At 37.2% G+C, this 1153433-nt stretch overlaps 4 protein-coding genes, 2 long non-coding RNA genes and 1 pseudogene across 23 annotated transcripts; 1 reads left to right on the top strand and 6 right to left on the bottom strand.

Moving 5' to 3' along the window:
* Positions 1-59444: 59444 nt before the first annotated feature.
* LOC140526563 (uncharacterized) lies at positions 59445-68362 on the bottom strand. Its single transcript, XR_011974429.1, has 3 exons — positions 68249-68362; positions 67663-67809; positions 59445-59827 (listed from the first exon to the last, which is right to left on the bottom strand). It is a non-coding gene; the product is annotated as an uncharacterized lncRNA (long non-coding RNA).
* Positions 68363-105312: 36950 nt separating this feature from the next.
* GPR63 (G protein-coupled receptor 63) lies at positions 105313-157746 on the bottom strand. The gene is made up of 3 exons (XM_072642883.1): positions 157611-157746; positions 150942-151106; positions 105313-111664 (listed from the first exon to the last, which is right to left on the bottom strand). The coding sequence occupies exon 3, from the start codon at positions 111516-111518 to the stop codon at positions 110259-110261; it is 1260 nt and encodes a 419-aa protein (XP_072498984.1). The 5' UTR covers positions 111519-111664; positions 150942-151106; positions 157611-157746; the 3' UTR covers positions 105313-110258.
* A 46544-nt stretch (positions 157747-204290) lies between these two features.
* On the bottom strand, positions 204291-214893 carry LOC140522886 (gem-associated protein 2 pseudogene; annotated as a pseudogene).
* Positions 214894-278172: 63279 nt separating this feature from the next.
* Positions 278173-303531, bottom strand: NDUFAF4 (NADH:ubiquinone oxidoreductase complex assembly factor 4). Its single transcript, XM_072642884.1, has 3 exons — positions 303255-303531; positions 301087-301190; positions 278173-280729 (listed from the first exon to the last, which is right to left on the bottom strand). The coding sequence occupies exons 1-3, from the start codon at positions 303388-303390 to the stop codon at positions 280442-280444; spliced, it is 528 nt and encodes a 175-aa protein (XP_072498985.1). The 5' UTR covers positions 303391-303531; the 3' UTR covers positions 278173-280441.
* Positions 303532-321285: 17754 nt separating this feature from the next.
* Positions 321286-339641, bottom strand: LOC140526570 (uncharacterized). Of its 2 annotated transcripts, XR_011974434.1 has the most exons (3): positions 338938-339641; positions 329082-329183; positions 321286-321954 (listed from the first exon to the last, which is right to left on the bottom strand). It is a non-coding gene; the product is annotated as an uncharacterized lncRNA (long non-coding RNA). The 2 variants fall into 2 exon arrangements; XR_011974433.1 differs by lacking the exon at positions 321286-321954 and having other exon boundaries at positions 327887-329183.
* Positions 339642-339752: 111 nt separating this feature from the next.
* On the top strand, positions 339753-635773 carry KLHL32 (kelch like family member 32). 15 transcript variants are annotated; one of them, XM_072642889.1, is made up of 12 exons: positions 339753-339886; positions 425826-426006; positions 464599-464737; positions 475358-475465; positions 482712-482759; positions 508643-508741; positions 544008-544223; positions 598068-598794; positions 613480-613538; positions 616574-616766; positions 619630-619724; positions 631348-635773. In XM_072642889.1, exons 2-12 carry the CDS (start codon positions 425963-425965, stop codon positions 631507-631509), a joined length of 1890 nt encoding a protein of 629 aa, XP_072498990.1. In that variant the 5' UTR covers positions 339753-339886; positions 425826-425962; the 3' UTR covers positions 631510-635773. The 15 variants fall into 15 exon arrangements, 14 of the variants coding, with proteins under 14 accessions (XP_072498990.1, XP_072498992.1, XP_072498993.1 ...); XM_072642891.1 differs by lacking the exon at positions 464599-464737 and adding an exon at positions 354768-354871 and having other exon boundaries at positions 339818-339886; XM_072642892.1 differs by lacking the exons at positions 339753-339886; positions 464599-464737 and adding an exon at positions 340189-340264.
* A 7791-nt stretch (positions 635774-643564) lies between these two features.
* Positions 643565-808590, bottom strand: MMS22L (MMS22 like, DNA repair protein). 3 transcript variants are annotated; one of them, XM_072642886.1, is made up of 25 exons: positions 807955-808045; positions 807119-807247; positions 805240-805365; positions 803241-803290; positions 779551-779638; positions 779280-779457; positions 776313-776406; positions 770116-770246; positions 767855-767968; positions 762904-763080; positions 751851-751913; positions 745228-745347; positions 744297-744523; positions 742082-742591; positions 684012-684205; positions 680781-680931; positions 676987-677138; positions 676066-676208; positions 674172-674331; positions 666606-666775; positions 664213-664424; positions 659225-659388; positions 647899-647995; positions 645999-646166; positions 643565-643802 (listed from the first exon to the last, which is right to left on the bottom strand). In XM_072642886.1, the coding sequence occupies exons 3-25, from the start codon at positions 805359-805361 to the stop codon at positions 643721-643723; spliced, it is 3567 nt and encodes a 1188-aa protein (XP_072498987.1). In that variant the 5' UTR covers positions 805362-805365; positions 807119-807247; positions 807955-808045; the 3' UTR covers positions 643565-643720. The 3 variants fall into 3 exon arrangements, with proteins under 3 accessions (XP_072498987.1, XP_072498986.1, XP_072498988.1); XM_072642885.1 differs by lacking the exon at positions 807119-807247 and having other exon boundaries at positions 807955-808590; XM_072642887.1 differs by lacking the exons at positions 776313-776406; positions 779280-779457; positions 779551-779638; positions 807119-807247 and having other exon boundaries at positions 807955-808590.
* Positions 808591-1153433: the final 344843 nt, after the last annotated feature.

Consider the following 1153433-nt stretch of genomic DNA (forward strand, 5'->3'; position numbering starts at 1 on the left):
TATATTTTTTTCCTTCTTTGACACTAATCCTATGTATTTAAGAGAAATAATTTTAATTTATAAATTTTAATTTTAATTTAATTCAATTCATTTTAATTTATAAACCTCTGTATTTGAATGGAAAAAAACTTCTGATCCTTTAACTACCCTCTCTATTCAACCTTTAGAGTCTAAAGAAGTCACCAAAGAATCCTATTCTTGTCTAGAATAACAGAAAGTAATGGAAAGATAATTTTTAATCTTCAAATGAAGAAAAATATATTTAACTTTTAAAAGGTAGCAAGTCCAAGTTCCAGTTTTTCTTGAAAGCTGTTGTATTTTTCTGACACAATCTAGTACCTTGCCATCACCACAGTTTTGGATAACTTTGGCTAATAGACTCAGAAAGCAAAAAACCAGACATGCTTGAAGGCTTTTATGTATCCCAGTTTCTCAGTTTTCTCCTTCTCCACAGTCCTACCTAGAGCAAAAACATCTAAGTGACAATCTGGTAGTTCTCAAAGAGGTCACAGCAGGTTGTAATTTTATATGACAACACCTTGGACCTTCCTGCTCTGTCATGGATGAAAGAAACAGTCACTGTGAATCTCTCTGGAATTAGGTAGCAAGAAAAAAAAATGACAAACACTAAAAATAAATTTAAAATGACAATTGAGACATCCACCTTAGACAGAGAAAGCTCAGCAAGAAGGGGGAATAGAGAGAACAGTTGAGATGGTCCTAAGATCCAGGTTCTTTAGACGTTGTTCTCCTTTCCACACTCTGCAATCCAGCAAAAATGGCTTTCTCTCCATTGCTCATTCATGACACATTATCTCTCTTCTCTGTGCCTTTGCAATGACCATCCCTATACTCCCCACTTACTTGTGTCAGAGGTCTTTATATTCCTTTAAGATGCAGCTCAGATATCATTTCTACATGAAGCCTTTCCTGACGCCAATATCCAGTGCTCTTCCTCCCACAGTACTTTTAGGTAACAACCATATATATTTTTATTCACTTTCTATTTATACTGCATATGGATACATATGCATGTATATATGTGTGTATGTTCTCTTTCATACACACACATCCACACACACTTCCCTCCCTTGTTGTCGCTTTTTAAAAGCTAAGTCTGAAAGACCACTGGACAGTTTAACATTCAAAATGTACAGGAGTTGAAGGGTATGATCAAAAAACTACATAATCAGTTGTGTGTCTTTGTTTGATTGGAACTTTTGATTGGATTTCTCTATGGAGTATATGAATATATGTCTCTGTGTATGTATATGTATGTATATATGTGTATGTGTGTGTAACTATATATATATCCATATTCCTATAAATAAGCCTGTGTAAAAGTTCTTTGTGCATATGGATCATTTCATCCTCTGAATTCATTTTGTGTTTTTAACTTTTTTATTTTTGAAGGCAATCAGGGTTAAATGACTTGCCCAGGATCACTAAGTATCTGAGGCCAGATTTGAATTCAGGTCCTCCTGACTCCAGGGCTGGTGCTCTGTCAGCTAAACCAACTAGCTGCCTCAGTTCTCTCAATTTTTATCTCCAGTGCATACAATAGGGTCTAGCATATAGCAGGTGTTTAATAATACTTATTGATTGACTGATTTAGGGGCTACAGAAATAAAATCAGGAGAGTGCTAGACAAGAAAGCCCAGCCCTCAGAGTCTTTTCCTAGGAAGAGCCTACATTCCATCAAAAGACAACAGGGCAAAAATGGAGCATTCCCTTAGACAAAGAAGGATAATGGTTGGTAGTTGCTAGTGCCTCCTCTGGCATATGCAGAGAGAGGCAGGATGATTTCCTCTATTGGGAAGAAGAGAGGGAAAATGGATCCTATCAAAAGGCTGAGACTTTCCTGAAGTGAGAAGGAGAGGGTGATGAAGTTGTTTCTTGCATGAAAGATGTGAGGCTGTGAAACTCAGTTTGACTGTTTCAGCACCAGCTCCCAAGATGCATGTATGCCCAAATGCCTCCTCCTGGGTCATCTCCAGTCATCGTGATGAATATCTGGTCACTGGATTCAGATGGCTATGGAGGAGAAGTGAGGCTGGTGACCTGCACAGCCCTCCCTCACTCAAAACAAAGTCAAGTGCAAGTCATGTCATCATTTCTCTGATGGCATGGTCTTCTTTGGCAATGAAGGAAAAACACACATGCTAAAATTCAACTGACCCTACCTTACTGCTTTTGCACAACTGAACCATTTGAGTAAAGATTCTTAGTTCCCTGCCCCCATTCTTCCTTCAATCACTACTAGGCAAATGAGTGAAAAACTTCATTTCAGTGGTCCAACTGAAATTGTGCAACATCAGCTCTTTGTCCGTAAACTCTACTAAGTTTAAGCCCTGAGGGATCTGGAGGTTGTGATCAGAGTTTGTATGCCAGTGCAGGTCCAAGCCACCAATTGTACAGTGCCTGGGGGGTCCACATACCCATGGTATTCCCCGTTGACATCTATTCCTCTCCCATAACTTCAATCCCCATACGGCAGGGTCACTCTTTAGGACTAGCTCCCCTCTCCTTTTTCTCTGCAGAAGTGTGTCCCTGTCCTACTCTCTGTGGTCTGGTGGCAGCTGGGGAGTTAACAAATAATAAAAAATAGCAAATAAACAAATAAACAAAGCAGAATTGCAATGCTACTGGTAGCAGGGGGAGCCATGGGCGGACATATCAGGAGCAGGCAGATAGTTAATGGGGATGCTAAGGATATGAATGAAAACTGGTCTGTGGTCAGAGTGAGCAATAATTGACAACCGTATGTCTAGCACAGCTTATCTGAAGAGTGGACATAGCTGAGCTTATTCCTTCCCTTGAAATAAAGTAGAATGTTTAAATGGTCACTGGACAATTTAAAGCTCAAAAATGTGCAGGGAGGGTGGGGAGGATGATCAAGAGAACTCCTTGATACACTGGATGTGCATCTTTGGTTAACACTTGATTAGATCTATGAAGTGTATGGATGTAGCTCCTTAGACCCTTATGAGGGATAGGTCTCACTCTTCTATGGGAAAGAGGCTGTGGGAGAAGCAACACTTTGTGCTTGTCTAGAAAAGGAGTAAACAGGCACTTTTGCCCTTTCTGCCTTTTCTTCCAGAAAAGTATGGTAAGCAGTAGAGTCAGGATCTGAGCAGGATCCAGGATGGGACAAGTACAGAGAAGGCAAGGCAAAGGCACATGGCAAAGGAAGACATAAACTCACTCAGTAAAATAATAAAGTTCTCAGACCTCAAGTTCTTAGCCACTGTAGTGGCTAAGATGTCTTTCAACCATGTGACTGGAGTTCATGTTAAGAAGGAATCTATGTGGCCTGAGAGGTGATTGTTCCTGAATCCCAGTTTTCTGAAAGAATTTTGAAAGTTCCTCTGTCCTTGCCTCCTAGATAGAGCAGAGGGGATTTTTTTCAAGCAGTGGAATCAAAAGACCTGGCCTTCTAGCAACAAAAGGGAGATATCTTTTTTCTAAACATCACCAGGCTCAGAGGTTACCTTTCCAAGCAAATTCAAGGTTGAGAGATTCAGAATCTAGCCTTCTGTTGAGGAGGAATTTCCTAGACAACATATGGCCCCAGGAGCAAGAGGAGTAGCAGGGGATTAAAGTTACAATATGGGTGGACCAAGAGGCCACTGTTGCTTTGAGTTATTTTCTATGGTACAGGTCTGATGGGGAAAACCACAAATTAATTTTTCTTCTAAAGAATTCTACAGTTCAGAGTATTAATGTGCAGCTAGATATCTATGTGTCTCTGGAGTAAAAGGTGAGACTGACCAGAAAGTTGAGGGATTGTCTTACTAGCATCTCCAAGTTTGTTTCCCTGCTTAGGGAAACTCAAACCAATATGGTGACGATATGAGTCTAGGGGGATGTTCTATACCCATAGTTATCTAGAGTGCTTTTACAGGAGCTGGAAACTCCCTTGTTCATGTCTGTTGAGTTTTTTTCAAGTTATATAAAGATATTTTCCAAAGGGAACAAGGGGTGGGGGTTAAAACTGGTCTGTGTAAATCCAGAGCTTATAGAGTTGGGCAACAGTTTATATATCCAAATTTATATACATACATACTAAATGTGTGTGAGTGTAATACATACATATATTACACTCACACACACATATATACATATACATAACATATATATGTACATATACACATGTACACATATATGTGTGTGTACCCAAACACACACTCTCAAGAATAAAATACAATGTTTATACCATATCACCTCTATCTCTTGTACAAGCTAAAAAGGAATGTCATCCTGAAAAGACAATAGTAAAGCCCCCAAAGACTGACTTGCTGATTATCTTACAGCAAGTTAGAGCTGAAGTCATAGCTGAAGACAATTAAGATTAGAACTTTCTTCAGTCTGGGGTTTTGCTCACTGGTTCATGTTATCTCCATCTCAAATACAGAAGAAAATATCACAAGAGAGAATTTTTCATAAAGAGCAAGAAAAAAGGCTGAAAGGAAAAATGAAAATTTATGCTATGCTGCTTTGTCACTCAAGATGCTAAAATTAATCTGCTTCTCCCCAGAAACAGTTTATTGTTTCTCCAGCAATAATAGCTGTCATGGTGAATGGACATGCTGAACATCTACAGGCCTTTCATGTGATTTGAAGCATGTGACAGAAAGTTTGAAAACTGTGCTTGTGCCATTCCCCTGGGAATTCCTAAGAACTCATGCTAGCTGGGGAGCTCTGCATCGTTATAACAACTACTTGGGCATGTTTCACAATCAGAAATGGCTATGAAATGTTTCATTTTCTTTTTTCAAAATAACACTTTTGAGGGGTCCAGTGAAGACCACACACACACACACACACACACACACACACACACACACACACACACACACATCTGGATCTTTACACAGATCCATTCTTAGAATACTCTCCCTCCTCATCTCTGCTAATATCTCTAGCTCCTTTCAAGGCTCAGTCTGAGTACTAGCTCCTACATAAGACCTTTCCAGAGTCTACCTTGTTGTTTGCTCCTTCTGCTCAAAAATTTGTTTGTATTCACTCTGTATATGTTTTGTATCCATTTATTTGTGTACATGCTGTTTTGCCTACATAGAATATAACATCCCTGAGGGCAGGAACTATTTTCAGTATCCCTGGTGCCAAGCACAGGAACATAGGAAGCATTGATAAATGCTTCTAGAATTGAGTTCAGTTGAGTAGTGTAATGTGCCTCTTACTGGAGCCAAATAATATCTAGTACTGCCAATGAATTAATATGCAACATACCTTTCCCTCAGAAGCAAGTCATAAAGTAAAGTAGTCTTTATTAAAAACTGCATTAATGCACCTGAATTAATGCAGCCTAGCTAGGCTAGAACTCTTGTTTACAAGAGCCAGGACAACTATGTACTGATTTAGTATTTACTATCTTCTCTAGGAGATTGCCCAGAATATTTGCCAATACAATTACAACTAGAGAGCAAGACATAGTGAACATGACTCCTAGAGCTTTCCTCATACATTCAGGTTTCCTCCAAGATCTATGAATGATTTTTCTTCTTTTTCTTCAGTAAAATAATATTATGAAGTAATATAATATTATGCAACATCACCTCATTATTTCTTTCCCTTTATACATTGTAATAGATAACTGTGATCTTTTGAGCCTCCACTTTCTACCTCTATAAGGCACAATTTCAAATCCACAACTATGAGGATGTAGGAAATCACCATGTGAGGAGGGATGAGGAGAACAATTAATCTTTTCAGTCAGTAAACAGACATTTATTAAGGGTCTACTATGTTCTAGGCACTGTGCTAAGTGCTGGGGATACAAAAAAAAAGAAAAAAAGGTAAAAGATAGTTTCCTGTCTTTAAGGAGCTCACTTTTCTGAGCAGCAAGTCAAAATAAATCTTATGCTTCAAGATGTTCAAATTAAAAGCTATGGAAATTTATATAGGGCATTGTAAAAAAAAATTATATGATATGTTCAAGGAGAAAAAAAAAAGTCACACTGAACTATGATGAGGTACTTGACCTTGTTAGGCCCCTGATTCTTCATCTATAAAATAAGGGGTTACAGACATCCAATAAGATTTAAATAAGAGGCTACATAAAAATGCAATTTCCACTTATTACCTCAAAAAAAGTTAGAAATGTACCCAATAACTAAAAGACAAATAATAACTAAAAAGAGTAGGAAAAAAAATCCTTGCAAAGATATGCCAACAGGGAAGAAAAAAATGGCAAAGAGAATGAGGAAATAAGTAAATAAAAGGATACCCTGAATACAAGGAAGAGATAATGTTCACCAAGGTAGGTTCAGGAGAGTTTGTGAAGAAGAATATAGTTTTGCCATAACTAGAACCCCAGTAAAAGAATGGTGTGGCCACAGCTGCTGAATGATTAAATGCACTAATAAAATAATTTTTAAAAGTAATAAGGAATGAAACAAGAGCTTTTAAGTGCATTTAAAAAAACCCTCAAGAAGAAATCTATGAAAGTAAAGCAGTGGACAGTAAAAAGAATGGCGAGTCCTAAGCAAAAAATTCAATGATACAATAAAGAAACAGTAAAACTGCACAAACACTTTTGTTTTACAAAAAAACCATACAAGTTATCTATGATAAGAAATAATTAACCTGGAAAATGAGGCTTGTAAAACTGATGAGGTTTAGGGGTGCTGGAGACCCCAAAATACCGACAGTCTGGTCGTACTCAAATGAATTCGACTCAAGCCTTCTTAAAGACAAAGAAAACAAAGTTTATTAAAGGTTTGACAAATTGGGTTGAATCTTAAGGAGCCTAAGCATTTGTAACACTTGTATTCACAAGCGGGCCGGACAGAATCTCAACTAGACAGAGTCTGAGCTGGATTGAATCTGAGCGCCTTCATGTAGGCAAGATGTAACTAAATACAGAGAAGACTATAGGAGGGATCTGGTGTCGGGGGGAGGTCCTGGCAGTCCAAGGTGATGATGGGTCTAGGGAGGGTCCTGAGGAGAAGTCCAAGGAGGGAATCCAAGGAGGATCAAAGGCTGGAAACAGCTGGAGGCAATCAGGAGACATCAGACAATGGAGCACCTAGGTGGGAAGCAGGTGGGGCAATCAAGAGGTAACAAATGGCCACAGATTTGAGTATGAAAAAACAAGTTATGTGGGGAGATTCAAGGACAATTCAATTTGAGTATGAAAAGCCAGGTTAAGTGGGGAGATTTGAGGGGAGCTCAAGGAAGTTCCCAGAGTCTCAACCCCATCAAAACCACTCTAAGATTGAAAAAAAAAATTATAAAGCTCCAAATCTGAATACCATGTTTCAGGAAATCACACAAGAAAATTTTCTCAACATATGGGCACCAGAAATCAAAGTAGAAACTGAATGAATCTATAGAACACTACAGAAAATTAACCCCAAGATCAAGTCACACAGAAATTTAATTATTAAACCCCAAATCCCCATGATCAAAGAAAAAATATTATAAGATATCAGGAAAACAAAGACTGCTTACCAAGGATCTTCAGTAAAGATCAAATAACACTGTTTACCAGCAATGAAGAATGAAAGAAAAAATAGGCTATGAAATGTTACCGGGGGAAAAAAAAAAGCTTGTACATAACAATAATTTATCCTGCAAAGTCAAATCCAGTTCTACATAGGGCAAATGGAATTTTAACAGGTAATTTAATTACTTCCATTCCGTTTGAGAAAATGAAAGTTTAGAAGAGCCTTTGATATGAAAATTCAATGCACAACAAGAGCAAGAAAGGTAAATAAGTTTGAATAATTTTAATAGAATATGTGATGATCCGTTCCTTTAGTTCTGAAATGCAAGAAAGGATTATGGTCCATTTAAAGTTACTGTTGGCTAAAATTCATTGAAGAAAGGGAGACAATCTTAGATTAGAATTTCAAAAGCTATGTTAACCCAAAGAAAGAAAGGAGGGAGGATGGGAAGAAATGAGTATTTCTTGAAATTTAGGCATGATTGATTATCATTAAGCCAAAATATGAAGTAAATGTAATGGGAACCTCATCAACCTCACTTTTGGACATGCAAGGGAATTAGAAAAAAAATTGCAACAATATAAGTTTAATAGAATAAGCAGGGGACTAAGGTAGGATAGAAAGGGGGTGGTGGGATTACAACAGGCAATGCCTTGGGCAAAACAAATTTCAGCTAAGGAAGGTTTGTAACAACAAAAGGGTTTGTTAGGAAAGGAGGAGAGCTTGGAATCAGCTTATTCCAAACAATACAAACTATAGACAATTATTGTTCATGGTCTTTTAAAGAATTACTATAACAGGACTTGCCAGAAAGAAAAACAAACAATAATCACAGCCACAAATACAAATAAGATTAATTCATTCCTAAAATGGAAGGTGCTAGAATGTTTATATCTTTCCATTTAACTGCAACTTCTTTTTGTTCTCTGGTTTCATTCATAGCAGTTATCTTAAGATTGATACATTTCAGTTAATCCAGTGATATGTTCAATTATTGGCCACCTGGTGAGGATCTCATATTGTGATGGCAATCAAATTAGGATCTTTTGCTGTTTTTATTTTACTAAAGTGCCTCTGATTGAATGTGATTAAAGAAGATCTTCCCCACCTTCCTACTGAGGGAAGCTCAATTAGGGGAGTTGTTTTGTAGGAGGGTTCCAAGTGCCTTTTGTTTTTTCTATTGAGGTACTGGGTCAGAGGGTTATGCTCTCTGGTTCTGAAAAATGTATAAATACTCTGAGCGAGATGTTTTACTTTGGGGCTTACTGACTGGAAGTGTTTCTTTGTCCAGAGAGACTCTGGGAAGCCATTAAGGATGCTTCCCTCTCTGGTAATGATGGTCAGATAGTTGGACCTGTCTGTTGATGATCAGGCAGAGGAAGCCATGTCTGTTGATCTTTGATTTCTCTGTATTTTCTTTGAAGTTCAGTGTGCTGACCCCTCTGAACTAGGTGAATAATATGTGTGCTTGGTTAAAGGAATGATACATGTGCTTGATTAAAGTGATGGTTAACCCCTTGAAAGCTGCTTTCCTTTTATGAATGCAGATCTAAGAACCTGTGATAGAAGGCTCCCCTGTGTTTGTTGGAGTGCTTATTGATACACATACCTGGAATACTAAAAGTTAAGGTTTACAGATGGTCTAAAAATATGATTCTTATACACTCTATATTTTTTTTCTGCCAGCCTGCCACCATTATTACTGAAGCACCAGGGAGGTACGTAGGACTAAGGTCCATTAGGTACTATTCTTTGTCTTATATGTAACCACAGCCAAAGCCTATATGTGATGAGCTAGGCTGCTCCTTAGACAGGATTGCCAAGCAATCCATCATGAGAGAAAAAACTTGCCCCAGGCAGAGCCCTCTTAATGTACCCATAGAGAAGCCAAAATCACCTATACAACACAATGAGTCATGAGTGTATAACCTTGTGAAGGAGCTCTAGTAACAAGATAAGGTGGAAAAAATGAGGTAATAAGCGTAGGCAAAGATAAGGCAAAATCATCTTCATTAGTAAATGATATGGTTTGCATAAAGTACACCAGAAAATCAATGAAAAAAAATTAAGTGATGCAATAAATAGTTTTAATAAAGTAACAGCATATAAAATCACTTCCAAACTATTAACTCTTTCTTCTATATTACTAATAAAACCCAAGAGGAGTTTGAGATAGGAGAAAGTCTATTTAAGATAACAAGCAAATGAATTTAATTGCTTACAACCCATTGAGATAGGATACATAAATAAAAGTTCAAAGCAAGTGTAATAGTAATAGTAAAAGAAAACCTAATACTTGGATATTCTTGCATTACCCGTACTAAAATTGCCAAATTTATCATATCAGTCAAATTATTCTATAGACCTAATGCTATGCCAATCCAATTACTAAAGAAATGTAACAGGGATAGGTACTAGGGCTGTAATTTCATTAGTATAATAGTAGAATTCAGAAATGACTGGATGGCAAGACTTAGTTATAGATGGTTCAATGTCAGATAATAAGAGGTATCCAGTGGACACCACTACTCCCCAGACCTATGCTTGACTCTGGGGACTACTTATTTTTTAACAATTATTTGGACAAAGGTATAGATAGCATATGGCAACAAGGTAGTGTAGTGGATAGAGTGCTGGGCTAGAGTAAGAAGGTTCATCTTCCTGAGTTCAAATCTGGTCTTAAACACTTACTAGCTGTGTGACCCTGGACAGGTCACTCAACCCTGTTTGTCTCCATTTCCTCATTTGTAAAATGAGTTGGAGAAGGAAATAGCGAACCATTCTTGTATCTTTGCCAAGAAAGCCATGAATGGGGTCATGAAGAGTTGGACATGACTTAAGCAACTGAACAAAATAGAAGGTATATGCACTTAAGATTTTCAGAAAACAAGAAGGTGGAAAGGATAGCCAAAGTGTTGCTTGACAGAGTTAGGATTCAATAGGATTTTTATTGACTGGAGCATTGGGCTGCATCTAATATGGTGAAATTGAGTAGGTATAAATGCAAAGCCTTAAAGACTTGGGCACAAAAGATCAACTTCAGAAGTATATGCTGTTATTCTGAAAAAAATCTGAGGGTTTTAGTGGACTTTGTATTAGTCAGCAATGTGATGTGGCAGTCAAAAAAAAAAAAGCTGTTGTGATATTGGTTCATATTTGGAGGGGCATACCTTCCATGGATAGGAGGTAATGGACCCATCATGCTTTGTCCTCATCTGAAATACTATATGTTCAGTTCTGGGCATTATAGTTTAAGAAGGACATTCTTAATCTGGATAGTGTTCAGAAGAGGGCAACCAGGATGAGGAAAGGCTTTGAGTGCATGTCATGTAAAGATCAGTTGATGGAATTGAGCATGTTTAACTTAGAGACTCAGACATATAATAGCCAACTTCAAGTATTTGAAGGGCTAATAAGTGAGGAAGGATTAAATTTGCTCTTTTTAACTGAAAAAGTCAGACCTGGGAGTAATAGATGGAGTTTACAGAGATAAATGTAGACTTGAAAATTTTCTAATGACTAGTGTCCAAAATTGGAGTGTCCTGCTTCCAGAGGTGATAAATCTCCCTTTCTCAGAAGTCTTCAAGCAGAAGCTGGGCAAACACTTGCGAGGAACAATATAGTGGGGGTTTCTCCATGTATGGGTTGGACAAGATCAATCAAGCAATGAGCAGTTATCAAAGACTTTTTTTTTTTTTTTGGCTAGGCACTAAGCTCAACATTGAGCAGTTAGATGGTGCAGTAGATAGAGGACCAGGACTGGAGTCAGGAAGACTCCTCTTCTTAAGTTGAAATTCAGCTTCAAATACTTACTAGCTGTGTGATCCATGCAAGTTACTTAACCTTGTTTGTCTCAGTTTCCTCATCTGTAAAAAGAGCTGAAGAAGGAAATGGTGAACCAAGAAAACTCCAAAAGAGTCACAAAGAGTTTGGACACAACTGAAAAATGACTAAACAATAAATGTTCAACTCTAAGACAAAAGTCTTAGTGCGGTTTTAAGATATTAAAGTTTAAAAATGCACTGAAACTTTTAGAAAGTCCTATATTAAAATAAAAAGAGACAGTCTCATGGTATTGATATTCCAGGAAAGACAACATCAATACCTGTTCCAGGGAGATGAAAAGTGGAGAGGAGTTTGATTCACCTAAGCAGGCAGATGGTGATGGGATGTGAAGCTATGGCATGGTCTTGTATCTAAGACCACTCAGGTAACTACCATCTCTCTTGTGGTTGAATTTGAAGTGATAGTGGATTCAAGGTAAAGATATCTAGAGTAAGCAATTGCTATCATCCCTTCCCAAATTCTAAAATTCAACAAATACTTATTAAGTCCTTACTATGTAACACTTGTAATTTGTATTAAGAATACCTAGACAAGTCATTTAACTTCTCAGGCCATTCTCTAAGATAAGTTGCCAATTACATTGGTAGATTACTGGAAGGTCTCTTCATCAATTGAAATCACAAGCCCGGGAAAGAAAAGGACAGAAAGAATAGAGGGAAGGAAAGAAGGAAGAAAAGAAAGAAGGAATAAAGGGAGGGTGGAACAATACTAGCTTGCAAGCTTATGTATGATTAGAAAAAATTCCTAGGTGTTTTTCAACTTTTACCCTTGTCTTATAATATTTGATACACATAAAAACACAAATCCTATTTAAAATTCAGGTTTATTTGCATTAAAATTCCTCATCTCTTCAGAATTGCTTATTTAATTAAGTCACTATAAGAGCACATATCCTGGGTGCACTTTTGATAACCTTAATTTTAACGATTATACATTTTAGGAACAAAAACAAATTATCTGAAAGTACTATTTTTTTTTTACATAAAATATAGTTGGCAAAATGTATGTGTAATTTACTGTTGTGAACTCCTTCTATATGAGTCATTGAAGTAATTTCTTCTTCATCCAGCAGTATATACCAAAACATGGCTGTTTAGAGGTTTTATGGCAGTGATTACACATATTTCAGGATTATGATCCAATATTACCATGCCCCACTCTCCCAATTTACTGTTCTAAAATATTTTCAAAGAGAATATATTGATATTTAAGGCTCAAATAAAGCTCTATGAGCTACAGAGCATGTCCACACAAAGAAATGAGTACCCCAGTGAATTTTAACAGCTTAACCACAAGTTTTAAAATTCAAACTTCAAAATTACTTTCCTCATTTTCAGAATCACAATCCATTCATCTCAGAATTCTGAAATAGGTTATTAATGTTGTTACAAGAAATCTTTTCCAAATCTTTTCCTTAGTTTCAACAGAAGTTGAACTAAGGTAAAGCAATCAGGGAATTGTCACAAGACACTAACATTTGGTAGGTGTTAACAGTGCTTGTAGACCTTTAGCAGTAAAGATATGTTTAGCATCTAGTTGGCCAGCATCTTTAGTTAAAACAAGAATCTAGCACATATTCTTTCTTATACTACTTAAAGGTGGCTCAGGATGCCCTTCTTCCTCTGAAGGCTATGTTCTAGGACAGCTCCTCCAGTGTCACTTTATCAAGCCAATGCCAACCCATTTTAATGTCACTTGACCTAGACACATAAATTATTAATTATGAATATTAGAGGCAAAATTAGGATTACTGAATTCAAAGCCAATACTGAACTAAGACATTATAAAATATTATATTTAAATATATATCAAATACACATATATATAAATATATAAAATATACCTCAGAAGTATAAAGAGAGTTCTATTATTTTTGTGCATCACCCATTCCTGCCAAGGAAAGTAAGCATTTCCCTAAAAAACATTTCATTGATCTTACATGTAGCATATCAACACTTAAAATAACTTCTCTTTTCTGCTTAGTCATTGGGTGCCTGATAACAAATTCCTTTCATTGTCTTACTCTTTAATTTTACTGACATGTTTGTGATAGGAGTGATTAAAACCTTTCCAGTGGTCATTTAAAATCATGAAGCATAATTTCTATCCAAAAACTAATTAAACATGAATGAAAAATATTTATTGAGGATAGGTAGAAATACTCTTCACATGACTGAGGAAAAAAACAATAGTAATTTAGGCAGTTACTGAATATTTATTCACGTCCTTCAGATGTTGACTTGGCCTAGTAGAGAATGAAGAGCTAGGAAGGGGAAAAAACTAGATCTCACCAATAACTAGCTGTTTAATGATCATTTCTCTCAAGTATACAGTGAGTCTGTCATTCAACAAACTTTTGCTAAGCATTTACTGCGTGCATGTCCCTGCTAAATTCTGAGCAAACAAAGAAAGGCAAAAACATAATGTCTGTGCTCAAGGAGCTCCAACTCTAATGGCAGAGACAACACGCAAATAACTACATACAGACAGTTCTCACTTCACATAAATGGATCATTCTGCAGACATCTATGTAAAGCTATTTTTTTTCATAACTCAAATTTGCCCATAGATGTGGAGAAGAGAGGAAGGGGACCCACAAGGTTCAAGGACATGGAGAGAGGGAGGGAGAGAGAGAGAGAGAGAGAGGGAGGGGGAGAGAGAGAGGGAGGGGGAGGGGGGGAAGGAGAGAGAGAGAGAGAGGGAGGGGGAGAGAGAGAGGGAGAGAGAGAGAGAGGGAGGGAGAGAGAGAAAGAGAGAGAGAGAGGGGGAGAGAGAGAGGGAAGAGAGAGAGAGGGAGGGAGAGAGAGAAAGAGAGAGAGAGAGAGAAAGAGAGAGTGCACAGTACTGTACTATAAAGTTAACATAGGTCTTTGTTGGATTTGCTTTTTTTTTCTTGGAATGTAGATTTCTTTTAGAATTCTTTACGTAAAGTCCTATTTGCATAATGTGAATTTGTGTAAAGTGCAGATAGTTCTGCACATACAAGTATGTATGTGTATGTGTGTGTGTGGCTAGATTTAATCCAGGTCTTTCTCACTCCCAATTCTACTTCCTGGTTTATTTTAACTTCTCCCACAGGGAAGGCATTATATCAGCATGGAGACTCAGGAGAGAAACCAGGAATTGAAATTGGAGTAAGAAAGACCTGTATTCAAACCTGGCTTCAGACACGTACTAACCACGTAATCCTGTACAAGCCATTTTACATTTCTATGCTACATCTTCATGCCTCATCTGTAAAATGAGGGGTGTGAAATTGATGGCCTCCTAAGGATCCCATGATCCTGTGATCTGGGTTTGAATCTTGTCTCAGACATTTATTAGGTGTGTGACGTTAAATTCTTGAGCCTCAGTTTCCTTACCCATAAAATGGAACTAATACAAGTGCCTTACTCATATGGCTATTATAAGGCTTAAATGAGATAATGCATGTAAATTGCTTTACAAACCTTAAATTGCTATATAGATCTTAGCTATCTTTAATATTTATTCTAACTCTAAACCTATCATTCTATCACACAAGAATGGCCAAAAGCACTATAGTTCAAATAGCCATTGTCATGGTAGTACAGGCATAATCTCAGTATTGAGCAACATGGCTTTTCTGGAAATTGGGCTGTAAAATGCATTCTGTTTCTCCATAGAAACAATACTATAAGTGGGAACTGCCGATGTGATCGAAGATTCAGCATCTAGAAGCAAACTTATGACAAGATAATGTCCACAAAGCAAAGATAAAATGATTCCAAATTCAATTCTTTCAAATAGCCAAGTTGTTGTTGAGACATATTCAACTCTTTGTGACCCCATTTGAAGTTTGCTTGGCAAAAATCCTGGAAGAGTTTGTCATTTCCTTCTCCAGCTCATTTTTCAAGTGAGGAAACTAAGGCAAACAGGGCAACATGACTTCCCCAGGGTCACAAAACCAGTATGAGTCTTGGGGGAGATTTGATCTCTATCCCCTGAGCCATCTAGCTGCCTATTCTCCAAATCTCATAAAGGGTCACAAATGTATGGCACACATCATACAAGAGGATACAATGTACTATAAAATATACATATGAAATACGAAAATAAAACTTTATAGTACCATAAATTTGTTATAGCTAAGATTAATAAGCAAATGACTTCATTTAAACTAATTTCATCCCTACCATTTAGTAAATAAGTCCCAGGGAATTGTCTGAAGCACTAAGAGGTTAAGGTATTTGTCAAGGGTTATATAGCTCTCAGAGAGAGAATTCGAACTTAGGTTTTCTAGATTCTAAAGCTAGTGCTGCATGCCCTATAACATACTTCCAGCAAACTAACAAGCTAGCTATAATGAATATAAATCTCTCATGACCAAGTTGTGTTGACTTTCTTGGAATTTAGAAAAGCTATTTTGAGATGATTCGTCCCACTGACTCTTTAGAAAAGATATCCAAGGATGCAGGCGCTATGCCATTTAGTGCATATATTACAAAGAGTATTGAATGAGACATTTTTTAAAATGGTCAGCAAAGTAATTTGTTTTGCTTGACTATGCAAGAGCTTTGATTTGTTTTGTTTTGTTTTTCCAATGTGGGATGAAGTGAGTGAAGAAAGAAAATCATTCATTCCTTAGGGAGAAGCGAGATTTCTATTACCATGAATTTTTATTACATATAGCTTGCTTTTCTCTTTAAGTATATAATCAATTTAACTTGTTTATTACATTATTTTTATATATTATATTTAACATATGATTTTCTGTGCTGACTTGCTCCTCTGTGATTCCTTCTGACCTTCTTCTGGTTCTCTTCTGTATATATTTTTTAAAGTTTCAAAGAGCATTTCCTTTCTTTCCTTATTCTTTTTGCGGGGCAACTCAATCAATAGATACCCTCCTCTCTTCAAATCCTCCCCCCAATAAATCCTGTTAATAAATATACATAGTTAAGTAAAACAAATTCCTACAATGGCCATGCCTAGAAATAGATACCTTATAGCATCCATCTTAAGTCAATCACCTCTGCTCCAGGAAGTGGGTAGAATAATTCATCAATCCTCTGGAATTGCAATGATCAGAGTTTTTAAATCTGAATTTCAAAGATGTATTTCTGTATAATCACATTGCTATATGGGCAGCTACAGTGGATAGAGTACCAGACCTGGAGTCAGAAAGACATATCTTCTTGAGTTCAAATTTGACCTCAGCTACTTAACTAGCTGTGTGACCCTGGGCAAGTCACTTAACCTGTTTGTCTCAGTTTCCTCATCTGTAAAATGAGCTACAACAAGAAATTGCAAACCACTCCAATATATCTGCCAAGAGTCAGACCCAACTGAACAACATTGTTATGTAAGTTATGCTTCTTATGCAGCTCACTTTAATCTGTATCATTTCATGCAAGTCTCCCCAGGTTTCTCTGTAAAATTTTTGCCACTTCCTATAGCGTGATGCTATCCTATTATACTTACACAACTTATTTTTGCTATAACAAAAAGAACTGCTAAAAATATTTTTGTACTTGTAGGTCCTTTTCTTTTTCTTTTATTGGGATAAAAGTCTAGTGCTATCACTTAGTGAAAGGATACACACAAACACACAACATATCTATATCTTTTGTCTGAGCTTGAATTTTTTGTCTACTCATAAGTTGTGAAAAGCATTTTCTTCCTTGATCATCTAATTTGTTTATGATGAGGCTTCATATGTGAATAAAAAGAAAAAGGAGAGATAATCCCTGTCCTCAAGAAGCTGACATGCTAATGGGGAAAACAATTTACAAGTTTCTGACAGAGCAGGGCATTCTGGTCCAAAAAGTTTTAGGATAGTGAGGTTAGAGTGAAGTAGACTGATAGATATAACCCATCCAGGAACAATAGTAGAGTTGTTATGATCATGATAATTGGTTTTAGAACTTGAAGTAGCTGAGAGAGGCAATGGATAGGAAGGTGTATTTATGTGGCAAGGCGGCAGTGGTAGCGGACGTGCCAGGACAGGAAAAAATGAGATGAAGGATGTATGTTGTTCAGTCATGTCCGACTCTTCATAACCCCATGGACCTGCATGCCAATACTGTCTGTGGGGTTTTCTTAGCAAAGATACTGAAGTAGTTTGCCATTTCCTTCTCCAGTGGATTGAGGTAAAGAGAGGTAAAGTGACTTACTCAGGATCACACAAGCCAGTTAGCATTTGAGAATGAATTTGAACTCAGGTCTTCTAATTCCAGGTCAGTACTCTATCCATTGAGCCAACTATCTGCCTCATGGCTAGAGTTGTCCAGAAGTAATATTACAGGGGAAGCAGATACCAATCAAAAGTGCAACACTCCAGAGTAGACATTTCCTTTGTGCTTAGGGACACAGTATCTAGTGAGGATATCACAGTAACTGGTAGGGAGGCTGCGAAAGTAAGAGAGAAGTATCTCTTGGGATCTTGGTTTCTGTTTTGGGATATTGTTCTAAACATAATTTGTCCCTTTTCAATTTTCCCAGAATTTTGTTGTGAAAGAGTGAATCTTTATGAGTCGTGTTTTTTGGATTTATCAAACACTGAATGTTTGACATGCTTGTTTACATATGCAAGGATGTTTGTTTCCTTTTCTGTACTATGTACCTAAACTGATTGACTTCATTGATTCCGTTAACTGTACTGATGTCTTCTGCATATATTAACCAATACCAAATAGTTTTCATGATTAACTTGACATCTGCTTGTAGGACACCTCTTCCTTCTTATGTTTTCCCCACTATTACCCATGAGACCCTTGACCTCCTTTTTCTCCAGATGAATTTTTTTAGTAATTTTTTTTCTAATTCTCTAAAGTAATCCTATGGTAACTTGAGTGTTATGGCTTTGAATAAGTAGATTATTAGAATTGCCTTGTATCTCCAACTGTCTATTAAACTTGTCAAACTGGATGTCCCATAGCTTAATCTCAACTTATCCAAAACTGAACTCATTATCTCCCTTCTCTTAAACTCTTCCCTGTTTAAGCTTGCCTATTATAATCAAAGGTACCACCATCCTCCCAGTCACCCAGTTGCATAACTAGGGGTTATCCTTAACTCCTCATTCTTACCCTCCATATTCAATCTGTTTCCAAGTCCTGCTCATTTCTATTTTTGTAACATCTCTTATACGTGCCCCCTTCTCTCCTATGACAGTGAAACCATCTTTGTACAAGCTGTCATCACCTTACACTTGTACTATGGCAATAGACTGCTGGTTGGTCTCCCTGCCTCAAATCTCTCCCCACTCCAATTATCCTCCACTCAAATGCCAACATGATCTTTCTAAAGTGCAGGTCTGACCACAGCACTCTCCTATTCAATACACTCCAATGGAGGGATATCTCTATCACTCCCAGGATCAAATATAAAGCCCTCTAATATCCAAAGCCTGTTCCCCTCCTATATTTCCAGTCTTCTGAAGCCTTACTCCCTCAAATGTACACTCCAATTCCCTGACCTTGCCTGACTCTGGCCTTTTTGCTGTTCCTATCACACAAGACACTCAATTTCCCCTTCCTTATGCCTGGAATTTTCTCCCTCCTCATCTCTACCTCCTAGCTTCATTCCAGTCTCACTTAGAATCCCACCTTCTGCAAGAAGCCTTTCCTAATCTCCATTAATAAAAGAAATTAAGTTTTGCTTTTTTTTTTGGCTGATTATCTCCAATTTACCCTGTATGTAACTTGATTTCCCATTGTTTCCCTATTAGACTGTCAATTCCTTGAGAGTAGGGACCATCTTTTACCTTTCTTTGTATGTCCAGCATTTAGCAGAGTACCTTTCCCATAGTAAGCACTTGATAAATCTTTATTAACTCTCTGACTGACGGAATAGTATGAGGGGATGGCTCTTTTAAGTTATAATTAATTTACCCAGCACAATAGCTAATACTAGACAAGAAGCAAAGTGTGTGAGTCAGATTTATTTTAACATGTTTCTTTAAAATCTCTTGGGAGGGGGCTGAGAAGTAGGGTAGAAAAGAGTAATTAAGGGACAAAGAGACAGAAAGAAAATGTTGACTATTGCTTCTTTGCAAGGTTGCTTTCGAAAAACAGGAAGATCTGAGATCAGTGGTGTGACTGGTATGTTTTCTGAAGCCTTCCATTTGCAACATACAGCAGACTTACAGAAGTTTACCCAATAGATTATAAAAGCAGAGAAGGGAATTTTCAGCTATTTTATCTGGAATTAACCTGGACCTTGATTCTTGTATGTAGTTATTGGCCATGAGTATCTTGTTCCTTAGGAAGGCCTTTCCCCCCCTATAACTTCAGTGTTGCTGAGGTTGTGGGAGAAGGAAGTAGATTTAGAAACATTTCAGAGTGGGAGTCTCAAAAGCTGTGGCCTTTTGGGGGATGATTCAGTAACTACTATTACAGGCAACACATTAGCGGTGCGAAAACAGTTTCTCCTGAGATGATAAAATCAATCTGTAATATGCTTTGCAAGCATCTCAGATGGCAGGTGTTAGGCATTAAAATCAAATATCATGTGCTGGATAAGCAAACACTTGCATCTTTGTTCTTTTCCAAAAATTAATTCAGATTTCCATCTTTAAGGTGCTCTGTAATCTCAAACTCTCTTGAGTTTAGCAAGGAAATTCCTGGGAATAAAGCGAACAAGAAATAATTTTGCTTGGGATAAATAAAGGTTTTTCTTTCATAGAACCCACTAGCTGGAGCAAGAAAATCTGTCCTACTCATTGTTCCCTAGGCCACCCAGGTGGTATTAGAGAAAGCACTTCTATTCAAATCTTCTGACTCTAGAGAGTTATTTTTTCACTGTTCCACATCATTATCTTGCTCCGTTTTAAACAGCAGGTTGGCAATAATGGAGGATATTTTCACCCAAGAACACAGACATTCCCCAATTGTTTCAGATTGCATTCTATAACTTGGCATGACTTTCTTTAGTTACCAAGATTAGCTTTTTGTCATCAAAAAGCTTCAGACTGACTTGTGACAAGATAATTGGTATATCTCTGCATCAACTCTTTTTTCTCATGTATTCAAATCTAAAGCTGGTTAGCTTGCTGTGCTTAAGCCATTGATACCAAAAATTATCCCTATCCCTCCTGTCCTTGAATATGATATAGGTTAATAGAGGTGAAGGGGGAAAGCATAGCACAAGAGATTATCGAATTATATCTCCTAAGTTTTCAGAAACACTGTAAGAAGAAACAGAATTTTTGCAAAATATGCATTTCATTTTTTAAAAAATCTCTTTGACTGTGTATGTTGGGGATAAGTATATTAACTTAGCATGAGCAACTCCCTTTTGTTTTAAGTGTCCATGTTGTGATTAAGTAGTTAGGATAAAAGTTGTTTTGTATAAGATAAGTACTTATGTACAGCATGTTAATGATGTGTGGGTCCCTCAAAACTGAGGTATAGAACTAACGAACATCTGCTAATGATATATCTCCTCCAAATCTGACAAAGAACTGATAAACATCTACTAATGGCTTTAGGAAACTAAAGCTTTAATTGGTTATTTCTTTTCATCATAGACTTATTTAACTGACAACCAATGAGAACTCAGATGTAACCTGTATTTGTAAGAATCATAAAAACCTACCGGGGGCCCCAGCCGTCACCCTGCTTTTGAGTTGTGATGAAGGGAGACCCCCTATGTTCCTCACACTGGGAAATTTGAGCATCCTGGGTTCACTTAAGAGAAGTGATTGACAAAGACTAAAATGGCTTCTTTCAGGGCAGAGAGCTAAACTTGGCATAAGCATCGTTGTAAGACATGTTTACTGGAATCTTTAGGAATAAGTTTGGTGGTTTATTCCCAGAGGGGTGGATATCTGTATTGTTAGTTAGATAGCTGCCAGTTTTTGATTAGTAAAGATTGTATGGATTGATAGTATAAACGTGATTTAGTGTTTCTATCATATTGTTAAGTATACATAGCAATAAAAATATATGTGCAATATATGTGCACCACTCTAATGTGTTATGAATTCCATCAGTGATACTCAGAGAACTGACAAATTTCAAAGAACAGTCTGTTGTGTTGTCCAATGCATCAAAAGCAAAGCCTGCTCAAGAGATATTTTGACCATTTAAGATGAAGAGCAGGATTTCCTTAAAGCAGATGGAGTAGGAAGCCTCATATTTTTGGAGGTGATAAAAACTGTATATTTCTAGTAAAGAAAAAAGTCCCTAACACAAATGTTACTTTAAATGTTTTGCAAGTACAGTAATTAGCTAAATCCTGGTTCAGGGAAAGCTCAATGAGTTTTGAAATAATTCTAACCCTTTTTTCAAGCTATTCATACCCCAGGACAAGTACCTCCAGAACCAGTCCAATATCTTTCAGTGAAGGGTAAGAGACTATGAAGTCACCAGAGACAGACACTGTCATCTCAGTAGTACCTAGAAGTTCATCATGTCCTCTCAGAAGCATGATTGTATTAACCCCAGAGGGAAACTGAGTATTAGCCCAGTAGCCTATGGAAACCTATATTCTCTGCAGTTCTCTAGGGGGTACCTAAGTAAGAAGACACAGCTGTAACCAAAAAAGGGTGTTGACCTTGGAATTTGATTCTCAGCTTTGTCAGTAATACCTGTGTGACCTTGGGCAAATCACTCTGGACCTCTGTTCTCATTTGCAAAAGGAAGAGGTTGGACTTAATGGCTTCTAAGGTCTGTTCCAGCTAGAGATTTGACAAGATCCCAGGAATCTTTTCTAGTGATCCAATATTAGGGAAATTTGATTGGTCTGCTTTGAAGACATAATCTAAGGTTACAAGAAGAAGCATACAAAATGCTTTAAAACAAATTAGTCAAGAAAGAATCAGAAATAGTTCAACTCAATAATGCAACATTTGACAACTCTCCCAAAATAAATTACCTAGGAAAGAATCCACTATCTGAGAAGAATCACTAGGAAAACAAGAGTACAATCTGGCAGAAATAAGGTTTATAACAATATCTGACACCACATACCACAATAATCTCAAAGAATATGCATGACCTAAATATAAAATATCACACAATAAAAAAAATTAAAAGAGGTACCTTTCTCACAGATGTGACTAGAGGTTGTATAGGTGAATTTTTAACCCAAAAAGGGATAGAGGCAATATCAAATGATAAGAGAACCTCTCCTCATGCCCTGTACTGTCTGAGTCACTTTAATTTTCTTATAGTTTTCAGTATATACAATATACAAAAAAAAATCTTTTAAAGTAGACACAGTCATATTTTTAAAGTGGCTGCAATCATATTATTGAAGTAGGTGAACTGATTCAATTAATTCATGAAATTGAATAATTTAAATTTAAATACACGAAATTTAAAAGATTTATATTAGCAAAATTAATTCAATTAGAATAAGAAAGAAAAAGATCAAACTGAGGGAAATATTTCTATCAAATCTCTGATAAGGGATTGATATCAAAGACATTTAAGCAACTAACAGAAATCTATAGGACCCAAAACCACTTCCCCAAAATAAGTCACCAAAGAAGATGAACAAACAGTTCTCAAAAGAAATACTACAAACTACCAGCAATCAAATGAAAAAATGCTCCAAATCTTTTATAAGAAAAATGTAAATCAAAACAACGCCCTATACCAAGCAAATTGGCAAACATGATAAAAGATGAGGATAGACGATGTTAGAGAAATTTTAAATAGACAGGTGGTCTTCTCTTCCCAAGGTTCCTATAACCCATTTGGGCCAGCAGGAAGACGCACCAGAAGAGGTTTCTCCTTTGGCCTTCCATATCTCCATCTTATTCCCTGACACCCTGAACCTATCCAGGGTGCTTGGGTGCCCACATATCTAGGATACAATGGGGGGGGGGGGTCAACAACTCCTTTTCTTCCTATAACACAGATGACCACCAGGCCTTCCTGTCTTCTTTCCCACTAGTCCTAAAGTCTTCCAGGCTTTACCATCTGCCCCTGCCTCTTATCTAGACCATGGCATTATCATACTGTTACTACCTAGGTACCCCAGGACCATGAATGGCCTACCACATTCTTAGGACTTCCAAGACTTTCCATTTGCTCTGAAGCTATGCTTTCTTATATGTGTTGTTTCCTCTAGCTATAGTGTGAACATATTGAGAGCAGAGACTGCTACTATTTTTCTCTTTGTATCCCCATTGCGTAGTACATTGCTTGGCACATAGTAAGCCCTAAATACCTGCCTATTCATTCATTCATTCATACCTTTTGAACTAGATATTCCAATGCTAGGTATATACCCCTGTGAGGACAACGATAAGAAAGGTCCCATATAAACTAAAATATTAATAGCAACATCTTTTGTAATAGGAAACAACTAGAAAAAAAGGAGATGTCCATTTAAATGGCTAGGCAAGTAGTAGTGTAGCTGTAATGGAATTACACTGGCCAGTAAGAAATCATGAAAATATAGAAGTACGGGAAGCTTTAGATGAACTGATGCAAAATAAAACAAGCAGAACCAGGCGGACAAAAACATAATGATTATAAGAAAGTGAAGAACAAAAACAAAACAATAAAAATTGAATGCTGTGATATTATAATGAATAAAATCCCCCCAAAAGAGATATGAAAAACCACTTACTTCTTTGTGGAGAAGGGGATGACTATTAATGAATGAATGAAAAAGTTTTATTAGATACATGTTATTGAATATGGAATACTGGAAGTCACAAGGCATCCTGAAGAGACAACAAGAGGCAACATGTGCCAGGTAAGCCAAACAACCTCCACCATCTTCTATCAGAAACTGATGGAGACAGCCCAGGCTTCTGAATCCAAGAGTCTTGGGAATGTTAGTGTCCCCTAAACTACCAGACCTGCTTTCAGCCTAGCCTCAACAGCTATCACAGAGGAGAGAAGTCTTTGTAGAGAATGGGTCCATCTTCCTCATTACTATCAGCAATAATTGATCAGCTATCACTGATAGATAGATAGTACAAGAGCTCTGGGGACGGCAGCACTTTCTGGATCACCAATCCTGCTTCCAGCCTAGTGTTTGCAGCCATCATCTAGGGAAGCAGCCTCTGTGGAAAAGAAGTTAGCCATCCCCACCAACAGCCAACCAATTTGCCACTCATAGGCAAGTCGGTCTAACTAAATCAGCGAGGTACTAGAAGGAAGAGAAAAGAGGTAACATATGTCAGGCAAGTCAAACCACCACTACCATCTTAGCCATCTTTTCCCTTCATATCCTACTGGTAACAGTCTAGGTCCCTGAACTCAAGAGTCTTGAGAATAGCAAAATTTCCAACCCAATGACCACAGCCAGGCTCCTGGGAAGATGCAGTCTGGTAACTGCTCCTGGTAACAACCACATCAGTTGAAGATCCAGGAAGGAAAGTTCTTGTCACCAAAGTCCTTGGCATTGCCAAATGGTTCAACACTGAAAACTTTCATGATTTTATCAACAGACATGACATTTAAAAAGAGGCATTACTATCTGCTTTGCCACTGTACCCTTAGAACCAGGGGACCTTTCCATCTAATTTTCAGCTGAAACTTTCCATGTGTCCCCTCCTCCATGAGAATGAGAACTGGAGAGTAAAGACTTACTTTTCTATCTGTATCTCCAGCTCTTAGAACTGTGCTTTGCACAAATAAGCACTTAATAACTATCTTATTTCTTCATTCTTCCATTTATACTATGTGTGAAGAATTGTGCTAAGTGCTGAGGATAGAAGTAGAAAGGCAAGACAGCTCCTTCTTTCTGGGAGTTCACATTCTAATTGGGGGAGACAAGGCATATGAGATGTGTCTGGGCTAAGAGTCAAAAGGAAGGATCTGATGGTCTTGAGATAGCAGCAGAACTGTGTTTTCTTTAATGACATTTCCACTGATTAAACAATATCTACTTCTGATGTTGAACTGGCAAGATCTTTTTCCTCTGAGTCTTTAGTAGTTGAAACTTCTGAGAAAGCAGGACTATATACATCATCCTACCTGGGGGAAATATGGAGAAAGCACAACTCACCCCAAATGTGTGAATTGTTTATACAGGAATTCCAGACATTTTAAGGCTATAGGAGGCTTTTTGGATGCCTCTCAAAATTTACCCCATCGAGCACCACTTCCTCATAAGGCTGCTCCAGTTGAAATGCCTGAATCCATCTCTCCTCACTGTGTCCAACAAACTTCTGAGAAAACAAGATCCTTCACCTTGGAAACTAATTCTCATTTGTTCCTCTTTGGAGTCAGTGTTGAATAAAAAGGCAACTAATGAGTTGGAGAAGCTAGCACACCAAATGCTGTAATTCAACCAAAAGGTTCAGACTCATTTACAGCATGTGATATGAAGCAACTAGAATATTGTGAGTTCTTAATGAATATTAAATAATGATAATTCTCTAAATCTCTCTTAATGAATCATCATATTCTCTCTCCTCTGTTATCCTCTCCATCTCCCATATCTTTACCCTCTCCACCACCTTTTTTCTCCCCCTACACCTCTCCTTCCCTCTCTCTGTCTCCTTTTCTCTCTCTCTCTCTCTCTCTCTCTCACACACACACTCACACACATACATACACACACACACACACACACACACACACACATACACACACCAAAGGACAGGCAATGGTGATTTGATCTGAAAAGGTCCATGAGAGGGCAATGAAGAAAATAAAATGTTTGGACAGATTTATGTTTTCTAACAAGACTGGTAGAATAGGATTAATTAACCATTATAAAAGAATAACTTGTAGGAATGGAAAGGAGTCATTGAAATAGATCCATTTTTCATTATCAGCTATCACATGAATGGACAAGAGAACTCAATTAAGATGGAAGAAATTAAATTGGGGGAAAATAAAAACAAAAATAAGTTCTGCTCTATATTCTTCTTTGCTCAGAGAATTCTATATTGCAGCAATGAAATAGTGTTAAGAGAAAAAGATGTAGAACTTGAGAATAGTGGCTATTTTAATATAAGTTAAATTGAGACCTATTAGCTCTAAGGTGCTAAATGGCTTCTGTCATGTTAATATCCATCATGATAGTAAAATTCATCAATGTTATTTGCCAATCGTCTGGTTCTAAGCCTAATGGTTTCTCTATTTGTGATAGTCGTTGTCTCTATAAGGCTATAATAACCCAACAAGAGTATATTTCTTGAGACTGAAGAGGTGAAAAGCTATGTTTACTTTCCCCCCTATATAACCTCTATTCTATTTTAAGACCTCATCATTTCTAGTCTCTGTTACTGTTGAGTCATTTTTCAGTCATTTCTGACTCTTCATGACGCCATTTGGGGTTTTCTTGTCAAAGATACTAGAGTGATTTGCCATTTCCTTCTCTAGCTCATTTTATAGATGAGGTAACTGAGGCAAACAGAGTTAAATGACTTGCCTAGGGTCACACAGATACTAAGTGTTCAAGGTCAGATTTGAACTCAGGAAAATGAGCCTTTCTGATTTCAGATCTAGCTGTCTAGCCTAAAAGCCTGCAGTAACTTCTCAGAAAGTCTTCCTACGTCTAATCACTCTGCTCTCTTATCTACCCCACACAATTACCAAACTGATATTCCTAAAGTATAGGTCCAACCTGATCACTCCCATACTCAAGAATCTTCAGTGGCTTCTATTGGCCTTAGGACAAAATACATACTCTCCTCAGCTTTTACTATGGCTCCTACTTACCTTTCCAGAATAATTTCTGATTATTCTTCATTACATATACTTCCTTCCCATCAAAGTGGTTTACTTTTCATTCCCTGAATTCAACATTTTATCTCCTGACTTCATACCTTTCCAAAACCTGTTTTGCATACCTAGAAGACAGTTCCTCCCCACCAATTCCTCTGAGAGTCTATAGATTCTGCTGATGTTTATTTCAGGTGCCACCTCCTATGGGAAGACCTTCTTGATTTCCTCACCTCAGTTTTTAGCACTCTCACCCTTCTGAATAATTAATAAAAATAATAATAAATCCTGTTTACTGAATTTCTTTATCTGAATACACGTTGTATCCCCTCAGCAAATGCAGATTACTTGAAAACAGAAACTGTTTATGTCTTTATATCCCCAATGGCAATGCATAAGTATTTAAAGATGTTTGCTGAATTGAATTTAACTCCCTTGTTCTACAAACTTAAAAAAAAAGCGTACCTTTTTCATGGCTATGGTGTCATGGAAACAATATTAGATTAGGAGTCAGAAGAGCTGCATTTGACTCCCTGCTCTATGTAATTATGAACAGAAGGAAGGAATTAAGCATTTATTAAACATCATTATATTATTATAAGAACCACATGTTATTTGCCAGGCACTATACAAAATGCTTTACAAATATTTTCTCTGATTCTTACAATAACACTGGGAGATAGGCACTATTATCATCCTCATTTTGTTCCTGTTCAGTCATTTCAGTCATATCTGAATCTCCCTGAACCTATGTGGGGATTTCTTGGCAAAGGTACTGGAGTGGTTTGCCATCTCCTTCTCCATATACTCATTTTACAGATGAGAAAACTGAAGTAGACAGTGATTAAGTAATTTGCCCAGAGTCACAGTTAATAAGTGTTCGAGACCGAATCTGAGCTCAGATCTTCTGGACCCTAGGTCCAGTACTCTATCCACTGTACCATCTAGCTGCTTTTCATGGGAAAGTTATTTAATATCTCCGAGCCTTGGTTCTCATCTGTAAATTGTCCCCTCCTGATCTGATATTCAATTATTCTCAGGGTCATTAATGAAGATAATTAAATAAGTGACTTTGAAGACAGAATTATAAACTTAGGCCCTATCTACTATTTTATTACTCATAGAAGGTGGTAAATAGTTGTACCACATTAGCCAAGGTATATACGATCCCACAGCAGGCTGATGCTTACCAGAATCAGGAATATGATTCTTCCCATGACCAGTATTTTAAAATTGAAGAAGAAAGAAAATAATGATCTTTTTTCTCTCTTTAGAACTCATTCAAACAATACATCTGAGGACCAGTTGTTATGAAAGGGCATTTAAGAACTCATTTAGGGTACTGGAAGGATGCATATCAAGTTGTACAATGTTAGTTTCAAAAAAAATTAAGTTGATTTCATTTATATTTGGCACTTGCAAAACTTAAATGAATGAAAAACATATTTAAAGAGCTATGTGCCAGGCGCAGTGCTTAGCTCCAGAGATATAAATAGTAAAATAAGAGATGTTTCCTGCCCTTGAGCAGCTGACAATGGCTATTCTTGACCTAAGAATTGTGTAAGTGACAAAGCAAATACTCCTCAGCATTTAAACAGGGTGTAACAAGAAATATAAAGAAGGAAGTTTACTTGAGGTAAGGTGGGAGCAGACATGAGTTCCAAAAATGGATGCATCATTGATTTCTAGACTGTATCATAGAGGTCCAGGTCTGAGACCCAGTGGAAGTATTAGTCCACATAGGGAGGAACAAATCTGACTTGTAAATAAATGTACACATTGAGGGCCTTTTAATCTCTAGCTCCATAATCTTCTCACTCTAAAATATTACTTTTTTTTTTAGACATTCAAATCCCCTTTGAAGCACCAAAATCCTTTAACATTGCTATTATGATTAGAATAAAATAGAATTTTTTCTATTAATTATTAGATACAAATTTTCTCTATTTGTTGAGATTAATCTCAAGTGGAAACTAAGTATGATGATTCACTGTGAATTTGTTGGTTATTATTACTAAGAGGAGCTGTAGAGAGCCATTGTCAAAGTTAAAAAGATCTGGGTCTACCTCTGAGACACACTGGCAATGTGATGGGCAAAACATTTGATTTCTGAGTGCTCTAGGCAACTCTCTAGGAGTATGAATTGGAGAGAACATGGCAATCTGCACTGTTAAAGAGTTGCCTTATCTGCCCATGCTATTATTATTAAATACATAATAATAAAGAGTGGACTTTCTAAAAAGCAACAAAAAAATTTGATATTAGACATTCCCTAATAGTTTTCTTGACACTAGATGGCTAAGTGGATAAAACATTGGACCTGGAATCAGGAATGTCTGAATTCATTTTCTGACTTCAGAAACTCACTAACTGTGTGTCTCTAGAAAAGTTATTTAACCTAGCCTGCCTCAGATCCTCTCCTGTAAAATGAACTGGAGAAGGAAATGGCAAATCACTCTAGTATCTCTGCCACAAAACCCACAAATTTGGTCAAGAAGAGTTGGCATGACTGAACAACAACAACAAAGCAGTTATCTTACAACCTAGCAGGTCATTTTAAAATCCAATTAATTCTTTACAAAAACACTTATTTTCAGAGCTTTTGTTTCACAGAAACATATTTTAACCTTGATGACCAGATGGTTATTCTTGACCTAAGTGTCGTGTAAATGACAGCCCAAAGACTACTCAGCATCTTTGACTCTTCGTTGTCTCTTCAGTCTGAATCGGCCTAAGAATATGACCCCTGGCCAAAGAGCTAGCCTGAGAAAATACATGTGTCTAAAGCTAATAGACACAAGAACTATAATAGACAATCATTTTGTTTCTCACTAACAGAATAATATAATTTCAGAGCTATTAGTTGCATTAGCAAACATCTGGTCCAACCTCATCTTACAAAATAGAAAACAGGCTCAGAGAGATTAGATGATCTGCTTAAAGTCACACAATTAAAGGAAGGTCTGGGGCTAGATTTCGAGGGTCAATTCCTCTAGTGCAGTATTTTTTTCTACTACTCAAAGCTGCCTCCATTAAGATAATTTACAATTGGTGGCCTAGGAAAAATCACCTTCTATATTTACATATCCAGATTCTTGAATAATATTAATAAAAACAGTAACATCTGCATTTATCGCATTTTGTTTATAACAGCTGATTACATAGGCACTGAAAGTATTTCACCCGTATTTTGAGGGAGAAAACTGAGGCTCAAGTTTATTTTACCTACCCTGGGTCACAGAGATGATATCATCTGGGGAAGGGAATTCAGTTTCAGTATTTCTGACCCCAAAACTGATGCTCTTTCCATTTCATCATACTGCCTCAAACTCAATGCTCCAACTTAGCAACATGAATGTCAACAACTATAATGGAAGCTCTGTGGTGTTTTAAAGGTCTGCAAAGCACTCTAGATATGTAGTTTCATTTGATCTTCATAACAACACTCCAGGTAGATTCTATTATTATCCCTATTTTACAAATGGGAAAACTGAGGTTGGGAAAAGCAGGTGACCTTCTCAGGGTCACACAGACTATGTAGAATTTGAATCTGATTCCAAGTTCAAAATTCTATACATGTACCATCTAAGTGTTCTTCTTATTATCATGATCAAACTTAGGTTGATGATGACAGCTAGCATTTATATAGCACTGACTACGTGCCAGATGCTGTGAGAAGTACTTTACAAATATTATCTCAAGTGAGATAATGGGGATAAAATATCCCCATTTTACAGTTGAAGAAATTGAGACAAACTGGACTTAAGTGACTTGCCTATAGTTTCACAGTTAATAAGTGTCTGAGGTCAAATTTAAACTCAGATATTTCTGACTCGAGCTCCATCATTCTCTCCACAGTGTCACCTAGCTGCCTCATAACTTCCTCCAATAGAAGTAATCCATTTTTCCACTAAGGTTTAAGGCTTTTAACCTGCTCCAGTGTGGTGAAAAAAACACTGGATTTGGAGGCAAAGGGCATGGGTTCAAAACCTATCTCTGTTGCTCAGTATCTCTGTGACCTTGAGCAAGTCCCTTTTCCTCTCTAGACTTCTCTCCTCCCATTTAAAACAAGGGGGTGGAACTAGATGACCTCTCTTGTCTTATCTCTAGATGTACCCTGCTGTGACATTTAAGACAAAAAAGGCATTTAAGACAAAAAAAACCCCACAATAACAACAGATTTTTTAAGCCATACCTATGATTTCATTGCTGTAAGGTGCTCCCAATAAAGAAAGCCTTTATTAATGCAGATCAGCATCTGCTCTGCACCTTGTAGGGACAGAGACTTGACCTGTGATTCCATTGGCATAGGGTACTTCCAAGTGAATAAATTCTCCCTATCAAAGCAGATACGTATTTTCTTTGTAATTTGTAGTCTTAAAGATTTGTCCAGAGCACTGAGGTGTTAAGTTAGTTGTCTAGGGTCACACTGCTAGTATATGTCAAAGTTGGAACTCAAATCCAGGTATTCTGGACTTTGAGGTTGATTCTATTATGCCATGCCACCACTCCAAAATGGGCAGCTAGGTAGTGCAGTGGGCAGAGTATTGGGCCTACATTTAGGAAGACTCATCTTGCTGAGTTCAAATCTGGCCTCAGACACTTACTAGCTGTGTGAACCTGGGCAAGGCACTTAACCTTTTTTGCATCGGTATCCTCATCTGTAAAATGAGCTGAAGAAGGAAAGGGCACTCTAATATCTTTGCCAAGAAAATCCCAATGGGGTCACATCAGAAATGACAGAAATAAGGAAGAACAGGTAAATTCAAAAAATATCAGACGTGACTGATAATGAGCAAAAAACCACAAAAGTCACTCACACAGTTGTTACCAGCCTAGAAAAGCATTTTACTAGATAACTTATTTTTACTAGGAGAATAGGTTTTGAGCTAGAAAGGACCCTAGGGGTCATGTAGTCCATTTCTCTCATTTACAAAAGAGGAAATGGAGGATGAGAGCTATTATGGGACTTTCCCAAGGTCTTATTGATTATAAGTGAACTGCATTTGAATTCCGGTCCTTTTATTCCAAACACAGCTTTTTTCTTCTGTGCCATATTACTGTCTATGCTGCACCTAAGCATCTTAGAAAAGGGCCTGTGGCACAGATAAGTTAAGTGACTTGTCCAGGGTCACATAATCAATCTGTCTCAGAGGTGGGCCTTAAAGTCAGGCCTTCCTGGAGAGAAACTGGTTCTCAAGAACTACATGATTCTGTAAAATTCACAGGTTACATACAACCTTAAAATTTCCAAATATGTCCTTAGCAATTCTATTTTGTTAGGGCATCCCAGTTCTGAAAATTCAAAGTCACCAAGAAAGCACTAAGAACAGAGCTGTTCTTACCTCAAGGGACTGTGTGGCCCTATGAGGCACTGTAACGAGAACTAAAAATAATACTAAATAAAATTGATGACGGATGAGATTTCTCAAGCCTGCCCACTCCATATCTTTTTTTCCTATACAGTTGGGATGAATGCTGAAACATTTTTTTCCATACTTAATCATTATGTTCTTTCCTGTCATACGGGAATGTAGGTGGAAAGCAGCTCCAAGTGTTAGGCAGGTGGCCAACACGAGGGAAGATACAGGATGGGCAAGATGAACAGACAGATACCAGGATATAAAGAAGGCTGAAGTTTAACAATTAAGTGGTAAATCCATATAGGGCACTCAATAGCTAAATCAAAACAGTGAATCAGGGCCAGGTGAGTATGTAAGAAGCCAGTGGTGCCAAGTATAACAGGGTCAGGCAGCTAGAATAATCCCAGGAGCATGTAGAAAACAGAAGAATTAGCAATGTAACACAGGGTTTCTAAAATGTCTGAGAACTCTAGCGATAAAGCCCCTTGCTAACTTTTCCCAAATTCAGTGTGGCTTCTTGAAAATGAGCATTTATGTCAATAATGGATCAAGCCCCCATCGACTTGAATACTGTATATTATCAAATAATGCAAAACATACTAACCCAATAACAAAAGTCACATAAATAACAAGGACATCCTAAACCTATTATGTGAACTCATTACAAAAAACTGTCAACTGGTCTGTCTCATCTTTTCTTAACATACATACCCTCAATGACCATCATGAAGTTCTGTTAAAATTTTGAGGGAGGTTAGAATCTAAAGGCTCTCAGATTGGCTCTAGGGCCATTGGGATTCTGCTGCAGACTCCTTTACTCAGGGGATGCCATCACAACTCCTCTTCATGTACTTCCTCCATAGCCTACCACCTGTCATCTCCAATGGCCCCTTGCTTCTTTATCAAAAGTGTGTATGTTCATCCTTCACTGTCAAAGAAGACCATGCCATTAGAGAAATAATAACATGACTTGCACTTGACTGTTTTGAGTGAGGGAGGACTGTGCGGGTCACCAGCCTCACTTCTCCTCCAGAGTCATCTGAATCCAGTGACTAGATATTCATCAGGATGACTGGAGATGACCCAGGATGAGGCAATTGGGGTTAAGTGACTTGCCCAAGGTCACACAGTTAGTGAGTGTCAAGTGTCTGAGGTGAGATTTGAACTCAGGTCCTCCTGATTCCTGCACTGGTGCATCTTTATTTAAAAGAAGATCACCAATCCCCAAGGACTCTCTGAAATTAAGTTCATTACTTCATCATGTTGTTCTCTGACTCTTCCTCCCTGTTTTCATTAAGCATCATCTTCTCTCTTTTTTATCTTCTTTTTCCAAGTTCAGACCACCTGACATAATGCCTGTCTATAGATACAAAGACCAGTGGGAATCCAAAGTTTTGGAATTTGTCCCTGTATCCCTGTCTCATCAGTATCCTTGTCTCATCATTTTGGTTGCGTGGAATAGGGTTAGGGGGCTTCCTTTGAGGTCAGATAGCCCCTCTTCAGAGAAGGAATGGATAAAGCATTTATTATATAAACAATTTGCACTTATTATATGCAAAGAACTATAACACATAATATTATATATGTATGTAATTCACCCATATATACATATAAATATATATGTGAGCATATATGTAAATATATGTCCATATATATATATATATGTGTGTGTGTGTGTGTGTATCAATATAGTCAGGACTCAGTACCCACAGTAATCACTTCATAAATACCTGATGACTAGAAAGGTAGAGAATAAGTGCTACATAGAGTCTGCGGGAACAAGGGTAATTAATTACTAGTGGTGGGTGTAAGGGAAAACTTGTATAGGAGGCAATATTTACGGCAGTAGTCTAAGAGGGTAGAAATGATGGCGATTTTGATAGAAACAAGAAGAACAAGTAGATCCAAAAGATGTCAAATGACTGAGGTTAAAACAAAAGATATTCAAAAAAATTTATTACATCCAAAGGTCCAAAGACGAAAACTAAATAAAGGTCATTGGGTTTGGCAATTAGACATCACATCATGAGAAACTTTGGAGAAAGCAACTTCAATAGAGTGATGGAAGTGGAAACCAGACTAGAAGGGGTTTAAAGGAATCATGTGTCCAGGAAGTGACAGCATGGACAATATTCTTTTCTAGAAGTTCAGCACTGAAAAAGAGAAGAAATGTAGAACAGAAGGAGGTAACGACTACCCAGGGATTATGTTAGGCAAGATATTTATAAGCAAAGAGGAAGGACACAGTTTAGAGTGAGGAAGAAAGAGAGGGAAGGATGATGAGAGGCACAGTGAACGACACACAGATATATAAAGACAGAAAGATGAAAAGAGTGACAGAGAGAAGAGGGAGATAATACAGAGAGGGAAAAGGATCTAAGAAGGAAGGTACAGGAGGATGGGGAGGAATGGGACCAAAGGATTCATCAGTAAGAGATGAGGGAAAAGTAAAGAAAGGTTCTTAGGTATAGCAAAGAGAAGATTATGGTACTAACCTCATACCCAGATGGAAGTATAATCAATCTGCACTTTTCTTCAACTGATCCTTATTTTCCCTACAGTACCTTGGGGGTATAAGCATTCAAAGGAAGCCTCAGTAAGTACCAGAACCTTTCTTGTCTCTTCTGCTGCCAAGCACCACTAGGGTTTTCACAAATATAAGCACCTTCTAACATTTCCTATGAACATTTTTCTTAAGATTCTGCCTTCATGAATGCCATTTTGTAACTAAATAATCAACCAAGTCTTTTCCTCTTCTTCTCCTTGCTTTTAGATACCTTTCTCTTAAACATCCAAGTACTGAATATCCTACAAAAAGATAATACCTTTATCCTGTGAAGGTCAACACATGTTAATGCTACTCCAAAATATCTTTGTTACTTTCTCTGTGTTTAAGATTTAAAAAAAAAAAATAGGAAGGGGGGGTGGGAGGAGTGCTATATTTAGAGTGACTTCTAAGAAGTTATAGAGAATGAAAATAAAAAGGCTTAGAATGTCTTTCACTTAAATAGCTGAAATAAAACTCTAGGGGAGAAGGAAAAATTATTATTCTTTTTATTCACAAAAATAACTCACATTCATATAGTATTTTAAACTGCCAAGCATTTTCTTCCAAATTCCAATACTTACATTTTCAATCGGTCTATAATCTTATAGACAGGTGTGTTCTCCCTGTAATGATTCAGATCATAACTGATTCATGCCTGAACTTCCTACATGATTCTCATCCATACTTGCCTATAAATTCACCTTGGGCATCCAACCAATGTATGGAGGAACTTTCTCACCCCCCGTTGACATGGTGAGCACACCAATGGAACACATGAGCTGTCTATCTCTTACTCTTGTTTTGTGACCTATCCATATGCTTCTTAATCTCATGTTTCTTTGATGATATCCTCTTCCTTCAGAATTTCATCATTTTTATATGTTAGAGTCTGCTTACTCTCACATTCCCCTCTCTGTTGGGCTGTCGATCATATTCAGCTTCAGTTCTCTGGAGACAACAGAATTCCAAAACTTGAAGTCATATGATAAAATAAACCCATGATATTTTTGTTTTCAGGATGCCAAAAACTTCAGTTAGTAATCCATCCAATTATACAAATAAGTGACTGTTTTCAAAAGCAGTCAATGCTATGCACACAAAAGATACAGATGATTCCTGGCTTATTAAATTAAAAATGTTTCTCTTGCAATATTTTCTCTTATACCACTTTTCCCCCATCTGCTTTGAAATAACAATCTTGGCTTCTAGCATACAGTCCTCAAGGGATTTAGGATCATTATGAATTTCATAGTTGGGCCAAGAAGTCATCATTAATAAAATATTTTTGTTTAAAAATTGAATATATTGTGCCCTTCCCACTGTATTTAGTTCTGAATATAGGCTAACAACTTCCACACTTGCCTGGAGTGAAAGGGCAATGACTCTTCCACCCCTTTCCACTTGTATCTTCATGATCCTTCTCACCTCTTTACCTTTGACTTGACTTCTAATCTTCTTTCCTGGGCTATATTTTGAAATTTTTATTTTTTTAAATGAACAAAATTTCATTTTTTCTCTCTCCCACCTCCCCCTGTTGAAAAAAGAAAAGAAAAACAAAACTTTTATTATTAATATATATAGTTAAGTAAAGCAAACTCCCACAGGGGCCATGAATAAAAAAAAATTCATGTCTCAATCAGTTTCTTACATGTCTTGGAAAGAGGATCCGAATCAGAGAAATTTGTGGTAAAGATTTTCTTTTTCCTCACTTAACTGTTTCCCTACTAATTTTATGCATAGCTTTTATTGATTCAAAATCTTATAAATTTTCTGTAAACAAAGTTTCATATTTTATCTTCTGTGATACCTTCTGTTTCTTGTTTGATAATGAACTCTTTCCTTTATCCATAGATCTGAAAGATAATTTCTTCCTTGCTCTTCTAATTTGTTTATGACGTCATCCTTCATGTCTAAGTCAACTTATGTCTTGCCTTTCTTCTAGATATAGTGTTGTCTCAACTGGGTATATTTGTTGGCCTTGTGGTCCCTGAGCTGCTCTCTGGAACCATCTTCAGAATCACAATTCTTCAGGACCACCTCCTAGGCTATTGCGTGCTAAAGTGCATTAAAAAGAAATCTCCTCTCTGTCCATTGTGGAGGAACATCTCTTGTCCTTAGCCCAAGGAAAAGGATCATCACAGGCAGGTAAAAGTAATTATCACCAGCATCCCAGGGAGACCCAGAGTAAAATTAAAGCTTTTTTTTTTAAATATAATTTTCTGTACGTGCTGCTAATTTAAAATCCATTTTCCCAATCAACCATTTAACAAGATGAGAAACTCCGTGTAACTTGTACTCGACCCCTTATGAATATCCTGCAACAACTTAATGAACAGAAATTGTGCAAAGGTGGGAGTTATGAAGCCCACTTTTCCCCCAGAATCCTCCCTCTTTGGCATTCAAATGAGTTAAGCCACAATACCTTCTGGGCCAAAGTCACTACCACAGTAGCAGAGAGCTGAGGGAAAGGACTGTCAGCCCCTTCTCTCTGTAGGGCAGGAGTTCTTGACATAGGATTGGTAAACTTGATTGGGAGAAAAAGTTACATCTTTAGCTTCACTAACCTCTAACTGAAACCTACCACTTCTTTCATTTTGAACGCAGTTAAGAAACACTTTTTTCTAAGAATGGGTCCATCATCTTCACCAGGCTGCCAAAGGGGTCCAGGAAAGGAAAAAAAAAAGGTTCAGAACCTCTCTCTAAACCAATTTTTTTAAACATCTTGCTAAAGGAGAAAACACTGCTCTTCTTTTCTGATTTCCCATTAGCTTCTTCACTTCCTAAGCTGGGAAGAAATACAACTTTTGGGATGTTTACTGACATAGTCCCCTTCACAAGGCAGCCAGGCCAAACCTTGCCAGAAAGATTGTTACAGGTAAATTTTATTTTAAATGTGAGATCTTGGTTTGATGACCAACAAGGAGACATACTACTAGAGAAACAGAGCAAAATCTATCTTGATATTTTGTCACAATAGTCATTACATAGTGCTTTTAATTTTGCAAAATGTTTTGCCGATAAAAATCTATTTGCCTCTGCTATCTATCTGAGTGTCACAACAATATCTGTGGTAAGCACCATAAGTATTATTATCATTGTTTTTTAGACAAAGAGCTGAGGGATGGAGAAATTCAGTGATTTGCCAATAATTATACAGCTACTGGGAGCCTGAGGCAGAATTAGAATACAGGTTATTCTGACTGTAAGTCCTGAATTCTTACCCAGTTTAACCATGGCATATCCCAAAGGAAGTTGCAACTAAACAAGGATTCTACCCAGGTCCTTCTTGGACAGGGAAATAAAGGAGATGACGAAATCACTTTTATTATGTATCTAAGGGCATCTGGAAATATTATTTCATGGGATTTTTGGTCATTATGCATGACAAAGCTGAGGATAATGTTTGAGAAAAGACCACAATGAAAAAAAAACCCTGGATGTGTATGGATATTTATTTCAGAGAAAGAAGTTGATAAATTTCATGAAGAGTTTGATTAGATCCTCCACATTTAATACTACATGCTTTGGTAATTGGTGGTTTTAATGAAAAGAAAGCAAAAATAATTGAGAAAAACTGGATATAGAGATTACCAAATTATAGCACAAAAATGAATACTGAAGTTTAACTGATGTTACTCAAGCACTCTAAATGAGATCAAAAGAACCTCAAAGCTACCGCAACCAACCAATACTTTTTCTCCTTGACAAGAAGAAATATAATATCCAAGGACAAGAGCAATTTAACATCTTAACTTGTGAAACTATGATTGTTTAAAAGTGCTATTCAATTGATAGGTAGGCAAGAAGTCAGAGAAGGTCATCACAGAAATTCTTAGGGTGGTGCCTACCGAAACAATGGACGGTATGTTCTCTGAATGCTCGAGTTGCTCTTTCAAAAAAATTTAATAGGTGAAGGAAATACAGCAACTCAGCTGTACATAGTACTTTTAAATTTTGCAAAATGTTTTGCCCATAAAAATCTACTTGCCTCTACTATCTATCTATTTGAGTCTCTGAACCAACTTCACTGTGTATGGTAGAAAAAGGTGACCACTATTAGAAATATATCATCATAGGGAAACTTGTGGAAGTAGATGTATGCCTAGCTGAGAGTACAGAACACTTGTTGTTTATTAGTCTCTATGCAATCATGATGTAGCATTGACTCACAATGTGAATTGAAAATATCCATTTTTCTATATTTCCAAGAAAATAAAGCATTAGGAAATTGGAAAAAATATTTCTTATCAAAAAGGATGGTAGAAAATCATGAGCAGTTTTAATTTGTGAAACAATGTGAATAAGTGAAAGTAAAAAAGTTTTTTAAAAGTTTGGAAAAAGACACAAGCAAATTCATACCAAAGGAATTTAAGGCTAAAATTAGAAGGAGGTCAACACTTGAAATATGGAAAAGATCTGTGAAGTTTTTACTAACAAGCTCTTTTCAACATGAACATACTGTTCATCAAGAGCAATAGATTTACTACATTATGACTCTAAAATCAGAGTCTCAAATGAGCTCTCTGAGAAAATGTATATATGGCACTGAAGAAAGAGAAAAACAACTGGACTTAGCCAAATACACACAGATGAGGTCTCTGTTGGGAATGGCACAATTGTGAGAGCACTGAGGGAATAATTCTCATGGTAGTGGAAGAAATAAGTGAGATAGGAAAATCATATAGAACTTAGCATTAACCCCCCCCAAAAAAGTAGCAAAGTCCAAAAGAGGAGCAATAAATACTACTTACCCATCTACATACAAGTTTTGAAAATAATTGTGCATAGTAAAGTTCATCTTAATGAGAGTACTAGACGGCAACAAGTTGGTTTTTGTAAATAATATTTTACAGTAGACCATGTCTTGTGAAGTTACATAATTGATTAAAAGACATTGAGAAAACAAAATACCACCGTGCTTATCATTTGTTAATTAAAAAGAAAAAACAAGCCAATAAAGGAAAATGCCACTTTAAAGGTTCTCTTCCCCAAAAGTTTCCATCTTCCAGCAAAGTATCCTTCATATATGTGTGTGTGTATGTGTGTGTGTGTGTAGGTATATATATATATATATATATATATATATATATATATACACATATATATATATATCAAAGTCATATACAATATTCCCTGAAAGATATAAAAGGAATAACCTTGTTCATTTCTATCATTTGTGACATCCAACAAATATCTAAACTCTCACCAAAGTTCTTATCTCATTATCTATTGTCTCAGAGAAGATACAGCAGAGACCAAGTTAAAGATGAATTCCTTGTAAATGATGGGCTCCTTTCTGCATGCATATTTTGTGGATCAGCTCAAGCCCCAGAACTTTTCAGAGTCCTCTAAATGAGAATTTTAATGACTAAAATAGATTTTAGCTAATTATATACTAGGTATATGAAGAATAGCTATTATTCAGATTATGATGGGGAGACAAGCACAGAGTTGGTAGTAGCTCAATAGTTTTTTAATCAAATATTCTCTCAGTGATGATGTATGACTTCAAGTCATGGTCCTTTAAAATCTCTGAAAAACTGAAAATTTTCCAAAGGAAAATGGAGAGGCGTATGAGGGGACTAAGGAGGCTGTGATAGACAATACATAGGTATTACCCAGGTAAAGCATTATAAAAGAAGTCTTCAAAAAGATGTGTAGTCAAAAAGCAAATGGGCAGGTTGTGTAAAGAGAGCAAAGGACAATCAATGTGTAACATGATAACTCGTGCTCTACTGGTATCCTCACAAAGTAATGAGAAGAAGGTCCCTAACATGAGATAGACAGCCAGGGGTAAACAAGAAGACATGGATGAAAGTCAGACAGAATGAGCAAACTATGAATGATGATAAGAAGGATGATAGCCAACACTTACATAGCACTTACACATGACAGGCTTAAGTGCCTTACAATTGTTGTCTCATTTGTTCCTCAGAACAACTGTGAGGTATTTTGTAATGGCAATTTAAATGGGAAGATCTTTCCCATTCACTGATAGGTCCATGTGACCTGCCTGGATCATATGGAAATCTGAGTTACATAGAGCCTGTGGTGGGAGGAGTTTGCTGAATGGGAAGGCTAGAACAGGAAGAGGCAGAGCCAGAGCAGAGCTGAGGGGAAAATTAGTAAAGAGAGCAGTCAGAACTGAGTGGTGCAGGCAAGCCCACAGCTGGTTGTGAGTGAGAGAAGGGCATTTTGTTTAAGGGAGCTAGTTTGTGGGAAGACTAACAAAGAGAAAGCTTGGGGATGGCAGTGCCCTCTGCATTGTTATTGTGTTTTCTGGTGTCTGAATAAATGTTTTGGTTCTGTCTTCCATGTGGAGAGTCTTGTATTTCACAATTCAGAATTGCACCAGTATATTCATGGCTGCCATAGGCACTGTGAATATCATGTTGGTGCTACGGTACTTGATACTATTATTCCCATTTTACAAATGAGGAAACTGAGGCAGACCATGGTTAAATTACTTGTCCAGGGTCACATAACTAGTCAGTGTCTAAGGTCAGATTTGAATTTAGGTCTTCCTGATTTCAGAAGGCTGGTGTTCTACCTACTGCACCTCTTCACTGGGTTATGATCTGCATGACTACAAGAAATATCTAGCCATGCCACCTCCAACCCTGATGTGATTGTAGATCCATTGTAATACTGATAGGAAGGTTTTGACAGTCTCCCAGAAACCATTCTCTGCCTACTGACCTTCCGGGCTTCCTTGAAGTCCCAACTAAAACCTACCTTCTGTAGGAAGCCATCCCCATCTCTTCTTAATTCCAGTGATTTCCTCTTTTCTAATTATTTCCAATCCATTGTTGTATATACCTTGCTTTATGTGTATTTGTTTTTATATTTCCTCCCATTGGATTATAAGCTCCTTGAGGGCAGGAACTGTCTCTTGCTTCTTTTTCTATCCCCAATACTTAGCACAGTACCTGGCTCATCATAAGCCATTGTTGATTCACTGATGCAGTGCAGGGACTAACTGAGTAGGTTCAATAGTAAAGAGGAAGTCACTTCTCACATAGAAAGAAGGGTACAGACAGGGTACCTTTTGCCAGTTTCTCACATACACATCATAATATGCATGTTAATATCACTTCCTAGCTTCAAATCATGCAGAAGGATAGGACTTTTCTGATTTTTAATACTCTTTACCAGTTCATTCACTAGTTTTCACTTCCACAACTCTGTGGTTCCCCTACATTTCTGTTTTAGTATCTTGACCCTGAAGGAATACTTATGAAGCCCTGTCTAGGAAAATGATTAACTAGAAAGCTTATCTGAAAGCCACTCAAAAAGGACATCAATTCTTCAACCTTAGAGGTTAACGTGATGAAGATGGACCAAGAAATGTCAGATGCCAATGTAACAAAATACCTCAAAAACTGGTTTTTCTTTATCTAAGAAAAAACCAACTTAGTTTAATAATTTTCATCCTGTGGCATTTCAAAACCTCAACTACTAACCTAAAGTCTTGTAAATCTCATTTAAAATAACACTCTCCAAATGCTATGCTATTCTCAGCTCAGATAGAATATGATGCTTGTTATAGGCATAGAGCTGTTATGTTACCACGGTTACTCCCATTAATGATTAAGGCAGCTTTCTTATCCTCAGCTGAAATGTATATATTGAAAACAGAAAAACAGTTTTCAGTATGATTGCAGATTTCCAAATGTAAAGAACTTGGACAAAATAGCAGCATTCTACCAAGCTCTCCCTTGCTTCCACAGCATGTGCTTTGCAGGAGATAAACACATTTTCTGCATCATGTGCCCATGATAACTTTATGGGATGAAAGGATGACTAGTAAGAGTTACTGTAGGGAATTTTGCTCATGTTTAAATTAAAAACAAAGCAGCCCACAGCTCAGTGAACTGCTTTAACCACGTTTTCCTCATCAGACACATTCTCCTGAGGATATATACATAAATTAGCACCCAAAATTACCATTGCAATCAGTTTCAAAACATTAGTAATAGAGGAATTAAACTAGGACTATTACAGCATCATCAATTACCTACAATTCAAAAAGGGGAAAGATCAGATAAAGATGATAAACTCATAATTCAAGCAACAGATTCAAATATCTAACAAATATGTGAAAAGATAACTTTTGTTCTTTGGGGAACAAAAATTTCCTAAGATATCTGCAGCAACTTGCTACTTCTAGCATAGCTGGCAATTCATCTTCCCACATTGGCAATACTCAATACAGATTTTTGGACCAAAAGATGTCAGAGCCTTCAGATCATCCTCTTGTGCGTGGGGGTGAGAGAAGGGGAAATATGTTGTTAGTTCTGTCTTTCTGTGCTTCTCTATTTTAGCATATAAATAGGTTGACTGAGAATCTTTTCCTTCTTTGTTAAGCTGTATCCTACTTCCATTAATGAGTTTCAGTCAGATGGGTATACATAAAGTAAAGCACTTGATCCCAGACTCAGGAGATTATTTATATAGGTCACTGACCATAAGTTCTCTCTTCTCCCCTACTCTGTTATCTCAAAATACCTTGACATCATCCCCTATTCTCTCCTCTTTCAAGCCAGCCTCTGACAAGGTAGCCCTTTCCTTTAGCAAAACCAAATCCTCTACTTAGATCCTTTGTCCTATTCTTTCCTATCTCCACGATCAGGCTGGCACTGAACTAATCCTCCTCTCTAAAAATCATCTCCTGCCTACTCTTGTATTTACTAGATCCTTCCCAGCTGCCTAAAAGTATTCAAGTTTTTTTGGATCCTACCACACCCTTAAGTTATTGTCCTTTTATCTTTCCTTTCTCTCTCTCTCAAGCTTTACTTATTTCCTCCATGCCTAGAACAGTGTCTGGGACATAGTAGGTACTTGATAAATATTTGTTGATTGGGCAGTCAATGCACACATTTCAATATACAAAAAAGAACAAGAAGTTTATCTAAGAAATTGTAAACTTATATACAGTTTAAGGATAGAGAGATAGATAGATAACCCTAGATAAGGGGTTGGTAAACTATGGCCCAAGGGCCAGATCCAACTCCCCACCTATTTTTAATGAGCTAAGAATCATACAAGCACAGGCAGACTTGATATGGCCCAAGAGGTTATAATTTGCCAGTCTTTGCCCTAGAATAATATCTAGTCTCCTTTCACTTTGGAGGACATTTAGTTCAAGGCTCTTAGCCACCAGGATAGTCTCTTTCTAGAACTATGAAATCTATGCTATAACCAACATCCATATCTAAATATTGATATCCTAGTGGGCCACTATCATATCCTCCTCTCCCAGATCCCTTTGGCTCCCAACTCAACCACAGAATTGAAGTAGCTTGACCTAGGTGATTTGCTCCACCTACCTCCTTGCACTCAAAGTACCCAAATTCTGAGTTTTGACTTTCCTGGAAATAGGGGGGAAAGGGCATCAGAAAAATGCTAGCCAGAAGAGGATAGAATTAAGACTAGAAGGAAACAGACAATGAGCATAGCTTTGAAAGTGACATATTGAACATGCAAAAAATAGGAAAAGAAAAAAGTACTTAAATATCATGTTACATTTCTTTAGTGCTTCTGTTTAGATTATGAAGTTCAATTTTTATAGCAAATTGGAATATTGCATTTTAAAGGTGTTTTGGCCGGGATTTGAACTCCCTTTGTACATTGGGAAAACATAAATAAAACACTAATAATTTTAATATGGAGACTATTTTTGAAAAAGGCCAGATAATCAAGCAGAGATTATTGCATTTTTCTATTCCAATTTTTAAAATTATCTAATTTTCTATGATTTTGTAAGGGGGTAATAACAAAAATAAAAGCTAGATAGCAAATTTGACTACCTACATAGTATGCATAGCACTTAATAGTTTGCTCTCAATAAAAGATGGAAAAATATTTATTTAAAAAAAGTTAAATGCAGAGAAGGAAAAGCTGTACCTAATATATTTGCAGTTTTTTATATAACCCCCTCTTTTCTGTTATGCTTTGCATTTGATGTTTCATTTTATTTGTTATTTAGATTTAGTGTAAAAATCTACAAATAAATAAAATGAGAGGGTTGAATTAGATAGCCTCAATGATCTCTTCCATAACTAAATTGTTGATCTTCTAACAAATTGTGGTCATCATTAGAGAAGGATGAAAGGAAATCATCTAGCTTTTGCAAGTGATATTCCACAGCAGACTACATCTTTACCATCATACAACTGACTGAAATACCTAGAGAACATTAGATTCCATGGTTAATATTTAACTGACTACACATTTTTTAAAAATTTCATCCAGCAAAACCCTATATTAAAGGCTTTTAACCTATTAAGTCTAAAAACTATACTAAGAATTTGAGAGAAATGTTATATATTTACATAAATGTGTATCTGCATGCATATAAAAAGTATATAACGTATAGAAGTATACACAATATATACATGTGTACTCAACAGATATTGAAGATAGATAATGCACTGGACCTACAGTTAAATAAGAGGAAAAGAGAAAGCTAGATTGGCTTTGCAAGATTGTACAATGCTTTTACCCCAAATGCTCCCAAAACCCATCTTTTGACATCAATGTATTTATAGTAATGACTAGATGGCTACAATTTGAACATCTCTCAAAGGGCAATGATCCGATGTGGGATAGGTATGCGTAGGTTGCAACATAGCATTAGTGAATTATTTCCAAGGAGGAAGAACATAAAAGATATCATTAAATCAATGAATGTTTAGGAAAGGAAGTAGGAAAATAATAAAGTAAGAATGGCAAAAGTACATTCTCAACCAATGACCTTCTAGCCACTACCTGAAGGCTTGAGGAATCTTCTGAAGTCACCCATTCCACTTTGGTTCAACTCTAACTTTTAAGGACTTAGACATCATAGACATCGTAGCAAGCCTAAATTTGCCACCTGTGAGATCTATTCCAAGTTGTGTTCTCTGACACCAACAGATTTGCCTCTTTTACATGAGAGTTCACATACTTGAAAGCTGGTGTCAGATCCTCCTTCCCAACTCTCCCCTTTCTCTCTGATCCAACTTCCAATATTCTTATTATCCTGGCTACCTTCTTCTAGACGTGCTCTAGTCTCTCTGTGCTCTCAATAAAATGTGATAGAATTGAGCACAGTTATCCAGATATGGTCTGACCAGGATAAAACTATTCCTTCCTCTTCGAACACTATCTCCTGGAGGAAGTGTAGTCTCCTGAAAAGAATAGTAGATTTAGATTCAGAAGTTCTGGATTCTAATCCTCCATATATAAAATGAAGGAGTTGGACTAGATGGTTTTTAAGATCTCTTCCATCTATAAAATTATGATCTATTGATCTTGATGCATCCCGTGATGGCACTGGCTTTTTTTTTTTTTTTTCTGCGACATCATACTGCTATGCCTTTCCTGTGATTGGACTTGGAATTCACTAGAATTCCCTGATTCTTTTCATAGGAACTCTTGTCTAACTATATCTCCCCAACCCAGTCCTGGCAAAGCTGGTGGAATTGAGAGTGGAGGAAAGTAGGGAGAGGGAGAGATAAAATGTAGAAATTTACATACATTTGCCCCTGTTAAATTTCAGCTTATTTGATTCAGACCAATGTTCTAGGCCAGAGGTGTCAAACTTACGATTGACTGGCCTGAGTGCAGCCTGAATCAGATTAAAATGTAGTTGGAAAATATTTAACAAGACAAATAAAAATACAATAGAACATAGATAGTGTTGATATGTGGTTTTCTAAATTAACATGACTTCCACAGGGACCCTTATGTATTAAGAGGCCCATTTCTGTTTGAATTTGGATCTATTGTTCTAAGCTATCAAGACCTTGCTGGATTCTGATTGTCAAAAAATATATAACATCTCTTATAGCTTTATGTGACCTATAAATTTAAAAAACATATTTTTCATAGCTTCACCCAAGTTATTGATAGAAATATTTGCCAGCAAAAGACCAAATAGGAGTGACACTCCAATAGATGCATCCTTTTAAGTTAGAATCAACTGATTAATGACTATTCTTTGGATCTGGTCATTCCGACTATTCTTCATGAACCTTCTTGGACAATCATCCATATCATATCTTTCTACCTTTTCCACAAGGACAATATGAATTACTTTTTAGAAAGATTTGATGAAATATAAGTTTACTATGTCTACAGAATTCCTCTGATCTACCAGTTCAATAATCTGATAATAAAATACTGAGATGTAGCAGCCCAACTCAGAGATAATAGGTTACATGCCTATCAACATGCCTAGGTACTTGCTACACGCATACCAATAAAAGAAACCATAAGCAGACCATCAGTGACACCATAAAAATCACTTACAAAATTCAAATTGCATCCAATAAATCAAACTGTTTCAATGAAAAAAAGAAGGAAATATGGTAAAAAAAAAAAAAAACAAAAAAAAAAAAACCAAAAAACAATGCTGTATCACTTTAGCGAAAGGTTTAAATGACCCTCTTTCCACGTATACAAAAAGGCATTAGAACTTCACAGCTTTTGGTCAAATGGGTTACTCACTTTCAAAGAAAAAGCTTGTACTTCCTATTATTGGATAAGATTTGAGAGGAAAACAGGTTACGTGAGCATAAGTTGAGATCACTCATTTCACATTTGAGGAAAAACTATCTGTACGATGCTCTCTGTTGAGACTTAGGAAATGGTTTTTTCCAGACATAGAACTTAGCTCTTTATTTCAGGTTATCATTTCTTAGAAGGAAAAAAATGCCATAGAGATTTAAAGTATACGAACTTTTGTCATCAGTTTCTCTTCTAAAAGTACAAGGTTACCATGGTCTGTCATCCTAAATGAAAGGCTTTTTCATCACTCTGAGTATTCAGAGGTCTTGGGAAAGGGTTAAAACTAGGAAGTCTTTTTGTTTGTTTGGGGAAAAGGGACACTGCTATGTTAATTAAGTAATGACAGTTAAAGACCTTCTCCACCCATTAATGGACCTGTCCATTAAGGGAAGTTTGATTAGGGGAGATTTGTTTTGTAAAGAGACCCATACCTTTTGGTAATTTCTAATGAGGCACTGGTTCTCAAGAGTTGTGATGTCCTTTGGCTCTGAAAAGTGTATATATACTCAGAGGTGAGGTTTTGTTTTCAAGGATTACTCATTGTAAGTGTTTGTTTGGCCAGATGAGATTCTGGGTAGCCAGGAAGGAACTCTCTGGCTTTGAAAACCCAGACTATGGTGCTTCTCTCTGTGATAACTATGTATGTATGGTTTGACAGTTGAATCTGTCTGTTGTTCTGTGATGCATGTATTGTTTATGGTCAGACAGCTGGAAGCCCTGTCTGTTGGTCTTTATTTCTCTGTTTGTATTTTCTCTGAAATTCAGGGTGTTGACTTTTCCCTCTAAACTAAGCAAATGATACATGTGTTTGATTAAAATAGATTGTTGACTCCTCAAAAGCTGCTTTCCTTTTAGAGAAGCAGATCTAAGAAGCTATACAGCAGGCCCTCCTGTGTATGCTGGGGTCCTTGCTGTTACAGACACCCCAGCAATAAGAAATCAAAATCTATTTGATATATGTTATTCCAGGGATGCACTTGAAATAAGTAATACTGAAGCAAGATTTTAAAAGTACTTAACTTCTACAATTTAGGAGTTAATAATAGTTTCCAATTCCTAAGCATAGAGATAATATAGAGAAAATACTGGTTTACTATCTGCTGAACAATACTGTACAAAGCTGGTTAAATAGTATTCAGCTTGATGTCATGCTTAATGGTTACAGCTACTCAGTTATTATTTCATAGGCCTTTTCTGTCTTTTATTCATATATATCCAGGGGTATGCTGGAGCCAGTTCATCAACTCAGTTTTTATTATGAATATTTACACAACAGAAATCTACAAATGCTATAAACCAGGGCTTAATTTATAGTTTTACTGGTTGTCTAGAATTAAAGTGATGGAGAAAACAATAATAATACAGATTAAATGTAAAAGTGTTTCAAATGTACATAGGGTGAGGGGAAGAGCCAGTTGTTAAAATATACCTGTACACAACCCATCTATGGTATTTGTCTAGCCACTCTTTACACAGGCAAAATCAAGTGAATTAAAATTTTCTATTATTCCGATTATAATAAGTACTTTAATAGTCAATCTATAAAGCTTGGACATAAGTATATTATATGCATGTATGTGTGCATATGTACATATATGTATATATATGTGTGTGTGTATGTAGGTCTATCTGTATGTACATATCTCAGGTAGAGAATGCAAAAGGATAATGAATTGGACTTAAAACTAAATATGTGAAGAACAAGATAGATTGCTTTTAGGAAATGGAAAAACTCCTTTTTACCACCCCAAATCTGTACCCTAAATGAAAATTTATCTGTACTCCAATTAGTGGTAGTAAGTGAGGTCAAGGGATGGAGGTCAAAAGAACATTTTTTAGGCTCATACTGCTTCTCCGCTCCACCCAACTCCCAAAACATTAGTTGCTGATATCACCAGCAGTCCTTGTTAAAGAAATGCTATGAATAAAATCACGTGTTTCACTGTAACAATGGACTTATAGAAGCAACTTTAGGATTAAAATAAATTTTTAAAAACTTGCCTAAATGTGTATGGTGAAAGTGTTTTCATAGACAGGCTATGATTAGCTTCAAACAAAGCTAAAGACATAACCAAACTATAATTCCACTTTTGTTGAAGAATCCTTTATGTCATTCATATGTAGTTTCTATTTTTAAAAAAACTTCCTTTATGAAATAAATGGCTCATTTTCAAATTTCTTCTCTAGCTTTATACCAATTTGTGAGTCTTGCACATTTACTCAGTACTCATAGTGTCCAGAGTCCAGTAAGTGGCATTGTGGGAGATATAAAACAAAGATTGGACACAGCCCCTGTCTTCAAGGAGTTTACTATTTAAAATTTAAAATTCTTACTTTCTCAATATTGCAGAAATAGAATATTCACTTTTTGTAAAATTTTCTAATTCAGATTTGCTTTTCAGCATAATTCAGCTAACTTGCATGTGAGTCTTGGAAATGATGTTTATATGTGAATTTATTCTGATTCAATTTTTTTATTTGTAAATTTTTGTTTATTTTTAACAAGAAACGATTTTAAATATTTGACTTCATATCTGTCCTGAAATTTTACTACCTACACAGTTTTTGTATTGACAGACTGCCTTGTACTCTTTTAAGTTTCTGTACTTAATTTCTGTTCTCATGCCTATGAAATTTGCCTCAAAAAAGTTAGTTGGCATGACCTCCAAACAGCACAACTCCCATAAAAAAGGATTATTCATTTGAACAATTTTGTTCAAAGAATTCTCCTGGAAAGACATAGGAAATGCTACTTTATCCAGGATTTTTCCAAGTTACATTTCTTTCTTATATATTCATGGTACTTAATTATAAAAAGCTGATAGCAGTTTGTATGTATAATCAAATTGTTTTCTGATGTTTAACAAATTTGGGCTTTCCCTCCAACAGAAGATGCAGAGATCATAGAAAAGAATGTCAACTATTCATCATTATGCAATATTTGGTACAGGGGAATATAAAGAAAAGGATGATTTCAAGTTAGGATAAGTCTCTGTAGAAAGACCACATTCTACATGAGGTTGCCAACATTTCCAAGATGGAACCACATCTAGATTCAAAAACGAAGCTATCATTTCGGTTCTCCTATCAAAAATACATTGTAAGGAAATATATATTAGCCTACCAATGACAAATTCAAGCATTTAAATAATCAGAAAGTTTTTCATTGAACTTCCCTTTTCATTTTCCCTTTTCATTCTTTTTACTTCTTATTCTCTCGCTAACTAGGGCTAAAGCATATTTGTCCATTTCTGTACTCCCCACTTCTCAATTACAAAAGTATATTTGTATTCTCTCTTACTTCATATTGTTTTCATCTTAATTTAAATAGGAATGAGGTCAATCAGTTGATTTCCCTGTGCCCACAAGACTTAGGTTTGGTACTAAATTAACTAAGAGCTCATCTAATTCAATTCCCTCCCAAAGTATGATTCACAGTCACATCACCATCAAACAACCATCCAATCTCTTTCTGAAGACTCCTTTGCCAGGAAACTCACTACCTTAGTGGAATCTAAGTTCCTTGAGACCAAAGAATATTTTAATTTTTTCCTTTGTAACCCCAAAACATAAATGCTTCTTGAATAATTACTCCAAAGCAGTCCGTCCCACTTTCAGACAATTCAAAGTGTTGGGAAATAGACTACCAATCATTAACCATATCTGCAAAATGAATATATGGATTAGGTCACCTCTTCCTGCTCTATTCATCTTTACAAGAATCACTCATTTATTGCCTACAATAAGTCAAATAATAAGCATTTCCTTTAGAGCCTACCATATCCTTAGCACAATAGTGCAGGTATTGTGCAAGATATGAAAAGGATGTATGTTGTTTGCCCTCCCAGAGATCACAAATAGTTTAGGGGTTTACTTACTTCACTCTGCATCAGTTCATTTAAGTCTTCCTATGTCTTTCTGAAATCATTTACTTCTTACAGCCTAATATTATTCCTTCACATTCATATGCCATAAGCTATTTGGCCATGACTGATAGACATTCCCTTAGTTTACATTTTTTTCTACCACAAAAGAAGCATTTAAATATTTTTTGTACATAACAGACTCTTTCCTTTCTTTTTTGTTCTCCTTTGGATATAGACCAAGCAGCAGCATAGCGAGGTCACACTCGCACTACTTAGTAACCTTTTGTGTAAATGTTTTCCGTAACGATTACACTTACTCATAGGTCCAACAACAGTGCCTCAACATGTCTATTTGCCAAGGAGCTCTCCAACCTTTATCATTTTTCTTTTTTTGACATCTATGGTACTTTAATGAATTTGGGGTAGAATCTCAGAATTGCTTTAATTTTCTTTTCTTTAATTATTCATAGTTTGTAGCATTTTTTTATATGACTACAGATAACCTCACTGTATATTTACTATGACTTCCAGTCTTATCCTTTCTCCAAATTTCTCCAAATGAGAAATTACTCTTTTTCTTATAAGTTTGAATCCGTTCCTTACATAGCTTGGAAATGTGACCTTTACCACAGAAACTTACTTCAAATATTTTCTTTTTGCAGTTAATTGCTTTCCTTTTAATCTTGACTTTATTAGATTTGTTTGTGTGAAGACTTCTTAAATTCTATGTGATGAAAATTATCCACTTTATCTCCTGTGATTCTATTTCCCTGTCTGGTCATGATTTTCCTCCTATCCATATATTTATTAGGTAACATTTTCCCATACTTATCTAATCTATTTATAATGTGACCTGTTTTATCTAGATCACATACCCTGTGCAGGGCTTATCTTGATATAAGTTGTGAGATATTGGTCTAAACCTAATTTCCTCCATACTGCTATCAGGTTTACCCAGCAGTTTTTGTTGAACGGCAAGTCCTTATTCTAAAGGCTGAGGTCTTTATCAAATACTAGGGAATTGGATTTATTTGTTGCTATGTACTGTGTATTTAATGTTTTCCACTGACGAATATCTCTTTTTTAACCAGTATTGAATTGTTTTAATCATTATAGCTTTATAGTATAGTTTGAGATCTGGTACTGTGAGGTTCCCTTCCCATTCTTTTAATTATTTCTCTTGAGATTCTTGGCCTTTTTTTTCCTCCCTGTGAATTCAATGATTAATTTTCTAGCTCTATCAAGTAATTCTTTTGTAATTTAATTGGTATGGCATTGAATAAATAAATTTAGGTAGCATTATCATTATTATTATTGACTTTTCTTACTCATAAGCAACTAATATTTTTAAACTACTTACATCAGTCTTTATTTCTGTAAGTAGCTATTTGTAGTTGTATTTTTATAGTTCTTATATTCACTTTAGAAAGTAGAACTCCAATTATTTTGTATATTTCATAATTTTTTAAATGAAATTTTCTATTTCTTCTTGTTGGGTTTTACTGGTATTAAATAGGAATCCCAATGATTTGTTTGGATTTATTTTATCCTGTAAGTTTGCTGAAGTTAACTGTTTTGATTAATTTTTAAATTGATGCTTTGTAGTTCAAGTACATGATCATATTATCTGCAAAAATTGGTGATTTTTTCTTATTTACCCTATGCTTATTCCCTCAATGAAATGAACACAACCAAAACAATTTATATAATATAATATTATTATATAATAATTATATAGGATAATCATTATATAATAATATGTATTATATAAGTACAACATTGTAAAAACAAACAATTTTAAAATTTATAAAGAACATTGATCAGAGGACGGAGCCAAGATGGCAGAGTAAAAGGGTGGAACTGCTATAACTCTCCCCCCATAGCCCATGAAATACCTGTAAAAAGTGACTCTATTTTAGAGCAGCAGAGTCACAAAAGACAGAGTGAAACAGATTTCCAGCCCAAGACAACCTGGAAGGCTAACAGGAAAGGTCTACCACACGGGGCTCAGAGCAGAGTGCAGCCTAGCCTTGGCCATGGAACACAGCACACACAGGACTGGAGCAGGCTTCAGGGCATGGAATCATGGGTGGGAATAGCAGTTCCCAGATTTCCCAACCCACAAATGCCAAAGACAGCTTCAAATGTCGGTGAGGCATCTCTTTCACCTGGGTGAGAGGGGACAGTGGTCTGGCTCCAGGACAGCAGCAGCTACTGCAATTGCAACAGCAGCATTCACTTTTGCAGCACTGGGGAAATCAAGCAGCTCATCTGGGTCTCAGTTCTCTGTGGCAGTCCTGGTGTAAGGAGGAACACTGGTGTGGTGGAGCTGGTGGTGGCTCTGGAGAGGAAATCCTACTCACAGATCCTGAGCAGAAAACAGTGCTTGTGGTCGCTCACAGACAGAGTGAAGTTCAGGAGAGGAGCAAACTCCTCTACCTTGATTGTACCACCTTGGAGGAACTCAGAACTTACAGGTCCCTGGAGTATACCCTCCACTTGACAAAGGACTCAAAAGTCAAGTAACTGGCTGGAGAAAGGCCCATAAAAGGGGGAAAAATAAGACTATAGAAGGTTACTTTCTTGGTGAAAAGGTATTCTCTTCCATCCTTTTGGAGGAGGAAGAACAAAGCATACCATCAGAGGAAGACATAAAAGTCAAGGCTTCTGCATCCCAGACCTCCAAAAAAAATATGCAATGACCGTAGGCCATGGAAGAGCTCCAAAAGGATTTTGAAAAAGGTGAAAGAAAAATTGGGAAGAGAAATAAGAGCCACTGCAAGAAAATCATGAAAAGTGAGTCAACAGCTTGCTAAAGGAGACCCAAAACAATGTTGAAGAAATTAACACCTTTAAAAGTAGACTAACCCAAATGGCAAAAGAGGTGCAAAAAGCCAATGAGAAGAAGAATGCTTTAAAAAGTAGAAGTAGCCAAATGGAAAAGGAGGTTCAAAAGCTCACTGAAGAAAATAGTTCTTTAAAAATTAGAATGGAACAGATGGAAGCTAATGACTTTATGAGAAACCACCAAAAGAATGAAAAAACAGAAGACAATGTGAAATATCTCATTGGAAAAACTACTGAGACCTGGAATATAGATACAGGAGAGACAATTTAAAAATTATTGGTCTACCTGAAAACCATGATGAAAAAAGAGCCTAGACATCATCTTCCAAGAAATTATCAAGGAAAACTGCCCTAATATTCTAGAACTAGAGGGTGAAATGGAAAGAATTCACTGACCACCTCCTGAAAGAGATCTCCCAAAGGAAAACTCCTAGAAATAGTGCAGCCAAATTCCAGAGTTCCCAAGTCAAGGAGAAAATATTACAAGTAGCCAGAAAGAAACAATTCAATTACTGTGGAAATACAATCAGGATAACACAGGATTTAGCATCTTCTACACTAATGATTGAAGGGCTTGGAATATGATATTCCTGAGGTCAAAGGAGTTAGGATTAAAACCAAGAATCACCTACCCAGCAAAACTGAGTATTATACTTCAGGGGGGAAAATGGAATTTCAATGAAATAGAGGATTTCTGAGCATTCTTGTTGAAAAGACCAGAGTTGAATAGTAAATTTGACTTTCAAATACAAAAATCAAGAGAATCATGAAAAGGTGAACAGCAAAGATAAGCCTTAAGGAATTCATTAAAGTTGAACTGTTTACATTCCTACATGGAAAGATGTTATTTGTAACTCATGAGAACTTTTTCAATATTAGGGTAGAGGGAACATATACATATATATGTAGGTATGTGTGGGTATGTATATGTCATATATGTATAGGCATGTATATGTACATGAGTGCATGTGTATATATGTATTTATGTGTGTGTGTGTATGTACATACATAGACAGAGGCTACAGGGTGAGGTGAATATGAAGGGAGAATACCCCCCAAAAAAATTTACTGTTGAATGGAATGTACTAGGAGTAAGAGAAAGGGAGAGACAGAATATAGCAAATCAAAGGGAAGAAAGACCTTTTACAATGAAGGAGAAGAGGGGGAAGATGAAAGGAAATAATTGAGCCTTACTCCCATGGAATTTGGCTTAAGGAGGGAATAACACACTCAATTGGATATGGACATCTATTTTACCCTGCAGGAAGGCAAGGGGGAAGGGGATAGGAGAGGAAAGAGAATAGAAGAGACAGCAAATTGGAGAAAGGTATAATCAGAAGCAAACACTATTGTGGGAGGACAAATCAGAGGAGAGAATGGAATAAATGAAGGGTAGGATAGGACAGAGGAAAATGTGGCTAGTCTTCTATAACATAACTATTTTGGAAGTGCTTTGCACTGTTACACATGTATGACCTATATGAAATTGTTTCTTTTCTCAATGAGGGTGGGTAGTAGGGAGAGAGGGAGAGAATATGGAACTCAAAGCTTTAAGAATGAATGTTAAAAATTGTTTTAGCATGCAACTGGAAATTAAGATATACAGGCAATGGAGTATAAAAATCTATTTTGCCCTGCAGGAAAACAGAGGGGAAGGAGGATGGAAGAAGTGTGGGTAATAGAAAGTAGGACAGACTGGATGAAAGGGTGGATGAGGTGCATGCTGTTCTGGGGTGGGGGGGTGTGGAGAGATGGAGAGAAAATTTTGAATTCAAATTCAAATTGTGGAAGTGAGTGTTGAGAACTGAAAAATAAATAAATTATATATTTTTAAAAATAATTTTTAAAAAAAAGGACTTTGATCAATACAGTTGGCATTCACAATTCCAGAGCACCAATGAAGATGAAACATACAATTACAGAAAGGTGATGGATTTAGGGTGCCAAATGAGACATTTATATATTTTGGCATATAGTCACTGAGGGAATTTGTTTTGCTTTACTATTCATATGTGTCACAGGAAATTCATTTTTCTTTTCTTTTTCCAATGATGTGAGAATGATAGAAAATAGATTTCTCTTCTTTAAAAAAAAAAAAGGTGGGTGAAACACAACCTGCATTTTGAAATGAGGTCACTTTGTTAGTAGTTTCACTTAACTGTTTTATTTCATTATAAGAGTAATAGTAATCTGTAAAACAATGTAAAAAGATAAAATATCATTAAAACAAACAAAAAAAAACTATTCAGGAGTCAAAGCAGTTAGTCAACAAGCATTTGCTAAGAACTATGCTAAGTGCTGGCAATACAAAGACAGACAAAATCTATAGTTTTTGCCCTCAGAGACCTTACATTCCAATGAAGGAAACGATGTGTAAACAAATAGGTAAATACAAGAAATCTACAGAGTAGATGGACATAAAACACTCATTACACACAAAACAGCATGCAATTATGTGCTATTTATTACAGGGAGCAGTTTGCAACACTCACCCCGGGTTCTGACATGAAGGCAGGCTCTTGATAAATTAGCAGACATAAGAACCTGAGAATGCAAGGAACAAAATACTAGCATACCCCACCCCCATTATCACTACCAGGTAAAGTTCCAAAAGCAAGGCTAGCTATAGATTTTGGAGTTGCATACCAATGTCCATTTTCACTGGCAAGTCATGTTTCCAGAGCAATAGCTGGCAAATTCGGTTCTTAAAGCATGAATCTATACTTTCCTTTCAAGGTTCTAAGGGTATGAAGTTGAGATTATTTTTCTAATACTATATAATTCAAGCATCTCCCATCAAAGGGCTTCCTATTGTGACTGTTGATTGATATTTAATCAGCCAGACTTATTTAGCTTTTTGAAAGGGGTGCTAAGATGATATAGTAAGAAAAGCTGATATAAAATATCTCCTCAAAAATCTCTAACATACTCTCTTATGAGTACACACAGAATCCAGCGGAAAGTTGGCTTATGCACAGATAAAGTTCCCAGATGGCAAAATGGTTGAAGGCTTTGAAATGTTCTCCACTATATATTGTGTAGCTGGCCACTTTGTAAAGCCTTGCATCTGTCTGTCTTGAGTCAGCCTCTTGGTGTAGAAACTACTATCAGTTGGTTTGGAGGTGATGCTGGGATGGTAATAGAAAGAGGAGAATTCCTCCAGACCTCTAAAGCATATTAAGTCTACCTAAGTTTAGGACAGGATAAGAAATCAAGACAAGTCCTAGGGTATGATTTCTTTATTTCTTTCTGCAGTTGTTTTACTTCTCAGGAGTTTAGCTGAAACCCTCTCTTCTCCGCTTGCTTAATTTCTTAGGTTCTGAACTAGCTCCACAGGGCATCGCCACATTTTCTCAGCTATTCCCAAACACTCTTCGGTAAATTTTCACTTCAGCTGATCAAAGGCATTTTCCATACTTAGTCTAAACTTTATGATTGATTGATTGAGATCTTTTCTTAATTGGATAAGGTATAAGCTGTAATGTATTATTAATTACTTTAAATGAGAGTGAGATGACAATTGATTCACACTGATATGCAATGTTCTCTTGTTATGAACACATGATGACTAGAGCATGAGCTTCAGACCACTCAGGGGATAGTCTAAGAGTGTACTTTGAGAATCACTGTCTAAATCAGAGTTCTAGAATCCGTTTTGTTATATTCACATCAAACGAACCATAAGGAGTAAGAGTGCTTTCCCATTTTTCTTCTAGGAAGTTGGTCTTAAAGAGAAGAGAGATGAGACTAAAACCAGTTGAATCAAGTCAGCAAGCATTTATTAAATCTTTTCCCTCAAGGGTATCACAGTCTAATATACCCACACGCACACACATGCACACATACACACACACAGAATTTGAGCTGCCTGTTTATTGACCTCCATTTCATCCTTCAAGTTCTAGCTCAGATGCCACTTCCTCCATCAAGCGTTCCTTGATTTCACTGGAAGAAAGTCCTAGATTTGAAGTGAAAGGATCTGGGTTCAAATCTCACCTCTGCCACTTAATATTTGAACTGTGGCCTGGGGATACAATTAATAAAAAGAAAGACAGACCTTGCCTTCAAGGAGTTAACCTTAAAGGGGGAAACAACACACACAGGGAGGCAGGAAAGGGAGAAGGGGGATGAGATGCCAGGGGGCAGCTGGCTCAGGAGCATCTCATTCAGTGAAATTGAAACCCAACTGAGAATCAAATGTAGAATGGAATGAGTCTAGTCCAGTTTCTGCCCTCTCTAAAGAAGACATTGGGAAGAGTTTAGCACTTTACCCTCCAGTTTCCTATCAGAGGGGAGAGGATGCTAAGGGAGACGGTGTCAATCAAGGCTCAAGCTAGCACTGTGGGGAGGTGAGTAGAGGTGATGAGCTTATCCTGTGAGGGGCATCTTATTTCATGAATTGAAACAAGGCAGGACAGCACATACAGAGAGGAGTACCATCCCATCATTCCTCTCCCAAATGGATTTCTTGAAAGTAGCAGATATACTGAATCTATCTTTGTGGACCATAGTTTGACATACGACCGTGGATGTAGCAGAGATTTAATGAGTATCTCTTGATTTTGCTAAGTTGCATGGCAAAGATCTTGAAGGACAGATCTTAATTTGAAATGAAAAAAGTCTGAATGTAACCCTATCTTAGCAAGTAGGCAAAGGAACCAAGGAAGAAGATAAAGCAGAAATAAGTCAACTGGCACTTAGAAAGGTTCAAAACTTAAGTGGATAAAGCAAGTAGGATTTTCGCACTTACCACTTGAGTGATCTTGAGCAAATCCTACTTCACCTATCTGGGCCTCAGATTATTTGTTCATCTGTAGAATATGGGGGTTTAACTAGCTGGCTTCTTACATCCCATCTAGGATGCTGCAATAATCTCCAGTTACTAATGACAAGTGGTGAAAATTACTATTTATCAAAAAAAAAAAAAAAAAAGCATTCTTAACGTCTCTCCCCCAACCAACTTCCACAGAGGTAGCACAAACATTTAATTCAGCTATAATGGAACTGAGAAGGAGAATTTTACACGTATTCTAACACACAAACTGTATGTGACATTCATAAGTTGTGCTAAGAACTGGATTGCTATCTTCAGGTAATACTCAATGGTTTCTGGCTTTGAGCAAGCTCTGCACCCATTTAAAATTTTCCTTGAGTTCTTTTCCTGTCTTGCCAAATACTTGGTAAAGAAAACAAAAGGAACCAGAGGGAAATGTTTATGAACAAGATAATAAAGATTCCACCAACCTGTACTGCTATTTGTCTAGTTGAATTATAGGAGGCACCTAAGAGCCACATACTCTACTGTGACAGCCCAAGAAATTAGCCCCCAAAGCAGGTTTTGTGAGCACAAAACATAAGGAATAATTTTATTAAACTCATTTGCAGTCATAGTCACAGGTCTCTTATGCATGAAATCCCACCTCTTCCAACTTTGGATATTATTTTTTAAGTAATAGTAGAATTTATATCAATAGATGAGTTTGCCTTTTAAAGTGGTTACTAGATTGTGTCAGCATTACAAATATTACAATGTCAAAAAATTGGATGGAAAGTGGATCTATAAAACTATTATCTACAATAGTCCAATTCAACAAATATTTAATACCTACTTTGCGAGAGGAGAAATGGCATGATGGATGAAGAGAACTGGCCTTGGAGTCAGAGAGATCTGGATCTTTCTTTCTGTGTAGCCGTAGGTAAGTCACTTAATATCTCTGGCAATGTTCTAAGACTGTGAATTAGAGAACAGTGACTGATCTGCATTAGTATAAACTTCAATAGTCTGGACTATTTCTCAGTTTCAAAATGCATTAGATAAAATACATAAGGTTAGGGCTACCTTCTTAAGGATTACAATTAAACAGGATTACAGTGGAACAAATGATATTTATATAGTTATTAATACATACACACATAGTCAAAAACAAGCCATCAGGACCCTAGGTTAAGAACCCTTGAAAGGGAGTTTCCTAACCACGACTTCCCTATGTCAATGAAATCACAGATCACTTTTCAAAGACAAACAAAAGGGAAAAAAAAAAGCCCAGGCACTGGACTAGGTGCCAAGGGCACAAGAACAAAAATGAAAACACTAACAGTCAGTTCAAACGGCAGAAAGTGTAATTCTAATTAAAGATACCACAAGATAAATAGAGCACAGCAATAATGAGAAGAACAGCACAGAGCTCTCTTAGCCCATCTGTCCCGCCATGATGCAAGGTTACTTTCCTTTCTGTTACTGTCCCTATAGTCCTATATGGTCCTTTCTTAATGCACAGTGCAGTGATACTTCCCCACTAATGGGAAAGCTGGAAGAACACTTTGCAATGGTAGATGATTCCACTCCTGAAATGACTAGAATTCTAATGACTGCATCGCTTTCTCCTATCCTTAACTTTTCTGGAAAAACACAATTTATTTTGATGAAGATTAATCACTTCAGCATAACCTTAATGGCTACTAGTTCAAAGCAGTGAAAAATTATTCATTCTAAAGCTTAGTGTTTGGTGGTAACAGGAATAATGGCAGCCTCAAGTTTCCATTTGCATGCATAAAGCACCAGTTCACTGAGGACCTGAAATGAGAAGAACGGATAAAGTCACAGCTCTTTCCAGCAGGGGAATATGAAATCACCTTTTTGCCACCCACCAGAGGACATTCTGATGATTAAAAATGTAACGTGTTCTTCCACCCTCTGTTTAAAGAGCAACGTGATGAGCTACTCAAATACCAAGCAGTGGGACCAAATAGACAAGGCGCCAGCATGCTCTCAGGCTGTCCTAGGGTCTGATGAAATAAAACTTGGTGTGTTCCTCTTTAGCAAGTAGAAGTAGAATTGGTGATTCAGAGAAGGGGTAATGAAGAAGTTGATAAATGGACAACTGCTAAATAAAAGTCATCAGATCTAGCAGGATTATATTATGGAAAGAGCATGGAAGCACTTCCCCAACTACGTTCTGAGTGAAATGAGTAGAGATTCTCTGGGAATTGATGATACTAGCCATATTCTTCCCTCAAATGTTAAGTATAAAATTATGTACAAATTTTAAAAGGGAGCAATGTTTCGATAGGAAAAAAAGATTTTGTTTCTTCCACTTGCTCTAAAGCCGAGGTTCTTAATCCTTTTCCTGTCAAGGACCCCCTTGACAGCATGGTGAAGACTATGGACCCCTTCTCAGAATAATATTTTTAAATGCACAAAATAAAATACAAAGGATTACAAAAGAAACACATTGTGCTGAAATAGTCAAATTTGAATACATGTTAAATATCAATGTATTGATAACTTTAGTGTATGTGCATAGATACACACACTATATACTATGTACTTTAGTATATGCACACATGGAGATTCCAAATTAAGAACCCCTACTTTAAAGTTTCCTTGACCTCTCTAAGACTGGAAATTCCTCTTTGCCCAAAGGGCCATAAAACTGTGCATACCATTTGATCCAGCAATACCGCAGCTAGATTTATATCCCAAAGACATCCAAAAAGGCAGGGGGGAAGGATATATTTGTACAAAAATATTTAGAACAGCTCTTTTTTGTGGTAGCTAAGAATTGGAAATCAAAGGGATGCCCATCAATTGCAAGATGACTAAGCAAGCTGTGGTTTATGATTGTGATGGAATTTTACTCTGCTATAAGAAATGACAAGCAGGATGACTTCAGAGAATTCTGGAAAGACTTACATGAACTGATACAAACTGAAATGAGCAGAACCAGGAGAACATTGTACACAGTAATAGCAATATCGTATAATGAGAACTGTGAATAACAGCTATTCTCAACAATACAACAATCCAAGACAATCCCAAGGAGTAATGATGAAGCATACTTTCTCCAGAGAAAGAACTGATATTGTTTGAATACAGACTAAAGCATGCTATTTTTCACTTTCATTCTTTCTCTTTTATTCGAGTCTTCTTATGCAAAATGACTAGTGTGGAAATGTTTTACATGACTGCACATGGACAACCTATATCACATTGATTACCATCTCAGGGAGGGGAAAAATGAGTGAGGGAAGCATAGAATTTGGGACTTGAAACTTTTTTTAAATGTTTAAAAATTATTTTAACATGAAATTGAGGGGAAATATTATATATCCCCCCAAAAAGACTAAGTTCTTGAAAAAGTGCCTGGGTGCAGGGATAGAGGGAATTTTCTCACACGGGAACTTCCTGTTCTGAGGAAAGCACAAACCTCGTCCTTATACTTATCCTTCTATCCATGTAGAAGAGTACCAATGTACAATTTCTTCTACACCACTAATCATGGTATAATAAAGTTTCTTATCTTTCCTCAATACTTCTAGCTTGTCCTTGTTTCCTGATGCAAACACTGTCTTCAGTTTTCATACTGACTAGTGAATATGTATTTATTAAGCACCTATTATGTTCCAGGTACTATGCTAAGTGCTGGAGATACAAAGAAAGACAAAAAGACAATCTGTTCTTGAAGAGTTCACAATCTAAAAGGAGAGACAACATGCAATGAATTATGTATAAACAAACTAAGCATAGGATAAATAAAATTAATAGGATAAACAAAAATATGTATAGGATAAATAAAAACAACAGAGGGAAAGCACTTAAATTAAGAAGGATTAGGAAATGCTTCCTATAGAAGGTAGGATTTTAACTGGGACTTGAAGGAAGCCAGAGAAGTAGTTAGCTGTTCTGCTTGGGTTCAACTCCATGATCATCATGTCTCCTCCAAGGCAAGCTCATATCATGGAGATTGATTCAGCTTTGATACTTAACACCTTTCTCAACATTCCCAGTTGCCTCTCAAACCAGAAGGTAGAATAGGAAACACATCCCAAGGTCTAACTTTATAGAGGATTCAGAATATTCTAGCTAACTCTTCAGTCTTTATCAACTGATCTGCTTGGTTTTGACTCCACAAATACTATATTTCCACACAGAGTACACTCTGGCACCTCGACCTCTTTTCAACTTCTTTTTCTGTATTATCTTCCCACATTAAATTATAAATGCCTTGAAGGCAGGTAATTAATAAATGTTTACTATGTCTCACAGAGCTGAAGGGATCATAAATCACCAACCACCTACCATGTACCAGGCACTATGGTAAGCACTGGAGAGATAAATTAAAAACAATACAGTCCCTCACCTTAACAACACCTCTACCTCAAACAATTTTCCTCATAGGGGTTCAGTTGGAACCACTCTTTCCTCTCTTAATACTAGAATCTGCATTACAAACTAGTGTGCTATTTTATACAAAACTCATAGGATATTGATAGAGTTTCTATATCCAGTGCAAAAAACCTCCTGGACAGCATCACTTATACTGATCTAATAATCTTCATGGAATTTTTGCATCTGGTCTAATGCGCTTGATTGAGTTAACAAAAATGATTATACTCTATTTGTATTTTTGATTGATTTAACTGAAATATCCTCACCAAATAAAGGCATCAGGCTAGAGAAGGGATTCGGATTTGTGTTATTGAACAAAGAACCCAAATACATTCATTCTGGATATTTCCAAAGGAAATATCCAGAATGAATGTATTTGAGTAATTAACGTAATCAAATTTAAATCAACAAGAATAATAGGAACAAAATTCCTGGACTAAACAGTAGCTAAATAATATCTAAAATAATAGGTTGGTCAAAGGATATAGAAGCAGTTAATGGAAATTAAAAATAATAGTGAACCAAGTTACCAAAATTTACGAACTGTAGCTAAAGCAGTCCTCAAAAGAAAAACTTGTATCTCTGAACATGTTGACAAAAGAGAAAAAGAGGGAACTGATGACTTAAAAACTAGAAAACCAAGAAATTCATGATACCAAAGTAAGACTGAAGAAATTTTGAAAATCAGAGAAAAGACAATCAAATTGATAAATAAAAGGATTTTTTGAAAATATAAAAAATATCAATAAATATGGTCTCTTTCCCCAGAGATAGAGAGTGACAGAGAGAGACATAGAGGATAGACAGAAACAGAGAGGGAGATGAAGAGGGAGACAGAGAGAAAAACCAAAATATCAAGAAAAAAATGAGAAAGTGTCAATGGAGAAGACTATCAGCAATTATTCTTCCCAATGTTAACAAAACAAAAATTTTATGAAACGCATAATTGCAAAAATATAAAATGCCCAAATGAAGCAAGAAATAGAGATCTACACAACCAAATGTCAGAAAAAGAAAGTAAGCAGATCATAAATAAAATCACAAATTAAAAAAACTATTTCTTGTTCAAATGGATTTGCAAATTAATTCTATAAAACATTTAAAAAACAAATAATCTTTAAGCTACCTAAACTGTTCTCAGAAATAGAAAAAGAAATAAGCCTATCAAGTCCTTCAAAGTTACAAATATTGTCCGATGACTAAATCAGAAATGTATAAAGAAGAGGAAAAAAGAAACCAAGTATAATAATATTGATACAAGAAGATAAAACAATATTAACAAGACTACAACAATATGCCAAAAATTATTCTTACAACCAAGTTGAAATTTATTCTAGAAATGTAATGATGAGTCAATACTAGGATAAATGTTATTATAATGAGTCATGTAAATAGCAAAAATAACAAAAATTACACTATTAACAGATGAAAATACAGTACTAATTTGTGTTAAATAACATTAGAAACATAAGAATGAAGGAGCATTTCCTTAATATGATCAAAAGCATTTACCTAAAACCCAAAGCTCACAATTTATAATGGAAAAATAACAAAGCTCCACCCCAGTCAAGGATGGAACAAGGATGTCCACTGATTCCATTTTTATTTAATAAAGTACTAGAAATGCTAGGGACTGTCAAAGACAGGTCCATTCTCAATGAATGAACATCATACTGCTTATAATCAAACTATGTGGGGGAGCTTGATTAGCCTGCTTCTAGAAGTGTTTGATGACACGGAACGAAGGCAGCAGGCTTTCTCCTTCAGAGCACATGCGGGAATGACTTTCCAGTCTGCTACCACATAGCAAAGAAAAGGACTTTTGATAGTCTGTCGATTCAAACCTGAGGGTGCATACAAAGACTCTCTTGGGACAACACCCATTTTTTCCTTCCCTAGCGACCAATGAAGAACACCAGCTATTCTAGACCTCCAGATAGAGAAGAATCTGGGCCCAAGATTATCCAAAGCCAGTCTAACATGGGTTCTACTGCTGCTGAGAAAGGTAGCACCAGCAGGACAGAAGTCCACTCTATCCAGCTGGCCCTAATATTGGTCTCTCCCAGTTGCAGTTATTCTTTTCTGCCACAGATGAAGAAGTTTTGGAAATAGAATAAACTAATTTGTGACCTTTTGAGCTGCAAAAGCTCACAAAAACACCAGAAGACCAGGGTCAAGAATCCAGGGCAGAGTTTCTGGACAATCAAACCGAGTCCACCAGCATATCCTTAAGGAGGTATATCAGGACTCAGTCCAATAACGAATGAACCCCTAAAACAACATGCTAGGTCTTATGAGTCCTCAGCCATGTCACATTCAGAAGCGAATCTGTTGGAGGCAAAGTCATTATAGCAGCTTTTTTGGGTTTGAACCTATCCTGCCCTGGGGTTGAGATAATATAGATAAGAATGTATCCTCAACAGTTGGGATATTTCACGGAACCCAAGCCCCAAAGTCCATTGCTATGAGACTCTCCTTAACAGTTAAGATCAATGCCCTATTCCTGCATTAGAGGCTGAGCAAAGTTGATTAAAATGAGAAAGATCTAGTTTCTTCAATCTCTTCTGGCCTCCAGCATGGAGAGAGAAGATTCACAGGATTCCAACCTCTCTTCAGAACTATAAAGAGATAAAGACTTTGGGAAGAAGCCTACATGTAGAATTTCAATCATATCCCCATTCCTAATTTCACAAGAGACTTCAGGAAATTTCCTTCTGTTTTTTTCTTTAAAAGAAATTATTTTTTTGTTTTGAACATTCACTTCCATGAGTTTTAAATTTTCTCCTCCTCCTTCCCCAAGATGGTCTGTAATCTGATATAGGCTCTACATATACATTCCTATTAAACATATTTTCACATTAGTCATGTTGTATAGAAGGAATGGGAGAAACAATGAGAAAGAAAAAAAAAAACAAAAAAGAAAATAGTCTGCTTCACTCTACATTCAGACTCCATGGTTCTTTCTCTGGATGTGGACGGCATTTTCCATCATAAGGCCTTTGGAATTGTTTTAGGTCTTTGCATTGCTGAGAAGGGCTAAGTCTATTAAAATCAGTCTTTGCAGACTGTGCCTGTTACCACGAAAAATGTTCTCCTGGTTCTGCTCCCTTCACTTAGCATCAGTTCATATAAATCCTTCCAGGTTTTTACTGGTCTGCCTGTTCATCATTTCTTACAGCATAATAGTATTCCATTACAAGGAAATTTCCTTTTGGGTGAAACCTGGGCCTTTTCCTCTTGGTTGAGCTGAGTTACCTCACTCTCAATATACCATTTTGCAATGGTATAATTGTAAAAAAGTAAACAGGGAGAGAGAAAGAAAGAAGGTAAGGGAGAAAGAGAAGGAGAGAGGGAGAGACAGGAAGAGAGAGAAAGAAAGGAAAAGTGAAGGAGAGGAAGGGAAAAGAAGGTAGAAGGAGGGAAGAGGAGAGAGGGAGAGGGAGGGGGAGGGAGGGAAACAGTCTCTGGTTTGTTTTGCTATCAACTTGGATCAAAGGGTCTCTGTTATTTGCCATGTGAGTTCACTATGGAACCGACATTTATTTGGTGGGAAGGGAAGTCAGGACTTGCATATAGTTTAGTTTACTCCTTTCTTGTTAAGAAATAGTGATCTCATGACCTGCAGGCAGGCCTTCAATCCTTCAAAATCCTTCAAAACCCCTGAGCACAACACAAACCAGGTTAAAATGTAATTGGGAAATTTTTAACAGAATAAATAAAAATACATTACAACACAATGTTAATGTGTGATTTTCTAAGTCAACATGTGGTCTGCAGAAATCCATTTCTATCTGTTTGACCCATATGCCGTAGACTAATAATATTTAAGGGAGTAGACAGATTTAATTCTAGTCTGATATCCCTTCTCTCTGAGGAAAGCAGAACCTCCTGTTTCCCATTCAGGCAGGAACCAGTCTCTCTTGGAGAAAGATGGAGGGAAGAGACTCTAGAGCTGTATTTATTCTAGCTGCTTGCAAACTAGACTGAGATAAACCTTGCTAAAGTGGGGGATGGCCACACATAACACTCCACCATGCTACTTTAATAACTCTACTCTTTTTATATCTTCTTAGTAAATATTCTTTTGTAAAAAGCTAATTGATGTTAATTAGTTGAATGAGATCACTAGCATGTAGTGATGATATAAGGCATGTGGCTAATTTTCACTGTTTGTTGACAAGGAAAAGAACACAAAGGAATGAAGACTCAGGACTGTATCATTGGAGAAAGATACGCCAGGCTCCCCTCAGGGATTCCCCTAGAACTCTATGGAGGAAGAAGAGATGTTGCTAGTCCAGTCTCTGAGAACTTGATTCATCACTATCAGTGGGAAGTAGGATACGGCTCCCAGTCTTTATAAGAGAAGATACCAAAATGGAAGCTCTAGAAGAACTCACCAAAGGGAGAAGCACCCATAACTTAGAAAATGTTCCAGGGTAAGAAGATAACTGAGCCGTGAAGATGAAATGTGGACAATCAAAAGCACAGTCATGAAGGTGATTATTTGTTAATCCTCAGAATCCAAAATGCTGGAAAAGGGGGCTCTAAGAAAACAAGAAAGCAGAAAATAGGCTTAGACCAGTACCTCATACTATATACCACAATAAATTCCAAATAAACAAATAATCTGAACATTAAAATTTATGGCATTAAAAAAATAAAAGAAAATGAAAGTTTTATATATGACATTCACTATTTTGGATATGGAAAGAATTTATAACAATACATGAGCTAGAGGAGATTATAAAAAACAAATGAGATAATTTTGAGTATATTAAATGTAAAAGTTTCTGTACAAACACAACCAATGCAGCTAGATTTAGAAGAAAATATGAATTAAGGGAAATTCTTTGCATTAAAAACTTTGAGAAAAGTCCAGTGTCTAAAGTTGATTTAAAACTAACTAAAATTGGTAAGATTAAGTATAATTGTTCAGTAGATAAGTGGTCAAACGTTTTAAAAAGAAGTATCAATACAAAGTACCTGAAAAGGCATTCCAAATCCTTCATAATTAGAAAAACACAAATTGAAATATTCTGAGCTAATACATCACACCCATAAAACTGGAAAACATGGGAAAACTCAGTGTTGGAAGACCTGTGGGAAGACAGATACGGTAATTTACTGGTAAAGTAGTGAATTGATCCAACAGTTTTGGAAAATAATTATGAATCATGAAAGAAAATTTACCAAATTATTCATACTTTTTGCAATAAAGATTCTACTATCTTGTTTAGAGCTCCCAGAAAGTAATAAAAGTAAGAAGAAACCTATTTTCATTATTTGAGATAACAAAAAGATTGAAATGAAATTTTTGTACAATGATTACCAAATGGCCAAATTGTGGCATATTGATGTAAAGCAACAACTTTTGTGTCATAAAGAATGATACAAATGAGAAATACAGAGAGACTTGTATAAACCGATGGGGAAAAAAACACAAAATAATAATATTTATCACAAAAACAAAGTAAATAAAGACAATAATAAACAGTCAAAAGTAATGGTGTTTACAAATTTACAAAGACTTATACACACTCAATATAATACTCATTACTCTAGAAAGAAGTAAAGCCAGGAGGCATTATGGTAGAATGAAAGGGATCCTCTGGAGTCAAAAACTTGGATTCAAATACCCCCTCTGACACTATGGTCTTGGACAAGTCAGTTAACTCCCCTGGGCCTCAGTTTCCCCATCTGTAAAATAAATAGGCTAGACTAAATGGCCTCCAAAACCCCATCCAGCTCTTTCTCTAGCATCCTGAGATTTCATTTCAGCCATTCCACTCTTTGAGGAAGGTTAGCCTTTGTACTTTTATCACTTTGCCTGAGGCTACCTATTTCAAAAAGGTTCCCTTTATCTCTACAGAACTCCTGATTTTCCCATTATTGCTTCTGTTCATGAGCACACACTGGACTTTATACTGGACTACATACTTCAACTTCCATAAGACTACCATGTCATAGATTTAGAGCTTCAAGGGACCTTAGAGGTTAGCTAGTAAAATGTCCTCAATTCACCTCAAGTTATCTCACTTTACTGTACCATAAAGCAGTTCAGTTATCCTGTTATCATAATTCTTCAACTCAAAAGATTACAGGATAATTGATTCAGAGGAGGGAATCTCCTCTGAAGAGAGGAGACTCTAATCCAAGTCTTGATTTTACAGATAAGGAAATTGAAACCTAAATAGTAAGTTTCAGAGGTGAGATTTGAACTCAGGTCCTCATACTCTAGTCCAGGAGTGAGGAACCTGAAATCTCAAGGCCACATATGGCCCTCTAGGTCCTCAAGTGAGACCCTTTGACTGAATCCAAACTTCACAGAACAAATACCCTTAATAAAAGGATTTGTTCTGTAAAACTTGGACTCAGTCAAAAGGCTGCACCCAAAGACCTAGAAGGCCACATGTGGTCTCAAGGCCCCACTTTCCCCTTCCCTGATGTAGTCAATCTTCTTTGTACAGTCTCCCAAGAGAATAAACTTGGTCAGCATGAGAGTCTTCAAAGTCATTTTGCATTATTTAAGCCTAAATGTTTTTCTGTAGATCCATTTTTTATTTTACATTTTAAAGGACATATTTTTACCTCAGTTTTTAATGTGGTGGGTGGGAATTTGACTAGAAAACTGCTGCATGAGATTTTGAAAATATACTGTTTCACAAAACTGACTACTTAGGGAACTATTTTCCTAATAGCTACAACTGATGACATATAATTTTTCCATTTCATCATGCCATTGACTGAAATCCATATTTTAAAGCAGATGGAGTTCTGTGAAAATAGTCAGACTGTATTGTGTTCCCTCTTCCAGTTAGAGAGAGGCAAAATGGTCAGCTAATAGGTGCTTGACTGGATGATTCATTGACTGGAAGTTCAGTAAAATCTATATTCTTCGATTTTAGGACACAGCAAATAACACAGTAAAAGGCACATCAACTTATGGTAATGGGGGAGAGGGTCTTCATCTTGCTTGTGTTTTAATGTTAAATAACAGTATATATTGAAATTATACATTAACAATTTAGATATAATTGCATATAATCATCTTAGTTGTATATTGCTATATCTGAATGAGATGTTCAATATAATAACTGCCATTCTTTTGGGGTCTTAGGAGTAAAAAACAATATCACTTTAAGGTTTGCAAAGTGCTTTATATAAGTTATCTCATTTCATCCTCACAACAACCCCATGAAGGAGGTGCTGTTTTTAATCCCATTTTACAGATGAGAAAACCAAGCCTGAGAGAAGTTAAGTGATTTGTCCAATCACACAGCTAATAAATATCTGAGGCCAGAGTTGAACTCAGGGGTCTTCCAGACTCCAGACCCAAGGCTTTATCCACTATGCCACTTCTCTGCCTTGAAAATACAGACAGATCCAATATTGTTCATCATAGAGAAATGCAAAACAAGGGAGAAAACGTCCATGGACAAATATATACATTACATTTCACAGTACCCATACACAGCACAGGCCAGAGAAGCTTTTGGCCAGTTGTTCATAGAACCAAAATAGGAGGCCAGCCAAAGGTCTACCCACCATAAAATGTCCCCCCAACTTTCTTATCAGATTTCAGAGGCATAACTAGGAATATTTTCAATGGGAGCAAGGTGGCAGTACACAGAAAAGTCTAACTTTGGGGGACATTGTTTCAATGGGGCTTGGGTCTTTTCCTGAAAAGGGAGCACTACAGAGAGAGGAGCCTGGGTAGGAACCAGCAGGGGACTGAGGTGAGTCCTCAGTGGTTACAGTCGGAGAAGCTTCTCCTAGGTAATAAACTCATGTAACCTAAATGTCAGTGCCCTGCAGCGAAGTTCTATCAGTTTCAAGCTAGTTAGAACTCAGGGGCCACAAAGTGGCACAATGGATGGAGTGCTAGGCCTGAAGCCTGGAAGACTCATCTCCCTGAGTTCAAAGCTGGTCTTGGACACTCACTAGCTGTGTAACCCTGTGCAAATCACTTAACCCTGTTTGCCTCAATTTCCTCATCTGTAAAATGAGCTGGAGAAGGAAATGGCAAACCATTCCAGTATCTTTGCCAAGAAAACTCCAAATGAGGTCACAAAGAGTTGGACACAACTGAAAAAAACTTAAAGTTTTGCCTGGTTTCCCAACTAAAGCCATACTAAAGATTTTCAAAGTATTTAAATTCTCCACCTCAGGGAGTAAAGACCAAGACTCCTCAGAGAAGAGAAAACAAAGAAGGAAAGAGGAGGGATTTATTGTTGTTTCTAAGTTAACAGACTTTAAGAAATAATGAGATTTAGAAGTTTAGTAGATCAGTAAAAACATGTTACAGTCTCACTAGACAACTAGAAACATGTTGGCTCACAAGGGTAAGCACATTAACTCTTAAGTACCCCCAGAAGAGTGCACACTGTTGAGGAATGAGACAGGTTTTTTTGTTTTGTTTTTGTCTTTGTATCCTAAGCATGAGGTTCTGCACCATGCAGGCACTATTCCAATGATGTGTGTCTTAGGTGACAGTGAAAACAAAACAACAATAGTCAGTTTTAAATGTGGGAGAAGGGACAGGGAAAATCAGTGAAAAAGAGAGAATTACTGGGGAGAATCACTCTAAGTGGAGCCTCAGATGGAGAAATCCAGGATCACCATAAAAGGATGTTAGTGAAACAAAGCTTAATTTACTCTTCAGTTTCATCTAGAGTCAGTCCCACACATCATGGTATACTGTCATTTACAACAGAGTTCACTTATGGTCATTTTATAGATATCTGGACCAAGCTCATTCTTGTGAATGAATACCATACCAGGAAATAGCAATAACTTATAAAGACAATTGGTCATTTTACTTCATGTAGTTCAAACTAAAGACATTGATGAAATATTATATTAGAAATGGAGCAGCAAAATATTTCCCTCCCCCAATAACTTGGAGAGCAGTCTTCCATAAATATACACACATCACGGGGGAGAGTGTATAATCTTCAGGAAGATACATGGAAAAGAGTAGACATAAGGGAAACGCTGAGAGGAACACATATAGGGAATAAGTATGGGGAAAAGCAAACACAGAGAAGAATTCACACTGATGTCATCTCCACTCCCAATATTCATACAGACTATTTGTTCCCAACCCATGGTAGAGTGTTCTGAGCTGGTATTAGTCTCACCAGCCATAGCTGGACACATCGCACCTTGACCCCAACATAGTGATGTCATTTTGGTCCTCTCTTCAAGAATGAAGGACAGTAACCACCAAGCAACCCCTGCCAGGCCTGCTTCCACCAGGGCTATTCACCTGTAGTTCTTTAGCCTTTGTAGGTCTCATAGTCTCTGCCAGACATTGCTTAGCTAGATATGTTGGCTGTGCTAGTCAATTTTCTGCTAAGGTCTCTTCCACCTTCAGTTCCCAACTTACCTGAAATCCTTGGTTATCTCCTCCTCAGGGCAGAGTAAGTCCTGCCATGTTTTCTTAATTTAAAATCTATAGACTTTTTCTAACTATTTTGGCAAAGTCAGATAATTCTTTCCCTCAGACCAGAAAAAAAAATTCCCCAGTTTTCCCCTCAAAGTCTTGCTTCCTGAGGTCTCTTATCTCCTCAGCAAATTCTTAGATCCAGGTATGCAGTGCCTTAAAATGAAGAGCAGGAGGCTTTTATCTAGCTAATCCATGAGGGTAATTCTTAAACTTTTTGATGTCAGGACTCCTTTATGTTCTTAAAAATTATTGAGGACTTAACAGAGCTTTTACTTATGCAATCTGCGTTCATCAATATTTACCTTATTTGAAATTAAAACTAATAATATTTTTAAAAATATTTATGTATTAATTAATTTTAAAATAATAAACTTATTACATGTTAACATAAAATAGCATTTCTGTGAAAAATTATATTTTCCAAAATAAAAAATATTGATGAGAATATTGGCATTGTTTTACATATTTTTGTAAATCTCTTTAATGTCTGGCTTAATAGAAGAAAACTGGATTCTTATATCTGCTTCTGTATTCAGTCCATCATGATACATTGTTCTGGTTAAAATGTTATGAAGAAAATCCAGCCTCATATAGATATGTAGATTTTAAAAGGAAGACTATTTTAATAGGCAAATAATTTCTTAGTATTATTGTGAAAACAGATTTGACCTTAATGAACCTCTGAATGGGTCTTGAGAATCTCAAGAGTCACATCTCACTCTTTGATTATCCCTACATTAGGTTTATAAGCTTTGTGTTTTAAATTATATTCCTTCAAGGCCCTATATGGATAGACTTAAGCTAAGCCTGACTCTACACTGGATATCAATTCAGAACCAAAGTCAGCCATTTTAGATGATGATTTACATATTGACTCACTCAATATGTTTGTTGACTTTTTTTTTATAAATATATGTGTATGTGTTACATATAATACATATATTGTTATATATCTTTAAGTATATATTATTGTAAAATAACAGATTGCTATATAGTAAGTCTGTGTGTATTGATAATGTATTTTTATTAATGTAATTTAGCTTCTTAATGGGAATCTTTCTCATTCATTAAAAGGCCCATGTGACCTGCCTAGGTCACATGGAAGTCTGAGTCACATGGACTCTGGTGCAAGGAGCTTGCTGGCAGGGTGGAACAGGAAGGGTAGAACAGGAAGAGGGGGCCTAGAGCAGAACTGAGAGGAAATTAATCAGAGTCTAATCAAAAATGGGAAGGATGAAGGCAAGCAGGCAGCTGGCTAGCATAAGAGAATTTGCTTGTGATTTATTTAAGGCATCTGGTTTGTGAAAAGCCTAACAGAGGGAAGGCTTGGGGTTGGTGTTGCCCTCTGCACTGTTATTGTGTGTAGATTACGATGGATTTGGCTTTCTGTTTTTATTTTGTCTTCCATGTGGAGAGTCTGTTGTGTTTTGCAATTCAGAATTGTGCAGCATATTCATGGCTGCCATTGGTGCTGTGAATATTATGTTGGCACCACAGCGTGTGAGTGTGTGCGTGCGTGCACACATGATGTCTCCTCTGGTTCTAGAGTTATATTACCTAAGTTTAAATCCCACTTTGGCACTTAATGCCTCTATGATTTTGGGCGAGTCGTTGGGCTTCAGTTGCCTCATTAATAAAACAGGAACTCAGATTAGACTTTTAATCTTTTTTGTGTCATGGACCCCTTTGACAAATTGGTAAAGCCTATGGACTTTTTCTATAAATAACATTTTCAAAATGTATGTAATAGGCACAGGCTGTACTGGTGTAGACCCTGCCATAGCACAGCTGAGCAGGAAGCCCTGGGCAGTTTGAATCAACAGCAGCAGTGCAGATTCTCAAACATATCAGCCCAGGATGGGAGCCCAGTAGAACTGAGCAAGAGAGAAGCACAGAAACCCAGGTCACAGCATCAGCACTCCTGAGACTATCAGCCCACAGATTAAATGTTTGTAAGTCACCTACTTGAACTTTCAGGAGCCAAGATGGCAGAGTGATCTGTAAGTGCTCTCCCCCTCCCCTTGTTGACCTTGAAAAACCCAGAGAACATTTCTCCAGGAAAAATCCTGGAATAGTAGGATCAATCAAAGGGATAAACAGTCTTTTAGCTCAAGAGGCTAGGAAAATCATTAAGGAAAGACCCTCTTGCTGTGGCTGAAGGGGACTAGTGCAGGACTATTACCAGTCAGCTCCACCTCAGTGAACCAGGAGATCCTGAGCTCCAGGGGCATGGAGTCCATAAGTACCAACACTAGAACCCCAGGCATGCCTTATTGCAGCTAGAGGAATCAGGAAGATACTAGCATACACAGGGGTTCACCAACTGCTGAACCTGCCTGTGCTCTAGCTCAGGAGAGGAAACCTCCTGCAGATAGACCACCCCTCTCCCACATCTCATTCAGGAAGCTCCAGAGTAACTCCAGGGAAACTCGTAAAGACTTCACCTGGCCTCAGCTTTGGCACACCAGCCAGCTCAGCATCAGGTTAGCTGCATCATTCTAGCGTCTAGCTGAAAGAACCACAGGCCACAATACACAAAGTCTCAAGTTCTAAGCACAAGAACCATGAGACAGAGCCCCCTGTGCTCCAGAAGCAGAGAAACACTCTAAAGCCAGGGAAAAGGCAATCATCATGAGCAAGAAGCAAACCAGAAAAGACCATAGAAGCTTACTATGGGGACAAAAACCAAAACACAAATACCAAAGAGATCAGCTTTGAGACTGTACTCCCATCTGAAACTTCAGAAGGGAATATGAACTGGTCTCAAGTCCAAAGAGCATTCTTGGAAGAGCTCAAGAAGGATTTTAAAAGGCAAATTAGAGAGGTCAAAGAAAAACTGGCTAATGATTTTTAAAATATGAAAAAAAAAAGAATTCACAGAAGAATTTTAAAAGAAAATTGGACAAAGAGATAAAAAGAGATAAAAAAAAAAACCTAACTGGAACAATTGGACAAATGGAAAAGGAGTTGCAAAAGTTAACATAATAAAACAATCTATTAACAATTAGAATTGGGTGAGTAGAAGCTAAAGTCTATAAGACATCAAGAATCAGTCAAATAGAATCTAAAGAATGAAAAAATAGAAGAAAATGTAAAATATAAAATATCTCATTGGAAAAACAACTGACCTGGAAAATAGATCCAGGAGAGAAAATATAAGAATTATTGGTCTACTGGAAAGCCATGATGATAAAAAGAGCCTGAACAATATCTTTGAAGAAATCATCAAGGAAAGCTGCCCTGAGGTCCTAGGTCCAGAAGGCAAAATAGTCATTGAAAGAACCCACCAATCACCTCCTGAAAGGGATCCCAAACTGAAAACACCAAGAAATATCATTGCCAAATTCCAAAACTATCAAATAAAGGAGAAAATACTGCAAGTAGCCAGAAAGAAACAATTCAAATATCAAGGAACCACAGTCAGCATCATATAGGACCTTTCAGCTTCTACATTAAAGATTGAAGAGATTGGAATATGATATTTCACAAGGCAAAGTAGCTTGGACTACAATCAAGGATCAATTACTCAGAAAAATTGAGCCTAATATTTCAGGCAAGGAGATGGACATTCAATAAAATAAGTGATTTCCAGATCTTCCTGATGAAAAGGCCAGAGGTCACTAGAAAATTCGATCTTCAAACATGAGTCTCAAGAGAGGCATAAAAAGGTAAACAAGGGAAAAAAACTTGTTATTCAATATGGGTAAACTGTTTACATCCCTATAAGGAAAGATGATACTCGTCAATCTTGAAAATTGTATATTTATTATGATATTTAAAAGGGATATACATAGATAGAGGGAGTGGGCATATATTAAATGATGTGATGGTAAAAATGTGATTTATGGATGCGAAGGAATTGTAATGGAAGATGTGAAAAGGAGGAGGTAAAACAGGTAAATTACATCACAGAGGGAGGCACAAAAACATATTATAGTAGAGGGAAAGAGAGGAGGAAGATGAGTATTGTTTGAGATTTACTTTCATCTGATTTGGTTCAAGGAGGGAACAAACTCAGTTAAGTATAGAAATCTAGCTAGCTCTATAGGCAATAGGAAGGGAAAGGGGAAAGAAAAGGGAAGGGAGGCTAAAAGAGAGGGAAGAAGGGAAAATGGGAGTAAAAGGGAGGGAACTGAAAGAAGGGAGGGAAGACTAAGGGAGGCGGTGGTAAAACATTAAAACTCTATTGTAGACTGGAAGGGAGAACTAAAAGTATAAATGGAGGGAAAGAGGATGGAGAGAGACACAGATAGTAACCATAACTGTGAATGTGAATGGGATGAACTCTCCCATAAAACAGAGGTGGACAGTAGAATGGATTAAAAACCATAATCTAACAATATGTTGTTTACAAGAAACACATTTGAAACAGGGAAATACATGCAGGGTAAAGGTAAAAGGTTGGAGAAGATTATATTGTGCTTCAGCTCATGTAAAAAAAGCAGGAGTGGTAATCCTAATCTCAGACAAAACAAAAGCAAAACTAGATCTAATCAGAAGAGATAAGGAAGGAAATTATATCCTGCTAAAAAGCACCAGAGACAATGAAGCAACATCATTACAAAACATATGTGTTACAAGTGATATAGCATCCAAATTCTTAGAGAAGTTAAGGGAGTTACAGGAAGAAATAGACAGAAAAACTATATTAGTGGGAACCTCAACTTCCCCCTCTCTGAACCTGAGAAATCTAACCTCGAAATAAACAAGACAGAAGTTGAACAAAAGACCATGGAAAAATAGACCAAAAATTAATTGGAAACTAAATAATCTAATTCTAAAGTATGAGTGAGTTAAACAACAAATCATAGAAACAATCAACAACTTCATTCAAGAGAATGACAATAATGAGACAACCTACCAAAACTGCAAAAGCAGTTCTTAGGGGAAGTTTTATATCATTGAATGAATAAAATAGAGAAAGAAGAGATCAATGAATTGGGCATGCAGCTGAAAAAGCTAGAAAAAGAACAAATTGAAAACCCCCAAGTAAATACCAAATTAGAAATACTGAAAACCAAAAGAGAGATTAATAAAATTGAAATTAAGAAAACTATTGACCTAATAAATAAAACTAAGAGTTGGTTTTATGAAAAAACAATAAAATTGATAAATCTTTGGTCAATTTGATTTAAAAAAAAAAGAAAACCAAATTACCAATATAAAAAAATAAAAAGAGGGAACTCACCTCCAACAAGGAGGAAATCAAACAATAATTAGAAATTATTTTGCCCAACTGTATACCCATAAATTTGTCAATCTAAGTAAGATGGATAAATATTTTTTAAAAATATAAATTTTCCAGATTAACAGAAGAGGAAGTTGAATACTTAAATAACCCCATCTCAGAAAAAGAAATTGAACAAGCCATCAATGAACTTCCTAGGAAAAAGTCTCCAGGACCCAATGATTCACAGTGAATTCTATTAAACATGTAAAGAACAGTTAATTCCAATATTATATAGACTATTTGGGGAAATTGGTGGAGTCCCACCAAATTCTTTTTATGATACAAATATGGTTCTGATACCTAAACCAGGAAGAGCCAAGACAGAGAAAGAAAATTATAGAACAATTTCTCTAATGAATATTGATGCAAAAATTTTAAATAAGATATTAGCAAAAAAGAACACAGCAACTTATCATGAGAATAACACATTATGATCAGAGAGGTTTTATACCAGAAATGCAGGACTGGTTCAATATTAGGAAAACTATCAGCATTATTAGTCATATCAATAACAAAACTAACAGAAAACATATGATATCTCAATAGATGCAGAAAAAGCTTTCAACAAAATATAACACCTATTCCTATTGAAAACACTGGAGAGCATAGGAATAAATGGAACTTTCCATAAAATAATAAGCAGTATCTATCTAAAACCTTCAGCAAGCACTATGTGCAATGGGGATAAGCTAGAGGCATTTCCAGTAAGGTCAGGGGTGAAACAAGGACATTCATTATCACCATTGTTGTTCAGTATAGTACTAGAAATGTTAGCTTTAGCAATAAGAAAAAGAAATTGAAGGAATCAGAATAGGCAAAGAAGAAACTGAGTTATCATTCCTTGCAGATGATATGATGATATACTTACAGAATCCTAAAGAATCAAGTAAAAACTACTTGAAATAATAAACTATTTTGGCAAAGTGCAACTTACAAAATAAACCTGCATAAATCACCTGTATTTCTATATATTACTAACAAAGCCCAACAGCAAGAAATAGAAAGAGAAAACCATTTAAAGCTACGATAGACACTATAAAATATCTTGGAGTCTACCTGCCAAAACAAACCCAGGGACTATATGAACATAATTACAAAACATTTTTCACACAAATAAGTGGAAAAACATCAGTTGCTCATGAGTAGGCTGAGCTAATATAATAAAAATGACAATTCTACCTAAATTAATTTACTTATTCTGTGCCCCAAACCACACTTCGAAAACCACGGCTATAAGCAGTCACATGAAGTAGGTAGTACAAATATCCTCACTTAATAGATGATGAACTGACTTGCCCAAGGGCCCATAAAATAAGAGTAGAGCTGGTACTTCAACCTATGCCTCCTGACTACATCCAGCATTTTCCACTAAACCACGCTGTCTTTTATCAGATTGTATCTAGAATAGTCAGAAATCATGGGAGCCTAGAAGATAAACAGGAACTGTGGTTTGAGGTGGTTTTGTGTGTTTGTTTAAGAGAATACAAACACTTACGTTAAAGTAAAAACCCCTAGAGAAGAAAAAAATAGAACTGGCAGAAAGATGTAGAATATTTTTACTACTCTGACTATGCCCTGAGGTGCTCAAGGCAAATTCCTTCCTAGCTGGGCATTAAAGTCAACCAATGTAGTGCCCAATGGCTAGAATAATCCTCCTTTCTCTGCGATGACTATAACATTGAACCAATTGAATATAAAAATATGAGAGCATTATACTAAGGCATCATTAGGATACATGGGAAGAAAGTGTGGGTTAATAATAGCACCTACTATGAATAGCTGAATCTATGAATTGAAAATCTAGAAATGATGAAACACTTCCGTTCAGTAACTCAAACATCATCAAGAAAGAGCAAAGAAAATAGGAAGAAAAAGGAAAAAAATGAGATAAGATACTGCCTAAAACTGGTCAACTAGTCCCTTAATAAGAAAGGTCAGGGCATATGATGTATACAGTGACTGTCTTAAACTGGACTTCTAGGAAGTGAGTCAAGAACTGGACTAAATACCAAAGTTCCTTTTTTATAGGTATTGCCTTGGGGTGCATTTTTGGTAAGTGTTTTCTATGACCTCCAATTCATGAGGACCAATCAACACAAATTCCCTTTAAATCTAGTGTTACTATCATTCCTCAAAAAATTCAACACATGTAAAAGAATAAAATTACAATTACAACAATAATGAATCCCTACTGCAATCATGCTACATTTATTTAGAATATGAAATGAAATTTACAAAAGGAGAACTTTTTTAATGATTCAGATTTATACCTTAAAAGGGAATGAATGAAACCCTTTAAGATAGTGTGTATCTAGTCATTTACCACCCAAACACAGTATCTTTAATTTATCAGGGTAGATTAAAGAAGTCCCAAAAAATAGAGGAAAACATACCCTGTTCTTTTATCTCCAATTTCTTAATAACCTAGGTTCATTCCCTACTGATCCATTTAATCTTATTTATGAATATAAACAGAAACCCATGTACTTTAATAGTTTTAAATCTGCCTCGTGGAGGTACATGTTACCACTTTGCTCATCCATTAATTTTTATATTTGGATTTAACCAAGCTCCCTACCAAGGGTTGGGAACTGATTTGTCAAGTAATTTGAAACTAATAAGCTCTTTCACTTGCAATGAACTGAAAAGCAGTTCTCTTCAGATGTGGGGTTTTGTTGTTTTGTTTTTGGTCTGACAGTAAAAGATAAAGCAGGAACACCAAGATATCTAATTCCTCTTACAAGTCTTGGAGATCCATCTTCTCCTGAAAATAACATCGAGGAGCATTTTTACAATGCAAGGAAGAAGATGTACACACTTGATTTCCAGATCCTTGTTGGGGCTCACACAGGTTAAGTCTTTCTTTCCTTGGCAGGGTTCAAAGGCCATTTAGAAGGGAGCAGTAATTTACTTTGAAGAGACATCAGGTTGCTAGGCTTCCCTCTTCTCTTGGTTATCAAGTCCACGGCAAAACTTAATCTTTCTATGCAGGTCTTGAATAAACTAATTGATGAACTCCAATATCATCTCTATTCAGATGATCAGGGCAGCTAGGTGGCACAGTGCTGGACCTGAATTCAAGACTCATTGTCTTAAATTCAAATGTGACTTCAGACACTTAGTAGCTGTGTGACCCAAGGCAAGTCACTTAACCCTGTTTGCCTCAGTTTCCTTATCTGTAAAATGAGCTGGAGAAGGAAATGGCAAACCACTCCAGTATCTTTGCCAAGAAAATTGCAGATAGGGTCATGAAGAGTCAGACACAACTGAAAATGGCTAAACACCCATAATTCTGTGATCAAGTAACAATGACCTCCTCCTATATTAAGGAATTTTCACCAATTGTTCTCTCATGCCTGGAAATCTCTCTCTTTGTCTCTGTGTCTGTCTGCTCTGTCTTTGTCTCTCTGTCTTTATCTCTCTGTGTGTCTCTGTCTGTCTGTCTGTCTCTCTCTCTATCTATCTATCTATCTCGCTTTCCCTATGTCTCCTGGATTCCCTGACTTCCTTCATGTCCAAAGTCTACAATAAACTTAACTCCATTTCTCTTAATGTTAGTGCCTTCCCTTGAAATTTATCTCCAGCTGATCCTGTATACAGCTTGTTTGTACTTAGTTGTTTGCATGTTGTCTGTCCCATGAGACTGGGAACTCCTTTTGAGTAGGGACTGTTTTGTCTCCTTTCATATGCCCACAACATAGCACAGGGCCTGGCACACAGTAGCCTCTTAATAAATACTGAGTGATAAAGTTTTATGGTCCAGATAGAAAAAGAGTTCACTTTCAATCTCTACTACTATCTCTAGATTCCCAGTCAAATTCCAATGATATGAAAGTACCCTAAGTTTGTCTTTAATCTTTACATAAAAATTTTCTAAATGCTTTAAACCTAGAAAAACTGTTTAGCCAAACAGGGAAATTTTTCTACTTACAAATATATTTTTTTCCTTTTTTTAACAAAAACATTATGTTCCAAGTGTTTTGTTGTCATAGGATAATAGATTTAGAACTACAAAGGAAATTGGAGGTCATTTAGTCTAATCCTGTTATTTTTCAGATAAGGAAACTGAGGACCAAAGGGGTTCAATGACTTACCCATGGTCACCGAGGTATTGTCACATCTAGAAACCAAACTCAGATCTTTTGACTAGTTCATTCCATAGTGCCACACACCATGCCCCTTCCCCCTGCCAAAGTATGGGTCCCCTGGGAAAAAAAAAGTGAGGCTGAAGAAATTCAGTCAAGTGGTACTAGAGAAGAGGAGGGAGCAAGCATTTATTAAGTGCTTACTACATGCCAGCCACTGTGCTAAGTGCTAGTATTTACAAATATTATCTCATGTGATCCTCACAACAATCTTGCTGCTAGTATCCTTATTTTATAATCAAGGAAACTGAGATAGAAGGGTTAAGTATGGGATCCAAAATGACACAGCCAGTAAGAATCTGATGTGGAATTGAACACAGGTCTTCCTGACTCCGTCATTCTATCTACCACGCCAGCCATCTGTCTAGATGAGATACAAAAGCATAATTTCTTGACTTTTCATGACTTCCCATGTGTAACACCTTCTCAATGGGTGGGTAAGGCAGAGAATTTTGAACTCAACATTTTAAAAAAATGGATAGTTTTTAAAAGAACAAACAATAGAAAAGACTCCTCCCAAAAAAACAATTTCTTCATCAGTCACTCAGTCTCCATATTGGGAGGAATAGTACTCAATGGTTTTATATGTTCCTAAATTTAGAGTTTAGAAAAGTCAAAGGTGGTCTAGTCCAACCTCCTCATTTTACAAATGAGGATACTCAGGACCATAAAAGGTTATATGACTTGATCAAGGTAACACAGTAAGCCTCAAAGGTAAGATTTGAACCCAAGTTCTCTAACTCCAGAGTCAATGTTCTTATTACTGTCCTATGATGCCCCTGGCAACATATCTCACAACCCAGATTAATGCCAATAACCATGAACAACCCCCACATACCCACAATGAGACAGGAGGAAAGGAAATCTCAAGCCAACATCATTGGGACTACCAATAGACAAGCTACCGTTTGCTTGTATGTATAGCACCTCCTAAAAGAGAGATCAGACAAAAATGATACCTGCCATTTGGTAAATGTAATTAAAGGAATTTTATGCATTTGACAGCTTACTTCAAAGACAAAGTTTCAATTTTTTCTCTCTCTTTGTATATGTGTTTCCATGGAATATGCAGTGGTATTAGACCTCAATCACTTGTCATTTGTAACTGAATATTTTTTAATTAAAATTTTTTTTAATTTAAAAATGTTTTTAAATCTCCTAGTAAGGCTTTCCTGTCAATAACAGATTGCCCCTATAGTTGTCTGAGGTTACTGAGACATGACCAGAGTTATATATGCCAGATGCAGCACTTGAACACAGGTCTTCCTTGCTCCAACACTAATTCTCTATTCATTATGCCTTTCTGGTTCTCAGACAGCATACCAAAATGAAAATTTTCTTAACTCCTACTAGGAAAAGGCCCTAAAAGAAAAATAGTTCAGTTTTTTGAAGAAACATTGAAAGTCTCTGTCAACCCCATCATTTGGCAAAGGAATCCCAAGTGCAATAAAAATAACCAGAAAGAGCTAGTGCTCTTGCCATGCCACATAAGATAGGTTTAGAGTTGTTACTTTGCAAGCTCTCAATCACTTTTTTGAAGTCTTGGAAAGGGAGAGCTCTAGCTCAGAAACTGGAAAAGCAGTAGGATTTATATCATCCAATCCTCTGGAAACTCCTAGTTGGAAAATATCAAGAGGTCTTGCTCCTCATACTATTTTTACTTTGACTAGCATTCCCAACCAACTTGTTCCAGGGAAAAAGCACTGAAACAACTAGTTCCAGGAATATCATTTTTCTAAGATGCCTTCCCTGCCTCAAAAGTTTCAGTTACTAGATATGTGAAACATTAAAGAATGGTCTTGGCAATGGGTGAAATCACGTCCTTAGTCATAGGGAAAAACATCTATTCCCTTGTATAATTCTCTTCTAATTTTTATATTAGTTTTTTATGCAAAAACTTAATATAATTAAAATTATCTATTTTATCTTGTATGGTCCTCTCTTTCCTTTGTTTAATCACAAATTATTCTACTAACCAAAGATAGGAAAGGTAATTTCATCCTTCTTTCTCTAATTTGTTTATGATATAACCTTTTATATCTAGGTCACATATTCATTAGGAGCTTATCTTAGTATGTGGTATGAGGTATCAGTCTAAACTTAATTTCTGCCAGTCTTCTGCCTGCTTTTCCTAGCAACTTTTGTCAAATCATGAGCTGTTCCCCCAGTTACTGGGTCTTTAGATTTATCAAATACTATGCCACTGTTTTTATTTGCTCCTATGTTCTATGTACTTAATCTCTTTCACTTATCCACCCCACCCCCCCTCACCAATGCCAAATCATTTTAGTACAGTTTGAGATCTGGTACAGATAGACTCACAGGGAAAACACTGAATTCTTACTTATCCTTTAAACCCCATTTCAAATTTCTTCTTGAAGTCTGCAAACACTTCAGTGGGTAAGAACATCTCCGCTTAGACTTTATGAATAGCACTGCTTTGTTTCACCCAATAACTAGTACGTAGTAGAATCTTTCAAAAATGCTTATTACTCAGCTGAAGGCAGGGATGGTATCTTTTATAAACTAGGTATCTCTCTCAATGCCTAGCACAATAGTCTACATATAGTAAGCACTTAATAAAAATTTGTGACCAATGATATACTTAAGTTTTTGGTTTTCTAATAATAGCTCATACCTAGGATTTCATCAGCATGATGAAAGTCTGACATGGAAATCCCCTCCATCTATGCAGGTTCACAACAGTTCTATAACTTAGCTTCCTAGAGGACTGAAAATTTCAGTAAATTGACCAGAGTATTTCTTTTAATTAATAACATAAGATTCTGATTTCAATACTTGAAAGATCTAGGATCTCATTTGTAACTGAAAAATTCATCATCATTACATGACCCTCTCTGACTTATCTAGGTTGGTTCTTAGATAACAACTCTACCTCACCAGACCTCCTTCATTTGATATTACCTGTCAAAACTCATGCTCCACTGGTATACATTTCAAGAATTCAGGATTGCCTCCACAACAGGATGACGCATCAGAGCAGAACCTAAGTGGAGGTATCTCACACCGCCCTGACAGATTCATAATGTTCTTATATCAATATATATCAAAAATGCTTTGGAATTTGCATAATACTTCATACTTTTTAAACCACCTTCACTCCTGATATCATTGGATTCAATGTCGCATAATGTCGAGAGTCAAAAAACCTTAGTTCAAATCCTATCTCCACCATTGCTTGCCTGGCAGACTTGGGCATGTTGGTTAATCTCTCTAGGCTTCAGTTTTCTCATCTATAAAATTAGGGGGCTGGACCTGATGACCATGATCCTATGATTCTTGAAATATCACAGTGGTAGTATATGGGGCAGATACCATCATCCTCACTTGTCAGATTGATAAAACTGAGATTCAGAGAAGGAATTGACTTGACCAGTGTCATAGAGTGAGTTAGTAGCCAGGATAAGCCTAAAATCCAGGTCTCCTGCTCTTTCCAGTGCTCCAAAGGGTCTCCATCCAGCCAACCTTAGACTTCAATGACCTTCCCCCCAAAAAATCTAAGCTCATTGAGGACAAAGACTGTTTAATTACTATTTTTATATGCCTAACATCTAGCAGAATGCCTGACACATTTTAGGCACTTTTTAAACTGCTTATTGATTGGTTTCAGAGTTTTAGCTTCCAAACAAACCCTGCTCTCCCAAGCGCATTGGTGTTTCTGACAGGAAAATAAGAATAGCCAAAAGTCACTTCAATCAAAATGCTTTGAAATTCTGAAAGATGCCAGAGAATGTTAAGAGCTAGAAAAGACCATAACAATCATCTTTTCAGGGGCAGGGACTCTGCAGCCTCAAGGCCGCATGTGGCCGTCTAAGTCCTCAAGTGTGACCCTTTGACTAAATGCAAACTTCACAGAACAAATCTCCTTAATAAAAGGGTTTGTTCTGTAAAACTTGGTCTCAGTCAAAAGGCCACACCCAAAGACTTAGAAGGCCACATGCGGTCTTGAGGCTGCAGGTTCCCCACCTCTGAATTCTAGTCCAAGTCCCTCATGTAATAGATGAAGAAAGAGGCTCAGAGTGAGTAACAGAATTGCTTGAGATTATATAGTTTGTGAGTAACAAAGCCCAGCCTACAACTCAGGTCCCCTAAGTTTCATTACAGCGATACTTCCATTATACCACTAATACCGTGAGGACAGGAATATGGCCCAAGAATGACCATCAATCTTTCTATAGCCTTCAGTGAGAAGAGGAGAGAAGATACAGAATTTTAAATATTAGAAGCTATTGACAGGTCCTGTGGCTCCCTGGCAGGACTTCCTAATTGCAACACTTTTATACCTCACCCTTACACGATTCTCCATAACATTATTTCATCCACACAGGCCCATCTGATCAATTGTGGGGCTTCAGCTCCTCATACAAAAAGGTTGGGAACTTCAGGGTCAATTTCAGACCATCAGCTGCAATGTGATATGGACCATGTATTACTATATGTATGAAAAGGGGTCTCTGGAGTCTGGGGAGTCCTGCCTCTGGTGAGTCAGTTATAGATATAACAAAAGCAAATAATAGAAGTATAGTATATCAGAGCTAGAAGAGGACTAAATGGTCATCTAGCCCAGGTCTCCTTCAGTTCTTCATTATTCTTAGAAAACTCTCAACAATATTATTGTACACAATGAAAAAAAGAAAATATACCTTGCACTAGAATCCTTTGACATGTACATACGAGTATACCTTGTTCTGCATAAAATACTGTGCAGTGTGGATCTGGGTCTAGCTGTAGCCACAGAATGCTGGACCTGGAGGCAAGAAAACTCAAGTTCAAATGAAGCTTAAGACATCTACTTTTAATTCGCAGACAAGTCACTTAAACCTTTGTCTGCTTCCTTTTCCTCATCTGTAAAATGAGGATAATAATAGTGCCTATCCTCCAAGATTACTGTGAGGATATATTTGTAAACTGCTTTACAATCCTTAAAATGCTACATAAATGATAATTATTTTCTGCTCTTCATAATAAGTCTATGAAGTAGGAGCTACACTGAACAGTATGTAATTCTCTTTCTTAAGAAATATTCTTATAATTTTAAAAATAAATTTAGTGAGCCCAAAATAAATGAAGGAATAATACAATTAAGTATGTACTCCAACATCAAGGAGAGTGAAGTACTGTCTCCCAAACATACCTTGCATATTTCCACCTCTGTGTCATGGATTGTACCATTCCTCTTGCCTAGGATATCCTCCATATGCTTCTTTGTCCCTTGAATTCTTATCAATCCTTTAAAGTTCATCCTTATAAAGTCTTCCATGATTCCCGTTGTAAGTACCAGATATTTGTCTTGGACTTCATTTAGTGCTCTGTAATGTATGTATCACACATATTTTATATTATAGTTAGCTGTTCATACATTTTATTTTTCTACTAAATTGCATCTTTTTTTCCTTCATACTGTGGCTCCTTCTCTCACACAGGCTAAAAGTGCACTGGCTGTTTACAAGCATTCTTGTAACTAATGGTCAGGAGCTCTGACTGGCTCTGTTTCCAACATGGGCTAGTTAACCACTTCTTACACTCTCTGGTGTGAGTGTTCCCCACCTCCATCCCTGAGGGTCACCATATTCATGCCAAACTCAGTGCAGGCACCTACCTCAGCTTAGCTCACTGTAACTCAGAACTCCAGAACCCAAGAGATCTGTCAACCTCAACCTCCCTCATAACAGAGATTGTAGGTGTGAGCTGCCATGCCAGCCTGCGTCTTAAGTCAACCTTGTATTTCCCCTGTCACAGGGTTTTGACCATATGCAATAGGTGCTTAATAGATCTTAACACATATTTGTTGAAAACCAATGCAACCAAAACTATAAGGAAAGCAGAAAACTGGGGGGAAATTTTTGCAACAATTATCTCTGATAAAGGCCTAATTTCTCAAATACATAGAACACTGAGTCAGATTTATAATGATACAAATCATGCTCCAATTGACAAATGGTCAAAGGATATGAACAGGCAGTTTTCAGATAAAAATCAAAGCTATCTGTAGTCGTGTGGGGAAAAAAATACTCTAAATCACTATTGGTCAGAGAAATGTAAATTAAAACAACTCAGAGGTACCACACCTCATACCTATCAAGACTGGCTAATATGACAAAAAAGGAAAATATTGGATCTTGGAGGGGATGTGGGAAAACCATGACACTAATGCACTATTGGTGGAGTTGGGAGCTAATTCTGGAGAGCAATTTGGAACTATGCCCAAAGAGCTATAAAACTGCATACCCATTGATCCAACGATACCACTCCTGGTTCTACATCCTAAAGACATCCAAAAAAGGGGAAAAGGACCTATTTGCTGTATAGCAGCTCTTTTTGTGTTGGCCAAGAATTGGAAATCAAAGGGATACCCATTAATTCGGGAATGGCTAAACAAGCTGTGGTTTATGATTATGATGGAGCATTATTCTGCTATAAGAAATGACAAGCTAGATGATTTCAGAGAAACCTCAAAAGACTTACATGACCTGATACAAACTGAAGTGAGAATGTTGTACACAGTGACAGCAATATTGTACAATGAAGAATAGTGAATTACTTAGCTAATCTCAGCAGTACAATAATCCAAGGCAATCCCAAGGGACTAATGAGGAAGCATACTATCCACCTCCAGAGAAAGAACTGATACTGATTGAATAGAGTAAAACTTGCTATTTTTCATTTTCCTTCATTTTTTAATTCAAGTTGCTTTATACAAATGACTAATGTGGAAATGCTTTATATAACTGAACGTGTATAACCTATATCTGATTGCTTACCATCTCAATGAAGGCGATGAGGAAGGAGGGAGGGATAGAATTTGGAATTCAAAACTTTAAATAAAAATGTTTAAAAATTGGAAAAATATTTATTTGTTGAATTGAATGAAATTAGGAAGGCACACTCTTCTATCTAAGGTACAGTTATGCTTAATGAATTTGCAGAAATTAGTTAAAAAACAGAACATTTTCCTGTATTTTTGCTTAGCTTTGTTTTATTTGGGGAAGTAGGACTTGTCAATAAGGTGGATTGTGTTACCAATGGGATGTTGATGACGATGACGATGACGATGACAACTACTACTGCTTTTTGTTGTTCAGTCATTTTTCAGTCTTGTCTGACTCTTTGTGACCCCATTTAGGGTTTTCTTGGCAATGACACTGGAGTAGTTTGCCATCTTCTTCTCCAGTTTATTTTACAGATGAGGAAACAGAGGCAAACAGGGTTGAGTGACTTGTCTTGGGTCACACAACTATTGTCTGCGGTTAGATTTGAACTCAGCAAGATGAGTCCTTCTGACTGTAGGCCTGACACTTTCTCTGCTGCACCATGACCATGACCACTACCACTACCACTGATAGTAGAAATCAAAATTGCTAAGATATAGTCCTTACCAGGCATTGTGCTAAGTGCTTTTCAATCATTATCTCATTTGACTATTCAAAGTTCTTATCCAACTCTTGTAATTTACATTTTCTGTCATTTGGTAGTCCTTTCCATGTTACATTGCATCTTATCACTTTTAATGTTACATTAATATGATCTTTTGCGATTTCACTGTAAACAGGTGGGTACAGGGTATCTCTGGAGGGGAAAAATGCCCATGGTACATCATTATTGTGAAAATACTCTTCTTTACCCCTCCAATCCCCAGGAGCCAGTCACATTCAGAATCTCATAGTAGATTTTTATATTCCAGGTGTCAGCCAGAAAAAAAATCAAACCATAAACTCATGCTAATTCATTTCTGTGGTCAGGGAGTGAAAGGGTCAGGCACTCCAGGGTTCTTTCAAATTAGCAGAAGTTGGTCTGACATGTTAATTGCTACCTGATTAAATCAAACTTGAGATTTAAAAGCAGAGTCCACAGCTAATTATGCCTTTGAAGCCAGCAGACCTGGAGCCACTAAATTAGGTGGAAAATTGGTGCCGGAAAAATAACTTTCCTAGAAACATGTGAGCCCACACCCTCTACAATGAAATCATCAAAAGCACGTTGCCTGCAGCAACATTTAAAGTAGTTAATTGCTATAGAGCTGAAAATACCTGCTTAGCCTGACTTCACGGTATATTCCTCTTCAGAGAACTCAAAAAGATTCCATAAGCTTGTTCTGTATAGAATGTCTCATCACTTATTTCAATGAATAAAGTACAAAGCAATCACTGCTTAATTACTATCAAACATAAACCAATGTCTCCTATTGGTTTTTTGTCCCTGTCATTATCGAAAATGCAAAATATCAAATATCAATATCAAAAAAATCCTATCACCAGAATTTCAGGCATATATGAAAAAAAGGATAAACACATATATACATAGGTTGTAAAATGTTTCTATATATAAATACATTATAAAAGAAAACAATCTAACCACTACGAGAAGAGAAAAGAGAAAGTTCAGAATGGGAAAAGAGAAAGTTCAGAATATAGATGAATTGTGACAATAGTGAAAAGATTACCTTGTCATGGAGGTACTGAATAACTCCATCGAGAGTTGGATATTTAATCTCTCTAAGTCTTGGTTCATGTCAGACTTCAGACAAGAGTCAAATCTGGGATTTGGACGAAATGATTACAGCTCTCTAAAAATAAGAATGCTTTTTACTTTTGTCATATTTCCAGTTCTGAAAAGTAACTTGTATTCTTGGAATCTCAAGCTCTTCTCGGCCTACCATTTGTTACCTATATAACCTTGGCCAAGAGTTCATCTCTGGGCTTCAGTCTCCATTATAAAATGTGGGAGTTGAACTAGATGATCTCTAAGGTCTCTCACTAGTTCCAAATCTATGACCTTATGGATCCTACACTCAAGCTAATTTCCATTCCTTCTCACTACTTGAGTAGACTATATTTGAATACTCTAACTCCTTCTGCCACCCTGGCCTTCGGATTGAATTCCCAGGTGTGTTCTCTTTATACTATTTAGCAAAAGAAAATATGCTCATTATGTCTCATCTGTACTTTGCCCTGATTTTTGTTTGACTTTTCCTCAGGGTATAATTCAAAGTAGGGAGAGGAACCGGACCTGTGATTTCATTCCTATGTGAACTCTCAGATGAGGGCGATCCCTCATTGGAAAATCACATGAAATCGCTTGCATATATTATTCTAGTTTGAGTTAAATTCTAAAATCTAATAGAGCTAGAAGGAAAAGTTGATGTCATCTAATCCAACACTTTCATTTTACATATCAGAAAGCCAAGGTTCAGAGATGAAGTAATTTCCCCAAGGTCACACAGGTAAACCAGAATTCAAATCCAACTCCCCTTACACTAAATTCACTATTTTCCACTGGGCAATACCACCTATCACTTTCTTCACCCTGTAGATCACAGGGAAATTTTCTGTTATTGTTAAGACTGAATAATTCCAGACTGAATAATTCCAAGGAAAAAATAACTGAAATTGTGTCATCTTAAGCAAAAAAGACCATAATCCTCTTTGTTTTCTTCCTTTCTTTTATCTTAAGAATCAGAACTGGTCATCTCCATGAACTATTTCATCAGTATTCCATATATTAAGAGGAATCAAATTGTCTCTAGTAATAGAAGTTTCACCTGGAGTGGGAACAAACAAAGAACATTCAAAGACCCACTCTGAGGATGAGTCGATTGGCACACCTGAGTTCTTAGCTGTTGCTGAGAAGAAGCAACACCAGGTTTCCACTCCCTGCTTTACAGTTACAAACTCAGGTCTCTGTAGTTATTGTTTACTCCCAGGATCCCTCAGGAGCCCATTACTTGATTATATGCAGCTGAGTGAATCTCCCTGGGGCTGTTCCTCGTGAGGTTTCTTGGAGAGGACACAGAAAAGGGATTTTCAATTGTATACTATAGATAGAAGAAAGTGGCAACTTAGTTTACTTTTTTACAAAAGGTAAAGGAAATCTTAAAATTCAAAATGGATTTCCTAACAATTCCAGAGTAAACCAGCTCTTTTCCACATTTCTTCTGCATTACTCCAAAATTTCTGAGACATAGATTAAACAGGAAAAAACTATATTTTGCACTTTGCAATAAAGAATTTTAAAAATCAGACTTTTTTTTTAAAAAAGCTTTTGCTGGGATCCATTTAAAGTTAATGGATCATTTTTTATGATTTAAAGGGGGAAGGAATCATTGAGGTCATTTCATCCAACTCACTCCATTTTACATATTTAAAAAAAACTTATTGCTTAAGCTGAATAATTCCAGAGGGAAACAAGGAAAAATATTGGTCTTGTATAATCTTGAGCAGAGAGGACCATAATCCTGGGTTTCTTTTTCTTGTTTTCTTCCTTTTCTTGTCTTTCTCTTTCATCTAGAAAACAAGATTTGGACCTTACTAAGTCATCTCCACTAACTCTTTCATCAATGTTCCAGAGTAAGAAGAATCTAAACATCTTCATAGAGATGAGGTTGACTTGCCCACGGCCATGTGGGTAATGTAGCAGAACCAGGGACTGGACTAAGGTCATTTGATTCTAAATGCAAAGCTTTCCCTACCATCCCACACTTCTACCTGTATTACCTCCACTTGGATTTGAGATAACTAGTTTCTGGAAGGCAATGTCAGAAGAATTCAGGTCCCTTCCAAGCCGGAATGGTCTTCAGCATTACCAAAGTAATGGATTTGTATGTTTGTTGTCCAACAAACAACCCTAGCTGAGTACAGGTCAAAAGACTCATTTCTAGGTTGGCCACAGGATATATTTTTTTCTTCCATAACTCTTCAGGCACCACTCAATCAACATTTATTAAGTGCTTACTATGTCAGACACTTCACTCCTTGAGGGCAAAGACTGTCTCCATTTTTTGTACTGCTAACTCTTAGCAGAGTGTAATACAAGAAACAACATCCAACAAATATATACAAATAAGCTATATGCAAGATAAAAAAAGAAATAATTAATAGAAAGCACTAAAATTAAAAGTTTGGGAAAGACTTTCTGTAAAAGATAGGATATTGGCTAGGACTTAAAGGAAGCAGGGGAGCCTATAGGCAAAGTGGAGGACTAAGAATGTTCCAGGCATAGAAAAACAGCCAGAGAAAATGCCCAGAGCTGAGAGACGGGGTGTCTTGTTCATGAAACAACCAGGAGGCTAATGTCACTAGGTCAGAGAGTACTCAACAGGGATGATGGTAGTGTTGTCCTTGTTATTGATCCTTCATTCTCAAAGAGGACCAATGACATCATAAGGATGGTGTCTTGACTTCCAGGGTAACTGAATGTGTGAGGTAGGGCTGTGCAAAGTCATCAACCTTACTCTCCTCCAGAGTCATGGAAGTCAAGTGACAAGACAAAAGTCTGGATGACTGTCAATGGCCTGAGATGAAGTGTATGACCTTGGCCTGGGAAAGTAGGAGGGGGCTAAGTTCTGAAGGGTTTTGAACACCAAACACAGCATTTTGTATTTGGTCCTGGAGACAACAGGGAGCTACTGAGTTGTAGAGAAGCAATGATTTACATCAGTGGAGAAAATATCTGCATCCATCATAGATCACTGAAGAAATAAAGCACGGGAGTAAGGCAGTTTTACCTGTAAAGAGAAAAGTGATTTAGGTGAACCTGCAGGAATACCTACCAGCCCCTCCACTCTTGCTAAAGTGAATCTGTAATGTGATTTGCAAGGCTTAAGGGTGGCAGCCAGGAATCAAAAGCATATATCAATTGCCTTTGGGAGCTGATGAGGTCACCAAGCAAAAGAGAATAAAGAGAAAAAAAAAAGATCCCAGTGCACTGACTATCAGTAAGCACCCTGACATATGAAGGGAGGCCTGCTATCACAGGTTCTTCGATCTGCTTTTCTAAAAGAAAAGGTAACTTTTGAGGGGTTAACAATCTCCTTTAATCAAGCACATATATCATTCACCTAGTTCAGGGGGAAAAGTCAGCACCCTGAATTTTAGAGAAAATACAGAGAAACCAAAGATCAACAGATATGGCTTCCAACTGTCTGACCATAATCAATATATATATATATCACAAATCAACAGACAGGTCCAACTGACTATAGTTACCAGAGAGGGAAGTATCAACATCTGGGTTTTCAAAGCCAGGGGTGTTCCTTAGCAGCCTCCCAAAGTCTTGTCTGGCCGAACAAACACTTCCAGTCAGTAAGCCCCAAAGTAAAACTTCACCTTCAGAGTATTCATACATTTTTTAGAGCCAGAGGGCATCACAACCCTTGAGAACCAGTGCTTCATTAACAAAAGGTGTGGGCCTTCCTACAAATCTTCCCAGGCCCACTAATGGGTGGGGAAGGTCTTTAATCACATTAAAATAATTAACCATACAAATACATGTGCAGTTTCTAGTTAAAGAAATTCCTATTTCTGTATTTTACTCCTAATAAAGACTCTTGGTTGATAAAGGCAAGATTCAATCAGAGGCACTTGATCATACTAAAACAAAAGCAGCAAAAGATCCTACTTTGCTTGCCCTTACAGAGACAAATGATATAAATGATCTACCAAAGGAGACTGAGGAATGGCTAAACCCATAGGAAAAGTATTATGATAGCTCAACACGTACAAAACTAAACTCATTATCCTTCCCCAAAAATCTCTGCCATTGTCCCAGTCACCAAGGCTAAAAACCTGTTATTCTCCACTCCTTAATCTTTCTCTCATCCCAATCTGCTCCCATATCTCACCATTTTTATTTTTTGCACATGTATCTTCTTCTCTCCATTCATCAACCACAACCCTAGTCCAGGGCCCCATCACCTTTTCCTCAGACTTGTGTGACAACCTTAGAACTGATCTCTCTTCACTCCAAATCAGCCTCCCTACTCAATGAACTCCAGTGGCTCCCTACCTCCCTAGGCAGCTTAACTGGATAGAGCCCTTGGCCCAGAGTCAGGAAGACCTGAACTTAAATCTAGCTTCAGATACTACCTAACTTTGTGATCCTGAACAAATCAATTAACTTCTGTCTGCCTCAGTCTCCTCATTTGTAAAGCCCTTAGCATAGTGTCTGGCACATAGGAGATATTTAATAAATTCTTGTTCTTCTCCCACTCTCTTCCACCAAAGTCTTCTATTTGACATTTAAAACTTTTCATATAGTGGGGTCTTTTCTACCTTTCCAGACTTTTTACACATTCTTCACTCTACTTCCTCTTTGTGCACTCTTTGATCCAGCTATACTTGCAGTTACTCAAACACAAGACTCCATATCCCATCTCCATGAATTTGCATTAGCAGTCCCCCATACCTTCAAAACTTTTCTCCTTTGCTTCTGCCTCTGAGTTCCTTTGGCTTTCCTCAAGGTTCAACTCAAGTTCCATTTTCTTCAGGAAACCTTTTCCAGGTTCTCTAGCTACTAACACCTTCCCCTTTCAGATTATCTTCATCCACTCTGTATGTATCTTTTATATAGCTGATTATTTACATGTTGTCTTGCCCATTTGACTGTATGCTCCTTCAGGGCAGGGATTGTTTTGTTTCTGCATTTCTTTGTATCCCCAGTGATTAATAGTACCTGGTATTCAGTAAAAGCCTAATAAATGTTTGTTTACTGGCTGAAAACCCAGAGAAGAGATAGATCCAGGAGGATAGGGTAGTCAGTAATAACGCTCTCAGTGGTTAATAGTGTCAAATGCTCTCAATTGAGTGATGGAGTTGGAAGCTGGGTTGCAAAGGCCAGTATGACTGTCTCAGAGAGCTCAGGAAGGGGAGTAATGCACAGTGAAACCATAGGGCAGGTTCATGTTGTGAAAGGCTCTTAAAAGATAAGCAGAGGAGTTTATATTTGATTCTAGAGGTAATAGGAGGCTGCTGAAGTTGACTGAGTAGGACAGCTACAAAATCAGATGTAAGCTTAAGGAAAATTAATTGGGCAGCAGATAGTAGAATGTACTAGATTGGTAACAGTCTTGTGGCAGAGGGACCAATTAGGAGGCTGTTGCAATAATCTAAATTTGAGGTGATGAGGGTCTGAAACAAAGTGGTAGTTATGTGAGAAGAGAGATAGGGTCAGATGCATGGGATGTTATGGAGGAAGATATGATAAGATTTGGCAGCTCATTGTGGGGTGAAGGAGAGCGGGGAATTTAGGATAAAGCCAAGGTTATGGACCTGGGAGACTGAAAGAATAGTGGTATATTTGTCAGAAATGGGGAAATTTGCAAGAAAGGTGGGTTTGGAGGGAAAGATAATGAGCCTAGTTTTAAATAAGCTGAGTTTAAGACATCTCTTTAAGACGTACAACTTGAAATGTCCTGTAGGCAGTTAGTGATATGGGAATAAGCTGTAAAGATATACTATGAAAAATAATTGGCAGTAAACTTCAATTTTCAAAGTCTCCTTTAGGAGAAATGACTAAAAAGTGAAAGCATCATCTTAAATAAACCATAGCACATTTCATTTTTGTATTCCCCCATCCAAAATGTCTTTTACTCAATCATTTTAAGGAATCAGGTAAATCATTTGTACTGCCTAGGAATAGTTGGATTAAATGCAAATGGAGAATTGAGTACAGGTCAGTTAGAGTCCCTGATTTCTCCAAAGGTAAAACAAATAAGTTTTGTTAGGTTTAGGCCATTATTCTCTGGATAAAGACAGCAGGTAGCTATGGGTGAAGCAGGTAAGGAGCTGGAACTGGGAGAACAAAAATAAAGCTGAGAAAACTAAGTAGAGGTTAGGCTCTGGGAGGACCAGGAAGCTTAAAGTTACAAATCACAGGTATGAAGAATCTGAGTTGGCCAAGCCCTTAAAGGTCTTCTAATCTAAACTATACCTGAATAAGGATACCTTGGACAACATTACTGACAAATGGTCATCTGGATTCTGATTTGAAAACCTCATTATCATCTGAGACAGTCCATTCCATCTTTAAATAGTTCTATTAAGTTCTTCTTTACAAAAATCCTCAATTTTCTCTTATCATTTGCACCTACTGCTTCTAATTTGACCTTTGAGACTATCTTAGGAGTTAGCAATTTTACCCAAACTTTGGGCCTAACATGCTAACTAGGCTTTGTGAGTATCTCTTAGAGAGAGCTGAAAAGGATGGACTTCATGCATTGAGTTTCACTATAATGTAACCTACATACATCAGTGTTAAGAAGGAAGTACAGCTTTTTGGACATCCCAGACCAATTTACTCCATTATGAACCGCTGTGATCAATCTAGGTGCATCATCATGCATGAGTGGGCACCAGGAAAGTGGCATCTGATAATGAATATCCTTCCTGAATGTTTGCATTTACTAAAATTGTTTGTTTTGTTTGCTCAGTTGATTCAGTTTCTTCAGATCTTGACTCTGTACTTGGGACCAGCATGTACCTGGCAGACAGAGGTCAAGCAGCACAGTCTTTCTTCCATGTGACAGGTCTTTTAAATACTTGAATATAGCTATCATGTACCCCAAAGTCTTCACTTATCCAAGCTAAATATCTTAGCTCCTTTCAGCCAGTTTTCATATGCCAAGAACTAGAGGTCCTTAGCTATCCTGGTTGCCCACCTCTGGACATTGCCCTAAAATGCACAATACCACAGACACTTCTGACCAGAGTGTAGTCCAAAGGGACTCTCGTCTTCCTATTCCTAGAGTCTAAGTCTCTCAACATAGCCTAAGATGACATTATCATTTTGGCTACAATATTACATCCTATTGAGTTTGCAATCTACTAAATATCCCCAAACTTTTCCAGATACTGTTATCTAACTGTAGTCCTTACATCTTATATAAAGTAAGCTTTTTTCTAAAGATAACATTTTGTATTTATACCAATTATTTTTCATTGTACTATATTCATCCTTTGAAATCATGACTTCTATTGTAATTCACCAATATCTTTTTGAATCCTGGTTGTCATCTAATACTAGGTAACTCCTCAGCTTTGTGTCACCTACAGATTGAATCTATGACTTTCTCTAAGTACATAATTAATTTTTTTTAATGTTTAACAGCACAGGGTCAGTCACAGATCCTGGGAATGTTCCCTTAGAAAACTATTTCCTAAGTGACACTGAACCATTAATAATGATCATATTAATAGCAGTTAGCCTTTATATAGCACCTACTATGTGCCAAGCACTATGATAAGGGCTTTACAAATAGTAACTCATTTTATCCTCACAACAACCCTGAGAGATAGGAACTATTACTATCCTCATTTTATAGTTGAGGAAACTGAAGCAAATAGTGTTTAAGTGACATGCCCAGAATCACACAGCTATCAAGTGTCTGAGGCTGAATTTGAACTCTGGTCTTCCTGATTCCAGACCCAATGCATTTTCTACTGTGCTACCCAGCTGCCTCCCAGCCAATGATGATTAATGACTACCATTCAACCAGTTCACAATCTATTTAACTTCACTCTTATATAAGACAGATCTCTACTCAGAATAGTATGAGAGATATGAGTATAAGAGTATAAGATATATGAGAATAGTATGAGAGATATGAGTATAAGAGTATAAGATATATGAGAGTATAAGAATACTATGAGAGACTTTGCTAAAGTCTAGGTAAAATGTGTCTATGGCATGTAAAAAGAAAATCTGAGACATGATCTATTCTTGATGAAACTATGGTGACTTTTTATGATCACTACTTCCTTCTCTGGATGTTCATTAACCATCCTTTTAATAATATGTCCTAGAATTTTGTCAGGAATCAAAGTCAATTTTATCAACTCCACTCTTCCCTCTTTTGAAAATTGGAATCCTTCTTTCCCAGCTTTATATCTGCCTTTTCTCAGTCTTACAGTATCTTGCTACCTTCTCTACAATAGCTGTTAAACTAAGTCATTATCATAAAATTGTAGACCTAGGTCTCTTCTTTGAATCTCCTCTTTAATTCATGTACTTTTCAAATACAAACAGGCCACTTCTGTTTTCCTTAGCATTCTTCACTAGTCTCATTTGGAGGTTTCGTCTTCTTTATCCTCAAAAAGCATCTAGAACAGTGACTTGCAAATAGTATGCACTTAGTAAATGTCTATTAAGTTGAATTACTTATTCTTCTTTGTCTTTTTTTTCTTCCTGATATCCAAGATATCCTAGTACTGGGACCTTTACTCCCTCTGGTTCCACCACCCCCCATCCTTAAAATCAGACTTGAAACTCCAATATCCATGGTCAGACCACCCTACAGAATAACTACTGCCAGACTCCCCCATCGCCTGATGCCCACTGCTAGAAACCTTCCTATAGTAGTTAAACTTCCTCAATGGAAGAGAGCAGAACAGAAATGACTTATCCCATGACTGACTCAATCTTTGTTCAGACAATGTACCAAAGGATTAAAGATTTTTCTCAAAAGGTGGACATTTTATTGTATTTTAAATCATACATAAAGGATCTATGATTTGGTTAGCAAAGTGATTCCCTCCATACAAATGACAATTGGTCTACAATATAGAGTGTAAGAGTTGTCTGATGCTCATAAAGGCTAAGCACCTCTTCCATGGTTGTACCCAGTATCAGAGGCAGAATTCGAATCCAGGTCTTCCTGATTGCAATTCCAGCACCTTATCCACTCCATCGTGCAGCCTCTCAGTTACAATCAAAGGCTCTTTTAATTTAGGATAAGTTCACAATTCTCCACAGATAATGAGGACCTTCAGATGGTCCTATTTGGGGATAATATTATGTTAATTACATCAAACACAATGTATCTCATGGAGTATTGGAGTCAGTTGACCAGTGATGCCATATACCATTCTAAACTATGAAAAAATGATCCTAACTTGCTAAGTGTCCATGTCTACCATGAACTAAAACCAATACATACATATATTACATAATATATGCATGCATGTGATTACATAAAGAAAATACAGAGGCATATAGAACAACTGCTCAGCCTAATATCATTTATGTATGACTATACATCAGTTTGGGTTTTGCCTAGATCTCATTGCTAAAAGCAGAAACTCCTCTACCAATGCAGATCAGCAACTCAATTACAATGGATCATTTTACATCTCCTGAAGCAAAAGTTTAGAGCCTTGCTCAGGGTTACATAGTATGTGCCAATGGCAGGATTTGAACTCAGGGCTTCCAATTTCTAACCCCAGCTCTCTACCCATTCTGCCTCTCCATATCAACATAACCAGCTGAAAAGTGATTCTTTTAATCAACTGATTGTTTGCATGATGCCAAAATGAGTTGAATAATCTTAGATGCTGAATTGATTTTTTTTCTCATTGACCAAATCAATTGTTCTGACATGACTACAGGCCTGCTTCTTAGTAGACTTTTACTTGTGTCACTATGGTGAACTGACTGTTATTTCAAGTTATATACTGAGTGTGGTCCAGAGGCTTAATAAATGTTACATAATAATAATTATTAAATGTTCCTTAAAATCTCAAACTACTTTTATGCTTTAGAATCCACACCGAGAAAATTATATACATCTTGTTATAGCTAGACATAACTCCCATCAGACAGAAAGGCTGGAAATTTGGTTTCCAGCAGTGGTAAGCCCTGGTAAAGGTGACTCAAGTTTGAAGAGCTGACTAAAGAATAGGAATACCATTCAAAGTCTGAATAAGCAATCCCATGCACAGAAATTCCCATTCAAATTCCTTGGTAGGTTGTTACTCATTTTTAGACTCATACAGATCCACTTTAAAAATTTTTATTTTACTTAATATCAGATTTCTTTTCCACTGGACAGAGGCAAAATATGTCTTACTGGCTATAATTGCCACTGGAACTACTCTCTCGATTTGTATTCAAAAAGGTCAATTCTTTTTCTGTGCCTAGATCTCTCATAGTAAATAATTCACAATGCAGTCAACCCAGCCAAGTAGGATCTGCCTTGAGCACATACAGAGTTGAGAACTGACTCCAGGACACGAAATAAGGAAGGCCACAATCCCTAACGTATGTCCCCAAGGATCTCTTCCACCTTCTCTTAAATGGCAATATTCATTCCCTTAACTAAAAGGAGTGGCCAAAATGGTGGAGAAAGTTATCACATTAAGACTTTACCTGCCACTAACAAGCACCTTGGCTTACATTTGTTTTTATCAGATTAACTATAGAAGTGTATCAAGGTATAAAGCCTTGGATCTGGAGTCTGGAAGACCTGAGTTTAAATCTAGCCTCAATTACTAGCTATATGAGCCTGGGTAAGTCATTTAACCTCTCTGTGCTTCAGATTCCTCATATGCTAAGTGAAAATAATAATAGCACCTACCTCCCAGAGTTGTTGTGAGGGCAGAATGGGACAATATTTGCAAAGTGTCTTATAAAGCTTAAAGTTCCATATAAATACTTATCATTAACATCATATATAGCATGAATATCAAACAAATAAATACCAATAGACACAAAGTCGTTGAATACAAGCTAGTTTGGGAGGAAGGACAGTTGTACTTGGGGTCAGGGGCATCAGAAAAGGTTTCATGCAGGATTGTACTTAAGCTTCTTCTGAAAAGAAAAAGAAAAGGAATTCTGTGAAGACGTAAGGAATGAATGTGTTCCAGGCATATGGGGTGACCAGTACCAAGGCATGAAAGCAAGAGAACACTGAAAAAAAAATGAGGAAGCTAGTTTCAGATCAAAATATAAGAGAGTAAAAGAAGAAAAAATCTACTTGAGCTGCTTCTACATCAGGGAGCTCTGGAGCTCCTGGTAGGAACATGACTGCTATTTATATAGGGAAATTTATTTATTTATTTATATTCATTTATATAGGAATATTCCCCTTGGAGTAAAGCTTAGGTAGAGGCCCTCAGGTTAAAGGTTCCTTTTCTTGCTATTACTATCTTTTGCCTACTTAGAATTTCTTTTCTACAGAAATGTACCTAATTTTTATATTATTATGTTATTATACTTTTGGCTTATAAGACACAGGATCTATTGCTTCATAATATTACCTTTCATCAATAACCTGAAATATTCTGACCTTGTGGAGTCCAAATACATGCAGTTTTCAAGACAATAGATTCCTCTGGGAAAGTTGTTCAGGAATCATTTCTTTCTTTCGGTCAATTCCACAGAGAGATGGATGTTTATATGCCCTTCAGTGAGTCTGCTGGTATTAGTCGAGAAAGGTAGTCTGGCTGGGGGTGAAGTCATGAAAAATTTCTCTGGGAGCCACTATAAAAGTTATCTCATGGTACCTCCATGATCAACTATGAGCAGAAGCACTAGCTTTTATCTAAACAACTTGAGAAACAGATACAGACAAAGTCCACGCTTAAGATGGACAGCTGCTAGCCATAACTATAGGGAGGCAGTGGTTTCTGTACTCACTCATTACACTGACATGAGTTCTTCCACTCAGGCTGAAAGTTCTGTGTTTAAAGTTCATTAATCCTTTTTTATTCTCATTTTTTTCTCTGTCCTACATTCTCCCTTTACCAGTGGGTACACACACACCCTTATAATAAGCAGTCAAGCAAAACAAATTTCCATTATTATGTCCAAAAAATGTGTCCTATTCTGTATATTAGTCCATCACCTGTTGTGAGGTGGGTATCATTCTTCATCATTGGTCCTCTGGAAACAGTCTTCCAGAATTGTTGATTTTTATAATATTGAGATTATAATATAAATTATGCTCCTACTTTTGTTCACTTCTCCCTGCATCAGTTCATAAGTCTTTCCAGGTTTCTCTAGAACCATCCCTTTCATAATTTCTTATGGCACAATAAAAACAAATATAAATAAATATAAATACAGAAAGAGCTGCATTAAATATTTGTGTACACAAAGAATATTTTCCTCTTTCTCTTATTTCTTTTGAGGACAGACCTGGTACTGGTAGTACATGAATGGACCAATTCAAAAGATGCACCAACTGCAAATCGTTGTACCTATTTTCTTACAGACCCTCCAACATGTACCACCGTCTTTTTGGTCAATTTTGTGAATGTAATGGGTTTGATACAGAGCCTCAGTATTTAATTTGCATTTCTCAGCTTATTAGTGATATGGAACCTTTTTTCATGATTTGATAAACTGTATTCTTTATCTAAAAATCTTCCTGTTCATATCTTTCACCATTTATCACGTGGGTGATAGATCTTATGCTTACCAATGTGCATCAATTCCTTGTACCCTCACCTCACTCTTGGTCTTATTGGAAAGGATGCCAGTTTGTCTCCATTATGGATAATAATGACTCTTGGATATAGTAAGACATTATTTACCATGTCAAGGAAAGATTTTTTTTCCTGTTTCTACTCTTTTTAACAGAAATGAATGTGGCATTTTAAAAGATTCTTCTATACATTATATAACAATATACATTTTATTTTTGTTTTTAATATGGTCAATTGTTTAATTTTCCTAATATTAAGCCAACTGTATATTCCTAGCATTAATCTAACTTAATCATAATATATAATCTTTGTATTATGTTGCTGTTCCTTCTTTAATGTTTTATCAAAATGTTTAGCATCAGTGTTCATTAGGGACATTAGTTTTCTTTCTCTGTTTTGGCTTTCCCTGGCTTAGACAACAAGACCAGATTTGTATCATAGAAAGAGTTTGGTAAGATCCCTTCTTTTGCTGTTTTCGCAGTTTGATGAGCACTGAACTTGTCATGGCGGTCATGCTTGGGCTCTGAGACCATAGACGTTAATATCCAAAAACTCAAAAGTGTTATTTTATTTAATTATAAGTACTCTCTCTCTATATATATATAATATACATACACATACATATAATATATATTATTTAAAGTACTACATATGCTATACTAGATATATATATATATACAGATATAAAGTATACTTTATCTTCACAAACAATCTTTTGGCCAAGGTAGTACAGTTATCATGACCCCCATTTTACAGCATTTTACAGCAGTTAACTGAGGTTTGTCAAGTGACATGGCCAAAGCAAAACCTCTAGTAAGTGCTAGAGAAAAAATATTACCGAAAAGCCCATCAAGTGTTAGTCAACTAGTTTTGTTTTGGTTTTTTTTTAATGACAAAATACACAGAAAGCTAAGTTCACTATATCATATGTCTATTCGCTGGCATTTCCCAGACTAGTGTGGCCACAGAATATGTTGGTGTGGAAGTTTTATACATGAGTCCAAAACCTCAACTTCACAAGGGCGACAGGGAAGAGAGAAGTTAGATAGCAGTTCATCTGAAAAAGTTCTGAAATCATTTAAAACATTAAGTTTAGCAAAGTAGCAGGATATAAAGTAAATCCACAAAAGTCATCAGTATTCCTTTATATAAAGTTTTTTAGTGAATGAACCATTTTGTTGTAATATAACAAAAAAGCTAATACAATTTTAGGTTACATTGAGAGGCACGGTATGCCATATTCATAACTATTATGCTGTCCTAATTGCACTAATCAGGCCCTATTTAGATGTGTACAGTTCTGGGGACCTTTCAGGAAGGACATTGGTAAACTGGGAAGTCCAGAGAACAGTAACTGGAGGGCCTCAAGATCATGCCTCAACCACCCCAAGAATAAACACCCCACTGGGAGGGCAATAAGATAATGTTTATTTAAGTATTTAGAGGACAAGGACATAAAAGAATTAGACCTGTTCTGCTTCACCCCGGGTAGCATGATTAGAAATAAGGGGTGAAAGTTGCAGATAAAAAAACTTATTTTTCTTCATGTAGGTTAAAACTTCCTTACCATTAGAGCTGTCTCAAAACAGAATGGGCTGCCCCGGGAGGGGATAGGTTCTCCCTGTCTGGGCATCTTCAAGCATAGGCTGAGTGGTTACAGGTTGTGTCTTAGTTTATCGATGTCATTCCCTTGTACCCTTCATTGGACCATACTGCCCCTGGAGGCAGAGGAGGCATAACTTTTCACTATAGTATCTTCAGTATCTAGCATAATATCTCCTACATAGCATGTACTTAATAAATGCTGTTCAGGAGAATTTCTATGGCATACTTCCTGGTGGTGAGTATTCATCTCAATTCTGAATTATTTTAAGAACTGCTAATACCAGAATAATCATTGTCAATCCACAACCAGTTCTTGGAATCTTATTTGAATAATAAAAATAAAGCTCAAGTTTTGAAATTAAACTCATAATTTAAACAAAGCAAAACTGAAGAAAAAATATTCAAGCAGAATATGTTTCTTTCAAGAATATTCAAAAGATGCTTAACAGCCGCTGAGTCAATCCATACTCAAAAAGGAATTCCCATTATAATATAGTTAACTAGTATTAACCTGGCCTCTATGTAAAGATTTCAACAAGGGAGAACTCACTCCTTCCCAAGATACTGTTACCTACCATGAAAAGATTTACTGTCTTCTTAACATTAAAAAAAAATTCTCACTCTTAAAAATAAAAAGGTAAACATTTATTTTTTTTGGTTGGGAATCATCTTCACAATTGAGATAAGAATATGCACAGAATAACCATTTGTATAATATTCAAACTTTAAAACCAATAATTCAAGCTTTTCCACAAAAGTGAGTTCCAGCTGTAAATGAAATCTCACTTCATCACGAAGAACTGGCTCTAATAGGGATGGAGAGACATCTAGGAAATGTGTCACTCTTTAATCTGCAATAAGAAAAGTGTGCTCCGAAGGTCTGCTTTATTATTACAAAATAGGAGCTTCCAGAGAAGTTAAAAGTGCAGAATTATGACTGTAAAATTCTCATGAGAACAAGTTGTAATCCAGCAGTTCTTCACATAGACTCAAAAATCACAGTAGTATGAAAATGTCAGGCAAGTAAGATAAGTTGATAAGTACAATTCTCTTGGATATATACATAAACATTTTCATGTAAATTGTAAACAGCCAAAACAAAGATCACTTATTATTATCATCAATATTAATAGCTTTTTACAAAAGATCACCATTGGCAATAGATTTATATAGGTTAAAAGTTATAACTGAAGTTCATTTTAACTCATGCTTTGATTGAACATGACAGAATAGCAGAGTAATAGGAATCAAAGTTCATCTTGACCCTCCTGTGTCCTACACTTCCTATGAAGTCACATAGAATGAGTTAACAATAATGCTACTTCTCTGAGGACAAAGAAAAAAATAATAGATATTTATCCTCAATTGAACTTAAAAATGATTTTTAAATTTCAAATCACTTATTGTTCCTCTAATAATTTGGAGCTGAATAGATCGGTAGACAAGGGAAACCTAATATATAGCCAAGGGTTTTGATAAATGTCAACAAATAAGGCATAATAAGTATGCAGATTTTATTCACCATATGTATTAGAAGCTAACATCAGTCTCAGTGCTCATTCCCAACACAGTTGCAAGCAGTACATCAAAAAAAGAAAAATGAGAAATGAACGCCTGTATGGTTGTGATTTCTAAAAGACTGAGAATAGAAGGACATAACATAATTCACCAAAGAAATAACTGTTTAGTTTGCAACATAAACATATTTTCTTTTTTTCTCCTACAGTCTTTTAAAAATCAATTCTAGATCCTGTGAACGGTACTATATAGTAGTAGCATACTCAGTGGTGTCCAACAAAAATATAAAAGTGGTAAACAGTCAACAAATAAAGATTCTGCACCTGACAGTACAAACATAAATGTTCATTTTAAACAAACCAGAAAAAGTTAAATCTCTTTAAAAGGACTGCAGTGAAAAGAACATTGAACAGGACCTGAGATTAAATTCTAGAAATGCTTGTTTTTTCCCATAAATTAAAAATAAAATTTTAATACTGAAAAAAATTCTAGCTATCACTTAGTAACTATACAACCTGGGATAAGTCCTTCAACCTCTCTGGACCTCAGTTCCCTTTTCTCTAAAATGAGGGGATTGGAATAGATGTCCTCTGAGATATCTTTCCAGCCCTAGACACAACAAAATCTTCTGATCCCTACAAATTCTACTACAGGATCAAGAGATTTTCCAGGGTTATTAGCATTGCTGCCAGGTATCACTGTTGAACTTTCAGGATCTTTTAGCATTGCATGGCATCTCAACATATAATCCTGTCAAATGCTGCACTGTTCATAAGTAGTACAATAGTACCTAACAAGCTGTTCTTCCAAAGTAAAAATAAAAGACAAAATTACAACTATCCAGCAGAATTTTTTAAACAAAAACACACAATGAATAAAAATGACCATGTAGGAAAATGCAGATTATACTGATTATTAGCCTTGGAGACTTATTCTCTCCTCAATTCTACCACATTAATACCTGTTTTTAAAACCAGTTAGTGAAAAACTGGTTAAAGGTGAACGACACATTTCAATCTGTGATTAGCATAGACTGTAGTGTTTATATTTTGTGGAAGTAAACATTCACTAAGTTAATTTGGCCACAGAGTAGTTTTGGACTTGAAATATATTAACAAAACTCATAAATGCTGTATTGGGAATAAGGGTATCAATCAACTCAGGAATAAAAAAGATGATTAGAGAAATTCCGAAAAATTGTCACACAAGTACTACTGACACATATTCCATTATTTCATATTTTAGAGGGAAAAATTTGATAGCATCAAAACTTTCTTATGAGACCCCTACTGACATCATGAGGAGGTACACCAGGGCTCTCTGGAACAGTTTAGTAAATGTTAACCTATCCTTGGTGAATACTGTCAAACTTCTAATGCTAGTGACTAATAATTTTACTTGTAAATGAGAAGTTGGGAATTAGTGAACAATATCAATTACAAAAAGTTAAAGATGTAGGTGACTATCAGATGAAAATGGCCCCAACCCAACATGTGGATCTACATGTTACAAAAGCCTTTAATTTGATACCAGATGAATACCGTAAAATCAGAGCCCCTGGGTTGTCATATTTCCTTTAGCCCTCTAAATCCACAGCTCTTCGGATGATGTCGTGCACTATGCCAATATTGAAGAAGAGATAGGAAAGCAAAAAAGTTAAGGAAATACTGGAGGGCAATGTCATTACATTCTTCTGATTTGGATTATTCAAATATCTATTTCCATTTCTGCAAACACTCTTTTGAGCTAATGAAGATGAGTAATATCCTGAAATTACTGAAACTCTTGAGCTGTGGAGGTTGGGACTGAGAATGATGATACTATAAATCAGAAATATTAACAATTATAACTTCAATTTGATTAAAGCAGAAAAGCTCAAAGTTCAGTTCCTTATAGACCAGCTAGATTTACTTTCATTACTCTTATCTCATCTGATCTGGATGCTTTGTACACATGCTATAAATTACCAGCAATATGAACCTGTAATCTCAGTCACCAGAGAGGCTAAGGCCTGAGGATCCCTTGAGCTCAAGAGTTCTGAGCTAAAATAGTCTATGACATCTGGGTATCCACATTAAGTTTGTCATGAATATGGTGAGCCCTAACAGCAGAGGTTTTACAAGGTTACCTAAAGAGGGGCAAACCAGTGTAGATCAGAAATGGAACAGGTGAAAGGTCCCATGCTGATCAGTAGTGGGATCAGACCCATGAGTAGTCCCTGCATTTCCAGCCATTAAGATGGAGACACTCAGTATTTTTTTTTTAAATCAACAAGCAAATGGGGGTGGGAAGGGGCAATGTGGATTCATCATTATTACTAGGAAAAAACAACTTAAGTACCTGTCCTACTATATAGCTCTGGCTTCTTAATCTATCCCATTTTCACTTACTAATGGGAGATTTTCAATTCAGAGAATGCGTATGTCCCTAAATCCTGGCTTTGCTAGAGGTTGGCATTCACATAGCTGATACATCGCCCCAACTCACATCTGTGGGCAGGCCTGGAAGAAACTAGTCTTAACCCAGCAGGATCCTTGAACATGAGTGCTTGTACAAAAAAGCATTGGAAATGTTACCCAACTGCTGTTCTACTCAGTCAATTAATCATCTCATGGCCTTGACGTTTCATTTAGTTTTGCATGTAGAGTTATTTCTAATTATCAGTGCATGATCAATTCTACATTTATATACTGCATCCCTATACACAAGTTCTGGTCTATGAAAGGCCAAGAAAACTCTGAATCTCCTTCAATGCCTTCTTGGTCACTAAATGTAACCTACCCTGTAACCGAACAGAATGAGGAATTCCTTAAACTAAAATTAACAACCTAAGACAATCTTCTCCTCTTCAATAACTATTTCCTATTTTACAGAGACAGCATGGTGCAGTGGCTACAGATCTGGCTTTGGAGTCAGAAGACTTGAGTTCAGATCCTGGACTCTGACACATACTGGCTGGATAACCCTTGGCAAATCACTTAACCTGTCAGTGCTCTAAACAACTCTATATGTTGAAGAAAAGGCATCAATGTGCATTGGGAGAGAGAATTTCCTCATTAAAGATTTCTCTACACTAATAAGATCATAGACCCAGTCACTATCCCTATGTCTATTTGATATAGATACGAACCTTTGGCTTTCCACTGCCTCAGTCCTGCCCTTTTGACCCCTACTATAACAAAAATACTGCTGAGTTCAATAACCTTTAATAGTTTCAGCCAATAAAACTGGGAATACAGAGGAAAGATGAAAGAAACTGTATGCCTGGAAAGAAGAGTATTTTTTTTACTAACACACTAGATTAAAACAAAATGAGCCACATGTAAAAATAACTGAAAAAATGTGTGGCCCAAAACATTAGACAAATTGCAGTCCATAGCTGCTTCATAAAGTGCACCAAAGTAAATATTAATGACTTTTCAAATGTCACAACCCCTAGAGTTTTACTATTACCATTAATAACAACCTAGTCATTATTTTGAATAATAATAATTAAATAGTTGACATTTTCCCACTGAGGAATGCAAGGTTTTTGGCTCCAAGGCAATGGCAAAAAAGCAGCAGTGTCTTCCGAGGGGGGAAAATCATGCAAAACTCAAATAAGAATACCTTAGCAGCATACAACAATACAACATACCTATAATTCAATGCAAAGTAGAGGCTCCAAGAGCACCGAGCACAAACCCCATCCATGTGGTAAGAGCAAAAAATAAAAAGACCCACAACTTTTTCCCCCCAAAGTGTGAGCTTCCCTTGAATCCTGGAGGTAACACCTGTCTTTGCTTCACTATTAGACATCCTAGTAGCAAACAATACAACCAATAAATAATTTCTCTCAGCTTGTACATACACACCCACACATCCACTCCAATACACTCATGTATACCTATACAAGAATGAATATATACATACATATGTATGTGCATATGTATGAATGTGCACATGTGTGTGTATGTGTGTATAAGATGAGCAAGCCACGTTTTTTAAAAAAATCAATCAGAATGTGGGGAAAAAAGTACCATCCAAGAGTAAACATGCAATTGTTTTTGTTTCACACTACTGTTCGGTGCTCTGCGCACACATACACAGCACTGGGGCGAATACGTCGTTTTGTGTGGCCTGGGAGTTGTGGCAAAAACTTGAAGGACTTGGGCATTAAGTCTAGGCAGGCATCATGAAATTTCTTGATTCTCCAGTAGTAAATCAGCGGGTTCAGAGCAGATTTGAGGTAGCAGAGCCAGAGGAGCCAGGTGCTGATCTCAAAGAAGTTGTGCTTGTAATAGAAGTGGTTGTCAAACGTGGCCACAAGGCTGTAGGTAGTGAACGGGGCCCAGCAGATGATAAAGACAACAAAGAGAATCAAGATGGTGGTGAAGGCACGGGTCTTAAAGCTCATATCGATGCTCATCTGGAAGGGTCTCTGCAGACTCATGAGGCCCAGCTTGCTGGCTTGACTGAGGCATATGCCCTCAGGGTAGCTATGAATTCGGACTGCATTGTGCCGCACAGTATTGAGGATGCCCATAAAAGAATACAACATCATCAGGAAAGGAATGAAGAAAGAAATGAGGACCACCACGATAACGTAGGCTTGGTAACCAGGGCTGGTGGTGTAGCCAAACACGCACTGGGGAGCTCTGGAAGGGATCTGCAGCTCTGGGCTGCCCACAGCCAAAGGGAATGCCACACAAAAGGAGGTGGCCCAAGAAATAGCGATGAGCATCTTGGCGCGGTATGGGTTCAGCTTATCCTGCCTCTGAACAATAATTAGGAATCTGTCAATGCTGATAATTAACAGGATAGCGACTCCCTCAATAACAAAGAGCCAGAAAAACATAGCTGACACCCTGCAGAAGACTTTCCCAAAAATCCACTGAGTTGTGAGAATAGTCACCAGGGCAAAGGGCATATTCAGAACTGCCAGCAACATGTCTGCAAATGCCAAGCTAGCAAGAAGGATGTTAATTGCAGAACGCATGGCAGCCTTCTGGTAGACCATAAGGCAGACCACAAAGTTCCCAAGAAAAGAAACCAGCAAAATAAATATCATTATGGCAGAAAGAATGATCTGCAGAGGCAAACTTAGGCTCTTAAAAGCTTCTGATGTTGAAGAGGCTGATGTACTATTCACTGTCAAAGAACTGATCTCAGTTGTGGCCATGGTATCTGAACCATGCCTCAGGGGTGAATCTACGCTACCATGAAGGACAGACTGAGGTGTGGTAAAATTAATATAGGCATTTTCATAGATAACAAAAGTTGTGTTTGCTGTCCCTGGTCGGGCAGCTGTCAGCACTGCCGAGAAGACCATGATTTGACTCAGAAGGATGGAATGTTCCACCCAAGATACAAGGGTCCTTGAAACATTTCACCAGAGATCAGTAAATTCCATTGGACCAGCTTGGAAACATTCGCCTGGAAACAGAGGCATTCCATCTTCCACAGCAGTCCGTCTAACTGAAAATAAACCAAAAAGGATAAGAATTAAATCTGAAATGAACAAAAACATTTTTTCTTTAAATTTCTAACCGTTTTTTGTTTTTTTTTAAAGTTTTACTTTCCTTGATAATCTGCCTTGATTTCATCAGTGTGGTCACTACTCTCAGTAATAAAAATTACCACCTTCTTCCCCACTACCATCTCTCATCCATTTTATTCTTTTCAATTAAAAATACTTAGTCATTTTTTAACCTTATCAACAATGAAATATTGATTTCTTATTTTTATGGGGAAATTAAGAAGGAGAAATTTTTGAGAATTCTGAATATCTTAAGGAAACAGAAAACAATTTTTTAAACAGACATATATCTTTGTAACCCAATTTTGAAGGTTACTTTTTATTTTACAGTGTATCATGATGCACAGTAGACAGGGCATCAGACTTGGAGAGAGGAAGAACTAAGTTCAAATCTAGCCTCAGATACTTAGTAGCTGTGTAACCCTGGGTAAATCATTTAATTCTGTTTGCCTCAGTTTGCTCATCGTAAAATGGGGATAATAATAGCACCTACCTCCCAGGGTTATTGGGAGGATCAGATCAGATAAAAACAAAGTGCTTAACACAATAACTGGCATGTAGTAAGCACTATACAATGTTAGTTATTATTTAAACCATAAATATTAAGATTCTAGATTTTACTATTTTGTTCTTCTGAGAACCTTATCAGTCTGAAGAAAAACTCCCCATCCCTAATCACCTGTCATTCTTAATTTATTCATATCTTAATTTATTTGTCTTAAATGCTTTTCTTTCTTTAGTAATTCATCTTTAAAAGAAGCAAGTTGAACAATACTGCTGGGTAAGTCTCAAGCAAAAGTTATGAATTAAAGCATGCCACAACACCTTTGCAGTGATTAGTCAACAGCCAGCTGAGAGAAAGAATGAAATACTAGATGGTTATCTAAAGGAAATGTGAAGGAAGCATAGGGAAAGGCTGATGGGAAGGTTAAAAAAAAAAAAAACCTTTTATTTTTTAACAACCAGACCTATGACTGGCTTTGATTAAGGAAAAACTTTCTTTATTTTTATTATTATTTTATTGTTATTCCCAGAAAGGCCTGGGATCAAATCCTCCCTCTCACACACAATGGCCTAGCAATCCTGGACAAGCCACCTAAGGTCTTCCTTAGTCTTCCAGGCTCTAAGACCAGAAGCTACAAAGAGGGTATAGACCTGCACTGGTAGAACGAGTTTCTTCCTGTGGGAGCTCACTAACCTCTAAATAAAATTTTGCATTTTCTTGAAACATTATTCTGGGAAGGGGACCACAGACTTCAAAAAGAATGTCAAAAGGGTCTATATCACACCCACACCCACAAACACACACATTAAGAACCATTGCCCTATACCAAATCACAGGTACAGTCACTACCTGCCTTTGTAACTGTAAAACATAAAATTAACATATGGCCTATGTTCCCTAGATAGACTGACAAAATGTTAACATCATGCTGAAACTGTTGTCATAACTCAGACATTTGCACTTCCAATAACTGGCATGTGGAATAGTACTCAATTCTAAATCTAACTGGCTAGGTACACTTTTACTGAATTAACATACCTTTACCCATAATGTCAGTGGGGCAAGACAATTCTCAATCATCCATTTTTAAACATTTTATTCCTAGAGTAGCCCATATTTTATCTGTGAAGGTATAATCACAAAGCAAATCACTTCTATTATAACCTGCTCTCTGAGAATTAAAAGAGTAAGAAATAAAATAAGGAAGGACTCATAAAAATAGTTGTCTCAAGTGGCTCAGAAATACTTCAGGATCACAGGATACTTAAAGACCTGGCAGTCAGTTCACAAAGAAGAAAATAATATATTCTTACAGATGGAGATCACTTTTCTTCTGATTTTTGTCAAGAAGTAACTACAAAATTCCTTTGAATTTCCCCACTTTATTAAATACAATAGAATGTCTTCTAATGCCTTTTCAGAGTCTTCTATTTTAAAACCCTTAATACAAGGCAGCACAATGTGATGCATACAAAGTAAGGCTTGAACTCTGAAAGACATATGTCCAAGTCCTGCCTCTGGCTTGTCACTTAACTTTCCAGTGTTCTAGGCTCCTCTCCAAGACTCAGTTGTGGAGCAGTGCCAACCTAACATTAGGAGCTTCCTCATCCAGGAATTCCCTACACAAGTAAAGTCCAGTCTTTATTCCTATCCTCAAATGGAAACATTTTTAGCAAGACAGATGTTCATTTCCTCTGCTGCAAAATAAGTTAGATAGATTAGAGGATCTCAAAGATCCTTTCTGGATTGGTTGCCTAATCATTTGCTAAGGTAAGATCCTTTCCATCAATTACAGGTGTTTGTAAATTAAAGGCAGGTAGGAAGCTACTTAGATAAGAGTGCTGGACCTACATTCAGGAAGACGAGTTCAAATGCAGCTTCAGACCCTTACTAGCTATGTGGCGCTGGGCAAGTCATTTAACCTGTTTGCCTCAGTTTTCTTATGTGTAAAACTGGCATAAAATAGTATCTACTTCCCAGGTTTGTTCTGAGGATAAAATGAGTTATTTGTAAATGCTCTGTAAACATCATAAGCACTATATAAATGCTATTATTATTATTTCCTTAGTTCTAACAGTCTGATTCCATGTGAAGGCTAACCATTCATATCCTCTAGGGGAAAATGTCATAAAATCACCAAAAAGGTAATAGAATTACTATGCTAACAAGTAATCCTGATAACATAGAAACATGTCAATAGATCTGCTTTTAAAGAATACATAAAAAAATAGCATCGTTTTAATTTTTTGGTCCAGTTCCATGATTTCATTCACATAGAATATTCCTGGCACAGGAAACCTCATCATTAATCTAGATCAGTGACTCATCTGTCATTTATAATCATGTAGAATTTCTTGGAGCAGTGAAAGGTTAAGTATTCCTAATCACACAGTCAGTTATACTGGAGACAGGACTTGATTCTGGTTCTTTCTGAATCCATGGCTTGTCCTTTTATGTACTATGTCATACTTCCTCACAATTATAACTGGCATTTACATGAGACTTTAGAGTTTTTGTAAAGCACTTAAGAAGCATGAACTCATTTCAGCCTTACAAGAGTGAGGCAGGTACTGTGGACATTATTGTAACCACACAAGGAAGAAGGCACAGGGTGAATGATTAATTGACTGGTCCAGGGTCACCCAATGAATCAGTATCAGAAGAATAATTTGAAGCCAAGTCTTTCTAACTCCAAGTATAGCACTTTATCTGCTCTTCTACACTGTCTGGCAAGCCTCTTAGCCGTATCTCAATAAGTGAATTCCCACATCTGTTCATTTAGAATTCATTTTCTCTGCATTTATCATCTTTTTCATTGCAGACCAATCTTCCACTTTACAGAACATCATTGTTCTGGATAACTGAAGGTCTTGGTAAGGACCATCTCAATTCCTAACTCCAATCTAATCAATAGCCATTTGCTAAGCACCTGTTATTAGCAAGGCACAGTTCAAGGCACTAGGGATATATAGACAAAATGGGGAGAAAATATTTCTGCTCTTGAGGAACTTGTTTACCTTCCACTACAAGTTACAATAAGTAAACAGACAAGAATACAAAGGATAACTTAAGGATAGAGAGGCGGCTAATAACTCAAGGGGGCAAAAAAGGTTTCCCCACAGGAGGTGGTACATCAACTGAGCCTAGCAGGAAGTATGGGGGCTAAAAAGGAATTGCCTGGGCTAGGAGTAGCAAAGGCATAGAGGCAGGAAACAGATGCCAACCTTAAAGAATAGCAAAAAAAAGTCAGTTTGGCCAGAATGTGGAATGAATGCAAAGGTATAGAATAAACCTGAAAAAGTAGCATGGAGCCAAAATATGAATGGCTTTAAATGGCAAGCTGAGGTGTTTGTGTTTTACCTTAGTAGCACTAAGGAGGAGTGAGAGCTTCTTGACCAGGGGAATGACATGGTCAGACTAGTTCATTAGGAAGATTACTCTGGCAGCTATGTGGAAGAAGGTTTAGAAGAAGTGAAACATGACAAGCAAGGAATCTAATTGGGGGGTGGGGGGTCTACAATAGTCTAGGGCTAGGCTAAAGGTTCTATCCATAAAGCCTTCCCCAACTATTCTAGCCCATTTGATTGATGCCAGGTAAATGACAAAGAGACCTTTTGCAAAAAAGGCAATTATCATACTTCAAATAAAACCACAGTAAAATGTTGGTGCTATTAGCCTTTATTGCCTACTCTTTCAATAACATAATTTTTTTCCACTAAAAGAGTGGTATTGGGGTGATCATGAGGGTTCTTTTCTTTGTTCATTTCTCCAATTCCTAGCCAAGAGGGACAGAGGAGGGTCTCACATCACTGTCCTGCCTTCTTCTATTCTTAGAAAGCCCATCCTTGATATAGATGGTATTTTTATTGTCATGTTATACAACAGTCTTAACTAGGTGGAAATCTCAATAAACAATCTGATCCAGCTCCCTTGCCTACATTTACATACTTCCTCACTGATATAAAAGAGAAAAAAACATTAGTTATAAGAAAGAGGAAATCATACATGAAGACATGCCAGACTATAAGAAAATGGAACTAGGACTGTTACTAATGGACATTCAAATAAAGAGGCTAGGAATGGGAGAAGAAAAGAAATGCTAAGGACCTCATGTGACCCCCAACTTCGGGAAAGTTTGGGTGGTGAAAAAATAGTAAATGCCATTTGTATATCACTGAAAGATCTGCAAATCACTTTTTAGATGTAACCTCTGAGGGGCTGAGTACTATGGGTACTATTACCTCCATTTTGCATATGTATACAATGAAGTCCATGGAGGTGAAATGACCTGCCCAAATTAAAATATCTGATAATTATCTAACACATAGGTCTCAAACCTAAGGTACTCCTACCTCTCAGACCAGTGCTCCTTCCACTACACCATGCAGCCTAACCGGTATTCCCAATTCAAGTGTCTCCCCATTACAGCCCATCCTCCATTCAGTTGCCAAGGTGCTTTATCTAAGCCACAGGTCTAAACATGTCAGCCCCTACTTGATGAGCTCCAGTGGCTCACTATAATCTTTAGGATGAAATACAAAGTCCTTTGCATGGTATTTAAAGTACTTTATAACCTTTCCCCTTTCCACCTTCCCATACTTGTTACCTATTCCTGCCCTTCACACTCTACAATACAGTGAGGTGGAGAAGTAGAGAGACAGCTAAGCCTGGCATCAGGATGATCAAAGTTAAAATCTGGCTTCAGACACTGACTAGTTCTGTGACCCTGGACAAGTGACTCAACCTCTGTTTGTCTCAGTTTCCTCAACTGTAAAATGGGGATAATAATAAAACATCCTCCCAAGGTTGTGGTAAGGCTCAAATGAGGCATATAGTAGATGCTTAATAAATCCTTGGTTCCCTCCCTTCCCCCAGGTACACTTACCTACCTGTTGTTCCTCTAACAGGACAACTCCTATCTCCTGTCTCCATGCCTTGGTGGTCTCCCATCAATGTTTTGTTCCCTTACCTCTTCCTCTTGGTATCCCCACCTTCCTTCAAGGATCAGCTTAAATATCAATATCACCTTTCCTAGTATTCCCAGGTGCTCATGACTTTATCTTTGAAATTATCTTCATCTCTCTGTCTCTGTTTCTTATCTCTGTCTGTCTCTCATGTGCACACATACACATCTTTCTAATTTTATCTTTTTAAGTGACATCTCTTTTTAAATAGTACATTGGGTATGGAGGCATAGAATCCAAATCACTGCCATCTTTTTGATAACAGATTGCTAGATTAATATTTAGCAAATATATTCCATTTTGTGTCTTATTTGTTGCCTTTTTTCCATTCTTAAGTTCTCTAGGGATAAATTGGCTTGGTTGAACTTCAATGCTTTTCATTGTTTTGTAAAACTATACTACGTATAGAATTGTCATAGAATTATATATGGAGGACAGAGGGGAGGTCACTGAGTTCACCACCATTTTACAAAACAGAGAAGTGAGGTCCAGATGGTTTAAGTAATTTGTCCAAGCTGACAAGTGACTGAGAAAAGATTCAAATCCAGGGCTTCCTCTGCTTAAGTTATCATTCTACTAACTATACTATGATGTCTCTTCTTTCATCCTCTTCATATATTTTTCAAATGAACTGATACTCGAAAACCAGTATTGCCTTTGGCAAGAAGATATTTAAAATGTCAAACTATTTCTGAGCTTCCTTTTCTCCCTCATTGTGAAAAGAGTTTATGCTTGGTAAGGTTAAACTACCTTAAAACATTCTATTTACTGTTAGGTCACAAATGGCAAAGAAATTACAGCTATTATAAAATTCACAAATCAGAAAAGAAAAAAATGCATGTATGCATATTTTAAATAGTGTTCTATTTATAGAACATTCCAACAGGCATATTCACCAAATGGAAAACAGAATTTTCTCATCACTTCTTCATTAGGCTGGTAAATGTTCACAGGACATTTCAGTCTTCCACAGTCAAGTTTAAAATTAGATTAAGCATAACTACTATTTACTTGTAGTCATGCTATTTCTTATTTCAAATTCAAAATAAAAATTCAGGTGAATTTATAAAATATAGGTGTTACACATAAAAAATCACTTTGATTTCAGAAAATACTTAAGAACTGACCCTCAAAAGAAAGGAAATAGAAAGCATGAAGATACATAAGAAGACAGAAGTTGGAGGGAATTCAATTCAACAAATATTTATTAAGCATCTATCGTGACAGACACTGGTTTAGGCACTAAGGAGACAAAGAAAAATGAAACAACATCTATCCTTAAGATTTTACATTCTACTGGAATGGGGACAGGGAACATGTTCACAGATAATTCCAAAATAAATAAAAAGTAATTGTAGGGGGGGGAGAAGAAAATATTAACAACTGAGAGGATTCAGGAGAGGTCTCAGGTAGGAGGTGGGGCATGAATTGAGAGTTTTAAAAGGGTCTGTAAATTCTTTGGTATTTTGATAGAGATGAGCTTGCTGAGTAGCTCCAACTCAAAGGATGGTGAGAGGTAAGAAAAATTTACCCAATTAACCATTATTCACACCTTTTCAACTATACTTTATCCTTAGTCTTCAGACTCGTGAAGACCTAAGTAAAATACCTGAGGGGAGATTGTTTTCTAGGTTACCAGCACAACAGAGACAAAGCATTATTAGCCATCAAAATTCCCACCAGTTTCAGTGCATTCATCTACATGCTCCACCCAATATACTTAGACCCTAAGGACCCTAAAAATACTATGCATCTTGAAGCAGTATAACTCAAAGCATTACATACAAGATAAAATGAGACAGCCATCTCTGGCAAAGAGTTGATAAAACTGTTTCATTAAGTACAAAATACTGATGGAATTAACAGACTTTATTCACATATTAGAAAGGGATGACAGGAGGTGAGAGGGTGGGGAGGTGCTTACAGAAGCTCTTAAAGAATTACAAGTTAAGTTTAAGTCAGATTTACAAGCATTTACCACATGTTTGCTATGTGCCAGACATTATGCAAGTGCTGGGACACAAAGAAGGCAATGAGATCCCAATGTAATGGGGTAGATGACAAGCAAGCAACTATGTACATACTGTATGAACACAGGATAAACTAGAGGCCATGTCAGAGGGAAAAGGCTCATATGAAGAAGGTCTAGAAAAAAGTTTTTGGGGTTTTTTTGCAGAAGAGATGAAGGAAGCCAGGAAAGTCTGGAGACAGAAGTAAGGAACGTTAACATTCCAGGCACATGGTGACAGCTACAGAAAATGCATGGGAACATATTTTTCTCCCCAGTTTTATCTAGGGCCAAGGACCTATATTAATCCATGTCCCCATTCTACTTCCCCAAAAAAAGAAAAGTAGGAAATGGTACCTCATCTTGGAAAATCTGGCAAGAGAGTTGTGATCTCTACCAACTCTATTGCCTACTTTAAAAAGAGGAGAAGCCTATGTCTCCAATATAGTCTACCTATTAGATATTCCTGTAAGTTAATTAGTACCCTTTTAAAAATGCAAATACCTTCTAGGAACCTTTATGCCTATTGACCACTCACACTTCAGTGTGAACTACTTCAATCAGACTGTCTAATATTTGAGGTCTTTTGCTTTGGTGGGAAGGCAGTGTTGCTTTATAAGCAACAATATTCCCCATAAGTGCCTCAAAGAAAAAAGCAGAATGTGGGTATGATAGAGGGAGTCAGGAAATCCAGGTTCTAGTCTTACTCCTGACATTCGTTGACTATAATCTTTGGCAAGTCTTAACACCCCCATCAAGGACTAAGTTTCTGTCTGTAAAGTGAAGGGGGTGAATCTGGGTGTTCTTCAAGTCCTGTCCAACTTGGGTAGTCTATAATTCCAAGTCTAAATGGGCAAAAGGGCTCTAAAGATAAATTTCATTTGCTTTGTTACTGTGCTGCCTCTTAGGAAGTCATGGCACTTAGAATGCCTCCTGAATTCATCCAATCCAATAAACCTTTGTTAATGTTTACTTACTATGTTCAAAGTACTGTATTAGGGGTTGGAGATACATAGACAAAAATATAACCAGGCCCTACCAGCAAGAAATTTATGCTACTGGAAGGAAACGTACCACAGGTAAAAATAAAAGATATAGACTACACATGGGACTTCACTTATATAAGGAACACACGGGTGAAGAAGCTTTCTCTAATAAAGGAGATTGGCATCTTCTCAGAATTTATAGTCTTAGACAGTTATCTAGGTAGAGAGGATGCTGAGGGACTAGCTCCAGTTTGCTCATTATCTCATAGCAGTAGATGTCAGAGGTAGGACTCAAACCCAGTTCTTCCAGGTTTGGAGCTTGGCTCTCCAAGAAATATGAAATAATAAAAGAAATAAATGCAGAGTAATTTCAAGTCACAATGGGTAAATACTAACAATTGGGTCCATCAGAAAAAGCCTCCTAAGATATTGTGAGGACAATGCCTGGTAAAAACAAAGCAATATGAAGGGGTAACTATTACCATTATGCAAAATGCAGAATTCACCAATAGACCTCTAAGAACTGTTTCAAAAGAGATGAAAAAACATGGAAAAACTTAAGTTGAGAATGTGCACTAGGCATGAGAAGTCAAGTGAAAGGTAAAAGGCTGAAGATTTCAAATGTGAACAAAGGCACAGAGAACTCTCAAGAGGAAACTTGCATCTGGTGGTTTGGGGGTATTTAAAAAAGCATCAGAGTTTTCACAACATTAATTAAGAGTAGTGAGGCTGCCAGCTTTGTAGACAACACTAGAGGATCATAGGTTTAGAGCTGTCTCTAGAGATACTATAGTACTGGTGTGGTAGGGGAGGATGGAAAGGAGGTGAACATGTTAATGAGACGCTCATGTTGACAAGTCAGGATTTTACTGGAAATGTACACCAGGCAGTTATATCTCCCTTTCCCTTTCCCACCAGGAATGCTCTCCTATACGCTCTCTACTTACCTAAATCTCCTTCATTGTTCAAGGTTCAACTCAAATCCCATAACCTTGATAAAGCTGAAAACTACCTCTGTGCCTGAGAGGCAGCAAAGTATCCATTTAACAGGGTAGGAGTACCCCCAAATAATATTACATTATATAAATCCTATCAACAGCCTATAGATTTCAGAAAGTTCTTCTCACTTTGTTCTTCCCTTGCTCACCACTCAACCTTTCCTCCATCTTCTCTGGCTCCCAGGTCCCATCCATGGAACAAGTTTTCCACTATTTTTAGCAGCTTCTTGGTTTGTTCTTCATAATCTGTCTTGATTACAGTTATAATCATGCCAGTTAAATCTGAGTCTGCCGAGAGGTACACAGTAGAGAATTTAGATACGTTCATGATCATAGTCTAGTTTGGGTGATGAAGCATTCACATAATATCATATGCCTCTCAAACATCTAGCATCTTACATACGTTGGCTATGAATGTAAACCCTAGTGAAGTCCACTTAGCCTCTCAATATCCTAGGAAGCTGAAATAGTAGCACAGGAAATTCCTTACATTGATGAACCAACCTGTGGCCATATTATCTAATTATGTGTTTGTGTGTGTGTGTGTGTGTGTGTGTGTGTGTGTGTGTATGTGTGTGTGTAATAGAACTGGTTTCCTTTCTCATCCTACATATTTTCTTTTATGCATTTAAAAACATTATTCTGAAAAGGGGGTTTAGAGGTTTCACCAGACTATCAAAAAAAGTTTATGCCACACACACACAAAAACCACATGTCCAGGGAAATCCTGGTGAAGAAGTTCCTACAGCCAATGCTGATTCATAGCCCTTTCTACAACTTGCAGTCCTAGAGAATTATCTGGGGGCACTAAAAAGTTAAGTGGCTATCCCATATCATATAATCAAACAAAAAAGCATTTATTAAGGGCTTCCTATGGGCCAGGAAATGTGCTAGACTCTCATACAAATGCAGAAATGAAACAATCCCAGCCCTCAAGAAGCACACAATATACAGGAGGAGACAACATAAGAGACAGTGTGATAATGATGGAAGAGAATAGCTCTGAATCAGAGGGCCTGGGTTCAAATGGTAGCTTTCCAACTTAAAGCTATGTGATCCTGGACAAGTTACTTCATTTTTCTGGGCCTCAGTTTCCCCACCAGCAAAACGAGGGGGTTGAACTAGATGGAACCATGATCCTATGTACAACGTAAGTTGGAGGCAATTAATTATATAGAGAGGGAGAAAAAGGAAGGGAGAGAGAAAGAAGAAAAAAGAGGGGGAAAGAGAGTAGTAGTAGTTGAGGGGAGGTCAGAAAAGGTCTCATGCAGGAGGCAGCACAGGAGCTGAGCTCTGAAAGAAGCTACTGATTTAAGATCACTATAATGATCTAAGAAGTAGAGATTAGCAGGGAGAGCATTTTAGGTATAGGGGACAGCCAATTATATTTTATCTACATTTCAGGTATCTTGCATGTAGTTACATACATATTTTCTCCCCCAGTAGAATTAAGCTTCATGAAGGCAGGGGTCATTTTTTCTTTCTCGTTGTATCCTCCAGAGTTTAGCACAGTCCTTGACAGATAGGGTACATTTAATAAATGTTTGCTCTTTGGTTAAGATTGCTTTATAGCATGTGTGCACATGTACACATGTAAGTGTATGTGTGTGTGTGTGTGTTTGTCTTGTGAGGCAGGCAAAACAAAACTTTACAGGTGAAGAAACTAAGGTTCAGGTAAGTGGACTGATTTGTTCAATATTGTAACAGCTAGTAAATGTCAGCACTGGAACACAAGCCCAGGTTCAGTATTTTTTTTTGCTATTTCCAGTAGTTTTGTCTTCTAGTTCAAAAATTTAGGATCCTGAAAATCCTATTGACAACTAAAAAGTTAATTGAAATAATTAATAATTTCAGCAAAGTAGCAGGATGAACCCACATAAATCATCAGCATTCCTCTGTTACCAACAGGATTCTGTGGGAAGAGATAGCTAGAGATATCACATTTAAAATAACTCTAGACAGTAAAAAAAATACCTGGGAATACAGCCAGCAAAACAAATCTGGAATCTATATGAATGAAACCATAAAAAAACTGTACACAAATAAAATCAGATTTAAATAAATGGAGAAATATTAATTGCTCATAGGAAGGTCAATATAATAAAAATGGCAATTTTGCCAAAATTAATCTATATATTTAAAGACATTTCAATTAAATTACCAAAAAATTATTTTATGGAGCTAGAAAAAAATAATAAAATTTATTTGAAAGAACAAAAGCTCAAAAATATCAAAAGAAGGAAGTTGAGTTGTTATCAGATCTTAAACTACATTATAAGGCAGTAATTACCAAAACTATCAGGTACTAGACAAGAAATAGAAAGGCAAGTCAGTGAAACAGAGTAGATATACAATCTATAGCAGCAAACGAATACCGTCACTCAGTGTCTGACGAGTGTAAAGACTTAAGTTTTGGGGATAAGAATTCGTTATTTGGTAAAAAAAATTGTTTGGAAAGCTGAAATGCAATCCAGAAGAAATTGGGCACAGATCAATATCTTACACCATTTACCAAGATAAGGTCAAAATGGATACATGACCTAGGAAGATATAAAGGGAAATATTACAAGAAATCTGAAGAGCACGGAACATACCTATCAGACTTAGGGATAGGTGGAACAATTTATGAATGAGAGTGTTGTGAAGTGGAAAATGGAAAATTTTGATTACATTAAAATAAAAAGATTTTGTACAAATAAAACAAATGTAGCCAAGATCAGAAGGAAAGCAGAAAACTGGGGGAAAAATTTTATAGTCAGTTCCTCAGATATATCATATCTCAAATACACAAAAAATACTTTGTGAAATCTATAAGAATATGAATCATTCCCCAAGTGATAAATGGTCAAAGGATATGAACAGGGAGTTTTCTGATGAAGTCAAAACAATTCATAGTCATATGAAAAAATACTCTAAGTTATTATTGATTAGAGAAATGCAAATTAAAACGACCTTGAGATATTATTTTATACCTATCAGATTGGCTAAAATTATATATAGTATGTATACATATATATATATGTGTGTGTGTATACTTACATATGTGTGAGTGTACATATGTCCACACTTAATTGAAGCCTTCTTTAGGGGAGGGAAGGTAGAAGAGAAAAAATAAAGTAAAAAGGGCACAGCAGAGAACAAAAGAAAACCAACAAGAAAGCAAAGGAAAACCAGGCAGCTCTGAAAACATTGTGCAGTGTTTAGAATACAAGTTTTCTTGAAATGGAAATTTATTGCTTGATATTGAATCCTTTCTTACAGTCTGCTGTGTACATGGCAATGTTTTGTTTTTCTTTTCTTATTTTGCATTTAAGTAAAAAATAAAAAGATTTACAAAAAAATTTGGGATCCAAATTAAGCAACCAGTTGAAGGGACCTCAAGTTCCTATTGCCAATTTCAGTGACTTGGAACTAAAGCAGATAAAATTCTTTCAGATTAGAGTTGTGTTTTTTTTTCTTAATCAAAATCCAAAATCTCATACAAAAGTTAATATACCTGCAACATGACTAAGGTGAAACTGTATTTAATAGGAATGTATGTGTAGAACCTATAAAAAATTGTATGCCAACTCTGGGAGGGAAGGGGGAAGGAGGGAGAAAGAGGAGAAAAAAAATCTAAGTTATAGAGAAGTGATTATAGAACACTGAAACAAATAAAATAATAATAAAACAGTTAATAGACCATTCTACCATTACAAGGCTTTTTGAAAAATAGGAATTTATATCTCTGGCTTCTTCCAGAAGTACTGACTTTTCCCAAGAACAAGAAGGATTTCAGGTAGCCGACAATGTGTATACCTACATTCCAGCTATGAGACTACTTCAGCAACACCTACAGAATGTTGGTAGAATGCACTTCATAACACTCTGCAGACTAAGGTTCTTTGTTTCCATCAAAATTCATGTTAAGCTCTGCATATTTAACTCTCTGAACTGAGCAATAGTTAAAAACTGAGTGGGAGAAATTCCCCATGGCATCATGTCACATCAGAAATAACTAGATAATGTGGTATATGAGGAAATGGCCAAGGGGCAGACGACAAGTGATGGATCAAACTAACCAAATCTTCCTCAACAACAGTAGGAGAATGAGAACAACATACAAAGTGCAATGCATACAGTTTTAATACTCAACAAATATTAGTTGAGAATTATGAGAAGAAGTAAACATGAGATGCCTTAAGGAACAAAATTTCTGAGTCAATGCTTTATGTCATATGCATCAAAAGAAAAAAAAACCTAAGAAATAGCATTGTCCATCGGATGTCATCAGACAACTGCTTTGAACACAGTCACTGCCAATACAGTACTGGAAAGGTACTATTCCTGGGTCTTTTATTTAATTAGCATCTTACTGATGACACAGATGACCAAACATAGACCATGATTAATAAATGAAGCTCATGAGTGACTGAAGTTTGGGGAAGGATAGTATCCACACTATTTCATTCATTCAGCAAACCTTAAGTGTTTGCTATGGGTGGAGCACTGAGTACCAAATCAAGGGAGGTACAAAGTTTAAATAAAATAATCTTGCTTTCAGGAAGCTTACTTACAGAGGGGAAGGCACAAACAGACATCTGGAAAGGAAGTCAGAAGACTTACTTTTGAATCTTTAGGCAAATAACTTACCTTCTCTAAGTCTCAACTTTTTAATCTTTAAAGTGAAAGGGATGGATTATGTCATATCCACAGTCCCTTCCTGTTCTAAATCTATAATCTTATGAAAATTAAATCTACAATATTTTGTGTTAAGTTCATCAAATAGAAAACAAAATATTATGTGAAGTCCACTACTAATAGGACAATTGTACAGGAGATTATGTTTACCTACATGAGCATGGGGAAGATGTCGCAGAAGAGGTGATTAAAAGATAAGATTAAAATTTATAAACCACTATGGGAAAATGAGAGAAGACAGAAATTAACAATGCATTTCAATAGATTAGAAGTTACGAAAAAGTGAATACACAAGTTTAAGATATACAATACAATGGTATTAAAGAACCATACCAGACCACAAAAAAAAAAAAAAGATCTTAAGGTCTATCTTTTTAAAATATAGGATGTAGGAAATACAAGATCCTCTTTCCATCATACTCAGTATTCCTACATTCTGGAATCCAACGCTGAAACCTAAAATTTAAAGAAGGACATGGAGAACTTGTGAAGATCTTCAAAGTGAGACATTAGAGTAACTAAATAATAACATATCACATATATATGTCACTTTGCAGTTTATGAACTGTCCTTACAATAACCCTTGGTAAGATAGGGATGTGTATCATTATTATTAGGTCTATTTTATATATGACAGTTGAGACTAATGAGAAGCGGAGTGATTTGTCCAATATCACCCGGCTTTCTTTCAAGAAGTAAGATATGAAACCAGGTCTTTGGATTCCAAGGTCAGTACTTTTCCCACTATTTAGATAAGGAGCCAGTGTAAAAAAAAGAAAAAGAAATTAACATGAGGGATGATGAAGGAAGGGAACAAGGTCTTGGAGAAGATAGTGAGGGCTCAGCTAAAGTTAACTCTATACATTTGGAGTGGCCCCAGCCATCTGCAGAGAGATGGGTAACAAGTCACTTAACCGTCAACAACCCTCAAATGTCTTCCCTATAAATGTTTTTCCCTTCTAAAGGGATTACAAATAGTGTTTGAGGTTATATCCTGCCTTCTGTGTATCTAAATAATCAAGAATTATGGAAAAGATGATATAAAGTTAAAATGCATTTTCCAGAGCATTTTCTGTATCAATTGCATAGTAACAGCTAACATTTATATAGCACTTACTATGTGCCAGGCATGCCCTACTTTAACCCATCATAGGTACTATTACTATCCCTAGTTTACAGATGTAGGAACTGGGGCAAACAGGATTTAAGTGATTAGTTCAGGGTTACACAGCTAGTGTCTGAGGTCAAACTTCTCATATCCAAACCCTTGGCTTGGTCCCTCACCTTCCTGCGTCTGTTCTTTCCCCACTCTAATCCAACATCCAATACATAGCTGCCAAAGGGATTTTTCTCTAAGAAAAGGTCATTGCTTTACTCAAACTCCAGTGGCTCTCTAAAGCAGCTAGGCAGCACAGTAGAGGATCAAATGAAATAAAAATTGTGAAGTGTTTACCACAGTGTGTGGCATGTAGAAAGCATTATGCAAATGTTAGCTATTGTTATTAATTATTACTATCATCGTCATCATCATCCTCATTATCATCACCAGATATAAACCCTTGTTTGACTTTTAAGTGTTAGCATAACCTGGCTCTGAAATTATCTTTCTAACCTCATTATACATTAATCACTTTCCATACTCTACAGTCCTGCCAAACTAGACCCCTCTATTCCTCATACAGGACACTCCATTTCCCAACGCCATATCATCCTCTAAGGCTGCAATGCACTTTTTTTCTCATCTCTTCCTCAGAGAATTCCTAACTTCATGATAACATCAGTTCAAGGACCACCTTATACATGATATCTTTGCTGACCCCTCCAACTACGAATGCCCTCGTTAACTTTTATTTGACTACCTTATATTCATTTTTATTATGCATACAAATGTCAAATGTGTATCCTCCAATAGAATATAAGCTCTGTGAAACCAGGTACTGGGTCATACACTGTCCTTGTATATAAGCACCTAGCACAGGGTCTGGCGCATAGTAGGTGCTTCATAAGTGCTTGCTGATTGGCTGAAAGAAAGCCAGAGAAATTACAACACAAATTTGTTCCAAAATCACAGAAATGCTACCTTTGGGACCATTTTGTGACCACGAAGGGAAAAAAGCAGCAGCCAGCGGCTTTCATCTCAGGCATCCCTAAGGTATATTTTAGCTCTCTTTAGGGGAGCTATCTCTAGGCTACTAGGGAGAACCAAGACAGTGACACAGAGCTCTGTTCAAAAGAGTAGAATGTAATGTCAATTCTTTTATTACAGAGTAACTGTACAAGTGGCATTGAAGCATGTTGTAAAAGTCTAAAGATTCCTTGCAATTTCACTCTTAGTGCTGGTATTAAAAGAAAAGGGTCTCTGAGCCAAGTTCCTTTCTGATATGTCTCTGCTCCCATGGTTCCTAGGATATATCATGCCAGACAAGTCTGAGCGAGATTTTTGCATTAATAGCTAAAAGGCCACAACCTGGTAAGCATCAAAAATAAAACACAAAGAAGGACCAAAGTAATACAATCAATTAAGCATTTGTAGATGTCTAAATACTTGAAAACATCAAAATTCTAAATTGCAGAGTAGAAATAAAATTCATTTTTGATTAATTCCCCATTCCTAGCAGACTAGCATATCATTACCACCAATAACGGTAATTATTATTTATCAAGTACACCAATCACATACAAATAAAAATGATCACTTTGGCCTTGACTGCAAATGAAACATGGATGTCATTTGAGAAGATAATCTCTAGTATCCCAATCTTAGGTGGGCATCAACATTACAAAAATTACTAATTACTGTGACAAATGTATTAGGATTATATAAGTCAGTGTACTATCTATATATACCATAAATACTATACATACTATAAATGTCAGTAATGAGCTGGTTATTCATAACCTGAATTATTTTATCCACTGGAATATGTCAAGTAGGTTATAGAGAACATCTGTACTTAAGAGTAGATGATTAGACTGAATGATCTCTAGGAATCTGTATCACTGGCCCATGCTTACATCCATTTGCCCTTATAATGAACAGAATGCAGTCACAAAACTTTCTCAGTCTACACAATTCCAAAAATAGATTTCCATAAGTATCTCAGAATCTCAGTAGCTACTCCAACACCTGTGGGTTATTTTGACAGATGCCTGTTTCAAGGAACCTTTGTAGTGCTTTATAAAAAGAGTACTAGACTAGGAGACTAGTCCCAAAGCCACCATTTATTAGCTTCATTCTCATTCTTGGGCAATTCATTTAACCTCTTAACCTAAGTGAATATGTTTGGATTTATAAAAAAGATAAATTGAGATTTTCAATAAGACTAACACTCCTCAACCCTTGATATATTCAGAGTACACTAGATTTATAAATTTTGATCACACATAATTTTTCCATGAATATCTTAAGTAAAGTAAGGTATATCTATATTAATTTCATCATAATCACTTTATTCAGATCTGAAGACTGCAAGAACACTATTCTTCTTCATGGTAGTATCATGGAATGGTCTTGAATCGGAGGGCTTGGGTTCAAATTTTTTCTTTGATGTATACTACCTGTGTGACCTTTAGGCAAGTTCATATTAATCAAAGCTTATTTGACAGTCCTATCCACACAATTTGAAATTCACTACATTAAACATTTCTGATTCCATTGGCCTTTCCTGGTAGGGCCTCCTCCCCACATTTTAATCCTTTTGTTTCCCCTGGACCCTTCCCATCTCCAAGGTTGTTTCTTGTTTGGGCCATGAAGTCCAAAATATGAAACTACCATAGACTATGATCTCAATTTATAAAGAACAAGAATTTAGTCAATTAAACAAAGCTGCCTGCTTTATGCTATGGAAACCTATTATTGAAAACAAGCAGTGGTGATTACTTTAATTATAACAGCCATAAAGTTTTATAGTATATATTCACAGTTTCCAATGATGAACTATATCTAAGATAAATTTAATAAAGTATTAGACACATTTGTATATCTACCACTTGAGACTTAATTAAATATTTTATTTTTGAAAAACACATATACAATTTTGCTAACATTTCTAGATGAGAAAGGGGGAACAAAAAGCTTCTGGGCACCAAAAGGGGTATATGATAACAATAATGGTATTTGTATAGCATTTCAAGGCTCCCAAAGCACTCTACTAAAACTATCTCATTTGATCCTAGAGTAGGTACTACTAAAATCCTCATTTTACAGATAAGGAAACTAAAGCAACAAAAAGGTTAAATGACTTGTTGAGTCATTTAACAAAGATAGCAAATGGCTAAGGCTGGATTTGGACTCAGGCTCCCACTCCTACTGACCAGTCCTTATACTATCCACTATACTACATTACCTCAAAAACCATGTAATCATTTAAAAGGTTGTTCTTCATCCACAGGAAGACAGGAGAACCCCAGATCCAATATGCCAAATTCATTATGGTTAAATTTTAACATTCTAGCTATATACACTGGCTTATATTTCTAAGTTATTTATAAATTTCCATTCATCTATTTTTTCCATTATTAGATAATCTTTAAAATAATTATTGCCTTAGTGTACATTCTTAACTATCCATTTCTTTCTGTGAATTTTATTATAACTATCTAATTCTATGACAAAACCTACTGGTGTTTTGAAGGTATTTCACTGAATTTCTAAGTTAGTTTTGAAAGTACTATCATTTTAAAATATATTTTTTCAATCTATGAGCAAAGAATATTTCTCCATTCCTTTAGTTCTTCCTTGATTTCTAACATTTTAAAGTTGTAGCTATATAGTTCTTGTGAACATCTTAATAACTTAATACCTGACTGAATATTTTACATAACTTGTCTTTATTGTAAAGTATGCTTCTATCACTTTCTTTTGATTCTTGATCAGAGTAGATCTCTTTTTTTCACATTTTCCTTTTATCTCTGAATTAATGGGTTCACATAGTTTACTGGGTTCAATGTAAGGTTTATTGGTACAATTTAGCATCCCACAAGAGAAGTCAACAAGCATTTGCTAAGGGCTTACTATGTGCCAGGCAATGTGATAAGTAGAAGGAACACAAAGAAGGACAAAAACCAATCCCTCCCTGCTCTGAAGGAGTTCACAGTCTAATGGGAGAAACAACATGCAAACAACTGCATATAAACAAGAAACATACAGGATAAACTGGCGATAATCTCAAAAGGAAGCCACTAAGATTAAGTTACAATGGACCAGAAAAAATTTCTGGTAGAAGATGAGGCTTTAGATCTGAAGGAAGTCAGTAAAGCAACTGATGGATCTGAAGAGGGAGAGAATCGGAGCCAAAGGAGACATCCAGTAAAGATATCGTGTGATGGAGCACCTCATGTGAATAGTAGGTCAGAATTGTGGAGTGTGTGGAAGGAAGGAAGGTGTATAAAGACAGGGAAGACAGCAAGGGCCGGGATATGAAAGGCCCTAAAAGTCAAATATAGGATTTCTTATTTGATGGTGAAGGCAATAGGGAGCCACTGGAGTTTATTCAACAGAATGATGACCTATGCTTTAGGAAGGTCAATTTGACAGCTGAGTGGAGGATGGACTGGAGTGGAAAAAGACAAAGCCAGGAGACCAACCAACAGGAATGAAGTGATAAGGGCCTGCACCAATGGTAGCAGTGTTCAATGAAGAGGTGGGCTTATATGATGAGAGAGTCTTCCCAATAAATTTCAGATTAAAAGGGTCCCTCTTGTTAGTAAACCTAAATTGCCTAGAACCTTGTACTCTCACTGGCTATTACAACCAATTTTAATTTATTATCGTGGAGGAATGCAATAGCATGAAAAACATAAGAACACTCAACTAGAAAGAACTGGGTGAGGTATACAGTGGAAAAATTTCTTTCCTAATTATGTTTTTTTTAGGGTTGTATTTCTTGAACACACACCAAGTAACAATGAAGGAAGGGAATCAATCTGGAATTAGACATTTTGCCACAAATAATCCCAAACAGTGGATAACTCACCATTATTAAACTGGAAGTTGAAAATCATATTAGAAGCCATTATTTGGAGTGAAAATTTCCACATACTATATATGCAATCGCTGGTATTTCTTGCTTCCACATTTCTGAAATGTACTGATTTCTTTTTAAGCTCCACCTGAAGCAAAGCAGTAAAAAAGAGAGTAGGGCACAGAAGCAGAGAAAGAAAGGGAAGAAAGGAAGACAACGGAGAGATTAGTATGATCTAATAGAATGAATGCTGAACTGGGAACCAGAAGACATGGAATTGTGACCCAGGTTCTTCACTTATGAGTCACGTGGTCTTGGGAAAGTCATTTATTTCTCTCTGGGTCTCAGTTCCTTCAACTATAAAAAAAAAAAACAACTTTTTTGGGGGTACTAAATAACTTGTACCTAGGTCAAGGATTCCTAGTCTTTTTTGTGTCACAGACATCTTTGGGCAGTTGCCAAAGACTATGGACCCTTTCAGAGAATAAAGCTTTTAAATGCATAAAACAAAATATAGAGGATTATAAAGGAAACTAATTATATTGAAATACTGTTATCAAAATATTTTTTAAATACCAAGTTCATGGATTCCAAGTTAAAAAAACTCACTCATACTATATTAGGTCAACCTGGTTTTAAACAAAATGATTATATTAGTATAGAAAGGGAAAAAAATCTTTCTTTCAATTTTGCCATCCACATTACTACACATGTTGTCTCAAATCTGATCAGACCTGTCTTATTTCTTAGAAAAGTGCCAGTACTTCTCCAGAGGTACTGCTTTTATAGCATCACCATTTACTTTCAAGCAAGCAGAGATGGGTGTTAAGTAAAAGCCAGTTATCACTGAAGTACAGTACTCCATAAAGGCAGAAAAACAAAGTATTAAATCAGTCACACAATTTTTTAAAGTACCAAAACATCCCCAGTGCTTAGTTCCCAGAAGCATTAAGATGACAAAGTGTTAGTGTGCCTTCGTCCCCACCCTGAGATAAGTCTTTAGATCACCTTTCAGAAAGTTAGACATTTGGTTCCCAGGAATATCTTAATTTCCTACATAAACCTCAGCATTCAAACTCTGAAAGCCAATATAATTTAACTACGCCATTTTGGTTTATCTCTTTGTCCATCCACTAGGGTTAAAAATACCACCTCCAACGCATCTGACATTCTGGGGACAGCTCAGCTGCCATTTCATTTATAATATTAACATGTTTCCTTAGCAACCCTGCACCCCCATCTGGTAACACATGGCTAAATTCTGATACCACATTCTATATCCATAACAAAATCTGGCTACAATGGTACTTATTATTTCACTACTATCATTCACCATCTCAGGAGGATCAACTTCTAGTCCCTTAAAACCAAATGTACCTAATCACTGTGGTATGCCTTCACCATCACATTCCTGTTCCTTCTATTGAAGAACTTTCTGGTTTAATGCAGTTCATTCAACTAATTTAGCTTGTACAACTAATTTTCTTGTACACCATATGTTTTACAGAAAGCAGCTTGGCATAGATGGATATTAAAGGAAAAGAAGGGAACAAGCTTTTATTAAGTACTTACTGCATGCAACAGTATGCTAAGGACTTTAGAAATATCCTTAGCCTTCACAACATCTCTAGGAGATAGGTGCTGGTTATGACCCCTCATTTAACAGTTGAGAAAACTGAGGTGGCCAGTTTAAGTTCACATAGCTAGTAAGTGTCTGAGGCTGGATTTAAACTCAGGTCTTCCTGACTCCAGGCCCAGGGCTCTGGGTGCCACATAGCTGCCTTCTCAAAGATATATCCCACCCCACCCCCCAAAAAAATGGAATTCAAGTTCTACCTCTGATACATACTGGTTATGTATGTGTACATCAACTTCTCAATGTCTCTCAGGAAATGTGCTAAAACTATAAATTGTAAAACAGTTACACATTTGCATTAGTAGGAATTCCCTCCACCATGGAGGTCCTTGAGACCAAAAGCTATCTTTTGATTTTCTTTATATCCCTAGGCATTTACTAAATGCTTCTCAACTGAATGAAAAAATAAGAGGAAATAGGAAATATTAAAAGAAATGTGGAAAGACATACGAACTGATACCAAGCAAAGTAAGCAGAACCAGAACACTATACTAACCACGATAGTATAAAGAAAACAAACAATAAAACAAAGCCAGACGCTTTAGCGTAATAGGCACTGTAGGTTCCAGGACAGGACATGAAATGAACCTCCCTGATTCCACTTGAGCAACAGAGCAGTTACAAGAGAAGAGTGAGGATGGGAGTGACAGCTGGGCACAGGAATGACTACCTAGAAGAAATTACGATATAAAAACTATTTTTATTCATAAATTAGCTCTTAGGTTAGGATATTTTTGTTGTTAACCAAGTTTTATTAAATTGTACTCTACTCCACTCCACTTCAATCAAGTAACACTGGCCTACCAGCTGCTCCTCACACATGACAAGCCATCTTCTGTCTCCATGCCTGACTCCCATGCCTAGATTTGTACATAATTGTTTGCATGATGCCTCCCCTATTAGACTGTGAACTCCTCAAGATCAAGGACTGTCTTTTACTTTTCTTTGTATTCCCAATACTTAGCGCAGTGTCTGGAACATAATAAGTGCTTAATAAATGTTTAGTATTTCAAAGGGTTATAAAACTATACATATCCTTTGAACCAGCAATATCACTGCTAAGTCTATATCCCAAAGACATCCAAAAGAAGGGAAAAGGACCTATTTGTATAAAAATATTTATAGGAGCTTTTTGTTGTAGCTAAGAATTAGAATTCAAAAGAATGCCTATCAATTGGGAAATGGCTAAACAACGTGTGGTATATGATTGTGAAGGAATATTATTGGGTTTTTTTATTTATTTAAGTTTTCAACATTCATTTCCACAAAATTTCGAGTTCCAAATTTTCTCCCCATCTCCCCTCTCCTTTCCCCAAAATGCCAAGCATTCTGATTACCCCTTTCACCAATCTGCCCTCCCTTCTAACACCCCTCCCGTCCCTTATCCCCATCTTCTCTCTTGTCCATAGGGCAAGATAAATTTCTATACCCTATTACCGGTATTTCTTATTTCTCAGCTGTAGGCAAAAGCAATTCTCAACATTTGTTCCTAAAACTTTGAGTTCCAATTTCTCCTTCCTCCCTCCTCACCCATCCCCACTGAGAAGGCAAGCAATTTAATACAGGCTATAGAGGTGTAGTTTTGCAAATGACTTTCAAAATTGTCATGTTGTGTAAGACTAGCCATATTTCCCTCCATCCTATCCTGCCCCCTATTTCTTCTATTCTCTCTTTTGACCTTGTCCCTCCCCAAGAGTGTTTACTTCTAATTGCTCCCTCCTCCCATTTGCCCTCCCTTCCATCATCCCGCCCACCCTTCTTATCCCCTTCTCCCCTACTTTCCTGGAGTGTAAGATGGATTTTCATACCAAATTGAGTGTGCATGTTATTCCTTCCTTGAGCCAAATGTGATGAGAGTAAGCTTCACTTTTTTCCCTCTAACCTTCCTCCTTTTCCCCTCCACTGAAAAAGGTTTTTCTTGCCTCTTTTATGAGAAATAATTTGCCCCATTCCATTTCTCCCTTTCTCCTCCCAATATATTCCTCTCTCACCCCTTAATTTTATTTTTATAGATATCATCCCTTCCTATTCAACTCACCATGTGTTCTCGGTTTCTGTGTGTGTGTGTGTGTGTGTGTGTATGTGTGTGCATGTGTGCGTGTGTGCGTGTGTGTGTGTATAATCCCTTCTACTACCCAGATACTGAGAAAAGTTTCAAGAGTTACAAATATTATCTTTCCTTGCAGGAATGTAAACAGTTCAACTTTAGTAAGTACCTTGTGATTTCTCTTTCCTGTTTACCTTTTCATGTTTCTCTTGATTCTTGTGTTTGAAAGTCAAATTTTCTTTTCAGTTCTGATCTTTTCATCAAAAATGCTTGAAAGTCCTTGATTTCACTGAATGACCATATTTTCCCCCTGAAGTATTATACTCAGTTTTGCTGAGTAGGTATTCTTGGTTTTAATTCTAGTTCCTTTGACTTCTAGAATATTCTATTCCAAGCCTTTCGATCCCTTAATGTAGAAGCTGCTAAATCTTCTGCTATCCTGATTGTATTTCCACAGTCCTCAAATAGTTTCTTTCTAGCTGTTTGCAATATTTTCTCCTTGACCTGGGAACTCTGGAATTTGGCTACAATATTTCTAGGAGTTTTTCTTTTTGGATCTCTCTCAGGAGGTGATCGGTGGATTCTTTCAATATTTATTTTGCCCTCTGGTTCTAAAATATCAGGGCAGTCTTCCTTGATAATTTCATGAAAGATGATGTCTAGGCTCTTTTTTTGATCATGGCTTTCAGGTAGTTCCATAATTTTTAAATTGTCTCTCCTGGATCTATTTTCCAGGTCAGTTGTTTTTCCAATGAGATATTTTACATTATCTTCCATTTTTTCATTCTTTATTTTGTTTTGCAATTTCTTGGTTTCTCATAAAGCCCTTAGCTTCCATCTGTTTCATTCTAATTTTTAAAGAACTATTTTCTTCGGTGAACTTTTGAACCTCCTTTTCCATTTGGCTAATTCTGCTTTTTAAAGCATTCTTTTCCTCATTGGCTTTTTGGACCTCTTTTACCAATTGTTAGCCTATTTTTCAAGGTGTTATTTTCTTCAGCACTTTTTTGGGCTCCCTTAGCAAGCTGTTGACTCGCTTTTCATGATTTTCTTACATTGCTCTCATTTCTCTTCCCCATTTTTCTTCCACCTCTCTTACTTGATTTTCAAAATCCTTTTTGAGCTCTTCCACGGACTGAGACCATTGCATATTTATTTTGGATGTTTGGGGTGCAAAAGTGTTGACTTTTATGTCTTTCCCTGATGGTAAGCACTGTTCTTCTTCATTCGAAAGGATGGGAGAACCAAGAAAGTAACCTTCTATAGTCTTATTTTTTCCCCTTTTTTGGCCATTTTCCCAACCAGTTACTTGACTTTTGGGTTCTTTGTAGGGTATACTCTGGGGACCTGTAAGTTCTCAGTTCCTCCATAGTGGCACAATCAAGGGAGAGGAGCTTACTCCTCAAGGGCCTCCACGTCTTCCAGGTCAGCACTCCTCTTTACTCCAGGACCTGTGCTCAGGGCTGAGATTCAGATCAGCTGCTCAATTCCCCTAGGGGCTTTGGAGGGTTCCCAGGGCCAGGCCACCACTCAATATGAGATTGAGATCTGCTACTCAATTCCTCCAGGGGCTTTAGGATGAGGGCAGGGCTGCCACTCAGGCATGAGGTTCAAATCAGCTGCTCAATTACCCCAGAGGCTTTAAGCTGAGGGCTCCAACAATGGACACTGGCTGCTGTTGCTGCTGCCTCCTCGCTGCCTGGAGCCAGGATTAGAGGAGGACTTGCTCCCTTCTTGATCAGATTGAAAAAGCCCTCTCACTGACCTTTGAAGTGTCTTTGTCGCCTGTGGGTTGGGGGATCTGAGAACCTCCACTGCTGCTGGGGATTCCACCCCTGATCCCTGCTCCAGCCCTGCTCCTCTGGTGCCCTATGGCCAAGGCTGAGTTGTGCTCCTCTTCGCATCCAGTGCAACAGACTTTTTCTGTCAGCCTTCCAGGTCACCCTGGGCTTGAAATCTCTTCCACTTCATTGTACTCTGGCTTCTGCTGCTCTAGAATTTGTTGAGAGTCATTCTTTACAGGTATTTTATGGGCTTTGGGGGAAGAGCTAGAGTATGTGCGTCTTTCTGCTCCACCATCTTGGCTCCACCCAATGATGGAATATTATTGTGCCATAAGAAATGACAAGCAGGATGATTTCAAAAAAACCTGGAAAAATTTATGTGAACTGATACAAAGTGAAGTAAGAAGAACCAGGAGAACGTGGTATGAAGTAATAGCAATATTGTACAATGAAGAACTGTGAATGGCTTAGCTATTCTCAGTAATACAACGATCCAAGACAATCCCAAAATACTAATGATGAAGCATACTATCACTCTCTAAAGAACTGATATTGTCTGAATAGAGACTGAAACATGCTACTTTTCACTTTCATTCTTTTTTCATTCAAGTCTTCTTATACAAAATGACTAATATAGAAATATTTTACATGATTGAACATGTATAGCCTATATCTGATTGCTTATCATCTGGGGGGAGGGAAAGGGGGACAGTAGGGAGGGGTAGAATTTGAAACTCAAAATTATCATGTAAATTTCTTCTTTTTCTTCCCTTACCCCACCCTCTCCAGCAAATTCTAAGAATCACAGAATTTTTAGTCTAAAGAGATTAACTTGCTTTTAGTACTCTAAATGTCAGAATCTTGTCCAATGACCAACAAGTAGACATTCCTGGAGAAACTAAATCATAACCATCTTGATATCTGCAACACAAATGAAATGAGAAGGCAAAAGGAAATTGCAACTAAATGGGAGGATAGTATATAGGTTCTCCTTAGAGAAACATATAAAAGACTTAATGGACATGGTTTTATTGCATGTTTGAAGACATTAAAAAACTATTTCACAGGACATTTAGTGGTCTAATATTGCAGTGCTAATGTTAAGTATTTTAAAAAAATTAGTCTGAAAATATTTTCCATTGACATGTCAATATCTGTTGTAGAGGTTGAAGACAGAGAAATTCTATGAATTAAGTCAAAATATACTTAAATCAAAAACATACATATACTCAAAATAGGATCCCAATGTGAATCTAAGCACTGGTGAGGAAAACTATAATATATAAAGTCCACGACTTGTAGACTACAATGAAGCCTCACATCTATAGATTTTGAGTACTTTTATCAAAACAAAAAACTAGAGGGTGATGAACATGGCAAGCCCCAAATAAAATACTCATCTCGTTTTTTTTGTGTGAGGTTAACAGACAAGAAAAAAAACCTGTTACCAATGTGGAAATCATTCCCAAAGCAATGGTGTGCCTACAGACCACAAATCATTAAAGCAAGGATCAAAATGCAAAACATCAACTTGTCTGTTGCTCCCCTTACCATTCAAATAATTTCCCAACCAAACCTCATGGCCTTAACCACCACTTTCCTACGTATGCTATCTCTCCCATTTGAACACATGTCCTTCTTGAGGACAGAGACTCTCATTTTCACATTTGTTTTCCTAATACTTAGAAAAGTGCTTGCATACAGTAAGCACTTAATGAAATTTTTATTTTCATTATTCATAAAAATAAGAATAATGGCAGAAGTATGGCATGCAACTAAAAGGTACCAACCTTTCCTGGCAATAAAAAAATTACCAATGCTAAAAGATGAGAAATGTATTTTGTAAAAAACAAAAGAAAGAAAGAAAGAAAAAGGAAAGAAAGAAAGAAAGATTTTAACACAGATTGAAGAAAATCTATATAGACGTTTAACCAAAATAAATCAACTGCCACAGTGGGAGAAATTCAATAAGAAAAAGTTCATATAAAAACTTATATTCTACTAGTATGATTGACATAACATGAAAGTGAGCAAATACAAGGTATACAATGTAATTTCCAAAGGCAGAAGATGTTAATAACTGGGGGCTGGAGGGAGAGATTGGGAAATAGGAAAAAAGAGGAGATCAGCAATTACCTTGTTTAGGTGGTGACTGAGTTGTGTGCTCTTAAAGATGAATGGAATTCTATGAGTTGGGGGGGGGGGGGTGGCGATAAAAGTACCTTCCACTCATGAGGAATACTTTCGTTCCAACATCAAACTAAATGTGACAAAAGCAGAGAGGTTCCTATTCCTCTCCATAATCTTCCTCATTTTCCCAATCAAAATGAACAATACTTCCATAGCACTGATTCCCAAGGGAGGAGGAGGAGAAGAGCAGCAGCACAGAGTTATTTTCAGTTCCCCCATTAAAAACCTGTAGCCTGTTACCAAATTCAAATTCTACCACTTATAATATTCTCAACGGCACCAGAGTCCCCAGGTAACCTCATGGAAGACAACCTATTTGTGCAACTACAAAATTAAAATTTAAGGAAAGAACTCAAAATTCTGTCCTACAATATGCAAATAAAATTAAATGTCAGACTATATTTCAATAACGAACATAAGGGAATATACAGGGGTACTAACATTCTTCCTGAGTGGGAATTTAGACAAACAGCACAGATTGAAAGACTATTCTGCTCTACTATATGCCATTTCAAAATTTTAATTTTGAAGAGCAGTTCTGACTCATTCTCAGAGATAATGACAAACCTGTTTTGACCTGATAACATCTCTATGAAAGGGGGGAAATATGAGACACTTGAGAAGATGCTGAAAAAGCTAAGACTTTCTTGAAATATTCAGGGTTTAAAATTTGATTTTGGAGCTCCAAGTGACAACTGTGCAGAAGCTATGATAGAACATTATTTATCAACTGTGATATCCTCCTCCCCCCTTTTCTTTTCTTTTTTTAATCAAGAGAATGCTCATTCAAGAATAAGTAGTTAGGTTTGACAATACCACAAGAGTACCGAGAAATAAGTCTGTAAAACCATCAGTCAATAAATATTTATTTAGTGCCCATGATGTGCCAGGTACTTTCCTAAGTACTTAGGATACAAAGAAAGGCAAAAGACAATCCCTGCTCTCAAGGAGCTCACAATCTCATGGGCAGAACATGCAAACAATTATGACAAACAAGCTATATGGAATAAATTGGAAATAATCAACTGAAGAAAGGCACTAGGATTAATGGAGAATTAGAAAAGGCTTCTTGTCAAAGGTGTATTAGCTGGGAAATCAGCAGAAAGATATAAGGAGAGGGAATATTCCAGGAAACAGGGATAGTCAGTAAAAATGCAAAGTCAAGAGACTGAGTATCTGGTGCAAGGAACAGAAGACACTGTTATTACCTCTGACTCTAGCTACGTGACCATGCACAAGCCATTTTGACTCAGTAAGCCTCAGTTTACTCATCTGAAAGGTGAGGACAACACTGGCAGGACCCACCTCACAGGATTATTGTGAAATTCAAATGAGATAATGTATAAAGAAGTTTGCAAATATTAAAGTTGCTACATAAATACTAGTTTTTATTGTTTAGTCCAACCTTCTCATTTCAAAATAAGGAAAATGAGACTCAGAAGAGAGAAATAACTTGCCTGAAGTCACATAAGCAGCAAAGGCTCTAAATAATTCAAGCTAGACTTCCTCTAGCTTACATGTTTCCAAAGTGGGCAATACTGCCCCCTGGGAGGTACTAGAACAATGTGGGGGGGGGGGGAGGAATAGTAGCCTCAGATGCAATTGGGGGTATTGAAAAAAAATAAGAGTTGCCCTAACCTAACCCCAGGGGAGGTATTGAGTAATTTTTTTAAAAGGGGGTGGTAGGCCAAATAAATTTGGGAACCTCTGCTCTAACTCACTGAGAAAGCCTCAGAATACTACCTACAAGTCCTCAAGGGAGCCTGCACAGGCAGCTTTCCCAGTAGGATACGGATAATGAAGGAGTCAGAGAGCCTGAGTTCAAACATTGACTTTTACCACCTACTACTCTGTGATTGTAGGGTATTTGCTTTGACTCTTTGGATCTCAGTTTCTCCATCTGTAAAATGGTGGAGGGAGGGTTAAAATAGATGATCTCTAAGGTCCCCTCAGGTCCAAATCCTGTGACCCTAGGATTGGAAAGGATAAACTCCTCAACCGGTGGTAGGCATGGGGCACTGACTATGTACAAGATGAAAGAATGAATGATCAGAGAGAATCAGGAAGGGAACCAAGATAGTACAATGTGGTAAAAGCCAAAAGAGAACATTCCGGTGAGGTTGGACTATAAGATAAGATATTGAAGGGAGTATGTGAAGACCAACAAAAGGACCTGAAACTTGGTCATCAGGACACTGGTGACCTTTTAGGAAATAGTTGCCGTTAAGTGACAGAGGAAAGACCCAGATTTCCTGGGCTGAATAATAAGTAGGTAAGGAGGCAGGAAGTATAGACTGTTCCCAGAACTTTATCCATAAAGGGATAAAGAGAGAATAGGGAATGGTTTTAAGAGGATAAACAAAGGAATTTAAGCTACTAGAGGGAAGGGGCCATTTAACAATAACAATAATACATAGCTAGCATTTGTGTAGGGCCCACGATGTGTGCCAGGCACTATAAGGACTTGACAAATATCTTATTTGCTCCTAAGGCAAAACAGAGGTTAAGCGATTTGCCCAAGGTCGCACAGCTAGCAAGTGTGTGAGCTCACATTGAACTCAGGTCTTCATGATTTCACTGAGCTTCTCTAAAAGAGATTGCCCTGTGCTACTGCAGTCAGGAGAGGTTCTCTGGGACTCGTTCTATGCTTTGAAGGAGGTGCAAGATTTTCTGAATAACTTATATAGCGCTTTAGGGTTAGAGAGCATTTTATGCATATAACGGGGCCTTCACAACAGTAGTGGGAGTGAAGGCCAGTACATTTCTCCCAATTTTCCAAATAATGCCAAGAGACTTCCCAAGGTCATATAGGGTCTGGGGCAGAATCTGAACTTGTCTTCCTGACTCCAGGCTCAGTATTCTATGTGTCCAGACACAGTAAGAACTTAATAAATGTTTGGTGAATTGAACTGAGGGGAAGGATTTCGTTTTGGTTTGTTTTTGAACATCTTGTTTTGTTGGAAGAGGGAAAGAAAATGGATCCTATTTATACTCAGAAGGAATGGAAATAGAAAAAGGTTAAAAAAAAAGAGAAACAGTATAATTGATAAAATAAAGTCACTCTGACTAAAGGGGGCAGGATGAAAAACATGATAAAGTTTCTCACAGATTAATGTAGGTAGGAGGGATCCAAAAGAAGAAGGCTAAAAGTTTTTATTTAAGAAAGACTTTAGAGGTTTACTTTTTAAGAGTTTGACAGGGAGGAAAAAGCAAGAAAACAAAACCAGATACTTATATTGAAAGCAGAATAAAAGTACAATAGAGTTCAACCTCTTCATTTTACAGATAAGGAAAAAGGCCTGGTGAGGTGAAACATCATCTATGGGGTAGATTCAAACCCAGGTCCTCAGACTACAAATCTAGCTCTCTTTCCATTGTCAGGAAGATGCCCTACTTAGCTTTATACAGTGGATATTCTCCTGAGCAGCTGAAGAGAAACCTAATTTTAATCAATGCAATAATATAAAATGTACTACCTAGGGAAAAGAGAAAAAAAACCTAATAAATCTTTTTTATAAAGCAAAGATTTCTCCTGTAAAAGAACAGTTACCTCCTAATATGTGTTTTGCCTAATTCTGTATTTTTACCTATCATATCAAGCTTGTTTATAGCAAAGAACTGTAATAACAACTTCTACACTTTAATCAATCAATCATTAAACATTTAATAAGCACCTACTATGTACTAGGTACTATGCCAGTTGCTAAGGACGTAAAAAGAAGCAAGATAGTCCTGCCTCAAAGGAGCTCACAATCTAATGATTATACATATAAATAAGTTACATGCAGGATAAATAGGAAATAATTAACTGAGAGAAGGCCCTTTAAACACACACGTATAGTAGAAAGAGTACTAGACTTTAAATGGGGAAGATCCGGGTCCAAATTTTGTCTCAGACACTAGCTATGTGTTCCTGGGCAGGTCACTTAATCTCTATGAGCCTCAGTTTCCTAATTGGTAAAATGAGAATGTTACACTTGATAACCTCTAAGTTCTCTTCTAGCTTTAAATATAAAGCCATATGACTAAACTCCACCTAAAATGTCCTGCATCCATGCAGTATCTCTGGGTATAAAATAGCCTACTTCTTCTTGCTTCTTAAAAAAAAGTGATAGAAAGGAGGGCTATTGGTTTTAATCAAGAAATGTTGAATTTTCTTTTTGAGGCACCACCAAAAGAGTTTTTAAAACAAAAAGAACCCAGGTGATGAAATGGCTTTGGCTTTTCTCTTACAGCAAGAAGTCACCAGGGAGAAAAAAAATAAAGTGTCCCAACGGAGGACCCAGGGTTTTTGTTTGTTACTAGTTTCCCACTGATAGTGTCACAAGTGACACCACATTTCAGTAAAATGGCTGCTTCCAAGTTCCAGTGGAAACATGCCAAATATAATTAAAACCTTCAAACTCTCATGTGGCTGGCTCAGAGGAACATGAAACTAGAGGGACTCGCCCTTGCAACTAAGTGTCCATGGCTGACTCTCCTAACCAAATTTTCTTAGTCTTAACTAAGTAGAAAGTGATTAGACAATGGGTTGACCATTACTTGAAGAATGGTCACTATCCCTCTCAAAAGGCAATCTATTACTTACTTGATCTTCTACCACCCACTGCTTATTCCCACATGTGCATTTGACAGTTTTATTATGCTCTGATAAGGTCTACTTTTCCTTTTATTTCCACCAGAAGTAACAATGTACAAGGCAGTAACTCACACTGGTGTAGCAAAACAGTAAATATATTTGCTTGTTTTTCCTCCATATAAACTGTGAACAACAGCAGGAATTATTTTGTACTTGACAGTCCAAATGCAAAATCTGACATACTGCCCAATGACTAACCAAAAAATATTCTAAGAAAAAGAACACTGCAATTTCTCTGGGAGGAAAGAATTTCTCACTGAATATTCATGATGCTAGAAATGAATAAAATAAGCAGAATTTTACATTTATAAGAAGTAGCACAGGTTCCAGAGAAATCATATGCCTAAGTCCCAAATATTAAGCAGACAGAAGAGATGACTACTTTCTCCCTACAAATCTCAGATACTGACATATCACACTTATCTACTGCAATAAGGAATTTTATATGCACTAGGTTAGCCTTAGATACTTAACCTCTGAGGGAATTTAAAATCATAAGTACCTCATTACAATACAGCTTTTTTAAAAACCTCTAAGAAGATGCTGTATTTATGGATCCCAGGGTTACTATTAAGTATAAAGTTCTCATATATAAACCTCAAATTTCATTCACTTCTGAACGGTATCACTTTCAGATCAACATAAATCATTCAAATGTGAAAACAAGGGAATAAATTGGGGTTAAAATTCAATGTTTTACTCCTTTAATACCCATTCTCCACATCTCTGCCCACTGACATCCTTCAAATTCTTCAAGGTAAAGCTCAAAGGCTACCTCTTCCATGTAGTCTCTTCTGATCTCTCCAGCTAAAAGCAAATTCTCTTCAGTTTTTTCTACAGCACTATTTTTTTCTCCCTCTCTCTCTTTCTCTCTCTCTCTCTCCCTCTCTCCTTCCCATCCTGTATGTATGTGTGTATGGATCTATGTATCTATGTACATATGTTAGATTTCTTTCCCCTAGCCTCATCCTTTTTAATGATAAGCTCATGAGAGTAAGGACTGTCATTTTCCTCTTTGTATCTGGAGTACTTCAGTGTAATACTTATACGGAGTAAACATTTAATAAATTATTGTGGAACTCAAAACTAAGAAAAAATGAAAATAAATTTATTTCAATAAGAAAGAAAATAAATATAGATGTGTTTAGTTTACTAACATTAAAGATTAATTTTAAAGTCTTTACTGAAATCATTGATGCTAGTCATTTCCCCCTTATCCCTTGTTTTACTATTGTATTTTTATTTCTCATCTACAATATTTAAGAAAATGACAAACTCAGATTCTTGCCTTCACCTGAGATCAGTTGTCAATCATTACCAGTTATAAAGGTCACATCCCTATTAGCATTTAAATAGCACTTTTTTGGAGGTCATTTGTTTATTATTCTTCCTCTCTAAATTTACTGATCTTACATCACATGTTTTCAGTGTACAACTTTCTACCTGTTCCCAGGTAGGAATGGAGTAAGAAACACAAACAGAAAAGGTCTCTAAGAATTCTCTGTGGAACTGGTGGTGGTGTGGTCAAGGCCACATGGCATTACTGAAGCCAATAATAGTTTTAATATCAAAGAGACAAAATAAATTGGAGCTTTATAAGGAAGAAGATGAAGTGTCATAATTTTGAGTAGTCTGGTGCAATAGAGTAGGAGGTGGATCAAATAGCACCTTAAGTTTGCAAAACACTTTACAAGTAATACCTCATTTTATCCTCACAACAATTCTGAGAGAGGTGCAATTACTATTCTCAGTCTATAGATGATAAAACTAAGGCAGAGATAAAGTGACTCGGTCAGAAACACACAGCTAGGAAATGTTGGAGGCTGCATTTGAATTCGGGTCTCCCTCACTCCAGATCCAGGACTCCATCCACTGAACTACATGTGGCCCTCTAGGCCGAAGGTTTGCCACCCCTGGCCTATTCACTTGAAGACCTTTTTATTCCAAGAAGGAGAGGGGAAAACAAAAAACAAAGACTTTTCTTCTTCAAAAAAGAGGCTGCTGAAATGTTGCACTCATTTTAAAATAAGTTTTGAATGAGTCCCTCTTTTAAAAATAAGCCACCAAGACACGCACGCGTGCGCGCGCACACACACACACACACACACACAAAACCATTACTGCAATTTGTCACCCAGGTTAATAAAAGATCAAAGGAGAAAGAGAGGAACAGAGCTCAAAGCAGAGTATGTTGAACTTTCCCTACTAATGGCAACTCCCAGAAATCTGATGCAATAAACAGTTGGATGTGACTACGGGAAACTGGCAAATTGGACAATGAAACTGAACAGCTTAAAAAGAATATGCACACTATAGTTTTCTAAAATATGGCTTATAAACTTAAACTCCTGACAAAAATGAAAAACACCACCTGAAGACTAGTGTTTAGAGAAAGGAGCCATTGCCACAGAGAGATACCAGACAAAAATGAAAAATGTACCTGCTAGGAAAAGTGAGATTTTAAAATTGGAACTAGGAAGTGTGAAGAAGCAGTCTAAGCACCATGCTATCATGTCTTGACACATAAAACTTCATTTTCTATTTTCAAAAGCAAATACTGTGTCACCTTACTTATTAACCTGAGTCTAGAAAGTGACATACATATAACTGAAACAAATATGTATGTACACATACGTGCATATACATATATACTGCCGCTTAATATATAGCATGTAGATTTTGCAGAGATCTTTTTTCCTTTCCCTCCTAAGCCCCCTCTTGACCATTTTCACTCCTCATTAGCAAGTGCTACAGAAAGCATAACACCATTTGGTAGAGAAAGAAGTTTTGATGACAGAAGCTAAAACGATTGGGTAACCTGAGCTCTGGGGACTAGCCATAAGCTTCAGTGACATAAGATTATACTGGCACAGGTCAATATTTTTAAAATCCATAATTTTACTTGTGTGGATAATCCATCCACAAACCCAGATCATAAGTCCTCCAATAATCAATGCAAAAAACCAAAAAATATCTGGTGGCCAACCTTCTGGTGATAAGTCTCTGCAAATTTAGCTAGACTAATCTTTAGTTAATAATCCACTTAAAAAACTTTTGAAGCTAGTAGGGCCTGAAAAAAGTTCTGCTTCACTATCTGGGAATACATTATCTTTATGCCACAAGGAGTCAATGGAGCAGGAGGGTCTAAGAGGGTTAATTAACACAAAAATTTAGACAAACTAGAGATCAAATCACATTTACTGAAAATGCATCTTTACAAAGGAAATAATTCAAGGTTACACTAAGGCAAGTGTTCATTCTCAAAGAGTTTCCATTCTATTACTATGGAGAATAGAAAGTTAACCATCTCATTTTCTTCACAAAATTACCAGAAAAGCATCTGAAGTTTCTTTTTACTTCATGCTCACTCTTACATCCAAAGAAGTTCATTTAGTTCTTGCTCCCTTTTCAAGACCAAGCCCAGTCATTATTCTATTTTGAGGTAAAGTACACATTATCCTAAAAAAGTAATCTATCCATGTGAAAAAAAAAATCTCTCTTCACAAAAGTTGATATATTAACCTGTCAAGTGTAGTTCTGCATTCACTTGAATGTCAACATCTAGAGTAAATACAACTCTACTTACATTAAGAGGTAATACTTTCTTAACTGTCCTTTATTTCTCTTTTCACATTTTCCCCATGTATAAAATAGGAATAACAATATTTATAATGCCCCCTTAACAGGGTTGTTATATGGAAAGTATTTTGCCAACCTTAAAGTACTATTTAAGTGAGTCATTATTTTAGTTTCTTTAGCCCTCAGCCTATCCAACAATTCTAATACCTTGGAGTCATCATGATTACGAAGTGAAGTGATCCCTCATATGCTTTGGGTTTTTTAAACTAAACACCATCAAACCATGATGACTCCAAGGGAGTAAAATTATTGGACAGAATGGCAATTAAAAAACACTAAAATAATAACACCTCATTTAAATAAATATTTCAAGGTTGGTAAAATTCCACACAATAACTTTGTTAAGTTAAAAGACATAACTCAGTTTAATGATTCATTAAGACAGTCTAGTCTAACTTCCATCTTGACAGGGCATCTTCCATCTGAGGCCCTGAGAAACTAAGTTATTTGCCTAAAGTCACACAGCTACTTTACGGCAGAGTCTGTCTTTTCCCTCCCTGATCAACATTCTTTCCATTACAACATGATGCTGCCATACATTCTGATCAATAAGACAAATGGTATTTAACATACCCTAACAGATCCTTAGACTTAACATGTCTATTTATTTTCAGACTTATGCTTTACATGTATGTCTATTTTTAAGAATCAGAAAGTGCCACTTGTTACTTCAGACATCTATTTTACAACGAAGGGAGACAGCATCTTTTTTCTTCTGGAACAGTAAAACATGGGAGTTTCTGGCACTGCAATCTTCAATTTAAAATTATTAAGTGTGATGTATATGTATAGCATATATAGTATGTATGTTTGTATTATATATGTTACATGTATGTTTTATGTAAAATACATAGGCTATCTTCATCATTTTTATATTAAAGTCTTTTAATGATAAAGGAACATAGCAACAGGCTAAAAAATTGAAGCAGCTAAATTGTGACCCACTATCATTGTCCATTAGAATTAGTTCATAATCACCTTCACTTTACAGGGTCAGAAGACACTCCACTTCCCAGCAATGGACATGAATTTGCTCTCAAAAGAAATACTTCGTGTATATTCAACAAATGAATAAAATACTTACTGTATACAATTTATGTGCAAGGTGTTACAAAAGATACAAATAAGTCAATAATGAAGTATTAAGTGTCCACTATGTGCTAGGCCAGGGGTTCTGCAAAATTTGGAGGCAGTCCAAAGGTTTCGTTTAAGGATCTAGTGGGTCATATGTGGCCTCAAGGCCATGGGTTTCCCAACTCTGTGCTGAGCACTGTATAACTAGAAAAAAGATAAGAAATAGCCTTTGTCTTCAAGAAACTTACATTCTATCAAAGGAGATAAGTTTAGATAGGGATAGAATGTGTACATATATGTATATACACATATGTATATGCAAAATGTAAATATGAACTAAATAAATGCATAAATGCAGGAATGGGGGTGGTGGTAACTAGCAGAGAGGATCTCAAAAGGCTTAACATAGAAGGATGGTAGAGCCAAAGCTGGAAGGAATCTCAGGGTCCATCATTTTATAAATGAGGAAACAGCTCCAAGAAAATTGAGCAACTTACCCAGTGCCACACAGATATTATCAGAAGGGAGATCTGAACTAAGACCCTCTAATTACCAAGCCAGGGCTGCTTTCACTGTACCAAAGAGGTGATATTCAAGCTGAATTTTGAAAGAAAAATTTGAAAAATATTGAAAGAAAAGGGAAATACATGAAGAGTGTATTGCAGTTATGAAGGACAGACAGCCTGCACAGTGAAAGAGACAGAGTAGACAAAGTGCCATATCTAATAGCAAGAAGGAAAGTGTGGCTGAACCAGAATGTGTTAAGTCAAGAAATGTACTGTTCGAGTGAAAGGTGCAACAAAGAAGGTATAGCTCCTGACCTCATCTCTAGTTTTGTACAAAATTTATATTGTACAAAATGCACTCAGGTTCACAGTTATGAAATACCCAAATTACTTCACTGAAGCACCACCTTCCCTCTATCTCCAGCCAGACCCTGTCCAGGCTAAAAATATATTTGCTAGAGTTGCCAAAGTGATGTTTGGGTACCAAGCTCCCTGCCACCTTCTATGCCTGCTAATTGTTGGGGCTTTTTCCCTTTGTTTAAAAAAAGACAGCAATTTAGCCCTACAAAGAAAGAAAAACTGGAAGAAAAACTTCTGTTCTCCCATATATTACCCACTATGACTATACATAATACCAGCAAGCCTGAGCCAGTCTAAATGAGTTGACGGTAGGAGATGCCATATTTTAATATATAAACAACAGAGGAAGCAAGGAAGGGGACAGTTGCTATATCTTCTGGAGGCTTAACTTTATTCATCAGGCAAGAAGGAGCCATTGAAAGTTTTGGGGCATAGTGACATGAACCAATTATCTAGCCCAATCCCCTATCTTACAGATGAGGAAACTGAGGCTAAGTGACTTACACAGTAACAAAGCTAAGGTTCAAACTCAAATCCTCTGACTCCAGAATCATTTTTTTTTCCCCTGCAACGATACCTACCATATTTGCAAGGAAACGGTTTCTGTTTGTGGTACAAAAGAGCTATCATTTTGGTTCTAGGCTTTATTACTGCTCCAAAATAACAAATAAAGATTATGCAAATTCATTCATTCCCTATAAATTTATGTATCCCAGCTCCTTCCTTAAGATGATCACACAGATGCCAGTAAGCATAAGTAATAATGAAAGTGAAGCAGTGGGGAAAGCAGTGTGTTTACATGTGAAATGAAGAATATTAAGGTACCCTGAGAATTTTTTTTTTAATTAGCCAAATCATTAAAGCATTAGGATTTGTTTCTTCAATAAGAATAACAGTAAAAATATAGATAAGAAGCAGGATGGTAAGTGGAGAGATCATGGTCAGAAGATTTGAGTTTTAATCCCTCTTCAATACTGACTAGTTCTATGACCTTGGGAAGTTACTTAACCTAATTCTCAATTTCCTCACCTGCTAAATGGAGAGAACTCCCATGCTACCTAGGTCATGTGTTCAATTTGATTCAATCTAAAACACATTTATTAAATGCCTCCTATGTGCCAAGCACTGTGTTAGATGTAGAGTATAGGAACTGGACCTGTGATTTCAATGGTATAGGAAACTCCCTTCACCAGTACAAACAGGAATTTTCACTGCAGAGTGGTATAATCATAGTTACCTGCAACATGGATAGGTAAAATGATTTGCCCAGGATCACACTGCCAGTACGTGTTAGAGGAGGAATATGAATCCAATTCTTCTAACTGGCTTTCTATACATCATGATACAATGATGAAGACAGAAAACAGCATGAAAACAGTCTTGTACATGGGAAGCTTAAATTCTATTGAGAGGAAACAAGATGCACACAGATAAATACAAAATTGATACCAAATAAATACAAAAGTAATTTTGAAGCAAAATGGGGAATTATGAACAATTGGGGAAATTGGGAAAATTCCCATAAGGAGAAGACATAGAAACATAAAGTACTAATTAAACGGATAATATTATCACCATGGAAAGTTCAAAGTTCCCCTACTAACCTGATTTTAAGAGCTGCTATACCAGTCAGAACAAAAATGTGGGAAAACATTACATACAGAACCTGTATTCAGCTGCAAAAGATCATGAGAAAGCCAAAGAAAGTAAAAAAGGTTATGGATTTAAAATGGTTATTTTAAAAGTGAATGCTCTCAACTGGAAACTTATTCTAGTGGTTTCATATATTTAAAAACGTAACACAATTTGTACAATATTACTTTAGGAAAGTGGTAAGACTATTAGCCTTTTAAAGATGGCTAGAGGATTTAGATTTAGAGCTGCCTCTGGGGATCTGGAAATATTGCGATGAGGGGGTTAGGAAAGAGATAAACACTTTAACAATATATTTATTCCCTTCCCTTGAAGGGATGTTGTGAGCATCAAATGAGATAATATCTGTAACACATAGGAGGGACTCTAGAAATGCTTATTTCCTCCCTTTCCTTCTTCATGTTAAGATGACAGGACTTTTACGATCAGGTCCTTATTCTCCCCCAAAGGCCAATGTCATACCTGGAATGCTCTCTCCACTCTTCTAAGACATACTTATTTTTCAATGAGTATGACTAAATCTGACTAAAACACTCCCTAGATACCCCAACTATAATGATTCCATCTTTCTCTCAACTCCTATAAGTAGGAAATTTGCAAATACAGCCAACTGACTGCATTACTTTATGGAAATTTTGTAATCTGGAGCTCAACAATAAAGAAAAGAATCACTCTCCTCAGGACGTGTTGAATATGACTATGTCCTGTCTTCTCAATTAATCTGTAATTACTTGTGGATATAACCTGAGTCTTTTATAAAATATAAAACAGTACCTGGAACACTCGAAAGCTTGCTCAGTGATTCTAATTTGAGACCCTTAATGAAAATCATTAAGAACTGCTCCTTGAATTTGGCCAATAATTAACTTCAACAAAAACTCTGGTTTTGAATTTACCTCTTTTTTTTTTTTACAGCCTTAAATCCCATCACTTGGTCAACTAAAGTTTGAGGTTTTCTCTACTTTTTTTGATAGTGAGATTCTTACAGGCCTCTACATTTTAAAAAAATCTTCCTTTAACATTATTTTCAAAATTTTTAGATTATGATTAAACTATATCTTTCGGAACAAAGAATCTCAGATGAAAAACTAGGGCTCAAAAGAGGGGGACCAAAATTTACATTAAAGATTAACTCTTATTCATAGAATTTAAAAATCAGAGACTAGATCTAGGAATCAGTCTGTTTTAACCATAGTTCAAACATAAAGGTTTTCTGCAAAGAAACAAAAGTCTTATCATTATCAAGCCAACTCAGTTGGGCTCCATTTGGATGATATCAGGCACTGTGATAATACTAGAATTACTACTAATGGATGCAGTTTATGAAGAGGTTGATTTAGGCTCAGTATATGAAGAACTTTCTAATAATGATGGAACAGGCTGTCAGTGAGTTCTCTATCACAGGAAATAGTAAAGCAGAGGAATAATGACAGAGTGTGTTGTAAAAATGAGTGCTGAAAAGGGGTGGAGGTCAGACTAGATGTCTTCTGGGGTTACTTCCAAATTTACAATTCTGTCACTTCTAATAACCATGCAAAATTACCTACAGTAATGATGGCTCAAAGGTTACAATTTTAAAATCACTTGCCCCATAAAAGTCTTGCGAAAAAGAAAATAGAGTATTATTTTATTCCCATTCTACAGCTGAGGAAACAGAGGATCAGAAAACTTAAGTGACCTTTCTATCTACAGCCATATGTCTAATGAATGGCAGAACTGGAACCTGAATGCAAGTCCAGTATACTCTGTGACACATCGAACAGTATGACGTGGAAAGAGCGCTAAATTTGGGAGTTCAAATCACAGCTCTGCCACTTACTACTTATGTGACCATAGGCAAGTCTCTGTGCCTCAGTTTCTTGGTTGGAAAATGAAAGGGTTAAAATAGATGACCTCTAAGTTTTCTAAAATTTCTAGATCTATGATCCAACATGAATGTTATCTTAATGGATGTGTTCCTTTCTAATGAGTTTTTTTGTAGGTGAACCCTCAAAAGCATTTGGCTAGAAATATGTTTTACAGTAATCAACAGGGAGCAGAAGGAGGTGGCAGATTTAAGTTAGTTTCAATAGCTATATAAATTTACCTTTTTCAAAAAACTCATAGGTATTTTAACCAATTCATAAAATTCAGAGACTAAAAACTGCTAGAAAACCATCAGTTTCTAAAATTATTTTTTCCAAGCATGGTTCAATGCTTGAAGCAAATCCTTCACTAGAGTATGTAAGCCTGCCCACACTGCAAATTACTGGGAATGTTCTTCATGTTTTGTGGTTGCAAAAGTACCTACACATTGTAGTCAAATCCAGTTCAAATTAAAGTCACATCTGGTCTAAAAAAGAAAATGTCAACGTAAAAAAACCGTCAACTAGCAAAACCCCATCCATCTCTAAAATGCTATGGTTTTCATTCAATAGCCAAAAAAAATACCAATTCCTTGTTTTTCAATCATATAATTATATGGGAGCAAAAAAAAAAAATCAGACACTCTCAAACCCTAAGAATAAATTTTAAAATGAATATTTAGCTTCAAACTAAATTGCTCTTAAGAGTTTTTCTGCCAAAGTTAAGAAGAGGGTGGGGACTTTTTTCAGCTTTGTCTTTCTATCTTTTGTGCCTATCTAAGTACCTGGAACACAATAGGTACTCAATGAATATGTGTGGAAATAAACAGAAAAAAACAAAAAAATCCTTTATTGTAAGACAACAAAGGGCACCTGCAGAAAATATGTACACATGTCTTGCAATCATACTAGTAAATGAAAAAAAAATCCTCAAATGCTGGTCTGGGTAGTCAAATAGTCAGGGTAGTACTACAGAAAGATTAGTGGATTCAGAATTAAGGAACCTGTGTTCAAATCCCAGCTCGGCTGTTTATTACCTGAATGATCATGCTTTATTTTTTCTAGTGCTAAGAATGTGCCTTGGACATAAAAGATGCTCATTTAATAGTCAGTGAATTGAAGTCACTTAAGAGCTCAGGCTTTATGACCCTTAAGGTTCCTTCCATCTCTAAATCTAGGAATTACTACTTCAGCTAACAGCTGACTTTATACACACACACACGTATTACATGTGCATATGTATATATGTATGCATATATACATACATGAGAGAGAGAGAATGTGAGTGTGTGTGTGTGTGTGTGTGTGTGTGTGTGTGTATCTCAGATTTGGCAATTAAGTATCAGTGATGTGCCATCTGACAGAGATGTTGGTTGTTGGTCTGTCACTGAATCACTTGACTTTAAATACATTGTGCTTAAGCTATCCATTTATTGGCCCTTCTTTCAAATCCACCATCTAATACAATGTTTCCCAAAATGAAATACTCAAACTTCTCTATCTATAGCCTGAATCCCAGGGAGGAGACTTGAATGCTCTCCAATAAATCCCCAGGCATTGATGGCTAAAGATAAAAGGAAAAAAATCTTCAGCAAATTTAAGGAGCTATTCTAGGAAGAAACACTTACCTTGGTGGACATAATTTTATGAAGAGTACTACACTTTTGAAAGTAAATTAGAGATGCCTCAGCAATGTGACAAGAAACAATATTTTTTAAGAGTCTGAGGGCAAAAACATCTCTTAGTAGTGACTGTTCATGTCTGTGGCCCTTGACCAAGTCACATTAAGAGTTAGCACTGAAAACAAAGGATACAACAGAATTAAAAGGAATTTATACCAACAAAAAAATGATAGTCACTAGGGACTGCTTCTAATGCCTATAGCTCGGCTCCTTAGGCATATGACTTAGCAAGTAAGACTTGATCTTGTCAGTGATGACTGAATGTGAATGCACATTTCATAACAACGTTTAAAACATTCAAAGAGAAGCACTCACTAAACAGCTATTATAATCCATCAAAGAGAATAAACTCAACTCCAAAATTTCAATGCAGAAGAACCAATCTGATAAAATCCTAGGAACTAAGTTAAAAGCAGCTTGTGAACCCATTATGATGAAACTAGCTTCCTTGTTTTTCTCCAGGGTCCAGAAATTCTGAAATAAAAAGGTAACTAGAGTTTAGTGGAAATTTTTAGCATTTGATTTAAGTAATTGGTTTTCAAATCTTTTTCAGCTCATCACAAGTTTTCAGGTGCTAAAGATACTCAGTTTAGGGACAAAGGAGAGATGTCCTAGTACTTTTTAAAGGATTGTGAAAATATTGTGATCAGAAAAGATCATGCTGTCCAAATATAATTTACAAGTATTAAAAGTTTATTTTGGACTGATAGTCTGTAAAAATTCTCCTATTACAACTAGAATTTCTCTCCAACTTTCCCTATCAATCCATTTTACAAGCATGAACATTATACTCCTTTGCAGATGTAAGAGCACAACCAAGACAGATTCCAGAAGAATTCTTTTGACCCTCTTCCCCACACTTAAAAAAATCCCATATGCCATTACCTTCTTGGGTTGACCTTACACAGTCTCTTCACCTTATAAAATGGCCTTGATTCATTTTTTTAAACAGAAATGTCAACAAAATTTTGCCTATCCCCTCATTTTAGAGATGAGGGAACTGAGATCCAAAAAAGTTAAGCAATTTACCCAGCCAGTTACCCAGCAAGATGAGGACTATAGTAATTATAAGCTTTTGGAATTGAAAGAAAGCTTGGGAGCTTAGTTTCCTCAGGCTATAAATTGAAGGGGTTAGACTAGAAGACCTTAAAAAAGTTCTTTCCAACTCTAAATCTAAGATCCTATTATCTATTCTATCTCCCAGAAAAAGAAAGGGAAGCTAAGAGTTGTGATCCGTACAAGATTACACAGTGAGTAGCAGTGTCAAAACGTGAACCTGAATTCTTACTTCTAGACCAAAAAGTCTTTTCTACCACATTATGCTAAAAACTCATTATATACTGAGGCACATCACCTTTGGATTCTTCAAGACCTTAACCTTTAGCTAAGCGATATTCTCGCCAAAATCATCTGAGTGAAACTTGGTAATACCTTCTAATTATCATTCCTAGATATAATAGGGTTTTCCCAGTTTAGGTTCTCTCAAACAGATTGAATGAAAAGCAAATTCACCAAATAAAATAAAGGAGAAATACTGATAAATATAAAGAGAGAAGGGGGTAAAACCATACTATTACATTTTCACTGGACACTGCAGCATGATTAGAGAAATTTCTGGACTTCCAACATGCATTAGTATGTAGTCTACATTTTACAGTAAGTACTCATTTATAACCTGAAGGGGAGAGGGTGGGGGATAAGGGACAAAATTGGTATGAAGGGATGTTCTTTCTACTACTATGGTTATCCTTAGTAAAAGCTTGAATTCCAGAGAAAAAAAGGCTTCTTCTGCAAAACTGGATAATTCCAAAATAGGGAAGGATAGAGAGGAGGAGGAAGAGGAGGAGGAGGAGGAGGAGGAGGAGGAGGAGGAGGAGGAGGAGGAGGAGGAGGAGGAGGAGGAGGAGGAGGAGGAGGAGGAGGAGGAGGAAGGAAATCAGCTGAAGAAAACAATCTGAAATGAAGGTTGCCTTGAGAATTTAGCTAAGGAAACACTGAAAGACACAGATATACATCTGCCTCCAGTTCAATATTAAAAGGTACTATATGCCCCTGAGTTATTTGCCTTTCCCAAACTCCTTCTTCCCCAAACCAATTCTTCATCCAATTCAACAGATACCAGTTAATAAAGCATTGTGATATTTAACTACGAAGATGGCAAGGACGTTGTCCTAAGGTTCAAAAGGTTTCTAGATCTTTTCTAGTTCTCTCCTCCCCAACCTTCTGAATACTTGAAATCATATGCCAAATTGTACTAAGTACTCTGATTTCCAAGAAGGCCTAATTGCTTAATGATCTCTCCTACTCTGGAGAAGGGGGAAGGGGAGGGAGGGTTTAGGGTTAGTGACTTAAAGGACTATAAGAGAAGGGGCAAGTTCAGGGTAAATGAGTGCCCATCCAGTCCACTGGCTGGCATTTCCTCTAGAAACGCCACTGCTGCCAGGAGTCTTCCCTCTGCTGAAGGGGGTTCCGCTGCAGAAAATGATGTCTCCCATCGCAACTGGAGGTTCGCGGTGCCCGAAAATACTCAGCCCCTAGTCCCAACTTCTGCAAATTCAGGCAGCCTGCAGCTTGCCGCGGGCTCCCACGTACCTAGGCGCCTTCCGAGAAACGCCCCAGGACAGAGCCCTTCAGCACTCGCACCCCCAGAAGCCCCGTTGCAAGGTCCCTCCCCACCACCACCACCACCACCGCGGATAACTGCAAGAGAAGGGGGAAAAGCCTCACCTCGGACAAAGGACAAAGCCCGGGGAATCCCTGCGGAGCCCGAACGGCGTGGCCTGAGCCCATCCCTGGGGAACTTTCCGGACATCGCAGCTCTCTCCTCGGCGCCGGAAAACAAAAGCTCTCGTGCAGGCTGGAGGAGGTGGAGGAGGAGGAGGAGGAGAAGGAAGAGAAATGAGAGGAAGAGGAAGAGGAGGAGGGGGAAAGAGGCAGCGGCGGCGGGAGCGGGAGCAGAAAGTAAGGAGCATCGCTCGCGAGCAGCTTCTGCAGCTGTCTCTGTGCGCACAGGGCGGTCCGCCTCCCCCGGCCCCCCGGGGAACCCGGGGCTCCCTCCTTAAAGGAGACGTCCCCCGTTTGGAAAGAGAAGCGGGCAGCGATTCCGTCGGTCGCCTCCGTTACAGACGCGTATTCTGGCTGCGTGTCCTGGGCACACCTTTCTGGGGGGAGCGAGCTCTGCCCCGACACCTCGAGGCCCACGTCCCAGGCTACCTCCACTTGGGAAGCCGGAGGCTCCCTCCCTGCCCGCCACCTCCAACCACCCGGCTTGGCCGCCACCCCGGCGCAGGCTGGGGAGGCTCCGAGCGTTCGCCGCTGCGGCTGCAGCCCGAGCGCTGCGGGAGGAGCGAGGCAGAGAGGAGGGCGGGGTGGGGGCCGAGGACGGGCAGATTCCAGGAGCGGGCACGTGGCGCCGCCCCAGCCTGCGAGCCCAGCCTGCTCCAGAAGCCCCGGGGCCCGGGCCAGCACCTCCCCCGACTCCCCGGAACGCCCTGTGGATGTCGGGTCCCCAGGCCGGCCTGCTGCACATGGCTCCGGGGCTCGCCTTCCCCCTCGGCCCCCTCCTCCTCTTCCCTCACCCGCCCCTTCCTCCTCTCCTAGGCTTACCAGAGCCAGGCTTTTGAGGAAGGTAACTTAGCGTCCCTAGAAAACCGGCGCCTTCACCGACCAGGAGAGCGGTGCTCGCAGGGGCCAGGTGTTAAAGAGGTCCTGGGTCAGCGCCAGGGCCTCGAGGCTGACCTCTCCCCGCGGGCCCCCTCCCCTAACCCCGGTAGGAGTTGGTTCCAGAGGGGCCACTTGGCTCAGGAGGACAGAAGCGATCCAGGCCTCCAAGTCCTTAGACTGCGAGGTTGCAGCACTCTCCTCTGGAAAGCTGTCACCTGGCAATGCTTATCTCCTACCTGGATTTCAGGATTAAGAACCCGATTCACCAAGGGTTTCCCTCACCTTTCGCTCCCTCACTGCCTTAGCCACTGACTAATTCACAGCCGACCCCTCCCCAAAGAATTTCCGGGGTGGGGGGGAAGCGGAGAGCCATTTTTTTAAATCACTCACTGCATTTACTGCTGCTACAGCCAGAACTAGAGGTGGGCAAAAGAGACAGCTCCCTAGAGTGCAACATGGGCGGAGGGAGGACTGGAGGTGTGCCATGAGAGACAGTTTTTATTGTTACTTTGTATAAACGTGAACTTTTTCTTAATCCCATCTTATGGATACTTTCTTTCATGATTAGTTCAGATCACATTGTGTCATAGTAAGGGCTCAGGGTCTACCTTAGACAACGCACAAGGAGCACAATTGTCATATTCAATTCACCAAGGAAGGGATTCAATGACTCCCTTTCTGATTGAATTGAATCAGGAATACCAGAGCCCAAACTCTGCCTCTTAACACATTCAATATAGTAACAGCTAGTGTTTATATAATGTTTTAAGGTTTGCAAAAGCACTTTGCAAATAGTATAACATTTGTCCTCACTGTAACTCTAGGGGTAGGCCCCATTTTGCAGATGAGCGAAGTGAAAGAAGGTAGACATTAAGTGACTTGCCTAGGGTCACATAGCTGTTGTCTGAGGCTGGAGTTGAGCTTAGGTTTTCCTGAGTTCCAGCAATCTAATCCATGGTGCCACCTAGCTGCCCCTTTGTTTAACCTGCCTGCCTTCTAAGCACTCTTCTAGCTCTTTGCCTATGGCTTTGTGAGCTATGAGCAAGGCTGTTAACCTCTCAAGCAATCCAAGCTCTCAAAGTCTATCCAGTGATGAAATCATAAGTCAAGAGGTAAAAAAAAAAAAAAAAAAAAGAGGTTTAATTCAACAAACATTTATAAACGGAAGCAGTGTGGTTTAGTCTATGGAAAGAATGGGCTGAAGGTGGAGTCCAAGGATATAGAATCAACCTCCTGGTACTGCTCCTATACATCTATGTGACATTAGGCAAGTTTGCTTATCTGCATAGCTATTATGTAAAAGGAACATTTTCTCAAGACATAGTACAATGTGATTCCCATGCACAAAATTTCCACCCTTTTGTTTCTCTTTGCTACTGTTTCTGCCGTTCTAATCATTGTTGCTATCCACATGAGACTATTCTGTTTTCTTGCGATAACTCACTGAATTGAGCACTTCTGGAGGAAAAAGAAGGAAGAGATGAAGCTAGTTTTGTTCTGGGATGCTGAGGGAGAACCAAGGCAGTAAAGCATGATAGGAAGAACATTGTATTTGAAGTCAGGAGACCCCCAAACTTTGCTATTTACTAGCCATGTACCCTTCGACAATTCACTTAATCTCTCTGAGCCTGTTTTTCCATTTGTAAAATGATTTGCTAACTATTTCTCTCTGAAAGATATTTTCGTTGCCTACCTCACAATGTTGTATGAACATCATTTGAGGATAAAATAATATATATGAAGCATGTTGTTGTATTGTCCATTCTTCTCTCAGAGAAGAAGTCCCAACATCAGGATTTTTTCCAGTGAATCTCATCTGCTTATTATGTGGCCAAAGTATTTAAGCTTCAGCTTCATTATTTTACCTTTCAGTGAACGGTCTCAATTAATTTCTTCAAGTACTGACTGATTTGATCTCCTTGCTGTCCAAAGGACTCTCAAAAGTCTTCTCCAGCACCACAATTTGAAAGCATCAATTCTATGACATTCAGCTTTCCTTATAATCCAATTCTCACAGCCATACTGGAAAAGCCATAGCTTTGACTATTGACTTTGACCTTTGTCAGCTAGGTGATATTCCTGCTTTTTTAGTATGCTGTCCAGATTTGCCATAGCTTTCCTTTCAAAGAGCATGTTTCAATTCATGGCTGCAGTTGCCATCTGCAGTGATGTGTGAGTCCAAAAATATAAAATCTGACCCTGTTTCCATTTATTCTTCCTCTATTTGCCAGGAAGTATTGAGACCTGTTGTCAAGATCTTAGTTTTTTTGATGAGCTTCAAGTCAGCTTTTATACTCTCCTTTTTCACCCTCATCAAGAGACTTCTTAATTCTTCTTCACTTTCTCCCATCTAGAGTGATATCATCTACATATCTGAGATTGTTGATATTTCCCCTGGCAACTTTAATTACGGCTTTTGATTCATCCAGCCTGGCATTTCATATGATGTGCTCTGTATATAATAAGTTAAATAAATAAGTTGACAATATACAGCTTGTTGTAGTCCTTTTCCAATCTTAAACCAATCAATTGTTCCATGTTCTATTCTAACTGTTGCTTCTTGGCCAGCGTACAGTTTCACTGGAAACAAGATGATCGGGTTCCCATCTCTTTGAGGACTTGCCACTTTGTATTGTGATCCTAGGAGTCAAAGATTAGGAAACTTGTAATGGTTAGGATTTATACCAGGCTCTAAGATTTACAAAACACTTTATATTTGTTGTCTCATTTGATCCTCACAATAACCCTTTGAGGTAGGTGCTATTATTATGCCCATTTTATCTAACACAGGATCAGATAGCTAGTAAATATCTCAAGCAATATTTGAATTCTGATCTTCCTAGGTCCAAGCCCAATACTCCATCCACTGGACTGCCTAGAGATAACTCAGCCTAAACCTTTTCTTTCACAGATAAGAAAGTAAGCCTAGAGACATTTGCCCTAGGTCATTGGAGATTTTGTTCATTGTACTGCAGAGGTGGAGAACCTACAGGATCCTCTAGGCCCTCAAGTGAGACCCTTTGACTGAATCCAAACTTCACAGAACAAATCCCCTTATTAATAGTATTTGTTCTGTAAAACTTGGATTCAGTCAAAAGGCCACACCCAAAGACCTAGAATTCCACTTGTGTCTTTGTAGCCACAGGTTCCCCACCCCTCTACTTCAACAGCTTATACCAGTGAAGATGTAATTTCTTTATTCTGAGAGGCCCAATTGCAGGTTCCTATTCATAATATTATCTACCAATGTGTAGTCTGCCAATAGCTTTCTATCTTCTAATTTTATTACTGTTCTCTCCTTTGCATTCCATTCCAGTGGAGTTACTAAATATGTGCAGCCTTGTCTAATTGTTGATAAATATTATTTTATTTAGTTAATCTAACCAGAGATGAAACTGGAGAAGTTCATTGGGATATTCACCATCTCCCTTTAAAAAAATGTATGAGCAATATAATTCCTTAACATTAATAACACATGTTAACCTGATTTGCCATCTCTTTTAATTCTCCTTTATCACATAAGAGACAAAGCATGGAGAATTTTTTTTCATTTAGCTCATTTCTTTACTTACTTTACACTGGGCCTTTCCTCATAATAGTTACTGAGAAGTAAATTGACTTTTTTGTGTCTCATTTTCTTTGTTTGCACTTTCTATACGAATAGTACTTGAATAGCACACAATCACAGATAGCGAGAATCAGAAGAAACCTTAGAGTTTATCCAAAACAACATGTTCAATGTATACATGAGGAAATGGAAGTTCCAAAGAACTGTAGTGATTTACCCAAGTAATGGGGAGAAGGGACTGATTTTAGAAGAGGACCTAGCTCATTATCTTTTGTATTGAAAGGTAATATTACTCATGATGATGCCTATGATCCTTATTCATACGTCTGTTTTAAAAGATAGTACTTCAATCAGAATGTGATTATTATTTTCAGGTCCTATCTCCCACGCTCATAATTTACTTGTACAAAATTACATAAAGAGCACCCAATAGGCCTTCTAGTCCAGCCCACATTTAAATAAGGATCCACTTTACCTTCATACCTGACAAGTAAGCATCTAGTATTTTACCTGAAGATATACACTGAGGAGGAACCCACTAGTTCCTGAAATAGTCCATTCTACTTTAGGACAGCTCTATTGGTTACCAAAACAACAATAACTTGCATTTATATAGCACTTACTATATGTGCCAGGAACTACAAGTATTATCTTATTTGGTACTCACAACAATATGAGGTAGGTGCTGTTATTGTCCTTCTCATTTTACAGATGAGGAAACTGAGGCAAATAGAGGTTAAATAATTTACTCTGGGTCACGCAGCTAATAAGTTTCTGAGACTGGATTTCAATTGGGAATTTTTTTTCCTCACATTGAGGATAAATTTGCCTCTTTACAATTTCTGCCTGTCTCTCTTAGTTCTACTTTAGAGGGCAGGGCTTTACCTGCCATTTATGAATTTTTTGAAAAATATTTTGATAATTGTATTTCAAAGTAATTTATTTCTTGTTTTTGCTTTATGCATTTAAAAACATTATCCTGAAGAGTCCATAGGTTTCACCAGATTGCCAAAGTAGTCCATGTTAACAAAAAAGATTAAAGAAATCTCTCCCTAAGGCAAAGCAGAGCAAGTCTACCCCTCTCTTCTACATGAAAGCCTTTCAAATATTTTTAAACAGCTGTCATTTCCCTCTCTCCACGCCCCAACCAAGCCCTCTCAGCTCCAAGCTAAATATTCCCAGTTCCTTTGACAGTTTATCATATGGCATGATCTCTAGATTCTTTAGCATCCAGTGCATCAACACCATTTCAAAAATGTTGCTCTCAGAACTGAACTCAACACTCTAGATATGGTCTACCCAGTGTAGGATACAAAGAGACTATCAGCTCCCTAGTCTTGAATGCTATGCCTCTCTAACTATAGTACAAGTTTATATTTAACAAACATTTGATCCTTTTAGCAGTTGTGGCTACCATATCACATTATTGACTCCTATAGAGCCAGTAGTCCACTAAAATAGTCAGACATTTTTTTATTTGCTGTCTAGCCAAATCTTCCCACATCTCATTCTAGTGAAGTTGATTTTTCAAACACATTTTTATCCCTATTAAATTTAATCTTGTTCAATTCAGTCCATTGTTCAAGTCTGTCAATTTTTGTTGGTGGTGTTCCCGACTGCCCTCCAAAACTCTCTCTCCTAGCTTTGTGTCCTCTGGAAATTTGATAAGCATACTTTCTATGTCTTTCCCCAGTTATTGATAAATACATTAAATGGCACAGAGCCAAGTACAAATCCCTTAAGCATTCTCTCTGAGAGCTCCTGGCAAGTAATGCTTCATTAACCATTAATGCTTATTATTTGAGTCCAGCCATTAAAATGTTTGGTATCTATCTAACTGTATTTTTTCTAGTTCACATCTCTATATCTCATCCTCAGGAGGAAAATCTTTGTCAAATGCTTTGCTAAAATCTAGGTAAAATATATCATTCCTTTTGTATAATCCAAAACCCTGTCTGAAAAGGGAATAAGGTTAATCAGGCATGAATTATCCCTGATGAAATCTTGCTGGACTCTCTGTGATCCCTCCTTTCTTTTCTAGGTGTTTGCTAATCTTTAATCACATTTTCAGTGAATTCTTTCAGTACTTAAGGTTGTAGTTCACCTGGACCCAATGACTTACTTTTATCAAACACAGCTACTCTCTTACAATGTCCTTATTTAGCTTCATTTTTCAGCTCTTTGTTAGTTATTTTATTTTTGACCTTTCCTGTGTAAAGATTATTCTCCTTTGTAGAGAAAACTAGCAAAATAAGTAATAAGCACCTCTGCCTTCATTCTGACGTCAGCTGTCATGTCTTCCACCCCAAGCAGCAGTCCTATTTCTTCTTTGTTCCTTCCTTTTCACTCAGTATAGCTAACAGTACTATTTTTGTTGACCTTGGATTTTCTCTCCAACTTTAACTCATTCTTGGTTTTGGCATTCCCAGCACTATTCTTACAAGATCATGCAATATTTTGTATTCATGTTCCACTACCTGTCCTTGCTCACATCTTGATATGTCTTTTAAAAATCTAAGTTGGTTAATGGAGTCCATTACCCCAAAAAAAAGAATCCCTCCATAGAGCAAGGAAGAACAAGCCTATCCTCTATTCCACATGAAATCCTTTCAAATACTTGAAAACAGTTCTCCTTTCCACCCACCTCCCCAAACAAGCCCTCTCTTCTCCAGGCTAAATATACCCAGTTCCTTTGACAGATACTCATATGGCATGATCTCAAGATTCTTCAGTGTCCTGCTCATCAATACCATTCCAAAACACAATAATCTAGATTGAATCTATAGATCTTCATTGATCTCTTTAGGCAACTCCCCTTGACTCCTTCCATCTTGAGTCTTAAAATCTAGTTGGCTTTGGTCCAGAAATACCACTACTAGGTGGTAAAAAAAAAAAGAGAGAGAGAGAGAAATTTTTTAACGGAAAAGGCTCTATTTATACAAAAATAGTTTTGGCAGTTCTTTTTGTGATGGCTAAGAATTGGAAATTGAAAGGATGTCCATCACTTGGGGACTGGCTAAACAAGTTGTAGCATATAATTATAATGGAATACTGTGCTATAAGAAATGATAAGCAGGATGATTTCAGAAAAACCTAGAAAGATTTGCATGAGCTGATGCAAAGTGAAATGAGCAGAACCAGGAGAACATTGTACATAGTAACAACAATATTGTAAGATGATCAATTATAAGCGACAGCTATTCTTAGCAATACAATGATCTAAGACAATTCCAAAGATCTTAGGATGAAAATGCTATCCACCTCCAGAGAAAGAACGGATGGAGTTTGAATGCAGATTGAAACATACTATTTTTCACTTTATTTTTTTTTTATTGTTTTTGGTCTGTCTTTTTTTTTACAACATGAATAGTATGGAAATATGTTTTTCATGATTATATATGTATAATCAACATCTAACTGCTTTCTGTCTCAGGGAGGGGGAAGTGGAAGAAGGAAAAGAGAGAATTTAGAACTCAAAATGTTAAAAAAATTAATGTTAAAAATTATTTGTACACGTAATTAGGAAAAAATAAATTGTTATAAAAATCTAAGTTGGTTGAGCTCCTGCTGTATCTTCATTATGTCTTTAGACAACTCCCCTTTTTTTCCTCCTCATTAGACTATTTTTCTCTGTCTTTAAAATTTCATTCTTGAGAACACCTTCCTGTGTCAATTTCCCCCATGAAATTTTACTCTACTGGATTCTGTTTGTCCTTTCTATGAACCCCTTTATCTCTGCTTTCCCAAAATCTAGGTATGTCTCAAATATTCCTGTTGTTTTTAAGATGGGGCAATCGTTTTTCCCTGGGCTTCCTATTGCTTACAACTCAGCAATCAGTTCCTTCTTGTTGGTAAGAATCAGATAGAAGAGGTCCAATCATTGATTATTCCATCTTCTGAAGGGTGAATTGTCTTTTAGGAAAGCCAATGAATTATACTTTGAGCATAGAGTTCCAATAGCTATCCAGATAATTTAATTCCCTTATCACTACTATACATAATCCCATGCCAGACTTGTGATCTCTTTTCCAAATGCCTTCTCTATTACTTCTTTCTGTCTAGTTGGTCCATAATACACTCTTATGACAATTGCTTGTGTTGGTCTTTGCCAGGCCTAGAGGCCTGAGGGCTACCCGAGTCTTCCCTTACCTCTATCGGAGGTCTTTGGTTGGCCAAACTGGATGCTCGTATGAGAGAAAGGACGTTCCAGAGTCGAACAAGGGTTGAGCTTTATTTCAGGGTCTAGTTACAAGTGCAGGGGAATTCTTCCTTAGGAGGGAGTGAAGAATCTCCCAAGGAGGCAAAGATCTTACAATAAGAGATTGGAAGTAGAAGTATAAGTGGGGAGAGAGGGGGAGGGGAGAGAGGAGAGAGGAAAAGCGGAGCCTTGTTGTCCTGTCCGCTCCGCGCCCCTCCGCCCAAGAGAACTTTCAGGCTTTCCTGATCCTACTTAAACTCTCCAGCAGCATAGTTTGCATCTGAATACCGTGCTGTTAGATAACAATAGTGTGCCCAGATCCAGGACAATCTCGAGGGCGGGGAGAGCTCTCTCCCATCACGTTTCTCACGGGAAGAGGCGGAAATACACGAGATAGCTCGGTTCACCTCGATTCCCAGTCGTTTCCTGGGGGGTCTCGTGAGAACTCTAAGATTTAGAAGTTCCCACCTTTACCCGCCCAAGACTGTCCACCTGGAATTGAGCTTCCATCCCCAGCAGGTCTTCACTGATCTTCACCCAAGTACTCTTCATGTTACTTCCTTTTATCACTCCTGGGTTTTTTAGTAAGTATATTTGCTGAATTGTGTAATATGGATATGCTTTAAAAAGTTTAATTGTGAAAGATTTCATGAAAAATTGTGGGAGTTACTACTAGGTCCTGAAGGGCTTAAAGCATTTGTAGGAAAACAGAAATGCTTTACAAATAAGAAAGCAACACAAAACAAAGCTATAGATGGAGAAATAAATGATTTGTTGTTGAGTCATCCAACTCCCCCATGACTGAATTTGGGGTTTTCTTTGCAAAGATACTGGAGTGGTTTGTCGTTTCTTTCTGATTTCATAGATGAGGAACTGAAGAAAACAGGGTTAAGTGACTTGTCTACAGTCACAAACCTAGTAAGTATGAGGGTGGATTTGAACTCAGGTCATCCTGACTCCATAACTGGCACTCTATCTACTGCATTATTTAGCTGCCCATATAATTTCAACAGAGCAATAAAGAAATCTTCCTAACTGGAAACCATCAGGTCAAATCTCACAGTATCAGAAAGTAGTGAGTTCTCTGCCATTGGAGATGCTCAAGCAAAAACTGTATGCCACTCATTGGAGATATGAGCTAGTAGATTCAGACTTCAAGTAAGAGTGGAATAATAAGAGCTAGCATTTATGTAATGTTTTAAGGTTTGCAAAACACATTACATCTGTTATCTCATTTCAGCATCTCCCCTTGGGGTAGATGATATGCAGTATCTGAAGTAGTTTTATCTTCTGCACCACCAAGCTGCATATCTAGCTTCTGAGGTCCCATACAGCTTGAAGTCTGATTCTAAAAGTTAGGGTACTGCTTCTGATTAGTAGACCAATTTGCTCTAGAGTTCAATAATATATTGATACCATTATATGTTTTAGTTTTTCTGACCTTCCTAATTATTTTTCTACTTCTTCATCAATCATTGGGTCATTAAGCAACAGCATTCTGGGACTACAAGTCAATGTGTAGAACTGAAAATCTTAGCTGTGTAGAAGGTTCTCCTGCTGCAAATTTACATATGCCCTGGTTTCTCTTCAGGTTTTCTTAGTAAGTAATAATACTAACACTGGAGCCAAAAATTCTCTTTAGGTTTTCTCAGGAAGTAATAATACTAACACTGGAACCAAAAATTCTAGCATGATCTTACAGAAAATGATAGATAGCACTGAGCATTTTTCCTGTGTGTATGTGAAATGACTTCTATTTTTGGCATCCAAACAAGCAGTGTCCATAGAAATCATCTTATATTATTTTAAAGATAAGGATCCTGAGGATCACAGAGGTCAAGTAATTTACCCAAAGTCACAAGTAATAAGACAGTAGAACTATAATTTCATTTTCCAAAGTGCCAGCATAATTTTCTTTTTTCTCTATGTTCCAACTGATGTAAGATGGTTAAGCTGCACTTTTTCTCCCAAAGGGAAGAAGGGATATGTAGAAAGAAACATTTAGAATGACAGATCAATTCATGAGTGCATCCTCTCTAAAAATAAAGAAATTCTACCAATCCTATGCTTCCTTTTTTTCTCACCTATTCAGGATTGGTGAAATCAAGGGTACCTGGGGTCAGTCTATCTTAGCCTAAGTCATTTGTAAAATTTCTTTAAATCTGAGGTGTCAAACATACAGCCTGTTCACCAAATGTGGCCCACAACACTTCTGAGTCCACCAGAACCAGATTCAAATGTTATTGGAAAATATTTAACAAATATAATAAAATATAAATAATTTTAATATGTGGCTTTCTAAGTAAACATGAGGCCCATAGAAATCCTTATATATGTTTCAGTGGCCCAATTTTTACTTGAGTGTGACACTGCTGCCTTAAACTACTCCAAAATAAGACCATAGAACTATTAAAATGGACCCAAAGTCTAGAAATGAGCTGATTTCTTGGAATGCAATTACATGTTCAGTTTCATAGAAACAGAACAAGAGTAGGACCCAAGGGTACAGGGGAGCTGAAAGGACATATATCATTGCATTTGTGTATTTGTGTGTGTATGTGTGTGTGTGTGTGTGTGAATGATTTTTCTGCCAGTGATCTGTATAGTATTTATAAACCCTCTTGTTTGATCAGAGGGTCTCCAACCCTATAATTACATCTGGTGTGGCTATATTTCTGTTCCTTGAGATCTAAAAGAGGGCTAGAAGAATTTTTTTGTAGATTTCATAGAAATACTTTTGATTATACTTACAGAATAGTTTACAAATATGTGTAGACTTTTTGAGCATCTGTAATAAAGAAAATATTTGAAGATCAAGGATCAAAAATGTTTTCAGATTTTTATTAAACTGGTAATATTCACTAACAGTAAGATTTTTTTTTCTTAACATAACATATATGCAAGACCTTACTTTGTCACCAGAAGAGTAGACAATTTTTTCACAACTGCAATTAGGCTCTAGAGCAGAGGTTAGCAAACTTATTTGGCCTATCATCCATTCCCTTTTCAAAAACAAAAATTACTCAGTGCTCCCCTGGGATTCTACCTTCTTTAACCCTTTAATGTTTTTTTTTTGAAATTTGCATCATTTTTATTTTAAAATAATGCATCTTAAATTTAACAATTTATTGTAAATTTGTGGGGCATTTTCCTGCACTGAAATTTTGATAGCACAATATTGCATCATGTAACCATAAAATCTTGTATTAGATACAGGTCATTACATGCACATATTTCTGCTGATACGTGCTGGACTTTCTGACACTCACCTGCCAACACTTGCTTGTTCAGACCTATCAGTGGACTTGACTACTGATCAGTTATAACTTGCATTTTGTGTGTTTATTTGGAAAATAACATAATCATTAAGACTTTAATCCTGTTACATAATAGATGAAACATGCAAATGGTTTTTTTTCAAATTTTTCTTCTCTTTTCTTCTTTCCTTATGCTTCTACTGCCCCCTTATTTTTATTGAGCACCCCCCAATAGCACCCAAGGCTACTACTACCCCTCTGGATCATTCAAGTGCCTCCAATGGAGTGGCATCATCTACTTTAGGAACTTCTGCATGAGATTTCAACCTAATCTGTTTTATAATAGAGTCTTTTCCCATATTTCATTATTTATATTTTGTATAGGTTGCTATTAAAAAGCAGCTATAGTGGAGGGGGGAAGCATAGGACTTAGACTCAAAAGCTTTAGACTTGAATCTCAGCTGTGCCACTTACCATCCTTTGATCTTGGCAAATCATTTATATCTCTCTGAGCTTTAATTTCCTCATCCATAAAATGAGAATAATAATACATATACTACCTACTTTATGGGGTTTCTGGGAGCATCAATTAAGCTGATGTATAAGCACTTAGGAAACCTGAAATTTGTACATAAATGTTGGCTGTTATTGTACTTAAATAATTATTCTCATGATTACTTCTTGCTTCTAGAATAAAAAGCAAATTTCACCAAACTTTTTGGAATACAGCCTGGCATTATGTGAAGAAGGTGATGAAAATGTCTGTACCATTTGACCCAGAAGTTCCACCGGTAGGAATATATCCTAAAGAGATAAATGATAAAAAGAAAAGTCCCAAATACATCAAAATAGTTATAGCTACACTTTTTGTCATAGCAAAAAACTGAAAACAAAGTAGATGCTAATTAATAGAAGGATAAACAAATCATGGTTCATTAATATAATGGAATATTATTGTGGTATAAGAAACAAAGCATATGATAGCTACAGAGAAGCATTAGAAGACCTATGTGAACTGATGCAAATTGAAGTAACACCCTAACTTTTCAGTTACCTTTTGTGAATTATCTTTCTCCATTGGAATGTAAGCTCCTTGAGAGCAGAGATTGTCTTCCTTTTTGCTTGTATTTGTATCTCTAACACTTAGCACACTGTCTAGCACATATTAAGTTGACAATAAATGCTGTTGCCTTGCCTTGTTGCAACTTTTTAAAAAATATTTTACTGATGCCTTATGCCTTTATATTGGTCATTTCCCATTAACCCTATTCTGAAACTTCCTTCATGCCAAACAACAAAAACAACTTAATAAAAATATCCAAAATGAAAAACTTGTTTGACAATATATACAATAGTCTGAACTTACAATCCCCTACTTCTCTGTTATGAGGTAGGAAATTTCAGAATTTCTTTGATTTTTTTCCATTACAGTTCAACTTCCTTTTAGTGACCTGTATTTCATTTACATTATTGAGGTCATTGTATATATTTATCTCTTGGTCCTACTTATTTCAATCTACGTAAGCTCATACAAATCATACAAGTTCCCCACACTCATCACTTCTTATAACACAGTAATGTTACATTAGATTAATGTGCCATATTTTAAAGTCATTCCCTAACTGATGGACATTGACTTTGTTTTTATCTTCTTTTGCCACAATGAGTGCTGCTTTGGATATTTGGGAATATATTGGACCTTTGTTTCTGTCTTCACCTTCCTTAGCCTATATACCCAGTAGTGGGATTGTTGGTAGAAGAGTATGAACAGTTTATCTATTTTTCTTGGGTAATTTGAAATTGAAATCCAAAATTGCTACACTACTTTTCATCTCTAACAGTAGTTTCTGAGAGTGCTTTTCTTTCCACAGCATCTCCAACATTGATATTTCCCCATTTTTTCATCTGTGCAATATATATGAATTAAATGAAAACTCAGTTGTTTTGGAGTATGTTTTCACACAGTCATTTGTAGTATGCAAATCTTTTGAAAATTTCACATATCCTTTGATCATTTACCTTTTGATAATGTCTCTTATTTTTGTGAAATTCCTGTATATTTTGGATATTCATCTTGTATCATTCATAATTGATAGAATTTTTTCTACTCCATCATTTCTCATCTAATTCTATTTTCACTGATTCTATTTGTGACAAAGCTTTTTAAACTTTATACCATCAAAATTGTTTATTTTTTAAATGATATGACTTTTATATTCAGGCTACATACTCATTTTGAGCTTATTGTGATATATGATTTCTGGCAAAATAATTTCCAGTTTTCCTAGCTTTTATTGTCAAAAAAAGAGTCTTCTTTCCAATAACATATGTTCTTGCATTTATAAAGCATTTGAATATTTCTTCTAAATTAGCCTTTGTATTTATCTGATGTTACACTTATCTGCTTCTCAAAATTTTTAACCAGTGCCAAATATTTTTAAAGAATAGTTTAATAGGACTATTTCTGATAGACTTAGCCCTTCATAGCAACACAAGGACCTAAAACATTCCCAAAGGACTCCAGGCAAAATGCCATCCACATCCAGAGAAAGAACTGTAGAATCAGAACACAGAATGAATCAGACTATTTTCTCTTGTGCTATGTTTTGTTTTGGTTTGTTTTGGTTTTTCCTCATGGTTTCTCCCATTTGTTTTAATTTGTCTATGCAACATGACTAATGTGAAAATGTGTTCAATAAGAATGTATGTGTAGAACCTATATAAGACTGCATGCCATGTCAGGGAGGGAACAGGGAGGGAGGAGGAAAAATTTAAAGCTTATAGAAGTGATTGTTGAAAACTGAAAATAAATAAGTTAATTAAGTATTTTTAAAAAGAATAGTTTAATGTATGGTAATGAAAGGCCCCTTTTATACTTTTTAAAAATTTTTCTTTAAGATTCTGAACCTTCTGCCCTTCCACATGAAATTTCTTATTATTTGATCTAGTTCTAAAGCATATCCTCCCAGTAATTTGATATATAAAACATTAAATAGGCAATGAATTTAGTTATTATTGCTATTTCACTCTCTTGGTATGGCCCTTGCATATGCAGTTAATACTTCTCCAATTATGTATGTCCCTTACTAAGATTGTTTTGTATTAATATTTTATAAACCTGGTGCATGTCTTGTTAGCTTATTTCCCAGATATTTTACTCATTCTATAGTTATTTTGAATGAAATTTCTTTTATTATTGTTTTTTCCTATTTTGCATTAACATTATATTAAAATGCTGATGATTTTTTGTGTTTTAATTTTATGTCCTGCAAATTGCCTATAGCTATTTGTCTTCTCCCTTCCTGTGTTAATCCTCTGGGGTATTCTTAGTATACCATTAGGTCTTTTGGAAACTAGAATAGTTTTGTTTCCTCTTTATCTATGTTTATACCTTTTTTAAAAAGCTGATTTATTTATCTTGTCTTATTGCTATAGTTGGAATCTCTAGAACAATTTTGAATAATGGTAGAGAGGGTAACATCTTTGCTTACCTCTGTTTGTATTAGTAAGTCTTCTAGTGTTCCTCTTTACAAATTCACTTGGACATTTAATTTATTTCACATTCTCTTCAGTCTCTCTTTCCAAATATATAAAATACATTTTTTTTGTATTTTATTTTTGCATATTTGAATTTACATCTTGACAGAAGTAAAGGTAGAATATATTTGGAGAAATATTAATTGAAGTAATTAATTGTTCATGTGAGGTCTATTCCAATAAAATAAAATTAGAAATAATTACCAAATTGATTGCCTATTTAATTCTACACCAATCAAATGACTGAGGGGTTTGTTTTATTAGTTTCTTTGCATACTATTAATAAATGGAAGGGTCAGAAATGGAAGCCAAGTTTTTTGACTCCAAATCTAGTCCTCTTTCCTTGGTATGATACTACTTGCCACTATTTTAGGGTTATTTGAAATGTTGAGAAATAAATATTAAATAGGAGAACTGAGATATAAAATGAACCCCATGTAAACAATTTCATTTTTGGAATTTCATTATATGTTGACACTTCACAAATTTTGAACCCCTTAACATGTGCATTATAACTTTAGTTATATACCAGGAGAAATCTAAATTTTAAGTCAAACTTAAATAAGATTCATTGTCAAGGCTTAGTCCAAAGAAGAACATTTTTAAAATGGAGACACAAATCCCTTTAAACAAATTTGTGAAAAAACTCAATTAACCCCAAATGAATAATTAACTTTGAAGAAGATCTGAAGTGATCCAGAATAGACAGAGCTAATGAAGGTGAAGATTAAAGGCCCACCTATGAGAGACTGAGGGTATAGCTAGAAGCATTTCCTTCTTTTGGTGGTTCAACCGATTTTCTCACTTAATTGACTTTTTTTAACTGAATTATCTAAACTGACCAATTATTTTGGTATCATGAAATAGAACTTGATAATAAGTCTCTGTCATTTAGATAACCTATGTTATGCAATAGCTACATTCCTTCCCAATTACCCTGGATAATGAAGTTAACCATATTCCAAGGAAGTATTTTTTTTCATAATAAATAACACTGTGATGCCTTAGAAAGCCTTTGTGGCAAATACTACTTTTAGTTATGCCACCAGAAAAACATTTTGCTTCTCAAAAGTTAAATACAACAAAACTGGCAGGTACTGATATGTTCATGAGCCCTACAAAAAAAAAAAAAAGAATGATATCCTATGAAGCTAGTAATTAACGCCATGAATATTTTTAAAGTAGCTAGTCAATGCTTCTTTCACGGACACCTCCGTTATATATTTACTATACAAGATTATGCTATTACCAACAATCTAGGGAATTCAAATTCCCATAGCAAGCTGCACTTATTCAGCTGGTTGTCTGTGTACGCAGCTTGTAAGGAGAGCATTAATTACTATTGGCTTCAGTTGAAAATATCACAGCTATTTAACTACTTGTCAGTCTAGTGTTGTTTTCTTGTTTGAATTAAGAATACTAGAAAGAGTAGAGAAAAAAGAAACTGAGGCAGAAGAATATAGTCTTGAAAGGTTAGAAATTTATTTGGGGAAAAGATCTAACCTATTCAATTTTTACAAAGCCATTCTCTTCCAGTTCTATGCCTCTATGACATGACTACCAGTGAAAGTTCATTGTTCCATTGAGTGAGACTGCAATGGACTTCTAAATCCCAGGATGATTCACTTTTCTTTTCTTTTCTTTGTGCCGTGCTCTAATGGCTTCCTTTAGATTCACTGAAGTGTTGAGTAGAAGCAACTGAGCAAATAGAAAATTTCCAGGAATTTTTAGTTTCTCTCAGGTGAAGATAATAATATCTATGTAGAAAGAAAGACTATGAAGTGCTCAGTGTTGAAAAAATAGCTACAATAATGTTTTAGCTTACTAGCACCAATTATACTGCTATAACTAAACTACTTACACTGTGAACCCTACTTTCAAATATTCATGTCCATGGTATCATCAATTTATCCTGTACTGAATTTTGTGTGAGAAAATGAGAAAAAAAATTTTTATTCTTAGAAGCTTTGGTAGATAAATTAGCACACACTCAAAGAATATATATAAAAAATTTCCAGTCCAAACCAATGCAAGTTATTATAACCAAAGAATCAAAAAATGGATTTTGCATAGTGTATATGATATGATAGTAACAGAAGATGGCATGAAAAGAGAACTATTCATCTCCTACTTGCCTTATGTTTTCTCTACCAATCATAACAGACTTTAGCCTAGAAAGGATAAAACAAAAATAGTAAAGAATTAGAACTCAAGATAAGTAAGAAGATTCATTAAGAGACTGATGGTCCCCATTTCTCCTCCAACCACCCCACCCTGAGTTCAGATCACAAATTCCATCCCAGTTTAAAATACGATTTGTCACTCATAGTAATCTAACATGACCTTAGATTATTGAGAAACACACTGTCTACATCTAGGTAAGTGATAGTCCTGCTCTCTTATTCTACTCTGATCAGATATCTGGAGTATTGTATCCAGTGCTGGGAACCACATTTTAGGAAGGACATGGATAAACTGGAGAGCATCTGATGCAGGAAAGCCAGGATGATGAAGGGGGAAAGAGAAGGGAATAAATATTTATATAGGACCTACTGTGTACCAGGCACTGTGCTAAGTTCTTTACAAATATTATGTTATTTGAATCTTATGGCAACCCTATAAGGCAGGTGCTATTATTCCCATTTTATGGAAACTAAAGCAAACAGAGGTTAAGTGATTTGCCCATGGTCACAGACCTAGTAAGTATCTGAGATCAAATCTGAACTTAGGCCTTCCTGACTCTACGCCCAGCTCTCTCTCCAGTGTACCACCTAACTGCCTTGTGAAGGGTCTCTATTTCATACAGTATGAATGGAGGTTGAAAGAACTGGGAGTTTTGGACCTGGAGAAGATAACAATGAGGAGGGATATAATAGCTGTTGTCAAACATTTGAAAAACTGTTATGTGGGATATTTAGGGAGGACTAGTGGCTATGTTGTGAGGGTTTGTCAATCCCTTTTCAGAGCTGCTTATCTACCTATGGTGTCTATTTGTCCCCCAACTCTCACCTGTGGCTCCAAGAAGCTGCAGCACGCCTAGCAGTCACACCGTGGCAAACAGGTCAAACCAAGTTGAGGGTATCCAACAGGTGTCAAACTTGTCAGCGAGTTAGGGAGATGTCTACCCCTGAGCGTGTGAAGACTTATCCCAGCAGAATGGGCAGATGAGAACAATTTGTTTCGATGGTCATGAAGATGGTTGAAGCAGGTGCTGTGGAGAGCTAAGAGCAGTGGCAAGAAAAAATCAGGATGACTGGCAATAACCCAGGATGCAGTACATCACCATGGTATCTTTGATATCTAGCCAAGCTTCACTTAAATGCAACTTATATGCAAGTCAAGACATCACCTTGTCACACCATTGATGCCCTGCAAAAATTAACGACAAAGAACAGCATGTGGAAGAGAAGTTCGATTTGTTCTGCTTGGCTCCAGAGGGCAGAATTAGAAGTGACGGTTACTAGTTGCAGAGTCATATTCCAGCTCAACATTCAGGAAAGCAAACAAACAAATAAAACTCCCTGTTAGCATTATACAAAAACTAGAATGGACTGGCTTGGGAGGTAATAGATTCTCCTTCACTGAAGGTCTTCAAGCAAAGGACGTGATACCATTTTGGAGTGTGTTGTATACATGGTTTGAACTAGATGACTCTGAAGTCCCTTCCAAATCCAGGATGCTATGACTCTGTGAACTGGATGGTATTATTCTTCTTGAGTCACATTTAAGGGTGTGCCTTAGTGTTCTGTTCTTAGCCCTATTTTTCTCAACATCTTTACTAGTGACTTTGTGCCAGGAAGAACACTAGATTTAGAGTGAAAATTCTGGGTTTCCTGTCCCACCTCTACCACCCTTTAGGCGTGTGAGCTTAGACAGTTACTTCCCCTCTCCAGGTCTTCATTTTTTTCCAAATCTGGTCAAGGAGGGAAGACTAGGACTCTGGTCGACATTCTTTGGTTTCCTGGCTTTGAGAGATACATAAATGACATGCTTATCAAAGCTATGAATGACATTGGGAGGGATAATTAATTCTTTGGATTTTGTGCTCCTGGAGGCATTGCAAGACTCTCTGACAAGGCTGTGCTTGTTCTGGCTGCATATTTCTACCTCTAAAACTCTCATATATACATAAATATATATATTTAACAGTCACATTTGGAAACTTAATGAAGGCAGGGAAAAATCACAAAATTATTCTGATTGGATCCACTACAACTTTATGTTATACAACAACTACTGGGCTTTCACTGCTATTAGGTAATCCTTCTATGCCTCCCTACCAATTCATGATGTCACTTTCCATAGCAGTTCTTCCTAATCTTTTTACCCCTCCTAAAACTTCCTATGGCATCCCTCCCTTCCCACTTCTAAGCTGAGAACCTTGCTTCATATTTTACTGAAAAAAAATTGAGGCTATTTGTCAAGAGATCCTTCTTCTTCATTCCTTATTTTATACCACCACAGGTATCTACCACTGTATCTTTCTTCATCCCTGTCTCACCTGAAGAAGTGACCCTACTCCTTGTTAAGGTAAAACTCTCTGCCAGCACAAGCAATTCCATTCCATTTAATCTATTTCAGAAGATTTTCCCCCTCTGTCATCCCCACTCATGAAGTTATCTTCAGTATCCCTCTATCCCCTGGCTGCTTCCTCACTATGGACAAACATGCTCATGTCTTCCCTACCTTCAAAAAACCCTTATCTGATCCATCCATCTCTGCTAACTACCATCCTATATCATTATCATTCACCCTCTTCTCCACAGGTTTTGAGGTACAACTCTCCCCTGGTTCTCCTACATATCTGAATGCTCCTCAGTCTCCTTTGCTGGATCTTCATTTAAGTCACACCCACTAACAGTGGACATTCCACGGAGTTCTTTCCTGGGCCCTCTTTTCTTCCTCTGTAGCATTTCACTTGGTCATCTCATCGGCTCCCATGGATTTAATTATTATCTCTATGCTGATGTTTTCAACTCTCCCTACTAAGTCCTAACCTCTCTGTTGTCCTCTAGTATCACATTTCCAACTGCCTTTCAGATATCTTAAATTCAACATGTCCGAAACTGAACTCATTCTCTTTCCTCTTAAAGTCTCCTCCCTTCCAAACCTCCCTACCATCTTCCCAGTCCCCCAGACTTACAACCTAGGTGTCTTTCTTGACTCCTCACTATCAGTCAATTAAAAAACACTTATTAAGCACCTACTAAGTATCAGGTACTGTGCTATGCACTCACCTAATGGCCAAAATGTTTCTAAGACCTATCAATTTCACCTTTGTAACATCTTTTTAATGTTTCCTTCAGTCCTCTGATACTCCTATCTGTTATGAGTCTTTCACCTCCAGCCTAAATTATTACAGCTGCTTAGGCTGTCTGCCACACCTCTCTCTACTTCAGTCCATCCTCCACTTGGTTGACAAAAGGATCTTCCTAAAGCACCTGTCTGACATGTCACCTAACATACTCAATATATTTTAGTGACTCCAGGATCATATATAAAATTCTCTGTTTGGTGTTCAAAACTCTGTAACCTAGCTGCCTCCTGTCTTTCCAGTCTTCATATACCTTACACCCCTTACCCACCCATATACTCTTTGATCCAGTGACCTGGCTTCCTCGCTGTTCCACAAACAAGACATTTCAGGCACTATCACTGGATGTCTGCCATACCTGAAATGCTCTCCTTCTTTATCTCTTCCAGTTAAAATCCCATCTTCTACAGGAAGTCTTCCCAGCTTTCCCTTAATGCTAGTGTCTTCTGCTGATTATTTCCTCTTTCCTCTTTATTATATACATATGTGTGTGTATATATGTGTGTATATATGTATGTATACATATATGTGTGTATACACATGTATACAGGTACAGCATACGTATGCATGGTTTGCACATTTTTTTTGCATGTTGTCCCCCCCTTTGGATTATGGTCTCTTCAAGGACAGGGACTATTTTTTGCCTTTCTTTGAATCTCTAGAACTTAATATACCTTAGCACATAGTTGTTATTGTTCAATCATTTCAGTTGTGTCCGACTCTTCGTGACCCTATTTGGGGATTTCTTGGCAAAGATACTTGGCAATATCGTTTCCTTCTCCACCTCATTTCATAGATGAGAAACTTGGGCAAACAGAGTTAACTGACTTGCCTAGGGTCACACAGCTAGTAAGTGTCTGATACTGGAGCTGAACTCAGGAAGATGGGTTTTCTAGCTCAAGAGCGGCAAGTCAATGTACTTTCATTGCTAATGTCCCTTTTCCCTTTAATTTCCTATGATTACATATTTTTCTCCTGGAGAATAGTCGATTTGCTAAGACCCACCACTTAAAAACCTTTCTTATGGGAGTATAAGATATTATAATAATCATCATCATTATCAAAGAAGTGAAATAACACATGTAATTGATGTCATCCTCAGGGAAGTCTATTAAATAGACCAGTATCTATTTCTGTAGCTAAATTATTGAAAACAAAAACAAAACCCTTATCTCTCAAAGAAAAAGGAGAGAAGTTGATTCAAATATCCTGTCTAATGCAGTAGTGATGCCTTTAGAGAGGCAATCTAATCATAGGACAGAATAGAGCTTTTTATTCATTTGTTTCTGTATCCCTGATCAAATGTCTGCCACTGTTCTGTCATGCTGTTTACTGCCTGTGTTTATCCCTATGTTCTGCTTCCATTAAGATCCCCAGATATTAACAAGGCAAAATTAAATCACTCAGAATCACTCTTGGCAGGTACAGCTCAAAGCCCATTTTTTCATATCCCTATTGTCATCAAAAGATGCGGCTAATTATTTCTGTCTAGCTCTTACATTTGTTTCTTGTGTGAAGGATGGGGAAGGTGTTGGAAAGTGGTTATTTTTTAATGTCTGTTAACACCTGGAGTATGTTCTTTCTTTGCTTCAAGAAAAAAGTAATAAAAGCTCAAGAAAGTAATTTAGTGAAAGTTCACATGTTCTGTGACCAACTACTTGCTAAGCTACACAGTAGTCATAGAACAACTGTGCTAAAAGTGCTAAGAGGCACAAGTTGAACAAGGACTTTTCTTAATGCACCCACTATATCAATGATTTTCTGAAAGTATTATCATGTAGGATGACATAGGCCCATGGTCTCAATAGGTTTTCCTGACTGAAAGAAATGATGACATCATCAAATTTATAGAATTTTAGAATTGGAGGGATCCTGGGAGGCCATTCATTACCCAACAAGGAATCCCTTCCACAACGTTCCCTATGAGTAGTCATCTAGCCTATGCATGAGAATCTCCACTAATGGAGAACTTTTTTTTTACATGTCTAAACTTTTTTGGCTGCCATATTGTATTGACTCATATACTGAGCTTGCAGTACACTTAGTGGTCAAGCTGTTTTGTTTTTTCACATGAACCCCTGTCTAGCTATACTTTTCCTATCCTCTGTTTCTATAGATGATTTACTTAACCTAAGTGTAGGACTCTAAAACAGCTAGGTGGTGCAGTAGATAGAGTGCTGGACCAAAAGTCAGGAAGATTTATTTTCCTGAATTCAAATCTGGCCTCAGACACTTACTAACTGAGCGACTCTGAGCAAGTCACTTAACCCTATTTGTCTCAGTTTCCTCATCTGTAAAATGATCTAGAGAAGAAAATGGCAAACCACTCCAATATGTCTGCCAAGAAAACCTCAAATGAGTTATGAAGAGTGGGACACAGATGAAATGACTGAACACCAACAAAAAAAAATGTAGAATTCTACATTTATCACTAAAAAAAGTCATCTTTAGATTAAGAACTTTTTTTATCCTATTGAAATGGTTTTATATCCTAATTTTGTAGTTTGCATGTTAGCTAGTCCTCATGGAACTACAATCAAAATTATTAATAAAAATATTGATCAAAACATGACCTAAAATCAATCCCTAACTAATTTATTCTCTCCATATTATCAACACTCATTAGTTTGTGTTACTTAGGTACAGTCATTCCAATCAATTCTAAATTCACCTCATCTATTCCCTCCCACTCACCTGTCCAACACACACACACACACACACACACATATACACATACACATAGATATTATGACAGAATCTTTCAAAAACCTTAATAAAATCCAGGTATATTATGGCATTCCCCTGGTTTACCAGGTTGGAATTATGTCCAAAAAAGGAAATGACATTAGTCAGTTATAACCTGATTTTGATGGACCCATGTTATCTCTTGGTGACCACCATTTTCTCTTCCAAATATTTAGAAAACATCCTTCTAATAATATAATCTGGAATTTTACCAGGAAAAATGAAATTTGAAGAATCTAACTCCTTCCCTTCTTTAAAGAGAATTTAAAAGGTAAAACTTTGCCTGTCTACCTTTCTGCTTAATTTTCCAAAGCTCACCAGTAATAGTTCAACAACCATACATGTCAATTCTTTTATGACCCTGAGATTTATTGTATCTACACCTTGTGACTTCAAATTGTTGAGGATCACTAAATACTTACAAATTTATTATTGATCTTAGGTTTGAACTTCCTGTAGAGGAAGTTTTGTCTTTTAACAATAATAATTCTCTTCTTTAGAGAAAAAATGAACTGAGTGGTTCTGCTTTTCATTCATCATCCACTAACACTGTCCCATCCATCTGGAGAAGGGGTCACATCCCTTCTTTATTTTGCTATGACCCAATACTTACTTAAAAACGAAAACAAAATTGTTGGGGTTTTTTGTTGCTGTTAATGTAATACCAGCTTTAATGGCTCCTCCAACAGAGACTATAGATACTATTACTTCATCTTTAAGAGGGAATTGAATATTAGGAAGATACAGTTAACTCACTCCAGATGATCTTGGCTTTCATTAACAGCTTACAGGGCTCTTACCTGACCTTAACATTCTCTTGCATTTATTTTCTGTTACCTACCCTTGCTTAGATCTTCCATACATGTCTCTTTTTAACATTTTGAACTTATAAAGTAAAACAAGCATTTCCATAATATACCAGAAGAAAAAATGATAATTGCACATGAAATTGCAAATCTGTTATGTACAACTTGATATTCCTTTTAAATATAAAATAAAGTTATCATGTAATTCTCTTTTTTTCTTCCCTCTCCCCCCCACCCTAGAGATGACTAGCACTAGACCATATATATATATATATATATATATATATATATATATATATATATATATATATATATATATATATATATGCATACACAAAATTATTCTATATATACTTCTATTTATCAGTTATTTCTCTGGTAGCAGATAGTGTCTTCCTTCATAGGTCCTTTGTAGTTAATCTGAGTATGTATAATAGTCAAAATGACTTAGATGCTCAAAGTTGCTCTTAAAATAATATTGCTATTACTATATACAATATTCTCTTAGCTCTGCTCATTTCACTTTTGATTATTTCATACAAGTCTATTCATGTTTATCTAAAATCACTGAGCTCATCATTTTTTTATAGCACAATAGTATTTCATCACAATCATATACCATAATTTATTTAGCCATTCCCCAAGGGACGTGCATCCCCAAAATGTCCAGTTCTTTACTATCACAAAGATTGCTACTATAAATATTTTAACATGTAAGTTATTTTCCTTTCACCATGATAATCTTTGGAAATAGACCTAGTAGTGGCATTGCTGTCACAGAAACAGTTTAATAACTCTTTGGACATAATTTCTGATTGCTGTTCAAAATGGTTGGATTAGTTCACGGTTCCACCAACAGTGAATTAGTGTTCCAATTAAGAGAAATGATTATTAATAACCAACGATTTGGGAAGATTCCAATTATCCCCTTTTTTAATCCTCTTGTCAAGACCTCAGTCTCTGAAGGTCGAGCTAACCTTCTCCTCTATCTACACCCCAGCTTGGTGGGGCAGCCATTGTGTTCTGCTCAGGCTTGGGTAGGCATAAATTCTTTGAACAGATTACCCAAGGCTGGGGGGAACTTAAAAGTAGATGACATAATCAAAGTTCATATCCAGCCCTTCACTGTAATATTCATCCTTTGATCAATTGTTAACCAATCAGAGTTGATTGCCATCCTTTTGAACACACTCTTTCAAAAGGGAACAGAAGCCATGAACCTGTTACCATAATTGTCTTTGGTCTAAGAAAGAGATAGTCAAATGACCATCCTTTTATTAAAATGCTGGCATTATTAATAAAATTATTAAATTACCCAGAAATTATGTCTCTCAAACCTTTTTAATCATCACACAATTTTTCTACATCCTTTCCAACACTTGTTACTTTTCCCTTCAATAAAGCCCATTCAAGTCAATCCAACAGATGTAAAATATCTCAAAGTTGTTTTAATTTGCATTTCTCTAAACAATAATAATTTAGAGTATTTTTATATACTCGACATACAATTGTTTTGATTTCTTCATTGGAAAACTGCCTACTCATATCCTTTGATCAGTTAGGGAATGACTCATATTCTTATAATTTTGACAAAATTTTTTATATATTTGAGATATGAGACTGCGGTCTGAGGAACTGTTTATAAATTCCCCCCCCCCCCCAATTTTCTGCTTTCCTTCTAATCTTGGATAAATTTGTTGATTTGTACAAAAACTTTTTAATTTAATGTAATCAGAATCATTCATTTTGTACCTACACTGCTCTCTATTTCTTGTTTATTCATAAATCATTTGCCTATCCTTAAGTCTAGAAATAATGTTACATATTCTCAAATTTTCTTGTAATATCTTTTTTTATATCTAGATCCTGTATCCATTTTGACCTTATCTTGGTAAGTGGTGCAATATATTAGTCTATATCCAATTTCTGCCAGACCGCTCTCAACATTGTTTTTAACCAAATAATGAATTCTTATCCCCCAAACTTGAGTCTTTACACTTGTCACCTATAAGGTGACATATTCATTTGCTGCTGTAGATTGTATGTCTACTTTGTTCCACTGATCTACCTTTCAGTTTCATATCCAGCACCACATAGGTTTGATAATTACTGCCTTTTAATATAGTCTAAGATCTGGAATTGCTAAATCTCCTTCCTTTTTCATTAGTTTCTTTGATATTCTTAACCTTTAATAGAGAAAGAACAGACCAATGAAGTGGGTATGCAATTAAAAAAAAACTAGAAAAAGAACTAAAAATCCCCAATTAAACACTAAATTAGAAATTTTAAAAATTAAAGGTAAGATTAATAAAATTGAGTGTAAAAAAATCCATCGAATTGATAAAAAAAGACTTGGAGTTGGTTTTATGGGGGAAAAACAACAAAATAAACAAAGCATTAGTTAATTTGATTTTTTTTAAAAAAGAGAGAAGAAAATCAGATTACTAGAATTAAAAATGAAAAGGGTGAATATACCAAAAATATCACTAACAAAGATAAAATTAGCCTAATTGCAAGGAGTTATTTTACCCAGTTACATGCCAATAAATTGTCTTTTGAAAGGTTTAAGTTGATTGATAAATTCTATATGTATCTACATCAGTTTCTTCAAATAGCCCCCACTTCTATTCTGCACCAGAATTATTTTTGTTAGTATCATCAGAATCTCATTCTTGAGTATATCCCATCTCCTGGGGTTATCTTTCTCTATTATTTCTATGAACTCTTTGAAATCTTTTCTCTCAAAATCTAAATTGCTACTCAAATTATAACCAGCTTTCTCCTTCTTAAATATCACAAACTATAAAATGAAGGAGTCACTCCTCTCTGTTACCCCCTCCCGATTCCAATTTTTTCTACTTTGATAATTTTATTAATCAGAATCATATCCAGAAAAGCAGTATTCACTGGCACTTCCTCAACCTTTTGAGGAAGAAAAATATAGTAAATATAAGGAAAAAATATACCATCTTTTAGCTATCCTGAGGTCCTGTTCTGATGCTTCATCATGGTGCAGAAGTGACCCTGGATTCCTGAAGGGTATGGAGCATATAAGCTCTAACAGGTCCTATCAAGCTGAAAAAGTTCATATGCCCAACAAAGAAGTATGTGAATCGTTCAAGGTCCAGTAAAGCTATGTTTAGAAAGGCTCTTGAGGTTAGCCACAGCATGGTAAAATTTGACAGCAATTTTCAAAAACTGTTTAGTAAGGCATACAGAGATTGTAATCTGATTGTATGACCAGAACACTCACACCAATGATACCACAAAACTTTGAAGTATAAAGGGACCTGGTTTTATGCTTTTCATTTTTTTTTTAGTAGAGAGGGCAAGTTCTAAAAGTTGAAGACTTTGGTAGGATTCTGTTAACACTACTATATCTTCTTTCACTCAAGGTTTATTATTTGTTTCTGGAACTCATCATCCATTTTCTCTTTCTATAGTATATTACCATCACAATTTTACAATTAGTTCTGCCAAAATGTGGCATATGCATTCCTAAAAATCACCATGCTATGCAAAATTGCACAACAAAAACCACTGGGATTATGAGAAAATGGGATTAGGGGTGACACCCCAAAACTTTGACACATAAAAAATAGGAACCAAAAAACTCTCAGTTTTATGCCTGTAAAATGATTAAGAAATGCATACATATTACATACTGCTGCATACTATGCATAGTTATATGCATTTTAAATGGTTAATAAATAAATAAATATTACAATATATAATGGCAGCACCTGTGGTCTTGGTTGCTGCTCAGTTTGTGCTCTGGTACTTTGAAAAAATCATTGTTTACTTATAGAAATGGGCTTTGGAAGTATTATGATTTGTGAATAGTAAAGTAGTAGTAAAAAGGTTGTTTGAAATATGATGGAAAATTCCAATACTATATGTGGATGAATGTGGTTCATTGTCCTCTAATCTCTTTATTAAGCAGCTAGGTTCAGCTAGGTGCAGTTTTCTTTGTTTTCATTGCTTCTTGAAGACAAAATTGCATGTAAGCAAATACAAAATTTGCGTTATGCTCATAGCAGAACTAACTCCACTTCTTTTTTCTTTCATTGACCATTCCCAACATGATTTTTGTCACTGTCTTTTCCCTTCCTTTTTTGCTTTAACAGAATGACTCAATAATACAATGGGCTATCAATGCTACTCAACTACCTCATTTTTCTAATCTATTAATTTTTATTAAGGTAGATCCATTTATTACCACCTTCTAGTCATGAGTCATGTCTGGTCTAGTCTTGGTAATATCTTTGAATTTGAATTTACCTCCTTGTATTAAGATCTCTAGTTCACTTTATTGCCCGTAATATAGGAACATCTAAGGCCATAGATTTTATTACAGCATTCTTTAGGTATTAAATTGATAAATTACAGACTATTTCCACTGGTATCTTTCTGTTTATGTCCCATCTGATACTCTTGATGGTATCTGATTTGATGGATACATGTGGGCACACCTTTCCATTCACCTCCATTTACAGTATTAAGCCTTTTTGATATGAGTCACAAATCTCCAGGCAAATGTATATAGGCTACCCCTTTTATTATGAACTATATACCTGGCAAAGACTTCAACATTCCTGTATATTAAATGCTAGTCCAACAATCTAAATCTTATTCCAATGAGCTTCTCACTCACAACAATTCTCAAGACCTCGCCTAATCATTTAATTACCTTCTTAAGCAGTTGAGATTTATTTCTCACATGACTTTTTCTCCTAATAAATTATACCCTGTAAATGTATTCTAGATTTTACCAGGAATTTATTTACATGATTTTTGCTAAATTTAGCTATTTTATCAAAAAAGCAAAGTTTTCTGTAAAACAAACCAAAATATTCTATAAGGTAGAAAAGAAGAAGCGTATACTTTCCTAGTATGAGGGACAAAATAAACAAAGACATGGAGAGGGGACATGGGATGTCATGTATAGGGAATAGCAAAAATGCCAGTTTACCTAGAACGTAGAATAACTATAGTAAATAGGTATGCTAGAGTCAGTTTCTGAAGGGCTTTAAACATCCATGAAATTTGTATTTTATCTTAGAAGTAAGGTGGAACCATGGGAATTTCTTGAGCAAAGAAGAAACATGGTCAGATCTATATTTTTAAGAGTATTTATAGCTGGCCAGTCTGTGGAGCAAAGATCAGAGAAGGGATAGACCAGTTATGAAAGAGAACAATTATGATGCTATTGCAATAGTCTAGGCAAGAAGTGATGATCACCTAAATTAAAGTTTGTAGTGCAAGGAGATGGAACAGATCAGAAAGTCTGTTGTGGGAGTAAAATCAATAAAACTTGGTAGCTGATTGAATAGGTAGGGTAAGAAAGAAGAAAGAGTCAAGACTGATTCTCAAGTTGGGAATCTTGGTGACTAGAAAAAAAGGGGGCAGTTAGAAAGAAGGATGAGTTTCAAGGGAAAGAATGAGTTCTATTTTGAATATGTTGAGTTTGAGGTGTCTATGGGACATCCAGGTAGAAATCATAGGGTCATAGATTCAAAGCTGAAAGGAGCCTTAAAGGCCACTGAGTCTAGTGACCTCACTTTACAGATGAGAAAACTGAGAAACATGGGGTTAAGTGACTTATTCAGGGTCACAAAGCTAATATCCACTATTGCTTCTCCAATAGTGGATATTAGTTGTACAGGAATAGAGCTAAGGAGAAATATAAGGACTGGAAATGTAGATTTTGGAGTAATCTAAATCAAGATAAGAGTTGCATCCATGGGAGTTGATGTAATCACCAAAAGAGTAAAGAAAAAGAAGAAGAAATAGCCCAGGATGCCTCTGGGACACACCCACACATAGAAGGTGGGATATTGATTTTGAACAAATGAATATATCCATATAAAAGATATTGAAGGAGTTGTAATAATATGGCATTCATCTCATTTTAACAAATGTGCTCTGGCCTCACACTCCTAGGTCTATGACTGATAGATCTCTCTTTCTGAGTTTAAGGGTGTAAGGCCAACATGATATTCACAGAGCCTATGCCAGCCATGAATATGGCAGTGCAATTCTGAATCGCAAAATACCACAGACTCTCCACATGGAAGACAGAACCAAAACATTTATTCAGGCACCAGAAAGCCAAATCCTTCATAGTAACAAAAATCTATACACAATAACAATGCAAGGGATACTACCATCCCCAAGTCGTCTCCCTGCCAGGCTTCCCACAAACCAGCTCCATTAAACAAATCACAAACAAGCTCCCTTACACAAAATCACAAATAAGCTCTCCTACTCACACTAGTTTCTGCCTTTACCAGCTCTGATTGCTCTCTAACTTCCTCTCAGCTCTTCACTAGCTCTGCCTCTTCCTGTTCCACCCTTCCTGGTCTACCTCTTCCTATTCCATGTGACTTGACTCATGTGACCCAGGCTTCCATGTGACTTGCTTAAGTCACATGGACCTATTAATGGATGGGAAAGATCTTCCCATTAAGAAGCAAAATTACATTAACAATAAACAAAAATGCATCATCAAAACAAAAGGGTACTCTGACAGGTGAAGTGTCTCCTCTCTACCTTCCTTAGCTGAAACTTCAATACATAAAGATATAGATACACATGTATATATAGATATATATACATATATATACTATACATGTATAGTATATACAAATATATATAGTATATACACACACATGTATATTATACACACATGTATATGTGTATATATATTATATATATGTGTATATATATATATATATATTCTTCAAAGAGATAGCAATATAAATGTAAGAACATCTTCTCATAAGCATATCTTCTTCTACTCTATCTTAGTTCCTGGGGAGAGTAGGCACATTCAGTACAGTTTAAAAATATTATTAATATCACCAAGTTCACTTCTAGACGATGCATGACTTCCAGATGAGTATTTGTCTTGCCTGGGCTCAAAGGTCACTCTGGAGGTAATTCTTTCCTTCTCTGGATATCTAGGCTCACTTAGCTACAAAATCCAGTGGGCACCTGAAGGACCTTTAAAGACTCACAAGATCAGATTCACCAGTCCTTTCACCTAAAACAGAAAAGAAGAAACATTTCATGGGGCCACACGACTTCTTTGGAAGTGAGAAAGCCCAAGACCTCTTCTTTCAGCATAGAGTCAATGAGGCAATAAAAATGAGAGAAGGCAGCTGAAGAAAATAGTGAAGGGCAATTAAGGCCTTTTGAAGATCACCTCAGTTTCTGTTCTGCAACCATAGCCCATCAAAGAAGCTGCTATTCACCACTTGGTTAGCAACCCAAATCAGTTACTCCCTGTCTATGCGTTCTCCAATGTTTCTTTTATTAAACACCATCAAGGTTCTCCCAATAGCATCAGAGGTATTCTAGACATATATAAGACCCCCATTATATTATACAAGTTATTTGGTCATTTTTCAGTTGCATCCTACTTTTTGTGTCCCCATTGAGATATATTAGGTGTTCAAACAGGACTAGCACCTCTTGTATGAGGGCTTGCTGAACACTTTTCAGGACTGCTTATCTCCCTTTGGTGTCCATCCACCACCCAGCTCTAACTTGTGGCCCCACGAAGTTGTAATATGTGCTGTGGCCACACCCTGTACCTTGACAGATGGTCTAAAACTGGCTGAAGGTAATCAGTAGGCCTCAAACTTGTTGGTAAGATGAGGGGATGGTGGCAGAAACTAGGGATAAAGCAACATCTCACACCATATACCAAGGTAAGGTCAAAATGGGGACATGATTTATTAATTAAGGGTGATACCTAGGATCCTGTCAGATCAATGGATAAGGGAAGAATTTTGGACCAAGTAAAATATAGAGAGCGTTAAAAATGTAAATTAGATAATCTAGATTATGTAAAACTTTAAGTGTTTGCACAAAGCCAATGCAACCAAAATTAGAAGGAAAGCAGAAAACTGGGGAAACAGTTTTTACAGCAAGTATCTCTGGTACAGGCTTCATTTCTCAAATATATAGAGAACTTAGTCCAATGTACAAGAACACAAGTCATTCTCCAATTGACAGTCAAAGGATATGAACAGACAATTTTCTGGCAAAGAAATCAAAGCTATCCATGGTCATATGAAAAAATGCTCTAAATCACTATTGATTAGAGAAATACAAATTAAAGCAACTCTGAAATACCATCTCACACCTATCATATTGGCTAATACGATAAAAAAGAAAAATAATCAATGTTGGAGGGAATGTGGGAAAACTGGGACATTAATGCACTGCTGGTGGAGTTGTGAACCAATCTAATCATTCTAGAGAGAAATTTGGAACTATGCTCAAGGACTATAAAACTATATAACCTTTTATGCAGTAATATCACTGCTGGGTCTGTATCCCAAAGAGATTAAAAGGGGGGGGGAGGACTTATTTGTTCAAAATTATTTATAACTGCTCTTTTTGTGGTAGCTAAGAATTCAAAATTGATGGGATGCAAACCTATTGGGGGAATAGCTGAACAAGTTGTGGTAAATGAGTGTAATGAATTGTCAGAAGAAATAACATAAGAAATAACAAGCAGAATGAGTTCAAAAAAACCTGGAAAGATGTACATGAACTAATACAAAGTGAAGAGAGTAAAAGGAGGAAAACGTTGTACACAAAAACAGCAGGATTATCTGATGAAGAATTGTGAATGACTTGGCAATTCCCAGCGATACGATGATCCAAGACAATCCCAAAGGTCTCGTGATGAAAAATGCTATTGACTTCCAAAGAAAGAATTGATGTTGCCTGAATACAGATTGAAGCATATGGTTTTTCTTTTCCTTCCTTCTTTTTTTTCAAGTCTTCTTGCACAAAATGAGTAATATTGAAATGTTTTCATGATCACACATGTATAACCTATATCAGATTGCTTACCATTTCAGATACAGAGGAGGAAAACTAGGGAGGGGTAGAATTTGGAATTCAAAACTTATAAAAAAAATTTTTTAATTATTTTTTATCTAATTGGGGGAAAATGAAATATTATTTTCTTAAAAAATAGGGAAGATTTCTATCCCAATTATGTGAAGACTTCCTCTAGTTGCATGGGCTTGTTCTATGAAGGCGGATGAAACAAGCTCTATGGAGCCTTTAGAGCGTGGTCACACATCCAAGACACCACATAATCCCAGGCCATCTCTAGTTGTCCTGACTTTTATCTTACCACTGGACTTAGATTTAGATGACTCTGGAAGAGAGAGTGAAGCTAATGACTTTAAGCAACTTCGCCTCATTTAAATCCAATTCACTTGTAAGTCAAAACATCACCCTGTGATGTCACTGGTTCTCTTCAAAAATGAAGAACAAAAAACATATACAATGGTGGCACTGATATCATACTGTCAGACAAGAACTAATTTATTTAATGAGTCAAGATCATGGACTTATACTTAATTATCCATCCCCTCTCATCTGGTCTCCCTTGTCACCAATGGCATAAAACTGTGAGATGGTTAGCTAAGGTCAAATAGCTAAAGAACAAAGCAAAGCTAACTGTCCAACAAAACGATCCTGTTCACAACCTCAGTCCCATGACTGTGGTGCTGACCTAGCCAGGCATAAACTCAGCCAACCATGAAATCCTGATATCTACCTTATCTGACAGATTAATGTTTTTTTCTTCTTTGCTTTAACTTTATTGTAGCTATAATTAAATTTTGCTTCAAACCACATCTAACAGGCCTCTCTCTCATCAGTATTTACAGACTAAAAAGGGCCCTTGGAGAGTTTACAGACTAAAAAGTCACAGATGTTATGTGCTGGATTGAAATCTTAGGGTGAGAGCCTTTTTAAATCAAAGTTATTTTAGGATACCATTTCCGCTATTAATTAGGCTGATTTCTTAGGATCACCATTGGAAAACAGTTTCACAGCCTAATGTTAACAACGCTGACTGACAAACACTCCAAGGGAACATTCAGCTGAATAATGGAAAACAACATAAACATGATAACTATCTCTGTGTTTTGATTTCCAAAAGCATAAAGTTCTCTATTTCTTTCCAGAACTTAAGTCTTTGTAAATGGCAGAGAGCTTCTTTCAGATCTTTCTATTTTACATCTTGGACTTTTTTTTTCCAGATAGAAAAGAATTCTTCACCTTATTTTTTTTATTGTATTTATTTATTTATTTTTAGATTTCAACATTCATTTCCACAAAATTTTGAGTTCCAGTTTTTCTCCCCATCTCTCCCCTCCTCCCACCCCATAATACCTTGCATTCTGATTACCCCTTCCCTCAATGTACCCTCCCTTCTATCATACTCCACCTTCTCTTATCCCCACCTTCTCTCTTTTCTTTTAGGGCAAGATAAATTTCTATACCCCATTACCTGTGTTTCTTATTTCAGTTATATGCAATAATAATTCTCAACATTCATTTCTAATACTTTGAATTCCAACTTCTCTCCCCCCCCCCCACCTACCCATCCCCACTGAGAAGGCAAGCAATACAGGCTATGTATGTGTTGTTTTGTGATTATTATGTAATTATTATGTTAATGTGATTATTTCAATAATCAGGATGTTGTGTAATACTAACTATATTGCCCTCTATCCTACCCTGTCCCCCCCTTTTTATTCTCTCATTTGACCTTGTCCCTTCTCAAAAGTGTTTACTTCTAGTTACTCCCTTCTCCCATTTGCCCTCCCTTCTATCATTCCCCTCACCCCACTTATTCCCTCCTCCCTTATTTTCCTGTAGTGTGAGATAGATTTTCATACCAAATTTAGTGTGCATGTAATTCCCTCCTTAAGCCATTTGTGAAGAGAGTAAACTTCACTTTTCCTCTCTCACCTTCTCCCTTTTCTCCTCCATTGAATAAGATTTTTCTTATCTCTTTTATGAGTTATAGCCTGCCTCACTCCATTTCTCCCTTTCTTCTCCCAGTATTTTCCTCCTTCATCCCTTAATTTTTATTTTATTTTTTTTATGGATATCATCTCTTCTGATTCAACTTAACCTGTACTCTCTGTCTGTATGCGTGTGTGTGTGTGTGTGTGTGTGTGTGTGTGTGTATAATCCCTCCACCTACCCAAATACTGAGAAAAGTCTCAAGATTACAAATATTATCTTTTTATGTAGGAATGTAAACAGTTCAGCTTTAGAAGGTCCTTTATGATTTCTCTTTCCTGTTTACCTTTTCATACTTCTCTTGATTCTTGTGTTTGAAAGTCAAATTTTCCCTTCAGTTCTGGTCTTTTCATCAAGAATGCTTAAAAGTCCTCTATATCCTTGAATGACCATTTTCCTCTTGAAATATTATACTCAGTTTTGCTGAGTAGGTGATTCTTGGTTTTAATCCTAGTTCCTTTGACTTCTAGAGCATCCTATTCCAAGCCCTTCGATCCCTTAATGTAGGAGCTACCAGATCCTGTGTTATCCTGATTGTATTTCCACAGTACTCACATTGTTTCTTTCTAGCTGCTTGCAATATTTTCTCCTTGATCTGGGAACTCTGAAATTTGGCCACAGTATTCCTAGGAGTGTCTCTTTTCAGGTCTCTTTCAGGAGGTGATCAGTGGATTCTTTCAACATTTGTTTTGCCCTCTGGTTCTAGAATCTCAGGGAAGTATTCCTTGATAATTTCATGGAAGATAATGTCTAAGCTCTTTTTTTTTTATCATGGCTTTCAGGTAGTCCCATAACTTTTAAATTGTCTCTTCCGGATCTATTTTCCAGGTTAGTTGTTTTTCCAATGAGCTGTTTCTTCTATTTTTTCAAACTTTTGGTTTTATTTTCTAACTTGTTGGTTTATCTCATAGTCATTAGCTTCCCTGAACTCAATTCTCTCTTTTAAAGAACATTTTGTTCAGTCATCTTTTGGACCTTCTTTTCCATTTGGCTAATTCTGTTTTTTAAAGCCTCCTTCTTCTCATTGACTTTTTGGACCTCTTTTTCCAATTGAGTTAGCCTCTTTTTAAAGGTATTATTTTCCTCAGCATTTTTTTGGTTCTCCTTTAGCAGGCTCCTGACTCTCTTTTCAAGCTCTTCTATGGCCTGAGTCCATTTTTCATATTCATTTTGGAGGTACTGGAGGCAAAGGCCTTGACTTCCTCTGACAGTATGCCTTGTTCTTCCTCATCTGAAAGGATGGAAGGAGACACCTGTTCACCAAGAAAGCAACCTTCTATGGTCCTATTTTTTTTCCTTTTGGGGGGCATTTTTCCAGCCAGTTACTTGACTTCTGAATCCTTTGTCAAGAGGAGGGTTCCAGTGCTCTTCCTCTCCCCTGAACCATGCTCAAGGCTGAGATTCAGATAAATTGCTCAACATCTCTAGGGGCTTTGGGTGCAGGCAGGGCCACCACAGAGGGCTGAGGTTCAGATCAGCTGCTCAATTCCACCAAAAGTTTAAGCTGAGCTGCCTGGACAGTGGACTCCGGTAGCTTCCTGGGTCACTGTAGCCACCTGCCTCCCACTGCTGCTGCTACTGCCTCCACCTGGGGCTAGTGCTGAGGGAACCTGTTCTTCCCTCTCCCAGCTGGGAAAGCCCTCCCATACTGACCTTTGGAGCTTTCTTTGTTGCTTGTGGGTTGAGGGATCTGGGACCCTCCCTGCTGGGAATTCTGCCCCAGAGTTCTGTTCAGGTGCTCTTCCTCCCAGTGCCACATGGCCAGGGCTGGGCTTTGCTCCACTCTGCATCCCATAATATAAACCTTTGCTGTCGACCTTCCAGGTTACATTTGGCTGGAAACCTCTTTCACTCTGTTGTTCTGTGGCTTCTGCTGCTCTAGAATTTGTTGAAAGTCATTTTTTACAGGTATTTTGTGGGCTGTGAGGGAAGCACTAGAGTGTATGCATCTTTCTACTCCACCATCTTGGCTCTGCCCCCTATATTTTGGACTTTCTAAGATAGTCCCCAAATTTTTTAGAATCTCTTTGGAAGCAATCTTGGCTTCTCAAAGGTTATGTGTATGGAACTCCAGTTTTGAAAACTCCTGCCTACTGAAAATATCTTGTAGTATGTGGACATGGTGATGGATTTTCATCCAAAGGTCAGCCCTACTAAGTTAAGAAAAGCTCATCACCAGACATTTGGCCATCTGGTGATCAATCTTTTTGGCCATAGCAACTCATAAAATCATCTGCTAAGGAGGAAAGATCAACCCATGGCTTTATGATCTGTACTGACAGAGGATTTTTCTGCTTTAATGAAATCACAGATTTTTAAAAAATATATAATAGAGTATTAGAATCATAGAATCTTGAAGTTAGAGAGGACTTTCTGTCTTACACCCTTTTCTGATGCAGAATGTTCTCTTCAACCTCCCAGACAAATGGCCATTTGTCATTTGTGGCACTTTAAGATTCTGCCCTTGGACCTTGGATTTCTGATTTCTCATCCATCTTTGTGATTTTTTGCTATTGTATTCCAATCTCTGCCTACAACCTGGCATTTCAATCTCTTGCCCCAGGACACCAGGCTCATCAGTCAGTGAACCACTGTTTATTAAGCCTCTACTGTTTGCTAGGCATTATGCTAAGCCCTGAAGACATAAAGAAAGACATACAAAAGTCCCTGTTCTCAAGGAACTCATAGTCTAATGAGGGAGCCAACATGGAAACAACTATAAACTACATATAGGATATATACAAGATAAAATAGAGATAATCGAAGAAAGGGAAATATAGCATTAAGGAAGATCAGAGAAGACTTCTTGTAAAAGATGGAATTTTAGCTGTGACTTGAAGGAAGTCAGGAGAAGGACATAGAAGGTAGAGAATTTCAAGCATGGGACAGAGTCATTGAAAATACCTACACTCTAAAAGGGACCTGTCTTGCTTGAGGAAAAACAAGGAGGCCAATGTCACTGAGTCATAGAATATGTGGAAGAGTCGGAGGAGGAGTAAGTTCCAAGAAGACTAGAAAGGTGGAAAAGAGCCAGGTTAGGAAGGACTTTGAAAGCCAGACAAAGGATTCTGTATTTGATCATGGAGGAAATGGGGAGTCACTGAAATTTACTGAATGAGAGGGAAAAGTAGGATGATGAAGCTATATCTGTTGTCTAAGATCAATCTGACAGTTGAGTAAAGGATGGAGTAAGGAGAGGCTTGAGGCAGAAAGATCAACCAGCAAGCTACTGCAATAGTGTAGGCAGGGGATGATGAAGGTCTGTACCATGGTGGTGGTAGAGGAGATAGGTTGGAATATAAGAGAGATGTTACAAAGGAGCAAACAGGACTTGACCACTGATCAGTGAACATTCACCCTATACAATCTGAAATCATACGTATCAGCCTACTTCCTGACCATCTTCATGCACATATAACCATCATCCTTCTTTCATATTCTAGCTCTGAAAGCAATTAGTTAAATCCATACTAACAAAAACTCCTCCCTGGTCACCACTCCTCTAGAAGTGTTGCCTTACCCAAAGAGATTATAAGTCAAATCCCATCAACAAGTGTCTATTAAATGCCTAATATGTGCTGTGCTAGACACTGTGCTAAGCCCTGGGGATATAAAGGCAAAAGGGGGTTCTTACTCTCAAGGAGCCCACAGTCTAATGAGGGAAATGACATTCAAACAACTAGTACAAACAAGATCCATATGGGATAAATTGGATGTAAACTTCAAGGGAAAACACTAGTGTGAGAGGGAATCAGGAAAGGTTTCACGCAAAAAGATAGGACCAGTTCAAAGAAAGTCTGGGAAATCAGGAGACAGAGGAGGAGGGAGAGAATTACAGCACTGGGAAACAGACTTTTAGGTCCCTGCAGAGGAGTGAAACTTCCCACAAAACTCCTGAGTACAGCCTGAAACAAATCAAAATGCAGTTGGGAAATGTTTAACCAAATAAATAAAAATACAATAAAAATGGCAATTCGTGGAGTTTCTAAGTCAATATGTGGCTCCAGAGATTCATTTCTACTGGGTCTGACACCATTGCAAGGACAATAACTGTCTTGCTAATTGTTTATATTTGCATACGGGACAGTGTCTGGCATATAACAAAGACTTCAATGCTTTCTCACTCCATTCCATCCATCTTCTGCTTGAACAGGGAACTACCTTTTCTTTCCTTCCCCACTTCCTCCACAACTGTAATTCTTCTTTAGGCCAACTATCCACATTTATATAGCCATTTAAGGTTTGCAAAGCACTTTACAGATATCTCATTTTATCCTCACAACAATCTTGAGAGGTAAGCACTGTTGTTATTCTTATTTTACAGACAGGAAACTGAGACAGAATGGTTGTGTGATTTGCCCAAAGTCACACAGATTAGTAAGGTATCTGAGGCTGGATTTGAACTCAGGTCATCTTGACTCCAAGTCTAGCACTCTGTCCCCTCCCTATGCTACCAAATTGTCATTTACTAAGTTATCAGTGTTCTTGTAGTTACTTTCTCAACTATTCCAAGGTAATAAAATGCTCTAATTTGGGATTTGTTGATTTATTGCATAAGTAAGGATGTATGATGTGTTTTCTGTCATAATTGGAAATACTATATCTATCTCTCTATCTACCTATATGGAAATATGTGCGCACAAAAAAGAGAGAGAAAGAGAGACAGAGAGAGAGAGTGAGAGTGAGAGTGACTTATTAAGTGTATTTCTATTTTTAAAGAACACAATTTATACACCAACCAACATGGCCTATTTGGCATTAGGACAGATTGCTATGTGCACTTCTATTAGCATAAGTAATCTATTAAGGTTAAGAAAGAGGAAAAAGAAAAAAAAAGACTTTGTGCTAGTTAGCCCATTCCATTTGGATCATGGAGCTAATTAGGCCAAAGTCTCAAGTTTAATCAGTCTGTGAGTCATTTCATTTTTTTTATTTTGTGGCTACAAATCCTAGACTCAGAGAGGCAGGCAACTGATTGCATATGGAGGGCAAATTGACCATTGTTCCTTGCAGAAACAACTCAAAAAGCATCAGTAAAAACAGATTTTAGAAATACACAGAAGAAAACAAAAGGTCCTGAAGGGGACACAAGGCAATTTTGTTAATATTTAATACTTTTAAAGTTTAATACTTTTTAAAAATGTCACAGAATTTTCCAGTTTCATATACATTATTCCTTCTTGTCCTACTTTGCATATATAATATTTGTTTGTTGGTGACTGATGAGTCCATAATAAAATATTTTTAAAAGAAATATTTTTAAAAAGAGAAACAAGTCAATATGATATCTACTTGCCTTCGTAAATGAAGGACCAGCAAAGGTTTTTTTGACCTACAAGTGGTTAATAAATTTAATAAAGCAATGACAAAACTGTCCTATTTGTGTACCCTTCTAAAATTCTGTTTGTTTTTTTTTTTCTCTAGGATTTTTGTTTTTGCTGTTTTGGGCTTCAGCAGGGGCTGTTTCTTTTTAAATTTTAAACTTAATAAACACCAAATAAAATGGGTATTTCCATGTACAAGTTGAAAAGAAAAATAAAGGATTGTACATAAAAGCACATAATTCTGTTATATACCCCTTGCTTTTCTGTTACAATATATAATAAATTCAACATGTAACTTTGAAAACTGTCTTATTCTGTGATTCTTTCAGGGTTCTTGCTGTTATTCGAATTTTTTTTTTAAAAAATCATCCTCTTTTCTTCCTCTTCTTTTTCTTTTTTTTGGGGGGAGGAAGTTACCCTATCCCTAGTTTCCCTCTCCCTTCTAACCACCTGTGGCTCCAAGAAGCTGTAGTATGCACAGAAGCCACACCCCGGTAAAACCATTTCAACAGAGAGGCTAAACTAGATTGAGGTTAATCTAGATGCCTACCCCAAGCATATGAAGACTTCTCCCAGCAGGAATGAGTGGATGAAAGCAATTTGTTCCAACAGCCAGGAAGACAGCTGAAGCAGGCTCTGTGGAGCTCTTAGAACTTGGTCAGGCTTCAAAGATACAGGCCATTGCCAGTCACCTTAACTTTTGTCCTGCCTCTGGACTTTGACAACTGAAAGAGAAATGAGGCTGATGACTTCGAGTATCTCTGCTTCACTTAAACCCAGTTCACGCACAAGTCGAGACATCACCCTGTCATGTCATTGATCCTTTTTGAAAACAAAGGATGAACAACTACCTGTGGAAAAAGGAAGGAAGAAAAGAAGGAAGGAAGGAAGGAAGGAAGGGAGAGAGGAAGGAAAGAAATGGAGAAAGGAAAGAAGGGAAGAAGGAGAAACAAAACCTTTGTTTTAAAAGAAGGAAGCAAAACAAATTCCTGCATTGGCAATGACTAAAAATGTATGCCTCAATCTGCATCTTGAATGCCTCACCTCTGTCAGCAGACAGCGTATTTCACCATCAGTACTCTGGAATTTTGATTGAACAGTGCACTATTCAGAATTCTTATGATTTTCTAAGTTGTTTGTGTTTTGCAATGCTGTTGTTATTGTAAAAGTGATCTCCTATTCTGCTCACTTCACTCTATCAATTTATCAGTTTAATTCTTCACAGTTTTCTCTGAACCCATTTCTTTTGTCATTTTTCACAGTATAATAGTATTGTTATATTCTTATGCCATAATTTGTAATCCATCTTTATTTCCAATTCTATGCTGCAACAAAAAGAACTGCTCTAAATATTTTTGTGCATATGGGCTATTTTCCGCTTTCCTTGGTCTTTGGGGTAGGATAGAATAGTTTTTAAATGTTATAAGCATTTCTATCACTACCTGCCAAATCACATTCTCTGTACTACCACCCTTAAGTCCTACCTTGTAACAAATAAATTAGCTTCATTCTGTATCTCTAGTATTATCATTTATAGTATATGAATGTTTGTTACTGAGGAAAATTAATTTTAATGCTGCTTCATTTGATTATTAATATTGGCCTGTAATATTCCTTTCTCTGTTTAAAATCACCATTTCTTTATTGTGGCTCACATAGAAAAATAGTTTCCAGAAAATGGCTAAGGAATCTAGTTCCGTATTAATGCCTGTAAGCGAAAAACAATCTTTATGATGAAATCTTTAGAATGTAAATCTTTATGATGATCCAAGACCCTGTATCTTTGGTTACTGAGAGACCACTAACAATCAATTTGCTGATAATTGACAAGCCTAATTAATAAATTGATCATTAATATATGGAAACTTTGTCTCTTGGAATTATTATTTGCCACATTATTGTGCCATGAGAATGGGAAGGATTCAGAAAAGCTTGAGAAGCCTTGTCTGTGTAATAATCAATACCTATGATTGATTTAGCTACAGGGGTCTATGCTACTGGAGATTAACCACAATGAACAGTGCTAACTGGCAGAGTTTGTACTGCATCATGGTACGTTAGATTGGCTGCAGCATAGTGATGTGGCATGAGTACCTAATCGGTAGAGTATAATGCAGCAGCATGCCCTACAGCCGCAACAGCTATCCTCCCCTGCAAAGCCTTCGTATTCTATAGAGTACCCAAACGATAATTCCAACAGAAGATTCTATGAAAATACAGAAAAAGAAGCTGTTTCAGGCCAGGAGCTATTAGGAATAGTTGTTATCAACAGCAATATTAACAATGATCCCACTTATTTAAGTGGTCAGTTTCTTAACAACCTCAACTCTTCAGAAAACAGTCCTGAATTACAACTGAAAAAAAGGAACCCAAATAGCTTATCACCAGACCCTGGCACTAAATCTGTTTTCCTTGTCAGAACATCAGCAGCCTTTATTTAATATGTAGTTCTTAACAATCTAAGTATCCAGTTTCCAGAGTAACTTTAGAAAGAAAGAAGGTAAGAGGGTTGTTAGAAGCAGGTGGGTTGATAGAAGAAGTAATGACAGCTGGCATTGAGGGAGGAGGCAGAAAAGGGAAAAAAGCAGAGGTAGATCTGGATTACTGCAAAGTACAGTAATTTTCAGAACACCAAGCCTGAGTCATCAACGAAAGGCTCAGCTAGGCTCAGCATTATCCATTAAAGAAGGTTAGGATGCTATAGAGTAGGTTTCACAAAGATTCCTGTCAAAACTTTTTTTTAAGTGTCAGCATTTTAAAAAGGCAAAGTTTCATTTATCTTGAACTGCAAGTAGAACACCTCCTTTCTGACAATGCTAGATAAATGAAGTTTTAGTGTGATAATGACTATCCCCTAACTATGATAAAATTAGGTCATTACAGCCCCTCAAAATGTTTTTTTTAATTTTGTTTAAATTTATTTATTTAAGTTTTCAACATTCCTTTCCACAAAATTTTGGGTTCCAAATTTTCTCCCCATTTCTCCCCTCCCCCCACCCCAAAACACCAAGCATTCTAATTATCTCTATCATCAATCTGCCCTCCCTTCTAACATCCCTCCCTTCCCTTATCCCCATCTTCTCTTTTTTCCTGTAGGGCAAGATAACTTTCTATACCCCATTACCTGTATTTCTATTTCCTAGTTGCAGAACAATACTCAGCAGTTGTTCCTAAAACTTTGAGTTCTAACTTCTTCCCATCCCTCCCTCCCCACCCTTTGGGAATGCAGGCAATTCAATATAGGCCAAATCTGTGTAGTTTTGCAAATGACCTCCATAATAGTTGTGTTGTGTAAGACTATCTATAATTCCCTCCATCCTATCCTGCCCCCCATTGCTTCTTTTCTCTCTTTTGATCCTGTCCCTCCCCAAGAGTGTTGACTTCAAATTGCTCCCTCCTCCCACTGCCCTCCCTTCCACCATCCCCCCCACCTGGCTTATCCCGTTCTCCCCCACTTTCCTGTATTGTAAGATAGGTTTTCATACCAAAATGAGTGTGCATTTTATTCCTTCCTTTAGTCAAATATGATGAGAGTAAGCTTCATGTTTTTCTGTCACCTCCCCTCTTTTTCCCTCCACTGGAAAGTCTTTTGCTTGCCTCTTTTATGAGAGATAATTTGCCCCATTCCATTTCTCCCTTTCTCCTCCCCATATATTTATCTCTCACCACTTAATTTCTTTTTTTTAAGATATGATGTCATCCTATTCAATTCACCCTGTGCTCTGTGTGTGTGTGTGTGTGTATGTGTGTGTGTGTAATCCCACCAACTACCCAGATACTGAAAAAAGTTTCAAGAGTTACAAATATTGTCTTTCTATGTAGGAATGTAAACAGTTCAACTTTAGTAAGTCCCTTATGATTTGTCTTTGCTGTTTGCCTTTTCATGCTTCTCTTGATTCTTGTGTTTGAAGGTCAAATTTTCTTTTCAGCTCTGGTCTTTTCATCAAGAATGCTTGAAAGTCCTCTATTTCATTGAAAGACCATTTTTTCCCCCTGAAGTATTACACTCAGTTTTGCTGGGTAGGTGATTCTTGGTTTTAGTCCTAGTTCTTTTAACTTCTGGAATATCATATTCCACACCCTTTGATCCCTTAAAGTGGAAGCTGCTAGATCTTGTGTTATCCTGATTGTACGTCTACAATACTTGAATTGTTTCTTTCTAGCTGCTTGCAATATTTTCTCCTTGACCAGGGAACTCTGGAATTTGGCCACAATGTTCCTAGGAGTTTCTCTTTTTGGATCTCTTTTAGGAGGTGATTGGTGAATTCCTTGAATACTTATTTTGCCCTCTGGTTGTAGAATCTCAGGGCAGTTTTCCTTGATAATTTCATGAAAGATGATGTCTAGGCTCTTTTTTTGATCATGGCTTTCAGGTAGTCCCATAATTTCTAAATTGTCCCTCCTGGATCTATTTTCCAGGTCAGTTGTTTTTCCAATGAGATATTTCATATTATCTTCCATTTTTTCATTCTTTTGGTTTTGTTTTGTGATTTCTTGGTTTCTCATAAAGTCATTAGCCTCCATCTGTTCCATTCTAATTTTGAAAGAACTATTTTCTTCAGTGAGCTTTTGAATCTCCTTTTCCATTTGGCTAATTCTGCTTTTGAAAGCATTCTTCTCCTCATTGGCTTTTTGAACCTCTTTTGCCAATTGAGTCAGCCTATTTTTCAAGGTGTTATTTTCTTCAGCATTTTTTTGGGTCTCCTTTAGCAAGATATTGACCTGCTTTTCATGCTTTTCTTGCATGTCTCTCATTTCTCTTCCCAGTTTTTCCTCCACCTCTCTAACTTGATTTTCAAAATCCTTTTTGAGCTCTTTCATGGCCTGAGCCCATTGAATATTTATTTTGGATGTTTGCGATACAGAAGCCTTGACTTTTATGTCTTTGCCTGATGGTAAGCATTGTTCTTCCTCATTAGAAAGGGTGGGAGGAGATATCTGTTCACCAAGAAGTAACCTTCTATGGTCTTATTTTTTTTCCCTTTTTTGGGCATTTTCCCAACTAGTTACTTGACTTTTGGGTCCTTTGTCAAGAGCAGGGTATACTCTGGGGACCTGTAAGATATCAGTTCTTCCAAGGTGGCACAGTCAAGCATGTACTGGGCTGGGCTCAGGGAAGGATTTTTGTGTCTTAGCAGAGTTTCCTCTCCACCCGCACCTGACCTCCAGTTCTGCCAAGCTAGCACTGTTGGGGGGGGCAGGGGGGGGGGGATTCTGTCAAACTGTGGGGGTGGGGCCACCATTCAGTGTGAGACAAAAGACCAGCTCCCTCAGTGCCCCCAGGGGTTTTTACGATCCAGCAATGGTCTTGGGCTGCTGTAGGGGCTGCTGTGAGTACTCCTGCCACCTGCTCAATGTGGCTTCTTCGGGCCACTGCCTGAGGGTGGAGCTATGGGAAACTCAAAATGTTTTTAATTATAAAAGACATGTGTGACATTAGGAATCAAAAGTAATAAAATGATTTTTTTAAACTTTTTTTAACATATAAATATACCAGAAATCATACTTCCTCAATGCTGTCTCCCTCAAAGTGGTCACCTTGGGAGGCCTCACTTATTCCAACATTGCTATCATTTTGGAACATCTCTTTTCGAATTATTTTCAGAACTGAATATTCCTCTGAATATTTCTAATGGTAGAAAACCTTCATTCTTTTTTAGTATATTGTCAGTTCTTAACATTCACTTCTACAAGAATTTGAATTCAAAATCCAAATCTCACTTCCAGCAAAAGGAATTTAAAACTTATTTCTACCAAATATCTTCAGCATTCATTATTTAAGAACTTAATAAAATGTTTTGTTGCTTTAAAAAGGTTCTTATACAAGCCATTTCACTTACTGAATGACTTTTAATCTTTCTGAAAGGTTTGTAATTGGAGACATTTTTGAGCAAAACTAATTGCTGACTGTGTAACATACCACCTAGTCACTTTAGTCTTTTAAAACAAGACATTGAGCTTTCTGTGGACATCAATTTCAGTAACAGATATCAAATTTAAGATTCTTACACAACACTGAAATTTTGATGAAACCTGCCTTTATTTACCTTGCAAAGAGGTGTAATTTTGCTCATTTCTTTTATATCACAAGTATTCTATTATTGCAGACTATTTTTATATCAAGATAGTTCATCAGTGAGATCATGCTGATCAAAATACCTGCTCACCAAACAGATTAATAAATTCAAAACAGGTTCTCACTCATCTTCTTTACTCTCCACTAAGAATCTTACTTCAGAGCATCTTCTTGCAAGTTGCCTAATTAATGAATGAGCTTCAGGTAATAATGGTTTTTCAAGAGAAGCTAACACATCTTTTCAATTCAGGTGTAAAGTTTTTTTCTCTAAACCAGTTAATCAGGTACTCTAGGACACTAGTTATTGTTGCCTGATTCATCACGCCGGCAATACTAAGCAAAGAAGGAAACCCAATCTGCACATAGTCTATTCCTGGATTTTCACCTGTGGCTGTTGCAACAGATGTTTCAGTATATAACCCTTTACCCAGACAAAATTTTTTCCAGCCTTCTTCATCTCCAGATTTTGGCATGTTGACATTGTTATCCAAATGTTGTGATTTCCAGTGATTTCTATATTTATTCACACTCTGGCAAATAGTTGAAAATTGTGCTACTTGTTGCTGTTGCCCTTTAAGTATTATAGAGTAACCTTCAGCAGCAGGCTGGCATCCTGAAAGATTGATAAGGAGGACTCTTTACCTAGGAGTAATTGAAACATTCACGGTTTGCTTCTTTTCAACTTCTTTGGGTGCCACCACAACATCTGGACATTGGACTGCTTCAAGCCTACAGGTCAATTTCCTTTTTAAAAAAAAAGAATTTAAGAACAATTTTCATTTCAGTATTAATTCGTTCCCTCATCTGTATTTTAAGTTGGACTTCCATTCTGATGTTTAAAGAACTATTTTCTTCAATAAGCTTTTGAACCTCCTTTTCCATTGGCCAGTTCTGCTTTTTAAAGCATTCCTCTCCTCATTGACTTTTTGGACCTCTTTTGCCATTTTAGTTAGTCTATTTTTAAAGGTGTTATTTTCTTGAGCATTTCTTTGGGCCTCCGTTAGCAAGGTGTTGACCTGCTTTTCATGCTTTTCTTACATCTCTCTCATTTCTCTTCCCAGTTTTTCTTCCACCTCTCTAACTTGATTTTCAAATTCCTTTTTGAGCTCTTCCATGGTCTGAGCCCATTGAATATTTATTTTGGATGTTTGGGATACAGAAACCTTGACTTCTATGTCTTTCCCTGATGGTAAGAATTTTTCTTCCCCATCAGAAAGGATGGAAGAAAATACCTGCTCACCAAGGAAGTAACCTTCTATAATCTTATTTTTTTTCCATTTTTTGACATTTTCCCAGCCAGTTACTTGACTTTTGAGTGCTTTGTCAACTGGAACTGTAAATTCTCAGTTCCTCCAAGGTTGTACAATCAAGGGAGAGGAGCTACTCCTCTCCTGGCCTGCACTCTGTTCTATGAGCAGCCACAAACATTTTTACCTGCCTAGGATCTGTGAGTAGGATTCCCTCTCTACAGTTACCACCAGCTCCACCATGCCAGAGTTTCTCCTCATCCCAAGACTGCCACTTGGAACTGAGACCCAGATCAGCCATTTGATTCCCCCAAGGTCTTTAGGCCAAGGGCTCCAAAAGTGGTTGCTGTCACAGTGGCTGCTGCTGCCCTGGGGCCAGGGCCAGATGACACTCCCCTCTCACCCAGGTGAAAGAGTTTTCTTACTGATCTTTGAAGCTATCTTTGGTATTTGTGGGTTGAGAAATCTGGGAACCTGAGCTGCTACCCATGATTCCATGCCCTAAAGCCTGCTCTAGTCCTGTCCATTCTGTGTGGCTAAGGCTAACTTGTGCTCTGCTCTGAGCCAGCAAAATAGACCTTTTCAGTTGACCTTCCAGGCTGTCTTGGACTGGAAATCTCTTTCACTCTGCCATTTTGTGGTTTCTTCTGCTGTAGAATTTGTTTAGAGTAATTTTTTACAGGTATTTTACGGACTATGGGGGGAGAGTTTCTACAGGTCCATCCTTCTACTCTGCCCTCTTGGCTCTGCCCCTCAGAAAATCTTCATTCTTTACAGAATATTTGATTTTGGAAATTGCCAAAAGATTTGTGGAGCCAAATTTAATCATCACCAGTCTTCTTAACTAAACTTGGTCCCAAATGATTTTCAGAATCAAATCTGTCTTCACAGAATGATTTGTTACGACTAAGAATAAGCAAAAGACTGTGACCCAGGCTCTGAAAGCAATATATAAGAGGAATTTCAAAAATGTCTGAATAAAGAATGGCAAAATATTTGAATTGAATTCATGGCCTCCCAATATGACTAAAAAGGAGATAATTTGAATATAGAAACACTTTTTGAGGTAGTAAAACTTTAAAGTAGATGCTCACTTGAGGGAATCGCTAAAAAATATGGTAAATGACTGTAATAAAATACTGCTGTGCTTTAAGAAATAACAATTATGAATATAGAGAAACATGAAATGATTTACATAACTGACAGAAAGTGAAATGAACAATAATGAAAAAATATGTAGGATGACTACAACAATATAAATGGAAAGAACATATCATTTAACATTGATTCATAATAATATAATTCAAAACCAAAAGTTTCTACTAAAATCCTATTTTGATGTCTTATCCTGTTATAGAAGTGACCCTAGTGGATTGCACACCTCTTGTCTTAAGACAGGGCTAAGTGTGGAGAAGTTTGGAGAGATCTAGGACTTTTAATTTTCATCAGTAAAAGGAGTATCCAGCCAATGAACTCACAGGTCCCTGGAGTAATTAAATATAAGAATAAACATTAAAAATATACTCAGAGGTGTCAAACAGCCTTCAGCTCACATGTGGTCCACAACACTCTCAAGTGGGGTCTAAACCAGATCAAAATGTAGTTGGGAACAATATAACAAAAATAAAAAATTATAAAACATGGATAATAATATATTTTAAAGCTAAGTAAAGTGCAGCCCCCAGGGATCCTTATGTACAGTTTTAGTGGTTCCTGTTTCTATCTGAATTTGTCACTACTGTGCTAGGCAACACAGAGACACTAAATTTGTTTATTGTATGCATATAAACGTACATATATATATACATATATATGAGAAAGATACTGTACATATTTGTAACTAGGTAGATAACCAGTAGAATCTCACTAAAGACTTCAAAGTAGAAATTCCCATCGACCCTCTTGTAACAGAAACTCCCCCAGAAGATTTGAGGGGTCAAGATAATGAAGCTATTCTCTTTTCCCTAATTCCCCTATGGACATCAGGATGACAGGAGAGAATAGGTGGTGGATGACACTGGTGAGATGGTTCCCCATACTGCCTAAAGTAAGCGCTAAACCTAAATGTTATACTTTTCTGAAGTCTTGTATTTGGGAGAGCATTTAGCAAGGTTTTGGTTTTTTTTACCCCAAATTCTCAAAAGTATTAAAGTATTAAATAATTTCTCTAAAACACTAGTATCCTTAGAAGCAAGAAAGGAACTGATCACTTTATTTAAGGTGAGATTGTGTGTTCATCTTTCGTTACTGGAGAAGACCATGCCATCAGAGAAATGATGACATGACTTGCACTTGACTTTGTTTTGAGTGAGTGAGGGCTCTGCAGGTCACCAGCCTCACTTCTCCTCCAGAGCCATCTGAATCCAGTGACCAGATATTCATCAGGATGACTAGAGATGACCCAGGATGAGGCAATTAGGGTCAAGTGACTTGCCCAAGGTCACGCTGCTTGTGAGTGTCAAGTATCTGAGGTGAGATTTGAAATCAGGTCCTCCTGACTCTTGCCCGGGTGCTCTATCCACTGCACCACCTAGCTGCCCCTAAGGTGAGACTACTTCACAGATGAAGAGACAAAGTCAGAGAGAGATCAAGTCACATAGCTAGTAAATATGTGAAGTATGACGAGTTCTACTTTACTCCATTGAAATTTGGGCCTGGGTCCTCTAATTCCAAATCTGTTTTTCCAACTCCACTGTCAACATGCTATTGACTACACTAACTAGTCTTAGGAAGCAAAGTAGGATCCAAGCATTAAAATGAAGACAAGCATCCAAAAACCTATTGACATTTAGATAGAGATGGGAGGTAAATGTTTAAGAACTGGCCCTCAGAAAGAATGACATATTTTTTAATTCAATCAGCATTTTATCCATCACTTTCTTACTTCCAAACAATCAAATAACAATAAATCAAGCCCAGATTTGTAGTGTTTGCTGATTGCCAAGGTATAAATAATCACACTGAAAATTTCACAATCAGCTCTCCTGAGCTCACTCAAGCTAGTTCTATCACACCGATGGAGAAGCTTTTCCAAGTTATATTTGGAGCCCAGCTTCAGCCTAGTCAAATGCTTCCATTAGCAATCAATGTCCTCTGTGTGAGCTCCCAATCACATAGAGTTCACATTTTCAGGATGACCAGAGCTCATTTTTGCCTTCCCCGTAAATCATCACACATTTTCCTTCAGTTAACATGATGTACTCTTTGGTTTCTAATTATTGTACCTGGCATTTCAATACCTGGGTTTCAGCCTAAATAAGAACCAGGCGGGCAAAGACCAGAGTCACTAATTAGTGTTTCCAGGAGTTTGAATTTAAATTCTGGGCCCCCCAAGCAATAAGTCCAGATTTAAGGGAGGTGCTATCAGGCAAACAAAGCCTGGTGGGAAGGGAGCTAGGGAATGTATGGACAGAGGAAGGAAAAGGAACCTATCTAACTATATTTTCACCCAGTCCTGCCCTCAGAAAAATAGACAGAGGGCATCTTTCTGTCTAATTTCCATTTTTTACCCATCCCAATATTCTTAGTCAGGGGTTAAATGCCCTCTTCAAACTGACTTATGTTTCTAGATTTATCTTGTATTACTTATCTTCACTCCTTTATTATTCTAGCAAAATGGAATTTACACTACTACCCCAATTCATCCAAACATTTCCTACTACCACACATTCACTCATATAAAATATACAAAGCACATGTGTGGAGATTTCACCCAACCTTTACTTTAAGACCTCACATATGTTTACCGTATGTGAGGAGAAGAAAACAACTATCCTCATCCCTCCCAAGGCAGCCCATTTCACCTTCACTTTTGGAAAGATTTTGCTTATCTAAATCTGGCTCCCTGTCATATTTATCCATAGGATTCCTGTCTCCCTTTTGGGGTCAAGTCTAATCGCTCTTCCATATAACAGCTTTTTGAATACTTGATAATAATTACTGTGTCATCCTTAAATCTTCTCCTCTTCAAACCAAAAATCCTTCGTTCTTTAAACTGATCTTCATATGACATGGGCTTTATGTGGCATGATCTCAAGGCCCTTCAAAATGCTAGCTGCTCTTTTCTAGATATTTGTCCACATATTCATGTTCTTCCTAAAATTTAGTACACAGAAGTGAATATAATATTCCAGAGGTGCCTTTGACTGTGGTATCTCCTTTACCTTGGATACTTTCTCTCTCTTAAATCAACCTAAAATTGCCCAAGCTTTAGGACGGTTCACCAAGTACTTTTTTGACAATAACGCTATGATTTTGATAGTGTGAATATTATTATCTCTATTTTTCAGAAGAGAAAAACTGAAGATAAGGAAGGTTAAATTGCTGGACCATGGGAGTACAGTTGTTAAGTGTCAGAGCCGGGATGTGAACCTGAGTCTCTGGAATTTAAGTCCAGTGCTCTTTCGACAACATACTGATGGCAACGCATTGATGTCTGTTGAAATCCTACTGATCTTTCAATGGTTAGCTCTATTGCTACTCAGGGATTTAGTCAAGGATTAGTCAAGGATGCTCTTTTCAAACTAACTTCAAATTATATTTCTAGCTTTATCTTGTATCACTTATCTTCATATATTTATTTTTCTAGCAAAATGGAATTTGCACTATTTCCCCTCATTAGTCTTTTTTTCTGACTCTCCCAGCTGGAAAAAACTTATACCTCCTTGGGACTCTGCATTATGCTTCTGTGTGTGTATTACATTTTATTTTGTACTACTAAGCACTGAACATATAACATTTTTATATTTAAAATACAGGAGATTATTAAAAACAGAATACTTAAGGAGCAAAGTAGGATCTGACCATTAAAATGAAGAAAGACAAGCATCAGAGATTATTGACATTTGGATAGTTGTAGGGAGTATTCTGGTAAATGTTTAACAACCAACCCTCTGAAAAAGTGACATATTTTAAAGTTTAATTTACATTTTATCCATCACTTTTCTTACATCTAGACAATCAGTAAAACAATAAATCAACCCCTGATTTGTAGTGTTTGCTGATTTCTAAGGTATAAATGCTCACACTGAAAATTTCTCAAGCATATTCAAGCTAGTTTCAACACACCCATGGAGAAGCTTTACCTAGTTATATTTGGAATCTAGCTTCAGTGTGGTCATACTGTACATTTCTTGGGGAGAGGAGGGACCTAGGATTAGGAAAAAGAAAATCCACATGCATCACAGAGAACTTGAACTAACTTTAGAACATTGCTAATATACAAATTTGTGTCAGAGATAGAAAATGATTCAAAATTCCACAAAATGCTTATAGACGACCATATATCTATACTCTTTCTCTTTCTCTTTCTCTCTCTCTCTCTCTTTCTCTCTCTCTCTCTCTCTGTCTCTCTCTCTCTCTCTCTCTCTCTCTCTCTCTCTCTCTCTCTCTCTCTCTCTCTCTCTCTCTCTCTCTCTCTCTCTCTCTCTCTATTTCTGTGTGTCTCCTCCACAGATATTATACATTTATATAGCATAGATATGTACAGGTCTAGAGTTAAGAAGACCTGAGATCAAATGTGACCTCAGGCAGTTACTGTGTGACCCTGGCCCAGTCATTTAACCCTGTTTTCCTTGGTTTCCTCATCTGTAAAATGGAGATAGTTATACTACCTACCTCCAAGGGTTGTTGTGAGGATCAGATCAAATAATAATTATAAAATGCTTAGCACAGTGCCTGATACATAGTACACATTCTATCAGCATTAGCTATTATTGTATTCAATGACAAACAGCTATCGGTTTCTGTATACATAATATCAAGTACCATTCAGTATTTAGAATTATATAACATGCCTAAGATAAATTTGAGTCAATCTTGTCAGCTAGTCTGAGAGTCTCAAAGCAGTTTGCACTATGAAAAGCAAAACATCTCCAGCCTCCAGGGTACTTATACTCATAGGAGAAAGGTCTGAAGAAGACGCCATTTATTGTTCTTCTGAGTTTTAAAACGATCTTAAGATTTCCACAATAATTTACCCTTTCACATTGCTACTATAGCCTTCCTACTTTTAGATCAACCCGAAAGGATACAGACTGTTTGTTTTTAAATAGTATTCTGCCAGTATGACTGAATAACAAGCTCTGTCTGTGCCAATCCTGTTAATTGGCAATTTTAAGGACACACAGGGCCAACAAAAGTCTCCTGAGCAGTGATCAGCAGAAATGTCCCATAGAATTAGCTAGGGAATATTTGAGGAGTCACAGGAGATACCTTATTTGATCAGATTTTCAACAAAAATGGATAACTATAAAACAGTGAGCCACTAAAAATATTTCATAAGTATTATAGTGTTTATCAAACAATCTTCAGGTTGGACAGGATCATGGAAATTATCCAGTACAACCTCTTAGTACAGGGCCCTCCAGTACAGCAATTCTTTGTGTCAGAGGGGAAATGTTTTGACATTCCAAGCCACGTGCAAATGAAATATCTTCAGTAGATCATTTATGTAAATGTTTTCCGCAGAAACAAGCACAATTAAGCATTGATTGAATATCTCCCGTAACAGAGAGTTCACAATCTCAGAAGGAAACCCATTCCATTTATGGGCAGCACTAATTGCTAGAAATCCTTGGTATTAATATCGCACTAGTGTTTGAATATGTATTTTAGAAAATTATTTTTAAGCCTACTACAATGTTTTTATTATATAAAATTCTCCAGGAAAAACAGAGGTCTAATGGAAAGAGCATCAGATTTGGAGTTAGAGGACCTAGGCCCAAATTCCAGCTCTGCTACACACTACCTGATTGCCCTTTAGGAAATTATCTGATCTCTCTAGGCAACAATTTTTTCATTTGTCATTTGTCTGTGTCTGTTGACCCCATATAACTCTCATACATGTCCAGAAAATCATAGGATTCATAGACTTAGAAGTGGAAGGAACCTTAAAGTTGATTTTATTCAAACACCTACCTCCCCATTTTATAGATGAGGAAGCCAAGACTTGAAATTATTTAGTGATCTGCCAAGGTCACACAGTACAATATTCAATGATGGAGCTGGAATTTGAGCCCAGCAAGGTTTCAAATCTGTCTCTGAGAGCAGCAAATCATCTAAAATCTCTGAGGTTCGGTCTCTTACAAAGACTTATCTACCAAGCAGCTGTTGTATTACAGATGATTGATGTATTGATATAAGATGACTGGAAGAACAGTTTAGTTGCTGCTTTCCGAAGCTATACATTTATAGTAGTTTGTTATTCATGTTTTTTTCAAGTGATAGTAGTGCTAGTAGATGTTTGAGACTCAAGAGACCTAAGTCCATTCTCAGTTCTGTTTCTTACTATGAGACCTTAGATAAGTTACTTCTCCTCCCTAGGACTCAGTTTCCCCATTTGTAAACTGAGAGATTTGAACTAGACAATCTCTGAGATCTTGTTCAACTCTAATAACCTGGGATCATAGGAATCTATGAATAATAGGATTCTAACTTTGTGTGTTCAGAAATTAGAGAACAAACCTCCACTAAGTATATATACATACATAAATATGTGTGTGTATAATAGAATAATTTTTTGCTTTCCATTATAATTTTCTTTCTACCTGCCAAAGATCGATTTTTTTTCTCTGTTGTAGAATTAGATTAGTTATATGTTTGCCACTGAGGTGGTTTAAACAAAACTAGACTGCTGTTTAAACCTACTTGGCAGAACAACATTTGGGACTGTATTTTGACTGAACATTGCCATAGGGCTCTGAGAGAAACTGGGATGTCTCCACCATGGGAAGTCTTAAAAACAAAAACATATAGTTCTTTTCTTTGAATGGTTTTGACCAGGAATGGGGAACCTGTGGCTTTAAGGCCACATGTGGCCTTCTAGGTCCTTGAGTGCAGCCCTTTGACTGAATTCAAACTTCACAGGACAAATCCCCTTAATAAGAAAGGATTTGTTCTGCAAAACTTGAACTCAATCAAAAAGTCACACTCAAGGACCTAGAAGGCCAGATTGGCCTCAAGGCCTCAGCTTCCCCACCCTGGTTTCAACATTCACTTTTCTGAAGGTAGGGGGCTTAATAATGAAAATAATAACTAATATGAATAAACAAAACATTTAAAGTTTTTAAGAGTACTTCACATGCGTTATCTTCTCTGAGCCCAGATGCCTCCTCCATGTTCCTGATAATGCTACAATTCTCTTAGAATGATCTGAAGGAATATTGTACTAATTGGACCTGAAAAAAATATTTGGGGGATATAGAACTATTTAAGGAAGCAGGTGCCTTGTAGGGGATCAGGGGAGACACTTCCAGATGGGGCAGAGGTATCTCCAAATAAGATTGTGACCCCAAATGCTGTTGCTCCATGTGGCTATAGCCCTGCATGTCATTTGTTCTCTACTCTCTTTTGATTCTGCAAAGCACATTTGACCTTTGGATCACTGCGTCATGCATATTCTCCACAGCTGTGAAGCTACCAGGCCCACCTGCCACATTCTAAAAAAGAAGAGGATGAAATATCAGATTTCCAACATTCTTTCTTTATAAAGAGGAAGGGGAATGGAGAAGAACCACAGATTTTTGGCTCCTAAGCCAAAGTTGTAAATAGGCAAAGAGCCATGCAAACTGTCCCAGAAACACAAAACTAGATAAAAATCCACCCCCTCCATAATCTTCTCTTCTACAATATGAAGAAGTTTCTGTGAAAATTTAAAAGTAACCAGCTATTTTTATCAGTTTTTCTTATTGAAATATATAAATATAGATAGATAGACAGATTGATGATACATATACACATACGTAAGGTAGCTAGGTAACATAATAAATAGAACACTAGCCTTGGAGTCAGAAAGACCTGAGTATGATACTTGGCAAGTCACTTAACCTCTCTTCACCTCAGTTACCTTATCTATAAAATGGGTATAATAATAGCACCTACCTCTCAGGATTATTGTGAAGATCAAATGATATAATATTTGTAAAGTACTTTGTAGACTTGAAAGCTTCACACAAAATTCTAGTTATCAATAATAATAATAATCCTGCTTGAAACAGCAGTTGTGTGATACTGGGCAAATTACTTAATCTGTCATGGTCTTTATTTCCTTATCTGTAAAATGTGTATAAGAACATTTACCTCACAGGACTTTTATAAGAAACGAATCAAATGAGGTAACATATTTAAAGCGCTTTGCAAACCTTAAAACACTATAAATTATTAGCTGTTCATAGGTAGATATAAAATACACTATGGTAGTTACAAATAAGGTATGAAAAAAGAAAAAAATACACATTTTTAGTGTAGGGAATAAATAAAAGTTAAAGTTCCTTAAATAAATACGGTTTCTCAGATCTCACATCTCCTCTATTAACGGAATGAGCGAGATGTAGAAAGTAATGTCATAATTTGCATTCCAGTGTAACTTCTTTCTCTGAGCTCCCAGAAACACTATGATGATAGGCGCTAAGGAAATGCATGGATACATGATGCAGAATTTAGGATAATCAAAGTCTCAAGCAGTTGTTTATGCCACTAATAAAAGCAGTTTCTTTGGGGAATGTTAAATCTAGACTGTCTGGTTTAGATAAAACACAAAAATCTGTATTCAAACAGAGTTGTTTTAATAGCAGTGCTTAGCACAGTTCCTGACACACTTAATAAATACTTCTTGACTTGACTTGCCCTGTGTGGCTCAGTTCCTATCACCAGTGGCGACAAAATGGACACAGAATAGGTTCCATTTAATTCATCTTATTTATGCAACCATCATTAAGAATACAAGAAAACATTACACGGAGCTCAGTTATTACCCCTATTTCTCAAAAATCTTATCAATGATATAGTTATTTCTCTAATTAGCTAAGCTCCATACCACTTTACAGTTCTTGCTTTCTTTCAACCTATACCAGAATTGCTTAAAGTATTCGTTGTCTTGTCACTCTCTTTCATTCTTTAGATCTGTTATTTATTTTTTACAAACATTTTTATCTCACCCTTCCATTGACCCCCCCCAAATTAAAAAGAAAAATCCAAAATAAAGCCTCCATCATAAACATACATAATCCAGCAAAACAACTCCCTGCCTTGCCAATGTCCAAAAACAAATGTCTTATTCTGCATTTTAAGTATGTTGCTGCTCTAGCGGGATGTGGAATATTCTCTTTAATTCTCAGTCCTCTGGACTCATAGTTTGTCACTGCATTGATATGAATTCTTAAGTATTTCAAGGTTGTTTTTCTTCATGAAGTTGTTGCCATTGTTGCCCTCTTAGATATACTCAATTCTCCTGTATCAGTTCCTCGAGATCTTTCCAGTTTCCTCTGAAACCGGCCATTTTGTCATTTCTCCTGGCACAAAAATATTCCATCCCATTCATAAACCACAATTTCTTTAGTCATTCCACAATTATTAGGCACCCCCAATTTCCAATCTGGGAAAAAAGAATTTTCATAAATATTTTTTACTACAAAAAGAATTTTGCCTGTTGTCTAAATATTGTTTTACATGTGGATCCCTTTCCTCTTTCCTTGATTTCCTTGGGGTATAGGCTTAGGAATCAAAGTGTGGACAGTTTAGTAACATTAGGGTAGTTCCTGATGTTGGTGCTTTTCCGCCCCACCACCCTGGGGCACAGGATCACACCACATTACCTTCCCAGCCTTATTCACAATTATACCTTCAATATATATTTTTTGCATCAATCAAAGATGTTTTCTACTATTTGACATTGTTACTCTGAAAATGTGATGGAATATTTTTTCCTTCCAAACTTCTGTGAATTCCCAAAACACACAACTATTATGCAAATTTTAGTCATTCTAATTAACCATGGAATTTTGCAATGGTTAGCTCTGCTATAATACTTGCAGTTTTGGTGACTTAGTTGAGACTCTGTATTAGGGGACAGAGGGACATTCTGAAGGGAGGAAAGATTAGTTTGTTCTGTCCATTTCCCCTACCATTTAGCAATAAATACTTTCTAATTTGTGAATTATTTTTTAATGTCAATGCCTACACTAGAAGATAAAGATATCTCATGCCCCAAACTCTCCAAAGCCAAATTTATTAGAATGAATTTTGAGGTGTGATCAGTAGGTCAGAATTTCCTGGCAAGGTAGAACATAGCCAAGTAATACTGCTCACTAGACCTCCAGGAACTTCTAACTGGGGACAAGTTCCCATAGGACTACACTCTCAAGCTTGGATCATTGCTGATAACACTTGTATAAGTGCCAACAGCTGAAACTAAAGTTCACAAAGGCAGGAATCCAAAGATAGAGACTTCTGATCCTTCTTTATATATCAAAGAGCCTTACTATTATATGTGGGCTCTGACTCTCTCCAAGACCTATTTCATGCAGAGCTGAAGATCTGAGGCTTAAATTTAACTGAATAGTATCTTGTTTACATAAACTTTGGATCTATGGCCAAGAAATTCCCTTATCTATACATCTTGACAGTTAAGGGACCCACCTCTCCTGCATGAATAGCTATTACTTATTACAACTATAAATCCTTGGGAATATGCACAAGTGAACCTAAAGTTTCATGTTTACAAAAGTAGCAAATAATAGTAAATTTATAAAAATTAAGATCAAGAAAAAATATGCAATTGTCTACCCATGACCTAAAATCTTGACATGGTTCTTAACTTTTTCAGGATAGTTTCCAATCTTTAAAACATACCATTGCTGAAAGGAAAATTCTTTATTTGGACTTTTACTCTGATTAACAAGACAAAACTCAGGACAAAAGAATTCAAAGGATTTTATGATGAGTATGTCAAGATAGCAATATATTTGTGGGCTGATGACTGAAGATCAGTGGCTTCAGGGTGGGGACAGCTTTCATAAGGTAACTTTTAAGACAATCTAGCATGTTAAAGGAAAGGGTTTGAGGAGTTACTCTGAGGGTCATCTTACTTTATAAACAGTTTATAAAATACTTTATAAATATATAAACTATTTTGTAAACTTTCCCCTCTTTTTCCTACCAAAACAATTGGAGGGAGCCAAGAAAATATGGTGTATGATTTCTGGAATATGCTCTACCAAACTGTGACAATTTCATTATCTCAACTATAAATAGGTCTGGGGTCTCAGGGCCTAAGAAGGGCTCCAATACTATTATACCAAAATAAGGTGTTGCCATGGTGTGAAAGCTAACATTTTTAACAATAAAGTCATTTTTATTGAGCTAGTAACCCATCCTGAATTAAAAACAAAAAACTTCCTCTTTATCAAGGGCTTATCTGCATCTTCCACCACCAAGATCTGATGAGGAATAGACCCCAGGGGTTTGCCTTTGGAAGAATCCTCTTGCTACCTTCCTGTGGCCTCAGCACCTGGGAAGGAGACACTTCAGGAACTGTCTGAAAGTGTCCTCTCTGTGGGCCCTCTGTGAGTGGGAGAGGGAGAAGTGTGTCTGTGATTGACCAAGACTCAGAAGATTTTTTTTCCTCTTCCACAGCCTTTCCCCTCACACACACAGACACACACACACACACACACACACACACACACACACACACACACACAAACTCACATTGTGAAGGAACACAGAGGAAGCCAGCTCTCCCACACACATCCCAGCAAAGATCAATCAGTAAGCACATATTAAGTATTCACTACGTGCCAGGTGTTGCGAGAAGGGCTGGAGAATACAAAGGACTGGAGTAAAGTATGGTCTCTGCCCTCGTGGAGTTAGCATTTGAATGGGTAAAACAACATGCAAACAACAATAAATATATAGATATATAGATATAGATACACACACACACATATATACGTATGCATACAGTTTGTAACTAGAAAAAAATGTCAAAGAAAAGGCATGTGGAGGAGTTAGGGGTGGGGAGTTTCCTGCAGAAAGTCGGATTTGAACTGTCTTGAAGGAAGCCAAGGAAGTTAAGAAGCAAAGGAAAGGAGAAAAAACACTTCATCAAAATAAAACAGAAAAAAAAAAGAGGAAACTCCTTTCAAAATAACTACGGAAGTCATAAGACATCTGGGAGTTCACCTAACAAGACACACCCAGGAATTTATATGATAACTCATAGCTTGGATAGGATTTCTTCATTGGAGAAATTTGCTGCAATGATGTTTTCCTCAGTTAACTATTTCCCTTCTGGTTCTCAAAGAATTGATTTTGTTTGATTTCAACATCTATTTGGGTAGACACTCAACAACTGATATGTCTATATGGGACATACACAGACAATAATCTTGCTCAGAGTTGAAATGGAGGAGGAAAGTGGACTGAATTGCTACCAAGAAATTACAAAGTTCTTCTGCTCATCCCATGCATCCCATGAAAGCAAAAGTCATCTTTCCAACCCATATTTTATTAATGTGGCTATATAGTGTCAAGATATACAACACCACCGCCTTAAAAGAATGTAGTATCACACAGAGAGGTGGACAGTGGATGAGAGAAGATTGTGGCATGTAATCAATAAGGAATTCTGAAGAAGAGCAAAATTAAAGGATATAAAAAAGGAAATGTATCACAGAAAGAGAAGGTGAGCTAGTCCTGTGGCAAGGGCTAAGGTACAAGTGGACATTCAGAGTGCTCCACCAACATCCTTGAAATGTCAAGGTAAAGTAAGGAAGGACTTCAGCATTGGAAAAACCTCCTGTGCTGAATTATTGGGGCCATTCACTAAGATCTATCTCTTCTCCCTTCTTCCTCAGTTCCTATCATACAGACACCTTTTGTCACTATCTCCTCTCCCATGAAGACATAGCCCTTCTCCTTGCTAAGATAAGCCCCTCCACGTGCACAAGTGATCCCATTATGACCCATTTGCTTCAGCAGATTGCTCTCCTATTCCCACTGTCTCCATCACCTTCAATATCTCTCTTTCTACTGGCTGCTTCTCTGCTTCCTACAAACCTGCTCCTCTCTCTCTCATCTTCCAAATCCCTCACTTTCTTGGTCCATCCCCACTACATGTCATCCTAAATCTCTCTTCCCTTTTATGGTTAAACTCCTTGAGAAAGCTGTTTACAATAGATGCCTCCAACTCCCTTTCCTCTCCCTTTTTTCTTCCTTATTTGTAATCTGACTTTTGAACTGATTAATCACCCAACTGAACCTGCTCTCTTGAAAGTTACTAAGGATCCCTTAACTGACAAATCTAATGTCCTTTTCTCAATTTTAATCATTCTTGACCTCTCTGTAGTGTTTGGTATTGTCAATCACACAATTCTCTTTGATATTCTCTTCCCTCTATGTTTTTGTGACACTGCTCTCTGGCTTCTCCTCCTACCTGTCTGACTACTTCTTCTCTGTCTCTGGGTATTCATTTGTATCATATCTGCTAACAGTTGGTATCCCCCAAGGTTTTGTTCTGGGCTCTCTTTTCTTCTTCCCCAATACTATTCCATTTGATCTCATCAGTTCCCATGGTTTCAGTTACTATCATCATGCAAATGACTCTCACCTCTCACCTCTCACCTCTTGACCTCCAGCCTCATATCTCCATCTACTTTTTAAACATCTCAAAGTAGATGCCCTTTAAACATCTTAAACTTAACACTATCAAAACTGAAGTAATTTTCTTCCACTCCTCTCACTCCAAATCCTCTCCTCTTATAACTTTTTCCTATTACTGTCAAGGGTACCACCATCCTCCCAGTCACCCAGGCTTACCTTGGTGTCATGCATGACTCTTCACTCTCTCTTACCCTCCATACTCAATCAACGATCAGGTCCTGTCATTTATTCCTTTGTAACATCTCTTGTATATGCTTTCTTCTCATCTGATGCTGCTGTGATCCTAGTGCAGGCCTTCATAATCTCATGCCTGAACTATTGAGCTAACCTGCTGACTAGTCTCAATTCTCTCCTCACTCCAATCCATCTTCTACTCAGCTGCCAAAGTGATCTTCCAAAAACATACATAGGACCTTATTACCTCTCCTACCCATTCACTAAACTCTAGTGCTTTCTATTACTTCCATGATCAAATATAAAATCAAGTTTGACTTTTAAAAGCCTTCATAAATTTGCTCCTTCCTATCTTTCTAGTCTTTTTACATCTTACTCTAATATATGTATTTTGTAATCCAGTGACAATGGCCTCCTTACTCTTTCTCACAAAAGACAGACATTCCATATCCTAATTCCAGACATTTTTACTGTCTCCCATTCCTAGACCACTCTTCCTCCTCGTCTTTGCCTCTTAGCTTCCCTAGCTTCCTTTAAGTTGCCCCTAAAGTCCTACCTTCTTCAAGAAGCCTGTCCTAATCCTCCTAAATCTTAGTACCCACCCCTTGAGATTACCCTCAATTTATTCTGTGTATGTCTTTTTTGTACATAGTTGTTTGCATGTTGTCTCTCCCTTTAGATTGTGAACTTCTTGGGAGTAGGGACTGTCTTTTGTCTTTCTTTATATTCCAAATACTTAGCCTAGTGCCTGGCACATAATGAGTATTTAATAAATGCTAGTTAATTGACTGATTGAATGGCTGGTTGTATAAGTAGAAATGCATTGGTAATGTCTTAAGAGCTAGAATGTGAGCACTCCTGGGAGCCAAGATGGTGGAGTAAGCAGTAAGTCACTCTCACCCTCCTTTATTGACCTTGAAAAACCCAGAAAATACTGCCCCAGGAAAAGTCCCAGAACAGTAGAGCCAACAGAAAGATGGGGTGCAGCAGTGTTTTGGCTCATGAGGCTAGGGGGATTAATGGGAAAAGTCCCTCTTGTTGTGACTGAAGGAGACCAGAACAGGACAGGAGGTGTTTCAGCAAGCCAGAGGCAAGCTGCACCTCAGCAGACCAGCAGGAGATCCTGAGCCCCAGAGTGATGAAACAAGCAGACAAACATCAGCACCAGGTACCATCCCCCCCTTGAAATACCTCTCCCCGCCATGTGCCTTAACACAGACAGGGGAAACAGCAGAAGCCAGCATGGAGAACCACCACTTTTGCCTGCATATGGGTATTCACCAGTGTTTGAACTTACCTATGCTCTAGCACAGCCCTAGATGAAGAGGAGACCTCTAGCAGTCAGATCACTCCCACCCTATGAGCTTCACTGTAACCCTGGGGAAATGCATAAAAACCCCACCTGACCTCAGCTCGCACCAACTGCCACCACCAGCTCCAACTCAGCACCAGGTAAGCTATCAGAACTCCAGCTTCCAGCACCTGAGGTCCCAGCACAAAAAGTCAGTAACCAGGCCCCTAGCCCCAGCACAAAAAATATGGGACAGTGCCCCCTATGCCCCAAGAAAAAGGCAAACACCATGAGTGAAAAGCAACATAGAAAAACAAAGACCATAGATTCTTACTATGAGGACAAGGAAGATCAAAACCCAAATTCAGATGAGGACAGCATTGTCAATGTACCAAGATCTGGAACCTCAAAGGGGAATGTGAACTGGTTTGAAGCCCAAAAAGACTTCTTGGAAGAACTCAAGAAGGATTTTAAAAGTCAAATTAGAAAAATAGAAGAAAAATCAAACAATTCCTTTAAAAATGCAATTAACAAAATGGAAATAAGGCATGTTGAGAAAAACAATACCTTAAAAAGTAGAATTGGCAAAATGGAAAAGGAGGTATAAAAGTTAACTGAAGAAAACAATTCGTCAAAAATTAGAATAGGGCAAGTGGAATGTAATGACTCTAAGACACAACAAGAATCAGTCAAACAAAATCCAGAAAAATGAAAAAAATAGAATAAAATGTAAAATACAGCATTGGAAAAACAATTGGCCTGGAAACTAGATCCAGGAGAAATAATTTAAGAATTATTGGTTTACCTGAAAGCCATGATCAAAAAGAGAGCCTGGACAGCATCTTCCAAGAAATCATCAAGGAAAACTGCCCTGAGGTCCTAGAACCAGAGGGTAAAATGTCATGGAAAGAATCTACTGATCACGTTGGGAAAGAGATCCCAAACTGAAAACACCAAGGAACAGTGTAGCCAAATTCCAGAATTATCAGGTCAAAGAGTTAGAGTGTTAGGAGCAAGAGTAAATTTCCTCTTGAAGGGGTCACCCTAAGAACCAGAGAGTTTGAGTGTAACCATGTGGTAGTGGTCTATCCCTAAGAAGCTAAACTTTCCAGACTAAGGGTAAATTGGAATATAAGAATCAACCCAGAGAATGAGTAGATGTCTAAATCAGAGGTCTGAAACCATTACATAGTATTGGTGACTATTCTACATCACCCATGACCAGATAGTTATAGTGTGGGGATGGTGACCATATACCACATCTGCTTTGAGTGCAATGACTGATCAGTCCAGAAGACTAAAGATGATTTGTGCTTCCCATCTCTTGGTAGAGAGATAATGAACTTGTAGGTGCAGAATGAAACGTATTTTTAGATATAGCTCATGTATGAAATTGTTTTTGCTTTATTATAGTTTTTGCAAGGAAGGCCTTTTCAGAGGCAGAAGAGAGCACAAAGAAGTTCAGAAGGGGACAGACAAGCAGAACAGTGTTGGAACTATGTTAAATTTAGTACATTTTTTTTAAAACTCTGTATGCAATATTCATGGTGTCACAGCTCTCATTTTTTGATGTCTCAATATAGAAATGTTTGTGTCTGTTTATACTTATAAAATTAATAAGAAAAATAGAACAATATAATTTTGTCAACTGGATAAATAAGGACACAAGATTCAGCATTTTTATTTTCTGTCAAAAATTCTTAGTATGGCCACATAAAAGCTATTGAAATCTTAGGCATTTTTTTTCCTATTCTTCATTTCAGTCAGAGTCTTCTGGAGATTAGAAGATGATATCTCACCTTAGTTGTGAAAAGAACAAGTCATCAGTTTCCCATTGAGACGTAATCTACAGTTTTCAAAAGATTTGACCCATACCACTCCTCTCTTCTAATACCAGGAGTCTTTGTGACAGCATTAAAAAAAAATCCTTTGGAAGCAAAAATCATCCAAAAGGTTTTCAGCCTCTGGAAGTGTAAAATTCATTTAAGCAATCACTCAAGATAGCATTTCCATACGTGTTAGGTTGATAATTTAAGTTGTGCATATAAAATGAAGCTTAATTGTTTTGTTTTTGAGAGGTCATGAAGGCTACCCTGCATGGAAACTGTGGTAACTAAAAGGCATATACTACTGCTTTGCTCTTGAATGATAGAGCACATCATACTCAGAATGGGTTTTGCACCTAGCAACAGAGCCCAAATTCTCTGGCAACACTTTTACCCCTCTGTTGAAATGGCCCTTTGTCCAATGCCGCAGAATCACAACTTTTGACCTCTATGGAAATTCTTTGGTCAGCTGGGAATCTATAGCTAACCACTCAATGTCGCACTAAGAAATATGTTTCTTAACACTGTAGTCAGAGCTAAAGATGCTTTTCCTGTGTTGTGGTTGTGCAGAATGACTGAATTCTGGCCAACATGGATGGATGTTCTCTTTATCCCTTTAAATATATACACACACATACACACACACACACACAAACACATACAAACCCATTAGGCAATTCATGAGAAGAAAACAATTCTTTCTTAGAGGAAAACACCTCATTTGGGCTTAGAAATTAAATTATACATCTGGTCATTTTAGATTGGGTTCATTAGAGAGAACTTGCCACATGCATCGGCCTGACTAGCACATGGGAATTATTTTTATTCTCTGATTTTTGATTACCTAAATTCAAGGAACAGTAAATAATCACATTGATCATGCTACTATCTCAGTGCAAATCAGCGAAACCCAAATGAGGATCAATTTAGCTTTTGAAACACTGGACTGGCAAAAGATAAATAAGATGGAATAGTGTGGCTTTGTTGATGCTGTAGGCAATCGAGACAGCTTTCAACTCAGACACCTCTTCACAATCTAAGTAAGCTGTAAATATCTGAGGTTCAGAGTTTTCTTTCCCAAGAGGGTTACTGTTTATGTAGCACATAAAATTAGCATACATTTTAAGGTCTTAGAGTCTAATCCAACTGAGAGTAATGTCACAAAATGCATAAAACACAGTCAATGCCAACATACGCCTCACAAAGTTGCTCTGACCAAAATTAAAATACTATAACCAAGATCCACTCTGAAGGAAAGTTTTCTTTCTATAATACTTTCATCCTCTCACTGGAGACCAGACCAGCTCAAGAGTCACTGTTCTGCCATCTCTAAATGGGGATGATCCCCAAAGCTCTGTCCTGGGCCCTCTTTTGTCTTTCTCTGTACATCCATTCTTGGTGTCTTGTTTAGCTGCAATGAGTTTATCACCTCTGTATCGATGACTCCTGCATGTATATATCCAGCCCTAGTATCTCCCTTAACAACTGCACCACCAACTTCTTATTGGATGTTTCAAATATGATGTCCTCGAAATATCTCAAAGTTGACATATCCAAAACAGAACTCATTTTCTCTCTGCCCAAATCATCTCTCCTTCCAAACTTTACTACTTCTGTCAAAGACAACACTACTTTTCCAGTCTCTCAAGTTTATATCCTTGGTCTTATATTATACTCTTCACTCTCCCTTATCCTACCTATCCAATCAGTTGTCAGATCTTGTCATTTCTATGTCCACATCTCTCACATTTGAGCTTTTCTCTCTGTTCATAATCTAACACCTTAGTTATGGCCCTCATCACCATGTTTCTTCAGTATCCATGTCTCTTTTTATGAGACTTGATCCTTAGCAGAAGGATATGAAGACATGGGATGAGACGAATGGAGGTGTCCAGTGGAGTAGATGACAAAGTGAGCATTCTAAGCCATGAACTTGAGTTCTTTTACTTTGTCTTCCTTAGAAGTTTCTCCTCCCCTCTACTTTAGAAAATGGCAAGGATCCAGATGATCTGAATAGATGGCTTCTGGAACTCACCCAGACAAGGACTTGAGCATTTCCTGTTCTGGCTCATTCAAAAATCAATCTTGAGTGTCACTTTCTGGTGCCCACCAATTCGGCTTAGCTATTAAACTACTTTTTGAAAAATTGGGGCACATCTACACCCCTTTCTCTTCAACATAATATCTCTGCTTATATTTTTTTGAGTAAATTCAAAGTGTGGTCAGTCCAAATGACAATTTCCCTACCCCTAATTCTGTTTTCTTCATCAAGTCCTACAACTCATTCCAATTTGAAGTGTTTGTTCCAATCTAGTGAAAAATTGCCATCAGTTTTGGCAGCCTGAAGGCTTTTTTATTATTAGTGTTACAAGGAGAAATAAACATTCCGTTCTCACAGCAACAAGCTCCACACCACTTTGAAATAGGCACTGTACCAGTCTGATTTCAGGAAAATTTAAATCCCTTATTAAGTTTAAGCAGAACTCTGAAATGTAACTGCTCAGGGCTTTCTGCAATTTTAGATTGAGTGTCCTCATTATAGTGTAAAAATAGAAATACATAGATAACATTATTGTGTTGTACTGAGGTGTAGGGCAATAAGTCTGTGTCACTTCAGTTTCCTCTGGAATCCTTCTGGGAACAAGATGTGCTTCTCTTATGAAGTCATCACCAATATACGAATGATAAGTGAAAATAAATGATGTGTTAAATTGGCTTCTATCTTAAATATCAACAACAACAAAAAATGGTTTGAGGACATCTCATATTTTTTATTGGGGAATATTCAATTATTCCATACATTTGTATAGTATTTATAATGATAATAAAGTTCATTTTTCATAATATCCTTGTGAGGTCTGTACTGAGACTATTGAACCCATTTTACAAATGAGGAAATTGAGACTCAGAAAGGTTAAGTAGTTTATCTAAGTCACTTTTCTAGTAAAGAGCAGATGAAATTCAAATCCATACAGACCTCAAAAAGGTAGTATGTTATAGTGGATAGAGTCCTAGACTTGGATTCAGGAAAACTTGGCTTTGAATCCCAACCCAGACATTTCCTACCTGTATGAATCTGCCTAAATCAGTTGACCTCTCTGGGCCTTCATTCCTTTACCTGAAAGATGAGGTGGCTGGACTAGTCTCTAAATTCTCTTATTATCAAAACCACTTTGGAATTGAGTAAGAAAAAGAGAAATTAATCAACAGAATAGATTAGAGTCAATGTGATACCTGGTCTTTTCAGGTAAAGGTCTTATCACATTCTCACTTTGAGTGAGATACACACAATCCTGGGCCATCTCCAGTTGTCCTGATGAATATCAGGCCACTGGACCCAGATGGCTCAGGAGAAGACAGTGAGGTTGGTGACCTTGCACAGCCCTCACACACTAAAATCAAAGTCAAATGCAAGTCATGTCATCATCTTGTCCTCTTCGAGGATGAAGGACAAACGCAACAAATTCCCTTCCAGTTCTCAATCTACAATACTATAATCTGATCCCAAGTGTATTGCTCAATCCACTAAAGATGGCAGTGACATAACTAGGCAAAGTCACAGACTAAAATACTCTCTCTTTTTTTTAATTAAATTTATTTATTTAACTTTTAACATTCATTTTCACAAAATTTTGGGTTCCAAATTTTCTCCCCTTTTATCCCCTCCCCCCCAAACACCAAGCATTCTAATTGCCCCTATGACCAATCTGCTCTCTCTTCTATCATCCCTCTCTGCCCTTGTCTCCGTCTTCTCTTTTGTCCTGTAGGGCCAGATAGTTTTCTATACCCCTTTACCTATATTTCTTGTTACCTAGTGGCAAGAACATTACTCGACAGTTGATCCTAACACTTTGAGTTCCAACTTCTTTACCTCCCTCCCTCTCTACCCCTTCCCTTTGGAAGGCAAGCAATTCAATATAGGCCAAATCTGTGTAGTTTTGCAAATGACTTCCATAATGGTTGTGTTGTAGAAGACTAACTATATTTCCCTCCATCCTATCCTGTCCCCCATTATTTCTATTCTCTTTTGATCCTATCCCTCCCCATGAGTGTCGACCTCAAATTGCACCCTCCTCCCCATACCCTCCCTTCTATCATCCCCCCCACCCTGCTTATCCCGTTGTCCCCCACTTTCCTGTATTGTAAGATAGGTTTTCATACCAAAAAGAGTGTGCATTTTATTCTTTCCTTTAGTGGAATGTGATGAGAGTAGACTTCATGTTTTTCTCTCACCTCCCCTCTTTATCCCTCTACTAATGAGTCATTTGCTTGCCTCCTTTATGAGAGATAATTTGCCCCATTCAATTTCTTCCTTTCTCCTCCCAATACATTTCTCTCTCACTGCTTGATTTCATTTTTTTTAAGATATGATCCCATCCTCTTCAATTCACTCTGTGCACTCTGTCTCTATGTGTGTGTGCGTGTGTGCATGTGTGTGTGTGTAATACCACCCAGTACCCAGATACTGAAAAGTTTCAAGAGTTACAAATATTGTCTTTCCATGTAGGAATGTAAACAGTTCAACTTTAGTAAGTCCCTTATGACTTCTCTTTGCAGTTCACCTTTTCATGGTTCTCTTCATTCTTGTGTTTGAAAGTCAAATTTTCTTTTCAGCTCTGGTCTTTTCATCAAGAATGCTTGAAAATCCTCTATTTCATTGAAAGACCAATTTTTCCCCTGAAATATTATACTCATTTTTGCTGGGTAGGTGATTCTTGGTTTTAGTCCTAGTTCCTTTGACTTCTGGAATATGCTATTCCATGCCCTTCGATCTCTTAATGTAGAGGCTGCTAGATCTTGTGTTATCCTGATTGTATTTCCACAATACTTGAATTGTTTCTTTCTAGCTGCTTGCAATATTTTCTCCTTGACCTGGGAACTCTGGAATTTGGCCACAATGTTCCTAGGAGTTTCTCTTTTTGGATCTCTTTCAGGCGGTGTTCTGTGGATTCCTTGAATATTTATTTTGCCCTCTGGTTCTAGAATCTCAGGGCAGTTTTCCTTGATAATTTCATGAAAGATGATGTCTAGGCTCTTTTTTTGATCATGGCTTTCAGGAAGTCCCATAATTTTTAAATTGTCTCTCCTGGATCTATTTTCCAGGTCAGTTGTTTTTCCAATGAGATATTTCACATTATCTTCCATTTTTCCATTCTTTTGGTTTTGTTTTGTGATTTCTTGCTTTCTCATAAAGTCATTAGCCTCCATCTGTGCCATTCTAATTTTGAAAGAACTATTTTCTTCAGTGAGCTTTTGAATCTCCTTTTCCATCTGGCTAATTCTGCTTTTGAAAGCATTCTTCTCCTCATTGGCTTCTTGAACCTCTTTTGCCAATTGAGTTAGCCTATTTTTCAAGGTGTTATTTTCTTCAACATTTTTTTGGGTCTCCTTTAGCAGGTTGCTGACCTGCTGTTCATGCTTTGACTTCATGTCTCTCATTTCTCTTCCCAGCTTTTCCTCCACCTCTCTAACTTGATTTTCAAAATTCTTTTTGAGCTCTTCCATGGCCTGAGCCCATTGAGTGGGCTGGGATATAGAAGCCTTGACTTCTGTGTCTTTGCCTGATGGTAAGCATTGTTCTTCCTCATCAGAAAGGAAGGGAGGAAATGCCTGTTCACCAAGAAAGTAACCTTCTATAGTCTTATTTCTTTTCCCTTTTCTGGGCATTTTCCCAGCCAGTGACTTGACCTCTGAATATTGTCCTCACACCCACCTTGCCTCCTGATCCTCCCAGCCAGCATTTGGGGTCTGAGATTCAAATGCTGCTTCCAGCCTTAGGGCTTTTGGCGGGGGCAGGGCTGCTATTCAGTGTGAGATTAAGTTCAGGTGCTCAGGTCAGGGCAGGGCCGCCTCTCAGGCTCAGTTCCCTCAGGGGGTTTATGCACAGACCTTCAACAATGGACCCAGGCTCCTGCCTGCTTGGGGAGCCCTGATCTGCCGCTGCCTCTCAGCTTCTGCCTCCCAAGGGGGCCTGAGTTATGGGGGCACCCCACTCCCCTCTCGACCTGCCAAAGAGACTCTCTCACCGACCCCCATCACCTGTGGGTGGAGGGACTTGTGCGGCCGCTGGAGATCCCATCCCTGAAGCCTGCTCGGATCTGTTCCTCTCGGTGCCGCCACCGCGGCAGGTCTGGGCTGGGCTTTGTGTCTGCTGCGCGATGGACCTTTTGCGAGAGGTTTGCAGGTCCCTCTGGAACAGAAATCTCCTTCACTCCACTGTTCTGTGGCCTCACTGCTCCAGAATTCGCCGTGAGTTACTTTATACAGATGTTGTATGGGTTGTGGGTTCGGAGCTCTCTGTATTTGCGTCTTTCTACTCCACCATCTTGGCTCCGCCCCCTAAAAATCTCTCTTGCCACATTCTTCACTAGAAACTATAGAGGGAAAAAAAGTAAAAGTGACTTCATATCCTCATTTAGAGACCATTTCTCTATTCACTACAACCATTACTAAAAACGTAGCATGGATAGTGGAAATAGAAATTAGATGTAAATATGATGGCTAGAAGGAAACTTGAATGTAACATTTCCTAAAAAACTTGTCTACTTGGGACTCTGTGCCTCAAATATCTTTTATCCTTAGTCCATTCATAACCTTTTTGTTGTTCAGTGTCCTACTCTTTATGACCCCATTTTGGAGCTCTCTTTTTTTGAGGCAATTGAGGTTAAGTGACTTGCCAGGGTTACACAACTACTAAGTGTCCGAGACCAGATTTGGACTCAGGTACTCCTGACTCCAGGACCAGTGCTGTATCCCCTGAACTACCTAACTGACCTATTTTGGGGTTTTCAGAGATACTGGAGTGGTTTGCCATTTCCTTCTCTTGTTCATTTTACAGGTGAGAGAGCTGAGGCAGAGTTAAGTCATTTGAGTGGGCACACAGCCAAGGTCACACAGTTAATAAGTGTCTGAGACCAGATTTGAACACATCTTCCTGACTCCAGGTCCAGAGCTCTATCTACTGTACCAATTAGCTACCCTTTATAAACCGTATGTTTACTAGAAACTGAATATCACCTTTTGAAATACGAAGTCAAAGATACAAAATCTTGTAACAATTTCTAAAAGCTATCAATAAAAATAACCAAATAAATTGGGCCAAGGATTTTATTATTTTGGAAATTTGTTTGTGTGCACATACATGTGCATCCGCACAAGTACTCTAATGTTTGTGTGGATTTTCAAAACCAAGTCACTAGCTTAATACCACAGAATTTCATCATATCAGAGCTAAAAGGGTGATCAGAATTCATTGAGTCTTAACTGCTCATTTTACAAGTTCATCAATGAAATTCAATGATCATTTTATTAAGTACTTAACATGTGTCAAGCACTATGCTAGGCTCTGGAGATATAAAAACAAAACAAAAAACAGCAATAGTAGCAACAACAACGACAAACTGTGTTCTCCAAGAGTTTACATTCTCTTATGGGCAATTTGGCTCAAAGTGGTTAAGTGTTTATCTAACATTAGATATGGTATGTACTTTGTAAATATTTGTTAAATTGAAACACTTAATTATAGAATTTCAGAGCTGGGACACACTTTTTTGTTAAGGTTTGCAAAGAACTTTTTTAAAAAAAAATTAGTTAAAGTTTCTAACATTCACATTTATAAGATTTTGAGTTCTAAATTCCCCCCCTCCATCTCCCTCACCACAAGACAACATGCAATCTGATATAGGTTATAATGTATGATCATACTAAGCACATTTCCGCATTAGTCATGTTATAAAAGAAAAATCGGAACAAAAGGGAAAAACCATGAGAAAGAAAAAAAACAAAAGAAAGTGAAAATAATATGCTTCAAATTACATTTAGACTCCATAGTTCTTTCACTAGATATGGATAGCATTTTCCATCACGAGTCTTTAGATCATTGCATTGCTCAGAAGACACAAGTCTAACAAAGTTGGTCATCGAACAATGTTACTGTTACTATGTACAATGTTGTCCTGGTTCTGCTCACTTCACTCAACATCAGTTCATGCAAGTCTTTCCAGGATTTTCTGAAGTCCTCCTTCTCACCATTTCTTATGAACAATAGTGTTCCATTACATTCATATACCACAACTTGTTCAGTCATTTCCCAGTTGAGGCATCCCCTCAATTTTCAATTCTTTGCCACCACAGAAATAGCTACAATAATTACTTTTGTAAATGCAGGTCCTTTTCTCTTTATTACAATCTCTTTGGGAAATAGACCTAGTAGTAGTATTGCTGGATCAAAGGATATATACAGTTTTACAATCTTTTGGGCATAGTGGAACAGACTTTAAATATTGTCTAGGTCAATTTCTTTCTTTTATGGATGAAGAGAATAAGGTCCAGGTCGTCTATTAGCTAAAGTTGCCCACTTAGGTGGTTGCCTGCCATAGAGTTGGAATGAAACCATGTCAATGAAGACTAATTAGACTGAGGAGTATTTGAATTACTGAAAACCTGAGTTGTGAAATAAAATAAATATAGTTGGATTACTTGCAAGTACACAAGTGAATTGTTTGTGTAACTATTCAAAGCAGAGGGGATTCAAAGTCTAATCTGAAAATAAGATAAATATTTGGCAAGGTCATTTTTTAAAAGTGTCTTCTTTTCAGTAAGCTAAACATGCCTGAAATTATTTTGTTTACCCTGCTCATTTGCATAACAAACCCTTTCTCTAGGGAGGGCATTTTTCCTAGAAGCTTCATTAGCCCAACAACTGAGGTCAAAGTACAAAATTCTAGATCAGTGAAGTCTGAGTATATGTGTGAGTATGTATACAAGTGTATATATATGTACAGTGTGTGTATACATATATAAGCACACATATTTACATATCTATATCATAAAATTATCATTGTTATATTTTTAAGACACAATTCATTATTTTATCCAGTATATTATCAATTATCATTATAGTATTAATATATTATATTCACTAATTCATTATAATTTCAAAGCATTCAGTTTGGAATTGCTTTATTATTGTTCTTGGCTTCAAAGAAGATAGAAGAAAAGCAACTTTTCCCTATTACTTTGACGAGCTGGAAATATGTAAGAGTGAAATGTTGCATGTAAAGTCAGGCTTTTAAAAATATGTTGGACGGTTTTATGTACCATTTAAAATTTTCTTCCTTTATTTTTATAATATAAGGAATGGTTCTTTTGGAAAGGGAAGGAGAGAAAGACAGTATGAAACATAGATGATAGAAAATCAAAAGATAAGAATAGAATTTTGTTTTTGTTTTTTTAAATAAGGTGATAGGGAGGCAGAACCAAGATGGCAGAGTAGAAGGAGAAATCTGCTCTAGCTCTCCCCCTATAGCCCATAAAATACCTGTAAAAAATGACTAAACAAATTCTAGAGTCACAGAAGCCACAAAATGACAGAATGAAACATATTTCCAACCCAAGATAGCCTGGAAGGCCAACAGGAAAGGTGTAGCACACTGTACTCAGAGAGGAGCACAGCTCAGCCTGGGTCACATGGCACAGAAAGGACTGAAACAGGCTTCAGGGTGCATAATCATGACTAGCAACTGTGGTTCCCAGATTTGTCAACCCACAAATGCCAAAGACAGCTTCAAAGGTTAGTAAGAAAGCTCTTTCACTTGGGTCATGCCCCAGTCCCAGCCTCAGGGTAGGGGCAGTCACTGAGACAGAAGATCCACTTTTGGAGCCCTTGGCCTAAAGACCCCAGGGAAATTGAGCAGCTAATCTGGGTCTCAGTTCTGAGTGGTGGTCCTGGGGTGAGGAGGAGCACTGGTGTGGTAGAACTGATAGCGGCTATGGAGAGGGAATCCTACTCACAGTTTCAGGGCAGAAAAAAGTGCTTGTGATTGCTCACAGACCAGTGTACAGACCAGGAGAGAAAAAAACTCCTCTCCCTTGATTGTGCCATTCTGGAGGAATTGAGAACTTATAGATTGATACAGACGTATCAGAGAACAGCTGCACAAAACCTCTAAAGCCTAGGGTAGTATACCTTCCACTTGATGAAGGACTCGTAGGACTCAGAAAGTGCCTCTAAAAAAGGGGGAAAAAATAAGACTATAGAAGGTTACTTTCTTGATGAAAAGGTATTTTCTTCCATCCTTTCAGTTGAGGAAGAACAAAACATACTATCAGAGGAAGACATGAAAGTCAAGGCTTCTATATCCAAAACCACCAAAAAAAAAATGCAATGGTCTCAGGCCATGGAAGAGCTCAAAAAGGATTTTGAAAATCAGATAAGAGAGGTGGAAGAAAAATTGTGAAGAGAAATTAGAGTGATGCAAGAAAATCATGAAAAGCAAGTCAACAGCTTGCTAAAGGAGACCCAAAGAAATGCTGAAGAAAATAACACCTTTAAAATAGACTAACCAAAATGGCAAAACAGGTCCAAATATGAGGAGAAGAATGCTTTAAAAAGCAGAATTAACCAAATGGAAAAGGAGATTCAAAAACTCACTAAAGAAAGTAGTTCTTTAAAAATTAGAATGGAACATATGGAAGCTAATGACTTTATGAGAAACCGAGAAATTATAAAACAAAACCAAAAGAATGAAAAAATAGAAGACCATGTGAAATATCTCATTGGAAAAACAACTGACCTGGAAAATAGATCCAGGAGAGATAATTTGTAAATTATTGTTCTACCTGAAAACCATGATCAAAAAAGAGACTAGACATTGTCTTCCAAGAAATTATCAAGAAAAACTGCCCTGATATTCTAGAACCAGAGGGTAAAATAGAAGTGGAAAGAATTCACTGATTACCTCCTGAAAGATATCCCCAAAGGAAAATTCCTAGGAATATTGTAGCCAAATTCCAGAGTTCCCAGGTCAAGAAGAAAATATTATAAGCAGCTAGAAAGAAACAACTCAAGTATTGTGGAAATACAATCAGGATAACACAGGATTTAGCAGCTTCTACTCTAAGGGATCAAAGGGTTTGAAATATGATAGTCCAGAGTCAAAGGAGTTAGGATTAAAACCTAACCTACAATCTACCCAGCAAAACTGAGTATAATATTTCAGGAAAAAAAATGGAATTTCAATGAAATAAAGAGCTTCCAAGCATTCTTGATGAAAAGACCAGAGTTGAATAGAAAATTTGACTTTCAAATACAAGAATCACAAGAAACATAAAAAGGTAAACAGGAAAGAGAAGCCTTAAGGAACTCATTAAAGTTGAACTGTTTACATTCCTACATGGAAAGATGTTATTAGTAACTCATGAGACCTTTTCAGTATTAGGTTAGTTAGAGGGCATATATGTATGTATATATGTATATGTATATATGTGCATATATAAAGGTATGTGTGTATTATGTGTATACATGTATATATGTACATGGATGTATATGTATATATGTACATGGATGTATATGTGTATACATATATGTATATATGTACATGTGTGTATATAGAGACAGAGACAGAGGGCACAGGGTGAGCTGAATATGAAGGGAGAATATCTAAAAAAAATAACTTACTATTGAATGGAATGTACCAGGAGTAAGAGAAAGGGAGAGGTACAAAGCAGCAAATGGAAGAAAGAGCTTTTACAATGAATGGGAAAAAGGGGGAGATGAAAGGAAATAAGTGAGCCTTACTCTCATGAGATTTGGCTTAAAAAGGAATAACACACACTCAATTGGATATGGAAATTTACTTTACCCCACAGGAAGGCAAGGGGGAAGGGGATAGAAGAAGGAAGATAATAGAAGGGACAGCAAATTGAGGAAAGGGATAATCAGAAGCAAATACTATTGTGGGAGGACAGGTCAAGGGAGAGAATGGAATAAATGAAGGGCAGGATGGGACAGAGGGAAATGTGGTTAGTCTTTTACAACACAGCTATTATGGAAGTGATTTGCATTGTTACACATCTATAACCTCTATTGAATTGCTTGTTTTCTCAATCAGGGTGGGTGGGGAGGGAGGAAGAGAATATGGAACTCAAAGCTTTAATAAAGAATGTTAAAAATTGTGTTAGGATGCAACTGGAAATTAAGATATACATACAATGGAGTACAGAAATCTATTTTGCCTTGCAGGAAAATAGAGGGGAAAGGAGATGGAAGAAGAGTGGGTAATAGAAGGGAGGACAAACTGGAGGAAACGGGTGGATGGGGCGCCGTCCTAGGGTGGGGGATGGGGAGATATGGGGAGAAAATTTTGAATTCAAATTCTTGTGAAAGTGAATGCTGAGAACTGAAAAATAAAGCATATGTATTTTTAAAAAATAAATAAAAATAAGGTAATAGAAATTTGAAGAATTGTACTTTTCTAGCCATTCTATGAGGAATTTTATGGAGAAAGTGATATTTTAAAACTGACAATGTAGAGAAACTTGTAATAGTGATGCTGTAAAGAAACTATAAGAATGCAGAGAGAAGGGAATTAAAGAAAATTGCATTCCTGAGAGAACTGTTTTACTTCTTCCTTAATAGGAAACAGTATAAAGAGAATTCTTTGAAGATTCTATGAGGGTAATAGAGAGTTTAACTGTAGTCTAGAGAATTGCCTATTATGGTGGGAGAGAAACTGTGAAGGAAGGGAGGAAAAAAATCTTATTCCATGAAAGAACTGAGTTTAGCATTTGTGTTGAGAATAAATAAGAACATTCATGAGACTTCAATTATAATTTTGAGAACTGAAAGGTAAGACTGAGTTCCAGAAGTGAGAAGTCAAGTGTAACAATGAAGATTACAAGTGGCTTTGTCTATGATCTTTCTCACAACTAAAACACTGTATTTATGCCTTTGTGATATTATTCATTAAATTATTAATAAATAGTATACCTAGTAACTTTAATATTTATTTAGGACTAGAAAATAGGGATTTTGATATAGATGGCAAGTACTTATGGGAAAAGGAGTTAATACAATCTATTAAATTAATAATATCGAAGAAACTGAAATGATTAATTGATTTGTTGTTGTTGTGTTCATCCATCATTTTCAAAGACCATGACTTCAGAGAAATGATGACATGACTTGCACTTGATTTTGTATTGAGTGAGGGAGGGCTGTGCAAGGTCACCAGTCTCACTTCTCCTCTGGAGCCATCTGGATCCAGTGACTAGATATTCATCAGGATGACTGGAGATGACCCAGGATGCAATGGAAGACCTATGCCTTTTTAGGCTATGCTTTTTCAGGTACTCACTTAGAGGGAGGTAACATCCATTGAGTGAATATGCCTCTTTAAGAAGTAGTCATGGGACAGAGCCAAGATGGCAGGGTAGTAAGATGCACATACACTAACTCCTCCCCCACAGCCCATAAAATACCTGTAAAGAATGACTCTCAACAAATTCTAGAGCAGCAGAAGCCACAGAACAATGGAGTGGAGGAGATTTCTAGCCCAGAGTGGATTGAAAGACTGACGGGAAAGGTCTGTCACACTGGACACAGAGCAGAGCCCAGCCCAGCCTTGGCCACAAGGCACCAGGAGGAGCAGGACCAGGAGGAGTCTTCAAGAATGGAATATCCAGCAGCAGCGCAGATCCCTCAATCCACAGGTCTCAGTGCAAGGGTTTTTTCAGCTGGCCAAAAAGGGAGCAGGCTGTCCCCATAACTCAGGCCTCCTCAGGTGGCAGTAGCAGAGGTAGCAGTAGGCTGGGGCTCCCAAGGCAGGTAGAAGCCTCACATCCATTGTTGAAGGCCTCATTGTAAAGCCCCTGAGGGAACTGAGCCCTGAGTGGCAGCTCTGCCCCTACCTGAGCAGCTGATCTTAATCTCATACTGAATAGCAGCCCTGCCCCTGCCTAAAGGCCGTTGGGGATTGGAGCAGCTCATCTGAATCTCAGCCCCTAGTGCTGGATTGGAAGAACTGAAGGCCAGATGGTTGTGGAGAGGAAACTCAGAAGTCAAGTAACTGGCTGGGAAAATGCCCAAAAAAGGGGAAAAAAAATAAAACCATAGAAGGTTACTTTCTTGGTGAACAGGTGTCTCCTCCCATCCTTTTGGTGAGGAAGAACTAGGCATACTGTCAGAGGAAGTCAAGGCCCCTGCCTCCAGGGCCTCCAAAGGGAATTTAAATCAGACTCAGGCAATAGAAGAGCTTGAAAAGCAAGTTAGCAGCTTACTAAAGGAGAACCCAAAAAATGTTGAGGAAAATAACTCCTTTAAAAAGAGGCTAACTCAATTGGAAAAAGAGGTCCAAAAAGTCTATGAGGAGAAGGAGGCTTTGAAAAGCAGAATTAGCCAAATGGAGGAGAAGGTTCAAAAGCTCACTGAACAAAACAGTTCTCTGAAAGAGAGAATTGAGTTCAGGGAAATGAATGATTATGAGATAAACCAAGCAGTTAAAAAACAATACCAAAAGTTTGAAAAAATAGAAGATAACGTGAAACAGCTCATTGGAAAAATAACTGACCTGGAAAATAGATCCAGGAGAGACAATTTAAAAACTATGGAACTACCTAAAAGCCATGATCAAGAAAAGAGCCTAGACATTATCTTCCATGAAATTATCAAGGAAAATTGCCCTGAGATTCTAGAACCAGAGGGCAAAATAAATATTGAAAAAAAACCACCAATCACCTCCTGAAAGAGACCTAAAAAGAGAAACTTCTTGGAATATTGTGGCCAAATTTCAGAGTTCCCAGATCAAGGAGAAAATAATGCAAGCAGTTGGAAAGAAACAATTTGAGAATTGTGGAAATACTATCGAGATGACACAGAATCTGGCAGCTTCTACATTAAGGGATCGAAGGGTTTGGAATAGGACATTCCAGAAGTCAAAGGAACTGGGATTAAAACCAAGAATCACCCACCCAGCAAAACTGAGTATAATACTTCAAGGGAATAAATGGTCATTCAATGATATAGAGGACTTTGAAGCATTCATACTGATGAAAAGACCAGAACTGTATAGAAAATCTAACTTTCCAGCACAAGAATCAAGAGAAGCATGAAAAAGTAAACAGAAAAGAGAAATCATAAAAGACTTTCTAAAGCTGAATTGTTTACATTCCTACATGGAAAGAAAATATTTATAACTCTTGAATCTTTTGTCAGTATTTGCGTAGGTGGACGGATTGTACATACACACATACATACTCATATATAGACAGAAAGTACAGGATGTATTGAATCAGAAGAGATGATATCCACACACACAAAAAAAAATAAAATAAAAATTAAGGGGTGAGGGAGGAAAATACTGGGAGAAGAAAGGGAGAAATGGAACGTGTCAAGCTGCAACTCATAAAAGAAATAAGAAAAATCTTGTTCAGTGGAGGAGAAAAGGGAGAAGGGGAGAGGGGAAAAGTGAAGCTACTCTCTCCACTATGGCTGAAGGAGGGAATAACATGCTTACACCACAGGAAAGTAGGGGAGGAAGCGACAAGTGGGGTGAGGGGGATGGTAGAAGGGAGGGCAAATGAGAGAAGGGAGTAACTAGAAATAAACACTTTTGGGAAGGGACAAGGTCAAATGAGGGAATAAAAAAAATTAAATTAAATTAATACAAAATAATGGGGGGACAGAGTAGGATAGAGGGCAATATAGTTAGTATTACACAACATGATTATTATGGAAGTCTTTTGCAAAATGACACATATTTAGTCTGTATTGGATTACTTGCCTTCTCAGTGGGGATTGGTAGGGAGGGAGGGAGGGAGAGAAGTTGGAATTCAAAGTATTAGTAACAAATGTTGAGAATTTTCATTGCATATAACTGGGAAATAAGAAATACAGGGAATGGGGTATAGAAATTTATCTTGCCCTACAAGAAAAGAGAGAAGATGAGGATAAGGGAAGGGTGGGATGGGGTAGAAGGGAGGGTACATTGAAGGAAAGAGTAATCAGAATCCAAGGTATTGGGAAGTGGGAGGAGGGGAGTGATGGGGAGAAAAATTGGACATGTTACAAAGTGAGGTAAAAGCAGTTAGTATTAAAACAATAGACTGAATTAATTACTGAGAATTAATCAATGACATCTTTAGTTTGGAGAAAAGAATTTCAGTCTAAATTTCCTAGAGAAGTGTAATCTTGGGTAAAATTTGGTATTGATGGAAAAGTCAAGGTTTTAATGGTAAATTTGATTTTATGATTGCCATTTAATCACGAACTAGAACATGTATAGAAAGGCATGTAAGCCACTTAAGACCTGCCTAAAAGATGTTCCTTAGCCAAAGTGAAATTATAGTCATATTTGAAACCTGGTTATTGGAACTTGCTATTTTAAGATGCGATGGGACAAGTGACTGTTCTTCTGAGTCTAAGTCCAGGTATGGATAGCAAGAAAGGCGGTCTAAGTCTCCAATCCATGGTGCCAGTTAGCCTGTGAGATGTTGGTATGAACTGAAAAATGGTTATTCATGGGAAGGGTGGGAGAGAAACTGTTCAGCCTGGGCTGAGGTAGGATTCTCCTCACTCAATTTCCCCACTGACACCTGGCAGACCTTAAGCCTGACTGAATGTAAGTTGACAATCTACTCCTACCTGTAACTGACATGAAGTTGGGGAAATATTGGTTCCCTGAAGTGTCCCTACTCTTAGTGGCAATTTCCTATAGTCAAAAGGTTTGTGAACTTAATGCCAGATCTATTAAAGTATAGATTGTTGGTAGGGGAACATCTGAAATTAAGTCTAAAATTAAGCTATTAGGCTTAGGACTTTAGACCAACAACAAGTTAGGGTCCTTTAATTCTTAGTAATACTGTGGATACAATTAGGTCAAGAGCTTGTGAAGTTAGCATAAGTAAATATTTGTGTCTCAGTTGGTTAATGTTTAAAAAAAATTCTTTTGTGGTTTATATTTTAAATGCTTTCAAAAGAAGGATCACCTGACTAAAAGTTGGAATTGTTTTATGTGATGTGAACTGTGTTAAAAATGAAAAATTAAATTAAAAAAAAAGAAGTAGTCATGAAATGGCCCTTTCAGTGAGCAAAAGGAAAAAAATAACTAAATCACACTGGGAGTGCAAGAGAGACTGCTACTATTGATAATCACTCTAAGCCAGCCATTAAGTGGAGCTTGGGCAGGACCTATTGTCCAACCTATGGCCTTCAGAGTGTATGACAAGGAAGGAAGGAAGGAAGGAAGGAAGGAAGGAAGGAAGGAAGGAAGGAAGGAAGGAAGGAAGGAAGGAAGGAAGGAAGGAAGGAAGGAAGGAAGGAAGGAAGGACATCTGGCAAGTAAACCCCAAAGGAAGGGAAGAAGAGGACAGAAGGGAGAGGATGAACTGGGTTACCCAATCACATGTTGCGTTCGTCCTTCATTTTCAAAGAAGATCATGACATCAGAGAAATGATGACATGACTTGCACTTGACTTTGTTTTGAGTGAGGGAGGGCTGTGCAAGGTCTTTGGTACCTATATTCTGCCTGATATACACTGACTGTTTTACTTCATCATTGTTTCCCTATTACCTAAACCCGTGCCTTGACACACAGAATGTCATAATAATATGTGCTGAATGTTTTTTGCATGAAAGTAGACTTTATTGACACTATTTTAAAATATTTTTGAAAAAAAATCTATGAGATGATTTGGGGTTCCACAGGTCAGTGGAAGTTGTATAAAGAGATAAAGGCTGTAGTTTTAGAAATTATTAAGGAAATAATGAAATATATTCTTATGTAACCCTAGAAATTTCAATGATAAGAATGAATAGACTAAAAGGTAACCATCCCCACAAATGAATGTGGTTGAGCCTTAACTTCTATATTATATATGTATATGTATATAAATATGCACATATATGCACACATGCACACACACATGCATATATACGTATAATATATTGAATACACTTTAAAAATATATGTGTACCATCTGTACCTACATATATGTGTGTGAGGTACTATTTAGTGCTTGTTATGAAAAATACCACTAGATTGTCACAGTTAAAATGTGAATCTCTCTCTCAGATGACTTGAACCCACATCTCCTGACCCCTATTCCACTGCTCCTCTGTTATATTACATTCCTTCTCAGCTGCAAAGTAATGATAACTGCTGATTTTACCAATGGCCCTAAGGTATTGAAAGATCCTGAAGCGCATTTTCCAAGGTAATAAGAAAGGAACCAGGAGTTTAGGAGAAGTTGAAGATTTGAGAAATATAATAATTAAGGAGGCAATCTGCTGGGCAAGATAGAAAGGGATGGGATCAAATACACATAGTGGGGTTGGCCTTGACAAGAAGAACTGTTTCTTTGTCAAAAGCTAGAGGAAAGGAGGAGAGAGACAATGATCATGTCACGGGATTTTGAGATGAATAGAATGGTAGAAGATAGAGCTCACAACATATGGCCTCAGTTTTCTCAGTAAAATAAGAGGCAAAGTCCTCAGATGATAAAGGTTGGATAGGGTGGTGTGAGAGGCCTAAGGAAGGAAGAAAAAACTTGTGAGAAAAGCCCTTTGGAACCCTTTATATTGCTATATGTGTTGTTATTATTTCACAAAGTATACTTGTAATAGCATCAATTTAGCCCATAACTGCTATGGACTAAAACAAGGGTGGGGAACCTGTGGCATCAAGGCCACATGTGGCCTTCTATATCCTTGGATATGTTCTTTTAACCGAGTCCAAGTTTTACAGAACAAATCTGTTTATCAAAGGGATATGTTCTGTGAACTTTGGATTTTGTCAAAGGATTGCACTTAAGGACCTAGAGGGCCACATATGGGATTGAGGCTGGAAGTTCCTCACCCCTGGACTAGAATGTAATGGCCAACCCTGTCTTCAATAACAATAATGGATCATAGCAATGTATCCATTTTTACACATTTGCTTACGTAAATAGGCAAATGAATATTTATTGTTTCTCATTCACTGGACACTCATCTTCCTGATGACGATGAGTTTAGTATGTTTGTAAACTTAATAAATCCCTTTCTAGTTCAAATCATCTGTATATAGGGAATAGTATATGTGTTTTGCCATGTAGATTATGGGTATCCATATATATCTGTTAGATGTGGTTGGAAAGAAGGCATGCATAGATATTTCTGTGGTTTCCTCTGCTTACCCTTCTCCAAGGAAAATTTTGATCCTGCTATGAGGTAAAATAGGGGTTTGGGCTAGTTATTATATTTTCTTCAGAGAAAGGATACCAGTCTACAATTATATCAATCCATCCTCCAATTTTTTAGCTTCAGTCTAGGCTCTTGATTACTATACTTTAATGGGGAAGGAGAACTCCAAGCTACTTGTCCAAGGCTTAACTTCCCGCAAAACACCAGTTCTACAATGTACACACATGGTAAATACCAAAAGGAAAATAATTATCCAAGTCAATAGCAAAACAGAAATCAGAAAGGATCTCAGATGAGAATATACCAGACAATACACAGAGTGAATGAGCTCTTCTACTGGGATCAAGATATCTTAGTTCAACAGAGAGAAAAATCCCAGATCTCACCCAATGGAATGCTCCAAAGTCTCTAGGGATAGGGACATGATTGAGATACTGACTCCTTTACATGCCAGCTTCTTCTCCAAGTCTTTCTCTCTATTCAGGGATCTGAAGAAAACCTAGAACCTATGCTTCTTTGGCTAGAAGTCAGAAGACCAGGATCTCTCTTTTTGTAAACTCTTGCCAACTCTACCCCTCAGCCAAGCATGGAGTACTGAGTGATTAATCTTTACTAATAAGAGAAGTCCCATGCAAATGGGCTTTGGAACTCTGGTTACATGTAAAATGTGGATTATAGACTAGCAGATGATCTCGATGGTTCTTTCTGGCTTTAAAATGCTATGACCCAATGTTCAAGACTTTCCATTATGAATACAGATTTCCAGTTGAAACACTGGCTGACTCATTCCAATACTTTGAAAGCTTTTCCATTTCATTGGTATGGGTACTACCTAAATGGATAAAGAACAAAATTCTCTTGAGCCTTAGTAGGTTGTTGTGTGAATTATTGTGACCAAACTTATGGTTACAATCTTCCCCACATTTAACTAGATTATTCTTCAAATGACAGACACACAGTTCATCAATAGGCAAACTAGGTTTTGACCCTTACTAACTATGTGATCAAGGGTTGAATGGTTAACCTCTTTGAGCAGGTGTTTCCTAAGCTATAAAATGAAGATAATAATGCCTGTAATATCCACCTCAAAGGGTTGTTAGAAATCAACGCTAGTCCTATAGTTTTATTAATATAGAGCACCCTCGATAAGAAAAATCTCTCTGCTAATACAGGTTGGGACCTTCTTTACAATGAGATTTAGAGATTTGCCTAGAACACTGAAACACTAAATGATTCCCTACAGTTAGTAGTTAATATGTCAGAGGTAAAGCTTAAACCCAAGTCTTCTTGGACTCAAGACCAACTCTTCACTCACTACACCATTTGGTTGTCTAGGCGATCATGTCCAACTCTTCATGACCCCATTTGGGGTTTTCTTGATTAAGGGAGTGGAGTGGTTTGCCACTTCCTTCTCCAGCTCATTTTACAAATGAGGAAACTGAGGTAAACAGATTAAGTGATTTGCCCAGGCTCACACAGCTAGTAAGTATCTGAGGTCAGATTTTAATTCAGGAAGATGAGTTTTCCTGACTTCAGATCCAGCATTCTATTCACTCTATCCTTTAAAAAATAAAATATGTGCACAGGGTTGTTATGGTAGTCAAATGAAGTATACTATATGAAATTCTTTGGCAGGGTCAGGGTGGGGTTGTTCATTTGTTCGTTTATTTTTCTTTCATCATTTTTAGTGATGGTGATGATTTTTTCTAATGCTACTAAAGTCTTTGGGATGGTAGGACCTACCAGAGTTTGTATTCTGTTTACATAGCCTTCATATATACAGTCACCTTTATACTATGAAGAGGCATTGGGAGAAGGCTTTATATCACCAGATAGAAAAAGACAGTACCCAAGGAACTCTCACACAAGTCCATAAACAATCTAGTTAAGACTTCCTTCTCTAGTGAGCCAAATATCCCCAAAGAACAGTCCTCCTCACTTAAAGCATTAACATAGTTAAAAGTCCCCAAAAAAGAGAACTGCTAGAGTCAACTTGTTTCTTGAGATCCAAACAGTCTATATAACTGACAATATTAGTGTAAGGCAAGGTCTAGGTTTCCTCTTCTACATCATGACTCCATTTCTATACCACAACACCAGTTTCTACTTGATACTAGAGGTCTTCTGTTTGGTTTGATAACTTGGCATTATTCAGGAACTCCCTTTTGCTCTCCAAAAGGGCTTAGTCTGGGAGTTCCTACCACTCTACAAGTGCCTCCAACTGCTGCTATTGCACTGACCAGGGATGCCTTGCTGTCTTGGGCTCATATTATTCATCCTCCAGAATCTACTATTTTACCACTGGCTCTCCTCCATGGGTAGCTTGGGGTCCAATAGGTTTCCTGGCAGAGGGCTGCTCAGATAAGCAGGTTTTTTCCTACAAACACACCCCCAAAGGACTCGTCTTTCTTATATCTCCATCTTAGCTCTGTCTATCATGTGTCACTGTGTCAGCTACAAACCTAGTTGGACAAGGATAAGTCTAGGCCAAAGTCAAGTTCTACAATGCAGTTCACACTTACATTAGGCATAAATCAATCTTAATTATGTTATCAGTGGACAACAAGCCCCAAAGGCAAGGGCTACTTATTCATATACCATAAAGGAGTCCAAAAGTAAAATCCTAAATGTAGTGTGGGCATACGTTTTATAGGGAAATCTCTTTGAAACTAGAACAAAAACCTTATTCTTTAACCTTTTAAGTTTACTGTACTCCCCTTTGCCACATCTTTCATGTGTGCCAGTGGTTGTTGCTCAACCATTCAATTGTCTCTGACTCTGTGGCCCCATGAGCAAAGTCCATGGGGTTTTCATGGCAAAGATACTGGAGCGGTTTGCCATTACTTTCTCCAGTGTGTCCTCATTTTACAGATGAGGAACTGAGGCAAATAAGAATTAAGTGACTTGCCCAGGATCACACAGATAGTAAGTGTCTGAGGCCAGATTTGAACCTAGATCTTCCTGCCTCCAGGCCTGGTGTTCTATCCACTATGCCACCTACCTGCCCTATCGGACCAGTGGCATCTACCCACTAAGGCTTCTCTACAGGAAGGACACTCTGCTACTCCATAGTAGCCCACCTTCTGCTTAGGGGAAGCAAATCCTATACTAAATAAAAATACAAGTCTCTCTGAAAAATCAGAATTCCTTAACTAACTCAATCCCATTTAATTTGGTTTTTTCCCCTAAATGATAGTATTATCTCTTCAGGGCAATAGTATTAATTTATCCCCAGGCAAGTAAATTTCACAACATCTCAATTTCTAATATTCTTGTGTCAACTGCAAAAACTCAAAACCACTAATGCTTATATAGAAAGATATACATCAAAGTTGTCACTGAGAATAGAAATGGAAAGAGAATTAGTATTATTTGCACATCTGAAGTTTATGCAAATGCCTACAGTCTTTGGAAAGGGTAAAAAAATTATTTAAATTTTATACATGCTAGAAAATTACCTTGGTGTGTTTTGAAACTTATGAAGCCAATATGAAGGAACCATTGACTAATAATTTTGCCCTACTCTGCCCAGAATCTTTCAATGACTCCCCACTGAATTAAGTTCTAATTTCTTAGACAGACATTCTAGGCTCTCTGCCATCTGGCACTTGAGAACCTCAGAGCTGAAAAAGACCTCAGGGTCACTTACTCTGACCAGTATCAGAAGAAGAATCGATAATACCCAACAAATGACTGTTTAATTTTCTGTTAAAGACCTTAAGTAGATGGGACACCACTACCTCCCCCAGACAACCTGTTCTACTTTTGAATTGTTCCATCATTAGAAGTTTTTCTTTCCTTGAAGCTTAACGCTATCTCTCTACAATTCACACCCACTGCTTCTAGCTCTGCCATCTGTGTCCAAGTCAAACAGTCCAATTGCTCAACAAGGAATTATTAAGTGCTAAACACTGAGAATACAAAGAAAAGTTGAAACAGTCCCTGTTTCTCAAGTAACTTATATTCTCATAGATACATCATATAAACAACATGGAAAAAAAGTAAGATACCTGAAGAGTAATTGGAAGACCTTCAAATTACTTAAAGAAAAAAAATCAAGAAAAGAATTGATACATTAACCATGCATTAAAGGAATAAAACTTTGAAAGACTTAAGAACTCTGACCAATATATTGATCAACCATAACATCGTAGACCAAAACGAATCATACTTCCCATCTTTAGACAGAGATTTGATGAACTAGAGATACAGAATGAGACATAAATTCTCTGACACAGTCAAAGGATAGATCTGTTTTGCTGGATTATACTTCTTTTTTTATTAATAGTTCATTTATTTTGTTTGCAAGGGGCAGGGAAAATAAAAATGATGCTCTCTCCTGCCACCAGAAAAGAATATGAAAAAGAAAGAAAAGAATATTAATAAATTTTTTGTAAAATATATAGAAAATAAAAAGTTCAGAAAAAAACATGGACAGGCAGGAAAACAGAATGATTGCTAATTTTTATTAAAGGTAGCTAAATGGCACAGTAGATAAAGCATAAAGCCTACAGTCAGGGAGACCTAAGTTCAAATCTAACATCAGACTCTAGCCTTTTTACCTTGGGAAAGTCATTTAATCTCTGTTTGTCTCTCATCTGTAGGGATAATAATAAACACCTACCTTCCAGGGTTGTTGTGAGGATCAAATGAGATAATAATTGTAAAGTACTTAACATTGTGCATGGGACATAGTAAGTGGCATATAAATGTTAGCTATTATTATAATAAGCTATAAAAATCAATCTATAGAGGCTGCTAGGCAGTACAGTGATTAGAGCACAGTCCCCGGAGTCAGGAGGACCTGAGTTCAAATCCATCCTCAGATACTTACTAGCTGTGTGACCCTGGTCAAGTCACTAACCCTAATTGCTTCAAAAAAAAAATCAAGTCATAGATAATTGAATTTCATAGCTTCTTATTAATTTGCTTTTTCTATGTTTCATATTAATTTGCTTTTTTTCTATTTTTCACATGTGGAAATAATCTTATCTGTTAATATCTATTAAGTTCATAGCTAGATGGCACAGTGTAGAGGGCTGCAGTCATAAAGACCTGAGTTCAAATTCAGCCTCAGACATTTACTAGCTCTGTAACCCTGGACAAGGTATTTAACCTCTGTTTCCCTCAGTTTCCTCAACTGTGAAATGGAGATAATAATAGCACCTACTGTACCACCAGGCAATAAGCACAGCACCTATGGCAACTATGACTATGCCAATGTAGGTAGGAATTGAGAAGTATAACAGACTCTCCATATAGAAGGCAGAAGAAAAACATTTATTCAGACACCATAAAGCCAAATCCCAACACCAGAAAGTCAAATCCATCATAGTAACCGAGAAGTCAATACACATTAGCGCTGCAGGGGACAACACCATTCCCAAGTCTTCCCCTTCCCCCTGCTACCCCCCTCCCCCCGCAACTCCTCTGGCAGGGCCTTCCCATAAGTAAATACTCACAACACTAGCTGTGCCTGCCTGTGTCCTCTCTCCTCCTCCCTAACCACTCTCGCCAACTTCCTCCCACATCTACCCTAACCTTCCTGTTCCATCCCAGGAATCTCCTCATGTGACTTAAGCTACCATGCAATTTAAGCAGGTCATATGGGCCTATTAATGGGTGGGAAAGATCTTCAAATTAAGCAAAAATACATTAACAATACATTCAGCCCCCAGATCCTTCTTATCTGTTACATAGGTCAACTGGTATCAACAGAATTTTACAACAATATAACAGAGATACCACAAAAGAAGCACATAAAACAATATCTTAGGGTAGGGCTTCAGCACACACACCCCATCCTTTCCCCCTCAAATGAATGGGGTCTAAATTCTTGGTGTAGGGGGCAAAGGTGTCTTCTTCTATAACTACTTCCTGCTGAATTTAGACATAGAGCTGTCCCTGCTCCAGGAGGTCTCATTCAAGGGGTCAGTTCTTTAGCTGGCATCTGGAGCATTGTCAATGCCAGGTCCAGGGCTGACATACCACAGTTTAGTGACAGGAGGTGTCATCTGGCTTAAGTGATCAGGCATATGCAGGTGGAGGGTACTGCGCTTACAGGAAACAAATCCACCTACCCCCTAAGGTTTTTGTGAGGATCAAATAAAATAATAATTGTAAAGTGCTTAGCTCAGTGCCTGGTACATAATAAGCATTATATAAATATTAGCTATTATTATTTTTTAAAAGACAAAAACAAATTACATAAAGAAATCTATCATGAGCTTTCCAGTATTCTCTTCCCCTAGGTAAACATCCATAAGTCTTTCATCCTGCTCTTGTATAGCATGATCTTGCGGCCCTTCACCATCATGCTTGCCTGCCTCTGGATACTCTCTAGCCTACCAGAATCCTTTCTAAAATGTGACACCTACAACAGAACATCGGTACTACAAATCCAGTCTGACAAAGTCAAAGTCTAACAGAACTATCACCTCCCAGCTGTGTAGCCCAAGATTGCATTACCTTTTTGTGACTCTTGAAACATACTGAGTTTACAATTCACCAATTCCCAGAGTTTTTTCCCCAAAATTCCTATCTCAGCCATACCTCTGCTATCCTATATCAGCAAAGTTAATTTTTTAAACTCATACATAGCATTTATGATACTAAATCTCATCTTATGAACTTTGGTCCTTCTTTTTTAATCTTATTCCACTTAATTTTCCTCCAGATTTTATACACTTAAAGCATTATTTTGTATTCCAATTTTTTATATGTTATTTGTACCTACCAAACTGTAAGCTCTGTAAAGTAAAAAACAAGTCTTGTTTATACTTTGTATCTTTCCAAGTTCCTGGTCCAGTATTTTGTACACATGAATCACTTAATAAATGACTGTTAAATACTGAAAGAGTGAAAGTTGGGTGCCATATCTAACTAACTGCCAAAAAAGCACCGAATGATTACTTTGCATATTAGTTTATGAACATGTGGATATTTCAAGAGATGTTTTTATAAAGAAAAGAACATTGAATGCCATCAAATATGCATTAGCTTACAACTGCCTACTAAAAATCCATTATTAAAAAAGGATATTCCCATATGAATGGCAAGGCAAAGCAAAGAATCAAATAAAAATTAAAAATATGAAATACTGAGCATAATTTGGCTAAAATATGACAGTACTAAGTATGTTTGAATTATTCCACAAATATTTTTGAATACCACTCATATATACATCTCTCTATCTTGCCCTTTAGAGATACAGAACGGTTTGAAACACCCAAACTTAAAATTTAGTTAAAAAAGAAACATAAAAATATTAACTAATAATACAAGGTATTATATACTGTGGAAAAATATCATGTTACTTATCTAGTCAGTAAACTTCAGTGGCTATTTCCTGCAAGATCATATAAGGACTTATTTGTTTGTTGTTTAAAACTCTTTATAACCTAGTCCCATCTGATTATTCAAATTTTATTATACATTATTCCTCTTCATGTACACTGCAGTTTAGTTAAATTGTCCTTACACATGACACTCCATTTCTATTCTGGCCCAGTCCTACCTTAGACAAGTCTAAAGATTCAGATTTAGAGTTTGAATGTAATGAGACACTCATGGTCAGTGAAAATGCAATAAAAAAATGACTTTATCCATTACAAAGGGTAAAAAGGAAGTATTTCTTAAATTTGGAGAGAAGATAGCTTTCATACTTATCTTGGCAACCAACCCCACTACATCAGGAAGGTGTTGCCTAAAAGGTACTAGGAGTTTGACAAAACCTCCTACACAATTTAATCAATCAGTCATTATTTTTTAAGCATATGTGGCAGGGGCTGTGTTAAGTGCTAAAGATACAAAAGAGATAAAAGACAACCCTTGTCTTCAACTGGCCTTTTTATGCATCAGACAGCAAGGAAATGAAACCAATAAAGATCCTGAGTATGGCCTCTATGCTCCCTTAAACAGAAAACAATCCAGTCTACATAAAACAGTTAGCATTCCTATCACAATCTCTCATCTCTGTACCTTTGCAATTTATGTCTCCAATATCTGGCATGTCCTCCCTCCTCACCTCCACCTTTTAGAATCCTTAGCTCCTCTTTCAAGGTTCAGCTCAAGTGTTATTTTCATGAAAACATTCCTACCCTCTCCCAGATTATAATGATTATCCCTCAAAATTTGTTTTGTTCCTATTTTCTATATATCTATATCTATATAGATATAGATATAGATATATACACATATATTCATAATATCTCTCTTCCATAGATTGTAAGCTCTCTGAGGGCAGAAATTGGTCACTCTGTCTCCAGCATTTGATAAATATTTGTTTATTGATTTCAGTGAAGGGTAAGATCACCATGGGCTGAAGTATGTTAGGAAGCTTTCTTTGAGGAGGTAGGATTTGACCTGAACAGTGGAGTATAGGGATCATTTGAAGGACTTTTTAGAAATCATTTCATCAGAGGCAGATCTAGAAAGCATTTGCAGGTCTGTGTGTGTGTGTGTGTGTGTGTGTGTGTGTGTGTGTGTGTGTGTATGTGTGTGTGTGTGTGTGAGTGAGAGAGAGAGAGAGAGAGAGAGACAGAGACAGAGATAGAGACAGAGACAGAGAGACAGAGACAGAGACAGAGAGACAGAGAGACAGAGAGAGAGACAGAGACAGACAGACAGACAGACAAAGAGAGAGAGAGAGAAAGATTATGTAGAGCTTGGCTAGATTAGGAGGTATGTGTTAGGAGTAGTGGAAGAAAGGTTTGCATGCTAGAGTTTCCCTGGGAAATGATCTTATGTTTTTAAGCAGGGAAAGGATTTGATGACAGTAATAATTCAGGAAGTTTATCTTTAAATTGGATAGATTAGTGGGAGAGTGGTTCAAGGGCTATACGCATTCTAGATATGAGATGATAAAGGGTAGCAGAAGAAATGAAAAAGAAGGAACAAATTTAAGAGGCATCAGCAAAAATGGATAGGAATTATGACTACTTAGATCTGAAAGCAAGAAAGAAGTTGGAGGCAAGGTTGATTGAAATCTTTTTCTCAAGAAGCTGGAAGAAAGGTTGATTGAAATCTTTTTTCAAAGCTATATGACTAAGAAACATAGTGATACCATTGCCAGAAATAAAGAAGTGTAGAGGAAGGTGGTTTGGGGAAAATATGATGAGCTTGATTTTGGACATATTGAAGTGTGGCTGAGGACAAGATACCTAAGTGAAAGTGCTCAACAGGTAGTTAAGAGATTATGACTAGAACTCTAAAGGTTGGAGCTAGAGATAGATATTTCAGGATCATTAACAAAGAAATGATAGCTGAGTAAGAGTAGATGATTCTCCAAAGAAAGTATAATGAAATAGAGAAGAACAGAGATCAGAGGTCATAAGACTAGACTTTCTGTAGTCAGGGAGGACAATGAAGAAAAGTTACTGGAGATCAAAAAAAAAGACAGAGAAGTAGCAGGAGAACGACAGTAGTGTATTGTCATAAAGACAAATTGGATAGGGTGGTCAAATAAACTCCTTTTTACCTTTCCTAAGATAAGTCTCTGATCGATTATTTTTGGGGGTCTCAAGACCCATCCCACATAGTGGGAATGAAAATATGAGTACATCTATAGGCCAGGAGAGGGGATTCAGAAGAGACAGAAGGAGCAAATGAAAATGCAAGAGAGAAAAGGGAACATAGAGGAGAAAAGATCCCAGAGGATGCAAGTAGATTCAGAGCACTTGAGGAAAAGTAAATCTTGAAAAGGAGTAAGGTGTATGTCTATGAGACTTGATGAGAGGGTGTAAGGTTAATGTAAAGTTAATGGTGATGGGGGAGAAGAGTTAAAGATCTTCTCCACACATTAATAGACTTCAGACACCTTTTGTTAATTCCTAATGAGGTACAGGGTCACAAGGATCATGCCCTTCAACCCTGAAAAGAGTATATATACTCTAAGGTGAGATTTTGCTTTGGGGTTTATTTTTTGGAAGAAGGTTCTTATGCCAGATGAGAATCTGGGCAGCCTTTTTAAGAAGCTTCCTGGCTTTGAAAACCCACATATTGGTGTTTCTTTCTCTGGTTGGTAATGATGTATGTATTGTCTATGGTCAGACAGTTGGAATCCCTGTCCATTGGTCTTTCTGTTTGCAATTTCTGCTTGTAATTTCTGTTTGTATTTTCTCTGAAGTTTAGGGTGCTGACTTTTTCCCCTGAACTATATGTGCTTGATTAAAGTGGATTGTTGACCCCTCAAAATTTGCTTTTCTTTTAGAAAACCAGATCTAAGTACCTGAAACAGCAGGCCCTCCTGTGTATGCCAGGGTCCTTGCTGATACAGAGGGTAGCTATAAATGCTGATATATTTTGATGTGGAGAGTAAGGTAGATGAGGGAGATTACATTAGATGAATCAGTAAAAATATCATACTAGAGGATGTGTGTGTGTGTGTGTGTGTGTGTGTGTATTTGTGAGACACAGACAGTCAGACAGAAATAGAGAGAGGAGAAGGAGAAGCGATCGATCAAGACAGATCAAATACAAAGAGAGAAAAATAGAGAGAAACAGAGACCAGAGAGATGCAGAGGCAGAAGCATAGAAAGACAGAAACAGAAACAACTAGCCAGCCCACAGATCTGGTCAGGAAGAGGGCTAAAACCCAGGAATAACAATATTACTTCTTGGACAAGTCCCTTTCCAGGCCTTTGCTGGCATCATTTGCATGTGAAAAGGCTAGAAATGTGATTAAGCTAGTAGCAGATACAAAGACCCTGCCTCCAGGACTTAGTTGGTCTCTTGGCTCTCTACCTCCCACTCATCTACTTGGAAGAGAGGAAGAGACTTACTAACCATCACCTGGCTTCTATTCTAGTTTAGCCTTCAGACTTTGAATATTGAGAGATATGGAATGCTTGCCATAAACTAGAGTGAGGGCTATGAAAGAAAGATTCAATCTCTGCATCAAGAGAGGGGGGAAAAAGAAAAAAGGCCTAAGCTCAATGGTATTAACTAGCTGGAAGGACTTGGTTTTAAAAAGATTAGGAGTCAGATGGAAAATCTAGTGCTGGAAAGTTGAGAAGCCTGAGACTGAAGGAATAAAAGAAGAAGACTTTTGCAGATTCCCAGGCAAGGACTTTTGCCATTTCCAAGAGAGATTGGAAAAGCCTATAGGTTTTAAGTTTTTAAAAAATCACAACATTGCCTGATGGAGAGACCCAAGGATTCCAGTCCAGACAGAAGCTAGAGGCAATGAAGACTGAATCTGGCAGAGTAGAAACTGGCAAGAGAACCTTCAAGTCTGATTGAGTAACATCCTGCAGATATTCTGAGACCATGCCAGCATCTACACCTCTCCATGCAGGAGTCCTGGCCACATATGAACCTTATTTGTGTTTCTGTCCATAAGTATTCTTTGGTCATATGTGTTCTCTACATGTGGCCACTCTTCTTGCTGGTGCTATATTTACAGGAAAGCATGCCCAGATTTATGTGAAAATGTTTTGTTGCTTTTTTTTTTTTTTACCATGCTATTTCATTAAATGTCCTTGCTTTAACCTTATATCCTTTGGCTATTAAAAGTAAATACATCAGGGAAAGCTTATGAACTATGTTTTAGGGTCAAGGCATTTGTAACTCCAGATAAAGTCCAAAAATTCCTCTCTCCTCCACCCACTACTGTCTCCTCCCCACCCTCATGAAAGTATGAGTAGAATTTTACTATTAAAAAAAGTATTTCAATTTAAGGGTAAAATAGTAGTAATGCCAATTATTACTGCTTACCTAAAAGTATAATTTTAAACTTGCTAGCCTTTACAACACAACAAATGGGCTCCTCATTGTGTTCCACCTACCCAGGCGTAGGGTCCAGGAAAACTCAATCTTTTGTAGCCCTGGTTCTGACTCTAATAAAGGGTCCAAGTGGGTGAGCCAAAGTTTAAGGAAAGGGTGGACGCTAGGAGGGAAGAAGAGTAAGATCAAATATGCAGGGCATCAAGACAAAGTACAAGGGGTAAATAGCTACCAAAGGTCAGAAATCTGAGAAATCAAGTGAGTGATAAAAATCATCATAATAAATGAATAATCATGAAAGAGATGTTAATCATCAATGGAAACTTATAGTGAGGTAAGCCTTGTCTGATTCATGTGTTCCTTACCTATTTCCCAGCAAGATATTTTTGTATGTAAGTAATTGGGCCCTACAGGCATGAGTATAAACAAAGCTGCTACAGTTGGTTTAAGCAAGAGAGAGCAGTGCAGGGCAAAAGGAGAAACTGATTGCAGGTGGATCCTGACATATTGATGTTGGGGATGGCAGTAACCATGAAATGTAAGATCTGACAGAAATAATAAAAACTCATCCTTTTGCAGAATGGCAAATATCAGTTGGTTCTAATATCAGTCCCATTAACCACCCATCTGTCCTTCATAAGTCTTCTGGCATCAGTCATTCACTAAGACTAAAAAAAAAACACAGTATTCAAAATAAATATGGTTATATTTCACAGAAAAACAAAGACAAGATTCTACTTTCTGTCAAACAAAAACAAAAAACAAGTAATTTTTCTTAGTTAATTTGAATCATTGGTATTTCATTCACACACTTGACAAATAGCCCAGTTTCCTTGGGACTGTGACTGTTCAGTGAATTTCCCTTGCCAATTACTTACTGTATACAAATATATCATATAAAACAATTATCTCAAGCTGCATTAACAACCTTCGCTTTTAGCAGGAAATCAAAATAAGCCAATATAGTTAAACGTATTGAAGAAGAAACTTTCAGAAGTAATTTTAATTTCCTCTAAAGAAGTGAATGTAACCGAATACAAAGGCTAATTGTCATTTTTCTAAATGGAATCAGTTGCAGAGTGGAAACTGTGCTTCTGATTTTCCAGGTTTCGACACCATATCCTAGCTGCAGTCTTCCCCTTGAACCATCCTTAGCTCTTGGAGCCTCCTCAAAGTGGAATTATTGAGGTTTGAGTGGGAGGGGGATTCAGGGATCCCCCCCCAAAAGATCAGAGTACAGGAGAGGGTGGTCTGAAATGAATTCACAGACTCAAGCATTCTTCAAGTCAAGGTGGCAAAGGTTTATTGTAACGCCAATGGAGTGGGCAGAGCTCCTCAAGGAACTTGCATTCCTTAAGGAACTTGCAACTTAACCAGAGTGACGCTAAAGCTTATATAGGAAAAGTAGTGAATTATCTGGCAGATATGCTAATTAGGTGATAACTTACAACCTTGGTAACTGGTATCATTCACTACTGGAAACCAAGGGAAGCAGTTTCCAAGGGATGTACTTTTGGTCTGTAGCAAGATAGTTTTGAGAGTTGGCATGCAGCTTGACCTCTGGATTGAATATGATATTGGAAATCAATACATGAAAATTCTATGGTAACAAGACAGTCTTGTTTTTGCAAGAAAAATTTCTTCAGAGTTCAGCTTGTTCTTATGATGGGGAAAGAGTTTATTTTATTGGTGGCCTGCTCATGAGTAATTGTGGGTAAAGGTAGTTTGTCTTCCTGGATTCACTCATGAGTTACTGCTAGGCATAGTGTCCTTGGGCTGGGGAGAAAACTGTCGAGGACAATGTTTTGAAACTAAGGAGAAATGGGTCTCTTGGAATTGGGATCCAAGCACAAGCACCCAAGCACCCCTTCAGAATATCCTCCTGTGGTCTGCTCCCATGCCCACCCCTTCCTCCCATTGGCAAATTCTTCTCAGTGTCATCATTTTGGAGAAAGGTCCAGGCTAGCCAACTTTAATTTCAGTTCCTTTTGCAATTCTCACTTCCTAGACTTCATGCCCCAGATATGCAGGTGCCCTCATTCCTCTGCTATTACAATGTGTAATAGTATAAATGTACTATGTATAAAATCGTATAAATAACATTAAAATCCTATTATCATTCAAGCTCCTTAAGGGAAGGGATTGTCTTTCTTTGTGCCTGTTTTGTATTGCCAGAGTTTAGCACAGGGTCTGGCATCTAATAATAGCTTGACGATTTTTGCCTTATCTTGCCTTGCCTTGAAAGAATGGCTTATCTTACACGTGTACCCCCTGGAAAAGTCCTCAAAAGGAAACAGAAAAGTACGCTATTCAAAGTGTGTTCTGTGAAGCTGAGGAGACTCTTTGCAAAGCAAGTTTGGGCTTGTCATTTATCTTAACTCAGCCTCAGTTTCTTCATCTGCATTAAAGATCCCAGTACAGATTGTGGTACTAGATGGCCTGTGATGGCCCTTCCAGCATCTATTCTATGGAGCTGAGATTTAATTATGTTTCCATTGTGGTTGTCAATTATAAAACTCATGTAGAACAGAGGAAACAAATTTTATTTACACACACACACACACACAGACAGAATTTTCCAGAGTACTTTAGAATACATCATTATTAAAAAAAAAAATACCTCAATGTATTCAAGCCGGAAAAATGTCTAAAGAATATTGTAGCACATTAAATCAGAGAGTCCTATTGTGTGTTTGTCCTTCATTGCCGAAGAAGACCATGGCACCAGAGAATGATGAAATGACTTGCACTTGACTTTGTTTTTGAGTGAGGGAGGAATGTACAGGTCATCAGTCTCACTTCTCCTCCAGAGCCATCTGAATTCAGTGACCATATATTCATCAGGATGACTGGAGATGACCCAGGATGAGGTAATTGGGGTTAAGTAACTTGCCCATGATCACACAGCTAGTGAGTGTCAAGTGACTGAGGTGAGATTTGAACTCAGGTCCTCCTGACTCCTGCAGTTGCGCTCTATCCACTGCACTACCTAGCTGCCCTAGAGAATCCTAGTAGTTTTTGCTTGTTACTACAGCTTATTCCTAAAAATCATATTGCAAGGTGGATCACATTACTCTATAGGAATAGGGTTATGTTTATGGATTCCACATCATTTAAATGAATCAAATAAATCACAGATATGACCTAAAAAGTTTTAAGAGCAAAGGTATAGCTGTTCAATTTCATAATACCTTAAACCATAAAACTTTAAAATTTCCCAAATAAATAATAATAAAATTTTGTCCCACATTCTATACAATTGTCAAAAATGTACTACATAGTTGGCAGAAAGGCCCTAATAAAATTGAACATAGGGCATGATAGGATCACCTACAAAATGCAACTATCCTATATAATTAGGATATATATATATAAGCCTATATGTGTATATATATGTGTATATATATATATATATATACATATATATATATATATATATATATCCTGTATAACTACCTGATATGAAATAAACAAATTAAATATTTAATACTTTTAGAAGCTTGAAGAGATTTGAAGGACAGTGATGTCATACATTTTTCTTTAAAGGGTCATCAGAGGAAGCATCATAGAATTTTAGACTGGGAATATGTTGGCTAAAAGACATTAATAATAATAATAATAATAGCAGCATTTATAGAGCACTTTACAAGAATTTTTTCATTTTATCTTTACAATAACCCTGGGAATATAGGTGCTATTATTATTCCCTTTTACAGCTGAGGAACTGGAGGCAGATAGAGATTAAATAATTTGCCACACAGCTAGCAAATGTTTGAGGCTATATTTCAAATCAGGTTTTCTTGATTCAAGTTATAGCATTTTATCCACTTAGCCATATATCTGCCTCAAAAAATAAAAAAAATAATAATACAAAATTTGAAGGACATGAATAATGTGCACATGAACTTTTCCATCAAATCACAGGAATACTAGAATATGCTAATACTATAAACAAATTAGGGGAGCAAGGAATAGTTTATCTGTCAGATTTATGAAGAATGGAGGAATTTATGACCAAACATGAGATAGAGAACATTATGAAATGCAAAATGAATCCTTTTGATAACATTAAATTAAATTAAAAGCTTTTGTGCAAAGAAAGTCAATGCAACCAAGATTAAGAGGGAAGCAGAAAACTGGGAATTTTTATAACTAGTGTTTCTGATAAAGGTCTCTCATTTCTTTTTTTTTAAATTTATTTATTTAAGTTTTCAACATTCATTTCCACAAAATTTTGGGTTCCAAATTTTCCCCCATTTCTCCCCTCCCCCCACCCCAAAACACCAAGCATTCTAATTACCTCTATCATCAATCTACCCTCCCTTCTAACATCCCTCCCTTCCCTTATCCCCATCTTCTCTTTTGCCCTGTAGGGCAAGATAAATTTCTATACCCCATTACTTGTACTTCTTATTTCCTAGTTGTATGCAAGAATAATACTCAACAGTGTTCCTAAAACTTTGAGTTCCAACTGCTATCCCTCCTTCCCTCCCCTCCCCCCCACCCCCATTGCAAAGGCAAGCAATTCAATATAGGCCGTATCTATATAGTTTTGCAAATGACTTCCATAATAGTCGTGTTGTGTAAGACTAACTATATTTCCTTCCATCCTATCCTGCCCCCCATTTCTTGTATTCTCTCTTTTGACCTTGTCCCTCCCCAAGAGTGCTGACTTCTGATTGTTCCCTCCTCCCATTGCCCTCCCTTCCACCATTCCCCCCACCCTGCTTATCCCCTTCCCCCCCACTTTCCTGTATTGTAAGATAGGTTTTCATACCAAAATGAGTGTGAATTTTATTCCTTCCTTTAGTGGAATGTGATGAGAGTAAGCTTCATGTTTTCCCTCTCACCTCCCCCCTTTTCCCCTCCACTGAAAAGTCTTTTACTTGCCTCTTTTATGAGAGATAATTTGCCCTATTCCATTTCTCCCTTTCTCCTCCCAATATATTCCTCTCTCACCCCTTAATTTCATTTTTTAAGATATGATCTCATCCTATTCAACTCACCCTGTGCTCTGTGTGTGTGTGAGTGTGTGTGTGTGTGTGTGTGTGTGTGTGTGTGTGTGTGTAATCCCACCAACTACCCAGATACTGAAAAAAAGTTTCAAGAGTTTCAAATATTGTCTTTCCATGTAGGAATGTAAATAGTTCAACTTTAGTAAGTCCCTTATGACTTCTCTTTGCTGTTTACCTTTTCATGCTTCTCTTGATTCCTGTGTTTGAAAGTCAAATTTTCTTTTCAGCTCTGGTCTTTTCAACAAGAATGCTTGAAAGTCCTCTATTTCATTGAAAGACCAATTTTTCCCCTGAAGTATTATACTCAGTTTTGCTGGGTAGGTGATTCTTGGTTTTAGTCCTAGTTCCTTTGACTTCTGGAATATCCTATTCCATGCCCTTCGATCCCTTAATGTAGAAGCTGCTAGATCTTGTGTTATCCTGATTGTATTTCCACAATAATCAAATTGTTTATTTCTGGCTGCTTACAATATTTTCTCCTTGACGTGAGAACTCTGGAATTTGGCTACAATGTTCCTAGGAGTTTCTCTTTTTGGATCTCTTTCAGGAGGTGATTGGTGCATTCTTTCAATATTTATTTTGCCCCCTGGTTCTAGAATATCAGGACAGTTTTCCTTGATAATTTCATGAAAGATAATGTCTAGGCTCTTTTTTTGATCATGGCTTTCATGTAGTCCCATAATTTTTAAATTGTCTCTCCTGGATCTATTTTCCAGGTCAGTTGTTTTTCCAATGAGATATTTCACATTATCTTTTATTTTTTCATTCTTTTGGTTTTGTTTTGTGATTTCTTGCTTTCTCATAAAGTCATTAGCCTCCATCTGTTTCATTCTAATTTTGAAAGAACTATTTTCTTCAATGAGCTTGTGAAACTCCTTTTCCATGTGGCTAATTCTGCTTTTTTAAGCATTCTTCTCCTCATTGGCTTTTTGAGCCTCTTTTGCCAGTTGAGTTAGCCTATTTTTAAAGGTATTACTTTATTCAGCATTTTTGGGGTCTCTTTTAGCAAGTTGTTGACCTGCTTTTCATGCTTTTCTTTCATCTCTCTCATTTCTCTTCCCAATTTTTCCTCCACCTCTCTAACTTGATTTTCAAAATCCTTTTTGAGCTCTTCCATGGCCTGAGACCATTGAATATTTATTTTGGATGTTTGGGATACAGAAGCTTTGACTTTTATGTCTTTCCCTGATGGTAAGCATTGTTGTTCCTCATCTGAAAGGGTGGGAGAAGATATCTGTTCACCAAGAAAGTAACCTTCTATAGTCTTATTTTTTCCCCCTTTTTTAGGCATTTTCCCAACCAATTACTTGACTTTTGGGTCTTTTGTCAAGAGGTTGGTACGGTATATTCTGGGGGTCTGTAAGATCTCAGTTCCTCCAAGGAACGGAGTCAAGTGTGTACACTGGTCTGGGAGCAAAAAGAAATTTTTGTAATAGAGTTTCCTCTCCACAGCCACCTGGCCTCCAGTTCTGCAAAGTCAGCACTAGGGGCTGAGATTCAGATAAGCTGCAGGGGCAGGGCCACCATTCAGTGTGAGATAAAGATCAGCTGCTTAAATCTCCAGGAATATTAGGTGGGGGCAGGGCCTCTACACAGAGCTGAGGTAAGAATCAGCTGCTTGGTGCCCCCAGCATTTTTACAATCCAATAATGGATGTGGGCTGCCATAGGGGCTGCTGTGGAAGCTGATGCCTTCCACCTGATGAGGCCTCTGCTACACAGCCTGAGGCTGGAGCTATGAGAAGGCCCTTCTCCTTTCTTGGCCAGCTGAAAAAACCCTGTTACTGACCTTTAGTGCCTGTGGGTTGAGGGATCTGCAAACCATTGCTACTGCAACTGGGGATTTCACCCTCAAGGCTGCGCCAAGGCTGGGCTAGGTTCTGCTGCTCATCCAGTGTGACAGAAGTTTCCCGTCAGCCTTTCAGGTCACCCTGGCCTGAAAATCTCCTCCACTCTGTTGTTCTGTGGCTTCTGCTACTCTAGAACCCATTGAAAGTCTTTCTTTATAGGTATTTTATGGGCTGTGGAGGAAGAGCTAGTATATGTGAGTCTTTTTACTCAGCATCTTTGCTCCACCCCCAAGGTCTCATTTCTAATTTACAGGAATACAAGTCATTCCCCAATGGATAAATGGTCAAAGGAAATGAACATGCAGTTTTCAGAGGAAGAAATCAAAGCTATCTATAGAAATATGAAAAAATGCTCTAAATCACTATTGACCAGGGAGATGCAAATCAAAACAGCTCTGAGGTACCACATCACATCTATCAAATTGGCTAACATAACCAAACAGGAAGATGATAGATGTTGGAGAAGATGTGGGAGAGTTGGAACACTAATTCATTGTTAGTGGAGCTGTACGCTGATCCACCTATTCCAGAGAGCAATTTGGAACTATGCCCAAAGTGTTATACAAATGTGCATACCTTTTGACCAAGCAATACCACTTCTAGGGCTGTATCCCAAAGAGATTATAAAAATGGGAAAAGGACTCACATGTACAAAATTATTTATAGCAGCTCTCTTTGTGGTGGCCAAGAAATGGAAATTGAGGGCATACTCATCAACTGGGGAATGGCTGAATAAGTTGTGATATATGAATGTTATGGAATACCATTGTGCTATATGAAACAATGAACAGATGGACTTCAGAAAATCCTGGAAAAACTTGCATGAACTGATGCTGAGTGAAGTGAGCAGAATCAGGAGAACATTGTTCACAGAAACAGCCAGTGTGTGATGACTGATTTTGATAGAGTTAGCCCTCCTCAGAAATGCAAGGACCTAAAGGACTCTTGATGGAAAACATCATCCACATCTAGAGAAAGAGTTATGGAGTTGGAATGCAGAGCAAAGCACACTATTTTCTTTTTTGTTTTATTTTGTTTTGTTTTTTTCTTTCTCATGGTTTCTCCACTTTATTGTAATTCTTCTATGCAACATGACTAATGTGAAAATGTGTTTGATAGGTAGAGCCCATATCAGATTGCATGCCATCTTGCAGAGGAAGGGGAGAGGGAAGGGAAGAAAATTTAAAACTTATGGAAGTGAATGTTGAAAACTAAAGATAAATAAATTGGGGGAAAAAAGAATACTAGAACATGGCTAAACCTAGACCAAGTTGCGAAGTAGGTGTTCAGATGTTTAACTCTGGTCAAACCTAGCTTGGCATGAATGAGAGATTGAGTCATAGTGTACTCAATTGTTTTCCTCATTCCTGGAGTAGAAACCAATGAGAAAAGTTGACATTTCCTAAGGAGTATCTTGATATTCTTGATATACTGTTGATAACTGTCTGTGTAGCAAGCAAAGATGTTCCAGATCATCCCACTGACCTCAGGGCTACAGTTAGTCTTTTGGAAAATAGCCATTGCTGCATTTGCCTCTTTGATGATCTTATATAGAGTTCCAGTTATGAGGTTCTGAAGAAGCAAGTATCTCTTGAATCTGGTCCTCTTATTCATCTTTCTCTCCCTCTGCTCTTCTGGCAACATCAATGGCAGCCTTGACGTAGAAAAGTGACAAAAGAATCTGTCTGATTGGGGATGGGGGTGGTTTAAGTGAGAAGGGAGAAAAAAAGGTTGAACTACCATACCTCTCTGTTTTAATGATATTCAAGGGAGGAGGGAATGAATAAATAGGAAGAATGCTGAACTAGAGTATTGCTCCTGGCTCTGTCATTCTGATAACCTCTGAGTCTCAATGACCTCATATGGCAAAAGGGGACAATATGCTTGTACTACCTCCCTTATATGGTAGTTAAAAGGGAAGTGCTCCATTACCCTTAAAGCCTATGGGAGTTGTCCTTATGAGTTGGCTGTTAATGTGAGGATTTTTTTTTCCATTTTTTTTTTTTATTTAGCTTTTAACATTCATTTTCACTAAATTTTGGGTTACAAATTTTCTCCCCTTTTATCCCCTCCCCCCCCAAACGCCAAGCATTCTAATTGCCCCTATGACCAATCTGCTCTCTCTTCTATCATCCCTCTCTGCCCTTGTCTCTGTCTTCTCTTTTGTCCTGTAGGGCCAGATAGCTTTCTATACCCCTTTACCTGTATTTCTTATTTCCTAGTGGTAAGAACATTACAGTTGATCCTAACATTTTGAGTTCCAACTTCTTTAGCTCCCTCCCTCTCCACCCCTTCCCTTTGGAAGGCAAGCAATTCAATATAGGCCAAATCTGTATAGTTTTGCAAATGACTTCCATAATAGTTGTGTTGTATAGGACTAACTATATTTCCCTCCATCCTATCCTGTCCCCCATTACTTCTATTCTCTTTTGATCCTATCCCTCCCCATGAGTGTTGACCTCAAATTGCACTCTCCTCCCCATGCCCTCCCTTCTATCATCCCCCCCCACTCTGCTTATCCCCTTATCCTCCACTTTCCTGTATTGTAAGATAGGTTTTCATACCAATATGAGTAGGCATTTTATTCTTTCCTTTAGTGGAATGTGATGAGAGTAGACTTCATGTTTTTCTCTCACCTCCCCTCTTTATCCCTCCACTAATGAGTCTTTTGCTTGCCTCTTTTATGAGAGATAATTTGCCCCATTCAATTCTCCCTTTCTCCTCCCAATATATTTCTCTCTCACTGCTTGATTTCATTTTTTTTTAAGATATGATCCCATCCTCTTCAATTCACTCTGTGCACTCTGTCTCTATGTGTGTGTGCATGTGCTTGTGCATGTGTGTGTGTGTAATCCCACCCAGTACCCAGATACTGAAATGTTTCAAGAGTTACAAATATTGTCTTTCCATGTAGGAATGTAAACAGTTCAACTTTAGTAAGTCCCTTATGACTTCTCTTTGCTGTTCACCTTTTCATGGTTCTCTTCATTCTTGTGTTTGGAAGTCAAATTTTCTTTTCAGCTCTGGTCTTTTCATCAAGAATGCTTGAAAGTCCTCTATTTCATTGAAAGACCAATTTTTCCCCTGAAGTATTATACTCAGTTTTGCTGGGTAGGTGATTCTTGGTTTTAGTCCTAGTTCCTTTGACGAGGATTTTTTTTTTAACACCAAGTAGTTGAGCTACCTTTTTCTTGCTGGCACTATCAGTGTCAGTAGGGCCATTAATAGTCATCCTGATCTATATCTTGTCACTGGACCAAGATAACTCTGGAGGAGAAAGTGAGGCTGGTGACTTTGCACAGCCCTTCCTCACTTAAATCCAATTCACTTTCAAGTCATGACATCACCATCTTGATATCATGGTCCTCTTGGAGAGTGAAGGACAATGTCAATGGCAATAGTAGTTTGAGCCCGAGTATAGATACCATGGAATGAATAGACTGAGGATGAGAAGTAAAGTAGAGCTTTTCATTAGACAGCCTCAAGTTGTCTAATGACTCCCCAAGAGTAGAGTAGTGTGTGTGTGTGTGTGTGTGTGTGCGCATGTGCATGTGCATGCGTTTGTGTGTGTGTGTGTGTGTGTGTGTGTGTGTGTGTGTGTGTAGTACCTGCATGTATGTGGCAGGGATATTTATGCACCATTAATTTGCTAATTAATTAAAAGTATCACACTTTTATGTTGATTTTCATCTAATTATCTCAGTAGCAGCTTTAGTTTCCACTTCACTCAATAATATACTAGAAACAAAGAGGGAAGGAAGGAAGGAGGGAAGGGAAGGGAATAGGAAGACAAGAGAAAAAACAACAAAGAAAAGAAAAGAGAAAGAGAATGAAAGAAATAGAAAATTATCTTAATTTCAACTACAATAGAATTGCGAATTATTATACAGTAGATAAATATTCTCTATTTTCACAGAAAAAAGCACCAGCAAAACATTTGGTAGAAATTAGAGATAATTTTCTTAATTTGCTTCAAAATACATATCCTAAAATAACACGATTCATATTACATTTTGTTCTAGAATTCTATGTTGTGGATATACCGATCTTGAAATGCACTGATAAAAGCTAAAGAAAACTATTTTGCTAAAACATTTGTCAAATAAAAGAATATAAGTATTCCAATATTGTAATGTATGACTTCTACTAAGTCATTTCCTCTCCCTGACCTTTAGTTATCTTATCTGTAAGATGAAAGAATTGAATTACAACTTTTTTTGTTCCAGACCTCTAATTTCATTGATATAAACTAAACAACTACCAGTACACAAGCTCCCTCTATCAGTGCAAATAAGCAACTGCCTTGCAACTTGTAGTTTTTAATTTTCATATATTTTTATTAATTTTGTTAAATATTTCCCAATTACTTGTAAAAAATTTCAATATTCATTTTTTAAAATTTTGAGTTTTACAATCTCTCTCCCTCCCTTCCTCTACCCCTTGAGAAGGCAAGCAATGTGGTATCCATTATAAAAAGTTGTGTAAAGTCAACTTTTAATCTTAAAGAACTACTTGGGCACACTCAGAAAAGACACATCCTTCCCACAGACATACAGCGAATATTTGTTGTTTGAACTACAGTACAGTAATGAGTACTGAAAATGTAGTCACAGGACCAGAGTTCAAATTTTGCTCTGCTGTTCATTACCTGTGTGACCTTGGGCAAGTAGACATGAACATAAAAGTGCCCTAAGGGTTAAAAATAATATGAAGGGTTGTTTTTCCAGTACTTTGTGAAGCCCCTAGTTTATTCTCTAACTTTAAGGCATCCTAATGTCTCTCTCCTTTATCTTGAAATATCATAAAACTTCCCCCTTTATCCTGGACCATAAAATACTTTGTCTCCCCCCATCCAGGGTCTTAAAATTTCCCCTGTCTCCTTTATCTTGTGTCATCCATCTTCCTCATCCTATCCCTAAATTTCCAACCCCCATTAGAAACTCTAAAAATTACATCATCCTACAGGCTGTATAGCTTAATGTCTATATAAATCTGGTTCTTTTCCTACATCAGTGCCTTTGTTTAACTCCTTGTTAAATCTCAGGTCTGTGTGCTTTTGCTTCAATAAAGCTCCCATTGGCTAAAGAGAAGGTCTAAGTGAATTCTTTCAAATCTGAACCAGCTCTCCCAATTCTGACCTAAACAAAGTCACTTAACTTTTGTTGGGCCTCAGTTTTCTCAACCATAAATGAGATAGTTGGACTAGATGGCCTCTAAGATCCCTTACAACTCTAGATGGGTCATTTTGTTGTAGCACATGTTCAGAGGCTACTTCCTAACTCCCACTTGGATTGGTAAATTGGGTCCCAAAAGGGAGGTTAACTACTTGTAATGCCAATGCGATACCCATAGCAGCTGCTATGAATATGCATATGTATTCTGGGTTTGTTCACAAAACATAATAAACTCTCCTCCAAGACAAAATCAAGGTATTTATTTGGAACATTGCCATTAGGAATATCAGAAGGCAAGATTTAGTAAGATGTTCATTACCAACATTGCAAGCATCGTTCTTTCTGTTAATCCACCACACAGGCAGGTTTCCCTAGGCAAGCTCTTCCCTCCTCCGGTTTCTCTCCCTTTCTAAATAGAAAGGTTGATAATCAAGTTTTCCCAGTTTTTTTTTTTGTCTTTGTTTTTGTTTTTTACAGTGTAAAGACCTACAGGGAGAAATCTTTTCTTCCTGAGAGGTCCTAACTAAGGACACACACCAGTACTTGTCCTGGGACAACTCTAAGGATTTCCCAGAACTTTAACTCATTGGGGAAAGGAGACAGTGATCCTTGATTGTCCTCATTAAAAGAACAGAGCTGATTCTCGCATGACTTAATCTCATCTGCTACGTTCTATTGCTGTTCCTTCTCTATTACAAATAAACCATCTCTTTCAAAGTCTGCCTTCTACATGGCACCCCCAGACTCATCAATAGTAACTATCTGATCAAAGCTTTGCTTTTTCATCTCATTTCATTCCAAGGGATGGAGTTCCAGCTTCCAGGCGGTGGTGAATGCTATTTCATCCCAGCTGGGTATTTATTCCATATATAATTGACCCCACAAAGACCTTTGTCTTGCTTTCTTCAAAAAACTAGACCCTCAACTGTATAGTTCAAGCAGTTGAGAATCACGCAGTTTTTACTTTTCTCATCTTTAAAAAAAAAAAGAGCATCACCCTACAATGTTATTTCAGGATTGTTCTTCTGACTGCCTGATAAAGTTCTTCATTGAGATCAATTTCCCTCACATTATGCTTTCAGGACATAATCTCATTTTTAGAATCCTGAAATAGAATGCCCCAGGCAGTGCAGAGGACTGGAGATTTATATAATTAGTGACTAACTAATTGTGATGAGAGTAAAGCTCTCCACCTAACTCACTGTTACTCTGCTTTTATAAAGCACTTCATGTATGTTAAGTGCTTCTTATAATTAACATTATTTCTCTCCACGAAGCTGAAGTTGCTTCATACCTGCTATCCTAAAGCAACGAGTTTTTAGAGGCAATAAAGCAAGCATTCTTATGTGGGTTTTTTCAATATTATTACATCTGTGCTGAATAGAGAGATTCATAGATTTTTGGAGCCAGAAGAAACTTTAGGGATCATTGAATGAATACAGCTTTAGATTTTAATAAAAAGAAAAGCAAAGTATCACATTCTTTGTCTTTCATTAGGGGGCTTATTGAGAACATTTAAAACTACACACCAGCTAGTACAGTTGGAAGGGTCCTTTGAGATTATCTTGTATAACCATCTCATTCTACTGATGAGGAAACTCAGGTTGTGACCTGCTCAAGCTTTTTCTGATGACACACATAGGGAGCATCAGAGTCAAAATTTGAACTCAAATACTCTGATTCCAGAGCAATCTTTCTCCTGTACCACAGACACATGTATTAATTGGTTTCTGGAGGCTACCCCAATACTTGTTCTAGTCTTTATAAGTTAAAGGACTACATAGGGTAGTTATAGGTAACAGTTTTACCCAGAATAACAATGGTAATAATTGTTGTTCAGTTGTGTACAACTCTTTGTGACCCCATTTGGGGTATTCTTGACAAAGGTACGGGAGTGGTTTGCCATTTTCATCTCCGGCTAGTTTTACTGAGGCAAACAGGATTAAGTAACTTGTGTAGCCATACAGCCAGTAAGTGTCTGAGGACAGATTTTAACTCAGGAAGATGAGTCTTCCTCAGTCCTGGCCCAGCATCCTATTCCTTGTGTCACCTAGCTGCCCTAATAACAATAGCTAACATTGATAGAGTACTTTACCATATGCCAGGCACTATACTAAACACTTCATAATTTTCTTATCTCATTTGAGTCTCACAACAACTCTGGGAAGTAGGTGCCATTATTTATCCCTGTTTTTATGATAAGGAAACTGAGGTTGCTTGTTGTGTTTGTCCTTCATTCTGGAAGAGAACAATGACATCTAGATGATGACATGACTTGCAGTTGACTTTGCTTTGAGTGAAGGAGGACTGTGCAAAGTCACCAAACTCACTGTCTTCTCCTGTACCATCTGAATCCAGTGGCCTGATATTCATCAGGATGACTAGAGATGGCCCAGGTTGCAGTGTCACAAACTGAGGCAAACAGAGGTTGAATGACAAGCTTATGAATGTTAGCAGCAGGATTTAAACTCAGGTCTATCTGGATTCTAAGGCCCAGTGCTCTATCCACTGTGCCATCTGGCAGTTCAATTTCAGAATTGCAGGTTGGATCTGAGTAACCATGGCTATTAAAGCTAGAAGTGTTTTTATACTTAAGATGGCAAAAAGAGCTCAAATACTAGCATGTTTAGAATATTCCAGCAACAAGTAAATTAGGCAAAGATGCGCACACGTACTGGCAGAATTCCTTTGATATCAAGGAACAGACTTATACTTGGGGACTCAGGTCATTTTACCCCCATTTATATGTCATCATTTCTCCCTCTTAACCATTTTGTGTCATGGACCTCCTCAACAATATGATAAAACCTATGGACTTTTCAGAATAGTGTTGTTAAATGCATAAAACATATAGGATCACAAAGGAAGTCAATTCTGTTTAAACAGTTATAAAAATATTAAAAACAAATTCATACAATGTTTAAAATCAAAGGGGTCCACAGATTCCAGTTGAAGAAACCATGCTTTAGAGAAAGAGGTTTAATTGGACTAGACTACACCAATCATCTAGTTTTCTGTGCTAGACCAGAAAAGTCTGTATTTTTATAAAACTTAATAAAAATAGTGTTTTAAATTGTACTGTCTCAAAAAGCACACAGACGCCAACAATTCACACAATTTGGGGGGGGGGGGCGCATCTTGAAAGCCATCAGCTTTCTGTGCCTTGACTGTTTTGGTGTATACAATTGGCAGGATTATTCTCTTCTTTACTGGCATCAGCCTTTCTCCTTTCCCTTTTGAATGACTTTTTGCTTCTTCCTGTTGTTGTGAGGGTCAAATGAGATAACCTGCATAAAATGCTTTTACACCTTAAATGACAATAACAGTGATGAGGAGGAGGAGGATGGGTAGAAGTAGCTGTGCTTAATGGAAGGGATTTCTGGAGCCAGAAAGACCTGAGTTCAAATTGAATACACACTGGATGGGTGGCCCTGGCCATGTTGCCTCATTTCTCCATGCACTACACCACTAGTGTCACACTGATAGAAATGGGGGCCACAAAACTGTCCAGAAAGATCACTGTGGGAAGACCCCCATCATTGGCTGAGACACTCACATATTGTATTTTCATTAGTTTTGTTAAATACTTCCCAACTGCATTTTGATCTGGTTAGGGAGACTGGCAGGAGTCTTGAGGACAGCTTACTGTTTGACCCCTCTGCTCTGGACAATTGCCTGAGTTTCATCACCTAGGAGCTCCATACCCTGATGAAATCACAGATGCCATCCAAAAGCAAGACCAGTACCCTGAAGATTCATGAAAAAGGCAATGAGGGTAATCTCTCTAGGCAACAAGCATTTTTTAAAATCAAATGCTTGCTATGTGCCAGACAAAATCAAGGTCACTGACCTTCTAATAGGGAAGGCAACTTGCAGAAGACTGTTTAAGTACAGTGTCCCTAGCAGGTGTTTTGTATAAAACTTGTCCAATGTCCCCTTTTGCCCCTTCCTATTACATGTACTCAACATTACAAGTTGAGTTTGCCTGCTTTTAACTTCTGAAGATGATCGCTACATAGCTTTAGAACTGACCTTTACCTTAAAGGTCATCTAGTCCATCTTACTCGTACAGATGAGAAAAATGCATCTCAAAGACAGTGAGTGATTCTCCTGAGGTCATTCATAGAACCAGTAAGGGGCAGCTAGGTGGTGCAGTGGATAGAGCAGGAGTCAGGAGGACCTGAGTTCAAATCTCACCTCAAACACTTGACACTTACTAGCTGTGTGACCTTGGGCAAGTCACTTAACCCCAGTTGCCTCATCCTAGGTCATCTCCAGTCATCCTGATGAATATCTGGTCACTGGATTCAGATGGCTCTGGAGAAGTGAGGCTGGTGACCTGCACAGCCCTCCCTCACTCAAAACAAAGTCAAGTGTAAGTCAAGTTATTTCTCTGATGGCATGGTCTTCTTCAGCAACAAAGGATGAACACACACATTTATACCTCTGAGAAATTGATTTTTGAGTTCACGACCCCATCTTGTTTAGATAATGGATGTCAGTAATACCTCAAAAAGTTTATGAGAAAATATAAAGAGGAAGTTAGAAGCAACCATGCTGTCATGGGAAGCTCATAAACATGTTGCTTCAGATCTTGGCTCTGCTGATGACTATTTGTATGACCACTGGTAAATCCCTTTATCTCTCAAGGTCTCAGTTTTCTCACCTGTAAAACAAGGAAAGTAGACTATTCCATCTCAAAGGTTCTTTCTTGGTCTCAAGTCTATGATATACTTGCCTGGAACTCAGTGTTTTTGAATTTTATTTTTAAAATGTACTATTCTTTTTAAACTTTAGTTGATTTTGGCCCAGTAAAAGGGGTTAGTTTTTACTTTTTAATTAATTGCATTGTTTTCTAAAATCCTAAACTAAGATTTTCTCTATTTTGACTGTTCTGTCTGCCAAATTATGCAAATTATAGACCAGTGAGCTTGACGCTAAACCCCTTCAAAGTTCTAAAACAGTTGACTAAATGCATGCTTGGTTTGGGAATATTTAGCAAGGAAAACAGTTCCAACAGAAGCTACAATTAATGAGTTGACTAATATCAAATCATGCCTGACAAACTTTAGTTCCTTTGTTTTAAATGTAGGTTTTTATTGATATTTTTTATTTTTATACTACCTAAATATCTCCAAATATTCCTCCCCATCCCCTTCCAGAAAGTCATCCCTCATAACAAAGAATTCTTTATCCTCTTTATTTTTTTGATTGTATTGTTGTGTTTGTCCTTTATTTTTAAAGAGGACCATGACATCAGAGAAATGATGACATGACTTGCTCTTGACTTCGTTTTGAGTGAGGGTGGGCTGTGCAAGGTCACCAATCTCACTTTCTCCACCTGAGCCATCTGGATCCAGTGACCAGACATTCATCAGGATGACTGGAGAAGGCCCAGGATGCAATGGGAGACCTTGGCTTTTTAGGCTAAGGTCTTTTTAGGTACTCACTTAAAGTGAGAAAATGCCCATTCAGTGAACAGGCCTCTTAAAAACGTAGTCAGAGGGATCGTCCCTTTAATAGAAAAGAGAAAATTGACAATTCATGCTGGGAGAGGCAGGAGCCTCAGAGTTGTTGTTTCCAAGAGAAACTGTTACTATTGACATTCTAAGCCAGGAGTGTTCAAAACCAGCTGTTTGAGTGAAGGTTGGGCAGGGACCCTTCCTTGTTCAATCCATGGGCTTCAGAGTGCACAGGGTCTAAGTTTTTAGGGGAGGGGAGGAAAGGGAGGGGAGGACAAGGAAGGGAAAGGGAGGGGAGAGGAGGGGAAGGGAAGAGAAAGAGTTACTCAGTTAGCTGGGTCCCCATTGAGGTATCTTGGTCTACTGACAATTTGTGTTCATCCTTCGTTTTCCAAGAGGACCATGACATGCTAAAGACATGAGAAATAACAACTTTAGTAAGGCAGTTTAGGGGCATTGGGCTTCAAGTCAAGAGACTTCAGTTCTAATCCAGACTCCTTTAACTATATTGTAAGCTTTAACAGTGAAAATGCATATAGTTAGGAGTCGGACTATCTTGTTCAAGGAAATTAAGGAGCCCAGAGTCAGAGATCAGAAAGTATGTGGAGAGGAGTAAGTTGTAATAAAACTAGACAGGTAGGAGGGGTTCAGTTATAAAGGACCTTAAGAGTCAAATAGATGATTTCTATTTGATCCTGGAGGGAGCCACTGATGTTGACTGAATAGGAGAGTGAAATGGTTTGATCTACATGTTAGGGATTCAGTCAAAGGGCCATACTTGAGGACCTGGAGGATCACATGTGGCCTTGAGGCCACAGGTTCCCCAACCTTGACTAGTCTATCCCTTCAATTTATGAAGCAAAACCTTGAGGACTGGAGAGATTAAATGACTTGGCCAAGGCCATACAGGTGAATAGATAAGACATATTGGTTAGTAGAGTTGCCCTGAGATCATTACTTCTCCAACTCAGCCTTGAATTTTACTAGGTCATGCCAGCCCTTATAAATCTTGGTCTATTCAAACTTCTTTACTGTGTCAGCTGACCAGGTTTGCAATGTAGTAAATTTCGATGCATGCACAAAGGTTAGAGTTAGATTTGTTGTTTTTTTTTCCTTAACTACGAGTTCTGAGAAGATGGGCCATTAGCATTAGATTCTCTTCTACATACTCACTATCAAACCCAGAAAATAAATGATCAAAAAGCCAAAGACATTATGCAACAACTGTTAAACTCTGAAAAATAAAATAAAACCAAAGTGTTTATAAGCAAAAATCTTTATTCCATCAGAGGAGGGAAATGAGACACATTTGCTGGGGTCTCCTCTAGGAGGAGAACCTCTGCAGTGATCATATAATTGTGGTCATTCAAAGAATCAACTGTAAGTAAAGGAAAGGAAGGAAGAAAGAAAAGTTCATTTGAAGCTCATCTCCAACTCATGGTGGTTTCCTGGAATTCTTTAATTAATCTCTTGAGTACAAATATCAAGGGCAGTTATGTGAAAAAGAATGACAAACACTAATAGAATGCCCCTCAGGGAAAGCCAAGAAGACATTCAATGATATGGTTAGTCAAATTGTTTCCTTCTATATACACATTCAGTTACTTTACTCAATTTACTTAATCACATACAATTTTTGAAAGAGAAGATAGAAGCCCCTGTTGTGATTCTATACCACACAGTGGAAATCACATAAGCTCTTGTAACAACAAGCACCCTAGCATACCCAGGATGGCCTGTCAACACAGGTTCTTGAATCTGCTTTTCTAAAAAGAAAGCAACTTTTGAGGGGTCAGCAATCTACTTTAATTACATATACCAACAGAGAAAATACAAGCAGAGAAATAAAGACCGACAGGGCTTCCAACTGTCTGACTATTACATACATACATAGTTACCAGAGAGAGAAGCGCCAACATCTGGGTTTTCAAAGCTGGGGGAGGTGCTCCTTAACGTCTGCCCAGTCTCATCTGGCACATGAACCTTCTTCCAAAGAGTGAGTCTCAAAGCAAGACCTCACTTCAGAGTATATATACACTTTTTAGAGCCAGAAGGCATCACAACCCTTGTGCTGCAGTGTCTAATTAACAAAAGGTGTGAAAGCCTTCAAGCCAACAAACCTACCCTAAGCAAACTCTCCCTTTAAACAAGTTTTTCCCCCAATGGGCTCCCTTGAGGCCTATTAATGGGCAGGGAAGATCTTTCACTCCCATTGTGCAGTGGATAGAGCACCAGTGCAGGAATCACTGAGTTCAAATCTCACCTCAGACACTTGATACTTAGTAGCTGTGTGACCTTGGGCAAGTCACTTAACCCCAGTTGCCTCATCCTGGGTCATCTCCAGTCATCCTGATGAATATCTGATCACTGGATTCAGATGGCTCTGGAGGAAAAGTGAGGCTGGTGACCTGCAGAGCCCTCCCTCCCTCAAAACAAAGTCAAGTGCAAGTCATGTCATCGTTTCTCTGATGGCACGGTCTTCTTTGGCAGTGAAAGATGAACACACTTACACAAAGCTTTAAGTTTATGCAGGAAACAAAGGAAGGAGTTCTGTTTCCATGGGGTTAAAACTCCTCCTAGCTTTATGTGATAGCAGTTAATCAGAGCTGTGACCTAGAATGGTCAGGTAGAAGATCAGAAACTTGCGTGCAGGCTTGATGAGTTGTTTGAGGGGAAACCTATCAGACGAGAACACAAAGTGAGGTGTTCAGGAGGCTCCTTCTAGCCAATAGATGGTGAGGTGTAAGATTTGAATTTTGGAACAGTATAAAAGGGCTTGCATTGGTCTGAACAAATTGTAGCCTCCCAGTGGCCTTCCTTGGGATCTCCTTGTTCATTCAGGGGTAATGAATGTAAAAACTAATGAAAGCTTTTCTGATTTCACAAGTTTTGTTCTTTGTTTAAGGTGAACACTTCTCTCATAGTATAGAATGTGCCCTCTTCTTGTAAGGACAGTAATTAAAGATTCTTCTTTCATTCTGGACTTCAGTTTTGTTATCAGGCTGGGAGTGAGCCTTACTCTAGATGGGGAGGAGGACCAAGGGGGTGGGGGTGGGGGCCCATTTATAATAACAAGAAATGTATTCCTCTGGGTCTCAGTTTTTTCATATGTAAGAAAAGGCAGCTGGAATAGTTGATTTTGACTATCCCTTCCAGCTATAAAATTATAACATTCTATAATTCAAATTTTTCATAATAGCCTTGTGTACAAAATGGAGAAATGTGGGCTGGATGATTGTACACTTAGGTGGATTCATAAATGACTGAATGAACTTTGCCACAGAGGATGGATTTACAGAGCTATGAAAGATCTCTGAAGACATATGAGTTCTTAATCCTCATTTTCATTCTGTTTATAACGTTATAACCAGTGAAGACATAGAAGACATGCTTGTCAAATTTGTAGATGACACAAAGATGAAAGGAAATAAACATTTATTAAGTGCCTCTTATGGGCCAAGTGCTTTACAAATATTATCTCATTTCATCCTCACAACCATGGGAGATAGGTGCTATTATGATTCCCATTTTGTAGTTAAGGAAACTAAGGCAAAGGCTAAATGATTTCCGCCCAGGGTCACACAGTTAGGAAGTGTCTGAGGTCTTTACTTAAGTTCTTCCTGACATCAGGTCCAGTACTGTAATCACTGAACCACCTAGCTTCTTCGTAGGAGGATAGTGAATAGAATGCCTCAGGGAATCTAGAATTTAAAACTTCCCAACAAGCTGGAATAATAAGATTAATCATTTCATTAATGTATCACCATTTATTAGTCATTTCCCAATTGATGGTCATCTACTTTGTTCTCATTTCTTTCCTACTGTAAAAAGTGCTATTAGGAATATTTTGGTGTATTTGGCAGCATTTTTTTTTTAACACTGGTGGTTTTAGTGTATTGTAAACTCAATATATGTCAACAATCTAAGATGGGAGGTGGATTGCTTGGGGCATAACTACTCTGGTTGAAACTATGTGATGTAGGAAGGGACTATTTGAAATTTAGAGTTACAAAGTTAAGGGGATTTTATTGCAAGGACATGTGGGGTCACATATCAATTGACTGTACACTGACTGTATGCCTTAAGCCAAAGCAGTCATACAGCCAATTGAACCCCAGCATCCTGAACTCTAGTGTGCAAGGTGAGCCCTGTCAACTCAGGAGTATTCAGGACACCATTCCTGTACCAAATAGCCCAAGATCCCCTAATGCAGACAGGTCTTTATGTCCCACACCTCAGGATTTTTGTGGAAAACTACGGTGCCTGTTGTCTGTCTCTCACCTACTTTCTCCTGTGTGGGCTGTATAATGGAGAAGTTCCCACAGTGTGATTGTCATGATAACCAAGCTCCTGGATAAGGATTTATCACTTACACAGTATCTTCCTCAGACTAGCCTTGAGAGTACAGTATCTTTGGGGGAGGCGGTAACTCAGAGCAAATGGTACTTGGCTGCTTAATCTCCTTAGGTTGGCCTTAGTTTCTTTTTTCATACTGAATTTTCCATTTATTTTATGCGATATAGGCACAGTCAAACTCTCGGTGCTATTCTTTAAAAGTAGTATTTCCAAGAGAACAGTCTTTTTTTCTTTTAAATTTATTAAATAAAACAAGCGTGTCCACAACAGAATAAAAAAAGATGATTGTTCACGAAACTGCTGATTATGTACAACCTGCTATTGCTTTTAAAGTTTCCATGTACATTTTTTCCTTTTATCACTCTTTTCCTTCCCCCACCCTTGACCTCCCCTCCCCACTCTCCACTCCACAATCCTCATCTGTGAAATGCAGGGGTTGGCGTAGATGGTCTTGAGGTCCCATCAAGCTTAGGTCCTATGTTCCTACCTCTGGGATAACTAGCTAGGTGGCAGTGGATAAAGGGCTGGACTTGGGGTCAGAAAGCCCCTCTATCCCATCTCCTATTGATGATTTCCTCCTGGAACCTCCACTTTGAGGAAGACTTTATCACCTATCCATGCTTCACACTGCGCCAGCATGCCCTGCATAGGTACCTTCTCTCTCACGCCCTGATTTTCAAGTTCCATTTATGTATTTTATTCCCCTATTAGAATGTAAGGTCCTTGAGGACAGGAGTTGTCTTTTCACTTGTAACTGTATCCCCAGGGTTCAGCATAAGTTCCTGGCACGTAAGTGCTTGTTCATCTGACTAAGTTCAAATTTTGTCTCAGACATTTACTAGCTGTGTGATCCTGTGCATGGGAATGGGGACTTACCTTGAAGGATTGTTGAGCGGCTCAATTACAGTGACAGGGTATCCCAAAAGTCTTGGTGCAGTTTTAAAATAGTTAACTTTAAAATGGCACTGACTTTTGAGACACCTTCATATGTGTAGGTGTTTCTGTGTATATATGTATATATACCCCCACCACACACACATAAAGTGAAATACAAATATTAGCTATTACTACTGCGGCTGTAGTTCTTCATAACATCAGAAAGGTTAACTCAGTTTTCAGCTACATTAATGGCACAGTATCAACGTCAAGGGAGGTCATTTGTGCAAGTCAAATCAATCAAAAACATTTAGTGAATGGCTCATGTGCACTTTAGTGAGTGTGCCAGGAACCATGCTGCATCTGCCAAAGCACACTTGGAACACATGTTGTATTCAATTTGGGGTATCATCAATGAAGAGGAACAGTGACAAATCCTATTACGTCCAGAAGAGGAAGGTTAAGATGGTGAGGGGACCCCAAACCCTATCATATGATTAGCTGAGTGAATGAACTTAAGGGATAACATGATCATTGTTTTTAGATATTCGAAGGATTCCTATGGCAAAAGAATTATTAGATTTTTGGGGGGAGCATAACTAAGATACTAGCATACATTACAGGACAGATTTCATCTCAATATAAGGGGAAAAAAAAACCTTAACATTTAGACATGCCTTAAATTGGAAGGGGTGGCCTCACAAAGTAGTCAGTTTCCCATTAAGCAAAAATTTTTGGTTAATCCTTAAGATCAGGAAGTTTATTGGGTTGTTAACCACTTCTTGTCAACCTTAATTGATAACACTATTGGGTTCCTGACAACCTCTAGGATCTCTTTCAAATCTGATATTCAATGAGGTATTATTTATTCAAAGTGAAATAGGTAGAGTTGGTGATGATATATCACCACCCCCATGAACATCACTCACTTCCCTGGGGAATCAACATTGAATGGGTAGTGGAGAAATAACTTCCATCTGCTTTTGGCTATGCTGGTCTCTATTGATATTTCTAAAACAGGATCAGGGTTAAAAAATTTAATTTAGAACTAGAAGCAAATCCCAAAATTTTAGGAGACAAATTTTCTAGCTTTAAAGGGGGCAATACTTTGGGTAGAATAGTGCTTCTCCAGATAGGGCAAGCCCCAAGTTAGGATCTTGAAAAATCCTCTGGAAAGTACACCTGGTTGAGGCATCCCATACAGAATGGGGCCAATTCCAGGAGCCTTTCCCTTGTCTTATGGTAATACCCTCCTCATTCTCCTCCGTACCTTATCCCCAGAAGAAACAGGTATATGCCAGAAGTTGGAACAGGTTAGGTAGTGGTAGTGGAAAATTCCAAGACACCTACCTCCAGGTAAATTTTCACTGTTTTTTCATGATCTGGCATTATATTGGGACTTGAAAGCACATAAGTAGGAAAAATAAACACCTTTTCTGCAGTTCCTAGTATATAAGTGCACCAAATATATATGGCACTAAGCATGCCAGCAATCTAAAACCTAGGATTTGCTGTGCTCTGACAAAAAATAAAGCATAAAAGAATTCTCGAAACAATCCCAAAGGGGGTAGGGAAATTACTTTTAATCCCTTTAGGTCACTTAAATGTGGCCAATTTTTATTGCTTTTTTTCACCGTATTTATTACCAGTGCATGATAAGTTTTAATTACAATCGTGCCTGCCTGAAAAAAAATATGGTGACATTACAGTTCTGAATCTGAGACAAAATGGAAATGAATCAGAAAGAGAATTTGAGGATGCAGTGAGTTGCTGCACTGCTAGATATTTCATGCTGCTAAAATAACATAAGGCAACCAAAGTCCATACCAATGTCTTTCCTTCATGGATATTAGAAAGATAATAAAATAACTACTTTTAACATATAGCAGCAGCAGATGTATTTATAGCTGCCTGGAAAGAAGTCATCACGTGTTAAACCAATGCTGTTATTTATAGATTCGCAGGTTGGCTCATACAGAACAGAATGGGCAATTAAAGAGTAGAGAATGCAATTGGTATAAACCCAAGACATGAGTTTTTAAAAGCAATTTTTATAGCTACAGCTATCTTATTTTTCAAAACAGTAGTCATGCCAAATACAATATAACAATAAGGGCCATTTGGAATATGCACTTGGAAACTTCCTATCAAAAATTCCTAATTTGCATCTAGGTTCCCTCTTCCTAGCACTACCTCTTGTGCATCCAAAAATAAATTTACTCCCCAGTTTCTAAGCTTCCTCCATACTGTGTGCCTAAAGAACCTGTGTGGACTCATGACGGAAATCACCCCCACGCAGTAAGAACAGAAGACTAATGAATGTTGGCAAAAGATTCACGTCACTTGCTTACTACACCCCACAACCCCCCTGCCCTTCTGCCTGGTTTCTTCATATAATGGGGACTGGCCTAGGAATCAGACCTACCTGTGGACTGTTAAGTCACTGGGCCTTAGTTTCCTTATCTGTAAAAATGAGGATTTGAACTAGAAAATTTCTAAGTTGCTTCCAGATAATATTCTGTGAACTCAGAGAACTGTCATCTGTGGTTAGATCTTGAAGGGATCCCCGAATTCAAAAGAGTAATTAGTGTTCCCCTCCACATGTATCCTCTAGGAGTCACTGTGACTATAGTGGATAGAGTACTGGACTTGGAGTCAGGAAGGTTTCATCTTGAAACCTGCCTCACTTACTAGTGGGATTCAGACCCAGGTTTCTCTTGACTCTGAGTCTAACATTCTTTCCACCATATTAAACTTTCCAAGAACATCTTTCATTCATTTCATCTTTCATTTCCTCATTCCCTGCCTTAATTTCACCAGTTTCAGACAGTACCTTAGAGATTATTATTCATAGCACATGGACAGTGTTCTACAAACCTTAAAGTGTTCTATATATGCCAGTTATTGGGATGATTATCCAGTCCAACCTTTTATTATAGAGAGGCACAAACTGAGGTCAAGACACTCAAGTGATTTTCCCAAGATCACACAGCTATTTGACTGGGATCTAGAATCCAGGTCACCTTCCAGAATAAAAAGTTCTTATCGTTATAGGTTAAATCCAGATGTGGTTACTTTTCAGCTACTGCTTTTAAATGCCACACCAAAATCTTTCCCTTAGCCAAACTCTGTATACCTAAAATTAAATACTTGTCACAGGTTTTAGAGTCCTAAAAAAAATTTAGAAATCAAACATTACATGTAAAAACCCTATCAACAGAATTTCTAAACCTCTCTTTCTCTCTTCCTTCCTACAGAGCAATCATAAAAGGTAATTTTGTAAGCATAATATTCTCTTTTTTGTTGATTTTTATCCTGGTTCTCTGTTCTCTTTCTCTGCCTTTGAAATGCTATCTCATTACTCTTCCAAGTATCATTCTTGTGAGGCTAAATACCACAGTCATAAGATTCTTCTTTTATCAACCCAGGGAATTCACCTGAATTGGAAGACAAAATTTTTCTTCTTAAATTCTAAAAAGAGTCTCAGATATCCCAAGAGACTGTGACCATTTCAGAAGTAGTCATACGGTATACCTAAAAATAACAGCCTGCCTTTCCCACTTCTAAAGAACACACCGATGTTGAGCAGCTCACCACTCATTTGGACACATACATGATAGAACACAGCAGGACAAAATACCATCAAAACATTTCCTGCTCAGCCAGCAGCCTGACACAATTAGCTACTCATTAAATAAAAGTTTTCAGTCACAACGAGGGAACTGTATTCACTTCGTCAAATGACAACATAATTTAATGCATCAGGAGGTGAGGAAGAGGACGGGCGTGGACATAGGAAGCGCGGTGGAACATGCTTCTGATGGCTCCTTTCACTTAGATGATATAGCTTTCTTTGTGTTATCGGCGGGAAAGACCTTCACATCAAAAGCAATGAAGAACGTGAGAAGGGATCTGACATCTCTCAGTTCTAGATAATATTCCTGGGCTATTTTCTCTGCCGTCCATGTTTCAGGAGAACGTTTATGATTGTTGAGCAGCGTGAGAGCCTCCACCACAGAAATTTTACCTTTGGGAATGTTCTGGGAAGCCATGAGGTTAAAGTGATTGCCCTTCAGGAGCCTGAGTTCTGTTGACTGAGGTATACTGGCATCTTTCACCTAGGGCAGGAAAACAAAGATCTGTTAGGAAGGGAGAGAAGGGAATCATCTATTTTCATACTTTTTATCCTCATACACAGCTATCTCCCACTTGTGTGCCTTTGTACAAACTGTTCCCCTATGCCTAAAACACTCTACTTTTATGTATCTCTTCATATTCCTGCACAACTCATCCCCTACCCGAGAACCCTAGTTGTTAATATTCTCTGTCCCCTGAAATGTTATAAAAAATACTTTGTACAATTGTGTATGTGTTATTTCCTACCTGTAGAATGTAATTCCTCAACTGAGGACTGGGGTTGCTTATTTTTATCTCTGTATTTTTAGTATCTAGCACAGTCCTTGGAACAGTATATATTTAACAAGCTACTCCATGAACTGAAGTAATTTCATGATTGTCAGATGGCCATCTTTTTTCTTTTATCTCATTCCCTTTCCAAAACCACAATTCTCATTATAAGATGTTAAATCCAATGTTTCTTTTGTTAGTCTTTAGTTTTATTATTTCAACTAAATTAACACCATTTATTCTGATTAGTCCCATTATTGGAGCAGGACCATTTCTTTCCATGTGCCTCCTTCTCTCCCTTCCAGTTACTGAAAATCTTTTTTTTTAAATTATGAACTTTATTATGAAATGGCAATAAACATAACCTTTCTGTATTCAAAGAACAAAATCTAAAATTGTATATGAAAACTGAATGGGTCAAAAACAAATTCAGCAAAGTTGCAAAATATAAAATAAATAAATCTACGTAAATCACTGGCATATTACTAACAAAACCAAGCAGAGGTGCTAGAAAAGAAAATGTCATGTAAAGTAATAGCAGAATATATAAAATATTTGAAAATATATTTACCAAGACACACAAAAGAACTATATGAATTCAACTACAAAACATTCTTTATAGAAATGAAGACTGACCTGAGTAACTGGAAAAATTTAATTGCTCATGGATAGGTAGCACCAATAATAAAACTGACAATATTTCCTATGTATATTCAGTGCTATATCAAATTATGAAAGAATAACTATACAGAAACAGAAGAAATTTTAAAAATTCATCTGAAAGAAGACAACATCAAGAATCTCATGGGAAGTAATAAAAAAAATGGGAAAGGGGCTACACTACTAAATAAAAAATAGAGAATTTGATCAAGGGAACAGATGAAGCACCCCAAAAAACAGAACTAGACAAAAAGAGTAAAGTGGTGCTTGATAAGACTACTTACTGGGGTAAATATTCACTCTGACAAAAACTGCTGGGAAAACTGGAAAGCAGTCTAGCAGACATCAGGCACTGTATGTCATGGTAAACTCCTAATAGATACATAATTTAGATATAAAAGATGACATCATAACCAAATTAGAGAAGCAAAGAATAAACTACCTTTCAGACATATGGGCAGGAGAAGAGCTCATGACCAAACAAGTGAGAGAGATTATAAGGTAAAAATGATCAATTGCGATCATATAAAATTACAGTTTAGTTTTGTTTTGTTGTTTACAAACAAAACCATAATCAGAATGCAGACTAATAACTGAGGTGAAAGTCTTCACAGTATATTTCTCTGATAAAGGTCTCACTGAAGATTCAAATATGTAACAATAAGGAAAAACTATGTTGATAAATGAGCAGTCCAGCTGATGAATAGTCAAGGACTTAGGCAGTTTCCACAGGAAGAAATCAAAGCTATTAACTATAGTTTTAAAAGGATATCAATATTTAGAGAAATGCACATTAAAGTAACTCTAAGGTTCCAGCAACAGATGGGCAAAAATGACAAAAGAGGAAAATGGCAAATATTGGAGAGGTTGCAAGAAAAAAGGCACATTAATTTTCTGTTGGTGAAGTGTTGGTCCAGTCATTCAGGAAAGTAACTTGCAACCACACATCAAAAATTATTTAGCATACCTTTAATGCAATAATAACCCTCTTACTACTAAGCCTAAATTACCCTAAAGAAATAAAAGAAAAATAAAGAATCTATATATATAAAAATAGTTATAGCAAATCTCTTTATGTTAGCCAAAAATTGAAAACTAAGGGATATCCTCCTTATTGGGGAATGGAACAAATTACAGTATGTGTAGAATATTACTGTACCATAAGAAATAATGAAACAGACAATTTTGGAGGAAAATTGGAAGAATACTATGAACTGATCAGAGCAAAGTAAGCAGAACCAGAATAACATATACAAGGACAATATCATAAAGAAAAACAACTTTGAAAAAGAATGAGACATACATTTTTAGAGATGGCCAATGAGGGAATGTGTTTGGATTGACCATGCATATTTGTTGAGGGTTTTCTTTTATTGTTGTTTTTGGGTGCTAGGAAAGAGGAAGAGAAAAAATTGGTGTGTTAAAAAAAATTGACCAAAAAAACAGTAAAAAAGAGAAATTCCATTTTAAAACTGCCTGATATGGGATACTTTTAGGTCTTATTTGCACATTTATAAATTTAATGTATAATGAAATTAACACAGCTGCTCCTCTAAAACAGTCAGTCAAGAGATATTTATTAAACATGCTTGTAAGTCATTTTTCTATTTAGTTATAATTTTTTCAGGTCTTCCAGTTTATTTTGCAAGAAGAATGTGAACATCCATCCACATGGTTCCATGCCTTCAACTGTCATTAGTTGGGACAGCTATCTTATACCAACAATTATATAAACATTTGGAGATGGTCATTTTCCCCCTGATTTTTGTCGTGGTCCTCCCCTCTCTACCTGGCAAATACTGAAATGATACTTGTCTTATAAGTGTCCCTCATCTGCAGGTAAATGTCAGCTTTAAGAGTCTGGTAAACAATTGCTGCTATCATAAAACAGTCTTTCATGGGTCACTGAAGCATCTTCTAAAAATTTACAGAAGAGATCAGAAACAAGTGCAGATGTGCGAGATAGCTATAAAAGTGACATGCTGAATTTATTATGTATTTGATACTTAAGATTACAAAGTTAAGTGCATTTTGCTGCAAGGGCACATAGGATCATACTCCAATATTTAAAAGGGAAAGCAAGCAGTACATAATAGATTCACAGTATCATCATGTACAATCCCCCTTTTCTGTTCTACAGACAGCTTGGTAGCACATGGTTAGTGTTGGTCTTGGTGCCCAGAAGACTTGAGTTCAAATCGAGCCTCAAGTACTTACTTGCCATATAACCCCTGGGAAAATCATTTAACCTGTCGGCTTCAGTTTCCTGATCTGTAGAAGAGGAAAAAAATGATAGCACCTACCTTACAGGGACACCAGAAGGACCAAATGAAATACAGGTAAAGTTCTTTAGTAACCTTAAAGATCAATATGCATTTTACCTGTTATCGTGTTGTATATGAAATGCTCATTTTGTTCAGTGTTTCAGTTCAGAATAAAACAAATTTAAAAAAAAATACTATTTTTCAGTGAGCCAGGTTGAAAAACTGATTTTTAACCTCTTCTACTGACATCATCCCTAAAAAACGTGGATGCCTCTTTAATGAGATCCCACAGCCTCTCACAGATGATAGGCACATCAATCCACACAGGGAAAGTCCCAGAGGTAAAGAAGACATGATCTAGATTATGAGTTGCAATTAAATGGGCAATTCACTGAGCTTTTCTATCAGTACACACATCTTTGACGGACGCTGCAGATGGACGATACAGGAGGAGGAAGTGGGCTGCTTTACGTTTGGAAAACTTCAGTTTTTTTTTCTCAATCAGAACCTTTCCCTGCTGCACAAGCACATATTTTAAACCACAACATTCTCTCAGGAATGTAATTCAACTCAACAAACATTTGTTAAAAGCTTACTACATATCAGGTACTATGCTTGGCAATGAAGGAACAGACAAAAATGAAAAATAGTCACTGCTCCCAAGGAGTTATCATTCTTTTGAGGGATAGAACATGGGATGAGTTAGATAAAAGACTAGCAAAAGAGAGAGTGCTAATGGATTGGGATGAGAAGAGGGGAAATGGAAGGCTTCACTGAGAAGGTATAATGGGGGAAGTAAAGGGTTCTAAGGAGTAGAAGGAGGGAGGGTACTTTACGCATAAAATATAGCCCTTTCAAAAGCATGGAGGTAGGAAATGAGATTTCAAATATGGGGAAAAACCATTAAGCTATTTTGACTGAAATAGGAGTATATGACATATATCTGGCAAAGTTTCATAGGATTATCATAGTGTTAAACCCTGTGGGGAGATATACCACTTGGTCAGCCACAGCTACTAAAAACCAGGAAAAGAAAGTTTCCCCCACAAAAGTCCTTAGCACTATCAAATGATTCAACATCAAAAAGTGATACCATTTTTGTCATCACAAACAATATTAAAGAAGATGGATGACCTCTGCATTGCTGCCCTAAGGATCCAAAGGAACCCAAATCACCTATAAGTATTGCTTCCCCTCCATTAGGTGAGTTCCTATCTTGCTTTTCTATTCATCCCCCTACACTTAGCACAGTGCTTTGCACACAGAAAGCACTAAATTTTTCCCCCCACTTACTCATCACAATATCTTTTATTTTAAGCTGGCAGAGACTTTGGAGAGCATTAAATCTAATTCCATCATTTTACTGGTGAGGAAAGTGAAACTCAGAGATTTGCCCAGGGTCACAAAGTTAGTGGGATTAGAAGCCAGGTTGCCTGACTCCAGTGATAATACTATCCACTACATGACACTGCTTCTTATTAAGTGGTTGGTAGAAGGAAGGCAGACTATGGAGGGCTTTATGTCCCCAACTGAGGACACTGTATTTTATCCTGGAGGCAAGTGAACATCTTCTAATAGGAAAAGTAATATGGTTGGCCCTATGTTTTAAGAATATTTTGAAAAGGCAAAGAAAATGGTAAAGACAGAAACTCCAAATATCTTTGGAATAATGCCTCAAAACTAATTTTGAAATGGTAAAGTGGTTTTCCAGCCCAGGACAGACTGGAGGGTCAGCAGAAAAGGTCTGTTTCACTGGAGTGTGAGGGGAGTGCAGTCTGGCACAGGTGGTGCCCAAGCCAGCCAGTTCAGGATATACCTCATGGCCATCAGTGAAGCCCTGATCCCAAGTGCCAGCAGCAAGGTCTGAAGATCTAGCACAAAGAATTTGAGACAATGTCCTCTCTATTCCAGGAGCGGAGCCCAACTTTAATATAAAGCAAAAGTTAACAGAATAGGCTGGGAAAATGAGGAAAAAACAATCTGACTATAGAAAGTTACTGTGGTAACAGGGAAGGTCAAGGCACAAACTTAGAAGAGCACAGCAACAGCAAAATGGCTACATTTGAAGCCTCCAAGTAAAATATGAATTGGTGACAGCACCTCCCCCCCAAAAAATAAAATAAAAATAAAGACAAGAGAAGTGAAAGAAAAAATTGGGAAAAGAAATATGAGCAATCCAAGAAAGAGAATCATGAAAAAATTCAGCAAGTGGTAAAGGAAAGAACAAAAAATGGAAAATATGTACAAAAGCTCACAGAACAAAATGATTTCTCAAAAACAATTTCTTAAAAATAGAATTGGGCAAGAAGAAGCAAATGACTCCACAAGAAATCAAGAAACAATAAAAACAAAATAGAAAGAATGAAAAAGTAGTGGAAAAATTTTAAATTTCTAACTGGAAAGACTGACCTAGAAAATAGATCCAGGAAAGATAATTTTAAGAATTACTGTACTACCTGAAAGTCATGATTGAGAAAAGAGCCGAGACTGCTTATTTCAAGAAATTATCAAGGAAAACTGCCCTGCCCAAAATGAAAACTCCCAGGAATACAGCAGTCAAACTCTGAGCTCCCAGGCCAAGGAGAAAACACTATAAGCAGCCAGAAAGAAACAAATATCACAGAGCCAGTCAGGATTACTCAGGATTTAGCAGCTTCTACACTAATGTACCAAAGGGTTTGGAGTATGATATTCCAGAAGGCAAAGGAGCTAGGATTACAAGCAAGAATCACCTACTCAGAGAAATCAAGTACAATCCCTTCAGGGGTTAAAAAAAAAAAAAAAAAAGGATAACCCATGAAACAGCAGACTTTCAAGCATTCCTAATGACAAGACTAGAGCTCAACAGAAAATCTAATCTTCCAACTTAAAAGAAGTATAAAAAGGTAAAGAAGAAAGAGAAAACATAAGAAATTCAAATAAGGTTAAACTGCTTATATTCCTAGAAGGGAAGATGATACTTGCAACTCTTAAAAACTCTACACTATTAGGGTAATTAGAAGTATACACAAGTAAAGGGTGTGCCTGTGAATTCACTGATAGGATGATATCCAAAAAAAACAAAATTAAGGAGTGAGAAAGAGAATTACACTGGGAGAAAAGGGAAAGATACAATGGGATAAATTATCTCATGTAAAAGGGGTGCGAGAGTTATTACAGTGAGGAGGAAGACAGGGATGGTGGTGGCAGGCAATGCTTGAACCTTACTCATCAGAATTGGCTCAGAGAAGCAATAACATACATACTCAGATGGGTATAGAAGTCTACCTTACCCTACATGGAAATAGAAAGAAATGGGGATAAGAGAAGCAGGATAGGCTGACAGAAAGGAGGGAGAGTTAGGGAAGGTGGCAGTCAGAAGTAAAACAACTGTGAGGAGAGAGAGAAGGATAAACACAGGAAAATAGGAAGGAGGGAAATAAGCAGTTAGTTATTATAACTGTAAATGTGAATGGGATGAACTTACCCATAAAACAGAAGTAGATAGCCTGATCTGTAAACCAGAATTCTGGTTTACAAGAAACACATCTGAAGCAGAGAGACACACACAGAGTAAAGGCAAAGGCCTGCAGCAGAATCTAGTATGCTGCAGCTGAAGTAAAAAAAGAAACAGGAGTAGCAATCATGATCTCAGACAAAGCAAAAGCAAAAATGAAGGCAATGATATCTTACTAAAAGGTACCACGGACAATGAAGTAATATCAATACTATATGCACCAAATGGTATAGCTTCCAAATTCTTACAAGAAGTTAAATGGGTTACAGGAGGAAACAGACAGCATAACTATGCTAATGCGGGGCTTCAACTATTCCCTCTCTGAACTAGATAAATATAACCAAAAAATAAACAAGGAAGTTAAGGAGGTAAAAAGAGTGTTAGAAAGGCCTCTTTAGATGGACCTCTGGAGAAAACTTAGTGGGAATAAAAATGAACATACTTTCTTGTCAACGATACATGGCACCTCCACAAAAACTAACCATGTATTAAGGCAGAAAAACCTCACAATCAAATGCAGAAAAGCAGAAATATTAAATGTATCCTTTTCATGTCATAATGCATATATCCAATAAAGGGTCATGGAAAAATAGGTTAGAAATTAGAAACTAAATAATCTAAGCCTAAAGAACAAATCATAAAAACAATTTCAGTGAAGAAAATGACAACAATGAGACAACATACCAAAATTTATGGGACACCCCCAGGGCCATATTTAGGGTAAAATTTGTATCTCCAAAGACATACATCAAGAAAACTGAGATAGACCAGGTCAATAAATTGGTCAGGCAAGTAGAAACAAAACAGAATTTAAAATCCCCAATTAAACACCAAATTAGAAATCCTGAAAACTGAAGGAGAAATTAATAAAACTGAAAGAAAAACATTGAATTGATAAATAAAACTAAAAGCAGATTTTATTTAAATAAATAAATAAATCATTGGTTAATTTGATTTTGAAAAAGAAAGAAGTTTTAAAACTAAATTACCAGTATCAAAAGTCAAAGGGTAAATTCACCATCAATGAAGAGGAAATTAAAATAATTATTAAGAGTTATGTTGCCCAATTATATGCCAATAAATCTGACGATCTAAATGATGTGATTTGGGGGTGCTGAGGCAGTTTAGAGTTGCTAGGACCCCAAAATGTCAGAGTGCAAGGCAGAGTTGTTTCACACATTCAAACCATCTTCCAGTCAAGTGGCAAAATGTATTGTGACACCAATAGAAGCAAGCAAGGTTCCTTAGGGAACCTTCAACCTGATGGGGGTGATGCTAAAGCTTATATGGAAGAAGGACAGAGAAAGGATGCCAAGTATGCTAATTAGGTGATGGGGATGGGCAGGCAGGATTAGGGAGTCATCAGCATAAGCAAATAATTCATGTGCTCTGAAGGAAGGTGCCAGTGATCTATGGATGGGAAAATATATGGAATCTGCAGAGATAACTGCTGATACCAGACACTGAGAGAGTTTTTTTGTTTAGCTGCCAGAGGCTGGTCCTTGGAGATCTGGTGCCAAAGAGAGAGTCCTTGGACTCTCTTGGATCCTTGGATCAATATCCTTGTGTCTGTTCTGATAAAGGAATTACAGATTCAAGCCTATAACAAGGAAAAAATTTCTAAAAGGGTGGGGAGGACCTTGCTGGGATTCTGCATTGCTTCCAAAAGCATGGTCTTAGGGTTTTGGGGGTCCAGGTCCCAACAATCTATCATAAGCAAAATGAGTATTTACAAAAATATCAATTTCCCAGATTAATACAAAAAAAAGGAAATATAATACTTACATAACTCATCTTAGAAAAAATTCCCCAGGGCCAGACAGATTCCAAGTGAATTCTACCAAACATTTAAAGAACAATTAATCCCAATACTACATAAACTATTTGGGGAATAAGGCAAAGAAGATATATTCCTTTTATAACACAACACAAATCTGGTGCTTATACTTAAAACAGGAAGAGCAAAAACAGAGAAAGAAAACCACAGACCAATTTCCTTAACGAATTGATGCAAAAATTTGAATGAAATGATTAGCAAGAAGATTAAAGCAACCTATCACAAGGATATCACTATGACCAAGTGGGATTTATACTAGGAATTATGTCAAATGAGATATTTGTAAAACACTTGGCACAGAGTCTGACATAAGTAGGCATTTAATAAATATTTGTTCCCTTTCCTCCCCTCTCCTTCCTCTCTTGGTTTTTGTGACATTATATTCTCTCTATTTTCCTCCTTCACTAAATCATCAGATCCCAAAATATGGGTTTACAAGAATCAATCCTGTGCCCTTTTATCTTCTCTCTCAGAGCTTATCAGTTGCCATGGATTCTATTATCACCACTATGAAGATGATACCCATATCTACCCATTCAACACTAGACTCTCCCCAGAGCAATAGCCCCACAATGCTAGTTGCTTACTGGATATTTCTTCACTGGACATGAGGTAAGCATCTCAAACTCAACAACGTCCAAAAGTAGGATAGCTGGTGGGAAATGTGAAGAAAAGTTGTGCTGAGCCCAGTCCTTAAACAGAGGTCCTGAAGCCCATGGTCCTGCCCCCTTATCCAGAGGGTTTAATCAGCGTGGCAGAGGGTACTGATGAGATGCAACTTTCAGGTATATTCACTCTTGCAAGGTAAAATAAGTTTCCTTGAAGGCATTAAGCTTGATGATTTCTGAGATCCCTTCTAAAAGCTTCAAAAATTCTTTGAATCTATAATCATCACAATTGCTGTTGCATATGATCATAAATGCCGCAAAAAGATAAGTTGATAAACAAAAAAGACTTAAGAGTAAATGACTTAATAAAATCCAATTATCTACAAATACATTTGTTTAACTTAATTTTGAAAGTCATTATGGGAAATTACAAAATCATGAATAACTAAATCATAAGTGTTCTGAAATTTCAGATATTAGAATTCAAATATGCACAAACTTTGTATAAAAATTATTTCTGTCCCAATGAAGTTGCTTTAAATTGACGTATTATTATTAACACATCAGGGGAGTTATTCTTTGAAAATGATTTCAAAGCATGATGAAATGCATTAATTAGGGTATTTTAAGATAACAGAAGCATGGAAAACATGTAATTGTCCATAGCTTACCTCTTTTACAATATTTTAGCTAAATTTCTGCTATAAACAAAACATAGACCATCATTAAATATTACATTACTATATCCTTAATTTGTGGCAGTGAGGTGGTACAGTGGACAGAGGAATCAGCAAGATTCATCTTCATCTTCTTAAGTTCAAATCCAGTCTCAGGCACTTACTAGCTACGTGACCCTGAACAAGTCACTTAACCCTATTTGCCTCAGTTTGCTCATCTGTAAAATGAGCTGGAGAAGGAAATGGTGAACCACTCCCATGTCATTTGCCAAGAAAATTCCCAACAGGGGTCAACGATGAGTAGGACACAACTAAAAGGACTCAACAAATAACAAATCCAACTTATAGGTTCCTTTAGCTTATTATGAGCAAGATATACTTCGCAGCCTCACTTAAAACTACAATTTTGCTAGAACTGAAAATATCTTAGAGATCATCTAATCAGAATTCGTCAATTTTCAGCCATAGACGCTGCGGCCCAGACAGGACAGAGTTAAAGAGAGGGCTTAGAGGTAGAAGAAACCTTGAAGACCATCTAGTCCAAAGTTTTACAGATGAGGAAACAGGTTCACAGAGGTGAACCATCTTGTCCAAGGTCATAGAGGCAGGATTTGAACCAAAGTACTTTAGCTCTACACTCAACACTCTTTCAATTAACAGAGCTGAATAAACTAGTCACACAAACCCATATCTACCTCACAGAGTTGCAAGGCAACTGCTTAATACCTCAAGATGATATATAGAAGTGAGCTTTTTAAGCATGGGAAGATTGGTAGGAAAAAGTTAGGCCTCTGAAACCAGGGAATTCCCCCCTTAGGCCTCAAATAATCTTCAGATGTCATAAGCTTGCACTGTAACTACTACATAGTAATTGTTTATCTTTTAACCAGGAACCCTGAGGGTCTTTCCCTCCCTGTTTGATTTTTTTTTATTAAAGGGGCCATTCCTCCAATAACTACTTAAAGAACCCTATTCACTGAATGGCTGTATCTCACTCAAAGTGAGAATGTGATAAAACCTTAGCCTAAGAGGGCCAGGGTCTTATGCTGCATCTTGGGCCATCTCCAGTCATCCTGAGGAATATCAGGCCACTGGATCCAGATGGCTCAGGAGAAGAAAGTGAGGTTGGTGACCTTGCACAGCCCTCAACTGCAAGTCATGTCATCATTTTGCTATCATGGTCCTCTTTGAGAACGAAGGACAAAAGACACATTCTAACTTGTCAAGGTCCTATCTGAAAAGTGGCAACTAGAAATTTCCAGATGTCATTTGAGCAGAAAAGAAAACAGTAAGGTAATCACCTCCTTCTTTTTGTCTACTACATTTCTACTTATGTAGCCTAAAATTACATTAGCTTTTTTTTGGGCTGCTACCTCTCATTTTGGATTCTTTGCATGTAGTCCAATGAAAGCTTCTAGTCCGTTTTACATAAACTGTTATTAAAAATTCTATGCTTTATCTTTTGATCCAGCAATACCACTTCTAGGACTATATACCAAAGAGATCATAAAAATGGGAAATGGACCCACATGTACAAAAATATTTATAGCAGCACTTTTTGTGGTGGCCAAGAACTGGAAATTGAAGGAACGCTCATCAACTGAGGAATGGCTGAACAAGCTGTGGTATATGAATATAATGGAATACTATTGTGCTATAAGTAATGATGAACAGGCAGACTTCAGAAAAACCTAGAAAGACTGATGAACTGATGCTGAGTGAAAGGAGAAGAACCAGAACATTGTACACAGAACACAGTAAAAGCCACAGTGTGCAAGGACTGTTTTCTGATAGACTTAGCTCTTCTCAGCAATGGAAGGACCTAAAACATTCCCACAGGACTCAATGCAAAGTGCCATCCACATCCAGAGAAAGAACTATGGAATTGGAACACAGAATGAAGCAGATTATTTTCTCTTGTGCTATGTTTTGTTCTGTTTGTTCTCATGGTTTCTCCCATTCATTTTAATTCTTCTATGCAATATGACTAATGGGAAAATGTGTTTAATAAGAACATATGTGTAGAACCCATATAAGTTTACATACCATCTCAGGGAGGAAGCAGGGAGGAAAGGGGATAGAAAATGTAAAACTTATGGAAGTGATTGTTGAAAACTGAAAAGAAATTAAATTTAAAAAATTCTATGCTTGTTAAGTTGATTTTTTTAAGCCAAGTATAGAAATTTAAACACAATTAACAACCATGGAAGCTTCAGGTTAACGGAACAATTTGTGAATCATGCCTACCACAGGGCTGAATTCAGAATAAGGTGGATCCATCCTATACTCTGAATAGATAAATGAATGAAAAAGGATATACTAAGCACTTAATTACACAAAACAGTGGACTAAGCACTGGCCAAACAAACAAAAAGTGACAGTCCCTGCTCTCAAAGCTTTCACATTCCCACTGGCTAACCTCTGGGACTTCATCAAGGTCTATAGTAGGGATAGAGAACCTTCATCCTTGAAGCCACATGTGGCCTCAAGCGTGGCCCTTTGACTGAATCCAAACTTCACAGAACAAATCCTCTTGATAAAAGGATTTGTTTTGTGAAACTTGAACTCAGTCAAAAGGCTGCACCCAAGGACCTAGAAGGCCACATGTGGCCTCGAGGCTGCAGGTTCCCCACCCAGTCTATGGTAACTCTTCATCTACAAGACCATCAACCCCTGAAACTTCTCTCTCCTCAGCAGCCTCTGCCCCTGGAGAGTAGAGAGAGAGCTCCTCCCAGACCTTCCATTTAAGGGTACCCAGGGCAAGTTCTCATCATATCCTGCCCACACATCATCATGTTCCCTGCCCCAGTACCCTCTCCCCACTCCTTTCTAGCTTCATTTCATGTCTTCTTCCCCAATTAGACTGTGAGCTTCTTGAGGAAAGGAGCTCTCTTTTACCTTTCTTAGTATCCCCAGCACTTAGCAGGATGCCTGGCCAACAGTAGGTGCTTTATAAATGTTCACTGACTTTACTGACTAACAAACAGGGGTAAACATATATAGGTTTCAGATGCACTTCAGATAAAAAGCCCAGTGGTCCTTAGGGGGCAGGGGCAAATTACAAGGTAATAATGCATATTATTTATGTTCTCACTCCTAAAACCATTTCCATTTCTGATGTTGAAACACTGGACAATGCCAAGGACCAGAGGTGAGAACATTCTTTTCTGTCTCTTCAGCATCTGCAACAGGGTGTTGCCAAGTCACATTTCTACAAGTGGATGGTGGCTCAGAGGGCCCAGCTAATAGAACTGGTAGGGGGAATAGGGGGAGAGATCCACTACTGCTGGGACTCTTGGGCTCTGGGTTTTAGACCATCTCCATCTGAGAGGAGGTGGTGGAAAAGGTGTGAATTACCTAGCATATTTCACCTTGTCTCTCCCTTTATTATACTGCACACAATCTTATAACTTTTTTTGGTCTAAATGTGTGATTTCATTGGTGTAGTGAGTTCCCAGTAAGAAATCTCCCTCTTCCAATGCAGATCAATAATAGTTCGGCAGCTTATATTTTTAGAGAGCTACCTACAGCTCTAAAAGGCTGACTCACCCAGAGTTACACCCACCTAGTACATGTGTGAAAAGCTGAAACCTAAATTCAGGTCTGTTTTGAGGATGGCTCTCCATCCACTATACCACACTGCCTTGCACAGCATTATTATATTATATGTTACTTGAATGCTTATACATTGTGTTGATATAAATGCTTCCTCCATGATGCAGATCATAACTCTTTTGTACCTCATTAGGTTGTCTTCTTCAACAATCCTATCCCCCGCTTCAGCCAACTGCCAACCTGATGACAGGCCTCTCTGGACTTAAGAGAGACTGGGCCTTCAAAATCTAACATGCAGTTTATCATTAGATTTTTTTTTAAGCCTTGCCAGTTTGGCAAAAGTGGTCAGTTTGCGTTCCACAGACAAAGTCTTCAAGAATCCAGGGTCAGCTCTACACCATGATGAAGCATCAGAACAGGGTTTCAGTGAAAGACTGTATCATATTAGCCTTCACTAAAGTCCTACTCATTCTGATTCCCCCATTTGTGAAGACTAAGCCTTTGGACCTTGAACTCTGTCTACCAAGTGGAGAGAATTCAAGTGTGGGCCCAGTGATGCACTTCACATCTACTGTCTGAGTACAAGTACCAGCCAAGCTAAATTGGAAGGCTGAGTCATAGGTTGGCAGTATTTTTGTGTCTATAGCAATTTTCTAAAAAACTGAGGCACTGAGCCTGCACTGGCAGATGTTATATACATTCTGATGAAAAAATATTAAATTGACTTCAAATTCTCAAAAGATCTACAATTTCATCAGTATGAATAATCCATTATATAATCCTTCCACATGTTAGGGGCAAGATTTCTTAACATTTTTTGCACTATAGACCCCTTTGACAAGCTCCTGATGCATATCAACTTCAGAATAATGCTTTTATATGCATAAAATTAAATACATAGTTAAGCAGGAAACCAATTATGTTAAAAAACAGTTACAAATACATGGACAGATAAACATAGACACAGACAAAAAACGTCCCCCTCCTCACCTTTTACTTCTTCATAATGCTCTAGTTATGTCTTCATCCTGGAAAATCACTTCAGCCCTCGAATTCATACCTCAAAACTGCCTTTTGCACCTGCTACCCTCTAAGTCAACAAGCTCACTCGGTTTGGGTGACTGCTCCTAGAACCTCCACTCAAGGGGGGCACCCAGGCCCTCATTTCTCACTAGGCTGCAATGACCCTTCTCCCTCATGCCCCTACTCAGGGTAACTTCCCAATGCCCTTTTCAGATTCCATTTATGAGCTGTCTTCACTTATTAGAATGTAAGCTTTCTGAGGGCAGGGGTTATCTTTTTTCTCCCCATTACAGTTGTCCAGTGTTTAGCATAGTGCCCATTATATGTTTGTTGACTAATAACTGACAGAATATATTTAAAAAATAAATTTATGAACCTAAGGTTAAGAACCCATGCCTTAAGGAATAGTTACTTTCTGGTAATAAGACTCTAAATTTAGTAACCTGCCCTTTGGACCACACACAGATGATTTGCCAGAGTATATGTTCCTCAAGCATAGGTCTTTAACAACTCTGGGTTCTTTCCACACCAAGAGCAAGCATAATTGCAGGACTTACCCACACTACGAGAGCAGAGATCTGTCAAAGTATACAAGAAGTAATAGTGCATATAAAACTTCCCTCTCTAATCTATACCCTACAAAGCTACAAATCAGTATTCCCAACCAGGGTACTTTTGCTCAAGAAGTTTCAGTGGCTTCCAACTATCCCTAAAATAAATTACAAACTTGTCTATTTGGCATTCAGGTCCAGCCCATCTTTCTAAGCTTATTGCCTATTACTCTCTTTCACACAAGAGAGCAGTTGTTCTCTCTTCTACGGGACATTCCATCTTTTATCTCTGTATCTATGTCTTTGCAATGGGTGTTCCCCAAGCCTGGGGTGGCCTCCCCCCACATTTCGCCGCAGATCACTCCTAACTTCTTGCATTGCTCAGCTCAAGTGCCGTGTCTTGCATGAAGCCTATCCTGATCCCCACTGGTTGCTAGTGCTCTCATCTCATCTGTGGAAATTACTTTGTATTTACTTATCTGTGTTCATATCGTCTCCCTCCAGCTGGAGATGATGGGTTGTGGGGGTGGAAATAGAAAGGCTGGGAAAGAAGGGTAGGCCCTGCTTGACTTTTGACTTGGTATGCCCACTACCTAGCACAGTGCCTGTTTTGGTAGGCACTTAATAAATGCTTATTGAATGGAATAAACAATAGGGAGAAAATTCAATTCAAATAATCATTATACAAGGCAGAATAAGATCATTACAAAGTGATAAGAAAAACTTAAGGAAGGAAAGGTTGTTTTTATCTAGGAAAGCCAGAGAAAGTTTAATGGAATGGGTGCCATTCAAACTGGTATTTGAAGGATGAGACTTGAACTGAGATAGATCAAAATAATTCATTTCAATTGGGGTGTAGGGTAGGGGTAGTGCAAAAAAAAGGCAAAGAAATGAGAAAGAGGGTAAGAACAGAAGACCAAGGGCAGTCCTACTGGACTGGAACCCAGAATACAGACAGGAAGGGAGCAGCATGTGGTGAAGTTGGACAAGCAGATTAGAGATGAACTGGACCTTGAAGGCTGAGACTGGAGCACTTCTGTAAAGAGTACTATATTTAAACTGAAAGATCTGGTTATATCAGACTCTGGCTTTGCACTTACTGTAACCTGTGTAACTTCAGGTGGCTTCAGTTCTTCAACTATAAAATAAGGCTATTGGATTAAATGACCTTCCCTTCAAACCTAAATGTTTCTATGATCCTATTGTATTTGGTAGGGAAGGGAAGTCACTGAAGTTTTTCAGGTACAGAGGTGACATGATCAACATAGTATAAAAGGGTAGGACTATATAGCATGGATCAGAGAGATGATAAAAGGAACAAAGGCCCATTAGGAGGCAATTATAATAGTCTAAGTAAGGAGAGATGAGGGCCTAAATGAAGTTTCTGTAATTGGGTAGAAAGATAGGTGTGAGAACTGCAGAGGTATAAACAGCAGAGTTTGGTGACTTTGGCTTTACAAGGTAAGGAAGAAGAATCAAAGAGCCTTGATTCAGGGTCACCAATTGAATGGTGGCATCAGAGATAGGCAGAGAGATGGGACCTGGGAGTTCCAGGAGAGAAACTTCTTTTGCCATTGCAGGTTGGCACCTTCTCAGTAACTTAAAAAGTCTTAGAAATTTGCCTAGGGCACTGAGGTGAATTGCCCTGGGTCATATGGTTAGTACCTGTCATAGTTGGGATTTCTAATTCAGATCTTCCTGTCTGCAAGATCAGCTAGCTTGCCACCTTGTCTCTAGGGTCAGTAAAGGAAACAGGAATTTGGAGCAGAGAGGTTTAGGGGAAAATGAGTTGTGTTTTAAACATGTGAAGATTAAGATTATGGGCAAAGGGGTCTCCATCTGAAAAAACCAAGGAAATATAGGACTAGGGACTCAGGGAGGTATCTACACAAAGGTGATAACTGAAGCCATTAGAGCAGACGAAGTTCCAAAGGAACAGAGAAGGCCTATATCAGTCTTCTGGAAATACTTACATTTGTTGTTGTTGTGTTTGTCCTTCATTCTCGAAGAGGACCATGACATCAAGAGGATGACATGACTTGTAGTTGACTTTGATTTGAGTGAGGCAGGGCTGTGCGAGGTCACCAGCCTCACTTTCTTCTCCTGAGCCATCTGGGTCCAGTGGCCTGATATTCCTCAGGATGACTGGAGATGGCCCAGGATGCAATAGGAGACCCTGGCCCTTTCAGGCTAAGGTCTTATCACATTGTCACTTTGAGTAAGATACACCCATTCAATGAATATGGTTCTTTAAGTAGTTACTCAAGGGATTGATCCCTTTAATAGAAAAAAAAAATTCAGTCTGGGAGGGGAAGACCCTGAGTTCCTGGGTAAAAGAGAAATAATTATTATGTAGTCATTACTCTGTGCTAAATGGGTAGGGACTTGTAGTCTATGAGCTCCAGAGTGAATTTAGTTTAAGGCTTCATCTTTGAGCAAGAAATGTAGTCAGTAAACTCAGTGGGGTTTACACACATTGAAAGAAGCTGAGGAGGAGCAATGGAGAAATGAAATGGGTGTCAGATGAACAGGAGAACCATGAGGATACCGTGTCATAGAGGGCATCAAGAAAGAGGGTTCTGTCCACTGTTCCATAATGAAGTCAAATAATGGAAAGGCCATTAGATTTTGTAATAATAAATAATTCTGTCCTTGAAGAGAACTGGTTCGGAAGAACTGTGGGACAAGAATTCAGATTAAAAAGGGTGCTGGGTGATAAAGAATCAAAGGCAACACACAGAGAGTACTTACTTTAACAGTCTGGCAAGGAAGAGGAGAAAGATCAAATGATATCTTGAAGACAAGGCAGGATCAAAGGAATAACCTTATAGTGTGAGAAATATAGTGTTTGTTTTGTTTTGTTTTGAAGGCTAGGGCAAACCTAAAGTTTTTAGGCTAAAGGAGCTCAAAGCCAACAGAAACTGAAGAAGCATGGGGGAAGGGTAGGACAGAAAGGTAAGGAGGATGATAAACATTAATGAGACAAGGTCATAAAAGAGACAGAAGAGGGTTAGCTATAGCAAGGAAGATCAACTTTTCTAAAAAGAGAAAAAATAAGGATATTAAGAAAGGTAGGGGAGTGGAAAAATGGAGGTGAGTCCATCAAAATATATACATGAATATGTGTCTATATAAACATAATATCCATCCATCTATCAAAGAGAAAGTTCATTAATCAACACATATATTGGAGATGTGCTATAGATAAGACAGTGTTGGGTCCTGCATTGAATAGTTAGAAGAGATGAGTTGGATCATATTTGAGAACACACGAGGCATTTTTTATGGTATTAAACTGCTAATCACTACAAAAACAAGCAGCTCTTTCATACAAATATTTTCACAGTGAAGATATATGGTTCAAAATATTGAAATACAAAAACCTTAAAAAAATCAAAACAGGCCCTAAAATACATATACAGTGGTAATATATTTATGAGAATTGGCATAAAAGACATCAACGACTACATGGATGAATAGAAAATAAGTTTGGCTAGTCATGTAGGAAGAATGAGAACAAAGGTGTGACTCTTTATCAGTACTTTAAAGAAAATAAAGAATATGAGTGGATTTTTAATGAAGAATTGAATGGGAGCACATGGTAAAAAAAAATCACATAGGATGGGAAAGCAAAGGATTTCTTACACCAGTGGAAGGAAAGCTAACAGATCCATCTAAATTTTTAAAATAAAATAACTAACATATATACAATATTTTATGATTTGTAAAACACTTTCCTTACTCATTTGATCTAGACAATAGTCACGAGGAAAGTAACATAGGTGTTTTTACTCTAATTTGTCAGAGGAAGAAACTGAGGCTCTCACATAGGCAAACTGAATTTTCTAAGATCATATAAGTAGTTAATGATAGAATTAGGACTAAAAATGAGGTTTTCTAACCTCTAGTCCAGTGTGCTTTCTCTATAACACTGTCTCTGTTAAAAAGATCTCTTTGAATTACCTGGATTTCCTATATATCTGGACCATGCCTCATCCTGATGAGGAAACATGTCTAAGTGATTTTGAGTGAACCATTCCTACTTCTTGATTTTTAATACCTCCAGATCCATCACTGTATAGTAGAGTGGAAAGTATAATATAGTGGAAAAAGGAGTGGACCAGGGAAAGGATGATTGAACAATTCTCAGGCTTGCCATATGCCTGTTCTACAACCCTGACCAGGCCATTCTGTCCTGTTCCCTCAATATCGCCATCTGCAAAATGGAGGTAACAGTCTTTGTTCTACCTATCTACCCATCTACCCACCCACTCCATACAGAGAGTTGTTGTGAGGATCAGAAGACATATGAAAGGACTTTGAAAAAACAATAAGGAGACACAAAATGAAATAAGGTCATTTAGAGCAAGGGTAGATACAGCTGCAGAAAAAGGAAGCACAGAATGAGATACAAGAGAACACGGTTCTAGGCCTATCTCCCTAGTGACTGTATAAGGACTGGATCTGTGACTCTGCTGGTACAGGGAACTCCCAGATGAAGAAACTTCTACCAATGTAAGCCAGTACCTTCTCTACAAGTTATAGTCTTAGAGAGTTACCTAGAATATAGAGAAGTCATAGAGCCAATATATGTCAAAATTTAGGACTGCAACCCAGGTCTTCCTGGTTCCAAGGCTGGCACCATCCACTACCAGTGTATACTTTTTCTCCCATTAAAAAAAAATCAAAAAGAAATCATGCTATAAAGTATTGCTAATAGGTAAGAGGTAACACGATTGTCCTCTCTGCATTACCAAAGCTAAAAATAGAATATTACTATAGAAGAAAAAAGGTTATACATGTATACCACATAGGTTCATACATATATGAATGCTTACAAACATCAAGAACATGTGTATACGTTTATGTATGTGCATATCACTCTCAATACATGTGACCCTCCAAATAATTTTGAGCACCTGACTGTTCCAATGCTGGGAAAAAAAAACCTTCAGGGATAAAAGCATCACCTTTCCCTTTTGCTGGACTAAGTAAGGAACTAAAAGATAGGAAAAGCAGAAGAGAAAATTGTTCTTTCTCTTCCATCAAGGAGTCTCTACTAATTATCCCACAAGGACAAGGTAATCTGAAACAGCTGAATTATGAGAATTATATCTAACCAATGTTTTTATAAATTTTTTTTAAATTTCTGAACATGATGAAGCGAACTGCTATTTTTCTTCCCTAGAACTCTTTCTTGAGGGTTCTGTGGAACAAAGAGCTGCTGCTATACTCAGAGGCATACACACAGATGTAAAGTCCTTTGTTATAGCAGTTACTTGTTACCACATTTTCCATAGGTGTGCATTTGGAACAGGCAGAGACTGGAACTAAATATAACAATCTGGAGCCTTCAAAGGTTATATAAAGTGCCAATAAATAAAAAATGACAGTTACCCGCACATGTGGAACAGGATCTTTGGACTCAACATACACTTCTTTTAACAACGTGAGCAGCTTATCATCTTTTCTTTTAACTATTTCCTCTAATTCTGGATGGCCTAAAGGGAAAGGAAGAAAGGAGAGACAATTACAAACAAACAAAACCAAAACAAACCCAGGCAATGTATCTACTCAGACACTATACAGTCATCATTGAAGGGCAGCTAGGTGTTGCAGTGGATAGAGTACCAGTGCAGGAGTTAGGAGGACCTGAGTTCAAATCCCACCTCAGACACTTGACACTCACTAGCTGTGTGACCTTGGGCAAGTCACTTAACCCCAGTCGCCTCATCCTGGGTCATCTCCAGTCATCCTGATGAATATCTGGTCACTGCATTCAGATGGCTCTGGAGGAGAAGTGAGGCTGGTGACCTGAGCAGTCCTCCCTCCCTCCAAACAAAGTCAAGTGCAAGTCATGTCATTATTTCTCTGATGGCACGATCTTCTTCTGGCAACGAATGATGAACACACATACAGCCATCATTATTAACACTCTCTACCAACACCCTCTCCCACAACAAACAAACACAAAAACCCCACTGAATGAGAAAAACAAAAATTCTTAAGAAAATCTGAAACTCAAAATAGTGTTTCAGACTCGGAGTTCAGTACTTGTGTCAAATTCCATAGAAATAATGTACCAAATAATATTACATATTATCATATAATGATCATTACATATCATTAACATATAATCATTAGCATATAATGATATATGATAATATAGAACACAATGGAATATAACATAACTGGTTAACTTATGCGAAGATTTGCTTCTCACATAGTTGTATATCATCCACATTTGAATCATTTAAAGGTTCTAAATACTTATGATATAAAAATCTAAGTGTCAAAGAAACTTTCTGTCTTTGTATACTCAGCACTAAGCACAGTGCCTAGTACATGGAGCTCTTAATAATGCTTGCTGGTTGACTGAAACCTAAATAATTACAAAAGTGCTGGCCTGGAATCCGAGATCAAGTCTCTGGGTCTCAGTTTCCCCATCTGTAAAACAAAGGGCCTGCATAAGATGACCTCTGCAGTTCCTTAGACCTAGCTATTAGTCTATAAAACTGGAATTAAAAGCATCGCTGTTAAACTCCAAGCTAGAGGACTGGGAACTACATTTCCTAGCATGCACCACTCCGAATCTCTGCGATTGGACAAACGCACAGGGTCCAAAGATCAACTAATTTTTCCAGCGGAGGATTTGTAACATTAAAGGGGCGGGTAAGGGACGGAGTTTCAATGTCATTATGGCTACACCTTCCTAAGCAAGCTGGGCCGCAACTTTTATCTGGTGTTTCAAACTTCCCTCCTCTAAGATTTCTGCAGTTCACAGAAGAATCCGGCCTTTCCCCCTGCGGGAAATAAAATAAGCTCAAGGTCGCTGACCAGACCCGGGGTGGAGGTGGGGCTGGGGGGTACCTTTCTACACTTAACTTTTAGTGTCAAGGGCTTCTCTTAATCCTCCTACGGCCCGCTTCTGAGAACGCCTTTCTAAGGCACACAAAAACACGCCGGTTTACAAAGGAACAAACAGGTATCCAAACTTGAAAAAGACAAAACCAACCAAAACAAGGGCACGGTTACCGGGTCAGCGGGGGCAGTTTTAAGGGCACCGGCTCCAGGGTCGGGGTTCACATCCATCCCTCGGACGCTTTACCACCTGGGTGACCTTGGGCAGGTTACTTCAGCCTCCCCAGGCCTCGGTTTCTACCTCTCAAAAAGAAAAGGCGTGGGGGTGGGGAGCCCAGCACTCCCTAAGAGCCCTTCTGGCCCCAAATCTAGGACCTACCACGACTGCCACCCCAATCCACAGGAAGCCTTCCCCAAACCCGGGGCTTTTCCTCTTTCGATTATTCCCTATTTATCCTGCATACGGCCTCTTGGTACATATTTACTTCCACGCCGCCTCCCCCATGGGATGGTAAACTCCCTGGAGGCAGGTGGGTATTCGCAGCGTTTGGCGCGATGGGGAGCACACAGTAGGCGCTTGCTGAACACCTACTGGACTGAACAGAACTGAATCCAACGCCACCGACACTGCAGCTGTGCTCCGCGACCAGACAGGCGTCTCCCCACCCCCACCCCTGGGACGGCTGCCCTCCGGGACTACTCACGGCGGACTTCCTCCAGGATCAGGGTCCTGGTTCTGGGGTGCATGGGGGCAGCAGACGGCTTCTCCTTGCTGATCTCCCTCTCGGCCCGGTTTTCCAGGTTGAAGTTCCGGAAAGCGCGGGTCACCCTGGCCCCCATCTCGCTCTCAAACCATGATGCCCCAGCTTCGGAACCCGCCAGCACGTGGAGCGCTCCCGGCAGTCACCTTTCTAACCAGCCGGGCACTGCGGAGTACGCATGCGCGGGCCTTGAACAAGCCGGGCTACGCGACCCGGAAATGAGAAAGCGGCACTTCCGACAGCGCCCCCTGGCGCCTCGGAAGCAGCTTGCTTCCTTCCTTGCTTCCCACTGTGACATCTCCTTCCTTTCCACGCCCAGAGGTTGTGAGCATCTTAGAAATGCCCTAGAAATGATCAGAACCCAGAGAATGCTGCATACAGTTAACTGTTTTGTGTTAACAATTATGTTAATTTTTATGTTGTTGTAACATAAATAATGATTTATGTTAACTATTGTATATAGCAATATTGTTTTAAGAATACTTTGAGCGAATAAGTTATTTTGTCCATTATAAACACTCAAATTAAGTATAAAGAACATATGAAGAAAGACTGCATCCAGAGAAAGAAGTGATAAAGAGAAGTATGTGCAGAATAATTTTACATATGTGTATACCCATTTGTGTCTAATGGTAGCCATCTCTAGGGCGGGGAGGAACAAAAGGAACTTACATGATCACCTTGTTCCATATTTGAAAGCTGTGCATAGTAGATATGCAGTGTCCTGTACGATCTTTACTGTATGTTATGGAAATGGCTGTTTTATTCCATAAATTAAATTGAAAAAGAAAGAAATGACTCTTGATTGAGGTGCAGAAGAAGGTTTTATATCTTCCTTCTTTCCTTGACACAGCTATTAAAAAGTGTTAAGAAGTGTCCTTCAGTACAAGCCCCTCCAAAGCCCATAGAAAGACGGTGACTTTCTGGAGGTCAGAGGGTAGTGAATGAGTGGCAAAGCAGAGGTGTGAACCCAGGCAAGGTCCCCGACTCCTCCAAATCCAACCCTCCCCCCCAGCACACTGTAAGTTCTTCCAAAGCTGGAACCCTTGAAATCTTTTTCTTTGTAATCCCAGCTCCTATGACAGAATCTGACATAGTATTTAATAAAGGCTTGTTGACTGACTGATTGACACATAGTTTTCTATTCTAATAGACATTTTTGAGATTGATTTGGGAATTTGTTTTGCTTGACAATACATAACTATATACATATATTATGCATATTCAGTATCTATATATACATATACAGCATATGTAGCATACATATACATAATATATAATCTATAGTCTTTATGCATATATACCTAGTATATATATAATATACATGTTATCCAGTATACATATGCAAGGATTATACATATGCAAATATAAGCAGTAGTCATGTGTACATACATGTATCCATATGTGTGTATATATATCAGGACATGGGTTTATACATCGGGTAACTATGTATACACATGTATATACTTTATACATTTATATGGTCAAGCGAAACACATTCCCAAACTGACCTCTTAAAAAACTGACACACATATAAATTTTTACCAAAGCTTTTTCTTTTTCTTTTCAGGTGAGAGCAAGAAATGGAATGCTGGACCTGGAGTCAAGTAGATTTATCTTTGTGAGTCCAAATCCAGCCTCAGACACTAGGTATCTGACCTTGGGCAAGTCACTTAATTCCTGTTTCCCTTGGTTTCCTCATCTGTAAAATGGGCATAATAACAGCACCTGGTGGGGAGTTATTGTAAAGATCAAATAAGGTAATTGTTGTAAGGCACTTAGCACAGTGCCTGGCACATAGTAAATGCTATACAAATGTTATCATCATTTCCCATAGGGGTTGAGAAAATTAACTTTTTATTAAAGAATAAAATTTTAAAAATTGCTTTCTATTTGATGCCCTACTTCTTCACTCTTTTATTTCTCTAGTTCACTCCTTTCCTAGTTCCCTTTCCAGACATAGATCTGGATGACTATCATTCTGAACCCTTTCTTCGCTTAATTTCTTAGTCTTAATTCTATTTCCTTCCTAGGTTCTTTTCCAGGCCTTCAGGTTTTATTTTTTTCTACTTTGTTTTTGCTCATTTGCAGTGCCAGGTTCAGAGATTTAAACCCCAAACTCTTTAATTGTTTTTATACTTTCCTCTCTCTCTCTCTCTCTCTCTCTCTCTCTCTGTCTTCCTGTCTTTCTGTATCTCTGTCTCTGTCTTCTCTCAGCATTTCCTGTTCTCTTACTGAAAATGAAGTAAGGAAAAAAAGGAAAGGAATAGGTACTTATAAAAAGTTATGTGACAGGCACTGTGCTAAGTGCTTTTTACAAATCTAATTTGATAAGGATGATTTGATTATCTCATTTGATAAGGATGTAGATATAGATTGGGGAAATGTTTACTAATTTATGTTACTTTGCTATCACTTGGTTTTGTCTCTCTAATATACATATTATGTAATACTATGTGTCATGACTCATTAGTGTCTCATTCCCCACTAGACTAAGTTCCTTGAAGGCAGAAGCCTCTTTATTTTTTAAAACTTTTCTAACCTAACACAGTGATGATATTCACACAGTAGGCACTTAATGCTTTTTTGATGAATTACTTCATGTCTCATTACAATACTTCTATTTGAATAAAAGAACTGCTAAGAGATTTGTAAGCTTACGAAGTAGAAAAAAAATCAATGTGAGAAAAACAGGGACATGTTAAGAAACAAGCAATATTTTTAAAAGTTGCAGATGACTTTTCCACTGGAATAATCAGCTATGTCTAGAGGAAAATGGTGGTGTTTATTTTTGTTTTGTATTTTTTCCTGCCTAATAGCTTTAATTTGCTTTCCCTCACCCCTTTGGGACTCTGGATTAAAAATGTTTAGTTGTATTGTTAAATAATTGTGAATTCCTAATAACAACAAAAGTGCTACCAAAATATGAATTTCCATAATCCATTATGTTGCCATTTTTCCACATTAGTATTCATTAACTATGGGGTCCAGAATCATTCTGTTTGGGTTATTTGGGAAAATATCCTGAAGGTGGCAGACTGGTCCAAGGTTTCTTCTATCATTCTGACTTCCAATCAAGACTTGTGAATAAAACACAAATCTTAGTTGACCTAAGTCCCCTTTGAGTGTGTGGCCTCATCAAATAGTATGCATTTAATAAATGCATTTCCCCTATCATGACCTTCTCTGTTTAGGACACTAGTAGCAATTCTTCTCCAGTGGTTTCTGTTTTGTTTTATTTTGATTCTGTCACAGTTGGAAGTGGGGGTGGGGGGAGGATAGGGGTAGAAGTATAGAAATTGAGTTGAAAGGCAATATCTGCAGGAATCTCAGGAGGCTTCCAATGAATCATCACAGAAATATTTTATACTTTCCTCTCATTTTTTGCATATAGGTAGAATATAAAAGTTAAAACTAAAAGTAGAGGTACTCCAACAGGAACATCTAACTAGCTGACCCCATCCTCAGACAAAGAGATGAGCCATTAAAACACATTTCTATGACTTCCTGCCAAAATTCATAAATTGTTGGCATTAGTTCCCACTAACAATAATTGTTTTTAATAACTGGTGCGGTTTTATTTTTTGTTTTTTGCATCCCTTGCGCTCAAGATAGTCTTTGTCTAGTTAAGTGCTTGATAAATGGTTACCTGAGATCATATGATCTCAGAGATGTAGTCATTTCTACCTGTAAACATCATAGCCCATCTTTACCTTTACCTTCGTGATTCTTAGCCATGTCCTCCCTTAAATCCTCCAAAGAGGATCTACACAATTACATTGATTCTTTCAATGCTTCTTGGATCCTAGGGCAGTACTAAAGCTGTCCAAATATTTCTCATTATGGCTTATTCCTTTTTTCTTTTCCTGTGTGGTTTCACTGATGTCTTTCATACAAGTCATCCTTTGTCACTTCCTAACAAATATATATGTATATATATTATATTTCTGATATTACTGATGAGTTTTGAGGAACTCATCAGATGGAAACTTATCAATTTTCTATGTTCTTGACACAATGTTGGATATGCCAGCCCCAAACAAGTGAGAAATAGGCCCTTGGGAAAAGGACACCCTATTGAGGTGGGCTTTCAGTCACTTTAAATTAGATGTAATCAACAACTCCTATGCAACCCAGGGTAAAAGTTGTGATCCAAAGAGGAGAAGAGGAGAGGAAGTGAGTTGGGGTGATGAAAAGTGTTGTTATTTGTTGAGAAGAAGCACATGTACATAATCCCAAATAATCCTTTGTGTATATAGAGGAGGTTGAATCCCAAACTGGCAGGTTAGCCTCAAGAAGAGGAAACTTTCTCATCTGGCACCACATTATAAGTAAAGCTATTACCAATGGTCAGATCAGGACACCCAGTATCCTCAAGTAAACGTCCAGTTTGAGCTGTGGGTAGCTTTGTATGGTCAGGAAGTTGTTACCAGATAAAGAGACTGATAGAAGCGGGCATTGTGGTTTTTGTTTCTGAATCCTCAGCACTTATCACAGTTATTCTATACTGTTTTATTAAATGCTTATTGTTTGACTGGGTTAAGCGATTACAACAGAGTTCAAGGGGCTACGTTGAACCGATTATACTAGCTAACTGCCCTCCCCAATGTCTATCATAATGTGGACCCCATAGGCAAGAATTCTTAACTTTTTCTGTGCCATCAGTATCTTTGGCAGTCTAGTGAAGTCCGTGGACCCTCTCTCAGAAATATATTTTTAAATGCATAAAACAAAGCACATAGGATTACAGAGGAAACCAAAGATTAGTGAAATTAAGACTGATTTTTTTTCCTCTTCAGGTTATGGACTTCCCTGAAATTCATGGACCCCTGGTTAAGAGCTCCTACCCCAGGGTTGCCCATACCCAGTGGAGGGTTTTTGTGTTGCCAGAGCAGCCACTCTCCCTGTTAAAATTGAACTTTCCCTAGGCGCTGTAAATGCCATTAGGGAATGTTCACTCTAGAACATCATTAAACTTTGGACTTCTATGATTTTTATCTCTTGTGGAATATTGACAGATGTTGGTTTTATTGCCTCTTGCTATACACTGTGAGCAGTGTGTTTGTAAGTCAGGGAGTTGGTGTCTGCTGATGGGACTGTCCAGAGGAGAGAGGCTTCAGTATGAGATTGTTAAACATCAGATTGGGGCCTTCTTGTCATAGGGACGCCTGATACAGGAATCACAAAAAGATTGAAATCAGTGATTTCATTGATCTAAAGAACTCCCTGAATAAAGAAAATCTCTGTAACCAAGCAGGTCTGCTCTGTCACAGCAATTTATTGTCTAGAGAGTTGCCTAGGGCACTGAGAGGTTAAGCAGCTAGGGCAGAGCCTTTGTTAGCATCAGCCCTAGAATTCAGGTCTTCCTAGCTCTAAGGACAGCCATCTAACTACATGGCCATACTCTTCACACAAAAATTTACATAAATCACTGCTTACCCTGAATGTAGTGCAGTGCTTTACACATAGTAGGAGCTTAATACTTGTTTGTTAAATGAATGAATATAAAAAAGAACTAAAAATACAAGGCATTGATAATAGATAGCAAAAGCTTACTGAGATCAGAGGAGGGAAAGAAGTTTTCTGAAAGGATTCTTTCTGTAGCCTGGTTGTTCTGTTGTTTCTCCTACCCCAAAACTTAACCTTTCCTTAGCAGTTTGTGGTTGGAAGTATCTCTCAAGGCTGCCAAAGCTTGGTCACCTTCAGTTTATGATATCAAAACTGTTGAAATCCAGTAAAATTATCAGAATTTACTCAGAAAATTATCAGAAGTTACTCAGAATCATGCAGTCTCAGAGTTGGAAAGGATGCCTGAAATTGCTTATTCCAACCTGTACCTGAAACAGGAATCCTTTCTACAGCACCTTCAATAAATGATTATCCAGTATCCCCCTGCATCTGGGGCCACCTCCAATTACCCTGATCTGTACCTTGCCACTGGGCCCAGATGGTTTCCCAGGAGAAAGTGAGGTTGGTGACTTTGTACAGCGCCCCCTCACTTAAAGCGAATTCACTTGCAAGTCATGGCATCATCTTCCTGCTGTCATGGTCCTCTTGAAGAACAAAGGACAAACAGCAATCTAGCACTATTTGAAAAACTCCAGAGACAGGAAATATACTCCAAAGTCCCGCTTTAGACAACTCTAATTGTTAAGAAGTATTGCCTTTCATCAAGTTCAAATCTGCCTCACTGTGGCTTTGCTCAATAGCTCCTTCTTTTAAAACAAAGCAGAAGTCAGGGGTGGGGAACCTGAGGCCATGGGGCCACATGTGGCTTTCTGGGCTCTTGAGTGGGGCCTTTGGACTGAGTCCAAACTTCATAGAACAAATCCTTTTATTGAGACATAACTTAATGCATCTTTGTTACCTTGGTTATCCCCCTTACTCCAGCTTGTCAATACCTTTTCTAAAATGTAGTTCTCAGAACCGAACATAAGATTAAAGGCATAATCAGACCAGGCAAAGGACAACGGAACTACCATCACCTTTGTTAAGGATCCTGGGCTTCTATTAATGTAGCCCATGGGTGATTGAATTCTCTCCTTTGCAGCAGCTCCATATGGGGAGAGGACAAGTGTTATTCCAAATCAGAGCATGAGTTCTGTGAGACCAGGAAGTGTCTGTCTCTCTTTTCTATATGTCTGACTACTGCACTGTCTATGTAAGGTACTTGCTTTGGGGACAGATCTGACAAGACAGAGCAACTGACTAGTAAGTCTCTCCCCACAGTTAAGTTTGACAGTTTTGTTCCAATACTATCCACCTCCAAATCTATTAATTCATAAGAATTTTACTCACATACGAGCTGCAGGTCTCAGGTCCTCTTGTCACGGGAAGAGTTGTGAGGGAGAGATGACATTAAGTAAGCATAGATTCTGAAATGACATAAAAAGTAATGGGCTTCCCTTCCCCCACCCCCAATCCCCCAGGACAGGGTTAGCCTTACAGGTGGATAAAGCTAGTAGTTGGCTAGGTGGTATGACTTGAGGATATCAGGAAATTCTCTACCTCTCAACAAACAAACAAACAAAAAACTCAGTACTAAATATGTGCCCTGCAGAATTTGACTTTATTGGTTATTTCTTTGCTTAAATCTCCTCTCATGATTCCTTTAGAAATGCAAAGTCTCTTGGGAAAGGTAACATTTTAGGTCTCATCAAAGTGAATTATTTTCTTCCCTGGCCTCAGTGAGGCATCAAGGGAGGCCCTGGGAACTGGAAGAATAAGAGGGAGAGAAGATGAATGCAGGGAAAGGGAAGACAGGGCCAGATAAAGGAGGCAGAAGATGCCCCAAACAAGTTTGCCCATTTCACAATCTGTCCCTGGTTTGGCCCTAGCCCTGAAGGATTGTGCCTTTGGCAACTTATATGCATCTTAGCATTAATCAAGCCTTATATGCCACATGTGGCCATGCACCATGTAGTGACCACATACTCTCTGTCTCCAGACTACATATGGACTTTTGGGTGTCCTTAGGGCCAACTTTAAGACAATTTATACTCTTATTTGTGCAGGGTAGGAGAATAATGTTGCTTAATCAAACATAAAAAAGAGCATCATTGTAGCTATAGTGGTGGGAGCCAAAGGTAGGATTTCTGTATTTAGCTTCATCAGCAAGACATGGACTCTATCACAATAAGCTTAAATGAAAGATGGTTTGGCCTATAGCACATCTAAGCCAGTGGCATAGTAGGATGAGTTGCCAGACTATTCCTTTTTTTCTGTATCAATTGTTAAAAACACAAACCCATAAAAGGAAATTTGCTGAAGCCAGATCTCCTATAATCCTTGCAGGAGGGAACCACAAGCCAGAGCAAAAGCATTCTTGGCATCTCAGTACTATTTTAACACAGTGGAGGTCTACTTCCAAAAGAATGATGTTCTTTGGCATTGTTCTGTCTGAGGGTTGCTCTGGGCAGCCACCCCACCGAAAGGGGGTATGGCTCAGAGCAGAACAGGAAAAAAACTGGAGGATTCAGCTGTATCCTTATGGGGTCTGGATTTTGGTTTTCTGGGTAGTATCGAGAGATTTCTTTTATAGGTTACAAGTCACTGTGGACTTGACTCACCCTTCTGTAAGGTACTAAATATTAGTTGAAGAAAACTGGGTTCATTATGGATATTATATATACAGGGCATTATAGCTCCTTTCTTCTTGAAGGGCTGAAGGTTCTCAAAACTTTTGAAGGTTAAACAAGTAAATAAGAAAAATATATTAGTAAATAGAAATGGGAAAAGAGAACAAAAATTCATATAGTGACCAATAAGGTATCCAGTATAATTCTGTGGCAGATAGATCCTGGGCTCTGATTATTTGGTTATTATTCCTTGTCTACAGACAGCTTGAACTATCCAGGACTAGCTTCCCTGTCTTCCTTTCCTTACATTCCCCCTCTTTGCTCTGTCCCTGGCAACCCCACCATTCTGCGAGGCTACCAAGTTCTCTTAACTGCTCAATCGAGTGACTATTTTTCAGACTTCATTCCACCTGATCTCTCTGAAGCTTCTGGCACTGTTGGCTATCCATTTGTGTACTCTCTCCTTCCTTTGCTTTTGTGACACTGTATGGTTTAGTTTCCTTCCTGCCTTTCTAACTATTCCATTACGGGCCCCTTTGCTTGGTTAGTATCTTCTGACCTCTATAAGTGGCCCCCCTTTCAAGATCTGTCCTGGGATTTCTTCTTTTCTCTATTTACACTCTTCCTCTTGGTTATTTCACCAACTACCCACGGGTTCAACTATAATCTCTAAGTAGATGATTCCATAATCTGTATATACAATCTTATTCTCTCTCCTGAACTCTTGTCCAGCATCTGTTGGTTTCTTAAAATACTAGTGGCTTCTTAAATGCAATGTGTCCAAATCAGAATTTATCATCTCCCCTAAACCTGCTACTTTTTCCCTACATCTCTCCTTCTATCAAGAGGGCCTTCCCTCCCATCAGTCACTCAATTTCACAATCAAAGAATATATTCTTCCCTTTTCCTCACTGCTACATCCTATCATTGCCAAATCTTAGCAGTTCTATACTCCTCTACTCTGTTCCCTTCTTTCCACTCACAAAGATACCATCTTAGTTCACCTGTTGCTTAGATTATTAAAACAGACTCCTAATATTCCCCTGCCATCTCTTGTTTCTTGCCTCTCCAATCCATTTTCTCAGGGGTACCAAATCATTATTACTAAACACAGATCTGACCATGTCACCCTACTACTCAAAAATCTTTAGCAAATCTCTATTGCTTCTAGGATACAATACAAACTCCTATTCCTGGCATTTAAATTCCTTCACAATCTGGCTCCAATCTTTCAAGACATTTCATTTTTATTCTCTTTATACATTCTTCATTCTAACCAAACTGGCCTACTAGTTTTTTTTTCCTTGAACCCAAAATGCTATTTCTTACCCCCTGTTTCCATATGACTTTTCAGTTTGTTCCCTGAGCCCAGAATACCTTCCCTGCATCCTAGAGTCTCTAGGTTGCTTCAGATGTCAGCTTCAAGGCTACTTCCTGTGGAAAGTCCTCCCACCCCAGTTATTTGTGAACTCACTACCAAGCATACACCCAAAAAATTCTGAAATAGAACAAAAAGTCCAGCTTATGCCAAAATAATAATAGCAGCACTTTTGTGGTAGCAAGAACCAGAAACACTGTTGTTGTCTATTGATTGACCTGTAAAGTAGGTTGAACAGATCATAGTATATCAGTATGATTTTATTATGCATTAAGGAATGATAAATATAATAAATTTAGAGAAATATAGAAAAATTTATAGGAAATAACATTGATTGAAATGGAAACCGGAAGAACATCATACACAGTGACAATAACAATGGAAATGAAAATATCAGTAAAATGAGATTGAATTGCGAGTAACTGAAAATGGGGGAGAAAGTCTAAGTCAATGACAATCTTACCCTTGTGACAGACAGGTAAGGGCTTATAATACTAAAAAATATGCTTTTATGGTAATTTTATCCATTGTTTTTGCTTAACTAATTTTCTTTATTTTGGAAGGGATAGTTCAGTTCTGAGATGTAAATAAGTTAGTATATACAGAAATGACTACTATGAAAACAAGGAAATCAATACAACATTTTTTTTCATAGAAGAAGGCTTCTAGCACATAGTAAAGGATTCATTGTCTTCAGAGCTATTAGTAACTAGTAATTCTGTCTTCTGGGGGCATATTTGCTTTGGGGAGTAGTTTGTGATCTAGTGGTTCGCTTCCTTGTTCCTTGCTCATGCTGGCATCCATATAGAGCTATAATATACTTCTTCCTAGACTGAATATGATTCAGAGAAACATATCCCCTCACCCAGAGCAGCCTAAGCCTTGTCCCAATAGGGCATAAGGGCTTGATGTGTCTTCTCCCCGAGTAGAATGTGATAGGAAACCCCAGAAAGTAGTTTGGAGAACTGTACTCCCACTGGCCACTTGTATCAAGATATTGTGCTTCTCCCCTGTTCTTTCAACATAGGAATAAGGGGGAAAAACCGCAGGGTTATTTGTTGTCTCTAATGATGAACAAGCCAGTTGGATCTTGGCTTTTCGAGATAGTGTTGCTTTTGGATGTCAGAAAAGGGTCATATATTTCCTACATACTAAACTCCTTGCCATCAATAACTTCTTTACAGATGCTACTATGCATGGTAAGTACAACATGTATTTGTTTCCCTGAAGTATAATTAAAAAGGAAGAGATCAATTAGATATCTAATACTATGGAAGGGCTTATAAGTTATCTGTCAAACTAACTTTCAGTAAGAGTTTTTAATTTGAAAACAGATTTTAATTGTATGTATTTGAGACTGTTTTATATCTGTTTCATTATTTCTGATTTCAGAGTCTATTAAAGGATGAGCAGGTCTTGTGCATATATTACCAAGCATCAGTCATATGGGTGTATGTGTATGTATACAGCGGACTGAGCGTATATTTATTTATATGTTTTCATGTAAACATATGCTCATACCTATATCAACATCTATCCACATAACACAAAAGAAGTATTTGCTATAAGAATGCTTGAAGGCAAACACTTCAGAGGAGCCCAGACAAAGGGGAGGTTGTACTTGTTGTCTATCTCCCGTAATCAACACAAGAGCACAGCTGTAGCTGACCTGGAAACAGATTCTCCTTGGTAATGAGATCCAGGATTTCACTGCATTGCCACTGCAGCAACAAAGCAATGGCACAGAAGGGACTGAGCACATTTACCAGCTGTCCCTTGTGGTCCTGACCTTCTTTCATAAAACATGACTTAACAAAAGACAATATTTAGAAAGGGAGCCATATGCTTATTTACTGAAAGCTATAGTGGGCTGGATCTGTGTATGTTCCCCAACAATCCCCTGCTGTGATGCAATATCTGATTTAATCCTATTAACTGTCCTTCATTGTGACTTGATATACTGGATTCTCCTAATGCTTTTGCAGGCTGCTGAAAAGGCATTTGAAGTTGCTTATAATTATTTTCATTCATATTCTCATTGTAGGCTTTGAAGTTTGTAAATCCCCCATTTACATTCTAAGCTCATTCTAAAATTGAAAATCAGTTTTGTTTTGTTATCTTACATTTTCCTCTGTGGAGCCTAATATTTTTGTAAACATCAGGGAAGCCAACATTTTGTACACTCAATCAATGAAACCAAAATTATTTTATATTAAAGGATAATCAACGGGCTCCTGCATTTATTTGGTATAACAGCAGGGATGCCAACTTGACATTTTTCTGTACTTTCATTTCTGAAATGAAAAATCAAAGGAGGAAGCTGGATCCTTCCTTCACATTGGCCCTGGAGTAATTTCTTCACCTTCCATCTTCTTTGCTACCAATCTAATCCCAGAATGTGCCTGAATAACTACAACGGATTCTAACTGGCTTCCCGTTTTTCCCTCCTTGATCTCTTCTCTGATCTATCTGGCATTCCATTGCCTGATTGTTCTTAAAACATTTATTCAAGAATAACATAGCAATTTAGAGATGGAAGGGAAGTTCTAGTTAAATCCTTTAATTTTTTAGGAGGGCAGGGCTTCAGAAACATGATTTCCACATGGGGAATTCTTGGTGTGGAAACTCTCCCCACTCCCTGTAACATATAGTAGTAGAGTTGAAAAGAGACATAACAAATGTGTATCAGAGGCAGAACTGGAATGTAAATTTCTGACTCCAACACCAACCCTCCACCAATAAAATAGTGCTCTAATTTTACATATGGAAAAACTGAGGTCCAAAGAGGTCATTTGATTTGATTAAGAACCTTTAATGGATGCCTGTTATCTGTGACTTAGATGGAAAAATCTCTGGTCAGAATCTGGGCCTTTGAAGGGATCTTTGGGTTCTTACCAAATACATATGTTTTTACCAAAGTATTATACCTGTGTTGGAATATGAGCTCCTTGGGGCAGCTAGGCAGCACAGTTAGACAGAACACTGGCCTTGGAAGCAAGAGGACCTGAGTTCAAATTCTAGCTGCAGACACTAGCTCTGTGATCCTGGGCAAGTCGCTTAACCCTGACTGCCTCAAAAAAAAAAAAAATCATTTGAGCTCTTTGAAATCAGGGACGACGTTTGTGCCTTTTTTGTATCCTCAGTACTTAGCACAGTTCCTGGCTTTCAGTGAGTGTTGAATAAATAGGATTGACAGACTAATAATTTCTTCTTCTGCAAGAATTGATGTGATGCCTGAAAGTTTGACAGAAACAACTGAAGAACTGTAAATACTAAGTAATTAATTGCTGAAGAACTGTTATCATTTTTAAGGGCAGTAGTGATAACAGGTGATCATTTACTCCTGAATACTTCAGATAAAGGAACTACAAAGTTTGACAAGAACTAATAAAGTCACACCCTTCTAAACCTGTCTTATCTTCTTTCCTCATTTGCCCTTTCTGTATTTTCATATGCCTATATATATATATATATATCTTTCCATATATATGTTTCTTTCCCTTCACTGGTCATAATACAGAACCAAAATATAGAATATTTTTAATTATTGATTACATGTACTAAATCCTCCACTATTGTCCTAGTCTAACACCTCTCTGGGATGTGGTTACTTCCCTACTTATGCCAATGGAGTACAAGCTCTGGCAAGTCTCACTAAGATGGAAAACCTCTAAATACCAGTCTGGGAGCATCTATCATCCAAGAATGACCCTAGATAAGTTTAGAAAAGGTTCACAACAATTCACAAAGATAATTTATTAAGGTCAAGGTTCTTAACTTGGGGGGTCTGTGAACAGGTTTCAGGGGGTCATAAACTTGGATGGGAAAAAATTTTAGTTAGGAATTAGTGAATAAAATAGATTATAGATGATATTATTTCCCTTCCCGTGAAAAAAAAAGTTGGCCCAAAAGACATCAGAAATTACTGAATTGTATGTCTACTTTCCCATCTATCTTAAATATATATCTATTAAGATATGTAGATCTATATATACGTACAATTAAAACATATAAAGGAGTAGGGATGCTTTTAAGGATACTTTTCTACAGAGGAAGACATATTCAGACAAGCAATTGACTTATAAGCGTAGAGAGTGGCAGCTTTTCCCATGTCTGTTCATTTTTAATTTATTTTTTTGCCCTATGTAGGATCTGCCATGGGACTCTGGAATTTCTCTCAGTGTCTGGGGTCTCCTCACCCTGGAACATCTTTCTTGCCATGGCAGCCCCCTTCTCTCACTGGCAAGTTCTTTCTAGAGTCTGAAGCCAACTTTCATTCCCCTCCCAGAGGTGTTCCTGATTTTCCAGACTTCAGCACCATGCTCACACATATACATATGCCTTCCTTCCCCTCATCCCCTCAGTTTTTAGCTCCGCTTGTCATGTTGTATTCTTCCATTAAAAGGTAAACTCCTTAAGGACAATATCATTATTATTTTTGTATTTTTATTGTGTTTGTATCCCTAGCACTTAGCACAGTAAATGAAACTTTGTGTTAGGAAGGAAGGAGGGTAGGAAAGGAAGAAGGAAGGGAGGGAGAAAGAAAGGAAAAAAGGAAGGAAGGAGGGAAGAAAAAAGGAAGGATAAAAGGAAGGAAAGGAGGAGGATCTGAAGTAGAGGTGATTCTAACTATATCAGGAGATTGGAGAAGAGGAGAATGGAGAACTGGAGAATGTAGTCAAGGGAAGGAGGGGAATAAGGACTCTGGGACACTAGAAACTATAAAATAAGTATATGTACAGTTTATTAGCAGAGCATATATCTCCACATGCTGTCAACAGGAGAGAGACAACCAATACAGGTCAACAAAAGGACACACATGTGGTGGTGGTTGGTGAGGAATACTGGACAATCTTATATCAACATGAGATGGATAATAAAGAGGTGGGCTATTTTCCTGGAGTTTATATTTAAACCAATAGGGTTATAGATTTGAGATGTGAAAAAGAATCTTTTGAAACTTGTCAAATCTGATGACTCATATTATTGAAGAAACATAATAAGCTTTGACAAAGATTATTAAGTTTCGGGTAAGAAACTAGAGATTTTAGGGGCACAGGTGTTTTTCTTCCTACCTTCTTGAAGGTAGCGGGAGAAAATATAATTATGAGAGAGGCAGTGTGATCTAATGGATAAAAGAGCCAGTCTCTAAGTCAGGAAGAGCTAGGTTCAGATCCCACCTAAACACATATTGGCTGTTTGATCCTGGACAAGTCATTTACTTTTTCAGTGTTCTAACCAACTCTCTAATGTTATAAATTGCAAAGAAAGTGTCAGTATACACTGGTAGAGGAAGTTCCCCATACTAATGAAACTTTAAGTCCTACTTTAGGAAGTCATTAAAGAGGGCGTAGTTGGTTTCAGGAAGATATTTTCTCCAATGGTTTGTTGGTATTAACATTAATGTTTTGTAAATCAAAAACTCTAATCTTAAGCTATAATTTTTTAATTTAATTTGCTGTGGTTTCATCTTTTGTTTCACAATTACTGTGAAATATAAGATGGAAGTTGTTAGAGTTAGAGAACATTCTAATTATTAGGGGGAATTCTGCCTTTCTTAGCCTCTTTCCAAGCAGAAGAGCTCATATCTTAAAAACTGTCTCTGACAGACTTTTGACTTAAAACACAGAGAATAGATTATTTTGTTCTATACCGACTTGGAAAATACTTATGGGCTGTCTTCCCAACCCATTTTCATTTTAAAGATCTTATGATTAAACATAAAACATACTTTCTAACTTGCTGACTCTAACTTTTCCTTTTTCTTCCTGAGCCTCATGGACCCCCCATATAGTTTTTGGCTTTTCATATTTATATGTCTCCCCTGAATTCAAGGAAGAATAATTGAGCCTTCCATTCCAGAGAGGTTAAAGACCCTCAACCATGAAACTTTAAATATTGTGAGCTGGTCAAAACTGATTGCAATGGTCTAGCTCTAGCCCCAGCTCACAGGATATATTCAAGTCTCTTGCTCAACTGACCTGGAGACCAGCCATTGCTGCTTCCCAGACTGGCACAATTAGAATTAAGTTTCCTGCCTCTCATTCCTTATTCCTTATTCGGCAAATGTATTGTTAATGTATTTTTAATGAAATGGGAAGCTCTTTCCCATCCCTTAAGAGGCCTGTGTGACCTGCCTGGGTCACATGGAAGCCTGTCACATAAGTCCGAGTCACATGATGCCTGTGGTGGAGCTTGTTGATCGGGTGGAACAGGAAGTGAATGGGAGATCTTGTCTGGGATTTGTTTGAGAGAGCTGGTTTGTGGGAAACCTGACAGAAGGAAAGCTTGGGGATGTCCTCTGCATTTTTATTGTGGATGGATTTCTTTGGTACTATAATGAATTTGGCTTTCTGGTATTCGAATAAATGTTTTGGTTCTGTCTTCCACGTGGGCAGTCAATTGTATTTCGCAATTCAGAATTGTGCTGGGATATTCCTGGCCACTGTAGGCACTCTGGATATTGCATTGGCGCTACAACAACTCAGAACATACTCTGATTTCAGTGGTCCATATTATTCCATTGTCATGCCTCACTGGTCATGGGGCAGTCTCCTATTAGTTTCACGTCATCTGTTTGTTTAAATTTCCTAGTAGACCCCTGAGTGGGTTGGGGCTTTTGAAATGAAGTATGAATCTTTCTGTGTGTACAGTTACTACCCTGCTCATATTGTTAGGGACTGTAGGGGGAGGGTGGGGAATCAACCTAGTCTGTTCTCTTTGGACATATGTTCTCCTTTCATGGACAGAATATGTGTGCATGTGCATCAGGAGTCTTTTGGAACTGTCTCAGATCACTGCATTCCTGAGAGGAGCTGAGTCGATCAAAGTTGGCCCTCACACAGTCTTCCTGTTACTGTGTGCAATGTTCCCCTGCTCTGCTCACTTCACTCAGCATCAGTTCTTCATCTCTCATTTTTGTGTCCATTGCAACTGGGTGGTTGTAAAGGTCAGAAAGTGCCCTGATTTCCAGTTTCATTAAAAATATTTGGTGTTATTTGAAGGATGGTTATTTCGAATGGAGTAGGCTCTTTTGGGTACTTTATCACTGGTTACCTGATCCTAAATTATATCCTCCTCAGGATTTGAATGCAGCCTTGTAAGTTGCTAAGCACTCCCTTAATGGGGTCATAGGTGTGGAAGGTATTTTGTGAGTCATTTATTCCCAGACTGAGAACTTTCAGGCACAATTACAGGGCCATAAGTATTCTGACTTATTACATAGATTGTTAAGTCATTATTGATGAGTCACTGTGAATGACTCTCGGCTTGTCCACAGAACCTCATTCAGAGCATTCTCTCTCTCATTGGACTGCCTCAACCTGTTAACCAATCTCACTCACTGATGAGGATAGTAATGCCACTGATTCTCTATTACCTCCAAGATCAAATATAAGCTTTTGCTCCTTCCTACTTTTCCAACTTTCTTACACTTTATTTCCCTCCATAAACTCCATGACCCAACTACACTGGCCTACGCCTTGAACACAACACCTCATTTCCCCCTTCAGCAGCGGTGTATTAATGGCTAAGAGGATATTGTTATTAAGTATTTCAGCAGTTTACTTATAAGTGTTTTCAATTTTGCTTTTGCAGTAGAGCAACTTTCAATTCATCCTGAACCATTTTTACTATAACAAGATCATATTCATAATTATAGCATTTAGTCATCTGAATGAAATCACCCTGTATATTAACAAATCCCCTCATGTATGTTGCTTTCTTGATTGGTTTTTCAACATTATGTATTATTGGGTTCCTGAAGGACAATTCTGCACTAACCAGCTTTAGACTGCTATAAAACCAACTCCTCATTTTAATCATGTGTATCATGCTGTTGAGTAAGGATTATCTCAAGTATAAACAGGGGCTGCCTTTGCAGAACAAAGCCTTTTTAAAAATTTTATTATTTTTTGAGAACAAGTTCTTCTAAAGTAGCTAATAGAAACTAAAGAAGAAACAAAACGTAATAATAATTGTTCTGCCTGATGTTTAAAAAAGAAAAGACAGCAGCCATGGCTAGGGAGTCAGCCTAGGCATTATGTCTTAATGACCTGAACATTTCCAGTACAGTGGTCTTCAGTGGCATTTCTGAGTGGCCTCTCTGTACAAGCTTCATAAATTCTACATATTTTTAAAAGTGCCACAATTTATCTAATACTGCTTGCTATAGGTTCCTTAAACAGGCTGACATTTACTTAACCTCAATGCCTCCTCAGTCCCTCCTGTACTGGCATGGCCTACATTTATGATAAGGACTTCTAAGCATTTTGAAAGGCTAGACTAGAACCTAACACAGGACATCAACAGAGAAAGTTAAAAATCTTAAAGAGAGGGCAGCTAGGTGATGCAGTAGATTGAGCAGCAGCCCTGAGTTCAAAACCACTTACTAGCTGTGTGACTCTGGGCAAGTCACCTGATCCCAATTACCTCAAAAAAAAAAAGAGCCCAACACTTTAAAGAGAAGATGGCAGTCACTTGAATAGACAGTTCATATTTCTATGAGAAAATCACCAAATTTATTATTAAGTATGAAATAGAATATTTTATTTTTATTACATTTCAAATTTTCCCAGTTCTTATGAACTGTACTGTTTTTAAGCTTTGTTTTCTGATAGGATTTCAGCTTTCTAATGTCTGAAATATTGTTTACCAAAACCAAATTAACTCTTGACATACCAGAGCATTTATGTTTAAATACTCAGACAATCATTAACTAGAAGAAGAGCGCTATTTTCTGTGTAGCACAGAAAAATGTTTATACCACACTGTAGTTCTGATTTAATATTATACGTGCTTCACCCTCTAGATAGCTGTTTTCTTTTTCCTTTTAAAAAATCTTTTCCAAAGATATTTACTTCAAAGTTGTAACCAGAACAAATAGAAATAAACAAACTTCCCCCAGTACATCAGGGGCATATTTTCCCCATGCTATCTCAGTCTCTAATGGAATAGTCTCAACATTTGGCTCAATTCTTACATATCATTGTTCTTACCAAATTCATGCCTAGATATGGTACTGCTGCCAGGTAAGCACTTATGCTGGGCAGGGATCCTGAAGGCCAGTCCTGAAGGTCACTCCTTGCTTCTTTGAACATTGACGTTGTGTTGCCTATAAAACCTGGCTTGGATTCTGACTCCTAGATAATCGTGGCTAAATGTCCTGTGACATTTATATTCCCTGCACCTAGAACAGAAAAGAAGGAATAAAAAGCCAAGGATCTAAACATATTTTTAGGGGACATATAGCTTTTGAAGGGAAGAAGGTCCTGAGGCTTCTTCCCTTAACAACACAGTCTCTTATTGAAAAAGAGCCCTCAAAATTCCCTACATGTGAATGAATCAAATGAAGACTGCCATTCTTAAACACTAACAATACCACAACTCTATACTACTTTCCAAAATGAAAATGCAAAAAACCTATTAACATACTATTAAAATAAATCAGTCTTAATAAAAACACAAAGCAAAACTTTCCATCAGTCTAATCCAATGAGTCCAGTTGTATTCATCTCTGTCTATATCAGTGGTGTCCAATTCAGATGGAGATGGATCCCTCAGGCTACATATTGACTTAGAAAAGCACATATTAACATTATGTTTTATTTGATTTTTATTTATTTTGTTAAACCTTTCCCAATTACATTTTAATTTGGTGTGGGTTGCATTCAAGAATTTTGTGGGGTCCACATGACCCTTGAGGGGCGAGTTTGACACTTCTGATCTATATGAAAAAAAATTCCATGCCTCTATCTCCTAATTTTGTCATTTCAAGCTTTTTGAATTCAGAATTTTAATCTAACAGTTATCAAAGTATGATCTCATTGTCTTTAAACTACGATCTGGAATGTAGACCAACTATGCCATGGATATTAATGGTCACCAATTAACCTATCCATCTCAATATGAACCTGTATTTTAAATTGCTTAATTCTAAAACACAGTGGCTGGCCCTTAATAAATGTTTATTGATTAAATGATTGATCAATTAAGGATGTTCCATAATTTCACTCACTTTTCTAAATCTACCAGAATACCAGTGTCTGTGAAATTAAGCTTTTGTACCATTAGCAATCTTAAATCTCTCCAACTTCCTAGAGAGGAATTATCCACCTAGAGAGAAAGTTTATTTTCCCAGATAGGTTCTGAAAGAGATTTCTTGTGTCCCTTTTCATTGGTCTGAAGAGCTATTTTTAAATAGTCTGTCCTAGATTTTCATTGTCCTTTTGGTTCTGGAATTCTATATGAAATCCATGTGAGTTCGTCATGAGCCTGTATCAGTGATAGTCTCTACCTATATCCCCCTTGGTAGTGAGTTTATAACAAGCATTTTTCTAAGTGGAGTTCATGGTTCTACCCTTAAGACACTCTCAATCACCTAGGTATCTTTCTTTTGTCTTCATATGCCAATGAGGTCTTTTGCTTAAACTGTTGTTGCCATTTCTTTGATTTCAGACTTGCTGTGCCCTGCCCGGCTTTGCCCTTCCCTGTCCCACCTTACTTTCCCAAATAGAGACATTGCTATTTATCCCTGTGGATGTTCCTCAAACCTCTGTCCTAGACCCTTCTCATCTTTTTACATACTTTTTCTTGGTGACTGCATTAGCTCCCATGACTTTAATTATAAATCTAGCCCCAGACATCTTCCCTGAATTTCAGTGCCCCATCACAAACTGGTTGCCTAATAACTAAATATGTCTAAAACAGAACTGATCTTTTCTACCATACCTTCCCTCTTCTAAACTTTCCAAACTATTTCTGTCAAAGATATCAGTATCTGTCCACTGGCTCAGGTTCATACATCATGCATGCAATGACCAAAATAATTTTCCTTAAGCATAGATCTGATCATGTGAGGGAAAGAAAATGGAAAGAAGCACAGTGGGCATATGTAGGCTGCAAAATATTGCCGGTGTTGTTTTCTTACAAGAATTGTCAAAAATGCATTATCAGTGACATGTCTGAATCTAAAATGAAGTGGACTAGTCATGGAGTGAGAATGAGACATATGAGATGAAAAATCTGGTTGTTACCCTGGTATTTATGAAATAGTGAAAGGACCAAACAAAGACCTGCAGTGCATGAAATGGATCCTTTTTGCATATTTGTGGAAAGGCATGAATAATAGTTGCATGTAACAAGAGAATGTCAATGGATTGTTATTTGAACCAGTAGAAAAAGGAGTCACACAAGGGAGATTATGGACAAATTAAAGTCTTGAACTTCCCACTTCAAAAGGAAAAGTGCATATTCCTTAATTTAAATATTAAATAATTTAAATTTGAATATTCTAAATAAAAACAAACAATGAACCAACTCACTATTTTAAGTTGATTTTTTTTATTTCATGTTTTTCCAAATTAATTTTGATTGATTGAATATAGTCAGTGGCATTTAATTAAATTTTCTTATTACTGGTTTTTAGCTTAATTAGGAACAAGTTCTTTAGTTAAGCATTCCAAGCTTTGTCTCAACCTGTTACTTGGTCACATTTATTTCTCATTACTCCTTGATGAAAACCCTCATCTTCAGCCATACCTATTTCAATTCAAGAGTTTTCTACGTGCAAAGCACTATTTCCTTCTTCCTTTTCTTTTTTATGTTATCGTCCTCTCTGATGCATTAGATGGTATAATGAGAGAGTGTTGGAGTAAGAGATAGGAAAAACTGAGTTTAAGACCTGTTTCAGGCACTTATTTGCTTTTTTTTTTTACTCTGGGGAAGTCACTCTGTGACTCTGTGCCTCAGTTTCCTCATCTGAAAAACATGGAGTTTGGTCTCAATGACCCTAAGATCCCTTTCCAACTCTAAGTCTATGATATTATAGATGTCCACCCATATTTTCACCATCAAAATAACTCCTGAACTTTCTTTGGGACCCAACTCAAGTTCTATCTGCTCTATGAAGTCTTCCCTAACTAAATTTATTCCACAATAATCTTTTTCTGGACTATGCTCATATTTCTTCAGTCCCACAATTAACCTCTTTGTCCAAAGATTCTATGAATTTGGAGTTAGCCTGATCCTAATATAGTATTGGTTTCATTTAAGCATTTATTGGCTAGTTCTTTTTTATTGTACTTTTTCACCCAGTCTGTAAATGTGTGGGATATTCTCAGGCTCACTTTCATTTAGATTGGCCTGGAAGCTTAGTCCTGATCAGTTCCTGACCTAGACAGATTATCTTTTCCTTGGACAATCTGGTAACCCAACCTACAGTCTTTTAGACCCTTTTATATTGTTTTGGAATTGTTCTCTTGTTTTAATGCATTTGTTTCCCCATTTACCCCATTATATAAGCAGTTGGGCTATAAGGTTCTCAAAATGAGAGACTGCAATTTCTACCTCAATTGTATCTCACACAATGACAATCATTCAGGAATAATTCCATAAACGCTTTTAAATTGAATTGATATTAGGACCAGACTAACTTCAAATACACAAGGTCCTTGGAAAATCAGGTGGGTTGTAGAAATTTTGTCTATTTTAAGGTTGGGGAAATATTCTGGTTTATACCTCCAAGAATCCCAGGAGTTAATCTGATAATTAAGAGGAATGAAAAGAATAGAGGAGGAAAAAGCAAGTAGATATTAGAGTCAGGACAAGAAGAAATAAGTAGGAAAGTAAAAGGAATAGGACTCCTTCAATTTTCTTGACTGTAGCTGTCCATGTGGATATGAGAAAGACATAGGTTTGCACTCAGTTATACTTCACTAATGTTAATATAAAAGATACAGAGAGGACCTGTTGAAAATCTGTGATATGTGTAACCATGTTTATTTTTTCTGATTTTAGGGCATGTTAAAGCATGCCTAGACCTGTTTAGAATTATAAGACAGTAGACTCACCTGAGTGATTACTTAACATTGGGTTTATAATGTTTTATATTGAGGAGTAAAGTGCTCTTTTATAATTATTGTTTCATTTAAAATTTTTTCAATTAAAAAAAGCTGTTTAATTTTTTTTTGTACTTGTGTTCAAAACATCTAGCACAGTGTCTGACAAACAGTAGGCAGTTAATAAACTTTTATTGTTTGATTGAAATATGCCATTCTGGACTTAAAAAGCTCCAGGCATTCTTGAATTTGCCCAATCCAGACCAATATCTAATCAACAGGTTAGGAAAAACTGACTTTCATGGCTTTTAAATAAAAAATCTCCTCCCACCTTTTCCTTAAAGGTAAGCCTTTGATTTCAGGACATTTATGTGCATTTATATACACATAAACAGGTTTCCTACTGGTGCCTAAAATTCTACCATCAGCGTTTTTTCCAGAACTCTAAAGTTGTACCTTGTATTTCCTCCTCTATCTGTTGTGTGCAGGAGACTGAGTCTATGTGTGTTTGGGATGATGACTTCCTTGTGTATGTAAATACATGCACATATTTCTACTCTGAGTGTAGACTAATATTGAAGTATAATGAAGCCAGGAAACCAAAAAAGACATCTAGGCTGATGTCTGGGTAGGTCGTACAGCCAATGATATGGTGAAGAGTATTTTCCAGTTTAGGAATTATCTTCCTGGGTGACTACACTGGAATGAAACTTCAAAATAAATGTAAAGTTTGCAAACTGCATTAAAATGCTAGACATGTGTAATCTGTTGTGACTGGGAAGGGATATTCTGGGATACCTGGTTAACAACAGATTATGGGAAAAAATAACTTGGCATTTCAGTTGACCCTAGACTCACTATAAGCCAACAGAGTGATATGGAGGCGTTGACTCACTTCCATATGAACACAAGGGGCAGCTAGGTGGTGCGGTGGATAGAGCACCAGTGCAGGAGTCAGGAGGACCTGATTTCAAATCTCACCTCACACACTGGACACTCACTAGCTGTGTGACCTTGGGCAAGTCACTTAACCCCAATTGCCTCATCCTGGGTCATCTCCAGTCATCCTGATGAATATCTGGTCACTGGAATCAGATGACTGGAGGAGAAGTGAGGCTGGTGACCTGCACAGCCCTCCCTCACTCAAAACAAAGTCAAGTGCAAGTCATGTCATCATTTCTCTGATGGCATGATCTTCTTTGGCAATGAAGGATGAACACACACACACAAAGGAACACAATACAATTATAATATCTGGACCAAAGGAAGTGGTCATCTTCTCTGTATTTTCCCTAGATTAGACCTATATATTAGTATAGACTTTAGTTTTGAGTAGCATATCCTGAGAGGGATATTGACAAACTTCAGTACTTCCAGAAGAGAATGACAGTGCTGGAAAATATGTCATGTAAGGAAGAAATAAAGGAAAGGGGAATACATAGCCTGAAAAATAGAAGGTATAACTGTTTTCAAATATTTCATCAGCTGGTATATGAAAGAGGAAATCAAGTATATTTGGTGTGACTCTAGAGCAGTGATCCTTGAATGTTTAAAAATGTTTTGAGAACTGTTTCAATATTTGCCACTTAGAAATGACAAATTCGAGCAAAATTTCACTTGACATCCTATGTATTTTATTGTACGTATTTAAAAACATTATTCTGAGAAGGAAGTCCACAGACTTCACTAGACTGTCAGAAGGCTCCATGACCCACACAAAGGTCAAGAACTTCTTCTCTAGAGAGTAAGACAAGCATCACTGGGTAGAAGTACTGGCAGGCAAATTAGCTTAAAAGGAATGTTTTCTAACATTATTTCTAACTTTCTAACATTTAAAGCATCTCAAAAATAAAGTTGTTCTTTTTTAAGATAGAGAGCTTGATGTCATTTTAAGTGTTCAAGTGATATTAGAAGACATGGATGTGATAAAAGGAAATGTGGCATGGGAAAAAAGTTGTACTAAATCACTGTTTTCCAACTCAAGTTATACTGTGCAAAAATAAATTCTAAGTTTTATCCCTTGGACGTTTTTGCCTTCCACTGTCCCTCAAAGTTGTCATATACACGAATCTCTTCCTTTTGTTTCTGTACATAAAACATTTTAGCACTTGATAATAATTCAATATAATAAATTATATGATATAATGCCATGTATTATTTCCAGTTTCATGTATGTTAGTTTTGTATTTTCCCAGTAAGATGATAAGCTTCTTGAGAGTAGGGGCCAAGTATCATATCTTTTTCTTACCTGTCATAGCTCCTAGCATTGTATGAGATACACAGTCAGTATTCAATAAAGGTTTATTGAATTGAATAGAACACTGAGCAAGTCATTTAACAATCATTTAACTGGGCCTCAATTTCTTCATCTGTAAAAGGAAGGAGTTGGACTAGAAGATTTCTAAAGTCACTTCCCACTTTAAATCTATGCTTCTAAAACCCTTACAACTATCACATGATGTAAACCACTGTTTATTGTGCATGGAGTGTTATCAATAGCCAGAAATGTAAATTGTCCCAAAGGTAAAAGCCATAATACTTTTATTTCTCTCTGAGCTCTATTCAGCTCTGGATTTTTTCCATCATTCCACCACAGCTTTCTCATCCTGGAAAGTCACTCCACCCCTGGCCTTCTCATACTGGAAGTATACTTCACCTCTGCAGCCCTTTCCTTTGCTGGTTTTCCCCAGAATCTCCATTTTAAGGAAAGTGTCCAGATGCACCATGTCTTTATTCCTGTACAGCCTCCACTCTTCATTCTTTGGACTTGACCCACTATCTTCCTTCATCCCACTCTCATTTTTCAGTTTCCTATTATGTATCATCTTCCCTCTTTAGAATGTAAGTTCCTTGTAGGCCAGGGCTTTCTGTTTCTATTTGTTTTCCCAGTTCCTGGGAACATAGCATGTTGTTTAGCACATAATTAGTGCTTAATAAATGTTTGTGATTTATAAGTGCTTGTTGACTATTTTGTCTTCATTTAAGCCAACACAGAACCATGAACTGATAAGAGCTGAACGGTCAAAAGATCTTTCTTTCTTTAAAATTTTTTTAAATTAAGTGATAATTATTTTAAATAAAATATCTGAAGATAATAGCAAGAGAGCAATTACAGTTGGATAATGTTCACACTTAGATTATGAGAAATTACAATTTATGTGATAGAATTTACATTAAGAAGGCTATTTAAAAGTGACATGCCAGCCAGCATTTGGCTACTTCCTCATCATGAGGTATCAGGAGGAGTATTTCCCCTTCAATTTCCACTTTGCATTTTAGCACTTTAGACATATTCCCTTTTTTCATATCCAAATCCAGTGGACTTTTCATGCTTTATCCAATTGAATTGTCTCAATACACCTCCTGAGGACTTGTAATGATAGAAATTTACTATAATTCAATTAACACATATTTATTTCTGACTTTCTTCCATGTCAGAAAATGTATCGCGACTCATTGCAGGTAGGTATGGTTGTACCTTTGAAGTTTTAAATCCCTCTCCTTTGTCATTTTCCTATTTTCTTCAAACTTCTGCCTCCAGCTCATAAATCCTCATATCCAGTACCAACACGAAATCATTCTGAAGTAGAAGAGAGAAGAAAAAGACTTAGGAGTCAAAGCTCTATTCCTAAGAAAATGCTAGATTTCTTTACAAAGGACATTTTTGGAAATACAAACCATTCACTTTTTCAAAAAGTAATTTTAGTTTTCTTTAGTATTTTATTTTTCCCAGTTGCATGTAAGAACAATTTTTAACATTTGTTTTTAAAACTTTGAATTCTACATTCTCTCCCTTCCTCTCCCCATTAAGACGGCAAGCAATTCAACATACATTATACGTGTCATCATGCAAAACATATCCACAATAGTCATGTTGTGAAAGGAAACAAAGACAAAAAAACCTCAAGAATATAGTAAAAAGAAGTATGCTTCAATCTGTATTCAGCCATCAGCAATTCTTTCTCTGGGGATGGAGAGCATTTTTCATCATAAGTCCTTCAGAATTATCTTGGATTGTAGCATTGCTGAGAATAGCTAAGTCATTCACAGTTGATCATCTCACAATACTCCTCTTACTTTGCACATAGTACATTTCATTTTGCATTAGCCCATGCAAGTTTTTCCAGGCTTCTCTGAGAGCATCCTGCTCATCATTTCTTATAGCACAATAGTATTCAATCATGATCACATACCACAACTTGGTCAGCCATTCCCCAGTTGATGGGCATGCCCTCAATTTCAAATTCTTTGCCCCCAGTAAAGAGCAGCTATAAATATTTTTGTAATTATTTTTTTTGGTTTTTATCTCTTTGGGGATAGAGACCTAATAGTGGTATTGCTAGGTCAAAGGGTATGCATAGTTTTATAGCCCTTTGGGCATAGTTCCAAATTGTTCTACATAATGGTTGAATTAGTTCACAACTCCACCAACAGTGCATAAAGTTTCATTTTTCCCACATCTCCTCCAACATTTGTCATTTACCTTTTCTGTCCTATTAGCAAATCTAATAGGTCTGAGGTAATACCTCAGAATTGTTTTAATTTGCATTTCTCCAATCAATAGTGAGTTGGAGTATTTTTTCATATGGCTATAGATAGCTTTCATTACTTCATCTGAAAACTGATCATATTTTTTGATCATTTATCAGTTGGGGAATGGCTCTTATTTTTATAAATTTGACTCAGTTCTCTATATGTTTGAGAAATGAAGCCTTTTATCAGAGAAATATGATTCAAATCTTTTTTCACAGTTACTATTGTTAACTGTATTTCCCTACATCCTACTCCCCCCACCCATTTTATTCTGTTTGCTCTCTCCTTTCACCATCACTCCTCAAAAGTGTTTTGCTTCCAACTACCCCCTCCCCCAATCTTCTGTCCCTTCTATCACTTCCCCCCATTATACCATTCCCTTCCTACTTTCCTATAGAGTAAGATAGATTTTCATACCCAATTGAGCGTGTATGTTATTCCCTCTTTGAGCCAATTCTGATGGAAAGTAAATTTCATTTACTTCCCATCACCTTCTCCCTCTTTCCTTCCACTGTAAAATCTTTTTACTGCCTCTTTTATGTGAGATAATTCACCCCATTCTTCCTCATCCTTTCCCTTTCTTCCAGTGCATTCCTCTCTCCCCCTTATTTTTATTTTTAGATATCATCCCTTCATATTCAACTCACATCTGTGCCCCCCATCTATATAATACTCCTTCTAACTACCCTAAGAATGAGAAAGGTCTTATGAGTTACAAATATCATCTTCTCATGTAGAAATGTAAACAGTTTAAAATTATTAAGTCCCTTATGATTTCTCTTTCCTATTTACCTTTTAATGCTTCTCTTGAGTCTTGTATTTGAAGTCAAATTTTCTGTTTAGTTGTGGTCTTTCCATTAAGAATGCTTGAAAGTCCTCTATCTAATTGAATATCCATTTTTTCCCTTGAAGGATTATACTCAGTTTTGCTGGTTAGGTGATTCTTGGTTATAATCCTAGCTCCTTTGCCCTCTGGAATATCAGATCCCAAGTCCTCCAGTCCTTTAATGTAGAAGCTGCTAAATCTTGCATTAACCAGGCTGTGGCTGCACAACACCTGAATTGTTTCTTTCTGGCTGCTTGCAATATTTTCTCCTTAACTTGGGAACTTTAGAATTTAGCTGTAATGTTTCTTATAGTTTTCAATTTGTGATCCCTTTCAGGAGGTAATTGGTGAAGTCTTTAAATCTCTATTTTACCCTCTGGTTCTAGAATCTCAGGGTAATTTTCCTTGATAATTACTTGAAAGATCATGTCTAGGCTCTTTTTTTTTGATCATGAATGTTCTAGGTCAGTTGTTTTTCCAATGAAATATTTCATATTGTCTTCTAGCTTTTCATTCTTTTGGTTTTATTTTATTGTTTTTTGATTTCTCATAAAGTTACTAGCTTCCATTTGCTCCATTCTAATTTTTAAGGATTTATTTTCTTCAGTGAGCTTTTGGACCTCCTTTTCCATTTGACCAATTCTGCTTTTTAAGCATTCTTCTCATTGACTTTTGGGACTTCTTTTACCATTTGGCCTAGTCTGTTTTTTAAGGCATTATTTTCTTCAGTATTTTTTTGGGTCTCCTTTACCAAGTGGTTGACTTGTTTTCATGATTTTCTTGCATCACTCATTTCTCTTCCCAATTTTTCCTCTACCTCTCTTACATGATTTTTACAATCCTTTTTGAGCTCTTCCATGTCCTGACACCAATTCATATTTTTCTTGGAGGCTTTGGATGTAGAAGCTTTGATTTTGTTGTTTTCTTCTGAGTGTGTGTGTTTTGGTCTTCCTTGTTGCCAAAGTAACTTTCAGTTCTGAGAGTTTTTTTCCATTGCTTGTTCATTTTCCAAGCCTATCAGCTGATTTTAAGCTCTTTGTTAAAGTAGGTCTGTGCTTCCAGCATAGAGGGTATAGTGTTCCAAGCTTCAGGGCTTTTGTATAGCTGTTTTCAGAGATAATTCTAGGAACCCATAAGTTTTCAGTTCTTTCAAGACAGTATGATCTGAGGAGAGATGTTTACTGTTGTCCTGGCCTATATTCTAGTTTGTGAATGATCATAAGCACTCTTTTCTCCCCTGTAACTGTGAGGGGAATCATCCCCCACCTTCTTGCCAGCTCCAAGCTCTGTTGTATGAGTACTCCTCCTCACTCTGGTCTGCCACCCAGGACTGCAACCTGGATCCAAGTCAGAGTCCTGCCTCAGTGCCAGTAAAAAGACCTCTGTAATTTCCTTCTGGCCAATTATACAACCCCTTTACTGTCTGTGGACTGAGAGCTCTAGAAGCAGTAGCTGCAACTGTCAGTATTAATTCAGTCACTCCCAAGGCCTGCCTCTGGTGTGCTGGGGCCAGGTCTCTTCTGGCATTGCCTGCTCTGGACCTGCTCCTCTCTTTGGTGCCATAGACCTTTCCTGCCAACCTTCCAAGTTGTCTTAAGTTGGAGGTTTGTTTCATACTGTTTTTTTGTGGGTTCTGCTGCTTTAAAATTTGTTTAGAGTCATTTAAAAAAGGTATTTGGAGGGGTTTGGGGGAGAGCACAAGTGAGTACCTGCCTTTACTCCACTATCTTGGCTCAGCCTCCACACTGTTCCCAAGAAATCTTTCTAGAGAATAAACTAGAGCCAAGACAAGTGAAGTGCTTTTTCCCAAAGTCTGGTAAGGAGTTAACAGCAGACCTGGGAATAGAATCCAGGTACCCTGGCTTCTAATCCAGTGCCATTTTCATTATACAACATATTTTGTGATTTGATTATTCCTTGATTTTAGAATTTCACAAAACTCTAGACAAAGATAAAATTTGGGATTTATGTTCTTTTGTGTAGTTTGTTATTATTATTGGTTTTCAATAATAACCTAGAGTTATTTATTTCTTAGGAATTCTTTATGTCTTTGAATACTTCCAATTCTCATATCATTTTTTCTGTATTTGAAATGCTGTCCTTTGAACATATGTAGTATCATATGCTACATAATTTGCTTTGTTCCTGGTAAATAGGTACATATATTTTTGTCTAACGTAGTCAGAGGGTTTTAAATCCCTGATCTTGTAGAAGTAATCTCTCCCACTAATAGTTGGTATGGGATGTTACTTGAAGGAAATACCCAATTTCAAAGATAGACAACTGCATGAAAATCTTCAAAAAAGGAAACTGTACAAAGATGTCTGAATTGGCACTGTCTGGTCCTACCAAAAATAAAGGCAATTATCACCAGAATCTTCTCCAGTGTATTAAATATTAACACTAGAAGTAATTTATCCTTCTAATCTCATAGCACTTTATACTTTTCTTACTCAGTTATATTTTAATTTGTTTTATATTCATCTGTGAAAAAGTCTTATCTTTCTTATAGGATTGTAAGTATCTTGAGGATAGGGACAGTATCTTATACATCTTTGTATACACAGTGGCTAACCAAATGTTTTGTATATAGTGGGTACTTAGTAAAAATTTATTTAATAAATGTTCAAGGTATGGATTTGTCCTCATATATGCATTCAGAGTACTGTAAAAATGTGAAGAACCTAATTTCTCCCCACTCTACTTGAATTGGACAGTAAGGCTATTGTAAATCTGTACCATTATCCCCTTATCACCTACTTCCCACTCCAGCATGTGTTTTACATGGGGAGTGGAAAATGATTAGTCTACTGTGCACAAGCACAGTAAGTATTCAATTCCAAGATTAAGCGAACCAAATTCAGGGCACCACAGGAAGTCAGAGGCAAATTCCAAAGATCCTGAATAAACTACTACTAGAAGATTACAATATGTTACAAAGATTACACATTATGACCAAATAGGATTTATACCAGGAACACAAGGATGATTTAATGACATATTATTAACATAATTGATTATATCAATAACAAAAGTAAAAAATCATAAGATTATATCAACATTTGCTGAAAAAGCTTTTGATAAAATACAACATTCATTTTTCTTAAAAACATTTGAAAGTATAGGTATAAATGAATTTTTCCTTAAAATGATAAAAAGCATCAGCAAGCACTATTTGTAAAGGGGATAAGCTAGAAACCTTCCACTTAAGATCAGGTGTGAAACAAGGATGTCTACTGTCACTAACATTATTCAATATTATTCACTAATTAGTCACTAATATTATTCAATATTGTACTAGAAATCCTAGCAATAGCAATAAGAGAAGAAAAAGAAATAGAAGGAACCAGAATGCAGAATCAGATAACAAAACTATCTCTTTTTGCATATGATATGATGATATACTTGGAAAATCCCAAAGACAACTAAAACAGTTAGTTGAAACAATAATTTTTTGCAAGGAAGAAATCTCCAGCTATAAGACACTCCATCTTGAATGTAGGATCACAGCAGACCTTCTGAGGAGTTATCCAGTTGGAAATGACCCAGCTGGACACTCATATGGCATATTATTTGCACCACTTTTATACACTTGAGAATGACTATGTTGCATGATGTTCTGTGCATCCTATTCCCTACTAGGCTCTGTTATTTTAAGGAGGGACCATGTTTTGTCTAAATCTTAAACCCTTAGCCTATAGCAAAATACCTCGGATACTGGAAGTACTTAACAAATGTTGTTGTTGTAGTTGCTTTATAACGCTTCCCAGCTCGGCTGAACTGCTCAGGATAGATATGTGTGTGGGGGACGTGTAGGCAGCCACAATCTTTCATCATTTTCAGTCACTGGCCTAGCTGGCTGGTAATGAGTTCTCAACTACAGTGCTGTTTTGCAATCTGTACCTTAAAAAAAATTTCCTTGGAAGTTTTTGTATAATTTTCTGAAATAAAGTAGTCATATTTTTCTCAGTGTTGGCAAGATTAATAATTCTTATATTTTCTTTCATTGCTTTGCTCATTAATTACTAACTTTTGAATGCAAGCATTCCAAATCTTTTTCCAGTTCTATAACTCTTACTGGATTTGTTTCCTGTCTCCTCTGTTGTTTTTATCACTCTGTTCTATAGTAAAATAAACCTCTTTTCTATTACTGTTTTGTTTATATTTTCCATGGATATTTCTAAACTATTGAGTTTTATGATTATCTTGATCTGAGATTTTACTTATTTTTAGTTCATTATCTATTACACCATCTGATGCTTTTGTTTTTTTAATAATTATTTTGTTTTCTGATGCTTTTGTTAATTTCTTTTGTCCCTTTAATTTCTTCCACATGTTTAATATGCATTTAAGTCTTGAAACAATTTTAGTTTTGTTTCTGGTACTTCTGTTGGTGGTATTTCTGTATATTTTTCTCCTGGAATTTTTCCACTATTTTTTAAACTCATAATATATTTTTCACAGGGTCAAAATTTTTCTTTTGTTTATCTTCATTTCCCACCCCCCTAATTTTTTTCTTTTCAAAGTTTCTAGTAATTTTGCCTCTTTTTGTTATTTTTGTGGCAGTTTTTGAAGGGGGTGTTGAGGATATTGCTATATTCCACTCCTCCCTTTTCTAGGAATTAAATTGGGGACACTTTCTACATAACTGCAGAAAGGCTTCTGCTGGCCTTTTCAACTTCTCTGTTTTCTCGCTTAACGAAGACAAAAAAAACCAAAGATAGCACTAATATCCCATAATGGATTACAATAACAGCTTCTTTTCCAGTTTTCCTATAATTTAAAATGCTTTAAAAAAAAAAAAGGAGTAACGTGAAGGAAGTTTGGAAACCTAGAGTACGCTAGAGCTAGATAATGATGTTCATAAAATGTCAAATTGAGTTTATATTTATCCAAGAGGCAATAGGGAGCCACTGAACCTTCTGCAATAGCAGATCAATATCACTGGACCCACTCAAGCCTTAGAGACATCAATTTGGCAGCAGTATGAATGAGGTAGAACCTGACAGTTAAATTTCTTCAAGTTTTTAAACTCAAGTTTTTAAACTTAGGGTCCATGAACTTTTAAAAATATATTTTGATAACTATATTTCAATTTAATTGGTTTCCCTTGTAATCCCATGCATCTTATTTTATGCATTTAAAAACATGCTAGGCATTGATTGTGAGGAATGCATAGGTTTCACTTAGATAGCCAATGGAATCCATGACACAATAAAGGTAAAGAACTTCTGCTTTAAAATTCTGGCTTTTAGATAAACTCTGGATGTTATAAGAAAAATGTTTCCTAGTAACAAATCAAGTATACTTGATTTGTATAATAAGGACAAAAATAATTCCTATGTCCAAGTTTGCAAACTGTCTTTAAATACAAGAAGTATTTAATTATTTACGATAGGGGCAAAATATGATGACTTTTAGCAGCTTTTACTGGTACATGTTGTGGGGGTATTGGTTTATAATTAGTGATATATAAAAGAATGTCATCATAGGCCATAGTAAGGTCTTTGAGGATTTGTTGCAAGAGCCATATGAAAGAAGTTGCTGACAGACTGTGGATAGTGGGTGGTAATCACCCCAGTGGCAGCTTCCATGAATTTCCATTTCTTTTCTCATTTTCCTGCCTTTCAACTAGACACAATGATCTTTTGTTGAACATCCTGGCTCAACAGCAATTGAAATTGAGGTCAAAAGAGGGAAAAACTTGGATGAGATTTTTAACGTACATTAAGCCCTTGTTAAGTGAGACTTTTACAGATAGCTCCTCAAAAGCTTGAAAACAGTTATCAAATCTCCCCTAAATTTTCATTTTTCTAGGCTAAATACCTTCTATTTCTTCAACTGATTTTCATGTGGCATAGATAAATTTCTTTACCATGCTAGGTGGTCTTCTCCAGACTATAAAAGTTCATTCTAAACTGGCATCCAGAACTGAACACAATATTCCATGTAGCTCTTCCTTTGCCCTATTTCGTATCTATCTATCCTTTTCTATTGTTACTAGTACCTCTGTAAAGCAAGCACTTCATACCTTTGTCATGGATTATCACAGAAGTCTCTGAACTGTTCTTCCTGCCTTTTGTCCCTTCTCCTCTAATTTACTCTACATATCGAAAATCAACCTTCCAAGGTTGATCTAAAGATTAATAGATGAATGACTTTCCAATACCTACAGAATAAAGTTCAAACTCCTAAGTCTGACATTCAGTGCCCTTGACTTTTGGCCTCAACTTACCTTTCCAATCTTAACTCCTGCTATTCTCTAAGCAAACCCTGTGTCCAAGTTTATTTTTTTTTTACTTAAATTATTTTATTTGTTTGCAGTGTTCCACAATCACTTCCATACATCTTAGATTTTTTCCCTTCATCTCCTTCATTCCCCCCTCCCTTCCTACTCCTTGCCTGAGACAGTATACAATCTTTTATAGGTTCGACACGTACATTCCTATTAAATACATGTTGCATAGAAGAATTAAAATGAATGGGAGAAACCATAAAACAAAACAAATAATACAAAAGAAAATGATCTGCTTCTATCTGTGATCCAGTTCCATAGTTCTTTCTCTGGATATGGAAGGTGTTTTGCCTTAAGAATCCATTGGAAATTTTTTAAGTCCATGCATTTCAATGAAGTACTAAGTCTACCAGAAAAAATTCCTCGCACACTGTGGTTGTTGCTGTGTACAAAGTTCTCCTGGTTCTGCTCCTTTCACTCAGCATCAGTTCATATAAGTCCTTCCAGGTCTCTCTGAAGTCTTCCTGTTCATCATTTCTTATAGCACAATAGTATTCCATTACATTAATATACCACAACTTGTTCAACCATTCCTCAATTGATGGGCATCCCCTTGATTTCCAGTTCTTGGCCACCACGAAGAGAGCTGCTATAAATATTTTTGTACATGTGGGTCCTTTCCCATTTCTATGATCTCTTGGGGATATAGTCCTAAAAGCAATATTGCTGGGTCAAAAGGTATGCACATTTTTGTAGCCCTTTGGGCATAGTTCCAAATTGCTCTCCAGAATGGTTGGATCAGCTCACAGCTCCATCAGCAATGAATTAATGTTCCAACTCTCCCACATCTTCTCCATATTTATCATCTTCCTGTTTTGTCATGTTGGCCAATCTGATAGGTGTGAGGTGGTACCTCAGAGTAGTTTTGATTTGCATCTCCCTAATCAATAGTGATTTAGAGCATTTTTTCATGTGACTATAGATAGCTTTAATTTCTTCCTCTGACAACTGCCTGTTCATATCCTTTGACCATTTATCAGTTGGGGAATGACTTGTGTTCTTGTATATTTGACTCAGTTCTCTGTATTTTAGAAATGAGGCCTTTATCACAGCCTGTTTAACCCAGACTGTACCCTTCACCACTTTATTGTCACCGTCTTCACCGTCTTCACTCAAGCTATTCCCTATGCCTTAAAAATCGTATTCCACTTTCCTAATCTAAGTTTATTACATAAATGAAATGCCAAGTCTCTTTTTAAAAAAAGGCTAATGAATTTATAACTAGTAGGGGCCTTGGCGACCATCTCCAACCCCTTTTGGAGGCCTGGAGAAGTTGTGACTTGCAGGGGATCGCACAGCTAATACTGTCAATGACAGGGATTTGAACTCCAGGCTTTCTGACTCCAACTCTACCCAATACCACATAAGACAACCTTAACATCTGCCCTGTCTAATTTACACGGATATCTGAGGACAAAAATAAGATCATAAATCTGAAAGCTAAAAATGTAAGGCGGCAGACAGGGAACTCAGGAATGGGAACTGCGTGGGATAAACTTGGGGTTCTTATCCAGTCCAGTTTTTTTTACATGTGTGAAACCTATGAACCCCTTCTGAGAATATTGCTTTTAAATGCATAAAATAGAAAACCCAGGTTTACAAAGGAAACCATTTATACTGAAATAGTTGTTAGCATGTTAAAAACTATGGTCTTAGATCCCAGGTTAAACCCTCCCGTACCTAGACCTCTCCATCTAGAACTGAGGTACAGAACAGTGCTTGAGGCCATCCAGGTCACGCACGGCCCTCCGCTTCCAGGTACACGGCTCTTCGCAGCTGCGTCCGCTGGCCTCTGTACTCACGCTCAGTCGGCGGGGCTCTCCCGGCCAGTCCGTCCATCAGCCTTCATTAAACACCTACTACGCGTCGGGCACTGGCCCTCCGCGGGCTGTCCGCACAGGCGGCAGGCGGCCCCCTCCGCCCAGCGGGCCCCGGGGGGCAGGCGGCCCCCTCCGCCCGGGGGGGGGGTCAGGCGGCCGCCTCCGCCCAGCGGCCCCGGGGGCAGGCTCTGAGTTGGGGGTCTGCGGCGGCCCGGCCGATCCCGCAGCTGCACCGCTGTGCTCGCCGGGCCCAACGCGCACGTGACCGAACGGACCCGTCTGCCTGCCTGCCGGAGCCGGAGCCGGCGGGGAGGAAGGAAAGCGCGCAGCGGGTGGTTGGTGGGGGGGATTAAGGACCGGGCGTGCGTGCCGGTCGGGGCGGGGGACAGAGGAGGCGGAGCCCCGCTCCCTCAGCTCCGCTCGGCTCAGCCTTGGCAGCGCGCGCTGCGCCCGGGGGCTGCGGAGGTGACCGTCCCCGCGCTCGGCCCGCCCTGGGCCAGCCCAGCCGGACCCTCGCGGGGGCAGCTGCTAACGCCTGCTCCGGCCGAGAGGAAGAGCCGCAGCCCGGCGGCCGCACGCGCTGGCACGCGCTCCCGCTCGCCCCTCGCTCGGCGCAGCTGGCTCGGCAAACCGGAGAGGAGAGGCAGGCTCCGCGCTCCCCGCCGGCTCCGCAGCCTCGCGGGGCTCGGCCCCGGCCCTTTGTGCCTTGGTTCGCTCCGGGAGAGGTCGGAGGCTGGTGTCGGCGCCGCCGCCACCCACGGCCACCCTCGCCGCCGCCGTTACCTAATCAGACGGATCCCTGCCCTCGGGTAAGCACGCCTCTTTTTGCTTTCCAACCTGCTCAGCATCGACGCCGGCAAACAGGTGGAGGAGCTGGGGAGGAGGCAGGCCGTAGCCCGGCGGGAGGAGGAGCCCGAGCCCGAGCCCGACTCCGGGGCAGGGGCAGGGGCTGGGCAGCGCCGGGAAACCACTGCTCCACTTAGTTCTTGCCACCTTGGAGTTGGCTCTCCCCGGCCGCCGGGCGTAAGACGTGCTGCCTCTGGTTGTCGGGGAGACCCCATTAAACATCCATACGAAGAACCCTTCTTAGGGTGACTTCGGAGGTGGGGGGAGTCCAGCCTCCTCTCCTCGGAGGCCCCGCGCGGTGCTGAAGTGCTCAGACAGCGTTTTCCTTCAACTTGGAGACGGTTCGGACCGGTCCGGGGGTGGGGGTGGGGGCCTGAGGGGACGGCCGGACTGTTAGAAAGTCCGGGCTGACCACAGACGCCGCTGTTGGCGTCCTCTAATTAGAGCTCGTGGTTCGAGGGGGCCACGCTCTGGAGAATCAGGCGCATGTTCCCGACCCACGGATGTTCACACGCATGGCCCGTGTTAGGGACAGCACTTCGGAGGAGCCTGTGTGCACGCTCCCGTGTTTACGTGTGTGCTCATGTGTGCATACGGACGCACACTCGGGGCGGAGGGGGTCTGAAGTCGTCCGGGCCCTCCCCGCGAGGGCCGTGCCCCGGGTGTCAGGAGCGGCATGGCGTCCTCACCGCACGCCCGCACCCGGGTCTATGCCCGGGGGGGGGGGGGGGGGTGCCCGTCACCGGGGCTGCTGCGCCTCTGTCCAGTCGTCCTGAGCCTTTGCTCCTGGTCAGTTTCCCCCAAGCCCTGGGTGGTCTCTCTCGCTCTATTCTGACAGCTTAGTTTGTTTTTGTTTCTTCACCATCCTTCTGGAGCCCGGGCAGAAGTGGCTCACAAGTTGGAGTGCTCTGTTTTAGAAACATGAACAAGTGCTGCCAACTTTGCAGCGAGCCTCTGTGAGGTGGGCCCCTGACAGGTACAGGGCACACCTGGAGGGCACTGCTTCTCAAAGGAGGGCAGGGGAAGCTGGTTGGTTGTACCTTTAATGGCTTTAATTTTTACCATAGCCTGACAAACATGCCCACTAACTCCGGCAAGTGTTTTTGCCTGCGTTTCTTGTCACCCGAGTTACAGTTTTTCACTGTATTGCCTCAGGTGCATGTTGGTTTGGCCTGTAATATATGAACTGCGAGGACCAGTACAGGATACGAAATCTACGTTTTGGAATATTAACTGTAATTCCTTCATCCCTGACCCTCCTTACCTAGTACATACCCAATGGCAGGCACTGAAGTCAGTGTTTATTTTGGTTTGGCCTTGCATTTTTCTTTGTTCCATTTTTTAAACAAAGCAAAACAGTGGTTTTCTTAGTGCTTTATTCAATCTAAACAGACTAGATGAGGATAGATCCTGTAATCAATAGTTTTATTAATGATGCAAACAAGCTAAATTAGGAAGCTAGACTATGACTTATGTGAAGCAAGATATGATAAAATGTAATAGAATGCTACTGTGAGCAAGGAAAAGCAGTTACGGCCAATATAGTCACAGAAATTTGGATTTTTCTGATTTCTGTTCGCTTCAAAATCAGCCATCTTATTACAGATATGCCTTGATTTTAGAAAACTAATGTATAAACTGTGCATATTAAGGCTTGGTGATTCACTTTACCAATAGAATTGTTTGCTTTTGAAAAGGATGAGTCATAGAGTTCCTTTAAATGCTGGAGTTATCCTGATACTTTGAAGTGTCCTTTACAAAAGACAGCCAGGGAACAAGAAACCAGTGCAGTGGGAGTAGAGGAGGGAGAAAAGACCCTTTGGAGGTCATTCAGAAAGAAAGAAAAAGTTTCTCCGAAACTCAGAAAACAAGTTAAATGAATAAATAATTCCACTTCAAATATTTTGTTTTGTTTACAGCTTTTCAAGAACACATCTATTGGCTTGTGTTTTGAAGTGAGATATACTTGTATGTTACTAATAATAATTTTGCATTTCCAGTTGATATTTTCCCCTCAGCATTTCAAGCTCAATCTAACAAAAAAGTCATCTTTTTGTCCCTGTACTTGTTCTTCCTCCTGAATTTCCTGTTCTTATGATACCAACATTTTCTCAATCACCCAGGCTTATTAACCTAGTTGTTATCTTGGGCTTTATTATCTTTGATTCTCACCACATATGTGATCATTTTTCAAGTCCTATTCTGTGTCCATTATTGCTCAGATTTACCCTCCTCTTTTTATTTCCGCTATGCTAATTCAGGCCTTCACTACTTCTAACCTGAATAATTTGCAGTTGTCTTGTGGATCCTAGGAACAAAGATTTGAAGCTGGAAGTGACCTTAGAGGTTAGGCTAGAGTTCATCTACCTCATTTTATAGATGAAGAAACAGTGAGGTTGGGTGATTTGCCCAGGATCATACAACTGGTAAATGTCTGAAGTGGTATTTGAACTCAGGTCTGACTGTCTTGGACAAGCAGTTTAACATTTCTGGACCTCAGTTTCCACGTCTAGAAAATGTTGACTCTAGGAGGTCTCTTCTGATTCTAAGTCCTGTTCATGAATTTTTGCCTAAGTGGCTGGAATATATTATTTTTTAAACTATACAGTTAATTCTCAATGATCAATATGACCCTCAGCTTTTGTGGATTATGTAAGGTTGTTGACTGGACCATCTTACAATTAGAAGCTCTTGTAATCAGATATCCCAAGAGAATGACAACAAGCGTGAATTGAAAGGGAATAAAGGTTTCACACAGCTGAGGTGAACAATATGTGTATGTATGCATGTGTGTATCTCTCTCTCCCTCTGTCTCTCTGCATATACATGTATGTTTTCCTCTTTTCTTTTTCCTGCCCTCCAGAGTAAGATACAAATGATTTTAAGACTATTTACTACTTTGTATTATCTCTACCTCTTTACCTCTCCATTAGTATGGATAATCAAGAGCTCTCTTGTGAGAGCTTGCTGAATGCTAGACACAAAACATTAGATTCTCTGAAGATTTTCAGAATCTCTTAATACCATGGAGCATTGACTTTCATAGAATATAGAATTTTGAGGTTTTCTGAGTATTAGGTTAAGTCCAAAATTCTTTTTTTTAAAAAAACCAGTTTTTTAAAAAAAACTATTATTATACTATATATTATTATGCTGTATACTAGGATAGGTCCTATTGTATGTCTAAATGTACTGAACTAGGAGCAAGAAATTTGTTTGATTTCTAGACCTTACAGGGCCTTTTTAGGAATCAGTCTTCACAGGTCTGTTTTTCCAGATGGGATGATCGACTTCATTAGATCTGCTGTCCAATAATTTGGTTATTGTGAGAATCAGTCAGTTAATGTAGTAGCTTTGATGTTCATGCAGAAAAATGCCATGTAATTATTAGATGTTCTAGGAAAACATGAAGTTATTATGCAGTCATAAAGCAACATTTTGGTCAAAATAATTTTTAATTTTAAATTTGACCTTTTAGATGTCAATAGTATCACTCATTTAAGTCACCAATACTAATCAGTGTGACTGTAGTACTTTAAATATGATTATGTCTTAGTGAATTGTTGCTTTGTGAATTAACCACATTGACCTTGGACTTTTCTTTCTTTGGCCGATTGGTCATAGACAGGTTGGCCTGAGAGAGAGACCAGAAGTTGATAATGCATGGGGACAACTGTTTTTGTTAAATGATTCTTTTCTTACCCAGAATTTTGTAACAGCCCTACTGCTTTGTTAGTTGAAAGTTTCTTGGTATGTGTTATAATGGTAGGGGCAGGATAGTGAATAGAGAGGTGGCCTTGGAGCCAGAAAGACCTGGGCTCAAGACCTGCCTCTGACACAGTCTAGGTATATGATTCTTCTCAGTACCCTAGGAAACTTTCTAAGACTATGATCACACAGAAAGTACATTTGTAGAGGGAGTTTGGTTACCTTGGATTTCCTTATGGTCCCGTGACTTCAAGGGTGGAAAAAGTAGTTGTAAAAAACAAACATCATACCCTCTTCTGCAAAGCATAAACCTAATTTCTGAACTTTCACAAGATTCTTCATTGTACTTGTGACAACAAAAGACTATTTAGGAATTTCAGAATTTGATGAAAGTGAAGACTTATAATTTACTCAGTTTCTTGGATTTATGTTTTATTGAGATGTAAGATAAGAAATGCAGAAGAAGTTTGTGATATGGGGAGTTGCCAGGGTCAAAGTCTCGAATGAATGTGTGAGCTTATTGATATGGGGATTTCTTCCAGGGATGCCCCTCTCATACCATGCCTACTTTTGTGATACTCCTTCCATGCTCTCCAATGAGGCCCAGTGTGATAGGTGGGGTTTTCACTGTCTTTTAACATTGTTAGGCTACCAGTGGAGTACGTGGGCTTTCCGTCAACTGTTTCTTGTTCTTGCCAAATGATCAGTCCATCTTCTTTTTCAATAATGCATTTCTTTAATAACATCCTTTATACTGCTTCTTCATGACTTCTTTTTCGTGATATGTTGCCTGCTCATACAGGGCTCCATTGATCTTAGAGTCTTCCTCATTTTCTTTCATAAGACACTTTTGACTTACAGTCGTACGATAGTACTGGAAGATTGTTGTGAAAAAGATGCTCCTTCCCCCTACCCAGAGAGAAGGGTGAGGTCATTTGCAAAGGCAGTCCAGCCTGCTCGCCTCTTTCTGGTCAATTCTGGGCCCCACTCATTGTTCATTTGCAGTGTTTGTCTTCAGACTGTTTACTCTTCAGTGTGAGAACAGGTCCTGTGATGTAATAGGAAGAGTTCCCAGGCTGAAAAATTCATCACCAGGGATGAATCTTGTTGTACTTTAGGTAGGGTGGTCCTCACACAGCATGCACAGATGGAACCTTGCCATAATTTTATGGTGTAGTAAGACTATCAGGATTTATGCTGAGCTGAACTTGAATCTCCTGCCTCTACTTAAATAAATTGAAGTACAACAGTGGGAGGAAGCAGTGCATTATAGTAAAAACAATGCTGGATGTGGAGTCAGAAGACCTGGGGTGGAATCACAGCTTAGCTGTTTTGAGGGCATTATAATGGAGAGAGTGCCAGACCTGGAGTCAGGAGGACCAGTCTGATAGTCTCAGACACTTACTAGACTCCAAATGAGGTCATGAAGGGACACACTCAACTGAAAACAACTGAACAACAACGATTAGCTATCTTATTAGCTCTGCAACCTTGGGCAAGCCACCTAGCCTCTCCACCTTTGTTTTCTCACCTGGAAAATGAAGGAGCTAGATTATGTCATTGCTAAAGTTCCAGACCTTTATCTTGTGTCTACAAATAGAATGAAAGTCTGCAAACTTCATAGGTTTCTTTTCCTAAAACAGTAAGAAAGTTTGTGAGTAACAATAAGGGTTTATGAGTAAGCATTGTGTGTGTGTATATATATACATATGTATATATATACATATATGTGTGTGTATATTAACATTATGTCTCATAAACTTTGTGATAAAGAGAATATGATGACAAGTGAAGGAATGAAAACAAAACTCAGAAGATAATTTCTTATTTTTATTTACTATTTATATCTGACTTATTTCTAGAAAGAATTTGAAACTGCTTGCATAATTTAAAGAGAGCACAAAATGGGATGATTAATAGTTTTTTATAAAAGTGATAAAATGAAACAAAACAGTAATGAAATAGTTAAAAGGAACATAGAAGTAGATATTTCCAGGGTTATTTTATTGCATAATGAGTTTCAAAACCTTAACAGGTGTCTAGGGAAAGGTTTGATTTCACTTGCTTCTGCATTTTATAATTTAAGGGGACATGGCAGCTGGAAATATTTTTGAATATAAGAAAAATGAAAAAGAATGATAACTTTAATCTTTTCCCTCACGAATGTACTTTTATCTTGTTCTATGATTAATGGCTGTACCTTCTTCATGTGTAACCTTTTATGGTGGCAGTGCTCTCTTACTTGGGTTTTGCAACATCTTTCTTAAAGAGCTAGCCCGGCTCTGGTTTTACCAAGGTCAGGTCTCTTGGCTGCTGTTGTATCTGTCAGTTTGCCAATGGATTCTGCAAAAACCCTTTGAAAATAGAAGCCTTATCTTGTTTCACTCTGTGATATTTCATAATACTTCCCTTCAGATACTCCATCTTCTAGCAAGAATGATCTGCTATTTCCTGAATTCAACATAGCCCAGGCTTGTGCATTCCTGATGCTTGGAAGGCAGTACTTCCTTGCTACCCACCCCTTCTTAGAATGCTCAAGTTTTCAGAAATTAAGTATTGGAAGCTTTTTTGATGCCTCTCAGTTCATACTCTGCCACTCTTTGAATTATTTCATAAGTGTAATTTATCTATGTACATGTCATATTCTCTCAGTAGAATGTAAGCATTCTGAGGGCAGGGATGGCTTCATTTTTGTCTTTATATCCTCAGTATTTACTACAATGCCTTCAGTGTAGTAGGTACTTCATAAATATTTTTTAAAATTTTAATTAGAAAGTACAAGGCATGTTCATCTTGAAGAAGATTCAGAGGAGGCATGTTAACTGGCTTTAAGTATTTGAAGTATTTCCATGTAGAAGAGAGACTTGGATTATTCTGCTTTGCTTTAGACCATGAGTTCTTAGCCTTTTTTGGGGTAGTGGGCCTTTCTGGAAGTCTTGTGAAGCCTAGAGAACCCTTCTCAAAGTAGTGTTTCTAAATGAATAAAATAAAATACATAGGATTACAAAGGGGATTAATTATGTAGAAATAGTTATAAAAATATTTTTAAAGACTCATGGATTCCACTTTAATTACCCCTTTCCTTGAGGATAGAACTGAAATTTGTGGGTGGAAGTGGCAGAAAGACAGATTTAAGATGAATGTAGGGAAAATGTCTAGCAATAGAAGTGGTTCACAGGTGGAATAGATTTCCCTCAGAGGTAGGTACTGTACACCCTAACCCTTGAGTGTTCAGATTTTGTTGATACAAGTGGCTTCAGCTTGTGTAGTGGATAGAGCACCAGTGCAGGAGTCAGGAGGACCTGAGTTCAAATCTTACCTGAGACACTTGACACTCAGTAGCTGTGTGACCTTGGGCAAGTCACTTAACCCCAATTGCCTCATCCTGGGTCATCTCCAGTCATCCTGATGAATATCTGATCACTGGATTCAGATGGCTCTGGAGGAGAAGTGAGGCTGGTGACCTGCACAGCCCTCCCTCACTCAAAACAAAGTCAAGTACAAGTCATGCCATTATTTCTCTGATGGCACGGTCTTCTTTGGCAACAAAGGACGAACATACACACACACTTCCTCAGGTTAACTCTAGGATACAAGGCCTAGGCCAGTGGGACCCTAGATTTGTAGATCAAGGAGAATGTCATAGAAAGGGTATATCATGGTTTAAGTAAACAATAAATAAAGTCTTTTATGATGTCTTTGTGCACAAAAGCATTTTTAAAAAGAAGAGCAGGACAGTTGGATGGATTTATCACTCTTTGAGAAACCTTTTGCCAAGAGCATTGATTAATGAATCAATGTTAGCATAGCATGAGATCTCCAGTGGTGCACCATTGGGCTCTCATTGGGAACCTCTTAATTTCAACAAATTTTAAATCAAGGACTTATATGAATATGTGATTATCAAATTGGCAGATGGTTCACAGCTGGAAAGCATAGCTAAGGCTTAGGTAATAACATTTGAATTATTTTTTGACAGGGTACAACATTTGGATGAAATCAACAGTATGAAATTTAATAAGTATAAATGCAAAATCCTGGACTATACCAGCATAGGACCAAGAGACCTAACTGCTTGGCAGTTTATGTAACCTAAGGGTCTTATTTGAAAAAAACCCAGTGTGAATAAATGAGGTAACTGCCAAAAATTGATACCTCCTTAGACTGAATTAACAGAGCACAATGCCCACGTAAAAGGTGGCATACTCTTCACTGGTAGTACCATATTTGATGTATCATTGTTTAGTACTAGGAAGCACATTGTAAGAGGTATGCTGACAACCTAGTGTGTATCCAGAGTAGAGTAACCAGGGTGAAAATAATGTCATATAGAATGATTGGAGGAACTAGAAAAACTTAATAGGAATAAAGATTTAGAAACTGTAGGATAGTTGTCATTAAAATTTTGAAAGACTGTCCTGTAGAGAAAAAGAATTAGACCAGAGGCTTAGTTAATATTTTTTATAATTTGTATTTCAATATAACTGATTTCCTCTTGTAATTTGTAATCCTATATATGTTATTTTATTAATTTTAAAACATTATTCTAAGGAGTCCACAGAATTCTTTGAAATGCCTAAAAGTGTCCATGATACAAAAAAGATTAAGAATTCCTGGATTAAACAAATTCTATCTTATTTCAGAGGGGAGATTTTAGGATCAAAGAATAGGAGTTGCAGATTTGGTGATTTTCATTAGGGAGTGATAGAGTCCCAGAAGGGCTGCCCCCTACCCCAATATTCTAACTTCATTATATACCTCTCCTGAAGACCCATTGTATCTGCCTAGTCTCTCCCCACCCCCCACCAATGTCCTAACTTCTTCGTACATGCCTCACTGCTCACTAGAACAACAGGTGTGTCCTTGAAACTCATAGTTCTCACAGAAATGGCAAACGTGGGAACCCAGCCGTTGCCTCTACCTAGGCTCTGCCCTCAGACCTATTCCTCATAGTTCCCACAGAAACATTGTATTCAACCACTATCCCAACATCCATCTAGTCCTAGACAGGGCCACAATACTCAATCAGAAAACAGCTCCACCAGTATGTAGAGCAGGACGCTTGACCACCAAGCTGTAGAAGGAGCCCACCCTACAGTAGTGCTGTGCAGTAATAGTAAGGAACTGACCTAGAATAAATTTACGATGTAGAGAGGCTTATTATAATATCATTACCATATGTGTGTGTGTATACATATACATATACATATATGTATATATATATATATATATGCATGCATCCTAACTGTATGCATTATGGGTAGCCACGTGCGTAGTTCCACTGAGGCCAGGACCCTTCCTCCATTACCTAATCTTTTAACAAACTCCTCCTGCCTTTTTAATATTAATCGTATTCCTATATTCTATGTAAATTTTGATTGTGTAATCAGCACCATATTTTCTATAAAATTGTATGTCTTGCCTTACTGGGGTGGCTAAAATTCCTCTAAGGGACTTAGCTACTTGCCAGAGTGTGAAACCTCAAACTATAACAGATCTTTCCAACTGGCTTGGAGTCGATCTGAGTCATTGAAATGTTTCAGAGACATCCAACCACATCTCTACATGAACCTCATCAGTTTTTGGTGACCCAAATTTAAACCTCAACAGGAGGAAGTGTGGAAGCATATTAGACAGAGCCTTGGACTTGGAGTCAGGAAAGGTTGGATTCAGTGCCTACTTCTAGGCATTTACAAGTTTTGTGATCCTGGGCAAATCACTTAATGTCTTCGGACCTCAGTTTCCTCAGGTTGGTCTCTATTTCCTCTGAGGTCTCTTCCAACTTGAAACTTATGACATTGTAATTCAATTCCAGGAAAACTTTCCAGTTATTAGAAGTGTTAAAAATAACTGAAATGGGCTACTTCATAGGTTGTGAGCTCTCTGTCACTGGTAGTTTTCAAGGTGAAATTGGATCACCAGCTTTCTGGAATGTTATAGAGACTCCTGAATGGAGTGTCTGTGTGTTGGGGAGTGGATTGGGAAGAAAACTGCTAGGCTCCTTTCTGAGTCTAAGATTTGGTCATTATTTTCAGGGGCCTGGCATTTGTAGTGAGAACTTCAGCTTGAGTATTTACACCTTGGAAACCTGCAAGGTCAGAGCTTGAGTTATTGTTTTATTGATTGCTAGACTTAAAAGTGAAGAAGAAAATCTCTAGAGAAAGAACTATGGAGTCTGAGTGCAGATCGAAACATACTGTTTTCACTATTTTTCATTTTTTGTTTCTTTTCTTCTTTTACAAGGTGACTAATGTTGGACATATGTTTACATTATTCCACATGTGTAACCTATATCAGATTATTTGCCATCTTGGGGAGGGGGGATGGGAGGGAAGGAGAAAAAATTTGAAACTCAAAATCTTATAATAAATGATTGTTGAAAACTATCTTTACCTGTAATTGAAAAAAATAAAATACTATTTAACATAAAAATTTAAAAATTTGAGGGAGAAAATGTTAAAAATGAAGACTAAGTTTAAAAATGTGTCATGGGCACATTTTTTTTTCCTCGGAGAGTCACTTGTTAAACATTTACCAACATATACCCCTGGCCATTTGATCCTGTGTACACTCAGGATGACACTGCTATTAATCATTGCATTTTGTGCATGACTGACTGGTGTAGCTACCAGTGAAATCATTTAAACTTTTGGTTTGCATTGGAAAGTTATGTTATCAGCAAATGTGCAAGAGTAAAATCCTTTTCCAAAATTGGGCTATAGGTGGTATTGGACAAAAGTTTGGTTGTTAGAATTTTTTACATAAGGAAAATGAAAGGCATTGTGCAGAGGTTAATCAGCTTTTTAAAAAATTTTATTACTTAAGTTAAAAGTTAAATAAATGATTTTTGTTAGCATGGTCTCTCCTTTGTCTCCTCCCTGTACTTCTCTGGCTCTCGATCTGGATCCTGGATACCTTTAGATGCTGATGACCTATTGTAGCTTCACCTCTACTATATACACTACTTTGCTTCTCTTTGCCTCTTTTGAGGTATTCCAGTTTTACCATGTTTCCCAATTACTTTTTTCTACTTAACTCAGTCATCCTCATAGCTGATTTTACAGCATTTTCTAATTGGGAAAATAGATATTTGTAGCTTATCTCAGACCATTTTGCTCTCCATCTTAGTGATTTTCATGTTGAATTCCTCTTGTTTACTGTCAATTCCAAGTGATGGATGTACCCTATTGTTCCATGTTGGTGATAATAGGCATGAACCTTTTCCAGATTTCATCTCAGAGTTTGTTATATTTGCTTTTCTCTGCCATGTTTGTTTCATACATGTTAAAATAAATGAATGATCTTTATCTAACTTGTTATAAGCATGTCATGTTAGACCAGTGAAACTATCTAAAAACTGTTAAGAAAGGGGCAGCTTGCAAACTTGAATAGAAACTATTAGATCAGCACAAAGTTATCTTTGATAATCATGGCTTTGCCTGAGGCATCATTTTTTCAATTCCAAGGCTAAAATTCATAACAAAAGAAGTTTATTTTCAAATGAAGTAAAAGAAAACCTTTGTTGTCATACGTTCATGGGATCTAGAGCTGTAAGGGATCGTAGGATCATAAAGTTAGAACTTAAGTGGAGCTCAGAGACCCTCAGGTCTGAAATAAATAAATATAGGATTCAACAGTGGTAAAATGACTGGAACAGGCAGTCCAGGTTGACCTGCAGAAGCAAAAGGTGGGGCAGCTTTTTTTTTTTTTTTTATTAAAGCCATAGGGCAAGCGGTGAGAATCAAAGAGAAGTCAAATGGCATCATGATCTGAACATTATAATTGTGTGTTCACAAGTCAGCGAAGGTCATAAAATCATAGATATAGAGCCAGAATAGACTTTGTAAATCAACAAGTCTAACCAGTCCCCAGTTGGTGTTGAAAAATACCATTCATTCAACATTGTCTGCCAGACTAAGGTGTCTAGTGGGTAGTGGATCATCTTTGGAATTAGGAATACTTGAGTACAAGCCTTTCTTCTGATTACATGATGTAGCTCTGTGACTATGGGAAATCACTCTGAATCCCAGGCAAGTCTTTTCATCTATAAATTTTAGAGAAACAGGCTGATTTGCATACGGATTCCCCATACGGATGAAATCCAAGCAAGACACCTCCTTGCAAATAGTTTAGGAAAAAAAAAATGGAAACTTAGCCAATGCCATTTCCTCTTAGAGTTATGATCTTTTTCAGCCAAGAGGCATACCTCTTCTCATCTTTATCTTCATCATCCCCTAATCCATTAAAATATAGTAAAATATTCTGATGTGGTAAGGACATTACATTTTCTTATCAGGGTGAAAAACTTGATCTTATATATTATGAGAAAAGTGAAGCTGTTCTTATCCTTGTATATAGTCCCCCTAAATGAGTAATTGTTACTACATAATTGGGTTTTACCCTTAGAAGAAGGTATGCTTTTAATGTGAAATGATACTGCATCTGGCTCCTTGGCTTCTCCCTCACTTTCATCTTTTCTATGTTCCTTTCCCCTCAAAGGGAAAGTTCTTATTTAATAAAAAAAATGTTCTTAATCAAGGTAACCAAATGAATGGACACTGGATACTGATTTTATAATTGCCACAATATTCTTGGCTTTGCTTCATAGTGTACCATTTCCCCTGAAAGCAGGCTGCTGTTTAGTGGTCTAGTGTTAAAAATGTTATTCCTATGACAAGACTTTCTTGTACATAAGATTATTCTGAGACTAAAATTTTTCATCGGTCATTCCTATACTAACATCATGGAGAATATACAGCTATTGACTTGTGATCAGGAGTCATAGGAAAATGTTGTAATGAAGTGTGCCATTCATGTTATCAGAAATATCATTTATCTGTGATCTTACTTCTTTTTATCTTCTTTTGGGTGGTCAGGGCTAAATGTGCCCATTCTGAGTTATGTACTATCACTTTTTTGATGGCTGTTGCTCATCGTTAGTGGATATGGTTTGAAAAAACTTGGTCTTAATGCCTCCAGATATATGTAAAATTTTCAAATTCAGGATTTGTCATAACTTACTGCTTGTGTGACCTTGGCCAAGTTATTTAACTTCTTTGGATCTTAGTGTCCTAATCTGTAAAGTGAAGGGGAGTGGTTAGACTTGATGACTTATGAGATCTCTTCTGGCTGTAACCTTTATATTCAGATCCTGCTGCTATTTTGACCATATCTTTGATACCCACTGTTTGCTTCATGGCTTTAATAAAGCCATGCCCACTAAGCTGGATTGCTCTTTCCAGTCATTTCCAAGAAGATTATAGCCATGCTACATATCCTTTTAACTGTGTTTCATTTCATTGTATTCCTCGTTCTGTGTTGCCTATATGTTTGTTGCATTTCAGAATACTGTCTACATATATATCCTCTTGTTGTCCAAATGCCCCTGTTAGTCATGCCAAATGCCTTTATGAGGAGCATTCTTCTTAGGGAGAGTATAATAACTTGGTACCATCCATTAGATACTTTCGCTGCCTCGTTTTTCAGTCCAAAAATTGGTTTATAACCTTTCCTTGCATAGTTGCATGGTATAATCCTGTGTGTCTCACTGCTTAAAGGGTAAACAGAGCAGCAGTATAGTCACTAGTGGGTTATGAGTATGCATTTATCTCTCGTGCATTGTGAACCTTGGGCCTAGAATTCTCAGTGCATGTTCAACGTAAGCATATTTGTTTAGAGCGCTGCAATACTAACAGTATTGTCACTCCATCCAGCGAAGAGCCAAAGGTGCCAGGGAAGCAGGGGGCAGGCCAAGCTGCCCATGAGGAAGTTATGTGATACGAATGGGAGAACTTGCTTCTTGGTAGCTAGACTGTACAGTTCATCTGCCAGCGATATAGGTTAGTAATAAATGATTTTTAAAGTAATACCAGCACAATTACAGGGTTCTTTGAAGCTTCATATATAATGGTCATACACCCCTGTTTTTGAAAAAAATTGGTATAAAATCTATGACGATTATGCAGTGAAATACAGTGTATGGTTTTAGGCTGAAGCTAGGTTATAGGTTATCACTTCCCAGGTGCCCTAGGGATGTTCTCCCTCCCATTCCCTGTACTCGTTCCCTTCCCCTTCCCCCTTGTTTTCCCTCCCCTCCAGTGATACTGCTTTTGGTGACCTGTCCTAGAGGACTGGTGTCCAGCTCCTGTCCCCCACACAGAATAGAGGTTCACCTCGAAGCCCTACTATGCCAGTGCCACCACAGATTGGACCTTGGTTCTTTGCACTCTTCTCACAAAGTATTTTTTTTTTCTTGATTCAGTCATTTCCCTCCCTTCCACCCTTCCTTTATTTTTCCAATCACCTTTGCAAAGGATAGCAAAAGAAATCAAGTCTAAGGTCAAATTTCTTTTTCATTCATTCATTCAACAAATATTTATTAAGTTGTAAGTGTATACAGTTACATAATACCAGCAGTTCTGTCCTAACCAAACTCCTTTCTAGCTGTTAGCTAATTTTTGGTCCCTGCTGTTGCTTTTGCAAGAATAACATATTTCCAAAGCAGGGTTTTGGTTGCAAAGAGATAATTGTTTGGAGATACAGCTTTTTTGTTTGCTCTTTTATAAAGCCTTCCCTGGCTCCAAGGTTTGAATTGACTTTTCAGAATCAATACTTTGTCCATACTGAGTCCCAAGGAAGATGCAGCTCTTTTGTGAGGGTTTTTAGCAGTGCTCTGGATTCATGTTTTAGCGACAGGTGTGTGGATTCTTCTTCTGTTATTGGCTTTAGTTGCATTTACAATCAGTAGGGAGTTTGAGGGGGTTGGGATTTTAGAGGAGGGAGTTTCTTAATCAGAAAATTAGGAGGCTTACAGGATTAATAAGTGTTTCTAACACTTACAGAGATGACCAGGATCACAGATGATGATGTGGATTGTCAGCAGTATAATTTAGAGGAGTTATTTTGAAGTTTCAGTTTGTGTGTATTTTAGCTATTGTTATTAAAAGGAGTATATCAGTTTCTTTGGCATTGTCTTGGTTGCTGGTCAGCTTAATCCATATCCCAGTTAAGTTTTTTAATTCCTAGCAATGTTTTTATCCTGCCTTAACAACTCCCAGAATACTAAATTAAAAATTATGTGATAATGGCAAGAATTGGACTTGCTTTTTACTAAATGCATTTTTCCTACTATATCAGGTGAAGATCATCATGTATCTCTAAGAATGAATGAATAAGCAAAGCATTTATGAAGTGCTTGCTGTGTGCAAAGCAGGGGGATCAGAGTGAATACAGATAAAAAGGTAAGACAGTTTCTGCTCTAAAGGAGCCCCCCTTTGAAGTAACAGGAGAATTACAAGCTAAAATTGCAGAGACTGGGGCAGTACACACAAGTAACATTGCTGATGTAGGGGAGAGATGGCTGCAGAGTGAAGCTTCGACAGATGACAGCCATTTTCACAGGGAAGCTGGGTTTACCATCAGATGGTTGTGATGTCCCAGCCATCATTAGGTGGTTAGCATTTGGTCAGACTCTGCCAAAATCATCTGCTAGGCCATCTGTCCTTAATTGTGGGAAGTAATGGTCACAGTCCACAGCTGCTGACTCGGATGTTTTTCTTAGCATGGGTGTTGTTGATAATGACTGCATGGGAAGGTCAGGTGGTCAAATTTGCAGAATAAATAATAAAAAGTCAAACAGATACAGGCATGCAAGCAAAAAAAAGATTCTTATTTATATAATGAAGATGGGATGAATTTGATTTCATTCACTACTCAGGAATTTAATCTTTTCTCATTCATCATCATAAACAGAACTTCTTTCTGAAAAAAAAAAAGCATTTATCAAGTAGCCTTGACTGTGCATTTCTTTGGGGCACTGTTTTCATTCTGCATTAGTCCCTGTAGTATCCTTTAAAAATAATGTTTTATAAATTATTATCACTTACTACTTTCCCTTCTCCAAATAGAGCCCTCCTTTTTTTTCTTTTCTTTTTTTTTTTTACCAAAAACAAGGAAAAACTTGACTTGTCAACCACATCTGCTGGTATTATAACATTTATCTGAAGTCAAATTTGAATATTGTAATAATCTGAATTATCATGTCTTTTAGTGTTTTTTCTTTTCCATTAATGATGTCAAACTCAAATAAAAATGGCATTTGACATTAACTTAGAAAACCACAAATTGACATTTTCTCTTGTATTGTATTTTTATTTACTTTGTTAAATATTTTCTAATTATGTTTTGATCGTGTTCAAGTTGCATTCTAGAGTGTTGTGGAGCCTTGTATCTGTATGTTTGACACCTCCACTTTATGTGATTGTTGTCATTGACTACGTTGTTCTCTTATGCTTGTATTTTCTTTATGGGTCCAAAGTTTTCCTTAGAATATTATCGACAGGGAATTGACTTTTACGTCCTTTACTATTAGATCAAACTGCTTATGTTTGCCCTGATTTAAATCCTGCTCTGAGACTAATGACTGCAGTTTGGTTTAGTTGATTTTTCCCATAGGTAGCAGGAACCAACAATTTGGGCCTCTCTATATAAAAAAAGGAATAGTGCTACCAGAGAGAAAATTTACAGGTTATTTAAAAATAGAAAAATAATCATAATGGAGGTAGAATAAAAAGAAAATGCTAAGGAATAAGATTTTTAAACAGAATGAAAACTAAGCATATTTAGAATATTTATTACCTCTACAATGATATTTCATTTCATTAATCCTACAGGAATGATATTTGTTTATGGCAGTTACAGCTGTGGTTGGAAAAAAAAATTTTCAAAAATTCAAATTGGTGTTGGCTTATGCCACACACTAGTGAGTGGCAGTATTTTAGCTAAGTTGGAGATGCATGGAACAATAATATATTTATGCAAGCTGTTATATGTCTGAACACAGTTAAAGGTAAAAAGGGTGCAAGATTGGGAAAGTGGGATGCTGTATTTCCAGAATTATCACTTGAGGCCCATTTCCTTTCTCAATGATGGTAGTCCTCCTTGCTTAGTAGTTTTTCTCATCTCTAATCAACTTCCCACTTTTCAGATAGAAAAAGGAAACAAAAAACCATTTACACATGCTGATTATGTTTAGTCTGGATGTGTTTGCTAATATGTTATTATTGTTGGTCATTTAATGATATTTTCAGACTGTATCCTGGAGAATCATAAAGAATTAGAGCTAGAAGGAACCTTAGGAACATCCAGACAAATTTCCTGGTTTTGCAAAGAAGGAAACTGAGGCCCATGATGAGAAAGTAACTTGTTCAGTGTTATAGGTAGTAAGTGGCAAAACCAGAACTTGAAGCCTTTACTTGGCCTTTTCTCCTTTTTTTCTTGCTTTGTGCAAAGGGTCTAAAAAACATGAGGATACAATGAGGATATTATGATTAGCAAGATGGAAGAGTTATTTTCCATATAACTCCTCAGCCTAACAAAGAAATGCACATTACAACTGTAGAATTTAAGATGAAACAAGATACAGATAAAAACATTGAACAAAGTAAAAGCCTTCTTGAATATCATTGGAGAACCAGAATATTTAAAACACCCATACAATTACATCTACACTTGGTCTATCTGGTGTGCCAGGTACAGCCAATGTAAGTAGCCTCACAAGCTTGTATTTTGGGGTCCAGTTTAGGACCTTTCCTGATTCTCCCAGGATAGAAATTCTGAGCCCCCTTCCCAGTCCCATCAAGAAACATAGGAACCAACCCTGGAACAAAAGGGAATTCAACCAACTTTGTTCTCCCAACAAAACAGAGAACAGCTTAATGATAGAAAAGAAGAGGTTTCTGTCCCAAGTAAAAGAAGACTAGAAAACTAGTTAGAATTGGTCTTCTATTCACAGAGATTACTATAGATGGATGAATAAGTTTTATTAGTAGAAAGGGATATAGTCAGTGTGGTCGAAGGGGCAGGAGCCAAAAAGTATGGGGAGAGGCCAGGGACAAACTTCTGGGAATACAAGAAAAAGGTTGAAAGATAAACTTAATAAACAAATAAACTCATAAAGTGAAACTCATAAAGACAGAAGGAAAAAAATGTGTAAAAATTAAAAAATATATATTATAACACGAATAAATTTTATACAATGAAGAAAAAGGAACAAAGACTCATCAATAATAAAAATAATTTTCAAATTCACCTGAAGTCATGAAATGACAGCAAGAGATTCAAGAATGGTTCAATAGATAAATGAAACTTATAAAAAAAAAGTAATTAGTGAGTAAGATCAGAAATCTGAACTCTCAAAGCAGAAATAACAGATAAACAACGGAGGAGATAACTTATAACATATAATGGATTATCTCTTCAAAGTAATAAATATTCTGAAAAAGAAAATTGACAGTTATGGGACTCAAAAATATGTATGGAAGAAAAGCAAAGGACAGCAACTTTGAAAGGACACACGAGTTGTATTCAGGCTAACACAGTTGCTGTAGAAAATAGAATGTGCAGACAAAAGTTAAGGATCACAAATCTCTAAGAAACATATATTTAAAAATCTGAATACCAGAAAGATTTCTAGAACTTTTAAATTTAGATGATGAAATAGTAATTGAACAATTCTACAGCTTGCCACTAGAGAAAATCCCTTTCCCCTCTTTGAAACTTCAAGGCATATAGAGGTTATGTTTTAGAATTTCATTGCTAAAAAACAAATTTCTCAATCAGCCATGAGAAATCAGACACCGTACTGGAATAGGGTATTTCCAAAAGGAAAAGAGCTTAAGGTGAAACTCCAAAAAACATATTTTGCAAAATTAAGACTAAGCATTAATGGAAACAAAAACAAAAAATTAGCTTTAGAGAAATTTGTTCCTGAAAATTTGTTTCCTGAAAAATTGTTCCAAACAGGAATGTTAACTAAATACAAGAATGGTTAATAAATACAATTATTAAGAAAAACTGAAATAAATTATTTATATTTCTCCAGGACCATTAAAAAAAAGAAGGATCATTGAGGGACAAAAAGGATCAAAAAAGGATCAAAGAGCCAGTGGATCAGTGGAATAGGTTACACAAGACACAGTAGTCAATGATTATAGTAATTTACTGTTTGATAAACCCAAAGACTCCAGCTTCTGAGATAAGAATTTACTATCTAACAAAAACTGCTCGGAAAACTGGAAAATAGTATGGTAGAAACTAGGCATAGAACAACATCTTACACCACAGACCAAGATAGAGTCAAAATTAGATACATGATTTAGATATGAAGGCTGATACTATAAGCAAATTAGGAGAACAAGGAATAGTTTACCTGTATTATTTATAGAGAACAGAAGAATTTATGACCAAACAAAAGATAGAAAATATTATGAAATGCAAAATGGATAATTTTGATTATATTAAGAAGTTTTTGCATAAACAAGGCTAATGCAACCAAGATTAGAAGGGAAGCAGAAACCTGGAAAACAATTTTTACAACCAGTGTTTCAGATAAAGGCCTCATGTCTAAAGTATATAGAAAACTGAGTCAAATTTATAAGAATACAAGTCATTCCCCAGTTGATAAATTATCATATCCAGGGATATGTACAGACAGTTTTCAAATGAAGAAATTAAAGCTATCTATAGTCATATAAAAATGCTCTAAATCACTATTGATTAGAGAAATACTATTCAAAACAACTCTGAGGTACCACATCACACCTATCAGATCGGCTAACATGACAAAGCAGGAAAATGAGAAATGTTGGAGAAGATGTGGGAAAATTGAAACACTAATGCATTGTTGGTGGAGTTGTGAACTGATCCAGGCATTCTGGAGAGCAATTCGGAACTATGCCCAAAGGTCTATAAAAGTGTGCATATCCTTCAACTCAGCAATACCACTTCTAGGTCTGTATCCCAAAGAAACATAAAAAAGGGAAAATGACCCACATGTACAAAAACATTTATAGCAGCTCTTTTTGTAGTGGCCAAGAATTGGAAATTAAGGGGATGCCCATCGATTGGGGAATGGCTGAACAAGTTGTAGTATATGAATATAAAGGAGTACTGTTGTTCCATAAGAAATAATGAGGATGCAGACTTCAGAAAAACCTGGAAAGTCTTACATGTTGATGTTTAAACATCTTTCCATCTCCTGTTTAACCACACCCACCTTCCCTTGGTTCATAGATCTTACCTTCCAGGTTCCTATTAAATCTTGCTCTTAACAGCACTGGACTTTCTTTTTTTCACCAGACACATTTGGAGTGGAGCTTCCTCTTCTGCTGTTGGCCCATCAGCTTCGTTCTTTCTGGAAATATACTACTTGTAGTTGTCCTCCACTCCTCCCTAGTAACATGTCAGACACCTTCTGACCTGAGGGGACTCCTCTTCTGTTGTCACATCGTTTTTTTTTTTGGCAAAGATACTGGCATGATTTGCCATGTTTTTCCATGCTACCTTCTCCAATAGATTTTCTTTTTGTCAGAATTCTCCACTATGACCTGTCCATTTTGGATTATCCTGCATGGCAGAGTTCAAAGTACCATGACAAGACAGTGATACAGGATTGGGGGAGGCAGTGGAGAGAGCAATAAATAAGCCTATACAGATCTGGTCATAGCAATACAGTGCCACATAAAATATTACGTGGGTAAGATCAAAACAAAAGAAATAGCAAAAGGTAAACAAAATCCTATCAACCATAATCTTAAATGTGAAGGATTGAAAAATTCAAACTAACAAAAGAAAATGGCAGCGTGGATAAGAAAATAAATTCCAACAATGTGCTGCAAACAAGAAATACATGTAAAAACTAAAGAAATATACAGAATGAACATGAGCAACTGGGACAAAATTTATTATGTGTTGGGGATTTTATAAAAGTAGGAGTTGGAAGTATTCTATTAGACAAAAAAATAAAAACATAGTATCAGGAGAGATAATAAACAGGGGAAACTATTATGCTTAAAAGTTCCATATACTGTGATTTAATATCATTATTAAATATACAGGTTCCACATAACATGTTTTAATTGTTTGTTGGTTTCAGTTTGCGTCTGATTCTTCATGACGCCATTTGGGGTTTTCTTGGTAAAGATACTGGAGTGAGTTGGTATTTTCTTCTCCAGCTCATTTTATAGATGAAAGACTCAGGCAAACAGGGTTCAAGAGACTTGCCCAGAGGCACATAACTAGTTAAGTGTCCGAGGTCAGATTTGAACTCAAAAGATGATTCTTTCTGACTTCGCTTCTCTTCCCCTCCTTCCCTACCCCCTGCACTCTCTCCATTGCATCACCCGGCTGCGCCAAATAATATAGCATCTAAGTTAAAAGAGAAAATGTTAACTGAATTGAAAAAAAGATGTAGTAACACAATAGTTACAGGAGACTTTAAAGTTCCTATTTGAGGTCCAGATAAATATAAAAGAAAGGTTAACACAAGGAAGAATGTAAATTTGAACAAACTGTGGGAGAACTTAGATTTGAAGAACTGATGTAGTGTTCTGAATGGTAACATCAAGAATATGCCTAGAATCATATGGTAACTTTACTAAAATAGGCCATGTCCTGGAGCACAGAAAAACTATGAATAAATGTCAAAGGCTAGAAATGTTCAACAGTGTTTAAAAGTACAATGCAAGAAAAACAGTGATACCAGAAATATGAGGAAAAGATAAAGACTTAATTTTTGAACTTTAATGACATCTTAAGTAATTAGTAGGTCGAAAAACAAATCATCAAAGCAATTGTGAGCTATTTGAAAGAGTTAAATAATAATCAAGCAAAATACCTGAGTTTTTGGAGTAACCAAAGCATTATTCAAAGAAAAAATTTTCTTAAAACACATCAAGAGAGAAAAAAAAGATTAATTGAATTGAGCATGAAATTTAAAAAAAAAAAAGACTAATGATCACCAGTTAATATACTTGAAAGAACAAAAGAAGAAAACATAGAAACTAAAAGACAAATAGATAAAAGTAAGCTAAAAGGACTATAAAATAATAAAGAAAACCGAACTCTTTCCTTGAAAAGACTAATAAAAAAAACTTAAGCTAAAAGACATATAAAAGGACTTTATAACTAAGGACCTATTCTTGCCCCTAAATAGAATACTTGTTGGTTCTGGCCCATTAAACCTTCCATTGATATCCATTTTCAAGACCTACAGGGAAACTACTAGCCCAACTGAAATTCTTTCACTCCCTAACCTACACTTTGTCTCCCTAGTCAGCTAGTCAACCAGATAGCTGGGTAACTGCATACAAAAAAAAAGAAGACAACAGCCCAAAAAACAAATGAGTGAAAATAAAAATGAATAAATATATTTCCCAATAAACAGGAAAAAATAATTATCAGAACCTATTGTATATAATTATATGCCCTATGGATATGGAATGGATAATTAGCTAAAATATAAAGTACCCCAATAAAAGACAGGAAAGATATTTTAACCCAATCTCAGATATTAAAATTGAGTGAGTAAGCTATAAAGGAATTATCAAAAGAAAGGAAAATCCTGGACCAAACAGATTTCTTAGAGCATTCTCTGAAACATAAATTATCCTCAACAACTGAAATAACACTATCAAAACTTGTATGAAACGAATATGACCACACAAACATGAAACTAGGGAGGCATACAGAAGAGAAGGGAGGTTATAGACCAATATCATTAATAATAAATGCTGAGTCACATCTTAAAATAAATTTATAGCAAAAAGATTGCTGCATAGTAAAGTAGAAAGAATACTTGATTTTGAATCTGAGGTCTGGGCTTGAATCTCACTCTGTCCCTGACTACTTATGTGTGTGTAGTGAATCATTTAACTTTTCATGACTTCAGTTTCTTTCTGTATAAAGTAGGGGTGGGAATAGGGTTGACCAAATGACTTGTGAGATCCAACCCCCCCCAAAGCCCCAAAACTTTCTTAATAAGTTATATTTTTATCAGAAATATGATGATCATTCAACATGAGGTAAACAACGTATAATTATAGTAAAAACAAAAGCAACCTAAACCACATCATTATATCAATGGAATCAGAAGAAAAAAACATCTTTGACAAAATATAGCACTTATTTACATTAAAAAAAAATCAAATTGTTAAAATCTAAGGACATAATGACCATTTTAATATGCTAATCACCAGTATTTGTATAGAATTTTAAAGTTTAAAAAGTATTTTCCTTACAATAATCCTGTTGATGTATGACATTTTTCTAGAAAAAAACTGAGGTTCAGACAGGATTAAATAATTTTTCCACTATCATATAGCTAGTAAAGGATGTGCATCTTGTGCATCTGCATCTTCTGACCAAATCCAGTGCTATGTCCTCCAAACCATAGTACTTCTTCTACTTGAAATGGTGTCTTAATACAGGAATAGAATTCTTGCAGAGATAGGGGAAAGCAATGACTTGATATATATTATTGATGTTTCTAAAATAGTTTTAGGAATAAGTTATCTCCTACCCATCAGACTCCTACAAATTTTTTTCCCTGGGTGAATAATTATTTAGGCAGCGAGTGGGTAAAAAAAAATCATTTTAAACTTCAATTTACCTGAGTTACTGTCTACCCTTTCTACTTCTTCTGTCTGTGACACCCACATACTGATCTTCAATTCCTCCTGTTTTCTTAATAGCACAGACAAGACACAGTTGCCTACCTGCCTAGTTGGCTAACTCAGTGGAGAGACCAGGTATAGGTCAGGGTATGAAGGAGCTGTCAAGTGGTCCAGTAAATTCTCTTTAGGTCTTGAGAATGGATCTCAGTGGAAGGGATTAAGAGGCCAGATTCAGTGGGTGTTCTGTTAGGGAAAATAGTGGCTCCTTAGTTAGGGCTGGCCTCTATGTGTCCAGAAGCTTAGGTAGGAGAGCAGAGCCATTCTCTGCCTGAAATCATCTAAGTGAATGTTTAGCGATGGCAATACCCTGAAGTTCTAAAGCACTAGCCTTGGTTATCCCTTCTAAATTTGACCTTTTCAGGGATATCCCTTATTAAGCTGAGGACAAATTAGAGCCTAATATGTGTAAGGGGATAGATATCCTTCAGCCTGGGCTGCTTTTAGCTAGTAAGTGCTTTGTGTGTCTGATATATTCTTTCCTTTTATTTTTGCTGTTTTGCATTTTGCCATTTTTCTCATTCATATTGCCTAATGCACATCCACATCATTTTTCATTTTTTGCTCTTTTACCTGATCATTCAGTAGTTTGAACAGCTGAAGGCCATGGTACCTACAATATCAGGATATAATACATACCCACTTAGACATTTGCTTTCAAATGGAATCTCTGAGAGCACATTTGAAAGTAGGGATTTCCAGTAGAAGGGATAAAGTATAGGGTGTATTATGATTGAAATCTTTGTTGAGACATTAATCTATTGTGAATAAGTATTTGGTGTAAGTAAGGTGTCATCAAGGCTTCTTTTCAAAGAATATTTCAGACCACCATGTGTCTGTGGCTGGTTCCTTTAATAGTCATTTAAGTGCCTACTCTGTGCTGGGTTGGGAATACAAAGGAAAGAACAAAATAGTTCTTAACTCAGGAGCTTAGACTCTCTTGATCAATAGGTTAAAGTATGATGCCCTTGTGATCAAGATCCTACGTTCAATCTTCTCCCTTCGAAGTTCGCCTCACTCTTTCCTGTACCAATCTATTCAGTCACAATCACATAATGTATCTGAAGGAGAAGACTCAGACTGAACTTTAGAGTTGAAAGAGAATGTTAGGTGAGAGGAATATGGATGTAAGACACTCACCATTAATGTAAAAACAACTCACATAACTTATGATCACATTTCCTGCCTTTAGGTTACTGATTCATGGCCCTCATACTAGCTTCTTAGGGGCAGCTAGGTGGTGTAATGGATGGAGCACCAGTGCAGGAGTCAGGAGGACCTGAGTTCAAATCTCACCTCAGACATTTGACACTCACTAACTGTGTGACCTTGGGCAAGTCACTTAACCCCAATTGGCTCATCCTGGGTCATCTCTAGTCATCCTGCTGAATATCTGGTCACTGGATTCAAATGACTCTGGAGGAGAAGTGAGGCTGGTGACCTGCATAACCCTCCCTCACTCCAAACAAAGTCAAGTGCAAGTCATGTCATCATTTCTCTGATGGCATGGTCTTCTTTGGCAATGAAAGATGAACACACACACTAGCTTCTTAACTGTAGGGGAAGGGACTGGAAGGCTCTGAACCAGTTGAATAGGGGGAAGAAAGGGGAAGTTTGTAGATAAGACCACTCTTGAAAGATTTTTTAGGTACTTTATTTTAGTCTCAAGCTGGAAGCAACTTAATGTTATGTGGCCACCACTCCATATAAATGTAAATCATGAATTTCTAATTATTTTTTTCTGGGGGTTTTGATTTCAACCAAATTCCTTCTGTCTCCTTAAATTTGAGCTGTTTCTGCTGATGAGATAATTTAACTCAATTTATTTTTTCAATTGCGTTTTCTGACCCTGTGAGATCTTCCTATTCCATTTGAATAGGTTGCCCAACTGCGTGGGCAACCAAGTGGCATTTTAAAAGTACACAGTATGACAGAGAGTAGTGCAGTTTCTATTAACTATTATTCTATTAATTTTAGAAACAGAAATGGATTCTTTTTTTGGTTTGGTTTGTTCCAAATTTTGTCCTTCCTGACCCTCACCCCTATTTGAGAAAACAAGCAATTTGAAATTTACACACTCTCACATACACACACATATAAGAAGTCATGCAAAACATTACTATATTGCAAAAGGAAATACCAAAAAAGGAGAGAAATAAAGAAAGTTTAAAAAAGTATGCTTCAATCTGCATTGAGTTCCTCAGTTTTCTCTTTGGAGATGGATAGCATTTTTCATCATGGGTCCTTTGGAACTGATGTGGCTCATTGCCATACTCATTTATCAGAGTATCTAAGTCTTTCACAGCTTATCCTTAAAATATTTCTGTTGCTGTGTACAATATTTTTTTTTGGTTCTGCTCACTTTACTTTGCATGAGTTCAAGTAAGTCTTTCTAGGTTTTTCTGAAACCATCCTCATCATTTTTTACAGCACATAAGTATTCCATCATAATCATATAGCACAACTTGTCCAGCCATTCCCCAATTGATGGTCATTCCTTCAATTTCCAATTCTTTTCTATCACAAAAAACTGCTATAAATATTTTTGTATGTCCTTTTCCCCTTTCTTTGATCTCTTTGGGATAAAGACCTAGGAGTGAGATTTCTGATTCAAAGGGTAGGCACAGTTGTATAACCCTTTGGGTATAGTTCCAAATTGTTCTCCAGAATGTTTGGACTACTTCACAACTCCACCAACAGTGCATTAGTATTTTCTGCATTCTCTCTCCCCCTCCTCCAATATGTTATTTTCCTTTTCTGTCATGTTAGCCAATCTGATAGGTTGTGAGGTAGTATCTCAGAGCTGTTTGAATTTGCATTTCTCTAATCACTAGTGATTTAGAGTGTATTTTTCAGATGCCTATTGATAGCTTTCATTTCTTCTTTTGAAAACTGCCTGTTCTTATCCTTTGATAATTTTCAAATGGGAAATGGCTCTTATTTTTATAGATTTGGCTCAGTTCCCTATATATTGTCAACTTCTGAGCATGGTCTAAAAAAAGGCAAAGGGATTAGGTTGTGTCCATGTTTTTATTTCAAGCTAGTCACATGCATGCATTGGATGGGAGCTGCAGTCCATGATTGGGCCTCTCCCCTAAGGGAGCCAATTTAGAATTGGGCTCAATTTGAGACCTGGAGTGCAGAGTTATATGTCCTTCAAAGAGTAGATGTTCCCAGAGGATTCCAATCAACTCTGATTGGTTAACACACTGGGAGGTTGTCTAAATTGGGGTACCTGACTTAGGTGATTTAGGTCTCTTAAATCTTGGTCAAAGAGACATCAATTTCTGTATCAGTTGTTTTGTCAATAGGGACAATCATTATTTTCTCAGGCCCATCTGAGCAACATAGTGACTAGGATACACCCATAGATTAGATCACAATGTCCTTCTGAAGAAGAAACTGAAATTTGGGAGAAAGGGGGATGGGGAAAGTTCTGAGTCAAAAAGAAAATTATTACTAAGAAAAATCATTTTCACAATATTTGAGAAATGTGGTCTTTATCCGAGAAATTTGCTGTCAATTTTTTCCCTCTAGTTTCCTGAAAAAAGTTCTCTTGGGTGGGAAGATATCTCACTCTGACCTTTTGTTTGGTCTGCTACTGCAAAATTCTGTTTGAGGCATCATTTTAAAGTACTTTGGAGGGGAATTTTGGGAGAGCTCAGTAGAGTACTTTCTCCCCCTGCCCACAGAAAGCCCCTAGGCTATCCTTTTAAAAGCAATCTAGTTCACAAAGCCTTTGCCTGATCTTTCTGGTTGATGCCAACTTCTTCCATTCACTGTTTTATTATTACTTATCTATGTTTGTCCTATATTCCTTAAAGGGGAATTCATTGAAATTCTGCACACACCCCCCCCCCCGAATATTGCCCCTGGCAAACTAATTTGCATTGAATAAATGAATGTCTGGATGAATAACTAAATTTCTATAGATCCTTTAAGGCAAAGGATCTTAATGTGACATGTGATGATTTTTTCTTCAAAAATTATTTTGGGGCAGAGCCAAGATGGCAGAGTAGAAAGATGGACCTGCTCTAGTTATCCTCCCATAGCCCATAAAACATCTGTCAAAAATGACTCTAAACAAATTCTAGAGTAGCAGAAGTGACAAATTGACAGAGTGAAACAGATTTCCAGCCCAAAACAGCCTGGAAGGCCAGCAGGAAAGGTTCAGAGCTCAGAGCAGAACACAACCAAGTCTGGGCCACACAGCATGGACAAAACTGGAGCAAGCTTCAGGGCATGGAATCACAGGTAGCAGCTGCAGTTCCCAGATTTCCCAACCCACAAATGCCAAAAATAGCTTCAAAGGTCAGTAAGAAAGCTGTTTCACTTGGTTGAGATGTGAGCATGGTCCAGCCCCAGCCATAGCCCAGGTGGTAGCAGCAGCAGCGTCCACTTTTGAAGACCTCTTGTCTAAGGACCCTGGGGGAATTGAGCAGCCGAAGTGGTGGTCTTGGGGTAAGGAGGAGTGTTGGCTAGCATGGTGGAGCTGGTGGTGGCTGTGGAGAGGGAATCCTGTTTGCAGTTCCAGGACAGAAAAGAGTGCTTGTGGTTACTCACAGACCAGAATGCAGGCCAGGATAGGAGTAAATTCCTGTCTCTTGATTGTGCCACCTTGGAGGAACTGAGAACTTACAGGCCCCTAGAGTATACCCTCAACTTGACAAAGGATTCAAAAGTCAAGTAACTGGCTGGGAAAATGCCCAAAAAAGGAAAAAAATAAAACTATAGAAGGTTACTTTCTTGGTGGAAAGGTATTTTCTTTTGACCTTTCTAATGAGGGAGAACAATGCATACCATCAGAGGAAGACATAAAAGTCAAGGCTTCTACATCCAAAACCTCCAAAAAAAAATATGCAATGGTCTCAGGCCATGGAAGAGCCGAAAAAGGATTTTGAAAATCAAATAAGAGAGGTGGAGGAAAAATTGGGAATAGAAATGGGAGCAGTACAAGAAAATCATGAAAAGTAAGTCAACAGCTTGCTGAAGGAGACCCAAAAAATGCTGAAGAAAATAACATCTTTAAAGATGTCCAAAAACCCAATGAGGAGAAGAATGTTTTAAAAAGCAGAATGAGCCAAATGAAAAAGGAGGTTCCAAAGCTCATTGAAGAAAATACTTCTTTAAAAATTAGAATGGAGCAGATGGAAGCTAATACTTTATGAGAAACCAAGAAATTATAAAACAAAAATCAAAAGAATGAAAAAATAGAAGACAATGTGAATTATCTCACTGGAAAAACAACTAACCTGGAAAATAGATCCAGGAGAGATAATTTAAAAATTACTGGTCTACCTGAAAATCATGATCAAAAAAGAGCCTAGACATAATATTTCATAAAATTATCAAGCAAAATTTCCCTGATATTCTGGACCCAGGGGGTAAAATAGAAATGGAAAGGATTTACTAATCACCTCCTGAAAGAGATCCCCATAGGAAAACTCCTAGGAATATTGTAGCCAAACTCCAGAGTCCTCAGGTCAAGGAGAAAATATTGCAAGCCGCCAGAAAGAAACAATTCAAGTATTGTGGAAATACAATCAGGATGATACAGGGTTTAGCAGCTTCTTCTCTAAGGGATCAAAAACTTAGAATATGATATTCCAGAGTCAGAGGAGATAGGATTGAAACCAAGAATCACCTACCCAGCAAAACTGAGTATAATACTTCAGGGGAAAAAATGGAACTTCAATGAAATAGAGGACTTCCAAGCTTTCTTGTGGAAAAGACCAGAGCTGAATAGAAAATTAGACTTTCAAATGCAAGAATCAAGAGAAACATGAAAAGTTAAACAGGAAAAAGAAATCTTAAGGAACTCATTAAAATTGAACTGTTTACATTCCTACATAGAAAAATGTTATTTGAAACTCATGAGACTTTTTTCAGTATTAGGGTAGTTATAGGTGTGTGTGTGTGTGTGTGTGTGTGTGTGTGTGTGCATACGTATACATATGTGTGTATATATGTATTTAGTTTGTATGTGTATATTATATATGTGTAGGTATGTACATGAGTGTGTGTGTACAAATAGACAGAGGGCACAGGGTAAGAGGAATATGAAGGGATAATACCTAAAAAAGCTAAAATTTACTGTTGAAAGGAATGTACTAGGAGTAAGAAAAAGGGAGAGATAGAATGTAGCAAATCATCTCACATAAAAGAGGGAAGAAAGAGCTTTTACAATGGAGAAGAAGAGGGGGAGATGAAAGGAAATAATTGAGCCTTATTCTCATGGGATTTAGCTTAAAGAGGGAATAACACACACTCAATTGGATATGGACATCTATTTTACCCTGCAGAAAGGCAAGGGGGAAGGGCATAGGAGAGGGAAGATAATAGAAGGGACAGCAAATCAGGGAAAGGGATAATCAGAAGCAAACACTATTGTGGGAGGACAGGTCAAGGGAGAGAATTAAATAAATTATGGGCAGAATAGGACAGAGGGAAATGTGGTTAGTCTTTTACAGCCTAATGATTATGGAAATGCTTTGCATTGTTACACGTGTGACCTATATTGAATTACTTGATTTCTCAGTGAGGGTGGATAGGAGAGAGGGAGTGAATATGGAACTCAGAAATTTAAGAATGAATGTTAAAAATTGTTCTAGCATGCAACTGGAAATTAATCTGTACAGGCAGTGGAGTATAGAAATCTATTTTGGCCTACAGGAAAGTAGAGGGGAAAGGGGATGGAAGAAGGGTGGGTAATAGATGGGAGGACAAACTGGAGGAAGGGGTGGATGGGGTGCATGCTATCCTTGTGTGGGGGGTGGGGAGGGATGTGGAAAAAATTTTGAATTCAAATTCTTGAGAAAATGAATGTTGACAACAGAAAAATAAATTATATATATATGTATGTACACATATATAGTTTAAAAAAGAACCATTAAGCAAAGATGTATCAGCGAATAAAACATATGTCAAAAATTTTTTGATAGTTATACTTTAACATAATTTATTTCCTTTGGAATCCCATGTATTTTATTTTATACATGAACATATTATTCTAAGAAGTGGTCCATACTAGGTTGACAAGGGTTTATGACACAAAAAAGGTTAAGAATCCCTGGCCTAAGGATTGTATATATGTCATGTATATGGATAATCATGTCATGTATAATTTGACTATATCCCTTGAATCATTTAGGGTGGAACTCATTGGAGTCAAAATAAAACTCTGTATACAGGTAGATATTACATGTATATATTACATTTTTAAACAGGATTTTTAAAAAATTTGATGAAGGCTAGTAAAACAATTTGAAGTAGGGTCATATGGATCCCTGTTCATAAGCAGTTACTAAATTAAGATTTGCAAAAATCTATGGTGCTGTCTCTTCTACCTCTTAACCTGTTGCTTCCAAAAAAAAAAAGATAGGGGAATAAGCAAATCATTTCAGTGTGAAACATGTCATTCATATAGAGTTATTTGTTGTAATTATAGTCACCTTGTAAACAACTTTATTCCTTTATAAGTATAGCACATAGTCATTAACTGAAAATATCTGAGTCTTTTGTGAGCTGGACAACCACTGGGAGGAGTGGAATTTATATCTGCTTTGAATTCTTTTTTGTTCTTTCTCTGTTAGAGAGCTTATTGCTTCTTCCTTGGAAGTGTCTCGAATTTATCTCATCCTTCACGTTTTCCAATTACTACCAAAATTCAGACCTTTATAATCTAATGTGACTTGATTATTACAGTGGTCCCCTGATATCCTTGCTTGCTTGCTATATCTTCCAGCTACAAACCATTACTATCAGATCTGACACCAACATCCTCCTTATAGTATTCTCTACTTAATAATCAATCAATCAGCATAGATCAAGAGCTAAACAAGATTTCACTTACCAGTTCTCTTATTTTACAGATGAAGAAACTGAGGATGGGGATAATAAGTCGCTTACCTAACCCTTCGCAACTTAATAAGCATCAAAAGTGGAATTTCAACCCAAGTTCTCTGAAGTTTTTCCACTACAATAATATAGCCCATGTTGGGTTTGGGATGCCTCTAGGAATCCAGGTAGAGATGTGTGGAAGGCTGTTGGAGGTGTGGGATTGGAACTCAGGAGAGGGATGAGGGCTGAATATGTGGATTTGAGAGTCATCTGCATAAAAGTAAGAAGACAACCTGCATTGACTCTTTATTGACTACTAAATGATGTCCAAATTCTTCATCTTGAATTTGAGGTCCTGCCCCACTCTGGTGTAGCTCCTCATCATTGCATACAGAGATGAGTGCTATAACACTTTGTTTGCACTGCTTGCCCCAAGTTTCTCCCACTTCATATCTATCTTCCATTTAGCTGTCAGATTGATACTCCTGAAGTGCAAGTCTGTCCATGTGATCTCTGTTTAATGAGCTTCAGTGTCTTCCTATCATCCCAGGATTAAATATAAAATAATCTGTCATTCAAAACTCTTTATAACCTGGTATAGCGCCAATGTGATATTCACAGCACCTCTGGTGGCTATGAATATGCTGGTGTAATTCTGAATCACAAAATATAACAGACTTTCCACATGGAAGACAGAAGCAAAACATTTATTTAAACACTAGAAAGCTGAATCCAACACCAGAAAACCAAATCTATCATAGTAACAAAGAAATCTATACAAAAGTACAATGCAGGGGGCACTACCATCCCTAAGCCCTCCCCCTGTTAAGGCTTTCCCACAGATGAACACTCACAGCTCATTGTCTGCTTCTTCTCTCTTCCTCAGTTCTAACTACTGGGTCCAACTTCCTCTCAGCTCTGCTCCACCCTTCCTGCTCCACCCATTTTGCAAGGTCCCACCACAGACTCTTGTGACCCAGGCTTCCATGTGATTCAGTCAGATCACATAGGCCTGTTAATGGTAGGGAAAGATTTTCCCATTATGCAAAAATACATTGACAATACACCTGGTCTTGACTTGGAGGCAACTAAGTAGTACAGTACCTAGAACACTGGGCCTGGAGTCAGGAAGACCTAAGTTCAAATTTGGTCATAGATAGTTATTAGCTATGTGATCTTGGGCAGACCACTTAACTACTGTGGTATTAGTTTCCTCAACTACTCTCAGGGTTGTTGTAAACACTATATAAATGCTAGTTGTTGTTATATGAGATAACACACATTATGGTGTTGTGTTCAAGTAGGGCTCAGAAATTTACAGCAGTGTTGAATTGGGCTGGAGAGGAGTAGATTGATGTACCCTTTCAAGCAAAATGAACTATTTACTTTGATTATGGTTCCAGAAGTGGAGAGAGTAGAGGGAGTATGTGCGTGCAAAGCTATGAAACATTTGTTGAAATTCTGAAGAAAATGCCGAGGAGTACAAAGTGAAGTGAAGCATGGCTGGGTCTCCCCTGAACAAGTGGTCCAGGTGAGATAGTCACCAATCAATCCAGTAGTACCACAAGGTGGAAGTTCTGGAGATGTTTTCTGGCTGGTGATGTGTTCTGGCTTGCCAAGTCACCTGTCAAGAGTAGAAATCAAATGTGTGTAGCAACATGTAGGAATTAAAGAATCACAGAATGGTGGCGATGAACATTGCTTTTGCTAAGCTGGCCATCTGGTCCCATTTGTTGCCTGTAAAGTCTCACTGGGGCAGGAAAGGTCCATGTGGACAGCATCTGCTGTTCTAAATCATTTGTTTGAATAACAATTGCTTAATCTTTTATAAGCCATAGTATTGAGGATAATGCACTGGTCTTGGATTTGAGTCCTAACTTAGTTTGTTGTTGTTTGACCTTTGTTCTCAGAGAGTACCAATGACACCATGAGGGTGATGTCTCGATGTGTGTGTGATTTGTATTTAAGTACGGCAGATTTGTGCAGTCATCAGCCTTACTTTATCCTTCAGATTCATCTGAGTTCAGTGGCAAGATAAGAGTCGAGACAACTGGTGATGCTCTAGAGAACTATCTTGTAGGCATTTGGAAATGTCAGACTAGAGCTCTATAGAGAGGTAAAGGCTGAATATATAGAGTCAGGAGTCAGCTGCACCAAGATGACGATTGAACTCATGGGATTTGATAACATTACTGTGAGTAAGGAAGTAGAAAAAAGAGAATAAAGTCCAGGATAGAATTTTGGCCAACATTTAGTGGGAGGGAGATGGATGGTGATCCACCAAAGGAAGAAGTGGTCACACATGTAGGAGGAGGGGGTGTCAGCAATATCAAAAACTGCGGAGATTGAGCTCGATGAAGACTGAGAAAAGACTGGAGAAAACCATTTCAGCCAAGTGATATGTTAAGAAGATAGATCTGAAGATGCTGAAGAGTGAATAGGAGGTGAGGAAATGGGAGCAATGAGTGGAAGTCACGTCTCAGCAGTATCTTCTGCCACTCAGAGTGGACCCTCCGGGGGCAGGGCCATAGGCTTTAGGACCTCTATTTATGGACTGGGCTCAGGACAGTTTTTCAAAATATTTCTTGCCAGCTATCTTTTGGACTTTGTTGAGTTTGAGATGCTTACATGATGTCTGGAGAAATATCCAGAATCAGCTAGCATTGTGGGACTATAGCTCTGGGTGGGTGGGGGGGCACTCGGGTTGAATAGGTTATATATAGGGTATCATCTTCATAGAGATGCTAATAGAATCCATGGCAACTGATGAACTCTGAGAGAGATGGTATAGAGAGAGAAGAGGGCATAGGACTGAGTCTTATAAACCCATAGTTAGGGGGTGAAACATAGATGATGATTTAATGGAGGAGGAAAATAAAGAGAATTAGAAATCAGGAGAGGAAGGAGGGGAGGAAGGGAACAAATATCTATTAAGTGCTTACTTATGCCAGATGTTGTTCCAGGTGCTTTACAAATATTATGTCATTTGAACCCTGGAAGATAGGTGCTATTATCATTCAAATGAGGAAACTGAGGCAGACAGAGGGTGACTTTTTGAGGTTCATACACTTATTAGTAAGTGTCTGAGGTTTGATTTGAGCTCAAGCCTTCCAGACTCCAGGCTCATTGCTCTATCCACTGTACTAATCTAGTCAAGAGGTTAGGGGTATTTAGTCTTCAGCCTCAAATCATAAGATCTAGCCCAGCGTGGTATCCTGTTATGACTTTCTTCATGAAATTCTGATTTTTGTTCAGTTTGTTAACGATGGCTTCTAGTTTTGCATGATCAATACGTTTGACATGTATGCAGTCTATCCCATTCCAGGTTACTGATAAAAATGTAAACAGCCCGAAGATAAGCACAGATCCTTGAGCCTTTCTACTAGAAGCCTATTTCCAAGTTGACAAGAAACTAGTAATGATTCTTCTATGAACCTGGACATTCTGCTATTTCCCAGCCTACTTAATGATACTCATCTCATCTGCATCTCTCTAGCTTTTTGTTAAAATTGTGTAAGAAACTTAGTCAAAAATTTTTTCCCTACATTTTAGATAAATTACATCTAAAACATTCTCCCAAACTACCATGCCATTGAACTAACTCTGCCATTCCTATCTCAGATTGTAAAACCCTCATATTCTTTAGGCTTCAACTTAGATACTACCTGTGTGACCCTGGGAAAGGAACTTAACTCCTTTTGTCTAATTTCCTCTCTATCAAGTGGTGGTGGTTGGGTATTCTTGGTGACTTCTAAGATCCCTTCTAGCTCTGAATGTCTAATCCTTTAAGCTCCTGTTCTGAGCTAAGTGCCCCTGTGTTGACTCCATATTAGGCTCGTGTCTGTCATAGGCAGTGATCTCTAGGCTGATGAGGAGAATTAGGACCTTTGTTCGTGTTGTATGTAGATGAAGGGGTAAGTAAATCAACAAATTTTGTCATTACTACTTAGCAGGATCTGAGTGCTGGGAAAAAGAAGCACTGTCCATCATATCATCTGTAATTACTTCATGGCTGGGCTGATCCCGGACGATTAGGAGATTTCTTTTCTCCCCAAATAGCCTTGCTCGACATCTCTAAAAGAGACGCAAGACAGGAGCTGGGATATGGAAGGTGAAGGGAGAGGGGAAGGTGGGACATGCCTGTCTGATGTCAGGAGGAATAGGAATCTAGATGATTTGTTCCCATTGAACAAATGTAAGTTCATTACTAGGAAATTTTTCATTCTTTATACTAGTATTACTAGTACATAGCAAAATGCCTTAAATATAGTAGGCTCTTAATAAATACTTGATTACTTAAAAACAGGGCTATGTATATATACCAAAAAAAGGTAAATAGAGTCATTATAGGACTAGGACCCTTAGAACCCATTTACAGGCTAATAAAGCATCTGATTCTCTGATATTAAAGGACACACTAGGCAAGTCACTTAACCTTTATGAACTTCATTTCCTCATCTACAACATGGGTATAATATAATATTTTTCAAGCACTTTAAGGTTTTTAAAGTGCTTTCTCCACAATATCCTGTTAGGGTAGATGGAGTTGGTATAATTATCCTTGCTAGGGCTAAGGGGCTTTGCTCTGGAATGCATAAGGGCTTCTTATAAAGCTTAAGGAGGCTGTATTGCCTGTCAAGCTAATATTTGCTCTTTCTAAGATAGGATGCCAGGGGCCTTTGGCTGACAGGATGCATCTGCTTTTGTGTAACTATTAGGGTAAGGTTTGGGAGACTTGCTTAAGGGAGCTGCACAATGTATCAAACTAATGATTAGACTACATGGCACATGAAGCTATATTACTTGTGTCAGGCTTGTATTTATGGTGTATTCTGTGTTAAGCTAATGTATATGCTTAGTGGGAAATGATTGTGGTAATGTTTAATTCATCATCCTTTTCTTGTGCAAATGACTAGTTACTGGAGATAAACCACTTCAGTCAACTTAGGGGGTCCTGGACAAGGATCTTGCACACCAGTGTAGTGGACAGGGTTGATTTAGTTGTTTTTGTGGCCTCTTTTTTCCTGAAGAATTGTGGAATAGGTTGGCCTGTGCAGGAAATGGTACAAAAGTTAAAAGCAGCTATTATAAATAAGCGGTCAGGAGAGGGTGGAATAATTGAGGAGAAAGATTTGGGAGCACTGCCTTGGGTTCAGTGGACAGGACAGAGGTATTACAAAAGAGCTTGGCAAGGGTACACACCCAGGTGGTGATAACTGGCGCTACAATCCCAGGTTGATTTGGGAGCTCTGCCTTGGGTACAATGGGCAGGACAGAGGTATTATAAAAGAGCTTGGCAAGGACACACACCTAAGTGGTGACAACTGGTGCTACAATCCCAAGTTTCTTCCATTATGCCAGGTAGATTCTTGTAGCTCTCAAAAATATTCTCCATAAATGATTGTTGAGTACATGATAAAAGAATGTCTAGAAATGAGCAGTACTCCCTGGCTTTGTCCACACAGCGTCAACTTCATGGCACATATAAATAACCCCTAGGAGAATTTTATTCCCTTAAGCTGCCTTTTAATAATGACTGACGTTCACCTGCTGCCTTCAGTTTTCTGAGTGCTTTATGTACATTGTCTCATGGAGGTAGGTATGACCAGTATTATTAACTTTATTTTGCAGATGAGGGAATTGAGGCCCAGCAAGACCTGGGCCTAAATGACTTTCCCCTGGTCACACAGCTGGTAAGTTTTAGAGGCAGGATGTGATCCTGGATCTTTCTGGCTTCCTCTGCCATGCCATTTCAGGCTACCACCCAATTTGTGGGAGAAGGAGTGTTATTTTGTAGTTCACTGAGTGCCTAGTTGTTTTTTTCTGCTTTTGAATTGATATACTAATAAGTAGTATATTAGAAATGTGATTTCTGCAAGTAGTTTCTCCAAATAAAGACTTGAAAACCATTTGTTACAAATTCAGAACATACTAATTTTTTGTTTCAGTTTTAAATTTGTAAAAACTTGATTGATGATTTTGTTTCTAATATTGCCTTTATTTCCCCAGTATTTCCCCCTTCAGTCTCTCACCTAGGGAGCCATCCATTATAACAAAGAGTAAAAAAAGAAACCAAGGGGAAAAAGCAGGTCAGCCGCTACCCATTAAATCAGTCCAGGCTGGCAGTACTGCAGGAGTTTATATCCATAACGACCAGCCTCTGAAAACCTCTTCTTTAGGACCAAGTTTGGTCATTTGTACATGCTTTTCATTTTTGTTGTCTTTCCATTTACATTGTTAAAGTCCTTGTATATACCATATCGCTGTTGTGTTTCTTTGATTATATAAGATCATGTAATCTTTCCATGCTTCTCTATATTCTGTATAATCCTCATATAGCTATGATATTCCATCACATTCATGTACCACATTTATTTTAGCTGTCCTCCACTGGTCGTAATCTCCTTTGTTTATAGTTCGTTGCCACTAGGAAAGTGCTGCTATTGATATTTTAGTGTTTATTGAGCTTTCATTTTTATCTCTGACTTCCTTTTAACTAAATATGCCTAGCTGTGAGATCTCTGGATTAAATTGGATTAATTGCTTTCCCTGCATCATTTTAAATCGCGTTCTAGAATGATTGGACTAGTTCACAGCTTCACCAATAGTGTATTAGTTTGCTTCTGAAACTGCAGATCCTGCAAATTGACTGAAATGAAAAAAGATGGGAATAATCAATGTTGGAAGAGTTATGGAAACATACTTTAGTAATTTTACAGACAACTTGTGAGGTGATCTATGTTTAGGATCATGGAGTCTGTTGTACCATTTTGTCACATATGTTTCTGGCCTTGATGGCCAGTAGTAGAAAGTTCATAGGAAAAACCCCCCCAGAATCAATACTACTCCTGCTGTAGGCTTTCCATGTCAAGTTATTTCCTGTAGGTTGTTCCCTGTTGTATCAAAGATCAGAGCAGCTGGAATCAAATCCCTGTGATTATTAAGGCAGTAATTGCTGATCATGTTGACACTAGCTATATTAACTAGTGCTTAAATAATTGAAAATGTTGCCTACCAGACAAAGCATAGATTTAAGGCTTACCTGTTTATATTAAGGAAAATACCCACTGCTGTTAGTCCAGGTAAATTTTTTCTTTATGATTTTATTAGTGTATCTGAAAATACGATTTTATTTTAATAATATCTGAAAATGCTTATTCCCTAGATGCAAAGAAGTTAGTAACTTGCCTTAAAGAGTAAGAAAACTATGTTTTTAAATGAGAAATAGAACAATATGTTAACATTGTTTCAAAGAACCTTTTAGACTGCTGACTTAGAAGGTCAGCAAACTGATCAGCCTCAGTATTGGTTTTCTGTATTGTAATGAGAACAATATATTCACTATCGCTGTAGCCACCAGATCTGTGGAACAACACAGCTCACAGTCAACCAGAATAGGATGCTTTCTTTTTTCTTGACTCCTTTATTTTAAGCCCCTTGCTGCTTTGTTTCTTAGGAGAAGGATTTGCAATAACAGGATTTTGCTTCATGAGAGAAATGAGAATATGCATTGCTCAAATTAAAACTATGATAAACTAATTGATATTTATATCATGCTTTAAGATTTGTGAACCAGTTTACGTACATTACCTTGTTTGATTCTCACAACAATTTAAACACATATTTTCGTTTTCATGTATTTCCAGTGTCATTGAAACTTTTGTTTTTGACCTACATATCAGAGTTCCCAAATTAATGAACTGAATTTCTTGAATTTTTTATTATAAATTACATGTTATCCAGGCAATATTTCTATTTTTACTTCCATAGAAGTCTCCATGCTAATGCCTTATTCTGGCATGGCGATTACCCTGGGCCCTTGAAGACTAATGGTACTAAATTTTAGTGATTTAGGCTTACAGTCATCATCATAAGTTAAACATGACAACTTGAGTGATTTCTCCAGAGGCAAAGTGGATTTTTTTTAGATGGAACACTAACATGTGATGCAAGCAAAGACTTTAGAAATTTCTTATCTTACAGTGACATTTTTTTAAACTGATGTAGACCTTTACATAGAAAAAAATACCTACAACATTTTTGAAACTATACTCATAGTTTTCATAATATACTTTCATTTCATATTTCATAGTATACTTATGGCTTTCTGTGACTACACAGTGAAGATGATATTCTTGAAGACTACTATAATAATGGGAAATTATATGAGTAAGGTTGCAGCCAAAATGAAATTGCATCTTAGAATATCATGCAATTCTTTGTCAGTAAATCTGCTTGATCTTAGATTTTGTTAAATGGGAAGAAGTAGAATTCATAAAAGAGAGAACCTTCTTCCATCACTGCCAGATATGAAAACTGATGGATTTGTCATGCATGTAAAAAAGCCTCCCACCATATTATTCCCTCTGAAATCCACCCTCCTACTTGTGAAACCCACCCAAGCCTATTGACTAAACCTAGAAAAACAAACTGAATTCTCCTCCTCTTCTTTGTCTTTTCCACCTCCAGCTTACACCAAAAAATCCATGGAGTCATTTGAAATATTTTTAAGTCACATAGTGTAATATAGAAAATTTTCTAAGCCCTTCAACTTTGAGATGGTCCTTAGTATTCTTGCATTCCTATACTTAAATAAGTGCTCTAAGTGTTTAGACTTGATCAGTTGTCCGCACCATCTTGAAGATACTGTTTAAGATTCTGCTATCTTACTTCCCTGGAACCTAGAACCTGAGAACCATATGATCTAGCTTCATTTAAAATTTTGATCCTCTGACCACCAAAGAATTGACTAATATTGACCATTTCATCTTAAAACTGCAGTTTTTATGATTGTTGAGAGAATATGATGTTTTCCATCTAACTGCCTCAATGCAAGATTTTGGTCTGAGTCATTTCCATCTTTCATAGTGTGCTTAGCAAATCTTAGAAGATTGCTTCTAAAAAATTCCCTGATGTGACTAATACTTCAAAATTGTTTATAAGTGTTCTCAACATAATTGCACATGTGATTTCAAAAATACAACTTTGCTATTTTTTCTGTACTTAGTTTTTGAATTTTTTTCTCAATTAAAATATTATTTTGAACTGTGAAAGAAGAATTCAGCAAAGTGGCAATCATCCATCATCCTAATTTAATAAATCTTTTGAAAGAATCTTGTATGTGCAAAGCACTGTGCTCAGCACTGGTGATGCAAAGGTGAAAAAAGTAATATGGCCTTTTCTTAAGGGTCTTTATAGTCTAGTAAGTGGATTTGCAACATATAGAAAATAAATGAGTCATTTTAGAATGTGACAAAAGACAGACAGATCCAATCCTTTTCCGTTTTCCTATCTCTGAAAATAGTATTTTGGTTGTATGAACACACTGAGAGGACAACTGGGTCTCCTCTCAAAGATATCAAAAAGTATGGCATTTTAGTCTTCATGTTAGTGTTTGAGAGGCATCATGGCATAGTATATTGACAGCTGGATTTCGAGTCAAGAAGACCTGGATCCAAAAGTTCTGATTTTATATATGCTAACTCTGACACATACTGGCTATTTAACCCTGGCTAAGCACTTCAACTTTGAGTGCCCTTCTCATCTCTCCAGGGCTATAATCTGCAGAGTAATAAATGTTTTGCACTGGTAGATCTCTTTGGACCAGATGATCTTCAGTTATCATCAGTCATTTTCCTCATGAGGAGTTTTTTAAACAAATCAAACCTCTGGCACCAAAAGGAAAATGACAGATGCTTGAGGGCATGTGGAAAAATTGGGACATTAATGCACTCTAGGTGGAGTTGTGAACTGGTCCAGCCTTTTTAACAGACAGTTTGGAACTATGCCCAGAGGGCTACAAAACTTCATTCCCTTTGATCCGAGAATACCAATTCTAAGTCTGTATCCCAAAGAGATAAAAGAGAAGGGAAAAGGACATATGTGTACAAAAATATTTATAGCAGCTTTTCTTGGCAAAGAATTAGAAATTGAGGGGATGCCCATCAGTTGGGTAATGGCTGAACAAATTGTGGTATATGAATGTAATGGAATACCTGGGAAGATTGTTATGAACTGCTGCTAAGTAAAGGCAGCAGAACCAGGAGAACATTGTACACAGTAACAGCCACAGCCTTCAATGACTGATTTTGTTAGACTTAGCCCTTCTCAGCAATGCAAGAATCTAAAACAATTCCAAAGCACTCATGATGGAAAATGTCGTTCACCTCCAGAGAAAGAATATGGAGTCTGCATGTAGAGTGAAGCAGATTATTTTCTTGTTTTGTTTTTCTTTTCTCATGGTTTCTCCCATTCCTTATAATTCTTCTATCCAAGATGACTAATGTGACAGTATGTTTAATAGGAATGTATATGTAGAGACTATATTGGATTGCAGGCCTTCTTGGGGAGGGAGAGGAAGAATATTTAAAACTTACGGAAGTAAATGTTGAAAACTAAAAATAAATAATAATTAAAAAAAAGAAATGATGAGTGGGATGGTTTCACAAATATCTGGGAATACCCTGATGCAAAGTGAAGTGAACAGAACCAGAAGAAAATTGTATACAGTAACAGTAATATTGTAATAATGATCAACCATGGAAAAACTTAGGTACCTCTGATCAAAACAAAAATCCAAGATAATTCCAAAGGACTCATTATGAAAAATGCCATCTACCTCTAGAGAGAGAACTGACAAACTAAGTTCAAATTGAAGTATAATTTTTATAATTTTTCATTTTCTTTATTTTTCTAGCTTTTTTTTGTAACATGGCTAATGTGGAAATATGTTTTGCATGATTATACACGTATAGTGAATATCCTTTCTTGCCTTCTCAATGAATGGGGAAGGGGCTCAAAGAAGAGAGAGAATTTGGAACTCACGGTTGTTTAGAAATGAATATTAAAAACAAATTCAAAACAAGGGAAAAAAAGCACGTGTGTCATTTCTTTAACCACGTACATATATCATTGACGTAGTTCAGGGGAGTTAGCACCCTAAACTTCAAAGAAAATATAGAGAAATCAGAAGATCAACACACACGGCTTCCTCTGCCTGAAAGATCTTGAAAAAAATGGAAAATTTGTGAAAGGAGAGATGATTTTCATTGGGGGGAGTAGGTATTGAGTGTAATTTCATAGAAGAGTCCCATTCCCATTCTCCACCCCCTCCCCATGGAAAGAGAAAGACCTCAAAAGGTGGAAATGAGTCACTACATTCCAGTCATGGGAGCGGGGATGATCTGTGTGAATACATGGAAGCAGAAAAATAGCAAAATGAGATAAGGGAAGAGCTAATAGTCCAATTTGGCTGAAACAGTATTTTAAGAGGAATAATGATAAAAATAGGTAGAGACCATATTGTGGAGAGCCTTAAATCCCAGGCTAAGGCATTTGTGATATCCCAGGTGAGTCACAAAAGATTTTTGAGCAGGATAATGACACGTCCAGGTATGAGAGATGTTTTGGCAGTTGTATGAAGCATGAATTGGAAAGGGGAGAGCTTGAATGCAGGGAGCCCAGTTAGGAGACTATTGTGACAGTCTAGGTAAGAAAAGAAAAAGTGTTATGAATTAGGGTGATGACTGTATGAATGGAGAGGATGGTATATTTGTAAAAGATTCTTGAGAGGTAGAATGGAAAGAACTTGAAGGGAAGGAAGGGGGAAGGAAGAGAAAACAGTCTGAAGTGATTAGGTTAATGTTGATGACATTAACAGTTATAGGGTAGGAGAGGTACAGGTTTGGGGAATGGGTGATGAATTTAGTTTTAGACATGTTGAGTTGAGAAGCCTGTCATACACGTAGGTAGAGATGTCCACCAGGCAGATGGAAATGCAATGCAGTAACTCAAGAAAGAGATTTGGTTGGAAATAGGGACTTGAGAATAACAGTAATGATTGAACTCATGAGAGCAATAGAAATTTCCAAGGGAGTAATTTTAAAGAGAAGGAAAGGCAAGGGCATAGTCATGGGACATGATTAACTCAGTGAGAGACTGAGAAAGAACAGTCAGGTAGAGGGAGAACTGGGAAAGAACATGTGAGGAGTGAGATCATATGAATGAATGAATGAATGAAGCATTTTTAAGTGCTTACTTTGTGAAAAGCATTGTGCTAAGTGCTGAGGATACAAACAGAAAAGTAAGCCCTTTCCTGCACACAGAGAGCTTTAATGAGGGACATATGGAAGGTTTCATCTACAAGGCAAATGAAAAAGTTCCATGGTCCTTATGGTGAAGCAGCAGAGCAAGATGATAATGCCTTTTCATTAATGACATTTCCATTAATGAAATTACATCAGTTTTTAACATTGACATCATCTGAGAGTGTCAAGGACTCTAGTCGCAAGAATTTTCTTTTCTGGACCTCCAATAGCTGCTTGAAGATCTCTGGGAAGGGGGAACTTACTACCCTTACTATCCTCTCAACTTGAAGAGCCTGGTGAAATAACTCCTTCTAAATGCAGTTGATCCTATTTTATTAAATTTCTCTATTTTTGATTCCCCAAAGAAGACAGAATTCAATATCATTGTACTAACTTGTTCATAGAACAAGTTATTGTTCTATGAGTAATTTTGATGCAAAGTGATAGAGATAGGAAAGGGACTTTCAGCTGGGGTCTGAGCATCCTCAAATGGTATAGTGCTCCTAGATTTTTTCAGTGTTGTGTGATTATTGCCTTGTCCCAAGTGAAAAAAGAAATAATATTATGGTAGTTCGGGTACAAAAAGTTTTAATGTGTGATCATGTACTAATTGATTTTGATACCTGGCAAGGTCCTATTAGGGACAATCTGGTGTAATGGAGAGAACCCTGGGATTGGAAGTAGAAGACTAGGTTGGAATTCCAGGTCTTCCAGGTAGCCCCAGGCATTTAACTTTTCTGAGCCTTGGCATCCTCTGCTGTGAAATTGAAATAATGGTTGTCCTAGCCCCTGCACCAGATTATTGCAAAGACAGTATGAGAAAATGTATGTAAGGAACTTTGTAACTGGAAGTATTATGCAAATATCAGCCATGATAATAACAGCAGTAGCTACCAGTAAAGCTGTAAAATGAAAGACTGTAATTTTAGTCTGATTGAGCTAGAGAAATGCTTGCTACAGTGGTTTCTAACACGCAGGACTTTCCTCCCAACTTTTTCCTCTCTCTTTTTCTATTTATCAAAGATAATTTTAAAAACCTGAAATGTGATATGCTCATTTTTGTGAATTATCACTTTTAGGAAAGATCTTAGGCACTTTGCTTTCTGGAAATTGCAACTTACTCTGTACTTCTTGGGGAAGCTAGGTGGCTCAGTGGATAGAACTCTTGGAGTCCAAAAGACTTGAGTTTTAAATCCAGCCTTAGACATTCACTAGCTTGGTGACCCGGGACACTTAACTTTTATTTGCCTCAATTTCCTTATTCTTAAAATGGGGATAATAGTGGCACCTGCCTCCCAGGGTTGTTATATAAGGATCAAATGAGATAGTAATTGTAAAGAACGGTGCCTGGCACATAGTAAGCACTATACACATGTTAGTATTATTATTGTTACTTAAATTATGATAAATACTCTTTTATCTGGCATGGTTGGAGAAAGGCTTATTGGTTAAGAAAATATTTTGCTTAGTGGAAGATTGTTGCACATACTATATGGGGGTAGCAATAAAATAATTAGATTTAGTTTTAAAATCTCAAAACTTATCCATATATATGTATATCATCCTCTTCAAAGAAGACAGGGGCTGGAAGACTCTGTTTTTTTTTTTCCTGTGATGTCATCATTGCTTGAAAAATTTCAGAACCCCTTTTATAAAATTAATTTCAGGGTCCATGGCATAGTCTTGTGAACATCCCCAGTGGTGGTAAACTCACTGTCCCTTTATGATGAATTTGATTTTTAGAAGCAGCTTAAAACCATTCCAAGCCAAGGATTGTGAGGGGTTGGGAACCTGTGACTTCGAGGCCACAGGTTCCTCACCCCTGGTTGAAGCTATTTTTGCTTTAAAGGAGATGAGAAAGGGAGAGAGAACAAAATGAAGTGAGATAATAAAATGAAACTGATTTTCTTTAATGGCTGATAAGCTGGCTCAGCAGGTAATTCTGGAAGAGCAACTTCAAAGATGCTGCCTTTGTCTCCTCAGAGTAATTACTTTGAAGAACAAAATCCATTTGCGTGGATACTGTCCGTAAAATATACTTAAGTGTAAGGGGCCATCTCCAGTGTTCCTGATCTGTATCTTGCTGCTGGACCCAGATGGTTCTGGAAGAGAAAGTGAGGCTTTGCACAGCCCTCCCTCACTTAAATCCCATCTACTTGCAAGTCAGGGCACCACCCTCCTGAAATCATGGTGCTCTTAAAGCTTGAAGGATGAACAACAACCTAACTGTGAATATTTCAAGTACAACTTAATTTTTCTCAGGTAATTGAGTAGGCCCTCCAGGATCATAGAGTACTTTAGTGAATTGAATTGCTGTGACTCTCAGTTGTCATGGAGCTGGAGAAGATTCCAGTTGGTAATCATCTGAGGTTTACAGTTGATAGAATGATGAATCATACCGTCAACACAATACACTACACGTAGTAGGCACTTTAATGTTTTTTGAATGAATGAATGAATGCATACATGAATGGAATTTTCAGAAGGAAGCAAGAGTTGCAGCAGTCTTTTTCTATGGAAATTTCATTTTGTTTAATCTCTTCTAATGCAATGACTTGGCTCGATATTATCTTGTTCTCCAGCTAATCAAACCGACTCATTTGCCCAACTATATGAATGGACCTTGCTTTGTAGAGGCAGGTTGGTGTAGTGAAGAGAGAACTAGAATTAGAAATGAGAAACTTGGGCTTGGGTCCTTCAACAGTCACTCCTGTCTGTGTGACCTTTGTCACCTAACCTTTCTCAGCATCCTTTTCCTCCTATATGAAGTGAGTAATAACTTCACAGGGCTATTGTGAGATCTAAAGGAGACAGTTTAAGGCGTCTCAGTATTGTAGTGGATGGACTGCCCACCTTGGGGTCAGGAAGATCTGACTGAATCATGCTTGCAGTACTAACTAGTTCTGTGACTCTAGGCAAATAAATCACTTAACCTCTCTTAGTTTTCTCATTTGTCAAATGGAGTTAATCATAGCACCTACTTCAGGGGCTTGTTGGGAGGATCAAATGAGATTATAATTATTTAAATTGTTTACTGAACCCTAAAATGTAATAAATGTAACTGTTAATAGCATTATTTCTTCATGAGAAGTGAATGTAGGTTGGGGGAATCCAAAGTAATTTTCTCATGCTTTTTAAAATTTCATACTTAAAGTATGAAGTTACTTTGTAGGCACTGGAAATTCATGTTGGGAAGGAAATTCAAGTGGCTTTTTGTGTGCATTACTTATTTAACATTTTTTCTGTTGCAGTATGAGATTTATTGGGAATAAAAATACTTTGAGACATTGTCCACTGAGTGCTGAAAGCAATAGTCATGTTTAAGTGAAGACCCCAGAAAGGGAGAGCCATGTGGACTTAACTGGAGACACCTAAAGGAATAGGAAGTAGGGATAATTAAGGAAGTGTACTAGGACAACCCACTGACTTTTTTATGCTAGGGGTAGGATAATATGTATAAACTTAGGTAGCTTATCAGTCTGTTTTCAGTGGGGCTAGAACTGGCACCTCCAAACTAAAGGTAGTTCATCTATACCATTCTCTCCCTCCTACATGGTAGCACAGTGCCTGGCACATAATAGGTGCCATATAACAGTGATTATAATGACCTGAGAGCAGAGATGGAGAGGCTGGGGACCAGACACACCACCTTCAGGTTGGAGCTAAGCAGCAGGAAAAGAGTATGTTTGAGCAGAGCTGTAAAGCTCCTTCGTACCTAGATGGAGGTCTTTCTCTCAGCTTTCCCCCCAGACAACAGCATCCTGTGAACATGACCATTACTGGGCATGAAGCTGGGTGAAGCTGCCTAGACAGAGTCAGCACCACAGATGTCACATGAAACCAATCATGCAGTCAGAATGTTATTGGCAACATAGTATATTTCAGATGTTCCTCTCAGTTCAATTCCACAATTACTTATCAAACGTCTCTTACGTATAAGGCACTGTGCTTGGCATTGGGAAGTTAAAAACAAATCTGAAACAGTCCTCTGCCCTTAGGGAGTTTTTATTCTACTGGAGTCATATAACATGTACATAGTTAAGGAAATACATAGGAAAGAAAAAGCACCATCACTGACTTGAGATCTTAGAGGAAGAAATATTCATTTGGTTCCAAAATAATGTGAGCCTGGCATTCTATAGCTCTTAGGAATCTGAATTTAATCATCTTGCCTCTGATTCAAGTTCTGTCTGGGAATCACACGTTCATACATTTAAACATTACATAATGGAAATACTCGAATTTGACCTGTAGAAATATTTACATAAAATACACAGGTCTATAAATTTAAAAAAAATTATTAAATTTAATTTTGGTTGGCCTTTACAAAATGAATTATTTTAGATCAAATGAGATAATATGTGTACAAGTGCTATACAAACCTTACAGTGCTGTATAAATGTTGTTTTGCCTCCTTCTTTCTCCTCCTCCTCTTTCTTCTTCTTCTACTATTATTGTAATTAATATTGCTATTATAGATTACCCGAGCTTTTGTAACTCTGAACATAAAAAGGTTCAAATTCATATTTTTAAAAAGGACATTTGCAATTTTGGATTTTATAGTAAAAAGGTGTAATAATTAAAATGATCAGATAGTTTGGTTTGCATTATCTTCATTTTTTCAGTTGAATAACAGTCTTTTCAAAATACTACTTTCATCATTTCCTTACTTTGCCCAGACATTTTCAAAAGTTTCCTGTTGTTTTTAGGATAATGCACAAATTGGTCATCAGGCACTCAGGTGCTTCAAAATCTGTTCTCAGCTGAACCATTTGGCTTCTCCTTTTTAAATATGTAATTTGCTCATTCCTTTGACAAGGGCTTATCAAACTTAGGTGGAGTTAGTATGATATTGTGGGTAGAGTGCTAGACTTATAGTCAGAAAGACTTTAGTATTAATTCCACCACTGGGCACTAACTGGGCAAGTCACTTAATGTCTTTGGGTCTCAGTTTCCCTATCTGTAAAATGGAGATAACAATAACAATACCTACCTCATTAGTCTTGTCATGAAAATCACGTGAGATAATATATGTAAATGCTTTGCCAGATTTAAAGCGCTGTAGGAATGGTAGTTCTCACCATCATTGTTTTTTGTTTTTTTCTAAAGCAAAGCATGGTATCATGTGCAGAGAGGCTAGTGAGGTGACTTACCTGACTGAAGTAGGTTTGACTTGGAGAACAGTGGGAGAGAAGACCAATATCCAGGGAAATATGACATCACGCTTCAGACAAAAGAGTAAATTAGGAGTTAGAGAACATCTTTGCTACTTTATTGTGTGATCATAGGCAAGTCACTTTACTTTTTCTTCTCAGGAAAATGAGTGTTTGTTGGACAAAATTATCCCTGGGATCCAATCATCTTATGAAATTTTGTCCTATAGCCAAACAAAAGGTTTCCTGCCTGAGTCACAGGTTTTCTAAATGTTTTTATTTGCTAATATTGCCTTACCCCCATTAGAATGAGGGCAGAGACTTTATTTCTTTTGTCACGTATTTATATCTACAGCCCTTGGGGGATGTTGGGAGTAGGTGCGTGAGGTTAGTAAAGGGAACTAGCATGTATTAAGTGCCAGCTATGTACAGGGACTATTGCTAAATGCTTTACAAATATTATCTCATTCCATCTTCACTGCAACCCTATGAAGTAGATGCCCTTATAAGTCCCATTTTACAATTGGGGAAACTGAGGCAGATAGAGGTTAAGTGACTTGCCCAGGGCCATACTGTTAATAAGCATCTGAGACTGAGTTTAAACTTGGGTCTTCTTGACTCCAGGCCTAGCTCTGTATGCACTGTGCCATTTATCTACCTGGGCACAGTACCTGACCTGTGGGAAGCACTTAAGAGCTGATGGTGGCCTTGTCTTACATTAAACCCTAGAATAGCAATAAAGCTCTCTCAGTGTAATCAACGACAACATGAAAGAAAACGGACCTAATTTTCCACAGTGGAAAATTAAGCAGATGCAAAATGCGCATTGCCCAAACCATTCCATGCACGTGGATCTATGCAGTTCAATGAATTAGTTTGTTAATGTGCATGCTTTGTACACGTCCTACAGATGGGTGGTGAGCAGGGCTGAGAAGTGAACAGAAAGAGGAGAACAGGCTTGATTGCATTTAGGAAAAGTACTTCTGAGGATCCCAGAGTGCTTGCTTCTGAAGAAGTTCATCTTTTTACATTAGTTTTGTTGCTGTGACATTACATTGACAGTGACTCATGAAAAGACATGATCCTGGAAGAATTATAAGCACAGATAGCCCAAAGTGCAGTAAAAAGGCACAGGATATTTGGAACTCTGCTTCTGCGTGTTACCAGTAGCGATTTGTACTAGAAAAATGCACTGAAGATACATTTGAAGCAGGAAATGAGTTGGGTGAGTCATGTAGGGAAGAAGCAAAGACAGGATAGAAATGGACAGCTTGAGGTGGTACCTTGGCATTAAAAAACCAAGTGAACTCTCTCCAGACTGTTAGCTAGGTCTTCAGTGGGGAACCTGTGGGAAGATATCAACAGAAAATCTGCAGTGTGCAGTGACAAATAGATGTTGTGTTTTGAATAGGGTTAAGAATACCTAAATATGTGTAATTGTGTGTTAGGTCTAAAAGTAATTCAAAGTTAAATAAGATATACTTTCCACCTCCACAAACCTTCCAATTTAGCAGTTGTAATATGACACATTTTCCCCCCTAATAATTTAATGGTCTCATGAGCTCTTGTGAGTACTTCTTGCATGGGTGGAAATTATAACACATCCATGCCTTTTCATCCTGTGTGATGTCCATCTATGCCTACTGAGGAATCCTTCATAGAGAACCTAGTTCTGTTGACTCTAGTCTACTGCTCTGTCTGGCGTGATCCTATGTTCCTAGGCTGATTACTTATTATTCCTCTTTACATATCTTGTCTCCAATCAAACTGGCCTTCTTGTTGCTCCTTGCACACAGTGTTCCATCTCCTACCTGTGTTCCTATGCACAGGTGAGTTTCCTTTGCCTGGAATTTACTCCCTATTCAACTCTGCTTCTTGAAAACTCAGCTTCCCTCATCTAAGAGCCTCATCCTTCAGGAGGCTTTTCCTGATGATTCTCCCAGTTTTTAGTGCTTCCCCCCCATTCCAGAACAATTTGTGTTTATTTTGTATATATCATGTGTTTACTTATCCAAGAAAGAACAGAATCTCTCTAGGAGAATGTAAGCTTTTAAAGGGCAAGGATTGTCTGATTTTTGTATTCATATGCTAATCTGTATCCCAAATAGCACAGAGTCTGCCGCGTAGTAAGTAACTAATAGATGCTCGTTAACCAATTCATTTAACCAGTGAATAGGGGCCTTCTTCTAGTCCTTTGAATAGTCTGGGCTGCCACATTGCTCATTTGTTATCTGTACTCTTCCCTCCTTGACCAGCCCACTTATGTTTCTGGTCATACACAGCTTTGCTGATTGCTCTCACGTGGTTATTTGTGTAGAAGTCTTTGTAGATAAATAAGTTGCCCTTTGAGTTACCTATTATTTTGATTCTTCTGAGACTATGCTCATTAATATTAAGGAGATGGGGTTTTGTGCAGAAGAGAATCTAATAAAAAGTGAAAGAGAACTTTCAAGAATAATTAGTATACAAGGAAAATGCCTGGAAATTTTAGTGTTGAAGCTATAGAGATGGAGAGACCAATTTTGAAAAATGAGAGTTGAGAAGTTCTGCGGTGAAAATTTTCATGATGATTAAAAGGACAAAGAAATCTCAAAATTTTTATAATTGTAGCACTGATTATTTTGCCAAGAGTAGGTAACTGATGGTAACGAAATGACAGAATTCTGTCCCCTTTGTTGCTTGTGCTTTTCTTATCTTCAGTGACAATTAAGTTTAGGGAAGGGCAAATTCATTATCTGAGGTACTCTGTTAACTGGATTCAAGGTGCCTTTCCATCTTTATTTCACCTTAGTTCTCTTAATGAACTTTGTTCCAGCTGTCCCCCATTCATGCTGCCCCTATACCCAGAATGGAGTCCTCATCTTCACCAGTTGAATCTTTCTCCTCCAGGCTCTAACTTACATGCCATTTCTCCTATGAAACTTTCCCTTATTTCTAAATCATGGAATTATATATTGAGATAGAAAGGAACTTCGAAATCGTTTAGTCCAACACCTTTATTTCACAGATGAAGAAATTGGTGACCATCAGATAAAGTAACTTGCCAAAGGCATCTAGCTAGTTAAGTAAATAGCAGGCTCAGAATTTGAGCCCAAGTCCTCTGACCCCAGATCTATTTTTTTCCTACTAAAAGTGCTGAAAAGGGGATAATGATCTGAACTTCAAAACTAGGGTAAGTCTAATCCTTAAGTCTTGTTCTAAAGTTCTGTATCTCTACCATTAATTAAGTCTGTGTTGCCTTCAGAAGGGTAGGGATTTGAAGAGTGTGTGTGTGTAGCATTTCATAGTTTCCAAAATATGGAAAGAGCTGAGAAGCTTAATTTTTATCATACAAATGAATGGTCTTAGGAAAGACTAAGAATTGTCAGTGAGAAACCTTAATTCTGTGCTGGACCTCCCAGAGCTTCCATTTTCTTCCTCTATAAAATACCCTGATCTCACAGGAATGCTGTGAAAATAAAATGTGATAGTGAATGTAAAATCACTTTGAAAAATTTTAAAAGCTGTGCATATGTGAAATGTATACCTCAGTAAGGAAGTATCATTGATGAGAAGCTGTGTGGAATAGTGGACAGAGATGATGACAAGAAAACTCTGGGTTCATATTCTACCTGTGACTATCTTGGTTGTGGACCCCTGAGTAAGTCCACTTAACTTCTCCCCATCCCAGGTAACTCTTGAAGATTTGAAGGTGCAGAAAAGGGACTTCTTTGCATTGGTAGATAAAATTTCCCACTATACTGATGAAATCACTGTTATGGTTTTTAAAAAAGTGCATCATTGAACTCCGTTAAGAATTATATAGAAAAGCTTTTATACTAGATGGTAACAGTACAGCCTTTCTGACATCAGCCATAGATAGCTTAGGTAATTAATTCATTTTCTAGTTTATTTTTTTAAAATGTTGATTGGGGGGTACCAGTTATTAATGTGTGTGTGTGTATTCTCCTCTCAAGACTGATGAATGTTAACTCATTTCTTGAGTGTATATATTAGATGTATTCAACAGGTACCATGTATTTACACAGAGGTTAATAAGAAAGTCACTGCCACCAAAGAACTCACATTCAATTAGAAGAAAAGATATATACTCAGGAACTCTAATAAAAGGCAAAATCTGTCCTGCTGTTTTGGGTAGGCCTAAACTATGCTTGACTTTGTTTGCCTTTAAATCCAAGCTAAAATCCCATCTTTTATTAGAATTCTTCACCAGCTCTTTAATTCTTGTGACTTCTCAATTATTTTTTATTCATCCTATCTATAACTTTGTGTATATTTGTTTGCATGTTGTCTTTTCCATTACATTGTAAGCTCCTTGAGGGCAGGGGCTGTTTTGTGTATCTGACCCTTAGCACAGTGCCTGGCACATAGTGGGCACTTTATAAATGTTTATGGATTGAGTCCTCACCATCCTTACTAACTGCTTTACTGCTATACACATCCTTAAGTTAAAAGTTAGCCAGAGTATAAACATGAATCAAGTAGGGCAGAGATAATTTTATTCCCAAACAGAGTATCAGAAAAGGGAATGCTAATCACCATAGAATTATAGTTTCATGATAATAGGATCCAGTGCTTTATTACTGGTACAGTCAATTGTAAACACAAGTCTTGTTGGGACATTTACAGTTTCTATGCAGTGGCTGCTAATTTCCTATATTACATTTCATCTTTACTGAAAAATGTGATCAACATCAAAAGATCTCTCTTTCCAGTTGTCTCTCTCTTTGTGGACAACTGCCTTTAAGATTGTTTACTTCTGTAGCTGTTGTCACTGCAACTGTTCTGGTAGCTACCACCCTGCTGCTTGGGTGCCTGGGAAAAAGAAAGATGCCAGCGGCCTTTTGAGATCTCAGAAGGCTCTGTACCAAAGGAAAGAAAACACAGATGGGAGCTGGCCTCTATCCAGGAACAGATTTGCTTAGGGAAAAAGTTTATGGTTTGTGGCCAGATGAGAAATCAGACAGAGTTGCCATTGCCCACCTGACTCTCCAGAAAACTTAGACATATGAAATACGTAATAAAATAGTGACCAGGAATCACTTCATGTTCCCTGTTTATTTCATATGTAGAAGCAGATTTAATCTTTCATGGCATAGCTATTTCCCTCTGAGCTAAAGCTAATGACCCTTTCAATGAGCATATGTAGTGTTGGTATACTGTGTGATACAGACTCAGGTTTGATTTCTAGTATTTGTATTTCCTGTTTCACCTCTATTCATTCCACAGTTTAAAACCTTGATACTTAACTTTTTAAAAAAATTTAATTTTTTTCCCATGAGCAAAAATTCACCTTTTCTCCTTACATTTCTTTCCCTTGGGTACCCGCAGCCCCTCTCCCCTGTCTCTCCCCACAGTGCCATTAAGGAAAAAAGAAAAACATAATTCCTGTTACAAATTTGTATAGTCAAGCAAAATAAATTTTGGATTGGATATATCTTTTTTTTAAAGGGTTCATTTTGTACTGAGTCTTTTTTAATTAGGAGGGGTTAGGTATGTTGCATTATTAGTGCTCTGGATTCATGATTGGTCATTATGCTGATCAAAGTTCCTAAGACTTTCCAAGTTGTTTGTCTTTACAATATTGTTATTTTATATGTGTGTGTGTGTGTTACACCACCCCACCATTTCTTAAGCAGTTGCCCAGTCTTATTAGTATCCCAGCACAGCACATGACTTTTGCATCTCTTCCATCTCTTCCCACAGCCATCACCATAGTTCAGGCTTTGATTACTTTTGTACCAATCTATGAGAGTAACCTGTAACTGTCCTCTTAACTTTCAGTCTCTCCACCCTCTGCAGTATGAGTTCCACAAGGCTGCCACTATAGTCTCCCTGAAGTACAGGACTGACCACATCACTCTTGTGCTAAAAAAGAATCATTAGTTGTTCTCTGCTGATTCAAGTATAAACTCCTTGAGTTGTCATTTAAAGTCTTTAACCAGGTACTCACTTAGGGTGAGGCCAAGGTCTCCCAGTGTATCCTGGGTCATCTCCAGTCATCCTGATGAATATCTGGTCATTGGATTCAGATGGCTCTAGAGGAGAAGTGAGGCTGGTGACCTACACAGCCCTCCCTCACTCAAAACAAAGTCAAGTGCAAGTCATGTCACCATTTCTCTGATGGCATGGTCTTCTTCGGCATCGAAGGATGAACACGATCCTGTGAGTAGAGGCAGCTGGCTGAATGGGGACCCAGCTAGCTGGGCAACTCACCACCTCCTCTCCTGTCTGCCTCCCCCTCCCCTTCCTTCTCCTCTCCAAAGAAAGGCAAATTTAGATGACCAGAATGTGCCCAGTTGACTTGGGTTTTACTGGCCCCTTTTCTCCCCTCCCTTCTTCTCCCCTCCCCTTCCCTTCCTTTGTATTTTCTTTGTATTTTCACTGTGTAGCACATGGTAAGTAATTAATAAATAATTGTTTAGTTGAATTGAAGTAGTGAATATACTAATATGATAATGAAGTATTTTTTAGAAATGTCAAACAGCTGATTTTATATTAAAACCATCAAACTGGTAAAAGCAGCAAGAGACCAGTTTTTTCCCCCAGCAGTGTTGACAATGAAAAGATATATACTGTTTATTTCCTTGTATGCAATCATTTAGAATTTTGCTTAAAAAAAAAGTGTTGCATAATGTTCACTCAGTTTAATATTTCATAATTCTACATTTAAGCTGTTTTAATATCTATCCCCTGAATAGTATTTTCAAAGTTGTTATTATTATTTTTCAAAATATTGAGAATTCTCTCTAAAAGGAATTTGTATGAGCTTAAACTGTTAGAAGAATAAAAAAAGGCTAATACTTACAATAGCCCCAAATAACCGGACTCATGCAGTCCTCTTGAAATCCTTTTAAAAAGGTAACTTCTCTCTTTGTTCTGCAAAAAGAATTTTTTTTTACCTTAGTAGAAGGATATTAAATAGAAATTGAATATTGTTATAGAATGTTAACTGAAATTAAACACTGTAGAAAAGAGAGTAATAATGAACTAAACAATCTTGAGAGGTTTTTTCCCCACCCTTATTTTTTTAATGTTTTATTGATGCCTTAAGTATCTACATCACAGTGATTTCAATTCTTTCCCTTCCAGTCTAAACTGTCTCTTGTGATAAACAAAACCAACTGATTAAAAATATCTTATGGGAGGTGGATCTGATAATGTATACAAAATTCTTTTTTAGTAGCTCCCCACCCCATCTCTATGCCAGGAGGGGAGTCAGATTTCTCATTACCTAGTCTCCAGCGCTTCATTTATTTTTCCATTACTCAGTTCAACTTCTTTTTAGTATTCATTTTAATTTTTAACAGAGAGGAAAAGCTTGAAGATCTTTCCAGTAATACGTACATGCAAAAATACAAGCATGTATATACATACACATATGTATATGTGAATATATATATATATATATGTATACACACACACATATTCCAAAGGTACTTTTGGTTCACATTTACACTACACCTGAAATTCATTTATGAAATTTTATGCTGTTTATGGTCTCAGAACATTTCTTATTTGAATGTGCAGAGAAAATATCTCAGGAGGGAAAATTTATACTCCCAAGTTCTTAAACAAATATTAGTGCTTTTTCTTTTTTTTTTTTCTTTTTTTTTGCATCAGTATCAGGGATATAACAAGGAATGATTTGTACTCATCAAGTATTCTCTAACTACCTGCTATATGACAATGCTATTCAAAACCTTGTGTGTGTATCTATCAGGGGAGAATAAGGTAAATCAAATAAGGCAAATCTAAATGAAAATTACATACTGAAACACAGAATCTCAAGAGTTGGAAGGGCTCTCAGAGGTCATCTAGTCCAAGTTGTACTTGAAGCATACTTGACCTTTTGGACAAGTGGTCATCCTGCTCCATCTTGAAGTCCTTCAGAGATGAGGACTTCATTATATTGAGGCAGCTTGTTCTACTTGGGGGCAGTTCTGATAGGACTTGTTTCCCTCTAGATTAAAGTGACATCTGCCTCTCTCTAGCTTCTACTTTTATCTAGTTTTGTGCTTTGGGGCCAGGTAGAATCATGTAATCAGAATCTGAGTTGGAAGGGAACTCAGAATGCAAAGCATAGGAAGATAGATTGCTCTTCCACATGACAAACTTGTAAAAATAACTATCGTTCCTCATTCTACTCCAGGCCCAATTCCTCAAGTATGCTCTTCTCTAGGTTAACTAGAGTTAACCCAGTTCTTTAAATTAATTATCATATAGGATGATCTCTAGTTTTTTCAACAATCTGGCCATCTTCCTCTGAATATACTCTAAAATCTGGCACCCAGATTTGATCTAATGAGAGCAGAGTGCAGGATGTTTGTTATCTTTTGTTTTGGACACCATTTTCCACCATTTTGAAGGCCAAAATGGAACTGGTTATTTTATTTGCTACATCTTATTGTTAACAAATATTGAATTTGCAGTCTATTAAGATCCGCATTTTCTTTTTACGTGAGATAACAAACTTAGAGCTGGAAAAAAGCCTTGGAGGTCATGTAGTGTAACAGACTCATCTTACAAATGAGGAACCCGAGGCCTACAGAAGTTAAGAACTTGCCCAAGATCACACAACGAGTAAATGACAGACTTGGGATTCAAATCCAGGTGCTGTGATTTTAAACACGTCATTTTTTTCCATGCACCATACTTGAAATTGGGGGCATCCAAGGACTCTCTTATCATGTCTGTTTTGTTCTCTTCCGAGTCTGAAGATCTTTCTGCTTGTTAGGAGGAAAAAGAAAACAAATGAAACAGGAGTAAGATTTCTCAGCTTACTAAATTTATTCCTGGTACCCCACAATGTAATCTTTGACCACAAGGCCCTGGATAGAGGTATACCTGTTATTGACTCACATAAATATAAATGCATGTAGAAAAGCAGGTAATACCAAAGTTTTATAACCTACTCTTGAAGGTTATAAGTGACCAACTGATAAATGTTTGTATAAATTCATCTCTTTAATCTTAAAATGGGCATGTTGTTGTTAGCCTCATTGCCACTACCCTCATTCCTTTTTCCATGTGACAGCCTTCAGATATTTGAGCACACAAAATGATGCCCCCTGTCAGTCTTCTCTTTCATAAATATTCCTAATTCCTTAAGTTGATTTTGGGGAGAGTATCCAATTTAGTCCCTCTCATCTTTGTTACTTTACTTCAGATGCTTTTCAGTTTGTCAGCACCTCTTCTCAAATGTGGCACCTAGAACGCTGATATAGTTTGACCTAGGCTGAGTACCAGTCCAGCAAGGAGAGATGGGGGTGGGAGGAGGGACTGAAACTGAAAGGATCACTAGTGAGTCAAGACCTTTAGCTAGTGTGTGTAATAGATATGGGAAAAAAGATTAGCTTATCAGCAGGACAAAACCTTCCATTTTCACCTTCTTCATTTCTAGCAATTTTGACCTGTGGCCTACTGTTCATAATGCAGTGACCAACCATTGTTGCACAGGACTGATCATTAACTAAACTTCTCTCCTCTTGACAGGGTAGTGATAGATTCAAGATGTAGAATCAGACTTTCATTTTCGACCATGGACAGTGGAGGAATTTATGTGTACTTACTATATGGATTTTATTTTTGCTTTTCTTTTAAATTGAGGCTTGTGTTGGAGGAAGAGAAAAAGACTACTTGTTAATTGAAAAATTAAAATGATACAAAAATGTTTTACAGAATGTTAATACATTGGTGAATGCCTTCCTAATAAAAAGAGGAGGATCACTTGTTATTAAAGTTATTAAACAGAGCTTTAAGGGTCTCTTAAAAAAAGTTAATCATTAAGATTTAAGCTTAGTCTAAGGATAGGGCTTACTAATGATTCATTTGTAAGAATTAATCATTAGAAATTATTTCTAGATTGACTCATTCTTAAGTTGTTCTTAATGACCTGCATTTTAATTCTCAATCCATTCACTAAGTGTTGAAGTAGGTGAACTCTACTTATTAATTTTATAGAGAGCCAAAATCCTGAGTGAGTCTCTAATTATGAAATAAGTATAAGGGAAAATTGAATTTTCTCAGGAGATAAGCATATAAAGATATAAGCATAGTTGAAATGTCAAAGAAAAAAACCCTAAGAAGTCATTTAATATTATCCTTTGACAGTTGATTAGCCTTTAGAACTCATTCACTCTGACATATTTCATTTTCTGACTCCTACAAAAACACAAATTTCAAAAAGATTTTTTTTCTGGACCCCCATTTACTGGCATTAAAATGCTTGCAATTTTTCTAGAAGGATAATTATTCTTTGTATGATTAAAACTCAGACACGTAGTGGTTGGTAGCATGCTTGTCAGGGTAGAAAGCTAGGTAGCATATAGATCCTCTTCATTTTTATAATATTGATTCTGACAAGAATATTAACAGTGACATGTTTCTAATCGGATCCCTAAGGTAATTACCTTATGATATTGCTAGAGTTTTTCTGATACTATCATGAATGCTCATTTTAAAAGAACAAATAAATGACATTAATTTACTTTCATTAATGAAATTCAAATTTGAAAAACAATGCTAAATTATATTAGACATGCTGCTTTCCCACCAGAGGAAAAAGAAGGGACTTAAATTTTAATGAGAATAAATTGTGGTATATAAACATCGTGGGATATATCTATGTTGTAAGAAACAACAAACATGAATACAGAGAAATTTGGAAAGACTCATGTATACTTATTCAAAATGAAATAAGCAGAGCCAAGTAGACAATATACACAGTGATTACAAAAAATGTAAATTCAAAAACAATTACAAAACAGTCATAAATGAATGTTGTGAAATTATAAAGAACAAACTTGGAAAAGAAGTGAAGTTGTTAAGTGCTTACTATGTTCCAGGCACTGTGCTAAGTACTAGTGATACAAATGGCAGCAAAAAGATAGAGTGTGATTATCTTCAGGGAGCATATATATGTTCTAATCGGGGAAGACAAAACCGCAACGCGCCCCCCCCCCCCCCCCCCCCCCAGGCTAAGGCGTTTGTGTAGCTCAGTGAAACTGGGAGGCATGCCCCACAGAGTTATCCAAAACAAACAGGTCATAGTGGAAAAGGAAATGGCAAACCACTTTAGTATCTTTGCCAAGAAAACCCCTTAGACCATATTAAAATGGTAAAAGATACCACATAAAAAGATGAGCCCCTCAGGGCAGAAGGTGTCCAACACATAACTAGGGAAGAGTGGAGGACAACTGCAAGTGTCTCCAGAAAGAATGAAGCTGATGGGTCAGTGGAAAGGAAGCTCAGCTGCAGATGTGTCTGGTGAGAGAAGGAAAGTCCCATGCTGTAAAGATCAAGATTTGATTGGAACCTAGAATATAAGACCTGTGAACCAAGGTAAGGTAGATATGGTCAGACGGGAGATGGAAAGTTTCAGCATTAACACCTTTGGATTAGTGAACTTGAATAGATGGGAATGGGTGAATTTCATTCAGGTGATCATAATATATACTACTTTGGACAAGAATCCCTTAGAAGAAATGGAGTGGCTCTCATAGTCAATAAAAGAGTGAGAAAAGCAGTACGGGCATATAACCTCAAAAATGAGAGAATGATAGTTGATTGAATCCAAGACAAATCATTCAGTATCACAGTAACACAAGGCTGTTCTCCAGCCACTGATGCTGAAGAGGCCAAAGTGGATCAGTTCTATGAAGACATAGCATATTCTAGAAATAGCACCAAAAACCAAAAAGATGTCATGTTCGTCACAGGAGGCTGGAATGCTAAAGTAGGAAATCAAAAGATACTTAGAATAACAGGCAAGTTTGACCTTGGAGTACAAAATGACACAGGGCAGAGACTAATAGAGTTTTATCAAGATAACTCATTGGTCATAGGAAATGCCCTTTTTCAGCAACCCAAAAGGCAACTCCACATGGGAGCATCACCAGATGGTCAATATCTAAATCAGATTGATGATCCACTTTGCAGCCAGAGGGGGAGAAACTCTATATAGTCAGTTAAAACAAGACCTGGAGCTGACTGTAACTCAGATTATGAGCTTCTTATTGCAAAATTCAGACTTAAATTGAAAAAAATAGGGAAAACCATCAGACCACATAGGTATGACCTAAATAACTTCCCTTATAAATATGAACTGGAGGTGATGAATAAGTTTAAGGAATTAGATCTGGTAGATAGAATGCCTGAGGAACTATGGATAGATGTTTGCAATATTTTACAGGAGGTGGCAACAAAAAAATATTCCAAAGAAAACCAAGAACTAGAAAACAAAATGGCTTTCTGATGAGGCTAAAAATGAGCAATGCAAAGAAATAGAAAAAAACCCAATAGAATGGGAAAGACAAGAGATGTCATCAAGAAAATTAAAGACATCAAGGGAATAGGAATGACAAAAGACAAAAATGGTAGGGACTTAATAGAAGTAGAAAAGATTAAGTAGAGGAGGCAAGAATGTATACAAAAGAGCTATACCAGAAAGATCTCAACCTCACCTATAACCACGATGGTGTGGTTACTGATCTAGAGTCAGACATCCTAGAGAATGAAGTCCAAAGGCCATTGGGGAGTATTGCTAATAATGAAGTTAGTGAACTTAACTAACTAACTACCTAACACTCTTTTATTGACTATGAGAGCCACTCCATTTCTTCTAAGGGATTCTTGTTCATAGTAGTATATATTATGGTCACCTGAATGAAATTCACCCATTCCCATCTATTTAAGTTCACTAATCCAAATAGTGGTGGAATTCCAACTGAACTATATAAAATCCTAAAAGATGCTGCTGCTAAAGTGCTAAATTCAATATGACAGTAAGTTTGAAAAACTCAGCAGTGACCACTGGATTGCTCTCCTAAAGAAGGGCAATGCCAAAAAATTTTCATATTACCAAACAATTGCATTCATTTTATGTATCAGCAAAGCTATGCTTAAGATTCTGCAAGTGAGGCTTCAGCAATATGTGAACTGAGAATTGCCAGAAGTACAGCCTGGTTTTCAAAGACGCACAGAAATTAGTGACCAAATTGCCAACCTTCACTCTATTATGGAAAAAAACAAGTGAGTTCCAGAAAAATATCTACTTCTGCCTCATTGACTACATTAAAGCCTTTGACTCTGTGGATCACATCAAATCCTGGCAAGTTCTCAAAGTGATGGGAATATCATATCATCTTTTCTCCTAAGGGACCTATATGCAGTCAAGAGATAACAGAATCAGAGATGGAACAACTGGTTGGTTTCAGATTGGGAAAGAAGTACAATAAGGCTGTATATTGTTAGCTTATTTATTTAACTTCTATGCAAAGTACATCATGTGAAATGCCACGCTAGACAAATCAAAAGCTGGAGTTAAGGGTGCCATGAGAACATAAACAGTCTCAGATAAGCAACTGATACCTCTCTAATGGCAGAAAGTGAAGAGGAATTAAGGAGCTTCTTGATGAGGGTAAGAGAAGAGAGTGTAAAAGCTGGTTCAAAACTTAACAAAAAAAATAAACAACTAAGATCTTGGCAACTGGTCCCATCACTTCCTGGAAAATAGAGGGGGAAGAAATTGAAGCAGTGTCAGATTTTATGTTCTTGTGTTCAAAGATCACTGCAGACAATGAGTGACTGCAGCTATGAAATTAAAAGATGCTTGCTCCTTGGAAGGAAAGCTGTGGCAAATCTGGATAGCATACTAAAAAGCAAACATTCCCATGCGTACAAAGGTCTGTGTATTCAAAGCTGTGATTTTTCCAGTAGTAATATATGCCTGTGATAGTTGAACCGTAAGGAAAGCTACATAATCAATGCTTTTGAATTATGGTGTTAGAGAAGGCTTTTAAGATTACCTTGCAGATTAACTCAGCTACTCATTGTAAGGACAGATACTGGAGCTGAAGCTTAAATACTTTGGTCATATAATGAGAATAAAGGACTTCTTGTAAAAGACCCTACTGTTGGGAAAGATTGAAAGTAAAAGGAGAAGGGATGGCAGAGGATGAGGTGAAAAGTGTCATGGAAGTAATGAACATGAGCTTGGACAGACTTTGGGAGATACTGGAGAATAGAAGTCTTGGCACACTAGTCCATGGTGTCATGAAGTCAGACGCCACTGAATGTCTGAGTGACAACAATGGCAACGCACACAGGGGCAGCTGAGAAAGTTGGGGAGAGGTGGAGGGATGAAGAGATTCAATGATGGAGAATGGTTAGCAAGTCTGGGTGTCAGAAATAGGAGTGGAGGGGGTGGTGAAGGCTGGTACAGGCCATCCACAAAATGGAAGATGCCAAGGGGAATTAACCAGAGGGCAAAGAGAGTAGATATTGTGAAGGGATATATCTCAGGTTGGAAAGGCTACAGGAGTAATGAGATGTTCTAGGGAGAAGAGGTCCAGGTGCTGAGGAGTATTCCAGGATGAGAGACAGACAAGTGTGGTTTTGAACCTTCAAGGCAGGAACAGAGCTACGAAGCCCTTTGACCCCAAGAGGACATATGAGATAGGTAAGTTAAGAAGTGGAGAATATTGCTTTTAATATCAAGATTTAAAAAAAAAATGAATTGATCAATTTTGCTAATGTTTTTTCTTCTCTTCCTCTTAAAGGAAATTCTCAATAATGTAAAAACAAAAGATGTCAATTAAAAATCTATTTTTAATAGGTGTAATTTTGGTCTTTACAATGAAGTTTGTAAATTTTAAAGACCCATAACTACACAGTTGACAAAACATGACGTTTTTAGAAAAATGCTTTTTTTAAATATAGAGAACATTTCTGTCCTTGTCAGGTTACACTAATTCATGTCAGTAGATAGTGTTGAAAAGCTATAAAGACAAGTGTAACTGATTCCCCTACTGGACTTATATTACTTTTCTTTCTTTCCATGATGTTTTGTTTAAATAAAATTAAAAATATATAAGGCTATAAAGATTTGCGTGTTTATGATCAACATAATAAAATCCTAGAATTTTAGTACTGGGATGGAATCCTTACATTTTTACAAATGAGGAAGGCCCAGAGATACTAAGTGACTGTATCTGCTTAGAAATAAACTTGTGAATTTTTCTCTTCAGAATATATATATAATATTACAGCAAGTAAGGTGGCACGGAGAAGTGAGCAATGGGCCTTGAGTCAGGAATAACTGATTTCAGATCTGGTCTCAGACACTCATGAGCTGTATGACCATGGGCAAATCACTTAACACTGTTTGCCTCGGTTTCTCTATCTATTGGAGAGGAAAATGGCAAATCATTCTCGTATTTTTGCCCAGAAAACCCCAAATGGGGTCACAGAGAATTGTTCTTCACTGCAACAACTGAACAACAACAATGATTACCCATACCCTTTTGCTTATTTTATAGGATATGGGAATTGAAACACGTAATGTTCAAGATTCCTCAGCTCTAAACTTCTGTGATTACAATGTTCTCTACAAAGCTCCATGTTATCTTATGGTGTTTTATTCATTTTTTAAAATACCGCATTATAGTCAGAAATACATAAAGAATGAAAATTCTGTGTTTGTCAATGAAAGCATTAAGATTTTGTTAGGGTTTATTCTTTATAGGTTTCCTCCCATCCTTTATTTGTAGGAGGAAAACCAAGAAGAATTATTTTCCTTATATAATTTTCTGCCAAAATAAAAAAGATGTCTAAACAAAAGAAATTCCTTTTGATGGTGAGGTTCTCAAAATGTTCCTCATTGCAAATGACGTTGCCCTAATTACATTTTACCCCAGAGCATTATAGAGTCTCTTCGGTGAGAGATTGCTTTCTCTATCTACAATGGAAAAATAAAGTGGGTGGAAAAGAAATCATTACATGAATTATGATATGTAATTTTTGAAAGGCAGCCAGTTGCATTAGTAGTTAGCACAGTGTTATGTAATGCTTACAGCACAGGCTTTCTGAAACAAAGAGTCCAGGTACGTTTTGGGATGATTCACACTTCTGGCTTGTTTTTTGTTATTTCAATATTTGGCAGTCTTACAAGGTGTACCACTAGTTCTCCTTGAAGTGAATGAAGTTTGTACATTTTAAAGACCCATAGCCACATAACTGACAAAATATTTTAATGAAGTTTTTAGGAAAATATGTTTTTTATAAAGAGAACTTCAGAAATGTTTATCTCCTTGTCAGATCACACAAATTTATGTTAGTAAATAGGGTTGAAGAGCTTGTTTTACAGACAAATGTAATATGTACTGATTCCTCTACTGGTCTTATATTACTTTTCTTTCTTTTGGACTTCTCCTTACTTTTCGCTCAGGCTTATAAGTCTGAAAGCATAAAAAATAATTTATTTACAAATGTTTGGCTGTAGCAAGGATTCCTGTGCCCCACTGGGAAATCCTGTCACTAATCTATACAGTCTCTCTGACTTACAGTCTTGTCTTGGTGCTTGATACTTCAGAAAGGGGTAGGAGATAGGGCAGGAGGTTGCTGCTCCCCATCGCTCTTCATTCTCTACCTCCTGTAACTCTACTGGGCTCCTGATAGATGGTGACTGTCAGTCCTCTCAGACCCTGCCAGCCATAGTTGGACTTCCTGTGGTTTAGCCTCCAGCACAGCTGCCCTCTGTAATTCTCCCTTCTGTAGTGAAGGCCACATTTCTGAAACTCCAGCAGAGGCTACTTGTAGTCTTCACTCCCAGAAGACCCCTCCCTGCTCTTTGAGCCTTTGCCTCTCATGGAGTGACCACCCTCTAACCCTTGCCTTTCTTGACTTCACAGCTTAAAAAACGTACCTCAGAACCAATTTCAGTGCAAGAGCACCTCCATTTTTTAATTTTTGTTTTTGTGCATTATCTTTTGTACAGCCCTTGCATACACATCCAGGTTTTTCAGGATGTTATTGAAATATTCTATTTTTGCCATTCTAAATTGTTCTCTTAAATTAGCTCTAAGGGCTCTGGTGCTTGCTAGAACCATTTGTCCAGGTGGGGCTGTCCCACTTGCACAAGCATTTGATGCTAGTTCTCAGTTGGAGGTCATTTTCCCTTTCACCTCAGTTTTTCCTCCTACCTCAACCTTCTTTTTGATAACTGGGCCAGATTATTTACATTTCTCTGAGACTGCTTCCTTAAAAATCTTAGAAGGGAGAGGTGGGGCCGTTGGGGAATGCATTGTTATAAAAAAGAAGGAAATTTGTAATCCTTGTTACTTTTTTTTAATCATCTACAAGTACTACAGATGGATAAATTGAGTCAGGCTCAGAAGTGAGTATAGAAGGATTCTGGGGTAGAAAATTTTGTGGAACCTTTGGTGATCCCAATCTCTATGTCATTACCAAAGCCCATCTTAAACGTGAGTGTCCTCTCAGTGATAGTATTATGAATGTAAATCATGGAACTCAATAAAGACAGAAGAATTAAAGTTTCTAGGAAGTCAATGGGCAGTAGAAAAAGATGTATTAGGTCTTAGCAGATTGTAGCATATTCCCGATTCCCTGAAGCAGATTTACACAGAGTGACACTTGCACACACAGTTTCTATTTTAATTCCTTGAATGCAGCTTTTACATGCACTAAGTAATATTTTTTCATAACCTGTCTGGGACAAAGTAAAGTAGAAGAATTAGAAGATCTAGAATGTAATTAACTTTGTCACTGATTACTCATGTCACTTTGGATATCACTGTTCATTAGGAAATCAAGGTGAAAATCTCATTTCCAAGGACAGTGGCTGGACTAGGCCTCAGTTGATTTTAATAACTTCAGCCCATCTTTTTAGAATTAAATAGTGAAGGGAAGTGGGTGGGCAAAAAGACTCACTTAAGTGAGAACATATAAGACACAAGTTATTTGATATCTGACAAATTTGTAAGCTCTTCATGCATTTCTCTTTTGTGTTTTTTTGTATGTTCTGTGATATTTTCTATTTTAATATTTCAGCAGTTGAGCAAGTCTGTATTTGCTATCTCATTTCTGGTATTATATTTTCTGTACACAATTTTACTTTTCTATGGAAATAATTCACCTAAGATGAAGGATAATTTTAAAATACAGCTCAGTCATTTCCCCATTTGAAAAGAAAGTAATAAAATGGTAAAAGAGGAATGAACCAGCCTTTGTCTGCAATATTAGAGGTTTGGGCTTAATGACCTTTGAGGTCTCTTCTGTCTTTCAGACTCTGTTGCTGTGATCCCAGGGTTTATTAAATTTTATTTAAAAAACCCCCACTAACATTACTAAGTGCCTGCTTTGTGTAAGGTACTATACTAAATTTAGGAAACACAAAGAAAGGTAAAATATAGACCTGCTCTTAAAGGGCCTACAGTCTAATGAGGGGGGGTACAAAGATGTGTTTAAATAATGGTAACACAAGGTAGAGCTATATATATTAAGTGCAGAAGAGGGTATGTAGAATGTAAGCCCCTTGAGAGAGCAAGGACTCTTTTGTCTTTGTATCGCTAATATCTAGCACAGGGCACATGGTAAGTACTTAATAAAATTTTATTAAATTGAATTGAGAGATATGGGTAAAATGACATGATAAATTTGAGAAGAGAGAGATTCTTGGTGACGTCAGAAAGAATTGCTTGGAACAGGTGACACGTAAACTAGGTTTTGAAGGAAGAGAAGGATTTCACTAGGCAGAAATGGGAGAATGGATGAAGAATTCCAGGGATGGAGGGAATAATATTGGTGAAGGTGAGAAGGAGGTGAAAGCAGATGAGAGTGGGAATGGAGAATACTTTAATGTGATTAGAATACATAGAGTACATGATTAGGCTGGAAATGAGTTAGACCCAGATTGTTGAGGATTTTTAAGTGCCAAGATTAAGGTATTTTTATTATTGAGTAGAACATTCTTGGGATCAGAATACTATGTTAAGATGACTTGGGCAGAAGAATGAAGAAGAAAGGGAAGAGACTAGAAATGTGTAAACCAATTAGGAGTCTGTGACATTAATCTAGATAATAAGGACTTGAGCTAGGGTGCTTATGGTGAGACTGGAAAGGACGACATGTTATAAAAGAGGTTGTGAGGTGGTAAAATTAATAGGACTTGGCAATTTAGAATCATAGAATGTCAGAGCTGAAAGAGGTCTGAGAGAGAATTTAGTCCAACTCCTTTATTATATAGATGAGATAAGGAAAGCAGAGCCAGAGCTCTGAATTGATGGCCTGGGGTCATACAACTGGTAAGTGAAAGAATTTGAGATGATTTTCATATGATGAGGGAAAGGGGAGAGTCAAAGATGATTCCTGTGCTATGACTCTATGGTGGCAGTGTCAGGAGAAATGTAGAAAGTGAGATGAAGGGGGATCAATTATTTTGTGGGAAGATAAGCTTCTTTGTAGATATGTTGCTTGAGGTTTTGATGAATGAGTTAATAAAAAATTATTTATTGAACACTTGTTATATGCTACATACTACTGTGCTAATCGCTGGGGATACAAATACAGGTAAGCAAAATCATGCCTGTCCTTGAAGGATCTTATGTTCTGATAGGAAAGGCAGCACCAAGAGGTGAACGACTGTGGAAAACTGAGAGGAGGAGAAAGCTGTAAAGCGTGCATGGGGAGGTAGTGTGGCTTAGAGATCACTGGCAAGTGGTGAAGTAGGCCTGGGACAGGGTGTGAGATAGGTGGAAGTTTACCAATCAAAGTCTAGGTCCCAAAAGTGGGAGTCTTAATTGTGGTGGAAGGAGGAAGCAGGTGCAGATGTTTAGTAAGCTATTGGAAATAAGAGACTAATAATCAGCTTCTGTAGCCTTATGTTATTGGAACTCTTAGGTATTTTTCCTTTGCCTTATCAGTTCCCTACCCCTCCCTTCTTAGCTCAGTGTCATCCTCAAGTTCAAGGTGTTTACATAGATTCATAGGTTGTTAGCACTTTTTGGGGTCATATAGTCCAACCCCCTTCATAATGCAGAGGAGGAAATTTCTGAGAAGTTTCAAGAATATGAAAAATTATAATACCTTAATATTTGTAATCATATCTAGCTTATTAAAGTAGCCCAATAGTTGGAACACTTTGCCTTACCAGACATATATTATACTCAGTGAACCCTTTTAAGATTCTTAGGATTATCATTACCCATGAAGATTCAGAATGCAGGTTTTTTTTAGATTAATATATTTTTCCTTTTCCTTTTTTGTTCATCTGGAATGCTTGCTTATTGCTTCAAAAAGTTTTAAAGCAGAGACACAGGAGCAGAAAATTTCAGAATGCCATCTGAAAGGTGCCTCAGGTAGAGTGCTGAATTTTCTTTGAGGGTCTCATGTACACTTAATGTGAAGATTTACTGAAATATAAACCAACTTTATTAGTTAGACCTTTAGTTAATCCAATGTAGCGCAAAACTGAATGCTTTGTCCTTTTCTGTGTTGCTTATAACCATCCCTTCTTTTCAGAGTACTTTTTTAGACCATTCTTCCTTCATTTCCTTTCTTCTAAGAGTTTTACTCTGCCATTTTCAGGCGTGACTTGAAAACAATGTGGCTGATGTTTTAACATATGCTTTGGGACTTCAAGGTATCTGTAATTTATTGATATGGATAATCCCTCCACAAGCTCCGACAGCAGCTAGCCTTCCTCACCTTAGTAGCTTGTCTTCATGAGTTGTCTTGTCAGGAGTCATGTTGGGTGCTAGGCATATAGAGGCAAAAACAGAACAATCTCCTCCCTCAAGAATTTATGTTCTCTTACCTTTGTCACTTGGTGGACAGCTTCTCCATGCTTAACTAAGCCAGCTCTTAGATGGCATTTGGCTAGTAGGCCTATGCCAGAAGTCTTTCCAACTTGAGGTAGGGCCTAATAGAGCTTGAACTTTATTCACTAAAGCCTTTAATAACCCATTATCACCTGAATACCAGGAGGAGGCACTGGAGAACTTTAGTGGAGGATTTTACCACGTGCTGGAGATTATAGAGTCACCTGGGTGTTTATTATTTCTCTGAAGCTCCCTCAGAAGGCTCCACATTTATTCTTAAAATGCTGTTGTTGCTCAAAACATTTTTAAAATTGTATTTTTGTATTTCCTCAATAATAAACAAACAGCCTTTGTTCTTTAGGAATTTTATTTTGGGAGACAGTGAAACATCATTCAACAACAAGTCTGGTGATCAATCAATCAACACAATTTATTAATTGCTTATCGTGTGCCAGGCCATGTGCTGTTTGCTGGGGGTACAAATATAAAAGGGAAGACACTTACCTTCAATGCACTTATGTTCAAATGAGAAAACATGCCTTAAAGCTGTATATAAATGCTATTATTATTTTTACTATTCTATCAGGGCAAAACACTATATATGTATGTGTATGTTTCTATAATATATACAATATAGTAAATATCACATCTTGAGGTTTGCAAAAACTATCTCATCATCTTCAGAATAAACCTGGGAGGTAGGCACTATTATTATCATACAGATAAGGGGATCACATAGCTAGTAAGAGCCGAAGGCTAGAACTCACATTTCCTTTATCCACTAAGCCACCTAGCTGATAGGTCTACATCAATAGACATATTTATGTCTAATCAGTTATATCTACATGCATTTGTTATACACACACAAAATATGCACAAAATAAATGTGAAGCAATTGTGTGTGTGTGTGTGTGTGTGTGTGTGTGTGTGTGTGTGTGTGTGTGTAGAGGGGGAAATCAGAAATGGTTTTACATAGTAGGTAACATTTGGGTTAAGCTTTGAAGAAAACTAGGGATTCTAAGAGGTGTGAGGAAAGAGGGAATGCATTCCAAGCATAGTGGACTGGCTATTTAGAGGCACAGAGATGGCAGATGCATTGCTGTGTGGGGAGAAGGTTAATTTGGCGAGAAGGAAGAGAGCATGAAGGAGAATGTAGGTGGAAAAGTAGGTTTAAGTCAGGCTGTGAAGGGTTACTTATTTGTTACTTAAACTAATAGGGAATCACTGAGACTTATTGAGCAGGTCAGTAATTTAGTCGGAGTTTTAATTTAGGAATACCACCAATATTAGCCGCTGGATGGAGGATGGCCTGGGGATAGACTTGAGGCAGGGAGATCAATTAGGAGGGTATTGAAATAGTTTAAGCAAGAGGTAAGTAATGAGGGCCAGAACTCAAGGTCATCATGTAAATTGAGAGAAGGGGACAGATGTGAGAGAAGTTGCTCCGGAAGACTCCACAGGACTTGCAAATGATTTATAAATGTCAGGTGAAGCGAAGTGGGAAGTTGAGGATAGCACTGCAATTGTAAGCCTGGGTGACTAGAAGGGTGATGGTGCCTTTGACATAAATAAAGAGGAATGTGTTTGTGAAGAAAGATAATGATTCCTCTGTGGAATGTTGAGTTTGAGGTGCCTATGAGACATTCATTTATGAATGTTCAGTAGGCAGTTAGTGATGCAGGATTTCGGGGGAGAAATTAGGACTGGATACATAGATCATTAAATCGACCAGTCACTAAGCATTTAAGTGCTGAGGATACAAAGAAAAGGGAAAGCACTGTCCTTGCTCTCAAATGATCTGACCTTCTAATGGAGGAGATAACATGTAAATATCTATGTACTTACAAGAGAGAGACACAGAACAAATGGAAAATAATCTCAAAGGGAAGGTATTTACAACAGAAGAGACGTGTCTAAGTATATATACTTAAATATGGTGTGTGTATATATGCATATATGTATGTGGGTGTGTATATATATATGTGTGTATATATATACATACATATATATTTTAAAAATAGATACAGGTAGTTTGGGGGAGGGAGGCATTAGCAGTTGGAGAGGGACCAAGCAAAGAATTCGTGTAGAAGCTGATGCTTGAACTGACTAGTAAAGGAATGCAAGATTTCTGAGAGGCAGAGATTTTAAAAGATATTGCATTCCAACCCGGAGGAATAGCCAGTGCGAAAGCATGCAAATGAGACATAGAGTATTGTGCATGAGGAAGAGGAGGAAGACCAGTTTGTCAGGACAGTAGTCTGTGTGAATGGAAAATAATGTAGAAGGGTAGATCTGAGGGTCATCTAAGTAGAGATAATAATTGAACTCATGGACTGATGAAGTCAGTAAAAGAGCAGAGAAGAGGGCCCAGAATAGAAGTCTGATGTATATGGATAGTTTAGAGGGTAGAGTAAACTGAGAATGACCAGTCAAGAGTAGAAATAAGGAGGGAAATAGCAAAGGTCGAAAATGAGGCGTGACTGCAATAAGGAGTTGGATTTCTTTTGCCTTTCATCAGCTAGTTTGGGAGGTGATTCCTAAAATGTCTTGGGCAGCGAAGGGCAACATCAGAATGTGTGTAGAGGTTGTGTCTGAAGGATGGCACCCGTTTGGATGTCTGATTTGTGATATGTTACTTTAAAAATATCAGTCCCCTGTAGGCTTACACCTTATATTTCTGATTCTTTTTTTTTTTATTAAACTTTTAACATTTATTTTCACACAATTTTGGGTTACAAATTTTCTCCCCTTTTTTCCCCCTCCCCCCCACAGACCCAAGTTTTCTAATTGCCCCTGTGACCTATCTGCTCTCTCCTCTATCCTCCCTCCCTGCCCTTGTCTCCGTCTTCTCTTTTGTCCTATAGGGCCGGATAGCTTTCTTGACCCCTTAACCTGTATTTCTTGTTACCCAGTGGTAAGAACATTACATTTGGTCCTAACACTTTGAGTTCCAACTTCTTTAGCTCCCTCCCTCTCTACCCCTTCCCCTAAGAAGACAGGCAGTTCAATATAGGCCATATCTGTTTAGTTTTGCAAATGATTTCCATACTAGTTGTGTTGTATAAGACTAACTATATTTCCCTCCATCCTGTCCTGTCCCCCATTACTTCTATTTTCTTATGGCCCTTTCCCTCCCCATGAGTGTCGACCTTGTATTGCATTCTCCTCCCCATGCCCTCCCCTCTATCCTCCCCCCCATTCTGCTTGTGCCCCTGTCCCCCACTCTCCTGTATTATGAGATAGGTTTTCCTATCAGAATGAGTGTGCATTATATTCTTTCCTTTAGTGGAATGTGATGAGAGTAGATCTCATGTTTTTCTCTTGCCTCCCCTTTTTATCCCACCACTAATAAGTCTTTTGCTTGCCTCTTTTATGAGAGATAATTTGCCCCATATAACTTCTCCCTTTCTCCTCCCAATATTTCTCTCTCACTGCTTGATTTCATTTTTTTTTTTTTAGTGTATGATCCCATCCTCTTCAATTCACTCTGTGCACTCTGTCTCTATGTATGTGTGCGTGTGTGCATGTGTGTGTGTGTGTACTCCCACCCAGTGCTCAGATACTGAAATGTTTCAAGAGTTATAAATATTGTCTTTCCAGGTAGGAATGTAAACAGTTCAACTTTAGTAAGTCCCTTATGATTTCTCTTTGCTGTTCGCCTTTTCATGGTTCTCATCATTCTTGTGTTAGAAAGTCAAATTTTCTTTCCAGCTCTGGTCTTTTCATCAGGAAAATTTGAAAGTCTTCTATTTCATTGAAAGACCATTTTTTCTCCTGAAGTATTATACTCAGTTTTGCTGGGTAGGTGATTCTTGGCTTCAGTCCTAGTTCCTTTGACTTCTGGAATATCCTATTCCATTCCCTTCTATCCCTCAATGTAGAAGGTGCCAGATCTTGTACTATCCTGATTGTATTTCCACAATACTTGAATTGTTTCTTTCTAGCTGCTTGCAATATTTTCTCCTTCACCTGGGAATTCTGGAATTTGGCCACAATGCTCCTAGGAGTTTCTCTTTTTGGATCTCTTTCATGCGGTGTTCTGCAGATTCCTTGAATATTTATTTTGCCTTCTGGTTCTAGAATCTCAGGGCAGTTTTCCTTGATAATTTCGTGGAGGATGATGTCTAGGCTCTTCTTTTGATCATGGTTTTCAGGTAGTCCCAGAATTTTTACATTGTCTCTCCTGATTCTATTTTCCAGGTCAGTTGTTTTTCCAATAAGATATTTCACATTATCTTCCATTTTTCGAATCTGCGCGGTATGTTCTGAGATATCTGTCTTTCTCGAAAAGTCCAAAGCTTCCATCTGTACCATTCCAGATTTGAGAGATCTATTTTCTTCAGGAAGCTTTTGAATCTCCTTTTCCATTTGGTTAATTCTGCTTTTGAAAGCATTCTTCTCCTCATTGACCCCTTGCACCTCCCTTGCCTGCTGAGTTAGGCTAGTTCTCAAGGTGCCAATTTCTTCAAGATTTTTTTGGTTCTCCTTTAGCAGGGAGCTGATCTGTTTTTCATGCTTCTCCCTTATCCCTCTCATTTCCCTTCCCAGTCTTTCCTCCATCTCTCTAACTTGATTTTCAAAATTCCTCTTGAGCTCTTCCATGGCCCGAGTCCATTGGGTGGGCTGGGACACAGAATCCTCGATTTCTGTGTCTTTGCCTGATGGCAAGCATTGTTCCTCCCCATCAGAAAGGAAGAGAGGAAGTTTTTTTTCTCCGATAAAGTACCCTTCAATAGTTTTATTTCTTTTCCCTTTTCTTGGCATTTTCTCCAACCAGTGGCCTGACCTCTGAATGTTCTCCTCACACCCACCTCGCCTCCTGGTCCTCCCAGCCAGCGTTTGGGGACTGAGATTCAAATGCTGCTTCCCGCCTTAGGGTTTTTGGTGGGGGCAGGGCTGCTATTCAGTGTGAGAATTAAGTTCAGGTGGTCAGGGGCAGGGCCGCCTCTCAGGCACAGTTCCCTCAGGGGGTTTATGCACAGACCTTCCACAATGGATCCAGGCTCCCACCCGTTTGGGGAGCCCCTGTCCGCAGCCGCCTCTCAGCCCCCACCTCCCGGGGGGCCCTGAGCCATGGGGGCACCTCACTCCCCTCTCAACCCACCAAAGAGACTCTCTCACCTACCCCCGTCAGTCACCTGTTGGTGGGGGGCCCGTGCAGCTGCTGAAGATCCTGCCTCCGGATCCCTCTCAGAACTGTGTCTTTCAGAGCCGCGGCCGCCATCGCCGCCACAGGTCCGGGCTGGGCCCGTGTCTGCAGCGCGACGGACCTTTTGCAAGAGGTTTGCAGGTCCCTCTGTGGGTGGGGGGACCCGCGTGGCCGCTGGAGAGTCCGTCCCACAGCCCTCTCGGATCTCTTTCCCACGGTGTCGCTGCCACGGCAGGGCTGCTCTCCTCTTCCCGCCCGGCGCCCAGTCCCCGGCACAAAGGACCCCCGCGAGAGGTTTGCAGGTCTCTCCGGAACAGAAATCTCTCCCGCTCCAATATTCCATGGTCTCTGGGTGCAGAATTCGCCCTGGGTTAGTCCCCTCTGCTGTTCTGTGGTTTGTGGGTTCGGAGCTATGTGTATGTGCGTCTTTCTACTTCGCCATCTTGGCTCCGCCCCCTATATTTCTGATTCTTGACCTACCCTCAGACTTGGCTCCATAATTCCTTAGTTATGCACTAAACATATGTCGTATAGTCTTCCTACTTGCTTTATCCTATATTTTGTTCCTTGTTGCCAGGTAGCATTTAACTTTGCAGGGTATTTTGAGATGTAGTTTGTATGACATATTCTCTCAGAAAATAAAGTTGGGTTCTATTATAAGAGCTTTTTAGCAACCTGCCAACTAAGATGAATAAATTTCTTTTAACATTCATGCATTTCATTTGTATGAAAACCTCTTGAGAAAAGTAGAGGAAGAAGAAGGGCCCTCTGGTTTATCATAACAGAAGGCAGAATTGAGATAATCATGAATAATCTTATTACTATTAAATTCTTGAAAAGCTGGATGAAACTATTTGAAGAAATCTGTATTGACACTATCAATTATTCCTTTTTTTTAAAATGTAGAACATAGTGTTTAAGAAAAGTATAGATTTTTCATGGTACTTGGTCTTTTTGATATGCAAATATGTCATCCGGCTATTAATCCTCTTATTTGAAAACTAGTTGCACAAATGACTATTTTTGCATGTATGTTTTTGTATATATTTAAATACTAAGTAAGTATGGGTATAGAAGTTGACATGAGTTTTAAAATAAAATAAATAAAATGCTGTTGAGTATGCAGATATTTGAAAATGTGCAGCTGTTTAAGACATTTACATCTTTAAAAAGTAGCTGAGCATGCACTAAATTAATTCTGTGAAAATGAGTCTTTGGGTGCTATAGAAAACTCATAGGGAAAAGTTTTCTTTATAAAAATTGTTACATTGATTAAAATCAAACTAGCAGAAGTTGCAGTAATAAGAACTACCCCAGAACATTATTTATCTATATCCTTCTCTGACCTATGTATTTTCCTGTTGCTAAACTTAGTTAACTCTGGACTTCTGATATTGATGAGAAGGGTCTTGTTTGCACTGGGAGTTTGGGATCTTCCAATGTGCTGCTAATCTTAGGGCAGTGAAGGTAGAGCATTCATTGTGGTACTGCTGAACAGACTGACAGTTCCAAATCTTCTCAGTAGGGACTTTTGAAATTGCAGTGGTGGGGAAAAGATAAAGGCAGCTTCTATTCTCATGAGACTCTTGAAGATTTAAAATAAGATGATTTGGAAGGGCTCACCCCTAACCAAAGGAAGACTGCATTCTGGACTTGGACTCACATGTCTGTTTAACATGATGGCCTTTCTTTGGTGGTGGATCTCCTGCCTGGAGGATGGAGGAGGTAAAGCCTTTGAGTTTTCCTCAGGAAATTGATATCCTGGCTCTTTTTAGTCATAGAACCATCACTAGGGTGAAGTGGTGAGGGTTTTGCCCCTGGGAAATCAAAATTAAGAAAGCATAAATTTTTGACACTTGGACTCTGGCATGATGGAAGGTAAAGAAGTAAAGAATTCCTCCGGGAGTGTAACAAAATTTGTTTTATTTTTTTGTATTATGTTCAAATAAGAATCTCAAGGTTGATTTGAGTTCTCATACTCGTCTTTGCCTCCCCCTGTGATTTTCTTGCCTTCACTGCCAAAATTGCTAGTTATAGCTCTGACCAAACTCTACTACTTCAGCACAGTCTCTGGAGTATTCTTTTCTTCTTCTTCCTTCTCTTTCTTAACCCTCAAATTTTAGAAAGAAAGAATGCTGAAAGAGTAAGTTTTAGAAAATTTACTTAAGCATTTGTGATCTCCAGTGCTAGAGTGGCCATACCAATGAAATAATAATGATCCATGGAAGTGTCAGGGACAGATTATGATTCTAAGGGATTTCTTGACAGTAAGCAGGAGTTTGGCTACCTAATTTAGAAATGGTCTTGTACTTTCTATTTACATATGACTCAGTTTATTACTAATGACTGTTTACATTGAATGGAACTTCATTTCTTTGTTAAATGGCCACATATACATGTGCAATTCTTTTGGAAATTTTAATCTGGATGCTGTGGTGGAAAAGCCACACTAAGAATACAATAGTAATAATTTTTAGGCTTTATTTCTTGCCAAATGTCAGAAGATTTGTATCTATTTTTAATAGCTTGTAGGATATTGCTTCCAAAATATTTGTGATCTTATACCAAATGTCTTAAATAGTAACGGTGTTGTAATTTTGAAAAAAATGTATATATATAAAAATTGAGCTGAACTGGCCACGTTAAATTTTGTAACAATAAATTTACTGCAGCCCTGAGTCCTTTATTTTTTGCCAAATTTCCACTTACAGCTGTTTTTTCCTGGCAAGATTTAAACCCTGTCAATAGAAGTCTGTACGCAAATACTGATTCAGCCTTAATAATAAGGATATAAATTGTGCTGCTATATTAAGGAAATGAGAAAGAAAACATTAGAAGGTAATTATTGTGATACATTCATCCTTTCTGCTACAAGACAAGTTTCAAAATACACTTAACATTTAAGATGACATAAAAGAAGACAAAAGAAATTTTGTAATTTCCAAATTTAAAAATTTTAAAGTTCAGTGATCAGAAAGCTACCTTCTCAGAATTCTTCAGTAAGGAGCTAAATAATTTTATGGGATAAATTTTATTTTTTATTGTCTCATTATTATATTTTCTGTATATTAGCAAAGTAATTGTGTATAAACAGTCACTATAAATTGGATGTACCACAAAAATAAAGATTGACAAAAAGTTTCTTATTTTTCTTAAGCTTAGTGGTTCCAAATCTTATTAACAAAACATTCATTTTCTGACTCTGTATGTGAATATTTTATCAGAGAAAGGAGAATTACGCTGTTGTATTCTTTGTGACACATATTTCTAAAAATGTCCAACTATTTTTATCTGATACCTTTTTAATATATTTCATTAACATATTTTGTTCTTACTTTGCCTACATTTGCCATTAAATCTTACCCTCCACCTTGCAGAGAGTGTCACTCCCCTATTGTGACAAAGAATAATATAGGAAATAAAAATGCAGTCCAGCAAAATTAACCAGCACATCAACCAAATTCAATATTAAATGACAGGAAATTATGTGTAGGAGAGAATAGTAAATGGCTGATGTATTCAATATTTACTCTATCCTTTTTGAGAGGATATTAAAGGGCTCTAATGAAGACTTAATTAAAAAATATAAAAACATTGCATTTGGATTTGGAGTTAGCAGATAGAGTTCAAATCCTGACTCTATTACTGATTACCTTTGTGACCCTGAGAAAACTACTAACCTTTCTTGGCTTCAGTTTCCTCATCTGAAAAATGAGTGGTTTGCACTAGATGATCCCTAAGGACCTTTGTAGCTTTACAGACTGACCCTAAGACAAATTTTCTGTTCTCTTTAAAAAAAAAAAACCAAACTTTTTTGGGTTGAGGGCATAGAGCAATAAGCCTGGTATTGTACAGGAAAAGAAATCTCATTTTCTACCTTCCAGGAACTTTCTTTACTACCTCAGTAGATCCATGATTTCCCAGATAGATACAGAATGCAGCCCATCCATGCCTTCCCCTTCTATAGTATTCTTGTCCATATCCCATAGAGCCTCTAAGGGGAGTTAATCAGTGGGTCATTTTTCCCTCTCTTTGTATCCTTAGTGCATAGTACAGTGCCAGGCAGAGAGGACACACAATAATAAATGCTTGTTCATGACTCCCTTTCCCTGTATCTTTTTACTTTTCTTTTCTTTTTATTTTTAGATTATGACTTCCATTTCCACAAAATTTTGAGTTCCAATTTTTCTCTCCATCTTTCCCCTCACCCCACCCCATAACATCTTGCATTCTGATTACCCCTTCCCTCAATGTGCCTTCCCTTCTATCACACCCCACCCTTCCCTTATCCCCATCTTCTGTCTTTTCTTGTAGGGCAAGATAGATTTCTACATCCCATTACCTGTATTTCTTATTGCCAAGTTATATGCAACAACAATTTTCAACATTCATTTCTAATACTTTGAATTCCGACTTCTCTCCCTTTCTCCCTCCCCAACCCTCCCCACTGAGAAGGCAAGCAATTCAATACAGGCTATACTTATGTAGTTATGCAAAAGACTTCCATAATAGTCATGTTGTATAAGACTAACTATATTTCCCTCCACCCTATCCTGCCCCCCTTTTTCCTGTTCTCTCATTTGACCCTGTCCCTTCCCAAAAGTGTTTACTTCTAGTTATTCCCTTCTCCCATTTGCCCTCCCTCCTATCATCCCCCTCACCCTACTTGCTGCCTTCTCCCCTACTTTCCTGTAGTGTAAGATAGATTTTCATACCAAATTTAGTGAGCATGTTATTCCCTCCTTAAGCCAAATGTAAAGAGAGTAAGCTTCACTTTTTCCCTCTTGCCACCTCCTTTTTCTCCTCCATTGAAAAAGATTTTTCTCATCTCTTTTATGAATGATAATTTGCCCCATTCCATTTCTCCCTTTCTCCTCCCAATATATTCCCCTCTCATCCCTTAATTTTATTTTTATAGATATCATCCCTTCTGATTCAACTCAACCTGTGCTCTCTCTCTGTATGTGTGTGTATGTGTGTGTATGTATATAATCCCTCCACCTACCCAAATACTGAGAAAAGTCTCAAGAATTGCAAATATTACCTTTCCATGTAGGAATGTAAACAGTTCAGCTTTAGAAAGTCCTTTATGATTTCTCTTTCCTATGTATCTTTTCATGCTTCTCTTGATTCTTGGGTTTGAAAGTCAGATTTTCTCTTTAGTTCTGGTCTTTTCATCAAGAATGCTTAAAGGTCCCCTATATCATTGAATTACCATTTTTTCTCCTGAAGTATTATACTCAGTTTTGCTGGGCAGGTGATTCTTGGTTTTTAATCCCAGTTCCTTTGACATCTGGAGTATCATATTCCAAGTACTTTGATCCCTTAATGTAGAATCTGCCAGATCCTGTGTTATCCTGATTACATTTCCACAATACTCAAATTATTTCCTTCTGGCTGCTTACAATATTTTCTCCTTGACCTGGGAACTCTGAAATTTGACCACAATATTCCTAGGAGTTTCTCTTTTTGGGTCTCTTTCAGGAGGTGATCCGTGGATTCTTTCAATATTTATTTTGCCCTCTGGTTCTAGAATATCAGGGCAGTTTTGCTTGATAATTTCATGAAAGGTAATATCTAGGCTCCTTTGTTGATCATGGCTTTCAGGTAGTTCAATAATTTTTAAATTGTCTCTCCTGCATCTGTTTTCCAGGTCAGTTATTTTTCCAATGAGATATTTCAAATTATCTTCTATTCTTTCATTCCTTTGATTTTGTTTTGTAATTTCTTAGTTTATCATTTAGTCTTTAGCTTCCCTCAGCTCCACTCTCATTTTTAAAAGAACTATTTTCTTCAGTAAGCTTTTGAGCCTCTTTTTCCATTTGGCTAATTCTGCTTTTTAAAGCTGCCTTTTTCTCATTGGCTTTTTGGACCTCATTTTCTAGTTTAGATAGCCTATTTTTAAAGGTGTCATATTCTTCAGCATTTTTTGGGTCTCCTTTAGCAAGCTGTTGACTCGCATTTCAAGCTCCTCTATGGCCAGAGTCCATTGCATATTCATTTTCAAGATACTGGATGCAGAAGCCTTGACTTTCTCTGACAGTATGCATTGTTCTTCCTCACCTGAAAGGATGGAAGGAAATACCTGTTCACCAAGAAAGTAACCTTCTATAGCCTTATTTTTTTCCCCTTTTTTGAGCATTTTCCCAGCCAGTTACTTGACTTCTGAATCCTTTGTCAAGAGGAAGGTCCTAGTGCTTCTCCTCCCCCCAGGACCATGCTCAGGACTGAGATTTAGATTAGCTGCTCGATTCCCCTAGGGGCTTTAGGTGGGGTCAGGGTCACTGGTCAGAGCTGAGGTTCAGATCAGCTGGTCAGTTCCCCCAGGGGCTTTAGACAGAGTACTTCACACATGGACACTGCAGCCGGCAGCCCTACTGTTCTGGGGCCAGTGCTAGGGGGCACCCTGCTCCCCTCCCGCTCAGCTGGGAAAGCCCTCTCACTGACTTTTGAAGCTTTCTTTGGCACTTGTGGGTTGAGGGATCTGAGACCCTCCCTGTTGGGGATTCTTCCCTGGAGGCCTGTTCTGATCCTGTTCCTCCTGGTGCTGTGTGACCAGGGCTGGGCTCCCCTCCACTCCATGTCCTATGCAATGGACCTTTCCTGTTGACCTTCCAGGTTAGCTTTGGCTGGAAATCTCTTTCACTCTGTTGTTCTGTGGCTTCTGCTGCTCTAGAATTTGTTGAGAGTCACTTTTTTACAGGTGTTTTATGGGCTGTGGGGGAAGAGCTAGAGTATGTGTGTCTTTCTGCTGTACCATCTTGGCTCCATTCCCTTTTTTTTACTTCTTTGCAGTACCAAAGCAGCCAGTATTCAGGCCATCCACTTTATATTCCTTCTTTCTGCCGTGCGATTAGTACCTTCTCCTATCATATATTTCCTCAGTGTTATTTCTTACACCACATTTTTTTTTTTAATGAGGCAGCCCTGGAAAATTGCTGTAATCTTTTTGTGGTTACTATACACCTCTTGATTTCCCACTAGGCCCCTTGCAACTTTGAATCAAGGAGTGTTTTTATTCCTTACGAACATATGCCTTCTGCTGAATGCTCTGGGTGCATATTCAGTCAGCTGTAACCATTTCAAAATGAACTGCCACATTTCAGTTGAAAATAATCCTCCCACCTGCCCACGAGCACTTCCTTGATCTTCCCTTCTTGTCATTTTTTCCACTTGTCACTGTGCTGACATTCCCAATCTTCCTGAGTCAAGAGGACCTAATAAGATTAATTGGCTGTCCACTTGCATTTCACATGAATCCTGACCCATTCATTCTGAATTTGTCAGTGACATGAGGAATACACCTGAGTATTTATCTCGATTTATCAAATCAATGCCATCACACTCCTGGCAAAGTATCATGGCTTGAGCCAGCTCTGTAAATGGAATTGATGGGATATTTTGAGTCATTTAGGGAATTTGGATTGGTGGAATGTTACCTGAGTAGAGGAAAGATCTCCTAAGCCCCATTGCCCTATGTGCTGGGTTGGACAGGTGGGGAGGAGTGACCAACTTCCTTCTCCAGTTACAAACTCAGGTGTGGTCTACCCTCTTCCCCTTGGCTTTGTCATCACAGATCCCCTTAACAGAGAAGTGAGGTGGCACAGAGAATAGAGTATTGGGATTGGAATTGAGAAGGTTCTGTCTTAGAGTTCAAATCTGGTCTCAGACACTTAATAGCTATGTGACCCAGGACAAATCACTTGCCCCTTTTTGCCTCAGTTCCTTATCTCTAAAATGAGCTGGGGAAGGAAATGGAAAACCACTCCAGTATTTTTGCCAAGAAAATCTCAAAATGGAATCATGAAGAGTTGAATATGACTGAAATGTTGAAATACACACACACACAATTGCTTTCAGAGCCTTCTGCTTAGTTATTGTTTTCATTTTAAAAATTTATATTTTATGTTCATTTCCCAAAATATCCTTCCCCCTTCCCTCACTCAGAGGTATCTCTTATGCCTATCTACTTTTGTCCTGTTGGGATTGTTGGAAGAATGCTCCAATCAGTCAGTCAACAAGCATTTATTAAGTAGTTTCTAACGTGCCAGACACTGAGTTAAATTAAATTCTAAAGATAACAAAGGTAAAAGACCTTACATTCTATTTGGGGGGAGTAACAGATGTACATATGAAAGTATAGGGATAGGTACTGGACTTAGGATTCTGTTGCCTTCTGATGGGGCAACTCCTTCTTCCAAAGCAAGTCTCTACCTTTTCTGTAACTTAAAGTTTCAGATAGTTACTTAAGTCACTAGGAGGTTAAATTACTTGTCTGGGATCACAAAGTCAGTGTGTATCAGAATCAGGACCTGACCACAGGTCTTCCTATTTCTTTGGCCAACTTTTTGTCCATTGTACTAAATTGCCTCTCTATATAAATTGATGTTTGAAATATCTCCAAAATGCACTTGAATACAAGGTGTTTTTTGGAGGAAAGGCACTAACATTTAAAGGATTAGGAAAAGCTTCATGTGGAAGGTGATGCTTGAGGCGAGCTTGAAGGAAACTAGACATCTTGGGAGGTGAAGGTGAAGCTGGAGTGCAGTTTAGGTCCAAAGGAGATTGTCTGCTGTGAGGAGCTACAAGAAGACCACATGGCTAGATCGTAGATGCCTCCTATGGCCCCTTTCTTGGCAGCATCACATTACTTCACTAAGGTGTTCTCCAAATCAGTGCTGTCAAACTCATTTATAAACAAGGGCCACTACACCTTGCATATGGATACTTGTGGGCACATATTAACATTTTATGTTTTATTGTAATTTTATTTATTTTTGTTACAAATATCCCAATTATATTTTAATCTAGTTTGGGCCACACTCTGGAGCACTGAAAGCTGTTTCACACTCTGGCTCCAAATCACTGAACTACCAACCCCTTACAATTTTCTTCTTTGATGTAATTTTCTCTCTGAGCCTTGCTCTATTAATCTAAGCTAATTTCATGTGAATGGGTTAATGTATGGTTGTTTGGATCAGGGTGACATTTGTATTCTACATGGGGTCATGTGCACGTTAGATTTCTCTAACTGTGGCATTCTTCCATAGAGGAGAATAGGTGGGTGGGAGTTTTCATAGCTTTTTCACATTACAAAGGCAGTTGTATAAAGGTAGGGTTGGCCATTATGTGGTAAACAGTTTTCCTTAGTTTAATTCTTGCCCAAAGGGAATCCTCATGAGAACCCTTTACTTCAATTTTATGAGATCATTATTGCAAATTTGATTCCAGTAAGTCTTAACTAGCCATGTAGGTTTTCATCCATTGTAGGAGTTGGTGGTCAGGTGTTGGGGTTAGTTTGGATTCTTCCCTAAGCACCCTTTGTGTTACCACATTGGAACCTCCACAAAGAGTGTGCCTTAAACTGATCACTTGGACCAAAATATACATACTAAAGCTGAGGACAGTTGTCAAGAATAAAGAGGTCTCCTGATATAATGGAAAGGTCACAGAACTGAAGGTCAGAGATTGTAGGTTCTAGTATCTACTTTAATAGCTGGTTATATCACATTGAGCAAATCACTTCCCCATTCAGGCTCTCACTTATCTATAAAAACTAGGTGGTAAGAGGTGATCATTAAAGGGACCTTTTACTTCTAAATTGATGTTATTGTTAGTTCTTTGTTTTTGAAGAGTATGAAAAAAATCATGGGGTGATATCTTGACTTGTGCATGAATTGGATTTATATTAGGCAGAGTTGCACAAAGTTGTCATCCTTACTCTCTCTTCCAGAGACATCTTCCAGAGTCCAGTGGCAACACAAAAGTTAAGATGACTGGTGATGTCCTGGGATGCAGTTTGACTTCAGTGAAATAGGTCTTAAGACACATTTAGTACTTAAAGAACTCATTTGTAGATTTAAGGCATGAAAATCCTGTATTATGTAAGTGTTGTTGATTAGGTTCTTTGGATATTCATGAAAATGAGTGTGGAGAGAAAACTGAAAGATGTCTCCTTTTTTTCCATTTTAGAGAAGGAAAAGCATTTAATCCATTCATAAATCTAAAATAAAGAGCAGACTTAGGTACCCAACTTTAAACATGCTTGATTTCAGCTTTAGAAACCTCCATTAAAGGATGCTGGGTTTCATTTGTTGTTTTCCTTAGGCAGCTTGAATTTCAAAGACCACATTTTAAGATGCTTTGATCCAGTTTGCTTTTATGATATTGGCTTGAAAACTTCCCTAACCAGTGTTTGTTTTGCTTTCTGTGATTCATTATTGATATTAGGTGAAGAAATCTTGCAGAATGATTCTGTTGTCTAGAGTGAGCTCTGATGGTCAGCGCTCATGGTATAAATCAGATTCTGAGTCTGGGTTGTACCCATTTCCAGACTTTTGTCCTCTGCCATTCTGGGACTAGGAGGCAAGAAGAGAGGAGAAGGAGGGATGGAGGAGGGGGGAGAGAGAGAATAAATGAGGTATATATTTTTTTCTACCATGCCAGTAATTTGGTTAAACCTGTTCCTTGAGATGGAGTATAAATAAACGTGATTGAATGATACACATGGGAAGAATGGAAATGAGAGTATTACCATAGTCAGGACTACTGAAAGTAAAGCCTTATAAATATAGATACATGTGCTTCTTAAAGCAATAGGTCTGATTATATTACTTCCTAGGACCCCCATTGACTAGAAAGTAAAGTGACAGGCCAAGAGGCCTCAGAGATTCGTCTCAATTTCACCCCTTTACACTAACTCAGAACAAATTCATTAGTACACTGGTCAGAGATTAGGGTACAAGGACTGAGATGATTTGGTCCAAGTGATGATTGGTTGTCCTTAATTCAAGCTCCTCAGTGACCTGGTTACTTTCCTTGTACAGTATTTCCCTCCTACTCCCTTCACCCAGCCAAGAAAACATGCACATATCTTCCTATGAAAAATGATAATTTACATATGTATATACACATTTATGAAGAGAGAGAGAGAGTACATATACAAATATGCTAGGTGGAGTAGTGCATAGAGTACTGAGCCTGGAGTCAGAGAAGACTCATCTTCCTGAGTTCAAATCTGGCCTCACACACTAAATAGCTATGTGACCCTGGGCAAATCATTTAACTCTGTTTGCCTCAGTTTTCTCATCTGTAAGATTAGCTGGAAAAGGAAATGGCAAATGAGTCCAGTATCTTTGCCAAGAAACCCCCAAAATGGGGTCACAAAGAGCTGGACAAAACTGAAAAACGACTTCACAAATATATACATATATATATATAGAGAGAGAGAGAGAGAGAGGGAGAGGGAGAGGGGGAGGGAGGGAGAGAGAGAAAGTGTGTATCCCAGAAGTCTTAGTGTAATTTTAAATAAATAATAGTGCAAATTAAATTTGATAAATTAAACTTAAATGGCTTAAAATTTATCAGCTTTAAGAGCTTAAAACAGCACCAAGACTTTTGAGATACCTTGGTATATATACACACTCATAATTTTAAGATTTACAAAAACCTTCACTTCCAACAAAAATTTAAAGTAGGTAGTGCAAGTTGTTTTATCTCCACTGTACAGGTGAGGAAATTGAAACTGTGAGAAGTTAAACAGCCAGGTTTCAGACTCAGGTATATTGACACTCCAAGAGTCATCCATCAAGACCAAATTCATATTTCCAATTTCCCCTCACCTCCATCCCAGGCACTGTTCTTCCTTCTTTGAAGCTCTAGTCTTTTTCTTCCCTGTAGATTATAATTTCCTGGAGGGCAGGGACTAGGTTCCTCTCTATATCTCCTGAATTGCCTCTCCCACTCTTACCCCCGCCAGAGTTGGAATTAAAGAAAAATTTAATCAGATCTGTTCTTTCTATGTAATCATTGTTACATTGACTTCCTTTATCTTGTTTGCAGTATTCAAGAAATGCGGACAGGCAGGAGGCTTTGTCAGTCCGATTCTCACCATGATGCTGTCCTGGCAGCCTTGAATCAGCAAAGAAGTGATGGGGTTCTCTGTGATGTCACCCTCATAGCTGAAGAGCAGAAATTCCATGCCCACAAGGCTGTTCTGGCAGCATGCAGTGATTATTTCCGAGTAAGTTGCATTTTTTCATTGTTATTTTTGATGAAAGAATTTAGAAATGCAGAGGAATATTCTTCTGGTTTTGTTGTCATCAATCAGTTAAGGACAAGTCCCACAGGGACCTCCGTGATTATCTAAGTGCTGAGACCTCTTCAAGATAGGCCCAGAGTCTGGGATCATTCTAAAAGCCATCTCAGGCTGCACTAGAATTTACCTAGAGTTGTTCCTGTTTGGGACAGCACTCCGTAACTCTGTATCTAGAAGATATCTACCCATATAAATGTGAGATAATATGAGAGAGAAGGCACTAATACTTGCTAGAGGTGTGGTGTATGTGACAGCTTGGGAAAGTCTCTTGCAGAAAACGAGATTTCAGTTCTGTTTGGAAAGAAGTAAGGGAAACCTCAGACAGAGTTGGGAAAGTGAGAATTCCAGACACTGGGGAATAGCTAGTGAAAATGCTCAAAAATGGGAGATGAAATGTTGTGTATAATGAACACCAAGTAAGCGAATGTTGCTAGATAATAGAGAACATGGAGGAGGGTAAGTTGTAAGAAGACTGAAAAGGTACAAGGAGCCCAGGTTGTGAAAAGCTTTAAATGCCAGAGGATTTCATATGTTATCCTGGAGGTAATAGGGAGCCATTGGAGTTAATTGAGTAGGGGAGTGACATGGTCATACCTGTTCTTTAGAAGATCACTTTGGAGGAGGCAGAGCCAAGATGGCACAGTAGAAGGACAGATATGTAGAAGCTCTCCCCCCACAGCCCATAAAATACCTGTAAAAAATGACTCTAAACAAATTCTATAGCAGCAAAAACTACAAAATGGCAGAGTGAAAGAGATTTCCAGCCTATGTCAGCCTGGAAGGTCAACAGAAAAGGTCTATCTTACCAGGCATGGACACAGTGCAGCCTTGGCCATGCCACGTGGCAGGGAAAGGACTGGAGCAGGCCTCAGGGGGCAGAATCTGTGGAAGCAGCAGCAGTTCCCAAATTCCTCAACACACAAATGCCAAAGAAAGCTTCAAAGATTAGTGGGAAAACTCTTTCACCGGGTGAAAAGGGAACACAGTCTGCCCCTGGCCCCAGGCAGTGGCAGCATCTGGTTTTGGAGACCTCAGCCTAGCCTAAAGACCCTGGGGGAATCAAGCAGCTGATCTGGATCACAGCTCTGAGTGGTGGCCCTGGGGTGAGGAGGAATATTGGCCTGGTGGAGCTAGTGGAGGCTTTGGAGAGGGAATTCTACTCACAGATCCTGGGCAGAAAAGCTTGTGGTTGCTTCCAGACCAAAGCACAAGCCAGGAGAGGAATAAACTCCTCTACCTTGATGGTGCCACCTTGGAGGAACTGAGAACTTACAGGTCCCTAAAATATGCCCTGCACTTGACAGAGGACTAAAAAGTCAAGTAACTGGCTGGGAAAATGCCCAAGAAAGGGAAAAAAGATAAAACTGTAGAAACTTTCTTGGTGAACAAGTATTTTCTTCCATCCTTTCTGATGAGGCAGAATAATGGATACCATCAGAGGACGACATGAAAGTCAAGCCTTCTGCATCCAAAAACCTCCAAAATAAGCATGCAGTGGTATCAGGCCATGGAAAAGCTCAAAAAGAATTTTGAGAATCAAGTAAGAGAGATGGAGGAAAGATTGGGAAGAGAAATGAGAGCAATGCAAGAAAATCATGAAAAGCAAGTCAATAGCTTGCTAAAGGAGACCCAAAAAAATGCTGAAGAATATAACACCTTTAAAAATAGACTAACTCAAATGGCCAAAGAGGTCCAAAAAGTCAGTGAGGAGAAGAAGGCTTTAAAAAGCAGAATTAGCCAAATGGAAAAGGAGGTTCAAAAGCTCACTGAAGAAAATAATTAGAATGGAGCAGATGGAAGCTAATGACTTTATGAGAAACCAAGAAATTACAAAACAAAGCCAAAAGAATGAAAAAATAGAAGACTGTGAAATATCTCATTGGAAAAACAACTGACCTGGAAAATAGATCCAGGAGAGACAATTTAAAAATTATGGGACTACCTGAAAGTCATCACCAACAAAAGAGCCTAGACATTATCTTTAATGAAATTATCAAGGAAAACTGCCCTGATATTCTAGAACCAGAAGGTAAAATAAATATTGAAAGAATCCCCTGATCACCTCCTGAAACATTTGTGAAAAGAAAACCTCCAAGGAATTTTGTAGCCAAATTCCAGAGTTCCCAGGTCAAGGAGAAAATATTGTAAGCAGCCAGAAAGAAACAGTTTGAGTATTGTGGAAATACAATCAGGATAACACAAGATCTAGCAGCTTCTACATGAAGGAATCAAAGGGCTTGGAATAGGATATTCCAGAAGTCAAAGGAACTAGGATTAAAACCAAGAGTCACCTACCCAGCAAAACTGAGTATAATACCTCAAGGGGAAAAAATGGTCATTCAGTGAAATAGAGGACTTTCAAACATTCTTGATGAAAAGACCAGAGCTAAACAGAAAATTTGACTTTCAAACACAAGAATCAAGAGAAGCATGAAAAGGTAAACAGGAAAGAGAAATCATAAGGGACTTTCTAAAGTTGAACTGTTTACATTCCTATGGAAAGATAATATTTGTAACTCTTGAGACTTTTCTCAATATTTGAGTAGTTGGAGGGATTATGTGTGTGTGTGTATGTGTGTGTGTGTGTGTGTGTGTGTGTGTGTATAGATATAGAAAGAGAGTACAGGGTGAACTGAATAGGAAGGGATGATATCTAAAAAAATAAAATTAAGGGGTGAGAGGGGAATATATTGGGAGGAGAAAGGGAAAAATGGAATGGGGCAAATTATCTTTCATAGAAGAGACAAGAGAAAGCTTTTCCAGTGGAGGGGTAAAGGGAGGAGGTGAAAGGGAAAAAGTGAAGCTTACTCTCATCAGATATGACTTACAGAGGGAATAAAGTGCACACTCAATTTGGTATGAAAATCTATCTTACACTACAGGAAAGTAGGGGAGAAGGGAATAAGTGGGGTGAATGGGACAATAGAAGGGAGGGCAAATGGGAGGAGGGAGTAATTAAAAGAAAATGCTTTAGGGGAGGGACAAGGTCAAAAAGAGAGAATAGAGTAAATGGGGGGCAGGATAGGATGGAGGGAAATAGAATTAATCTTATACAACAAGACTGTTATGGAAGTCTTTTGCAAAACTACACATGTATAGCCTGTACTGAATTCCTTGCCTTGTCAGTGGGGATGGGTGAGGAGGGAGGAAGGGAAAGAAGTTAGTACTCAAAGTTTTAGGAACAAATGTTGAGAATTGTTTTTGCATGCAACTGGGAAATAAGAAATACAGGTAATGGGGTATAGAAATCTGTCTAGCCCTACAAGAAAAGAGAGAAGATGGGGATAAGGGAAGGGAGGAATGTGATGGAAGTGATGACAGATCGGGGAAAGGGGTAATCAGAATGCATGGTATTTTAGGATGGGGAGGGAAGAGATGGTCTGAAAATTTGGAACTCAAAATCTTGTGGAAATGAATGTTGAAAACTAAAAGGAAATGAATAAATTAAAAAAAACTTTAAAAAATAAAAATAAAATCAATCCCATAAAAAAAATTAAAAATAAATAGATCTCTTTGGCAGTTGAATGGAGTATATATTGGAATGAGCAGAAACCTATATCAAGGGAAACCAACTTTTGCAATAGGCCATGTGTGAGATGATGATGACCTGCACCCTCATGATGACTGTATCAGAAGAGAGAAGGGAATGTATATGAGAAATGGTGTGAAGGCAGTAAACTCATGTGTCAACAAGATCCTTTAAATATTGTTCAAGTTATGATATACATATTATGCTGTATGACCTTCCCAGCGTTTAGTGGATCAAATCTTGAGGTGCAGGTTGTATCTTTCAGAAATTGATTGCTAGCGTGTACGTGTGTATTTGTGTCTATAGTCCTATTTTCACTGGAATTGTCATTTATATTAGACTGAATGGGTTCCTTTATGATAGTTTAACAGGGTTAGATGTCTCTTTTTCCTTACCTTGTACCAAAGAGTTGAGAGAGGAGTATGATGTTAATTGTTCAAACCTAAAAACCGAAACATTTGTTGAGAATTAACTTGCCACATTTCCTAATTTTTTCAGATGCACCCTTCACACTTCTTCTGCAGTTAAGACCAGTTCTAAAAGGTGATATACTTGGCTTTCAGTGCAGCTTCCCCATATCTATGAGTATGTTATCAGAATTGAAAACTTGTCAACAGTGCCATCAAATTTTCATTGCCACTGCCATTGCCGCTTGGCCTTGCTCTTTACTAAATTCCTTATTGATATAAATAATACCTTTATTTATTGGAGTATAATAGAGACTAGGCCCAAATGATGACTTCCCAATCCCAGGAAATTTTTTGTGAGAGCCTGAGCTATGATTTGGTTGAGACAAGCCATTTCCAGGAAGAGAATGAACCAAAGGAGGTGAACAGATAGACCAGAAGAGCAAGGGAAGTACTCAGACCTTTTCAGAATGTTAAACTACTGTGACTTCTCAGAACAGTTAGACCCACCTGTATTTTAAAAGGATGCACAGTATGTTGCAGATTGCAAAGGTTTTTAACCTGGGATCTGTGAACTTGTTTGTTAAAATACACACACATCCAATTATATTTCAATATTGTTGGTTTCCTTTGCAATCCTATACATTTTCTTGTATGCCTTTAAAAACATTATTCTGATAAGGGGTCCATGGACTTCACCAGACTGCCACTGAGCTCCAGAAAACACACAAAAAAAATGTTAACTTTTGCCCCAGGGCAAATCAAGAATGAGTTTTGACTAGTTTAGGCTAGGACTAGCTTTTGTTTATGAAAACATGATCTATATGAGTATAGTCCAGAAAGGACTATCTTTAATAAATAATCACAGTGAACAAACATTTGCTACAAAGCATTGTGAGTCAAGATAGATGGTCCTTGCCCTTGAGAAGTTTCCAATATATCAAGTATGCGGCGTGTGTGGGGGAGGTTGTGTGTGTGTGTGTGTGTGTGTGTGTGTGTGTGTATGTGTGTGTGTGTAATTACCATTTCCTCTTCCCTTTATCGGGGAGAGTATGTTCTAACACTTGCAGTTTGGGGTGTCATATAACCACCCTCTACAACTTAGCTGTCAGTTACTTATCTTTTTGCTGTTTCTCTTGTGATAGCTTAGCACTGAAGCTAACCAGGTACCACTGTGTTTAAGCCACACCATGTCCTTTACCTGCCCTTAAGGTTTGCTCTGGGTTCATTGCGCTAGGTTTGCCTCTCTCCTTAACAAGGAGCTAGGCTCTTTATGTTTCGAATCTACCACTTAGGACAGTTTTGATTTGGGTATCTTAATAAGACTTCCTTAGCCGGAAGTGGAGGAGGGAGGAGAGGAGAGAACAAACATGATGTAAGCATTGAACAGGCAGTTTTATTCCCATTCACAAAAAAAGAAATGCTAAGCAGTAAAGATTTATAGAATGAGTAAGATCTGTTAAGAAGCAAATATTGAAGCTTCATGGGGACATTGCAAACAGCTGCTTATTAGCTATTACACCTTTTACCAAGTATAGCCCTATTAATGCTAAATGGCCTCTCATTTCACACTTATATGTACACATGTATGTATTTACATATGCACACACATGTACATATATATGTACTGTTAATATATGCATATATGTGTACATGTGTGTCTATGTATATATAGATATGTGTGGATGTATAGACATGTACAGAAACATATGTATATACACACATATATTACTTTTTAAAACATTATCTTGCCTTATTCTATAAATTGGAGTAATATTTGGTTTTTAATGAAAGGAAATAATAATTATATTTGCATAATACTTAAAAGATACCAAATGATTTACACACATTATCTCATTCCAACCTTACAACAACCCCATTAGGTAAACAGTTCAAAAAACTTTATCCTCATTTTACAAAGGAGAAAATTGAGACCCAGGAAAGTCTCAAGGTCAAAGAGCTCCTAAGTGGTTGAGCTCAGAATTAAACCTAGTTCTTTCAACTTCAAGTTTAATGCCATTCCCACAGTACCATGGAGAGCAACAACGTTGTCAACAACAGGAAATGTAAATGGGATTTGTTGGCTTGTAGTGTCTCTCCACTGCTTTTATGGAGCAGGTAGGAACAACAGATAATTGTTTCCCAGAAATTACTATGTGCACATTTGTCCAGACTTTCATAACAGAGCAGTGGCAGAGCTTAAAACTCAATTAGCTCCCATGCGAGTGACCTCTTTCCCATAAAATAACCCTCTCATGTTTTTTTTAAAAGGATAATTATCATTTTACATAATTAGTGGTTGATCTTCATGAAAATTATCTCAATTTGATGGAAGTTATGCAGTCATTTAATAAATATCTTGGAAGTGTGCTCACTTCCAACATCTCCCTTTTCCCTCTCAAATCAAGTCAAAGAAGTAGAAGAAAAATTGAGAAGAGAAATGAGAGTGATAGAAGAAAATCATGAAAAATGAGTTGACAGATTGCTGAAGAAAACCCCCCAAAACTGAAGAAAATAACAACTTTACAGTTAGACTAACCCAAATGGCAGAAAGAGTCCAAAAAGCCAATGAGGACAAGAATGCCTTAAAAAGCAGAATAGACCAAATGGAAAAAGAGGTCCAAAAGCTCACTGAAGAAAATAATTCCTTAAAATTCCTTAAATGAAATAACTATAGCAACATCTTCCAGTTTAATCAACTGAAAATATAGGCCAAAAATATTGCACATTTTATGTAGAAAATTCAAAGTTTTTTTTCTCAATTTCCTTTCAGTAAAGGGTATAGTGATTTTATTCCTTTGGAGGTTGACATTTTAACTATACAATAACCAAGAATGTTTTACTTGCATGTCATGCAGAGTCATACAAATCATTCACTTGAGACAATAGGACTATAGTACTTTATTTGGTCTGTGTTGAAACTATCTTAGGTTCACAGTTGCTGAATGTGTTAAAAAAACAATTAAAGATGTGGATGATATTTTTGAGAGGATGAAAATATCTAATAGATAATGTGGCTTCCTTCCCCACTCGAGGAGAAAAATGTCATTCATGCATTAATTTGTTCGGCAAATATTTGAATACCTTTTATGTGTAGAAATACTATTAGGTGCTATCAGGGACATCGACATGAATAAGGCATGGTTTCTACTCTAAAGTATTTTATAATCTAGTATGAAAAATAAGATACATACAAAAATACCTGTTATACAAAGCAGAATACAGTTAAGATCTGTGGTAGGCAGGCAGCACTTAATTGAAGTCATAATGAGTCAAATTTTCTCCTGTGCTTCTGCCTCTTCTTATTAGTAAATTAGACATTTAAGGAAGTACTTCTAGGTTGCTCAGGTATGAGTAATGCTCCATGATGTTGGTGTTAATACATTAAAATGTTATTCACCATTGGCAGTGTCTTTGTATTAAAGGTATTTTTTTGGTTTTGTTTTTTTTTAATAGTGGGAATAGATTTTGTTCTCCCTTGCTAGTCCTTCTAGTTACTGGCAACTACTCTTCAAAGTAAGTGATGTGGTTTTGAGTCATAGAAAGCAAAGGATTCACAAGGGAATAAAACCTAGAACAATGAACTAATTATGGACTTTCTTTACAGAAACCCCATAGGTTAGGGAGTGCATTTATTTTTGTACTCATTTTATAGGAAAAGGAAACTAAGGCCAGTACAACTTGTCCACAACTAGCTAGTGTAGCTGTCATAATCCAAAGCTAGGTCTAAACCATAGCTACTTCTGCAAAGAAACCTGGGATGACCTTTTATCTTAGGGAGAGTAAACAAATAAAGGAAAATATGAAGAATTAATAATAAGAGTTAAATATACATCCAAATGCTGTCAAAATAGTACATGATTAATTTCCCAATAATTACATAGTTGGATGTTCATAGTATCCCAGAAAGTCCGTTAGTTTTCCTGACAACTAGGTTAATTTGGTTGATGAAGCCATTCTGTTCCTTAGTGATCACCGTTTTGCTTCCTAAAGTCTCATAAATTATTTATTTATGAGGACAGAGTAAAGATGGCAGAGTAAGAGGAAGCATTAGAGTCTACCTCTCTCTCCATACCGTCTTAACAAAAATCTAGAGAATGCATGAGACTGAATTCTGATCAAGAGAGCCAAGAAGAGTTCATGGTGAATCATTTTCCATGCTAGGATGGCTCAGAGAGATGGACAGAGAGGTCTTTGGACACTGAAGAGGGAGTCTGTCTAGGAGAGTGTGTGGTGTGTGCATGTGTGTGTATGTGTGTGCGTATGCGTATGTGTGTGTATGTGTGTGTGTGTGTGTGTGTGTGTGTGTGTGTGTGTGTGTGTGTGTGTGTACAGACAGGAGCATTCTAGCACCCAGGACTTAAGAGAAGGCCAGGACAAGGCCCTAGAAAGAGATCCAAGGGAATCCCTGAGCAAGTACTTGGTGCAGGAATGAATGCCATCTGCCAGCTCTGTTACTCATCACCTAGTTCTAGGTCGCAGATCTGGAGTGAAAAACAAGGAATGCAAATTTGGACCCTTGCTGTGTACTGTGCATGAAACAAAGACTGGGAGCAAATGTGGTGCTTTCACTATCTCAGCTGGGGATCTGCAATATTTCAGTGCTCCCTAAGTAGTGTATTCTGGAAAGTAATCTGTTCATTGCCTGTTATGAGTTCTGCAAGTTCCTTATCCAGATTTGGGTTTAGGGTAGGGAGTTTCAGAGGACTGCTTCTTGACTCAGCCACAGCTCACTCACTGGAAGGCTCTAGGTTCAGAGCAACTGAACTACCACATCCCCTTTGGTATGGAATGCCTTGAAAATTGGAATTGGTTAAATGGAAACTAATGACTCCATGAGACATGACGCATAATGAAACAAAGTCATAAGACTGAAAAAAAAAGAAGAAAATGTCAAATATCTCATAGGGGAAAAAAGCAACTGACCTGGAAAACGGATTGAAGAGAGAGAATTTAAGAATCATGGAACAACCCGAAAGCCATGGACAATAGGAAAAAAGATCCTAGACATCATATTTGAAAAAAAATCACTTAAAAAATTATGAATAGGTATCTTAGAATGCAAAGGCAAAGCAGAAATTGAAAGAATTTACCAAATTCTGAAAGTCCAAAATAAAAACTGCCAGGAATGTTATAGGCAAAACCCAGAGCACCTAAGGCAAAGAAAAAAAAATACTGCAAGCATCCAGAAGGAAAAATGTTGTTCAAATACAAAGGAGCCACTGTCATGACCATAGAAGATTTAGCAGCCATTACTTCGAGGGAATAGAGTATTTGGAATATGATATTCTAGAAAGTAAAGGATTTAGGCTTACAACCAATAATAACCTTCTCAGCAAAACTGAGTATGATGCAACAGGGGAAAATGAATCTTTAGTGGAATAAAGGACTTTGAAGCATTCTTGAAGAAAGTACTAGAACTGAATGGAAAATCTGGCATACAAGGAGTCAAGAGAAACATAAAAGGTAAATATGAGTTAGAAATCATAAGGGACAATAAGGCTAAACTGTTTACATTTTTATATGGGGAGATATCACATGTAGCTCCTCAAAATTTTATTATCACTAAGGGTCATAGATAGAGTCAAATTAGACAATAGGCCTGGCTGTGATTCTGCTATGTTTGGAGTGGGGAGGGAAGAAGAATGAACTGGGAGAGAGGGGAAGAGAGAAGAACTGGGAGAAAGTATCTTATATAAATGGGGTGTGCAGAAAGGAGTTTATACAACAAGGAGGAAGCAGTGGGTGAAGCAGATGACACTTGAACCTCAGTCTTATCCTTCCTAGTAAAAAGAGGGAAAAATAAACATACACATAGTTGGGTACAGAAATATAACTTATACAACAGGCAAATAGCAAGAAGAATGGATAAAGGGGAAAAGGGAAAAATAGGGAGATTAGGTTAAGGGAGGCATTATTCAGAAGCATAACAGACTCTAAAAGAGGAGCAGGGGGAAGAAGAGAAGGATAAGAATAAGATAATAGGATGGAGGAAAATGCAATTAGTATTCATAATTGTAAATATGAGTGGGATGAGCTCACTCATAAAATGTAAGAGGAAAGCAGAATGGATTAGGATTCAGAATCCAATAATATGTTGTTTGCAAGAAACACACTGAACAGAAAGATCTATACAGTTTAAAGAAAGGACTAGAGCAAAATCTATTATGCTTCAACTGAAGTAAAAACAAAAAAGCAGTGGCAGCAGTCATGATCTCAGAGCAAAAGCAAAACCAGACCTAATTAAAAGATATAAGCAGGGAAGGCACATTTTCCGAAAAAGGTGAACACACTAAAGATATATGCAACAATTGGCATTAGATCTAAATTCTTGAGTTACAAGGAGAAATAGACAGTTAAGCTATAATAGTGGAGAACCTCAACTTGCCTCTCTCAGACTTAGATAAGTAAAAACAAACAAACAAACAAAAAAAACAAGAAGAAGAAAGGTAAGGTCTTGAATAAAATTTCAGCAAAGAGAAATACGTTGGAGAATATTGAATGAGAAGAGAACGGAGTATACCTATTTCTCAGCTATGCATGGCTTTTTCATAAAAATTACCTATGATTAGGGCTTCAGAACTTCATAATCAAGTGAAAAAGCAGAAATATTGACTATATATTTTTGATCATAATGCAGTAAAATTACATTCAATAAAAGACTTTGGGAGCAAAGATTAAAAAGTAATTGGAAACAATGAAGAACAAATTAAGAGAACCAGTAATTTCATTAAATATAATAACAACAATGAAACAACTTGTCAGTATTTGTGGGATGCAGGCAAAATAATTATTGGAGAAAACTCTAAACTCTAAACTCTTAAATTAATTAAAGAGAAAAAGCAGATCAATGAAATGGACATTTAAATTAAAAAAGAAACTAGAAAACCACCAAATTAAAAACCTTCTACTAAAAACCAAAATATAAATTCCGAAACTCAAAAGAGAGATTAACAAAATGTTAATACATAAAATGACAAGCTAAGTTTTTTGAGGAAAATGTCATTAGGCAATTTAATAAAAATAAAGAAAAATTACCAGTGTCAGAAATGAAAAAGATGAATTCACAATGAAGATGAAATAAAAGCAATTATTAGAAGTCCAGCCACATGTTAGTAAAACTGACAATATAAATGAAGTGGATAAATGTTTACAAAAATATAAATTTCCTAGACAAACAGAACAGGAAATAGAATTCTTAATTGACCCTGTCTTAGAAAAACAAATTTAATAAGCCATGTATGAACTCCCAAGGAAAAAATCCTGAAAACAAGATGGAAAACCAAAGTGGATTCTTCCAAACATTTAAAGTACAATTAATTCTAATACTACATAATTGTTTGAGAAAAAAGTAGGAAAAGAAGACTTCCTTGACACAAATATACATTTGATGCCTAAATCAGGGAGAGTTTATGCTTTCATAGAATGGATATGGCAACCTATTTCGCCCTTTTCTTTCATTTACCTCATTCATTTTAACCTGCTGTCAAGTTGGCAGGTTAGGAATTTCCAGAAGGGGTTGCTGTAGTTGCTCAAACTTAGTTTCAGAGTCTTAGATGGTTGAATTTTATACTCCTACTACTCATAACTGTAGCTCCTGAGTCTCCACCATTGTTCTTCCTATTTAATCAATTAAGATTAAATTAACTCTTAGAAATATCAGATTGTTAGCTCCTTGAAGGCAGGGAATAGCTTTTGCCTCTTTTTGTATCCCCAGTGTTTAGCATAGTGCCTGGCATATATTAAACATTTATTGACCGATTGAAACATTTGCTAAGAAGAAATCAAAGCAAGACCAAAAAAATACTTAATTCTACCTATAAACCAGAATCACACTGTCTTCCCCGTGCATAGTATTGAGGGTACACACAAATTTCCAGAACCAAAGTAGGCATGAGTAAGGAATATTGGCTAGCTCCTGTGGGGAAGAGCAATGGAAGAAGAATGGATGAGATGTGATTTACATTAGTGATTGACATTAATAAAATCATAGATTCATAGAAGAATGAATAAATACTAACTTGTAGATCAGTTGAAATTGTGATGAAATATTACTAGCATGAAATCTCACCAAAGCAGTAAGTGATTAAATGTTATGTGAAAAAACGATCCCCGTTTTGTTTGTGTTAGTGAAAGAAAGATGAAAAAGACTGCCTTAGTAAAGAGAACTGATTTTTGTGGAAAGAAAACAATTGGTTTAAAATGTTAAGACATCTCACATGTGAAGAGAAACCATATTCTTCCAGATGATGAAGCTTTTATTTTCCTCCTTCAGTTGCCAAGCATTTATTAAGTGTTTGCTGCATGTTAGGCATGGTGTTAGGTGCTGGAGATACAAAAACAAAATATGATAGTCTCTTTCCTCAAGGAGATTACATCCTCTTAATGAATCTTTTGTTATCTTTACTTCTGTTAAGAAGCACAAATTTTAAAGTTCACAGTAGCAAAGTTACAGCAGGCTATATTTCTGCAGTCAGCGAGCATTTAGTATTCCTCTTGGCAAATGGCTGCTTAGAATGAGCATGTGCTACTATGAATGCGTGCAAGTATTTAGAAGCCCTTCATTTCTAGATGACAGTGATTGAAAACTACAACAGCTTACTTTTGAATTCTATGCAAGAGATTGATAGTGAAGCACTTGAATTGTGGAGGTAGTAGAATAGCTGGAGGTTGCCCTAAGATGTCTGTTGGGTATCCATACCAAAGCTTTCATTTCTAGAATTATTCATCTGCTTCATAGGTAGAGAGACTAGACCTTTGTAGGGCCTTGTAGAGAAAAGATAGTGAAAGTATTTGGCAACCAGGGAGAATAGTCAAGAAGTAATTGGGTAAAGGGGCTTTGACTAGGGCTTCATTTGTTGTTGGGCAGTGGAGAATCATTGATAGGGAAAATTGATAGTAATATATAGTAATATTACCCAGGGAATAGGAGAAAACCCCATACTTTTTATGCCTTTGTTACTGAGGTATTCCTTTTTGACTTCTGTTCTTTTGTTACTATTAATGTCCCCTCCCTCATAGGTTCATAGAATTAGCACTAGAAAGGATCTTGGAGGCCACTGAGTCAAACCCTTTTATTTTATAGACACAGGAGATTGAGGTTGAGAGGTTAAGTGACCCAGAGTCATTAAGTTATCTGAAGGAATATTTGAACTTAGATTTTCTTGTCCTCAAATACAAAACTCTATCTGCTATACCACCTAGTTTCTTTCATCTCTTTCTCAGTTACTGTCTGAACTATTACCTTTTTTTTGGAGATATATCAAGACCTGATTTATAATACTTACCAATTTCCAAGGTTTAAATACCCCACATTGAAAACTTAACAGTCAGGTCTAGTGAGCAAGTATATGCTGATTCCAGCACATCCTTGTCTGAACATCTGTAACTTCATCCATAAAATGAAGAGGTGGGACTAAATGAACTCTTTGGCCTCTTTCAGCTCTGAACTCTAGGATCTTAGGATTTTTCTTGCACATCCCCAAACAAGTGGTCATCTGACTTTTACTTGAAGGTCTTTTATGAGGGGAAACCCACTACTCACCCAGGTAGTACATCTTACTTTTGGATAGCTCTAATTATTAGGAAGATTTCCCTCCTTCTAACAAGACCAAATTGGTCCCTCTGCCAATTTTTTCCTAGTTATGCCTTGTGAGATCAAGCAGAACAAATTTAAAGTGCAAATAGGTTACTGCTCAGAAGACCTGGTGAGTCAGGTGAGCCAACTGAAGGACATTAGGTAAGGGGATCAGTCAGAAACACTAATACATAGAATATTATGTATGAGTGAGTAAACTTGGAGGTCAAGTGATCCAGCTTTAGGTTTGGAGGTTCGAGAAGGTATGCAATGAGTGGATAGAAGGGCTTGAGGTGCCTAGTAGGCAGTAAGTCAGGAAGTCTGTAAGGATGAATCAAAGGAAATACCCTGAGGATGAAGAAGGGAAGCCCTGTATTCCCACTTAAAGGTATAGACAGTCAGTCAAAGATAGATAACTAATTAAAGATATATACCTAATTAATTTCAATTAAAGTTCTCAGTAGGCTCCTTTGAGTTACAAAAGCCTATGTTCTAAGTAAGCACTAATCTCAATTTAGATGATTAGGCTTTGTTGATTTTTCCATCAAAGTATCTCTTATAACTTGCCTTTTCACTTAGAATTATAATAACTAAAACAGGTTTTGTGAACTAAGATGTTATATATCCTGCTAGGACTAAGAAAAAATAAATAGCATGCTCTGAGAATAGACTTATCAATGTAAGTGATAAGTTATTGAAATTGTTTTTAATTCCATTTTTCAAAATTACCCATTGGGAAACAATTGAACAAATCAGTGTTTGGTTTCTGTTATAGAAATTAGTATGTATAAATTAAGGGGCAGTACATACCAGCCAAAAATAATTTGGAGAATTCTGGAATCTTTCATTTAAAAAAAAGATTAACAGTAGTGACAAAAGCTAGGCTTTAAGTAGTAGTTCTTTATATTAACTATTTGGTGGATTTTACCCCTCAAAAAAGGGGGGAAAAGTGAATACAAAGGAAGTGATTTGATTGTATGTCAGTGGCTAAAATGAAGGGTTGTTCAAGAGTGGGGTTGAAACCTTTTACTCCATGAGTCACACCTTGTCCTTTCCTTGATGTCATCAGGCATGGCAAGTACCAATATGTGACTGACCCATTGTTAACTATAGTTATGAAATAGCAATTTAATTTTGAAAGTCCAGAGCAGCACATCTTTTTTTCCTTCAAACTAAAAGTCCCTAGTCCTCCCTATAACCATTGCGCTCCACATCTTCCTTGGCTTCTTCCTTGAGAAAATCCCTAACATTTTCAGGTAGGGTCAACAACTTTTACTCCAAAGTTCATATCCTTCCATATTTTTCTTGACTTTTTTGAAATCCCATCTTCTTCAAGAGACTTTTCTTTACTAGTAAAAGACTGACAGATTTTCTTAGAGCAGGAATTATTTCATTTTGATATTGTATCTCTGACATCTACCACAGTAACTGATATCCATTAGTTGCTTTGAAAATGCTTGTGAGGGCAGAACCAAGATAGTAGAGTAGAAGGACCAGCCTCAGCCCTGACCCATGGGTGGCAGTAGCTACTGCACAGCAACCATTTTTGAAGCCCTCAGCCTAAAGACCCTGGGGGAATCGAGCAGCTGATCTGAGTCTCAGTCCTGAGTGGTGGTCCTAGGGTGAGGAGGAGCACTATCTGGCTTGGTGGAACTGGTGGAGGCTCTGGAGAGGGAATTCTAGTTGCAGATCCTAGACAGAAAAGCTTATGGCTGCTTCCAGACCAGAGCATAGGCCAGGAGAGGAATAAACCTCTCTCCCTTGATTGTGCCACCTTGGAGGAACTGAGAACTTACAGGTCTCTAAAATATACACTCCACTTGACAAAGGTCTCAAAAGTCAAGCAACTGGCTGGGGAAATGCCCATAAAGAAAAAAAATAAGACTGTAGAAGGTTGCTTTCATGGTGAACAGGTATGTTCTTCCATACTTTCTGATGAGGTAGAACAATGCATACCATCAGAGGAAGACATAAAAGTTAAGTCTTCTGCATCCAAAACCTCCAAAAAAAAGCAGTATTCTTAGGTCATGGAAGAGCTCAAAAAGAATTTTGGAAATCAAGAGAGGTGGAGGAAAAATTGGGAAGAAAAATGAGAGCAATGCAAGAAAATCATGAAAAGCAAGTCAATAGCTTGCTAAAGGAGACCCAAAAAATGCTAAAGAAAATAACACCTTTAAAAACAGACTAACCTAACTGGCCAAAGAGGTCCAAAAAGCCAGTGAGGAGAAGAATGTTTTAAAAGACAGAATTAGCCAAATGGAAAAGGAGGTTCGAAAGCTCTGAAGAAAATAGTTCTTTAAAAATTAGAATGGAGCAGTTGGAAGCTAATATCTTTATGAGAAATGAAGAAATTATAAAACAAAACCAAAAGAATGAAAAAATAGAAGAAAATGTTAAATATCTCACTGGAAAAATAACTGACCTGGAAAAAAAAACCCAGGAGAGAATATTTAAAAGTTATGGGACTACCTGAAAGCCATGATCAAAAAAAGAGCCTAGACATCATCCTTCATGAAATTATCAAGGAAAACTGCCCTGATATTCAAGAATCAGAGGTTAAAATATACATTGAAAGAATTCACCATCACATCCTGAAACATTTCTGAAAAGAAAAACTCTGAGGAATGTTGTAGCCAAATTCCAGAGTTCCCAGGTCAAGGAGAAAATATTGTAAGCAGCCAGAAGAAAACAATTTGAGTATTGTGGAAATACAATCAGGATAACACAGCATCTGGCAGCTTCAACATTAAGGGATCAAAGGGCTTGGAATAGAATATTTCAGAAGTCAAAGGAACTTGGATTAAAACCAAGAATCACCTAACCAGCAAAACTGAGTATACTACTTCAGGGCGAAAATAGTCATTCAATGAAATAGAAGACTTTCAAGCATTCTTGATGAAAAGACCAGAGGTGAATAGAAAATCTGACTTTCAAACACAAGAATCAAGAGAAGCATGAAAAGGTAAACAGGAAAGAGAAATCATAAAGGACTTACTAAAGCTGAACTGTTTACATTCCTACATGGAAAGATAATATTTGTAACTCTAGAAACTTTTCTCAGTATTTGGGTAGTTGGAGGGATTTTATATATGTACATATATATATATATATATACATACACATATATACATATGTATGTATGTATATAGACAGGGCACAGGGTGAGTTGTATAGGAAGGGATGATATCTAAAAAAATAAAATTAAGGGGTGAGAAAGGAATATATTGGGAGGAGAAAGGGAGAAATGGAATGGGGCAAATTATCTCATAAAAGAGACAAGAAAAAGCTAGATTGAGGGAGTGGAGGGGTAAAAGAGGGAGGTCAGAAGGAAAAAGTGAATCTTACTCTTATCATATTTGGCTTAAGGAAGGAATAACATGCACACTCAATTTGGTGTGAAAATCTATCTTATACTACTGGAATGTAGGGGAGAAGGGGATAAGTGGGATGTGTAGGGGAATGATAAAAGGGAGGGCAAATGGGAGGAGGGAGTGATTAGAAATAAACACTTTGGGGAGGGATAAGGTCAAAAGAGAAAAATGGAATAAATGGGAGACAGAATAGGATGGAGGGAAATATAGTTAGTCTTTCACAATATGACTATTATGGAAATCTGCACATGTATAGCCTCTAATGAATTTCTTGCCTTATCAGTGGGGATGAGTGAGGAGGGAGGAAGGAAGAGAAGTTGTAACTGAAAGTTTTAGGAACAAATGTTGAGAATTGTTTTTGCATGCAACTGGGAAATAAGAAATACAGATAATGGGGTATAGAAGTCTTATCTAGCCCACAAGAAAAGAGAGAAGATGGGGATAAGGGAAGGGAGGGGTGTGATAGAAGACAGGGCAGATTAGGAGAAGGGGTTATCAGAATCCATGGTGTCTTGGGGTGGGGGAGGGGAGAGATGAGAAAATCTGGACCTCAAAATTTTCTGGAAATGAATGTTGAAAACTAAAAGAAAATAAATTAATTTTTAAAAATGCTTTTGAAATTGAATTGAATGCTATACACAGCTAAAGGCTCATCTAGAATTTCACGTTATGGCCTCTTTTAAGAGATCTGTATATCCAATATTCATTAGAGTTCTCAGAAGACATATGTCCTATATTCTAAGGGCATTCAGAAAGTGACCCATAAAAAATAGTGATATTAAAGCTTAACTTCTGCTTCTCAGGGGCAGGGACTATATCTTCTATGCTTCCAAAATAAATTAATGAATAGATTTTTACCTTTGGGAAAGTGATGAAAGCTTATACTAGTAAAATGTAGAGTTTTGCTCCTTTTGAGATTCATAAGTGAAAACCATAGCTCAAGTTGTTAGTTAGTTTGGCTTCTAATTTTCTTGTCTTTGGAAGAATTTGTGGAAAACTTTTTCCAAATATTTCAGACTGAGATCCTTGTCCTTAGCTCACGTGTATGAAAAGTTTGTAAGAGAAACAAATAAACACATCTCATTTTTAGTGATCTCATTAGAGCTAAAAGCATCTTTTCTTTGATCCTTTTATTTACCACCACTAGCCCTCATGGATTTGTCCAAACTAATAAATACATCATTTCTACCTACTGGCAAAATGTGTTTCCCTTTGAAGAAAGAATGCATACTCAGATGAACTGTGGCCCAGTGCTGCACTGTGACACTCAGTAGTGAGAACAGATATTTGTAATTATTACTCAGTGACACAGGATAATCCTGAATACCCTGAGACTTCAATTTAAAAAAAAAATCAATATCATCAATGCGGGTATTTTCTTCCCCAAGATAGTCTGTGTCTCCTTCATTCCTCTGTGGATGGTTTCATGAGTTCCTCCAAGAAACTGCCTTTCAGTTTCTTATAACCTTCTCAGCTTGTTTAATTTGCAAATTTAATAAGCATGCTGACTATGTTTTCTTTGAAGTCTATGAAGTTTATGATGTAGCCCTCCTCCCCCATTGTGCCCTCCAGTGTTACTTAATTACTGAGCCAAAATTAATGTCTAATGCTTGAAGACAAAGCCCAAGTCAGTGGAATAGGCTACGTTACAGATGTTATAGGAGTACTGTTTCATATAACTGTTGTCCATGATGTATAAGCAAAAAGCTCTTGACAACATGGTGGGCAGAAAAACAAGAAATGTATACCCCACCTTATCTGTAGATTAGCATAGTATGAATATTAATAGCAACTCCCCTTCTTTAGCACACTAGACTTTCCCAGCATCTTTTGTTTATGGTAATCCTATGATATAGACAAGTGTTTCTGTTCTCATTCTACAAATGAAGGAATTGAGATACAGAGAAGAAGTCAAGTGACCTCTAGAGTCACACAGCAAGTTTGAGTCAGTGTAGAACTTGGCCCCAGGTGTTCTGACTTCACATTCTTCCATACTGAAAGAGCTCTAAACTTGGAGCTTGCAGACCTGGATTCGAGTCCAGTTATTGTTGAGTACTTTCAGTCGTGTCCAACTCTTTGTGACTCCATTTAGGGTTTTCTTGACAAAGATACTAGAGTGGTTTGCCAAGTCTGTCTCCATTTCATTTTATAGATGAGGAAACTGAGACAAGCAGGGTTAAGTGACTTGCTAAAGGTCACATAGTAAGTGCCTAAAACTAAATTTCAACTCAGGTCTTCTTTACTCCAAGCACTGCCCTCTATCCACTGTACCACCTAGATTTTACCCCTTACTAGCTATGTGACTCTGGGTGTGTCAAATCATATTTCAGTCCTCCCATCAACAAAACAGAGGCAACAGCATGAATGCTGACTCCCAGAATTTTGGTGTGGATTAAATTAGTGTATGCAAAACATTTTGTAACTATAAATATGAGTTGTTGTTACTGTTTTATTAGAGGAAGTGTGGTTTAATGGATAGAGCTAGTCTCAGAGTCAGGATGCTGCCTGTGACATCTACTGGTTGTATAACACTGGTCAAGTCATTTAATCTCTCAATGTTCTCTAGGGTAATGAGAGAAGATACCACATATATTTATAGAAGAAGTTCCATATCTGGAAGCTCCTTCTAACAATACAGTCACAAGTTTAGTCCCTATCCCATTTTTTAAAAAAATAATTTCCCTATATAAATATGATACTTGTTGATTCAAATATATGGAACACAGAGTCTGAAAGAGCACACATCTTGAGTGCTGAGTATTCAACACCCGTCAGAATAAAGCTAAGATGATGAGATAACTGCCTGTTATATGCAGTCTGTTAAAACACTGCATATAAAGATTTTTTTTTCAGTGTATTGATCAGTTATTGCCAAATTTTTTTCTCTCTTTTTAAAAAATTCTCTATTTTAATGTAAAAGAGGTAATGGGGAGAAATAGGGAAAACGGGAAATAGGCAATGTAAAACTCTTAAAAACTTTTTAATTTAAAAAAATGACACTAGACACTAGACACTGTAGAGTATATATGGTAAATTTAAGTGAACCATAATGTTTAATTACCCAGAACTCCCCATTTTCTAGTTATTCTGGAGAGAGAATTATGATACTTCAATTTACCAACAACATTAGGACCAAGAAGAAGATAATGAGACTCAGTATTTTATAGAACTAGGCTTGGCTGCACTCTTTCATTAACATTAAGAGACTAGTAGAGCAAGGATAGGGGAATGTTTTTTTTTGTTTTTTGTTTTTTGTTTTTGCTATGAAGGGTACTGTTTTACAGGAAAAAAATAATTGAAGGCAACATAAGTTAAAAAAATTAAAATTAGTATTTGGAACTTTTTGCTTTGAAATAAGGAATTTAATATCATTGTAGTTATTAATAATATTATTACTACAATTTGTGACCTTTCCAAAAGAGAAACATAGAGGGAAGTAGAAAACATGCTGAGTGAAGGACACACAGACACAGAGTACATAATTTTACAGAGCTCTTTTGTTGTTGACAGAACTCAAGGAAGAACCCCAATACATTTGGGTAATCATTCTGGTGAATTTGCAGGTGGACCTGAACAAGGGATTGGTGTGGATTAATTGTAGTCTGCATCATAGGAGGGAGTACCCACTTTGAGATTACAGACCCAATGGGTTTGTGTGTATGTGTATGTGCATGTATGTGTGTGTACATACATACGTATGGGGGATTTGTAATAGGTGACTTTTTGTGGCGCATTAGAAGCCACATCAAAGGAAAATCTCTGATTGTCATTCTTCCTGTTTTCCCAGATTCCCTCCTCCCCTGTTTTTCTTATCCCTTTCACTTTGGAATTTTGCTTATAAATTCCTTTTTCTTTCCTGCTTTTAACTTCTCCATCCCCTCTCAATTAGTCAAGTAGATTTTCCCTTTCCTCTTCTTTCCTCGAACTAATTTTGTTCCTTACATTTAAAAAAGATTGGATTTTTTGTACCACTTTCCAGAAAGAATTTCTCTCGTTCTCATTATCTATCCTCTTTCTGTCTGCTCTAGACCCTCATTTTCTGGTTTGTGACTCTTATAATTATATATTCTGTCTCTATTCTCTCCATTCTTCATAGAATCAAAACTTCCAAGGTATCCATTCTGGGCTCTTCCTCTACACATTTTCTCTTTTTCCATTGTGCCTCACTCCCAGAGGAATACTAACTCCTGCAGATCACACAGGGGATACTGCCCCATAGCAGACCGCATCCCCACTATGTCCTTAATTATGCAGCCCAACACTGAATTATACCCTCCCCTTACTAGGGTATAAATTCCTTTCTCATTTGCCTCAAAATCTTCTCCCTGAGTCCACGCTCTCCCACTCCTTTAGGTGCAAGTTATTTCTAGGAGTTTCAACTGCCACCACAAGTCAGGCCATCTATTGTTCTTTTTTGTTCCTTTGGTGAAACTTGCCATCACAGATTTGAGTTTTTCTATTTTGCAGATTATTTTTGCTGGTCAGGCCATAAATTCTGCTTTTATAATTCTCAGTTTTCTTTTAAACCACTCTTGAACAGCATGTTATGATTTCATGTTCTTTTGAAATTCCACAGGGTCCTATGTTTCATCAAGTGGTGGATCATTTTCCTTTGTTTTGCAATATTTTTTCATAGATTCCTGAATTAGTTAACTAGACCTCGGGGGCATATTTTCTAATGCTATTAAAGTTTTCTTTCTTGCTTTATTTGCTTGTGTTCAAAGTTTTTGAGTTCTTCCCAAGATATTTGCTAATTTCAGTCAAGGTCCCCCCTACTTTCCCCTGTTGCTCATTTTCCTACTCCTTCCCCTCTGATAGTGGTTTCCTAATAATGAATCTCAAAGCTTCTCAGATTCCTCCCATGCTGGGCAATTAGTTCATTAGTTATGGTCTTTTCCCAAAGTGACTTTGGCAAGGATAAAATGACCTTAACTGGATGCTGTGCTCTCTCTCTCAGGCTTGGTGAAGTACTGTACAACCTCCTCACACATGATGTCCTGTTCCATTCCTATTCCTCAGTTCCCTGGTCAGGTAGTTCAGAGCACTGCTACACTGGTGCTATTGCAGTCAGTTTCTGCCATTTGGAGCTTGACTCTCTAAGATTCTGGCATAGAAGAAGTGGTGTGGGATGTGAGACTGAGCTCTGCTTCAAGTCCAGACACATGAACTGCCCTATATCCTTTATTTTTCTGCTCTCCTACAAAGATCTTTTGCAGTACAGAACATTGCTGCAGTCCTGGCCTTCAAGGTCTCAGCAGACTTCCACAGATTTGTTCTGGGATCTCCATGGCACTAGAAAGAGGGAGGTGGGGCTGGGGTGTAGGGTTGGGTTTTGTGCAAGCCCATGAGTTGAGTCCTTCAGTCTGCTGGTGTAGCCTTATGGCTAGTAGTATGGTAGGCAGTAAGGATGGAAGTGCTGGTAAGCTCAGGGTAAATTCAAGTTCAAGTCTGTCTTTTTTAACTTTCTTTGATATTTTAGGTATACTACACTATGGAGATAGTTGAAGTTGCTTTTTCTTTGGCATATAATTTCCATTTTGGAGGGGTTTCAGAGATCTTGGGGATCAGAGAAAATATTGGCTTTCTTGTTGGTCATGTGACCCAGAAGTCCCCAAACATTCATCTTCAGCTTCATATAGTGCTTAGTATGTTAGTCTAAATAGGCTTTGGTATTTTAAGTATTGTGTAACAAGTAGCGGACACAGTCCCTGACATTTGAGTGTTTTAAAACAGTGTCTAGGATGTAATCATCTTTTCATTCATACAACATTTATCAAGTGTTTTATGTCTGTTAGACACCACACTAGGTACCCTGGGGAGGATACATACAGATGAGCAAAACAGAGATTTTGCCTGATGCATCCAAATGTCCAAATCCTAGTGATTATACAGCAGTGCTAGTAAAGCCAGTGTTCATTCAAACATCAACTGCGTTTGAAGTTTATGGGGCTTGCACTCCCTTAAGCAACTTGTGAGCTGTTGCTTAGAATCATGTAAGAGGAAGTGTTTTCTTTTCCTACAGCAGATCCTTCTAGACTGAGATCTCTGCATGAGAGATGAATAGAAAGTCCTTTTTTCACTTAAGTTATAGTGGAGCTGTCCCTGAGTGGTACTTTAGCATCCTTTCCTGTTCTATCTATTAATTACTCATTTAGCTGGTAGAAAGCTACAAGAAGCAGTTTTAAGATCTAGCCAAAAAATAGCTTCATTAATGATAGTCTAAAAAATTCAGCAGAGCCAAATTAAGCACTCAAGCTGACACTTGGTAGGAAGCCCAGAAGAGTGCCAGTGGGTATTAGATGACTGACAGTGGATGGTTGTACATTTGCCTTCTGCATAAGTGGCAAAGGGGTACCAGAGGAAGCTTGATTTTACGTGTTTTGTGGATTTGTAGCCATATGAGATCCTGGAGGTGTTCACTTTTAAATGACTCAGTCATGTATTTTTCTTTTCTAAATGTGATCTGATTATCAAAAATTGAGGTTTTATTTTTTAAGACTCAAATTAGTAAGATGAGGTACCTGTTAATAGTGGTCTTATGTTACTCCTTTATAATGAATGAAACAATATTTTTTATTATGTATTAAATTTTGGGTATATATACACACAATAGAAATAGCTCCTTTCCCCAAAGAGTTTATATTCTAAAAAGAGTGAGACTAAGGAAGGTTATTTTGATCTAGGAAGTAACAGGAATGGTGAATAGAGCTGTAGGAGAGTTGGTTGATAATCCCATTCCAGATGCAACTGTGGTTTTGCTATTCCCACAGGAAAAAAAGGGAAAGGTTGGGGACATGCACGCAGTAGCCTGACTGGAACATGACTGGGATGAAGCATTGTTGAGAGTCTGGTGCCAACCCAAATTAGCAGGCTAGACAAGCTTGTACTCAGCAATCAGTATAGCACGGACCCAAGGTGGGAGCTCCCAAATTGAACAGCTTAGCTCTATTAGCACCTAGTCTGTGGAAGTCACGTTGAAGGGTAGCAGTGGCAGGGACAAGGTAGGAAGATACCTGGGGTGAAGTATGGCTGGGGGCCTGGAGCTGCCTAGATATAGTAGAGTCTGAATTTGCACTTACCAGTCAGGATAACACAACCCCATGGTAGTGGTAGCTTCAAAACTGATTAGCTTGGTCTTCCAGGACATAATCCCTGGAGGTTTTGTCTATGGAGTATAGCAATGATATGGGGGCAAAGCAGCTTCTTAGGAAGATGGCTATAAATATAAAAAGCCATTGACAGGCCTCATTGAGTTTTAGTTCTGTGATTCTTATTATTGCCAGAGAAATTCCTCTTATCATTGTTATATACATTTTTTAATCTTGTGTTTATTGTATTCTCCACTAACATCTTCCTCCAGTACTTCATTGTAGACTGAGGTGACTTGGTTTTTAGAAGCTGTGACAGTGGAGTTCAAGTGTTGGAGGGATCTAACAAGCTGGAAAGACTGCATTTTAATTTTTGCACAATTACCTAAGTTGTGTTCAAATTTGGATGTCATGATTTAGTAAAAACATTAATAAACTGGAGAGAATTCAGTGGAGGAGAGCCAGGATTCTTTGGCTTCGTGTCCTTGCCATAGGGGGAGATCTGTTGACTTGCAGAAGAAAAGACTTAGAAGGGATGTGCTAGCTGCCTTCAAGTATTTGAAAGATGGTCACATGGCATAAGGGAATAGGCTTCTTCTGCTTGGACCCCAAAGGCTAGATCTGGGATCCCACGGTTAGAAGTTGCAAAGAGGAATATTTAGACTAAATGTAAAGAAAAACTCCCTAACAGTGGAACTGGTGTCATGGTATATTCTTTTCTCTTCCCCTCCTTTTTCCTCCCCCTCAAAGTCTTCAAGCCAAAGGCTGTATGACCACAGTGATGTTGTAGGAGGAATTCTTGTTCATGTCTAGGTTGAACTGGAATCTAGCCCCAGTGGCTTCTTCCTCCCCTGAGAGGGGGAAAGCAGTACATACAGAGCAGTGTATGACTAAAATTTGGAGAGATTCATTGTCAACATAACCACACTGTGATGAATTTTCATTCAGAGCAGCTCTTGTAAAGCCTATCACGATTTTGCTAGTGGAGGGAATATCAAAGTGATAAAATGACAGATCCTTAATATATGGATTTATTTTTTGTATACCTGTATAGTAATAGTATCTTATAATTTTCAAAGTATTGTCTGGTGCTCTTTAATGATTCAAAACCATAAATAGAACAGAGACTTGAGAGTTAAGTCTAGGTTTTATCACTTGACCACTATGTAAACTTGAGTAGATTAGTTGATCTCATAGTACTTTGGCTTCCTTATCAGATTCCCTCCTACCTAACAGAAATAATGTGAAAATGAAGACTTGTGTAAAGTGCTTATACATATGTATAAACATGATAAATGCACAGATATATGCATATATATTTGTGTATATCATGATCATTTAATCAGTTTTGCATTACATTATTTTTGCCTTTGAAATATAGATTTTTGTGCCATTTAAAACTAATGTGCAAATTTTGAAAGACTAGCAACACACTCATATAAAATACACTATAGATATAGGATCACTTTCTTTTTCTACTGAGAGGAGAAAATAACCATGGGTTTGATGAAAGAATAAGATGGTTGATAGAATTTTTAATCTGTTGGAAATTAATTTGAGTTGGGGTGGAGGCAGCTGCTTCATTATAAAAACAGCATCTAATGATTAAGTTAGATACTTTATTTTAAATAATCCTTGGATCTAGATTATATGCCATGATTCTGTTTAGCATCTTCATGAGATACTGATTCACCAAGAATTGTTCATACTTTTGGCTTATTCAGACGCTTATTGAATAGTTGCTTTTAATTCACCCATCTGGTGTTGATTTGATTCCTAGTGAGGCCACATGGCATTGAAAGGTTGAATTATATTAATTTTCTCTATTAAAGAAGTGTGATTGTAAAGTAATGAAACTGATTTTGATGTGTGGCTTATGAAATCAGTCTTATTACATGACATTCACATCTCATTTGTGCAGCTCTTTCTGATACTGATACTGTCATGGATGTTGGTTAATTTGCAACTCTGATCTGATTAGTAGATAACAGTGAAAAAATAATAAGAGGGTCAATTATACTTTTACCCTTTTGATAATTAGTTGCAGTGGGACTTACAGATTGTTACAGGAGAAGCCGGTTCAGATATTTTGTTTGGGGTTCTTATTTTGTTCCCCTCTTTTCAATTTTATTTTGTACCAGCTGAGCACCATGAAAAATATGTGTGCAATATACCTATGTAACAAAACTCTTCATGAATTAGTTATTCTCATAACAGTTGAAGGTAGATCCATTTCTTATTGCAAGAAAGTGAAAGACAAGATAACATAAGGTTTCATGTGACCAGACATTTGATGATTCCCTTATTATTTGAACAAGTTATTTTCATGTTCCTCAATTTTAAAAAAAATCCTTATTTGCTGTAGAGTCAAGAAACTTTACATATATAGATTTTAGAGACATAGTAGCCCCCCAAAAATGTTGCTGTAGGGAGAAATAGCCTGGTGTCTGTGGAACTGACCCATTGAAACATTCTGGCTAGCATGCATTCATCTGAACCAGTCTGTTTTGTCTTGATGAGAGGAGATTTCCAATGAAATGGTTGCTTAGCAACTAATTGAGGTAGCTGAAACAGTCTGTTAGTCTGGGTTCTTGCCCACAGCTTTTTGTATGACATGATGGGTGAGTGACTCAAGTGTGTGTTATCTGGCTTATGAAATGGAAAAGGAACTCTTCAGCTGGCCTGGGTCCCCATATTTCAGGCCCCCCATCCCTATATGTCCTTCTGTTTGGAGGCAAAAAAGTTCCTAAGATCATACGATTTCTAGCTAGACTAGAAATCATCTAAGTCAACCCTCCCATTTTACTCAGGATGAAAGGGTCATTATATTCCTAGTCCCTCTTTAGTTCATGATCATGGGGTGAGGCACGTTGGTATTTATTGTTGTTATTGTTAGGTGTATGTCATGTGATTCAAACTGCCAGAACAGTATGAAACTGGGAACTTCTAAAACAACTCCGTTCTGGAACCTCTGCTTCAGTCCATCAGCCTACTTTCTCAGCTTGTCTGATGGTCTGCTCTCCTAGCAAGTTCTGGTTCTGGTCACTCTCTGAGTATAGGTCACTCTCTGAGTATAGTAGCCTCTATTCCTTCTACTTAGCTGTGATGACATCTCCTTGTAATCAATATACCATCCTAAGTAATTTGGAATTCTAGACTATTTTTTATCAGTCCTGACTCTTGGGACCTGAAGTGTCATGGGGAAATGTAGTTTCCAGTGGGATAGGGTACTTTTACACGACTGCTTGGGCAGTTTGTCTGAACATAAGACATTGCCTAGCTTTTTGACCCTGAGCAAGTCACTTAACCTCTGTTTGCCTCAGTTTCCTCAGCTGTACAATAGGGATTATGATAGCTGAGGTTACATAGCAAACATTTGTAGTGGACCTATTCATATTTTTAAAATATTTGTCCTGTAAAACCTGCAGAAGCAGAGAAGGGATATACTAGGAGCTACCGAGACTTAAAGGTTAACAAGCCCACAAAAAAAAAAACAACAAATAGTCAAAGGTCAAGGTGGCAAAGGTGAAGGAAAGAAAAATATTTTGATCATAGGATCAAGAGGTAAAGAAAAGAAAGTGAAGCTGGAGCAGGCTTGATGGACTGGAAGAACAGGAAAGAATCAGGAGACCGGGGGACTTCAGTTCACGAAGTAAGCATGATAGGGTGAAGTGAGTGGGAGAGAGAGGAGGACAGGAGATTCACAGAGGGGCATTTCAGAGTTTGGTATTTTGGATGTAGAGCAGTTTTGAGCAATTGGAGAACAGAGTATGACCATACTGTTGTATGGTAAAAATAGAGTAGAATGATCATTTATAGCTGTTGGGAAATTCAAGGACAAACTGCTAAAAATGTCATCAGCAGGCACATTGAAATCTCTCAATGATGGTGGGAGAGGAGATAAAGGAGACTCAGTCAGTTTCTGAAGTTGTTAAGAAAGGGGAAGTAACATCCTGGAGATGATGAGTGGGAGAGCCTGGTATAACAGTATAGTTTGCTTCTGGTTTTAAGAAAGAGGGAGGAGATGTAGTCATAGGAATTTTCCTGTTTTGAATTTATTGATATCAAAACAAAGGATAGAATGAGAACATGTGCTGGACTGAGACGTAGCCGCCTGGATCCCTTTTGTCCTAATTCAACATGTACCACAGCACAGGAGCTGACCCATTCTGCTAGGATGATAGGATTTCCTAAGTGGCTTCTAAAGTTTACACTATTTTATATTCTGGAGTAAACAAAAAAAGCCATTTTGTTTTAGGGATGTGTTTATTTAGGATGAGGAAACCCTAGGCACCTTAGACTACACAAACCATGATTCAGTTCTGAGGAGGTTATGCATAAATTAGATAAGGATAAACATACAGGTGTGGTACAATTCCTTTGGCTGTTTCTGTCTCTGTGCTCCATTCCCCTTTGAGGGAAGAGGTCTAGGTTGACATACTTGACTCATGTTGTATTTTTAGATGGTGTGAACTTCAAAGGAGAGATGGTTGGATGCTAGTAGATGAGCAATGGCTTGGAAATCAAATGTGGAGCAAAGAGCAGTATGACTCCATATCCAGGCCCTGTGATATAGGAACATGGGGTCTATGGGAGAAGAGTGTTGGACAGCATTACAGAGTAGCAACAGATGTAGAGTCCTCAGGAAAAAGTCAGTTTTTGGCCAATGAAGCATGGTGAAATTTTCATAAGAGAAAGATGTTCAAGGTGAAGGGGAGTTTACTTTCATTGGAATGGGGATTTCAAAAGGCACAATAAAAGTGGCAGATAGAGGGAGATGGAGTTTGTAGTCAAGTAGGTGAGGTAAATGAATATGTGAGTGAGGCAGAGATTGTAGCAGAGGGTGTGTGTGTGTGTGTGTGTGTGTGTGTGTGTGTGTGTGTGTGTGTGTGTGAGACAGAGAGACAGAGAGAGAGAAAGAGGGAGGGAGGGAGCATAGCATGGGCTGGTCGAAGTGCTGCTAGATTCAGAATCAGATCTGGATTCAGATCCACGTTCTGCCACTTACTGTCTGGGCAAATTATTTAACCTCTCTGATTCTTGGTTTCTTCTGTAAATAAAGGAGAGGAAAAAGATATCCTCTAACATCCTTTCTGGCTCTGTATCTGTGATCCTCTGATCTTACATCTGGATAACAAGGATTAAGGCAATAAAAAGGGAAAGAGAAAATACTAAGGTGTGTTTAATGGAAAGACATGTTAAGGGTTAAGTAGCCTCGAGATTCCGTTGAGAATTTTGGGGTGACATTATGCTTTCACAGTCTGGGCCCCAACACGTGAAACTTTCCTTTTGATATATTGGATGAGCTCACTACAGTGGAGCTGAGAAGGCAGGATGAAGGAAGATAGAAGCTTCCACAGTATGGAAACACCCAGGTAAAAGTGTCCCCTTGCTTTTGCAAGCCTTTAAAGGCAGGGGAAAATAGGAAATAGTTACTAACAGTGAGTATGTCTGAAATAGTAGGTACAGTTGTTCACCATCTCAAGAAAAAGAAGATAAAACTGGAGTAGGTCCAAAGAAGGACACATAGAATAATGAGGCTATGGTTAGCTGGTTAGACCTAAGCAGTTTTGGCCATGGATAGACTATCTACTGATACTTCCCAAGGAAATGGAGAAAGAGAATTTCTTTTGAGAACTGTGGCTATATTACCCAGTAGCCTTTCTATCCTCATCCACTATTCTCCAGTAGCTGTCTTGTGCAGTAACTCTCCAGCAAAAGTAAAAGTCTCTCTCTCTCTCTCTCTCTCTCTCTCTCTCTCTCTCTCTCTCTCTCTCTCTCTCTCTCTCTCCTCCCTCCCTCCCTCCCTCCCTCCCTCCCTCCCTTTCTCCCTCTCTCCCTCTCCCTCTCTCCCTCTCTCCTCCCCCCCCCCACCTCCCTCTCTCCCTCTCATACTCCTCATTCTCATTCCTGTCTCCCTCTCTTCTTTTTGAGGTGGAGAGGACTGAACCTGTGATTTCCATGGTGTAGGGATGTCCCTTGTGAAGAAATTCCTTTCCATTAATTCAGATCAGCTGTCTGCAACTTACGATTTTTATAGAGGTGCCGGAAGCACTGAGAAATAGATGATTTGCCCAAGTTACAGAAATACCCTGCTACAAATTAAGTCTATTCAGCCTCAAACGGATCTGTGATTTTATGAATTTGGAAGTTCCCTCCAACGATGTAGATCCTAGCCTCCTCAGCCTGGGTTACTCTTGTTGGTATTTTTCCTTAGGGAGACCTTCCTCCCTCTGACATTACAAGGGTAGCCTTGGAATACTTGGTCTGCCTTGACAGTGAGAGAGGCAGCCTGGTGTAGTAGAAAGAATGTTGGACTTGAAATAAGGAAAACCTGGGTTGAAATCCTGTCCCAGATGCTTCATAGCTGCATAACCCTGGGCACATCACTTAATGTCTTTTAGCTTCAGTTTCTTCATCTGTAAAATGGACTAGTGATCTTTGAGGTCCCGTTCAGCTCTAAGTCTATGGTTCTGTGAGCCTTTCTTGACCTCAATTTCTTCACTTGAAAAATGAGGGAGTTGGAACTTGGCTTCTGAGGTTTCCTTCAGTTCTAAAGCTGTGAACTTATAATGATGATGATGGTTTGGATTCTAGAAAACTAGAGGTTCATTGTATATTTGATCTATTACCAGCTTAATTCCATACCTTCATATGATTTCTGAATAGAAAATATATTTAAACTGTCCCATATGATAAAGATAAATACCTATTATCTCCCCATTCACTTGCTTTCCATGATGGAGTAGAATTTCTCTGTCATTTTCTTTAAAAAAAATTATTCTAAATTTAACAAACACCTCCTCATGAACATTTACATATACAAAATAAAACATAAGAGAATCATAGGAGAATCTATGAATCTATATTATGACAGCTTGCCCTTAACATGTTACTTTCCAAACTATTTTTAACTGTTTCCTTCTGAACTTCCTTATGTTCTTTTCTGCATATTTAAGGAGACAAAAGCTTCAATGACCCTTTTTTTTCCCTCTTCTTTTTTCTCCTTTATTGTGGGGAGGGAGGCAACAGTGCTTAACTTGCCTCTTTTCCCTGTCGGTTTGTTTCATGGTAGATTAGCCTGCATTAGGCTGTGCCACTTCCTATAATATTATATCAGTTGCCATGTCTCAAAAAACCTTGACCCCCTCCCCCCCCCATGTACTGTGTTCTTAGGACCCAATCTATGTCATTTCTGTGTGAACTTTAGGAGGGATGACTCACCATCAGTCCAAATCCCTGGCTACAACTTGCCGTTGCAGTGGATCTAATTCCCACAAATAGGGTTTTCAATCATAAAAATTTATGATGGCAGCAAGTCACCATCAGCCAAGGGCAAGTCATAACAACTATGAATTTCACCAAAGTCAGGGCAGTCCTGTAGGTAAAACTACATGTTAGAATATGTACTTTAACCATTTTGATTTGTAAATGTGCTCCTGTAGAATAATTCAGCTCCATACATCACATTTCTTTGTTTATGCTATGGTTTCATGTTACCTATCTTTCTGAACAATTTAGCCCATGATAGATTGTGTTTCTTATTAATTCATTTTTAGTTTCTGTTCCTATCTCATTGTCTAACTTTTCCAACTGTCAATATATTCTTTGTTTTGTATAGTCTATCTCCCTTGGTGAGATTTCTAATCTTTGTGGAAATGAAGAGTAACTCAAATAACAATCTTGAATTTTAAAGAGTACTTTTGATTGCCTTATGGTTGCCAAGCTAAGACATAAAAGAAAAACTCTGGCCATTTAGCCTTTTCCCATAAATTCTCTTAACCTAATCCTTTAATGCAGTCAGTTTTCAACAAGTTACATCTAACACTGTGATAAAATACAGCCATCCCTAAATTTCACTGACCTTAGAGTGAAATATCTTTTAACCTTTTGTATAGCTGATTAGCTCATTTTGTGTATTTATTCACTTTTACCCCAAAATCATTTATTCCTGCTTGTAATAGTGTGTAGCACATTTTGAAGTCTTTCAGGAGTGGGGAACAAGAATCCAAACTTTAAATTCTTCAGTGTAAAGACAAATTTGTAGTACGCAACTCTTAAAGGCATGATTGTATGCTTCAGCCTCAATGTTTTCCTCTTTGTTCTTCTTTGTTTGTTTATCTGACAGTCCCAAATGCTATCATGAAAAAGATAGGTTTTGTGTAAAAGTGAATGAGTACAGAAGAGGACATTATATTATCTTCAGGAAAGAGCAAGATTAAAAAATATATGCTTCATGGCTTCAAGAAACTTACAGTGTCTTTGGTCACTTTTCTCTAATCTGCACTCTCTTTGTTTCAGTATATGAAGTTCTAGGATCCATATTAATGTTAACTCTCTTAGAAAAGTTGAGTACTATGGAAGATAACAGGTGTTGGTTTGTGTGTGAATCCCTCTGATAGAATAACCTATAGCTGGTCAGTTTTTCTTGTTGCTCCCATAAATCAGCTACTTTTTCTAGACTTCCAAATAAGTAAAGCAAACTTTAGTCCTTTGCTTGAGCACACAACCTAAAACTTTTCCAGAAATGCCCTCAAATAGGAAAAAAATAATTTATATGGAAAGAAATAATTTATGTGGTTACAAATACATTACAACTACAAATGAACTTCCTTCCCTTTCTCTTTCTTTCCTTCCTTCTTTCCCTTTTTTTTTTGCACAATTGTTCTTATAGTCCACAAGAGGCCCATAACATTTCACTAAAAATGTAGTGTCTGGGTCCTGGAATGAGTGCTAACTTGAACTTTATGAATTCAGGAAGCCCTCGGGTATCAGTTTGTGACACTAATTCCAGTAATTACTTGCTATCTTCTGTTTGGTATCTTCTAAGGTCAAGGTCCTTCCTCTTGGAGTAAGCTTCCAGATGTATGAATCTCACGATGTGAAGTAAATGACTTTTAGCTTATTTTTCTTTTTTTGGAAAGCAGAATGTGTGGAAGCATATAACCAAAGTTATAAGATATTTTCCTTGTGATGCACAATGTAGAAAACTTTGCCGTCAGAGACAGTGATTAATTCCTGCACCTAATTTCAAGAAAGTGTCACTTTAACAGGTATCTCCAGCTTTTTACTGAGGAGGCATTTTCCATTATCCTCAGAGTTTTGAGATGACTCTGCTAGAATGGAAAAGGGTGGGAGAGGGCATAGGAATATGTGCTGATGGTAGGAGTAAGGATAGAGAAAATAGGGGTAGAGAGGGGGACAGTGGCAAAGAGAGACCATAATATCAGCAGTAGCTTGGAGATCTGTCATGTAAAGCTTTAAGATCAACCAGAATATCTCAGTCTCCTTATTGACTGGGGACCAGTGACTTAAACCATTTTTCACTGTTTGCTTCTGAAAAATTTTCGGGAAAGCAGATGTAGTCATCTCCCTTGGTAACCTCCATTTCTTAGTAACCTTTGCTCTCAGGAAGTTTTTCTGTTTAATTAACCCAGATAATTCCTCATGCATTTTCAGCCCAATTCTTTCATCTTCTGTTTGTAAAGGGAAATGGAGAACAGCTGGTCACCATTCTGTATAATATGGCAAATGTAATTGTGGCTTGGGCGCATGATCAAGCACAAGATAAAAGTGGTTTGAGGTGAATAAGTATTATTTCAGGTTTAACCATGTATAATAATAAAGGGGAATGAAAAATAACTGTCATTTCTTCTATGTTATCAAGCAAAAAGACTCTCTAATCAAACTCAAGATGATATAACCTGAAAGTAACTCTTCCAGTTTGGCCTTTAATAATTCAGTTTTTTAATTGTACTTTGTCAGAGTGTAAGCTACACCTGAGAAATTTTTTTTTTATATATAAACAGTATTCATTAATCCTTAAAATGATTTTCACCTAGAATTTTCTATTTTATCACTTCATGCATGTGTCAAATAAACAGGTGACTAGTACATTTCCTGTGGGGACTGTTCCTGGGCTATTTATTTGTAATAAGATGAACTAATGATATAAAACACATTGAAAGCCATGACATGAATATTAAGGAGTTCATGATAGATTTGCCTATGGATGACACTGAGGTGGGTTCTTGTTCAGTCTAACATTAAGACAATGAATTTTTGAATACTGGCATAGCAGATTTAAAGAGACTGATGGCATGAAATCAAATTTGCATGATTTGGAGTTTGAAGTGCTTATAGCGGGGTCTGTTCTGAGTGAAGAAATTTCACAAATTTGAATCTGTAGTCAGTAGATTTGAATGGAGGTTAATATTTGATATGTTCATGAATCTGTGATTCCATCAGTGTTGGGTCTCCCTACAGTAATGCAAACTGCAGTCCCAGCCACCATATCTCCTCATGCTCTACAGTAATTGTCCGTGTATTCCTCCTGTAAATTACCCATAAAATACCTACCCATTGCACTGTAGCAGGATTTCTTAATTATTTTTGTATCATGATGGCTCTCCTTTGGCAGTTGGTTGAAGCCCATTTCAGTATATTTTTAAATCAATTAAAATAAAAGACATTAGGCTACAAAGAAATACAATAATCAAAATGCAGTTATATACATATTCATATCTACATACACAAATATGCATATATGTACACATATGCAAGTTAAAATACCCCTGTGCTATAGCATTTCTTTTTTTTCCTTAATGTCTTGAGGGTAAAGATGAATTACTCAGACTGACTTATTTCTTGTCTTTCATTCTTAGCATATAATCACCCCATGGTCACAAAGATCCTCAATTAACTGTCTTTTATGTTGTCTCTCCTATATAAGAGGTCAGTGATGATGTATAATCCATAAGGGTGTCTTTTTTTCTTTATCCCTTCAGTATTTGCTTTCTTGATATTTTTCAGGATTCTTTAGCATTGACTGGTGGCTTGGGTGTTCTGTACTGTATTGTCTCACTTGGTGTTTCTCCATCTACTCTGGTTCACACTTTACAGAGTGGTGCTCTCATGGCAGGCTTACTGTGGGTGGGAGCCAGCTAAGGAAGGTGATGGCTCTCATAAAAGTAAAGTTTAAATGCCCATATTTATATTGGACATTATAATTTACAAAGTTCCTGTTCCCAGTAACATAATTTAAGTATATAGATAATACAATTGTTATTATTCCCATTTTACAGGTGAAGAAGTTAAAACAGGTTAATGAATGAATAAGTGATAATTGTTTATTATTATCCTACTCTGTGTCAGTGTGCCTACTTTAATACTCCTGGGCCAAGTACTGGGGATATGAATACAAAAGGAGAAATAACTCCTGACCTCAAAGAGTTTATCTTCTAATAGAGGTAAACACATATAAGAAAAGTATGTTCAAGGAAAGGAATTTGGGCTTAGGCATTCAGAGATGAACTTATATGATTGAGACATAACCCAGTCACTAGAAGTGATTCTAATGACTGCTGTTGTAAAGCAGGATATTGTGAGCAGGAGTACAACAGAGGTGTAGGGATGTCACGTGTTCATACCTCTTGTTCATACTTCCCAGTTCTCTGGGAGAAATTTTTATTAAATTTGCAATTTAAATAATATTTCTTAAAAATGTATTATTTATTTAGTATTCTTTTCTTTCTAAATTTTGAGTTCCAAATTCTCTCTCCTGGTCATACTTGTTGAGAAGGCAAGAAGTATATCAATTATACATGTGAAATCTTGTAAAACATGCTTCCATATTAGCTATATTTTTTCAAAAGCAAAAAAATAAAGTGAGATAATTATATTTCATTTTGCACTCAGAGTTCATCAGTTCTCTCTCGAGTTGGATAGCATTTTTTCATCATAAGTCCTTTGGAATTGTCTTGGGTCATTTGTATTGATCAGAGTAGACAAATCTTCCACAGTTGATCATCACTACAACATTGCTTTTACTGTGCACAGTGATCTCCTGGTTCTTCTCACTTTACTTTGCATCTGTTCGTTTAAGACTTGGCATGCTGTTCTGAACCCATCCCCCCTCATCATTTCCCACTGAACTGTAGTATTCCATCACAAACATGTGCCACAACTTGTTCATTCATTCACCAGTTGATGAGCATTCCCTTGGTTTTCAGTTCTTTGCCACTACAAAAGAGCTGCTAAAAATATTTTTGTATGTATGTCCTTTTCCTCTTTCTTGATCTCTTTGGGGTATAGACATACTAGTGGCATTGCTGGGTCAAAGGTCATGCACAGTTTTATAGCTCTGTGGGCCCACTTCCAAATTGTTCTCCAGAACTGGACCAGTTCACTACTCTACCAACAGTTCTCTCTGTTTTTCCTTTTTCCCCTCCAGCATTTGTCCATTTGATAGGTTGTGAGGTGGTCTTTTAGCATTTTTTAAATTTTTGTTTCTCTGATTAGAAGTGATTGAGAGCATTTTTTCATGTGACTATAGATAGCTTTGATTTCTTCTTCCGAAACTTGCCTATTTATATCCTTTGACCAGTTAGCAATCAGAGAATTGTTCTTATTTCTAAAAATTTCACTCAGTTCTATATTCAGTATATATTTGAGAAATGAGTACTTTATCAGGCCCTTACTATAAATATTTTCAATATTAATTGTCTGTGGTACCCTTTAACAGAATATGCTTTCCCTGATTATCCCTTTTAATTGGTTCTATTTTTGCTTTTGCTTTGTCTGAGTTCATGATTTTTTTAGTTTAGCTGAAGCATATTAGATTCTACTCCAGCCCTTTATTTTAGGTCTGTTGTGTGTCTTTCTATTTCAAGTGTGTTTCTTATAAACAACATTTTGATGGATTTTAGTTTCTAATCCATTCTGCTATCTACTTCTGTTTTATGGGTAAACTCATCTCATTCACATTCACAGTTAGGACTGCTGTTTTCCCCTCAATCCAATTTTCTTCTCTCTCTTTTTGCTTCTAACCACTGCCTCCCTTGATAGACTTCCCTTTTATTATCCTCCCTTTCCTTTTATCCCTTTCTCTCCTATTTTCCTGTTGGACATCTTACATTTCTATATACCACTGACTATGTATTTATATTCTTCTCTCTTTGAACCAATTCTGATGAGAGTGAGCTTCAAACATTGCCTGACTCCCCTTCCCCCCCTCCACTGTAAAAGCTCTTTCTTGCACACCTTTTTACTCCTTAAATATCCATTTTCCCCCCAGAAGGGTTATGCTTTAGTTTTTCTGGATAGATGATTCTTCGTTGTGATCCTAGCTCCTTTGCCTTCCAGAATATCATATTCCAAGCCCTGCGCTCCTTTATGTGGAAACTGCTAAATCTTGTGTGATCCTGACTCTGGCTCTACAGTGTTTGAATTGTTTCTTTCTGGATGCTTGAAGTATTTTCTCTTTGACTTTGGTGCTCTGGATTTTGGCTATAATATTCCTGGGAGTTTTCTTTTTGGTTTCTCTTTCAAGAGATGATCGATGGATTTTTCCATTTCCATTTTACCTTCTGGATATGCGATATTGGGGCAATTTTCCTTGATAATTTCTTGAACTATATCTAGGCTTTTTTTGATCATGGTTTTCAGGAAGTTCAGTAATTCTGCTAACTAACCTGGTGATAGTAAGCCACTGTCCCAAGCTTCAGGCTTTTTCTTGCTTCTGTTTTCAGAGCTGGTTCTGGGGTATGCAAATTTATGGTGCTTCCAAAGTGGTTTAATGCCAGAGGTGTGTTCACTGCTCTCCTGGTCTACATTCTGGTCTTTACGCAGGAAGGGCCCCTGGTGCCCAGCAGCCACAAGTCCTAGGATTGCTCTTTGCTTTGGAAGTGCAACCAGGGCCTCTTCTCCCTTGTGACCTACCCCTATAGCTTCTGTTTGCCCTAAAACAATGACCCAGAACTACATCTGGGTAATAAAGTTACCCGTCAGTGCCAGCTATACCAGGTCTCCTATAATCTTTCTGACCAGTCACTTGACCTCATTATAGTCTGTGGGCTGAGAGCTCCCAAAGTTGTTGTTGCTGTGACCACTATTGCTGCCATGTGTGTTGGCTCTGGACAGGCTTCCACCCTGGTGTCACAAATTTCTCTTACTGAACTCATCACTTTTCTGTTGACTGTGCTGCTTCAAAATTTGATTTGAGGTGTTATTTTAAAGTAATTGGGCGGGAATGTTGAGAGTTCCACTGGGTTGCCTCTGATCTGCCATCTTGGCTCTGGGAAAGAGGAATTTGAGAAATTTGACTTAAATCTACCTGTTGATGGATTCTTCTATTGAAGAATTCTTCTTTTTGTTGGGTTAGCATTTTATTACATTAAGTATTTGTTACCAAGGACTTTGAAAGGCTTTTATTGCCTTGAGTTCATTGTTTTGGATTTGTTATAATAGGATTTAATCTCTGGTGGTGATGCTTTCATTACCTTTCTAAATATGGTTTGGAAGAGCTCACTCCCCCTCCCCCCCAAAGAAAAGAAAAGAGAAAGAAAAAAGAATAGTAGTCAATTAACTTCCTACTTGGATTTAAAGGTATAACCCTCATTGCTATTGCCTTATTCACACAATAGACTTAATATTTTGAATTGACAACTAGTACAAAAAGCTTTAGGTTGTTAACACTGGGTAATATGTTTGGTTCATTTGAATGATTAACACTTTAATAATTATTCTTTGTCTTTTATTAATTTAGAACCTCTAAGTTAATGTGGCCTTGCTCAGAAAACAGGAGTACAAACCTATTTTATTATATTACTTGGAGTAAGAACATATTATGTACAGGGTGCTTCGTCTTGTCTCAGGTGCTCCCAGGAGAAAAGAATAAAAGCACGGTAAGATGTAATGATTAGCACGTGGGAATTCTAGTCCCAGTTCTGTTCTTATGGTGCCATTGAGCAAGTCTGTGAAGGATCCTCAGAGACTGCTTAGTCCAATCCAGACCTGATTGAAGATTCTGTCTACAATGTTTCTAAGGAGTGGTCATCCAACTTTTACTTAAGACTTAACGGTGAGAGACAAACCACTAACTCTAGAGGCAGTCTGTTCTGCTTTTGGGTATCTTTTGTGGTTAAAGTATTTCTTTGTCTCTGTCTTTTACTTTATTTATCCACTACTTTTAGCTCTGCCCTTCAAGGACCAAAATGAGTTTATTCCTTTTTTTCACATGAGAGCCCTTCAGATGCTTGAACTGCTATAATTATCTGTCACCCCCATCTCTTGCCCTCTTGCCCCATACCTAGTCTTCTTTTCTACAGGTTACACATCTTCAGCTCCTTTAATCAGTTTTCATGAAATATAAACTCAAGAACCTTTCAGTTCTAACATTCTATGGTTCTGTGCAAATAAATTGGAATTTCTGCCCATAACAAGACAACAGTATCTGGGTATGATACTGTTAATAAGAATTCAATTTCCATATAGGCCAGTGAACTTTTAAATTTAAATTTTTTAAATTAAATTTTATTTTTTCCTCTCCCTCTACTTTCCACCTTTTCCCATTAAAAATAAAAAAAAAACAAAATCCTTATAACAGATATACACAGTCAAGCAAAAGAAACTCCTGCGTTGACCATGTCCACAAATACATATGTCTCAATTGTCCACCTTTAGTTAGTTCATCACCTCTCTGTCTGGAATTGGGTAGGATGACTAATCATTAGTTTTCTATGTTCTTAGTTGATCACTCCATTGATAAGATAGGTCTTTCAGATTTTTTGTTTTTTACTGTGTGGTTATAACACAATTGTTCTCTTCCTTCTACATACTTAATTTTGTGTCATTTTATACAAATCTATCCAGATCTCACTGAAATTATCCCTTTTATCATTTCTTATGGTATAAAAATATTTCATTACATTTATATTCTGTAATTTGTTCACCTATTTCCCAACTGATGGGCACTGCCATAGTTCTTCTCATTCCTTAATATAATGAGAAGAGCTGCTACAAATATAAATATTGTTGGACATATGCGTCCTTTTCCTCTTTCTTTGAACTCTTTGGTTTATAGGCTTAGCAATGAACAGTTACATGACTTTGGGGATGTTTTTGTAATTCCAAATTGATTTTCAGAATGATTGTACCAAGCCACAGCTCTACCAGTTGTGCATCAGTCTACCTTTTGTTCTGCTATACCTTAAATATTTTTTATTTTCCTTCGTCCAACTTTGATCATCTGTTAAGTTGAACCTCAGAGTTGTTTTGCTTTCCATTTCTCTAGTTATTACTGATTTAGAGTTTACTTTTGATAGCTTGAATTTCTTCCTTTTAAACTCCTGTTCATATTCTTATTCTTATAAATTTGGATCATTTTCTTATTTATCTTCTGAGACCTTTTTTGAAGAAACTACCTGCAAAGATTTTTTTTTGCCTATTTTCCTCCTAATTTTAGCTGCATTGATTTTGTTTTGCAAAAACTTAATTTTATGTAATCAGTATGGTCTTCTCTTATCCCTTGTTTGATCATGAACTCTTCCCTGATCCATAGCTGTATCTTTCTCATATCCATTAGAAAGGTATTTTCTTCCTCGCTTTTCTAACTTGCTTATGATGTTACCCTTTATGCTTAAGTTTTATACCTATTTGGAGTTTATCTTAGGATATGGAATGAAATGTTCATCTCCTAACTGATTTTCAGTTGAGTTTTTAATGTGATAGTAGGGCCTTTGGATTTATTAAATACTAGGCTAGTAGATTTCTTTCTTTCTGTATATTATGTACTTAATCTGTTCCATTGATCAACTTCTCTTTCTTACCTAGTACCAATTTGCTTTGATGATTAATGTTTCTTACTATGTTTTGAGATGTCACTGCTCTCCCTCTTCTTTTCCGTTTTTAAACTATTTCTCTGTATTTTCTTGAGTTTTTATTCCTCTGGATGAATTTTGTTATTGTTTTTCCTAGGCTTGTAAAATAATCTTTTAGTAGTGTGATTAGTTTGGCACTGAATAAGTAAAGTAATATAGGTGGTATTGTTATTTTTATTATGTTCATTTGACCTACCTGTGAGCAATTAATATTTATCCACTTAGGTACATTTTTATTTCTATGAAGAGAGTTCATAGAGTTCCTATTTATGTCCTGGCAAGTGAATTCCCAAGTATTTCATACCTTCTGCAGTAAATTTTAAATAGAATTGCTTTCTGTCTTTTCCTTCTGGGCTATGTTAATAATATATAGAAATGCAGATTATATATGTGGATTTATTTTATGTCCTACAACTATGCTGAAGTTATTGATGGTTTCAATCAATTTTTAGTCGACTCTCTGTGGTTTTCTAAGTACATCATGATATCATCTGCAGAAAGAGATAATTTAGTTTCTTCTTTGCCAGTGCTTATTCCCTAATTTTCTTTTCTTTTTTTATCACTATAGCTAAAATTTCTAGTGCCATATCAAATAATAACAGTGACAGTGGAATCTTTACTTAACTTCTGTTTGTTTTTGAAACTTAGGATTTATACAGAAAAATAAAACCAAATCCAACCTTCTTTTCAGTGTTTTCTGACTGCCTCCTATATTATAGATAGTGACTTGGCAAAAGCATATAAGGAAGACCATAAGGAAGAGTTAATGTATCAGCTGGTGGGGGTGGGGAAGGAAGGGGAGGAAACCTTTCAGAATTCCTCTCCTACTAAGTGGTTGGTGATAGTCTCTCTGTATAAGGACAGAAATATAAGTATTGTGTTTATTGAGTCCTTTTTTAGCATGTGTATTTTTTCCTCTCTGATTTGAGTACAGACTGATCATTTGAAGCTCTGAGTGAGCTGTTTGATTCTATTAAACCTAATGCAGTTTTCAAAGACAATGCATAGTTAATTGTTTAATAAAGATGATCCACTGTTGATTTACTGGGTTCTAATGTCACTTAGGTAAAGTAGATGGTACCATATCACTCAAGAAGCATCAAGGTTAGATCATTTTGAAGGAAAGCTTTCAAGTGCATTTGCTAGTTTTGTTCATGTTAATAGCAACAAAAAGCAAATATGAAAATACATTTCCTAAAATAATGATCTCATATCTTTTTAATTGTTATAAATGAGCAGAGGGAATTTAAAAACAAGTTCTGTTGATGCTTCTTTTTGCCTTATACCAGTCAGTTGCTAATATTGCCCACTTGCCACTAAATCTCACCTTGTTAGAAAGAAAAATCATGGGGGGGTGGGGCAGAATCAAGATAGCAGAGTAGAAAGACGCACCTATGCTAGGTCTTCCCCCCAGCCCATAAAATACCTGTAAAAAATGGCTCTAAACAACTTGTAGAGCAGCAGAAGCCACAAAATAATGGAGTGAAAGAGATTTCTAGCCCAAGGTAGCCTGGAAGGCCAACAAGAAAGGCCTATCATATGGGGCGTGGAGCGGACATGGAGCCCAGCCCAACCCTGGCCATGCTGCACTGGCAGGAACAGGACCAGAACAGTACTCAGGGGTGGAATCCCTGGCAGCACCTGAGGTTCTCAGATAGCTCAACCCACAAATGCCAAAGACAGCTTCAGAGGTCAGTGAGAAAGCTTTTTCACCTGGGTGAGAAGGAAGCAGGGTCTGCTCCTAGCCCTGGCCCTAGGCAGTGGTGGTGGCAGCAGCAGCATCCATTTTTGGAGCCCTCAGCCTAAAACCCCTGAGGAAATTGAGCTCCTGATCTGGGTCTCAGCCCTGAGTGGTGACCTGTGTGAGAAAGATTGCTGGCTGGTGTGGTGGAGCTGGTGGAGGCTCTGGAAAGGGAATTCTACTTGCAGATCCTGGGCAAGAAAAGCTTTGGTAGCTCCCAGACTAGAGCGCAGGCCAGGAGAGGAGTAAACTTCTCTCCCTTGATTGTGCCACCTTGGAGGAACTGAGAACTTACACGTCCCCAGTGTATACCCCCCCCCCCCACTGGACAAAGGACTCAAAAAGTCAAGTAACTGGCTGGAAAATGCCCAAAAAAGGGGAAAAAAATAAGACTATAGGAAGTTACTTTCTTGGTAAACAGGTATTTTCTTCCATCCTTTTGGATGAGGAAGAACAGTGCTTACCCTCAGAGGAAGACATAAAAGTCAAGGCTTCTGCATCCAAAACCTCCAAAATAAATATTCGATGGTCTCAGGTCATGGAAGAGCTCAAAAAAGATTTTGAAACTAAAGTAAGAGAGGTGGAGGAAAAATTGGGAAGAGAAATAAGAGCAATGTAAGAAAATCTTGAAGAGTGAGTCAACAGCTTGCTAAAGGAGACCCAAAAAAATACTGAAGGAAAGAACTCCTTTACAAATAGGCTAACTCAATTGGAAGAAGAGGTCCAAAAAGCCAGTGAGGAGAATAATGCTTTAAAAAGCAGAATGTACCAAATGGAAAAGGAGGTTGAAAAGCTCACTGAAGAAAATAGTTCTTTAAAAATTAGAATGGAACAGATGAAAGCTAATGACTTTATAAGAAGCTAAGAAATTATAAAACTAAACCAGAAGAATGAAAAAATAGAAGATAATATGAAATATCTCATTGGAAAAACAACTGACCTGGGAAATAGATCCAAGAGAGATAATTTAAAAATTGTGGGACTACCTGAAGGCCATGATCAAAAAAAGAGCCCAGACATCATCTTTCATGAAATTATCAAGGGAAACTGCCCTGATATTCTAGAACCAGAGGGTAAAATATACATTGAAAGAATCCACTGATTACCTTCTGAAAGAGATTCAAGAAGAGAAACTCCTAGGAATATTGTAGCCAAATTCCAGAGTTTCCAGGTCAAGGAATATTAATAAAGAGAGGTCAGTATTAATATATATATGTGTGTGTGTGTGTGTGTATATATATATATATATATATATATATATATATATATATATATATATATATATATATATATATATATATATATATACACACACATATATGTACAGAGAGCCCAGGTTGAGTTGAATCAGAAGGGATGATATCTAAAAAAATAAAATTAAGAGATGAGAGAGGAATATATTGGGAGAAGAAAGGGAGATATAGAATGGGGCAAATTATCTCTCATAAAAGAGACAAGAAAAACTTTTTCAATGGAGGGCAAAAGGGGGAGGTGAGAGGGGAAAAGTGAAGCTTATTCTCATCACATTTGACTTAAGGAAGGAATAACATGCACACTCAATTTGGCATGAAAATCTATCTTACACTACAGGAAAGTAGGGGAGAAAGGGATAAGTGGGGTGGGGAGTGTGATAGAATGGAGGGCAAATGGGAGGCAGGAGCAATTAGAAGTAAACACTTTTGGAGAGGGACAAAGTCAAAAGAGAGAATAAAAGAAATGGGAGGCAGGATAGGATGGAGGGAAATATAGTTAGTCTCATACAACATGACTATTATGGAAGTTGTTTGCAAAACTACACATATATAGCCTATATTGAATTGCTTGCCTTCTCGGTGGGGATGGGTGGGGGAGAGAGGAAAGGAGAGAAGTTTGAACTCAAAGTTTTGGGAATGAATAAATAAGAGATACAGGTAATGGGGTATAGAAATTTATCTTGCCCCACAAGACAAGAGAGAAGGTAAAGATAAGGGAACGGAGTGGTGTGATAGAATGGAGGTTAGATTGGGGAAAGGGGCAGTCAGAGTACATGGTGTTTTGGGGTGGTGGGGAAGAGATGGGAAGAAAATTTGGAACTCAAAATTTCATGTAAATGAATGTTGAAAACTAAAAATAAATAAATAAACGTTAAAAAAAGAAAGAAAAACCATTTAAGCAGAGCTCAATCAAAGAAGCAATGTGGCATAGTGGAACTTTTCATAAGACTCAAGTTCAAATAATGTCTCTTATCCTCTATGACCTTGAGCAAGTCACTTAAACTCTCTATGCCTCAGTTTCTTCACATATCAAATGAGGCGATTGGACTAGATACCTTTTAAAGTCCCTTCCAGGTAAAAACTATAATCCTTGGGTATGTTGGTACATACTACAAGCTACCTTACTTGTCTGCCGAAGGGACAGGAGAATCTGTTACCATCTGTTCCCAGTCATTCATTTTGTGTTCAGTTTTTTGCTTCCACAAAGAGTGTTGCTATGGATGTTTTCCTATGAAATATACTTCTTCTTGCTTCATATCCTCTTGGTCTATATGTTGAGAATAAGGAATATGGATATTTTTGGGAATAGGGAATATTCATATTTTCTTATATATTAGATTTTTCTTTCTGTTTCATACTTTATTGGTACGTATGCCCAGAATAGAGATTATAAATGTCTTAGTGCAGTGATTTCTCTTGTATTTGTTTTCTAAATTATTTTCTAGCATATTTAGATCAGTGGTATGTTAGTCTTCTTGTTTCCCTTTTCCATCTTTTATCATTTTTGAAAATTGATTAGGTGTTAGGTTGCTCAGGGTCAGGGCCCGAGCCCCCTGGGGTCCCCCTGACCAACAGGTCTCCAAATGCCTGTTAGTCTGGGCCGAGTGATCTGTGAGCCTCGAAGGAAGGAGACCGGAGACAAGATGATAAGCAACTCTAAGCAACTCTCTTTATTCAGCTGAAAGTTAGGGGTTATAAAGGCTGTAACCACCAATCACATACAGGCTGAGCTCATCCCATTACTTCACCATCTCATGACTATTCCACATCCTTACACCCGCAGTAAGTAAGGAAGCTTATCTTGTTCCCGAAGCTAGTTCCTGGGTTCCCAGGCTCACTTGTAACTTTACTGTATCGGACATCAGTATCTGCAGGAACATCAGGTTCCAGGGTCACACAGAGCTTCTGCTGGGGTGTGCGTCAGCACCGTTCCCACAGGAACAGGCTTTGCCTCTGACTTGTAACCCCCTGGGACCCTCTGGGCCCCTTACATTAGGTGGAGTCTGTTTTAATTTACATTTTTCTTATTAGTGATTTGGAACATTTGATCTTATTGTTGAAGATTTGTATCATCCCTTTTGCAAACTATTTGCTTACATAATGATTTATCTGTTGGGGTTATGGCTCTTAATCTTATTTATTTTTGTCAATTTCCTATGTATCTTGGATACCAGAAATTGATGAAATATTCAATTTCAAAGATTCACTGTGACATTATCTCTTCTTTTACTTGTATTTATTTTGTTTGTGGTTTTTAGTTATATATAATTGAAGCTGGGAATTGTAATTACTTCTAGACCTTTTCTGGTTAAGAATTTATCCCTTAGGCATGGTTGTAAAAGTTACTTCATTCTCTTTTATTTTTTAAAAAATACTGTGCCCCATTTCATTGAAGTCTTGTTCATTGGAACTTACTATGACATATGATACAGATGTAAGTCTAAATCTAGTTTTTACCAACGTGCTTTCTAGTTTTCCCAGTTCTTCCTTGTTCTTGAGTAAGACCTTCATTCTTCAGCCATTCTTCTCCCAGCTCCCAAAATTTCCCAACAAATCTGACCTTGTCACTTCTCTACTTAATAAACTCTAGTGACTTTCCTTAACCTGTAGGATAAAATTACACATTCCTTTGTTTATTTTTTAAAGTCCTATACATTTTAGCCCCACCCTGCCTTTCCAACCTTTCTACACATTGCTCCTTTTCTCCCATAATGAACTGAACTTCCAGCTCAACTGACCTTCTTACTATTTCTCCAACATAGTGTTTCATCTACTACCACTGTCTCTTTGTATTAACTGCTACCAGGAATGCACTATTCCTTCCCCTTGGTTTCTTAGAATCTCTAATTTAAATTTAATCCTTTCAGTTGCTTTCTAAATTAACTATTTTGCTACAAGTGGCTCCCTTTCACCTCTAGGACCAGATAAAAATCTTTTGTTTGGTGTTCAGATCCTTTCATTACCTGCCCTCTCTTCCTCTAGCTTTCCAGTCTTCTTACACCCTACACTCACTCATGTACCCAAGGAGGAGAAAGTGAGGTTGATGACCTACACAGCCCTCACTCACTCAAAACAAAGTCAAATGCAAGTCATGTCATCATTTCTCTGATGTCATGGTCTTCTTTGGCAACGAAGGGTGAACACAACAATCCATGAGTAGACCCAACTGCCTGAGTGGAGATCCAGCTTACTGGGTAACTCAGCTCTTCCTCTCCTGTCTCTCTCCCCCACCCCTTACTTCTCCACTCCAAAGGAAGGTTAATTTGAATGGACAGAGGATGCCCAGTTAACTTTGGGTTTAATGGCTATATTTCTTTCTTTCTTTTTCTCCCTCCCTTCCTCCCTTCCTTCCTCCCTTCCTTCCTTCCTTCCTTCCTTCCTTCCTTCCTTCCTTCCTTCCTTCCTTCCTTCCTTCCTTCCTTCCTTCCCAAAACGTTAAACCTGAAGCCCATACATTGGATGACAACAATAGATCCCTGCCCAAACTCCACTTAATGGCTATTTTCTTGACCCTCCTGGCTTAAGAATGATTATCAATAGTAACTGTTGCTCTTTCCCTCCCAGCTTGATTTACTTGTATTTTTTTTCTTTTGCTCATTAAAGGGGCCATTCCCTGATTACTTATTAAACAGATTCATTCACTGAATGGGTATCACCTCACTCTAAGTGAATAAGTGAATAGACCTTAGGTGAAAAAGGCCAAGGTCTCCCACTGCATCCTGGGCATCTCTAGTCATCCTGATGAATATCTGGTCACTGGGTCCAGATGACTCCAGAGGAGAGGTGAGGCTGATGACCTTGCACAATTCTCCCTCACTCAAAACAAAGTCAAGTGCAAGTCATGTCATTATTTCTCTGATTTCCTGGCCCTCTTAGAAAATGAAGGAAAAATACAACAGCAACCCATGTACCCTGTGATGCTTTGAAACTGTCTTCCTTGCTGTTCCTCAGACAAGATTGCCTAACTTGAAGCATTTTTACTGGTTGTTCCCCATGCCTGGAATGTTCTCTCCTCTCACCTCTACCTTCTGGCTTTCCTAGTTGTCAATTACCAGCTAAGTTCCACCTTCAACAGGAAATCTTTCTCCATCACCCTTAATTCTAGTACCTTCCCTCTCTTCATGACTTCCAGTTCATCCTGTCCAGAACTTGTTTGTAAATAGTTGTTTGCATGTTTTCTCTCTATTAAACTGTAAGTTCCTTTAGAGCAAGGGCTGTCTTTTACTTTGCATCCCCAGTGTTTAGCATACACATGCCATTTCCCCTTGCCTGGCTAAGCTAGCACAATACCTGCTACGTAGTTCATGCTTAATGCATAATTGTTAATTGACGGGGTTTTAGTTGGAGGAACTTCTGAAAAGAGAATATGTTTTGATGATTCATATAAGAATAAACTTTCTCTTAAGATTTTCTAAAAAAGAACATAGAATTTACAACTTTATGTTGTAAATACAGATACATACATGTGTATCCTAATTATACATATATATATATACAGACACATGCATGCACACGTATATATATATATTATATATGTATACACACACACACACAAAAATACGTATATGTAACACTCAGTGTCACTTTGGAGTGGGGAAAGTATGGTGGGGTGGGGTTGTGGGGTTGTGGAGTGGAACGAGTGTTTCTGTTCTTTTTACTTTTCCCCTCTTAACTAGAAAAGGTATGAATCAGAATCCTCACAGATTCTGAGTACTGGGAACTTTCTCATCTAGTCCTGTCTATGGCTCCCTTTAGGTAAATATGCAGAGTTTTGCCAGAGAAACCAACACCAAAACCCTGAGAAGCCCTCTCATCAGTTCATTCTTCTTAGGGAACCCTAACTGAGTTCCAAGTTCAGTTATTAAGGTTTTGCTTGAGACAGAAAAGAAGTCATTCATAAAAATTAAATTGACTCAAGTAGCCTTCAGGGAAAGTTCTTTAATTTTCCATGCCAAAACTGCAGGGTCTTAATGTAGATAGTTTTATGATATACAAAACTTCTTGGGGCTATCTGTCTCCTCATACATACTGTAATCTCATGCCTGTGAACAATGAGAAAAAAAAGGTGTATAAAAAGAAAATCAAACTTAAAATTGGGAGAGGAGAGACATGGAGATAAAGAGAGATAGACTAGATTTAGTGATTTCCCAGATATAGGGAACTCGTTGGTGAGAAATCCCATTCTACTAACGCAGGTCTCTCTTGAACTTCAGGCTTTGTACTGATTAAATGACTTCTCCAGGGTTATATAGCCCATGTATATCAAAGGCAGAACGTGTTTCTGGTTTGGAAGACAGCTGTCTTTTAATTAGATCATGATACCTCATGTGTATACATAACTAAATAAATACTTATAATTTCTACAATTAATGCATATTGTCCTTGTAGAAACAGTATAACACAATAAAAAGAATGCTAAATTTTGAGTCAGAAGATTTGTATTCAATCCTGGCTCTGTAAGTCTGGGCAAGATAATTAATCAGTTTCCCTGTGTGTAAAATGAGAGGTCCCTTCTAGCTCTAACCCTTTGAAAATGCATATGAACTTCTAACTTTCATGCCTTTTCTCCTATTTATTGTTTCCCTTTGCCTCTCTTCCCATCATTTTGAATGTTATAACTCTCTCTATTGCTTTCTCTTTTTTCCCCCTCAGGCAATGTTCAGTCTATGTATGGTGGAAAGTGGAGCTGATGAAGTGAATTTACATGGTGTGACTAGCCTTGGTTTAAAGCAAGCTCTGGAGTTTGCATACACAGGACAGGTATTGTATCAACTATGAATTCAGAAATTTGAAAAATAGATTGCACCGAACCTGAGTCAAAAGTCTTCAGTTTATGAGTTCAAATTAGAAAGGTAATGACGTATAATAGACTTCAAGTTGGATTTGGGACTGGTAGGACCTGAGCTTCCATCCTGCTATGATGTTTATTTTCTCTGTCAAGTGGCTTAGCTTCTCTATCCCTCAGGTTCCTCTTGTGTTAAATAGGAATAATAATACCTATAGTACCTGACTCAGAAAGTTGTAAACTTCAGATGAGATCTTGTATAGTATGTGAAACTTATTACAGACTTAAAGCACTCTGTACATAGTGGTTATTGTTATTACTTGGATAATACTTTTTGCTATTCAAAATCATGTTAAAATTAGTGTGCCTTACATTAGAACTAGAGAGAAGGGAAAGTAATCAATTAATCAACAAGCATTTATTAATCACTTATTGTGTGAAAGACATTGTGCTGAACTCTGGGGAATATGAAGAAAAAGTAAAACCAGCCCCTGTTGTGCTTGAGGAGATTACATTCTAATGAGGGAGATAACATATGCATAAATAAGGATATGTAAGATATATATGGAGTGGATGGTAGATAGCCTTAAAAGAGGAAGATGCTAGCTGGTCAGGGGCTTGGGAAAAGCTTCCTGTAGAAGGTGCCTTTTGAAATTAAAGCATATTTTGAGTTGTGTTTACCAAAAATTAACTTAACCCAATGAGTGTAAACTACCACCAAATTTTATGAAAAAAATTTTTTTAGAATTTAAAAATTATTGTTGTAAAGGAATACTTTAATATTTAGCATTATTGTTGCTACTGTTGATATATTGAATCTGGAAGATTTTTTTTAGGGTCTTTTTTTAATTTCCCAAAATACTATACTAAGATTACAGAATTGGATTTAAATAGCTGGACATTAGCACTGCTTATTAGCGCCTTTAGTTGTTGTCTGCTACATTCCCTCTATAGTCAACTACTATGGGGATGTGGCAATTTCATACTTATGGGTCAGTGAGGATATTCCCTTCCTTGATGCAGGTTATCATCCGTTCATATACTCTCATTTAATGTGATTCTTTCCCTAGTCTCCTGTCTGTTTTCTAGGCCGTACTCTAGGTCTTTCTGTGCTTGATAAAGCTCTCATGGAGTTCATCTGTTATCCTTGTCTTTTGTTACACAATCACTCAGCTTGCTTCCTTTCTAAATTACACATTTTCTAGAGGATACACTCCAGAAGAGAAGCAGCATGGTATAGAGCAGTGGAGAGAGGGTCAACCTTGGAATCAAGAAAGTGGAGTTTCAAGTTTTGGCCCTCACACGTGTTGGTTGTGTGACCTTGGGCAAGTCAAGATTTAATCTCTCAGTGTTGCAGATAAAACCCCAAGGGACAGAATTTTCAGGTAATTAATAACCAGTTTATTAATTAGACTAGTCTATAATCAATAATATGGTGGACAGTGGTTTCTCTGGGTAACCAAAGATTCCAAGAGACTCTGAAGCACCTTAAATTAGGTGTATATCTTCTGACTGCGAACCTCCCCTCCACCCCCAGTGAAACTCAACTCTGGTTGGTGGATATTTAATGAGGAGGTGGGCTAAAAGTCTTCAGCTCCTCCTACTGAGAATGTGGCTTGATCATGAGACTCATCTGCCTCCAGAAATCTGGTCAGGGGAAGCTATTTTCATCTAGACCTCTCAGGATAGTTTTCTCCTTTATGAGCTGGGTCACCCTAAACTCTAATGGAGAGAATCAAGGACTGGAGTTTTTTTCCCCAGGGTAAGGGCTCATCCAGATTGGATTCTGTTTGTACTCTTAGCAGAAATTAGGTTTCTCATTTGGGTGAGGTCCTTCCCAATCTAGTTAAGGAGCATGTGCCTTGGGGGCTAGAAGCTGGGTCTTAATAGAAATAAGAGGAAAAGGATGGATCACAAATTAATAATTAGTTATTAATATAATAGTATAATGTTAATTTCTCTCAGTCTATCAGTTAATTCTCTAAGACTCCAAGCTTACCACTCTGGATGTAGCTCAAAGGTACAGTGGATAGAGTACTGGACCTGGAGTCAGGAAGACCCAAGTTCAAATCCAGCTGTTTGATTCTGGGCAAATAACTCAACCTCTTGCCTAGATTAGCTTTCTTATCTACAAAATGAATTTAATAATAGCACTATAATAGCAAAGACCCGGGCAAGGAGAGCCTGCTGTACAGGTGGAAAGCAGCATTTGAGGGGTCAATAGTCTACTTTAATCAAGCACATTCACTTAGTTCAGGGGGAAAAGTCAGCACCTTGAACTTCAGAGAAAATACAAACAGAAATAAAGACCAAAAGACAGGGTTACCAACTGTCTGACTATAAGGAATACATATATCACAGATTAATAGACAGATCCAACTGTTTGACCATTACATATATACAAAGTTACCACCCCAAATATTCACACGGAATATCTGTGCCCAACCTGGGGTAGAGCATTCTGAGCTCATATTGGTCTGATCATCCATAGTCGGACGCACTGAGATTTCACTTTATCATGGTGATGTCATTTTGGTCCTCTTTGAAGAAGAAGAACAACCAACCAACAAAGGTACCAGAGAGAGAAGCACCAGCATTTGGGTTTTCAAAGCTGGGAGGCTTCTTAACGGCTGCCCAGAGTCTCTGTGGCCAAACAAATACTTCCAATGAGTAAACCTCAAAGTAAAATCTCACCTCAGAGAATTTATACACTTTTCAGAGCCAGCAGGTACAGCCCTCTGACCCAGTGCCTCAATCGAAATTAACAAAAGGTATTGAGGCCTATTAATGGGCAGGAAAGATCTTTAACTCTTCCCCCACTCACCATTAAACTTACATTAACATTACAAGCACTTACCTTCCAGGGTTGTTATGAAGATAAAATGAGGTGATGTTTGTAAACTTTAAAGTACTGTCATCATCATCATCATCATCATTGTCATCTTCTGTGTTGGGCTCTTTTTAATGGGGTGGGAAAAGGAGAAAACAGAGAAAAGAAAGTTTAGTTTCAGAACAGATAGGCTTAGAAGTCCTAAGTGCTCTTTGGAGAGGCTGATGACAAAGCCCTGGGGGTCCTTGGGTCACTGCAGTAAGCCAGGTGACCAAGTCAGGTGTCTGCAGGGTATAGAGCCAGGGTACACAGTAAGGCCTGAAGGATCTTAGGAAGCAGTGGCATGACAGACAGTAAGGTCTGATAGTCTTGGGAAGGAATAGAGTTGGTGACTTCCACCTCATCCAAACCTTGTGAACAGTCAAGAAGCCCAGATAGATGCAGGGTATCTGAAGGAGGGTGGGAAAAGAAGGCACTCCTAGCTGTGGTGGGGCTTCTGGCTGCTTTGTGATCTTAGCCCAGGGCTAAAACTAAAGTCTCCTACCTGTTATACCATCCTTTGCTGATACCAACGGCTCTCATGAAATCTGCCTCCCATCCTGTGCCATGTTTATCTGGGTTCTGTACTTTGTCCAAACCATCTGGTAAAGTAGTATTGGGCTGCAGCCAGGAGACCTGAATCTGGATCCTGGCCCTGACAATTATTACTTCTAGGCAAGTCATTTAATGTCTCTGTGAACCTCAATTTTCTCATCTATAAAATGAGAATAATATTTTCATTGCTTTACCTCACAGGGCTGTTTTGCAGAAGGTGCTTTGTAAATTTCTTCGAGCATTATTTAAGCCTGAATTGCTATTAATCCAGCATTCATAGCTACATTCAAATGCTCCAGGTATTAATGCACAAGGGCCTAGAAGTTCCCCTGATGTAGCCAGGAAATTACAGGCAAAGAGAGGCTAAATAACTTGCTCGGGGTCACAGAGATAAGAAGTATCTAAGGCTAAATTTGAACTCATGTCTTCCTGAGTGAAGCCTTCCTTCTCTGCTAGTGTATATCTGTACAATCCCTCCACCTATCCAAATACTGAGAAAAGTCTCAAGAGTTTCAAATATTATCTTTCCATGTAAGAATGTAAACAGTTCAGCTTTAGAAACTCTTTTATGATTTCTCTTTCCTGTTTACCTTTTCATGCTTCTCTTGATTCTTGTGTTTGAAAGTCAGATTTTCTATACCATTCTGTTCTTTTCAGCATGAATGCTTGAAAGTCCTTTATATCATTGAATGATCATTTATTCCTTTGAAGTATTATACTCAGTTTTGCTGTGTAGGTGATTTTTGGTTTTAATCCCAGTTCCTTTGATGTCTGAAACATCCTATTCCAAGCCCTTTGATCCCTTAATGTTGAAGCTGCCAAATCCTGTGTTATCCTTATTGATTTCCACTATACTCAAATTGTTTCTTTCTAGCTGCTTGCAGTATTTTCTCCTTGACCTGGTAACTCTGAAATTTGACCACAATGTTCCTAGGACTTTCTCTCTTCAGGTCTTTTTCAGGAAGTGATCAGTGGATTCTTTCAATATTTATTTTGCCCTCTGGTTCTAGAAACTCAGGACAGTTTTCCTTAGTAATTTCATGGAGATAATGTCTAGGCTCTTTTTTTGATCATGGTTTTCAGGTAGTCCCATAATTTTGAAATTGTCTCTTCTGGATCTATTTTCCAGGTCAGTTGTTTTTCCAATGAGATATTTCACATTATTTTCTGGTATTTCTGGTAATATTTTGGTATTGTTTTTCAAATTCTTGGTTTATCTCATAGTCATTCATTTCCCTGAACTCCACTCTCTTTTTTTAAAGAACTATTTTGTTCAGTGAGCTTCTGAACCTTCTCCTCCATTTGTCTAATTCTGCTTTTAAAGCCTCCTTCTCCTCACTGACTTTTTGGATCTGTTTTTCCAGTTGAGTTAGCCTCTTTTTAAAGGTGTTATTTTCCTCAGCATTTTTTGGTTCTCCTTTAGCAAGCTGCTAACTCGATTTTCCAGCTCTTCTATTGCCTGAGCCCAGTTTAAGTTCACTTTGGAGGTCCTGGAGGCAGGGGCCTTGACTTCCTGTGACAGTATGCCTTGTTCTTCCCCATCTTAAAGGATAAGAGGAGATACCTGTTCACAAAGAAAGAAATCTTCTATGGTCTTATTTTTTTCCCTTTTTTAGGCATTTTCCCATCCAGTTACTTGACTTCTGAATCCTTTGTCAAGAGGATTGTTCTGTTTTCCCTCCTCTGACCAGTATTGTGTTCAAGGCTGAGATTCAACTCAGCTACTGGATTCCCTGGAGCTTTTGGTGGAGGTGGGGCCGTCACTCAGGGCTGAGGTTTAGATCAGCTACTCCCTACAGCCAGAGGCTTTAAGCTAAGCTATCTGGACAATGGACCCAGGTTGCTTTCTGGCCACTGTAGCTGCCTGCAGTGTACCGCTGTTGTCGCCTGGGACTGTTGCTGGAGGAACCCCATTCTCATCTCACCCAGCTGGGAAAGCCCTCCCACACTGACCTTTGGGACTTTCTTTGTTGCTTGAGGGTTGAGGGATCTGGGACCCTCCCCCCTGGGAACTCTGCCCCAGAGATCTGTTCATGTCCTGTTCCTCCCAGTGCCCCATGGCCAGGGCTGTGCTCCTCTCAGCATCCTGTGAGGTATATCTTTCCTTTCCAGGTTACCTTTGGCTGGAAACCTCTTTCGCTGTGTTGTTCTGTGGCTTCTGCTGTTCTAGAATTTGTTGAGAGTCATGTTTTACAGGTACTTTGTGGGCTGTGGGGGGAAGTGCTACAGTATATGTGTCTTCCTCCTCCACCATCTTGGCTCCACCCCCTGCCAGTGTATATCTGAAGGAGGATGCTGGAAGCTGAGTTGCTGAGACAAATTGCTCTTGTTGAAACTAGCTCACATGGCTGGAGCTCTCTTATTCTGCTTAGACATGTTGGCCAAGCTCAGGAGTGGGTCCTCTGTGTCTCTTTATGTCACAGTTCAAAGTCCTCCTTGATCATCAGAGATAGGCTGTTCATACCTTTGTCACCAGGGTTCACTTAGGAAAGGCTCTGTCATCACTACAAAGGCAGTAATCACTCCTTTCCCCTGAAGCTCCCTCCTGTCCAGCTGCTGCTCAGCAGCCATTATCCCTGACCTTGTATCCCATTACAGTTGATGTTTTCACAGTGGGAGGGAATGTTTGGCTGGTAATTTCCCCAAAAGGTCAGGTTTTTTTAATAGGAACACTGAGAAACCTGGGGGATATGACAGAAAATGACAGAAGAGACAAATAAGACAAATAACAGAGTGGAGATAAATTGTGTCAGCATGAGACTTAAAAGTATTTGTATCAAGGTTTCTCTGGCATGAAGAGACCCCTGTGTAGGATCCTCTGTAGGACTGAGGATCAGATCACCTGTACCTTAACAGCCCATGAATGACCCAGACTTTCTAATCATTGTGTGTACATATGTATATATGTGTGGGCCTTCAGCACCTGTAATAGCCTCTAGAAACTTCACACATGCCTGAACTGCGTGTATGCAAAAATGGCCACTTATCTATGTACCCTTTGAAGTCATAGTCTGTTTCTCCAGGCACTAGGTATGCCATACAATCAAACACTGTCTCCTGTACAAAAATATAACTCCGGGCCAGCACAACCAAGCTAGGTGTCCAGTAGAGGCCAGCAGGAGTTTTCAAATCCTTTTCTGTTTTCAGAGAAAGCTTTAGAATGTTTTAGAACAAAGACTTCACTGAAGAAAGCATTCTGAGAGGCTGTAATGGAAAGTGTGCTAGATTTAGTGTGCTGAGTTCTAATACCCCTAACAAAAATCACATCCAGCTTCGGTTTCCTCATCTGCCAAATGTAGCTCTTTCCCAAGTGGATCTAGGGCTTAAAATAGTTACCCTATGCACAGTATTTTACAAGTGCTAATATTTACATTGCTGTTCAAAAGAGCAGTCTGCTAGCTGGGACATGACAAATGCAAGTTGGAATGCGATGGGGGCAAAGGAGTCCTCCCAAGAAAAAACTGTGGAGAGATCTGGGTAGGCTTCATGGAAAGGGCTGGTCACCTAAGCTCCTGCAGAAAGAGAAGGATTTCAGCAGGAGAAATGAGGAGAGAGTGTGCTTCAGCAATGACCTGGGCATCAGGAAAAGATTATATTGTTTAATAGATGCTGAAGAGGCAGAAACTTTGGAAAGCCCAGTTCTTAAGATACTCATTTTTTAAAAGTTGAAGTGAAATGCTATATTTAGTCTTTATAGGGTTTATATTCAACTTTCTAAAGGAATGAACAATTGATCACAGGATATAGAGCTGAAAGGTGCCTTAGATACCATTTAATCCAATTCCTACATTTTACAGATCAGGCAACTAAGGCAGACTTGGCCTGAGGCCACACAAGAGCATATTGTAAGTACCAGAACTGTGATTTGAATCTAAATTTTCTGACTTCACATTTAGTGCTCTTTCCATTATATTTCACTGTCTTCTTGTGCACATTATGCCACAGCTGATTTCCTGGTGGTTATGGATAGCTAACGTGTGTGTGTGTGTGTGTGTGTGTGTGTGTATTTTGATACTGATATTGGCATAATACACACCACATATGTGTGTATATGTACATACTCATACATTCATATTTGGTTAAGGTATGTATATAGGCATATATCTGTGTGTGTGTATTGGTGTTTTCATATATACACACATCTGTGTGTATACTGTTTCCTACAGGATAGAACACAGAGGAGCAACCTGACATAGTGAATAGATTATTGGTCTGAGAGTCAGGAAGACCTGAGTTCAAGCCCTACCTATGTCACCTATGAGCTGCATGACCCAGAACAAATAACTTAGTCTCTTTGGACGCCAGGCACAACTTTCTATGAATCGTAATGATTTGCATTAATATAGAAAGTTTTATCTTTGGGAATTCTTTATAGTAGTGAAATCACAAGTCTGGTTTAAATTAAAATACAAGCATAGATCTTTCTTGAATTTCATCCAAAGGAGTTTATTTGCTTGAAATACTCAGAGTATCTTGTTATGAGATACGTTTATTTATTAGACATAGATGTAAATGGGGTTAAGTGAAATGGTGAAATGTAGACAGCTTTTATCATGAGATTTTTTTCCTTTTAAATAGTATTTTATTTTTTCCAATTACATGTAAAGACAACTTTTAGCATTCTTTTTTTAAAATAAAATTTTGAGTTTCAAATTTTCTTTCTCCCTCCCTCTCTCCTCCCTAAGGTGATAAGCAGTTTGATATAGGTTATATCTATGCAGTCATGTAAAGCATGTTTTCCATATTATTTATGTTGTGACAGAAGAAACACAACAAAAAGAAAAATCTGAGGTAGTGTGTCAACACGTGGCACATCATGGGGAAAGAACATTCACCATGGAGTGAAAATTCCTGAGTGCAAATCTCATGTCTTCTGCTTACAGCTTCATTATATTTAGGAAGGTCACTTCATACCTCTTGAGCCTTGCTTTCCTCATGTTTAAACTTAAGGGTCTGACCAGATAACCGTCAAGGTCCATTCCAAGATCTAAATCTATGATCCTCTGAGGTCATTTAACCTCTCATTTTCCTCATGTAAAATGAGGGGTTTTGAGTCTCTAAAATCCACTTCAGGACTAAATCTATGACTCTGTCAACCCAGGAAACAAAATTTTTTATTTTACTACTTATTTTTTGTATCTGTGTACATCAACCAGAATCACTTTTAGCCACGATATAACACATAAATCTTGTAGAGTTGTAGAGACGATGTTAATTATTATTTTTTACCATTACTTTCATTGTCACTTGGTTAATTATTTCCACTAGCTGTTGTAAGGAAAATATAAAATGCAAGTCATGTCATGTGAGAAAAGTTGGCAGTACAGAGTAGGAGTCATGAATGAATGCTGTTCATAACCAGATTTGTACATGTACATCCTTCATGCCTCACTAGAAACATAGCCTCTTTAAAGTTGATCCATAGTTTTAATAAAGGAAGATTTAAGGAAGTCACCCTTTCTCTGAATCCTATTAGATTTTGTACATTTCCTGGAATATTCTATTAACTATAGTATCTATTAGCACAGAAGGCCAAGACAGTGCAATCAATTAATCAGTAAGCATTTATTTAGTGTGGTATATGTGCTAGGCAAATAGAAAAGTGTCAGATATGTCAGATAGAGAAGCAAGAATGTATTTCCCCCCAGGGAGGTAACATTCTAAGTCAGAAATGATTGGGACAGCCCTGGTACTAGGTCTTTCCCTAGCTTTGAGGTGTGGAAAAAATAATTACCCGTGTTGAGTTGGCTGATGACAGATGCGAGTCCTATAGTCTTTTGGTATAAAGAACTCAAATAGCACTTGTGAGACAAAGTCATCAATATCTAATAGGCATCTAGCAGTGCTTATGTGTTTTTGTTGTTGTTTTACTTTCTTAAGACTTAAAAGGAGAGAGAGAGAGAGAGAGAGAGAGAGAGAGAGAGAGAGAGAGAGAGAGAGAGAGAGAGAGAGAGAGATACTCTTTTTTATGTACTGAATGTTGGCTTGGATCTTTGTTGAGTGGTGAAATCAAAGGCAATGCTGTGACTGTTAGGTACTTTTAAGAGCTAAAGAAGTCCATTTTATTTCTATCCTCAGAGTGAATGTCATCTGTAACACAGCTTTGGATTTTAAGAATTAGTTTTAAAAATGTCTTTTGGGCATGTTTAGACATCAGTAAAAATCTTAATGAAGAGCTTTCAGTTTTATTGTGTATTAGTGGCTATGATTTTCAGTGTCTTTCAGTGTTAATTTGGCATCGTTTGTTAAATGAACAAACAGATGTAAGAACTTTGGACAGGAAGTTATTAGGCCTTCAAAGGGGTATTAGTAAAGTTTGTGAACATGGGCAGTTAACCCTGACTTTTGAGTATAGAGACTTGAGCTCTGGGCTGGCCTAGAGGCAGGAAGAAAAGCATGGCCCAAAGCCAAGCAATGCATCCTCATAGTGCTTACAGGGGAGAAAAGGAGCAGCAAATCTATGAGGCAGCCCAGAGACCATCAGCAATCCACCCGACTGAAGTTCAGCAGAGCCTCAGTTTCAGAGCAAGTCTAATGAGCCATCTTCTGTGATCCCAAGCCTGTCATTTCCCCATTATTTTCAGATTATATAAAACAAAGGAGTTGGATTCAGTCAGTGGTTCCCAGTTTAGTGGTTCATGAGCCCCCCGAGGGGTTTGGCATTTGAGCCCAAACTGATGTCCAGTGAATGGTCAGGTGCGCGCACATATCGCCATTTGCATTCTTTACACTATGCCAGAGTGGCTCTCTTATTTCCCTCCATCCTCATCATGTGGTCAAGATGGTCTTGTGTTCTTGTAGCACAAAGGGTCAGACTTACTGTGGTCAGTAAGCATGCACTTTGCAAGCCATCTTGAAATCATCATGAGCCTCCATACTATTTGCGGGAAAAAAAACCTTCTAGTGCCTCTCATTGCAGTATTAAGTCTGTTTTTGGATTTAAACTTATCTTCAGTTTATATTACTATTTTTTTTTAATCTGGTGGGTTTTCAAATGAACTGGTCGAAAACCAGTTGTACAGTAGAGTTTCTGTGAGGTGGTAGTTAAGTGTTGCCATTAGTAGAAGAAAACAAAGTCACATATGAAGATACTTTTCTTACGAAGGTTAGTTTAGATAAACATTGTTAAAACTGAAGCAATCGAATATTTATCTTTCCATATAGCACTTTTCATTAGCTGGTAGAAAGTAAATATTTTATAATGTATGTCAGTTGGTAAGGTGGCTAAAATTTTTTTTAAATTATTTTTATCTCATAAAAATCTTGTAAATTTCTCTGTTCTACCATTTCTACCATATTTTCATTCTATTCTTGTTTTAAATCAAAGTAAATCTTTAAATCAAAGAGATAAACTCAATGCAAAAAAAGTCCTAAGACTCTCGATGTTGAGCCAAATATTTTGCAAACTTTTGTTCAGACACAAAGATACAACATTGAAATTAAGTTTATATATACTGGTCCTAATGTTAGGAAGCCTTGAGTTCAAATTTGACCTCAGACACTTAATAGCTGTATGACCCTGAATAAGTCACAACTTCTCTTTGCCTCCTTCTCCTCATTTATAAAAAGGATATAATAATAGCACCTCTCCCAATGTCTGCTTGCTGTGAGGATCGAATGAAATAATATTTGTGAAGTATTTTGCAAACCTTAAAATGCTATATAAATGCTAACTTTATTAACTTTCAAATTATAACTCATTTCATTAAAATGCTATATTTGGCAGCACTTCTGAAATGAAAAATTTTAATATTAGTGGATATTTAATATTGTGGATATTAGTAAACATGAAATCCTGCTAGATTATTGCTTGTAATTCTTATAGAATAATCTATATAAAATATTTGTAATTATAATTAGTTGAATAATTTTATATTTAGAGTTTTCATATTTACAAGTAGAATAAAATTTCATCTTTGATCATAGTTACATAATGTAAATTTTACTTTGAAACTTTTGTGAGCAAAAATAATCATTGTAGTTACTGTAAGCATTCATGAATAAATCTAAATTATCTTGGTTTTTCACAGCATTTTTATTGTTTGTTTTTGTTTTTGGTGAAAGTGACTTAGGTAATCAAAAACTGCTGTGCACTGTTGGATTAAATGATCCTCTAAATTCCCTTCCAGCTCTCACTTTGAGAATCTGAGGGTTGGAGTTGGCACTAAAGCCCTTTCCCACACAACTTCAAGAAAGTATATGTTTGTTTATAAAAGTTGCTATTGACCTCCCACCTCCTGAGTAATTAGACCTAGTTATCAAAAAATAATTAGTAAAAATAGAAGGCTACTAAATAGTCCATTTTCTTTTGGAAGAGTGGGAATGAGCTTCCCTGGAGTGGCCTTGTAATATACCTAGATTTCTATTTACCTTCCCCTGCAACTGAGGGTGCTTTTTGTACCTTTTGTCTTAACCCAATTTAAGTTGCCTGCCCCAGGTTCAAAGATTCCTAGTTATAGCTCTGCTTACAATTCCTTAAATTTGTATTCTCCAAAGTTATTCCCTTCCCTGAGGAATGCACCTTGTAAAGTTCGGACGGAGCACCAAATGAAGAATATATTTATTCTATGGAGTTCAGTAGCCATTGTTTGATTCAATAAATGCTTCTTCCTTTCTCCATAAAACGGAGTTCTGAGACCTCTGCTGGAAGTTCTTGGTATTTGTGTGATGTAATCTGTTTAGTTTGTAGGAGTTTAAACATAGTGCCTGCTGTTTTATATAACTTAAAATGATAAAACTTCTTATTGGAAATCTGTATGCTGTTGAGATTCTAGATTTCTTAGGAAGATCAATGAAAGGAAGGTGTTGTAGAGAGAAGCTGGTGACTGAGTGGAATAGAATAATTATGCCAATGTTTCAGTCCTTGATTGTAGGTATCAGCCATTGAATAGATCCTCGAAGAAGTCATTAATTTCCTTATGTTATCAGGGAAGAAAGACCTCAGTGTCATTTAAGCCTTTTCTTTGGGTTAGATCATTCTAGATAAGCAAGTTCCAGTAAGAAAACAACTTTTCAATCAAATTGCTTTTTGTTAGGATGGGGGAAAAAAGACATACGCATCTTTTCTTCCTTTCTTTTCTTTTTCATTTGTTTGTTCTTTCTTCTCAGGGCTCCACTCCAAAATCTATGGACTTCTTTATCTGCCTTTGCCCCTATGACAGTACCTTCTCTTCCCTTTTCCTGTTTAACTTCCTTTTATCTATTTTCCCCATTTAGAGGGTGAGCTACTTGAGGCAAGGACTGACTTCCTTTTATTTCCAACTTAGCACAGGGCCTGGAAATAGTAAACACATAATAAGTGTTGGTTGATTTAACTTCTGGGTAAAAGTACAGTCCATTCTATTCAGTACATACACAAAGGTAAGAATAAGTTATTTATTAGAGTTTGTTGGAGAAAAACATTTTATTGAAGAACTATATAGGAAGATAAACATTTTCAATTAAGTAATCAACTGAGATTTTAAAAAATCCTTTCCCCCATATTAATTTAGCAAATATTTATGTTCATTGTATACTGTGTATAACTTTGGATATTGAATTTGCATCTAGGAAAAATATTACCTTTTAACTAAGGTTAAATTTTGTAACTTAATAGTTTTATTATACCTACATATTAAGGCATACTTCATATGAAGCATTGTTATTTGTATGCTCAGTATCTAGTTTCCTAAAATCAATAAAATGTCATGGGTATTTAAAAAAATCACCAGTGAATCTTTAGTACCAAATACTGGTTCAGTTTTACTAGCTGATAATGGTTTTTATTGCAGGTACCATATTTTCCTGTATATCTGTGCCTTTAAATGATCAGATTATATTTTTGTCAGTTCTGCCGATATATAAGGCAAGGTGGTAGTTTGTACGGTGGTTAAAATACAAACCATCATATCTATAGAGGCAGCCTATGTAGTGGATAGAGAGAGCTGGCCTGAAATCCAAGGAAGTTGAGGTTCAAGGCTCATCTCAGACAACATGTTGGTTGTGTGACTTTAGGAAAGTCATAATCTCTTAGTACCCCAGACTGTGTTTCTAACACTAGGTTCCAGATTAGATGGCATTCTACAGTAGTGGAGGGAATTTTTTCACCTGGGCAAGTTTCCTGTATTGGCCATTCCCAAAGGGTGGTCCAGTGACCCCTGGGCTCTCTGAGACCTTTTCAAAAGGTATGTTAGGTCAAAAATATCTTCATAATTATACTAAGACATTTAAATTTCTAATAAAGTAAATATTGATATCCACCTACATAAACAAAAGCTATTTGAGAGGGTCCTTAATAAATTAAGAATGTAAGAAGTTCCTGATAGCAAAAAGTTTGGGAAATATCACCCTATGCCAATACAATCACATTTCTAGTCCTCTTCTTTGTGATGGCATAGATCCTAGAATTATTTAGATATGGAAAAATTTGTCACAGTGAAATAATTGGAATTGTTCTAGAAATGAAAGGCTAGGAAAAATGGTTCAGATAAGAGAAAGAGTAGATGAGATGACTCCATTTTCTGTAATGTGTCACTTGAAAATGGAAGAAAGGTGAGTAAATTTGGATTCTTTGGTAGGGAAGAAATATTTTACTCTGTGATGACTGAGTAGTTATGGCTTCTACAGACTGAGCGTATGTAATAGTAATGGTAATAATATTAGCAAATCATATTTATAATGTGCTTTTAGGTTTACAGAACCTTCTTCACCACAGTGCCTATTTGTGTTTTGAGCAGACAGAGTCATACTTTTGTAAATGTAATTTGTCCTTTGGCTTATTAAATAATTATTAGCCAACCAGCAATCATTATTTAAGTGTCTTTGTTGTGCTAGGTGCTGGGGATAGAAAGATACAAGTGAAGTAGTCCCTGTACCCCAAGAGTTACAGGCAAATTATGAAAAGATCCTCCAAACAGGGAACTGAATATCAGTGGTGTTCATTAAGTCAGATTAGAGAAATACTGAACAGCTACATTCATAAGTAAAATGCGGATTTCTAGAGGCAGAAACCATTTCATTTGCATCTTTCAATTCCTGGTGCCTAGCACAGTGCCCGACAAATAGTAGATACTTGATAAATATTGTTTGAACATAAACCTAGGAGTTATTACATGAAGTATCAGCTACATTTATTCATTGGTCCGAAGAGCTTTTCTAAAAGAGGGGATGTTTTCTGAGTAAAATTATTTCCTTCTTAGTCATGTTAGCAAAAATGAGAAACTAACTTTGCTGCTTTATGGAATGAAAATTCCTATTTTGACATATTTGAAAGAATGATGACTATAAAAATGAGTCTTAATAATTAATTTAGCTTTTCTTATACCCAGTAATGACCTTCATGTTTCATTATATTTTAATCGCTGGCCATGTCTTATCTCTCATGGCTAGAAACAGCGTAAATTAAAGATTTGTATTGCTTTTTTATATAATTAAGCCTCGTTTTTTGAAGTAACATAATTTATCTTTACATTCTGTTAAATAATGTATTTTATTAATTTAAACATAATGAAGAAGAGTATACTGAAAATGACTAGGAGACAGATGATAAAAATTCACAGCACTGAAATGCCAAGAAGTAGCACATTAAAGCAGCAAGGCCCAAAGGAAAAGGAGTTTCTCTCATAAAATATGAAAGCCTGGAATTGACTGAATTTTATTATGATTTCCTCTGTCCAAGAGTGGGAATAAAGAAACCACATTTGGAGGCAACATTTATATAATACACAACCTTTCTCTCTAATTGCGTAAAGGACAAGAAAGGGCAGTACTGGGAAGGCACTGGGAAAGCTTATTTCAAGAATTTAGCATCTTCATGAAGGTTATGCATCTACAACCTGCCTCTGACCTTACAGATTTCAGCAGAAACAAACTAAGATGCATAAAATCTCTGAGGAAAATATCAGGATTTAGAAAGAATCTCATAGTTTCCTCATTTCCTTGTTATTGTCATCATTGTTTTACTTCTGTGGTTTTTAATGTCTTCTTGTGACAGTTTAAAGTTCAGATTCTGTCTTTTTCATTAACAAAGTCATCATTGTTCATATTTTTATTTTGCAGCCTTGGAAATAGTTTGATATTGCTTACTCAATTTATTTAACCGAATTTAGAGCTCAAGAAATGTGTAAGTTGCAAGAAATTGACCATAAAAAGACAGCTCTGATCCTGGACTCTTCACCCAGGTTTTGCCCCTTCATAGTCATCTTTGACTCTTTCTTATTCTCCATCCCTATACCCCATCCATTGTTTCTTTGTTGATTCTATCTCCACGACATCTCTCACTTGCATCCCCTACTCTTAGGTCACTGGGTTACCACCTTACAGACCCTTCAGACCCTCTCACCTGTTGTTTTGACTGTTGCATTAGGCTCTGAATTCTAGCCTTTTCTTACTCCACATCTGCAGCCCAAACTAAAATCCACATCCCAAAGTGATGTTCCTTAAGCATGTCTGACCTTCCTCGAGAAGATTCAGTGTTTGTAGGCTAAAATAAATACTCCTTTGTTTGACCCCTAAAGCCCTTCTGATTAGATTCCAGCCCTATCTTCCTAGGCTGATTTCATGTTATTTCCTTCTCATGTGCTCTAGGCAAAGTGGCCTGTGTGCCATTTTCTGTACGCAACATTCTAACTCCTGACGAGCACAGTGCCTGACAAATACCAGACATTTGATAAATTTTAGTTGAATTGAATTGAATAAATGAATTGAACATAAACCCAGCAGTAATTATGTGTTATGAAAGAAGTGTTGAAGTAATGAAGTGTTAGCTATATTCATTTATTGGTCCAAAGAGTTATCCTAAAGGAGGAAATGTTTCTGAGTGAGTGGATTTCCTTCTTGGTCATGTAGGCAAAATAAGAAACTAGCTTTTGCATAGTCTCTTGCCCAAGTTAGGAAAGCCCTTTCTCCTAGGCTGCCACCTTTTGGAATCCCTAGCTCTCTTCAAGGATCAGTTCAGATACCACCTTCCTTGAAGTCATTACTAATATGTCCAGCTGTCAGTGCTTTCCTCCCCACCATTTCAACCCTGAAATTTCTTTGTACTTACTGTAAACGTGCTGCTTTCTCTCGGTAGAATGTCAACACCTTGAAGACAAGGACTGTTTCTTTTTGTTTCTGTATCTCTAATATCTAACAAATCACCTGGGTTATAATAGGCACTTAATACATACTTGTTGAATTGAAATTGGGAATTTTGTTTTACCTTGAAATTCCTGTGTCAAAAACAGATTAACTTCCTTGGTTTTATATTTCATTTTAACTCCCTCTTGGATAATATTGAACAATGACCAGCCCTTCACTGGACCATCAAACATTGTTTTTTAAAGCTTTGAGTTCTGCATTCTCTCCCTTCCCTCCTCTCAATCCACCCTCATTGAGAAGGCAAGCAATTGGATAAAGGTTACAAATGTGTGGTCATGCAAACACCTCCATTTTAATAGTGATGCTGTGAAAGACTAACTATATTTCCCTCTATCCTGTCCTACCCTCAATTTATTCAGTTCTCTCCTTTGACCTCTTCCTCCACCAAAGTGTTTGTGGTACAGTGGATAGACCACCAGTGCAGAAGTCAGGAGGACCTGAGTTCAAATTCCACCTCAGACACTTGACACTCACTAGCTGTGTGACCTTGGGCAAGTCACTTAACCCCAATTGCCTCATCCTGGGTCATCTCCAGTCATCCTGATGAGTATCTGGTCACTGGATTCAGATGGCTCTGGAGGAGAAGTGAGGCTGGTGACCTGCACAGCCCTCCCTCACTCAAAACAAAGTCAAGTATAAGTCATGTCATTATTTCTCTCATGGAATGGTCTTTGGCAACGAAGGACGAACACAGATACAAGCATCGTTTTTTTTGTATTAACAACTAATGAAGGAACCAGGCATTAGTTGGTTCACAAAAGAGTGGATGTAAACACTGCCTAAGAATTTGCTATTAGAGATCCAGTATTGGCTTGTCAGAAATATGCCTTCATTAGCCTTTTATTATGAAATAACAACAGGGCATTTCCATCTCTAGTTAATAATTTTTTTTGTCCAAGGACATTGTACGGTTATTATCCAGTCTGAAAGAAATACACGAATTTAAATGATGGAGAAGTATGAAAAAGCTTATTATTTGCCTGGGATGTAGTCATTGGTGTGGTAGAACAAGCCATGAATTGGACATCATAAAACGTCTGGGTTTACATTTCAGCTCTCCTGTTTACTACGTTTTATTGATAATGGAAAATTCATTGAGCCTCTCTAGGTCTTCATTTGCTCATCTCAAAAATGAGATGTTTTAAGGTTTAAAAGTTTCCTTCTGCTTCTAAAATCTGTGATCTAAACTTTTTAGTTTTATGACAATAGGAAGCTATTGAAAAACTGTTAAGGTTTTAGGGATTATATCTTTTATGGAGAGAGTAATCCAGTATGTGAGGTAGAGTGTCTATTGTTAGAGTTTCTGGAACTGTTTTAACATGAAGCATTTTTCTCTTTTATGTATTTGAAAGTTACACTATTGAAAATAAAGTTTTCATATTACAATTGTTGTAGTTCATTTAACCATAGGGCAAAATATTTTTAAAATTGTATTTGTCATTTTCTACATTTAGAGACAACCTCCCCCCACCACTACCTCTCTCCAACTCCCCTTCCCCCATCCCCCATGCCCTATGGAAATATATGTTCTAATTTTATGATGTGAGTCACTGTTAAAATAGGATTTACTTGACAGAAGTTGTCTTTATTGAAAACTGCTGATTTATATCTGTTTTGTTAAGCTGGAGTATTTTTGTCTTCTCTTCAGTATCTTGCCATGTGACTAAATTCTTCATTAACTAGCACTTAGCTGTTAACTGTATTTTGATAAGCTCTTTGAGGGAAGGAACTGTTTCATTTTTATCTTTGTATCACAAGCACAACCAGGCACAGCACATAATTGGTGCTTAATTAATTGATTTACATGACCTAAGGTAGCATGGTTTGTCAGTTTCCTTAAAATCTCAGGTGTTGGAAGTAATTTAGAAAAATCTTCCAGGTTTAAACAAGGGTGCCATCTTGTGGATAAAATGTTTCTTAGTTTTCATAATTTTGAAAGAAAACCTTACTGAAGGCTGTTTCCTGTGACTAGCTTTCTTGTCTCATTTTATATCTTAAGAAAATTCCCTCAGAGGAAAAATTTTAGATCATAAACTGAATGAAAATAATAGTAGAAATATAGTCAAGGGTCAAAACTGATTTATATGAATCTCATAATTATCATATTTTCTGGACTTAGGAAATTTTTGTAGCAAGTTTTTTTTTTTTAATTTTGTTACTAAGGACTAACTTGCGAGTTTACACCATAAAAATAAATTACGTTCCTTTTAAGGAGGTGAGGTATAAGGCAAGAGAAAATTCATGAATATTCCAGTTTCTAAATGATGTTAGCTAACATTTGATCTCTAGCACCTTTCTCTTCTCTTCTCCCTCCTCTCATATATAGACATGTAGATAGACATGTATAAATATGGTCAGCATGAAGTGGGTACAAAGAACATCGAACATGGAATTAGAAAATCTGGTTTTACAATACTTATGCATTTGGCATATAGGAAAATAACATTGTAGTCTGAGGCAGGAGACTTGAGTTCAGGTCTTAACATAAGCCATAGTTGTGTCTCATTAATCAAGTTACTTGCCCTCTTGCTGTTTCTTCATTTGTAAAATGAAGGGGAGTTGGATTAAATGATCTCTAAGGTCGCTTCTTGCTCTGACTTTCTAAGATTCTATTAAAACCGGCTCTGCTATTCACTGTTTTTTTGAGGTGGGGCAGAGCCTCAACTTCCTTAGCTCTAAAATGAAGATGTTAATGTCTACTCTGCCTGTCTCACAAACTGTTGATACAAGAAAATCACAGTGTCACTGTTGAATTCAACTACACTTGTCATTGGATCATAGACTGGCAGAAGAAATCTTAGAGGTTGTTTAATCCAGTCCCCTCATTTTATCTAGTTCAACCTGCATCCTTTCAGGAGGGGCACAGGAACCCTCTATAGCATCCTTGACAAATGGCTATTCAGTCTGGTTATAGTCCTCCAGTGAGGAGGAATTCATTCTCAAGGTAGCTTATTCTGCTTTTCGACAGTTCTAATTGATAGGCAAGTTTCCTTTGTTTTGAGCAGCCCCTTTAATAATTTTTCCCTCTATACCTTCTTATAAGTCTTTCTCCAGGATGAACATTCCTGGTTCCTTCAATATTTTAATACTTGGCATACTTTTGAGCCTCCTTGCAGGCAACCTCTGAATACGTTCCATCTTATCCATGACATTTGAAAATGTGATGTAAAGCCTTATTTGGCTCAGAATTCACCCTCTTCCTATAGCAATAAAATGTACTTTATCTGGTTCTCTTCAAAATGTTTTATTAATATGAGTATTAATGTTCAAATCATATCTATTTTAAATTTATTATTCTATATGGAATCAGATGTTGATGTAAAACTAATTTCTGCTTTCCAGTTTTTCCAGCAATTCATATTAAATGGAGTTTGTTCCTAGATAATTAAATTATGCTGGTTTATTGAGTTTAATTATTTCAATTCTTCCTTATTTAATTTGTTCCATTGATCTTCTTTTCAATTTTTTTAAACTCGTATCAAATATTTTTGATTATTATTGCTTTATAATATGGAAATGCTCTTCTCTTTTCATTCCTTTTTAAAAGTTATTTCCCTTAATATTCTATATTTTTTGTTCCTTCATATAGATTTTCAATTATTTTGGCTAGCTCTGCGTTCACCTTGGTAATTTAATTGATGTAGGACACAATCTTTAAATTAATTTGGATAGTATGGTCATTTGTATTATATTGACACAGTCCAGCCATGAGTACTGAATACCCCTCCAGTTATCTAAGTTGTTATTTATTTGTTTCGACAACATTTTGTAATCATATCAATATGGGTATTGAGTGTGCATTGACAGATTAGCTTCCAGATCTTTTTTGTGCGTTTTGTAGTTACTTTTGGTGAGAACTTCTCTTTCTGTTATTCCTTTCTAGATTTTGTTTTTGTTAAATAAAACTTTTAACTTTAATGGGTTTACTTTGCATCTATCTCATGTGAATGATTTGTAAGAGATACAAGTGTTTCGCTGTGATGGCAGAAATATCAACTGAGGCCTCACTACTTGAATCCTTCCTTATCACAAGTATACTAGTGCTTCCTTGAACCCTATTAAACATCAAGACAATTGATATAGAAGAATATGAATAAATCTGAAGACACCAGCAAAGAAGGGTTCACATGTTTGTCCACAGGCTCAGAAAAACACAGGGAAAGGTACAGATAGTAAGTTACTCAATATATTCATTTGCATTGTTACAGCCATTTTATACATATATATTTTTTTCTTGGCTCTGTTTGCCTCACCCCATCATCAGATTGTGTAAATATATTCCATGTTTCTCTGTCTTCATCTTATTAATCATTTCTTATAGCATAGTAATGTCCTATTATATTCATGTACCACAACTGTTTAGTCATTTCCTAATCAGTGGGATTCTACTTTGCTTCCAATTCTTTGCCGCTACAAAAGAAAAAAAAATGTTACTATAAATAGTTTGGTGTATATAAGGACATACTTTTTTTTAATCGGTGAAATCCTTGAGGCATAAGCCTAGTATTATAATATCTAAATAAAAAGGCAAAGACACTTTGTGCTTTCCAAAATGGTTACACCAACAATTTACTAGTGTGCCTACCTCCAACATTGACTGTTCTCATCTTTTGTCATGTTTGTAAATTTTCTGGTTGTGAGATAAAATTTAAGGGTTGTTTTGATTTGCATTTCTGTTATTAGCAATAATTTGTCACACTTTAAAATGGTTAATAGCTTGCAATTCTTTTGAGAGCTGTTCACATTCTTTCTCTACTTTATCTGTTGGAGAGTGGCTTTTGTCTCAGACATAACTGTAAAGATGTGGAGATACACAAATATATTTTGTATATATATATGTATATATATATATATACATGTATATTAAACACTACAGTCTTAGCTGAGAAATTTTGTACAAAGATTTTTTTCTTCCCATTCAATCCCCTCCCACCTTATCCTAGATGCATTAATTTTGTTTATGCAGAAGCTATTTGGCTTTATATAATAAGAACTTACATTTTTATCTCTTGTAATTACCTCTGTAATTCCTTGTTAAGTTAAGAATATATACCTGCCTGTGGCTGTGGATGATCTGCTTTTCTTCTCATTTTTTTTTGTGGTTTGATCTTCAACAGTCAGATCATATATCAGTTTTTACTTTGTTGTGGAATATGGTATAAGATGTTGGTCTAAGCCTAATTTCTTCAAGACTGTTTTTCAGTTTTTCTAGCATTTTTTATCAAATAGAAAATTCTTTCCTAAGTTACTTAACATTTTCCAATTTACTGAACACTGGGTTTGTTGACTCTGTTGTTTCTGATTATCCTATGTCTCATATACACACACGGACACACACACATACACACAGATTTATAAATGTATGTTGTCTTCTTCAAAAGACTATATGCTCATTGAGAAGGACTCTGATTTTTGTTTATTTCCAGCACCAAATACAGTGCTTTGTATACAATAAATACTTAATAAATTTCAGAACTGGAGGTAGTACTGATGTGGTTGAAGTCAGATACCTACCAGAGCATCAAAGTAAAATAAAAAAATGCATGTATATATTGATTGAAACATCCTTGGCATTCTTTCAAAAACAGGCATCAGTCTCACAAGTCTTGTGTGTATTCTACTTCTGTTAAAACAACAAAATTATTTCATTGTCACCACTATCTTGAATAAATGTTAAAAACTTTGATTATTAAAAAATAATCATATCTCCCCCTTCATGAACTGGAGGAATATCTGACAGGTTATTAATGCTCTTGTCATACATCTGTGTCATACATGCATCCTCCCCCATTTTCTGGGAAAGAAAACCTATATTTTTTATACCTTTGGAGTAACTTTCATTTAATTACACGTCACCACTCTTATTGATAAGTCAACCGTGATTCAGGGCAAGGAAAACATAATCCTTTAATTAATCACTTGTGTCACCTGCAAAGTGATGCAAAGCACAAGAACTTTCTCATTAATTATAGTGCTTCCATGAAAATTTCTTGCTAAGACAGAATCAACTTTGAGGTTAGATGAATCTATCATAATGATTATATCAAAGCCTCATCCAGTTTCTGTTACTAATTCTTTTGAAGTTTTGGAGAAAGTTTTTTCCCCCCCTAATCCTTGTACCTTTTCATAGAATTGTAAGTATGGAGCTGGAAAGGACCATAGAGGACTTGTAGTCCTAACCCCTTCATTTTATTAATGATAAAACTGAGTTCCTGGAAAATACATACAGGTAATAAATGCCAGAGTTGGATTCCAACTCAGGTTGTTTGATTCTTAATCCAAAGTTCATTCCACCATACCACATTGTTTCCCTTTTGTTTGCCCTTTTGAAAATTTAGATTCTTATTATATGAAGGTTAAACTAGGCATGCTGGCAGTCAACAAGCTTTTGTTATTAAACTAAGCCCTGAGGAGACAAGAGAAATCACATACATGGCAATTTACAGGTTCGAAATTGTGATTGTCTTACACATGTAATATTAACATAATGCCTTACATTCCATTTGAACGTAGTGGGATGGATGCTGAACATGTTGAATGACTACATCTCGGTACTTGTCATGAATGGATCCATGCTGGCTTGCAGAGATGGCTCCATAGAGAGCCTCAGGGATTTTCCTTGGCCCTAAACTGTTCAATGTATTTATTAGTGATTCAGAAACTATATATGAGCATCAATGCAAAGATTTTAAATAAAAATATCAATAGATAACTTAAAACAATATCTCGTGAAAATTATACACTATGTCTAGAGTGGATTCACACCAGGAAATTGGTACTGATTTAATATTAAGAAAACTAAACAGGTAAGCATGCTAATAACAAAATCAGTGAAAAATAGAATGTATCAAAGGATGGCAAAAACACTAGAAAACATAGGAATAAATGAACCTTTCCTTAAAATGTTAAATAGCATATATCTAAAACCAATGGTAACAACTCTGTGTAATAGGAATAAGCTATACTGCTTTCTAGTAAAATCAAGATGAAACAAGAATTCTCGTTGTTACCATTTCTACTTGACATGGTACAGTACTAGAAATGCTGGGTATAGCAATGAAGCAAGAGAAAGAAATTGAGAAAATAAGCATAGGTAAAGAAGAAGCAAAATTATCTCTTTTGCAGATGATATGATGGTGATCCTAAAGAGTCAACTGAAAATGAAATGAATTAGCAAATTCAGCAAATTTATAGAATATAAAATAAATCCACACAAATCATTAGCATTTCTATATAATATCAACAAAACTTACCAGGAAGATATAGAAAATAAGAATTGTATTTAAAATAACTATTACATTTGTGATATGCAAAATTATATGATAGAATATATAAAATTTATAACATTTTATTAAATATGTAAAATATATGAATTTTTAAAAGTTTATTTACCAAGATATATATAAAAGCCATATTAGTATAATTGCAAAATAGACATTATATACAGAAATACATTGTTGTCTAGTCATTTGTCATGTCTGACACTTTGTAACCCCATTTGGAATTTTCATGGCAAAGATACTGGAGTGGCTTGATCTGCTTCCCCATATTTGATAGATGAGAGACTGAGGCAAGCAGGGCAAATGACTTACCCAGGGTCGCATGGCAAGTAAGTGTCCGAGATTTGATTTGAACTCATGAAGATGAGTTTCCTTGACTCCAGGACTAGTGCTTTATCCACTGTGCCAACCTAGCTGCCCTTATACAGAAATATAAACCTAAACAATTGGGAAGAAATAGTGATTGCTTATGAATAGGTCAAATCATTAAAGTAAACATATATGAATCCTACGTAAATTAATGCACATATTCATTGTTGTACTAATCAAGCTTCCAAAAGATTATGTTATAGAACTAGGAGGGGAGGAATAGCAACAGTCATATAGAGCAAAAAATGATAAGATTCTCAAGCAAAATAATGAGAAAAAAAGGAAAGAAGTCTAGCAGTGCCAGATATCAAACTGTACTGTTTAAAAAATAGAGATCTAGCTGTAGACGAGATTGGGCATATAATATATAGAAGTAGGTGAATCCAGTGCCTTAGTATTTGATAAATACAAAGAGCCCAGCAATGGGGATAAGGACTTACTATTTAAGAGAAACTCTGGGGAAAACTGGACAGTAGTTACAGAAGAAATTAGATTTAGAACAACACCTCATAACATACACCATTATGTGCTTTAAATGGATTTGTGACTCATGTATAAAAGGTCACATCATAAACAAATTAGAGAAACATGGAAAAATTACAGCTAGTCTGTGATTAATGTGAGCCGATATAGTATAAAATTCAACTTTGTAAAAAGTATAAAATGATACCAGGTTGTATTTAACATGAGCCAAAATTCAAGTAATAACTGCATACAAGTTAGTTGATGGCTTCAAGATGTTACTGAGTAGTCACTCTGCACTTACCATTGTGTATGGTTGTGATGTGTTGCTGGATACAATATTACTAAAAGTTGTGTAATTTTTAAAATAAGCCTTTAACAAAATGGACAAAAGGAAGAAGACTTCAGATGGCAACACTATCAGTGTGATAAAGAAGAGACTTGTTATTTAAGTAGGAAAAGAAATGATATTAAAGACATGAATATAATCGTGATAAGTAAAATAGAATGAGGTGTTAGAATGCCTTAATCTACGGTGCAGAATATCATAAATTATGCAGGTGAAATAAAACGAAAGGGCAGGTTGCATCAGTGTTTTTGCATTTTGCAAGAACTACCAACTATAACAGTGTTACAGTGCTATAAATGGAGCATCCTTGTAAAAAAATCATTCCTCTTAGCAGAGTAGCCATTTAACAAAACTTCTAGTTTATTTAAGGCAGTGAAAGAGAAGAAATGATGGATAGTGAAAAACTTTTATTGCAAGAATTTGTTGTTTGATCACTTTAAATATTGAGTTCACTAGCATAATGTTAAAATTACCTGAGAGTTGGCCAGTGCAGATGAGGACATGGCTTCCAAATATCCTGTTTTAAAGAAAATGATAGAAGAAGGTGGCTATGCTGATCAAAATGATTTTATTGTGGATTAACACTTATTCTCAAAATGAATACCTTCTAAAACTTACATTTCTAACAAAGTAAATTCGAATTGAATTTAAAGTTAAAATTCAAATTTAAAGAATTGAATTAAGGATCAACTAAAACTTTTATTGGAAGACAATGGAGAAGGGATTTTAATTTAAAACCACTCTATATTTATTGGTCTCAAAATCCTTGTATTCTATATAGAGAACTGAGTCAAATGTACAAAAATATAAGTCATTCCCCAGTTGATAAATGGTCAAAGGATATGAACAGGCAATTTTCAGAGGAAGAAATTAAAAGCTGTCTATAATTATATGAAAAAATGCTCTAAATCACTTTTGATTAGAGAGATGCAAACCAAAACTGCTCTGAGGTACCACATCACACCTATCAGATTGGCTAACATGACAGTACAGGAAGATGATAAATGTAGGCCAGAATGTTGGAGAGTTGGAGCACTAATTCATTGTTGATGGAGCTGTGAGCTGATCCAACCATTGTTGAGAGTAATTTGGAACTATGTCCAAAGGGCTACAAAAATGTGCATACCCTTGACCCAGCAATAGTGCTTCTAGGACTGTATTCCCACAAGATCATAAAAATGGGAAAGGGCCTCACATGTACAAAAATATTTACAGCAGCTCTCTTCGTGGTGGCGAAGAACTGGAAATCAAGGGGATGACCATCAGTTGGAGAATGACTGAATACATTATGGTAATGAAATACTACTGCGCTATAAGAAATGATGAACAGGAAGACTTCAGAGAGGCCTGGAAGGACTTGTATGATCTGATGCTGAGCGAAAGGAGCAGAACCAGGAGAACTTTGTGCACAGCAACGACCACAGTGTGCGAGAGTTTTTTCTGGTAGACTTGGAACTACATTGCAATGCAAGGACTTAAAAAAATTCCCAGTGCTCTTCTAAGGCAAAATGCCTTCCACATCCAGAGAAAGAACTATGGAATTCAACTGCAGAATGTATCAGATCGTGTGTGTGTGTGTGTATGTGTGTGTGTGTGTGTGTGTGTTGCGTTTTGGTTTGTTAGATGATTTCTCCCCCTCATTGTAATTCTTCAACACAGCATGACTGTAGTGAAAATGTATTTCATAGGAATGTATGTGTAGAACCTATACAAAATTGTATGCCATCTCGGGGAGGGAGGAAAAAATAATAATCTGAGTTATATGGTAGTGAGTGTAGAACACTGAAAACAAAATTAATTAATTTTTAAAAAATCCTTGTATTCTGAGGGATTACAATCAGCAGTCTCTTCCAGTTCTTTGGCAGTTAAATAAGAAAACATGGGTGACTAAAGTTGTTTTCAGAGACAGATTTTCAAGTTATTTTAGGTCAATAATTGAAAAATATTACTAAGACAACAATCCCATTTAAAGCATTACTAATTTTAGATAATGCCCCAGGTCATCCAACTATAGTTGGTTCCTTGTATGAGAATGTGAGCATTCATATTCACCCAATAAAACTTACTTACTAGCTATATCTGAAGATTCAAAGAGAGAGGTAAGATAGTTCAGCTTATGGTGCTAAAATATTTTAAGTGAGCATAACAATGTTTTTGTCCTATCATCAGCACAGGCTTATTTTTAGCTATGACATTCTGTTTTTTAATTCTTTTTATACTTTCTATAGCTTTGTAAAATGATTATAGCTTTCTATAACTTTCTATTACTTTGTATTTAACTTGAATTAGGGGAAAAAAACCTTTTTGCTTACCCTTAGCTCTTATATAACTTTAATAAGTAGATATCATTTTAATTTTAAAATATATTCACTTGCATATTTCCATCATGCTAGAACCAGTGGCCTTATTTTACGTGTAATTGTAACTTGAAATATTGGAAATTCAAATAATGCTAGGACTTCATGGGATTCATTATTTGCATTAATTGAAATCTACCCATATCTATCAGATCTGTGGTTAGAAGAAAAATTCATGACAAACAAGGTATAGAGAGGATCATTTAAATAATTCTGATTATGTAAAATTTAAAAGTTTGTGTACAAACAAATCTGATAAAGCTAAGATTAAAAGATAAACAACTGGGAAAAATCATTGCAGCAAGTTTCTGTAATAAAAGTCTAATTTCTAAGATATATAAGGAATAGATTAATATATATGAGAATAAAAGCCATTTCGCATTTGGTAAATGATGTATAGATGTTAAAAAAAAGCAATTCTTAAATGAATAAATTCAAGTTACGTATAACCATAAGAAAAAAAATGATTCATATTACTATTAGTTAGTGAAATGCAAATTAAAACTATTAAATAGTACATGCTCTTTGACCCATTTATACCACGCTAGGCCTACACCCTGAAAAGATGAACACAAAAGAGGAAAAGGTCCTATGTGTACAAAAATACTTAGAGCAGCTCTTTTTTGTGGTGGCCAAAAACAAAAAAGCCACAACAACAACAAATAAAAAACCTGTAAAAAAAAAAATCTAAAGGGATATTCATCCACTGAGGAAAGGCCAAATAAATTATCATACGTGAATATGAGGAATACTCTTGTGTTGCAAAAAAATGAGGAAATAAATATTGAGTCCCACCCAAAGTGGGTGATTTTTCAAAGTTTCCACATTCGTTAGTGGGTTACCTTCAAAAAGCTGTCTTCTGTTTTGCCTTCTCTTGCTCCAGATACACTTACTTAATCTTGTATTTTTAATTTTTTTTTTCAAAAGATGGCCCCCACTGTCACCTTTTTGTCCATTTCATGAGGCAGTCATTGGAGAGCATTCTCCTGTTAATCTTATGTAAACTTGGCTTTCTGTTTGTATTCTCATCCAGTAGAAATCCTCAGAAAAATATTTAAAGAAAAGTAAGATTTCCTTCTAGAGTATGTAACACTGGTGCTAATGAGTGCTTGGCATCCTATCCATATTCATATTACCCAAAGGAGCAAGATTTGTCTATCCAACAATTTTTAAAAATAGAATAGTTAACATTTATAAATAAAGTGTACAAAACAAGTTACTTGTAGTATCTCATTTGATCTTCACAACAACCCTGTTGTGTAGGTATTCTTATTACAGGTAAAGAAAGTGAGTCTGAAAGGGATTAGGTATGTTACTCAGTGCCATAGTGTCAGAGGTGGGATTTTAACTTAGGTCTCCATAATGCAAAGTCTAATGCTCCACCCTCTGGCCCCAGTTCATCTTTAAAAAAGACTTAGCGCTACTTTTATTGAAAAAGACCAAGATGGTCTTTGACTAAAGTATCTTTTAAAGAAACTGATTTATAAATAAAGACCTTAGGGAAAAATGAAAACCTCATATGCTTTTTCTGAAGTGATTGAATGTTCCCTTAAAGTAAGGCTGCTAGACATATTACACAGACTATATAATACTCATCTTGTCTTTCTGTGATGCCAGTCTTTGTGTCTGGCATTATCAAGCCTTGGAGATTATCATGAATGCCACTTTTGTGAAATGAAAACATTGATTTTCTAATCCATCTATTCCCTATCCTGTGCCTTAGGGCATTCTTTCTCTGCAAGAATATAGAGCTTCCTACCTGCTGGGATGGGGAGGCTACATTGTGATTCTGTACATTGGTCAAAACCCTCTTTTCTGGAGGTATTAGCAAAATCCAGGCTCTTACTTATGATTGGATAGAAAAGAGGCAGAATAGAAAGAACACTGGCTTTGGAATTAAAGAAACTAGCTTCAGATCCCACCTCTCGTCTATCAGTGTGACCTCAAACAAATCACTTAACTTTCAGGGTCATCACTTTTCTCATTGGCAAAATGAGGGGGTTGGAGTACCTAGCCTCAGGGGTCTCTTCCAGTCCTAGCTCAATGACACTGTGGTCTTATAATCAACGTCCATAGAGTTAACAGTATGTACTTTGTATATTTTGCTATTTTTTTCTATTTTTATTTTTAATTTATGGAATAAGACAAGTATTTCCATAACGTAGTATGATGAAAAAGATGGTTGCACATGAAAATTGCAAATTTTAGGTACAGTTTGCTATTTTAAATATGCAATAAAGTTAATTTTTTTACTTTTTTAAGCCAGTGATTCTGCTTATTCCTTTTAGTTTATTCCTTTAAGCATAATGAGTGTCATTTTCTCTATGACAAATACTCACATTAACAACAAAGAACCTATGAAGGAAGATGCTATCTGCATCTAAAGAAAGAACTGATAAATAGAATTATGTGTAGAATGATTTTATATGTGTAGAAATACATTTATGTACGTATTTGTGTCCGATGATAGCCATTTCTAGGGTGGGTTGGGTGAAGAAAAAAAAAGAAAGTTACATGATAACTTTTATATATTTAAAAGGAATAACAAGTTATATATGATTGCAGTTTCATGTGCTGCTGGGGATGGAAGCTCAATTCCATGTGGACAGTCTCGGGCGGGTAAAGGTGGGAACTTCTAAATCTTAGAGTTCTCACGAGGCCCCCCCAGGAAACAACTGGGAATCAAGGTGAACCGAGCTATCTCGTGTATTTCCGCCTCTTCCCATGAGAAACGTGATGGGAGAGAGCTCTCCCCGCCCTCGAGATTGTCCCGGATCTGGGCACACCTAACAGGCACGGTATTCAGATGCAAACTATGTGGCTGGAGAGCTTAAGTAGGATCAGGAAAGCCTGAAAGCTCTCTTGGGCGGAGGGGCCACGTGTGAGGACAACAAGGCTCCGCTTTTCCTCTCTCCTCTCTCCCCTCCCCCTCTCTCCCCACTTACACTTCTACTTCCAATCTCTTATTGTAAGATCTTTGCCTCCTTGGGAGATTCTTCGCTCCCTCCTAAGGAAGAATTCCCCTGCACTTGTAACTAGACCCTGAAATAAAGCTCAACCCTTGTTCGACTCTGGAACGTCCTTTCTCTCATACGAGCATCCGGTTTGGCCAACCGAAGACCTCCGATAGAAGTAAGGGAAGACTCGGGTAGCCCTCAGGCCTCTAGGCCTGGCAATGTGCAGTTGTCTCTTTTTTTATTCTACTGTGTTACGGAAATGGTTGTCTTGTTTCATAAATTCAAAATAAAATAAATAAAAATTTTTAAAAAGCTCAGTGACTGGTACTTAGTACACTTAATAATATTTGTTGCCTTGTCTTTTTTGCCAGATGCTAAAAACTAAGTCTAACTTCCTTTCTTGCTTTCTACAACTCCATCCTTAGACATTGAAGGATTAATGTAGGCAGGATTCTTTGGGGACCTTGTTTTTCCATGCTGTTTTGACTTGGTGGACATAGTATTTTTAAGACTTTGATTTCATATGTAAAAGTGGTTAAGGTGGAGCTGAGAATCCAATTTCATATTCTGTAAGATGCAACTAAAAGAAAAAAGGAAATACACCTAGTATTTTACCCTGTGAGACTTTTACAATTGTAGCAATACAGAAGGGAATAAGGTTCCTCTTATGCAGTATTACACACACACACACACAAAATCAAGTTTCTTCCTTTTAAAATGTCTTTTAAATAACATTTTTAAAAAATTTGATTTTTCATCAACTTTAATGCCAAATAGTCCCTCCTTTCTCTGCTACCCAGAGACCTGTCCCCTATCACAAAGACTAAAAAAGAAAAAAGCAGGGAAAAAACAGTTCAGCAAACCTAACCAATATATCAGCTAAATCTAATGGAATGTTCCTCTCCCTTCATCTTCTACCTCGGCAAAGAAAGGAGGAATGTCATTTTTTTTCTCATCTCTTCTTCAGGGCAAAGCAAAAATGTTGTCTCTAAAACCTATTTCCATAAAACTCCCAAACGTGTTTTTTAAAAGTAAAAGTTTGTTTCTTTTGGCATAAAACCGAACCAGAGGGAGTGTTATATACATTATGAACATAAGAAAACAGATGATGATAATGGTATCTTTCAGTGCTTGAATGGCTCTATCGTCATACTGATGCAGGCACTCCCTCCAGTGGTACAGATCACAAATCATCCGCTGCTTCTCTTTCTGTGTGAATCTTCTCCTCCACCAGGGCTCTGGCCAACACGTGGCGCTTCTTTCATATCCCTTCAGCCTATGGGTACCATTGTAGCACACAGGCTCTCAATCCGTTATCTTTTGCTTTCGTATCATGATGCACTTTCCTCCTTTTCTAATCATACTTCTCTTTTCAATGATATATTTTAACGTCCTTCCTTGTAGGCCCTTCACCCTTAGGAATGTAGCTTTTTTTGCTCAACATGCATTTCCCTTTGGTGACTCCTAATTTTTATTCTGTGGATATTGTGTTCTTCCATAATTTGCAGCCATCTTGGAGTATCAGAAGGCAGTGATGATGGTAAAATGGGTTTTTATTTCAGGTATGACCTTGGAGTTGTTAAAAGAGCCATGCAGTTTCCCAAATGAAATTTTTGCTCCTTCCTTCCCCTTGTTTAATTTTGGGTCTAGTGCATTGTCTTTCTAAGATAAATATGCTGAGGAAGCAGCACTAAGTGCTGTCCATAAAACTTAATATTGTTGTCTGGATAGTAGGCATTCTTCAGCCACTTGGTTTTTTCCTGTGTAAATTATGGATTATGATTATGGATATCATTTAAGAGATTCTGAACCATTTCTGCATTTGATACAATGAACATAAGGTCATCCACAAATAGGAGGACCTGTGTGAATTCACTCTTTGTGAGGAATTCCACCCAGATTTGGACTCTTCCCTGGAAATCCTCCATGATAGGGGCAAACACTTTTGGAGAACATACATTTTCTAAGCACATTATGTCTGACTTGATATTGGTAATTGGAGAATATTGTTTTAGAATTATGGATTTAGAGCTGGAAGGGACTTTATAGGGTCTCTAACCCAACCCTCACATTTTACGGGTAAGAAAATTGAGTCCTAGAGTAATTTAGTAACTTGCCCAAAGACATTGAGTGTCACATAGTAAGTGGAAAACTTGGGATTTCAACTCTTGACAAGTCCAGTGCTCTTTCTACTACTGCACCATATCAACTCGTTGGTCATTGGATTAGGATGTCATGTTAGAGTAGTAACAGTTAATATTAATAGATGGTCTAAAAATGTTCATTTGGGTACCTTTCCTCAACATTCTGCCATTATCATTGCAGACATGGAAAGGAGCAGCACAAGACAAAGGACTGTCTTGTGCTTTTCTTTTCTGTCAAATACTTAATCATCTAGAAGGTATCCTCCTGATGAAGAGCTTTTCCACTATTAGCTAGGCTGACCTATGGACAGCAGACTCAGTCTGTCATTGGGTCCATGAATGATTGGATCTGCCAGAGTTTTTGAAGCACTGGTATATTCTTCTAGAACTCATGGTCATCTCCATGCTACTTACAGTAGTGCTGTAGTGATAGAGAATATAAATGTTTATGTTGTTCTTAAAAAAAATAACTTACATCTGCCTAAAAAGTGATGATTGGTGATGAGTTTCTTTTTTTTCATTCTAGAAATGAGATTAGGACTGATTCCAGTAGAGAGGCAAATTCTGTCAAAATTCACTTTATTAGTGTAAATGCAAACAGAAGCCATTGTTTCCCCATTATGTATAAATTCATCAGTATAGCATTTCTTTTCTATTAGCATTGATTTTTTTTTTCTTTTTAAAAAAACAGATTCTTTTGGAGCCGGGAGTGATCCAGGATGTCCTGGCAGCTGGAAGCCATCTTCAGCTACTGGAACTCCTCAATTTATGTTCCCACTATCTCATCCAGGTATTCATTCATTCCACACCAATATGCTTATTATATTAATTCTTTAAATTTATAAAGTACTTTCCTTAACTCTTTGAGGTAGGAAGTTCAGATGTCACAAAATCATAGACTTGGAGCTGAAAGGGGCCTTAGAGGCCTTAGAATGCAGCCCCTTCATTTTACAGATAAGGAAACTGACCCAAAATAGTTCATAATAGTTAACAATAGCTAATAGCTAACATTTATGTAGCATGTACCATGTATCAGGCCCTGTGCTATGCACCTTGCAGTTATCTCATTTGTTCCTTACAACAACCCTGAGAGGTAGGTACTATTTTTATCCCCACTTTACAGATGAGGAAACTGAGGCAGAGATTAAGTGACTTCCCCAGGGTCACACAGCTATTATATGTCTGAGGCCAGGTTTGAACTCAGGTTTTTTGACTCCCAGCCTGGCACTCTTTCCAGGATTAACACTACTTTGTATAGGTTTAATCAGAAGGGGCCTCAGAAGCGAATCCCTTCCTATTAACAGTGAGGAAACTGAATCTCAGGGAAGGAAAGTGACTTGCCTGAAGTCACACAGGTAAGCAATGATAAGCTTGTTTGGAGCCCAGATTCTCTTCCTGCAGAGCCACTCTTTTTTTCACTGTACGAGGGTGCTTCCACTTACTGATGAGGATGCTTTGTCTCTGAGAAGTCAAGTGGTTTGGCCATGACCATAGAGCAAGTAAACATCAGAGGAGCGTTTGGAGCTCAGCTCTGCTAAGTCTAGTGTTTTTTCTGCTTTCCTATAAGGTCTTGTACTTGGCCTGAAAGAACTTTTTAGACTACATGGGGAGGGAAAGAATAAGCATCTGAGCATGTAAATAAAAATGCAATATTTAAAGAAAAGCTGCAGAAAGTAATAGGTCAAGGCAGGATTTGGTTAATGCCAGAGGAATGGTTCTGGCGGTAACCAGCACTGTTCAGACTCTAAGTGGGATAGTGGCTAGCACACTGGCCATAGATTCAGGAAAACCCGAGTTCAAATGTGAACTCAGATGCTAGCTGTATGACCCTGGGCAAGTCACTTAATCCCTATCTGCCTCAGTTTCCTCACTTGTAGAAGAGAAATAACAATAATAGTGCCTATATTCCAGGGTTGTGGTGAGGATCAGATGAGATAATATTTGTAAAGTGCTCAGCACACTGCCTGACCCATAGGAGCTATTTAATAAATGCGTGAGTTCCTTGCATCCCCTCTTCTCCAAAAGATCTATTTATTTTAATACTCATTTCCCTTGGTGCAGATGAATAAATAATATCAACAAACATTTGTGGTAGACACTTAAAAATTTTCGTAGTATTACTGTACCAAGATATTTTTATTCCTTTAAATAAAATTATAAAGATACTTCATCAAATGTGAGATTTCAGTGACTCCTTTTCATAAGGTAGTAGATTAGATAATCACTAAAATGGAGTAGCAAGGGTGTTAGAGACAGTCTCTTACAGATGGAAAGATGAAAGAACTAAAACCAAATGAAAAAAACTAAAATCTGAACACATTAAATGACCTACTAAGGCTCAAACTGCAAAAGAAGTAAGAGAGGAGATTAGGACCTGAGGTCTCCAGGCCTAGTACAGAGCTGCCTAGGATTCCACTCTACATGAGAGGCATTCTGTTGGTTTTCAGGGAAAGGTGAGCATAAAAATACTCTTGGAGTCATGAAATGAAGCAACAAACGAAAGAAGTCAGCATAGGGAGAAAAGTCAGTTACAATGTGTGCACATTTTATAATTGCGCCACCACATTTTACCTGACATCATTTAATTTTTTTATTCTATTTTTATCTCATTTTCTGTTCATTCTTTCAATATCACTGGGAGGTAAGAAGAATGTGGTTTTATCCTTTTCCACAGATAGGCAGATCTGTAGTATATAAAAGTTAGAAGACTTATAAGGAGTGTGTTTTAATGAAAAAATTGAATTGACTTGTATTTGTCATTTTAGCATCCCGTCTGCATTACAGCCTGAGCTTTATGTATTACCTGACTAGCTTTGCTGCCATAGGCATTTAAAAGACAGTGATACGTCTTGACAGTATTCTGGTAACGGTGTTCTGATTCAGAGACATGCGGTGTGTAAGTTCTGTAAAATTCCAGATGAATTCAGGAGGCTCATGGCTTGGTTCCCCCCCGCCCCCTTAAAGAAATTGAGACATCAGGTGACTTGCTGGAGGTCAGTATAAAACCTTGACATTTCACCCTTGTGGTTTTTTTCTGACACAAAGCAACAACTGGGTTATATACAGATAGAATTTCCTTCAAGAAGCATTCGGAGCATTTGAAATTCAGATCACCTCATGTGAGTTTCCACAGTGTTGTTTGTAAGCTTTTATTTTTTGACCGTTCTTCCTTTATTTTGTTCATTGGTACTTTCTAATTGTAGCTGAGGGGCAGCAAGGTGACACAGTGGATAGAGTGCCTTAGAGTCAGGAGGACCTGATTTCAAATCCAACCTCAGACACTTACTGGCTGGGTTACCCTGGACAAGTCACTTAACCCTGTTTGCCTCAGTTTCCTTATCTGTAAAATGAACTGGGACAGGAAATGGCAAAGCACTTCAGTATCTTTGCCATGAAAACCCAAGTGGGTTCATGAAGTCAAGTACAACAAATTGACTAGACAATAACAAAAGAAAATTGTGGCAGAACTCATGACATGGGAAAGGGGTAATTTGACTGTAGAATAACAATGTGTAAGGCCGGTATAGCCTCTCTAGAACTAGGGATCTTCATCTCCATGCTCTGTAGCTGTGTCTTGTTCATCTTTGGAGTAGGCTACCTCTGGGTGGGGTCAGTATGCTTCTTGACTTGGGAGATTCATGCAGCTGTTAATATGTATTATTGACTATTTATCATGTATTAATATTTCATTGCTCAGATGCATCTTATTTTAACATATTATATCCCTGTGGGCATCTGGGGGAGGGGGCTAAACACATTCAAATAACACATTTTTTGAGATAAGACGCTTCTAGCTTATGTTTAGAAGAGTGCCTTCCCAGAGTTATAATGGATGTAGATTTAATTCAATTTGGTAAAAATATTCCACTAAGAAATTATTTCAGTCACTGAGATAAGTGAATATTTTGATGAAATAGATCTTATTGATTCTTTTTTTTATATCAGTGTCACTTCCCAGTGATCCTTATTTCCTCATAGGCCACCCCTCCATGTAAAAAGTAAGCATTGTTAAGGAAAATAAACACACACACACACACACTCAGACACTTACACACACTCACACACTAGCCATACGTCAGTCCCTAACTATGGTCTACCACCTCACTGTCTTGAGGAGAGAGCAGTGCTTCCCCACCAGTTTTCTGAAGTTACAGCTGGCCGCTGCATATATCAGAGTACTGATATGATTTTATTTTGTCATTCTGTAATCTTCACATGTTCCAGAGCCACTTACAATATACCTGAGACACCACTACTTATATCTGCACTTCTACTGTAGTTAAGTCAAGTCAACGAGCATTTATTATATTATTATTTTGTAAGGCAAACAATAGTGCCTGCCTGTAAGGAATTTATAGTGTAATGGGGATACAACATATAAACAACCATGTATGAGCAAGGGTAATTTGGAGCTAATCCCAGAGGGATTAAGGGGGATTGGTAAAGGCTTCTTGAAGAAAGTAGGATTTTAACTGAGACTTGAAGGAAGCTGGAGAAACCAGGAAGCAGAGTTGAGGGGGATATAGTGACGGTCTGAGGAGGTTTTCCTTGAAGCACTGCTAGTAGCTCCCCTGGTCTGCTTACCCTGTGGCCCAGGGGATTCCTCTCCATATTTCTTAATCACTACTGAAGTCAAAGAGACAGAAACTCATACCATTGAAGTGACAGGCACTCCCTCCCTTTCTTTTTTCTGGAGAGTACGATGTCATTTTCATCCTCATTGATAATCACATAGTGTGCTGAGGTTTGCAAAGTTCTTTGTGTTTATTACCTCAGTCGATCCTCCCAGCAACCCTCTGAAGTAAGATCTATAGATATTATTGTACACATTTTCAGGTGAGGAAACTGAGGTTCATAGAAGTAATTCACAAGTCACACAGAGGTAGGAGTAGAATGCAGGTCTCTATTGATGCCAGTATTCTGTCCATTGTACCACAGTCCCTGAGGGTAGACTATCAAAGGTTGGAAGATCTTTACTACCCCAGAGATGTTTGCTCCAGTGGCAGCAATAGGTTCCAGAGAGGAATTGTGCGCTGATGATGTAGCCAGCAAAAGGAATGATATTGGAAGCCTAAAGAGGTCTTCCAGTATGAGATTAGGGATTGACTTTTCAGTTACAAATTGGTAAGGTTATATCTTCTGTCACTAATAATTTAATGAGGAACTAGAGGGTATTCCCCCACATAGTTTGTTATGATAGCATACTAACAGCTAACTTTCAAACTATTGAGTATCTGAAATGTATTATGTAGCTTCAGCTCCAATTAAGTATAACTTTGCCTTTTTGCTTTCTGTATTTCACGAAGGACCTCTCTGTTTGTATTTGACCTTCTAAAAAAATTCAAGATATGTCAGTTGATGTTAGAAGTTGAGCAAGATGTGTGAAATTAATAGCTCACAATGTTCCCCCTAGTGTGCTTTTTAGAATTCATGCATCTGTATATGCTTTTCACATTCAGCATATTCCTCTGCAATTATTTAGGAGCTCTGGGGTTCAATGATTGAGGTTTTCAGTGTGTCCTGATTCGCTGAGTCTCTTTGTCTAGTCTAATCTAGGTGGTCTTGAAAATGATGCTGTTCAAATTCCTCTATCACTATAATAAGAGGCATCTATATGGAAATAAGCATTTTAAGCAAAGAAACAGATTAACCCTGGAGTGGAAGCTGTAGTGTCACTAACATAATGTGCTGCCCTTTGGATACAAAGATAATGTTTTTGATATCATTTTTATGGCATTTGGTTTGATATATTTGTTTTTAATACTCACAAGGGGCAGTGTGCCAGTATCTTTATGGGCATTTGGGGGCTAAAAACACTAAAATAATTTATTTTTTAGATGAAAATCTTGATAACTTTTGTTTTGAAGTAGCGCCTTCACAAAATTATAAGGATGTTGATCTAACCCAGTTTGGTAAAATGCTCAAATAAGAATTTAGGAAGTGATCCCAGTCAATCCAGGTAACAGATTTTGTTTTGATGAAATAAATGACTTATTAATTCCTTTTTTACATTAGTATCAAACTTTTCAGTGACCCATCCTCCTCCATGATTCCCTCTCATGTAAGAAAGAAACATAGTTAAGGAAAATTCTACCACCACTACTGCACACTACTTTTTTTGCCCAGTGTTCCTCATGTTTATTAGCACCTTTTGAGTTGGGTAAAATGCCAGAGAACCTTTCTTAGAATACATTAACATAGTATGATCTAAAAAAAAATGACCATCTTTTGCAGTCCAAACTACCATATTTTGTGTATCTCATTCTTTTTCCAGCAGGCTAGGATAAAAATAATAGAAATATAGAGTGCTTTACAGTTTTCAAAGTCCTGTATGTTTATTTTCTAATTGGTTCCCTATTTCCTGCATGAAGAAATGCAGACTGAGAGTCTCTGAGGCTAAAATTAGTCACTGCATGTATCAGAGTTCTGATCTGATTTTGTTTTTATATATTTTTTAATCTCCACATGTTCTAGATCTATATATAATATGCTTGATAGACCACTCCCCAGGTCTTCATCTCTATTATAGTTGTCAAATCAATGAGTATTTATTAAGTAATTACTATGTCCTAGGCAATGTGCTAAGTAAGTTGAAAGGCCACAAATAGCCCCTACCTCTAAGGAGTTCGCAGTCTAACAGGGTGACAGCACCTGAGGAGTATAATTAAGCTAAGCACAGAGGAATAAATAAAGTCTTTGCCCTCAAAGAGTTTCTTTGAAACTTTCCATTGCTCCATTCCTTTCACAGAAAACTCATCTTTGGGGAATTTCATGTTGCAGCAAAATTGAATCTTCCTGGTCCTTTTTTCTTTTCTGCCCCTCTGACTAGAGGGCAGAGACCTGGGCTTCAGGACCTCTCTTTAAAGAGGGGGCTTAACGGAGTTTTTCTGCCTGCTTCAGACTGCTTTTTCATGCCCACACCCAGCCTGGCCCCCTTTTCAGCTTCTGTTTGTGTGTTGCTTTTCTCTATTAGATGTAATTTTTTTTTGCCAGTGGGGACTTTCTTTGTTTTTCTTTGTATTTCCAGCATTTAGCACATTGCCTGGCACATTTTAGGGGCTTATTAAATGTTTATCGACTGATTGTTTGAAGGACCTCCCATTTTAGCAACATGCAAACCTCAATTTCTTTACAAGATAAATGTAACTGGAGTGTAAGGTAAAATCAGAGAGGAGGCAGTAGCAGAGAGGAGTGGGGGAGGAGAGATCAGGGAAGGCCTAGAGAAAGTGAAATTTGAGCTGAGTCTTGAGGGAAACCAGGAGATAGAGGTGAGGAGGAGAACATTCCTGGCAAAGGCACGGAGTTGGGGAATGGGAACAGCAAGTAGATACATGTAGATGAAGCATAAAGTTTATAGAAGATGTGATCTCTACCTTCATGGAGCTTATAGTCTAGTAGGTCAGCCCTCTCTAACTCAGAGCCAAGTCAAGTACAAGTCATGTCATTATTTCTGTGATGGCATGGTCTTCTTCGGCAATGAAGGATGAGCACACACAGTCTAGTAGGTAGAAAGAAGCCAAACAGTTCACCTTGACATGTGGTATTACATGGCAGTGACATTAGAGACTTGGTAAACAGCATACATGTAAGGTTTGAAAGGGAAGAGCATGGTCATCGTTTGCATTGTTCCGGAGAAAGGAATGAGGTGAGAGGTGATGTTTCCCCTATTTTAGCACAGAGGAGAAGCATGCACAATGAGAAACTTAAAAGAAGCCATTTCCTTGGCCATCAGCTACATTCTTTTCTTCTCTTAGCACCATGCTGTTTGTGTTTAATATATTAAAAGATATTATTGGCAGTTACTGTGTTATGTGTATAAATGGAACTGAAATGAATTGGAATGTGAATTATCTGCTTCTCTAATTACATTTGTAGACCACCATTATCAATAATCATAGTTTATATGTACAAGCACTTCTAAGATTTATAATGACAAGACTGGGATTCAAAGACTCACATAACCACAGTAAATATTGGAATTAGTGACTATCAGGGCCAAGTCTGAAACCTAGACCATTTTGATGGTGATTCTAGGGCCTCTCTCCATTGTGCCACTCACACACAACGATTGGCTGTACAACTTGTTATATTTTTCAAATGGATTGTGTCCCTTACCTCATGGTCAACAACTAGACAGATTTATGGAGTTTTAGTGGAAGTTGGAGTCCTTCCATGAAGCCAGCTGAACAAACTCCCATGATGCCAAGCCACTTACCAAAATAAGCTTCTGGGATGCCAGGGCACTTTGGCTCTCGCTCTATACTTTTCTCCCATGGCCAAACAAAAGTATTTGCCTGGTAGTTACTGACAATTTGAGGTAGCCTGACCCAGTGACATAGCAGTTAATAATCTCCACTGACAGAATTTCTTAAAATTTCAGGAAGTTTAAAAAAAAGTCGGGGGGGGGGGCAGTATCTGTGTATGTTTGTGTATGTGTATGTGTGTGTGTGTGTGTGTGTGTGTGTGTGTGTGTGTTGCTACTGAGCATCAAGGTGATGAATATTTTACATACTTTAGTGTTTGAAGGGGAAGTGAAATTGAAATGGGGGCAACCCTCTCCTAGTTTCATTCCCAAGATAAATTAGGATTATTTCTAAACATCAGTGTATCATGAAAGTACGACAGCCAGCTTAAAATACAATTCCAAAATGGAGAAATCCTACACATTACACTCGCCCCTCCTCTCTATAGTTTGTGCCTGCTTCTTCACTAAAATTCTCTTTTAACACTTCTTTGGTTTGTACAGAGTACCATTTTAGCTTTGACCTACACTTCCAGTCCCAAATCTCTTATGCATCCTCAACTTCCTTGAGTCTCTACTCAGATGCACTTTCTTTCTAGGAATAGCCATCTGTTTCCCTTTGATACTTAGAACTTAGTTATTAAGACATACCTATCCATCACCTGTATCTTCAGGGCTGGAATCTTTGCTCTTGAACTAGTCTGTGCTAATGGGAGATGGCTAGAAGATATCTCCAGGTCTCTCGCCCTCTTCCCCAGTAACATGTCATGTGGCTCTTGACAATGACCATTGCGCTTCTCCCCCACAACTGACCCCCCAGGTTTGCTACTTGACACTAAGGATTAATACATCAAGAGGGAATATCCAGTCACTTAGCAGAGGAGGGTGTTTTGGGGACAGGCAGAGCCTTTTAGTGCCTTTCAATTCATACCCAGTCCATAGTAACCTACTTTACCTAGGCATAGGGCCAACCCTACTTCATAATGAATTGGCATTGAATCATAGGGAGTAATTTACTCACTAAAAACTGAAGGGATCAGAGAATAGGTGTCATTCTTCGCCATAAATTAGTTTTTTTGATTGATTAGTCACCTAACTAGCAGTCTTCTGGAAGACAGGATCATGGAAGAGGAAATTTTTGTGGAGAGAAGCAATAGGAAAGTATTGCAGCTTATTATCATAAGGGAAGGAAGATCCAGGCCTGCTGTGCAGTGGGGTATTCTAGGCCAGAAGTGTCAAACACTTAATGTAGACCATATGTAACCTGTAACAGTCCTGAGTGCAGTCCAAATCAGATTCAAATATAATTGGGAAATAGTTAACAAAACAAATAGAATAGAACACAGATAATTTTACATTTTAAAACTAAATCAACATGAGACCCCAAGGATCCTTAAAGACATATTAGTAGCCCCCATTTGTATTTGAGTTTGATACCACTGTTCTACGCAGTGGAAGGCCAACCAACACTTAATGGTACTGAAATGGAAACATGGGGTCCAAGGAGAAACTATACCACCCCGTGCTTGATAATTTTATTGAGGACTGGCCTCGTTTTATATGGAATTGAAGGCAGATGTTATGTTTTTCTGAGCATAGAATTTGAGATCTGTATGTCTCATGGAAGTCCAAGTTAGTTGGACGACATACTGTGGCATAGGCCTCCTTTGTTTAGCTTCTGACAAATCTGGGAGCTGTAAAGCTGTGTCATTTTATAGACACGTTAGCTCACATATACAGCATCCTTTCCCCCTCATACACCCTTACACACACCAAGTGAAAGTATAGTTGTTCAGTATTTTGTATTGAGTTTTGCTTTGACTATCTAGTGTCATAGTTTATGTTTAGGCATACAAACTGAGTGTTCTGATAGGGAAGAGGTCAAGATGACCTTTTAATGGAGAAATGAACTTTCTTTGAGAGGAAAGAACTGCAAGTAGCTACTTATGGGCAGCAGGTGGCAGTGTGAGTCCATCAGAAGTCAGTAAAGGAATTCAAACAAAAATCTGGAAAAATGCAAAGAAAAATTATTTATTTTCCTACATACTAGTCTTCTGACCTAATCAGTAAAAAAGTCATTATTCACACAACGCTGGGCAATATGTATTGTAATTTTTAACAAATAATAGGAAACTGTTCATGTTTTCACAGGAAATACAGTCCTGTCTTGGACTGCAGTGGCCATTTGTCACCGCACTTTGTGAAATCACTCATTTGTTCTAATTTGAATGTAAATGACTCTAAGGTTTTACAAATAAGGTGACAGACTCACATAAATGTAATTGCAGGGTTCATCTCCCTCTTTTTATATATCACTCATTAGGTTATGAATTAAATACATCGTATTAAACCAGGGGCATGTCCAATGATGATATTGTAATGGCAAATTACTCTATGCTATTAGAGGTGTATTTTTTATTCATGGACATTAATTTGTCATTAAGCGGCATTAGTTTAGCACTTTTATGTGGAAGACGTGACCTGAAAGAGGAGACTTATGGCTGTAATATGAGAGAAAAGAAATACAAGTGTTAGATGTATATGGGCATTGTATCACTCAAGAAAACAGAAGGGCATCTTTGTGTGATTCTTTCCCCCCATTTATTTTGTTTCCTATGTCTGAAAGAATGAAAGGTCATTCTTTCAGAGTGAAGAAGCTACATTTTTGTAGGATTACACATTTGAAAGAGTCACAAGGCCCAGGCCAAACTTTCCTGAGTGTAAATCATTCTTAAGCCTACAAATCTGAAAGTAATGTGGGATCTAAGAAGGCTGAACCAGATTCCATCACTCAACTCTCAATCTGTGACTGATGCTCATTAGTCATCCCTTGTCTTTCATTTAGCTCTACACTAAATGGGTTAAAGTGGGAATTAATCTTTTCTGTCTTCAATGAAAGTACAAAGAAAGATTCAAAAGATGTTATTCTCTCTTGGAGGTTCTGGGAAGGAGAATTTTGGATTTAAATAAAAATACTCTGTCTTTGCAGTAGAGACTCAGCTATGCCTTTTCAAGGAAAACATGTTCTGGTTACAGGCTTGGGAGCCACTGGATCCTTGAAAAGCTTAGCAGATGCTGAAAATTATTAGTTCCATAATGATCAAAGTTTTTAGATCATGAGTTTGTATCATAGTAGGAAAAAATGTTGATATCCTAGTTCCAGTAGTCTTCCTGTTGAATAAGTTCAGAGTGGCAGATTGAAAATTTTCCATCTTTCTTTGCTGGGTGCCTTGGTTACTGAATATGTTATATATTTTATGCTGTTATAATATGTTATTACTTTTTAACTAAGTAATACTGAAATCGTTTATAAGAGGTTATCTTTTCTATATAAGGTATTATTATTCTTTTAATTATTAACTTAACAGTATATCCTAAATGTATAATACATCCTAGGTACCCTGAATAGAATCATTTATCTTCAGGGTGAGAAGAAGAGTTATTACTCATTCTTGTTTTATCTAACATTGAGCTATTTCATGCTTTCACATAAGAGAAGACAAATGATCACACCATCATGTATATTTAATATACCCACAATAAAATACATGACATATGTTCCATTTCATAGTTGCCAGCATAAATGCTTCTAAGATGGCATAGGAGGTAAAGGGGAAGTGGTACCAGTGGTGATGGTGCGGGTCCTCCAAGCATCACAGAATGAAATCAGCTTCATGAGCTACTGACGTCTTATGTGGGTAAATATAGACATATTTTAATCATTTACAGAATTGCCTTGATCAGTGAAAAAGGTCCAGAAAAAAAGGAAGGAAAAGAGGGGGAAAATCTCTTGGAAGCGTTGCAGATGAAATTAATTATAGTCAGCGACTGATTATTTGCACTAATCAACAGTATTGGGTAGCTGACTGGCACGGATGATGCAAAAAAACCGAGATTTGCCAAACATCACTTATATTTGGCATTGAAATGCATTGTATGATATGTTGGCAGCTTTTATTATCCTAATTAATTTTTTCTTAGACTAATATTAATGTTAGTTCTTACTCCCTAAGCACAAACCAGGTGATGCAATGAAAAGCAACCCCGAAGTCTTCTTGGTGGCAGGAGGAAATTATTTGGGAATTTTAGATTTTGTTCCAGATGGTACACAAAGAAGATAATCAGAAAGTATAATCAGAAATTTTATTTTCTTTAATTCTGTGTGAACTTGTGAAAACAGGGTGAAAATACTGTGTTGGAGGCAGAGTGGTATTGTTGAATGAGTACTGGCTCTGAGATCCAAGGATCTGGCTTCAAATCACAGCTTGTCAGATCACTTAACCCTCCCTCTAATTCAGGCTTCTCAACTGCAAATTGAAGGAATTGGACTAGACCACCTCTCTGAAGTTCCTTCCAGTTCCAGATGTATAATCTTAAGATAAGTTAATGTCAGGACCTCTGGCTCAAGTTGCCTGCTATAATATTTCTGCTTACTTTCAAGGGTTCTAGTAATCTTAAATGGCTAGAGATTTTTTAAAAAAATCAGTGGTAATGACCAGAATGAGTAATTGAAAGAAATATATCTTAAAACCTTTCATAATTATGTTGCAAATACTTGGAGTGTAGGGGGATTTAAAAAAAACCAACAACCAAATAAACACATTTCAGCCATAATAAGTAGAAAGACCCTTTTCAACCCGAGAATGCCTATTTCCTTCTGGAAGGGGCAGCTAGGCGATAAAGTGGATAGAGTACCAGTGCAGGAGTCAGGAGGACCTGAGTTCGAATGTCACCTCAGACACTTGACACTAACTGTGTAACCTTGGGCAAGTCACTTAACCCCAACTGCCTCATCCTGGGTCATCTCTAGTCATCCTGATGAATATCTGGTCGCTGGATTCAGGTGGCTCTGGAGGAGAAGTGAGGCTGGTGACCTGCGCAGCCTTCCCTCACTCAAAACGAAGTCAAGTGCAAGTCATGTCATCATTTCTCTGATGGCATGATCTTCTTTGGCAACGAAGGACGAACACACACACATTTCCTTCTGGAATGAAGAGTTCATGGAATTATCTACTTTCCACTGTGTCACTGATCAAGTATTTATTAAGTGCCTACTATCTGCATGAAAGGGCATCTAGGTGACACAGTGGATAGAGTGTTGGGCTTGAAATCGGGAGATTCATCTTCCTGAGTTCAAATCTAGCCTCAGATACTTACTAGCTGTGTGACCCTATTTACCTCTGTTCCTCAACTATAAAATGAGCAGGAGAAGGAAATGACAAACCACTGGAGTATCTTGGGCAAGAAAACCCCAAAAGGAGTCACAAAGAGGTGGACAGAACTGAAATGACTGAACAACATCTGTGTACAGATACAAAGAATGCAACAGTCTCTACTCTCAAAGAGTTTACGTTTCTAAGGGGTAAGACAATAAGTACATACATAAGTATATAGGAAACGTGTGTGTGTGTGTGTGTGTGTGTGTGTGTGTAAAGAGAATAAATACCAACAAGTTCAGAGTAGTTAAGTGCAATATAGCTTGGTAGAGAGGGCACCAGCAGTTGGGAAGATCAGAAAAGACTTTATGTAGAAAATGCTTGAGCTGTGTGTCTTAAAGAAAGAGGTTATTCAGAAAGAGAAGTACATGGAAATCATGGCTCCTGTTTTAAGGCCTCTTCCTGCAGTAGGACAGAGAGCTTCCATTCTATCACACAGTGTTCTCCTAGGCTGGTCTCTTCCCACTGCTTGTAGGGTGCAGGGAGACACCATTGCGTCATGCACCTGCCTATCTCCTGACTGGGCCTGCCTGCAGGGAGAGTATCATTCCATCAGCTACTTTTGGTCTCATCACTTGAGTTGCCTAACATCTTGGGAGGACACCACTTTGAGTTTGAACCTGTAATTATGCTAAGAATCACCTTAACTCACTTTTTTTTTATTATTTTTTAATGTTTAACAATCACTGCCATACAATTGAGATTTTATCCCCCCCACCCCTACCCCCCACTACCCCCCTCCCTCCCCACGACTGCATACAATTCTGTATAGGTTCTACATATACTTTCCTATTGAGTATATTTTCACTATAGTCATTTAGCTCACTTTTAATCATTAATAAACTCCCACCTGGTCATGCTCTCCTAATCTTGGTGATTTGGAATTCCCATCTGTCCTTATTCAAGCTCTTCTCCTTCTCCCACACTCCCTCTCTTTTTCCCATTTTTTTTCAGCCCAAGCTCTTCTTCCCCATGTTCTAGTCTATATCTACCTACCCTTTCCACTGCTCCCTAGAATGTTTGATCTTTAGGTAAAACAACCACCATCACCACTACCAAATCAAACCAAAACTTACTTCCATCTTAAATTGTTTTCTTGTCCATTCCTTATATCTTCTGGCTCTTACTGAGACCTGACTCCATTCTCATGACAGAGCCTTGCTGGATTCCCTATCCAGCACTGGTTGTACTTTCACTCACTTCCCCAACTTCACTGGTTGAAGTAGGGGATCTAGAATACTCTTTTCTTCCCATTGTTGCTTCTTAGCCCACTGTCTGCCACCATCACTCCTTCAACTCTCCTCCTTTGTGGTTTACAGTCCTTATCTACCATGCAATCAAAATCCTAGAAGGTCTTCTCTACAGACCTCCAGGACATTCCTCTTCTTTCTTCAATAAGCTCAGTTCCTGGATCACAATCTTTCTCTCCTTCCCAACTCTTGCCCTCATACTATCAAAGGTAATTTCAGCATACATATTGATGATCCCCAAAAAACTCAAACTTCACAGTTCCTCAGTTTACTCATTTCATGTGACCTACTCCTTCACCCTCCCTCAGCCACACAGAAGGAGGTCATGATCTCCCCGTCACCTGCCAGTGTACCACTTTCATGTTCGTGAACTCTGAAATCGCCTTTATCTGAATGTAGCCTGTTGTCATCATGCCTCTTTCTCTGCCTTACAATCTGAATCCTGTACTTCATCTTCAGTGTGATCTCCAAACCTTTGACATTTTAGTTATTTCTCCAGCCATCATCCCTGTACTGGAAATACATTCCTCACTTCTCCATCTTGACCCCTTAGTGAAACAGTTTAATTCCATACTGTCCTCTTTAATCCAATTTCTTTCCCCTTTATCACCAACCTTGACCTGCCAAAGCTCAGCCTTGTATTACTCTCATCTGCTGTCTTTCTTCCTACTCACGTGCTATTGAATGAGTCTGCAGAAAATGATAAAGCACACTGACTGAGTTCACTACAAATTTATGTTACAAAATTTCAACTGGGGCCCCCACTGTAGGAAGAGAATCCTTTTACACTTTCCTAATTGATGTACTATCCCAATCACCAAACTATTTTGTCCTTCCTCAGACTTCCTTTTTTACTCTACTCTCACCCTCTCTGCTGAGAACCTTGCCTCATGTTTCAGTGAAGAAAGAAAAATGAGAGCTCCCTTTTCTCCCTTCCTCTTCTCACATTATCCTGATGTCATCTACCACTGTCATAGTCTTACATGAAGAGTTGGCTCTTTTCCTTGACATGGTAAACACTTCTACATAGGATGATCCCTTCCCATCTTGTCTTCTCTGGCGCATTGTCCCATTTCTCATTCCCACTCTCACTTGCCCTCATTCTCTCCCTGTCTATTGACCACTTCTTTACTTCTTACAAACATACCTATGTCTCACTCACTTGAGCCATCTATCCCTACTACCTATTATCCATCTCTCTCCTCCCTTCTGTGCTAAACTTGGGATGGACCTGTGCAACAGGTAGCTCCATTTCTTTTCTCTCCTTTTCTTTTTAGTACTTTACAGTCTGACTCGTGAAACTTCTTTCTCCAAAGTTATCACTTATAATTGCCACTCTAGTGGTATTTTCTTGATTCTCATTCTTCTTTAACTTTCTTGACATAGTCTATTACCACTTTTTTCTTGGTGCTGTTCTCTTCAGGTCTTCATCACATTCCCTTCTGCTAATTTTGCTCCTACCTTTCTGACCACTACTCAGTCTCTTTTACTAGATTTTCATCCAGGCCATGCCAGCTAATGGTGCGTGTGGCCCATGTCTCAAACTTGGGCCCCTTTCTCTTCTCCCACTATACTGTTTCACTTGGGAATTTTATAAGCTCCCATGGATTCAATTATCATTTCTGTGTTAATGATTTAAAAGTCTGCATATCTATCCCAATCCTTTCTTTAACTTCAGCCTTGCATCTCCAGCTGCCTATTAGATATGTTATATAGGATGTCCCATAAACATTTTAAACTCAACATGTCAATATCTGAACTCATTATCTTTCTCCCTAATCCTACCCTTTCCCTAACTTCCTTGTTATTGACAGGGGTGCCTGATCTTCTCCATCACCCAAGGCTTGCAACCTAGTTGTTATCCTAGACTCATCACTGTCACTTACCTCAACTTCCCCATATCCAATCTGTTGCCAAGGCTTAGTAATTTTGCTTTCATAACATCTCTCAGGGCAGTTAGTTGATACAGTGGATAGATCACTGGTCCTGGAATCACTAGGATCTGAGTTCAAATTCGGCCTCAGACACTTACTAGTTGGGTGACCTTTGGCAAATCACTTAATCCCAATTGCTTCACCTTCCCCCTCCAAAAAAATTTCACATCTGCCCCACCTCTCTCCTCTGATATGGCTACCACCACCTTTTTGTATGCTCAACTTTTCACACCTGAACTGTTGCAGTAACGTTCTAGACTTTGTCTCAACTATCTAGAGAGATACTTGAGACAGAGAGTCTAGATTGTTAATGTAGTAGTCCAAGCTAGTCCATATTCAACTCAGTTGTCAAATTGATCTCCCTAAAACACTATGTCACTTCTCTGTTAAGTCAATTCTGCTGACTCCTATCACTTTGGGGATCTAACATGAAGGCCTTCAAAGCCTTTCTTGACCTCCTTCCTCCCACACTACACTTTTCCAGTCTTCTTACATTTTACTCACCCCTGTGCATTCTGTGATCCAGTGACCTCCTTGCTGTGCCCTACATAAGACACTCCATTTCTCAATTGTTTTTTATTGTCTCTTTCCCGTATCTGGACTGCTCTTCCTTCTCACCTGTGCCTTCTGGATTCCCCGAGTTCCTTCAAGTCCCAGCAAATGCAAACACATAAGCAAACAAAACTACCTTCTCCAGGAAGCCTTCCCAAATCTCCCTTGATGTTCATACCTTCTCCCATGTTGATTATGTCCATGTTAGCCTGTACATATCTTATTTGTACAGTCAGTTCAGTTGTTTTTCGTCATATCCAACTCTTCATAACCCCATTTGGGATTTTCTTGGTAAAGATACTTAAATAGTTTGACATTTTCTTCACCAGCTCATTTTCAGATGACAAAACTGAGGCAAACAGGGTTAAGTGACTTGCCCAGGGTCACACAGCTAGTAAATGTTTGAGGCCAGATTTGAATTCAGGAAGATGAGTCTTCCTGACTCCAGGTTCAGCACTTTATTCACTGGGCCATCTAGCTGCCCTTGTTTGTGCATAATTGTTAGTATATTGTTTTCCCCATTAAACTGTGAGCTTGGTGAGAATAAGGACTTTCTTTTTCTTTTCGTTGTATCCTCAGAACTTAGCACAGTGCCTGACACACGGCAGGTGTTTAATAAATGCTTATTGATTGAAGCACAGGAGGGAATAAATAATGGAAGTTATTTATGTAAATAAATTATGTATTCCTTTTATTTTTCTGCTAGAGAAAAAGAAAGCACCATCTTCTCATGGAGCGTTCTTCCTTCCTCTTGAGGGTAGGATTGCTGTGAAGTCAGAAAAGGAAATAGAAGAAATCATGGCGTTGCACTTGACCGCGCATTAACTGTAGGAAGTAAAGATGGCCTTCACTCTGACATGAAATTTTCCCACGTCTCTCCCAGAGAGAAGCAGCAAGCTTGTATAAAATTCTTACTTCTACTGATGGCTGCCAAAAAGAACATAGCAAAGATGACTATTCGCTTCTAGATTATGGGGATTGGCTGTTGGTTTTAGGAGCAGCATTTTTCTTAGTGCTAAGGAATATTCCTCTTGTCCTTAAAGACAAGACAAGTTTTTGATCCATTAATCCTTTACCCTCTAGTAATGCTGCTCTGAGACCACATGACATTTTTATATTTTTCTCAAAAGAGTAGCATATATTGAAAATCAGCTGAATTCTGCATAAGTTTGTATTGATTTTTGGTTAACTTCTGGAGAATTGTGTAAATGAAACAAATACACTAATTTTAAAACTCATTTCTTCTTTGTATTATAAGAAAGGCTCCTTCTCCAAACTGACATGCCTAAGTATGTAATGATTGACTTCAAGCCACTTCTGAAAATAGAGAAAGGAGCCTGTTGTCTTGGCCTTGATCTTTTACCCAAACTAAGAGAAAAGTATTAGTTGTTTTGGAGCAGCTTGCAATTTCCAGACTGGCCACTAGCTGGAAGTGACATTTTTCATATCAGATTATTTATGACTGATATTTCAGTTAAGAAGTTGTCCTTACATTAAAAAAAAAAATACATTGATTTGCTTAAATTTGTGTAAAAGCAGTTATACACTAGGGGAAAGAGAAACCTCTCATAAACTTGATAGGAAGCCACAGAATCTCCAGGTTGGAAGGGACGTCAGAGCTCATCTAAGTCCGATATGAATTGAAACAAAAGTGTCCTCTAGTAGAACAACTGAACTCCGCTTTTATTCCTGGATAGCAAGGTGGCAGATTCCACAGGAGTTAAGAAAGGCAACTTATACGCATCATTAGCTCAGGGGGCCAGGTACCCTGACCACTCACCGTCCAGTAAGAATATAGATACTGAGTAGAGGTTATAGTAGCCTCTATATCTACATCCACCTCTCTCCCCTAAGTACCTGCTTGTTAAAATCATAAACAGATGTTTGAGGTAAAATAACACAGAGAGAAAGTTGTCTTTATTTTCAGCTTATTTTATTTAAATGTCTATGGCCATCTGTATTTTTGTCAGATATATTTTTCATTCACAGCTATCAAATTGATCATCTTAAAGTATTGAAATCTGATCGTGTCATCATCCCCCAATTCAGTACACTCCAGTGGTTCCCTGTTGCCTCTAGAATCAAATATAAAATCTCCTTTTTTCTTTTATCTTAACCTTCCTCCACCTACTTTTCCAGTCTTCTTATACTTTACTTGCTTCCATGTACTTTGAAATTCAGTGGAGATGGGCTCCTTGCTGTTCCTCAAACATAACATTCCATCTCCTGCCCGTGTATTTTCACTTCTCTGTTCCCCATTTAATTGCCAACTTATCACATTCCACACATGTATATATGTGCACATATGTATATGCTTATATATACATGTATGTGTGTATACATATAAATAAGTGTATACATATACATACATAATATATAGCCTCAGACACTTACTGACTAGCTGTGTGGTGACTTTGGGCAAGTTACTTAACCTCTGCCTAGGAGGCAGCAAGGTAGCTCAGTGGATAGAGCTCTGGGCCTGGAGTTAAGATAACTCAAGTTCAAATATGGCCTCAGATACTTATTAGTTGTGTGACCCTGGGCAAGTCACTTAACCTCTGTCTTAATTCATTGGAGAAGTAAATGGTAAAACAATCCAGTATCTTTGTCAATAAAACCCCATGTACACTATGGTCCATGGAGTCACGAATGTTAGGACATGACTGAATGAATGATAAATATATGTATACCTGTGTACACACATATACACGTGTGTATGTGGTTGTCTGTTTTCTTCCCTATTAGATTTGAGCTCCGTGTGAACAAGAACTGTATTTCACCTTTCTTTTCATCTCTAGTACTTAGCACTGTGCTTGACAGCACGGTGTCTGACACATAGTAGGTTCTTAAAAATGCTGATTTAAGTTGCTGTAATACTTAAACATCTCAAAAAGGAAAAAATAATGTAGATGAGGAAAAAATTCCACTGTTGGTTTAGGTATTGATTGGAACAGATATAGTAGATCAAAAGATGATATGGTCACAGGTTTAGACCTGGAAGACTTCTTAGAGGTCATTGATCCCAACTCGTTCATTTTACAGTTGGAGAAACTAGGATCCTGAGAAGTTAAAGTGACTTGTCCAGTATAACACAGGCATTAACTTGCGGGTCAGGGATTCTAATTCAGAGCCCTTTAGATAACTTATGTAAAAGTTACATATGATATATATTTATATATATGTATCTATGTATATGTGTATCTATACACATACACCAAGCAGCAAGTGTAGAAACTAATGAAAGTACAACCAAGATAGGCATGTTTTAAAAAATCAACTTCTTCTTGTGATCTGTGGATTAGAGGTATATAAGGAAATCAGTAATGTTGAGTATTTCAGCATTCTCCTACTATTTTTGTAGTTTTACAGTGACTTTATTTGGCTTGGCCTTGTATCAACTCTGTAGGTCTTGAGTTGAATTTTTAAAATACTTTAAAAGTACTATAAATATGATTTTTCAATTAAAAAAATACATTTCTGTCTCCTATTTGTTTTCCACAATCTGATTGTAGATGTCAACTGTGAAACATCATATTAAAGCTAATTTTGAGCAGTATTTAGTATTATATAGAGCCTAGTGTTTCCTACTGATAGTATTAGTTGATGGTGAGCTATGTGTGTGCTTACTGCCTATTGGATTTATAGATTTCAGGAGACCTTGCAACCAAAACATATTTAAAATTATTCATGATCCTCAGATATTATGCATACAATTGATTATGAAAATGCACCAGTAACCTAATTGTGGAAACCTTCTGTTATAAAACACAGATGTATTTAAATGCCTTCAAAGGCTCCAAAGAACGAGAACATGCTATATTTTTCATTTTAGATTTTACGAGTCACTGCTAATATTTTATATTAGTTTAATCAAGTTGTACCATATACATATTTATATAAATGTATTAACGTACAGTGTTGTGTAATGTTCTGCATCTTATGTACATGATTATATAGGTATACTGTGAAAAATGTCCAGTTTACATATTGTGTGCGTCGTGTCATGCACATCATAGGGCTTCTTTTGGCAACCTAGATATGCAAAGTGCTTATTCTTCTTTTCATGTACATCCAGTGTTTATAATACTAGACCTTATATCTTTTATAATTATTAAACTAAGAGGAAAATTATCTATCAGATTTCTCTCCTTACCTAATATAAATAATTTGCTGCTTTTTAGGAGATGATAATTCGTTCGTTTCAGTGGACTTCAGAATTCCAGCCCTTTGCCATCATTTATTTGCACTTTTTTTTAGCTTTTTTATTGTTGATTTGAATTTTTCTGAGACAAGAGGGAAGTCTTGCCACACAATCCTTTTCCATGGCGCCTGGTTGGGTAGTCACATAATACCTTGATTTATAACTATGTTGTAATCCAAATAGGAAGCAGGTGGAGTCACAACTGGGTATGATGCCTTGGATATTAATGGCTTGGCTCAGCAGTGGAATTTCTAAAGCTGTATACACTTTTTTTTTGGTCTTAATTATGCATTCATTAAAAGCTTTTATACCCAACAGAATAAAGTAAATATTTTTTGATCTCTGTAGTGTGCTCCCAGACTGTAGATTTGCACAGCAGGGTCTTGATAATCTGAATAAATTGTATTTCCCCAAGGAGTTTATCTTTCAAATAAGGTCATAAAGAAATGCCAGTTTTCCCCCTTTAGTTTTCATTGTGCCTTTTCTGCTATTTATAATACAGAGAATAGGAACTGGGAGTACACTGTAAGTAGTAATGCATGCATGGTTCTTAAAATATAACTGTCTGTTACCTATGTCCTTGCCTGCCTTTGGTGAAGTATTTTTAAGCACTAGTATAATGAATCCTTTTTTTGTAGTTAAAACAATTATTCAATTGAATTCAACATTTACTAAGTACTCACTATATGTAAGGCACTCTATCAGATGCGTGGCATATAAAGGTGTAAATAAATACACTTTCTGCCCTTGAATGGCCTGCAGTCCAACCAGAAGGATAAGACATGTTCACAAATAACGATTATGCAATAGAAACAAATGATTTTAAACACAGTTCTGACTTTGTTTCTGTCTGTTGCTATTTGCTGAAAAAGAGAAATTTGCTTCAAATGTTTAATGGTCTTTTATTCTCACCTGATCAGTCAGCAGTATTTACTGAGTGTCCTTGCATGCAGAGCCCTAAGATGGGCACTACAGGAACCAATAGATTAAGTAGAAGATAAGAATCTTTTACCTTTATGAGCTTATAGTGTAGTGAAGGAGATGAAACACAAATGTTTGTATCCAACGAGTAGAAGTAGGACATATGTGAATAGGTCCGTAATGAGGGACAAATATAAAGAGGTATATAAAGATGTTTTGGGGGATCTTTAATCCCTTCAAATATCAAGTCTGTGGACCTATTCAATAGAAAATAGTCACTGTGCAAAATGCTGAGGATGGGAACTCAATCCAAAATCACAGCCTCTACCCTTAAGGAGCTTGTATTCTAATGGGGAAAAAAAAACACATAAAAGGGAGCTAGAAGCAGGGGAAGATCTGTTTGTGGGAGCAAGGCTTTCTCTGTAGGAAGTGGAGTATTACAGAGTGGGTAGTGGAGCCAGGAATTAAGCAAGCATGACTTGGAGGCCTGTTTTTGCAAGGTGAAAATAAATGAAGACTTGCCTCCATTGTGGAAGTCTTAAACATTGTATTAGCTAGCATGCTCCTTAACTAACTTACTTTGACTTTCTAATTACTGATTAGGTGAAATGATTTTGTTATTTCTGTCCTCATTCCTATCCTGCTATAGGTTTAGCTTAATTAAAATAACTAAGTAAACTTTAATTAATACTAAGCATAATCAAAATTTATTTCTTTGCCTGAGTCTGAAATTTCCAAAGAAAAAATTTGTTTCATGTCAAGACATCTGAGAATTCTAGAATATGAACAGTGGAAGTTTGAGGACATGGCTCTTGGTTCTTACTGAAGTGGAGGTATCCCAAAGGAGCGGCTGCATCGTTGTTCTTGGCAGGGGACGTGTAGTGACTCAGCATATTTCACTGAGACCTGATTAGAATGAATAGGGCACTAAACCGTAGTTTATATATGACAGTGGATGGTAAGTGTGCTTGTGGCCACAGGAGTCAGTGCTTGAGGTTGATTCACATCAGCATTTTGGGATGTGACTAAGTGACGACAATTTGGAAGTGACCTTGTGTAAAAAGCTAGTAATTTATTTATTTATTGGAAAAAGCAAAATTTAATGTAAAGTTTAATGAAACAATACATAATATTTTGAAAAGTGTTAATTACAATAGATTTTATTGAGTGTGAAAATGCATATTTTCCTGGAAGCTTCTATGGCTCTGAAGGTATGAGACCGTGAAGATGGCTGAAAGATCTAAACATGGAGAAGAGAGTAGTGGAAAAAGGGGATGCAACAATTCAGAATGAAACATGAGGTAGCCCGTTGGCTCTGGGGGCTAATCAACTTTCAATGCTCTGGGTGGGACTCGATGAGTGAAGCTTTGGCAGAAGGCTGCTGGTGTCAGTTTTCGAAGAGCCCATACACTGAGACCCAATTTCACAGGTTGTTCATAGATTTCTGACTAGATATGCCAATTGCCAAGTTGCATGACATTAATAGTTTGTCTTATGGCACAAAAAGTGGGCACAGTGGCAGAAAATCCCCTTGCCCTTCTGAAAAGTGGCAAAATCATTGCTATTGAATAAAGGCCCTCCTATTTGCCCAAGGGTAAGTGGTAGGGTGGAGTTTCAACTATGGACTGAAATTCATTCCCTTAGGAGCATTCTCCATGCCTCTGCTATTGGCTGCAAGTTTGTAGTAAGTTTTTAAAAGATTTGAAAAAAAAATTTGAAAGATTACAGCACAGGGAAATGCATTCATATGTAAAGGAAATGACTGAAAAGTTGAGCAAATTTACTAGAGGTTTTGGGTCATTGAGAAATCTCGCCAAGTAATATGGGAGACTGTTAACTATGCTGTGAGTAAGAGTATGGCTGATTTATATGAAGGATTTCTTTATTCTTTAAATAACCCCTGAAATGTGTGCCAGCTCTAGTTGCGGTGGACTGAAGGGAGAATGCCACGAGTCATCCTGACTGAGTCCCAATACAAAGAAAAGCTAGTCATTTACAATGAAGCACTAGGTAGTCTAATGAATGGATTGTTGGGCTTGAAGTCAGCAGAACCTGATACTTCCTGCCTCAGTTGCTTACTGGGGGTATGATCCTGGGCTAGTCACTTAATGTTTATCTTCTCCAGTTGGCTCTTTGCCAAACTGAGATAATACTAGCACTTAATTCACAGTGTTATAAAAATCAAATGAAATGTTTTGCAAACCTGAAAGCACTATATAAATGCTAGCCATTATTATAATGGGTACTTCATCACAAGTAGAATAATGAACTATGTATGTTATTCCCCAGAAAAATATGTAATTTATCCCAATGTAATTAGCTAAAAAGGTAGAAAATTTATTACATAATTATGGCTGGGCACAGTGTTGAGCTGTGGTGTCAGTAGGGGAATAAAAGGAAATCAGAATTATTTTGTCCTTATGTGAGGCTGAGAAGGTTATGGTGGTAAACTGAAGCCATTAGTTTACGTATAAGTATGTGTTTATATGTATGTATTCATACGCATCTGCATATATACATTTTGTGAGTTGAAACTAAATAAAGGCTTCACCTATTGTGGAAGTCTTAAGTATCTCCTGTCATGATTCTTAACTAACTTACTTTGACTTTCTAATTACTGATTAGGTAAAAATAATTTCATCTCTATGCCTATTCCTATCCCTTTTAAGTTAAACTTAATTTTATTAAAGAAACTAAGTAAAGTTGAACTATAACTAAATATAATCAGAATTTGTTTCTCTGCCTCATTGTAAAATGCATGAGCATCTATCTATCTTGGATGGACACTGTAAATGGACAAAGAGATGAGATCATAAGTAAACAGAAGGAGATTGAGCTGAGCTGTTTCAATACCTCCTCTCCTTGCATTCCTCCCCTACCTCCCTTCTTTTCCCTGAATGAAAAAATGGAAAATTTCTGTATTTTTCAGGTGGTATTGTATGACTACAAGTCATGGAAGAACACTACAGACTCCAGAGTCTTCCTCTTTAACAATCTCTTCTCCTGAGTTTTCAACATTGCTGTCTTTTGGTTCTTTTTCTACCCATATGACTACTCAGTCTCCTTTGTTGGATTGTCGTCCATGTCATATCCTCTAATTGTGGCTCTCTCATAGGACTCTTAGGGTAGAGCACCTACAGCCTTGAGGCCACATGTGGCCCTCTAGGTCCTCAAGTGTGGTCTTTTGACTGAATTCAAACTTCATAGAACAAATGCCCTTAATAAAAGGATTTGTTCTGTAAAACTTGGATTCAGTCAAAAAAACCACTCCTGAGGACCTAGAGGGCCACATGTGGCCTTGAGGCCATAGGTTCCCCATCCTGGGGACCCTCTTCTCTTTTCTCTTTACATTTTCTCACTCAATGGCTTCATTAGATCCCATGGGTTCTTTCTACACATGGTAATCTTCCCTGAAATATTGAACTAGCCTCCTGATTGTTCAGCCTGCCTCAGTTCTCTCTGTCCACCAATCCATCCTTCACACAGATACCAAAATGATTTTTCCAAAAGTGTGCTTGTAATCAGTTCATGCTCTGCCCATCTCAGTGAACTCTAATACTCGTCTATTACTCCAGGATTAGTATAAACTCTTTGGTTTGGTATTTAAAGCTTTTCACAGTCTGGCTACATCCCACCTTTCCAGCCTTCTTACATGACATTCCCCTTCATACACTGTAGAATCCTGCCATATTGGCCTTCTTTTACTCCTTATCCATGACACTCTATCTCCCTTCTCTCTGCCTTTGCATTAATTGCCTGTCATGCCTGGAATGTATCCTCTCTTCACTTTCATGTCTTAGAAGCTCTAGCTTCCTTCAAGACTCAGCTCCTCTGTCATCTTATGTATGAGTAGAAAAGGTAGAAAATTTATTAAATACTTATAGGCTGGGCACAGTGTTGAGCTGTGGTGTCAGTAGGGGAAAAAAAGGAAATCAGAATTTTTTTGTCCTTTTGTCTTTCCTGGTTCCTCCAGCAGCTAGTGCTTCTCCATGCAAGGTTACTTTATTTCTATTTTCTCTATACCTATGTGTTGTCTCCCCTATTAGACCATAAACTTCCTGAAGGCACGGTATGTTTAGTTTTTGTCTTTGTATCCCCAGCACCTAGCACGCTTAGCAGGTGCTTAATAAATATTGGATTTATTGGTTAATTGATCATGGGCATGGGCAATCTGCATTACATTATAAATAATTATTTTAAAAGACCAATGTAAATGGTGTCTTCAAAGAAATGGATTAGCTAGGGAAGAAGATGGTTTGGTCCCATGGCCAGAGCAAGGATAACTGTCAAACAGTCCCTGTGCTTCACTGGGTTTTTTGCTATGCCAAGAGAAATAAGGAAGGCCCCAGCCCTTTGGGACTCCCTGTGGTGAATTTTTGGGAGAATATGGATGATAGCTGTACAGGACGGGAAGTCAGTTAGATGAATTGCCATGCCCCTCCATGCCAACGACATTACAGATCCATTGGATAGTACTGAGTGCCATCTTGTCCTACATTCTGCCAACTCCATGCTTTTGCACAGATCTAGAATGAACTCTCAACTCTGCCTATTGAAATCCTTCTTTTTCTTCAAGACTCTGCTCAGGTACTGCCTCCTCCATGAAGCCTTTCCTGATTTCTACCACTTCCCACCCCTTTTATCCTACTCCAAATGGAAAAATGTGCTCTCTCTTTCAAGTTTTCTTAGAGCACTGTGCCTGATCTGTTCTGTGCACATGCCACTCTATTTGTGTCATTTTTATGCATATTTTATCCCCAGTTAGATTGGAAGCTCTTTAAAGGTAGGAAATATACTGCTTTTCATCTTTGAAGCCCCAATACTCTACCACAGTGCTTTGCACATAAGTAAGCACTTTGTAAAAAAAGTTTATTGAATTTTGTTGTTGAATTTGGAAGAAAAATATATAGGTACATATTGGAAAATAGTACCGATTTTGGGCTTCATAGAAATTTAATTTTAAGGGAAATGAGGCCTATGTTCAGAACAAAGTTTTGATTTTGTTTCATGAGTCAATAAAAATCCTCTGGAGTAGGACTCTTAGAAGTATCAGAAATAAGTATGTAAGGCAGTTTATACAATTTTCCTGAGCATTATCATCTGTCCCTATTTTATTTCTTGTCAGAATTTAGCACTGATGTGAAATTAAATCAAGGTGTCTTTTGGGCAGATTTTCATGATAAGTTATAGGCAATAGTTGCAGTGCAGAAGATGCTAAATAGTCTATTTAGGCTGTTGTTAAATTTGAATGGGATGTTAGACCAGGAGAGAGAATAAACTGAGCATTTCTCTAAGGAGATGTCTGTGGGTTTTGCTGTTTCTTCTCTCTGCCTCCATCTTTTGTGGAAGTGTGGAAGCCTTTCTTCTTGATTATTTCCTGTTTAGATAGCTTGCTCTGGATGTATTTGCTTGTGTGTTGTCCCTCCCATTAGATTGTAAGCTCCCTCAGGGTAAGGATTGCCTTTTCCCTCTTCTTTTTAAGCTTAGCACTTAACACAATGCTTGGCACATGGTAGGCGCTTATATCTATTACCTATTGATTTGTTGACTATGGTACCTATGGAGGTAAAGAGAAAACAGTCCTCTCTAATCAGCCCCTTTCTGTGATCTCTCCTACCTTCTTTCCTTGGCCTTAATGACAGACCTGTAGCCATCAGAAACTCTACATAGCAGTTATTTAAATTAGGACTGAATCTCATCTATTTACAATTTACTTTACTTTCTCTTAAGTTCTCAGTGTGTGTTGGTGGTCCTTCGTTGCTGAAGAAGACCATGCCATCAGAGAAATAATGACATGACTTGCACTTGACTTTGTTCTGAGTGAGGGAGGGCTGTGCAGGTCACCAGCCTCACTTCTCCTCCAGAGCCGTCTGAATCCAGTGACCAGATATTCATCAGGATGACTGGAGATGACCCAGGATGAGGCAATTGAGGTTAAGTGATTTGCCCAAGGTCACACAGCTAGTGAGTGTCCAGTGTCTGAGGTGAGATTTGAACTCAGGTCCTCCTGACTCCTGCACTGGTGCTCTATGCATTGCACCACCTAGCTGCCCAACTTTCTTTAAAATGCCAGTACCTCTAGTAACTTTATTAAGGGAAGAAAAGCCACACTAGAGAAGCTAAAGTTAAAGAGTTTGTACGACTAAAAAATCTTGAACATGAAAAGCTTGTGTCTAGTTAGTGAGACACAGAGGACACATTTTGTGTTTCCTCTACTTAATATGTCATCCACACTATAAGAAACAAGTAAAGGATATGTTCTCGGGGGAGAGGAAGGCAAATGAAGCCAAACAATACTAAAACCAAAGGCACAATAAACATACTTTTTATATGCTTCCTGAGTAACAAGAAGTGTGCATAGTAATTCTGAAAAAAACAATTGAGGGCAGGCATGATAGACTTAGAACTTTTAGGAAAGTTTTCTCTCTCTCTTACCCAAAGGACTCAGCCTAAGGACTCAGCTCTTAGTGCTGAACTGTAATCTCCACGGGAATCTACTGTCTGAGTTTGGAAGGCTGAGAACATGGGGGAAGTGTACGAGACTCTCATATTTTGGTCAAAATTCACCTTAAAGGTATCATCAAATCCATATAGCTCCAAGTTCTCAGTTGATGGAGTAAATAAATGACTGCCTATTGGATTGAAAAAGTGACTCCCTGTGGACTGCAATGCATCCTTTATGATAGTAAAACTGTAGCACTCTGGGTTGTCTGCTAGTAGTATCTTCAACCAATTGTATAGAAATTCTCATTTTAATGTTGGGCCAGAATGTCAAGCCATGTTCTGGAACACAGGCTCTTTCATGTGGGTCTCTGCTATGACACTTACTGTGTGATCCTGGGAATGTCACCCAACCTCTCTATAAAACAAGAATAACAATGTTTAGAAGTGAGATAGACCTACCTGGATAATGTCATCACAGACTGTCAGGCCATGGCTTTGAATGTAGCACTAGCTTATGATTTGCTTTTTAAATCCTATTTTGTAAGTGATAAACCAAGAGAGACAGTGCATAGTTCAGAATCCTGCAGCTTTAGATGTGGCCATCCATCCCTTAGCCTTATCCACTCTGAGTGAAGAGTTAAGCATACCAGGAAATGCAGTTAAAAGGTATCTGCATCCTGGCAGACCACCTACTTCACTTTTATTTCCTAATTTCCACATTTGTAGTTTAGTATCTATGAGCCAAAGGCTAATATCCACATTGAATTGGCATTCCTGGTCTTAAGTGTTGATAATAGCTAGTGTTTGTTATTCACTGCCTTTTAATGCATTAGTCCTTTTCTTTCTTTGTCACAAAGACTTCTTTTTGACCTTCAAAGGCATAGGTGGGGATGCTAAACTGCAGTTCATTTCAACCTAGCTCTTAGCTATTTCTGTAGGCAAAGACTCATCTGTAACCATTCACAGCGTTTGTTTTTATAATAATGCTTGACTTTCTTCTCTATGGCTGGTGAAAATGTTCCCTTCTGAGCCAAGATTAGTTGCCATCTTCTCTATAAAATGTTCCCCGAGGAAGTGGGGTGCTCTAGAAAGAGCAGTTAATTTAGAAACCAGAGATCTGAAGTTGAATCTTGACTTTGCTGTATACTACCAGTGTGAGCTGTAACAAGACATTTCACCTCTCTTGGCCTCAGTTACCTTATCTGTAAAATGAGGAGAATGACTAGATAAAATCTAAATGTAACTACTCGGTCCCTCTTGACTCTAAATTTATGATTCTGTGATCTGATTCTCCAAGCTAAAAGTGATTCTTTTCCCCCTACTCAGATTTTCATACAGCACTTTGTTGATCATTCCTTTCTCCCTATCACATATTTCCTTTTTAGTCTGATAGGACCTGATTAGTGCGAAAATGACTCTTAAGAGGTCACCTTATTTGAATTTGTATTGCATATTTCCGATGAACTGGAACTTATTACCATATTTTATAAAACTCCAGCTTTGAATATTGCAAATTTGAATTTCAGAGGGGAGTTCATTATTCACACTAATTGAGATCAAGCTTGTTTATGTTTCCCCAATACCTAGCACAGTGTCTTGTATGTAATAGGTATTAAAAGTAAAATGTTTGATGGTTTAATTGAATTGAAATGCAGGCGTTTTATTCCTCCCTCTGTAGCAAACATTATGTAGCTTGTCATGATGAAAACACTGAAAGAATTAAAAAACCATCCCCTTCTTCCCTAATTCTCCTCTCTTACAATTTAATTAAGTGTTAAACATCATCATAATCACTCACATGCGTATAATGTATGAGAGTTTACAAAGAACTTTCAAAGGCCCTGTGCGATAGTTAATAGAAATATAAGGGAAGAGATGTGGTACGGTGGAAGGGATATTGACTTCATGGAGATGGGACCCAAGTTCTAAAGTCACCTCTGACATTTATTACTACCTGTGTGACCTTGGGCTAGTCACTTAAATCCCCTTGGGACTTGACTTTTTCCTCTTAAATGAGAGAATTTGACTTCAGCCTCTAAGTTGTAATTGTGTGATCATATTATTCCCATTGCATAGATGAGAGTGAAGTTAGGGGAGGTGACTATGATTCCACAGTGTTGGACTCAAACCTGGGTCTTCTGATTCTAAATGTAGTGTTCTTTCCAGTACTTAGCACTGCCTTCCCATCCATGGTAAGTGTAATGTAGTGAAAACCAAGTGTAAAGAAACCAAAGGTATCTGGAGAACTTACTGGATCTGGTATAAAACTGGAACCTCCCCCCCCTACTGCGTGCCCCCCAACTAAACACCAAGTGTTTGGTTTAGTAATTTGTAATTTTCTAAATTAAGTTTAGTAAATTACAAATCATTAAGTTTTGTAATTTGACTTGGTCCTCTAACTCTCTGCATAGGCCTCATTCTTCTCTTCTACAATGCAATACCTCTTCTTCATTTAATTTGCTCCTAAAAGAAGTTGAGAATGTATTTTTAGATTATGCTTAGGGAGAAGCCTCAGAAAAGAAAAACAAACAAAATCTGAATACTGAAGAAAGAGGCATTCTGTAGATTCAAGTACATCTACCAAATAGGATATTTTTTAAAAGTTGAAAAAAACTTCCAGTAGAATTTTAAAAAACCCAGTCATTTACAATGTATCTATCTGTGTTCTTTGCATTGAATTATAAGAATTTATTAAGCAGGAATCTCATTTGAGTTCATAATTTATAGTATCCAGCATAGATCAATGGACATATGAACACAATTCTTTTTGATATACAAAACTGAGAACCTAAATAGTTGTAGCTCTATGTACATTTTTTAAAGCATAAAATAATTAGGAAAAAAACTCTGATTGTACCCTGGTTCCAGCTTCTTTGCAGGTGGGATTATTTAAGCTTCTGTTGATAATCATTCTTCTTTGTGGTGCTGAGCCAGACCCATCAGATAAATGAGCTGCTCTTTGAGTATAAGCCTCACACATTTGACAAGCACTAACATTCTCAAACTTCTAGGACTCCATGAGGTAGATGAAGAATCCAGTCCATTTAATGGCACACTAGAGACCTGAAAGAGTTAAGGCAGTACTGCTGCAACTTACATGTAGGGAGTAACTTTCTAACCCAGAAGATCTCGTTCTTTATTCAACCACATATATACTATCAGTAATGAGAACTACTGTTCTCCTGCCTGATTTTTTAAGCATACTATTCATATCCTAAGAAATCATATTTAGGAGACTATTGAAGATATTTCTCTAAGGACCTACCTCTTGATGATAGGAATTTCAGCACACCTTCTGTAAAAGCTGTAAATGAGAGGCCACAATCTTTGGACAGATTGATATAAAATAAGACCACAGGAAAATCTTAGAATTGTTAAGTGGGGAAGAAACTTAACGGTCCAACCCAACTTATATTTTTACAAACAAGAGCTAGTTCCCATTTGAAAGCAAGGGCAAACAGGGATTTTTAGCAGTGTTCTGTAGAAGGTTCTCATAGTTCATTCCTGAAGCCGTCTGTCTTGGTTTCTATAAAGAAGTGTCATCTCTCGCTAAAATAAAAATAGGACCTAAGCCTCAACATAATCAAGTGATCTTGATGATGGGATTGAGAGATAGTTACTCTGAGACCTGCCCTTCAATTTTTCTCAGTCATGTATTTCCATATTTTATAGACATGTATTTGTGTATCTCAAGCCTTATTCAAATAAACTTTAAAGCCAGAATGAGGACAGAAATTTTGGAAGAGCTTCGATAGCTAGAATGGGGAACAGTGTGTTTTACACTTATACTTGGACCATTTATTGTATGCATGAATCCTTAGACATTTCGAAAATTTGGAACAAGCATTACAGAACTCATAGAAATTAGCTTTGAGAAATCTTGAAGAAGGGGGGAAATCTCTTAATCTTAATCTCTTAAAAAACTTTAGAGTTTTTTTGTCCTTAAAGATTGCAAAATGATTGTAGTTGTTGGTCTTTCATACTCAAAAGAGGACCCGTGGCATAGCATATCTGACTGGCTGTTCAGTGCAATCTGAACTTGGAAGATTCTCCCCCAGGGGGGCGCAAAGAGTGCATTTGAACATTTAGGATGGAGTTGTCTCTAGATTTGCAAATCTGATGTTTCCTTTATGCTATTTTGATTCTACTTTGTTCATAGAGCACAGTGCCTTTTCTGATGTGTGCATGTCAAGCTGGGTGGTCCTGTGCCATCATCTTTCGTGGCTCACAGTCAAGAGACTTTGGAAGTATCCCTGTACCACTTCTTCTGCCCTCCATGTGAGCACTTGTCTTGTGAGACAAGTTGTTTGGCACCCATCAGGGATGGAGTCTGTTGTTATAGTCTGGTTTTAGTCTAGAACCTTAAAGAAAAGGTCTGAAGATAGCCTAGATGCCAATTAAATTTTAAAGGTTTTTTTTTTAAATTTTAGATTTTATTAATTTTTAGTTTTTATTGATATATTTTTATTTTTACTACACTTCTATTTCTCAATATATTCCCCTCTTCTACTCAGTGAACTACTTCTTGTAGTAAAGAATAAAAAAGAGACAAAGCAGTTCAGTAAAATTAACTCATGTATCAAATGAATTTGAAAATATATGAAGTGTTTCATACCCATAGTCTCTCACTTCTATCAAGAAAGGTGAGCGGGATATTTTTGCATCTCTTCTTTGGGGCCGAGCTTGGTCTTAAAATTAGTGTTAGGGTTTGTTTGTTTTTTTCTTTGCATTCACAGTATTGTAGTCATTTTGTACAGTATTTGCCTGAGTTTGCTTAATTTACTCTGTATCAGTTCATGTAAATATTTCTCTGAATTCTGCATATTATGACATAGTAATATTCTGTCATATTCATATACAACATTTGGTTTAGCTATTCCCTAACAAATAGTATCTACTTTGCTTTTAGACTTTTGCTACCATAAAAATCATATATTTGGATGATTCTGGGATTTCCCTCCTTTGGTAAAGCAGCAGGATCTATAAGTTAAAGGGTATAGACATTTTTATCACTTATTTTTAGCTTAATCCAAAATTGATTTTTGGAATGGCTGAATCAATTTGTACCTCTACCAAAAGAAAGTTTGTGCCTGACTTTTTCTCAGTCCCTTCAACATTGACTATTTACATATTATTATCTTTGCCAATTTGCAGGGCATGAAATGAAACCTCAGTTTTTTATTTTATTTTATTTATTTTAATTTGTGGAATAAAACAAGCATTTCCATAGGGTAGTATGGTAAAAAAAAAAAAAGACTGCATATGAAACAGCAAATTTATTAAGTACAACTTGCTGTTACTTTAAATATTTAATAAAGTTATCATGTAAATTTCTTTTTTCTTTTTTTCTTCCCTCCACTCCCCCACCCTAGAGATGGCTATCATTAGACACAAATATATATATATATATATATATATATATATATATATATATATATATATATATATATATATATATATATATATATGTAAAATCAGTCTAGACATACTTCTATTTATCTGTTTTCTTTCTGGATGCAGATAGTGTCTTCTTTCATAAGTCCTTTGTAGTTAATTTGGGATTTGTAAAAGAATGACTTAGTTGCTCAAAAGTGTTCTTAAAACAATATTACTGTTACTGTATGCAACTTTCTTTTGGTTTTTGCTCATTTCACTCTTCATTATTTCATGAAAGTTTATCCATGTTTTTTTTAAAATCATTGAGTTCATCATTTCTTATAGCACAGTAGTATTCCATCATGATCATATCTGGTAGCTTGTTCAGTGATTCCCCAGTTGACAGGCATCCCCACAGTTTCTAGTTCTTTGTTTTGATATGCATTACTCTTATTGGTGATTTAAAAAGTCTTCCGTATAGAGAAAAGATTGCACTGCTTTTTGAGGCTATTTGTTCCTGTCTTTTGACCATGTATCTATTGTGGGATGGCTCTTCAATAGGCATTTATCAAGGACCTGGAGATACAAAGATATAAGTGATATAGTCCCTGTCTTGGAGGAGCTTACATTCTACTGAGGGTACATAAATAAGGGAATGCAAAATATATAAAAATTCCAACTAGGTTTGGGGCTGAAGAGAGTACTCTAACAAGTTGGGGAATCAGTAAAAGCTTCTTATAGGAAATACCCCTAAAGCTCAGCCTTGAGTGGAGTTATGGTTTCTAAGAGGTAGAAATGAGAAAGGAGAACATGAGCCTTGCAAATCTGGAAGACATAATGTCAGTGTTATCACCTAGGGCACACCAAGTAGGCCAGGGTGGATATAAGGGTATAGCAATGCAGCAATATTCAGCAGGGGTGCTGGAAAACTAATCTCATTTCCAGCATCTAACCATACATAATCATAGTCCTAGGTGCCTGACATAGATCTTCCTCATTTGCATTATATACATAGAGGACTTTGATGGTGTATTGTAACACATGTTCATATTGGATAAGGGAAATATAGAGTTTGTCATCAGACACAATAAAAGGAATCGTAGTGCAAACCACCTGGGCAAAAGACAACACACACACACACACACACACACACACACACACACACACACACACACACACACACGCTCAAGAGAGTTTAATTGGGCAAGAAAAAAACCTGCCAGACTATAAGGATGATTAGACACTACAACAGGCTACTGAATGAAATTGGAAAATCTCTTCTTTCTGGAGCATTTAAAAAGCAGAATCCCTTTCATCTTCTTTGAATAGATTAGGCATAAACTTGGTAGAGAGATGATTGGTAATTCTATGAAGCTTGCAAACAGGTCTGACACTGTATATCTTTGAGGCTAATGTGTTAATTTCACCAAATATTGATGGTTCGTATTCATTCAAAGTGAAGTTTTGAGAAAAGTGTTCCAAGTGTCAGTCTGCCTTCTAATGTGTGTGTCTTCTGATTCTGCATCCCTCATGTTAGCTGTAAGAGAAAAATTGGATCCTTGGGGTATAGGATATGGTGAGTGTAAAAAGATCATTATTTCTTTTTACTAAAAAGCATTTTTAGAAAATTGCAAATAGCATTTCAATTGGATCCTTAAACTAGAAACTACTTTCCAGCTCCTTAACTGAGTGTTTGAAGTTCTTATTTTTAAGGTAGGCAAAATGGCAGAAATTGTCATCCAAGAATGTAGACCCTTGCCTAAAGCGTTCTAATTGAGAAAGTATCCAAATGAAAAATGGTGTGCAGTTGGATTTTTGTAGTGCATGGCACATTCCCTGTTGATTTGATCTGAATGTCCTTTGACCTTTGAGTTGGGTTCTGCATCATTTCTGAAAGACTTTTTTTTTTTATTCACTTAGGAATTAAATAGCTTTAATTACTTGGATCTGTACAGACTTGCTGACCTCTTTAATCTCACTTTGCTGGAGAAGGCAGTGATCGATTTTTTAGTGAAACACCTCTCTGAACTCCTGAAAAGTCACCCTGAAGAAGTCCTAGCTCTTCCTTATTGCCTGCTTCAAGAGGTCCTGAAGAGTGACCAGCTGACGTCCCTAAGTGAAGAGCAAATCTGGCAGGTAAGGAAGCTTCCTCATCAGCAGAATGTGTGGTAGAAAACCTTGACATGTTCCCTTTGCTTGAATCCTGGTATCGTGGACGTGGTAAATGATTGAAGACTGAGGGGTAAAGAAAGTGTGTGAAATCTTCTATCTCAGGTAGATTTTTAGACCCAGTATTCTCTTGACTTGTCAGGGTTGGAAAGGATTTGATCTTGAGGTATTTGGGTTCTCAACTCACATTTACAGTCACAGAGGAGATTTCCTTGGGGTCTTCATGTAATCAAATGTATCTGACTTGAAATGCTAGGAGATAGTAACGTTATTAATTATTTCATGGTGAAAATAATTTGAATGTGAGAAAAATGGATTGCTTTGGCTTTTATTAAAAAGTGACATAGACCTCAAGTATAAAATTCTGAAAAGGCCTTTTATGTATTGCAAAACTAGAGTTTCCATTGGAGAGGTATTTGGACTATGTGCAAAAAAGACCCTTTAGTGAAGTTTCTATATTCTTGTGTAAGTGAAAGCTTCCAATTTTATTCCTTCATCGATTATTGCTGAAGGTCCTACCCTCTTACCTGACCCTTTTCTGTCTGTTTTCTACTTTGTTCTCATCTCTCCCTGCCATTTCCCTCTCCTACAACTGACCTTCATTTTGCCATTTTGTTTATTTGTAAGAATGCTGTATTTTCAGTATTTTCCAATATTTTGAAAACTAAGTAAATAGGGCACAAGACAGAGCATGACTTCTGAGTAACTTCTGAATTAACTTTTCATCTCATAGTAACATCACATGTTAAGCTTACAAATTGTCTTCCTCTTAATCAGCCTGTGAATTTCGTTGTCCCATTTTATAGATGAGGAAAATCGGTCTCATAGTGGGGAATTTGCCTGGGATCATAAGATTTTAGAGCTGGGAGGACTTCTTAGATATCAGCTAGTCCATTCCAGGTCATTTTACAGCTGAGGAAATTGAGACTTGGAAGTTAAGTGACTTGTCCATAGTCATGTGGGTAGTAAATGACCAAACCAGGATTCAAATCTAAGTTATCAAGTGAGGAAAAAACTCTTCCTGACTACCCACCCTTAATGTCCTCTCTCTTGAAATTACTTTGCATATACTTTGCATGTTACTTTTTACTTAGTCATTTTATAAATGTTTGTTGAATTGAATCATACTTAAGTCTTCTGACTTCAGATCTGGTACTCTTTGTAGTAAAGTTGATTGACCCTTACCAAAATACCAATTATTAATTTGCCTGCCTCTTTTTTCAAGTCCTCATGCTTTTTATTTGCTGTCTCATTTTGTGCCATTTTCCTGTTCGTTAATATTTTCACCAAGGGAAATATAAAGAGAGAAAACCCAAATCAAGCAGCTTTTACTATTTTTTTTTAACAACTCTGGTTTAAAAGAAAAGGTTTATTAGAGAGGAAATGAGAACTCCTGGCCAGAATGAGATTTTTTTGAATATATGTGGATTTCAATTATCCACATTATCCTACTTCATTGTTAATATAATCAAGAATGGACTGGCCAGGGAAGAACTCAGTTCTCAGATGTGGCAGCCAAAGGAACTCATGTTTCCCCAGGGAAAAAAAGTGGGGATGATTTCATGCAATTGGCTGTTTCTAATAGAAATGAGATCAGGGGCCAGTACCCTCAAATGGCCTCTACCTATCCCCTTTTGTGGTATAGTGATCCTATCCTGTTGAAAGGCACTGCCAGAGATTGTAATGGTAATGTGCAGATTTTTGAGTGACAAAAATGCTATACTGTCCACTTAAGCGTTATCATAATTGCCTCTCTAAAGGTTACTAATGCTGTAATGTAGAATTTTAAGAACTGGTTTCTGCTGCAGGCAGTATATACATACATACATACATATATATATATATATATATATATATATATATATATATATATATATATATATATATATATGTAGATTTGTACCTGGACCTCCAGAAAGAATTAAAAGACTCACATAAATATTTACCAGTTTAGGCATTCAGAAGGCAATAAGAAACTGTTTTTGCTTTATCTTAGTAAATAAGTAATTCCCTCATAGTCAGCCCAATAGAGAAAGATCAAATCAGAGCAGCTATATTGCCTCCAGTGTAGTTAAGTTCATCATCTTTGCTAAGGTTATACTACTAACACAATCTACCATGGAAGAATCTAATATTCAGCCCAGGGTGGAGATTGGGTATGCCAGAGGATTAGTGTCAGGGTGCTTTATAGAAGTGAAACTTGACGGACAGGCTGGAGACGGATCTCCAGAATCTCATTAAAGTGCTGAATTGTTCATTACTGAGCGCTCTCCCTGTAATCAAGTGCTCATTGACTTTGACAAATCCCCATCCCATGTCTTAAGGAAGAACAGTGAAGCAAGAGGTGTTGGGGAAGAGAAGGGAAATTGGCACAAAGTGGGCCAAGTAATAGAAAAGCCGATGCGGGATCCTGCTAGTTGATTAATATGTGCTACCAGTAACCTATGTGGCTTCCCGATAATAAATACCACCCTCCACCTATCCCCCAAGCATGCATACACACACACACACACACACACACACACACACACACACACATACACAGATACAAACACACACTTGAACAGGTAGTTGTTTTGAGACCTCTATGGGCGTGCCAATTTAAGGATAGAAATAAAATTTGACATTTCTTTTTGTTGTTAAAGGTGTAATTTTCATTAATGGTTCAATATTAAAAGGTATGCGGATTAGAAGAGCTACTTACAACTCTAAATGATCCATATTCAATATACTTTCTCAACATTCTTTTTTTCTTTTGCTGTCCTAACCATTTCCCCTTGAGTTTCCAACTCACTTTCCTTGATGAAATCCCTAAAGATGGTGCCTTTATCGGTCCTGCCAGGTCCAGTATCTATCTGCCCTTTCTAAATTTTATCCTGATCCTCCTTCCTCCCCCAGGGTACTTTTTTGTCTTAGTCTTTTTCTTAGACAGTCTCTCATTATCTACAAGCCATGAAACACTGATTCCATCAGTAGACTCCACTGTGTTCAGAATGTATGGATACATAGATAGATAGATAGATAGATAGATAGATAGATAGATAGATAGATAGATAGATAGATAGATGCATACATGGATGGATGGATAGCTACCTAGATTAACACAGAGACATAAGACAGACAGAGAAATAGAGATAGAGAGAGAGAGAGAGAGAGATAAGACAGACAGAGAAAAGATAGATAGGAAGTACTTGGGAAATATATTAATGAATGAAAGGCTGAATGAGTGAAATCCTCTTAACTCCAAAGGTTGAAATTTTCAAGATGCCCAAAGTCAGTCTAGAAGCAATAATAAGGTATCTGTTTCTAAAGAAAGGAAAATACTGTATATGGAAACAAGTAAGTCTTACCCTGTGTCAACCCTTATCTTGGAAAGCATCAGCATCAGGGTTTTTTGGTGGCTTGCTTGTTTTTGTTTTGGGTTGGTGCGGGGAACAGTTGTAGCAACTTCACAGCTGAAAGTCCAACTAAAGTTGTCCCACCCCCACTTTGTCCTCTCATCTGGGGCTTGCACCAGCTGCCATGTTGTTTTTTGGTGAATAAAAGTTTATGATTGGTTCGGTGATATAGGGGAGATGGAATCGTTGGGAAAAGGATGATGAATTTAGTTTTGTTGAAAAGCAGGCTCTGTACTGCCAGACCAGGAGGTCTAACATTTGGTGCCCTTACATGCTTTTTATTTTAATCAAATTTATTAGTTATATGTGTACAATTGCCTACTACATGCTATGTATTCACTATGAAGGATATAAATAAATATAAAGTATAATTATAAACACCCAGAGCTTATAATCTAATTGAGGACGCAACACTGAAGAGAAGTAAAAATATTAGATGCCAGATGAATGACACAGATAGTAAGTATTCTAGGAATTCAAAGGAAGAGAGAGAGTCCTGTGAGCCATGGCCATCTGGGGGAATTTAACTGGACTTTGCAATTGAAATGGGTAGAATTCAGATGAAGAGGGAAGAGTGAGGAGAGGAATAATGCAAGCAGAAGATAGGTTTGCAATTAGTAATCAGTCACTTAATATTCATTTATTAAGTACCTGCTGTGTGCCAGGCACTGTGCTGTGTGCCATGGAACAGTAGCTGTTCTCAAGGAGGTTATAATCTATCAGAGATCAAGGCGTGTTACTTGAAATAGTGATTGCATGTGTTCTCTGAGGGCCAAGAGCTAAAGTCTCTTGTTAAAAAAAAAGCTACTGAATGAGAGGCTGGAATTAGTATCTATTTTTTTTTAGGTGTGAAATTAGAAGAAATAGAGATGGTGAGGTTCATAATTAACTGAATACTGTTATCTTCCAAGAACTTCTATTTTTCACTCAAATATTAATGGGAACAGTGCAGCTGCTGATTTATATTAGTAGAGGAAGTTTCCTCTGGGGGAATCTAATACCAACGAAGCTCCAGGTCTTGAGTGAAAAACCAAACAAAATGCGTATTATTGTTTGTATTTACTTCAAGAACTGTGACAGTTTTATGAATAGGTCTAATTTTATCTCCGTAAATATAGTCGATTAATTAAGTGACATAATTACAAGGGGCCTGATGAATAGCCACAAAGATGTGAAGTACTTTAGCAACTTTATTAAGCACCTACTGTGTGCAAGGTAGGGGCTGGGAATACAAGAAGAAACCTTTATCTAAGGCCACTTTGAACTAAAACAGTATATTAGGACACAAAAGTTCTTTCACTCTATGGCATTAAGTCCATTGAACTATATTTCTGTCATAGTGGTCAATAAAATAGCAATTCAGTTCATTTTTTTTCCCATGTTTTTGACGATTTTGATTACCATAAATGCTTGTAATATGCTGACTTCCTGTACACTAGAAAATGTGTATTTTTCTCTCTCCTCCATTCCTAAGATTTTCTTTCATTTGCTTTTAGGTGCTCTTAATAGCCTTTTATGTAATAATAACAATAATTTTCACTTAGGACGCATCATTTTAAGGTTTTTGTAGTACTTGCCACATAATAACCTTGTGAGATAGGTAGGTATTATTTTTTTTAATGAGGAAACTGAGGCTCAAAGGAGTGTATTTATTTTCCCAGGGTTACTTAACCTTTCCAAACTAAATGGCCAAGTTGGGACTAAAATTCAGGTTTTCTGACTTCAAGACCAGCATTTTTCACTTTATACCACATTGCCTTTTGGTTAATTCTCTGTTTCTATCCAGATGATTTGGACTTGCCTTCCTTCCTTCAGTTCTCCAATTTCAGGAGTCTGATACAATAGTCTCTTTTACCTTACCGCTCACTCAGCCAAAGCCTCTTACATACGGAACTGAGGTGAGGAGCCAAACCCAACACTTTTGTATTATTTTGATTTATTGCACATGCCTAGCACATGCCTGTAGTGCAAGGGTTCATTTCCTGTGCTTTAATCAGGTCTCTAAATAGATTTATCACTCCTTGCCCACTAGCCAAGAAATCTTATCCTATTTATGTTCCATTCTAGGATATGAAGAGGGCACCTTGTCTCCTAGAGGGGGTTCTGTCTCCATTTGACTTAGATTATAAATTCCTCCAGGCAGGGACGTTGTCTTTAATGTTTGTATTGTACAATGTTGTCTTACTGTACCCTATAAATAATAAATAAAAACAATAATGGGAACCTTTCATATTTAAAAGGATTGAATGGGAAACAGCAATTCCTTCCTTTTTCCTGCTTGAGGTTTTATGTATTTCTATATTTCTCCTTTCTTTTCCTCCCCTCCCTTCCCCTCCTCCTCCTCCTCATCCTTGTTGCCTGAACTACACATATATTTGTCCTGCTAGGCAAATTTTTATGCAAATCAATTATGCCTTTTGGAGAAAATATTCTTTTACCAATTTTTGGTTGGGGATTGGCTTTCATAAGGCACAGTATTAGTAATACATTTGTTCCACATCTCTGGAGACATGGATTAGACGATGATTTGGGTAGCCATTGAACTCATATCTGGCTGCCTCCTACTAGTCTCTCAGGAGCTTTTATCTGCCTCCCAAAATCCACCTGCGTGGCTGAACTGGATTTGACATTTCACTTCCAAAAGAGTCCAAGACCTGGAAAAAGCAGGATTGCAAAGAGGTATTGAAAACCTACAGAGCTAGAGGGACATGGGTGGGTTGAGAGTTGTGCAAAAATAGTTGTTTGACATTACCAACACAAAATTGACCCAAGTGCTGCCATGTCAGGAAAGGCGGATTAATACTGTGTCAACAGAACTATGCATTATATAAGTGCTCAGGAAATATTTTTTGAATGAATGAGTCATTCAGGGTTTTTAATACATTTGGTTCCAATTTTGAATTTCATGTACGCTAAATATGCTATAAGATATAGAGAATTTTCAAAGCTTGGGAGAGATTTACTCATCCATTTCCAGTTCCTATTTGTAACATGTATCAGCGAAGGCAGTTGTTAACTGTGAAAGGAGACCTCCATCTGCCTCCAGTGTTTGTATCATTTGGCCCATGCCAAGTCTGTACTCCAAAATAGAGAAGATCTCCTGTTTCCTCCCTAAGGGAAGGAAATAGTCACTAATCCTAAGACTTTTGCTCCCCCTCCTCTGCTCATGTCAACATGCTTAGTTCCCTTATACTTTTCCTTGGCTATGTAGAAAATTTGGCAGAGCTGCATTTTCATGTGTTTCTTTCAAATCCTGCGTCATTTCCCTGCAGCCATTATTTCCCTTTTTCTTTTGAACGTGGTGGGCAGTGCTGGAGGCAGTGCTCCAAAGGGGGACTAACCTGTGCCAAACTGGATAATTACTTTGCTCATTTCATGCCCATTGAAGTGTCATCCTATTATACAGTGTGAATTGGAGAATGTAATCTTTTTGTTTGGTGCTTTCTGTTTTCACACTGCCCAGTGTGGCCTTTGCCTCTTCTTCAGTAGCATTTTATTTTTTAAAAAATCCCATTCAATTTCCTGTGCTCTGAAAATAGGTTGGCACACTAGCCCTGACCCACAGATTTGGACACGACAGAAGTCAGGCCAATCCCTTAAGAAATCAGACTGTGTGAAATTAATAATTTAAGTGAAAATTGGGGCTATTAGTCCTTAAAACTATTCCAATGTAATGCCGTGGAGGCTATGACAAGTGGGGAATGGGCTGAAATTAAAATGTTATGGAATAGGAACTCTTTTGTCCTAATCTTTCTTAAAAAAAATATCCACCAAGAAATCTTTGATTTTCCTCCCATACTAATTATCCAACATTTAGAGTCATAGGTCTGAAAATGGAAGTGAACTGAGAGTCTATGTGATCTAACCACTTTATTTTACAGATGAAGAAACTGAGGCCCCCAGAGGTTAAGTGACTTGTCCAGAGTCCTGCAGGTAGAATTTGAACCCAAGCTCTCTGAATATGGAGCGATTACTCTTTTCCCTCTACCACATCTATAGTATCTATGCTACTAGACATTTTCTCCTCTTACCATGCATCTTCATAACATCCCATTTTCCTTTCTCACTTAATACTAAATAAAAATCATGCTCCTTGAGGGCAGTACTGCCTTTTGCTTCTTTTTGTATTCTTAACACTTAATGCAATTCTTAGCACATAGCAGTTGCTTAATAAATGTTTATTATTGATTATGTCATAGTTCCATTTTCTTCTCCAAAGGACCTGCTTTTCTCCCCAGTTTCATACACTTCCTTTTATACATTTGATCAGTCAATTAGTAAACATTTATTTAGTGCCCACTGTGTGCCAGACTAGTCTCTGTCTGTGTGGGTACCTCATCCAGTGATGCCCCCAGATAGATGTAGCCACTCCCTAGTGCCGTTCCTCTGAGATGACCTCCCATTTACTTTACACATGCCTTGTTTGTACAGTATTTATGTATGTCCAACAGCGCATGCGAGCTCCTTGAGGGCAGAGACACTGTTTTTGCTTTTCTCTGTACCCCCAGTGCTTAGCAGAATGCTTGGCACACAGCAAATGCTTAATAAATGCATGTTGACTGTACTTTGACCAATTTGATGTTTTAGGTGTGTGTGTTTTTAAGCTGCTTGTGTTTGTATTTTGCAGTCACTCTTACCCCATTTACATTTTCCTGATTTCTCTGTAAGGATTCATTCCTTGCATAGCTTGACTGGTGGTTTTGCTGCTGATTTCCTATGGATGTCGCTTGTCACTAAGAACCTTATGTTGCTCCTGGCTCACTTCAGGGAGACTGCAGAGGGTAATCCTCAACCCCATTGCTCTGTGTTGTCGAGCAACTGCGAGGGGACAGTCATTATCAGAAATTACAGGAGCCCCAACTTCTGTGTACAAGCTGTGTTTCCCATGAGTTAGGAGATAATTTTATGGGAGCTTTGTTGTTGGTGGTGGGCTATTTTTTTTTTTAAGAAAGTGCACACAAGAGCAAGGTGATTTATGAGATATGACATATTTATGTTCTGTGCTCCTAATTTTCATTTTGATTCCTGTTGTTTCCCGAATGTGCTGTTTCTGTTGCTGGTGCTGCTGTGAGGAGTAAAGAATGACTGGAGAGTATTACTTATGTATTGGTGTCCTGCAGTAATGTTGTTCCCACCTGGCTTATTGTGGATTTAAAATAAAAACTACACTGGAAGGTATATATGATGTGGCCACCCTGAGGTTGGCCACAGCAGTTCTTCCATATTCCAAGTAGTTAGAGCTTAGTCTGGGTCCACTTTAAATCCATTTAATCTCTTGGAAAACTGAGCCCCTTCACAGTGCACGCGCACACACACAACACAGACACACATGCACACTTGAATACACACCCATACACATGCAATCTTTCATCAGGAAAAAATGATCTCAATAATTCTTTCCCATAATTAGTGAATTAGCAACAAATGGTGTATACTCGGTCAGTTAACTATATTTATGATGCAGTCCTATTGTTTATAGCCTTGTGTTTGCCTCTACAGAGTTAGAGTAACTTAGTAACTCCTGCAGGGAGTTACTAAGGAAAGGAAAGGTGCCAGGGGGAAGGCAAGAAAAACTTTGTGGAAGGAGCAGGTCTTGTCAGTCCATGGTGAAGGCAGGGGAGAAGCAGGTAGTTTGAGAAAGAAGAGAGTTTAAAAGGAAAGGCAGGTGGATGGAGGCAGCCAGGGGAGGTGGGAAGCTGTGTGAGGAGAGATGTGAAATACACCAGCACACGTGGTAAAGTGGAGATGGCACAGGCATTAGTGTAGTTGGAGAGGAAAGTAGATGGGGAGGTTAAAGTCCTTAATTAGTAACATTAACTTAACAGGAAAGGGAACCACAAGTAGTGATATCTAAATATAAATTGCAGATGGTCTTTGCTGCATTAATATAGATTGTAATAGAAAAGATCTGCTGGCTCTCATAAAGGTTGGTGCACCTATAGCAGGGATATGGAGATACAAGCTTGAAGTAAAGCTATGGGGCAGATAGATAGTATGGTGGATAGATTACTGGACCTCATGTCCGGAAGACTCATCTTTCCAAATTCAAATCTGGCCTCAGACGCTTACTAGCTGTGTGACCTGGGCAAATCACTTATCTCCTGTTTGCCTCAGTTTTCTCATCTGTCAAATGAGCTGGAGAAAGAAATGTCCAACCACTCTAGTATCTTTGCCAAGAAAATCCCAAATGGAGTCTGACATAACTGAAACAATTCAACAGTAAAACGTGAGACTGGCTCAATCAGTAGGCACAGGTATGCCTGCTATGTGACCAGTGCTAAATGAAGAAGAAATATTGGATTGGGAAAATATCATGGATGCATGCATCAGAATATGCATCAGAAATACCATGGATTCAGTGCTGTATTTGGTGTAGTTCTTAAAAGAGAGAGAAAATATGAATTTGTAGGACTGAGTAGATAAGAATATTACTTTGCTAAGTGTCATTCCAAAAGAAAACTTTATTGTGTTTCCAAATCCTGCATCAGGCCTGTTGGCAGCATTGTTTTTATTGGACATCAGATTTCCCATAGGGTTCTAAATTGTCTGGACATATGATAGATTTCTGTGTTCAGGGAGCCAGGGAGGCATTCATGCCATTTGACACTGCCAGAGCATGGGGAATTCCTGGCAAGAGATTTTTCCTACATTTTACTGTAACTCTGCAACTTCTACAAGGTTCTTCAGGGGAAAGGGTCTCAACCACACAAATTTGGAGGGACCTAAAAGGAAGCTGCAAAACTGTTTAGATCTGGACAAACCCTGAAGCCAGTGATAAAAAGTGATACTTGTAGGTTCAAGAGTGTGGCAGATAGTCCTTTGTGCTTTCATGAAGGTTGGTACATCAGGCAGTTGAGATGGCAAAACTGTATTAGATTCTTTTTTTTTAATATTTAATTATTGTTTTATTTTTTATCAGTTACCTGTAAACAAAAATTTTTAACATTTCTATTTTTAAAATTTTGAACTATAAATTCTGTCCCTGGCACCCTCACTTTCCCTTTCCTGAGAAGGCAAACAATTTGATATAGATTATATATATGCAGCCTTGCAAAACATTTCCATATTCATGTTGCAAAAGAAAATGCAGACACCTTAAAAACCCAAGAATAATAAAGGAAGCAAAAAAATATAATTCCATGTGTATTCAGACTCCAATCAATTCTTTGTCTGGAAGCAGAGAGCATTTTTCATCATAAGTCCTTCAGAATTATTTTGTATTATTGTGTTCCTAAAGATAGCTGTCACTCACAGGTGATCATCATACAATATTATTTTTCCTGTGTGCAATGTTCTTTTGGTTTTGCTCATTTCACTTTGTATCAGTTCATGTAAGTTTTCACAGATTTTTCTGAAAGTGTTCTTCTTGTCATTTCTATAGCACGATAGTATTCCATCACAATCTTATTCTGCAACTTGTTCAACCATTCCCCAATTAATGGGCATTCCCTCAATTTTACAATTCTTTGCCGTCACAAAAAGAGTTGCTATAAATATTTTTGTACGTATGGGTCCTTTAAAAAAGAAATCTCTGAGATATAGACCTGGTAGTGGTACTTCTGGGTCAAAGGGCAAAATTGTATTTACTTCTAGAATTTTCCACAATAGTTCCCATAGTTTTACCTTTCATTATTTCCATTTTAAATTGATTATTGTATCTCATTCACCTTTGATGCTACATTTACTTTGATGGATTCTGCAGATGCTCAGATTAAAAGGATAAATACTTGTCCTGGGATACACCTGTCCATGATTTCACTGTGCTACTTAAAAGATATTGAATATATAGACCTGATGCTGATGCCAAGCATTTTGGGTAAACTAACCCTCAGTTTGTTTAGAAGGAGGGTAGCATGTGGATTATCAGTATAGGATAATCAGTGCTGGGATTCGGTGCACAGTGTCAGTGTGTGTGTGTGCATGTGTGTGCGCGCCTGCGTGCAAGAAGAGCAGAGTGTATTTAACAAGGAGTGATATTTGATAGCTGCTGTAAGAGAGTTCATGTGAGCTGAGGATGGAGTTTTTGGTCCCAGTTGTTGTGCTGGGACTTTGTTCAAGTTTTAATCATGTAGTGAGAGACTAGACTTTGTTCTATGTACTGATACTAGTCTTGGGGAGCCATGACAAGCATCTAGTAAAATTCTGTGTTGCACAGTATATTGGGCAAGTTTCTGAGTTCTCTGTAGTGTCGCACAAGAGACTTCCAAAGTGCTCTACATATATTTTCTTATTTGATCTTCACAGCAACCCTGTAAAGTAGGTGCTATTATCTCAGAGAAGATCACAGTGACTTTCTGAGGTTCCCATCTGCTAGTAAGTATCTGGAGCGATATTTGAACTCAGGAAGCTCTCCTTGGACTTTACCATTGATAGGGAACTCACTACTTCATAAAATAGCCTATTTCTTTTTTGAACATTTATAAGTAGGTGTTAGTCCTTTCTTAAATGGTGCTAAATTCTGCCTCTCTGTTCCTCACCATTTCTTAGCCCTAGTTTGTTTTCTAGCATCAGTCGTAATTCTCTCAGAAGATGGCACGTGAGGACACCTCTCCTGTTTCCCTTAAATCTTTTCTGCTCCCAAGTAAACCCCATTTCCTTCACTGGTTCTTCATATGGCATAAATATGTGACCATCTCCCCTTTCCCCCAGTATGTGAGCTAGTCTCCCATGGTGAAGTAGTTATTATCCTTTTTAGATTGCGACACCTTAATATTGATCTCAGTACATCAGATGTGGGCCTACCAAGTTTAGAATGGACCGGGAACATTAACGTTCAGGACATTATCCTTTCATTTATTTTGTTTCATTTATTGGTTTTTTTGGTAGTGATGTCACACCATTGACTTACTCTGAGCTTTTACTCAACTAAACTCCCTAAACCTTTTTACACGAAAGGCACCCAGCTGGAGTTTCATAAATTTGGAGCTTATAGACCCAGATACTAGTTTGATTGCATGTCAGTAAATAATGTGCATAGTTGTACATTAGTTCTAAATCATGCATAGTCATCTCTCCTGTGGATTGACTATAATGACTTTGTATTTCCATCCTGGCTTTCCTATGTTTCCACCCACTCCCATCCCTGTCCCACCAACACTTTTATACTTCCTCCCCCTACCAGCAGCAGCAGATTTCTGAAGGTAATGACAAGTAGCAGATATTACCCTAACGAAAACATAATTAGGAAGGAATATATTTTCAGAGAAATTTGTCTTTGATGCATTCCAAAGCCAAACATTAATGAGTTAGGGATTGACTGGGATTTTCCATATCCAGTGCTCACCAAATTTAACATGAATCATTGAGAAATGGCTATGTAGTGCTTTTCACAGGTAATGCCTGTAGATCCTTTAGAAACAAGCAGAAGCCTTTCAGACTGGACACTAAATGTTCATAATCTTCCTGTGGTTCCTTCTTATTGTTGAGAACTGCCCAGAAAGTACCCCCATCTGGTCACACAAGAAAGTCGGGTAATTAATGCAGTGAGTGACGGATAGTGCCCTAAAGTTTAAATGTTTTAGGAGGATCTATCTTATTAACACTTTAAAACATGGGAGAATAATATCATTAATTTTGATTAATTCATTTGCTCTTAATATAGCTTTTAATTTGTAATTCTATGTGAATTACAATGTAATTTGGCATTAATTATACTAAATTGACTATAAGTCAGCCAATCACAATGGGAAATTACTCACAGCTGAAAGTAAAACTAAAGCCCTCCTTCAGAAAGGAAGAAGCTTATTTAAGGGTAGGCAATAGTACGTTAGGTATAATTCTATCTCTGGAGAGGGCAGGGTATTGGGTCTCCCAAAAAAGTTACTATTGGTCAGCAAGTTCTGTTACTCTACACACTGCTGGGACTTTGAAGTAAAGTCTATATAAATTCAAAAAATGACAAATAGTGAAGTAAATAAAGGTATTGATTTGCCTACTGCTTACCTTAGGGGATCCTGAAATATCTTCTTGCTTTAGTTATTTTATGTAAAATTCAGAATCATGGGATGAATGTTACTTTGAAAGGATAATAATAATAATAGACATGAGAACTCACACCAAATAAGTGCCATAAGGTTAGCAGAGCACATTGTGTGCATTATTTAATTTGATCAACTCATGTGATATAGTTGCTATTATTTTATAGATTCAGGGAACCAAGGCTTGAGAGCTTATGTTTAAGATCATATTTTAATTCGGAATTTCTTAACTCAAAATCCAGTGCTCTATCCAACATTGCCATACTTAAAAACCTAGCCATCTCATTTGAAAAATGAGAACCCTGAAATCCTGAGTTGCAAAGTGCCCTGCCAAACATCTGGTAAGTAGCAGTTTGTGCTCATGACCAGGTCTTCTGTTTTGTTGCTCTTTCCTGTGGACTACTGTATACGAGATTCCATATTTCTGAGGTACTAGGAATAGAGACTGATCTATTTATTCTTAATTGCTTTTACTCTGGGGTTATTTTTTGGGCTGTACTTTGGTTGGTCAGCTGAAGATTATTATTTTCTACCCTCATGTGCAACATATTCCTTCTTTTTACCCCTTGTTGGCATAAAGATGGTCAACATGGAAACCTTATCTTGGCTACGGAGGAAGTCCATCTCAGAGCTAATAAAATACCCTCACATTCTAGAGATAGAAGCAATTTTTGTAGTGAATGAGACTTTGAAGAGTTTCCTGTTCATGGGTAGAAAGTTAACCAAGCAGCTAAAGAAAATTCAAGCTTTGATACCTAAAATGCAGTGCCTAGCACATGGTAGGCATTTAGTAAATGTTTATTGAATGAAATAGAAGCATGGGCTTCCCTTAGGAGATGCATAATGTCCAAAAGATGAAAGTAATAGCAGTGTTCTCTACTCTCTCAGACCACTTCAAAATTGTTATGTTTCATTCTGGGCACCACATTATAGAATGGAAATTGATAAACTGACATGTTTACAGAGGAAGGTAAAGGCAACCAGGGGCAGTAAGGGGTCTTGATACTATACCATATAAGGATCAGTTAAAGGAATTAGGGATTTCTATCCTGGAGAAAAGGAGGCTTACTAGGGACCATGATAGCCATCTTTAAGTATTTGAAGAGAATTATCCTGAGAAAAAGCCATTAAACTTATTCGACTTGACCTCAAAAAACAGAACTGGAAACCATGAGTGGAAGTTGCACATACCCAGGTTTTGCCTCACTATCTCTAAGAGGAGTGGGTTACCCCATAGGAAGCAATGGAATTGAGGCAGCACTGGCCACCAAGCAAAACCTGGATGAGCAGTTGCTGGCAGCTGTTGTAATACTTTGGTCATACTCTGACCTCCCATCTAGCTCTGGGATCATGTGATCATGCAATTGGAAAACAATAGGAAAATAGGAGATGTGTCCTATTTATAGGACAGATGTCTTCCTTTGGAAATAGTTTCTAGGTACATTATATAATTCATATTACAAATACAAGTATATTTTGCTTAACGTGTATTTCAAATGTAGAAAATAATGTGCTGCATTTTTGTATATTCAGGGTCACTAAATACTGTTTTGTTTTTTTCCAGGTTATGTCCCTCAAATTCTTAGTGAGCCATTGGCTCTCATAAAATGAGAGCTATCTAAAAAGAAATAAATTTTATGAATATGAGGAAAATTTCCAGCTGTTTTTAAGCAAGCCTTTTTTTTCTTACCTTTCACTTATTTATATGCCACTTTATTCCACCTAACAACATAGCAAAAACAAAGAACTAGGTTTTACTTCATTTTCTATACCATGGAGTTTAAAACTAGCAAAAATTCCTATGTTGGCATCTCTTCGCCTCTTTCACATGTCTAGGCAGGCACACAAATAACACATGCACACATAGACATATTAATCTCCTCAGTCAAGCTCCCCTTTGTTTTGCTGCACTGACCTGAATGATAATATACCGTAGAGACGCATAATTGGTTGGGGATTTAGTACACTGGAAAGGAAAACAAAAATAAGAATCTTATTTTTCCTGCTTCAAGCATATATTCTATTCTATTTTTAATTCCACCCCCCCCCCCCCCAAATGATACTCACTGCCTGCATTCACTGCCATGGAATTTGAGGAAGCTGCTTGAACATAGTTGGGTCAAGGGCTTCCGTTTGCTAAATCTGACACAAAAGGGCTTTAGAGGAAAGATGATTATAGAATTTTCTTCCTCTTCCTCTATAGCTCAATCTCAATGCCAAAGTAACCTGACAGAAACCTGATACTCCTTTATAGTTTGTGGTGTGGCTTTTGCTTATTAACTACAGACAATCTCTATTTTGATTGTCTCTCTGACAACCTAAGTAAAAGGGCCCCTTAATGTGACATTCTTAATGACATTAAAAATTTTGCGCAAGGGAACTAACAGCAGAAATAAATATAGTGGTTTGGGCCAAACATTTATAGGCTATCTTTGCCCATCAATTTTATCTTCTCTCATCATGGAGAATGTGAGCTGTGACAAATAGGCCTGCTAATCAAACAGCACGGAAAGGTTGGGTCATTTGCACCCTTTTTTAGTCATTTTGTGCTTTTCAAGAGTGAATTTGTTAAAATTATGCTGAATATCCACTTGGAGCCTCAGCGGCTAACCCTACCTGTGTTTTATAACTCTGCACTGTCAGAACTCATAATAAGTCAAACATTCTTTCAGAGGTACTCATAAGGGAGGAAAAAAAACCCCCGCAAATTTAAGAGTAATTTCAGATTGTAAATGAAAAGGAGAGGCACGACTGTTCATTTGCACCAATCATGCCTTCCTTTCATCTGCTCTGATTAGGCCTGGTGCGGTTTCATCAAACTACTCCATCACGGAGCTGTCACTCCAGCCGGCTGTTGATTGAAAACAATCAGGGCTCTGATGGCACAATTATTCTGACCCTTTAACTAGAGGCTGCTGTGATAATGAAAGGTTGATTATGATAGTTTGTGCCTCTTTCAGTTTGCCAAGAAGGTTAATTTGGGCATCAGACGGATGTTTAATGGGCGCTTGCTGGCTACACTGAGGTAAATGAGAACGTGCAGTCTTCGATATTGCACGGATATAGTTTGGCTGTCAATCATTGTCATTTGGAGTTTGTGCCTCACACTCTGGAAATCACATTTTATTTTTTCCTTGGGATTTAATTTATTCTGTGCCCCGAGGAAGTTCTTTCACTCGGTGACCTTCACAGCAGCTTTCTCTGCCTTTTTTTTTTTTTTCAGATGGAGCTCAAAGGCACAACACATCTAGGAGAGAATTTTTCTTTCATTTTCACTTAAAAATGGAAACTTTAAAAAAATCTGTCCTTATCACTGCCTTCCAATAGAAAAGCCAATGTTTTTTCTTTGCCTTTTGCAGTAATGGTGTACCGATGAAAGGGATGCTCTGGCCAGTTTGCACATTCAGTGGCACACATACAACTGACTAACAGTAGTTAGGAAACTGACCACCAAGCTCAGCCAGCTCAAGATGGGCATGTGTGAGTCAAGACTGAGGTTTGTGGAACATGGTTTTCCTTGCCCCCTCTCTCCCAATTGTGGCAGGTCTATACCAGCTTGACTCATTGTAAACTATCTTATTCCTTTTCGTGCTCTCTTATGAAATGTGAGAGAGGGAGTTGAGATAGGGAGCTAGTTATTTGGTTGCAGATTCATTGATATTATTAATATTTACAAATTTCAGGTCATGCAAATTCTGTGCATAATTTTGTAGCTATTTGATTCATGGAGTAAGAGATGCAGGTACCTAGTAATATTTTTGTAATATGCAGCTCATTACAATCCTGTTTTATGCATATAATTTTTTTAATTGCTGAAAAAGTCAAGAGGAGGGGGGCAGAAACATTTCTTTTTATCTCTACCCAGTATATTGGTCTTATTTGAGGGTCAGGGGTATTTTTTCCCAGAATTTTCAGAATAAAATGTTTAGCTGCACATTCCCACAGTCTGTTATCAATTTTTGCCTTATGGGGCATTTGTAAAACAATTAAGAAGATGGGTTATAGGGGGACAGCAGTCTCATGAACATAATATTTCATTAAAGATACTCTTTTCAGCTTATTTCTTTGTTACTCTTTTCCAAATATCATCCTTAGTTGTTTTTCCCTATATAATTTTTGAATCTCATTCAGAGTAAGAGCCATTAGGTAATGTTTCACCCTCACCTGCAGCAGTTTCCATAAATGAATGAGTCATTTCAGGCAACAGCTGTTTTAATTCAGACCTTCTCCAGGTAACAGCCTTTTGTAACTTTGTGTGATTCAAAAAAAAAGCAGTATTACTGTGCATAAGCAAATTTGATAACATACCATGAGACCACTAATGTCTGTTTTTGCTTAGCTCTATGGAAAACTTGGATGAAATTGCCCTCAGGAGTGCCTGGAATAATTGTCAGTACTCTGTTGTGTATTGGTTTTTGTGTAGGCAATGGGAGGTAGGAAAGTAATTAGGGGAGAAATAGATTAGTCAAGAATTTTTGGTCTTTAGAAAAATAGTATGACTTTATTTTTAGTTTTAATACAGACCTGTGGTGCTTGTGACAATGAATGATGTCATACAGGTGCTCTGACTGTGTGCATTTGATGAATCATAAGATTCAAATAATTTAGTTCAGTTCAGTTTAACAGATATTCCTTAGATATGCACTGAATGCCAGACACAGTGCTAGTAACTGGAATTGCAAAAATGAAAACGACACGGTTCTTGCCCTCAAGGAGCTTCTAGTCTAAGATGAAGAATATTAGATTCTGCTGCCAGCTTGCTGTGTGACATTTTCAAGTCATTTTATCTTCCATATTCAAGATGTAGTTTGTTATTTTTTAAAGAATTCAAGCTACCTACACTGAGAAATGCAAAATGTTAATTGTTTTATCAGACTGAATATATTTGGGGACATAGGTTATTGTAGAATTCTTGTTCTTTGTATTACAGATAGAAAATGTTGAGTGATTATTCAGTACACATACATCTTGTCATGTGGGCAAGGATTTAATAATTTTTTGACAATATTTTATTTCTAGGTCATGTGCCTGTGGAGGGTTAATCTCTAGGCACTAAATATACAGGCTTACCTACCAAGAAAGGCCTATCCATGTCAAGGCCACCCCTAGTTCATCATCAAAAACATTTGTTAAGCTCCTACATAGTCACATTTGGGGTTTGCTTTTGATGTGGTAATAAAGTTTTAGGCTTACTAAAAAAAATGAATATAGTGCAATATGTTATTTACTCTACTTGATGTGTGGTCTGTTTCTATGTAGTATTAATAAAAACTAAGTTTAGATAATATTTTGATAATTTTTTCGAAGGGTAGACATAGGAAGATGTTTGACTATTGAATATTGGGATTATTTTCCATATGCAGTTCAACATGAGAAACATTCGGTAAGTCCCTAATTCTATGCTAAGAGGTGAAGATACAAAGGCAAAAAATGAAATAATACTTACCTTGGAAAACTTTACATTCTTATTGGACCAGATTTATGACAAACACACCAATTATTAAATACAAGGTAATCTGAGGAGGGAGAGATCAACAATAAATAAAATTATTAGGGAATGCTTCAAGAAGGAAGAAGCAGGTGATCTGAGCCTTAAAAGGAAGATTAAGGATTCCAAAAGGCAAAAAGGAGAGATTGTTCTAGGCATAGAGGTCAGTCGTGTGAATGTAAGGAGGCAAGAGAATATTAGGTTTGAGAAAAAACTACGAGTTTAGTTTGGCAAGAACTTAGTGTGTGAAGGAAAATAATGTGAAGTTAGATATGTTGTTTGCATGTTTGCAGCCATACTGTAGAGAACCATAAAATATAAGCCAGAATAAAGAGTTTGTAATGTATCTACAGATATAGGGAATCATTGAAACTTTTTGAGCAGGAGAGTCAGAAAATTCAAGACCCAAGGAGAGTCTCTTGACAGCTTTGTGAATAATGAATTGTAAAAAAGAGATTAGAGAGAGGGAGATCAGTTAGAAAGCTTTTTCAGTAGTCTAGGTGAGAGGTCGTATTGAGTACCTACATTAATAATAATAACAATAATGTAATAATAATGTATAATAATAAATTAATGTGATATCTATCTATAAGAGGAAAGATGTGAGTGATAGAATGGAGGTAAAATCAACAGGATTTGGCAGCTGATTAGATGTTGAGGAAGGAGGGAATAATGAAGGAGGATTGTGATCCTGGGTGACTGGCAAGATGTTAGTACACTAAGCAGAAATAGGGAAATTTACGTTTAAGGGAAAAGATGATGACTTTTGTCATGGAATTGTTGAATTGGGAGATGATCATGGGACATTCGGTTGGAAAGATCTACCAGCTTGTGGGAGATGAGAACAAGTTCAAGAGAGTATATATACATATATGTATATATACGCATGTGTTTATATATTCATATTTTAGATAGATACATAGATCCATAGATGATTAGAAATTATCTCTGTAGAAACCATCATGGAATCCTTGGGAGGTGATGATATTGACAAAGATTCTGTAAAGAGCACTGACAAGAGAACCTTAGAGACGCTTGTGTTTGGAGGTACAATATCAGAGTCAAAGATTCCTAACTGTTTTGTGTTGTGGACCCCTTTAACTATTGAAGCCTATGGATTCCTTCTCAGAACAATATTTTTAAATGCATAAAAGAAAATACGTAGGATTACAATTATATTGAAATATAATTATCCAAATTTTTAAAAAAGGAACTCAGGTTAAAAACCCCTGATATCGATGATGATCTAACAAAGGTGACTGAGAAGCAGTAGTCAGACAGATAGGAGAAGAATCAGGAGAAAACACTGTCATGAAAACCAGAGACATGTGGTGGTCAGCAGTGTCAAAACCTGCAGAGAAGTATAAGAGAATGAAGACTGAGGCAGGATTATGGGATTTAGCAGTTGAGATAATTGGTAACCTTTGAGAGAACATTTTCAGTAGTGTTGAGGCAGGGGGAATAGACACTGGTTTGTAAGAGTTTGAAAAGAGGTGAGTATGTGTCAGCAAGTGGATTTACTGAATGTAGATAATTCTTTGTAGGAATAGGGCAGGCAAAGTGAGATGAAATAGGACAAAATATTTTAGAGGAATATTTACCATAGAGGTATTAAGGATTAGTTGTGAGTATTCAGAGAACAGTAGACTTTGCTACCAGAATCATATATTACATAGTTTCACAAATAATAGCTCAAGATGATAAACTGTACCAGGGGTGGTGAACCTGTGTCCTGGAGGTCACATGTGGCTCTCTAGGTCCTCAAATGAAGCCCTTTGGCTAAATCCAGTGGCCACACTTGAGGACCTAGAGGGCCACATATTCCCCACTCCTGAATACATGCATACGACTTGATGGTACAGCGGACAGGGTGCTGGACTTAAGAGTCAGGAAAACCTGAATTCAGCCATTCACTAGTTTTGTGACTGTGTGTAGGGAGGATTTTGTTATCCTTCTTAGAGTTAGTTTCTCAGATCCATGGTCATGGAAATCTCTAGTTTCCAGGTGTTAGAGTCTCAAGGATTCTAGATAGTAGTTCCCAGAATTGTGACAGACAGTCCTACTGAGGCTGCACCATGAGATAAGGGATGACACAATATGATGTACTGCGTTTGCCCAGAATGATGATATTGCTAAAGTTAGCCTGTGAGCTTAATGTTGGCAAGATACCTTCTTGGTATGATTGCCCTAAAAAGCAAGAGGGCACTGGTCAATGAGATGGGGGAAAAGGCATGGGGAATCTGTGTGTGCCTCATCTGGCCCCCACTGAGGCTTGAGGGGATTTAGAGGAGTGCACAAATGTGGATGTCTCAATTGACCCCAGCGAGATGCAGGAGTAGTTGCCCCACGTTTCTTGCTGGTGCCTGCAACAAGGGTGACTAGGGGATGCTGTAGGAGCTGGTTCTCCCAGCAACCATTTGAGAAGATTAGACTAGAATAAAGCTGAATATTAAACCCTCCAAAGCTGCCTGTCTGACCAGATCAAGAGTGAACCTGTTAGAGGCTGGAGTCTAAGACCTCCAGTGCCTCCTGTGTGTTAGCTGGGAAACAGTGACGATACGTTGAATTCCTTTGAATGATTACGAATCCCACTTGGAAGTCTGCATTGTGCCAGGGCTTGAGGCAATTACTAAATGACATTCACACATAGAAGCATCTGGAAAACCTCATGATATAATCATGCGTTATCCCTCCTTCCTTGACCTTTACATTGGACATCCTCCATGTCAAGAGGAAACATTTTTGAAAGACATGCAGTTGGATGTTTTTTGCCTCCCTTGATTGTTATACAAAGTTGTATTAATAATAATAATAAACAGTGCTAATAGTAACTAGCATTTGTTTAGTGTCTACTATAAACCAGGCACTTTGCTAAAGATTTTACTAATATTACCTCATTTGATCTTCATAAGAACCCTGGGAGTTAGGTAATACTGCTGTTCCCATTTTAAAGTTGAGAAAACTGAGGCAGACAGGTTAAGTGACTTGCCCAAGTTCACAGAGCTAGTAAGTATCATAAGTTGGATTTGAAGTCAGGTCTTCCTTACTCCAGGTCCCATGATCTATCTATTGCACCCCCTACTTGTCTATGTCTCTTGTTTTTTCTATCAGGGCATCTTATATGAGCTTGACATATGCATGGGAGACACCTTGCTGGAAAGGAGCCTTTAAAGCTATCTCATATTCTACTGCATCATTTTTTAAAAATAATCAAACAGTCTACATAATGGAATCTTGTATTCTCAGCACCTTTTAGTCTGTTGTGTGACTATTAAAATGTTATTTTCTACAGAAAATCATTTATGAAAACTTGACTATTCCCTTCTCAAAATGCCCTTAATAAAAATGTAGATCATTTCCCCATAAATTTTATACAGATGTGAAAGTAGACATGTGGGGCAGGAGTTGTTAATATCCTCTTGATCTGCTTGTTCAGTAGTAGTACCATCTATTATTTTTCCTAATCTCCCCTCTTTCAGGTATCCTGATATACCTCAGTGATCTCAAAATCATCCCCATCATAGAAGTCCTCTGTGAATACTTTGTATGGTTTAAGCTACTCATCTTTTTTCAGTTATTTCCAGAGGACAATGTGAATTTAAACTAATAAGAAAAAAATCCTGCAACTTCTTATCTTCTCAAAAAAATTACTCTTTAAATTGTTTTGTACTTTTTTCCAATTACGTGTAAAGATAGTTTTCAACATTAACTTCTGCAAAATTTTGAGTTCCAGATTTTTCTTCCTGTCACTTTGGTCCTCTATCCCCAGACAGCAAGCAGTCTGATATAGGTTTTATATATATATATATATATATATATATATATATATATATATATATATATATATATATATATATATATATATATACACATATATACATATATATATATATACATATATATGTATGTATATATATATATATATATATAAAACCATGTTTAAGCATATTTCCACATTAGTCATGTTGGGAAACAAGAATTAATCTCTAATGTTTGAATTATAATGGGAGATTGTTAAAGAAAATCATGATGTTAAAATTGTTTTTACATATAATTGTGGAAAAAATAAAATATCACTTAAAAATCATGGTTGTCATTAATTTTCCTTTTTTATTTCATTTTCATCTCCATTTTCTCTTGTGGTTTGGGAATTGGTTCTTTTGATTTTTTTCCTAGTTAACTGAGAGTCAATTCACCTAATCGCCATCTAGATAAAAAAGAATTTACTTTATAGTGATTCTTCAGTTAACAGTTTTTTGGGGGGAAGTAAAATAATCCCACACAAAATCTTCATGAGCCATGCAGAAGAGAGTTTAGATACTTCTGGTGACTAGTGACAAAAATGCTTAAATTCTAACTTGCCTGTGTCCCTTGTCCGGTTGAAAGTAAGGGTAAAATGGAAAAACTTACATGAACTGATGCAGAGTGAAGTGAGCAGAACCAGAGAACATTGTACATAGCAACAGTAAACACTGTGCGATGACCAACTTTGATGGACTAAGCTCTTCATAATAATGCAAAGATCTAAGACAGTCTAAAAGACTCATGATGGAGAATGCTATCCCCATCAAAAGAAAGAACTATGGAGTCAATGCAGGTCAAAGCATAGTATTTTCTCTCTTTTTTTTTTTTGTTTCTTCTTTCTTGTGGTTTTTCCCTTTGGTTCTAATTCTTCTTTGCAACATGACTAATGTGGAAATGTATTTAACATGATTGTACATGTGTAACCTATGTCAGATTGCTTTCTGTCTTGGGGAGGGAAGAAAAGAGGGAGGGAGAGGAGTTTGGAACTCAAAATTTTACAAAAATGAAGGTTAAAAACTTTCTTTACATGTAACTGGAAAAAAATACTATGAAGGGGGAAAAAGAAAGTAAAGGTAAAGAGAGCCCAGTTAAAGGAAGAATTATAATGTCTTCAGGGTTTGTCTTTTGTGTCCCCAGACTCCCCTTTGTCTATTTTTTCTTTCTTCATGGGAAACCCTTTTTCCACTTCAGAAATCCAGTGTCTTTCTGATATTTTTTAACTCCTTTTCTGTTATCAAAGCAGAAAAGAATCCAATACTCACATTTAACGCTTGTTTTATGATTGTACTTCAACATGTATCAGGTTAGTCCATCTGTTTTCTTAATTACGTATCTCTGAAATGAAAGGTTGTATCTCCTGTTGAAGTCATTTAAGGCATCACTCAGCAGGTGAGAAGATGTGCAGGTAGAGAAGGGATAGAGGGTGTGAAATCATAGTAGGTTTCTTCATAAGATTATTTCTTAATTCACTCAAGGTGATAAGGGTGGGGGTAGGACACTGGAAAGAATGATGGGATGCCAGCTGAAAGGAAGATGGAAGCTATCTAGTCCAACCCCCCTTCATTTTACCTATGCAGACCCAAGGAATTGAAGTGAATTGCCCAAGGTCACACTGGGGAGCTGGCAAAAGAAGTGGGATTGGAAGGTGAGTTTCCTGACTCTAAAACCACTGCTCTTTCCATTGTGGATGATTTGGAGAATTTCCCTGCAGGAATTCTATAATTCTCTAGAGAAGAAGAGCAGGAAACTTACTTGGCTGCACCTGTTGAAAGCTTATTTCTGAGAATTCCTAAGGATGGAAAAACCTGTGACCCTTTGCCACAGACTTCATTCACTATGGAGCGCTCTTCCCCTCTTGTCTTTTTCCCTTGCCCCCTCACCTGGCCTAGTATTTTCTCTGAACCTATTCAAAGTCCCAGGGGATATTCTTTCTTTCTTTTGCCTTTCCCATTTGCCCTCTGTCCTGATCCTGAGTAGCCACAGTGCCGACAGTGAAGGTATAGGGACACCTGCTAGCACTGGGGCACCCTCCCCTAGCCTTTGCTTTTGTCCCCTTTCTCAAATTGTAATATCAAGAAATCTTGACTGCTTGACAGCTCACATAGCTTAGATGTGATGGGAGGCATCAACTCTTCTCTTTCTAATGAGATGGTGGATACTCACTGTCTTGCCCAACCATTGCCTCCTAAGGTCCTCTAGGCCATATCCTGAAGACCAGGGCAGCTAAGTGGTGCAGTAGATACAGCACGATTGCAGGAGCCAGGACGACCTCAGACACTTGATACTCACTAGCTGTGTGACCTTGGGTAAGTTACTTAACCCCAATTGCCTTGCCTCATCCTGGGTCATCTCCAGTCATCCTGATGAATATCTGGTCACTGGAGTCAGATGGCTCTGGAGGAGAAGTGAGGCTGGTGACCTGCACAGCCCTCCCTCACTCAAAACAAAGTCAAGGGCACGTCATGTCATTATTTCTCTGAAGGACGAACACACATTCACCCTGAAGAATCCTTGACATTGCTATTTGACTGATCTAACCTCTAAAAAAAACTACAGGCTTTACCGTTTCCCTCTTGTCTACACTTTTAGAACTTCAGGTTTTTTCATTTGTTTTGTGGTTGAACTTTTACATATTGCTTCAGTAAATTAGAGTTTGAGTTTCTTAAGAGCAGTGACTGACTTGATTTTTCTATTTCTGTCCATGCTGTAGGCAGAGTGGTTGGCACATAGTAAGCATTTACTATATGATTTTTCAATCATTCATTCATTCCAGAATATAGTTTTTACCTTTTTCCAGCATAGGTCTTTCTGGCAGGTCTTTATTCAAGCTTATCATTTTCTCCTTTCTCTGACTAAATGTCTTAGGCTTTCCTCAATCTCTCCAAATTTCATCCCAATCCTGCCTTTCCCTTAATTGCCTAGATTCTAAGATACACACTGTTATATTTTCCAGCATAGTCTATGTTACTCTGGCTATTACTGGATGATTTCTTCCTCTACCATGACTCTAATCTGAATCTGAAAAACCTTCTGAAAAGTGTCCCCAACTTGTTTCTATTTTCTGTGATATTTCTGGCAGAGAAGTGTCATTGAGGTGCATCCCATTTCTTGATGAGAGCATGTTTGTCTTTGGGTTTCAGATTGTTCTTACCTTAGATCGTTCTGCTTTAAGAAATTTGATGAACATTTAAAGTCTTTCAAAAAGGACTTTTTAGAGTGATTATGTCCTGCCTTTCTTTAAAAATTCAAACAACCTAGATTTTTGGAATCTAGCTTGGTCACTATAAAGCCATCAGTGGACTTTGAAGTCCATCCTAGAATTTTTTGTTTGAGGTACCATTTCTCTGACTTGATTATATAGTCCATTTTAGGATGGTCAGATTGTTCACAAATAAAATTTTTCAAAAGCTTACTTCTTTATGAGGAATATGTCTGTAGATGAATACACTGTTTATTTCTTTATTGTTATATCAGTTCATAAAGAACTACACAAAGGCTTGATGCTCACAGGATGCTCCAGGGCATGTTTAGAAATTAAATAGTTTTTTTTAGCCATAAAATTCATAAGCGGAGCAGTAACATTTAAAAGAGTCATGGGAAAATGCCAGCCTACCTAGGTGTGTCTTTTGTGTGCCTGAGATATAAACCAAAATAGGTTTTCTGAATCCCAGGTTGTGAGATGCAGTATTTCCATGTGGGAAATTTTTTTCCCAGTCCCAGATGCCAGGAATGAATATTGTAGGAAGTATAGAGATTTGTCAACAAATAGTCAGACCCTTGAATTATGTTTATATGGAAACAGTAGAACTAGGAAGCTTATGACGTAATGTCTTTATTTTAATCTAGTCAACTCATTGCATTATTTTTCTAACTAAACATTCAGGCTGTGCTTACAAGTAGTAGAATGATATATTATAAGGTAAACAACGCAGTCAACCAATTGTTCAGTCTACAGGTGCCAAGCAAGCAGCTTCACTGCTCCGCCCTTCCCCCTGAAATAATTTTGAGAAGCAGGCAACATGTTGTAGCAGAAAGATTCCTGCAGCTTGGAGGCCTGGGTTCAAATATTGTCTCTTGCACAGACTGATTTTGGTGAATCATTTGATCTCTTTGGGAGCCACCTTCCTCTTTTATTAAACTGCAGGTTTGGATTAAATATCTGAAGTCCCTTAGCACTAAATCCCAAAATGATGAGCAATATAAGGCAATGAAAAGAGTACTAGCTTAGTCCTAGCCTTGGTTCATGGCTGTTCTTTTTACTACCTGGCTGACCTTGGACAAGTTATTTAACCTCTATGGGGACTTACTTTCTTAGTCTATAAAATGAGGGACTTGACAAGATGACATCTAAGACTCCTTCCAACTCAGAAACTGCAATTCTAGGCTATTTTGGCACCATGTAGACACTTTGAAAGGTGTATATGTTTAGACCAGGTGTTCTTAACCTGGAGTCTAGTAACTTATTTAGAGAAAAATATTTTGTTGAGTGCATTTTGGTATAGTTGCTTTCCTTTGTAATCTTCTGTATTTTTTATGCATTAAAAGTTATTATGAGGAGTCCATAGGCTTCTTCATACTGTCAAAGGAATCTATGAAGCAAAAAAAAAGGTTAGCTCCTTTGGATTAGACCAGTGGTGTGAAACTCAGAACCAGGGACCATTAAATAAAGGATTCCTGGAGGCCTCATATTGATTTTGTTTCAAAATGTAACATTATCTGTGTTTTATTATATTTTTGTTTATTTTGTTCAGTGGTTCTAGTTGCATTTTAATCTGGTTCAGGCCACCCTCAGGAGTGTTGTAGCCCACATGTAGTCTGTGGACCACCTGCTTGACACTTCTAGTTTAGATTCTCCTTGAAAGCAGGTTGAAGTGAAGTTAAAATAGTAGTAGATTATGAGGTGTTCAGGGAGGATAGCACCACTGGTGTGAAGGCTTGCTCAGCCCCTTTTCAGGGCTGCTTATCCACCTTTGGTGTCTATCTGGCGTGCAACTCTGACCTGTGGCTCCAAGAAGCTGTAGTGTGTGTGGTGGTCACACCTGCTCAAACTGTCTTGGCAGACAGGCTAAAGCAGTTTGAGGGTAACTGACAAGTCTCAGACCTACTAGTGAGTTAGGGGGGTATCTACCTCAAGCATATGAAGACTTCCCCTGGTGGAATGGGAAGATGAGAACAGTTTGTTCCAGGAACCATGAAGGTGACTGAAGCAGGCTCTGTGGATTGGTTAGAGCTTAGTTAGACATTGAAGACACCAAGGTTATCCACTGTATCCAGGCTGTCCTGCACTGGACCTTGATGACTCTGGAAAAGAGAGTGAGACTGATGATTTTGTGCAACTGCCTCATTTAAATCCAATTCACTCATAACTCAAGATATTACCCGTGTGATGTCATTGGCCCCCTTAGAAAATGAAGGACAAACACTAATAATGTTGGTACTAGATTCGAAGAATTCCTCTGGACTGACACAACAGAGCTTACTCTTGGTTGGTTGGCTGGTGTAGGTTTTATAAAAGGATGCGTGGAGAAAGAGAACAGTTAGCAGTCTCTAGGAGACTTTCAGCAGTCAGAGCTTTCCTGCTTAGTTCCCCTAACCCCAAGAAGGTCCTATCTCTTGGTAATATGATAGTGGTCATCGTTAAGAGTTTACTTTCCCGTGATCTAGATTTATGTTAAGAGTTGAGAAAGCCCTCTCCCTGAAGGATATTTGTGGCTTGAATATAGTCTTTGGGAAATGGATCATAAGCATTAAGTAGATGATATGTTCAGCTCAATCCAGGTGATGGTGTTTACTTTCAGAGTAGTTTCTCTTAGCTCTTGGAAAAGAACTGAGGTCAAATATCAGTTATTTTCCCAGGGCCAAGAGAAGCTGTGATGGCTCTCAGTATGGGAGTACTTTCATAACAAACTCCTGTCCTGGAGGAATCAAATGCAAGGAATAACTGTATTGAAGGTTTAGAAGTTGTATGGAAACCATGGCAGCAACAAAACAAACATTCTTTAATATTGTGTAAAATGTGCTCTGCCTAGGTGTGGCCCACAGGATGTCAGATGGGGCTGTGGAGTTGAAAGGAAAACTGAGAGTTTCATAACAACTCAGTCTCTCACTTCAGGGGAAGAAAACAAGATGAGAAAACTGAGGCAAACAGTTTAAGTGACTCGCCTAGGGTCACACAGCTCTCAGTTGTCTCAGGTCCAGTTTAGACTCAGGTCTCCTTGTTCCAGTCCCAATAATCTATCCACCATGTTATTGTTATTCATTCTTTTCCCTCATGTTTGACTCTTCATGACCCTTTTTGGGGTTTCCTTGGCAGAGATGCTGGAGTCATTTGCTATTTCCTTTTCCAGATCATTTTACAGATGAGGAAACTGAGTTAAGTGTCGGAGGCAAGATTTGAACTTAGGTCCTCCTGACTCCAGATGCAACACTTTATCCACAGTGTCATCTAGGTGCTCTGTCCATCATGCCACTTAGCAAAAGGCAAGCACACATGCTAATAAAGAAGCATAAGATTTTTACACTCTTTCTTAAGCCACTTTAACTTAATAGCCAAGTTGATCATTCAGGGTTCTGTAATCTATATAGTTCTAATTACAATAAGTTAACGCAGCACCAGATAGTATTATTTTAATTTTAATTTTTTCTTTCCTCATCTTTCAGCTCTGTTCTTGTAGTACAGAGAGAACTATACACACTGATGCACTTGCCATGGGGGATGCGCTTGCCAAGAGGTTAAAGGATGTGCTGGAGCCGCCTTATATGACCTCTCAAGGTCTGACTGTGAACTTTTCAGTGTGAGCATGTATACCTCAGAAATCAAAAATGTTGCAATCAGGCCTTGATTTATTATTTTGTTGATTGTCTAGATTTAAGAAAGTGATGCAGAAAATGAGAGTAATGCAGATTACACTTAAAAGTGTGTACACATAGTTTTTTTTTGAAAGCCAGCTGTTAAACACTGACCAACATATTCCCCCTCAGCACGAAAGTCTTTTACAGGTAGGTAATCGAATCCAATTGTTCTTCTTCCTCCTCACTTCTATGATGTAATAATTCCTTCCATGTAGGCGTATAATACTGCTGGTAAGGAGATCAGTCAACCTCTATTAAAACATACATGTTAATGAAGAGCTCACTACTTTTCAAGATAACCCCATTTTAGATTTAGGAAATTCTTGCTTATATTGACCTAAAATCCAATGTAGTATAATATGTAGTTCAGATTATGTTATATTGTCACTGCCCAACATTTTGTAGTGGAAAGAGTCCTTTGTTTGGAATCTGATCTATATTTGAATCTCAGCTTAGCTACTTGCTACCTCTGGTTCTTCCTCATCTGTAAAATGAGAAAGTTTGGCTAGATGATCTCTAAGGTCCCATCCTGCTCTAAATACACTGGGATTAATTCTCCAGACATTGTTTCTATTGATTCAGCCTAGAGTTGAATTCACATTTTGAGCAACCTCATAACACTATTGACTTGTTGTCATTAAAAGCTCATACACTTTTTCCATGTGTGCTGCCTTTTAGCTACGTCTCCTCCATGCTGTACTTGTGCAATTGATTTTTTGAACCTATACATAGGACTGTTACATTTATCTATTCCTGTTACATTTCCCCATTTGTTTTAATTGTCCCCACATGTCCAGATCTTGAATTCTGATTCTGTCATACAATCTATAAGCTAGCTATCCCTTCCCGCTTTGTGTCATCCATAAAATTGATAAATATGCCATCTTTGTTTTCAAGTCACTGACTTTGAAGAATGGTGACTAGGGGACCAAGGACAGAGTAATGCCATTAGAGACATCCCTCCAGGTTTATGTTGATCCATTTATCAGCATTCGTTCAGCAGAAGACTAATCCATTTAACTTTACTCTCATGAAGACCCCATTCTTTCATCTTGTCCAGGAGGTTATCATGAGGGGCTTTGTCAGATGTCTAACTAAAATCCAGATATATTTTACCTATTATACTAGCTATTCTAATCTTATTAAAAAAAAAGAAAAGGGAAATGAGGTTAGGTTTTCATGGCTAGAAGGATCATCCATCCAGAATTGAGACCTCATCTAATTCAACCCCAATATTTTATAAGTGAGGAAACTGAAGTATAGAGAATGTAAGTGACTTAGCCATGGTCACACAGGTAGTAATTGTCATCAGTGGGATTTGAACCCTGCTCCTCTTATTGCAGAGCAAGTGTTATGCCATACTGCTTCCTACTTGTTTTGAGTAAACTTCTGATTATTTCCTAATGACTGCCACTTCCCTTTCCAAATGTTTATAGCCTGTCTATTATATAATCTGTTCTAGACTATTTCCAAGGATTTGTGTCAAGCTCACTGGCATTTATGTAGTTTCAAGAATCCATATTTCTCTTCTTTTTAAAAAGTCATTTATTCTTCTCTAGTTTTCTAGCATTCCTTATCATTCTTCAGATTACTGACCACAATTCCACAATTGGATCTTTGTGTTCTTTCTGTGTTTTGAAACTTGAACTCCTTTAAAATATTTTTCTGCTATTTTATTATTTTATTAACTCCCTATCAACCATATTTATTTTACCCTTCCCAGTCTGAAGATCATTATTTGATAGAGAAATGGAAAGAAAAATTAAAGAGGAGTAAGTAGTTCAGCTTTCTCTCTGTCATTAATGGCACAATATTAGCTTGTCTAATGGAATGCCCCATGGATCTTTGCCTAGCCATATACTGTTTCACTTTTTTTTATCATTAACTTACCTATTATAAGATTTGTAGATGATGCAGAACTAGGAGGAACAGCTAGAAATCCTTACCTAAAGGCAGTATTAACTGTCACATTTGCAGATGATACAAAGTTAGTAGGAGTAGAGAAATAGTTTCATAAAGATCTTGACAGGCTATAATTTTGACCCAAATATAATAAGGTGAAATTTAATAGGGATAAAATGTGAGCTATTCCACTTGGGTTCAAAAAATCAACCTCACAAATATGAATGGGGGATATATGGGTAAATAGCTGTTTCTCTGGAAAGAGATACAGGCATTTTAGTAGATATAAACAAGCTTAACGTGAACCAGCGTGTAATGTGGAAGCCCCCATAGCGAAGCGGCACTGAGAGAGGAATGACATCAAGCACGCAGGAGGCCATGGTTCTTCTGCGCTCTTTTCTCATCAGACCACACCTGCAGCATAATGTTTAGATCTGGGCATAGCCTTTTAAGAAGAACATTGATAAACATGAGCATTTTCAGAAGAGGGTTATCCTGCTGGTGAAAGGCTCAAGATCATGCCACATGAGGATTTATTGAAAGAACTGGATAAATTTAACCTGGTAAAGAGAAGACAGGGTGAACATGATGTCTTGACGATGAAATACTTGAAGTGCTATCCTGTGAAAAGGGGATTTGACTACTTTTTCTCCTTAATCCTAGAGGGCAGAAATAGAAATATTAGGTAGAAGTTGCAAAAAGCTAAAAATGACACTTAAGGCAAGGGAAAAAACAACTCCCTAATAATTAGACCTATCTAGAAGAGGAATGGTTGTCTGGAAATGTAGTAGGTTCTTCTTTACCAAGTGATGTATATCAGAGAAAACATTCTTGTTCAAATATGTTTAGAACTTGTTGGCTTCTGAGGTCTCTTACAACTCTGAAATTCTCTGAGCTGGCAAATGATGGAAGGTGGTTGTAAATGAGATTCTTTTCATGGGTTGGACTACATAGCTTTGTCAGGTACATTTCACTTTTGAGATTTTTATGACCTGTCCAGATTACACCTTATGCTGAGATACCATTTTTCTTACGTTTTTCTTGTTACACACACATTTCTTTTCCTCCTGAGCCTTTTCTGAGGTTCTGCTCATTCTGGGCTTTTACCTCTTATTTACATTATTCTTCTAGATCAGTGCTATTCACCTACTTCCACCCTTGGCTGCCTGACTCTTTGAATCTTTTGGAGATCCCAATTTTGAAAGAAAAAGAAAGCTCTCAGGGCGCTCCTTGGGCAGTCACGTGGTCCACTTGAGTTGCATTGCCTGTCCTTTTTTATTGGGATCATTTGTGAAAGAATTTAATTTTTAAGACCTTCCTATCCCTCTTGAGCTACTTTGCCTTTTAAAGGAGGACTTAGCAGGATGGAGCAAAACAACTCAGGGTGCAGATGTTTTGCTCTGTAGCCCTGCTGTGTACAAATGGTCAGATGGGGGAGACTGGTATGCACCATTGAGAAGGAATTTTGAGTATGTTGTATGTGTCTGATGAATTATTCATATGTTTTACTCAAATGTGCTAAGACCAAGGTTGCTTTTCATTATCTCTAGAATATGGTTGGGGGGTAAGGAGGGAAGAATATGTTTCATGTGTCCTATTCATAAATCTTTGTATTCTTTCCTCTTCACCTACACGAAGACCTTTATGTACGAGGCCTGGGGATGGATTTTGTTTTCCTTTTAAAAATTTCTAGGGATGAAAGTTATAATGCCCAATGTAATTGGCTAAATATTTGTGTTTTTACATAAGAGCCCATTTGACATTCTAGAACTATCTTAGGACAGTGTTATCAGAGATTTGGAATATATTCTCATTGCTTTATTTTTGAAGCACCCTTTAGATTTATCCAGGAGTTGTGAAATACTTACGCAGTTTATGCTGAAAGACACAGTAATCTAAAGTAATTGTTATAATGGGGCAGCTGAGTGGCACGGTGGATAGAGTGCTGAACCTGGAGTTAGGAAGACTCCTCTATCTGAGTTCAAATCTAGCTTCAGACAGTTATTAGCTGGGCAAATCATTTAAACCTGTTTGCCTCAGTTTCTTTATCTGTAAAATGAACTACAGAAGGAAATGGCAAAGACTACTCCAGGATCTTTGCCAGGAAAACCCCAAAGGGGTCACAAAGAGGAAGACCTAACTGAAAACAACTGAATGACAGCAATGATTATTCTCTAGATGAAAAAGAAATCTGTATAATCCACTATAAAGTGAATTCTGAAAGACACAGAAATTTAAAGCAATGATTATTCCATAGATAAAACAATCTCAACAACTCAATAACTCCTCTCATGACCAGATGTCAGATATAATTTCAGCTGTCCAGTGAATGTAGCATAAATCAACAGCTCCAAACAGAAAGGACTCACAAAACATTAAGATCAAAAGAATTCCCAAGGTTACCTCTTTATTTCTGAAATCCAATTAAGAAATACCTATAATGGTTACTTTTAGTTGTTGTTTCCTAGCCTATCTTATGTATGTATGTTTTTATGTATGTATTTATGTATGTATCTCTCCCCTCTTTCTCTCTATCATCTCCTCCATTAGAATATAAATTCCTTGAAGGGAGAGACTGTTTTGCTTTTGCGTTTATATCCCCAGCTCATAGCACATAGTAGATCCTTAATAAATTTTGACTGGCTAGTCTATTGTGTCTCTGGGGGTATTATTTGAGGGGTCATCTTTTGGTAGAACCACAAGTAATCTCCTTCAGAGGCTTTACTATAGACTTGAAATAAAAGTTCTTTCAGCCAAAACACTGTTCACCTTGGTATAGCTCCAAGTGAAAACTAAGCCTTTTGGTTGTTTGTTTAGTCCAGCCTTATCATGGCACCGTTATAAGAAACTTATGGAGAGCCTCCGCCTTCCTCATCTTTTTTGACCTGTCTATAACATTAGACACTGATGATCACCTTCTCCTCTTGGATACTGTCTTCTCTTTGGGTTTTTTGACCTTGCTCTCTCCTACCTCTCTGACTACTAATTTTCTGTCATCTTTGTTGGATTCAGGGCACACCTACTAACAGTAGGGTCTCCTATGAGTCTATCCTGGGTTCTCTGTTTTTCCCCTTTTTATATTAGCTTCCTTAGATGGGTCAGTTACCAACTGTATGCAGATAAATCTTAATCTCTATATCCAGCCCTAATCTCTCTCCTCTGCTCCAGATCCTCATCACCAGTTATCTTTTAGAAATGTCACAGTGAAAGTAAGCTTATCAAACTCAACATGTCTGAAACAGAGCTTGTTTTTTATTCTTCCAGTTTTTCCTATTACTGTCAGGAGATCAGTCATTCTCCCATTCACCAAACTCCTCATAGCCTCCATATAATCCTCAAGTCCTCCTTCAAACTTGTCCCACATATCTAATATATTGTTAAATCTGGTTTCTATCTTCACAACATTTTTCATATGTCCTCTCTAATCACACAGTCACTGCCTTGGTGTGGGTCCATAAACTCTGGTTGGTTTCCCTGTCTCAAGTATTTCCCCATTCCCATCTATCATCCATTCAACTGCCAAAGTGATTTTCTTAAGGTACACATCTAACTGCCATTTTCCTACTCAACAAATTCTGTTGACTCCCTTTTACCTCCAGAAGCAAAACTAAAACGCACTACCATTTAAATCCCTTCTCAACCAAGCTCCTTCTGACATTTCTAGCCTCCCATCACCTTACTCCTTCCCCATGAACTCTGTGATCCAGATACACTGACTTCTTTCTCTTCATTGCTTCCAAAACTCCATATCCAATATATCTTTTTACTGTCTGACCACATACCTGGAACCCTCTCCCTCCTTCTTTAAGAGGCTTTTCCTGGGTATTTGCCCCAAAGGTGTCTTCTTTCTTGGAGTACTTTCCATTTATATGTATTATACATATTGTTTATGGATTTTTTTTTCTATCATCTCCTCTATTAGATTCCAGAAAATTCCAATCTGTAACAAAAGTCACTAAGATAGAACTCCAGACACATTCAGTTTATTAGGGATAACAGAGGTCCTTCATTCAGTGCCTCACCCCTTGGGTATTAGTTACTTTTATACACTTGAGAGAACAGCAAAAATAGGAGGCTTTACAATTCACTGATTGGTTAATTCCAGAAAGAGGAGGGAAGAAATTTTATGGTTGGCTAAGGGAAATGTCTGTCACTCATCACCATTTTGTCCACAGGCCTTTCATAGGTCATGAGAACTTGCACAGGTCATCAACTCCAGGTTATCTCATCAGGGGATGTTCCAAAGGTCATCTCAGGGACTTCCACAAGTCATTAGACTCTAGTGTTTGATCAGCAGTGTCCTAGAAGTCCAAGAAAGTTGTAGGTTTGAAGCAAAGGTCACAAGGGAGTGGGTGGTAGTGATGCCTAAGGGTGAGGGGTATTGTAACAGCAAATTAATCTTATTACAGCATGTTACAGAGTGAGGGGTAGGGTTAGGCATGCGCTACCATACAGTGATTGCATTTTTATTGCATTTCTGACCGTATGAATCTAGCTGATAAATATAGATACTATAATCATCAATACATGGTAGATTAATAATTTGTCATTCTTATCCTAACAGCATTAACACACATAACTAACAAACTTAATTCTCTGATAAATATCACTGATACCAACCAAGTCACCATAAAATGAATAAATAATGATAAATTTGAGTAGAGGGTATCAGAATTATCATCACAAATGTAAGCTCCTTGAGGGCAGGGACCATGGTTTTGACTTTCTTTGTCTCCCCATAACACTGCCTGATATATAGTAAATGCTTAATACTTTCTTTTTGACTGACTGGCTCCAGGAACACGAATACAAACAGACAATCTCTCTGAAAGTCAAGACTTTGAAGAGTTGCCTGGGCACACTGAGGGTTTGAATGATTTGCCCATTTTTACATAGACATTAGGAGTTTTGCTTGAATCCCAGATCTTCCTGATCCCAAGACCAGCCCTCTGCCTAATCAGCCACATTTTTTATTCCATGAAAAACTTTACCTTTTTTATGTCATGGAATAAAACGTGTGTCTAAGGTGGTTCATTGGATAGGCAACTGGATCTGTATCTCTTAGAATTGTTGTGAGGATAACGTAAAATGATATTTGTTAAAAAAAGAAAAAGCAAGCAGATAGCACAGAGCCAGGCACATTATATAAATGCGTATTGCTTTCCCTTCATGGATACTTTGGACAGTCTGGTGAAGCCTGTGGACCCTTTCTCAGAATAGTGCTTTTAAATGCATAAAATAAAACACCTTGGATTACCCCAGAAACCAATTATCTTGAAATATAAATACAAAAATACATATTTTTTTAAAAAAACAAATTCATGGACCCTAGGTCAGAGGCTTAAAGCAATCTTTAAAGATTGTCTAGAACACATTATAATTTGAAAAACTCAAAATTAGTTATGTTTAAGTTTCCTTAGTATCCGTGATTTCTAAACTTTTTTTATCATGCACTCCATCCATCAATAACATCATTTTGATCAATATGTGCATATTTACTTATTTACATATTACACATGTAGTACTATTCTAATAATTACATACATTTTAAAACATACAAAAATAGAAATTAGAAAAAGGATGTGATAAAGTTAGAAATGATTTTGGTTCCTATGGTTAGTAGAAAGCCCCTGGAATGACATGGTTCTACTTGTACTTCAGGACACTCACTTGGGTGGCCGTGGGGAGAATGGATTATAACGGGGAGAGACATAAAGCAGGGAGCCCTAAATTAGAAGGCTATTGCAAGAGTTCAGGAGAGAGGTAATGAAATTCTGAACTGTGGAGGGATGTCATGGAGATAGAAACAAGTTCTGTTCATTGATTGGATTTATGGGGTAAGGGCAACAGAAGAGGAGAGACTGGCTTGCAAGTTGCCCACCTGGGTATCAGGACAGTGACCTCATCCCAGAAAGTAATAGGTAGGTTTGGAAGAGGTGTAGGTTCAGAGAGAAAGATAATCAAAAGCTGTCTACAATACAAATCTCAGCTCATCCATGTTTGCTCATAGGAGAGGAGGACTGGTTGCTGCCTTATTCCTGCTGCAGTTCTGAAGCCATCTGTCAAATTGAATGTGTATGGGTGGGTGTGGGGGGAGAATTTTTCCAGTGGTACCTGCACAGCTCTTCCTAGGAGTATCTAAGTATTGGTTAGGTTATAAATCCCCTGAGGAATGGCCACCTGTCTCAGAATAGGGGTGATGGGGAGCTTCCATAGCAGAGGAATGAGGAGGGGTTGGAGAATAATGCAAGATGAGGTCAGTGGGATTGTGCGGGAGATGGGCCGGTGATTGCCTATCACAAGGAGGGTAGGAAATTGTCTGCCTTTCCACACTCTGGGTGATTGGTCATACACCCCTTGGGGTCATGCCACAGACACTCCTCCCACACTGCATTGGACACCACTGCTCTAGAGCTAAAGGGTTTCCTGTGGTTAGAGCTGTTTGACATCTGTTTTAATAATGTGTGTTTGCAGACGTCAACCAGGCTAGCAGGTTATTAGTTCTGTGCTAATAGTTTAGAAAATAAGACTAATAATGGTCACTCCTCCAACTTTTTAAGGGGTTCAGTGAGCCATGAAAATACATCTGCATTATTATCAGCTTTGCCAGACTGAAGTTTCTTTTAAATCCTTTCAGGTGTTTTTCTTGGACACTTTATGAGCCTGAGACTTCATCAGTTTTTTTTGAAGTAGATTTCTTGGAGAGATATTAAAGTAGTAGCATGCATGTCATATATATATATATATATATATGTGCTTGCAGTCAGCTGTAATGATCAATATGCTCACATACACACACACAAGTGTGCACACACACACACTCACACACACACCCTCCCCCACAATATCTGTTTTACAAGCAAAATGTTGACACAATTTTAATTAGAACGCTCTAGTGAGCACCATTGTAATTGTCAATATACCTTCATGACAGCAGTTTCATTGTTCTGGTTGAGAAAATGTTGGAATTCTGAATCTCTAAGTTTCAGGTACTTTTTGATTTGAGAGATGTATTGTCTGTTGGACTGAAATTTCCTTTGCTGTTTCTAAAAGAAAAATGAATCTGATTCTTTTAATAGTCTAGTGAGTTAATATTTATCTATAAACCGTTCTTTTTTCTTTTCTTTTGGGACTAGACCTGTGATTTCATCAATGTGGGGGACTCCTAGTTCTCTACCAAAGCAGAGCAGCCCCTGCTCTGTAATTTATATACTTAGACTGAGTTACCTCAGGTGCTATGAGATTAAATGACTTGACCACAGCCTCACAGTGAGTATATATGTGCTTAGAGGCACAATTTGCCCTTGGGGATACAGATTCGAAAGTATGGTGGATGTTGATCCTGCCTTTTCTTTCTGTTCCCTTCTGCCATATTAGGATGGAGTGTTTCTCTGGTGGGACAGCTGATCTGCTCTGCATGTGGCAGTGAATAAGGCAGAGACATTTATTAAGTCCTGAGCATCAGTTATGAGAGCTGTGGCAGGTTACCTTTTATCCAGAAATGAGAGTTGCTGACCAAGGGAACAATTAATCCTGTGAGAGTTTTATCTTCCATTATGCTAAGGGTAAAGGTTTGATAAACCATCTGATACAAATAAGCTTTTAAAAATGTTTGTATGCCTATTCTTAGTAAGTACTAAATTGTTTTGTCGTGTGACCTTGTCAGATGGAATTGAATGTGTATTTCCAGAAATGAATGGTTAAAATAACAAGTAACAGCCATTTATATAACTTAGAGTTTAAAGGAAGCGTTCCTAAAACAGACTTCTGTGATTTAGGTAGTATGAATATTATTTCTCCCATTTTGTAGATGAAGAGACTAAGGTTTGGCAAGGATCCGTGCTAGAGACAGATTTTGAACTTCTAGTGAAATGCTGCATTTTCATGAGTCTGGAATAATTCCGTAATTCACAACTGACAAATTGTGAATAAGAAACTTAACTCTGACAGTGCTTCATACACACACAGACACAGACACATACGCTCATCCTGGCGAATGTTTAACTGGACTTTCGGGGGAGAAAAGGTATGCATGGCAAACTTTTAAGGATACTCTGCATTATTAACATTTTCTTCATCACTTTGTTAAGCCTATTTGTCTCTATATGTATGATATATAAAGATACATCTTTCACAGATTTTCATATATCTTCACATGTATATACATATATGTATGTGCACACACACATACACACGTATGCATATATATGTATATACACACATCTAGGTATAGTGCATGTATACACATACATATACGTATAAGACAAAATAGAAGTGCACACAAAGTTTGCTTTAAAAGCTATTTTCTCTAGAGTTTTCATAAAAGGTCAAGAAGTTTGGATACATTATAGAAATGATAAAAGATACTGTGTTGACAAAATTTAATTAAAATTATTAATGTAATGTATTAGATGTTTATTGCAATAGTTCTTTGTACATAATTTGTATTCCTTATGAAATTTGGGGGGGGTGGGTAGGTATCACATTTTAAATATACTAAAAAATTAATTTTTAAAGAAATTCAGTGAGGAATCTTTGTTTAAAAATAAACGTTTCCTAATATTTTGCCTTAATGTAGATTTTTCATATATTGGGTTTACTGGAAATGACTTACACTTGTATTCTGCCTCTGGATTTTGCTTGTGGCATGCTACATTTATGAAACATTACAAAGCTACACAGTGAAAAGAAAAATCCATTTTCTTCTGGGCCTGTAGGCTCCTATGTGGTCTAGAGTAGTATTTTTGGTGCCCAGGATGATATATTTTAGGAGTCACCATGGAGTAGGACCCTGCTGATGTGAATTGGGGAAAAAACAAATAAAAGAAAATAGCTCTTGTATATTTGTGAATCAACTTCTATTGATCTAGAATGATGCAGAATTAAAATGCATTTTCAAGAGAAAAATGAAAATGGTGAAAAAAAATCAAGAAAAATTTTCTTTTGCAAGATCAATTTTATCCGTACCCCACTTCAAGTTGATTGACTCCTAGATGTGTGATGTATTTCATTTAAAATATTTCAAAAATTAGGCACAGTGACAAATATCTCTTGGGTTATTTGAATAGAAAGTTTCCTTTTTTATTAGCAAGTTTTGCTTTTTAATTTTGGAGGTGATTGCTATTTACATACTTTTAAACAAAATAGTCATATTTATGCCTGAGTATATGGTAATAGGTCACTTGAGAGTTTAAGAGACTATTATTTTCATGTCACTGTCATTAACATGAAAATGTCAGGTAATAAAATGATGAACAGAGGGGGTCATACTATATTTTTGCATAAAAATGAAAACAGAATCCTTCCATTCATTCTTCTGTACCATAGTCAGATTCTTATAGTCTATACAGTTCCAGAGAAGATAAAAGTAAAAGGCAGTGTGGGAAGGCTTTTTAAGAAAGCCACAAAGATAAGGTTGTAAGGATGGGGAAAAAATAGGGCCTATGGTGACAGTTGCAGGATTTGCAGTGATTTATTTTATTTTATTTTAAAATTCTAATTTATTTATTTTTAGTTTTCAACATTCATTTCCACAAGATTTTGAGTTTCAAATTTTCTCCCCATCTCTCCCCTCCGCCCATCCCAAGACAGTGTGCATTCTGATTACCCCTTCCCCCAATCTGCCCTCCCTTCTGTCACACCCCTCCCTTCTCTTATCCCCATACCCTCTATTTTCTTGGAGGACAAGATAGAGTTCTATATCCCATTGCCCGTATATCTCATTTCCCAGTTGCATGTAAAAACAATTTTTAACATTCGTTTTTAAAACTTTGAGTTCCAACTTTTCTCCCTTCCTCCCTTCCCATCCATCCCCACTGAGAAGGCAAGCGATTCGATGCTATACATGTGTAGTTATGCAAAAGACTTTCACAAAAGTTGTGTTATGGAAGACTAACTATATTTCCCTCCGTCCTATCCTGCCCCCCATTTATTCTACTCTCTCTTTTGACCCTATCCCTCCTCCAAACTTCCAATTACCCCCTCCTCCCATTTGCCCTCTCTTCTATCATTCCCTCAACCCTCCCATCCTCTTCCTGACCCTACTTTCCTGTAGTGTAAGATGGAGTTTCATAGCAAATTGAGTATGCGTGTTATTCTTCCTTAAGCCAAATGTGATGAGAGTAAGGTTCACTTTTTCCCTCTCACCTCCCCTCTCTTCTCTTCCACAGAAAAAGCTTGTTCTTGCCTCTTTTATGTGAGAGATAATTTGCCCCATTCTGTTTTTCCCTTTTTCCTCCCAATATATCAGTAATTTATTTTGGAGAAAAAAGAACTCAAACTCCTTAAGAATAGGGAATGATCCATTCTTTGCACTATATTCTACTTGCTCTGTACAGTATCTAGCATTTAGTAGGTGTTTAAAAATTGCTAGTTGATTGATTGATCAGGGAAAGATAAAAAAGGACAAATGTAATTAGCCCAGATTATGCAAAACGTATATTTTAATATAAGGTTTCCTTTTTTATTAGCAAATTTTACTTTTTTAATTTTGGAGGTGATTTCTATTAATACTTTTAAACAAAGAAGTCATATTTGGGCCTGAGTATGTTTGTCTGAATGAAACTCCTGAGATTTACGGTAACAGGTTACTTGAGAGCTTTTCATGTCATTGCCGTTAACACAAAAATTTCCCAAGGAATCCAGCACCCCATTATGTCAAGTAACGAAATGATGAACAGAGGGGGTCATATTGTGTTTTTGTGTAAAAATGAAAACAGAATCCTCATTCTTCTGTACCGCAGTCAGATTCTAAAACCATCTAGTGAGGATAGTATGAATACATAATTGAATCTTCCAGGTCCCTTGTATTCCTTCCAACAGCGTCCGTCAAAACTTTCTTATTCTGTGTCACTTTTGCCCATGTTCTCCACTGAGGAATACTTCAGTGTGCGAGGTGCTGGGAGCTTTGGCATACTATTGGATGGAAATCAACAGAGCACACATATTATCCACTAGTTATTTCTTTTGCTGTATGATCAGTCCCTCTTTTGTTGGTGATGTTGGCTACTAGTGGCCTTCTTCCCAAACTACTTTGTATTGACCTACTCTGTGGATGCATGGGGAGATGTGTTTATATACCTATATGTGTTCCTTTTATATTTATGCCATATATATTTTATGTGTATTTGTCTCTGTATCAGCAAGGAGAGCCTGCTTTTCTAAAAGGAAAGCAACTTTGGAGGGGTCGACAATCTACTTTAATCAAGTACATGTGTCATTCCCTTAGTTCAGGGGAGTTTCAGAGATACTACAAACAGAAATGACAAACAGAAAGACCAAGAGACAGGGCTTCCAACTGTCTGACCATAGACAGTACATATATCATTACCAACCAGAGAGAGAAAAGCACCAGCTTCTGGGTTTTCAAAGTTGGGGGCTTCTTAAAATGGTTGCCCAGAGTATCATGTGGCGCACCAACCTTCTTCCAAAAGATAAGCCCCAAAGTAAAACCTCACCTCAGAGTGTGTTTGTGTGTATGTGTGTTTGTGTGTGTGTGTGTGTGTGTGTGTATGTGTATGTATGTATGTATGTATATGAGTATATATGTACTTTTCATAGCTGGAGGGTGTGACCCAGTGCCTCATTAGAAATTAACAAAAGGTGTCTGAGGCCTATTAATGGGTGGGGAAGATCTTTTAACTCTCCTCCCCACCCACCATTAACCTTACAGTCTCTTCCATTAGAATGTAAGCTTCTTGTGAGCAGAGATGGCTTCATTTCTTGTACTAGCATTCCCAGTGCCTGGCACATAATACACTTAATAAAGATTTGTCAATTGATGGTAACATTACTGTCCACTCAGGCCCACCATATACATCTCTGCGGCCTTTTGGAGGACGTTCAGCTTTAGTTGTTTGGGGACTCTGGTATTCCAAATCTGACTCAATAGAACCATTCATTTTCCAGATGAAAATAACATAAAATGTCTTAGCCAGAGATAGCGAAATGACCTTTTGGGGAGATTTTTGAAGATGAGGCTTATCTGCCTCAGATCAGTCACTTAATCAGCAAGCATGTATTAAGCGTTTGCTGTTTGCCAGGCACTGGAAATATAAATAAAGATATAAGTCATCTCTACTGAGTGAGCTCATCTTCTGTGGCCCCATTGGGAGTTTTCTTGGCAAAGATACTGGAGTAACTTGGCATTTCCTTCTTCAGCTCATTTTACAGATGAGGAAACTGAGGCAAACAGTTAAGTGGCTTGCCCAGGGTCACACAGCTAGTGTCTGAGGCCAAATTTGAACTTAGGTCTTTTTGAATGCAGGCCTGGAGCTCTACCCACTGTGCCATCCAGCTGCTCATGTAAAGATATAAAGAATATAGACACACACACACACATATACAGTATATATGTATATGTGTAGATATATTTATACATATATACATAGACACATTTTATATATATGTATATAAACACATCTATATGTACGTAATACATATACATAAACCATATATATATAAAACCACTACGAGGGTTAACCAGAGAGGGAGGGCATCAGCAGTGAGGAGGTAAGGACAAGGTAGAAGGTAGTAGTACTTCAGCTTTATTTTCAGAAGGATTCTAAGAGGTAGAGGTAAGAAGGGAGTATATTTGAGGCATGAGAGACAGCCAGTGTAAAAGTATGAAGTATGAAGATAGAAGGCCAGGTGAGGAAGAGAGAGGAAGCTCATTTGCTTGGACTATCCACTGAAAGAAGGGGGATTACATACTAGAGTTTACTGAGTAAGAGATTCAGAATTGTACTTAGGGAGAATCACTTTAATTGCTAATGGAAGCATGGAATCTGGAGAGATGAGGCAGGGAGTCTTTTTAGGAGGCCGTTTGCAGTGGGTGGAGGGGAGATGACCTGAGGACCTGAACCATGGTATTGGTTGTGTGAGTTTGGTTTTTTTTTTTGTTTTTTTTTTTATTTTATTTTCATAATCTCCCAACCAAAATTCAGTATTTCTTTTTTTTTTTTATTAAACTTTTAACATTTATTTTCACACAGTTTTGGGTTACAAATTTTCTCCCCTTTTTTCCCCCTCCCCCCCAGACCCAAGTTTTCTAATTGCCCCTGTGACCTATCTGCTCTCTCCTCTATCCTCCCTCCCTGCCCTTGTCTCCGTCTTCTCTTTTGTCCTGCAGGGCCAGATAGCTTTCTTGACCCCTTAACCTGTGTTTCTTGTTACCCAGTGGTAAGAACATTACATTTGGTCCTAACACTTTGAGTTCCAACTTCTTTAGCTCCCTCCCTCTCTACCCCTTCCCCTTGGAAAACAGGCAGTTCAATATAGGCCATATCTGTTTAGTTTTGCAAATGATTTCCATACTAGTTGTGTTGTATAAGACTAACTATATTTCCCTCCATCCTGTCCTGTCCCCCATTACTTCTATTTTCTTATGGTCCTTTCCCTCCCCATGAGTGTCGACCTCGTATTGCATTCTCCTCCCCATGCCCTCCCCTCTATCCTCCCCCCCTTCCTGCTTGTGCCCCTGTCCCCCACTCTCCTGTATTATGAGATAGGTTTTCCTATCAAAATGAGTGTGCATTATATTCTTTCCTTTAGTGGAATGTGATGAGAGTAGATCTCATGTTTTTCTCTTGCCTCCCCTCTTTATCCCACCACTAATAAGTCTTTTGCTTGCCTCTTTTATGAGAGATAATTTGCCCCATATAACTTCTCCCTTTCTCCTCCCAATATTTCTCTCTCACTGCTTGATTTCATTTTTTTTTTTTTAGTATATGATCCCATCCTCTTCAGTTCACTCTGTGCACTCTGTCTCTATGTATGTGTGCGTGTGTGCATGTGTGTGTGTGTGTACTCCCACCCAGTGCTCAGATACTGAAATGTTTCAAGAGTTATAAATATTGTCTTTCCATGTAGGAATGTAAACAGTTCAACTTTAGTAAGTCCCTTATGATTTCTCTTTGCTGTTCGCCTTTTTATGGTTCCCTTCATTCTTGTGTTAGAAAGTCAAATTTTCTTTCCAGCTCTGGTCTTTTCATCAGGAAAATTTGAAAGTCTTCTATTTCATTGAAAGACCATTTTTTCTCCTGAAGTATTATACTCAGTTTTGCTGGGTAGGTGATTCTTGGCTTCAGTCCTAGTTCCTTTGACTTCTGGAATATCCTATTCCATTCCCTTCTATCCCTCAATGTAGAAGGTGCCAGATCTTGTACTATCCTGATTGTATTTCCACAATACTTGAATTGTTTCTTTCTAGCTGCTTGCAATATTTTCTCCTTCACCTGGGAATTCTGGAATTTGGCCACAATGCTCCTAGGAGTTTCTCTTTTTGGATCTCTTTCATGCGGTGTTCTGCGGATTCCTTGAATATTTATTTTGCCTTCTGGTTCTAGAATCTCAGGGCAGTTTTCCTTGATAATTTCGTGGAGGATGATGTCTAGGCTCTTCTTTTGATCATGGTTTTCAGGTAGTCCCAGAATTTTTACATTGTCTCTCCTGATTCTATTTTCCAGGTCAGTTGTTTTTCCAATAAGATATTTCACATTGTCTTCCATTTTTCGAATCTGCGCGGTATGTTCTGAGATATCTGTCTTTCTCGAAAAGTCCAAAGCTTCCATCTGTACCATTCCAGATTTGAAAGATCTATTTTCTTCAGTGAGCTTTTGAATTTCCTTTTCCATTTGGTTAATTCTGCTTTTGAAAGCATTCTTCTCCTCATTGGCCCCTTGCACCTCCCTTGCCCACTGAGTTAGGCTAGTTCTCAAGGTGCCAATTTCTTCAAGATTTTTTTGGTTCTCCTTTAGCAGGGAGTTGATCTGCTTTTCATGCTTCTCCCTCATCCCTCTCATTCCCTTCCCAGTCTTTCCTCCACCTCTCTAACTTGATTTTCAAAATTCCTCTTGAGCTCTTCCATGGCCCGAGCCCATTGGGTGGGCTGGGACACAGAATCCTCGATTTCTGTGTCTTTGCCTGATGGCAAGCATTGTTCCTCCCCATCAGAAAGGAAGGGAGGAAGTGTCTTTTCTCCGATAAAGTACCCTTCAATAGTTTTATTTCTTTTCCCTTTTCTTGGCTTTGTCTCCACCTAGTGGCCTGACCTCTGAATGTTCTCCTCACACCCACCTCGCCTCCTGGTCCTCCCAGCCAGCGTTTGGGGACTGAGATTCAAATGCTGCTTCCCGCCTTAGGATTTTTGGCGGGGGCAGGGCTGCTATTCAGTGTTAAATTTAGTTCAGGTGCTGAGGTCAGGGGCAGGGCCGCCTCTCTGGCTCAATTCCCTCAGGGGGTTTATGCACAGACCTTCCACAATGGATCCAGGCTCCCGCCCGCTTGGGGATCCATTGTCCACAGCCGCTTCTCAGCCCCCACCTCCCGGGGGGGGGCCCGAGCCATGGGGGCACCTCACTCCCCTCTCAACCCGCCAAAGAGACTCTCTCACCCACCCCCGTCAGTCAGCTGTTGGTGGGGGGGCTTGTGCCACCACTGGAGATCCCGTCTCTGGAGCCTTCTCAGATCTGTGCCTCTCGGAGCCGCGGCCCCCGCAGGTCCGGGCTGGGCACCGTGTCTGCAGCGCGACGGACCTTTTGCGAGAGGTTTGTAGGTCCCTCTGTGGGTGTGGGGACCCGCGTGGCCGCTGGAGAGTCCGTTCCGCAGCCCTCTCAGATCTCTTTCCCACGGTGTCGCTGCCGCGGCAGGGCTGCTCTCCTCTTCCCGCCCCGGCGCCCAGTCCCCGGCACAAAGGACCCCCGCGAGAGGTTTGCAGGTCTCTCCGGAACAGAAATCTCCCTTGCTCCAACATTCCGTGGTCTCTGGGTGCAGAATTCGCCCTGGGTTAGTCCCCTCTGCCGTTCTGTGGTTTGTGGGTTCAGAGCTACGTGTATGTGCGTCTTTCTACTTCGCCATCTTGGCTTCGCCCCCCGGTTGTGTGAGTTTGAAAGGAATAAGATGTGAGAGATGTTGTAGAGGGGGGATTTAGCAATTGATTGGTTTACGTGGAGTAAGAGAGAATGAGGGGTTGAGGCCAATCCTGAAGTTACAGACCAGGGAGAATGGAAGCATGATGGCGCCCTGGAGAGAAACAAGGACATTTGGAAGAGCGATGGGTTTGGGGGAAATGATATTGAGATCTGTTTTGGAAGTGTCAAGTATAAGATGTCTCTAGGCCATTGAATGAGATTACTTAAGTGAAATGCTCTTTCCCCATTTTGGCTCAACCACTGGAAAATGTATTTTAAATGAAAACATTGACTTACCCCTCCATTCTACTCCCTGGAAAGGGAAGAAATACAAAACTGATGGTGGTTATTATAACAGAACAGTTACAATAGTAGCAAAACTGGTCTGCCTCTCTTTGTCTCCTTTTCAGTTTGCTTCTGTTCTCTTCTGTGTATTTTTTATTACAAGTATAATTTTCCTTTTGTTTATCATCTCGGCCAATCTGATGTTGTTTTAATTTTTAATATTTTTGTGTCCTTTCTGTTACTTTTTTCTCATCATTATCTCTGCCCTCCAACTTTCCTCACATAACCCCCCCATCTCAAAGAGAAGCCCTCTGTTGTAATAAGTAAGCATAGTTGAACAAAGTAAACCCGCATACTAACTTCATCTGAAATGCATGTCTCATTTTGTGCCTGTTTTGTTACTTGTTTACCAAAAAGTGGGTAGCGTGCTTCATGTTCAGTGACTTAAACTCAGGATTGGTCATTGCAGTACTAGGAGATCTTACGTCTTACAAAGTTGTTTCCTTTTACATTGTACAAATTATTCCCCTAGTTCTGTTCATTTCATTTAGTGTCAGTTCACATGGTCCAGCCCATGTTCTCTGAATCTGTCCCTTTCATCATTTCTTATGGAACAATAATATCCTGTTACATTCATGGGTCATAATTTGTTCAGCCATTTTCTAATTGATGGGCACCCATTTTGGTTCTAATTCTTTACTGCTACAAAAAGTACTGTTATAAATGTGTTTTTACATCTGTTTTTTTTTGTGTCTTATCTTTTACCTCTTTGCAGTATGTGTTCAGTAGTGCTGTTGCTAGCTTAAATTGTATCACAGAATGAAAACTTTATTAAATGCTTATCTTATGCCAAAACACTGTGCTAAAGTCTGGGGATAGAAATGCAAAAAGCAAGACAGTCCCTGTTCTCAAAAAGCTTATATTTTAATAAGAGAAGACAATTCAGAAAGAGAAATTATAGCCAGTGATGGGTCTGGGGTAAGACCATAAGGCAAGACCGTTGCCTTATGATAATAACAAATCGCTTAATTTGGTGCTTGATTGACATGCCATTTGAAGGAATGGTAGCATAGTTTCAAATTATTTTATATGATGTTTGGTACAATTCATAACTCACCAGACAGGACCTTAGTGTACCCGACCTCTCATAGTCCTACCAATAATTGTAATTTGCCTTTTCTTTATCGTCTCTACCAGTCTGATGAGAATAAGGTAGAACCTCAGTGTTGTTTTGGGTCTGTCTTATTATTGGTGATTTGGAACATACTTTCATCTGGCTCTTAATAGTATGCTTGCTTGTTCATATCCTTCACTCTCTGTTGGAGACTTTTTTATTCTGATTTTTTGTGTCAATTCCATATATACCTTAGATTCCAGATCTCTATGCAGTTTGCTGTAATATTTTTCTCTTGTTAATTGTTGCCTTTCTAACTGTATTGATGTGGTGCCTCTCACAATTGAATTTTATATAATGAAAATTGTCCATTTATTTTGTGATCTCTCTGCCTTGTTTGTTCAAGGACCCTACCCCTACATAGTTGGGAAGGGTATCTCCTTCCCTTCTTCTCTAATTTGTTTATAATATGACCTCTCATATATAGGTTAATATAGCCGTTTGGAATGTATTAAAATTTATGACGTGTGATGTTCATCTAATTTTTTTTGCCAGTTTTCCCGTTTTCCCAGCAGTTTTTATCTAATAGGGAGTTTTTACTCCAGTAGGTAGTGTCCTTGAGTTCTTGGATTTTTTTTAGACTTCAGTCATCTTGGATGGATTCTAAGACATTTTCTCTTCTTTATTGAATTCTGCGCAGCAGTTTATGTTATCAGTGGGGTGCCAACGTACAGGTAATTTTGATATCACTATTTTGAATGATGATGATAACAGTAGCAATGCTTCATAAAAACAGCTCATGTGTACGTCATACTGCAAGGTTTGCAGAGCACTTCTACACATATTATCTTGCTTGGTCCTCATAGTCCTCTGAAGTACTATTATGACCCCATTTTACAGATCCAGAAACTGAGGCTAATAGAGGTTAAGTGGCTTGTTGAGTGTCACCCATCTGGCAAGTGTTGGAAGCAGGATGTAAACTTGTTTCTTCCTGTTTTCGAGTCCAGCATTATTGGGTCCATATTTATGAAATTCAGAGAAGCAAGAATCAGTTATGGTACTGTTTCTCTAATCTTATAGTTCTGTCATAGGTTTATTTGGCAAAGTATAACATTTTCTCTTTCAAAAAATGAAATTAAGCAAAACTTTTAAATAACTTAGCTAAATGTACCCAAGTCAATCTTGGATCAAGGAGCAGAGCCCCCAGACCGTCAGTGTGGCACATGAAGCTAAATCTAGCCAAGTGTCCCAAGTCCCTAAGACATCCTGCTTCATGAGATTTTTTACCTTCTGAATATGTATGCTGCCAGAAGTTTCGTTTATTCCACCGAGGTGGTAATTGACCAGATTTATCCTGATGACTTGAAAGAGTTAATGCAGTTTCCCAAAGCCCCTAATTGAATCCCACTGGAAGAACCTGGCTCATTATCTGGGATGTGAACCCTGCCTCCTGAATGGAATGCTGTCTAAAGTCTATAAATGTATATCTAGGTGAGAAGGGGTCTGAGGCAGATGTTAGAGTAGTTAGTTTTAATTAAAATTCACTTGAATTTAAAGGAAAACATGAGCTTAACAAGTGAGAATGACTTGAGTGATATCAATAAAGGATAAAGGCTAAAAAATTATGTGAGGTCAGAGAGAAGTTAAAAATACTGGAAAAGTATGAGGTAAAATTCATCTGAGAAAATGCAGGCATATTGTGTGAGGTGAAAAATATATGCAAGAGTCACTCCATGGAAGAAAGAAAATGAAAACAACAGTGATGGGTGTACTCTAGAGGTAGTAAAACAGCAAACCAGAAATGGAACAGTAATGACATTCCATTAAATCTTTTCAGTTTTAAGTACTTTTGATAAGTATAGTTAAGTACTGTTAACTTTTCAGTTAATAGTACTATTATTTAAGTACTTGCTGTATGTGTTTACACACTAGAAAAGATGTTTACAGATACATATAATTGTACAATACAATAATAAAATGGTAAGTGCATAAGGCAGCAAGCAAAATGCTTTGTGAATGTGAGTGGGAAAGCTTCATGGAGGAAATGACATTTGATTTGAGCTTTAGAAGACTGGTGGGAATTGAGTAGGCCAAGAAGGGGAGGGAGTACATTCTAGGGACAAGGAAAGAAATGAGCAAAACCATGAAGGAAGAAAAGTAACGGGTGTGTTTGAGTGAGACTACATCTGGATTTGGGTAGGGTCTCAAGTTATGTTGTAGGGTTCTTCCAGCTGTCAGAAGGCCTGACATGCCAAGTAAAGAAGGGAGGCAATTAAGTAGCCTTAGGAGAAGTTTGACTAGGTTCCATGTAAATAGATCTCCAGTCTTGCTGTGTGAAAGGAGCTAGAGGGGAAATAGAGGAAGTGCTAAGGTCAAGTAAGAGACAAGTGAAGTACCTCCCATTGGTGGTAATGAAGGTTTGTATTTGGGTGGTGCTGATGAGGATGGAGAGAAGTGAATAGATGGGAAAGATATTATAAAGTTATCATCAGTAGGTCCTGAATTATTGAGAGATGGAGAGAGAAGTGTTAAATAAGATGACCTGTTTTTGAATGTAAGAAATCAGGTGCCATTGATCAAAATAGTGAACTCAGAAAGGGGTACAGGTTTTGGGAAAAGATTATAAACTTAATTGGTTTGTTTCTGTATATCTTGAGTTTCAGATTACAGTAAGGCATCAAGGTAGAGATGCCCTGTAGGTAGCTGGAGATATACGCCTGCAGCCCAAAAGAGAAGTCAGGTCTAAATTATAGATTTGGGTTTTATCTATCCATAGAGATATCCTTAGAAACTGAGGATTAAGTTTTCTGTACTTTTCATGTATCATAGTTTGCTAGAAAGATAAAACTTCTTTATAGATGGGCAAGGAGATTGATTAAGAAGCAGAAAGAGCTGATTAATGAGGAGAAAGAAAAAAATAATTAGATGTACATCCCTGGGTTTGAAAAAAGTCTAGAGAGGTACTAGTCCTCTGCTGCTTTTCCTTTGCTCATCTCTGCAGCATCTAAGTAAAAGGTGAAAACTCTTAGAATATTGAGGAATTAATTAACAGAACAAAGTAGGGATGATCAGATAAAATCCAGAAAATAAGAAAAGAGACATTATAGGCAAAATATTAAAATCACACTTATAGTATATGAGGTGCACTGAAGAGAACGATGAAGCCATCCCTAGAAACTTTAGAAGTACTGTAATTAAAGAATAAACTATACCATTTGAAATAAAAAGTGAGCGCTACAAATACCTTCTCAGGGAAGTGGTTGGAACACAAGTCAGTTGAAACAAGTGCAATTAGAGTGGCCAGAGATCTAGGACATTCATTGTGGATATCTGTCCCATTCTGGTGGAGAGGGGATTATTGATCAACTAACTAGGGTTTTTCTTTTGTCATCTGTAATATCTGTGATGAATATAGGTGCTGCCACATTAAAGCAAATTATTATTTTTTTCAGGTGAGTATTTTGTTTCATTTGAACCCTTTTGATTCTTAGAGATTTTAGACTACTAGAAACTGGAACATGGCTAACAAACAGTCTGCTAGTATGTCTGTAGATGTTGAGGGGATATGAATGACATTGCACCTCTGTACTCTTCTCTAAATATTTCAGAAAGAAGCTACAGAAACAAGCCCCAAATTAGTCTTGAATTTAGAAGCATGTGCACAGAGAGAATGATTAGCTGAATTGTTCCTGAGAGTTCAGAAATTTTCTCCTAGAGTTGGTAACATTGCTCCAATGAGCTGTTGGAGGATGCAGATCCTCAAGTTTATGGATTAGAAAGTGAGAAAGCTGTCTGTGGTTCTATTTTATCCTTCACAGAAGCAGTCTAGCTATTCTGTCATTACTAAAATTTGGCCCATTAATTATTTGTGATCCATACCTCTGTTCTGATGTAATTTTATTTCAGTTAGCCTATCAGTTGCTGAGAATGGTATGCACCAGTGATGTTTTTATTGCCTTTAATTTGAGGTAGAATGCTTTTAGTATTGAATGTGTTTGTTGGTTTAATACATCCTGCTAAATTTAGGCCTCCTATTTAAAGATTTGAACTACTTGAGATAATTTTAAATAGAACTTTTCATTTTAAAATTGTGCACGTTTTTATTTTTCTACATCTCTCTCCTTTTCTGTGATTGTTGACCTTTTATGTACCAGGCTTTTTCAAGCACTAAGATTTGATGACTCTGGGATTCAATCCCTTTGTTTTCAGGAATTCTGTTTGTAAAGAAAGACTAGACTGTGATGACAGGTTAAAATTGCACGTTGATATTTAAACCAAATGAGAAGGTAACATCCTTTGTGAGGTATTTTTATGAAGATCTTGTACGTAGTTTTCCGACATTCTGCATGTGCTAACAACACATATCTTAAGATAAAAAATAAATTCATGTCTCTCCCTTCCTCAGACACAAAACTGATATATTTTATTCTCTTTCTTTCTCTTCATGTCTGGTACACCTAGGAAAGGGGTGGGGAGAAAGCCTTTTTCCCCCTTCTAAATCATTCTAGTAGTGTCATATTGATTTTCCCTCAAGTACACCCTGTGGTCGTGGATGATCACATATTGTTCTATGTTTCTTTTATCGATAGAGCACTTTGATGCATGGATTGTTATATATTACTTGAAATACAGTGGCACTACTAACCACTGATGTTTCTGTAGAGGCATATGTGCGCTCTTCCTCCCCACTCCCCACATGCCTAGCACCTGAGAATATGAAATGTATTTTCATTCTGGACAAACCCTTGCCCACTCTCTTTAAATGGAAAATGCCTTTATTTAATCACTAATGATTTGAGAGGGAATGTATGATTATATCTAAATGCATACATACACACATATATGTATATAATATAATATAAGCTCAAAATGTTTCTGCCCCTTTATCAACGTTTTTCTTTTTCCAGTGCCCTTCCTGTTATGGTTTAAAATAAACAAACCACCCCCATCTCCAAAAATCTAGGTGTTTAGGTGAAACATTTCAGTAATTAGTATATTGAAGAATTCAATATGATTTGACTCTCTATATGCCATTTCTTCCTTTTTTTCTTTTTTGTTTGTAATCCTTCCCCCTCTCTTTCAGCTAGCAGTGAGGTGGTTGGAACATAACTGCCATTACCAGTACATGGATGAGCTCCTCCAGTACATTCGTTTTGGTCTAATGGACGTGGACACCCTTCATACAGTTGCACTGTCTCATCCTCTGGTTCAAGCCAGTGAGACTGCAACAGCCCTGGTCAATGAGGCCTTGGAGTATCACCAGAGCATCTATGCACAGCCAGTGTGGCAGACCCGCAGGACCAAACCTCGCTTCCAGTCAGACACCCTCTATATCATTGGGGGGAAAAAGCGTGAGGTCTGTAAAGTCAAAGAACTTCGGTATTTTAATCCAGTTGACCAAGACAATGCCCTAATTGCAGCAATAGCAAACTGGAGTGAACTGGAGCCAATGCCAGTGGGCAGAAGCCACCATTGTGTTGCTGTCATGGGGGACTTTCTCTTTGTAGCAGGGGGCGAAGTGGAGCATGCTACCGGTCGGACATGTGCTGTACGGACTGCCTGTCGCTATGATCCCCGTAGTAACTCTTGGGCCGAAATTGCTCCCATGAAAAACTGTCGGGAACATTTTGTGCTGGGAGCAATGGATGAATATCTCTATGCCGTAGGCGGCCGGAATGAGCTGCGTCAAGTTCTGCCCACAGTTGAGCGATACTGTCCCAAGAAGAACAAATGGACTTTTGTTCAGTCCTTTGATCGGTCCCTTTCATGTCACGCAGGATATGTGGCGGATGGTCTTCTTTGGATATCAGGTAGACACTTCATATAACTGAATCTGTTGCACCCGCACGCACACACCATTCAGCCAAAATTAGAAGTGAAATTCAGTCTAATGCCCTTAATTGGAAACTTTATGCCACAAAGTTTATTTAGTTTTTGAAATGTATTTCTTGAAGAAGAGTCATCTTCTGATGAATCAGAACACTTTATGTGATGTTAATTTACAGTTTCTGAGAATTTCTATATGGACAGGTATAGGAGTAGGGCATTGATTTGGGCATTTGTAAGACAGTCTGAGCTTTTGTCCAGGTGATTTTCCCTTTTCCCCTCTGGCTGTCTATTTGATGACCCTTCCATAGCTCCTTAAAATTAACTCTCACCATAGACTAAGAAGGATAAAGAGAAGTCTCAGCCATCTAACTTGTTACACATAGCTGCGGTAAGATGTGGTAGAAGACAATGAAGTTTTCAGATTATCTGTTGCTTTTACTTACCCATGCTATTCAGTGCTTATGTATTTGAGAGAAGGCTTTACTCCTTATACTTTATTTCCTCCTCTTGTCACTGAGTAGTGGTAATAATTTGAATTTATTTGGCTTTTTCTTTGAAAGAACTGGGAATACTTTGCCAACTAATGAGTTTCATCAATCAACAAACATTTATTGCTATATGCCAGGCATTGTATTAGGTACTGAGAGTATGTGTACCTGGGTAAGTTGGGCTGTCTACTAGGGGAGGATAACATATTAGTGGGTTTTTTGTTTTTTGTGTTTTTGCTGTTTTTGTTGAGTTGTTTCAGCCATGTCCAACTCTGTGACCCCATTTGGGATTTTCTTGGCAAAGATCTTGGAATGGTTTGCCATTTCCTTCTTTGGCTCATTTTACAGATGAGAAACCGAGGTAAACAGGGTTAAGTGACTTGCCTAGGGACACACAACAGATAACTGTGTTGTATCTGAACTCAGGTCCTCCTGACTCCAGGGCCAGTGTTCTGTCCGCTGCACCACATGTAAGTAAAGACAGGATATACACAAAATAAATACACAGGCTTAACAACTAGGGAAATTAGAAAAGGCTTCTTGAAAGTAAAACTTGAGCAAACTCTTAAAGGCATCAAGGAATTCCAAGAGGCAAAGGTGAGCACAGGAGAATTCCAGGCATAGGAAAGAGTGTCTGGAAAGGCAGGGAAGTAAGAAATAGAATTCCACATATGAGGTACTGCAAGTATACCAGTTTGGATAGAATGTCATGCAGGTAACAGGGAGGCAGGGAGGTAAATGTGTAATTAACTTGGAAAGATAGGTTGAATCTATTTTCACTTCATGTTTGTTGAGTGACTCAACTAAGATGGCATTTAGTTCCCACTTCAGGCAGTAAGAATCTTGGGGATTGTGTCTCTTCAAATATTCAAGCCCCAGATACGAAAAGTTCAACCTAAATGTTGGATGAGGCCTGTTTTGTTATCCTTAATGGAAGTGAATGAGTTAGTCTTCCAGGGCAGTGCCAGTTGCAGAAGCATTCAAAGGATAGGAGTTTGGGCAGAAGTGAGAAGATCACATCCTGATTTCATGAATTAGATGAATTAAGTCAAAAACAAGCAATTGATGTAGGATGGCATAGGGCTCTGGTTGTACTTCCAAGTCTACTGTCTGCTTTTCTCTTCAAGTCAACATATTTTTATTGAGTAACTGTTAACATACTAACTTTGTGCCTCTTGGTCAAAAATGTCTATCCATAGGTCATTCTAGAACTTAGAAGTTCTGTTACTGGAACTAGTGAATTCTTAATAACCCTATAACAAGTACCTCCTTAATTCCTGTGTGGCATTCACCATCACTTCCACATTGCTGATAAGATCATGTTATTGAGAGTCAGATACTTCCTTTTGGAGGGTCATTGGCACATTCTGTACTCCATTTGCAGGATTTCCTGTCCAGTCAACCCTTGGGCAGTTAGAAGGGCCTTCAGTTTGGAGCAACACCATTGAACAGAACCTTCTTTTAGGAGATCTCTCAGTTTTCCGGTCATTGTCATCATATTTGTCACCACCTTTATTGTGGCTAACATTTCTGTATGGTACCCTAAGGTTTGCAGAGCTAGCCCCCTATGTATTATCTTCTTACAACAACCCTGATTACTGGTCCAGAGTCAGAAAGCTAACTATGGTAACTGCCTGTGACAGGATTCAAACCCATTATTGTCTGACTCCAGGTCTAGTACTTTTTCAGCTCTCCATAGCGACACCACTACAGGTGATAGGATTGTATCACTCCACTCAGATGTAACAAGTTACATATAGAAGAATGTTAGGCAATATGTCCAAGTTCATTGTGTTTACTCCTGAAAAGGAAAGAAAAAAATGAATTCCCTAGTAGAATGTTTATTGAAGATTAAAGGAAAAAGAAAAGGACTGAGAAAAATTTAGGGAGATTGGAGTAGTTTTTTTGGACAGGGAAAGCAGTGGGGAATAGGGTAAAATCTAGTGGAAATAAATAATCTGATGATAACTGGTAACCTTCTACCCCTGGGTGTTTCTACCAGGAAGGAACAGTGAGAATGGGACCTTTAGCTGTAGTACAATGGAAAAAAATGCTGATTCTGTCATCAGAGGACCTGCATTCAAATCCCATCTTACTCTTGTGACCATTTAACTGCCAAAGACCTCAGCATTCTCCATTGTAGAATGAATGGATTGGATGAGGTGTATTAGTCCTATACCTGAGGTTCCTTCTGGCTCAAAATCCATGATCCTCTTGGGTTGTGTCATATACATGCCAAATAATTGAAGACTGAGAGATCGTATGTGAATATTTGTTTTTCACCAGAAGTGTTCTGACTGCTTGTCTCAGCTTATGGCTAACAGATATTGGATGTTTTATTTGAAAGGCTTTCACAGGGAATGAGGATTAATTTTTTCTGCTTAGTCTCAGAAGATGGAATTGGGAGCACTAGAGTTGGGTTTAAGAAAAGCAGATTTATAGCTAAATGTAAATGAAAAACTTGCTAATAATGAGTATTACCTGTCCCAAGCTGGGTGGAGTGCCTTAGAAGGTATGTGTTTTTCCCATCACTGCAAATCTTCCTGTAAAGGCTGAATGATCCATGGGATACCATAAAACGGATCATTCTCTAGGTATGGGGTGGAGGAGATTGCCAATGAAACCTCTTCCAACTCTGAAATTCAGTGAACTGTACTAGCAGTTTCTGTGTTTATTTTTGAGGCCAACTAAATAAAATCTTTTGCTGTGTCCATCCAAGGTGATACACGTGCAACAACAGTAATCATAAGCACTTCCATAGCACTTTACCTTTTACAGACACTATTCCATTTGATGGTGTAGGTAGACCCCCATTTTACAGATGAGGAAAATGAGGCAGAGATGTGCAGGGACTTGTCCAAGTGTGTGAAGCAAAATTCCAGCTGTCTTTTGGACTAAGAAAGCAGTTCTCTTTCCACCAGTTTATGTGACTCCCTTCTCCAGCAGCCCTCACATACAGGCAAGTGTCAACAGCCTTCCCTTTTTGGCCAAACGCTTATTGGTTTGAATTTAAACCATGTGATTTTTCCAAATTTCGTAGTCTTCATTTTTCCTAAGGCAGATACTTAAATCCCCAAATACTTTCTCATATAAATTACACCCCCCTATTGGTGGGTTTGGAGCTTTAAATTCCATGACTTTAGGTATTTCTCAAGTGTTAGTAGGAGGCCCGGTATTTTCAGACACCTTTAAAACTGAAAAAGGATCTTGGTGGAAATGCCATCACTGATATTGTGCTGGAAAAGATGGCAATCTGGAATTTGTACCTAATGACCTTGACCTTCAAAAAGGGGATTTCTGGACCACTTTTTTTCCTTTCAAGTTTCTGATTTAATAGATAAAGAGGCTGACACTAGGGTGAAAGTCATAGAAAGAACTGTAGTAGGCATTCTTAATCTGGAGTCTGTGAACTTCTTAACAATATATTTAAAAAGCTGTATTTGCTTTGTAATCCTGTTTTTTGTTGTATGCATTTTTTTAAAAAAGCTATTCTGGAAAGGGATCCCCAGGCCTCATGAGACCCCTCGAGGGGGCTGTGAGACATCAGTGACCCTGGTCTATAGAATTTACATGTAGCCAGCTTTTGAACATGTGAGAAATTTCCCACTTTGTGGGAAATCCAGTTTTTTCTTTTCATTGTTCGTGCAGAGAGTAAAGGAGCCAAGCCACAGAACTGCCATACCTTTACCTTTGGAAGCTTCATCTTGGAAAGTCTACTTTTGTCATACTCTGTGATGACACTGTTTTGGGATGGGTAGATTTTCTATCCAATATCTAAAGAGGAAGGGAATTGACTTGTTGGGTTTTGTTTCCTTTATCCTACTTTGGGAAATACAGTGATAGCTCTTTTGGGATGCTAGTGTGACATGTAGTTCCCATTGTTGTAATTTAGGAAATAATGATATTCTCAAGGATAGCTTCAGATACTTAGTTTAGCCACGATATATGGAAAATTGAATCTTTTGTTGTTGTTGGATGAGGCTTGTTTTGTTATATTTAATGGAACTGATTGAACTAGTCTTCCAAGGCAATGCCATGGAGAAGCACAGATTCAAAAGGATGGAAGTTCCTTTCAGAGGTTTTATACTATATCACCCTTTCTGTCATCACCCATACAACCTATTTGAAGGCCACTTTGGGATGGAGATTTCATAGCCTCACTCAGTAATTTAGCCCTGTTTTCCCCCCTTTTAAACACCATTGACTATTATGAAATTCTTCTTTGGGCCCTCTAGCACTTTACACATTTCTTGTCATTTTGTCCTTAAGGAAGATAAGATGTAGTTCTTTGGATAATGTAGGAGTTTGAACTACAATATCTGGATAATTGTATCAATTCTTGGCTTTATCTTTAGTGTCACTGAAAAGGGCCAGTTCAGGAGAACCATGGGTTAGATAAATTAAGAGATGAAGTTTGGGTTAATTAGCAACCTAAAAGAAGAAAAGGAAGATAAATGAGCAGAAGTGTCAGTTACTCATCTTTCAAGTTACATACACCAATGGACATGAATACACACATATGTTTTAATAAAAGCCTCATCTCTTGAATGAGCTATGATAGTGTTCTAATTAAATACATGTTGGAGATAGTGTTTCAAGAGATAAGATAAGATAAGATCACGTACTTACAGTGGGTCATGGTAGCTCTGTACAGACATTTAAAAAAACAGGTGGAAAACAAGTATTAGATAAAGTTGGGAATAAACCTCTACTTGTCGGGGGTGGGAATGATGAAGCGACCACGAGTTACTATGATTTACATTTTCTACCACATTTCATCCTTGTCTTTGATTCATTTAATTTCAGATGTTGTCACTGTGTCATCCTCTTGAAAATTACAGTAAATTTGCCCATATTTGGCTACGATTTATTTCTCAGGAATGCTTAGTACATATTCTTTCTTATTTCTTTCCCATCAGACTCTTTGACAACCCCCAAAAGTTTATAAGTTGTTCAAATCCTTACCATTTTCTTTACGAGGCATAACTCTTTTAAAATAGTATTTTATTTTTTCCAATTACATGTAAAGAAAATTGTTAACATTCATTTTTTAATAAAATTTTTAAATCCAAATTTTATTTTTCCCTACCCTCCCCCATCTCTACCATGATAAGCAATTTGACATAGGTTATATATGCACACTCACGTAAAACGTATTTCCATTTTAGTTGTGATATAACTCTTAAGGAATGTCCTAGCATAGAATCTACTCTACCCCCATGACGGTATAACTGCAAAACTAAGCAACTGGAGTGGTGTGATGTGCTTGTAGAGGTGTCACGGGTGGGAGTGCTGCCCAAACCAGATTAAAATGCAACTGAGAAATGTTTAACAAAATAAAGAAAAATAGAACAGAATAGGGTTAATGTTAATTTCTGGTTTTCTAAGTCAGTATGCAGCCAGGAGGGATCTGTCTGTCTTTGAGTTTGGCTGTTTTTGCTATAATGGATAGAGACCTGGCCTTTGTTCTGGGAAGACCTGGATCAAGGCCCACCTCTGACACATGCTGACTGTATGACTGTGAGCAAGTCATTTAACTTCTCCAAACCCCAAGCAACTCTCTGAGGCTGCAAGTTGCAGAGAAAATGTTGATTTGCATTTTTTAAGGTCCTTTCTAAGAAACTCCTAATGCCAGTGAAAGCACACTTCTACTCCAAAAAATTAGTGACCTTCTCTGTTGCAACATGGCATTGCTATTTTCTTTAAAAAAAAACCAAACAAGTTTGATCTTTCTTTCCCTTTTGCTCTTCCATAAAGTAAGTTTATTTTGTTCTTTTCCTGCATTAACATGGGCTGCCTATTTTAATCACCATTAATGAAGACAATCACAATTTTCTCAGGTCTCCTTCTGCCCTGCTGTGTGCCTGAGAAGAAAACCTCCACTTTTCCAGGGGCAGCAGTAGAGCTGCAATTGGAAAGAAAGGGGATCAACAGTGACATCTATAGTACCTTAATCTGGCCACTTCTTTCTCCCATCCTTACATGTAATAAATAAATTATAAATTGAACTACTCATGGTAGGGTAAACTAGATTTTTCTGTGAGCTTCTTAAAAAATAAAAAAGATGTATTATTTGCATTGGGTGTCACAGATCTTAAATATGAAATCCCTATTTCTGGAAGGTGATAAAGGTTTTTGAAACCAATTCTTGAATCCTCTACCAGCTCACCGAAGCATTTCAGCTAATTGATGAGGGACTGGAACATTGGCATCCTTCTGAGATCTGGCAGACATTGGAACACGGCAGATATGAGGACCTGGCTGGGTTCCCACACAGGGTTTCTGGTGTTCTGTTTGGTAGCAAAGGTTTTATTGAAGACTTGAGCAGGATTTTCAATCTTTTTTTTCTCCACTGGGGGTCAAGACACTTTTGAAATCTGTCAATATATGCTTTAAAAGTGAGAAAAGAAGCTCGGAGGAACTCCCAGGTACCAAGCTCTGTGGAGATAGCCATTAGCAAATAATTTAAAATGTTAGAGGTAGTCAAATTTTACTGGTGCCAACAGCATTTGACACCATGACCTAATTCACAAATGAACTGCATACCATTTAGACTTGAAATGAAAATATTGAAGTAAAATAAGTGTAGTATAGATCAAAATGGCTCAAATTTTTTGCATTGCACTTCTTTTATTTTAAAAAAATGTGATCTCTGCAGTGGGATACATTACATCAAGCCCTAAAAACCATCTTCCAGAAAATAAATCATTAGTTCATTATACACAAGGTGTCTCACAAGTCTTACTGCAATTTAACTGCACTAAGTCTTTTGGAACACCCTGTGTAACTACTTACCCTGTTAATTTTTCTGATTCCAGCTACAAACTGAGAAACTAGCACAAAGCTACAGATATGATGAAGAAAAGATAGCCCTATTTCTTTGGTGAATGGGTTGCTTAGTTGTTTCAGTCATGTCTGATTCTTTGTGGCCTCATCTGGAGTTTTCTTGGCAAAGATACTGGAGTGGTTTGCCATCTCCTTCTCCAGCTCTTTTGACAGGTGAGGAACCTTGAGGCAAAAGGAATTAAGTGACTCGTCCAGGATCACGTAGCTTGTCAGTATCTGAGGCCAGATTTGAACTCAGGAACATGATCGTTGCTGGCCCAGCACTCTATCCATTATGCCACCTACCTGCCCCATTGGGACCTTACATATCACTTTATACTGGAGTAGGTTCTCAAACTGAGATTTGCAGAAAGTGAGAATAGGGTAGAGCCTGGTGTTCCAAGGGTGCTGGAAAGTTATTTAGAATGTTACTGACTGGTTATGGATTTGGTTCTTATTTTAATACCTGGGAACAGTTATAAAACTGATGTTTCCAACTCACATCCAGTTATAATACAAGTTAATGACTCAGATCTCCTTTATAAGTCTCAATATTACATAAGTTGAAAAAAAATTTTTTTAAATCTCCAACTTTATAGCTTTGCTGACCTCAGCCTTTTCCCTTAGTATTCTGATATATGGACCGGAGAGCATTGCACCTGATACTGAGGTTATATTCCCATAAGGTAACTGTTATAAACAAGTCACTTTTTGGAGGAAAGAAAACAACTGAATCACATCCTTATTCACACCCTCCCAAAATAGCTCTGGACCCTTAGACCATAAATGATTTCATAACCCTCCTCGGGGACATGAGAGGCACTATGAAACAGGAAAAAGAACATTTGCACTTTGAGCCCCAGCTCTGACATCTATTGGCTGTGTGACCCTGGGCAAGTCATTGGTTCTCTTATGTCCTTAAGTTTCCTTATCTGCAAAAGGGAGATAGTAGTATTTGCATTGCATCCTAGTATTATATAAATAGGAACTATTATTAGTGCTTATTTTTAAAGAATACTAATTATTCCTTATCTTTTAACTGGAGATCAAGTAGGGGAAGTGAATGTAAAGTACGTGGGCTGTAATGTGGAAATAACTTACTAGCAGTCTTAGTAATTAAAGCAATCATCTGTGTGCATGCACATACATGTAAGTACATACGTGTGTATTTTGTATGTGTGTGTACATACCTGAATAGTCTTAGATTCACCCACTGGGGATGATGTGAGTGTGTACTACCACTAGGTGGCTGTGCAAAAGTAGAAGGGGCAGTGGGGGCTGGACCATAAGATTTATTCCGGTTCATTGATTCTGTATTTACTTTTTTTCCATTTCAAAATCTCTAAATAAAAGCATTGCTACTAAAATACGAAAACAGTCTTAATCATATGAGGTGACAGTCTACAGTAGGATCAGAGCATCTAAAAGATTTTAGAGGACACCCAGTTGTCTTTGTGGGTGGCTAAAACTAGAGATTTTAACCTTGTTTGTACATTATTTCTTGTTCATGAAAAACCTGCATTGTTCATATTTACTTCAGTGCTGTAGACGTTCACGTGAGACCCTGGGTCAGTGACCTGTTTATTTACATGAGATGTTCTACACTGGTATGATAAACAAATATCCCCGTGTAAAAATCTTTTCCTTACAGATAGATATACTGTAGATGTGAAAGTCTCTCCGGGGATTTTGAGTGAATTAATTACCCATCCATTTTTGTGGCTTCCTCATGTGTGACAGTTAAAACAAGGAATAATATTCTTCATTTAATGCATGAATTGAGGAAGATTCTATGCAAGTAGCTGCTCTATCAAAAATATCCTTGATTGAAATTGTTTCCACCATGTTAGAATCCACTGGAGAGGTTTCCTACTCTTACATGCTCTGTGTATGCTCCACTTCTAACCCTGTGTAGCCTACGTTGGCTGGAACTATTTCTATCGTTAGCAGCACGCTGAAGTGAATAATACATACACTTGGCTCTTATTTCTTTGCCTGATGCAAATAGATTCATTTCTTAGCTTAGGGCATAGAAAAAAGATTCAGCTGTGAATGTTTTGAGTTATTTTGGAAATGGGGGGGGAGATTGAGGGAAGACAAACTGAGATTTACATATGCACATATGCATAATACAAATTTCCCCCACTCACCTCCACCAAAAAAAAAAGACATACCTACATACATGTACATATGTATTAAGCCTGTGCTTTCTTTGGTGTGGAGAACTACCTGTGAGGACACTCCCACTGCCAATGCAGATTTCGGTCTTTTCTAATCTGTGGTTTTAGAGAGCTGCTTGGGGCAATGAGAGGTTAAGTGATTTGCCCAGTGTCACACGAAGGTGTCAGGGGATGGTCTTGCACTGGCTCTATATGTGTGCGTGTGTATTTACACATGAGCATAAAAAGTAACATGGCATAGGGAGTACAGATATTCTAATGGTTGTTTGACCAACTTGGCAACTCAGGTTGTCATGGGGAGAAGAGTTGCTGATCCGCATGGGTAGAGGGCACTTCCTTCCTAGTAGTTCCCCAAAGCCATGAGATCACAGATCTGGACCACCATAGATGGATGCATTTGTGTATAAACATGATCCTCAAGGCCAGATTCTTTTGTTTTTGTCTCAGCAAAGCTTAGTACAGGACCTGGAACTAAGTTGTTGCTTACACATGATTCTTGCTTAAATGATTGCATGTGTGTGTATTATGTAATTAACAGGTATTTTTGAGGTATTTACTATTTGGTAGGCAGCTAAGTGGCTCAGTGTAGAGCGTTGGGCATCGATTCAGGAAGACCTGAGTTCATCTCCTGCCTCAGACAGTCAGTAGCCATATGACTGTGGGCGAATTACTTAACCTCTGTTTGCCTTAATCCACTGGAGAAGGCAAACCACTTCAGTACCTTTGCCAAGAAAGCCCCACTGGCAGGATGGTTCATGGTATCGTGAAGCATCCGACACTAGTGAACAAGGGAGAGAGAACAAAGAAATACACACGTGATTGTATGTAGATGTATGTAAATATGTAGTGTGTGTAGATGACTGTGCAGTATACATGTATGTTGTGCGCACAGCTATTAAAACGTAAAACTGCAGTAAGAATTGGGGGGCACCCTCTCTCTGCCAAGCAGAATGTGAGGAGCAGAAGTGTACCAACTTAAATCTTCATATCTCCTTTCTTTTTTGGTTCAACAAGTATGTATTGAGCACCTAGTAAATACATAATATTGTGAGGAGGTTGCCAAGAAGCATCTCAGGTGGCTTTTCTTGGTAAGAGTTCTGAAGGCTTTTTCACAGATACCTGATGTGAATGAGGTATTGTTGAGCCTAAGAACCGCTGATATATAATGGCTTCTAAATTTATTTTGCTATTTATATATTAATATATATTTATTGAATGTATTCTGCTCTTTGGCCAGTGCTGTGTGAACGAATGAATTAAGAAGCTTCTGTTATGTTCTAAGCACCGTGCTAAGTATTAGGAATACAACCAGAAAAAAGCAAGACTCCCAAGGAGCTCATTCTAAAAAGGGGGGAAAAGACCCGTGAGACGTTTCAATGGCAGATCAATAGAAGGGCTCCGCAGCAAAGCACATGATCATGTTGCATCTTCTTTAATGTCATTTCCATTGATAAAATGACATATATTTCTCCTGTTGAGCCATTTGACAGTCAAGCCACTTGACTTTGGTGGAGATAACTTTATTTTCTGGGTGTTAGTAGCTGTGACTGTTGAAGAGACAGGAATGATTGCCAGGTCCCATCTCCACAAGGGCTGATTCCTTAGTTACCGGCTGGGGGGGACTTCAGTGGAAGCAGAGTTGGTGGTATTTGTGGCCACTGTGAGCTACGAAAGGAAAATACCTTTGTCCATAAGTATGTATTGAATTTATCAAGTATAAAAGTATTATTTTTATATGTATAAAAAATAATTAGCCACAGACTTGACCTGCTAAGAGCAAAGTACAAAGAGAGCCATTTTCTCCTTCTCCTTCCCTTTGCCTTTTACAAAACAAGCATTCACTAGCTGTTGTCTTTGTCACAGCTTTAAGTGTCTGAGAGGGCACCCCAAAGTGTAGACAGAGAGTGTATTTGGTTTTTTTAACCATCCTTTTATTTTCTCTATGGTGGGTTGCATCCATTCATTACTGAGTTCCTTGCAGACTACTTCCGGGGAAATTTAAGAAAATGTCTTGCTATTGTCTTGTCCTGTGATAGGAATCATTTCTCACTTCTAGCAGTGTGTTAACTTTTCATTTCTCCCGGCAGTTCTTTAAGACCTCGGTGACTTTCTGTAGCCAGCGGTATTTTTCTTTTTTGAAGTCACAGTTCAGGAGCATGTGATGAGGCTGCTCATTTTGAATTTTGGTTGAAAATTCTCAAGTTCAACTGTGGCACTTCAAAGTTAGGGAAAACTTGGTTTTGAAAATTGATGCTGATACAAGATGGCATATTTAATGACAGATGTATCTATAGAAAGCTGTTAAGATGCAGATTATCCCCCTGGGGAGGGAGATCAAAACTGCCAATCTATAAAATATACTTGATAGGGGCAGGCATGGAATCTATCTGTGCAAGTGCTTTGATTGCGGGGGACAGTGTAGCAGCATGTGGCATCCTAACCTAAGAGCAGACAAATCAGCTTGATGACTTTCAAAGCCAAGAATACCGCTGCAGGCAAGGGTACTCCAGTCTAGGAGAAATTAAAACATATAGAGACTGTTATTAATTCCATATCTATTTTTGTGTAGTCAAATCTGTATGCAAATCCTTAGCATCTCATTTCAGCAGATTAATCTAAAAGTGAAGAGTGGGTGTGAAGGGAATGCAATGAAGAAAGTCTACAAATGAGCAGAGGATCAAGGAAATGTGAGCAGGGAGAGCTTGGGGGCTTCGTCTTTTTTTTTTCTTTTTGCATGTGTGCTAAGGAAAGTGGCTTTATTGATGTGCTTATTTGTGAGTTTTTTTCATGGGAGCAGGAGCAGCAGCAGCACACTCTGGGGTTTTCCTTCACGATGGTGACTTGGCAAAAGTTACAGCATTGCTTTGCTGGCGAGCCTCTTGGCATTTCACATCCTGGTGCTGATCAACCAAATAACAGTCATTCCCCCCCCCACTAGTAATCTGACTCCTCGTTTCTAAATATTATTATATGAATGAAAATACATATGTTAAGGAAATCTAATTACTGAGCACAGATTAGAAAAAAAAAAGATTGCTTCTGTGGAAAATGATAAATAGTAATGAGAATACTGGAGAATCTTGTAAGAGAAGGTATGAACTGCCAAGGTTGTTTATTACAGCAGTGACTTTCTAATGTAGTTGCTATACATTTAATCTCTAACAAACAAAATCTGTTAAGTATAATACACGAAAATGTGAAGCACTGCCTTCAACGGTTTTACTGAAGTCGATGTCAGCAGGGTCTTGGCCTTCTGCAACAAGTTCAGCAGCCTCCATGATCGAAGCTTGTGCTAAAGCTCTCCTGTGCCTCTCTTACATTTACGTTCCTTATTGGTGTACCCTGTGCCAGGGTTGGTTAATCATTTTAACACCAAAGACATGTAATCTCAGTGGATGCTTGATAATTCATTTTCTGTTGTTATGCTAGGTAGGAACAATTAGGTAATAAAAGTTTCACAAAGGATAAGAGATGCTAAAAGTTAATCCATTCTACTAATATATTTGGCACATATCTTTATCTTAAATATTTGAGGGGATATAGTTACTTGCCATCTTTTCTTCAGTGCGACAGATTTTTTTTTTCCCCTTTGATTTTTATAATAGACAGGAGATAGTCTTAAAGAAATGCAAAGTTCTGTTTTCACTTAGATACTAGAACTTCATTTGTGTATTCTTCATGGATTTATACCACAGGCAGATTTCCTATTGATCTTAAAAGGAGTTCCTTGCCTTAGAGGGAATGAAACCTAACCTCTAGTTAAAAATGGTCTTAGAAAATTAAATGAATGATTCAAATTCTTTACTGGGGGGAAATGGGAGAATAGTGATTGGCCAGATTTAGGTTTGTTTTTTTTTTTAATGTCTTATTTACTTATCTGTTATCATTAGCTCAACTCTTTTCTTGTTAACTTGGCACCACTGTGCTAGCATAGTAACTTTAAACATACCGGCTACTCATGGACTTGTAGAATTTAATTGAATTACGCTTATTAAATGGTATTGAAAGTGGTGACCCTTGCAGAGAATTTGTACATTATACTGAGTGTGCTGCTAGACTATGAGATTGCCATAGAAGAGAACTTTAGGTATGTGCCATACATGCATAGAAAATAAAAAATTTATATTTCTTTGTGGCCTTACCATATTGAAGCTATTAAATAAACAAAAAATTCACTAGCCTAAATAGTTCCTGGCTTTAGCCGCTGATTTCGGGCCAGGATTTAGAACATAATACGTGAGAATGTTATTTTTAAAATTTCTTCTACTTAAGATAGAAATTGCTTGCTTTTATATTTGCGGTAATTTTTTTTTAGCTTCTCCTGATGTCCACTAACGCCATTTCTTCCACAAAGCCGTTTCACACGCTCATTTTTAGAGGTTTGCATTTTGATTGTAAAAATTCATGCTGAGCAAATGGTTATTACCTTGTGTGTTGTTCTGTACACACGACAGGCCTGGAAAGAAGTCAGAATAGGGGAAAACTGGGAGCAGCATGAAATATATTTAAGAGTTTTTGGTTAAGTAGATGATCTCAGACCTCCTTAGATCTATGCAAGCAATCAAGAGAGTTTCAAACCCAGGAGTTTTTGAAGAGTTTTAAAGTTTAAATAGTCACTTTTAATTTTTTTTTTTTTAAAGCAGAACAACTATGGACCCCAGCCTATACTATTTAATTTATGCTAAATTACTGTGGTCTTGGGAAATAGCATCTCCAAATAGGCAGAAGCTGTTTGTGTACTATTACGCAAACTGTTGGAATTTACAAAGTTAAATGTTTGGCTAAGAATTGTCCCTGTTGTTCCGTGTCCTTGGGACAAACCACCCAGAAGCATTTCTCACAACTGAGTTTCCATCTGTTCTTCCCCTTTTCTCCAAGTGATGTGTAGCTATTTTTCCCTCCTTATTCATCCAATTTCTGATAATCTGACTGCATCCAGTCTTGGTAATCTCAGCACACTTGTTGCTTCCTCTTAAATAGATGACCTCCAAAATGTTGCTTGAAAGTGAAGCTACTTAAATATAAGCTTAAATCACGTCATAGGTTTATCATTAGGGCACACAAACGAATGCTCAGTGGTGGTTCATTTTCCCTCCAGTAATATTTCATTTTTATTTGGGGAACAGTCCATGTCTTGTTCATGAAGAGATTTAACCATGTTAATCCATTACAGGTGGGGTAACTAATACTGCACAATATCAGAACAGATTAATGGTGTACGAACCCAACCAGGTAAGGACTAGCTCAACCCTACTGAAAACAGATTGTAAAACTACCTTCAAGTTATCATTTGGTGTAGGATGTATTTTCTAACTATATTACCAACATATGTGATATCTCTACTTTCTCCTCTCTATATATGTATGTATGTGTGTATGTATAGAAATGTATAATACATGTAAGGAAAATGAACATTCTATCTTATGAAATTTAGCTAAAGAAAATTCTGTGGTTTAAATTCTTCCATCTTCCCACAGTTCTTTCCTGTCTGTATTAGGTGGGAAAAATATTTGTTTGGTGTTCTTTGGTATTGTTATTATATACATCTCTCCGCTCTTATCTAGAAGACCTTGACTGAGATGTTTAAATTAGCCCCAGTGCCCTCTATCCTTTGGTCAGGAGCATCTTTCTGGGAGGGACTCATTGTATAATTTCCATCTCTCCAGGGCAGCGCAGTAGTCAGGCAAAGCTGGAGGTAGACATGCCTGTAGTTTGTCTCTGCTGTTGACTCATCAGCAGCCAGGGTTTGAATTGTAAACATTCTAATGAGGTCTGGCCTTCCCTCTGTCCATTCCTCATATATTTTAAATGTTTTTTTTTCTTTATTTCCTGGGCTTACAGCTACAAATCAGCCCCTTTCTTCCAGATTAAACAACAAATTTACCAGATGTCTGCTGAATTTTACATTTGTCTACTCATGGCCATGTTTAATCTTTCTCAAGATTAAAGGAACATTTCAAAATAGTCTAATTTGGGTTTTTATATTCACCCAGAGAAGTTATCAAGGACATGAAATATCAGTTTGGTTTTGGTGACGTGAGCAGGGATGGGCCAAAAATATGCATCTAGCACCAGCTCAGCTTTCCTTTTTTGCATCTTTTTCATGCATTTTTAACCATCACACGATTCTGAACATTAGAGAAGCCATCATCTCTACCTATCCCTCTGTGTTTCCTGGAGTTATGAGAGCTTGCAAGCTTCAGAGATTATAACTGGGGATGTCAGTGAGTCAGCTGTCCCAGGTCCCAGACGGGATCATTAATGGCAGTCTCTCGAATTTGGCACAGACACAGTTAAAGTGGAAAGGAAGGGCTCATGTTTTTCTCAAATGAGGTCTGCTTCATGTTTGTACACACAATCTCTTTTTAAAAATTCCACTGGCATATTGTTTACGGTGGGTGCTGGCAAACATCACATCTGCTTACATCTTGCACAGAATCTCAATCACTCTATCATTCAGCCTGGGTGCTTGCTTCTCCTCTAGGCCTTTGTGGAGAGTCGATAATGCCCGCCATCTGCCACAGAGCACACTGCTACCTGCCAACAGGCAGGCTGGGGTGACCTCTGCTTCCCCACCACTGATTAGTATTCACACGCTAGCTTATTAGGAATGACCCCGCCAGGCCCCTCTGTTTCTTTGCCTTTGCAGCGGTTGGCGGCTCACCTGGAAGGCACTGCAGTAGAGGAAGCTAAAGATATAATCAGGGGATGCAGGCAGGCTTTGCAAACCAGATGGCGTCCATAGTCCTGTGGCAGGGGACAGGACTGCTAATGCAAAAATTAATTCCTAATACTGTAATATGGAGTCTGATAGAAGGCATCTGAAGAAAGCATATTTGGAGCCTAGGCCTTGGTAGCCTAATTAAAGGTATTTCTTGGCCAAATACCTGAAGGAAACCTTGACTTTCTTATTAAGGAAGTTATTTGGCTGGAAGGGTGTTTGATTTGAAAATTAGCTTGAACAGTTGTTGTCTTTGCATGACATCTACACATAGAAAAGGGTGGCAGACAAAATGGTGTGCCTTTCAAATGGCAGAAAACACATTTTTCTATCTAAAAATACCTTTGAAAAAGAAGAGGCAAACTTAACTGAGCCTATAGAAACGCCTGCCATGAATGAATTAATATTTGTGTGGATGAGCTTAGTTTCCATTCCCTGGAGATGACATGATCTGAGGAGATTCTTTTTGAAAGTATACCATTCAAAACACAAGGACTTTTCTGGTCAAGTTCCAATTTTTCTTAGTAAAAATGCTTTTTGTTTAATATAAAAAGGAAGTTCTTAGGGCTATCTGCCTCTCTGGGGCAGTTATCAAAATCTTTGTAACTCTGAAGTGTGATCTAACATTTGATTTTTTGAGATGGTTTTAGCCATTGAGTTCCTAATTTTGGACCAGAGACCTATTTAGGGTAAGTTTCTATTAGTCTTTTCTCTCACTCAGGTGCCCCCAGAACCAAATATGAATGATAAATCATATTTGGTACAATATCAGACACTTTTTCCTTTAAGATATAGAATTCCTAAATTTTCCTTTTTCTAGTTTGTCACACAGTGAGGTCATAGCAGTGTTCACAGGACTTTAAATCCTATGGCATCAGAGGAGGTTTATTGGCAGATCATTCTTTAGATTTGCCCCAAAAAGCTAATTTTGGAAAGCAGCAAAATACCTTTTCCTTCTCCATCCAGGGAGTCCTTCAGTGGCCCTGTTCACAAGGAGTAACAAAAGTCTCCAGCCACACAATACTTTTGGATTGAAGTTACTTGCTTAAACGAGTAACCACTGGGTTGAGACAAGTAGCTAGCACTAACTTGTGTTTTCTCATACTGCATTAGACATAGCCACAAATGGGCATTATTTTCAAAGTCATTTCATTAAAGATAGGAAAACTGTGTGAATCTCTCTCCAAAGCCTTTAACATAAATATTTCAGTTTTTGGTTCTTTTTTCATGTTTATTCTTATTGGCCTGAGGTTCATATGTTTCACAGTCATTATTACCAAGGTTCATGTTGAAACTGTGAACTTAAGAGGGATGGGAGGGGGTCTAAGGGGGTGACACAGGAGGAAAGGGGAAGTGTCATAAATGCAACTCAAAAAATTCTTTTAAGGGGCTGCTACATGTAAGATACTTCTGCTGAGTGGTGAGTGTAAAAAGATGGAAAACTATAGTCCCCACCTTCCAGGAACTTTATAATCTAGAAGTCTCTCCACCATGAAAACATTCCTACCCCATCACAGGCATAGTTCTGCTTTGCTCCCATCTGCAGAATCAGTGGATCAGTCGAAGCCCCATGCCGCAGAGAAGGGTATACCATTCCATGGCTGCTGTCCAGAGGAAGCTCTACGTCCTGGGGGGCAATGACCTTGATTACAATAATGATCGCATCCTTGTACGACATATAGATTCTTATAACATAGACACAGACCAGTGGACACGCTGCAATTTCAACCTGTTAACTGGTAAGTACTTTTGATTTAGTGAATTTGAAAAATCTAAAACTTTTTGAGACAAGAAGCTAGCTTTGTTTTGAAGTGCATTTTTAAAAGTGATGTTTGCCATGTTCCTAAATATCCAACATAAGTGGGTTTCAGTCTAGTAACTAGAATATTGTTCACTTTTTTTTTTTGAGAGGGAGGTCTACTCCTTTAAATATCAAAACTAGTAAAGGTAGTTAATTTCTCCAAGTGACCTATATTACTTTTGGAGTTTTAAAAAGCAAAATAATGAGAATTTTCAGGGTAGAAATCCCCTTTACTGATATGAATGGACAGTACATCTGTATTTTAAAGTCTTAAGGAGTTGCCTGTGGCACTGAGATAAGTCACTTCCCCATCCCTGTATCTGGCATGTGTCAGAGCCTCTTGACTCCAAGAGTGGCTTTCTAGTCAGTATTCCATACTCACAAGGATAATACCTGGCACTTATTTAGTACTTTCAGATTTACTAAGTTTTTAAATGAATTTTTTGAAATCTAATTTGATTTATGGGATAACTGTATAAAATGTTGTTATTCTCATTTTATAAATGAAGAAGCTACCACTCATAGAAGTGATGTGAGGTGCCCAAGGTCACACAGCTAAGTACTGGAGCAAGGATTTAAATCCAGGTATTTCCTGACTTCTGGTACAATGCTTTTCCGTTATGTGACACATCCATATTGCTTCTTTATGTGACTAAGAAATGTTCATACATTTCTTTGCTGTAACAAATATGTATTTTAAATTTTGTAAATGATACAGCTGTGGGGATAGGAGTCTTGAGTTAGTGACCACCCCCCTTCCCCCAAAGTGAGCCTTATATTGTTGACTCAATGTAAGTTTCACTAAATTTATTTTTTTCATTTAATCCAACTGTCTTCAATAGACAGAATGATCTGGAAAAGGTTGCTGCTTTGGTTTTTGTTGCTTTTGTTTTTGTACTTCTGTGTTTAAGGACATATACAGACCAACACTACATTTGCTCCTAAGAAAGATATGGTGTTGTAGGTATCAGTATTTTGGGAGATAGTAATGTTATAGATCCATTTAACAATTTCTATCCAGGAATGAAGCATCACTGTCATAAAAAGCCTTATCTAATGTCCTAATCATTCTAACATATCCTTCATTAAGGCATGGAGGGAGGAGGCGCAGGAGTAAACTAACTTTATATCATCTTCATCGAGTTGACAGCTTTTTCTGCCTTTGGATTTATTAAAACTTAGAGGTGGCCAGTAATGTTTTGCAATGAAAAGACAGCTGGATTTTGGACTTTTTGGATTTATCAGATCTTGTCTCTGCTTCCAGTTAGCTGTGTGACCTTGAGCAGGTTTTCTCCTCTTCTTTGGGTTTCAGTTTCCTCATTTGTAAAATGAAAGGCCTTGTACTTAGTGATCTCTAAGGTTCCAGCGACTTCTGTTATATTCTATGAGCTCAGACTGTTAGTCCATTTCCTTTGAATCATTTATAAAATTATCAGTCAAGTTCTAGGACTTGGCAGATTGCATTATCTTTTGATGCCTTTTTAAGATGGTGAGTTGAAAACCACATACCCCATTGGGCAAACACTCCCGATTCCTTGTGGTGATGACAGTATTCTTCATTTAGAGTATTATTAGCTGGAACTAGTGTTTAAATGTTTGAGTTGGTCTGCCTTTTTGAACTTCATAAAAATTGATTTCTGAGTCCCACAAATGCATGTATAGCTTTCTTCTAGTTACCACAACAGGACCTTGGACTATCCAGTTCCCTAGATCTGTGATTCCAGCTGGCTTAGGATATAGTTTATTTATTGCTTCAGCCAACCCTTTGTCAGTCCATTAATAAAATGTGACCATCACATTCTCTGATGTCCTCTAGTGAAGAATATGCATTCTTGAGTTATTCCATCTTTAAAAACAAAACAAAAAACATCACCAGCACTAAACTAGGACTTAAATTATTTTGATGTCAGCATTTAGGGTTTTCCACAGTTGTTTTCAGGTCAACTATTTTCAAGAGTTTAAAAACTGTTGTCTGTATATGTATACCGTATATGTCTATATATTCATATGATATGTATACATTAGATTAGGATCCTGTTTTATAGGTAATGTTCAAAATAGACATGTTTGGCAATCCATAGGAATGACTTCTTCACTCAAAACTTCAATCAGTAAGCATTTTATGAAGTATCTACTGCATACTAGGCAAAGTGCTAGATGTAGAGGACACAAAAACGAAAAAAAAAATGAAGAAATCTCTTCCTTCAAGGAGCTTTTGTCTTTGGGGTTAAGAGGCAGACCCCACAAATTTAATAATTTTCTCCCATTTTCACATTTAGGAGACATTCTACACCTCAAAGATGTGATATAGAAATATTAATTCTTCACATTTAGGAGGGGCCTTACAGTTTGCATAGTGCTTTCCTCAGTGAAAATATTATTACTGTTATTTTATAGAAGAGATCTCAAAGCTAATAAATGACTGAGCCAGGGCTCAAACTCAGTTTCCCTTTCATGACTTTGGTACCAGTATAAATTGGTAGCATATGGTAAATACTCCTAGTTGACAGAAGTTGCCCTACTTAAATTAATTTTTAATGAATAATTTTTCTAATGGCTTATAATAATTATTTGCCCCATTTTGGCCCCGATATCATCATGCAGATAACTTTTCTGCACCTTACTGTGCCCACAATGGTTCTATCCTCTACCTCCCAGGAGGCAGTGATCAATTGCCACCTGCCTCTCATGTTTCTGTTAAATCCACCAGTGTAAAGCAATTGCATCTCTCTGTGCCAGAAGGGTTAATTAAAACATGCAGGTGCAGTGTTTTACCCTCTCCTTCTTCCTTTTTGCTTTAGGTCAAAATGAATCCGGAGTTGCTGTCCATAATGGAAGAATATATTTAGTCGGTGGCTATTCAATTTGGACAAATGAGCCTCTGGCATGCATCCAGGTGGGTAGTTGAGGTTCCTTTTGAAGTCTCTTCAAGGGGTTCAGAAAGGTTACTTTTTTTGCAGAGCCATTACTAAATGAGTAAAAGCATTCAAGTGAAGAGAGTAGCTAAGAGTTTTGTGTGTGTGTGTGTGTGTGTGTGTGTGTGTGTGTGTGTGTATGTGTGTGCATGCACTATTCGTTCAGCAACTAAGCTGAGTTTTGACTCCGTGTTGAAAATTTTATTTATTTAAAAAAAATTGTGCCCTGAGAGGAAAAGGGAATGAGCCAGGAATGTTTATGAGTATGTATATGTATCACTTTGTGTGTATGTATACACATGTATGTATATACATATGTATGTATATGAATGAGGAAAGCCTTCACTTTAAAACAATAAAAAAAACCTTTTGTAACAGTTTAAAAACATACACCTTCTTTTGTGCGTTTGTCATTTTGTTTTCTAAGTATCAGAAGTGAAAAGAATAGGATTCTTCTTTTTTAAGTCTTGTGCATTTCCATTGTCGTTGGCTGCAAAGTCTGCTTTCCTTCCTGGCAGACAGTTCCCAGAGCTGTTCTGAGCAGCAAGTGGTTTGTCATTGGGCAGCCAGTCCCAAAGCAGTGTTGGCACAAGCTGACATTAGCAGCTCAGGCCCAGCACAGTGCTCAGCATGCCTTTGGAAATAGTCCTAGATGCCAATGATTTCCTCAGACAGGTCGTTTTTTTTTTTTTTAATGTTTTTGGCCATAGTTTTATATTTCTAGTTTATATGTTGTCTGACTACATGACATTTTACCCCATCTGAACTCAAATACCCTGTTGAAAGGAGAGTGTTTTACTGGAGCAAGGGTGGCAAGGATGCCTAGCACTTGTTGACTTGACTTGACATCAGGGAATGAGGGAAGAGATTCAGCTCTCCCAGGCATATAAACTGTGCTGGAGTCAACCAATATCTGCCACAATACAAGAGATCAGCCCAATGGGAAGCTCCCTGATTGGAGCATTTATATTCTTTCCTGCACAAATTAGCTGTTCTGTTAAGTGCAAGCAATCTGTGTCAGTTGTCTGTGGTTTCCAAGCCTATGAGGAATTGCCATCTGGACATGATTGGTGAGTTTAGAGGTGCTGCGAAATAAGCTTTCCTGGGAGTTTTTATCCAGCTGATGGGAGACAAGTGCTTGATTATATTTAGGTGATATTTAATACAGTTGTAGCCTTTTTTCTTCTGAGCAGGTTGTAAGTCTGCTCTCATTCCAGTATGTCCTTGATGAACTTTGGAGAATCTTTTAAGACTAACCTTTTAGTTGGGGTGGAAGGGAAGGAGGGATAATCTTTCACCTTTTTAACGATCATTAAAAGTGTTGGGGGGGGGGGGATGTGCAAACCAAGGAGGCATTTTATAAATCAATTTACAAATTTCTACCTGACCACTGGCCTGATATAACATCATCCACCATCCTCCATCTTCATCCTTCCATAACCAGCCAAGGCCCATAATTCTTTCATTTCCCACCTTGGCCAGCAGGTAGGTCTAAGACCTGGTTATCTGCCCAGTTGCTGTACATGTTCAACTTTTCCCCTCACCTCGTTTTCTACATCTTGTTCAAGAATTGATAATTAAATCAGTCTTACCCTAGCTTCTGTGAAATAGTGTTCTATGTACACCCATATATATATGTAAAATATACACATACATGTGTATATGATTATGTGTATGTATATATATAAACATAAACACACGAACATATACACCTGTACTCACAAATATATTGCCATGTAGCTTCATTTAGATTTCTTGTGGTTCTGAATCATAGGTGGCAAAGGGGAAACTCTATAAATACAAGCATCCAGGAGATGAGTACCATATATGGAGAATCTCTTTTCATTTTGAGCTCTGTATGCAATATCCTTTATGAGACTGGCAAACACTTTTAGTGAGCATATTTCACTATGTTTAATTCGTCTCTTGATATTAATAACCTGAAGACTGCTGAACAAGGTCTTCTTTTGTTACCTATCTCAATGTATCTTGGATTGTTTTGTCATATGCAAGTGATACTTGGTTGGAAGACAGTCTTTAAGGCTATGTTAAAGAGGTCAGTGAAATGCTTTTAAAATATATTTATATATATTATATAGTATATATAATATTTTTGTATGTATTATTTTTTAATAATAAATACTCTGCATTTGTATTACAAGATCTTGTACTATCTATATCTTTTTCTCAGTTGTATGACTATAAGAGGGTAGTCTCTTATAGAATAGCTTATAAAAAGTTCAGTTTCCTTTTCATGTTTTCATGTAGGATTTCTTGAATATTACCTTGCATTTATTTGGTTTGTATTTTGAATATACATAATGTACATACCCATATGCATACATACAGGGTATCCTGGAAGTTTTAGGGTAGTTTAGAGTTTTGGGGGCACTCAGTACATGTCTTCCATAAAAGTATGTTAGTTTTTTGAGGGCAGAGACTGCTTCATTTTTGCCTTTGTATATCTGGTGCCTAGCATATAAACAGGCACTTAACAGTTCATGTTGATTTATTGATGAGTGTGTAAAATATTCTCATAAAGATTTTGGAGATGTGGGGATGGAGCCAAGATGGCAGCGTAGAAGGACCAACCTACTTTAGCTCTCCTCTCATAACCCATGAAATACCTGTAAAAAATGACTCTAAACAAATGCTAGGGCAGCAGAAGCCAAAAAAGGACAGAGTGAAACATTTCCAGCCCAAAACATCATGGAAGGCTGACAGGAAGGGTCTGTTGCACTGGGCTCAGAGCAGAACACAGCCCAGTCTGGACCATGTAGCACCAACAGGACCAGAGCAGGCTCAGGGCATGGAATCACGAGAAGCAGCTAAGGTTCCCAGATTTCTCAAGCCACAAACTCCAAAGACATCTTCAAAGATCAGTAAGAAAGCTCTTTCACCTGAGTGAGAGGGGAGATCAGTCTGGCCCCCAGCCCCAGGGTGGCAGCCACTGAGGCAGTAGCTTCCACTTTTAGAGCCCTGATCTAAAGACTCGGCGGGAAGCCAGTGGCTGATCTAGGTCTCAGTCTGTAGTGGCGGTCCTGGGGTGAGGAAGAGTACTGGCATGGTGGAGCTGGAGGTGGCTGTGGAGAGGGAATCCTACTCACAGAACCTGGGCAGAAAAGTTTGTGCTTGCTTCCAGACCAGAGCACAGGCCAGGAGGGCAGTGAACTCCTCTCCCTTGATTGTGCCACCTTGGAGGACCTGAGAACTTACAGGTCCCTAAAATATACCCTCTACTTGACAAAGGACTCAAAAGTCAAGTAACTGGCTGGGAAAATGCCCAAAAAAGGGGGAAAAAATAAAACTATAGAAGGTTATTTTCTCGGTGAACAGGTATTTTCTTCCATCCTTTTCAATGAGGAAGAACAAAGCATGCCATCAGAGGAAGACATCAGAGCCAATGCTTCTACATCCAAAACCTTCAAACAAAAATATGCAATGGTCTTAGGGCATGGAAGAGTTCAAAAAGGATTTTGAAAACCAAGTAAGAGAGGTGGAGGAAAAATTGGGAAGAGAAATGAGGGTGATACAAGAAACCATGAAAAGCAAGTCAACAGCTTGCTAAAGGAGACCCAAAAAAATGCTGAAGAATATAACACCTTTAAAAATAGACTAACCCAAATGGCAGAAGAGGTTCAAAAAGCCAATGAGGAGAACAATGCTTTAAAAAGCAGAATGAATCAAATGGAAAAGGAGATTCAAAAGCTCACTGAAGAAAATAGTTCTTTAAAAATTAGAATGGAACAGATGGAAGCTAATGACTTTATGAGAAATCAAGAAATTCTAAAACAAAACCAAAAGAATGAAAAAATAGTAGAAGATAATGTGAAATCTCTCATTAGAAAAACAACTGACCTGGAACATAGATCCAGGAGAGGTAATTTAAAGCTTATTGGTCTACAAGAAAACCATGATCAAAAAAGAGCCTAGACATCATCTTCCAAAAAATTATCAAAGAAAACTGCCCTTATATTCTAGCACTAGAGGGTAAAATAGAAATGGAAAGAATTCACCAATCAACCCCTGAAAGAGATCCCCAAAGGAAAACTCCTAGGAATATTGTAGCCAAATTCCAGAGTTCCCAGATCAAGGAGAAAATATTGTAAGCAGCCAGAAAGAAACAATTCAAGTATTGTGGAAATACAATCAGGATAACACAGGATCTAGCATCTTCTACGCTAAGGGATCAAAGGGCATGGAATATATGATATTCCAGAATCAAAGGAGATAGGATTAAAACCAAGAATCCCCTACCTAGCAAAACTGAGTATAATACTTCAGGGGAAAAAAATGGGATTTCAATGAAATAGAGGACTTTAAGGCATTCTTGTTGAAAAGACCAGAGCTGAATAGAAAATATGACTTTCAAAAGAAGAATCTAGAGAAACAGGAAAGAGAAGCCTTAAGGCACTCATTAAAGTTGAACTGTTTACAATCTTACATGGAAAGATGTTGTCACGAGATCTTTATCAGTATTAGAGTAGTTAGAGAGAAAATATATATGTATATGTATGAGTATGTATGTATGTATTACATATGTGTAGGTATGTATACATGAGTATATGTGTATGTATATACATACTACATAGAGGGCACAGGGTGAGCTGAATATGAAAGGAGGATACCTAAAAAGAATAAAATTTACTGTTGAAAGGAATGTACTAGGAGTAAGAGAAAGGGAGAGACAGAATGTAGCAAATCACCTCACATAAAAGAGGGAAGAAAGAGCTTTTACAATGGAGAAGAAGGGGAGATGAAAGGAAATAATTGAGCCTTACTCTCATGGAACTTGGCTTAAGGAGGGAATAACACACTCAATTGGATATGGAAATCTATTTTACCCTGCAGGAAGGCAAGGGGGAAGGAGCATAGAAAGGGGATAGGAGAGGGAAGATAGTAGAAGGGACAGCAAATTGGGGAAAGGGAAAATCAGAAGCAAACATTATTGTGGGAGGACAGGTCAGGGGAGAGAATTAAATAAATTACGGGCAGAATAGGACAGAGGGAAATGTGGTTAGTCTTTTACAGCCTAACGATTATGATAGTGCTTTGCATTGTCACACATGTGTGACCTATATTGAATTGCTTGATTTCTTAGTGAGGGTGGGGAGGGAGGAAAGGAGAGAATATGGAACTCAAAGCATTAAGAATGAATGTTAAAAATTGTTTTAGCATGCAAGTGGAAATGAAGCTATACAGACAGTGGAGTATAGAAATCTATTTTGCCCTACAGGAAAATAGAGGGGGAAGGGGATGGAACAAGGGTGGGTAATAGAAGGGAGGACAGACTGGAGGAAGGGGTGGATGGGATACATGCTGCCCTTGGGTGGGGGGTGGGGAGGGATGTGGAAAAAATTTTCAATTCAAATTCTTGTGGAAGTGAATTTTGAGAACTGAAAAATAAATGATACATTAAATGCTAAAAAAATTTTTGGAGACGTGAAAGTAGGTATATTGCTTGTTACTTTGATGGATGTGATCTCATGTGAGTTCAGCCTAGACTGTGCGACTCTTGTCCATGCTGTTGTGTAAATCCTCCACAGGCAGCTCGCCCAACATGTTGGAGGTCTTCCATTGATCCCTTGACGCTGTGTGGATACCAGTGCTTGTGTCTCTCACTTATTATGTCACTGGCGCACTTCCTTTTCCCATGCATTTCCAATGACACGAGTTGGAAATTCTTGCTATCCTCTACATTTTTGGGGTAATAATGTTCATGCTGTTCTTCACAGATATCTTGAAAACTGACTAATCAATGCCCTCGACATTATTTTGTCTCCATTCTAGACCTCCTCTCTATAGTCTTGGTCTGATCAAGCTGTTCTGCCTATTTTTATTTTCTTTCGTGCCATTTCAGCTTCTGTAGCCCATGCTCTGAAGTGACCAGCCTAGCTCCCACTTTCTTTAAGAGAGATGGGGTAATTTTCTCACCTTTATACTTCCTTATGTAGCCCAAAAGGGACAGTGATATCAGAGACTAAAGGTAGTAGCTACACTCTGATAGATGAAGAAGGTTATTTGTTCAGACCTCTTTCCAGATCATTTATATTTTTCAGTTGTTTGTGGCCCTTGAAGTTTTATCCTTGTGTGGATCTGACTCATCTTACTTCACTTCACTATCTGTACACTCCTTGCCATTTTTCAGATCGATGGAGTCTGTAATCTTTTATCATAATCTTCAGTAAGACTTTACAAATGGGTTTATATTCTAAACAAGTGTTTCTCTTGGCTGACCTTGCTTGGCAACAAGTCAAGTGTTGGCTACTTAAGATAGTTTCTAGGCACTTTGGCTGTTTTTGTTGTGACAACTGCTTTACATGGGTTAAACTTTCATAGGAAGTAACAGTGCTAATGTGTATTCCTTTTATCCATTTCCAAGTTTTTGGTATCAGTAGCTTGTTTAACAGGTCAGATTAAAGCTGCTTTAATTATAAAACATGTCTTACTATTATTCTAATTTAACATTATGTTTGACACATAACTCATTCGTGTGTGTGTGTGTGTGTATGCCCAAAAGTCCCTGACTCTTCTTGAAGAAAATTATTAATGACATATAGGAGAGAATTTAGAGAATATCACTCTTCCTCTTTGTAACCTAAACTCTGTACTTTTCTTTTACTATTTTTGTAAAGCAAAGTTTTTTTTAACTTTAAACATTTTTATTTTTATAAAAGTAAAAAGAAAAAAAAATTCTCTCTACTAGAGAAGCATGTTGTTGACCCTTTCCAACTCTGGCTGCACCTTTCCTCATTCTCCTTGGCTGCCAGATCAAGGTGGGGACATTAGAATACTTGGTGGCTCCCCATTACTATTTCCAGGTTCTCCCCCTTCCTCAGTCACTCAGTAACCTTTCTTCCTTTCAGGTTCATGCTGTTCTTATCTCCCACCCCTTCTCTGTAGCTCAGTTCAAAAGAACCTGCATCATGCTCTCAGCTTTTGAGTCATCCTGGATTCCTCACCTTCCATATCCAAGCCCTTGCCAAGGCATGCCAATTTCACCTTTGCAACATCTCCCCAAGATGCCCCCTTTCCTCCTCTCTCTAGCGGTGGTCCTTATCACCTCACCCCTTGATATTGTGCAGCAGCTGCTGGTGGATCTGCTTGCCTCAAATTTTCCCCAATCCAGTCCATCCTTCATTCAGCCACTAAAGTGATTTTCCTAAAGTGCAAGTCTGATCCTTACTTGATAACCTCCAGTGGCTTACTATTGCCTGCATTTTTGGGATTCAGAACACCTTTATAACCTAGCCCCCTCCTACCTTCCCAGACTTCTTCTACCTTACTCCCCAACATGTACTCTAGTTTGTAGACACCAGCCTCAAGACACTCCCATTACTGGCATTTTCTCTGGCTGGCTTCCTCTCTAGAATGCTTTCCCTTCTAAATTTCAACTACTGTCTTTCCTTGCTTCCTTTAAGTCCTTTTACAGGAAGCTTTCCTAAGCCCTTTTAGTTCCAGTGTCTTCTCTCTTTGAATTACTTCCTGTTTGTATAGCACACTTTGTATGTCTGTTTGCATACTATCTCCTCCATTACGGTGTAAGCTCCTCAGGGGCAGGGGCTGTCTTGTGCCTGTGTTCAGCACAGTGACTGGCACATAGTCAACATTTAATCAGTGTTTACTGATTGATTCAATGACTTTCACGTAAACTTGGAGATTCTAAGGATACGGTCAAACCTTGAACAGTATTGAGTTTGGTAAGGTCCATAAGGCAGCTGAAAGATTTACAGTCAGATGACCACTTCTTTGACTCTGGGCCAGTCATGCAGCATCTTGGTTCTTAATTTCCTTACCTGCAGATGATGAGAGGGCTGGACTAGAGAGCCATTAAATTTCTAGCCCTATGATGCTTACTTCTTTCTTCCTCCCAGGATCCTCCCAAGCTTTCACCACAATCCCACAGACCAGCCAAATTATCCAGTACTAGAAAAGATGGACTTCGACTAGTCTGAGCTATGTGGTTTCTCCATTTATCCTTGACCTGGAACAGGCTGCATTCAGTGTTCTGTCTCAAGAGCAGAGTGAAAGAGTACGCACCTGACATAGTCAGCTCTTAAGATTGTGGCCTGGGCCTGTTTTTAACGAAGCCACAGGATAGATATTTGAAATAAAGGTTTCTAATCGATGTAGAAGGGCTATGGTTTATTTTTATGTGGCCATAGCAAACATTTGGCATGAAGCATTGATTCTAATCTACTTTGCCATGTATGAAGAATAATGTAGAGGGGAGCAGCTGCATACATGTGCAGGTGATTAGTTGGCATTTCCAGCTCCCCTCTTCTGTTCCTCATTTAGTATTATTTCCTTTTGGCTAAGCGATGCTCTGCCAAATCGGCAACACCTCGATGCAGATGCCTTTTTTTTTTTTTTTTTGCCAGCTAATAAGGGAGGGGTTTTATTTGGGGGGGGCTGGAAATGCCAATATTTCCTTTCCTATGCTCACAGATTAAATGCATTACATCCGCTTAACATATGTGGTCTCTGTTGGCCCAGAGAGTCAGACAAAGGGTCTCTGACTGATTACCTTCACTCAACTGGTATCTTCTCTTTTAACTGTGTCTTCTGACATATTTCTGCCTGAGTGGCCTTAAATCCTTCCTCTCCCTTAGAGATGCATTCTAGAGAGATAAATGATAACCACCAGCAAGGATACTGTGTAAATCAATCGAAGAGAGATTTCCCTACATTTGTACAGTCTAGCGCCAAGGCATTGATAGCAGTTTCTTCTCTAAAGGAAGAAAAAATGCCAGTCAAGGCATGCCAAATCCTGCTGTTTCCATACCTCCAACAGCTCATTTTGCTCCAGATGTGGCATGAGAAGAACTCATTTTTATATTTGCTTCCATGGAAACTGAGATATGCAAAAATTAATTCTTTTCTTACGGAGTAATAGGTGCGCTTCATTCTCTTCCAATTCAGCACTTACCTTTTGGCTCCAGAGCACTAGCAGAGGAGGAAGAGAAGGGCACAGTGCCCTGCACACAAGTGGTCACCAACACGTTTGTTTAACAGTGATGACAAGGAGTTAGGCAGGAGGACAGTGAGATTACAAATGTGAAAGATTGTTTTTGGGAAAGGTGAATTTTACCATTTGACAAAGCTGTATGATTTGTGGTATGTAGCATTTGCTAGACAGTGGTTCTCCATTAGATCGTGAGTTCCTGAAGCTCCAGGGCCATCTTCTATGTTTCCTTGTAATCCCCAGTTCTAAGCATGGTGCCTGGAATATAGTAAGTACTTTTAAATGTTTATTCACTGACCAACTAACTGATTTCATTCTGTCACCCAGAGTTCTCAGTAATTCTGCAAACTTAATATATTAAGAGAAGAGGGGTCAAACAAATGTGAATAACTACAAATCATATGTATATTAGAACTCATTTGGCTACAGAAAGTTAATGCATGTTTCAAAGTATTATTAAATCTATTATGAACACTTAGTTTCTTACCCTATTTGAAATTCAACTTTATTTCTTCTGGTAGAACTCTGCTCTTCAAGGAATAGCTTTCTTCCATTCATGAAATCAAATAAAGTCAGAAAATTCCAAGTTGAACCATCTTATAAGTAATACAAGGAGCCTCAGTATACCCTTTGCTGGTGGTCCTTTGACCAGTTGTTACCTGTGCAGTTTATTCCATAATGCATATATTTCCTAACACTTCAGCCCTACAAGGGGCTCAGCAAAAGACAAAGTGTATTAATAGTCCTTAGATTTTAAAGACAGTGCTCTTGATGTTGATCATATCTGTGTGTGCAGCTGGAAAAATTCCTAGCCTGTAGAGCCTGCAGCATTCGTGTAGCCTTGTCTTTTGGTTATCAGTTATGTCAATTAGTTTGAGTGGTTTGGCCCCAGAGATGATGTATTTTCTTTAAATGAAACTGGAAGCAGACACTGGTGGTTGGCCACTGAGACTGCGCACCAATCCCCGAGGCTGTATGCTTTAGGTTACACTGCCTAAGGACCTCTTAGCGTTTCTTCTCTTCACCTTGTTTACTATGCCGTCCTGGAAGCTCTTTAGGGGGAGCCAAGCTGGGGTATTCACCACTTTGTGACCTATAGTTTTGATTAGGCTGAAGAGCCTCATTATTGTTGACTTACTCTTGCCCTCAATGTAACATGGAGGTGCCATGACAAGTCATTTAGGAGTTGAATGTTTGCATTCTTTGATGTATTTCTAGTTTCTCAGTTGATGGAAGTAGCAGAAATTAACACATTTACATGACTTCTAGAGGGATTCCTGATGCATGTTTATATCAGAGAAGAGTTCTTAAAATGCCCCTAGTCCAGCCTCAATCATAGTAGGTTTCAATTAATGAACATTCCTGTCTGTAGCTTAAAGCTTGTTTTTGTCTCTCCTCCCTCCAGTAGTCTCGTTTGTATTTACTGATGAACTTTTCACAGGCTAAGATGAGTCAGTTTATGTCTGGACTACGATAAAGATATATTCTTTATTTTATTATGTGTTTGCTGAATGAAACTGCAAATCACTTTTTATGGGGGGACAGGTAGAAAGAGCAAAACCTTATCCATTCTCATTTATTGTGATGTTATCATGAATAAAAATACACTACATATGTAACTAGTTTTCATGCCCATGCATGATACTACCACCTTAGAGGCAGGCAACATGGTAAGTTTTTCTGCATACACGTTATATATTTTTGTGTGTATATACATACATACATACATATACATGTGTGTATGTATACACACATATATTCAATACAGTGATACATTTGGAGTCTAGAAAACCTGGGTTCAAATACTATTTTGGCACTTACTAGTTTTGTGACCATGGGCAAAATATTTACATCCTTTGAGCTGTAGGCAGTTCTTTAAGACACATTAAGTTGGAGAGACAGGTAATCTGTCATGCCTATGCTGACACGATTCATTGAAATACTGACCCATCACTTAAAGCAATGCCTTCATACATACTATCTGATTTGATCCTTATCCCACACCTGTGACATAATCAGGGCAAGTGACATGTCATCATTGTTGTATAATGGTTGGGGTGCTGGACTTTGAATTAAGAAATCTTGGGTTCAAATTCCACATCTGATGCTTACTAGTGACTATAAGCAAGTCACTCAACCTGCCTGCCCAAGCCTCAGTTTCCTGCTCTGTATAATGGAAATAATACCTATGGCACTTGCCATAAAGGTCTATGTGAACTTCATTCGAGTAAAGATCAAATGAGAAAAGGCTCATTAAGTGTCTTAAAAACATTGAAGCACTACATAAATGTCAGATCATCATCATCATCATGGAAGGAAAAGCACAGAGAGATCAGAGTGTTTCATACATTAATAAGGAAGGAGTGGAGTGAAGACACAGGTCTTTTGCATCTGTCCAATTTTCTTTCCACTAATCTCCTGCCTCTCAGTATGTGTTTGTGTATTTTACCATCAAAAGATGAGGTACAAATACAGTGTCTACAAGTACTGGTTGGTCAAAAATTTGGAGAATCAGAAATCACATTCTCACACCCAAGGAACTGGGTTCCTGTTGTGTTTAAACAAGATTCATTTACCATCTGTAAACTTTGGCAAGTAAGATTTATTCTCTGAGTATTTAAGTGCTTTTCTCTTGGCAGGTTTTGGATGTTAGCAGAGAAGGCAAAGAAGAGGTATTCTATGGACCTACACTTCCTTTTGCTTCCAATGGAATAGCGGCTTGCTTCCTTCCAGCTCCATATTTCACATGTCCTAACCTCCAGACCCTGCAAGTGCCTCATCACAGGATTGGCAATGTCTGAGCATCTCAAATGTGCTGTTTCACACAAGTCAAGAGCAGGAGTAAAGAAAAGAAGAAGCTCGACTATCCGACTGACTGTGGGCATTGAGAATGGGAGGAGTCAGTGCTCAGCGCTTCCTGGTCTTGTTTTACACATCTGTCTTAAATTCAGATATGTATTAGTAAAAAACAAACAAAAATTTTCTAAAATACATTATTGAAAAACTGTCATTTTTTTCCCCTTATTACGTCAGCATACTATATGGTACATGATTTTTTTTAAAAAAAAAATCATGGTATAGCTCAGTGACAACCTGTTACTTGCCTTTCTGTGGCTCTGTGTCCTTCTCAGCTAGTGTTGTCCAGGATTATACAATAGTATGTTAGCTGTGCAAATTTATTTCTTGCTAATGGCATCACTGATTCAACAAAATAATCTTCAGTATTAGACTTTTTCACTATTAAAAAAAACCGCAACAAAAAACTATTACCTATCCCATTCAGTAGAGGCTCTGTATTACAATATGATAAATTTTTAAATGTCATATTTTATTCAAGGTAATCCAAGAATAATAGAATGGAAGAAGACTGGGAGAAAGTCAGAAAACTGAATTCTTACCCTATTTTACTGTGACCTTGGGCAAAAAAGCATAACCTTCCTCTCTCAAAATTGAAACTTCTTTATTGTTTAGGCAGTGTAATTATCTCCTCTTTCCATGCCAAAGGGACATTTTGAAGATGAGACAAGCACTGTGAAGTGTTTTGACCTCTTAAGGAAAAAAAAAACATGTTCCTAAATTATAAGCTGTTACTACTATCTTCAGGATCATGTCACTGGGCACAGGGAGAAGAGATTCTTTTTATGTTTAAAAATGACCAGATCTAACTTGGGAAGTTTAGGGTATTAGGAAAATGTATACAAATCCCAGAATGAATAGTTATATAGTAATTAGGATGAAGAGTTTACTTATTCCATCTGTCTCCAACCTTGTACCGATCTTTGCCTCAAGTAATAATCATGATGCATTTCTCGTTCAAAACTCTGTTCAGCGAAAGATGACATTTAAAAGCTTAAAAACATTAGTTTGCACTAATTACATACCATAAAGTGCTCTGACATCAATCTGAACCCAGAGAAGGCAGTTCTAAGGATTTAAAAGTTTTCTTACTTTATTAAAGGTTATATCAATCTTGAATACTTAGGGGATTCTTCTCCACCCTTTCCATTCATATTTTATTATTAATACTCTTAATAATGAATTGGAAATCTCTTTTCAGACCAGGTTTGTATCCTCTTTATTTAAAAAATAAAACAAACACTGCCTTCCACCTCCACAAACCCTACTATTCAAATACTATATTTGATGTATAAATCCAAAAGGTGTAAGGAGAGTTTGTTTGATCTAACTATGAGCTAATTTGCCTTTGAGTTAAGATTTTACTATGACCCATTTGTCCCCTATATATTTTAATTGCCTGCTGATCCAAGACTCTTCATTTAATAGGACAATGACATTTTATTCATACCAGTATTTTCTGCACACTCAAGTGAAAGGAGTCATATATTTAATGAATCAAATCCTTAATAATAGCAATTACTAAGTGCTGTTTCCTAAAAGCCACCAAAGCAATGAAAGAATTTTAAAATAAAAAGTCAGCTCTTAGATATTAATCTTTTTAAAGACATCATATAGTAAGATATCCACTAATTAGAACCCGATTTTGTTGTTGTTGGGTAGGTAGGGAAGAGAGATGGCATATTTTAGAAAAAAGGGCAGATCGAGTCAAAAGCATAATTATTAAGGGCCTATTATGTCCAGACACTGATAACACCTCAGCATACAAAGATAGCAAAAAAAAAAAAAAAAAAGTCCCTTTTTTTCAAGGAGCTCAGCCTAATATGAGAACAAGTTTGAGAGTAATGATTAAAAAGATAAAAACTCCCAGAACATCTCCTTGAGCCCTGGACAAGCAGAGTGACTTACGTCACCCCCAGTTGTCACCAAAGAGATTCAGAGATACCTTACTAAAGGTAAAAGATCACTTCAGAGGAAATCTGAGCAAGATACAAAGCAAAACAAAAAATACAAGAGGTGAGAAACAAAAGGGAGTTTGGAGTTAGCCTTCATTAACCAACAGATCAACGTATCACCACATTAGCACCGTTCCCAAGAATTCTGAGACTTCCATTTACGGGCAACGCAGCACATGACTCCTTCCCTCCCATCTCAGGCCCAAGTCCCAACAGATTTACTGGAGGGAAAACAGGAACATCAATTTGCATTTACTGACACTGCTTTAAATGACAGGGATATAGGAGGTGGGGAGACAAGCTTGTGTAGGAAAAGGAAACCAACCTAGGATAATGGACAAATACAAAGAATGACAGACAAGAACCCTTACATATCACCAAAACAAAACCAAAAAAACTTAGCTAATCTATGTCAATTTAAGAATTTAAACTTGATTCATGATACTTAATGATAGTTTTTTTTTCTGCTATAAGCTTTAGTTCTGGCTCAACAAGATTACAAAGTGCATTAATACTCTTCCATTTACATCTAAAAATTCCTGAAATTTATAACTTTGCTTCATCCCAAATTACTAATAAAGATTAATTGGAAAACAGCCTTTGAAACAGCAAGTTTGGGCTATGTAACCAAATGATTGTTCTGGAACCAAATTCCTCTGAAATGGACCAGATAAATATTTTTCCATTGGAGGTCATTATTAATCTTAAATTTTTTCATCTCCATAGTTTCCATTTTTGCATTCAAAATAAAAGGAAACTATACAATTTTCAAAATCCTAGGGATTAAATTATGTAAATAGTAAGCCTATAACTTATGAATTATACATGAATTTCCTTCTCATTTCCAATTATTCTGTAGTTTTGCAGTTTTTTGCTGAACATCTGAATTGAAATGAAGCCAGCACAAGGTCAGCATCCGGCATCCTATTTGTGAGGTCAGGAGACAGAAAAGTATCTGTCTTTGTAATCAGTGCAGCGTGCACCTGGTTGAGAGACCTCAGGCACCTAGATACATTTTATTTTTGAATATTTTCTTCAAAGTTCAACCTCATGAATAAAAGTTCTTCCCTTTGTTTGGTCATTTGTTCATTCCTCCCTCCTCCCTGTGTTTCCCTCCTTCATTGTATTTATTTCTCGGCTACTGCAATAATTAGGCAACTATCAAGCTACTCTTGCCTTAAACTTCACTTAAACACCATGAAGGGTTGGTGACTGAAGTTACTGTAGGTGTGAAGGTCCAGTCCAGCTTTCACTTATCACTGGGTTCAAAATTTGTCACAGAAAGCCAAGCAGGAAACAGCTTAAATGTAGCGGGCGTGTGTAGGCTTTTCTCACCTATACACATTTGCAATATATACATTTAGGTTTAAAGTTAACCGTATCCAGGATCTTTTGCCAAAGCACAATTCATAAAGAGGATATTGGGAATAGCTGTAGTCTTAACAAACCTTCTCATTAAAAAGAAACCATTCCTACTTTTGATGTTTTAAAGTAGGATCTGATCTGTGTGTTACCAATTGAATTATTAGGTTATGGCTCCTCCACATTGATCATTCTCCCCAAAATGGTTCTGAACAGGGATATCCTTCTGGTGGGGGTAACTACTATTGTCACTTGCCTTGTGGACACTTGCTCTTTAAACATAAGTCTGTGGCTATAGATTTTGGGGAAAGCTTATTTCTAAGAAAACAGTGTTCTTCCCATTGCAATAAATAACGCAAAAGAAAAAGCAAGAAGTGGAATTAGTGGAATTTAGCCAACTGTGATCTGCTAGAAATGCTACATGTGAGCAGGAAAGAAAGGGCACATGCACAATTCTTCAGAAGCAAAGCAGTTTTTAACAGAATTTATTAAGCACCTACTGTGTACCAGGCACTATGACTACCTGGGGCAACACTGATCAGGTTAAAGAACACATCAGAACTGAGATATGGCATAGGAGGGAACCTTCTATTCTAATATAATTCATTCCTCTGTTCTTTTCTGCCCAAGTAGAAAAAGTTATACCCCAAAAGAAAAATGATGTATTCACATGTAAACAAGCGTTCAAGGTAGAATTTAGCTAACTAGTAGATTAAACATTGACCACCTTCTGTCTTGGTAAAGGATTTTTTTCAAGGAGGCACAGGCTGCCACAACTTTTATCAAATTATTTGTTTTTTTATGGAAGTTTCTTAATTAGACGCTAATTAACATGGAACCTGAACCATAACTAAATCTGGATGTCTAATAAAATTCTGCTATTCATTCATCACACTGATGGTGCTTGGCTCATGTTTTATACTCTCTGTTTATATATTATCATCAGAATTTATGTAACTGAAACTTTCTGCTGAGTATATCAGTACCAAAAGATGTATCTTAACTTTTATGTAAGACTAGATTCCGTAGTCCTCAAGTTCTTTGTAACTCATAATCGTGTTGAAGAGATAGCATTTCACTGAATAATATAAAGAGAATTTTATAGCTAATTCATTTCCTACCTGGTAAGAGTTGGGATATGAGATGGTATAGAAAGATTTTTGTATTCCTCATAATTGATTTCACATGTACAGCTTTTTCACAAACGCCTTCATATATAAGTTCATTCATTCTTAGTTTCCTATGTATCCTTATCTAATGTGAAGAAACAGAAAGGGAAACTCAAAAAGTGGCTTTTGCTAGAAAATTAAACGGGAGCCACATAAAGCACTGTACTTGGAGTCAAGAAAATCCAAGTTTAAATCCTCCCTCAGAGACTTACATCCTTTGGCCCTGGCCAAGTCACTTAATGTCTTTTGGCCATTCAGAGGGAATTAATCTCATATCCTCATCTGTAAAGTGAGAGGACTGGTTTAATGGTACCTTCTAACTCTAAATCTATGATTCTAAGATTCTTCCCCTACTTTTTCTTCAGGGGTCACATTTACTAGCTGATAGCCCTCTGTGGGGCTGCTAGGTGGCACATTGACCAGAGACCTAGGCTTGGAGTCAGGAAGTCAGGAAGCCTGGCCTCAAGATGGTTACTAGCTGCGTAACTCTGGACAGGCCACTTAATTCCTGTGTGCCTCAGTTTCCTCATCTGTAAAACAGGAATAATAATAGCATTTACATCCCAGGGCTGTTGTGAAGATCAAACGAGATAATTATAAAGCATTTAGCACAGTTACCTTAGCATAATAAAGACTATGTAAAAGTCAGTTTCCATTATTCTTATTATTTTGTGTTATTTTGACTTTTTCCAGTTATTTCACATGGGAATTTTTTCAAGGTAATTTTACATGTATTTGTTTTTCTTAATTTTCATATGGAGGATTGGTTTGTTGATTTCTAATGATGGGGGTTTTGTTCCAACCACCATAGCTCAGTTAAGGCAGCAAAGGCTGATGTGGAAGATTTGAAAAAGAAATTGCCTTGAGTTGACTTTAGTGGAAGGCCCTGGACCTCTGAATTTGGAAACGAAGAATTTAAAGCCATTTTTTGTTTTTAAATACCGTGCAGCTAAACTTATTCAAAATTAATTGAGTTATAATTAGTGATAAAAAGCTTCTGTTGAACCTTCCAAATGGAGTATAGCCCTGATCCAATTGCTCTGACATCAGGGACAGTGTCACAGAATATCTAAAAGTATCTTAGGGATCATCTATTCCAACATTTTTTAGAGAGGCATATAGTATGGTGGATAAAAAATTATACCAGAGCCAACAAGAACTGAGTTCAAATCCTTCCTCAGACACTTACTTACTGGTTGTGTCACCCTAGCCAAGCTTAGCCTTTGTGCCTCAGGTTCCTCATCTATAAAACAAAGGAGTTGGATTGGATGCCCTCCTCCAGTTCTAAAGTCATGATCCTATCTTACAGATGAATAAACAGAGCCAAGAAAATATACTAACTTGCCTGGAGGTGACAGCTAGCGACATAGCCAAACCACTTCTACCACACTTCTGAGGAGATAACGCTTACTTCATAACTATATTCTAAGACACATTAGACAGCTTCAGTCTTAAAAAATCTGGTCCGGTGTCTGAAACAACAAAGAAGGGCTACTAGTAAATTTATCACTCAGGTAACTATTTATGGTTGTTATAAAGGCCAAAAAAAAAAAAAAAAATCCATTTTTGCTATATGGCATTAACTGACAAAAAAAAATTTTAAGTAATTAAACAATAATTCTAATAAAATAAAGACAGAGGCAGCTAACCTCAGCTAGTAAAATGTGAATATCTTGCATTCAATCCCCTTATTTTAATTCCCCTTACGTTAATTTAATTAACAGGCATTCATTAAGGCCTGTTAAGAAATGATCATGTTTAGATTTTCATCCAAGTTTCTGTGGAAGGCCCTCTAAGGGTACAGAGGAAAACAAACAAGTACAATGGAAAAGAAGCCCCGAGTTTAAAGGCACAAAACTGCACTGGCCTCAGTTTCTTCATCTGTCAAATATGGGAGTTGAACTTGACAACATCTAAGGTGTCAAGATCTTATAGTTGTTCTTCAAGAGTGGATGTGACAAGTCTTGGGGGGAGCAACGTGAAACATTTTTGTGATATGTGAAGCCATATATAATTATGCACCAAAATGAGCACTAGAGACACTAAGTGACAAAAGAAATAGGAGGCGGGTTGGTGGAGGATGCAATTAGATCTTGAAGTACTCGGATGATTGGAAAGAAGACATTCTGGGCTATCATAATGAGACCCTTGTGGGGAGAATGAAGGTGGGAAGGGAGCAAAAAGGGTAGAGTCTGATGATAGACAGCCTTGAATACTAGGCTGAAAAAGTAGAATGTTTTCCTCTACATAATTTTTTGGGCAAGAGAACAGCATGAAGATTTACCAGGGAACAAAAAGTAGGATGGACAGGAGAAAAGTCTGGAAGGAGGCTCCTCCAATGAGGAAGCTATTGTAGCCAATAAATTCGATCACAATATGGAGGAGAAAAGTGACAGCAAGAACAGCTTTACAGGAAGGGATGAAAAGTCAGATATTTCAGAGGAAGAACTGACAGGACTTATGTGGTGGTTGGCCAACTGATCGTGGGCAAGGGAGGAGCCAGAGATATAAAGAAAGCTGAGACTGGTTTCAGTAGCATGGCTAGTTGAAATGTTGTTACAGAGTGTTTGGAAGGGAATGAGTGTTAAAGAAAGTGGAAGCAATGGTTCTTCATCTGAAATATTTAGGAGTGAAAGGAGAAAATTTTCTTCCAGGGATAGCTAGGTGATAGTCCCACTATACTCTGCCCTCATTAAATCTCATATGGAAAACTGCATTTCATTCTAAAGATCTGTAGTGTTCAGAGGGTAAATGATGTAAAGAGCCACAGGTCATAGCAGCGCTCTAATTGGTGGCTTGCAACTCTTCTCCCTTTAACCTGTTTCACTCAGCCACCTCAGCTTCAACTACCATCTTTATGCAGGTGATTTTCAAATCTATTTGTTCAGTTCTAAACTTTTCTCATGATCTCTAATCTCACATCTCCAAACACCTACTGGATATGTCAAACAATGTCACGTAGGCATCATAAACTCAACATGTTTAAGATTCAAATCATTATTTACCTCTCAAACCCTCTCCTCCCCTCTTCTGAACTACTTAATTACTGCCAAAAGTACCACCACCCTCCTTGTCATCCAGGTTTACAACCTAGGTATCCAATTATTTGCCAAGTCCTATCATTTCTACTTTTGTAACACCTCTTGTACAGGCCCTTTTCTTTCATTACCTCAGGTCAGATATAGATTCGACTTTTTTACCTCAGGTCTCTTCCCCCTCTAGTCTGTCCTTCACTTAGTTGTTACATTAATTTTCTAAATTAATTCCAAGTCTGATCATGTCACCACCCTCCCCAAGCCCTCATTTGATCAGTTTCAGTGATTCCCTATTGCTTCTAGGATCAAATATAGAATCCTCTGTTTGGTTTCTAACCTGTCCTCTCCCGACCTTTCTAGTCTTCTTAAACTTTACATATCTACCCACTTTATACTCTGCAATTCAGTGATTTTGGCCTCTCTGCTAATTCATGCACACAACATTTATCTCTAGATACTGTGCACTTTCACTGGTTGTCTCCTCCAAGCCTGCAACTCTCTCCCTCTTTGTCTCCTACCTTCCCTGGTTTCCTTCAAGTCTCAGCCGAAATACCAACTACTAAAAGAAGCCTGTTCCAGTCTTCCTTAACCTTAGTGCCTTCTTGATGACATTACCCCAACTTATCTCTCTTAGGGGCTGGCCCATGATAGGAACTTATTTGTTGACTGATTTACTGAGAATTGGTTTTAGTTACTGGGCATGTTTAGCCTGAAGGAGAAAAGAAATTTGGGGGGAATACAATAGCTGTCATCGAAGAGTTGAAGGGTTGTCATTTGAAAGGACTGGATTTGTTCTGTTTGGCACCAGAATCAGGAAATGGGTACAAGCTGCAAAGAAGCCAATTAGGCTAAATGATGGCTAGAAAATGTTCCTAACAATTAGAGCCATACAAAAGTTGAATGGGCTGTCTTGAGAGGTAGTGGGTTCCCACTCCCAGGAGAACTTCCAGGACAGGATGGATCAACTGCTTATTGGGTATATTAGTGAGAATTCCTTAGGTATACAGGTCAGACTAGATGGCTGTTTAGGTCTCTGCCAACTCTCAAATTCTATGATCCTGTAAAACAAAGCTGGGATACAATCAAAAAGAAGAAGAGTAGGGGTAGTCTGGTCACATTTGAAAAAATAGTGGAAGTGATTCAAAATAGTAGTAATTTTCCTGGCTACAGGCATTTACTACAATGTACATGCACACAGATCTATGATTTTAACATAAAGAGGTATTTTAACATTTCACCATGGTGTGGCTACAACTTTCTGTTCCCAGAACATAAGGTGGAGGCACAAGCTCTTGTAGATCTCATCAACAAAATAGAAAGTCTTTTTGAATGTGGGTCTAGTTAGATATTCAGTCTTGCCTGTCTGAAGACTGGCGTAACTATATGTGGAAGGCTTACTGCCAGAAAATTAGCTACCAGATCATACATTTAGCCTGCTACAGCTAAACTCAAGACCTATCTTCCAAGGCAGCGAGAGGTTTTAGTTTAAGTGGTGGAGGACAGGTTCAAGAACAGAAACTCAAAGATTTGACTATCAAAATAATGATATATTTCAAGAATACCTATATTCATATATTCACATACATATCCATGTAAAAGCAAAGAAACAGACTAAAATACACAAAATAAGTAGATTCAATAACTCTTAATATCTCTTAAATTCACAGTACTACTTTTTCCATAGCAAGATCCTCAAACCAAAGATACCTTTCCTATAAACCTTTTAAAGACAAACCTCCTCAAATGACCTGAAATCCTTGCAGGTGCTGAAACTGGCTGACAGTATAACCCAAGTTCAATATGTCACTTTTATAATGGAAAAAAAAAGTTGCACACTCTAACCTATAAAGGAGCACAAAGATGCTCTAATAGCATTAGCTGAAGTAACGACAGCAGCTTACAAGAGTACAGAGGCTTCTTTGGACTTAGTGAACCATAAAAGTGAGTGAGAGAGATACAGAAAGAGAGAGGGAGAGGGAGAGACAGAGAGGGAGAGAGAGGGAGAGAGGGAAAGAGGGAGAGAGGGAGGGAGGGAGAGAGAGGGAGAGGGAGAGAGAGAGAGAGAGAGAGAGAGAGAGAGAGAGAGAGAGTCAGTCCAGGGTACTCTTAGCTTCCTGCTCCACATAAATTTTATTATTAGGGTTTCTTCTTAAGCACAAAATATTTCAAACAATACCACCGCCAAAATATTACATTTTTTTTCCCCAAACAGGAAAATAAAAAGCCAAAATGATGATGTGTTGTCCTATAACGAATACATAATTTTTAGTCCAAGAATCTCCAATTATAATTTACAGATCTAAGTATTTCCCTTAGTAAAGTACTAGATTCATGATAAGATTGCAGATTCTGGGGATAAACAGAATAAGTTATTATGGAATTAACAAATAAGGCCTGTGACCAAACAAGTGAAAACAAATGGCATCATTCAATCCAGACCAACAGCTGATTAGATGGATATGTAGTATAGGAGATAGAATGCAGGATATGGAGGCAAGAAGACCTGAATTCAAATTCTCCCCCAGGCACTTACTCTCAGCCTTGATTTCTATATCAGTAAAATGTGAATAATAATCTTTCAGCAGGCCATTTAAATATCAAATGAGACAGCATAATGTACCATATAAATTAGCTAGCTGTTATTCTTGTTATTAATAAACAATGCATGCTACCCTATCTCCAGTGATGACTGAAAAAATATGACAGGCTTCATGTTATACCCCAGATGTAATAGGAATAAGACCATTCATGTGACCAAATTTTGTTAAACCAGCCTACCCCACAAAAAAGGGTTTACGCTGTCAGAGCAACACCTCTCAATAGCTCTCAGGGAAAAACATAAACCTACCTTCAGCCTAGTATCTGATTTATTATCATACTAATTCTCTTATGCCCAGTACAAAAGCAAGTAAGTTACATTCTGATTCTGTCTCATGAATACCCATGAATATAGATACTATTTCATTAATTAAGTACCTCTGAGCCCCTACCTTGGTATAGAAAAACTAGAAAAACCTATTTTCCCATAGTCTCTCCTGCCTCAAACCCAGGTCTCATTGATAAACATCAATTACTAGCCACATAATTTATTAACAGTAATCCATGATACAAAAATACAAATGAATACTTCAGCAAGCACTATAAAAAGGTCAAAACCAGAAACAACTCAACCAGTGCCCACAACTGTTGACTCTTTGGGTCCAATGACTCAGTTTTCTCAGGAGGGCAGTTTACATCTCCCAGGAATTCTTTTCAGGGTGTCTCCTCCATGGAATAAGATGTAAAATCAGTTCTCTCAAAATCTCTCTCATGGGCTCTTCCAAAAGCTGACAGTTATTTTCAGTTGCATCTCTCATAAGAAGTCTGAGTCAGTCTGTCTCCCCAGGAAAAAAAAATTTCTCTTAATCTTCTCGATTCTCACATCCTCCTTCAGTTACGACAGTTAACTGTCATCCCCTTCTCTGGCCCCTATCATGATTTTATTCCATTTGTAAATCAAAATAACAATAACCAAAGTGTCCACATGGGGTAAGTGGCTATACAGGCTAGGGTTACCTAAATAAAAGGACAAACGGGGCTAGGAGAGAGTCCAATAATGCTGTGAGAATACAGTAACACTAGTTGCTGAGGAAACATATACACTCCCTGAAGACCTGGATGAGTCTCTTTAGGTGTGAACCTGAATAAAAACCTCAGAGACAATTTTCTCAAATCCCTTCCTCTGTGCTAATCTTAAAAGTAGCTAGATTCTTTTCAAACATGCTAGAGGCAAATCTTGATTATTCAGGTCTGAGTATCCAGATTATGGATTAAGCCCTGGTCCTAGTTTCTCCCCCTCCTCCAAAGTTGCTGCCTCGTTTCTGGTCACACAGAACACTTAATCAATGTGTACTGATTGGTTGATTGCGACCAATAAAAAAGGACTGGCTATGGGATTCAGAAGATGGGGGCTGAAATGAAAGGCAAAAAGGTTGTATCTTAACCAATAAGGATTATCTATTCATTTAATTGTATATAGTTATCTTCTCTTTCTGGCTGAAAATTAGTTGTACTTGACAACCCTGAGAGGAGGAAAAAAAAGACCTCTAACACTGGAGCTAAAAGGCAGGGCAAGGTAGACTAGAATTTCTCAATACTTCACATACCTAAACACAAGTTACAAAAGAACTCCAAGAAAAATCACGCTCAAACTATGAATTATTTTTGTGGAAAATATCCTACAGAGAACCAAAAATGGTCACCTACCCCAGTGCCTGGCATGCAATAAGAGTTTAACAAACACTTGCTGCTTGACTGGCTTCCCTGTAGCAGTGTACCCATAATTTCATGAGAGGTGCAAAATAATCTCTATTAGAAAATGCTCTTTCATTTTCCTCACTTGAAAACTCTACAAAGCACTCACTGAAAGCTTGACTTAGTGAACCAATCCCACTTCCTCAGGGATGTGCTTTATGGAAATGTAGAGTTATAGGAAGAAAATCCTGGAAAACAGATTTTTATTTTTAATACATCACTAGAAGATTATCCAGTTCATAAAAGTAGGAATTTGGAAAGTGCAAATGGTATATTGTGGCTTTAAGGAACAACAATATGTTGAAGTCCCCAAAGACAAGTGCAAGTCACATAAAAAACACACTAAGTGGTCTCATTTTCCAGTTTCAGCCTCTCCTCTTGACCTGGTTGTCCTAGGAAGGATAAAAGTCGACTATAGGCTTCCCTGTTAAAAACAAAAATGAACAAAATATATTATATACCTTCCATTCCACTTACAGTATGTATAAATTGAGACCCTGTGAAAAAGGAAGTGTAAGCAATAGGCATAGGAAAAGCAATGACTCCTTTCAAATCCATGTTTACTGTTTGGTTATAATTAAGGCCACTGAAACTATCAAAGGCATCTTGGTTTGGCTTAGAGCAGGTCCTTAATGAAATCCAAGTTACAAAGTGGCCTGTAAAATTTCATTAATCTACTTAAATAATATGGCATTGAAGAGTCAGGGGATTTAAATAGGTAATGACATTCATAATTTAATTCTTATTAAGTGGATAATAAAGGTATAAAAATCAAATGGCAAATTTGTGATATAACAAGCATAAATAGTAAAAGGAAGATAAACTAGAGGATTTTATAATGGTTTTTCTAATACTCCACATTCTTCTCTATTGTCTTAGATAAGAAAACTTCCTTAGTTTAGAAAGGTTTTTAAAAGATCGTTCTAGGAATAAGATTTATTTCAAATGCTCCAGTGAATAAACAGTTATTGCTGCCATATTATAGGGCAATTCCCCCTGAAAGAAGCTTTTAAATAAGCAGTATTTTCTTTCACTTCTCACTTTTCTTCACTTAAAAAAAATATAAACAATTAAAGACTAAGTAACTACTTAAAGATTTTTCATTTGGCTTATAAAATTCCTTCATAAAGTTTGACTTACAAATGTATGTAAAATCAGAATCACAGAATCATGACATGGCACTTAGAAGTCACCTAGTCCAACCTCCTAACTTAACAGATTTAAAAAACAAGGAAACAGGTCTAATGACTTCAGTTAAATGACTTGCCCAAAGGCACAGAGAGGCAAGTGGCAGAGGTAAGTAACAGGAATTTCATAGCAAGCCACCAGTATCTGTCAAGAAGACCCAAAAATGGGGTCATGAGTAGGCCACGAATGAAATGATGCAACAAAAAGTTAAGCGTCAGACACTGTCCTAAGCCTTGGGGACAAAAGAAAGGCAAAAACAAAGTCTCTGACCTCCAGGAACTCACACTTAATAAAGAAGATAAATATGCAAATAGTGCGTGTTCGTCCTTCCTTGCCGAAGGAGACCGCCATCAGAGAAATGGTGACATGACTTGCACTTGACTTTGTTTTGAGTGAGGGGGGGCTGTGCAGGTCAATTAAATAGTACTGTTGGTATTTAACATTGTTAAGAACAAATTTAATGACACTTCAATAGGCTAATCATTTTAAGTTGAAAATTGTTACGTATGTGCTTATATGTGTGTCCCCACAGTTGCTATGACTATAAATAAGGTGGTGTTTTTTTTTAAATAAGCATTTGGATGAATATATATGAGCCCCAGGTATAGAATCGGAGGGCTTGGGTTCTAATTTCAGCTCTTTAACTTGATACTTGTATGACCATGGGCAAATCACTTAACCTCCCTGGGCCTTAGTTTGCTCATCTATAAAATTGTACGTGTGTTTTTGTGTGTGAAGAGGTTCGGAACATAAGACCTTTAAGGTCTCTTTCAACTCTAATGTGAAGGCAAAGACAAGCTTTTCAAAGTAGCCAATGTAGGTGACCAGTCACACATGGCTAACGTTCTTTCAATAAATACTCAAAATATCGACAGCCTACCTTCAGGGTCAGCCCAGCAGATAAGTGAAAAAGTAAATCTTACTGCTTTATAATCATATTATGTTGCCTCCTCCACCCCACCTTCTCCATGCGATAATTTAGTCAGTGACCATCTAGACTTTGCGTCAAATGACTTGGTTATTTACAAAACTCAAATCTACCCTCAGAGGACACAGTTTTGCCATTCATGTGGCTAGATACAGTACGAGAATGTAACACTACAGACTCTAAAGGTAATTCCAAAACAGGACTTCCAAAATGTTTCAAGTAATAGCAGCAGCATATAATGAGTGTGTAGTTTCCAAATATACTCACTTTGAAACAGATGACACTCATTTGGAAGTGTGATTTTTGGTAGTTAGTTCAAAAAAAACAAACCTTACTGCTTTATGCCTGTTTAAATTGATAAAACTTTCATAACTCAAAAGATTCTGCTCAATACAATTTATAAGCACTACTGCACAAATTTATACTCTAGAAACTTGTCTCCTCCAAAATGGATGTCTTTTATTATCATTGTCCCAAAAACCAAAATAAAATTATGAAACATACCTTTGTGCAGTATTTCTGCCAAGTCCTTGTTTAAGCTCAGAGTCCTTCAGGCACTGGGTGAGTGTGGGAATCAAACTGGTAACGATCTGTTGGTCTAATTCTGCCACAATTTCTAAGATGTTATAGACTTGTTGCTCATATATCATGCTATAGTCTTGGACAAACTGTCTGAAAATAAAACAGAATAGTGAGGATTATCTCTGGTGTTATTCCTCAGTCCAGTTTCTGCTTGTCAATGCACTATAATCTGAACACATTAGGAAGATCACTTCTAGATGGGGATTCTAATAATTTTTACTAGAAATAGACTTCTTAAGAGAAGTACAGATTGTTTTTATCCTCAATGAAGTGTAATTATATATATATGGGAGCAGCAAAAGGAAAAAAAAATACCTTATTCTGGTATAGTTAAGAATTAGAGGTGGAAAAATTTTCCACTGATCCTTAAAAATTTCCATTGTTTCCTGTTCCCTCTCTCCCAAGTGAAGGGTAGGTGGGTGGGAATCAGCTTTGAAATTTTTCTCCTGGGCCTTCATGTCTTCATGCTTATGATTAAAGACTATGTCAAAAATATAATTATACACACACACACATGTGTGTGTGTGTGTGTGTGTGTGTGTGTATATATACATATATGAATAAATAAAAATTCTATCTCCATCTCCAATTTTCACTCTTCTCAAAATAAACTGTTCAACATGGTACCATGTACACAATACACACGTGTTTATTTTTTTTAACTCCCCCCTTCTCCTGCTTCACATTTTCCAGAAATTCTACATTTTTAGTTTGCTTCAGTTCTCAGAGTAATCAAGTTAAATCCAGAGCAGACTACTGGGCAAGAGAAATGAGAAATTGAAGGCTATATGATAAGAAAGCAGTGAAGCAGTAGTACCATACTCTTGAATTCATTTTAATTCATTACAAAGATAAAAGCTCAGGGGGTAGAGTAGGGAAAAATAAGTATTGGACTTGGGATAAAGAAATCAGTGTTTGAATGCTAACTCTGACAGTTAATAGCTATGGCATGGTGGACAAAGTACTACTTGCCTTTACCTCAGTTTCATCATCTGTAAAAGGGAGATAATATTTGCACTGCTTAGATTTCAGGGTTGTTGAGAAGACAGAATTTTGTAAACTGAAAAGTACCATATAAACATAAGGAGTGGTAAAACTGAACCCCAGATAATTATAATCACCAATCTTAGTCCTAGAAATCAGGTGAAAAAAATGCATCTCCCTCCTTTAGTAGGAAAGGTAGGAGACCATGGGAGTGAAATGTTGCACATACTGTTAGATACCGCTGATAGGGTTGGTTGTTTTTCTTCACTGTCCTTGTTATAAGAGAAGGCTCAGTAGGTGGAGAAGGAGGGGGAGAGGTATATATTTGGAAATGACAGCAATGCAAAAACAAAAAGCATCAGACTTTTTAAAAAACATGAATTATCTTAACCTGTGTCCAATATATTGAGGAAGAAAGAGAAATGGAGTTTTCTGTTTGCTCCCATTCAAGTATGTACAATAAAGAGAGTTGCAGAGACTCCTCTGTTTTTGATCCTGAGGGTCCTATTTACAGAGCTCCTAAAGTCTGTGCACCTGTTATCATGAATGCAACACTTCCCCCTCCCCTCCCCCCGACCCTGCCCCATTCCCTCTTAACCCATGTCAGCATCTCTTCTCTACAAAATCCACAGGTAATCTAAAGTCAGTTCAGGCACCTTTTCCCACACGACTTTAAAACAAAAATACAGGGTAATAAAATTGCCAAGAAGACAACAATTGAAATACTATAAACAAATAGTAACACATTATGTTTGGGATAATTAGTTACTTAAAAAACATGTTGGCTGTCAAGTGGCTTGCGATAGTTTCCTTGCCAGTTGGCATATTTTCCAGTTACCTAAACACAGAAGTCAGCTGGGTGGCAGGCCCTCCTCCTGACCCTGCTTGGCAGGCTTTTACAATGGAGTCCAGGTTCTCAGTGGCTAGCCTTTTAACTAGGAGGAAAAATTACAGCATTACACAGTGTGTCTGAACTGACCATCTGGATACTAGTTTTTATGAAGACTTTATTCTCTTTATTTAGAGAAATAAATAGGATCTTTTCTTAAAGGATATACTTCTTTCTTTTTATTTTCTTGAGCTGAGGACCAAGTTAGCCGAAGCTGATAGTTTTACTATTTCATGTCTCTGTGCATAATCCAACTCTCTCCCTGCCCCCTCACCACTTTTCCTATGCAGGTAATAAATGACATAAAAGGAGCATTCTTTGCTACTAGTCCACCCCAAATTGTCAATGGCCTCAGGCAAGTGGGCACAAAGCTATCTGCAAGGTGGCTCAGCTTCTCTTCCCCCACAAGGATTCATTTATGGAACTGCTCTCTCCCCAACCCATCTTCCCTCGGAACATATGGCAGTGAAATCATAAAGCAACATTTGTATTCAAATATACTAAAGATTGACTGAAAATAGGTTGCTTTGGAACAGCCTGTGAATCTAATAGTGCATTTTGAAGTTTATTCTGTTAAAAGTGCCAGCCCAAAGACTTCAGGTTAAAAATTCTAGTTTCTGAAGAACTGTATAAAAGCTAAGAACACAGGAAATACAGCTATAACTATAATGCAGATGTTCTATTAAAAACCCTATACCATACACAACCTCTAGTGACAGTGTGAAAAGGCTCCCATAAATCTGAAATGTAAACTTGATAACCCAGCACACTTTTTGGGGTGCTGGTTCACTGATATTCTTTATGACAAATAATGAAAAAAGCCAAGGGCATCAAAAGGAATATTTTAATTAAAGGGGAGAATAAATTATTTCTTTAGCCCGATAATTTTAGGGTGGAGGAAGGTAAGAGGGCAGTGGCAACTGAGGTATGCTGTACTCCTTGTTCCTTAATTCAAACTAATATAAAAAATTGGGATGAAATTTCAAAGGGTTCAATTCAATAACCATTTCTTAAGCATTTATGTGCAAGGTACTGTGGTAGATGCAGGAGACACAGACCAAAAATCAACCCTCCCCCCCAACAAAAAACGAGTCTTTATCCTTAAGAATTTGTTCTAATGGAGAAAATGAAAGACGTAACTTTTAAAATATTAAAGACAGATTTCACACAGAAGACAGAGAAGAGGACTATAGTGTGAGTTTGAGCTGGCTGCAAAATATAACCAATGAAGAATGAAAAACTCCTTCAGAGAAAAAGAGGAAGGGATATTATCAAGGAATTATATTAGAGAAAGAAAAGATAAGCTGTTTATGTGGTGAGAGAAATGGAAGACAGATAGATGACTAAAATGCTTTATGGGTACCCTTACAATGTCAGAAGAAAGTAAGTGGACTCTCTCTGTGGCACACATATAAGAGGACATGGATTACTGTAGTAAAGAATGGGCAGGGATTGATGGATTTGCAATCTGAATCACTGGAGGGAAGTCCCAAATCAATGAGATCACAAGAGTCATTTGAGCTCATAAACTGAGTAAATACAAAACAGTTTTAATAGGGATAGAATTTATTTCAAAAGGCTTTCCTACAGTTACTGTCTTTTTAAGAGTTAGGGAAAAATAACTTATTTTCCTCCAGAGTTTCTTCCTTCCTTTCTTTTTTTAAATTTTCAGTTTTGAATTCTCTCACTCCCCCCCCCCCAATTTATTAAGAAAGCAAGGTGAAAAAAATTATGAGCATGTAATCATGTAAAATAAATTCCAAAAAACAATATTCCATTATTCATGCTCCCCATCTCTCCTCCCACCCCAAAGAGAAGAAAATATCTTTCATTTTGCACCCTGAGTCCATCAACTCTCTTTCTGAAGGTGGACAGCATGTTTCTTGAGTCTTGTGAAACTGTGGTTAGTCACTGTACTGACCAGTTACTAAGCAATTCAAAGTTATATCATAATATAAAATATTTTTCTGGTTCTGCTCATTTCACTTAGCATCAGTTCATACAATTCTTCCTATGTTTTTCTGAAACCATCTCTTCATCATTTCTTACAATACAATAGTATTCCATCACATCCATATTCCATAACTTGTTCAGCCATTCCCCAAAATGACAGGTATTCCCTCAATTTCCAGTTTTTGGTCACCACAAAAAGAGCTGCTATAAATATTTTTGTATACATACGTCCTCTTCTTTTTCCTTGGATTTCCTTGAACCTAGCAAGGAACCTGGATCAAAAAGTATACAGAGTTTTATAGCCCTTTGGGCATAGTTTCAAATTGCTTTCCAGAATGGTTAGATTGGTTTATAGTTCCACCAACAAACAGTGCAGGAGTGTAAAGCCCTTCCAGCATTCATCATTTTCTGTTTTTGTCACCTTACCCAATCAGATGGGTATGAAGTGGTACCTCAGAGTTGTTTCAATTTGCATTTCTATTAATAGTACTGACTTTAAGCATTTTTTTTATATGGTTATTAACAGCTTGGATTTCTTGAGAGTAAAGGTTTAATTGTCATTCTATGGGAGTTCTGTCATGGCAATTTTTAAGAAACTGAGAGAACAGTCGAAGAAGATAGTTTGGGAGAAATTATGGAGGAGGCAGAGAGAAAGGGAGTGGGGAAAAACTTTCTTATGACAATGTTCTCAACTTATTTTATGAAGAATTTTATGAATAGTTTGGAAAGATATGAAGAGTAACAACTTGAGAAGAACTTAAGAATCTTTTCTTGTCATGCATGTAAAGAAGCTGGAGGAGAGAGAAAAGATGAAGGGACCCTCTTTACTGATGGAAGTGTTTTAACTTGTAGTTTATAAAGAGGATGATGAAGAAAATTTGTGATAAGAAACTCAGCTTTGCTCCTTGAATGGATTGAATGGAACTATGTTTCCAAAAGTATGGAGAAGTAATATGATGATGACTAGAGGTTACCGTGTGATCTTCCTGATAGCTAAAATATTGTAAATGTTTATATTTTTGAGTTATTATTGATTATATTATTAATAAATTGCATAGCTAGTAACTTTTATACTAAGCTATTCCCAGGATATTAGAGGTTTTGATATAGTGATATTAGCAGCTCTTTATGAGGAAAAAAGATTAAATAACTGATAATAAATTAAGCTAACAGACTAAGGAAGCTATTTCAACTTTGTTAACAAAATCCAAATTGACTCCCAGGGAGTTACCCTAAAACTGAGGATTAGAACGAATATGGCAATGGGTCAAGTAGAAGGCTGATAGGTGACTTACAAGTGAATGTAGTCAACTGCAGACCCACGATAACTGTTAGAAGGAATATAAAGAGATAAGTAAATACAAATTATTTTCAAGAAGGAGAAAACACTAATAACTGGGGAAATTAGGAAAACCATGGCATAGGAGATGGGTGATGGAATGATATCTACAGGAACACTGAAAGATGTTGAACATCATCATTGGTTTGGTCAACAGAAGATGAACTATTTATAAGTGTGCATTTTATGAAAATAATCTACTACTAAGGCATTGAGATACCACCAGCAGGCTGGTCACTAAATGATGAATGCTTCATCCATAGCAATTTGTGAAACAAAGAAAAAGTCCTATTTCAAATTCCTTTTGTTTGTTCAGTAATGGTAGTACAAAGGCAGAAAAGGTTGTAGAGTGCACTAAGAAATCATAGTTTTTACACTGTTATAATTATGAATTTAACTGTTGGCACTTTAAATGTGAGATCTTTGTCCAATGACAGAGTCAACATAATTGAAGAATTGAATCACATATACATTAATATTCTTATTCTCAATTGAACCAAAAGATAAAAAGGAGTTCATAGCTACAGATGAAAGAATGACTAACAGGTTATTGTTATAGAGGCAAATAAAGGAGTAGAAAGTAATAATTTTATTATGTGTGTAAAGGCAAAAAGAAATTTTATTTTATGGTACACACACACACACACACACACACACACACACACACACACACGAATTGTAGTTTATGTGCTAATACCTAGAAGATGAGATGGTAGGGATACTCTGGAAGAATTCAATAAGCCCCAACTAACGAAATAAAAGATCTATTTTAATACTCAGTGACTTCTAAGGATAGGTTGGCATAATGGAAGACAAGTGAGGTACTGGGAAACATGGTTTAGAATTAAGAAATAAAAGAGGTCAGTTAAAGGTTTATAGACTATGCAGAAATCTTATACTACGTATGTCATAAATGCTTTCTTCAAGAAGAGATTTGGGAGATGTTCACATCTCACAGGGTAAACATTGAATAACATCACAAAAAAGTGGAATCATCTATTTATCTTAACAGGTAGGGAACAACTGAATATAACGTGGAAGTAATTTATGAATGAGTTGTCTATGCATTATTAAAATATGAACTGGTTAGAGCAAATATCAGAATCAACACCAAAGTAGAAGAATAAGGATAAGATGTGGCATGCAATGAAAAGAACTTCAACATGACCAATTCAGACAAGTCACTGACATTAATAAATTGGAGCAGATGCCAATAGGGACCATGACCATTTCCTTAGAAATGGTCTTAACTGACACAAAGCAATTGCTTAGAAATTCTTTCAGGCAGGGACTACTGGGTGTTTGCTTAGCAAAGAAATATGGAAGTTAAAGACAACACCAGCTAAGAATATAAACTCATCTGTAAAACCTTTATGGAGAAGGGTGGGAAATTGTGAACAATGTTGAGCTAGTGAAAAGTGAAGAGAAAAATGAGTTCATAGAAAGCTTAACAGGAGACATAAATAAACTACATCATATGCAAGAATACTCAAGGGCTGAACTTGAAGGAGTTTTAAAAAAAAAAAACAAAACCCAACCAAAAAAGGAAAAAATATATGAAAGATGAAAATGAGTATAAATTATAACAGCAGGTAAGTGGTACAGTGGGCAAGAGCACTGGCCTTGGAATCATGAAGACCTGAACAGCATCGTCATCAAATCTCAGCTCAGATATTTACTAACTCCTGACTTAGACAAGTCACCTAATGTGTTTCAACCTCAGTTTCCTCATCCATAAATAATAGCACCCAGGCTGTTGTGAGGATAAAATGAGATAACTTACATACAGCACTCTCCAAAGCTTAAGGCACTATAAGAAATGCTATCTGTATGATTACATCAGCATCAATGTGGCAGTAGTTATCCTTCAGTAACATCAGAGCCACCAAATCCAGATTATGATATCACGGTGCCTTGTGTAATGCATGAGGAATTTAAAATAGCAATACAGACATCAAAAGCAGGAAGCACAGCTAGACCAGGCCAAGTAGGGACAGAAGTGGTTCATACCTGAGAGATCAAAATTTTGAGGACATTAAGAAGATAATTCTCCAGATGCTGATATAGTGAATAAGGCACTGTACTTAGAAGTCAGGGAAATCTGGTTTCAAATCCAACTTCTGATACCCTGAACATGTCAATCAACCAATGATGCATGAGTTTCCTCATCTATAAAATGAGCAGTTTGGATACGATGGCCTCTCAGGTCCTTTCTAGTTCTAAACCTATGACTCCATGATCCTATATTTGAAAACTACAGACATAATCACTACTGAGAAAAGGGTGCAAAAAAGGTAACAACAGCATACAGAAGACCACCATGTATGCTTATTGTCCAGGGATTATAAAGTAGTTTTTTTGAAGTTTTTAGAAATTGATTTTCTTTTTAAAATTGTCTTTTCATTTTTAAAATTTATTTTGAACTTAAGAATTAAAATAAGCATCTCAATAACATAGTAGAATAAAGATGAATGCACATGAAACTGTAAATCTATTATGTGTTAACTTTCCATTCCTTTGAAATATAATAATTATAGCTTTCTTTTTTTCTCTCCCCACCTCACCCTAGAGATGGCTACCATTGGATACGTGTGTGTGTGTGTGTGTGTGTGTGTGTGTGTGTGTGTGTGTGTGTGTGTGTGTGTAAAATTATATATATATATATATATATATACTCTTTATTGGTTCTTTCTCTGGAGATATACATATATATATGTATATATATACATATATATACATGCTGTGACACTATAAACACTCTTCACTATAAAGGTTCTCTTTAATAAACTCTAGGATCTCCTTATCTCCAGGATCAAACCTAAAGTCATCTGCTTTGTTTTTAAAGCCGTTTGCAATCTGGCCCCTTCCTATGTTTTTAATTTTATTATACTTCATCTTCTATAATCCAACAACATAGCCCTTCTTGGTTTTTCTTCACACATGAGACTCCATCTCCAGAATCCATGACTTTTCACTGGCTGTCTTCCATGCCTGGAATCCTCTCTCTCCTCATCTCTGTACCCTGACTTCCTTCAAGACTCAGTTCAAATCCCACCTTCTGTGCCAGGCCTTTCCTGGTAGCCCTCACCCTCTCCTAGTGCCTTCTCCTGAGATTTGCCTCTATTTAAACTCTTGTTGAGAGGCAGCTGGTGGTTCAGTGGATGGAGCACTGAGCCTACAGTCAGGAAGACATGAGTTTAAATCCAGTCTCAGGTGCTGGCTAGCTATGTGACCTCAGACAAGTTATTTAATTTGTATTTGCCTCAGATTCCAAAACCGTAAAATGGGGATAATAATCACACCTACTGCCCAGGATTGCTATGAGGAACAAATGAGATAACATTTGTAAAAAGTGCACATCACAGTGCCTGGTACATGCTTCTTCCCTTGTTGCCTGCCTCTATCTAATAAGATGTCACCTATATGTGTTAAGATGATACAAAATTTCTTTGCAGACACAAGAAAGAATGTTGTTTGAGAAATACTTGACTGACAGATGATCTTCTGATAATTAAAACCAACTGAGACATAAACTTGGGAAACACCAAAGATATCTGCCCTTTTCATAGAGGATGTTTCATGTGGATTCTCCATCATCATTATCATAAATCTAGAGTTGGAATGAATCTTAGAAGTGATTTAGTCAAAATGGTCCATTTCAATTTTTATATTTTGGTAGAGTGTCCGTATATATTCAAGGGTAAAGAGGCTTCCCAAGGTTGGGATGAGTGGATAAGTGGTATAAAGATATAAAAAAGATCAGTAAAACGTTTTTTAAATGCAAAGAAAAAAGTACAGAAGGGGACACAGAAAAAAATTTCATTATTACTTCTAAACTCTGGGCATATTACATATATATAATTATATGTGTACATAAATGCTATGGTTACGGCATAGCTTACCGAGAGGAGCAAGTCTTATGCCTGGCCAGCAGGCTGCTCGTCCTCCTGTGGAGCTTGCGAGTAAGAGAATGAGGTGGGAGAGCGGGTCAATGAAGCAACTCCGATTTATTCAAGCAAGCACTCTGATTATATAGTCTCTGCCAGCTAGCCCAGTGAACCATGGTAACACACCTAAACAAACCCAAAACTATAGAAATGAACACAAGCTGGAACTATAGTGACAACAACAAACCAGGGGTGGGGCCATCCCTTCCAGCGCCATCTTGTTCACCCTTCCAGCGCCATCTTGTTCACCCTTCCCTGCTCCAGACTCAGTTTACCTGATGTCCGTCAGTGTGGCGTCCCAGATGGTGTGGCAGTCAGCGCCCCTTACACATAAATACATACATGTACACATTTATAACACATCTATATGTACACTTAAAAATTGTTCATATATGAAATTTTTTATATAACGCTTTGTTTTTTTTGCGTAGACTGAAATGTTTTTATTTGTTAATGACTATTAAGTTTGCAATAACTTCTAAAAAATCAAATGGTCCAAATTAAAGAGAGATTCCCTATAGATAGTGAGGTCTTCCAGTACTCCTATTTGCATATGATATTGTGCCGATTGCCCCAAACCCTGAAACCTTGCAGAGTCCCCAAATATGAGCCAAAATCACTTAAGGGACAAAAAGCCAAGTGGATGAAGAATGCCTGCTATTTCAGCAATGATATGCAGTTGAATGGATAGCCCACACAATTAAATGGTTTAGAGATACCTCTGTTTTAAAAGGGGACACTATAGCTGTACAATGAACTGGGTCTGGAACTGAACAGAAAGAACAAAGAATATTGATAGCATTTGTGAAATTACACAGTAATTTCAGTAACAAAAAGCTTACTGAAAAAAAAATCTTAGTAACACCATTAAATTTCTGGTGATGATCTATGCATGCAAATCACAGAACAGCACAGCCTCCAAGGAATGAAAACTGTGTATCATTCAAAGGGCAATGGAATTATTGGCATAACAAATGTTATCAAAGAGAACTAGGAGTAGAAAAGCAGATGAATCAGTCATCTGTAGGAAGGACTATAGGGAGAGATACACTATGGACAGCCCACATGCTATACTGGTACCCACATGTAGCATGGGTAGGACAAAGCTCCTAATGTGGTGGATGAACCCCCTTCCTACAAAGAATTTACAGGAAAATACAGTCTGAGAAGGGTTGGATGAGTTGCAATTATTTGTAAGGATTACCCACATTGATGAGCTCATAAATTCATTCAAGGCATGTGGGGTTGTAATCTGCATTAGTTAAAGAAATAGTCATAGGATTAAAATTATGGATCCTGGAATTCTATACTAAAACTTCCTCAGCCTGCTGAGAGGCAGGATGGTGTAGTGAGTGAACACTGGACTTGGGGGTTAGGAAGACAAGTATGAATCCTACCTCACACACTTCCTAGCTGTGACCCTGAGAAAGTCACTTCAATTCTCTGAGCCTCAGATCCCTCATCTGTAAAACAGGATTGTTGGGAGAATCTAATAAGACAAAGTATGTGAAAAACTTTACAAACCTCAAAGAGCAACATAAATGTAGATATATAGAAAACTTCCTATTGTATTAAAAGTTAAATAAAACATATACTCCTACTCCTATTCCTGCTTTCAGCCTAGATACAGACAAACATTGAAAACTGCTGTTTACCAAGTACTGTCTGAAACAATAGCCTCGCATTTCTAAGTGCTTCTGATTTGCCTTCTTTTAAAATATTTAAAGCTCATTCAGAAGTAAGGTTGTATTTTATTTTGTAAATATACGGGATATGATAAAGAAGCCTGAATGGAAGGATCCATTTCATCAGCACAACCTAGTGATGCTTCTGTGATATCTAAAATGGGATGTTTTATGGAAAAAATGTCTAGTTTCTTAAAGGGCATATAAAGATTTATGAGGCAAGAACAGCATAAGGAAGAAAGCTTGTTAGATTGCCATCTACAAAACCATGGGATAACTAACGTCACAATATATATTTACACAAAGCTGCCAAAACACAATCCAGACAAATAATATTTATGCTTGGGGAAAAATAATTATCCTTAACAAGACTTTAACAAGACTTCTAAAAATCCACATGTAGGATATTGAAATTTTCATTTAATTAATTTAAAATCAGTCTTTTCCTTCCCATATATTCTTGGGGAGAATCCAGCATTTTCTATGATCTTCCAAATGGCCCATTTCACATTAAGGCCTCAAGGAGCAACAATTTCCTCTCTAGGCAAGGACACAAGTCAGTGCTTAATGCTGCCCCTTTGCTGGCAAAAGAAAAAAAAAGGCCTCTAGAGAATCCTATACACCATCAATGTAGATGATATGATTCATTTACTCACAAGAAATGAACAGCAAAATTCAGTCGCTAAACCCTGATCCCATTCATGACAGCACACTTCACACTCTTTGAAACAATATGCTGATCATAATCTTGTACTTTCACTATCTTAAAATCTAGAACTGTACACTGGAAACTACTTTAACTAAAATTCAAAGGACAGATGGGTTCTCCATGAAGGCAAAAATTCTGGGAGAGGAAACTGGTCTACATGTTTTATGGTTTACTCATTCCAGTCACTCATGAGAAAACTGTAGTTAGGAAAGAAGGAAGGAAGGAAAGAAGGAAGGAAGGAAGGAAGGAAGGAAGGAAGGAAGGAAGGAAGGAAGGAAGGAAGGAAGGAAGGAAGGGAGGGAGGGAGGGAGGGAGGAAGAGAGGGAGGGAGGGAGGGATGAAGGAAGGAGGGAAGGAAGGAAGAGAGGGAGGGAGGGAGGGATGAAGGAAGGAGGGAAGGAAGGAAGGGAGGGAGGAAGGAAGGAAGGGAGGAAGGGAGGGAGGAAGAGAGGGAGGGAGGGAGGGATGAAGGAAGGAGGGAAGGAAGGAAGAGAGGGAGGACTTATTAAGCACCTAGTGGGCCATACACTGTGTGAAGCCTTTTACAAAGAACATAAATATTTATTAAGATCCTACTCTGTGCCAGCCACTGTGCTAATAAGCACTTTACAAATATTACCTCATTTGATCATCACAACAACCCTGGGAAGTGAGACCATAAAGAACAAACTATTTGTTTTTGCTTGGTTTCTGATAGTAAATGGAATCTGTGTCTTCAGATAAGACATACTAATACTAGTAAATGGTCCTATGAATCCAAGTTATCAGGTCATACGAGATAAGGTATATAAAATAATTTACAAACCTTGAAGCACCATATAAATACCAGCCATTCTTTATCAATATCATCATTTGTACAGTTGGGAAATAACAGCTTAGGGATACTCTTGAACACGTAAAACCAGTACCATTATTTGCCATTTGTATAACTGGGCAGGTTACTTCCCTTCTCTATATCTCAGTTTCACCTGATGGATCTTGCCTGTAATCCTTGCTACTGTGGGGTGTGGTGGATGTGGGGAGGGGGACAAAGCTGGTAGACTATTTGAGTTTAGGATTTCTGAGCTATAGTGGGGCTAAAGAAGATTAAGAATTCACACTAAATAAGAGACAAATATGGTAGGCCCTGGGGGGGTGAGGGGAAGACCAGGCTGTCTAAGGATGGATGAACCAGCTCAGGTGGAAAATGAAGCAAGTGACAGTTTTCAGACTGATCAGTAGTGTAATTGGACCCATGAATGCCTGTTGCACTTCTAGCCTGAGTAGGATAGGAGACCAAGTCTCAAAAATAAAATGAAGTTGGGGCAGCTAGGTGGTGCAGTGAATAGAGCTCCAGCCCTGGAGTGAAGAGGACCTGAGTTCAAATCTGGCCTCAGACACTTGACACTTACTAGCTGTGTGACCTAGGGCAAGTCACTTAACCCCCAATTGCCTTGCTGCTCCCCCCTCCAAAAATAAACTAAAATGACCTGTATTGTCACTTTTTACTCAAAACATTACAAGTGAAAGAGGAAATGCATGTAAAAGAGACAACGTATGTCTCCTTGCAAGAGGTTTGCAAACCTTTAAAGCATTGCATAAACAATGTCATTATTCTACAATGACAAACATATATATATACTAAATATATTAGTAAACTCACCCTGTGGTTCATTGACCAAGAGCAAACATTTCAACACACTAGGTAAGAGCTGTTCCACATCACCAATGTCCATGTTGGTTTTCTTGACAAGTTCAAGAATGAAAGCCAGAATGGATGCTAAGCGAGGAGGTGGTGAGGATCCTTTAAACTGAATGTAGGATTTCCTAAAAAAAAGAAACATGTCCATGTTTCATTCTGGATAAGGCAGAACAAAACAGCTTCACGATGACGTCAAAATGAATATTGTACAGTTTTTAAGTCTTAAATTTAACTTCTGAAGGTCTATGAATATATTTTACTGCATTTCCTAGTGATGACCATACACATAAGACATGACATCTCCAGATAATAGATTTAGAGCTGGAGTGGATTTTAAGAGATCAATTAGTCTACCCATTCATTTTACAGATGAGGAAAATGAGGCCTAGAAAGGGCAAGTCAAGGTTACACAGCTATTAAGGGGAAGGTCTGAGATGACCAATGCACAACAACTGGTCTATAGAATTCTATTCAGGAAAACAGTATGAGTGGAACAGGATGTAGGCTCAAATGAGATAATACCGAAAGACTCTTAGCAGAGTGCTTTGGACATAGTAGGTACTTAATAATTACTTATTCCTTCCCTTTTCTGCCCTTGTGGTGAGAGATAGAGATGACAAATAGACAATTCAAGAAATGCAATGATATCCACAAAATGGAAAGAGATCTAGAGAGTGGCCTCCAGCATAACTCCCCCAAAGAAGATCTACAAAAAAAATGGACAAGAATTGTAAGGACGATGAGGTTTGGATTAGCTGCAATATACACCAATAAAGGGAATACCCATATTTATGAGATCATAGATCCAGTGACATATTGAAGAACTAAATGTCTCTCTGGTGTTCTGTTAAGCAATTGTACTTAACGGACGTTTATGAGAGCTCCATGAATATACTGACAAAATTACTTTTTTAAAAATTAAGTTTACTGATGCTTTTTGTTTTTCTATCATTACTACAACTGGAAATAGTACCCATGCCCCACATACAAACATAGCCGAAAACTGAATCCTCCCTTATAAAGAAAAAATAAAAAACATTTAGGGGCAAAAATGCAAACTCTTACAATGATCATGTCTGACAACGGATGCCATATTCTGTCCTAGAAACTTCCTGCCTCTCTACAGAAAGGAAAGATATATTTCAGGTTCAGTTCTTCTGAACCATTATGGATTTAGGAACCCATTAGGCTTAATAATAATTGAAAAGTCAAACCTATCTAGCCATGCATTCTATAATATCCCAATTGAGTGATTATGAGCAAATAAAGCCATACACTCTGGCTCAAAGTCTTTATCTGTAGACTGATTATTTTTTCATAGCATAACAAGCCTCATTCTCTTGCTTCTGCTATAAAGAGCATAACATACTCTCCGAAGTAAAAAAGAATCATTTCATTCTCATGATGCTCTTGGAGTGGAAAAGGTAGGGAAGCACAGATTCTCCCATCCTCATATAAACAACGGACTTTCCTCTATGAATTAACATCCTTATCTCACCCTGCACCCTCACCTTCAATGGGCTGGTTTAAAAATTGACCTGAAAAAACTCCTGAATCTGAACTCTCTTTCACAGCAGTACAGATTTTAGCATTAGGTCATAAAAGGAACCAGGCTTCCTGAACAACACGAGTTAGAAACACCACTTGCAGCTAATTTAACTATGAGTCTACAGATACTTGTGAAAGAGTTGCAAGCTGCCATATTTGATGTTCAGAGACACAGTAAGATGTATGCCAAGGGAATTGTCCATTTAGATACAATGACAATATTCAAAGAGGCAGCCCCTAAATTTCCATCTCTACTAATAATGGTAACAATTAGATTCTCATTGTCCAAACATAAGAGAAACTTTTAAGTCTTCTCTACTCATATAGACACTATGCTAATTCAGGACCTCATCACCACTTACGTGGGCTATTGCACCAACCTCTTACAGTATTCCTACCTCAAGTCTCCACACTCCAATACATTCTCTACTCTGTTGCCTAAATAATTTTCCTTAGAAACATGTCTGCCCATGTCATCTCCTCTATTTAATACACTGGTAGCTCTCTATTACCTCTAGGATAAAATATGTACTCTAGTATTTAAATATCAAAAAAATCTGGTTCCTTTCTACCTTTCCATTCTTCTCACACATTACTCTCTCCATGCACTCTATAATCTAGTCGTACTTGCCTATCTCCCAATTAGCACATACAACATTCCATCTCCCATCTCAAAACTTTTGCATTGGCTGTCACCCCACATGCCTGGACTATTACTCTCTCCTTATCTGGGCCTCTTGGAATCCTTGGTTTTCTTTAAGAATTACCTCAAGTACTACCTTCTACAAGGAAGTCTTTCGTGATCCCTCTTGGTTCTGGTATACTCTATCCCCAAATTAGCTCATATTTATTTGTACAGATTATGTGCATACTTACACATGTACAGTTTTTTGATTTGTAAAATGAAAACAATTGGAGTAGGTGGCCTCTAAGATCCCTCAAAATCTATGATGCTTTAAGTGTCAGGTCACTGTGGAGACAAACTGTTCTGTGATACAGAATAGTAATCTCATTTTTACTGAAAGCTAGAGCATGAAAGTCATACCTAGTCTTACATCTTAAAGAAAAAAAATGCTAGAAACGGAGAAAAAGAAAGCTAGGTGTAATAAGACTGAGCTAATGACTTTGGATTCTGACCTATAAACCCAGGGAACTCAAAGATTTTTGAGTCTAGCATAGCATTTTGAAAGTGTTGGCTTAAAAAAGATTAATGTGGCAGTGGTATATAAGAATGAGTAGAGAGGGCAGGGGCTGGGGACAGTGGTCTAAATATGAGGTGACAACAGAAGTGAGAATGGAAAGGCAGAGATGAATTCAAGAAATAAAAGAAGAATCAATAAAACCAATTAGATATGAAAGATAAGAAATGCAGGGGCAAAGATGACTCAAGTTTCTAGCACAGAGGGATAGGAGAAGGAATCCAAGTAAAGGAAGAACAGAAAAAAGAAGCAAAGGTAGAAAGGGAAACCTCTTGAGGGGGAAAAAGGTGGGTGACATGTTGGAGTAGAAATGCTTGGCCTCAGACAAGACTAGTTTCAGGTACTAGCTCGATAAATAGTTCAACGCAAATGTTAAGCTGATGGTTGGAGACAGAGCTGAGATCCAAGAGAGAAGTTAGACCTGTAGATGTAAGACAAAGTCTTTCCAGGTGACAGCGAAAGAAATGAACTCTACATTATCCAAGGGTGATTTGAACTGCAGTATGTCCAAATCTATGGAATGATTAGGGCCTCTGTACTATCAAAATTATAAGTTACTCACTTTACCTGTTTGATCCTGACTGACCTCATTTGTAAGGTGAGGGAATTGGAACAGAGGATCCAAAATATGTATTCTAGTTCTAAAATTTTAGAGTACTGTGATTTTATTGCAGGGTTCAAGAGTATTCTCTACCAAAGGGTTTAATAAACAGTGGAAAGAGAAAAAAAAATATTCCATGAATACTAAACAAAGGAGGTGGAGTGGGAGATTGAATAGATTATTTTATTCCTGATTCTTTCCAAAGCACATGAACTATAGTTTAGCAAGACTTTCAGCCCCAAACAAAGTTGAAAAGAAGTCCAAAGAATTGTGTGTTAATTTATAACTTTGTTCCTGGAAAGAAATGAGTTGCTGACACAGAAAAGACTAACTGAATTGGTCCTCAATATGCTGCCCTTCTCATTATTACCTTTCACCTTTTAGTTTATATTGATGTGATTTTCTCTCTCCCCAGATTTTACAAAACCTACTTATTATGAAAATCTACCTAAAGCACCAAGAACAAAGTCAAAACATTAGCTGAATATAGAATGTAATAGTATTTGTCATAAGGTTATCATAGGATGCAACTTTAGTAGGAGAGTCAGTTTTTGTTTTTGTTTCTTAAAAGTGGACCTTGTTTTGTCTTAAAAGTCAGTATCTAAATCTTAAGGCAGGTAGAGAAAGTGAGGATATCTTTCCATAAGAAATACAAAAATGCCCAGAAAATGACTGGTGAAATGAGATTTGGTTATTTTTCATTAGAAATGCAAGAATTAAAAAATAGTAGAATGAGAAGATTCTCCAAGGTAGAAAGTCTAGAAACAATGAATGCTAATATGTAGTTAATATGAGTGAAGCTATAGGAGAACTGGGAGTTGTAACCGATTTTTTTGCAGTCACTTAAAACTGTCCATAAACATTTAAAACACAGATATTCATACAACTAGTTTGTCTAAATTTTAGTGTAAGTTTCTGTGATTCTTTTTTAACATCAGAATCATGTCCTAATGCAATGTCCCTTGCTTTCAAAATGAAACCTTCCCTAAAACAAAGAAAAACAGGTAAGTAAAAATGGCAGTCAACTGAGTAATCGCATCTGATAGCATATGGAGCACTCCAACGTCATCCTCTCAGTTTCCTACCTTTTCCTGTTCTCCAGAACGGAGAACCGGTAGTACTGTTTTCATTTATATTATTGTAGTCATATTCTCCTGATTCTGTCTGAATCAATTCTTAAAATTCTTCCATGTTTCTCTGAATTCTTTATGTTCATTTTTAAAAACAGTATTAGTATTTCAGTACTTTTACATACCAAGTTTGTTTAGCCAACTCTGCAATTTATAGGCACCCACTTTGTTTCTAGTTTTTTGGTACTTTAAGAAGAGCTTCTCTGAATATTTCACTATTTATTCTGACTTACTGTCTTTAACGTTAACTTTTCTGTCAAAGAGTATGAATGTTAAAACGATAGCAGTAGTAGGGTATGATTAGCAAAATTTTTTTAGCATTAAGACAAACTATAGAATAGAGTATTATTTTAAAGCTATCAACCTTTCTAATCATCTTTTAAAAATAAAACATTAAAGGAAAAATTGGCTTAAAATTATTACTTTTTCTGTATTTACTCTTTTTTACTGTATTTACTTTACTATGTTTACCTTATAACTTGCACAACAATTTTCTGAAGACATGCAGTCTTGGGTGTGGTCGCTGATCGGCTCAATGCCAAGAGAACAGGATGTTGTTCAAGAACTTGAAGAGATGGGGAAGCTGGCAGGAAACGCCCAAGATACTGTTCAACAATGTTCCCTAGCAGTTGGTTCAAATATGCATTCTGCGTTTGGGAATGACAGCAGATAACACACATGCCCTGAAGGAGAAGCAAAAAGAGGGATGAAATGTAAAGAATACGTCAGATGGAAGGACACTGGCATTTGTACTCGCTTCATTTGTTAGAATGTTTCAGTTGTCAAACACATTCCATCATTAACGTATAACACAGAGTATATCATTTACTAAGATCAAGGATTGAGCTCCTACGGTCCTTAGTGATTCCATGTTATGAGGCTGATGCATACTGGGGATTCAAATAATGACCCCTATCCTGTACTTCTGCATTATTTTTTATATGGTATCACATGGCTACACAGATTCTTTACTCTCTCCTCTCTCTCAATATTCAGATTGTATATGTCCCTCAGTCACAGGAGAATAATCTATAACAGACTGCTTCAAAACATACTTTAACTCCACTTTCAGATGGTCATTAAAGAAAAAGAATGTGAGAGAATGAATTCATGGTAGAAAATTTTCATAGTAAGGAATGGTTATTTTTGTTAATGTTAAGGGATGAAATGACACTGCTTCATTTTTGTCTTTGTATTCCCAGTACCTAGCGAGTGTTTGGCACGGAACAGGTACCTAATAAATGCTTCTTGAGTCATATAGTGACCATATCCAACAATATGTTATAATACTCTGTTTCAGTAGGAACATTTAAAAAAATAAACAAGAGAGATATGGTTTACAGGATCAGAGGATTTCCAGTTCTAGCTCACGTGGTTTTGCTCTGTGCAAAAGGAAGCCACTTACCTCCATCTTAAGGTAGGTCCAACCCCACTATCTGAATAACAAGAATGTGGCAAGTCAGGACAAGGTCTGAAATCTTCCACTTCCTTGTCTGCTCAACTTTGGGACTTTGAGGGGGGCACCTGCCAGACTATGGCCTTAGGTCAAAATACCTTTTGGGGTGTTTCTGAGAATTTCTAGAGTAAGGTGAAAACCCTCTAGAGATGAGTCAGTGGAAGCTAGAAATTCTGGGAATCTGTTTGCTTTTCCACAAGGAAGTGTAGACTAAGCTCTAAACAACATGCCATAAAAGTAAAAATATTTTAGCACACGTATAAAACATTTTTTAAAAAGTACCATATATGTGTATGCACACATATATTTAATTAGTATATACTCACATACATAAAAGTTACATATATATGTATAGAGTGTGAGTGTGTATGTGTGTGTGTGTGTGTGTGTGTGTGTGTGTGTGTGTGGTCTCTTTTACCATAGGAAAGATGAAATAATATCATCTGGGAATTTCATTATGTTTTACTGTCAATGAATTATGGTTTTCCTCGAGCAAAGTATCTGTCAGTCACGCTACCATGGCATGAGTACTTTTAAAGTCAATATTACACTCTGAAGGATGACAACAAAAAAGTAAAAACATAAAAGATAACATAATGGAAATAGGACCAGAGACTAAAGGTAGTTATGCATAAAATTAAGCAGAAAAAAGTTATCTGTCCCTGACCACTTCAGCTACAAAAGACCAAATACAGACTGCCACCAACTTAACATTTAGATGGACTTGACTATGTGCCAGACATTGTACTAAGCACTTTACAATTATTATTTCATTTGATCCTAACAACAACCCTGGGAGGTAGGTGCTATTTTCTTTCCTATTTTACAGATGCAGAAACTGAGGCAATCACCTGTTAAGCGATTTGTCCAGGGGTCACTCAGCTAGGAATTATCTTAGGCTGATTTTGAACTCAGGTCTTACTGACTTCAGGCTCTTCTTTTTATCCACTGCACCACCAAGCTACCCCATTTTGATCCCTCTGGTGAATTTTAAGCTTAAAAAAAAAAATACAAAATCTCAACTTCTTCTTCTTTCTTTGGTAGCAATTCTACAGGAGGAGGTGGTATCATGTTGCAACCCTATGTGGCAAGTTTTCCTATAACCTTAAATTTTAGTTAAGCCATTCAAGGTTCTTCTGAGATTTTGAAATTATACCTCCAAAAGAACCTCAATTTTTATGGTCAGTAAAAGAACAACAAAAAAAATTACCTTTCCTCAAACTCAATGTATGCAAGACTCTTAAATAAGTTTTTATCATCTTTCTTTAATATAACATATTAATATGTAATATTATATATAATACATAATATATAAATAATATTAATATAATAATTTTATATAAAATGTTCCAGAATGAAATGCAAAGCTTATTTACTTATGGGCAGCTTAAATGTAAACCCAACTTACCTGAAGATAGAGAGGAAGACTCTTCCGAATAGCCGTCAGCATAGCTGCAGGTAGGTCTTTCTCTTGTTGCAACACAGCATGTGGAAGAAGCAAGCAGTCTATGATACGGAACAGGAGCTTCTGTGCTTTAGAAGTGGCAAGAATAAGTGCCCATGACTTTACTAGGAACCCTACAGAAGAAGCATTGAGAAAAAAAATAGAAAAGGAAATTAGGAAATGTGAACAATACTCTAAACACCTAATTAATCTGCGCAAGGTCTAATTACAGCATGTGTGGAGAAAAAAAAAACAAAACAATGAACAGTGAGTAAGCCTGGTTCCAAGCTCACTTGTGTAACTTCTTAGCTGTATATTCTTGGAGATAACTGCAGGAACTCTAAGCATTTTAAGGGCTCTCACCTTGAAAATGAGGGTTTCATTTCAGCAGAATAGTGTATCATGCACTGTAAGATGTAGTGATGGTGTAACTACTTTTGTTTGTTGTAAGAGAGGATTCAATTTCATGGAGGAAGATGGAGGGAAAGGGGGACATTTCTGTATTTACAGATCTATAATAAAAGTAAGAAGCATCAATAAAACTTATTTAATAATAATAATAAAATCAACTATCTCTATAAAATTAATGAATGAGTAAAATGTGGGAAATTAGCCTAAATGACCTCAGAACTCTTTTTTTTTCAGCTCTAACATTTTGATTTCATCTAATTTTCACATTCACCAGTTACACATAAAATTATCAGTGGAAAGAGCACTAGGTTGGTAGTCAGCAGATCTGGGTTGTAATCCTGCCTTTGTCACTACTATCTCTGTGACCCTGTTCAGGGGTGTTCAGCATCACTTAACCTCTCAAAACCTCTTGGTTCCTTCATCTGTAAAAATGAGAGTGTTAGACTAGCTGGATGAGAAGTTCTCCTCTAGACCTAAATCAGAGATCCCAATGAAATGTCAGGGATCTGTTCTTGGTCTTATGCTTTGTAATATATTACTTTGTAAATATATTACAGTTTCAATGGTGCTAAGAAACTCTGCATTTGTAATCTCTGTATGTGAAAGGAGAAGGGCAATTAACTTAAATTCATTTGTTTCAAAGAAAATAGCACCAAATCAATTTTTCAAAAAAATCTGAGATTTTTTAACAGAAAACCTGGAAATTTCTTTAGAAAACTAATTATCAAGAGTCCAAGCCTTTAAGACGGTTCATCATAATAGGGAGTATATTTCCCATTAAATGTACTAAGAAGGCTGAGTTACAAATTCCTTGAAAAAAGTCTCATCTCATAACATACTGTAAGAAGGGCTAGATCAGAGAGCACAGGTGAAAACCTACTGTACAAGGGCTAATCACTTACTCAACTTAGAAAATAAAAAAGGAAAAAGGAAAGGCTAAGTCGAAAACAGAGGGAAAGATGTAGATGACTTACTCTGTATGTGTGCATGTTTGTTTATATGTATATATGCACATGTAACAAATACAAAGACAGTTATGTTCTGAAACTAAAAAAAAAAAGGCAACAAAATAGGGTTGCAGAAGAAGTTATTGATGTGAAAGAGTCAACCCATAATCACCATTATGAACAACAAACAACATTAATCTTCTGGTGTAAAAGAAAATACAACGATCAATCATAAAGAAACTCAATGTTCACTTAGCAATATTTTAAATAATGCTGCCTCACTCCCCATTTTTTCTACCTATTGGAAAAAAGCATTTATAAGACCTCATATTAATATATTCTTAAAAGGGTATTGCCATAATTTCTGACATTCACAATGACTCATTCTACTCTCATTTGTCACACCTAGATCATCTGGGATGGAGAGGTACCTACTAACATGCATACATATTTCGTCCACACTGGAAATTTCATCAGCTATAAGGTTAAAGTACTTTATTGGAAACCATCTGTTTTACAGGTTCATAGGACACAAAAAAAATACATCAATTTTACTGCCACACTTTTTAACGTTTCACTGAAAGGCAAACATTTCTTTGAAATAGTAGAGAGGTAAAATTTCCAGGAATTCTGAAGTCACTGGAGACTTTTTTAAAAATGGAAATTGGAGATGAGGGTGATTATAAATGTAAACACAAGCAATTGCTGTTCTTGTCTTTTAAGCACTTTATAGATATGGAGTTACTGTGTTAATTTAGGAGCATAAACATACATTGTCTTTAACTTGTTTAGTCATATAATCATGGTGCTGGGCATATTTAACGTTTATTCATTTATTAAGTCTCCAGTATGTGTAAGGCACCTGGAATACAAAAACAAAAACACAATCCTTGTCTTCAAAGGTCTTAAATTCTACTAGGGGTTATTAAATCAGATTAGGTAACATAACATAATTGAAAGAGGAAGAAGGTATAACTGAAAGGATAACGAAAGGTTTCATGGAGGAGGTAGCTCCTGAACTGAATTTTAAAGAAAGCTAAAAATTCCAAGAAGTAAAACTCAGAAGAACTTTGCTTCCAGACATGAGGGACTAACCTGTGTCAATGCATGGAAGTGAGTCCAATAGCTAGCAGTCCAGTTTTAGACTCAAAACAACTCTAGTTATGAAACCAGAGTTTTACAATTTGGGTTGTGTGAGGGAGAGTTAAAAAAAAAGAAGTATGAAGAGTTAGTGGAGAGTCAGATTGTTGAGAGTTTTTAAATTGTAGGCTGAGGAGTTTGTATTTTGAAAACAAAGTACTATTTAATTAAAAAGGTCATATGGTATCCTATGGTACATGCTGGTAAATGTTTAACAACTGGCTCTCCAGGAAAAAAAAAGTACACAAAGCACACTTTTTAAGTTAAATCTGTATTACTAACCAGTTCTCCATCACTTTTCTTAAGACTAGACCCTAAACAAAATAACAAATCAAACTCTAATTAATAGAGTCTGAAGTTACAAATTATGAATTATGCCACTGAAGAGAGTAGCCACCTATATAAGATTATAAATCCACTGAGAAACTGGATGTAGCTAAATAATAATAACATGATAATTACAATGAACAAGGATGTTTTCTTCTAGATCCTTGGTACCTCTCCAGAGATTACTAGGAGGAAATTATTTCCAGTTTCAAAACCTTTAAACTTGTCTTGAGGCCTCTTTAGCCTGGACCTTTTGAGTAAGTGGGGGTAATAAACTTGTTTTCTAACTGTTTAATGTAATAAATATGAATGGGATTGCTGGACTAGTGTCCACCACTGCCAAGCTTTTGAAAACTAGTCAGATTAGAACACTGATCAATGTACTGATCCTGACTTCTTAGGAAAACAAGTAAATGTACCTTCTTCTTTGTGATACATGTATTAGTAGTAATAATTAATAATAACAGCAGCTAGGATTTAAATAGTGCCCATTATGTGCAGCCAGGTGGCTCAGTGGATAGAGCACTGGATGTGAGTCTGTAATACATGAGTTCAGATCTGGTGTCAAACACTCACTTGACTGTGTAACATTGGGCAGACTGTGTAATCTCTATTTCCCTTAACCCACTAGAGAAGGAAATGGCAAACCATTCCAGTATCTTTGCCAAGAAAACCCCATTTGGGGGTCACAGAAAGTTGAAACTGAGTAGCAACAACCACCATTGTGTTCCAGGTAATATTTTACAAATATTTGATCCTTACAACAACCCTGGTAGGTAGGTACTATTATTATCTCTATTTTACAGATGAGGAAACTGAAGTAGGCAAAGGTTAAGTGACTTGCCCAAGGTCACACAGTCAGTAAAAATCTGAGACTAGGTTTGAGTTCAGGTCTTCCTGATTTCAGGCCTGGCACTTTATCCACTGCATCATCGAGATGCCACAAGAGGTGGACTATAGGTGTGGAATGAAGTATTTGCGGTCTGATTGTAGGCTGTCTTGTTCTGCCTAACTTTGTTAAAACAAGGTTCTGTGGGCATCAGGGAGTCACTGGGAATTGATGGTGCTGTTGAGAGAAAATTACAAAATATCAAAAAGAAATACAGCATAAAAAAATCACTATAAAGCAAATAAAGCTCTTCCTTTTCTTATGAAAATGACAACACCCCCTGAAGGCAGACATGCATCTTTTCTGGCCCCTGAGAGCTCGAATACGCAGCTTCCTCACTGGATGATCTCAGATTAGAGATTTTTCAAAGAAATCCTTCTATTGCATAATTTTTAGAAACCATCTTTGAGAAGTAAAAGGCCAGGCAGCAAGGTATGAGAATCTTATCTCAAAGATTTTATTCATCATATTGCTAAAATTAATCATAAGTCAAAAACTTTTCAATTTCTTGGAACAATAAGTCTTAAGAGAAAAAAAAATCTTCCTCTCAAAAATGTCTGAGTCTTCCTATCTCTAGTGATTATTTATTTTGACAGTTCCCAATGATACCAATGTATATTTTGTAAAAACAAAAGGCATGTAAGAACACATACATGTACACCCTAAGATCACTTATAACATAATCTAGTACCTAGAGAGTAAAGGAGCATAATGGTTGAGCATGTCCTAATTTCTAATGCTAACTTTACAGAACAGACAACGAAAAAGAAACATTTTCTAGTTCCCAGTAATTATTCAAACATGCACTTAATAGTTCCTAAAACATCAGTCTTTTAGTTGCCACCACTTCCACTGCACCATCTTGTTGATAACTCATGAGTGCAAACACAGGTATTCACATTTCTCTTTATCTTTTAATAAGATTAAATTTCCAGATATACAAATAAGGTTTATTGATTTGTGATGTATTTGTGATATTGTGATGTATCACAACCGGCAAATATTGATAAAATAGCAGCTATGCACCACTATGTTAGGCACTAGGGAGACAATATAAAGAATTAAAAAATGCTAAATATATGTAGATATATAAGACTAAAGAACTGACTGTAAAAAATTTGAAAATGCTGCCTCACACAACATGATCCCTCTAAATTTCTACATCCAGCTTGTTTCTGGTCAAGTAATATGGCTTTAGTGAACAAAAATACTGAATCACTCTCTTTCTAAAGATGGCTGGCATAATAATAGTGATAAATGTAAGACTTATTTTTTAAAGAAAAAATATAGAACTGTACATGAAAGATTTGGTGGATAAGTATTCCCACTGTTCAAGTAAATTCACTCCCATCCCCTTTCATAAGGAAAATAGAAAGAAAAGTAATTTATATTTGAAAGGGCCCTCTAATTGTCAATCCTTTACAGATGACCTGAATTGAGGCACTTTCTGTTCTACTGTAAGAAGCTACCTTACTTCTCATCACACTGTGTTTTTTGACATTTGCATTTAAAACAAATTTATATTTTAAAAAAATCAATCAAGAATATATTAAAACTTCACCATCTGGATATGGGCTATATATGTATTTAGAAAATGATCTATAATGCAGTTTAAATATTAAATAAACAGACCAGGATGGAGATAACTAACCTAGGACCTGATTCCCAAAGCCCCACATTCTCTTCTGCACCACCAAGTCCTTTTGCCCATCAATTACAGGATGGCTAAACATATTATGGTACAGAAATGTAACGGAATACTACTATAGTATATGAATGATGAAAAGGATGTTTCCTAGATATCTAGGAACACTTGTATGAACTAATGTAGAAGAACAATTTATATAATAACAACAGCATTGTAAAGATAAAAATTATGAAACATTTCAGAACTCTGATCAATAAAACATCCAACCAAAATTCCAAAGGACCAGTGATGAAGCATGTGACCTGCCTCCTGACATAGAGGTAAAAACCTTAGGGTGCAGAATGAGACTTTTTGGGTTTTTTTACGGTGTGTAAGGGGATGATGGGGGTTAGAGAAAATAATTTTGTTCACTGAAAAAAATTTAAAAAGAAAAGTATCCCCAAGTCTAACAGTTTAGCTTCCAGCCTGGGAAACCTGCTTCCTACCTACAGCACAGCCATCACTGAGGAGAGACATCATGGTACAGCAGGACCTACCTTTCTTGCTACCAGTGAGTGTGGTTGCTAAACAACTGCCACTGACATTCAGGTAGGTCCAAGAGCTCTGAGAGTGGCAGGATGCCCTGGACCACCAATCCTGCTTCGAACAAAGCCCTCATAGCCACCCTCCCAGAAGCAATCCTTATAGAGATGCAACCAGGAGTGTTTGTGCCAAGGCTGCAGCCTCTGCTACTGAAGGTCCAGAACAGAAAATTCTGGCCCTGAAAGTCCCTGGCATTGTCAAATGAAATGCTTCAGCATCAGAAAGAGATGTGATTTTTTTTCAGTGGAAATGACATTAAAGACAGTTCATTACTCTCTGCTTTGCCACTGTACCCTAAGGACCACAGGGCCTTTCGATGTGACCTGTAGCTGAAACCTTTTAAACTTACTGACTCCTTCATTAGAATGATAGTGCTCCATGAGAGCAGGGACTGTGTGTTACTTTTCTATTTGTATACTCAGCACTTAGACAATGCTTTGCACATAATAAGCACTTCACAAAGGTTTTTTCCCTCTCTCTCTCTTACTATTGACATCTTGTATAGTTTACTTTGTATATATGTGTTTAAATTTTGTCTCTCCAACTGGATTTAAGCCTCTTGAAGGCAGAGGTTGTCTTAGTCTTTTTTGTATCCTCAGAGCTTAATACAATGCCTGGGCACATAAAAAGTACTTAATGATTTACTGACTGATTGATTTCTTTTTTTTCTCTTCCTTCACCTCCTTCCTTCCTATATTAGCCTGAGTAAAATACAATAAGGAAAAAGAGAGGCAATAAACTTTTATACAGCACCTACTATGTGCCCAGCACAGTACTAAAAACACTTAACAAATATCTCATTAGATCCTTACAACAAACCTGCAAGGCACATGCTGGCAGTAACCCCCATTTTGCAACTGAAGAAACTGAGGCAAACAGCGTGTTAAGTACTTGTCCAGAGTCACATGACTACAAACGTCTGAGGCTATATTTGAACTCAGGTCTTCTTGACTCCAGACCCAGTGCCCTATCCACTGCATCACTGAGCTGAGCCCTAAAGTAACTTAAAAAACCCAACACATTCCAAATCCAGTAAACAACTTTTTTGTCAATTCAATTTAAGAGTCTGATTTCACTATTCCCCATGTAATGTCAAACTAAGAAGTCCTGCAGGGCATTTGGTGGAATATCAATTAAGTCACAAGCATTTGTTAAGTATCTACTGTGTAACAGGCACAAGAGATATAAAGATAAAAATAAAACAGTCTTTGCCTTCAAGGGACTTATCAGTGCAAAATATGTATATAAATAAGTGTATGCAAAACCAATACAGAGTCATTTTTCTTTTGGGGGGAGAGCATTATTAGCAGGTATGGGAAGACATGAACAGGGGTCACATGGGACATGAGCACAATACAATGGTTATGACTAGAAGGGGTACCTGTCTGGACAGGCTCACAGATCACCTGAAGTAGCACTGTCTAGTAATTATTTTTACCATTGCTCTAACGTCACTATGGATAACTGAGAATTGACCAGCAGATTTATTCCTTCATTCTTTGGTACTCTATTAAAGGGACATCCTACAAAACCAAAATTTTGAGTTACTAACAAGAGAATGTTAAGAGCTCTTGGTCAATACATACCCATTATTTTGTAAGTCAATTGTAGACCTGCATTGGAACTTTTTTTCCCCAAATAAGGTTTAACATATTTCAATACCTCACCAAGGTATTCTAATGCTTTTGTGACCATGGCAGACTTCTCAGGAAGTGTTTGTAAGCTACTGTATGTTACACCAACAGCCTGCAAAATAAAGGAGAAACAAACACGGTTAATTCTTCTAAGCTTTAGCCCATAAGTTTAAAAACTAGAGCTGAACTCCACCTCCATTTACTTAACCCTGTAGCTCTAACTTTCCATTAAAAACTCACCGCAATTTAAATACAGATCAAAAGAAGGATCAAAAAGACTCAATTCTTATAATCAAAATGATTTTTTAAACAAAAGGTGAAAAATCATTTCCTCAATAAATAATTGCTACGAGAGACCAAGCAAGATGGGGCAATGGCAGGATCTAGGATATATCCAAAAAAAAAAGTCTGTGAGCCAGTTAGCAAGCTATCCAAAAAAACCCACAGTACAGTCACTTACAGTTTGTACTTCTATACTACAAGTGTCAATTACTCTTTTCTTTGGACATCAACAGGACCTCACTACCTCTTCCACAGCAACTTATTTCACTTTTGGATAGATCTGATAATTAGGAAATATTTCCTTATTTTAAGACATAATCTGCCTCTCTAAAATTTTTAAACCTTATTCCAATTTTATCCTCTAGGGCTAGATTAAGCAAGTTAATTCTTCTTCCAAATGACAATTCTTCAAATACTTGAAGACGGCTAAGATAGGTATCTTGTTCCACTTCTCCAAGCTAAAGCATCCCGTGGTCTATAAGTAAGTTTCAGACGGCAAGATCGCAAGTCTTCATCACCCTGGTTGCTCTGCTCTGGGGTTTGCCATTGTCCTCGTTAAAATGCAGGACCCCAAACAAACTAAGCACCAATATTATCAATATTTAATTGTGTATTCCATAGATCTTTTAATGAAACCTAGATTAGTGTTAGGTTTTTTGTGTCCATGTCATACTGTTGCTTCATGTTAAGGCTGAAGTCCATTAAAACTCTGAGGTCACTTTCAGACCAACAACTATCTAACCATACCCCTTCCACCTTGAACTTGAAAAAGTTTTTTACTTTTTTAAAAACTTATAATCAGTGCAACATTCTATCTCATTGAGAACCTTTTGCATCTTGCTTGTGTTATGTCAATTATACTTCCTAGCTTGATGCTAGCTGTAAATCCACTAGGTGCGCCATCTACAAATGACCACACAGAGGCTCAAGAAGGTTTGCATGAAAAGCTATTATGCATGCACACAGCACCTCAGTAGGGAATTAATGGTTTAAAACAAGAAGTTTTGAAAGGAAATGCTTATTTTGGAAAAGAGATAAAGCCATAGACTGAAATCTTAAAGGCCAGACCATAACTTCCTTTCCAAAGCAAATTAATTTCTGGCACAATTATGTTGTGTTACAGCAATATTTGTACTTTGTGGTTAACTTTAAGTATCCTAAAACCTATAATTAACACACTGAATCAACTTATAAAATGGAACTGCCTTAGGTCCTATGCAAATGAATTTAGTCACTAGAGTGCCAAAAAGTCTTATTTTAAGACAAATTAATTCTATAGGACAGTCCCACCACATGGATTCTGAGGTTAAGCTAAAGTGCAGAGTTATTATTTTAGTGCTTTCCTATTTTCCATTTAATGTTATTTTTAAGGGTTTGCTGCCTTCTTGCATGGAACTATTTTATGTCTTTAGTCCAAATTTTTTCATCTGGGAGCTTATCTTCAATATTGCAATGGCAAGATTTACAGAAATTCACATCACATGCAACTTTTCAAGAACACACCATGTTTTCTTGCATATCACTTTAACTGAGATATATAATTATGCTGCTAAATGCACAGTACCTCAAGGAATAAGACAAGTGCTTTTGGAGGATCTTGTGTGATGGCTAAATGTTCAACTTGAGCCTTTGAGAGAATATTCTTTACTTCTGGAAGGCGAAATAGCAACCTTGTCAGTTCAGCCAACTGTTCCATGTACCCTTTTTCTGTTTAAAAAGACAATATAGCAGGAAATGTACCACACTTCATTCATGAAGCTGTCTTTCTTTTTAAATTCAAATTTCCACAAAATTCAAAGACTCTGAATTAAGTTTCTTTCACTAAGCAAAGGCTTTATTCAAAGAAGTCATGTACTTGTGAAACATTCTAGCACAAAAATTTATTCATGTAAAGCCAACTAGTGTAATAAGTTATCAAAGTAAATTTGGAGAATTTTTTCAGTCTGGCCTTCCTGCAATTTACAAAATGGGCATAAACAATAGCTTCAGGAGAAGATATGTCCTATAGACAACTAGACTGTATGGAAGAGATAAAAAACAGCACAAGTATCACTCAGTGAATAATGGAGAAGTAGAAGAAAGGCAAAATATCTAATATAAAATGGGAAAGAATTATTCATAATTGGGTATTTTTCTTTTTAGGGAGTTCACAGTGTGATGTCTAGTTATTTACTTCAGATTTTCACTTTTTTTCTGATCAGTTTCTTCAGGGAAAAAAAAAAAGCTTGTCTCCTCAGGAGAAGTTTTTGTTCTTTGCTTCCAAGGAAACAAGCTCTTTTATCTTTGTATGAGAGAAATTTGTCATGTATGGTGCAGGCAAAACATCAAGAAAAAGAACAGGCAGCAGAGGGGAATATAATTCTGTTTATATTCATACCTAATTACAAATCAATCTCTATATCTTTTATATCAGTTGATGCAATTAGCTAAGAATTTTAAACATATCCAACAATACAAAACCAAAAGTGTCCCCCAGAACACTTACCAACAGTTTGTTCAGCATCTATACCAACCAAAATGTCAGTGGGCTCAGAGAGGTCTTTCATGTGCATTTGCAAAACACAGCGGATCCATGATCGCACAGTAAAGGCTTGAAACGATGTACAGCCTGAATGGGAAAGTGTCTCACATAGAGTCCTGATGAAAAAGGTTATAATTTAAAAAAAATACACATACAAACAATAAAATGACAACAAAGAGAACACACTTATTAAATACATGTATTAATAAAGCAAAAGATACTAACATAATATTATACTCCAATTCAATAAGCTCTTAATGGGCACCTACTATATGCAGGGCACATTAACAAAGACATCACAAAACAGCATTTAGAGAATGAACATTTATAGACACCTATAAAATGACATTTTACCAAAATACAAAAATTCTCCTATTTCATAAAATGCAATGCAATTTTTGAAAGGTCTTTCTCCCTTAATTCATGTGTATACAGAGTGTATAGTCAGGGAAAGGTAAGGGGGAAATGGAATTACAAATGAAGGGAGGGGTTTATAAAATTGAATGCATTGTAATAAGAAAATTGTGAGGAGGAAAGATCTATAAAATTATAGTGAAAGAATGCTAGAGTCAGAACAGGTCTTAAGGAAATCCACAATCTAGCCTGACCTCATCCTTTAATAAGTGAGGAAAATGAGGATAAGAGATGAATTTGCCCAAAGATGTGAATATGCCTAGTACAGCTTTGTGACAACAGGCACAGCCAAACTTGAACATAGAACTTCTGACTCCCAATCCAGAGTTTACCCTACCATACCATTAAAGAAGGGAACAGAGGTGAATACAAGTGAATAGAAAAGCAAAGAATGTGTAAGAAAGAGACACATTAAAGTAAAAAGTCAGAATCATTTAACAATTATAAAATTTCCTTTCTTCAGTACAATTTATTCTGATATAATTAAGGCACAAAGAATATCAAATTACTCCAGAACTCAAATGCACAGTAAATTAGCCTATACTGTATGGGTGGATGAGGGGATGGGCAGTCACATTAGTGGGAGATGAACAATAAATTGTTATGTCTAAGACATTCATCTATTTTTGGCAGACAATGATCTGCGTGACCTATTTTTGAAGAAAGTCCAACCCTGTTTGTAAATCATTATGATTACTGGACTTTCTAAGAATCAACTGTTTTATCGCAATTTTTCTTGAGGTGATTGAATCTTTTGGAGCTGGATCTGAAACATCTTGAGTCTGGGTCACGATGGCATTTTATTTCACTAGGGTACTTGATATTACCTCATATTTACCTGATATTGCAGAAGTATATACTTTGTTCTTCCTCTTACTTACTAAAGTACATTCCTGTTTCACTTTCACAATAACTCAAAAAAAAAAAAATACCCTCAAAAGACCAGATGGTGCCACTTCATGCAGGTATCAATGGGCAACTGTGAAAGGGGCAGGGATGAGGGAGTCTTAGGTTGTTAATCTCTTCAGTTCTGGTCTGGGCCCTTCTCCCTGAACTCACAAGAGGGGAAGCAGAGAGAAAAGGGAATTAGATAGAAGAGGGGAGATCATGAGTTGTTGGCCTTCAAACAGGTAAATCAAAGTTAAAATATTAAATGCCCACAAGTATATTAGACAAACAGAAAGCAGTTATCTTTACCTACCCATCATGGTACGTTTGGTACAAAACTCCTAAACAAAATATAACACTGTGCTAGGTGTTGGGGAGACACAAAGTTATGTCTTCATGGCTTTTATAGTCTCAAAGAAAGCTAAAACACCAAGGTAATTAAAGTAAATTACATTACATGATCAATGCATTAGAGAAGTGCAAAGTTCTAATTTCTTTCATGGTGTATATGACAGAATTATAATCATTAGTTTCCACAGAGTTGTAGATATGATTCTCTAAGTTGACTTTTAAGATGCTCAAAATTATAAACAAGAATTCTATGCACACAAACCAGTTTTCTTCAGAACTATGATTGTTCTAATAACGTTAGTTAAAAAAGCCTGATTTCATACTTTTATGCAAAGTAAGAGGGATAACACTCTTTCTGAATAATAATAAAAAACTAAACAGTTCTAAAAATTAGAGTTAACAAGTAGATGAGGCAAAGAGATATCTGAATTGGCGTCACCCTCAGAGTCTGAAAGTCCTGGTTTCAAGTCCTATCTCTAACTCACTGGCTGTGTGACTTTGGATTATTGACTGGAAGAGGAAGGGCTTAACAAATGCTCACTGATGGACTTAACCTCTTGATGTTCAAGGCAACTCTCTAAGGCTGTATGTTGCAGAACAGTGGCTGATTTACATTGAGGGAGTTTTCTTTCTTAACCAGGCACTTCCTAGGTAAATGAAAGGTCAGATCTGGAGAGCCTGCTCATCCCCTGTACTCCAAAGAGCCTAGCTATCAGACAAAATGACAAAATTTTAAGAGTAGAATGGACCTTAGAGGATAAATATAACGACTTCAACATTTTGCAGCTAGAACAAACTGAGGCTCAAAACAGAGAAGACACACAGTAAAGGAGTATGGTATTATTCACAGCCCTTAAACTTTTAGTTCCATGCTGGTAACAGTTGGTACCAAATCTGAAAGCACACAAGCCCAGTATTAAGCTTCTTTGGGTTTCATTTTCTTATGAAAATCAGCTATATGAAACATGAAATATGGATAATAACTCATTGTGGAAGTTTTTTTTTTTTTATAGGTAGCAAACCCACTTTGCTGGATCTGAGCTAAGAACAAAGCAGTCGCGATAAAATTTTAAAAGCAATTTTTAGAAATTTCATGCTATAAAATATATTCCTATCTATCCTCCAGGTATTAATACTACAGCGATAATGTGAGTAAGAACAGAATACCTGAAAAAGTTCAATACAGAAGGCTGCATGGTTCAGAGGGAAATCAGAGGTGCTGGGTTCCAATCCTGGCTCTGCCACCTAATACCTTTATGGCCATCACCTCTCTGACCTCAGCTTCTTCCTCTGAAAAATTAGGAAGCTGAACTAGATGGCTTCTAAGCTTCCTTTTCATTTTAAATCTATGAGAATTAGATGATTACAGGAATGAAAGATATTGTTTTAAAATTCACATTTTAAGTTAGTGGAGCTACAAATTGATACAACCATTCTGGAAAACAGTTTGGAATTATGCTAAGAAGATGATTCAAATGTCTCAGAAAGAAAGCCTCAACATAGAGAAAAATATTTATTCTTTTTTTAAAAAATATAATAGGAAAGACCCAAGGGGAAAAAGTAGATGCTCACTGATGGAAGCATGGCTAACTAAATTACAATATGTAAACAAAATGAACTCATACTGCACTATGAGAAATTATGAACATGAAGAACACAGAGAAACTAGAGGACACTTACATGAATTGAGACAAAGTGAATTCTGGAGAACCATCGAGGGAACACATATATGGACTATAACAATTGAGCAACATAGATGAAAAGAACCACCAAAAAAATGCTGAATATTCAGGACCAAGTTTCGTCCAAAAGGAGACCTAAGGAAATCTATTTCCTTCCCTTCTTGACAGAGGTGGGGGACTATGGATGCATAACATTACAGCCAGACTTGGTTAGTTTTGCTGAACCAGCTTTACTTGATTAGCCTTCCTTTTTCATTGTTATATGAGATATCTTTCTGGGTAGGGAGGGGTGAGAGATGTATATATGAAAAGGAAGGTGGTGTAAAAGCAAAAAACATCATTAATTTTTTTTCCTATCCCAATTCACCTGCCACGGGATTCAATTATAGTATACGATTGGAATAAGAAGTGAAAACTACTTACTTGTTTTGTATAAGATGACTTAAATATCGAGATACAAGCTGGGGCCAAATCATGTCATCCCACCCAAATAACTGCATCATTGATATTACTGGCTGAGGCTGAAGGTCCGAGGGAGCTGTTCTGGACATATCCAAAGCCAAACAAGTAAAACCTAGATTTAAAATAAAGAGAAATTCTTGGTGCTATTAAAAAAAGAAGTTTTGATGTTCACTTCTCATTAAAAGTTACCCTTGGTGGTGATAAGTAAAAACAATTTTTAATAGCTTTTTTAAAATATGCAGCACAATGGAAGAAAATATTTATTATCCTCTAATCCAACAGTTAACTGCCTTATTTTAGTTGATTGCTGCAGTGTCACTTACATCTTTTCCATTATGTCTAGAAAATAAACCATTCAAAGATAATGTTTATCAGTTCACTTGGGAACTGACAGAGGTTCTCTCAAATCTGAATTAGTCAAGTCTTTCACAGTGGACCTTCCTCTTTCACAAACATCATTTCTCTCAACTCACAACACTTGCTCCCCTAACACTGTTTGGGAGACTCTGTATTATACTGTCTTAAATATAAAGCAAAACACCAATCTCAACTTCATTTCCTTCAGGAATTACTATTCTAGAACTGGCCCTATCCAACTCAACATTCCTTTGCCCTTTTTTCCCAGTGTGCACTGTATTAATTTGTTTTTAATGGTATATTTCTTTTAAATGCTTTTAAGTATTCTTTCTCTCCAACTCCATTAAATCTTCTATTTATAGCCCCATTACTCTGAACAGTACCTAGAACACAGTAGGTATATAATAAATACGTAGTAATTAATGGTTTGATTACTAGATCACTAGAACACCTAGGCTGTATTTTTGTATACACTGCAACAGTAAAGAATGAGGACATAGGTCTTCATCTAAGAAGAAAAGACTCAAAGAGCCTGGTAATGGTTGATTTGTAAATAGTTCTATTGGACTAAGTGCAATACTTTTACAAGTGCCTCTATAACAAGATACTATTACCTTAAAATATATTCTAAAATATAATTAGGAAAATGACACAAGAATTCAGGAACTCTCAAAATTTCTATTCTTCAATTGAAGGAGTTTTTAATTCATCTTAGTTTAGTTAAATCAGGGTAAAAAAACAAATTTTAACCACTGTTTTCCAAAATGTGCTTCATTTCAAAAATATTTAAGTCTCTGGCTAACCAAAATGAAACTGAAATCTCCAACCAATACATTTAAATGAAAATAAAATTAAATCAAATTTTAAAAAATAATGATTTTTAAAAATGCTATGGATAGCTTTAGAAGTAGGAACAAAATAACTGGTTTCAAAAATTTCTATCATATCTTTATCACTGTTCTAGTTAAAATGAAAGCAGCTTAAGTTTCATACTTTATTTAAGAATATAATCCATAATTTATTTATTTGTTGACTGCTTACAATTTTAAAAATAAAAATTTTATGTCATAAAATCTTAACAAATATAATGAGATTATCATGCCAACATTTTTATTCATCACTTTCTTCTTCTACTACTACTTCTTTCTACTTCTACTACTATTACTACTACTACTATTACTTGTTGTTAGTCCTTCATTCTCAAAGAGGATCATGATATCAGAAAGGTGATGCCACGACTTGCAAATGAACTGAATTTAAGTAAGGAAGAGTTGTGCAAAGTCACCAGCCTCACTCTCTTCTCAGCAGCCATCTGGGTCCAGTGGCAAGGTACAGATTAGGGTGACTGAAGATGGCCCTGGATGAAATGGAAGACCTTGACCTTTTTAAGTAAAGGGCTTTCTCAAGTCTCACTTTGAGGGAGGCAACACCCATTCAGTGATTAAGGCTAGGTAAGAATGAAGCTACTTAAAAAAAAAAAAAATCTGGGACAGAAGACCCTCAGGGTTTCTGGCCAAAACAGAAAAATTGCTATTTAGACTCACTCAGAGTGTAAATACAACAGTGTAAATCACATCAGCTCCAAACAATCACCAAGTGAGGTCTGGACTAGGACCTATTATTGGCCAGCAAGAGCCAGAATGATTTGTGTTTAAGGCATGGTCCTTAAGAAAGAAATCTAGCCCTTAAATCCCAAGATATCTGTTGAGGTTTCAACAATCAAAATTTACATTTCTTTGGGCAGAGCACCAGCAGGCAAGCATATGATACCCTGTGTGGAGAGAGGAAGAGGAGAAGAAAAGGGAAGGATCAAATGAAGGAGAGAAGGGACAGAGGAAAGGAGGAAAGAAAGAAAGAAGGAAGGATCTGTGTTGCCCAACTGGAACTGGCCAGTTGGGTTCCCAGTGGGGTAGCTCCTACTACATACAAGTTGTTGTTTGTCCTTCGTTATCAAAGAGAATCATGACATCAGGGAGGTGATGCTATGACTTGCTAGTAAATTGGATTTAGGTGAGGGAGGGTTGTGCAAAGTCACTACTAGTATTACTACAACTACCACCACAGCTATTACTGCTACTACTACCACCACCTTCCCACCTTCTTAAAATTTGACTGGTATTCTTGTTAATTATTTCAGGTGCTATTTGAATAGGACCATGAATTTAGAGTAGAAAGTAACTTGAGGATCATCTAGTCCAACCTATTCATTTTACAAATGAGGAAACTCAAACCCATAAAGGTTAAGTGACTTGCCCAAGATCACGTAAGTAGTCAAACTGAGATTCTCAGTTTGACTGAGAACCAGTATTATTCTACTTCTCCATTTTCCATGCAGAACAGCTTTTCCACAAAATAACTTGCTTAAGTCTGGGTACAGATTTATGCAATTCAACTGTAAAAATCATTTGCTTTCACAGCGATGATACTTTCTGAAACCAACATGAGATACCAATCAAACTGTTCTTTTAAATATAAAAATCTTCACATGAAGAAAAGCTGCTTTGGGATGCTGTAAGAAAAGTGTTTTCATAAACCTTTAAAACCCTACATAAATGTGAATTGTTGCTATCAGTAGTAGTTTTACCAATACTACTAATAATACCTCTTTCATTTCAGGCAAAAACAAGCCTTGTCTCTAATAAATCATAGCTGGATAAAAATAAAAGGATCCTATTAAAATAGGCAGCTCTGTTTTTGTGGTTGTCAAAATGTTTTAACATTCAAATGGCTACAGCGGTAAGAAACTTAGTCGAGACAGGAATATACTGACAAAACAACAGCAGTCTGTAAGGAGGAAAGTAAATAGCCAACAGTAAATAAACGATGAATGCTGACCTGCAGCAGTATCTGCAAGCTGAGGGATGGGCACCGTCGGTGACATTCTCTGGCTCTTCAGAAAAGGAAAGAAATTTCTCCAGAGTGCACGGGCAATTGCAGCCAGGTGGTGCTCTTTAGCCACCGATGAGGCTGGCACACTCAGGCCTGCATCCTCCCCTGGAAGTTCCCTGCATGACTGCTGGTACACACTCCTAAGGAGAAATAAAAAATAAGCACTCACTCTAAACAAATGCTTATAGAAATCTTTTTTCCTTTTTTTTTGTTAATACATTTTGGGCTTCTTTCAAATATTCCATATGCAAACTGAAGGACCGTTTTATATAATTAAAACCTTTATGCCAAGACATTAATGCACCTCGGTTATTTGATGGATGAATGATGGCATATTAAGCACCATAAAGTTAATGTTAATTACTAATGTCAACCATTAATTATATGCTTTTTAATATGTCAGAACCAAATGAGAAATAGGCAGTTACAGAATGAAGGTTTGCATTTTGCAACTGCTAGCTGGCATGACAAGTGATTTTACTTCCAATCGAGGCATGAACTTAAAAAAAAAAAAAACACCAAAAACAGTTTTCTTTTGTGGGCTTAAGCATATGAATGTATCAAAAAATGAATGTACAGTTGACTCACTGGTAGGGTTTCACATTAAACCATGTTTCTTTTTTCAAAAAGGCACAAGCCAGAAATTAAATGCAAAACTGTACTTTTGTCATGTCAAAGGTCTTACCTCTTGTTCACTATCTTGTAAACAGCAAACAAAAAAGTTCCACCCTGAAATAATGCAACATAAATTTGATATGCCTTTACCTTTTTAAAGTCCTATGAAGTCATATTTCTCTACTTAATCTAATACAGAACTTAGGGTTTTCTAGAAGTTTAATACAGAGATATCTTCAGGGAACCAATATTTCCAGAATAAAAGCTTGAGAAAGCATTAGCCAATTTGTCTGGGAGACTGGGATAGAAGGCATTATCGCAGGAAGCTGATCAACTAAATAACATGCTTATTAAAAAGAATATGTAGGAACAAGTTATTGTTTCTGTTTCTATTTATCTTGTGGTCAACTCAATTGAGATTGTGCATTAAAACACAGGCAGAATTATTACATTTGCCTTATTAAATTCTATAAACAGCATTGTAAAGTCAGAGTCGAGATATTTATAAGATAATGGCACAGAGCTGAGAAGAGAGACTTGCCATAGCACTAATATGTATGGACTATAACATTAAGAAAAACCATTGGTAGTTGTAACAGAAAATGTTTTACTATAGTCATTCCACCATTCGTTTGGGGTTGGTTTTTTTTTTTAAATTGTTTCCTTGGGGAAAGTGGGCATTCTAAAAGAAATGAACATCTCATGAGACTCATTAGGACAAGTGCACTGGTAATAAAGTAATTTTATATAAAGTGAAGACCGGATGCAAGGCCAAGTCTTACTATATGTCCATAACTGCATAGAAGTAAGCAAAAAGTTAAGTAGATTATATGCTAATATGTAAAACTTAGAGACAGCCCCAGATAGTAGCCTAAAGTCACTAAAACCCAGGTTTAAGTACCACCTTTAACACATAATGACTGACCTGGGGCAAATTACTTAATTGCTCTAAGCAAGGGTCTAAGAATACAAATTGCAGAGATGTCAACTTGCATTAGTACAAGAAATTTCCTCAACCCAGAATTCTCAGTACCAATGAAATCAGAGGTCTAGTACTGATCCCAATCTGAGGTTAGGCCAGAGGGGCTGTGCCCAAAAATTATGAAATCAGTTCAGTTACCTTTAAAAAACAAAAAAAGACTGGGTGTTCCTCCATCTGGCCCTGGAAATGTAGTGGCTATTCATGGACCTGATTATACAGCTCTGCCCAGCTGTTTCTATCCTGGGCAGCTTCACCAATTCTTGAGGGTGGGGGGGACACGGGACTAGGCAAGGTTTAGTGAAGACACTAGACCAGCTTAGCCCACTGTTGATCACAACTCCTGAACTCATGAGATCATCAACCTCAGCTTCCCAAGTAGCAGGAATTATAAGGATATGCCACCATGTCAGCCTTCTGTTTTCTTTCAAAGTCAATGCACCAAAGTCTAAATAAGTGTCTCCACTGAGCACCTTTTTATGTAGTTACTGGTTTGCTCCACCTACTACTTCAAGTTGGAGAGATCAACATTTGCAAAACTAAAATAATTTAAAGCCCACTCTCTGGGTCCCAACTCTCTGCCTTTAGGAAGGAACAACCTATAATCTGACCATTCCGAGATAAGGTTCCTTTAGCTTCAAATTGGCAGGTTCCTACATAGGTAATGAAATCTACTGATAAGAGATTTTGGTAGTTCCTTTGTTTTCCTCTGCGAAGCATCTGTGACTTCATCAGGGTAATGAAGTCCTGGTGTGGAAACCCTGTCCACTGTGCAGATCAATCAATCAATTATTAAGTTCCTACTACATGCCAGACATTATATTGGCCACTGAGGATAAAAGCCACAAAAATACGACCACGTCTGACTTAAAGGAACTTGGAGGCCATAAATATATACAAAATAAATTGAGAGGAAGGGCACTAGCAGAGACAGGGATCAAGAAAGACTTTCATATAAAGAAAGTGATGCTTGATCTAAGTTCTGAAGAGAATAATGTAATCTAAAAGTTAAAGGGAACCTAGGAGAGATTTTCAGGCGAGGGGACCAGCAAGCACAAAGGTGCAGAGAAAGAGTGTAAACGTATCAAAAAGAGCTAGAAGAGGTCTGGCCAGACAGTAGCAGATGGGAACTGAACAAGAAGAGAGAATGGGGTTTGAAGCCAAGCTGTAAAAGGCTCTAAATAATAAATCCTAAGCTCCGACTATCTTTTAGCTCTTTGTATCCCCAGTGATTAGCACAGTAGGCACACTGTAGGATAGTAATATGGTTAGACCAGTACTTAAGGAACCATTTTGGAACCTGGGTGGAGGGTTCAATGGTCTCAGGCATGTTCTAGCAAGGCACCTGAAACATACAGCAATTAAACAGCTTGCCCAGGGTTATACTGCTAGTGTTAGAAGCAACATTTGACCCAAGGTCTTCCAGGCTACAAGTCCAGCAATACGTTCTCTGACCCTTTATTTTTTAGGTTATAAAACATTCCTAACTTACAATAATAGAAAATGTACTTAAGCACCTAATTACTTGTGATATACAGACTGTCCCAAAGTCTTAGTGTAGATATAAGCCTTAGTGTCTCAAAATATCTTTCAGCTGTAGCAGCTTAAAACTACACTAAAACTTTTGGGACAATATATATTAAGAAAACTACAGAGATTTGGCTTTTGCTTTCTTAATACTCTACAAATGCACAATAATAAAGGGTGTGTGTGTGTGTGTGTGTGTGTGTGTCTCAAAAAAGGACACTAGTAGCATATTTGGAAATGAAAATAAAAATAAAAAGCTATTTAAAAAAAGAAGGCAGTAAAATAAAGAACATTAAAGTGACTGGTGACAGAAGTGTATTTTCATTATGTTCAGATTAAGGATTAGGTCACAGCAGAGATGTTTTCATTTAACACCTTCTTTATATTAATAATCAAAGGTTAGTCAAACATTCACAAAATTTACTCTGTTCCTCCTTGAGATTAAGAAAAGATCAGCAAGAGTGGCTAAATTAACCACAGGCTGCCTTGCTTTATGGAGAGATGACAGTCAGTATTCCATGCTGGCAAAGAATGCCAAAGGGGACACTGGGGAATCATTAGGACTTTGAGGTTGATATTGGGGAAAAAAGAAATTATTCTTGAGCAAATTTATCCCATCTGACATACCTACAGAGAAATGGTAAGATGCTGACCAGTGAACTACTTCAAAGTATAGAATTCAAATCGCTGAAAAAAAACAGCAATCTAGATGAAAATTTAAAAGTATATGCAGAGATGAGGAACCTGCAGCCTCAAGGCCACATGCGGCCCTCTAGGTCCCTCAAGTGCAGCCCTTTGACTTGAATCCAAACTTCACAGATCAAATCCTCTTAATAAAAGAATGTGTTCTGTAAAACTTGCACTCAGTCAAAAGGCCTCACCCAAGGACCTAGAAGGTGATATGTGGCCTTGAGGCCGCAGGTTCCCCACCCTTGTTAGACTATCCTCCTACACAGAAACCATACATTATAGACCATCCCAACAAAATGTAAGGCAGTGATTTTTTTTAACACAAAAATCTGGTTTTTGTACCATCCTTTTCTACCTAATATTTTTAACAAAAAAGAAGCTGCCTACCTTAAGCAATATGAAGAAAATTTCATAAGTGAAATGTTATAACTATTAATATGTTGATTTAAGATGACCCTACCCTTACCACAAAAAACATTTAAAATGACTTTATAACAATTTATCTAAACATAAAAGTAAAGACATTAGACCAAATCAAGATATGTCAAAGAAATACATGGCATTGACAGTTGATGGAGAAAGCACAAAGTAAGTTTGGTGAATGCAGGTAAAATGTAAGAAAAGGTTCTATCCATCTCAAGTAATTTATTTTCCCTTCCTCAACTCCTGAAAAACCACCACTGGCCGCCACCACCACCACATTTTTCTAGACCAGAAGAAATGTACAAAGGTCAAAAGAAAACGAATTGTCACATATAGTTGTATCTGTTGTTGCATACTAGACTCTAGGTACATTTACAAATATAAGAGAGTAAAGATGATAACTTAGTAGAAAACATGACAAGGTATAGAAGATAACAGGTTTAAAAAAAAGGGTGCCATTTAATTTTAGACTGGTTGTTCTTTCTTCCTATTTTTAAAAGCTACTGTTATTTTCACCCACTTCGATACACACAAGAGAAAACAGAGGATAGTAGGTAGCTGTATGTAAGGAGGATTTTGTTATTCTTTTAGAGCTCAGTTTCTCAGGATCCATGGCCATAGCAATGTCTAATTTCCAGGTGCTCGATAATAACTCCCAGAATAGTTCTAAGGACTTTAGAGAATAATTCCCAGAATCAGTGACAGACAGTCCTACTGAGGCTCCACCATGAGATGAGGAGTGACATAATGTGATATTTACTACACATATGCAGAATGACGATATTGTTAAAGTTACTGTGAGCTTAACATTCGCAAGATGCCTTCTTTTTCTGTTGCCCTATAAAACAAGTAGGCATTGGTCAGTGAGGGAGGGAAGCCACAGGTAATGCATAGAGGAATGCATGTATCTGCCTCAACTGGCTGCCACTGAGGCTTGAGGAGTTCTAAGGGAGTACACAAGCTGTGCCTGTCCTGATGGACCTCATCAAGATGTAGGGGTAGCTGCCCCCCTTTCTTGCCCACCCCTGTGAGAAGGGTGATTAGGGAATGCTATAGGAGTTAGTGCTTCCATTATCAGCAACATTTCTGAGAAAACTAGACTAAAGCAGATTATTAACCACTCCGAGGCTGTTTTCCTGTCCTGCCTGTCTGACCAGATCAAGCGTGAGCCTATTAGAGGCTAGAGACCAAAAATCTCAGTGCCTCCTGTGTGTTATCTGTGAAACAGTAGCCCTTGAGAAAAATGAAATATGGCATGTAGACAAAATCCAACATACATAGCTAATATAAAAATATATTTTGCATGACTTCACATGTATAATCGATAACATATTACTTGCCTTCTCAATGGGCAGGAGAGGCGAGGGAAGTAGGGAGAGAATTTGGAGCTCAAATTTTAAAAAATTTTAATTTTTTACATATAATTGGGAAATAAATAAAAAGATACAAAACCCAACATAATAGCATAATGAATGCAGGCTCATGCTAGAAATGAACAGAAAATTTACATGTATAAATTGCCTTGAAAGTAGTAGACTAATAAATAGCTGTTGACTGAATAGAAGGTAATAATAATGATGATGATGGCTGTCTTGGCAATGGCAGGGGAGAAAATTTGGAACTTATGAAAGTGATTGTTGAAAAACCAGAAACAAATAAATTAATAAATTTGGAGAAAAAATAATAGCAACAATGATAATAGCCTTTATTTAGGAGATAGATGCTATATTATTTCCAAATTATGGATGAGTAAACTGAGGTATATAAAGGTTAAGGGACTTGCTTAGGATCAAAAATCTAGCAAGTGTGTGAGCCAAGGTTCAAACTCAGATCTTCCACACTCCCAAGTCTAGCACTCTATGCACCGAACAACCTATGTCCATGTTTAATTAAAATATATTTTAGAGATATTTACAATCTGGGATGTAAATCAATGCTATAATGTGGTAATGGAATCAAGGCTCAAAGAAATATTATGGACCTCATCAATATTTGACATTTTCCCCAGCCTTTCACCCGTTTCCATTCATATGTCCTAGGCTAGTCATGTTGAGAAATAGTTCTTATTCCAGCAGGAAACATATAAAAGTCTCCAGCTAAAGGCACTAATGTCACACGTCCACTTCCCTGTCCACTTCACCCTTTCCCCATTAGTTAACATAAAACTACTAAATCCTGACATCTGATCACTTGCAGTGCCTTATATCCTTTAACATTTGGATGTTTCTAGTTTCTACCAGGATGCCTGGTCTTTGACATATTTCTTATCTCACTTACTGGTATTCAGGTATGCTTTCATGTCTCTGACTTCCAATAAATATGTTTTGGAGCTCTTAACCATACCGTGTCTACAATTCTAACCCCAGGGAACTTCTACCATTGATAAATAGCTGGTGGAGTCTAATTATAATATAGTATTTCCTCTGGTTCATCAAAGAAAAAGAAAAACATCAATTGGCTGCCAAACTGAGGACCACATGGGGAAAAATATAGCAAAATATATAAATACAATTGGTTATTTAGAGAGGAGAATAAAAAGCAAGAATTGTTGTTTCCCCTTGTAGCTTTTTACAATGTCGGTGAGTCCTACAACAGAGGACCATATAAAAACGTGTGTGTGTGTGTGTGTGTGTGTGTGTGTGTGTGTGTGTGTGTGTGTTTATATCTATCAGTGGTACGGTGGATGGAGCACTGTGCCTGGAGTTTGGAAGACCTGAGTTCAAATGTGACTTAAAACACTTGCTAAATGACCGTGGGCAACTCACTTAAACCTTTGTTTGCTTCAGTTTCCTCCTTTGTAAAATAGGGATAATAAGAGGGTTATTATGAGGATCAAAGGAGGTAATTGTAAAGTGCTTAGCACAGTGCCTGGCACATAGTAAACTTAAGCTATCATCATCATCATTACTATAACCATCTCAAATGTTTACACTTGTGCTAGAACATGATGAAGAACACATTCTTAAGACATTGTTACCATACTACCAATAAGTTTGAGGACCTAAATATCAGAAGTGCTTTGAAAAATGTGATATTTTATGACAAACATTTGATTGTAAAAGTGCCCTAAATACACACAGAATGCTGTCCTGCTAATCAAGGACCTTGAAGGCCATAAGCTCATTCAGTGACTTCACACTTTGCTTCCTTTTGCTATACTTATAGTTTGGCATGGCCAGGTTTAAAGGAAAGGAGTTCAAGAATTACAGAAGTTGACAGCTTGAATTAACTGTATCTATAAAATGAAACTGAAGCTCAGAGTTAAATTGTCCAAGGTCATATCTAGAAAGGAGCAGAAGCAGAACAAAAACCCAGGTGTGCTGCTTCTAAGGCCAGCCCTTTTTCCATTGTACCACGATGTGAGTTTGATTAAAGGACACCAACAGATAAAAAAGGGGAGACACTATAGATGTGACACAACACTAGTATTATGAAATATAATGAACAGCTTATTAAATATTACAGGGCAAGGGGATAATAAAGTTGTGAATAGATAAAGGAGAATGATAAAATGAAGGCAAATAAATTCAAATAACCACTCATTTTAGAATCTAGGACTGCTTTTTTGCAATGTAGGGCAAATGCCTAGGAGAGTATAATTAGCATGTGCAAAGAGCCCAGAAAAAGGCTCGGTAACCATCACACCAAAGGTACCGGTCCTCCCTGAACACACCCCTACACCCCCAACAGCCTTAATAGGCTGATCCTTCACCTGGAAGATGGGCATATACCTGAGGGCCAGCGTGGCTTCAGAAAGGGCCAAGGAACAGTTAATATGGTATTTGCTGCCCAACTCCAGGAGAAATGCCAGGAGCAGAACAGAGGTCTGTACACAATGTCTGTGGATCTGACCAAGGCCTTTGACACTGTTAGTTGTGAGGGCTTATGGAAAATTATGTCAAAATTTGGTTGCCTGGAGAAGTTTGTCAATATTGTAGGTCAGTTTCATGATGGCATGTTTGCCTGGGTTCTGGATAATGGACAAAGCTCTCGTGCTTTCCCAGTCACCAATGGAGTAAAACAGGGCTGTGTGCTTGCTCCCATGCTTTTTAGCATGATGTTTTCAGCCATGTTGAAAAATGCTTTCAATGAGGATGAACACTGCATCAAGGTCAACTATCATACTGATGGTAAGTTCTTCAATTTGAAAAGGCTACAAGCCAAGACCAAAGTGGAGGGAGTGTTGGTGCATGATTTTCTGTTTGCAGATGATTGTGCACTCAATGCAGCCTCTGAAGCGGAGATGCAACAGGGTATGGATCAATTCTCTGCTGCCTGTGCTAATATTGGCCTAATAATTAACACCAAAAAAACACAGGTGCTCCATCAGCCACCATCACACCATCTATACGTGGAACCATTGGTTATAACAAATGGAGTAGTTTTGAATGCTGTGGATAAGTTCACTTACCTTGGTAGTGTACTTTCCAGGGATGTACACACTGACAATGAGGTTGATGCATGCATTGTCAGAGCTAGCTCAGTATTTGAAAGGCTCCGAAGAAAGGTTTGGGAGAGGAGAGGTATTAGACTGACTACGAAAATGAAGGTCTACAGAGCCGTTGTGCTGACCTTGTTGTATGCCTGTGAAACATGGACAGTCTACCAGCACCATGCCAGGAAACTGAACTGCTTCCATTTGAACTGTCTTAGGAAGATTTTGAGGATCACCTGGCAAGATAAAGTATCAGACACTGAAGTCCTTGCTCGAGCTGAACTGCGAAGTATTCAAACTATGCTTCAGAGAGCGCAACTCAGATGGGCTAGCCACGTTGTTCGAATGCAAAATATATGCTTGCCAAAAAGACTACTTTATGGAGAACTTGCATGGGGCAGAGGATCACATGGTGGCCAGAAGAAATGATACAAGGACACTCTCAAGGTCTTTCTCAAGAACTTTGGATTTGACTGTGCAACATGGGAGACAATGGCACAGGACTGCTCAGCATGGTGTGCCCACATAAGAAAAGGTGAGCAAAGCAGAACTGAGACAGCACAAAGTAAATGCAGGATGCACAAATTTGGGATATCCACCCCAAATATTCATACAGACTGTCCGTGCCTAACCCGTGGTAGAGTATTCCAAGTTCTTATTGGTCTGATCAGCCACAGTTGGACACGCTGAAATTTCACTTTACAATGGTGATGTCGCTCTGGTCGTCTTTGAAGATGAAAGACAACAACCAACCAATAATTAGCATAACATTGGCACATGAATGTGTATGGTTATGTGCCATATAAATAGTATGGATCAAAACTGCTAGAGAAATTCAGCAAAGAGAGTCTATTTGGTGTAAAGAGAATGAAACCTTGGATAGTTTCAAGGAGAATGGACTTAAAACTGACTACTAAAGGACAGACAAGATCTAGTTAAGTACAGGGAATGAATCTGACTGGGTGTAGCACCAATGCAATATTCACAGCACCTACAGCAGCCATGAATAGGCTGACTCAATTCTGAATCACAAAATACAGCAGACTCTCCACATGGAGGACAGAACTAAAAATTTATTCAGACACCAGAAAGCTAAAGCCATCATAGTAACAAAAAAATCTATACACAGTAACAACGCAGAGGGCAATACCACCCCTAAGTCTTCCCTCTGTTAGACTTCCCAACTCCCTTAAACAAAATCATAAACAAGCTCACTCACACTAGCCAGCTGCCTTTCCCAGCTGTTTGCTCTCTAACTTCCTCCCAGATCTGCTCTAGCCCCACCTCTTCCAGCTCCACCCCTCCTGTTCTACCTCCTCCTCTTCCATGTGACTTAGACTCATGTGATTCAGACTTCCATGTCACTTAAGCAGGTCACATGGGCCTATTAATGAATAGGAAAGATCTTCCCATTTAAATTACCATTACAATGAGTGAGAGTGTTCTTAGTTGGAAAGTCATTATAGGATGGGGCCAAATTACAAAGGGCCTTAACTTCCTTCAATACCTGGTTGAGAACTTTAGACTGTATCCCTAAATGTAAATTGGGAATCACTAAAGGTTTCCTAATAGGAGAGTAGCATGATCAAGACTCTACATTAAGGAAAATTAATCTTCTTGACATATGGTAGAGACTAGAGGTAGAGAGTGTAGATAGCAGTTTCCAGTAATATTCTAAGCATCCAGTCATAAGAAGCTGTGTTTCATTTTCACTTTTGGCAGTGGGGAAAGAGGAAAAAATAGACATAAAAGAAATATTTTAAATGAAAAAAACCTTGGCAATTGGGTAGATATGAGTAAGGTATGGGTGGGGGGAAAAAAAGACCAAGGCTAGGGGAAAGGGAGTTCCATAGTCCTCTCAATGGGACCACTGATGGAAATAGAGACATTGCAAGGGATAGGTGATTTTTGTGGGATAGACGAGGTTAGTCTTATGTTTGTGGAGCTTAAGGTGACCACATAAGTGTGAGCAAAAATTTTCAGGTAGTATTTGTATATGTGAAACTACTAGAGCTTGAGAGGGAGAGAGGGGTCAGGACTAGTGACAGAGAGCAAATAGGAGAGGCCAAACACAGATATCCATCAGATGTCACATGGATAAATTACTCCTGATAGTTACAATATTTCTACTAGAATATAAAGTGTGAATTTAACTACTGACAAATGAAGAAAGATTCAAGATAAGAAGAGAACTCCAGTATGTTATTGACAATACTGCTATTCCTGAAACCTTAACACAAACTAAAGGAATGTGTGATCCTTTCTGTAGATAAAAAGAAGTGAATAAAAATTGTAGGCATTATTGACAGCAGAATAAGGCCTCTCTACTTCTTAAGTCTTTCAGTTATGACCATGAGTAAATATTATTATCTAAGAAATATAACCTATATTTGTCTCGCTTTACTCATGTGTGAAAGAAAGGAATGGACAGTGGCCCAGCTCACAAGATTGAAAACTGGCGATTTGGAAAGGCTGAAAAGAGACATTATTTTTACATGACCATAATGTACCAAATAAAATGAGATGCCAATCTCAGTAACTGAAGACACATTTATTAGTAAATGAACATTTAGAACTTAACAGTTCAACACCTTTGTAAGCAATATTAACAAATAGGCCACATAACCTTGCAAGTCTCTGATGAAATATCTTGCCTCATCTGAATGATTTTCTGAACCTTAGTTTCAAATGAGTTCCCTTAATATTAATTGGACTCTAACTAGAAACAGGTATAAAACTGAGTCCAGAGTGAAGGAGGTTAAATCTTAAGCCATGTGTACAAGTTGTTTTCTTTCTTAACATTAAATGAAAGCATTGACTTCCTGGTCAGGTAACTTTAAGAATAAAACTAACTGGGGAACTGCAAGCTAGATACACAAACTCTAAGTACCAGATATGCAAAATGCATTCACTATCTGGGTTTCATATTTTAGACATCAGCGAACAGAGCACTAATCCAGAAGATATGCGTCTAAATCCTAACTCAGACACACTTACTAGCTCTGTGACCCTGGGCAAATCACTTAATCTTTCTCAGCCTCAGTTTTCTCATCTGTAAAATAAAAATAAAAATAGTACCTACCCCAACGGGCTCTTTTGAGGATCAAATGAAATAATATATAAAGCATTTTACAAACTTTAAAAGAGCTATGCATATAAACACTAGCTATTATGATAATTGCTAAGAAGGTCCTAATTTCTAGGGGATATAAAGAGACCTTCAAGGTGCTTCATCCTGGACCAAGGACTGGCAATCTGCCACACAGGTAACCATGACTGCATGCTTTGTCCTTTGTTGCTGAAGAAGACCATGCCATCAGAGAAATAATGGCATGACTTGCACTTGACTTTGTTTTGAGTGAGGGAAGGCTGTGCAGGTCACCAGCCTCACTTCTCCTCCAGAGCCATCTGAATCCAATGATCAGATACTCATCAGGATGACTGGAGATGACCCAGGATGAAGCAATTAGGGTTAGGTGACTTGCCCAAGGTCACACAGCTAGTGAATGTCAAGTGCCTGAGGTGAGATTTGAACTCAGGTCCTCCTGACTCCTGCACTGATGCTCTATGCACTGCACCACCTAGCTGCCTCAGTCTTCAGGGTATGGCCTAGAGGATCTTAGGAGGCAATGGTTGGCAAGATAGTGAGCATCCAATGGCTGGCAAGATAGTGAGCATCCAATGGCTACTACCTACAACAACTGCTTGTGATCTGACCAATCCCAAACCTCCTTCCTTTCTGTTACATTAGTCTTTCCAACATATAGAGAAAGTTTGCATGTATGTCTTCTGAATTTTCTCAACAAATAAAGGAGGTTCAATCAATCAAATAATAATTACCTATTGAGTATCTATTATTTGAAAGGCACCATACAATAGAGATGTCAAACTCAAATAGAAATGGTTTCATGCAAGCCTCTAACTGATTTAGAAAATCACAAACTACCACTATTTACATGGTATTTTATGTATTATGTTAAACATTTAGCCATTACATTTAAATCTTGTCCTGGCCTCACTGAAGAGTTTTGTGGGCTTCATTTCTCCTTTTGCACTTGTCCCCTCCCCATCAGCATGGGGAGACACCTCTGCTGTACAAGACCCACTGTATTTCACATTCATGATGCACAATAAACCTAAAACTTCTTGCCATTTTTAGAGTGAAGAACATAGATCAAACAATTTTAAATTTGGAAGGAGCCTTAGGGATCATCAAGGATACTCCATCATTTTGCACATGAGGAAAAATGAGTTCAGCAAGGTTAAGTGACTTGTTCAACATCACAAAATTAGTAAGTGACCCACACAGTACTAGAACTCAAGCCTCTTGATTTGTAGTCCAATGAACTTTCCAAAACACTACATTGCCTCCTACAAGCAGCTAGATAGCTCAGTGGATAGAGTTAGGAACACCTATATTCAAATCCAGCCTCAGACACTAACATACAAGCCATGTGAACATGAGGAAGCAACTTAACGTGTTTGCCTCAGTTTCTTCGATTGTAAAATGGAGATAATGGTATCAGTTCCCTTGCAGGGTTGTTGTGAGGATTAAATGAGAAAACAACCGTAAAATGCTTAGCATGTTGCCTGGCACCTACTTAAGCGCTATATAAAAGTGCTATAACTATTCATCCTTCCTCCCTCATTTCCTTCCTTCCTAATGAGACATAGTTTCTAATGTCAATATTAACAAGAAAAGATTATGTAACATGATTATCTTGTACTTTTACTAGAGCATAAGGAGAAATGAAGCTGTGGGCCACTCAAACTCCACTAATAAAGGAAAATATGAATAAGCAAACCCTTATTTCAATTAAACAATTCCTCCTTTGCTCATCAATTTTGGTGAAAAAAATATTTTGACATTTTGAATATTACTTGCTGAGTCAGGTTGGATGATTATTGAAACATATCTATCATTCCTTCCTAAAGTCATTTACTTTACATTTATTTATAAAGGATTTGCCACTACCAAGACACTCTCCTAGGTGCTAAGCCTTTAAGATAAAGAATTTTTACTACAAAGCAAAATGTGAATTAATGAGAGAGACACCAAATACTGTAGTTATTCAGAGGAGGGAGATATTACTTCTGGGTGGTAGGGCACAATTCAAGGAATATACTTCACAGGAAAAAAAAATCATCAGAGCTGGGCTTTCAAAGCACAGAGATTGATCAAATGAAAATAAGGATGCGCCAGGTACCACAAGCTATGAACAGCATTAGCAAAGAAAGACAAAAATATAAGAAGGCAGAAAAGTAGGAGAAAAGGAAAGGAAAGGAAAAGGAAAGGGGAAGGGGAAGGGGAAGGGGAAGGGAAAGGAAAAGGGAAAGGGAAAGGAAAAGGGAAAGGAAAGGGAAAGAAAGGGAAAGGAAAAGGAAAAGGGAAAGGGAAGGGAAGGGAAGCTCAGTCTGGGGTAGTGGGAGATAAGATTGGGGCCAAATGCTGGAGGGCCTTGAATGTCAGGGGATAGAGTTTGAATTTTATCCAAAGTCCCCAGATAGTCGGTATGTAAATGAATTGATCTCAGGCAGAATGCCAGTCTAAGAAGATCAAAAGGAGCTTTTAACTGAAGGTGTTGAAGCTGGCACACCAGGTTGGGGGGAGGACCAGAGGATGGAGGACCTGAGTTTGAGGCTACAGCTTAGATTGTAATTTAAGAGCCAGATTCCTATAGCTCCATACACTATCTCCTAAAAACCCAAGAAGACTTAAGCATTTTTCTAGGGGCAGGGGGTAGGGATAGGAGGGAATAAGAGGTTAAAAAAGGTGGGGAAATGCAGTATTTAGAGAAATAATGTTCACCTTTCAATTTATTCATCTACACATTCCGAATTTTTAAAGGAATCACTCATTCAAATGAAGTGAGTTTAATTTCAAAACTTTTGGTAGAGAATATTTTAAAATCAAATCTCTATTATAAAAGTATATTAACCAAAAATAAAACAGGAAAGCATACATGTCATTCAATTGTTAAGAATAAGGAGAGATTAGTTCATTGTATTAAAGATAGGGTTAGATGCTTTTATAATGCTAGTATTGAGGGATGCCGGACTAATATGCAAAAACCTTGGGTACGGTGGTATATTGCAAAGAGCAGCTCCAACATTCACTAACCAAGACACCAGGTAGAGCTCATTTAAGAAAAATGAATAACATCAAGGTTATCTACAAAAGTACTTATACAACCTCACAGGATCACTGTAGAGAAAGTACCACATAAAGGTGAACTATTATTATCATATATCAATAGTCAAAGACTTGTGACTACATCAGTGTGGGAACCATGGCTGAGTAGTGCCGATAAAAACCTGTCTACAATTTATGGTCTTACAGAGTCATCTGGAGCTCAGAGTTTAAAGGACTTCCTGACGAATCAAAAGTAACTGTCAAAAATGGAATATGAACCCAGACCATCTTCTTGATGACCCCAAGACTGGCCCAAGGTGGCTCTCTTTATTATAGTAAAAGATTCTGCTGAGAAATGGGATGACACGGTGGACAGAGAGGTGGCCTCAAAGTAAGGAAGACCTGGGTTCAAGTTCTGCTTCTGACATATGAATGTATGGTCCTCAGCACTTCACAGCCCCAGACAAACTGCTAAATAGCTAAGCACTTGTCAATCTTCATTAGTATACAGTTTCCTATACAAAATAAAATCACAGGGCTAGGTAAAAGATAGACTGTTATCTTAGGTTTCTAGTATAATTAGTCGTTATATTTTTCAGGGACATGATTTGGCCCACAGTATAATCATGTAATAAAGAACAATTTTACTAAATGCAAAGATGTCAACCCTTTTTGAGGGACAAATGAACACTGCAAAAGTAGACCAGGAGTAAATTCCATCTGAAAGCACATTTTTAAAAATTGTCAGTAATAAATTCTTAAAAAGAAAAGGTCTTATGGTAATGTTGACAGATTCTTAACTAGAGCAACCCAAATGTTGCTGTCATGGTGAAATTTGCTCTATAATTTAGCTTAATGGACTCAGTGTATCAATAAATACCAGGAATATCCACAGTCCTTTTTTTCCCTCCTTTAAATCAAACCTAACTCTATGTCAACAGCTTGTAACCAATACATAATTATAATATCTAATGCACTAGGGAAAGTGGTCTTCTTTTATCAATGTATTTTCCAAATCTCTTAAATGTTCTGATCCACAGTGTTTTCTCCATAGTCAGGAAATCCAGCAAATTACATAGCTAGATACAACTGATCTTTGCTACTTTATGAAAATGGATTATCAGCCTCAAAAGGAACAAGTTTCTGCTTTTTAAAATTCAGTTGTATACTAAGTCAGGAGAAGTTACTATCCCTCCCTATCTGTTGAGTGGTTCTGTGAGGGTATTATGGGATGGTCCTCAAATTCCCTTCAACGTAACGAGAGAGAGGAGAATCTCATAGTCCTATGATGATAACTGTAATAGTTAAAATTCTTTCTTTTTGGAGGCCACTGGGGTTAGCTGACTTGCCCAGGGTCACACAGCTAGTAAGTGTCTGAGGCTGCATTTGAATTCAGGTCTCTCCTGACTCCAGGGCCACCTAGCTGCCCTTGTACTTATGTTTTATATATCAGAGCAGTTAAGGGACACATCCAGGGTGACAAGATCAGTATGTATCAAAGATAGGGCTTGAACCCATGTTTTCCTAAGTCCAAGTATAATTCTCTCGGTATCCATTAACATAATACAGAAAAGCACTTTGGATTGTATAATGTGGCACAATTGATGGTAATCTAGCCTAAATGTGAAAGACTTGGATTTAAGTCCCACCTCTTACAAATTGTGGCTATGTGACTCTGGGTATGTGTATTGATAATATATATTTGCTTATTTTTAATGTAATTTTGCATCTTAATGGGAAGATCTTTCCCATCCATGAACAGGCCCATGTAACCTGCTTGGGTCACATGGAAGTCTGAGTTACACGGAGCCTGTGGTGGGGAGGAGTTTGTGGAACAGTTAGAATAGGAAGAGGCAGAGCCAGAGCAGAGCTGAGAGGAAGTCAGTGAGAGAGCAGTGAGAACTGAAGGATGCAGGCATACCTGCAGCTGGCTGTGAGTGTGAGAAGAGTATTTTGTTTAAGGGAAGCCTGTTTGTGATTTGTTTAAGGGAGCTGGTTTGTAAGAAGCCTAGTAAGGGGAAAGTTTGGGGCTGGTGTTGTCCTCTGCATTGTTATTATGTATAGATTTTTGTTACTATGATGGATTTGGCTTTCTGGTATCTGAAAAAATGTTTTGGTTCTGTCTTACACGTGGAGAGTCTGTGGTACTTCATGATTCAGAATTGTGCTGGCATATTCATGGTCGCCGTAGGCAATATGAATATCGCATTGGTGCTACAGTATGTCCCTTAACTTCCATTACATATAAAAATACACATGCACCTAAATGATCACATCCTTTCTTGGAGAGAATATGTACAGATAAAGACAAAGAACCACAGACAGCACAGTACAAATGGAAGACCTCAGTTCAAATCCTGATTGATACATATGGTCTGAACGATGCTTTCAAGTGAGTTAGCCTCTTACCGCCCCCAGGCAGCAAAGTTGCCTCAGCAGGTACAGACACAATGGCAGTAGTTTTCTCAAGGAAGTTCCCTGTACCATTGAAATCATAGATCTGTTACAAAACATTGTTGTTTATATAAACTACATCTATCTAGCCAGTTACAATAATAAACATTTATTAAGAGCCTTCTACGCACCAGGCACTGTGCTACTACATAAATGCTGGGTATACAAAAAGATGCAAAAGATTGTTCCCTGCCCCTAGCTCACAGTCTAGGAGGGGAAAAAGCAAGCAAACTACTAAGTACAAATAAACTATATAAAGGCAAAATAGGGGGAAATTAACTGAGGGAAGGCACTAGAATTAAGGGTTTAGAAAAACTTCCTGTAGAAAATGGGATTTAGGTGGGACTGAGAAAGCTAGGCAAGCCAGTAAGCAAAGATGAGGAGGGGGAGCGCTGGTAACTTTGGAGAGAGGAGTTTCTGTGGAATGATGAGGCTGAAACAGTTTAAGAAGAAAGTGAGAGGGGAGATAGTGGAAGCAACTCTTGTAGACTTTTTGAGGAATTCAGTTATAAAGGACTGAAAAAAATATAGGATAATAGCTGGCAGTGACAGAAGGATCGAGTGAGCATTTTTTTAGGGTTGGGGAGACATGGATATGTTTGTAGGCAGCAGAGAAGGAGCTAGCAGACCTGGAAAGACTGAAGATAAGTGAGTCAGGATGACAAAAGTGGTAACCTGTTAGAGGAGATGGGATGGAATGGGATTACCTGAACACGTTTTGCTGTTGTTGTGTTTCTTCAGTCATGTCCAACTCTTCATGACTCCTTTTAGGATTTTCTTGGCCAAGATACTAGAGTGGTTCACCACTTCCTTCTCCAGCTCATTTTACAGATGAGAAACTGAAGCAAATGGTTAAATGACTTGCCCAGGATCACACAGCTGGGAAGTATCTGAGGCTGAATCTGAACCCATAGGGATAAGTCTTTCTCATTCTAAGCCTAGTGCTGTATTCATTATGTCACCTAGCTGCCCCACTTGAGGAGGTAGAGGGGTTTATCCTGGGGTGAGTTATAAGACTACCTCATCATGTCAGAGAAGGGTAAAGGAGGACAGATAGCAGATAGAGTGCTGGGCCTCAAGGCAGGAAGAGTCATCCTCCTTTGTTCAAATCCAACCTCAGACACTTACTATCTGTGCTACTCTGTGCAAGCCATTTAACACTGTTTGCTTCAGTTCCTCATCTGTAAAATGAGCTGGAGAAGGAAATGGCAAACCACTCCAGTATCTTTTCTAAGAAAACCCCAAATAGGGTTGCTAAGTCAGATATGACTTAAATGACTGAACTTCAAAAAAGGAAATAGTGTCAGAAGGCATTTGAGTAATAGGAAATGATGAAGACATAAGAAGACAGAGCTCATGGCAAATGTCCTCAACTTTTTGTAAAAATATGAGACAAGATTCTCAGCACAGAGGGAGGGGAGAAAGAGAGCCATGCGAGGTTTGAAGAGGAATGAGAATGTTTGGAAGAGCCACTGTGGAGGGTAGGATAATAAGTTGATAAGGGGGGAATAGAAGTATTGCCTGGCAGCACGAAGAGTGCAGTTGAGGCTATGTAACACCAATTTAGAGCAGACCCACTGAACAGTTTTGTAATTTTTTTCCTGCCTTTATTCAGCAGAAAGTACACATGACTGAAGGTTGTGGGTAGTGTGAATGATCCTAAGCTGAGGCTTGATAGGGCACAATGAAAGATATAAGGGAGCCCTGATTTGTTGCCTATGTAACAAACGTTCCAGAATGCACAGTAGAAGGAAGTGGCATTTGGATAAGACCTTGAGTTTGAAGGAATGAAGAGGAGGAGAATAAGACAATGAGTGGGGGGGGGATGGGCAGTGGGGTTTGGAGGATGATCTTGTGGGACTGAGAATCACTGATATGTGCAATGTATAACAGGTGTGAGTATTACATCACTGAATGTAAGACATAGTCCTCTTACTGGAAGAAGCTAGAGATCATGCAGGAGAAAAGTGAAACTACATAGAAAGATCTACAAATCTAGAAATATACAGATATAGACAGATATGGATCTATAGATATAAGATACACACACATACACATAAACACACACACACACACAGCAACACAACATATTTTAAAGATGTATTGAGAATTAGAGAGACTGGAGTTCAAGTCCCACTCTGAGATACACTATCAGTCTGACCCTCTGAAATCTTTTAACCTCTCAGTGACACAGACAGAACTATATTAGAAAAATGTTTAACACTAGAAACAACCTATACTAATTTTTTTAAATTGTCATATATACATATGCACATATGTGTATATGCAAAAAGGGGTAAATCAAAATTAAAACTTTCTTAGAACAAATCAGTATTTAGCATACAAAATACTTCTTAAATTTAAATTCCAGTTATTTCAGCTACTTCATTATAAACATTCCTTTCTAGATCTCCTACTTACCTACTACTGCAGCAAGTTAAAAGGAAGAATGAGAAAAAAGAAAGAAAAAGGAAAAGTGTTTTCCTAAAAGATTATCCGCTGAGTCAATGAGCTGTAGGCATTATTATACAGCTCTGTTATTAGGGCCGAAAGCCTCAAAGGCTTTTGTTATATCACTAATTTCTTTCTGCAAGGCTTCAGCAAATGAGCCGATTTATCTGGTTCTGCATGCTTGGGGCTTGATACATGCTATTTGTACATGACTAGTCTCATCTGCATGGCACCATTGATAACATTTATCTGCACATCAAAAAGGCCCATCTCCTGATATAAAAAATTCACCCATATGCTGAGATGAGAAGTGTTAAAGCAGTGAATAAAAGATATTCCATTTCCCACAAAATGGAACTGAATTATGGGAATTATGGGAAGGTCACCAATAGTCATGTGCAAAGGTGGTGAAGGAGCAGATAGCATGTTTTTTTAAAAGCTAGACATCAATATTGGAAAGATATATACATATATATATATATTATGAGAACAAGGCAGTGGGCTTTTTTTTACATCTAGCATGTTTTAATTGGAAATTATTCATAACTAATTTACTTTCTGCATACAAAAAGATGAACTTCATATGCTTAATAAATAAAAAGAAATATTCTAAAACATATACCAAGACTAATCCCATCCTTCATCACCACTCTAGAGACGGCTGACTACATATGAAGTGTATTTTCTTTGACACAAATTTGCAGGTTAAACATTATAGAGATTCAAAATTTAAGAGCTTTCAAAAGCTTGAAGATTCCCCAGAAAAAATAATCACATGGAATGTTCGGAGGAAATAAGTAAAAAAGAGATGGTCAATTTTCAACAACCCTTTGCAACAAAATGTCTCTCTCTTCAGTAGTAAGCCACTTAATACCACCTGCATGAGAGATGTTGAACGGAAGACAACTTGCATATATGATAACTAGATAATAAGTTGTTTCCGAATTTCCAGCAGGTGAAATATTGCACCTTTTTTTCAGAAAATCAATGTTATTCTTTAAGAAGGAAAGTGTCTATTGAGTTAGAGTTAAAGGATTTTGTTCATGTAATTCATCATCTTTTCAGAGAGCGAGGTTACATCAGGCTCCAATCACCCCCTACTCAGACTCTTCCCAGCATTTGGTAATATAGACAGTCGAGCTAATTTTCTGTCATTCAGGAAGAACCATAGGCTTGCTAAACTTGTATCATCATCACCTCTGAAACACAGTAAAAATCACTGTTAGAACCGATGGTTTATTAGATCGAAGCCACCATCAACAATGTCAACTCTGCCTGGTTGTGTTAACAGGAAAATGTTTTACGAGTTCCACCACTGGGCATCAATTTAACTTCCAGCATCGGCTATGCTGTAAAACCGTGAACGTAATTTATATGGTGACCTGCGTGTGTGGGAAGCAATATCTAGGTGAAACTTCTCACAGTCTGACAAAATGCTTTGATTTGCACCATTCAGATGATTGAACAAAAAGAGTTTAAGCAATCACCACCAATAGCCTTTATCTCCAAATGCACTAAAAATTTATTACTCTATGAGTACAACCTATTGCTTTAGAGCCAGGTTTGAAAGAATAGAAAATGATTGGATAAATATTACATTTTCAACTTGTACACATCTTGTCCATTAGGTTTAAATATTGGACAAGCTTTATGTTTTAAGATAAACATCGGTTTTTACTGATTCCATCACAGAGTGCATTTAGAAAGCCTCCAAATGTTTCCAAAGGAACATTTTTTTGCTTACCTATAGCTGAGAATACATGTTCATTCCCAATTAGGTGAAGTAAACTGGGAGGTACTGCTAAAGTCTCCTTAAACTCTCCGTTGCTGTCACTTTTTCTTTTACTTAGCACTAAATGCAGTTGGTAGGAACACCCATCTCTAATGCTGCTTATAAAGCAAACAAGTAATAACTCAAGCGAGAAGCAACATAGTGGTGCTGCCTCACTTGCACCATTCAGCACTGTCTTCAATTTAAACATGCTTTCTAAATTTTCAAGTGCTAGAGAATGATAAACTAGTATTATTGTTATTACTAAAACTATGCAAGAGAAAAGAGAAAATAATGAGAGTTTACTATTCAAAACCATAAACTCAAATTTCGTGAATATTCCCTCACAGCTTTTTCAATTGATATTAGGTTTAACCAGCTGCCCAACAAGAGGGCATTTGTGAACCAATGATCTCCTTCCCTATTTGCCTGTTCCACACAATGAAGCAAGTGACTTTGTTGAAGCATAGAGAAGAAACATCATTCAAGTCAACGGCGATGCCCCAGAAAACAAGTTAGAATTACGCTTAGAAATGAAGCAAAATGTTAATACTCTGACTCAAAGATCATATTGCTAGCTATATAGCCCAAGAGGGACAGTGATAAAAAGAAAAAACCCCATGTACATCAAAATATTTACAGCAACACTATCTGCAGTAGTAGACTGGAAAAAAGCGGCTAAACAAACCATGCTACACGAATTTAACGCAATATTGCTGTGCCACAAGAAATGATGAATATGAATACTACACAAAAGCATAGAGGTTTTATATGAATTAACATAAAATGAAGTAAGCTTAACCAGGAAAAGAATATACTACAACAGTGTACCCATATATACATGTAAAGGACAACAACAAAAAAAATCAAAATTGAATACTATCAAATTGTGATAACCAAGCAGAGCCATAAAGAAGAGATATGAGAATGCATTTCTCTTCCTTTTTGGCATAGGTGGAGAACTACAGAAGTGGAACACTGCTTATAATGTTGTATTTGGCTAATGTGTTATTTAGTTCTGATGAATTATCTGTTCTTTTTAATAAACAGGGTAGCTCTCTGAAAAGGCTCAGAGATGAGAAGAGATACATATATATGTATGCATATATTTATGTACATATATAATTGAAATTGAAAGTGATAAAAACAGGATAGAATAAAAACAGGAAATAATAATAACAATAATAATAAAAGAAACAAAACCAAAGGAATTATCTATAACACTACTTTCTTCCTCTACTTGTATTATAAGACTTCTATCAATCAGCAGTACCTGAACTAAGTTAATCAGTTTAGGATACCATTATAGCATTTTCTAATTTGGTTAGGAGGAAACTGTGAATTATTATATTATAAAGTAATATATTATAAAGTAAGCTTTCTTACTGAGCATTCCTTGGATTGAGGCAAGGTTTTAGACCAGGAATTCTTCACTGGGGTTCAAGGACACAGTGACAGATTTCAAGGGGTTTATAAATTTGTGTGAGGAAAAAAAAATTCCATCTTTATTTCAATATAATTTATTCCTTTTGTAATCTTATGTATTTTATGAATTTAAAACCATTATTGTGAAAAGGCGTCCATAGACTTCACCAGGCTGTCAAAGACATCTATGACACAAAACTGTTTAAGAACTCCTGTTTAGAGAGACTATCATACAAATGAAAAGATCTGAAAAGTCAATTCAATTACTCCCAAAAGGGTGAGGGGAAGTTCAATTGAATTCAACAACATCCTATTATGGACACTAGAAATACAAAAACAAAACAAAAAAAAAACCCAAAACCAAAAAGAAAAATAGTCCCAGCCCTCAGGAACTTACATTCTGCTAGGTTAAGAACTTTAGGAAAAGAAAGGCTATTTGAGATGAGATACAACCAGAGTTGAGAGGGAAACTGAAGATGTCTTTCTATATATCTTTTAACATAATTTGTCAATTTTAATGAACTCAAGTCTATCAAGCTGCAATTCAATGTGGGCAGTATCCGTTTTTCATCCATTCTCCAACAACCCCCAACTCTAATCTCTAGTGTGGACAGACAAACAATCATTTTCATTAAGGAGGTGCTCTACTATTCAGGTACTGAAGAGTAGAACATTGAAAAAACATTGGATCAGAGGACCTAGTGATATTTATTATCTAAGTGACCTTGGATAAGTTTCTCAGCTTCTTGGGGCTAAGTTTTTTTCATCTTAAAAATGAATTTGAAGTAGAAGGTCCCTGAAGTCTCTGCCAAATCTAGATTTATGATCCCTAATTTAAGACATGCAACAGGCACTCTATTAAAGTCCCATACTAGTACTTCATTATGGCATAGAGTGATTGTAGGTCCTTTAAAGCAATGCCATGTCCTATAGACATGGAGAAACCTAGAGCACCTGGTGACTGAATGGATGTCTTTTGTCCAAAGACTAGAGTAGCTAAGATAGAGAATTACATTACCAGGTTGGTTAAAATAATTTCAAGTCACTGAAACTGTTAAAAACTAGCTACTTGAAAAGAAAAAAAAATATTAGTAACTAAATTAGAGAAGAACTCAGGATAGGTGTGTAGGTGGATAGATAATCCATTCTCATAAAATTATAGATCTTTCAATTGTTCATATGCCACAAAGAGACAATGAGCTTACTATATGCCACAAAGAGACAATGAGCTGGGTCTGAAACTGAATAGGCAGAAGAAATCCAACTCTAATTCATTTGGCTGCTGAAAACTTCCAATGATCTCCAGTTGCTTGCTTCCACAAAAGACCATCTCTTTAATACCAATTAATCTTTTCCCAGTGATGGCTAAAAACATTACATATTATCATAGCCCTAAAAGAAATAAAATGATACATAAGCTAAAAAGCAATGATACCTACTTATGGTAGTCTGAAGGGCATTACAAATGATGAGATCTGTTCAGAAAAAAGTGGCATAAAAGATATCATAACTTGAAACAACCAGAAATGGAAGATAATCATGTAGCAACATTGATATAACCCTACACATAAAAAATAAATAAACAAGTGAACAAATAAATAAATGACAATTAAAATTAAAAGAAAAAAAGACCTTTAGTTCACAGTGGATCCTCTACAGAGATTTTATGAAAAGATACACAGAATGAGAATCACCAAGGATGAGAAAGCATGGAGGGTCTGTGATCTTCATTAGAGGAGGGTTCCCACACTGAAAAAAAACATGTCCAACACAGCATTCTAGTAAGCAAAAAAATTAAATATACACAGTTGTATTTATTAGGGCTTTGCATTTCTAATACTTATATCTAGTCACTTGCCTTCTTCTGTTCCAGAATTATGCCACTTATCAAGGACTCATCAGCCAACAAACTTTAGTACTGTTAAAAATAAACAGGAGTAAGTGAGATGCTTTTGATGCCTTCACATCTGTGTCCTCTGATTTCATGAATTCTCTCTGTCACACTAAAGTAAAACTGCATGGATTTTCAGAAAGAATACAAGGCAAAAACTACAACTGTTTAAAAAAAAAAAACAAAACAAATCATCCCATATTTCACATACAAAGCCATTTGTTACAGCACTGCTAAACAAGACTTAAGTATTTAACTTGAGTCGCCTGGCAAGATCTTTTAAGCTGTTTTTCTTATCTTGTTCTTCAAAATTCAAAACTAGAAAATCCCTCTTGAGTGGAAAGGCAAGGCAAGGCTGATGTCCCTTCTAGGGTTAACAGATGCTTTTTTGTAAGATTTTAGGTAAGATTAACCTTTTGCTCACAATAGGGCTGGTTATCGGTTTTATTTTGACTGTCTTTAACTCAGGTAAAAATCAATATGAAGCGAGACAAAGGGCTCTAGAGGCCCTGGCTACACCAGCTTTTGGTTTGGCTCCTGCACAATTCCACAACATGCTGAGGCTGGGAAGGATTAGCCTGCTTGTGTAGAGTAAACCGATGATACTCAATAAACAGTTTCTGTTGTAAACCCCTTAGGACGTGCAAAGCCACACTAGTTGGCAATAGACCAGATAAGCTGCAGAACCAGCTGTAATCTCATTTAGACCTGAGCTGATCCTCCCGTCCTTTCATTCCACAGGATCAAAGCAAACCACTGAGGAGGCAGCTGTATTATAGCAGCTCTGCTTGCTGGATGAAGCAAACATTTCATAAATTCCACTCCTTGAAGCAAGTCTGCACCTAATCTACCCAGAGCTGGGACAATCAATGGATTTCTGAATTCATCAGTCTTGATTATTACATGGTAACTGTTTTCTCTTTATAGAAGGCTGGTTGTTGTAAGCCAACTTCACAAAGCAGCTTCTATTGTTGACCAGTTTTCCCCTTTCTGGAAAACCCTTATACTTTTGTAGTGTCAGTGAATGGAAACAAAACTTCTAAACGTACTATTTTTCAAAAAAGACCATGGGAATGCTAAATTCCACCAACTACAGCTGATGATGTAATTTACTTCCACTTATTAATTAATAACACAAAAACTAGTTTTTGCCAGATACTGGGACCTACTGGTGGTTTATTTCAAATCTTTATTGCTATCAGACAAGAAAGATAAATTGACCAAAACTAGTCAATTAACAAAATTATGAGGAGTCATTCTGTTTAGATAACTTGCCAATTTAAATTTTTAATGATTTTCCCCTAAATTATTGTACATAGTACAACTTTTTAAATATTTCTAAACTGAGAACAAGCTAAATGTTTTGTTTCCCTAACTTTCAATTAGGCACTGTTAGCAATAATAATGTTCTACAGAGAATTTCCCCCACGATTGTTACAATTTTAAGGTCTTTGCAATAGGAAGGAAGGAAGGAAGGAAGGAAGGAAGGAAGGAAGGAAGGAAGGAAGGAAGGGAGGAAGGAAGGTGAAATATAAATATCAAATCTTGATTTCAACCAATATAAAGGAACCTAAAAAGGCTGACATATCAGAAATAAAACTCCACATAAAAGCACATTTCAAATCAACTATATTAAGAATCAGTGAATTTTAGAACTCCAAAGTGCCTTAGAGATGACGATCTAATCCAACACTAATTTTACAGAAAAGGAAACTAAGGCCCATAAGTAGTCAATACACATTTGATTCAACACTACTTGAGCAATGAATCGTACAAAGTTCCAGTGTATTTCAGGGACATATGACTAGTGAGCAAGTGAATTTCTACCTGTCAACCAAGACATCTCTCATATATAACCACATTTCTCATTTCCCTGGCTCAATCTTTTTTCAGACTATCTGGTATGCTATTTAATGATTCACCTCTCTCCAATCCATTCTTCAGACATAAAGGGGTCCCATTTAACATAATCACATAATAACAGCAAAAGTGATGAGTATCAGAACCCTAATTCTTCTAATATTTGCAAAACCCAGCTCTTTGTAATAATAATAATAACACCATGATAGCAAACTGCAAAACTGTGTAATTATACTTTAATTGTATTGTGAGGCATGCATTAATCACAAAGTTTAAGTACCAGGGATGGAATTATAATAATTCTGTAAAACAAATTTAAGCTAGCTAAGTAGGTCAGAACCACTAACATGCAACAGGAGACCTCTGGGAATTTATCAGTTAATGGCTATTTATGTGCAAATGAGTGCCCTCCAACCCTCCAAAATCCTGTGTAGCTGAAGGGTATTTCTGTTAACCAGGAGCACTGCTTAACTGCAGAGGCATAAATTAAACCATTTTATTGGAATGATTTTAATTCCTCTACTTTCGGCCCACCATACTCCCTCCTACCTCACTAGCACAATTTACAGTATTAATACGAATGGAAAGAGGAGTGCTACACAGTTTTCACACACACACACACACACACACAAACACACACATTCTCCCCTCCCCCCCCCCCCCCCCCCCCCCCCCCCCCGTCTGTCTGATAACTTACAGAAAAATATAGCAAAAATGCTACGGTAATTTTTGGATCTTCCCAACATGTCTTTAAAGATTGCTAGAATTTCCAGAGGTTCAAAATCAGCTCTACAGTGAAATACCTCTTCTAATGAACTATAATGAAATGGAATTGTTTTGTATCCTCATAGTCTAATCTTACAGAAGACAATGAAGTTCAAGGGAAACTGCATCAACTACTTTTTCTGTCATAATATTCAGAACGTACAAATGTCAGGTTTTTGGTTTTTTTAAGAAAAGAAATAAATACTACCTGCCTATTTTGGCTGGAGGAAAAAAACACAAAAGAAAACAAAACATCACCCAATAGCAAAAAACACTCATTTTGGATTTTCCTCAGAAAATAAAAAACAAACAAACAAAAAGCCATGGTCTGATTTCCTTTTCAAGGGAAGGAAGAAGTCATCCAAAGAACAGTTTGCAAGGTATTATAAATATGGCTATTTTGCAAATCACTTAAATAGCTACTAAAGCCATACCATTCACTGATTACATGCAAAAAGTTGTGCATGCTCACAGCAGTATCACTGTTTTGGCTTCAGGTGATAGTGTCTTGAAAATAACTGGTGACATAGGATAGTGTTAAAATACCTTTTAAATTCAGTAGAATTGGAGAAAAAAAGTTTCAGGTGATATGAATGTTCTTCCTTGACTATTTCCCTTCATATCTTTTTTCCCAGATTAATACTAAAAATAATAATAACTGATATTGGAATAGCGCTTATTATGTGGCCAGGCTCTGTGCTAAACACTTTATAATTATTTCATTTAGAATTTCAAATTATATAATTATAATTATGATCCTTAGAACAACCCTAAGAGGTAGATGCTACTATTATCCTCATTTTACAGAAGAGGAAAATGAAGCAACTCAAGGTTAACTAACGTCTGCAGGGTCACACAGCTAACAATTGTCTGAGGCTGAATCTGAACTCATGGTCCTGACTTCAGGCCCAGAGGTCTAACCACTGTGCTACCTCGTTGTCCCCAAGACCAAATGCCAAGTAAAAGCTGGACTGCTGTGATGGTTAAGTTTATGGCTACTAACTGTAGACATGGTTAAAGTGAAAATTGCTAGTGAAGAAAGCAAAGAATTTAGGCCAGGAATGGTAAGTCAGCTAGGCGGCTCAGTGAATAGAGCAACAGACTCTATATTATCTATAGAGTCAGGAGGAGCTGGGCTCAAATCCAGTCTCAGACACTTATTAGTGGTATAACCCTGGGCAAATCACTTGACCTCAGTAATTACTGTTACTTTGTCAACTGTTCTATGAGAACTTCCAGCTTTACCACAATTGCTGTAAATGCATGTGTTGTGAGTGTGCGGAGGGGTGTGTGTATGTGCAAAACAACTCCGGAAACCATAAAAGGGTAAACTTTTAGTGCACCAGCCTCTAATCAACCTGCTGTAGTTCTGGACCCAAAGTCCAGAAGACCAGCACTCAAATGCTGCCTCTTATATTCATGAACTACATGACTGTGACGAAGTCCCTTAACTTCTCTGAGCTTTAGGGGTTTTGCCTATAACATGCCTGGAGTACCTAAATCAGGGTAAGTCTCAAATAAGATAATGTAGACAAAATGCTGTTTACAGTCCTCCTTTGTGCCTTTTTTGTATCCCCAGATCTTAGATCTGTCTCCCCACTCCCACTCCCCCAGGTATTTAAGTGCTTGTGGACTTGACTTGACTGGTGCTACACCAGGCAATGGGGACACAGATATGAAAACCAAGCAAACCCTGCTCTTAAAACTTACACTCAATGGGGAAGAAAACAAAAAATACACACACACACACACACACACACACACACACACACACAAAATAATGGGGGGAGGATGACAAGAGTCTAACAGGATCCAGAAAAGTCTCACAGAGGAGGTAATGCTTGAATTCAGTTCTGCCCCAAACTGATTCCCAAGAGGCAGAGGTGAGAAGGAAAGGCATTTTAGTCATGGGGACAACCTTTCAAAAAGACATGTTGGAGAGAGAAGATGGGATGTTGTTTGTGAGGAATGCCACTAGGCCAGTTTGGCTGTATTGTGCAAAAGCCATTTGACAAAAATTATTTTCTTTACATGTGATTCACTGAAGAGATGACTACAAAGCCTGCCTCTACTATCCAGGTTCCCTAAAACTTCATGCATTAAGTGACAGGTTCATAATACTTGCCTGTATGTCTGGCACAGTACTAGGAGGCTTTGGCTTATGAATGTGAATCACAGGAATTAGGGTGAGTTTCTCACTTTAAGACTTAATTTCATTAGAAATGGTATAATTTCACAAAGAAACAAAAGGAAACTTACTTTTTCACTGAAAAAATATAAATTACTAAATGCAAAGAACTGTCAAAATTTTTTGTCCTAGTTAAAATGGTGAGCTCCCAGGCACTTTAAAAACAAAGCAGAACAAAATTAAACTCACTTGAAGACCACCATATTTTTGCTTGCCTAGGTTAGGAGCAATGGTTTGATGAAGTCTGTACCTTGCAGCTACTGTCAAGATCTCAACACTGTCCCTTTCTAAACATTGCCCTAAGGTTTAATTAACCCTGATTAGAGATAAACAGGACCTTCTCTCAGGGAAAAGAGACTGCGGACACAGTCAGCACACTGGAAGAGAAGAACACAAAACAAAGCTCTAAAACCCCCACCTCACAATGGTCCTGAAGAAGCCAGTCCATCTGGGAGCTGGGTGAAGAGAGAGTGTTGTGGAGAAGACAACTCCCTCTTCTCTTTACCTGGTGTTGTACTGGAAAATTGGAAACAAAGAATTAAGAAGAAAAAGACTATAATGTCATAGCATTACAGATTTTAAGCTTTCCAGAAAGGACTTTAGAAGCCATGAAGCATAACTACCTCAATTTATAGGTGAGAAAACTGAGGCCCAGAATCATCATATGACTTATCCAGGGTCACAGAGTTTTAGCAAATAGCAGAGGCAGGAATAAACTTGGGTACGTTGAACACTTAGTAATCTTGGAAAAATTGTCTTTTTTTCCCACAATGAAAATATTACAAAACAAATGCCTGGTACATAGTAAGTGCTAAATAAATGCTTTTTGACTAGACTAGAAGTCTTCAAGTATTACACCTTTGTTTCGTGGCCTTCAAATTCATTTTCCTCTTCTCATTCAAATCCATCCGCCATTGGACTGTCATGGTAATTTTTTTTCTCAGATGGAGTTCTGACCAAATCACTCCTCCCCACTCCCCACTCAATAAATTCTAATGGCTCCTTATTACCTCCAAGCTCCCACAATAAAGCCTTTTGTTAAAGGATGTTCATATCCTGGACCTTTCTCTCACCTCCACGAACTCAAAAATCCAGCCACACTGGCCTACTTGCTCTTCTTCACACACAATACACCCCCTTTGGTTCTCTTTCCTGCCTTGCCTTTCCTGAACCCTTTCCTACCTCACGTTAGTCTCTTAATTATCTTCCTTTAAGACTGCTCAAATCTCACCCTAAAGAGGCCTTTCTCCAACCTCCCAGATGCTGTCTTCCTCTCATATTTTTTTCTCCATACTATCTCTAGTTATTTAAATGTCATCTCCCCCATTAAAATGTGGGCTTCTTAAGGTTGGGACTATTTATCTTTATGTCCTTGAGTTCTTAGCTTAGTGCCTAACATGTAATAGCACCTAGTAAATAAATATTTGCTGATGACTGACATTCAGAGAAGCTATGAAAGAAGCTACTCAAAAACCTCAATGAGAACCGCCATGATCATCTTTTGTACAGTGCAAGTTTCTTCTGCTTTACTGACACCTACCATCTGAGCACACATGGAATAAAGACCTAAACTGTTTGCTTGTTCTTAAATTTGATATGAAGTTCAAGAAGAAATAAAGTCAAGATACTATAAACCCAAGTACCTGAAATGTGGATTTCTCATGTGAATGAGTAAGGAAGGGGCAGTTTATGACCTATTCTCAGATTCTTACTACCTTAACTTGCTATGACAATCAAATGAAATAATAAGCACTGTGCTTAGCACTTAGTAAGTACTTAATAAATGTTTATTGCTTCAGTTTCTTCATCTGTAAAATAGAGATGATAACAGCACTTACATCAGAAGCTTGCTGAGGAACAAAAAAATAATATATGTAAAATTTTATCACAATCTGAAAAATTCATTCTTTCTCATAACATTTTGCAGAAATAATCACCAGACTATCAGCAAGAAGAAATATTCCTTAAAAATTACATTTCCTAATACTGACTTTGAGATAAAAATAATTTTGACAAACTCATATACTCTGTGGACAGGACAGGGCCCAGGCCTGTGATTTCATCTGCATAAGGGTTTGGAAATGGGTTCACTCTCAGAGAGTTGCTGTCACAGGACTGGACTTCAGGTTTTTCTGCCTTTGAAGCCACTTTTCTCTCTCTGCTACATTGTGTGGCCTTTTGTGTTAGTTTTGAGTGGATCCTACAACCTTTTGGGGGGAGAAGAAAAGGTTAAGAAATTGGGGAAGGTTTTGGGGTAAGGATGAGAAGAAGGGAAAACACTCACATAAGGGATGGAGATGTGAGAAGAGGACAAGAGAACAGGGGTGGAGCTCTGCAAGTACAAGACAAGGTAATCCTGGAATGATCTTCCTCCCAACTGTTTCTCTTTTTTGACACCTTGAGACTTAGTACTGAAGCAAAGTAATAGAAATTTGAGCGTTTCTATGGCAATAGCAGGGTAGTTTTTCCCCACTTTACTATTCTCCCTCCCTATACACACTCATGGTACCTACCCTGTCTCTGTAGGACCAACTGATAAAGTGAATCAAATGGGAAGAAGGAACCAGAGATTGGTGAGCTCCTAACACTGCAAGAAATTCTAAAAGGTGAAATTCATACTGCTATTCAACTGGCCATTAGTAAAACAAGACACAAATTTAAAAGTACATTCAAGTATAATACCATACCTAAACTGTAGACTATCTACAATTCCCATGATTTTTTCACTGTCAGTTACACAAATTCAAATTAGGTCATTGGTACTGAATTACCATTTATGTGGATACTCCTGGTCTTAGTCAACGACATCACAGTTTTCCTGGTCACCAGAATTATCACCTTAGTTTTATTTTGTTCTCTCCTTCACCCCATTTATCCAGTCACAGGATAATCTCAGGGCTGAAAGCAATCTCATAGCCCATGTAGTCCAAATCCACTCTACAAAAGGCCTCTCTCTATAGTGCTCATCCAAGACCTCTAATGATGTTAGAGGGAACTCACTATCTCCCAAGAAAACACATTCCATTTGAAACAAGTCAAATTAGGATGTTTTTGTTTTTAAAAATTTTATATAAAGACAAACTCTGCTTCTCTATAACTTCCACCAGTTGTGTGTAGTTATCTCTGGCACAGAATACTATACAAATTTTAAGTGTTGTGGGAGTTAAAAAGGGGACAAAAGATAATGGAAAATGGCTGTTCTACACACAACATATTCCATTTCTCAGCTCCTGGCATTTTTGCTGGCTATCCTTTATAAGTGGAATGTTCTCCCTTCTTTGTTCTACCTACTAACCTTCCTGGTTTCCTTTAAATCCCAACTACAGTGTCATCTTTTACTGGAAGTCTTCCCTTTACCCCTCTTAATTCTAGCATCTTCCCTTTATTATTCCCTATTTATTCTGTGTACATAGCTTGCTTTGTTTATATTTGTATGTTGTCTCCCCATTAGATTGTACACTCCTGGAGGGCAGGGACTATCTTTACCCTTTCTTGTATCTCTAGCACTTAGCACAATGCCTGACATGTAGTTGCTTAAATGGTTATTAAGATGGTTTCACTGATCAGAAAATCATAGATTTAGAGCTAGAAGAGATCTTAGAGTACATTGATTCCAACCTTCTCAATTTACAGATGAGGAAACTGAGGCCCAGAGAGGGTAAGGAACCTCTCAAGAGTCACATTGATAAGTGTTTCTGAAGAGGAATCTATTTCACATATTCCTAACTCCAAGTGCAGCACATAATCCACCACACAAATGAACACCTACACATGTGCTAGCTATTTCTTTTTTACTTTTCCACTGAATTCCTATTCTAATATCTCACTGTGGTGGCGGTGAAGACTATTCTAATACAGGGGCAAACTCTAGTTCTGGAATATATGTCCAGCAATAGATTGTATATACAAATTTGATAAACATGTCAACCATATTTTTACTCAAGTTACTGATAAAAACAAACAAAACCAAAACAAAACATTAAATAAAACAGGGCCAGTCTTTCCTATGGCACTAGTCAGTCAACATGCATTTAAGTGCCCATATGTGCCAGAACTGTGCTGAGCACTAGGGATTCAAAGAAAGGCAAATATAAAGAAACAAACAAAAAAAGTCCCTGTTCTCAAGAAGCTCACAATCTAATGTTGAGACAAGATGCAAACAAATAAAAGATGAATGGGAGATCATTTTAGAGGAAAAGTGCCAATAACAATAATGATAGTTTGCAAAGTGTTTTAAATTACCACCTGATTTTATCCTAACAACAAGGGAGGGAGTTGCTGATGTTATTGTTTATGCTTGTGCTCGAGGGAACCAATGACATCAGAAGGGTGATGTCTTGACTTTCCAGTTACGATCCCTATTTTACCAATGAGCAAACAGAGGCAGGGAGAGGTTAAACAACTTGCCCAGAGTCACACAGCTAGTGAGCATCTGAGGCTGGTTTCAAACTCAGGTCTTCATGACTATAGAAAGGTCCAGCATTCTATCCACTAATAAATCTAGCTATCTAATATTAAAGGGGACTGGCAAAGGCTTCTTGAATAAGGTTAATATTTATCTAATAAAACCAGTTATTGGGTTGGGTAATTCAACCAGCTCAAAAACTAGATCTCTCCCATCTTGTCTACAACACTCATGAGACACTTTGTTAAATGTCTTGTTGAAATTTAAATACAAAACACTTGACATTCTTATATTTCTCTTATCACCTACCAATCTAGCAACTTTGTCAAAAAAGGAAATAAGGTTAATTTGGGATGACTCATTCTTAATGAATCCATGTTGGCCTTTAAGTCACCACTACTTTTTTTTTTTTACATAGTTGAAAACTATGCTTTTAAAGTTTCCTAGAATTTTGACAGGAATCAATTTAAACTCATGAGTCTCTGGTTTGAAAAATCTAGGCTCATAACTTACAGTGAAGAATGCTTCCCTACTCTCCTCTGGTGGACTAGTAACATAGAATAAGGCATATTTTGTCAGATGTGGCCAATAAATTCATTTATTTTCTCTAACTCATCTTTGTTACACAAGGGGTATGGGGATCAAGGAAAGGGAAAGAGAGAGGTCATAGGCAAGTGACAACAATATATATATATATATATGTATATATATACACACACACACACACACACACACACATATATATATATATTTTTAAATATAGGATCATTGATTTTAAATATAGGATGATTGATTGACAGCTAGGAAGAACCTTAGAGGTATGTAGTCTAACCATTTATTTTAGAGATTAGGAAATGGCAGTCAAGTGATTTGCCCAATGTCATACAGGTAATAAGCAGAACTAAGATCTGATCCCCAAGTCCTCATTTAACCCTCAAACCAACATTCCTCCTCTTTTGAAAAGATTCATCCTTCTTTCCTTATTCCTACTTCAATCTTCTTCCAGGTGCTTATCAGCTCATGCCTAAATTAACAGAACATTCTCCTTACTTTAGTTTCTTCCTCCTCCAATCCATCCTGTATTCCACTGCCAGACCAATCTTCCTTAAACTCCAGTTTCCCCAAGTCACTCAGACGTTCAAAACTTTCAAATGCTCTCTTCTTAGTACTGAGCTCTACTCCCACCTTTCAAGGCCTTTTATAATCTGGTTGTGTACTTCCCATGACAGGTTATTTCCCACTAGACCCCAAAGCACACACTCCACTGTAGCCATCTTAGGTAACACAATGTGCTACTTAAGCCCCCTATTCCTCATGTTGGACTCCTTACTTGGAATGATTTCTCTTTCTTCTCTATTTTGTTCACACCATACCAATCATCTCAAATCCTTTAGATACCCTGCTCAGGTCCTTCAAAATCATCACATTTGTGCCAATTTATATGTATATGTACACACACACACACACACACACAATTTCATGTGTTCCATGAACTTTTATAGCTCCTTTTTCTGAACTCCTCCCGTATATCTATACACCTAGCCTATAAGTAGGTGATAAATTGCATGATACCTACTTATACTGGAAATAGGCAGCCAACGAGTATGTAAGTGTTTACAATGTGCCAGACACTATTTGTTTGATAATTGTTTCATGTGTACTTCAAATAGATTTTAAGTTTCTTGAATGCAGGATCATTTATATTCTCCTCTTTTAACTTATCCCTTAGGACACCACGTACAATGCAGAGAGGGCTATGTTGTTGTTGTTTAGTTGTTTCAGTTGTGTCTGACTCTGTGTAACACCTTTTGGAGTTTTCTTGGCAAAGATACTGGAGTGGTTTGTCATTTCTTTCTCCAGCTCATTTTACAGATAAGGAAACTGAGGCAAACAGAGTTAAGCAACTTGCCAAGGGTCACACAGCTAGTAGGTTGTCTGAGGCCAGATCTGAACCCAGGAAGATGAGTGTTTCTGACTCCAAAAAATAATTTCTGACTTTATCCAGTGTACCACCTAGCTGCCCCATGAGAGTACTATATAATTTTTTAAATCCATATTCCTTGATTGACTCTGAGTGCTGAGTTGCTTTATTCTTTTTAAGAATTATTAAAATCTTAATATTAAAATCTTTATGATTAAATTTGCTGTAACTATTAAAGTAAAATAAGCAAACGAACACATTCAATATCATAACTTTTTAGTCACTCTTCTTAAGCCTTGAGCAAAATTTTCTATTCTTATTCACTTTTCAAATATATGGTCATATTTCATACTTTGTTTTTCTGGTCTTCCCCCCCCAAACTTACATTATTTCACAAAGTTCTTTCTAGATTTCATTAACTTTCTTAATTTTTTTTGACCCTAATACAGTATTCTGTTACAATAATTTATTTAACAATATCCCTTCTGTTGGACATACAGGCTGCTATATAGGGCACGGCTATTTTGCTGGAAGAAGTCACCTAGGGTCATTCATAGGTCATCTTGTTCAATCACCTCATTTTATATAGGAGGAATCCTTTGGAGGAAAGATTACCAAAGGCTGAGACTTGCTTAAAGTCACATAGGTGGTAAGTAAATAGAAAAGCCTAGACTCAAATCCAGATTCCTGACTCCAAAGCCAATGCTCTTAAAACTTTTAACAGACAATTTTTTTATTGTTGTTTTTGATATGTTTTTGATATGTTTTTGTTTATGTTATAAATATATATACATTTACTATGTTATATTATTATATAATATAAATATATTATAAATAAATATTATAAATATATTATAAATAAAAACATACTTCTGGTATATTGCTGGATAGCAGTAAATAAAATTCTACAAGTCCACAATTTCATCAGGAAGAAATAAGTATACTTGCTCCTCTGAAGCTACCAATATTGGGTTTTGCTGCTTTTAATATTTCCGATTTGATGAGAGATGGTACAATGAAGTTATGTAAATTTATACTTCTTTAATTACTAATGAGATTGAACATTTTATTCAAGTGTTATTAACAATATATGTTTATTCTTTTAAAATAGTTCATTAACATTTGGTCATTTATCCACTGTGCTCTAGGAATTTTTAACAGTTCTTTATTATTCTAAATGTCATGTTTTTATTTGCCATATTTGCCATCAATCTTTCCCCCACAAACGTGTTTTTTTTAAATTTTACTTTTTGTTGTTGTAATAATGACTGTGATGATAATGAAAACATCTAGATCTATCTTGTTCTTAATACTCCTTCTATTTGCTAAGTAGGAAAAAAAGTTATCTCCTCTTCAACAAGGCAAATATATTATTTGTTGAATAATTCTTATGACTTTTTGTGCCTTACACACAACAGAATATTAAAAAAAATTAAACCAAGCTTATCTACTACTAATCACAGACATATGCCAATTACATTCCTATTTCCTGTCATTCATTTCTTGCTTAGAAAAGTCTCTTATCACTTTGTGTATTACAGAAAGTTTTCTATATTCTAATTTTGCATACTTTATGTAAAATAACATGTAAAAAAATAACATGTCCAAGTTGAAGGATATAAAATAAATATTAGAGAAGAAAAAATGCATGTAATGAATTTCATTATTTACATGTTATAAAGGAAAAATTGCATAAAATAGCAACAATGGAACCATTTTTCTACTTCACATTACAATTTGAAAAACAAAAAGGAAATACTCTGAAAAAATAAAACACTTAAGAAAGGATTTAGAGCTGTAAAGAGTCCATCTAATCTAGCCTTCTCACTTCTGAGATAAGGAAATCAAGGCTTTGAAAGGTTAAGTAATTGGACCGAGGTTATAAAGTTCTAGCTGGTGGCATTAGGTTCTTTCCACAATAGTATTTTATCTTGCACTTACCTGTAAATTTAATTCATCTCTAACATGATGTTAGAGTCTACGAGAGCATACCTAAATATAATAAAAGACATAACTTAGTTGATGACCAAAAAAAGAATGGTAACAATAACCTCAACTGTTTTCCTTTTTTGTTGTTGTTTTGGATCTTAATATTTAAAACTCTAAAAAATCTATCTTCCCTCAAGATACAAAATGGAGGCAAGTAGGAGAAGACAGGGAATGAAAGTTTAGGTCCAAGACTTAAAGGTTTGTGTGAAATTTTCTCTCATTTCAACAAATTATTAGATAAAACTCATAACTTAAACTAATAATGAGATCTCTAAGAAAATTCTGTCTATCTCAAGGAATGGGAGAACAATTTCTATTTCATCTTTATTAAATATATTCAGTGTTTTCTAGGTCTAATTCTAAATTTCTGAATTCAGTTCAGATATAGAATTTTTCCATTCCCAGTTTTGACTACCTGATGATCAATGAAAGGCGGCAACAAAAGAGAAGAAAAAGACATAACTAAATGGGTCTGAGTGAGGCAATAGAAGCCACAAAATATTAAGACCTTGTTCAAAGAATTCCCACCTTAGAGGTCACTTGGCCCTGTCCTCTCTGCAAAATACACATCTATCCTCTGTCTGCAGCCCTCCCAAGGTATCTCATTTCATTTTCTGTGAGTTCTAATTATTAAGGAATTCTTCCTTATGTTAACTGCAAATTTGCTTCTCTGTAGCTTCCATCTACTGAGCTTTGCCAATAACTCTAATCCCCCTTCTAAATCAACTTTACAAATATTTAAAGACAAATCATTCTTTTTCCCCTGTAAGGAGTCTCTTCACTAACCTAGAAATCCTTCAACTGCTCCCATTTTCTCTTCCATATGTAAGTGCCAGAATATTGAGTGGATGTTCTCTTAGTACTGGAATTACGATCCTGATTCTTCTTCAATCTTCTGATTCTAATGTCTCCAACTATTAATGTAATTAATGCACCACTGGCACTTTAAGGAATTTTTGTTAGCAAAAATTGCTGACTCTAAAGTAGGCAAAATTGAAGTACTTATCCATTGAATAGTTTAAAAAGTTCAAGGTTCAATCATAGGAGGATTTTAGGACAGCATCAGTGAGAAAACTACCAGAAGGTCTCCTTTAGTGAGTCTCCCTTGAAAGGGAACATTGATCCAGTTTATAGCATTACTTGTGTTCTTATGGACATCAGTCATTTTTGCCATGTAGGATCAATAGAAAAGGATGGATGAGAAAATAAAAATGTGAAGGAATTCATCAGCAACCAAGACAAAAAAAAATTTTTTTTTGAAGCACCAGAATCTAATGCTATTATCCCTGAAATTTCACTAACATCTGACAGATGAAAGGACTGGAGCAGCTGGGTCGAATGGCAGCTGAATGTGACAGATGTACCAAGTAGAGTGCAGAGATAAGAGCTCCTAAATGCAGACAGCTGGAGGAGGCCTAGTGACATTCACAAATGATTGAGCTTGTATATGGTAGCTAGACTGCTAACATCAGTACTGTCAGGCACTGAGTAAACTATACTGGAGGTGCTGAGAAGGAAGGAACTGTGGTTCTGGATATGGCTTACAAGTCTTTTCCACTGGATTATCATCATTTAATGAAGGAAAGAAGGAACAATTATTAAGAGCTTACTACGTACAAAGCACCATGCTAAGTGTTGGAGATACAAATTTTAAAAAGTCATTTCCCATTTTCATGGAGACCAAAATTATAATGGCAGGGACAACAAGTAGAGTTAGATGGTTTTTGGTGAAAGACAGATGGAAATGACCCATGGTCCTTAGGGTAGCAACAGAGCCAAAGGGTAATATATCTTTTTTTAATGCCATTTCCACTGATGAAAATCTCATCAGTGTCTGAAGTTGAGCCATTTTATTTGACATTGTCAAGAACTTTGGGAGAAAGAACGTTCTTTACTGAGTCTTCAGTGTCTATGGCTGCAGTACCAGCAGAAACAGTTGCCTGGCAGTTATCTCCCAAAAAATTTCTTCCCAGAATAATGACTATGGGTGCTGGGTGAGAAGCAGTGATACAAAGGGTCAATGCTGCTCCCAGAGCTCTTGGGTTTACCCTCCCATCAGCAGCTGTTGGTCAACAGATGGTGGTGGTGAAGAACTCAGGCCCTTTCTCCACAGGTGCTGTTCCCTCAATAATGGCTTCATGGCCTGAGATAGAAGAACTGATAGTACGATGGTGGTAGGGGAAGCACTGATGTTCACAAGGAACTTGGGTTCAGATTCCAAGGCAACTTCCATTAGTAAGTGATGTGAGGCAATAGTCAAGGCAGTGGTGGTAGTTTTGACTTGCCTGGCACATGTCCCTCAGGGTGCCTTGCACTTCACTTCAGCTGGCTTGCCTGTGCTGTGCAAAGTATGCACACAATGCTTTACATAGGATGTGAGCTTAATAAGCGTCTGCTGAATGATTTCTATAATACTGCTAATGTGCTTCTTCCTGTGAGATCTGTATATTTTCAGACTAGGAGTTTTACATCTTTCATTTAAAAAAAAATCCTTAGTTACATAAGAAGCAAAAATCAAGAAGATATTCCAGTCAAACCTTTATATACCAGTTCCATTTCAACAAAATCTCCAGCTCTTGCTAGACTCTACACCAGGGTTGGGAAACCTGCGGCCTTGAGGAACATGTGGCCTTCTAGGTCCTTGGGTGCAGCCTTCTGACTGAGTCCAAGTTTTGCAGAACAAATCATTTTATTAAGGGAATTTGTCTGATGACATTTGGATTCAGTCAAAGGGTCGTACATGAGGACCTAGAGAACATATGCCCTCGAGGCTACAGGTTCCCTATTCCTGCTCTACATCAAGAACAGTGCACCCTCTAAGTGCAAAGGAATCAATGGTGCTACATACAGGAAGATAATCAGCAAGTTTTGGAACATTCTGGGAAATGGAATTTCTCCTGCCAATCAAGAACACATCAAATTATACTTAAGTAAATAATAGAGAGATCTAAGGATATCCTACTGCGATATCCTTCAGTCATTAGAGTCACTCAGACCTTCCTTTTAGGACGAATTATTCAAATACTGCTTAAGAAAAAGTCATCCTTTGTCGAATCAGTTTACAAGTAGTGGAGAGTTGTAATCATTTTATTTCTATCCATCATTCCTTCTTTAGGGATCTTGTATGTTAACTCTGTAGTAAACACTACAGACTATGAAGACTGTACACACCAAACCTGTATCCAGTATGTATTTTTCTAATTTTACCTTACCTAGTCTCAACATACACATACACACACACACACACACACACACACACACACTCACACTTATACTTTTCTAGACTTTTTTCAGACTGTTTCACTGGCTAAAATGGAATCTTTAATGTAATAAGGTCACCACATCTGACCCTTGCCTTTCCTCAGGGCACAAGAGGGCAATGCTCCAATTTCCACATGCGTTTATGATGTCATTATTGCGGGTATGCCCTCCAAGTACATGAATCACAATCTATCCATGCTTGTCTATATTGTTTAAGTCTTCTCCATGACTTTTTTCAAATCACATGATGAGGGATCTCTCCCTTGTTCTCAAGACATTGCACACACATTGATACAGAGCATGGGTTGTCTATTCATAATTCTTGCTTTCACTGCCTGATCAACTCATCTTTTATTTGTTGTTGTTGTTAGTGTTTTTCTTTGATGATATCTGTTATACCAATTCTCCTCTGTAATTCCTGCTTATAATAAATGGCAGCCTCTTCATACCTACTCTGCATGTCTTTCCTGACTTTTGGTTGGTCCTCAATTTCAATTCTTCAGAGATGAGGATTCACGCTGACCTATCATCACCAGGAGAACATTATTTATATATGAACCTTTGCATCAGGAAGAAGTCAGGTTCAACAAAAGAACCAAGCTATTTCCAAAAGGTAATCAATCCCCCACTCATCCTTCTGCTCAATTCTGGGACCAGCTCATTGCCTACCTATACTATACGTCTTAATCTGTATGTGTTGATGGATAAGCTCAATGGATTTTTCCATCCAACTATCTCACAGTTTTTAGATAATAAGCACTCTTCAATCACTTGTTTCTTTTCCAGACATAGTGAGGTAAACCTCTTAAGATCCAACATGGATGATGGCTAAGATCATGGAAGGTCACCTGTGGCAGTCTTAATTCAAAATTGGTCAATATGTCACAGACATGTGCCTTCATCCATAAGATATCCCAATATGAGATTACTTCATCTATATAGATGTATGGGAGCATGTCTTTCTGACTTCAACTCTAGCACTCTCTCTATAAAAACATGCTATCTCAAATTAGAATACATATCTTAAAATTGTTAAGCTAAAAATCCTGAATGATAGAGCCTGAAATTTTTTCTATCCACTTTTTTTGAAAAAGTTATCATGAATGAACCATTGACCTTGGAATCATAAAATCCAGGTTCAATCCCAGCTTTAACTTCTCAGCTTCCTCCACAAGAAATCAGGATTATTATTCTTGCATTAACTATTTCACAGGACTGTCATAAGGAACAAATTAAATATTATAAATGAGGGTATTTTGTTGCCCTATAGTACTATTATTATCAAGGGACTTTGGAGAACTTCTAGGCTAGCCCCTTTGTTTCATAGATAAGGATACTGCAGCACAGCAAGGGTAAGCAGCTTGCTCAAGGTCAGACAAAGAGAAAGGACCAGAGCCTTAAGCTAAGGCCTTTTAACTCCAAGGCAAGTGGTCTTTCCCCTGTACTACAATCCTCTAAGCCACTGTTTCAACTCAACAGACAAATAGGAAGGTGGAACTTTACTGGAAACATAAACTGTTGTTAAAGTTAGTTATTCAATGTTAAGAGTCACATCTTTTCAAAGATTCATGGAAGGTTTTGCCATGCTGGTGTTGATACTGTCATTATTAATAAACATGCTTAATTTAACTATATCAATCCCTGTTAAACATCACCTAGGCACCAGGAGCTCTTAACCCCAATGCACCTAAGTCAAGGGTTATTAACCTGTTTGGTGCCATAGATGCCTAAAGTCATCTGGTGAAATCTATGTTCCTCTTCTCAAGAACAATGCGCTTTATTTAAATGCATAAAATAAAATATATAGGATTACAAAGGAAACCAAACACTGGTGAAAATAAAAACAGCTGTTTTTTATCCCCTCCATCAAGTTCACAGACTCCCCTAACAATTTCTCTTCATCCCCTGACCTAGGATGAACCTAGAGTTGCAAAAGACCAGGGCTTCAAAAGCTCCAAAGATCTGCAATGAAGAGCTGCTTGCCTAGCCCCAACATGGTAAGGGGGATTCTTTTCTTTTTTTTTCCAATCCCTTTAGTTATTCTCCAAGAAAACTGCCTATAGGAGGCAGCAATGACTGGCAGTGGCAGTAGTAGCAGCAACAGCATCTCTACGGTGCACAGTAGTTAGCAGCTAGCTTCATTCTTCTGTCATTATATAAGCAAGATGACATTGTTCTCTAATCCAGCCAAAGCTGATAAGTACCATCAACCTGTCACTTCCTACATTTCAAATTCGAACATCCCAGCATCAAAGAGTTTTTACATTTCGATTTCTTTTGCTGGCAGCCGTCGGTAGCCTCTCATTCTCCCACGGTGTTCTAATGCAGCATTTGCACACCGGGGTGACTCCCAGACTGAATAGCAGGTCAGCCCCTGCTCACTGAGCTCATCTGTGGCCCATGTGCTAGGCAATTTAGATCCAATCAGCCCTTATTTAGCTCAAGAGTAATGAGCAGCATAGTGACACAGACTTAAGCCTGACCCTCAGGACACTGCTCATCAAGCAGTAAAACTGTGACAAAATCATTCATCTTCCACCCGCTGGCAAGAAATAATACTCGCACTCACTGTATTACTTTTCAAGATATAAAAAAAAAAAGTCCTGAATTTTCATGATGTGAGACATTAATTTGCAGAAAGCTGAATTCCCTTAAACCCCCCTGTTGCTATGAGCTCACCAGGGGGAAATAGGCCTTAGGAGACTGAAATGGAATAAAGAAAATTGCTCCAGCTTTCTTTTCATTTTAAATAAGCCTTAAATCTGACAAGAGATATCCTAAAGAGAGAAAAATATATATATATATCTTGTAAGGTAAAGAAGAAACAATTGAAATTAAGAGTTTCAAATGCTAGTTTCATTTCATATGTGTTCCCAATTTTGTTCAAATAAATAAATAAGAGCAGAATGAAAGCAATTACTGAGTCTTCTCCACAAGGCAGAAGGAAGAAGGTGAGAAAAAGTTCCTTTTGGGAAATATGGTTCCAAAAGTAAATTGCTTCAGTGAAATAAAAATGTGCACTGATGGTCTTCAAAAAACATATTTAAAAAAATAACTTCAGGTTCATAATCAGTAGGTGCTCAATTCACATGGAAGATTAATTTACTCCCTACTCCTCATAATGTTACAGCATAATATATGGAAATCTAAAATGAGCAAAATAAAATAATCTTAGTTAATTTAAAATATAAATGCCTTTTATATTGCCAATGCAATTGTGCATATGTTATTATTTTATTAATGTTAATTTAAAATTGCATCCTATTTTTTTCTTTGGAGTCCTAGGGCTTTTAATTAAGCACATAGTAGGTGTTTAATAAATATTCAAGTATACTCAATGCAAACCATATCTTAAAATCCTGATTTACAAAATAAATTAAAGAATCATTCCTTGCTTTACAGAATAATTTATCACAAAGTTCCTTTTTAAAAGCAGTCAGCTCTCTTTATATTCTAAAAATATGTAACTCCCCAGAATGGAATTCACAAAATGAACTGAGCTTAAATTCAGTGGGCTGATCTGTAATATGAATCTAGTTATTTGACAAAATGATACTGTAATCAACATTTTCAGTAATGCCTATGGAACAACTAAAGGGAAAACAAAAGAAAATTCCCTTTACAGTTATATACAACACACATGCAGAACAGTTGTTTGAATTATTACTCCAAAGATCCACTTTTACAGACTTAATCTTTGGGAGGACAAGTTCAAAAATGCAAATTAAAAAAACACCACTAATGAAAAATATCATAATTATCTATTCTTTTATTCAGTTATTTGAAATTAAGCCTGAAAAACTGATTTTGTCACAAGTCAAATTTTTACCAAAATATTATGTTCCAGAATCTATTCATAGTAACATAATAATGAGCAAAATAAAATTCTAGGTTTTGTAAAATTTTAAGAAATAAAGAATATGCTGAAAGCAGCATGGGATTTGGAAGCAGATAACATGAGTTGTTACCTACATGGCTCCAAGCAAGTCATGTAATTGACAAAGTCAGTTTCCTTCCTCTTATTCAATAATATACATTACGCACCTACTAATTGCTAGCACCTACTAATTGCTAGGCTGGTGAAACAAAAGTCAATAAAATTCCCTACCCTCAAGAAGCTTACATTTAACTAGGAATATGTATGCACAGTATATACATAGAAATGTGAAGAAAAGGTAATTTCAAAACATTAAAAACAGCATCAGGAAAGGTTTTACAGAGAAGGTGGGAACTGTGATGAACGTCTAAAGAAGGTTGTGAAGGAAGAAGACGAGGAGAGAGTATTTCACAGGCACAAAGGCATGAAATGAGAGGTTTAGACTAGCTCATCTCTCAGGTTCCTTACAGCTTTAAATCTTCTGCACCCGTGAAATCATATTAATGTAAGGTATTATTTCTATACATATTCACCAAAACTATCACTACAATGATAAGCTCTGGAAGCCAGTATTTTCTGAGTAATAGTCACTCAAAAGTAAAGTGGTTAATAATTTAAAAAAGCAAAATCATGTGTAAATTTTAGATTTTTGAGATGTAACTTCAGTCTTAATTAGTTTCTTATGAACTAGAAAATGACATTTGATGTTTTAAATTTATTATATACTTTAATAAATACAAGTTATATGTAAGAGTTATGATTTTATATTTAACCTTCTTGTTTTATTCTTTGTACACAGAAATCTTCATGTGTGTTGATGTTTGTCATGTTTTGAACAACAAAAAGACATATTAAAAGATTATGAGAACATAAAATTAAGATCAAAGGGAAACTTTCAATATAGTAATAATAAAACCCAGGAAAAAAATGAAAAAAAGAAATCCCATTGAAAATTTTAAAAAGCATAAATATTTAAATGTTAATCTACTTTGTGTGTATAAACATACGTACATAAACATCCATGTACACACGCAGACATATATAGGACTATGAAACAGTTTTGAAAGAAATGCAGAAAGCTCTAAATAACTTCAGATATGCATTTTTACAAAGGGGGCCAGCACTATAAGATCTCAAGCTATCTCACTTAATAGATATCATCAAAATTATTTGGGACTGGTTAAAAAATAACCCAATTAAAAGAATTATATAAGTAATAAAACATAATAGCCTAGTGTTCAATAAACCCAAGTATATAAACAAATGGGGAAAGGAATCTTAGTACTTCCTAATTTGACAACAGCTATTGAGAAAACTGGAAACTTTTGCCAAAAAATAGGTTTAGACCAACATCTTGTATATCATATACCACAATAAACTCCAAATGGGTAAAAGATCTTAATACTTTTTAAAATCATAAAAAAGTTAAATAACAGAAAAAGATACTTTTGACAACAATGATTAGAGGGAGATTTCTTAAGCAAACACTGGGTAAGGTATTGAGATAAATTAGAAAGTTTTGATTATACAAGACAAAGCATCTTCAGGAATAAAATCAAATCAGCTTGAACAAGATTAAAAACTATCCATTGGGAGAAAAATATCTGTATTAATTATTTCTAATAAAAGACAAGTATCCAAGGTACATGGGGAAGTGACACAAATACATAATGTCAAGTTCTATTCCCAAAAATAAATGATCAAACCATAAACATTTTCAAAAGAAGAATGCAAATGATCAATAATCATTTGGGGGAAAACGTTTCTAATAATAAGAGAAATAAAATCTAAAACAATTATTGGGGTTTCAAGTTACACTCAGAAAATTGGCAAAGGTGACAAGAATTGAAAATAGTGCTGGAGAAGATGAGAGAAAACAGGCAAGCTAATACACTGCTGGATAATTTGCAAACTGATTAGAAAAACAGTTCTGGAAAATAACTTGAAACCAGACTAGAAAAATAACTATTGTTCATACCCTCTGACCTAATGATATCACTATTCAGTATATACCCCAAAGAGGTCTAAGACAAAAGGAAATGTTCCTTCATATGCCCAAATATTCATAGCATCTGGTTTGAGGGGGCCAGCAGCAGCAGCAACAACTAGAAACAGTACTAATTAACTAGCAAATGGTTTAAAAAACTTTTACGTAAATACAATGGAATGTCATTGTATCTTAAGAAGTGAGACATATGAAGATTAAGAAAATTTAGGAAAACTTTTATGATCTGATGTGGAGCAAAGGAAGTAGAACTATGAAAAAAATATGCACAATGATCACAACAAACAAAAGGAAAATAATACAAAAATGTAACAAAAATCAAAAATTTTGATTCTAGGGCACAGATGATGAAACACACTTGCCTCTTCTGAACAGAGAGAATATAGGCTCATCATTATACAGCTGAAAGGAACCTTAGAGACCACAGAGTCCAATCTCCTAACTTTGCTGATGAGGAAACTAATCCCCAGAGAAGTTAAGTGACATGCCCAGGGTCACAAAGCTATGAAGAGTTTGAGGCAGAGTTTGAGTTAAGGTCTTCTGACTAGTGCTCTAGCCACTTTAACCTCTAGGAGATAGAGAATGGATGTGGAAATGTACTCAGTGCTAGACAAAGACAAGCATGTCCATTTGGTTTAACTGTTTTTCTCTGTTAGAGGAAAGGGATCTTTTTGGAGGGATGAGGAAGAGGAAAAGGAGAGTATTAAGAGATGACAATGTTAAAACCAAAGTCAACATATCATTCTTTAGAACAAAAATACAGTAGGAGAAAAAAAATATACCCAGGAATAAAAGCATAAATTACTTAAGCAATGTATCAATTCCAGAAAGAAACTGTGATTTTGTTAAGAGTAGTCACTCTGCATGACACAGATTGTATCTACTCTGCCATGAATGAGAAATTCATCACTTTACAATTTAGCCTGTTATTAAGTCTCTAAACTTAGCTGGGCTAGGAATCAGAGAACAGATATACATATCCAACACTAGATGTATTATTCACAAAATAATTAACTTTCTGTCCATTTGCTCTGGCCTAATATTTTCTCCTGTCATAACTTGAGGCAACTGTAGCTTCTCTGAAAAGTATAATCTAGTATAAAAAGAAGATAACACCAACTGTTCTTCTCACCTGGGAATAAACACAAGTATCCTTCTAGAAATGCCTGAGGGTAATTTTCTAAAGTTTCAGACTATCTACAAATACACTATCCCAACTACTGCTAAAAGCCTGTTGCTAAGCCACCTATTGTAAACAGTCACTGGAACCATAGAAATTTCCAGTTCTCTGCTTCTAACAATACTGAAGTCATGGATAAACTGCACCAATTGCTTTGGCCAATAGATGGAGTGGAATTGTTCTCAGAACAGCCTGGCCTCAGTCTATGTAGACAGTGTTAGGAATAGTTCAAATCAGCAAAATCTTAAGAGGTTTACAATCTATTTATTGCAGATACTCCCTCCAAAGGTAGAAATCAGTTACAGTTCTTTAACTTTTTGGTCTCACGATTCCTTTCCGTTCTTAAAAATTATTAAAAATTTTAAAACCCCAAAGTCTTTGTTTATGAATGTCAAATGTATAGATATTTAATTAGAAACTGAAGCAAATAAAATTTTAAAATATTTATTCATTTTAAAATAATATTAATCTATTGCATGTTAATGTAAATGAAATTTATGTTGTGAATTATTATGTTTAATTATGTTACAGTTATATTGAATGAAATTTTTATGAAAAATAACTATTCCTTCAAAAACAACAAAAATTGGTGAGAAAGAGGATTGCTTTATGTGCTTGTTTTTTAAAAAATCTCTTTAATGTCTGGGGTAATAGAAGCCAGCTGGGTTCTCAGTTTTTTTCCTGAATTCAACTTATTGCAATATACTGTTTTGGTTGAAATATACGAAAAAAATCTAGCCTCATGGGGAAGTGTTTTAATAGGTAAATAACATTATTATTTTGAAAAGTTTGAAACTACAGAGAATTTTTATCTTACCTCCTGAAAGGGTATTGGGGACCCCCAGCAGACCATGCTTTGAGAACTCATAGCATACATTATAAACATTGCAAATCTCATATTCCATGCACCTTTTTCCCCATATCATCCTACAAAGCACACACAGGAGCTGTCCAATGTGCTAGAAGGCCTTCTACTTTTAACAATATTGAATAACAGTGACTCTTGTTCTATTTTCTAGAAGTCACTTAGCTTTGGAATGTTTTCATCCCCCTTTCACTGAATGTATGTTCTTCATTATATTTTTTATTAGGTTAATATTTACATTATGTTTATAGAAATTAAACTCTGATGTGGAAAATCATTTATATAGCTCACATGAAGGTTATAAAAATGACTATCTTAAAATTTTTAATCTATGTTTTAAAATGTAAACATCAGCGTAATGATACAGCGGAAGAAAGGTCATGTGCAGACACAGGACCTGGTTTTAAATGCTTCTCTGCAACTTCAATCAACAAAATGTGATAGGTAGTATACAAAAATAAAAAAGCAAGGCAAAAGTCCATGCCCTCTAGGAGCTCACAGTAAACCGGAGGGATATAATGTATTTAAAGGAGTCAACATAGGATACAGGGATACGTACGAGACATGTGAGAACTCTGAGAGGTAAAGTGATATGCCCAGGGTCACACAGCCAGAATAGAATTCACTGAACTGTCCTTGAAAGAAGGGATTGTCTTTTGTCTCTTTGTATCCCCAGTATTTAGCATGGTGCCTGGAGTATAGTAAGGACTTAATAATTTTTTTTTTTTTTTTTTACTAATTTACTATGTAAAATTATTCAAAGACTTACTTTCAGGGTGGCTTCTCTTCTTAAGGCCTAAGTAATCCAGCCATTATTATCCTATCGATAGTTGGAAAAAGGTAAATTTAATAAACCTTCCATTAAAGGGATTTATTAACCTACCACATATTTATTATGACAACACTAAACTGTTTCCTTTGGCTGGATAAACACAGCACTACGTGATAAGATGGAATAGAACACTATTCATTCCTTCTGATAAACTTACTGCTAAATCTCATCTCAAGCTTCAGAAGATCAGGGCGGTCTAAATAACTACGGGGAGCCATGGGGTTCAAACAGGGAACCAAAGTGACTCAAATGGGATTGAGAAAAGTAGTTTTTATCTTTCCCCCAACATCTTTTAATATAATTATTTTTATATTCCTGATGTAGTACAATGTCATGGGCACTTCTCTAAACAATTCAGATGACCAATGTTTAAAGAATGAAAGTTTCAGTACAAAGACGTTTCTTAAAGGAATTTTTTTTTCTCTGAGGTTTCTCCACTCTTTATTCTCCTTTCTAGTTTAAGGGATGGAAATACATTCTACTGGTATTCAGAAATACAATGACATATTTGGGAACAGCTATAAAATGAAAATCAAAATGCTTACCAGAATCAGATGTTATTAAAACAGTAGCCATGAGGAGTGTCCTTTACAAATTTAAGGGAGAGGTGGAAGCAGTTTTTCCTTTCCTTATCTAATCAAATATTGTGGCAAAGTTACCTAGTTTCCCTTGGCAATTTTCAGAACTGCCTGGTCACAACCTCTCCTATCCCCAGTGGGGAGACAAGAACAATGGAGGTAGCCCTGAAGAGTCTGTGGAAAGGAGGATTGGGTGCTGAGGAGGACCCCAAAGGGTGGAGTGTGGCAAAGTGAACAGAGCTAGCCACAACAGTGAAGACCAAAGAAAAACAAATGAAAAGAATTCAGTGAGAAAGCAGGTTAATTCCTCAAGAATTCTCAGGAACATACAGTAAAGAGAGTAAACAGAATAATCAAGTGAAACAAAACTGAAATTGTGACTGATTATATTAAGCCCTTAATACTTAAAAATGCCCTTAGGTTACCATTCTATTAAAGAACAGTACAAATAGTAATGTTGTGATATAGTTTACTAATTCTTATTTATCTTTCCATTCATATGATCAAACATCTCGTAAGATGCTACTGCATACAAGGCACGGTACCAGGTGACAGTGATGAAAAGGCCAAAATGAAATACTCCTGGCCCCCAAGGAGTTTATATTCTAGTGGGGTACTAGCTGGAGGCAAAACACAATCTTAGCAATCTGGTACAGTGGGAAAACCCTAGGATTTCCAGTCAGAGGGATTGGGTTCTCCTTTTATTACTTACTATCTGATGTCAAGTTAGGCAAATCATTTAGTTTCCATTCAGTTTCCTCATCTGTAAACTGAGGACTAAATAGCCTGAGGTCCCTCCCAGCTCAAAAATCTGTTCTTTTGTATATACAAAAAATGAGAAAATAATGGCATTCTAAGGAAAAAGGAAGGACTAAAAACTGAGGGGTGGGGGAGGAAGGGAGAGGAGAGACTAACAATTCGGGAAAATCAAAGAAAGCATTGGTAAATGAGCAGAGAATATTAATTTGAAAGAAGGTTTGAGGGTCTTAGCAATACACATAATAGGTTCTCAATAACTGTCTACTGAATTTGATTTCACTGGGATGGTCCTGAGTCACCAAGAAAATAATCAAATTATTACTGGTAGCTCCAATTTAGGAGAAGAGGTATTTATTACAATTTCCTTGAAAGATTTCCAACATAAATGGCTAAAATTTAGGTGTCAGTGGTGGAAGTAGTAGGTTTCTGTTACTATGTTAATAACTGTGCTGCATAACTAAGGTGATGCTCTGTTTTCCATATATACCAGAGAGTTTCCAATTTTGGCAGTACTTATGTTCCCACAGATGGCATCTTAAAAATGGATTCATAAGGTGATTTATCTTGTTGCCTTGGTCTATTTAAGCATTAGTGGGAATTGTCCAATGAGAGAGTAAAGGCAGTGAGAGGAAGAGATATATAGGACATCAAGAAGAAACACTGCAGAAACAAAGCAGCAGCATATGAAGTGGCAAAAGGAAGGAACAAAATAATACAGTAATCTTGTCTTATGTATTACTGTTTCTTGGTTCAACTTGGTTTCCGTAGTTTTTGTATTCTTTTTTTCCATGTGTGCCACACTAATTTTATTTTTCTTCCTTTGTCTATTTCATTCTCTTTCCTTCTTCATGGTTCCCATTCATAATTTAGGAATGAGATTTCATCATGTTTGCAATGCTGAGAGCAATATTCCCATGATGCCATGTCTTTCTGTTAAAGTGTATCTCTGATTATATATATCGGTCTAATTTAAATCCTCAAACAAGATACTAATACTCAGAGAAGTAAAAATCTAGGATGTGGCATGTGGTATACATTTGGCTTCTTGGTGCTTTAGGTAGTGGCTGTTTACTCAAATTGAATGAGATAACATATATAAAGTACTTATGCAAACTTTAAAGTGAAATATAAAAGTGAGTAACATGGTCAGACTTATGGCTTAGGAAACAATAATGTAAAGGATAGACTTTGTTCAGTAGTTTTTCAATCGTGTCCTTATTGTGACTCCATTGGGGGTTTTTTTGGCAAAGATAATGGAGTGGTATTTTATTCTCCAGCTCATTTGACAAATGAGGAAACTGAGGCAAACAGGGTAAAGTGCCTTGCCCAGGGTCACACAGCTAGTGAGTGTCTGAGGCCACATTTGAACTTACAAAGATGAGTCTTCCTGATTCCAGACCCAGAACTCTATTGACTGAGCGGTCTAGCTACCCTAAGGACAAATTAGAAGAGGGACAAAGACTCAAAGTAAGGAGATGAATTAAAAGATTATTTTAATAATCCAGAGAAACAGTGATGAAGGCTAAAGGTGGTTGCCATAGGAGGGGGAAAAGGGGAGAAATGCAGAAGTAGGACTCGGCAACTGACTGGATACAGATAGGTAAGAGAACAAGAGTCAAATCTGACTCCAAGAATTTGGGCCTAGCTGATCAGAAAGAAGCTGTACTATATCTATTTGGTACTCCACTTTATTATCCTCTCATGCTCACATAAACAAAACCTAAAACATGAAAAAACAATGTAAATAGCAAATTTTATAACAATAGCAAATTGATATAACAATATAATTTCTTACTAAGAATGAGTAACTTCTCAAATGAAAAAAGAAATATTAAAAGAGTTAAAAATAGGATTCATTCTAAAAGAGTAAAAAAATTAACAATTACTAATTCTGATAAAGCTGGGAGCAGGGCAGGGAAGTGGATCATAGAATCCTATAGGATTGGAAAGGAACTCAAAAGTCATCTAGTTCAGCTTTCACCTAAATCATGAATCTCTTCTACAAATGAATCCTGATTTTCAAAATGTCTAATGTGTCCATATAAAAAAGAATGTGACAGTGGGATTATCTGTTTGCCATCTTCACTGGGCTAAATGAAATGGAAAACTCTGCTTGAAAGTCAAAATCTCTTGAGAATTGTTAGTGAAGACATATGATATTTTTTAAAGGAATTTTCTCTTTGAACTGCCTAACATTTTTAGATCAGTTAGAAACTGCCTTAAAACTTTTCTGTAAAAAAAAATAAAGAAAGGAAACTCTTACCCTACCCCCCCTCCCCAGTATTGTTTTATTTACAAGTGAATAGGCTGTCAGTTGATCAATATCCATTTGGTGGTAAATTCAGAAGTCCACAACCTCCTTTAAGTGGGTGAACAAACAGGTACAGACCCTGGGAATTTATTGTTTTGCTTTATAATTATTTTTTAATCTAAATGATATTTTCAGATGCCAAAAGGCATTTCAAACTACTCACCCTTACTTGAGTAAAAAAGAAAAAAAGTGATCTCATGAGACCTCGTATGGCAAGTTTTAGCCCAGAGCTAATTTTCATAGCTGTGTTATAAAACTCTGAAAATAAGGGCCTATAATGGAAATGCTGACAGACCCTTAACTATAGCAGCATGAATGGCTATAATTAAAGAACAGCTTTTGGCTGCACCTAACTCCTTAAATGAAAGATTGCCATTTCTACAATAACCTCAAATAAAAGCAAGTGGAAAACCAGAAATGTGATTCCAGAAAGGTAATGTGATATGTTAAAGAGGATTGCTAAAACTATTTGACATTCTAAGCTTTAAATACTGAGGCATTTAGTTAACATAACCAAGTCAGTATTTTCATAATGCTACTTAATCAGCAATAAAGAATGCTCCTGTGAGCCATCATCTTGGGTTAGCAGAAAGTGGCATATGAAGTTATTATTTCTTAACAGCCTAGGGGGAGCTGCTTCTCCCTTTAATCAGTGATCTCACTTTCTTCCTACCTGTAAATTCTCTGTCATACAGTTATAAAACTATTACCCAGCAGAGTATACAGAAAAAGGGGGGGAAAACACATTTATGCAAGGACTGCTACCTTATTCCCACCTGGATTTTAAAACAGGAGAGATAGCTATAGTAATGTATTTCATCCTTTTCCCTAGTCAGGGATGCAGCCAGGAATAAATATCATCAATCTATGTAAGCCAATCTTCTCCGCTTATACTGAAATTCAAAGAAACTAGGTCCTGATCTGAATACAGTTTTTTTTTTTTAATGCAGTTGCTTTAAATTTTAGTAACTACCAAAAATGTATTTAACTTGCACACAGAAATAATAAAGGAAGCCCAAAGGAAATAACTAGAATGTTAAGTGATCAAGATTTCCAATAACATCTGAGTTTAAAGCCAAAGAAATTAAAATTAATCTCAAGTATAAGTATTGGAAGAATTTTTTTTTTAAATCATCATCACAGTAGAAGATGAGTCATCTATCTCCAGGCTCTCACCCACAGAATACTTTTCTTTTTTACCCCCTTTTTGAGAATGTGTCCCTATCTCACCTGGGCAAGAAGTCCATTGGCTAATCAGGGCCTTACCACTTTGGTGTTCTACTCAGAGCAGACACCTGATGGGCTTAGCCTACTGTACGCAGATCAGAACTCCTGAGCTTGAGTGATCTACCAGCCTTAACTTCCCCTAGTAGCAAGGATTACAAGTATGTACCATAATGCATGGTCAAGATCTAAACTGTACCACTGCAACAGCTAAGTACTGCTCCTGGGAAGGCAAGGTTTAGCATCCCAGATCTAGAGCTAGAAAGGAGGTCATCTACCCCAACTTAAAGGTCATCTTATTCAGCTGATTCATTTTGCTGATGAGAAAAAAGATCAAACAGGTATTAAGTGACAGAGTCTAAATTTGAAGTCAAGCACAGTGAATCCAGGTCCAGCATTCTTTCTACTATTATGTGTTGTTTTAATCACTAGTGCTGAAAATAAAGTTGATCAAATCACACCCTGTCTATCATGTTTGATGTAAATAAACTAGCTTTTAAAGAACTGAATATTCCAAATGAATGGGTAAGATTCAAGGAAAACCTGACAGGGAGTAAAACATAGAGCTATAAAGATCTACACAGTGTCACTGCACTTTTTTTCACACTTTATATTCATACTTATGTCCACTGAAGATAAAATTGTCTAGCAACTTTGGCAATGAAAATGTAAATGGTCAGGTGCTCTTTTCAAGTAAAATCTACACCCGTCTCTTCATAAGCAGGGAGCAATGAGAAAAGGAAAAAAAATGCTAATAAAATTATATCAAAACACTCACTTTTTAATGTCTAGATGTGCAGAGTACATTAATTTCACACTCTACATGTAACAAAGTCCTCCAGTTAAATGAGACTATTAAATATACATATAAATCTATTTCAATTATTCTTCACTGTCCCATCCCCACCAATTGCCACAGTGGCATAGATCACTAACTGCCTCATAAACTTGCAACATACTGACAAATCAAGATACTTTTCCAGCCTTCCTGAAGTAGTGCTACCTTTAGTGATGAAAGTAAAGTGAAAGAGCAGCTATGTTTATTGGCAGAAGTGCAATTTTTTAGATGTTAGAAATGATGATAAAAAATCAAAACTCAAATATTATTACAAATAAAATTTGATTTACTTTTCTCTACCCTTTCTTTTATGTGTGATGCATTTTTACCTATCAACTGATGACCCTAAGTTAAAAATGACAAACAAAATCTCAAAGTTTAGGGATCTATAAGTTGCAAAAAGAAAGTAAGAGAAAGGACATAGATAGAAACAGATATCATTACAAATAGTTTCTTGCTAAAATCCAGACTTTATTCCCTTTATTATTTAAATACCTCCTGGGAAAAGGAATTTTTAAAAAATTCAGTGATTCTTTGCTAAATACATTAATGAATGTTGAATAATTACCCACAAAGGAAGACAATAAGCAAGAATAAATACCATTAGGTGTAGCCAAAGATCAATCAGTGTATTTTTATTTCTGCTGGCTTGAGAAGAAAAGAGGAAGAGAAAAGAAAAATATGTTGGACAATTGGGAATGGAGAAGTTTCTCAGGCTATTTCATGATTTCACACCTCTGCCTACTCCCTCATGTGCTAGTGCCACCCACTTCAGAATTGTTTTTTAAATTTATTTTGCATACACATTGATTGAGGCAGTTACCAAATCCTGGATTTCCCTCCCTATACCAAAGAAATCACAATTCTAATCCCTTTATCTAACTTATATTTTATATTACATGTACAATATATATATCTACATATTTATATATTTTATATGTAGTATATATTTTGTAATATATTTTAATATTATATATACTTATATTAGTTCATGCTGTCTCCCCCAATAAAATGTCAGCTCCTTGAGGAGGTAGTGCTTTACTTCTATATTTATATTCTGAGTGTCAAGCATGTTACTTGGTACACAGCAGGCACACATTTGCCCTTTACAAATATATTCCTAGAATCGTAAATAATAGGATTTTAGTGCTGAGGGACACCTTAGGGACCTGAGGTCTAACCTCCTAATTTTAGAGGAAAGGAAATCAAAAGTCAGAGGGATGAAGTAGCTTATTAGAACCACACAGCTAGGCTGCTCTGGATCAGAACCAAACCTCTTGAGTTCTAGATCATGGCCTCTTCCAGGACACCATGTTTCTTCCTGTGAAATCTTTCCAGTATTTTAAAATACACCCCCCCCCCCCTCACTTCCCCAAATCCTCCTCCTTGAACATTTTAAAGCAAGCATAATAACTTCAGTGCTATTTTCAACCTCTAGTCTGACTGTATTAGTACTAAGATTATCTGTGTTTAGAAGATGTCACATCCTCTGTCTGTTAAGAAAGCTATTCAAGATTCCCCAGCCACAAGCCTTTGGAAAATGCACTAATTCTGAAAGCATACAGTTTTTTGGAATGGCTTTTGAAAGCATTTTTCGTTTCTGAGGAAATGGAAAGGGATAATCAATGGTCTCCTTTTACAATTTCTCCCATGATAGCAAAATCCACATGCCTAAACATGTGTTCATGGCAATTTTTAGAACCCCCAAGATTAACCCAACATGATTAGTGTTACTTTCCTTAAATGCTCAGCTGACTCCCTAGGCGCAAAGATAGGATCCTAGAGAATTAACTACCTCATCTAGAATCTCCTCTGCAACTAAAACATAACTCTTTCCTCTAAATGTTGGATAACACAGCATATTTAAACTAGGAAAACCTTGAGTAATCTCTTATTTTGGTCACCTTACAATATAGGAGATAAAATCCCATGTACATTTTATGACAAAAAACAAATCCCTGAATGGCAACATGGCATAGAGAATGGAAAGCCAGGCTTGGAGTCAGGAAGACCAAGGTTCAGAACTGCCTCCGACATATACTGGCTATATAATATTGGACAAGTCACTTAACTTCTTTGTGATCTAGGCAATTTTGTAGGATTGAAATTGAAGAAAAAGGTGCTATCTGCTACCCAAACCAACAGAAATCATTGGTCTAGGGGCAGCAAGGTGGCACAGTAGATAGAGCACCAGCCCTCGAGTCAGTAGGACCTGAGTTCAAATCCATCTTCAGAAACTTGCCACTTACTAGCCAAGTGACCCTGGGCAAGTCACTTAATCCTGGCTGTCTGCTGTACCCCCTTCACTGGTCTATAGAAAAAAATATCGAGAAATCAATATTTGTATTTTACTGAAAAACATACCTGACTCTAGCCAGAACAGCTTGTAGAAAGTTTAATACAGTCCTGAGCTGAGCTTCTCGACAAGCAGGAAGAAGCATACTGAATCCATCATTCAACAGTATTTCCTCAGAAAGTTTCAAGTCCCGGCTCATTTCAAACACTTCTTGAACACCATCCATATAGATAGAAAGAAGTGTCCATAGAGTATGTTTCTGTCCCAATTCATTCTTAGATACTAAGAATTCCTTTGCTTTTTCACTAAAAGCACCAGAAAGTGTGTGGGCCAAAACACCAACATCCAAGTTTCTCTGAACATACATTAAGAGAAAGGCCATTTGGCCCTTCCAAATGAGTGCCCTCTGTGAAGGCGTGACACATCCAGGTCTGAGGAAGTCCAAAAGATCCAGAACATGACTGACCACATCTTCCAACTTTGCAACAGTGGCCAACACCAGAAAAAGTTTAAAAAAATTCTGAAGACCAACTTCGGTTAGCTCTTCCATTCTTTTTTGATGGAATTTGGAATATATTCTGTAAAATAAAAACAGTATTTTAATAGAGCTTATTGTTTTATTCATGGGAACACATTTCTCCACAACTTCCCCATATACCGAGTTCAGAGGAGGTCATCACTCACAGGCAAAAATTCAAACCTGAATTTCCAAATAACAGTTTTCTATCTTCCTTCTTGCCAGCTTTTTCTTAATGCCAACAAGAAGGGTCACTACCTCTTAAGTGGACAAAGTCACAGAATTCCTTACCAAGCTAGCATGCATAGAGTATGTAGATGATGTAGCATATCACTTGTGACTATCAAAAGATTTGGCAGATTCTCCCCTAAAAAATGATACAAATGTACATTTTATAGATTATGATTTTTTTCTCTTTTACTATAGGCCCCCATCATATTTACTTAATTTTTTCTACTTTTATTGGCAAAAAAAGACCAATCTTTACTCAATTATAAAATGATGAGGTTCATTCCAATCTGAATTAGACAATTTAAAATAATTTGTAATAATAATAATTTATAATCCATTTGATTATTCTCTTTCTTACACTCTCTTAGGTTTACTTTCTATCTTCAGTAAAACCCTACAATTGTAAGATAGAAATTAATCTTTTGCCTGGTAACAAAAATATCTGCAAAACCAGTTAAGTGTCATTTAACAGCCAACTACCACAGCTAAATATATATGCTTTCCTTGAATTAATTAATGTCTTGTTTACTGTTGAAAAAGAATTCACCCTCACATCCTAGTTACAGGCTGTTACACTTAGGAAATTATATAACTGCTTTATTTCAGGTGGGAATGATTCACATTTATATACAAATACTGGAGAAGAGAATGGCAAATCACTGCAGTGTCTTTGCCAAGAAAATTCCATTCCTAGTAAGGTTTACAGCCAAGACCTTAAACCCAAGTCCTCTGACTTCAAGTCCAAAATTTCTTTCATTATGTCATATTTCCTCTTTGGATTAAGAGGCAGGAAGATTGGTCTTTTCTATCACTCACGGAAACACGAACACTAGAGCTGCATAATCTATCTAGCAGTCTGTGTCTCCACCCAAAATATGAACATTAATGCTAGAATCTGGAATATAACCTAACTGTCCTAATCTGCAGGATATGTTTAGCCACTACGTATAAGGATGTTTTTGTTGGTTCAACATACTTGTGCATAATCACATTTTATCCAACTTCTTGCATGAAGAATATGCTGAAATTAATCAAAGGTCTCTAGAAATCCTGGGAATTTTAGTCCCAACAGGAGCAATAGAGCAGGAAGCTATGAAATTCCATACCAGTGATGAGTGTGAAGATTACATATGCTGAAATTCGTTCCCTGATTTATCAAATCAGTATGAACTTTCAATTAGCAAACATCAGAAAATGTATACAATATATAAACATGCTTTCCATCTCCTACATGATGTTTTTCCTGATACCCACCCCACCAAATTCCACTGCCTCCTCTACCAAATCACTGTGAATTTACTTTGTATGTACTTATGAGTTCATGTCTCCTTTGATAGATTTTAAGTTCCATGAAGGCAGGAAATGCTTCAATTTTGTGTTTGCAGCCCCAGCATTTAGCACAGTGCACATAATAGGCAATTTTTAAAAAATCCTTGCTGATTGATAGGTTAATTTGAAAAATATTTAAGTTGCAATATTTCCTCAAAAACATTTTCCTGGGTATTCTTTTTCTCAGAAGGAAAAAGGGTACATACCTTCCTTTAATTTGATTCCAAGGATGAGTTTCATTAATTGCTACAGCTTTTTTCATGACTTTTGCCAAAATACAAAGAAAAATGTTGTAACTACTGTTGGATTTATAGAGGTCATGGCTCTGTTCATCAGAACAACAGGTCTTCACTATTTCAAGCATAGACAAGGTTGACTTAGAAACATTTGCAAACTCTTGTACACCAAGCCAAGGAATAGTAAAAGAACTATTCTAGAGGGGGGAAAGAACAAGTATTATATCTCCTGATAAAAACTTCAAACTGTAAAACACACTAAAGTCTATGAAGAATAAGAGACTGACCCCATGTTTCAACAATAACAAAATATAATGAAACATCCAATACACTCAGGAATGCAATATGAATAGAGGTCACCATGTTAAAAACTTGTTCAGCTCAAGGGGAAAAAAAAAAGCTCAATTTCTTATACACCATGCCAAATAACCATCCTGCCTCCTTTCTTCCCCATCTAAGGCCACAGGATTTATGAAGACACATACCTTATTAAATAACCTTGGAAGTAAAATACAACAGCAAAAGCACCAACAACTAGAATGCCTGATGCAAACTTTTTAAGGTTATAAGTTACAGAGAAAAGTATTTCTTTATATCTATTACATTTATTTAGACTCAAAAGTATTAGTAGTAGTTGTAAAATGTGCACGAATCTTAAACTGGTGAAAAGATGCTTGCTTTGGTTAGACCTGATTCCACTGATAAAAGGAAGACTAAATTTTTTCCCTTTTGAAAAAAAAGTTTAAATCGTTTCTGTGATTGGCAAACTATTCCCAGAATGCTTCTATCTATGTTTAACAAATATTAACATTTTTAATGTGCTACAACAGTTATTCTGTGCACAGAAATAATGTATAGATCCTCAGTTGGGAGGACCAAAGTCTTAGCACTATTTACTCACCAGATTCTTGCTGTAATAGTCCCATAGAATTGTAACAGCCTGAATATTGGGGTTCCAGAAACCACACAGCATCAAGCAACAGTGAAGATACATGCGTATCTGTTCTTCTAATATACCATCCTAATAAAATGGAAACATTCAATTACATGCAAGCCATGCTTTCGAACACTAACATATGCCATCACTTCAAGTACAAAGGCCATGGAATAATTTTCTCTATAGACTTCTTTACTGGTTATCTCCTTTTCATCAATTAAAAAGTCACTAAGGTGGAGTGGTAAGCTAGGAAATAGGGTCTGACCCAAAAGACATTGTCATTTGATAATGCACTGAAACTTCATAGACAAATGCCTGAAGAAAATATAAAAAAACAGAGTCAAAAAAACTTAAATCATATCCATTTCATCTTTTGCCAATAAAGTGTCAATAAAGCCAAAGCATGTATCTAAATACTCATTTCAAAAGCCATTAACTAATCCCTAATATATGGAGTATAGAAGAATTAGAATTTCCATTCAAGTATTTTATTTTCTTTTTTTTTTCTTTTTTTTTTTGAGGGGTTAACAATCACTTTATTTTTTTTAATATTATTATTATTTTTTAATGTTTAACAATCACTGCCATACAATTGAGATTTTATCCCCCCCACACCTACCCCCCACTACCCTGCTCCCTCCCCACGACTGTATACAATTCTGTACAGGTTCTGCATATACTTTCCTATTGAGTATATTTTCACTATAGTCATGCTATGTAGTCAGACTAAAATAAATGAAAGAAATCATATAACAAATCAAAACATGATACACAAACACATACACATAAACATGATCTGCTACATTTTGTGAATGACTTCCATATTTCTTTCTCTGAGTGTGGAAGGCATTTTGCCTTGAGAACCACCTTTGGGATTTTTTTTTTATAAGAAGTTTTTGTGTTATTACAAAATTCCAAGTCTACCAGAAAAAACTCTCACACACTGTGGTCGTTGCTGTGCACAAAGTTCTCTTGGTTCTGCTCCTTTCATTCAGCATCAGGTCATATAAGTCCTTCCAGGCCTCTCTGAAGTCTTCTTGTTCATCATTTCTTATGGCACAATAGTACTCCATTACATTCATATACCATAATTTATTCAGCCATTCCCCAATTGATGGGCATCCCCTTGACTTCCAGTTTTTGGCAACTACATAGAATGCTGCTATAAATATTTTTGTACATGTGGGACCCTTTCCCATTTTTATGATCTCTTGGGGATATAGTCCTAGTAGCGATATTGCTGGGTCAAAGGGTATGCACATTTTTGTAGCCCTTTGGGCATAGTTCCAAATTGCTCTCCAGAATGGTTGGATGCGCTCGCAGCTCCACCAACAATGAATTAGTGTTCCAACTCTCCCACATCCTCTCCAGCATTTATCATTTTCTTGTTCTGTCATGTTTGCCAATCTTATAGGTGTGATGTGGTACCTCAGAGTTGTTTTGATTTGCATCTCTCTAATCAATAGTGATTTAGAGCATTTTTTCATATGATTATAGATAGCTTTAATTTCTTCCTCTGAAAATTGCCTGTTCATATCCTTTGACCATTTATCAATTGGGGAATGACTTGTATGATTATACATATGAGTCAGTTCTCTATATATTCTAGAAATGAGGCCTTTATCCCCGAGCTTAGCTGTAAAAATTCTTTCCCAATTTACTACATCCCTCCGGATTTTGGTTGCATTGGGTTTGGTTGTGCAAAAACTTCTCAGTTTAATGTAATCAAAGTTAACCATTTTGTATTTCATAATGCTTTCTATCTCTCCTTTAGTAAAGAATTCTTCCCTTCTCCATAGATCTGATAAATACACTATTCCTTGCTTCTCCAGTTTATTCATGGTATCAGTCTTTATACCTAAATCACGTACCCATTTGGACTTTATTCTTGTGTGCGGTGTTAGGTATGGGTCTATGCCTAATTTCCGCCACACTGTTATCCAGTTTTCCCAGCAATTTTTGTCAAACAATGAGTTCTTATCCCAGAAGCTGGGGCCATTCAAGTATTTTAAATGATCTTATGTGTGGTAACAGATAAGGAAACAAAAACTAGTCAATCTACAGGAAAGAACACCAATATAACACATAATGCCTGTTGACTGAATGAAACAAGGTGGAATAAAGGAATCTAGATGTATTCAAATCCACAGGTCTTGATTAAACTTAGTAACAACTAATAAAAATAGTACTTAAATAGCGCTTTAAAGTCTGCAAATCTTCTACCTATAGTATCTCATCTGATAATCAACTTACTCATTGCAGGACAACAGCTACTCAATTTTTAAAACAAAAAGATTGGCACAGATTATGAAGGACTAGCTATCTATATTTAAGAAAAGGAGGTTAAAAAATTAGGCACATAAACATCACTTTATTGTCTAAGAGGGGAAAAAAACACAACAAAAATTACTCTAGGTAAATATCTTAAAGCAAACAGGTCAGAAGACAAAGATCAATACATTATTTATAAATAAGTTCCTTCACATCAATCTACTTATGCAATTACATGAATGACCAACAAGTTAAGAAGCAACATTCATGTTCTCTTTTGCATTTAAGAAAGGTTTAACTGTTTTATCTATTATATTCATCAGTAAATTGGGAAATACAGCACAGATCACACAATTTTTTATTTATTTATTTTTTGGACAGATTTTAAATACAAGCATTGCCCAAGCTACAAACACCTAAGCTACAAATATCTCATGTACATACTATGCCCTCTAAACAAGGTTTCCATATTGCTACATGGGCATCTGCTTAACTACTGTTCTAACAAATCTATTGTGCAGTTATACACAAATGAGAATTAGGAAGAAAGGTGTTTCTGTAAGACTACTTTAGTTCTGATTAGCTCTTTTCTACCCTGGTAGAAGATGGATCTGTGATCTCCTCTTTAGTCCTCCCTTACAGAATGCTCCCCCTAGGACTTCTAATCCTTTATATCTGAAGGTAGCATTGACATGGTATAAAGAAGCCTTGGCTGGCAACTTGGGTTCAAATCCTGTCTGTTTTAACTTGCTATCTGTATGACCACGCAACAGTCCCTTTCTCTCAAGAAACTCACAGGCCAATGAGAGAAATCATGAAAAGCGTTTTGCAAATTTAACATCTACATAAAGCCAATTAATAGTATTATATATGCTATTTAACATCTCTGTGCATTGACTCACATTCTGAATAGCTGACACTGGACCGAGCTTTGGGATCTTACATCTCAAATTCTGGTGATTTAATTATAAAGTTAAAAGTTTCCATAAATGTATGGATGCTTAACAATGGGACATATTGTTTCAGAATCACAGACTGAGAACTGGAAGGTCATGTAAATCCAACTTCTTACTTTCAGAAGAGGAAACTCAAGTTAAGTGAGACTTAACCAAGGTCATAGAGAAACAAGGCTGGGAACGGAACCAAGGTCCTCCAGTTACAAATTCAGTACTCATTCCACTCACTGCTTTGCCTCCATAATATATCTTCTACACTCCCAAACTAATCAGAGTCTAAAAATCACCAGCACTTGGTATCATGGAAAGAGAACTGTATCTACAGTCAGAGAACCAGAATTCAAATCCTTCTTCTGACACATATCACTGGCACACATGAGCTATTATTGTTTTACTGAAAGAGTTTGAGGACTCTTCTCCCTGGAAATAGGAGCAGTGCTCTTTCATCATGATGTGTCCTTTTCTTCAGCCAAGACTGTGGCCTAAATGACCCCTTGTGTAAGACTCTTGCAGGTTATCTATAAGATATGCTATTTTGTCTCAGTAAACCTACAATAAATAAATAAATACAATAACAATAAATAAAGAAAACTTGAAATTCTTTCTTATAAAAATTAAATACAATGCTATCTTAGGGCTAAAACAGCACATAAACAATCTAATTCTCTTTTCCTCAAAGTATTCTCAATACAGATAGCTAATTTAAAAGGACAGTTTAGTTTTAAGGTATTTTGTCATAAAGGTTAAAGAGAAAAAGAAAACACCTTTTCATCTTTACTTTGATGAGCAGAGTCCAATGATACCCATTGTATCAGTGATCCTCAGTAAATCTTAGCGCCTCTGTCTTGGGTTGAAAAAGAATGATTTGAAAAATATCGTTTGCTTAATTAATACTGCTTTCAAGATTCTATCAACTTTATCTTAAGACTATTGTACATTTTTGGCTTTTTTTTTTAAGACTATAAATGGACTGTTTCACTGCTGGAGATGAAGTCAGAACATGAGGGCGGTCAGATTTTAATTTATCTCAGTGGGAAGAAAAACAGATATAATCAAAATGATACTTCTATCTAAACATATTATTTATTCTTTATGACCACCTACTGAACCCACAAAATTGGTTTCAAGAACACCAGCAAGTAGTTCTATATTACTTATGGAATATGATTTGACACAATGCAAGGCATGATGAAATTGAGATAGTATTGAAGAAAGGGGCTTAATCTTCCTAAATATTAGGAAATGGAAGATATTACACAGTTTGAATGAGTAAAAAAATCTTGCTTTGTGCTGGCTCTAGTTTCATAAAGAAATATTTACTGTACAGGTTTTCCTAAAAAAAAAAAAATCTAACTTATCCTTATGTCCATATATAGGAATTACACTGTGTGCTATAGAACCAGTTCTAACTCTCATCCTTATAAAAAAATATAGTATTATAAAAGTTAAATCCAGCAGTGTCAATAAAAGCTTTATTATATTATTAGACATTCCAATGGAAGAGAATCTTTTTTCATGGTCGATATAGTCCCTTCCTTGAGGGGGAGAAAAGGTGGTAGGTGGGGGAAGGGGAACAATTCTTAGGAAGTCATACACTAAAGGAAAATAATAATAAATCACTAAAAGACTGATAGAAAGTGATTTACAATCAGTAAAAATAATAGTACTGCTATAAGGCAGAGATGACTACATACTGTTTTTCCTGCTGTCACATATAAATATAATATATTTAGAATTTTGTTCCTCACCATGACTTATCTGTTTTCTACCTATTTTGAAATTTCTCCAGAAATATTTAGAAACCTATCCATCTTCCCATAGTACTTAAAGGACCAAAACAAAGAACCTAGGCAGTCCTTATCTACTGTCCCTATACCTTCCAACAAAGTAGTGATAAAATCTAGTCTTTCTGAATAGAATAAAAAACAAAAAAATCTTCTTTGGTTTTAAATAAAATCCTTTCCATTAAAAAAAAAAGCACATTAAAAATATCACAAAAAAGATCCTTGAGCCATTATCATGTAAATGGGCTTAATAGTTTATATATGTTTAAATAGTTTAAATGACATAATGATCACACGTCAATAATTCCCAAATGTCTTAAAATCAAAGCTTAAAACTAGATTAGTATATAAGGAGAGTTTTAAATGTTCAAAATCAAGGTGTTATCAACCAAAAAAAGAACTTTTTGGGGGGGAGGGGGAAAGGACTATGAGAGTATAAATAATAAAATATGAGTAGTACTTTAAAAAAACAAAAACCAAAATCTTGTAGCAAGCCAGTGACAAAATTTGCAGGAAAACTGTAAAAAGGTAACACCACTTTAATTCCAAATAGAGGGTTCTTTGACATTCCATCTAAAGGAGAATTCTGAGCTCTCACCTACATAATTAATAGATCTGTGTTATAACTAAATACACTTATATATTCATCTGGCAAAACATTAATTTTTAAAAAAATTTACATATACAAGAGGGATCTCAAAAGTCTCAAAATAAGCTATTAAACTGAGTGAGTTTCATAGACTTGGTTTTCAATGCACTGGTTGAAAACAGTCTATTAACTACCACATTTCTGCTTTACTTCTCCCAGAAATTTTTAAACACTTATTTCTTAGCGGCTAAATAATTTCTTTCCCAAATGAAAACCAACATTCACTTTCTTAATTTTCTCAAAGCTATTATACAAAAGGCAATTTATACCATGAAAATTCAGAACAAATTTACTGAGCTACAATGCAACATGTTTAAAAATGTGATGAACAGCATATTTAAAACCACTTTAAAAGGAGGTCAAGTCTGACCTCTGGGCCATGAAGCACTGCATTAACAGCTCTGCAGAAAGAAAAATGATAAGGTATGAAATGAGTGCTCAGAAACTAGAACCTTATCAGTAAGAGTATGATTCAAGCCTGTAAGACAAATTGCTCAGCAAGGCAAGTCACCTTCCTGCTGTGATGAGGATATAGCTGAATTTTCAATGCCACTATCTTCGCCCATCATGTCTCCTAGACTTGATATCCACACGTTCAATGTATGGCTTATGGTTTCTAAGCATCTAGCCCTTATTTTGAATATATCTTGTCAAAATAGCCAACTGGGATAATTATCTTTATCCTTTATCTGACAACTTAGTGTCAAGAAAAAAAATCTTTAAAGGATAGTTACTAATCTCATAAGCACTCGCTTCACTTTGGCAAAAACAAACAAATAAAAAATATCCCACCCCAAAAACATCTGTATGCCTCATTTACTGTAACCAAAGGATGACTTTGTTTTTATGTTTTCTTCTATGTGTATCCTATGTAATGTCCAAAAATTTAACATGGCAATATTTTTTACTGCTACTTAATATACACACCTGGACATTAGTTGACTTTTTCAGTAATTCTTCTACAAAGTTCCAATTTGAATTCATTTGCTTCTGGAAAGAGAAAAAAATATTTCTGAATCAAAGGAATCACCACTTCTAATAGTACATGTTTTAAAAACTAGGACAGGGAAAGCAAATTACTATTTTTTTAAAAGATTTCTATCACCACAGAACTTGATACAATGTCAATGGGAGATAGATTCTTATGTGATTATTTTCCACTATCAAGTTATGTTAGTAGATGACAGAATTAGAGGGGAAAAAATTACAAACTACTTAAGTCTTTACACCAAAACAAAATTATAACCTTCACCAAGCAAGTCTTTATTTATTTATTATTTTATTTAACCTTTGTAAAAACACAAAATTTGGGGGAAACATTTTGATCTCAGCTAATGTTAAATTCTAATGTGTACATAAAACTTCCAATGGCTAACTACACAATTACATTGTACAGACCATGGCTCAAACATTGTTCTTCCAAAATGATTTTCATTTTTCTAGAAATGTTTAGATCTTTTCACACTTGGATCAAAACAACAACAACACAAGTTCATGACTGATTTGCATCATTCACTATTTAAACATACTTGCAGGAAACTGCAGTGAAACGATCAAAAGAAGTTTATTTAACCTGGTACATGTCACACCTCAAGACACCTCAGTTCATAACAGTTGTCTTTTAATATTACTTATTTAAAATTGAATGTTGTTATGGACTGTTATCAAAGGAAGAAGAGATAGACTTAGGACACAACCCATGATAAAGATGTAATACACATATTTAATGTCTCCATCTTCACCTCTTCAAGGTGAAAGGAATAAAAGTTTACTGAAACAGGAGACAAAGAAAGTAAGAAACAATTTTATTCCTTGCTTTTACTGAAACACCAAAATCCAATGAGGCACCGAACTAATGATAATTTCAGCCATTATTTACTTATGATATAGACTAGGTAGATTACATATAAAAACCTAGCTATAAATTGGACAAAGGTGTGTCCTTTTATGAGCAATATTTGTTTCATTTTAATGTGATTGTGACAGAATCTAAAATATGAAACATCTGTATGAATACATTACTATATTCATTCTTGGACTGTTAAACAGATTACAGTAATAAAATTCAGTTGTTTCTTAATGACTTAAGGTTACTGATATAAACACGAATAATTATGTTATTCTATAGACTCAAGGTGTATTGAGATAAGCCAGACTATTGTTCTTTTTGAGTTTATGTATTCTTTTTATAATTTTTCTTTTTCCTCCCTTACTGTCAGAAGTCGTCTTGCTATTATGACTGTCTTCCAAAGCTCTGCCCCCTTCTAAATTGCTGCTTCTGGTCTACTGAGGGCTGAGAAACCAGACAGTCAATATTATTAAAACTGTGTCTAAAAAGAAGAATAAATAGGCTGAGTGAGAGGATGGGGGATCTCTCCTCTCAGTAAAGTGTACTACTGCATTACATGAACTTTGTGAAACATTTTTAACTGTCTATAGATCTTTTTTTTTTTTTTTTTTACTATGCATGTTTACTTCTTGGTTTCCAGTTACAATCCAGAAAGCTGAGACTGCCATTATTTTGGAAGGGCAAAGTAGAACTTCTCTGACCAACTCATGCTAAAGAAATACTATGCAGATGCTAATATTTTGTAGTGACAGAAGAGTAGAAAGGAGCAGGACTCATACACTGGACATAAACAGTGGTTCCCATGCTCATTTAGAGGATTGATTTAAGTTAATTATTACCTTTTTTATAGATTTCACATAAACCGTTAGTAGGTAAGATTATGTGGTTTGAGTCTTCATTTTAGCAAAGAAATATTAATTTTTGAAAAATCCATTTGTGCATCTGAAATAATGAAAGTCCTAGCAGTTATCAAACAATAAAAATCTTGCCAACCTATCTTTCACTCAGTAACTAGTTGCTTTTTTTTAAATCAACATTTTTTACAAGGAAAAACATGAGATGGCAATTGCATAGGATAACTAACAATATGGATGATATAGTTCATAGTTTGAGTAGAATTTGTTGACCAGGAACTGACTCTTTGTTAAATGCTTGCATTCCATTTGTACAGTATTTACTGATAAAATTTCTAATGCCTCCCCCAAGCTGCATTATTCCACTAATTAGAACTCTGCAGATGTAATACAAACATCTTGTCTAGTAAAAACAGACAGATGATGTGTAGAAGCTGAAATTCAAAACAGCCAAGTATCATTCTTATCCCAAGCAAGTAGCATCTGGGTCACTGCTAAACAGAGTATGTATAAAGGACAGAAACAATATCAGCTGTAAATTCCCCTTTTAGGGGACAGAAGTGAAGGGGCATTTTAACTCAGTTTTCTGTAGTGATAGTATTTGTTCACATGTAAAATTATGACTAACTGGCTTCCAAGTGGTATAAAATTATTATGGACCCACCCACTTGGAGTGATGGTTTGTACTTCCAAGGCTGCTATGAAAACTACAACTGAGAAACACATCTGAGTTCTTGTATAAGCTGCATCTCTATCAGGAAAATAAAATGAATCTTCCTTTGCCCTCCATTTCTAGTCTATGTGGGAGAATAGCTCTGCTCTCCTTTCAGGGTTACATTTTGCATCCTTTATCGAGTAGTCATTTCAGACATTTCCAAGAAGAGTATCACCTATCCCTGAATAATTCTCTCTGTGGTCTGGACAGAGAAAGCAGTGTTAAAACTGACCCCTGCAATGTTCAAAAGTGGTGAATTTTCCTCTTTTACACTCCATTTGGTTTTAAAATAGATGAGTAGGATTTTGAGAGGATAACATGCTCTGGGTCTGGGTTAAGAGAAGAGAAAAGCATTAAACAGAAATGTATGATAAATCGAAAACCTGAAGTATAAGAAATGAGACACCAAAGTTTCCTTATATTCTTATACTGAGAAATTGGCTAGTTTTCTGGTTTAAATCCACATACAGGATACATCCAAGTTATGGGAACTTATAAAATAAAAAATAACTAACCACAGCTGAAAACCTATTTAGAATGTAAAGATTTCACATTAACCTCTAGGGCAAAGCAGTCCACATTAAAAAATTGAAACACCTCCATGGATGAAACAAGACTGGAGGCATTTTTTTCCCCTTGAAGAATATATGAATAACCATTATTACTTCATATCATCCTCCTTCTACCAGATTACTGTTTAGTAGAATAAAGAATGTTTACTGCATAATCATTTCCTTTTTATACCTGGATGTGTTAAATCCATAAAAAATGGAATTTGAAGAATTATCAAGATACTGATAATAAAATGAGCCAATTATCACCAAGACCCAAGCTAATCTCTTTGAAAGAATGGACTAAGATATGTCTGCTTCAACTAAATACAAAGGAGATGAAATTCTGTCATATTCTGTCTCAGTCCTAACATTGTTAACCTAATATTTAGATTCAAAGGCATTAAGCAATATCTGCCCTGCACCCCTCCCCCCCTTAACTTTCCAAAGAATCAGAAGTTCATAGATTTATAGCTGGGAAAAAAATACCTAAAAAGTCATTGAGCCTACTCTCCCTCATTTTACAGATGAATAAAATGAGGGCCAGAGAAGTAAAGTGACTTTCCCAAAGTTCTGTAGGAAGTTAGTGTCAGAGAAAATACTGAGAATTTGGACCCAGCTTCTCACAGTAACTAATTCAGAACTCTGGACACAAAAAAAGGGAATAATATGGTTAATAAGGTAAAGAGAAAAATAAGGTGGGAAACTAATTCCACAGAAAAATATATTAAAAAACACTGCAGTTAAGAAACAAATATTTTTTCACATAGCAAAAGTAGTAATTTTTGAAATGAAGATATAAAAAAACTGACATTTTTAAGAAAAAACTGAGGAAAATAGACTTTATACTTGGATAAATACAAAAATGTCATTATTTGCTTAAAAAAAAAAGAAAACTCACTAAGTTTCCTTGTAAAATACAAAGAGTAAATTCAGGACCATAAAAGATTAGTGCTTAGCACTTGTTAAATCAAACTGAATTAGTCATAATATTAATAGTATTAATAATGATGATAAAAATAGACTACCATTCCCCTCCAAACTCTCCACGTCTGGAGGCACTACTCATTATTCAACAGCTAACTAAATAATTGGTATCCTTAACACTTAAACGTTACTATTTCTTCAAAGAGTGCATCAGAAAATTGTGTCTTCTATGTCTTGGGCATCGAGGTATAGCAGACTGAGTGCCGGACCTAGAGTCAGGAACACCTAAGTTTTTTTTTAATATATATTTTTAATTTCCTTGTATTTATATTTATTTTATACTATTTTCAATTTTTTATATTTATATTTATTTTATATTTACAATTACCAGTTGTGTGATGCTAGGAAAGTCAGTTAATCTCTCTCTATATACATATTCCAGTTTCCTCATCTGTAAAATGACAATATTAATAATAGTATCTATCTCCCAAGATTGTTCTAAGGATTGAGTGAGATAATATTTTTAAAGTGCTTTGCAAATCTAAAAGTTATATTTAATGCTAGCTACTATCATCACCACCATCATCATCATCATCAGAGTGCTTTATAGGTAGTACACAATTATTTAAAAATAGGTAGTACAGTGGACAGAATGCTAGGCCTGGAGTCAGGAAGACCTACCACTAAATTCAGCCTTAGACACTATAGGCAAATTACTTAACCTCTGTCTGCTTCAGTTTCTTCATCTGTAAAGCAGGGACAATAACAGCATCTATCTCCAAAGGAACTGTCATGATGATCAAATAAGACATTTGTAAAACACTTTGCAAACTTTAAAATGCTATATGAGTTCTAGTCATTATTCTAATTGCTAAATTCTAATTAACTGACTACTGTATTTATTCAGGAAGTCCCTTAAGATCTCATAAAATGATACAGAAACAGTCCTACACAGCAATCTCAGATGTTCTCCCATCTATCCCCCTCTCATACAATAGGTAGAAGGTGGATCATGGAAGACGTACAGAAGAAGAGCAAGCTCAGAAAGAACCGTAAGATTTGGAGTTGGAGGACATGGACTTAACTCCTACTACTTACTGTCATTCACTATCTATAATTTGGGGCAAGTCACTTCATCTACCTGAGACTAAATTTATTTATCTGTAAAATGAAGGAACAATGGATGACAGCAAGGGTTCTTTACCTGGAGTCTGTGAATTTGATTTTTAAAAAGATAGCTAAGACAGATAAACTATTTCATTGTGATTGGCTTCCTTGGGTAATCCTATGTATTTTGTTTTATGCATTTAAAAATATTATTCTGACAAGTCTACAGGCTTCACCAGACTGCCAAAAAGATCCATCACAAATAAAAATGGTTAAGAACTCCTGAATTAGACAATGTCTTAAAAGGTCTTTCAGCTCTAAATCCTGTGATCAGATAAGAACAAGGTCAGAAAGAAAGTTAAAGACCAGAAGAGCTGAGGTTTTCAATAAGTTCAGAAGTCATTAGAAAAAATGTCTTTTTTCCCCCATTTATGCTGGAAGCAATAAAGATCAAGGAATGAAGGGGATTGGAGTTGATGGGAAAATTACCAGCAATAATAGAGATAAGTAAAATTTGCTTTAGCCCCTCTCTTGCTTCTATATTCTCTACCTTCAGACTAGAAAAACAGAACAAAAAATGGTTAGCTGGGAATCAAAATATGAAATAACTTGTCCCCATGAGCCTTCTTTCTGTTGCTTGCTTAAGATTCTCCATCTGTCACCTGTGGGCTATGCCCATACCTGGAATACTGTTGCCCCCTCACGTCCACCTCTCAAATTCCACTTTCTACACAAGGCCCTTTTTGGTCCACTAACTGCTATTACTTTCCCCTTTCTGATTACTTTCTTTTCCTCTGTATAGATCTTATATGTACCTTACATGCTGTCTCCTCCATTGGAATGTGAGTTCCTTGAAGGCAGGAACTGTCTTTACATCCTCAGTACCTACTTACATGCTTGGCATATAAGAAGTGCTTAATAAATGTTTACTAAGTAGCCAAGGATAATAATGACAGCTAATACTTATATAATGCTTTAAGGTTTACAAAGTACTCCATGTATATAATCTCATTTGCCAAAATGTTCTTAGTCACCTAAGCCAATTGCCCCCGACAAAGTACATTTTAATATACTGAAAGAACTGGAGAAGCAAATCCTGAACCTCTACTGGTTATCTTTCAAGAACCTTGGAGAATGTGTAGGCCCAGAAGTGGATAAGTATCCTAATCTTCCCAAACAGAGAGGGAATGGGGAGAAAAAAGGTAAGAGGCAGCATGTCATTGCCATAGAGCAACTCAGAATCAGAAGGACCTAGATTCAGGTTCTGACTATGTCACATACTTATCTCAGGCAACTCTGTAAGCCTATATACTACAGAAGTATTGATCTGAATGGGTAGAAGGATTTGACTTTCCTCCCTAGAAGATACTTTTACCAATGAAATGATAGGTCTAGGCAACTGATAGAGAGAGGGATAGATAAACAGAGGAATAATACAGTTCAATGAACTTGATATAAATTCCTGATCATTCTAGAAATAAATTTCTAGAGATATCTGTAAGCATTTAGAAAAAAAAGAAGCAATGACTAACACACAAATATGGATTTATAAAAGTAAGCCTTACTAGAAAATTTAACAGATAAGTAAACAGAAGGGAGTTACTGTGGAGCTGTGTCAAGGAAGGAAAGGGTTGTAGGGATGGGAGAGGTAAGATCTACAGATACCATTAATTAATTGGATTTATCTTGTGTCTCTGTCTTGAACTACCAAATTAATCAAGCTTCACCCTACAAGTGGGGCCAGAGAAGTAGAAAGGAGGTTCTGGGAACAGAGGCAAATTGAAAGGAGATGTAATTAAATAATTGGAATTCACTTTCTTTCCCTGTGTCTTTGTTTGTTTAATAAATAAAGGTGTTGGAAATCCAGCACAAGTTAAAGGACAGTTAGGCCACATCTAATTGCTCCCTATTAACCAATAAGCAATTAATAAGCTATGTGCCAGGCACTATGCTAGGAGCTAGAAATACAAAAATTAAAGGGAAGCCCTTAAGAGGCTTACAATCTAGCTGAGTTCAAGTCACCAGATCCAGAAAAACTAAATCCTATAGTACTAAACAGCTATCCAATGTGAATGTGGGGTTCTAATGACCTTTCAAAGAACTCTGAAGATAGAAAGGCTGCCACAGGATTCATACGGTAATTAGAAATTGAAGCTGGCTACTATTAGACATGTACGTTGCAGGGATGGAACGTATCTTTTTAAAAGCTTTCGATTTCGTACTACACTTTTAACACAAGGGACACGTTGCTACAAATCGCAAGAAAAACTACCTACAGTGTAGCCCCAGAAAATAACTTATTAATTGGTAGCCAAAAGAAAAAAATGTATCCTTTAACTCTGACAGGATGGCACCAAACAACAGACCTTATTATACTTGGACAATATCTTAAAGAGAGTTAAAAATGCTCAATAAATGTTTGTTGAATTAAAAGGAATTAAAGGTAAGAGGTCCTTTCTAGGAGTTCTTTAGGAAAAACAGGATGGCTATTTATTTTAAAGGAATCAATGTTAGAATAATAGTATTTAGTGACAAAGGAAGAACGAGATAGCCTCTTAAAGATATTGCTAGCTTATGTAGCCCCAAAACATGGAAATGAAAAATCATAAACTGACTCTCAGTCAAAGGATAACCCTGTCACCACTGGCTCACCTACTCACAAGGAAGAAAGGTCTGTTAATGAAACTAAACAAAGCTCTCAAGGAGTGTTCTGGAAGGGTCAGAGTTGGTTTTGAAAATCAGAAAGTACCTGGCTTCAGGATTCCTGATATCTATCTCTTTTATGGTGTTAGGCATAGGAAATAACAGTTTTCATTACAAAATTTATAGACAGCTAAATAAGTGGAGGAGGCACAAGCAGGATGAGCAAGGATAAAGAATTTTACTGTATGTACCTTTGTACACAGCTGGCTGAAAAAACTATACATAGCTCTTTTAAAACTAAGATATATTTTATGACAAAACAATTCAATTTAAAATATTAGGCACTGACCTACTTTAAAGATTCTGTGATCTCAATGATGTAGGTGCAATAACAACAACAATAATAATAACAAAAATGCATTTATATGGAACTTCAAGATTTAGGAAAGCTCTTTAATGTATTTGAGTCTCCCAGCAACCCCTTGAGGTAGGTTCTATTATTGATCCCCATTTTAGAGAGGAGAAAACTGAGGCTCTAAGAGGTCTAGGAAGTATCTAAGGATGGGTTTGAATTCATATCATCTTCACTCCCAATCCTGCGCTCTCCCCACTGTACCACTTAGCTGTAGAACGCCGATGGTCCAGATCATCTCATTTTGTGAGATTCTTGTCCATATTGTTCTATAAATTCTCTCAAGTTTAGTCAGCATACTAAACACTTTTCTTTGGATCTTTTAAATATAATAGATGTCAAAATATTGTTTAAAAATTCTTTACCTATTATTTTTAAGGGAATCTCAAGATAATAGTACATTTGCAAGTTTACAATGTATTTATGGTTTTACTATTAACGAATGCTTGTAATGACCAACACACATACACACACCTACACACACACAAACTATCAAATCAGAGGATCTTAAAAGTAACATATATATAGTGAAAATGTTTCTTTGTATGATCCTTTGATTCTTAAACTGGGTAAGTTTCTAAGGTTCCTTAAACTTTATCTCAATACTTGGGAACTAACTTATAACTCCAGCTTGTAATGCAGTTTAAGTTGCTAAGGAAACATATTAGCTGTTTTGATAAAACTCCCACGCTCAGGCTTCCCCTGACAGTGTACTCCAATAGGCTACCATCCTGGTCACAGTGTTAGTACTGTGCAGGCTGTCAGCACCCTGCATCTGAAGAGAAGGCTTAGATGCTCAGGGGTAAAGGTCCCCTCCTCACTTTGAGGTCTATGGGCCCATAAAAACCCTATGAAAATCACAAAGAAATCAACAGCCAGTGGAACAATCACTGACAATCCTGGACTGCCTGATTGTCCCCCACTCTTGGCTGATGCTCTGAGATCCCCCTCATTGCTTATGCATCACTTAAACCCTTATAAAGTTTTCCACTGGGGTTTGCCCTTCTTCCTCTCCCTTATCCTCAAATAGGTTTCACTATTTCTTTCACTACTCTTTCACTATTTCCTGTTACTATGCAGACTAGCTCTAGAATCACTGCTGCCTACCCATTGAATGGCAGTGGTGGTGAAGTGTCAATATACCTCTAAGAAAATCTCCTGCAGTCACTCCAGAAGTCATCCCTTCTGCCAGGATTCAAAGAGACCAGTTAGGTGGGCAGCAGGCAAAATCATAGTCACAGGTACATTTCTTTAGTCTGTTAGCCACTGATCAAGGGGTGGGACTAAGTAGCCTGACACTTGTATGTCCATGGACAGAGAAAGACAAGCAGTCTCACTGCTACCTTCCATCCATCCTGGAGTGGGCAAGAGTCAGGCCACTGAACTACGTTTTCCAGTTGTAGGGATCCCTGTAACCCCTTCTTTTGGCTCATGGACCAGTGCTCACAACAAGGGGGGATAATCAACCAGGTAGCTATATTGCGATCCCAATGAGCCATGATTCAGGAAAAAAGCAAGGGCTTTGCAGAGTGACCTTGAGGTTCAATGGGAAGGTCTTCCCCACTACATCCATAAATAGTCGACCAAGGCTGGGACTAGGACCATGGCAGCCACCTCAATATCCTGATGAGCATGGTACTGTGATTTAGGAATTGAAGCAAAGGCTGGAGGTCTCAACCTCATGCCTCAGCAATAGGGAACTCCTTGTCCCCTTTAGTCATGAGTGCTGACCAAGGCTGTGATGAGGCCCCCTAATGGCTGCTAGCAGGACCAGGGGATTTTTAAAAATAATTCTAAATTTAAAATTTATTTTTAATTAATAAAAAAGAGAATAAAACAAGCATTTCTATAACACAGTATATTAAAAAAAAAGATAACTGCACATGAAACTAAAATCCATTATATACAACTTGCTATTCTTTTTTAAAAATATAATAGTTGTCATGTAAATTTCCTTTTCCCCCCAGAGATGGCTACCATTAGATATAAACATATATGTGTGTGTGTATACATATACATGTATGTATATATGTGTAAACTCATTATATACATCCTTTTATTTATCAGTTTTTTCTCTGGATGGAGATAGTGTCTTCCTTCATATGTCCTCTGTGGTTAATCTGGGTATTTATAATAGTCAAAATGACTTATTTGCTCAAAGTTGTTCTTAAAACAATCCCTTCCTCCTGCGATCCAGAGAAAGCCAGTGCCTTCAAGGCAGTGTAAGTGCTGGGCACTAAGCGGCTATGTCAGCAGTCCTGACACTACTACAACAGTATGTTCAAAACTGAAGAGTCCTCAGTGATTATCTCATCCAATTCCTTCACTCTGCATATGAGAAGACTAAAGTCCAGAGAAATGGGTTGATTTTCCTATAGTCACACTACAAGAGGGTTGGCAAGCCTGGAACAAAAGCCCCCAATAAATTATTTAACTTCCAGTCCAAGGTTTTTTACAGTCTTATATTAGGTAAAGTGCCTTCACAGCACTTGGGCCATATCCTTGGTTTTAATTATTTTACTAAGTAGGAGTATTCATAAATATTAACCTTTCCTTACTGGGATATTTACATTTATAATTAGAACACTTCTTATGATCTAAAGCAAGAATCCTCCAACTTATGGATATCTTTGCCTTTTAGAATCAATCAGTAAGCACTTATTAAGTGTCCATCGTGTCAGGCACTGTATGTGCAAAGACAAAAAATGAACTAATCCCTGCCCTTGAGAAGTCTAAGCCCTATGCGATTACCACAAATGAACACAGGCCTATAACCTATGTGATTACAATAAATGAACAAAAAATAACAAGTAAAACATTCAATCACAATCACAACGAAAGGGGGTGGGAAAAGGGAGAACATCCACTTTATAGCCAAAACCCACTACTTCAAGATAAAAGCAAGAGGAATTAAGATGTTACCTTTTCATCTAGCCCTCCTTTACGGTCAAATTGGTAAAATGATGCTAGGTGAGTAATAATCCACCAACTAAAGCCCAATGGATCCTTGGAGGGGACAACAGGAATAGAAGGCCGTTCTGTATCATTTGGCTTCTTAAAAAGAATCTTTAGTAGTTTATTCATCCATCTCCAAAAGGGCTATAGAAACAGAAGTGATTCAAATGCAATTAAATTAAAATATTCTTCTAGGATCATGTATTTTGAGTTTTATAATAAAATTGTCATAAAAATATGAATCAAACCACTCATTATTCAGTAGCTTTGAAAAGCCCTGAAATTATCACAGGTTTTCATTATTTAAAAGCAAGCAAATTCTAGCCTGTACAGAAGAAAAGGCTGCAAGCACAGGAATTACATAGGCTAACATGCTTTATTTTGCTCACATCTAAAATACAGAATGAAAAACCAAATACTAAAATCAAATCTAAAAACAAACAAGACACTACAATGGCAGCTTGAAAGATGGACAAGAAGACACTGTATGCATCATTATCTAAAGATATCCAAATGTTGAAATTTATTTGTAAATAACAGTCTACTTGCCCATTGATTCAATGAACCCAAATGTATTGAAAATATACATGACATTCTTAAATAAAGTCTATATTCAAAACACAAATACTTTGTAAAAACAGACATGGCAAATACATGAACACTGTAACTACAATTCAATGAATGCTGGTCACTGAACAAAGAAAAAGGATTATTATATAGTCATTATTATGACCATTATCATCATTCATTTATTTCCCATTTCTGTAGAGGTTTTCTCAGGACAATTCTCAATGTCAGTTAATACAAATGCTGTGATTCACATTCTGTAGGTGAGGAAACTGAAGTTTAAAGGAAGATACAGGAAATTTACTCAGGGTCAAATACCTAGTAAATCTTGACGCCAGGACTTGCATTCAGATCTTCTGATTCCAAAGACCAGTGCTTTTTTCATCATATACCACTGATTATTTGTGACACTTTGTAATATCAACATGAATTATTATGACAGAGAATTAAAATTTACCAATAAAAACTCCCTATTTTTAGGCTGCAACAGAGTAGAATATTCATTCACATCAACAGGCATCGATACCTCAGAGGACCCAGGAATTCATAGATTTGGGTACTAAACTACACCGATGTAGACTGAAACTCATCTGTCCCTTCTTACCTTGTGGGCTTCTTGTACAGATCCCATAAATCTCTCATATGATATCTACCAAAAATGCTTGAGGCCTTGCTCTGGGCCTTTTAAAATTTCACTGATTCCAAATGCAACCCTTTGGCTACCTACCCATTTGTTATACCTTGTATTCAATACGTTATCAGCTCACCTCCTTATTCTGGTCATATATCCTTTGGTAATGTATTTTGTAGCACTGAATACCAATGTCTTGTTTCTTTCTACTGTCCTTTGGGTTACCTACAATGATGGGTCTTCTGAGATCGCAAAATACCAAGATTCACAAGCATGTAACATCATCAGAAAAATAAGAGGATGAATGAGATCGTTAAAGGTGCCCATTATATTTCTCCTATTAAATTCTGAGCCCAGGTCATCATTCATCTGCAGCGTCTCTCTAAGGTAAATGTAATAATATACTAATTCAGCAGGCTGTTCAGCCAATTGCATGTAAATAATCAGATATATCACAGTATGCAGCATGTAATAGATGCTTAGGGTATGCTTTTTCTTTCATTTATTCATATGCATTGTTTATCCATTTGCTTTCTCCTGTGCCAGTCTCTTTTTGTGTAGCTATAGATTTTACTAAGGAGATGCTAGAGCATTCTGGGTCTCAAAACAATCAAAAGGGACATGTGAAGTGACTCACCATGTACAAGGAATTTCTCTTCTTTTTGGATTCTGTGTAGAACCTCTTCCATAAAAGTGGACAACACAGTCTTCCAGTTTTATGTTTCACTTGATAAAACGATAACTAAACAAACTTACCTCTGTGGTTGCCTCTATCAAGGACTTTTATATGATTATAACATAATCAGAGAAGAAAACTTTGTTGAAGACTCTTACAGGCTACATTATTGTCTACCAGGTCCAATGCTTTTTTATAATCAATAAACAATAAATGAAAACAAAATCTTATAATTTCTATACCTCTCAGACTACTACAAGATTATAGAGATACTCTCACAGAGAAAACTACAAGGGCCTGCCTGTTTATCTTATCATATTTTCATCAGAGACCCAAAATATTTTCATAGGCTATTGTCACAAAGATTTTATAGGGATGAGAAGTAGTCATATGGGTTAGTAGTGACTGATGGATTAGGTAGCCTCTGAGGTCTCTTCTGATGCTAAGATTCTGTGAGTCTTAGTCAACTTCTTTTTTGTAATAATGCATTCTGAGATATATGCCATTCTTTTTTTTGTGATACATGAATATAATAGAATTTCATTGTATTACAAGGTATGATGATGATGGAAATGAAAAATAGAAAGCATCAGGGGACTTACAAGAACTGATGAGAAAAGAGAAGTAAGCAGAATCAGAAAAATCACAATGACAGGAATATCAGTGAGAAGAACAACAATTCCAACTTAATGCCATGATATAACAAGGACAAAGTTAGCCCCAATGAAGAGGTGAGGCAGGGCACCTGCCTCTGTTCTCTGTAGAGGTGTGACACCACAGGTGTGGACAACTGTATGTCATCTTAGAGAGGGCTGATATATTGTGAGTTCTGCTGACTTTTTTTCTTTTCTTTAAAATTCTTTATGAGAGGGTTTTTTTTTTGGTTTTGTTTTTGGGGGAAGTTTGCCATTCTTTAGGAACTACATATTCTTAAAAATATGAAAATGAATCCCTCAGTACCTTTAAAGTTCTGTTACCTCTAGCACAGGTTTCTTTTGTGTATATTTGGTCAAGTATCTTGAGTGCCATTCCCTCATTGTCATATCAAGTGTTCATTAACTCAGGCAGTTTCTAAGATTCCTATTTATGGAATTATTTTTTATATTTAAGTTTCACTAAGAAACAGCAAAAATCAGAGTCAATTTGTATGCTTTTATCCACTTCCCATTTTTTGGAACCAAAAGCTTTTTATGAAATAAAAATGACTAAACTGTTATAATTGCAAGCACAGGTTATTGCATGTAATAACATCTTGTATGTATTCTTTTTTCTCATTTGTTATTAAATTTAACCTCAGTTCTAATCAGGGGATGTTCTGACTGTACTTAGGCAGCTGATGCTGGAATGACTCTTAAACATGTTCTATCAATTTTTTCTTTTGTGATGCTGCTCAAAGCATGTACAGCTTTTCTTCTGATTGTTTTCCTTTGAGAAGTATTCATGGCAGGATATTTGGGTGTCATATAAAAACTTTTGACCTTTTTTGTTTCTTCATCCCAAGTCACAGTCTACATTAAATTTTTTATCATCCTCCATCATCATCACACTGAAATCTCTGTATTTCCAGGTATATGGCTGAATGAAGAGTATGTATTCCTAGTAATTCTTAGTAAAACATCTCTACTTCTCCTTCTGAAAAAAAAGGGCAGTGCTGATCAGCAGCAACTATCTTCATTCAGTTTCCCTTGCTTATGATCACCATGAGTAAGTAGTATAAGGAGAGCTACCTAAATGTCCTATAAAATGTTGCTTAGTAAAAGGAAATATGCCATTAAATATAATTCACATAACATGCTGTTAAAATTATAACTCAGATTATTTTTAATATAAAATAGATTGGACTGGATTTGTGATTTCACTAATAAAGGGAACTCCTCTGGGCCAATGGAGACTGGCACCAGCTCTGCAAGTTCTAATCTTAGAGAGTTGTCTGGCAAACTGAGAGGTTAAATAACTTGCCTTTGATCACACAGCCAATATATATCAGAGGTAGGATTTGAATCCAGGTCTTACTAATTCTGAGACCAATTCCCTATACAATATGCCATGCTACATTTCATAGAAGAAAAGCCTACAAACAACACAAGAACTACAGAGGTTAATATTTATTAAGCTAACATCTAAAGTAAAATACTTAAAACATATATTAATTTTGTGCATATATAATAACTGCACATAATTTAAAAGAAAGCTAGCAAATCTGCAAAATAAAGTTGTCAATTTTTTTAATTGAAATAAAAAAAGGTTTCCCTCTACATTCATTTAAGGGACTTTTGACTATGCAAACTAATGGATTTAGGCAATGACATCTACAAATGAAAACAACAACAAAATTCAGTGAAACAAAATTTCCTGAATACCCACCATAAAGCATTTTTATCATGTTAAATGTTTTTATAAGCTTAAACTTGCATATGAGTGTCTACTGTTCTAAGAATTCAGAGTACTTCAAACAAAATAACAAATCCACACTATGAAGAAAATTCAATTCCATTTCAATCGGACAAGCATATATTAAGTGCTTACTATGTTGGGAACTGTGACTATGAGGGAAGAGAAGAAAAGCAATTCCTTCTCTCAGGAAGCTTCCATTCTACTGCCCCATAGTAGGCACTTAAATGCATGTTCTCTGCACCTTGCTTGTATTTCTACAGTATTAAGAACATCATACATATTTGACTAACTCACACATTCAAATAAATTGTGGGAATAATTTAAAAGACAATATTTGGCTCAACAAAATGCTGAATAATCAAGAGTTGTCAATCTTAAGGCCATTTGTTAAAATGGTGCAGATAATGGTGTAGTGTAGTAAAAAAACCACACTAGACTTACAGTCAGGAAACTTGGATTAAAAGTCTTGCTTCTGACAACCTGACGAAGTCATTTAATTTCTGTGAGCTCAATTTCCTCATTTATAAAATGGGGCTAATAAATAACATACTACCTTTCTCACAGGGTGTTGTAACAAAAGTTATATCACCTTTGAAGTCTTCATATAAATAAATGCAAAATAAATTTTTTTTTAATGAAGTACAGCTTACTTCTGTGTGACACCCTTTACTTCTATGGTCAAGAAGTTGAATAAGCAGGACCCATAATTCTTTGATGCACAAGCAGGGACAGTGGTGACTTATTAAAGCTTCAGAGGGCCTAACCTAAAAAGGAAATAGAAATAAAGCAATCAATAACACAGAAGTAGGATTTATTTTCTCCTATTGTTTTTAAAGAAATTATATTCTCTCCACTCCACAATTTGCTTGGATGGGAAGAGGACAGTGGTTTTATGGGTATACAGAACTCTGGGAAGAAGAAAACTTCTACCAATGCAATTCTACACCTTCTCAGTCACTTACAGTTTTACTGAGTTGCCTGAGGCATTGAGAGGTTAAGTGACTTGGTATGGATCACAATCATTATATGTAAGAGGCAGGAGTTGGAATCAATTCAATTGAATTTAACAAACATTTAATAAGTGCCTAGTATGTGCTAAAGGGACTCAGGGAATTCTGTCTCCAAGACCAGCTTCCTGACTACACCATGCTGCATTTGATAACTTTTAAAATGTGTGCCCAATTATACAACAGTCTTAAGCAAAATGTACCATTTATAACTTCTAAAAAGAAATCTCCAATACACAGCAAAAATAATTATATAACCAAAAGATCAAGTGTGCATTACTGTCAAACTTTTATCAAATCTGCCTCAATATTATTTATTCAGTCTATCAGAACAAAAAAGGACTTTTAATGAAAAGAACGGGATAGATGAGAAGGATTCAAATTTGTTATCTAATAGTAAAGAACAAACTTTTTATATTAAATATATGCAGTTTGTAAAGACACAATGATTTCCAAATTTTTGCAATATAAAAATATCTCTAATGGCTGTGAGTGGTACAGAAGTATGCATGAATACATATATTTTTGTAGGAAGAATAATTAAACTTCCAATGTTTCATAAATCTGTATTTCTATAAATCAATAGGAGGCAGACATTCTTTTAACATGATGGATAGCAGGTTTTTTAATTGTGTGGTTTACATTACTGTTCTCTATTTAATTACAGCATGAATTATTTCAATTATAGGCATGACTGTATTTGTGTGGATTGCCCTTAAAAGAACACACGTGGGTAATACTTACAGGCTTTGAGTAAAAGCTTAACCACAGACATAAAAGACCCTAAGTATAAAAAAAAAAAAAACTAAGAAAGGGCAATAAATTCCTGATCTGTTCAAAGCTTAGATCTTAATGTATGTCTGAGTTTTAAAATTAAGCAACCTTCAATACCTCAATGGGTCTGTGATGATCTCATCTGTGTTCTTTGAAATTAAGTGATAGCAATCTATAAATCTGAGACCCAAGACCTTTCTATCTCCTGAAATTAAGTCAATAGAGCATAGTTCTTTTTTAACCACTGACTGCAATATGAAAACAATCAAGGCCATTAAACTTTACTGATCTGCTCAATTTAAAAAAAAATTTCTGTAATACTATAAAATGTACGATCTCTCTTGTGACCCCAGTCTTTTTATAAGTCAAACCAAAGCTCTCAAAGCCAGTCAGCTATCTTTGTTCAACTGCTTCTCACTTATCTCATCACTAGATAGCAGTGTAGGAACACATCATTACAGGGCTACACTCACTTATTTCAACATTAGTGACAATCACAAAACCCTAGATGTTTCGATACTTTAAGGTTTTCCATTAAATAACATGTTGGTTTTATTGTTGTTCAGGGTCATTACTGGTCAGCAGTTTATAGACTTCAGAGATCTAGAAAGCTGAGTGAGAAGTAGTTAAGGGAAAGGCTGTTAAGGAGGAAGAGAGAAAAAAAAGAGAAGAGAAGGGGAGGGGAGATTTTTTTTTCAATCTACTATTCTTACCACATGTCAAGAGAAAAACATTTAACATTTATGAAAAGAGTTGTCTTGATGAAGGACTGTTCTAAAGTACTAAATGGAAAATTACCTTTTAACTTTTCATAAAACTGTCCAGTTAATTTCCTAACAAGACCACAGGCATTCTGTTTTGCCTTTGGGGAACTGGAAGAAGATCTTTTTGTTTTAATTAATAGCATTAAGCTTCATTCTGAGTCTAGGACACTTGGTCTTTTAATATACATATTTTTTCCCCGTTCAGCTTTCAGGAGGTACTTAAATAAACATCATGGGACCTGCAATACTGACAAATTAAATATTTTGCACCAAGTTCCTCCCTGTAAATGGAAGCAATACATACATACTAAATCAAAAAATAATCCTGGACAGTCAAAAGTATGAAAGAAAGTCATATACCATTACCTTGGCATACCTGCCAACTGATAAACATATCAGGTCACAAAGCAGATTTTCACAATGCTCTTTAAATAGGCTGACACTGGTCAAATTCTCACCAACCATATTCATTAACTGATGACTATACACAACTTGTTCTAGAAAACCAAAAAAATGAAAATTTTTTCAAAATGTATACTATATCTTGGTCCTATAAAATTTCATGAACAAAAAAGAGAGGCAATATTCACTCCCATTAGCTGCTCCTTACAAATATTATACTAGATATAATTTTGGTTTATAAAGAAACATACAGTTTAAGGATATATTCCTTGCCAGTATCACTGATAAGCATTACCAAAAGTTCTTTCATGTTCTGTTTGCAAACTAACAAATTCATATATCTTTAACACATTTATATAAAATATTTGGTAATAACTAAAAGGGCTTTAACCAGTCCATCAGTCAGCAAACATTTATTAAGTGCCTAATGTAGTTTGGATACTGTGTTAAGCTTTAGGGAGACAAGGAAAGGCAAAAGACAGTCCCTATTCTCAAGGAACTCAGACTGATGGGAAAGATAACGTGTCAAGAGAGATATACAAACAAGATATAGACATGATTAATAATAATAATTAGTAACAATAATCATCATAGCCAGCATTTAAATAAGCTTTAAAGATTACAAAGTACTTTATAAATATTATCTCATTTTTATCTTCACAACCACATTGGGAAGTAGGTACATGATTATTCCCATTTTTCAGATGAAAAAACTTAAAGTGTATTTACTTGCCCAAAGTAACAAAGCTGGCAAGTATTTGAGGCTGGATTCGAACTCAAGTCTTACTGACTCCAAATCCAAGCATCCTACCCACTGTGTATCCTGCTGCCTCTCTTTTAAGATTGATGGTGATCAACAAAGGGAAGGCCAATATTAAGATAGGATTTTAACTGGGACTTGAAGGAAGTAGGGAAACTGGAACGTGGAGACCATTTCAGGCATGAAAGACAGTCAGTGAAAATGTTGAACCTGGGAAGTGGAACGTCTCATGTGAGGAACAGGAAGGAGGCCAATCTCACTTGATCACTGAGTACATAGAGGAAGAAAGGTGTAGAAAACGACCACAGGGGCTATTCGTGCCTGACCTGTGGCTGAATACTCCAAGCCCGTACTGGTCTGATCATTCACAATGGAACAGAATGTAACTTGACTCTAGCACAGTGATGATATTTTGGTCCTCTTCAAGAATGAAGGAAGGACAACAACAAAGCAGCCAAGGTGTAAGAAGACTGGAAAGGCAGAAGGGGCCAGATTAGGAAGAGCTTTGAACATTTCATCCACTTTAAATTATAATTCATTCTAAAAAATGCACACTGACCACAAGCTGAGTCACAGAAATAAAAGCAAATTGAAAAAAAGTAGACACAAATAACATCACTGGGATAAAAGTCAATACTCCAACCACTGATGCTGAATAGGCTAAAGGTGTTCAGTTCTATGAAAAACTACAATATATTATAGAAATAACGCCAAAAAAAAAAGATGTCACATTCATCACAGGCATTGGAATGCTAAAGTAGGAAATCAAAAGATAATTGGAATAATTGGCAAGTTTGGTTTGGGAATACAAAATGAAGCAGGGCAGAGATTAATAATTTTGTCAAGATAACTCACTGGTCTTAAGAAACTCTCTTTGTCAACAACCCAAAAGGCAACTCTACACAGGTACATCACTAGATGGTCAATCTAAATTAGATTGATTATATATTTTGCAATCAAAGGTGAAGAAGCTCTAAATAGTTAAAACAAGACCTGGAGTTGATTGTGGCTCAGACACATCATGAGTTTTTTAAATTGAAGAAATGAAGGGAAACCATCAGATTTATTGGTATGACTTAAATAACATCCCTTATGGATATGAAGTAAAAGTGATGAATAGATTTAAGAGATTAGACCTAAAAGATAGAGCGCTTAAAAAACTATGGACAGAAGCTCACAATATTGCACAGGAGGCAGCAACAAAATCTATCCCCCCAAAAAAGAAGAGTGACAAGCAAAATGGATGTTTATGAGGCTTTATAAATAGCCAAGGAAGGAGGAAAGTAAAAGGTAAAGGAGAAATGAGAAAGGAAAAGATTTACCCAACTGAATGCAGGATTCCTTTTTCTTGCTTTTTGTGTGAAATAATTTACCCCATTCTATCTCTCCCTTTCTCTTCCAAATATATTCTTCTCTCATTCCTTAATTTCACTTTTTAGGTATCATCCCTTCATATTCAATACACCCTGTGCTATGTATCTATCCATCCATCCATCCACCTATCTATATATTTTTTCCAAATACTCTATAATACTGAGAAAAGTTTCATGAGTTACAAATATCATCTTTCCATGTAGGAATGTAAACAGTTCAACTTTCATGTCTCTTAGGACTTGATTTCTCTTTCCTATTTACCTTTTCATGCTTCTCCTGAGTCCTGTGTTGGAAAGTCAAATTTTCTATTCAGCTCTGGTCTTTTCATCAAGAATGCTTGAAAGTCCTCTATTTCACTGAATATCCATTTTTTCCCCTGAAGTATTATACTCAATTTTGCTGGGTAGGTGATTCTTGCGTTTTAATTCTAGTTCCTTTGACCTCTGGAATATCATATTCCAAGTCATCTAATCCCTTAATGTAGAAGCTGCTCGATCTTGTATTATCCTGATTGTGTTTCCACAAAATACTCGAATTGTTTCTTTCTGGCTGCCTGCAATATTTTCTCCTTGACCTGGGAGCTCTAGAATTTGGCTACAATATTCCTAGAAAAAAATTTTTTTTGGATCTCTTTCAGAAGGTGATCAGTGGATTCTTTCCACACCTATTTTACCCTCTGGTTCTAGAATATCAGGGGAGTTTTCCTTGATAATTTGAAAGACGACATCTGGGCTCTTTTTTTTTTTTTTATCATGACTTTCAGGTAGTCCAATAATTTTTAAATTGTCTCTCCTGAATCTATTTTTCAGGTCACCTGTTACTTCATACTGTGTGCTATTTTTTCATTCCTTGGGTTTTATAATTTCTTCATTTTTCATAAAGTCATTAGCTTCCATCTGCTCCATTCTAATTTTTAAGGAATTATTTTATTTAGTGAGCTTTTAGACATCCTTTGCCATCTGGCCAATTCAGCTTTATAATGCATTCTTCTCCTTGTTGGTTTTTTGGATCTCTTTTTGCTATTTGGGGATAGTCTATTTTTTAAGGTGTTATTTTCTGCAGCATTTTTTGGGTCCCCTTTAGCAAGCAGTTGACTCAGTTTTCATGATTTTCTTGCATCACTCTCATTTCTCTTCCCAATTTTTCCTCTATTTCTATTGCTTGCTTTTCCAAATCCTTGTTGAGCCCTTCCATGGCCTGAGATCAATTCATCTTTCTCTTGGAGGCTTTGGATGTAGGAGCTTTGACTGTGTTGTCTTCTTCTGTTTTTATATTTTGGTCTTCTTTGTCACCAAAGTAAGATTCTATAGTCTGATTCTTTTTCCAGTTTTTGCTCATTTCCCCAGTCATTTACTTGACTTTCTGAGCTCTTTGTCAAGATGTTCTGTCTTTCCAGTGGGGTGCATGTGAACTGCTCAACCCTTTCACAATTTGTGAGCCTAGAGCTCTAGAAACAGTCGCTGCCTCTGCCCCATCTTCTCCACTTCCTGTGCTACCCTGGGGCTGGGGTTGGACCACTCTACTCTCTCACACAGGTCCCACAGGTGTTTTCCATTGACCTTCCAATTTGTCCTCAGCATTTTGGAATTGTGAAGTCTGGAAACCGCCACATGTGCCAGGGATTCAGTCTCCCCAAGGCCTGCTCAGGTCCTGTCTGTGCTAGCATGACTCAAGTTGGAATGCACTCTGCTCCTAGTACTGCACAACAGAAACTTCCCACTGACTGTGCATGCTGTCTTAGGCTGGATATTTGCTTCGCCCCGTCATTCTGTGGGTTCTGCAGCTCCAGAATTTGTTTAGAGTAATTTTTTACAGGTATTTGGCTGGGCTTGGGGGGAAAGCTCTAGCAAGTCTCTGCTTCTACTCTATCATCTTGGTTCCACCAAGCAGGCTGCTTTTCAAAGAGGCAGAGGAATTAGAGAACAAATTGCCAGCCTTCATTGGATTATGGAGAAAGTAGGGGAATTTCAGAAAAAAAAAATCCACTTCTGCTTTACTGACTATACTAAATTCTTTGTGTGGATCACAACAAAAATGTGTCAAGTCCTCAAAGAGATGGGGACACCAGATCATCTTACTTGTCTCCTGAGGAACTTGTATGAGGGTTAAGAAGCAACAGTTTGAATCAAACATGTAACAACTGATTGATTTAAGATTGGGAAAGGAGTACAAAAAGACTATCTACTGTCACCTTATTCATGTAATTTATATGGGGTATGCCATGCAAAATGCCAGACTGGGCAAATTAAAAGCCAAAAATTAAAGTTGCCAAGAAATATTAACAAACTCAGATATGTAGATAATACCACTCTGATGGCAGAAAGTAAAGAAGAATTAAGAAGCTTCTTGATGAGGGGGAAAGAGGAGAGTGTAGAAGCTGGCTTTGAAGCTTAACACCAAAAAACAACAACTAATATCACAGCAACTGGTCCTGTCACTTCCTGGCAAATAAAGGGAGAAAAAATTGAAACTGTTTCAGATTTTATATTCTTGGGCTCAAAGATCACTGCAGATGGCAAGTGCAGTCATGAAATTAAAAGATACTTGCTAGGAGAAACTATAGCAAATCTGGATAGCATACAAAAAAGCAGGGACATGTGTAATCAAAGCTATGGTTTCTCTAGTAGAATGTATGGTTGTGAGAGCTGGACTATAAGGACAGCTGAATGCTTTAGAATCAATGCCTTTCTGATTGTGGTGCTAGGGAAGACTTCTGAGAGTCCTTTAGAAAGCAACTAGATCAAATCAGTTAATACTTAAATTTACACTACTCATTGAAAGCACAAATACTGAAGCAGAAATATTTTGGCCATATAATGATTAGATAGGACTTAGTGGGAAAAGAACCAGATGATGGGAAAGACTACAGACAAAAGGAGAAGGTGACAGCAGAGGATGAGATGGATAGTGTTATAAAAGCAACGAACACGGGCTTGGACAAACTTCAGAAAGTAGTGGAGGACAGAAGTGTCTTGGTGTACTATGGTCCTCAGGGTCACATCCATGACTGAACAATAAGAACAGACAATAATATTTAACATTCACACAGTGCTTTAAGGTTTGCAAAGCACTTAACAAAAATTAATCTCAGTGTTCTCAATAACACTCAGTGAGGCACTGGTAAGAAACTAAGATTCATAGAGATAAAGTGATTTGCCCAAGATCACAGCACTATTAAACATCTCAAAAGGGAGGTGAATGTTGGTGTTCCAGATTTCTATCCACTATACATTCTGCCTCTTTTAAGCTAGAAAAACGAGACTAAAGCAGGGAGGATAAACTATCAGTATAAAGAAATGCAGAGATAGTAAAGTTCCCAGTGAGGACAAAACAGGTCAGAAGACAGCAAGGGTCACCAAAACATGCACATCTTCTCAAATTCAGCCCATTCCACTCTAGTTAAAAGAAATTATTTGGAGACCTACATTTTATGTCAAAGAAAAAAAAATGGGCTGACTTCTAGGGTAACAGAAAAAAATGCCTTTTCAAAGTGTTGCAGTAATTTGTCATTTAAATTCTTAGTCCAATGCCTTATGGCAGTGTGGAGGTCTACTTGGTTCTTGAAGGCTATGCGAGTTGGGTTCAGCTTTGGCAGGTCCTTTCCTGAAGCAAGGAAGCTCCCTCTGAGGACAGGCCTAGAAGCAGTGGGCTCCACATCCATCAGCCAAGAACCAATTTAATTAAGGCTAGACTGGCAGTAGGATAATGACTTTTTCAGGCAGAGCAACTTAAGCACCAAATCAAAGAAGTCCTAGAACCATTTTAATCTGTCAGTATGATCACCCACAACAAGAAAAGAAAGTATTTTTGAGGTACTATAATAATCAGTAGAATTAAGAAGACACTAAATATTATTAAATATTAATTTAATGCTAATATGATATTGGTTGGAATTTCTAGTTTTCCCTTACAAAGAACCAAAAACAATCTTCACCAAAGGTACATAATTCAGCAAAGTAAGCAGAAGAAAGAATAAAAAGAAATTACTGGAAAGGGCAAGACACACACTGGCAATCCTTGGACTTACTTGATGCTTTTTCACCTAGAATGTGAAGAATTTCCAGCACTAGCCAATGGATATCTAAACGAAGATGTATTAGATGCCATGATGGTGGAAAGAGCTGTGAAAGACAGAATTATCAACTATGATTGAGACCTTCCAATACTTTCATAGGTGTTATACAGAAAGTAACCATATTTTTTCTTGCGCACATGGGTGAAGACCAATTAACTGACTACAATTCTGAAACACAGACAAACCTTTTGTTTCATTTATCACTAGAGCTGTTATGCAAAGGTTTGAAGTGAGGATATATTCTCACCTCGGTAGATTGGTTTAAAGTAGACCTAACTAAAAGCATTGAATGAGAATTGACAAGTTTACTTAAAGTCATTTCCAACCTTCTGGTTTCATTCAAGGTGCAAATCAGTGAACACTTCAGAAAATCACATTAGTTTTCATTGTTCTTATTTTAGAACTTTTCTAAGTGAAGTAAGAAAGTAAATTGTTATCAGGTTTCTGAAGTGTCATTTTATGATTTTAAACACTTCTATGAGCCATTATTTTTATGAGGAAAGCATTAATTTGATATTAAGATATCCTCATCTTGTCAGGATTTTTCATTAGTGTGAAATTCAAAATATACACTTGGGATGTTAACACCACAATAAAAATAGTTACATTACCCAATGCATTATTTAAAAAAAAAAATCTAACTGACAATACTGGCACCTTTGCTGGTTCATATGACTACGTGATCATGCCCCCAAAAGGCATATTATGGATGTTTGGCTTTTTTTTTCTTTAAACAATGTTCTTTGTTCTTTAAGTGGTGAGGCCATGTCTTGAGTATTGGCATTCTGCTCTTTAAAAAAATTTATCTTTTCTCATATTAGTCTTTTTTTCAAATTCAATTCAACTCAACAAGCTTTTATCAAACACCAATATGTGACTGACACTGCTGAGCATTGGAGATATTATATGTATATATATATATATATATATATATATATATATATATATATATATACACACACATATATGTATATATGTATATTGAAATGCAGAAAATATACAGATCAATTTCTGTGATGGGAGTGTTCCAATAGGAAAAAAACAGGAAAGGTCTGTGGGTGATGGGGAGCTTTATTCTGTTGACTTTCAAGTCAAACTAGATTAAATTTGCCCACATCACACAATCAAGAGTTCATGTGGCACAGTGGAAAGAGAGTAGTCTCAAAGTGAGGAAGATCTGGGTTCAAGTCCCATCCAGGGGATGTATAACCCTGAGCTAATCACTTAAACTCTTAGTACTCAGGACAACTATTTAAGAAGGAAGGAAATAAGTCATTATTAAGCACCTGCTAGGTCCCAGGCACTGTATTAAGTGTTTTACAATCAACTCAACTGGTCCTCACAACAACCTTGTGAGGGAAGGGCATTTTATGCCACAAAGTGCAAAATCCCCATTTGACAGTTGAGGAAACCAAGGCAAATAGAGGTTAAGTGACTTACCCAGAGTCACATAGCTACTAAGTATCTGAGGTCAGATTGAACTCAAGTTGTCCTAACTTCAAGCCTAAAGCTTGCCCGGACGTAGGTGCTAAGTTGCAGAGGTATTGGTCTGTATTGATGGTGATGGAGGTTTCCTCCTGAGGAGCTCCCAATACCAATGCAATCACAAGTACAATACTATTCCATTCCAGAAGGATCAGGAACAGATTGCCTCACTTACTTCATGATCATTTGCATGACTTTATGCTTATTTCCATTTTTTTCTATTGCTAATTTAAATTACATATTCTCTTGGGATTTTTTTTAATGATGTAAGTTCATATGTAGGGAAAAAAGACAAGTTCAATGTATTCTATGGGAATTAGGCAGGGATGGGAGAGGGAAGGAAGAAAAAAAAAAGAGAGGAAGAGACAAGGGCAGGAAAGATAGAGACCCCCAAATTGGAAGTAATCTCTCCCTCTTTGGTCCTTAATACTCTTCTTAGGTACTTAATAGTTAAATTTATGTCACTCTTACTTATATCCATATCTTATCACAACTACTAGATTATAAGCTCCATGAGAACAAGTGTCAATCTTACTTTTCTTTCTATCTTGCAAAATGACAGGCAAAACAGATGTGCATTCCATTTATGGAATTTTACTTCCTTATGAAATTACTTTGAATGCTATTAGACATACCTTACCTACATGAAGGCAGGTAAATGATCAGACCATAAGATCTCTAGAATTAAGCTAACATCTAAGGATTTAACTGAATTTTATTTTAATTTTCTTAAAGGTTTTAGAAGCAGTAAAAAAAATTCTAACAGTGCTAACATTTTATAGTAGTGCCTACTTCCTAGACAAATTCAAGAAAAGCATTATTTCAAATCCATCATTTGTGTAAATTCTGGTTTGCATACCAAAGATTCAAGCTCATGGAGAGTAGTATGATACTATCATTTAATAACAAAAAACAAAAATAATACAACATAAAAGTATTATTTCTATCCTCAATAGGAATGAAGACAGTGATTAAAAGCACACTAGAAAAAAAATCTCAATCACTCTAGAAAGGGTTCACAAAAATCATAGCTGAGAGACTATAGTATGTATGCAAATACTCTTTCTGCTAATGAAGTCTATAAACCTTTCCACAGTAAGATGAGAAAGGTCCTTGGGCTCTCCTGGCCTTTATCTAAACTCCCTAAAAAAAAAGACAATAGAAGCTTTAAAAAAACGTGTGTGTGTGTGTGTGTGTGTGTGTGTGTGTGTGTGTATTTTTAATTTATTTTGTTTCTGTTGACTTTCTGCTCAGCTTCCACTGTTATCTGCAGATACACAAAAAAAGCATGGTGATTTCAATGATTGTTTCTCTTAATGTTCTTCCATGCAGGAAGAGTGACCTTACAATATTGCTATAATTATTTTGTAAAATTCATTTTTTTAAAAATTTCTGTGAAAACTATATTTTAACAATGAACAAAACAAGGCAAACCTTTATTTGGTTTTGTACTACAAATGCTCCTGGGATAACACTAGGGTGGTCAGTCAAACGGCCAGTGTATAAGATCAATCCATGAAGTTCTTCAACTAATACTGAGGGAAGCTGGGCCTCCAAAGCCTCATATGGGTGAACTGGAACATCATTGTGCATCTCATTTATTCTCAGGTATCTGTAAACCCATAAGATACTATTATTCACCACACATCAATCACACATGCATGTTTGGCTACAAAATTTTTTAAAAATGAATCTGACATCCTACCTAAAGATGAAAACTTTCACATAATGAAGAAACATAACACACTGATGCCTGATATTGTTTGCTTCAGAGTGTAAAGCCGATGCCTGGCCTGTAAATAAAGTAGACATTATTAAATTCAAAATTCTAAAGAACAGCTGTGATGGTATCTCTTCCACTTCTCCACCTCTCCCCTCCACTCCCCAGACCCCTCTAACATATACACTGTGAACTCAAGTTTAGGATCAACATAGTCCTGGCATTTAACATTTCTCACAACTTGGTCATTCCTATGTTGTCTTCTGACAACTTACTTTATTACACTTATTTTGCAATCAAGTGACGCTGGCCTACCTTAAGTTCCTCAAACACCATGTATTAACTGTCCCCCATGACTGTAATCCTCTGTCTCCTCATCTCCATTTCCCTGGCCTCCTTCATGACTCAGCTCAAATCCTACCTTCTTCTGAAGGCCTGTCCCAGTCCCCACAACTGCTAATGTTTTCTTCTTTTAGATTACCTTCATCTACTCTGTATACATCTTACATGTACCTAGTCATCTGCATGTTACCTCCTACATTAGGTGGTAAGTTCTGGGTTTGTTTGTTTTGTCTTTAGTTGTTTTCCAAATTTAGAACAGTACCTGGAACATGCTAAGTAATTAATAAATGTCTGTTGACTGACTGAAATCATAATTATTCCACTAAATAAAGTAGCCGCATTATAGAAAACCTACACAGTTTAGGAACCAGTAGCATTTCCCCTCTCAGAATCTAATTAGGTGATCTTTCTTTGAAACAACTGGATGATGGAAACAGGACAATGCTACTTCCTTCAGAAGAGTTTCAGCCCTGCCTTTCCCATATAAGTCTTATAATGGGCAAGACCCTAGTGCCCAATGGCAACTTCACATAAATCAGCAGGCTAGGGGTTCCAATTTGGTTTTCTCAGGTAGAATAGGGAAACAGATTTTTGTCATGGGAATGATTAAGATTCAACCTAGACCCAGGAGTCAGTCCTATTCCCTATAAAAGTAGCTGTGTTCAGGATGATTCTTTCCCTTGGACTGGTAAAAAAAAAAAAAAAATAGGATCTCTTGAAAAAAAGTGTTACTTAAGATGTCAATAACTGAAATTTGAGATTTGATCACTCTCACACTCCAAAACCCAATCCAGTTCTTCTAAAAGGTTAGATTACCTAACCTGCGATGTACTGGCCCTAGTCTACCAAGGCTACTCCAATCAATCAACCAGTATTTGTTATGCACCGACTACAAACCATATATTGTATTAGGCACTGGGGATACAGAGATTAAAATGAAACAATTCTTGCCTGACTCCTTGAAACAGAGTGTTGGGCCTAGAGTCAGGAAGAAATGAGTTCAAACCCTGCCTCAGACACACTCACATGCTGTGTGACTGTGGGCAAGTCATTTAGCCTCTGTTTGCCTCCATTTTCTCAACTTTAAAATGGAGATAATAACAGCACCTATCTATCAAAGTCGTGGTGAAGATCACAATGGTAACTGTTTCTCTCAGGAACAGCAACCCTGAGGGCCTTCCCCTCCCAGCTTGATTTTTTTTGTTTTGTTTTTAATTAAAGGGGTCAACTCTTAACTCATTTCTTAGAGGCAAGGCCTATTCCCTGAATGGGCATTACCTCACTTTAGTGAGTCCCTGAAAAGGCCTTGGCCTAAAAGAGCAAGGAGCTCCCATTGCATCCTGAGTCATCTCCAGTCATCCTGATGAATATCTGGTCACTGGATCCAGATGGCTCTGGAGGAGAAAGTGAAGCTGGTGACCTTGCACAGCCCTCCCTCACTCAAATCAATGTCAACTACAAGTCATGTCATCATTTCTGTGATGTCATGGTCCTTTTCGAGAAGGAAGGACAAACACAACCTGTGAGTACATCAAGCTGCCTGAATGGGGATTCAGTTAGTTGGGTAACTCAGCTGTCCGTCTCCCTCTCTTTCTCCTCTCCAATGGGAGATAAATTTCCAGTTAACTGAGGTTTACTGCCTAGATTCCTTCCTTCCTTCCTTCCTTCCTGGTCCCTCAGCAATCTCCATTTAACCATGAGGATCTGTAAACATGAAGCACAGCAAACAGTAAACACCATATAGTTATTCCTTTTCTCCTCCATACCCCTCTCCCCCTTTCTAGCAACAAGTTCCACTAGGATGGACTCCAACTATAATCTACCCTGTTTTAACAATGGAAAACACTCCAACTCTCTAAACATAGTGACAAATCAATTTGCTAGATATCCCATTCAAAACTTCACACAAGTTCTCTTATCTACACAAAAAAGGACTGGTCTCTCAGTCTAACATATTTCACATAAAATAAGCAGGTTTTTGAGTATAATCATCACACTCCCAACAACAGTGATAATTGTTTAACTTCACAAAATAAACAAAACTACATTAAGACATAAGACTTATAAACAGTGCTGATTGATCTCTTGTCAGCCTTTGATTCCACAGACAAGAACCATCTATGAGCCAAAATGAAAACCTTGATCTAGATCCTAGGCTATTAATACTCTTTCAAAGCCTGCTTTATAACACTCTTGCCAGAATCAGAGAATGCACTGACAGGTGAAATTCTCATTCTAAAAACTATAAAACAGAACTGTGACCTCCCACTCCATTCTTAACTTAAATAACTTAGCACAGGATGCTAAGCCTTCAGAGAGAGCAAATGGGAAGACAAGCATCTTCTTCTATAAAGATGATATTTTATCTAAACCTAGGAGCAGCATTAAGATGTACCTGAAGATACTCATTAATAATGTCAGAAACAATTTAGCATTATCTATACTAAACAATAATTGTTGTATTTGGTAGCAGTCACTAAGTAATTTTATTCCAATGACTCAATTTAGACAATTGCTTGAATTTAAGCAATTTAATTTGTTGGGAGCTAATACATCATGGCAAGAAATATAAGGATATAGGCCTATTCAAAACTCAGATAGCCATAATGAGGTTCACTAATAGTCAAGGTAGTCAATTATAAAATACTTTTCCTTGAATTTTAGGTAAAGCAAAATAACTTATTTTCCCCATAAACTTATCCTTCACTCTAGTTTTCTTATTTCCATGTATGGTACTACCTTCTCCTAGTCACTGAGGTTCAAAACATATGTGACCTTAGGCAAGTTACTTAACTTGTCGGTACCTATTTCCTCATCTATAAAATAAGAAGATTAGACTTGCTTACCTCCAAGGTCCCTAACTAGGTATAAATTTATTGAGTCATCTTGGGACTCCTTTTCTCTCCCTCACCCACAGACCTACATGCAATTAGGTCCCGAGTCCTATCGATTCTATTTCTATACTACCTCTTACATTTGTCCCCTTTTGTCCATTCATACTAATACGATTTTAGTTCAACCTCTTATCACCTCTCACTTGGATTAGTATAATTTCTGCCCCACTAGTATCCCCACTTCCACCCTTCAGATCAAACACAATTCCACTGAGACACAAGTTTGACCATCACTTCCTTCCTCTCCTTGGACAATTTCAATGGCTTACCTATAAGATAAAATTCAAAATTATCAACCAGACATTTAAAGCTTTCTTTATACTGTTTCAATCTATATTTCCAGTCTTACCTCATGTAATACCCCATTTTGTACTATACAGGCAAGTACGAATGTAATAAGAAAACCCTAAGATACCAACTGAGAATTTCTCCAAGTGTTTGAGCAAGCTGTAAGTACCTCTTAAGAAAAACTTTGACACTATTCATTGGAGTGGCCCCACTCCATGTAAACTGGTCTACAGTTCATTCTCTGAAGTTATCCTGGTATTTCCCATCTGTCAACTCTGCCTAGAAACAAGACTTTCTTATCTTTACTTGTTGAAATCTTTTTTTCCTTCAAGGATAGATTCAGTGGCATTTCTTCTACAGTTTCCAATGGCCCCTCCCACCCCATTCCTGGTCAAAGTTTGAAGTGCTTTGCATCTCCTCCAATGCTACTGAAACATTGTCTGAATCTCTATTTGCTCCAGTCACACTTCACACCTTGTATTAAAACTGTCTAACACATGATGATCGCTGACACATAATGCTCCAAGTGCTTCATGTATATTACCTCACTTGACCCTCACAATAACCCTGGGAAGTTCAGCTAGTTTTGGATAAGCTCGAATAATGAATTCCCTGAAGCAGTAACAAGTAGTCACACGTACTTTAATTCGCACTTTTTGAAGTCATGATTATGTAAATTATGGCAACTAGTTCCAGTCCAATGGAAATAGGCAGAGAGAAATTCAAATAATTCCCCACTTCAGAGGATTCATTATTCCTACTCATCAAGACTCAGCCGTAGTTCCTTCAGTGTTATTATCCACAAAAGATTTCCAACAAAACCTCTGAGTGGTCAGATCTAAAACCCTAACCCTAACCCTAACCCTAACCCTAAATGTTCTCTGATTCTATCAAGTCTCCGATTCTAACCCTAACCCTAACTCTAAACCTTTATCTTCACAAAACAGCAAGAAATAAATCAAATGAATTAAAAGAAAAACCACAAGGGAAAAAAAGGGGAAAGGCAAGACATTCTCGCAAGAAAACCCTACAGAAAGCCAGCAGAGAACAGAGAAATGAGTGATAAATTTTTTAAATGCAATGAACAAATTTTCTAAATACAGTGAACAAATACTAAGGAGTAAAAAATTAAGAGGAAAAAATATTCAGGAGAAGAATGAAGTACTGCAATAATTACACTATAAAACCCAGGAAGAACAATGGAAAAAGAACAGAAAATCCAAAGTGATGGAAAAGCCTCATAAAAAGACACAATGCTAAACTCAAAAAGAAAATCAATATTTTAGGACAAAAGGTGGAAAATGTTTAATGAAACCTGGGATATCATGCAAAAAAATGATCAGATATAATTAAAAAATGCAGAGATGCAACAAGAAACTTTAGAACTACCAAGGCAGCAAAACTGGAAGAATATACGAGGTCTCTATAGAAGGTCCAAGGTATACCAAAGGGGAGAAAATCATGATCATAGAATTAGAGCCTTATTACAGGACCTTTAGGATAAATCCTTTATGTTACATATGAGGAAACTGAGGCCTATGGAGATTAAATTGTTTGCTAAGGGTTTCACAGTTTGCAAGGGGCAGGGCTTGGCTATTAATCAAGGTGCTTTGACTTCCAGTCCTATAGCCAGGAAGACAAAGGTGACATACCAAAAAAATGTCAATCTAAATCATCAAAGTTCACTCATCAACAAGAAATGAAAGGTTAAAATATATGATGAAAAGAAAAGGAAAATGGATTAATTATAAGGATAACTCATCCTGCAAAGTCAAGTATAATCTTTTTTGGAGGGGTGGAGAGGTGGTCAGGACCTTTGATTTCATTGGTATAAGGAGCACCCAGGGAAAAAACTCTCCACCAATGAAGCACTGCATTTATTCTGCTTCTCAGTCTCACAGAGTTACTGAGGTCAATGAGAGTTTAAGTGATTTACCTAGGGTCACACATTTGGAATATGTCAGAGATAGGACAATTACCCAGGTCTTAATGAGTCTGAAGCTAGCTATCTGCTACAACAAATTGCTCCAGAGTATAATAGGTACTTATAATAGGTACACATGGAGGAAACAGAGTATCTTTCAATAATTCCTTCTGAGACAACCAGTTTCCTTCCAGTTAACTTTCTATGGGTCACTGAAGCAACTAAGAAACAGACCATAATCTCAGATATTCAAAGGAAAAAGCTCTTGGCAAGGTGAGGTGAAGGGGAAACTCAGTGTATCTGGAATCAGGATATCTCAAGTGAAAGTCACTCATACAAAGAGGTAAGAGTTGAAACAGAGCTGCTTAGCAAAAGGATAAAAGAAAATACAGAAAATGAAGGATACATTACAGGACTGGAGAGGATACTGCTTTCTTAACCACACTTCTTAATTACAAACAGGACTATGGTAGAGAAGGGAAGGAGGGGTATTTGATGTGAGGATAGAGTAAGGAGGGGACTGCTTCAAGTCAAACAAGAAACAGTTACCTAAGGTTGATTTAAAAAAAAGTAGGGGAAATAGATGCAGTGAGGTAGGTAAGTTAGGAGGAAGGAAGATACTAGAATTATAACTTTCCAAGCAAACTGCATATAATTAGTGCTGACTGTTTGAAAAGTGAGATAACATGACAGGATTGAATGAAGAAGGAAAAGAAAAAACAACTCTAATTTTAAATGTCAAGGAATCGAACTCATCTACACAATAGAAAAGGGTCAGAATGGATTAGAAAATGAAAACCAACCATGTATTGCATACAAGAAATACCCTTTAAGTATAAGGATTTATATATAGATAAAAGGACAAACTATAGTAGAATTTATTACATTTTAGCTAAATACCTTAAAATAAGGGTTGCAATAACACTTCAAGACAAGGTCATAGGAAAAAAAATTATACATATATATGCAAACAAACATGCTGTCAAGAAAAACAAGAATGAAACAGACTTCCTCTCAGCAAAAAACTGAAGGAATGCAGGTAAGGGATGAGGCACAACATATTGTCAGACATGGTCAATATAGTCATTTATTTTGCTTAATTGCACTTCTTTGTCCTATGGGGGCAGGGGGAAACTCATTGAAGGGACAGCAAAAATGGCATTGATAAAATATTTTACCTAAAATTATTTTTTTAAGATTTAAATTTATTTATTTTTAGTTTTCAACATTCATTTCCACAAGATTTTGAGTTCCAAATTATCTCCCCATCTTTCCCCTTGCCACCCCCATCCCAAGACAGCATGCATTCTAATTACCCCTTCCTTCAGTCTGCCCTCCCTTTTATCATCCCTCCCCTCTTATCCCCTTCCCCTTTACTTTCTTGAAGGGCAAGACAGATTTCTATACCCCACTGCCAGTACACCTTATTTCTCAGTTGCATGTAAAAACAATTTTTTAACATTTGTTTTTAAAACTTTGAGTTTCCAATTCTTTCCCTTCTTCCCTCCTCAACCACCCCCATTGAGAAAGCAAGCAATTCAATATAGGTCATATATGTGGAGTTATGCAAATCACCTTCATAACAGGTGATTACATAACAGTCATGTTGTAAAAGACTATATTTCCCTCCATCTTCTCCTACCCTCCAATTATTCTATTTTCTCCTGTGATCCTGTCCCTTTTCTAACATTTGCTTCTGACAACTCCCTCCCCCAATCTGCCCTCCCTTCTATCATCTGCCCCCCCCAATTCCTTTTCCCCTACCTTCCTAAGGGCAAGACACCCAATTGAGTGTGTGTGTGTGTTGTTCTCTCCTTAAGCCAAATCCAGTGAAGGTAAGGTTCCGTATGGGGCCCAGAGGGTCCCAGGGGGTGCAAGTCAGAGGCACAGCCTGTTCCCGTGGGAACGGTGCTGACGCACACCCTGGCAGAAGCTCTGTGTGACCCTGGAACCTGATGTTCCCGCAGATACTGATGTCCCCTACAGTAAAGTAACAAGTGAGCCTGGGAACTCAGGAACTAGCTGCAGGAACAAGATAAGCTTCCTTACTTACTGCGGGTGTAAGGATGTGGAATAGTCATGAGATGGTGAAGTAATGGGATGAGCTCAGCATGTATGCCATTGGTGGATACAGCCTTTATAAACCCTAACCTTCAGCTGAATAAAGAGAGCTGCTTGGATCATCTTGTCTCCAGTCTCCTTCCTTCAAAGCACACTGATTGCTCAGGCTGACAGGCCTGTAGAGGCCTGTTGGTCAGGAGGCTCCTGGGGGCTCGGGCCCAGACCCCGAGCAACTGGCACCCCGAACAGAGACTGGAAGAGAAACTGAGGTCCCCCTGCAAGGCGTGAGCTCGGAGTCGCACGAGAGTGATGCCACCTGCATGGCCCAGTCAGTGCCCCGGTGGTTCTGCGGAGCCTGGGAGAAACGTGCACTTGGCTGACTGGGACGAGGAGAAGAAAGTTACAGACTGTGAGTAATCCTGCTTATAGATAAATAGGCAGAGATGACATCCAAAGCTACAGAAAAAGCAGTCAGAGACGAAAGGACTATGTCAGTGAAAGAGGAAGGTACAGATCCTCCCGTGGGGCATGAGGCATTAGAGGATCAAAGGGAGTATGAGATCAAAGACTTGAAAAATGGATGCAATACAGATTGTAGAATGGCTATGACAGGATTGCCCAGAACTGCAGGAGTGGAAGAGATGATGCAAAGGTGTGAAGATGTAGGTTCAGTAACATTTGCAGCGCAAGTGAAGGAACAGGTAAAGAGACAGTATGGAACCGAAGCTGCCAACACGAGACAAGGACAGAAATGTTACAGCTGTGGAAAAACAAGTCATTAAAAAAGACTGTAGGAGCAGGCCAGGAGTTAGGCCTAAAATACCATGCCCAAAGTGTAGAAGAAAGGGTCACTGGGTCTCAGAATGCCGAGGAGCCCTGTCACAACAATGTGTAAACGCCATGGCGGGCAGCCCTTTAGCCCAGGACCTGAAGAAGGGACAAACGTTCCAACCCAAAGCTATGACAGAATGGAGAGACAATCCCAGCAAGGAGACTCAGCACCTCAGACAATAGTACCGAGTGGGCACAGTGAAAGAAAGTCAAATACCTAAGTCGTACACAGATTGTTTGACGATCCTTCCTCAGTTTTGGATTTTTTCAGTGTCTGTATCTGTGTTCTGTCTTCCTGTATTTTGTGTGCATGTGTTTGTGTGTTAATAGCGCTGGTGCCCTTGCACTGGTTGGAATGCAGTTATCTCTTTTCCTCCCCCTCTGTCTCTCTCTCTCTGATGGCTGCAGCATCAGGGAAGAGAATGGGAGAGAGAAAGGGAGGAACTCATCTTCTGTCAGTTCAGGTCAGAAACATGTTGAAAAGTTGTTGGTAAAATTCTCTCTCTCTCTTTCTACCTTTTAACCCTGGCCAGGTTGTGAAGGTGGGGAGACAGACCAGGAATTGGGGAACTTTTTCCCCTCATCTTACAGAGGTAACCTAACTAGCGTTTTAAGTATCCCATGCCTCACCAAAAAGAGAAAAGTTTCTTTACTGGATACAGCCAAGAGGTAATTGTTTTATGTGTATGATGTCACTCCTCATTGGATATTTCAGACAGGTCAGCATTTGTTCTGTCATTTGGCACTAAGCAAGTTCCACTGGCAGATTCACAAAGGTTTAGGGACTGGGGTAAGCAATAAAGTGCAGTAAGCAGCGTCCTCGGGTGAACTGTGAAGAAATGAGAGCCCTGCTGGGAGCGGGAAGAAGTCGCTGTGTGTCAGTGCCTCGCCATCAGTCAGCAGGAAAGGAGAGCCCCGTGCGTGCAGCGGGAAGAAGTCGCTGGTAGTCAGCGCAGAGAGCCCCGCGTGCAGCGGGAAGAAGTCGCTGTGAGACAGCGCAGAGGAGCCTCACTGTTAGTCAGCAGACAATGTAAATCTGAATTTTGTTGCCACTAAAGACATTGGAGAAATTGTGTAAAACAAGTTATGTTATTTTCAACTTTATCTGTCCTGCACCCTTGTCTTATAATGTTGTGTACTTGCCATTTAGAGAAACCAGGTATTTTCACCTTTGCCTGTTACAGAAGTACAGCTAAAATAATTTGTGTATCATGTTTGAAAGCTGTAAGAGTGTAAACTGAGTTTGTGCAGTTGCTGTTTTCATGCTAGACCTAAAATTGTTCATTGCTTACTGTGTTTAGAACAACAAGAATGGAGCAAAAACTTTCCTTAGAATGGTTCTGCCCAGTCAGAACAGTCCTCCTGTTTAGGGGTTGGCAGGCATGGGATCTGTGCCAATTCCTTTCATTTTGTAAAACTACTAAGGACCCTGGAAACCCTCCTGTGAGCGAGGTCACCAATACTGGGAAAGGAATTTGCATAAACAATGAATGTGACTTGCTCAAAAGTTGTTATAGAGAGAAAGGATTTGTGACAATTGGCTTCTATAGCAGGACGAGTATTAAAGAGTCCTGGTAAATCTTTCTTGCTTATTGCAACTCCATGAGTATAGAAATAACTGTATCTGGCTCTGAGCTGTGAGCAGTGAAACTTGCTGTGTAAGGTAAAAGGCATTTGGGACTACAGCTAGTTTCATTTTAAGTTTAAGTTTGAATTTGGGTGTCGTTGCTTGCATTACATCAATATCTGAGAGAATTGCCACAAGTTACTCAGAAGGAATGTGATCCTGCACTGTCGATAGGTGAAGTTTGCATCTGGAAAGGAAACACTGAGGGCACAATTCTAGACTCACTCTAGGATGGGATCCTCCTGGTCAGTTTCCCCTTTGTGTCCTTTTGATAAGGAATGTTTCTCATCTGACTATTCCTGAGTCTGGCTATGAAATAGATACTGCATGATTTGGAGAATGTCACTGTTACCCAATTCAAACAGAGTCAAAGATGTTTTATCCTGTCTTATTTGGTATGCCACATGTCCCTGCTTTTCCTTCTATAGCAAATTTTTCTGATCATAGCAAGTGACCAGCAACATATGTGAGCCCTTTTGTACTGGGAACACTAATATTATTTTTATCGGAACACTAATATTAGTTTTATCTGAAATTGGTATGATCAAAAAGTTATGTATGATCAAAAAGTTATGTAAATTCCTTTCACCTTAAGATGTCCCCATTGTTTTAAAAGCAGTAGCATTTTTCTGTAATCAGTCTTGTACTGTTACCAACATGAAATTCCCCTGCGCGTTCTCCGTAATAATTATGGCTTTGGTTTGTTTGATGAATGTTACTTTCACTTTCACAAGGTTATTTTCTGTCCAAGGAAACTATCACTCTGGATGGTTTCCACTCCTTTTTCTTAGTAAGTATTTGGTGACTCTCAAATCGGGATAAAAATCGACACTGTTTTAAAGGCAGTGGACATATTTCTGGAAGACGTGTTTCCACCCAAACCAACTGTCATCGTCAATCTGCCTTATCTTTAAGATATTATGAAGCAGAAAAGATCTTGCTATTTTGATACACAACAGTTGCAACTCATGTGTGAATGTATTCTCCACTTCATTTCTACGAGTTTTTCTTCCAGCATGGACTTTGTCTAGAGGCTGCTAAACATGCCTGTGTGCAGTTCGAGATAGGGGCCTCTTTTGTTTCTGGCCCTACAGCTCTGTTAGTGATGCTATGCCTTGTGCGCTATCCTGTCTGTGGTAGGAAGACTGCGGAAGGTGAAGCAGTCGGGATGATGGGTTCAGCAGCTTTGGATGCATAACAGGTTTGCTTGACACTATGGACGACAGATGGGAAGTTGGGATGTATGGGGTCGTCAAGGCCCTTCACATCCCCCGATAGTTGCTCTGGGTATTTTTGTGCCAGTTGCAGGAGGTTTAAGTATGTCGGGAAAGTGTGGGGATGTATGTTCAGAGGACAGCGGAATGATGTACTACCATTTTTAACTCCTTCTGTCAATTTTGGCCTTTGCTTGCTTCACCTCCTTGCCAGTTTTGTCTCCTCCAGGTTTCGCGTCTTCCACTTTAAGGATGACTGTTCTGGCTCTATGTGACCTACTGTCTGTGGCTCGTCACCCTCTGGACTGCTGCGACCTCTCCACTGTCGGGACCTTGTGTGGCTGAGACGGCTCTCCATCCCCTCTCAGCAGGACGCCAGCTGCAGGCGCCAAGACGTTCGTCCCTTACCCCGTAGATCCGGGTTCCTCTGACATCCCTGTTTTGAAACCCCCACTGTTTTGACATCACTGTTTCGAAACCCCACCCCAAAGCACTCCCAAATCGCTGTTTTACCCCCCATATCACTGTTTAACACTGATGCTATGTAGTGTACTGTAGTGTACTTTGTCTCGCTGTATGTACTGTACTACTTTATCATGCTCCACTCACTGTTTACTTGGTGATATGTATGGTACTTTATCTCGATGTGTCACTTCTCATTCAGACCCCTTTGTTATGCTTATACAGCAACCCACATATGCTATGTTCCCTATTCAGGTGTCAAATGCGAGAGCTTACATTAGAAAGGGATGGTGCAACGTCTGGCTGTTACGATGTGACAATGACTACATATCGGTTGTGTTGTGATTGCTTGTTTCTTTACATCTGCTATGGCCTTAGGACTGTTAGTTAGCTATATGCATGCTATGTAGAAGGATTAGCAAGAAATGTAGGCAGAGGGATCGAGCTCCATTATACAAATGTGCAGAGCAGTATAATAGTAGTAATTGTGATGGGACAGATACCAGACATCACCTGTATGGAAATACGGAAATGGTTCAAAACTGTAACTCCCCTGGACTTGCTTGTACGGTACCTCAGACCTGCTAAAAACAAAAAGAGGGAGATGTACAGGGCCCAGAGGGTCCCAGGGGGTGCAAGTCAGAGGCACAGCCTGTTCCCGTGGGAACGGTGCTGACGCACACCCTGGCAGAAGCTCTGTGTGACCCTGGAACCTAATGTTCCCGCAGATACTGATGTCCCCTACAGTAAAGTAACAAGTGAGCCTGGGAACCCAGGAACTAGCTGCAGGAACAAGATAAGCTTCCTTACTTACTGCGGGTGTAAGGATGTGGAATAGTCATGAGATGGTGAAGTAATGGGATGAGCTTAGCATGTATGTGATTGGTGGATACAGCCTTTATAAACCCTAACCTTCAGCTGAATAAAGAGAGCTGCTTGGATCATCTTGTCTCCAGTCTCCTTCCTTCAAAACACACTGATTGCTCAGGCTGACAGGCCTGTAGAGGCCTGTTGGTCAAGGGGCTCCAGGGGGCTTGGGCCCAGACCCCGAGCAAGGTTCACTTATTCTTTTTCTCCTCCCCTTTTCCCCTCCATTGTAAAACCTTTTTTTGCCTCTTTTATGTGAGATAATTTATCCCATTCTCTCTCTCCCTTTCTCCTCCCAATATATTCCTCTCACCCGTTTATTTTTTTAGATATCCCTTCATATTCAACTCACTCTCTGCTATCTATCTATCTATCTATCTATCTATCTATCTATCTATCTATTTATCTATCTATTTCTTCCAACTACTCTAATACTGAGAAAGGTCTCAGGAATTACAAATATCATCTTTCCATGTAGGAATATAAACAATTCAACTTTAATATGTCTCAATTTTTCTTTTCTATTTACCTTTTCATGCTTCTCTTGATTCTTGTGTTTGAACGCCAAATTTTCTTTTCAGCTCTGGTTTTTTCATCAAGAATGCTTGAAAGTCCTCTATTTCACTGAATGTCTATTTTTTTCCCCTGAAGGATTATACTCAGTTTTCCTGAATAGGTGATTCTTGGTTTTAATCCTAGATCTTTTGACCTCTGGAATATCATATTCCAAGCCCTTTGATCCCTTAATGTAAAAGCTGTTAGATCTTGTGTTATCCTGATTGCATTTCCACAATATTCAAATTGTTTCTTTCTGGCTGCTTGCAATATTTTCTCCTTGACCTGGGAACTTTGGAATTTGGCTACAATATTCCTACAAGTTTACCTTTTAGGAACTCTTTCCAGAGATGATCAGTGGATTCTCTCAATTTCTATTTTATCCTCTTGTTCTAGAATATCAGGGCAGTTTTCCTTCATAATTTTCTTAAAAGATGATGCCTAGGCTCTTTTTTTGATCATGAATTTCGGGTAGTTCAATAATTTTTGAAATTGTCTCTCCTGGAATGAGAGAGAGACAGAGACAGAGAGAGACACACAGAAAGAGACAGAGACAGACAGAGAGCACAGGGTGAGTTGAATAGGAAGGGATCATATCTAAAAAAAATAAAATTAAGGGGTGAGAGAGGAATATACTGGGAGGAGAAAGGGAGAAATGGAATGGGGCAAATTCTCAAAGAAAGAGGTCAGAAAAAGCTTTTCCAATGGAGGGGAAAAGGGGGGAGGTAAGAGGGAAAAAGTGAAGCTTACTCTCATATTTGGCTCAAGGAAGAAATAACATGCACACTCAATTTGGTATGAAAATCTATCTTACACTACAGGAAAGTAGGGGAGAAGGGATAAGTAGGGTAGGGAGGAATGATGGAAGGGAGGGCAAATGGGAGAAGGGAGCAATTAGAAATAAACACTCTTGGGGAGGGACAAGGTCAAAAGAGAGAATAGAAGAAATGAAGGGTAGGATAGGATAGAGGGAAATATAATTAAGTCTTACACAACATGACTATTTTGGAAGTCATTTGCAAAATTACACATATATAGCCTATATTGAATTGCTTGCCTTCTCAGTGGGGATAGGTGGGGAGGGAGGAAGGAAGAGAAGTTGGAAATCAAAGTTTTAGGAACAAATGTTGAGAATTGTTTTTGCATACAACTGGGAAATAAGAAATACAGTTAATGGGGTAAAGAAATTTATCTTGCCCTAAAGGACAAGAGAGAAGATGGGGATAAGGGAACGGAGGGATGTTAGAGGGGAGGGCACATTGCTGGAAGGGGCAATCAGAATGCAAGGCATTTTGGGGTGTGGGGAGGGGAGAGATGGGGAGAAAATTTGGAACTCAAAATTTTGTGGAAATGAATGTTGAAAACTTGAAATAAGTAAAAAAAGAAAAGAAAAAATATTTGCTTCAGTAAAAAAAAAAGAAGAAGAAATTGTCTCTCCTGGATTTATTTTCCAGGTCAGTGGTTTTTCCAATGAGATATTTCACTTTGTCTTCTATTTTTTCATTCTTTTGGTTCTGTTTTATAATTTTTTGATTTCTCATAGTCATTAGCTTCCATTTGCTCCATTCTAATTTTGAAGGAATTATTTTCTTCAGCAAGCTTTTAGACCTCCTTTTTCATTTGGCCAATTTTGCTTTTCAAGGCATTCTTCTCCTCATTAATTTTTTGGACTTCTTTTGCCTTTGGGTTAGTCTATTTTTTAAGGTGTTATTTTCTTCGGTATTTTTGGGGAGTCTCCTTTTAGCAAGCTGGTGTCTGGTTTCTCATGATTTTCTTTCATCACTCTCATTTCTCTTCTCAATTTTTCCTCTACTTCTCTTACTTGATTTTCAAAAATCCTTTTTGAGCTCTTCCATGGTCTGTGGCCAATTCATATTCCTCTTAGAGGCTTTTGATGTAGGAGCTTTGATTCTACTATCCTCCTCTAGTTGTATGCCCTGATATTCCTTGTCACCAAAGTAAGATTTTTATATGAGTTGTTGTGTTGTTTTTTTTTTCTTTTTACAACGTTTACTAATCTTCCCAGCCAAATACTTGGCTTTTCAACTCTTTGTCAAGGTACAACTCTGCTTCCAGTGGGGGGTGGGGGTTGGGGTGGACATACTGTCCCAAGTTTAAGGGGATCAGATGCTCGATCCCCCACTGTCTGTGGGCCCAGAGCTCTGGAAACAGTCTGTGCTGATGCTGCTGCTGCCACCAGCCACCACCATCACCACCCCCCCTGCTCTGGGACTGGGTCTGGGGCTGGACCTGGCCAGACCACACAGTCTTCTTTCACCCAGGTCCCACAGAGTTTTTCCACTGACCTTTTTGGTGTTTATGGGTTGGGAAGTGTGGAAACTGCCACAGCTCTCAATAACTCAGTACCCCAAGGCCAGCTCCAGCCTGTCTGTGCTGGTGTGGCCCACGCCAGACTATGCTCCACTCCCTGCCCAGTGTGGCAGACTCTTCCTGTTGACTTTCCAGGTTGTCTTGGGCTGGGGATGTGTTTCACTCTGTCATTTTGTGGGTTCTGTAGCTTTAGAATTTGTTTAGTCATTTTTTACAGTAATTTGAAGGGGTTTGTGAGATAATTCTGGGAAATCCTTGCTTTTACTCTGCCATCTTGGCTCCACTCCAAAAATATTATTTTTTAAAAATGAAATTAAAATAAGAGACAGATCAGGAAAGCTATATTATTCTCATGAATAAGAAAGTAATTTCAACATTAAATGTACATGCATAAAATAGCATAGTATCTAAATACACAAAGTTTGAAAAACTGACTGAAATGGCCTTTTGGGGGGATCTCTTTACCACAAAGCTGTCTAATCCATCCGTCACAAAGCTGCACATGCAAAAATCCTAAAGCAACACTCAATAAATGTCTCTCACTTAATAAACTTCCATGGCCTCTTATTACCTTCCTCCAGGAGCATCCCCAAAACCCTCTGTTTGGCTTTTCAAGCCCTGCATAACCTGGTGCTTTCCTCTCCTTGTAGTCTTCTTATACTTTGCCCTCCTTTCACATCCTTGTCAATTCAGAACAGTGACCTCTTGCCATCCTTGCCCATGATATTCGGCCTCCCTACTCTGTGAACTTTCATCTTCACATTTCTGGAATCTTTTCCCTCATCCCCTTCATCCTTAGCTTCCTTGGCTTCCTTGAGGACTCAGCTCAACTCCCACCTTCTACAGAAGGCTTCCTTGCCCTCTTGTGTTTTCCCCTTGAAGGTAAATCCATCGATACTGTATATATCTTGTGCTTACATAGTTACTTGAATATTTTCTTCCCCACCAATGCCATTTCCTTGATTGCAGACAATGTGTCTTTGCCCAGAGCTTAGTATATTCCTTGACACATGGTAAATACTTAATAAACACATACTGACTGCTGACTGACCTGACTGGCAAAAGACTTAAAAAGAAAAAAAATTAATTATTAATCTAAAAAGAAAGTTGAAAAAACTTGCTACTACAGGTTGTTGGAGACAATCCATAAGGAAATTAAGGAGTATATTTTTTAGCCCTCAACATACCTTTATGAAATGATAAAGTACTCATAAGTAAATTTTAAAGAGGCAGAAATAGTAAACAAATCCTTTACAGAGCAGAAATAAAACAGACAATGGAATCAATAAGGGGAACCAATAAGAAATTTAAATGTAAATGAAATGTTATCCCAAATAATGAGTGGTCAAAGAATTTATATCAGAAAAATGTCAACAATAAGAAAACATTACAAAACTTATGGGATACTGCTAATGCTATCTTTAAAGAAAAATCTCTCTCTGCACATGTTAACAGAAGAGAATGTAAGGTCCCTGAAGTCAGCAACTATTTCTTATTTGTCTATGTGTCCCTATCATCTACCACAATACCTGACACAACATAGGTACTGAAATTCTAGCTGACTAAGTAAAAGAGAGATCTTATTAACAGTGGAAGCAACTAAAAGAAAAATTAACAAAAGAGTAAAACCAAAATAAGCTAGAAAACTTGAAAATCATCAAGAACTATAATACATAAATACATACTAACAAATGAAACGGATGAATTTACAAATATAAAAATATTCAGATTAACTAAGTACAAAATAAGATTCCATCAGAAAGACAATATAGAACAAGCCATAAATGAACTCCCAAAGAAAACTTAATCCAAAAGGGATTTTCAAATGGTTTATAAAGCATAAATATAAAGCCTAATAATTCCTATGCTTTACAATTTACACACACACACACACACACACACACACACACACACACACACATATAAATACCATCCCCATTTTATACATGAGAAAACTAAGGATGAGAGACGATAAGTAATTTACATATGGTCAGGTAGCTTATAAATTTTGGAAGTGACATTTAAACCCAGTCCAAATCGAGCGCAGGTTTCACTATGCCACTGTTTCTCTTTCCTATCCCACCTTTAGATTATAAAAGTCTTTTGGAGGGGAATCTTACCATTTTTTCCAGCTTCTCCTTTCCTCAATCTCAAAAATGCCTTGTACCATAAGATATATTTAATAAATGTTTATTGAACTGAATTCAAGAGTTTCACCTGAGTGACTATCCAATGGGTAAGCTAAATCAAAGTTCCCTTGAGAGAAACTTTTTGGTTCTACTTACAGCTACCTCACTGGCCCATCTCCAAGAAGATGGATGATCTTTTTTCTACCTGCATAAGAATATAAGTGAGGTACCTATAAGATAGGCTAACATGATAAAACAGGAAAATTATAAATGCTGAGAAAGTTGTGGGAAAATTGGAACACTAATGCATTGTTGGTAGAGTTGTGAACTGTTACTACCATTTTGGAGAACAATTTGGAACTATGCCCAGAGGGCTATAAAAATGTGCATACCCTTTGACCTTGCAATACCACTTCCTAAGCTGTATCACAAAAAGATCATACAAATGGGAAAAGAATCTATATGTACAAAAATATTTGTAGTAGCTCTTTTTGTAGTAGTAAAGAAATGGAAATTGAGAGGCTACCCATCAATTGGGGAACAGATGAATAATTTGTGTATATGAATGTAATGGAATACTATTGTGCTATAAGAAATGATGAACAGAAAGACTTTTGAGAGGCCTGGAAAAACTTATACGAACTGATGCTGAGTGAAAGGAGCAGAACCAGGAGAACTCTGAACACAGCAACAACGATAGTGTACAGGGAATTTTTCTGGTAGGCTTAGTACTTTATTGCAATGCAAGGACTTAAAAAATTCCCAATGGACTGTTGAGGCAAAATGCCTTCCATATCCAGAGAAAGAACTATGGAATTTGAAGCAAAATGAAGCAGACCATTTCATTTTATATTATGTTTTGTTTTATGATTAATCCCCTTCCTTTTAATTCTTCTATGCAACATGACTAAGGTGAAAATATATTTAATAGGAATGTATGTGTAGAATCCATATAAAATTGTATGCCGTCTCAGGGAGGGAGTGGAGAAGGAGGGGGAAGGAAGGGGAAAAAGATCTAAGATATATGGAAGTGACTGTACAACACTGAAAACAAATAAAATAATTTAATTAAAAAAAAAAATGATGAGCAGGTGGATTTAAGAAAAACCTGGAAAGACTTATATGAACTGATGCTGAGGGGGGCAGAACCAGAAGAACACTGTACATAGTTAGAGCCACACTGTGTGATGACTAATTCTGATAGACAAGGCTCTTCTCAACAATGCAAGATTCTAAGATAACTCTAAAAGGCTCATGAAGAAAAATGCTATCCATATCCAGAGAAAGAATTACAGAATCTGAATGCAGACTGAAGCATACTCTTTGCTTTTTTGTTTTCTTTTTTTCTCATGGTTCATTCCATTGGTTATAATTTTTTTTTGCAACATGACTAATGTTAAAATACATTTAATGTGAATGTAAAATCAGAGCCTTTATCAGATTCCATGCCATCCTGGAAAGGGAATGGGAGGGAGGGAAAATTTGGAACTCAAAAGCTTGTGGAACTGAATGTTGTAAACTAAAAATAAATATATAAATTTTAAAAAATATATAAGTGAGGTTCCTAAAGTTTTACAAAGAGAATGTCAGTTCTACACATTGGATATCAATGTTTTATAGACAGTGGGGTGGCACAGTGGACAGAGCACTGGGCCTGGAGTCAGGAAGATCTAAGTTCAAATCCAGTCTCAGATACTTAGCTACATGACCCTGTCTAATTTACTTAACCTCTGCTTGCCTCAGTTTCCTCATCTGTAAAATGAGGATAATAATAACACTTGCATCCCAAGGTATCAAATGAGATAACAAGTATAATTTTACTATATGCACAGTGCCTGGCACATAGTAAGTTCTATACCAATTACAAATTATTATTATTATCCCTGTTCAATCAGCAAATACAAATAGGCATATACATTAGAGAATTCAACTGGGAAGAGGCAGCAATACAGAACTTGCCCAAAGTTCAACTGAAAACAGATTTGAGATGTTTTAATGACCTACTCTTCTATGCTCTTTAAATTAAGTTAGGTTATCAGAAAAGCAAAGTATTGTATATTTTTTTTAGCTATAAACAGAGGACCAATACATCAGTGGAGGATTTAAAGGCAAATATGACAAGACTCAGCTGTGGGAGATAGCATGCCTGGCTTGTAATGGGCACTGATGCAGAGAGTACTCATATTAAGCTATTAAAGTTTTCTCCCCAAGAACTGTCTTCATTGTGTTAAGACACAAGGTCATGCTCTCATCTTTTAGAGTACCAACATTTCATGGTCATTTGAAGAATATTTTCGTGTTTTCTACAAAACTGTAGTTGAAGACACAGTTTATTATATCACCAAGCATCCCTACACAAAAAACTAAGCAACAAAGTCCTAGAATTCAGTGCCAGAAAAAAAACTTCATCTCTTTAAAGTATATGCTCCCTTTTATAAAACTATATAACTTAATGTAAACCTCTTTTTACCCTAACTGCCAGAAAGCTCTAAGTTAATGTTAGTGTACAATGGTAGTACTTAATTAATCATAATGTAAGGTGCAGTGGAAATAGCATTTGTTTGGAAATTAAACCTTGCTCTTCCCCTCTCATTACTTCTGTGACACAATGCAAGTGACTTAACCTCCCTGGACATCCAATGAGAGGAAAGGAATTCAGCACTTCTTACCCCAAATGGGGTCATGACCCACAGTTTAAGATGTGCATACCCTGAAGGGATCTTGAGAAGAAAAAGTTTAAGAAGCCCTGGACTAGATGACAAAAGGTCCCTTTCAGTTTTAAATTTATCACACTACAATTTTCATTCACTCTTTTCACCATCTAAATTATTTCAAATCCTTAAGTATAACTTTATAAAATCATATATGCAAATATATAAATGTTTAATAGAGTCCCTGATGAAAGAGAAAGGAAATTATATCCTATACTTTTAAATCTCTTAATTCCAAATCACAAAGTTGAACAATTTTGTTGCAGTGATGGACTGCAGTGAACAAAAAGAAAAAAATAGAAGAAAGGAGCAGAAAATAGTTACTAATTATACTATATCACAGGCAAGTCTTAGTCACCAAGGTTCCCACTCAGCTATGTTTGGTTTAGGAAAAAGACCACAACACAGACAGAATGATACAGTGATAAAAGTCCAGAATTTCATTTCAGAGGTCTAAGGTTCAAATCAGCTAAGCTAACTGGGTCAGTGACATCGAGCAAGTCCTTGGAGAGTGATTTTCAGGAGCCAAGATGGCAAAGGCAGCAGCAAGTCGCTCTCACTCTTCCTTACAGACCTTGAAAAATCCAGAAAATACTGCCCCAGGAAAAATCCTAGAACAGTGGAGCCAGTAGAAAGATGGGATGCAGCAGTTTTTTAACTGCTGAGGCTAGGGGGATTAATGGGAAAGGTCCCTCTTGTTGTGGCTGAACGGAACCAGTACAGGACAGGAGGCAACCCGGCAAGCAAGTCCCACCTCAGTGGACCAGCAGGAGATCCTGAGCCCCAGGGTGGTGGAGCACGCAGGACCTCCCCAAATCCCTTGTGCTTTTGCACTGGCAGGAGAACCAGCAGGTACCAGTGTGGAGAACCACTACTTGCATAGCAGATGGGTGTCCACCACCAGCCAAGCCAACCCATGCTCTATCACAGCTCCCAGTGAGGAGGCAACTTCCAGGGGCCAGACTACCATACCCCACACCTCACCTCATGGGCTTTGGTGTAGACTGGGGGTAAATGACTATAGAAAGGATAGGGAGGCTCAAGGTACAAATTTAGAAAAGAACAATAGTGTCAAAATGGCTACATGTGAAGCTGCAAAGAAAAATGCAGTGTGGTCTCAGGCTCAAAAAGAATTCCTGAAAGATCTTTAAAAGAATTTTAAAATACAAATTAGAGAAGAAGAAAAATTGGGAGGATTAATTGTTTGTTGGGGTTGGAAGCTCAATTCCGTGTGGACAGTCTCGGGCGGGTAAAGGTGGGAACTTCTAAATCTTAGAGCTCTCACGAGACCCCCCCCAGGAAACGGCTGGGAATCGAGGTGAACCGAGCTATCTCGTGTATTTCCGCCTCTTCCCGTGAGAAACGTGATGGGAGAGAGATCTCCCCGCCCTCGAGATTGTCCCGGATCTGGGCACACTATTGTTATCTAACAGCACAGTATTCAGATGCAAACTATGCGACTGGAGAGTTAAGTAGGATCAGGGAAGCCTGAAAGCTCTTAGCACGTGAGGAGCCAAAGAGGACACAAGGCTCCGCTTTTCCTCTTCTCCTTCTCTCCCCTCCCCCTCTCTCCCCGCTTATACTTCTACTTCCAATCTCTTATTGTAAGATCTTTGCCTCCTTGGGAGATTCTCTTTCCCTCCTAAGGAAGAATCCCCTGCACTTGTAACCGAGACCCTGAAATAAAGCTCAACCCTTGTTCGACTCTGGAACGTCCTTTCTCTCATATGCGCACCCGGCGTGGCCAGCCGAAGACCTCGGGAGGTGAGGTAAGAAAGACTCGGGTAGCCCACAGGCCTCTAGGCCTGGCAATTATTAACTATTAATTAATAATTATTAAAAAATAAACAAGGAAGCAGTCTAGTAAACACAAGTGGAAGCGCAATATAGCAGTAAGTCACAAAACTGAACAAATTCCTTAACTCAGAGATTCCACTGCTAAGAAGGATCTTATCCTAAAATATCAGAGAAGAAAAATGGACCTATCTATAGGGAATATTCATAGCTATTCGATTTAAAAACAGTAAAAGATTGGAAACAACCTATATGCTTTGTGATTATAGAATCCTTCTATTATTACTATTACTACTATTATATTACAATCCCTGCCACCCAGGGTAGACATATCTATACCATGGACGATTCATGTTTAAATACAGAAATTTTGCTGTACTGCCTTCCCCCAACCAGAGAGAAATAACAAAAAATTTGTGAAATCATAAAAATAATGATTTTAAAAATTATTTTTACTTTTTTTTAATACTATTTCAAGACAAGTTAAAAAACATTTTTTTAAGTACCTACTCTGTGCCAGGTACTCTGCTAAGTACTAGAAATACAAAGAAAGGCCAAAAGACAGTAATAAAATTAAAAAGTCCCCATTTCAATGATTTGTTTTCTTCAATGGCACACCTTCTAATGATGAAAATCACAACCTTTCTACCTCTTAATGGAGAATTTTTATGACAGTGTCCAAAAAAATCACGATGAAGCCAAACTGAAAAAAATACTTCTCTGAATTTGGCTACGCTAGTCCCCAAACAAGAAACACGCTCAAAAAACCTAAACTCTGAACCTTTCCAGTGTGCTTAGACTTGCTAGAACTTTCATCCCATGGTTCTGGTCTCAGACTACATTCCACAATGAGGCACAGAGGGTTTATTCTATATGTAAAGAAAGGTTCCAACTTTTTTGCAATTTGCTTTTACAGTAGAAGAGAATTACCGTGTTTAACAGCTAAATAATTTGCCTTTCTATCTCCTATTCTTCCTACCCTGCATCAAATGTCCCAACCATTTATGCTCCTCAAAACTGAACTATATCCCCTACCACAATAAAAGATCCAGAGAAGATCAAAAAAGAAAATTGATTTAAGACAATAAGCATCCCCTACAAGGAACACAAAGTTATGTGCTCCCTGATCATCAAGTATTTTCAAAATAAAAGGTCTTTCCCTAATAAAGATGTAGATGTATTTGTAAAGACAATAAGCGCATGACATTTCCCATATCTCTTAGATTTAGACAGATAATGCAGAGGATAGAGCACCAGACCTGGATCAGAAAGACCTGAATTCAAACCCAGCCTCAGACACTTGCTATCTTTAAAGTGGGAATAATAATAGCACTTATCTCTCAGGGTGGTGGAGTTCTCTGTAAAGTGCCAGGCCCAAAGCAGGTGCAACACAAATGTCTCTCTCTCTCACCTTCCTTCTTTCCCTTCCCTGCTCTGTTGCTCTAAGGTAAAGAAATTTTTTTTTTGTTTGCTTCTGCACAACAGAGAAACTAGATATCAGTTCTATTTCATCTTCCGATTCTCCAAACTGAGAATGGGAATTTCATTACTCTATTATAAAAAGCTCAATTTGAAAAAAAAAAAAAAGTCTAGAAATCCCATATTTCTGAATTTTTGCTATATTTAAAACATATTTTATACTCACTCAAATCACCGGTGGTCTGTAACAATGTTTCCAATTTGTAAATCTGTTGCCTGTTTTAAATAAAAGGAAAGTCAGTTTAAATTGTTTATATGATAGAAAGGTCATCTTGCAAAAATTTCCAAATGTAATATTACAGTCATAGTTACACAGTTCCTCCTATGTTTATATCAGACTTTTCTTTATGAAATATTTTAAACGAACATCTCATAAATTCAAAGCACCTGTTGAGTATTTAGGGAACACAAGCAGTGTGTGATCCTCAAAGGGTCATTTCAGATAATGAAGTAATGAAGTTTTTCTATAAGATAGAGAATTTTCTTTTTCAAATCACATTCTGGCCTTCTCAGACATTCTATTAAAAATTCCAGGTACAAAAAACTGTAACATCATTTCATTTTAGTGCCAAAAGGGTTGAATATGAGGTTATGTTTGTTCTGAATGTGCTTACAAAAGTTTTACACATCAAATAATAAGACAATAAAACAATCAAATAACAAATGTACAGTGAGAGAAGCATACAGGTATAGTGGATAAAAAGGCAGCTGTCAGGAAGAAAGAGATTCAAGTCTTGCCTCTCCTATATACTGGCTATGTGATCATGAATTAAGTCACCCAACTTCTCAGTACTCTAGCCAACTCTCTCAGAATAGCAGTTACAGGTGATTTGCACTGAAGGAGTTTCCACATCTTATGATAATGAGGTCTGGACTAAATAGGATAGTATATATAAGAAAGCACTCAAAAAAGGGAAATATCAAGAGGGACTGGTGTTTTTTGATCAGATAATAATAATAATAGTTTATTACATATAGATATATGTATTATTCTAAATAATAACTCTTTAAAGTTTCCAAATACTCTTCAAACATTAATTTCTTTGAGATCCACAACAATCACTTTCTACGGCCCTACCAGTATTACTATAACCACTTGATAGATGAAGAAAGCCCAGAGAATTTATGTGACTTGCTAGCTGCCTGACCCTAGGCAAGTCACTTAAGCTCTATCTGCCACAGTCTCCTTATCTTTAAAATGAGAATAATAATAGCATATGTCTCTCAGGGTGGTAGAGTTCATGTTTACATAGCAATTAAGTAAGGAAGGCAGCATTAGGACCCAGATATTCCTGAATGGGTTCAGCATTCTATCTACCATATAAGTTGCTAGTTAAGGAATTACAAATTTAAGATACCAAAGTCTGGCACCTGTAAGTTCCCATCTCAATTCTACTTACCTTATAACTCTTAGAACAGTCAATCTACATTCCCTGTCTTTAAAATACTTTCATTTCATAACTTTGCTCCAAAGAAACAACCTTAACCCAGGTCTCCTAGAAAAATTTCCCATATGCAGGAAAGAACAGAACTATTCAGTTCCCTTTTACAGGTTATCAGAAATGACTTTCTTACTACAGGCTTTTGGATGATGTTACTTTCTTGAACTTTCTACTGTCTTCAACAACACCTTCAAAGAATTATCAAAGTAGATTTGACATTTTTTTAACAGAACCAAGAAGAGACTTTGAGATTTTAGGTTTAAGCTCCACAAGTCATCAAAACAGCTCATCATTTAGATAAGCAAAGTATCTTTTTTTGATTACTGGGAAGGACTTCAGAAATCACAACCAATCACATACAAGACCTGGACAGATGAAGTCATTATACAAGGTCACTTAAGGTGTAAAACAACAAACAAATACAAAGGGCCATAACGAATAGGTTTATTAAGAGGCACATTTAAAAGAAGATTCAGTCAAATTTACTTTCACTGAAAAGATTTAAAAGATAAATAACAGATCACTGATCTCACAGATGAGACTACTGAACATCTATCTTAATCTGACTTAAAACATTCAAAATAAGTTCTATAACTTTGTGACTTCTAAAGTATTAGGTTCATCACTATCTGCTCACCAATGCTACTCCTTCCAACCTCTAAAAAGGAACACACACACACACACACACACACACACACACACACACACATACACAAAACAAACCTGCATAAAGAAAAGAGATCCTTAGAAGAATTCACTAATGCAATTTCAGTCACCCACTGGAAGCCAAAGAGTTCCACTATATCATCTTCAAAGTTAGTTGGTAAAGGGTCCAAGCTAAGCATCAATCTGAAATATAAACACTTGGATTCAATCATAGCCTTTTGGTATACACTTCAAAGAAATTATAGTGCTACACGTATGACAAAACATTTTTAATGCATAACAATTAGTTTACTCAATAACATCATCCTTTCTGTTTCTTGCACACAGCACTCCATCTCTTGACTCCATTTTCACTGCCTGTCTTCCATGCATCATGGAATGCTCTCCCTCCCCTTCTCTATCTTCTGGCTTCCTTCAAGTTTCATTTAAAGTCTTACATTTTGCAAGAAACCTTTCTCAGTCTTCCTAAATTTTAGTGTCTTTGCTCTAAGATTACCCCTAACTTATCCTATACATATCTTGTTTCTATGTAGCTGTGTGCATGTTGTCTCCCCATTACACAGTGGACTCCTTGAAATAAGGAACTTTTTAAAAAATTTCCTTATATTCCTAATGCTTAGCACAGTAACTGGTACATGGAAGGCAATTAATCAATACTAGTTAATGGACTGACAGACTGAAAATAAAACATCTATCATATACTTACCATATCTGAGGTTTGGAGAGTCAAAAATTAATAAAACATTACCCCTTCCCTCATGCTTATAAAATTTCAGGCAACAAAGTATTCACCTCACAAACTTGTAACAAAACTAATAAGAGTACCCTTGTATAAAACAGAGCCTAGTATGCTATAGGTATGTCTCATACAAAGTAATTTGCAAGAAACCCCTATGAAGTAATCTTTTAAAAACAGAATTAGGTCACAACACACTCTCTTGACTAATGATGGCAAATCTTGGTCCTGTTAAGAAGTATATTTGACTCTGAGATCTAGTTAAAAGTCATTCTAAGCAAAGCCTTTTGAATAAAGTGATTGATCACACTGGAATAAATATATGAGTTAACTATAAAAGGTTATATAGTAAATAAAATAGAGACCTAAGGAAAAAATACTTTTTTAAAACTATGGATGCAGGCTAAAAAAGATCATTTTGATTACATAAATTTAAAAAGCTCTTGTAAAAACAAAACCAAATCACCAACATTAGAAAGGAAACAGTTAAACAGAAAAACATTTTGCAACTGAGTTTCTCCATTAAAGATCTCATTTCCAAGATATATAAAGAACTGATTCAAATTTATAAGAATAAAAGCCATTCTCCAATTAATAAATGGTCAAAGGATATAGACAGTTTTCAAGGATATAAATCTAAGTTATCAACAGCCAAATGAAATAAAAAGCTCCAAATCACTAAGAGAGAAATAAAAACAAAGAGCAACTCTGAGGTTTCACCTCTGGCAAAGATAACAACAACAACAACAAAAAAGAAAATAAGGAATACTGGAAGGATTGCAAGAAAACTGTCATTCATTCTGGAAACCAATTTGGAACTGTGCCTCCAAATTCACTAACCTGGTCCAGTGATATCACTAAGAGGCCTATACCCCAAAGAGATCAAAGGAACAGGGAAAGGATTATATATAAATATTTATAACAGCTCTTTGTAGTAACAATGAACTCAAAACTAAAAGAGTGCCTATCACTTTGGGGAATGGCTGAGCAAACTATGAATATAATAGAATACTATTGTGCTACAAGAAATGACAGGAATGGGTCAGGGAAACCTTCAAAAACTTATACGAAATGATGAAGAGTGAAGTGAGCTGAAGTAGAACAATTTGTAGGGCAAACAATTTTGCAGGGCTTAAGAACTCTGATCAATGCAGTGACCAACCACACTCCAGAGGCCTGATGATAAGGCATGCTACCCACCTCCTGAGAGAGGTCACTGGCTCAAGATGAAGTTAAGAGCAGTATATTTTTGGACATGACCAACGTGGGAATTTGTTTTGCATGGCAATGCATGTCTTTACAGGGGTTTTGTTTTTCAATGCGGGGAAGCTGATAGGAGAGAGAGAAAATAAATGCTTGTTAATGGTTAAAAATAAAAATTCAAAAGAAAAAACATAATAAAAGTGATGAGTTAAATTTCTGGGTTGATAAGTAAACTGCAAGCAGTCTCAAAAGAGGACATCCAAAATGCTGAGCAATGTGAACAGCTTTGTGAAAGTCTTACCTTAAAATTCAAAACTCATATGAATGAATAAATGTCACATATGCTTTAAAAAATAATCATTCATTTCCAGGCTACACACACACACACACACACACACACACACACACACACACATATCCTGAAAATGAATGTGTATATGAAGGAAAAAATATATTTCATCTCATACATGTAGATTATATGTGTATATATGCATATATACGTGTATATACAGAGAATGACGTGTAACATATACATATACATGAAATATACATCAATGAATGAAAAAACTGAGCAGGGGGAAGAAACCATGCCAAAATAGGGCAGCCCTCTAAAAACTTTCCAGTTTAACAACGCCATGTGAATAGACAACTAAGAGCCTCAAAGCTCCTGCCTGCCACCACCAAACTGAGGCCATTCAGAAAGGTCCCCGCGGTCACGATCTGACTCACCCGAGCCATGTGGGGGATGCCAAGGCAGGACCCAAGCACGGACACGCATCCAACTCTTAAGCATCAGCGTTCACCAGAGGGAGCACAAAGCTCCCCGGCCTTACCTCTTCAGAGACCCACTGGCCAGGTGGGAATCCGCAGAAAAACTTTTCCTTCCATCGGAGGCACAAGAAAAGCAAGGCGGTCTGCACCACTCCGTCTCCAGCTCCAGCTCCAAACTTTCCGTGAGGTACGAGCACGCCTCGGGCTGGCCATCCATGGCTCACGCCGTTCCTGAAGCGGGGGAATGGAAGGCAGCAGGCCTTCCTAACGGGTCAGGGCCGCCACCAGGTCAAGCTCAGCGGGAGAGCAGCCTCAGTTTTCCTCTCTGTAACACGGAGCGGTGAAGGGCTGGCAGCAGACGTCCCCGCCCCGGGCTTTCCCGCGTTCCCAGGCACGCAGGGCAGGCGGGGACGAAGGCTGCAAGAAGGGGAGGGGCAGGCCCGGCCTGGGCACGTTTCCGGCCTGCGCACCCCCACCTCTTAGGCGCAGTCCCCCCAGGGCGCCTGTCCCGCACACAGCAGAAGGGCTGGGCTGGGGAGGGGAGGCAGGACCCGGCCGCCCTTGGCGCATGGGGAGCAGAGCGGGGTATCAGCACCGACACCACGCCGGCCGCTCGGCCCCAGCTCGGGGGGAGGGGTCAGGTCAGCCACCAAGGCTCGGCGCCCCGGCCGGAACAAGTGAAATTCCCGCCACCACGCGCTCGCGCGCACAGGAGAAGGCGGGGCTTAGTCGGGCAATCAGCCCGCCCCGCCCCCAAGTCCAGGCTCCTCCCAGCTCGGCCCGGCAGCGGGAAGGCAGGAAGATCTCGCGAGAGCAGGTCTCCCGGGGACTCCATGCTTTCCGACCTTCCCATTGAACAGTAGTGACGACAGTCAGCGGGCTGGAGGCGGATTTGGGACTGGGAGGTAGATAAGTTGCGCGTGCGCACTTACTAAATACTCCCGCTGCTTCTTCACCCGCCGTGAGCGAACCTGAAGTTACCTGACCCTGCTCTTGTTCGTGCCTAAGTTCAAGCGCCTTTTATTTCCTCTTGGACCCCTTCTTTCTTGGAATTTAGGATAATAGATTTCGCCCTAAAAAGACCTCGTTCAGTGTTCAGGGCGTGTACGACTCATTAGGACCCCGTTGGGCTTTCTTGGCCAGGATAATGGAGAGCCTTGTCATTACCTGCCCAGCCCATTTTACTGATGAGGAGCCGGAGGAAAAAGGGTCAGGGACTGGTCCAGGATCACGCAGCTGGTAAGCGTCCAAGGTCGGATTTGACCTCGGAAAAAGGCCTCCTGGCCCCCAGCCCGAGGGAAGGGGTCTTGGAAATCCTCTAATCCAAACCCCCAGCTTTTACAGACAGGGAAACTGAGGCCCAGGGAGATCAAGTGGCTTGTCCCAAGGCATGTCGTAAAATGGTACACCTGGGAGTTGAACCTAGGATTTTGGTTCATTGTTTTTTGAAGGTCAGTTCGTTGCCATGAAATAATATTTTTTATTAAATATTAGATATTTAATTTAACATTAAATAAATAAATTAAGAAGCCATGGAAGGCTTATTATGCTAGTAGCACAAGATACAGAGAAAGGCGAAAACACAGCCCCAGCTTTCAAAAGAGCTTACCTTCTAATAAGCACGAGGCACTAGGAGTAGATGTATACATAATTTATACAGCATAGATGGAAAACACCTGAAGCTGGGAGGGGAAGACATGGAGGGTAGCAAAGGCTTCCTGTATAAGGTAGGATTTAAGCTGAGTTTTAAAGGAAACCAAGAAAACTGAGAGCTATTAAAGAGCTAGGGTTGAGCTTCCTACACAAAAGTGGAGTTAGAAATCTGGATTTGAAAGGTAGGAAGTGGGGGAGAAAGGCAGATAACACACAAGTTTTATGTTCTTAAAAAGAATCTATTAAAAGAAACTTTCCAGTCTCAATTTTCGAAGCAACCACACAACCCAGTATCTCTTCGTCTTTAGCCAGGCAGTTTTTCCTGGCTATTCTAAATCCACCCTGCTTCAATTCAGTATTTTTTCTGCTTTCCCCTCTCTTCAGTACTGTGTCCAGCAAACCTTTCCTCACTTGTGAAAGGGGGAAATGTAAATCCTTTGATTCTGTGAATTAGGATATGAATGAATATCTATTCTATTTTGTTGGGGATGAGAGGAAAACTGAGTTAGGGTTATTGCAGAAGTTACTAAGTCCAACTGGTTGATAAAAACTAAGTTCTTTCAAACCAAATGACTAAGTTCTTTAGCTAATTTCTTAAACTTATCCTAATGTTCATTGCTCTCCCCAGGTTCCTGCTGCTTCCATGAACCCATTTCGTTAACATTAATACATCCTCCGTCAGTTCAGATGGAATTTGACAATAGCCTTCTTTTCTTGTGATTCTTGTTCTAGAGCTTCCATAAATCCTCTGTAGATGATATTTTGGGTTTCAACATTTCATGGGTATCAAGGCAAGTGTGTCCATTTGTTATCCTTTGCTCTTATCTCACTTCATGACAAATTTACCTTCTTTTTTGATCATAGACTTTTAAATGATAAATGTATAGCCAGAAGGGGACCTAAAAAATCATCTAGTTCAACCCTCATTTTGCACATGAAAAAACTAAGGCTCCAAAGATTTTGTAACTTCTTCAGCTCTCTCTCTCTCTCTCTCTCTCTCTCTCTCTCTCTCTCTCTCTCTCTCTCTCTCTCTCGTCATATGACATTACTTAAAGAATATTGATGTTGAGCAATGTAATTCAACCCATCTTCTTCCTCCTCTTGTGCGCTCCTAATTCTGGCTCCAATTAATCAAATTGTTAAACTTAAAACTTAATATTATAAAGTAAGGATATAATTAATAATATATTTAACGGAAAGGAATGTAAATAAAATTTTGCATAGTATACCAAAAATTTCAGGAAAGTCAGTTTTATCCTTTGTAAATGGCAAATATCCAGTGGAAAGTAGCTCTCTTTTGGTTTTCCCCAGAAAAGCAGGGATTGCTTAGAGGGAAATTTCTTATAAACTACATTTGTCCTTTAACCCCCAAAAGCAATATGTTGGTTTTCCTTAACAAATATATTCCAGATTGTAATTCCTTAACTTTCAGTCTATGTATCCAAGTTATAAGGAATAGCTGAGCTAAAAAGAGGGCAGATAAGTTGCCACAATAACATCTCATAGATTCAAGGAATATTAGAGCAGAAAAAGAGACCTTGGAAACATTTATGGATGAGGAATTGAGTACCAGAGAAAAAATGGAACATACTGAAAATCACATAGCTAGTTAGTGATGGAGCTAGAACTAGAATTCATGTTTCTTAATTCCCAGTCCAATGTCTTTCCACTATAGCATATAATATCTCTTTGGGAAATACAGATGAGGCGAAATATAGGTGAGAAAACATGCTCAACCTTTCTCGCAAGGCCTCAAGTTCCTATAACCCTATACTGTGGCATTTGCCCTAAGCTCCCCTATCCTTACTGTAGGTCAAAGGGCACAAGCCAAGACCAAAGTGAAGGGACTGTTGATGCGTGATTTTCTGTTTGCAGATGATTGTGAACTCAATGCAGCCTCTGAAGCTGAGATGCAACAAAGTATGGATCAATTCTCTACTCCCTGTGCTAATTTTGGTCTTATAATTAACACCAAGAAAACATAGGTGCTCTATCAGCCACCACTACGCTATCCATACGTGGAACCATTGATTACAACAAATGAAAAAGTTTTTAATGCTATGGATAAGTTCACTCACCTTGGTAATGTACTTTCCAGGCATGTATACATTGACGTTGAGCTTGATGCACACATTGCCAGAGCTGGCTCAGTGTTTGGGAGGCTCTGAAGAAAAATATGGAAGAGAAGAGGTATTAGACTGACTACCAAAGTGAAAGTCTACAGAACCATTGTGCTGACCTCATTGTTGTATCCCTGCGAAACATGGAGAGTCTACCAGTGCCATGCTAGGAAACTGAATCACTTCCATTTGAACTGTCTTAGGAAGATTCTGAAGATTACCTGGCAGGATAAGGTACCAGACACTGAAGTCCTTGCTCACACCAAACTGCCAAGCATTCAAACTGTGCTCCAGAGAGTGCAACTCCAATGGACTGGCCATGTTGTTTGAATGTAAAATGTACCCTTGCCAAAAAGACTTTCATGGAGAACTCCCATGGGTCAGGTGATCACATGGTGGTTAGAAGAAGTGATACAAGGACACTCTTAAGGTCTGTCTCAAGAACTTTGGATTTGATTGTGCAACATGGGAGACACTGGCACAGGACCTCTTGGCATGGCATGCCCACATCAGAAAGGTGCTGTGCTCTATGAGCAAAGCAGAATTGAAATAACACGAAGGAAATGTAGGATGTGCAAATTTGGAATATCCACCCCAAATGTTCACATAGTTTATCTGTACCCAATATGTGGTAGAGCATTCCAAGCTCCTATTGGTCTGATCAGCCACAGTAGGACACACTGAAACTTGATTTTATCATGGTGATGTTATTTTGGTCTTCTTTGAGAACGAACGGGGGGGGGGGGGGGGGGGGGGGGGGCAGAGCTGAGATGGCGGAGTAGAAAGACGCACATACACATAGCTCTGAACCCACAACCCATAGAATATCTGTAAAAAGGAACTCACGGCGAATTCTGGAGCAGTAGAGGCCACAGAACAGTGGAGCAAAGGAGATTTCTGTTCCAGAGGGACCTGCAAACCTCTCACAAAAGGTCCGTCGCGCTGCGGACGCAGAGCCCAGCCCTGCCGTGGCTGCGGCATGGAGAGGAGCAGATCTGAGCGGACTTCAGGGACGGGATCTCCAGCGGCCGTGCGGGTCCCTCCACCCACAGGTGACGGGGGTCGGTGAGAGGGTCTCTTTGGCGGGTCGAGAGGGGAGTGGGGTGCCCCCATAACTCAGGCCCCCTCGGGAGGCAGCAGCAGAGGCGGGAGCAGACCAGGGCTCCCCAAGCAGGCAGGAGCCTGGATCCATTGTTGAAGGTCTGTGCATAAACCCCCTGAGGGAACTGAGCCTGAGAGGCGGCCCTGCCCTGACCTGAGCACCTGAACTTAATCTCACACTGAATAGCAGCCCCACCCCCGCCCAAAGCCCTGAGGCTGGGAAGCAGCATTTGAATCTCAGACCCCAAGCACTGGCTGGGAGGATCAGGAGGCGAGGTGGGTGTGAGGAGAATATTCAGAGGTCAAGTCACTGGCTGGGAAAATGCCCAGAAAAGGGAAAAGAAATAAGACTATTTTACTTTCTTGGTGAACAGGCATTTCCTCCCTTCCTTTCTGATGAGGAAGAACAATGCTTACTATCAGGCAAAGACACAGAAGTCAAGGCCTCTGTATCCCAGCCCACTCAATGGGCTTAGGCCATGGAAGAGCTCAAAAAGAATTTTGAAAATCAAGTTAAAGAGGTGGAGGAAAAGCTGGGAAGAGAAATGAGAGACATGAAGTCAAAGCATGAACAGCAGGTCAGCACCCTGCTAAAGGAGACCCAAAAAAATGCTGAAGAAAATAACACCTTGAAAAATAGGCTAACTCAATTGGCAAAAGAGGTTCAAAAAGCCAATGAGGAGAAGAATGCTTTCAAAAGCAGAATTAGCCAAATGGAAAAGGAGATTCAAAAGCTCACTGAAGAAAATAGTTCTTTCAAAATTAGAATGGAACAGATGGAGGCTAATGACTTTATGAGAAACCAAGAAATCACAAAACAAAACCAAAAGAATGAAAAAATGGAAGATAATGTGAAATATCTCATTGGAAAAACAACTGACCTGGAGAATAGATCCAGGAGAGACAATTTAAAAATTATGGGACTACCTGAAAGCCAGGATCAAAAAAAGAGCCTAGACATCATCTTTCATGAAATTATCAAGGAAAACTGCCCTGAGATTCTAGAACCAGAGGGCAAAATAAATATTCAAGGAATCCACAGAACACCGCCTGAAAGAGATCCAAAAAGAGAAACTCCTAGGAACATTGTGGCCAAATTCCAGAGTTCCCAGGTCAAGGAGAAAATATTGCAAGCAGCTAGAAAGAAACAATTCAAGTATTGTGGAAATACAATCAGGATAACACAAGATCTAGCAGCTTCTACATTAAGGAATCAAAGGGCATGGAATAGGATATTCCAGAAGTCAAAGGAACTAGGACTAAAACCAAGAATCACCTACCCAGCAAAACTGAGTATAGTACTTCAGGGGAAAAATTGGTCTTTCAATGAAATAGAGGACTTTCAAGCATTCTTGATGAAAAGACCAGAGCTGAAAAGAAAATTTGACTTTCAAACACAAGAATGAAGAGAAGCATGAAAAAGTGAACAGCAAACAGAAGTCATAAGGGATTTACTAAAGTTGAACTGTTTACATTCCTACATGGAAAGACAATATTTGTAACTCTTGAAACTTTTCAGAATCTGGGTACTGGGTGGGATTACACACACACACATGCACACTCGCACACACACATAGAGACAGAGTGCACAGAGTGAATTGAAGAGGATGTGATCATCTCTTAAAAAAATGAAATCAAGCAGTGAGAGAGAAATATATTGGGAGGAGAAAGGGAGAAATGGAATGGGGCAAATTATCTCTCGTAAAAGAGGCAAGCAAAAGACTCATTAGTGGAGGGATAAGAGGGGAGGTGAGAGAAAAACATGAAGTTTACTCTCATCACATTCCACTAAAGGAAGGAATAAAATGCACAGTCATTTTGGTATGAAAACCTATCTTACAATACAGGAAAGTGGGGGATAAGCAGGGTGGGGGGGATGATGGAAGGGAGGGCATGGACAGGAGGGAGCAATTTGAGGTTGACACTCATGGGGAGGGACAGGATCAAAAGAGAACGAAGGACAACAACCCTACCCTTAAAAATTCTGAGCTCTGATTAATTAAAACTCATATTTTTCAGTGTAACTGATCTCAAGTAAACATTAGGACAAGGGAACCTAATTCACATTAATATTAGCCCCTCAGACTTCCCAGAGATATTTGCATTTTTAAAGAGAATGTTACCTGGTCTAAATGAATCTGTAATTGGAAGGATTCCAGGCATTCTATCAAAGTAAAATTTTAAAATCCAGTTAATATGGAGCAAAGGTTCTTTGGAATGCTTATGCCTGGGAGAAATCCTTCTTACATCAGTTTACCTGAGCTATTATTGCTGTTCCATTGCTCCACTGACCAAAAAAAAAAAAAATAGAAAAGGAAGGAAGGCAAGAAAGGGAAACATTGATTTCCTTTTCTTAAAAAGAAATTCACATCCCTGTCACTATCCCTCAGAAAGAATCTTCCCTTGTAGAACACTGGAGACCAGTGTCAATTGTTTATCAGCTGAGATGGGAAGACAGGCTTTCTTCATTCTTAAGGTAGGAGGAAAAGAAAGGGAGAGCTCAAGAGAAACAGTGACATGATAAAGTGGGAGAAGTTGGGGAAAGAAGCATTGCCAAATATTGCTGCTGCCACTTTAACTGTAGGCAAACCAGCTAGAGGGATAATACTGAGAAGGAATGGTAAAGTACTGTGGCTGAGCAGTGGAGCAATTGCAGACTTGACTATAGCTGTCCCTTTTGCTAAGAACAAAACTAATAATATCCAAACTCTTCACCTTTACTGTTGCCTTCTCCAGGGAGATCACTGAGCTCTCCAAGAGTCTCAGAGATGGGAGGGGTTACCACTGGCTTTGAATGAAACTGCTTTCTCTAATGTGTTCACTTATCGTGTGTGTGTGTGTCCAATAGGATAATTAGGGTTTAAATGGAGCTGAAGGGTAGGCAATTGTGTGTCAAGGTAACTAGAAGGAGAGATTGATAAACATGATTAAAGCTAGGACATATTTCTCCACAAAATTATGAGGGTTCATAACTAGACTGAAAGAGATGTTATTGATTTGAATATAATGAATGTTTGAGAAATGACTGGCATACTGGGATTTTTAGTTCAATGGACCAAGAATTTCCTCTCAGCCTTGAGAGCAATTTGGACTGTTTGAGCCAGAAAGTGGTTGAATTAAATTAAGACTATTGAAAAAGATATGTAAAGTCTTTTTTTTCTGTCTTCAAAAATCTTTTTTTCCCAAATATAATTAATTTTTTTTTTAGTTTTCAGCATTCACTTCCAAAAGATTTTGAGTTTAAAATTTCCTCCTCCTCTCCTTCCCCCTCCCAGTTCAATCTGATATAGGCTCTACTTATACATTCATATTTTCACATTAAACATATTTTCTCATTAGTCATGATATAAAGAAGAATTAGAACTAATGGGAGGAAACATGAGAAGAAGAAACAAAACAACAAAAGAAAAGGGGAGCAAATAGTATGCTTCCATCTGCCTTCAGACTCCAAAGTTCTTTCTCAGGATGTGGATGGCATTTTCCGTCGTGAGTCTTTTGGAGTTGTCTTAGATCTTTGCATTGCTAAGAAGAGCAAAGTCTATCAAAGCCAGTCATCATGTAATGTGGCTATTACTATGTACAATGTTCTCCTGGTTGTGCTCATTTCACTCACCTCAGTTCATGTAAGTCAAAGTTTTTCTGAGTTTACCTGCTCCTCATTTCTTATAGTATAATACTATTCCATTATATTCATTTACCATGTCTTGTTCAACTGTTCCCCAATTGATAAGCATTCTCTCAATTTCCAGTTCTTTGCCACCACAAAAAGAACTGCTATAAATATTTTTTGTATGTGTGGGTCCTTTTCTCTTTTTTTATAATCTCTTTGGGATACAGAATAGAAATGGTATTGCTTGGTCAAAGGGTATGCACATTTTTATAGCCCTTTGGACATAGTTCCAAATTGCTTTCCAGAATGATTGGATCAGTTCACAACTCTACCAACAATGCATTAGTGTTTCAATTTTCTCACATCTTCTCCAACATGTATCATTTTCCTGTTTTGTTATGTTAGCCAATATGATAGATGTGATGTGGTACCTCAGAGTTATTTTGATTTGCATTTCTCTATTCAATAGCATTTTTTTATATATAACTATAGATAGCTTTAATTTCTTCCTCTAAAAAGTGCCTGTTCATATCCTTTGACCATTTATCAATTGGGGAATGACTTTTATTCTTATAAATTCAACCCAGTTCTCTATTTATTTTAGAAATGAGACCTTTATCAGAGATATTGGCTATAAAAATTGTTTCCCAGCTTTCTGCTTCCCTTTTAATTTTGGTTGCATTGGCTTTGTTTGTGCAAAATCTTTTTGATTTAATGTAATTACAATCATCCATTTTGCATTTCGTAATATTCTCTATCTCGTTTGGTCCTAAATTCTTCCCTTCTCCATAGATCTGACAAGTAAACTATTCCTTGCTCTCCTAGTTATAGTATCAGCTTATAGTATCAGCCTTTATATCTAAATTGTGTACCCATTTTGACTTTATATTGGTATAGGGTGTAAGATGTTGGTCTATGCCTAGTTTCTGCTATATGTTATATAAAATCTTTAAGAGAATAGACTAAAAGAAAGGAGAAAGAAGGGGTTGGAACTTCATGAGTTAGGCAGCGGGGATGATGGTGTCTTCAGTCCTGCATTAGGATTTGACAAACTGAACTGGAAAGAAGCCACAGCCCATGAGGAATGGGGGGAGAGGGGAGAGAGAGAGAGAGAGAGAGAGAGAGAGAGAGAGAGAGAGAGAGAGAGAGAGAGAGAGAGAGAGAGAGAGCGCTAAGCTAAAGCAGAGAAAAGAGACATCAAAGTTGACCCAATGTGTCCCTGTAGGCATCTTGGAAGAAAGTACTTGAAATGAAGCTGCTGGTTGTAATTAGCTCTTCAAGTATTAAGAGATGTTCCAAAGGTTGTACTCGTTCCTTAATTTTCCTTCCCCCCCCATTTCCTTTTCCTTCCCCATGCCTATCAAATGTTATAAACTCTTCACACTTTAAAAACATTTTTATGTATTTCTTGGATCCTGATTCTGATTGATATATGAAGAAACTTGGGGTCAATTATGAAAGCTTTTATTCTATATTAGTCCATGCTGAGAAAATGGCAATAGAGAATACCACGGATTAGCTGGAAATACACAAAATTAAATTAGAGTAGAGAGTCAAGCCTTTGCCCAAATGTTAGGAATTTTCCTAAGGGGTGGAGAGGTATGGTTATATTAGTAACTTTTTATCTGATATAACCTCCATAAAAATAGGACAGAGAATCACATGCAACCTAAACCACTACTCAGGGAGGAGATAGGCAAAACCTGAGAAGAATTAAGGAGGAAGTAGAAAGATTTGAGTACTGGCTGGTCAATTCTATCTTCCCTGGTAACATTCACTAGTGTTACATTTATTTTTCATGTTAAAATTCATTTATTCAAAAGATAATTAATTGCAAAGCAAGTTTATGTTAAATGAAACCAATTAAAAGTCGAGATCATTTGCTTCTTCTCCTCCCACCCCTTTCAGCATGTAGGCTAAATAACATAGTAGGAATTACAATGTACTATGTTAAAAAAAACTACATACACTATTAATAAGATACTTACCTTTATTATACCAAAAAGTTCAAGGCACTTTTTTCCTGTTATAGAAACAAAGATCAGGAATGGATATCTGTTAACTCATGCCTGTGTCTGTCACTGTCCTGCCACACCCTCCCTGGAATGAAGAAAACAACACATAGGCGTGTTTTTTAGTAACCCATCACTGATCGTTAAGTAACAACACTGATCAGTAGAAAGCTAATTCTTTTTTGAGATATGAGTGGACCCTAATCATCTCGCTAGATCTGATAGCTTTTTCCAGCTGTAGATCCTATTAGGTCTCCTACTTCCTCATTCATAGGATATCAAGCTTCTTCTCTAACCCTTTAGGCAATTTTGTTCCACATACACGTAGATTATCTCAGAACAGTGAATTCAACTGTTGTGCTCAAATGGGATATATATATATTCACATATACACATATATATACATATATACATACACACACACATATATAGACATGTGTGGATATGTATATATACATATATGTATATGTGTGTATATATACATACATATTATGTATAATATATAAAGCTTATGGCTCAAACCAAATGGTTAAAACACACTCACACACACACACACACACACACACACACACACACACAGTAGAGTTTACCCACCAGTTCTATTAATCTAATATCCACTTTTACAATGGATAAACATATTTGGTCATTTAGCTAGGGCAACTGGGGACATGGGAGGCGTTGGAAAGAATTTATTTGCCTACTGTAATAATTAATGAAGGACACAAGAATTCTTTAGTTTGTAATTAGACTGTCATTGTCCTGTGAATCTGTTGTGATTTCTGCTATATTTGGACCAAAATTTCATAATTCAGTCAACAAGTCTATACTGAGCACCTACTTAGCGTCAGGTGCTGTGGTCAGTACTGGGGAATACAAAGAAATGTAGATTGTTGTTGTTCATCCATAGTGACAAAGAAATGCAAAAACAAAACAAAACAACCTCTCTGCTATTGAGGAACCCTTGGTTTAATGGGGGAGATATCATTAGAAGATCTGTGTATGGAAGTGATAGATACATAATAAATCAGAGATAATCTCAGAGGGAAGGCACTAAGGTTAAGGTGGACTGTAACTTCTTTCAGAAGTTGAGACATCAGCTGAGATGTGAAGGATGGCAGGAAGTAGTAAAAAGGAAGGCGTGACATGCTAGGTATGAAGTATCCTGTGAAAGAAAAAAGCAAGAAAACCAATGTCACCTGATTGCAGAGAACATGGAGGAGAGTAAGGTATAAGGAACCTGGAAAGGTAAGAGTGGCCAAAGTTTTGAAGGGCTTTAAAAACTAGATAGAACATTTTGTATTTAATCCTGGAGGAAATAGTGAACCACTGGAATATATTGAATAGGGGAATGACATGGTCAGAACTATGCTTAAGAACAATCTATTTAGTAGCTGAGTGGAAGGCAAAGTGGAGTGAGGAGAAACTTGAGGCAGAGAAACCTACAAGTACATTATTACAGTAGTCCAGGCAAGAAGTGATGAGGGTCTATTCCAGTCAAAGGAAAGAAGAAGAGGGAATGATGCATGAGAGAAATTACAAAGATTAAAATGACCGGACTTGATAACTGATTAGATGGGGGCAAGGGGTGATGAAAGAGAGTTTGGAGTTGAGGATGCTACCTAGTTTTTGAGCCTGAGTGGCTGGGAGGAGGGTGGTACTTTTGACAGTAGCAGGGAAATTAGGAAGAGGGTTTGGGGTGAAAGATATTAAGTTTTGAGCATATTGATTTTAAAATGTCTGTGGGATATCCAATTTGAGATATCTAGTAGACAGTTTGATAGCTGAGGTCTAGAGAGAGGTTTGGACTGGACAAATAGATCTAAAAATCATCTACAAAGAGATGATAATTGGATCCATAGGAGGCAATAAGAAACAGTATAGAGGGAGAAGAGTAGCTCTGGGAGATAATCACAGTCAGTGGGTATTATCTGGATGAAGATCGAGCACAGGAGATTGAGAAGTAATCATCTGACAGGAATGAAAAGAAACAGGAGAGGGCATTTCTTTTGAAATCTCAGTAAGGTCCAACCATGATGAGTTCTCTTCTTGCCCTTGAATTAGGCCTGGGACAAGTGGTATCAACCTCACCAAGCAGACCTTCGACCCAAGCTATCATATGAATGACAATTTGTTTTTCAAGGTTGCTGTGAGGGTGGTCATACCAAAAGAGAGCCAATAGATGTTGTCCTTTTTCTCCTTTTCTTCCTGCTCCTCCACCTCCTCTACTGTTTCCTCCTCCTCCTCCTCCTCCTCCTCCCTCATTTGAGAGTGGGTAATATCTCTAACTTGAAAAGGAATGATTTCAAATTTATAAAAAACAAGAATAATTTCTCAGTTGATTAATGGTCATCATTATTGATCTAATGTCATGAACAGGTAGTTCTTAAGAGAAGAAACCCAGGCTATCAATAACTATATTAAAAAACGCTTCATATTTTCTCCCTGGAAATGGGCAAATGCTACAAATTATGGCTTGATTTATTCTTTTGCTTATTGTGTAAACCTGAGAAAGTGATGGAGAAAATATTGTAATGCAAATTAAACTTAAAAATGTGTCATTCATGTTGTTTTCAGAGATCCAGTTGTTAAACATTTAACAGCATACCCATGAGTATATTTCTCCTTTTACCCTTTCTCCTTTGCCTTTTTAAAATATTCATGACTAAGTAAACACACTACAAAGAATTTGTTGTTGTTGTTTGTTTTTTCTTATTTAACTTCTCAGCAAACTGTGAAGACATTAAGATTCTGAAGGGGCAAGTGTTTTCTTCTCCTCCATAAGAATATTAATGGGACATTAAGATACAGCTTCATTGCTCAAATAAATGTACTTTCTTCTAGGTTAAAAAATGCTTCAAATCACTGATAGAGAAATGAGAATTAATATAATTCTGAGGTTCCTAATCACACTTATCAGATTGGTAATGACAAAAAATGGAAAACAGCAAATGTTGGAGGGGCTGTGCGAAAACAAGTGTATTGACACATTGTTGGTGAACTTGTGAATGGGTATAGTCATTCCAGAAAGTAATTTGGAATTATATGAAAAAAGTTATGGTACTTGTCCTTTGGCCCAATTATATCACTTCTGGGCCTATACTCAAAAGAATATAGGAAGGAAGGAAAGGAAGAGGAAAAGGTATTATATAAACAAAAATATTTATAGAGACTTTTATGGTGGCAAAAATCTGTAAACTAAAACTCAACTGAGAGTGACTAAACCAACTGTAGTGTGTGTGTGTGTGTGTGTGTGTGTGTGTATGTAGATATGTGATGGAACACTATTCTGTAGGAAAAGAAGAAATATGATTTCAAAGAGATGGGAAAACTTGTATGAACTAATGCAGAACGAGTTGAACAGAATCAGCAAAATGATTTATACTATAGCATCAATATTATAAAAATAAACAATTGTGAAGATTTTTATAAATTAATGAAGAATTAAATTTTAGTAGAACCAAGAGAATAATTTATATAATTACAACACCATTGTAGTGACAAACAAATTTGAAAGAACTGTGATCAATGCAATAACCATCTCTGGTTCCAGAGAACTAATGAAAAAGTATGCTGTCTCTCTCCTGAGAGAGAGGTGAGAGTTTCCTGGTGAATGAGATATATTTTTTCAACATGGTGAGTGAGGGAATTTGTTGTACTCAAATATACATAAATCTTACAAAGAATTTTTTTTAAAAAATTGAGTGTTTATATGGGGGGGTGAAATGTAGAGAAAATAGATTTCTCTTTATTAGAGATTAAACTAGTAATAATTTCAAAAAACTATCTTCAAAAGGTCAGTGTACAAACATATCACTTCCTTCATCACCAGGTTTCCGGGATGCCTTGGGAGACTGAAGGTGGTAATAGTTTCTCTGTGTAGGACCCTTGTACAAGATTAATGTATGGTAGTATGAAATCACTGGAGGGAGATTAGTTGGTGTTGGGATATATTATACACAGAGTAGATATCCCCTGAAATCCAGTTCCATGGCTGTACCTGTCACTGACTACTGCTTCACATTCTCATAAGAAGCAATGATGAGAATTTTGCTACAGTAGTAAATGCTGAAATGTTTGGAAGAAGCATGAAATCAGGTGCAAATCTACGTTTTATCCACTTTTCCATCAATCACTTCCTAAATGCAAAAATTTTTACAATTAATTGTGCACCAGTAACTCAAATGGCTTGGTATAGGCTTCTGCTCAAACAAATACACCAGGGTTAGCAGTTTTCTTGTAGGACACAATTCCTTATAACATAGTTCTCTTAACCCTCTTCCTAGATTTCGTGCTAGTTATTAGAGCATGTATCAGGTCAATTAGAGTCAGGTGCTATTACACAGCATCCTCTATTAAAAGCTGAATTTAGGACAGCTGATTCTGAGAGAAGTCCAGTAACCCTGGGAACCAGTTAGACAAAATAGTGACCACAGATCAGGGCTATTGGACTGGGACCTCCTAGATCCTGAGTTAGGTTCATCACTGCAGTCTCAAGTCAGTCATTTTCATTTTCATATTCCTCAGCATCCAAGGAAAAGGTAGATTGCTCATCAGATGGAAATTTCATCAATAAATTATTTTCCCCCTCTACATAGCAGCGGTAACATCAGACTTTCTTCACAGAGCATCAGACATCCTTTTGTCTCTGCCCAACGGTCTCTAGCCAATTGTTTCTGTGCTGTCTCTAGTCTATGAATTCTTTTTATTTCTAGTGAAGAGCTGAAATGACTTGGTCAGAAGAAAAAAGCAAAGTTATCTGCCACAGAGAACAGTAGATCTTTCATCAAAAACCCATTTTGCCCCTCAAAAGTAGAAGAAAACAAACTTGAGAGGGTGTTAACTGTGGGTATACTGGAAAAAGTTTAACAGCTACCTCTTTAGAGGAAAAAAGTGCATGTGGCCCTCAGGTCATAATTTGGTTACTTCTGGTGTAGAAAATCAACAAAACAATAAATCAAGCCCTGATTTATAATATTTGCCAGTTTCCAAGGTGTAAATCCTCACACACTGAAAATTTCACATTTGTTCTTGAAGCACTTGAGCTGACTCTTGCACATCCCTAGACTGTTAATCCAGAGAAGAGTCACATTAGCAATGGAAAATTCCCATGTATTCCCATCCAATCTAGGCACAAATGAACCTAAAGCAGTTCATATGGTAATAACTACTCATCCAGCTTTCCAACTGCCTCCCATGTGGACTGATTTATATCTATTTGCATCTAGGTTACTTTTTGGTTCAGGTTTAATCTTTCTCTTCTTACCCTCCCTAATACACATATCCACTCAGTTGCCAAGTCTTGTCAGTTCTCCCTCCATAAAATCTCTTGCATTTTACTCCTCTCTACTCATCATATTCACTCTAATTTCAGGTTTTCATCGCTTCTGTTGTAAAATTCTTCTGACTGGTCACCCTGCCTTCTCTTTCTCCTTGAGCCAATCTGTCCATAAGGGGATCATTGGTGAGGTACTGAGGAGGATACTGAAAGGATCATGAGGCTGGTATTTTATTACTCACAGGCATACAAGCACAGGGCTCCCCAGCTCTGCAATCTCACAGGCTCACAAGCAGTGGCTCAGGGATACAGTGATCTAGAGCTCTGAATCCAGATCTCTGGATCTTTGCCCTTATATGTGATTGCTTATGCAGGGTAAATTCATGGGGGCTTAGAGGGATGAGGACTTTAGAGGTAGTTAATCAGTCAGTAGTCTAGACTTTGACTCCTCCACCCCCTTTTCTTTTTTGAGGTCATTTTGATTAGAAAAATTTGTTAACATTGCATATCTAGAATAGATGAAGTTTGGTAAGCTGATTATAACCAGGAGAGTTTTACATTCCTTGCTTAAGTGAAGTTGGCTAAAGTAATATTGGGTACATAAAAACTTCCTAGATCATAGGTATATGAATTGGTGGTCAAATATGGAGTCCCTTCTGTCATCTAGGATCTAGCAAGAGGTCATTCTTCACAGTATCCCTTATACAGCTGTAGAAGTATTATTCCTAAATTAGAAGTGTGACCAGATCACTACCATGCTCAGGAAGAATCACTAACTCCTTCTTGTCTATTCTAAGAAAAAATATGAACTCCTCTGTTTGACGTTTATAGGCATTCACAATCTGGCTCCAGCTTACTTTTGTAGGCTTATTGCATGAATAAATGAATGAGCATTTATTAAATGTCTGCTGTGTTCCAGAAACTGTGCTAGGTGCTGGAGGTAGTAATGAGCAATTGAGACTGGCAATGCTTCCTAATTTATCTTCTTTTTTCAAGTCTCTCCCCAGTACAACCAATCTTCTACATAGATTAGATGCCAAAGTGATATTTTTAAAGCACAGGTGTAACCTTGACATTCTCATGTTTAATAAACTCCAGTGGCTCTGTAGTAGTCTCTAGGATCAAATACAAATGCCTTAGTTTGGCATTTAAAACCTCTCACTACCTGGCTCCAGTATATCTTTCTAGCTTTATTACACATTATTCCCCTTTATATACTCTTTGAACCATTCTGAAGGAAATGTATTCCATTTTCACCTCTGCTTCAAAGAATTCCTATTCAACACAAGAAATGCCTTCTCTATGGGGCCTTTACTGGCCTTTCAGCTGCTAGTGATTCCCCTGTATTTATCTCATATTGACCTTATTTCTATTTTATACATACTTATATTTGCATGTGTTATCTTCTGTTATAGAACCTAAGATTCTTACAGGCAAGTATTGCTTCATTTTTGTTCTTGTATCTAAAATGCCTAGTGCAGTGCTTGTTACCATGTTGGTAGCTCAGTTGTTTTCAGTCCTGACTCTTCATGATGTCATTTGGGGTTTTCTTGGCAAAGATACTGGAATGCTTTGCCATTTCTTTCTCCAGCTCATTTTACAGATGAGGAAATTGAGACAAACAGGTTTTGCCCAGGGTCACACAGCTAATAAGTGTCTGAGGCCAGATTGGAACTTGGGAAGATAAGTCTTCCTGACTCTAGGCCTGGCACTCTATCCATTTTGTCATCTAGCTACCTACCTAGTACATAGTACACGTGTAAAAATTACTTTGTTGATTGACTGATTGGTTTTAATGGTGCTAGGCAAGCTGATTTTGTTTATTTACTTATTTTTTTGAGATCAGATGTCCAGGATTTTGTTTTCAACCTTTTCTTAGGCTACTCAGTGATTCCTAAATTGTCTCTTATTCTGGGTTGTTTTGGGGTTTTTTTGCAAACTTTAAAGCACTTTAAAAATGCTAACTATTATTATTATAGTTATTATTAGTATCATCAATATCTGAGTAAATTATATGGATTCAAAATTAGTTGGATAGCCTAACTCAAATGATAGTCATTAACAGTTCAATTTCCCCATGGCAGGAGGTCTCCAGGAGAATGCCTCAGGGATCTTTGCTTAGCTATATGGTATTTAACATTTTTATCAGTAACTTGGATAAAAGTATAAATGGTATGTTTATCAAATTTATAGATTGCCCAAAGCTGAGCAGGATGGCTAACGCAGTGGATGATGGAGTTAGGATCCACAAAGTTCTTCAATCAATCTGCAAGGGTAGGGGTTGATTGAGTAAATCAATCAAATCACCCCACCCCATTTAAAGTAAGTGTCAAGATGCTAAAAACCTGATAAATTAACCAGGCGAAAACACTTTTTATTGAAACTATCAATCATAGGCTTTAGATTAAGTATAAAAAATCCATGATCAACAGGACATCCATAAAACATAAAGCCAGTTTGAGACCCAGAGATTTGAGTGCCTTACATCAAAAAAGAGAAAATGTTCTAGATAAACCATTAAGAGGAATTGCTTGAGGAGAAGAGCAGAGTGGTAGGCCTCAACCTCAGCCTTAGTTTTAATCTCTTCTTCCCATACTGTGGTCAGAGGAGGGACTTTGTGAACTTTGAAGATCAAGAGGATTTTGGATTTCCCATCATCCTGTCATTTTCCTAGCAACTTTCTTGAAACAGCTAATGGCAGCATATCCAGAGACAAGGCAATACTAGACAAATAATCAGGGTTCTCTAAAGATCAAGACATAAATCCTATACCACACATAAGGGAAATATCTTGAAGACTACAGCCAAAGGACTTCCAGAAACTGAGTTACCACTTTGCATCATGTGGTCTCTTTGCTTAAGCCCACTCTCCCGTGGACCCTCTTTCTCTCTCTTTCTCACTACAAACATGCACATGTATATGTATGCGTATACACGCATACATATTGGTAAGAGAGTATGTTATAGACCTTAGGGGAAGTACTAACTGTTCTTACTCTTCTACTCTTACCTATTCGTCAAAGCTGATTGAATCTGGCCAAATAAATAATGTCAACTGATAATCACAAGAGGAAAAACACTGGTGAGGGTTTATAAGTTATAGTATTAAAAAAACAACCTCACAATCACTCAAACCTACCCCTAGATTCCTAGGAAGATGTAGTACTACTTGTTAGTGCTAGTGTGAGCTGGTACAATTGCCTTAGAAAGTATGTTACAAATTAACGTATAAGCATTTGTGAGGACTTACTTTGGGTCGGTACTAGTTATTGTGGATACAAATTAAAAAGTAGGATACTACATCAAAAGTTTATCAACTGGGAAGATAATCTTGACAAGTTAGAGCATTGAATCAAATAAGATAAATTCAACAGAGTTAAGTGTAAGGTCTTGAAATTGTGGTCGTGAAATCACCTTCTCAATACAAAATGAAGACATAGTTAGCACCTTGTCTGAAAAAGAACTGAGGCGTTTCATAGACTATAATCTCAGTGTGGGTCAACAATTTGAGGTGACATCGGAAAAAGCCAACATGATCCTGGGCTGCATTAAGAAAGGCAAAGCTTCCAGGACAAAGGAAGTGATAATCCTGCTGTATTCTGCCTTATCAGCCCGTATCTAGAGCATTATGTTAAGTCCTGGGCATCATAGTTTAAGAAGGACATTGATAAACTAGAGAGTGTCCAGAGTAGGGCAACCAAGATGGTGATGGATCTAGAGTTCATGTTCTGTAAGAAATATATGAAGGAACTATGGCTGTTTATACTGAAAGAGAAGCCTCGGGAGAAACATGATCTTCAGGTATTTATACAGTATCGTCATATGGAAGAGAAACTAGTTCTGGTTGAGCTCAGAGGGAAAAAGCAGGAGCAATGTGCTGGATGGTGCAAAGAGGCAAATGTTAGAGAATGCTCCAATTGTTAAAAAAGGTTTTTTATATCAAATGGGTTACCTTGCTGTAACAGCAAAGTGGGAATTTTTGTTTTCTTTTTGGCATTCAGTTTCCCAGGCTCAGGCTAAATTGTGACCATCTGAAGGCTCAATCTCTTTTGAACCCTGATAGTTCACACTGTGCTGAGTCATGTAAGTTTCAGTGCCTACTGACTTTGAGCCAATCAGGAGGCAAATCTTTGTTATATATAATGGGAGGTTGGTATTTTACTTTGGGGGTTTGCTGATGAGAAGCATCTTGTGATTCCCTGGTCGAGACCCTGAGTGGCCATTTGTTCAGACCTCAAACCCCTCTCCCCCCACTGCTCAAATGTCAAGACTCTCTCATCCAAGGGTGTATGTAAAGTGTATAGCAATATTGCTATGATTCAGGCAGTAGAGTCCTGTCTGTTGGTCTTTATTTTTCTACTTATATTTTCTCTGTTTGTATTTTCTGAATGTAATTAAGAAGGATTGTTGATCTCTTAAACAGCTATCTTTCCTAGCAAAGCAGATTCAAGAACCTGTGCTAGCAGCCATCCTGGGTGTGCCGGTGTGGTTGTTGTTATACTTGCATGATGGTGGATTCCCATTCCTCACTGGCAGTTATCAAGCAGAAGCTGGATAACATTTGTCTGGTATGTTACAGGGAGAATTCTTTTGGGGTATAATTTGAATCAGTTAGCCTCTCAGGTTCATTCTACCTCTAAAATTCTTTGATTCTGTTTTCTGAACAAGAGTGCTGAGGTAGGGATCCTGGTCTCTTGGGTTCTTCTTCCCAATCTCACCCCCAGTTTTGGATGGTGCTGCAAGCAAACAATGAAATCCTCCTTGGTGCTGGATCTCATAGCAAATAGCTAAATAGCAAATAGATATAAATATCTAATAGCAAATAGCATAGTCCTTTGTCGTTGAGTCATTTTTTTTGTTTCCTTTTCCTCACTGCTGTTTCAGTTCTGTCTGTTATTCTTCCACTTCATCTGACCATTATTTCTCGTTGTTCCTGATAGATATCACAAGGAACTAGGCTTGCCTGGGAACTTTCATGTTGCCATCTCTGCTGCAAGTCCATTTAACTCCCTCCTTCCATTTATTATAAAAAAGGTGTTTGTAATAAAGACAGACCAGGTGTTCTCATGGTGGCTCCAGTGTCAGTAAATACTGTGGGTAGTTTGGAGACAGAGGAGGATGGGAATTTTTAGGGTTAGGCTAACTGTGTCTTTGTAAGTGAGTTGGGGACTACCCATATACTGTTACCTGAAACACTATAAAGAATCTCATACAAAATCCTTCGCTTATTCATGTGAATTCAAATCAGTAAATATTTGTTGAGTGTCCGATACTATACTGGATAAGAGACAAAGGTTAGATAAAAAATTCTCTCAACCCTCATGGAGCTTGCAGTTTAGTAAGGGGATAAAACACATGTAATATGATACTTGATAAATTTTATAAATTTAAGTGCTGCACCTTCACACCAGTGTTATACAGTGAAGAGATGCTATTGGGCTGAGTTATTGGTTATTGGTTATTGCCATTAGATAATCCTCTCTATGCTTTGGCTATCCCATTCCAGACTAACAGATCTGAACAACTAAACATGCCTATCAGATTGCTAACTCTATTTTTAATAAATACTAGGAAAATAAATCTTACAAATTCTTCCAATGTAATCAGCTATTCCTCTGGTTAATATGTCCTAACTTTCAAAAAGTTAGGAGACAGCAAAGTACAATGGAAATTGCACTCACTTTTTAAATCTGAGGACCTGTGTTTAAATACTGCCTCTAATGATTAGTCCCTTTATGACCTTCGGCAAGTCATTTACCCTCCCTGGATCTTCCTTTTTTCTCATCAGAAAAATGGAGTTAGACTAGAGTAGATTCCAAATCTAGATCTATGATATAAATTGATCAAATTTTTTTCTGAAGTTTCTGCTTATTTCTTAGTTCTTCAGGGTCTTCTTTATTACAAATACCTTTTTAATATGTTTAATGCCAATTCCCTTTAATTTTGTTTGTGCCTCTTGTTTTCCCCTTTTTAGTAATTTCTGTAGTTCTCTACAAGATTTCCCTCCCTCAAGTTCTCAGAAATGGATACAGCCTTTTAGTAAAGGTTCTGTCCACCCTTGAACACAATACATGCTATCTTGTTATCTAATTTTGTTTCATCAAGGAAGACACTCCTAAGGTACCTAAATTCAGTTATGGCTTTTAGGACTGTGCTGTTGATCATATTAGGTTAGCTCGATTGGCTTCTACTTGAAGTTGGGTGCACAAGCTGTCTTCATCAACTTTACATGGACTTATCCTGCTGTGCTAATTTTCTGAGACAGATAATGAACTGCATATCCTCCTCAGTCCTACTCCAGGGAACAGCTATTGTGACCTAGATCAGATTCAGAAAATTATTGGAGGTTTATAGTTAGTTCATATGGAAGACCTTTCTGGTGTAGCAAATATGAATCTTCACATTAGTGTTCAGGAACCTAGTGGCACCATTAATTTATCACAGCATAAATAAAAAATTGAATTGGGCCTAAATACTCCCTCTCCCTACCCTCATTTGTGAAAGGAAGTAGATCTGATGTATAGTTATCAGTATTAATTCAGCCTTCCCTTCCTTTGCAAAAAGGACAGGGTGTTAGACCTTTGCTTTGGATGTCTATTATAGAGGCAGTTAGAATGTATAGTTATGAAGAATTTGGAAGGCCTCAGACACTTAATAGTTGTGTGACCCTCTCCAAGTCTATTAACTTCTTTGAGCCTCAGTTTCCTCATTTGTAAAATGGAGATACTAATAGTATCTATTGTCTAAGGTTGTTGTGAAGATCAAATGAGATACTAGATGTAACATGTTTTGTAAGCCTTAAAACACTATATAAATGCTAGTTATTATTTTAATCAAGAAATACTCTTCCACCGAGATCTTACTTAACAGGGCAACTGAGTCATTGCTCCAGGACATCAAGCTTTGAAGGTGCTTATGGCATTTCTAGTACTTTAGCCATGTAGCAACAACAGAACTTAGTCCTTAGTAAGAACAGAATAATAAAAGAATAAAATAAAAGGTTAAAATAGTAAGCAATCAAGTAATATACCAGGTGAACTCCTCTCCTGTTCCCTTTCAAGTCTTCCCCAATAGTCATCTCTCTGTCTTCTCCCAACAATGTGCTGTCCCCACCTTGTGCCACCAATATCAGGTGCAGTTGGTGACTATTGTCCTAGAAGCAAAAATTCCTAGTTACAGGCTTTCAATACTGTGAATCAGGTGAGAACTGATAACGACTTATCTCAAGGCAGTATCTACTTGCTTGGATTCTTTTTTAACATGGCTTGGGTCATCTCAGAATAAGTGTAGGCCATCCCAAGGATGCTTACCATCCCCTCCCCCTTTTTTTTCTCTTTCCTCAAGGCATATACTGTACCCAGTCATCTGTCTCTGTTTTCCTAAATCCTTTTCTTAGGGACCTATAACAAGAAGCAAATATTCTGCAAGTACTTTAAAGTGGCTTTACAGCTATTTGAAATCATCCACTCACTTTATTCAGTTTGGTTAACAATGTTCCCTGCCGAAGAAATGAATGGTCCAATGGAATCTAAGTTCCTTGAGGAGTAAGGTCTGTTTCACTTTAATGTGTTTCCCCAGTACTTAACACAGGGCCTGGTGCACTGAAGACACTTAAATGAATGCTTAGTGATTGTTGTAATTAAGTTCTTTATAAATTCTTGGCTTCTTCATCCTTTGTGGCAGACATAGGTATGTGAGGAATGTATAAGGGTGTATAATCATATCTATGCAGTGATGTTTGTTCACACTCTTTATGGTCTCATTAAGGCAAAATGTCTCTGAGTCCACAAAGAGAACAACTCCAGCACTATTTTTTTAATTTGCCTCTATGAAGAGAACCTTCTTTAGTTTTACCTACTTTGTGTCTTCTCATTTTATATATAGCAAGAATATGTATGTGAATTCTAGTTGTTTTTCCAAGAGTTATAACAACATCTTTGTTGCTGGTTAAAGATCTCTGGTTAAAAGTACTGATAGCAACATAAATGGTTTCAGAAAGTGACTAAAATATCCATACCCTTTTATCCTAAGGGTATGCCCACCATTAGATATTTACTTCAAAGAGGTCAAAGATAGAAAGAAAGGCCGTATATATTTATATTTATAGTAGCACTTTTCATTGCAGCAAAGAACTGGAAATGGAATAGATGTCCACTGAGTGGGGAACACCTAAATAAATGATAATCCATGAATGTGATGGAATATTATTGAACTGTAAGAAAGGATAGTGAAGAAAACAGAATCATGGGGTAATAGGAACTGAAGCAAAGCAAATAAAACAATGAAAATAATATAGACAATTAAAACTATATAAAGAAGAACAAATTGAAATTGAAAGCTGTATTACTGTATAATCAACTAAGCCCCAAAGAGGAATTAAGATGTTCCTCTTCCCCTTCTATTTAAAAGAGGGGAGGGGAAGGAGGGATAGAGCAGGGGAAGTGACTATGAATGTGGATTATTGCATATATATTATATATATTAGACTTGGTTCATATTTTAATTGGTTTTCCTGGTTTTCTTTTTTCCTTTCAGCTATGAAAATCATGCAGGTCTGACCATCTTATCCCCTATTCAATAAACTCCAGTGCCTCCCTATCACCTCTAGAATCAAATATAATAAAATCCTCGGTTTTTTAAAGCCCTTCATAACATGCCCCTTTCTTATCTTTCCTGTTTTCTTATACATTATTCCCTTCCCTTTATTATATGATCTAGTGATTCTGGTCTTCTTTATGTTCTTCATAGAAGACATTTTATCTTCAAACTACACATTTTCACTGACTATTCCTTATGCCTAGAATTCTCTCTCCTTACCTCTGCCTCTTTCCTTCCCTGATTTCCCTCAAGTCTCAACTAAAATCTGCAAGAAAATTTTCCTGGCTGTCCTTGCTTAATATTTGTGCCTTTCTTCTGATTTTATCTTCATTTTACCCTGCATATATCATATTTACATAATTGTTTGCATGTTGTCTTTCCTATCATAAGCCACTTTACATAGAATTCATTATGTAATGTATAGCATATACCATAATGTATAAAGATTCATAATCCATTATATAGAGTACATTTCTATATGATGATTATAATCCAGAATTCTTTGAGTGCAAGGATTCTTTTTGTTTTTCTTTTTAGCCCCAGAACTTAGCACAGTGCCCAGCATATAGTAGGTGCTTAATAAATGCTTGTTGACTTTACTTATATACTTATATTTTGCTGTAAGGGATGACTTTCTAAGGGGAAAAATTTTTAAAATGAAAGTGATATAAAAACAAGATATATCAATTTTTTTTAAATCACAAAAAAGAAAGTTTCCACATAGTCTTGAAACTATGTGATTTTTCTCACTATTTTTATCATTATCATTGCAATCTACGACTGTGTTAATTTTCATTTTTATCTTTTTTTGGTAACTGTGCCCAGTCTTAAAGTAATAACATCTTAATGCTTATTCATTTTTTAATAGTAGACAAAGTCTTTCACTGTAAAGGTATTTCGATGTAAATGTGAACAGAGTCCTAACGGCCCAGTAGAACTCTTCCAGAGACTGTGTTCCAATAGCGCACACAGCCTTTAGGAACTCCAGGATCACCGCTGCTGCACCACAACGAGAGAGCAGAATAGATTATTTGTGCAAGTTTTGATACCACCATTACCAATAGAAAATGAAATTTAAATTTAAAAAGTTTTCAGTAACAAAAGGGCACAACCTCTGACTGGTCTTGCCAAATCAGAAAGGCTTTGCCAGTCAGACTGGTATTGTATTGTATGTCTACCCTAGCTACCTAACCTGGCTAAGTTCAAAAGGTCTCATGATCAGTTTGGCCACAGATGATTTCTTTCATAGCTCCTCATGAAGAACATGTGACAGGGTGTGGAGAGCACTGTGACAAATACCTAGTTCCCTTCAGTAGTCAGTACCAGAGTTTTTACTTTTAATTAAAGGCTCTGATCTATGGATACAACCCACACCAGGTGCTTTTCTAAGGGTAACTGTGAAGCAACCTGAGCCTCTCTTTCTCTCAGATACCTGGCTTCTCACTTTTGCTATTCCTTTAAGTCTGGTGTTACTCTTCTTTCATTAGTCTAGAAACTTGTGACCTTGAGGCCATATGTAGCCCTGTAGGTCCTCAAGAGGGGTCTTTTGACTGCATCCAAACTTTACAGATCAAAGGGCCACAGTTAAAGACCAAAAGGGCCTTATGTGGTCTTGAGGCCACAGGTTCCCCACCCCAGAGGGATTAGTAGACACATACAAACATGCCATAATTTTGATATTCAATCTTATAATCTATTATCAAATTAAATCAATAGTTCATAACTCTCATCCTATTAGCCCTAAATTCTTCTCCTTCATCCTGTCCCTACAGTTTTCTAATTGTCTTAACCCCCTGCCCCCAGCTGTAGTTAGAACAAATATTTAATCAGGTAAGTAGGAGCATTGGAAAACTAATGCATTAATAACTCCCCAAACCCAAGCCAACTTGCTTTGCCCAACCATGTAAGCAAAGATGGGAGTGTATGAATATAACTAGAATGTTAAAGTATGATACCCTTTTGTCCCCTCCCTGAAGAACATCTATACAATCTGTGATTTCCTTCAACTTGTCATAATTTTTTATTGTGACTGATTTAGCTTTGCTGTAGTTTCTGATTTCTCTTCAGTGTTTTTGTGGTTTCTTCTACTATACCTGGTGTCTTCCTTCATGGCTTACTTCTCAGCTCATCTTGCTGTATTTATTACCCAGGCCTTGATCTGAATCATGGCCCAAAGAGCGTCATTTCATTATTTTTGTTATTTTAAAATAATATTTTATTGATACTTTTTGTTTTTATGAAACAGCAGAGCTTTTACAAAGAAATGTTTACTTCCAAAAAATAATAACAAATATACAAAATAACTCTATCCAACTTTCCTTCTCCAATCTTGGCAGAGGGTGGGAGTGAGGTGGGAAAGAAAAAGATCAGGTTTATAGTTCGCCTCAGTTCCCATAGGGTATAGTCCCATTTTCAAATCTAAAACCCCACTCAGGTTTAAGCTCCAGGCACTCTGGCTTCTTGGAGTTTCCCTGACCAATAGCTGCTGTACCCACCCTGTCTTTAGTCTGGACCCCAAGAGTGCCAAATCTCTCCTGTAAGGTTCATCTTCCACACCTGAAATTGAGGATATACAGCACAGGGTGGAAAAAACAAACAAAAAAAATCTGGGGAAAAAGAACAGGGCAAGAAAAGTCTCTTCCTTCATAACACTTCAGTTCATGGCATCCAGCCTGGATGAAAAAAGAGGGCAGTGAAAAAGATGGCATGGATTGGTCTTAGCAGTCTTAAAGACTTAGTCAATCAAAGGCTATCCCCACCCACATAGTAGGGAATACAGACTGATCAAGTCTATCCTAGCCATTGATTACATTCATGTTATCCCCTTTTCCCACTGTATCCCTACCCACAACTATTTACAGAAAGCCATCCCTTTTAATAAAACATTTACGAAAGAAGGGGAGAAAATCATCAGAACTAACCAACATATATTAAAGGTCATACTGTCTCACAAGTAAAGACTTGACACAGGTAAGCAGCTGGAGTTAAAAGCCTCATTGACTCTGTTCTGATTCCCCATGCCCCTTGCTCCTCTTTAATTCACCTTCAAAAGTCCCTGTGCTCCCCTCAAGTCTTTATTATGCCTTCTCCTGAAGTCTGCCACAAATATCTGGATGTAAACCAAGCAAATGAAATTGATTTATAGCATGGGTGCAGATAAGGCCATTACAACTGTTTGCTAAGGCATATAGAGAGTGTGATATATATTTGTGGAGGGAATACCCACCCCAAGGAAATGATGGATCTTTGAAGTATTAAATTTTAAGATGAAGTTAAGGTTTTGGGCTTGCCATAGCACAATATGGACTCATATTGAGCTTTCAGTCCTTTAAAAATTAAAGATTCTTTAAAGGACAGTGGGACTACATAGGCCTTAAATAGTTTTCTAATCTCTTTTTCCAGAATAATTACAAGCAATTTTTAATCTCTTTTTAAAATAAGATTGTCTGTTTTCTGAGGATGTCTAGAGAAGACCAAAGAATGGTATCACCAATAGACTGACTATATGGTGATAAATTATTTGGCCATGGGAAAAAAGATAGTAGAAAATGACCTTAAGTGCTATGTGGTCCCCTTTCACTTCTTTGATGTGTGTGGCAGAGTGGTAGAAATAGGGACAGAAGTTACTATCACACAGTTTTCAGATATTCTAGAATATCAGATTAGTTTCGGAACTATGTGAGATCTTTGTCCATTGGCTGACTGCCAGAATTTCAATTAGAGGAACCAATTTCTTTCAGTTTTGACGTTTATGATATATACAACACCAGAAAACAAAGTTTAGTAAAGGAGAAGAGTAGTTCATAGGTTCTTGGAGAGACAAAGGAGTTCAAAATGTTGTTGTTGTTTCTGATATATAATTTATTTTTCAATTCTCAATATTCACTTTCACAAGAATTTGAATTCAAAATTTTCTCCCCATCTCTCCCCATCCCCCATCCCAGGACAGAATGAACCCCATCCACCCTTTCTTCCAGTCTGTCCTCCCTTCTATTACCCACTTCCCCTCTATTTTCCTGTAGGGAAAAATAGATTTCTATACTCCATTACCTGTATAGCTTAATTTTCAGTTGCATGCTAAAACAATTTTTAACATACGTTCTTAAAACTTTCAGTTCCGTGTTCTCTCCCTCCCTCCCTATTATCCATCCCCATTGAGAAAACAAGCAATTCAATATAGGTCATACATGTGTAACAATGCAAAGCATTTCCTTAATATTTATGTCATAAAAGAGTAATAGCATTACCTTCTGTCCTATCCTGCCCTCCATTTATTCTATTCTTTCCCTCCACCTGTTCTTCCACAATAATGTTTGCTTCTGATTATCCCTTCCCCAATTTGCTGTCCCTTCTATTATCTTCTCTCTCCTATCCCCTTCCCCCTCTGCCTTCCTGCAGGGTAAAATAGATTTCCATATCCAATTGAGTGTGTGTTATTCCCTTCTTAAGTCAAATCCCATGAGAGTAAGACTCATTTATTTCCTTTCATCTCCCTCCTCTTCCCCTCCATTGGAAAAGCTCTTTCTTGCCTTTTTTATGTGAGATGATTTGCTACATTCTACTTCTCCCTTTCTCTTACTCCTAGTACATTCCCCTCAACAGTAAATTTTATTTTTTAGGTATTCTCCCTTCATATTCAACTCACCCTATGCCCTTTGTCTCCCTCTCTCTCCACACATACATATGTGAACATATACATACCTACACATATGTAATATACATATACATACATACTCATATACAGCTACTAGATAGATAGATATTTCCTCTAATTACCCTAATACTACAGAAGATCTCATGAGTTACAAATAACATCTTGCCATGTAGGAATATAAACAGTTCAACATTAATGAGTTCCTTAAGGCTTCTCTTTCCTGTTTATCTTTTCATGTTTCTCTTGACTCTTGTATTTGAAAGTCAAATTTTCTATTCAGCTCTGGGCTTTTCAACAAGAATGCTTGGAAGTCTTCTGTTTCATTGAAATTCCACTTTTTTCCTCAGTTTTGCTGGGTAGGTCATTTTTGGTTTTAATCCTATCTCCTTTGACCTCTAGAATATCATATTCCAAGCCCTTCAATCCCTTAGTGTAGAAGTTGCTAAATTCTGTATTATCCTGATTGTATTTCCACAATACTTGAATTGGTTCTTTCTGGCTGCTTGTAATATTTTCTCCTTGACCTGGGAACTCTGGAATTTGGCTACAATATTCCTAGGGGTAATTCTTTTGGGGTCTCTTATAGGAGGTGATCATTGAATTCTTTCCCTTTCTATTTTACTCTCTGGTTCTAGAATATTAGGACAGTTTTCCTTGATAATTTCTTGGAAGATGATGTATAGGTTCTTCTTTTGATCATGGCTTTCAGGTAGATCAATAATTTTTAAATTATCTCTCCTGGATCTATTTTCCAGGTCAGATATTTCTCCAATGAGATATTTATCTTCTATTTTTTTCATTCTTTTGGTTTTGTTTTATAATTTCTTGGTTTCTCATAAAGCTATTAGCTTCCATGTGCTCCATTCAAATTTTGAATAAACTATTTTCTTCAGTGAGCTTTTCAACCTCCTTTTCCATTTGGTCAGTTCTGCTTTTTAAAGCATTCTTCTCCTCATTGACTTTTTGGAACTATTTCGCCATTTGGGTTAGTCTATTTTTAAAGGTGTTATTTTCTTCAACATTTTTTGTGTCTTCTTTAGCAAGCTGCTGACTCATTTTTCTTGATTTTCTTGCATTGCTCTCATTTCTCTTCCCAATTTTTCCTCTACCTCTCTTACTTGATTTTCAAAATCCTTTGTGAGCTCTTCCATGGCCTGAGAGTATTGCATATATTTTTGGGAGGCTTTGGATGTAGAAGTCTTGACCTTGCTGTCTTCCTTTGATTGTATGCTTTGTTCTTCCTCATCTGAAAGGATGGAAGAAAATACTTTTTCACCAAGAAAGTAACCTTCTATAGTGTTATTTTTCCCCTTTTTAGGCCTTTTCCCAGCCAGTTACTTGACTTTTGAGTCCTTTGTCAAGTGGAGGGTATAATCTAGGGACCTGTAAATTTGCAGTTCCTCCAATGTGGCACAATCAAGGGCCTGTGCTCTGTCTGTATGCAACTGAAAGCACTCTTTTCTGCTCTGGAACTGTGAGTAGGATTCCCTTTCCACAGCCTCTACCAGCTCTGCCTTGACAGCACTTCTCCTCACCCCAGGTCCACCACTCAGGACTGAGACCCAGATCAGTTGCTTGATTTCCCCAGGGTATTTAGGGTGAGGGCTCCAAAAGTGGACTCTGCTGCCACAGTGGCTGCTGCCGTTCTGGAGCCAGGACTGGGGCCAGACTGCACTTCCCTCTCACTCAGGTGAAAGAGCTTTCTTACTGACATTTAAAACTGTCTTTGGCATTTGTGGGTTGAGAAATCTGGGAACTACAGCAGCTACCTGTGATTCAGCACTCTGAAGCCTGCTCCAATCCTGTCCATGCTGTGTGGCCTACACTAGGCTGTGCTCCACTCTGAACCCGGTGCAATAAACTTTTCCTGTCCTCCTTCCACACTGTCTTGGGCTGGAAATCTGTTTCACTCTTTCATTTTGAGGCTTCTGCTATTTTAGAATTTGTTTAGAGTCATTTTTTACAGGTATTTTAAGAGTTATGGGGAGAGAGCTACAGCAGGTCTGTCCTTCTTTTCCACCATCTTGGCTCTGTCCTTTGTTGTTTTTATCATGCATCCTAAAGCCATAAGAAAATTAATCCATTCAATTTATATGGCAATGCTTTCAATAAGTTTTGGGGGAAAAAACATGACAACAGTTGAAGATTATGCACCAACACTGGTTTTAAAGGTTGATGAGATAAAAAAATTCTAACATGACCTTAGTAAGACTACTATTAAACCAAAATGTACTCTGCTATTGAGTCACTTCAGTGCAAAGGTAGGCATAGATGAGAATAGAGAATATGATAAAGAATGAGAAAGACAAAAGACTTATAGTTTGTCCATAAATGTAATCCCTGTGTCATAAATTCTTCTTCAAGAAAAGAATTGGGAGGCAGTGGATATAGTGAGAATCAAATAAATGATGTCACCCAAAATGAAATTGATTATATTTGAACAAGTTGTCGTTGGAGTCATTCCTGGATGAATTGTCTCTGATGTTTGTGTATGTCCAGGATACTAATTTACTGGGTTAAAGATCAAATTTAATGCAAACTTTAAAGGAGGGATAAATATGTGAAACTTCATGGTTTCTGATTAAAAACAACTCCAACTTTAAACAAGCTATTGAAGATGGTGAAATCAGAGCAACTACTCACCTAAGCTCTTAGACAAACTCCCTCAGATACCTCTAAAAAGAGAATCTGACCAAATTTTGGAGGTGCAGAATCCAACAGGAGACAGACTGTGGCAGATTCACAGCCCAGGACAGACTGGAAGGTTGATAGGAAGGATCTGTTCTACAGGGATGGAGGATCATACAGCACACAGCACAGTGTCCCTGCCATGGCAGGGCCAAGCAGGAAAGTCCTGGCACAGTCTGAGGAAGCAGCAGCATGGCAAGATAGCAGCTCGGGGAGAGTCAAGTGAAGCCAAGTGAGTGAGAGCCACAGAGGGAGCCCCAGGTATCTCTGCAGAAGCTGTGCCTGAGACTTTCAACTTGCAGATTAAATGTCTATAAGTCACCAATTTGAACTTCCAGGAGCCAAAATGGCAGAGTGATCGGTAAATGCTCTCTGCCTCTCCCCTTGTTGACCTTGAAAGAACCATAAAATATTTCCCCAGAAAAATCCTGGATCAATGGGATCAACAGAAAGGGCAAATAATCTCATAGCTCCTGAGGCTAGGTAAATAGCTAAGGGGGATTCCTCTTACTGTAGGGGAGGACTGGCACTCCACAGGGGTGGAGCCTTGCAACCAGCACCAGGACCTAGGTGCCTCAGCACTCCAGGGAAATAGGAAGACTCTAGAGAAGCCCAGAATCACCAAGCCCTGAGCTTGCTTTTGCTCTAGCTCATCTGAGAAGATCTCCAGTGACTAGACCACCCCTCCCCCACACGTAAAAAGCTAGCTTCCGGGCTAATCCAGGGAAACACAAACAGAATTCACCCTTGGTTTCTCACACCAGCCAGCTCAGCACCAGGTTCTTTAGCTTCTAGTTGAAAGAACCAGAGACCACAACATACAAAGACTCACCATCATGAATAGGAAGCAAAACAGGAAGGAAAAGACCATAGAATCTTTCTATGGGGACAAGAACCAAAACACGAATACCAAAGAGGTCAGTATTGAGACTGTACTCCCATCTGAAACTTCAGAAGGGACTAGGAACTGCTTGCATGCACAAAGAGCACTCCTGGAACAGCTGAAGAAGGAAATAGCAGAAAAAAAGTCCAATGATTTTAAAAGTATGAAGAAAAAATTCACTGAAGAGAATAGCTCTTTAAAAAGGAAAATTGAACAAATGGAAAAGGAAGCACAAAACTTAACTGGGAAAATTAGACAAATGGAAAAGAAAGTACAAAAACTAACTGGAGAAAATAATTCCTTAAAAGGAAAAATTGGACAGATGGAAAAAGAGATGCAAAAGTTAACTGAAAAAAACAATTTAATGAAAATTAGAACTGGACATGTAGAAGCTAATGACTCAGAGACATCAAGAATTAGTCAAACAAAATCTAAAGAATGAAAAGATAGGGGAAAAAATATAAAATATCTAATTGGAAAAACAACTGACCTGGAAAATAGATCCAGGGGAGAAAATTTAAAAATTATTGACCTACCAGAAAGCCATGATGAAAAAGCATCTGGACAATAACTTCCAAGAAATTATCAAGGAAAACTCCCCAGAAGTGCTAGATCTAGAGGACAAAATAGTCATGAAAAGAATCCACCGTTCACTTCCCGAAAGGGATCCCAAACTAAAAACACCAAGAAATATTGTTGCCAAATTCCAGAGCTATCAAGTGAAGGAGAAAATACTATAGGCAGCTAGAAAGAAACCGTTCAAATATTGAGGAGCTACAGTCAGGATCACACAGGACCTTGCAGCTTCTACATTAAAAGATCGAAGGAATTAGAATGTGATATTCCACAAGGCAAAGGATCAATTACCCAGCAAAGTTCAGCATGACATTTCAGGCAAGGAGATAGACATTCAAGGAAATAAGGAATTTCCAGACCTTCCTGATAAAAAGGCCAGAACTCAATAGAAAATTCAATCTTCAAATGCGATCTCAAGAGAGGTATAAAAAGATAAATAGGGGAAAAGAAAACTTGTTACTCAACTTGGGCAAACTGTAAGGGAAGATGATACTTGTTAATCTTGAGAATTGTGTATCTATTATGAAATATAAAAGGGATATACTGAGATAGAGAGAATGGGTATAAAGTAAATGATGTGATGATAAAAATATGATTTAAGCATGTGAAGGGATTGGAACAGGAGATGTGAAAAGGAGGAAGCAGAGAATGGTAAAGTGCATCACAGGAAGAAGTACAAAATTATATTACAGTAGAGGGAAAGAGGGGAGGGAGATGAGCATTGTTTGAGAGGTACTGTCATCTGATTTGGTTCAAGGAGGGAACAACAAATTTAATTAAGTATGTAAATCTAACTAGATCTATAGGCAGTAGGAAGGGAAGGAGGAAAGAAAGGGGAGGGAAGGCTAAAAGAGAGGGAAGAAGTAGTAAGGGTAAAGGGCAGTAAAAGGAAGAGGAAGGGAAGACTGCTGGAGGTGGTGGTCAAAAATTAAAACTCTTGTGGAGGGGAAGGGAGAAGGGAGAACTAAAAGCACAAATGGTGGGAAAGAGGTTGGAGGGAAAGACACATAGTAATCATAACTGAATGTAAATGGGATGAATTATCCCATAAAATGGAGATGGATAGCAGAATGGATTAAAAGCCATAATCCAACAATATGTTGTTTACAAGAAACACATTTGAAATGCGGGGATACATACAGGGTAAAGGTAAAAAGTTCAAGCAGAATATATTGTGCATCAGCTGATGTAAGAAAAGCAAAGGTAGCAATCCTAATCTCAGACAAAGCAAAAGCAGAAATAGATTCAATCAAAAGACATAAAAGGCACCATAGAAAATGAAGCAATATCATTACTAAACATATATGTTCGAAGTGGCATAGCATCCAAATTCTTAGAGGAGAAATTGAGGGAGTTCAGGAAGAAATAGACAGCAAAACTATACTAGTGGGGGACCTCAACCTCCCCCTCTCTGAACTTGATAAATCTAACCTTAAAATAAACAAGAAGGAAGTTAAGGAGGTGAATAAAACTTTGGATAAGGTAGATATGATAGATCTCTGGAGAAAACTGAATGAGGATAGAAAGGAATATACTTTTATCTCAGCAGTACATGGCACATATACAAAAATTGACCATGTACTAGGGCATAAAAACCTCATAATTCAGTGCAGAAAGGCAGAGATAGTCAATGCATCCTTTTCAGATCATAATGCAATAAAAATCATATGTAATAAATGGCCATGGAAAGATAGACCAAAAAATAATTGGAAACTAAATAATCTAATCCTAAAGAAGGAGTGGGTTAAACAACAATAGAACACAGAAATAATCAACAACTTCATTCAAGACAATGACAATAATGAGACAACCTAACAATCTTATGAGATACTGCATAAGCAGTTCTTAGAGAAAGCTTGATATCTTTGAATGCCTACATGAATAAAATGGAGAAAGAGATCAATAAATTGAGCAGGCAGCTGAAAAAAACTCAGAAAACAACAAATTGAAAATCCCCAAATAAATACCAAATTAGAAATACTGAAAACCAAAGGAAAGATTAATAAAATTGAAATCAAGAAAACTACTGAACTAATAAGTAAAACAAAAGGTTGGTTTAATGAAAAAACCAATAAAATTGATAAACCTCTGGTCAATTTGATTAAAAAAAAGAAAGAAGAAAACCAAATTACCAATATCAAAAATGAAAGGAGTGAACTCACCTCCAGTGAGGAGGAAATTAAAACAATAATTAGAAACTACTTTGCCCAACTTTATGCCCATAAATTCGACAATCTAAATGAGATGGATGGTTATTTTAAAAAATATAAATTGCCTAGATTAACAGAAGAGGAAATTGAATGCTTAAACAACCCCATCTCAGAAAAAGAAATTGAACAAGCCCTCAAAAAACTCCCTAGGAAAAAATCTCCAGGGCCAAATGGATTTACAAGTGAATTCTATCAAACATTCAAAAAATAGTTAATTCTAATACTACATAGATTATTTGGGAAAATTGGGGAAGAAGGAATCCTCCCAAATTCTTTTTATGATACAAATATGGTTTTGATACCTAAACCAGGAAAAGACAAAACAGAGAAAGAAAATTATAGACCAATTCCTCTAATGAATGTAGAAGCAAATATTTTAAATAAGATTTTAGCAAAAAGAATGCAGCAACTTATCACAAGAATAATATATTTATGATCAGGTAGGATTCATACCAGGAATGCAGGACTGGTTTAGTATTAGAAAAACTATTAGCATTATTGATCATATCAACAACAAACCTAACAGAAACCACATGATTATCTCAACAGATGCAGAAAAAACTTTTGACAAAATACAGCACCCATTCTTATTAAAAACACTTGAGAACATAGGAATAAAGGGAACTTTCCATAAAATAATAAGAAGTATCTACCTAAAACCTTCAGCAAGCATTATATGCAATGGAGATAAGCTAGACACATTTCCATTAAGATCAGGGGTGAAACAAGGATGTTCATTATCACCACTATTATTCAATGTGGTACTAGAAATGTTAGCTGTAGCAATTAGAGAAGATAATGAAATTGAAGGAATTAGAACAGGTAAAGAAGAAACTAATTCATCACTCTTTGCAGGTGATATGATGATATACTTAAAGAATCCCAGAGATTCAATTAAAAAACTACTTTAAATAATAAACAACTTTGGCAAAGTTGCAGGTTACAAAATAAACCCACACAAATCTTCTGTATTTCTATATATTACTAACAAAACCCAATAGCAAGAGATAGAAACATAAATCCCACTTAAAGCTAAAGGAGACACTATAAAATATTTGAGAGTCTACCTGTCAAAACAAATCCAGGGACTTTATGACCACAATTACAAGACACTTTTCACACAAATAAAGTCAGATCTAAGTAAGTGGAAAAACATCAGTTGCTCGTGGGTAGGCCAAGACAATATAATAAAAATGACAATTCTATCTAAATTAATTTACTTATTTAGTGCCATACTGATCAAACTATCAGATAATTATTTTCTAGAGCTGAAAAAAATAATGTCAAAATTCATCTGAAAGAACAAAAGGTCCAGAATAGCAAGAGAACTAATGAAAAGAAATGCTTGGGAAGGTGACCTAGCTCTACCAGATCTCAAATTGTATTATACTGCAGCAATTATCAAAACCACTTGGTACTGGTTAAGAAACAGAAAGGTAGACAAGTGGAATATGCTAAGTACTCAAGACACAATAGGCAAAGAATATAATAATCTACTGTTAGATAAACCCAAGGACCTCAGCTTCTGGGATAAGAACTCACTGTTTGAAAAAATTGCTGGGAAAACTGGATAAACGTGGTGGAAACTAGGCATTGACAAATGCCTGACACCATACACAAGAATAAAGTCCAAATGGGTACATGATCTAGGTACAGACCGATACTATAAACAAATTAGGGGAGCAAGGAATAGTGCATTTTGTGTTTGTCCTTCATTGCCGAAAAAGACCATGCCATCAGAGAAATGATGACATGACTTGCACTTGACTTTGTTTAGAGTGAGGAAGGGCTGTGCAGGTCACCAGCCTCACTTATCCTCCAGAGCCATCTGAATCCAGAGACCTGCTATTCCTCAGGATGACTGGAGATGACCCAGGATGCACTGGGAGACCTTGGATCCTTTAGACCATGAATGTTACCTTTTCTTCAATAATTCATGGCCTGTAATTTCATTGGTGTGGGTACTCAAAGACCACTCTCATTCTTCATTACTGCAACAGATTGCTGGTTGATCTCTCAGCTATAAGTTTCTACCCACTTCAGTTCATCCTACACTAGCTGCCAAAGCCAGGTCTGATATGTCAACCCCTACTTATTAAACTCTAGTGGTTCCCTATTACCTACATGATCAAATATAAAATCCTCTGATTGATGTTCTAAGCCTTTCATAACCTGCCCCCCTTCTACTTTTGCAGTCTTACACACCTTGACTCTGTCATATACTCTGCAGTTCAGTGTGTCTGGCCTCCTTGTTATTCCTCAAACAAGATATTCCATCTTCTGAGTGTATTTACCAGATTTATGGAGAAGGGAAGAATTTTTGACTAAAGAAGAGATAGAAAGCATTGTGAAGTGCAAAATGGATAATTCTGATTGCATTAAACTGAAAAGTTTTTGCACAACCAAATCCAATGCAACCAAGATTAGGAGGGAAGCAGAAAACTGGGAAAGAATTTTTGCAACTAGTGTCTCTGATAAAGGCCTCAATTCTAAAATATATAGAGAACTGAGTCAAATGTACAAGAATACAAGTCATTCTCCAATTAATAAATGGTCAAAGGATATGAATAGGCAGTTTTCAGAGGAAGAAATTAAAGATATCTATAGTCATATGAAAGAATGCTCTAAATCATTACTGATTAGAGAGATGCAAATCAAAAGCACATCACACCTATCAGATTGGATAACATGACAGAACAAGATGATGAAAAAGATGTGGAGAAGATGTGGGAGAGTTGGAACACTAATTCATTGTTGGTGGAGCTGTGAATTGATCCAACCATCCTGGAGAGCAATTTGGAACTATGCCCAAATGGCTACAAAAATGTGCATACCCTTTGACCCAGCAATACTGCTTCTAGGGCTGTATCCCCAAGATATCATAAAAATGAGAAAGGGTCCCACATGTACAAAAATATTTATAGCAGCGCTCTTTGTGGTGGCCAAAAACTGGAAATCAAGGGGGGATACCCATCAATTGGGGAATGGCTGAATGAATTATGGTATATGAATGTAATGGAATACTATTGTGCTATAAGAAATGAAGAACAGAAAGACTTCAGAGAGGCCTGGAAAGACATATATGATCTGATGCTGAGTGAAAGTAGCAGAACCAGGAGAACTTTGTACACAGCAACAACCACAGTATGAGAGGACTTTTTCTGATACTCTTAGAACTTCATTGCAATGCAAGTTCTTAAAAAATTCCCAGTGGTCTTTTAAGGCAAAATGCTTTCCACATCCAGAGAAAGAACTATGGAATTCAATTGCAGATTGTAGCAGATCATTTTCTTTTGTATTACGTTTTGGTTTGTTATATGATTTCTCCCGTTCATTTTAATTCTTCTGTACAACATGACTATGGTGAAAATGTATTTTATAGGAATGTATATGTAGAACCTATATAAAATTGTATGCCATCTTGGGGAGGGAGGAAGGAGGTGGGGGGGAGGGAGGAGGAGGGATGGAAAGAAAAAATATAGGTTGTATGGTAGTGATTGTGGAAGAAAGGAAGGAAGGAAGGGAGGAAGGAAGGAAGGAAGGAAGGAAGGAAGGAAGGAAGGAAGGAAGGAAGGAAGGAAGGAAGGGAGGGAGGGAGGGAGGGAGGAAGGAAGGAAGGAAGGAAGGAAGGAAGGAAGGAAGGAAGGAAGGAAGGGAGGAAGGAAAGGAAAGGAAAGGAAAGGAAAGGAAAGGAAAGGAAAGGAAAGGAAAGGAAAGGAAAGGAAAGGAAAGGAAAGGAAAGGAAAGGAAAGGAAAGGAAAGGAAAGAAAGAGAAAGAAAATAACAAGCTATGGATGCCAAAGCAAAAGATGGAAATAGGAGGGAAGTCCATTGACAATATTTATTATAAATTTATTCAAAAGTTTAGCTGATATCAATTGCCAAGAGACAATATAATATGGTGAATAAATCAGAATCAGGAAAATCAAAGGCATATAAAAATCTCAGTCCTTATTACTGCTAAAAACAATAGCCAAAAGAAGATCAGTAATTACTGATTTATATGTCTACTTTTCTGCCTATATAAACTTTTATGAGAATTATTTACACATTAAGAGCATCTTTGACATTAGAAGGTATAAACAGGGATGGGGGGGCTATGGGTATGGAATCCTGCATATACTATCAGACTATGTATGTATTGGTTAGCTTTAGTGAGCTGGTTTTCCTCCTCATCTCTCCTCTGCCCCCCCTTTTTTATACAAGAGATGGTTTGCTGAAATTTCAGAAATGAAATTGATGTAAAAACAAAAGATATCAATAGACATTTATTAAATTGGGGAACAAGAAGGTTTTAACAAGCATTAAATTATAGTGTCCTCATCCTCATCATCATCCAGCTGAATAAAAAACATAGAGATGCACAATCCCACTGTGCTGATTTTTAACTATTTTTAAAAGCACTAGATTTGATAAAGAAAAATGTTGCCTTAAAAGATTTTCTCCAAGGTATCTTACATTCTTATATCTATACTATTCAAGATTCTTTGAAGCTGTAACAGATAACCATTTTTGATGACTCTGTGATGAGAAAGAGAAAGAAAGAAAGAGAAAGGAACAAAGGAAGAGAACAGAGTTCACAAAGTATAGATAAGTGAGCTTCACTTTAATTCTTGGAAAAATTCAAGAACATGTCCTTAAAGAAGTGCTTGGCCAACCTCTCAAAAGAGGAGCAGAAATGACAAAGGGTTAGTGTGGCTCCATGGATTTCATGGAGAAGACTCTAAAACATGCCAATGCTTCATGCAATCAGAGCATTGTCATCCACAAATGTAGGCATCTGGAACACCTAACAATACAGGAAATTCTCTTCAATTTGAACTCTGTACTGGATCTCCTCCATAACTGTGGCAAAAATCTTTAGTTAACATACATCTTTATGTTTTATGCATAGTTTCCCTTTAACCTTTCCCCAAAATCTAGGCTACTTTTGAGACTATATACATATCTTCTACCCTTTAATCACAAACTCTAGGCTAGACTAGTCATCCCCCCACAATGGAAGGAAGTGAACAAAATTTGTGCAGTATGGGGTGATGTGATTGTGTTGAATTTGGAATGGTTCAAGGGGTTATCCCCAATGATTAGATTACAGATTCAGAGGAATGTTTGGAGTATTTAAATAATAACAGAAATCTTCTCCTTAACTATCCTTGACTCTGTATTCATTGGATTCTATATTAGTCTTATTATTTTGCTAAGTGTTTCTCTCCATATGGAATACCCAGCTACGCAAAAGGCAATACTATTCCTAATAATACTGTTCCATTTGCAAATCTATCCTTCGTGCTAGTGAGATAATAGTCTGAAACTATGAGCTAGTATCCAGAGCCTGGAAATTCTTTTAGAAACAGTTTTGGCTCCCTTATTCCAATTAATTTGCCTAGAATAAACTATTTGGGTGGTACTTGATTGTGAGTCAGGGGTCTGGATCTCTCATTCATGCTTGAACTTATACTTACTAGTTCCTGAGTCTGATTCAGTCCCTTAACTTCTTTGTGCCTCAGTTTCCTTATTTGTTGCATGAGAACAATAATGGACATCTTTAACTATCCCATTGGGTTGTGTTATTATGAAATGAAATGATACCTATAAAAGTGTTTTTGAAAATTACAAAATACTTTTATACTTGAGTATCCCAGGTCTTAACAATATTTACAGAGCTTTCACAAAGAATCAGGCAGACCAGTTCTGCACAATGCAACAAATTTTTATTATGTCCTGGTTTTAACTTGTATGGGAAGGTTCAAGGCAGGAGCATGAGGGAGAGAAGTTTTAAGGATAGGTACAATAGGAAGGCTACAATTAGGTGATGGGAGAGACCTGAGTGGGTTGCTTTTCAGCAAGTATAGGAAAGGGGTAGAGGTGATCAATAATGATCTTTTAAAGAGGAATTTTATTAGTCTCTTCAAACTTCTAATCATTATAGGATTCATAGATCAAAAATACCTCACATTAGGGCAGTTCATTGAGTTAGCCAAAGGTTATGATTGTGTAGAGTGGTTTCCCATCTTTTGTGTCACTGGCAGGGAGACACTAGGTATTGCCTAATGTAAGGGGCAGGCTGTATTGAATGAGGAGTATGAAAATTTCTAGAATAATGAAGAAAGAAAAGATTTTAAGAAAGAGAGGGCATATTCTCTGTTCAGAACGAAAGTAATCTGCTGCCAAGTTAAGATTTTGGAATTCCAGTTTTTTCTTTTTCTTTTTTTTTTAACTCTAATTATGAACTATGAGGTGGCTAGAGAAAATCTGAGTCCAACTCTAGCCTGAGACCCTCACTAGCTGAGTGATCTTAGACAAGTCATTCTCTCAGTCTCAGAGTCCTCATCTGCAAAATGGGATGGCAATAGCACCTATTTCCTAGGAGTGCTGTGAGGATAAAATGATATAATATTTGTAAAGCACTATATAAAGTTACGGTGCTATATAAATAAAACTGCTAGGTTCATAGAAATAATGATGATGCGGCGATGATGATTTGTGGTGATTTCTTTCTAAGATCTAGGTAAGAAATTTGAATGGTTGTCAGAATGTTTTATATGCCAGCACTTCTGTTTTCTGAGAATTCTACTTTGTTGAGAGAGATTATAGCAAAATGGATAGTGTTCTGTCTCATAGTAGTGGTGTGATCAAGGGCTAGTCATTGAATTTCTCAGAGTCTCAGTTGTCTCACCTGTAAAATGGAGATAACAATACTTGCATTACTTATTTAATAAATTTACAGTGAGGGATTGTTGTTATTGTGTCCAGCTCTTCGTGATTCCATTTAGGGTTTTCTTGGCAAAAATACTAGAGTGGTTTGCTATTTCCTGCACTCGTTCCTTTTATAGATAAGGAAACTGAGGCAATAGGATTAAATGATACAAGTGCCCAGGGTGTGTGTCTGAGGCCAGATCAGAACTCAGGAAGGTGTGTATTCCTGATTATTGGCCTAACACTCTCTCCACTGCATCACTTAGCTGCTCCTTATAAAATGACTTTGTATATGTTAAATTACTATAGAAGTGAATATTATTTTTTCTATATCCTACTTTTTATTTTTTAAAATTGATTTTATTGATATTTTTTATTTTTACATAGCCTATATTTTACCTATGTCTCTTGCCCTCTGCGGAGAGTCAAGCCTAATAATAAAGATCTAGAAAAGAAAAAAGAAAAAAATCAGAAAAGTCAATAAACACATTGAAAAAATAATCTGATATTATATACAATATTCCACACCTGTGGACTTACAACTCTACAAAGGAGCAAGAGGAAGCATCTTCTTATATCTCTTCTTTGGGGCCAAGTTTATCTTGAATAATTTTGTAACATTCAATTCCCAATTATTTTGTGGTGATTCTATTTACATTGTTGTAGTCAATGTGTATATAATTCTCCTGGCTCTGCTTCCTTTACTATGTATCAGGTCATATAAATCTTTCCATGCCTCTCTCCATTCATCAGGTTTGTTGTTTTCTGCAGCAAAGTAATATTCCATGATATTCATGTAGCATAATTTGTTTATCATTCCCTAACAGATTAGCATCTACTTTGTTTCCACTTCATAATTATTTTGGTGTATATGGATGTTTCTTTTTATCAATGACCTCTCAGGATATATATCTCGCAATAGAATACCTGGATCGAAGGGTAAGTACATTTTAGTCACTTTATTTGCATAATTCCAAATATTTCCCAGAATGGTTCTATCAATTCACAGCTCCACTACATATGTGTATGTGTATATTTACACAATAACTATGTTATACAATGCAATACAAATACACAGTAACAATACATTAATATGACTGTCTTTCACACACTACCCAAATACTGACTGTACCTTTTGTCATCTTTCTTGATTTCTTGGGTGTGATATGAAACCTGAGGATTATTTTTATTTGCCTTTCTCTTTATTATTCATGATTTGAAAAACTTGTGTAATTGTTAATAGTTTGCAATTGTTCCTATCTTCCAACTACTTACCTATTGAGTAATGACTTTTGGTATTATATAATTTTGTTAATTTTCAGAGCCTAAGTGAGTTTATTTCATCTCTTTTATAAATGGGAAAAGTTGAAAATTAGCAGAGAAAGTAGGGACAGGCAATTCACTATTGTTGCGTAGACTCAATGATGGGTAATAACACATCCCTTCACTCTTACTTTCTTCTTATCAAACTGATAAATCCAGCTCAGCCTCACATGCTTTGAAACCCAAGAGGGTTCATGACACTCAGAGCTAGAACAGAGGCATAGATACTACCTTTAATGTAACCTGTAAGAAAGTGCAGTAAGGGACAGTTGTCTAACTTTACTTTTTAAAAATCCAGTTTAAATTATGGAATTTGCAGAGTTGGAAGTCCACACAAGTGGGGAATATTATATATAACATCAGATTGTTTTTTCAGTGTGTTTATTGGGTTTCCTGATTTTTTTCTTTTTTATATCTTTACTGTAAGGTATGACTCTCTGGGGAGGGCAAGAGACATGGATAAAATATAGACTATTTAAAAATCCATGTTTATATAAACTATTTAAAAATCCATGTTTAAGACTGAATAAATTATTTTAGTCATCTAAAATGACATATTTATTTTGTGATACCAGTTTGTGAGTGTTTTAGTGAAGACTTAAAACCTTCTAATTAACAGCCCACATTGGTCACAATTTTCAAATTTTGCCTAGTGTATGAAGTGCTTTGTCCTAGCTCTGATCATATTTTACATATATGTCACACTGCAACATACTCATACCTTTGAGTTCCACTTGAATTGAGAAGGAAATAGGAACAGAGGCTGAACTTATAATTTAATTGGTATAGGGAACTTCAGGACGAGAAAACTGAATGCTGTAATCTCCAATATTCTTTCAGGCTGAAATTTAGTTATGGGGACATTTGGACAACCTGGTCTAAGAGAACAGAGCTGTAGTTATGTTTATCATACTTCCTGAGATTGCAAACCATAGAGCTGTAACTTCCAGGTATTTGAAGAACCAGATTACAAGATGGGACAAAATTTTCCCTTTCTACTTTGTTCTATTTAAATTGAGATTGCTCTGGCAAAAACAACTTACCTTAGTAGTCTGATCATTGGGTACCCCCTTTCCAGGGGGATGTGAGTGGCAATGACATGCATTATTTGGTTTCTGCAAAACCAATACCTTAGTTCCCTCTGGCTCATGTCCTTTGTAGTTCTATGGCAAACTGTATATTTGTACCTGTATAAGCCTTGGGAGACCTGTACCTAATGTGACTACAGACTTTTTCCAGGGCTATTCTAATTTATAGGAATTCTGAGAGACAATGTGTTATTTTGGAACTCCTCTAAAAGTTCTACATCCAGAGGACTCTCATGAAAGTCCAATTTTGTCTATGACTCTACTTCAGGGATCCTCTTTACTATCTTAGAAATTCCAGCAACTTTTAGGATCATTCTAGCTTTCTGGATATTTCTTGCCAAATATAGACTAGGCATTCCCGTTTTCTACCTTCTATAATCCCTAACTATGGAAAGGAGAGGAAGAAAGGAAGGCTGCTGAATATAATCAGCCCTTCAGGCTTATTTTAGTATCTTGATGCCCTCTATTGAATCCTGATTACTGGAAACCCCCTCCCCCCCCCCCCCCCCCCATAAAGAAGCCCAGTGATATCTCATGGCCCATTCATTTATATTGGCTGGTGATTTTGTCTATAAGCAGTTTTATTTCTTTATGTGTAAGCAAAATTACTGCCTCTGTATGTGACTTAGCCGTCTCCAGGGCCAAAAAAGCTAAAGAATTCCTTTAACAGATACTTGTGAAGCCCAAAGCCTTTGTAACCCTTTAAAATTTTAAACTTAGTCTTCAGTAAAAAATGTGTCTTAAGACTGAGATTTCTCTAGAGTTTAGAGAAGTCAAGTCAAGATGCCTCCTTTTGTGCAAACATGCTTAGTTAAGTTAAAATGACTGTATCTGTCTGTGGTATACTTTGTCTCTCTTAATGTAGTCTAAGATTGAATTAGCTAATTGACTAAAGTTAAGCCTTAGGAGCCAATAGCTAATGGATGGGTAAGCAAGAAATGAGTAAGAGTGATAATCTGAAAGAGAGCCAATAATGACAGATCAAGGGGGAAATTTAAACATGAGATAAAAAGAAAGAACAATGATTAAAAGTGGAATGAGTGAAGTAGAAGTAGCTAGATGGCAAAGTGTCTAGAGTGCTGCCCTGCACTCAGAATGACCTGAGTTCGAATATGACTTCTGACTCTTACTAATTGGCTGTGTGACCCTGGGTAAGCCACTTAACCTCTGTCTGTCTTAGTTTCCTCATCTGTAAAATGGGGCATCTACCCAGCAGCATCTACCCACCCAAGATTATTGTGAGAATCAAACAAGATAATATTTATAAAGCATTTAGCACAGTGTTGGGCATGTTGTAGGTACTTAATAGGTGCTTAATATCTTTTCTTCCCCTAGCATGAATGTTCTGGAAAATATAAATGTTAGAGACCAGCGTGGAATGAAAAGTGCTGATCTGGAGTGCAGTTCAGCCTAACCTAGTATATGGCCATGGAAAATCAACAAGACTACTTGTCTCCTGAGACTGATGAGAATTTAGAATTAGGAAATGTAAAGCAAACTGAGGCTAAAATAAAAGATTTTTAAAAAATTTTGTTGGGTGCAAGAAGGAAAAAGATGGGATTTGTCTACAGTTTAGGGTAATTGGGATGATAATCAATGACAAAAAAGAAAGTGGTACACTCAGAGCTTAACACAGTGCCTTGGCACATAGTAGGTACTTAGTAAATACTCATTAAATGACTTATTTCTACTTTGCTCTGTTTTTCTCTATCAAAACTCAGAAAATCTCAGAAAGGCCAGTGAAGGCCAGTTAATCTAACACATACCCCAATCAGGCAGTAAAGGGAGTCAATCAACAAATAATTATTAAGGCATTTCTCTATGACAGGCACTATGCTGTTTGCTGAGGTTACAAAGAAAGATAAATATGGTCATTACCATAAGGAGCTTTCATTCTAATGGGGAAGATGACATGTATGTAACTAAACTAGGTTTAGTTCAGTTAACTAAACTAATAGAAGGAAATCTGAGAAGGAAAATTCCTCAAAGCTGGGGTGGGAGACCAGAAAAGGCCTCCTGTACAAAATGCAACTTTAGTTGAGCCTTGAACAAAGGCAAAGAAACCAAGAAATGGAGATGAGGGAGCAGAAATTGTTGGGAGATAGAGTTTCATATTTTTATGATATATTGCAAGAAGACCAGTAAACCTGGATTCCTCTCTATGACATCTCTAATAAGTAATCATGTATATTTATTCTAAATCAAAAATGTACTTCCTTTGGTCCAGGTTATCAAGTTCTATCACAGTTCAGGAAAGAAAGATGGTACAGAGTCTCACAAGAAACAGTATATATTTAGTAACAGTGAGTAAGGAAAGGATAAAGGATTTGAAAACATTTAGAGAAGTAGTCATTCCAAGACCCAGGTCTCCTAGATCTGGAGTGTATACCATTCTTGTTCAATAAAGAAGACTGTATCATTTGGGTCAGCAGTCATAGTTGGGCGATCTAATTTCCCTTTCTTGTTTACTTCTAATACTATCTTGATAAAGAATGAAGTGCCCACAAGAGTGGCATCAGTTATTCCAGATCACTTAATTGGTCTCTTATAAGAATCACTTAACTCAAGTTGCTTATATTCTATGTCTACTCCTTATTAGGTCAACACAATAATTTCTAGGCAAATGGTATCCCTTCTTTGTTCTAGAGAGTCAGGTAGGAACATGCATAAATCACATTTCATTTTTGTCAAGTAAAAGGATTCATACTCTAAATCATCATGTCCCGTCTATTATGATGCAGGTGCAAGATGCAGAGATATCTCTGCCTCTGTTTTCTTATCTGTAAAATGGGGATAACAATATCAGTACCTATCTTCTAGGACTGTTGTGAATATAAAATGAATAATATTTATAAGGTGGATTATAGACCTTAAAGCAATATATAAATGGTGGCTATCATTTCAAACAAGGATTCACCCAATACTTCTTGATGTCAATAATTCTGTCTGTTCTAACTACATGACTTAGCTCTACCAAGGTGATCTTCAATTTTTCAGTCATGTTCTTCAGATGACCATACTTGCTTCTCTACAATGGTACCAAAAACCAAAGGGGCAGCTAGGTGGTGCAGCAGATAGAGCACCAGTGCAGGAGTCAGGAAGACCTGAGTTCAAATCTCACCTCAGACACTTGACACTCACTAGCTGTGTGACCTTGGGCAAGTCACTTAACCCCAATTGCCTCATCCTGGGCCATCTCCAGTCATCCTGATGAATATCAGGTCTCTGGATTCAGATGGCTCTGGAGGAGAAGTGAGGCTGGTGATCTGCACAGCCCTCCCTCACTCAAAACAAAGTCAAGTGCAAGTCATGTCATCATTTCTCTGATGGCATGGTCTTCTTTGGCAATGAAGGATGAACATACAACAAAAACCAAAATATAACAAAACTTGTCAATCTCATGGCTAAGCCACCATTAATGAGTGATCTTTATGAAATTATGATGATGTGCCATTTGAAAATTAAAACCAAATGCCCTGTCAAAGAAAGAAAGAAGGTAGAGACTACAAACCACAGACTGGAGAATATTTGGTAAAATTCTAGGATGTGTTATTGAATTCTAGTATATGTTTGTGAACATTTACAAAGGGATGTCGCAACCCCCCAAGAGCTGGGAATTTACTGAGTATTTTATGTGTATGAATTATTTTCTTCTTTCTTTGTTCTCTTTGGGTTACAGGCCAAGGAATGGCATTGCTAGGTATGTATCATGTAGTGACATTTGAGTCAGAGTTCCAAATTACTTTCTAAAACAGCCATACTAATTCACAGCTCTACCAATGGTACATTAATCAAGTCAAGCGAACAAGCATTTAAGTGCTTGCTATGTGCCAGTAATTGTGCTAAGAACTGGGGATACAAATGAAAGAAAAAACAGTCCCTGCTTTCAAGGAGCTTACAACCTAATGGGAGAAGACAACATGCAAACAATTTTGCACACAAAAGTTATGTACAGGGTAAATTGGAGTCTAATTTCATAGGGAAGTCACTGGCATTAGGGAGGATTAGAAAAGATTTCTTTTTTTTTAAATTAATTTTATTTATTTTCAGTGTTCTACAATCACTACCATATAACTTAGATTTTTTTCCTCCCATCTTCAACCTTCCCCCTCCCTCCAATGGCATATAATTTTATATAGGTTCTACATATACATTCCTATTAAATTCATTTTCACCATAGTCATGCTGTATAGAAGAATCGACATGAATGGGAGAAATCATATAACAAACCAAAATGTAATATGAAAGAAAATGATCTGCTACATTTTGTGACTGAATTCCATAGTTCTTTCTTTGTATGTAGAAGGCATTTTGCCTTAAAAGACCACTGGGAATTTTTTTTTAAGTCCTTGCATTGCAATGAAGTTCCAAGTCTACCAGAAAAATCTCTTACACACTGTGGTTGTTGCTATGCACAGAGTTCTCCTGGTTCTGCTCCTTTCACTCAGCATCAGATCATATAAGTCCTTCCAGGCCTCTCTGAAGTCTTCCTGTTCATCATTTCTTAAAGCACAACAGTATTCCATTACATTCATATACCATAATTTATTCAGCCATTCCCCAATTGATGGGCATGCCCTTGATTCCCCCAGTTTTTAGCCACCACAAAGAGAGCTGCTATAAATATTTTGTACATGTGGGACCCTTTCCCATTTTTATGATCTCTTGGGGATACAGTCCTAGAAGTGATATTGCTGGGTCAAAGGGTATGCATATTTTTGTAGCCCTTTGGGCATAGTTCCAAACTGCCCTCCAGAATGATTGGATAGAAAAGATTTCTTGCAGAACGTAGGATTTTAGATTGTACCTAAAGGAAGCCAGAGAAGCTAGGAGGTAGAGACAAGAAGTGACAGCATTTTAGGCACGAGGAGCAATTAGAGAAAGTGTAGTTAGGACATAGAGTGTCTTGTTTGAGGAACAGCAAGGAGGGCAATGTCACTGGATCACAGAATATGTGGTGGGGAGTAAGGTGTAGGAAGGGGCTAGATTATAAAGAATGTTGACTCATTAACAGAGGATGTCATATCAAAACCTGGAGGTGATATGGAGCCACTAGAATTTATTAACTAGAGAGGCAACATGGTCAGACTCATATTTTAGGAACAACACTCTGACAGTATAGTACAGGAGGGATGTGTTTGGGGAGAAACTTGTGACAGCAAGATTATTACAATAGTCCAGGTAGGAGGTGATACACCAAGGTGGTGACAGTGTAGGAGGAGAGAATAGGGATAGATGGGAGACATATTACAAAGGTAGGATTGATAGTTTTAGTTAACTGGAGGGGGGTAAGAGAGAGTGAGCAGTTAAGGTTGCCACCTAGGTTGCCAGCTTGGGTAACTAGTAGGATGGTGGCATTCTCTCTAGTTATAGGATAGTTAGGAAGAGGGAGATAATTGGTAGGGGGAAGAAGAAGATAAATGAGTTCAGCTTTTGGTCATGTTAAGTTTAAGATCTGTACAGGACATGCAAGTTTGAGAAGCCTAATAGGCAGCTGGAGATGCTAGATATGAATCCAACTCCTACTCTCTTTTATTTTCCCCCACAGGCTGTCCCCCATATATGGAATGTTTACCTTTCCCTAAAGACTCTATCTTATAGAATACATATTTTTATTCAAAATGCAGCTTACTTGCCATCTTCTACAAAGTTTTTCTTGATTCTTAAGTTAATGCTTTCTCCCCCATCAAAGAAGTGTTTTCTTTTTCACTTTGTATCCCAAACACCTAACACAATCCTTGCACATGGTGCTCTAGCTGTTTAATAAATATTAATAATTAAGGAGGTAGTTCTAATTCACTGGATCTGTTCCACCAGAAGTTTGATAACCTTATTGTTAAGATTCACATTCTAAATAGATGTTTAAATAGATGACCTCCAAGATACCGTCTAACTCTGTTATGATCCTATATCTATTTACATTAATCACTATGCCAAATGCATAAGCTATGTGAAATCACATTAGAATGATCAAGGGCAGTCTTACAGAGTAAAAAGAGTTTCAAAAGGGTAAAATACAGTCTGAGAGATATTAGAAAGGGAGAAAGGGAATTTCTATTCCTTTTTCTTGGTGATAAGGGTTAAGAAATAGAAGAGAAATTCATGGGTTAATTATATGTATTTATAAATCCCAAAGTCATTACTCAACTGCCATTGAAGGCAAGGAGAAAGATAGGAAACCCGGGAAGGGTGGTAGGGGATGCACAAAGATTGTTGTTTCACTGTTCATACAATATTAAACTTGGACAGGACTTTAGTAGTCAGTCTTCTCATTTTATAGATAAGGAAAACAAGGCTCAAAGGACTTAAGTGATTTGTCCAAAATCATAAAACTGGAAGAGTCAGGACCAATGCAATTCAGTGTACCCTAAGGAAAAATGCAATTGCACCAAAAAGCTCTCAACATTTCAAAAATGATTTCATTTTGGCTGTGTAAGTTGGGTTTTATCAAGTGAATGTAATAATTTAAGATGGATTATTTGTGTCTTAAGGACATATTGTTTTAAGACATTTGATTGCACATATCTCGAAAAAGTTGAAACTAAATGGAAGGAAGGTTGACAGGTTTTCCTGGAAGGGGTAAATAGAGGAAATGGCAGAGCTGGTTTCATCATGCACCCAAAATCAATAAGAAATACCATTTCATGAGATACTTGGCCATCTCATCTTTGATTGTTCATGATGACCATGAAGATACTAGCAGCTTGTGCATCAACACCTCTTGTAGAGGACAAGGAAGTAGAGAAATGTGACAATGGAGATTGTAATCAATCCAAATCAAGCCAACTATAGATTGTCAGTGACTTCAATGTGAAGATAAATGCAGTGCAGGGCAGTGAAAAATATTTTGGAATCAATGTTAAGAAATGAAAGAGGCAAAAGGTTTTTAGACTACTCAGAAGTCTCATGCCTTACTATCACAAGTAATTTCTTCTAAAAGAAATTCACTAGAAATGGTGTATACTTTCCATCACAAAAAAAAAAAGGAATTTACTGCTTCTTATCTGAAAAAAAAAGCAATGACTTGTTCTTGAAATGGGAGTCATTTCTGAATAGACTGTTTCTGTATAGTCATAACATATGATAGTTATACTAAATCAGAAGAAAATACAAATATGAGAAGATACAATATATAGTTGTAGTTATTCCAGCCTGACTTACTTGGATAAACTGTTGACTCTGACAAATGGAAAATGAACAAAGTACAAAAACATTGACTTGAATTTTCTGATTGGGAGGTAGCATGATATAGTGTGAAGGGCACTGGAATCAGAAAACCTGTATTCAGTTTCTGCCTCTGTCATTTACTGCCCCACGCGAGATGATTCTAACAGAGGTGCTTTATGTATCTCTATGCACACCTCTGGTGTTCCAAGTCCCCATTACATAAACACTAGCCGTCATTATTGCTATTATTATTATATCTTGTGTGTACTAGTTATTATCTACCCTATTAGAATATGAGCTTCTTGAAGGTATTATTTCTGCTTTTTTTTGTGTCCTCAGCACTTAGCAAAGTACTTGGTACATAGTATTCTAATATGGTTGAATGAGTGATTAAAAATTAGATAATTTTATCTGATGATTATCTGATTATTACTGTAGCCCAGGGTCCCTTCAATTGTTGGCTATTTGAAAGCTACATTAGGTCTGAGGCAATATCTGGTGAGAGACAATGCTGTAAAGGGACAGACTTTTGGCTTTCTCCCTTCCAAGGTCCTGTGACCCTGTGAATACATTTCTGGGTTCTTTGCATGCCTTGGAATCTGTTCTTTTCCAATTTAGGTGAAGGGAGGTTTCCTAACATCCTAGTATCTGAGCTTTGCAGCCTTCTCAGTGTCTGTCAAGAGAAACAAAGAATGACCTACAAGTATAATCTTCTGGATACAACTCAGTGGTAGCTGAGATAAGGATATATCCAGCAACCATGGTGATTCCAGTCATGAACTTTATAAATTTATTGTAGGAAATGAGTTGAGTAAGCCCATCTCCTCAAAGACAGATGTGATAAGGGAAAGCAGGCCCCATTGAACTTTTGTTATGCTATATCTTCAAAGTAAATGTCCCTTTGTAAAAGGTCATTGTGTTAAATGATTAAATGGAACTGAGAAATCAGATACTGGCACCTATTAATCAGGGGAGTACAACTAGGTAGCAGTAGAAAGGTAATCCTAGAACCCAAAGGGGCAGACATAGTCTACCTGACTCTGGGAGAGTAAGGTCAGAAAATGCATGCTACATTTATACAGAACTTTATGTTTTGCTAAATTCTTTACAAATTGTACTTAATTTTATTATCATAAAAATTTTGGGAAGTAGATGGTATTACATATGAGGAAACTGAGGCTATCTGGGAGAGGTTAAATGACATGCTCAGGGTCAGACACACCAGCAAGTGTTTGGGGAGGAATTTGAAGTCTCATAGGGAAAGAAACTTTTTCTTTTCTCCCCAGGAGGATCAGTTAGAAGGCTATTCCAATAGTTCAGGCAAGAGGTGATGAGGACCTGAACTGGAATGGTGATTGTGTGAGTAGAGAGAAGTGGATGCATATAAGATGTTGTTAAGATAGAAATGATAAGATTAGGGTTCAGATTAGATATGTGGGGTGAGTGAAAGTGGTAAGTTGAGGATGACATCTCAGTGAGTGGGAAGTTGGTGGTAGCCTAGAGAGTGACAGGAAAATTTGGGAAAGGGCAGTGTTTTGAGGGAAAGATAATAGGCTATCTTTTGGACATGTTGAATTTGTGATGCCTATATTACATTAAGTTTGAGACATCCAAAATGCAGTTGGTAATGCAGTTCTCTAGCTCAGGAGAGATACTAGGTCTTGATATATAGATCTGGAAATCACCTGCATAAAGATAATATTTCAATCCTTAGAAACCAAGGAGATTATCAAATGAGATGAAACATTAATGAAAAGAGAAGAGGACCCAGGACAGAGGCTTGGAGGACAACTACAGTTAGTGAGAATGACATAGATGAAAGATCAGAAAAAGAAATTTAGAGGAGAAAGACAAATAAGAGAACTGGGAGAGAACAGTGTAACAGAAATCCAGAGAGGGGGAGAAGAGAGCATTCAGGAGGAAAAGTTAATGAATAGTGTTAAATGCATCCAGGAGGTGAAGGATGAAAACTGAAAGAAAAAAAAAGGCAATTAAGAGATCATTTGGTAACTTTGGAGAGACCAGTTTCAATTGAGTGATGAGGTCAGAAGTTGGACTGCAGAAGATTCAGAAGAAGGTAAGAGGAGAGGAAATGTAGATAACAAGAACAGAGAGCTTTCTCAAGACTTTACTGATCAAAGGAGGAGAATGGAAGATAATATGATTAAGTGAAGATTTTTTAAGGATGGGGAAAACATGGTTATGTTTATAATTCATGAAAAAAGGATTCAGTATTTTGGGAGATATTGAAGACAAAAGAATGAGGATTATAGTTGAGATAATCTGCTAGGGATAGCATTAAAGATGCATGTAGAAGAGCTGGCCTTGACAGGGAGAAGGCCACCTCTTTATCTGAGACCAGAGTGAAGCAGGAGATAATGGGGAAAGTTGTCTGAGTGATTTCAGATGAATAAAAAGGATGTAAGGAGAATTCATGACCAATAACTCACTCTCTCTTTCTCTAGATTGGAGGGAACATTGGCATTAATGAAACTACGTATCCATAGAAGTATATTACTTTTCAGGGAGTATTTGTTATGTGTTAATTATAAATTAAAGTTGATTTTGTTTTGTAACTATTTGCTCTATTCCAAATTTTTAAAGGAGAAATACTTCAGAATTTTTTAAATTGCAAATTTGATAAATGGGCTACTATTAAAATGTAACCATCTGATGCTATGGTTGTTGTAATATGTATTTGTATGTGCATCCTTTTGTAATGTGTGTCACAAACGGCATGAGGAAAAACCCAACTCTAACTTAATTAACCCCTCCAAAATCCACAAACCCAAAAAACAATGGCGCGAATGTCAGTATCTATTGGTTCATATTGGTTCATTGGTTCTGTGTATATAAAACTTTATGACAAAATCTACCCATGCGTTGACAAGATCGTACTTGATGAGGATGCAATATTCTACATGGACTACATCTTTGCAATCATACAATTTCCAGAAATATGTACAGAATACAAGATACCACTGTGATTATTGTTTGTTGCTTGTTAAAAATAGCATTTGATGTGGCAGAATAAAGATCCTCTTGGAAAAATTTCTCCTATACTTATGTCAGAATTATAAAAGATTCTTTGAAAGATAGAACAATAGAGATGCATTGTTTGATGATACTTTGATCATTAATGTCAGACAAGGTATAAAACAGGACAAATAACGCTCCCTAAAGTTATTTACCACTGTCATGGAAGAGATGGACCAGAGTTTGAGGTGGACGTAGGATGAAGTCTTTAAATACCCCTACTCCGCTGAAGATGCTGCTTCTTACTTGGTGATCTCATCAGTTTTGTAGGATTTAATAATCATCTCTATGTTGATAACTCTCAAATCTATCCATCCTACCTTTCCATCTTCTCTGCTGACTTCCACCTCACATCATTTAGCTTTCAGACATATTGAATTGGATATCCTCTAGACATCTTAAATTCATTATGTCCAAAATAGAACTCATTATCATTCTCGCTAAACCCTTCTCCCCTCCCACCTTTCCTATTACTGTGGAGGGCAACACTAACCTCACAGTCCCACAAATTCAAAATCTAGACGTCATTCTCCACTTTTCACAATCTCTCACTCCTTTTATCCAATCTATTGCCAAGGCCTGTTGATTTCACCTTTGCAGCATCATTCAAATATGACCCTTTTACTTCTCTGACCCTGCCATCATATTGGTATAGTCCCTTATTACCTCACACCTGACCTATTTATAGCTTGCTGGTGGGTCTACCTGCCTCAAGTCTCTGTCCACTACAAACCATCTTCTATTCAACCAACAGAGTGACTTTCCTGAAGTTCAGGTTCAACCAAGTAACTTCCTTCATGCACCCCACAAACTCAAATGGTTCCCCATTGCCTCTAGGATCAAATACAAAATGCTCTGTTTCACATTCAAAGCTCTTCAAAACTCTACCCCCTCCTACCTTTCTAGTCTACCTTACTCTCTATTGGTGCTCTCATCTAGTGACACTGGCCTTCTTGCTATTCTATAAACCTGATACTCTGTCTCTTGCCTCAGGGAATTTTCTCTGGCTGTCCCCTATGCCTGGAAAGTTCTCTCTCCTCATCTCTGCCTATTAACTTCTCTGGCTGCCCAACTAAAATCCCATCTTTTACAGAAAACCTTTCCCAATCCCTCTTAATTCTAGTGACTTCCAGCTGTTAATTATTTCTTATTTATCCTGAATATAGCTTGTTTGAATAATTTGTTTGTTTGTTGTTTCCTCCTCTTAGAGTGTAAGCTCCTTTTGCCTCTTTTTGTATCCCATTGCTCAGCATAGTCCCTGGCACATAATAGGCTCTTGATACATGTCTATTGATTGATTGTTAATTAATTGGCCATGATATGTCAGGGACTGTGCTGACCAAAGTGGGAGAGTCCTTCAGTACAGAGAACAGAGAAAGAAAATTAGGAAGGATGCAAAGATGTTTTCAACTATTATGGAGGAGTAGGATTAAATTGTTTCTCTTGGCACTGGGAGAGTGAGGAGGAACAGTTAGAAGCTGCAAGAAGAGGGAGGTTTGTCATGATGTAAGAAAACAAAATTCTAACTATTGCTGTTGTCCAGAATTGGAATGGACTCAAAATCGGCCTCAGACGCTGATTAGCTGTGTGACTCTGGGCAAATCACTTAACCCTGTTTGCCTCAGTTTCCTCATCTATAAAATGAGCTGGAAAAGAAAGTGGCAAACCACTCCAGTATCTTTGCCAAGAAAATCCCTGAACAACAACAACAGTAACAGATTTAGATCTGGGAGTGTTTGTAAAGCTTTCCTGGGGCTGCTAAGTAGCACAGTGGATAGAAGACTGGACCCGGAGTTAGGAAGACTCATTTTCATGAATTCAAATCCAGCCTCAAACACTTACTAGCTGTGTGACCCTGGGTAAGTCACTTAATCTTGCTTGCCTCAGTTTCCTCACCTGTAAATGAGCTGGAGAAGGAAATGGCAAACCACTCCATTATCTTTGCCAAGAAAACTCCAAACAGGGTCATGAAATGTCAGATATGAGTGAAACAACTAGATAACAACAAAACCTAAGGAGGTAATGGGTTCTGTTCATGACATCAGATAGGCAAAGGCTGGATGACCACTTGTTGGGTACCTTTTAAAGGGGATTTTTATCCGGGGTTGGATTAGATGGTCACTGAGGTCTTTTTCAATTCTATGATTCTTCCTCTGTTGTAAATGGGCACTTTATTCCAATTACACAAGGTCTTCTGATTCCTGTCTTCCTCCCGCTCGCTTTCCCATTCCTTCCTTCCTTCCTTTTTCTTTCTTCCTTCCTCCTTTTTTCTTTCCCTTCATTCATTTCCTAAAATATTTCTCTCTGTGTTCTCTCTTCCTGAAACTTCTGCTGCTGCTGCAATAAGGTTCTAAGACTCGTGAATAACAAGTTGCTCCCTGGGTTGTAAGACTCTCTTTTCCCCTCTCTAAAATTCCAGTCTAATTAAAAAAACAGTAGATCATAGTTAAATAAAACTGTACCCAGGATAACCTTGATTTCCATATGCAGATTTATCTGCACTGACAGCTACCCCCCCACCTCTCTCCCTCTCCCTCTCTCGCTCCCATTCTCCCTTTCCTTTCCATCTCCCTATTGCATTGTGTCTGCCTGATTTCCAGAGCACCTTCGCTATTTTCACTCTCTCCCTCTCTATAAAATATCTAGACAGGAAGGAGATGGCTGCAGAGACTGGGAGAAAATAATCTGATATTCTGAACACAATGTCACCGTTTCTTTTCCCCGGGGGGGGGGGGGGGTGGGAGAGTGTTGAAGTTGCCCAGAATGGAGATGCAAAGGAGCTGGGCAGGAAAGGGGAAAGCCAACCCATGGGCAGCTGCAGCCAGTGGCAATGACTGCCACCAGATGTGCCGGCTGCTCTGGTCTTTGATGCAAAAGGGGCAGCAGGAGGAAATATTGGGAGACAAAAGCCCCGATTTAAATGATCATTTTCTTTATTTAACATGGCAGCATACACCCTGTATGAGAAGGACCAATATGCTGTGCATTAGCTGGACTTTTCCACTAGCCTGGCTGAATGGAGACACATTCTTGTGAGCGAAATGAGAACCTGAGGTAAGGCACACTGTTTCAGTTTCTTGATTTTCCTAATGAATGAAATTTTAAAACATGCATCTTTTCAGTCTCAAACACAGACAGGAGGTATAGTGGGGGCAAATCTGTGTTTGAGCTGTATTTAAAGAAAACAAGAAGAAGCAAAGACTGACTCTATGCAACTCAATCTGGAAAGGTTAGTTACTTTGTTAGTTATTTGTGTGGTGTTTGGTGGGGTTTTTTTGTTTGTTTTGTTTTATTTTTAGGAAAAAATATTTGGTTTGAGAATAGACTAGTGCTAAGATAGTCCACCACCGGTGAAAAAACTTTGAAAAAGACAGTGAGTCATAGATTCATGGGATGTATTTCTAGCCCATGTTCAGCTATTAGAACTCTTATTAAAACGATAGTTGTTTTTTTCTTCCTCTTTCCTTTAGCAGAGAAGGAATGAATGCTGCATAATTAAGTACAGTATTTAATTTGGCTGTTGTGAAGCAAAAGAATAAGGTAATAATTTTTATTGTACTAATCAGTCTCAAGATGTTCTCTGTGTTAATTGGGTTAAAAAAATTGCAGTACTTATTAGAAATTCTAATTTCACAATGCAGCACTGACAATAAGCTCAGCCAGTGAATTATTCACATCTTTAATTTGCTCACTTAATGACAGTGTTCTGTAATCAGAGTGCAGAGACTGCTTCCTATGCATTATGTATGATGTTCAGGACTTAAATGCAGGACATTATGAAGCTCTCAGTGGTTCAGTAATTAGTTTTCCACAAGACAGGACTTAGATATTCACAGATAAAAAGTCCAGGGTGAGATAATGCTAAGGTTGTAACACAACACAACAAAAGCAAAGGAGGCTCAAAGTTAAGGCTGAAACTTTGTCCCCCCCCCGGGGCCTTGTCCACTGTGGATACAGAATCCTGCCACCTGAAATAGTTGCCTAGCTCAGATCACATGTTGGAAGGCTGTATTTGAACAAAGTTGCAGCAGGCAAAGCTTTTGCACAATTTCAATGGATGAGAGGGGGAAAGATAAAAATGTTTCATTAGTGCTCACAGAGGCTAAGCAATGGAGTCTTCTAACAAGTCTCTATTATGCATAGCAGGCATTCTCCATATGCTTTGTAACTCCGTTAGTGAAAATGCAAATCAGGTTACAATAGTGTTTGGCTGTAATTGTGTTTGGAGAAGGGTTTACTAGCCCAAATGGAGATGAAGCCTCACTCACTGCTTTGTTCCCACTTGCTGCTGAGGAAAGTTTTGAAAATCAAAGGGAGTATTAAGTGAACCTAGGGAAGAAAGTAAGTTCCAAGTACTCTTGGAAGTTTGTAGCTGCCAGATATTCCTTAAGGACGAAAATGACTTTGCCATGGCTAATAAATGCTCACTTTTATGGGTTATTATTGTCTATTAGCAATTATTTAGGGATGCATATGACTTTGAATGAAAATATTACTGCATTATTTAAACATATTTGTCTTTGATACATACGTAGAAATATGTGTTTGTGTATGTAAATGTGGGGTTTTATTTTTAAGGGTATATTATTTAAGGGTATATTATTCAATATTCTCATAGAATATTAAAGCCATAGGGACCATCCCTTTACTTTTACAGATGAGGAAATCAACTAAGGGTGCCATTATGACCCCAGAATGTGAATTGTTAATAATGTAGTCTCTCTTTGCCTCTTAATTAAAGGGAATATATATGTACCTATGTAGATTCATATCTACATCTCCATATTTGCTATTCATTAATTCTAAGTGTTAAAATTCTTCTGAAACTTGTATTTTAAAAAGTTATTAACTATGCACCAGAATCAAGTTTCTAAAACTTTCTTTTGTGGCTTTAGTTGTTTGGGAGGGTGGAGATAGTATGACTTGGGAAGCTCATTAACAAAGATGAAATTTCAGATATAAACAATAGACTGTCACTAACATAGATGTCACTAACATAAATTTCAGAAATAAATTTTTTTTTAAAGCAAACTCCTAAATTGTGGTAGTATCCTTCAGAACCAGAAGTTACTTAAAGCAATACAAAACATTCTAATCAAAAACTTTTGAAACTTCAAATACTTTTTTAGCATCCTTTGGCTGGAAGAAGGACTATAGTAGTGGGATAGTAAAACATGACACCCAAGGTATTTTGTTTTTGTTTTGTTTTTGGGAGGGGAGGGGGTGCCACACCAATCAATTTCAATTTATTGCATTTACCTTACCATTTAATACATAACAAAGGGGGTTAAAGGTGTAGTGACAAGGAGAATTTTCACCTGGGGCTCTAATTCCTTAGGTGCGGTAGTTACAGATTTAAGTAAAATCCAATATACTCGCATATGGGTATAATCTGGAAATAAGATTTATTCAGATAGATGCCCTAGGACGCCTAGCCAGTAAGGAGGATGAGGGATGAGAGCATTAAAAGTTATGTTATACCAAGGACAAATCTTGCTGTGTAAGTGGGCATAATAGAACTTTCCAAGGCCAAAAATAATACCATGATTATAAGTAATATGGTTAGTTTACCAAAATAGTCTTAGGTAATCTCTATATAGCAATAGACAGGTACTGGAAAAATGAGTTTACTTTCTATGTAACATTTAGTGAAAATCACTTATAAGCATTGTACTATCGGCCAACATTAGATAAAAAATATTCAAGATTTTTAAGACCTTAGTTTAACAGGTTGTATGAAGGTAAAAACTGAATATAGTTTGATTTGACTAAAGAGACCTGATCAATTTATTGAAGTTGAGGAAGTATTAATTATCCATCACTTCTTACCCAGCTTTACATTATCAATTTAGGGAAGCATTCTTTTCTTGGGACTGTTAGGGTTTTAAGATCCCAAATGCTGTTATTGGTACGGATTATAGATAAAGGCATACATAGCTAGTAGTAAGAAATTTGTCCAAAGTATTTATGAAATTCAAATTTTGTGATTTAGGTATGAATCTAATGGTTTTAAAGAAGGCAGAGTAGCTGACTCAAAAAAACCAAATAATTTAGATTTAACAAGACCTATGTTGATGAATTTGCCAATTTCCCTGCCTGATGGTACTTGATTTTTGGTTTTGACTAATATTGTGTGATATATCTAGAATTTTAAATATTTGGAAAAACTTTTTACTTTTAATTGTACATAAGGGTGAAGTTACATCCCTTCCCCCAAGAAATCAACAGCATAAACTAGATATAAAAATGTTACATAATTTATCACAATTTACAGATAAGTCCTTAATCAATTTATGGTCAAAGGATCACAGGACTTTTGGCCATTGAATAAGGCACATGATACCACAAAGGAAATACTTTGTGTGTGATTGAAAAGATCAAATTACAACTTATCTCTATATTTAAAATTAGTAATTAGTTTAAGCGGGGGGAAGGTAGTTGAGCAATCGAGGACTACAGGCTTGCAAGTACCATGAAGAAGCAAGCCCATTTGCCTGCGCCAAGGGGCAGCCAGCAAGGGATGTGTGGGGAGTGAGTGCAGATAGAGTGTTACAATCTGCCCTGCTCTCCTATTGACCATGTGATCTGAGACACCAGTAGCAGAAAATCTATCTGGAGGGCATATTAAAGACAAATATGGATTCATAAACATATAGAAAGATGATCACCTGGGAGGAAGGAAGGTACTTCAAGGGGAGTGACCCCTTGTACCAGAGAAGAAATATTGACTCCAGAATCAAAAAGGACTTTCAGAAACCAAAAGTTGTAATTTTGGCCTTTGGATCACATGTGTTCTCTACAGATATGCCTCACTACCACTGTACTTTATGTCTGAGCCTATTTTCTCCAAGGAATTTTGTGTGCCTCTGACTTAGGGAAATATATTGTACTTTTCTTGATCTGTCTTAGTTAATTTTTTTTCAAGAAGCTTAGTATTAGTTAATGGCTAACTGTTAATGAGGAGCATACCAATGGAGGCCTGTGAGTGACAGATTTCATAATGGATACAAAGAAATAAAAGTATTTGAATTAGCAATGTATGTTCAATATAAATCAGATTGGTATGGAATCCAGTAGTCTAGTAGATAATGAAAGGATCTAATTTATTTCTTTTATTCACAAAGTTTTGCTAAAGCAAAGAGTTCTTCGATCTACTTCCTCCTCTGCCATCATCATGGACCTCATATTGAGTGGACATTGTATTATATTTAGGAAATTCAAGGTCAGGGTGTCCCTTTAACTTTGAACTTTACTCCTTGTAGTAGGAAGATGGACTTGAGTAAATGTGTATTTAGGACAATTATACATTTCAAAAATGGTTTGGGAGAAATTGTACACTTTGTAATATATTAATATTCTCATTATAAATTAAGCTAAATGTTATAGTTAAAAGGAAGAATAGTTCCCAAATTCTTTTCAGGAAGGAGAATAAAGGAGTTGCTGAAGTTGTTTTCAAACTGTATTGAAAGACAACAAGAAACATCATTTAGTGAGACACTTCAAAAGCAGACATCATGAAAATAATTTCCATTTTAGCAGCAACAGAGTATAAAACAATTTAATCCCTATAATGAAGAACTAGGTAAAATTCTCCAAACAGAGCAAATATCAATATGCAATACCTCCAGTACAAAGCTGGGAACAAGGTGGTGGGATCCAGCACCTAGCATAGAGCCTTGAATCTAATAGACACTAAATAATATTTATTGGATTCAAATTGAACTGAATATGTATGTGTCTATATGTATACATACATAGGTACATATATTATATGTGTATCAATATATGTATATAGATACATATATTGTATGTGTATATACACACATACATGCATTGTGTATATAAACACACACACACACACACACACATATATATATATGTATATATATGAAAATATGGCTCAGATCAAGAAATATAAGGGACCAAAAATTTGCTGATTGCTCAAAGTCCTTAAACTTGTATATTCTGTATACTTTATTTTTCAAAGAAGAGAATCAGAAGACATCAGATCTGGTGAATACCTAATGACACCACAAAACCTGAAAGTGACCATATCATCATCATCATCACCACCATCAATATCCTTCACAGGTGGTTACAAATGGTCTGAGGAAAATATGACTGGAAATCCAGGTGGTATCAGTTAAATATCCAAGATGCTACTAAATGTAGTGGCCCAGAAATTACATATCCCCAATCTGAGGAGATTGAGGTCATCTTGCAACCCAGTATTAAGTGTTTATAGTACTAGTGAAGCAAGATTAAGTGACAGGGAAGTCTAAAATACCAGAGATGCAAAGAGAAAAAGTCTCAATAAAAATCTAAAACGAATACAAACCAAGAGAACGTGTTATGTGCAGCTGAGAAATGCTCCTTTTTCGCTCCTTCCAATTCCCATCCAATACTTACCAGGAAGCTATCATATCTAATTTTTCTAAAATTATGTCAAGGCCTTAATTTCTCCCAATTATTATAGTTATATTATATATTTCTCCCTGTGATTTGATTAGCTTTTTTATCATGTCTTTAGCTATTTAGGGTATTACTATTGAAGTTTTATATTATTTCTTTATGGTACCTATAAAAATAATGCAACTTCCCTCTTTATATCTTTTAAACATGTCTTTTTTTCTCTTGCCTTAAGATTACTACTTTTTAAAATTTTCCTTCTCCAACTCCCCCTCCATTTTAATTGTGTGCATCTTTGTGTTTCAAGTATTTTTTTAAACAACATATTGTTAGATTCTGCTTTAGGATATACTCTGCTTTTCTTTATTTTATGGGTGAATTCATCCAATTCATATTTACAATTATGATTGTGTTTTTCTTGCCGTTATATACTTGTATATTTTTTCTCTCTTCTTTCCCCTGCCTCCTTATTACAAAAATCAGAAAATATGAGGAGAAAAAGAATGAAATCAATACTAATGAACTCATTTCTTTTGTTTCATTCTGTTTCTATTTTATTGCAATCTCTTTCCATATTTTCCAGGCAAGCATCCCCCTTTCACTCCAAATTTTTATTATGTATCTTCCTGTTAGATATTGATATGGTCATACATTAGGCCAAATAGAACCAAGGGAATGTGGAGAAGGGCAAGCAGTACAGACTATGGTGATAAAAGCACTGGAACAGGCAAAGAAAGACTTGAGTTTGAATCTAGATTATCTTACTTCTTAACTCTATGACAATGAGTAAAGAATTTAGTATCATTGAGACTGTCATGAAACAAAAATAGATGAAATTTAATCAGAAAACATGGAGAGGCTTTTTTTAAAATCAGCAGAATGAGTAAAAAATGAAGAAAATATTGCTTGAGAAAAGGTTCAGAAGGAAACAAGCATTTAAGTGGTTACTATGTGCCAAGCACTATGCTAAGAGGATACAACTATAAGCAAAAAGAAAATCCCAGTCATCTAGAAGTTTACATTATAATGGTGGATGACAACTTGCAAAAGGGAGCTGAAAAATAGAGGGCAACAGAAGGGAGTATGACTTTGGAGTCCAGAAATATGAAAGGGGGCCAGGAAGGGAATAAAGGATGGCCTGAGCCCCTCCACAAAATGAGAGCTCCAGAAAGAACTCACCAGTGGGAGAAGGGGGCAGGTCTGAAAAGGGGATACTCCAGGTTAAAAAGTGTTAGTTGGTGTAGGTCAGGGCTTCTTTAACTTTTTCCCCTCATAGCCCCTTGGCTGCATGGCCCGAGGGCATGAGCAGTACAAAGTGTCCATACTTTGTGTTCAGAACCAAGGCTGCGACAAAGTTATAGGATGCAACACCTGCAAGCTCTGCCAGAAACACCTGAGATTCATTATGTTTGATTTTTAATTAATTTTTGTTGTGCATTCAGAAATTTTTTACTGCTGCCACAATTTTCACTACCCCACATGGGGTTGACTCACAGTTTAAGAAGCAGTGGCTAAGTCGAGGCAGCCCCAGGGACTGATGGAAATTCCAGGATGGAATGGTGGCAAGGACATGGTTTTAAAGTCTGGAAGTCAGAGACAGGGCTGGGAGAGGTTTGAGGGGTTTTTATAGACTCTAAGCACAATAGGAGTAAACAGTGTGTGACATACCAGCTACAAAAGCTAATACAAAAGCTAAGGCTCTGTTAATAGAAGTTTAGTGCTTAGAACAAGGAAGCTGATATTCACATTGCCCCCCCCCCCCCCCCCCCCCCCCCCCCTCCCCCCCCCCCGTCTTCATCATCCACAGCTGGATTATTTTGTTCAGTTCTGGTTAACACATTTTCAGAAGGACGTTGGGGCAAGCTGGATTCTCTTCAGTGGTAATGTGGTAAGGAGGAGAAAAGAAGAGACTTAAAACTATTTTAGTGAGAATCAGGAGAAGAATCTTTTTAAGATTTTTATTTTTAATTTATAGAATAAAACAAGCATTTTCATAACATAGCACAATAAAAAAGATGATTGTACATGCAAATGCAAACCTGCTATACACAACTTGCTATTCCTTTCAAATATATAACAAAATTATCATGTGAATTTTTTTTGTTTTTTTCTTCCCTTCTTCTGCCCCACCCTATAGATGACTACCTTTAGACACAAATAGGTACATGTATGTAAAACTATTCTATACATACTTCTATTTATCAGTTCTTTCTCTGGATGCAGATAGTGACTTTCTTCATATGTCCTTTATAGTTAATTTGGGTGTTTATAATTGACAAAATAATGGATTCGCTCAGGTGGAGAAATTAGTTGTCTCAGGTTCTCTGAACCAACCTTATGGTGACAAGGACGAGTTCCAGTATAATCACCTTATCATAAATTCAGCTTGTTAGTCTGTATCTCCACATTCTTATCATCACAGATTAACTCTTCCTAGTAAACTGATGTCCATAAATGAGAAGGAATCAAGTATAGCTAGAGCACCCAAGATGTCCAGTAGAGAAAAGTACGCATAACATTTGCTTAGCTATGGGTTGTTAGTTCAGTCGAGAAATATGCTCATAGAAGAGAAATTCCCCAGGAGACACACATGATGTAATCATGAGCTTCCTGAGTTCTGGAGACTTACCTGATTTTGGTCTCCACTCAACAGATAACAAAATCCTTTAAAGGCAAGAATATTGAAGGTTACTTTATAATCTGCTAGGAGTAGTCACTAGGCTACTTCAATATAAATTTTTTTTTAAAATTCTTTTTGGTATAAGGAGCTCCTTCTGCCAATGCTGACTGTAGTCCTAGTTGCCTGCAGCACTGACAAATTAAGTGACTTGTCTGGGATCACATAGTCAGTGTCTTCTTTAAAGATACCAGCTACAAATACTTCTCATATAAACCAATAATGGTGGCACAATTATCATGCAGAATTCTTGCTTTTCCTTAGCTTGACTGTTTCCTTTAGCTCTAGGGCTACTAACATTAGAGATATTTAGCCTAAAGAAGACAACATTCAGAGATTTTTGTTTTGAACTGTATGAAAGGTTATCACATGGATTGGATTTATTCTGCTTGATCTCAGTAGGTGGAACTAGAATCCACATGTAGAAGTTTCAGAAAGGCTATTTTCAGCTCAGTAAAAAATTTTCCTAAAAGATTAGAACTGTGCATAAAATGGAATGGTGTGGAAATGGAGTGAAAAGAATAAGTGAAAGACCTAGTATTAGAAAAACCAGATTTGAATCTTGGTACTAAGAATAGCTACGTGATATTGGATAATTCTCAATCTCAGTTTCCTCATGTATAAAATGTGGATGATAATACTTGTACTGGCTAGCTCACAGACTTATTGTAATGAAAGTTATTCGTAAACTTTAAAGTACAATATTCAAGTGATGATGGTGAGGCAGGGAACTTCCAGTACCTGCCAAGGTTCAAGTGAAGGCTAACTCACTGCTTCTTAGGGATGTTGTGGAGGCATTAATGCTTACGGTATGGGTTGGATAGATAAACTTGGAGATCCCTATTAACTCTGAAGTTCTTTGATTCTAAGAAATGATAAACTACATAAGATAGTGGCAGCCTTGGATTCAGGAAGACCTGAGCTCAAATTCTACTAGCAAGGTCACCCTGGGCAATTCTTTTAACCTTTATGTGACTTGCACAGCCCTACAAAATCAAGTGCAAGTCATGTCATTATTTCTCTGATGATAGAGTCTTCTTCGGCAACGAAGGACAAACACACACACTGAGGGCTTAGGTGATAACCTACTAAATTACAAATGGATTGTAATTTGCCTCAATGGGGGGAATTCCAATGCTAGAATTTCTCTTTGCAGAGTAAAATCATAGATTCTAGGCAAATTCATAACCATGAAATGAGGTAATGGTCCTGAAAGCATTTTGGAAACTATGGAGTGCTATACAAACGTAAAGTAGTAGCATTAATTAAAGCTGAGGAGCAGCCCAGTAAGAACTTAAGGTTTAAAATGTGCAAGGTTTAGGAAGGATAAAAACCTAATGAGTATTTGCTCATTGTCTGTTATAATTGACAAAGACAATAATTTAGTATCTTCCAGAGTACAAACTTCTTCCTAGGAATATGAAGAATTTTTGGAAGCTGAACGAATTTTTCTAGTGTACAGGGCAAGGACCCTGCCTAAATGGTAGGATATGTCAAAAAATTGTTATTGGCTAAAATGAAACTCAAGCCAAAGGCACTTTTGTAAATTGTTAATTCATTCAATACACTGATAAGCTGATTTAATGGAGCTGAAAGATCAATGTAACTTCCCAAAGTGCCTGCCATTTCCTGGAAGGAGTTTCCTTACCAAGTGTGTTCTATCTACAAGATTATGTTAAGCTACCTGAAGAACTGAGATTTATTAAGTCCCTTTGCTGAGTCCAGAGGAACTCTTAGTTTCCAGCTTTTTATCTGCAAAAATGCATACTTCTTGTGTTCATCAGAGGCAAGAAGGTATTAGCCTTAGGAGTAAGTTATTGAGAAGACATAGTAACATCTCACAAGAGTGATTTTTATGGGATCAGAGCAGGAACTCAGGCCATTTAGTCCAAACCCCTCATTTTACTAGTGAGGAGAGTGTAGACTAGAAGTGTTAAGTGCCTTCTTCAAGATTGCACAGGAAATAAACACTAGGAACAAAATTTGAACTCAGACGCTCTAATATCAGGGATGTGCTGGACCCAGGTCATACCAGCTCAACCAATTCTTACATTTTCAGTGGGGACATTTACGCCTTGGAAATTGGTATGTGCTACAAATTAAGGTTTGGTTTATTGTTTTGTTTGTTTTATAAACTTAATAAAATGATAGAGAAAGTGATAATAATACAGGTTAAGAGTATGTTACATATTTCAGAGAGTCCATTAAATGTTTATCAGCAGACCACTGGATAGTACTTATTCAACTGTCCCATACTGCCTTCCCTGTCTAAGTGAGATAGTGAGAGCTAAGAAAAATTCTTGGCTCAACTCTTCTTCCTAGGCTAGGATCAGCAGCTCTACTCCTTTTCTCTCCTCTACCAATCAGTCTAGCTGTTAGTTACTAAATATATTCTGAGAATCTCCTGCTCCTGCAGAGCATTAGAGAAGGTACTATAAGATAATACAAAAGACAGAAAAATTCCTTCAAGGAGTTCATAATTGAATTGGGGAGATAAAATGTAAGCACATGAAATAGCATAAAATGGACCACAAAACAACCCGTTAACAGGTATAAAATTAAAAGTACAGATTGAAAGCATAATTGCTGGAGATGTTTAGCCTAAAGGCATGAGATAGAATTTTGCATGTAAAATTGATTGGAGGAAATGAATTTTGAGGCATGTGTTGGAGATGAGGGACATAGATTGGTGGAAAAGAAAGAAGAGGGTATTTGCAGGGAAAAGTATAAGCATAGGTATGTTGGTAGGGGTGAGAAAGTCTTATGTAGGAATAGCATTCAGAATGATGAAAGTTTGATGGAATACCTTGAACATTAGGAAGTAGTAATAAGGGATGAGACTGGAGAAATGTTTGGGGGAAGAGGGAATGATAAAAGGCTATGCTCAAATATTAAGCTGAGGAATGTGGTTTTGATATAATAGATTGCCAGGCCTAGAGGCCTGTGTGGGCTACCCGAGTCTTCTTACCTCACCTCCGAGGTCTTCGGTTGGCCAAAACCGGATGCTCATATGAGAGAAAGGACGTTCCAGAGTCGAACAAGGGTTGAGCTTTATTTCAGGGTCTAGGTTACAAGTGCAGGGAGGTCTTCCTTAGGAGGAAGAGGGGGAGATTTCCTAAGGAGGCTAAGATCTTAAGGGATTGGAAGTAGAAGTACAAGAGGGGAGAGAGGGGGAGGGGAGAGAGGAAAGAAGAAGTGGAGCCTACTGTCCTCTTGGCTATAGATTCTTATGCAGACATAATAGATTGATAGTGATATAATAGATTCAAGTGTTTAAGTAAAAACGATGTTAAATTAAGATTGGCCTGGTAGCAGTAAGCAGAATGTACTTAAATGGAAAAAGACCAAATACAGAAATCTTAGCTAGAAGTTGCTGGTGACATTCACTCATTCAATCAACAAATGCTTGAGTTCATACTATATGCTCAGAACTCTACATAATGCTATGAAGAATATTGTGTTAGAACCATAGGTAGCTGCTCTCAATATGATAGCAACTGAAAAGCAAGACAAAGGAAAAGTAGTACACAATTATTATGTCAAGAGCATAGGGCACTACGAGACCTAGAGGGAGAAACAGATTTTGGTGATGTCCCTTGTAGAGACGTTTTCTCTCTATGACTCACTGTTGCAAGATTGTTTGGAGAGGCAGTAAGTTAAGCATTTATTAGATGCTTACTGTGAGCCAGGTTTTATGTTAAAAGCTATGAAGAGTTTAAAAAAAGCAAAAAAATGATCTCTACCTCAAGGAACTCATGTTCTGATGAAGGCAATCAAATGACTGCAATTATATAAGTGGTAGTTAGGAGCAACAGAAAATAACTTGAGCAGTGGTTTAGGGTTTAGAAGAGAGTGGAGAGAATAAAAAGAGACAGTGGTAAAAATGAACATGAAGCGTACATACATCCATATATGAACACAAATACATAAATGTACATGTCTGTGTATATGAAGCTTGAGATATATATACAATATACATGTATATGTGTTTGTATGTATATGTATGTATGTGTATAGTATGTAAGTGTATATGGTGTACATGTATATATACATATGCATAATACTTACGTGGATAAATAATATACATACATACCTATTGTTCAAGATTGACTTAGCCACAGAGAGTGGGTGAATAGAAGGAAACACAGTGATTGTGGTGAATGCATTTTTTGGATATATGCTGTAATATGCATTCAGAGTGAAGGTGGATGAGTGTGTAGTTTGATTCCACATTGGAAACGGTCTATCAGGTGAAAGAGGTGGAGACTGGAACCACTTAAATACTTTGGGTCTTGCCAAAGAGATGTCTCCTTTCCCTCTCTCTCTTCTTCTCCCCTTTACTCTGGGGGTTTGGTGGGCAGTCCCACTCCAGAAGTATGATCTGAATTAGGTCTTAAATGATAGGTATAATCAATCAAAAAATATGTATCGAAAATTCACTATGTGCATTCTATTGTGCTTGACATGTAGGGATTAGAATGAATGAATTGATGAATAAATAAAATCTTAGAAGGATTAACTAATTTACCCTAAATTATATAATTAGTAGGTAAAAGGGTTTGGACTAGGACCTAGGGATTTTTACTAAAAACGCCTTTTCCATCTATTAAAAAAAAATTAAATCTAGATTCTAGGATTCCTCCAAAAGATGCTTGGGGATTCATTATAAGATACTAAATGAAAGTGGAAGAGAAAAGAGGAAGACACGCTACTAAAAACATACAATATGTATCTGTGAGTCTTAGTTCAGAGGGAACAAATGGCAGGGGGTGGATTCAGGTGAAGAGAGTAGTAGCCCAGGCAATCTGCCATCAGGTACAGAAGAGGTAGGTTCTCTTTTATAGAGAAAGAAGAACCAGTAGTAGATTAGTAGGATGCCTTTTCCTGTTATCTCTGGTCATGAATGATCATGAGTGGTTAAGTATATCAGTGCAATTAGGGATCTTCATGGTGCAGGCTCAGGTCTCATGAGACAGTATACCATAGGCCAGTTTTAAAGGACTAGCAGCAATGGAGAAAGTTTATAAAAAGTAAAGGAGGACATGTACAAAAATATTTATAGCAGCTTTTGTGTGTGTGTGTGTGTGTGTGTGTGTGGTGGCAAAGAATTGGAAATTGGGGACATTCCTATCATTTGGGGAATGACTGAAAAAATTGTGGAGTATGATTGTGATGGAATACTATTTATGATATTAGAAATGATAAGCAGGCAGATTTCAGAAAAAAACTGGAAAGAGTTGAATTGATGCTGAATGAAGAGAGCAGAAAAAGAATATCATACATAGCAACAGCAACATTGTATGATGATTAACTATGATAGACTTAGCTCTTCTTAGCAATACGATGATCCAAGACGATTCCAAAAGATTTGTAATGGAAAATGCTAACCACATCCAGAGAAAGAACTATGGAGTCTGAATGCAGATCAAAGCATACTATTTTCACTTATTTTTTGTTTTTCTTTCTCGTGGTTTTTCTCTTTTGTTTTGATTCTTCTTTTACAACATGACCAATGTGGAAATATATATAACATAATTGTACTTGTATAACCTTTATCAGATTTCTTGCTTTCTTTGAGAGGGGGGAGGGAAGGAGAGGGAGGGAGAAAAATTTGAAACTCAAAATTTTACAAAATGAATAGTGAAAACTCTCTTTACATTCATTGGAAAAATAAAATACTATTAAGGAAAAAAACCCAGAAAAGTAAAGGAGGTCAGCAAATAGAGAGTCCAAGAAATGGGTCAGAGGCAAGAGACATATCCATAGATCAGCAAATGGTCAGTGAGATTCAAGGGAGTAGATAGAATAGGATAGTAGGAAAGTTTTACAAAATTTGTGATGCTCAAGACGTTCAATAAGTATAACTGTAGGTTAGTCCTACCACCTCCCCTTCACTTCACCCAACCACTTGTTGATATATATGAGCTAAATTGAGGATTGCTGTGTAGACTTCAATATATCTTAATAGGTTTACATCATACTGTAGGCCAGGCCCAAGTTAGTCTAGTCCAATAATTCAGGCTTGAGGGCTGCTATACAATAAGGCAACCATGGGTGATGAAATATAACTAAAACTATAGTGTAATATAAGAGAAAGAACACTGTATTTAGAGTCAGAGCATGAGGGTTTAAATCCTTTGTTATTAACTACTAATGTGTCAATTCTTCAATCTTGGCCTCAGTTTCCTCATCTGTGACATGATAATGTTGGGCTAGAAGGTGCTCTAGGATCCTTTTCAGAGCTCTAAATGTATGATCCTATATCCAATAAGATATTAAAATATCAATTTTAAAAAATAGGAAGTCAAAATAGACTCTTATTCCTCTCCCTCCTGGCTCTTGCAAGTCACTGCAGCAAAGAGTCAGCTAGATTCAGAAGATACTCCTTGGAGGGTATTAAGAGTCCAAATGAAATTTCTGACATTAATCTTTATTTAGCTGCATCTTTTTATACCTCAGGTATCAGATTAGTTAAATATCTTCGTCTATTCCTTATAGATCCAGGCTAGTACACACCATGGGAGCCACAACCTGGTATGTAAAGCAAAGGGCATGGTTGCTGAGGTGAGCAGGGGGAAGGCAGGGCCAAAGTAGAGGAGACTTGGGCCTCAGTATTGCGGTACCCTTCTTTTCAGTGACAATCCCAACACACTACCCTGACACAGTCACCAAAAGCAGCATCAATATGTCAACAGCTGTGCAAAACAAAACAGAAAAACCCCAAACTCTCTTCTTCCCTTTGTATTGTATGTATTTTGTTGTTACTTTGAATAGATCTTTCTACTTTTTAAAAAAACTGTTCCTTCTCCACTTTTTCCACTGGTTTCTAATTCTCTTATATTCTTAATTTGGATATTCTCTATGGGTTTCTCTTTGGCCATCATCTATCCCCTCTTTGAGCTCTTGACAATCTTATTCATTCCAATGGCTTTAAATAATATCTCTGACGAATGATTCCAAAATTTCTATGACCTATGACTATGCCTGTTCTTTTTTCTGAAATGTGACTCCTGCCTATAGAATATCTTCCCTTGAATGTCTACTACCACATCAAATTTAATATGACAAAACCAGAATTCATTATTTTCTTTCCTAAACATGGTTGTACTTCTGATTTCACTATTTCTGGCTGTGTAACCACTGTTCACCTTGTTTTCTATGCTTATAGATTATCTTTGCTTCTTTCCTTTTTCCTTATTTCATATCTATTTATGCCCCAGGTCCTGTTCCCATATCTTTGCAATGTCTCTCAGGTCCATCTCATTTCTCTCTATTTCCATTGGAACCAGTCTTTTACAAACCTTAACTCCTGTCCATTTAGTCTGTGGCAACAGTTTCTTTATTGATCTTTCTGCCTCCATTCTCTTCTATCCATACTTTTGCTTACTGTTTCCTGTGCCTGGAAATGTCCTCCCTTCCCCAACTTTGTAAAATGTTCCTCTGTCCTTTAAAATTACAAATAAAAATAAAAATTATAAATTAAATACAAATAAAAAACCATGAAACTTTTCTTAATTTTTCTCATTAATAATCACTTCCCCTCTCATACTTTGCATTTGTAACTCTAATACACTTATGTAATATTGTCTTTGAGCTCAGAACTGGTCATATTACTCTTCTATACAATAATCTCCAATGACTCTCTAATTCCTCAAAGATAAAACAGAAGCTCTGCGGTTTAGGTTTTAAATCCCTTCCTAGCCTGGCCCCAATCTATCATCCCAGACTATTGTACAATATTTCCCCTCCTACATCCTATGAGCCAGCCAAATTAGCTTTCTCTCAAGTTTCTTACACATTGCACGCCATATCTTGTCTCCCTTTGAATTGGTCATCCCCCCTTGCTTGGAATACATTTCCATCCTTCCTTCACGATGCGTCACCATGATGGCCCCAGCTGCTATTTCCCCAAACTATCTTGTAATTAACTATTTTGTACTTTATGTATTTATTCACTTTATATTCTGTGTCTACTTATGTATGTCCTTATTTTTGTCCCCCATTAGAATATGAGCTCATTGTCAATAAGAATAGTTTCATTTATTGTACCCCAGCACTGCACACAGTCCCTCATACATAATGGACACAATAAATCCTTGTTGACTGATTAATAATCTTGGGCATAAGCTATTGTTGATCTTTTATTCTTTTATTAGGCTTTTGCTTCATCAGGGCAAGGCTATGTCTCTCAGTGCCTAGCACTGTACTCAGCACATAGTTGTTGCCATGTTTTATGATATTATATTTGAGCCAATTCTCCAGCTCATCTACTTTTTAGACAATAGTTTCTCAACTCATAATTTATAAATACATTCTTTAATGTTTCAGATAGCTCAAAACTTTTACATGCCATCATTTCTGTGTCCTTGTCTTTTCTACCTATCTTTACAAACCTAGACTTTACTCTCCTTCACATTCTTTGTGGCCCAACCAAACTGGCCTTCTTGCATTTCTTGTACATGACAGACATTATCCATCCCATCTTTGTGTCTTTGCACAGGGTGACCTGATCTCTTGCTGGAATGCCCTCTCTCCTGTTGGCTTCTTAGAATCCTGTTTCCTTCAAAATTATCCTTAAGTACCATATCTATGTCTGTCTATTTGTCTAACCATCCATCTAAGGCATTTTCTGCACTCCTTAGCTTCTATTGCTTCTACCCAAAATTATGTTCTATATATTTTGTATATATTTATATATTTATGTATATTTGCTTCTATATGGTTATATATTTTCTCTCCCTAGAGAATATAAATTTCTTGAAGGAAGAGATTTTTCCATACTATTTCTCCAATGCCTAGCACATGGCAGTAATAAATTATCATTTTAATATTAATAAATTAATAAATGCTTCTTGGTTGATATTCTTAGGAGAACCTCACAACTAATGTCAAGATAGTACTTTTTAGGATCTCTTCTTCCAGTTAATGTTCTTTGTTCAAAATAGGTTTTTATTGATTTTGTTGTTGTTTTGATATCACCTACACTTTCGCTTGTATCCCCTCCCCCAGAGCTCACTCTCAGTTAAACAGTTCAAGATTACATTTTTTTTGTACTGCTTACTCTCATCAGCATACCTCCTCACCTGACTCTGGTAATCTCTGACATCTGTGATTTTATCATGCAGATGAGAAAAGATCCATCTTCAAGAAATGCCTGAAATTCCAGAGTTAAGTAACTTGTTTATGGTCACTAAAGTAGTAAATATCAGAGGTGGAGTCTTCATGACTCCAGACCTAATGCTCTGTCTTAATGAAGGATGCTTCCTCAGAGTAAACTCATTATTCTGTATATACTGATACATTTTTAAAGTGGTTCATCAGATATTTTGAATTTTCAAAATAGTTCAGAGAGGGGAAAAAGTTTAATTTAGAATTAAGTCTGGCAAGTCCTCATAGCTTCAATGTCTGGCAACTTAATTTCTTTCATAGCTATTTTAGAGCATATCTTCCTTGAGATTCTCATTTTCAAGACATTTCTATTTTTATTTCCTAATGTCTGCTCTAGCTTCATTCTCTTTTTGGGTCTGTGGCCACATGACACCACCATAATCAGCTGAAATACTGCAGCAGAAGGTTCTTCCTTTCCCTTTGTTCTTTCTAAATGCCCCTAGACATGCATGATAAGTATTATTCTGCCACTGGCACAATTTATGGCTATAGACCATAGCATACAAATGCTTTCTTTTGGAAGAGGGAAAAGAAAGGTAATGAGAGAAGAAAAGGGGGAAAATGAGAAGATTGGGGAAAAGAGAAAGGGGGGAAGAAAACAAAAAGGAAGGAACGAATAAGGAAAAGGAAGGAAGGATGGATGGAAAGAAGAAAGAAAGAAAAGAAGGAAGAAAGGAAAGAAGGAATAAAGAAAGAAGTAAAAAGAAAGGAAGGGAGGGAAGAAGGAATAAAGGGAGGAAAAAGGGAGGTAGGAATTCATGAAGGAAGGAAATTATATGATAGAGGATTCCAAATGTCACCATCAATTGGAATGCCTCAGGTGGGATTTTCATGCATACACTTGTATAATAATTCACATTGGAGAGGTCCTCATAGTAAGATGTGAGTCCGAGTTCTACCTCTAATACATACTGGCTGTGTGACCCTGGACAAGTCACTTAAACTCTTAGTGATCCAGGCACCTCTTTAAAATAAGTTGAAAAGAAGAAGCTGGTTTGTCCTGATAGATGTTCCTCTTTGGAAGTTCCCTACTCTAATGAAAAGCAACAATCTGATAAAAAATAAATTAAAAACAAAAAACCCCTTCACGTTTATCTACTACTTTAAGATTCACAGTTTGTGAACCTTATATATATCTCCTTTGATTGTTACAATAGCCATAGGAGGTAAATGTTCTTTTTTATAGATGAACAGACTGAGATTTCATGACTTGCCCAGGTTCACTTAGCTGGTATATGTCTGAGGCAGGCCTTACTGACTCCAAGCACTGCACTCTATCCATCAGGCCATGTGGACCCTCTCAATGAAAATATAAGGACTACCTGAAATCTGGTGCTGCCTAGATGGAATCTTCAGGCTGAATCTCCATGAGTTCTGTGTTCATGGCAATCTTCTTTCAGCAGGCAGTTTGATACACTGAATACAGCACTGACTTAGTCATCAGTCTTGGTTTTGTGTCAGAGCTGTATCTAACAATTTCTGCACCTTAGGGAAGTGGTGATGGACACAGGGTGGTGATACAAGTTTACTGGAATTTGTCTGTGTTCGTCCTTGATTGCCAAAGAAGATCCTGCCATCAAAGAAATGATGACATGACTTGCACTTGACTTTGTTCTGAGTGAGGGACGGCTGTGCAGGTCACCAACCTCACTTCTCCTCCAGAGCCATCTGAATCCAGTGACCAGATATTCATCAGGATGACTGGAGATGATCCAGGCTGAGGCAGTTGGGGTGAAGTGACTTGCCTAAGGTCACACAGGTAGTGAGTGTCAAGTGTCTGAGGTGAGATATGAACTCAGGTCCTCCTGTCTCCTGCACTGGTGCTCTATCCACCGTACCACCTAGCTGCCCTACAAGTTTACTTGGAATGATGCTGAAGGGAAAGAAGTGCCCCTACCCATGATGAGACTGCTGCCTCAAACACTATTGGGGAGGCGTCAAGGGAAGAAGAGAACATGTCCCCAAGACCAAATAGTCAGCAAGCTCCAAATTTTCTACTCTGAGGTAAAGTCCTAGTTTCCCTGCCTCCATTACAGTTCTGGTTTGAGTTGAGCCTCAGACATTTTATAATCACTCAACCTCTGTTTCCTTGTATGTAAAATGGATAAAAGGGGCAGCTAGGTGATGCAGTGGATAGAGCATCAGTGCAGGAGTCAGGAGGACCTGAGTTCAAATCTCACCTCAGACACTTGACACCCACTAGCTGTGTGACCTTGGGCAAATCACTTAACCCCAATTGCCTCATCTTGGGTCATCTCCAGTCATCCTGAGGAATATCAGGTCTCTGGATTCAGATGGCTCTGGAGGAGAAGTGAGGTTGGTGACCTGCACAGCCTTCCCTCACTCAGAACAAAGTCAAGTGCAAGTCATGTCATCATTTCTCTGATGGCATGGTCTTCTTCGGCAATGAAGGACAAACACATGCACAAAATGGGTAAAATCCTACTTATACTATCTTTCTCATAGCATTATAGATTTGAAGCTAGAAAAGATCTTGGTGATGGTCTAGTCCAGGTCCCCCACCCCTGCTCTAATCCAAACTCCTCATTTTACAGATGGTGAAATAAAAGCCCAAACATGTAAACTGACTTTCCTAAATTACAACATTATTATGAGGAAAACACTTTATAAAAATATGCATATATTATATACATATATATTATACTATATAAATGGGAGTAAATATATGTAAATATGAGTTATTTTCTGAACCTACATCTAAGCCATCATTGTCTGACATCCTCAGAAGAAATAGGAGGCAAATTGAGTCTACCCATGGGGTAGTTTTCTCTCCCTTTTGAAATTATTTTCTTATGCTATGCAATTAAAAAAAAATTACTTATATGAGTTTACATGTGGTATCCCTTTAATAAAATGGAAGTTCTTTGAAAGCAGAATCTGTTTTGTTTTTGTCTTTAAATCTCCAGTGAGTTGCACAATGCTTGGAACATAGTAGGCACATACTAAATGGTTTAATGAGGTTGAAATTGCAGCCCATCAGGTAGACTGGGTAGGTGAGGCTAGTTCCACACATCCAATTTAAAAGTCTGCAGATATACTGCCCCAACTGAGTGAAGCAAATTGCCTCAGGCTCCTTGCTGCTGTTTGGAGCACTTGTCTTTGATGCTCCTTGTTTTCTGTTTCTCTGACATATTGCTATGACCTTCCATTTTCATTTCATCTTTGCCTCCTCTGATTTCATTGTCCTGATAACTGTTTTTATTCTTGCTACGCACATAGACAGTTTTATTTTTTGCCCTCTCAGACCTGATTTGTCCTACCACAGTACTGATTTTTTCAGTACAAATCCCTTTACTCCTTCCTATCCATGAACAAATCATCTGATTCCAGTTCTCATTTGTTCCTCTGTCCCACTGCCTGCCATTTTATCCCACTACTATTTTGGAAAGAGACATCTGGATCCCCAATGGTGTGGGACTTGCTTCCTGTGCTAGCCCAGGTGGGGCAGGGCAGTTTCTCTCTTAGGTTGCATTTACTTGTATTGGAATTGTTATTCGAAATCCTGGTTCTCTAACTGCTGCAATTTTACCCTCCTTTTCTGTCTTCTAGCCCCACCTCATCAGTCATGGCAGCATACCTGAGGACTGCCGCTGTGAATAATTTTAAGAGTCTAATTGCATAATATAGTGAACTCTATTCAGCACCAAACTAAACAATTGTTCGACAAAGTAAAGCATAACATTGCTAGCAACATCCTTAAGCAAAACATATCATCTAAAACATATGTGTATCTCATAACACTCAGTATGTCATATGACAAATAGCATATATCATGGCATCCCCAAAGTCAGGGGGTCCCAGGCTTACGGTCTTCCCCAGCCTGCTGCATCTTAAGGGGTAGCAGAAAATAGCACACCATCCATCCCTAGGTCACTATAAGAACAATCTTCTTAATCAATATCCAGTGTCCAAGTAAAATCCTCTCTCATCTTGACTCGAGACTGACTTCAAACCCCACGGTTCCTCCTCTGTGGGCTGACCACTCCCAGCTCTTGCCTGGGTTCACACCCAGGCAGCTCTCTTCTCCTTGTCTCATCTTACGGAGACTGTTACACTCCAAACTCTTCCTGTTTCTGCCTGACAGCAGGCTCCAGGGGCTCTTGCCCGCAGCTTCTGTTTCTAGGAAAACAAAGCTTAACAGGATTATGAGAATATTTCTACACATTGCCAGTGCCATGATATCAATTCACTCATAAACACCAATAAATAGACAAGACTTCTGTCTGAGAAATCAACACAGTTCAATAGACAGGGCTCCTGACATCACAAACATTCTTTCTATTAGGCCTCCCCACAAGCAAGTTCCCCTAGCCGGCTCATGCTCACTTCTCTCTCTCCTCTCTGCTTCTCTCTCTACTCTCTCTACTATGTGTGTGTGTGCATACATATATATGCATACATATGTACATAAGTATATACACATACTGTTTCTAATCAATGAAAGGCAAGACTCAATAAAAGGCACTTGGTTGGCTAAAACACAATTCAGAAAAAAGCAAAAAAAAATCCTACTTTGCTTGCTGTTACAATATTCTGTATTCCTAGCCATCATTGCTGATCATGACAAAAAGACAGATCCACTCAACATTATAATAGATAATCCCATTGCATCTCTGTCCATATAGCCAAATGATTTGGCTTATGTCACTGTTTGGTCCTCCTGACTTCCTCAAGATCTCAAATGTTAGAGGCATGGTTGTCCATCATACACACTACATTATCAACTCATAGTCTTTTTTTTTTTTTTAGATAGGTCAGATCCAATATATGTCTTGGGACTTTTGCAGAGTTCTTCATTTGTCATGTGACTTCACAGATTTTATGTGTTGTCCCTTTCATTGCACACAGGGATATGTAGACTTATAAGCTTCTGTTTTTCACATTTCATGGATCATTATTCTAATGTGCAGATCACTGCATGGAGCACTGTGAGTGAGTGGTTTTATCTTTATCTGTTACTGGAACATCCTTATCAATCAATGTTTTGGTGGGATATAACTGAAATTAATCTAGGTAGCTTTGTGTCTTCTGGTCCATTCTTGGTTTATGAAGGTAATTGAGGTACACGTCCCACTATCTCAATTTGTAAGCCTTTTATGGATGTTCTGCCTTGTGGGTAATGTTCATTCTATCCCTATTTTGTCGCTGTACCTCTTCCATTAAGGTAAGATGCCAAATACTGTCAATGGAAAAGATTTCCTACATGTTACATGGGATAAAGACGATAGATGCAAAATGAACGATACTGGGGAATGATGGAATTGATTCCAAATACATCACAGTAGGTCTAGAGATTCCTTTATGTGTCACTCACAGGATGGTTCATACATTGATTAGGACTTAGGCTCCTTGAGGGCAAGGATAATTCCATTTGTCTTTCTATTCATCAGTGCCAGCAAGGTATGGTATTTGGATATAGTAGGTACTTAATATATTCTTATTGATTGACTAAAGAGTCAGATGCTTCAGATATGAAAAGTGTTAAGAATTCTCACTTTTTAAAAAGTTGAAAATCCAGTAATACCCCATTGTCCTCCTTTTGTAAATCTATACACTCTTTCAAAGATTCATATTCTTTTTTGTCAAGAAAAACTTAGATAATTCCATCAGTTTTGAGTGGGTGGATTCTTATGTTGGTTTTTCAATAATATACATTTGACTTAGCAACTTAAAAAATGCAAAGAATATAAAATCTATGTGTTTTGAATTTGTATGCTACACAAAAGTATTCAGGGTGGTGTGATGGTATTGAAGAGTGGTATTGAACACATTACTCAATAGTGGAATAAAGCCAGCATGTTGACATTATTGAGATAAAGAGTTAATAGAACAGAAAGTCAGCTATTTGTGTGATTGCACTGAATTGGTATTGACAAAGCAGTTTGAAAAGGAGAAACAAATTTTCCCCAAACTATTCACAGCATCATTAGATTCTGCCTCACTGGCCCCGGAGTCTCTCCCCACTGAATGGTGCAGTTACTCTCTGTATTATGAATTCACAAGTGTGCTACAACCAAGTTTTCCACCTTTTCTTCAATTTTTCAATGTAAACTCAGGTTTCAGCCTCCTAATCTTTTAACCTGCTCTCCTTATATGAGTTATAGAAGCAGTAATTCCTAAATCACTCACAAATTAAATCAACTGGCATTATTTTATAGGTTATATATATGTGTAGTGATGCAAAACATATCCATAATAGTCATGTTATGATAGAAAACAGACAAAAAAAATTCAAGAAAAATAAAGTTAAAAAGTACTCTTCAATCCTTAACAAGCATTTGTAAAGTGGCTATTAACACACCAGGGTACTAAATATTAGGAATAAAAGGCAAATGGGGCAAAAACAGTCCCTGCTTTTAAGGAACTCCTAGGCAAACAACTGCATTCACAGTATATTCGGGATAAATTGGAGATAGTCCTATAAGGAAGGAACTTAACCTTCAAGGTGTTAAAGAGACAATTGTATCCTCATCCCTCCCATTTAAGTCAATTCAAGATTTATCAAGCAGAGATATTAAGAGTGATTAGGAAAGGCTTCTTGCAGAAGGTGGGATGTCAGCTGAGAACTGAAGGAAGCCAGGCAAGCAAAGAGGCAGAGATGAGGAGGGAGAGAATTCTAGGTATGGAGGACAGACACCAAAAAGGCTGGTGGGACTTTACTTATAGTTGCAATGAATGACTGTCTATTATCCAATAACAGGTATTAAGAATCTTATAATTTTAAGGATAGGTACAACTACCAAAAAACTGATAAAAATAAAAGCTAACCTTCAGTCCTACATGGCCACGATAGTGATAAAATAGTGGGGAATATCACATAGTTTTGAGACTATCTGGAAACTATTTTTTTTATTTTAAAAAAGTATTAATATCTTTTTTAAAAAATCACTGTCATTTACACATTTTATTCCTCCCCTACTTACTGAATTATCCCTTATATTACAAAATATAAATCAAGTCTATTCAACAAGTATTTTAAAAAATTTAATTTAATTTTTAGTTTCAAATTCTCCTACTTCCCTCAACCTCTCCCTATAAGTGGGTTATTGTGTTGATCAGTTATAAAATCTTTCACAGTTGATTATCTTTATAATATTGCTATTACTGTGTAAATTATTCTCCTGGTTGTGCTTACTTCACTTTGCATTGATTCATATGACTCTTCCCAGGTCTTCTTACAGGGCATTAGTATTTATTAAATACCTACTGTATGATAAGCACCATGCTAATGAAAGAGAAAAAAAGCATAAAATAGAAGAGAAAAGCAGTTTCTGTGGACTCAAGGAACTAAAAAATCTAATGAATAACACAATGTGCAAATTACTATGTGCAAATGAGATATATATACAGGATAAAATGGGGATAAAATCAGAGGGAAGACACAAAGTTTAAGTACATTCAGGAACGACCAAGTCCAGAAGGTTGCCTTTTAGTTAAGACTTGAAGGAAGCTAGGGAAAACAGGAGGCAGAGGTGAGGAGAGAGAAAGTTCCAGGCATAGTAAAGATGTATAGTAAGTGTCTTGTGTGATGCACAATAAGGAAGCCAGTGTCACTTGATCTCAGAGGAAAGTGAGGTATAAGAAGACTAGACAGGTAGGAAGAGGCCAGCTTATAAAGACCTTTAAAAGTCAAATAGAGGATTATATTTGATCATGAAGGTGAGAAGTTTATTCCCTTTGCTAGCTTTTCCTAACCTAGACTTCAAAAACAAAAGAAATGCAGAAGACATCACTAATGTCGTTGCTTAATAAATCTTGAATTGACTTAAATGGAAAAGGTGAGGATCCAATGGTCTCTTTAACACCTTAAATGGTCACTGTCCCATTCTCAAGGTGCCCTGTTTTAGAGGGTTCCAATTATCAGAAGTTTTTCTCAAATATGAAGGTGTTGGCACTATATAGTTTATTAATCTATGACCAACTTCTTTATAAGCTGACTTATATGACAAAACTTCCATATCATATAGCTATATATTTTATCAATAAGTTTCTCAGAATACTATGTTTTATTTGAACTTCATCCTTCAGGGATTAAAGGACCTGGAATTTTAGTATTACAGGTTCAGGCCCATGTGGCTGTATGTGGCCAAAACTCCCAAGTATATCCTGAACCAAATTAAAATGTAATTGGGGAATGTTTAAGAAAATAAGTAAAAATGCAATAAAACATAAGTAAGGATAACTTGTGGTTTTTAAAGTCAATGTGTAGGCTTTAGGGATCCATTTCTATTTGAATCTGATATCACTGGTATAGGTAATACCTCTGCCAATGCAATCTCTCTATAGCTTAGTAGATTTTTTTTGACAGTTGTGGTAGCTGAAAAATTCATCATTTTATATCCAATCTGATGATGAGTCTACCAGAACTTGTTTTGGGATGACATAACATAGTGTTCTGACATCATGCCTTTCTTACTTGGTAGAATCTATTAGAGCTACTATTCTACTGCTATAACCTTTGGTCATTTCCATGATACAATGAGGAATCAAAAAAGAGGAATTTGTTGGAGAAATTTATTTTAAACTCCTATATAATTCCCAGTACTTTCAGTAAATCAATTTCCTTCCTTAAAGAAATCTCAGAAGAAATCTAAGGGATAAGATAGAAATAGGCAATGTATTTATGATTTCATTGATACTAATGGGAACACCTAGGTGAAAAAATTGCTACCAGTAACTATATCTATCTATCTCTATTTCTATACCTATCTACATATATACCTGGGAACACCAAGAGGTTAGGTGATTTGCCCTGACTTACACAGCTAGGATATGGTAGAGGCAGGTCTTTATACAAGTTTTCGTATTATTGAGGTTGGATCTTTTTCTGCAATGTCATCTTGAAATATTCATCATTTCCTTATGGCTTACCAGCTGACAGAGCCAATTTCCTGTAGGCCTTTTCAGTATGTTACTGAGAACAATTTGGTAGCTGTAGGGACTGCTGCTGTCTGTCCTTTCTTCTCGAAGAATCAGGAAGGTGATGGCATGACATGCAAGTGAATTGGATTTAAGTGAGGGAGGGTTATACAGAGTCACCAGCCTCATTTTCTCCTCCAGAATCATCTGGCTCAGTAGCAAGATATAGATCAGGACAACTGGAGATGGTCCTGGATACAATGGGAGACCATGGCACTTTTTTACAGGTCTTTGACTTTGACTGAGGCAAAGTCTACTCAGTGATCAAGACTAGGTAAGAAATGAGGCAGAGAACAGCTTCTATTACTTATTTCAAAAGAGTCAGTCTGGGAGGGGAAGCCTCTCAGGGTTTCTGACCAAACAGAAACAATTGCTATTTACATTCACTCTGAGCCAATCAGGGCCCAAACAAAATGAAGCAGTAGTCTGTAGTCCTAGGAAACTTTGCTTTGCTTTGTGGCTAGATACAGGAGTTTGCTCCGTTTTCTTTGTGGAAATCACAGAATCATAGATTTAGAGCTCAAAAGGACTTAAGCTGAAAGCTAACCCAATCCCTTTGTTTATGGATACAGACACTTGTCCAGAGTCATGCAGGGCAGTAAAATAGGGTGATCTGTGACAATACAGCCTGTAGGAACTCCAGCCCTTGGGCTAAGGGATCAACTCATATTTTTCTCAGATGCTATTATTCTAGATACTTATGGTTTAATTATTTTAGGAGTTCTTAGCCTTTTTTTGTGTCATGGACCCCTTTGGCAGGCTGGTGAAGGCTTTGGATGTGTCCTCTGAATCATATTCTTAAATTACTTATTCATTTAACTCTATTTTGAATTCTAAATGAACTATTATTAATTATAAGTTAATAAATCTTTTAAGGCAGCTCAGTAACTCAGTGAATAAAGCATTGGACCTGGGGTCAGGAAGACTTGAGTTCAAATTCTGCTTCAAACACTTATTAGATATGTGATTATACAGGTAATTTAATGTCTTTTAGCCTCAGTTTCCTTACCTGAAAAATGAGGATAATAGCAGCTACTTTTTAGGATTGGTGTGAAGATAAAATGAGTTAATATTTGTGAAGCATTTTGCAAACTTAAAAGCATTATATAAAAGGTAGCTCTTACTGCTGTTATTAAATAATTGAAAGAAATGCTAAATTTTATTTAGAAGTTAGTGAAAATGAATGTTATTTTTTTCTTACCCAAATTCAAGGATCTCCTGAAATCTATGTACAAACCTATTTGGGGTTATTCATGGACCCCAAATTAAGAATCCCTGATTTATAAAACTCTGATTTATTGACCTCTGGTTGATTTTCTAACTCAGACTCTTAGTTATTACCTCCTGATGAGGGCTGGAAAGGGGGGGGGGGAGACCCCCACAAAAACCAGAGTACCAGGGCCAGGTTGCCTGGAAGGATTTCACAGACTCAAGCATTGTTGAAGTCAAGGTAAAGATTTATTATGCATTTCAGTGGGCAAGAGTTCTTAGGGAACCTGAAACCTTAGAGGAGTACAGGTAAAGTTTATATTGGATATTCTATAGTGAAGCATGTGCCAAATATGCTAACTAGGTGATTCAGGGAAAGAGTAGGGAGTGGTTAAGGAGTGGTTAGTTCTTAAAGGAACATGCACATTTGGGATCTACTGCACAAGTATTTTACCCAGAGTTCATCAGGAAATAGCCTAAGGGCAGGGGTGGGGATATCTGGGGGTGTGGTTTTAGGCCTGAAATACTGGCAACTAACGGTCAGGGATGACTCAGAAATACCAGGTTGCTCTCATCAATGTCTTGTTAGACAAGATAAATGTAAGAGAGTATACGTATGTCTAAGTCTAGGATACATACGATTGGTGAGTGAGTAGTAAATGTCACTGTGACCCAGTGCACAGCCCATTCAGTCAGCTGCTTCAGAACCTATAAGTTTCATAGGTGCAGTTGGCTGCTGTATCAGAAGGGATATAAAGGTTGTTGCTGGGGCAGACTGTGTTCTTGGGTTGAGGAGAAATCGCCTAGGATAGTATTTTGAGGCTAGGGAGAAATGTGGTTTTTAAAGAGAAATGTGATTTTAGAATTGGGGCCCGACCACACGCACCAAGCACCCCATCATTCCCACTTTCCAAGACAGGCAAAGTCAGTCCACAGAATAATACACAGACTTTTTCTGTGCTATTGTTATTTATTAAGCATCTGTTCTCTGTATAGTGTCAGAAAACACTATTTATTAAAAAGGTGCAAAGTTTTGGAAGAATGAAATGATTTTCTTAGCATACTTGAGTATTTCAAAATTTTGTTGTTGTTTAGTTGTTTTGGTTATGTCTGATTCTTTCTGACCTTTTTTGGGGTTTTCTTGGCAGAGATACTAGAGTGGTATTGCCATTTCCTTCTCTGGCTCATTTTGCAGATGAGGAAACTGAGGCAAAAAGGGTTAAGAGACTTGTCTAGTCACAATCTAGGAAGTGTCTAAGGTTAGATTTTTAACTCAGGAATATGAGTCTTCCTGACACCAGACCTGGCACTCTATCCATTGTGTCATTTAGCTGCCCATTTCAAAATACTTTTACCAATTAAAAATCCCCTTAATAACCTGGATGATTTGCTAGCTAAATTAACCAATAATCTAGTGTAAATTCCAGGGAAATGTATATATATTTGTATTTAGATATTAAAGATATGACTATCATGTTTCTTTTTAGTTTCAAATTTCATGTGTCAACTACCGCTACTGAGTTGTAGTTCTAAAATAAATCCAAGCAGAATGTCTTTTAATCACACTGAATTTCAATAACCTACTTATTGATAATTAAACTCACAGGTTTCAAAGTTTGACATAAAGAAGGGATTGTGTTGCTTCCAAATAGCTATCACCCGAGCAACCCCTGCAGTGATTGAAAACCCATAAAATGAAAGGTTTCCCTAGAGAGTGAGGTGAGTCCCTGCATCTAGAAGCAGGTACTGATGAGAAATCATTTTTACTTCTGTAAAAGGGGCCTGCAATTTGAACTTAGAATATAGAATTTTTAAGTTGAAAAGGGGCATCAGAGATTATTTAATTAAACCTCCTCATTTTAGGGATAGGGGAAATGAGGAACAAAGAGTTTAAATGGCCACACCTAGTCCTATAATTAGGCACCAGCAGCTTAGAGAAAGGAGGGGGATGAAGAGGTCAAGAAAGGCCTCTTAAAAGAAAATAGTGCTTGAATTGTCTTAAAGGAAACTAGATACTCCAAGATGCAGAGGTGAACAGAGAGCATCCAAGGTATAGGGGACTAATAGTACAAAGTTATGGAGAAAGGAGATGGAACAGCATGTGTGAGGAGCAAAAGTAGGCCAGGATGGCAGGATTGTAGAGTATGTGGAGGTGAGTAATATGTAAGGAGGTAGAAAGGAGCCAGGTTGTGGAGAGCTTTAAATGCCAAACAGAGGAGTTTATAACTGATGCTTGAGGTAATAGGGAGCCCCTGGAGTTTATTGAGGGTAATATGGTTAGAACTATGTTTAGGAAAATTACATTGGTGGTAATGTGGAGGGTCATCTGCAATGAGAAGAAGATTCAGGCAGGGGGACCAATTAGGAGTTTACTGCAATAATCTAATAATCCGATGAGAAATTATGAGGGCCTAAAGTAGGGTGATAGTTGTGTGAGTAGAGAGAGGAGGATATAGAGAGGCTATATGGTGGAGAAAGATACAAGAAGATTTAACCACTAATTGGATATAGGTGTCATGGTGAGGGTGAGGAGCTGAAGGTGGATCTGACATGGGCCCTCTTTTCTTTTCTCTTCATACTCTCTGTTGGTGTTCTCAGCTATTTTATGGATTCAAGTATTATCTTGATGCATAGGACTCCTACATTTATATATGCAAACACAAATCTCTCTCCTTAGATGACCAATCTCACATCTTGTTGGATATCTCCCACTGGATGTTTCACAGGCATCTCAAACTTAGTAGATTCCATATGGAACTAACTCATTCTCTCCCTCCCTAAACCTTCTACTCTTCCAGACTTCCCTATTTCTGCAAAGGACATTATCATCCTTCCAGTCACCCAGTTGTGAAACCTTGTAGTCATCCTCAACATTGCCTTCCTCTTTATCCTCCTCTGTTTACCTATGTTAGTTGCTAAGTCTTGTGGACAATGCTTTCTGCACCTGTCATCTTCTTTCCACTCCTGGAACACTGAGAGGTTGTAATTTGACCAAGGTCACAAAGATTGTATTTGTCAGTCTCTGGATTCAAAACTAGATATGACCATCCCCATAGTTCAGAGCCTTATTATTTCATGTCTAGACTACTCTAATAGCTTTCCACGTTGTCTTCATCCCCTCCGTTCCTCTAAACCATCTTCCATTTAACTGCAAAAGTGATATTCCTAAAGGCTCTGGTCTGACCACGTTGCTCTTCTGCTCAAAAACATTTGGAAGTTTCAAATTGTCTAAAGGATAAAATACAACTCCTTTCATTAGCATTTAAAGCCTTACATAGTCTAATTCTTATCTACCTTTCTACCCTTCAGAAACTCTATTCCTGCCAAACCAGGCCACTAGACTTTCCTCAGAGTTTATGTATTGGTTCCATGCATTCCCATGTGCTACTTGTACCTCCCACTCCCCACTGGACATGCTTGGAATACTCCTTTGTCTCATCTCAGTTTAATAAATCATTGTCTTCCTTCAAGGCTGAACTCAGTACCTTCAGGAAGTTTTTTCCAATTCTCCCACCAACTATACTGTTAACCACTCCATACTTCTCCCAATTGAATGAAATTAGAACTTTAGTCAATAAAGAATTAAGGTTGGTATTCAACTTTCTGGCATGGTTTCTCTCCTCAGTTTTCCTTGTATTATATTTAATAGTTTACATGTTATTTTTTCCCCTAGATGAATGTAAGTTTCTTGAGTGCAATAATTGTGTTACATACAAATATAAAGTATTTGTATCCCTAGTGCTTTGCACAATGGCTGTTATATAGCAGGAGTTTGTGTTCAGTTAAGCACTGTAATGTATTTCTCCTTCCATATGTGAAATGAGGATCCTTGAGCTCAAGTTCCTATTTCAAGGCTACATAGCAAGCTATTGGTAATGCCAAGAACTGAACTCATGGTTCTTAATTCTCAGATTCAAGGTCATAGCTAGGGGGAGTTTGTTTGACTCATGTGAGGGGCAGCATAGTACAGAAGACATTTTTAGAACTCTAACCTGATTCATGATTTTCCTGAAAGCAGAACAGAATCTAGAATATTAGTGAATATGTAGACTTTGCTCTCTATAATACATTTATTGCATTTGTATGTTAAGCTAGTTTTTGTAAGTTAAATAACATATCAATAAACTTGGTATTTAAATTATAAAAAATTATATTTTAGTAAAATAGGATCATATATTTAGAATTGGAAGTGACCTTAGAGGTCATCTATTCTAGTTTCCTCATTTTAGAGTTGAGAGAACTGTGGCCTAGAAAGATTAAGTGACTTATACAAATTAATATCTAATAACAGAGTGAGAATTGAGCCCAAGTTCTGTGAATTTAAATTCGGCATTTTCCATTGTACCATAGATCAATGGATACATCGAAGGGAGAACAGGAGGGATTTTTGGGTTTTTTCTTTTCATCTTGGTCTAGACCTGTAATTTTTTTTTAATTGTAGAGAGCTCATGGCATTAACTCCCTCAATCAAAACAAACAGGTAATTTGTCTATAATATAAAGATGGAGTGTAGCCTGGAACACTGAGAGGTTGTAATTTGACCAAGGTCACAAAGATTGTATTTGTCAATCTCTGGATTCAAAACTAGATCATCTTTATTCCTAGGCTGACCTTTTTAGCCAAGCTGTCACTCAAAATGAATCTTTATAAAATGAATAATCACTGCCACAATACTGCCCCCGTCTCATATATCTATTGTCTAAATCTTAATTTTTTTGTGTTGAGTTGGGTTAAAGCAAGGAATAGATGTACATAAGCTCCATGTGCCCAATTCCCCTTTGAACATTGTTGTATAAATGCATTTGTCACCATTATCCTTAATGGTAGTTGAGTATCTTCTCAAAAGGGAGCACTTAATTGTAAGTCTGCCCCCAAACAAATTTACTGCTTTAGTTGTACAGATTTTTCCCTAGAGCAAGGTAAGTATTTTAGTAAGTACATTAGTCTGTCAAACCAGGATCAATGCTCTCCTTAAAGTGGCCAACTTGGAGTCCTATCTTTTTTTTTATTTTGCTGGAAAGATTTTGATTTGATCTTTTTGTGCTTCATGAACAATTTTAATCAACATTAAGGTACAATAAGTTTAAAATTTTTATTATAGAGGTAGCCTAGAGTTGTGAACTGAAAGTCATGAGACCTGAATTCTAGAACAGATTCTGTCAATAGATAGAAGTGTGACCTTGGAAAAGTCCCTTCATTTCCCTGGGTCTCACTTTCCTCATCTGTAAAATGAGAAAGTCAATGACCTCTAACTTTCTGGTAAGTTCTAATAATCAATGATTCAAATCTAAGGGAAGGATTCTAAGCTAGTTGAATCTTTACAAGCTTGTTTTCTATTGAAAGCCTTACTCTCCCACACTTCTCTCCCATTTCTAACACATCTTAAGAATACTGATCCAGTGTTCATTTAAAATGGCTACCGCTGAATGAGAAAGGCAGCTTGATGCAGTGGATAGGGAACTAGACTTGGAATAAGAAATGCCAGTGTTTGAGGCTCCTCCCTCTCTCTGCTTGGAGAAGGTAGAAGGTGGATAATCACAATTCTGGATACTGAGCTGCTTCCCCCAACCCCAATTGAAATGATCATTGTTGCACAGCAACTTATACTCGTTACTGCTACTTATCTAAATGGCCTTCTCAGTGATACCACCTATTTTTTTTTTGAAGAAAATTAATCTATGTTAATTTCATTGCAGTTAAGCAGCGTAATAACTGGAGACAACCAGGATGTTATGGGATTCAAAACCCTTCTCTGCAACAGTTGGTTGAAGGAATTGGCCATGTTTAGCCTGGAAAAGAAAAGACATAGAGGGGAAATAACTGTTGACAGTCTTTCTACTATTTAAAGGACTGACATACAGAAGAGGGATTAAACTTGCTTTGTTTGGCCCCCAGTGGGGCCAGTGCCCTAGGAGCAATGGGTAGGGGTAGCAAAAAAACAGATTTAAGTTGGATGTAAGGAAAAAATTTCCAAAGGAGCAATCTGTAAGTGGAATGGGCTGTCTCAGGAGTTAATAAGTTCTCTGCTAATCAATCAATCATTCAACAAGCATAAGCATCGATTATGTACTAGGCACTATGCTAAGGTACAAAGATGAAGCAATCAACAGCTCTTAAGGAATTCATGGTACCAGAATATACAAGTAAAGTCTGGACACCCAATTGTTAGGTCTGTGGCAGTGCATGCTATTCAGGTATGGGTTGGACTACATGACATTTGAAGTCCTTTACTTTGCATGATTCTATTATCAACTTCATCTTATTGATGAGAAAATAAAGCCTTGAGTGATGACTTGATTTGCTCAAGGTCATATGACTAATGAGTGGTAAAGTTAGAGTCACAAGACTTTGATCCAGATTCTAGCTCTGCTGTTTGCTACCTCTATAATTTTGGACATAGCAAACTCTCTGAGCCTCAGTTTCCTTGTCTGTAATATGAGAGAGGTCGGATTGAATTAGATGCTTGTAAAGGTCCCTTCCAGCTCTAGATCTAAGGTCCTGTGAATCTATGAACTAACTAGACTTCTGTCTCCAGCTTCAGTATTCTTTCCTAGGTTCTGCTAGCTCTCTACAGTTCTTAGGATAAGTGTTTTAACAAGAGCTATGAGCTATGTTAGTCTACTCTATAATAAATATAATTTGCTCAAATGTTGCTTTGCTAAACTAAATGGCTATCTTGGCAGTATGCCAGGGAGGGACCAGACGTGCATGATGGTGACCCACAGAGGATACAATATGGGTATTGTTGGTACCTATCAGTGTGTCTCTGAATTGCTAAGCCTAGGATCTTGGACCAGTAAGTGCAAATTGACCAAGAGGGGGAAGTAGTGTCCCTCTCTCCACATGGGCTGCTTCTCTGTCCTCAGAGGCAGTGTCACAAAGATGGGAATGTGTTACCAGACAAACATGAAATAGAGATTTATGCGTTTATGCCACACTTTTGAAAGCATGCACATTGGCAAACTACTTATGCATTAAAATAAAAGGAGAAAAATCACACATTTTTGAGCAGGGTATAATGGAAAGAGCCTTAGATGAAGTATCAGAAAGACTTGGGGTTTTGCTTTAGTAATTATTAGCCATGTCATTGATAGTGGCATAGTAAGATTCGGGTCTTCTGGTTTCTTTTTTGCTCAGATGCCACTTCCTACCTGAGGACTGTTCTCATTTTCCTGGTCCTGATCCTCCCACCTCCTCCCATTACCTGTTGTATATACACACATATGTATAACATATTTATACACAATGTATATATATACATGCATATATTTATATATATATACACACATATACAAATATATGGGACAAAATATGACTATATGTAGAATTTTACAATTTTCAAAATGCATTCATAAATGTCTCATTCTCTCCTTAAAACAACCCAACAGCTCTGTGAAAGTAGTGTAGAGATTATCATTCATTTTTTGCACATTGATCAATCAATTACCTACTATGTGCCAGGCACTGAGTTAGGCATCAAGGATACAATACAAAAATGTCAGCCTTGTCTTCAAGGAACTCACACACAATAGAAGGGGGAAAAAAGCATGTATAACATGAACATATGAAAGTAAATGCAATTTAGTCTATACTTATTTTTCTTATTCTTATATACTTCTCATACATACTATTAAATTTTTATGACATAAATGTCATATATTTATAAATATGCTTATGTATACGTATACATTATAATACACACAAATATGCCTACATAAATACACTTATACTTCTACATACTTAAATATGTACGTTATGCATGTTACTTCCGTCCTGTAGAACGTAAGCTCCTTGAGGGCAGGGATGATTTCATTTTTGTCTTTGTATCCTTGGTGCCTAAACCACGACCTGGCACAGAGTAGGTGTCTGATTAATCTATAAAAGGAGAATGCACTGTTTCACAAGATTTTAGGATGTTATGAACATCAAAAGAGACAATATTTTTGAAAGCACTTTGAAAATTATAAAGTTCTACATAAATGGAACAAATTAGTATTATTACAGTTATTATTCTGTCATGATAAGGACAAGTCTGACATTGTCCTTCATTCAATATAATTTGATGCTAGATATATTATACTTATCACTTTGAGGGTTCAAAACCCCTATATGAGAAGTTCAAAATTGAATTGGAAAGATTGCATGACCCTTAATTTCTGAAAGTAGATTTCTTTAAAATGGCATCTTCACGTGTTTGAGTTCCTGTTTCCAAATGACTTATACACACCTTTGTGCACATGAACACATATGTTCCACAAATACATGATAGGATTTCAGATCATATAACACCTTATTATTGAATACAGTATTTCTTTACAGTTTGTGACATGTACATTTTTAATTAAAAGGACATTCCAGGCCATGACATCCTGTCTAATGATAGATGACTTAAGATGCTCCTGTTCTGTCACTCATTATCACTTTTACCCTCATCCTCAACCTTCATCATGTAATAGACATGTCAGAAATAATATAAATAGCTTAAAATAAATAGGTAGGTCCGTGGGAAAGGTCCTGTTGTTGTATAAAAGATCAAGGCAGGTGGTAGTTGTCCCAAGACACCATTTGTCTCCAATGTGCTGGCCGCCATAAAGGGATAACCCTGCCATGTAGATGGGTGATTAGCAGGAAACTTTGAGGACTTTGGGGGATGATAGCAGTTTCATATGTAGTATCAGAGATAAGTCTTAGTCACAACTCCACCCAAAGGGGTGGATGTGATTGTTCTTATTAAAAAAGCATGTTATCTTCTAGCTTTTGCAAGGGATGGTGACTTGTAGTAATAATGTTTCTGATGACTGTATCTTTGGCATTCATTAATAATACATGGTATCTAATAAAATCAGAGAGTAACTTATTGATATGTGAAAAGTAGGATCATTTTCCACATTAGTTCAAGTGAGTTGTTTTCTTAGTAATGAGTTGGAATGAATTGAGTAGGTAGTCTATAAATGGCTGAGTCTTGGGAGTGGCATGGTTCAAAGGAAAGAATGTTGAATTTGAAGTCACAGGACATGTGTTTGATTTGCAATAGATAGGGAGTCTTTATTCCTGTCTTCTTTATGCAAGACATCTTCCATGACATTGGTGAGCCTGTTTCCCTGCTTTATGCCTTCTTCATTAATACTCAGTGGATCATCAAGCAAAGGTATCTCCATGGCTACTTCTGTCAAAGATTCTCATAGTATTTTTAACATATGGCTGGAAGACATTTTAATGAGGAAAATGGTTAAGGCAAATTTTAGTTCTAGGTGACCCAAAGGGCAATGGAAAGATTCTTGTTGAGTATAAGTAGGCTACAGTACATTGTAAATGAAGGACTGCATGAGGGAGAAATGTAGAAAAGGAAGTGATCCAGTCATGTAAAAAGCATAAGGGATCACAGATGGAAAGTCCCCAAACTGCTATATTAACCCCTGAATTATTAAAGGTCTGAGGAAGACATCGAGTGCCACCCAGAGCATTTTCAGAAAGGTGATTACAAATTGTACTAGATGAGATAGAGTAGAGAGGTGGTGATCTTCATCCCTAGGAAAAGATCTCATATTGAAGAAATCAGGAGATAATCTAGTTATGAAAGGAATTCATACTGTTGACTCATACTGAACTTACAATCCACTAAAACTCCAAGGTCTTTTCTCAGATTCTAGGGAGAGAATTTATGAGCTTGTTTTCTTTGGGTATGTAGTGTTAATGAGATTAAAGATCTTCCCCACCCATTAATGGGTCTGCCCATTAACAGGAGTTTGATTAGGGGACATTTGTAGGAAGGCCCACACCTTTTGTTAATGAGGCACTAGTTCTCAAGGGTTGTGATGCCCTCTGGTTCTGAACAATGTACTTTGCAGCTTACTTATTGGGAGTGTTTGTTTGACCAGATGAGACTCTGGGCAGCTGCTAAGAACACCACCCTCCCTTTGAAAACCCAGATGTTGGTGCTTTTCTCTCTGGTAACTATGTATATGTGGTCAGGCAGTTATCTGTCAGATTGATCTGACAGACAGTTGGAAGCCCCATCTGTTGATTTTGATTTCTCTGTATTTTCTCTGAAGTTCAGGCTGATGACTTTTTCCCCTTAACTAAATGAATGATACATGTGCCTGATTAAAGTGATTGTTGACCCCTCAAGTTGCTTTCCTTTTAGAAAAATAGATCAAATAACCTGTGATAGTGGGCCTCCTGTGTATATCAGGGTGCTTGCTTTTACAGGAAACTGGGACCAGGCAGCAAAGGAAGGGTGCTAGACAGACAAGCTAAGTTTCTAAAGGGCTAGAAGCAGACAGATAGGTTGTACTTGAAAGCGGCCAGGTCATCAAATGCAGAATCTGGAAAAGGGAGGACACAGAGAGTGAATGACTTTTAGGATAGCTAAAATTAAATAAAAAATGACAAGGTCAAGGACAGTGATTCAGCTAATTTCATCCAACGTTTATGATATACCTATCGTGTACAAAGCAATGTATTAGGCACTGGGAAAGCTGGGGTGGGTTACAGAATTTATGTAAGGCTTAATCTGAAGAAATAGACAGTAGCCTGGTAGAGAAGGTGCTGAACTTGGAATCACAGATTTTCACTTTCTACCTTAGTGTGAATTTAGGCAAGTCATGTAACTTCGTTTGGTCCCAGTTTTTAAGTTGATGATTCTGTTTGTTTGCTTGTATATCTTTGTATTCCCATCACTTAACACTATGTGCTTGGCACATAGGTAAGTGCTTAATAAATGTTTGTTGATTTGATTTGACTTCACTATCACCATACCTGAAAACTCTACTATAAGCACTGGAGATGCTATAGATAATAAGATAGTGTTCAGAGAAGGGCAAATATGATGGTGAAGGGTCTTGACTCCATGTCACATAAAGATTGCTTGAAGGAAATGATGATGTTTAACCTGGAGAGGAGAAGACTCAAAGAGGCTGTGATAACTGTCTTCACATGTGTGGAGGGGCTATCAGGTGGAAGAGAGTTTTAATTTGCTCTGTTTGGAACTAGAGGGCAGAACTAGGAACAACAGGTAGGAGTTTGCAAAAGCAAATTTAGATTTAGTATTCGGGAAACATTGCCTAACAATTAGTATTGATCCTAAATGATATTTAGCTGTAATACAAACTCTTTCCTAATCATTCCAAGGGATACAGATATATAAGAAAGATAGTTTCTGATTTCAAGGAGCTTACATTCAACTAGAGAAGACAACATGGTCACACATAATAAATACTAAATCCCTAGGGGTAACAGAAGGTAAGGGTGGGAGAAATTTACAGCTGAATTAATTATTTCCTCTCCAAGGAAGTTCATTTGAACTGACTCTTGGGGCTAGAATCTGAATCTTCTACTTTCTAAAAAGTGCAGTAAGACAGGAGAGCATCCCCAACTTTGTCAAGGCATAGAGATAGAAGATGGAGTGTTGTATACTGGAAAAAGGAAGTAGCTCAGTTTGATTTGAGTTTAGAATGAATGAGGGGGAATAAAGTATAATCAGCCAATGGAGGTAGGTTAGAGACAAATTGTGAAAATTTTAAAAAATGCTAAACAAGGGAGTTAGTAGTTTAACTTAAAGGCAAGTGGAAACCATTGATGCTTTTTGAGCAGAAATGCTCTATAAAGGAGTATCAGTTTAGCAATTGTGTAGAGGATGATTGGAGAAAGGAAAGACTGGATACAAGGAGACCAATTAGGAGACAATTGAAATAGTCCAGGTGAGCGTTGATAAGGGAGCCAAACAAAGGAATCACACTTTCCAGGTTTACATTGTGTTGGAGTCCCCTAGACCACTTCGGGGATCCCTAAACCCTGACCCAAGGCCCTTGTCCAGCAAGAGGCCTTGATCTAGTGAGTAACGAAATGAGGCGGGAGACAAGGTGGTGAGAACTCCATTTATTCCAGCTAGCTCACATGCATATATAGTCTTAATTACGTGAACATTCCTAAGCCTAAAAATTGAACCTATCACCTAACACTATTCCTTACATGGGTGTCTTCTCCACTGGACATCCGGAAATGGACAAAGAACTGCCACATTGCCAACAAAGGCAAGACCCTTCCTCCTGAAATCCATCTAGTTCCACCCCTACTGACAAGCCCTCAGGTTATTTTAGGCAGGCTCTCAGTGTGGCGTCCTGCAATGGACAGCGGTCAGCTCTAACTCGTCCCGTTACAACATTGCCCTGTCACACTGATATCTTAACTGGATCTTTTCCTTGTTGTTTAGTTGTGTCCGGCCTTCTGTGACTCCATTTGGGGTTTTCTTCACAAATGTATTAGAATGATTTGCCATTTCCTTCTCCAGCTCATTTTGTAGGTGAGGAACTTAGGCAAACAGAGTTAAGTGACTTGCCCAAGGTCACACAGTTATTAAATGTCTGAGGTCAGATTTGCATTCAGGAAGATGAGTCTTCCTGATTCCAAGCCCAATTCTCTATCCACTGTGCTGCTTAGTTGCCTGACCTCTTCCTTACCCTTCTTCCAAAATATATAATTTAGGCACTGCAGTATAATGCTTAATTAAATAGCAGCTCAGAGGTTCAGCCATTCTGGTTTAAAAAAATTTTTTTTTATAACTACACAGGCAGTCTGAAGCATTTGTTACGACTACTGAGAAAACTTGCAACCCTCCTATCCCACATATTGCTTATGACAGCTTGGACCCCTGGCAACCTCTCCATTCACTTCCTCCCTCCTCCTCACCACTCCCACCCCTCCCTCAGTGACTAGGAGGAGCAGCTGCTCTTTGCTGTCTGAAGTTGTTAATTACTTTCCAGGCTAGATATACTGAAAACAGTATGTCAGTCAATAAGAATGAGTGAAGAGAGAAAGAAAACATTTCAAACAAAATGACATGACTGTGTAGAAGCTGATATCAGTAATAACTGACATTTCTTATAGTACTTAAAGCTTAAAAAAGCGCCTTATGGATATCATCTCCTTTGATCCTTACAATGGCTAAATGAGGTAAATACTGTTGGATTCTTCCCATTTTGCAGATACCAAAGACCAGAGAGGTCAGGTATCTTGTTGAGGGGTGGGGAACCTGTGGCCTCGAGGTCACATGTGGCCTTTAGACTGAGCCCAAGTTTTACCAAACAAGTCCTTTTATTAAAGGGATTTATTCTGTGAAGTTTGGATTCAGTCAAAGTGCTGCACTTGAGGACCTAAAGTGCTATACATGACTCAAGGCCACAGGTTCTCCACCCTGACCATGCCCATGGTTATACAATGAGGAAATGCCTGAGGGGTTCTGGAGTCTAAGGTTCTTCTTGACTCCACATCCCTTATTTTGTTTCGCTACATTTAGAGGTTTCAGCAGTTTGTTTGTGGATGTTTCTGGCACATTTCCCTGGCAGTTTGCAGGCAAGTCTGGGTCCAGAAAATCAAGAGTACGTGGACAACTTTGGTTGCAGAGCCGCAGAGGGCTGGGATTGCCTGTGGAATGAACTTCTGCTTGTGGGGAGATAGTAATAGATTGAGATGGAACGTAGAGACAAGCACCTCTAGCCTATGCATTTACTTTGATAGACAGTGTATATAGTGGGACAATGAAACTGTTCTGGTGCCCGGACAGTAATGTTGAATGTGCTATATCTGAGAGGCACAGTTTTGAGCCTGCTAATTTTTGGGAGAAGAGAGTGCTGAGGAGTAAAGGATAGGGAAGGTTATATAAGCAGCCCCAGAGGGTCAGAATAGAACTGTGAGAAGTTGGTAAATGTTTAACTACCAGCTCTCTAAAAAACAAATGTAAACTTGACACATTTTGAAGTTTAACCTGTATTATTAACATTTTCTCCATTACTTTCTTAAGTCTAAAGTTCTAAGGGGTGAGGAACTTGAGGCCTCAAGGCCACATGTGGCCTTCTGGGTCCTTGAGTGTGGTCTTTTGGATGAATCCAAGTTTTATGGAACAAATCCTTCTATTACACAGATTTATTCTGTGAAGTTTGGATTTAGTCAAGGGGCTACACTTGAGGACCTAGAGAGCCACATGTAGCCTTGAGGCCACAGCTTCCCCACACCTGCAACTAATAACAAAACAATCAAACCCTGATTTGTAACTTTTGCCAGTTTTCCTGGTGTAAGTGCTCATGTTGAAAATGTAACAAGTAGCCTTTGTCAGCTAATATGAGCTGATGATGCAATGACAAAAATGACAGTCCTTGACTTTAAGGAACTTTATTCTATTTGGGGTGTGTGTGTGTGTGTGTGTGTGTGTGTGTGTGTGTGTGTGTGTGTGTGTGTGTGTGTGTGTGTGTGTGTCAGTGGACAACATAGTGCATAAAATTATCTACACAGAGTAACAAGTAAATTTGTATTGAGAGGAAGAGAGGCCCTAGCAGCTGAAAAGATAAAAAAAAATTTCATATAGGAGGAAGCATTTGAGTTGAACTTAGAAGAAAACTAGGTGGCATAGTAGACAGAGGGCTGGATCTGGAGTCAGGAAATCCTGAATTTAAATCCAGCCTCAGACATTTACTGCCTGTGCACATTACTTAACTTGCCTCAACCTCAGTTTCCCGATCCGTATAATATTGATAATAATACCACCTACCTCCCACGACTGGTGTGAGAAAAATTGAGATATTTGTAAAGTGTTTTTCAAACATTAGAGCACTACACAAATGCAAGTTATTATTATATATTGTATTATTATTAATTAATTTATTAAAACATAAAAATTTTAAAATGTATATTATGTGAATAATATATAGTATATAATTACATGCATAATATTACATAGACTATATATTATTATTTGAAGAGGCTGAAGTGAAGAGGCAGTGCATTATGGGGAGGACATGTGGAGATTCAACATCTTATATAAGAAAAGCAAGAATAAGGTAGTTTATAGAATTTGTGTAGGGGAACAATGTGTAATAAAACCAGAAAGAGAGGTTGGAGCCAGGTTTTAAAGGGCTTTAAATGTTAAAGAAGGTGGAGCTACAGAACCTGATGGAGCAAAGGAGTGACATAGTCAGATCTATGTTTTAGGAATATTACTTTGATGGCTATGTGGGAGATGGATTGGATATGGGAGAAAAGAAAAACAATTAGTATCTTTTTGCCATAACTCAAGTAAAAAGTGATGACTCTGAACTATGATGGTGACTGTGTAAATGTGTAAATGAAGGAGAGGAGATGGCTATGCAAGATTTGTGGAGATAAAATCAACAAGACTTGGTCACTTATTGGATGTGGTAGGTGAGAGAGCGAGGAGTTAAGAGTAATTCTGAGTTTATGAACCCAGGTGATTGGAAGGATGATGATGACCTAGTTTATAAGTAGTCAGTGTTTTTTTAGGAGTGGTGAGGGAGAAGATAAGTTCTATTTAGGGCAGGTTGAATTTGAGATGCCCATGGGACATACAATTTGAAATGTCCAGCAGGTAGTTGGTAATTCAAGAGTGGCCCTCAGAGGAAACACCATGGCTGGATATGTTGACTTGAGAATAATGTATAGAGAAGATAATTAAAACCACTGGAGATGATCAGGTCACAAGAGAGAATATAGATAGAGAAAGAAGAAAAGGTAGCTTAGGACAGAGCCTTAAGGTATACTTGTAATTAAGAGGCAAGACATAGATAATGATATAGCAAATAAGACTCAAAAGAAATGGAGAAAGAAAAAGAAGCAAACAAAAAGACTGATGTTCCAAAAGTCCCCCAAAAATATTATCTAAGAGGACATGGTAGTCAAGAAAGATGATGATGATGTTTGTTTGTGTGTGTGTGTGTGTGTGTGTGTGTGTGTGTGTGTGTGTGTGTGTGTGTATCAGAATAGACTGTTCAGTCCTGTTTGACTCATCATGACCCCTTGGACCTCTGTCCATGGGATTTTCTTGGCAAAGATCCTGGAATAGTTTGCTATTTCCTTTGCCAGTGGCAAGCAGAGGTTAAGTGATTTGCCCAAGGTCTCACAGTTTCTGAGCTTGGATTTTAAGTTAGGTCTTCCTGACTCCAAGACCTCTGCTCTATCCCCTGTACCACCTAGCTGCCCCTATCAGAACAGAAGCAGTACCCAATTGGACAAATGAAGGATTATGAAATATGAGATTTTAAGAGAGACTGTATGTTATACAGGAATGATAGTAGCAATAGTCATAGTTGTACACGTAGTAGTAGTAGTAGTAGTAGTAGTCGTAGTCATCGTCTTCGTTGTCATTGTAGTAGTAGTAGTAGTAGATACTTCACAGAATCCTCCAAGATCTCAGCATTAGAAAAAAATCTCAGAATCCATGTTGTGTAACTCATATGCTAGCAGGAATCACCTCTAGGACATTCTTGACAAGTGGCCACTGAATCTCTTCTTGAAGTCCCTTGCTTCCCAAGGTACAGGTATCACTTCCACATCCCTGCTTCCCACACTGATTTCAATATATCATGGATCAGCATAAGAAATTAAATGAGAATTTTGGGGAGTTTTGCAGAAGTCACAGATGACATGTAAAGGCCAGCAGACAACATAGAACCTATAGCCAAATACTTAACTCAGATTTTATAACAAGGCACTATAAATACCCCATAAAAGAAAAAGAAAAAAAATCAGAATTCTTTTCTGATATGAAGAGATGGCCAAAAATTTCTACCTAGATTCTTTAGATTGTAGGGGTGCCCCACCTCTAATCCCTGAAATGTGGAAGGGATAACTTCATCAAGGGATAACTTCAACAACATTCATCTACTGCTCCTAGTGCTGCCCTCTAGGGAAAAGCAAAACATATCTAAACCATCTTGCATGTGACAACTTTCTAAATACTTGAAGATTTGGAATGGATGTGGAACTAATCTGCAAATAAGAATCAGCTAATTCTGACACATTTTATATTTAAATTTAATTTTAATTAGCTTTAATTTTAATGTTTGAACTTATATTTAGTTTTTTGAAATTATAATTAGTTTCTTTGTATAAGTGTCTCAAAATAATATTTGTCTATTCCACCCAAAGCTAGAAGGGTTTGCTAATAAATATGTAATTATAAATTATAAAAAATGTAAAAACCAAAATAAATATAAATCTAAACAACATAATATAGACATACAGTGTAAGTATGAAATATTATAGAAAATAAATATGTCAATCTATCAGATAAATATGATAAAATGTTAAAGTTATATAGACATAAATAAATATAAAAATTATACATAGACATATACAAGTCAGATTTCAAAAAGACAAATCTAATAAGGATGAAATTTAATAGAAATGAACCCAGACATAGTCTTTTATTTTTAAAAATTAGCTTCACAAATGGAACATGGGGGAAACATGATTACATAGGACTTTGAAAAAGATCTGCAAGTTTCCATGGACTACAAGTTCAATATATTAATACTGAAATAGACAAAAGAATTAATGTGATCACAGATTGCACTGAGAAACACATTCCTTAGGACTAGATTCATGATAGTATTGCTGCACTCTTCACTGGTCAGAGCTTCCTTTGAATGATTTTTTTTCTTTTACCTTATTGTAGTCATTATGTGTATTATTCTCTTGACTTAGCTTTCTTCACTCAGCTCATTTTATGAAAGTCTTCCTAAGGGTAACTAGGTGGCACAATAGATAGAGGGCCAGGCCTGGAGTTAGGAAGACCTGAGTTTGTAATGTTGGCCTAAGTTCCTTGTAGTCATCATTTCTTATTTTTACTTTATTAATTTCCATTTTTTCCCTTAAGTCTATATATGATTTACTCACTACATTTTAATCCATTTTTTAGTTGATGGGAACCTTCATTCTTTCCACTTTAAAACATTGAACTACCATCTGTAATTTTCTTTAATTCAATTCAACCAACTATTTTTAAGAAGCTACTATTATGTGAAAAACTGTGCTATAAACTATAAAGCTGAAAAAAGACAGAGTTTCAGCCTTTAGAGAACTTAGAACCACAAATATAGTTATTAAAAAAAACACCCAAAGTTCATCTTCTCACAAAACTCTATGCAAAATTATATCCTTCAGAAAGGGTAAAATTTTACAAACTCCACCAATCTAAGCATTAATAGGCTAGCATTCCTTACCTGCACAAAACACACAATTTATTAAAACTTTCTAAAAACTCAAAGGACATTTTGAAAAGCAAATGTTTGAAAGGCCAGAGCAGCATAGGCTCTATAGACCTTTAAGATCTTTAGATTTAAATGAATTAAATTAGATTTAGATTTTAAGATCTTTAGATCTTAGATGACATTATTTTACTAAAGAAAAGCCAAAGGCACAGAAAGTGCCTTGTCTAATGTTATGTAGGCAATAAATAGAGCTGGGATTAGAACCTGGGCCTTCTAGCTCTATAGAGCTTTCCACTATACCAAGGTTGTTTCTTATTTCATTATCAAATATAGTTGTAGGAAAAGGGCATGGCAATATTCACATTCTCAGTTACTGCTGCTTTTGGAACCAGTACTTTTTTTTACAAGACCATCTGTTTCTAATTTTGGAATAAATTATTTTGTAAATATAGCCTAAATTTCACATTTACCTTATATAACTCAATTAAAAAAGTGATAGTGTGCTCTGGCACAATGCAGTAACTAATTTCCATTTCACTGAGATTTAGCTCAACTGAAATAATGTTGATGTTTCTCCAAGCATATTAAAGTAAATTCTGTTTGTGGTACCTAAGACTTAAATATAAATTTTGAAAAATCTATCATTTCAAATTGTTATATCAGCAAGGACCCTGGCATACACAGGAGCACCTGCTTTACAGGTTATTAGATCTGCTTTTCTGAAAGGAAAGCAACTTTTGAGGGGTCAACAATCTATTTTAATCATGCATATATATATCATTTAAATAGTTCAGGGAAAAAGTCAGCACCTTCAACTTCAGAGAAAATACAAACAGAAATTACAAACAGAAAGACTAACAAACAGGGCTTCCAACTGTCTGACCATAGACAGCACATACATCATTACCAGAGAGAGAATCACCAGCATCTGGGTTTTCAAAGTGGGTGGGGCTTCTTAAAACAACTGCCCAGAGTTTAATCTAGCACACGAACTGTCTTCCAAAAAAAAAGCCCCAAAGCAAAATCTTACCTCAGAGTATATCTATATCTGTCTACGCCTATGCCTATGCCTATGCCTATGCCTATGTCTATGTCTATATCTATATCTATGTCTATCCTCTTTTCAGGTCTGGAGAGCATGACCCTCATGACCCAGTGCCTCATTAGAAATTAAAAAAAGGTGTCTGAGACCCATTAATGGGTGGGAAAGATCTTTAACTCTTCCCCCCACATACCATTAACCTAACATTAACCTTAAAATCAGCGATCTCAAAACTTTCTAAATCTGTTCCTAATTGCACACCAATGAAGCTTTGCAACTAAAGACTAGCAAGAAATTAAAATAGCTTATACCTATTTATAAAAAAATAAAGTTTTTTAGGCACAGAGAGAGCCATAAGAGATAAATGTACAAAGTAGTATTAATGAACTCCTGAATATTTCTTTTTAAGAAAAGTATGAATGAAGTTAATTGTGAAAATTGGAGTTTTCTACAAGGAAAGAAACTGGACTTCTCTACAAGGAAGGACTTCTATTGGGCATTGCAGGGTAGTGCTGGACATGCAATTTGAAAAAGCATCAATAAAATATTTTTAAATACACTGAAAGAAAAATCAACCCCACAAAGTATAGAAGGGAACACAGAGTTTTTTTTGCTTTTTGTTTTTTTTTTACTATTTTGTTAAACTTGATGCATGCATATATATATATGTATATATATATATATTAAACTATTTAACAGAAGTCCCTTCTAAGACAACCCGTTCTTTTTCTTTGCATATTGAAATATTTGTTTATAAATTTATAACAAAATAGAAAACAGGAACAAATTTTAAAAATAAAGGAGAAAATGAACTACCAAATGTTTGTATTTCAGTAATCACAGTAACAGTTGCGTAAATTACCTGAGTCTTCTTTACGGACACCTAAGTTTTCAGCAAGTCTTGGGAGTCCCTTTTTAGATTTTCGGTATGAACATTTACACTTTGGAAATTGGCAAACACTGTAAATCAGGACTTAAATTTTTTTTTTTTGTAGCTGATTGTCTAGACTTAATAAGGTGATGTAGAAAATTTAATAATGCAGATTAAACTTAAAAGTTTCTTATGTATACTTTTTTTGTGTGACCCGAGGCAAGTCACTAAATCTCTTTTTGAATGGGTATAATAATAGCACCTACCTCCTGTGAAGGTTATTGTGAAGATTCAATGAGATGATAATTTTAAGTGATTAGCACAGTGGCTGGCATACGGTAAGCGCTACGTAAATGTTTGTTATTATTGTTTGGAGAGCCAGTTGAGAAATATTTGATTCTAAACTATTTTATCTTTTGGTTTGTTTAATATGGAGCAGCTTCATGAAACTGACAACACTGCTTGCTTCATGCAGTTTCTGCTCCATTTCTCTGGATCCTTCATAAGTCTGAAAGGGTCATCCTGTACTAAAAATTGTTCATCCTTTTGGCTCCATGAAAGATAATGCTAAAATGTGTCCTAAATATAGCTGCCACTTTCTTTTCCAAAAAACTCCAGAGGAGACCTTTCCTGAGACCACCCTCACATCTAGATGCCCCATTAAATTATTCTGTCTTTAAGGCCTTCTGGATTTGTTGTTGTTCAGTTGTATCTGACTCTTTGTAACCCCAAATAGGGTTTTCTTGGCAAAGATACTGGAGTGGTTTGCCATTTCCTTCTTCAGAGAATTAAGGCATACAAAAGTTAAGTGATTTGCCCAAGATCACTCAGCTAATGAGTGTTTGAGGCTGGCTTTGAACTCAGGTCTTCCCAACTCCAGGCCCAAAACTCTAATCCACGAGCCACCTAGTTGCATTAGCAACTACTAAAACCATTGCACAAAACCCTTACTAATGTCTTTACTTTTACTGCCCAACAGAGATTTCAAAGGAAAAGATTATTTCAAACATGGTGACAACTAAAGTAACAAGAAAAGATCTCTCCTTGCCGAAGTTGCATACATTTTCTCAAAAGTTATAACACGCACAGGGAAGGACATGCGTGCAGAAAATCTGACTCATGATCATACATGAGGTTATTTAAGTAGTACATGTGTGTCAAGGTCACATGTATGAGGACATATGTGGCTGTACATCTCCAAAAGAGCCAACCTGCTGATGTCCTCTGCTGAAGTCTTTGGGTTGATCTCAGCTGGGTTCTTTGTAGTTGCTTTTATCTGGGTGCAGGCATCCCTTCAGGATATCTCATCTAATCTGGTGTCTGAGTTGCCCTCTGCTGCTTCTGCTGGACTGCAGCAATTCAGCCTCTTCAAGGGCATTGCTTTTCTCTACTGAAATGCAGTGGATAGACAGGGAGCTCTTTGGTAGGAGCTGCCAGGGAGCAAAAAAAGCCAGCAGAATGCCCTAGGTGAAAATTAAGTCTATTCTTTTAAACATCTAACTTGATACCAAATGGTTCTTGGTTGGGGGCAGCTATCTGAGAATTCCTCCTGAATCTCTGATAGTAGCAACCCAAACCGTTTTTTGTGGACTCCCTTTTACCTGCTTCTCCCCTGAAAGCTCTAAAGGAGCTGAGTGAAGGGCAGAGTTGTAAGGCCTCCCACCCACCACTTCCAAGATATTCCCTGATGGTTTTAGCTCACACAAACCTTGCTGCTTTCTCTTCAACCGAATTCTGCAATTCTCACAAAGTTCTTTTTGGTTTAATTTAATAATATTTATTTTTTAAAAATAAGTTTTTATTGATTTTTTTATCTTACCATAGTTTTCCTTAGCATCCCTCCTCCTCCCCCTCCCAGAGAGCTATTCCACATAAAAATAGTATTTATTAAAGATTAAAAAGAAGGAAAAAACAAGCATAACTGATCAATACATTGAAAAAATCTGAAAATATGTATAATGTGCAAAACTGACTTCTGCAAAAGAATTGGGATGGGAGATCTCTTATCTCTTTGATCTCTGTGGTCTGGATATAACTTCTTATCCTCTATGATTCTAGATTTATGTCTTTCTATAAATCCTCCATAGGAGATATAGCCACCACATTGAAGTATTTCTATATTATTCTTTTAATAATTTGTGCAGCATTTAGACTGTCCATCTCTTATCTCTCTTGATACATCTCTAGAAACCAGTTTAACATGAGTACTTTCATATTGAGAACTGATCTTTGAATGAGATTTGAAGAGAAGTAATGCATAGTTCAGTCCTCTTCACCCCCTAAGTTAACCCTTCTGTAACTTCAGGCTATGGCCAGGAAGGTTCAGTCCAGCTGTTGAAGCCAGCCTATTTAAGTGACTTTTAGATACTTACAGTCTCTTAAATTCATGCCCTTGTATCTGTAACACTCTGGGTTTTCTTTCTTTTGTAGGATATGCCAATTCAGATATTCTGAAAAAAATCTGGGCTAACACGTTATGTTCTTTTATGTGTATTTTTTTTCCTCTTTACCGATGACACTTAAAAGGTTTAAGTGGGGGAAACTACTTCTTAAAGAACTGATTTTCCACTAGCTCAGACAAATGGTTTTAATAAAAGTTTTGAGAAATCTTCTCTTTTAAACAGTGGTTTTTATCCCGTGATAATTCTTGGTCCTTTTCTCTACAGGTCTTCAATGTCTCAATGCCACTTTTTATGTGTTTTAATGAATTTTTAACCTAATTTCTTTTTATTATCAATTAAACCATTTCTCTCATATTTGCCTGTAGGTGGAACACAGTTCCTTTATCCTTTATGTAGAGATGCCAGATTTAGACCCTTAATCATTCTGAAATTTCTTTCCTTAATTTTATCCTTCAGCACCCAAAATGAACTTCAGTGCAGAAATTGTTTGTAATTTCATCATGAAGGTATTCTTTGCATTTCCCATAGATTGTAGATCCTCCATGACAACAGTTGATGATTTGTTTTGATGAAAAAAACTATCACCTTATGGGACTATGTTTCAAGCCTCTCTGAATTTGGACTGGTCCTTAAACAACAGATAGACTGTTTGTCACTAGCTTCAATAATGAAGACTGCAGCTTGATAGGACCTGCTAGAATTTTTACTTCATTGGTATAGCTTTGAAGGATACTGATAATCTGATACATAGAGATAGTTTGAAGGAACTTGAGAAGCTTAGTTGGGGTAAAACAAAACTTTATGGTGGTGAGGGTACATGAGAGGAATGATAGTTGTCTTCAAGTATTTGAAGAACTATACACATGGAAGAATTTTCTTCTTGGTTCTGGAGATGCAAGACAGAGGTAGATATAAGGAAAAACTTCCTAAGAAGTAAAAGTATCCAAATGCACAGTGGGCCCTCTCAGGAGGTAGTAAGTTTCCCCTTATCAAAGGAGTGAAAATAAAGGATAGATAAGTTTGTAGTAATAATAACAACAATTATTATTAATAACAATAATTATTAGCTAGCATTTATGTACAACTTTAAAGTTTGTAGAGTGCTTACAAATACTATCGTATTTGATTCTCACAACAACTACCTAAGAGGTAGGTCCTATTATTTTCCCCATTTTATAGCTGAGGAAACTGAGGCAGATTTGCCCAAGATCACACAGTCTCTACCCACTGTACCACCTAGCTTGCCAAGAGATATAATGTAAAGAAATTCTTGAATGGTGCTTGAGTGGCCTTACTCAAGGGTTCTCACCTTTTTGTGTGTCATGAATATCTTTGGCACCATGGTGAAGATTATGGACACCCCATAATATTGTTTTTGAATGAATAAAAACAAAATATGCAGAACTACAAAGGAAGTCAATTATATTGAAATACACTTATCAAAATTTGTTTTTAAAAGCACATGAACCCTAGGTTTTATTGAATGCTGGACTAGATCTGTCAACTTCTTTGAAGAACTGGAAAAATTTTTTCCTACTCAGGTTAAGATTTTGCTATTCCCTTTCTTTCACCTCATGTCATGAGGATTCATCAGAGTAACTTTAATAAACATGGAATTTAATGGAATTTAAGAAATTATATAATTACAGATGATTTCATTTCAAAGTCTTATCATAATTTTTTGCTCGTTCTATATCCATCTCTCCTCTCTAGGGTTGAAACTACTCCAAGGAAAATCAACATTCAGTGCAACAGAATGTAAATACTTGTACTTTTTGTGGGTAGATGGATGATGGTGATGATACTCTGATCATTCTGTCATCCCTAAAAACTCTGCCTGATGTTTTGGTGCCATAGAAATGTCCCCACATGGTTAAGAATATGGAGTTCCATCCTTTCTATCCTTTTGCAACTATACCACATCTTGCCACCATGGCAGATGTTACAGGTTTAGGGACTGCCAACTCCCAAGTATTATACAGTTGAAGTAGCCTTAGAATATAGAGTACTAACATTGGGCATACATATTAGATACTGATGGTAATTAATTGGATGGGAGGGGAAGAGCATAGAGAAAGTCCTTTAGAAGGGATTGGGATAGACCTATGAACAGGTTTGTACTCAAAGAAATTCATCTCTGGAAGAGATAAATACAAACTGCATCCCTATGGTGTTAAAGAGCTTAACTAGTTGGGTCTACATGAGAAGATATGGAGGATGTTTTAGTTGAAGAATAGACTTGAGGGAGGGCAGGATAGCTGTGTTTGACCGTTTGGAGGGCTATCACATGGAAGAGACATTCAGTTTGCTCTGTCTAGCCCTCGAGGACAGAATTAGGAACAATGGAAAGGAGATACAAAGAGCTAAAGCTAGGCTTGTCTTGTATTAATTTTGTGTCTATTCTGTGCGTACTTATATGTGCATATGTTGTCTCCCTTGATAGAATGTAAGATAGAAAGTAAGCTCATTGAAGGTAGGGACCTTATCATTTTTGTTTTTATGGCCCCAGAGTCTAGGATTGTGCCTGGTGTGTCGTGGGTGCTTAGTAAATGCAATCAGTATCAGGAAAAACTTCTAATAATAATAACTGTCTAAAATTGGAATTGGTTGCCTTTAGGAACTTCATTAGATGTATTCATGCAGAGCCTGGATGGCCACTTGTCAGTTATGTTAGAGTGATTATAGAATCATAATTTAAAGAATCAGAAAGGAGCTTCCATTTTAAAGATCAGAAAATTGAGGCTCAGAAAGGTTTAGCAGCCTACCCAAGGGCATACTAGGTAGTAAGTGACAAAGACAAGATTTCGTTGTCAGACTCCAAACACAGTTTACTCTCTTTTGGCTATCGATTGGATTAAATCATCTTTGAGGTACCTTCTGATGCTGAAATTCTGGAAAAAAATCTAGTCATTTCTGTAGCTGCAATACCACAGAACTCTGATGTAGTCAGAAATCCAGGCACTCATACTCACTCACTCACTCACTCATTCACTCTCTCTCTCACTCTCTCACTCTCTCCCTCTCTCCCTCTCCCTCCCTCCCTCTCTCCCCCCTTTCCCTCCCTCTCTGTCTCTGTCTCTTTTGTAGCATATTCTCTCATCTATCTTTCTATCTATCTATCTATCATCTATCTATCTATCTATCTATCTATCTATCTATCTATCTATCTATCTATCTATCTATCTTCCCACCCCTCAATAATTTAATGTCCTTATTAAAAGGGATTTTAGATAAAAATAAATAGTCATAATTTAACCTAAAAAAAATACTATCCCTTTCCCCATATATTTGTATAAAATGCTCTCCTTTATGTTTATAATTGATTCTGCTATCATCTCATTATTTTGTAAATTGCTAGTGGGCAAAGACTATACTATTTTGGATTAATTTTATTTACTTATTTACTTTTACATTTTTAAAAAATTTTTAATGTTCTACAATCACTACCATAGAACTTAGATTCCCCGCCACCTACCCTCAATCACCTCCCTCTCCCCCAATTCTATATAGCATCTACACATACATTCCTATTGAATACATTTTCCCTATAGTTATGCTATGTTGAAGAGCTAAAATAAATGGGAGAAATCATATAACAAACCAAAACATAATACACACACACACACACAAATGATCTGCTACATTCTGTGGTTGAATCCCATAGTTCTTTCTCTGAATGAGGAAGGCATTTTGCCTTAGAAGACCATTGGGAATTTTATTTTATTTTATTTTTTATGTCCTTGCATTGCTATGAAGTATTTTGGATTAATTTTAGAACCATGCCTCCTCGCATGACATGTATATGTAAGCTCTTAAAATACTCAAGTCTCCTGTAATTTAGAGTCATCTTTGACTCTTCTCTCTTCCTCACTGTCTCAAAATAATCAGTTCCAACCTCCAAGTTAGTTCTCATATCTTATTCCTTCTCTTCATGAAAAGGCTTTTGCAGCCTGTCTCTAACCTGTCTTTCCAGGCTTAGCCCTCACTTTTATGCAAGGCTCATTCAGACTAGAGTCTTTGCTTTTCCTTATATATAACACTCCATCTCCTCCTACTATACCTTTGATGGAATCATGCATACGTATAGATGTGTTATTTGTTTTTCCTTGCTTTATTGTCAGAAACTGGGTTAAAAGAGGAAAGAATGGGGAGGTGACATCAAGGGGTTTTGAGAAGAAGAAAATGGGAGAAGAAGGTGCTCCCATTGGCCTCAACTTTTTTAAGTAAAGAGGTGGGATCCTCAGCCAAGAGAGGATGAGGAAGAGGAGATGTGGAGAGTAAGAGAAGATCTGATGTGTCTTAAGAGTAAGGATTATATAGGAATTCATCTCTAATGTCTTCTCTTCCCATCACTCAAGACCTAGCAGAATCTTCCTTGCAGTAGCTACTTAATACATAGCTGTGGGATGGAATTGGATTTAGGTAGACCTGTCTTTCTGGAATTGCTTAGATAAAAATAGTGAATCATCCCTATATTCTCATTTGACAACTTTCAATATACTTAAACTGATATGCTTTCAGAAGAAAAGGAGAATTTGTTTCATCCCCTGTATTTAGCTGAATGATTGACTTTTTAATAAGGGATGAAGGTAGCAATGGAAATTCAGAATCATTTTTAGTGATAAACCAAAGCAGAATATATATCTTGATGTGTACACATCAGTCTTGGCTTATCAGATTCAACAAGCAAAGTTACCAGTATGAGTCAGGTAATTTTACCACACTGCTCTCTTGAAAAACCTCAGTGTTGCCTGTGGGCCTGGGCTTTTGCTAGTCTCTTCTCTGACTGCTCCTGTCAACAGAGATTCTATTTTCATCTAATTCTTTTTGAGGTCTGATTACTTTACCTGCCTCATTTTAGATAAATATTAAGATTGTTGAATTTTTTCACAATGTATGTATTTGTGGTTACCTCATTTAAATGCCTATCTTTAAGATGCTTGTATCTTCATTAAGTCTAATGCAGCTACAGAAAGGGTTCCAGCTAATTTTTAAGTCTTTAGATGTTCTGTACTTTGAAGCAATTTAAGTTTACTAAAATAATTTGACAAGTGTGCATACCTTTGGTTTATTTGAGCTATAAATCTTTTGTTATTTTGTTTAAATTTTCAAATATTTGTCTTATCTCCCCAACTAGATTCAAAGTTTCTTGATTTCAGGAGGTCATGTCTTATACTTCTTCATTTAAGTTTTTTTTCTCAATTAAAAATCATTAATATTTTAGCCTTCCACTTCTCTCCCCATTGGAGATAAAAAAAGGAAAAAAAATTCCTAGCATATATAATTAAACAGATTTCTACATTGGTCATTTCCAAAAATGTATGTACATTCTGCAACTTCAGCCTATCATTTCTCTGTCAAAATGGGTATCATTCTTTATCATAGGTCCTCTGGAATAACAGAAGGTCTTTGAATGACTTAAAAACTCAGACCCATGCAAAATTGTCTTTCTGATGTAATTGTACAAATTTTTATCTTTGATCTTCTCACTTCACTCTGCATCAGTTCATACATGTCTTTCCAGGTTATTCTGGAATGATTCCTTTTGTCATTTCTTACAACACAATAATATTCCATTACATTCATAGATTAGAGTTTGTTCAGCCATTCCTCAAATGATGGTCATCTATTTAGCTTCCAGTTCCCTCCCTCCTTTTCTTTCTTGTCTCTCTTGTCTTTCCCTTTCTTTCTCTTTCACTCTCTCTTTTGTTTTCTCTCTTTCTTCCATTTCTTTAGAATATAGCCTAAGTAGTGGTATTGCTGGGTCAAATAGTACACACAGTTTAATAACAGTGGAGGCATAATTCTAAATTTCTTTCTGGAATGGTGATGTCAATTCACAGCTCCACCAACCATACATGTTTGCCCACAGTTCTCCAACATTTGTCATTGTCCATTTTTTGGCATCTTTGCCAAATGAATATGAGGTAGAACCTCAGGATTGCTTTAATTTGCATTTTTCTAATTATTAGTGATTTGGAGCATTTTTTATATGGTTATTGGCAGCTTGGATTTGTTACTTTGAAAACTGTGTGCTTGTTGTATCCTTTGACCATTTATTAATTGAAGATAGTTCTTATCATTTTAAAATTTAAATCAGTTCCTTATATATCTTTGAAATAAGACATTTATATGAAAAAATTGCTACAAATATATTTTCCTCAGTGAATTCTCTTACATTACTAGCTGGATTAGTTTTTGTGTGAGTAAAATTTTCTCAGTTTTATGTAATCATAAGTATCCATTTTATTAACTATGATCCTCTCCTAGCCTTATTTAGGCATAAACTTTTGCCCTCTCTGTTGATCTGAAAAAGTACTTTTTTATTTGTTCCTTTAATTTACTTCTCATGCTTTTTATCCTCCACAGTACTTTGCAAATAATAGGTACTCAATAAATTCTGACTGATTTGTGAATTATCCATACTCTTTATTTTTGATTGTAGTAGATTCAATGCAAAAAAGAGCAAATTTTTTAAAAAAGCACATTTAAATGAGTTGTACCCAAAATTAAATAGGTGAGTACACTGAACTGCCTTTTGGACATTACTAAGTTATTTAATGACATTGAGCTTCTCCTTTAAACAAAAGGACATTGAATGCGATAACCTTTGAAGAACTGAAAATGACCAGAAAGGCATATGATAAGTGTTCATAGTCTTCTCCCTCTTGCTCTCTTGTTTCAGTTGTGTCTAAATTTTTGTGATTCTATTTGTTTTTGTTTTTTGTTTTTTGACAGATACTGCATTGATTTTCCATTTCTTTTTCCAACTCATTTTACAGATGAGGAAACTGAGGCAAATGGGGTAAAGTGACTTACCCAGGGTCATACTGCTTGTAAGTGTTGGTGGCCAGATTTGAACTCATAAAGATGAGTCTTACTCATTCTAAGACCAGTGCCCTATCTACTGTGCCAGCTAGCTGCTGTATATAGTCTTAAATACATTACTAAGAGGGCATCAAAAAGGATAAGTTTTATAAAAGATCTTTGCAAAGGAATTTTTTGGGCAAAAAAATGATGGGATGGTCACATTGGGAGAATGAAGACTGTGTTCTATAGCTATTTTCATGCTTTCCAATATAGTGGTCAGTGACTTTATTCTGAAACTCATCACTACATTAGTTAGAGCCTCTGTAATGACCTTGTGGTAAGACATAGACAAAAGTCTCATAGAATGTGTAGGGATAGATGGTTTGCAAACTGTATCCTTGGCAAGAATATCTACATTGATGAAGTCATAGATCTATTTGAGTATGTAGGCTCAGGAAAAGTTTTGGTGACAGATGGAGGATGAAATAGGCTAAGGATGGCTAAATCAAAAAGCCTGTTTATTTAATTCCTCCATTAGAGGTCTTTTCCAAAGTCTTGTACTTTAAGATTTCAAGGTCCCTTCCAGCAGAATGGAAGAAATCTAGAAATCTGTGAAGGCTTTAGCTATAGGTATGGGAATGGATATTTTGTTTTTCCTGTAAGGGCCTGGGAGAAGCTCATCACCTTGGCCACCAGAGCTGATAGATTCTCTTAGGTACAATTCAGGTGGACAGAGAATATTCATCATCATGAAATGCTGGATCCTTGAAATATTGAAAAGCACTTCCTTCCCTATATTGCCCTTTTGGTCTCTAATTACAACAGACATTCTAAAGTTGTTTGTATTAGCATGATAATGGTGAACTTTTACCCTTTTGAAATGTATGACCTAGGAAACTTAAAGGAATTCCAAGGTTCCTTAGAAATGGAGAGATTTCACCTAGAAAGAGGTCAGAGGTTTATAGTTATTTTTTTTAAACATGAAAAAGAATGAAAATTATTCTATTAACCCTGGTGTTAACCCAAGTAAAAGTTAAAAATTAAGTGGCATTAAGTATATGAGTAAGCAAATGATGCCACTTCAGGAAGGACTGACTAGAAAATGATTCACCACATCAGACACTATAGAGGCAGTAATCTGTCAGATTTACTTGCAGTGTTTATAAGATCTCTCAGAGATTCTATCTTCTTTGATAGTCATGGAAGAAAAGTATTTTAGGTAAGTGTTTATCAAACTAAAAATTGCCTCAGAGATGGCTCATTCTGTTTTCCCAACTTTATCACTGATTATAGAGCCGAGGCACTTCTATCATTTAATTTTAAGACTGTTTATTAACTTGTCTTTAGGCTAGCTCAGATTGCATATTGCTAAGAAATTAAGTGCTTTGGACAATCAGTCATTTGCATAATTATTGTTTTGGAGATAATTCTGTAGGGAATAGTCTGCTTTTATGAATATTTATAAAGCTCCTGATTTGTAAGCCTAGAAAACAATGAGTATAAGGTATTGTTATCCAGTTGTTTGAAAGATAATAAAATATCTAGTGAGAATAAATGTAATATCCTTTGATATGGTTCTTATGACTTCATCACGACACATGCATTAGATAATGAGAAAAAAAAACATAAGAGGAAAATTATAATGTAGATTATTCCCAAACTTCCAAAGCACATTCTCCAAAAATGTGTAGTATAATACTTTGTGTGTGAGATTTAATCTAGATAATAATTATGTGGATTCATCTGTGCCTGATACCACAGCAGCCCTGATGTTATATTTGCTTTATAAGTATGCCTTCCCATCTCTGTTTACTTTTTTCTGAATGATCATGAATTGTAAAGAGATTCTAGAGGAATTAACTTACACCAGACCCAGAAATACCTCTAATTCCCATCTTTACTTGATTTCAATTCAACAAACATTTTTTTTTTTAAAGTACTGACAATGTACAATACATCTGAGGATGGATAAAAGATAAAACAAGATTCAGGCCCTTCTCTGAAAAAGCTTATGATCTAATCGGTGAGTAACATAAAAACATAAATTACAAAAGTCATAGTAAAGTGAAACAAAGAAGTCCAAAGAGAGATTCTAGCATGTGAGATTTTAGAAGGGGAATAATATATCATCTAGATTCAATTTAACAAATATTTATTAAGAGACTATTAGGTGTCTGGCACTGGTTGAAGTATTAAGGATGCAGAGATAAGTTCTGGCCCTTAGGATACTTAGAGTCCACTGTTGAAATATGCACAGTTAAGCAAATAAAAAAAGTCTGTGCAAAGTCCTTTTTTTTTGGAGTTGGGTAGTAGGGGTCCACAGGGAGGAAGCAATAACAACTGGGTAGATAAGGGAAGACCTCCTGTAGGATATGGCACCTCAGATTTGCTTTGAGGGAAGCCAGGTGAGAGGTGATGAAGCTTTACAGCCAGTGTCTCTGATAAAGACCTCATTTCTAAAATATATACAGAACTGAGTCAAATCCATAATAATACAAGTCATTCCTCAATTGATAAATGATCAAAGGATATGAACAGGCAGTTTTCAGAGGAAGAAATTAAAGCTATCCATAGTCATATGAAAAAATGCTCTAAATCTCTACTAATTAGAGAAATGCAAATTAAAACAACTTTGAGGTACCACATCACATGTTGGTTAACATGACAAAGCAGGAAAATGATGAATGTTGGAGTTGTGGGAAATTGGAACATTAATGCATTGTTGCTGGAGTTGTGAACTGATCTAATCATTCTGGAGAGCAATTTGGAACTATACTCAAAGGGCTACAAAAATGTGCATACCCTTTGACCCAGAAATACCACTTCTAGGGCTATATCCCAAAGAGATCATAGAAATGGGAAAAGGACCCACATGTACAAAGATATTAATTGCAGCTCTTTTTGTGGTGACCAAGAATTGGAAATTGAGGGAATGCCCATCAATTGGGGAATGGCTGAACAAGTTGTGGTATATGAATGTAATGGAATATTATCATTCCAATAAGAAATGATGAGCAGGCAGACCTCAAAAAACCTGGAAAGACTTATATGAACTGATGCTGAGTGAAGTGAGCAGAACCAGGAGAACACTGTACTCAGCAACAGCAACATTATGTGATGACTGACTTTGTGAGACTGCTCTTCTCAGCAATGCAATGACTTAAGACAATTCCAAAAGACTCATGATGGAAAAACACTATCCACAGCCAGAGAAAAACACACTATTTTCTCTTTCTTTTGTTGTTTTCTGTTTTTCCTCTTTCATGGTTTTCCCCTTTTGTTCTGATTTTTTTTCAAAACATGACTAATGTGGAAATATGTTTAATATGATCATATATGTATAGCCTACATCAGATTGTATACCATCTTGGGGAGCAGGAGGATTGAGGGGAAGAAATTTATAACTCAAAAATCATGTAAAAGTGAAAGTTGAAAATGAAAATAAATAAATAGATGATGAAGATCTGAACTAGGGTGGTGACTAAGTAAAAATTAGACATATGAGAGAGGTGTTAATCGGTCAACAGTTATTTATTAAGCACTTACTGAGTGCTAGGCACCATGCTAAACTCTGGGGACACAAAGAAAAACAAATTCATGGCCCCTCCCTTGAAGGAGCTCATTCTAATAGAGAAAACAACATGCAAACAACTATATAATACAAGTTGTGTTAGGAATAATTTCTTTCAGGGTTTCCTCATGCCTTTTCTCTCCCTAATCCCACCCTCCATTACTTTTCCCTAAAAGATGGCAAAGCTATGCTGCAGACTTGACTGGCTCCTTGGTATACTAAGGTGTAACCTCTGGCTGTATTGATGTAGTTTCCCAATTGCCAAAACGCATAAAATTCCCACCCACAAAGAGTGTGGGCCTTTCAGACTTGTTCCAAATAAGTCACTATAAACTGCTCTTTAGACTAGATGAGTTTCTAGAAGGAGAAGGCCATGTCTACTAAAATTGAAGCTAAATGCTGTTATATCTTTGCTGAAATCCTGTCAATACTATGGCTTAGTAAACCACTTTTGTTAAGAATTCGATGATCTATGAGTGCCGCATTTCATCCCAATATGGCACCTGAAGTAACAGGTAGCAGACCTGCTATGAACACAAAATATATAGAGAGTACATGGAAGGTTATATAGAGGGTGGGGAGAAGGGTAGCAAAAGAAGAAGGTGGGATTTGACCTGCCCTTTTTAAAAAATGTATTTTAATCAGCAAAGATCCACCTTTTCACCATCCTCCTCAATTCCTCCCTCCCATTGAGAACACAAGAAAAACAAACCCCATTATAAGTGTGCATAGTCAATCAAAGCAAATTTTCACATTGGCTATGTCCAAAAAAAATCTGTCTCATTCTGCATTTTGAATCCTAAATCTTTCTATCAGAAAGTAGGGAGCACGTTTCATCATTAGTTCTCTGTAATCATAATTGGTCATTACGTTGATAAGATTTCAGCACAATAGTATTCCATCATATTTATATACTATAGATTGTTCATCCATTCCCCAGTTTATGGGCACTCCCTCAGATTTCCATTCTTTGCCCCCTCAAAATGAGTGATCAATATTTTGGTATATCTTTAGAGTTTGTTTTGTTTATGACTAATCCCTCCCTTGATCTATCCTTCCGCTTCTCCCTTTTCCCTACTATTTCACTGTTGAGTAAAATGTACCTTTGTACCCAACTGTGTGTGTGTGTGTGTGTGTGTGTGTGTGTGTGAATTCTTCCTTCTTTTTGACTAGTCATATAAGAGTAAAGTTCAAGTCTCAACTTTTCTCCTCATTTGTATAGATGTCAGCCTGTGCACTGATTATATGAGACTATTTTCCCTAATATATTTCTCTTTTTCTTTCTTTTCATTCTTTTCTTAAGATCATCAAGATGTAACAGAACCACTCTGTGGCCTTGTCTAACTGGTTACCTTCTGTGACCCCTGATGATGATAGGGTTCAGAGGAGAAAAGTCATCTCTCTATACTTGAACGTAAGCAATTTATCCTTGCTTAGTCTTTTATCATGTTTCCTTTGTGTTTACCTTTTTGTGCTTCTATTCACTTCTGTGTTTGAATTTCAAAGTTTCTCTGCAGGTCTGGTTTTAGCATCATGAATGCCTAGAATGCTGTTTCATTAAAGGTTCATTCTCCCCCAGTGGCATTATACTAAATTTTGATGGATAAGTTATTTTTGTCTCTAAACCAATATCCTTTGGCTTCTGTAATATCACATTGCAAATTCTCCTCTTCTTTGAGTGTAGCATTTAAATCACATGTGATCCTAACTGTGACTCCTCAGTACTTGAATGCTTTCTTTCTGGCTATTTGAAATATCATTTCTTTGATATGGAAATTCTGAGTTTTGGTTATGATATCCCCAGGAGTTTTCCTTTTGGGGTTTCTTTCAGGAGGTGACCAGTGGATATTTCCCCCCTATTTCCACATTGTTCTTTACCTCTAAAAGATCTTTTTTTTTCTTTTTGGTCATGGCATGTAGATAGCTTGATTATTTTAAATTTTTTTCTCCTTGATCTGTTTTCTAGATCCATTGTTTTTGCTAGGAAATAACTTTTCCCCTATTTTTAAGCTTTTTGAGTTTGTTTTAATATTTCTTGTTGCCTCAAGGCAACTATTTGTTCCATTATAATTTTCAAGGAATTTAATGCTTGAACAAGATTTTATATCTCTTGTGCCAAAGTATTAATTCCCTTTCCAATTATTTCTTCCATAGCTCTCACTGACTTTTCATTTTTTTCCTTGAGTACTCTCATTCCATTTATTTAAAAAGAGCATTTTAAACTCTTGCTTCATCTTTCTCAGGAATTCTAGTTGCATATATGTTCATGCTTTGCTTTTCTCTGAGGTATTGCTTGCAGATATTTTGGAGTCATTCTCTTCTGCATTTGTGCCTTGTGCATTCCTGTCATCGTGGTACTTCATTATGTTGGATTCTTTTTTTTCGTTTGTTCGCTTTTCTAGCCTGATCTTGGGGCTAGGTTCTGTACACATCTGGAAGGAAGGTCTGGGATGGTCCTGTTGCTTTCTTGGGATACTAAGTAAAATTTTATTCTGGTATCTGAGAGTCAGGCTGGTGACATGTAAGCAGTTCAGTAAGCTTTCCTCCACAGATTGACTCCTTCAAACATCTTGCTGACTTGCAAGCTTTCATTGCTTCCAAAGTGGTCTGATTCAGGGCAAAATCTAATTGCTGATCCCTTGTCTGGGCTCCGCATGTTATTGACTGAGGTTTGGGTCTTGGCAGGAGTTGCTTCTAGGCTATGTCTCTATCAACCAGCTGGGAAGCTTAGTTAAAAATGGCCAAATTATAGGATCCTCTTTGGTCTGTGTTTCCTGCCTTGGTTATTCCTTTACAGACTAAGATAGATATTACAAGTGATTCCCTGTTCTGAGCTTGTTGTCTGGTCACATTGCTGTCACCTGTAGCTTCTGAACTTTCTCCTCAGTACTCAGCCCGCGGTCTCTCCACGTACAAGTTCCCTTCTCACATGTGCTTTGGATTTGTGAGCTGGGACTAGGCAGTGAGCAATAAAGCTGCTAGTTTTCACCTGACTCCATTGTAATACTTTGCTTTGGTGATACCCCTGGTATGGATTTAGTAAAGGATGTGTTTTAATATTTTTCTGCATTTATTTGTGAGCTAAATCCTACCCCACAGTATATTTTTTGTAAACATACTATTAAGGATGAAAATTAGTCATACTACTTGAGCTTTCTGTTTCATCATTGCCAAAAGTCCATCATATATATCTTTTCTAATAGTTTTTTCAGTCTCAATTTTTTATTGTTTACCTTTCTGTTAGATTTTTAAAAGGTATACTAAAGACACAAATATTATCATTGTGAAGATGAAAAATTATTTAGTTTTCTTCAAGTACTTAGATGCTCTGAATTCTGTACATATGTGTTAAATATCAGTATTTCATAATTATTTTTGTTGCTGCCCTGAGATCATGATTTTTATTCCTGCTGTTTTGGATTCAGATGAAGCTTAACAAATTCTCCTATAACCTCTCATTTTAACTCTGTGTCAATCATTATTTAGATGTTTCACATATATACATAGAGCAAATTTTGGGTTTTGCGTTTTATTCCACGTTGCTACCCTTCTCAATTTTGTGGGCAAGTTTATACCACCTACACTTATGGTTATGCTTGTTAAATTTCTTTTTTTAATCAAATATTGTTATAAACTTTCTAAAAAATTATTAAATTGATATTGCTTGGAGCAATTATAATCCCAGACTCCTCACTTTACATTCACCTCCCAATACAGACCTATGTCACTGTGTCCTACTCATTATCTGTGCTTCTTATTCTCTCTCCCTTTTACCTTCTGATTCTTAATTTTTGTTTTTGTTATTTAGTTGTATTTGACTCTTTGTGATCCCATTTGGAGTTTCTTGGCAAAGATGCTAGGGTATTTTATCATTTCCTCCTCCCTCTCATTTTACAGATGAATAAACTAAGACTAACAGAATTAAATGACTTGCCCAAGGTCACACAGCTAGTTAAGTGTCTCAGGTCAGACTCAAACTAGAGCTCTATGCACAGCACCACCATTCTTCTAATTCTTATATTCCCTTACAGTTTTCCTTTATGATTTCTTGAAATATGGTGTCTAGGCTTTCTGTTTCTGAATTGTTATCATTATTGTTGTTTTCTGAGGCAACTGGTGGTATAGTGGATAGAGCACCAGTACCGGAATCAGGGAGACCTGACCTCAAATTTAGCCTCAGATACTTATTAGCAGTGTGACTCTGGGCAAGTCACTTAATCTCTGCTTGCTATTTCCTCAACCATAACATGGGGATAATAATAGCACCTGCATAAGAGGGCTATTGTGAGGCTCAAATGATACAATATTTGTTAAAAAACACTTAGCATAATGCCTGGCACATGATAGGCAGCTATATAAATAATTATTCTCTCTTTCTCCTTCCCTCCATGTTTCATCATTTTTTTTAGAGACCAGGCCAGAGATTCTCAGATTATCATTTCAACCTTGTCTTCCAGATTATTTGAAAAAAATCTATATTGTTCATGTCATTTAAAAAAAGTGCTCTAATTGTTCTTTTTGTAATACTGAATCTTTGAGCTGTATTTTAAAGTTTTAGGTGTCCACTGCTTTTCTCAGGATTCTCTTCAAAGCCATACATTCTCCTTTTAAGCATTCCAATTATGAGGTCTAATTTCATGCTTTGCTCTACCTTCAATACATGGTTGCAAATGTGAATGTGAAAATGAGGTTACTAATAAAATCATATGAATGCTTGAAGTCAAGAAAGTAAAACATTGAAATGTTGAGGATTAACTGTACTTTAAAGTTATTATCTAATTTGATCCTATTATCCACTCTGTGTGTTAGGTACTGTTATTATCCCCATTTTACAAATGAGGAAACTGAAAGTGAAAGAGGATAAATGACTATAGTCACTGTTAAGAAATGTCTGAATAAGGATTTGTATTCAGATCTTATCTTCCTGACTCCAAATGTGATTCTCTACCCACTATGCAAACTAACTATTTTCATTCTAGTGAATCTTGCTTGGTAAGACAATTTTGGCTAAGGATTCATTGGGAAAGTATTGCAACAGATTCTTAATTGATTAGTGGTATATTTTGACTGGAGTTGATTCCTATACTTCACTAATGATAATTTATAGATATTATTGCAAATACAACATGCAGTATCCCAAGACATCTTATCTTCACTGTCATGTAAATAATCAATACTACTTGAGGCACCTGAACTGCAGTAGTTTGTAGGCTTCATTCTGATAGATTTTGAGTATATATGCTCAAAATAGTCCCTCTGTTTGAAGTGATACTTTTGTAATTTGCTGGAGATTTGTTATATATACCAAATATACAGATATATTTACATATATGTATCTCTATATACATATATATTTTTATATATACACAGACACACTTAGATAATCCATATTTAATAGCTAACATTTGAATAGTACTTTAAAGTTTGCAGTGTTTTACATATATTATCTTATTTGAATCTTATAATAACCATTCAATGAAGTAGGTGCTATTATTATCCCTGTTTTACAAGTGAGAATATTAAAGCTGAGAGGTTAAGTGATTTGCCTAGGGATACAATTGTAAATGTCTGAGATAGGATTGAGAACCAGATATTCCTGACTTTAGGTCTGGAGTTTTCTGTACACCTATACATACATCTCCAGACTTGTGATTTCATTGATTCAAGGACAACCTGGAAGATGTACCCTACCAAAGCAGTTCAGCAACTACCTTCAACATAGAGTTCTGAGAAAATTGTTTGGAGGAGTGAAGGTGGGTCATTGAAGTTAAGTAATTTTACCAGGATCATACATGTGTCAATAAGCATTTATTAAATGTTTACTCCGTGTCAGGTACTGTGTGTTAAGCCTTGATGATATGAAGAAAGGCAAAAATAGTTCATGCCCTCAAGTAGCTCAGTTTCTAGTGAGAGAAATAACATACAGATGCATATTTATAACCATATATGTTTGTGTATATGTGTATTGTATATATATCTATATCTGCACAATTATATCTCTACATATATATGTCTCTGTGTGTATGTGTATGCATGCATGTATGAATATATGCATATTTGGAGGTAATCTTAAAGGAAAGGCTTTGAATTAAGGGGGACCAGAAAAGGACTCCTTCAGAAGATTTTAATTGAGGCTTACAAGAAACCATAGAAGTGGGGTGGCAGAAATGAGTCAGAAGAGCATTCCAGGCATGGATGATAGCCAGTGAAAATGCAGAGTTAGGAGATGGAGTGTCTCATGAGAAAAATGGTAAAGAAGCTAGCTAGATTGTGGAGTATTTGGTGGGAGAATTTTAATTAGGGAGGAGTCAGGTTATGCAGGGTTTTAAAAGCCAAACAAGGGATTTTATATTTGATCCTGTTAGTAATAGGGAACCACTGGAGTTTATTGAATGGGGGAGGGTGGAATTGAAATGGTCAGAACTGTGCTTTAGGAAGATCACTTTGATACCTGCATGGAGGAGACTGGGATGGAACATAGTTCTTCCTGACACCAAGACTGGCTGTCTTCTCTGCTATGCCATGCTTGCTATGGGATTCCAGTTATAAATAATGCAAAATTACTCTCTTTAGGAGAATTCTCCTGATATATATATATATATATATATATATATATATGTTCATATCCTCATGAGTGTTCATATAATCCCTCACAGTTAATATATGCTTTATTTACACTATTTAATTTAGGATCATAAGATTTCGACCTGGAAACAACCTTAGAGATGATCTAAACTCCTAAATTTATAGATGAGGAGACTGTGCCCAAAGTTGTGCAACAAATTGCCAAACAAGAAATGTGTATGTTTTGATTCTGAGCATTTTTTCATTCAACAACTGTACATTTCCTACATTCTGCCCATCACATTGGAATGAACTATGCTTGTGTGCTATGGACAGCAATTAGAGTAGAAAGTGCTCATTAATTTCTGTGACATGTGGTGATACATTTTCACTGCCCTGGGCCTTATTTTCAGCCATTAAGAATGTTAATTTTGGTTTAGTAAGGAGAAACCACTGGAGGGCACCTTTGTGAGGTTTCATCATGAACTCCACATACAAAATAATGCTGTGATATCAATTAAAAATTCCTGACATTGCAGAATTGAAGAAGCATAAACAGTTCTACAAAATAACAGTGTGCCTTCCCTGGACTGTCAATTCTGAGTGTGAAAATTTAAATCTCCAAATGGTGGGTGGAGGTGCTAGTGATGTGCACTTTTAGTAATGATACTAGTTTGAGTGCCTTTTTCTGATATCATGATGGAGTAACAAGAGATCTCATTAGAGCAAATATTCATATCCTTTGGTCTCAGAACAGGGTACTCAGCTTAGAATTCTCTCTTTTGTTTATTGGAAAATCAATTGAGAAGCTCCAAAGATATGAATGATAGATTATGGGACTGAAATTTTTCAGTATCCGTCAGAGTATCTTCTTGGGTAGCACTGGGTCTGCTCAGGATTTCATGGTAAAACCATGCCCAACTACTGTTTAACCAGGAGTATTTGAGAGTTGATTTGTACTACCTCTATTTGTCCAGCTCTTTTTTTTTGTGAATAGTATTTCATCTTTTTGCTATGAAAAAGCTTGAATTAGAAGTTAAAAAAAGTCCTCTACAAAATCAGCTCAGAGCAATGTAGGTGTAGTAGCTCAGAGAATTGTGAAGTAATAGAAAGTACTAGATTTAGGAGAATGGGAAGAAAAATGCTTTTCTGAGCAGTTACTATGTGCCGGACACTATGCTAAGTAAGCACTTTAGAATCTATCACCTCATTTGATCTCACAATAACTCTATGTAGTAAATGCTATTATTTTTGATGAAGCTGAAGCAACAGTGGTTAATTTACTTGCCCAGAGTTACACAATATCTGAGGTCACTTTTGAATTCAGATCTTCCTGACTCTAAGACCTAGTTCTGCATCCACTACACCGCTTACTTGATTTAGAATCAGAAGATCTAGATTTTAAACCTGTTCTCTTAACCTGTTGCTTGTGTGATCTTTGGCAAGTTACCTGAACTTGTTGAGCTCAGTTTTCTCAACTGTATAATGAATAGGTAGTATTCAAAGGGAGGGAGCTAGGTGGTACAATGGTTAGAGTGCCTGGACTGGAGTCAGGAAGACTAATCTTCATGAGTTCATATCTGGCCTCAGACACTTACTAGCTGTGTGACTCTGGGCTGTTTGCCTCAATTTCCTCATCTATAAAAGGAGCTGGAGAAGGATATGGCAAACCACTCCATTATCTTTGTTAGGACAATCCCAAATGGAGTCACAAAGAGTCAGACATGACTGAAACCACCAACCAACAACAAAGGATTCAAAGGTCTCTAAGGTCCTGTCCATATCTAAATCTTGTGATGTTAAGGTATGAAGCTCCAACTTATGATGGGGCTCATGGGTAATATCATCTCCCAGATGTGATAATAAAGACTCACTTGAGGGGTCTTAGCTTGGTACTAGAACTACTGAATTGTTGGCAGTTATAGGGCTGTAGTACCCCTTTTCCACCCCTTATCCTCTGTGGGCTTTTCTTTCTTAGTTCATTTTTCCTCAAGGGGGTCTCTATTCAGGTGTAGGGGATAATTATGATTTCTCTCTCTCTCTCTTTCTCTCTCAGGTTCCAGTACCTGTCCCTTCATCCCAGCTTTTGGTGAAGGGGGGAAATTTTCTTTTAAAGAAAAATCTCTCTCTGGGTAGCTAGTTGACAACAACTGATAAAGGGCTGGCCCTGAACTCAGGTAGACCTGAGTTCAAATCCAGCTTCAGATACTTTAATAGCTGTGTGACACTGAACAGATCACTTACTCTCTGTTTGCCTCAGTTTCTTCATCTGCAAAATTAAGATAATAATAGCACCTACTTCAAAGGGTTGTTGTAAGGATAAAATGAGAAAAAATTTTATAAAGTGATAGAGGATAAGCACTATGTCAATGTTAGCTATTATTATTATTTATTATCATACCATTTGTGGAAAATCACACATTACTCTGGGTTGGTGGCCACCGGTTTTTACATAAAAAAATAAAATAGCATAAGAATCGAAAGGTTAACCCCTTATAGTTAAGGATTAAGGAAATAATAGCATAGGTACTGGTTACTTTTCATGAAGCTGAGAACTGACAACCTGCTTATCTCTCTTTTCTCTTCTTATCTTTCATTGGGTAGGAGTGAACCAGGAAGTAATCATCTGATCATTAAACAGTAGTTTGAGGCTTTGGGCTAAGCTGCTTTTAATGATCAGAGGGCAGTGGAGGGTCCTGACTACTCCAGAGGTTGAGTCTCACTCCTTTTGCCTTTGCCCTGTCAGCTTCCTGAACTCTCTGGCTACGTCCCCAGCTCCTGATCTTCACCATGGCTAGTTAAAATGGAATCCAGTTTCTCATCCATTTTGTGGCATTTTCCACCAGCACCATGTGTAATAAACATCACAGGTCCTGTGAACTCTAGGTGAATATACTTGCTTAGCTGCCATAGTTATGCCTATGCTCTAGTTTCTACGGCAACACCAAGAAAATGGTGAGTTTGGGATTATGGTACACAGGTAATCTTTTTGGGGTACAATAATACTCCAGGCCAATTACTCCTATTCAAGCTGCAGAAACACATAACTCACTAATGTTGAATAAAAATACCCTCTGAACTATAATATGTTACTTTTTTATTCCTCATGGATCCTAGCACAGTGCACAGAAGATAGTAGGTATTCAATAGAGTAATGATTGATTGGTTCATCCATTCTCTTACCACTCAAGGGCAGCATGGTTTAGTGGATTGGAAATCAGTGGACTCAGGTTTGAAGTTTAGTTCTGTATCTGTGACCTTGGACAATAAATCAATCAACAAACTTTTGTTAAGTGCCTATTATGTGTCAAGCACTGTGTTAAGCACTAGGGATACAAAACCAAAAAATAAACAATTCCTGACCTCAAGGAGATTATATCCAACTGTGTGTGACAAATTCTACATATATAAAGTATATACAAGTTAACAAGATAATTGGGAAGAAGTTGTGTTTCTGTTGTGTCTTTCTATGAATGACCCCATTTAGAGTTTTCTTGGCAAAGATACTAAAGTGGTTAGCCATTTCCTTCTCCAGCACATTTTTATAGATAAGGAAATTGAGGCAAACAAGGTTAAGCGACTTGCCCAGGATCACACAGCTAGTTAGAGTCTGAGGCCAGATTTGAACTCAGGCAGTTGACTGTTTCTGACTCTAGGCCTGGCCCTCTATCCGCTCTGCCACCAACTTCTCTGGGAGAGGAGGCACAAATAACTGCAGGGATCGGGAAAGATATAATACAGAAGGTAGTGCTTGACCTGAGCTCTGAAGGAGACTAGGGATTCAAGAGGTAGAGGTGAGGAAGGAGAATACTCCAGGTATGGGGGACAACTTTCTCAATGACATAGATATGGAAGAGAGAGTGACATGGAGAGTGAACACCAAGAAGGTTGGTTTGATTGGACCCTGGTATGCATAAAGTGGAGCAGAGTATAAGAAGGCTGGAAAAGGAGGTTGAAGGCAGGTTCTGAATGGCTTTAAACCTCTCTGGACCTATTTTCTCATCTGTAAAATATGGATGTTGAATTAGCTGACCTCTGTGTAAATACATCATCCTGTGATCAAAACTGGAACTCCTCATCTATCATAAACTTCACAAGTTTAAACTGCAATATGAAGGCAATGCTATTTCATAGGGTCATAGTTTTAGACCTGAAAAGGACCTTATAGGACATCTGATCTGACCCTCTTATTTTACAAATGAAGAATCCAAGGCCCAGAGGGGTCAAGTGCCTTTTTCAGGTTCCCAGGAGGTAAAAAGTGGCAGAACTGGAGTTTGAGCATGGTCCTCCAACTCCACATTCAGTACTGTTTGCTGGCATCATATTCTTTCACTTCTCTCTGTCTAGAAATGAAATCACTTTTATTTCACCATTTTGCTTGTTTCTGGGACCTGAACTAATTCTCAATCTTTTATGAAACTTCTGTATTCTCAATTAGATTATTACATCCATTGTTAACTATTCTCACTTTTCTTACTTTGCTATTCCCCAGACTCAAGCAAATATGCTTCTACCTAACTGTACAGGAGATAAAGAGTAAAATGTCAACAATATCTGATGGTGTTTTATTACTCTCATCATTTAGAATAACTCCTTTGATACTTATTGCATGTGTTTATGAATAGCCATTGAAACAGATGACAGGGAACCTGTAATTGTAAAATCATTTGAATTTTTTTCAGCTTGATGAAGACTTTAGAGGCATTTCCTCCATCCTCTTCAGGTTATTGTTACTTAACATTTATATAAATCTTCACAATATGCCAGGCAACACTTTCAAAGATAGACCATAATTTCACTTTGGAATGTCATATATATATAATGATATTACTTGGCATACAGTAGGCATATAATTTTTTTTTCATTTATTTGGTGGTGAAATATGTTTGGAACGAGCAATGTTAGAGATTTTGTTTTTTCATTTTGCTTTTTTTATATGTAATGTCTTATTTTATCCTTTTGAGATTGTAAAAAGGAGGGAAAATAAAGAGAGGATGGGAGAGAAAGCTTATAAATAAGAAGTGGAGGAAAATGAGGGGGGAAGAAGGAAAAGTGTACATTCCTCACTTTAAAGCAACTGGAGAAAATAACTGAAAGGGAAAGCAATGTTCAGAATCTCCACTTTCTTATCTGGATGCTATTGTTTTGTTAAAAATAGGGCATGTCTTTGTAGTACCTCCCTGGCCTTTCTCTCTTGGATATATCTCCCCTTTAGGGTTCTACTGGCATCACTGAAGGGTTAGGATGTTTCTTTTCTACTGCTATCAACATGAACCTCCATCAATCTCCAGTGGGGAGAACCCCAGTCTCTTTTAGTGAGTTCACATCAATTAGCTTTTGTAAAGCAATATCTACTTTGAAGATAGAGCAAGAACATGTATCCCAATAATTTAGGGGCATATTCTTCCCATACTACTTTGTTCCTAGAGAGAGTGGGTTCAGAGTTAATGCAGTTTATACATAGCAATGGTCCCATACAGTTCATGTCCAAATGGGATGTCTGTCAGCCAACTAGCATTTATTAAAACCCTACCCTATGAAAGACATTGTGCTAAGAACTGTTAGATAATTCCTCTCTGGAAGGTTGCTCCTTGCTTCTTGGGGCATCGATTTTGGGCCAGATTCTAAATTCTAAATACTAAATTCTAAATTTCGAATCCAAATATTAAATTCCTGTACTCCAGCATCTTGGGTGGCATCCTCTCCTGAACTTTTAAAATTCATAAGGTCATAGCCTCCAGATTAATCTCTTTCACCTGAAACAAAATAATAGACATAGACAATGGCATATTTATTTCTTCCCTCCTAGGTCCTATGGTCCTATGAACATAGACCTTGGTTCTTTGCCTCTGTGTTTGCTTGATGGGGGTTAGGGAAGGAGGAGGAATTTAGAATGTCGTCTCTCACTAGACGCTGTTAAGCAGGAAAAAGTCACAGGAGAAGAGGTCAAATCAAGAGAGAGAGGCTTCCCCAGCGCTTTTTGAATGTACCCCCAACCAATCAAAAAGGCTCTCACTGCATGGTTCAAAGAATGAAATCAGTTACAGAATGTCTATACATGTCCCTAAATCTCTCTAAGATGCTTCTATTACACATCATAATGTGTAATTATGAATTATACAAATAATGAAGCGTCCCCTTAAAGCAACCTTCTTCTGCATAGGGAATTCTATCAGAGCAACTGTGTATGGGATCATAGGAATTTGGAACAGTCACCAGTCTTCTGTGACCTATCTTTTATGGTTGGTACCTTTACTGTAATTTGCTTTAGAGATAATTTTTATAAATATTGCCCTTTGTGAGGGTGTTTCCCTCATCGACCATAGATATGGCATAAACTTGGAGTTGTTTTCTAGTAGCGGTGTCTGCTCCTATAGGACTAGCTCTCTCTTAAAAGGGTACCAGCCTAGGTTCAAGATGCTACATGTAAGCCTGGAACTGACCCACAAGGGGATTAAATCTTTGCCTTTAAAAAAATAATATCTGGCAAATAGGTAGTATTTAATTCTTATCAGTTGATTGACTGACCTTGGCCTCAGTAGGAAGCTTCCCTAATTCAACACAGATGACACAAAACAGTGAAGATAATAAATTCTTTGTAAGGTTAATAGCATGATTTTGATTATGTAACCAAGGAATCAATAGAACCTGATAATGTTAGAAGTAGTTTTCTTCAATCAGTCTGAATTCAGGAGATATAAATGTGCTCTTTAGTCTCAAGAACTCAAATGTTACATATGAAATTCCAAGTGTAAGAATGGTCAAACTATGATGGTCAAACTAAAGTGGAAAGAATGCTGGATTTGGAATCATGGAATCTGGGTTCAAATTCCAGCTCTGCTACTTACTAGCTATGTGCCCTTGGACCAGCCATTTAAATTCTTTGGGCCTCAATTTCATCATCTATAAAATGATTTAGTTGAACAGAGTAACCTCTAAGGTCCTTCCAATTCTAGATATGATTCTACACATCATAAAATTAAATAAATATTTTAAGACTGTATGGATAGAATGAGCTTCCCATTTTAGTGCCTTATAATAACCATAATATCATCTTAAGCTCTTAACCATTTAACCTCTCAGTGCTTTAAGCATCTCTCTAAGACTATGAGTTGCAGAGATGGCATTAACTTACATTGATAGAGACCTGAAAGTCTCTTACCTAAGAGTTGTGTGTATTAATGAAATTTGACACAATCACTTAAAAACTATTTTATGTTAATGCTAATGCTTTGCTGATCTTCTGAAAGGGAAAAAAAATCACAAATTCATTACCTTATTACCTTCATTGGATAGAATCTGGGCTAAGGGTTTGGCAAATGTGGATTTGGGGATAATAGGTCCCCTGAGGAGGCTAGATATTATCATCCTAAGTGGTATGATGTAGTGGTTATAAATAGAAGGAAGGAGGGAGGAGGGGAAAAGAGAAGAGGAGACACTGTAGTAGTATAGACTTGTAGTGAGGGGGAGAGGTGGATGAAAGAACACATCCTTACCCAAAATACCACATCCTTTGAACTAAGGCATGGACTGGTATGGAAGAGGAATTTTAAAGACAAAGCAATAATTTAGGAAAAACTACCTTTCAAGTATCTGTAAAGTCAGTGGTACAAGTTTAAACATTAAAAATCTGATCCCTAGGCTAGGTGTGATTATTTTTTGTTTGTTTGTTACCTTGCAAGTGCTAGATTGAACTGAGGGTAGCTTTTGGATTTATGTGGCAATATAAGGGCAAGAGAACAGGTGCTTTGCCCTGGATGCCAAAATTTACAGGGAACTGAAAGTACCTGCAGTCCTTTAGCAGTACAGAAGCAACTGAGTTTAGTGCCTGATTAGCAATGATGATACTTATAATTAGTTAAAATAGGAAGGTATCAGATCCAATACAGGTGACCAACTTATCTTCCCCATCTTGGTGCAACCTCCTTCCCTCCCCCAACCTCCATTCCCATGCTCAGTTCCCTTTCACCTACTGGTGGCCTTTTTTGGCAACACTTGAAAGGATACCATATGACTCACATAATACCTTTGTGTTATTTGCCACAGCTGCAAAAATTTTAAACTCTTAATATTTATATGTCCTTGGTTTGAAGTCACTGCTAGAAGTTTACAAGTGCTTCTGTAGTTTTCAAGGCCATATTGAGGGTTGGGGCAGCAGCAGTAGGTTGCAGAATCAGAGATTGTCTTAGCTCCTCTGGTGGTCATGCAGCTTACTCCTTATGAGCCCTTGCATTAGACATTCTCATGCAAAGAGCTTGGCTTCATTTGCAGGCTTTTTCTCATTCTATTGGTTCATAAGCCCCCACTTAGGAAGCCTGGGAAAATGTTTGAGAGCATAGTGAGACCACACAACACTAAAGAAAACATTTAAGGAAGTAAGGAATACCTTCCTTCTTAAATGCCTGAAAATTTATCTTGAAATAAGTAAACTGTTAGAATGGGGACTCCTTTTTTGAGTAGAGAAAAGGTAACATTTTTCATATAATGATGGACTGCTTTGGCAGTCTGGTGGAGCTTATGCACTCCTTTTCAGAATAACATTTTTAGATACTTAAAATGTAATGCTTAAGATGACAAAGGAAACAGCTATCAAAATGTAAACACACACACACACACACACACACACACACACACACACACACACACACACACACACCACAATGACCCGATGGACACTAGGTTAGAAATCACTGTCTTAGAGTGGAGGTTAGGTGGTTCAGTGGCTAGACCACTGGACTAGAGCCAGGAAGACCTGAGTTCAAATCTTGTTTCAGAATGATCTTGCTTGGTGCATTGTGAGTGCTATGTAAATGTTGGCTATTATTATCATATTAATTAGGTAGCACAGTGGATAGAGCACTGGACTTGTCAGGAAGGCCTGAGTACAAATCCAGAGCCAGACACGTTTTCGTTGTGTGATTGGGCAAGTCATCTAACTTCTGTCTCCCTCAGTTTCCTCATCTGTAAAATGGAGATAATAATAGCACCCACCTCCCAAAGTTGTTATAAGGATCAATATATGATATATTGATAACATTTACATATAATAACTGTGTATAACAATTATAAAGTGCATTGGCACAATGCCTGGCACATTCGCCATTCAGTTGTTTCAGTCACGTCTGACTCTGTGATCCCATTCGACCTTTTCGTAACAAAAATGCTGGAGTGATTTGCCATTTCCTTCTCCAACTTATTTTACAGATGAGAAAACTGAGGAAAATAGGGCTAAATGACTTGCTCAGAGTCACATAGTTAATTAGTGTCTGAGGCTGGATTTGAACTCAGATCTTCCTGACTCCAGGCCCAGTACTGTGCCACCAAACTGCCCTAGCATGTATGTATGTATGAATGTATTAACCAGCTATTAGACTCACTTGCAGTCCTGTTTTGGTTCATTGCTACTAACCAGCCGCTACCTGATGGTAGTGGCAGCAGAGAAGACAGTCCCTATCCTCTTCCCTACTTTTCTCTCCTTCCTCCCAGTCCACTCTTGTCCCTTCTCTCCTCTCATTTCTTTTAACCCCCCACAGCTCTGAAGTAGTTGCTCTGTTCACCAATTTCCTGTAAGTCCTCTTTAGTTTTATTCAACTGCCCGTTTTCCTGTATAAAATGAGGGCAAAACCCTTTGAAATCTCATTTCTCTCCCCTGCCTGCCACTCCTCTCGTCCCTCTTGCTCCTCTTCCCTTTCCAGGTTATCATAGCTACCAGCCTCTCCTATCGGCCTGCATTCATTCATATTTACACACTATATTTCTCCCAGTGGAAAAGAGACTTCAAGCAGCTTGAACCATCGAGAATGACTTAACCGTGTGCATGTTTAAAGAAAGGTTATTTGTTTCTTGATTAAAATGTGAACTTTTAATTTAATTCAATTTTTTATTTTACTTTCTTCCCTGATGGGTATTAGAGCTCAGTTTCCATTAAATTTTCCTCTTCTTGAGGTAAAAAAAGAGGCAGTATTCTAAAGAGATTACAATAACTGAGACTAATGATGGTTTAAACATCAGGAATTATAAAACAGAGAAAGTGAATTTTAGGGATGATGTTTCCAGGACAGAATAGCACCTGATTACAACTTGCATGTCATATGAGAAGGGGAGGGAAGCTCCACTGGAGCCAGAATTGCAAGCTTATGTGTATCATAATTGAAGATCTAGTGCACGAAGAGAGAGAAATTAAGGAGTTTTAATCACATGGGTGTCTTTCTGAGGAGGTCAAAACACTTTGCAGACATCCAATTAATTCTCATTATAGCTTTAAGAGGTAGGTAGGAGATTAGGTATTATTATCCTCAGTTTGAAAAACGAAGAAATTGAAGAACCAGAGGTTATAGGACTTGTACACTCTCATATAAGCTTGTGTTAGTAGGGCTAGAGGAGGATCATGCCTCCTGACTTCTAATTCAGTGTTCTAGGCGTCTATAAGATCATTTGGGAGCTACAGCAATTTATGAAAGTCCTCCTGGTAGGTCACAGACCTTTGTGTCTATGTAGGCTGTCAAGTAGTGCAGTAGGTGGAGAGACTGTTGGACTTGGAGTCAGGAAGACCTCAGTGCAAATTCTACCTCATTTTTTCTAAACCCTTTTAACTCTACCTTAAATATCCCACAGCTTTCCTTATCTCCTCCCCACCCTCTTTCAACTGAGAATCTTACCTTATATTTCACTGAAAAAAAACTGAAGATATTCCAAGAGAGCTCCCTTTTCTCTCTTATTTCTCATGTCATCACTAAGATGCCTTCTACCCCTATCTCCTCTTTCACTCCTGTTTTAAATGAAAATGCAGCCCTTCTCATCAAGGTAAACCTGTCCATGTGTATAAGTAAATCCATTCCATTTTGCAAGTCATCTCCATCAAATAGCCTCTTCTAGCATCCCTACTGTCTCACAGTTTCTCCTTTTCTACTGGCTAATCCTATCTGCCTACAAATATGCCCAGGTATCCTCCATCCTCAAAAAACCCTCACTTGATCTGTCTATCCCTGATAGTCGTATGTTCTAAATCTCTCCTTCCTTTTACACTTAATTCCCTGAGAAAGCTTTCTGCAATAGGTGCTTCCACTTCCTTTCCTCTCATTGTCTTCTTAATTCTTTGTAGCTGCCTATCAATCTGATCATCACCAAAACTTCTCTCTCCAAAGTCACTAAAAGTCTCAGTTATTTTTTCTCAGTCTTCTTCATTCTTGACCTCTGCAGCTTTTAGTGCCATGGATTGCCCTTTTTTCTGTAGGCTTTTTATTTTTTTAAATACTACTTCTTTCCTGGTTCTTCTACCTAACTGACTACTTTGTCTCCTTTGCTGGATCTTCATTCATGTGTTGCATGCTAACAGTGGGGGTTAGTCACACGTTAGCATTTTACCAGCATTCATTTTGCAATCAACAAATACTTATAAAATGTATGTATATTTATGTATACATATTTATAAGATATATATTTATGTATATTGTGTATGTGCTAGGGACTGTTAGATGCGAGAGGTATAAAAATCTGCCTTCAAGGAGCTTACAATATATTGGGGGAGGTTGGTGTGGAGAGAACAATATGCATATGTATAAAGACAATTAAATAAAATTTATAATAAGGTAATTTCTAGGAGGATGGCACTAGAAAAAAACAACATATTTTCCAAGAATTTCTTCTTCACTCTTCCTCCATCATTTCAACCTTTTCTCCAGTCTCTGATCAAGATGTGGCCTTTCTTCTCATAAAGACCAGCCCCTCTATGGGTAACTTTGATCTCGTTATCTCCAGCAGATGCTTCCACTGACACCTTTTCCCATCTTCAGTCTCATCTTAACTACTAGTTCCTCCTTCTCTGCTGCCTGTAAACTCACTCAGGTCTCCCTTAGCACTGTCCTGGACCCTCATTTCTTTTCTTCACTCTCACACGTGGTTACTCCATTGCCTCCCATGAGTTCAATTGCCATCTCCAAGTAGATGTCTCACAGATGTATGTATCTAAGCCTAGTCTCTTGCCTTAGCTCTAGTCCTGCATCAGAAACTGTCCCTTGGACATTTCAAGCAGCACATCAAAAATAAATATCTTTTCCCCAAAACTTACCCCTCTACCAAACTTCCCTATTTACTATAAAGGATACCACCATCCTCCTAATCCATCCACCAAACCTCCTAGATTGAGGTTTGCAATCTCAATGTCATCTTCAGTTTCACACTCTCACTACCCCACCTGTTTAATCAGTTTCCAAATTTTGGCATTTCTACCTCTACAAGAGCATCTGTTCCCTCTTTTTCACTCACACTGCCACCCCGCTCCCTCCCCAGGTCATCACCTGAACTATTCCCATGGCCTCCTATGTTGTTGCTCAGGCTCAGGTGTCTCCCAACTCTCATCAGTCTTCTACACAGCTGCTAAAGGCCTTTTCCTAAAATGTAGGTCTGATCATATCACTTCCTCTCCCCCTCCACTCAAAAACGTAATTCCAGGGACTTTAATTACCTGTAAATATAAACTTTTTGGTATTTAAATACCTTCACAGTCTGAACCTCTCTTGCCTTTTTAGATTTTTTTAAAAATTATTTTCCTTCATGCATTCTGTGATCGAGCCTTATTGTCCTACTCACATGCATACACACACGTGCACACACATACGTACACATACAAACATGCTACTGTTACATCCTTGCCCTTTCATTTGCTGAATGCTTAGAATGTAATCCTCTTTTATCTCTGCCTCAGCTCAAGTAACACCTTCTACATGAAGTCTTTTCTGATCCCCCCAGATATTAGTGCCCTCAGCCTACAAACTGTTTCCTATTCATTTTTGTATAACAGTATTGCAAAGTAGATAGAGAGCTAACCTTGAAGCCAAGAAGAGATAGGTTAAGCGGGCCTTAGAAGTTTACTGATTATGTGACCCTGGATAAGTTCCTTAACCTCTTAGTATTCTAGGTAATCTCTAAGACTCTAAAATGCAAAGAAAGTGCCAGCCTACTTTGATAAAAGCAGTTTCACAAGCTAGGACTTCCCTATTCCAAAGAATTTACAAAAATCTCATCTCTATCACTATCTATGTAATCACTATCTCTGTTAGAATGTAAGATCCTTGAGGGAAAAGGCATTTTAATGTTGGTCTTTATCTCTAAAGTTTTGCATAGTACGTTACTCATCATAGATTCTTAATAAATGCTGTCAATTTATTGTTTTGTAATTTATGCTTTTGAAGAGATTGGTGGGAACAGTAAAGTGACTTGCCCATGGTCACGTAACTAATGTATCAGAAGCAACCTCTTTGTGTTTCTAAAAAACTTTTCTTACCCAATTCATAATTTTCTTACATCAGATTTGTAGTTCTTTTATTGGCTTTCCAGACTCCAAAACTCACCCCAAACCAGATTCACAGTCTCATGAATTTAATTTACTATCTACTCCTTACCTAGCTATTCAGCCACAGGACTTATTTGTAACATAGTACCTACCTTTGCTCAGGGCATCGTTTCCCACCTGAAATGCCTTTCCCTCTGCTCTCTATCAATCTGTAGTTTTTAACTCCTTTAAAACATGTCACTTTATTCAGAAAAATCCTTTACATAGCTTTAGCACAATAATCCTATTGATACTGAATTAATTAAATTGAATGGTCACTTTGGAGGAACTATTAAAGTGCTTTTTTTAAAAAAAAAATCTATATATTGCATATATTCAATTAGACTATAAGATCCTTGAAGGCAGGGCAATGCTCCCTTCCTCTTTTATCCCCTCTCCATAGCGTCTGGTGTGATGCTCAAACAGCTGGGTACTTGCATAAATAAATATTGTTGATGGACAGACTTTCCTTAAATTGAGTTAGCATCAAGAAATCTGAGAGAGAAGTTTTCTTAGAGACAACTAGAGAAACAGAGGTCAAAGGTGAAGAGATTTAAGAACTATCCACATAATGATAGTCGTTACGCCAGATGATAGCCCTAGCTTTTCTTAAATCTTTTTATGCACATAAATGTCCAAATATCTCTAAGCATTTTCATTGTTTTTTCCCTGTATACTTTTATAAGATTGGCTATGCTTTTCTCCCCAAGAAGGGTGACCCTAATTGAAAGGGGACAGAATACCATAATTTCTATAATGTATTATATTTTCTTATAATATTCTCCAATTATGGGAAGCTTCAAGATAGTCCCTGTAAACGAACTCTCTCATGAACTGTAATTCTAAAAATGAAGTCATCTTACATCTTTTTTCTTCTTATGACATATTGTCAAATTTTCAGCCATGAGGGTGACCTATATGTAAGGCTCAAAGACAGATCCCAGGTAGCCTATGAAAAATGCAGAACAATTTTGAATCAGAGAAATAATTTCATGTATATTTCAGTTTAACAAGAAAGAAAACCATGCTGAGAGATGCCTTTATTCCGTATGGCGAGGGGGGAGAAGAACCTAACTAGGAATTGTCTACCCATCCTAGCTGTTATAATTAATTAATATTTAAAATGCATGATCAGAATAGGAAAGTGATATGTAAGTAATGTAATTATGATGGTCTGTTCTTGCATGAAACTCTATGAAAAGCAATTAAGCGAACAGGCACTCTTCAGTTATGCAAAGTAGTCTGAGGGTCTCCATATGCTTCACATAAAAGACTAAAAAATACTGTAATGCATGAGAAATTCTCAGGATAAATATAAAATACAAGCTATTTATGGTAATACTTAATTCATTTTTTTTTTTTTTACTATAAGCATGGGATAGTGATTAGAAGGCAGGTCTTATAGTTAGGATTATTTGAGTACAAGTCCCGTTTCTGATACATAACGGCTGTGTGACCTTGGACAAGTCACTTTATGTCTCAGTGCTCCCTAGAAACTCTCTAAGACTTATATTGTGTTCGTCCTTCATTGCCAAAGACCATGCCATCAGAGAAATGTTGACATGACTTGCACTTGACTTTGTTTTGAGGGAGGGAGGGCTGTGCAGATCACCAGCCTCACTTCTCCTCCAGAGCCATCTGGATCCATTGACCAGATATTCATCGGGATGACTGGAGATAACCCAGGATGCACTGTGAGACCTTGGCCCCTTTAGGCCAAGGTCTTTGAGGGCACTCACTCTCACTTAGCGTGATGCAATTCGCATTCATTGAATAGGCCTGTTTAAGAGGTAGCCAGGGTGTGGCCCCCTTTAATGAGACCAGGAAAAAAAGAAAGACGTCAGGCTAGGAGGGAAACAGCAACAGTTACTATTGATAATCTCTGTAAAGCTAGGAGGGTCCAGAGGAGGTCTTAGGCAGGGGCCCATTGGCGTCCCAGCTTCAGAGTGCAGTAGGTTTAAGGTTTTGGGAAAGGAGAGGAGGGGAGGAGAGGGGATGGGAGAGGAACTAGGCAGTAAAAATGAGTTACTGATCTGCACAGATAGAGAGAGGAAGTTTCTTTATTGGAAATACCCTACACCAGTGAAATCACAGGACCTGACCAAAAAAGCCAATTTTAAAAATAATTTAGATATTCTCCTGAGACACGAAAGAATCTTTAGGATTTGTCCTAGGCATGTTAGAACCAGAAAGGTCCTTAGATATTACCTAGTCTAACCTTCCTGTTTTAAAGATGAGAAAACTGAAGAATATAGAGGTTGGATAAATTTGAAATTTTCCAAAGATAATCCAGGCTGCTCTCCTCCTCCAAATCTGGGCTAAAATGATTCTCCATTTTCAGGATTTTCATATAGCAATAGATATAAATATGGATACCCTACATGTATGTTGTCTCTCCCAATAAAAAGTGAGCTCTTTGAGAGAATTGGACTGTCATAATTTTTTATGCATACATACATACACACACATTCTTATGTTATGCTATTATATGGACAATCAAAAAGTTGCTCTCTTAATATATCTAATAGTGAAATAATTGTCCTTACTCTAGGTGAAAGCTTAAATGGTTCAACATAATGGGTGATGGAAGTGATTCACAATTCATCTATTTTTATGTTGTCATTGACACCACAGGAAGGAAGACAATCAGCATGTGGGAATAGGACAGCATTAGCTCTTGGTAATAACTGCTGCAGCACTTTATAAAACTACATATATATATATATATATATATATATATATATATATATATATATATATATATATATACATACACATATATATATAGAGAGAGATATGTCTATGTACGTGTTTTTGCATGTTTCTGTATCAAAATTGGCAAACTTTTGTTTCATGATGCCCTTTAACATCTTTACCATTGACTATTTGTCCATCTATTAGAAAATTTTCTCTATGTTTGAAATTAGGAGGAATTCCTTCTTTGCTTTCTGCGTGAGAAGAGTAAATGGAGTGCTGGACTTGGAGTCAGGAAAATCTGAACTTGAATCGCATAGTAAATACAAGTAATATGACTCTTGGTTAATCACTTAACATCCCTCTCAGCCTCAGTTTCCCCATCTGTAAATTGAAGACCTACCTCATAGAAATAGAGGGAGGGGACTACCTTCCTCGTCAGCACCAACAGAAACTTCTGATTAATTGCCACAAATAGACAGGTATAGGAGCCCTGGGAGTAGCAGTTCTCATCTCCAGATTACCATTCCTAATTTCAGCTAAGTCCTAGAAATCATCTTATGGGTAGATGACTTTTTTAGATAGGGGCCAACCACTGCTACCAACTGCTAACCAACTGCCACATACAAGCACGCAAGCCTAGCTGACGTGGTGGGGCACTCTGAGGGAGAGACAGAAAACAACATGTAGAAAGTGAAACCAACACTACTACCTTGACCACCATTTTCCCTCAGATGTTGAAGGAAATAGCCCAAGATTCTGATAACAGAACCTTTAGAAGTAGTAGTGCCCTTTAAGCCACCAGACCTGCTTCTTGCCCAGTCCCAATGGCTATCATTATGGGGGAAGAATCATTGTGGAAAGAGAGCCTGTCTTCTTCATCACCACCAGCATCAACTGCTGAACAATTGCCACCAATAGGCGCTCTGGAAGTAGATTATTCCCCTTACCCCCAAGACCGCCAGTTTTGCTTCTAACCCAGTCCTCTCCATCATCATCCAGGAAAGGGAAACAACTTCCATGGAGAAAATGTCAGCTATCAAACCAACTGCTAAGCATCTGCCATACACAGGGTAGGCAAGATCCTAGTTAATGTAGCAAGGCACCCCGAGGAAGAGACAGGAGGTAGCATTTACCAGGCAAGTCAAATCAGCACCACCACCTTCACCCTCATCTCCCCTCAGACTCTGATGGAGTTTGCCCAGGATTTTGAACCCAAGAACCTTTGGAATAAGAATACTTCTAGCCCAGCATCCTCAGCTGTCATCCTAGGAAGCAGCCCCTGGGAACAGCCTGGCAACTGCTCCTACAAATGCTGCAGCCACAGTTACTGAAGATCTAGAAAAACAAAGTCTTCTTCATTCAAGTCTGGATCTGTCAAATGGTACAATATCAGAAAATGATATAATTTTGTTAATGTAAATGATATTAAAGAAGAAGAATTAAAATTTGCTTTGCTGCTATACCGTAAGGACCACTGGATCTTTCCATCAGACTTGTAGCTAAAACCTTACATATGTCTTGTCTTCCTCATTAAAATGTGAGCTCTTTGAGAGAACTGTACTGTCATAATTTTCTATTTGTATCCCCAGCACTTTATCACAATACTTTGCACATAATATGTGCTTAACAAGTGTTTCATTCATTTATAGAATTGTTGTGAGGATTCCACAAGATAATGTATTTAAATAAATGCTTTGCAAACCTTAAAATGTTACATAAATATTAGCTATTATTACTAATTATTATGATTGTTACTACCACTCTTCTTTTTTTGAAGGAATTAACTAGCTAATAATACTTTTGGATATTTTTGTAACCAACATAGCTGGTTCTTCAGTGAAATATTCCATTGAAATGCAAATATTCAATATTTTAATTGGGATATCTTTACCTATGGTCAGAATAATTTAAAAATCTTTTTTAGAAGTCCCAGGAAAGATCTTTCAAATGTTTGATTAATTTTCATGCAGTAACGCTGAGCCAAAATTAGCATTTTATAGTAAAAGAGCTACGTAGGCACATATTCATTTTCTTAGTCTATTTCATTTGAGGAGAGAAAAATGAAAATGTATCTTATTTTCCCATTCATAGGTTTATTATGTGTAATCTTGCATAATCCATGACTAATGTGTGGCATTTAAAATTTTTAAGTGAAAAAATGTTTGTGAAGGTTTAATTTTGGAAGCAAGCCAGTTAAAAAAAATGTTGCTGCCATTTTCTTTCATTAGATTTTCAAAAGATACGAGCAACTAATATATCGTGTTCCCTTGATGCATGGAAAGCATTTGGTGTTTTGTGGCATCAGATTTTAGACACATCTGTATGGTTGAAAGGTTATGCATTTGGTTGACCAAAATATATTTTTTTCTTCCCTCTCAAATGGATGTGTTATTTCGTTGATGTGGTTGCTTACTTTAATCAAAAATATGTAGACATACTACATTCTTGTCTACCTATACTGCTCATTGGTTGTCCATGTCTTCCTCTGTTTGCCCTGGAAAGTGGAAGCCCTTCCTCACTTTCTCTTTATATTCCAAGGACATCAATGAAACATTTAGTCCATCTATCTATCATTTCTCATCTTCACCTTATGACCAACCTATCTTCTTTTTCTAACATACATTTCTCTGATATCATTCTTCCCTTCTTGTTCATCATTTGTTTCAAAGAGGACCAATGACCTCATGGAGTAAATTGGATTTTAGTGAGGCAAAGTTGGTTGTCAGTCTCACTCTCTCTTCCAGAGTTATCAAAGTCCAAGTAGCAAGACAAAAGTCAGCATGACTGGTGATAACCTAGATGTAGTAGATGACCCTTTGTCTTTGCTGTCTGATCAAACTCTAAGTGCTTCACAATTGCTGCTTTCACCATCTTCATGACCATTGGAACAAATTTTTCTCATCTATCCATTCCACCAGGAGAAATCTTCATGTTCTTGGGATAGACATTTCCTCAATTCACCAATAGGGTGGAGGTCTTTCAGTTACCCTCAACCTGAGTTTAGCCTATCTGCCTCTTGGTTTTACTGGGATGTGGTTCCTGCACATGCTACAGCTTCTTGAAGCCAGAGATGAAAGTTGGGTAAAAGGCAGACATCAAAGGTGAATTGAAGATCTTGGCATTTTATATGTTGTAGCCTGTACACACAAATCATATATCTCTCTGTTCTCTATTACATTAATTTTCAATTCTTCAGAAACTGCTGTGTTCCATTTTTCCACAACTATATAGCATTATCAGTAGAATATTGGTTTTATACATGTGGGATTCTGTTTGGGGAGAAATCTGAAATAATAGAAAGAGTTCTGCAACTTCCTGAAGACTTTCTAACCTGTCCACTTCTCCCGTTTTTATTCTAGATCCACCTTGTTGTCTGTGTGTACTTTCATATTCAACTTCATTCCTTAAGGCAACAGATGTTGCTTATCTACTTTTTAAAAAAAAACCTGATTTGATGGGTGGGCCAAACTTTTTTGAGTAGTGCAGTTTGCTATTAGGAGTCACTGCAATTAACATTTTAAGGTTTGATGTAAATAATGTGTCATCTGCAAGCAAGAACATCCAGAGGAGCTCATCATAAAATAGAAAATCTCTCTTATATTTTGCACTCAATCCTCTCCATTGCAACGATGTGGGCATCACAAGGGAGTATGTATCTTTCTGATTTTGCTATACTTGATATTTACAACTAGAATGTCATTTCTGTTATTTTTTCAAGGAATTCTGTATGCTTCTGATTTATGGTTAAAACCAGCTTGCTGAAAGGGATTCTTTAAGAAAGCATTTTACTCTATCAAATCAAATGCTTTTAAAAATAATGAATAAAAAATAAGCACAACATGATCTTGTATTCTTTAAACCTTTGAGTCAATAGTATATTGACAAAGATGTAGTCCACCGTAAATCACTTGCAAAAGCCAGACTGTTCCCTAACACCCACGTTATAGATGGCCTTAGTACCTGTGGAGATGATTCTCACCTCAATATTTACGTAAATGTGAAAGTAGGTATGTAGCACAGTAGTTGTTGATGTTCCTTTATCATTTGTGTGTGTGAATGTGAATATGAGTGTGTGTGTGTACGTGTGTGTTAAAAATTTATTTGGTATTAAAGATTTGGTACTAAAGTTAATGAATTCTGAATTAAAGAAGTCTGAGGTTTTTCTCCCACAACTTTCTTATCTTTCCCTCCTTTGGTTACCTTGTGAATAGATCCTATAATGCCTTCACAACTGTATTATCTCCAGTACAAAGCTGTAACAATTTTGTTGTTTACTAGTCCCATTTATGTTCTTTGGGAAGACTAAGAGAATCTTTAGGATGAATAGGGACTACAATTTATGCCTTTCCTCATTAATGGTGGCAAAATGAGCAAGGATCATCAGGGCGTTTATCACTGATATTTTGAAGTCTATCTATGCAGACAACTGGAGGGAGTGAAGAGAGGAGAACCAAGAACTTGATTGTAGATCACTAGGAGAAATCTTCCATCTGTACATCTCTTTTTGTTAGAAGATCAGAATGGTGGGAAAATGAGACTCTAGAGAAGTTTTTTGTACCTTGCTGGTATTTAGGTTACAGGTTAATGACAAGGTCATGGGACAAAAAGTATTATCCCATCTTTCTAGCCATCTATTGACTAATTACCAATACTTTTTGTTCAGTATTAAAATAACGGAATTTGAGAGTTAGAACCTCAGTGGTCATCTAACCTAAACCATACACTAAAAGGGGGTCCCCACTATATTATACTTGAAAATTTGTCATCTAGCCTATGTCCATCAAACTGGGAGCTCCTTGAGAATGGGGAATTTTTTTTTTTTTTGATCTTTCTTTGTATCTCTAGAACTTATGTACCAGTGTCTGGTGCAAAATAGGTGCTTAATAAATACTTGTGAAAGTGACTTGACTTGCTTGAAAATCACCAAGGAGGAGGAAGCCCTACATTTCAAGGTCACTCATTCTTTAACAGCTCATTCTATTTTTTCCCTGTTTTACTTATATGCCACTTCACTCCCTAAACTTTGGGGAAAAACCCCTCTCTTATAGCAACAACAAATAGTTGAGCAAAACTGGCTGGCCCGGTGCGATATCTCATAGCATATACAACATTCTGCATCAGTTGTTCCCATTTCTCTTTCAAGAGGAGCAGGATGTATTTTATCATCTGTCCCCTATATTGGACATCTTGCAGGCTCTTTTGGCTCACACTTAAAACTGCCTTTAAGGTCCAAGGAGAGACTTTGGACTCACTCAAAAGAAGAAGCAGCATTGAGTTAGGTCAATTTATTTCAGTCATCTTGTTGAAGTGGTCTCATTTTGTGTGACTCATCTTTGTACGAATAACATGGAGTTGACTAGGTTTGAAATAAGCCTAGGTATATACCATTCATTGAAGATATTGTAAAAAGTTTAATAGCTTCACATTGGTAACAAGTCACTAATTTCCTTTCTTACTTTGTACCACACAGAGCTGATTAGAATAAAATGACCATTCTGAAATCAATGAAGAGGGTTACATGCTTAGAACTCTGAAAGTTATGGCAATAAATAGGCTATATGAATTCTGAATTGAACCTGAGTAGTCTCTACATTTCTATTAAGTGGGAGGTGAAGAGAAGGAAGTCAAAATGGTATAATAAAATGGATTCCTAAAATAGATGATTAAAATAATATAAATGGATGACCCTGAGGGGAAACATGGATAGTGGTAGAAAAAGTCTAAGGATTTTAATATTTTTTAAAAAAGCTTATTGTAAGACTTTACACAGCTACTTACATACTTTTAGTCAGCTTTCTGACACTTGCTACCTAAGCTACAAATTGAAATAAACAGTTTTCTTACTCTCTGTTATATTCCAGCAATCACAAAGCTATAATAACTTCAAGGCTGACAAAATATTGTTAAAGGGTAGAAATATCACAGGTTGAATATATTTCAGAGGCTGAAGAAAATAGATTGAATTGGCTTAAGTTATAGATGGTAGCAACAAAATAAATGTATTTTTTTCAGGTGCTTATCAAAGTCTATGGAACATGTCAAACTTTAGCCAGCCTTCATTAAAATGGTGATTGTGAGGTCAAATAAAAGCAAAATAATATAGTCATGGAAGTGAGCACATGCCTGGCATCTAAAAACTGCTCTCTACAGGACACAACCAAAACCCAAGTTTAAATTCTGCACCTTTAAGCAAACACACACACACACACACACACACACACACACACACACACACACATGCATACTCCTTTGTAAAGATTTTTTAGATCTTGTTAAGGATAAGATAAAGGAAACTTTCTTTTAGACTCTTCTCAAAGCAGGAGCAGTAATTGGAAAGGAAAAAAGGAAGCATTTAGAAGAGACGAATTTTCTTCTATTGTTCTTCACTCTCTTTTTTAGTTTTTTTCATTCAGACAAATGCCAACCTTACTAACAGAACTTTAGCAGATGAGTACTCCTGTCACTTCTTCAAGGTGTTGTACGTTTGTTCTGCTAGTATTCCCTAAACAGATCATAATCCTTCAATGACTTAGGAGACAGCCTTTGTGAGATTCTGCAGCTGAGATATTCTGCATCCTATTGCTAACCTGTTGATGAGTCTCTTTGAATTTACCTATACATATCCTTGTACAAAAGAAGTATTTTAATCTATGATTGACCCGGGCTTGAAATTTATTCATCTTGGAAGGACCTTTCAGAGCTTGAATTCCACTGGTCTTGCCTTTAAGAACTTGTGGTTTAGGTAGTTATGATGGCTTGTTAGAGGTAGAGAAAAGATCTGGCTATCTTGACCATTTTCTCTACCATGTAGCAGCAAATGTTTTCTACATGGAATATTTTTGTAGTTAATGGCAGTGTCAGAAAGGACAAACTATCCATGCAAAAAATCATCTACATCTTAAGTTATATTTATTGGAGGAATATTTTTGAGATTAGCAATGTGATCCTTGGCTTAATGGTTAAATAAAGGAATTCTATTCTTGATGAGTCCCTGAAGTGCTTTCAATTTGGCGATATATTCTTCCAAACCTGTGAATTATCTGGCTTTGCAGATCCCTGCTGAGCAGTCATTTAGAGGCTATTAGGGATATAGGTCTACAAAGAAAGTAGTAGCCCAAAGATTAAAGTTCCTGGTCCTTTTTTTATATTCAGGAAAAATCTCATCTTCGTACACAGGCTCAATATTCCTGGTAGTTTCCCCTAAATTTTGCTTTGGATTTTTTAGCATTTTAACTGGTGAAGAAAGGTGTGGCTTGCTGCCCCAATACCCAAATATATGATTTGGGATCATAGAGCATTTTAATTGATTGAGAGGGTATAAAGCAGGAGAAAACAAGGAGACTGGACAGTTAGTCTGGCTTGACTTGTGGATGACCTTGAAAGTTTATTATATAAAGCATAGAGATGGGGCTCTGTGACTATTCCTTTGTAGGTTACTTATCTAAATATCTATAACTCTTTTTTGTATATAGGAAAAGAGATTTTTTAATATTTCTGAAATATGAGTAACAACAAAATACATAGATAACAACAAAAACAAAACCCCAAAACCACAAAGGTGGTATTATCTTTCCATGAATGGAGTGTACAAGATCATCTACAAACTATTAAGCATGTAGTATAGGCATAGAAAATATATTAACATTCACTCAGACCTTTATTCATTATTTTATATACTGGGGTGTTTTGAAGCTATGGTGAGAAATTAGTAGGCATGTACAAATTGCTAAAAATGCTCCTTTAAAAACACAAGGTCATTTTCCGGGCAAAACAAAGTGTGAAGACTCTAGTGCATTAGTAAAGGGGCAAGAAGGTAACTCTTTTAAATTCAGGTGATTTATATAAAATGGATATTTTATGTAAATATAATGCTTTATGAAGCTTTAGAGGTCTAGTCACAGTATACAAATATTCCCATCTTTAATTGGTCACCAAAGTTACCACTTCAGTCTCTGGGGGAATCAAAGTTTCACTGAGGCTGGTTAGGTAATAGTCATGCTTATAGACATTTTAGACTCATTTTCTTTCCATTCCTATTATCTTTGTTTGGGAAAGTGGCAAAACTTAGATTTTGGGCTATGTTTTCACAGCTAAGAAATAGAACAGAGTAGGAACAATTGAGATAATTTATGTAAAAAGCTTTACAAACTTAATGTACTACATAAATACTAGTTGTTATTATCAATTACCTCATTATTATGTTTTTAAATGGAGGTCAGATGGAAATATTCTGAGAACAAGTTGCTGTCCTGCTATTATTCTTTTATATTTAATGTTCTGCAGATAATTGTGCAATTGGATAAAGTGGGTTTTTTTTGGCAATTTGAATAATTGTAACTGAATAATCTTATTGTTCATGGACAAATTAAAAGTATTTTCTGAACAACTTCAGTAGCAAATAGGATGATATTTATCTCATTCAATTCTGATATTATTTTAATTTCTTTTACTAGATATCTATATTTTGAGAGTCTTTCATCCGTTCCATATAGTTTGGGGATGATCAATATTTGGCATTGTGACATGTATTGATAAGATCACTCTTAAATTTGATGGATTAGTTTTCTATTTAGTTGTTTGCGAGCAACAATTCCACTTGTAACAGTACCCTGGTTCTGGTACAGTTCATTTGCTGAATTATCAAAAGTATTCCATAAAGTTCTTTAATGTCTTACTTAGACTCCCCTTGCTTGTTACAAGTATGTCATATTTTCATTTCTAATAGATGTGTTTTAAAGTGCTCCATGAACTTATGATAAAGCACTCAAGATTGCTTCAGTAACAGGACTTTTGAAAGTTGTTCTATTTTTTTCCACCAAGAATGCTTCAAATGCGTCTTTTTTTAATTGAGTATCTATCTTTCTTTATTGATTAGGGTCAGGTTTTTTAGGTTATATAATTTTGTGTTACATTTGAGCTCCTTTTGGGGATCTATTATTTCATTCCTTTCTGTGGTTTCTTGTGGGTATGGAGTAGTCTCATGTAACTTTTCTTTGTATGTGAAAGTCTTTCTCTTGGCCATTTGCAGAATTTGTCTTCATTGAAATTTTTAAACTTAGACATCACACTTTATAGAATTTGAAGAATTATCTCTTTTCTCCCCCTGCTGGAGGTAATGAAGTTCCAGGAAAGTTTCTTACATCAGTTCTTGCATTATGGAGTTCATATTTTTTGACTTGTTTCTTGTGTTCATTGGGTAGGCTTATGATTTTTAAGTTGTCTGTTCACATCATTTCTTCAAGATCAGTGGCTTATGCTAGCATGGAACTCATGTATTCATTTAACATATATATTTTTTTCTTTTTGCTTCTCTTCTTTCAGATTGTCTTATATTTGTATCTCCAGTGTGTGCTTGTCCCACTTTTTGGAGAGACTTGAGACCATGGATTCTAGCTTTTCTATTCTGCTCATTAATTATGTGCAAGCCATAAATTCCATCCTTCCTCCTCCCCTCTATTCTCTATTTCCCATTAGATTCCTGTTAGTTATTCTGGAACATCTGGTCGCAGTTCCAGGTTCTCTTGGGAATTTGTAGTATCCTCTATTTTATCAGGTGTTGGTTCAATTTATTTTGTCTTACAATATTTAGTTAGAAAAGTCTGTATTCTCTTGGATGTGTTGGTCTCTATCTTCATTCTTGATTTATTTGCTTGTGTTCTAAATTTTTAACTGAAATTTGCTTACTCTTGAGATATTAGGTGGCTTTTGTCTTTTTTCTTAATACTTCTTTGTCACTCTCTGTCTCACTTCTTTCATCATTGGTTTGCCCCTGGGGAATGACCTCAAAGGTGTCTCAACTTACTTCTACGTTCTAGAATTTGCTTTTCACCAGGCTTAGACTCTACTTCAAGTAATTTTTTGGGGGGTCATAAATGGATTGTTTTGTAATAGAAATGGAATCCCCTTGGATTCCAGTCCCCTTTCCTTCAGGCCTTATTTAACCATGCATTTTGTCCTGCTGCTCTATTTCCTTTTATTCTTTAGTTCTCTGTCTGGGCTGAACCAGTGACTGTTGCTTTTTGCTGGGCTGGGGCAAGGTGGTATAGGTATTCTGGACTCTTGATGCAAAAATACCATCCACATCCAGAGAAAGAACTACAGAACTGGAATGCAGAATGAAACAAACTGTTTTCTCTTGTGTTATGTTTTGTTAAGTTTTAGGTTTTCTCATAGTTTCTTCCATTTGTTTTAATTCTTCTATGAAACATGACTAATGTGAAAATGTGTTTAATAAGAATGTATGTGTAGAACCCATATAAGACTGCATGCTGTCTTGGGCAGGGAGGAGGGAAAGGAGGGAGAGAAAATTTAAATCTTATGGAAGTGATTGTTGAAAACTGAAAATAGATAAATTAATTTTTTAAAAAAAAGATAGTCTCTGGTGGCAATGTTTATTTTTTTACACTGTTCCTTTACCTTTATCATCCTTCAGATGCCTACTGACAATGTATATATAGATTAAAAACTACTGGAATTGGAGGTAATTATTTATTAAACATGGACGAACCAGAAGGGATGTCTAGGAGTAACTCTTGAACTAGTCGATTCGAGTGATTAGATTTTCAGATTAGACTGTATATATTGTAGTGGGGTTTCATGTAACTCACCTATTTGAAGAGTGAATTATTAGGATCCAGATGTGAACCCTAAAAATCCTGCTTCCATTATAAGTTAATGTTGATTATAGATAGCATAAATCTTAAACACCTAGACTTCAATACTAAGTTAATGTTGACTACAGATAGTATAAATTCTAAACATCTGAAATTCAACACTAATCCACAAACTAGAGGAATACTTTGCAATCCAATAATTCTCTTTATAAAAACTTGGTTTGGTATGAAGAAGTCTTGTATATAATTTTTTTTCCTATAAGCAACGGTTTGGCATAGCCCATGGAGATTTCTTTGCAATACAATCCAAAAAGCATTTATTAAAGGCTGACTAAAGTATATGGAAACTGCCCTAGTATCTTTGCCAAGAAAATTCCAAATGAAGTCATGAAGACTTGGACATTACTGAAATGAGTGAACAACAACAGTTTTCAAGGCACTGTACTTAGCATTAGGGATACAAAAACAAAACAAAGAATAGTCCTTGTCCTTAAATAGATTATATTTTGTTCTAGGAAAACATAATCTAAGAAATATTTTCCCCAGTAAGTAAACTACTCAATTAGAGATACATTCACCTATATTATATAATGCTACAATTAGTTTTTTTAAAAAAGAAACTAGCAATTGTGTGGACATTTTGTCTCTTTTTTCCTGCCTGCAAACTACTGGATTTAAAGCACTTTTGTTTTTTCATCAAAGGACTGTTAATACAGAGACGATACCAAAGTAAATTGCACTGGGGCCATGATGCATTTAAGTATATTCATTTCTGAACAGGCAAATATTTCACTGGCATTTTTTTTTATGGTTTAATCAACTCAGGAGCTAGGCTTTTGCTTCCCTCTCTCCTCTAGCCGTGTGTGTGTGTGTGTGTGTGTGTGTGTGTGTGTGTGTGTGTGTGCGCATGCGTATGTGCACACGCATGCCTTTTATCCTTCTAGTTGCTGTTTTCCATTAGATTGGGGGTTGGGAAGCTATGTAGCTCTCCAGTATTAATCATGATATAGGGTACTGGTCACATTAGAACTGGTTTAACTGAGTTTTTAGGCAGCATCAATTATACATATTGTACTCTCAAATGGAAATATCTTGAGTGTAATAGTTCTTCTTGTCTCCTTTATTATTTGCTGGCTTTGCGTTGCTTTTAGACAGTGATTTCATTTACATGGTGAAGCAGACAAACACATATTTTGTTATGGAACACAGTCATGCCTAATACAGCAACTAAAGACACCCTTAATTTCATTTTTCTCCAGCATCTGTCTTCTAGTATCTAAATGGACGACAGTCCAAGCATCCAACCGATCACCTCTGTTGTAACACACATAGAACCTCAGAATGCTTCATGAACTGACTGCTCAGATAATGCTTTCCATGCCTCTGTCAGTGAGAGTGTTGGTGGAGGGGATAAAGGAACAGTCGGTATGACAGCCTGGTGCTAGAATGAATAGATGGGAAATGAAGGGCTGGATGGTATAAATGATTCTAGGAGCTGACATTAAATGTCAAAGAGGTATTTTGGGAAGTCAAAATAAATTGCCAATTGTATTATGAATTTATTTTTTTTTGTAATCCAATGTAAAGCATAAGTGGGTGGCTTAAGCCCAAAGTATGTGTGTTTACACACACATATATGTATGTATGCTTCCCCTCCTCCCCCCAGATAGTGGGTAAGTAATGTATATAATCCTAAGTATGGAGTTGACTTTACTCTTGTTGCTTCAGTGGCAGCCTATTTCAAGGATAAAATACCATTTTAATAGATTTAATAGATTTTTAGAAACAGATGCCTTGGGATGGAAAAAAAAAAAAAAAACGTGGTCAGCTAGTTCAAAACATTCCTTTTACCAAAGAGAAAACTGAGGTGAGACCTTTAATGACTTAACTAAGGTTACAGGTTGTCAGTGGTGGAACCAGGATCTGAATCAGGTGCTCTGATTCCACACTAAACCTTTTCATGTAATGCTGCTCATCTGCTCCTAAGAATGTGTTTGTGTGTGGACGAGAGAGGAAAATCTTTGGCATTACTTTTTTGTTTATTGTTTAAAGCCCTCTGTCATCTGAAGTTGGATATATTTTCCAGGGAGAGGGAGAGAGACTAGATATATGCTTTTATTGTATGGGGTCCTTTCAGCCAGCACCCTTTCTACATGTTATAGTTTTAAAAATTGCCTAGAACACTGAAAGGCTAAGTAACTTGCCCAGGGTCACACAGCCAATAAGTGAAAGAGGCAACTTGAGCCCAGGTCTTCCTGACTTCAAGGTCAATTTTCTATCCACAGTTGCACTGTATTTCTCTCTGTCTTTCCAGATTGATTTCAAATTACTCTCTGGTACACATTTTATATTCCAGGAAAACTGCCCTACTTGCTCTTCCTTTTATACAATACTCCATCTTTTGTCTCTTGCCCTTTGTACAGGCTGTTCTCTGTACTCTAAATATGCTTCCTTATCACTCTGTCCTTTAGAATCCTTACATCTAAAAGCTCAGCTTAAGTGTCAGCTCCTATGAGAAGCTTTTCCTGATTTCCCCAGTGGTCAGCCTTCCACTTCAACTCCCAAATCACTGTGTATTTTTTAAAATATATTTTATACTGGCTTAGCTTGTGCATGCTATTTCCCTTATGTAGAATGTAAGCACTTGGAGGGCATGGGATATTTTGATTTGTCTTTTTATCAGCAGTCCCCTACAGGGGTGGGGAACCGGCAGCCTTGAGGTCACATGTGGCCTTCTAGGTTTTTGGGTGAGGCCTTTTGACTGAGTCCAAGTTTTATTGAACAAATCCTTTTATTAAGAGGATTTGTTCTGTGAAGTTTGGATTCAGTCAAAGGGCTGCAGTTGAGGACCTAGAGGGCCACATGTGGCCTCAAGACCCCAGGTTCCCCACTCCTGCCTGACACCTAGTATCTACTACTATTTCATTAATTCTTGTTGAATTGGATTGACTTCAGAGAGTCTTTGATCTGGTATAGTGGATTTGAGACTGCCCTTGGGGTCATTAAGACCACAAGACTTGTATTAGAATCTTGCCTTAGACATATGCTAGTTGTATGATTACTGGCAAGTCAGTTAATGTCTCAATATCAAAGGCTTTAGATTTCTGAGAATTTCCCATATGGAAGAGTAGAGGTAGTTTCCACATGGGCTCTCCTCTCTTACATGGATGAAACCATAGGTCTGGACACAAAACCAAAAAAGAAAACATGATTAACAATGTTTTTGCCAGAAAGAAGTGAATTCTTATCTAAGAAAACACAGAGAAAAACTGTCTGATCCTTGACAGCAGTTATATTTAAAGCAAAAATATATGACATAGGCTATTTTTAACATGATAAAGTGCTTCATCATTGATTCATCACATTATAATAGAAATTGCAGATGTATCATTTTTATTAAATAGTATTTTTCAAGTTTGGATAAAGACATTCTATGGTAGGCACTGTACGATACCAAATAACCCAAAATTCTAGCTTATATTTTAGAACAGAAAGACAATGCCAAAACAGAAGTCCATAGAGAAGGCCCTAGGAAGCTACCAGTTAACAAAGCTTTAAGTAACCATTTTGTGCCAAGCACTGTGCTAGGCATACATAGAATTTTAAAACATTGAGAAGATGCAAAAGCAGAGGGCATGAAGGATCAAATATTCAGAGGTAAAAGTGAGTGGGTTTTGTGCAGCAGAATACATGTGATCATTGAAATAGGTAAAAGAACTGATTTAGAAGAAAATGATCATTGTACAATTTTCTGAATGTTAAATATGAAAATAGTAATTAACTTACTATCTTGAATTATTTTTCAAACTGATAACCTGGCTTCAAAAGCCAGGATGCTACTATAAGTATTCTCCATTTATTTTGAAAAGGCGTATTTTTTCTAGTTTTTACATAGTTCATTTAAAAAGGTATTAAATAATTAAACTATTATGACACAATTCAGGGTCACCATCCTTCAAGGTTAGAGGCTTGATCACATAGTTTAGAACCTGTTTTTGCAGAGTATATGTGAATATTTGTCATATTCTTCTGTGCCTTTTTATAAATCTTCAGTAATCTCATTATAACTCAACTGGCTATTAAACAGAAATCAGTCAGTCAATAATCATTTATTAAATGACTAGTATGTGCCAGTCATTTGACAAAGTGTTGGGGATACAAATATTTAAAAAAAAAAAAAGGCAGTCCCTGCCCTCAAAGAGCTCATGATCTAATAGGGAAGACAATGCACAAAAAGAAGCTGAAAAGCAGGGATGGGACTGGGGAGGGTCAGAGAAATCCCAGAGTAGTGCAGTCAGTGAGAAATGAAATGTTTTCTCTTGGGATTTTTCATGAAATGGAGGTTTTGGAGTTTATGGCCTCCCCCTCCAGTCAATCACAATGAGGGTGGGTACCAAGGCTGATGGAATCTTACAGGATGATGAGGATTTCCCAATAATGTGTACTTGGCACATAGTGGAAAAGTCAAAGAAATCGCAAAGGAAAGCAGCCATGTAGGGGATAAGGTGTTCAGTCAAACAAAGAACTCTACTGGAACCTTCCAAGGGGATTTAGGGATGGAAGTATTTCACAGTGCTTCACAGGTGGTTTTACCATGAAGGCAGCCTCAGAGCATGAACCCCAAAAGAGTGTTAAATCAAGGTCCCAGTGACACATATACAGATAAAGCAATATTGTACATTTAGTATTTTTATTTGTTTGCAATTAGTCTGTGACTACTTGCATTGACTAGACTACAATATTAATGGGACAAAAGTCAGAAGTTCAATCCTGAGTTGGTCAGTTAACCATGCTCTAGTCCCAGGTAATAATTATAAAGATGAATGCTATTGTTCAGACATGAAAAAAGCCAAAAGAAGGTCATTGGGTAAATTTGTGCAAATCCACTCTGGCTACCAGAAAGGCAATTCAAAATATAGCCAATTAACAAGGTTAGCAGCATTTTTTTTGATCACATATGATAGAGCAAGCAGATATATGAATTGTTATTACTTTTTAGGTAGATATTGATATTGACATTTTCCCTTCTTTTAACATATTTTTTTCCAATTACATGTGAAAACAATTTTTAACACTTATTTTTAAAAATTTTGAATTCCAAATCCTCTCCTTCCTCTCTCCTCTTTTCCCTCTCTGAGATGGTGAGCAATTTGATATAGGTTATACATGTGCAGTCATGCAAAATATTTCTTATAGCATAATAGTATTCTATCACAGCCATATATCACGACTTGTTCATCCATTCCCCAATTGAGGACATCCCTTCAATTTCCAATTCTTTGCCACCACTAAAGGAACTGCTACAAATATTTTTGTACATATAGGTCCTTTTCTTTTCTGTTTTTTATCTCTTTGGGATACAGATCTAGTAGTGGTATTTCTATGTCAAAGTTTTATAACCCTTTGGGCATAGTTCCAAACTGCTCTCCAGAATGGTTGGATAAGTTTGCAACTTCACTAACAGTGTATCAGTATCTCAGTTTTGCCACACCCCCTTTCTAATCAATAGTGATTTAGAATATTTTTTTAATATCACTATAGATAGCTTTGATTTTTTCATCTGAAAACTGCTTATTCATATCATTTGATCATTTATCAATTGCAAAATGACATATTCTTATAAATATGACAGTTCTTTGTGTATTTGAGAAATAAGGCTTTATCAGAGAAACGCTGTAAAAAATGCCCTTCAATTTTCTGTTTTCCTTCTAATCCTGACTGCATTGGTTTTATTTGTACAAAACCTTTTTAGTTTACTATAATCAGAATTATCCATTTTATATCTCACAATGGTCTCTATCTCTTATTTGGTCATAAACACTTCCCTTATACCTGTAACTGACAGATAAACTATTATATGCTCTCCTAATTTACATATGTTATATAACCCTTTATATCTAAATCTTATAAGACCTTATCTTTTTATATAATGTGAGATGTTGGTCTATATATCTAGTTTCTGCCAAACTGTTTTCTAGTTTTTCTAGCAGTTTTTGTTAAATAGTAAGTTGTCCCCAAAGCTTGGATCTTTTGCTTATCCAACACTAGATTACTATGGTCATTTACTACAGTGTATTGTATACTTAATTTATACCATTGATCTATCACTCTATTTCTCAGCCAGTTCCAGATTATTTTTGATGATTACCACTTTGTAATACAGTTGGAGATGCGGTATGGCTATATTCCCTTCCTTCCTTTTTTTTTTCATTGATTCCCTTAATTTAGGTAGAATTGTCATTTTTATTATACCGGCTCAGACTACCCATGAGCAATTAATATTTTCCCAATTATTTAGATCTCACTTCATTTCTATGAAAAGAGTTTTGTAATTGTGCTCATATAATTCCTGAATCAGTTTTGGCAGGTAGACTCCTAAGTATTTTCTATTGTCTATAGTTATTTTAAATAGAATTTCTCTTTCTATGTCTTGTTGCTGGACTTTGTTGGTTATAAATAGAAATACCATTTATTTATGTGGGTTTATTTTATATTCTGCAACTAAAGTTAATTATTTCAAATAGTTTTTTAGTTGGTTCTTGTAACGGGACGAGTTAGAGCCGACCCCTATCCATTTTCAGGACGCCACACTGAGAGCCTGCCTAGATAACCTAGGGGCTTGTCAGTAGGGGTGGAACTAGATGGATTCAGGAGGAAGGGTCTCGTCCTTGTTTGCAACGTGGCAGTTCTTTGTCCTGTCTCCGGATGTCCAGTGGAGAAGACACCCATATAAGGAAAGGTGATAGGTGATAGGTCCTACGTAGGGCTTAGGAATGTACTTAGGAATGTACGTAGGTAAAACTATAAATGCATGTGATTTAGAGGAATAAAACGGAGTCTTCACCATCTTTGTCTCCCGCCCCATTCATTACTCACGAGATCAAGGCCTCTTGCTGGACAAGAGCCTTGGGTCGGGGTTAGGGGTTCCTGTAAGTGGTCTAGGGGACCCCAACAGGTTCTCTAGGATTCTCTGATTTAGGTATCTGTACTGTATTTGTGTTGTAAAAGGAATTTGGTAGGACTCCTTCTTTGCTTAATTTTTTTCCAAATATTTTATACAGTATTGGAATTTATTGTTCTTTTAAGAGTTTGGTAGAATTCACTTGATAATCCATTTTGTTCTAAGAATTTTTTTCTTAGGGAGCTCACTGAAGAAGCCTATTCAATTTCTTTTTCTAAAATTGGATTATGTATTCTATTTCCTCTTCTGTTACTCTGGACAACTTTTTAAATAATATTTTTGTAAATATTTATCCATTTCACTTAGTTTTTAGATTTATTGGCATATAACTGTGCAAAATAACTCCTGATAATTGCTTTAATTTATCTTCATGGGTGGTGGATTCACCTTTTTCATTTTTGATTCTATAATTTGGTTTCCTTCTTTTAAAAAAATCAATTAACCAAATAGTTTATTTATTTTATTGTTTTTTATACATAAAACTAGTTCCTAGATTTATTGTTATTATTGTTCTTGATAACAGATCAGGATGTTAATTGATGATGAATCACTAAATCATTCCTTTCATTCTTCACCAAAACATAGAGAATGAGGTCTTGTGAAAAGGATATTCGGTTGGGAATCAAGTGAACTTGATAGAATGTAAGTTCCTTGAGGGCAAGGATTGTTTATTTTTGTCTTTGTACTCTTATCATCTGGCAAAGGACCTGGCACATAGTAGGTTCTTAACATAAATGCTTATTGATCTATTGATTGACTTGGGATTAGGTAATAACTCTGATAATCATTTTTGTTATGTGTCTTATCATTATTTAACTTCTCTAGGAATTAGTTTATTTGGAAAGTTATGCAATTAGACTACAGCTTCTCTAAAAATCTATAAATTTTTTTGAGAAACCTTTTGTTGTTGTTCAGTCATGTCTGTCTCTTTGTGTCTCCATTTGGGGTTTTCTTGGCAAAATACTGGAGTGGTTTGCTGTTTCCTTCTTTAGCTCATTTTTTAGATGAGGAGACTGAGGCAATTCGGGTTAAATGATTTTCCCAGGGTCATAGCTAGTAAGTGTCTGTGAGGTCTGATTTGAACTCAGTGTAACAGCAAGGACCCAGGCATACACAGGAGGGTCTGCTATACAGGTTCTTAGGAAAGGAAACTTTTGAGGGGTCAACAATCTACTTTAATCAAGCACATATTTCATTCACTTAGTTCAAGGGAAAAATTCAGCACCCTGAACTTCAGAGAAAATACAAATAGAAATTACAAGCAGAAATTACAAACAGAAAGACCAACAGATAGGGCTTCCATAGACAATATATACATTGTTATCAGAGAGAGAAGCACCAATATCTGGGGTTTCAAAGTCGGGGGGCTCCTTAGCAGCTACGCAGAGTCTCATCTGGCACACCAAACTTCTTCCAGAAAATAAGCCCCAAAGTAAGACCTCACCTCAGAGTATATGTATACTTTTCAGAGCTGGAGGGCATGACCCTTATGACCCAGTGCCCCATTAGAAATTAACGAAAGGTATCTGAGTCCTATTAATGGGTGGAGAAGATCTTTAACTCTTCCCCATTCCCCCACTCACCATTAACCTTACATTAACATTACACTTAGGCAGAAGAATCTTCTTGAGTCTATCCATTGCACCATGTCCTGCCCCTACACAGATCATTCTCCTAGGTGGCATGGAAAATAAAAAATACATTCACAGAGACATATATATGCATATCTATAGATACTAATGCACATACATATATGCATATAATGTATGTCACATGGATATTTATATGTGGTACAATTGAAGATTTATTCAGAATGAATTTTATCCAAGATATTACATTAGGGCCTGAGAGAGGTACAAGGACAAATAAAAATTGTCCTTGTTATCTAGGAGTTTACAATATGGTTAGTACAGTGAGATAGCTACACGTAAGGCACATAATAGAATAAGTATATGATGAATGGCAAATGTATGAAGAGGATATTAAATACTGTTTGTGGAGAAGTAGTCACTTTAGTGTTAACAGAAAGAGAGGAGGAAGGAGCAAGTCTTTGAAGGCTGGGTAGGATCTAGGCAGGCTAAGATGAAGGAGTAGGATATTCCTGGTTGGATTTAAAGTACGAATCAAAGTGGCAGAGTAGGGAAAGTCTCAGATATATTTGATTGTGAATAAATCTAATGAATTAGAGCAGAAGATCTATGTAATGGACAAGTCTAGAAAGGCAGTTTGGAAACAGTTTGTTATTATATACCTGGTTCATGGATCTAGAACTTGAAGGACTTCAGAAACCATATAATAAAACTCCCATTTTACAAATAAGGAAACTGAGGTCCAAGTGGAGGTTAAATTGATACAGTTATACAGGTAATTAGCATCAGATATGGGTTTTGAACCAATCGTCCAGAGTCAGTGCTCTTTGCCCTGAGCCACACAGCCTCCTTTCTGGGATCCTTGAATAGCAATTCAGTTCTATACATATTTATTAAGTGCCTGCTATGTACCCAAAATAACATAGCCTTTATCCTCAAGAATTTACTGACAAATAAGAGGAATATGCCATGAACACGTGGAAGCATGATAAAAGGCATAGTATGGGATAAAGGCAAAGGAAATATTGAGACAAAGTGCTATTAAAAAAATCTCAGGGTGGAAAGTTCATTTTCATCTGGAGAAATCAGGGAAGGCTTTCTACTCTCCTCAAGGACTTGAAAAATGAGATGGGCCTTGAAGGAATGACGTTTTTCACAAGGTAGTAATGAAGAAGGAGCAAATTTCTAGTATGGGAAAGCTGTGCATGAACTTACAGAGGCAGAAGAGAGCAGATTGGGAGTGGTTCTTACTACAGTTTGCCTGTATCATAAACGGCACAAAACAGAGAAAGCTGGAAAGAGAGGTAGGAGCCAGATTATGAGCAGTTTTAAATACTCATCTAAGGAGTTGGCACTTTATCTTCAAGGCACTAGGGAGTCACTGAAAGTTTTTGAGTGCATCCATTAGGAAAATTATTTTGCCTTCAGGAAACAATGTTTCTGTCTTTGTTTCCCAGGCAGCGAGGGGTTCATAGACACAGTTTTTTAATCCTTGGGGTTCAGGTTGGCATTTTCCCTCACTAACATCTCAAATTCCCTAATATTAGCAGGCAGCCAGTGAAGAAAGTGCTGCGAGAGAAAAGATAAGCAGTGACTGATGGGGGTGAAAGGCCCAGTGAAATGACAGGAAAGAACTTGGTGACCATATAGTACTTCAGAGCTGAAGAGGGAAAAGGAGTAGAGAAGGAGGAGGAAAGGGTATGAATTATAACAAATTGGAGAGAGAGGGAAGAGACCAGGAGCAAACTGCCACACTTTCTTAAATAGAAATATGAGATCAGCTTAGTCTATAATGAATTTCCAATCTGTACTATGAATTTCTGCTAATTATTAACTAAGCCAGGAAAGAGAATTATTTGAGTATCTTATTCTTTTGCCAAGATGGCACTGGCATTACTAATATGTAAAAAAGATAATGTAGCAAACGCTGATTTATCTGTTAATCAAAAATCTCTTTCAGCTAACATTTCCATATACTTAGAGTGCAGTTGATGCTCATGTAAATTCCAGAATCACCATAGAATAAAGACTTAAAGTATTGTTGGTATAATTTTTAATAGGAAGTATATTTGGTTGTTTTTAAATTTTGAAAATTGATAACCTACATGGTATATACCTCATACTCTAATTCATGTAGTAGGGCTGTTAACCAGAATCTATAACCAAAGTAATCTGTCTTTAAGATGAGTTTATTGTAAATATGAAAATGTATATTTAAGACTTTTTAATGAGAAAACTGGAGAAGTGGTAGATTAGAAAAGGTCATTTTTGTTTGGCTTGCTCAGGAAAATGTTTAAAGGAATATTATATGTTGTTACCATTATCTGTCACCTTATTAATATTTATTCCCTTCATCAGTGCCAGTCACAAAAATCCATGTCTTCTAATCAATCAGTAAGCAGTCCTGCCACTGTACTAAGTGCTGGGGATATGAAGACAAAAATGAAGCAATTTTTGCCCTCAAGGAACTCACCTTCTATCATTCTGTGCAGTTTAAACAAAATTATTTCTTTTGAAAAGAATAGTATTAAACCAAAGTCCAAAAAATATGATTCTGGTCAGGTAATTTTCATGATTAATAAATTTTTGTTCATTCACAGAGTACTAAGTATCTATAATGGCATTTATATCTTAGGTTTGTATAATATTTTACAATTGATGAAACATTTTTGATTCATTATCTCAAATTTGATCATCACAGTAGTTCTGTGAAATAGGCAGGGCAGATGCTGGCCCACTTTATGGATGGAAGACTTAAAGCTTAGAGAGTTTGTGTCATATTCAAGGTCAAATGATAAGTAAGTGATGGAAATGGAACCAGTACTCAGATTTTCTGTTTTCATTGAGTGTTCTTTCCACTACGCAATTCTATAATGTGTTATTTTGGACCTATATTTTTGGTTCCAAAATCACATTGCTTTGTAAAATCTGTCTCTTCCAATGATCAGAAATACAAAATGAAAAATATAAACAGGCCTCAGCAAAGGGCAATCAAGTATACCCTGTGTATGGTTCAAACTGTAGCTTCCTCTGAATTTCCAAAGGAGAAGAGGAAATTGGCTTATATTCCCTTTAAACAGGAGAGCATGGATGAGGGATTTCTTTATCTTCTGCATAACCCTATCTCCAGCCTTCACCTTCTTCTCAAATTAACTGACTCATCTCTGTGAAATAACGTGGAGAATGAACACTTCTTGAGCTATTCAAGTCCATGAAGTAAGGAGAGCTACTCTAATAGCTGAGTCCAGAAGGATTAGTTCTAAGTTTTTGGGGTACTTGTTACATGTCACAGATGTGGCGAATGAGGTAGTTGGGATTATGATACTGAAAGCAGGGTAGGAAATGTTTCTTCTTTCTGTGTCTCATTTCATCCAGATCCTGATTCCTCCGACCTGGGAGGAATGCTCGCCAGCCTCTCTTCTTTACAATCCTCCTTCCTCCTCATTTTGTGCTTTTCTCTCCTCAAGAACTCTCATCACTTGATACAAATTCTTTGCTTTTAAGGATTTCCCTCAGTTGCTTGTACAAAAACTTTGACTGTGAGCCTTTAGAGGCCATTGATATGATAATACTATCTAACATTTATAGAGCACTTGCAAGGCACTGTATACATATCATCTCATTTTATCTTCATGACAACTCTGGGAGGTAGCTGTTATTACTTACTATCCCCTTCCCCTCATTTTATGGATGAGGAAACTGAGGCAGACAGAGGTCAAATGACTATTCCATGGTCACAGCTACTAGGTGTCTGAGGCAGGTTTTCAGCTCAGGTCTTTCCAACTCTTTCTACTTTTCTGCATTCAGTTTTTCTTTCTTTTCCTACTTTGACTTGATTTTTGTATTAGAAGCCTTAGCCACATACATATCTTATGGCTATATCTTCACTACATCCCTCTTAGTCTTTTCTTAGTCCCACTTGACATACACCATTTTGTAGTCCCACACCACTTTCTTTTCTGTCCTAAATCCCATCCAGATAGTGCCTGCTTTCTTGGAGAGGTCAATGATATTGATGCCTGGGTGGTCTGACTTGCTTTTTATCCTTACTAACATGAAGCAACAGTATGTAGGTAAACATGGGCCTCTTGAGGGGCCTCAAGTCTTTCTCTTTGTTATCACCCACAGTTTTGTGTGATTTTTGCTTCTTAACCACCTTGGCTTTCTTGACTTGTTTCATTTGTTCATGATGAAAGGTGAAGTTTGCTACCAAATCATCTGTACCATCTTCTTCCTCATCACCAGGGTCAAAAGACTCATCAGTCTCATTTCCTTAGGCGTTGCTGTCATCACTGTCACTGACATACTCCTCTTACATATCAACTTTTTCACACCCTATAGATAGGCATCATATCCTCTATTTTTCTATCTGATTCAACAAATTCAGAATAGTGTGGAATGATACCCTCTTTTCATCCTCAGCTTTTGATGTTGAATTTTTGGCATTAATGAAATCCAGAAGTTTTCCACAACACTACTGACTGCATACCGGGTACCATCCTTTGTCTCAATTTCATAGTCAAAGGATTGTAATAGGTACAGTTGATAAAGGTGATTTTATTAGACTGGGTTGCACAGGTGATTTTTGTATTAGGATGGAGCCTTGTTCCAGTGAGTATACCAGCACTGAGCTGCCCTTGTAAACATTGGTGATACATGGATGTGATGAAAGCCCTTGGAAATTTCCAGGCACAGTTATCTGAAGGTTTACCAGGGTTTTCATGGTGTAGGGGAACATTTAATAGAGGAACCAATTCTTGGTGAACTGCCTTTCAGAATATTTATATATCACCTTTGCATTGAGGGTCAAGGAGATACCCTCAGAGAACATGAAGATCAAAAACTAGTAGTGAGTCTGGCTCTGTTGATGGGAGGGTCTTGGCTAATTACACAGAATAACTGATGCTAGTCTTTTTGAGGTAGCAGGAGGATAAAAAGGGTAGCGTGGAGGATCTTATAATCATAAGTCTTTGCATGAAAGTGCAGTAAAGTAGGGGCAGATGCAAATATGATAATCGTCTTGAGACATTAAGCTCTGCAACTCCTCGAAGATGCAGGTGGCCGCTCTAGTGGCCTGAATCACATCCATTTTAGACAAACATATTGGGCAAATGCCTCAAGAGGGTCAATGCTATCTTCTTAAGTTGGTGATATATGGATAAATATGTCTCTTAGAGAGGCCTGATTATCACTGATCTGATTAAACTCCACCATCACCTCATTCTTACTTATGGTACTTACTAGTGTATCAGAACACAGTGCTGAGAGGGATCTCAAAGACTGATCTCTCACAGATATTAGAAGAAGGAAACTGCCTACCCAAGCTTTATTATTTCTGCCCTTCACATAGTGGTCACTCTCTACCAACTCTAGGTGATCATATAATGTGAAGAATTCTGAGTTTCTCAAACTCCTATTCCTGAAGGTCATTTTACTTATATTTATAGCAGTGGTCATTTTTAGTAAGAAACTTGAGGCCATAACTCATAGATACGCATTGTTATATGCCTTCATTTGACTCCTGGACCACCTATATGTCGTCCACTTTGCCAATCTTGAAGCTCTATTGCAGCCAATCATCACCTGGTAGTATGTATCATTGAATTTTGTGGTCTCTGCCATGCTGCCTAGGCACTAAGTAAGGGAAAATGAAGTAGAAAGTTCAGACAGTATAGTTCCAAAGAAGTGGGTGAGCTGAAAGAAGTCCTGTTAGGATCTGGACATAAGCCAAAAGGTCCTCAGCTCTTGTTTCCTTGTGGAGGAATGAACTAGTGTCCAATATGCTGTAGGGGAGACCAAGTATGAAACATATACTTCCCTTAAAGAGCTAATGATCTAGTGGAGAATGTGAGACACAGATATGAAAAAATAAATATAAGAAATAACTTAAATCAGCATCATGAATATGGGTATATTATCCTATATCAGTGGATGTCAATACATGAACATCATACATGATTATATAAAAGATGTGTGAGTCCCTGAATGTGGGGACTCTCTCCTGCAAAACACATGGAGATGGGCCTATAAAATTAGCACACAGGTGCTAGGAATTAGTTGCTTAGAGATTTAGATGACTTGCCAAGGGACATATAGCCAGGAAGTATCAAAGGCAGGTTTTGAACACAGGTGTTCCTGACTCCAAGCCTAACACTCAGTAGACTACAGCAGGGTGCCTTTGTGTATGAAAAAATCCTACCCAAGTAAAATGCCTTCTGTAGTTTGTTTTGATGTCTTAGAAATTCTTCTCTTTTCACCATTGGATTAAACCATACTTATTTTAAGCTTGGCTCCTTAGCACTATTGATAATTCTAATTAGACTTGTCTAATTTACATTGATGAATATATTTTAGTATTTTATTCAAGAATTATTTTCCCTTTTTCTGGATGTAGAAGTTGCCATGTTATGATGAAAAAGGGCTTATCATTTCTCAATAATAATAGGCTGAGTTATTTGGTGAATACAAAAGGATATTTGTAGACCTGATCCTCTGGGTAAATAACATCAAATCTCATAAAACACATATTCAATGAATTCTGCCTTATCTCTTTCATATAAAGCACATCATATTCACGGCTAGTTCAGTTCTTAGTCTTTGATTTTTATACTAGCACGTTTCCTTTTTGTGTATGTATGCCAGTTCAGATTGTTGAGACTCCTCATCATACACATCTATTATTTGTAATCCTGGTGCTGTGTTGGTCACAGTTAATTGAAATAAGTCTTCTTTCTTTCTTTTTTTTTTGCATTTAATATCTTCCACCAAAAAAATAGCAGCTAAACCAACCAACCCAAACACAAAGCTCACATAAACTGTCACCCTATCATCCACACATTTTTGAGTTGGAGAGTTCATGGAATATTCCTCTCTTCTAAAGAATGAGTATATAAGCAATAACTGAGACACTATTCCAGCATGTTCTCCCATCTTTTCCTTTCTCACCCCTAAAGAAAAAGAAAAGGAGTTTGATTTAAGAATTTGACACCAGTACACGTATTCACCCATCGGCATTGTAGAACTCCCAGAAACATCAAATCCAATCATGGGATGTTCAAAACCATATTTGCTTGCCACAGCAACTGGTACAGTGAACTAATTTCTGTGAGGTGATTGGCCCCTAACCTGAAATTCTCTTCAGCTGCCTCCATCAAAGGGAGTAAGAGTCTTTTTCATTGCTGCAAGGTTAATAGCATTTTCAGATTCTAATCTAGTCCCTGGAAAATTGTCTTTTTAAAAAATTAATCAATAATACTCATTTTTACATCAGTATGTCAAATAAGGGAGAGCTGACTGCATGAGGCATTTCTGTCACTAACTTTCCTATCTTTTCTTAGTGGATATTACTACATGACAAAAGTCAATAAACTCAGCATGCTTGCAGGTTTGCCATTTTGTTCATGCTTTAATTCATTCGTGTATTAGACCCAGGCTTGCAGTCTTACTGAGCAAAGATGGAGAATTCCCCTGAAGCAAATATTTTTGGGAAAAGCCTTAAATACATTTTCATGTCTGTTTCCTGGCTCATTCACCTAAGGGACACTGGAAAAATGTTCATAGAAACCAATTTGCAGACACTTTCAGAAAATAAGTAACCAATTAAAATATTAATTTCCAAAATGATCTAGGGGCCACTTAAAACTAGATCTTTTGAAATGGGATCATTTAAAAATGGACCATGTTGGTAGGATGGGCTGGCTTTTCAATATCTTCCTAAAATCAAGTGCCAATTCTGTGGGAGAGTCTGTTTTTCAGATATCCAATTAAATTGATCAGATTCAATTCAATTCAACAAATATTTATGTTCTTATCATGTCCAAGGTATTTTGCAAGTTCTGGGATTTCCAAGGCAATAATGAAGTAGTCCTTGCCTTTGAGAATCTTACATTTCACTGGGGAGGAGAATTTTGAACTTGGAAGCGACTCTAGAAATCATCTCTGCTTGTGTGTCGTATATAATAAGTGCTTGTTGATTAACTGATCTGGTTTAACCCACTCATTTTACAAATGAGAAAACCAAGACTCAGAACAGTCTAATGAATTGCCAAAAGTCACACAGTTAAATAATGGAAGAACTGGTGTTAGCACTTGGCACTCTTGATTCCCAGTCTAGTGCATGTTCCGCTATGTCACATTCTGTTATTCCTGTTTGCATGTGAATTTCTCCCTTACTTTATTGTGTCAAAATTCACATTTTTGAGGATATTCAAATATGTAAATAAAGTTTCTAAGCATCACTACTTAGAAAAGTGCTGCTGCTATTGCCTCATGTTACTGTGCAGCTGGTAGATGCTGATTCTTAAAATGAAATAGATTCAATCATGAAGATAAAGCACTTTGAGATCTTTGGATGAGTGCTACAATAAAAATTTTAATATTCATCTGTTTTCCAATATGTCTACCAACTTCAAATATTTGGGACTTTGGATAGGAAATATCAATCATAACTGTTTGTCACCAGTATAGAGTGTTTTATCAGTCAATGTGGTTGACAAGACAGAATGGAGATTGTTTTAATTACTTTTTGTTTATATAGCTGCCCACAAGTTATCTTAATTTCCTGGAAAGCCATAAACTGTTAGATTATGTGAGGATATTTTGGTTAGAGTATACATACGATGCCTAGTTTATAACAGTGTGGCATAGGGGTAAGAGTGCCTGCTGACTAGGTTTTAGGAAGTCCTGTGTTTAAATCTCATCTTAAACACTCACTAGTTATGTGATCCTAGGCAATCCCCTTACTCTGTGTTTCTGTATATTCTGCATACTATATATAGTATATAAAATAGGGCAAATAATAGAATCATCTTAAAGGGTTGTTGTGAGGATTAAGTGAGATAATGTACACTTGGAAAATCTTAAAGGACCATAAATATCAACTTTTATACTAATCGTTATGATTTTTATCTACTTCAATAGAAATACGTTAAAGTTGATCAAAATTCCATTGATCACATTAGGTAGTATCTGTGGGGTGACACTGATTTGTCTATGCCTTCTTTTTTTCATTCAAAACACCTAGTGCCCTTCTGTTCTCCCATGAGAGGAATGTTTTGTTTCTTTTTGAATTTTCAAATCATTAAAAAATATATTTATTGAAGAGCGCATAGAATCCATTTTTAACCAAGAGTTACATTTCTTAGTATAGTTTTCTTGGAAGGCTAGCAAAGGGGCTGAGAAGATAAATTTTTACTTTTTCTCAGTCTGCTTCATCAGTCTTTCACTTGATCAGAAGTGTTGAAAATTGCCTCAGCTAATAAATTTGATTCTTTGTGGTTTTGCTAAGAATGTGAAAATATTTTTTCCTGCTATCCCACAGTAGCACCTTCCAGTAATCCCAAATTTGGTGATTCTTTGCAGCTTTCTATTTTAACCCCTGGCCTCTTTCCATCTCGAGACCAGGCTCTGACAAAAATAATCTTGCCATTGAGTTTATGATCCCTGGGCCTCTATTCTAGCAGATTCTTAGCCATGGATTAACCATAACATCCTCCCAGAATTCATGAGGATTTCCTGGGTTTGAGTTGCATCTTTTGGTGTCACTCTAGATTCCCTTGGCTCTAGAAATGCTTCCCTCTTGCTTCTATGAACAGAGATGCTAATTAGTACCTTCTCTCTATGCTATTTGATTTTGTGTTAGCTATGAATGTAGTAAGGCGATCTTAGTTAAGATCACAAGGAGGCCAGAACACATATATCCCTAGTGTCTCTTCTTACCACCCTTCTCCAAGGAAGACTTTGATTTCTTCCAAGAGCACCCAAAGAGATGAAAGGAATCAGATTTTTTTTTTCCTCTCCAGCTCTTGCTAACTTTGTACATCCCCTCTCACGGTCCGTACTCTCTACTAGTGGGGAGAAAGTTCCAAATGCAGCTGAATGGAAATAAATCTCATGATGGTAACTGAGTGGTGGTGGTGATGATAATAGAATCCTTTCATGGTAAGTTTTCTGCAGCTTTCTGAAGTATTCAAAATATCTTGTGAAGAGATGCCCACTATTTATAGGCATTCCTAGGAAAATGACCTCTGAAGTGCCACTCCTGTGTCTTTCTAGGACTGTAGAGGCAAAGCAGGCTTGGAGAGATACCATGTGGATCAGCTAGTGATATGACAAATATCCTTTTTCTCTGTTGTGTCCTACATTGTGAAATCTTCTAAGTAAGACTTCTCCTTCCCTTTAAGAGTATGCCTGCTTCAGAGGGCTTGGACATGTGACAATTTTACCAGCTGAATGAATTGGCTATAGATAAAGAAGTGAGAAAAACATATGAGTGGCCAAGGACAAAAAAGGGTGGTGAAAGGAAGAACTAGAAAAAAGAACTAAGGGAAGCTAGAATAGATTGGAAAAGGTAATTTGTAAATCTTGTAACTTTTCCTATTAATTGTCACTGCATAGCCCCCTAGATTTCCCAAATTGTCTCTATAGTGCTTATAATGTAGTTCTTTGAAACAGCTAAAATAAGGATATTTCACAGAACCCCAGAATCTCAGAGCTGGAAGGGACTTGAACTGCCATTTAACCCATCCCATAATAGACAAAGAAACCCTCATACAAGCCTGTGCTTAAGGATCACCAGTGAGGAGTTCCCAGTGTTGTTTAAAGAAAATCATCTCATTTGTGGATGCCTCTAATTATTAGAAAATATCCCCTAACTTCAAGCCTAAATTTTGGGAGATTCTACTCATTCCTCTTGTTTTTGCCCTCTAGAGCCAAATAGAACAGATCTAGGAATAACCATTCAAATACTCAAAGACAGTTAATATGTTCCCACTAAATCTCATTGTTTCCAGGCAAAATATCCCCACTTCCACCAGCTGATCCTCTTTCATATGGCATGAAACCAAAACTCTTCTTTATTATGGTTTTCCTTCCTCAGGAAACTCTAGCTCAGGGTTGGGGAACTATGGCCTTCTAGGTCCTCAGGTGCAGCCTTTAGACTGAATTCAAGTTTTACAGAACAAATTCTTTTATTAAGGGGATTTATTCTCTGAAGTTTGGATTCAATAAAAGGGGCATATCTGAGGACTCAGAGGGAAAAATATGGCTTCAAGTTCCCCACCACTGCATCTTATCAATGTCCTCGTTAAAGCATGAAGTCCACTCAGAGCACAATACTACAGATTTCGTATGACCAAGACAGAATACAGTGTGCATCCACCTCCTTATTCCTGAAAGCTATGCCTTTTGTAATGCAAGCTTTTATTTTCTTGGCTTTGATATTACATTCTTGACTTACATTGCACATTCAGTCCACTCAAAACCCCAGATCTTTTTGGCGACAACTTGATAGTCTGTGTTCTCTCTTTTAGGTCAAGCTGGTTATAGACAGAGTTAAGAGAGGAAGATTGTAGTAACCACTATGGGATATTATGGAGCCATACTTTGGATTTTATTGTTAAAAAAAAATAAAAGGTCTTCCCTAGGTGAATATATTGGACGAATGGACTCCAAGAGTCACTTTCATAGTCTACCACAACAGAAACTATTGGTATATATCTCATACAAATTAAGAATATTCAATCTAGGAAGCAGTCAGTTAACAAGCATATATTAAGTACTTACTATGTTTCATTTCTAGACATTGGGCTTAGTGTTGTTTATAAATAAAATTAAAAAAAAAAAACAATATCCTTACCTTCGAGGACTTTACATTCTACTGGGCGGAGACTTCATGTAAATGACTATGTATAAGCAACATATATACCGAGTAGAGAGATTAGGGAAGGAGGGAGGGAGGGGAGGGATCAGAGAGGAGGAGCTAGGAAAGGCCTCGTTCCTTGAAGTAAGTCAGAGAAACAATGTTGTAGAGGTGGGTATTTGGGAGCAGGTAGTATTTAATACATTCATGACAGCCTGTACAACAGTACAGAGTTAGGAGGAGTGTTGTGTATGAAGGGTAGCAAGGAGGTCAGTGAAGCTGGATCACAGAGTATGTGGACAGACAAGGCTCAAAGAGTCAGTTTCATACAGTAATAAAAATTATTACCATTTGCCTCATACAAGATAAAAATATTCAATCTAGAATGCAGTAAGTCAATTAATAAGCATTAAAAAATTTTTTAAAAAATATTTATTTTTTAACATTCTTTTCTTTTTAAATTTTGAGTTCCAAATTCTCTTCCTTCCTCCTGCCCCTTCCCTCACCCACTGAGAAGGCAAACAATATGATATCAATTATACATGAGAAATCATGAAAACATATTTCCATATTAACCATATTTCCAAAAAAGCAAGACAAATAAAGTGAGGCAATTATATTTCAATTTGCCCTCAGAGTTCATCAGTTCTCTCTCTGGAGGTAGATAGTTTGTTTTTTTTTAATCATGAGGCCTTTAGAATTGTCTTTAACAAGCATTTATTAAGTGTTTGTTGTATTCCAGACGTTGTGCTTAGCGTCGGTTATATACAGAACACAAAAATAATCTCAAGGTCCTCACATTTTAATGGGGGAAACTTCATGTAAATAACTATGTACATAGGAATATATACATATGTTTGCATACAGGAAATATATATTCATGTTATGGACATACACATATGTCTATGTATAATAATGCATATCGCGTAAGATACATTATATGTATATGTGTATATCTATATCTACATAGATATAGAAGAGGCCAGATTGTGAAGAATTTTAAATGCAGAGCAGAGGACTTTCTATTTGACCTTGGAGGTAATAAGGAGCAACTAGAATTTATTAAGTAGGGAATGGAGAGGGTGACATGTTCAAATGTCGTCTTAGAATTGTTTCATATGAAAAGAAGGAGCTTCAAGCCTTCTATGAACTATTTGGAGGTATAGTCAGTCCCTGTGGCATCTTGCTATGACTAGACAGTTCCTAAGGACACGATAGTCACACTGTATTCTGGCTTGATCAGAACACATTTGGAATATTATGCTGTGTTCTGGGCTTTATGGCTTACTTTACAAGAACATTAATAAGCTAAGCCGTCTTTCTCTGTCCTTGTATTTATATTCCTGGCACTTGGTACAGTTCCTGGCACATAGTAATCACTTAATAAAGGCTCATTGGCTTAACTTGACTGTTCACTTTCTACCATGTGTTTTTCCATGAGGAATAACCAACTTGAAGCTCTTTCTTTTAGGTCTTCAGGGAAAAGAACATTCTGTGTTGTTAGATTCACCAGCATAAGGATGCTTTCTGGAAGCTCATATAATTATTAACTTCTGATTGAAAACAAACCACTGCTTCTTACTGCTGTTACTTCACCATATGGTGTTGGAGCTGTTTTTAGCTACACAATGCCAGATAGTCTTGAGAAACCAGTTGTTTATTATTCAAGACCAATTTCATACAGAACAGACTTATGCAGGTCAACAAATGAGCACAGAAGCTCTACAACTGATTTTATGACCATTCCTTCATAATTTCTATTAATTATTAGCTTCTTTTGGAACACTTTTCTAAGGAGAAGCCTGAATTCTGAATTGTATCAAAAATATAACAGCATTAGAAGCCTTATTCCTGTGTTTATCTATAAGCCTGGAGGAACACTATCTGATGCTTACATAACCCATTACTGGGAAATTCGGACTGTTTTCCACATTTATTGGAAATCTGATATAAGAAGGTCTTTCTGACATGACTTTTTGGGAGAGGGAGAGTTTCATTTGTGCAGGGATCTCCCAGATGAGAAAACTCTTAGCAATTCAGGTTAACATATTCTCTGTAACTTATTGTCATTGAATACATATATCACTGAGAGGTTAGTGATTTGGTCAGGATCACATAGCCAAAATGTGTCAGAAGAAGGACTTGAATCCAACTCTTGCTAATTTTGTTCTATTTTGCTACACCAAACTGGCACTTTAGGACTGTTGAATGAACTGTATGGGATCTAGGATAGCACATACTTTGAGGTAGATGTGGAAGGAGTGGCTAACAGAAGTTTACTTAAGAGTTGGAACTATTCGTAGAACTGTCAATATAATTTGTCTGCACACAAAAAGGATAAACTCTCTGTGTTTATGTCAGTGGCCCAGTTATTTCAGAAGGTGGTTATTCCACTCTTTTTACTATTCTGTATGCCCCACGACTGAATATAGGGTTTATTGGATGAGAACACTGGAAGATTTACTTTGTGGCTTGGGATGTATTCTAACATTGAAATGATAGTCAGGGAGTATTTTTCATGCTGGGCTACCAGAACTTTCCCCAAAACCTTGATTATATTGATTTTATTGATCCAATTAATTGGGTCATTGAAGGGAAAGAACTTGGTTATGGTAGACTTTCTCAAAATGGCCCAAAGAGTAAAATCTCCATTTTACATACTGTTGGAAATTATCTCAAACATAAAGTTCTAAATATTATTGTTCCTAATGTAAGACTCTATTTGCTTCAGCTTAATTTACAGAATTTGTGGATAATAAGCTTATCTTAACTGTTGCCATCATGCTTTAAACAAATGTCAGGCTGAACATGAGACACAAACTACTAAGGGTGCTCTGAAATGAATAGCTGGAGAAGACTGGTCAAGATGTCTTGACAGGTTTTATATCTTTTCAATGATGTGTCACTTTCACCAGGAGGTGGTCTCATTAAGACAAAAAAATTTTTAAGACTTGCTTTGAATATCTCCATCCAGGTTTAAAGAAAACTAGCAACACATACTGAGTATTGCTATGTCTGTATCTGGTCTTTGTCTTTTATAATAGTTTTCTTGGTACTAGGGATCTGGAAGAAAATGGACTATGGCTGATATAAATGGAGTCCTGAGGCCCATGTCAAACAAAGGTTAGGGGATAAAGGAATGAGCATTTGTTAATCACTTTCTATATGCCTGATACTGTGCTAAGCTTTTTATAGATATTGTTACATTAGATCCTTATAACTACCCTGTGGGATAGGTGGTATGATGATCACCGTCTTACAGTTGAGGAAAAGGGACAGGCAGAGGTTAATCAAATTGCCCAGGGTCAAATAGCTGGTATGTGTTTGAGGTCACATTTAAAGTTAGGTCTGTCTGACACCAGACCCAGTGTTCTACATACCGCACCACCTGACTACTTCTATAAAGGTTAGAATTTAGAAAGTCTACTGTATTCCAGATCTGAGGAATATGCCACAATTAGAGTTGGGAATGCCTCAGTGTGGATGTATTTACACAGGTAGCTGACAATTGAGCACTTACCTACTCTTTACATCATAGGTACAATTCCTTGGGCAAATCTAATAACTCTGATTTCTTGGGTCAACTGCTTTTTGGCAGGTACTTTCAGACAAGATCAGAGGCAGAATGTAGCTGATATGCTCCTAAAAGTAGTGGCAACACAAATCCTCAGTCTCTCTTTTACGAATTATATATAGTAACTAGCACAGCACATTAAAATGCAGAGGCAAGTGGAGATTTCATATCAGCTACAGAGGATTGTTTTGCTTTTTGGTGGTATGAGTGAAGGGGGCTAGGAAATGGAATTTTTACTTGACTTAGATATTTTTTATCTATGGAATCTTATTTTGATTTTTAATTTTACAAAAGGTAATACATTTGAGTAGAATGGCATTATGATAGAATTTCTTGTTTTGATGAAATTATATACCATAAATATAGGCTAGCAGTTAAACTCCCCACATTTTAGAGATTAGGAAACTGAGGCATAGAGAGACTGAGCTGATTTATCTAAAATAATTAGTGGTGAGTCAGAATACAGGCTTAGATTGTCTGATCCCAATACAATTATTTTGACTATAAGACTAGTGCCCTATCTACTGGCAATCAGAAGACACGGGTTAAAGACTCTGTTTGCTAGCTATGTGATTTGAGGCAAGTCATGTAGCCTCTCTAAGTCTAATTGTTTTTTTATCTGTAAAATCAAGGGTTTGGGCAAGATGATTTCTAAGATCTCTTTCAACTTAAATAGTCGATGATGTGGCTATTCCATTTATTTAAAATCATTTATCAAATATTAAATATCTACTATATTCTGCATTAAGCTCTGGAAGATTTTAGAGACAGTGTCACATTCTCAACTGCATGCCCATGAATTAATTGTCATTTTTACCAAATAGTCACAATTTATAGAACTTTCTCAGTATGAGATATTTCAGGAGCATCTCAATGTAATTTTTAGGAATTACATTGAAAACTATTCTCTTAGTAAATTTATGTGTATCCAAATAAATGGTGAAAATGATAGATGATATATTTCTATCTTGTATGTTTCTCCATCCATCGTCTTAACAGATCATTTTCAAAATGAGATTATGGGACTGGGATCACTCATTGAATATTTCAAAAGGACAACAAGGGAAGATTTGAAGACTATGGAAAACTGATGTCCAAAGAATGATATTGTCTCTCTTATTGTCTCCTTCTGCCTAAGTCTAGTCTCCTAGACTCACAACTCTAGAGCTCCTCACTCTATCTCACTCCTCATATCCAATGACTTGTCAAGTTTTATTGATTTTACATTTATAATATCCCTTGTATGCACTGCCTTCTTTCCTGTGGCAGTGCCACCACCCTAATGCAGGTTCTTATCCCTGCACTTCTGAATTATTGCAATAGCTTTCTTGCATGTCTTCCTGCTTCAAGTCTTTCCTCACTCCAGTCTATCCTCCATGGTCAAAGTGATCTTCCTAAAGCACAGGTCTGACAATGTGATATTCACAGTGCCTGGCTATGAATGTACTGGCACAGGTCTGAATGGCAAAATATAATAGACTGTCCACATGGAAGACAGAGTTAAAACATTAATTCAAACACCAGAAAGCCGAATCCACCATAGCACCAAAGAAATTCATCATAGTAACCAAGAAGTCTATACACATTATCAGGCCTTCCCATAAACAGGCTCCCCTAACCAAATGCCCTTCTCTCACTCACAGTCAACTGTCTGCTTCCTCTCTCTCTCCCAGAACTGACTAGTCTGACTCACTTTCTCTCAGCTCTGCTCCTGCTCCAGCTCCTCCTCTTTCTGTTCCACCCATTCAGCAAGCTCCTCCTACCACAGACTTATGTGACTAAGGCTTCCATATGACTCAAGCAGGTCACATAGGTCTATTAATGGATGGGAAAGATCTTCAAATTAAGTAAAAATACATTAACAATACAGCTATCACTTCCAGGACCACATACAACAACCTCTGTCATTCAAAGACCTGTATAATCTATGTTTCTAGTCTTCTTACACCTTACTACCCCACCCCCGATATTCTGAGATTCCTTGACACTAGTTCCTTACTATTTCTCAGACTAGACACTCTATTTTCCAATTCCATGCATTTTCACTGACTATGTTCCATACCTGGAATTTTATTTCTCTGTCTGTCTGTCTGCCTCTCTCTGTTTTTCTCTCTCTCTCCTCATTGCCACCTCTTGGTGGTAGTAGTGTTTTTTAATCTATATAACATATAGTACTCCTGTCTCTCCATTAGGATGACTCACTGCTTTACCTGGGATTGCTTGCCTGCCCAGTTTGGGACTGAGATAATGGGGAATATACACCCAAAGGAAAATTTAAATCTTAAGTTTGTTGTCATGGCTGCATGGTCCTCCTATACCTAGAGGAGTTCTCATATTTCAAGAATGACTGGGAGAAATTAATAGAGAATGTGCCCATTCTTTAAAATAATCTAATTAAACAATGTTTATATTCAATATTTACTACTTTGTTTTGCTGTTAGTATTACTAGAAGCAGTACCCTCAGGAAGGGATTTGGGGGAGCAAGAGAATCCCTTTTCTATGAGATTTTAAGCTAATGCTTGATAAGACTTTATTTTTAACTTAAATCCATTTTGATAAATAGATATTTTAAAATGGAAAGAGTCACTTAATAACTTGCATATGGGCTTTGGGGTTTAAGTTCCTTGCTGAAAACAAATATGCAAATCCATAAAAAAGTACTCCTATGAACTGAGACTATAATGCTTAACAATAAACTAAAGAGTTCCAGATCTTATGTAATCTTTTCAATGTTTTGTAAAATACATTCGTTATAATGGTTTCCTGCATGGTTGCTAAGTATAGTTAGTTAATGGACCTTCAGTGACTTTCTCTATTTCCTTAAGCAATCTGAGGTGAAAGTTAGAAAGGACTGCCAATTTAAATACATCTAGCTGGAGTGAATAAGCTTTTTAACCAACTTAAACTTTTTAAAAAATTTTTTGAGAGAGTGACAAAATGTTTTAAGGATGATAATAACAATAGCTAGCATATATATAGCACTTTAAGGTTTGCAAAGTGCTTTACAAATATTATATCATTTTAACCTCTCAACAAATTTAGGACACACCAAATGAGTCATCGGCCTCAGTCTCTCTTCCAGAGTTGTCACAGCCCAGTGGCAGAACAGACTCGAAACTGGAGATGGCTTAAGATGCAGTGAATGACCTCAGTGTCTTTCATGTACAACCAAGCTCAAAGTGCTCCAGAGCACCTGCTTCAGCTGCGTTCATAGTGATTGGAACAAATTGTTCTCATCTACCCATTCCACCAGGGGACTTCTTCACATGCTTGGGATAGACACCCCCTATCCCACCGATGGGTTTAAGACCCCTCAGTTACCCTCAACCTGATTTAGACTATCTGCTGAAATAGTTTACCAGGGTTTGGCAACAGTACATGTTACAGCTTCTTGGAGCTAGGTGAGAGTTAAGTGGATCAGGAGGACACCAAGTGGGGAAAGAAACCCTGAAAAAGACTCAGCAGCGCTCATATCCAAGGTAGTCATCTTTTCCGAACACAAGCAGCATGTGCAGTAAAGCAGTGTAAGCTGCAGGAGCAATAAACAGTTTATATTGCTAACCCACGTAGCTGTGAATATTTTTTAGAGAAAAAAACCCCAACCTAATCAAGTAACCTCCAAACCTAATCTATTAACTAACATTTCAAAAAAGCATTTCATAAAGGAAGATAGCACAGTGAAAATCTTTAGCAAGAAAAAGAGGATCCAAAAAGCAAAGCTGCATGGAGGAGATGAGACATTAATTGAGTTAGGTGTGGTGAGATGGTAAGACAGTTTAAGTCTTGTTATGATCCTTTTTCCCCCTCTGTCCAGGAGGCTAACTAATCTTTGTATTAGAAAGGATTAAAAAAAAAAAGACGAATAGGGAAACCTAACATGAAAAAGGAAGCAAGAATCACAAAAGTAGCTTTAGGTATTCATTATAGCTAGTATTGACATAGACTGTGTGTGTGTGTGTGTGTGTGTATGTGTGGTTGTCACATGTCACTTTTATCAAGAAAACTGAGAGGTCTAATCAGTGATCCTTGCTTTATAACATCACTCATTGTTTCTATAACTTCTGAGTTGAAAAAAATTTTTGAGGGTGGGGTCTGGACCTGTGATTTCACTTATATAAAGAATTCCCCCACAGAAGGAACCCATCTCCCAAGGTGGGTGTGCACCTTCTCTGAAAGTTACAGCGCTAAAGGGTTGCCTGGGGCACTGAGAAAATGTTATTTCCAGTCACAAAACTAATATATGTCAAAGGTAGACCTTGAACCCAAGCCTGCCTCCAAGGCTCCCTCTCTACTTTGTCTCTTGTGTTGGGAATAGCCTTGGCAAACTACCTAGAACAGGAATTCTTAACCTGTGTTGCATTATAGGGAGGGGTGTGCTGGTAAATATTTAAGAACTACTCTCTGAAAAAAATGTATGCAGGACAGATTTGTAAGTTAAATATGCATTTTTAACATTTTATCTATCACTTTCTTTAGTCAGAGAATCAATAAAATAACAACTCAGCCCCTGATGTGTGGTATTTGCTGATTTCCCAGATGTAAATGCTCACATTGAAAGTTGAAGAATCCATTCCTGTGAGCCTGCTTCAAGGTGATTCCAGCCTATTGCTGCCTGAGTCCCTTTGGCAGTCTGGTGAAGTCTATGGACCTTTTCTCCAAATATGCTTTTAAATACATAAAATACAATAACCAACATTGGTTTACAAAGAAAACCAATTATACTGAAATAGTTATCAAAATGTTAAAAAAAAAAAAAAAAGGTCCATGGATCTTAGATTAAGAACCCCTGATATAAATAGAATGTGAAGAGCCAGTAATATCCAGTATAGCATGGATATATAACAGTGTAAGATTCAGGGAGCCTGCCACAATAGAGCCTTTGCCTTTGTGAACTTTTCTTCTAATGATAATCTCCATAATAGAATTGGCCTTGTTTTCTCCATAATTGGAAAATACCTTGGATACCTTAATGTAGTGCCACATGCACAGTGGGTACTCAGTTAATATTTGTTCTTGTTGATACACTCAGTATGGCTAATTGCCAAGTGTAATGCAAGGTGTTAACTGTGATCCATAAATCCCTGCCTAGTCAAGGTCCCTTGCCCTCATGGACTACTCAGAGTTAGTTGGAGCATTCTCAAGATTCTGAAACTCCACCATGGGGACCTGGGGATGGCATTTGTGGTGGAGAGCTCCATTTGAAGCTTGGCAGAGGCCCAGTCAGCTGACCTTCAGGGCATGGTAAAAGACTCATCTTCTAAAATTGCCACTTGATATTGTAATATATGCTGGCAACAGCTGCTGCTGTGTTTTATGTATTTTAACTAAATGTTTTATATTTTGCACTTGTGCCTTTAGGCAATTTAATCATGAAGGATGTAATTTGATGAATCAAAAAGAAAAAAACCCCAAACAAGATGAATGTTTTAAAAATGGTCCAGTCATGTAATTTGAGAGGCTAACATTTTTCTCTCATTGGGATAATCATTACTTACATTGGGGAAAGGAGGGGACTGGACCTGTGATTTCATTGGCAGAGGAAATTTCTTATTAGAAAACTCTCTCAATGCAGATCAGTACTTGCTTTGCCACTTAGTCCAAGAGAGTTAGGGCCTGAGACACTGATGTCAAATGACTTATCTAGAGACACAAAATTAGTATGTCAGAGGAAGGATCTGAATGCTGGTTCTCCTGATTCTGAGGCTAGCTCTCTGTCTACTACACCACATTTGCCTCTAATTTTTTTTACAGTATTTAGATTAAGTATATTAGCTACTTTGATATTTCACAAAGTGACATTTTCTAGGAGGTGAAATTTAGGGACAACATGGACTTGAAGTCAGGACACTTGCACTCAAGTCTAGCTCTCTCTTGCTATACCTTAGACAAATCAGTGAACTTCTCTGTGATCCATTATTATTATAATATGAACTTCATTCACTAAAGTTCTTTCCATATGCACATTATATACTCCAAAAGGAGTGGAAAGGATTATAGGATCATAGATGTAGAGATGCCATCTAGATCAGTACCCTAATTTTACATTTACAAATATAGAGGTCCCAGAGAAGCTCATTACAGTTATCCCTTCCACATAGTAGGGACTAGGGGCATGGTACCCCCACAATCTGGAAAATCCATGTAAAATTTTTTGGCCCTACTGTTGTACCAGAGAAGAATTCTGAATTATTAAGGAATTAAAAGCAAAAAATACATTGATATTATATAATACTATTCACAATTTTATGCATTTTTTGAGATTCTAAACTTTTTCTGTGTCATCTTATGGCCTTTGTGTGTTGTCTGTGGCTTCCTCAAAACTCCCTCCAAATTCCCATTTAATTTCTTATGCTGACCCATGATATATCAAAACCCAAATGGGGAAAGTCATGATATGGAATGGATAACTGTACTCTCTTGGAAAGCTCCCCATTGAGTACGTCCCAAAGATCAATTTATGACTAGAAGTTTAAATCAACAAGTCCTTAACAATAGCTAACTTTATATAGCTCTTTAAGTACTATGTATGTGATTTCTCAAGGTCATACAGAAGCAAGGGGCATACTCAAGATTCAAACTGAAGATAATTAGTTCATTGTTTTCCTTCATTCTCAAAAAAGACCAAAATGACATCACCATGTTGGAGTTAAGGTATAGTGTGTCCAACTGTGGTTGATGAGATCCGTATAAGCTTGGAAGGCTCCACCACAGATGGGGCACAAACAGTCCACATTAACATTTGGAGTGGAGATGTCTTTAAATTTGTGTATCTCACATTTCTTTTGAGCTACTGCAGTTTTGAGTATGGTACCTTCTTTGATGCAGGCATGCCTTGCCCAGAATTCAAACTCGGGTAATTTGACTCCAAACACATAAGTTGGCATTTAGAGAATTCCATTTTATTCCCCATTTAGTGTCTAATTTTAGTAGATATGTCAGAAGTGAGATTTTGCACAGAAACTTTTGAGCATAAAAACCTCTGCCTGTACACTTGTTTTTCTTTTTATATGGAACAATTTTTTTTGGTGCTTTAATACCAATGTAAATTATGTCCAACATCTAAACTGAGTTAATTCATTACAGATCAATGGCTTTTCAAATATGAAAAGGGTAATTCATTTAAAAATGATTGTTGCTTTCTTTTCTTTTTCTTTTTCAAGCTGAAAGAGGTCATCTTAAACGCAATCAATAAAAATAAAAAAGTCCATCCGTGGGTGTGATGGTTTGTGGAACTGGGGACTTTCTTTGTGTCTGTTGTCCATAGCTGTTCCTACTCATCTTCCTCCTTGCCAACTATACATTTATGTGTGTCAATAAGCACATGTGAAGGAAATGAGGATTGCTATGAGAAAAAAAAAAGATAATACCAAGGAGAAATTTTGTAAATATAACTTTTAACTTTGCATGAGAAAACTTGGATTAACTAAAGCCCCAACAAATTGCAATTGTCCATTAAAAATAGAATATGGAAACACTTTCCAAACTGTAATATATTTGGTTGCAGTGGAATCAACAGAATACCTAGTTAGTGATACAGGTAACAAGAAATTCTTAAGATACAACCTAGAGTCTGTTAATATGCTGTTCAATGTTCTTATAACTCTTAGACCTTTCTTTATATGATTAAACACTGACAATGATAATAAACAACTGTGAATTCTGTAAAAAACTCAATCAGGAAAGAAAGTTATTTTCAGGCTAACATACTTAGGCAGGAAAGTGGATTGATATATATTCAAAAGGTATTCAACAAGGTTCTGCAATATTCTCCCAGAGAGTCAGATAAATAAATGACTTATGATAGCATTTAAGCTAATCAAAATTTTGCTGCAAAGGCATAATAGAAGGTTATTTTACAGATCTAAATGAGTGATAATAGATAGCATTTATATTAAGATTTGCAAAAAATTTACATGTATTAACTATGAGAAAGAATAGGTTTAAGCTGCTCAAAATTTGGGTGTGTATGTGTACTGGGAGACTAGAAATGTCAGGTTAAGTATAAGTACAAATTTAGATTATCAAGTGCCTTCTATGACAGGGATCCCCAACCAGTTTTAGTCCTTATAACCTTTTGGCTTTTAGTAATTCTCCCTGTATTTTCAATTTAATGAAAGGAAATATATTCTAGAGCACATCATAGATATATATGTAAGAAATAAAACAGATATTAATTAATTTCAATATGATTACATAGGTATTTACCAAATATTCTCCTTACTGTCTTGGAAAAAATTCCCTTTGATTGTGTCCTTAAAGATCAATCCATGACTTAGAAATTTAATTTAACAAGCATTTAATAAGAGGTGGTATTTGAACATGCAAACAAAATAGGAAAGCAACAAATATAAAAGCCCCAAATAAACACAAAAATGGAAATTTTTTTTTAAGAGATAAGGAACCATTGAATTAAAGGAACAACTAAAAGTTTGTTCTATTAAAAGACTAATGAAACAGAAAAACCATTAACTAATTTAATAAAAAGGGAATAAAACCAAATCACCAATAATGAAGCTAAATGAAAAAGGAGAAATGAAGACAGATGAAGAAAAAAATTGTTAGAAACTATTTTTCTCTATTATAGGTCAATAATATAAAACACCAAGATTAACAGAACAGAAAAAGAGAGATTAAACAACCCAATTTTGCTATAAAAAATTGAACAAACCATAAATGAACTCACCAAGGGAAAAAAAAAACACCAAGTCCAGATGAATTTACAAAGGAATTCTATTAAAACAATTAATTCTAATCTATCATAAATTATGTGGCAAAATAGAGAAATAAAGTATTTTAACACATTCTTTTGAAGAATCACATGTTGTGATAGCTAAACTAGGTAAAGATTAAATCAGAAGAAAAAATACTGTAGACCAGTGTTTTTAGTTGATAATGATCTGAAAATATTGATTAAAATAAATGATGATTATATATTTATAACAGGACTTCAGATTGTTCAATAATAGGAAAACTCTAACTATACTACATTAATTTTAAAAAAATAAGAAAAATCTCCTAATTATGTTGAGATGCAGAAAAAACTTTCACTAAAATATAACACTCATTCATATAAAAAAAAATCCCACTAAACGAAATAAATGGACTTTGGTTTTTTTTTTTTTTTTGGGATGAATTTTATTTATTGATAAGAAGTACAACATGAAATCTGATGCACAGATAAAAGGAAGTTGTTCCAATGCTAGAACCATAGGGCAAAAACTGAAGGAAACTTCTTGAGGCCAGGAAAGTGAGAAGCTTACAACTTGAGCCACAGTGTAAACAAGTGTAAATTCACCTAACAGTAAGCGCAAGGTACTATATTTAGGCAAAAAGAATACGAACTCTACTAGTGACATAGAGCCTCAGTTAATGTCCACAAAAGATTTAGGAGTAAACTGCTATCTATTGTTCAATATACAAATAAAGTTAAAATAAAGCTTAACAGGGATGAACATAAGACAAAAAACATCATTATATCCCCTTCCTTTTCCTTATCGCCCTCTCTCCCCCACTTTACCCCTGGAACTACACACCTGAAACACTGCGATTCTGGTTAAAGGGTATGATGGAGAATCTGATCCAAATTATCAACATCATCGTTATCATCATCAGAATAAAAAAGCTATTGATATGAAGAAAAAGACTATTCAGCACTGAAAGATGAAGGCTGAGAGGATATTACTGAAACTTATAAGATCATGAAAGCTCAGCTTTAGAGGGTATTTTTAACAAATATTACACAGCACAGCCAGTAAGGTACTGCCTGGAAATATTTGTCCTTATTTCAAACTTTAGGATGACTTAGGTCCCGGGTTAACTATTTTCTTGTCACTAGGCAGTCTGGTGAAGTCCACGGACTCTCAGAATAAAGCTCTTTAAATGTATAAAATACAAGGGATTACAAAGGAGACCAATTACATTGAAATACAGCTGTCAAAATATTTTTTGAAAAAATAAGTTCACTGAATCTCACATTAAGAAACACTGGAAGATTAACGAATACATCAAAAAACTGTAAGGGAAACTACAGATATTTTGGGGTCCCATGATTAATCATTTGAAGTGACCACATACCTTTTCAAAGTACACAAGGTTATTTACTCAACAGGCTAACAAGCAAAACATATCTGTTCTTATTTTGAAAATACACATGTATTCATTTTGGTTTCTTTAATGACTCTTTCCCGTGCACCCAAAACAAAGGTAACTAAGTGGACAGATGGCTCAGCTTGGAGTCAGGCAGGCTTGAGTTCACATCTGGGCTGGGTGACTTTGTTTTTCCTAAGGAAAAATAGTACCTCATCATTAAGCTGACCCTGATACCCTTTAAAAGAATGGTTCTTTTTATACTCCAGAGATAGGTTGGATGGAAAAAAATATTGCTAGTAGTGCCCTCATAGCTTCTCCTGGTATTGCCTCAAACAAGACATACTACGGGAAAGGAAAAGAGAGAAATTTGTGACGAGAGATGTGCTTTCTTTCTCAAGGAGAAAGAGACAAAGTCTAATGGTCTATCTCTGCTACATCATGGACACAGGTCTTTTAAGACGTTCCAATTTTATTTAGTCTGATGTGCCGGGAACCTGATGGGATATTAACAGGTGGGGGAAGGAAAGAGTCAAAAATATTAAACTGAAGTTTCATACCAAAGTGACATTATATGATGGTTCCATTGATAGAAATAAGGATGTTTTAAGATAAATTTTTGTTTGTTTTAAAGATAAATTCAGTTTCGGACATGATGAGTTTGGAGTGCCCATGGACTGTCTTCTTTAGGATACAACTATGGTTTAAAACAGGTGTTAAATTCTAGAGAGAGATTTTGGAGACAGCAATGTGCAGGTGATAGTTGAAACAATATAGAGTAGAGAGTCTTAAGCTTTTTTTGTATCATGGCCACCTTGGGCAGTCTGGTGAAGCCTATACACCCCTTCTCAGAAAAATGTTTTCTTAGTACTCAAAAATAAAAATACATAGGACTACAATGGAAATCAACTATACTAAAATGTAATTATCAGATTATTTTTTAAAACAGTCATGTACCTCAGGTTAGGAATTTTGATATTGAGGGAAAATAGAACAGCTCTTGGGGAAAACATCATCATTAAGAGCTTGGGAAGAGGAAAAGGAGTCAGTGGAAGATACAAAAAAAAAAATAGAAAGATGGGAAGGGATTCTAAAGAATGTGATGCCATAGGAGCCAATAGGAGTGATATTCTCTATTTTGGTGCAACCATATGGTTTCATTGATTGGGTACTTTCATAAAGGGAGGAGCATTTTTTTTAATTGTAGAAATGAAAAGAATATCTGTTGTTTTTTAAAGGAAAAAAAACATAGACTTGGGGATGATTTTTTTTGGAGGGGGACAGGCAAGGCAATTGGAGTTAAATGACTTGCCCAAGGTCACACAGCTAAGTAAGTGTGTGGGATGATTCTTTAATGCAGAATTTGTGAGCATTCACCCAATACATTTTCTACCTGTTCTTTGATGATTTCAAGATGAATATAATTATACATTATGTTTTGCAAAAGGAGCAAAGGAGAAAGCAGAAATCCTGCATTGAATGATAATCTGGGGGAAGCCACTAATTTGCAGCAGGATTTATAATTTAGTTTGCAAATCTTAAATGAAAAGAGCTGATTCAACAAAAGCTCTGCATTCTCAAGAGTAATAATTCTAAAGCATGGCTCTTAGCTGTCACTGACCTCATAGATTTTGTGTTGACTTAATATCCTCTGATTGGTTCTTATCCTGAAGATAAAGCTCTTACCTAAACTGGTTAGAGTTCATACTGAACTGTATGAAAACATGTAATGAGAGATTTAATGATTTAAAACAAAACAAAAGGAAAATCCAAAACTTACAGGAAGTATAGTAATATTGGAAGGCTAAATGTCATGCATATTATTCAAGCCTCTCACAAAACCTTCTCTGGTAAAGGAACATAATTTGTTAATCAGTCAGTCAGTCAACAAACATTTATTAAATGCTTGTTAGTGACAGGCACTATGCTGTGAGAAGTGCTGGAAATACAAAGAAAGGCAAACAATCAATCCCTGCCTTCAAGGAGCCCCCATTTTAATGGGAGAGATGACATGTGAACAATTTTGTACATACAAGATATGTTAAGGACAGATGAGAGATCATCCCAGACTAATAGTGGAGGGTTTGGGGTGAGAATCCCCACCAGGAGCCCTCTTGTAGAAGGTGGAATTTAAGATAAGATTTGAAGGAAACCAGAGAATAAAGTAGGAAGAAGAGGTGAGGAGGGAGACCATTCTAGGCATTTATGGCAGCCAGTGAAGAAACCAGAAAGACCCTTCACGGGGAGATTTGTTTGTTGTGTGTGAAGAATTGCAGAGAAATTACTGACTCTTCTGAGGATACCAGTGAAGTGTAAGCATACTGGAGCCCTTGAGTTGTGGTGCTGGAGTGCACACAACATCACAGAAGAATAATAACAAACACAATGGGTGTCTGCCCTGGGGGACTGCAGTCAGAAAAACACAAACACTGAGCACTTTGAGCCTCCAAAGGGCGTACTTGGAGAGATAACAAAACCTCCTTTTTCCTGACCTGCCCTTTCCTAGAGTAAAGGTTTTGTGAGGAGATTAAAGGAGTAAATTTTATTTGAAGCTTACTGAGTAAACTATCACTGAAGCCCAAGGACATAGATTCATAGAGTTGGGGAGGCATTTGAAACATGGAACAGTTTCTCGCTCTCTTTCCCTCTCTGTATCCCTCTCTGTCTGTCTGTCTCTCTGGTTGTACCTGGAGAAGGAAAGAGCAAGCTGATTTCAATACAAATAAATCCTAGATCTAATCTCCTAGACTGATAGGAGATAAAAAGGAGGGGGAGAGTAAGAGGAAGGGATGCATAATAAATAATAATGATAGCTTTTATGGAATCCTTTAAAGTTTTCAAAGTGCTTTACAAATATTAACTCACAACAACCTTGGGGAGACAGGTGCTATTATTATCTCCATTTTATAGATGAGAAAATTGAGGTAGACAGAAGTTAATTATCTTGTCCAGGATGACATAGGTAGCAAAAATTTTATTTTAGAATCTAACTATTTTGTGAACTGTTTGGGGTAATGTTGAAATACAGGTGATATTGAAAGTTCTCTTTGCCAGCAGCATCCATATTTTCCCATTGATCTTCTCCAGAGAACTTACAAAACAGACCTTCAGGTCTTAATTTCTCTTTTCCTTGGTTCACTGGTTCAGGGATCTCCTGTTAGGCCACTCCTTCTCCCAAGCAGATTGGCAATTTCTGAGAAAGTTATAGTTTTAGAGAGTTGCCTGGAAAGGAGAGATCAAGCAGAGTGTCCAGTATCACACAGCCAATGTATTTGTTAGAGGATAGAAAGACTTTCACCCAAATCTTCCTGACCCTAGGGAGAGATCCACTGATCTACTTCCCTTCTTGCCTTGTCAATAGGGCTGTATTTAGGAAAGGGGTGTGAAATGCATGGTTCATTGATAAAACTGATTTGCTGTTACTTATGCTGATTAGGACTGAGGGTATAGTAACAAGATTTACACTAATCTGTGCATCCCATCAAACTTTATTAACTATTCAACATTAACCACTGTAGGAACAGAAACTATTCAGATTCCTAAAGGAGCAGGAACATGTTGAAGTGAATAGGGCTCCAGACCTGGACTCAGGAAGAAATGAATTCAAATTTGGTGCAGACACTTATTAACTAAGGGACCCTGGACAAGTCATTTAACTTCTGTCTGCCTCAGTTTCCTTACCTGCAAAATAAGGCTCATTAGCACTTACCTCCCAGGGTACTTGTAAGGATTAAATGCGATAGCAATAGGAAAGAGCTTAGCACAGTACCTGACATATAGCACTATAAAAATGTTAGTGTGTGTGTATGTATGTGTGGGTCAGGTAATTGGGGTTAAATGACTTGCCAAGAGTCATGCAGCTAGCTAAGTGTCTTGTGTCTGAGGCAGAATTTGAACTCAGGTCCTCCTGATTCCAGGGCTGGTGCTTTATCATACACTGTGCCCTCCAGCCACCCCAATGTTAGCTATTAATATTGTTATAATTGTCGGTCTCACCAGTATTTCTTGCACTAATGCACATGGCAAAGCTCTTTGCTCAACTAGTTAGGTGGTTGTCCCAGGCCACCCAGGCAGTTAGATAGTGCAATGGATAAAACACTGGGCTTCAAGGTAGAAAGACCTGAGTTTAAATGTGACCTCAGAAATGTAACAGCTGTGTGACTCTGGACAGATCATTTAGCTTCTGCTAGCCTCCGTTTCCCCAACAGTAAAATGAATATCATAATGACATCCCAACTCTTGGGGTTGTGGCGAGGATCAAATGAGAAAATATTTGTAAAGCGTTTAGCATGGCACATAGTAGACATTTTATAAATGGTTACTCCTTTCTTTTCTCTTGTCTGTCCTTCCCTTACTTTCATGTCCTATAACTTTTTTGTTCCATCATGTCTGACTCTTCATGATCCCATTTGGCAAAGAAGCTGTAATATCTTATGCCATTTCCTTCTGCAGCTTATTTTACAGATGAGGAAACTGAGGCAAGCATGTTTAAATGACTTGCCCAGGGTCACACAGCTAATAAGCATCTGAGGTCAGATTTGAACTCAGGAAGGTAGTTTTCCTGGCACCAAGATCAGCGCTCTATCTACTATGCCACCTAGTTTCCCTAATTAGTCCTACATCTTCTTAGTCACAAAATGGAGGTGGTCGAGTTCTTTTTGTATTTACTCCCACTATAAAGTGGCATCCCATTCTTGATTTTCTTTTAGTAGAGAAGATAGTTTTGGGATTGGAAAAGGAAGAGTTGAAATCCTGCTTCTGTCCAAGGCTACCTGTGGGACCTTAGGCAAATCATTATATCGTGGGGCCTTGGTTTCCTCATCTATAAAAGAAGAGGGTTAGATTAGATTATAATAATTGACACTTGACACACAGCACTAAGAGTTTTCAAAGTGTTTCACACACAGTCTCATTGGATCCTCCTCATGATACTATGAGTAAACTATAACTGGTATACTTAGCCCCGTTTTATAGATAAGGAATCTGAAGCAGAGAGCATTGAAGTGATTGACTTAAGTGATTACGGTAACACGAGTATAAAGTGTCGGAGATGGAATATGAACCCAGATTTTCATCATTCCAAATCAAGCACACAATCCACTACAAGTTATCTACACATACAGGCTATGTCCAGGTTAAGTGGGAGGTAATCTCAAAGGAATACCTTCCGTGAAGGAAGTAGAACTAGATAAACCTACTTTCTCTGCTTTTGATGGCATTTTACTATGAGGCTTCATAAAAAAATTTAAAGGGGGGGATTATTCCTTAATGTATTGAGGAGCCCCAGATGATTTTTTTTAGTTGGATTTTTTTCCCCAGTACTTTCCTAGTTTCCAGGAATTTATGACTCTTCTGTATTACAATCAACTGACTGCTTGTGTAGTAACCAGAAGCAGAGTTTGGTGCTTCCTTCTGGTCACTGCGGGTTATTTAGAAACCCTTTGGAAACACCCTGGGGAGGTGGGTTCATCTTAGAGAAACCAATTGACTTGGAATGCGCTCTTTAGAAAACAAGCTGGCCTTGGAAATCTGGAAAATCCCTTAATTGGTGGGGTGGTGTTATGTGCCTTCACCGTAAAGTCAGATGGTGAACTACTGGAGAGCAATGACTGTTTCTACTCTTATTTATATCTCCAGTTCTTGGCACACAGTAGGCAGTGCTTTCTGACTGTCTGACTGACATCTGTGAAGCAAATGGAATGTCTCCATCACCTGAGAATAGCCAACTCATAAAAGACCTATCCTGACTAAAACAGGCCAAAGTTTAGTGGAGGCAGCAGCTTGATTTTAAGATTTAAAGTAATGGGAGGGGATTAACCTCAAAGTTTCTTTGTGAGGATAAATGAGATTATATAGACAAGGTTCTGTTGGGTGCTCCGAAGAAAAGAAAACACAGTTAGGGATTATTACTATATTAAGGAAAGCAGTTCTTTTTTAAAGAGCTATTAAAGGTACCTTATATGAATGGATTCTCCTCATTATATTAATATCAGATGCTCTTATCCTTAAAAAAATTTAAAGGTATGTGTATTTGGTGTAAAAGAATAGGATTAGAGAGCCATCTAGTTTCAGAAACTTCACACATTTAGGTACAACATAAGTGCTTGGCTAGAATGCTAACGCAGGTTTTTTACATTATCACTTACATTGTAAATTGTTCTTAAAGAATATTGCATGTTCTGATATCTAAAGAGAAGTAACATTATTGATGCTATTATTTCAATTTTGAACAAGCTTTATTAGGCGAAAAAGGGATCTTTTTTTATTAATAATACATGCGATAAGATTATTTTATTTGAGGGTGACTCCTCTGTAATGTATGTTTCAGTGACTTGTTTTGTAAGCTGACTGGTCTCTCATCTTATGCCATTTTTTTCTCATGGCTTTAACAGTGACCTTTCCCTCTCTGAATTAACATAGCATTTTGTACCTCTCTAATACCACTTCTATGAACATTTTTCCTACATTTTATTTCGCCTGTTTGACTATAATCTCCTTGGTGGCAGGTAAAACATGAACCCAGTTTTCCCGACTCCATCGCTAGATCTCCATCCATCATACTTTGGTCTCTCTCAAAACTAGAAATCATGAAATCATAGATTCTGGATTGGAAGATACCTTACAGGTCATCTACTCCCAACTTCTCCTTTCACATGTGAAGAAATTAAGGTCTAGTGAGATTAAGTGACTTGCTCAAAGACACACAAGGAATAGGTGAAATTACTGGGATTTGAATTCAGTACCTCTGACTCCAAATCCAGTTCTCTTTCCCCTCATATAACTGAAGCTAATTGGATTTGCTAATTAGTTGACCAATTTGCTTTACTAGAGATTTGAACTCAGCCCTTAAAGCTCTCCAAATCCTTGTTTCCTCTGTAATCATCACATCACAGAACCCTTCATAATGGGGGTTCTGGCTGCTACAATTGTTGGATGAGATTTTTACCCCAGGCCACACATTCATTTTAAGCTTGGGATGAAACAAACTGACATTTATTTCACAGTAGCCTGAAATGAACTGAGTATCAAAATAATCCCTTTGACAGAGAGGACAATGTTCCCATTAGAAAAAAAAATGAAAGAGAAATAATCTAACGGATGTAGTTGAAACTAATTGGTGCCCTTACTGGCAGAGACTCCAAAAGGAACAGGAATGGAATTAATCTCTCACTCCAAGATGTGGTAAATCCTGCAGGTTGAAATGGTGACTTGGCAGGGTAGCACTAGAACAGCTATATCATGTGATACCTCTCTGTTCTGTGAAATCTCCTTGTACAAAGCTGTCAATCTGGCGTCTTTTGTGAGCATTACATTTTCCTTTCAAATTAAAAAAAAAGATTGACCCTTACCTCCCAAAGTACCACACAAATCAGCATGATTGGTAATCTCTAATAAGAGACATCAAGGTCTGAATAACAGGGGTATTGTAGGGCCAGACTGAAAAACTTGGCAGCACTGAATGGGGGAGTTTGAGCAACATCTGCCCCAACTGTTCTGAGCTCAAGGACTTTTATGAGTTCTAAACCTGCTCTCTAATTGTTGCCTAAAGGACGATGCATAGTTCACCTGTTAAAAAATATTTCAGGCAACTTAAAAAAGGAGAAACACATATTAGAGTTCTCTCGGTGTATATTAAAAGTATAGAAATGCCATTCAAGGACATTTTAAATCATGTGACATGGTAGCACGGACAGAGTTTTATGTATGACCCCATCAATACTAGATCTGCATTTAGCATTCTTCCTTCCCTTAACGAGGAAAGGTTATTCTAAAATTCTTATTCAAAGATCTATGAACCAAAGCCACAGATGGGGTATCGGTGTGTCATTTCCATGGCCGTATACAGATTACAGAACGTATGCAGCTGTCCCATACTCCCTTAATAGACCTCCAGCTTTTCAATACATCTTCCACTGATGGGGTTTCTGTGTATAAACATCATTTCAGAATGAAACGTGCCAGATGTCCTGCAGTGCACTTAGATACAACAAGGCACTTTTTAAAAACGGTGCCTGTGTTATTTACTCATTTGCAGAGATGTGACTTCTTGGATATGCAACTGAAATCCAAAGTTTGCTGAATGAAAGAGTGAAATATTCCAAAAGGTTTCAGACTCACTTGTACCTTAGAACTGCCCTGAACATTTTGTTTTTCCTTTTAGATGCCTAAAAAAAAATCACTCCTCTATAGATAGGTTTCTCATAATTTCTCCCTCTACAAGTCATAACTTAAATCAAAATTTCAGCTTAATAAAGAATAGAAATAATTAGGATTATATTTTAAACATTTTATTCTTTCAATAATGTGGCTAATTTTTTAGAATCACCTTGCCTGTACTGGTGAGTTTAATTTCCAATTATAAGAATAAATGTTTTGACCTTCTCTGAGAATTCCAATGGATATTAAGAGTGGAAAGCGGCTCTCTAGTATTGTTCCAAAACTGGTATTTTATACTACCATGAAACATTTTTAATGTGTAACCACATAGTCTAATAATTGATTATATGTTGTCTCATCATATTTTCTAAGTGTCTTGAGTGTCTCTCTTGTCTTACCAGACTATAAAATCCTTGAATATAAAGAGCAAGTCTCCTGCCCCCTGCCTTTTTAATCTTTCATGGAGCCTTTTACAATATGAAGAACACAATCTTTTTTTGTTGACTGAATTTGATGGTGACCTTCCTCTTCACTGAAGCTAGAACAAGAGGACATATGCCAAAATTATAAGTGGTACTCAAGTTCAGGAGAAGAAAAAATTTCATGGTTCTAAAAAATGTTCATAGATTCTAGAAGAGAATGTAAAGGAAATTGTAAAGTCACCTTAACTAGAGATCTCCATCACTGTAATTTAGATTTACATGGTATTTTATACTATTCAAAGTACTCTACTTACACCATCTCAATTAATATTGAGATTATCTTACAACAACTAGATGAAATAGCTAAAGTATTCTTGTTAGCACAGTATAGTCAAAAGTGTGCCAGATTTGAATTGAGAGAATCTAATTCTAATCTTCTTCCTGTTACTAACAATGTGATTTTGGGAAAGTCACTTAAGCTCTCTGGTCTCAGTTTCCCCTTATGAAAATGAGGGGTTGGACTGAATGATATGTGGACTACCTACCAGCTCTAGATCCTTTGATCCCTATTTCAGTTATTAGGAAACTGAGGCCCAACAAAGTTATATCATTTGTCATCCATAGTTGGTAGCAGAACCAGGTCTAGAAGCTGTGTCTCGAAGTCATGTCTCAGAACTCCTAATCTGGTGTTTTTTTCTTTGGCATTCTTTGGCTGAATCCTACGATTTGCTTGCATGTTGCAAATATATCAGGCAACCACTGATTTGTCTTAAATCAAATGCGGTTACACCTGGCATCATACATAACAAAAAGAGTAAATGCTTGTATTTCTAGTTCTTCAAGCTCACACTGCAGGCTTAATTGGAAAAGTGTATTGTCTTGTAATGTGCTGTTTATAATAACTTTAGTAGAGAGTTTTTATGCTCTGTTCACTTCAATAACTGTATTCTTTGGATTTCTTCTCCTATGTCTTCTTCCAATGCCTCCTCCCAACTTCTTAAAATCAATCTTTTAAAACAGGTCATTCTCAGAGAATCAAACCCTCTTTATGGCTTGCTTTGCTAAAGATCCTTAAGGTAAATACAAATAGGGGCTGCAATTTTGCCTCTGATGGATTTATTTTTCCTGTTTCAGGTCGGGGACCATGCATTGGGCTGTTTTTATTCATGTTTCTGCATTGGCAGCGATGCCCCTCAGCCTCCACCAGAGAGCAGAGCAGCTCCAACCCCTGAATCTTTTTTTTTCTTCTTTTCCTTTTTCTTTCTTTCTCTTCCTTCTTTCTTTTCCCTTCTTCCTTTCCTTTCTTTCCTTTCTTTCTTTCTTTTTTTTTTTTGCTGTAGAAATAGATGGAGACAGTAGCACAGCTTTGGCCAAACAACACGGATCTCAGTTCATTTCAAAGGTCAGCGCATATTTAAGTTTGCTTCATTACTGCCACCTTTATGCCTGAGATTTTCATTTAAAAAAAAAATCAGTTTACCTAGGTTCCTTTAGAGACAGAAAAATGAAAGTGCTGAGTCCTATTTTCATTTGGGGATATCAAGCTTTTTATCAAATTATGGAGGTGGCGTCTGAGAATATTTCATATCTGATCAAGAGGAAAATCCAAAAATAATTTTCTCTTTATTCAGGAGTCTTTCAGGCAGTAGAACTGTTTTATTTTTTACTTAATATTGTGTTCAAGTCAATGATTGAGAATTCAGAGAAGAAAATAAATGATTTTAAACAATCCATGGTAAGAACAAAATAAAACGAAAAACCAGGAACAGGATTTAAATTTTTTTACTTTTTAAAGAAAATAACACTATGCCTATTCTGTTGAATAGTTTTTTCACTATTATGTGGTAAAATGAGCTAACCCCATAAAATGTAATACCTCATGAAAGCTAATTAGAAGTAGTCTTGCCTTGCAATTATCTTCTAGTTTAAAGCAGTACTTTGTTTTCTTATAAAATCAAGGAAATCGTACTAGGTTGGAAGGAACGTCAGAGACCATCCCATACAACTTTCATTTTACAGATTAAGAAATTGAGGTCTAGGGTAATTAAATAATTTGCTCAAATTCCCACAGGCTGTAAACAACAGGGATGGGATTTGAATTCAGAATCTCTGCCTCCAGAGCCAATCCTCTCTCCACTGTAAGATACTACCTCCTTTAACTGAGACACCAAAAGAGTTATAGTTACAACTGTCTGTTTATACAGTCTTAATTTTGTTCCATGGTAAACTTTTGGGAAGTTTTTGTTCTATATACGTAGATTTACTGGAGTTAGAAAGGGTAATGTTGTGAGAAATGAAGATTAAAGTATAGAATGAAAAATGGCCTTTACTGTTGAAATATCAAATGTATGTAAAAGGATTTTGTTAGTCCTTTGAAAATAAACTATTTATGTTTGAAGAATGAACTTAACATGTGTAAGAAACAGCTGATCAGACTTATAGTGACCATTTTAGATTCCTGTATACTTCTTAAACCATTGATTGGGCAGAAATGACATTAATGTTGGTTATTCTTCATTTTTTTTCTCTTGATATTTCCTAGGGTCCTTATTGAAATACTGCTGCAAAATATGTTTAAGGGAATGACTTAAAACAGAAGCTTTCCCAAAGCAATCCTTTTTGGTTCAAGTTGTGAATGTGTGGCTCATTTTAAGTTGTTATATGAATCTTTCATTTTTCCGGATTTTGTTGGAAATTTCCTATTTTTATTTTGAAATTCACATTTTTTTCCCTCAAAAGATATTAAAAACTGTTATGCTTCAAAAGTAGGAAACACAGATACAGGTTTGTTATTTTTGTTGTATCACTCAAGATGTTTATCAAATAATCTTTCTGCCAAAGCTTCATAATAATTTTGACTCTTCCAGGGAGCCACATGTGTCACTGATACCTTGATGGGTGGGTGCCCTCTAATGAAAAAAAATGCTCTACAGAAGCAAATATGACTTTAAAACCATTTTTCTGGTTGTCATAAATGACAAGGGCCTTTACTCATTTCTTGATGCTAGATTTGATGATGACTCCCATTTATCCTCAACAGGGGTGATTCTGTAGAATATTAATGAACAAGATATTCCCATTCCATCTCAGAGACCATGATAGTGAGATCTCTTGGGTTCATGAAGAGAAGGTTCAAATGAGAGTGAATTAGGAGAAAGGGAGCTCTAAGTCTTCTGCATTATGCTGTCACTGAAATTCAGCCAGAGACAGAGCAGTCCTCAGTTTTTTTATTTTTATTTTTTGCTGTTGTTTTCACTCAGTTTCTGAAGCAACTCAAGTACTGACATTACTTTGAACAAGCTTATCACATTCACACATCTAAATTAATTATGAGATCGCTCATTTAGAAAAATACCATGCTTTAAAAATGGAAAAAAAAATTAAGAAGCATTTGGAGAGTACCTGTATTCAGAAAAAAGGCAAACTTTAAAATACCCAGAATACTTCCCTAAATCTTTAGCTAACTCTTAGAGATCAGTGTAAGAATAAGGTCATTTGCAGGGAGGGTTAAAGCTGTGTATGAGAACCACAAGAAAATGGAAAAATGATACTTGCTGATGGCTTTGGTAGATAATCCATGTGTTTTCCTCTTGTCCCACATATTGAATGGGATGCATAGGTAGTGCAGTAGCTAGAGCACCGCACTTAGAGTCAGTAAGGGCCTCAGTTGAAATCCTGCTTTGGATACTTATTACTTCTGTGACTCTGGGCAAGTCATTCAACCTCAGCAGCCTCAGTTTCTTTATCTATAAAATGGGATATTAATAGTGTATTTATTGCCCAGGGTTGTGTGAAGATAAAATGAGATAATTTTGTGAAGTGCTTTCAAACTTCAAAGCACCATATGAACACTAGCTATTATTGTTACTGATTCTTAATTATCTGTGGATAGCTTACCTACTTTTTGGTTTATCTAGGATAATTAAACAGTTTGAAACTAGCTTGATTACTTAATGAATAGATGATCTTTCCAGTAGAGATTGCTGGTTATAAGACATTAAAACAAACTGATTACAAACATTGTATAGCTAAATTAAGATTACTCCTTAGGTTGGATAAGTTGCACCAGGCCATCCTGTGCTGTAAACATGGGTAATTGAGAGTTCAGTTGACTACACATGGCACTTGAACCTGATCATACTAAAAATGACACGGCACACTGAAAAATGTAAATAATAACAGAGTTTTTTTTGAATGACTTCACTAAAAATATCATAACGCAAAAAGACTCAAAGCCATACAAATATTATCTATGTATTTTAAAAAGAACCAAAGCATGTATTGCAAAGGGATAAAATAAAGATGATATATATCTGCCTTTTTTCCTTACCCCTCCCCCAGAGCATAGTCCTGTGTTGAAATGACTGGCTTAAAAAAAAAAGTCATTTTTTTAAAAGTCTTTTCCTTTTAAAGGAGATCCTTACACTGTAGAATTAAGGTTCTTGCAGTGGCTTTGTATGGGTTCTGTATCGCCTTCCTTTACCATTTCTGCTGCGGGTTTTCCCCAGCTGTGGTTTAAAAGCCCAACCTCCCTTTACACAAATGATGCATTTGCTGTGATCCAGTCACTAAAGCCTATGTTAACTGTATTGCTTGGACTGCTCCCTTTCGTTAAATGCATTTACTTATTAATATGCAGATGCTTAGCAGCACAGTAGGAACATTCAAACTACCTACCCAAAAGGCCATTCACTATGGATTGCATTAGGTTTTTTTTTCCTAAATGATTTTCAATCTCTAGCTATTCTTTAGCCCTCAGAAATTTAAAAATAAACCTCTTAGGCTTTAAGCTAGAATGTTATTTAAAAGAAAAATAAAGTTGAATGATGTGGTTTCTTTCTTAGCTTTAAGTATTGACATTGTATTTTGCTAAGTACTAAAGGTGCTAGCATTAAAGGTCCTACAATTAAAATACTCATTAAGCACTGTGCAGATAATTCTAAAGCCCTTTGAAGGAGATTCTCCACAGTACTGACACAACCAAAATATTTTGTAAAACTCAACTCATTTCAGAAGGAGCTAAGCATTGACTATATTTGTATAAAGTAAAACTGAGCCTACTTGCTGATATGTATACCTCTGAAATTATGGTTTGGAAGCAGAGGGTTTTTTTAAATAAAATTTTTATTCAAATATTTTGCTTTTTACATCATCAGGATTTCTTCCAGGGTCTACCCTTTAAAAACCATGGTTTTTAAAGAAAAAGAGAGAAAGGAAAAAAACTCAAATATATTCGAATATATTAAAATATATTAAAAAAGTCTGAAAATATATGCTTTGTTCCACCCCTATGGACTTCCTAATTTTGCAAAGCACTGAGAGCAAGTCTCTTTTCCTGCTTCTTTGGAGTCAAACTTGTTTTCTGTTATATCCCAATATTCATTTTTGATTTTTTATACTTGTTCTTTACATTTGCATCGCTGTAGTCATTGTGTATGTTTTCTTGGCTCTGCTTACTCTACTCTGTATCAGTTCATGTAGATCTTTCCATATTTCTCTGTATCCATCACATTCTTTATTTCTTACAGCAGAGCAATATTCCATCTCATCAGTATACCACAATTTATTTAGTCGTTTGTGAAATGACTAATTCTTTGCTATCACAAAATATGTTGTGTAACTATTTGGTGCATGTGGACACTTTCTACTTTTCAATGACCTCCTTGGGGTATAAGCCCAGTATATACATTCTCTTTGGATCAGAACATTTTAGTCACTCTATTTAAAGCAGTGGTATATTATTGAAAAATTCATTTCTGTTTTGTATTGTAATTCATGAGAAATTAATAATATATACAGACAGAGAAACACAGTTCATTCTTGATGTTCTATTAACTGTCATTGGGATCATTCCTAAACTGAGAGTAAAAGATTAGCATTTTTTGCCCTTCTCAAAATTTAAGATGAAAGTTAAGGGTCAATGTGGATACATATGCTTCCATTGTTATCTCAAGAAGGAAAGGAGAAGAGACTCTTTAATGAGAGTTTGAGTATGTATACTTTATTCCAAGAACAGTTTTCAGGAATTTGGGCCTCTATTTCAAAAGAAGTCATGCGGAATACAGGCAGTAAGATGGCTCATGGGATGCAGTATGAGACCTAGAGTCAGAAAGGCCTGGATATGAATTTAACTTCAGATACTTACTAGCTATGTGTGACCTTGGGCTAATCACTGAACTTCTGACAGCCTCAGTTTTGTCTTCTGTAAGATGGGGATGATAATAACATACTGACTACCCAGAGTTGTTGTGAGGATCAAATGAGATATTTGTAAAGCAATTTGCAAACCTTAAAGTGCTATTTGAATACCAGCTATTATTATATCAACATTGTTCATTTTCAGCATTTTTTCTATCATTTTAAATGTTAACATATGCACATGTGATATTTAATCAATGTAGATTTTATGTATTTATCTCCTTTAGTATGCATTTAAAATGTTGATATATTTAGCTATATACACGCTTTGTCAGAAAACATAGGGAAGCAATTAAGTACAGAGCAAAATAGTACTGAATTTGGAATCAAATCTCTTTCACTTAGTTGCCTATGTGACCATGGTCAAGTCACTTCACTTTCCTGGGCCTCAGTTTCCTCATATTTAAAATGAGGAGGAGGTTGAACAACATGTATTTTAAGCTGTCTTCCACCTCTAAACATATCTTGTTCAGATATTTAGAATTAATTAATCAATAGCCTTTATTAAGTGACTAATCTATGCCAGGCTTTATGCTAGATGCTAAGGATACAAATACAAAGAGGAATTCATTCCTATTTCCAGGAAGTTAACATTCTAATGGGGGAGGGGAGATAGCTACACCCACAATGGAATGAAGTGGATAGGGCATTGATATATTATGTGGCTTGCACATTCCAACCTTCCCTCACTCTGGCAGGTCTAGACTCTCAGAGATTGACTACTACCAGACAGTTACAATTAAACTCTGTCAGTATCCTGGGGTAACCTTCTTGAAGGGAAAAGATACTTTCTCTGCTCACCACCTTAGGTTCTTAACTCCCAAGGATGCGCTTTCTTTTATATGACAAACCACTCACAATAACGACACTTTTAAATTTCAGACATAGCCATTTACTTGATAATAAGGCAAAATACATAATAATATCTTACATATTTATATATGAAAGCAAATGTATAAATCATAAAACATCAAATTTTTGGCTTATTCTGGAATATTTTTAATAAAGGATTGAATCCACGATTTATTTATTTTATAAGAGCATTCACAGATTCTATACCACAAAGCTGAACAAAAAAAGGAGAGAGGAAAAAAAACCTGAGTTGTCTGGAAACCCTCAAAGAAATACTGAAACATGCTACTTGCTAGATGCACAGTGTTTAAGATTATTTGTCTGTCTTGTTTGTGGTTTATATAAAATACATTCTGAGGAAAGTTCTTGCACCAAAGTTCAAGGTCCTGATATTTACATAGTTCCTTTACATAGTGCAGCAAGCTGGATTGTGGAGAAATGAAGAGAAGAATTTAAATTAGATTTTTTTTTTTACCATGAATGAAAAATCATTGGCTATGTGGAGATATTACCAATTTGAGGGAAAGAATTTTTTTTTAAAAATAGAAGTTAGCCATATAGCAGCAGAACTTTTAATAAACAATAGTTCCAATACAGGTTCTTTATGGAAACAGAAAATGGGATTTATGAGGTGACATTTTGAGTATGTAAAGAAAAATGAAATAAGATTAGCTTTATTTTCCTATTTTTTCCCCAGCTTCAAGAAGGGTTAGTGCCTGAATTACCACTTATAATTTGGTTTTTCATTCCATGCATGCATTTCATTAACCTATTCTAGGCTTTGCAGGCTGCATGCAGAGCAGATTCAGGATCGGATTTCTGAACAGATTGGTTCCAAAGTACTATAGGGCATATTTCAGAATCCAAGGACAATTTGGTAACTTTTATTATGCTTTACATTAATAATTTGAAAAGTTGCATTATGTTTAAATGGTATCAGTATAAAGAGGTCTTTATTTCTCTTCCATCCCTGAAACTCAGACTCTATATGGTGGCACATATACTGTCTCTCTGACTTCTTGGAACACCAGAGTGAAAAGATTTCTCTTTGAATTTACTCCCTTAGTGAAAGAAATGTTGAAAAAAAAGCACGCAAGGGTCATTGCTTGCTCATGTATGCTCTTCTGTTTTATTTCTGAAATGAGAGGACAATCATCATAGGATGACAAATTTGGATTCAAAAGAGACATTTGAGGCCATCCACTTCAACCCCCTCATTTTATAGATGAGGAAATTGAGACCCGTTGAGTTTGTCATTTGCCCAAAGTCACTCAGGTAGTAAATGGCTAAGGAGAGATTTAAAGAGGTCCACTGACTGTAATTAGTGCTCTTAGAATCTTGGGATGAAATACAAATAATTGGCATTGTGTAATCCTCTTAAAATACCCAATTCACTTTACAGACTGGCAGTCAGTGAGTAGGAGCTTGGAGGTTCTGTTTTTTTCTTTTTTCAATCTTTTCTTCTAGGTTAGAGTGGAGTAGGAGCCTAATGGCTCTAATTCTACCTTTTTCTCCTTTCCTTCTGGTGGCCTGCATCAGTACATGATGATATACTGACATACACAGGGGTGCCTGCTATCACAGGTTATTTGACCTGCTTTTCTAAAAGGAAAGGCAACTTTTGAGGGGTTAACAATCTCCTGTAATCAAGCGCATATATCATTCACCAACAGACAAAAAATACAAGAAGAAAAATAAAGACCAACAGAATGGCTTCCAATTGTCTGACTTTTACATACATACATAGTTACCACAGAAGTAAGCACCAACATCTGGGTTTACAAAGCCAGGAGGCTGCTTAGCAGCTTTCCAGAGTCTTATCTAGCATACAAACCTTCTACCAAAAACTAAGCCTCAAAGTAAAACCTCATCTCTGAGTCTTTATATTCTTTTTGGAGCCAGAGAGCATCACAACGCTTGAGAACCAGTGCCTCATTAACAAAAGGTGTGGGCCTTCCAACAAATCTTCCCAGGCCCATTAATAGGTGGGGAAGATCTTCCCTAATCACATTATTCCATCAGAGGCATTTTATACTAAAACAAAAACCACAAAAGATCCTACTTTGCTTGCCCCTTACATGGCCCAGAAGAGCTTTGGATCTTCATCTTTTCTGGGCTTGCTTATTGAATGACTGGGATCTGCTCTGACCTCAAATTGGACTAGGAGTAGAGAGGATTGGCCTTATTTCCTTCTCTCCTCCTCCCAGGTACCTCCTCCTTCCAGTAGGACTTGAGAAGAAACCTGGTTCAAGGTCCAGTGCTTTTTCCGTGTTTCCATGTGATAGTGGTAAGATTTAAGACAAGGATATGGAGTCTTAGACAGGTGAAGGGCCTTGATCAGGGTTATATATCTATTAGGAGGTCTATCAGAGTGGAGAAATTCTGACTATTGGTCATGAACCAAGACCTGAGAAGTCCTCTGAAATTCTTAGCACAGAACTGTGTTTTGTACACTATGGCCTCATCCTAACTAGCTTCCAACTACTGCTAAGGTACAGGGCCCTAGCCAGTACAGATTTCTTGCCATTCATTTTGCTACCCCTCGCCACTAGGACAAAGGACCCTAAAGAAATAAATTCAGCTTTGGAGCTAGCCCTTTGGCAGTGCTGCCTTGGTGATTGTCTTAAGGGTGAATAAAGCAACCATATTTCTGCTTTCCATAACCAATCAAGTTCTAGAGGGGAGCTCTTTCCCATCTACCCACTAGCCCCCAAGTAGAATCAGGTCCTAGCTAGCCCGTGCATATTACCATTTACCCTACCTTTGCTCTTAAGACGCCACTCCTTTTTTTTCCAGTGATTTAGAACTGTAGGTAGTCTACATGGAAATGTCTTCTTTGGCAACTATACTCTTTTCCATCTTATGCATCCCTGTCAATCTTACCCTTTCTGCACTCCTATCTCATTCTATCCTCTCTTTCCATTGTGTCGTCCTTGCCATATTGTTGACAAAATGCTCTTCACAGGAAATATTTTCTGTTTATGTTTCTCCCATCTTCTTGCAATTATGGAAAACTACCTCTTTGCCCAAGATACTATAACCTTAGTCAGCCACTCCAGTACTCGACTTACCATCTCTCATGCCTTCCAAGTCAGAGCCAAGAAGGGGAAAAGGCTTGTTTCTTGTTCTTCACTGTCACATCCAGGACCTCTCCCTGTTCCCCTTAGTCAGCTATCTCTTCTTTGAGATTCTCCAAAATCTTTACTGCAACCTATGGTCTCTCTCTGAGTTCACAGGCTGCACTTTTTTCATTCTTGTTCCAACTTTACCATCTTCCTTCAAACTCTTTGCCCTTTAGTTAACTAAATCAGTTCTATCCTCTACCTTTACTACCTTGCTTCCTTGTCATATCCATACTTATCCTTTTCTAAACTCTAATCTTAGACTACTATGACCACAAACCTTCTTTATTCCAGCTTAAGAGATGCAGAACATCACTAGAGGAGGTTTTATGATTGTATTGTTTGACTCCATGACAAATATATGTTATGCAATCCCAATTAGGCTTTTACTGCTATGTATCACTTCTTTTAGTCTTCCTTGATCAGTGCTCTATTAAACTGTTCAAGGTTTCTATTTTCTTCTCAAGCTACCTATGTTACTTGATGTTTCCTCTACTCCCAACTCCAGAAGACCTTATCTCATACTTTATTATAAACAAAACAAAGCCATTCTTCCTGCATGTCTTTTCTTCTCCAATTTCACAATTCAAATCATTTCAACCTCAACCTTCCTCCCCTGCTCCACCATCCTTTGTTTCAATCCTAGAAGATGAAGTGGCCTTTGTCTTTGCTAATGCCAACCCTCCTATTTATTCTTGGCTCTTTTGGCTGCACCATTATCTAGTGGAAAATTGCTCTTAGTCATATATATTTATATTAATTCCCCCTATATCTTGTATATCACATACTCAATAGAAATACAATACAAAATTAATATATTTTCCTCTCTAGATTTTCTGTTTTCTTCTCTTCCTATATATCTTTGTCCTTTCCAGTTTCCTTTGCAGGATTATTATCTATATCCCACTTTCTATGCATGAGTGTACTCCTGTGCCTTCTCTTCTCTCTCTTTCTATATTCTCTCTTAAAGATCTCATCATTTCCTATGAATTTATCTCTGTACAGATGGCCGCCACTTTTACATATCTAGCCCTTGTCTTTCTCTTGTGCTCTAGTACATGATGCATCTGCAACCATCTGTTGGACATTCCCACCTGAGTATTCTATGATCACATCAAACTCAGCATGTCTAAAATTGAACTCATTATCCTTCCCCCTAAAACTTGGCTCTCTTCCATTCTTCCCTATGGTTTTCACCCAAGTTCACAACCCAGGAGACATCCTTAACTGTTTATTCTCCCTCACTACCCTACCTCCTCATATCCAGTTGGCTGCTAATTGAATCTGATTGATTCTGTTTTCACAATGTCTCTGACATCTCCCCTTTTCTCTTTGTACTACAACCAATTTACTCCAGACTCATATACTTTTGGCTGAACTGTTATAAAAGGGAGCTATCGTCTTTTACTGACTTTTCTGTTTCCAGTCTTTTACCACTCCAGACAGCTACCAAATTGATAATCTCAAGTGCAAATCTGACCATATTATTCCTCTAGTCAAGAAACTTCAGTGTCTCTCTATTAATGCCAAGATAAAATACAAGTTCCTCTGTTCTGCATTTGAAGTTCTTCATTGTCTGGCACCACTTCATCTTTCCAGGCTATTCACACACTATTTCCCCTTATACATTCTGATCCAGCCATTCTTGCTATTCATTATACATAATATTATAGCTTCCACTTCCAGCTCTTGGCTCAGGCTGTTTCTCATGTCTTTTGGAACCTCTACCTACAACCTCTCAGAATTAATTTTGTTTTTGTTTTGTGTATTTCTTCTATGCATCTATGAACAGTTTCCATCTCCCCCTTAGTAGAATGTAACCTTCTTGAGGACCAAGACTGTCTCATTATGTTTGTATTCTCAGTGACTAGCAAAGTGCCTGGCACATAGTAGGTATGTAAAATGCTTATTGATTGAATTACATCTGAAATATATTGAATTATATATGCTAATGGAATAGGTTCATGGTGCAAATTATCTAAAACAATCTGGGGTAGCTAGGTGCTGCAGTGAATAGAGCACCAGTGCAGGAGTCAGGATGATCTGAATTCAAATCTCATCTCAGACACTTGATACTCACTAGCTGTATGACCTTGGGCAGGCCACTTAACCCCAATTGCCTCATCCTGGGTCATCTCCAGTCCTCCTGATGAACATCTGGCCACTGGATTCAGATGGCTCTGGAGGAGAAGTGAGGCTGGTGACCTGCACAACCCTCCCTCACTCAAAACAAAGTCAAGTGCAAGTCATGTCATTATTTCTCTGATGGCATGATCTTCTTTGGTAATGAAGGACGAGCACACACACTCTTTGTGACCCTATTTAAGGGTTTGTTTGTTTGTTTGTTTTTTGTGAGTGATACTAGAGTGGTTTGCCATTTCCTTCTCCAGCTCATTTTACAGACAAGGAAGCAAAGGCAAACAGGGTTAAGTGACTTGCTTAGCGTCACACAGCTAGTAAGTGTCTGAGGCTTATAGAATTAAAGGTCTGACTGATAGGTGTAGGGGTCATGACTGGTGTGATGGAGATGGGGACACTTGATCTGTGCCCTGGAGAAAGAGATGTGCAGGTGGAGATGAGAGTAGAAATACATAGGGACTATTGGAGGCTATAGAGATGGGGCGTTTAGTGGACAGAGTCCTGATCTTGGACGTAGGGAGACAGAAAAGGGCAGATTTATGTAGGGAAGTTACAAGTAGATCAATTTGGCTGGAAGGAAATAATTTGAAATAAAACTGGAAAGGTCAATTAGAGTCAGATTATGGACAGTCTTGAATGCCACATAACATTTTAATTTTATTTGGAAGGTAATAGGAATCTACTGAAGGTTTCAGAGAAGAGCAGTGATATAGTCATATTTGGATTTAGAAGATCTCTTGGACAGGGACAAATTAAAGAGAAATAGAAGTGAGGGCTGTGAAAATGGTCCAAGCAAGACAGGCTGAAGACCTGAACTAGGATGGTGGCAGTAGATTCTGAAAAAATAGGATATATGCCAGAGACAATGCTTAGGTAGTTTTGGAAGGATTATGTGATTTACTGAGTGTGGGAGAAGAATGGTGAGGGAGAATGAAAATTCAAGAATGACTATAAGGATCTGAGCCAGAGAATAGCTGTATCATTTAGGAAAAAAAAAAACAGGTAAGGAGAAGGGAAGTTAGGGGGAAAGTAGGTTTTTGAAGGGAAATAGTATAAATTCAGTCCCCAATATTTTCAATTTGTGATACTGAATGAATACTCAATAAGCAGTTGGAAATGCAGGGCTAGAGTTCTAGGGAGTAGTCAAGATTTGTGATGTGATTTGTCATTGGTATAGATAGAGGTAGTGTTACACAATGGACCAAAATCCTGAAGTCAGGAAGATATGGATTGAAGTCATTCCTGGAACAAGTATTGGTGTATGGTTCCAGGCAAGACACAATCTCCCAATGCTCTTGGCAGCTCTCTAAGACTATGGACTACAGAGAAGGTGCAGACCTGAATTTACATAGGAGTTTACAAAACCAGTAAACTAAACCAGTTTACTAAACCAGTAGGCCCAGTTCCTATTCATATCCTGGCACAGGTTTGATAATTGAAGCCTTGTAAATAAGTGAAATTGTCGAGAGAGAGAAAAAGCAAGAGAGAAGAGGCTGAGGACAGAACTATGACTTTTTTCTTTGCAATTACAACATTATTATCACCATTTCCCTCCATTAAATATTTTTCTTTAATAATATAAACTGTTGTAAGTAATTTATATAGCAATTAACCAGCTGTGATTGAGTGCACACTGTTTAGAATACTAGGTCTACATTATTAGGGCTAATAAAGAAATACAAGCCATTCTCTTAGCATCTCTTAGCAACCTCTTCATTTTAAGAAGAGAAGACTGAGACCCAAGTTAAGTGATTTACCCAAGGTCAGATTAGGATTTGAACCTAGGACCTCTGATTTTCTTAAATCCAGTACTTGAGACATTGCACCATGCTGCCTCCTAATATCAACAATCGTGTTCCCCGATTTCCTCAGGAAGAAGTAATTCTTTCTCCCTCTGAATTTCCCTAGCACATTATACGTAATTGATGACTCGTTGGCCTTCTACCTTCTATTATTTTGTGTGCATGACCCCTCCCCATAATTAGACTGTCTTCTCTGTGAGGACAGTTACCATGTTTTATTCCTCTTTCCTTACTGCAAAATATCTCTCCTGAAGTTAGACTCCAATAAATATTTGTTGAACGGATGAGAGTTAGGAAATGGGATTTCTTAGGTTTGCTCATTATTATCATTGCTAATAAGTGACCTACAGAGTAGAACCCAGAATTTTAATTGCACAGGACCTAACTTTGCTCATATGTAGTGCTTGTTCATTTAGTCATCTATCCACCCATCTATCTATCTATCTGTCTTTCTGTCTGTCTATTGTTGCTCATCTTCATTCTAGCTATCTTTTGGTAAAGTAAGAATTTGTAAAGGCCTGAGAAACATTTCTTCAGATGACACAAAGGCAGGTGACTTATGGCTTTAAAATAGAGCAAACATTAAATCTCTGATAAGGTTTCACTTTCTCCTTCAGACATTGATATCAAAGCTTGTTTTATAGGTTATCTTCTCAGCCTCTGATATGGTACTATTTTAATTTTTAAGGAAAAAATGAGCAACATGTCTGGCTGTTATTTTATATAATGACAAGCTTGGTGGTATGAAACAAATCATAATCCTCTCAAATGAGACCAGTCTGGAAGTTTGTCCTTGATGATGCTCAAGGATATTTTTCCTGAACTCCTCCAGCCTTTATAATCCAATCCAGTTCTGATGCAAAACTCAGTGTATGGGTCCACCACTGAATACTATTTTTCCAGAGTATAGTTGCAGGATTAGAGATCCAGCATGGCAGGCAGTTCTCCATGGTCCTAAATGATCTTATGGGGACAAGGTGCCATGGGTTTGGGACTGCCTCCCTCTTTGAGGGTTAGGAGAAACTTCAGCTGTAGCAACATGCACTGAGGTCAGAAGAAAGGAATATAACAACTACAGGCTTAAATAAAGGCAAAGGGAGAGTTAGTCCAAGGTATATGAGGATATTGATATTAGCACTGCGTCCAAACAAGGCCAAATGTCAAGGGTGTATTGATTTATTTTAATCCAAGGGTGGAGAACCTATGACCTAGAGGCCATATGTGGCCCTCTAGGTCCTCAAGTGCAGCCCTTTGACCGAATCCAGACCTCTTAGAATTCTGTCCTTGCGGCCTCTAGGCCATAGGTTCCCCACCCCTGTAATTTAATCAATGACAACATTGAATCAGGATCTGAAAGTGAAGACAGGATCAATGACAATAATAATATTTATACAGCATTTTAACCTTTGCAAGATGCTTTTCACATGTTTTCACATGTGACCCTCAAAACAGCCCTGTAAGGTAGTTGCTATCATTATTCTCATTTTAAAGATGAGGAAACTGAGGCTGAGAAAAGCTAAGTTTGGCTTTCTCAGGGCAACATAGCTAGGAAGTGAATGAGGAAGCATTTAAACTGATCCCAGATCCAGTGAGTGTTCTTTCCACAGTACCACTTAGCTGCCCAATCAGGGCTAAAATAATGTCGGTAACACCAATAGCAGGACTGTTTCGTACAAGCTTGGTAAAGATCTTATCACTTGTTCAGTCCAGTGCATTTAGTAGCTTTTAACACACAGGGTGGGCTCTGCCTACCTGATCTCTTTCTTAGACCACTGCTATATTAAGTTTCTGGCTCACCTCTATATCTCCCTGAATGGGAGGTAGTTGAATGAAGAATGGTAGTGAAACAGATAAGCTAGGATGGGGTAAGAGTGACTTAGAAATAAATGTCTTATATATGCATATTGTATCTAATGGTAGCCATTGAAGGGGGAGGAAGGAAGGAAAAAAAGGAAAAAATTAATTTCCATAGTAACTTTATTATATATTGAAAAGAAATAGCAAATTGTACATAATATATTTGCATTTTCATATGCAATCATCTTTTTATAAAATTTTTGCCATGGAAAAGCTTGTTTTATTCCTAAATTAAAAATAAAATAAATAAAATTTTAGAAAAGTAATAAATACTCTCAACATTAGCAGGTTTCACCTAAACTAATTTACCCCTTGCTTAGAAGATACTATTGAGTTAAGAGATAATCTCCAGTGTTTTTATCTAAACTGGGTTGTTGGGGTCACCTAAAATGATCTGAAGTTTCCAAGTTAGAAAATTCTGAATTAGATTTTTGGAACTCTTTAGGTTCAGAATAATAGTCAACTTTTTTTTGGAAGAGCTCCACACAAAGAGAATTTGGTCAGAAACTCTCTTTGGTCAAGGTCATGGTCCTTTCCATGCTAGATAGACTGTATGTCAAGCACAAAATATAAAGCCTTTTACTAGATACAGGAATCAATTCACTTTTATTTTCTCAAGGGCAGAGAAAAACTGATTTTTTGTGTACTATTTCCACCGGTTCCCCCCTCCCCCCATACTCCTAATATTTTTCAGGAGAGAATTTTAATTTGCTGGGAAATTACCCCTGTGGTCATTAACTTTGGGTTGATGTTACCTGTTTCTGGCACATAGGTGTATAATAAATGGTTGCTGATGGATTGACTATTTGGCTGTGGATTTATTCTTCAGCATTATCAGTAACAGCGGCTAACATTTACTGTTATTACTGTGTTCTAGGAATGAAAAGATATGAAAGAAAACTCAAGGACCTGGCTTCAAATCCTTTCTCTGCTTTTTTAAAAAGACTTTTACCTGGTCAACTTATTTTTCCAGTCTCATTTGAAGTTACTCCTCTTTCAGATTTTATGGTTTGGTCATATAGGCTCTCTGTCCCACACAAATGACATCTCCCATCTCCTTGACTTTGCATTAGCTCTTCCCTGTGCCTATTATACACTTAAATTCCCTCCTCAATTTCACTTCCTAAGATTACCTCCTCCAGAAACCAGATTTCTGCAAAGTACCTTTCCTGATTCTCCTATGTATTAGGACTCTTTTTCATTAATTTTTTGTATTTAATGACCTTGTCCCCTGTAAAATTCTTGATAGCAAGGATTGTTTTATTATTTGGTTTTTTTTTTTTTTTTTCATCACTAGCACCTAGCCCAGTGCCTAGTACCTAGTAGGAGATTAAAAACTGTTGATTTATTTTTGTACCACCTATGTGACCTTGGACAAGGCTAACTCCTATGAGTCTCTTTTTTCCTCTGGGTATTGAGGGTGGATTCTAAAATCAACCAAACAATTAATAAATATTTACTAAGTGCCTACCGTGCTAAGCACTGTGGATAAAAAAGGAGGCCAAAGACAGTAGCTATTCTCAAGGAGCTTACAGTCCAATAATCTTGAAGTTCCTTTCTACCTTTCACTAATGTACTTGGGGAGACAGGATGGTATATTTGGATACATATATACACATGTATTTTATATAACAGTTAATAATAGTGCTTTAAAGTTTACAAAACACTTTATAAATATTATCTCATTTGATTCTCACAACAACTTGTGAGGCAGGCACTTTTATTATTCCCATTGTACAAATAAGAAATCAGGGTAGATAGAGGTCAAGTGACTTGCCCTAGGTTACATAGCTAGTACATATTTGAAGATTGTTATGTTTGTCCTTCATTTTTGGAAAGGACCATGACATCAGGGAAATGATGACATGACTTGAAGTTGAACTTTGATTTGGGTGAGGGAGGGCTGTGCAGGGTTACCAGCCTTACTTTCTCCTCCAGGGCCATCTGGATCCAGGGACCAGATATTCATCAGGATGACTGGAGATGGCCCAGGATGGAATGGGAGACCCTGGCCATTTTAGGCTAAGGCCTTTTCAGGTACTCACTTAGAGTGAGGTAATGCCCATTCAGGCAATAGGCCTCTTTAAGAAGTAGACAAGGAATGGCCCCTTTAATTAGAAAAAGAAAACAAATCAAGCTGGGAGGGCAAAACCGTCAGGGTTGCAATTCCAAAGAGAAACAGTTACCATTGACATTCACTCTAAGCCAAGAGGATTCAAAAACAGTCATTAAGTGGACCTTGGGAAGGGACCTATTGTAGTCCAATCTATGGGCTTCAGAGTGCACTGGATTTAAGGTTTTAGGAAAGAAGGAAAAAAATGAAGGAAGGAAAAGAGGAAGGAAGGAAGGGAGGAAGGAAAGAAAGAAAGGAAGAAAAGAAAGATACATTTTTCCTGACTCCAGGTTCTATTTTTTTTACCATCTAGCTGCCTTCATGGACAAACCTACCCACACATTTATAATTGTACCAAGACTTTCAGGACACCCTATGTACAGACACGCATATATTTATAACTGTATCTAGACTTTTGGAACACCCTATGTACAGATACAGACATACACATGCACACCAAATAGGTGATTTCCTTAGTGTTTAGAGAGCTCCTTCTCAGAAAGAACTTCATTTACCAATGCAGGTTGGCATATTCTTTGTAACTTGTATAATCTGAATTGCTTGGGACCGCTAAGAGGTTCATAAGATCATATGGACTGTGGAGCCCAACCTCATTTTACAGATGAGGAAAGTAAAGCACAGAGAAGTTCAATGATTTGCCCAGAGTCACAAGACTTGTAAGTATCTGAGATGAGATATGAACCCAGGTCTTCCTGATTCCAAGACCCATATCCTAATACCAGTACCCTAATATATCAGATCAAGGGTCATGAATTCTATGGCTGTCTGAGGTAGAACTGAACCATGATTCTGAGGCTGATGACAACACACTACTTCTCATCTGTAATATATGAAATAGATTCCTTCTAATATATGGATATCCCATTCTTCCTCTGTATTGTTAATATATTTTTGATGGAATTAATGTATTTTTAATGGAATGGGAAGATCTTTCTCATTCATCAATAGACTAATGTGACCAGTTTAAGTCCCATGGAAACCTAAGTCACATGAGTTTGAATCACATTTGATAGGAGGAGCTTGCTAAATGGGTGGAACAGGAAGGGGTAGAGCAGGAAGGGTAGAACAGGAAGAGGCAGAGCTAAAGCAGAGCTGAGAGGAAGTTGGTCAGATTAGCCAGAGCTGGGAAGGACAGAGGAAGTAGGCAGCAACTAACGAGTGAGAGAAGGACATTTTGCTTAAGGGAGCCTGTTTGTGGGATGGCCTGATAATGTATGTAGACTTCTTGGTTGCTATGATGGATTTCTTTGTTGCTATGATGGATTTGGTTTCCTGGTGTCTGAATAAATGTTTCAATTCTGTCTTCCATGTGGAGAGTCTGTTATATTTTGTGATTCAGAACTATACTGGCCTATTCATAGTCTCAGTTGGTGCTGTGAATTTTGCATTGGCACTATATTCTCACAATCATATGTTGTACTAACTCCTTTTGTAAATGCTGTGGTTATATGTGTGACTGGAAGACTAGCAAGTGATTTGTAGTCCTATTCACAATGTGAATGTATAGAGATTTTCATTTTTTCTTATAGTTTAAAGCTCTTTTTGATGTTTCTTCCTCTTTTTTTCTTTGTAGGCCTAGCCTTAAAATGAATCACTTTATTGGTACCCCTCAGTTTGTCTGTTAATCTACCTCATTGCCTAGAACTCTATAGCTTTGCTACATGGTTTGAACTTAGTCTATTTGCTGTTCTCTCATATGTGACTCTCCATGACCCCTTTTGGGATTTTCTTGGCAAAGGTACTAGAGTAGTTTGCCATTTTCTTCTTCAGCTCATTTTACAAATGCGATGACTCAGGCAAACAGGGTTAAGTGATTTGCCTAGGGTCACATAGCTAGTAAGTGTGTCTGTGGTCAGATTTAAACTTGGGAAGAGAAGTCTTCCTGACCCCAAGTCTAGAACTTTATTCATTGCCCCACCTAGCTGCCCTTAGTTAGACTAAGGTGTGTTCTAAGTATTCTTTCTGTCTGCCCAGCTTGGGATCACCATCTCAGTAACCATGTTACTAGTAAGTACTGTCTCAGTGTCAATAGAGAGGCTGTATTTCATGTGATTGTTAGTAAATACCATCTCACTATTTAAAGTTCCTCAAATTACTGATGAAAATTGTGATTTGTTTATAGAATGGTTTAGATTATCTTTTTTTAATTAATTCTTTAAATATTTCCCTTACTACAATGCAATTCATGGTCAGGGTGTGTGCTTTTCTGAGTGTGTGTGCTTTCAGAATAGTTATTTTGAGTGTGAGTGCTTGTCAAAAAGGACATTATCAGAAGATGTACATGAAAGACAAAACCAAAACATTTATTCAAACACCACTATCACTATGGCTTTTGGAAATACAACTTGTTGAGTTGATAGATTTTTTGAGAGGTTGGAAAGAGAATCTAACACTAGATTTCAGGTCTCTTATTTTTTTCCACTAACATGGTTGCTTAAAATAAATGGAATAAAGTTGAAACTATTATATATTCCTGCTTCACTCTACTAGAGATGGGAATGGCTTAGAAAAGAAAACTTTACCTCAAATATGATTGACCATATCATCATGTAGTTGCACCAAAATGTTATGGACAGTCAACTCTGCTCAGAATACAGGACTACAATCGTATAAAAAGGTTTTTACAAAGTCATGTAGAAGTCTTACTGAAACTCCCTTTGTTTCTTCTTTATCTGTTTTCAACAATGATAATATTAACTGGACCATGTTGAAACCTAATTCTATATAACAGCTCTCCTAGTGAATGCCTGACTTTATTGTGTAGTAAGTAGTTTGGTAAATCTATGACCAACATCTTGCTATTAGCATAGATCAGAGAAAAATCCATTATAATCTCCATAGTTAGCTTCCTCCCCTTTGGGAGAGTAACATTTCAAAAGCTAGGTAATATTCTTTTTGTATATAATTCGAACATCCCAAATATATCCTATCAACTAGCTTGATGATAGTGATTAGCACTGATATTTTGAAAAGTAAAGATCTGTTTTATTGTACTTTGTCATTTTTTATGGTTTTTAGTGTCTATTCTATGTTGCAATTCGTATATTGCATAGTGAATATTTTGATGTTTTCATGGATCTGTGATCTCATCAACCTTGATATTCTCTAATGGTGCAGATCTTAAAGAAGAGAGTGCTGTTAAATGTATGGACATATACATGACACATTAGTCAGTTTAATTTGCATTATTAACAATTTCTATATATATATATTTTTTACTCTAGACAATCAATACAAAAGAGTAAACCAAGCCCTGACACATAACATTTACTGATTTCTGAAATGTACATGCTCACGCTGAAAATTTAACAATGGAGAGCTGGTTTGAGCTAGACCTAGCACGCCTCCTGAATTCTTTATGTACCCAATCAAACTGTCCTCCAAAGAGGTTCTACCATTAGGCTGGAGAATCTTTCTTTATTTCTTTTCTAGGTCTTATGTGGGTTCAAATTTTCCTCTGATACTTATTACCTATATGAGCTTGGGTCAATGTTTTAACCTCCCTAGGTTTTAGTTTTCTTATCTTTAAAATGAGATTAGGTTACATGGCCTCTGGAGTCCCTTGCAGTTCTGGATCTGTGATCTACAGTTATAACAAAGCCAACTTGGACTGTGTTTCTATTTCACTGCCTACATAGGAATCTCCCATCTTTCTTCTTTCCCAAACATGGGAAGGTGTTAGGTCAATGAGTTCACCATTGCCGCCATAGCCACCATTACTTGTTATTATGAAGCATTAAGATAGCAACCCCTCTTATGAACTGATGCCACCAGCAAAAGAGTTATTCCCATTGTTTGAGATGAAAGACAGAATGATGAAATAGAAAGAGGACTAAAGTTGCCATCAGAGGACCTGAATTAGAAATCTTGCCCTTCCTTTGCCTATTTGTGTGATTTTGGACAAACCACCTCTCCTTCTGGGTATTAGTTTTTTTATCTGTAAAATGATGGGATTAGATTTATTTGGCCTCCAGGGATCTTTCTAGTTTGAAATCAATAATCTGTAGTCACTTCACTTCTGCAGGACTGAATCTCTTCACATATAAACCATAGTATTTGGACAGATAGCCATAAGTATTTCCTTCAGCTCTAAATCTTTGGTCCTATGGAAATAGAAAATAGACCGAAGATAGAGTGCTAGGCCTGGAGTCTGGAAGACTACTCAAATTTGGCCTCAGATACTTACTAGTTATGTGGACCTGGGCAAATCAATTAATCCTGTTTGCTTCAGTTTCTTCATCTGTAAAATGAGCTGGAGAAGGAAATGGAAACCAGTATCTTTGTCAAGAAAACCCCAAATAGGGTAATGGAGAGTTGAACATGACTGAACAACAAATCTCCCTGTTAGTGTAGCAAAGTTTAGTGGTTAATGACCCTCACATGCAGCTTACACACTTTCAGGTGTGATGTGTGGTTCACTGTATTAGTTGATGACCACAGAAAATCCTACCCTACAGCTTACTTAATTAGGCTTGTTAACTTGCTTAATTTTCATCTTGGGTTCTAAGGCAAATCAAGGAATATGTACTGATATTTCCTCATAAATTACAGAAATTGTAACATCTTTCTCAGTCAATTAGCTCCTAATCTCCATCCTAGCTTATTAAATATTATCTTTTAAATAAACTGGAGATCTCTTTTCTCATAAGCTTACATTTTTTCTCTTTTTACAAAGTATCCCCAAATTTTTAGCTTTAATAGTTTAAAACTGCACTAAGACTTTTGAAATATATATCAACTAACTTTCTCTGTATATGTATATACATATATACACATACACATATACATATATGTGTGTGTATCCTAATATCCTAAGCTTAAATTAGTCAAATGACAAAGCATTTATTAAGAACTTGCTATGTGCCAGGATACAATGTGTTATGCGCTGGGGATGCAAAGAAAGACAAAAAACCAAAACCAAAACCAGTTGCATCGTCTAAGGATTTAAAGTTCAAAATGTCAAGATTACTGGTTATACAATTGATTCACAGCACAAGAAACAACAAAACAAAAACATAAATATATATTTGCACTGTGAGAAAGATCATAGTCAGAAATACCTCTAATCATTCCTGCTACTACTGAATTTTCAATTTTGGAAACACAGTCCCAAAATTTAGGCAAATACTAGCCAGAATCTCTCAAGAAATCTCTTCACTATATTTTTTCACAAGATGAGTTAAATTTAGTCTTTGAGGAATTAATTTGTCTTACTCCTTTCTCTCTATACTTCACTATCTTTCTCCATCTTTCCAAAAAATGGCAATTGAAATATGTTAGTCTCCAAGATTTCATTGCCTCTGAAAGATACAGTCCTTATATCCATTGTTCCTAGGAAAGGATCTCTTGAAAGAGGAGTTAGATTGGGTTTTGTGATGTCATCAAAGGAAGATGATCTTTCTAAAGAAAGTAAAACTATTCTTCACCAGGAATTTTGGTTTCCCTCACTGTGGTAAAGTTGAAGCCATAGGGCAGGCAACATGCATGGAACTCATGAATATTGTTGCATTTCCTGGATGAATGCTTTTCTTATCAACTTGTAGTCATCTAGTACTCCTGGACAAGCCGGGTACTTCAGAAATTACTTGCTGTGTCCTTGGGCGAGTCATTTAAATTCTCTGGGACTTCATTTTCTTATCTGTAAAATGATGGTGTTGGATTTGGCCTCTAAGGGCCAAGTTAAATAATGATCATTGGGCACTTAATTTCTCTGGTCCTGTTTCCTTATATATAAAATGAAGGGGTTGTACTAGATGCCCATTAATGTTTTGTTTGGTTGTAAATCTATGACTATGTAAATCTCTGTTGGGCAGGAGGGGGAAGGAGAGAGGAGGACAAAGAGAGAGAGGGAGGGAAAGAGAGGTCATAAATTTACGGTTGAATATTATATGTATGTATATAATATAGTACCTCACATCCATCAGTTTATCAGATGTAATTATTTATATAATAAAAATCTTTATAAGAGAGATGTTTTTTAGTGCTACAGAGATAAAATTCATTCTACTTAATCATTAGATTGCCATTTGTTTTTGAGTAAGATCATGTTTGAAATAACTTTTTAAGTCTCTTTTCCAAGTAAGAAGAGCAAAGAAAAGTCACTGAAGTATTTAGGTTGTTGCTGAATATTTTCTTTTTAGCAAACCAAGTGATCAGCATCCTGTGCCAAACATTCTTCTATCCCTCATTATGAAACTGCAAATCTATTATGTACAACTTGCTATTTCTTCTAAATATATAATGAAGTTATCATGTAAATTTCTTTCTTTTTTTTTCTTCCTCCTCCATCTGAACCGAGTGATGGCTACCATTAGACACAAATAAATATATCTATCTGTAAAAATATTCTGTACTTACTTCGATTTATCATTTCTTTCTCTGATTGCAGAAGCATCTTTCTTTACTTGTCCTTTATAGTTAATTTGGGTATTTTTTAATAGACAAAATAACTTATTGTTTGAAGTTGTTCTTAAAATAATATTGCCCTTACTATTTACAATTTTCTCTTGGTTCTGCCCATTTTACTCTTCATTATTTCAAGCAAGTCTTTCCATGTTTTTCTAAAATCACTGAGCTCAAAGTGACCTTGCAATCTTGAAGGCTGTGGTGGTAGAATGTCTTTGGCTGTTCCTATGAAGTTAGAATAACTTCAAGTGCAAGCTGTGGCCTAGTATGTTTTTTGAAACATCATCATAAGGTCAGCTACCAGGTGGTGGTTTTTTAAAAAAGCTAGTGCAGCTCAAAAAGACTATCTGCTAAGAGAGTAGTTCTCAGACTTTGTGGTCTCAGGACCCCTTTACATTCTTAGAATTTATTGAGGATCTTCAAAGACTTTTATTTACATGGATTATATTGATAACACCATATTATAAAGTCAAACTGATAAAAATTTTAAAATATTAGTTAATTCATTTAAAGTAACAATAAAAACCCATTTATTGCATGTTAATTTGGTATCTTTTTATGAAAAACAACTGTATTTTCTAAAACAAAAAAGTGAGAAATGGCTTCATTTTACATAGTTTTGTAATTTTAAAAAATATCTGGCTTTATAGAAGACAGCTGGATTCTCATATCTGCTTTTACATTCCATCTGTTGCAATAAGTTGTTTTGGTTGAAGTATATGAAGAAAATCCGTCCTCACTAAGATATGTAGTTGGAAAAGGGAGGAGCATATTAACAGTTAAATAACATCTTAGTATTATTATGAATTATGTATGTTAATATATTATGAATGTATATTATTATGAACCACAATGAGGGAACCCAAAATTCAGATCCCATGAAAGATTAATATAGACCCTTAAGATTATGGTAAAACAGAAAGAGGTTATAATAAATATTAGAGAATCATATATGTAGAAATGAAAGGGGTCTCAGAGATCATCTGGTTCAACTTTTTCACTTTATAGATGTGTAAACTGAGGACCAGGGAGGTCAAAGTGCCTTATTCAGGGTCACATGGGGATAAGCACAGGCAATGTGAATTGAATCCACATCCTCTTCTCCCAGAAACAGTGTCGTTTCTATTATACAATGTTGTCTTCCTTTGCAGAGGAATGACCAACACCAATGGAATCATGAATTCTAGAGATATTGCAAAAATATTTCTCTGTTAGAATGTAAGCTCTTAGAGGTCAGGAACTATTTCTCTTTTGTCATCTTTATATTTCTTCTATCCTAGTATAGGACCTGTAGTAGACACAATAAATGTTCATTGATTGATTAGAGTGATGACCAGTTAGTCAGTAAGCTTTTATTAAGCACCAGTCACTGTGCTAAGCCAAAAAGAGGCAAGAGATAGTTTACAATGTAATAGACAAGACTTACAAATATATACATATGAACAAAATACATAGAGGATAAATAGGAATAATTAACAGAGAGAAGACACTAGAAGGCTGAGCCTTTGAGTACCTCATAAATTACTGGTTGGTAAAGGCTTCCTGTAGAAGGTGGAATTTTTGTTGAGACTTAGAGGAAACCAGGGACAACCAGAGAATGTGCCTGCCTCCAAGAAGAGATCTTGTTCATAGAGAAGCAAGTGTCGCTAGATCAGAGTATGTGGCAGGAAGTAAGGTGTAAGATGATTGAAAGGTAGCAGGGAGAGCTAGGCTATAAAGGGCTTTGAATGCCAAATAGAGATTTTATATTTGATACTGAAGTTGATAGAGAATCACTGGAATTTATTGAGTGTGTGTGTGTGTGTGTGTGTGTGTATAACATGGTCATACTCTGCATTTTGGAGAAACCACTTCATTGATTGAATTGAGGATGAATTACAGTTGGGAAAGATTTGAAGAAGGCAAATCTACCAGCAGGCTATTGCAACAGTCCAGGTGTGGGGTGATATGGGTCTGAGCCAGAGTCGTGTCAGGATCAGAAGACAGAAGGGGACATAATCAAATGATGCAAAGGTGATATCCATGAGTGTTGGCAACAAATTGGATATGAAGGTGATGGTGACGGTGAGCAGTAGTGAGTAGTTGAGGATGACAGCAAGGTTGGGAGCAGGGGGAACTGGGAGGAAGGTGATTTCTTCTACTGACATCTAGATCACTAGATAACTGGATTTAATTTTCTTTTCTATGTTGTATAATGGGAGAAGAGAACCCTTTTCATAAACTTCTCTGAAATCTTTAGATTCCAACGAAACATAAGATGCCCTGTCAAGGCCAGTGGTTGCATAGATCTCTTTATATGCATGTCAACACTTCCTCTTTTTCACCGAATGAGATTTACATAGATGCACAGGCGCATTTATATTTACCCTTCTTTCAGGGGACAGTGCAGCTCCAAGTGCCCTCTGCACGTGTGATTAAATATTAATTAGGCCTCTAATATAAGCAAGTAAGTTCACAGGCCCAAGTGCCACATCAATAATTTATGAGGTACCCGAAGGCTCAGCCTGGAAAGCTGATTGGCCACCTCGGATTTGTATAATTACGAAGTTTCATTATTAACAGTGGAAGCAGTGGAGAGATCTGCCTAGCTTGAGGGACTTTGAAAGCATAAGCTGTCTCATTAGGGGAAAAGGGAATGAGGCAAAATATGCAAACTTGTTAACAGAAAAAAAAGGGAGGGGGGATGAAAATTAAACTTAGCTCTTAAACATGACTCTCGTACATTATGTGCATTAAACATATATTGAGGAAAACCAGGACCTGAGTGATGAGTGCACACTGGCCTTTAATTTTTTTGCATATTGAGCTTTGCCTTCAAAGCATTTGTTTTATATTGAAGGAGATCTTTAATATTTTACTGAAAAAGCCACAGGTAGCCTAATGGGCTATGTCGAGTGAGGTGCGGAGGTAAAAGAGAATGAAGCCAGTCCAGGGTTCTTGCTAGAATGTGTGTTGTGCATGCAATTAAATCTCAAGGTCAAACAATTTACAGACAATTACTTTTCTAACATCTCCAGAAATGCCTGCTTACACGTCTTTAATTTTAAATGATACTGATATTCCAATTCTCCCCAAAGGTTAATGCTGACTAAATCCAGCTGTGACCTGACACGATGCGACAGCACAGTGCCTAATTATCCTCTGGATAGTCATTTACTTGAAACCATTAAAGGAATAGACTGAGAGGAAGATTTAGGACCCTGAAAAAATGTTAGCCTGACTTCTTTCTTCTTGAAGATGGGATGGGCTGAAAAATAAAAATAAAATCCTGCTAAATGTTAGCCATTTGCTTTGATGGCAGAAAATTGTTCATCCCACTCTGTTTTTTTACAGGTTAAATTGCTAACTAGTTCATTTTATCCATTGCCTACGGCTGGCGCTAAATGTCAGTGACAAATTTTGTACTTGTCTTGAAGAATGAATTAAGTTATGCACAAAAGCTATAGTGCTCTTTTAAGATGAGTGAATTGCAGAGGGAAAAAAGTTGCTCTTTTGAAAAAGGATTATTTTGATTAAAGGCCTTTTCTATTGTAGCTGAAGACAGGTAGTGGTTTAAGATAATTCAGACAGTTACCTCCCACCGAGGCTGTAGTCCTTTACTAGAAATTTCTTTAAGAGCACTTGTGTCAGATTATATAGTGTGATTATTATCATAAGACCATTAGTGACAGTAAAAAAGAATTTTCCAAAAAAAGACACCTATTTTCATTAAGCAAAGTAAAAAAAAAATAGGGTTGTTGCCGGAAGGGGGGTCAGCATTCCATCACTGTTATGTGAACTCTGTGCTCTGTGTTGCAAGAGAAGTAAAGGGAGGCAAACGTGCCTGCCAAAATGTTGCAAAAAAAAAAAAATAGCAACCTAGTTCCTTGAGTAATTTATATTTGTAAATGTGACAGGAATGGGTAAAGACTTTGTAATCCTACTTGATTTCTGTTACCAGGCAGGTGAGAACTCTGGTATGCATGCTATTTTTATGTTTAGAAAGTTTCCACCAATCGTTATTTACATCCCATTATTTTTGGTTAAATCTCCAAACTTTCCCCCCCATTTTCCTTATTCCCATGAAATGATCTTAGTTATTAAAGTACAATGTTTGCCATAGCAATTGTGTTTGTTATTGAATTACTCCACCTTGTTTTTACTTGGTAAATGAAACTGGCAAGGAAACAATATGTAGTGATACCATTAATATACGTGTAGAAAAACCCCTAATTGAATGGGGAATATACTCTTTCAAAAGAGTTTGGGAGATGATAGGATCGCAAAGAGAAAATCTCTCGATGTAAATGGTTAAAAGTTTTGAATAATATTTCCTTTTTGTTTACCTAAATTTATCTTTGAGAGAAGTAGAAAATATACATCAACATGGAGCTGGATTGTTTTAATGGAATGGTTTAGGTGTTCTACAGTATAAATAAATATAAACATAGTTTATTACTAGAATACTATTTTGTCTTGCTCTGGAATCACTGGAGTGAAACTGACTTTAAAAGAAAACTATAGTGATTAGTTCTAAAACTGTAGTTAAATAATTACGAATTTGGGAGAAACTCTTATTAAGCGATATTTAAAGAGTATTAAAATGAATTGCCAAATCAGTTTTTACTAAACTGATACATATAAGGTATTCAAACCATGTGCACGCCAAACCTCCTCTAAGACTATATTTGACTTTGCTAAGGAATAGGTTTCTTTGAGGCTGAATATTTCTCTAGCCTTGCTCTTCCCTCCCTCTCCAGCTGCCTCCTCTCCTCTCCCCCCCCCCTCCCATTCTCTAACTACTGTGATATGGCTCTATAATTATGAGTGGTGTGAATGGTCTCTCAGTGGGAGTTACCATTATCTTCATCCTTCCCAGCAAGAGTTGCAGTCTGATGATGTAGAACAAGACTCTGAGAAAACAGCCCAGGTTTGAAAGTACAGGAAAATGGACTTTCAAAAAGTTATTTAAAATAATTTCTAATTGAGAAGGGGGGAGTGGCATTTCAACTAATGAAATAAAAAAATTGAACCACACGTAGGGCATTCTCATTTGCTCCCTTATTCTTTCTTTGGCTTTAAATGGTCAATTTTTGTTTTGTTTTTTTTACAATATCCCTATGGGGTATTCTGGTATACCTTGGTAACCTCTTCAAATGTCTTCCATTCCACACCTCCCCCCTTCCTTTGCCCTCTTTCAATTAGTGGCATTTGCCAACAATTTTCAAACCTGCATCTCCAGGTCTGTTCCATCTCATAAGTTCCAGACTAGAGCAAATGATGATTTGACATCTCCATCTGGACATCTCTATGGAATTTCAAGCTCTGCATATCCCAAAATGAAACAATCATTTCCTACCTGAATATTACTGCTCCTGACTTGCTTAACCTCTCTCAGCCTGTTTCTTCATCTGTAAAATGGGAATAATAATAGTACCTCTCTCATCATTGGGTTGTTGTGGGGATCAAATGAGAAAATATTTAAAGCATTTTTCAACTTTGAAAATCCTATAAATCCTAGCTATTGTTATTATCACTAGTCAATACCATCACCATATTCCAATTTGCCCATATCCATAGATTTGAGTTATCTTTGTCTAACTCCTTCCTCCTATATCTTTTATCTTTTTATATTGCTCCAGATGTATTACACAAAGCATTGCACATAGTAGGTGCTTAGTATATGTTTGTTGAATGAATGGATAAATAAAACGGATTAACATTTGGCATAATGCTGAATGTTTCATACAATAGAGCTGAGTTACCATCTCTGCAACAAAGAACATGAAAATGGCTTCCACAGTTGAGAGTAAACATACATTATTGTGTACATGCTTTCTGTGGTTATGACTCTGCTTTTTCTATTTTACTTTCTGTCTCTATAACTAGTAAGTTGTACCTCTTATGTGGTAGGGTTGAGAGAAAGAGGTGACATTCCATTTTTAATAATAAATCTCTGGCAAATGCCCTGTTCTTTTTCCTGTTTTAGGTTGCTTTTCCTAGATTTTTTTTTTTTTAATATATGCTACCCAAATTATTTTATTGTTGTTAAGTCACTTCAGTTGTGTTCAGCTCTTTGTGATCTCGTTTGAAGTTTTCTTGGCAAAGATACTGAAGTAGTTTGCCATTTTCTTCTCCAGTTCATTTTACAGATGAAGAACTAAGGCAAACAGAGTTAAGTGACTCGCTTAGGTTCACACAGCCAGTAAATATCTGAGGCCAGATTTAAACTCATGAAGGTGAGTTTTCCTGATTCCATGCCCTACCTAGCTGCTACCTAGCTGGCCAGAAAATTGTTTTATGAAGATATATATAAATATAAATATACACACATGTTTGTATATATATACATATATACACTTGCATATACGTGTGTGTATGTGTATATATGTGTATACATATATACACATACATACACATGTGTGTGCATATTATATGCATATATGCATACACACACACACACATATATATATAATCAAGGGATGAGTTGCTGTCTACTGTATTCTGCAGTAAGGGGTACTCTTTTATCTTCAGTCTCCACTGACCAATTTTGGTCAGCACGTGCAATAGGGAAGACACCTTTGTATAGTCTCAGGTAATCTGTACATGTGTGGGGGACAGTGCTGCCAAGCCCTAGGCACTTTCAAAAGTTGAGTCTCATTGGCTTTTCATGGAAATAGTGAAATTTAGTGATAGAAATAGAAGCTTGAGGAATAAAATATTTTGCAGCACCATAAACTGGGAGTTAGTAAAATTTGGTCTGTGTGGACCAAGTAGGAGTATAGTAGCTAAAAACTTTTTACTGTATTCCTTTCTTCCTCTCACCCATCACCAATGGCATCGTTCATATTGTTAGCGCAATATTTTGCCTAACCATGAAATCCCAGGATTTTTTCAATCTGGGAGGAATTTTATAGTGATCATTCAACCCCTTCATTTTACAGAGGAAATTAAGCTTGCCATTCCTTGAGAAACCCCATGAAGCACACAGAAATCATACTTTGCTAGAGAGAGATGGCTCTTCTCCCCACTTGCCACCGAGGGGATTAAAAACAAACCCCCTAATTCTGCACTGTGACCTATTAAGAGCATTGCTTTTTTTCTTTAAAAAATTATTTTTATTCACATCTACTTATACATAGAAGTAGTTAAATATTATAGTAGACAGAGAATTAGACTTGTAATCAGAAAAACCTGAGTTCAAATCCTGCTTCAGACATGACCTGAGACATGTGACTTAATCTCTTGGAGCCTCAGTTTCCTCATATGTAAAATGAAGATAATAATGGTACCTACCTCCAAGGTTGTTGTGAGTATCAAATACAAATATATGTGAAGCACTTTGCAAGCCTTGAAGCACTGTAAAAATATCATTATTATTACTACATGATATTAATTTTAAGCCATATCTTTCCTTCTAGTACACAGTGAGTGATCCTTTTAAAAAGAAAGAGGGGGAAAAAAGAGGTTTAGCAAACCTGACTAACAATTCACTTTGTGATAGAGTGGAAAGAGTGCTGTATTCATAATCCCTGAGTTCAAATATTGGCTCTGTCACTGCCTCTGTGACTTTGAGGAAGTCACTTAGCCTTTCAGTTGTCTCAAAAACTGCAAAATTAAGGGAATGGACTAGATGACCTATATAATCGCTTCCATCTTTAAACTGATAATCCTCTCGCCCCAGAATTTAGTACAGAATCTGGCACAGAGTTGGCACCTATTAAGTGCTGGTAGACCTGACGTCATCCTATGTCCATGACTGACAATATACGTAATACTCCATGTATGTAGTTCCCCAACTTTTCAAGAAAGAGAGCTATATTTTCTCGCTTTTCTTTGGGGCCTAACTTGGTCGTTACAGTCACGTGGAATTCAATTTCATTTGTTTTTACATATTTATTCAGTCTTTACTTTCATAGAAGGTATTTTTTGTGTGCCACCTTTATCTCCCAAGCTCTTCCTCCTGCAGTTGGAAATCCCTCCCCCTTGGGCTTGACAGAAAAGACTGTTCTCTCATTTACCTCACAAGTGCTTCAGTGATTTCCTGTTTCTCTTTTACCCTTAAATGTTCTGTCAAAAGAGCTATAAATCTGATCTAAATTAAGCTACAGGACTGCTTTTCCACCTTCAGATCTCAAGTTCCAAAGCATCCTCTATCTGGTGTCCTTCTTGCCTTTATCTGTGGTTACAAAGTCCAGATCATTTCATTTGATATGTCTTGTAATCATTTAAGCTTCCTCTTCCTAAGGTGTAGGCAGTGCATGGGATGGGTCATGAATATAGTGCAGAATAAATAGTACCTTGTTCTTTTGAACCACAAGAGTACGCTTTGTTTTCTGGTCCTGTCACTTAATAGCAATATAACTCACAGCAAATCATTCAACATATCTAAGCCTCATTTTGCTTATCTGTAAAAGGGGTAAAATATAGTACTTGGGCTCTTTGTCTTATGAGGTGGTTGTGAGCAAGTTTTAAACAGAACATATACGATGGGTTGACTACAAAGTACTAACTGCGTGTAAATATAAACATAAAATCTTTATATGGTAGCAGCATCCCTTTATATGTAATCTAATGAACTGTTTTAATAATTGTTGGTCATAATTAGTTATTTGGCATTGATCTCCATAGCATACCCATCAAATTGGATAAATGACCCAAATCCAATCTTGATGGTCTTGTTTACATGCTGATAGGCTGACCTAACTGATTTGTGAAAAAATGCTCTATATACTAGAAAGTACTAAAGAAATTTGTGTTATGCCCAATTTATTCAATCAAGTATTATGTATCAGCTACATACACAGCATCATGTGAAATAGTAGGGATACGAAGACTAAACCAAAACAGTAATAAAAGCAATCTCTGTTCTTGCAGATCTTGCATTCTATTGGAGTCAAGGATACATGTCAAGACATACGTGTATACATGATAACTTGAGGAGAAAGAATCAATAATTAGGGAAAGAAGGAAAGGTTTTCTCATAGTATGTAGACCAGGAACTGAGCCTCCAAGGAAGCTAGGGATTCTAAGAGGTGGAGGTGAAAATGGAGTTCATTCAAAGTATGAAGAGGCAGTCTGGAAGAAGAAACGCTGATGTTTATTGAATTGCTGATAGAATGACAAACAAGGTATGACTTTTGTCCTGAAAGAGCTTACACTTAAATAGCAGAAAGAGGCCACATACTTATGATAAATGGGTATGTAAGAAAGACATCACTATAAGTCATGGATTTGTAGATGGGAGAAATTCAGGTTGAGGTGATTAGGGGACATGTGATTAAGGAGGTGAAATTGAACGGGTAGAAAACTGAAGGTAGACAAGGAAATTCTAGGCCTGAATAACAGAAAATGGTAAGACAGAGAAAGCCAAGGACATTCTTGGGGGAGGATAACCTAGGCCATAGTGCAGATGATGGGGAGTATTGTGAGATAATCTTGGAAAGGTAAATTTGGGCCATTATTACTTCTAGCTGAAATATCTCAAATTTCCTTGTCCAGAAAACATGAACAATTCCCTGAATCCTTGCTCCACCCAACTAGGCACATTTCTACGTCTACCTATGGTATTAATTGTGTTCTTAAAAAAGGAATCAATGAGTGGCAACCACTCAATATTACCACCGTCATTGGTGGGCATCATTGGAATCATCAGTAGCTTATGGGACCTAGAGTAACAGTTTGTGTGGTTCTCACCTTTTATCCCACTTTTCCTATTGCTTTTGGTTAGTTCTGACCACTTATGAATGATGACCATTTGATTTACCTGACACCTTGATTCTGCACGTGGACAACCCCATGGGGCTCTGGACAAATACCATTCACTCAGCATACATACCACAAGGCCAGACCAAGAGGAGATCACAATCTGCAGATTACACACTCACACACACACACACACACACACGTCAGGATAACTAACAATACAGAGGGATGTATGAGTGCCAAATAAGTGAGTTGAAAGATTGAATATTTGATCATGGAAAGGTGGGGCAAATATTCTTAACTGGGGAATCCTCGGTTTCTTTTTTGCAGAGTTGAGCATAGCGTCTGACACATGGTAAGCACACTATAAATGCTTATTGACTGACAGTGTAAGTGGAAATTAAGGGGAACCAAGTATGAATCAATGAATTCATGAGTGAAAGGAAGGAAGGGAGGAAGAAAAGAAAGGAAAGAATGAATGAATAGAAAAAGCATTTATTAAGTACTTAACATGTGCATAGATAGCATTGGGCTACTCACTAGAGACACAGATATAAAAGCAACGCAGTCCCTGAACTTAAAGGAGCTCACATTCTAATTGGAGAGACAACACATATAAGAGGTTTCAGCTGCAAGTCAGATGAAAAGGCCCAAGGATCCTTAGGGTGCAGCAGCAAAACAGATAGTAATATATCTTGTTTAATGTTATTTCCATCAATAAAACCATATTTATTCCTGACTTTAAACCATTTCACAGGAAGTTGAAAGAGCTTATTTTTCAGGTTTATGATAATCAATGAAGGCATGCAAATGTAGTAGGTAACTATGTGCATGGACAGTCAGATTTGAAGTCATGAACAGGTATGAATTTTTAAAATTTATTTAAGGTTAGTTTTGTTTGTAGGAACATACAACAGGTGCTCTCCATGTTAAGTTAAGCCAATAGAGGAAGATCAGATATATAGAATAAATGAGTTAAAGAGGTTTATTTGCTTAATAAGAGGGTTTACAATGGAATTCTTTTACTTGCAGATTTCCTGATTTATTGAAAGTATTCTATTGATTAAAAAATCAAGTTATGCACAATTTCAAGTAACATATATAATATATTGGAGGCAGACTGACCTTGGAGATAGTTAACTGGCCTTGGAGGGAGAAATGCCTGTCCTCAAATCCTGACTGTGATATCTACTAGCTGTGTGAACATGAGCAAGTCATTTAACCTCTCATCATCCTTAGGCAACTCTGTAAGATTATAAAATACAGATTAGGCAGATCTATCTCACTATTTATCTTTCTATCTATACCTGTCAGATATCAGTTACAGACTAGATCTGGTTTAGTGAAAGGACTTCCAGAAGAGAGTTCCTGAAAGTAATAAGACCATAGACCTGGATGAGAGAAAGAGAGAGAAAGAGAGGGAGAGGGAGAGGGAGAGGGAGAGGGAGAGGGAGAGGGAGAGGGAGAGGGAGAGGGAGAGGGAGAGGGAGAGAGAGAGAGAGAGAGAGAGAGAGAGAGAGAGAGAGCAAGAGCTGTTATTCAAAGTGAAGTAGGCTCTAATTTAGTTTGCTATGGAAGGTATTTATTATTGACATATCTGGTGTAAAGGTAATAGGATTTTTAGTTAGAAGTAATGGGTTTAAATCTCAACACTGCCATTTTCTGGCTCTGTGCTCATGTGTACACTCAACCTCTGAATTTCTTTATCTTTAAAATTCATTTAATAATTCTCATTGACCTACCCAATAGTGTTTTAGGGAGAATTAAAAATAAATAATGAATGGAAAGAGTTTTGTAAACATAAAGGACACAAAAGTCAGCATTAGTCAATCCAGGAAGAAAGCAGTTATCAGGTGTTTATTTCGTGCTAGTCCCTATGCTAAGTGATTATAATCCGATAAAAGAATTTGAGTTTGATCTCTGTGTGTAGCCAGGTTGAGCAGAGGAATCAGTCACTGGAGAAGAGAAGTCTGAGGAACTGTAAGGTTAGGACCCTTGAGGAAACACTATCACATTTATTGAAAATCACTAGTCTATGGAAACCAGTTGGTGTGGAGAGGGAGACTATGGATTGGACATTGAACTAAGAACCTGAGAAAGAAGGGAAAATGGTCTTCAGCAGATAGCAGACACCAGGATCTGAACTGAGTGATAAATTTGGGTACCTTGAGCATCAAAGGAGAAGAAAATACAGAGTGATGGCAGTACAGAGAAGTATGGTTCTGACAATGGAGAGCAAGAAAAGTTCTGACACCAGTGGGTTTATGGAATTTGAAAAGAAGGTGCAACCAGTACTGCAAGGGAAAGCCTGATTGTCATCTGGGGAAGCCAGGTGTCAGTGAGAGCCAAAACATGGAAGAAATACATAAAGAAAAGATCTAAAACGGAGAGAACAAAATAGAATGAATGCTGAAATTTAAGTCAGTGAAGTGGTGCAGCAAATAGAGTGCCAGACCTGGACTCAGGAAGCCTTATCTTCATGAATTCAGACACTTACTAGCTAGCTGTGTGATCCTGGGCAGGTCATTTAACCCTGCTTATCTCACTTTCCTCAATTGTAACATGAGCTGGAGAAGAAAATTGCAAACCACTCCAGTATCTTGCACTCAAGAATGCCCCAAATGATGTCACAAAGAGTTGGACTGAATAACAAGCTGGTTTGTTGTAATAGTATTACTATACTATATTATAATATATATTATTATATAACATATATATAATACATGCTATAATATATTAAAAAATACTTTTTTGGGGGTGGTGGTGGTGGGGCTAGCGGGTGAGTTAGTGAGTAGTGATAGATATGAAAGCATATGATAAAGCACTTTTTTTAATTGGACAGAAAAAAAAAGAAAGAGGGCAGAAGGGAACATAATGAAATAAAGAATGTTATTACTACTTTAAGTTCAATACATTTCTGGAAAAAAATAGTGTAGGTAATAGTTTATAATTTCTGTTATAGTCTTTTTTGTTCTTTGTATATTGAAATATTTGTGTTTGCTAGCTGATAAATTCACAATGAAAAAGGGTTTAAAAGAAAAAAAAGTAAAAAGGGGAGTTCATTTTAGAGCAGTAGTTGCAGAGACCACAGTGGATGGAGTGTAATGTATGCTGTGGTGCATTGTGGAAAGAGAGTGGAAGTGGTTGGGGCTGATAGAGTGGGTTGCGGGGGTTGTGGTTGCTCAATATGAGATTCTGTGCCAGAGGGAAGGGGGAACACACAAAGGAGGGGAAGGGGGAGCACACAAAGGAGGTGGAAGTTTGCTAATGATCGGGGAATACGGCCAGGCATTGTATCAGTGGACCAGAGAAACTCCCGTGATGGAGTCAAGTCAATAGAATGTTCTCTCTCTAGTTTCAAATGACGCTTTTGACTACTCACCACAACGTTTTGAGGACTAATATAGCTATTGCTTGTGAGATCATTGTGCAGTGATAAGAGTTCAGAACATATCAGCAAGAGGCAACTGGGTTCACATGCCTTCTCTGCTACTTTTTTGCCATGTGATCATAGGTAAGACATGTAACCCTCCTCAGCCTCAGTTTTCTATTTTGGAAAATGGCAATGATAATACTTGTAGCACTTACGTCATCAGGTTACTGAATTAGTCAAATGAATTTCTCAAATGCAAAGTGCTATGCAAATATTAAAGTGATAATCAGCTGTTACTTTTGTATCCCCTAAGTTATCTCCTTAATTTTCTTTGAACATTAGTGTAAATCATAAATCAGAACTGTGCCACAAATGATGTGTTGTATCTGTTTACTTTAGACCAGGCTAAATGCTACTACTCATGTAGAACTTGATAACTTCTGATATAAATTTCCATTTGTGACAAAAACAGAACAAAACAAAACAGCTTTTATTGAATGCCTACCATATGCAAGTTACTATCCTTAGGGTTTATATGTAAACCAGTGACATTTGGCTACTGATTTAGTACCTATAGTACAGAGGAAAGAACATTGGGTTTAGATTAAGAAGACCTAGGCTCAGATCTTGACTCTAACACTGGGTAACTTTGGACAGAGTATTTCATTTGAGTCTTAGTTCCCTCATCTGTAAAATGGAGATAATACCTGCCCTTCCTATTTCTTAGAGGTATTTTATAAGTGTGATACATATATATATACATACACACATATATATGTATCGAGTAAAACTGAATCTAAAAGGCTTTGCTGTGTCAGCTGTTATTATTACTTAAGGATAAAATTTATTTTACTAATATAAAATACAAAGTTCTTGAGTTTGAATCCTATCTGTTTGACCTTGGGAAAATCACTTAGCCTCTCTATATTCATTTTCCTCATTTGTAAAATGAAGGAGTTGGATTAGATGAGGTGCTCTAAGGTAGCTTTCAGGTTTATATCTATAAGCCAAGTTATGTATTAAGCTAATTTGCTCTTTTGGAAAAAATGATGATAACTTGGCTATAGTAAAACATATACAAAATGAATATATGTTACTTTGATGTCCAAATATTTTCTTGCTTCAAATTTTGATTGTCTTTTGATTACTTGGAGATGAGAAAAGCAACCTGAATTCCTGAAAAGAATAAAAAGACTTTTAACTCAGAAGCCATCAGTAATTCTTTTGTTATACTTGACCTGTAGATCCAAACTCTTTCCCATGATTCCTCCCCAATGCATAGCATCATGTACTTGGTACTAAAGGAAACAGATAAGATGATATCACTCATCCCATTCAGACTTATGAACTATATAAAATGGGAACACTTTGATCCTCATGCTTCTATTTCTGTTTATTTCCATGGTATTTAAACACAAATACATTTCAATGATGAGAGGCAGTGGGTTAATGGATAGAGTGCTAGAAATGGAATCAGGAAGACGAGTTCAGATCCTGCCATTGGTACTTACTGACTAGCAGGGTGACTATGGGTAAGAAATTTAATCTCTCCAATACATATGCTACCTAAGGCTTATCTAACGAAATATGGATAGTTTGCAAATTACTATATGAATTAAGTTACTATCTATACAATGTATAAATAGGAATGTGGCATGTCTCATGATATACATATACACACATATATGTGTGTGTGTGTGTGTGTGTGTGTGTATTTAAGTCATACCTCTAAGTTGCTGCCTTCTTTTTCCACACATGAGGTGCACCTGTTGGTAGTCTAGAAAAGCCACCAGTTGCAGAACAGATATAGTCATCATTTAAATACCCATTGAAATTTGGTGAATTACTCATTATTATTTAGAATTTGGTGTAAGTGATTTTAAAAGGCTTCATCACTAACGGAGTATTTTAAAAGGACACCTATCTAAGTAAGTCCAAGAGAAAATTTAGATTAACTTAATTTTCTGTGTTTGTCTTTTAAACTCTGCCCAAGATCTGGAATAATCCCAACATGGGTGAGTATACTACACAAACCTTGTGTCCTGGCATTCCTTCCCTCCTGGCCACCCTCCCCCACTCCCCAATTCCCTCCCCATTCCTGTAAATCCTTTGAAGTTTTTATTATTCGGGGTGGGAAGACTGGACTGAAAGCTACAGAATGATTTAACACTGTGGGAACTTAATCAATAAGACTGTTGCAGAGAGCTCCCAGTAAGGGTGTTGTTTTCCATCCAGATGATAATGAGGCAGAGTAGCAGCAACCTCTGGAGGAGGAATGCTAGAGCAGCGATTCTTTGGTGGTGCTTTTGCTGGTTGCTAATTAATAGTTTTGAGGCCAGTGGGGCACCTTTTGGCCTCTCTGACATTTGCAAGCTTTTCTGTGGCTTGTCCCACATGTCTCTCCACCATCAGGGGTCACTCTCAACTGGATTGGAGGCTGACAAGTCTAATTGGCTCGAATCTATGCAGATTTAAACATCTAGTCCTCATGCCAAAAGTCTGATGTTTTCTCATGCTGTTTCTGTGTTCCTGGCATTATGGGAATGGAGCATGCCTGAATTATTATGTGCCAGCAGATCCCTCAGTTAGCATGTTAAAGAGCAATTAGCTGGAGATGGTGGAAGAAGAAGTGGAAGGAACTTCAATGCCGTTTTCTTTCTTTTCTTTTCTTTTTTTAATGCCTTTTCCACTTAAAAAAAATGTCAGACCACTGAGCATTGCTGGTTGAATAGTATGGTCCATTTTTTTTCAAAAGCTAGGGAAATTTCTGTGCATTTTTAAATGGTTGCTTTGCAAATGGAGACAGTGATTGGGCCATAGAAATCACCTAAATCCCCTTGATTCAATTTCCTTGCTCCACCTCCTTTTCTGTTTGCTCTCTAAATTCTCAACTCCAGGGCCTCTCTGAAGTTCCCATATTCCTCATAACCTGGCTTAGTGAACCTCTTCTTCCAACTTTTTTCATTGCTGCCAGATATAGTATAACCTGAATTAATGACATCATCGTCATCAACAACAAATTGCTGGCTTTTATACAGTGCTTTAAAGTTTGCAAAAGGGCTCTCAGTGCTGTCTCATTTGATTCTAACCAGAGCCCTGTGAAGTTGGTGCTATTACTACCTCCATTCTGCAAATAAGGAAACTGAGTCTGAAATAGGTTAAATGTCTTATCCACACTCACACATCTGGTAAGGAACAATTCAGACTGAGGTCTGAATTGTTTTCTTTTAAATAGGAAGTTTTTGCTTCCCTTTAAATAGTAAGACAAGTTGGATTAAAAGTTCTTGAGTTCAAATCTGGTCTTAGACCCTTACTAACTGGGTGACCCTGGGCAAGTCATTTAATCCTGCTTGCCTCAGTTTCCTCATCTGTAAAATGAGTTGGAAGAGGAAATGGCAAACCTCTATAGTATATTTGTCAAGAAAATCCCAAATGTGATCATGAAGAGTGAGTGGAACATGACTGAAAAATTATTCAACAACTACAAAATAGTTATTACAAGTCATTAAGATAGTAAATTTCTGAGTTGTAAGGGTCAATATATATACATCTGTGCATGTGTATATACATATATGTACAGGTATGCATGTGTGTGAATATATATGTATGTGTGTATATATACACATGTATGTGTATATATATGTGTGTGTATCTACCTATCTTTCTTTCTTTCTCTTTCTTTCTTTCTTTCTTTCTTTCTTTCTTTCTTTCTCTCTCTCTCTCTCTCTTTCTTTCTTTCTCTCTCTCTTTCTTTCTTTCTTTCTTTCTCTCTCTCTCTTTCTTTCTTTCTTTCTTTCTCTCTCTCTCTCTTTCTTTCTTTCTTTCTTTCTCTCTCTCTCTTTCTTTCTCTCTCTTTCTTTCTTTCTTTCTTTCTTTCTTTCTTTCTTTCTTTCTTTCTTTCTTTCTTTCTTTCTTTCTTTCTTTCTTTCTTTCTTTCTTTCTTTCTTTCTTTCTTTCTTTCTTTCTTTCTTTCTTTCTTTCTTTCTTATTCCATGAGTATAGGAAGCTCTGAATAAGAAAATGTCCTCTATCAACATAGATCAAGACCTCCTTTACTATATTCTATGTGAGAGAGTTGGCTAGTGCACTGAAAAGTGAGGACTAGACTCACACAGCCTGTGTGCAAAAAATGTGGGACTGTAACCCAGGTGTTACTGAGAAGCAGGTAATGGGTACCTTCCCTACATCTGTACCACTTGGCATCAGATGCAGATATATGCACAATGTTTAAAAAGTTAATCCATAACTATTGCTGCATGTAGATTTGTTCCCAGTAGGTGTACATTTTGTGGTTTAGGCATTTAAAATACTCTGTTGACTATTCAGTGTCTTCTCTTTGTGTTTATAGGTGTTGACCTGCCTACTTTAGGTATACTAAGGCATAGCAATGATATGGTAAGGATAGAGAGAGTGATTTCATTGTTATGGAAAACTCTCAGGTGAGGAAACTTTTTCTACCAAGGCAGGGTAGTAATTTCTCTGCAGTTTGTAACCTTAGAGAGTTGTCTAGGGCACTGAGGGGTTAAGCGACTTGCTCCCAAGTCACACAACCAGTATGTACAAAGAGGTAGGATTTGAATGCAGATCTTCTTTGTTCTGAGGTCAGATGTCTATCAACTAAGCCACGCTACATATGATGAGATAGAAGCCAGTGATAATGGCATAGTGATGTCTGCGTATGTATGTCAACACAACACATCTATAAGTGTGACACATATCATGCTTACAAATTGTGTATATAACTTACACAATATGAATGTCTATATATCTGTATAATTTATGTGTCTGTGTACATATATACTCATAACCTACACACATATATATGTCTATATCTATGTAACTTATGTACCTGTATACATATATACAGTGTACATGCACATACAAATATACATACAGCCACATATGTGACTTATGGTAAGTTCTTGAGTTACTTAGACTGATAGTTACTCCAAAGCATGAGAATAGTAAATTTGCAAGTAAAAGCTTGTAAGAGTCACACAAACTATAATTCTATATAGGTAGTATACTTTGAAAGAGTCTTGTGATTTCATGGATGTAGAAACCTCTTCTTAATAAGAAAACTACCTCTACCAACAAAGATCAAGACCCCCTTTGCTAGGTGTAGTCTGTATACATATACACATACATGCATACACATATATACACATATATATGTATATACACACCAAATATCCCCTCCCCCAATTCCACTGATGAAAGCTTTTGAGACCATGAATAATCATTTGCTTTTGCTGATCTGAGAAGTCTGTGTCATCTTTGATAATTCATCACCAAAGATCAAGTTTTATGATGTTGTGTGTAGAGAATACCTGATTAATGCAATCCTTCAAAATCTTAACACAAAAATGTTGCTATCGAACTTTCTAAACTTTCTGTTATAAAATTATATAAACTGTATTAAAATATTTTAGAATGATAGTTCTTTGTTTACTTGCTTTCATATAGGAGAACTATCCTAAAATTGTAGAATTAGAAACAAAAGAGACTTCAGAGGTCTTTTAGTCCAGTTATCTCATTTTATGGATGAGAAAAATGAGACATTGGGAAAATAACAACTTCTTGTAGTTATTAGCCTCTGTAATATTGAAGGCATTTCAGGCTGTTTAACAGTGTTCAGAGTTACTAAGCCCTTAAGCTCTATTTTGTGTATATTCATCTTTTACTAAGATTTTAAAGAATCTATAAAAAGTAGATTGCTATGAAAATCACTGTACTTTGAAACTTACTGGCATTATGAGTATCATACCATGGTGTAGTGAATAGAGGGCTAACTTTCAATTGAGAAGTTCCATGTTCCAGTCCTGCCTCTGACACATAACAGCTGTGTGATCTGGGGAAGCCAACAAACCTCCAAGCAATTGTCTACTCTAAAACTACATATTACATGTGGATTAATTTGCAGTGCTGAAGAGATTATCCACATCAGGAGTTCTCTTCAGATGTTGAAATAGCAGCATTGGATTTCATCTTTCTTCTGTTCCCTCTAACAGTACTATCAATCACGATAAGGAGGGGTTACAATACATATCAATGGTGGGAAAACCTGTACAATGAAATCTCAGATCTTTTGAGTAACCAAAGCAAGATATTAGAAAATCAATGGAAAATATTTCTATTTTATACATATGAGTGCTTGTATGTGTTTAGAGAGGGGATGTCAAGTTTGTAACTATCAGTTTATGTAGTAAATTAGACTGTTCCAGGGGTTGAAAGTATTTTTTTAAATATGTAAATTGTCATTGTTACTATGTAATTATTACATATTTCATTGAATCTCTTTTTTTTTTTCAGTTCACATTCCTCACATTTGAATTTGGAAAAGGGAAAAAATGTGGATTCTAAAAAATGGTTATAGATTTAGAATAGTAAAACAACTTGATTCAGAAAGAAAAATGCAAACCTTTCATTCTAACTTTCATCATTTATGGGAAGAATAAATTGTGACTGAATGATTTAAATCATCATTATTAGAGATGTCAGAATAGTCTGAGTTCTCAGCTCATCTCAACTTAGGTCTACATTATATAGCCTGGGTAATGAACTCTATAGACAACTAGATTATCAAGGAGCCAATTATCCACAGTTGGTGGATAATCCAGACCTTTTACTTTAGTCTCTCCTCCTCCTACTTTTCCCTATCTTCTCTTTGTCAATTTCATCGTTCAATAACACCTCCAAATGAGCTTCCAATCTGTGACAGCTAAAGCACGGTTAGCTCTGATAAAAGTTCACTTGGGGAGGAGACCCAATCTGTAGGCTAAAATTACATTTTGGGATTATCTGTTGGATTTGTGCCTCCTTTTTCTGGTTCAGTATTCTTATGGCTCATTGAAAATTGGTTGTGCCTATAAGCATAAGGAAATATGTAAGCCTCAACTTCAAGTCTTATGGAATTGTAGAACAAATGTAGATATCCAATTGATCTCTATAACTTGAGAAATCTGAATAATTAGACAGTTATTACAAGCATCCCTGACCATTTTTTTTTCTCTTTCCACTGCTGAGGGATGGCCTTGTAAACATATTGAAAGTACCTATTCATTGTGTGTGTTAAACAATGTCTTTTGTGTGACTGCGTTAGAAAGATCAATCTCCCAAACCCACAATCAATTGTGACTACATCCATAAAACTAACAGGAGATGCACGTTTTCAAAATTGAAAGTCATTATAAAACAATGTAGGACACTGTAAATCATCGCTAAAAAACAGTCATAATGGAAATCTTTTATCTATGTCTGATCCACTAACATGTAGTTATTTTGAGAACTAATAACCTTTTCTTGAAGATAGAGCCCCAAATTCAATTTTATAGCTCACAGTCCCAGGAAATAGAAAAGTCTCCCAAACCTGCCTATATAAATCCTAGGGATTTCACATTTTCACCATATGTGTGCTAGTTAAAAAAAAAAAAGTATGAGTTGATGGGTTTTTTTGGCCAATAAGTACACTAAGGCTGTGATTGAAGTTTTGTATGATCAGTCTTTGTATTATTCCAGAGGTATATAACTAGCATTAATTATCTCAGGGAAATCAAAGGGTACTTGGGAGAAAGATTTTCTCATATCTCAAATAACAATTCAGCCTCAATTATTTCAACAAGCTATCAATCCTCATTTTCTACTCACTGAACAGCTGAGATACAATCATCTGCCACCACCATCATCCTGCTATTAGGGAGATGGGAATAAAGTGTTCCTTTTCTAGAGATGAGTCCCTTTCAGGCCGTCTAGTGCTGAATAGGAGTTAATTTACTAAATAGCTCCCAGTAACTTGACAAAGTAAAAACAAAAGTTAAAAAAAAAAGGATCAGATGAAAACATGTTGTAGAGTAGAAAGAACACTGGATTTATATTCAAAGAACTTGAGTTCAAATCTTGGGTGTTCTCCTTACTATGTGATTTGGAACAAGTCTCTTAGCTTCATTGGTTTTCAGTTTCCTCATCTGTATAATTAAAGGATTGAACTGAATGATCTAGAAAGTGGTTTTTTTTTAGTTCTAAATCTATTGCCTTGTTCTTAAATAAAGCTTTTGCCACAAAGTTTAGGTTCCAATATTTGTAGAGAGTTAAATTACAAGAATAAAAAATATATGCATGAAACAGTAAATTATTCATGGAAAGAGTGTCTTAGTCTTTACATTAATTGGTAGTATTTTCAGATAATTTGCTTCTTATCCTGATGAATGTATGCAGAACAGTGGCATTGATCAGCCCTGTTACAAATTGTTCTTCTCTAATCTGTCCTTCCACCAAACCTGAAGAACAATTCTCCTGCTAGAGTATTTCCATCCTCCGGATTTTTCACTTCACTATGTCAGCAGAAAGGAATTTTCAGAGCGTAGCTACAAGCACAGAACCCCAAGTAGTCACTTTATGGATTCTTCACACCAAAGCATAGACTAAATTGGTAGGGAGAGAGGGGAAGAGAGGAGAAGGATATGAAGTTATCTTCCTATAGACTTGAGACTTTTGAGAGTGGTTGGCAATGCTGCGGCAAGTAAATCTGGCTTGTAAACTCATGTATGAAGGAGTATAGACAACAATGAAATATAGATTCTATAGAGATCTAGAAATCTGTAACCTAAACTGCTACTTTATACCTAAATTCAGGTTGGTAGAACCAGGAAGCTTGCCAAGCATTTTTTGGCTAGATAGTCTTGCAATTTCTTAATAAGCTTGAGAAGGGTAATGTGTCTGAAAAAACCAAATAATTGGTATAAACCTTTAAGGATGTTACCAATACAAGATATAATCCCCTCTCAAAAATTAATCATTTAAAGGGATGGGGTTTGAAGCTAATAAATCTGAAATTGTGAACAACATGAAATCTAGATCTTAATTCAGGTCTTAGCTCCATCTCTGCTTGACACTCAGAGAGACTCTTAACAACAGCTATAAAGTGGAGGTAGAAAGGAATCAGTAGAATGTAAGCTCCTTGAAGGCAGAAATTCTTCCTTTTTTGTCTTTATACCTCAGCACATAGCACAGTGATTGGCCCATTCTCCCCTATTTTCCCCTAATAAGACCTGTATTTTCCCTGGTATAGGGAATACTCTATGAGGGAGTTTACTCTATCAATGAATAGTCTTCTTGATGTGTGATTTAGTCTTAGTGAATTGCTAGAGTATTGGGAGATTAAGTGATCTGTTTGCTCAGGGTCATACATCCATTATGTGACAAGGATAGGACTTGAAGTCAACACTTCCTGCCATCAAGATCAGTTCTCTGTTCACTACTCCACACTACCTCTTGTCTGGTATATAGTAGAATAAATAGTTGTTCTTTGTGCTTGAAGAGGACCAAAATTATATCACTATGTCAGAATCAAAGTGTAGTGTCTGACTGTGGCTGATCAAACCAATAAGAGCTCAGAACGTCAAGCACAAATAGTGCATATGAACATTTGGAATGGAAATGTCTCTAAATTTGCACATCTTAAATTTCTTTTGAACTACTGCAATTCTCTTTTGCTTATAGAACACAGAGCCATCTTTGATGTGGGCACACCATCTTGAGCGCTCCTGTGCCAGTGTATCCTTTGTCTCACAATTTATGCCAAGGTTCTTCAGAGAGATCTTGAGATTCTCCTTGTATACTTTTTCTGACCTCTGTGTGATTGCCTGCATTGTGTGACTTCTCTGTAAAATAGTCTCTCACACATTTGGCATTTGGACAACATGGACAACCATGGGAGTTGCACTCTCTGCAACAGAGTTTGAATACTTGGCAGTTCAGTTTGAGGAAGGAAGGACCTTAGTGTTTGGTACTTTATCTTGCCAGGTGATCTTCAGAGTCTTCCTAAGACAATTCAAATGGAAGCAAATCAGTTTTGTATCATGGTGTTGGTATACTGTTCAGGTTTCACAGGCATACTGCGAGGTCGGCACAATGGCTTTGTACACCCTCATTTTGTTAGGCAGCCTAATACCTCTTTCCTCCCACACTTTCCTTCAGATCCTCCTCCCAAACACTGTGCTAGCTCTGACTATGCATGCATCAACCTTGTCATCTATGTGTACATCCCAGGAAAGTATACTGCCAAGGTAAATGAACTTATCCAAAGCATTCAAAATTTCTCCATTTGCTGTGACTAGTGGCCCCACATATAGGTAGTGTAGTGCTGGATGATGGAGAACTTCCTTTTTCTTGGTGTTAATTGTCAAACCAAAATTAGCACAAGTGGCAGAAAATTGATTTGTACTCTATTGGGTCAGCTTCAGAGGCTGCATTGAGTATACAATCATTTGCAAACAAAAAGTCACAAACCAACTCTCCCTCCACTTTAGTCTTGACTTGTAGCCTTTTCAAGTTAAATAATTTGCCATCAGTGTATAGTTGTCTGATACCATTTTCATCCTTGTTGAAGGTAGCTGACGATATCACTGCAAATATCATGCTAAAAAGGATGGGAGCAAGCACACAGCTCTACTTCACTCCATTGGTGACTGGGAAAGTGAGATAACATCATTTGTTTTCCAGAACCAATGTAAGCATACCATTGTGGAACTGGAATACAATACTGATGAACTCCTTTGGCTTCCAAATTTTACCATGAACTTCCATAAACTCTCATGCCTGAGAGTCACAAAAGTCAAAGGCTTTGGCCAAATCAATGAATGTTGTGTACAGACTTCTGTCCTGCTGCTGGCATTTCTTCTATAGTTGTCTGGCAGCAATCGCCGTATCAACTCTTCCTTGGACCTTCTGAAGCCAGACGGGTAGATGACCTTCTTTCAGGTGAAGGATCAGCATAGTAAGGACTCTGGCAAGAATCTTATCGGTAAGGTATAGTCATAGCTAGCACAGTGTTTGGGAGGAGGATCTGAAGGAAAATGTGTGAGGAAAGAGGTATTAGGCTGCCTAACAAAATGGAGGCATACAAAGCCATTGTGCTGACCTCATTGTTGTATGCTTGTGTGAAACCTGAACAGTATACTAATGCCATGCTACAAAACTGATTTGCTTCCATTTGAATTGTCTTAGGAAGACTCTGAAGATCACCTGGCAAGATAAACAGAATGACCTATTTCCTTTTCCTTTATAGAGATGGACAATGGAGGTATCCTTGTCTCTGGGGGATAACCTCCTCTTGCCATATAACCCAGAAGATTTCAGTCAGCTTTTTTATGAGCAATGGACTTCCTGTCTGGATTTCAAGTGGAATAGAATGAAAACATTGTCACATGAGAAGAACTTAATGGCATTTATCTCTTCTTCAGTTGGAAGTTGTTTAGAAATGGATTGACTTCAACCTGTGATACGTGGTTGATGGCTTCAGCATTAGTTGTTGATGATCTGTTGATAATGCAATGAAAGTATTCTGCCCATCTTCCAGCATCATGTCCTTATTACTAATCAATGTGGCTCCATCTGCATTGAGTAGTTGAGATGTACCATAGACCTGTGGCCCATAAGTAGCCTTCAGGGCATCAAAGAAGCACTTCAGATTGTTACTATCAGTATAAAACTAAGTTTCATCTGCTTCTTACTGAGTTAACAATCCTGCATCTCTCTAAGCTTTGCTTGCACTTTACTTTTGATGGAATTAAACACTACTTTCTTAGAGATGGATGAACTAATCTGTGGGCAAACCCTGTGTTCTCACTTTTTATTTACCAGCTTCTGAATTTGCCTGTCATTTTTGTCAAACTCATCTTGATGTTTGTGAATGTTCTGGCCCAGATGAGTAAACATGGTATATAAGGGGTTTGGAACTCTTGGGTTATCAGGGACATGGTGTCCTCAAGAGAAATCTCTTGGGGCGTGATGTCCTTGCATGACTTACATGATGGACTACCCTTATGCAATAACTAACCTTCACAATTATCTTGAGCAAGAGCAACAACAGCTAAGCACATAAGCTCAGCACACAGTGTGTGCGAACTTCTTGCATGCATGGAAGTAGAATGCCTGTATATACTCTGAGCTAGCTGAGAATAAACGGAGTGCATACCATCCTTGCTCCCACCTGATTCATTTGCGCCCGGAAGAAAGATCTCATGCAGGCATAGATCTTTGGGGGACTCAACAGTCCCCCCAAATCTTTGAAAGCTACCACCTAACCATGTTGACATTAAGTCTTCTGGTAGTTGTCTTGCCTTGAATCGAATGCAAATGTTTAGCTTGGGAAAGATAAGTCCATGATTAGTCCAGCACTGTACTTACATCGCCTTAGTCATTCTCATATTCTGTCTCTTCTCCTTACAATGACGTAATCTATTAAATGCCAATATTGGCTGCAAGGGTGCATCCACAAAGTGTTATTGTGTTTAGGTAAACAGAAGACAGTTGCCATCTCTGATAGTCTCTGCCTACTCTGGTATTTAAAATGACCTAGAATTACAAACTTGTCCTCTTTTGGCACATTGAGGATGAAAGTCTTCTGGTCTTTGTAAAATTCTTATTTTTGTTTTTTTTTTTTATTTTTCATTTTTAACGCAGTTCATATCACATAAAACAATTCCAACTTTTGCTCAGGTGATACTTTTTTTTTTTTAAACATTTACAATATAGACCACAAATGAATTTTTTTTTTTAACATTAATCAACTGAGACACAAATAATAACTACATGTGCCAACTTCACAAGCCCTTGACTTAATGGTCTCCATACTATTACTAAGAATTAAAGGACCCTAACTTATTGTTGTTGGTCTAGAGTCCTAAGCCTAATAGCCTAATTTTAGACTTAACCTTGGATGTTCCCCTACTAACAATCTATAATTTAATGGATCTAGTATTAAGCTTACAAACCTTTTGACTAGGAAATTGCCACTAAGAGTAGGGACATTGCGTGGAAAGTGTAAAATTCTTTTTTGACTTCATCAGGGTTCCTCATGGCCAAAGGATATGTATGGATGATGGTGGCATGGATCTTTCCTGCAAGTGGCAGTTGCATTGTCAGGAGCCTGTTGTTCATAAATTAGGGATCTCTGTATTCCCTCATCTTTAACCCTTCCTCTATGACCACTTCTTTTCTGCTTCTACTGATTTTTTTCGTACTACTCTGGCATCATACATAATCCAAAATTCTGTTATCACTCTCATGACTTCAACTACCACTTCTATGCATGGCTTCCAAATTAATACTTCAGTTTAGATCAGCCCCCTAAGCTTCATTCCTACATTTCCAACTCCCAGATTTCCATCCAACTACATATCTGGTATCTCTAACAATCTGGGCCAAAGTGCATGGGTAACCTCTGTGTTCCTCCCACACAAAACAAATAAAGAATCTGCTTCACCTCCTGATTTGTCAATTTATGTTGATTACATCAACATTCTCTAAGTCATCCAAGTCTCAAGACCTCAGTCATTTATGGTTCTTCCCTCTTTCTCCCTCATCTCCTTCATCCAATCAGTTGCCAAATCAGTTCTAAGTTTATACTCTCTTTCATCCACCCCCCACCTTCCCTTTTCTACTACCACTACCTTAATTCAGGCATTTATAAATTCTTACTTACATTCTCACAGTAATGGCTTAACTATCTCCATGCCTCCAATATCTCCCTCTTTCCAATTCACTCTTCACACTGCCCCCAAAGTTATCTTTCAGATACATAGGTCTGAATATGTCGCTTCCTGTGCTCAGAAACCCTACTGAGTTATAACTTCCAATGGAATAGAATATAAATTTCCTATTGTTTTCAAATGCCTATCATAGTCTGCCTCACCTGTATCTTTCCAACCTTATTTCACATTCCTCCCTTTTGCTACAATCTGCACTCCTGCCAAAGGAACTGTTATTTCTTGAGCTGGTTCTTGCGCCTGCTTTGGCATATTTATGTATTCCTTGAGTGGATTCTATGTACACTCTTTCCTTTGCAGGATCACATGTTTAGACCTAGAAGAGACCTCAGAAGCCACCTTGTCCAACACCTTCATTTTACACTTAGATGAGACCTGATGTGTAGTAAGGTACCATGGAGTGCAAGGGGCTGTAGCCTGGGGTGGATCATTGTGTGGCTGGAACAGAGGCAGAATAGACATCTCTAGCTTTTTCTCCTCCTACCATTCTCCAGATGAGGCTTTCATTCCTGCCAGGAGGGGAAATAAAAGATTGGGGCCAGAGGACATCCTGCTGTCCTCTGAGAGAACAGGTACCAGGCTAGAATTATATTCATCTGTTCCTTTAAATATTATTAATCTAAGGGTAGGGGCAGCTAGGTGGTACAGTGGATAAAGCACCAGCACAGGAGTCAGGAGGACCTGAGTTCAAATCTCACCTCAGACATTTGACACTCACTAGCTGTGTGACCTTGGGCAAGTCACCTAACATCAATTGCCTCATCCTGGGTCATCTCCAATCATCCTGATGAATATAATCTGGTCACTGGATTCAGATGGCTCTTGAGGAGAAGTGAGTCTGGTGACCTACATAGCTCTCCCTCACTCAAAACAAAGTCAAGTGCAAGTCATGTCATCATTTCTCTGATGGCATGGTCTCCTTTGGCAACGAAGGACAAACACACACAATCTAGGGGATATGATCAAGTTCAATCCAACTTCTGATTGCTATTTTTCCTTACTGGGGAAAGGAGAACCCCAAGCTTTATATCCAAGGCTTGATTCTTATCCCATCAAATAGGAGTTGCACAATGAACTCAGAGCAAATAGCTGAGAACATCCATTTATACAAATTGGTAGCAAAACAGAAATCCGAGATGTTATACATATATTCTTATATATACTGGATGATACAGAGAGAAGGAGATCTCATTTGGGAGTGAGATAACTCAGCCCAATCAAAAGAGAATGATGGGGAAACTGAAAGAAGCCTCTACTATAACAGGGTGGGGAGACTGCCAGTTCCTCTTATGACTTCCCAGAGTTTTTCATCAGCAATCTAGAGTGGGGTGGACCCCATATCTCCTTTAGAAGCCAAAAGCCAGAAGCCAGCAGTACCCAGATAAACTTGATTCTTGAGGAGCACCAAAAAAAATACAGGAAGACTGGAGTTCCTCCAGACTTGCCAATTCTGCCCCTTATTCTGTGCAAGACATTCACTTCAATCAATTAGGAGGGAGTCTTATACCAGTGGACTTTAGAACAAGGGTTCCAAACAGATGGGGAAACTGAAACTGAAGGAGGGCCTTAAGTGACTTATCCAAGATCACACAGATAGTATTTGTTAGGGATGGGACTCAAGGTTCTCTGACTCCTGAGCTACTGTTCTTTCCGTTGTAGTATACTGACCTCTTCTTTTGCCTTTTAGCCTGGTGAAGTTTTCTTCCTTGAAATTAAATTAAGGTATTACCTCCTTTGTGAAGATTTCTTTGATCCCCCTCATTCAATTCTACTTCAAAATTTTCAGGGTGCTCTGTTTGTCTTCTACCTTGCATTGACCACATTATGGATGTGCACTTGTCTCTTTCCCCATCTAGACTGCACATAATTGTAGCGCTTTGTTGTGGTTGAGTTGTTTCAGGAGTGTCTGACTCTTCAAGACCTCATTTGGGCTTTTCTTGGCAAAGATACTAGAGTGGTTTGTTATTTCCTTCTGCTTAGTGGGTTTCTCTATTATCAACTTCTTTATCCCTTTAGAAATGTGAACATGCTTAGTGCTCAATAAATATTTGCACTGAATTGAAATCCTTTTTTTAAAACTTCTAACATGTAACTTACTCTTGCTAAGGAACCTCATCTTTAATTGCTACTAGTCTATCTTATTGATTTTTTGTGATTTGAATCATGATAAAAGTTATTTTTAGAATTGGGAAGAAGTTTTAAACGACTTTTTTGAGCATTTTAAAGAAAAGCATGGAAAGTTAAACCTTGATTTTCTCCTCCTCATATCAGAGGAGAATGCTAAAATGGTCTAAGTCTTCAGTTCTGGTTTTTATCTCTTTCACAAATTCATCTTTATCCAACTGAGATTAATTTGTCCTGTAAGTCCGCAGAGAAACTTTGTCTCAGCACAATGGACACATAGGATATACAACAGCACCATGCTTTTGCATTAGGCATCCCTTATGTCTGAAATGCACTTCTTTCCCATCTCTGCCTCATAGAATCTCTAGTTTCCTTCAAAGCTGAGCTGTGGTAGTAAAGGAGGCACTTTCTTATCTCCTGGACTGCTAATCCTCTGCTGGAAATTACCTGGTTTCTGCTTATTACATTTTTTGTGTTTCCTTTTTTGTTGATGAGTTATTTCTCTCATAGAATGTAAGTTGATTGAAGGTAGAGACTGTTTCAATTTTGTCTTTATATTCCTAAGGTCTAGCACATAATGGGCACTTAATAAATGCTTCTTGAATTAATGAATGGAGATCATGAGTTAACTCTTCTTTAAAAAATGTGGTGCTTCAGTGCTTACCAAACCTGTCCCCCAAAGCGGTCCTGGTTTTCTGTTTGCTTTGAGGGCAATTGGGGATGCTGACTTTAATCTATAATGGCATAAATGGTTTGGATTGCTTGTATTCCTATGTTGTCTCATGGGAAATTTTCTGCAGTGGCTTGCTAATAGCAGTCAGATTTGACTTTGTGTGCACTGGGTATGTTACACAGAAAAGCTTTGTTCCAGGAGCCTAAGGTATTCCATTTTCAGCAGAGGTTGTAAAATCTTTCTTTTGGATTAGTGTATATCAATTGGTAAAGTTCTGAATAGGGAGAGAATGAAAAAAAAAAGTGTTGTCATGTACAATAGTAGTCTCCACAAACACTTTTGGATGTATGGAACAGTTAGCATAGGTGAAAGTCTATTTACATGATTTCTGTATAGCCCTTTACTGGTTTGTGAAGTGGCTTATATATATCATGTTATTTTGATCTTCACACTAACTCAGTCAAGGAGTGCGGGTATCATCCCCATTTTATTAATGGAAAAAATGAAGCATGGAGAAAAGAAATGACTTGCCTAAAGTCACACAGAAAGGAAGTGGGCACAGTGGATAGAGCACTGAGCCTGGAGTCAGGAAGACCTGAGTCCAAATCTGGCCTCAGAAACTTAATAGTTGTGTGACCCTGGGCAAGTCACTTAACCTCTGTTTGATCCAATTTCTTCTCCTATAAAGTGATGATAGTAATAATAGTGCTTATCTCCGAGGATTATTGTAAGGCTCAAACAAGAAAATAATTATAAAGTGTTTAGCACAATTCCTGGAACACAGTAAGTGCCTTATAAAAGTTAGCTACGATTATTGCTGTTGCTGCTGTTATTATTATTAAACAAAAGAGGTTGGATAGCTGTATAGATTATACACAGCTAGATTATATAATTATATACAGTAAAATTGTGCACAGTATATTATATAATTTTCAAGTTGCTTTAATATTTCTGACGTTAGGGCTTTTCATTCTTCAATCTTGTTTTCTTGATTTCTGTAAAAAAAAAAATATGACCTCCTCTATTTTTGATGACTCAGAAGCCTCACAGTAGTATCTTTATTTATTTGTTTTTTTGGGGTGGACAATAAGGATGAATAAGTAACTTGCCCAGGGCTACACAGCTAGTGTCTGAGGCTGGATTTGAACTCAGATCCTCCTGACTCCAGGACTGGTTCTCTATCCACTGTGCCACCCAGATGCCCCCTCACAGTAGCATCTTATAATTTTGGAATTGCAAAGGACCTTAGAGATGCTCTAATCCAATCAACTTATTTCACAGATGAAAATGAGGCCCAGAGAAGTGAGTTAACTTGCCTGTGAGTCACATCGTAAGTTTCTGGACCAGGTGGGAATGGAACCAAGGTTTCCTGATTTCATGCCCAGTGTTCTTTTTACTACAAAATACTCAGGTTATGTAGTAGGGCAGAGAAAGACACAGAGCTTTGGTTATAAGTATCTATTCAATTACTGATAGTCCCAGGTCAAAAAGTTGCCCACCTACTTTGTAATAGTAATGATTGACATTGACTAATGTCTCAAAGTTTGCAAACAATATGACAAAGAAAAATACAAAATGTCACTCTATTTTGCACATCCTCCTTTTCCTTCTGCATTGAGAATGTCAGGGACCCTAGACCACATGGTTTTTATATTACCTGCAACCGTTAACTTAGCTGTTGGTACTCTAAGTATGCAATCCCCTGCACTGATCAATGAATGAACATACTGCTGCAGAAACTGAATTATACCTGTTAAAACAAAACAGCAGACAGAAGGAAGTTGAAGTTAAATGAAAGAATGCTTCACACATTGATTATTAGTATCAGTTTTTATATGTAAACTTAACATATAAATGTATGTAATCAAGAATGAATAAAACAAATTAAATTTGTTAGATATTTTTTAAAACTAAAAGTATAACTGGAAGTGTATCTGAGGCCTAAAAATTTGCTTTGTGTTCCTGACATAAAAGAATATATTGTACAGAATGAGGTACGGTGGAAAGAGTACTGAATTTGGCTTCAGAAAACCTGGACTCAAATTTAGTCTCTGCCATTGACTGCTTGTGTAATCTGGGGCAAATCTTTTAACTTCATTTAACTTCTCTTGTTCATTATATGAAAAAATAGAGATGGTTGGTCTTAGAAGAGTTTTTAATCTTTTTTGTGTCAAAGATGCCTTCTCAGAGCTGATGTTTCTAATACATGAAATTCAACACATAATGGTGAAAGGAAAGCCATTATATTTAAATGAAGTTATCAAAATATTGAACAAAAGTCACAGATCCCAGGGTAGAACTCTTGGTCTAAATGGTCTCTAAAGGAGCTGTCCAGTTCACCATTTATAATATTCTGATGATGGATTAGTGCATTTTTCATAAATTATGATTAGTCATAGTAAACATATCTTAGAATAATTTTTTTTTAAAACAAGGCATAATGGCATGTAATTGTAATATCTCATTATGGCCTTGAAGAAAAGATGACTCTGGGAGTACAATATCATGTGTTGTTAGATGTGGGCATTTGGTTGGTTTTTTCCTTAATTTTTTTCATAATGGAAATAATTGTGAGTGATTATATCTGGAAATACCTATGATGTAAGAATAAAACATGTCAATTAAATTTAAACACTTTTAAAAATGGACACTACCCCACCTTGAGAAAATCAGCCTCAATACCAATTAGTAGCTCTGTTCATTAAAAGTGACATCAAACTGGTTCTGCATCCTGCAGCCAGGTGGCGCTGTGGCGCAGGAGGTGCTGCTTGATACATAGTATGAGTAGAGTCAGATCTTGACTGCATTCACTGAAAAGGCAGTTTTCAAGGATTTAGGGGCATGTACCCTATTATCAAATTTCAGGTGCATTACCGATATCAGAACATCCTCATAGAACTTCATCTTAATATAGTTTAACTATCGGACACCTTTGTTCTGCAAATAGTTTTTGCTCTAAGAATATTTATATCACTTATGAATTCCAAAATGCATTTTTCATTTTATCTGGTGCCTTGTAATTACAAATACTCCATTTTGAATTTTTTAAAAAAAGTATTAGTTTTTAAGACTCGTCACCAGGGAACATTTTACTTTTGAATATTCAGACTTGTAGACATCTTAAGTAAATAATAAGGGAAAGGTCTTTTAGCGTCAGGTAAGTCTGCATAAACACATCTAGTTTATATCATGTGTGCATTTTTTTAAAAAAAGAAAAGCATTCTTAAATGTCAAAACTTTTAATATCACAAGTGAATATAAGATGCCTGTTGTCCAAGGACAAGCAGAAGTTGATTAAAATTCTCAGTCTTCTAGGTTTTCTTATTCTTCTGAAAAATAATATAGTATAATTCAGCACTTTCTACTTTTTTTATTCTAATGACTCAACTTTCAGATTTAGTCATCAGAGAGGGAGGGGTTCTAAAAATACAGTAGTTGCAAATAAATTGCTTGATGCAAATCCCTTATAAACCTTTGAACTATTCAATTGCCACAACAAATTTAAATCCCAAAGTTATGTAAATGTGTAAAGTGAATGACCTATTCTACTGTGAAATGCCAAAAGAAATGGTTGAGTCAGCTTTAATTTAGTTATGATTTTTGCAAAAGAAGGCATATGACAAAAGCCCAGCAAGTCATCCCTTTGCATTTCTTATGAAATGCAGAGGTTTGTCTGGCTGCCAACATTCTCATCTCAGTATGTTAGAGTAGGCTTGGAGCTATGTTGGCAAATAAAACAGGTGGATTTATCAGACATTTATCTTGGCTCTATTATTATTGAAGATGCCTACAGTCCATTCAAATAAAAATGGTTTCTGAAGAGAGAAAACACATTTAGCAGGTAGTGTCCTAATTTCTTTTACATCATTTATTATGGCAACATAGAGAAGACTAAATAGTATGGCTACCAGAACATAAATTGGCTTTTATAGTATTTGTGATGGAAAATAATTCAGTTAGATTGCCAATCAGCACCAATAATTCTTCAATAACCACGACATATTGACTATCTAGTGTGCTAGCATCCCACTAGATGTTAGACCAGTCAGACAAAGTCTTTACCATCAAAAAGATTTCATTTATTCAATAAGACATAGGCATTGCTTCAAAAAGGGTAAATAGAAAGATTACTTAAAGGCAATACAATGTTGTAGCCTTATATAAAAAATACTTTGTCAGACATTTAAAAATGTGTGAGTTTCAAGATTTTGGTGCATTTCTATGGATGTATAATTTTATAGACTAACTTTCTGTTCTATTACTAATATACGTAGAGTCATAGAGCTAGAAGGAACCTCAGAGGTTATGTAGGTCAGTGTCAAATACAAAGCCTGAAGGCTATACTGCAGCCTATGATAACCATGAGTGCTGCCTGAATCAGATTAAAATGCAATTGGGAAATGTTAACAAAATAAATAAAAATGTAATAGAATCTAGATACTGTTAGTATATGGTTAATATGGGGCTTCTTATGTATAACTTCTTATGTATATCTGAGTTTGATACCACTGAGGCCAATACCCTTATTTAGCATGATCCTCCCATTACTCAGGTTCATATCTCAGTTCAAAACCTTAACTCCCCATTCTCACTTATCCTACATATCCCATCCATTGCCAATATTGTTTCTATGTTCATAATATTTCTCATATAAGTTTCCCTTATCTCACATACCTAGTTCATGGCACCTGCACTGTTAAAATAAACAAGTCAGCCTAGTGAAGCCTTTAGGGAGAGACAGGGAGCAGCATATGCTAGGCAAGAATAATCACCACCACCACTTCAACTGCCATCTTCCTTCAGACCAGAATAGAGAGAGCTCAGGAACCTGGGCCCAAAATCTCTGGGAAGAGCATCTCTTCTATTCCTCACCCCTTCTCTTCCCTACTCCACCCCATCCCAGTAAAAGCCAGGAGCAAGTTCCCAAGGTTGAGACAGTGCAGGAGCAAAGCCCAATTCTCACCTAAAAATATCAAGTAATAAAATAGGCTGAAAATAAATGAGCAAAAACACAAAAGAAACTTGACTATAGAAGGTTATGATGATAAGATGCGTCAAGGCACAAACTTAGAAGAAGATGGCAGTATCAAAATGGCTACATGTAAAGCCTCAAAAAAAAATATAATTTGGCCTCATGCCCCAAAAGAACTCCCAGGAGAGTTTAAAGGGGATTTTAAAAATCAAATTAGAGAAGTAGAAGAAAAATTGGGAAAAGAAATAGGAGTAATGCAAGAGAATCATGAAAAGAGTCAACATTTGGTAAAAGAAACACAGCATAGCACTGACCTTACTTTTCAGTCCAGTACCTACTGATGATTTCCAGGTAATCAATCCTTGTGGAGATGCAAACCTGGCAACTGCCCTCTGCAGGTGCTACAGTCTCTTACCTCCTTAGCAGCCACAGTACTAAAGGCTTGATAAAGAAAGCTCTTTCTAACCAAGTTGGCACTGGCAAATGGCTCAGTATCAGAAATGTATGTGATGTTGTCCAGGGAAATAACATTAAAGAAGATAGATTATCATCTTTGTTACTTCTATACTCTCATTACCACAGAAAGTTTCTATCTGACTTTCAGTTGAAACATCACATATGTGTTTCTCTCTTTTTTAGCATGTGAGCTCCTTGAGAACAGGGATTGTATTGCTTTTCTATTTCTGCTTCTTGTAGTTAGCAAAGTGCAGAGCACATAGTATCTAATAGATGCCTTTTCGTTTATTCATTCAAAAACTTTTTTCCCAGCCTTCTCCATGTTATGCTACCTGTTATGATTGTTTCCTCTGCTTTCTCCCTATCTGTAACATAAATTCTGTTTCTGGGCTCTGTCTGATAAATCCACTTTAGAAGTTAAGACTTTTCTCTCTCTGACTAGGTCCAATCTTACAAACCACTTCCTGGCCCTTACATACCAGGAGTATACCATTGAGTTTCCAGCTCCCCTTTATATCTTGTCTTTACCTACTAGAATAGAAGCCCTTTGAAAGCAAGGATTCTCTTACTTGCTGTGGTTGTATCCTTGGCATTTAGTACAGTGTTTAGCACATGGTAAGCAGTTGCTATTTTGTCTTCCTGTCTTTTTCTCTATCCATCATCTCTCTTCCAATAGATCTTCCTTCATCAAGTCCCTTCTGCCTCTAGTCTATTCTCTACCAAGCTGCCAAAGTGATTTTTTTTCTAAATCAGGTCTGACCATGTCAAATCCACCAATTCAGTAAACTCCAGTTTCTCCCTATTACCTCCAGGAACAAGTATAACGTTAGTCTACAATTTAGCAAAAATAGCCTACTTGCCCTTCCTAGCACAAGGTACTTTATCCCCTCCCTCTTTGTCTTTGCCTTGGCTCTCTTCCATTGCCTATAACATTACTTCTTTTCAAGTCATCTCTCGGCCTCAGTTTCCCTAGTTGGTCCATTTGCTAGTGCCTTCTTTTTGAAGATTACTATCCACCTCCTTGTATATACCATGTTGTCTTTGTCATTAGAGTGTAATCCCTTTAGAATCTGTGGGAGCTTTTTTTGTTTTGTAGATAAATTTGTAAAATGAAAATAATAATAACACCTAACTCACAGGATTGTTGTGAAGATCAAATGAAATGTTTTATCTATCTATCTACCTATATCTCAGTATTATCTGATTTGATTCTCACAAAGACACTGGAAATTATAAATAAATAAACACGTATGGATGTATATGTGTATACATAGTAGTCTGCCATCCTTAAGACACCATGTAAATGTTATCATTATTAATAAGCGCTGTTCATTGGGAGAAGAAAATGTGACAGAAGCTATCTCGGAAATTGACTTTGAAATTGACCTACTACTGATTAGGACTCAGCCTATAGGCACATAATTTATAATAACAACAACAATAAGTCCATGCTATCTCATTCTGTTCTCACACAGCCCTGCGAATTAGGTGCTATTGTTAACCCAGTTTTTACAGATAAGGAAACTGAGACTGAGATAAGATAAACGACACAGAGTCACAAAGTTAGAAAATGTCTGAGGCATGATTTGAACTTTGATCTTTCTGACTCTCAGTTCAACATTGTGTCCAAGAACAGCTAATTCTAAGATTGTTAATGTAAATTTTACTGTTCAAAACAGTGTAGGGATTTAAAACAAATATTCACCCCTTCACCCCATTTGTTTCATGAACCATCTTAAGTAAGACATGGAAGCCGGAATAAAAGTTGTCATTATTTGGAATGGGCAAGCAGGATTACATATTTGGATCAAAAAGACATATAATTTAGAAGAAATTTTTAAGGTGAAAGTTAGTGGATTATAAAATAACGTCAACAAAAAAGTAAAACTCCAAATGAGGATGTTTTGAAATATAATATGCCTTAGAAAAAAATGTTTTCTTTTACAGTGTACTTTTTTACTAGGAGCAGATCAAGTAAGGGATCCCCTGAGCCACTTCCCACTTTTATGATTCCATGACAGGGCTCTCTGAAGGTGCCTTGTCATGTCATTCATTTCATTCCTGGATTTACATCCTATCCAATGATGAAGTGCAGAATGATTTTGGTTGAGACAGTCTCCCTATTATTACAAGAGTCATCTCATTATTGAATGGAACAACCCCTATGTGCTTCACAAAGCTCAAAGCTGGAATGTTCCTGTAATGATTTTCCAAGTTCATGCTGTAATCAGTGGTGCAATGATTCATATTCATGTATATAAATATGCAAGGTCCTGGTGTCATGAGTCCAGTAAGTCCATATGTGACTAGTATTATATACCATTAACACTTTGCTATTTCTTTCTTTTTCTTTAAAAAAAAAAAATGACCAGAATGATACAGAGCCTATAGAGTCCAGATTTCCTTTATATTAGTGCTTTTTTTTCGTCTCATACAGCACCTAATTTAGGCCAAAGACAAAACGAAAGTGTATCTTGAATATGCATCACAGGTTCCAAAAATGAAAAGAAATTGGATTTGGATAGCACTTACTCAATAGACAGATATGATACATGGTAAGAAGGTGCACTGTCTGCCCTGTGATAGATTAAACTACTTTGTAGGAAAATTACTGTGAGCCAGTCACCACCACCACCGTGGCTAAATCTTTAATAAAATTCTCTTCCATATTCAGGAGTGAGGTATGAAGTACACAATAAGGAGAGTGAAGTAGAATGCCATTTATCAAGCCATAGCTAGCTCTGTAATCTTCGGCTTTATTCTTTTTTTTTTTTTTTGTACTTTATTTGTCTTTATTGTTACAAAGAGGCATATTTACCCAGGGCAATGGGCATGGAGGTTTGATAAACCTCCTCCTTCCCCCTTTTTTTCTTATGCCTTCTTTCAGGTGGAGATAACAAGGCTGTCAGGCTTGTCAGCATCGTTTGTTTGTTTCCTTCTAGGTGGTCCTTTGCTCATTTGGCATTCTTTCCTTCTTCCATTCCTTCCTTCCTTCTTTCCTTTCTCACTGCTACCGCCTGCCTGTATGGATGCTCTGGGAAATGACACCAAAGCTCCAGAGAGTCTGCACTAGGCATGCGGAGGGAGGGTTGCTGAGAAGGCCTGGCAGGGATACATTTGGCTATGCCTTCAAGTACCTCTTGGCAAGATGGCGCTGTGAGACTGTGTTGTGGGCAGACCCTGGTGGCACTGAACAGCCAGAGCTCTTACCAACAAAAGGTTTTTTGAGTTTAGACATGTGGAAAATAGACTACTAAAATAGCGGCAACAGCATCAATAACTATACATAATTATATATGGCACAATAATACATATTATTGTTTTACTATGTAATATATAATGAAAATAATAAATAATAATACTGTAATAACCAAGAAACCTTCAAGTAACTTTCTATCACAATGGAACAAATCAGCCTCTTACCTAAATTTGGCCACAACTTCTGATATGTAGTGATGTTGAGGGTGCTAAAAAAGAACTGCTTCCCTTGTGTTACATGCTCAGAAGGCTTTGGGATAACCCTGCTGTAGGATGCTATCTAAATTGCTATTAAATCCATGCAGATATTAGCTGAGAAGCCTTCAAGTAACTTTGTCTAAGAATGGGACAAATCATCTCCTTATCTAATTTTGGCTAGGATTTCTTCCATGTGGCGATGCTAAAAGTAACAGCTGCAGTTGTACTAAAAAGGGTTCAAGTAGCCCTACTATGTGGTAGTACCTGAATTGCTATTAAAGCCATGCATGTATTAAGTAGAGAGGCAGCAGAAGAGTCCTGAGGGTAGTGAGTGTGTGGCTGTATGTGCTTTGTACTGCCTGAATCTGCTTGCTGCCAGTCTGCTGCAGCCCTTGGGGTGATTTTTTTTAGTACTATTATAACCCTTTTTTATTGTTTGAATAGCAGTTTTATGACAAAACATTTATATTCAGCCTGCCTTTGTACTTGACTGAAAGAGAGCAATCACGGAGAGTGATAAGACAACAATGGTAATGATAACTGCGTTTATAAAGGCTTACAGAATTGAAACGGGAACACGGAAATAGACTTACAGTAGCTCCCCACCTGAATCTGCCGCCAAGTTGGGTGCAAGACTTAGCAGCAGATCTGCCTTTGCTGGTGGCATGGCAGTGTGTGTGTGTGCATGTGTGTGCGTGTGTGTATATGTGTGTATGTATGTATGTGTGAGTGTGTGCATGTGTGTGCGTGTGTGTATATGTGTATGTATGTGTGTATGTGTGTGTGTATGTGCGTGTGTGTATGTATGTATGTGCATGCGTGTGCTTCTGTGAGCATGGATGTGTTTTCCTTTTGCAAATGATTATTTCTGGGAGTCAGACATCTATGTGTGTGGGTTTTAGGGCTACTAGTGAACATGGAGAGATACTATATTCAGATTAAGTGCCCTCATAATTTTGTCAGATTCTGCATCTCTGAATGAACTATTGAACTTAAGGGTAGGTTCCTGAGAATTTGTGGTTATTTGCTCTTGTACTGCAATGGGCTCTCTCTCCGTCTCCTCAGGCTCCACCTCTCATGAAAAATTGATAATCTCTCCCCATTCTTTTGAGGGTGGGAGGAAAGGGGAGGAGAAGAGGGGCAGAGGGTGAGGAAGGGAGAGAGAGAGAGAGAGAAAGAGAGAGAGAGAGAAAGCGAGAGAGAGAGAGAGAGAGAGAGAGAGAGAGAGAGAGAGAGAGAGAGAGAGAGAAAAGGGAGGAATACTGTATCTGAAAATATAATTCAGGAGACTTAGAGGGGTCATTTTATGCACTAGGTACAAATATTTTCCACATATTTTACAATCCTATCAATGTTGCTTATTCCTAACAGGACTGAATCTAGGCTTTCTTTAGTCTCTGCTTTGCTAGTTTGTTTTATTTTAAACTGTGCAGCATTAACATAATGGACATGACATAATAAAAAAAAAAGGTTGACAATGCGCAATTGCCTTGTGCAATACATAAAACTAAAACCATCCAATGTGCTTTAGAAATAGTGTCTTTTCTTCATAAGGTATCCCTGTGGCCTCTTAAAATCAGCAGCACATTTCTGAAGTCTTTATGTTTTGTGTACCTTTTTCCCTCCTCAGTAAAGTTAATCCTTTCTAACACAGGGGAAAAAGCGATGATGGGACCGAGGTATCTAAGGCACTGCATCACAAGAATTTAGGCATATCTGGGCATCTTGAAGCAATTTCAAATATTTTTGATTGGACATTTCTCCATATAAAGCAAGAAGAAAGAAATATTTGGTGTGTTACAGCTTCCTTAGTATTTTCCCACTGTCTTTAGGATTTTAAAATAAATTCTTGTAAGAACGGTTAGCTATTTTTTTGTTTCAAAAAATGAACTAGTTAGTCAGCATAAGCATTTTCCAGGGAAATGTGGATGTCATTTTGGATAATTGGGTTTTTTTAATTCTGAGAAATTTGTTCATTTTTTTTATTAAGGTTCTGTTTATATTTTATGCTCTTCTCTTGTATTCCTATTTCTGAAGATGTTAAAAGTGTTCACCATAGTTTCACTTTTGAAATTTGTTAGCATAATATTTTCAGGGAAGAAAAAATATATGTATATATACATATACACATGCATACACATATATATTATATATATACTTACAAGGGTTGCCATAGCCTTTCTTTTTCTCTGTATAGACATACAGAGATATCAATACATAGATTTAGTTCTGTAAGATGGCAAGCATATCCTTAATTGTTTACTCAGTCTTTTAATTCTTTTTTCCAGATGCATAATTGGTTCTCTTAATATAATTTGTTTGTTCTTCTTTTGGAATGGTTTGTGAAAACAGTAGAGGGGAGGGAAAGATATCTAGTAAAAGAATAATGAATCCAGAAGTATGGTAGAAATGATGAAAAAATAAAACCAAACTAATTCTGCCTTCTTAGCAAGACAGAGGGAACTACTAGTCACTGGAAACAATTTTGGGGGATGTACAGGTCCTATAAATCAATAAAGGGGACAGTAGTTGCTATTTGGCTTCTGTTTTTTCACACTGGCCCCAGAGAGGGTCTTCCTCCTTCTGAAAAGGGACTACTACATAGTAGTCTGATTCATGAGTACATCACTCTGGTTAGAAGCCAGCTTGTTCATCCCATCTCCTTTCTACTCTCAAAGTGCCCCTATAGTCTGTGTTAATTTCTCATTTGACTTTACTCTTCTCTAGTTCCTGGGTCAAAGAGAAGGCATAAAGAAACCTTTTTATTTTTATTTATTTATTTATTTACTTCTGCATTGGTTTGAAGGGAGGAGAGATCTAGTTGGGGATAAAAGAAGTCATTGCCACCCTGTGCCGTGGAAGGAATAAGGAATTGCCCCTATTCTGGGAGAGTATGTGTTGGTGCAGATTCTGGAAGTGAGATTGGTAGTATTTTCATCTGAACTCTTATTAATCCATAAATCTTATTACTTTCAGTATGTTCCTAGAAAGAGATCTATACAGAAGCTTTTCTAAATGTGTTCTGTGTATTTTGGTTTTGGCTTTATTGGCATTAAAAATACTGTGAATCACAACGATAAAAAAAAGCCCCACCCTCAAAGAAACATGAACTACAGAAATATTAACATGCTTTGTTTACTATCTTACAGACTAATGCTGGGAGAGTCAACTCAGATGTCTCTACTTTAACCCTTGAGAAACAAAGAAAAGATATATTTTCCCTAGGCCCTTCTAGTTAGTGGATATTACTGAATGCTTACCTCTCATGGGGCCTGGAAACAGCACAACAGTGTAGAGGTGTGCTGGAAAATTTTAGAAACGTGCTCAGACTACATAGAGAGATGTGTGCTGAATATTAAGCAAACACCTGAAGTTTTCATTGCTGTCACCTAACAGATCATCTATTGCATGTGGTGCCTTTAAATTCTTCATGAGGCTCTGTTTTCTTAGCTTACATAAGACTATTGCATGTGATATTTGAGTATTTCCCAGCTACCTGATGCATTGGAAAGAGATGAAGCGATCTGTCTCTATGGGACTGAAGAAGTCCTCTCTGCTCACTCTCACTTGGGAGAGATAAAGAGGCTACGATGGACATTTGTCCAACTTGAAAAATGAAATTCTCCTGCTCCTGGTGGGCCCTTGGGGAGTTTGGTTTAAACTTGTTTACAACTTGTTCCCCTGTAGGATGAAATAAGGTTCTTTAAGGTAGTTGGACTTACTCAGAGTCTGCTTACTTGATGCCATCCATCATACATAACAGAAGCATGCCCTGACGTAGATTGATCCCTTGACTTCTATGGTTGTTATTCTGTAATTAGCTTGACCAGAAGATCATTAAAGTGAAATTAATTTAAAGATTAACTAGTATAGAATGTTGAAGTAGAGAGAAACATAAGATATATCCAGGAAGAAAGGAATATCAGTATAGAACTATATGGAAGACAAGGAAATGGGAAGAAAAGACTGAGAAGTCATGGGAAAGAAATTCTCTGACAATGGAATGCCAAACTTCTATGTATTTTAAAGAGGATAGATTTCTAAATGGGCACATATTTATGATGCTCTAGTAGGATCACAGAAACTGCTTCTAACCAGAGTGATGTGCACAAAGAGGCAGAATGCCTAAAGGACAGAGTTGTTGACTTGGATTTAGGATGACCTATGTTCTAATCTTGCCTCAGGCACTTATAAGTCATCTAAATTTTGTGAGCCTCAGTTTCCTCATCAGTAAAATGAGGGGGTTGGACTTGGTGATCCCTATGGCTCAAAATCTATGGTTCTGTGACCTTACATCAATAAGATAGGTGGCCTTTAAAATTATATTTAGTTTGAAATAAGATTTCCTAACAATTAAAAGTTTGTTTTTTTCTCACCAAGAAGTAGCTGTCACCTCTCAGATTACTAAAGTTATCATAGATTAGCAAATCCAGTAATTATGATAAAATTGATAAATCACAAAGGTAGCTTTTGGAGATGTATCACTTTCAAGAGGGAAAATACCAACTTGAGGAAGCATTTTGGAAAGTGTTGCCCCAACTCTAAGAAAGTTACTTCGTTTCAGGCATAGGTGACTTCCCAACTTTGATGTCACAGTCATATTAAGATTGCTTTCTACAAGGCAGAGAGAAGTAGTACCTGTAATTAACATTGGTGTTGAAAGTCTCCAATCTTTCTTATACAATTGGAAGGAAGCCAGCCTGCTATTACCTTATGAGCCTCAGGAATGTTGCATATCAGAAGTAGATTTGAGAGGTGAGAGTACTACAAAATGGACAGCTATATAATCACATACATCTTATACACTCTTGAATATGTGGTCCAGATTTCTGTCTATGGAAAATTTGGCAAGGGCAGTTTGTAAAACGTGTGTGCAAGCATGTGTGAATATCATAAGTATACATACACATATGTGCATGTATAGATGTAAGGCATGTATATGTGTGTTTTTCTCTTTGGATATATAATATACATATGCATGCGTGCATGTGTGCATGTGTGTACATGTGCATGTGTGTGTATGTGTTCTGGTTGGCTGCCAGTAGGTGGCAATTTGCTGGCAATCACTATACAGTGTCCTCCGCTGCATCACTCAGGAAGGCACAGTATTTAATAGCTATTCTCACATATCCACCTCTTCACTTTTGTTGACCAGAAAAGCTTGGTCCCAACTTATAGCTTGGGAGGAGTGGGGTTAGCTGAGGGAAGAAAAATAACTGGAAAGCTACATAGAGGTGATAAAATTCCATTTTCCAATAGTCTTTCATGTAAAGCCTCACTCCTTTCTAAGAACTTCTTTTCTTGTGTTGCCAAGCAGTAGATCTTTTCTCCTGTTGGGACATTAATCTTATTTAATGAGTTGTTCACTTTTGGCAAATGTGTGAAGGGCATCTGTTTCTTTACACAGTGAACCAAATTCTGAGGACTACCCATGCCTGTGCAATTTTGAGCATTTTTGTTCTCCAGTTATCTTTCTTCTTCAGTAAAAAAAAATGTACTTCTTTATTCCTTTATGTCTCCACTGAAGTTGATGAATTATACAGTGGATGGATGACTGACCCTGGAGTCAGAAGAGCTGAATTCAGATCCTACCAATGGTACCTAATAAGCTGTGTTTAATGAGAAACTCACCTAAAGTGTCACTTTCTATATGAGGTAATACTTGATCAACACCCCTTTCCCCCAATCCCTGATGCTATCTACCCGCTTAAAAAAAACCCTTGTATTTATTTTTAATATATCTTATTTGTATACACATGCTCATTCATAGACTCAACTCTGAGAACTTAGAAGGGACCTAAGAAATCTCCTTGTAAATTCCTCTCATTTTGGGAATGAGGAGATTTCTTTCCAGAAAAGTTCATCTGAAGTCAGAAACTAGTTAATTAATAGAATTAGGTTAAGAACCTAAACTCCTTATATCCAGCCTAGTGCATTTCCCTTTATATTGGCTCTGCCTTTTCTCTGTCTTCATTTTATTCACAATAGTTAGAAATTTTACATGGTTTCATTTGATCTTCATGGCTACCCTGGAAAGTACTTGCTATTATTATCTCCACTTTACAGATGAGAAAACTGAGACATAGAGAGGTCAAGTGACTTGCCTAAGGTCATATAGCCAGTTCTGAGGCAGGATTCAAATTCAAGCCTTCATTACCCCAAATCTAATGCTCCATCCACAATACCATCTAGCAGCTGCCCTGTCATTTTATAGGTAACTTTATAATGTAGCTTGTTTATTTGCTATAAAACTAAAATATTGACTTCTTTATTTGAACTTCACCTTATAAACTGCGCTCCTCACCATACTTAACCCCAATCTTCCCCTTCAGTTTTTTTTTTTTGTAAAGGTGAAGAAACTGAGAAAGAAATCAAGATAGCAGTGAGTTAAGGAGTTACTCAGCTGTGTACAAAAGCCTTGTAAATGCTTCCCACAATTTTATTAGTCCACGCTGTTTTATACAAGCCCATTTTCTAACCTCTATGAGTTACAGGAATAACCAAATATAAGCATTCTTTACAATTTGCCTCATAATTATTATCAAACTGGACACGTGGCTGTTGGCTAGACTTCTAGGTTATTTATGCCACAACAAAAATGTTTTTAGTTGTTGGGAAAAGAGGAGGACTTCTTTACACCAGAAATTGAAAGGTGTGGAGAAGTAGCTGTGGTGAAGAAAGACTGGGAAACAGTCAATGATGTGGTAAAACACAGGTGAAGAAAGAAACTTAGTGAGGTGAGTTACTTTTTGGGGAAAGCACTAAAGGGCAGTCAGATATTATTACAGAGTATCTGATAAAATCCACTTAGAGATACTTACAGATAATCAGAAGCTGCAGAGTACTAGATTTGGAGTTAGGAAAACCTAAGTTCAAATTTTGCTTCACACACACTTATTAGCTGTGTAACCTTGGATAAGTCACTTAACCTCTGAGTCTCAGTTTCAAGATCATTAAAATAGGAATTATAATGGCACCTAACTCCCAGGGCTGCTGTGAAGATCAAATGAAATAATCTATGCTAAATGTTTTGCATTTAAAGTGCTATATAAATATTCACTATTTTAATACAGGAATAGGAGCTGAAACTGATTTCATTGTAATAGGGAATGCTCAGATAAGAAACTCCTACTAGTGTAGGTTGGCATCTTCTTTGTAATCTATGGTCTTAGAGAGTTGCTTAAAGCACTGAGAAAGGGTAAGTGATTTGTCTAGGATCACGCCAGGCTTGTCATCAAGTGTCAGAGGCAGTTCTGGAACCCGGTGTGATATCTGTGATAAAAAAAAAGATATCAGAAAGAGGAGTAGGAAACAATGATACTGAAATTCAAAAACAAACATTTTGAGAGATTTAGACAAAAATCGTAAGCTTACTAAGCCTAGCAAGACTCAGGATGATATTTTTAAAACTTGTTACTGTAATTCAACTTTAATTTTATCTTTAATACAACCTTCCCCCCCCCCCCCCCCGCTCCCCCCATGCTGACACCCATCACCCACCCACCAATATCAGGTTGATTGAGCTATTGAAAAGACACCCAGGGTCAGGTTTTTAAGAAGACTGTTCAAAAGCCGAGTTAGGGACAGATCTCTAAGAGTGCAGGAGTCAAGCAGGAACTTGAAGCAAGAATCAGTCATGCAGCGACCAGCCTTGCAACACCCCAGCCAGTCAGAGATGGAGCAGGGTTGGGTGCCTTTGGGGACGCCTTGCCTCTGATGATAGGCATTCTTTGACCAGGTCGGTGAGTGGAGCTCAAATTAACTAGGTAGCAGTGCTTTTGCTTAGTGGGTAGAGGAACAGTAGTAGAATCTGCCGCTCTATTCAGCTCTTCTGGTGGAGCCTGAAGTTGACTGCCTTGCGTGGAAAATCAATAAGGCATTTATAAACCTTCATGAAAGAAAAGATTTTTTTGAAAGGGGAGTATGTCGGTTACATGGAGAGATGACCCTGTGTGAAGGTGGGAAGGGTTCGAGTAAGAGGATTAAGCATCAGTGACTACAGGGAACTCACGTCAGGGCTTTTGATTTATGTTCGTGTTCATGCAGTGAGCACTACCTTGAGAATAGCATTGTGCCTTTCAAAGTATATTGATGGAGCATTACACATACATGGCAGCTTTGGGAAGAGGCTGGGCCATATTATGGTGAGGAATTCCAGGAGGGGATAGCTGATGAGCCATGTTTTCTTATGGGATAGCCAGGCTGATGATTATGTTTAGACTAGATGACGTTTCAGCTGGCACTAGCCTCTCCCAAGTATACAGAGATTGACATCGGTTTTTGGAAATTCCTGTGGAGCTAGAGTAACTGTTTTGCAGCTTCTTGGTCTGGAATTCTTAATGTTTTTTTTAATCATGGACCCTTTTGGCAGACTGGTGAAGCCTACGGATCCCTTTGAATAATGTTTTTAAAATTCATGAAATAAAAACAGAATTATAAAGGAAACCAAGTATATTGAAATCATTATCAGCATTTAAAAAATAACCCAGCAAAACACATAGAACACAGGTTAAAAAAACAAACAAAAAACCTTGCTCTAAGCCCATGAAAAAGTAGGCCTCCTAATTGTGCCCTTATTTCCCTCCTGTCTCTCCCCTCCCAATATATCTCATACCTGAAGTCCATGTTGTAAGCAACACAAGTCGGATCCAAACAGCAGCTTGGTAGAATGTGGATGGCACACAGCTTTTTTATAATCTTAGGATGTCTGAAAATGTCAGTTTCCTTAGGTAACTAAATGATGATGATGATAATGATTGATAACAAGAAAAACTCTTTAAGTTTTCTTCTCTGTTCCATTTGCTGGCCTTTTCTCCTCTTCCTGACCCATGAATTTGGGCGTTCCCTAAGGTTCAACTCCAGCTCTTCTTCTCTCCTTAATCTCTCTGGGCTTGGGTTTCTGCATCTATAAAGAGTCTGTACTATATGACCTCCAAGATATCTACCAACTCTAAAACTATGGTGCTTTCTCTCTGCTCTTAATCTCAACCACTCAGTCTGCTCATGCATAATCTCATATATCTAATGCTGCAAGGGACCCCAAAGGCTATCTCGTCCAACATCCTTTTGTGATAGATGAGGAAAATGAGGTATAGAGACATCAGGTGACTTGCCTGAGGTTATATGGTTAATAAATATGAGACAGGTTTTGAACCCTGGACTTCAGACTTTGGTTATCACTTCTACATGAATGAATCCTTAAGTCTATATAGCTCATCCCTTTGGTTCTTGTCAGAGCCCCAGGTTCCCAAAACCAACTGCTTTCTAGATACCATCACCTATACGCCAGGTTAATACCTCCAACCTGACACTTTCAAAATTGGACTCTGTCTTCAGCCAGTGCTCTTTCCATTACCTCCTTTGAAGGAAAAGCATTCTTGCCAGATTGGAGGAAGGATGTGCAGGGTAAAGGGAGATATTTCGTTTCTTTGTTGAAGCTATCCCATGTGAAAAATTTTTGACAATTTTGGAATTCATGTAAAAGAAGATACTGTTCTCCAACTACGAACACAGTGGTATGTGAAACTGCAAAAAACAGAAGTGCCTTTAGGCTAAATCTGCAACACAAATGTGGATCTGTGTCCCCAAATCTTTCTTGTGCCACGTTATATGATCTTCATTGCCAAAGCTGATTTTTCACTTGTGAATGTGAAATGGGCTGGATTAGAATACAGAAGAATCTGTAGACCAAAACAGAGTTTAAAATCTGAATCTTTCTAAATTCCAAGAAATCTCCCCATGACCTTTTTAATCATTAGGAAGCCAGGCCCTAACGGTATTCTTCCTTCCAAAGGAAGGCATCTATTCCATGAATCTCTTTCAGAACCTGGGGAAAAAAATGCCCTTGTGCAGTTTCATTTGATTTAGTGGTCTGGAAATTAGAAAATGAGGTTGTCTGTTATAGGTGACCCCCTGCAGTGACTTTGGCAGCAGGGGTCCCCCACTGAGTAGCAGTCACAACAGTAGCTACACCCCTATCCCCCTCCTCCTCTCCCTTCCGAATCAGCAGTGTTTCCAGCATTATGGGGAGCAGCAGTAAGGGCTGCCTTTCTCCTACTGAAGCTCTCCTGCCCCAGGCCACCTTCCTATGACTGTCACCCTATTAATGCACAGTGATTGCCAGCCAGTCACCGAGTCGTCACCTCCTGCAAAACACCAGATGGGTTAACCGACTCAAGGTCACTCAATGAGTCAAGAGCAGGGCTAGGGTTAAATCTCCTTGTCCCCTGATTCCTAAACCAATGCTCGAACAAATATATCTCCTATTGCTCTACCAGCATTTCTAATTCTAGGGGAAAGAACTCATTAAAACAATTTCAGACTGATTAAACTGGATTTACACCCATAAAAAAAAATAAAGACCTTGGATTGATTAAATATTAGTTATTGTGCAGATCTGCAAGAAATATGTACCAATTATATTGCCTTTTAAATACTGCATTTTTTGTTGTATTAGATTATAATCTTTGCACAATTCCTTACATTTTCTGGAGCAGAATTAAAATGTGAAATTAAAAAAATGTTTAAAGGGTTTACCTTTATTTTTAGAAGGGAATACTGTTTTCTTAAATGTCTGTTCAGTGACTCCATATGGAAATTGTCACTCAAGTCAAGTAACTCTTTGATTATATTTGAGGAGAGTGAGAATATGGTTAATTGACATCTGCAGATAATACAAAAATATTTTTAGTCTCTAGTTTCATTCCATTCATCAAACCTTTCATTTGGATTACTTAAAATGGAGCATAATTGATTCTTGGGTTTTACTTCTTATTTTTATCTACCTGGTAATAGAAGTGCTCTGGAATGGTGAGTTTGCAAAAAGCAATCAGAGGCAGGAAAGAAAAATAATGCAGGCCCAGTAGAATCTGCAGTTGACTTCATATAGTATGTCAAGATGAACAGAAGTGATTGTGAATGGCAGGTTTTAGGCTAATCCTCTGAAGGTATTAGAGGGTGGAAGACAACTGGAGGCAACTTGATATAGATAGACTTTTGGACTTGGAGTCAGGAAGATGGGTTCAAATCGCACCTCAGGTACTTAGTGGTAGTACAATCTTGAACAAGTAAGCCACTTAACCTTTTCAGAACTGCTCAGCTTCTTCACCTGAAAATGAGCAGATTTGATTCCACAGCCTTCCAAGGATCCTTCCTGCTCTAAATTTATTATCCTCTAATTTAAACTTCCAGAAACTTATAAGTTAAATAACTTATCAATAGAATTATAAGAAATAGAAAGTGATAGAAGTGAAAATACTTACTGACCTCAGAGATCAGATCTCTTTTTACCATATTTCTAAAATGACCATAATGACTACCTCACACAGATACACATAGGCATACCATCTTCTCTTATGCTCTTCCTCAGTAAAACGTGAGTTTTCACACTATGGTAACAATAATAATAGCTAGCAAGCATATATTACTTTAAAATTTGCAAAGTGCTTAATGTGGTATCTCAATCATATCCTTACAACAACCCAGGAAATGGAAAGTGAATTGTCTTGTGAAAAACAGCCAGTATGTGTTAGACTTGGGAACTTGAATCAGAGATCTTCTTGGTTCCTGTACCAGCTCTCTATCTTCCATGTTGTCTTTCCAAATTCATTATGTTAAACCTAAATCCTTTATGCTTCAGAGTTGTGTGCTTGTGTTCTTTTTAAAAAATCCTTAGTGGATATTAAAGAGAACTGGTCACTGTTTTCTGTGTAATCTTGCTCAAAGAGATACTTTTAAAAAATCAACTAAAATATGTAGATAATAGGTTGTTTTGATTATATATTTAGTCTTGATCAGCTGCTAGAATATTTCACTGTGATTTAAAACTCCTTGAATTTCAGCTTACGACCCAGAGTTTCTTTGGAACAAGCAAAACATGCTAAAATAGCAATTACTCTTGTAATTGCGAATAGCTGAAAGTTCCTGAATTTTTGATGCTCTTATTTTAGATTTGATTTTCAATATGTTTTTGATTGCCTCTTTTAAAGTTCTGTACATTTTCTGATAGTTTTTCTTAATTTTATTTTTCAACATGCGTATAGTTTTAAGCTCATCAGGAAAAGGCACAAGGGAATTGATGGGATGCGGTGGAAAGGAAGAAAATGAATTGCTTTACCATTTCCTTGTTATGGAATTACATCTTTTTCTTAAAAAGGCCATCCAAACCAGAGGTCTTTTCAGAATCTCAGTTTTTAAATCTTCAGATGATATATATTATTTTAATATGAAGCTGCACGATAGATTACTTCACTTGATTTGATTCCTTTGGGGAGATGTAGTTATCAATAAGCAGGTTTTTATCATCTATCTTGATACTGAATTTTAAAGGCATCTCAACTTTACCATTTACCCTGCCTCTACCCTCCCCAGAACCTCAAGCTTATGGGTATAAGCTAGTTTTTAGGCCTTGGTATCTCTCCTCTCCCTCCCCACACTGTACAACTGTACTCTTAAGTCCTGTAGAGCATTTCATTCACCCTTCGGTTGAATTATTTTATATATGTTTTGTTTCCCAATTAGAGACTGAAATCATTGAAAGCGGAAACTGTTTTACTTTTTTTTTTTTCTTAACATGCATCCCCAATGCTTAGCATAGCTTTTGGCATGTAATAATCATTTTTTCATTCATTTTCATTCATATTCATAACTGAAAAAATAACTGAATTTGGCATCAAAGGACCTGCATTTGAGTTTGGCCTCTATCACTTCCTGCCTGTATGAACTTCTACAAGTCACTTCACATCTCTAGGAAATAAGAGGGTTAGCTAGATGACCTTTAAAGTCTCTCAATCTATGATTCTTTGTCCTAGATATGAAGTAGTTTCATTCCATGGGACCAATTATCCAAGAATGTATCATCTGATGATTTATATAAACTTTTAGCTATGACTGGGTTATTTGACAGAAAGTTTTAGAGAATGAACTTCAAAAGTAACAAGAGTTCATTCATATTTTACCTTAATTACAGGTCTATATTTGCTGTGGGGTGTTTGGGAGTATCTTCTTATTGGAGGATGTCTGAGGCTCAGCTGGAAGTCTCCCTCTTCCCTGGGTACTTATATTTATACGTGCACCATATATATTTCTGGGATTCTATCAGCTCAGAATACTTGCACAAAGATCTGCTTTAGTTACCTATAGGTTTAGCTACATGATCATTGCATAAAATCCAGCTTGGCCTGACTTAAGAGCTGTTTCCTCATTCTTACATTAGGTCATCTGGGAGCAAGTTCCTGTTTGTGCAGATGACCCTGCAACCTGACCATGTCATTTAGCAACAGTGGCTCTTATTTCGAAAGGATATGCTTTGGGAGGTGCTTTAGAATTTTTTTAGGGACCTCAAGTAGAAACAGGAATCCTCAGTCTTTTTTTTTTTTAACCTATTCTGACATTTCTCTCTTTTTCTCACACACACAAGAACACAAAAAAAGGCATAGGCACATACTCACACATGATAAACATAATGTAACAATATTAGAAATCAATAGCGTGTGTTTTATTGTATACAGTACCTAAAGTATACAATGGGGTGACTTACATAAATCATTTATTCCCACTCATGATTGATGACCTCATAACTCATAAGTGACGGAGCAAAGCAGAGCCACAAACGAGTTATGAAATGTCATCAATAATGAGTGGAAACAAATGATTTATCCAGTGTCTCAGCCCATTGTGCGTTCACTTTATGCAACAGTGGCTAATGATGAAAACACTGAGAATGGGTGTAGCTTCCATCGAATTCTTTGTACATATTCACACACACATACATACAAACACACACAACCTTCTTCTTATAGTACTTTACATTAGGCTAATGTTTATTGATCATAAAGACTGTAATCAAGGTTGGAGCAGGTATGCAGGAGGGTGGAGTTGGAGTCTTTATATATTTATATTCTTTTGGAAAATCCCTTCTTGTGACTAGGTTCTTTCTGGGAGGAAATGAAAATATATCCCTTCCTAGCAAGTAAAACACCACAAAGGAATGTCTCAATGGAGACTGTGTTGCTTCTTCTTTATCTTTGCTGCAATTCTGAGATACATTTACAAAAATTTTAGATGCTCAAAGAGCATGTGCTTTCACTATTAGTTAAATTCAAGCCACATCAATGCTATGAGGATAAATGAGAGACTATATGGGTAGATTATGTGATGGAAAAAAAAATGCAAGATGTGCTTTGAGCTCCTCAGAAGAAGGATGCTATTCTGTATTCAAAATAACTCTAGCAGTTTTCCTCTAATTGGTATCACTAGTCACACCATTCAGTGCCCTGCCAGGTCTCATACACATCGTCTGAGGTTGTTAAGAATTTGTAAGGAAATGAACAGGGTCAGAATGCAGAAATAGCTTAGCTAAGTAATTATGAAGATTCATATATCGATTGGAAATGCTAAACACAAAGCATAAGTCTTACAAAGTGGCTTATCTGTGTCAGCAAAGCTGCACACCTCTGAAAGGGCAAAAGAATTCTAAAACTTTTCATATTTCTTAGCAATTTAGAATTAGAAAGGGAAACATCACTTAATGATCCTACAGATATAGCCCCAATAGGTTAAGTGACTTATCCAAGGTCACACAATGGCAGAGCCTGACTAGAAAGACTTAATTCTTCTCATCCTAAGCCCTATGCTCCAGTGCTATTTCTACTTTCTGTCCAGCTTTCCTGAGCATGTTCAGGATAAACTGATGAGGCAACAATGTTCACATTTATTCCAAATCATTAAATGAACTGTCAACTTTTTTTTTTAAATAGAAAAAGGTTAACATATTTCAATGTGAAAACTTGCAGATTTAGAAAATTAGGGGGGAATCTTCCTTCTTCCCCAGCTTGAATGTGAATTTGGTTTAAATCATTAACGTGGCAGCAAGTTTGTATGTCCTCCAATGAGGTCGTTGCAATACTTTTTTCCAAGAGATTTTTTTTTCATTGTCGTATCACTGCTCCTTTGCATTCTGTGGAGTCAAGCAGTGACATCAAGTGATTAATTAGTTCAAAAAGTGTTCATCCTCTAGGGATACCTTGTTAGGCACATTCCAGGCCCTTAAAAAAGAAACATATTGCTTGTGTTTACAGGTGGTAGTATACAGAATATAGATTAGTTTTCAGTTGCACAATGAATTTGCCATATTGGCAGGAGTTATTTCTACTGCCCAGTTACAAGAGAGTTACATATTTGCACTTAATCAAGGATAGTAAAGACTCTAGGATTTAATTTTGACATGAGGAATGAAATGTCTACTTTGCTTTGTCAAATATAACATTAGATATAAAATATAACAATTAGATATAAAACATACCTATATATACTCATGTATATCACGTGTATGTGTGTATATAGTTATATTTATAGGTATAGAAAATAGAACTGTGATTTTTTTTTTTTGGTATAGGAACTCCTAGATAAGAAACTCCCCACTAAGGCAGGTCCTACCTTTCTCTACAACCTATGGTTTTAGTGATTGCCTAGAGCACTGAGAGGTTAAGTGATTTGCCCAGGGTCAAACAGGTCCCCATGGATCACAGTGACAGCCTGTATTGATAGCCTGTGTAATTTTAATGCAAAAGACCCAGAGAATGAATACCTCTCTGTAGTCCAAGAATTTTGATAGTTTGGACAAATTTTACAAGGTCTAGCTGGCACTGAATCAACCTTCCAAACTGGGATATTATACACCAAAATTTCCACAGTTTGGTCTTTTGAGTTTATGTTTTTCTTAGTAGTGTATGCATCAACTTCAGTGATAAGGTAAACTTCCATCTTTAAAAAATTATTACAATGATGATTTGTTTTAGCATGTTTGGAAATTACTAATCTAGCCTGGAAACAAATCCATGCTTTAAATAAGCATATCCCATGTTGTAGGAGATTCTGGGGAAAGCATTTACAAGAAAAAGAAATTTGGTTCCTAAGGTTTGGAATCATGAGCAAATAACAAATGAATGTAGCTGGATTATGAGATTCAAAATTCAGAAGTGAAAGGGACCATCTTTAATGTCATCTAGTCAGAAACTGAAGACCAGAGAGGCTAAATGATTTGCCTAATGTCATATAGATAGGAAATTGCAAAGTCAGGGTTATGAACCTGGGTCCATGGATTCCAAAGCCAGCATTTATTCCCTTTGTACTGTGCTGCTCAACTTCAGTTGAATGAATACATTACCTGGTATGTGAAACAACAGCTTGTTTATTTCTAGATTTAATGGATTAAATGAAGATCAGTGTTGTGCCTAGGCTTCAGGTTAGTTAACCTCTGATTTGCTAGGATACTGAGGCAATTCTCCAGTTTAGCCTGGGTGAAGGGATGAGAGAAAGATGTAGAAATCTGAAGCAAATAACAGCAGAGGCAGGACTGTGGTCAGGATATGATGTGGAATATAAATAAACAGGAGGCTTAAGAGGTCTTGTTCATAATTGAAGCCTTGAGAGGCCAAGTCTCATCAGCACATGGACATGAGAGTCAAGGACATACAACAAATCCAGGAATCATTAGGGCAAGCAGAGAAGTCAACAGTAGAGCAAATAAAGTGGGTAGCAGATAGACTAAAAGATAAAAGGACAATGCTACTTGGAGCTGGCTTTGACAATATTTCTATTGATATAGAATTGGCATGTGCTACTCATGCCTCCTTCTATTCCTTAAAAGGTAAGCGTTACCACATAACTTGGATCCAAAGAAAACAGAATTTAACTTTCTTCAGTAGAACATGCCCTAGAAGTTTACATCTTTTACAAGGTCTGTGACTTGTTGGATTTAGAATGAGAGTACGTTCTATAGATGTAATTAAGCATTTAAGATGTGCCTAGTATTATGCAAAGTACAAAGGAAGATGGGGAGAAAGAATCGGGAGACAATGTGGTAGAATTGTAAGAGCATAGGACCAAGAGTGATGAGCGTATTAGTCATGATTCTGCCATTAACTTGGTGAATGAAATTGGAGAGGACTCCCAACTTCTTTGGAATTTGATTCCTTTATCTGCAAAAGCAGAGCCATTGCTCTGATCTTTGAGTCCCCATCTACCTCTAAAATTCTCTTGAGCTGAAGATCAAGAACACATTGGGGACATAAAACAGGACAGAATTTTAAATTTTAACTTGCAATATACCAGTTCAGATTTCTCTTTTTTCCTTCTACGGCAGGTGTGTGTGTGTGTGTGTGTGTGTGTGTGTGTGTGTGTGTGTGTGTGTGTGTGTGTGTGTGTATTGGGAGGTATTGCTGAGCTCCAGGGGATGCTCAAAACAAGTGTTATTGTTAATGTTTCTTCTGTGCTCACAGTGCTCATTATGAAGCTAGCAGAGAAAGTCAGCGCTAACCTTTATCATGTTTGCTACTGCCTAAGAGAGATCTCATGGGCAGGATGTCACCTTTAATCTTTTCTTGTTTCCATTATATATTTTATTGAACTCCTTTAATTGCAGCCATGAAAGTGTCAAATAAATAGATTAAAGCCTGCCAATATTTATTTTAAAATGTACTACTGTTTCTAAACTTGGGAGAGCATTGTTCTTTAATTCCTCTGGGAAATGAAGACAACTATGGGCCATAATTTTTTTTCCCTTGTTGCCACTGTATATACATTATGCTACAACATTGCCCAAGTAGATTTCACAAAAAAAAGTAATTTGTACTGAAAAAAGTTGTTTTTTCTTTTAAAGGAAGAGTGAACTTCTTTTAACTGAGACATAGTTTGGGTTTAATTTTGTCTCTTTTTTTGCTTTTAAGTTTTTTGTTTTTAAAATTTTATTTTTTTAAAAATAAGTATTTATTTTCAGTTTTTAATATTTACTTCCACAAAATTTTGAATTTCAAATTTTATCCCCATTTTCTCCCTACCCCTACCCTAGGACAGTGTATATTCTGATTGCCCTTTCCTCCAATCTGCCCTCCCTTTTATCACTCCCTCCCCTCTCCTTATCCCCTTCTCTTCTGGTTTCCTGTAGGGCAAGATAGATTTCTATACTCCATTGCCTATATATCTTATTTCTTAGTTGCATGTAAAAACAACCTCTAACATTCATTTTTAAAGCTTTGAGTTTCATATTCTCTTCCTTCCCCCCTCCCCACTCACCCACATTGAGAAGGCAAGCAATTTGATATGTTATACATACAAAACACTTCTATAATAGTCATGTTGTGATAGACTAACTGTATTTCCCTCTCTTCTGTCCCACCCTCCATTTATTCAGTTATCTCCTTTGACCAGACCCTCTGCAAAAATGTTTTCTTCCAATGACCTTTTCCACCAATCTGCCATCCCTTTTATTTTTCCTCCTCTCTTATCCCCTTCCCCCTGCTTTCCTGTAGGGTAAGATAAACTTCCCTACCCAATTGAGTGTATATGTTATTCTTTCCTGAAGCCACATCCAATGAAAGAAAGGCTCACTTATTTCCTTTCACCTTTCCCTTCTTCCCCTCCATTATAAAAGCTCTTTGTTGCTTCTTTTATGCAAGATGATTAACTACATTCGACCTCTCCCTTTTTCTTTCTCCTAGTACCTTCCTCTGAACCCTTAATTTTCTTTTTTAGATATCAACCCATCATATTCAGCTCACCCTGTGTCCTCTGTCTTTCTCTCTCTATATATACACAAACACATACACATATATTTATATATGTATATATATTCCCTCCAACTATCCTAATACTGAGAAAGGTCTCATGAGTTATAAATATCATTTTTCCATGTAGTAATGTAAACAGTTCAAATTTAATGAGTCCCTTATGGTTTCTCATTCCTGTTTACCTTTTCATGCTTCTCTTGATTCTTGTATTTGAAAGTCAAATTTTCTATTCAGCTCCAATCGTTTCAACAAGAATGCCTGGAAGTCCTTATTTTATTGAAGTTCCATTTCCCCCCCCTGAAATATTATACTCAGTTTTACTAGGTATTCTGGGTATTTACTGGATTCTTGGTTTTAATCCTATCTCATTTGACCTCTGGAATATCATATCCCAAGCCCTCTGATCCTTTAGTGTACTAGCTGCTAAATCCTGTGTTATCCTGATTGTGTTTCCACAGTACTTGAATTATTTCTTTCCGGATGCATTATTTCCATTTGTATTTTACCCTCTGGTTCTAGAATATCTGGGTAGCTTTCCTTGATAATTTCTTGAAAGATTATGTCTAGGCTCTTTTTTTTTTTTTTTATCATGGCTTTTCAGGTAGTCCAGTAATTTTAAAATGATCTCTCCTGGATCTATTTTCCAGATCAATTGTTTTTCCAATGAGATACTTCATGTTGTCCTCTATTTTTTCATTCTTTTGGTTTTGTTTTATATTTTCTTGATTTCTTATAAAATCATTTGCTTCCATTTGCTCCATTCTAATTTTTAAAGAATTATTTTCTTCAGTGAGCTTTTGGACCTCTTTTTTCATTTGACCTATTCTGCTTTTTAAGGCATTATTCTCCTCATTGGCTTTTTGAACCTCTTTTGCCATTTGAGTTAGTCTAATTTTAAAGATGTTATTTTCTTCAGTTTTTTGGGGGGGGTTTCCTTTACCAAGCTGTTGACTCTTTTTTCATGGTTTTCTTGCATCACTCTCATTTCTCTTTCCAATTTTTCCTCTACTTCTCTTACTTGATTTTCAAAATGCTTTTTGAGCTCTTCCATGACCTGATATCAATTCATATATTTTTTAGAGGCTTTGGATGCAGGAGCTTTGACTTTGTTGTTTTCTTCTGGATGCATATTCTGATCTTTCTCATCACTAATAACATAGGAAAATATCTCTTCACTGAGAAAGTAAGAATCTATAATCTGTTTCTTCCCCCCTGCACCCCCCCGTTTGCTCATTTTCCCTACCAATTACTTGACTTTTGAGCTTTGTTAAGTGGAGGACTCCAGAAGCAGCCATTACTTCAGCAGTGGTTGCAGTCACCCTGGGGTTGAGGCCTGACAGGGCTGGGTCTACACTATGCTCCTCTCTCAGTCAGGTGAAAGATACTTCCCACTGACCTTTGAAGCTATCTTTAGTGTTTGAAGGTTGAGAAGTCAGGAATGCACAGTAGCCACCAATGATTCAGTCCCCTAAGGCTTCATCTGGTTCTGTTCATGCTGGAGCAACCTACACTGAACTGGGCTCTACTCCCAGCCAGGTGTGATAGACCCTTCCTGTTGAATTTCCAGATTGTCTTGGGCTGGCGATTTGCTTCATTCTGCCATTTTGTGGCTTCTGCTGCTCTAGAATTTGTTTAGAGTCACTTTTATAGGTTTTTTGAGGAGTTTGAGAGAGAGCTCTAGCTGGTTCCTGCATCTATTCTGCCATCTTGGATCCACCTCCTATTTTTACCCCATTAATGATTTTGTTAGTTAATCTTTGTATCTCCTCACTGGCAAGTCCAACAGATGCTATTAAAATGGTAAGTCTTCCTCCATCACTCATAATTGTAGACATTTGACATAGTTAAGCTGTTCGGGAACTCATAAATCTGAGTTCAGCTCTCTGTGCTATATAGCCTTGACTGAATTATGCCTTGACTTCTCTAGAACATCTTATGTCCTATAAATAGGAGAGAAGCATAGTTTAAAAGCATGTTATGAGACTGTAAGCTCCTTAAGGTCAGGGAGAAGGTTTTTCTTTCTCAGTGTCTAGTACAGTATACCGTATATGTGTATATATGTGTGTGTGTGTGTGTGTGTGTGTGTGTGTGTATATAGTGCTTAATAAATATTGAATTAATTTAATCAATTCATAGATAACTGAAAGAACCATCTTTGAGATAGATAACTACAGTTTAGCAAATGTCTTCTCTCTTCTTCCCTTCCTTTGCCTTTCAACAAGGTTTGGTAAACTATGTTGGGCAGATTCCCATAAGGCCAAGTTTTTCAATTGTTGGTTTCAAGGGTACCATTCATAGCTGTAACTGACTGTCTAATTTGTGCTTTAGAAAAGTACAAAAATTATAGTTTACTCTATGGACTTTCAGGGCATAGCTTGACATATATTCTTTTGGATTTTAGTATAGGCTGAATTCTACATATAACAAAAGTGACAAGGCAGAAACAATACATCATAGAATCATAAGTCTAGAGCAATAAGGGACTTAAAAGAGCATCTAGTTCTACTCCTTCAGTTTTCAGATAAGGAAACTGAGTTCCAAAGAGATTAATTAACTTGTTTGAGGTCACACAGCTAATAGGCATCAGAAGCAGGATTTGAACCCCAATCCTCTGAATTCAAAGCAGGTACTCTTTATGGTATATTATTCTATTAGTAGTAGTGGTGTTGTTGCTGGCAGTAGTTGTAGTAGTAGGGCCTTCCATAAGTGACATACACATGAACTGAACCATCATTATGGCAACAAAGCAACATTAAATATATAATTAGGTCATTTTTAAAAATAGAAATAGATGGTTTCAGGACCATGCTAAAAAACAATGTTGCCAATACCAGAAATTTTAGAGGGTTATCCTTAAGGAGTCTGGACTTATTGATTGTTCATGATACCATCAGGAAATGTAACAAACTATACAATATATTATTACAAGTTGCAAAATATTACAACCCACTGACCACCTAGAAAGATGTATTTTGGTATCCAGAATTATATGTCAAAAGGGCTCTATCCTTTAAAACCACCAAATGAAAAAGGTCTGATTGCAGATATCAGTTACCCATAGGATATTTGGCTAAAGTCCTCTTAGGTGTTCATCACCTACAAAAATTTTGAGAACAGTATTGTAATACATATTGTGAAATGAATACTCATCATCTTCAAACCATGTGGACTGCAAAGGATTTGATTTACATAGACCTAGGAGAAGAAATCAAAACAATGTGGAAACATGGAAATAGAATGAAGACTATTCCCACTTTCCTGTCTTTTTTTTTTTTTGGAGTTGTATTGAGGATATCCTTAGTGAAGAGTTACAAAGAAACAGTCATTTTAGGCACCCATGCAAATAGTCTGCAGAACAGTAAACATTAAAAAATTAGTAATAGGAGGATAGTGGTTTGTTCCTGAAAAATTTTTATTTATACTCCATCACGTAAGATGAGAAGAAAAGGACAACAACCTTAACAATATCTCACTCTGGGTTTGAAGAGATTCTCCTTGATTTTTTCATACTTTTGGAAGCTTGTGATGTTCTCTTTGTTAAAGCTTATGTTCCTTCAGTGTGTGTTTCCTTGTGATATGTCAGATAAAAAAAAATAAGAAGTAATAGTTTTAGAACTGGAAGGGATCAATGATTACCAATCCATGTCTTATTTTACAGATGAAGTATCTTGGACCAGGGAGGTGAAATATTTTGTCTAAGGTCACACAGCAGAGTCAGGATTTGAGCCACAGTATCTCAACTCCAAATCTAGCTCTCTTTCCATGATACCACAATCTCTGTAGAAATTGCTCATTTGCTCCAAAGTTTTTCCTTTTCTGGCTGGGCAGCTTTGCTATAAGAAGTAACCCTAATTCCTCATGAAATGGGTTCAAAATCCTCCTTCTTCCATGAAGTCAATGACTCAACTTTGAGTTATCTGATGACATCCTATGTGTAGTTTGATTTCCATCTGTGTATAATATTGTAACTACTTTGTCTCCCAGAATAACTTGTCTATAGGGAGAGCAGAGAACTACCTATTTCAGGTTCATTTATTATCAGGGCTATAATAATCATACTACTTTTTGTAGAAATATAGTATTCTTTGCTTCTTCAAAGCTCTTCACATTTGTTATCTCTTTTGGTCCTGATAATAACTCTGTAATGTACATTAAGTAAGCATTATTTCTGTCTTATGGATGGGGAAATTGAGAAACAGAGCCTAAGGACACACAACCAACTGGTAACCAAGTCAGGACTGTGAGACCAGGCATAGTACAGTGAGTGCTCTTTCAAAGTCACCAGGATGCCTCTCAGTTGTCTTACTTCAAAGGCTGAGCTTCTTTATGACTCCTTACTAAAATTGTGTACAATACAGAGACATTGCTTCCACAAATCAAAGCTTTGTCATTTCCTCACTGAAGGAAATTCAATTCAAAAAGCATTTTTAAGTGTCTGTTTTGTACAAGAATGCTGACACAGTTCACAACTCTTCTATGTCTTAATGAGTTACAGCATCTGTTCACCTGAACCGATATTCAGGGGAACCCTCCCACCAAAAAAAAAATCACTGGAGATAACTTGATAATGAGCTTCTCTGACTCTGCATTTAGGTTGGTCCTTGAATGAAAGATGTGCAATTTATTATTGGACTGTTCCACTTAGTAATGTTAATTAGATCTTCCCTGCCCATTAATAGGCCTCAAGTACCTTTTGTTAATTTCTATTGAGGCTCTGGGTCCTGCCCTCTGGCTTTGAAAAGTGTATAAATACTCTGAGGTAAGGTTTCACTTCAGGCTTACTCACTGGAAGTGTTTGTTTGTTTGGCCAGACTAGACTATGGGCAGATGCTAAGGAACCATCCCCCCCACCCCCCAGCTTTGAAAACCCAGATGTCCATTCGATGCTTTTCTCTCTGGTAACTAGGTATGTATGGTCAGACAATTGGATCTGTCTGTTGATCTGTGATGTATGTATTGCTTATGGTAAGACAGTTGGAAGCCCTGTCTGTTGGTTGATCTTTGTTTCTCTATTTGTACTTTCTCTGAAGTTCAGGGTGCTGACTTTTTCCCCTGAACTAAGTGAATGATACATGTGCTTGATTAAAGTGATTGTTGACCCCTCAAAAGTTGCTTTCCTTTTAGAAAAGCCAATCTAAGAACCTGTACAGCAGGCCTTCCTGTGTAGATGGAAAGGACTTGCTGATACACACCTTCACAGAGTATGGCAGAGCTCCCTTTCTTATGGCCTAGTCTTTGAGGACCCAGGGTCACCTCTATGCCGCATGAACATTTGAGAGAACTTCAGCAAAAGATGGTATGGGTCTAGACTGACGAATTTGTTAGTACTGGGTACTTCCAATGAAGGATTCCTTCTAAAAGTGAAGATTTGAATCTGCTTTGTAACTTAATATCTTAGTAAATACCAAAAAAATACGTAAGGAGCATTTATATATAATTTTAAAGTTTGCAAAGCACTTTACAAATATTATTTAATTTATCCTCATAACAACCCTGGAAAGTAGGTGCTATTCTAGTCCTCATTATACAGATGAAGAAACTGGGGTAGACAGAGGTGAAGTCTACAATTACATAGCAAATATCTGAGATAGGATTTGAACTCAGGTTTTCCTGATTCTAAGTCATGAACTCTATTCACTGTGCCACCTCGAAGCCTTAGTGGAAGATGGGGTGTCAAATTGATAAATATAGCTGCATTATGTCTTCTCATAGAGGTCTGGTCTACCAAAAAATCACCACTTAACACCTGAGTGTTCCCAACATGCTAGATCATGTATACAACATTAGAAAGATGGACTCAGTTCTTCCTGCCCTAATTATTGGGTCAAAACACAAAATTTTCTAATGATTCCCACCCCCTCTAATGATTTTGGTAAAGACCATCCATAGGATGATACCTGTACTGGTTTCAATTTAATTCAATAAACATTTATTAAGCACCTACTATGTGCCAGGCATTGTGGTAAACACTGGAGATAAAACAAAAAATGGAAAGACAGTGCCTGCCTTCAAGGATCTTTTGATCTAATGAGGGAAGACAACACACAAAAAATGTTGGGAGACAGGAGAGGAGGTGCCACAAAATGGGCATGATAGGCTTTGGTTATTAGACCATGATGTTCCATGAAGAGGAAACAAAGCCTGGTCATTGATGGAAATGAACAGTTATCTGCAGAATTGCAAGCCTTCTATAAAGGAAGGTTTTGGGAGGAATCAACTGCTCTATCCTTCAGTCAGATTGGAGTGAATATTTTCTTTCATTTACTATTATAGTACAAAGGTCATAGAGAGATGGTAATTTGTACAAAGTGTCACATGGTTAATGATGGAGAAAGCTGGGACTTGATGTTCTTCATTCTTAGTTTCTTACATTGCATATTCAATTCTGTTGCATTACATTGGAAGAATCCTAAAAAAAAACTTATTGTTAAACATTAGAATTTTGTAGTGATCTGGTACATGTACAAAGTTGAGAAGGAATATATTTAGATTTTTAAAAAATTCTGAAACCCAGAATTGTTTTTTTCTTTTAAATTTTCAACTCCCAGGAAATAAATTTCTTTAGCTTTGTTTTAAACTGAGAAAAAAACATAACAATTTTAGCACTCCTTAGTTGAGGGGATGGTAATGCACATGTTGAAAGTTTTGCTCTTGTTAAGGAGTAGACCCAGAAACAGAATGAGAAAGTGATTTCATGCTCTATTTCCCTGAACACTTTGGCACTGTTTTGATGAGCACTGAAATGTAAACCCAAACTGCAGTTCTCTCAGACTGACAACAGTAACTGGGAAAGGGAAGTAGATCAAGAAGTTATATATTCAGGAAATTTTTTTTCAGTTTTCAAAAGTTATATTTGCTGTGCTTTGTCTTTTTGGTCAAGAAATAAGGGAAGTTAATCTCCTTTTTTAGTTTATTAAATGTTCTAAAAAGAGCAAATAAGATGTAGATTAATAGCAGAATCTGTCTTAGTATAAACATTGCCTGTATTTTGTTCAGAATGGCATATTAAAAGAAGAATGCATTTTCAAAAGTGCCCATCTTTATTGAGTTCATATCTGTTGAGTTAAAATAATTAACAATACCTCCATTTAAATAGTTTTTAAATAGTGAAACTATTATATTAACATAATTATTTCAAACTCACTGTTTCTCAACTCATATTTTTTTAAACAAATTGTTTGTTGTTTAGTTGTTTTGGTCATGTCCTACTCTTTGTGACCTTAAGGGCAGCTAGGTGGTACAGTGGATAGAGCACCAGTGCAGGAGTCAGGAGGACCTGAGTTCAAATTTCACCTCAGACACTTGACACTCACTAGCTGTGTGACCTTGGGCAAGTCACTTAACTCCAATTGCCTCATCCTGGGTCATCTCCAGTCATCCTGATGAATATCTGGTCACTGGATTCAGATGGCTCTGGAGGAGAAGTGAGGCTGGTGACCTGCACAGCCCTCCCTCACTCAAAACAAAGTCAAGTGCAAGTCATGTCATCATTTCTCTGATGGCATGGTCTTCTTCGGCAATGAAGGATGAGCACATACACTTTTTGTGACCCTATTTAAGGGTTTGTTTTTTTTGACAGTGATACTAGAGTGGTTTGTCATTTCCTTCTCCAGCTCGTTTTACAGATGAGGAAACAAAGGCAAACAGGGTTAAGTGCCTTGCTTAGCATCATACTGCTTGTAAGTGTCTGAGGCCGTATTTGAACTCAGACCTTCCTGACTCCAGAGTCTGCAATCTATCCACTGAACCACCTATGTGCCCATTTAAAAAACTAGATTTATTTGAAAAGCCCAAATCAACTTACTTTCTATACTTGAATAGCTCTTGACTGATGGTTCACCAGGTCCAAAGAATGCTGGATTTGGAGATAGATAATCTGGGTTCATTATTCTGGCTCTGCTGTTTATTGTTTACTTGCAGTGTGACCAAAGGAAAGTCATTTAGCTTCTTGAAATATTATTTTATTATACATTAAATGAGTATAATAATACCAAAAGCATTCATCACTGAGATGAATAAGCTCTACCTTAGAGTCCAGAGCAGGATTCCCAGTGATTGTGAGCTCCTCTGGATGCTCCAGTTTGTGAATAACATCACGTTGATTACATCAAGTCCCAAAACATTGAGGGACTCATTGAGAGGCATTTGACCTATCCATCCACACAGGGGCAAAAACAGTCTATTTTCCAGATTCCGACATTCATCTAAATGGACATATCATAGAATTTATCCAACAGATATTATACTTATCTGGACAAAATAAGTGAATGAGTGAATTTATTAGGCACATACTATATGTGAAGAAGTATGCTACATTCTGGGATACAATTTAGTAAAAGAAGAAAATCACTTCTCTCAAGGAACTCACAATCTAGCTATGGAAGAAAATACATGTAGAAGAGTACATGTGAATGGAAAGGCCCAGAGGTGCTAAGGATACAACCAATCCTTATTCCTAATTGTGAGATGGCCTGGGGAGGACGAAGTGGAAGTGAGGTCCTGCTTGGCACCAGTTTAAGCTGGACATCTGATGGTGTCTGGTGTCTTCTGCTGGTGAGGAGAGGGGTGGGGTAAGGATGGACATAATGACCTGGACCCAAAATTGTAAAGGAAGATGAAGGTGGACTGAACTGTTTTGGGGAAATGGCAAAATACTTTTTTGCTGATCCTAAGATTCCTCCAGTGGCAAAGGTTCATCTTTCAATATAAACATTTTTATAAGGGTTGTTGCATGGCAATGAGAGGTAGAATGGCATTGTTAATGTTAATGTTAAAACAACTAAACAACCAACAATTTGTTTAAAAAAATGAGTTGAGAAACAGTGAGTTCAAAATAATTATGTTAAAATGCTCATCATTTCTTATAGCACAGAATAAAATCAAATTTTTAAAAAAAGAACTGAAGATGAGGACTTCACAGAGGGCAATGGAAATATAGTGGCATATGAGACTGGTTAGTAACATAGAGCATTAACATTTAACCTGCGAGGACATCTGAAGAACAAGAGTAAGGATATCCGCAAAGCACTGAATTAAAGAAAAGATTGTCTATCTATGTTGTCAGAGCAAGGGTTGACAAATGGATAGACAAAATGTTCTACCGATATCCTTATGAGGCTGGGAAAAAGTAAGGAAGGTTTATAGGATGCTGGGTGGATCCCTTGTAGAGAACTTTGGTATGAACATGAATAAGCATCACACAAGATGGGAAGTATCCATAAAGTTGTAATATTCATGGTTGTAGGAAATTGACAGACTGATGAGAGGACAGATCCATTTGAGTATTGTAATTAGAATAATATATCTATGTGACTTGAAGTAAATCACTGAACTTTGCAGTTTGTAAGTAATATAAAAATATAAAATAAAAATAGATAGAAGAAATAAATAAAAGTAAAAAATAAAATATAATAAAAAATAAAATAACATAAAAAAATAAAAAAACATATAAAAATAAACTTTATTTATAAAATGAAGGGATTGAACTAGTTGATTTTAAGGTCACTTCCAACTCTAAATTTATGATCCTGTTATTTGTGCATGGGCTATTTTCCTCATTTGAGTCCTAATATATATTGAAAAGCATATGTTGCAGAAAACTGGGAAAGAATTTTTGCAACCAGTATCTGTGATAAAGGCCTCATTTCTAAAATATATAGAGAACTGAGTCAAATGTACCATAATACAAGTCATTCCCCAACTGATAAATGGGCAAAGGATAGGAACAGTTAGTTTTCAGAGAAAAAAATTAAAGATATCTATAGTCATATGAAAAAATGCTCTAAATCACTATTGATTAGAGAGATGCAAATCAAAACAACTCTGAGACACCACATCACACCTAACAGTTTGGCTAACATGACAAGAACAGAAAGATGATAAATGTTTGAGAAGATGTGGGAGAGTTGGAACACTAATTCATTGTTGGTGGAGCTGTGAGCTGATCCAACCATTCTGGAGAGCAGTTTGGAACTATGCCCAAAGGGCTACAAAAATATGCATACCCTTTGGCCCAGCAATACTGCTTCTAGGACTGTATCTCCAAGAGATCATGAAAATGAGAAAAGGTCCCACATGTACAAAAATATTGATAGCAGCACTCTTTGTGGTGGCCAAAAACTGGAAATCAAGGGGATGCCCATCAACTGGGGAATGGCTGAATAAATTATGGTATATGAATGTAATGGAATACTATTGTGCTATAAGAAATGATGAACAGGAAGACTTCAGAGAGGCCTGGGAAGACTTATATGATGTGATGCTGAGCAAAAGGAGCAGAACCAGGAGAACTTTGTACATAGTAACAACTACAGTGTGCGAGGAGTTTTTCTGGTAGACTTAGAACTTCATTGCAATGTAAGGACTTAAAAAAATTGCCAATGATCTTTTAAGGCAAAATGCCTTCCACATCCACAGAAAGAGCTATGGAATTCAATTGCAGATTATAGCAGATCATTTTCTTTTGTATTATGTTTTGGTTTGTTATATGATTTCTCCCATTCATTTTAATTCTTCTATACAACATGATTATGGTGAAAATGTATTTAATAGGAATGTATGTGTAGAACCTATAAAAAATTGTATGCCATCTTGAGGAGGGAGGAGGTAGATAGAAGGGGAGGGAGGAAAAGAAAAAAATCTAGATTGCATGATTGTGGAACACTGAAAACAAACAAACAAATGAATAAATAAAACATATATTAGTATTGATGGGTATATATATCTTTGCAAAAATTTCTTTTTTCACTAAAATCTTTACATATCATGTACATTTCCCATCCTCTCCTCCATTTCTTCCTCTCTCCCTTCTAGACAGCCATCCTTCAAATACAAAAAATTTTTAAAGAGAAAAATCAACAAAACCAATAAATACATCAAGAAAATCTGATGTCATATGCAATGTTCCACATCTGTGAACCCTTACTTCTGCCAAGAAGCAGAGGAAAGTGTTTTTGGGGTCTGCATGAATATCAGGACAGAACCTTTAATTAGCCAACACCATTTGGTCTTTTGAATTGTTTCAACCTCCAACAGGCAAAGTACAAATAGATTCCAAATTGTGATTACCAGTGTAGAGGTCATAGTTACCATGATATTTTGCTGTGGCTTCTCTAAGAGAGGGAAGTTGGTGGTGATACTAGTTAGAGGGCCAGCCTTGGGGCTGAGGAGGTCTGGGTTCTTTTTTCTGACAAATACTAACAATGTAACAATGAACAACTGTTTCAATGTTTAGGCTACTTTATCAGACCCTCAGTTACATATTAATTGCTGATGTACGTAAGAGAGACTTTCCATATTGAGGAGTCCTCACACCAATGAAATCCTAGTTTTAGATAAAATTTATTCATCAAGTAATATTATACTAATGGAAGCTTGTGGGAGAAATTAGAAAAGAACATCAAAGCCAATGTATGGTTATTAATACACTAATAATATTTAACTTTAATGAAATGATAAAATTGTCAAACACAGTGTGATTCAAAAGCAATGGGGCTGTGACTTCTTTTTCCTGACCTCTGTAATCCAGACTTGGAATCTCCCTTAGTAGAAGGATGGCTTTCAAACTTGACATTTTTTTAAAATAAGAGCTCATTCAAAAAACAATCAAAGTTCTAATGTTTAAAACAAATGAGTATAAAAGTGTAAAAAATTAGACTAAGATTTGAATGCCGGTTGGTCCTTAGATTCTTTCTACTAAATGTTTCATGACGCTTTTCAAATTGTCATGGTTTTCTCCCTCCCTCTATATGCTTCTTTCCTCTCTCTGTTTCTGTCTCTTTTGTCTCTGACTCTCGTCTGACTCTGTCTCTGTCTCTTTCTGTCTCTCTCTCTCTCTCCCTGTTCAACCTACAGGAACATTGAGATGCCCTATAACACCTTTATCCTCTTCTCCCTATTTTGAGAGAACAGAGTAGTATGTTGTTCTCATATATGCCTGACTGTGGGAGTTCTGAGGGTGCAGGATGCTAGAATGCAGGGGCCTGTGTTAGATGTCAGTCTCAAATAGAAATAATACCAGCTGGTGGCATATTGACCTAGGAAGGCACAAATTAACATTATATATGTTTTATTGCACTATTTTTTTTTTATTTTGTTAAACGTTTGCTAATTACAATCTGATTGGATGGCATTTGGGAGTTTTGTGGGGGCAAGTTTGATACTTCTGAACTGTAGACCATCTCATTTCCAGCTAAGGAGATTAATTTATTCTGTTGCCTCCTTTGAACTCCTTTCCCTGTGTTCTCATCTCTCAGGGTTTCTTTCTGTACAACAGTTATTTTCAAACTTCTCCCAGTGATTGTGCCCTTCGCTTTAAACAAAACTTTGGCAGATCCTCTTTAATGCCTATTTACAAATAATGTGAGGTTTTTTTTTTTTTAAGTAAACAAACAAGCAAACCTATTTGAGGTGTTTCAGGGTTCCTAGCAGCACAATTTGAGAGTCTCTCACCTAGAAATAAGTGAAGCCTATTGAATCCTGATGTGTTAAAGGCTATTTTTAAATGTCCTTCTTTACCTTTCCTATATACTGGAAGAAGTAGGACTGGGAGAAGATGAGAGTAAAAATTCAATACAAATGGGAAAACTGTGGACTTTACTCATCATATGCAAAACTGCATGAACTACTGAACTGAATGTCTCCAATTTGGCTGATAATTCTGAGGAAGACAATTTTAAGAAACTTGACAAGCCTACTGAAATATGCAGTTCAGTACCTCATCTTGCTTACTTCTCCATGAAATGTCAAAAGTACCTCCTACTGTGATATGTCTGCAAGCCTTGCAAGATTGATTAAATTTCTATATAATATAGAATTGCTGAATCTGGTGAACCATAAATTATATAATTTGTATCATACTTTATCAGTCACCTTTTAAAAGTGTTTAAGTGTAAAACTTTTTCTTGTCGGTAATGAGTATCAGGGAAATGCTTCTTTTTTTTAGAACAATTTTAGCAGTTTCTTGACCTAATTCAGCCAAGGATGGAGTGTGGACCCTTACAGAATCATGGAATAAAGCATGGATTAATTTGGAGGGGTTGAATTCTTGTTTGTAATAATCTGAGTCCCACTTGGTCATTGTTTGGACCATGATTGGCCCAGAGTGAATATAAATAGCAATTGTTTCTGTTTTGGATAGAAACCCTGAGGGTCTTCCCCTCCCAGACTGATATTTTTTGACTAGGTAAAAGAGGCTATTCTCTTATCTCTTACCTAGTTTTGGTCACTGATTGGGCATTGCCACAAGACCAAATTTTCCCACAGTATCCAGGACCAACTCCAGTTGTCCTGATCTATATCTTGCCCCTGGACCCAGATAGCTCCAGAAGAGAAAGTGAGGCTGGTGTCTTTGCATAGCCCTCCCTCACTTAAACCCAGTTCACTTGCATGTCATGACATCACTTCCTGGATGTCAGGGTCTTCTTCAAGAACAAAGTATAAACCACAACAACAAAAGTCTGAGAATTACATGGATAGATTTTACTTTGTTCTCAAAAGAATGAGTTAGTACTTTTTTGTATGTGATAGTGTCATGAAAGAGATAACATAATTTTCCTTATTAAGACTCTAAATTAATAAGAGGATGCATTCAAGTCAAAAGCTGATCTGGCTTTAGGAATGAGCAATCTTTCTTCAGAGACAGAGAGACTGAAGGAAGAGAACTCTGAGGAAGAAGAAGATACTGTCCTTGGCTAGCCTATGCTTCATATCCCCATCTTTCTCCTGGACTTCACCCTGTAGAAAGCCCAGGCTTATAACAGCCATCCCCTACCTACACCTACTACAACCTAAGGACATAGCCTTAGTATCTGGTAAGGAATCAATAGGCACTTGTACCATGGAGTGTAGAAAAATGGGAATACCAGATCTTCAGGAGACCTGGGTTCATAGGATCTAGGGCTGTAATGAACCTTGGAGATCATCTTGTCCAACCTTCTCATTTTATAGATGAGGAAATTGAGCTATAGACAAGATAAGTGATTTGCCTGAGGATACAGAGATACTAAAGGTCACAGTTAATATTTAAGTCCATTATTGGGCCTCCAGATCCAGTATAAGGCTTCCTCTCTGAAGATAATTTCCCCAATTTTGCCAATGATTGAATGAATAATCTCAGGCTAACCCTTTTGGCCCTCAGTTTCCTTATCTAAACATGGTGATTTTCAGCTAGATGACTTCTAAGTCCCTTTTAAGTGTCAAAGTTCTATGTGCCATGTCCCTTTTCCAAGAAAGGCAGAAATAACAATAGATAATGCCAGGGACCTTTAAATTGCTATTGAGAAGTTTCCTAGTGAGCTCTGCAAGGTTTTTAGCCTCAGGCTTTTCTCTTGTTTCCTACCTTAAATCACACCCACTCTCTACAGTCTGACATCTCTTGTCAGCTGCTGCCCTACCCAGCCTGTATGACCAAACCCTGTCTGGTTCCTAGCAAGCAGGTAATAAGGGGTTTCCATGTAAGGCAGAGAAGATAATTATGGTAAACAGAGAATTGTATTATGAGTTTATAAAAAATCCAATTTTCTAGGGTCTTTGGGTGGATAAAAACTGGGTATATATGATTTCTAGGGCAGCTGACAAAAGAAAATATAAAGATTGGATATTTTTGCTCAGTCACTACCCAGGACTGCAATTGTTTTCATCTCTTCATGGATAGAATAACACGAACATCAATCAAGAATGTGTTAGAAAATCCTGCTGCATTTTAATAGCTAAGAGTTGAAGAGTTTATAGTAAAATTTCACCTTTAGCAAAAATGGGAGTTTCTTTCATTCCAGGTTGCATACTTAAATCATATTCTTACTTGTTGGTCTTTTGGCTCCAAACAGCAAGAGGCCAGCAAAAGAAGTCTATTCCTCTTCATTTAAAGACAGTGATTAAAAGCAATGCAGGACTTTAAAACTATTGTAAATATCCTATCTAAAGAAAAAGCAGCACTAATAGAAAGGAGTATTAAAAAGCTCATAATTGTGAATAGCACTTGAGCAATTTATATGTGGGTACAATTATATTGACAAGATCATCTAATGGCGACCTTTGATTTCCAAATACAACGTCTTCCTTATACATTAGTTGGATATTCACATTGGATTAGAAATCACATTTGTGATACAAAATTCTATTTTTCCTTTAACTTCTACTAATAATTTTGGGAAGACTGCTCTTCAGAAAGATGCTTAGCTCTTACGTATAATGGAAACCACACTAAAAATCAGACATGTCCTCCAAGGATAGTGCCACCCTTGACTCCATATATTAAATTCTACAATATTTCTCCTGAATCATGCTAGTCAATTAGATAATCACAACAAATGATGGTATACACTAATGTAAAAACTTGCTTATGTACCCACTTAAATACACTTTTTATTTTATAAATATTTATTGAGAAACAATGATGTTATATTATTATATAGCTTATTTCCACTTCACTGTGATTTCTTATTGTCTTCATGGGATCCAGCATTTAAATAGTACAACTAGTTATACCATTACTACATGTGTTTATCAAAATGTCTTAGCTAAGTAGGTGGAAGTACATTGTAGATGCATTTAAACAATATGGATTCCTATCTGCTATATTTCCTATGAAGTTGAAATTTAATCAGTTCATTTATCAATCACTATTTGCTGACTCTAATGATTAATTAATAACAGAAAGATTCTGATGCCTCTTATGTGATAAGAAGTTCCTTATAGGGTTTTAATGGCTATAGTAGTGAAAGATTATTATTTTAATCTGTGATCAAATATGCGCAGTGAAACACATTCTCTCTTACCCTCACCTTCTATCCGTTAAGTGAATAATTGTGAAAATACTACAAGATAGCAGCTTCAAGTGAATTTAGTTCCCAGTGTAGTACTTTGTATGTTGTAGCTCTTTAATAAATGATTATTAATTTATAGAATCTCAGAACTAGATAAAACTTTAAAATCCATCTAGTTCAACTGACACTCAGATGGGATTCTCTCTACAAAATAGTACACAAATAATTGCCTAATCTATCTAAAGAATATTTTCTGTTAAGGGGCAAAGTATCATCTTCTTTTGAAATGAATAAACTGGAAGCTGATTTATAGAGTGCACATGCTCAGATGTGGATATTACAAAAAATACAGCAGAAGAAAAAGTCACAGTACATGTAGATTATTACTATGTGCTAAAAATTAGTGGAGAAAACTACTGCTAGAGAAATTCAGGCATGTTTAATATTATACCAGTTAGTGATAGAGAAGTGAGAGTATTTCTTATCTTCCACTGATGACACAAGTCTAATATGGCATTTATGCCTGTTTTAACTACAAAGACTGGCTAAAGGGTCAGGTATTTGAGTGTTTTTTTTATTAAGTCCTAAAATAGTATGGTCATCAGATCATTTGGAAAAACTGATTGTGCACATTACTAAGTAATAGAGTTGTAATACGTGAGCTTTAAGGAGTTCAGTTTTTTTAATTGCACTATAACAAAGACCATGTTTCTGTTTTAAGATCATCCTAAGGTAGTCACAGAATTACTCACTTTTTGATTGTATATCCTGAGAAAAATGTTGGGATTTTGATCCTGTTAATAAGACCCTAGATTCTATGAATAGGTATAGGTGAGTTAGTGTATTACCAGAAGAGGGCAAGTAGAATGAGGAAGGGTTTTGAGTTTATGCCAGGAATTTGATTGAAAGAACTGTTTAGCTTGGAGAAGAGATTTGGTATGGACATACTATACCTTTCTTCAATTATTTGAAGGGCTGTCATATGGAATAGTGAGTAGGCTGAGTTTGCTTGGCCCTAGAAAGTAGAACTAGTGGAAATAGCAAAGAGTCAAATTTCTTCCATCAAAAGAATAACTTTCTAATAATTGGTAGTATCCAAAAGTGGATTGAACTTCAGAATGTGTTGTATTCCTCTTTACTAGAAGTCATCAAGTTAAGAACAGATGAATACCTCTTAGGTATGTTATCAAGGAGATATCTTTTCTGGCATGAGTTGGACTAGATGACTTATGTATCTTCCAACTCCAAAAAGTCTGTCATCCTATAGCATCCTAACAACCTGTACAGAGTGTGAAAACAAATTCTTTGTTTTTAGCTCAGAGAGATTTTCTAAACCTTGATATCTCATCCAATTAATTAATATATTATATTTATAATAAAGTTTAGAAAACAACAAGCAAGCTATAGGATGAGATTTTATAGATGATTATCACCATCATGACCTCTTGGAAATATATGGTGACTTAGGTATTGGGTTTGTTTGATGCCTAGTTTAGGAAACAGTGCTCTAGAGGACAGATTATACCTTTTGTATATGTTATAAAAAACATATAGGGTGGAAGGTGGCATAGTGGATAGAAGACTAGACTTGGAATCAGGAAAACCTGAGTTTGAATCCTACAGCAGACATTTCCTAGTTTTGTGACTTTGGATAGGTCACTTAACTTTTCTCCTCTCAGTTTCCTGAACTGTGTTAGAAATAATAACAGCAATCTATCTCCCAGGTTTGTTATGAGGCTCAAATGAGATAACATATACAAAGGGCTTTGCAAACCTCAAAGCACTCCATACACACTATAGCTATATAAAGTATGTCATACTGTGTTTTGTTAAATTATTCGAGTCTAAATCAGAAACTGAAATTTATATTCTTTTATGACGGAATGAAGAAAGCTTGCATTAGTGGGTTTAAGGTAATACATTTGCCAAATTTGTTTGCCTAAATATGTTTGCCCAACATTTCAGTTTTATTCAGTTTCCCTATTTCTAAAAATATATTTAATTATGATTTAGAAGATTTTTCAAAAAATCTGCCTTTCTGATTATTTTCAACTTTTCCTCTATAGACATGAAGTAAACATTCAACTCCATGATGAACAGAGCTCTCTTAAAATGGCTAGATTAGTGAGGCTGTTGTGAACCTGAAGTTTCTTAAGACAATTCAGTATTTCATTTCAAACATTGTAATTAAGTCTTCTGGCTGATCTCTTATGTATCTTTAATTGAACTTCAGTCAGTCAACAAGGATTTATTAAGTACTTACCATGTGCCAGGTAGTATGCGAAGCACTGGAGATACAAATACATGGAAAAAATAAGTTTCTGCCCTTAAGGAGCTTATATTCTACTAGATGAAGATATCACATAAAAGGAAACTTGAAGGGAGCAGGGGAAAGAAAGTACCTGGATAGGGTATAGTGGCAAAGTCTGGAGACTCAGGAGCATTACTGAGAGAGGAATGAAGTATGGCTGGCCCTTGAGCCCTTCATGATGGTGCTTCTAAGAGGGAACTTGTAAGTGATAGACAGGAACCACAGTGAAGGAATGTTTCAGGGAGAGGAGACAGCTGAGACAGTGATAAAGTCCAAGGAGTCAGAAGCAGAGCTGAGATAATGATAAAAGAAATAAGAATTTCAGCTGTTATTATTATTATCTATAAAAGCACACACAATGTGATTATTTCATAAACTATTTGTTTTTCATTATCAATACTTAAGCATTATTTAAAATAGTTCATAACCTCTGACAGGAAGGACTTTAATTAATGTATGACAATTAGAACTTTGTCCCAGTCCATTGAATTTTGAAGGAGCTGAAATTAGTTCGGGCAGCTTGGAGACACCGAGGATAGACTGCAGGGTCTAAAGTCAGGAAAATTCATCTTTCCATGTTCAAATCTGGCCTTGGACACTTACTAGCTGTGTGACCCTGGTGACCCTGGGCAAGTCACTTAACCCTGTTTGCCTCAATTCATCACTTTAAAAATGAGCTGGAAAAGGAAACCGTCAATCACTCCAGTATCTTTGCCAAGAAAGCCCCAAATGGGGTCACAGAGAGTCAGAAATGAATAAACAAGAATAACACAGTTACTTTTAGTCATTCAATAGATATAAAATAACAATATCCTTAGCACCTAGTTACAAGATTTAATTAAAATTAGAAGTTGCCATAGATGAGCTCCTATCCCCAACCTCACCTCCCCAGTAATGCTTTTTCTTTTTATCAAGTGTAGGCAGGGCAGATTTTGTGCTAATGGTCCTAGGTGCAAAAATTGCATTATTTCTTTACTAATAGGGGCAGATGTTCATGTATTTTAGATTTATGTAAAAGACTGTGTTTTAAGAGACTTTGACCCTATAGTGGTATGTTATTATTGTACTTGGCTGGCATTGTATGTGGTTTGAAAAATGTGTCTGCTGTTCTACACTGGAAATCACCCTGGGAGGGTGCTGGCTGCCTTTGCTTTCAATGAATTCCTAAGGCATGCTGTTGTGGTTGGAAGTCAGATCTGTCTCTTCTGGTTTTGTGGTCAGGTTCCCAGTGCGGCAGCGGCCAGGCTGCTATTTAGTTGTGCCTCTGTAGCAGTTGGCAGCCAACGACTCTCTATGGGGAACTCTAGAATGGAAAGGCAGCCAATCATGCATGGTGTAATTTACATCTGATTGATTGAAGGTCTAAGAATCACAGAAACAATTAATTTGTACCAGGACTCCTGTGGGCTGGAAACTGAAAGATGTTGCCACTAGTACCCAACTTTAATTTTTGTCTTGATCAATCACCTGTCTTTTCTGCATGTCTAGTGTGTTTTCAGAATTAACTAAAAGACTCATACACATTTAAAGAAGCAACAGAATTTTCTGGTTCTGGAAAATGAGAACATAAAAAAACACTCATTGATAAAACTTAGTTGTAACCATGGAATACATTATCTGGTTTTCAATTTGATAATGGGGTGGCACTTTCCTTGCAACTAAAAAGGGAACAAAACCCTTTAAAATAAATCTTCTTCTTTTTATTCTGGGAAGAAAGATTACATTGGCCAGAAGAAAGAGAAAAGAATAGTGGGCTACTCCATTGCGAGAATACAACAGCGAGTATAATTTAACAATCCCCCTCACACAAACAGCCCTCCCAAAACCAAAAATGCCTTAACTTTATAGTTAAGGATGAAGTGAAAATTGCAAAAGCAATTTGTCACAGGAAGCCTTTAAAATGGTTCTGGGAATTGCTCTTATTTTTTTTTTTGCATAAACCTTAGACAGTCTTAAAAATACTTATTCCATTAGGCATGCATGTATGATTTAATATTTTATTGTAGATAGTAGCACCTAAATAATGAAATTGAAGGATGATGGGAGAGACTGGTCTCATCTAATTACAGTACCAAATTATAAGTTCACAAGCTTCATAATGCATTAAAGCATCTTTCCTTATTAAGAAAACGGATTGCTTAGATGAGGAATACCTTATGTCTAATGCAGTAGTGTGTTTTCCAGTTCTCAGTATATCATTGTCATTTGTTGATAATAATATGTATTCTTATATTAGACAAAAAATTGCTGATTTTTCCTTCTGCTGAAAAGTTAAAGTTAGTCCTATTCTGGCATACATAGTTTAAAATTACTATAAAATACAAAGGTAATGGTTTGTATTTGCTTTGTAATTAAATATTATTTCTTCCTTACTTTACCTATAGAGAAATTGATGTTGAAGGTGAGAAAATGGTTGTGTCAGATTATGCATGGGTACTGAATAAGATTAGAACCCTGGAAAAAGAAAGATTAGAACCCTGATTACTTGACAGAAATGCTTTGTTTGACTTTCTGAGCCAGCTTGTGGAATTAATGATAGTTTAACATATTACTCTTCCAATTTCCAATCTGTCTCTTCTCCAATCCATCTACTAAGCTTCCTAAAATCAGGTTTGTCCATGTCACTCTGCTGCTAAAAAGCCTTGGGACAAAATGAAAGATTTCTTACCCTGACATGTAGAAATGCCCTCAAAATTCTAGCTTTCCAGTATTATTTTACATTGTTCACCTTCACATACTTTCTGTTCTAACTTTTTTTAAAGTAGTATGTCAGAAGGCAATACAGAGACACATGGTGTTAACAATCTGTAGTACATAACAAGTGATAAATTACAAATAATAGGCAAAGAATGTCATAAAAAATTTAATCAAAATAGAAGGTGTGTTGATCATGTGGCAAGAGTGAGGGATAACCAACAGAAAGTCCATGAGTTGTAGTTTATCCATCATTAAGTACTTAGTAAGTGTCCGCTAATTGATAGGGATACAAAGACAAATATGGAACAGTCCCTGATGCTCATGAGCTTATACTATATTGGAAATGACAGCAGGTATATACACACGCATTTATGTACACACAGATATATATATATATATATATATGTATATATATATATATATATGCATATGTGCACTATATATAAACATATTCAGACTATATACAAAATAAATTCATGTTGAGCTAAGTAGGGTCAGGAAATCCTTACTGAAAAAAGTGGCATTTTTTCCTGTTCTCAGAGTCTTATGTCCTCCACTGACCTATCATGGCACAAAACTGTCCTTGAGGTCTTGCAGACTATGCCAATGGAGGGCTAGCTCTAGCAGGTACTACTAAGATGGAAATGGTGTATTTTCAAAAATGAACTCTAAATCTGTAGCCCAAGTAGCAGCCTAGCTAAATTTGAAGTGATTCATTGATTGGCTTTAAGTGATGAATTTTTCAGCAATAATAAATGTTGAAGACTATCTATTAAGTTGTGGAGCAATTGTGATCTGTATTAGTAGAAGGAATAGAAATTTACAGATCCTTGAAATGATGAAAATATTTAAGGTTCAGCCAGTGTTTTTCTTACCATAACACCTCAAGGGAGGTAATAAAGTTATCATTAACTCCATTTTACAAATAAAAAAAATTGAGGCTCAGAGAAATTATGTGACTTGTCTAATTAATTAATAATGCCAGGACTCTGAGTCCTTTTATAAGACAAAGTAGCAAGCATTTAAGTACTTCCTATGTGCTAGGTACTGTATGAAGCACTGGAGTACAAGCAAAAAATCAGTACCTGTCTTCAAGGAACTTACAATCTAATGAAGAGGGCAACATATAACAAAGCTCTGGAAAGCTGGGAAGTGGATGAAAGTGCCCAGCATGAGGTCTTGGGATCAAATTTCAGAAGGTCTGAAGCACAGCTAGGAAGGGAATAAAGGCCAGGCGTTTCCACAAAATGGAGGCCCCAGGAGGAACTCACCAATGGGAGAAGGGGACTTTATGGAATAGGGATATTCCAAGGATGTTTATTTCTTTTCTATCACACACCTCACAGAGGTTATTCAAAAGTTTTCTCCTCAAATCTCCAATACTCCTTCCCTACCATCAAGCAGAAGATTTTGCCTCATACTTTGAAAGACTGGAGTCTTTACAAAATGAGTCCTCTCTTTTCTTTCTCTACAACTCATCTTGACATAATCTCTGTCCTCCTTTCTCTTCCCATACTTCAATCTATGATGAAGAGGTGACCCTTCAAAGGTAGGCAAAATGGTACAGTAGAAGGAGATTTGAAGTTGGAATTATGTGGTGTGAGTTTGAATCCCCTCTGTCACTTTCTACACATGTAGTTTTGGGCAAATTCCTCAATTCCTAGTCTATTTGTGTCCTCTTCTGTAAAATGATTAACAGTGTCAGTTGAGTAGCAGGATATAAAATAAATCCAAAAAAATAATTATCATTTCTTCAGAGTAGTAACAAAAACTTACAAGAGAAAAACCATTCAAAATAGCTATAAAAAGTATAAAATATTGGGAAGTTAACCCACCAATACATATGCAAGTTGCATAAATACAACTACAAAACACTTTTTACAGAAATAAAGGGAGATAAATAATTGGGGAGAAATTTTCTCTGTACAGTTAGATTGTGCCAATATAATTAAAATGACAATACTTTCTGAAATAATTTATAGATTTATTGTTATACCAATAAAATTATTGAGATGAGAGAGAATACTTTATACATCTAGATAAAATCATAACAGAATTCACTGGAAAGAACAAAAAGTCTGGAATCTTATGGAACCGCCTGAGAAAAGATACAAATGAAAGGGTCGTAGCATTGCTACACTTCAAACTATGTCATGAAACTGTGGTCATCAAAACTATTTACTGTTGATGCAAAAAAAGAAAAATAGGTATATAGAACAGATTAAATCAAGAAGCAATAAAAAACAATCAAAACGGCAGAGTTCTGTTTGACAGCACCAAAATATATACATTACTAGAGAAAAGACTCTTTTTGTCGAGAGCCACTAGGAAAACTGGAAATGAATTTGGCAGAAATTAGACTTAGGTCAACACCTAACTACATGTCACAGAAAAATCAAAATGCTTGTAAGATCTGAATATAAAATTGTACATCCTTAAAAAATAGAGAACATAAAGGAATCTTTTATGCTTTATACTTAAGCTCCATTCTTCACCAGGCAAGGATAAATGAATCACAAATGAAAAAAGATGATTTTGAATACAAAAAAAATCAGTGAAGACAGAAGAGAAATTTTAGAAATATTCACATCAATAACATTAAAAAAATCTGATATCTGAAATTTTAAGGGGATTTAAAATTCTCAAATAGATGAGCATTTAATGCTATGAATAGCTTTTAAAAGAATAGAAAACTAGTCATATAAAAACATGCCTAAATGTTGGTTGCTAATCGTAAAAACTTTCAAGTTAAATTAACTATGATGGTTCATCTCACATGAAACAAATTGACAAAGATGATAGGAATAACACTTAATGTTGGAGAGTCTGTAGGAAGAGATACATTCATAAACTGTTGGCAGAACTGTGAATTGGTCCAACTGTTCTGGATATCAATTTACAATTATGCAAGAAAATGACTACATATTCTATCCCGTTTGACCCAGCAATTCCACGATTGCATATATATGTCCTAAGAAACTCAACAATGCAAACAATGGTCACTGCTGCATTCCTTGCGGTAGCAAAGAAAAGGAAACAAGGTGAGAGTCCATTGTTAGAGAATGGCTTAACAACTATGCGAACTATTGAGCCATAATAAATTTCAAATATGAGGCCTTCAGAAAAACTGGAAATATTTACATGAACTAATGCAGAATGAAATAATCAAGACTAAAATAAAATCATTACAACAATATAAATGAAAATGTTATAAAGAGAAAGTTGAGCTCTAATCAAATAAAAAATAAAAAGAGATCATAGAGATCACATAGTAAAAAAGTAATTTAACCCTGTATCTGAGATTCCTCATCTCTGAAGTGAGAGGGAAAGGGAGTTGGACCAGATGGCCTCTACAGTACCCTCTGGGTGTGTCTTTAAGTCTATGATCCTTGTTCTTCATTGTAGAGCGCCAATGGGCTATTAGACATGAATGATGCACCTACTATGTCAGATACAGTCACCATATAGAATGTTTTCACTTGTTTCTTGTCATAAGGAAGGGTCTAATGTGGTGCACCAAAGGTCCCCTCTTCCTAGAGGTGCCTATTATGTAAAAACCAAAAAAAAAAAAAAAAAATGAAGACATTGCTTTAAAGATTTTAAATTGTTACCAAGTTATCAAAAATTAGAAAAGAAAATTTTTATTGGATTGTGTCTATAATCTATAGTGAAAAAACTCCAAAAGTGATATTGCTTAATGCATCGTCTAATAAGCTAAATGCATTGAAAGATTCTTAAGACAGTCCAGATTTTCAGCAGTGACCCATATACCTTGTTCCTAAATGAGCATGTATTTAGAGATTAAGAAATTCAGCCTAGATTTATTTTACTTATAGTTGTGAGTTAGTGAAACTGAGTGTATGGACAATAAAAATTTGATTTTCTTGAATCTATCTGACCAGAACACTGAATTAATTGTTCATTCATTTACTTATTTTGTATTTGATTTTTAGGAGGAGGCAAAAGACCAAAAAAGGAGCTCCTATTCTGACATGACTTGGAATCATTACACATTCCTTGTAATTTCTATATTCATAGTACTATGCTACATCCATAGTACCAAAATTTCATTTATTTGTGCATTCATTCAAATAAATATTTATTAAATGACAACATTTATCAAGTGAATTTATTAAGATTTTTAAGACACTGTACTATAGTGCCATGCTCTCAAACTGAAATGGAAATAAGCAACATAATTGACTTCTTAGAAAACCATATATTAATATTACCTGTGTCATATTATGTTTTTATTTTAAAAAATTTCTCAATTAATTTTAGTCTGCTTTCCTCTGTATTCAGGAGTTTTGTACAGTATAATTTGGTACTTTAACCATAATGGACAAAGTCTAAATAGATTTAGAGTCAAGAAGAAGTGGGTTTACTACTTATCCTGATCTTATTTTTAAAATTAAGGATTTGGACATGAGATTTTTAAGATCTTTTCTAGCTGTAAATTTATGATCCTATGACTCTAGTCCTAGGCACTCAAAGTAATATAAAATTTAGAGAACATATGGCTTTTGGTCTTATGACAGATAATTTGATCTGATCTTTTTAAAATCTTTTAAAATCATGTCTCTGTAGAAACATGAGATTCCCAAATCAAAGAGTTAGAGATTTTAAATTAAAAATTTATGGATCATATCTAGCAGTGCAACAAACTTTTTCATTTTACAGATGAGGAAACTGGGTCCCATAGAGGTAAAGTGAACTCCACAAGTCCACACAGTAAAAAATCAGACAATGATTCAAGGTTCCATAGCAGCAGAACCAGAACTCAAAATTAGATCATCAAACCAGGCTTCTTTCTGCTTTCTCACACTATGTCAAAGGAGTTATGTTTAAAGTATTCTTATTCTCTGAGACAGGAAAGTGAACAAATATATACGTGTGTGTATATATATATATATATATATACACACACACACATACTATATATACATACTATACACACATATATACATACATATGTGTATTATATATGTACACACACATCTATGAGATTTTTCCACAAAACTTGAAAAAATTTTTTTACTGTAGCCCTAAGCTAAGTAGAATGTTTCATCCACTCACACTTCCACTTCTAATTCACTGGAGTTTTAAAGTATGGGGATATGATTGTGTTTTTTTTGTTTTGCTTTTTTTTTTCAGGAGAAAATTAGGTGCTAACAGAAGAGGATGATTATAGTAATATTATATGCAACCACAAATATTTCACATTTTGCTGATCATAAAGAATCTTTGTGAGCCAATATCATGATGAATTCACTGTGAGCTCCCCTACTTTGCAGTTATGACTATAGTAATAATGTTTGTTTCTAGGAGAGACAAAGATGGTAGCTAGCTGGTAGGCACAAAGAGAAATTCTAAATACTGTACTACCGAATTTCATAGCATGCTGCTCTGTGAATGAGCCAATGACTTTTCATCCTGTGTGCTCCTCGTTGCTGAGAACAAACAGCTTAATTCTTGGAACAACTGCTACAAGTCTGTTTTAACAACCTAAGAAAACTGTGTTATTCTGCAAAGAAAAGGGGACTGTGAGCTCCTTCTGGCAGTAAGTTCTGTCATCATATTTCCTAAAAGGAAGCAGGTGACAATCAGTTATGCTAAAAAAAAGTCACAAAGTAGAGAATAGTAGCAGACATCATGTAGACAGTGACACCTTTTAGGATATACAGTCTTGTGTGAAATATAAATATATATATGTATATATGTATACATATTATGTCTAATGTGGGGAGAGAAACATACAAATTGAACATCTGTTTAAGTGTTAAAATTTCTCATAATTTCCTCTCAGAAAATCTGGACTTCACAACTAACATTATAGAAGGAGAAAAAAAGTAGAAAAGGTATTCACTGAAATGGTATAGCCTTCAGTAGGTATTCTGAAAAGTTCAAAGGTTCACCTGGTTCATCTTCTCATCTATAATTTTATGGAAGAGACTTCCATTACGTAGTACCTTTTTACCTTCCCAATCTGTTAACCCCTTACTCCCCTCCAATTACTCTTCAAATCCAGTAACACTGATCTCCTTGCTGTTTCTTGCATATGATGCTCTATCTCCTGACTCTGAGCATTTTCACTGGCTATTCTCCAAGTTGGAAATACTATCCTTCCTCATTTCTGTCTTCTAGCCTATCTGGTCTCCTTCAAGTCTTAGCTAAAGTCTGGTCTTCTATAAGAAACTTTTTCCAGTTCTCCTTAATTTTAGTGCCTTCCCTCTGAGATATTCCCAATTTATTCAGTATATGTCATTTTTGAACATAATTGTGTTTCATCTCTTCCAGGAGACTTTGAGATTCTCAAGGGCAGGGGGTATTATTCCTTTCTTTGTATCTTCTGTATTAAGCACAGAGCCTGTCTCAAAGTAGGTGCTTAATAAATGCTTGTTGCTGACAGGATTCTAGCAAATATCTCTGTCTGGTAAAGTTGATGTAGTTATAGCACCAGGAGTCAGAAAGACCTGAGTTCAAATTTGACATTAGGTATGCACTAGCTGAGCATATCAATTAATCTGAGCCTCAGATTCCCCAACTATAAAAATGGAAATTTTAATAGTACCTACCTCTCAGTTCTTTTGAGGATCAAATAATCTTTGGTGCCTAGATTATAGTAGGTGCTTAATAAATATTTCCTTTCCCTTCCTCTCCAGATAAGGAAATAGACACAGAGATAAAATGAGTATCATAAGTAGGATTTGAAATTTTCCTAAGTACAAAACACTATCTATTGAGACACATTGCCTTTCAAGTGGCACAAGGATTTTTTCCCTCCTTTGGTAGTTTATTTAGGTAGCTTTTTTTTTTTTTTGTAAGATTAGGTCTTTTAAGAGGTCTCCTCTTGTTTTGTTTGTTTAGATAATTTGAGTTTTGTAAGATACTCATTAACTCTCTTTGAATTCTCAGTTTTCCTGGTAAATATGTTCATATAATCACTTTTAAGAAGTATTTTTGTTCTTTTTTGAATTCAATTCACTTTCCTCATTTTTATTTTGATAATTTGATTTTCTTTTTTAATCAGTGTAGCTATTGGTTTATTTATTTTGTTAGTCTTTTAAAAAAGACTAACAGCTTTTAGTCTTATTAGTTTTATATTTTTAAAAAATTTACCATTTCTTCTCTAACATTTGCTATTCTTTCTATTGTGCTTCTTATAGGACTGCTAATTTGTTTATTTATTAGTTTTTTAACTCGCATGCTCAGTTCATTGATTCTTCCATTTCCTCTAATTAGTTAATATACTTCCAGAGATAACTTTTTCCTCTTCAAACTGCTTTAGTTATGCCTCATAAGTTTATATACATATATGTATATATATAAGCTTATTATTGTAATTATCCTTAGTATAACTATTATTTTTTAACCTATTCATTATTCAGGGTATTATTACATAGTCTTTCTTTAGATCTGCTTTTTTTTGCTCACATTTTATTTATTCATTGCTATTTTATCGCACTATGTTCTGTAAAGGATATGTTTGCAACTTTTTGCATTTGTTTGTGAGTGCTTAATATCTTAGTACATGATATATTTTTTTGATAAAAGATTTGTGAGATATTGAGTAATAGTTATGTTTTAATATTCATTCAGAAATTGATACAGGTAAGTCAAATCTATTTCCCATCTTGTTTGTCTTTTTGTTGGATTTATCCAGCTCTAAGAGAAGAATATTAATTTTCCCTACATTATTGTATTAGTATCAATTTCATTTTATAGTGCATTTTAGTTGTCTTTAAAGTAAAGTAAAATTAATTTGTAAAAAAGTAAAAAGAACTTGGCTTCTATGTTACATCGTTACGTATATTTAACTTTTTTTTACATCTATGTTGCCTTTAGATTTAGTATAGTTTATTTGTCTCTTTTTATCTTATCAGTCATTACTATTGCTTTTTCTAAGATCTTAATTGAAACTCTTTTTTTTAAGATCAGCTAAAATAAAAATATCTTTATTTTCTGTAAACTTATTTTTATATGTATGTTTCTTTATGTTTTACATGTGTTTCTAAATATGAAAGTTGTTGAAATTAAGAAAAAATTTATTCCTTTTTTTGTAAATTCAGTTCACTTGCTTTAAGAATATTATTCTTAAGTTTTTATTTTCTTTGATTAAATCGATATATCTAAAATAATGCAAATACATGTGCACATATATATACACATACATAATACATTCTTCATGTATAGATAAGAAGTACATATTATACATACAAAATGTATGGATTTAGTGGATTAAAAATTCAAACATAACTCTCCTTATATACCTGCTCACACACAGGAATGTATTTTTACATCCTCTTTAATATCAGTTCGTATTCCTTATAAATCTTGTCATTTTCTCCCTCTTCTACCTTGCCAATTCTAAATACCTTAAGTTTGCTTTTATTGTTATCCCTTCACATTTCTTTTTTTATCTTTCTTTTTTTCCATTTCAGATAACTCTAGTACCTAAACATCCCTGTCCCTGACACCACATTTATTTTTCTATTTTAGTGTCGTTATTATTTAATGTTCATTTCCAAGGAGTATTGTCTTTATTCCATGCTCTTATTCCTTTTACCTTCTGAAGGTTCTAGAATTTCTCCCAAGGCATGCTAATTCTTGAAGGTGGTAGCAGTAGGAAGTATACTACAATCTTAGTCCAGGGGTCTTGATTCCATTCTTTGCCTTTTCCCTCATTACTCTTTGCCTTGTCCCATCTCCACTCGTGATCTAAAAGGAATTCATCAGTATTACTGTATCACTTATAATACCGATTTCTTAGTGAGAGATTTTTTTTCTCTGAAATATTTATTTACTTATTCTACCTATTGTTGTACTGATTTTTCCATTATACCCTTTGATCCTATGATTTTTTTAGTTCATTGATGCTCTTTACCTTCTCATTGTCTCTCAGTTTATGCTATTTTTAAAGAAGATCAAACAAATCACTCTACACATTAAAAAAACTATTTAATTTCTTGGTCTTTCTAAATCTAGATAAGTAGACATTTACATCCAAATCTAACTCTCACTATGTAATTCTATATAAATTTATATAGTTTATATAGATCTATGTAATTGTCTAGAAATGTATATCTATATATTTAAAGCTATGTCTAGATACATATATCTATGTAGATATGTATATAAATTTATATAAATATCCAAAAATCTGTGTGTATAGATAGACGTTATCTGTCTACACACACATACACATAGAGGTCTCTATTTAGGAGATATAGATGTCTAGATGGAGATAGACATATATACATTTATATGTGTTTTTGTGAGTATATATGTATGTATTTATATTGTAACAGATATTTCTTGCTTTATAAATTAACATTGTATAAACTTGACTTTATGCGAAGAATTCTGAAAGAAATCCACATGCCTATATTAAATTTACTGTACGGTACTGTGCATACTTTGTTATTAACTTTACCTTTCATTTCATACTTCTGTTTATTATCACGGTACAATATTTAATATGTATACATTTTATGATTCATTTAAAGATACTATTTTGTTTATGCTTTTATTATATAGACTAAATAAATGCATGATAAGGGCAAAATTGCATTGTGTAAAAATCATTTTACATAAAATTTACATTTTACACCCACATATGTAAAAGGAGACTCTGTGTGTATATGTATATATGTATTTGTGTATATGTATATACACATGCATCCATAAATATATGTCTGTACATGCCTATGTATCTTTGTCAGTATATCTATCATTACTAGATAGATATATCATTCCTGCTTGTCTGTATCTTCATTAGCTATCCATCCATCCACCTATCTATCTATCTATCTATCTATCTATCTATCTATCTATCTATCTATCTATCTATCTGTTTGTCTGTCTGTCTGTCTGTCTATCTATCTGTCTTTTGTGCAGTTGACCAATAATGGTCTAGTCCTAACAGCATACATGATATTCCTAGCATGGTTTTTATTGCAACATGTGGAGGATTGGTGAGCCAGCTTCTAGCCACTTGTGAACGAGGGGCTGGCATTGTGTTATGAGTTATCTGGTTACCTTCAAAGCCAGAAGTATTGATGATAGAGTTATAACTGAGCTTAAATATGAAAGCATCAATATTTCCCTAACTTGGCTTGTCTTGCCCTTCTCTGTTCATTTTTTATTTTCAAAGGATAAGGAACTACTGCGAGCCTCTGAGGTGTGGGAAGGGCAGCTGCAACAATTGCATCATCCTACAACCCATATGGTTGCCAGGTGTCTCTGAACACATGGCATGCGTTTCTTTCGCTTTTAGTTTTCCCTTGTATTAGGTCAGTCATCTTTTCACAGATGGATGGACCAAGTTATGAGCCTGTGAGCTCTGAAAGGTCAGAAAAGCCATCAGAAGTCTCTCAGAGAACAAAGTAGATGCGAGGTCCATAGAAGCTGATAATGACAGTAGTTGAGTCTGGTTAGAAGCCAGCCCTAAGGGCTAGCCTGCTTCATTGACCTCGCATCACCCCACAAGATCAATCCTTCAAGGAGCCAGTGAAACAGAGCACCGTATTCAAAAATGAACTTGGTGAGCATATCTCTCAGAGATAAAAGGAGTCCTAGGATTAGGAGAGATCCTCTGCCACACAGGTTACCTACATGGATTCCTCAATACTTTTGTGAGTCCACTCTCCTCAGGGACAACCTGTCTGTTCAGGAGAAAGAAGTATACTTCTGGTGTTTTATTCCAACCACTTTAGCTTGAGTCCATACTCCTTGGGGGAGATTACAACATTAGTTGATAGTGTGTGTGTGTGTGTGTGTGTGTGTGTGTGTGTATGTGTGTGAGTGTGTGTGTGTCTGCATTCCTCTACTTGCTAAAGCTTCTCAGTAAACATTCCTTTATAAATGTTAATTGATATTACTTAGTTCATCAATATTGGAGAGATATTGGAGAGTTAGCACACTGACAGTGGATCGGGCTTATGTTTGATAATATTAGATGCTACAGGCACTTAGGTTTACCCCAAGATCCTGCAGAGGCAGAGTAGCCATTTCTTTCTGACATCCTGACTTGTAAGTGCAAATGGAAGTTGGGAGAGTGAACCCAGAGGATATGATAAACCTACATATGGGCACACACACATACAGATGTGTATATATTTACTTATAGCTATACACACAAACATACTACACACATGCATATATGTATATGTTATATATGCATGATATGTACATGTGATGCATATATCATCTATATATGCATAGAGAATGAGAATATGCATATATATATGTATGTGTGTGTGTACACACACATGTATCTTACCTTAAAGAGGGAGAGGTAAGACATTGACTAACAAAAGGAATTTTTACTTATTCTGTAGAATATTCTTGAGGACAGAGCATTTTTTTTCTTTTTAGCTCAAAGGCTTTTCACAGTACTTAGCACAAAGTTATTTAATGGTCATTTGTTGAATTGAATTGGAGTTGAATAAAGCATCAATCAATTTCTTAGCAAAGAACTTTTGGAGTTGGGAGAGAATCTGGAACTTTGGGTGCTGAAAAGCAGTAGGAAGTCAGTGGGAAAACAGGCAATAGCAGGTATGTACTGAACTTTTGGCAGTGGTGAGATCATTAGAAAGTAAGGATGAGGAAGGAAGGCTTGCATAGGTAATGGGAAAACAAAAAAGATAAAACTTCATTTTCAGAATTTTGTTCAGTATCGACTGGGTATTTATATATACAAATACATACACATACAGATTTGTGTATTCTTAAATTTCATGGTTACACATGTCCTTCTTGTTTTATCAGTCTTAATTGACCAACATGTACATTTAACAATTTTTCATTTTATCCGGTAATCTAATAACAAAACACTTCTAATTTCTATTGTATTTTCCTGTGACATTTTTGCTTTCTTTGTTAATATAACCACAAATAGTAGATGCTTACATTAAAGCAATAAGCATTATGTTTCTTATTGTAATCCAGGAATCAAGCTGGGCTTTCTACTAATTCTGCAGTAGTTCAGAAAACTTATCTCTTTCTTCTCTATGTCCAGTCATCATGGTGTTGTAGACATAGTCCTAGACAGTTGGAGAGTGCTATGAGGGTGCTGAGTTCTTGGAGGGTGCAAGATGTGAGGTAGGAATGTGGTGGGATCTGAAAAAAATGACAGTGGGAAAAAAGAGCCTTTTATACCTAGTAGTTGGAAAGCAAAACAAACTTTACCTACTTGTGTTAAGATTGGTTCTGTGATGTCAGAAGGAGAGGCAAAAGTATGCAGGTTCATATAGTTAGTAGCTGTGCTAGACAATAATAGATTTAGGTACTCTAGAAATCATCTAGTAAACTATCCTCATTTTATAGATGAGGAAATGGAGGCTCAGAGATGTTAGGTGATTGTCCCTGCATCACACAAATATTAAATAATAGTAACAAATTGAACCCAGGTCTGTAACTCCCAAGAGTTTCCTCTTTTCTCTGGACTATACTGTCTGGCCTAGGGCAAGACTTTTAACTTTCTGAACTCAATTTTCTCCTCTTCAAAAGACAAATACTTGGACTACTTACCTTACAAGGTAAGTACTTGCAGACAGTACGTGGAATACTTTCCTTGAAAGGTAAGTATTGTGAGGCTCAAAGAAAAAAATAATAACATTTTATAATTTTAAAGTTCGTTATAATGTCAATTATTCATGTTATTACTGTTGTTATAAGTCACTAAAATCCAATTGTTTTCTTATGACCCTGTTCTGAAAACCTAATTGAACCATCACATATGAAATTTTAATTCTCTTTTGTTCTAGAGACCAGACACTTTTTTCTTGTCTTAGGGTATTAAAATCTGCTTTTAAAAGAGGTTAATGTTAAAAATTATTCCTTATTATAAAACCTTCCATTAGCTAACCAAGTAAATACATAAATGTGCCATAAAGGCTATTAATAGGCATTTTGTTTACATATTTTTATCTCAATTATCTATGCCCATAGGACTCATTCAATCAATTTTTCACTAAGTAGTTTTCAAAATATAATTACTCTTATGGGTAGGTCTATGAACAGCAGTGTCATTTACAGTATAGTTCACTAATTGCACTTTGAAGCCATTATAATGAATTATACTAGTACATTCTTCAAGAAGATCAGTTAATGCTAATCATTTGTATCACGTAGATCACTTAGAAGAGATCCATCCATAACAGACTTTTCATTTACAGCCTCATTTCTTTTTAATTCTCTTGTAATGCAGGTTACAGTCCTAAATACTTATATAGTATTGGCTATGGTTACCTGTTAGCCTCATGGGCTAGAAGTCTAAGTTTAGTAGCAAAGCCAAGGTCCAAAGAAAATCCAGGATAGGAATGACTGAGATTTTTTAATGTGCTGCTATTCAATTATTGAATGATAGCTATACTTTTAAACACAAGTTTCTAGATCCAGTCTTGAGGTTTCTCCAGAAATCTTATTTCTTTTCATTTCTTTCCACTACTCTCAGCCTTCAGATGGCTATGTCTGAGGACATCTCTCTTTGTGGCTAGGATAACTGTATTTTAATAGGACTGGTTTTTGATAAGATCCTGGGCAACCTGGGTTCTCATCAACATGAGAGTTTTATGGGAATCTAAGTCAATTCAAGGAACAGAAAATTTATTGTCTGCTATGGAAGCTGCTAATGTGACTGGCTCTTACCAGGAAACATCAGTGGGGACTTCCTATACCAAAATAGATTAGAAAATGTCCTATAAATAACAGTTTAAGAGATTTTCTTGAGGGTCAGAAGGGTTCATTTGTTTGGAGTTATATAACTAGTGAGTGTAAGAGATCAAAGGACCACACTTGAGGGTCTAGAGGGTCACATGGGACCTTGAGGCTGCAGGTTCCCCACTCCTGTATTTACCCAATCCACTGAACCCTATTGTTTAATAAGAAAGTCATAAAGTCATAAATTTTGAGGTGATTTTGAGGTACCTCAGAGGTCCTGTCCTTCAAGCCCCTAAATGAGAAACTTGAAGTCCAGGCAATTTAAATAACTTGTCCAAGTTGACACAGGTAGTTTTAGAAATGGAACTTGAACTCTGCCTAAGTTCTTTGACTCCAGAGTAATTTCTTCACTGCATATTGTTTCAAGATAAAAATACCATGTTTGTCTAAGTGCTTTGCTTGTATTATGTTTGGTGAAAAAATGAGATATAAAGTGTAAAAAATTTAAAATTTACTTTTTTATTTTTATGTCTACCTATCATGTTGGCTTACCCAGGATTGTTTTTATGGGAATGAATGAAGAGTTTTATAGGGAGCTTCAGCCTTCCTGCCTTTCAGTTGTGGGCATGTCCTTTATATATGAAAAGGAGTTGGGCTAAATCCTCACTAATGTTAAATTATCACATGGTCTGGAGCAGGAAGGGAAATTGAAGATTGTTTAGTTAGATACCCTGCTTTGACAGATAAGCAAACAGATGGCCCAGAGAGGGTAATATACAATGTCACCCAGGTGGTAAGTGGCAGAGCTGGGATTCATTTCCATGTCTTCTGATTGTCAAACCAGTACGCATCCTTGATCCTATGCCCTGATTCCTTACTGTGGTTTATTAGTTGGTATTGAGCTGTTTTGAAATGATATTCTGAAAGTAGGTCATTTAATTACACGGGAAAGACTAGTTATTGTATCCTAGTATCACATCATTGCTTGGATTTTTGACCCCATTCCAGAAAATCCTAATGGGAAAGAGAAAAAGCTTTTTAGTGAGCTTCTGCAGTAGGATTATGGTGTAAAGAGGAATATGTTGTGGAGATGCATACAGAGTTACCATGGATGGAATAATAGCAAGTCAGCTGTTTTTCAGTTGTGTCTGATTTTTCCTGACTGCGTTTGAGGTTTTCTTGGCAAAGATACTGGAATGCTTTGCTACTTTCATCTCCAGCCCATTTTACAGATGAGAAAACTGAAGCAAACACGGTTAAGTGACTTGCCCAGGCTCGCACAGCTAATAGATGTCTGATGCTGCATTTGAACTCAGCCTTCCTGACTCCAGACTCTGTACTTTACTCACTGAGCCACCTACCTGCTCTAATAATAACAGCAACAGCTAAAACAATTTATAAAGGTATACTCTGGGCATTGTGTGAAGTGCTTTACAATTATTATCTCATTTGGGCAGCCCTGGGAGTGTGGTGCTATTATATCCCCATTTTACAGTTGAGAAAACTGAGGCAGAGGTTAAGTGATTTGCCAAGGGTAACACAACTAGGATGTGTCTGAGACCAGATTTGAGTTCAAGTCTTCCTGACTCACCTAGTCATAAGCATTAAAGCTACAAGGTGATTATAAAAACTGCCTCCAGGTTCCATTTTGTTGTTCTGCCAGCAAGTAAGCAACCCAGTTCCAGGTTCCTGAATATGTGCCAGCCTGCCTTTCTATCCCAGTGCTTACCCTCTAGTTACAGATTTGTATATTCCCAAACTGCCTAACTGTGGATATGCTATTTGACTTGCCCAAGCTTGATTCTTTATCTGTAAAAAAAGGATAACATTAATTGTACTACTTACCTTAAAAGGTGCTTGTATGGAATGAGTTTTGCAGCAGGATGTAGTAGAGAGAGCTTTAAACTCAGAATCACAAAGTCCAAGATCTGGCTCCTGTCTAAGATTTTTGCTAGCTCTGTGACCCTGGGCAAGTCATTCTTTGAGCCCTTGTTTCCTCATCTCTGAAATGTGGAGGAGACGTACTGGAATTGATGGCTTCTAAAATCTATATCATCTTATGGACCGTGCACTTCTCTAGAAATGTGAATATTCTCTGATCCATGAGAGACACTATGCCTTAGTAGACAAAGGACTATGCGTGGAGTGAGAAATGTCTGGATTCAAATCATACCGGAGACACTTACTAGCTGTAGGACCTTGGACAAATGGCTCAATCTCTAATGTAATTCTCCACATCCAAGAAATATATCTGGACCAAAAACAACTAACCATTTTCCTCCCGAAAAATAATCCATAGACTCACTAAAGCACCTAAAACTGAAAAGGGATACAAAAGAATTTGGGGCATATCCCAAATCAAAATGTGAAATTGAAATTACACGAGTCATTCTATTTTGAAAAGTGTTTTCATGTTGTTATGCTTATTAATGTAGATGTTCTTCATTATAATAGCCCATAGTTTTAGGACTTTCAATACAGGGCTATATCATGTCCTTCAAAACATAGTAGTTGCATCTACAAAAATCTATGACACCTTGGTTAACTTCAATAGCTATGGATACTAGTCTTTGATTCCATTAGATTTCTTTTGTAGTACCCAACTTTTTAATGTGTTTTGGACATTTCATATGATCGTATAGCTCTAGAAATAGAAAGGATTTCAGAGTCAACACTCTCATTTTGCTATTAAGAAAAGTAATACTCAAGGAAGCTTAACATGCCCAACGTCAGAAGGTAGTTAGTATCGAAGGTATAAAAAGTGATTATTTGTTCTTGTGAAAGGGCAAAGCGCTTTTGTTAACAGTAACTAGACTGTAAGATTTTTGAAGGCTTACACTTCACTGGCATGGGTTTTGAGAATCCAGGGTTCCATACCAAGAGGTAGTAAAAGGATAAGATTTTAAAGGGTGTCAAGTATTTTAAAAATTGTTTTATTGAGTCATTTGTGATTCTGATGAATCTGATCTAGCTCTTAGAGATGAAAATTGTTATTTTCCTCCAGTGAGGATAATAATTTGCCCATTGTCACCTAGCAGTGGACATGTATTTAGAAGCAAGTAGTTTCTGGCCCTATGTGTGCAGTACCCATAGAATACCAGCTGCAACTCTGGTGGCACCTTGCTCTCTGACACAGTCACATACAAATATTCTGGAAAATGTAGCTTTAAATAGCCAAATTAAGATACAAATGGGTTGTAAGAATTTACACTGTAACCTTTCCCTCCACTTTTGTTCACTAGAAAAGTGTAGAAAAACTGGAGGCAGACAGCTGGTAGAGAAACCAGGAAGCTGACAATAGAGAGAAAAATTACAACATACATCAGAGGTTGAAAACATTATTTAAAAAAAATCACATTTGTCGTTGAAGTGTTTGTAAGTCTATGGGAAAATAAAAAAGGATTAGTTAGTGGGAAGAGGATCTGGGGATGCAGTTTGTTATGAAAAGGAAAGGCACGAGGAATCAAGTAGAAATGATAAGAAGGGTCAACTGGTCCACATCTGGTTTGAGAATCCAAATTTTAGTAGCTCAGGTCCAAAATAAAGGGGTGATTCATTTAAGCCTGAGGTGGACTTTTTTCTCCCATTTTCCTTTTTGTTTCTGCTATTCAGGTTTTGTTTTTTTTTTTTTTAACATCTCCTGCCTCAACTGCATAGTATTATCACTTCTGTATTCTAATCTCTCTCTTGCTGCTTAAAATTATCACTCTTTTATTTCAAAATGTTGCTGCTTATCTTTTGATTCACTAATTGGCTTTATTACCCTCAACTCCTTCTTGCCTCCTTTGCATACTGTCTGATGATTTTTAAAAATCAACTAATCCCCAATTTTCACACTCCCATTTCCTGCTTCCATTTTCTCCCCTTTCCATTTTCTGTATATATTGAGCTGCAGTGGGCTATTCAACAGAGCTTCTAACCCCAAGAGAAATTCAAGTTTGTTCTAAGCATTGGTCCCAGGAGAGCTCTTATCTTGTGGCCAAATGCATAAAGTAAGTTTTCAGAGAAGGACGCTGAACCATAATCCCTTGAGATTTCTTAGGTGCAGAAGGCTTGGGAGAGAAAGTACCATTTTTTTTTTTTTTTTGCGAGGGATGGAGGGAGAGTCTGTGTTTGACTAAACATTAAAAAGAAATGAATCTCTAGAACTTTCTTATTCCCAGTTATTTAACAGTTTGGTAGAAAATTCTGGGTTGGTAACTACAAAAGAAAGACAGCTTTTCATAGTGGAAAAAAGCACTATAGAAGACCCAACTTTTGATACATCTCAGAGCTTCAGACTTCCCATGGGTACAGTGGGGGAGAAATAGGCTTATATAATCTACCTCTCAAAATTATTGGGAGCAAAGTGTTTTGTTAACCACTGTGAATTTAGAGTATTGAATAAGCATGGGGTTTTATTACTATGCAACAGCCATATTAATGGAAGCTTGGCATAGTGGATAGAGAGCAGACCTTGGAGTTCAGAAGACCTGACTTCAAATTCTGCCTTGATGCATGCATGTGACTCTGGGCAAGGCACTTAAACTCTCAATACCTTTGTATTAAATGACGCCAGGATATTATGCTTTTTGAAGGTTTATATACAAGCAAAATTGTCCTTGGTCTTTCTCATTATTAGCTTTTAGATGTAGTGTCTTGGTAATAAATAATAATAATAGTAACAACATTTACATGGCATTTATTCTGGGCTAGGCACTGTGCTAAGTGTTTTACAGTTATTATCTCATTTGATCCTTACAAGAACCCTGGAAATTGTTGCCGTTCAGTTGTTTCAGTTGTGTCTGACTCTGTGACACCATTTGGAGTTTTCTTGGCAAAGATACCGAAGCCATTTGCCATTTCCTTTTCCAGCTCATTTTACAGATGAAGAAACTGAAACAAAAGTAAGTGACTTGCCCAGGGTCACGTAGCTAGTAAGTGTCTGAAGCCAGATAGAAACTCAGGAAGCTGAGTCTTCCTGAATCCAGGGCCAGCATTGCATCCACTGCACCATCTTACTGAACTTGCTGAAAGATCTCAGTATACTTTAAAAAGAAATTGTTTCCTATCTGCCCTTCCATTGTGTTGCTTCTAATTTGTCTGACAAACAACTACAGTATTGAGGATAGAGAGGAGGCCAAGGAGTTAGGAAAACCTGAGTTCAAGTCCTACGTCTTATCCACTCTGGTTGTATGACCCTGGGCAACTCATATAATCTCTCAGTATCCCAAAAATATAAAGTTGCAGAGTGGGTACAAATCTGTACTGATGGAGGGAAGTTTCCAATGAAATCACTGATCTGGTCAAAAAAATTATTGACGTGATATTTTGGGTTGGAAACCACTAAGTACTGACCTTTTGCATAGAAAAATGACTTAATTACCTATGACCTGATATTTTTTCCCTTCCAGGAGGGATGATTGGTACGTAAGTAGTTGTCTACTTTGTCTGGTTTAGCTGCCCTTGGGAACAATAGTATGCTCTTGAGAGATGGTGGAAGAAAGGAGAAATGAATTGTGTGTCACAGGCCATGAGTTCATGTGTTTTTTTCTTATGAACCTATTGGCCCATGCAAGGATTAAACCTAAAAGTTTGGTCTCACTCATTAGCTTCATTCACTAATCAAGAGAGCACCTTATAGTAATGTGCTCTCTTAGACCTATGAGAAGGATGATACTGACTGGATCACCATCAGCAAGGCATAAGCTATTTATGTTTTCTTTAAATGGTGATGAGAATTTGTGGTGTTCTATCTTTTCTTCTCCCTCCCACCCTCAACCATCCTCATGGGTTCCTGTGAACAGCATGCACTTGAAGGATGGCTGGTCAGGGTCAGGGATCAATTCTGTAGCCATGAGATGGAGCCAAGCTCAATGGCTCCCACCCTGGGCCTCATTAGTCTTGTGTCCTAACCAGATAAGCTTATACAGCATATGTGTATAATGAAGTGCAAGTGTATGTGACTAGAATCTAGCTATTAGGAATTTATTGAAAATAATAATCTTTCCTTCTTTCTCTATTTTGATTTTTTTAAAAAAAGAATGGTATTACATAATTTCTTTCTTTGCATGTAAAAATGAGGTTAGTACTTAGGTTTTTTTTTTTTTATGATTGCTCTTGATAGCTTCAGTTGTCATTATTAGCTGTAGTGGGGTTATTGCCCTAAAGAGAATTATTTTCTGAGGCAATGCAAGTTGAACAAAAAAATCTAGCAAAACCTTTCTCTGTCTGAAATCAATAATAAAATAAGTTCATTTCATACAAACACATACCAGAAGCTTTCATGACAGCCTAAAAAATGTAAAAAAATTCCTTTGGAGGATATGAGTTTATTGAATTTCCTGACTTCACTGTTTCATAGACTATATCCTAACCAGATAGTGTAATCTAATTGTATCAACTTAGAAGTATATAGGATTTTATTGTAATGTTAAAAAGGTCAGTAGCTTTGGAACTTAAATTCTTCCCTGTCTTCCTTGCTACACTAGAAGCTCAACATCACAAAATATCAAGGTAACTTTAATAAAAAGTAGAATTTTATAAACTTAAATTTCCTCATTCATCTATATTATATAGATATACATATATTATTACATTCTTTTGATGAATACTTACTAAATATGTGGCAGAGCAATATATATTTTATTGAATGAGGAGTGAAATTTATATTAATACACTTGACATGAATATAAGATTTCTGTCCATGAATTTTTTGAGCTGTAACTGTTATTGAATATTACATTTTTATCACTTCAAACCTTATCCAATACTTTATTGCCTTATTCCAACATGGAAAATATAACAAGTCCCTGAAAAATATTCCACTAACTTTAGAATAGAAGATGTAAGTTTCTGATTCTGGTAGGATCTGTGGCATTTTCTGTAATAGCCTTGTATCAGCTATAGAAAGAGTTCTAAATTATATAGGGAAAAGTAAAAGAATAAAAATCATAGTCCAGCAATTTGTAAGTTAATAAGTTATATATGTTCATGAAAATATATGAGCATAATTAAAACCCCAGCATACCTATAAGTGCAACATATTATTATAAAAATAGAAAAATCAAAGACTTTGGTGCAACGAGCTAGCCAAACTCTATTTCATGGAAGAGGTTTCTATACTAGTTTGGGAAAAATCTTGTCCATATGGTAGAACATTTGGAATTAGAATAGACTTTCAGGCCTTTAAAGGGTCTTTAGAAATAATCTAATCCAACCACTTTAAAAAAAAAATCCATCAAAGAGCAAGCATGTGGTAAGCCATACATGAATGTATAAGTACAAGTACATGGATATAAAGAATGAAATAATCTCTTCTCAAGGAGATTGCATTCTAACTAAAGCCTAAAGTGGTTAAACAACATACCCAATGGTTCTATAATGGAACTTGAGCCTTCTTACTTCCAGCCATGATACTCCATGGATGTGTGTGTGTCTATATCCTGGGCGCATCTTCTAATCTTTAGTCAACTCTTGCAGGTTTTCTCGTAATGGAATCATGTAAAATAGAATGGCCAAAACACTTTCTGGCTTGAGGAGGGAGGAATTTGAAATTTCTGTAATATGAATGGGCTTATTTGGCACTTCTGTTATAGGAGAGATTCAACAATAATAATGCCACTATTATAATGCCATTTCTGTAATAATAGCACTTCTGTTATAAAACACCATTATTACAGAAATGCTATTATAAGACAAACTCTGTTATTTAGAGTTGCTTCTACAATAGGAGTGCTTAAAAAAGTCTTCTTGCATTATAGAAAATTATTGCAAATTTTTCTTGCTTTGAAATGAAATTTTCATTCCAAATCTTATTTGACGCTGTGGTAAAGTGCCTCTTAGATTTTGCACTGATGACTTTGAGGCACAGGCAATATTGTCTGTTTAGGACAGGAAATTGCTTGACAGCTGAAGTCCACTTGGTCCAAAAAGCTGTTTTCTATTGTTGTTTCCCTGAGTCAAGTGAACTGACCTTGTCTGGATTGTCCATTCACACCTAGTCTATTCTTTGTGTTATCTTTCTGATATGGATATCACCTTTCAGTACAGAAAATTATTTCTCATCCCTTTATACTGCCTAGAATATAGCTAGCGCTGAACAAATTGCATGTTGAATTGAGTTAAAGGCTTTAGACGATATGGTTTTACTTGATTAAGGTGCCCATAATCTTTTTTTCTTTCATTTGTTTTCTTTTGGAGGAGTGTGTGTGTGTGTGTGTATTTGTATTTTTGTGTGTATGTGTGTGTATTTGGAGACCAGACCTGTGATTTGACTCCTGGTGAGGAAACTCCCTCTTCCCATGCAGTTGGAACCTGCCTAGCAATTTATAGTGTTATAAATTGTAATATAATAAATAACTTAGAGTATTGAAGTGCTGCTTGGGAGCACTTCAACAATAAGTGACTTGTTCAGGTTCACACAGAGAGTTTGTGATGGTAACAGAACTTGAATGCAGTTTTCCCCAAGTTTAAATCTGACTGTTTAATCACAATATCATTATCACTCCTTAGTTTTGAATTTAACTTCAGTGAATTTAAGCTAATAATTCAAAGTGAAACTCTTAAAACTGTGGAACATTTAAAAGATTTAAGTATTGGTTGGTGATGCAGTATGGCAGATAGAAAGCATATTTCTGAGTCAGAAAGCACTGTGCTGAAATATTCTCTGATACCTGGTGGTCTAGGGTAAGTCACTTAACTGCTCAGTGGTCCAAGCAACTCAATTCATGTACTAAACAATAGAGAGAATTTCCTCATCAGGATTTTCCTAAACCAATGAAAAAAACTTCATTTTAAAACAATTAAGAATTTAATAGCTGACTTCTTGAAAAATCCTATTTATGTACCTTTGGGTATGTATGGAGAATTAGGGATTTCAGGGCTTGTAATTTCACTGGTATAATGAACTCTTTATCAAGATCTGCAAATTTTCTGTCATTTTTAGTTTTAGCATTGTCTGGAACCCCTAGAGGTTAAGTCACTTTCCATTGTATATGTCAGAGGCAGAGTCAATAAGCCAGTAAACTTTTATCAGGCTCTTACTATGTGCCAGACACCAAGCTAAATGTGTCAGATACAGAGAAAGGCAAAAGACAGTCCCTGGCCTTAGAGAGCTCACAGTCTAATGGAAAGGCAATATGCAAACAACTATGTATAAAAAAAAGTGCTATTTTCAGGATAAATAGGAAATAACAGATAGAAGGCAAGAGAATTGAGTGAGATTGGGAAAGGGATCTGAGGCTGGCTTTCTATCCACCACAGTGCATCCTTCCTTTCATAAATACGTAATTGTTTTGTTACTTCTTATGATCTTAATATATGCCAACTGAACACAATTCTTGGTACCTTTGTAAGGTTGGTTATTCCCAGCTTAAGCAAGTACCAGCTCCTCTTTCACATTTGTGATTTCCTAATAACTGATGGATTCCTGTTACCAGGAATAACATTACACACAAAATAGTTTCTAAGTTTTTCCAAGTTTCTAATGATCCACAATAAATGTGACCTCTTGATCTAATTAGAAGATATTCATAATTGTGAATAATTCAGGGAAGGTATTGTTGTCTTTTCTGTAAAAGTAATTAGTGATTAACAAAATCTAATACCTACTCATATGACAAAACACAAATATGAGTAAAAATGATTGGAAGTGTAAACCCCATAGGTAAGAGTAACAAGAAATTCAGGCTTCCTAGGAAACGTTGGGGAAAAAAAGAACAAATCAATTCAGAACTAAGTACAACAACCCCTTCCCCTCCCAAGATGTGGAATGTGATGGGATGACCCTGCTGAGGTACTAGGGATGAAGTTGTCTCTCATCTTTTACTTTCTTTCTTTACAAGACTACAGAACGTCTCTGCTACTAGGGGAAAAAAAGAACAACAAAAAAAGGGGGAGGGAGGAAGGGGAACTAAAAGATACTCTGTCACCCTCCAAGATCATCCTCCTTCCTATGGATTTATGATTTCATTCTTTTAGATACTCTATGTGACCTCTCCACATGTTTTCCATATTAGAGAACTTATTTTTTCTTTGTATATCTTGGGAGTACCAGTGTTATCACTTGTGCTATTTTCTTTCATCCTCACTAAGTTACTGGGCAACCTCTTTTTAAGTTTACAAATGTCCTCCCTAATGGTTTTTTTTTTTGCCATACTTGTATATTAAGTTCTCATTGGTAATATGTTGTGGTCTGATTATTCCCATCATACACCTTTCCGTTAATCTTTGGCTGACTATTATTTGATTTATTTTGGAATATTCCATTATTTTCAGGTATATACCCATTATTTCAAGAAAATTGGTGCTAAAGAAATGTTTTTGCAGCAGCAAGTATTTGGGGTTCTTTGAGAACATGGCATGACTTCTCAAATAACTCTTCTTAATCAATTATGAGTCATACTCATTCTTTTCTAGCTCATTCTAAGATACAAATATTGATGAATTATTTGGATACATTATCTATTCAGCAGTATTCCATGTTCTGAGCAAATCCATGTTTCTTTACTTGCTCTATTTTTTCAAAGTGAATGGTTAGATTGGTCTCTTTTGTTCTATTATGAAATTCATTGACGAGGTTTTGCAGTATTCAGAGGCATAAGAATATCAGTGCAGACATTGGAAATGGGAGCATATGGCAAAAAAAAAAACCAGAGATGATGTTTTTTGTTACAACTTTATACTGAATATCCTATTTGACACTATGTAATACTTGTGGCAAACATTTCTTTCCCTTTTTAAAATGTGTAGGAGAGTACATGTGATGGTTCTTAATATTAATTTTAATAAATACATATTTTAATGTCCCCAAATCCTTTCTCTAAGGTATGAAGGCATTATGTCATGTCATGTAACATATGTTACAGTTAAGGCTCACAACATTCAGTAAATCATAAGTAATACACAGGAGACAAAATTTTCAAATGTGTGGATGGAGTATTGGTAATGACAAGACCATAATTTTAAACCTTACCTAGGGCACACAGATTCTTGGCCAAGCTCTATCCTCTGGAACTTGATATGTATTTAAAGGCTTATCCCCATAATGCTTGTTTTCATGAATTTAGGTTTGTTTCTACATCTTGAGTTGACTGTCATCTAATAATCTTTCCTTTGGAAAAATAGGTCATTAATTAATCATATTTTCATATCTAAATCTGTACTCTCTTAGGCTAAGTGGGATGGAGGCCCACTGAATACAAGATTTGTTTATACCAGCTTTGCTGTATCCATCTTTGACCAAACAGTTGAACCAATGACTCTTCCCATCATATTCTGGCCTCCCTAATGTATTGTTTGTTGTCCCATGGGATTCATCGATCACAACTAAGAAAATCTTGGTAAGAAACAGCATCTGTCCTCATCTATTCTGTTCCCCAATATGAGATATTTGGTGTCTTAAAATTGAATAACTGCAGGAATTACTATGTTGTACCTCAGAAACCTCCCTGTTTGAAATCTCAGAGGAAAAACATTTGGGTGCAAGAAAGATTCAGATGAATCATGCTAAGAACTTTATGAGAATATCAGAGTGAATAAACTTTTCATTCACTATCTTAATTATACTATTCAGGGAAATATTATTTTTTTATTAATTTATTTAACTTATAACATTCATTTTCACAAAATTTTGGGTTCCACATTTTCTCCCCTTTTGTCCCCTCCCCCCACCCCAAAACACCGAGCATCCTAATTGCCCCTGTCTGCCAATCTGCTCTCCCTCCCTCCCCACCCCTTCCCTTTGGAAGGCAAGCAATTCAATATAGGCCAGATCTGTGTAGTTTTGCAAATGACTTCCATAATAGTAGTGTTGTGTAAGAACTAATTATATTTCCCTCCATCCTATCCTGTCCCCCATTACTTCTGTTCTCTCTTTTGATCCTGACCCTCCCCATGAGTGTTGACCTCAATTTGCTCCCTCCTCCCCGTGCCCTCCCTTCCATTATCTCCCCCACCCTGCTTATCCCCTTATCCCCCACTTTCCTGTATTGTAAGACAGGTTTTCATACCAAAATGACTGTGCATTTTATTCCTTCCTTTAGTGGAATGTGATGGGAGTAAACTTCATGTTTTTCTCTCACCTCCCCTCTTTTTCCCTTCACTAAAAAGTCTTTTGCTTGCCTTTTTTATGAGAGATAATTTGCCCCATTCCATTTCTCCCTTTCTCCTCCCAATATATTTCTCTCTCACTGCTTGATTTCATTTTTTTTTTAAGATATGATCCCCTCCTCTTCAGTTCACTCTGTGCACTCTGTCTCTATCTGTGTGTGCGTGTGCGTGTGCATGTGTGTGTGTGTTATCCCACCCTGTACCCAGATGCTGAATAGTTTCAAGAGTTACAAATATTGTCTTTCCATGTAGGAATGTAAACAGTTCAACTTTTGTAAAGTCCCTTATGACTTCTCTTTGCTATTTACTTTTTCATGCTTCTCTTCATTCTTGTGTTTGAAAGTCAAATTTTCTTTTCAGCTCTGGTCTTTTCATCAAGAATGCTTGAAAGTCCTCTATTTCATTGAAAGACCAATTTTTCCCCTGAAGTATTATACTCAGTTTTGCTGGGTAGGTGATTCTTGGTTTTAGTCCTAGTTCCTTTGACTTCTGGAATATCCTGTTCCACGCCCTTTGATCCCTTAATGTGGAAGCTGCTAGATCTTGTGTTATCCTGATTGTATTTCCACAATACTTGAATTGTTTCTTTCTAGCTGCTTGCAATATTTTCTCCTTGATCTGGGAACTCTGGAATTTGGCCACAATGTTCCTAGGAGTTTCTCTTTTTGGATCTCTTTCAGGCGGTGATCTGTGGATTCCTTGAATATTTATTTTGCCCTCTGGTTCTAGAATCTCAGGGCAGTTTTCCTTGATAATTTCATGAAAGATGATGTCTAAGCTCTTTTTTTGATCCTGGCTTTCAGGTAGTCCCATAATTTTTAAATTGTCTCTCCTGGATCTATTCTCCAGGTCAGTTGTTTTTCCAATGAGATATTTCACATTATCTTCCATTTTTTCATTCTTTTGGTTTTGTTTTGTGATTTCTTGGTTTCTCATAAAGTCATTAGCCTCCATCTGTTCCATTCTAATTTTGAAAGAATTATTTTCTTCAGTGAGCTTTTGAATCTCCTTTTCCATCTGGCTAATTCTGCTTTTTAAAGCATTCTTCTCCTCATTGGCTTCTTGAACCTCTTTTGCCAATTGAGTTAGCCTATTTTTCAAGGTGTTATTTTCTTCAGCATATTTTTGGGTCTCCTTTAGCAGGGAGCTGATCTGCTGTTCATGCTTTGACTGCATGTCTCTCATTTCTCTTCCCAGCTTTTCTTCCACCTCTCTAAATTGATTTTCTATGAGCCCTTCTATGGCCTGAGCCCATTGAGTGGGCTGGGATATAGAGGCCTTTACTTCTGTGTCTTTGCCTGCTGGTAAGCATTGTTCTTCCTCATCAGAAAGGAAGGGAGGAAAGGCCTGTTCCCCAAGAAAGTAACCTTCTATAGTCTTATTTCTTTTCCCTTTTCTGGGCATTTTCCCAGCCAGTGATTTGACTTCTGAATATTCTCTTCACACCCACTTCACCTCCGGATCCTCCCAGCCAGTGCTTGGGGTCTGAGATTCAAATGCTGCTTGCCAGCCTCAGGGCTTTTGGCGGGGGCAGGGCTGCTATTCAGTGTGAGATTAAGTTCAGGTGGTCAGGTTGGGGCAGGGCCGCCTCTCAGGCTCAGTTCCCTCAGGGGGTTTATGCACAGACCTTCAACAATGGATCCAGGCTCCTGCCTGCTTGGGGAGCCCTGGTCTGCTCCCGTCTCCGCTGTTGCCTCCCGAGGGGGCCCGAGCCATGGGGGCACCCCACTCCCCTCTCGACCCGCCAAAGAGACCCTCTCACCGACCCCTGTCACCTGTGGGTGGAGGGACCCGCATGGCCACTGGAGATTCAGTCCCTGAAGCCTGCTCGGATCTTTTCCTCTTGGTGCCGCGGCCGCGGCAGGGCTGTACTCAGCTCCCAGTCCCGGCGCCCAGCCCGCGGTGCGAAGGACCTTTTGCAAGAGGTTTGCAGGTCTCTCTGGAACAGAAATCTTCCTCGCTCCAATGTTCTGTGGCCTCTGGGTCCAGAATTTGCCGTGAGTTACTTTTTTGTAGATGTTCTATGGGTTGTGGGTTTGGAGCTATGTGTATGTGCGTCTTTCTACTCCGCCATCTTGGCTCCACCCCCCAGGGAAATATTATTTGAGTGAGTAAAAACATAAGTTCTATAGTACAACGTTTTGTTAGAATTCTCCATCTCAAAAGGATTATATTTTTGTGTTTCCAACTGAATTGAGTTATCCATGTTGCACAATATGTAAGGATCAAGGTGGAGAGGATGTTGTTAGGACTTTTGTTAACTTTATCATTTTGTCTTCACTTACTGTACACATAACCTGTTGTTGCTGAACTTCGGCTTTAGTCATAAAAAAATCCCCCCCCCCCAAATCATCCCCCCAACGACAACCACAAATCCAAACTATATCTCTTCCTTCTTTTCTTGACATCTATATAAAATTAGAATTCCAAAGTGTGTAGGCAATACACATATATATGTATGTGTGTGTGTATACATACATATGATTGCTATAGATAATATAACAGGTGATACCTATTCATATATATTTAAGATTTTATAGGTAATGGAACAGGTGATATTTATTTGTATAGATATATAAAACTGTTTATTATTAATATACTAATGTGTGTATGTATATGTGTGTGTGTGTGTGTGTGTGTGTGTGTGTGTGTGTGAGAGAGAGAGAGAGAGAGAGAGAGAGAGAGAGAGAGAAAAGGCTCAGGATGGTGGTATATATCTGTAACCATTGCTATTAGGGAAGATTGAGTGAGGCTGATTGTTTGCTTGAGTTTAGGAGTTTTGAACTGCTGTTAGCTAAGATCTGGTATCCATACTAGGTTGGACAACAACATAGTGAGCCCCTCAGGGATTGGGGGAATCACCAGGTTGGTTAAGGAGGGGCAAACTAGGCTAGGTCAGAAATGGAACAGGTGAAAGTACTTGTGCCAGTTTGGTCTGAAGGGCTTCTCCACTTCCAGTCTGAGCAAAATAGGGATAATCTCAAAAACAAAACAAAAACAGTAACTATGGTTTATTACTTTTTTGTGGTAAAATTTTAGCACTTAACTGGCCTGAAAATAAAATAATTTCAGTTCTTTTAAATTTGTAACCCATTTTTCTAGAAAAAATTAGTCAGTTTTCTACCTGTCTACTTATCTATTCATCTCTTTATCTCCTTTTGTCTATTTAATTTTTTTGACTCTTCATACAATCTATGCTTGTGCTTGATTGGTATTAATTGAAAGATGAAAGGCTGAATATTTTGTTTTTGTTCTTCATCTTTGATGTTTTTCATAAATTTTCCCTTCAAAAGACCTAGAGATAGAAGAAACCTTTGCAGACATCTAGTTTAGGCTCTTTATTTTGCTCTTTTTATTTTACAATTTTACAAATTGTAAAAATTGTGGCCTCAAGGCCACAGAGGGTTTAGGTAACTTTAAAAATGAAAGGCAGGAGTGGGAGCAGCACCAAGGCCTGTGACTTCTAGTCCCAGGTCGTTTCTATCCTTTCTGTTGTATCATTTCTCTCCTTCCTTCCTTCCTTCCTTCCTTCCTTCCTTCCTTCCTTCCTTCCTTCCTTCCTTCCTTCCTTCCTTCCTTCCTTCCTGTCTTGTGACTCTGAGATCACAAATATCTGAGGCACAGTGGTATAATGAAAACAGGCCTGGATTCAAATCCCTGCTCTACCATTTACTTACCATCTGTGTGACTTTGGGCAACTCACTTGATTTCTCTGGAATTCATTTTAACCCTCCATTTCTTCATCTCTAAAATATAGGCATTGTATATGAGGATGTCAGGTCTCTTCTAGGTCTAATTCAATGACATTATGATGGCTGATTTTCCTTTAAAACTATAATATTTTGCTTTGAAATTTATATCATATGATCTGAACCTGAGATCTTTGCTAGCTGTTAGGTAGTAAAGGTAGTGTGCGTGCATGTGTGTGTGTGGGGGGTGGGTGCATGGGGAATAGTGACTACTAATCCTTTAACTCCTTTAATCGAAAGCCAAAGACAATTCCTTCCTGTGTCCCCACCTCCTGCTTGATTTTCGTTTTATGCCATGATGTCAGAAAGTTCTATTGGGCATCTTTCTTTTTTCCTTGTAAAATAACATGCACTTGGGCCTATTTTTATTCTCGTGTCTATATGTTTCTTTTGTATGTTATTTTCAGTCAGATCTCCCCACTATCTCTATTGGGTACCATCTGTTGTTTTTGGTGGCTCATTGAAAAAGCTCCCTCAGGACTCCTCCGTGTTAGAAATCCTTCCTGTTCTGGAAGTGACTGTAGGACAAACATAATTTTGTAGCTAATACTAGGTGTGCCCAAACTATTGGTTACTTCTTTCCTTTTACTTGAATAATCATATTTTGACAGAGCAACATTTTTCATAACTTTAAAGTTCCAAAATAATTGGCCTTCAGTTTATGATCTCTCTGTCTCTCTCCTCCTCCTTCCCCCTGTCTCTCTTTTCCTTCTATAAAATAGTTTTATGTATTAGGGTATTAAAATGGTTTCCCTGATCTTGCTGACCTGATACATGTGGTGTTTGAATTAAAAGTTTCTAAACTTTAATTGGTTCCTATTAGTTCAAGAAAGTGATAATACTATTAGAAAACGCAAAAGTCATATAGATGGAATGTTCTAGAGAATCTTATTCTATGTCAGCACATTAAACTATACTTTTTGGAAATGTAGCCATCAGACTTCAAAGCTCAGTAAGCCACAAAACCTTCTAGGAGACAGAGTTTAGGGGTTTTGTTGTTTGTTCCTCTGTTGTTTGGGTTGTGTCCATCACAAAGAGTGTGTTTTGTTTTTTTTTGCCAAAGATACTGAAATGATTTGCCATTTCCTTTTCCAGCTCATTGTACAGATAAGAAAACTGAGACAAACAGAGTTAAGTGACTTGCCCATGGTCACACAACTATTAAGCATCTGAGGCTGAATTTTAGCTTAGGAAGTTGAGTCTTCCTGACTGCAGACCTAGCACTCTATACATTGCCCATAGTCCAGGAGAAAAGTAAGCAAATCTCAGCCAATGCAGATCTGTTATAGAATTATTTCAATGACTGTGAAACAGTTTAGGAAAAGGAGAAGGATTTTTTTTTTGGTGGGTCAAAGTTAGATACATGTAGTCATTAAGGTTCTACTCCTATTGTTTCATGCCTTTTTGAGGTGTAAAGGTGACCCTGCATTCTCAAAGGCATGTCAATAGATTATGAGCTGAGATAGGTCTTATTGACCTGGAAGACCTATGTGCATGGGCCTGATGATAGATTGTATAAACATGGTCTTCACATGGTCTGATCTAGTTAAGTAAAGAGAGTTCATCACTAGGTGGAACTTCTTTTTGGCTCTAGCAGTTCATTAAACCATTCCCTACAGTGTGCAAGGTTTATAATCCGTATCAATGGAAGTGTCATTTACATGTATGACATCACGGATTCTTGTATTATTGGACTCTCTTGAGGTCTGAAATGGTGTTGACTTAATGTTGTCTTTTATATGGATAAGATTTTGCGTGAAGGTAAACTTGGTTCATTTGACGTTGTTATTGCCAAACTTTAGTTCTAGAGTAAGTAGCAAGTGTGGCATGGCTCTGTGAATATCGCATGTTCTATGACCATGCTTAAAGATGACCCCACTCCTTTCTCCTTTGTTCTGTTCTAGACCACTGCAGCCTTCCTCCTGTACTATAGTGGTATTTTCAAATAGGAGAACTTTCTCTCTCATCATTCCTATCTCTGATCTTCCTCTATTTGGATACATATTTTCACTCATATATTCCAAGTCCTATTTTAACAAGAACATGCAGCAGTGATTGTGAGAAGAATGATTTATCTTAGCAGATATCACCCCAGAACGACAACTAGAAAGATCTTTGCAGCAAGTGTATCTTCAATATATGATGAAAAAAATAATGTTGGAAGAGATTCTTTCAAAAAACAAAAAATCAATAATATTCTCCATAAGCAATCTGTAGGCTTACATAACGTTAGCCATATGCTGTCCTTTTTCATTCTCATAGACAAAATTAGGCCTAAAATGTTCTTACTAGCTGTGTTTTAAATATAGTGTTAGGGTAAACAGTTTTCTACTATTATTATTATAAACCATATGTTTCCTATTATTACCTTTCCTATGAATATGTAAAGTGAACCCAGAAATTTTGCTGGTTGTCTTTTTGCCAAAATCCATACTTTAACATCCTTTCTCTTAGTAACTGATTAGTGTCTGTATATTAATATAGGAATGAAATTCTAAAAATGTGCAAAAACACAGTATAATCAGGAATATATTCAGGGATTTTGTATTATTCGAGTCCTAGAATTAGACATAAGATATATCAAAATGAAGAAGAAAAGACTATTATCATGCCTTCCTTCTACCAATGTCATTGGTTCCCTGAATTGTTAATGCATTAGACTAGCCAATGACAGTTTTCATAAGTTATTATACTGTTGTCAGCAGACCTGGTGCTGTTTGATAGCTCAGTTAGTTGGTGTCACTGGACAGAAACCATAGCAAATACTAGATATGTCTTTTTTTCCTCACATTTCATTTTCTCCCCCCGCCACCTCCCCCATTCAACAACAAGAGGCATGGAGCTGCAAAATATCCCCTATTCTCCAACGTTTCTAGAACAAACTAACAAAACCTCAAGCTGCTACTTAAGAATGAATTAGCTGCAATGTAATGTCCTATTCACTGTGTCCTAAATAACTAAGAGGCTTGATGCTGGGGTTGAGGATATCGAGAGATCTTCAACAAAAGTATTGCAATACCCTCATATGCCCCAGTGTATCTAGAGTTCTGACTATAACCTCATGTACTGGGATTGATGGTGATGGGATATATTTTTAAAATAAATAACTATGACCAAAGTAATCACAAGAACATAGACTTAGGGTTGGAAGGGACATTTGAGGATATTTAGTCCAATCTTATGTGATAATAGATCTAGAGCTAGAATGAATGAAAGTAAAAGCATTTATTAAGTGTTTACCATATGCCAAGTACTGTGCTAACCCTGGGGATACAAATTTAAAAGCAAAGCAAAATAGACAAACAAACAAATGAAAACACAGCACTCCCAGCTCTCTTTGAGTTCATTTTGGAATAGGAAAAAACAACACAGAAAGAAGGATTGTTTGTTGGGTGGTTGGCCACGTCTAGTGGACCTATGGCCACTTAGCCATTATCTGTAGCATCAGGGCATGTGGTAACGCCTGGGAAGGGGCCTCAGAGGTCATCTAATACCAATGCCTCATTTTTTAGTTGAGGAAATTTACGCCTCAACATGCTACAGTTATGTGACGAGTATGTGTTAGGGTGGGAGAGCTAAGAAGATATGTAATAAACAGGGGACACATCATATTGTTTAAGTAGACACATTTTCCTAGCTGTAGAAAATTTCATGCTGATAAAAACAAGTCAGCTTGTGTATCAAAGGACAGCTGGGTGGGTGACACAGTGGATAGGGCACTGGGGTTGGAGTCAGGAGGATTCATTTTCTATATATAAAGAGTGAGAAGTCACATGCTGTAGTGCTAATGTGATATTCACAGCAGCTGCTGTGGATATGCATGGGTACTTCCAGGGTAAATCTGCAAAAATGTAAACTCTCTTCCTCAAAGATGAAACCAAAATATTTATTCAGATACCAGAAAGTCAAATCCATCATAGTAACAAAAAAATTTATACACATTATCAGTACAGGGAGCACAGCCATCCCCAAGCCTTCCTTTCATAAGGCCTCCCCACAAATAAGCTCACTTGGGCAAAATCACTCCCTCTCTCACTCACACTAGCTGCTCTGCTCTGCCTGCTCTCTCTCAGAACTGTCTTTTTTTCTCTCAGCTCTGCCCTTCCAGCTTCACCCTTTCAGTAAAATCCTCCCACCGTCAGCTGCATGTGACTCAAGCTGTGGGCTGGACCAAAGTTCAGAGCAGGTCACATGGGCCTATTAAGGGACAGGAAAGATCTTCAAATTCCCTTAACACTGCCCATGCATGGCAGACAGTGGATGAAAATGCCTGAGTTGGGGTAGCACCTAGTGGTGGAAAATTTGAACAAACTTCTTGAGAAATTCAAATTTTATAATTTAGGTATCCATCTAGTGGCTCTAATAAACAGAGTACTTAACTTAGTTTTCCTGAACACCAGAAATAACAAGATAAAATATTACTGAATTCTGTAATAATTTTTTCCTGCAGATATATGATCATAAATCATATATCTAGAGCTAGAAGAGACCTTGGATTTATTTTATGGATGAAGAAACTGACACTTAGAAATATTAAGTAATTTGCCCTAAGTCACACAGGTTTTGAATCCAGATCCTGTGATTCCAGTGATCTTTCCTGTGGGTCAAAATGCTTCCCATTAATCCTGACCTTTAAATGATATGTTTGTCCTTAGACTCTGGAGAAGTTAATTTCTTCATCTTTAAAACTTCCACCCAAGAGGGTCTATGGGCTGGTTTGTGATTGTGCATAAACTAGTTTACTTAGGCCAACGTAACTATTGCTGACCTAGATTTCAGTCTATTCATTCTATAGCTTCATACCCCATCTGACCATGCACTCAGGCCATTTTATTATGTGCCTGTCTGCTTCGTACCTCCCCTGAAGAAAGCTCCCATCCCAGGTTATCACTCACCCATGTACTATCTTTTTCTGCTTCTTGAGGGTAAACACTCTTCCTTTAAATTTGTCTCTCCAACACTTCTCATAGTGTTTGGCATACAGCAACTGCTTAATAAGTGCTTTTTCATTCATTTCTTCATACCTTCATTCATTTACCTAATGATCTTCCTTTCCCCATCTTTTATCACCTCAGGTTTTGTATACTGAATTTGTGCTGCATCAATCTTGATCTATTACTTTAAGGGTGTTTCATACATGCTATGTCACCACAACCAGAGTGCAAACTCCTTCCTGGTAAGGACTGCATATTCTTTTTTTTTACTCATAATTTTATTTTATAATAATTCCTTGGATTTCTTCCCAGTAACCCAGAGTGCCAGGTAATGCAATTGTTACTCCCATTTTCAAGATGAGGAAATTGATACTCAATACATTTAAGGGAATTGCTCATAATCACATAGTTATTAAGTATCGTAGCTAGTACGCAAAGCCAGGTCTTATACTGCAGTTAGCATTATGCCCAATAACATGGACTGACTCTTTACTTCTCTGTAACAAAGTCATTGTATTTAAAGCTGGGGAACACTTTGGAGATTAAATAGTCATAAAATCACCGAATTTCAGAGCTGGACGACATCTCAGGGACAATCTAGTCCAATATGTATCTGAATAAGAATTTTCTTTGTGACGTTTTGGATAAGAGGTCATTTAGTTTTTTTCTTAAAGATGCCTAAGGAAAGGGAAGCAGGCATGTACTGGTAAATATTTATCAACTGGCTCTCCAAGTATCCAATTACATGTTTAAATTAATCTACATTATCAACATTTTCTCCATCACTTGCTTAAGAGAATAAAAATAAAATTCTTGATTTGCAGCATCTGCTGATTCCAGAGGTATAAATAGTCACACTGAAAATTTAACACTCAACTCTTTTAAGCTGATTTGAACTGGCTCTGGTACAACCCTGAAGGAAACTCAGGACTTCCCAATGTAGCCTATTCCTGTTTGGATAGCCTAAATTATTGGGAAAATATCTCTGAAATTCCACTCATTGTTCCTATTCCTACCTTTTGGAACCAAGTGGAGCTAATCTTTTCCCATATGGCAATGCTTCAGATACCTGAAAACAACTATCAAGTCTCCCTTAATCCTTCCCTTTTCTAGTCCAAATATTGTCTTTCAACTAATCCTTAACTGACCTGATTTTTAGGGTTTTATCATCCTGCTTGCCTTTCCCTGGATGCTCTCCAGTGAAATGGTGGCTAAAACAATATATGCAGTTATATAATGTTTTACATAAGTATAGACATATAGTATTATACATATGGTTGTTGTCCTTCATCTTCGAAGAGGACCAAAATGACATTACCATTGTAAAGTGAAATTTCAGCATGTCTGACTGTGGCTGATCAAACCAATCCAAGCTCGGAATCCTCTACCACAGGTTGGGCACAGATAGTCCATTTGGATATTTGGAGTGGATATCTCAGGAGTGGATATCTCAATTTGTGCATCTTGTGTTTACTTTGTGCTATCTCAATTCTGCTTTGCTCAAAGAGCACAGCAACTCTTCTTATGTGGGCATGACATGCCGAGCAGTCCTGTGCCAGTGTCTTCCATGTTGCACAGTCAAATCCAAAGTTCTTGAGAGAGACCTTGAGGGTGTCCTTGTATCGTTTCTTCTGGCCACAATGTGATCCTCTGCCCCATGCAAGTTCTCCATAAAATAGTCTTTTTGGCAAGCATACATTTTGTAGTCAAACAACATGGCTAGCCCATCAGAGTTGTGCTCTCTGAAGCATAGTTTGAATACTTGGCAGTTCACTTGGAGCAACAACTTCAGTGTCTGGTACCTTATCCTGCCAGGTGATCCTCAGAATCTCCCTAAGACAGTTCAAGTGGAGGCAATTCAGTTTCCTGGCGTGGGGCTGGTAGACTGTCAATGTTTCACAAGCATACAACAATGAGGTCAGCACCTGTATGTATTATACATTATATATATATATATATATATATATATATATATATATATATATATATATATATATAAATAGAGAGAGAGATAGATATAGAGTCATATTATCTCCACTTATGTGTGTATACACATATGCACATACACACACACACATACACACACACACACACACACACACACTCTGGATGGAGCTTTGGAGATCATTGATTTTATAGATCAAGAAACTGAAGTGGAAATAGGTGAGGTAACTTTTCAAACAGCTAATCACTGGCCAAGCTGGAACTCATTTTTAGATTTTCTGATTCAAAGTCCAATTCTTGTTCCTTCCATTCCCTTTCCTTCTATTCCCTTTCTTTCCTCTGTATTACCTTCCCTTCCTTTCCTTTCCTTTCTTTTTCTTTTTCTTCTTTTTCCTTTTATTCCTCTTGGCCATGGGAAGCCACTGAAGCTGAAGCAAGGTTAGCCATGTGCATTAAAAAAATGTTATGATATTAGCTATGACATCTTATGAATGAAGAAAACAGAATTAAATGAATGACTCAAGGTGACCCTGCTAATCAATATTAACCCTAAAACTCAGTTTGCTGACTTTTTCTGTGTATCTTATTTTTTTTTTTGTCTGAGAAAGGCCACCATTTCATTTTTAATAGTGATGAAAGAAAGTTGTTAACATTATTGTGTCTTATAATTATAATGCCATAAATTGAAATATAATAGTATGTGATTACTTAAATTATTATAGTTCTAATAAGTTCTCCATAGATTTTTGTTGATATGCTGTGATAGACACTGGGATTGTAGAATCTGTGTTTTCACAGGTATTGGCAACTACTTGATGAGGAGAACCTACCTATGTAGATGGATATCTTCTCTGCAATTTGTAATTAGAGTACAAAGGATCTTAACTTTCATTGAGTAATGGACTACTGACAGTCTAGAGATACCTATGAACATTTTATAAGAACAATTTTTAGTATAATATTTCATTTTCCCATAAATACACATTAAAACAATTTTTAATATTAAACAAGTTTTGAGTACCAAATTCTCTCTCTCCCTCCATTCCTTTCCTCCTGAGATGCAAAGCAATCTGATATGGATCATACATGTGCAATCATGTAAAATATAAGAATAACATTTAATATGCATAAAGTAACATACATAAGATCACAAAGAAAACCAGTTATAATGAGGCAAAAACAATTTTTTTCCATCTAATTTCATGGACTCCCTGAAGTCTGTCCATGGGTCAATGGACTCCAGGTTAAGAACCTTTCTCTTAAAGAATTGTCTAAATTATTGAGAGTTAAGTGAGGGCCACCACTGGCATGCATCAGAAGTGAGAGTTGAACTCAAGTCTTCTTGACTTTGAGGCTGGCTCTCTATCTACTATGTCACATTGTCTTTCCACCGATGACACTAATTTAATAATATTTTAATATCATACTCAGAGTAAGGAGGTTGTGGAGGGTTTGTACTCCTCCCTCCCCTTCAATACCTGAAAGGTCTGTAATTTTACCAGTATTTGTTCTTTCTCCTCCAGCACTGTTTGTAGCCGTGGTCCAAGGTTTCTTACATTGTTCTTTTCCAAACCTAGAACCCTAGGCTAGCTGATCTCGACAACAGGAACAGCAGTTACCTCCTATAGTTGTGGCAGGAAAATACAATATTTGTAAAATACTTTACAAACCTTAAAGCACTATATGTAAATGCTATTATTCTGATTTTTTATTCCTACTACTACTATTGCTACTGCAACTACAATACTACTACTTTTACTATTATACCTACTAGCACCACTGTTACTGCTGCTGCTGCTACTACTACTACTACTACTACTACTACTACCACTGCTACTGCTACTATTACTGTTATAATGATGCTGCAGTGACCCAGTACCTAAAAGTTTTCCCACTGAATCAAGAATATCAGACGTTACTCTTTGATGGCATGACCATGGTTCCATCCCCTACCCTTGTAGCAAGACAGAGGAGGAGAACTTGACTGGAAGAGATTTTGTATTGCATTTTTAAATGGTACAACATCTAGTTCTACCTTAATTTAGGAGAATTTATGAATGCATTTTCTGTACTGAATTAAATTAGAAAGTCTGATACCAGTGGAATTGGATGAAAATACTAAAGGGGAATCTGGGACGGCAGGTAGAAAAGAGAAATACTCTTCTTGGGCAGCTAGAGGGTGCAGTGGAGAGAGCGCCAGGCCTTGAGTCAGGAAGACCCAAGTTCAAAACTGCTCTCAGACATTTTTCAGCTGTGCTACCCCAAGCAAAGTCACTTAGTGCCTCAGTTTCCTACCTCCCAGAGTTGCAAGGATCCCATGAGACAATAATTCCAAAGCACTTAGCACAGTGCTTGGCACATAGTAAGGACTATATAAACATTAGTTATTTCAGTACTTTTATTATTTTAAACATTTTTTAGAGCAGGTCTGAATCTCTCTACTGTGACCTATTTAATATAGATTATCCTGCATAATGAACAAGGAACCCACTTTAAAAAATTATATCTTGATTAGGCTTTTGGACATCAAAGAATCATCAATTTATAACCACAAATATTTAGCTAAACTGATGATTGCATCGCGATTTATGAGAGTAGTGGAGTACACTCGAATTGACTCAAGACCCCAATTTTCTAAGAAGACTGACTAAAAATGATATTTCCAGACATAAAAAAAGGCAAAACATCCTCCCTACTCCATAAATGGCAACAACCTTACCAATTTGTTGACAGAGACAGAGAACTGAGAATTGTTTCTTTTTGATAAATGTTTTTTTTTAATTTTTTTATTTAACTTTTAACATTTATTTTCACAAAATTTTGGGTTACAAATTTTCTCCCCTTTTATCCCCTCCCCGCCCCCATACCCAAGCATTCTAGTTGCCCCTGTGACCAATCTGCTCTCTCCTCTATCCTCCCTCCTTGCCCTTGTCTCCGTCTTCTCTTTTGTCCTGTAGGGCCAGATAGCTTTCTTAACCCCTTAACCTGTATTTCTTATTTCCCAGTGGTAAGAACATTACATTTGATCCTAACACTTTGAGTTCCAACTTCTTTACCTCCCTCCCTCTCCACCCCTTCCCCTTGGAAGACAAGCAATTCAATATAGGCCAAATCTGTGTAGTTATGCAAATGATTTCCATACTAGTTGTGTTGTATGGGACTAACTATATTTCCCTCCATCCTATCCTGTCCCCCATTACTTCTATTCTCTTAAGATCCTTTCCCTCCCTGCCAGGCCTAGAGGCCTGAGGGCTACCCGAGTCTTACCTTACCTCTATTGGAGGTCTTTGGCTGGCCAAACCGGATGCTCGTATGAGAGAAAGGATGTTCCAGAGTCGAACAAGGGTTGAGCTTTATTTCAGGGTCTTGGTTACAAGTGCAGGGGGAATTCTTCCTTAGGAGGGAGAGAGAAAGATCTCCCAAGGAGGCAAAGATCTTACAATAAGAGATTGGAAGTAGAAGTGTAAGTGGGGAGAGAGGGGGAGGGGAGAGAAGAAAGAGGAAATGCAGAGCCTTCTGTCCTCACACGTGGCCCCTCCGCCCAAGAGAGCTTTCAGGCTTTCCTGATCCTACTTAAGCTCTCCAGCTGCATAGTTTGCATCTGAATACCTTGCTGTTAGATAACAATAGTGTGCCCAGATCCGGGACAATCTCGAGGGCGGGGAGAGCTCTCTCCCATCACGTTTCTCACGGGAAGAGGCGGAAATACACGAGATAGCTCGGTTCACCTCGATTCCCAGTCGTTTCCTGGGGGGCCTTGTGAGAACTCTAAGATTTAGAAGTTCCCACCTTTACCCGCCCGAGACTGTCCACATGGAATTGAGCTTCCATCCCCAGCACCTCCCCATGAGTGTCGGCCTCGGATTGCATTCTCCTCCCCATGCCCTCCCCTCCATCCTCCCCTCCACCCTACTTGTGCTCCTGTCCCCCACTCTCCTGTATTGTGAGACAGGTTTTCCTATCAAAATGAGTGTGCATTTTATTCTTTCCTTTAGTGGAATGTGATGAGAGTAGACCTCATGTTTTTCTCTTGCCTCCCCTCTTTATCCCTCCACTAATAAGTCTTTTGCTTGCCTCTTTTATGAGAGATAATTTGCCCCATTCAATTTCTCCCTTTCTCCTCCCAATATTTCTCTCTCACTGCTTGATTTCATTTTTTTTTAAGATATGATCCCATCCTCTTCAAATCACTCTGTGCACTCTGTCTCTATGTATGTGTGCGTGTGTGCATGTGTGTGTGTGTACTCCCACCCAGTACCCAGATACTGAAATGTTTCAAGAGTTCCAAATATTGTCTTTCCATGTAGGAATGTAAACAGTTCAACTTTAGTAAGTCCCTTATGACTTCTCTTTGCTGTTCACCTTTTCATGGTTCTCTTCATTCTTGTGTTAGAAAGTCAAATTTTCTTTCCAGCTCTGGTCTTTTCATCAAGAAAATTTGAAAATCCTCTATTTCATTGAAAGACCATTTTTTCTCCTGAAGTATTATACTCAGTTTTGCTGGGTAGGTGATTCTTGGTTTTAGTCCTAGTTCCTTTGACTGCTGGAATATCCTATTCCATTCCCTTCGATCCCTTAATGTAGAGGGTGCTAGATCTTGTGTATCCTGATTGTATTTCCACAATACTTGAATTGTTTTTTTCTAGCTGCTTGCAATATTTTCTCTCTCACCTGGGAATTCTGGAATTTGGCCACAATGCTCCTAGGAGTTTCTCTTTTTGGATCTCTTTCATGCGGTGTTCTGCGGATTCCTTGAATATTTATTTTGCCCTCTGGTTCTAGAATCTCAGGGCAGTTTTCCTTGATAATTTCATGGAAGATGATGTCTAGGCTCTTCTTTTGATCATGGTTTTCAGGTAGTCCCAGAATTTTTACATTGTCTCTCCTGATTCTATTTTCCAGGTCAGTTGTTTTTCCAATAAGATATTTCACATTATCTTCCATTTTTTGAATCTTCTCGCTATGTTCTGTGATATCTGTCTTTCTCATAAAGTCCTTAGCGTCCATCTGTACCATTCCAGTTTTGAAAGATCTATTTTCTTCAGTGAGCTTTTGAATCTCCTTTTCCATTTGGCTAATTCTGCTTTTGAAAGCATTCTCCTCATTGGCTTTTTGAACCTCTTTTGCCAATTGAGTTAGGCTAGTTTTCAAGGTGTTAATTTCTTCACCATTTTTTTGGTTCTCCTTTAGCAGGGAGCTGATCTGCTTTTCATGCTTCTCTTTCATCCCTCTCATTTCTCTTCCCAGTTTTTCCTCCACCTCTCTAACTTGATTTTCAAAATTCTTTTTGAGCTCTTCCATGGCCTGAGCCCATTGGGTGGGCTGGGGCACAGAATCCTTGATTTCTGTGTCTTTGCCTGATGGTAAGCATTGTTCTTCCTCATCAGAAAGGAAGGGAGGAAGTGTCTTTTCTCCGAGAAAGTACCCTTCAATAGTTTTATTTCTTTTCCCTTTTCTGGGCATTCTCCCCAGCCAGTGGCTTGACCTCTGAATATTCTCCTCACATCCACCTCACCTCCTGGTCCTCCCAGCCAGCGTTTGGGGACTGGGATTTAAATGCTGCTTCCTGCCTTAGGGCTTTTGGCAGGGGCAGAGCTGCTATTCAGTGTGAGAATTAAGTTCAGATGGTCAGGTCTGGGCAGGGCCGCCTCTCAGGCACCGTTCCTTCGGGGGGTTTATGCACAGACCTTCCACAATGGATCCAGGCTCCCACCAGCTTGGGGAGCCCCTGTCTGCTGCTGCCTCTCAGCTTCTATCACCCGGGGGGCCGGAGCCATGGGGACACCCCGCTCCCCTCTCGACCCACCAAAGAGACTCTCTCACCGACGCTCGTCACCTGTGGGTGGGGGGGCTTGTGCCGCCGCTGGAGATCCCGTCTCTGAAGCCTGCTCGGATCTGTACTTCTCGGAGCCCCGGCTGCCGCAGGTCTGGACTGGGCTCCCCGTCTGCAGCGCGACGCACCTTTTGCTAGAGGTTTGCAGGTCCCTCTGTGGGTGGAGGGACCCGCGTGGCCACTGGAGATCCCGTCTCCGTAGCCCGCTTGGATCTTTTCCTCACGGTGTCGGTGTCGCGGCCGCTGCAGGGCTGCACTCAGCTCCCAGTCCCGGAGCCCAGTCCACAGCGCGAAGGACCCCCCGCGAGAGGTTTGCAGGTCTCTCCGGAACAGAAATCTCCCTCGCTCCAATATTCCATGGCCTCTGGGTGCAGAATTCGCCATGAGTTACTCCCCTCTAGCCGTTCTGTGGGTTGTGGGTTCGGAGCTATGTGTATGTGCGTCTTTCTACTCCGCCATCTTGGCTCCACCCCTATAAATGTTTAAAAGTGTCACAAAAATGGTAATCTAAGGACAGGGAAAGGATAGGGATGAATTAGCCCTCCAAAGCTGTTTTCTATAAACTGGGCTCTAATAAGAGTTACAGGGGCTTCCATATCACCTCTGATCTCTTTCTAGGTGCATCTCTGGAAAGCACCAAAAATGCAAACAGTAAATCTGTCCACCAAGGCAATATTGGCTCTTGCTGGGATGCTCTGACTGTTATTTAGACAAAATGGTCATTGGATGTTTAGCTCTTGGGTTAGAGGAAGCAAGTTCTTGAGCAAGAACCCCCTGCTCTTTGTGGGACCTAGACTCCCATGACAATGCTTCTATGCCTGGATGGATTCTCCTTTTATGTGTGTAATTCTTTACTATTGGTAGATCCTGCCAATTCGTACTATGTGATATGGTTTGGGATGTACCTTATGTTGGAACCAAACTGCTACCTGAGCAACCATCTTCAGCTGTCATGGAACATGAGCACCCATGGCAGCATTGCATTACAGGGATAGATTCCCTTTTGACTTGGTCGGTTTTGTTTTTGTTTTTTATTGGTGGGTAATCCTGTCCATTTATACTCAGCTGGCATGTACTGTTTAGGTTGTAATTCATGATGGGTGCTGCTTAGGATATAAAAGTGATTTAGTATCCATAACAAGTAGGAGACTCTTCCAGGGTTAATGCATGTCATTTGGATTGGTTCTGTGAGAACCTTGTTCTTCAGAGAGCATTTTCCAGATCTATGCTGTCTAGGAATAAGTTCAGAACACATTTGGAGTATTGTTTTCAATTCTGGGGTCCCCTCCGCCTGCACTCACCATTTATAAAGAAAGACATTGATAAACTGGACAGCATCCAGAGAAAGGCAATCAGAATGATAAAGAGGCTTGAGTCCATGCTATATGAGTATTTGTTGAAGAAGCTAGGCATGTTTAGTTTGGAGAACAAGAGTCAAGGGAAATATGAAAACTTTGTTCAAGTAGTTCATCAGTTGTCATGTGGGAGAGGGATGACACTCAGGTTTGGTTTTAGCTGGCTGAACTAGCAGCAATTGTAGAAGTGCAAAAAAGCTAATTTAGCCTTGATGTGTGGGACAAAAATACACTCAGATATCCCAAAGTGAAAGAGACAGCCTCAAGTAGTCATGGGTGTCCCCTCATTGGTGTCCTCCATCAATGTCTGGATTACCAATTATATAATCAATCATCAAGCTTTATTAAGCACCAAAGGACTAGGAGTTGTGTTAAGCCCTGGGGGTACAAAGAAAAAAAAAGTAAAAGAAAAGAAATAATCTCTGCCGTCAAAATGATTATAGTCTATCATGAAAGATAATATGTATATGTAAGTGAATATAGATTAAATACAAAAGAGTTATTTGTGAAGTAAGTGAATGCACTTGGAAAAGGCTTCCTGGACAAGGTAAAGGAGAGCTGAGGAGGGAGTGCCTTCCAACAATGGAGGATGATTTGTTGGGTCTTTTGTAGAGGGAACTTTTTTTTCAGTTACAAATTAGAATAGAGGGCCACTAAAGTTTCTTCTACTTCTGAAATTCTGTGATTACTCTAAAAAGTGAGATGTCAGATTTCTGACACTGTGTGATTGATTTTGCCATGTGTTAATGTGTTCTATGAGAAGGAGGTGCTTATATATTGCAAAGAAAATGGGAATTAAAGTTAAATTGCTATATTCAAAATCTTTGTGATTGAAGGTCAGTGTGGCATAATGGATAAAGGGCTAGTGTTGGTGTCATGGGAACCTGGGTTCAATCTTTTGTGAACATCCTCAATTTGTACTTTGTTAGTGTCCCAGACAATTGTCTAGCACTTAAATCTTGAAAATGTGATATAAAGCAGTGTATTGTAAAGAGAAAAAAAATTAAGCATGATATAATGAAAATATGGTACAACAGAAAGAATACTGTAGTCAGAATACTCTGTAGTCAGAAGACCTGGGTTCAATTCTGCCTTTGAAACTTACTAGCTATATAATCTTAGGCAAATCACTTAACTTCCTTGGACTTTATTTTCCTCACTTGTAAAATGAGGCAACTGGACTAAGATGGTTTCTAATGTCTGTTCCAATTTTAAATATATAATTTTATTATCTTAAATCAAAGAAGATTTGCTAGTCTGCATCAATAATTGGAGTTTTTGTACTGTGACTCCTTACACTGTTAAAGTTATGAGTCTGGACTCTCTGCTCCCAGTAAATAAACTTGTTTAGGATTTAGAGTTGAGAGAATTGCTAAGTTTGAGGGGATATTTTTCCTGAACAAAGATGCAATTGTTTACTATCATACCTCGTAGATGCCGTACTTATCCTTAGCATGTTTTCACAAACCAACATTACTGAACTTTTCCTCCTCTGACCCTTCAATTCAATTCAACAAGCAATATGTGCCAGCTATTTTGATATGTGATGATAATGTAGAGACAAAATGAAATTGTCTGTGCTCTCCAGGAACTTATATTACCCATTACAGTTAATCTCTCATCTGGTAATGCTTATGGTCTATGTAATCTTTTCTTGGACAAGCAGGTCCATGTTGGTCATACAGTCAGGGAAACCTGGGTTCAAATTTGACCTTTGATATTTACTAGTTATGTGAGTATAGACATGTCAAGTCTGTAGTGTCATGGTGTTCTGGTAACTCTTTCATCAGGGCTATACTTTATTGAAAAGTTGCTGATCTCTATGGGTGGAGTTAGTTTTCATACCTGGAATACCTCTACTGAATAAATCACAGATCTAGACCAAAAACTAAAACATGCTGTATGAAAACTGACAAGTAATTAAAATATTTTGAGCTTCAGTTTCCTCATCAGTAAAATGAAGTTAATAATAGTGATAGTATTTGTTTTGTAGGGTGGTTATCAGGTTTATATGTAATAGGACAGGGAATGGTAATTGCCTCAAGCATTGAGAGTTTAAGTGCCTAGTTCAAAATCACACAGCCAAAATTTTTCAGAATTCCAAACTGGATTCAAGTCTTCTTGATTCCTGAGCCTGCTGTCCATTTTTAATGGATTCCAGTGTGATATTGGGCTTCATTAAAAGAACCATATCTTCTGGGAAATAGGAGAACATAGTCCTGCTGTTCACTGCCCTCGTCAGATCATATCATATGTTCCTTTTGGGACACCACATTTTAGGAAGACTATTGATAAGCTACAGGAGAAATGGAAGGCTAAGTTCAGGGCAACATAAGTAGACTAGTTTGGTGGAGATATTGAGTTTGCAAGCCTGGAAAAGTAGAACAAGGGCAGATTATGAAGGATATTAAATGTAGGGCTTCAGGAAAATTTCTTGAGCAGGTTAGTGGTGCAGTCAAATCTGCGCTTTGGGAAGATTACTTTGACAACCGTGTGGAGGTTGAATTGGAGAGGAAAGACACCACAAGATTGGAGTCCAATAAAGAGCTTGTTATAATAGTCTAGGGCAGAGGTGATGCAAGTCTAAAATGAGGTAATGGCTATGTGAGTACAGAGAAGGATACTTGTTGGAGACATTGTGAAGGGAGAGAGAAATTAATAAGATTTGGCAAATGATTGGTTGTGGAGGATGAGGGAAAGTGAGGATTCAAAAATGACTCCTAAGTTGCAAAGGTGGATAGCCACAGGTTAGTGACCCTCTTGATAGAAATATAGAAGTTTGGAGGAGAGATGTGTTTAGAAGTAAAGATAATTTGTTCCATTTTGAATGTGTGGAGTTCTAAATGTTTATGAGACATCCAGATAAAGATGTCAGCTGATGATGCAGGACTACAAAGGAGACTGAGGAAGGATGAGAACTAGGAGAGAACAGTATCGCAAAGATAAAAGGAACAAAGAACATTTAGGAGGATGGGATAGATAGTAGTGGCAAACACTGCAGAGAGGATAAGAAGTAAGTTCAAAGTAATATAGGAAATTACAGGGCTAGGATAAGCACCTCTGCCTCAAAGTCCAATGCTTTTTTCATTTTAAGGTTTAAGTAAAGAGTTGGTCAGACTATTCTGAAATTTCTAAGGACTATTTGTGAGGTAATTGTGTGTAGGCTTCATTCGAGTGTCATATGGATGACCTCTGAGATTACTTCTAAATTCTGTACCTCTGTGACTAAACACTCTGGGTCATAGATTTAGAACTGGAAGGGATCTTAGTGGTCTTCTAGTCCAACGTCCTCATTTTATAGATGAAGAAACTAAGCAGAAAGGTTAGGTGACTTGCCCAAAATGATACAGCTGATAAATGTCTTTGTGTCAGTTGCCAATCCATCTGGGGAAGGTCTAGAGGACCTTAAAAGGCTATAATTCAGGGATGTATAATTAACAACATTCATCATTGAAGATAGAGTCTTCTTATTTTTTAAACCAAACTTCAAGAGGCATTGGCTTCTTTTTGTTATTTTGTTTTGTAGTTGTTAATTCCTTAGTGCTCCTCTCACTGACTTTGCTCAGCAGGGTTTAACATGATGCCAAAAGCATTTCCATTTGTAACTCTAATCATCTGTGACGAATCTGGCTCACTTCCTTTAACAAGGGAAGTCTCCGTTGAAGTTTTGTTTATGAATAATGAGTCTTACTAATCTCTGTTTGGCAATGGCTTGGCATTCAAATTACATCTAGACTTTCAAGCTAGTGTTTAGGGAGAGCAACAATGACCAAATGGGCTATTTCTGTCAGGATAACAAAACAAAAAGCTTACTTATGTTATCAGTATGACTTAATTTTTATTAAGTGAGGTTTGTAGGAGGCTAGCCATGACAAAAAAAAAAAAAAAAAAGAGAACTCTCTCTGCTAGTGACCTTGGACAAACAAAATGGCAATTATTATTTTGTCATGCATCCATTGGGTAGGGGCAGCATTGGGGAGTGCCTCTAGAGAGTGCTTATATTAGAAATGAGGTAGAATGCCAACCATCTGCCCCAACTCATCCCATTTTAGGGTTTACATCAGCAAATCAATAAGTATTTTTCTTGTGATAAATGCTCTCAGAGATAACAAATACAAGTGAGAGGTACTTGAAGGAGAAACAAATAAGTGGCACCATCCTTATGCTTATTCTAAGTAAGAGATACAAATAAGTAAGGGACTACAGAAGCTCAGGGAGATTAAGTGCTTGATAATCTAATTAGAGACATAGAAATAAAGAGATGGAAAGGCAGCATGATATGGTAGAAAGGCTTTTTGGCTTAGAATCCAAGGAATACTTTCAATATAGCCTGGACCACTTACTAGTCATGTGGCAGTGAGTATGTCATTTAAATTCTCTGAACTTCAGTTTGTTGTTGTTCACTTGTTTCAGTTGTGTCCTACTCTTTGTGACCTCATTTAGGATTTTCTTGGCAAAGATACTACAGTGGTTTGTCTTTCTCCAGTTCATTTTAAAGATGAGGAACTGAGGCAAGTAGGGTCAAGGTACTTATTCAGTGTCACAGAGCTAGTAAGTATCTGAGGCCAAATTTAAACTGAGTCTTCCAAACTCCAAGCCCAGCACTCTATCCACTGCACCAACTAACTGCCTGAACTTCAACTTCCTCATCTGTAAAATCTATATAATGATAATGTTTCTACTGCCTGTTTCACAGGGTTGTTGTAAGAAAAATACTTTGTAAATTGAAAAGCACTATATAAATGTGATCCTTTACTAGCTCTGCCACTTACTAGCCTTATTGTATGGATGAATTGCTTAATATTTTAGTTAGGGCCCAATTTCCTAATCTATGAAATGAGAATAATAGTCAGCTATTTTATGATAGTTGCATCCTCATCTTTTTGATGGCATTCAGAAACAAATAGTCCTAGGACAAGTTAGTATCCTACTATTTTTTATATTAAAGTTCTATAGAGTATTGCATAAATAGATAAAATATTTTGGTAGATAAATAAAAGTATTAGAAGGTAAACTTATCTCCATGTAACCTCAAATATTCTTAGTATAATTCGAGTAGTAGGCAACATGGTAGAAATGATGTATAAATTCATCCTATGTGAGTTTGATTTCTTGCTGGGTTTCATATTTCAAGGACTTTTAGAAAAGTTTAGCATGGAGGTTATAAGTATATATTGTGACAAAATCAGTTGAAAAGTTCTTGAGTTTTTATGGATCAGTGTTTGGGTGATTATTGGCAACAGTTTGATCTTTAATCATGGTACAATTCTAGTATAGTTTGCTAGTAAAATTTTCAAGAATATTTTGAGTACTGCATTTGTCTCATGGGGAGTTTTCATCTGTCTATGGAAGGTGGTAAGCTTCTGATGTGTGATTCTAGTTACCAAGATCTATATCTTGCTAGGTATTTAATAGTGGTTTTTTTTTTCTGCAGTTTTCAGTGAAATGTTATATAGTTTCTGCCTTTTCCTTGAATAATTTTCATTGATCACTAAGCCTGGGCTCCTTCTGGATAAACTTTTTGTAAATTGTTGTGATATCACCTTGTCCTTTATCACCATCAAAAACCCTTTTGATTCCGTAAAGAAATCTGCTTGACTCTGTCGCTGCTTCAACACTTGTTTTATTGATTGAGTGAAAGATGCCTTTTGATTTCACTCTTGGATCTTTCTAAAATTTTGTTGTTGTTATTGTCATTATTACTGAGGTCACAGACTGCATTTTACCTCTTTTTGTATTCCCAGTGTTTAGCACAGTGATTGGGACATAGCAAGTGCTTAATAAATCCTTATTGATTATCCATTGGTTATCAGCTCTCTATTATCAACAGATCAGTCTGCTGCCCATGTTTTATTTTGAAGACTTTCCTGGATTAATCCAAGTTGGAGCAATGAGCCAAAGGAGAAAGAAAATAACTCCTTTGGGGGTCAGTTCCAGGAGATTATCTGTTACATATAAACAATGTATCATTGGAGGTCCCTAGATTACTTTTTAAGAGGAAACTGAGGCATAAAAGGTGAAATGACTTGCCTATGGTCATCTATCTGATTAAAAGCAAATCCAAGGAGTTGAACCCAGGTCTTTGGATTCAAACTGAAGACCTTTCCATTGTACCAATCTACTCCTCATAGTAAAAAATCTAAATAATCCTTTCTTTCCATTTTTTTCACATTCTTCTCAAAACAAAATATAGGACAAAGTGCAGAAAATTCACCTTGTGTACCTAATGGTCTCTAAACAAGGGATAAAAAATATTTAGAAAGCCTTCCGTTGCCTCCCCCTAAGAAATTTAGTCTCCTATTGCATCCTGGGCCATCTTTAGTCACCCTAATGAATATCTGATGACTGGACCCAGATGGCTCAGGAGGAGAAAGTGAGGTTGGTGACCTGCACAGCCCTCCCTCACTCAAAACAAAGTCAAG

Source organism: Notamacropus eugenii, chromosome 2 (assembly GCF_028372415.1).
Source record: "Notamacropus eugenii isolate mMacEug1 chromosome 2, mMacEug1.pri_v2, whole genome shotgun sequence".
Lineage (NCBI taxonomy): Eukaryota > Metazoa > Chordata > Mammalia > Diprotodontia > Macropodidae > Notamacropus > Notamacropus eugenii.

Coding starts and splice junctions, on each gene's coding strand:
- GPR63 (XM_072642883.1), bottom strand. CDS start 111,518: ATGGTCTTCTCGGCAGTGCTGACAGCTGCCCGACCAGGGACAGCAAAC.
- KLHL32 (XM_072642888.1), top strand. Junction 544,224..598,067: donor GTGAAGAGCAAATCTGGCAG/GTAAGGAAGCTT, acceptor CCTCTCTTTCAG/CTAGCAGTGAGGTGGTTGGA. Junction 613,539..616,573: donor TGGTGTACGAACCCAACCAG/GTAAGGACTAGC, acceptor TCCCATCTGCAG/AATCAGTGGATCAGTCGAAG.
- MMS22L (XM_072642885.1), bottom strand. CDS start 808,109: ATGGATGGCCAGCCCGAGGCGTGCTCGTACCTCACGGAAAGTTTGGAG. Junction 676,209..676,986: donor AGATGCTGAACAAACTGTTG/GTAAGTGTTCTG, acceptor CTTTTTAAACAG/AAAAAGGGTACATGGAACAG. Junction 666,776..674,171: donor ATTGACTTACAAAATAATGG/GTATGTATTGAC, acceptor CTTCTTCTGTAG/GGTTCCTAGTAAAGTCATGG.
- NDUFAF4 (XM_072642884.1), bottom strand. CDS start 303,390: ATGGGGGCCAGGGTGACCCGCGCTTTCCGGAACTTCAACCTGGAAAAC. Junction 301,191..303,254: donor GATCCTGGAGGAAGTCCGCC/GTGAGTAGTCCC, acceptor CTTTCCCTTTAG/GCCATCCAGAATTAGAGGAA. Junction 280,730..301,086: donor ATCCTGTTCCACATGTGCGG/GTAACTGTCATT, acceptor TTCCTGCCCTAG/GTGAAAGATGCCAGTATACC.